The sequence below is a fragment of the Hirundo rustica genome, chromosome 5 (assembly GCF_015227805.2).
Source record: "Hirundo rustica isolate bHirRus1 chromosome 5, bHirRus1.pri.v3, whole genome shotgun sequence".
NCBI classification, from domain to species: Eukaryota; Metazoa; Chordata; class Aves; order Passeriformes; family Hirundinidae; genus Hirundo; species Hirundo rustica.
In genome coordinates, this window is record NC_053454.1 from 54,701,984 (window position 1) to 55,855,416 (window position 1,153,433).

A 1,153,433-nucleotide genomic window follows, 5' to 3' on the forward strand; every position below is an offset into this window, starting at 1 on the left:
ATGGCACAGGTCCAAAGATTTGGGGTCTTCCTTGACTTCTGAACAACCCTTGGGACAGAGTCCTAATTTCAACTTCTAGGCCCAAGATTCTGCACCTTCCCCCACAAAATAGACTAGATGTAATTATACAAACATCCTGGCATCTGACACTACCTGTGCCTTCACAAAGGACATGCAGAGAGTTGCCCCAGAAAAGTGACAGCAAAGCCCTGCCCAGCCTACTGGTCATTGTCACTGTTGGAATGCCAATGGCATGAGACCAAATCCATCTCATTTATCTCTGATTTAGACTGCTCACTGAGGTGTGAGGGAGGCGTGCAGCCTCCGAAAAATAAATAACTCTAATTCTTGGGGATGGCATACAGCTCTCCTATCTGGACAATGAAGTAAGCCAGTCTTGTACACAAAGTTTTTTACTTTGAGCCCTAAAGGCTAAATTCATGGTCCTTTTTTTGTTTGTTTGTTCTTGTTTGGTTTTTTTTGTTTGTTTGTTTGTTTTTGTTTTGTTTTGTTTTTGTCCCTTAGCCCTCAAAAAGTGACTTATGATTGCAATAAGCAGTGACAGTACAGTGTGTTTTTTACAGTACCTTGTTGCTCCTCCCTCCATTTCTAAAGTTATTTTAATGCAAATAGCAAACATATTTCCTTTAGTAACACAATGCATCCCATTTTGATGAAATATGTACTAAAATTATTCCAATTTATTCAAGATATTTGTTGCCGCTTATTTTCTAGTAATTTTTCCATAAGGCATACAAGCCCGCTTTATTGTATATAGCTCACTCTTCGTATTACTTCTCATTTAAATTTAGCTTAGTCCTACCTTATACCCATTTAACTTTTCTGAAAGTTTCAGAGCAGAGATATCACTTATTCCTTTTGTTCCTTACACAGATACATGTCTCTAAGAGCAGCTCAGTGAAGACTCAGACAATGGCTAATTCAATCTTCTGGGTCCTCTGAAGCTTTGATGTGTTGTTAGAGCAATGGAAAAGCCATGGCTAATCTGAATTTGGTAAGGGATTTAATATCAAGCTTAGATGAAATAAATCAGATGGAAAAAATATGGCATCAAACACATATGGTGGGGAGAGCAGGGGGGTTAATTGGCAACCTTTCCCTTTGATCATGATCCAAGCATCATTGAGCCTAAAAAGCAGATGTTTGGTTTGCTACCTTAGGAAGAGGCATGGGGTATATGTAGTCATAAAAAAAAAAAAAAAAAAAAAAAAAGAGTCATTATTTTTAAAATACTAACTACAATGCTAGAACTTTTAAAACTTTCTTTGTACAAGTCTTGTCGAAGACCTTTGAAATCAAGCAGGCCACAGATGAAGTGAATTTAATTGATGGTTTGGGCTGTGTGCAACTTTTCTACATCAAAGTTCTCTTTGGACAATAAAACATTGACTACTTTCATTCCCTTTGGCTCATATTTTTTTAATTTTAAAACTTTGCCATTCTTGTCAGTAAGAAACTTTTTCAGGCACACATGTGGGAGCACACACCTAATTATATTCTGAGGACAGAAATGCAGGAAGAAATTCTGCATCGTGGCCCACCAGCAGCACTCCTATACCACACTCCACACACTGTGGTGGGATTTCCTTTCAACGACTCTCCTGCTGCTCTATTGTTTTTCATGCCTTCCTACAGCTGACAGTTCAGTCATTAACTCGGTGACTTGCATTGATGTATAGGAAGAATAAACATTTACGGTTGTAGGATGGGACCAAAACCACGGCTGCTATCAAAAATTAGCAGAATGGTTTGAGTTGAAAGAGACCTTAAAGATAACCCAGTTTCAACACAGGGGCAATTACCAGCAGTTTCTCGGAGAAGCCACCCCTGTAGCCCCTTTGCTACCAAAACCTTGTGACACAGACTTAATCCACTGGGTTTCTCTGATCCATCCAGCAAGGCAGGCTCAGTAACTACAATTCCAGAAAATAAGTAGATTAATTCTGTCTCCAGAAACAGGGGAATCAAAATGCTGCCATAGATGGCAAATTCTACCTGTAGCCTCACTGCCAATCTCCTCCCCTTTATTTATGTCTGTTCCAGAGACCATGCTTATAAGAATTCATTCATTGTCTTAAAAATGCACAAGTTGAGACTAATAACCTATTGTAAGAAGACCCATGCAGTGTATCTCTAAAACAGAACAAATGTAAGATTTTTTTTTTTTATGAGATATTTAAAAAACAGTTTATGATAGATACAAAAGAAATTCTCAGTCTCCATAAAAATGTCTCCTAGAACATTTTAGAGGTTTGAACACATGACATATAGGATGGAAGCCCCAGCCTTTCTCTGGCATGCAGCAAAACAATGGTTATAAGGTCCCCTCAGACAACTCCTAGACAATCTGATAACAGTCTGAGTTTCTGGTGCTCGTCTGAACTGAAGCACCCCAACCCTTTGATGTTTTCTCATCATTAATTAATTCAGCATCAATGTTAATTGCCTACACAACACACAGAACTGACAGTACATCGAGGACTCAGCCTGACTGTTTTGTAGCTGGCTAACTGGGGATGCAAGTGCTTTGCTGCTCTCATTACTATTCTTGTCAGGCCAGACATGAAATAAAAGCAGTGACACTTTTTCCCCCCCAAACACAGTCTGTTGTGGGTGCAAGTCAGATCTGATAGTTACCAACAAGAGAAAATGGACTCAACTGGCATCACGACAGAAATACACAGACAGTATTTTTTTCCCTTTTAATTATTAGCTTCAAAAGATAAACACTGACATTAAGGCAGGCTTAGAAGATGCAGCACAAAATCTTTGTATGGACTCTCGCTGTGGGGACCAATTTGCACAAATTAATACAAACTGGAAACAAAATAATAATATTTGACAGATGTAAAGCAAAACCATCCTGAAACAAAGAAGGACAAAAGGCTTCTTCCTTCACTGCAAAGAAAGTGCATAATTAACAGCATGAATCACACCAAAGCTAGTCCAGGCTCAAACAGCTCCGGCAGCTCAGCAGCCAGCAGAATGACCCAGCGTGCCATACACCTGTAATTACAGCCTCCACAGCTCCCACACGTTGCAGATGTGCAGCTTTCCGTGCTCTGCTCAGCGAGGTGATGGCATTCTAACCCACGGTGTGCACATCTCACGGGTCACGGCCCTCCTGTGTCTCCCCCACGCTGAATTGCTGGGGCGTGTGACTCCACAGTATCTCCCCATTCGAAACTCCCCTTTGGCAGCTCAGTCTGAGGGGAGGCTCTGCTCCTGTCCAGACCCGGCTGACGTTGGGTGACCCCACAGGCAGCTTGGCCTCCAGCTCCTTTGCTTTTTCCAGCAGTCGCAAATCGTCATTCCCCCAATCATTTCAGAGACTGACCAGGTAAACAGGTTTATCTTGATCTGTATGTGTTACTAAGCCTGACTGGATGCAATTATGCAGTGGTTGGTGGTTGTCTTGGCTGCATGAAAAGAATGAATGCCTGGCAGCAAGAGGTGAAGAGAGGGGAGGGAGCCCAGGACGGGGGAGTGAATGGCTTCATCCATAAAGCTGCAGCTGGAGCAGGATGTGTGAGCACAGCCTGGATCCTGTTTTGCAAGCCCTGTGCTCAGCCATTCCTAACTCAGCATGGCAGATGAATAAAGCAAGCAATACTGAAGCTATTTCCTTCTGCAGAGATTGCAAAAGGTTGGCAGCCCGATACTCTTCAAATAACCAAGTCAATTTTTTGCACTGGGAAGCAAGGTTTCAATCTTTCTGGAATCCAGGAGTCTAAAAACCCACTAATGTTTGTGTGCCCAGTGGCAGGGGAATGTGAGCTTCAGAGGAGATTTTGACATCTTTTATATTCCTTTTAGACTCCAAGGAGAATGGCAGAGATACTTTATGATACAATTGACTTTCCACGGCTGTGAGAAGGGCACGGGGGGGCAGGTCCAAGATGCCCAGAGACCATCAGAAAAGCTGGTTTCAACAGCTAGACAAGCCAGAAAACTACTTCTGGACTCTGCTTGGATATGCTCTAAATGCCACAGCAGCTGGCACAGGAGCTACTCAAAGGCCTCATTTTCCTGCAGAAAGGCAGTGTTTCATACAATCACCTGGTAAGACAGCAGCATTCCTCCCTACTCCAGAGAACCTGAAGACAGGTTTTCTGCCTTCACTCACAGCACAGAGCAGATCTACGCACTGCCTCTGTGCCAGTCCGGTCCCTGTTTGACTTTGGGTTTTTCTGAGGCTTTATTGCAGAATCTCCCTGTTTCTGCCCTCATGTCTCCCTTAATGCATGGCTAAGAGGCAAACACACACTCACTGTTATGCAACCTTCTTCCAACTCCACGTTTTTGTCAGCCAGATGTGAGCCTTTGCAGGACCATGCCAAATGCATGGGGAGGGATCTGAGGGGCCACAAGAATTTAACTAGGCATGGCTCAAACACCTTGACACGATCTTGTTACAGACTAAATCCCTGTAACACTGGACTGCTGGAAGCTTTGGGTTTGTGACACTTTTCTCTACACCTTTCTTGCTGTTACTAAATCAAGTTTCCAGATCATTGTGTCAGCTTCTCTTTAGATGCTCAGAAGTTCTATATATTTTAACCTATCCCATATTTTGGGGGGTTCATCTCATCTGCTGTGGCTTGATAACAACCTTGCAGCCCTGAAGCTGGAGTTACTTTGACATCCCACTTACGGTGTCTGCGGGTGTTCAGCAAGTAGCCAATAACTAATTGCATTCATTTTCCCCAGCCTAGGAGAAATCCCAGCTTCAGCTTGCCAGGGATTATTAGCATAAGGTTTTAGGTAGCCTTTGTCTTGCTTTGGTTTCAGGATTTTATTGTCACAGTGCCACTTTGGTCAACTGGCTTCTATCTTCTGTGCTGCAAACAAAGAAGGTGATAATTTGCAATGTTTGCACTTAATTCATCACCTGTAATTGTCTGTGTCACCTGAAGCCTGTGGCACAGCATGGCATCAGTTTCTCCACTCTTGGCAAATATGAACCACACATACACTGGAAGAAATACCTGTGAGCATTTCATTTGGTGGCAGTGCACTTTCCTAAGTGCACTCTGAGCAACAGATAGGTGGTCCTTAACCTTTTCTTGCAGCGGCTGCAAAGCCAACATGTGCCGAAGCAGATGAGAGAACTCTGCCCCAAACAACGCAACAGCCCAGGCAAATATCGAGTGTCGAGACACAAACTTTGAGTGCCGTCTTCTCCTCTTTTCAACATACGAGCATCCAGTGAGGAGTCACTGCATCCTTCCAACTCCTTTGTCCCCCATTCCTACACATCTAAGCCAGCTGTGGACAGATCAGCACTCAAGTTTCCCGTGCAAGGAAAGAGCAATTAGAGCTACAGTACAAGGCTGCAAGTCCTCGGAGTTTCAGCTCTAGAAATAAAGCTGCATCCATAGGCAGGATGGACAACCTGCACATTTGGACATAGAGAGAGCCCTTGGCTGGAGGGACAGGGGACAGAAAGCCATTCTGGCAGGCAGACTGAAGGCACTCTGGAAACCTGCCTCCGGGCAGAGTAGGTGCAAAAAGGGAGGACTTGAGTAAGGTCAGAGTAAAGTCACATATAAAAATATAAAATGTTTGAGTCTTAAGCAAACAGAGATCCTGTTCACCCACTTACTCTGTTCAGGAGTAGGAAATCTGTATCAGCCTCTATTCTGAGAAATACCTGTGTGCCAGACCTGTAGCTCCACAAGAAGGAAAACCTTTATTTACAACGCAGTCAAAAATGGCACTAAGCCCAAAGTCATTAACTGCCTACTTACTGGTCCATGATCACAGAACCAAAACAACCTTCCTCCCAAAAAACCTACAAATCCACAGAGGTTGTGACTATTTGCTGGATCAAGTGCTGTCCGTCCTCCTAAAATGAACATAAAAATGATATCACGCTCCCCAGCTGATTTAAGGGAGCTCTAACCTCCTGTAGGGCAAGGGGATCCTACAGAACACAGGTTTGGTACAAATGAGCGAAGTCACCACCATACTTACCTGCCAAGGCTTGCAGGAGTCGCAGAAATGGATGATTTGGATTTCCAGGAGGGTGCACCTGCTTCCCTTTTTTAATTCAACATCTCATATAAGACATGCCTAAAGTCTGTGTGCCTTGATTATTCTTTTTTTGGGAGGTATGGCCCTTGAGGAATACGTATCACCATTTGAAAAAAACTTGAAAAACCAAGGTTAAGTGGTACAGAAAGGTAAAATGCTCTCTCCAAAAGCATCCAAGAAACCAGTAACTGTGCCAGGTTATTGCCTGTCTTCTCTTCTGCCTCATGCTGCCTTTCAGCGTGAATTAGCCATCTGGCCTTCCCTTTCCTTGTGCTTTGCTATGCCAGCAGAGCTCGGCTCCACCATGTGTGCAGAGTTATATTTAGACAGAAATTACTTCAGCCCTGTCCAGCCAAACAGGCAGGAAGAGGGGTCTTTGATGCCTTGCTCCTACACGGTGAGACAGGGACAGCAGAGCTGTCCCAAATGCTGGGCAAGCTCCACCTGACCTCCAGCCCTGCCAATGCCTGAGCAGTCATGAGATGGAAAACAGTGCACTGCCTGATGCAAGAGAGGATAGAAAATGGGGTGGAAATGGCAAGGAAGGGCAGTGGTTGTCATGTGCTTTTCCAGAGAGCTCTGGGGAAGAGGCATCTGGTCAGCCTCCTGTTGCAGCCCTCAGTGTCTAGCAAGCAGACCATCCCACCTGCTCTTTGCAGCTCCACACATTCAGTCTCTCTCAATGGTAAATCCCTGCTGGGACTGTCTCATGGTGTCACTACACACCCCCTCTGCCCTGGGAGGGTTTTTCCTTTCCCTTAAATCCTGCCCTTGGGCCCTGTCACTCTCCATCTCCCTCTTAACCTGTGCAGTATGAGCACTTATGCCTGCAGTCTCTCTCAGCTTGTTTTACCTTCCCCTGTCCAAAGCTCTGCACCCCTTGCACTTTTACTCTTAACAGGGTTTGCAGCTTTCCTTTGGAGCAGGAGGGATGGGGAAGGATAACAGAGCAGGTTCCTGCCAAGCCAAGCACAATGTACACAAAAGAAGGCGTAGAGATGGCAGAGTGCATTTGCAAGCCTGAGAGACTTCACAATAAAATGCCTTTTCTTCTTTCTCGTTTTGTCTTGTTACAGGGAAATAGCAACTGGAGAGGATTCTCCTGCAAGTTTTGTGTGCTATGTTTGCTGACAGATGGATGATATCTTGATTTTGAAACCCAAAGACCACAAACAGCATCTGAAAGGCCTTTTTCTCCCATTACATGCAGCAATCTCTTGACTTTGAAAAACACATGCAATCAGAGAGGCAGCTGTCAGCAAGAACCAGTTCAGGTGCTGAATTACAGCCCAGAGCCCCATGTCCTTGCAGGCACCTGCCCTTCCTGCTGGTGGAGGGAACGTGCAGAGCATGACCTTGGCATCCCCTTGGTACCCTGCCAGGGCCCTGCATGTGCCTGCAGAGGGTGAAATGCTAGTTTAAGGGTGCTAGACTTGCAACAAGGGGAATTTCATGCCCAGGGAAGGACCAGTGGGATACTAAAGGCATGGTGACAATTATCCCTGCTTGGGAGTCACAGAGCTCCCGCATTTGGATATGAGGCCAGTAGTGACTTCTGTTGGGACTCTGCTCCCCATATTCTGCCTCCTCTTCCCTTTTCCTCCTGTCTCTGAAGTGGATTGTGAACGCTCTGGGGCCAGGGATTCTCTGCATCCTTTGCCCAGAGATGCTTATAGAGAGCCATTTAAATGCAAGATGTGCACCACAGCGCGAGCAGCACCTGGGCCCTTCCTGGCAGGAAGCGGGAAATGCCATGCTTCAAGATAATTAACAAGAAAATGTGAAAAATCGTCGCTGGTTCTCACTTTTCATGCACTCTGACCATCAGACCATACTAATGTGTAAAGTGTGTTAGCTTTGAAAGTCACAGCAGCCCAGTCTATGCAGGTGGGTCTCACTGCACCCATTCAGGCTCATCTCATATCTGCCAAAGATTTGTCAAGTCCCCTTTCCCTTAATGCTTTAAAAACCTCCAAAATGAAGGAAGTAAAATGCAAAACCACAGCAAAGTAATGAGCACAAAGAAGGATTTATCCTTTTCTTAAGCATATGTACCATCCCTTTCGCTCTCCTTTTAATCTCTCAAGCTCATCTGACTGCAAAACTCAAAAGGCTACATTAGCCTGACTCGTTCTCTTGTTTCCCTTCCTCTCCTCAATCAGCAGACATAACTTTCCTCTGAAGCAGTGAAGCTTTACAAGCTTTTGAATAGTAATTCCTAATAAGGATAAATGAACAAGCTGCCTTCTCTTCCTCCTCAGGCAGCTCCCAGGGGATCTCCAGAGGAGTTTCTGTGGGTCTGAACTCAACACAACACCGTACCCTCTGCAATAGCCCCTCTCAGGAGCCTGACACAGCCCAAGTGTGAGCAGAGACCACATGAGATCCCGAGGCTTCAGACCTCACCACTAACCCATAAGGACCCACAGACATCAGTCCCCTCTAACCTTGCCTCATGAGTTTACCTCCTGGAAACACGGCATTTGGCTCCTGGGGACTTCTCTCCCAAAACTCTTCCTGTGAATACACAATATATATGTATATATATTTAATCTCTTTGTCCAAAGCTGATGTTTTTGTTCTGAAAGCTCAGAGAACCTCCTTAATTAATTAATGTATATGCACCAATATTCAGGACTTAAAAAATACCATCTAACTCATTTGTTTGTTTGTTTGTTTTCCTTTGAGGGTGCCAGGCAATATAAAAACACATTTCTCTTGAAAACCCAGGTGAAGGTGAGTTTAGTGGGAATGCACCCCAGAAAGCACTAAGCCCTTTGCCAGCTCAAGATTGGGCTGGCTCTGAAGCCTATTTTCCACTATCCCTTGGAGTTTCTGCTGGGGGTTGATGCTTACACACCATTCTTCAGATGTGTTACTCGCTCTCAAATGAGGGTATGAGGCCCATCACATAACTAATATTAACCAGATGTTCAAAGCGTGATTCAAGTGCCCTGGCTGACGTCCCCTCTGCTTCCTCAGAGAGCAACACAGATCATCTGAGGAGATGGGCAGCAGATCCTGAAAAACCAACTGCCATAAAACACTGTTCCTGAAGTTGCTTGAGACTGAAGGCTGACAGAGCATTAATTTAACTTTTAAATCAAAATGAAAGCAGCTTATAGGATTTTTTTCCTACTCAATTATGCAAGAAAGGCAATTTTTAAAAAAGGGTGCTAGGTTGCTAATGGGCTACCTGATATCACAGAACATCATTGCAGGAAGCATCTCTGCGGGGTCAAACGGCATTTGAAATTTAAGTAACAAAAGCCCACTTCAACAGTTGTTTTCGCTGAGCTGAAAACTGATTGACAAATTATTCATTGCACACTCAGACATGTCTATCTTTCAGAAAAGAGAAGCAAGTGTAAAGTAGTCTCCGCTGATTTTTATCCCCAAATTATTTTCCTTCCCAAAAGTGTATTACATTCAAAGAACTCCACAAAAAGAAAAGTAATAAAACACCACTTCTGCTGACTTGTATAAAAAAAAAAAATCCGCTTTTAAAAGGTTCAAATTGTGATTATAGAACTGAAATATTGCTAGCCCACAAGCAGTTGGGAAAAATACATATAAATTGCAGTTCAGTGTTTTACAACAATTATATTTTAGCTCTTAAACTGACTTGCAATCCCGACAGATTTACTGCACTTTCAAATTAACATACCATAGCTGAATCTTACTATTCCCATAACTTTTATTCAAACAGTCATATTTCTAATGGCAGCAACTATGCTCTTACTGTTGGATAATTTTTGCTAAGTAAAACAAATACCCTGTTAGACTCAGGCTTTTCCCCATAACTCAGCTGGTAACACTGCCACTCAGCACCAAAAGCTAAATTGCTCTTACATAGAGGTTGTGGCATCATGTATTTTTGCTCTTTGGGGGCTGGAGGTAGTAGCAATTTAAGAGTGGAAGGAGGTCTGGGAGTTAAAACCAATACAAATGTTCTGGCCTGGGGGCCATTGTCTACAAACATAAAAATGAGTGATGCTTTTGGATCACCTCAGTGGGACCCCACAGGTTTTTGATCAGCTCAGCATAGTGCCACCAGTTTTACTTTTTGGTCAGATTTTGGGGGTAGGCACAATCTTGAATGCAACTTTGTTATGGCGACACACCATGTTACCATCAGCCAGATCCAACCCTATAAATGAGCCACAGCTCTACTTAACCCCAATGGTAAAGGCAAAATGCAGGGTATTGTGCCACGGGAGGAGGCAAAGCACAAGAGTGGAGAGTGACTTCTGTCACAGACCATGCACTGCCGTGAGTTTATCACGTTTAAACACGTGCCCATTTAGTTTTCCTCTGAGCTTTTACATAGCTGATGTAAGCTCTGTTCCCTGTTAGCCTTTTGATCCATCCCTGCTCCTGACAAGAAACTTTGGCTAAAGGATTTGGCTGCTCTCAGTCTACAGACCAATACTTGTAGTTTGAGATAATGCCCACTGTAAAGACTCTGAAAGGTATTGAGGTGCAGTTTCATGGTAATGCCAATTTATTTTTACAAGACAAAAAAAGCCCACAAAACTTTGAAAAGTTTGTCATACCCATGGCAAGATGAAACCTTCTAAGGACTCAACTGCAGGGCTAAAAACTAATATTTACAGTTCACCTGGCCAGAGCTACAATACAGTGATACACATCATAGAAAGATTAGTGGTTTGACATTTCACACTGAGGTCATGGCTCACAAGGCAAAGTCTGCTCTCCTCTCCACAAACCAGCTCAGCTACACCTTGTAGCACTTACACTTCAACAAAGTGAAGCTCAAGGCCAGTATCTGAAAGGATATATAAGGATCTCATTTTGCCTTTACATAACACACAGTCTTGAAGTTGGCAAATCTAAAATGCAGGTGACTTTCAAATCTTACTGTTTAGGCAGGCAAGAACTAAAATACTCAGAATCATCAGTTGTATAACATGATTGATATGTTCCAAATGAAAAGAGATAGCTTTGGGGTTTTGGGTCAGGTACAAAAGCATCCAGCTTCTCTATAAAAATAAAATAGTACTACCGTGATTTGACAGACACTATTTCCATACCTGCAGTCAAAATGGGCACTTCCTCAGCTACAAAGTCTTTGTCTTCACTGCTAAGAAGCATCACTTCATTACCTTGGACCAATGATGAGAAAGGAAAATTTATTATTAAATTCAAAAGATGACTTCATTATAACCTTGCTGGTCTGTTGATAGTTCATACACAAGCTACCATACACATACATCAGCCAATCTTTACCATTTGTCAATTTGGATGTCCCATATATCAGTACAGATGGGAGAAAAAAGTTATTATGTCCAATGTCCCTTGCTTACACAAAAGTTCATACTGAATTTGATGTTTCAAATCACACACTTGACAATTTTATTGTTGTCAGTGATAAAGGAAAAAGCTCAAATGAAACCAGTGTCCTTTGCTGTCAAACACAAGGGTATCTCATGTCTTGAATGCCATCACAGGCAGGAAATTGCCTGCCCTGGTTTCAAAGAGAGATTTCTGGAAGAAGAAGGGAATGACTTCTTGACAAACCACACTCTTTTTGAAAATTGTCTGTCAATCAAGGAAACCAAATCTCTGATTAGATGTTAACTCTTTCAGCTTGTCCTAATGTTGTCCACGGGGCATATTTAGGTGCTTTCTCTAGGACAACAATATTTGTCAGACAGTAGCTTAGTCTCCAAAAGCTCCGTTACCAAAGTTTTTCAGCCAATGCCTTCATTTTACCAAAATAATTCCTTGTCTGTTTTAGTCACCATTTATTTATCGTCTCTTGTGCCAAATGTGTTCCTTCCCTCTCTGCTCAAATAACCCTTTGATTTGATTCAGAAGCTCATGAAGGGGCCAGAACAGCATTCACAGCTCACACCAGACTTAGGGAAACATGGGGTGCAGGAGCCAACTGGCAAAGGCAAAAGTCGATAGCACAAGCCTGGATAACAGGAATGCTCATCAGGGAGGCTGTGCAATAGCATTTTATCTTTAAAAAAAAAAAAAAAAAAAAAAAAAAAAAAAAACCAAAAAAAAAAAAAAAAAAAAAAAAAACAAAAAACAAAAAAAACCAAACCATGCAAAGAAAGGGGATCCCAGCACAGGGAAATCAGATGATGCGTGTTTGCTTTGTGATTGCAAGAGTACACATCTCCCATAGGCAGCAGCTGGATCAGTTTTAGCAGAGCCCCTCTCTGAAAACCTGCCCCTTCTGTTTAGGAATCCCACAGCTCCTGTACCCAAAGACAGGATGGGGGGTATGATTTGTGTTTGTACAGTACCTAGAGAAACAACACCAAGACTTATATAGGGAACATCTCTGGGCATGACTTCAAAATTAATTTAGGCACTAAAGATAGAAGCTGTGGAATTACAGAAGAGAAAAGAGGGGAGTTCACAGCAGCCCTTCCCTTGCCACTCTGGGAGATCAATTAGGACTGACCAAACTGTGTGCCAGGGAAGATAGATGGGAGATTTTTTTTGTTTTTCAAAATCACACAAGTTATTACTGAGAAATTGTAAACTTGAAGGCAGTGCTAAAAAGAGCAGCATGCGATACAATGAAGAGTTAGGATGTTGCCTACAGTAAGATGATAAAAAAGTCAAAACAAAATCAGGGATCAGACACTTGTGCTGCACTTCAAAGCTGCAACAACAAATACTAACAGGGTTATATAACATTCTGCTTCAGGATTTAAAGTAATCTCTATGATAAAATTAATATAAAGGTCAGGTTAACCAGTTTCTGCCCACTCCACTCTCTCCCAAGGCAACTGGGTAAAGTCTTCAGAAGACTTTCAAATGGCTGGGAGGTAACTCACTAGATCTTTTCACAGCATGCTCTGGGTATGATTTGAAGTGGGATTTCAGCCCATGCATCATTTAGCTGCTTTTGCAATTTTTATCTGAGTTGCTCTCCACTCTGAGACCACATCTGGCAATATCTACAAACTCTCCCTACTCATGAAAATGTGATGAATTCCAGGGTTTGCCAAGAAGATTCATATTAAATCTAACAGCTTTATAATAGTCAATACCCTACCTGTCAGGTCCAAGTATTTTATTAAAGACCATACTAATGGCTTTTCTCTAATATTACAATATTGAATTCTGTAGGTGGGCTCTACTGTGAAAAAAGAGAATGTCACCTTTTCTATTTTTGTGGCTAAATAAATACACACATGCGCAGGGTAAACCTACATTAGTTCACTGCACACTTTGGAAACGTCTCGTCTCTCCTGACACACACAGTGGCATTTATTCTCCTCCATGCACTTGGATTTCTGGGCTGCCTCTCTACATTTCCCTCTCTGCTGAATGTGGTCTGGGAGAATCCCCTACTGAAATTGCTCTGCTTCACTCACTGTCAAAAGTATTTCCCCCCTCTCCCTTTGCAACAGGGTAGGATTACTCTTGACTAACACCAGCTGCTGACTGCACGCTCCTTTGAAGCATCTTGAAGTGGTGATAGTCACTGAGACAAGCATGGGATGGGCACAGCTGGAATCTGATTCAGCTGGACTATCCGTTATAGGGACAAAAAGCCAAATGCCGTAATTTAGGCAGCAACACCTTGCTCTACCTCCTCAGCTAGTCTCTCATTACAGCACCTAATCTCAACATCACTGCCCAACACAGTGGATTCCTTCCATCTCTGACTCTTCCTGGTAAAAAAATGTCTTGTCCTCCCTTGAGATTGCATTGCAGACTCCACCTTCCCCAAAGGGCTCAGATTTCTCCCCAGGAGGCATCTCAGAGAAGGAGCAGCCACTTGCAAATGATTCTTGGGTCACAAACACCACAATACATCACATCATGCTCATAAACAGAACAACTGCTCCATACAGACCCAGGAGAAAGCAGTTCCTACCTTAATCTCTTCTTGTTTTGCAGGCAGCAGACCAAAAGCTTAGCTACTGGACTGTCAGCATTGACTTGCTCTCTCCCACGCCACCAGAGGAAATGCAGCTGCTCTTGAACTCCCCTCACTGTGATTAAAGGCTCACTCAACCTGCATAATTCCTGGAGGAGACAAGTACGTACTCCCACAGACTCATCTTGCTCCATAAGTTATTCCCCAGCACCTTCAGCCATGGCTAGGACCAGGGCTTAAGGGGGTGGAATGTGTGGACAGCACATGTGGAGACCCAGGTGAAGCTGGAATAGGCAATTAGGGTTTATTACTGCCATGATGCCCTGGTAATTTGCTGCACATGGTGCACAAGCTTGGTACAGCTTGGACATTTTATTTTAAAGCCTAAATATGGCAGGAGATGCTGCAGAAGCCAAAGTTTCAGGCTGGAACAGAAAAAATAGTGGCTGAGGTCCAGGAGACCGCTTTTGCTGTGGTGGTGGATGGGTCCTGCCATTGTCCCAAAGCAAATTCCTTGCTATAGATTGGCACCTTGGCCAATATGCATGTTTCCCCCTGTCAAAAACCATACTTTTTCCATGCAATGCAATCATTACTTCTAGTTTTTTGCTGATGGCCAGAGAGCTTTAGCCCATTTCCACCAGACACAGAGAACACGTAAGGATGAGCAACAGCAGCTAGAGAAATTAGTCATACATGGAATAGGAATACTAAAAAGAAAAAAAAAAAATTCCCAAGGACATTTTTTGATGCTACAAAGGTGTGAGTCCTGCCAGCCCCTTCTTCTTTTCTCCCTGTGGGGTCAAATTCTTCTACATGCTTTGCAGAAAGAGTGTATTTTGAGGGCAATGAGATGGGAGAAAGAGATGTCTTTTATTGCAAGTTGCAGCTGAGTCCCTCTAATTACTGCAGGCAATGGTCCCAAATTGTCTCCCTGCCTGACCCCAATGTGAACATCTTGCCTGACACAGGGCTCATTCGGAGATGCAGGTGTTGAAACCAGGCAGGAACACTAAAGGTTATGGTTCCTGAGCCAACAGCAGAAAGAGAAAGTGCCACCTGACACAGCCCCTCAGAGTGGTACCCAAAAGCTGGCAGAAGGAAGCCTGCATGTTTTTCTGTAGGCACATGTGCATGGATGTAGGTGAGTGTGTGCACACATGGTTCTCTTGTGTTACAGTGAACAGCATGAGAAACACCAAGCCTTTGAGCCGTCAGTCCCAAGGAACAGAGCTGTTCACCCTGCAAGAGCTCGGGGAGGGACACAGGGGACACATCCCCATCCATCTCCTCAGGTGCTCTCTCCAGCAAAATGGAGAGCTCTCCACAGAGAGGCTTCAAACAGAACCAGAGAATACACGGACTAAATACAGGCTAACGCGCCTTTTCCACTCCTCCTCCTAAATGCAACAACATAAAGTTTAACTGAGGGCAAGCCTCCTCCTTATGATGCAGTCCTGGCCCCAGAGGCAGCTGTGTCTGCATGAAAGGCAGATGTTTGCTCCAGCCAGCTGGGGTCAGGGATTCCAAACAGCTGCCCACTGCCAGCAGAGCCCATGGGAGTGAGCAGAGCAGACCTCCACAACAACAACAACAAAAAAAACTAGCAAAAATGTCCAGTGAGTGGACTTCCCAAGGCTCCCAGCAAGCCTTGTTGCTGTGCTGGGTCTGCCCTGCTTTTGGTGGAGCAGCACACTATGTCCTGCTTCCGTCTTTAAGAGGCAGAAGTGGTTCAGAGTTTATTTTCTCATTTGTATTCCCACTCAGAAGCAAAACGCAGAACTGTTCTTCTGCATTCACATCAGGTATCCAGCCAAACAACTGTGTGCCCTTTAGATGGATTAATCTACCTGCTCCCAGCATTGCTCTCCAATTCCCTCTCTGCCTGACCTATGTGGTATTCCTCATCATGGCACAGGAGCTGTGTTCCCACTTCCTCTCTTGTCTGAACACTCTCATTGGACTGCAGGACACAAGAAAACCAAAGCAAAGAGGTGCACTGGTGCTGGAGACCTTTTTCCTGATGTAGCCAGCAAGATTTGCTGGCAGCATGCTCCCAGGCCACCCAGCCCTGATCTAATCAGCATGGCATGCTCCTTCCTTCTCCTCTTCCAAAAGCTGATGCCAAATGAGCCATCAAAACTCACAGTAAACTTTTGAATTCATTATGCAGCAGCTAAATTTTTCCTCGTTACAACACTATATAGAGAGAATAATTATTTCTGAAAGGCCTTTTCATACTCCATGGAGTATTAAATAGGCAACACTGGATTTCCCTTAGTTGAAATTGCTTCCTCTGTCAAGGTAAACCCTCTGCTCAGCCCCCCTCCATCTCATTTTGCTGAATTTAGCAGGCTGTTTCTCTCTAAATGACTGAACTTGACCACTGTAACTAAATCAATCATCCATCTAGAGGTGGGTACCTGCATTTATTTATCTGGATCAGGACTGCTGCAGATAATGGGTCATTAAAAATTACACTTTTCAATCCACAGGTATTTTGAGCCTGACTGGCAAAGAATGAGTTTTTAGATAAGAAAGAAGGCTTAGGAGGATCAATTAGGTTAAGTTGGCTTGGATCATCATCCTCTGATACACAGGCTTTAATAAAACCCTGCAGTTGGAGACAATAGCTTATCTTCACTTCAGCACAATTATTTTTAAAATATGGCCACACAATTTGGGGGTTGCCAACACATGATATCCACTACCAACAAATCTGAGACTATCAAACATCTGAGCCCATCAGATTACAAAGGCAAAGGTCATTTTGTAGAGAAGACAGGGAGGACAAAACCACTGTTCTTCTGTCAAGCTATGCTCAAGCCTCTGCAGAGCACGACCGGCTTGTGAAATAAAACACTGCAGGTCTGAAAGGAGCCAGTCAGCCGTGAGGTACCTGAGCCCTGCAGCTGAGCCCTTCCTCTCGGCACTCAGATGGGGTTTCTCCTGCCTGAAAATGTTTTGGTGGCTCCAGCAATATCACAATGCAATCCCCTGTTATGAGCATTTGCTCTGGGGAAGGAGGGAGAAACCCCTCTTAAGTCTTTCTCAAACAGTTTTTTCCTTCTGTCATTCTAGACATCTGTTTCTAAGTAAAAGGGAAAAATATGCTTGCAATGAAACTGGCCAGTGAGCCCAAAGCCAACGAGCTGCTCATTGGTTCTCTGTTCCCCAGTGCAGTCCCACAGCCCTTTCTTTGACAAGAACTTCAGGGATAGGGTTCCTCCTGGTTTTCCTACTGTCCATCATCCGGTTTTGCTGGCGGGTGCCTCGCTGCCCCTCCTCTTCCCTGCTGAGCCATGCATCCTTGCTCTGTGGGATCTGGCACGTACACTGCTGATGATCTGCTGTACTTCTTGGTTTCCAAACACCTGAGGCCAGCCCTTAGGTATTTCAGACAAGAGGGAAAGCAGGTTGCTTGAAGGGAAGCATCCAGAATACCATCAGAATGAGTACACAGCACCTGGTGATCATCAGCAGCATTTTTCTTGTGCTGATGCTCTCACACTTCATCTTTGTGTGACAGGATTTGTAAGAAAGGCATGGGAACCGGGAGCTCTCATATCCCAGCCTCATTTCTGCTCCCTGCTTGCCATTTGGCTTGGAGCAAGATATTCATAACCATACACATCCGCTTCGGAAGGTATCACGAAGACTCATCAAGACATCTACGTTTATAAATAATGGCTTCCGCACACAGTATTATGTGGTTTGCAGTCAGCACAACAGTGAGCTTGGAAAGGGCAAGACAGCCCTTCTGACACATCCAAGGAATCCTGAGGACCACTGCAAAGATGCCTTCCAAATAAATCCTGTCCTTGGAAAGAGGCTCTAGGATGGATTTAGAGAGCTTCCCATGTTTTTGTTTTATTCATAACATTCCCTCCTCTGCCCCATTTCTTACGTGCTCTTTTAATATTGGGGGGGGGGGGGAAGATTGCAAAAATCTATAATTTCTTTGTCACTAGAAAGAGAAAAAATTTGTTGAGATCCTCTCCCTATTTAATTCATATCCCAAATAAACACGCATGATATAACGATCAGAGAGTGAGAAAAAAATCCCTTCTTTGTAGAGGAAACATTCATTCATAGGACAAATTTTCTATAATAAATATCTGCCTTTTTACCATATATTTTATAATCTGTCAGATACATCTTACATGTACATGCAATTTAAAAAGAGAGAAAATGCATGCATTTTTTACCCACATTTAGCCTGAAGTGGCTTCCTTATTTATTACTTCAGTTTGCCGCCGCTGCTGCGATTGAGAGCTGGAGAAAGACAAGCCTCCAAGCAGGGATCATGGGAATATAAAGGGAATTGGCACTCACAAGTTGCTGAGAAAGTCTTGGGCTTTTGGCCTCATTTTGACTCCTATCAATGCCAAGTGTAAAATAACAGTCTGATTCAGAGCTAAATACCATCTAGATTTCCCACTGAGTCCATTAATTCTCTTCTTTTATTGTGGCAAAAAGCATTAAATACCTCAGATTAGAATCAGGGTTTCATGCAGGATCTGTATTCCAATTACACAGCATCCTTTCCTAATTCAAGACATTGTATTGACTTGTTTGGGGGTAGGGGGGATTCTTTTTTTTTTTCCTGCCAACTTAAAAGAGCAATTTATTCTTTCTTTCTTTTTAGATCAAATTGCAGATGTTTTTGTCAAGCTGCTTCCTATCAGAACTGGTGCATGAGAAAGGAGAGTGGTTGCTCATGAAGGAATATGTGAGTTGTGCACCTGTATTCTCTGGTCAAATCACCTCTCTGCAATCTTTGAGGATCACCACCACCAAAGAGATCCAAGGTGACACCTGCTAGGCACCGTCTAGCTAATTATTTGTTCCTGCTGAAGTTTTGGCAGCCAGCCTGTAAAGTATGACTCTGAGCTGTGTTTCTACAATATATTCTTCTAGGAATGAGAAAACCTGCTTTTTCTAGCCAGTGCAAGAGACATTTGCCTCTCTACCACCATGAAAACAATATTAAGCAGCTGCTCAGCACTGCTTTCTGAAGGCATTTCTGTCACTGATCAGCAGAATTTAATAACATCCAGATTTAATCCCTCAGACTTGAGCTGGGCTCCCAGCAGAGGCACAGGGTGTATCAAGGGGATATTTTGAAATTCAAGTTCTCTCACAGACAAGTGAGCAGCTGGAGCTATTCTGGGTTGAAACATTTAGCCAGGGCCAGATGAACAGATTTGACAGGACAGTGGCAAATACTGCTTTAAAGTTTACTTTCTTTTTCACTTGGTGCTTCATTCTTGTAAGAAGCCGAGAAAAGAGCTCCCTCATAGATCCTTTTTTTTTTTTTTTTTTCTCCTTTCATTTCACAAACTTAGGATTTCATTTGAGAAATGCAAGGAAAAGGGCTAGTTTGGCTGAAAGATGAACAGTCTAGACGACGCTCAGAATGTCAAGAAAAAACATATTTGGGGTGCGCATCACCAGTTCCTGCGAGGGGGCATCACTGTGTAGCACCAATGAATTTCCCAGCAGATGGGGAGTTGCTCTGAGTTGTGTAAAACAGCAGACTCACAGGCTTTGTGGTCCTTGGAAGGAGGTGAACACCTCTGAAGATCCTCAACACATTCAGTGTTGTCCCAGGCTCCTAAGCCGGATGCTTCCAGTGATGGTGAAGACCCTTCACGTCTCCCGTTCCACTTCATCCTTCTCTGCCCAGCTACAAAATAAATAAATAAAAAAAGCCATACTGACACCAAAGTAATTCAGTAAGACAAATGGCCATTAGCTCTCTTCATAAAATTGTTTCTGACTTATGATGGAGGAAGCTTGCTAAGGTGGGTGGCAAGAAATACATGGTTATGCTGAATTATTCATAGAGATTTGCATAAAGCCCAATGTATATGTTACCAAAAGTTGATCCTAAGGGACAGATGGTATATCCCTGCTCCTACTTTATTTTTTGCCCTGTCACTGCGACCCACAGCATCCTCTCTCCAGCCTTCATCTTGCAGTCTGTTCTCTACTCACTGCTTCCAGGGTTATGTTTGCTGTCTTCTCAGTTTGTTCTCATTTCAGCCCTTGCAAACGCTGAGCACCCCTCAGCATTTGCTGTCAGGTCCCAGCTGAACCTCCTCACCCAAATCTCTGTTTCTCCAGCCTTTCAGGTGACCCTGTTGTGGGTCATGGTCTTGTTCTTACAGCCATCTTACTGCTCCATACACCTCGACTCCTCCCACCTAAAGGAGAGTTTGCCAGGTTCGATGGGGACTTCACCTCACCTGCAGCATACCGTGAAGAGAACTCTGGCAAAACATCTCTCTTCACCTCAATGAATATATAAATGAATTCCAGAGTGGTGCTTTTCCAAAGTTTATTTTTACAGTGAAACCGTGAATAGCAAAACTGACACTCTCAGCCAAGCAGTGGTTGTTCCTTTTCACTCCTTACTCTGTAATAAATGCCCTGCTGGAAGGAGCCCTCAGTCTCAGGTACAGTGCAGAGTTTTGTACCCTTTCCCCTGTAGCTGAAGGTCCTTGGCAGAGCAGAGCTGAGCCAGATGTCCTTTTTGGCTTGAAAACAGACTTCCTGAGGGAGGTAGTCCCATCCACAGGCTATTTTTTGTGGGGAAAGAGACATATAACTAGAGATAAATAAGACATGAACACCTCCAAGGTGCCACCTGAGGAAGATGTATTTTAACCTGAAAAGACAATCTGATTTTTTTTTAACCCCACTATTTTGGTATTTTTTCCTTATTTTTGAAAATCTTAAATCCTACCTTAGATACCTGTTCCCTTGCTAGCAGTGGTTTGGTAAAGTCATGACAGAACTTCAACGTCCTTTGAACTTAAACTAGAGATGGCAAGAACCTATCTCAGCTGTCCTTCTCTAGCCATATTACTTAAAAATTACTCATAGAAGAGTGAAGTGACTTCTCATCACTCAGAAATAAGCAAAGCTGTAGGTTTGGTTCAAAGAAATACTTTATCCTTGTTTTCCCAAAACAAATAAGCAAATCTGCATACCTTTTTCTTAGCAGTTCTGAGACAGAAGTTCAGCTGATAGCAGCTGGTATTAACTCCCATGGTTTTCACTGGAGCTGAGACAATTCCCAGTGTCTGAGTAATGAATTGTCATGAATGAATGAGGAGTGGCCAAAGAAACATTTGGTTTCAGTAATTTAAGATTACGGATGACAGATCCTAGCTTGGGATTTTTTTTTTCCTTTCAGTCTCAGCCATGTATGGGTAGGGAGATTTTAGTCATAGGTTGCTGGGCTTTTACAACCATTTATTTTTTCTCTATGAGCTTGTGTTTCACCTGCAGATAACAGTCCTTAAAAATTCTCCCACAAAGAAATAATTCAAACTTATCAAACTTCAACATTCAAACTTATCTCAGCAGTAGATGGCACTGCAGGGACTGAAACCTGAAAGGGAAAAACCAAGACTCAAATTTTGCTCTCAGAAAGGACTGTCAGGATTATAATTGCTATAAAATATCCCATACATGCAGGTTACCCTAATAAGCACGTATTGATTATAAATTGTTTCCATAATTGCAATTTTAATGCGTGGAGTTTCTAAGGGCTTTGCACATGCTCAGTTGTGGAAGAAAAAGGTTGCCCTGACTGTGAGCAAATGGGAAGCCTACTAGCAATTAAATTTTGATTTTTGTATTATTTGTCACAACACATACCTTATAGTTAAGCTTTTTTTGAGCATTTATGTGGCTTAAAAGGTAATGAAGGTGCTTTCTATTGTTGGAAGCATTTGATTTATAGCCTGCAAAATATTCTTGGTCTTACATAACAGGATTATATTGAGTTCTTTTCTAGGCCTAATCTCTATTAGGTATTGTTATAAAATTCTGTTATACTTTCTTGAAGGCATGAACATGTGTAAAACTCAGATGGACAGAAGCTGTTAGCTGAATGTGCTGTATCTCTTAGAGAAAAGCTGAGAGAATGAAGGGGTCCCATGATCTAATCCCACAGAAAACAAGGTGGCTTCCCGTTATAAAGGTGGGCACATCCCCACCCTCTCAAGAGACCTCCATTTGATTTCAGATTCACCTTTACCTGGTCTTTAAAGCAAGCCTTTCCCACAGCTCAGCTCCAAACCTGCAAGGTCCATTTCCATCAGCGTGGGTAATTTTGGGGCGATCCCAACCACAGTGATGTGCTTGCTGGTGCACTAGCAAACCAGCTTCTCTACCCCAAGAGAGCATTTCCTGCTTGGATGCCTCAGCACTGCATCGAGAAAACAGGGGCCAGAATGCAGGTCAGGGAGGGGAGGTGCTCGCTGCCAGAGAGACTCTGAAGGGCAAGAGCCACATTTGGAGCCAGGTGTCACAGACCATCACAGCTGAGGGCTCACTCCATGTGGAGCAAAGCTCCCCTGTCAGGAGCAAACACTAAAAGGTTTGCGGAGGGGCTGCATTGATGTCCCAGATCAGCATCTTTGTCTCCTGCATCTTCCGTCTCAGTACAGAAGAGGATGGCTTTCCGGGGGAGATTTCAAAGCACAATGGCCAAACCTGTGAAGTTCCAGGGCTGAACTGACAGGTCTTTATAGCTGAGGAAGCTAGGAACCTGCAGCTGCCATCAAGACAATTGCTCTAGAACATCTCACTTCAAGGATGCTCTTCCATTCTTCTGATTTCCTTGGGATTTTAGGCTTTGGGGCAGGCAACTTACACCTCTATTTGAACCTAAAACCTCAAGTCCAGGGAGGAGCATATGCCTCCTTTGCAAAACCATACACAAAGGCAGAAGAAAGGGTAAATGTACTTCTCTGTGTCCCAATTGTCTATGTAAGTATCAGGCTGTGCTAGTTCTTGGTAAGCAAGCATTTGTTTAGAAGAAGCAGGGTAAAAGATTAAAAAGCTGGGAGAAACTACTTCCCCATATATAAAAATACAAAAAGATATTGAGCAAGACATTTCTTCTGCGGCACAACCCCGCCTGCATTTGCAGCTGCAACGTGCGAAAACAAAAAGCACCACTCAGGGCAAACTTTTCCAAAATAGGATAATCTTATAAAATATGCACTGCAACAAAAGGAAATTAAACCAGTGTGCTCGCTAATGATGCGTGTGCCAGCAGCTCGCTCTTCTAGGTGCTGCTTGCAGAAGTCAGTGGAAAATAAACAGAAAGCACTGTTGCAGGGATGAATCCTGCAATGAACAGGGGCTTAGCTGGGCATCCCACATGCACTCACTGGCACCTCTTGGTTCAACACCAGTTTTGGGGTTGCTCATCCCATGCCTGTACCAACGTTATCCATCCCTTTGCTGTTCATCCTCGTTTCTGAGGAATGAAGGGCTGCTCAAGGAGGTGGAACATTTTGTACCAGCTAGGACATCCAAAGTGGACATTTTATTCTTCCAGTTTTTCTTTGCTTTTCAGTCTGTGAGCTGCTGAATTTGGGGAAGAGGCATTATTGTGTTACAAACATTGTTGTTATTTAACAACAACAAAAAAAAGCAAAACAAATCACCCAACATCATTCTGAGCACACACTGGTAACTTTTGTCACCATGCCTGCACACGATTAAAAAAAAAAAAATACCCTACAGAAATTACCTTTGAAAATAACTTACCATTTCCTCTTCAATCTTTTCATCTCCTTTCACTTTGTTTTGGTTGAAAAGCAACAATAGAATGTCAGAGGTGGGAGGAAAGACTTTTTCATGACAGAATTATGCAATATGCAATGGCTTGGGGAAAAACACTTCTTGCCAGTCTCATTTCTATTCAATAACTCAGTAGCCTTTCCTATTTTTATGTTCACATATAAATGTACAGATGTGCAGGTGTTGCCAGGATAATTTTATCTGCATTTACAGAGCATTTCCTACTTTGCCTTTTGTCATCCTTGTTGTTTATAAATAATAATCATTATCTCGAATTTTCATTTGAGAAGCAGATCATGCCGGGAATGATGATGGCAACTTGTTTACCTGTGATCTTAAAGTAAAAATTGAAGTGTTCTGCCCTTGAATTGTGTTGTGTTGCAAGGAGAAAAGCAGTGTAGTGTTGTTGCCTTGTTTTGGTTTTGGATTTCTCCCACTTCCCAAGGGATAAAGGGACTGAAGTGTTAAAGGCAGCTGGGTGGCATGCATTACTATTGTTATCAATGAACAAAACCTTTCTTTAAAAAGATTTTAACGTGTTTTACCTGTTTCCATGCATCTCCCACTCTCTTGTTCCTCTGTCTGCCCTAAAATTTCACAGCAATATCTTACACAGAGGGAGCTTCACTAAATGTCATTTCAGAATGGATAAACTCAGCCAAGATCTGGAGCAACACATGGGGTTTCCAGGTGTGGTGATTCAGTCACTTCTTTTGCACCCATTTATCAGATCAAAACCAAACCAAGGCACTCAGCTGGCTGCCAAAACATGAACATGGAAGTCTTCATATATATGTATATGTAAATATATATGATAGGTATCTTTACATATTATATGTAATATACTACAATATTAGTAATATATATTATAGTTTTTGGTGTGTTTTTTTTTTTTTAATACTGAACATAGTTTTAAGGTTAGCAGCAATATAAACCCAAAAAATTTAATTTCATGGTGCCCTGGACAGAAGAAAATGAGTGTGAAACCTTTCCTTTTTTCATTTACAAAATTCTACCCTGGAGAATTCTTTTTGGTTTTAGTGGGGTTATTCCTGATTTACAGGAAGAGAGGGAGGTAGTGGAATGTCCATGGTGGGTGTCCCTGGTGGGGTTTTCCTTACTGTCCATGTCACATCTTCCCTGTGGAGCAGGGGGGAGATGGAATGGAACTCTTGACTGTATGGGGAAACAAACATAGCTAATGACTTTGAATTTGCTGGCAGATATTTTGGTGATCTCATTTACACAATGAGATCATTACTCATTTACACAGGTGAGCTCCTTTACACAATTTTATCCGTGACTGTTCACATGCATCCACTCCCTCTCATTGGTAATTGTGATTCAAGATGACTTCGGCACAAATCAAATCACTTCCAGCAGCACAGTCTGGAGAGTTTAGCAGCGTTGGGCCAGATGTTGGTGTAGGTATGACACTAACAGCTGTGAGACCCCCAAATCTACCAGAACACCTGGAAAAAGTATTGCAATCTCAGCATGAGTGCTGGCAAACACAGACCAAGAGATATTCTCATAACCCACCACTACTCTGTCCCCAGGACTCATCTTGTTACCCCTTTGATGGGAACTGCTCGAGAGGAGCCCAGACAAATGAAGAGGATCTAATTCCTCAAAACAAAACTAGAGTAATGTGCTAAGCAGTGCTTAAACACTTAAACATACTTTTCCAGATCCAGGCGCAGCTAAGGAACAAGCAGAGTTCAGCCAGGCCATAGTTGCAATACTGAAAAAAGCCCAAACATTGGGACTGGCAGACTCAAAAGTAATTATTGTGGCACCTGAGCCCACAGCTTCAAACATGCTGGGCATCCCTGCACTGCCAAGTCCAGTTGGAGTGTTCTCCTCACACTGATAAGGAGCTAGATACCAGCTGAAACAGTCCGCCCCAGACATGGAAAGCTTTCTGAGTGCCTCAGAAAGCTTTGCCTGAAAGGCAACGTCTTCAATATATTTTATCCACATAAATATGATGAATGTATCAATTTAGGAATTAGCAACAATTCAAGGTGAAGACACAAGCAAAGAAGGCAGTCAGATTTTGCAGTGCCCAGCTAATGGTCCTGTCCCGTAGACTTACAAGAGCAGATGGGACTCTCCTTTCCCTTGAATGAATTCAGCTTTTGCTGACAGTGAGTAGGGATTTTATCACTGATAGCAAACAGGAACACAGATACATCAGTTTTTACTAATCTTGCTCCTGCTGGATTCAAGTGCAAGTCCTCCCCATCTTATTTCCACAAACACTGAAAGGTACTCAGTCGAATCTGAAGGTCAGGGCTCTTTTAGCACTGACCAGCTCTTACAGGACCTAACCACCCCGCTCACAGACGTCTGCAGATCCAGTTTTACTTGAGATGAATAGCAAAACGCCGAGCCTTTGTCATATCAGTTTGCCTCGTTTTCTCACGTCCCCGCGTCTGTAACAAAGCAGGGAATAATGCACCTTTTCCGCATCCATCACGTGCTGGCTCTCATGGCTCCTGCCCAGCCTATCTAACAATCCTGGCACTCGGCCTCTCCTTCGCTACAGTGGCCTCTTTTGTCACCTGTCAACTAATTAGACCTCGCAGGCACATTACCAGCGTGGGCAGACAACAAGGCCTAGAACAATTACAGCTTTTATTTTTTTAAAAAAAGCTACCAGATGTTTACTGAGTCTTATCCAAAGGGATTTAATGGCAGCCTCAGCATGCTCCCAACAGAGCAGCATCTGCAAGTCTCCAAACAGTGTGATTTCATTAATTCCTCAACAGGCTCAAGTTTCTACCTGGGGCCCAGATTTTTCTTGTTTTTTCTCCAAACATTGTGACAGATATATACAGAGAGGGATTGCCACTCATGCCACATTGCAGAATTCCTTGGCAGCAAGAACATTTTGCAAAGTTTTAGTGTGTCACTGCTCCCCAGCATCAGAACCCTAGTGAAAAATGCCATTGAATTTTGGGACAGGCAGGATATCGAGTTTATGAGTGTTAAATTGAACCTGCAGGATGAGAGACTAATTGGAATTATCCACTAAAAAAAAGAAGGCTAGAAACTAATATGAAAAATGTTTCAACCACTAAAGGATGTGGTGGTGAAGAGGGGAAAGAACACAAGGCATGTGGCAAAGTTATGGTCTGTACAAATCCTTCAGCCTAGTTCATTAGCAAGGCAGTTCATCTCCACTAATGGTGCATTACTGCCAATTAGTGTGGAGCAAGATTAATCAACGTGATCAAAAGAGAAAGGAAGAGAAAGGCACCTGTCCATAAAGTATTACCGCTGTACACCAGTCATACGCCAAAGCTGTCAGCCCCGGTCTCCTGACCATTCCCAGTCTCCAGGAGTTTAGCATCCTCCGTGCTTGGACTTGGTCAGCTTGGACAGTCCAGTGTTGGCTACTGCAACATAGCACAGATGATTTATGAAGTTAAACTGGCTCAGGAAGCCCCTGTTTGGCCACAACAATGTTCACATCTCTGTTCCAGGCCAGGGGAGACTGAGACCAGACTCCTTCTGGCAATATCTGCTGCAGCAGGACCCGGAAAGCCAGTACTGCTCATAAATCACTGCATCAAGGGAGAGGCCTTTATCAAGGCAGCCCTTTTGTCTCCTCTGTATCTGATAGCCACGATTCTGCAATAAAGACAGAAATACTGTTGACTTCCACAGTAATTTACTACAGGGAAAAATCAGGCAGTAGGTTCGATACAAACTTGACAGTTATAACTAGCACTCAGCCGTGTGCCGAGGAAGCTTGACCTTCTTACCCCACAGGAGAGGAAGACAGGGTTGCTTATGGTGTTTTCCTCCTATTCCTCATCTGTCACTGCCCTCCTCATTGCCTCCCAAGTTCTCTTAGATTTTACATATATAGCTTTTGGCACTTCTCTTTTCTCTAGACTTTTGTCCAAGAGAAGGAAGGAAAAAAAAAAAAAAAAAACACCTCCCAGAGGAAGGATTGCCAGAGAGTTTGCCAGAGACAGAGATCTGTGATTTCTGAGACTGGCACGAGACAGAAGAAGAGTGATGGCATCCTTAACGTGAAATGTGCATGCAGAACAGGAGTTCAGGGGGCCAAGAGGACACAGCTAAGTTCAGGCATTCCTTCCCAGTGGAGGACTGATGAATATTTTACTGAGATTTTGAATTAACTTATTACAATCTCATGGTGATTAAAAAAAAAACCTCCAAAACAATATTCAGCAGCTGAAACTAAATTAAAGCTTACCCACACACATCTTTTATCTGATGCAGTCTGATAACTGGTGGGATACCTAGAGTACAGATCAGTGTTTTCCTCTCCCTTGATAGTCCCCCATGATTTCCTTCATCTCAGCACCTTCTCTCCGCTTGCCTCTGCTCCCTTAAATCTTTTACCATGCAGAGACTCTTGCAGCACAGAAAAACTAAAAAAGTAATATCTATAGCCAGAATGCATTTCACACCCTGCTGGCTACCACAAAGAATATTTCTCCAACACATCTGTAAGTCACAGTTTGCAGTATTAAAGAGAGGGAGGTCCTCTACAGTCAGAACATTTTGATGGAAATCCACAGGTGCTCCACAGACTTGGGTGTCTCCATGCAGATTTTCTTGGACAAGGACAGACAGGCAAAAGCTAATGCATGGGCCACTTCCAGGCAGTCTGTAGGCAGACTAAATGAATCACTTGTTTAACAAGATAATTCAGTGGCAAACAGGGATGGACACACCTCCTTGGATGGGGCAGGGTCAGCAGAGCAGTTGGCTCTTGACGTGGCGTGTTCGATGCTTTGTACGCCAGAGCAGGAGAGAGATGATCCTGTGGGTTCCTGGAGTGCTGTACTACCCAACGTAAAACAAGCCCACACTGTGAAAAAGCCAAAACTGCGCCCGCCCCATGCCAAGGAGCAGCCTTGGCGCACTAGGAAAAGAGATGACCCAGCTGTGCTCGGCTTCCAGCACAGGACCCTGGACAGCCTTTGGCCTGGCAAAAAGGCATTACAGGAGACCCAAGCAGTACCAGGTGTCTTCTCCTCTAAACGCTTTGCTGTTGTTTGGGAACCAGCTTCTGGGATCCCATTTCATTGAGAAGTAAAGACACCCTGAAACACTGCAGGCTCAAGCTCTCTTCTTCTGAGGAGGTTGTGATGGGAACAGCAGCTTTCAGTGTCTGAAACTGTCTAGGAAAGGAAATACAAAGACATACTTTCCCTCAATCTGTGGTTTGACATCTTTCCTTTTCTTCAGAGGCTGAACCCTGGGCTCATTTGCCATACTTGAAAAGAGGGGATCTTCAGAAGACCATCACAACCCCTACAATTCTCTCCTCAGCTCCTAATGTGATTTCTTCAGCTGATAGATTCAGGGCACATGGCAAACAGTATCACAATGGCTGGAAACTCTGCACCTACCTCCTTGAAGATGTTCAGGTGCTTAAGGAGCCCCTCTTCATCTCTTTCACTACTAAAAAGAGCTTGTGTGACAGCTTGCAAGGAGACCAGAGTGCAAGGAACCAGCAGGTTGGCACTAGCAGTTCATATTCATCACACAAGGTTTACAATGAGAAGTTTAAGGGTGGGGAAGCAGAGAACTGCTGCTCTTTGAGAGCTAAATCCCTCTCAGCTCAAAGGTGGGAGATATATGTCTCTGAATTATGACAAAGGACCATCCATCCTCCTCTTCCTCATGTACACCAGATCAACAGAGGGGTGGAGGCGTTAGAAGTCTGGTTTCAGACTTCTAGGAGCACAAGTGCCCAAGGATCCGCAATCAGCAGGGAGAAGGGGCACTTTCAAGGGAAGTTGAGCCCAGCTGGCTTTGGGCCCGTCTCAATACAGCATTGTAACCCTCAGGAGAGAACTAGTCTCACCACCGGGTAGCAGAGTTGGGACATGGTAATCCTCTCACATGCTCCCTACCGCAGTAGGAGCTGTGGGATTCTGCAGCCCTGGTAAGGTCTTGACACTTCATTCACCTGCCAAAGCAAGCAGGCTGAAAGCCTTGCTCTTCAGAGTAAATCAAGAAAAAATGAATAAAAAATTGACACCAATAGCAATTTCAGTGGACTGGTGTATTACTAGCAGTGTTATTGCTTCCACTGCCTTTATTAGAGTGTATACACAGTGTGCAATAACGTAATTAGATTTCACAATGTGTAATAATGATTTTTATGCAATGCAACAACTGTGCATTAGAGAAGGGAATTGGTTCCCATTACAGAGCCAGCACGAATCTTGGGCCAATACTTCATACCTGACAGTGCATCTGTTGGGTCTCAGGTCTGGGCTATAATCCAGTAAAAGCTGGAGAACAGCCTAGTGCAGGGTTTTTTCCACTGTGACTCCAGAAATGCCTCGGTGCTTCCTCCTGCCCCATGCCTTCCTGTATGGGCAGCATCACCAGAATCCAAGAGAACCCAGTGCACAGCTCCTTCATGACTGGAATGCTCACAGGAGAAGACAACCCCTTTTTGTAGAGTAGGGAACATCTTTATCTACCTTGGAGAAAACTATTTAGCAGCTAAGGTGTACACACAACACAGGAACCTAGCCAGGTGGGAAGAAGATCAGCAGCACAGCCCAAGATGAATGAGGGAAGATGAACCACCACGGGACTGGGGAGTACGTAGGGCCCATGACTGGGATAATAGGGAGACAAAAGGTAGAGGGATATTAAAAGTGCTCCTGATCCACAGATATTCACTGCACCCAAGTGTGGCTGCTGATGTGTGAGTGGGCTGACATAGAGCCTGGCACAATTTACCCCTTAGCACAGATGGGGCCAAGTAATTTCCAGCCTCACATCTCCCACTTCAGCCACTGATGACTGGGCTGGAACACTTGTGGCACGTGCCAGAAAGGGCACAGCAGTGGGCACCCAGCATGTCCTGCAATGCAGCGGAGAGCAGCAGCAGAAACGCTCAGCACATCCAGAGCTTGGCTTAACCCTGCCTGGACAACAGCACCCCAAAGCATTGTGACTTGCTCTTGAAATCCAGTTGTGACAACAAACATTTGATGCCTTCAGAATAAGTAATTTTCACTTTCCCTCTGAGTGGACTTGTTTTAAATGCCACTTACTCCACCTCTGCCACCAATGAGCACAAGCTGACCCACTTATTCTCAGCTGCATTTTCCACAGCAAATCATTACTTTACTGCAAAGGTACAGAATATTAGAGACACAAATTCATTGGCAAGATTTTTTCACTTGTGAACCCATTAGTATTTCCCCTGAATATTTTTTCTCCCTCATCCTGCTAGAATCGAGAATTGCTCTTTTGCAGGTCTATTCTCACTGCTATTCCCTTGGCTTGAGTGAAATATATATGAGATGACTCAGAATTTGAACTCTCAGTATATGTTTCTAATACAAAGTCTCTGTGTATCTGGGGACTTAAGACAGATATTTAATTTTAGATAAGAAATACTGGTGACATCATGCCTTTGATTTCTTTGCTGGATATCTGTGCAGGCTGCACACGGTGAAGCTGTTCAGCCATAACAGCCTCAATGCTTTTAGGAAGCTGCTTAATATTCAGCAGAGGTGCAGAGCAGCAGGCAGCCACTGGTCCTCACGGGTGGGAGCACACCATACAAAAGTACATATTTAAGGGTAAATAAAGGATACCGCAAAAACCCAGGGGTTTCTAAGTCTCATTTTTGTGCAGCTGCTGTGGCCCCAGAACAGCAAAGCTCTAAGCAGGGCACATCAGCTTGAGGGTCAGCCACCCTTTCCCCAAAGCCACCTTGCAGATGTTGGTTTATGCCCCCTCAACACACACACTGGAGAGGTTTAATTTAGCTTTGCCATCAGTGACTTCAGATTCCCACAGCAGCAGATGCTGGCAAGTGCATCCAAGCAGAAGGAAGCATGCACATAACAGCTTCATTTTTAGCTTTACAGATGAAAAAAAAAAAAAATTAAAAAAAGGCATATGTTCATTTTATTTTGAAACATGACTAAAAGCTCATATGCATGGAGGGAAGCTTGAGAAAAAAACCAGACTCCTGCAGCAACACCTTTTAGTCAAGACCATTTTGATGACATTACGGTGACAAATATTCAGCCCTTCCTACAATTTTATACCTTCCTACACAGCAGGTGTTATCCAAGAAGATCTAGGAGAGCTATTAGCATGGATAAACAGGGCATAAGACAGGAAATAAAATTTAATTGCTGAGACACGAGTCAAACTGCCGTACTTGCGCATCAACAGAAACACTTAGCACGTAGGGTGTCTTACCAAGGGGTCCAACAGAGTCATCATTCTTCAGAACTCCACTCACTCTTGAAACATCTTCCTAAAGTTTAATCTCCAGTTCAGCCAGGAGTTATAAAATCACTGCAAACAGTAACAGCTTCATCACTTTGGCCTACACGAAGGAAATCTTCCTCAGCTCACGCCCTTGAGCTTATTAAGGGACAGCTAAGCAACATCCACAGGTGTTGCTGTTACTTCTCCAATTAGGAAGCAGTTACATCCAGGTGGGCACAACGCTGATTAAAGCAGCTCCTAGCCTTCATACAACATACTTAGGTTGTGTTTACTTTTTCTTTCCCTAGCCTTTGCCAGGTGCTTCTCCTAATTGCCCTAAAAGAATAGTGAACAAACCTGCAGATTGAGAGAATTTGGTTGGTTTGGCCTGTGAAGGGGAAAGCTTAGGAGTGATGCAATTGCAACCTTCTTGTACCTGAGGGAGCCAAAAAGAAACACGGAGAGGGACTATGTGCTGACACCAGTTCTGCAGTGATGGGTTCAGTGGTTGTGAGGCACAGTTATTCCTCAGCATCACTCTCTTGTGATCTCATGCTCTTGAAATTACAGCCCAGGGTGCTGACATGCAAAGTTTACACTCCTTTTCACACTGCCAGCTAACAAGTTATTTTCCAGGCCTACCTAATACTACTGTAGTTTTTTATATTAAAAAATATGGTTGGGGAAAAAAAAACAAAAACAAAACAACAAAAACCCAAACCCCGCAAGTGTGAAGTATGGCTGAAGACTCAGCAGGGGTGTTTCTGCAGCTCCTCAGGGAGCCAGGAATTCCTTTTGACCCCAAAACAACAGACTAGGTGACAGGCTTTTCTTGGTTTTACTTTTTTCCCCCCCATTCTTTCTTTAAACTGTAAGACAGCATAATATCTTACTAAAGCTCATTGTATATCACTTTACTGGTGTATTGGGTCAGGGAGTCCGTGGGTTAATCCTGTGATAGGTAATGAAACATTACTTATAACTACATTTAAGACTTCACCTCTTCATTGCCCCACATAGTGCCACTTGCTGTATTACCTACGGTGAACTGCAGCACTCAATTCACCTTCTCTGGACACTACTTATTATTTTATAGGTCTCTAACATGTCACTTCTTCTGTGCCTTTGCACTAAAAATATTTCTAAATGGCTCCTAACAGGAAAGTTTCTGCTTTCATTTAATAAATCCTTTATGTCTCCTTATTCCTTGGTCGCCGGGAGAAGCAGCGCAGTTCAAAGAAAACACGTGCCATCGATTAGGAACCCGGGATTAAGCCTCCTTGGAATGTTATACCCTTAGACACTCACTGTAGCCCAGCCACTTTCCCAGCTGCAATGCACACTGAGCAGATGTTTTCCTTGCCCCCTCTGACCAGGCTTTCCTCAAGCTGTTGTAGGGGATATGGCCCATGTGATTGAGACACGATTTACCTGGAACTGGGATTCTCTTGTAAGATAAAGCAACAGAAATCACCACACATGTCCATGAGCTCCTGCCTTTGCACTGGCAGGTGGCTCCTTGTTGCTTCGTTAAACCTCCGGGAAAGTTTGCAAGCATTGGGATATTTATGCTGACTTTGACACACTACCACTCAGATCTCCCGTATTAGGGTTGCATTGTTTTTTATGTGAAATATTGCAGCAGCTAATTGCAATTACCAGAAAGCATATACAAGAGAGCTTGTTGATTGCCAGTAGACAAAGACACTTTGGAAATCTTGGATTTTGCTATAGATGAAAGCCTATAAATTTTAAAATAGAAACCACGTTATCATTTACAATTTCTGTTTGCGAACAAGTTCTGCTAAACAAAATTGTTAGCTGATTAAGTAAACATTTATACATAAATAAAACAGTGAAGATCTCTTCAGTTGTTGAGATGCAGCCAGTTCAGTCTCTCGTAAATAATACAGTGATGAATTCTGGCGTTACAGTGCATGATAAAGCTACCTAGCCTCAAAGTCTTAGGCAAACTAATCCATACGCATGAATCAATCAGTTCATTTTAGTCACACCAGCGTTATATAAATGTCACCAAAATCAATGCCTGAAAGATATAACAGATTAATAAGTCCTCATGCGGTACACCTATCTGGGATGCAAACCTACAGCAGATAACTTCACGCTGAACACTGCTATACAAGGAGTTTGAATAAGTCATTTTAATAGAAAACTCAAGGGCAGGCCTGTAATGAGCAGGCATGGATGAGAAAAATCTGGTGCATTATTAATTTCAGACAATGCCGAGTTCTTTTTCATAATGTACATTTTATTAATGCTTTCTGTGATAGCTTTTCATACCGGTTCACCACCAGGAGTACAGTAATTACAATGTATTAAGATTCATTCCATGCCTGAGGAGTAAGGAAGTCCAGTTACGATACGGAAAGCAAGTGAAATGTCAATCAGTATTGACTCAGGGCTGGATTAAATCAAAACTCTGCTGGGTGCATTTGGTAACAGCACCTCCCACACACAATTTTCAGTGATTATCTGCCTCCCCCTCCTCACTGCTCATCTCCATGTGTGAGCTGTGTGCCATCGATATGGATGCAGTGGATGGGATTCATCATTTTTATTAGGACTTGCGGTTGGTCTGGCTCATCTTTACACCTGTCAGTTGTGGGGTGTCAGCCGCTTTAGGGTTGGAGAGAGAGAGAGAAACATTGAAGGTTGTTGTAAACGCCTCCAAGAATAACTCTTCTAGACATAAAGGCAAGGGTTTAAGGTATGGGATGATGGGATTGTCTGGGGAGAAGAACAAATAGTGAGAGCTCCAATGAAAAAAAATCCACCAGTCAACCCAACCCAGGGGAGTTTTGCTTTTCTGCAATCTAGGAAAACCAGGGAATATCTTCTTTCCTGTAATTGCTGCCCCTGTATTTTCCCCAAAGCTCCCTGGTGTCAGGAAGCCTTGGGTTCAGGATTTAGCATTGCCCTTTGGGACCCTAGAAACCGTAAGAATGGTCCCCTCGTGTCTGTGAAAGATTGTGAACTTTCAAACATTTTGGAGTTATTTATTTTGCTTAATACACTGGTGGACTTTCAGCACATTTCCAGCACAAAGTCAGGGTGCGTTGCTCATACCTTTCACTATTTTTCTACCTGGAAAAAAGGCTGATGTCCTTCACTGGGGAGGAAACCACAGCCTCCCCAGGATGATGGTCACCTTGCCTGGGGACACTATAAAAGGCTGGAGAAGTAGGCAAAGGAAGAGGTGCCCACGTGGGCAGATGAAAGCACAGTGCCTCCCATGCACTCGTTTGATACATAAATAAATGGCCTGATAAATATATAAATCACTTGGCACTGGCAGTTGTTAGGTGTTAATGGTAACACACACAGCTGGATGACAGGAGGTATTCAAATATTCAAGTGAAAAAGACTATCCCTGCAGCTCACCTTGGTCTACTGCAAGCCAATTACCACACATTTTCCAAGAAAATGCCCACACCCCTCAGGAATTTGAGGCAGCTTCCAATTTCTGGTGATTGCCCACTGCCTGTTCCTTGCAAAGGTAAAGGGGCTTTGGCCCCAGTGCTATGTTAAATAGTGCAACAGTTGTTTCAAGCAATCTGGCTTCTTCATGGGGAAGACACTTCACCTTAGCACTGCTTTCCTGCAAAATGCTGAAGAGAGTGTTCTATGTCCAGAGAAAGTTATTGGAGTTAATTTTCAAAAATACCTGTTTTCTTCTTATGTATTGGCATTTTTCTGATTTCAACTTCTAATTTCATTCTCTTTTCCTAATTTCCCTGCGCTGCATGAGTCCGAACAGTTGAACTCAGAGTCAACAAGGCATAATAAGTAAGCTTTGGGTGGTGAATGATGAAAGGGAAACCCCAAAGCTCCTGTCTGACTTCCAGGAGGCACCATCCTGCCAGCGCCTGTGCTCGAGCGCAGCCCCGTTCCGCTGGCGGTGTTTGCAGATGAGCACTGTTGTGCCACGGCAGGAGACAGCGGATGACAGCTCAATGCAGAGCAGAGATTTATCAGCTCTCACTCAGCTAACACCACCCCCCTGCCTGCCAAGCCTCATTCCTCGGAGAGGTGCGGACGCTACTCCACACTCATGCTACTAAAGCTGGACCTAGCAGCGTTCCATATGACTCCTCGGATGTGTTTGGGCATATAAAGGGCAGTACAACACACACATCCATTTTCTCTCCTCTCTCACGGACACAGCTACACGGACACAGGGACCTGCACTGGCTGGCAGCCCCCCGAACCAGACACAGCCTTGCACACGCATTTGCACGAGAGAGAACTGCACAGACAGGCACTGGCTGACATGAACACAGAACATGTCTAGGCATGCCTCCATTTACCCAGCCAAACAGTTGGCCCAACACCATTAATAAGCCTTCAGGGTTTGGGTTTTTTTTTTTTTCTTTTTTTTTTCTTTTTTTTTTTTTTTAAACTAATGCTGAAAGCCTGGGGATCACCACGCTGATGGGGTTTGCATCCCTCTCATGATTTCTGCCCATCCCACCCTTCCCCCTCCCACAACTGCACCAAGCAGTCCAAGTCCTCTGTGGGCTGTAGCTGAGTATTTACACAGTGGAGACCATGGGACCATGACTTCACCCTGTTTACAGGGACCAGGGAGAAACGTCTGCCAAGTCCTCTGCTGGACAGGTCCATCCTCCTTCAGGTGCCTCCTGCACCTGCGGCGATGGCACAGCTTGGCTGCGAAACCCCACGCCAGCCTCCAGCAGGCAGATCCCATGGGTTCCCATATATCCATCCCCAGCTGAGCTGATTGAGAAACGCTATCTTCAAGATACTAAGGCTCATTTTTTTTTTTTTTTTCCTCAAAAAAATATTTCTATTTACACGAGACAATAAAATCTGAGCAGCTTTTCCCCGAGAAGCTTTGGCCAAGTGGAGCTGCTGCTGGACACGTGCGCCGGTCCCTATTTACAAGCAACAGCTTCGCTTGACTGTACTCTGCTGGCACGTTCAGCTTCTTCTGGTGTAAGGAGTCCTTCTCTGTCCCTCTGGTCCTTCCCTTGTTGGCTCTTCGCACTGACAGGTCTGTATTTACAACAGCAACCTGCATCCGGCAGGTTCCCCTTTATACAGCCCAGCTGGAGAGCATGGAGAGGCGCTCGGGATGGTGGATTAAGAAAACACAGCCATCTTTTAAGTGTTATCAAGTTGCAAAGTCAGTGTTCAGAGCAGGTGAAACTGATTTCTTATTACAAAAGACAATTTTCACCCGTTCTGCTCATCTTCAAAAAAAGAGACGAGCGACCAGACAGCGAGGGCGCTTCCCGGGGTGCTGCCATGCTCGGGGCAGCGGGAGTCTCAGCCGGGCTGTTCTCTCCTTGGGGATGCAAGGGTTTGCTGAGGGTTTGGTCGAGGCCAGATTCTCCGGCCCCTCCTGTTGTGCGATCCCAAGTGAGGGACGGGTGAGCTGAGGCACAGAGGAGCTGAGGGGGTGCCCTGGCACGGGCTGGCGGGGGCGGGCTCATGGGGTCCCCAGGCGCTAGATGACACTGTCCTCCATGGTGACTCGCCTGAAGACCGGCTCCTGCTTGGGCGTCCTTCCGCCTTCTGTGAAAAACAAGAGGAGAGAGGGTAAATCCCCAGAGCAGGACCCTGCAACCACCAGCAGCTATTTTCTCAAGACCATTTCCATCCCCAAATAAAGCAGGAGATGCCTGGGCTTGCCTTGAAAAGGAAGGCTTGCTCAGGGAAGGTGAATGTATTTATGGGTGAGCATTCCCATTGGGAATCTCCTCCCACCCTTTTTTGCTGAATTTGGTGCTACAGTTTCGCCTGGCTTTGGCCCCACATGAGCCAGTAGTTTGTTGTACAGCAGCATCGGCCACTGCTGCCCACTGCTCCGCAGAAGAATGAGTGACACTGCCTCTTTGCTCCTCTGTGTTTAGCACAGCACTGAGCTGCAGCCACCAGTTTGTATCAACACAACAGGGCTTGTATGAGCAAACTCTGCTTTCTGTTGTGTCCCCCCTGCCCCTCAATAATAAATACTCAGTATAACTGACTGCAGAGTAAGCAGACTTGTTTTGATATCAGACATTATCTGAAGGGCGCTTTACATCCTGAGTGCTCTGCTTTACAGCTGCCTTTATAATCACTGCAGCCCCAGGGAGGAAAGCACCTCCTTTCACAAGCTCACGTTGGGAGGACGCAGCCACACGCACTTTGGGGTGACCACATGAAGGCTTTTTCATAAATAATATTTCAGGGAGACCTTAAGATAGGCTAATCACATTTAAGAAGAATCAAGAGTTATTCTGGAGCCATTTTCTAAGCATAAATAATTTCACTCTGGTTTCTCACCCTCCCAAATATATGTTGCCCTCTATGGCGTCAAAGGGAAAGAGGTGAGGGAAGAACCAGCAACTTTTCAGACATCTCCCAGCTTGGCCATTTTGGCTGATCTTTTGGGGTTTTTCTGAGGAGGAAGGACTTTCATCCTTTCCTTGTTGTTCATCTCTTTTTTTTCTCTTTTTTTTTCCAAGTAGTGGGATGCATTTTCTTCTTTCATTTCCACTGCTGTTAGCTTAGTGGGCTGCTTTGCATTGCAGTACAAACTGCTAGCAGTGGAAAATGCCTGAGTGCATAGTGTGTAAAGAAAATAAAAAATCCCACCTATTTTATATGTAGTACTCTTCCGGGCTGATATCAACAGCAGCCTAAGCAATGAGGCCTTTTTTCTCTAAGTTTGAATAAGCAAGCAAGGAAGTAGGTGAGGGAAAGGTGACCAAAGGGCAGAGCTGAGGTGCTTGCACTGAAAAAAAACCCCCCTCTTCTATTTATCAGGAAGGGACTCCCTCAAAAACACCCCAAACCCCAGCCAAAAGGCTCTTTGTGGCAAACCATTAAAACTTTTTTTTCTAGGTGAGGAAACCAGGGGCTGGACCCAATAGCTACAGCAAAGCTTTAGCTTGCCTCAAATATGCCTCCTATCACACATGGTTCTAAGTCTCCACGACCTTGCACTTTTTGGCATATTTCAGCCAGAGGATGAAGCCCTTCCAGAAATTAGGGGCTTTATTTTCTAATTCCCCCTGACCCAAAGTCCATTTTCCCACACCCCCCTTTGCAGCTTTTGTGTAACCAAGTCCTCAGAGATGCCTGGGGCACAGTGCTTCTGCTTCCCAAGTGGAATACCCAGACATCCTCCACCCAGTTTGTTGACTGCTGGGTTTTCAGCATTCATCCTCCAAATCCATTTTTCAGTGGATATTACCACAGACTCATGCCCACAGAAAGGTGAAACCTTTGCTGCTGGTGGGACACAAAGCCTGCAGGGCTCATGTCTGGAGTGAGGTTTTTCTGCCACGGGGATCCAAATTTAACTCTGCCTGAGATGCCTCCAAGAGGAGTAGGAGAAGACAGGCTGAAAACAGTTTTATTATTGCTGTAATTTACCCATCTAGCACCCTTATGCTGGAAATAACCTTTCCAAAGCTGTAACACAAGATGCAGCCCATTGTACGTGGCAGTCTGAGGTATTTGGTCATCTGTACAAATACTGCCATCACACCAGGTGAGGAGGTTGTGCAGCAGCTGTGTTTGTGTCTTCAGAGTTGCTGGGCTTTTAAGCAGGACTGCTAAGATACCAAGCATTTGCTTCCAACGTGTAATAATTGCTCTGTATACCAACATTTTTTATTTATTGAGGTCTTAGCTTGGGTTTTTACATGTGTATAGTGTATTTATGGAGTAGAAATATAAGAAAAGAAACTATGTGGAGGGTAAAGGAATGAAAAGACAAAAATACTTAGGATGATTTTTTTGTTGTTGTTCTTGGCACTTTCCTGAAGAAGACTATCACCATGTGTCTGGCATACTGTATACAATAAACAGTAAGCACCTGTAAAAAGCTATTTAGATGAGAAAAGGAAGATTTCCAAGCTATCCTGGCTAGTCTCAATATTTCAGCTTTAAAGAGACTGCCTCTTCTGAATGGGGATCATAAATGATCTGGTGTATGATCCATGCATCCCCAGGGCTTGCCAAAGCCTTTGGAATAGCAAAACTGGCCCTAAGCTAGTTACCTGTGCTGAACAAAATATCCCTCAGTCCAGGAAGGGGAGTGCTGCTGCCTCCCGAGGGTACTGCAGTGCCCTCCCCTGACTGCACTGATAACACCCCCACCGAGGACACTGAACAATCCATGGCTGCCTTTCCTGGGAGCACTAATAATCACAGACTTCATCTGGCTTCAGCTTTACACTCTAGGATGTCCTCCACGCCATTACCAGAGAGTCTGCAACAACGTGACATTTATATAATGTTCATGAACCCAGACTATTGAAAACGTAAGATAATCATTAAATAAAATTTGCATAGAGTTTAGCTGAATGTAGCAGATAGCTAAAAATAAAGTACTTCTCTTTCTGAAGGTACAGAGGAGATCAGGGTGTGACAGATGACCAAGCCTGTGCTCTTAGGCTTTCCTGAGACAGGTTTTTAATCAGATGAGTTGTTTTTCTATCCCTGTTGACTAGGCAGTTCTGCAGGGTATTACATTCTTCATATCCTAGTGAGATCAAGGGCACATGGGGGTGTGACAGAGAGGCCGGCTGGTCAGGGAAAGGGGATGCAGGCAAAAGGGACACACACAGAGACACAAAAGGACCCCCAGGAGCTCAGTGCCTCCCCCCATCACCACTGTTTCCCCTGGCCTTCTGAGGTACCTCACTGCTTATTACCTGGGGAAAGGGAGGAAGGAAGAAGATTGGTAAACAACTATAGATGTCAAGGAATCAAAAGTAATCAACAGGCAGAAATGAACAGGACCATGGTAAGCAATGTTGCCTACACAGTGCCTCCAAAGCTGTGATGTATACACCCCACTCCCAGCGACCCTCCAGCCTACATGGTCTTTCTTGGCTTGTCTTTTCCCTTGTATTTCTCCTTCACATTTCAAGGAGATCTTACAGTCTCTTCTAGCTCTTGCAGAAAATGGGTGGTAATTGCCTGCAATAGTCCAAGTGTCCTTAAGCAGTAAAGTGACGTGTCAGCTCTTTATGGGGTGGTCTGCAATGGGATTACACAGGAAAAATAGCCCAGTCCTGCAAAAATTAGGAGTGAGTGTAAAAAGGGATTCGTAACTTGTAAAGCATCCCAAGATGATTTTCAGGAAAACGCAAAGGATGGAGCCTTGCACTTCTCCATCCCCCTCCTCCCACCTGCAAGAAAGGCTTTCCGAAGGGACAACTCAATCAATGGATCAACATTAACTATCCTCACTGCAAATATGCCTGGCAGCTCATGCTTCCCAAAGGTGGCCCTGTGTTTCAGAAAATGGTCTGTGTATCAGCTGATGTTCTCATCAGATCAAGCACTACCTGTGTCCCTCTGTTTTGTCTGTTTTCAGCTGAAAGTGAGATGCTTGTTGCAGTTGAATGATGAAGCTTTAATCTTCTCCCTGTAAGGCAAGTCTGGTTTGGGTTTCTTTGCTTTGTTTTGTTAAATGGAGCTCTAGAAAATATCCCTCAAGTAAAGGGCAGATTATCCCCTTCAACCCAGCCTATACAGTTATGTGCCCCAAGCATGAGTATGGATTTAACACCATAATTACTACTACATTTTCATCAAGCTTTTTTTCTCTCATTCTTGCCTTGGCTCAGCATTAAGAGATGCCTTAGAAGTTCTGCAGCTCTCCCTCATACCCCAGGAGCATTGTAGACACCAAGGACTTAACAGTGAGTTGATTTTCACAAGCTGCAGTCTGCACAGAAGACACTGTTGCCAGTCACGTAAGAATTGTATATAGTGAGCTACTTATCAACAAGCCCCAAACTTCACCATGCCCATAATCAACTGACACAACAAAATCTGTTCTCAAGGGGAAGAAAATGCCATAAATAATGTGTCCTGCTCCCTTTCCTAAAACACCCCCACTATATTACAGTCTTAAACCATTTTTGGCTTAATAAAATTAATAATATATATTTTCTCTCTATTTTGTGATTCAACTGTTCCCTAAGCTGTAAGAAGCACCAACAGTCAATCCTGTGATGTCAGAACAGCCTGGGGACGGAAATAATCAGCTTGAAAATAAACAGCATTTTTTTATGCAATCAAAGTGCTAATAGGCATGGGTAGGCTGGCAAAGAGAAAGGAGAGAGAAGAGGGGAACAACAGCCTGCACGCTGATACACCTGAAGTACATAAAAGGATTGGGGAAGAATGACCATTTGTAGTAGAAGTGAAAGATTTTTCAGTAGGACAAAACCATCCCATGGCAAATCCACCACCAGTTTGTCCTTGCAGAGTTTCTGAAACACCGGTAAATGCCGTGTTCATCACTTGCCTCCCGCTTCACCATGATGACATTCACTAGGACGTACCTCATCCTCTGCCCGAGCTCAATTCCACCATACCCCTAAAACACTATTTTTTGAGTCTATTATAGTAAAGAGTTTTTATTTTGCCTAATGTAAGAGATACCTCAGTTATTTAAAGCCTCAGCAGCTTCTCTTGGGCTGCTACATGCATTGCTGTGACCACACGGGTGTGAATCACCTGCTGTACCTGCAAGAGTGGATCCACCGCGCAACTATCCACTTCCATTGCTGCTGGTATGGAAAATAGAATGAAACAGGGAGGTAGCATCAAGAGCAAGAGCACAACCTGGCTGGCCAGTGGCTGCTCTGCTATGAAGTCAGGTGATTCCCCAATATTCCAATAGGAAATGCTCCCTTGCCGAAACCTAGACCCGGCAAGAGGCACTGCTGTGATCAGTGCTTGGTCCCACATGGAGTTTCTTCCCCAAGATGTTTTGGCCGGAGTGGACTCAGGTGACTTGAACCAGACTCTTCTGTAGGCCATGAATACCAACAAATACACCACCCCTGGTTCTCTTGCCCAGCTCTGCTGAGAAGCACCGAGCAGCACTGCCCCAAAGTGAGGACAACCCCGGGATGAAGCGGAACTGCTCCACTGATCTGCTGCTGCTGCATTTATCCTCCAGCACTGGGAATATCTTGTTTAACACGTGCCTTACCCACCTGCTCCAAGTCTTCTGGCTTTTACCCAGCATGACAGGACTTGGATAGGCACAGTTTAGATGGAGGCAGCACCAAGCCTCTAAGACCAGGCCATGGGAGGGCTTTGCAAAAAATCACTGAAAATTCATTACCAATCTTATCCAGAGGTGGTTATTTTCCCTGTCAACCTTTCCAGTCTATTTTGTGTTTTTCTATATTCCTGATTGCACACAAGGGATTTGAAAGGGGAGGTTGGAGGAGAGCAGCTAAGTGCCGGTGGGCCATTGGCAGAGGTGGGGCATGAAGGACGATGTGGCCAAGGATGATGAGGGCACTTGGCATATGCCCGGAGCAAGAAAATAAAGAGACAGCAAACAACGACCGAGAAGGCCTAACGGGGACTTGTTTTACTCTTTGACATGCTACCAGCAGTTTTTAATCTCAGAAAACCCAAAGTAAAAAAACAAACAAACAAAAAAAAAAAAAAAACAAAATTAAAAAAAACCAAAACAAATTAAGAAAAGAAAGAAATTACAATGATTAAAAGATACGACACGTGAAACACTACACTCAAATCATCCACGTGTCGTTGGCTACTTTATACAGTAGGCACAAAACAGACCTAGAATCACCTGCAACAAATGTCAACCAGTTTTGTTTCTGCCCCTGAACAAGTACCACCAGCCTGATATTTCTAGTCAGCCACAGCTGCATAACCTTTGTGCTTTAATTTCTCAGCTTAGGCCTCCTTTCTTTGGCATTGCTCACCCATGCCGTAAAGGAGTGGAGACTCGTACTGAAGACATTAATGGAAAGAGGAACAACAACGACAAAAAAAGAGATTAACTGTACAGTACATACATACAGTATCTTCTAAATCGTGATCAGTTGTTTATTGGTTGGCAAACAAGCTTCACTTTTACAACAAATATTAGTAATGAGGTCATTCAACTGTTGAGACCGTACAAAATGGAGCATAAATTAAAAAAAAAAAAAAAAAAAAAGAGAAAAAGAAGAATAATTCATACTCCGTGCTGCTAATTTACCTCCAGAAAGCCTATGTTACTTAAAAATCTGGTCAAATAAATAAATTTCCTGTTAGGAAAAATAACGAACAGAGGACTTTTTTTTTTTTTTTTTTAATTAAAAATCACTGCAAAGTACTTTTTAGCTCACTACGCGTCAATCTATTTTCTTCTTAACCACTGCAGTACAAGTGCCTAAACCAGGGACCAGACTGAGCCAAGAAAGGCCCTTTGCTCCTCCAGGGAAATGGCCGTCTCCTGTAGAACCCCCACTACGACTACAAAACCCCCTCTCAGACCATGGATGTGACCTGGCTGAGGGGCTGTTCGCTAGAGATGCTTCACAGGATTATCGTCACGATCGGTTGTGCACTGACAATGAGGAAGTTTGCCCTGCTCTAGTCTGCCAAAAGGTCTGCTGGCAACATGCCGGCTGAAAAACGTTATACAGCGAGGAAATTAAAAGACTGCCTTGGCTGAAAAGAAATAGTGATGGTGCTATTAAAAAATGGTCCTTAGAAAGTGATGCTTGTGGGGTTTTTTTTGCCCAGTGAATTCTTTTATTGGGATGGGAAGGGGACAGAGAAAGGAGCAGTGGAAGAGGCAAAACAAAATTAAAAAAAAAAAAAAAAAAAAAAAAAAAAGTTATGAAAAACCTTGCTTCTACTGGTAGACAAACTTACAAGACCAGCACAACAGAAAAAAGTTCTTATTTTTTTTTCCACTACATTAACAGGGACGCAAGTTCTGGAGGAACAGAAAGCAGACTATATGTGCAATGCTAGTATCTGTACATTACATAGAAATTGTTCGCTTCTCTTTTTCTGCCATTAGTTTTTATCATCCGTTAATACAGCAAAATGTAAAATATGCCTTTAGCACAGGATTCTAGGATTCCCTTCCGTCTCATTAAATTTGTTTACGTTTTGTTTGCTCCCACAGCAAAGGGCGCTGCAGTGAAACCAACTTGTGAGTGACCATAACCCATGATCTGGATTGGTAAGAAAGAGTTTTGCTAGCTTGTTTTACGCAGCTCTCCCACCTAGATGCGTCATCGCTACTAGTTTCAAATGCACATTTTTGGCCTTTTTTTTTCTTTTTTTCCCCCTCTTAAATCAGGTCCTCGGTATTAAGAGCAACACAGCATCAAGGATTGTTTAAACAAACACGGCATAACTTGAGAAGGCCACGAAGTGTGCCGTTATCTATCTCTTTCATTAACATAATGAAGTCTGTCTGGAGGGAAGAAGGATGGGAAGATAAGGGGGGGCACAGCAGTTACTGTCCTCTCCAGGCCGGCCTAAAAATTCCAGTAAAAAAAGTCTGAGAATTTCCTTTTGAACAGCATGAAGATTTAGGAGTACACACAATATTACCACTGTTTGGATTAACTCAGAATAGTAAACCGAGCATTACGGAGAGGCTTTTAGTTGTCTCTTTGTTTAATTTTGCTGAATCTTCTATAGACTAGTGACCAAGTGAGCGGGTCCTTTTGCATTGCCGTCCGGGGAGGTTCCCTCTTTGTTTGGTGGGACTATAAAACCGTCGCTGCTGCCTCGACCTAGCTGGTAGTAAGTGTGTAGCTGATGGACGTGGTTCCTGGAGCCGAGATTGGGCATGCTTTTGTAGTAAACATCGTCGGCATCGCCACCGCCGCTTTTCGCTGGTGGAGGATCGGTCTGGGTGCTGGCGGTGACGCTTTCCGTCATGGGCATGCCAGCCAGCGCGGGCATACTGGTGTAGAGAGAATCCCTGTTGGGCGACTGCAGGTCGTCCGTGTGCTCATTGGTCAGCAAAGGGAAAAAGCTCTCGCTGTTGTCTTGAGGGATGCGACGCCGACTGTAGAGGTGGGGCTGGTGGTTGTCCGCCGAGTACACCCGGGGAGGCAGCAGTGGGGCGTCTGACTCCTCGTGGATGAGCTCCAGGCCCAGGCTCTCCTCATGGGTGAAGGAGGTGGCATCATCCAGCACGATGGCATCGTCCTCGCTCCCGCCGCCCACGCTGTTGACGAGTTTGTTCATCAAGTTGCGGCTCTGCTCGCTGGAGCGCTCATGGTTGTTCAGGTAGGAAGGGATGTAGTTGGAGGTGAGTTCCTTCAGGATCTTTTTCTCGAGGGCGTTCTCCGTGTGGTTGTACCCGCGGTCAAGGATTTGCACGCAGTTGCTGAGGTACTCGCCGCTGGCGATGCTGTAGCTGTTGCCGTGATTACCATTCAGTGGTAGAGTATCCGTGACACTTGTATCCCTGGCATTGTTCAGAAGCCCCTCTGAAAAACATTACACAAGAGAGGGTGACTTGTACAAACAGGACACTCATGCGGGACGTGCACACTCAAACCCCCTTCCTAGGCTGCCGCGGTTGCTGGGGCTGGGCAGCAAGGAGAGCGTCACGGCCAAAATGGGAGGGCGCAGCTCCATCTAACCAGCTGGTGGTCAAGGGCTTCCCACCAAAAAAATGGAAAGCACTGTCAAGTGTGTGACTTGATGTGGCAACATCCAGCCGGAAGGATAATCTCTCCTGGCCAGTATTCTCCTACAGCTCTTGTGCTCTATGTATTCCTGGGGGAGCTGAAAAATTCATGACCCTGAGCCGGTCCCAACTGCTCTGGCTCTAGGAGCTTTGGAGGAAGGGGACAATTCCTCTCAGCTGAGGGAAAAGGACTTGCAGCCCAGGCTAATAACCCCTGAAACTTTGGAATTGCATCCGTCCTAGAGGGAAAAAAGTCTGCTCTCTCTCTCACTGGGCAGGCTGTCAGGATAAATAAAGACATAAGGACTGAATGGCAGGATTCAGGGAGTAGCAAGGGGGAGGCACAAAGTGCTTCCTGGCCCAGGATTTTCTGAAACAAAGCTAAATGACCTACCTCTTCTGGCTTAAGGGCATAACTAAAATAATTTACTCCACACTGGCCAGGGGGGGATTTTCTAATACAATTGATGTTGGAGGCAGCTGTTCTGGGGTCTTGTGAGGCCTTTAAAAATAGCTCCTATTCCACCTGCAAAGTTAAAGCAGTGGGTTCAGCAGAGGGTACGGCAAGTACCATCACTGCCATGGTATGGTAGGCTCATGGTTACCTGAGAGGGTCTCGGGATGTCCCTGCTCTAACTGCCTATTGCATCTCCATAGGTGTCTCAATGCTGACAATGTAAGGCTGGAGGTCAGCTCTTTCCCAAAGCACTGTGGGGGATGGCAGGGAAGTGCTTTGAGAGCAATGCCAGCGTGAGGGGGCAAGGGAGAAGAAAATTAGGCTCAGCAGTTAAGCCACCACACTTTCTTTTTTGGGATCAGTGGTCTCCTTGGAAGGAGAGCAGGCGTGGGGATGCATGAAGTAACTTATTGACCTTTCAGCTAAGTGCTTCAGGCATTGCCAAAAACTGGCAAGCAACTCCCAGCAAGGCACAGTGGATCAGAGAAGCCATTAAACTGACAATTTCAGATGAACAGTTGCTCATACCATGCTTAGTACATGGCATGTGTACCTTCTGAAAATACAGGATTCAGTCTATATCTGCGATGGAGTAGTTGCTGTATGTCAAGGGCTGGAAAGCGCTACTGAAGGCTTCTTCTTGCTTTTGAGTGAAATGCCCCAAATGTGTTGGTCACCTTTTAGGTTTCTGAAGCTTAGAAGGTGCTGCTGTATCCTGGGTTCCCCAGCAAATGAGGGAGCTATGCCAAAAAATCAACTAGCCATCACAGACATAGAGCAAAGCCGTTGATTTTCACGGTGAAAGCTCTCCAACCGAGTCATGATGCTTGGGGAGAAATGAAAAGTGAGCATTTCTGGGGGAGGGCCATATGCAATGGGTGACAGGAACAACAGCATCTGTTTAATGGTTACGTTGAGTAACGTATGCATTGAGGCGCTGAGCACTGCGCTCCTGCTGCCAATGCATAGATCTGGGGTTTGGTGCAGAAATAAAATGGGAGGCATTGCAGGTGAGAACAGAGTGGGGGCTGCAATGAAACACGCCGTATAAAAATGCCATGACCTCGCAAATAAAAACATGAAGTTGGGGGGGAAAAAAAAAAAGCATACACAACTAAATGAGAAACTATGCTGGGTAAACAATACCACAAAGATGAGAAATAAACAAAGAAAGCATCACCTAATCTCATCTATATATATATGTACACATACATATATATATATACATACATACATACACACGCATACACATATATATATACATGTCTATTCATAGTATTTCGATTTCAAAATTGTGAGATTAATTTCCTTTATTAACTACATCATCTATATGTGATGCAATAAAAGTGAACTAAAAAAAATTACATTTGATATGCAATGTTTAGCTTTACTCCCATACTTGTCTCTCTGTAGGGCTCTAAACGACAGCATGAAGAAAAGGAAAGAAAAAACAACAAGTAAGCTTACAGCGACAGTAGGAGAAACATGAGTAAAAAGCAAATTGATGATATGCAGAAGAGAGTTAACGGAAATAATTTCCACTGCCCAGAATACATGAATTTGTTACAAGGTTTATTTCAGGTTAAAAATATTGACATTTTAGACAGGAAAAAAATATTTTATGCACAATATTCAATAGTCTACATTTTTATTTTTAAAATTATCACATTTAAATTGTTTTCCAATGCCATTATAAAATGCTCAGCGTGCAACACAAATGAAGAAATAATGCCAGGAAATTTAAGAAAAGTCTAAAGCTGGTAACGGTCATGCTTGAAAAGACAGGCACTGTCATTGTCACTTCCAAAGTCTTATAATGAAGGGCTTTACTTCTGTTAGGTATAACAACCCCTGGCAGTTGAAACTGAAATCTGTTTCCTCTACTGAAAATGTTTTGCCATCCATCTTTTGCAACAGTGCTTTGTAAGAGTATGACTTTGCTCATCATGGGGCTGCTGGCATTTTACAAACTTTGGTAAGTCTGATTTTTACTTTAACTAAACATATGGCAAACTACATGGACTTGGCAAAAAAAAGAAACAAAAGAAAGAGGAACAGTAGTTTGAATAATGGCTTTGCTAAATGAAACTATTAAGAAAGGCTTAAAACAAGAAAAGTCAGAGAATAAGATGAAGAGGCAATGATAACGCTCAGCTTCCCACTCTTCAGCGGTCTGTGGCACGTTGGATTTTAAGCAGACTTTGTTAATGAAAATTACTGCTTGTGAGCACCTTCTCTCAAAATTAGTTCTGACAAAAGGTGTTGGGATGTTTTCCTGCTTTGGAGAGACTGAGCCAGTGTATGTCCCTCGGCTTCCAATGACAGTAAGCACTCGGCCCCTCATCTACCACCTCCTCCTTCCTCTACACTCTGTGTCCTATCAAGGACTCACTCACATGCCACTGGAACATGGGATTTTGGCCTTTTAGGGTCTGACTCCCCCCCTCCTTCCAAGGGTAATTTTTAGGACTTCCTGCCCCTGGTGATTGTCTACCACAGATGTGGCAGCTTTGGCTTAAGCAGAGACGATAATTTAAAAGATGTAACTGGGGAAGGGAAAAGAAACAGGTGGACCAGATCAGTCTCTTTTTCCTTAGGGTGTCCTGCCCCATCCAGGGCCAGAACCAGAAATGGTACATGAAGGTAAAAAAAAAAAAAAACAACCAACCCAAACCCCAAAAAACAAACAAAACCAAAAATAAACAAACAAACAAAAAATTACAGCTTTAGTGATGTGGAGTGAGTTAGCTGGATAGTGTTAGCTAACAATGCCTCACTGCACACCAACCACAGCCACCAAGGCACACCCAGAGATGATGACAGCATCTACTTTTACAATGCACTCTCCTGGCTTTAGCATTCCTGCTGGTGCAGCATCTGTAAACCCCAAAGGGCCACCAAGACCAATAGGCCTGGTTGGTTTTGATACCCTTCATTTCTGCCACAGGATCTCCTAATATTCACAGTTTGCAACTGTCCAGGGAGCTAACCAGTTTGAAAACTAATAGCTATACCAGCTCTGTGGTAACTAATTAACTTGCTCACTAATTCCTTAAAAGAATGGGTTGGATTCTGCTCCCTCTGAAGTCAATGGAAAAGCTCCAGGAGCTTAAATGGGACCAGTGTTGGTCCCATTCTCTTTCTTCACCTCCCATGGATGAAGCCAGGATAGGTTTCTCTGTTACTTATCTGTGTTGAACAGAATAGCACTTGCAAAAAAAAAAAAAAAAAAAAAGTTATTTTTGTGGAACAACATTTGTTAGCTCAGGTAACTGTATCAGGTTCTAGTATTAAAAATTTGAAGAACACAAAATTATTAAAATACATGTAACACACATTTCTGCCCAAATCACCTGGATTCAGCTGAAGTACCCAGACCTGAACATCAGGACTCCTCTTAAGGCAAATGCTCACCCAGCATTACCTGTTGCCATTTGATTTAAAAGACTCCCACACCTCAAGGTTATCATGCAAGGAACTAGTCAGAACATCAAAGCTCATTTCAACATTTGCAGTACACTGAAATTCTTAAAATTCAGAGCATTTCATGTTTAACAGTAGTCCCCTTTTAAAAAAGCATTCTTGGAAGCAAATTTATAGCACAAAGTTAGCATAGTTTAGGAAATTGATAAACAGCAAAAAGGTCAGACACGTGTGCTTTCCTTGTGCTTTGAATGCAAATACCCTACTAATACAGTTCAACATCTATTTCTGTCATGAACAACATGCTGCCATAGATACAAAGGGGGCTTTCCTGCTTGCATTATAACCATCACTATTTTCCCTTTCTTGGATATGCTTTACTGGGAAGTGATGCTTTTGTTGAGAGTAGAGAGCTGACAGAGTCCCAGCACACTTGCACTGGAATGCAGTGCTACTCTGCAGTGATTCAGCCACGTTACAAGTAAAACCAAAAAAAAAAAAAAAAAAAATCCCATGGAAGGGGCAGAGCAGGATGGAGCTACCAAGAGACAAGAGCTGTCAGAGCTCCACACTCCCCATCTCCTCCTCAGGCCCTACGTAAACACATGTGCCTCTCCCTCACAGAAGCACCAGGACATCAGCTCACAAACATTCCTTTCCCACAGAAGCCAGAGCAGAGACAAACACGTAGGTGACAAGAGAGTGATTTCCATAGCAGAAACCTCCATTAGGTACAACTGACTCTGCCTGTCTCTCTTCTGTTGCCAAAAGGAGGATATAAAAGATTATCTAGATTCACTACACCTTTTTTCTATTAGTTTTTTCCCTAGTTGCACAGATAAAATGTATAAATGCAAACGGCAAAACATTTCTTATCTCAGCTCTGCTCTTTGGAACTGGCTTACACTCCTTGCTTCAACTGTCATTTTTCTTAGAGATCAAGGGCAGTTTTGTTTTATTTTGCATTTCACTCCCTGTGAAAACCAGTGCACTGCTGACCACATTTCTCTAGGCCTTTTCAAATGAGAACAGCTTTGGTGGCAAAGGCCAGTTTAGCTTCACTTACCTTCAGCGGTGTTCCTGTTTCTGAAATGAATGGTTTAACAAGGAAATGCACTGACAACAAAGAGAGGAATGGATGTGTCCGACAAAACACACACACACGCACAAGTCCAAAACAATACAAAAGCAAGGAGACTGAGTAAAAAAAAAAAATCAAAATCAAAACACTATGAATGCTTTGAGTAAAACCGACGAGAGTCTTTCAAAGTGAATTGGATTGCTCATGGAAAAACAGCATCTGGAAGGTGGAAAGATGCATTGAAATGAAAGGCAGGGGAGGGGATCTTTTTTTGTGCCCAGTTCCAAAAAAAAAAAAAAAAAAAAAAAGGTGTGTGTGTGTGGGGAGAGGAAAAAAAAAAAAGAAGAAAAAAAAGAAAGAAATGGGCCAAAATAAGCCACAGAAAATGGAATTCTCACTAGAAAAATTAGAGAGAAACTCCAGCACACCTTGTGCGTTGTACATGCTGACAGAAGGGTTGTTATAGACCGCCGATTCCCCGAGCAATGTATTATAAGGGTTGTTAGTGCCATGAGGACGAAGCAGAGCATTGGTTATAAGATGATTAGCCATGGCTCCTGGAGCAGCCCGATAGAAAGACAGAGAAAAAAAAACAACAAAAAAGGTCAATCAGGCAAATGTGGTATTAAAAAAAAGGGAAAAAGAACATTCAGAATGACAACAGTTGAAATAGTCCTGATTACAAGCAGCCAGCTAATTAGACTCGGAAAACTGTATGCCGCTAAAGCAGAACAGATGTTACTGACGATGCACAAATCCAAACCAACGCAAAAGAAAATGTATCAGAAAGCGGATTAAGCTACATTTATGGTGGTTCCCCAGTTGCTCGGAGTGTAAGCAAGGCTGCGCCCACATGCTTGCTACAAAGAAAGAAAGGAAGATGGCAGCCTACACAATGTGGGGGGAAAAACTCTCCGGAAAGTGCCAAATGAATAATAATAATAAAAAAAATATATATAATGATTAACAGACAACAGCACATTCAACTCCCACTATGTGCTAGGATCTCTTTTACCACTCCTTCACAACAGATCTAAATCAAAAAAGCAGAATTATAGAGAAAGGATGGAGAATGCAGCCTCTCCAAAGGCTCTCAGAATTTCTCAGACAGCAGCTGTTTCTCATGCCTAAGAGGGGAAGTATCACTTCAGCTGTTTCTCTGATACCACCATCAAGAACATCCACAACCACCTGAATCCACCCTGGAAGGTGACAGCACTGCAGCTCCGTCTGGCATTCCTATCAGGAATAAGAGTGGCCACAAAGTGCATGTCCCAAGGCTCTCTGTGCGTCCCACAAACACCTTGTTTACCCACCCCTGCACCTCTTTGCTGCTGTTTCCAAGCACTCAGCCCAGCAGATGTCCTTTGCTCTTTGGTTTATCCCTTGGAAACGCAGCCTCTAGACCCGTGTTTTTTGGGATCATCATGGCTTAGCAGGTGGCTGCCAAGACCTACCTCAATTCCTATTGCACGCATCAACCCAGGAAGCAAAGTCTCCCCCCACCTTTTAGCTGACCTACAGGACGAAAACCCCTTAAGCCCTTGCTCTGAACATCTAATCTCCAGAGACATGACCAAATAAAAAACTTGCCCTTCAGGGCCATTCCCATTGAGTTCTGGGGCAGTAAGGACGACCATGGTTTTTAACCTCCAGAACTAAACTGTAAAGACAAAACCTTTCCACCAGGAAAATAAGTCATTGGTGGAACAACTAGAGCTAGTTGGGACAGGACTGTCAGAGGGCTCAGGTGACCTGGCTGTCACCAACATCTGATAGCCTCAACCCAAAGAAGTAACTGAAACGCCAATCCTCAAAACCAGTAACCCTTTCAGGAATACTTTTACCAGTGTCTGAGGCATGGAGACTCCATTTGCCTCCTTCAGGTGTGGAGGTGGCCCCGTGCTGAGGTGAAGGCTGCCTTTGCAAGGTATGTAGCACACTGGGTCCAATCTCCTTGGATGCAATTGATGAGGACACATAAGCCCTGAAGGCCTCTGGCTGGTACAAATCCCTTTAGCAGGGATTTCTCTGAAAGCTCACCCCTACTAATTATTTACAGAAAGGCAAAAACCGGCCAAACCTCAGGCTAAGTGGAGGCTGCCTCCTGCCGTGCTTGTATGCAGGCCTGGGTTGGCATTTCCCCGTGTCTTTGCAGGTAAAGGAGAGAGCAGACTGTTTCTTGCCTCTCCATCAGCCCCCAGCACTTCCCAGCCCCAGGCATATGGCATTAGCGGATCACTTAATCGGTCTTTTGAGCACAGGACAAAGTAGAAGGCAGCGTTGTATGGGGGCTGCATGCCAGGGAGGCTCCTCAATACATGCAGCTGGAAAAAAAAGACTTGTTTTCTCTCACCTGATATTTTTGTCTATGCTGATGGAAAGCAAGATGAGCTGCTGTGTTTGAAAATAAGGAAACAAAGCTGTCTCCTGTAAGAAAACATTATATGAACGCTTAACTAAGTAACCTTGAATGTAACTAATAGGTAAATGAGTCAATTCTTTCTTTCTGGTAATGTGTTTTCTCTCAATCTCACATACATCTGGGATGAGAGACTGTAGGAACCATTTCTCCTCTTGTGCTAGTTTTATACCGGTGAGCACTAAGGCCATTAAAATTGTTTCTGCTTTCATCCCACTTTTAATCAAGCCAGGCCATAAAAGATTCAAAAAGGGGCTCACTTTTATACAAGTAATGAGAATATCCAGAGTTAATACCAGCCATAAACTCAGAAGTGATATAATCCTTCCATCTGAGATTTAACTCAATCTCCAACTCAGTCCCTATGAGAATTGATATGAAAAATATATCCACGGTGGGCTTTCGAGCACTTTAGCTTGAGGTGCCTTTAAATGCCAGCTGCCAGAAAGAGCATCTTGCTCAATATATCCATGGCCTGATCATGTCTAGTGAACCCCAGCAGGCAGGAATAAGCTGATCCCACCATGCCAGCACAGGAGAAGCTGTTTTGCACGAGGGATGCTCTCGGATTGTGACAAGAAAGAAGGGATCAGCCTGTGTGAGCACTTAAATATAGGTTTTGCTTGCTGACATTTGCCAGCGTGGTGGGCTCTGTAATGATCTGACTTCACACAAATATGGCCCTTTCAGTCAACTTTTAATACAGATCCATGATTCTGACTACAGACTTGGCCAAAAAAAGTTGAAAATACAGAATAAATAAGTGATTTCTGCTCTTGGGTGTGTAAAAGACAGGGCTTGGTACTACAGCCACCCATTCCTGTATGCAGCAACTGAGCAAAAAAATGCCATCTTCTGCTTTCCTCTCCCTTCATTTCAATAAGATTTTTTAATTTACTGTTCAAAATGCCACTTTCAAAGTCTCCTGGTGAAAATCCAAAACAAACCCTCTGCTAACATGTTCAGATAACTTTTAATACTTTCAGAGACCCAACTGGGCCCTAAGGACTCAGCAGCAGGTTCCCATCATGGTGAGCTGGCAAACTTCATAGTCTGCACAACACAATAAGTGTAACTTTGGCATCTTAAATACAAAATGATATGTACCCTGTATTCACAAATTTGGGCTCTTGCTTCTTACTAACTGCTCTTGAATTGAAAATTCCCAGCCTAAAAGGGTGCCAAGAGAGGATTGCATCCAGGGTCCAAAAAGCCCAAAGTTAAACCTTTAGATAAAACAGTAGTACACCAACCCCCCAGCCCCTCCAAACAAAACAAACCAAATCAAACCCCTCTCCCCCCCAAAAAAGAAACAACAAACCCCTCATAATTTGGTTTCTCTTTCCCAGACAAAAGAAAAATGTAATGCCAGCCGTATATTTAAGTATCATCCTGATTTTTTTATACCACTTTATCATTGCTATAGCAACCATTGGGACTATTAGGAAGAGCGGATTAGATCTGCAGATGAGGCAGGAGCAGAAGGAGCAGGTAGACTACAGAACTATGACCTCATTTGCATGAAAATGGCCTTGGTAATAGAAAGCCAACAAAACCCTAAGAAAGTAAGCATGGGATTATAGCAGCATGCTCTCCCAAAACACCAGGAGGGTTATTCTGCTGTCCTGTGTGCAGGTGTGCATCACTGGGGGCTGCAATTATAAGGGTCAGTGCATGTCCAGGGACCTAAAAACCAGAAAGATCAGGGCTGCAAGTGCCTGTCAACCACCTGGAAACTCCTCCATGTCAGAGCACTCTTGGGATGGGACCCTTGGCAGCTGTCTGGCACGGTTTTGGCAACGTGCCTAATACCCTCCGCAGGCAGCAGTTATCATCACTTACTTTTATTTATTCACTTACTGCTGGATCCTCGGCTCCCAGCGTCTGCTGCAATACAGATCTCTCCCAGCAAACTCCAAAGCTCTGTGTCATCCTTGCTTTCCTACATTCCAGCAACAGCAGCCCCTATATAAACCCCTCCTTTGCCATCTTGCTGAACCACCTAAGCCCAGCACACAGCCTCAATTCTTTATTTAGTTGGGGGAACCGCCTTCTATCCAGCTGTGCTGAACCACCTTTAGTTCTGCTAATCAAAGTCACCCTACTGAAAGAAAATGCATTCTGTTTCCAAACCCCTATCATGCTGTGTACACGTGGGAGCATCAGTTTGGGGCTGGAAAAAAGATGGGTTTAAACCCACGGGTTCAACTTTTACAGCCTGATGATATCATCACAACCAGCAAACATTTAACAGCTGAACTCACACCTCTACAAAAATATTCCCTGGTACCACACTGGTACAACTACAGTCCCACGTCTCCTTGTTTCCACTGGTATTCAACCAAAGTTCAAAGCAAAACACAGCTACCAGGTCAGCTCTAATACCTAAAGTTACTAATTCTAATTTGGGTTTCTGGAAAGGCCAGTGCTCAGTTCAAGGATTCCTGACACTAGATTTCCCCAAGTGAAGGATTTGCAGGCCGTGATCACAAGGAGAAAGAGATGATGGTCTTTCAGAAGGCAAATATTCGCTGGGTTAACACACAGATGCTCCTGCCTCTCTCACAGCATCGGTGATCCTCATGATTCAAGCACCAGAGATCCAGCCATACTTGATTTAAAAGGCCAGGAGAAGCCACGGCCTGTGCTCAGGGTGCAGGGGGAGATCTGGAAGGCTGCACTTTTGACTTGCAAACTGAGAAACGCTGTTAGGAAAACCAACCAAGACAAACAAGATGAAAATCCCACAATTTTAAACATCACTGTAACCAGACACAAAGGATTCAGATAGCTACACTTAGCTGATTTCTGTGGCTATGAAAGTGGGTATTATTTAATGACAGAATGCAACCAAATGAAACCCTTTTTCCTTCCTTTCTAAGGTAGAAACTGATGGCCTTGATGCAGGACAGCATTGAACGTAATGATAATTTTTTAGAAGAGATTTGTGTAATGACGTATGTAATGTATGGGAAAATGGCACCTTGTTAAACACAAATATGGTTTATTCACTCACTGAAAGCAAAGGATGAAAATTATGATGACAACCACATGTTTCCAGACTCTAGACTGCATCACTCAGGAATAAAATTCAAAAACATTTCTTGTGGGCATCTGGCTGACAAAGCCACACAGGTTATCTTGAATCATCTGCATGATCTACGCAGCTGGAAGGAAAATGGATTCAACTGAAAATCCTCCACATTTTCTGAATAATACTGTCACTCACCATGGCTCTGCCTGGCTGAAAGGGTTTAAGCAGCACTGCTTTAACCGGGATCATCTGTCTGCACAGGCAACACCACCACCATGTATATTCTTTGACTTCTAGTCTTTTCAATTGCATACCAAAATGTTTTTGGTATGTGCATTTTAGCAGGGGACTGGGGAGATTCTCCCATTGCCCAGCAAATGTGACAAAAGAGCAGTTTTGCTGAGAAAGGAGAATGGACCAGCTTAAAATTTTAATTGGATGAACTATTCAGTGATTAAAAAAACTGTCCATGCAAATCAGTATTGTCCAAATTAGGTGTTTTCACTTTTTGTTCCAGAAGAGTGGCTGGTATGAAAGCTGACTTTGACTTTTTTGTATTATTTTAACTTTTTATTAGAGTAGAAACAGAAATAGTTTCGAAAAAGCACATCTGAGTCATAACAAAATGTTTCCTTGCCTCTGACCCAGCAATTCCAAAATGTAGATTTTCTTGGGCTTTTTTTGTTTGTTTTGGAAGAAAATACATGTACTGCTGTGTTTCCAATGAATCTCAATGCTGTTTCCTCTCTATTTTGCCATCAATGCAGCTCCCTTTCCACAAGGTAAGGCCACAGCACTGTACTCCTGCCTGCTCTGATTCCTGAAGCACCCAGCTTATCTTGTGGTTTACATCCACCATGAACCAGGTCCCTCAGCTTCCTGCAGGTCATGTCCTTGACTTCAGACTACCCTGCAGGGCCAAGTGACAGCCAGGAAGAACATGGGACCATTCCCTGAGGGTAGAACAGTTCCTGAGGTATCAGGGGACATGGTTTAGCTTGGACACAAATGATGTGGTAAGATCTCAGTCTTCTTCGAAGTGTTCATTAAAACAACCCCACAACACAAACCGCCTTACCCTAAATGTAGTAAATAGCTCAGACTTGAATGTCACTGGAATAGCCTCTCTGCACTGATTTCAGTTTGTAAACTCTGGCTGGTTTTATACTTTACTCAGTATTAACTTATTCTATTTTGCTCCCAGGGAAACAAAAGTAGGTTTGCAGGAGTCAAAGCTCTAGTTTTCTTTGAGACTTTCCTTACCAGCATTCCACAGTGTCCTTTTCTACAGGTAGAGCTTTCAAGTATTTAATAAATTCTGGTCTTCCATGTGTTCACAATTTGTTCTAACAATAAATGCAATTATGACAAGCAAAACCACACATATTTGCTGGAGGACAGCAGGTATTTTCAGCATTTTTCCAAGTTCCTTCCAACAAATGCTCTGACATTTAGATTTATCGAGCTCTGTTCTTATAATAGCCAACAGGATTCAGTTAATAAACTTCAATAAACTTCCCTATTAAATTTCTCTCAAATAGGTTTGTTGTCACTTGCAGCATCTAATCTATTCATTGTGAAGCTATTAATACTGACTGCAGTGAAATGGAGTTTCAGCAAATGAGGTTGTTAAGCTCTGGGCCATCTTCTGCCACATGAAACATCCTGTGCTTTTATGCAGAGACAGGGGAGCAAAAGTATTTCTTTGCCCCTTTTTCTTCCCTTCCTTTCTTCGGCAATGATTTCAGATGACAAACCTCTGCTGGATTATCATCTGCAGGCCATGTTCAAAACACACAGCTAGTCCGCATTGATTTATTAGTATTTGCTCACTCGCTAATTACTTTTTTACTGCCTGGAGCAGAAACGTTGTCCCAGGATGGGACATTTCTACCACTACCCCTTACAAGGGTTTATACTACACTGTATCTTGATTATGATTATTTCTCCCTAAACCTGAGGCCTTACTCAAGATGCGCAGAGAGCCCTGCCTGTGGTGAAAATTGGACCATGCTTACAGGAATCTGTAAAAGCAGCTATGCTTCCTTCCTTCCTCCTTCACAGTCATCATATTAAGACTGCTCTGCAGCAATGCTCTGCCAGATCTAATACTCCCCAAAGCCTGCTCTGATTTCAGAAATTGCCTTGCCCTTACTTTTCCTCTTTAAAGCTGATCCACCTAATGACTGAACTTCCAATTATATGGCTGTCAATCCTAAAATCAAAGCCAGTTCATAATATCTCCCAAAGGAAGAATGTCATGTCACTCAGTGAAATCACTGCAACAAATCTCAGCTAACTCAGTCCCAGGCAGCAGAGAGGCAAAATAAACCAGGAGAATACCAACAATGGGATTAATTTTGCACACAGGCAGAAATAAGAGTTAAACTCCCTAAGTTTTGATCCTTGATGCAGAAAATCATAATTTTTCTAGCATAAAATGTACAGCTGATTGAAAAGAGAGGGAAAAAAAAAAAAAAAAGACAGAAACCACCAGAAGCTGATGACTTTCCCTTATAAAGAGAAAATATTCCTCTGCTGTCACCTACCTGGAACTTCTCTTTACTTCATACGTGATTATCAGGATGGGTCATTTTGAGGCCAGCTGCTGACATTTAGCCAAACCAACAGTCGCTTAACAGGGTTGCAGAGATCTTTGGCTTACAAACAGCAATCCCTTGTGACAGAACTGGTGCAATGGCATGTGGATTACTCCCTCCAAATACACCTTCCATCTGGGCAATGGGCCCCAGGAAGGGGTATCCAGGGGGTCAGGGGAGGGTAAGTGTGTCTGTATGAGTTACAAGAGGGAACAGAAGAAGCAGAAGGGCAGGGGGGATGAAACCAAAGAGCTTCATTAGGAAAATGCCGGTGGTGGTGAGATGGGGAGGTGAAGGAACAGCTTCCTGTAGTGGATAAAATTGAAGTTTTGAAGTTCTGATATAAATTGACTGCGCTATTTCTTTTGCAGGCTGTCCCTGGAGTTGTGAGCACCAACACAAGCGCTCAGGGTGCTGGGACAGTGTGGACCCTTGAACACCAATGTGCCCAGTGAAGAGCAGGAGCTGCAGCATTTGAGCAGCTGGGGTTGGATGAGATGCTAGAGAACAGGCTACAGGCTGCCTCTGGATTAGCAGCCAAGAGCTATCAGGGATTCTACCCTGCTTCTTACCCCTTGATTTCCACCAAACAACCAGGGGACACTTAAGCACCTCCAAAAACCCCGCTTCTCAAGTCGCAGCCTTGACTCAAAAATAATAGAAACTCAACATCTAATCACATTCCAGAGAGGGAAGAGACTGGCACTGTTGCCACTGTTTCTGGCTAAACCAGAGGCCTCCAGGCTCCAGGACTGATGGATCCCTTGAAATACAGAATAAATTTCCTGGGACTAAGGGCTTTGCAATATGAAGAATGATGCTCGAGGGCAAGGACTGCTGCATCCCTCAGGCTGATGCAGCACCTTGCCCCTGCCAGTTCAGCAATGGTCAGCACAGGCAATGTTTAGGCACCGACACCTCTCAGCACTCTGCATAGAGGGACAGGTTTGGGGGAAAGAGTGCCGTGTTTTAGATTTGAAGCAATGACAATAAAGAAGTGAGCTTTGCCCGTTGACAGATGATGGTCTCTGAATGGTCACTGAGGCTGCTGTCCCTGACAAGGGCCATCCCAGGTTCAGCTTTGATAATTCCCCAGCATTTACATCCATCAAACCCTGAGCATGACTGAAAACAGAGCTCAAAGCTTTTAAAGCATCTCTAGGGGGTGTTCAGCATTAAACAGACGCGGCTCTTGCTCTGCACCACATACCCAGCTGTGCAGTGATGGTACTCACAAGACCAAACTGTCTCCAGAAGACAGACGCTTTCCTTTAGTCCAATCGTCTTTGAGCTGTTAAGTGCTCAGAAACCAAGAATAATGTGTATTTTTATATCGATGAATATTTTGGTGAGTTCCCTTTAGGCACCTACAGATGCATTTATGAACAAGGAGAGCAACTGTAGGCACCTTGGACATCCTGTGAGTCCTCTGCACTGAACCACACCAGGAACAAGAAATAATGGGGAAAAAAAGTGACCATTAACACTGCTGCCAACACACATGTTCATGTAGCCACAACTCACTAATTTAAGGTGAGTAAGTCCCCACACCCTAAAATGACCTCTCTAAAAGACATGACATGAAAGCTGACTGACTTAACGGGAGGAACTGCGGCACTGTTTGCTGCCAATTGTAAAAAGACAACAAATGGAAAGAAAACAGAGGAAATATTTATTCTCTAATATCTTCAAGCCACAAGAAAAGCCATAGGTGTTACTCAGAGTAGGCAAGAAGTGTGTAGACAGACTGACAGATCATTTGGTGGTGTCCTCTGAATATCCTATCAAGAGGAGCAGAGGCACTTCCACCTCTCCTAGAACTTGGCTGCTTGCTATTTGTTTCATATGCAACATAAATTTAACAGAAATGTCTCTATCACGCCGGTCACATTAATCCATCAAGGAGCAAACAGGCATCTTGAGAAAGGCTGATGCATGACAACAGTAGCACTTTCACCGTCCAAATTTCCACCTTCTCTCTGCTTTATCAAGGCAGCAAGGAGTCAGCACGGGCAAATCGGTTATAATGAGCAGCAATTGCAATTTGAAGTGTACCAGAGACGGCGTTTGAGATCCCTGGGGAATCCAGTTCTTCTCCTTTTTTTTTTTTTTTTTTTTTTTTCTTTTTCCCTCCTCCCCTACTTGCCTGTGCTTTTTAGCACACTAAATCCCCCATTTTCACTGCTGTACTGGCCAGTGATGTCCACGCCATGGCACCCACCATCCCTGAAGACAACTAAACTGAAACTTCCTGATCTTGCACGCTGAGACACATCCAACAGCCCTCATCTCTCAGCAGAAAGGGCAGATTTAGTGACAAAAACCTGACTCATTGCACTGTCTCAGTGCTAACCTGCACCTCCTGTCTTCCAGAGTGACTGTCTCCTACCAAAGGAAGAATTTAACCTTCTACTGGTGTTTTCTAAATAACTGCTTCCGAAAAATGCGGGAAAATTTATTCACCTGAAAATAATTCTGCAATACACACAGTTGTCCCCACTGAATTCACAGTGCAGATACGACTTCAGCCTGGAAATCACAGCTTAATTATTTTTTTGGGTGGGTGGAAGGAATTTGATGGGAGATTTCATTTAGGAAACAATCAGGTCTCGGTTGGGTTAGAAATCAGGATATTAATGTTCTTCATTTTAATTTTCCTCTCTGACTCAGATTCCCACTGTTTGAATTTGAGCTCAATTTGTTCTCTTCATTATGAAGAAATCCACATGAATTTGACATTAAACTGATTACCTCTGAAAACAGTAGCAATAATTTCCCTTTTTCCTGTGTGTGTTTCAGATTAAGTCTTTGTGGTTGATATAAAAACACAGAGGAGAAATAATAAAGCAAAGGGAAATCAAGTATTTATTCTGGAACGCTACCCAGAAGAGGAAACATGCAACGGCACTTATGCATTTGGGAAGAAAAAGCAAAGGGGAGGGACAAACAATACCCTCATCTCCATTTCCCATTCCAGCCCATTTGCACGGGAGGAAACGGAATGATCACGGCCCTCCTCGTCAGAGATAATATCTGTTGTGCCAGTACTGGGGATCTGAGGGCTTTGTGTGATTCTGATGGGGTTTTGCTGGCAAGGGCCTGCTCCCTCATGAATGGACCTTAGGGACACATGGATGATCGGTATTTAAGACTTACTATCCTTGAGTAAGAGCTGCCAGGGGTGCTGGGCTCCAATCTGCAACAGCTTTTGAGGTCCTTATGATCCCCTAGGCCTCAGTGACCTTGATGAGACCCACCAGGAAGCCACCTTTGCTTGGCTCTGAGCACCCAGTCCTTGCCTTGGGTCTGTCTCCTGGCTGGATCTTGGACCTGGGTTGTAGCTCAGTTTCCAGCCCTTTCTCCGCCAGTATCTCCTGGCGGTCTGGGCTGGACCCTCACCAGGTTCATCCCCTCACCTTGTCCAGGGCTCTGCCTCCTGGCTTAATCCCCTATGGCACAATGAACCATCACCGAGGGTTTGGATTGTGCTTGACTCCCTCTCAGCTCCCAGGTGTCCTCCCTCATGAAACAGCTCTGCTCTTACAGCCCCCTGCTGTTTCTTTTCTTTCAGACAAGTGGAGCAGCAATGCAGACCACCAAAAATCCCTCCAGGAAACCTCCATGGATGAGGGTGGTAGGGATGGTGAGCAGTACTTACATAGATATAAAGCATATATATATATATATATATCTATATATATATATAGATATAGATATCTATCTGTAAAAGACAAGAGGTGTACATACTCCTGTTTCTAGAGCAGGACTGCTACTGGGATAAACTACTAAATTTGCTGTCTAATTTATAAGCTAAGAGTCAAAGCATTACAGCAGGAGAACAGCACTTGACCCGACACAACGTGCTTCTGGAGCAGTTTCTATTCTCCATGAAAACTGGTGGCTTTAACCCTAGCCCAATTGTTTGCCTGAAGAGGGAAAAACTACTATGTGCTAACTTGAATTGATATACACAATTCCATCTGAGCCTCTTCCTTTACCAAAGCACTGCCTTGTACCAGTGGCAAAGTCCTTGGTCTCTGCTGCTCTTGAGCCTTACCAAAACAAGGAACAGTCCTTTCTTTAACTTCCATTTTTCCTCTGGAAAAAAAAAATAAAAATCATACACATCATACCACCACCTGTCTGAAAACCTGAAAGATAACAAAGTACCATATAGTTCATGATGATTTTTTTTTTTTTTCTCTCCCAATTGTCTCATATCCAAAGAGAGACAGTAATTACTGTATTGCCTCTCACCTAAGACATGGATAAAAATAGGCTGGTGTCACATTGCTGTTTCATTCTATGACTGCTTGTTTGCAAGGCTGGCTGAGCTATCTCAGAGCTTTTTGACATTAACACTCCAAAGGTGAAAACAGACCCACCCCTCACGATTCTGAGATGGCCAACTGGATGTACCTAAAACTCAGGCAAGCTATGTTGCTTTTCCTTCATACATTCCACTTTTCAGCTTTGAAAGTACTAAACTCCAGCAAACAGTCCATCCTACACGCATTCCTTTTGTACTACCTTTTCAGCACTGCATTCAAGTGCCTGCATTGAGATCACACACCAAACACCCTGCAGACAAAGGGGAACTTCTTCCTACTTATGAAGTAATCAGCCTGGTTCAGTTTTTGCACCTCTGAAGCTTTCAGCACTAGGAAAAGAAATGTAGAGCACAGGCTGGATGTGAAATACATGGCAGAGGTATGCAGCCAGACCCAGGGTGTGAAAAACTGGACAGAGCTGCAGAGTGGGAGTGCAAGGAGGAGCAATCCCCCTGGATCCTGAAATGGAGGTCACCTTCATGGGGTGGATAGGCATGCTCTTCATTCAACAGTAAAAAAAGAAACCCACAGCCAGCTTCTCTTCCCTTCCTCCTGATTTCAGTGGTATAACAACTCCAAGTCCACATCACTACTAAGCCATAAATGAGCACCAAGGGGAAACAAAGCCAGACATACTTTTTTTTAATCAGTAATTAGACGCTACCTTCAGGAAGTATCTGAAATAGCCTTGTGTGCCTTAGGACAGAGTAAAGTTTTCATTACAGAACACATTACATCAGGCCAGTTTGGGGTTATGCCTGAAATTCCTGGTGTGATAAATGAGAATAAGTAACATTATGGCCAATTACTCTGGCAGGGAGAGGGGGGGAATAGTAGATAAAAGAGAATATGAAGCTGAAAGGAGCCATAAGCAGTGTGTTAGCTGCTGAATCAGAAAAAGACATAGCTGTATGCCTAAAGGAGGGATGCACTAACACAGACACCATATTCCAGACTGATGCCCAGGAAGTTCATGAAGGAAGAAGGGATGAGATGTCATACAGAAATGCCTGTCATCATACAGGAAATATGGGCAGCTAGAGCAGTCTTGCCTAGGATGTTATCATGTGGCAGGAGGCTGTGAATATGAGGAATGGTATCAGGGAGAAGAACAGGCTTCAATGAGACAGTACCCCAGTTAGAGGTTGTCTCACTGCTTTCTGCTCCCCCAGCAGAAACACGACAACTCAGTGCTGGCCCAGGACATGGAGAAGTGGAATTAGGCTCCAGGACCTGGATACTAGGACAATTCTGGGGACAAAGGATCATTTTCTTCCTGTTTTAGAACACAGACTGCTCTCCAAAGGCTCTGGGGAAAATGCCAGCACACTGAATGCTTAACTTGGGATAATACAGATAATTTTGTGCAAAAGGTGTCCAGGCTGGGAGGGCTGGAGTGGGAGTTTTGAACAGGAATGGGACCCTGTTGTACCAGCCTCAGACAGGGAAAGCTACTGACCATACAGTTCAAGGCTCACATTTGAATCCTCCAAGCCTCACTAGCATGCTTGTAAATAAAACATTAATGAAACAGCTCCTTTAAAGATGAATATATATGTAAATATTAACAGTAAGATAAGAACTGTGAAAAACACATTGCTCCTCTCCTCTGTTCAGGCTGTAGTTCTCTGGAGAGCTTTCTCTGTGGAAAGGTCTAAGACCACGAATGTTGCTTTTCAGCTGAAATAAACAGGATAAAGGGAAAAATACCTGGAGTCCCACGCAGCTGGGATTACTGTTGATGTCAGGTGTATTTCCTTTTAGAACTGACCACCTGCTGCTTTGGAGATGCCATCTCCCATAGAAATGTTTTTAACCTCCACTTTGCAAATACTTCTGTTTACCATAAAAACAACCCAAAACACAACAACAACAAATATTACGCCTGCCTGTATGAAAAGGAGGGAGGATGACCGTAGAATTGTAAAATTTACTCAAGTCACTTTAATGTTCTGCCTGAAAGGCTTCCCTTTAAGACACTTATCAGGCTGCTTCTGTGTCAGTAGAGAGATTCAGGCCCTTCGGGTGATTCACCTCATCATCCAGTGTTACACAAGGAGACTGGATGAAACCCGCTTTGAAGATGCTTCCCCTGGCAGTTTATTTCCCATCTGACCTTTAATAAAGGCACATCTAGTAACAGGCTCTCACCACACTGGGATGAAGACTGTCCACTTGAAACCTCTTCAATTCTCCCAACTGACAGTCATGCTTCCCTCTTTGAACAGAAAAAAATACACAACCAAAAGAGATACCTTTCCTTTGCTAGCAAGCCCAGAAGATCCTGTTTGCTAAAACACATCTCTTGGTAACCTCAGCTGCATCAGAGAGCAAGTTCAACTTCTGTGCTAACGAAAGGAGCAAACATTTCATGCATAACACATTTTAGTTTGCCACTGAGATGGAGCAGTGGGATGGCTGAGGGAAACAGTGGCTCTTGCTGGAACCTTTGTGTGACAACCAATTCCCCCTTACATTAGACCCAGAGAAGCCTGGCTTCTGCTCTGCAGTCTTTAATGCAGAGACAGAGAGAGATGTGAGGGCAGTGCATGCGGATAAATCTGAAGGCATTTGCAGTAATGGAATCTTATAGTCAACTTTATTAATGAATCTTCAGTGCAAAGGGAAAATATCCTGGCACAAAACAGACCAGTGAGCTGAAGAACACTACAGCTCTATGTTACACTGCCTTCCCCCTTTGCACTGATTTGGGCAGTGTGTATAACGTTCAGAGAACAGAGTCACGTACCCCTAGTTCCCCCAGCACTCAGCAATCAATATTACTCAGCACAGTCAAAACCCTTCAAGCCTATCCTCTGGCAAAACTCACCCTACAAACAGTGGAATTCAGTGAGAATAAAGACTGAATAGGAACCAAAGTCCCAACTCAATTCTTGGTTGAGCTTCGCAGACCAACCATCAGGACTGGAAATATGTTTGATTTTCATCATTATGAGAGAATATCTAGGCCCAGTAATCTCAATTCAACCCTCTCTTAAATTCAGCACCTACTGGACAGATAACGCAAAACACAGTTTGGCATCTGGCTGCTGAAGGTTAATTCATGAAGCAGTGTATTAGAAGATAAAGGAAACAATTTCTGAGGCTCTTTTTCTGGTATTCTGTTACCACCGCTTTCCTACAACTCCCTGAAAAACACTTGGTTTGAAAAAGCTGTTCGTGCTTCCTCTTGTGCCAGACACCACATTTTGTTTGGCATATACATTTCTGATAGCCTTTCCTCCACAGATGTCTATAAAGTTCACATCAGTCAGTTCTTCAAACTAGGTATATCAACACCAACACAGACAATTTTGTTCCAAGCACGGTTTTTCCTTACATCTATGTTCTGCTGCTCACTTTTGCTTCTGTAAAGGTGACAGTATTGCTACATATGCAGGACAATCAGGACTCCTGTGATGCTTAACACAGGCTGTACAGTTCTGCAATGGCCCATTTCCACCGTCAGCAACGAGGCCTGACACGTCAGCAGCTTCTGGCACTAGCAGCTTTCTGAGGGAAAGGGGAGATTTCAACTTAATTTCATTTCTCTCTCGCACTTTTCCTAACTTCCTTCCAGAAATGACAATTCTTGAAAATGCACGTGTAGAAATAAAGAAAGAAAAGAAAAAGAAGGCAACAACCACCATAAAACCTCCTCCAGTTTATCACTGTAACATTTCTTGGGTGGTAGAACAGGATCCAGTGACATTTGGGGCGTGGAGGAAAAGGCAGGGGGCAAAGAGGCAACACATTCCAGACTCCTTTAAGCCATCATAAGAGTTAGAGATATGAAAAATAGTTTATAATTACCTCTGTTGAGTGAAGCTGAACTGTTTATATCTCCGGTAATAAAGGAAGACTCGGACTGCTTTCGAACTGTGTCATTCCACATCCTACGAATCCGGCTCTGAAGAGGGATTGAAGCACAGCAGGCAATGAATTTTTAGCAGCTGTAGAGAGGTTTCTTTCTGCCTCACTAAAGGTGGCTGCTGGCATGTCTAGCTCAGGATGAGACTTGCTTCTAGTCAGCTGTAAGCATGCAGTTGCTGTTTTGTTGTAACCTGTCTCATGCATGCCAGACCCTGCCAGACTTACATCGTAACACAAATGCCTAGCTCAAAGAAAAAGTGGATAATTCAACTGCTTATATATTAATTTAAAAAAAAAAAAAAAATCATGCATGAGAGAAATCCAGACCCCATCCCAGCTACAGGTTTACCAATACAGCACCAAATAATAGAAAAATAACCTACACACAGAAGCACATGTGCTTCTCATACTCAGACAACTTGTTTCTTATCTTTTGTGAATGTGACAGAAGACTTGATTTGTATCTTGGTGTCCCTGAATGAGCAGAAGTTTTCTATAGATGTTTTCTATCTCGTGGATTTTATGGGGGCAAAAAAATTCCCCACAAATGAATGACTTCTGTTCTCATACTGAAAAATCTGTGATGGTTTTGCCATCTGCGGTACAGCTTCTGCTACTGGCAAAAGTGTCCTGAATATGTTGTCTGTTTTGTTCCTCAAATATACTGTGAAGTATCTGCCTCTGTGGCATTTACATCTCTGTTTCACTCCTCCCCAACCAGATCTTGCAAAATATGAAAAAAATCAGCCAAATGCATCTTGTGAGCATTTCAATCCCAATCCCTGCATGAAGATGACTGGAGAACCCAGGTGTCCCAGGGAAAACTCTCCCTCACCTCACATCTGTGACTCTGATGGACATTTGCCCTGGCTGTGTGAAACTGATGCTAGGTGGCCTGGGAGACTGGGAAACCTTTTTCCCACTGTGACAGGCCATGCTTTTCTTAAGTGCCAAAAATCCAGTGGTATCTGTAGTGAGATTTTAGCCATGAGAGATCTACCAAGGCTTAATCATATGGTCCCAGGCTGAGAAGTCCTAGTTTACTCATGAACCATGGAATAGCAGCATCTCCTAATCATGCCTTAGCCCTCTCTAAATGGAAGTACCACGTGACATGAGGCCGATGCTCTTTTACAGTAATTATGTTTCTTTCTCCTGGACATTTAATTTATTGTATTTCTCTGACATGATCCACTGTAAATAATTTATTTTGTTTTCTGTGCACTTCTCCGAGAACAAAGGGATCTTGGGAGCTTTCCTCCTCATGGCCATCTTTTATTTAAAGTTAGGAGCCGGATGTTTTCAACAACTCAGACTGATCTCCATCTACTCTCCATCACCTGTATGAGGTTTCTCCCGGCTACAATAGGCCTTAGGAACTTCCATCCTTCCAGGGGCATGCTTCTGCAGGCAAAATAATCTTCCCTGATGCCTCAAACCTCACCTGCCACAAGGGGACTGCTGCCAGAAGACTCAGTTCACCCTCAAAAGGGCTTGTTCTCTTGTGCTGGGATGGGTGAGAGGAGGGGACCATTAAAGTCAATTTTCCTGGAGAGGAGGGCCCCAGCACAGCAGCTAAATTATGTAACACCAGAGGCTTTCAAATCAGCCACCTAAATGCTACTGGATATTGTGAGTTTTGGACATTATTGGGATTTGATGGTCTACTGGAGAGAGGTTATCTATTCTGTTGCTTTTATTTGCTCTGCATAGCTATGAGACCTATGAGAACACCAAAGTGGAGCTTTTGGATGACATCTTGGAAACCACTGCAAATAAATAATGATTTGCTCTGAGACATAAATTGCAAATTAGGTTTTCCTGGAAAGTTATAAGCTGTTACTCACTGCATGTCTTTTATAATTTAATAGTGGAACTGTCATGTATAATTACTTCCATTACTAATACTGAATATATTTATGTTTGGTTTCTATTGATTAAGAAATAAGCTTCTTCATTTTATATGAACTCTTCATCCATAAATCTGCATCTCTACACACAAGTTAGCTTCAAAACTGCTAAGTGCACAAACTACACAAAACCTGAATTTTCAGTGACCAAAGGCAACAAATCGAGTAGCTTAGCGAGACAGTCTGACCCCAATGGCTTGCCTTGAGAGATCTATAAGCAAAGACAAATTGTGTGAGGCACCGAACAGACAAAACCACTGAATGTCAGAAAGCCAGCTCCTTCACTGGGAAGCCTGCTACAAGACACTTGTAGCTTTTAAATTGTTTTTTACAAGAAAAACACCGCATCATTCTTGTACATGTTAATAGTTAATAGTGACAACCTTCATCTCATGATTAAAGGATGTACTGGAATGTAGCACAGCTGAGCAGAAAATGCTCCCACCTCCTGCTTCCCATAGAGATCAGGCAGGACACTGCAGGTGTAACCACCCACCTGCCTCTGGAAGGCAAGCTTGGACTTTTTGTTCACAACAGAGCTATTTAGAAGGTTCTTGGAGAGGCACTTAACTGACATCACATCTCAGGTGAAGCCAGTGCATTGAGTTCAGGTCTGGAAGTGAGGGAAACCTCTGCAGGTGCACTGGGGAGAGGCTTAAGGCAGCTCCTTTGTGCTGAGAGGAGCTCTCCTCCCAGAAGAGCTGAGAAGGGTCTTGGCATGGCATTGGGACACAAACAAAAAGTGTGGGTTACCTGTGAGCCTGTGGAATATCTTCCAGGTGTCCTTGACCCCGAGGTTTTTCCTGAGCCGATAGAACTCTCTGTACTTTTCCCACTACAGCAATGTGTGCGCAGGCATTTTCCGTACTCTTTACGTACCTAGCCAAGGAAAGAGTGGTGGTGGTTAGCAGGCAGCCCCTTCTCCAGCCCACTGCCTTCTGATTTTCAACACAGGCCCTGTTCTTTTCCTCAGTGTTTTGTTAAAACAAGATCTGCTGCGGTGTGTGGGAAAGCAGTCCTGTACCCCAGCTGAGCTCACGGCTTAGGATGTCGCAAGAGACTGCTCCCATGCAGCAACGCTGTTCCTTGGCACCAGCCAGTCACAGCATCCTCTGAGGCACATCAAAGGAGCATGGGAGAAAGTGCAGGTAGACCGCTCATCACTGAAAATTAATGTTGTTGTAGATTTGATAGAAACTAGCATATTGGCTCATCAAGGTACTAAAAGTTATTGCTTCTGGCAGGGGACTAAGAAAAAATTCCAAGAGAAACATATGAAAGGTATTGATTTTTTTATACAAAAAAAATGTTTCTTGCAGTCAAACTGAAACTTGAGCAAACTGTAGAACCAGCAGCATTAGAGATTATATTCCCAGTGCTCAGGGATGGCTGGAGTCTGCTTTTCCACAGCACTGTGCAAGACAGTCATGTTTTAAAGGGGCATTGCAGCCAAAACCCGTGGCACCTCCCTTGCTTCAGAGGAACTACACTGGCTTGTGCCAGGGCAGGATCTAACCTTCCACCAAGCTTCAGGTGTGACTTTTTATGGACAGTAATACCCAGAAACCAGATGGGAAACGGCTGAAGGTGAGCAGACTGTACTGCAGAGCCAAAAGAGGGTCATGTTACCCACTGACACAAAAAAGACCCCAAACCATCATGCATGTCCAAAACACCAGCTGAAATTCCTTGAAGCCCATGGTTAGCTGTAAAATTTTTCCAAACTCTCCATGAGCATTTCACAACTCTGTGCAACAACTGTTTAAATAGCAAATTACAGCTTTTTCATTAGGCTCTTCCTTCAGCGCTTGAGACAAACACATACCACAAGTGCCCAATATGCTTGAGTGCCTAATCAATCCTTTGCTGAGAGAAAATAATTCAATTGCTTTAATTAGCCACCCACTGCTTGCCTCTCTGCAGCGTTTTGCCCATTTTCTAGGCCATGATAGATAGGAAAGACTTTTTTTTCTCTCCTCTTAAAGAATACCTCCCTCAGCTCTTAGGTCAGAGAGATGCGTCCACCCCACAGCAAGGTGCCAGCTGCATTCTCCTTCCCTCTGTGCAGCCATAAATCAGGAACAATTCCACAGTCATCAGTGGTGGTTTGAGGGTGTAAATTGGCTCCAGACAGAAAAGAGAATGGCTCTGTCATGCTGACTGAGAACCCCACGAGCCAAGGAGGCTGTGGAGCAGTACAGGGATGCTGGGTTAGGGACTGACCCTTTGCAGGGTGCATTGGAGGTGAGAGCATGTACCAGTCAGAATGGTGCAGAAATACAAACTCCTCACAGCGAGGCACCTGCAGATTTAATAAACAATGGTGATGCTCCCTACACTCTTACTATCATCTTGCCTGGAAACTCTCTTTCTGAAAAGTTTGGGATCACCAGCAGGCAGCTGCATCTAGATAAAGCTTTTAAGCTTCTTAAGATGATCAAATTTGAGATGCAACAAGAAGGACAAAACTCTTAACCCCAAAATCTTCATTGGTTTCAAGAATGACATTTACACACAGCTCTGCAGATCCTTCCAGAGGCATCACTTGCAGAGCTCACTTTTTTTGATGAATTTTGATTATGTTTTCATGGGTCAGATCTCCCTTGCCTGTATAGGAAAATGTGTGTAACAGAGGAGCAAGCCTGTGGCTATCAGAGGAAGGACAGATGTCAACGCGGACCTGACTTTACTCAATAATCCATTTCACCAAAAGATACTGGTTACCCTGAGAAACTGGAGTAAACATAAACTCTTCCCTGTTTATTAGTTCAGTAAACTGCCCCTTGAAACTAAAATGTACATAGCAAATTATCAGCAGACATGCACAGAACTGGTGAGCTCTGTACAACTGAATTTAAGTAGAAAACTAAAAGGTTCTTAAAAACACTTATTACTGATTGTCAGAGGCGGTAAATTTGATTACATAAACACAGAATTTTTATTCTGTTGGTTTGGTTTTTTTTCCCCTCCAGAGTTTACCTAAGTTACTCCACTGTTAACTTGCAAATGTTAATTGGGGCATACTTCAATTTCCACCCAGAAGCACTTGCTGTGCTTGCTTTGAGGAAGATTTCCAAAACACTGTATCAAACTCAAGCAATACAAAGGCTAATGAACCGCTGCAGAGCACAGGTCCTTCAGTTCTTAAAAAAGCAGGGGAAGCAGCCCCTATTACATCCCATCAACCCACATATGCTGCCACAGAAAGGGGTAATTTCCTGCAGGGACTGCAAATGAGGATGTAAAGCTCCACTCTGCTGTGAGCACTCAGTCTCGAGAGCGCTTTCTGGATGCTCGTGGATTCTCTCCCCTCTCAAACTGGCATACAGTGACAGCAGGCAAAGCCCTGTTACAGAGCCCTGCAAACTGACAGCTGCTTTTCCCCTTGCCTCTGACACATCTGCCAGGCTGCTGAAATGCCACTGCCACACGTCCTTGTTAGAACCCCATTCTCCAACATCTTGCTGGTTTCCAGCCTAAATACCACCCTTATTAAGTGCACAGAGATAAATCTGTGTGATGCGAATTCAGGGCACACTGAGGATGCTACACTGTGGTTGTTAGGCAACAAAACACCTCGTTACCACCTCTCTTGCTGCTGGGAACCGTCCGTCTTACCTTTTTCTGGAGGACACAATGGAAAATGAATATAAACATTCCCTGCAGAGAATTGAATATGGTGAAGAGATACGCCATGATGACTGTGCTTTCATTAATATACATGAGTCCAAACGCCCAGGTCAGTCCTAATAGGCAGAGTAGGGCTATCGCACCTATAACCCAGGACCTGTTAGGAGAAACAAACAAACAAACAAACAAACAAACAAACAAACAAACAAAAAAAAAAGAAAAAAGAAAAAAGAAAAAAAGAACGGGATTGGTTTTTCATCCACACAAAAGAAAGCATGTGCCTACAGGCAAGAAGATTTTGCCCCCGGTTTTAGCAAAAAGAAAACAGCGTATCAAAATAAATCATAGGGAGCTTTTGTCTTCAAGCTGAATACAGTTTACAAATCTTCAAGCTTGAGGAAATACAAGGAAATGGGAAGTGTTACGAGCATAGAAATTTATCATAACCAAAGCACATTTGTAACCGCAACGTCTCTTTTCTTTTTTAAATACGTAAAAGCAGTGTGCATGTAAATGACATGTAGATGTTATTTCTGCAAATGGAGGAAAAGAAAAGAAAATAAACCAAATGGAATGACAACTTTATCACTTTTTTTAGTGTCCACTGGTTTCACAGGACTGCCAGCTGGATTAGCTCCTTTATTTACACTTAACACCAAGACACATGTATTGCTGCATTTTAGCTAGTCTCCCATATGCCTGTAAGCCAGATAAACAGCTACAGGCAGGTGGGCAAGCCTTCCTTGCTTGCCAGATCCACTCCACACAAGGATGTTCTTTGCAATGCTGCTTCACACTTCTTCCTCCCTGCGATGAGGGGAGGTGTGTGTACTCGTACAGGCACTCACACACGGTTGCTAACGCAGTAGCTGCTGCCACACTACTGCCCAGAGAAAAGGAGGGACAATCCCTCTTCACATGGGCTGCAAAACTAAGATTATCACTTGCTTCACCTCAGAAGGGCAGTGGGAGTAGAGGTGTAGCCACCTGCTTGGCCCCAAATGTTGTTCCAGCAAACAGGGGGAGCAGGAGGTTTTTGCCTGCTTTCTCCCACTGACTTTCTGCCTGGACCATAGAGCTGGCCACATGGGATGACTGGTGCATGTCACGTTTTTTGGGTGTTTTCAGGAAAGCTGGAAGCTCAACTAGGATGGCAGAGCTTCCAGCTTCCAGCTTTCCTGAGATGGTATTCCATGTCACCCTGCTAAATAACATTTAGTCATCTCCTAAATTACCTTCTCAAAGACTGATCTTCAAATACCAGGACAGGAGATGAAGTGTGAGAAGCAGTACAGGAACTCTGTCCTGCTCCTAGCCTAATTTTCACATGATGTATTACCTGCAACTTTAAAGGAATTGCTGCTGCACAGGGAAGGGAGCCAACTTCTAGCTGGGAAGCAAGCAGCACCTTGAATACCTGTCTGCCCTTTACCTGAAGGCTTTGGTTTCTTCTGCTGTCCCCTGCTATTAGCTGTAACATCATAAAAATGAACACACTGATATCCAATCTTTGCACCCCTTCCTCACTGCTTAACCCTTCTATATCCCAAATCAGACAAGACTGCAGTGAGCCAACACCTCTGCTTCCTTGTCTGCCTCAAGGCCCCCGGAGGTGCTGCAGAAGGGCTCGCAGGGACAAAGACCTCCCTATGTTTCCAATCTCCTTCAAGCTTTGCAGGAACATGGCCTGGGTTTGGGCATGTTTGGGCTTCCATGCTAAGCAGATCATGGGGCAAGGGGGAGAAAGAGGAAGCAGCAGCAACTTGGCGGGACAACCAGTTCTGCAGAGGTCTGACAGACAATCTCTGCTACAGAGTGCCATGGCAGCTACAGCCTTGAGTTCTCTTTCTTTTAGCAGGGTTTGTCACAAACAAGAGCATATCAATGTTGTATTCAAGTTTTTTGTTGTTGTTGTCGTTGTTTTTTTTTTTTTTTTTAGGTATTAGAATGAAAATGCAGCATTAAGTCTTCCAGTGAAGTTTATAAAATATGTATTATTTAACCACATGACCAGAAGAGCTCCCTAAGGTAACCGCTTATTAAGACAGTTCTTTAAAAATCACTATTATGTACCTAGCAGACTGGAACAGCTCCTCTGAAGCATTTCCAGTCAATCCCACTAATAAATATTTAGTGCAATGCATATTGAAAATACACTCTCACAATCCTCCAGAAAGGTAGCCACTAAATAAAGTTTACAGCTTTAGTCACTTGAGCTATTTTTCTCCCCAAGATTCCACCATCAGTGAGAGCATGCTATTGTTCTAGTTGCGTACCAATTAACAAAATACAAATAATTCTCTTTTTTACCAAAGAAAAGAAGAAACTAAGTGGAAAATCCCCTTTTTATTTTTTATGTCTTTCCTCTTTTCTCATCCCCAGATAAAAGCTTCCTGCACTTCCAGAGTATTTTAAAAATTATTCCCTGGATATCAGAAAAGTATTCTGCTCTGAAGCACAGCCCATTCTTGAATCTGATTAAAGAGCCTTTGGCTGCAGAGGTGTGCAGGAATGAAACAGTTATTTAGTGAAGATATGCTACCTTCAGTGATGGAAAGGAATCCGTGGGTTAGAAGACCCCCAACAGTGCAAACTGCACGCATGAACAGTGGTGTGCCTCAGAAAACAAGACCCGGCAATAAAGAGGACGTGGAGATTACTATGAATAGCTCCATCCCGCATCCGCAGAAAAAAACAGAGCCAAGCGATGAAAGAGAACGTGGCAATGGTGCTGAAAGAACGAACACAAAGGACTCTTCACCAGAAGAACAAACTGAAAGTCTACTGCAAAGTTGATTTGCTTCTGTTTTGTGCTACTGCACATTACTTTTTTGGTTGCAGGAGATAGAGAACGGATGCCCTGAGGTATGTAAGTTCTAGGCATTTTTGGCTTTCTTCACAGGTTTGTGTTTTGTTTTTTAGGTGGTGTGGGGTTTTTTGTTTTTTTTTTTGGTTTTTTTGTTTTTGTTTTTGTTTTTTTTTTTTTTTTTTTTTTTTGTTTTTTTTTTTTTTTTGTGTTTTTTTTGGTGCAGCTTGAGGTTTTTCTCTTGTTCATTGTACAGACTTGCTGCTGCTTTTTCATGGCTTTTCTTTCCTGTAGTGGAATTTTATTCCAATAAAGAAACAAAAATATCTGTTTTTTGGTGCATTTGAAAATCAGTGGTTTACAATTAGGGACAATTAGGAGGTACTCCAAATGAGTAAGGAGTCTCCAATGCACCAATGCACACAGATTTACTTGCGCTACTGCCATTAACTAGAAAGGGAATGAAAGGGAATAGCAGCCATGCACCTTTCTGAAAATTTGCTTCTGTATTTATACTACCATAAAGCAATGCCAGTGACAGAGCACAGTGGACCAGAGGCTGCTGTTGGTAGAACAAGTCTGTACTACACAGGATTAACTTGGGAACTTTCACTTTGAATTCGAGTAACATCCAATTAAAGAATATAAAGCAAATAAGGTGACAATTGGTTGGCAATACACATGCAGCACATTTACTCTGCACCTTAGCTGTATGCCTGACCATTTTCCTGCACAGTTTGCTCTTCTGCCTCAAAAGCGAATGACAGAAGCTTTAATGATTTTTCAGTATTGATCTGACAGCTGGTTCATGAGACCACACTGATAAATGAAATTTATCAGCCATTCAGGTCATTCTTACTTGATGAAGGGTCTGTTATCCTCATAGCTAAAGAATGCATAGACATAAAGACAAGAACACCAACATTAGAAATATAATGACATAGAGAATAGAGTTTACTGCTAGTTCCCCTCCCTTCTCCCACCAGCCATCACTAAAACCAAAGGTGGACCATCATCAGGTGTGCCTGCAACACGCCAGCCAGCCTGGCTTGCTGCCCCAGGGAATCGAAACATGACTGAGAATGCTGGCTTAATGCACAGAAGCAGGCATCGCTAGCTGTGTGCTGCAGCTACCCCTCCTGGCTACCATCCCACACCTGTCAATGGACTGAAATATCTTTCAATGACAAGGCTGTCCCTGGAAAAGACAAGTTTTGAAACCCCAGCATAGCCACCACAGGCGGCTTCCACGTGTTCCGAGTGGCAAAACTTCACCGCGCCTCCAGCACTCTCTGGAGCGGGGCTGGAGCGTGTTACAGGAGTATCTTTTACTGCCATTTACTTTCCCAAAGTGGAACTCCCAAGTTGCCACATTATGAGTCAGACTGTGGAATTCTTGAGGTAATGGCATCAGGATCTTCTAAAGCCCTGGGTGACAAGGCATGGACCTAATTACTGCCATTCCATGGGCAAGGGCAAAGAAAGGCCTCTGCAAGGAAAGGGTGAAAAGCAGCTCACTGCAGTGATGAAGAAACCAAGCTGGATCACTCAGCTCCTGTCACTGTGGGGACACAAGGTTAGTCCAGCCATTTTCCTAGGGGAGTCTCCCTGACCTGGGACAGGCTGTGTGCCTAGCCCTGCCTGTGTGGCAGGCGATGTGCAACAACTCCCAGGCTTCGGAGCTTTTGCACCTGCGATCCCTCGCAGAAACCCCCATGGGTGCCAGAGATGGAGGATGGCTCAATATGTTCATCTCATTACCCCTGTCAACCAGGGCCAGTCCATCCTGCTGAGACCTCCTTTGGTCAATACTGGCAACCTGCAGCCCCCCTACAATGCAATTAAATGAAATGAAGATATGAGACAATCTGGAGCTGTCAGCCCAGCAACATAGGCAGGAGAAGGGCCTGGATTTCTACTACTGCGTTCATAAGCATGCAAGTTTTATGGTAAAGACTTTATACTGAAAAACAACCAGCACTAGATTATAAAAGTACAGAATTAGAATTTCTTTTTTTTTACGTTGCTCTTACTATCCAGACCCTCACAAAGTTTTTCAGCAATCCATAAGAGTGCTTCTTCAAGGCAGCTGAAGGTACTTTTTTATCTTTGTAGAGACAAAATGCAAAACTGGTAAACTCGGATTCCCTTTGAGCTTGAGGCTAACACTTCAAAGCAGCTCAGGAGAAAAGTACCAGAAAGACCTTAGCAGTTTTTACCCTATTTCCAACATGGATGTTTCTAGGACTCACTGCCCAAAGCAAACAGGTACCTAAAGAAGTGAGATTTTTCAAAGATGCCTAACTCCCTGTTTAATTTTCTACACACAGGGGCTGTAGAATTTAGTTTCTTGTATCTCTCATGAAATACAATCCTTTTCATTTTACCAACTCAAGTGTTGTAAGAAGCTTAACTCTTGTGTTTGCAAGAATTTCTGACAAAAATTACTTCAGCATGTGTTGGTTGGTGATTTTTTTTCTTTTTTTTTTTCTTTTTTTTTTTTTTTTACTCTGGGTGAAGTATGTGAAGCCTATCAGTGCTGCAATAATACTGTGTCATTATCTGCAACACCTTAAACCCATCACTCAGACAAGAGAAAAGCCTTGGAAGACCCTCAGTTCCCAGAAAAATGGAGATGCTGACTGGAAAACTGAGATTATATTCACTAATAGTAAAATAGCTTCAGTAATAGCTGAAGCAGAAATTGTTGGAAAATCTCACCTAGCACAGCCTGAGATCTAAAGTGCCATCTCCAGATTTGATTAAATTCATCCAATACCTAGCAGTAAGGGACATAGCTCATTGGATTTAAATTATGTGATGTTGCTCCTCCCACAATTAATGTCAGACCAGTACCCCCAAAGAGGAATTTATCCCTTAGAAGAACAGGTATTTAAGGTAGGCAGGGCTTTCTCATTCCCTGAAGAAATGCATTTCTCTACTGACTGCAAAGGAAACCTGAATGATGCCTTAGGTGGAGGCTTCACTTTCAAATACGTGAAGGTAAAAAGCTGATCTTTAGTGGCTGCATTATTCATTGAACCTGTGAAATCTTACCTCACCTCCCTTGTGTTTCTTTGCAGCCCAGATGATGGATAGTGGATGGTCTACCAATTTGTATAAATACCTAATTCATTTTCTAATCTTAAAAAAGCCCTGACGTTACCCTGGGGCAAAGACTTCTTAAGGTTAATTACACATCATGTAAAACTCTTGCAAAACCTTATTTAAGTTAGATGTCTTTCAATTTCCCAGAGTACCTTCTCCTTCCCTGATGAGAAAGGATTGTTCACATTACCTTCTATATTCCTGTGGTATCTCCAGGCCAACACTTTTTCTAAAAAGTTGCTAAAATTAGCCACTTATAGCCTTGTTTAGATGCTTAAGGAATTTCAAAACCAATTCATCCTAAGCTCAGGAACCGATTTTGCACTGCCTATCCTTTTAAAACCCCAAGAAATACCTTTTTGTCACAAGGAGACCGAATTGCTGGGATACACGTGGACAACCTAAAACAGTTACAGACAATCTGCAACTTATATTACATGAAGCAAATTATTTCCATGTACCTAGATTAGCAATATCCTGAAATCTTGAAGCTTTTACTTTTTTTTGCAGCAGGAAAAGTAAGTCAAGAATTTACCTTCACATGAAGACTGGTTCGAAAATGCTGCTGAACAGAGAAAGTCTGTTAAGAAAGCAGCTATTCAGCTCTCATTTAAAAAGAATAATGGCTGGTCTCCTTATTCTTTGAAAAGAGCTCTTAATTTAAAAAAATAAAAATTACCGAAGTGTAGTTTTGAGCCACATTTAGAGTAAACTTAGGCCTTTAATGAAACCCTACATAACTAACTGACTTTACATATTATAATTTTATACAACTCTTTACGTTTTAACTCTACTTTACTTAAATTTATCACTCTTTTGACAATTCCAAGTATTTCCCCATCTCTGTGATAGCAGGAAAAGGCTCAGTAAGCACATGGACTGATGCCTTGGGCCTCAAAATAACTGTCTGAAAAGCAAGGAAAAACACCAAAGTGAGTATACAGGACCTTTAGTAGCTGTTAGGGGTGATGAAACGCAAATAAAAACAGATGGATGATGTGCCCCCTCAAAAGCATTCAGAAAGACCCATGGATTTAATTTTAACATGGTGCAAATAAAGCAGAGAGGCAGATGTTTCCTGCAGGCAAGCAGGAGGAAAACACAAAATAAAGTGTGCCATTGTGTCTCCTCACTGCCTGCCGATATGAAGTAGTAGGGATGTTTTGCTTTCTTTCTTTTTTTTTTTTTTTTTTTTTTTTTTTTTTTTTTTTTTTTTTTAATTTCAAGGATTAGAAAAAATTGATTTAATGAAGGAGTTGGAAAGTCCAGCACTCCCCTCATAAAGCAAACGGGTTCATCGTTAATTAGTGAAGGAGCATCTTCATGGCAAGAAAAATCAATAGCAAGCAATAAAAGAGTGCTTAAAGGATTTTGCCTTTGCATTTCGTGACAAAGTTACCACCTTGATGGCGTGAAGCCAAATGGCTTCCTAATCTTCCTTAGGCGGCTGGTGTTCATCACACAGCCTTCCAAGTCATCATTTACAGCCTCATCTTCTGGCTCCTGCACTATCTTTGACAGTAGGTGGCCAGTCCCCTCAAGATACCTGTAACCATCTCGGGGATCAGTGAGCCTGCCGCAGCTTCATTTGCAGGAGAAACTCCTGCTTTTACATGCCTTGGAGATCTGTAAAGGTTGGGGCTCTACCAGCGGGCATAAGGGTAATTTTATATACACTGAAAGTCACAGCCACTCTTGATTTCCACCAATAGATCTGCAAATATTATTCAGAAAAATGAGGCCAAACCTTCCTTGGCCCTTTGTGAAGCCTAAGCCTATGATTTGGGGCAACCTGTGGCTAGACTTTTCTGCCAAAGGCAAAGCATCATCCCTTCCCGCTCAACTCACCCAGGGAAGTCATGTCCTGCTTTCTCAGACTTGTCCTTAATTATTGCAATTGGAAAGAGCAATTCTCTTAAGTTCATCTCATTTTCCGTAAGTAATTAATTACCCTCAGAATTGCTTACCCTGTTTGTTTCCTGCCTCCTAACTTTGCAAAGGCATGGCACAATTATTCAAGCCACACTGATGTGTAACCACATATCTAATTGTTTCCACACTATATGGATCCAGCAAAGCCTTTAGACACGTTTGTATTATCCAAACAGCACCAGCAGGGCTTGCTGACAAAGTACTTAAAATGTATGGCCTTTTAAAACAATAATCATGATTTATGGGTTCACAGAAAGACTGTAGGTATTTAATATCTTCCAGGACACTCTCTCAAATCAATAACCACTGATTGATTTTTTTTTTTTTTTTTTTAGATTCAGAAAGGACGACACCTGCCAGTGGGAAGATTAGTGCTTTACAATCACCATTCAGCATTAACACAACCATCACAAAAAAACATGGGTAAACAACCAAAACCCCAAACCAAAACAATCAGACCTCAACCAAGTCCTCCTGTGAAAAACCAGAACAGCAGCAGATTGCAACAAATGAAATCAGATGCTGCCATCAATATCTCTGGGGGAAAAAGGCAAGCGGTCTCAGATGTTTTTCCAGTACTGGCAGGGCTTCTGCCTCTGAGGTGCTCACAAAGTTGGCCTTCGGGCAAAATATAAATGTGCCATACCTTTTCTTGGTAGGAAGCTTGTAAATAATTCATTTTGTGCCAACTCCGAGTGGTTTTTCTGGGCTTATTCTAGGCTGCCTGTTGAAGTTTGTTCATGAAGAGATGCAGATGAAGGCTATATAGGAGTAGCACTGAGTTAACCAGGGGACTAAAAAACATGGCGCTTTCTTACACAGGATCCAGGGAGATCTGAGACAACTCCTGGCTTGTTCAGCCTGATAAAGAGAAGGCTGAGGGGAGACCTCACAACTGCAGTTGCAGCTTCCTCAGGAGGGGAAGAGGAGAGGCAGACACTGATCTCTTCTCAGTGGTGACCCGTGGCAGGACCCAACAGAATGGCCAGAAATTATGTCAGGGGAAGTTCAGATTGGATATCAAAAAAAGGTTCATTATCCAGAGGGTGTTTGGGCACTGGAACAGGCCCCCCAGGGGAAGTGGTCACAGCACCAACCCTGACAGACCTCAAGAAGCCTTTGGAAAATGCCTTTTGGGTGTTCTCCTGTGTAGAACCAGGAGCTGGACTTCAATGTTCTTCAAGATATTCTATAAATCTATGATTCTATGACCATCAGGCTGTGCAGACATGGAAGTCTCTCTAAAGGCCATATGCAACAACATAGATCATGGCCAGAGCTCCGGGAAAATGAAAATGAGGGAAGAAGTTTCTAATGCCCAGCTCAGTGGAGGGGGAGATTTTCCAAAGGAGGCAAAAGCTACTCCACATTTTCCAAAGTCACTGGTCTTTGGAAACCCAGATCATTTGGTTATACTTGCAAAACACTCCTGTTAAGATTTTTGGTGAGTGAGAATGTGCTGTCTGCATGTCCCAAACACTGTTTAAACACACTTACGTCTCACCCAAGTTTATCCAGACCCAAACACTGGCTTGGGAGCCTTTTTGGTCATTAGGATCAGATTATCCTCTCCTGGGAACAGGAATCCGTGGATGATTCCTTTCCAGAAGCCATCCCTGGAGCTGCTGTGCTCTGAGCCTGCAGTCCCCAAAAGTCAGAGGAGTCCAAACATGCTGCATATAGCACAGCTGGGTGGGAAGGAGAGATTTTTCAACACCCTCTTCCTGAACAGCCCACTCAGTTAATCTTTCTATTTTGTTAGTAGGGCTGTATGAAAATCTTAAAGGAGAGCTCACTCTTGTACAGGCACTGTTGTTTTATTTAAGTCATAGGTAATGTCCAGTCAGGGCACGGGTGCATGAAAGCTCCCTCTCCACGCCTGCTGCTCCTAACAGGAAGCGTTCATGTTGCCAGACTCTCAGCTTTTACTCCACAAATCTGAGACCTCTGAAGATAAAAGAAATGGACCTTTTGCACCAAGATGCTGTGCTGGGCAAGCTCCCAAGAGCTGGACCCCTTCGTGGTACCGTGTCCTCCCTCTGCACTCACAAGCAGCCACAAACTCAGAGGTAATGAAGGATTAAAGTGTTGCTGTTCTGCAAGTCCAGTCCCCTGGGTGAAGCCAATGCAATATTCAGCTCCAGACCCTTTGTCATCACAAAGTATTTCCATGTTGTAGCATTTTATGAGTAAAAAAAGAAGATCTGGAAATCAATAGAGGATCTTAAATCTCCATAGAAAAAGCTGGAATAATCATTATTGTCTCCTACTTTGTTTTGTATCCAAAATGGCTAGAACAAAGCACAAATTAATCTTCCATTAGTAAAAGCATACCTGCTACAAATTGTTGTTCTTCAGTGGTAATGTAAGCTCTTCATATCAAAGGCAAAAAAAAAAAAAAAAAAAAAGCGCTTGCATTTTCCGAGGTCTAACTCATTTCCCATTGCACCAAACCTAGGATGTTTACTTTTTTCTGCATTTCAATCAGCTGAGTAAATAAAACTAGACTGGTAAACCTCTGCTCCTGCCAGCATAATACCACTGTGTTGAATCAAGGATTTAATTTAAACATTTCTGCAGATGATTTTTGGAAGTTCTATTTAACCTTTGTTTTCAATTTTCTACCTAACTCAGGACTTTTTTTATGACTTGAGCAAACCCACAGGACTGAAACAACAAGCTAATCTGGGGGCTGGGATTAGTCATGTCTCTTTAAATAAAATACATATGTTGAAGCACGAAAAAGAGCAGATAATCACTTACACCCATACAACATATGGGGAGAGCAGGCTATGGCAACAGTTTTGAAAGATGCATATCTTCAAAAGGGGCTTCTCAGTTTTATGCCTGGTGCTCCCCATCCTTCACTTCCCACAACCTGGGCCAGACGCCCTGAAAGAGCCCAGACTGGGCTTTGCAAGGTTATATATAGTAATAATCAAGGTTAGATCTTTGCATTTGGCTCCTACTTTTGGCTGTTAAGTTGTGCATTCTTAGATTTACTCCTTGCAAGTCTTTGAGCAATAGACTTCTATGGAAAAAAAAAAATACAAAATAGAGGAGTACGGTGTGAGTTTTGTTTCCACTCAGACTTGAGAGAACATATACGTTTTTGTTTAGTGATTACATCAGGGCTGTGTGCCTTTAGCAATGGACCATTTGAAACTTCCATGGCAGCCAGAAAGCTGAGAAGGGCTCCTTTTGGTCATCTGAGGATTGATTTCTGAAGGCTGCAATGCAGGACATTTCTGCTTCATCCTCGTTAATGGGATTTCAGCATGTGTTCTTGTGAATCCAGACACAATGCCTAAAAACATTATCTCTGGTGTGCTCAGAATAAATACATGTTTTTCTAGGGAATTTCATGGTTTTGATGTAGTGCTTATTCTTTCATTGTGGAAGATGGGATGGGAGCAGGTTTCCGCAAGAGGAAGAAAATCGCAGCAGAACTACAGAGATTAATGCCAGGATTAAACTGTCTCAAGGACCCTAATTAATAGCACCTCTTTAGCAACAAAAGATGCTCCCAGCTAAGATCCTGGGCCTCCCTGTCTGAAGGAAAGAAAATTAAATTTCCACGATGACTTTCAGGTGAGTTTCTACTGCACTAAATGAGTTTTTCCAACAAACCCAGGACTACAGCCTCACACACTCCCCTTTAAAGGGTCCCCACATGTTGTGCTTTCTAAAGAGCATCCAGGTGGCCTAAGGCACAATCCAAGCTATATCCTGACTAAAACAATAACATAATAAAATGGAACAAAATGGGAAACAAACTGGCAAAGCCCTTTGCCTCTTGCCTTCTTTCTCGTGGGTCTGTAACTGCTCTTGGCAGCTACAGCTGATGTGTTGCGCTTCCAAATTAAACAAAATAAAATCTCCTTGCCACATACTACGGCACAGAAGAATGTCAGGAAGTCAGGTCCAGCCTGGGGAAAACGCTAACAGACTCAACCACAGCCAGGCAGCACCTGGGAGAGAAGGGAGGGATGCCTGTGGGAACTTCAAAGGAAAGGTTAGATCTGTAAGGAAAATGGTGGTCTCTGCTGAGAGAGATCCTCTCCCCTCCAGCCATTTGGAAAAGTCCACTGTAACTTCAGGTGCAGCAGCTGCTTGCCATTGTTGATGAACCCTCTTAATCCGCTTGTAGGACTTGTCTTTTGTGAGCTAAATGATTGCTCTTCCCTCCCAATTTCCCAACAGTTTTCCATGTTGTTAACTAATGAACCCCACACAGTGCACAATGAGAGCTTGCAGTGAGGACAAGAGCTCAGATTTGACTAGATCTCCTCAAGAGCACATCTGGATTACCATCAGTGTAGCTCCTCTCTTTTTCCCTTCACTATAACCACGACGATTTGAATGAGCAGTATTTAAACGGCTGCAGAACAAGCACCGCACTGCCACAGAGGGCAAAGGCACTTCGAGGAGGGGCTTTGTCTGAAACCCTGTTTTGCACAGAGAATGGTGGTTAAGCATCTGGAAAGGTGGATAGTTTGTTGTGCTGCAGCGTCTGGCATGGGCTGGATGGAAACCTCGTGTGCAAGCTGTCACAGTACACACCTAACCACCTGGAAAGGAGTTGATGGATGGAAAACGGAAGAAATGCGCCGGACTATTCACATACAATGAATTTTCCGTTGTCACATAAAGTTTCCTACAGGAATGGGAATATGAAAAAGATTCAGTGTAGTCTCGTCTACGACAGCCTGAGACATTTTGCATGTCTAACATCTTCCCGGCACAATGGAAAAGCACGGAGAGACTCTGAGCCGCTCGGCTCCAGAAATCTCTCCACACAGCAGCAACCTCCGGTAAAGCAGCCTCACAGCTGCTCTAAAGAATTCCAGCTGGTAACACATCCTCATGAGGAGCCATCTGCATCAATACTGTGCTGATATGCCTACAGTCTCCACCCCACAGGCTACAGGTGCAAGCAGCACAGCAGGCTTTCGCCAACCAAGAAGCTTACGTAGTCCCTGGCTTGAAAGATGTGCCTCCCCTGCAAGCTCGAAAGGGCTGGGGGAATCAATCTTCCAAAACAACGCCTTCCTGGGTACGTTTGTTGACAGTAAATTAGTTTGTGCTCAAGAGCCTTTTTGTACACCCTTTGCATTCCAGTTTCTCCCTCAGATGGGCCAGGAGTGAAATATGTGTGATGTGGGCAGAGCTAAGGACTAAACAACACTCCTCTCTGCCCACCTGTGTTTGCCAACACGCCACACGCAGACGGAAGAGCAATGGCCACAGTGGACTTCAAGCACCCAGAAAAAGCCATTGTAAAAGGCTGGGAAGGAAAATCTCCTCCTAGCCTGTGTTTGGGGAAGCATGGTAAGAATCTGCCATACACCACCCAGGAGGCAGCTGTTTGTGCATTCTTGTCTGTGCCACTTCACACTGAAGAGACCTTTAAAGGGCAGAAGAGATCCCCACTCTGGATGAATCCTTAAAATTTCTGTGTAAATAGGAAGACATCAAACAGAACTTTTTCATAAGGGCCTAGGTAAAAGCATGCTACTTTTGAGGATGGTACCTCTCATGAAATGGAAGCCAATGTCTTCCTGGCATCAGTGGCAGGCACAGAAACTCTTGCAGCTCTGAACAACATATCCCACACACACAGGCTCACATCTTTTCCTGGCTACATGCCTCAAAAGCAGGACTAGAGCACGAATCTTGCTGTCTCAGTGGGCACAACCCACTGAATCAGCTCAGTACCAACCTGTCATAGGAAGGATGCCAATGGCACTGGGGGAAGGACCCAGATATCTGGTTACCCTACCTCCCTCCTGGAAGTGCTGGGCTAAGCCAGAAAAGTTAACAAGGACAATAATAAACCAGCTCTGTACTCATCAAATCTCTTGCTGGGTAAGCCCTGGGTAACCAGTGCCCCACCACAGGAATGTCAGAATCTCCCATGCTGGCACAATAATCCAGGGACTGTTCCTGAAGGTTAGGGAAGTTTATTTTTATAACTTTGCACAGTGCCTACAAATCTATCAGCCACACAACATCTGGTTCAGGCACTGCCCTTTGAATGGCTTTTCTGTTGGTGCAGTAATTAAAGGTATCCCAGGTGACACCTGATCCCTTATCAAGTTCATTAATTTAAGTGGAGTTATTTGGCTCTCTATTTTCTATACTTCATAATGTATTTCTAACCTTTAAAGTGACATAGGCAAGGACCAGATTGCAGGGGCGCTTATTAACAGCCTATTAAAATATTTTATGGCCTTTATTTTTACGTTGCCACAGGGAATCAAGTATTTTGCTGTTGTTAAATAGGCTCAGGATTTATGTTGCGAGAGCTTCACCACAGCCTAACACAGAGCAATGCTAGGAAATGAGCTGGGAGAACAAACTCTCATTCAGCTCTCCATGTGCTGTAAAGCTGTCACATGCAGATGGCAGCAAGGGGCCCTCCAATGCAGGCCCTTGGTTCGGTTTGTTTTATTAAATATAAACTGACACAACAAGATGCAAGGCTCTGGGACCTGGGTGCCTTTTCACTAACCCTGTAGACCCACGGAAGGAAACTCAGAAAGGATCTTTGTGGTCCCCTGCAAAATAACCTGTTCTGTGGCTTTTTATTCCATGGATGCTGTAACACATCCATGTTTTGCATCTAACTTAGAACCAATGACTGCGCAGGAAGACCACGATCTTACCTGGAACAAACTACGATTGTATCTAGAAGACAACTATGATCTTACTGCGTAATTTTCTAGAGATTGCAAGCCCCTCGCTTCCCTAGGAAACCTCCCTCCAAGGTGAATTCCCCTCTCTGCTACAAATCTGCACCTCCTCCTAACTCAAGCACATCCAATAGTGAGACAACACATGTCTTGAATTTAGAGACTTAATGATGTCCTGCTTAGGTATTCAGATTACAATCAAGTCTGTTCTGAAATGCTTGGTTTGATAAACTTCCTAGGGTGAGCCTGGCATCTTCCCGAGTTTATGTTATGTTGCTCTTATTTTCTCAAGCATAAAAAGTAATTTGTAATGAAGCAGCACATTTGGAAGAGTATCAGCAGCATACTTTAAAGTATTTTAATTGCTTGTGTTTTCAAAACGTTTTAATGAAGTCAAATCAGGAATAGACACTTATCTGCCAAAGAACCTATAAAATATTTTACAATGACATTATAATTGATGCAACTGGTTGTATAAATTTCCTGGCATTTTAAACAAAGATACTAGAGATTAGCTCAAGAAGATTATTCAATAGGCATTTATTATTTCTGCTTTAATTATAAGGGTTTTGTTGTTTTTTCTTCCCAGTTTTTAATTTAAATGTCATAATGTAAGATGATTTTTGTGTGGGCAACCTTAGAGAGACTGTTCTCAGCAAGCAATTCCATAGCACTAATGCATGACAAGTAGCCATACTGATAAATGTTATTAAATGTGCCACGCCTTTCATGCCTCATCCAAGACCAAATGACGGACTATCTTTCTGGGATCAAACCTGGACATCCAGGAGGGATTGCTCCTCCAATTTCACTATATAGCAGAGGGATGGCATGAGAAATTGAGTCTCCCTGCAGAGCAGACTCCCCACAACCTGGGCGAATGAGGGCTCTGAGGGTTTCTGAGCTCAGTGAGATCTCCTGCATTTGTGCAGACCCCAGTTCCCTTTCCTCCCAACCCTCGAGGGAGAAGCTGCACCCAAGAAACTAAAACATCACCCAAAGGACCACGCCAGGTCGTGGCGCACCAGTGGCACCGCAAGCTGTGCCTGCGGAGAAAGTTTCTGGGGGGGCCCTGACCTGGTTCAAATGAAAGCTGTTATCTGCAAGAGCGGCTCAGCAGTGAGAACAACAGCCTTGATGAGAGCTGCCTCGCAACTGCACAATTCAGACACCTTCTAACAAGCTCCCCTTACGCCTCTTCTCCCTTTCCTGCCACGAAAGAGAGAGGAGAACCCACTTCAAGCCGTGCTGCACCATGCTCTCCTTTCCTGGGTGAGCAGTAAAGCGCTGACTCCCAACAATTCCCTCCTCCTGAAGCTCATTAGATGGTTTTATTAATTAGCAGGCTCCTAATCTTATCATGCGCTGCACCTGAAATCTCGCTTGTGTTTTTGAAGAGAGTAATTAAAGCCAGAGGTAGTTGAATAAACAGGCACTGACAGAGACTAATACTCTAGCAATATAATGAAGCAGCTTGCTAGACAGTAAGATGCCCAGGCTCAGATGTTAACCCGGTACAAGGGCAAACAAAACATGCTTTGGCTGGCAAGCACATCCACCCGCTGATGTGGGCACCCCCAGGTAAATCCTCAATAACTTTGCTGAAAGCAATCAGGCTCTGGGGGAGAATTTGGGTCATGGAATCTGTCAGGGGCCAAAACAAACAGCAAACAAGTAAGGCAGCCGCCCTCAGAGCACACAGAAGTAGTAATAATCAACAGTTTCAACACCTTCCCTGCAGAGACTGCAATAATTAACTGGTAATTATTGGGCACATTTTCCTTTACATAGACTAGAAGGTTACCTGCTTCAAGGACAGAAAATGTAGCTTTGCCTCCTTCATGCAACATTGAATGGAAAATGCCAACAATGGCAGCCAAATCCCAGTATAGTGCTTCATCATCAGCCACTTGGCATCTTTTTGAAACCACTCTGCAGTGCCATAGCCCAAGATATTATCCCTGGTACTGCTGCTGGCAGAGCTGGTTCCCCTGTTTCGCTCCTCAGAGGAATGAGGGAATAAACAGCAAAAGACAGAAACAGGCAGATAAAAACCACTTACTTGATATTGTCAAGACATCCAGATTCTGGTTTCAGTATGGCAGTATGATGAAACATTTTATAGAGAGCAATCCCAAGGAAGATGACATTAAGCTGCAATGGAGGGGGGAGAAAAAAAAAAAAAATATTATGTGACACAGCACAATGTGATGGGGAGAAAGTCAACTCCTTCTCTGTAACAGATGGCTTACTGTAGGAAATTAGCTCACAGTACAGCTTTATAGTGACTGAATCACAGAAAATTTCTAAGCATTTTATAAGCTGACCTGGCCTGTAGATTACAGGACTGGTGATGCCACAGCCTTACCAGAGCTGTGGCACTGCTGATACAAGGCTGGTTCTAACCTCAACTGTAGTGCTTCAAACTGCATTATGGAAAATTAAAAATACTTGCTGCAAGGGCTTTCCTGTGTCTGAGAGGTGTACAGTTGTGAAAAGTCACTCCAAGCATCTTACTTAGCCAGGCTCATTGTAATGAAGCATAAAAGCATCTTTTTCTGTGAATACACCTTTTAAACCCATTGTAACGGGGCAGATGGATAGGGAAATCACAACTGATGCTTAGCACAATACAAAGTTGAAAAGCAAAAAGAAAAAAGGGTTTGATATGTTCTGTAAAAGATGTTTCCATGCCAAGGCAGCCAATTCCTGGAAAGGAGCTTCCCAAAAGCCCAGTCTAGGATTTGAGACATAATCAAAAAGAGAAGATACCTTTTTATGAATGAATTGCTTAAGGGAAAAAAAATAACAAAACCAAGAGTTGTAGTTTGTGGCATGGGCCCCTTCCTGATGTGGAAGACTGCTGAAATGGCTCCCAAGTTGCAGGAGAGGCAGAAGCAGAGACAATGTCTGCATTGAAGTGAGAGTGCCTGGTTTTCTATGCTAGCCAAACTGTAGTCTAGTCAAAACAAAGGATGGTTTATTTAAGCCATATTGTAGTGATTAAAGTTTAAGAAAAACTCCAGCTGTCTCTAAAGTTGGGTTCTCTACCTTGTTGCTGTGTTAGCTGATATGCTGGCAATGTGCTAAACATGAAGTCACACAAGTTTCAACTTCTGCTGGTTAGGAAAAACCCTCATCAAACTTCTTTTCCAGTTTGGACTTTCTTTCATCCCATCCTGCCCTGCTCCCAGATTTCCATTTATTTATTTATTTAAAAATTTTTCATTATCAATGCAAAACTTCACTCTGGAATTCAAAAAGGGTGTAAGTAGTGAGGCATAAAAACAATTTGGCACTTCTAAATGTCCAGTGGTATAGACCAAACTCTGCAAGTGCCTGTTCTGAAGCTCCCTGGTCCATTTTGATCAAGTATTTTGCAATGCCAAGAGCCTCTCATAATGAGGGCCTAATTGCTGTGCCAGGTGGGGTCAAAGAAGAACATGCCTTCCTCAAATTAATCTGTGTAAATTAAAGATAAAGAGAAAAGGGACAGCAAAAGTTTTATTTCTTGACCTGAGAGATGGAGTAGTTAATTAGGAGTTCTTACCATAATTATCAAGGTCGCCGGTCCTATAAAGCTCCAAATGAAGTAGGTGTCAAGTCGGAGCCAACATCTGTAATGAAACACAGGGGAAAGAAGGCATTCAAGGACTGCACCCAGGACATACATCAAGAGTGAGCCAGTGACAGAGAAGAATGTGAGCTGCAAAACACGCCGGTGGGAGACAGGAAATATTACATTGCTTGTTCATTTAAATGCTGAATTATGTGCCCAATTTCTGACAGCGCTATTGATGGAGTAAGATAATTACCTCTGGAGGAAGCAGGGAGAAAATGGCACAAGGCCTATTTGCTAAGGCTCTCTGCATCTGTCGGAAAAACTCCTTAGACTGTGGCTTTTTTTAAGGAAGGGGTCTGAGGAACATCCACAGAGCTTCTTTGCTCTGTGCTCCTCTCTGCTCCCCAGCTCTGATGCAATGCAAGCTGTCTGTCAGCTGTCAAGCGAGATGACATTTCTCCAGCAAGTACATCAGAAAAACTTTGGTGTAAATAGGAAGCATGAATTGGATAACAGAAGGCTGAGGTTTAATTAGGTTCAGCAACTTCTCCTTTAAAGAGTTTTATTTCTCTGAACCTCCCCAGTGTTTTGTTTCCACTAATGTTTCCAGGGTTGCATATGGTCTGCGCTATCAAGAAGTTGATTCATGGCCTAAAACTAAATTATTAATCGCTTAATTTCAACTGCATTTAATACTCCCCACATTTTTTAAGGCCCCTGGGAAATTACATTTCCATTCCTAGTTCATTCCAGGCGACAGGAAGATAAAATGGAAGTGACTTGGTACAAGACAGACGAATGTAAATTCCAAGAAAGTTTCACACGATGTTTAAAACAATATCTCATCGTCTTTGCAATGCTGCAAATCACAGTTCCGTTTATACACAAAGGACTGAGAAAGCATAAAACCACTCTTATACTAAACATCCGATGCAATTTCATGATTAGGCAAGTGACAGGAACTGTATATATGAATTTATCATGGTGGTGGAGATAGCAGTTTTCATAAATGACAGCTCTAGTGTATGTGCCTAATTTTTTTTCCCTTCCAATGGACTCTGCAAAAGGCAGAAAGGTCTGTGCCAGCAGCCCCATGGGAGATGATCAGCAGGAGATGCCTGACGAGAGAATAAAACATGCCCTGAACCTCTGTGACTCGGAGAAGCCAAAATATGAATAAATTCAAATATGCAGAGAAAACTTCTCACTTCCCTCCCTGACCATAAAAATTTCAGGTCTCATCAGCGCTGGAGAGGTATTGATATATATACATACACTCATAATGTTATTTGTCACAAATTAAAATACTGTCACTTCCGTGACTGCCATTCCTGAACTGCCTCTGCAGCTGCTCCTCCGGAATCTTCATGTGATAGCATCAAAATCTTAATGCAGGAGGCAAACAGAGGCTTTCAGAGCGATTGCTGGGAAATCTCGTTTCCTCCGTGGCTGCTGAAGTTCAAGGTGATTTAGATGCAGCTGGTAATGGAACAACATGAGTGACTCGAAACTACTTGAGACTGATTCCCTATAGGAAAAGGTTTATGTGATCATGACATCTGTGTAAAACCCATAATAACATCTGAAATGTCGCCCAACTGCAACTAGATTTGAAAAAGGAACAGAGGTTTCAAGGATAATGAAGTCCCTGTAAAAAGTGCCCCCCCATTCCTAAACAAGGATGTCCGCATAGCAGCAGCTCACGTATTTACACGGCATTTCAGACTTTATACCTACCCCATCCCCCCAGGAAAAATGAGTAACTAGTGCTTATGCCTCAGCTGCTGCATATAAATCACAGAATGTGCAGCCCCATCACTTTTTTCTACAGATAATGAGTGCTGGTGTGTGGGAGAGGACTCAGAGGGTTGTGGGGGCTTTATTTTTTTTTAATGAAAATATTTTGAACTTTTTTTCTTTTTGACAGTTTAACATGCAAAACAACCCCCAGCCCCTGCTGCCCAGGAGTTGGGAAGATGGTATTTTAGTCGCCATCAACTTGGTTTTCCTTCAGCATAAAGAGTGACCTGGCTCTTGGAAAGTCTGGGGAAGAGGAAACACATAAACCCTCTCTTTACTTCTTGAAGCACGGTGACCGCCCTACATTCACATCTGGTGCAGCTGGTTTTGAATACATATAGATTGGGACATGGGGAAAACCAGGGAAAGCTGAAATACAGAATGAGCAAAAAGCTGTGCCAGGCTCAGCAAAAAAGAGCAAAGCAACTGGTTCCTTTTTCAGACAGCAAAAAGAATGAAATTTTCCACTCCACTCCCCTAAAATATCCGTCTCTTCAGTTGCAAAAAGCAACTGAATGGCAAGAGATGGATGCTGTGGAAGAGAAACAGCAGAGGAACCAGGGCTTGCCATCAGGATAAGTGGGGGCCAGGCATGGAGCAAAAGGAGCCCTAGGAGAGACAGCTTCACCTAAGCTGGAGCATAGCTTGTGAAAAACAGAGAAGGCTTTTTTCAGGCCCCTTTGCACACTTCAAAGAATGCAATGTAATTTTTTATTTGTCTGAATAGAAAATTCGCCTTTCTATGAAACCATGTATGATGCTCAGTCTTGGGGGTCTTAAAAAAAACGCTGAGGTTTTTGGTGGTCATCAGGAAGAGATGAAACTTTGAACTTGTTTAAGTCATACTTCATTAAAAATGCAAATTAAGACCAAAACATCAAAACACAGACATCCTGCCAATTGCGTTGTGAAGCTGTAAATTGCTAATCAGACAAGTACCACACTGAGCTTTTCTTGCCTTAGAAGACAAAAACCCACACACACAATGAGCTGCATAAACGAGCTCCTCAAAACAAGGAAGCAATCAGGCAACTCACTTCCCAGAGTTGCTAATCTTGGGCTGCCGAGTTACTTGTGACCCTCCACACGCAGCTGCGCTGTGAGCACGGACTTACCACATTACGAGTTTAGGCTGCGCTGCCGTTAAGCAAACGAGCTCCTTCAGGGCAAGGCAAAGGATTGTCAGGAAATGTGTGAAAGTAGGGAGAACTGCTCAAAACCCCACTGCTTCTTCTAGGAGTCACCCCAATGCATTCAGTTCTTGTGACAAGGTCCGTGGCACTGCCCTCCTCTACTCCTTAATTTTCTCTTTTTCCACAGTGGCAACTCGCAATATTCACCTAAAGCTTTGCCCAAATAATAAAGACTACAAAGAGTTTACTCTATTTTCTGCATGAAGAGAAATCAAATACTAAACTATCCCTGGTGTGCATTAAATATAACCAATAAACAATCATTAGCTGCCATTGGACCATAAAATCTGAAGAGCCCTAAACATATCATGTTGTCCATGGGAGCTCAGTGGTTTGTTTCATGTGGCTGTACAGCCTCCTTGTCAGGGTGCAGTAATGGGATCTTTTGCACCAGACATGCCTTTCAAGGGTGCAATACAGGTTCTGCTTAATGGAGTTCAGCATCCACATAGCTCACACTTCCTCTTCCAAATACTGGCAGCAGCACTGCAAATAAAACAAGCTCAGTGGAGCCACCCAAGACAGACCACATTGTTAGAAGCTATTTTCTGAGCAGCATTTACATGCATGAAATGTCGGCGCCTGGCTGATGGACTCGGAGGCTGTGTACATACACAGGGCTTTCATTTTGTTTTCTGACAGCTGGATTGCTTACCGTGTATACCCTGCTTTATAGCATTCCAAAAGGGGGGAAGAAGGGGGGGAGAAACAAAAGAGAGATCCCTGCCATGATGGATTTGATCACCAGTGGATGAATATACCTACAAGTGCATTTTCTAAAATATATTGAACCACTCAAAGCGTGGCTGCTTTCCTCTGCAATTTGTAAGAGGCTTTGATATGAAACCCAGGAAAGTATGGAAATATGGAATAGCTTCTTGCTGCTCATTTGGGATGGCCTGCTTCTAGCATGAGTCCTCTCAAAGGCTGCAAAAGCCGTAATTGAGCTTTTACTGAATTTAAGATTCAAGTTATTTTCATACTCTAACTACAAATGCAAATACTATTTTTGATACTATTTTCTTTGCATTTTGTAGTGTTGCCCACCATGACCCCTGACATCATATCCATCAGGTCCATTTAACACACAGGATAAGGCAAACAATGTATCTTTTTAATTTATTTTTTTTTAAGTGCAATCCCATTATCTTCTTTTTTGCAGCAAAACTTGAGCTGTGGCCATTTAAGATCCAGCAGCTGAAGACATGGCCTGTAAGAAATGGTCACTTGGAAGTTCATGACAGCATTGCCAGAATCTCTTTGGAAATGTGGGGGAACCACACTGTCAGCAGTGAGGCTTCCTGCTTTTCATCTCTACTTTAGAGGTTACAATCAGAATAAAGTGAGATGCAACATTTCTGATATATCTGAGGAAAAGGACCAAGCACAGTTGAGCTAGCCTGAACGGGATGATCTTTTAAAGGAATCACTATGCTGCTGCTTAGTCATAAAAGCAAATTAATCTCATAATATAAGGGGTTTGAACTGTTATAAAACAAACAAACAAACAAAAGTAGGAAAAGGATCAATCCCTATCCTTGAAATAATTAAGTGTGTAAGAGTATCTTTACAAAGCAGCTACTCCAAAATGCCCATATGAATACTAGGACACGGGACACGCTGGAAAATGACAAGCAGCAAGTGATGAGTAAAGCAACAGAGGGAGGAATGACTGCCTGCTCCTGGCTATGTAATCTGGGCATGTCTTACAGGAGGGCTGGATTTAGAAAGGAAAATGAAATCAAGAAAACCCTACACTGCATGTTTAGGCAAATCATTCTGAGATGTATGAATGGTGGCACCAAATGCCAGGCAAAAAACAAATAACACTAACAGCTCCATGAGTCCTCCTTAAACAAATGCAGTAAATAATGGAGGGAGGCAAGTAATATATTCCAGAGGATGTTTTACAAAACCTGGCAAAACCAAGTAACTTCTTGCAATCAAATTATGTATGCCTGGCATATAGTTGACTACAAATTCTAATCAGTTCTACCCTTCTAATAACATTACACTGAAAAATACATCATCATCCATCAACCAGATGGAGCATGATAGTTATACAAAACATATTGTATGGTTTTTATTTACTTCTATGAGAACGTGATAAAATTGTGCATTCTGGAATTAAAAATTATAAATAAATATTTTAGATTTGCAAATCTCTGTAAATATTTATTTGCAAAATATTATATATACATGTTTAATCATTAGAAATACCATTTTGTGCTGTGGGGAGAGAGACATATTTTATTGGCACACACACAGGACTGCTGCCTCTTCAATGCCAAGATAGCGAAGTGTTCGCCTTCAGTGAATTTCAGCCAAACTTTCTCCCTCTGTGTTCCATTCCATGGAAACATTTGGGCACCCAAGGTCTGTTTGCAAAAGCCAAAGGGTGAACAGTGTGGAAAGCAGCCACAGAATACTACACTGAGAACTGGACAGGTAGGACAGTGCTCCAGCAATGGCAGGTATGCAGGAACTGACTTTCCAGACAGCTGGAATATGTTTGAGGCTCAACGTGCCTGATGTAGGCCACTGTGAAGGGATATCTCCTCCACAGAAACACCACAGTTAAGAATAAATTTGTCCAAAGGTACAAGACAAACTGTTTCCGTACCTGATTCAATAGGTGCTTATATAATGCTCAAGAGGGGGAGTGAATAGAAGAGCCTGTTGGGGCAGGAAGCAGGTGGCAACTGATGGAAAATCTTCAAAAATGGCAATCAGCTGTTGTGTTACTTATTCTTTGCCCTCTAGGCCTGTAAAAGTCAGTCAAACTACTTTGGATGAATTGGTAGAGATCCTCAAAAACTTACACCCTCCTACCCTTATCTGTGTGGGCCATTTCCTTTCCTTTCCACAACGCGTGACACTCATACAAATTCAGGTCCCTGCTCTCCTACTCATGGGAGGAACACAACACAAATATCCATCTGGGATCCAAGCCTGCCTGCTGGCATGGTAATGGATCATGAGCAGCTCCACTGCTCTACAGATCTGCTTTTTCAAGAAATAAAGGTTCTTATATCCCAATAAGGTTTCAGGCAAAAAATCTGCAAGATTTTTTGGAGTTCAAATGCTGCCATGGCCTGACGATCTATGCTAAAAAAGAACTTCAGAACCACCACTGGCTCACTGCTATATATGCCTTCATATTTAGCCCTTAACTCAGTTAAAGGGAGACTGGAAAGGCAGACTGACAAGGGAAAGGAAAAAAAGGTCAATAAAAACACATGGTTAATTCTATTGTAGCAAAGATGGCAAAGAGAATCAAAGGCTCAATCTTTCCCTGCTTTCCATTAGATGGTGTTGCATGATGATCTAACTTGTGCCTTCATACCCGCTTCAGCAATGTTGAAAACACTTAAGAATGTTCATAAAGATGAATGATATAGCTGTTCTGATTTGCAAAGAGCCTAATGCGCTCCACAGTCACCACTTATTTTGCTTGCAGGCTCTGTTAATTTGATAGAATGGTTTAAAAAAAAAAAGAGGAAGAATGCAATATCTTCATCCAAATAAGAAATACTCTTTGGTTAGAGAAGGAGGATATTGCTGATATAGTACCAAACTGAGACTTGGGACAGTCACCTCTGCTGACGTTATGCAATGATGTGACAAATTTTTTCTTGACTGACTTCCCTGGAAAATACCTTTGCAAATAATTTCAGAGTGGGGAATTTGTCCTGCCAGAAACACAGAGATAAGGCAAGGCGTGCCTCCTGGCCGAGCTCTGCCTGAGCAAACTCTCTGGGCTCCTCACATCCATTTGTTGCCCCCACTCCCGTCCCTGCTGAGCAGGGCCAAGCAATTCCAAGGTCACTCACACTTTGTCCGTGCCGTAGCTCCGGTAGTCCACCGCTGCCGACACGGCCACAATCAGCGCAGGCATGCCGTACCCCACCAAATAGAAATACTTCCTCCGGGAGTGCTCGCTCTCAAAAACCTCCACCAGCATGATGTAGAGCTGCACTCCCTCCAGGAACATCCAGGTGAAAGCTGCCAGGAAGAAGAAGTGCAGGAGGGCAGCAAAGACGGCACAGGCAATCTGCAGGAGGATTGAAAAGGCAAAGGAAGGAGTTTGTACCATGATTAATTAATGCAAGAGTCAGGAGTACTCTTACTTGGAGGCTTAATAAAAATGAGGGTGTTCTTATCTTCCATCTCCAAAGGAACAGCCTTTTTTCACTTGGAAAACATGCATGAATTGTTTTAAAATAGACACACATTTGCATATATAAACGGTATTAAAAGATACAAAGGTAGGCACATACACAATCAGGCAAATAAACGCATGAAGATGTACATAAGCTCGTTTCTACAACCTACTTATTAAACAAACACACACATTATTGACAAGCAACACACATACAGCCCCTGAAATCACAGTAGGCATCAGCACGTGAATCCCAGTTATCAGCCAGGGGCCCAGCCCTGTGAGAATTCCTGCATGGAATGAAGACAGTGCCAGAATGTTTCTCACTGGTCAAACATTGCTGAAGCACTGAGACAGGAGCCTGTGACAGAAGCAGAAAGTGCTTTGCCTCTTACCGGCTGGTCAGACCGGTTGATGCCGATGAGGAAGAGGAGCTCTGCCACGAAGAGGCTGATGCACAAGTTCTTGTGAATCGTGTTGCGGTCGCTCTGCAGCCCACGGAAGAAGCAGAAGGTGAAGATGCAGATCAGGAGGCAGACCAGTGAAAGCAGGATGCCAACCCAAGTGATGAAGTCTAGGAGCAGGTCGTGGACTGCATCACTGTGCTGAAGGTAAAATAAAAAAACTCATCAGTTGCATGATGCATGACCTCCCATGCATCCCAGCCACAGAGTAAGGTTGACTGTGGCACAAGACACCGGTACCAAAAAGATTAAATGGACCTAAATTTGAACCCTGCAGCAAGAAAGCTGCAGCCTGAAACATAGACTCCAAAGTGTCTTGCAAGCTGCAGGTGCCCTGAACAGACTGAGACCCCAAAACCTTGCAGAAACATAATGTCTTTGGATGAAAATACTGAGATCTGTCAGGGCTAGCCTTGCGTGCGGAACAATCTTGCACAAGCATGGCAAAGGAGTGCCTGGATGCACGGTATAAAGAACAATTGAACAGAGTGATTCGAGTGTAAAAAAGCATTTCATGCTAACAACATCATGTCCAACAACTGCAAGTCCATTACAGCCATTTGCCAACAGTGAAAAAAGACTCTCTTTAAATGTTCAGAGATGTATGAGCTTGGAGGCTTTGGAAAGAAAGAGACTGCTTGCATATTTTTTTTCTTTTTCCACAGGGGGAAGGAGAAAGGAAGTTTGATTTTTCTTTTTCAAACCCTGGAGTTATATTTTAGAACTCCTGGGAAGTCAGATTGATCCTAAGAACATTACCCAGAAAAAAACATGAATTTGCTTTTAAACTGTAACAGAACAGAGATTTTAAGACAGCCTGGAAAGTAACTGATTCTCTGTGATGAACTTTTAACATAGATGTACTTCAAAGCCATGCAAACAAAGCCAGTGCCAGGCAACAAAGTTTTGTGAAAGGCAGGACAGGTGAGCCTTGGCTCTGCTGACAAAACACTGCTGCACTGCTCCTGAGCTTACACGGCATGTCCCTCGTGGAAAGAGGAGGCACATGATGATCCCCTCCTGGTGAGAATATCCCGCCAACTTCTTCCTTATTCAGGCTGTAAAACTCACCCAGAACTCCCCAAGCTTCCACCAGATGTGGTGAAATTATAGATATCATTACTTAGCAAAATGTAAATAAAACATGAGAAATACATGGTGAGTCACGAGATGACTGCTTGGGTGCAAGTGGTAGGAGTCAATGAGCTGAGGAAAAGAAAGACTGGCTGGAAATCTCTGGGGGCACTTCACAAAGACCAGAGCAGCTCGAAGCTCAGCTTTGTGGTCCACCAAGTTGTGTCATAAATGGAAATCACATTCTCCACCATTTCCATGGCTTGGGCACTATGTAGGCTGGTAAATACAATAGTGTCACACTTCAAAAAGCCAGGGCAAAGTGGAAATCGTTTTCTCTCCATGGGATAAAAGCTTATGACAGATGGAGAGAAAAGGTGATTAATTTATCTGTTTTCTTTGCCTGCTTGCCAATGATAAAGCCACATCAAATGTCAGGTGTTTCCTGATATATGCTCTGCTATGTCGGCACCTGCAAGAAACATCTCCAACCTTTGAGCTCTTTGGCTTTACCAGCATGACTGATAGGCATCAAATGATAATGAAAGACGTTGAGTGATTCTCTGCTACAGCCCTTCCATGCTGGAAGTTTTGTCTCCAGGAAGACTCGGAGGTGGAGAGATGGAGGGCTCCTTTGCCCAAACCCCCTTGCATCTCTCTCCAACTATTTCCAATACCTAAGGAACTAGAGGTCACAAGTCCAACAGGGAGACAAGAAATCATTGTGTGCTATCCATGGCTCATGACAGAAATGCCTATTCCAGCCAGCTCATCCAGCAGCTCCCAGAAACCTGACAAGATGAAGCACATCATTTCCCTGGCAGCTGCACATTGCTTTATCTCAGTGTCATTCCAGCTCATCCATCCCTCTTAACTCTGCGGAAAAATGTTAATGCAAACCTTGCACCTTGCAAATCATTCATTCTTTTGTCTGAGGCTGCAGAGGAATGGCAGGAGAACATCTCCCTGAACAAGCCCTCACCTGATTAGATTGGCCTGCCAGACTGCATGGACCAAGAGCTCTGGGGCTGGGCAACAGGACAAGGCAGATAATGCAGGTGGATGCAGGGAGAAAGAAACCAGGCAGACTTTGGCCAGATGCACGCACCCCACCCAGATGTGGCCAGATTCATCCATCCCAAGACAAATTTAGCATGGTGCAGGGAAAATTCTCCAAGGGCTTCTTCCCCTAGGTAAAATAAATCTCACAGGTCCCAACTCCTGCACCTCTTATCACAATACCACAACTCCGCTGATTTTAAGACATGATGCAGGAATTACAGGTATTTTTGCTCTTGGAGAGCAAAACCTACCATCTCAGTTCTTTGTCTTCTTCAGGGAAGGGCTGCTTGCTCAAGCTCATCATGCTTAGCGATAAACATGCTCATTGCTGTATTATTATTACTATTATTATTGTTATTATTATCACTCTTATTGCTTTTCTTTTTAATATTAATCGTAAAGATATTACTGATTTTATGTACATAACACTCATCCCTGGAGTGCCTGGAAACAACCACAAAAACAACTTCTCCATAATTACAAACTCCCTCCCCAAACTCAACAAACTCACAGAACAAACAGAAAGGAATAATAACAATAAACTGGGAACAAGAGCAATTTAAAAAACCTCAGGGGAAAAAAAATATGAATTTTTAGCTTTTCTAGTAAAGTCCAAGAGAAGAAGTGAGCTGAATTTTAAAGGCTGGGTACACTCCAGCTTGTTTGGGATGCCGAATTTCAGGCGCTACTGCAGACCCAATGGATCAGGGAAGACTTGATAAGCACTGGCATCATTCCCATGGCAGTGCAAACTGCTCCTTCCGGGCAAGGCACATCCAGAGCTTGTACACCAGCAAGTACAACAGAAGGCAATTTGCCTTTTGCTGGAGACTGAAATTTGCTGCACTGATACACAAATCAGAATAATATGGAAAAAGGAACAATAGTGGTAACCTCTCCCAATGCCATGAGCTTTTCCTTGCCATCACCCGATCACCGTGTGACAAAGAAGAAGCAGCATAACCTGGCTTACACAGTTGGTATATGGAGTTTCAGGGTTAAATACGATACAGGGCACACCAAGATTTTGTGTGTAGGTCTCAGCCTCCAAGCCTGGTCTCTTAACCACAGAAAAATCCAAGAAGAGCAAATCTTCTCTTTACCCTGTCCAGCACCGTTCAAAACTCCTTGCCTGGGGCTGAAACAGCTTTGATGTGCATGCTAACCACTGAATCACAGCACGGTGAAGGTTGGAAGGGACCACCACTGGGGTTATCTGCTCCGACCTCCCTGCTCAGGTCCAGCTGGACTCTGTGCCACTGATCATGACCCTCTGGTATCTGCTGTTCCCTGAAGATCCCTAGGGATGTCTTTCCAGCACAGTGAAAGCCTCAGAGTCTCTAAAGCATGCAACGTACATCTGAGACCACCAGTGTATTGAGAACAGTCACCTCTTGCTTCTCAGTGATCTTCTCCAATACTTGGGCAACCAGAAGAGCCCATGAGAAATACCAGGTGTCAGTCCAAGAGACAACTTCCCAACAACATCGATCAAAGAGTTCCTTGCCCAAATGCACCATGGCTCTCCAGACTGGGGCTACATGACACAGCATGCAAGACACTGAGGTCTGTTACCACTAAGCTACACTCGCTTTGCAGAATAAGCTGACACACAAATTACTTTTAGCACAGGAACAACTTACTGAGTAATTGAAAAAAAACCCAAACCACTTCAGTGACAGAGTTTCTACAGAAAATATGTTTTATATTTATGATTTAGGTATGGGCCCAACCCAAAGCCCAGTGAAAATAGATACCTCTGGCTTTGGAATAAAGACCTGATTTTGTTCCAGTGGGGCCATGAGCAGTAGGAAGAGAGTGCTGATGGGGATTTGCACAGGAGGAGTTACAGGAGCACTGGTAGCAACCACAGCAGGGTGAGCAGGCAGCCCCGATATTATCCAGGCTGGGAAAATCAATGAGCAGCTCTGGCAGTGCCTGTACACTAGAGCTGAGCTAATAAAAACAAATCCCAGGGAATGTCAGCTTATGACAGAATGGCTCTCCCTGAGATGAACAGCCATTTCCTCCCTTATTAAAAACATCAGCAGAAGAAAACAGCAGCCAAACCAAGCTGCCAGCAGCAAAGGACACATTCCTTGGCCTAATCTGTCCCTCCAGGAATGGAAGAAGTAATATCTTTGGGGGTGGAAGAATAAGCAAGCAGTAAATAAAAACACAATGTCATCAAGTAGCTCAAATATGACTGCTCGGCGCCTGGTGGGAGCTGGCAGAGTGCTGGGCTGGGCAGAGACCCAAGTGGGACAGGTTTGAACTTCCGTGCATTGCTGATGCTGCTTCTTGGATTTGCAGCTCTTTGGGGCCGTGCGGGGTCTCTCTTCTTTTTGCTCCCATCTCTGGTGGTGAGGGAGGATTTACTGCTATGACCTGGCTGTAATGCTTTGTGGCTATGTGCAAAAGGCTACTGAAGAGGCAGATGGCTTTGTAGATGTGTCAAAAGCACCAGCTGGGGTACATGGACTGGGAGGAAACCCCAAGGATTCTTGAAGTGCATCTGAGCTGGCTGAAGGCATCACCTGCTGTGTCTAGGAAGGCATGAGAGGCTTTTAGGGAGCTTTTCCCCTTCTGTGGCCAAGAGGAACACAAGCTGGGGGATCCCATTGCTTTAGCATCCATCCTCTCCATCTTCCCTAAGGATGCACCAAGGAAGGTAAGCAGCTGTGTTCCACAGTGAACACAGCACCCATGGACCTGGTATGTATTCCCTCTGGCCTCTGCAAAGGTGACGCCATCATGTCCTAACCCAGGAATGAAGAGAGCAAAATTCCCACCTGAAGCTGCTGTGCAACATTACTGTCTTCTAACTTTGGCCATTCACAATAAGGCTGAGATCCCTGAGCATTTTTAAAACGTGGTTTAGACACCTTTTCTCCCCTTGCCTTAGTCCACGAAGCTGCCTTCATATTCTGCACAGGCAACACAGGCCATCTTCCCCCTCTTCTGCCCTCCTCAGCAAGTTCCTAGCAGAACTCCCTCCCATAAATGTCTCCCCAAAATGCAACAGCCTTCCAGCAACTGCCAGAAGCATCAGCCATTCTAAGTCCCAGAAAGCCCCATGGCCAGAAGAAAGCTGTATGGGGGCAGGTGTGCACAGAGAAATGGGTACAGACCTCACCCCCCATGTGCCACAGACACTACTGCACATACAGCAGGTGGCAAGTGCCCACTATTTCCACTGCACTCACCAACCCCCCTGCAACTGGGAGGCAGCTGAGGTGAGATTCAGTTGTGGAGAGGAGGTGAGGCTTAGAATAATAACTGCATCCATCATCCTACTCTCCCATGATGGCTGGATTTTGGAAGCTCTGATTACTCACATGGCATCTCCAACCCAAGAAATGAGCTACAACAGTTGTGCCAAACTCAATGTAACCATCCACCCATCCAAGCCACCAGAAATGTCAGCTCCTGGTAGAAGTTTCCTGCCAGTGTGAGCTATGTGACTTGCACATGAAGGTTAGAACACAGGATCAGCCTGCTATAACTCCAGCTTGCCCCTCTACTGCTTTAGGCAATGGACCGCTACATTCCACTTAGACTTCATCTATTTTTATTCCCTTCTCTCCTTAGCTTGTCTTATGCATGCTTCCACTCCCCAAATAATCAGCACAGTGTAACCACAGTGTTTGTGGTAAAGAAAAACACCTGAAACCTTCCTATTAATTACAACAGCCAAAACACCTTTCCTTTTTTCACCCTTTCTATTTGTATTTAAAAAAGAAGAGTAAGATCTGGCACTCACTACATACTGATAAGCAACATTTATCTACCCTGGGGGTACCTTTGCTTATTCTGGTTTGGGTGGGTTTTTTAATTGCATTTTCCCACCAGCTCTGAACTTGTTTTCTGGCTGCATAATTTTCCCATGATACATTTAAGATGCATCTGCTATAATTAGTATGATGCAAAGCACAAGCTTATGAAAAACAACTTGTAAATTTTGAATAATTCTACAGCAATTACATAGGTAGGATGGCTTATTTAACGATGGGATTTGCTCCACAGCATGAGATCCACCACATTTTTATAGACAGTGGCTGGAGGGGGATCTGCAGGTGAGGGTCCACTGCTCTTCCCAGCAGTTATGCATCCCGCTTGTGTGCACAACCAGCTCTGTCTTGGACACTTATTTTACCCCAGTGGGCGAATAAGAAACTCTGAGCCCAACATATTTTAACAGGCAGAAAGCAACTTCAAATTTAATCCTCCTCTTAATCAGGTACTGTCCTAGTCAGACCAGAACTGATCCCAGCAACTTCTACTCTCTGAGTACCATGGTCAGCTGGTGGCATTTTCTGTCCCTTTGGACAAAGACATATTGCATTTTCACACTGGATAGCCAGATGGCCATCAATCACCTCTCCTCAGTGGTGCTACCTTCCAGCTCCACCTTGCCCCACACACTCTGCTAATAATTAAACCATAGCCTGGAACTCACAGAGCGGCCACCGAGATTCCCTCTGGAGAACACGCTCTTGTGCCATGTTACTAGAGGCAGGGAGGTCATTCATGAACAGATGTGACACTTGTCAAATTGGTGCTGGTTTTTGATTAAGGAGCAGGACTATGATGTCTGCTCCCCATGATGCCCAGTTTTCAGTCTTATCAGGCAAGGTGCTGTGGATACTCTACACACCAAAGGATGCTTCTTATGGATCCAAAAATTCAAACAACTGAAGTCAGGAAACTACAAATCTCAATCACAGGAGAAAATTGTTTCTGCTGCAAGACTCACTGAGTATTATTAATTATTGTGTGTGCAACAGTCCTTTTCAGAGATCCTGGTCATTGCCAGAACACTGGTCAAAGAGGTCTTGCAGAAACACATAGCATCATTTCCTCAAGGATCATTCCACCTCCAAGAACACTAACAGGTCACAGAATGACTAAGGAATGCCTTTTTGAACCAGCCACAAGATTTAAAAATGGCTCAAAAGCATATCTGTGAGCAGTGAGCATGAGTCAATGAATGACAACAACCCCATTTGTTTTTAAACCTCCACTTTTCCAAACCAACAGGTTTTGTCCTGCCGAGACTTTAAAATCAACAGCATAAGGAAGGTCATATAAGCCACCTTCTATGCCAAGAGCCACATGGTCAGCTCCACCATGGAACGAGACAGTGCCACCAGGAAGAGCCAGGTGACAAGCAGCTGGCAGGGCAAGTTGAAAATGTTTGCACATTTATATCTGAAATATGTGTCTGTGTTATGTGGGAGGAAACCCTACCCTGCCTCTGCCCTCAGGCCAGGCTGATCACTGAAGTGGACATGCCAGGAAGCTGTCCAGTTGTATCAGAGTCAACAAAGTGGAGCCAATTTGGCTCTTACAGCAGCGGTACTTCGGCTGCAGCCAAATGATAAAACGTGACCTGAAAGTCTTGAGGGCACTTGTTAACACCCAGAAACAGCCACTAGCTAATAGCATGCTGGCTTGGCACTCAGGAAGCTTCCAGCTGCAGCTCTTTCAAACCTGCTGGATGAACATGGGCGAGGAAGGGTCTTACATACTTTTCCTGCAAGATGAGATAACAGCAGCACTACTTGTCTCACGAGGTTTGGATGGAAAGTGCAGACAAGGCTGACCTATTTGCAGTCTGAGAAGAGGCTTGTTGAGCACCAGGCTGTATCTGCACCACACAGTAGGGATCACTCCCATTCACACCGGTGGAGTGGATCGCTATCTGCATTTCCCAGCTGCAACCTCTGACTTCAGTGACTCAGGCATATCTGTTAATTCCAGGTGGGTGATGATGAGCCAAACACACATTTCTTATGAAAATTCAAGCAGTTGTAGGAAACTGGCAAAACCAGACCTGGACTGCAGAATGCCATCAACCTGCAAATATGTGCTCTGAATAGGCCTTTTCTTCAGGCACCTCCCAGGACAATGCCACAAATATTTAACGGCATGTTTCCTGGACTAGGACTGACTCATGCAGAATAAAGTGGCTACCACAACTTGCAGGAGCAACAGATAGATCCTGCCCCTTTCAGCTGGACCCAGCTGTTGTGAAAAATGTGCTCCTGGGCCCCCATTTCTTTTTTTGCAGAGCTTTTGTCATGCATGGTGCTTATTTAATATGTATTTTATTGCAGCTCTTTACATGCCTCTTCAGATTATTAAGTGGAACAAAAATACACAAAGCAGTGACATTGGAAGACTACTTGAGAAAAAGTAGTTTTAAAACCATAATGGTGTATGGTTTTCTCAAGACTACTCGAGAGAAAGTAGTTTTAAAACCATAGTGGTTATGCTGGTCATGGAAGTGATTCTGAAAAGTTCTGCCTGCATGGAAGATGCCAGTTCCGTACCTAGCTCAGAGCTGTGGATTTTGCCGCTGTGCCGGGACTATGAAATGGAGACACCACAATGAAGAAAATGACTGGGCAAAAATCTTTTAGGCATCAGGGCCTTCCTTCTTTTCTCCAGCAGTTTAGATGGTCCTCAAACAAAGACAGCCAAGGCAGCTCAGGAAATGGAAGACCATCTCAACCATTCTCCTGTTCTTGAGTAAAATCCCAAATGTGTGCTTTGCTCCCAAAACCACTGCTACCACGAGGAACATCTACCTTCAGGATTGACCTCTTTAGCTCCAGTGAGGTTAGCCATGTGGAAAGCCAGATTTACATCATGGACATAAACGTAGGCAAGGGAACCAGCTGGTCATGTACTGGCCTCAAGAAGATGCCCAGTCTATACAGGATGGTATCAGAAGCTTCCCTCTCATGTGTCACACTCTGCATCTCTCTGTCACACAGTGAGACGCAGACAACATATTTTTTCCCCTAGCTGGAAGGAGGAAAATGAACCAAAGGTTGGCTCCACACATGGAGCTCACACAAACACCTGTGGCAGTGTGTCTGCAGCTGCTGCAGGCAGGACAGATCCAACCTGCACCCCATGAGGGAGACTGCACACTTCTGTCCCCCAGCCTTGCTACTCTCTGGCAACACTGGGAGGACCCTACGAGAAAGAACCCAGGCAGGAGATGTTCTGCACCAGCTGGCAAAGGATAGGATACGGCAACAGCTAAACCTGCTCACTCACCATCCCCAGCTCAGAACTGGCCATGCTAAGAGCCTAGGACAGGCTTTGCATTGCTGTGACTATTTCCCGTTTCACCACAGAGCAGAAAGAAGACTTACACCAGATGGTCTCTATTTTCAGTTACTGTCACACTGCAACTTCCCTGCTCAGCTCCATTAGCGGTAACAAAATGCTGCCACATATTGACCACTATTCCTGCCCAGTGGATTGGCAGCCTGGGAATCTGCAGCGCCTACCTTAACTTCCACATGTGCCATCAGGACCGCAAAGTTGGTGAGGTGGTTGCAGGAGCACGTGGTGTGTGTCTTGTTAGTTGTCAGGAGGCGACAGCCCTGGGTGGACCAGTACCCTGTCATTGTCCGCTTCGTGTAGCTCCAGAATGAACAGTTTGGGTTAAAATTTTCTTCTGACTGCTGCAGGAAAGAAATTAATAAATGCAGTAACAACGATAGGCTCTCAGAGATTTCTAAATGCACTACTGAGGCTCTTTGTAACTCTCACCCTTTAATTTTAGATAAATAATCAACAGTGGTTTATACGTCAAGTATTACTTGCCAATACCAGAGAAAGTTAGATTGTTGCTGCACTCTTTGCTAATGCAAACTCCGTTCTTTGTTCTTGATTAATTTCAGACATTGACATAATCCAGCTCTTCAAAACCAGACTGCTTCATTTGCATTGCAGAGCAGAGAAATTAATTGCTTTAAGCAATCAACTTTTGCAACGACTGAGCTTGGCTAACAGGAGGACTAGCTGTCCTCTTTCGCTGCAATTCCACTTTCCTCTAACAACCCCTGCCACCATGATAAAATAATATTATGGTCTATTCTAATTTATTGGCAATTTTTAATTACAGAATGATGCGTGTCAGCAACCGAGCAATGGGCATCAGCTCAAAGGAGACACTTTCTTTACTTTTATTAATGCAATGTAAAAGAGACCTTCTCCATAAATAACACAAAGTGCAAAGGAACAAAAGTATAATTCAAAATCTAATCAAGGACTGCTGGGGGCCTCACAGCGGCCAACTTTCGCATCATTTCATTTCAGAAATCGAAAAGAAAAGAGAAGTGCTTTTTGAACTCACACACCTTGATGTGCTTGACAGTAAACACCACAGGATCAGCCAGGTAAACCTTATTGCTGAACTCTTTATTTATTGCTGCCGTGATGACAGGGGAGTTGACAATGACAGAGTGATTGGTCGACATCGCTTCTGTTCCCAACTTCATGCTGGCATTCTCCGTGGAGAGATAGGTGCCCAGGTTGTTGTACAGCACAAAAGCCACCCTGATCTCACCTAGAAGAGAAGCAAGATGTTACATGGCCAGGCTGAATCACTGGGGTGGCTTTTTTGTTTTTCAGATTGCAAATCTTCTCTCTTAACAAACTTCAAAACTGCTCTGAGAAAATGTGAAAGGACCAGGATGTGGCACAGGATATGAAAACCCACCTCTTGCCAATTCCAGGGAACACCAAGAGGTGCCATAAGCAGTCCTTGGATAAGAAGGGCAGAGCTGCTTCTTCCAAAAGAAACTTTTATAACCAAACAGATGAGCAGAAAGAGACAGGGAAGGTGGGCTTATTTTTGGCATAAGTAGGTGTAACTGGCTTCAGAAAAAAAGAGGCCAGGTGGTCCATTTCCCACCTGACATCACTTTATTCTCCTGGATATACCTGGAGAATGTTTCAAGCTGACATGCTGCACAGATGCAGTATAAAACTATAATTTAGTCTGATAATAAATTAAGACTATCTCAGAAAAGTGGAGGGACAACTCCGGGAGAAGAAGTCAAAAAAACCTTTTCAACACAATTCCACTTTCACATGACAGGTAAAACAAAATTTCAGACATTTTGTATAAAAATACACTTATTCTCTTAATTTGCCAATCAGATAATCAGAAAAACACCATTGGAGAGCCTGCAGAAAACCGAGTCTACCAGCCAACTGTTTTTAACTGAAACCATCCAGTTTGCCTTCTGTTTTGCACATTATTTCACAGCCTATAAATAAGAAAGGAATGTGATTAGCTTGCCTTTATATGCATTAGTTGTAGAGAGGTATGTTTTTGTTTCTATGTGAATCACCACAGCAGCTGAGGAAGGTGAGGCACTGATGACTCCAAAGGTTCCTCTCAACCTAAATCCTTTTATGATAATTTTATTTGTAGCTCTTTGGTGACCTCTGGGCATGTGTCAAGCTGGTGCAAATTGATGGGGTTCTGCTTTGAACAGAACTCCTGTGATTCTGTGTTTAGGAAAACGAAACTTCCCTTTTATTGCTGCCAACAGATAGCAGAATAAAAGTCCTGCCCTGCTGGAGTTTTGTTACACAGCTTGAGTTTTAAACTGTCTCTAAAAGAAATACTTCTCAAATCCTATGTGCAAGCAAGCCAATGGCAAGACTTCCTTTCTGAACCACCAGACCAAACTTTGTCTAAAATTTTTGGAAATTTTAACACATCTGGTCTGTTGTAATGCTGCCCTATCACTCCATGTTCTTTATTCTTTATGCAGAGGAGGGTGAAGCACTGGCATAGATTGCCCAGAGAAGCTGGGCATGCCCTATCCCTGGAAGTGTTCAAGGCCAGGTTGGATGGGGCTTGAGCAACTTCATCTGCTTCCAGCCCCCTTGCCATGAGCAGGGACACTTTACACTACATTATCTTAAAGGTCTCTTCTCAGCCACTCTGTGACTCTGTGTTTTGCCTGCAGTGACCAACGCCCATATATGAGTGTTGTCCCCTGCACACAGATTAAATTTTAAAGGAACTCAGAAATAGAAGCGTGTTGGGCCCACCAGCAGAAGCCTATGAGTTTAAAGTTGATCTACGTGAGGATGTAGAGATCAAGAAATGTGCCTGCTCAAACTCCTGATCTGGAAATAAACGGCTTGGCAGGACGAAGACCATTCACATATATCATCATCTAAAATTTATGCTGCATCAGGAGGTTCATAAGATACAGAAAAGCACTAAAGATTTAGACTCATAACAGTTAATCAACCTTTTCTGCCATGTTGGCTCATTATTAATATTTGCTACTATTGTTTCCTCCCTGGACTTTTTCAGATATTTGTACGGTGCCCTGCTGTGAAGCAGTTTACTCAAATGAGCCTCTTATCCCTTCTGAAGCCTCCTACTGCAGACATCAGCAATTAAAAGCACTCCTCTGGATTCAGCACTGTGCCCTAGAAGCCCCATAATTTAAGAATCTGATGCATTTTTACCATCACAAAATACTTCTGAAGGCTGTGAATCACTTAGCAATAAAATACATTCCCAGTCAGCCAACGTAGCTTGCAGTCAAGTGCATGAGCAAACAACGCTACCCGTTAATTTAAATATTAACATAGCAATTAATATTTTTCTTATAAAGGTTAAAAACAAAACAATGCCTAAGGCATGACTGCCTCTTGAGGCTGGTGTGGCCTGAGGTGCCAGACCTACCATTTCGACCATTTTGCTTCAAGGTATTCGCTGACAGCTGAATGGCGCTCCCATGGCCCATGTTCTGGGGAAACTTCAGATCTTCCAGATTCCCATCTGTGCTCAGTCTCGCAACTTCCAGCTCTGTGTGCAAGAGAGACAGACACTAAGAAAAAAAATCTCTGCTGAAATGATCTTCAGTACGGTATTTCAAAGCTACAAAATGGTGTTCCAGATCAGCTGAGAGGAGGGGAATCAACTTACAATGTTGCACGCTAGAATGTGTTTGGGCTCCTATTTCTTTTTAACTCTTTGCCCTGAAGAAGTCTGAAATTTAATTTAAAAAAAAAAAAAAAATTGCAAATAAATTCTACTCTCTGTAGAAGACAAAAGACAACCAGTTTTTGTAAACAAGAACCTCAGGATATTAAGGACAATGGTTAAAATGAAAATCTGAGAATACTAGTTCTTTGCCACTGGCGATTGGCACTTTCTGTAAATGTTATCAGTGCTCAGGATCTGTATTCATGGAAATAGAAAGAAGACTTGTTCTCATTTTACATATGCACAGTGGGAGTGCTGGTGCTTTCCATCATGCTTGTTTTTTAATTAAAATCAACAATCAGCTGAATAAAGACACAAATTTGTATGAAATGAAACACAATTGCCTTACGATGAACAATCCCCCTGTGAAGCAATGCTCTCACTGCTCTAGCGCAGATTACACCGTCAAAGCCAAGAGTAATAAAGGCAGGTCAGGTGCTCATTTTCCATGGGATTTCAATGGTAGAGAGCTGCCTTATTCCTTTAGGCTCTTCCAGAAAGGACTTTGAAGTCCTTCAGACAAAGGCCCAAGACGTATCTAACAAATCGCTCTCCAATTAATCTAGGGACCAAGACCAAGACCGGGCTTCACAGCCTTTACTCTTCCACTGGCTGCTCTCGGTACTGATGGGATTTGCCCCTTACGGATGTTGTCGGTGCTCTCCCGGACGATGTCTGTCTTCAGCAGGTTGTCAGCCAGCACGAAGGCACTGTCCTCCACCGTGTCCAGCAACTTGGTGGCTGCGCGCTGCTGCTCGCTCGCGTTCAGGTCCCGCCACGCATTCAGAGCCTGAGGCTGCAGGAGGTTGTTCACCGTCTCCACCATGGCCTGCAAGGCAGAGGGACGGAGTGAGAAAAGGCTCTGGCAAACTGAAAGCACCAGAGACCTCTGACTTATGCTTAGTCCCAACCTCCACATCAGTTTACAGGGGGATGACAGCATCTCCTTCCCTCACCATTCAGGGCAGCCTGCAATAGAGCAGGACAACTTTTATACTATCAGATGGGGAAAGGGAGGAAATACTGATTTTATTATAAATGCAGGTTGGGAATGGTGCTTTTCTGCTTCTGTAATCATCAGCCCTGGGCCTCGAAAAAAAAGGAATTAGGGCAGGTGGGGAAGGAGGGGTAGGAGGAAGATGATGGTTAAGGAAACATGCAGGAAAAACCCATCTGCAGCACCAGAACTCAAGAGCAGGGCTGGGGCACTCACGGAAGGTATCTAGTATGTGCAAAGGCTACGCTCCCTAAAACATTTCCCACCACGTAACTTCTGGCAGGCAGCCATGAAGACGCAGAAACAGCTGAGTTACACCGCTTCATCCAGAGCAGCAGCAGGTGCCCGTAGAGATTTAGATAAGACACTACACTTCAAATCACTGCATTCAGGAAGGAGTCAGTCCTGCGGAAACTGCTTCAGTCCCTCCTACAGTGCACCTTCTGCCCTGGGCTGCCAGGCACAAAGAGCTCTCCCATGGATAACTTCCCACAGGTTAATCTGGATGCACACACAGGATCACACGAAACTGTACTGGTCTCATGACTGCAAAATTACTGCAGTAGAATTTACCTAAACTGAAGGCTTTTCTCAGCCTAAACCCTCCGCTTCATTACTAACCAGAGCTGACTCAACCACTTTTCAGCTAGCATTTTTTTATGAGACCAGCTGTACCAGTTGATAGAACTGATTGTGCAGAGGAAAAGGATAAAAAAATAAGCTACTTTGATCATGCTTTCTTCAGCTGGTTAAGGTCTAGTCACCAGGCAGGCGTACCCCACAGAGAAACACCTCCACTGCCTGCCAATGCTGACTGCAGAAACCAACCTCCCCTTCAAGATGAAACTGCTGTTCATAATAATTTTCTGTATGCTGAGCACACAAGCATCAAACCCACACCTCTGCTCTGCAAGCTGATGACAGTCCCATGGGACTTCAACATTTTCCAAGCCTAAAGTGTGCCCCATGGGCTCACTGTCATGGGAATACTTCAGTATTTGCTCCTGATACTGTTGGTAAACCCATGGGTGGAAAGAAGCTGTGGCACAGCCCATTCTCCAGCAGAGCCCTCAGGAGGAGTGTTACACGTGGCACAGAGAGCACAGAGCATCCTGTCTCACTCACCAGTCATGGTCAGGTGCAAATGAGCAATGGGAAGATACAATCACATAGAACTAGAATTCACTGCTATATCCATGTGATCTTAACAAACATTTCCATTACAGCAAGGTTGGAGGAGAAATAAAGACATCTAGAACTGCCACTGCTGGTTCTTTTAACCCCAGCAAAGATACCTTCCATGAGTTTGGAAGGTTTCTCACACCAACATATTTCCTGTTGGGAGACTACACCATAATTGGGCTCCCCTGACAGCACAAAGCTCCCACTTTCACAGTTACGTTTATTCATGGTCAATTAACTCATTTATTCTTACACCAAACCTCTCCTATACCATAAACAGAATGCCTCACTCATTTGGTTTAAAGTGGAACTTGATAGCCATAAACCAATTTTATAAACTGATTATTAAACTGATTTTCCTGAATAGTCTAAAATTATCTTAACACAATTGTTATGTACCGACAACAAGCTGGTTGCAATTAGTAGTCAAGAAGAAACTGAAAAATCCATTGCATTTAAATCTGGTATTTTTCTGTGTTTTAGAATTTGGAAGCCTGATCTCTGCAGCTCTTAATAAAATTCTGTAGTATACTTTGGTAGCTTGTCTCTTCACAAGCAAAAAAAAAATACATGGTATTCTTTTCTAGTGACCAAAAAGCCTGATTTTTTGGTGGTGTAGCTTCTACACAACATGGTGCTCCCTTGTAAAGACCTTTTATGCCTGGAAAGCAGAAAATGAGGACTTTTCTCCCCTTTCAGTGTTATCACACAATTTTCCTTACCTCCATTTAGCTCAGCTCCTACTGGTGTCTTAAATTCTCTGCTAAAACAACATCCTGCACACTTTTATCAATATCTGGATGGAAGAAAATGTCTTTGCAGCAGATCCAGCTCCTGGCTCTGGACAAAAAGGTAATGTCTATTCATCAGAATATGAAACAGATGCTGAAATATTTGTGTTACGGTGAAACATCTGCTGCAAAGACTTTTGCCCAGAAAAAAAAAAAAAATCGAATGCATCCTTTCTTTTGTTTTAAATGTGCACATATGTGTGCATGCAAGTTTGAGAGAGAGCACCAATTAAGCCTAATGTACTGCTTCCTGCACCATGTGCACTCCCCACTCAATGCTGCACATCCATCCTCTTGAAGGTACTACCTGAAACCAGCCACTTCACATCACTTTGGGTCTGGGGTCAAACACAAAAGCTCCAGGAAGATTTCCAAGGACTTTGGGTCACGTCCTTACCTCGTTTCTGAACAAAGCTGGGAGACTGTCTTTGTTGGCATTACATCCGAGATTAATTCAGTCCCTAGCTTTTCCCAGAGGGTCATTCCCCTCACCTGTCTCAGCGCATTAATCAAGTGTTCCCCACATTATATTTCTAAGTGCAGCACTTCATTATGGCCAAGTGCTGTGGGCTGAAGCCAAGGAGATGAGGTGCTAATGAAATGTTTGCGTTTTGGGCAGGAGCTGAGGTAGGTGTTTAAATGAAACAAAACAGCTGTTATAGCAACAGTGCCTTGTGAGACAGAGATGCCAACTGGGAAAAGTTGGGCAGGGGAGTGGGAGTTGTGGGAAAGCAGGCACACGTGACAAGGATAGGTCTGTGTCGTTACATTTAAGCTGAGCCTTCGTGATTTGTGTGGGTTTGGCACCTGGTCCAATGACTGTGGTCTGATGAAGCTCCAGCATAGAAGAAACAGCTGTGCCAAACTTCCAGGAAAGCCTCTCAGTGACCAGCTGGAGGAGGGTTAGCCCTGAGAGAGAACCTTCAAAATGTAGAAGGTATGGGATAGGTGTGCTTGTGAGCTGATGGCTTGATAGCTTTTACCTGAGATGCCTGGGGATCCTGATAAAGGTGGGGACCTTCAGAGGGAGACAGCAAAGTTCTGACATAGTTTCATCCCACCCTACTTCTAGCATTTAACACGCAGTCAAGTAGGGAGCCCAGATACTCTCTAGGTTCTCTCCCCACTGAAAGTAGAAGAAACTACCCCAAGGATTATCCCCATTTCGCCCAAAATCACGAGATGATACCTATCCATAAAGAACTGAACATCTGTTAAAGAATGTTGCATGACCTCACTTGAAGACTCTGTCCTTGCTTCCCAAGCTAAAGAACTACCTCTCCTGTGGTTTTCTTCCTATGCCTGTTCCTTCTTCCAAATGCAGCTCAGCTGAGCTTCTTGCAAAGTAAAAATGTGGGGCTTGGAGCCCAAACATACCTCAACACCATGCACAGCATGGCACCAAACCAACGCTGTGGTTGCTTGGACTTAATGACTAGACAGCACAAGCACACAGATGCATCAGGAGAAAGACAAAAGGAACTCAAATTAGATCAAGAGAAAGTTTTCATAAAGCACAGCTTGCTTGTTTGTAGGCTAAGATCAAATGAGGGAAGAAGGGCATGGCAGAAGGGAGCCAGGAAGGCAGACTTTCCATTTTTCTGTGCTGAGATACGTAGCACAGCTTTACGCTCTCTGTGATGTCAGGGTATCGATACATGCAAAGTCAAACCCTCTGATTAGCAGCCTGCAAAGAGCAACCTCCCCGGGTCACAGAATATTAGACACAGTGGACCTTTCATGTCCCCAGCAATGACTACAATTGGACGTTGAGAGAAGAGCAAGACCCTGCCGTGCACAAAAGACAAATCCCATGATGGTGATGCCTTTCATTATGTGGTTATATAGAACCACAGATTGTATGTTCAATGCAAATAAATGTTAATAAATTGCAGTGGGAGGTTTTTCCCAAATAAGGGCATATGCTCATGGTTTCCTGGTTCTATCCTGAGGTTACAAAAAAGAAACAAAATGTAAACCTTCCTTCCTAGACACTTACAAATTGGTATTAAAAGATGCATTGTAAAAAGGAAACTAATTAGAAGCCTTACAGTAATTATGCATTACTAAAGAGCCAGTTGTACATATCCCATTGATTTCCTTTGTGACAGCTGCTACATTTCATTAAACTGAATTTTGCTTGTTCATTTATTTTTTTCTTCTCCCCCTCTAGAAACGTCTGGTGAGAGTACCTGGCTATGTGGCACACAGTTTACACCTAGGAGGTTTGAACTCTGTATATATCCAGTGATACCATATCTATTTAATTTTCTCTCACTGTACCAACATCCAAGACACTACTCTTTGATAAAAACAGATTTCTCAATGTAAAATCTCTCTTTAACTGGGACTCAACACTGAAGATCACTAGGAGATGTTAGAGGTACTCAGCTTATTGCCAAATTTGGCACCAGACTGCAGTGTGCTACAGTGTTTAAGCACAGCGACCCTAACCTTAGAAAACGAGCAGCTCTCCTAGAGTTAGGATCTCTTTAAACCTTTATTGTTCATTTTGGCCTCTTGCTGAGCAGCTGATGGAAGACCAAAAACCTCAACAAAATTGGACAAAATACTGCTTGATGCCTAGTGAATACTAGCAGATCCTACAGGGAATACTGGTTGAATGCCATTGAGTAATTCTCAAATATGCAGTTTGTCCTTCCTTACAAAGCAGCATCTTAGGAAGAGATTGAACACACTGCACACTTTACTTAGTATGAAACTTACAGCAAGGACTCACCTCCTATGGCAGCTTTGGGAGAATGAGGACAGTGGCACAGGGCAATAAAGTACCACTTTTGCAATGGCATCTCTAATTAAAACATCTGAATTTTATAACTTCTAAAGCCCTGTCTCATACTGTTAACACTTCCTTGATCTCACAGGAATATCTCACGCAGTGCACTTTCAAAAATTAGAATATGAGGAGCTACAGCCACGAGGCTTTGCATAGGCTAAAATCATGGCTGGTGCATGAAGCAAGCAGTGCTTTGTACCCCTGTGCCAAAGGTGTTTGCCAGCACACTCATCCAAAGAGGTTTGCTTCACCCTTTCTGAGGACAGCCTGGAGAGTGCAATCACACAGGCACAGCCTCAGGCCCTGCTTATGGCCTGAGCTTCTAGTCCTGCCTGAGGTCTCCACGTCCTGCTCCAAAACAAATGCCTTATCTTTATCTGAAAAATATGAACACATAACTAGCCCACTTTTCTTAACAGCTTGAGGTTTTACGGCAGGTCAGCAGAGAAAAAAAAGCACAAAACCCCTTTCAGGCCCACACTTCACAGTGCAAATGAAAAACCCATCAGATAGCAGATGCACTGAAATGTTGATATGGTACAATGATCAGAGCGTTATGCTCTTTTTTTCCTTTTTCCAACTGGAAAGCAGTGGTACTTGAAAAAATCTTACTTGTCTCCTTCCTTAAGAATAGCTGTTTCTGCTCTGTATTCATATTAAACATCCAGCGCTAAAACAAACCCTTTGCTCAAGCTATCAATATTTGCAAGCCTCCAAACTAATTGAGTTAAAGGCACAATCAATGCCATTGACGACAAGTTCTGTTGGAAGTTGTTTGATTCTTGCCTCTGGCCAGAAAAACCACCAGTACAGGAGAAACTCCCATTAACTCTGAATGTACCTGGTACAGTCAGAATTGGCCCTTTGGAGGAGAAGGCCAGCATGAAAGTATGGATGTGGGCACATAAATGCTTCTGGAAAGGTTATTGCATTGAAAGGGACCATCTCAGGAAATGACAAGTCTTTTTAGAATGGCAAATGAGCAGCACCTCAATCCCACTACACAGGGGTCATCAATCAAACGATTACACTCATCCGCTGTGTGGGATTTAAGGACAAAAAGAGATGCACATGTCATTTCTTCAGCTTTCTAAACAAGGAAAATGTCATTTAGCTACATGATGGCATTACATCCTACTTCTTAGCTGAAAAGTGCCTTCAAATCTGTCTGACAAGGCCCTTCACTCTTGGATGATTTTTTTCCTTGCCATTTACTCTTTTAATTCAAAAGCAAAATTTGTCTCTGGTCAAAGCATCAGTAAGCATAATGGAGACAGGGAAGCCCAGCCACCATCTAATGTTTTTTTAAAAAGCGACATGGTCATCACAAAACTGTTGTAACATTCAACAGAATGGACAAACAGACTGAAAGGAGCTCAGCTGCAGTGAGTGCTTGAAAATAAAGAAATCATTAGAATATCTACTGCTAATCTTTGCTTCAGCCTTCAAAACTAAGCCAGAAGCACTAGCCTACATCTGGTACCAGAGTGGTGATTGGCAACAGATGGTATCAGTTTTGGTGAACGGAGACAAAGCCTACTACTCATGGCAAAGGCAAAAGAGAACTTCCCATGACCATGCAGAGGAATTTCTAACATTGCTCCACAGATTGAGAACAAAGGCTCTCAAGAGGGAGCACGCAACCAACCCTCTCTCTTCAACTATACAGCAAATGTTTATGGCTGTGGCTACACGAGCTGTACTGACTCAGAAATGGCCTGAATTCCAGCAGCGCTGAGAACTCACTGTAGTGAGAAGAAAGGCACTGACCTTTATTAAAATTAGGCCATCTACAAAATGTTTAACTATGGAATTAATGGTCTTTTACTAGGTATGCAAGGTTTGCAATCTTGGCCTTGAACTACCAATAATCTCCTAAAGGGAGCATGCAAAAATAATAGGCGATATGAGAAACAGAACAAGGTTACAAATTACAGGTTATGGTTTTGCCTTACTTACTATACCAGGAAGAATATTTTAAGGTCAGAAGGCATCCATAGGACTCAAATAAAAGGAATTGATTGGGAAGAAGGAAATAACATACGATCTATTTAATCTAATGAGATCTTCCCCACAGAATAAGCTGAGAACTGCATTTATGAATCATCAGTATTTGCTGCCCTGCTGTTTGGGATTTGAAACCATACAAGCAACCACCAGAGTAATTACACTAGGGAAGTGAGCAAGGCTGTAGCAAGAAAGGAAAATGGGCCACACATCAGAAATGCCTCTTTGACAGAATATCCACAGCCTTCAAGGAAACTCCCAGGAGTCTGTGAGACTCATCCTTTCCTCCAGCGGTTCAAATCAAAGGGACATCTCCGGCTGCCCCCTATGGCAATTTATATTCAGACTTTTTACCAGTGACACCAGATACCAGGACTGACTCAGACTCAAGCAGAGAGTAAGCACAGAGCAACACAGAAATCACCAGATTTTTTTTTCTAAGTTTTGCCATGTGAGAACCTAACCATAGGTGTAGCTGAGTTGTAGGTGGAGGTCGTCTTCCTTTTTAACATTTAAGTGACAGATTTTGGAGTCTGGTCACAAACCCAAGGCTGCTGCTTTGATCCTCCTCTACCCTAACAACGGGCTCACCACAGCAGAAATATGCAGGGTGAGGATTTCTAGTTTATCTCTTGCTGACACAAATCAAGTGCAGGTTTCTCAAGCTGTGAAGTATATTAAGTTCACAGAGTTTTAACAAAGGACTACCAAACCACAGAACCTCACTGCGAGTCACACTTCTTTCAGATGTCCTTTTAATTATATTAAATGAAAGTTTTAGGCACTTTGATGCTGATGGGCAAACATCTCGATCTCTTGAAAAAGCAGCTAAAAGCACTCCCTGTAGCTATAGTTAATATACAACATTGTATGCTCACTGCTAGCCAATTTATTCCAGCCACTTTAACAACGATACCTCGCCTGACAGGCTCTGCAGAATAGCATCAGGAGTCAAGCAATGCACAAATCATCAGAGATCTCTCTGAATTGTTTGACACACACTGCAGAGCTCTTTGTCATACAGCCAATTAAGTGACCAAACAAGGAACTTGAAAACCTTCATTAATATGCCTCTTTTTTATATAAATGGAGGTTAGAGTCTTTCTTGTCACAGGAGCAAGAAGAACACAAGCAAACACAGCATAATTCAATTTGTGATCCCTCTCAGAGCTGCAAGTTTCTTTCGTTTAGTCTTCATGGAAGTTGGGACCAATCATGCAAAGCAAGAGAGAAGTAGGACAAACAGAATTAATCCACTTTAAATAGTACTGGCTAAGTCCCAGTTGCACCTTTTATCTGATGAGAACTACTAGGTTAGCAAAGTAAAAAATAAAGTCTCTTCTGCTTAGGTCTAAGCTTAATGCCTTGAATCCTCTGAGGAAAGCCTTTAATTTTTTGCTTAGTGCAGCAATTCGAACAGCCTACGTTTCAAACAAGAAGTGTTCAGAAAACTTCTAGGAGAACCAGAAGGACAACTCTGCAACCACCTGCCATTGTCTGCTATCAGAAGCCTGCCATCATCTCAACACTGGCTTCATGCGTGGCTCTGATGACACCCGCAACAGCAGAATTACAAAACAGGGCCAGCTGATTTACAGGGCAGCTCAGAGGATGGCAGGAACCAAGAGCAGAAAACTCCATTAGACAATGAAGATGCTGCAAAAGCAACCCTCTGCTGCCTCTTTCCAGCTTTTCTACAGAGCTGCCATTCACACTATCTGTTGTATTCACCAGCCTCCAGCTTTAAAACCACTCATACTGACTTTACCAAAGAAACTGAAAGAATGGGAACCCTGTTAAGTTTTTGTCTGCCAAGATCCTCACCCCAAATGCAGCATGCAATTCCACAGGGGAAGAGGCCTCTGGTTTGGCACTGCAGGGAAATTCATTGTCCTCCTGATGCCCCAGAGCTGCAGCCCACAAATCCAAATGAAGCAAGCAGGAGAGCTCAGACTTTGCAACCAGATGCATGCACATGATAAAACGACTGCAAGCATGGGTGTGGTATGAACCTCTAATAAAAACTGTGTTCCCAGCTACTAAATCAGCAAAATTCCCTATTTCTTTCCCCGTGTTTAAGTTTTCTGTTTTAATATAGCCTCACTTACTACATTATTTGACTACTTAGCCTTTTTTTCTCCCCTTTACGACCCCACCTCTGTTCCTAGAGGACAGGAGAACTGCATCCATGGCATTTTAAGTCGGAGAGCTGAGAAATATTGAGCACATGACTCTGAGGGGCATGGAAGAAATCTGTGACATCAACCCCAGTTTCACAGTCCCCAAAAGGCAAGTGATTTCTGTTTTCTACAACTCCAGTGCCTCAGTTTAAGGACAACAACTTTTGGAACATGAATAAACATAAGTTCTGAAAAAAATTAAAGAAAATTCATACCAGCTTACATCACAGACCAGCCACCAAACCAAGCTATACAAATCAAATGTGTCACCCATTGTGACTCATTCTCCCACATGATGACTTTTCCATCTCTTTCCCAAAATAGAGTGCAAGAACTTCAGAAAGGTAGGCATGGGAGATGTAGATCTCTGCTCTCTGAAAGGCCACCCCCTTTGCTGACAGAGCACCTTGCTGAGGCCATTCTGCCACATTTATATACACCTTGGTCAGCTCAGTCTCAGCTGACTATTAATTAGTATCACAAATTAAAGCCCACTTAGCAGTTTCTTAAATATCACCACGACTGAAAAATCTTCCAGAAACTGTCCAGTCATTATATTAATATGTATTCATCATGCCACATGCTGGGTTGGTTCTTGCTGGAATTTTTGAGACAAAAAAAGATAATTTACCACATTTGAAACTAAAGAAAGCAGCATTTGTAACCTCTATCTCCAGTAAATAAAATCCCTGAGCTTTTAACTCAAAAAATACTGTGAAAGTGAACAAATTAAATCCATGTTTGTTTTAAAGGTATCCAAAGAGATGAAGGGATAATCTGATAATGCATTCCCAGTTTTATGTTTGAATAACTTGCAAAATTTCTCCATCCACTTTGTATATTTACTTATAGTAATTTATTCTGGGCTTAAGAGGACTTTATACACCAATCACTACACGGGTTCTGTCATGGCTAATTAAATTGGTTAGCCCAAAGAAAACGGTAAGACTAATTTTAGCAATTATTATCTTCTCAGGTCACCGTCCTCCTTCCAAAAAAACCACCTTTCCTCAATAGCACTTTTGATATTCACAGTTCCTGGACATCTCTTGCATAAACTTCACACTGCACTTCCTTTGTCTAGGGAGCATAGAATTGAAGGTACACTTCCAGCCCTCTGAACCTAATTCAGCCAGGGATGCTCTTCACAATAATGAGATCAGCATGAGGAGATCACATCAGCAAAGCTGAACACTATTTCTCTGCCATCAACGCCATATGACTTTACAAAGCCCAGGGTGTCACCACTTAAGATTTGCTGAAAAAATCTCTACTAAATTCCTTCAGCCAGCCCAGACATTTCACTTCTTGGTAAAGGATGAGTGTCCCGTAACAGGACTATCTGCAGTCACATCTAATTGCTATTACAGACATCCTCTCCCCCACTAGATTTTTTGATGACTTTAGCCACACAATTTTCTAAATGGAAGCATACTGTGTGAAAATATGTCGAGATACATTACTTTACCTCCATAGAGTACAAAGCAGAGCTGGAAAGGTTCAATTAGGTCACCTAATTCATTCTTCAAGCCCTCTTTTACAGGACTGTCCTCTTCAATATATGTAACAGATTTGTCCATATCCATACTTAACAGCTCAAGCAATGAGCTTTCATCAGTTTTCATCTACTGAAGAAGTAGGTGCACGATTAATGTTTAAACACGCAAGCAACCTTTCCAAGTGAAAGGAAAGGAGTCCTTGAAATTAAGGGTAAGCTGAAGTTTTTGCGGAGTATTCAGGCTTTATTCCACCAAGGCTATCTTTCTGTAGGGTATATTAAACTCACCAATCGCTACTGTTTGAAAAAAGACCGAAGAACAGGAATGTGCATTGACTCTGTGGAGAATGCCCATGGTAGCACCCAATGTCCTCAATAGGATTGTGCAGCCCAGAGTCAAAGCGGTCTCACCACGTCTCCAGTACACAAGGTAGATAGCTTGGGAACGAGCACCGCACTGCAAGCTTCCCTAAATTCCTTCAAATGCCTGCTGCTAGTTGCCTTCTCTGGGATCTCAGACAAGGGATGTGTAACTCCATAACTCATCCTTATCCATTAATGTGTGTGTAAGGGAAAAGGTGACTTTCTCTTGTGACATTTTCCAAAGGAAAGACAGCCTACCAGCACAGAGGGGTACTGTTTTATTTCTAATGCCCTAGAAATCCAGACCATCTAATCCCATTTGCTAAATGAAATATGTGCTCACAAAATAAAGTCAGTGCTAACTGTAGGAAATGGAATTTTGCAGGAAAATGCAGGTACAGACAGCCCCCTCCAGAAATATAGAGTTCATTTACGAGTGTTACACATATACATATAAATAATGATTAACCACCCATAAGAACAATATCCATTCACAACCACAAGACAGAGATTAGAAGGTAAAAATTTCACATTTCTTAAAGCAGCATTAACTCACCTACAGTATACAAACAGGTTTATATATAAAAAAACTGGAGCAAATGCTATAAGGCAAGGTGACAGGATTAATAAGATAACTCAAGGTCCCACTCCTGAAAAGCCCACAAGTGTGATCTTTCCAGAACGCTGGGGCTTGACTTTGTTCACATCAAACACAATGTAAAGCCTATGAAAATCAGGCCAGACCTGGGTGAATTTCATGGGATGTTATGTTCATTACACCCCATGCATTGTTTGCAGCACTCTCCTCCTTCTAACACCTCTCTGTGAGACACTCTGCATTTCATTACAATCCTACCTCCTCCCTCATGCTGAGTGTTGCCATTTTGAATTGTTTCTAAATTTAAAAGCGTAAAAGTTTTCCTTCTTGGGAAGAAGGAAAACTAAGGAAATGCAGGTGGCAGTAACATGAATGACATGCTGTAAGCAAAATCCAGTTGGTCTGGAGACACCTCTGTGAGCAGAAGTTTTGCATTTTTTACTTGCACATCTCCATACTGTCCTGCTCATTCAGATGGCTGGATGAATCGTGTCAGATCTCTCCTGCGTTTTTTTTTTTCCTACTTTCTGGTTCAGAGATTTTGTCCCAAATTTTTGTCAAGTCTGAGAGAAATGGGGCAGGTCGGTGAGGTAAAAAATGACATTATTATCCTGTAACCTTAACCCTAGAACTTGCTGCCACAAAGATGGTAATAATCAGATTATTCACAGAGACAAGACACACTTCACAGTCATTCAGTCAAACAACTGGACATGTGTATTAAAAACACAAGAAATACCTGGACATAGGCCCTGCAAGAGCGCTCCCTTTTCTGAAGCTGAATCCATAAAGAGAGCAGATTAAAGACGGAATAGAAAAAACAAGTTAGTGACAGAACAAGGGAAAAAAAGGAAGAAGAAAATGCCTGCAAAAAACCCCCTCATTTCTCTCTTGAACAGCTCTTGAAAAACCAACCAAACTAAAGGAGTGAGCATGAGTTAGGCAGCAATGGAAAACTGCAAGGACTGGCTCCAGAAATGTGGGTTAGCCCTTCTTCAGTGAAGTGAAGCACAGACTGGCAACTTTGCAAGAGCAGTTGTTAGATGGTAGAAGACACTGAAGTCTAGTAGAGACACTCAAGAGATGATGTTTTCCTTACAGCTTGGAGATCACACATGACATTTCCACGTCAAACAAGGCTGAAAAAGATGAGGTTGCTGGTTATTTGCATAAGAGAAGCGTGGGCTCTGCAGTCAGACAGTGCTGATGCCACAGTGAAATATAACCAAGCTTCAGATGAGCAGGACCAACCCCAGGGAGCAAGACGTGTGCAGGACTGCATCCTGATACAGCCTGGACCTGTATGGACCCATCCTGACAGACCTGGGGCTTGGCAGGCAGTCTGCAGCAGTTAGCTGGAATTGGTGAGCTCTGCATCACTGCAACAAAAGCTCACAAAACCAGGCTGCTCAGAGCCACTGGCTTGGCTGGGTTTATTTTTGCTGACGTGCCTGGTTGGAAATTGCACATCAACAGAGATTCAGGGCAACCTGAGCTCTCAACACACAGCAGTGAAATCCCCTTAGTACAGCTGAGAGCCAAATTTGTCCTCGAGAGTTTTGAGGCTCTGAAATAAACAAAATACACCCAGGTATCATGCAATGCCTAATTTCAATTTCTAATTCATCAATTTGTAACAGTAGAAATCTTCTTCTGGGTAAATCCGGCCAGTACGAAGACTTTACAGAAACAAATGAAGATCAAAGAAAGCCTTGCTGAAAATTACAGAGCTATCCACTCGGGGGTCTTCCCAGTCTGAAATGGAACAATTATCCCCTTAATTAAGCCTGATCCAGTGGAAAGCATAAAGCTTTCAGTGACAGAAAAGCGGCTCCTGAAAGATGATGGCTTTAAAAAATTCTGACTATGCCAGTTTATTTCAATTCATTGTACATCAGCTTGTAAAAAAACCCCACCAGCACAAAACAGCACAGGTGATTACTTTCAGATCCCCAGCACATTTCCTTTAATCATTAAAAGAATATTTAATGGCTAGTGCTTACTTTATTTCTTCTTTCTGACTAAACAGCACTAAACAAAACTGTTTGCAAATTACTTTTTTTCCTTTTTTTTTTTTTTTTTTTAAATACTCTTGATCAGTGAAGGGGAAAATGGAGCAGTAACTCTGCTGCCTTTTGTTTGCCCAATACTACTTCCAAGTTGAATTCATGCATTCTTAAATGAACACAGAGCAGTTGCTCTTCTAAAGAATTAAGTGGGGAATGAGAGCAAGTAAATTACTGAGCCTGTCATTTGGATCACTGACTCGCATCGCTGTTTTGCAGGACTTCACGTGGTCCAGAATTTTAATGTGGAATGCAATTGATTTGTATGAGTTGCTTGTGCAAAACTGACGGCATGGGAAAGAAACCCATAGTGGGGACCCCAGGAGTGACAGCTGAGCCAAGCAGCTATGCCTTGTCCAGTCTTTCCCCTGCCTCAGTAACTTGTTCCTGCCCCCATGTTACAACCCCATTTCATGTAATTGAAACAAACATCATAAGGTGAGATAAAAACGGAGATGAAAAGTATGTGCTTGCAAAGCTGAATTGACAAAATGTTGGGCGTGGCTGGGACGCATCCAGAAGAGCAAGCAGACTACAACCATGAAACCTGTTAGTAGGTGACGTGAATTGCTGCCTTTACCTAATATTGTCAGACATCTCCACCATTTCCACCAAGAACCATGGTATGATTATAACAAATACTGTTATGCTGATGTAACAGTTAATACAATTATTACCTACATTGTTATAGAATGGCTGGAAGCAGCACTAATTAAAAGCGTCAGGATAACCCAATTCACAGCACATGCAAAGCACATGAGATGCAGGAGTTCAGCTCCCATGCGACTGAAATCTCAAACAATCCCGAAGCCCTTTGCATTTAAAACAGCATCAGTCTGCAATAATAACTTACAAATAAAAAGACTATGTTACTTCTCTGAAAAGCATTTCTCTTCATAAAAGTTTCTCTTCAAAAAGAAAAGTGGGGATCACTTATTCCCCAAGTAATCTTGGGACCAAGTTCTGTTCATGCTTACATGAACTGTCAGAGCCTGATATGCAGCTGAGAACAAGATTCTGTCTCTTATATTTAACTGGGTGGCCAATATAACCGTGTCCTCATAGTCACCAGGGTCCAGCTGCTCTTTGTCCTGACAACCAGGCCCACACAATTCACTGTCAGAATCCATACCTATCCCCTGTGTTTACATGAGATTCAGTGATGAAGAGGGCCTTTCACTAAGGAAACCTTCAGCTTTAAATGCGTTCTTACAGAGTCCACAGCTCATATTTTCTCCCACAACTGGCAACTCCTAGCACCTTTAGTGCTACATAGCAATTCCTCTTACTTCTTGGAAATGACAGAAGGACTAATAACACTCCTTAAACCGTGGGCACAAAACCCACACTGCTGTAATGCAGTTGAGGTGCTTCTGGGCTAAGCGACAGGCTGTCACTAGAAAGGCCCCGCTGCTCTCACCTTATTTAAGCTGCGCGCGGCGCTGTCCTTCCCGCCGGGAGTCAGGTTCCGGAGCTGCACGTCCAGCAGGTTGACGAGCTGGACCATGGCGGACACGGAGTACGCGATGTCACCGGCGTACAGGTGGTTCCTGGTGTGCTCCGCCAGCTCCCGCGCGATGTTGGCAGCCATCTCCCCCGACCTCATCTGCGCGCGAGAAAGCAGAGGGAAAGGTTGGCCCCGGATGACGGTGGGATGTCACTCCACTGCCTTCCAACCCCACAGCGTTAACCACGTCAACTCCACTCAAGAAGAAGAAGAAAAGAGATGAAGAAGAGGAGAAAGAAGGAGGAATATAAGCTTTTCCCAAGAAGTCAACTACAACAAGAGTTTCTGTGGTTTGATCATTAATAGTTTTTTTTCCGTGTGGTTTTTCCAGTCAACCATGGTGGCTTAAACAATTTCTTCTCACTGTGCACTGTTTTCCATGGAATTTCCATGCTAAGGAGTGCTTTCATTAGCTTGTCCTATTGGCTTACTGGACCACTTGAAAAAAACCCAAACCATGTAAGTAGCCTCTCCTGTCAAAAAAAAGCAGTTTCTGATTCCAGAATTTTATGTGATAGCGAAGATGATTTTTGTTACAACTTCTGCACAGAAGACTTCCTTGTAAAAGGAGCAAAAATAGATTACATAAGCCAGAAAAACTAGAGCAAAAAGTTCACAATTTCCATCTTATTGATATGATAATCTGGTACTAATTTATCACTTAGCACACTAGCCACTGACAATAGGCCAGTGACTCTCAGCACATGTAAAAGCATCCTAACTCTAGAGCAAAAGGCTCAAGGAGAGGCCCACTAGAAGTGAAAAGCCAGCAGGTTGTTTCCTATTAAAAGACTTGTATCATCTAGCTGAGTCACAAAACTCACAAATAACCTGCAGGGAAATTCACTGTGTAATTATTTGCGAAACTCTCACTTTTTCCCTATGGCTTTTCTCCCTTTCTTGCTATGTTCTGCTCTACCTATTGAGTACCCCTTTCGTCTTTTGTGCCATGGGGATTGGGACAGGGCAGCTGGCCCCAACTCCTTTTCATGAGCAGCCCACTACAAAAATACCACTGCAGGTTGCTGGTCTTTTATTCATTATCTACCAGTCTGTGATCTGGAACGCAAATCCATGTGGAATATGCCTGGGACAAGGAGAAATTATACAGGATGACACATAGATGAAGTTCCCACTTCTCTGTCAGGCTCAATGGCAAACTCTGCTGGGTTCTTCACATGAATTTTCAATTGTCTTATCTACCAACAGCTAGAAATCAGACATTTCTCTTGTTCCCTCACTTTCTCGTGCTTATTATAAAAGCAAGATTCTAAGGAAAGATTATAGGCTGAGCTTCTACCTCTCTGTAAATCAATTAGCCGAGTTATAAATGAATAACTTACTTCCATCAATTTGACAGCAAAAGCCAATCTAATTTAATGAAATCTAACTCAAGATGTTCATATGCTCGTCTTCAGAGAATTAACGCTTATGATGATACAGAGAAGATAAATAAAGGAGATAATATGTTGCTCTTCCCATTAGAGCAATGATAAGATATATTCAAAAACTGAATTATTTCTTTCTTGTTGCACAGAAGACTAATGCCATAGAAACCAGATCCTATTCTTACAGCTGCCTGCTCTCCTAAGCAGCTGAAGGAAGCCACGCACAAGCACAGAGGCTGAATTTTGACCTTTGCTTGTTGCCTCTCAGAACTGGAAAGAATGATTGCATCAAATCCCTTTACATAAAGAAATCAATTTCAACATTTTCCTGCAGTTCATTGCTGAAGCTTAGCATGTATCATGGCGCACTGTGTTTGTGTAAGCTCTGCAGAAAACTGGGAATTCAAGATATTTCTCACCGATACATCAGAGAAAAACCAAAAACCCCCCTACCCAATATTTGATGCTCACATCTTCCCTTGGACCACACACCTATGCAAACTGGCACAGTCAGAGAAAATTGCTCAGCTGCTACAAAGGCAAACACAAGAGTTTTCTGTCCCTACAGGCTGCTGCTGTTCCCATCTGTCTGCAAAAGTGGTGCAGGCTGGTCACTAATTAACCCTTTTCCTTTTCTCTTGGACTGACCCTAAAACCTGCAAATCTGCGCAATTATACTGCGGCCAAATAAACAACACAAAAAATAGGCAGCAATGGAAGAAATGCCCGAGAAAAAGGCAGACGAAAGCTCAGACTCTGTGAACTCCTGGGACACAGAAGTATTTAACCAAAGTTATCTCACACACCCAGGTTTCCTGAAAACACAGATGCACCATTCTTCTGGGAAAATGTTTTTGGCTGGCAGGTAATGAAACTACATCCTAGCACTGACAATTGCACACCTACACACGGTCACACAGAATGTGCAGCTACAAGTCACTACAGCAGCGCTGAGACGCTCTTTCCACTCTGGCTGTGTGCTTGACAGGGGTGTCCAGAATGATGGCTGTGTGACATGTTAATGCTGATTTCCCCAATTCTTTTGAGCTTTTTCCACTGAAACTGAAGTGTCTCCTATGCGGTGCTGTCAAACCCAACTTCTCTTATGAGTCCCAAATGCTGGCTGAATATTCCAGGGCTAAGATAATTAATAACAGGACTAAACCTTTTTTTTGTTTTGTTCTGTTTTGTTTTGTTAATTCTATGTAATGCTCAGCAAAGCTTACTGCTACCCAAGAGGATGCATTACTAACTTACTTCCTTTCTATAAATTACTTCTCCACAACTTTCTCTTCATTATTGCTGCACGAAAGATGAGCTCTTTATGTTATTTCTTCCAAAACATGTAACACTGTTTAACCCAAACACTGACATAGTTACATAGGAATACAGGAACAGCCCCTGGAGGTTCTCCATGGCTCAAGGTGATATTGAGAGACAAGAAAGAAGCAGGGAAAAAATGTGTGAATAACTGACCTTTCTAGTGGGAGGCTTGAGAACAATAAAGGGAATTAAAAGTAATATATCTCTCCCTGATATGAGACTACTTTTTTAACATTCTCTACCTCAATTATTAAAAAAATTAAATTTAAAAACTAAATAGGATTCTGGGATAAAAGAAAACATTCTGTTTAAACCAACTTTGAAACCAAATTTTTTGTCTCTGTGTTTTTTTTGGCCAATTTTTTTTTTTTTTTACTTTTTACAAACTGAATAAAACCAGTCTTGGAATGCTAATTAGAAGAAATGAAAACATGTTCATTGCCGACAATGCCAAGACACAAAACATAGTTTTATAGGTCTGCCAAAAAAATTCCTCCCCTCTTCCACTTGGGAAGACAGAATTCAGCCCAGATTTACAAATGATCATTGGCTCACCTGAAATCCCTCTGTGTAACACTCTGCTAACATTTTTCAAGTTTGTGCCACTATCTTGCACTTCCTTATGAGTGAAAAGACTGGGAAAGAATGGTTTTTAGAGAGGACATATTCTCCTGCCTTTTTCATATATGCCAACAAACAGAAGCAGGGAGTTTTGTCTGGAAAGACAAGGAAAGACCCTCCTGCTGCTGCTTCAACCCTACCTTTCCCAGAGTAAACCCAACAGCAGAAGATGACAGTAGAATAAAAATAAGAGAAATTGGAAAAAAAAAAAAAAAGTATTTAGGGAGGAAAATTCAGAAGAAATAACAAATATGCTGAGAAGGAAGCAAAAGAACTAGAGCACCGTAGTCATAAAGGCAAAAGTATTTTCCTGCAGACTTCTGAAGAGGCAAATGGACATAAAAAATAAAAAGATGGCACGAAAGACTGAACTAGGATTTTTAAAAACAGTAATGTACAGATGGACTGATCAGCTGGAAATGACCATGAAGTTGATGCTGTTTTCTGGAGGAACAAACATCTGACAGGTTTCACCAGGCACCATTAGCTGCCAGCAGTCAGGTAACAAGGCTGTAAGAGAGTCTGTGGGCAACCTTCTGACACTGAAAAGCCTTCATGGCATTTTTTCTTCCCTGGCAGGAATTTCAATATACATGTGTGCATTCACAGAAAAGAATCAGAGCACATCTACCACCTTTTCTATATTTTTTTTTCTTGAATCACAGAACCATTTAGGTTGGGAAAAACCTCTAAGATTACTTAGTCCAACCTATGACCCAACACCAAAATGTCAGCTAGACATGGCATTGAGTACATCCAGCCTTTCCTTAAACACCTCCAGACAGAGTGACTCCACCAAGTCCCTGGGCAGCCCAGTCCAGTGACCAATAACCCTTTCTATGAAGAAATGCCTCCTGACACAAAAACCTAACCTCCCCGGCACAGCTTGTGTCCTCTTGTCCTTTTGCCAGCTGCCTGGGAGAAGAGACAATGCTGTCCATGGAGTACAGCAGACGTAGAGAACACTGAAAAAGTGGCTTTGAAACAACAGTATTCAACCAACCTAAACTGCATTTAATGACCCTTTAATAAGCCACCCTCTATGACATCTGTTCCTTCCAATTCATGATGGTGCTCTGAAAACAGGCTGCCAAAAGCAACTTGGATGGAGGATTTCATCGTGCTATCATCAGGACAGCAACTGCACCCTCAGACCTGGACAATGAGGGGTTGGGATGTCCTCCACAAAACCTCACTGTCCCTGTAACACACACCCAAGCAGATCTACAAGACCTCAGGAAGGTGCTATGAATGCCAATACCTGCTCTTTATGAGTATATGATCCAGGCCACTCAGGAGGGCAGGGGTGGCACATGCTTTAGATCTACAAACTGAGGTTTCTTGTGCATTCATAAAGGGCACAAATTCTTCTGTTCCACTGAAAAAGAGGCCTCCTCTCTTCCAGAGGCTTGAAGCTGAGCATAGTGTGCCTGCCCTCCCCAGCAGCACCCACAGCTGAAAGCTGCAGCAAGAAAGAGATGTCTTCAGGCAAGTCACACGCTGCACTAAGGGCGGCACTGATGAAAGCAAGAGGCAAAACAAACAGGCTGAAACTGAACGTGTGACCTCATGATCAGGATGATGCAATGTATCCAAAGCTGACCTTTTTGCCTCCTGTTACTGCTTGACTCTAGAAATAACCCAGGTAGCAGTGCATAATTCAATCGCACTGGCAAGTTTATTCCCCTGCTCTGTTACGAGGGCATGGTAGGCACCAACAATAAAGTTAAAGTAAATGTCAGGAGGCCAATGAATTGCTGAGGAGAACATTTGTTCTGATCTTCCATCAAGCACAATAACTCTAATGGAAGCTAGGAAACGACTGTAAAACCTAATACCGTGATGCAAGCAGGCAAACACCCAATCTACAGTCTGAGCACAGCAGGAGAAAGAGAAGAAGTAAGTAATCATTTTTACTTCACTACACAGATATGGAAAGCAAGCACAGCATTTCCCTACCATCCTTTCTGGCTTGGCTGAAATCCCTCCATGGAACCCATCACCTTTCTTCCTGAGCAGTTTGGATCCAACAGATGACAGATTTTTGGGAGACAAAGCAGATTGGGAATGAAGACACGCTGAGCAGGTATGAACCCCGGCTGACAAAGAAGTATTTTCACCCATTTTGTCAGCTGTGCTGCAGCTGCAGAAGGCTGAGTGACCAGGAGAGCTGAGCTGCAGGGTGTAACCAGCCCTGTCCTCGCAGCACAGCTGGCTTACTGCTCCCTCTAGCTGTCCCCACAGCAGCAAGAAGAGAAGCTGGCTTGACTTAGAGGAGAAAAGCTCCCTTTTCATCTGCAGAGAGCTGCTGGAGCAAATCTGCAAGCTTTGGGAAGCATCCCATCCACAGCAGGGATGTTAGAAACCAGTGCTTGATTTATGGATGAATCAGTCTCCATCTTTAAGTGCAGTGATGATTTTCAAGCCTCTTGCTTGGGCCGGGAAACCAAATAGTTATTGGTTATTTCATAAGTAATTTAAAACTGTATTTACTGTAAGGATCCCACGGAATCTTAAGGGCAGGACATACCCATGTGCCAAAAGATCTGCTGGTGGGGAATAAGACTGACCTGGCTAAACAGAAAGCTTTGGAGGGACAAAAAAAAAAGAAAAAAAAAAAAAAAAGAAAAAAAAAAAAAAAAAAAAAGGGAGAGAACTTATAGCCTCTGGGAAAAGGGCAGGTAACTAAGGAAGACTACAAGCATGCTGTGAGGTTATACAGGGAAAAAATTAGCAGGGCTAAAGCTCAACTGTCTGCTGCCATAAAAGACAATAAAAAATGTTTCTCTAAACACGCTTAAGGACAAAAGGAGAGCTATAGAGAATCTCTCTTGGATATGGCGGAAATACAGTGACAAAGAATGAGGAAACAGTTGAGATGGTAGTTAATGCCTTCTTTGGCTCAGACTTTAAGAGCAAGACCAGCTGTCCTCAGGGTAGCCAGCACCCTGAGCTGGAAGACAGGGATGGGGAGCAGAAAAAAAACCCCACAATTCAGGAAAAAAAATAATGGTCAGTGACCATTTATACATCCACAGGTCTATAGGGCTAGATGAGATCCACCCAAGGGTACTGAGGGAACTGGCAGAAGAGCTTAATGAGCCACTCTCCATTATTTATCAGCAGTCTTGGCTAACTGGGGGTGTCCTAGTGGACTGGAAGTTGAAAATGTGGTGTGATATCATGGACCAGATCATGTTGAGTGCCCTCACATGGTATGTGCAGGATCTGGACAGGCTGGATCAATGGGCCAATTTCAATAGTATGAGCTTCAATAAGGCCCAAGTGCAGGTCCTGCCCTTGGGTCACAACAACCCCATGTAGGGGTTGGGAGAAGGGTAACTGGAAAGTTTCTCAGCATAAAACATGAGCCAGCTGTGCCCAGGCAGCCAAGAAGGCCAGTGGCATCCTGGCCTGGATCAGCAATAGTGTGGGCAGCAGGAGCAGGGCAGCGATTTTCCTGGGCAGTGGTGAGGCCACACCTGAGTGCCGTGTCCAGTTCTGGGCCTCTCGCTACAAGAAATACATTGAGGTGCTGGAGTGAGTCCAGAGAAGGGCAACAGAGCTGGAGAAGGGTCTGGAGCACAAGGCTTATGAGGAGCTGCTCAGGCAGCTGAGGGTGTTTAGCCTGGAGAAAAGGAGGACCTCATCCCTCTTTACAACTATTTGAAAGGGGGTTGTAGCAAGGTGGGTGTCCGTCTCTTCTCTTAGTAATAAAAGATATCTCTTCTCTTAGTAATAAAAGATAGGACAAGAAGAAACCCCCTGAGGTTGCACCAGGGAAGGTTTATACTGGATATCAGGAAAAGTTTCTTCACAGAGAGAGGTCAAGCATTGGAACAGACTTCCCAGGGAAATGGTTGAGTCACTATTCCAAGAAAGATTTCAAGGACGTGTAGACACGGCACTTAGGGACATGGATTCGTGGTGGATGTGGCAGTGCTGGGTGAGTAATTGGACCCAATGATCCTAGAGGTCTTTTTCAATATAAATATTTCAGTGATTGCAACCCCCAACACAGATCCCTAGGTGAGCCTTGCAAGGCTTTCCCCGCAAAAGTCACTCTTGAAAAGTCTTGATGTTTTGTCACAGCTGTCATTGAGGTTGGGTCACATAGCTCAAGATCCCAATGAATTCTACTCAGGCAAAAAGCTTAGATTCAGGGTCGTCTCATATATGCCCCAAGTCCTTCTACTGACTGGTAGAAAGTATTCAATGCTGAACATAACTAAAATCCTTCAAAAAAAAAAAAAAATCTAGTCCCAGTTGTAACCCGCTGAGCATTTCTGAAAACTTGCCTGTTCAATTTTAGCCTGCTTTGAAAGCACGTAACAAATTAAATGGGGCTCATTTGTTACGCAAATGATAGCTGGGGTTTCAAATAAAATAAGCCTAACCTTGATGGAGATTTCATCAGCGCAGGCTATTATTTCCCTCTGCTAATGGCTAACGGCCTAGTCATCTTCACCGAGCAGCAAGAGGTCTCCCAGCTGCCTGGGTGAATTATGGCTGGAGTAAGTAATATTAACCCCTCCAGGGTAAGTACGTAGGTCATAAAACAAGAGCTGTACACAGCTGCTAATGCCAGCAAAGGCAGCCTGTATTCATCAGCTCGCTGGGTGCATGGCAGGAGTGGGACAGAAAGACCACGAGCTTTGTAGTGGCTGTACCATAATGCAGCAGCCCTCATTAAGTGACGTTTTCCTTTGTGGAGGGACAGGTATAAGAACAGATGAAGCAAGATAGGGATGATCAGTGCCAGCAATTCATAGATTATTAGGTCTCAAGTTTAGATGGGGGGCAGAGAGGAGAATGTCCAAGACTCTTGTCTGTGGAGTGGCCCCATTCCACTGACCAGTGAGCAGTGGCTCTTTGGGAGTTCTGTGTCACTACTGTGCAGCAGCACAGCTCACTTACAACACCAGGACTTGCTCGCTCTGGCTAAAGGAGTGAATAAATCCCCACAAATTGCTATAATAAAGATTCAGCCCACAGACTCTGTGGCGTAAACACACATCTGGTCTCTGTTTGTAATGAAATCAGCTGAAAGCACCATTGTGCATTAATAACAAAAATGCTCAACATATTGCTACCAAATAAGCTCTGCTTGTCTTGAACTTCCATTGTCACATGTTAATGCACTTTTAACACTGATAAATGATGAAGTGCTAGAAAACATTCATCAAGGGACTTAAGAGTCAAAAGATAAGCATTACTCCAGCATTGTTTTCTATTCCACCAGTTCTTTTATAATTTGGGCAGAAGTTAAAAACAGAAAGTCAGAGGCACAAACCAAACATTTCACATTGAGCCTGCCTTTCTTTGGTAAAGATTTCTTAACTATGGGGTTTATTCTGTGCTTGCGTGACATGAAAAAATCCTTGCGGATGCATGAAAGGGTGTTTCCTTTTTCAACAGCTCAGTACTTTCCATATGTCCACCCACCTCCTCCTCCCTCTTCTTCCTTTTCTTGCCACAAACAAGAAATGTCATTCACTCTAGTTTAATTCCACTCTCCAGTCCCTCTCCTTTGCCTCTCCTTACCCTCTTTGCCTTAATTTCCACTTGCTTTCTCCTTGCAATTCCTGGCTACTATGCATGGCTCATGCCTTTTGTGTGACTGTCGATCCTTTTGGGTTCCTTGTGTGAGAAAACCAGGGTGCTGAGCAAGGTCACTGTGCAGACTCTGAGCAGTCAACACATGGGAAGGGTTTTTACCTTTTGAGTGATGTGGTTGATCCAGGGTGAAGAGCAGTTGCTAAGATCAGGTCCTTGGGGTTCCCAGATACCGTCAGGAGCAAGACACCGGAAAGTTGCAACACCTGTAACGGGAAAGTTGCTGCGTTCAGTGTGACTGGTTGCATTTTACTCCAGCACCCCATGTCAAAGGCTTCTGGGAGCTTATTAGTGCTCAGGTCTTGAGCAGGACACTTCTGACTCATCTCAGTGGCCTAGTCTCCCATCATCTTGGTCCTTTAAGGGCCCTAAGACATAAAGGATGCATGATGTTGTGCAGGAATGTTATTTCAAATTTGGCAAACAGCAATTACAGACAGAAGACTTGCAGGAAAGCTGCCAGATACTAGGAAATCAGAAGTAGATCTCAAACACTGAGCCAGCAGCACCTTGAGTGTTCTGCCTCACCACTGGTGAGTTGGGATCAGACCCTGTGCCTCATCCTCCTTGCTGCTTTATGAAGATTTTATGGCTCTGAATCATCATTACAACATTTGGGTGGAAACACACAAAAGTTTGAATGCTACAAATGCCAAGATATAATGCTGGGGTTTACTGTCAGCCCCCAACTGTCAAGAGGGGCTTTAGAGGAGAGTTTTGTTTGAGAAGAGCTGCCCAATCCCTGCTGGAAAAGACAGCAAAATGCCTCAGACCCTTTCAGACAAAGACAAATGCATCACTGCTAATATATCACAGCTTTTAACAAGCTGCCTGAATCACTGAAATTAGAGATGGGAAAGCCTTATCCTATGGCCTATGGATAGGCCATCCCCTATCCATAAGTTGGGCTATTATTTTTTTCCTTAGTTATTTTCATCCAGTCCTTAGCTCTTGTGCTTAGGAAAGGACTCCCTGCATCCAGCCTTTATTTTCCTTTTTCATCTTCTTTCCTTTTTTACAGTTTTGGTTCAGAATATCCTTTCCCATCTCTGCAAATCACATCAAACTTCCTGCATTAATTTTACCAAGTAGGTATAGGAAAGACAGCAAAAATGGTCTTTACCTATTCTCACCTCTGATGCCTTTCCACGCTCCTCATACTTTAACATATATTTTATCAGTCTGTCCTCACAAAATTCCAGAGTGAGTCAGTACTCATATACTCAGGTGTGAATGGCTCTCCGGGAGTGGAGAATTAAGAGTCTCTCCTCTGCAAGTCAGACCCCTTCAACCCTCATTTTCAGGCAATTTCCTCCACTTTTAAGATTTCTTTTTTGAAAGTGAGCTTTTGGGGCTGGACACCAAGACTAGCATGAAAAATAACTTATTTTTAGAAAACTGCATTTGTTAAAACACAGCAAACTGAACCATATGCCAAAACGCGATTATGTTTCAAATTGAAAAGAAAATTTCCAAAAGCAACATTTTTCAAGAAAACAATTGCGGGAAGAGCAGAGGAGAAGGAGCAAAATCCAATAAGCAATAAACCATTTTGAAAGATTTGGCTTTGCTTCCCCCCCTCCACTTGCCCAGCTGATCACACCGGACGCTGGCGGCAGTTTAAAAAATCACTCACACTGGTTCAGGAGCTTCAAAGTACAAGTTGTGTTGATTTCCTCCCCTGACCCCTCTCAGCAAAATGAGCAAAGAATTAGCCACCAACACACGAGCCCAGCGGCTACAAATACAGGCCAAACCAGGTAAGGTGCGTCGCACACAACTTCTGGAGGCAGAGGTTCTTCCAGCACACCAAGCACAACCCCACAAGGTTTTTAGTACCGGCTGCACGCCGGCAAGGTGGTACGGGAAGCCAAGACGGCCCGCTGTGTCCTCCCAGCCCTTGACTCACCTATGGAGCCCAAGGGGCACGGCTGCTTCGCCACCTGGCCCTGCCGAGTCCGGGACCACATAATGTCGCGGGCTTCCATGGGGTCGCAGCTCTCGGCCCCGGCCGGCGGCAGCTGGGAGGAGGCGGGCGGCAGGTGCGTGGTCATTTCGTCGGGGACATCGGCCATGGGGGACGGCGTGCTGGTGCTCCTGTTCCTCCTGCCCGAGGCCGACGTGGTGGTGGTGCGGCCCGTGGTGCTGGTGGCCGCCCGCGGCGTGGTGCTGGCAGCGGTGCTCCCCGGGCCCAGAGCCCCCGATGTTGATACTGCTGAAACAAAGGCAGAGCTGGTTAGAAAGAGGAAGGGAACAGGGCTCAAGCCTAGGTCCTGAGGATGTCCCCTCTGATGACCCCAGTGGCCTACAGGGTGTAACTGGGGCTACGACTAAGGCAAGGCTTTCTGTACAGCTGCCTTTCGGACAGAAGCTGGAGCAAACAGTGAGACAAAGCACACAGGGGGGTGATGACCACTGGAGCACAACTGATTTTCCAAAAGCACTAGCATCTGATGAAAATAAAGCAGCACTTTATGCCCTCACCATTTTTCTTCCTGGCATTTTCATGTAAAAATCTTATTTTCCATCTTTTAGGGAACACCTAGCACAGAAGTGCTTTTAACTAAGTGTTGCTGAAGACCCAGCTGGTTTGGACAGAAAAACGCTTTCCACGGTGTAATAGAAAAACCCCAAAACAACAAAACCCAAAACCAAACTACAAATCCATTCCCAGAATCCAAAGTGCACAGAGGGATGAACACAAGGCTGCACTCTGGAGGAAGTCATCAATTTTCTCTGAGGCTTGTGCTTTGCTGCTCCATCCCAAGAGCGGCGCCTGGCCCCCCGACCTGCAGGCCACGTGACACAAGCAAAAGCACACATCAGCCCAGCCAGATCCTCTAGGCCATAATGCTCATTGGGCTAATCCACTGAAATCCTGCAATGAGCAGTCAAGCAGCAAGAGGTGGGGAACGTGCTTTAGAAGCGCATTAACCCACTGGACATCCTGCAATAGCTGCATCAAGTATTGAGTTTGTGGGGAATATCGAGGAATGCCTTACAGTTACCTTATTTAACGTATTTAGACCAAGGTGCTTGCACAGACTGGAGCTTCACAGGGATTTGCCTATGGCTTGACCTGAAATACCAGATGGGGAAACAGAAGCAGGCTGCCCCCAGCCCAGCAGCTGCCCCATCAGCCCTGTCATGCCATGTCACACACAGCTCATGGGAAAGCTTGTTTCTCCCATCTCCTTTACCTCACTTAAAGAAAAACATCCTCCAGCTTCTCTCAGCCTACGACTTTTACTCCAATTAAATGTTAGATATTTACAACTGCACCCTCAATCCCTGCCTGAGAAAACGTTGGGGCTGACTGTGAAATGCAGGTAAGGAAGCAATATGAAAAGGTTTGTCTGATCCACTCTCACTTTAATTTCCATTTTGTAACACCTCACTATCATCCCACCTCTTCCAGCATGCAAAAAGCCTACAGCCGCTGTTGCTCCATGTCCAGCAACAGGAGATGGAGTTTCTGCACTAACTCACCTGCGCACCACCACACTAATCTGAAAACAGGTCTCCAACACTCAGTGAAGATTTTCCAGCCTTCTCCTGCCACCTCCCTTTCACAACAAACCCTGAATTTAAATGAACTCTGAAAAATACAATGCAAAAACATGCAGACCATGACAGATGTCTTCAGTTTCTGCTCAAAGCTGCACTACATCACCAACAAATGATTTCCCCCTGATGTTGCAGGAAGGACTAAAATTTGTAAAAAGCCTCAGCAAATCTAACATTTTTACTGCAGCAGGATTTACCACACAAGTATGTTTTATTTCTTCATAATATAGATTAGCCTGGTAGACAGCAATTCTGTAAATTTCGCCATTTACTCTTGCAATAACAAGTTATTTTCTTTCTGCAAAATTACCTATGCCAAACGAAAAGGAACTGAGTAGATATAGTGGATGCCATTTCAAAATCAAAGCTAGCAAACCCTGTTGAAAATAATTCTTACAGTCATGTGTGAGTGTATAGAAACATATACTGAGCACCCTGGAGCTCCCCTTGATCCACACACAGGAGATCTGCATTTTTAAGCCTAGTTTTCACTGAAAATCATTGAATATCCCACGGCATGCTGTTTTTGGAATAGCTCTGGCAAGTTTACTGTAGCAGCTAGGCACAAGGGATTTAATGGCATTTTCCTTTAGCCATAAAAAAATGAGCTGTTTTATCTTTCATAAACCCCCTGGCACCAGTGTCAAAATCTCTTTGAGTGCTTGTTCTTCCAACTTTTTTCTTGTTCCACAGGGCTTTCTTGCTGCTTTTGAAAATAAACACATCCGCCATTTACATAGGACAAGTTGTAAGAGGACATGAAAGAGCTGCCTGGAAGTTGTCTAACGGAGTGAGACGGATGGGATACCACTGAACTGAGTTCAAAGGTTTGATTATTCAAAGAGTCAATTTGGTAATGAGCTCCAGCAATCATGATCACCATGCTAACACCACCCAGTTTTTCACCAGGAAGCACCATTTGCCAGTTTTGCTCACACAACTGTGTGCTTCAAAAAGCAAGTTAATTGGTAAGGAGGAAAAGAACAGGGGATCAGGATCATTTACATATAAATGATTCTCAAATCCAAGCAAAACCACGAAGAGGCTGCAACCTGTGCAAAAGCACCTAAATCCTACAGCACAGAACAGAGATCAAACCTCCAGATTAACTCAGGCTGCCAATAAACTGTGAATTTTTAACTTGGGGGAAAGCAGCTCTGCAGGACTGCTTCAACAGAGGGATTCTTCAGATAATGTTTCACAAGAAAATTTTTGCTCCAAGACAAGCACCTTTAAAAAAACACCAACTCTACTACAGCTAGAAATATATAAACTTAATTATTTTATTTTTACTGCTCGTTTTTACCATGCATTGCAATATCAAGATCTTAAAGTTTGGGTAAGACTCAATTTTTACTCCTTACAAATCCAAGACTTTGCTGACTTGGATTCCACAAAGCACAGCACTGGGATAGGAATTTTCAGTGCTCCCAAGAAAGCAATTTATGGCTGTGGAAACATTTCTTCCCCAGAAACACCCCAAAGTGATACTTCACTTTTTTTCTTTCCTGCTCTATCTAGAGAGCTGGCAGCAATAGCAGGAGACTAAGTTTTGCCATCATTCAGATTAGAGCTGCAGTCATAAAAAAGCAAACCCCAAAACATTTCCAGCATCCACAAGGGAGCAATTTCAACTCCCAGAGGAGCCTCTCTCTATTTCAGGGCACATGTGACTAGCAAGAAAATAGAAATGTTTAGGTTTTTCCCTTCTCTCTTTTATTTCCCAGCCTCCACATAGAGCTCATGATTGTGGAGGCAGATTTTTGCTTGTTGGAAGGAAAATCATGGTAGTGATTCGCTCATAGGGAAAAAAACTCACATAAATAATGGACTGTCTTTTCCCCCATTTCTCTCTGTTCCCTTTTCCTGAAGTAGTGACATGACTAGTAACCAGCACTTTGTATTTGCCATGAGGAAAATCCACCACATGTCATATACCCACGATGTGGCTAGATGCTCTGCTCACCTCTCTTCCTGGTTCTCCCAGACATATAAGACTGCCTTCCCAAATGACTCTGACTAGTGTTTTCCAACCACAAAAGCAGCTTTGATTGCAAAAAAGGCTAATTGCTACCTTCTCTCTCCCTCTCTTTTTTTTTTTTTTTAATTTTGGCACCTAAGCCTCCAGCCAATGACCCAGCGTACTCAATAATACTTTATTGTATTATTGTGCACTTTCTGTCGCACGAATGAAGATAACTAGGTGCCCCTCGAGGGGAAATAGCAGAGAGGATTTCCTGGGTGAGGCTCAGTGGCTTTGGCGAGGTAAGGGATGACAGGAGACATCCATCAAGCTGTCCCCCCAGGGTCACAGTCCAAAGGTTCAGCCTGCTGGCTGCGTGCTACGAGCCAGCACTTGCTCACGTAATTGGAAGGAGAGGCTGCACTCCAAGTTCCACGCTCAGGGTCCAAGCAGACCATGATGACTTCACTCTCTGGCGAGTTCTGCGCTCCTGAGCCCGGCTCTCAAGGAGATGGGATGGGGTGCCGGCAGCCAGGAGGCCCTGCCTGCTCCCTGTGCTGCACCTAAAGCAGGGCTGGACCAAGTGAGGTACAACGAATCCAGCAGCTCAACAGCAGCAACCCCAGTGCTCTCTGGAGCAGACTCTATGCACAGTTATTTACACACGTTGCTGCTGCACGAAGGCAAAGGGAACACTGCAGGAGTCAGGAAGGTTGCAAGAAGCACAAAACCTGGAGGTCCTTCCCTTTCCTCCCTCCCTGTAGCTTTGCCCTTTTCATATTTGGCCACCATATCCTTTGCTTACAGCATCCCTTTTATCATTTCTTCTTCTACTGAAAGATGGTGCAAGTTGTATTTACATGGCAAATAAGAAGGTCTAGGCATGCCTTGAAAGAGGCAGCACAAAACCCCACAAACCTAATACAATTGGAGGATTATATCACAGCTGTTTTTCTCTTCCCTGTCACATAAATGCATCTCATGGGAATTAATTTTCTACAGGCATTTTCAAACGAAATTTCAGAACATCTTCTGACTCCATAGAAAAACAGTAATATCTGAAAGTAAATATATTTCCACTTTCTTTTGCCTTTTTTCTCGTTCTTGTGTGGTATTTTTTTCTGAAGAACTCCATGTGAGGTGACAGAAAGGGATGATGAAAAGAAGCACCTACACAGACTGCACCAACTCATTAACACACTGCTGGACTGCAAAGTTACACTGAGTCTATGTTAAAGACATCACCTTCTCATGGTAAATGTCTGCTGAAAGACCAAAAGCCACACGCTGGTGCTACTCAAGAGCTGCAGGCCAGGGAACAGACAAGGTGAGATTAGCCCCTAAATTATGTACAGCTCCTTCCACGTGTTTGAGAGCAACTATGATTTATTTTTACTGCAGGCGAAGGCCAAGTCGGCCTCACATCAAACATCTGAACAGCTCTCCCCTCTGCTCACACATGCCATTATTTCGGGAAGCTGAGCCAGAATCCTGTGTGTGAACATAAGTTCGCACGCTGCTTTTGGGGCAGTTGGGATTGTGGAGCTTTATTTACTGACACTGACAAAAGGCTTGCAAAACCCATTAATGGAAGATCACATATGCAGTGGCCCCACAGTCCTCAACGTGGTACGCTGTCTTCAGCAACGCAACTGCACACAGCCCTGCACCCTGAAAAAGGCACATGAAGTGTGATACACAGCTCTTCCTTTCCCTCCCTCTTAACTAACACAAGGTAACAAGGGAAAGCAGAGGAGGAGGATGCTGCATCTGAGAGAAGGAAGAGCCATTCCCTTGTGGACAGCTGACAAATGGAAAAACACTTGCTGGATTTTCTTTTTTCCTACCTCTTCCAGCAGGGGGATCAGTTTTTGTGCCCAAGGCTACTCTACCCACATATGACTACTCTGCTGGGCTTGGGCAGATGCTGCAATGGATATGGGCCATATGCTGAGTTCCTGTACTAAGGGGAAACCTACAGCAGCAGTTCAAGACATGGTGCAGACTGTTTAAAGGCACTTCAAGATGGAATCACTTAACACATTGGGACTTTCCTCTGAGTCTCAGTCTCAGCATTTAACATTAAACAACAAAGAATGAGAGCCAAAGTGGAAAAAGTCACCACAACAGGCTCAAGTTCACTCAAACTGCCCCAGCTCGTCCATTTCACTGTGGCACCGCTCTCAGCAAGACAGTTAATTCATTCAAAGAGCCACCGAACGCACCGGTTTTCAACAGGTAAAAAACGAATGCCTACCAGAGCCCCTTTGACTCAAAAATCTGCATTTCTGACAGTGATCAACAGTTCATTCCACGTGTTGGATTGCTACAGAAAGGTTGTTCTGTCAAAAACATTTGCACTTATTATTGCAAATTTCTAGGTTTTGCCTGAAAAAATAAGAACCCAAACAGCAGCCTGACTGCATTGTCGTGAAATATCAACTTTAATGCTTCTGTGGCACTTTTGTGGGGGTGTGTATCTGTCAGCACTTAATACTTTTTCTGTCTCCAAACAGCTCTTAATGTCAAGTCCCCAATTTAGTTGTCATTTGAATAAAAGGAGATACTTTATTTTCCTCATTTTTTTCTCTCTGACCCATTCCTTTCCAAGCAACTACTGGACCCTGCTTCAAATATGTAACTTCAGAGACACCACACCAGATTTTAACTGTTATTTTACAGCACATACGTAGCAACACCAGGAGATGAAAGAGTACAAGCATAGGAGCATCACTTGTCTTCGCCATGGTCCTCTTCTATCAGAAGAGAGTTCCTAAAGTCTTATCTCTGGTTTCCTGCCCAGGACCTGTGCCAAATCCACCTTTGTGAACCTCTTGTACCCTCTGGCCACCATCCACTGAGGGTATTAATGCATTATTGCTTGTTCTAGACTTTGCAACTGATTCTGAATGCAGAAATTTAACTGGACCATCGTGCACAAGACACAAAAAAAAATCAAGCATTTCTTTCAATATCATGCTGTAATGCTTTTAGAAATGCAGATGAACTATACCCATAGGAAAAGATTACAGAAGATGATCTAATAGACAGCAGATCAGGATTTATTATCAGTGGACGAATCTAAGAGTTTTCAGAGCTCAGTTTTAGGGCTGTTTTTAGGCACTCTAGCTTCAATTCACTCTAGTTCTCAAAAATACTGTCAGATGTGGTTGCAGTTACTTTGAGTTTCTGGATTTGAATGTATAAATCTGCTTCCCCCCCCCCCCCCCCCCCCCCCCCCAATCCACATGTAGTTTCACACATGGGAAAAAAGAAGCATACAGTTTTTTGGTTTTTTTTTTTTAAGGACATACCAGCTGCGTATTATTACTGAATGTACGGAGTGAACTTCTAACCTCCCAAACAATCACTGTCCCTTGGCACGATTCACATCCATCAGAGCCAGTGGTGCAGATCTTATGCACTGTCTTCCAACCTGAATCCTTCAAACTCTATTAAAGAGAAGCCTGGAAGGAATTCCCCAGTATCCCATTGTTAGAGAAATCACTTTTGATTTCAGTAACAGGTGCTGTCAGTTTTTCATTCAGACCACATTAGAGTGCATACACGTGAGCACTACACACTTACAGCTTTAAGAGATCTACTGGAGGCTGGGATTGCCAGCTTTTTGGGGGTTGTTTTTTTTTTTTTTATCTTTTACTTAATTAAACCACGTATGATCTATCCACGCAAACTGAAACATACCTTTTAGTTTCTAGGCAGAACAAGCACACATGTAGCTGGTAAGAAGGAAACCCAATTTTTTCCATGTAGCTTCATCTAATGTGCGTTTCCCACTTTTTGCCTGCACTTATGCATCTTAATTCGAACAACTTGCGTGCACTGTGCAGAGGCAGTGCCAGATGGAGCCAGTCTCTCTCCAGCAGTTCTCCACCTCTGCATTTGCAAAGAATGGAATCGAGTGCAGGAATCATAAAGTGACTGTTCACGCCCCAGCATTTTCTCATCTACCCAATCAATGTGACGAGTCCTCTGCAGAGCCACAGGCAGTCAGCTTATATCGCTATCTGAAACATTTCTTCAATTGCAAGCTACAAACACAACTTAATAAGAGAAAACCATCATCTTCAAATAGTCTCTGTTCAACTGTGTGTGTAATATCTCCAATCTACATGTTAGTCAGCAAGATGGCCAATTGCATCCAGATAAATGCCTTGGACTTTCTTAAACATATCATAATCTGCCTGTGAAATGGCTGGTTAGTTGCTTTCCAATTGGTGAAATGGTTCAAATGCTGTAAATAAAAAAGAAGTTGGACAGCTTTCAAAAAGGACAGATTAGACTTTTCAATTCTCAGTATTCTGTGCTTCCAGGCTACACTCCTGTGATCTCCATATTAATATTTAAAACCCGATTGCGTTATGCTGTTATCTCGAGGAAGAGGGCATGGTACAATCGAGCCCAAGGAGACAATTCTCCGGAACGACAAGAAATCAGCTCCCTGGCCCCACAGCACATGCGTGTGCAAGGGGTGTCAGGGAGAGTTGGATGAAAATTGGCCTGCTCCCACTTCCTTCTGTCCATCTTGGCAGATCAAAATCACAAAGGCTGCTTTTTGCATTACAATTCACCTCTCTTTGCACCACTATCCCTTAATCCCAGCTTCTATGAGACTTGGGATTTGAGGTGCCTCCGACATTCATGTACTGGGCTGACATTCATGAACTGTGCTTCCAAATCAGCCCCAATGCCCAGTGTTTTAAGTGTAAACACACTCTGAGGGTGGGCTGGTCAGCTGAAATCTGAGAGGACAAGGACCATAAAACATCAAAGGCAGAGGTACAGTTGCTCATGCCCTTCGTCCTCTAGCCCACATTAGGATTGACTTCATTAGTATGCAGACCATACTGCACTGCCAGACATGAACTGGAGCCCTGACAGCAGGCTCTGCTGTCTGTACAGTACATGTGACATCCATGGTCTAGAGCAACACGAATTATAAACCTGCCAGCAAAACCTCACCTTTTGTCTTTCACCAAACCCGTCTATTTTCCCCTCTTGCCACCCACTAGCTATTTCAAACCTGTTTTAAAATCCAAAGTCCTTCAAAGCCACCAAAGGTGCTTCCTCTCTACAGGGCATTTGCTCCATTCAGTCTCTGACTGCACTGGCTTCTATTTTACTTATTTGTTCCATTTACTCTTGTTCCTATGAGGAAACCAGCCTGAACTGTGGAGAAAAGCAATCACTGAAACCACCAGAAATGGTGAGAAAGGCTGCCTTTTCTCATCCTTTGAGCATGTCCTGCTGCACCTTGGTGTGGATGTGCTATCAAGACCCCTTCTGAAAATCAGAGGGCAGGCACGGCTTCAGCCTTTTGGCCATATCTTGGTTTGGAGCTCAGGTTAGTTCAATCCTCTTCCCAAAGTTACCGGTGGTTTGCTTTCTATCCCCAGAGACACAGATGGAAAGGAGGGAGAGAAGAAACAAGTCTAAGCTAAAAGAAAGTATTTCACATAAACCAATTCTAGGAAGCTGACAAAACTCCCTAGTAAGAATATCAATATTCAGCTACTTTCAGAAATAAAGCAGTTTCCCTGAAAAAACATAAAATGCTGCTCAGCTCGCTTTCTAAAGTCTTTATTACTTATGTAGAAACATCAATATATTGTAAAGCTCAATTCTAATAGCTGTATTCATGTTGGCTCAGGGATCTGCCTAAACAATGCTTAACTACAGCACTGGTGTCTAAATTTGTTTTATAGATATCTGACTTCTGCAGAGGGCTCCAACAATGAGAACACCACTAATATTATGAAAAATGCATCTACTTCAGCAAAGCAGAGTTATAACAAATAAACAAGCTGTGCAATATATAGGGTGTTTTAAGGTGAAATGAACTGGGTAGCACTTTCAGGGATCTCCAGTTTTCCTAACAGAGATGACATCCTAAAGAGCCTGGCATGCAAACACCTTTCACTCATGTCCCAGAGGCTAATTTTTCATTTGAGGGAGGCCACTGGGGTGCTGGTATCAATGGTGAATATTCATTCATATGCTCAGCATTTCAGATCCCCACCCTGAAGGCTCCAGGGCTGGAGGCATTCCCAGGGCCAGTCACCTCAGCTGAAAAGTCACAGCAGACACCCAAGGGGCAGGAAGGAAGAGCCTCCAAAACATCAGAAAAGGAGGTTTTACCTAATAATTTTTTCTGTGAACCACTAAGGGCTACCAGCTCTCATGAAGTCAGCTTTGGCCAAGATGTAGTTTCAGACTTTTACCCGAGGGGTTGATGACAAGATGACAAAACATAATCTACCCAAGGGTAGAAAAACTTTCAATGTTGATTTGTAGCTTTACATCTGTCAGCTTTCAGATTATTCTTGTTAATAGATAGCTCAGACCAGCACATCGCAAGGTGAGCATGTTTCCTTGTGTGAAGACAAAGAATATACCCATTGACCTTTAAAGACTCAGAACTGGGCCCACAAAAGAGAAAAGACATTAAAAAGTTACAAGCAAGTGAACAGGAGCACTGAAAAGTGAGTATTTTAGGTAAAAGCTGTATGCCTGCTTCCCCAGGTTTGGCATGTGGTTTTACACGCAGTCAGGTGCTAAAGTTTACATGCCCAGGGGAATTACTGGTCCAAACCAGGGGCACCAAAAGCACAGAAGAATGTCCAGGTGCTGCTATGTCAGACTAGGGATTTTCCATAATGTACTGTTGGCCTGGAAGCCTAAACTGCCCCTGATCCACTTGGGCTACCAAGAAAAGCATGGCAGATTCTCACAAGCAACAGCAGAATCTCAGGAAGTTGGGAGCTGGTGGGAAAAAACCCAACCAAATAGGATGACACAGAAATTAAAAAAGAAAATTGTACCCTTTAGAGATTTTTAATATGTGTAATCTTCTTGCTTTTTTATAATATATGCATCCATAAAATGAAGTACCTGATTGTCACTGCAAAGCATAAATTGGATACTTTGAAAAAAAGAACCATGCCTCTCATAAGGAGAAAAAAAAGATCCATTTAACATGTAAAAAGATGAGAGAGAGGAGAGTCTGACCTGGTTCAATGCACAAGTCTTAAAAACAAAACTGCTAAATAGCTACATATTGTCTATACATAGACAAACACAAACCAAATGTGAATGCATCTCCATAGAACAGCATTATTCAAAAGCCTAACAGAAAAACACAAGGGAAAAAGAAATAGTCAAGCAGTTTGTATCCAAATCTGAAATACAGCAGAGATGCATATATACTTACAGATGTTTTCTTACTTTCAGTCTGGGATAAAACTACTGCTACAGTGCATGGCTAAAATGCCGCTATATGCTTCTAGCACACAGCCTGTACCTCATTTTACAGCTCTCACAGGTAACATAAAATAAATGCACCGGTCTACAGTGATTATCAGTTTTCCCTCTCTTCAGAATCAAATATTTTCAAATGTTGTTGTTTTGTAAATTTTTTATGGCAGACCAGTCAGTACATGTGTTGAGACCCGTAATGTTATTAGCCCGGAGCCTTTCACATTCCACGCATGCATCAAGAAGTTTCACCAATTTGCAGGGAAGAAGTATATTAGTTTTTCTAGTCATTGCAGTGCCTCACAGGTACTAAAAAACTCAAAAGCCCTAATATTTTACATTATCCAGCCAGAACTCTCATTTTATAATAACACCAACCAAAAATCTAGCTCACTTATTTCATCAAAAGCAACTCTTCTTCCATTATCTTAAATATAAATGAGAAAAAGCATGCAGCTGAAGCAGACAGAATAATTTATAATGAGAGGAGATCTGTTCATGCCTGTAATACTAAAAAAATAGAGCATAACCTTGAACTAATTTGGAATTGAAGGAAAAAACAGACTTTCTAGTGTGGTGGTCAGGCTCAAGATAAAAAGGGACGAAGAAGGTCACCTGTGATAGACCTTCATGGCCAGCACTAAGCAAGTCAAGAAATGCTTAAACCTCCAAACAAATATTAGACACATTTTGTTGCTTTTTCTTCTTTAGAAAGAGGCTAGAGCCCAGCTGACCACAGATCAGAGACATGGCACTCACTGGCATGGCATTCAACCTGGAGACGGCTCAGCAAAATACAAATTCCAAATGTAGGCACTGCAGTGGCAAGCAGCTCACCCACTAAATTTAGCTGCCTCATAGATTGTTCCAAGACAGAGAGAAATTTTGTGGTTTTGCTTGAAGAAAAAGGGAAATATTTGATTTAGGAACCTGAGTCAGCCAGTTTATAGACAATAAAAGGTAGCATCAAAGGCCATTCAATTTGCCCAAGACCCCAGGTGCTCTTTGGAGGTGCAGGCGCTCACAGGTCAGTGCAATGCCATTGCCTCCACTGTCTCAACATCTCCATGCCTGAGCTGCCTTGGCTGAAAACTGTGCCATTCATCAGCAAGCAACTTCTGACTCTGCACCCTGAAAAGCTCAGTCAGTGTCTGTTACAGCAAATCTCCGGGCTACAAAAGAAACTGCCAGCATCTCAACTATTTGCTTGCCTGTCCTTGAGGTGTTTTTAGTTGCTGCTGGGGAAGGCTTAAGCCTTTCCATGGATAACAAGAAAATCTGGAACTACGGCACAGATGCTAAGAACAGAGTAGCGGGGAGAGGCAGGGGAAAACTCCACCCCAAGCAGCCAACCTGATGTCCTTATTTCCTTCTCCTCCTGCAGAGGACATCATTCATCACAGTCCACAACATACTCCTGGGAAGTGCTGAGACGTGCCAAGGATTACAGTAAAACAAGAGGTGGACAGGGAAGGCTTTGATCCTCCCGTGTTATTCTATGAGGAAATCATTCGCTAATGCAAAAGAACGAGCCCTTCTTTCGATCCAGGTTATTCCATGAGGAATCTCTTTCTGCAAAGCCTGAAGCTCAGACAAGGTATTGGGCTTGAGGGACCACCCTTCACATCTTCTGCGCCAAGCTCAGCATGTCCATGGTCATTTCTGAGCACAACACGCAACTCCCTAATCCTCTTGGCAGCAGTCACTCCTACAAGGTCAGTCCCCCTGGCCTACAAGATGCCTTTCCAAATTAAGCAGTTATTTTCCCTTATTAAACATCATATTTGAGCTAAAACAGCATCAGTGATTCAGTTAAACCCTCACTGTCTGCAGCTCTTGTTCGGAGCACAGCGCACAGAAATCTCACAGAGACCGAGATGCCTGGTCAAACAGACTCCAGTGAATTGTATCTAAGGGAGATGCAACTTTATTTTAGCAGCATGAATCATTTCAGGTCCAGGGACAGCAACGTGAATCGTGCTTGCTGGCTGAGCTTTTGTCTTCAGTAATAGCAAACAGCATCTCCAGGAGCAGTCAACAGACACTGCTCCCTACCAGAGCACCCTGACCCGACACTTATTTGCCACAGATGGCTTTCATCCACTGGCAGCTGCTGATTTATGTGAGGATAGGGATGTTTAGCTCCAAGAGGAGGTACTATCCACTGCCACTGACCACCTTTGAGGGAAATGGGTAGAAATAAGAACAGTCAGCTCTAGATCCAGCCAGCTTTTAAACAAGAGCAAGCAGCCGCTGGATTTCAAATTTCACTAAGCAACGCAGGGTATGTTCTAACAGAAAGGAAATGTTAAGTGTGTGCAAAGAAAATCAAATAAAACACATAAGGAAGGGACTGAATCTAAAAGCAGATATTAGATTTCTTTTCTCTCTTGCACGCAAAGCAAACATTGTTCAAGGATGTTTAAAAATCTGTTTGGCAGCTGAGGCGCGCAGGACTCCACTAGCAACAAAACAGAATATTATCTGTCCATTTCTGTCAAGCTGAGGCAAGTTCACGTTGTGGTGTCTGCCTAAATGAAAAACAAAACCATGACAGAGCTGACCCAGGCCAGCCTGAGAGTATGCTGGATGAGATGGGACAGAGATGAAGAAAAAGGGAAAGCAGATACAAAGGGTGGAAAACGAGAAAGAAGCCAAATGCAGGGACCAAGCTGACTTAAAAATTCCTTCCCCCTACAATTAACTACTGGGACTTTTTAGGTTGCTTTTTCCTTTTTGATAGTATCTAAATCATAAAACCAGCCTGACTGGATGAAAGCAGTACGAGTTAAGTCACTGTTACTGAACATTTTTCCTTAGGAGACAATTTCTTTGCAGGAATCCTCCAAGTGGTGAATGCAGTGTTACATTTCCCTCATCAGCCAACAGAAACATTGCACTGGTGAGGCCAAGCCCCTGCAGGTGATAGGATCCCTGCTGAAAATTCAGGCTAACATTCAGAAAACCCCCAATCTCCCTCTCATCCAGATTTCTCTCCCTGCACACAGAATAAAATCTCATTCATGTGGAACCTGCTTTACAGTTCTCTGGGCACAGTGCTGGCTCACCTCCACTAAAAGAGATCTTAAATCTCTATTTTTAGTTCTTTTCCTCACCCCGGGTCAGGTCCAAAACCAACCCCTGCCTGTCTCACTTGTCACTGCCTACAAACCACTTCTACATCTTCTCCTTGGGTAACGAGCTTCTCCTTCCAGTTTTATTTCTCCACTGTCTTCTATTTGCTTTCCTTTCCCAGAAAAGGAAAGGGAACACATCCTCACATGGAGCTTTCCTCAGCCTCACGCCTGCTTCTTGGCTCTCTGTTCCCTTAAGTCCAAAATTAAGGATTCTCTCAAGGTGAACAATTTTGGATATCCCCTTGACATCTGACGCTACCCCACCTACCTTCCTCAAAGTCCAGTGGGCATGACTGGCAGTGTGGGGTGGCGACTTTCTGGCTGATGTGCTACATCCCTGTGGCAATATTTGCTGAATTACCACTTTCTCCACCTTCGGAGAACACTAACCAGCAGGGAAGTATTGAGGTCTGGTTGCCGGGTGGAAACTACATTCATTTCCCCACACCCAGAACTGCCAGATGAACTACTTGTGTTTGTATGGACATGTTTGTAAACACTCTTCTCCCTCCTCCACAGAACAAATCACAATTAGAGTTAGCTGCATCTGATCAAACAGCACATGAAAAAGGATGTGATAGTAGATTTGCACTCAAAACACCTGTCTCATTATACCTGGCATTCTTTTAAAGTTTGGTTGTTTTTTCTTTTTTTTAAATAGACAGATTGACTCAAAATTGATATCCATAAAAGCATTTGTGATTTGATCTTCTAAAGTCATATGTGCTCAATCAGAACTGCAGGCCAAGACCTCTTTTTCCCAATGATAAGCAAGCGTACTGAAAAAAAAAAGTATATTATGAGACACTCAGTTTTCTAATAACCCAACTTGAAGTCAAGGGCATCCTTCCTAGGCCAGAATACATTTTATTGAACAAAACTTTCTAATTAATTGCTGACAATATAAGAGCTGTATCAGCAGAAGTCTCCACACTGTCTGTCTCTCCTTGCCACTCTGCCATGCAGCAGGATGGGAGCACAACAAAGCCCTGATTAAACCCTCCTTGTTGCAGGGCATCCTGAGTTTTCTCAGTGAAATATGTGTTCAGTCCCCACTGTCCTTGGTGGCTGAGGTTAGGCCATCTGCAGCAGGCGTGCAGCTGGCACGTGGAAATGGCATGAATGATGATAGGCAATGAATTAGCCAACATGACCCATCATTTGGGCAGCCAGTCAGAGACACAGATAATGATTAGTCTTACTGCATTCACGCACAGAAGCTTTAGGATGCAGCAGGAGCAGCTGGATATTTATTCCAGGCCTACAGCATTGGAGGTAGCATGAGGTGTTGGGAAGAAAACATCACCCACACCTGGCAATACCACAGCATCCTCAAAGAGCTCTCAGGTAAAGAAAGGCTCATTTTAGCACCAGGCTTGTAGGCCACGGATAGCTCCAAAGCTGTGGAGAGCTGTAAAAGTACTTGACCTTTGAAAAGTGAGACAGCCACCCAAATGCTGTCCTGAGAACATCACTAAGTTGAGACAGAGACCTGCCAAGGGAAAGAAAGTCAAGTGTGTGTTCCCTGTGGAGATCCTGCTCCATGGGTCAATGAAGGAGCTTGTGAAACAGACACAAGTTTAGTTGCTTTTGTTGTTTGCATTTGGTCAATGAAGGAGCTTGTGAAACAGACACAAGTTTAGTTGCTTTTGTTGTTTGCATTTAGCCCCTCTGAAGTGTTACAGTCCTAACCAAATAAAGAAGATTGCTTGGACACTGAATATTTAGGAAACCACTGTCCCACTGAGAGCAAAACAGCAGGGGGGCTGCAAGGGGAATGGGCTGTGCTCAGAACTGATCGAGTCCTGCGCAGCCTGTGCCATTACGAGTGGGTCCGGCAGGACTTTGCAGACTTCCCTTTCTCTTAATTTTTGCACTTCATTATTTTCCCCCTAGGAAAAAAAAAAAAACAAAAAAACGCAAACACAGTGGGTAAGACATTTAGGTCAGGACTTTCATAAACAGGATCTCAATGTTAGTCTCTGAACAAGTGACCTGATTTTTAAAAGCATTAAGAAAGCAGTATCTCCCACTGCCTTAAACAAACACTGGCCTTTGGAGTATCAGGTTATTTAGGGGTCTCAGCCTTACTTTCAAATCAAGTTTCATCTTCTCATATCACAGGCTCAGTACCGACTCCAGAGTCCAATCTAATGAAGTTGCACATGGGAGATCAGACTTAAGATGAACCCAATTCACTCAAGCCAGCTAGGAAATCCCGAGTGCACATCAGCAAGCAGCGACTGATGTATTTACATCACACCTCAAATACCTATAATTTCCAGTAAACCACAAACATCCTCTTCATACACCTACAGGAATGCTCAATTTTGCAAGGTGCTTTTCCTAACCCCTGTCTGAAGGTGTTCCCCTTCCTCGGTGGCAGGGGGAGCGCAGTGGATGGTTTTAGCCCATCAAATTTTAAATAGATCAAGATGGCTTAAATCCCTCCCACGGCTTGCTACCTCTGTATATGTCTCCTTGTATTTGCTGGACAGAATTAGAAGCAGGGATAGCCTTTATTATGGTCAGGTTAGATTAGTGCTCATGCTTAGAACAGTGTCTCAGGGCTAAGGAACATCTGCTCCAGATTTGCTTTGAAACACCCAAAGAGAGCCTGTGCTGCCCTGTTTCTCCCCACTCTCTGGCAGAGAGCCCTGCACCAGCCTACGTGTACCTTCTGCCTCCCACGTCACTGTTGGAGTTCCAAATTGACTGTCTTTGGTGCTCAGGGAAAAAAAAAAATCATCTCCCTTCTTATCAGCTTTTGAACAAGTTTCACTGCTGGAAAAAGAATTTATATCCATGTATTTCTGAATATAGAGGATGTACTCCACAAATCTCTAAAAAAATACTGTGTGAAACAGAGCATTGATGGGTTTTGCAATCAAACTGAGACTGATACTCTGAAGCACTTTGCTTTGCCTTTTTACAAAAAAAACCTGTATTAATTATTAGCAATAATACAACACATAACTTAAGGACATGGACTACCACATACAAAACTTGTTAACCTGGTAGTGCAGAGCATGTACATAGACCCCAGTTCAGTACAGCTTTTATATCTAGACTTACACTTATGAGCCTAGCATGGATTTAAATCACTTCACAACCAGAGACACAAACGTAAATCCTCATTTGCTCAACTGCCTATGAGGAAAAAAAAAAAAAAAAAAAAAAAAAAAAAAAAGGGCAGCAAGCCCCACCAACAAATGAGGCAGGATTAAGAGAGGGATACAACATCCTCTCCCAAGTGGTGCTTACCTGAGAAGAGAGATCAGTCAAACTCAGGCGGTATTAGAGAGGGCAAGAGCATGTGAAATGCATTTTTCTATACACTAGAGAACAAATGAAATAGTATTTTAGGGATCAAATGCTGCAGTAACACAAGACTGATCCCAGTCTATCTCTGTGCCCCATCAGCTCAGCCCCAACCAGAGCTGAATCTGACTTAATCTTTCACACAACCACCACCAAACATTGTTTCAATTGAAAAAGGCTTAAGGTGAGATATACTTTGTTCCATACAAGTTCCTGCCACAACCACTGCGAAGATTCTTGCATGCACTAAAACATGACAGATACTAAATTATGAAGTGTGTTATATTTCTTTTCAAGTGCAACTAACTAGTTTCTTTGAAAGGGATTTGCATCACTCTAAATTTTAGTTCAGCTCCTGCTTGTCTAAAGCAGACATCTTGTTCCTCTGTCGTCTCACTGTGCTGTAGTTGCTGAGGTTTTCCTAATACTACACACAGACAAGTCAATATTTTTATATACTTATGAAAAATAGAACAAGCTTTCTCAAACCTTTTAGTGTTTGTCCCCTCCCCGCATCAGGAGCACATCCTGGTGACAAAAAGCTAAGCAGAGCTGAAGGTACAACGCTACAAAGAGCAATAGGGAAGGAAATAGGTAACAGAAATAAACTGGTCCCTTAATGAACAAGGACCCTGTTCCTGAATAAATGTCCTCCAAGGAAGGAAAATCTGCAATGAAAACACAAGTTTTATAAAATGTAGCTAATTTGTTAAATTGCCTCAGAACAGACTGGTACTTTTTTTCATGAAGATTTCCACAGTTCCTCACATAAAGCACTCCAAAAGCCAATAATAAAGTATCTGCTGCTTTTACACCTCACTGAGACACCTGGCAGACAGCACTTTCATGACCTATGCCTGTCTTCCAGGTGCTGGAGGTGATGATCCAACTTTTTGGCTGTTTGATGAGATGAGATCCGTGTCCAGTTCTTGCTATTTCCAGTTTTGTGATTTTTCTTTCAGCTGCCAACAAATTTTCAAACATATGATATGCCACAGATCTTGTGGCTTGGACTTCCTCCAGCACTTCACTAACATCTGCCAAATTCCTGTTAAATCCAACACTGGTTGATGAGCACTTTCCAATGGTGTGAAACTTAATGCAAGTAACTAGTGGAAGCTTGGGAGCAATTAAATTTTAATCAGAGGTAAGTTCAGTTTTCAGCATTGTGAGTTATCTCTAGTGTCTAAATAGCTAATATCTATAATAACCCTCTTCTCCTCTTGTGATCGGCAGCACAGAGCCACAGAAAGGGAGAAAAAAAAGAGCTTAGGAAGTGCCCTCCCCAAGAAAGCCACTCCCCAGATTAGTAACCTATGCAGTCTTTCTCTCTGACATGCCATCTGTATTCCAAATTACTCAGTTGTGTTTTCCAGGCAGATCCAAGCATCTGCCCCTCTCCTGCCTACCTCTCCTCAGCCTCCTGCCCATGACGGGCTCTCATGCCGAGCTCTGTTAGCAGGGCTTTTGCTTCTCTGCTCTTCAGTGTGTGTCAGACCAAAGGAGCAGGGTTAATACTTCCTTCTGAAGTCCCAGACAGCTTCCTTTCACCCTCCTTCCAGCACACACCAGGTCCTTGATTGTGAGCTGGCTTTTGCCTGGTTTCTTGGTCTCTCCCTCCAGCTGCGCCTGGAGCAGTGGGACACCCCCAATACTGCTCCAAATCCCTTTCCCCCGTGGGCTGTGAATTTACAGATCTCCTGCCAAAGTGTGCCTAATCCACAGCCCTCCCCCATCCTTGTAAACATGCAGGACAGCACAATGGTTTCTCACAAAATACATCAAGCTTTTCTACTGCTTGGTAAGTGACACATGCAAGATACAGTCCTTTTACTATGCTGCCACAGCAGGCTCAAAGCTTTCCCACTGCTCCTCCAAGTTCAAAAATCCCCTGTTGCCAACCTAGAGCTATTTCTTTATGCACTCCAGCAGGACCAACATAGCAAGTAGAGTTCAGCACCTCCCAGGCTGTTCTTAATGAAAAACGTAAGCCCCAAAACAGAGGTTGGTGGCTGAGGCCTGAGAGGCATTCAGAGAAGTAGGATCCCTGCAAAAGCGACTCTTTGGTATGAAATCTTTGTTAGAAGGTGGCCATGCCATCAGAGCCAAGCATCAGGGAAGCACAAAACACAGCAGTACGCTCCCTGGCCTCAGAAGGCTCCATAGAAAGCAGAAAAGAGAACAGAAGCTAGTGATTTTTTTTTTTTTTTTTTTTTTACTTTGTAAGTGAAAATATCCTAAACATCCTCAGCATGTGCAGCCTGGGGAAGTTGGATGAACAGCTGCCTGGAACTGAGCACTAATTCATCCATTTTGCTTTCTGTTAATGAATACAGACAATGGAAAATCAGTAGATGCAAAAACTCCACAATTTTTATGGATTTACAGACTGATTTTCTGTATTTCATCTAGTCATTTTTATGCCTGTGCAAAGTGATGGCACAGTTGGTGTAAAGTACTACCAAATTATCATAGGGATATTTTTACCCTCCATTTCCACTGGTACACCAAATGGCTACAGGTGTCAAAGGCAAAAGAAAATGTGCCTTTAGGAGAGAAAAGGAATACTCAGAAGAAAGAAAATGAAATTAATTTGCTATCCCCACTGCTGTCTCTAGATAACATGTGTGGCTACGTACTGCTTTTTCTACAGAGAAGAATTTATATCCATGTATTTCTGAATATAGAGGATGTATTTACCTCTCCACCTCTGCCACAAATTTTTCACATTTAAGTGGTGTGCGACCACCAAGACCTATTTAGATAGAGAAAGGCAGGAGGAGCACGAGTCCCAGCTGCAATCCTGTGTTGGAACAGCCTCTTTCACGTTTCTCACCTGGTAGGATATGCACCCTGCTGTGCATTTCTCTTCCCACATTACAGCCTGCAGCTCAAATCCAGCTGGATTAGTGATGAACTGCACTGGGCTCAAGGGGGGATTGAGCACAGAGTGAACAAGCCATGTTCTGACTTGCACAGCCTCTCCTGGATTCCGGTTATAAATATTTTAACCAAAGAAACACTGTGTAGGGTGAGAGAAACATCTTCATAAAGCCCGTGTGCAGCTATGAGACAATTTTCCTTTTCCAGTTAACAGCAAATTCTGAGGCCACGGTTATTATGACACGACAAATATTCCCATGTGCAAATGCAAAATCCCTTTGAAGCTGAATATATACACCAAATCCCAAGTACTGCTAGGAAGAGGAAAGGGGAAATGTCATTTCCCACCAAGCCAGCGAGGATAATGCAGCCCAGCACAAAGCCATTACAGTATGCACAGTTGAATAAACTATCCCTCTTCAAAAAATATACACAGGAACTCCTTGCACTGCTTCGCAGACTTTTAAAGCAGGAAGGCATCGGGAATCATCGGCTCTGACCTCTGTGGGAACCAAGTGGTACTGTTTCAGCCCCTGTGCCAAAAACTAAGGCTCTGGGGCTTGCATCACTGTCAGATGGGTCCAACTGCTGAATGTGCCTGCTGAGAAAGCAGTGACTCTCAGCCAAAAATTGGCTTGCCACCCTTTATCTCCGATACGGGCACTCAGTGCACTGAGTTACTACACACCTACGCCAGCTAAACCTCAGCATTATTAAGCAGAGCCCAACAGACTCGCTATCGATCTTATCTGGTGGCATTTCTGCACGCACACACACAAAATCCACAGACAAACAAGCAGCCCCACAGAAACCGTAGGTCAAGAACAAACAGACAAAACCTTCCCTCTAAAAGAAGAGAAAATCCCACCACTCTTCCAGGTGAAATTAGCTATGTCTATATTTGATATCTAGAATGCAGTGAATACTGCTGTCTCCAAAAACCATGGCAACCTGAAAATGTGAGCATTTTTTTATTTTTTTTCCCCCTTTTTCTTTTTTTTTTTTTTTTTTTTTTTAAATAGTTCTTCACACTGTTGAAATTCCTGTGTTGTTTTTAAAGATAACAGTGTGGTGCCTCAGAGGCTCCAACCTGGAACGTGGCTGCTGGATGAGCCATTAATAATTTCAGGGCTTTTGGAGATTTTGCACCATGTTTCTTCGGTTTTTTTCACTCAACTACATTTAATCAAAGACTGCAGCTATTCCTCACTCACAGCCAGTATATCCATCTGTGTGCATTCACCTTTGGAAGTCTTTTCCATCTGAGAAATAGTCACATCCAGCACTGTAAGGTGGTTGGGCAGCCCTTCGTAGTCCTACATAACTTTCTTTTCCCTTTTTTTTTTTTTTTTAACCTTTGTCCACTTCAAGGTGGAATACCATCAAACAAAAGCCAAACAACAACCTGCATTAGGGCAAGAGCCAAGAGAAAATAGCAATTTACAGCTCTCTGCCTGAAGCAAGGGTAGAGATTACTGCCATTTAAACCCACTTCTACCTCGCAATTTCCACCATTTCCTGCTACTTTGCAGCCTGGTGTATTAAAAACCAAGACACCAGAGCCGAGGTCTGACTTGAAGAGAAGCCCATCTCATTCTGCTTGGGAATTACATCATATTTCAAGGCAATGTACATCTTGCTGTGGACAAAATTAAGTCCAATAAAACCAATTTCCGCTCTGACATTATTTAAACATGGCCACAATCAAATAGAGTAGAGAGCCAAATGAAAAACCCAAACACTAAAGTGATTTCATAGATGAAGGCTGAACAGCTCCACTGATTTGAACTCCTCCTGCTAAAGATGGATGTCCTGCAGCATATTATGGTCTGTGCACTGTAAAATTCTGGGACTTTTTAGCTGCACTCTTCATTTTAAGTGGATCATGTACTCTACACTCCCTTCTGCAAGAGCTTAAATCCCACCACGCGATTATCTTTTCCCGAAATACTACACTTTTCAGAATAGCAGCACACCAGCATTGTGAATAAACCTCAACAAAAGAAATTTAAGGACAAAAGAAGCATTGAGGGATGCGGCCTCAATAACTACGCTGTGGTTCATTCTTGCTTGCGGCTGCTGCCGTAACTGCGTGAAGTACCTTTGCCTTTTGAAAAGTGCTGCATGAAAAACTCGCAGTTATCCAGTCAGTAACAGCAGCTCCTTTAAAGATTTCTGACAAACTGCATTGGTCTTTAATTGGACACAGAGAAAAAAAATAAATCTTAGTACCTTTGGAGCCAATAAAAAATGCCTATATATTTGTTTCTTTGTTCTTCAGCCACACAGCTACCCACAGAAGTCGCACCCCACCCCCTGAGGTTGCAATAGAGGGGCAGAAGAAATTTTTGCTAAATCCTTGCTGATCTGTGACTTGGGAGTCCCCAGCTCCAAACTCTCTCATCCAGCATGGTATCAAACCCACCCCCTTTGCTACTCATCCCGGCAGCCCTGACAGAGCTTAAGGAAACAAAGCTCACGAGCAGACACATCCGTGTCATTTAAATACAGGGATGTAGCTACAACAAACCTCTTAACAGCAAATTAAATGTTAGGATGTGCTTCCTCCTCCCTGGCAGCGCATGGGGAAGCAGTAGCTGCACTACCACCCTGAGGACACAAAGAGCAGAGCCAAGGCTGCATCTCAGCCCTGCCTGCAGATTGCACAGAGTGTGTCCAGTCCTATCCCTTTTTTTGCCTTTCCCTTCTATTTCTGCCTCCCTCCCTTTTTTTTTTTTTTTTTGGGGGGGGGGGGGGGTGTGAACAAATGATAGCTCTGTGAAAAATCAGAGAACAAAGGGAAGATCAAAGAAACAGGTAGCTAGATCATTACGTATCCCAGCTGGGACAAGAGTTTAAGCCTCCGGAGCTTACTTGCCAAGTTATTTTAGAGTTATGCCAAGAGAGCTGTGCCCTCTGAAGCTTTCTGGCACAGGAAGTGTTGTGAGGCAAAGCAATGAGGTTTCCAGTGCTGCAGGAGGGATGTCAGGCTGCAGGAGCCATCAACTACACAGGCATCTAGTTAATTCAAGTGCAATTACGGTCAATAAAAGTTGTTCGTTACTTACATTTCTTTGGCTTCCGAGCCCAAGAGATGCAGGTTTATGTACTGAGGCCCTCAGGGGCATGTGGCAGTGTGTGGGTGTGTGTGTGGGAGGATTTTGGGGCAGGAACTGGTTTGCCAAAGATCCAGCTAACAGCACTGAGGTGCACACAGAGCGCTCTCTGCCTATGCTGCAGCACTCCTGGGACAGTCGGTGCCTCTGGGAAGAGGCTCTACATGGACAATATGCTGGAGATTAGGCTGCAAATGTGGGTCAAGAGAACACCCTAGAAATACCACCACATCCCTGATGGGATCTGGCTATGGAAAAACCCCAGGACTGTAAGAGTGTCTTGGGTTCTTCACTAGGAGACCCCTCTGCTCTGCTTTTACTACCTCTGTGCTTGGAAATGCTCAAAGGCACAATTTTGGTGGATGGGAGAACCTGCCTTGCTCAGCATGCACCTCTGTTCCTCCACCCTCACTGCTCATACACTGTATTTTCCCAGCACCTCTTGCACAACTGAATGCAATCTGTACTAATTAAAAGCTGTTCACACAGCCCCTTGTTTCGTCCTGCATTGCTTTTCCACCCACATTATTTTCCTCTTCTATTATTTTTTTTTTTAATTTTTTTAAGGCTTGTAGCTTTGAGCCACCTACAAATGGGGGTAAAGTGCTCTGTGCTAAGATGTTTTCCCTCCTTCCCATGCCAGTGTTCTCTTAAAATCCAAACCCACGCCTCTGGGAATGCTTTCTGGATCTGATTGGTAATTGTCTGCACAGAGGACAGAAGGAAGATGTTAATTTCACCAGATACTGATTGCAAAAGTCAATACTCCTTGAGCCATTTGTGCCATTTCTCATCTTGACAATCCTTCTGGAAAAAAAATAAAACGTCAAAAAGCGCAAAATATTTTACCCATGTGTGCAGATTATCAACAATGGTGCCTAGAGAGCACAACAAACAAAAAGCATTTTAAAGTATAAACCCATTTCTTTTCTGCGTGAAAACGACAGGATGTGTATTTCTGTCATTAGCTGCTGATTTTGGAAATATTTGTACATTAATTACACTGTGCCAGCAATAACTGACCAGCTCTACAACTGCCTTTTCTCTTTTCTTTCAAACCTAGAGGTTCTACAGAACCAAAAAGACCATTTCCCATTACTCACAGTAGTACATGAAATAAACAGCCACAAGGTTAGAGGGTGCCACAGTTAAAAAAATCACTTTCTACAGAAACTAGATATATGTGTGAGTGTATGAAATGACTAATCACACAACCAGCACAAGGAAACGTAAAAATAAAAAAAAATCTGGTCTCCTGACAGCAAGCAATGCCTCCTAGGCCATGCCCAGCTTCCCCCACTGTTTGGAAGGAACAACTCTTCATTAAAACTGTTCCACAGGAAGGTGAAGGACTGTGTGGGCAGAGCAATGCCTGGAGATGGGGCTGGCCACATTGCTCCTAACAGGACGATCCAAGTGCGAGGGATCCTGCTTTAACTATTGGGGCATTCTGTCATTCCTTTTATTCCTCTAAAAGCTGATTTAGCTCTTGCTGTTGTGTTTACTTCTATTTGCCTGGGCAAGCACGATAAGCAAGAGAGACTGACAGCCCTGCGGGGCTGGCCCCTACTCCATCACTGTTGCCTCCTCCCCAGCACTTCAGCTCAGTAGCGAAATTAAGCATCCCACCTCCAGCTTCTTGCAATATAAACACTTTTATATGATTAATGTGTGCTCTGCATGTTCCACAAACACTACAGCAAAACCAGAGACGTCAGGTACTCTGACCACTGTGATGCCGTCAAGCAGGAGAGCCTATCCTGCGCAATGAGAACACGCTGTGACCGTGTGTGCAGAACTCACTGCCCCATGGGGACTCAAGAAGATGGCATCAGGTCTCATTAAATGTTTAGGACCTTAATTTTTCAGTGGTTTCAATGGGCAGGTAAGCATCAAAAGAAACCAGCGGTCACTATGGGTAAGTCAGGTAAGAGTCTGAGGGTCAGCCTCAGCACAAAGGTCTCTAATTAGGTGCATTTAGTGAGCAGACAGGACAGCACAGCCCTGGTGCTGCAGCAGAACCTTCAGCTCCCCCCAGGAACCATTTCACTGGAAGCAGCAAGCTTCCAGCAAGAGGAGAACTGACACAGAAGCCCTGCATGTAAAAGCGGGGTCTCAAGATTTCGCTGTGAGCAAAATAAAATAAATCTCTTCCCCCTAAATGAGGCTCAACACCTGCCACTCTCCCGTCTCCAGCTTTTGTTCGCTGCAGTAATGAACACCTTTGTACAAATAGCTGTAGATTAGAAAAGGAATTAACCTCCAAACAAAGGAGAAGCTTAATTAAGCACTGCGCTAAAAGAAAACAGAGGGGAAGTACAGGTTAAAAAAAAAAAAAAAAGAAGAGAAAGACAAGACAGCTGCACAGACTTAATTCCATTTTTCCTCTTGTAGGTCATTTTACTCAATGTAATTTCCTTTCTGTATTTGCACGATTTTGCTGCTGAGGCACTGCCCATTAACAGAAAGGTTTTTTCTTGCGTTCCATTCACTTGCACCTTTTCTAATGCTTTGCATTACAAGCCCTCCATTAAAAAAAAAAAATAAAAAAAAGCAAAACAGATTTAAATTAGACTTTGGGAGTATGCCATTTCATATACTTTCCCCAGAGAGCTTCAGCTAATTAAACAAATGATTGCAAAATATTCACAATGTCAACCCTGTCAGCTTACATGCAAAACATCTACACCAAGCCGTGGTTATTTAACCAAACACAATGTGAGGAGCAATGTCCTTTGAAGATAAGCACAAACCTTGGGCTGTAAGGGGACACTTTTTAAAACCGTAGGTGGATTATGGGGAGACAACGTATTTTGAATATCCCAGCCCATGGCCTCAGGAGCCAGCAGGCCACACCAATCTGAAAGGGACAGGAGCTGAAGATCTGGGTGACCAGGATAAGGAGAATTCAACACATTCCAAAAATGGATGAGCACACTCAGCTGCTCTTGACATTTAGGCTGAGTATTACTGCTAGGAGGACAGGGTAGGAGTAGTTAATGATGATGAAGGAAATATCTGGATTTTTTGCTGTTAAACTGCAGCAGCTCAGAACAAATGCTGGAAAGAAGCAAGCAGATAGAAATAGGTGCCTAGAGTAGGAAAGCAGGAATATAAATGTTATGTGATTAGTCTGTGCATAGTTGCTGGAGGCAGAGAAAGTCTCAATTGTCTAAAGCGAAAGGATTTTAAATTTCTATATACATTACATAAAAACCTTCTTAAAATTCCACTCCCCTCCCCCCCCCATTTTTTCCATTCCATCTTGCCTTCCTCTCCTCTAAGCCACGCAGCTTGCCCAAGCTTTCTGTGTCCATCCTCTCTGCACAGACCCTGCTGCCTGTTTCTACCCTCTGCTCCTCTTCATCCCTCCCCTTTTCTTCCTTACAACGCACACGTCCAGTATGAAACCACGCACTGACTCTCAGGACTGAGTGCTCCTTTTCCTCTCACCCCTCCATCCCGCTCTTGTCTCAGGCTATATTTAATCTGCCCAAGGAAGAGACACCTCCCAGGCAGACACCTTAGCTTCCAGAAGGATTTTATGATCAGGTGCATGCAACAAGGTCTAACATAAATTATTATGGTCTTAGCTAGGAAAAGGCAATAAGAACTTTCCCAAAGCCTCATTAAGGGTCACAAAAACCCACTGCACAAGGTTTGAGCAAAAAGGACAGCAAGGAGGGAAGGCAGAGAGTAAGGGAGGAAAGGTTGCTGTGCTCATCATGGCAGGGTCAGAGGCTGAAGCAGATGTCAAAAAGCACTAACAGAGTTCAGATGCTGGCAAGCCTCTGATGGATTTCGCAGTCCTACCTGAGGACCACTGCTGGCTGTAGCTCTAGCAAACAGGACTGACCTCAGCTGGGTGGACCTGCCTGCACAGCACCCCTCAGTTCAGGAGATGACATAAGCCTCACCTGCCTGATCCAGGTGCAAACCCAGCTCTGTTGCCCCGAATGTTTGAAAGCGTGAGACAGTGGTATCAGGCAAATATTATTATCTATTTTCAGGTGCCATGACCACAATAACCCTGAGAATACTCCTGAGGACACTGTCCTGGCTGAATCAGCGAGGTGCAAGGCACAGCAGAATTGAGGCAAGCTCCTACCCATCCAGTCCTCCTCTGTGGTTGTTTCACGCCTTGGCAGCAATATTAATGAGAAAACATTTTTGAAAGGGGAAACTCAGTTCAGAACATTCCTTTAGGAGAAATGCCAAGATCGTTCCCTGTTTATTTTACTTGTTATATAAACATTTTCATAATGCTTATCAATACAGTCTGTAGAGCGTATTTGTTCAAATAACCAGCATGGACATCGGTATCTTGCTCGAGACTCTGGCCTTTTTTCTAACTCCATACACTGGAGCTAATGCATCACTTGCCATTTTACTTTGTGTATGGCGCTGGCCACACTGCAGGCTCTTAGTAAATCAAGCTAAATGAATGAGAAAGTACCAAAATCACATAATAGACACCAGCACTGGAAATGGTCAGGAAATAGGAATTAAGGATGAATGCTCTGTTTACATGATTCAAACACATTAAGGCGTGAGGAAGCTGTGAAATTCTTCACTGTACGTGCTTGGTAAAAGCATTCAGCTTGCTTCTGCCAGATTCCCTCTTAGTTGTACTAGTTCCAGATTCCAACTGCTGAGCAATTTTAAAGTTCAGTGAACAAATTGTTTCAATTGTTTGGTTTTCTCCCATTTTCTGTGTGAATTATGCTCAAATTCAAGCTTAGCTTTTGCTTCTAAATGTGAGTAACAATCTGAGGAGGCTCTAATCAAAATGGCGCATTAACTTCTCCCCCCACCCCAACTTCTTCAATGCACATAACCCAGCCCTGCATAGTTATGGTCCCAAAATATTAACATAATGTACCTCTTCCTTAGCAACAGCTATAGTGTCAGGGGAATGCAGCCCATAATAATATAGCTTGATCTAGGAGCACAATAAAATATAAATAAGCTTGTTACACTTCAGTGGCAAACAGGATTCCACTGTGAAGGGCCTTCATGAATTTAGAAACCTCATCTTCTTTTTACTCTCCAACACAGATTATTTAGAAGAAGATTTATGGGCACACATTCCCTTTTATTCCTGAAAATGAAATGTAATTGTTTACTCAGTAACAGTGTTATTTTGCTGCATGTCTACTACTAAATTTGTGGGCATAATACAGTCACACACACACTCATCTGTGGAAAGCAGTGCTCATAACAAGATAAACACAAAGCCAGGACTTTGAGAAAATCTAAATGGGATACTGCCATGAGAGCATCCATAGTCGAGGTAATTTTCTAATAAAGAAAACCCAAGCAATTTTCTGAAAAAAAAAAACCAACAAAAAACCCAAAAAAAACCCCACAAAACAAAAACAAACCAGCTGCAGTGAATTACTACTAATTAGTATGATTGATCTATAAGCAAAAAAACCCCAGCATCCCTGGCTGGGTAAGGGCAATGTCTTCTTCTTGTCCCAAGTCCAGCTGTTTCTCTCCATTCCTGAAAGCTCCTTGGCCAACAGCCCCATGGCTGCTGCACCCTCATGCATGCTGGCCCTCTAACCCTTGTAATTACAGCTAATCAACTTTAGTATCTGTTCTTACGGGCAGTAAGATCTTTCAAATACTGCTTCTTGTGAGTTCTCAAGGAGAAGAAACTACATCAAGCCATTTTGAAGGCAGCAACAAACCGTTTGGATAGAGGACAGCAGTCTTTCTCTTCTGAGCAAACACTGAGGTTTCCAAGCCAAATTTACTTGGCCGAAAGTCATAAAATGTGAGGACTCTTATGAGGAAGCCAAGTTACAATCTTAGCATGGTGCTCCATAATCAGTAAATCAGTATTTAGTATGCATTTATTAAGGCTGGGATTTCCAAAAGCACCTTTTTAAGAGCGAGGTACACAATTCACAGGAATAACTTTCCCTCCACTTTGAGGAAATCCAGGGGTCAGAACAGGCTTGAAATCCAGACATTTTGTAAAGCATCAGATCGCTGTCTCTGGTGGAAATCTCTCATTTCCAACAATATCTTATTTAGCCAAAGATGATTCTAAGAGCCAAGTGCTTTTAAAAAACCTGCTTACCTACAGAAAATTCTACTGCACAGCTGAAGAGCCATCAAATAAACACAAAACTCTTTCACTCAGTGCTGTCAAGAGTAGTATGTCTGAACCTAACATGATTTGCTTGTATGGGAAATCATCTGCCTGCCTTTCTACAGCACTGCTGATAAACTTCTACAAGAACACAGTAAACTGTATTTCTACATTTTACTGAAAGATGGACAGACTACACCACTGGATATCTCAGGTCTTCAGAAGCTGCTGTTCCTAACTTGTCGTTAACTAGAACATTTTTCACATTTTTAACATTTCTTTTGTAAGGGTGATTTGCTTTCTGTGAATACATCATACACATAATGAAAAATAACAGCAACAGAAAATCACAGACTCATAGAATAGTTTGGGTTGGAAGGACCTTAAGAACCATCTGGTTCCAGCCCTCCTGCCATGGACAGGAACACCTTCCACTAGACCAGGCTGCTCACAACCCCATCCAACCTGGCCTTGAACAGTTCCAGACATGGGACATCCACAGCTGCTCTGGGCCACCTGTGCCAGTGCCTCACCACACTCGCAAGTAAAGAACCTGTTTCTAATATCTCTTTCAGTTTAAAGCCATTATCCCTTGTCCTATTGCAACAAGCCCTGCTAAAATGTTTGTCCCCATCTTTCTTGTAGGCCCCTGGAAGGTTCTGGAAGGTCTCCTGGGGGCCTTCTCTTCTCCATGCTGAACAACGCCAACTCTCGGCCTGCTTTCACAGGAGAGGTGCTTCAGACCCTTGACCATTATACACTATAACACATCGTAACAGTATTACATATCATAACACTAACAATAAAAATGTATAAAAGGCAATCTTCCCAACCCGATCCTTTGAAGCTGTACCTATTTGTGAATATACACAAGCCCTCCTCTGAACAATTAGGATATCATGTCCCACTCCAACACACCCATACGTTTCCAGAGGTATCCTCTGGATAACAGGGTGTGCATATCCCCCATCCTTCCAGGTGATGATGACACACTTTAGCTACATCATGGAGCCCTTCTCTAGGCAGGCCCCACACGACGCAGCGCGAGAGACGACACAACGCATGGCAAAGGATGCCAGCAGCACGGCTGCAGTGGCAAATCCCGGCTTTCCAGGGGCTGAGCTCCTTGTGGCAGAGGGCTGCCACAGGAAGTGCTACCTCACATCACGCACCTTTTTAACATCTCTGGGTGTGTAAAATGAAGGCCAGTTATGCCTCTCAATCAAAGCACTGCAGACCAATCCTAGCCTCTTTCACGGCTTAGGAAATCAGTGAACCTGAAATTTGATCTCTCGTATGATTTATTTGCCATCTTCTCCCATTACACAAATATAAATGTAACAGGCATTTTTCTGAAGCCCTGAAAAGATTCAGAATTAATACCAGATGACAAAATAGACCATGTACCAGGAGGGGAAAAGTTACAGTAAAAGCTCCTTCCCATTAATGGGGCCATTCATTCATATGCCCACTATTCCACAGGGGAGCTGGACATAAATTATGTATTTGACATCTAGTTATAGACGATTATATCTGACATAATGAAGTTATAATGGAAGGAGTTTGCACATTGTTTGGTTATTAAGTGCCCATTTCTTGTCCCTGCACCAGGTGCAATGGTGATAGGCCATACAAATCATCCAGAAGAAATGCCAAAATGGGCTCCCTTACTGATAAAGCACCACACATGTTTATTAATTTAACAGCTTGTCTTATGTCTCCCCCATCTGCTCATTTAAAACAGCTATTTGCCCTATAAATATTTCAGGAAGAGAAGTGTAGCCAAAAATTAGTCTGGCAGAAAAGGAAAGAAAAAGTTTGAGAAAGGGTCTGATGCTGTACGCAGCACTACATGCTTTTTTTTCACATTGCACTGGTTCAACAGCTTTTTTCAAGCTGGTAATAGGACATTCACTTTAGATTAGTGATGCTTGAGGGTGCACCACCATAGCTGACTCTACGTTCCAGCTGTTGCCACTGTCAGGTAGGGGAAAACCAACACCACTGATGGCGAGTGGCAAAACTCAGCGCAGCGGAAAACAAAAGCCACTGTCAAAAGAATCTCCTGGGTGCATGTCCATGTCCGTTCTGAGCTTATCAGGTCATACAGTGGCTTCAAACAGCCTACAAAGAGTAACATTTCAAGGCATCTTTAAATCACAGTTCAGGCTGATCTCCACAGCAAAACTCCTTTACAAGGCAGTAGCCAGCTGGTAAAGAAAAGCTTCTTAAAAAGTGCCCTTTTAAAATCTTTTTTTCAGATGACTAAGAATAATGAAAAAGGTGTTAAATATCACTCAGACTGTTATTCCCCCCTTCCCCAAAATCCTTAAATATTTTCAAGTGTAAATACTTTGAACAGTTTCCACCAGCACACAGGAGTTATAGCACTCCTCCTTGAGAGACTTTGTTAGCTCCAGCTTTCTGCTAGAGCAAATGCTGTTATCTTATAAATAAACAGCAATGCCCCAAGGTGCTCCTCTGCAGCGAAAACACACATTCTGGAGAAATCAGAGCAACAGCTCAGCACCACAGTAAAAACCAAAACTGTGAGCAGTCTGCAATTAACCCTTTCTGACTCTGGAGAGCTACAGGATGCAAGGCAGGACCTCACTGATGGCAACAAGCAAACAGGGGAACTGCAGGGTGCCTGCAAGATTTCCAGGAGCTCTGGCTGCTCTGGTCATGATACATAATGAGAAATTAATAAATATGGAGCATGGCCCATGTTCAAAGCAGCTGCCTGCCCCAGGAACATCAGTGTAATCCAGAAAGGCGGACATTGCAGTACAGACCTGAGCCACCATGGGAGATTTTCTGAGAGCTCTGCATAAAACTGAGAAAAGCACTGTATCAGAGCTCAATCCATCCCTTCACCATTTTAAGGACCCAAACAAGCTCCATGTCTGGCAATAGATTCCTGCATCCACTTCTACCAGCCTGCCCAAAACCCACCCCACTGCAACACTGACCTGTTTGAAGATGGATATCCAGCCTCAAATGAGGCTGACAACCACAAAAAACCCCCAACAAACCAGAAATCAAATGAAAAGCAAAGAAACAGCAAAGGAAGAACACAACAAACAAATCCCTGTAGAGAGATTCAAGATCAGGCTTCAAAACAAGCTGCAAATTCACAGTACACATGAGGCTTGTAGTCATTGCAAAACCCTTCTGCTGATGGCACAGGTGTGGTGACAGTCACCTCCCTTCCACCTAACTGGTGCAACACCAGTTACCTGCATGCCTCTCAAACACCGCTTTCCTAAAAGCCACATGAGGTAACAGAATGGTGTTGCCTTGCTGCAATGAGCACTCACACCCCATGCTGGAGTGAGGGGGATGCTCTAGTGGGCTCAGGACAGCCACAAAAGGGAAGCCCTGAGAGATGTCATCCTTGGATAAAAGGCTGAGCAAAACCTAAGTACATGACCGAGAAAGAACAGGACACAATACAGCATCCCAGAATTGTATAGTGAAAAAGGGAATGAGAGTCCTGAGCATAGGAGACCCCAAACAGCATTCACTGCATGATCCTTTCTTGCCTTAAAGGCATCAAATTAGCCTCTCCCCTGGACTCTTCCACCTAAATGATGTGAGGAAAATAATATTGCCTTAAGAAGCTGGAAACATATAGCTAGCTCAGAAAGAGCAGGATGAATAAAAGCAGGACCTCTGACAGCAGCTGAGGGACTCTGTAAAGGACCCCTGAGCTGAGAGAATGCCTTCTTCCCCAGAGGCACTCCAGCAGAAAATGAAAAAGCCTGGAAACCGAACGTGCCTGGCCAGTGCTGGCTTGCAGGAGGGAGTCCTGAACAGCACCTCTCTCATGGTGCTGGACCTGGGGAGGGAGAGGCAGGCAAGCTGGTGTCCCAGGGCCTGCTGAGCACGGGATGCATGACCCCACGTGTCAGCTTGAATTACGGCAAGGAGTGCCACTGGGCCTCGCTGCCCAGCCCTCCCCTTCCTCTGGACCTGGGAAGGAGGACTGGGGCTGTGCAGTAAGCCCAGCTGTCAGATCCTCCTACATCATCTGCAAAGCCATCGACCCTCTCGGGACCTTCGGGAGGGAAAAAATAAGTAAGACCCAGAATGCATACTTACAAAAAGCCTACTCTATTTCTGGTTATAAGACTTCACTGTGCTTCTGCTGTTCAGGAAAGGTTCTCCCTGAGAGACTGCAAATGCAAAGCAGGGGAAAGTGGCAGAATGGATCCAGGTTTTGAAGACAGAAAGAACAAAGGGACATCTTCCCTTTGTGAAGACAGAAAATAAAGGTGAAAACCCAGCAAAACCGCTGGCTCCCTGACGTGCCGTCTAAGGACTCGGGCCAGATTCTGCGTTTATTTAATATAAACTTGATAACTGAGGTTTGCAGGAAGACCTCCCACAGTGCCTTAACACAGTGCCACAACAACCTCCCTGGCTAGAGAAATCTGCACAGAAGGGTAAGAACTTCCTGTGCCTCCTTTATTTGCTATTTATTCCTGGAACTGGGGACCAATACAGGGTTTTGCTTATTAGTTAATGTTTAGGAAATGTACTGACTACAAGCAAATCAATCTCCAAGATAACTACTCTTCGGACTTCAGCTTAGAAGGAAACTTTGGCAAAACATCAGCTCAACAGGGCAGGAGAGTTTCTCAGGCTGCCGAGCTTTAAATGCCAGGCATACATTTCAATTTTAATATGATTCCACATATACATTAAAATCTGCTTCTACAAATCTTTATAAATAGTTTTAGTGCATATATTTGATGTGTTTAGTTCACTTCTTTACTGTGTTTTAGTACCTGACAGAATTTGAGTATAAACGTTTAATTTACTTTAATACTATATATGATAATTCTATAAAATCCCTTTCTAAGCCAGAGTTATCAGTGACACTCTCATCTATGAAACTCCTTGCTATTGCAGTAACCAGTGATCCCTTTTTAAACACAGGTTTACTCTTCAGTCTATGATATCACAACCTAAGGTCTCAGCTATGCCTGGAATTATTCTGTGCAAAGGTGTAAACACTTGCATAAAAATCACGTATAGTCCCATCCAAATTGTTGGATTGAAAGGAGGTGTAAAAATAGCAGTTAACAGTGCTTCACATATGGAGCTAATTTTACAATAGCTTCAAATTAAAAAGCAGGTGGAGACTAAGAAGTGTCTTGATGAAAAATGCTGATTCAAGGCTTCATTTCTATTCAGTGATGTACAGTGTCATTACTGGGTGGCTGCACAGAGCAGTGGCTCAGAGTAATTACCCTGTAATGCACAGTGACACTAATGTACTAGTAAACTACTGCAGTTTATACTCTATTCACAACCAGCGTCAGGACTCTGAAAGGCAGGTAAAAATCCCCTGCATGCATAAACAATGTGTGTAAATGTCACCAGTGATAAAATCTTTAAAAAGGAGAAGGAAGAGGCAGTTACAAATAAATCTGTCAGCTGAGAATTGCAACTGCATAGACCCACAGGAGCACTAAAGCTGTGTCTTTTTTTGATAATACAGGAAGGAAAGATGCTTCTCTTAAAGCATCCTACCCAGGTTCTATTTCCATTTATTACAATTAAAACTGTATGGTGGCTGCTTCTTTTTGCCACTCTAAGCACAAGGTTGGCCTGCACCTGGTGTTCAGCTTAGTGCAAGGAGAAGGATGGAAGGGAAATGAAGAGAATCAAAGGAGTAGCCAGAAGCATTAGTGGTTTATGCTGACTGTCATAATGGTGCTCTGGTAGATGCAGCTACAGGAAATGTGGAGGAACACAAGTTTAAGGACAGGTGGTTTTGACTCCTTTGTTTAAAACAACTCTAGTGGTTATGGGATGAAGCTTGGAACATGACCCAAGTATCTCCTAAGGTGTCAGAAAAAACAGACAAACAAAAAGGAATCACAAGCCTAATATACTTAGGGGAAAAAAAAAAATATTATTACAATACTTACAATACAATGGAGTTTGGATGCTGAGGCTAGAAATGAGGCAGCAGAGTTACACATCCCAGATCCTAGAGCCAGAGGAAAGCTTTGCTCTTCCCCAAGAGACATTACCAATTACCACATTTTTAACAGCCCCTAGTCACCAGCTAATAGATTGATGCCTCCAGAGCTAACTTTCTCTCTGGGCCTCTCCTATAAAGTTACACAAGAGTGAGTATTCAAGTCCTTTTACCAGCACACAGCAGCAGTAATACCAGTCCTTCCACCATGAGTAGCTCCTTCTTTAAGATCTCTCAACTAGGGGGTGGAAGCCCTGGTGAAAGCTATCAGTGTAGCAGTTCATGCTGGATAAACCCTATTTTACCTTCTCTGCAAGCACTGCAACTGTTCTGCCGCACCCACTTTGCCCTGCTCCTGGTGGCACTGCCATTTATCTTACTGAGGTAGCTCTGCCCTCATGAATAGCAGATCACTGAAGAGTTCTGTTCGTCCTTAGATCCCTCAGCTTGGAGAAAGCAAGACACAGGTTCTCTGTCTGCTACTGTTCCAGAATCCTTCTGTTTGGATGCCAAGGCAAGGATTTACATTGACCTATTCTAAGTAAGCTCTGATTCATCACCTCATTGACAGACTTGAGCAAGAAGGTCCTGCAAGTCATAACTGTCTCTGCCTCACTAGAGTGTTCTGCTATAAAAGTAAGGTAGTACATTTTACCACAGAACTGGAGGTTTTCAAATGACTTAGAAGAAGCTGACGATCTCAAATTCACATGTGAAATCCCAGATAAAGCTGATTGGAGGTCGTGGACTGCCAGGAGACTGTGCACAACCAACCTGACCCATTACAAGACCAGATTTGGAGAGAGGACTGTAAATCTGGCACGCTCACACCACCCAGCATATGGCTCCACATTGCATTTTTCAATTGAGAGCAGTTAGAGAAACATGTGCAGACACAAACACATCAACAGCCTTACAGTGCTGTGGCAGAATGCGGACAACCACCACACTTCAATTTGGGACTCTTTCTGCCACTGTAGCACCCTTTGAAGAGTGGGAAAAGGGACAAAACCCAAACCTAAGGTATAGAAAATATCCCCATGCTATTACACTCTTCCTCCCCTTCTCTTCTTCCACAAAATTCCCTGGGTCTGATGTTTATACATACTTGCAGAGTTGACTAAGAAATCCCTCCATATTCCTGAAAGAATTTTCGCTTTGCTATTATCTATTCCAAGAAGAACAAGCTATTCACTTCAATACCATGCTTGAATATCGACCAGCCTAACCAAAAGGAGCAAAGGGAGGTGTAAGAAGTCTGCACCACCACATATGCTTGCTTTGGGGACAAGCTCATTTCTCCAGGCCTCAGGAGCAAACAACTGGGGGCTCAGCACTAGGGAATGATCCTACAAACGGGGCAGAGAAATCAAGGGCTTGCATTCATATTGCTTTATTGGCACCATTCAAGACAGGCACCTGTCTTAGCAGGGCTGTCCCGGATTTGCTCTGTACATATTGACTACTAGCATTGGTCCCCGGGGCAATCATCCCACCTAAAATTTGAGTGATCCTCCATAATGAACATCTCCTCAAGTTACAAAAAAAACCCTTCAAGCAACAGCAAGGCAGACTGAATCCAGGCTTGAACCACTGTACAACCCGTTCTGTATCCTTCACTCACCCAAGGGGCACTGAAATCTGCCCTTTTGCATTTTGCCATCAGCTCCCCATGCCTTTGCACTGCCATTAGGAATGAAAGGTGCAAGGCAGAGGGCAGGACCCAAGGTGTACCTGTCCCTGCAGGAGTAGACTAGCAGGGAGAGCAAACCACTCTGTGAAGTGATGGGATGTTCAAAGCCATGTAATGGGACGCGTGGAACACGGTCATCTCACGTACATCTCTCCTGCAAGAATTAATTTGCTCCCTAGAGTGTCCTTGGATGGAGGGTGACAGCTTGCCCTGGAGGCTCAGTGAAGAAGTGAGTGATATCCACCCACGCCTGTGGCTGGTTTGGAACGTGAGTGAATGGAGGCTGGCCCACTGACTCACCCTTGGATGGCGGTCTCTCCAGATCCGAATCCAGGTGGATCGGTGGGGCAATGTAGGAAACCTGCCCGTGGTGAGCCTGCCCTGTGGACAAATAAGTGGTTTAGTTCCGCTGTTTCCTACAGAGATCTATCAGGGCTATAGTCAAATACACAGCATTTGGATTAAAAACAGGTTTGCAAGTACTTTGTTCTGTGTGCTTTTCACGATGAACTTCCATCTTGTGGAGCACCTGGTGACAAGCTGAAACCACTTCCATCTTTCACTTCTTCCTTGCAGACAAGGGTACTCTGGTGAACTTTAGTTGCACTTACTCTACCACTACTACATCTACTTTACACCATGTTCTCTTGGAACCTGTTCTCTCTCTCTATATATATATACGCCATGGAAGAGAACTCAATTTCACACAAGCCCATTCAATCTGTTAATGTCACTTTAAGAGGGAAACAAGCATTTGTCACAGCCATTTTTGTGGGAAGCATGGTATGAAGCACAATCCCACCTGCAGGAAACAGACACCATTTTTCAGAGCTCAGCATTGTTTTCACATGAGTGGAAGATTTTTTGGTTCCCAACACCATCATGCAGTTTCTCAGTTGCTAAAGACTCGATCCTTCCTCAGTAATTTGGAGGTAACTATATCGAGAAACTTCTATTTATAATAAAAACATTTTTTTATAATTCATCTATTTACTGTACCAATTTACAGGGTTGTTAATCTCTTCTTCTAAACATGGAAAGTTAATGACACATAGATTATGATAACAGTCAGAGTAACCTTCCCATTTCAAGTAATATTCGTTCTGCAATAAAAGCAGTTGATTCCTCTTAAGAGACACATTCCAAATAATTAATACAGCTCCCTGTTGACACTTGCTGTTGTTGCTCCAAGCAATTTCCAACCTAGCGTCACAGAGAGAGAAGCAGCGGTACAGTCTTCAGGCTTCTTTGTAATGACATCCAGCAATACCACAAGCACAGTATGCTGGTGCACATGATATGTTGAAAACATCTCTTCGGGGAGATAAAATATTAATGGGAAAGGGGAGAGGAAAAAAACCTAAAAAATAAAAGAAGTGTGTCTGAATGTGCAGGTTGTATTTACTGCTTTACACTGAGGATAACTCAGATAATTTGCATTATTAGCCATTACAACAACTGGGCACAATTCAGGCTTAAAATCTATCAACACATCATAAATTCTGTATTTGCTTTTAAGTGCTTTAACATGGGAAATCTGCTTCAGGCGAACCCATAGCAAATAACAAGTGCCTTTGCTTTCCTCTTCTCGTTCATGTGTTAGAAACCCATTTGATGTCATTAGTGAGCAAAAGTCATCATTTAATGGCTGCCCGGTCCTGCAGCAGAAACAAGCAGTCTGCTCTCACTCCAAGCTGCTCACTGTGTACGATGATCAGTGCCCTTATAGCCACAGAACAGTCTCCCCACTTGCTGCAACAAAGATACCACTGAAATGTAAAATAGCTGAGCTTGGCAGGAAACTCTGGAAAGCACCTAGCCAAGCTCCAGGGCAGCAAGAGCCCATAGCAAGGGTCCAATCCGACTTCCAATATCTCTAAGGACGGAGATTCCACAATCTCTCTAGGCATTCTGTACCAGTGCTTTGCCACCCTCATAGGAGAAAGAAAAAAATAAAATAAAATAGCTAAGTTTTTCTACGATCTGCCTGTAAGAAGAGCCTGGCTCCATCTTCTTTATTCCCTGTCATCCTGTACTTATACTCATCAGTAAGATCCCTTGGATGATCTGGTCCAGGCTGGATACTTCCAGTTTCTCGGCCCATCCCCTTATCATCATTATGGTCCTTTGTTGGACTTGCTTTGGGCACATGCTGACACATGGTTTTTGGTTTATTTTGTTGGTTTGCTTTTTTTTAATCACCTGGTCCTCCTGGGAGCAAACCAAAAAAAGAGAATCATTCTGGAGGCTTAAAGGGCTAGGCTGGAGTAAAGAATATACACCCACATTATAGGAAAGACTAAAAAACATCTGTGAATTTGTTTGTTGAGACATTCATTACAATTTGGTAATAACTATGGAAGCTTATTATTGCTTTATTAAGGCTTTTACTTTATATGGAGGAAGCAGTAGCATCAAATGCTCTCTAGTGATAAATGAAACAAGCTGCAGAAAGCTTTTATCTATTTGCTGCTGATGCAAAATACAGTACTTCCAAAAAAAAAAAAAAAAAAAAAAAAATCAAACTTCTGTTACTACTACATACTACTGCTATAAAAACAGAAACAGACTTCTGTTAGACTGCACACACTTTCCACAACGCTAATAAATCAAACTTTGGTTTCAATATTCCTTCTCCAAAAAAAGCAATGCAAACAATTGTTGTGATTCATTTTCTGGGTATGAATGCCAGCTCACTTGTTCTTCAGACTCATCAGAGTGTTCACACCAGAAAAACAAAGGGTCTCCACTGCTACCATTTTAATCAATAGAATCACATTTTTGCTTTGGTTTCACTGTTACTGCCAGAGGTGACCTTTGAGACAGTTGAGGCAAGGGGAGGTATCTGATCCAAGGCCTGGCAATGGGACTGGTACACAAGCACATGGTCTTCTTGGCTCTAACGGCATTAAAAATGCTGCCACTCACCCAGCTAAAACCCAAAATTTTACCCAATGGACCTATGAAAGGTTTTGAGACTGGTATCACTGGAAAGCTCAAGTTGATCTCAAAGACTGACAGAATGAGCTTTCCCAGGTGAGGCCAACTCCCAGTCCCTGCGGAGTGTTTTTGCTGTTTCGGATGTTTACTGCAAGCCCCAGCCACAGGAATGAGGGACTTCTACCTCCCTCTCTTCAGTTCCAGCTGCTGTAGAAAAGAACTTTAAAAGATGGATGTGAGAGCCTTAAAATAAAAAATAAAAGGCAGAAACACTCCAACACTCCACACCTGTCTCTCCAACCCTTCAGCTGTTTTCTCTGCACTTTGAGTCTGAGCTGACAGTAGTGCAGGAAAAAGAAAGAAGATTTCTGACAAAATACCAAAGGTCAAGATGTCTCTGTTGCTGATGGGAAGCTGAGCGTGCCTTGTATTGGAACAGCTTGCACGTCCTTCTCCCAATCCCACCCGGCCTGTAACCATCTGCTCCTTCTGCAGCCAACTCCCAGGTAAAAAAGTAAACAGCAACCAAATGTAATCATCAAAGTAATGTTTGATGAAGTTGCCAATTTTGTACCTGCCGGCTCAGGTTGTGTTCCATTTCCTTTATCCCTCTTGCCTGGAGAGCCTTGTGCCCATGGCTCCCTGTGAGGGCTGGAAGATCATCCAGTGTGGATCATCCCTGACCTGCTTTTCTTGCATCACAACACAGGGATGCAGGCTGGGCAACAACATCTAAATATCAACACCATCTCAGGTGAGACAGGGCAAACAGCAGATAGCCACAAACCATCAGTCTTCATAGCAGCCAGCCCACCTGCATGTGCTGTGACAATGTGAAAAACTTCCCCCCATGTTCGGTAGAAACAGTTTTTGGAGCAACAGTATGCATATGACCTTGAAAGTCTATCTGCTGACATGCCTTCCTCAGGTAGAGGAAATGAGAAAGATGTTTGTGGATTAGAAAAAGTGCATGACTGGCCATTATTTTCATGTCTGCCACATGAGAGATGCAATGCATTTTAAAAAGCCAATAACTTAGAAGAACAAAGACAATGTTTTGTGAAGACTGAAGGAAACATAATAGCTTGGCCTAAGGGATTTTTTTTTTTTTTTTTACTGTTTTTTTAAAAAAGGGATTTGGATGCTCATAGACAGAAAATAAACATTCACACATCTTCAAAAATCTGCCCCTAAGTGATTAAGAGATCTACAGATGCAGTGATATAAAACTATAGAAAAAAATCTGCAATTGCATCAAATAACCAAGAAAACTAGCAACAAATAAGTCTCATCTGTGTATCTATTAAAACCACTTCCTCCTGATCCTTTTTGGAAGCATACCCACTGTTTGCAGCACCTGAGAGGGCAGGCCTTCCTCCTGATCCTGGGCCAAATTTTCAGTGCTGGTGACATTTGATTTTTCTAGAGTACAATGCCCGTTGTCATGTGTGCACATGGGAAACTTTTCTGCCTGGCCCCTGCTCATTTTCTATTTGAGATTTTCCAGTGCACTGTCAAAGAGAAAACCTGAATAGAAAACATAAGACTAAAAGATTCAAACCCCCAAAAGCAAAGGGGAAAAACCACCAACACTTACCAGGCTAGAATTAAAGCTTTTTAAAACATTTGATGACTTGTCTCCTAAAGCCCTGGTGACACCATGAAGACAACCAGTAACCTGAATGGATGGCTCTCCCTCTCAGTGCCCATGGTGGGTATGGACAGTCGTGCACCTGAATTGCAGTGCTGCCCCATACCTGACTCACATCCAGCAGCAGCAATGAGAAGCCACCAGGAGATACATTTTTTTAAACAAACATGCCTCAAACTCTTTGTTCTCAAGGGATGAGGTTCCCCCTTCTTTGCTGTCCTTATCCAGAGGTGATCACTGCAGCACATTTTTTTGCTGTCATGTCAGATTACTCAGATTTCCACCCATTTTCCAGCCTCTTTTAGCATTCTTTTGTCTTCCACAGGTTCACCAGTTCCCAAGATCCTTTTCAGACAACCTAGTCAGCATTTCATGCAGAGGATTTAATTTAATTTTGTGCTGGTATCTCTGATGACCCGTGTTCCTAGGTACTGCCTCTCCTACACCCCTTCTTGTCTGCACCTCTGAATGCAGGCATCTCCATGGATTTAACCCCTCATCTGTTAGTCCATTTGCTTGGATCATTAACTAGTTAATACCCACGAAACCATACATCCATTCCTGAGCCTTTGATTTCAAATTTTTACATATTTTTACCTTTTTTTTTTAATAACAATAGGATGGGCACATACATGCAAAACACACATTCTGAAGAAAAGCCCTTGAAAACATGATGACAATGTTACTAATATCTCTACAGATAAAATATTCTTTACATGCTGTGGCTTTTTTTTTCCCCCATGTAACTGAAAAAAGTAAATTTTAAAAGCAGTCTAGTTTGTCTTTGATGATCTGATCTATAAAATACAACATTACTTTTTGGGCACATTTATGTAATTCTGTAAATGCTAACAGGATTTTAAAAAATTCCAATTTATTATCTAGCAAAAGACTACATTCACATTGTTGGAGGGCAGCTTCTAGGATCATCACTCTCATCCTCTTTAATTTTCAAAACTAGTTAATTTTTATCTTGTCCTTTTTTCTCTCCTCATGAGTCTTTTTCAATCCCATAATATGCAGGCACATATAAAAACATATGAAAGGGCAATTAAAAAGCTGGTGGGCTTGTTAACAAACTCTTTTGACACACCATGAAATAAATTTAATTCAGACCTAATACTCTGCATATATTCAGACTTCTCCTGGCAGCCTTTATTTCTGCCTTTCATCAATGACTATCTTTAAAAAACACCATTCCCTCACTGCCCACCCTTTTCCATTTTGCATTAAAAGCTTTCTTTTTAAATACAGCTTTTATAAAGCCATTCTCTTCCTCAGGCACGTCAGAGGTAGCACGGATTCTGTCCACTGCCTCATTTATTCATGGCCTTTTATGGAGTCTCTCTCTTTCATCTGTACATCTCTCTTTCATCTCTCAATGCCCTTTTAACTCCTTAGGGTGGCAACAACTCACGTGCTCCCTCTTCTTCCCTGGCTCCCACGGTCATTTCCCTGTCCTTCCCTTGAAGCTGTGGCTGCTCCTGAATACAAGAAAACCCTCTTTTCCGAGAGGAACTCTCTGACTACATTATCTCTGCTCTCTTGCATTTCATACCGGGAACTATCACAAGCTTAAAGCCACTGCAGCAGGAGAAAGCAGGGTACCTGCAGTGCAGCTTCCATGAGGGTCAGCTGGCTCCTGGTCACGTCTGCCTGCTGAAAACAGAGAGTACCAGCACCAGCAGCCTCAATGGGCTACGGCCGAGTTTCCCAGCACTAAAGGAAATTTCAGGCTCAGTCGAGACAGCTGCCAAAGGCAGACCTTGGATGCGAGGAAGAAAGTTCAGTGAAGAATGCGGGGAAAGGAATAAACTGGGAAGATGTTTGGCTAAGTCCTTGTCACACATGCATCTCATGTTTTAGAGTAAATTCAAATCCAAAGCAGCGTCTGGCAGCACGCCTGCGTGAGCAGAGGTTGGCCTAGACTTTTCTGAGGCAGTACTATTCCTGTTTTTAATTTGTCAACAAACCGCCCTAACCATGAGAGGAAGGAAATCAAAATGACCCATTTTTGATGACCAAGCTGCCTCTCATGTGACAGCCATTACCTGAGAGGACCAAGGCTAGGTTTGAGCTACAGGAGAAAATAAGGACAAAAATAATGCCAAGGGAATGGAATAAAAACTGAGCAGGTAAAACAACTGGAAGCTTTTCACCAGTGGCAGACGTGTATTTTCCAAGGAGCATTTTTGACTCAGAAACTCACGTTCCAGCGGAAGTCAGAGGTGAATGAGTTTCTTCCAGTCACACCAAGATTCCTCATTTTGCTGTGTGATCATCATAATTTGTGTCTTTAGATGAACCTCATCCTTCTGTTAAGGACTTAAAACATTTGATTTAGCAGCACCTTGGCTCCAGTCTTGCTCTGCATCCTGCAGTGCACATCCCAAAATCTACACTGTGGTACAAGAGCCTGGTATAAGGGCTGTGAAAGAAGAAGAACTAAAAAACCTGGGAAATATTTCACACGTGCCATGATAATTAAACTGTGTTAAAGACCTCCTGTCTTCCCTGCCCCCAGCCATATGGCAGCACATGCAGGAAGGCTGCATCCAGGCAGCTTTCCCCAGTGCCCAAAGCAGGGACCTGACCTCCAGGGCTGCACATTTTTTGAGTTTGTCTCCCCAAAGGCTTGCCCAGCAGGTGAAAGAAACACGACACGTTGAATTTTTCCTCCCCTCCCAGATGTGCTCGCTGTGCTATGAAATACGATTTATCAGTCACCTGTACTGAAAAATATGGCAGAGGAGGAGAAGGATTTTGGTGCAGAAGAAACAGAGGGATTTGGAGCAATGCAGTCCTCAGAGCCCTGGAGCAGATGACAAGTGTTGGTCACAAACCACCCAGAGCTGGTTTAGCAATGGCAAATACAGCAAAACCCAGCAAGATTTTTTTGGCCACCTCTCAGAGACTAGATCTGATACGAAGAGCTCTGTGCCAGGCCCTGCTGTCCTTACTTTGCTCTTGTCCCAAAAGTCCAACAGAATGTTTCCAACCTTCTCAGTGGGTCAAGTCCAGCCTGTTCTGCTTCAGGGATGCCTAAAAACACTTGGGACTGAGAAGTTTAGGGAAAACCCAGAAAAAGCCATTCAGCCTATGTCCTGCAGAGGCAAAATCATTCCTTATACTGCTTTGAAAGGTATCTCCTTGGAGCTCACGCTGTCAGATACTGAGCAGCAGATATAATCATCAGAAGATTTCGGGTTAGTTTTCCCTTTCTTTGGGGGGAAGAAATATCACTGACTATTTCTTTTCTCCCCCATCTCTTTTTGCTGGGTGCAGCTCTTAACCAAGGCTGTTAGAGCAGAACAGTCTCAGCAGTCTCCTCTCCCCTGAGACATGGCCATGCATTTCCATCCCCTCTCCTGGAGCAGATCTGGCAATTAATACAAGCACAGAGTGAGGTAGAGCTGGTCTGATGGAAAATGCCCCACTGAAAAGAATAATTACTAGTTTTCCACTGGCTCAATGAGCAGAACCGACTCAGGCTGCTGCGGCAGCAGTGCCAGGTCTGAAGCAAAGGGCAAGAATAGAAGAGCCAGGGGTGGGATGGGGGCAGCTATCAGTTTAACCTAAGTAACATAAAGCCACACCTGGGAACAGTAGTGGCATTGTAACTGGACAACCCCTCCACCCCCACACCAGACTCTCTCCTTGCCCCAGGGAGACTCGCACCAATTGCAACCTTCCTTCAGTGGCTTTCAGACAGCTTTAAATTCACCTGCCAGCATAATTTAGAGAGCAACTCCAGGTCAAGGGGTTTAATGAAAGCCAAATGCGTTACAGCACACACCTCACAGGCAGAGCTCGGGACACAGCCCTGTCATTCTCTTACTTATGCCACTCTTGTTCATGCAGAAAGGGGAGCAGTGGGGGAGAACAAGAAATCAGGCAGTAGCTCTTGCCATGCTGAGCTTAAATTTCAGTGGCAAAGCATCCAGGGGGGTTGTCAGGGAAATCAGCTGAGATGCTGGGTTATGAGGTAGGAGACACGTCCAGACAGACAGGTAGATCTGTGAGTCACCAGCCTGGAGACGGTAATTGAAGTGTCTCGTGGTTTCAGATACTGCGTGATGCGGTCCAAGAATTTGTCACTCTCACCTGCCTCCATTTGTGATAGCCTACAGCAGATGTCCCCTCCAATTTTGTCTTCATTTTCCAACCTTTCTATCTCTGCATGTGTAGCACGATCTCCATTCCCACATCGTACCTCCCCGGTACTGCCTGTACCTCTGCTGTGAGCCCCCATTTCATCACAGCCTAATTCCCTGCCTCCCAACCTGCATCCTCCTGTCCAGCTTCATCAACTCCATCTTCCATTGCTATCTGGGCAACACACCACGTAAATCTTGAATCTTATCTCCCATGGATTTCTGTGACTATTCCTAGTTGCGACTGCAGCCCAGAAAGAGCTGTCAGACAATAAAGCATTAAAGCATCTTCTTCATTACAGGTATTTTCGTCAACTGCTTTCATTAAGGAAGGGCAAAGAGATGAGTAATCTGTTTTCTGAGTGGGTCAGCGCACCCTAACTGCTTTAACCACTTCTTCTGATCTGCATCAGGAGCCCTGAGACAGGCAGTGCTGCCTGCCTGGCTCTGCATCCCTGCCCACTGCCAAGCCTGAGCGGGACACTGCAAGAGGGGACCAACTCCATCTCAGAGTGAGTGATCAAGCAGCAAACAAGATTAACATGACATGATTTGATGAAGAAATAAAACAAGAGTGGGTATTTTTTCTGTGACCTAAAAGAACAGGAATCTAAGCCAGCTTGTCTTTTCTTTTTTTTTTTTTTTTCCCCCCCTTTCTTTTCGTCTTCCTTCTCTTTTGAGATAATATAAGGTATTTCTCAGCATGAAGGACACGACTGCCTGCAGAGAGATTTTGACAACTCCCCTCTGAGTGCTAAAATGCTGTCAGCTGAAAAACTGAGCTGTTTGGGCAAATTGATCCAACTCTGACAGACTTCCTCTCTGTTTTCATGTTTTCTCTCTCAATCAAAAGCCTCCTAAAGAATCCATGTTTTCAGTTCAATGTCAGGGAAAGGGGGAGAAGAGGGGAGATCGTCTACTTTTGCTGCACTGTTCATCATTAACCTAGCTGGATGGAGAAACCTGTGAGAGGAAGAGGAAGGTCTCAGAAGTCCCTTGCATCTGCCCATGGCACAGAGATATAGGATCTGAACACAACAGTTTCCCTAATTCACATATAGTAACTGCATACGGACCTTCTGACTGCCACTGAGGACAGAGTCAATACTGTTTGGGTGCAGACAAGAACACCACAGGAAGCTGAACTTACGGGCCTGAGTTTATCTCCAATGCCAATAACAGGCAAACGGCTGGATAACCATCCAAAGAAAGCCCTACCGGATTTTTTTTTTCCCCTTAAATAATCATTAGAAGTCATCTTCCCCTTCCTCAGCCCAAAGAAAATAAAAGCAAAGCATTTTTAAACCTTGTCCCTAGGTGTGAATATATCTGTAACCTTTCTGCATCAGTGACAACTCTGAATACAATTTTTGATGGCTAAATCTTGGGAGCATTCTTGCCACTTTACAGCAAAGATTAAGCATGCTCCTATTACAGTCAGTAAAAGAGCATCTCTTTCCATCGTCCCAGTTGGGAACTCCAGAAATCTCCAGTCCTCTAAAGTGAAGCAATGCCAAACAGCCCAAAAGTGCTTTGCAAAGACAATTTGGTGCTTTGTTGTTTTGGCACTCTTTTCACCTTTGCATGTAACACAGTTTTATAACTTGGTGACTGCTACTGTGCTTATAGGGTCTTTCTCCAGTTTTTTGAGCTAAGTATCAAAACATTGTGATGGTTTTTTTTCCTCTTTACCCACCTGACGAAACCCATGCTCAATGTTGCCAATTTTTTTTTTTTTTTTTTTTTTAGACTGTGAAGCAGCATTGTTGGTTTATAGATTCAAAGAGATTTGAAGTCTGTAGCTAATGAGTTTTACTTCTGGTGAAGTCAACTATGGACTTTATAAACTTCATTGTATCCCTTTTCATTGCTTCACAAAATCAGGAATGACAGATTTTACTGTCTGTTCCCTTCATGCTGTTATTCTACACTTATTTATTTGCTCATGGCCAGGGAATGAGAAGTTTGCAATGGGTCAGAAACTGCACCAACTCACAGACTTCTGAGTAACTGCACAGAACACAGGTTCATACAGCAGACATCTACAGACCAGATGTTTCCTACAAGGTCCGATATAATTTTTTGGCATCAGATATTCTGTATTTGGGACCTATATTCCTCAAGGCCCTTCAGGCATGCCTCAGGATTATTCTTATCTTAGTTCCCATGACGTTACCGTAGGCCTTTGGACGACAGTTTTGATTATAAGTTTGCACACTGCCTAGAACAATAAGATCCTGATTGGTACTCCTTGAATAATACAAATTAATTCTCGCCTGAGCCTCCTTCTGTGTATGAATCATGCTGGATGTCTGCCCTCTGCAAGGGCAGCAGATAGGTCTGCTGGGGCACTGCTCTATCTGCCAGCACTGGGGCAAGGGTCCTGAGGCACTGCCAAATTTCCTGATCCCAAGGATATAGGTGCAAACGTGCAGGGGAAGAGGCTGTTACACTACATCGCTTCTGATGTGCCTGTCAGAACCCCCAAAAGACTAAAGGAAACATACAGCATGACTGAAAATGAGACCACGGAGTCTGAAAAATACACCCAAAAGGTTGTGTGTTTGAGCCCAGTTGAAAACTCTTTCAGCTTGTTCTGCTTCAGGCTCCTGTTCTTTGTAGTAAAATACACTGCTATAAACTTAACAGACAGCTTTAGTTTAGAGTATTTTCCTTTACAACAGACAATATTCAAATTGTCCTTAGCCGTATATTGCATCACCCACTATCTCAATGCAAGAGAAATATTTTCTTCCCTTTATGCAACCCTTTAGTTGCTTTAATGAACATATAGGTTTACATATTCATATATACTAGCCCTTAACACCACTTCAAGCTAAACTTCCTCTAACAGGATAACCCTTAACTTCGCATTTAGGCTTCTTAAATAATCTCCTGACTGAAGAGCTGACAAATTCAAGCTTCAGTTATCTGGACAACCTGGCCTCTATCAGGGACATGAAGCTTTTTCTTCACCCTCTTGTGACCTAAGCAAGAAAGGAAGAACACCTGCATTTCTGATTAGGTATCTGACCTATGTGGGATCCTAACTTCTACAGAATTAGCATCACACTGATCCCCAGTAATGACCACCTCATTGTTTAGGAGCCCAGGAGGTATACATGCCTTTTTTTTTTTTTTTTTAACCTGTGTCAGAGAAAGAACAGAGCAATCCTGTTGAATCCTTCTTTTGTAGGGTTGTATCTAACAGCATTCAGCGGCTTTAGGGACACAGAGGGAGGCATGATTCCTGGGTTGGCACCCTGAGAATGAATACAGTCTCAGTAATATCAGCCATTCCAGTTGTGACTGACATGATAGTTTCAAGTAACATTGGTCCAACAGCTCGGAGACCACTGCAGCAAGAATTGTGTGTACACCAGCATCTGATGAAAGAATATTTTGCTTTTAGTAACTTGCATTACAAATAAGCCCACTTGCTGCATAATCTGTTTAAAGAAAAGAAATAGAAAAAATAAAGACAGAAAATTTCCACTGTGGAAGTACCTGTTACCCCACCACGGTAGTGACACCTCCAATATAAATTCAGCTTTCTATATCTAGCTTTAAGTCCTCAAGCAAGCCAGCTGAATCCTGGGCAAACCTCAGCCGAAAGTTCACCTCCTTTCCACAGCTCCTGTGGATGGAAGGGAACGACACTGAGGAAGGTGGCTGTGCTGGTCCCTATGCCAGTCTGCCATTTCAAAGTGTGTTAAAATTCCTTGGCACAGGTGACTTCTTCGGGCAGTTCAAGCTTTCATTGTGCTTTCTCTCCAGGGATGTCCTGATTAGAGATTAGGGGTTTCCTTCTCGAGTTACTGGATTTGAGGAATCACGCTGCTGTTATTTCCAGGCAAATCAAACAGGAGCAAAGATTGACAGAGGGGTGGAATAGAGGCAGGAAAAAGGTCCCTGACGTTGGGGGAGAAAAGGAGCCATATCCTGATGCATCCACAAAAAGGACAAGAACACCTTCACAGCAGGTTGGAGACCTTGGCATCCAATCCTGCATCCCTATGGCCAGGGAGCAAGTCCTCTGAAAGCTTTTCCCTTGCAAGACGCCAGACAAAAATCTCCAATTAGTTTCGTAAAGATGAGAAGCCAGATTGGAAGCTGCCTGTTACTTGACACAAAGGTGGCTTTCTGCTCAGGATAAGCAGAGTTTTAGAAAACAGTGAAAGATTTTCATTAAGGCATGGGAACAAAAGAAGAAAGAAAAAGTGAAGGGCAATAAAGTATCTGTTCTGTGGATTGAGGGCAAATACCTATACTTTCTGCTTTATAAGATGAATGAGCAGGGCTGCAGGTTGTCTCCAGGTACCCTAGTCAAGCTGATCACAAAGGTTACAAATGACTGGAACAAGCTTAGAGCACCCAGGACAGCTAAGGAAAAAATTACCCGTGAAAAAGCCTCATTTTTCAGGTGTTTGGAATGACATTCCTCAAAAAATCAGTGCTGGGAAGACATTTCACGTTCAGTCTCAAGCATGTTCAATTCAGGAGCAGCACCCCCAAATTCTGAGATTACATCCTAGGACTTTTAAACCAAAGGAAAATAAAACCCACAAGAAATGATAAATACTACAGATTTAGGCTTTTCTTTACTGTGCCTCAAAGTCTTCAGGACCTATACTTTAATACTTCTCTTTCCACTTAAAAATGCAAGATGACTTTTATACTTTTCAATGGAACTGAAAATCCTGCGAACACAGAGACTCTGGATAATCCATCCCTGAGCTCAACAATGCAGTCTCTAGCCCTGAAGCTACACAGTAGAGCTGTCTTCGGGAAAATTTGTATATTCAGGAAAGCACTTAGGATATGAAAGCAGAGCACAGTCCCAGATGCCCAAACTCCTGGTGATCTGGTAACCAAGTCAGGCTGCTGGACTTGGCACTGGAGCAGATGAGCGCTCGTGTGCTCTGTCCTACCAGCTATGCTGGAACAACCCCTCAAGGAGGTTAGTGATGAGTTGGGCATGGAAACATCACTGCACAGCCACAGCACCTGGGCAGCCGCCGTGTGCTCAGATTCATGGCACCCTGAGCCTGAGGCATACATTTTAGCTGCTCGTGGTGTGCGCAGGAAACACACGCAGAGCTGCTGAGACAGCTTGAGGTGTTCAGCGGGAGAAATCATATTTGAAACAGAGAGTCAGGTTTTGATTAAACTGGCAATTAAGCAAGCAAGGAGCAGCACGCCCTGCGGCTGCAGAGATGACAAAAGACCAATTCCTTTGGTGGTGCAAGCGCCTGCAACTTTGCTGCCTTCAGCAGGGCTGCACTTTTCTGTGTGAGCTGTGGAGCCAGCCCTCTCCAGCCTCAGACAGGACTGAGATATAAATAGTAGTGAACTGCATTCAGCTGGGAAGAAGCCATGGCGCAGGGAGGCGAACACTGACGCTTGACAGCGATTTGCAGCACAGCAATGGGCCACCAGCAGCACCCAGCCTCTATGCTGGCTTCCTCTCCCAAGCTGTTGGTGGACTCTTTTACTAGGGGCAGCTGGGCAAAAAGGTAGCCAAGCAAATACCTGGTGCTACCCTCTACCCACCAGAGGCTGGCAAGGGTCTTCAAGCCTATTTATAAAATTTAGCTCATTTGTGATCAATGTTTTTCAGTGAACTGATGCATCTTACATTTTCAATGATCAAAGGATAAAGGAGAACTTAGCAATTCTGTTATAATCTCCCCAAGGTGATGATCATCTACCAAAATTTCATTGAATATCAGGTCTCCAAGATGAAGAACTTTGTGTCATTTTAGGTCAGCAGTCCTGCTGTTCAAATTTTAGCTAAGAAAATTGTGGGAGAGAAATTAATGTATTGGAAACATCAGAACTGATCAGCATGTTTAACCAAAGGGTGGGCTGCTGACAGTGATTGTGTAGACAAACTTTGATATCAGCAAAACCTTTGTGCTCTGGTCTGCATTTAGTTTCAGACCAAAGGTCCAGAATTCAATTTAAAAACTATGAATGCAGCACTAACAAGCACAGAGAAAAGCAGGTGATAACCTTCCTGTGGGGTGCAATGAAACGAGAAAATACCATGACTGACTGAAGATGACTTAGATGACTGAGCAACAGCGAGCATCCAAGCAATCAGGTGAGAGTGCGGTCGGAGGAGGACCCCACAATATGAAGTCGGAAAGAAAAGCAAGCTCTTAGAATGGCAGAAGATTCAGAAAGAAATTCAGCTCAGCTCAGTAAGATGCAGGGCCTGGATCCATCCCTGTCTCTTTTTCAGAGAGTCACCCTGGAATGGCACCAAGGGTGATTTTCAACCGAAGTCCTCTGTGCTTAGCTGTCACAAAAAAGGTCATACTGAGAATTAACTCCACTGGTCACCTCTTTGTCATCCCTCCACCCCTGGCACGTGACATTTTCCTCTGTGTTTCAGCTCCCTTCGCTGGTTTGCTCTTAGCGCGATGCACCCGACCATCAGAAAACCTGGCACACGATGCACTCCCTGCTAAATGCCAACCCCTCCATTCCAGCCAGGAGCTGAATCCCAGCCCATGCAGCCAGCAACGCAGATGAAACACAGAGCTTCATCTCAGCATATAAATAAACACCGGGCAATCCTAGTTAACTCTGGATATCAAACGCAGCCAGGGTGAAGCACAGAGGTCTGCTCTCCACGCGCAGCTAAGGCGCTGATTTTTATATAGACAAATGTATCGCCGCTGGGCACGGTTACAAAACGAATCCTAACGTGAGATTTATGAAGATAAAGACTCCCTCCCAGAATTGCAAATAAGTAAATCACCCCGTAATTTGCTTGGCACGCTTGCTCCTTTTTCTCCCAAGGCAAAATGCAGGATGTGTGATTCATCTTATTACCCAGTGGTCAGCAAACCTAAGACTTCTTACGGCAGTTCAGCAAGCACTGCCCGGTCTTTCCAAATTTCCCACTTGCAGATGAAAGTTACGAGCTATGGGAAAGGGCAGAGTATGAAACAGGCATGATATAGCTATAGGAATAGCTAGAAAAGCAGGGAATAGTCCCTGTTACATCCCCTCTAGGTAGATAATCCACAATTTCCCTGCTCTGTCTAAAAATGCAGTGAGTCGAAGATACAAGGCTGAAATCAACAACACATTCTTCTGGAAAGGCTGAGGGGCCATAATGTCAGTCCATACCAGAAAAAGAACAGGTCAGAAAAACCTGCTCACCAAAGGAAATGATGATGTGCAAGGATCTATTTTTATTATGACCTGGAAGAAAAGACTGAAATTTATAAAGGATTGTGACATTCAAACAATATTGACTCAAACCTTTAATTTCCATAGAACTGCCTTTTTCTTTCTTTCTTTCTTTTTTTTTTTTTTTTTTTTTTTTTTTTTTTACGTTGGGTAATACTAAAATGTTCTATGTTTAAATGTCCAGTTTTCTACATCTAATCCCCAGGCTGCTCTAAAATACCTTCAACCTTAATAGAGATGGAGGAGGCTGAGAGCAGCAATGGCCCAACTATTGCCACCTGGCCAACACCTCTCCAGCCTGCGAAAACCCGTCTCTGAATTTCCATCAGGCTGATGCTCTTTTCTCTTCAAAGCCATGTCTGTACTTGGAAACATCAGAGGCTGCAAACTACTGCCTAACAAATCCAGACAGTCTAACTGTGCCAGAGTTAGAGCTGAGTCTTTGCTTCACTATGAGCCACAGGAATTTTGCACAATTTTGGAGCCTTTCCATCCCCTCACAATCTTGCTGCCCCACTTTGGTCAGGTCTAGGCCTTTTTTCTCTTCTGCTAAGCTCGATATTGGCCAGCTGATGATGTCTGACAGAGCCAAGGACCTTCACTGCTCTGCCAAAGCCCAAGCAGTCTTGCCTAGAAAAGAGGATCCTATCAGACAGAAAATAGATAAAGGGATAGAAATATATCAATTCCCTATATTGCATTTGGAGTGATGTGCAAAATCAAATTAATTAGGCCTGCATAGTATCTTGATGTCTTGAGTCAGGGAAGCCTATCAAATGTCTATATCTATTGAAACATGTGAATTGCTTGAGACAGCTTCATCCAAGGAGAAAACACCCTCCTCTATCCCTGTCTTTGTGAGAACAAACGTGTATTTAGCGTGAAAATCCTACTCTTTCAAATATATCTCATCAACACACAAGTATCCATCTATCTATACATCTGAAGTGTGCACAGCACTACTGTCAATAGTGCTCTCTGCAGCAGTAGCCTCAGACAAGTTTGCACTCAATGTTTGATTTCAGATACAAGAAGATGAAGAGCAAATAGGCCTAAATAAACATCTCAGAGATGCAGGCATGGCTTTTACCAAGTCAGCAGCCACCTCACAGGCCTTCCAGATGCCTGAGAACCTCCCCGTAAAAGTGAGGCAAGGTTTTTCTGGGGACATGGCCACTGACTTCAAGTGGGGCTTTTAATCTGCTAAAATTCAGAAACAGGGCTAACCTTGACCTGGTAGCCCATGCAAAAAGGACCAGTGCTTTTCAACTGCTAAGGAAACAAGGTATATAAAAATCCTGGGAGACAAGACAAATTTTTTTGCTTTAATGCTCTGGAATTGCCTAAAATATTTTCTTTTTTAATAATGGGATCCAGTTTTCAGGCATTCAGTACAGTAATTTTTATGTTGTTAATAAACACGTTTGTCTAATGAGTATCTCTTGGTAAGCTTGCCTGTAATTCAGGAAACCCAAGTGTAGCCAAGATAAAAATATGCACATATTAAAAGCTAAAATTGAAGAGAGAGAAAAAAAAAAATCAATTCAAAGTTAAATTACCCATCTTAAATTTCAGTATAAAGGCTACTAGAAATACTGAGCTCTTGAACTTCAATTAATCTCTAGCAATTAAGCCAGAAGGGAAAAAGATTTTTCAGAGTATCAGGAAAAGGGAAAAAAAAAAAAAAAAAATTGCTGCAAAGAGCTCATATCAGCTTTGGTAGGGACGTCACCATTGCCTAAACTCCCATTCATGGCTCTGTTGGGCCGATTAACTCATGCTTGTCTTAGACTCCTCTGGGTTTCTTTTTTCCAGGCATCCATGTGTGACTGCCTGCTTGCGTGTGGCACACATTTTCCAGCTTCACTTCTCAGGGATTAATTGGCAGAAGTGCTTGTCATGGTTAAATAATTTTATTTAATTTGCACTGTGTGAAGATATTAGGGCAAAAGGGAAAAATAATCAAAATTTAATTACTTCCCCCCCCGCCTTTATAATGAGAAACAGTTGCATTCCTTGGGGACTCAGCTGGGAATGGAACATTACTCAGGTTTATTGTTAAATATGCAATAATAAGAAAAAATAATAATTTTAAAAATCAATAATCAATCTCTTGGAGTAAGAGAGTGACTAGCCCAGCATAGGTGAAACAGATTTTGTATAATCAACAACTGAAGTTTACAAAGATACAGAGGTTTCCATGTCAGGAAAACATCCCAAGGACTTTGTTACAGGTTTCTAAACAAGCAAAAATTTCTACTAAATGTCTCAAAGATGTCACTTGCATCAGTCATGCCAGCTATGGCAAGTATCACCCTAAGTGACTGGCCAGAGCCTCTGCCTCACAAGTTAAAGGATTTCCTAAAACCTGACTACCTCTCCTCTCTTCTAATTTCAGGCAAAAGCACCAGTTTGTTTTCCATGGATTCCAAGTAGAAAGAAAGACTGCCTTAGCCCTCCTCTTCCCTCCATGTCATCTTTCCTTACATATTACCTATCAGAAAAGGGTCCAAAGATTTCCAGGGAAGATGAATTAGAGAAATGCACTGATGCAAGTCATACTTTTTTATGATTATTCCTTTGGCATATTAAAATCAGATTTCGAATTGGAGTAGGAAGAGGACAGCCAGGTCACTGCAATAAGAGCTTCACCTGGAGAGGACCTGCTTTTACAGCTCTGGCTTTACTCACTAAAGACAAGACACTGCTCACTGCTAGGTGTTAACCAACTGTAGAAGCAAACTTTTCACAGCACTTCCCCTACCCTAGAAGACATCACAAGGAGGAGATTTAATGAAACACATAGGGGCCATGGTTCAGCAAGGTGATGCTTCCCACGTTCAGTGTACAAATCAGGTTGCCTGGAAACCCACAGCCCAAAGCTCCCTCTGGCACTGCCTTATACCAGCTAGCCCCAAAGAGATTCTGGAGTAATTCTGGCTAATTCCAATCATTTTTCTTTGGTTACAACTGATGTTTATTCTGCCAAGAACACTGTGGCAATGATTTCCAAACGTGCACAGGACAATTTTGGTCACACATTCTGCTGTAAAGGGGAAGGGAGGACTTGCCTAGCCTTCCCTGATACATGCCCATTTTAAGGGCTCCTCTCTCCAATGAAAAGAGGGGGATACATGCCTACCCTCACACCGTTCAATCTAATGAAGCCACAGCCTTGATAAAGCCTCTCTCAGGTGGTTACTAACCATAAACGAATGCCTGGAGGTGAAGTTTATCCCAAGTATTGCAAAACACGGCATTTGGAGGAAAACACGTATTTCAATTTGAATTAAGGCACTTATGAGTGCAGGAAATCCATATTTGCCTATTAAGAAAATCGCAAGCTCTTTCCACCAGGATTTGCCAGTATATTTTGCCATGAACAAACTACTATTAACAAGAGTCTCACCACAATTAATTAATTACCCAATTACTTCTTGTATCCTCTACAGTTCATTTCTTTGCATCCTCAACATCATCTTTTTTTACCCAGTATACTCCTTTAAAAAGAGTATGGGAAACAGAAGGGAAAAAAAAAAAAAAAAAGACAAGCCAACAATCAGAACAACCATTTGGAATTAAATCATTCAATACCTTATGCAAAAACTGCTGGAACAAGTTTTTGCCCTTTCCCACGGACAGATGTTCCCATCAATAAGAAAATTAGAACTTGATGACAAACTCCAAGGTTTAAATGTCACTCCCTAGCATTCTGGTTCAAATGAAAATGGAAGTGGCATCAAGAGAACAGTACGCAAGCTCTGCAGACTGTTAATTTCTTTTACTTAGAAAACTGAGTTTACGCACACATATAGTGGCACTTATCATAAAGTATACATCTGAAAGTAAAGGCTTTCTTGATTTTAGTGCCTAGAAAGCTATTTTCTCATTGCTAGAAAATTATCTCCTTTCTTGGTGTATTCAGGATTTTCTTACTGCAATAACAAGTTTCTGAGATGTTAAAAAAAATAAAAAAATCAGAGCTACCATTAACTCCCACAGAAGGCACCCTCCCGAGCACCGTCTGAGCAAGGTCCAAAGAATATGACTCAAGAAACATTTTTACCTTTTTATGTATGATGCAAATAGGCACAATCAAAACATTTATAATGCGAATGTTATTTTACCTCTTAACTGAAGGAGAGACTATCCAACCAAGAAAAGTACTCAGTGAAGTGAGGCACGGATTGTCTGGGTGCCTTTCTGGAAGGTGCACTTCAGTTTAAGTCAAGTCATTAGGCTCAGCAGAAGAGGAAGCGGACGAAATCCAATCGAATGCATTACAGAGGTCAGACTAAATGAGCTAATGGTCCCTTCTGGTCTTAAAAAAATCTATTAATCTAATTTAATTCTCTGTTCTACTCCTCATACCAGAGTCAATTTGAACTCATTTATATGAAAAAAAAAACATGTTACAGCAGCCTTACACAACCATGTGTCTTGACCATGCAGTTTTAGGCTACCCAAAAGCTTCATTTACTCCCCACCGAGCTCAGGAGGAGGCTTGATTTGCCCATAAAGAGAGCTTACATTTACAAGCAAGGCACCAGCCACAGGCACCTCTCCCAACAGAATGCTGGATGAATGCTCACCTTAAACTGTACAAATCAACAAGAAACTTGCCAGAGCACTCTCCACATTGGCTTAGCTTTTCGGGTGATGGCATCCTTCACTCAGCCCAGTACTTGCCATGGAGAGGAGCACAACGTTTTCATCAATAAAATCTGGTCCAGTCATTCCAAGGATATTTCTCGTGAATAACTCGTAACACACTCAATATTGCACCAAGAAAATACTTGGCAGTTACTGACCAGTGAGAAAAGCAAGCACTTAGGAAGAGAAGGCCAAAAATATTCACTGCTGTTAATGCCACCAAGGTACTCAATATGCTCCTATCAAGAAAATATATTTTATTATCCCTCCTTCTAAAAAAAATTTAAAAAAAAAAAAAAAAAAAAAGAACATTTCCTTTTTTTTTTCCTTTCTTCGTGCAGTTTTCACTCAGTATTTCCCTCCTCCTGGAGCCTCAGTGTTCACATTAACATCACCAGTCATTTGCCTAATTTGGCAGTACAAGAGTGCAAAGCATCACATGAATCCAGGCTGATCAACCTTAGTGAAGCACAGCATCCTCCAAGCACGCCTTGGATAGAGGGAATAATTTAACACAGAGAACAACTGAAGGCCAGTACACGGGGGCTCACAAAAGCTTTTCTTCACATGATAGGTTGGAAAGATCTTAGGAGTGGGGTAGGAACTTCCTCTCTGCTGGCATGTCTATACTTGATGTTGCCTTTACTTTTTCTCTCTGCCTGCAGCTTAGACAGCCCTTCCCCTGTCTCTGTCCCAAACATCAACAGATGAAAAAGAACTGCAGAGCTGCCTAATGCCTCATCTCTCCAGTGGTTGTGTTAATTTATTCCAGCTATTTGAGGAAAACATGAATGGCACCCCAGTAAGCCACCTCAAACTGGTATAAAGGCAGCTGATTTTCCCATCTTCTGTCATGACCAGTGTACAACTTCTATACTTCTCAGCTCTGATGTTTCTTTGCTTTTTTTTTCCCCTCCCTTTTGAGTCTCAAGCAGGTGGTACTCTGTGAAAACAGAACCGAGGAGCTATGTAACATGAAACAGCCGGTTTGCCTCTTCAGTGCCAGTCTTTTCAAACTGAATCCCGTATTTCAGTGAAACTTGCCTTAAGTCCTGTTTCCTCTCAGCACATTTTAATCAAGCAAAAATCCTATTTACAGTGAAGAAATCCCATTACAGTGAACAATCATGACATTGTTTTCTTGGACACATCTCGTTCACCTAAGCCTTTATTGTCTGCTTTGCCCTCAAGTCATGAGCACACCCTTAAAAAACAACCTTTTCAACATAAATATGTAATGCAGATATCGCAACTCAAATTCATATGGATATTCACCATTTGTTCCAGCTTATAATTTATATATTCTCTTTGGATGCTTCAGAGACAAATCAGGAGGTCAAAAAGACTCTCACTGGCAAAATGCAATTCCTTCCAGGGCAAACAGCCATCCACTGCAGACTCACTCCTGAAGCCTCTAGCCCAAACTCCAACCAGTTTCAGAGGATTTATCTGAATAAAAGCTAAGCTGAAACTCTTCTGGGATTCTGCCACAGAAAGTTTTTCATTTTATCAATCTTTACTTTTGCACACCTGGTGGACTCACCTGAAATAAATCAACACTTCTATTCTTGATTTTTTTTGCAACTCAGCTCTCTTGATTTAGTGTAGTTACTAATAACAAAATGCACTCTGAGAAGGAGTGCTTTGAAGTGCTTACCACTTCTTTCTTTCTGGAATCTCTGTTCCTGTTTCAGGGGCATTTCACAGCCCTTCATTGCTGGTCCCATTTCTTCCTGAATGTGGAGATCTTCAAACTAGCTACCAAGATTTTTTTGCCCCTTCAACTTAAATTCCCTTCCTAGCAGTAATCGATCCAATCCAACCCTACCATGAGAGTTCAGCTGATTTATGAGGATAATGCTGACCCTTCCATTCCTAATACATGTCCTGGGGTACTTTTTATCAGCACTGATATACCTCTGGAAAGCTGACTTGCTGCCACATCTGAAGGATGGGGACCTGCTAAAGACATGACCACAACTGCCTGAAGTCAAGGTTCAGTAATTTTGCAGGTGACTCCAAAAGAGCTCCTTACTCTTCTTCAACCTCAGTATGAAGGCAGAAAGAAAGGCATCAAACGCTTCCCCTCCTTGCTTTGACTCTGAAGCAGAATATGGCAGGGCATCCATATCTGCTTTTGCAGTTAAAAAAAAGGAAAAAAGAAAAAAAAGAGAAAGAGAAAAAGAGAAAGAAAAAGAAAACCGGGCATAGAAGCACTGCAGAGTGCTGGCGGCATCGAAGAAGTTAATTAGCAACATCAAACTCGACTTTAGAAGAGTCTTGATAAGTGTTGCTAAAAATATTACTCTAGTCATTTCCAGAACAAACACAATCAGTGGCAGACGAGAGAGGAGAGCAATCCAGACCTGTGAGCTACCGCGGTGGAGGTGTTTTCAGTGGGGAGCAGGCATAAGGGCTGCTCAATTCAAAAACGCAGCAGCAAAAAAACAAATCCAGGATAACCCCGTACCAACCAGGCTAGTGGCTCTGCAGCCAGGCCACAGCAGAACCTCAAGGAGCAGAAGGTGTTTGCATCACACAGGGCCTCGAGGTGCACAAATACAACCTCCGTTGAGAGGGTAATGTCTTGAGAAAAAGCCTTTCAGATTATAGCCTTGGTTTGGGCTGGAAGGAAAGGAGCTGGCAGAGGGAACAGCTCAAAAATGGAACATCCAGGAGTCTCTTCTTGGGCCAAACCCCCAATCCCATGCAGATGCCCATCACTGCACACAAGCCAGCTAAATCTGCTGGCCAAGAGATAAATGATGGACTAATCACCAGAATCAGGTTTAAAAACCCAACACTCAAAGGCTGTCTCTAGTACACAATGCAGTCCCTTTCTCCTGCAAGAAGCAGCCTTGGACATTTGCTATATGTCACCTCTTGCTCCCTGCTGCTAGCAAACAGCTTTAACCCAAAGTGCTGGCACATCCACAGCTGGGGCTGGTGCAAAGTACCAGCACTGCACTGATAAGCCATGGTTGATGTCAGCGAACTCAATGAAATAACAATTCATCACTACTCAGGCTGATTCCTCATGTGGAGGAGCTCGGTGCAGAAGAGGAAAAGCCACCATCCTTCACTGGCACTTAATGCTTTTTTCCCTATGCAATCACCCCCCTATCTGCCTCCCAAGCTTGCTGCCAGAAACAGCTGTCTCAGCTTTTCAGACACATTCTTGGCAAGGTCCTTTCCCCCTCACGGTGTCTGACAGGATTATGAAGTGCTGAAGCCTCAGGCTCCTTTTGTTTTGAAGCTTGAAAGTGAAGTTATAGCTTAATCATTTTGTCCCTTCCTGCCCTTCCCCTACTTCAACCATCCTGGCTGCCCACCAGCCCAGTCCCCACGGGAACAGGACCCCAGCCCATGGATATAGGCAACGGCAACAATTGATCTCCTACAAGGATACAGCAGTATCCCAGCTCAGCTCATGGATGGATTAGGTCTGCTGTGCCATTTTCTCAGGGTAGTTTAAATAGGGGCCTCAGAGCAGGAGCAGAGAACTGAGGAATAGGAAGGCTGCTCCAACTCTGGTAAAGTTATCTGCTTTTCCATGGTAGTTTTATTTAGGAAAAAGGAGCAACCACATATTTATTCGTACTGGAGAGACATTGAAGTTCCTCCCACTGTGCTAACCCAAGCAGTATTAATATTTATGGCCTGCTCTGCAAAGGGATAATTTTGAAGCTGAAGGGTTTTTTGTGAGAAGGTAGACAAAAGAGCTCCAACTCCAGCTTTCCAGACAGAAAGCAGAAACCCTTAATTTCAGAAGTCTAGTGTGGTATGATGCTTTTTGATAATTTTTTACTCAAACGTTGCTTTACATAGAGGGCAAATTTAAAACAGGACAAAAATTAAGAGACAGACCAGGCCTAAAAATGGAGTATGAATGCCATACTGTCCTCCTGTCCCTCAGAGCTTAAGGTACTGTCTGCCCATCAAACGTAGGCTAAAAGGCTTGGTTGTAAAAGACCTTCTTCTTTTTTTTCCTCCAAACTTAGACATCCCCTTTTGTTTCAGACAGCAAAATGGGGCTGAAACATTCATTGACTGAATGGAGCCTGAACATGTGGGCAAATATTGGTGGATAAAAGCCGGGGCTCCAGTCACACTACACATTTAGCAGAAGCTCCTGAAAGCAAGAGCTCCTCTCTCAGAAAGCCTCCAGCAACACTGTGCAACCAGCAGCTGTCACTGTAAGCAACGAGGAGGAGCAGGAGTGAGAGAGTCAAGGATGCACCTAGGTGGGAGGAAAGCAACTGGAAAGTAAAAACACCGGAGAAGCTGCAATTAAATACTCAGCAGCTCCCTAAAAAAATGGCCTTTGTGCACCAGGAGAAGCTGCTCATCAGAAATGCTCAGCTGGCCTTTTAAAATGAAGCCCAGATTCAACTTCAGAGATAGCAAAAGTGGCTTATCACAACGGGTTCTTGAAGCAAGAGCAATTCATATCCTGTGCACAAGTGGGATTTAAGATTCCGTAGCCATTTGGATGCTTTGCTGGGCAAGGAAGTCAGGCGTTGAAGGCAAGCAGAGCAGGAAGCAGCTCCCAGCTACGTATGAGCACGTGAGAGCTTTGGAACATTCAAGTTCCTCTGCCCACTACCCACACTACTCAGCTGTCAAAGGAAAGGCCTCAGATTTATGATATGAAAATTACATTTTAACGAGGTGTCATATGTGTTTAAAGTCCTTATTCATCACCATACTGCCACATCTTTTACCCAAGACACAAACGCACTTAATTAGCATATTATAAGGACGGACGGTTCACCTTATCTGCATTGTGAAACTGCTTCAGGAAGAAAAAAACACAAAACAACCCAAGCTGAATAAAATACTTGCAATCACATGTCAAGAGAGCATCCCACAGTATTTGACAAAACGTGGAAGATAAAAGTTTGACATGTGCCCTCTGAGTTTCTTAAAATACCACAGAAATCCATGTAATTTCTGTATCACTTTTGATTACCAGAATGGCTGACCGCAGCGTTAATATGGAATGTGTAGAAGCCACTTAAGCACATTTAGGCTGTATTAGAAGTCCTACATAATCATATCAGCATCTTCCCTATGTACTGGGCGCACTTATTTGTTAACTTCACACATCCATGGAGCAGCCCATGCGGTAATGCTTGGGTCTCTTGGGACGTAATTTAAAACACCTTCTTGAAAATAGGAGGTCTGTGTTTCCCACATAACTGGGGAGGGCTGCTGGGACATCCAAGGCCAAAATATTCACAAAGGAATCCTTGAATTGGTTCCAGTTCTTCCCTGGCCCTCTTTGCCATGGGACAGGCTCCAGTCCCCACCTAAGCACCCAAATGCTCAGTCAGCACAGCCTGAGCCCTGACAAGAGCTGCCAGCACTGGGGCACCTCATACATTTAAAAGAGAGAACTTGTGGTCTCTGTGATGCCCAGGAACCTCTGGCTGGTGTCCAGGCAGGAGCTGTGCCTGCCCAGAGAGGTGCTGCGGCACAGATCCCGGGAGATGAGCGTTTGTATGCAGCACAGTGCCGGGAAGCAGGATGGGAGCACTTCACCTTTTGGAGAGGAAGGCTTGTTGATATTTTCTTGTGTTTATTTGCACAGAACGTATCGTAAGTGAGTGATGATTAAAACAGGTAACTCTGGTGCATATCAACTGATTAGGTTGCCGAAAATTTTCATCCTGCCACTACATCCTTCTGTTTACCTCTCTGCATATGTCTAGTAGGACACATTAAAAAAAAAAAAAAAAAAAAAGAAAAAAGCTGAATACTGTTCTGGGTTTAACTTCTCGAAGAACGGAAGAGATGTGGAGCTGTCCTTACTAACACTTCAAATTCAAAAAACTCAATAGATGCTACAAAGAAATAACCCAAAAACTCAGGAGCATTTATGAAGAAGCATCCTCCAAAAAGCTCATTTTAAGGCCAAACAGCTCAAAGAAAACACACTTCAAAGGCTTTTGGTACCTTCAAGTTCACTTCTTGAGGGCAGACATTAATGATAGGTTTCTTGGGACTTGCAGGCACTGAGGAGTGTTTGCTTTCAAAACCACTTTTGGGATAAATGAAAAACAACGCCAGACAAAAGGGGAAAAAAAAAAAAAAAAAAAGAGCAGGGTAAAACCTTAAAATGCAGCTTTTCTCATTTCTGAGAAAAATGAACAGTTGGGTTTAATCTCATCAAGAGCCTTGAATTGCTTATAGATCAGCTAAACTCAGCTTTTAGCACTTCAAAATATTTTGTTTTCCCTGGTAACTTCAACTGCTGTAGAAGCTGAGCACAGAAACTCCATGATTTGAGCCCATTTTTTTAAAGAGTAGGTGAGAGATGCTCCACAGCAGCAAAGATCTCAAATATGTTCCAAACCTACGTGCATAGGTCTTTAATTAAAAATCACAGAAAATGCTCAGACATTGTGAGCAGCAAGAGGATGTGAGCACTGCCTTTCCTGTAAATTAGGCAACTCCCAGTACTTCTGGACAGTTTGGGAAAAGACCGAAAATGCTTGATTCTAGGTGAACTGCAGTCCCCAGAAGCTGTATTTTATTTTAGCTGTCTCTGAAATGGGTGATGCAAGTGATTTCAAATATGTTACTGGCTATTTAAGTGGTTAAATATTTCACTTTTCTTGTTATGATCAATTTTTAGTTTTAAGAGCTCTTCTGAAACTCCACCCTTAATTGTTTTTTAACAGCCCATATGTTCAACCCATCAATTTTACAATCCTTCTTCTCTTTTCTAATTAAGCTGATATTGTTTACAAATTTTGCTACTCAAATTGTAACACCATGGAACATGTCTGCATTGAACATGGCTCTAAAACATGGAGAAAAACTGGTGATTTTTGAATAGAAGAGAAACACCTATCCACAATTCACTCTGTGTAAAAAAAAAAAAAAAAAAAAAAAAAAAATCTCTAAAAATTCTTCACTCTTCACTGCTTTCCCAGGGTTTTATCAGCTTCTGTTCCTTCTCTGTGGTGGAGGAGCTGGGTTTAAGCCAACCAGATATTTAGTGTAACATGTAAAGCAATGCAGCATGAAATTTCCGAAAATGGGCTGCACTGAACTTGGAAGAGAAAGCATCATGCAGACTTGGTCTCCTGGTCCTCTATGCAAAAACAACCCGATGTCAAGCAACTATTTGCCCACCTGTTCAATTCAAAATGAGTGCTTCTGTTTCACTGATTCATCAAAAATTGTTCCCATTAATCAGGCTATGTGGGTAATGGGGCAGTAAACTCCCTTAATGGAGTTTTTTTCCTTATTTTTGAAATGTTTTGGCACATTCAAGTTTTCTCATCAAAAAATTCAGTTGCTGTCAGAGCAGACCTCTCAAAGGTCCTCTCAACTTGTAAAATAGTGAGGTAACAGGATCCTTATGCAGTTTTGCCAGAAGAGAAATCTCAACAATTTTCAGAGAAAAAATCTGCAGGTAAAGTTCTGCCTTTTGTCCATATTACAAAGCTTTGTACAAATTTTGCACACAGGGAATGTCAGACAAGGCTCACCAGGTTCCCTGACAACAGATTAACTCTCTCATGCCCACCATTCAAAGCTAAGAACTGCTTTAGCTTCCTATCTGATGCACTGAGGGATTCTAAATTCTCATCTGAACCAGAGTGAAACTAAAGGGGCTTCAAACCAGAGCGACACAAAGATAAATCAAATCCTCACACCTCACGGAATTTCAGCCGCTTAAAGTTTTTCACCTGTTCTCCCATTTCACCATCTTATACTGCAAAAAAAGGGAGAACAATTTCCTTTTTTAATAGGATTTTACCCAATTTTTAGGTTTTACATGGATTAAAGCTTTTTTTTTTGTTTTTTTTTTTAAGGTTATATTATATTAAGGATGCTATTACTGACAATGGTCACCACAAGAAAAGCGCCAGCATAGAGTCCATTATAATATCAGAAAATAATTCACTAAAAAGGAGAGAAACTCTGTGAAATGGAATGGATGCAACTGATTTCCACTCCTTGGGGATAGCCAATAGCTCACAAATTGCTCTGTTTCACTCCACCACCCAGAAAGTACATGCTCATCATTAAGTTAGGAGAATGAGAATATTACTTCATTTTTTACTCATCTGAGATCTTGCAGAGGTCAACATCATTGAAAATATCTCTGCTCCTTAGCAGCCACTCAGTTCTTGTTCATCTGCTTCTTCAAGATTTTCTTCTCCCCTTCCTTACATTTTTGTAAAAAAAAATCACAATTTCACTGCCAGTTTACTACTTCTATTCCAGCACTCCCCAGATTTTCATTCCCACAATTTCTTTCAGCATCTCTTGATCCATTTTCATTATATATGGGTAATAGGCTGCACACAGGAAAAGAAAACCTCAGCAACGGAAACTTTTTCACTTTTCTTTTGAAACCTAAAGCCCTGAATCCACTCACCCACTCTGAAGTTTCTTACTTACCAAAAGAAATTTTTCAGAAAAAGCCAAGTTATGAGTTGAATACTTTACTGTCCAAATTATATTAATTCTGCCTTTTTTCTTACTTTTTCAGCCTTTCAAAATACACAGTCCACCACAAGAACTACCCGATACTATGACCACAGGGTAGGCCAAGTCTTCTTACTAGTAAAGTGGCAACTGAATAATTGCAAAATTATGATGGAGTTGATAAAGGTAAGGGGATATACCTAAATAACTAACAGGAAAAAAAGTGGAATAGCTGGGAAACTTCTGGGGGCCAGATGATTCTCTAAGATAAAGTGTAGTAAATCACAGTAAGTCATGAAATGCTTTAAAAAATAAAGAGAAACTTTACAGAAAATAAAGCAAGAATTTAGAGGGCTTTGTTGACTCTCCTCCTGACTCGAGACACACACTTGTGGGTGCATGATCACACATTCAACTAGTCTCAGCTTCCCTAAAAAGACAAAACTCCCCAAGCTTAATGAAACCAAGTAATTTAAACTGGCAGGCAGTTTTCCTCCAGCTGCTTGCAACAACAACATCTTCCATGCTTTGTTTTGTCAAAATTCCTGCAGAAGGGAAAATGATCTGATGATGTACAAAGGAAATTTGATTCAGGAGAAAAGACTGTGAATAAAAGCAGGGGAAACTGTTTCAGGTTACTTATGTGTAGATTCTCCTTTGTCCACTTCATTTTAACTACGAAAAAAAAAAAAAAAAAAAAAAAAAAAAAAAAGATATTCTGCACATATTATTGTCTTAATAACCATTATAGGTCTGTGGTGGGGCTTTATTTACAGAAACTCCACCAGATCAGTAAGACAGGAGTGTAGTTCAACTTTACATGAAAAAATAAATACTAAAGACAAAAATTGAAATACTAAACGCCTTACCTGCTCTGCTGTCCAGCGGGCCAAAATCCAAGGAGTATTTTACAACATGATAGTTGTTCCATACGTACAGGAGGTTGTCCCGGGGATTATAATCCACAGCAGCAATGTACTGGTAGGAGTTTGGAAAGGGCACATCCACCATGCTATCCTTGCTTTGGTCAGTGTTATATATGTAGTCTATTTTATTCCCTGTGGCTTCATTGTCGTCATCTTCGTACACAGACTTCACCACATACAAAATCCCACAGATCATGAAGGCATTAGAAGCTGACCTCTTGTCATAGGCAGTATCCCACGTCCCTTCAATCCTTAACGTGTAAGGGTTCAACTGGCTAATGACTATTTTGCCATTGTTTTGTTCTGTTGCATAGATTACCCAGAGCCCGTTCTCATCCACGGCCAGGTCTATGTCGGACTTGCCTCCCCAGCGGTAGGGAGAGGTGTCGTGGTAGTTGGCGTTAGCGATGATCGCCTCCCCGCTCTTTATCCTTGTCCGCAAGTCGAACTTGACGATGTTCCTGGTCCGCTCCTTGTTGAAGAACAAAGCCCCGTCGTACACCACGAACCCTGTGCCGTCCACCCGGTGCGGCAGTTTGTAGGTCGTGGTCGGCCTCCCGGCGATGAAGTCGTCCTTGGAGGAGTATTCCGTCAGTGTGTCTGTCCGGTACGGCGTCCAGGGCATGTAGTAGATCTTGTCAGAGGCCTGCAGAGGGTCCTTGCACCAGGCGCCCGACTGGTGGTCAGACTCGAATAAGTGTTCGCTCTGGTAAACTCCTTTCAGCAGTCCAGGACAAAGAAAAACTGTCATAGGGGAAAAGAATTTAAAAGAAAAACAAAAGTTAATAGCGGTTCTGGCCCAAGTGTCTCAACAGCTTCTAGTCCCGGAGCAGAGGACACTTGAGATGAGAGGAAACCCAAGAGCAATGCCTTGTAGCTGGAGACTATCCTTCCAGCTGACCGCATCTCTGGAACAAGATCTGCTCCACCAAACTGGGCTTTTCCCCCCACCCTCTGCTTTTTCTATCAGCTGTGGCTTGTTTTCTTATTGCTTTTCAGATCTACTTTTACAGATATACTTACTTGGACCACTCGGTTTTGTAAACTCTGAAATGAGTATGTGCCCCCAAAGGATTTCTGGGTTTGTATTTCCAAATTATATTCTGCAGTGAATCTGTACCTACTAGGTGAAGGGCTAAACTCCGAGGGAATTGATCCACATATTTATTTGAACAGCCCACAGAAGAGTGGCCTAGAAATGGAAATAAGAGAAAGAAATTCCCATCCTTACAGCCCAAGTGATATTAAATATTTAAAGGATACCAACAGCAAAGCAGAGGCGAATCCCTTAGCAACTCAGAGTAGCGTTTAAAGCAAAGGGAGTTGGGGGGGAACACCCATCTGGAATATAACTAGAAATGAGATTTTCCAAGCTGCTACAGGACACATGAAACATGCAGTCCACACAATTAAAAACGAATGACATATGGATGCTGAAAGGAAAAGACAAGGAAGAAAGGAAGAAAGGAAAGAAGGAAGGAAAAGAATAAAGTTTGCTGGAGAGGAACCCAGTGTCTAGATTTTAATCAGTTAAAAAATGTCCTGTTAAATATAGTAGTAATTCAAACTTAAAAACATATACCTTCTATTGTTACATGAGAGGAGCACAGAGGAGCAGTTTGACTAACTGGGATGCTTTGCTGCTCAGACTTCGGGGAGGGCTGACAGGGGCCAGGGCACACCCAAAACCTGGGAAGGGGCTCAGCCGCTGCCTGGCTGACCTTGGCCCCACGGGAGCACCACCACCGAGGGGCCGGCTGCATGGATGGATGGATGGATAGATGGATGGGGAGGCAAGAGGAGGGATGCTGCAGAGCAAATCTGGCCCTCGCCATCCCCATCAGCACCATCCTGGCCTGGAGGCGCTGCACACGCTTCGGGGGGGAGAATATTGGCTGGTTATTTGGAACGCTGATCTCCGCGATCCGCGAGAGGCACAGTAACCGTGACGATGGGACAGGCGGCAGGGAGGCATGAAGAAGTATCCCACCGCGCGCTTCTGCCAGCACGGGGCTGGCAAGATGGGATCCCACATTCACACTTCCTGCTCGGAGCATAACTGGTTATTTTTTGTAAATGCAGAAATTGGTAATGTTGTCTGCAGAGCAAGAATGGGAGGAAAATCAGATTTAATAACCAGTATAAAATTATATAGATCCATTGGAGTCTAAGTAACCACACAGAGTTGCCGAAAAAGGGGTGCCTTTTCCAAGAGGCTTTTATGCCACGATAAGACATACTTATGCACGTACATAAGTATGCACACCTTCCAAATTCTTTGGGGGCAGGAAAATGAGTTATCTAAGCCTTTGAATAGAAATTTTATGGGGGGGAAAGAAAAAAAAAAAAATGGCACCGGTAAAAACTTTTCGGCAAATATGAGTTATCTGATGAAGTTGAGCAGCAGAGATACTAAATAAACTTTAACAAAAAGGTAGTGAGAATTAATGACAAAGTATTTCAACTAAAACGTTAAACTGTTAAATAACTTAGCCTATACATAAGTAATATATATATATATAATTTGAAAGGTATTTAATTACCTTTTTGTTCCACTTCTATTGTAGAGAGAGAGGTAAAGAGAGAAAGGAGAAAAGAGAATAGATTAATGGTACTGTATTGGCCAGGTACTTTTCTTTACCTCTTTCATAAGAAAAGGAAGATTTATTAATTTACTTTGGCATGTGAACATTTATATATATATAAAAACCTTTCCTCTGATATATACACTGGATAATATACAGACAAGCTGAACAAAATACAGATAAACTTTAACTTTAGAAAAATCTGGCAGAAGAAAAAAAAAGCCCAACACTTGGGATGTAACGAGCCCCCTGGACTCTACCTTGTCAGCAGCAACCTTGGACTAGTTTCATAGAGCAAACTGAAATACCCATAAAGTGAAACATGACTGATACGGCTTTAGGTATAGAATAAAAATTCCAGGGAGAAACTTTATATAATATACATCTTCATATATTTTGCCAAAATCCTGTAAAACAGAGATCCCTACCTAAAACAGGAGAATATTAACTTATGATGTGAAAAGAAAACTTAGGCGAGTCAAATGAAGCGTGTCCGTGGATGTTCGTAGACTTCTGTCCTTTGTCTTGGAGAAAGACACTTTAGTAAGAGTTGGAAGAAAGCACTGGAAACATTGCAGCACTTCTAAATACGATTCCAAAGATTCAGTGTTAATGAGACAAAAATATGTAAGCATTATTTTAAAAACCCAACCCCAGAACTTGCTGGATATTTTAATGTGGATTATTCACTGTGCATCATAACATTGCTGAAGAGACTGTGTCCCTTTGGACAAAGCCTCTTTCAGGTGGAATATATAAATTAAGTGCACTTATTTAGTCCTAAATAGTCAGTACTAATTTCTATACCTAACACCCTTCCTGCAAGAAAGTTTGGGGGTCCGCATCCAGAAGCCTCCTGCAGCTGTGGCACAGGCCCTGACTTCTTCCAGCATGGTGGGGACCCAACAGCTCCTGCACCCCCAGCCCTGCGGTTTGCTGCTTCCCCAGGGTTTCTTCCCCGCAGGAGTAAGAGAAGACAGGCCCCATGAAATACCAGAGGGAGAAGTGAGAACATGCCAGCAAACCAGGATGGCTTTGACAGCTGAGAGATCTCTGCTTGGAGAGGCGAGGCAGGAATGCAAAGGTGCGCATGCGTGCTTTGGTTTTGTTGCCCGGAGTTCACTCCAGCCCCTTCCAGACCGAGACACTTGCCAAGTGTCCTCTGGTGCTGGTGTTGCAAAGCTCCTTGCGTTTGAAAGTCTCGTTCCTTTGTATGGGAAATTGCAGGCTTGGAGGATGAACAATTTCAGGGTAGGGCTGCAAATGTTCTGGCTAGACATGTGGATCTACACATCCCTGTCCAGAGAGGCATACAGCTGGAGCCAACTGCAGCTCCCAGAACGAGTGTTTCCAAACTCCAACAGCCTTTTTTACCTGGGCTTTGATTCAGGCACCTTTCTACCTCATAACAAGTTAAGGTTGAAGGCAAATGTTTTCAACATGTGGCTGTCAGGGCTCTGGGGACCAGAGACAATGCATTTGAGTGCAATCTGGTTTTGCAAGGGAAGGAGCCAGCAAAATTAAAAAGCTCCAGACTCAGCAATCAGAGAAACCCACACACCACTTGTTCTCCCCATCCTGGGCTCTGGCTGGTCACAGTTAAGTAAGGTATTCAGAAAAGCACTAAATGTCCCTGGCAAAAGCAGGAAGGCAACATGACAGATCCCCAAATGTATGGCTTCACACTGATTCCCCTGGCTGATGGTATACAGTACCTCTGGCAGCATAGAAGGTAATAATTTACATTTCCAAATGCTCAAAAGCTTTTGTTATGCATTCAAACAACGTGATATTGTAATGTGGAGAGAGAGAAGCTTCCAGAGGAGATAATATATTTGTGACCAGCTGATCTGAGTGACCTGAAGCATTGATTACCCTTATTCTGAACAGCTCATATGTGTTATTAACACTCAGTGCCATATCCAGCTCTCTTAGAATTCCAAACACTGATGTGTTTTGGTGACCTTCTGAACGGTGATTCCATTGTATGTATTGCAAATACGTATTTTCCCTCTGCTAATTTAAGACTTAATGCTTTTGAATTTCAGTAATTACTCAGCTTATATCAGGGCACCATATTCTTCAGACAAGTTCCATGAGAAGCTTGGAGGATTTAGCTCATTGAACAATGTTAAAAGAAAGGGTCTAATTAGAGTCTGATTACCCCTTCAGCTACACAACATACCACTGCAAAACTGTCTCCCATAAAGTACTGGTAGAATTTTTTTAAAATTTTGCTCAGTTACAGACAATTTTACATCTTTGTAATGCCTGCGCCAGTCTACAGATTTTAAGTACTGATGACAGCACAGAGTGGACCTTACTTTCCTACACAGATCTACAGAAAAAAACCCCCAGGCACACACAGCTTTTACTCTTATAGTGAAATCTCCCATTCCTGTTGTCACTGCATGGGAGGAGAACAAGGATATTTCACCTTGATTCCCTACTGTGGTTGCCAGTGCCATTGACTTCAACAGCACCAGAGGCCATAAAGAAACCAAGGACCACTTGCTATGTCTGAGGGGAGTTACTAACAAGACTTTCCACATACACTGACTTTCTCATGATTCTTTAGATGGAAGGAAAACTGAGGACAGCGTGCAATCATGAGGCATTACAGCCTGTCCCCAAGCAGACTCCTGCCACCCGTTCAGAGAAACTGCACAAAAGCATTAATTAAATGCTCTTAGTATTGCTGTGTCGAGGCTCTGAAAACACACTCTGGCACAATTAACACTTGAACAACATTAACTGCTCATTTTCTTACTGCCACATTGAATTGCACTCAACTATTTAAGGCACAAGCACACAGTGGCAGAAACACATAGAGAGCTGTCTCCCTGGCACTGCTTCAAACCCACACAACAGCAGCACAAAACTCCTGGGGGAGAAAAAAAAAAAAGTGAGTAAGGGAGTGTTAAAAGGCAATTTCAAAAACAGTGCAAAAATTTGTGCCCTGTACTTTGCTAGTTGTTTGTTTCCTTTTTTTTTTTTTTTTCTGGGGCAGATGTTTAGTAGTGGAATAAGTGACATCCACTTCCTGCTCCTGTCCTTCACAGATCTGATTGATTTAACATACTCAGACTAATAATTAATACACTCAGCACTAAACACATAGTTAATGACAAAACAGAAGGACTAAAAATCCCAGGGTTTTGAGGCTGACCTTAGTAGCACAAGCTGCAGCTTCTCAGCCATGCTGAGAGTGTTTTTCCTGCCAGATGTGGCCACTGCATCTTTTACCCATAACCAACTTGCCCACATGTGTAGGCAGGTGAAGCTGGAAAGCAATTCATGTGTTTCTCCCTAACACACAGCCCCATCTATGGGTCCTAGGTTGGACAGGGACATGTTTGAGAAGTTGTAAATCTACCAAGGCACCCCAAAGCATGCCCGTGTAGAGCCTGCTCACAGGTGAAGGTGGTCTCCTTTTTCAAAGGCATGGTTGAGTCCTGGAGTGACAGTAAAAAAAAACAAAACAAGAGAGATGTTCAAAGTTCAGGACAGCAGCAGATCTGAAATAAAAAAAAACCTTAAACCCAGGGAATGGAAATCACAGAATCACCAAATGGTTTTGGTTGGAAGGGACCTTAAAGATTATCCAGTTCAAACCACCCAGCAATGGGCAGGGACACATTCTATTATGCCAGGTTGCTCAAAGCCTCATTAAAATATAAAAAAAACTTTTTTAAAAAAATAATTTACATTTCAAACCCACTCAACCCCCATACATGGTTCACCGGAAGAAAAGCTAAGAGCTAGCTCGGCATTCATATGACATGTTCTGGCAACCTGAAGTTCAACATGCTGCAGACGTACCCATCTCTGCTTCTTTTTCTTCTCCCCACACATAATTAAAGTGACAAAAGAGACCACACAGCCAAGCTCAGCACTCACTCTGCGCAGCACAGACACAAAACAAAGTACATGGCACCATTTCTCTCATCCTCCCACTCCTTTTAGGAAAGCCTGGGGTCCCATTGCAGTGCAGGTGGGCAGTCACCAGACCCCAGATAATGGGAACACAGACACATCCACTGCAGCAAGCTGTAGCCAGCGGAAGGCCAGATGATATTTTGCCTCTAGGCAAAGGAAACCAAACAGCAATACAATGGTCTTTGGATTCGCTCTCTCCACTGCAACTGTCCTCTCTACAGAAGACACAGTGAGCAGCCTTTGTCCCCAGCCTCCACATCAAGCTGTCCCCAGGCCACAATTAAACTCCAGGCCTGTCAGTCCCAGTGAAACACCCATTTTCTGAGCTTTTAATGTGAAAAGTTTGAATTTGCAACAGGAGAAAACCTCATGAGTCTTGGCTCAGGAGCAAACACAGAATGGAAGAATTAGGTTTTCTAAGACTACTTTACAGATACATACTACTATTGCTATTTTTCCATTTTTTGCCGCCAAGTCTTCCTTTACTTTGATTTTTCTTTTTTTCCTCAACATGACGGGTTTTCTAGAACATATTTAAATGGAGAACAGACCCCATTAACATTACCAGAATTTGCTGTCCAAGAGAAACCTGACACTTGAATGTAAAGTGCTCAGACTTTCATTCTCCAGCCAGAGGAATGAAGAAATTATTCTTATCAAGTATATCACCATGAATTATCTTTCCTGTGGCTGACAATTTCTCTTATGAAAGAACATTCAACCTCAAGCCTCTCTGATGGAGTTCTCCACCAGACAAAAATTATTCTGCAAGCTAAGCTTTAAAGTTTATTTAGGTTTAAACTATTACAGTGGTGGGAGTTATTTTATAACATTATTTTAAGGTTTCAGTAAACAGAGTGCTTCCTTCTTCTTGGCTATACGTAACGTATACGTATGTGTGCACATTAGACTCTCTCCTATTATGATGGGAAAAAATTGCCTGGATTTATTACACAAGACCCATGCCTGCCTATTACAGCAAATGAAGAGTTAATCCTTTATTTAATAAAAGGGAGCAATAATCTCCCTTGCTCAATTTTCATATACTATCCAAGCACCGATAAACAAAGGTGCTCTAAAAGTACTTTGTGCTACAATGGCTTCATGTAACACATTCCCCAAATTATCACCTTCTAATTAATTCTGCTGTGAACTACAGAGACTGGAAATGTCAATAATCTATGCTTTCATGAACCACAAGCTAAATTAGATCCTTAAATATGGTATCTATAGATCTGCAGAAATCAAAGCTGTCGCTTCTCATAAGTGGATTTTTTTTCCTCCTTAGATTTCCATTCATCTGATAAATTTGTGAAACCTTTCAAACCATTAATTTGGGCTTCCTTAAAATGTCAGTGCTTTCAGTCTGCTTTTTAATACATAATAACTAAATTTAATAGATGTTCACTAAAATAAAACTAAGGATTATTAATGTTAAAACACCTGTCAGTGTAACTTAAAAGTCATCAGGACCCAGGAAACCACTAATATACATTAAGTCTTGTCCACTAGAGGTTTCTGTGAGATGAAAAAAGTGATGGCTTCCTACAAAATTGCCTTGTGTATTATAGATCAAACTTCAGGCTATTTTGGGAGAAAGCCATCATTTTGTTAAGACATTCATATAATGGATGACAGGCATCAGAGGCCCAAGCTCTCGTATGGACTCTCCCACAAAACCAAAGTAATAACAAATGCTTTTCCATGGCACTGTCCCCTTGGGGCAAATTTTCTTTGAGCTTAAATGCAGTTACCTCATTTCTTAATTTTAGGTACCAAAGCACACACACACAAAAAATTACGCCTTTAAATATTTTTTAAAGAGAAAACCAAAAATCTCTCCTGCATAAAGCAAATGAAACTTGGGGATTCTGAGTTTTGGGATTAAACATATGGATGCTGTGCGCTTGGTCCTGCAAGAGGAGCAAACAACGAGCTGGTTCTCAACTATTTTGCAAACATTTGGATTTCCTGATATTCTGTGAATAATTTCTATTCTTTCTTTGCCTCTCTCCTCTCATTATTATTCCAGGTGGCAGTCACAGTGACTGGCTTCTCTGAAGAAGCAGACACTTAATCAGCTTCAGCAGATACTGAATGTGATTGTGCTGCACTTCTAAATGTATTATTCCAAGAGATAAATATTTTTTTCTCAAGTAAAGATAATTCACTTAAGATATAATAAGTCCTGAAATATACTGCACTGGAAAGAAAAGAAGCAGCAGGAATTGTTATATTCAAAGTTCATCTTCAGAAGGAATATCTGATTTTTTAATGTGTATAAATCTCTTTTGTAAATGAGATTTTATGTTTAGAGCCCCATTTCAAAGATAAAGTGACCTAAAAAATGAATTAATCCCTGAATATGGGAAACAAAAAATTTGTTTATGCTAGTCAAACTGTTTGTCAGAGAACTGGCTACCACTCACCACCCTCACAAAACAGACAAGTTGCCCTCAACTTCTTGTGCACCAGAATTTTCCTTTTACATTTGCCAATTAAAAAAGAAGCCGCAAGATGAGTGAGCACGAGAGGGGAAGAAAAAAAAAAAAAAGGCATGTACAAGAACTGTGCAAAATTCAATTAGGGCTACAGGTCATTCAGCCAAACTTTCCTGGCAGTTGGCCTCATATTGTTTCCAGCACAACAGCAGATGAGTGAGCTGCCATTAAATTACAGCAGAATCAGCCACCTGGACATCACTCTCTCACTAAAAAAAAAAAAAAAAAAAAAAAAAAAAAAAAAAGCAAAAGAAGTGAAAGCACAGCTCCAGAGAGGGAGGTAAGCACTGCAGGGCTGACTCTGCAGCACTTGTTCTGTGGCTGGCTCCTGCTGCCAGTGAAGAGCCTGATGCTGAGCACCCATCAGCCTTTTGCAACACAGATCCGCAGTAAAGGACGAACGAGATGTGGAGATCCAGTCCCCCCAACAGAGACATGAATTAAACTTCATCCAGGCTGTAAGCTTCTTTATAAAATGGGAGAGAGGCATTACTGTGCATTACTTACAGCTTTAAGCCTAAACAAGTTTAAAAAAAAAAAAAAAAAAAAGGAAAAAGACAGCTGAGCTTTTCCCCAGCACATTTATTTAACAGCGCCCTTCTGAAAAGGGTCTGGGGGCAAACTGAGTTTTCCAAGACGCTGCTCCCCTCCATCAAGAAAGGGTTCTGTGCACATAGAGGTGGACCAAGAGGTGCGAGCAGCAGGGTTTGATGCTCCAGGGCTGCTAACTGTGGTTTTTGAGGGCAGGAACATCCATTTAACTCCCAGTACTGCCAGCTCAGCCCAGGAGTGCTCAGAGACAGGGTAAGGAGAGACAAACTGACAGAATGGTTGAAGACCCACAACAAAACAGCTGTTTGGGAAACAAATAATCTGGTAAAATCTAACCCTAGAAAGCTCTTGTAATCAAGTTTGACTCTAGGTCTTACTCCCTTTGCCCATTCAGCCATTGTAACTGAGTCAGGCAAATAGACTTGGATAACCACACCACTTGTTTCTCCTTTTGAGATTTCAAATGCACAGGAATATGGCATATCTAGGCAAATGTATTTCAAATGCACATGGCATATCTAGGCAAATGTAGCTAACTAGGAATAATTATTATTTTCATGTGTTTTTTTTTAATATATATATATATATATATATATATATATATATACACACACACATATTTCTTGCCTCCTTACCTGACTTTAAAATGAAAGAAATCCTGAAGTCTCTTGAAGATTTGTCCTCATCCAGGAAAGAGCTAAACCTGAGATGTCAAAAGCCTGACAGAGCCATCGAGGCAAACATTAGATGTCTTGCCTTAAGCAATAGGTGGGAAAGGGAAAATATCTTAGGTGGGGGAGCACTGAATTAAAGCTCCATGTTTTTCAGTTCGATCTCTCTCCAAAGAGGAATAAACTGTTTGTCATCCTGCCAGCTATGAGACTAGCTATAAAATAATAGATTCCACAGGCCCAAATGAGGCTAATCATGATTGCCAAGGCATGTCTGAGCTGTGAGAAGTAAGTGAAATCTGATGCTCTTCAGAGAAAACATTTATTGAAAAGCTCTTTGCTCTGCAATAAGCCTTGGCAGTTCTCTCATGTCTTGGAGTATCTACCATATTTCTCATTTGATTGCAAGGCATATTGCTGACAGCAGCTGCTATGGCTGAGTTTCCTTTAATAACGCTTTGGTAGGTAAAACACCGCTTCTTTTTAGCTATTGAGAGAACGGTCAGGAAGGATTTCGTATCAATTGCCTCTGTCAATAGTACTTATTCTTAAGTGTCTCCAACTGGATGCTGTAGTAAAATGCCCATCAAAATCAGAAAAGGATTTCCACAAAGACAAACAAAGTGACACGTTTGTTTTCCCCTCTACAAATTGGCAAAACACCTACAAAGTAACTGGAGAGGTGGGATTTTACTGCAACCACTTTGGAGAGCCAGTGAAGAGCAGGGGAAGGAGATGTTGAGACTTCAGACTGGTCCTTTGGAACAGATTTTACAATCTGGTGTAAATTTTAACAACATCTGCTATTTAAAAAGAGAAGATGAGAAAAGGAACCAAGGCGTGCCTTCTAGCATTTTCAGGCTAAAGTAATTAACACAAGTGTTCTGTATGTGTGTGTGTGCGCGCACATATGTGCACATATGTAGAGGAGTGGCTTCCAACATTTTAGGATTTAAATAATTAACCCAAGCGTGTGTCACACGCACATACGCTCACATGTGCACCGCAAAGATACTGGCACAGCTCACACTTCGAGGCACATTCCTAAAACACGCTAAAGGAAATGATTCCGACACATCCCATCTACAGATCGCTAAGGCAAGTATTGCAGAAAACTGCTTGGGAGCCTTCACTTCATCTTCTCCTTCGCTTCAGCCCTCAGTACCCAGAGTCAACCAAACCGCAGCTGAGAGGCAGATGTTTCAGAGGAGATCATGCACTGATGAATTGAGAAAGGCTCCCACGCCTTTTCCCCAGCTCACGCTCCAGATGTACGGGGGGATGGGAGGGATTTCGCACACGCCTTCGCGGTGTAAGGCAGACGGGCACGGCCACCTCCTCGAGAGGTGGGGAGCAGAAGGACACGCTGAATGTCACAGGGTGTCCCCCCTCAACACCCCTCTGTGCTGTGCACAGGCATCCTCCTCTCCCCACCCTCTTCCCTCGTCTCCCCGCCGCACCGAGCACTCATTCATCCCTGCCCACCCTCACGCATCTGGGGAGCTGAGCGAGGAGCGGTAACGATGCCGGGGGTCCCTGCAGGGCTCTGCGACAAGCCAGCCTGCCACCAGCCGGGGATGCCGCGCAGGCGGAGGGGACAGGCTGGCGCTGGGGGCATCCACCGAACCAAGCACGCGGGTAAAGCCATTGAGGGAGCACCTCCGCCAATGTGCGCTCTGAGCCCAAGCGAGAACAGAGAACCCCTTATGGGTTTCAGGATTCGGCTCCCCATCGCTTGAATGCAGAGCTAAGAGGGATGACATTGTATTTTATACTTATTTCTAATGGATAAAGTACTGATATAAAGCAGGAATGAACTGTCACTTTAAAGGAATACATCTGAGACCTTTAACTTGCACAGGTATATTCAGTGAAGTAAAAATATTATTCTGCTTGGGAGAACCACAAATTACAGCAATAAAATACGTGCAGTGAATATGTAGAAATTTCATACTATTTGAAATGAACGGAATATTAGGCACCGCTAAGACCTACCATTTCACAAAAAAAAGAGACTACTTTATTTCTAATTTAAAGCATAAGAATTTATGAAGGTTGAGGGAAGTATTCTGTGTGCTTTTGTAACAGCTTAACTTCTAATGTATTATATATTCAAAAATTAGGATCCTTGAGGCTCTTGAACATTATTTACTGTGCAGATTATTGGAGCGGTCAGTGTGTGGTGCCCTCTCTATTTCATAGCCAATGCAGCTATTTCACCATGGCATCAATAGATATTAAAAAAAAGAAAAAGTAAAAAAAAAAATCTTGCTTAAAAAAAAAAAAAGTGACAATGAAACACACTCATGCTGCTATGAGATAATTCAATAAATCTGTCTACTTTGCTATGGCTTAGTTTTTATGTAAAACAACACTTACTTATCTTGCTAAATTCAAAATGGAAAAAGAATTAAGGGTGAGGTTCAGTTTTCAGTCCAGCTTTTAGTAATCTGGAAATAGGAAACAGTGTTAAAATGGACCCTTAAAAGATCTAGGGGACAGAGCCAGATGCCAATGCCTATGTCTGCTTCACATAAAAATGCCCTTTCTCTCTTGAAATCCCTTTTGGACAATTTTGATGACGTAAAACCTCAAAAATCAAATTATCACACTGCCAGAAATTCCCAGAGGGGCATCAATGGGGCCATGCTGATATGGTGAACAGAGGACTCAGCCTTTTCCTTTCACTGCATCCTGTTCTCCTCTGCATCCAAGAGGACTCATCCAACAGATCTGATGGGATTGTGCCATGGCCTGAACCCACACACAGCACAAGCACAGCTTACAGCATCTCTCGGGAGAGGAGATTCAGCTTCCCACCAAATTCCTAAATAACTTTGGGGGCGAGGGAGAAGAGCTTTTGAGAGGAGTTGGGCCATGCAGACATACAGTAAGAAAGGCTGGTGAAAAGGGCATAAACTTGGAAGCAAAACAGCTTAAGGAGCATCACCATTAATACCAGTATGGAAACACAACCTCAAGAGCATCTGCTGACACCTATCTCAACCATTAGCCATCACAGGTCATTGCTAACCTGGTCTGCTTTTTCCGTGTTCTCCTTCCAGACAGAGGACACCAGCTTGATAACAACCCATTCTCCTGGCAGTGACAGCAAATCACAAATTCAGATCATACCCAGGCACAACCCCACAAAGGTTTAATCAACTGTTTGGCCTCAGTATGCTTCTGAAAGGCTGGGATGTTGTGCCTCTCCCTCACAACCTGAGGGCAAGAGGAGAGAGAAGCTCCTCCTTTGGTGAGGAGCTCTGGGTAGCCAATCCCCTTGCCAGAAACTCATGTGGAATCTTTCACAAATGCATACTTCTATAAAAATTTAAACAACTTTCAGTGCATTACTATGTTCTCTTTGAGCTAATGCACAAAATAGAAGAAATAAGAAGAAAGTCCTCATGACAGCTCTACCTGGGTTGACTGAGGTAGAAGACCTCATCTTTAGCTCCACAGACATTAGTCTAAATTAGAAGACCAACCCATTTTTAGAAGGGGCTCTGATTTAAAGAAGCAGGTACTCCAACAGCTGTTTCACAAGAATTATGGCCCGTATCTTGGTTCAACACTGATGTTTGTGCTAACAGCACACCATGTGCGTGACACAAGACACAGAGACAGGACAGAAGTGTACATGTTACTTTATCTGAGACACTGCCCTTCTCTGGAAGCTGTTAAGATGGAGTTTCTGGGGGCTCTTGGCAGCTGGTGCTGTCTCTTCTGGGGCCACACAAACAGAGAAAGAAAAAGATGGACGGGACAGCTCTGGTGCTGTGGGGAACCTTCTGGCCAAGGCTACAGCATTGGTCATGTCACGGCCAGCAGGCAAGAAATGCAAGCAGGAAGTAGCCAGCTTTGTTGGCCCCTGGATCTTTTAGTGGACCTGCCAGTTTGAAAAATACACCTTTGACTGATGGCTTCTGGACTCTTTGTTCAATGCAAAGAGTGGGTGCTACAAAGCTCCCTTCAAACCACACTCAAGCAAGAAGTACTTCCATTTCACAGATAAGGAAGCCAACACAAATGCCAACACCTTGAAACTCTGGCAGAGCAAGGAGCAGTGGCCTGGGACAGCTGGCCAGGAGTTTAATTCACTGTCCATTAACTTACAGCAATTCTTAGTTCACAAACTCTCTAGGAATATTATCACTCCAATTTTCAAGGTGACAAAAGGGGGAAAACCAGGGATTTTTGCCATTTTCTCCAAGTCATGCCACAAAACCAGAGGAAACCGGGACCAGGTGCTTGTGGCACAATTTGTAGTGAATTAAGCGAAATGAAACTGCGTTTGACATATGCACAGCTGTGAGTGAACACAAGGACAGGAGAAATATGTTCAGTGCAAAACTAAGATGACAAGTCTGATACATCAGCGCTCCTCACAGATCTGCATGTCCCACAATAAACCTCCATTTGCTAAACATGTCTTTTTCTTCCTGAAGCAAAAGTGGAGCCAGAAGAAAACAGCCACAGCATGAACAGCAAGAGCACATTAAAATCTCTTTCTATTCCCTTTATGTTTTGGGGGGAGGGCAGGGATGGTGGTAAGAAAACTAAGTTAAAAAAAAAAACAAAAAAACACCACCACTAAACAAAACAGCATAAAAACACTACCTAAATAGGTGGTTTAAAATCATCTATTATTTCCATCCAAAGCCACATCCCCCTTTGGATCAGAACTGTAATTCTGTCTCAGGAAACTTATCTCACTGCTTACAATTCTGGTCATCTCTGACTGCATCACAACCAAATATAGAGGGAAAATAACAGCCAAAAGGAACAGGCCTCATCTTTAGAAAGCAAGGCGTGAAACAATCACTTCATTACTTACATTCAAAGGAAAAAAACGGCTAATTTAAAAACTCCATACATATTCTCAGCTTGTCATGCTGATTCCCTTAGGCGAAGGCCTTGAAAAGTAGAAAGTATTTTGTTCATACTTGCCTAAGTTTAAAAACTAATGAAAAGACTAATGTAATGTAAAAAATTCCTAAAATACTGGGGGAGAAAGCTGGCGTTTTCATGGATATACCTTGTGTTATGTTCCTCTTAATCCTGTTTTAAACATAAGTAACACAGATGTTGCCAAACTGCTTATCTGAACACGTCTGTTTTGCACGCTGGGATTCATAATTTACTCAGAATTGTGGATCCACAAGCCAGTGATAGTATTTCCACTGTGGGGGACACTGCCACGATGGCAAAGATACCAGATGAGGCAATGTCCTGTTATTTTTGATGGTACTTAGCCTGCAGCAATATGCCAGGGCCAAAGCAGAAATGGGCAGAAGTCCACTACTAAGTGAGAAAAGACTGTTCTCCCAACAGCTTGCAAGCTAAACAAAAAACATAGCTAAGGTGAATTAAGGATTGATTAACATTTCCATTTGGGAACAGTGGCAGGAAAATATTACCTACTTTGTCCAAGGAAGCTTTGGCAGAGCTGGAAAATGGCACCAAAACTGGCTTCCTTTGCTTTAACCATAGTCCCAAATCAAGTGTGAAAACCTGCAAGCATAAGGAATAAGCACGGATGCTTTCCTCAAGGCATGATCACTGCAAATGCAGCTGTCAGCATCCTTCCAGTGTGCTGTGTGCAGCCTGGCAAGGTCACCTTGCCCAGGTCTTTTTAAGGATGGCTGGCAGAATACAGGATGCTGGCCTCCCTTTAGACAGACAGTAAACACATATAAAGAGAGACTTTTTCTTTTCCTCTAGTCCCACAGGTTCAATGTTGCAAACTCCTGTGGATGAGATCTGCTCAGGAGAGAGGATGCAAGCTCTGGACACTGATGTCTTGTCAATGAACTCTGAGCCACCTTCTCAGCTGTGCCCCCTGTCCGGGTGCCTGTCTGCCATCAGCAGAGTCTGCTGGAGAATGTCTGGTCACAGGGAGATCTGCTCTAAGGAACTGAGAAGGTTTGTCTCTTTACAGCTTTGTTTTCAGGTGCTGGCTTACAAACTGGCCAAGCCCTTCCCAGTGACAGCCTCCCCATGGATCTGACTCTACGCCTGAATTCATCAAGCAGCAGGAGGGAGAAAAGTGTGTAAGAAATGCTCCTCTGTGCCCCTCAGAGGAAGCAACATCAAAAGCTGTTTCTCTTCCTTTGAGAGCTGTGCCTGGCCTCAGTCCTTCCAAGGTTAAACTCCCAGAAACCAGCTGCACTTTGGAAAGCCATCTTTTTAAAGCTGGTGCACAACACAGCTGCTCCTCTTTTACACACGCCAGGTCCCAAAAGGAATGTCTACAACACAGACCATGGCCTAAGGGCCCACTGCCTTCTGGTCACACTTCAACCCCCCATGATGCTGGCAAAAGCTCAGAAGCTGCTCACCCCAGCACCCTGCGGTCAGGGCAGCTGTCTTTGCATGAACCTGCTGGTGGTGCCCATCCCACGAGCAGGGACAGCCAAGGGGCTGACAGCTTCATCTCCACCAGCACTGTTACCACTAGTGAGCCATTGTCAATGAGGTCTGAGGCAGCTGGGCATGGGAACAGGGATGCTGCTCGATGGGCACCAAATACAGGGAAACAGCAGGGGGTTGGAGCCACACCCTCCTACAAATGGTCCACAGCTGTCACCATCCTTCCTGTCTCTAACAACAGAGCACCAGGGCATTTGGTGTCCTTACTGATGATCTTTCTGATCAGTAAGCTGATGTCTGCACAGGCAGAAGGCTCTTAGGTTGCAAGGTAAAACAAAACTGGAAGCAGATTTGCATGTACACACTTGCTGTAGAGCTGCACCAGAGTGGCAGAAGCCATAGTGGGAGAGGAAACGTGCCTCACATCCACCACCAGAGCTGCACCAGCTTGAAGTGACTCTGAATAAAGGCCTTACTGTTTCCTTTCCTAGCAATGCCAGCAGAGGCCAAGGATCTCAAAGATGCCACCTTTAAAAACACACAGGCCACAACCACAAGAAAGTGGAAAATACAACAGCAAGAGCTGGAGTTCAGGATCACCGAGAGACAACACTGGGGAGGCATTCACTGCGGGGAAGAGCAAAATGAGATGTTTAGCTGCTTAAGGAAAATAAATGCCAAGATAGACAGGCACCAGTGGGGCACAGCCAGTTAGGCCCTTTGTTATGTTCTCAGCTTCCCCTGACCAGGACTGCAAGGGTAGCCTAATGCGATGAGGCATGTGACACGCACACAATGGCTTCAGAGTCACAAGACTCTCTACTCCGAATTTTCCTACTTGTAACAGCAGGAATCTACCCATTAGATTATACAAAATGTCATGTAGTGTAAGCATGCTGTGGAGACTGAGATAAAAAAAAATAAACAAACCCAAAAACCCCTGCCTCCTCATCCTCCTCGCTCCCCCTCTCCCTTCTCTCAGGAGGCAGTGAGATGCAGTTCCTCCCAGGAAAGGGTTAAACAGCTCTGCAAAGCACATCTTGCCTCCCCTGGTTGTACTTGGTGTGCAGAGAGGACTCCAGCTCTCAGCAGTGCTGTCCTTGGGGAGGAGCCCCAGGAGTGGCTCAGCACGCCAGTTTTTGTTGCTTGCTTTGTTAATAAATCTAAAGGGGACTTTGGGCTTTACAAAGCAGGTCAGGGAAAGCTGCTGCTCACAAAGTCAACAGTGGAAAATGGCACTGCCGCACACAATATCATCACGCCTGGGACCTGAGCGTGCAGAATGCTGAGCTTGTTGACTGTAATCACAATTTCTGCTTTGTTTTCCAACCTTTTGCCACAAAACAGCTATGCTCCACAAAAGGAAAGCTGAGACGGAAAGGAGAGGCCACCAGGTTAGGGCATAACTGGGCTTCCTCCTGGACCATCAGGATTCATCCAGGTCACACCCAGGCAACACAGAGTTTGCAATCATGACCTTCTCTGGAAATTACAGCTTTGCTTCCCTGTTAAAATGTTTTATCCCACAATGATTTTGCAGCTCCGTGAAGCATTCCTGATTAGATTTTCAACACTGTTACACATGAGGTCTCTTGTACAGAATGATATCCATACAGAAAATGTGAGGATCACCATTCAGCAGTTTTCATTGCATATTTCAAAGGAAAATAGAAAGAGAAAAACCGTATTTATATATAAAAGATAATTTTGACATGCTCTTTGAAAACAAGGCTTTTTTTTTTTTTTTTTTTTTTCCCCACAAGTGCATTTAAGCAAACAAATGTACAAATGAAGCTTTTTTAAGAGTGAAAAGTATCTCCTAGCACCACGCACACTCAGAATCTGTAAGCCAAAATTAAAATCATCTACAGCACCATCACAGGGTATTGCACTGCAGTTTTAAGTAAAACAAAGAAGGAACAGAAATTTTTCAACTGGTCCAAGATTAGAACTGGAGATAGGAAAGATGCAAAACAAAAATTAATTCATGTGAGGCAAAGTCTTCTACTAGACATTTTAAAGACAGCGAGGGAAGATAGGAGGAAAGAGATACATTATGACCAAACTAATCTAAACAGGAACAATGTGGAGTCTATTAGCTTTTCTAAAAGCAATATCCAGCAGCTAGAGGAATGTAGAGTGAGATTTCATACCCAGGGAATAGAAATGCAGCCGGAAGCACCAACATCACACTGTAAAGCCAAGACCACGTTTCCTTCCAAAATGCAACGCAAGAGAAGTCAGGCCATCAGCAAGAGGAAAACAGGACTGATGAAAAGCCCTGCAGGTCTTGCCCTCCCTTCCCTACACCTTATATTGCAACACACCCAAACTAAGAATGAAACACCTACACATAGCTGGTCCCTATGACCCACAGAATCATGGAGAGCTTGCCTTTCCTTAGAATGATATATGGCAAGTAACAACATCCCTTCAAGTGTTCCTCATCCGTATCAGCAAGTTCCATTTTTTGCACTGAGGATTAGGATCAAGGATTAGCTCTTATGGATAAAAAGTGTGTTCAAAAATTCTAAATAATTACAACTGAGCCCTAAACTGAAGATTGACTTTTTTTGTTGTTGTTGTTTGGTTTTTTTGGGTTTTTTTTTTGTTTTTTGTTTTTGTCTAGTAGTTCTCTTGCAAGGCTTACAACATGTCAAGCTTGCTATTTTTCTCACTCATTCTTTTTGCAATTACGCAGTTACCTGAGCAGCCAGGAACAGTGCAGGCAGCAGGCAGTGTCCACTGCAAAGCATCTCTAGCAGGATAAGCATCAAACACGGCTGCATTAATCAACTCCTGCAGAGTAAGCCTTACAGAGACATGACCAGGTTTCTAAAAACACTTAACTCCTTCTGTGTGCCTAGCCCCAAACATTCCCAGCTTTTAGATCAATTGCATGTTGCAGGGGCAAACAGCAGAGTATGTGTATTTCCAGCAATTCCTTGGTATCAGTTTTTAAGTCCAGGTCAGTTTGGTTTGGGGTCTGGCAGACCATGATGTTGGAAAAGGTCTGCCATTAAGTACTGGGCTGCTAAGAAAACTCCATCTCTGAACAATCTGACTGGGAAACTCCCTGAGAAACTAAACCAAATTTTGTTTGGATTTAAGTTAAAAGCATGGCTACAAGCAGCACTGAAATTCTGTTTTCTGTTCAATCCCCACTTCAAAAACCTGCCCAAATGGCCCAGTGGGAACATCCACTGGTCCAAAATTCAGTCCCAAATAATAGATCCTTTCTCAACTAGGAAGACAAGTGAGCAAAGCCAGGGTTTTTTCTGCATGATGTCCAGAGCATCACCCAGTTTGCCATGCTTTTTTAGAGAACCACAGAACCGTCTCCGCTACAGCACTGGCTAAAGAGAGACATCAGGCTGCTGCTACATTTTAAATAATTCATGAAAGAATTTATGTTTTTTTTCAAATAAAGTATGTTTTAGAGCAAGGGATGTTTGCATTTTTCTTTTCTTTAAATAGAACTAACAAGGCACACACATAATAAAACCTAAAATCAAAGGAAAAAAAAAAAAAACAAGCCTGCAACATTCATTTTCTCTTAGGCACCTTCGATTCAACATTACTGTAGCACATTGTCTTTGGAGCTTTAATGCCTACACTTTTATAGACCAAACCCAATCACTGCTATTTTGCTTGAAAGAAAACCTGCAGGCTGTGAAAAGAAGGCTCTAATTCACTTATTTTGTTTTATGAAAAACTATGTCACCAAATTCTTTACGCAGTAAATTGAATTTTCAGACTGATGTTTATCATATGTGCAATTGCTTCCACAAATGAATTTTTAAACAATGATACTGGACAGACCATTCAGGCAGAGAGCTTGCCTGATGGTTTTAAAACTAATGGTTGCAGTAAAAATGTCAGTCTGAAGAGGAAGTAACAATTTTGTCTTCTCCTGCTAATTACATAGGTTTCAAAATTGTGTTAGGACGTTCATTTATGGCCAGCACTAATAAGGAGTCATACAGCTGTAGGTCAGAGCAATTATGTGCATTTAGAAGCAAGTCCATCATTTCTGCGTGTAATTTTTCTTTGTTAGTTAAGAACAGTTTTGAAGTGAATATATACTGTTAGTCTCCAGTAAAAGCGTATTTCTCCATATTTTTAGATCCATTACACACACACACACAACTCATTCTGGGAATGTCTGAAATTCAGCACGGCAGGCTGTATTTAGAAACAGAAGTTGTTCTCAGTTTGATGCTTTCTTACTGATCATTAACTACCACACAGCTGGCAATGAAATCAAGCCCCCAGTTGTCTTTTAAATGCAATAAACTGGGTCAAATTATTGCTGTGAATCATCTTAAGCCACTTTTGCATCATGTAATTTAATATGCATTTGTAGAAGAGCTGACACTACTATTCTCATTCAATATTGGAAAATTTAATTGGCTACCTGTTTGACTTCAGGCAAACACTGACATAAACCAGACAAACTCTCGCCTCTTGACCCTATTGATTGACCAAAGACAAACACACCATGGGTACCACAAAAGCCATGTGAGCACTAAGGCTAACTCTGCATTCTTGAAAGGGGTCACATTTTGGGACTCTCTACTGGCGTGATGAGAAAAAGGTATAAAGTAAAAAAGAATAAGAAGTTCAAGTTGACTGATTAATAGTAAATCCAGTGCTCTACAAGCCAATATCCTCCTGCATGTTCCAGGAGAGCCTCTGCTCCTGAAAGAACTGCATTTGGGTTTAAGAGGCTGAAGCTTGTAAAGCTACAGTCACAGCTGTGCAGGTATATTTATGATAGAGTAAGCGGGAATGTGAGAAATGAAGTGGAAAGAATAAAAGGAGAGATGAGAGGTGAATTTTCAATAAAACCTCCCTGAATCCAGGCAGAGGGAAAGGAAAGTGATAAATAATCTCTCTGGAGATAGCACTCATCTTGACACTACTTAATGGTATCCATACACCTAATTTCCATGGACTGTGATATCATGAGAAAGACTGCAAACCTTGAGTACCTGGGGCTCCTTCCCACACATCCTGAGTTTCAATGAGACTGTCATCCTGCTCAGATTTATGCAGCCCACAAACTGCATGGCAAAGAGAGCCAATGCCACATTAAATGCAGTAACTCAGCACCGGGCCAAAAGCATCACAGGAAGGATGATCACTGGTTGGAAGGAAGAAAGAGAGTGCATCTCTTGTGCATCTTCAAGCAGCACGATTTGGGTAGCAGGAGGTGCACTGATTGCCAAGGTGGCCATCAGTACCTGAGTCTGTGTCTGCCTTTTTTTAGCCTGAGCTCCAGAGTAAAAAAAAAAAACAAAACAAAAAAAACCCCATAGGCCTTGCATAACTGTCACCACACTCCCACACAGGACCCATAAAGCATCAAATTCACATTGGAAACTTTTTACATATTGATCTAGACACAATACAAGGAGTTTGTCCCACTGTCAGCAAAGAGCACTGAAGAATTCCTCTAGTTTAGCCTGATAAAAGTGACATAAAGTTGATTTCTTCCCATTAAAATAAATTTCAAGAGTACTGCTTAAAAAAAAACTTCTTGGTTAACTTCAGAGCTTTGTTTTGATTTATTTATTTTCTTTGCCTGAAGAGAGGGTTGTGCAAATGCTGCACTGTTAAGGGAAAGAAGTTCAAACTTTACATAAGGGCTCTTTGCCCAGTGTCTCTTGGCATGCTTCCTTGAGTTTGAGATTGCTTTGTATAGTGAAGTATTACAGAATAAGATAACACTGTGTTATCAAGGCACTAAGGAAGGGCTTTGCACTAAAGAAATTGAGCCAAAATTCCTTTTCAAGGAGAGCAGAGAGCGCATTTGAATAAGCACTAAATTCAGCAGGGGAATAACTAATATGATTGGTTTTAAAGACACAGAAATGAGTGTTTTGCTGTCTTAGGAATGTTAAGTGAGAATTTTAAAACAGCAGAGGAAGAAAACACGCGCTTTCTACCCGCAGTTTCAGCCAAGATGCTGTAGCAATTTTATAAATCAGAAAATAAACAAATTATTGTGATTCTATTTTTGAATGGCTACTATCACAAAATACCTTTGCCTCATTTGTTCTGGCAGTGCATCTAGATGTATTCTGCATCATAAACAGCAAACATTTTTGTAGCAAATTTTGTAAGACCAATGAAGGTTTTTAAATGGACTTTTCTCCACCAAATTAAGCACCAATCCTGCAGATGCTTACATAGTTTGTTTCCAGATAAGGCACGTACACAGAATTTTACATCTATAGCAAAAATAAGCACAAGTTTAAAGGGAATACAGTCTCCAAGACTTTCTGAGGTCTTCTACAGTTCATCTGGATTGGTCTTCAAGAGCTAGGCTTTTAACCCCAAAACCATTTCACCTGCTGTATTTATGGCAATTATTTCAGTTTTTAAAAGAATGCAATGCAAGAAATGAAAGAAGAACTGAAGGAATACACAGTATTTTCTGCGAAGCCAGGTATCTGACAAAGCACTCATCAGCATCATCATCATATACCTTGATCTCAGGTTACAGCCAGTTCCTTGCAGTAACACTGCACAAGCTTCTTGAAACTTCAAGTAAGAAGTTTTGCATAAATTCCCTGTCCCAAGGACTCTTGGGAAAGGCTGATCGATAGCTGCAAACACAAATTTCACCCTTGCCCAGACAGGTGCAGCTCCCAGCAAGCTGACAAAGAGCAGGATCCTCTTACACTGGAATTGGTGTTTGCACACAGTTTTCCGTCGTGCAATATTTCATGGTCTTCATTTTTTGGTTATTAAAATAGGATGTTATCCAACAAGTGGAGGGGAAGACAAGGTCAGGGATTTGGTTCCCATCTCAGAAGTGGCAGCTAAAGCTGCTGAGCAGCATGTGTTTCTTGTTTGAAACATATCACTTAATTCTTAAAAACAATAATATATCCCATCTGTTGCAGCCATTCATAATTGATAAGATTTGGGCTATGTTTGACTGCAAAAACCCATTTCAACATGAGTGTAGATGTACAGATGAAGAAGTGTTGCAAAGCAATTTGTTTGAGGTTTCTTACCACACATTACACCAACAATGTCCAACTGTCTCTGGGCACTCACACAGGGCTCTGGAAACATAATTTATCATTTCACTGGGAAGCATCAGCATCCTCCCATGACAAAAATGGTTTATTTCCAGTTGGAATGACCATCTAGAGTCCAACTGTTCAACCACTTCAGGGCTGACCAAAAACCAAAATATAGTATTAAGGGCATTGTCCAAATGCCTCTTAAAGATTGACAGGCTTGGGATATATCAAACAGCTCTACAGGAAGCCTCCTCCAGTGCTAGACCTTCTCAGGAAAGAAATGCTTCCTAATGTCAAGACTAAGTCCCCTCAGAGTTTGAACCATTCCAATGTGTCCTATCACTGGATCCCAGGGAACAGAGCTCAGCACCTCCCTCTAATATATCCTTTCCTCAGAAATCTGTGGAGAGCAACAAGGCTGCCCCTTGAACTTGTTTACTCCAAACCTGACAAATTCAAAGCTCTCAGCTGCTCCTCAGAGGACATACCTTCTATCTCTTTCACTGGCTTTGTTGACCCCCTTTGGATGCATCAGAGAACCTTAACATCCTTTTTTTTTGTACTGTGGGGTCCAGAACTGCACACAGGATTCAAGGTGGAGGCTGTATCATCCTAGTAGGGCAGGATAATCACCCTTTTTGTTTGGGTGGTTATGCCGTGTTTGATGCACCAGGATGGGAATTGTCCTCTGGGGCTGCCAGGGCACTCTCTGCTGGCTCATATTGGCTGTTGTCAACCATCATCCCTAGATCCCCTTCTGCAGGGCTGTCACTCCTCCACACCAGGCAAAGAATCCAGCAACTGTTCTGGTTAAATTTTCTCACATTAATCATTGCCTCATGCTCCAATCTATCTGTACTCCTTCTGCAAAGCCTCTCATCCCTCAAGAGAGTTAAAAGCAACTCCTAGTCTGGGATCATCAGCAAACTTGCTAATAGTGCATTCACATCCTGTATCCAGATCTTTGATCCACTAGGCAAGTGACCTTGTCATAGGAGAATACCAAATTATTTAAACAGGGATATGCCTACGTGAATCCAGGCTGACTGTGCCTGACAACTGGACTATTCTTTAAATGCCAGTCCATAGTACCCCACTATGATCCTCATAATTTTCCAGGAACTGAGGTCAGACTAACAGTCCTTCGTATAAATTGGAATAACACTGGCTACCTTCAAGTCAGCAGGGACCTCCCCAGACTCCCAAGATATTTGGTAGATGATCAAGAGGGGTCTTGCCATCACATCTGCTAGCTCCATTAGTACTCTGGGATGAATTCTACTAGGGATGGTGGACTTGTCAACATTCAGCTGATGCAGCTGGTCCCTTACAATTTCACAAAAGGAAAGTCACTTCTCCCACACATGGTCTTCCAAAAGGACCAAGCAGCCCAGGGCCTACCAGGATTAATAAAGACTTAGGAAACAAAAAAAACAAATAACAATAAATGCCTCCATTTTTTCTTTATCTCCATTAGAGGGGTGATCACCTTCAACAAGTATCACTCCCAGTGTTTTCTTTTGACCTCCTCTTGCTATTAAAGTACTTTTCAAAAAGCTTTGTGTTATCTGCCACAACATCGGTCAGTTTCAGCTCTGAGATCTGGCCTTTCCTATCTTCTCTCTGCATATCCAAACCACAGCCCCGTGACCTTCTTTTGGTCAAGGCAAAATGTGAATGATTGTTTTTGCATACTCTAGAATTGGCTTGAGACTTTGTTAGTCACTTAATTTTGTTTCTGAGACAAGATGGCAGAATGGACCAGTCCTCTTTGAGAGAGAAATGCTTTTCCTTTTCACTGGAAATCTCTCCATATTACCATCACTGCGCCACAAATTTCTCCCAAAAAAAGGGAGAGTCTGTGAGGGCTCAGACTCATGTTGTCTAATAAGCAAGGCTGCACTGATTTAAATACTGTCCAGTTTCACTCTCTGCATCCAAATTCCCTCCAACTCAACAAGAAAACTCTCAAGTGTTTCAGGGGGCTCTCATCAAAAGCATGTGCTGAAAGACAACTCCTATGCCTCTATTAAGACTGTTTAAAAAAAAAAAATCAGAAAAAAATCCAACTTAAGACATTATTTTAACGTAAACATGACAATTGAATCAGGTCATATTTTTAATGGATTATATTAGAAACACAGACTTTTTGTTTTCAAAGTACCAGGCACAGAATGTAGATTTGTCACTTTATGGTAATTACTAATATCCTCCCCCACCAGAGTCATCTGGAACATATTTAATTATTGACTTCATTGGAAATGTACATGGCACATGCTCACTCTTCTGAGTAAGTCTTTAAATGGACAAAGGCCTATTTGTTTCTTCTCTGAAACCCCAGCCTGAGCACATAAAGGACCCCCCAAATTAGGCTTCTGTTAGATGCATACGCCATATATAAGATGCAAGCTGACATCCATCAAACCTTAAAGCACATGCCTGGCTGGGAGTGTCCCAGTGGTGCCAATGGGAAAGGCCCGAGTGAAACCAGGGCTACAACTGTGCCTTGTACCAACATCCACATGGTAAATCTATCCCTGCTTTACAGCTTGTGCCTCTGCATCTCATGCCCTGGTCTGCATCAGAGCTGGCTCGGGTGTGGGACCATATTTTCCCTACTACGTTTTAGTAGCTGGTGTCTCCAAACCTGCAGCTCTATACTGATTACTGAGTGGAGCAGTCTTTCCTGTTTCAGACACTGCCAAACCTGAGTGCAAATACCCAAAGCAGCAGCAGGATACATATGCGATTACATCGAAGCAGGACTAATTTCAGCCTGTGATAAGGAAAAGACCACCAGTAGAGATACGGTGTAATTTCATACCGAAGAGAGTCACTAGCCACTCCATCCTGCTCTCCCACACGAGGCGAGACTATGAAACTCATTTATCTTACAATTTCAATGTTTTGAGGCATGTCTTACTAATAAAAAAAAAATATCTCCAACACCATCTATATATTGTTTCCTGATTCTTCTTCTCCTCCTTAAAGTCAAATATTCAAACTCAAGTCTGCATTTTACTCCACGGACTTTACATTCCTGCCAGCCCTTCAGTTTTGCTGCAGAAACGTGGAACCATCTTTTTTAAGGCTGCATTCAGAATAGCACTTAAATACACAATTTGCTGCTTTAAATAGTAACATAGGCGGAACAGTGCCAGAGTGTTTCCTATACAGACATTAAAGGTAGATTTCCAGGGAAGCTCAGCTTTCATTAGGGTACCTAAATATAATAGACTCATTTTCAAAATCCCAAGAGCACAATAGTTCCTGTTCTGTTTAGGAGAACCATTATTTTGCAGATCTGAACATCTGAAGTTTTGGAAGCTTTCAGGTGCGTGAGTGTGCATCTGTGTGGTCCTGTAAGCCATTGCACGGGATGAAATAGAAAAATGTGAGATTATTAATTTTTAAAGCAAAAAAAAAGGACAAGCCCCCGACGCTGCCTCCCCTGGGATAAAAAGAAAGGACTCAGCTGGATTACATGATGACATGCCAGCCCCAGCCCTTGCTGCCCCAGCATGTGCACTCCAGCAAAGGAAAAGACAATAGTTTCACTCACAGACACCATTCAACACACACAGGAGAGTAGGGAAAAAAACCAAACAAGCACACCAAAAAAAACAAACCAGAGTTAATGAGGTGCAGCTGAATAATACCTTCATAAAAGCAGAGAGAGAAACCAGGTAGACGTCATCTGCAAGGTGAATTAAAATTATACATCTCTGAGGATTATCAGTGAAAATTGAGATCTGGAAGGGAATTTGCTTTTGATATTGGAAGGGATAAATACCCACTGTAAATCTTTTTATGTGGGCCTGTAGAGTGGAACAGAAAAATTAAAGATAAATGAGATTAAGGCATTTTTTAAAACTACATTAGACATTTTTAAGTTACCCATGGAGGGAAAAAGGACTTTGGAGGAGGAGATTAGTTTAGACCCTCAGCAATACATTCATCTGTGAAATCAATTGGAATAAATCTTTTCTAATCTGAATTGGTCGTCATTCAACTCCCCACCTCCTCCCTCCCAAAAAAGGCAGACATATCTCAAAAAAACCCTTAACAATATTTCTGTGCAGTCTGGCAATCAGCCCAGGTTGATGACATGCCATGACTATTTTTAGATAAGAAACCTCTAGAAACAAGTTGCAGGATTTAGTTTGGTGTTTTGTTTGTTTTTCAAAAGGATACCCTGGGGAAGCCCTCTTTGCCTTAGTCCTCCACAATTCCTCCCATTTTACTCCTCTTGGAAACAGAAGTTAACAAAAATCAAATACTATGCAGTCTGTTTGTCTCCTTCGCCAGGGCTTGAGGTGCATACAACTGCTGTGGTTTCATGCAGGTCTATATTGTTACAAGTTGACTGGAAATGTTGTTAGGAAGGGAAGTGGAGGAAATGAGGGAAAGAATACATTTGGATGTATTTGGCTCTCTTCCTGGGAGCCCTTTTAATATAAAGAAATTCAACAAAGTCGTATTTTTAGATCTGGAAATATGCATTTTCATATTTCACACACTAAAGGGATTTGCCTTAATATACTCAAATTTCCCCCTTCCTTCTTCTCCCTCATGAGCTAGAAGAAATGAACTTCAATCCTCCACTTAGCCACTGGATATACATATTCTGTTCTCCCTATTGGCCAGAATAAAGCCCAATAAATGTATTTCATTTCTTCTGTGGATTTATAATAGCACCTGGCAAGGATGGTCTTAATCTCCTTACACTGCTTGCACCAATGAAAGATACCTTTGCAATATTTCTTGTAAGAGAAATTAAAGGAAAATGGGAATAAAACCTGGAAACATAAATATTATTTTCATGAAGATCTGTTATGAAACATATGAAATCCATATCAGTGTCTCCAGAGGGTGTTTGGCATAACAGCACAATTTAGGCAATAGGTTATTAAAGATGGGAAGAAATATATATTTCCCTTAATGATGGCAGAATCGTTCAGAGACAATCGGGAAGTTTGGGGTCTTGTTTGGACAGCAAACTGGTGGCAAATATCTAGAAGTGTCAGAAAGAGCTGAAAAACACAGCTTGGTACAGATGACCTAAAGCCAGTGGGCCGCTTCCCGCTGGTTCTCCAGAAAAGCGTTTACAGGGGTCAGGCTGGTATGTTTTGTCAGCATCTTTACTAAGGCAGCACAAATCTATTTCAGATACTACAAAGATGTCTCACTATTTAGATGTAGAACCATCAGCTGCCAAGGTGGGAGGACTGCAGCCTATTACTTTATTGAAGAATATCTCATATTTTCATTTTTCTTCTGTGCAGTATTGGCTACAGTTCCCTTTTTGGCTGAGACAATATCAGTTATTTACTATGCTAGAAATGGGCGTGACAAAGATGAGTTTCTCGAAAAAAGCTAATGAATTCAGACAGCCTCAGGTTACCAGGAACCTGACCCAAAGTTTGCTGACACCGAAAGAAAGTTTCCCTGCAATTTAATGACCTTTGATTCAGACCCAAAGGCAGTCAGGCAACAGATTGAAAGGTTTTAAGCACCTTTTAGTTTAAATGAGTAGACTCAAACCAAACCCGTATACTTTCTCCCTAAAAATTCAGCTGCTAGAGATCAGGAACGGAAAGGAATAAATACTGCATAGAAGTCAGACAAGGAATTAAGTTACCCCCTTATATTAACAATCTTCACAAAATAACTTAAACTACGCATCACACTTTTCCACCTTCAACTTCCATAATAAACCAATTATAGAGGCCCTCAGGAGAACTGACAGGGCCCTATATCAAGAAAAACAGCCTATGTGAGGAACACATAACAGACCTACACTAAATTCTTTGATTTATTTAAAGTCTGGGTCTCCACAGTGCAAATTTTCTGAGAGTGAGGTGATGGTCCATGGTAGGGAGAGGTGAAATTTGCCTCTTGTGCCACCACAGAAACCTTTTTATATTCTTTAAAAAAAACCACCTAAACAACTTCTCCCTGCTGTAAAAGCTTAAAAACATAATACAAGTATCAACATATGTACAATCAAGCATCTCATAATCATCTGAGAAGTTCACAGGTTGCCCAGGCTGTAACACACTCCAACTCTCACCCACTGCAGAATCTCAGACCTAATGGGAGTTGAGCACAACACTGTGGTGTCTTCGCTGATAAAGAGAGCTTATGCAACTCCAAGACATAAGGGAGCAAAACATGCTGTTCAAGGAGATTTCCAGAACCAATGCATGTTTTAAAGACAGAATGCATCAGTGCATGGAGGGATTTCAATACTTCAAGTCTGGGACTAGGGAGTGGTGAGCTGCTTCGGGAGGTAATCCGTTAAACACTGAGAACAAGAGAAAAAAAATTACTTTTCGTGCAAAGGCTCATACTGGCATGGGTGGAAGACATGAAGAAGTGTCCCACAACCTAGAGGAAAGGACAGAGATGACAGGAGCCACCAGGAGCTGGTTTTTCTTAGAAGCATGCTGGAAATTAGAGATGCAGCAGGTAGGGATGGCCTTCCTGCAATGGAGATTGCCTAACATGTATCTAACTTCTCCCCACAAAAAAATCCATGCTGTTCCTGATGACAGCAGACCTTCAAACCAGTATGCATTACAGATAGTCACCACCTAACTTCCTTATTTTAAGCCAAAGTCATCTCATATTCAAAAGTTAACCATGCTGCCACTGTGCCTTACAAAAATTTTCTTTTCCCTTTGTATCAGGCTACTTCGAGTTTTCAAATACCTTTATTTCCCTAGCTCTTAGCTTTCCTCCCCTTCTTGAACATTATGCACACAACTACGCAGACAGGTCAGCCTGCAGGTTTGTAGAGGCCCATAACATCAGGTTATTTTAACAAAGAGTGCTTTCCAGTGGGCTGTTCCGTAGGTGCACAAACACACAGTAAAAGAAGACTGATAAGGGAAGCAATACACTCTTTATTTCTGCCTCCATGGATTAAAAAAAAAAACAAAAAACCAAACAAAAACAAAGCCAAAAAACAAACCAGCAAAAACTAACTAGCAAGCAAAGCTGGGAATTTCAGAGAATACAAAAAGGAGGCTTTTTTGACTGCAATGCCAGGAAATTGTATGCATCAGAAGAAAGGCAATTTGTCAGCAGGAGACAAAGATTCTTTGCGCAGAAATAATCATAATGGATAGTTAGGTCTGCTGTTGGGTTTTGGGTTCAGGAGTTTTTTGTTTGTTTTTTTTTCTTTGGTTTTACTTATTCTTCCCAGCCCATGCACAAAAATAATATATTTAACAAATGAAACAAAGGAGGCCTGGCTTCAGGAGGGAATTCACTCATTCCTGGCCAAAATGCCAAGTCAGGTTTAATCCCTAGGGAAAGTTTTCCATTTTCCCTGCTGCGCCTTGAGGGACCAAATTCTCTTGGGAGAAAACAAAGACAAAGCAAACATAAAAACCCAGGGAAAAGAAAAGCAGAGAAGCCGCAAGTCCATTTGTTTAACAAAACACAACACTGCTCTCAGTGGGCAAACACTGCTTCTCAACCGATGGAGAAGGCAGCGAGAAAACACAGAGGGAAAGCCTAGAGGCCGCATAATGGCCTTACAGCACTCCAGAAATAATTAAGAACCGTATTCGTGGGAAAAGTGGTCTCATTAAACTGTTTTCAGACTGCAATTTTGTCCCATCTTCTCCCCTCTCTTTCCCTTTCTACCAGCAATCTTAGAGCAATGAAAATACCGGTTTGCTTTCTAGTGCTTGTATTCTCTTAAAAATGTCATTATTCAATTATCTGTCTATTCACTGGCCCTAAGGTCCAGCAGAGCAGATATTGTGCGCCTTCATTTAATGTTTTTAAATGCACTTCAGTCCACTTGTGATACAATAAAACTTTATTGAATTCTGTTCCCACATCACACTTACCATCCCTCACTTTTATTGATATGTGAGCCCATCTACTCTTCTATCAGCAATAAAAGGAATATTTCTAGCAAGGCTGTGACCTTTTCTTCCATCACTATAGCAATTGGGAAGTGTGATTTCAGGTTCCACGTTTAAAAAGAAAAAAAAGTCCTAAGAAAAGAAAGGATGAAATATGCTCACGAGTTGGGTTCCCCGCCCCCGCCTTCTTCTTGTTAGTACTAAAGAAGAAGGAAATTCTCTGTAAGCACCAGAGATGTGTGGTGCCTTCACATTAGCCCGTTTACCCAGAACGGAAAGAAAGAGCAATTCATCCTTCCCTGGAAGCCATGAACATTTTTCCCTTGCAAGAAACATCCCCTTGAACAGAACTCCCCAATATTAAAAGCTGATGGAAGACTTGTGGCCTGGGTGAGAGGCAGATTATCATCACAGTGGGATATGCCATGCCCGAGGCACCCTCCTGCTGCTGCCATCCTTCCCATCAATGCAGCAATGGGCTTGTCCTCACTGAGTCACCACCCTGCCCTCTCCCACAGTTTAAAACTTTCCAATTCCCTGTTTAAAAAACATACTGCTTCTGAGGGACAACAGTGTACGAGTTATTCTGTGACTTTCAAAACCTAGAACCTAAGGGAACTGGGAGGTCAGGAAAAATTGAAGGTAAATCTGACTCAGATAGAGAAATCCTTTTTTCAACTCTGTTCTGAATCCTTGGGAACCTGTAAGGTTGTCTCTACAGGGAAATGAACAGAAGAAAGCATTCCAAAATACCTCTGGTACTTTCAACTCATACCATTTTCAAAACCCAAATAAAAACTAAATGCAGACAATCCCCAAATTTCAGTCTAAGGCAGCGGGTGATAGCTGCTTGCATGTTGGAATTTCCCCATCTTCTGATCTGGAGTGCCACTCATGAAGAGTAGTGCTACTGCCATGTCCCACGGAGAACATGTGCTTGAGAGAGAAAAGGGAGCCTCAACTGGGTTGTTCACTCTATTCCCTCCTCTCAAAAATACCTGCAGAACCACTAAAACACGGACAGTTTTAGCTGTGAAGTGTCACGTACATACAGAGCCAGTATTAGCAAAACCAAAGGGTGGGTTTGGGTTTATCGTGTCATTGATAGAAAATCTGTCTGATTACAACGACAACTAGCTCAGCAGCTCTCCCCACACCACTGCTCCTGCAAAACTGGGCTCTCTTGCTGGCTACTGCTCTCATGTACAGCTTTGCCTGTATCACTCATCTGCTTTCTGCGCTGGCTCATGAGTAAAATTGGAAGGCCTTTAGCACATTGCAAAGATGAAATACGAAAAATTACACTCCTAGATGTACTGGTACCATGACAACAGGATTGTACAAGCACCAGAAGATGATAGTGAAGTGTTTCTGCAATGAGAGCATTGACCTGGCTTTACAAAACCACCTCCACCACTGCTGTTCCCATTACCCATTTAACTCTGCTCTGTAAAGGGAGAAGGGAGAAGGAGGGAATGCAGGAGGAAACAACAGATTACTGGATCAAGAGGACCCTCACCCTGTCAGGTTTCTCATACTAATACACAGCACAAAACCGCTTAAATGCAGTTTCAGTCACCTGGCCACAATGAAACACATCCACAGCTCTCGCAATGGCAGACTGCAAGGTTGCAGTGGTACATCTTCATTTGAAAACCATGGAAAAACTCTCTTGGTCAGTAATTACTAAAAGAAGATTAAATTTAAGAAAACTCAAGTGGTAATTTAAGTATTTCAGAAGGACAGGGGCAGTACGAAAAGCAGACATTAGAGAAATACATGCCACATGCTAAGGCCAGCTTTGAGAAAGGCAAAATTACTTTGACAATTTTTTTCTGATACCAGAAAAATAGGACAACTGATGCCACTGAAGTCTGACAAATTAGGCCTGCTATCTTTTTACCTGCTGATATCATCTGCTTTTTACTTGCTTTTCATTGTCAGAGGGCAACCTAAAAAGTCTGTATGTCCTGGAACGGCTTCCATTGCAGTAGAAGGCTGCTGCCACCAGATAAAGCAACTACAGGATCAGGAGTGGGCTATCTGCATAATCGTCTCTCATCTTCGCCACGTGTTGAGAGAAACTGCAGCCTCATAAAACTCTTCTTGTCAGGGGTATCTCTAGTGAACACAGAGGAATGCGGTGCGTGGGGTAATGTAAAGGACATTTGACAATATATGAGCTACTGAAGTTGGAGGACATTTGGATTTCCCTCATCTGAGAGGAAAGGGGGATGCTTGCCTCTAGGAAACAATATGAGCTAGTGGTGGAAGAGTCAATAATTACACAAAATCTCAAGAGAAGCAGACTAACAAACGGGGTTTTAAATCTTTCATATTTTTTCTTTGAGGGAGCAGATATACTAGAACTATATTGAACACAAGTGCTTAAGGTCAGTCCCAACATCATCTGTTAAGATGACTCCCAAACCCTCTCCTCTTGAGATGCCAACACTTGTGTAAACCCACTCTCTGTCCTTAAAGAATGATTTGAAACTCTGAGGAGTAACCCATCCAACCAGACAAAGGCAAGCTGGAATTTCAAGCAAGTACAACTGCCTGCTGAAATATTAATTTCTTTATTATGCAACTGAAGCATTCCTTTAGGAGATGGCCATATGGCAGACCCCACCGCTCACCAAAGGCTGGCTGCACAGGGGCTGAGGCATGTGGGTTCAGTGACAAGAACTAACCTCTGACAATAACAGAGCAAAAAAGGAGGAAGATTTCCTCCACCAGGCGTGGCTTTGGTCCAGCCATGACTTTGCTGACCTACTTGCCAAAGCTGATACCTTCCCCATCCACTTTTGGGACACTCGTGGCAACCAGGCAGGGAGCACCTACAAAGTTAATCTGACCATTCTGAGGGAAGAAATAGAGGCAGTAACAAAGCCAGGCAGAGACTGAGGCAGGAGAAGAATAAAATGGAGCTCTAGGTTTCCGACCCCATGTTGGCATATGAAAGGACACAGTTTTTCTAAAAACGACCTATTTCTCTGGTGCTACACTGAGAAACAACATATGATTTGACCCAAAATTTCCTAGGTAACAAACTACAACCCAAGAAGACCAGATCCTCTTTCATCATATGTTCACCCTTTGTCTTCCCCCTAACTCTACTTGAAGAGGCACTATATTTGATTCATAAAAAAGTGGAGGAAACAGCCATCAAAGCTCCTACCTTAATTGCAAAGGCAGCGTGTCAGTTGTCATCCTTTTCCTCCCTACATTCAGATCATTAAAAAACACTCAATCCCTACTGCACATTTGCTACCGAGCAACCTCTCACAAGAGTTATTCTACATCTTGTACACAGGGCCAATTAACACCTCGGGGTGTAATACTGACATACTGCCTTTCTCACAAGGCACCACTATTCCTCTTTGTTTTATGTGCAACAAAGGCTGTGGAGGGGCACCAGGTAATGACTATTGCTTTACCAGCCCAGTCTCTGGAGGGAACAGCATACCCTCATGCAAATCATAAATCACAAGGAAATACAACCTGCTGTGATAAGTTGAAACCAATCTTTCCTAACCCTTTCCATGCACAGTGTTGCTTCTAAAATGAAAAGCCTCATTTAGAGTGGAATAACTCCAAACTATAATTTGGAGTATATTCTGCCTGACAGGGCAGACCCTAAAGCTTGATGTCAGTCTTTCCATGGGTTTAATAGCTCACCCCATAAAAAGCATTGCATCGCTGCATTTAGAAGCTTCACAGTTTTGTTTAGAAAAATCAAATATGGACTGAGCCCCCTGCCAGCAGACTATCCACATCCCTCAACAGAGAGGTCCCCTTTACTCGGAGAGGTGGTTTTGGAATTTCACAGAAGCCAAACAACCACACAGTCTCTCCAGGCTGTGGCAGCAGGCAGGTGGCCACCTCCTGCCTGAGGGATGGGGACCACCCCAGGGGCTGGACAGGGTGCCTGTCACTGCTCAGCCACATCTGCTCTCCTGCAGCCCATGCCTGAGGCAACAAAAATGGTCTTAGTCCTTGAGCCAAACTCCGGGTTTCAGCAAATTGATGCCTCCTGCTGCTCTCTCAATACAACACCGTGGGTTGAAAGCATACATTCCCGTACCTGCTTTATTATTTTGAGAGGCGTGTTATAATAAGCTTTGGCCTGCTGAAGCAGAAAACCTGGAAGTGATGCTGTTATTCACCTCTCAGCTCTCTGCAACTGCTAATAAAAAGTGCACTTCTCGTATTATCATTGCTATTTCCTTTCTCAGGTACGCCCTTTTTGGCAGTAGGGCCTTAACTGCACGTAACAAATCTGGATTCTACGGAAAGCAAATTCTGAGGTACACAACCTCTTGTAGCTCTGAATTTCCCGCTTGGCACATATTGCTGTCATCTCAGGTGACTGGTTTTCTACCCTCAAAAATTCAGTCTAAATGGCTTGATTGCAATGTGCCTTTGTAACTTTGAAAACTTACAAAGTAGTATTTTTCTACCATCAAACATCAAATTACCCAAAACAACAGCTTCCTACCTCCTTGTGATACAATACTGTATTTAAGGCACTTATCAAATGCCACCAATTACATGAACATAGGCCAGTGGAAGCACACTGCTGTATGATTACAAGCATAAACCTCTGTAAAGAGAAGCTGTAAGCTAGCAAGAGCGCTTCACTCCTCTGGTCTGCTTTCTCTAGTGAGGTTTCCCAAGCGTTTTCCAAAAGATGATATGTCATTGTTATGCTGTACAACACGGGACATTATTAGGATACTTTTAACCTAAGCACAAACCTGACAGAGAAAACCATTTTTCATATCTTATCAGCTCAGTCTCATATGATGCTTGTGGTCTGCCTTACTTGCCCTTGAGCAACAAGAGACAAGCTCCAGGCTGGCCCAATCTCCACAATAAATCTCTACTGAACAAACAAGTGCAAGCATATCGAGATACATACTGTAAGGGACACACTCGTACTGCACTTCCAGGTACTTGTACGTTCCGGGGCACGGGTCTGGAAACACGTCAGGGCCGGCCACAACCGCGCACTGGGTCCGATTACTGCATCTGGAAAGCAACAAAGAGGAGAGTCAGAAAACAGACCGGACAGAAGGACAGCTCAGGAAGCTGAGTGGCCCCTCCAGCGCCAAAAAGATGCAGGAGCCAGGACTTCAGCACCAGCTGGGGAAGCTCAGCAGTGAGCACGCAGAGGCTGATGGCAAACACCAACACATTAATCAGCTTACGACCAAAAGAGAAGAGGCATGGTGGCACAAACCTTCTCCTTCAGGAGATATTTCTTTAATACCAGCATCCTGACCAAACAAAATGCAAGGACTAAACCAACAAACGTGGCAAAAAATAATCACTGCATGTTTTATAGCAACCAAAACAATATGCTTTGCAACATTTTTAGGCAGTGTTCCCACAAAACCAGTTATCTTGTATTTATCTTTGGCTTAAGCCAAAGCAAAGACTAGAAACAGCAACACTCGAGTGGGAGGAAAAAACATCCCCAAATAAGCTGTCTAAGAACCAAATAATGTTTTTCAGACAAGGCCTGCTAGGGAAACTTCCCAGCCTGATCACTGACAAGACAACACCCTTGTGTTAGGCACAAATGGCTAAGTTTTACTTCATCCTTCTGCCCAGCATAGATGCATTTCCTGAAATTAGGTACTTTCTCCAAAAAGCTTGTTCTCCATGAAGAAGACAGGCAGAAGGAAGTGACCCTGCCTGCTTCAGCGAACATCTTTCAGCCTAAGAGCACGCACACAGAGGTTGGGTTCTGCAAGATGCTCTTCCTGAGGCATATACAGGTCCATGGGTGACTGACTTGAGCATGTGTAGGAACCCACATTTGCCTCTGATTTCACGGGAGAAGCACCTCCAATGTAGGATTGGTGATGCAAAATATTTTAGCAAAGAGTGATTCTATAGAGAAAAATCTTCTGCTTCTTTGTTTAAAGAAAAGGTAAAAAAAAAAAAAGAAAATGAGAAATATTATTAGTCTTTGATTCTTCTGCTTTTGCATGCCAGAAAGAGACCTCCTAAGGGTAAGACCACTGCATTTATTTTCTTTAGGATTCTAAAGATGCCTCCTCTGATGTGAAATGGGACCCCTGACCCTCCCGCTCTTCTGGCAGAAGCTGTGACATGCAGCACGGAATTCATTTAGGCCTGCAGTGGAAATGCTTCATGTTTACCTGAGGCTACAGTTTGTCAGCCTTAATGCGGATTTTATTTGAGCCTATAAATTAAAACTGATTCATTAGCGACTGCCTTAAGCTCCACAATTTCTTTAATTTTATGGAAAGAATAATAAGAGCTGATACACTTGCTCATCAGGCTGTTTTGCTGGATACCAGATAATCCAGAGGGCTGGGACATGCTAATGTTTTCTAGCTGAAAGACAACAGTTATCACAGCAACTGACTCGTTTTATTATATAGACAGAAAAAACAATTCTCTTAACAAAAAAGATAACTGTCCTCACCCATGCTGGGGTATCAGAGGTAGCCTGGACTATGCAGGCAGGCAGTTTTCCAGGAGAGGCTTTGAACGTCATCCAAAATTTTACTTTCAACAAAAATCCTTTACTGGGCTCAATGTGCCTTTCAAAAAGCAATTTCACTGGTCTAATCAATAGTCTTCCTGGCTGTAGGGACAGCACTGGCCACATTACACAGAATAACAGCAATGGATCAAAGATACCTTTCAAAATCATGAGTAAAGATCCAGAATTATGAGGAATTGGAGGTGGGGGGGAGGAACAAACACATTTAGGGTTCATCTGTGCTGTGCTTTCTTTCTGTTTACAAGAAAGCATTTGCTTTGAATGCTCAAGCATTTCCTTGTGGCCCCTTGCTTTTTTAATGCAAGAACTTGGACACATGAAAACAGAAGCAAAACCACAGCACCTAGAAAGTTCCCTGTGAACACCAGGGTTTTAGCCTCCTCAAATGCATGCTACCTTCTGCAATATCACCAAAGAGACTAAAAGCTTTATGATATAAGGGGTTGAATGGGGAAAGCAGGATGCACAGAAATGCAAAAGCTTTTCCCCCCAACTCCAGGACATCCTGAAGCCCCCCCTTAGACTGGGATGGGGAATGGCAAAGCCTACCACGCACAGGAATTCTCAAAGAAAGTGAGATCAAATTATCACTGCCACCTTGGGGAGGAAACACAGAAAACCAAACAAAAATCTCTCAGATAAAATCTCAAATACTACATGGTGGCTCACGAAATTAACTGAAAAAGGGTTCATATTACCCCCTCCCCCAAAAAAAACCAAACACCAAACCCCCCCAAAACAAAACACACACACACACAAAAACTAAAAAAAAACCAACCCCACACCCAAACAAAAAAAAAAAAAAAAAAACCACCAAAAAACCCCACAACACCACAGATAAAAAACAAACAAAAAAACCCCCACAACCCCCCCCAAAACCCAACAACAACACAAACAAACAAACAAAAAAACCCAAACAAACAAACAAACAAAAAACCCGGCCCAATATGAAAACCAGAAGAACTCAACCTCCCTGTCTTTTTCACACTCCTTTCCTATGGGCAGCAAAACTGCATCTGGCACTTGGCATTTTGAGCTTCCTTTTATCATCCCAGGGTGAAACAGGCAGGTTTCCCATTCCAGCACACTTAAGGGATGATGGCAATTTACACTAAAAACCACAGGGAAAAAACCCTAATGCCTGTTCAATGAACTATCACTGTCAGACATCAGGCTATGGAAATTTTAAGGGGAGAAAGAGGTAAAAAACACTCATCATTAAAGCTCTGGTTGCTCTGCTTTTGCTCTTGCATTTTATCCCTTTTACAACAACTTCTTGGTCCCTTCAGCTTTGTCATATTTCTTCCCAGACAGATTAAAGGCCCAGGTGACACTAACTGACATGCAAAAAGTGACATGCAAAAAGTGACACAGGGGAGGATATGTGTAAAAGATGATGAATCTGGAGCCTTGAAAATGGCAGGGAGAAAAACCATAATATATTCATGCCATACTCCATTTCCAGCAAACCAGGCCACGAGTTCTTCCTTGTAAATCACAGGGTTTTACATGGAATCTTGGGATTTCTTGGCACCTGGGTCTTGGCAATACTTGTTCCAAACTCATGTAAGTTGTGAGGCTCGGTACTGGGTATTGACCTTCCCAGTAAACGCGGCAAGGATCTTTTTCGTTCTTGGGGGTTTTTTTCTGTCATGTCCTGTCTGCCACTGCCCACCCCATGCCACTCCCCCCTTCCTTCTTCTTTTAATTTTCCTCTCTTTTCCTGGAGGAAGATCTTTGCCAGCTACTGGAGGTACAGTTTGCAGTGAGAACCAGCACTGCACCAGGTGGTATGAAGCTGGTGAGTTCATGAATCTGTCTCTTCTACTGGGCAATCACAGAAACACCACCCAGCTGCCTTAGCTCTACAGGAGGAACAGCAGCTCTGCATCATGCTGGATTCCCCTCCAATAGTTGCAGGAACTGCTTGCATTGCTGGCTTTAGCATAACTGTACCCCAAAAAACTACAATCACCTTTTTCACACCCATCTATATCTCTTATTACTGCCTCTACACAAGCACCTCTTATTTCCAGCACTGATTCATCAGCTCCTTCAAAGAAAACCACTTTTACTTTCCCCATCATTGCCCTCATGCTACAACTTTTCCAAGCAATCCCTGGACTCTTGGGGTATTTCCTCATTCTCCATATGTTCTGATGCCAAGCAAACAAGAAAAACTGTGAGAGGACACTGGGAATTTAGGAGACCAGACAGACAGTTTTATGCTGTTAAAAAAACAGCTTCAATTTTATTAGTCTGTCCAGCATTTTAAAGGCAAATGTTCTGGAGACGCAGGAGAATTAAAGTAGCCCCTCCAGTGGTTTTAGTTCACTTTGTTTTTGTTTATTACAAAACCTGACAAGACATTTATAGCCATCTTTTTGTGTCTGTGTTGGTTTGTTTTATTTTGCAGTCCTTCCCTGCCATCACTCACCTTTCCCTGTTATGCCCTGAAGTGCAAGGTGGGCACATGAGTAAAGACACTGCTTCTCAAACATCCTCTCCATGTCTTGAGCCACCTCCATAATTGCTGCTGGGATTTGAGGACACTATCCCTGAACCAAAAGTATCCATACCCCTCAAAAAGACCAACCAAGAGACCAGAAACCAAAGCAAAACCCAAGATCAGCATTTTGAGCCCAACTCAAGATCCCGATTCCTGTATGTTCAGGAAAAGAGACTATTCCAAACCCTCCTAAAAGTCAGTCCAAGGTACCTGGCAGCCTTTAAGCATCCATCATCTCATAAACACAAGTTCACGTTTTTCACATCTAAGTTTTGGAAAGGAAAAATCACCCTACTGGGAAAAGTGTAAATTGCTGCAGTTGCAAGATATAGGGGAAAAAAAGAAAAAAGAAAATAAGGGGGGGTGTGGTGTGGTGGTATCCCTATGCATTCTTTCCAGATGCATTTATTCCTACTTGTTAAGGCCCCCACTTTGTCCTTCTACCTGGATATGTGGAAAAGTATTTAACCTAGAAGCAAGGTGTCAATCCAGTGTAGCAAATACACTGTAACAGAAAACACGGATTATTTTTGCAGAACTTCTCCCAGTTCCAGTGGAAAACGACTTGCAGGATTTTTAATGTGAAACAGGAATAGTATTTCATATGTCATTTGTTTTGCATTTATAGCATTTGGACTGAAGGAAGCATTAGAGTTCAGGACCAGCTGCAGGGCTCAACTCTGCTTACAACTCTTCTGTTCAGACTTTAACTAAAAACAACAGCAAAACTTCATTCCCCTTCAGCAAACTTTCATTTCTTCTCCCTGGAAATGTTTTTATGATTTTTAAGTGACAAGGTCATCTTATGATAGCGAAGCAGAAACACTTTAGACATAAACAGCTGCTTATTCCTGTTGTGATATCTTCCCCACCCCCCCATGCTGACATTGCTAATATATTTAGCAATAGACGAAGAAAGGAAAAAAAAAATAATAATAGGTTGGCAGTTTATTTTTGGGCTTTCCAGAAACTTTTAAAGCATAGACACGTCAACAACATCAGGCTAGACGTGTCTGGGACAATATGTTTGCCAGAACAAAAATGCGAAGGCAGCATAAAATAAAAGATCAATCCCAAACAAAAGCCTTTCAGCATTAATCATTGTAGGTGCAATACCAGCAAGTTCTCCAGCTCCTCATCTAGGAGGGGACCAGACAATAAAAACAGGTGCCTAAACCAGCGAGGCAGGAGCCTGTCATGCTAGGGACATCAGGAGAAGAGCCACCAGAATCCATGCACAGCTTCACAACAAGCCTAGAGACTCAAACATTGATTTCATCCCAACACACCCTCCTTCAACTTATCCTGCAGGGACAAGCCCTTCAGAGATGAAGCAACAATTTCTGCAACACCAGAAGCTCCTGTGAACATGGCACAGTGGAAACTACTACAAATGGGGAAGCCACCTGCCCCCTCTGAATCCACAGATCATCAGAGTCCAAACTAGGGCGTTAAATACCCCGAAGATGGGAAAACTTCACATCCACGAACTTAGATTTGTACAGCACGTACTGAGCTGCCACATCCAGCCCCAGCTCTGCTAACACATCCTGCACATAGCTGGTGCTACCCTCCACCTACAGCAGCTTCCAACAAGGGATCCTTAATGCCCACGTGTGCCAACCAAACCACCCACCTGTGTTCCATGAGTGCTGGCTGACAAAAAAACAAGGCACTCTTCCTCTCTGCCCTCAGCTCAAACACCTACTTTACACAGACTTCATTTTTTTCTGCAAAGACAAGGCAGCCATCATGTGCCCAGGCACACTAATATAGCCAAGACATCAATATCTAAGCCTCTTTCTCAAGGTTTGTTATGCTTTTCTAATGGTTTTACAGTAACAGACAGACTTAATTCATTATCCATCATGGCAATGCTGCAAGACATCCTTCTCCTTCCCTGGAACACAAAAATCTTCTCTCTGGATGAGTGCTTTAAGAAAGAGGCTGTCACAGCAAATATGTCAGCCAGGAGTGTGTTCTCCCCTGTCAATATATGATATTTTCAAATCAGCCCTTTAGGAAAAGCCAAGAGAAAAAAAAAAATGCCCTGAAGAAAGTAAACATGAAGCAAAGAGAAATATCACTAAAAAGCGGACCTCACATGATGGGTTGGAAATAAAGGGGAAAGTTTAAAAAAAAACACTTGGGTTCAGCACATTTACTTTCAGTAATGTGCGGCACAAAAGCAAAGCTAAATCCTCCACCTGTTTAGCTTCCAGAAACAAAGAATTCCTCAACAGAATCTTTTTCTGCCTCTGCAAAACCTTAAAAGCAAAGCATCTAATGACAGGGAGATGAAAATCCAGTTTCTCTAGCATTTTTTTCATTATGAATGGGCCTTTTTATTGATCTTTCAGAGCACCGAGTGGCTGCCTTTCCAACCTCTGCTGCAATATAATTATCTGCGGTGTTTAATGCTAGCACAGACGAGTCCCACTACACAGTGCATTTTGTTGTTTTATTGACGGGTTTTAATTATCCAGGTGCTAGAGCTGTCAGATAGGCTGCTTCTTATGTGATCAAACTAATACAGGATGAGGCAGAGCACTCTAATTGCAGCCTCACCGAGTGCCTCTGTGCAGATATGCCAACGAAATACATTTAAACCGCTATCATTATTGTAAAACCTTACAAAGTTTGATGGGAAAAGGAGTCCTCTTTCTACAGCTCCAACCTATTTAATTCCCCTTGTTATTGTTTTATATTCGACAAAGGAAAATTGAAGGAAAACAAACCTCCAAAAACACCCCCAAACCCCAGCCAGCAAAACACCAGAAAAATCTTGCAGAGCCAAACCAAATATGAGCTGCAAAGGTCACCAAAGGGACTACCTTGATATGTTATGGAGAGCCTGGGAGCAAGAAGGAAAACCAGTCCTGGAAATAAATTACATACCAGTTTTACACAATAAAAAACCAAAGTTAATTGTACTGTTTCAACTCAATGATAAGGCCTTTAAAATTTTACAAGAGGCATTTAATAGCAAATTCACAAGATTTAAGAGTTTTTAATAAAAATTTGGTGTACCTCTGAACATGGTGTTATCTTCTCAGCTGCCAGGGACTCCCCAGGTCAGTAATCTGAGGTCTAGGGAAGGACCTGCCAGCAGGGATGATGTGATTCACCATCAACTTCCAAAAGAGAGTTCCCCCAAGCAACAAAAGCTTTCTCTGTGCTTCATCGTGTCTCTTGCATTTTATAGTTTCCCTGGATCTCTTTTGCCCCATCTCCTTGCAATTAGCACAGTGAGGAGAGGAGGTGGAATGCCCAAAGGCAATGAACGTGTAGGGCAGCAGGCGAGCCTGCCGTGCACCCTGTGCCGATGTGCCAGGGTGCAGCACACCTGCAGCCACAGGAAACCTGAACGCAGGTGAAGCCTGGTGAAAGAGGCTCTCATCCTTAAAGCAAGAACGACAAAACCATCTGCCCAAGCCATTGGGTGTATTTGGACAAAAAGTTTGGGCCAGCGTGGAAAACAGATCTGCACTAAGCACATCTCGAGCAGTCCCAGTGTTGCTCCAGCCTCAGGGAAATGAGGACACAAGCAAAGCCAGGTTTGCAATGCAGGCTAATATTACTGGATGGTCCTCAAGGCTAAACACCACACCAGCCAGGCCTTAAGACTGTAAAGCTCATCTTTTAAAAAACTACATCTGCCCTTTTAAAGGTACTCTAGTTTTTCCAACTCCATAAACTTCTGTAGCAGCCTAATAAAAAACCACTTTACAAAACACTGTCGGGGTATCTGGAGAGGAGAGCAAACACCTAAAATAAACCAACCAATAAAAGGCTCATCAGTTTAGCCAGACTTAACACTAGTTAAAATAACTGTGAACAGAAAACAATCTGGTTTTTAATTTGGGCTAGGAGGTCAAGTTAAAGGCTAAGGGAGATGTGGGCTGAATTTCAGCTGGCACTCCACATTACTTTGTCTTCATTGCCATTTTAACACACGTCAATGTGAGTTAAAGCCCCTTTTTTCTACTTTAGTGCAGCTACCCAGAGCTGGGATAGCCAGAGCAAGTTGAAATGGGCTATTTTCTGTACAACAGCTCTGAAGTGTGTTCAGACCTTCAGTCTACCATTACCTGCACGTCTACTGAGCCTGCAGCACAGGGAGCAATGCTCTGCCTGACACCAAGGTGCTGCAGCCCTGTAGCACTGTGAGTTACAAACCTGCTGCTTGGCTGAGCGGAAAGCAATTTCGAACATGAACACTTGGAAAAGTTTTAAATATAGTAACAAAAAATTGCAAATAAATATTCCAGTCTGTTTTCAAGGAAAATAGGGTATTACTTTCACCGCATCCCTCTTTGCTAATTGTCATGTCACTGCTGCCATTTCCTGCCACCACCCAGTGTCCCCATCCCAGCCACTGAACACTTCCTGCAAAAGGTAAAAGTGAAATCAGAGAATATTGTCTCTAAAGGGGCTGAAGTAATCTGTATGCATGGGCTGATAGGTTTAATGTATTAGCCTTTCACCTCTGCAAATAGGGTTAAAGAAAGGTTTGGGGCCAAAATAATCTGCACTGCACTCCATCTCCAATTTGACATAATAACTGAATGAAACAAAAATGAACACGTCCAAACAGCACAGAAGGTCAAGGCCGGGCAACTCCCTGATGAACTAAAGAGTGAACCAAAGGCACACAAAGCAGTTCTGCTTCTATAACCTAGAGCAACATCTCTCTTCATAGCTCTTGCCAACAGCAGGATACTGAGGTGATTTTTAAGGAAAGATCCATAGATATTAGTTAAGGTGGCAATTGGCCCTCAGCCTCTTGGTGGGGCCGGGAGAGGAAGGCAGCAGGGTACATACAGTAAGCTTCCTGACCAAATGAAACACAGGATCAACATGTGACAGGTTGTGACTTTAGTACCATGGCCAAAGCAGTTCATACAATAAGATAATATTAGTGAGTAAAGAAACAGCCTCCAAACGCCTGCCACATTGTGTGCTACTAATACAGAACCTGTTCACGGTCCCTGATTTTCCAGAGCGCCTTGTGCTAAGGAGACTCGGACCCCTCTGTGCCTCAGGCATTAAAGCAAGACAAATAATAATCAGAAACAAAATAAATTTTCTCAAAAAATAATCCTGAAATGAACTAAGTATGTTATTCAATATTCAAAAGTGATTTCCTTTTTTTATTTTCTTCCAACACAACCAATGCTGCCTCTTTGATCTTCAGCCCAAATCTTGAATAAAGACAGCCTGCACTTTGATTCTAAGCTCCAGAGAAATCAGAGTGTCACAAAACCTTCATACGCTTCCCAGCTCCGCATTGCCCAACCAAAGCATATTCAGAAGCAGGCGGCAAGGGGAAAGAAAAAAAGCCAAACATCAAATGTACTGAAACCGCCGTTGTGAAGTCGCTCAAAATGTCTAAACATAGCACTGAACATTTTGTGGCTGCATGAGGCAAAGTAGGAAGGGATGGAAAGAGGCATTTTTAAAAACACATGTCCAGCAGCTCCAGAGAGGGTTTCTTACACCGTGCTCAGAACTAGGCTGGGCAAAGTCTGATCACACACCTCTACTCTCTCAGTCCCCTATTCCTTCCACACTTGTCCTTCCCCAGGAGAGTTTTCGCACATCTATCTATCTATCTATCTATCTATCTATCTATCTATCTATCTATCTATCTATCTATCTATCTATCTATCTCTTATCAGCTACATACACCCACTAGCTCTTCTTCCTCACCCTTTGGTCACCTTCCTGAAAGCGACACTACTTGTTCATTATACACCTTACCCAACTTTAAAACACACATGTTTAAGAATGATTTGGCTAAAAAAACTCTTTTGAGAAAAAGTCTGATAGGAAAAGGGCCTCTAAACATCTGCAGGACAACAGCTGGTAGGAACAGAGGAGCAGGGCTTCTGCAAAACCTCAAGTCTTCTTTGTGACGATGTGGAAAATACTTTGTTAGTAGAGGATTCACTATTCCATAATTCAGAGCCCGCCTGAGAATTAAAGAATTAAACTTGCTATACGTAAGACAGCTTCCTTTGGGGAAGCTAAACTCAAAGGCCAACTTTTCCAGAAAGCCTCTGCCTCCCACCAGGGCTGGATTCTTCCAAAGAGGTCGATTTCTTCTGAGAGCAGCCACAAAAGGGCACAGCTGTTCAAGTATGGCCTGGGAGTCCTCAATTCTCTTGGAGAGCAGATGAAGCTGACAGCTATTAAGCATTTTTCAGGCAGCAGGCTGTGCCACAGAGCGCCTACTCTGGTAATCCAATCCAGAGTGTTCCATAGGAGGGAAAAAAAAGAAAAAAAAAGAAAAAAAAAAAAAATTAAGCCTGCACAGGATTGTATGGGAGCCTTAGGTGGGGCAAAAACTGGGAAATCCACATTCCAGAGTACGGAGCATGTCTCAGGCAAGTCAGCTTTAAAATATGTGACTGATGCTGCTCAGACACACTAGCTGAAGTCCAGGGAGATGGATGAAAGGGTAAAGATGCAGGATAAATTCATCAGATGTCTCCATAAATCACTTCTATAGTTAACATTTGTTCTCTGCTTTTCATTACTTACATTTCTAAAGCCACTGGGTGCCTTGCTGCAGTGGATCTAATAAAAAGGAAGATAAATTTTAACATCCCTTTTTGAAACATGTTAAAATGATCTAGCTTTCTTTTGAATGTTAATGGCAAGCACTACAAGAAACACATTATCTCAAAACAATTCACTCGGGCTGGAAGAGAAAGTAGAGTCGCACTGTAGCCTGGAAATTCACAGTCCTGGTCACCATCCCAACTGGTTTAAAAGATTTTATTTCTGGCCCTAATGTTTTGGGCAGCTTGGTCACTGAAACCTGCTATTGCTTTGCACAGACTCTCTGACTCAAGGGCGAAATTCCATACTTGAGAGGAGAAGGAAATATTTTTGGAGACTGGCAGTTTGGAAAAGAATCTGAGCTGCCTGACAGCTGTTCAGAGACACGGGATGCCAGAGGGATCCCAGCAGAGCATACAGGATTACACACACACACGCACAGAAAATCATTAAAGTTTCTGTCTCTAAAGTTTCACATTTAATGAAAGAAAGTGAGGGAGATATCTGGAGAATTACTGGGTTATATTAACAGCTAATGATCCTCCCTTTGCCTAGAGCACACCTCGGGAAACTCACTGCAAGTGATGGGGGGACCCACAAAAATGCCAGTGTGTCCAGACAGTGTGGAGAGGGGGAGCAGGGAGTGATGTCCCTCCAAGTCTCCCTGCTCCATCCCCAGGGAGATCGGGAATCAAGCACAGAGCCTGCTGTGGCATGGCTGGAGTTGTTCTACAACAGAAGCAAGGACCTTTATAACAGAGTTTAATCCGCCGCAGGTTAAACAAAACAAATGAGTGCACAAGTGAGCAATTAAAGAGCATTCCACAGCCAGCCCTGGAAGAGCCTCGCCACTGATTAATTAGGTTCAAAGGGCCAAGGCTAACTTCACAATCCCCTGAGAAAGAGACCACTTAGCCCCTTCTAAAACAGAGAGGGGAAAAAAAAAAAAAAAAAAAGAAAAAAAAAAAGAAAAAAAAAGAAGGAAATAAAATATCAGCATTCTTAACACTGGAGCATTAGTTAGACAGCTGCTAAAACAGTGAAACAATTACTTGGGACTGATCTACATTCAGCTGTATTGTTTTACTACATTCTGGAGAAACTTAATTAAGCTTCTGTTACTTAATAAAAGCAAATAAAATTCTCAATTTTATGACAGGGAGCTGCACTGTTTCTGCCATGCAAACCCCTCAGATTTGTCAGTGGGGTTTCCCAAGAGAGCACAGCTCCCACTATCATATTCCTCCTGCCTGCGTTTGAAGGATGAGAAGATGGAAGATATTTTCATGAATTAATGCTCCTTGGGGTGCTCTAGCTCTCTCTGCCAGCTGTCACCAGGGTGGAGAGGACCACAGCCTCTGACACCTGACCTTTTATTCCAGGAGACTTACTGGACACCTGAGCAACACGGTCTGTTCCCCACCACATCATGGTCTAGGTCATGAGCACTTCAGCACTGCCAGGAGGAAGGCATCAACTATTCACTTTACTGCAACAAGTGAAAAAGCAACCTGTTCCTGGAAAAACAAACTAACTAACTAACCCAAACATGCTGCTGGCCTTAGAGTTGCCCACAGGCATGATCCACGTGAATCCTAGGAAATTCAGAGGGTGAACAGTCCTTTACAGGCACCACGTACCATTAACAGGGTCTGAGCTGAGTAGCGGAGTGCACAACCAAGGGTACTCCCATACTAAAGAAAATACATGAAAAATTTCACTAGCTCATGCCACCAGCAAGACTCCCCCAAACTATCCACCCAAAGTCTGCCTGGAATATTAAGGTTTTAAAAGATTGCAAAAGATTTGTTAAAAAGACCATGCCATACACATGATCTGCGCTCATTGGGTGTAACTCTGCCCAACTTCTCCACGGGATTACCAGCCACACGCTACATCCTGACCACCCTCTCCTTAAAATGCTTGTCTCGCCCTCCTCCTGCCCTCACACAAACAGCTCCTCTGCTCTGACTTACCAAAAGATCCAGTTTTGAGGAGAAAAATCCGTCTCCAGCTTTGTACAAGTAATGAAAGCAAGCACTTGAACTGCAAAGAGCCAGACAAAAACACTTACCAGCTGCCCAGACTCTCTGGACTTTCATTGAACTGACTGTGGATGCTCAGACAAACTTTGGTGAGGTAATGGGAAAATTTCTCCCCCGTGAGGGAGAAAACCCAAAAAGTATCCCTTGCTGAGCAGAGGCCATGGCTCAAGCAGCTTTTCAGCACTGGCACCATGACCAGAAAATGACTTCTGAACACACCGACTCACGCTGTGTTTCCCAGCCAAGGGTAACTTGCCAACTGGCTTTTGGCCCTACTGAACTCTGTGCTGGGTGCTTCTGACTCTCAAGTCGCTACTGGATGTTCTGACACATCCAATTCCACACGTGCCCTACTGACATTCATATTTATAATGCACCCTTTTCTTTCCAGGAGACAAAGGCATGGGTACAGAGGTGACAGCCATGCGCCAAGAAGCAATTCCCCCAGCCATGTGACACTGGGGCCCCTGCATCAGCTCAGCAACTCACAGCAAGCAGCTGCTAATAATGCAATGCCATGACACCTCCCTGACTTTAAAATCACAAGAAGCTCTGAAGTCTGCACACTGTCAGGACTGCTAGTGCCAACGACACTGGTCCAACGATGCTTGCAGCTACTCTGTCTCTGCTCTCTGAAGTAATTCACTGCCACAGGTTCTGTTCTGTGGATATGAAAGAACTGGATTTAATTCCAGGGATGGCTGTAAAGACTTAGTTCCCAGCCTGTAGCAGAGCACCCTTATGTTGGTGAAGCCCAAACCTTTCCTCCTTGCAAGGGGCTCTGCTTTTTCTGACTGGTGACTCTAAATCCTGCAGTACTTAGATAGTCCAAATTTCAGTCCGGCTGTAACAAGGGGCAGTAGGGAACAGATCTCAGGCGCTGGAAAGTATGCAGTCAGGGGTGAGGACATCTCAACTCACCTTTGGGATCAAGAGAACTCTCCCTATGTTCACTACTGCTAACCCTGATTGCAGGAAAATAATAGGTGAGTCACTGCGTTTTATTCTGTTAGTGTAAACACGAATTGCTTGTTAAGACATGGGCGACATCCAAATTCTGCCTTCTTTTTCTCGGTGCATCTATCAAAAGTTAATTCTCTTCCAAACGTTGAGAAGATGAGACTTTTCCTCATCTCTGCTTTTGGCAGACTTTATGTTACTTCAGGGTTTTTGACGTGTCATGTATAAATAGCCAATGGCCCTCGTTGTACTTAATTAGCCAGTACAGACATACAGACAGGGCTGAGAAAGTGCGGTGTGGACAGACTGACAGACAGACCCTAAAATAGTGACCAGCTAGGGAATGTCCTCTGCCCCAGTGAGTCTCCTCCTGTGTGTCACTCCCTGCAACCATGCTGCTGGGAAAAAAGACACTTTGGTTTTCCACCTAATGGCTACCCACCTGCTACTGCCAGGGGCTGGGGCTTGATCCTGCAGCCTCCGCCTTTACAAATGCTCTGACTACTCCCTCAAAACACCTCATCTCACTCACTCTGACACGACTGAGCAAATAAATAATGCTATTTATGCACTGCACACCATTTGTCAACCCATTTGTCATTTCTGATCTTTCACTGCTCGTGCAGTAAAACTATGTGGGGTTTTATTCAAACCTCCCTTGCAGGTGTGATGAATGCATTATGTATAGAGCAGCATTTAATCTCGTGGAACTGTTACTATGCATATACAAGCCTTTAAGTCCCTGTGTGGGGTAAGTAGAAGGTGTAAAGACAGATGACAACTAGAGGCAGTGCTGTAATTAAAGCCACAGGGGGAATCATGGATGGCTCAGCTAAAACTGGGACATGCATGCCAGGGAAAATATACCACTTCAGATGAAGCATTCACTCTCCATCATCAGGCAATGGGAAAAAACATGCATCAGTTCCCAAAGACCTTCTTAAAGGTCAGCGTGACAAGGTCTATCCGTGCCCAGCTTATCTGAGCACCCACGACATCAGCAACTGCTCTGCCTGGGGAGCACATTATCTCCAAGCAAATCATCTCCCTTTGACTCCCCCTGCCAGAATTCCAGTCCAGGACCAAAAAAACTGGAAGGAGACACTCCTACAAATAACCAGTTATCAGCAATGAATAAATTCCCTCGGGTGGTGGCTTCTAGTGGCCAAAAGCCCAGACAGGAGGTGGCAAAGGAGCCCCTGCTGAGATTTCTGTTGTGAGGCACAGCGACCTTATGGGGGACATCTCTGCCCTTCCCCATCACTGGAAGCATGATACTGACCTCCCTGCAAAGTCTTTTAAGAGCCACAGAAGAAAAACTTTCTATACATACATACTTTATAACTATTTACTGGCCTAGGAAATCTGCTGCACAAACCTGCTGAGGTCTACAGGGTCTCTTGTGGAACTAGAGCTGTGTTACAATCAAGGGCACCAGAACCTCTGCCCGGCTTTCATTTTGCATCACAGTCACCACAGAAGGGTTGACTTGCGCTCACTCGTGCCATGGAGCACACCAAATGCTCCCCTGGCTTACAGGAGGTCCTTCATGACCATTTGACACAAGTAGGGCTGCAGTAAAAAGAGTAAAGGACCAGCCCTGAACCGATCCCTTTGTTTTCTGGCAGGAACTTCCTTGGCAGTTCTTATTGTGCGAGCAGAATCTAATCAGCTCCAGAATGATCTTCCTGGCAGCTCCTGGTTGCTTCAGATAAATCTGCAACATCTACCAACAATTCTCATCTTTTTGTGGGTGTGGGGTAAAGAAAAGGTAAAAGAAACAGTACAGACCAATTTCAGGTACCTTGATATCAAACTCCTTCGTCCACTTTCTTTTTAAATTTCATGGGGCGGGTGGGATTCATACAAAACTGTGCAAATAGGCATCAGACTCATGTTTATTGCCTAAGCAATAGAAGATTAGAATTGACAAATGGAGAGGTTTTTGGAGACACAGATGCTACAATCATTTTAATATAATTTGGATTTCCAAATCAGTAATTACTCTATCACATATTTATAATTTTGTAGATGCAACTAGAAATGCTGATGTCTTTTTCTATGCATAGTAATGAGCAACAACAAGGGCTGTTAATATAAAGCCTGTAATGTTTGTATTCATATGTAAATAGGTTATGTAAACGTTTTAGACATTTCTCACTAAAACACTGAGTTCTAATCTAAGTGGCTCCATTCCTAAACTAGAAAATCACACTCTGCATAGAAATTGTTTACTAGTCTGTCAGCAAAGCCGCCAAAGCAGTGAGCTGAATTTATAGGGGGATTTTCATCTCCCCATTAGACACAACATCAGAGTAATTGACAAGCTATAAATTCCCAGACAGATATGCAGGTTGTTATTCAGAATTTTGCTTGCACGTGATGTCATACATATTCAACACACGTGCACCTTCCGCGTTACACATGCACAAGCACAGACACTGTTTTTGAACACTGAGGAATGCAGTAGTGTTTGATGTAATTAAACTAATTTAGTTAAGCTGATACAAACCCTGGTTAAGAGCAACAGAATCAGTTTAGTTTCTACCTCCTTCTAATTGACTTATGATCAAAGTGAGTAAGGTACACTAAAATCCCGAGTGTCACCAAGAAAGAGTAAATTACACCGATTTAAACCTACAACTTTAGTTAATTCCAAGTGATGCTAGGGATGGGGGGAAAAAAAAAAAAAAAAAAAACAAGGAGGAAGTGGACTAGAACACTCCAGGGCAACCATAGGATGGTTTTCACCATAGGATGTTACCATTTTTCTCCCCTCTCCTTCCCCTCAAGCTGCAGTCTGCATTTGTCCCAGCTGGTGCATGGGAGCTTGGAGGAGCAGCCCTTGGGGCTTACACAGACCATTTGTATCTCAGCTGGAGCATGGGTACACCACCACAGCACTGCCCTTTAGAGGACCTGCTGTGCCTACCTAAGCAAACCCCTGGGCCTCTCTCCTCTTTGAACACCATACTACTAACTTGCGTTAATTTCAGTGATACCTGCTCCCAACTCCGTAATGCAGAGATCGGGATCACATCTCGAGCCTTTTTCCTTGCTGAATCTAACAAACCACATCCAGCCTCATCCTTTTCTCTTTTTGATTGTGTATATATTTGCAAAGATGATTTAGCACCAGTAAAGGCTTTGGCAAGACAGTTCAGAGACTCCCAAGGCTCCAGTATAGCATGTGAGTAACTCCTATTTATAGAGGAGACAATATATGTCTTCTCTTCATCAGCAAAAATAATATGGAAATTACAACAAGGATGCAAACATCCTGCCGTTGCTGCAGCAATTCTCAGCATCTTCCACCATCTAGGGAGAGTATTTTCAAGATCAGTTTAGTTCTTTGCTTTTGATGAAGCTGTCAAACACCACCAGGAGCAGCTACTGGTGCTTTGACCTTGCTCTCTTCTGCCTTCCCTGCTCCTCGTTCATCCCCACTTTCCCTTTGTTCCACTTTGAAGCACTCTTACACCACTCCTGGAATGGTATTAACAATGAACTAGCCAAAGTATTTTTACATCTTGTACAATCACAGCTTTGCTCATCCTGCCCTCTTAACCACCGCCTTCAAGCAAGGCAAAATAACATCAGTCACGCCACGAAACAACAGGGAGAGAAAAGCTCGACATCCATACCCAAGCACTTGAATTATTGTCATTTCCCTGGTGAGCCATAGTGATGTGGGATGACCTGTGACAAACAAGGCAGTTTCCAGTGGAAATTGGGGGTGAAGGAAGGCGGACAGCTCTAAAGGAAAAGGATAATAATTTCTCCAAGCCACAAGCATAGACTGTATTACTCCCCTGCCAAGAACAGTTACTCACGTGAGTAAAATTAAGAGGACTACAGACTAGGTGAGTAAATCCATGCCCACTTTGTTTCCAAGGACAGAATTTCATCCTGGTAAGGCTCTGTTTGTACAGCGGAATAGCAATATCGATTTCAGCAGTTATTTCAGTCCCCCCATGCAGGAACACTGAAGTGAATCAAACCCCCTGTGGTTTTGCCCTTGTGATCACCTTTGTGCTAAGGGGTATTGGGATGCCCAGTGCTAACAAACTGGGTCATAGGCTGCTTTAGATTTTTATTCCCATTTCTCTTGGATGTGATAAGTGGTCAGCACTTTCTAGTAATGATGTAAGTGCTAAAACATGATCGCACCTAAGAAAAACACTGGAGTGGAAGTCATTTTGCCTGCTCACCTGGAACTTGTTACATCAAGTGAATTAGCAAACAAGCAGAGCGAAATGAAAGCTCTTTGTTCCTGTTGGGGAACCTTTGTCTATAAATTTTAGGAGTAATAAGTAAGAAACAGGCCACGTGGCACATTTGCTCAGCAGCACTGGTGGTCTGACATCACCGTGTCACTTAAATATAGCTGTACACTGATCAAATCTGATCAGATTTCTCATTACATAACCTGTTCCAACAAGGACAATTATTTTTACTAAATCAGTCCAGTGATGCCACTGGGAGAAGAAACCTCTCCCTTGCTTTTAAAATGCCATCTCTGACCTGATGAGTTCGCTGTCTAGCTTGCAGACTCTGCAATAGCCTTGGTGCTCAAAATGATGCTCTGAAATCAGGGGAGCATCCAGGACCTTTGTGCCATCTGAGAGTGAGGACCTTGTCGGAATGAGTCAGCCTCTGTCCAAGGTCTGCACAGGGAGCAAAGCCAGCAAATCACTTTAACTGTCTCTGTCAGAAGTATCACAAATGATGATGAATCCGGTTCAGTACTTGTGCTAACAAAAACAATTCTTGCTTCATCAAAACCTCTTTTTGGCATAGCCATATTCAAACTAAGCCTATGCAACAACCTCACAAAGTAAACAAGGCTGATAAGAGAGGGCTTGCTGCTGGCAGAGCTTTCTTCAACCCCTCTGTAAAGCCAGTTACCCGGGCAAAATGAATTCTTTACCGACAGGTCTGTGCTTAAATTAGGAGTCCTAGTGGTGTGGCACAGCTTCTTCCTGGGGTGTATACCAACTGCATTGGCAAAACATCTAGTGCAGACCAGCCTGCAGATCTGTGCCCACTGGTGTTTTCAAAGGATTCTGCCTCATGTCAGGAAAATCCTATTCAGACAGATTCCTGTGGTGCCAATATATCCTTAAACATCTGGTCCTAAGACAATCCCCCTGCATTACTTCACGGCATAATTACAAAGGCACAAAGCTGGAGTATCCCTCACCACCCACTCCAAATCCTCTCTCACACCGCCTGCCTCTTCCCATGTTTCCCTCCATTTCAGGCAAATCCTGATTACAGCAACACAAAGGGAATTGGACAACTTTGTTCAGATGCAGCCTGAACAGACTGAGCATTTGTATTCATCAATGCCTCTGCCTGATTTTATGTTTTTGGGGTTTTTTTTATGTTAAACAAGGAACTAGGAAGTTTTTAACTATTTCACTAATTAAGGAAAAAAAGAATTTACAATGCACAAGATACTAAGAAACTCCATTTTCTCCCTTCTACAGATATTGCAACTACACCTTTTTTAAGTGGCTCTGCTCCAATATATGTTTGGGGCCCCTGCTGAGTGATCTTAAATCCACCTGGCTCTGGGTGGAAAACATGAACAAAAACCGAACAAGGCAAAGGTTCCTGCTGAGTGATCTTAAATCCACCTGGCTCTGGGTGGAAAACATGAACAAAAACTGAACAAGGCAAAGGTTCCTAATTTCATACCATGATCCTGAGGACTGCAAGGAACATTTGTCTTGTCAACTCATCTGTTTAATGAAAGAATTTTAATCAAACTGCAGTTCCAGAAACCACAGGTTAATGTAGACAAACAATAATAATAATTAAAGCACTCAAATAGTCTGTAGCTCGTCTGTCATCAGCTTCTATGTACGCTGGAGGTTTGAGATCCTTTTATCTTGCATATTTAGTGAGCTGGATCCTTAGCAGGACTCAGTAAATAAAGATCCCATGGAACTATTGCTGATTCCTGATGAATGCAGAGCTATTACCTCCAAAGGCTGAGCTGTTCCAGTCTCCATGTTTCTTCAGACACACATGCATCCACAGGAACAACCACTGTATTGTTTCTTATCAGTGCAGTTAAACTAAATACAAGGAATTGTCACAGACAACTATTTTTCCCTTGGAAAATGATGAACTGTCGAATCAAAACGCTGTGTGGGAATATGTTGATTCACATTGCCATTTAGGAAAAAACTTTCCCATTTAAAATATGTTTTACGTGCTCTTATTAAGATTAATTACACAGCTTTGAAGAGCAAAAAATTCTGATTCAACAAGCATTTCTTTCAGCAGAAAGTCAGTCTTCTGGACAATTTACAAATGTTTGATCTTGTGTTGATTCAGAATTGTTTTACACTGTCAGTGCAATGGCAGAAATTCCTGTAGCAGTTGAGAGTGTTCTCAGCAAAAGCCAAGTAATGCAGCCTGCTTTCAGCATCTTCCAGGCCATCTCAAATTGATGTGAGATCACTATATGGTTTTTCAGAATATGTGTCTGCATGTTTTTGAGAGTTAATACACAGCCCCTGATCTTCACCAACTCACTGGCCAGCCAGAGCCCTTCCTTGTTCCTCAATTCTGGACACTTACATAATTTTAGAAGACTGAGTAGATTTGTGGGCATTAAAATGCAAAAAACAAATGTGCATGAGACACTGAATGAACTGCAGCCTAGGGGGAAAAAAGCCAGAGACAACCCAAGCCTTTTGCAGGCAGCAGGCTCCTGAGAAAAGAAGATTTCAGGCTGGTCCAACTGCACTGCAAAGCCTTCTAAGATTAGCAGCTTGCACACTGCTTCTGAGGCGTACCCTGCTCCTCCTGCTGCTGCCTGTCGTGTTGCTGACCTCCACTTGGCTGCTTTTTGAGGGAAGCCCCATGATTAGGACACAGCACTCAAATTCCACAGGGCTGAGGGGAATTAAACATTTGCCTGACAGAAGAGGGGGAAAAGAAAAAAAAGTGAGCCAAAGGAGCTCCTTCCTACTCTGCAAAGAACTTGAACTAGGTACATGCTTACCAGGATGAGGGAGGATAGAGAGGTTCAAGTTTCAGGGCATTGTTTATAGTTTAATAGAGGCCCCTTGTGAAGGAACCTGCAGGAAAAATTATGAGGAAGGGTAAAACAGAGTTGCTGAGCATGGAATACGAGAATATATCACTACAAAAAAAAATGAAAGTCTAAGTGCTCTTACCCAAGAGGTATTTACCAAAACTGTCAAGGAAGGTTTGGAAAATGGAGAAGTGGCCAATGGAAAGGTGAGAAAATTATCAAGGCGATTTTTCCTACAGTGTTAAAAGTAAGACTGGCAGAAGATTAAAGACTACATCTCCCAGTAACTCAGGAGCTCCAGAGGGACCAAAAAACCAGATCAATGAGGTGCCCCCTTAGGGATGTTGGGAAGGCTGCAGCAGGCACAAGAAGACAAGGAAATCTTTATTAATTTGCTCAAAACTGCACTCATAATCAATAAGACAGACATTTTAGCTTATGCCTCCAAACATCAAGACTATGAATTGGTGGTGAAACCAAAACATAGACAGACTGCAAACACTTTAAGAATAAGGGTTAGAACTGTTTGGTTACAAAGGTAGTAATTTTACATTTTTTTTGTTTGAAGTTTATCCTTCAGTCATTCTTGTGAAATGGAAATGTGCTGCCAGGACCAATTTATTATCTAACACATCGCAACAGCTACTGCTGTTCATTAGGAGATGCTACAGCAGTGTTTATTCAAACATTCAATAAGAGCAATTTCACTTCCCACCTTAGATTGTTTGTTCAGGTACACACTGATATTGATGCTAGCAGACATCAAGTTAAAAATCACACATTAGAAACATAAGCTTCCACCTGTTTTACCCTTGTGTTTTATCACTGCAGATCAGATAAATCAAAGCAGTGATTTTTTTTTTTTCCCCCTTTCTCCTGCTTTTAAGCATATTCTGCTGTAGGTTGTTTTTACTTGGGTCAGGAGATGGCTATATAATACATTAGACATTTGCTTTCGCAGATTTGGGAAGGAATTTAATCAGTACATGAATGAGGCTTAAAGAAACAGAAAGCTTCCTAATGCAAATGCAGCTGTGACTGATAAGAAGGACAATGGACAGAAATCCTTGACTTGATTAACTTAGTGACCTAGAAAGAGGGATGTGTCTCATTCCAGCAGCGTAGAACAGAGAAACACTCATTAACTGTTCCTTTCGGCTGAAAGGATCCGCAGCACTCACTTCCGCACCCAAAGGAGCCATTCACCAGAAACTTGGACACACTAGGGAAGCCTTTCTTTCAGTTTCTGGCTGTACAAAGTCGAACAGAGGTACAGACCTCACATAAATAAGTGTCTTTCTCTCTCCCCCTCTCCCTCTCTCGCTCCCTGCTTTGGCTGTTCAGATGGTTCAGCTGGTCCTAAACCACATACAGTAAGAAAGATCATTTCAAAAGGACTCGATTCACTTTGATGTGTTGTTTTGTTTTAATGGGATGACTTCTCTAAAGACATGCAAAAACTCTTGAATATTTCATATCTGCACACACACTGTGTACATCTCTCTGGTAATTGTAGGGGAAGTAGCAGAACTCAGCGAGGCTAATCTTAGTAAGACCTTTAATAATATTCCAGATATATCTTACACCTTTCAAAACCCTGTGGACAGCGGCTAATTAAATCAACACTGTTCTGGTACAGATGGGTTAAGAGTAGTTATCTCTGTTTTGCAGGTGGAAGGAGAGAAACAACATGACACGCTGCAGAATTTAGAAGCTACAGTCATTACCTCCTCCAGCTCACGGCTCTAAGTGCACACCCCAAAACCCCATAGAGCAGCCCAGTTGCATGAGAAAAAGGGGTCACAGACTGCCCTGGGGGAGATTAGGCACAGAGAGAGAGAGGGGACATGATCCCAGAACCTGCCTCCTGACCCCAAGGACTCCTGCCACAGAACAACAATGCTGAACAGCACTGACATTTTTACACAGAGAAGAAATGGAGCACAGAGGTCTCATAAAGAATCAATTAGATATTGCAAGGGAATGCAAAATAAAGGTGGGGGACACATACAGAATACCAAATGGAGAGGAGAAAGGCAGGAGCACGTTCTCCTAGGGCTAGCTCACGTCCTCACTCCAGCTACCACTGACCTGATTGGCATGCAGGAGGATGGGAATCCAGAAGTGTAACAGAGCTGGAAAGGAAGGTGGGTCTTCCTTATCTTGCCACAGTGGTCCCATTCCTCCAAATAACAGAGGTTTGGAAAATTAATTAACATGCTGAAAGAAAGTCTGACCACAAGAGCAGATTTCTAATTAGCTACTGATAGTGCTGGCAAGCTGCTTCGGAGTCAAGGCTGGCTCTACTGGCTGCACACAGGGTGTGGGCCATGACAGAGTAAAAAAGCAAACAAACCTGGACACTACTAACTCCAGTGATTCAGGGGTAAGAGGGCAAAAAGAGCACATTAACACTGGTTTATGATATGGTGGACTTGCAGCATATCACTAAGGATCCAAACAACATTTCCTAATTGAAATATTTATGTCTTTTTTCCTGTATCAGCCTAGGCATCTTTCCTTCGCTCATCTCCAAACAACAATGTTCAAAAACAGCACACAGAGCCAGGAGAGCTCACCTAAGCCTCAGCCCTGCTTGGATAATATCACTAAGCAGAGCTCAGGCTTGGCTAAGGATTGAAGGCAGACATACTGGGGAAGGCAGTGGCAATGCCAGGACTCTTCAATGGAAGGAGCTCTTCCACAAGCCTGGACTGGCAGTATGAGAGTTAAATACTTCTGATGATCAAAAGGGCAACAGGGATCTATCTTCAGGAGTGTCACTGCTGTGTCTGATCCCAGAGAGCTAGCTTACATTTCCACAACAATTTTAACCTCGCCGCTCCCACCAGCACTGCTACCCTCTCCCCTCCAAATGTTTCTCCTCATAATGGAAGTCTTCTCCTTTGGGGAGTCCAAATACAGGGGTCTCTCCTGAAGCTTACACGTCTTTTTCCAACCATATCTGAATCAGAACAAGATTCATAAGAAGTGAGGGCACTGCAGCGATTCAATGGAGAACTCGAGCAGGAAACAACAGGAGTCAGGCAACAAAAAGCGGCAGGCGCAGAGCAGCAGAGAAGCTGAGGACCACCTAAGCAGAGCTCAACGCAGTTTGCACGGCAGGAACGTCTCAGCTGCCGGGCACGGCCACGCAGCGAGGGCAGGACGAGGTGTGCGAGGGAGCGGGGGGCCAGGGCCAGCTCCGCGGAGCACAAAGCACACAGAAACAAGGCACGGGTCCTTCCGGCAGGGATAATGGGCCAGGAGAGGGATCCCCGGCTGCAGGGGGGAAGCGCGAGGTGCCAGCTGCTCCTGCCAGACTCTGACGCTGGCACACGGTGATCAATGGGGGACATGCGAGATGCATAAAGGAAAGGAACTGCGGGGAGAAGGAAGAACCAGCCCATTTGGCCACAAGCAGCTAACACAGCCAAAATCGTGCTAGGGTCAGGAGCCAGGCAGAAATTAGGAGCTTTGACTTGACAGGAAGATGCTCGGCAAAGAGAAAAGACAACCCAGTTTCTTCACAAAAAGTCTGTGGAAATGGAGGCTGCTAGGAAGAACAAAAGAAGTTTTTTGGTTTTTTTTTAGGGGAAAAAAATCCAATCCACCACAAAGTGCAAAAGGAAAGGAGGCAATGAAGGAAACCTGATCTAGAAAGGGAGCAGGGAGTAGAGTGCCTGACATGAGCTGGAAGGATGAGTTAGTTAGTGGCAAAAGAAAGAGCCAGGAGAGATTTATGAGTTTGGAGCAAATCACTTAATTACAGATGGAACAAATAAAGCTTTCACCTAAAATCTGCTTCTTAATGCATCTCCCAGATAGTTCGGCGTGTGCCCTGCTGATAAGGAGCTAGTTTAAACTAAAAGAAAAGCACAAATGTCTGAGTACCTAAAACCAGCAGTCTGTGGGTCTTATCCTGCTGGGCAGACTCGAGCCAGCCACGTCCAAGCCATTGGTGTTTAGGAGGCAGGATCAGAGCCTGGGAGCAGCAAAGCTCTGATTCCAGGGAAGCAGCTGGCAAGGGCACTGGAGACAAACACCCAAACACACCATCAGAAACAGAACCTGACTAGAGAAAGATGGGAAGAGAAAGGAAAGAAAAAAAGAAAAAAAGAAAAAAAAAAAAAGGAAAAAAAAAAAGCCTACAAATATAGCTTGAAACTAAGGGGGAAGGGGGGAAGCATTAGTGCCCCAAGGAACACTCAAATTATGTAATTCAAAGCAAATTACTGCAAAATTGCAGGAACCTCTCTAATCCCATCACTGACACCTTATTTTCCAGCTACTTTATCTTTTTTTTTTTTTTTTAATTTCTTTTTTAGCAGGAAGAGAAAAAAAGATTTTATTAATTGAATTAATAAAATCCCTTGTTGACTCCCGTCCACCCTGGGTGATAACAAATCCTTTCCGGATGGATTGTAATTCCCATTTAATCTTTTATTCCTCTGCCGACCAGCAACCCACAGGGCATGAGAACTCATTTCTAGACATCCCAGCCTTGGTGCTCTATCACCAGGGGTAGCTGTAACAGCCCTTTAAGTGGCCGTACTCCATTTCGAGACCAATTCAAAGTCAGCCTCCTTTAGTATCCACACATAGACAGTGAATTGTGCCCCAGGCTTCAGACACATTTGTTAAAACCTCCCTTCCCAAAACTTATCCAAAGAGGTGAAGAATCTGGTTACATTAAGTCAGATTCAAAAGTTGAAAGCTTAGATTTGAAGGAGCACTGTGTGTTGTACTGTGGTGTATTTACCAACACAAATCATGCTTTTGGTGATGCTCAGTATAGTCATGAATGTGTGTCTGCATGGCTAAATCAGTGACTGTGGCTGCTTTCTCACATATTTTAGAAAACTGTATTAATATCACAATCAAAACTTGCAGGAAGTGAGTGCAAAGTGCCATCCTTCTAATAATAAAAAGACTGGAGAACCAAGAGCAGAAAATTCCATTTTAGTGCTTCAGCTCTGTGTGTGCAGATCATTAACTAATCTCTTTGTACATCACAGGATTCCCAACCTTCAACTGAGCCATTAATCAGGATGCAAAATGATTTTTTTCAGAATGCAGAAAGCTTTCTTCCCTCTTTTCTCTCTCTCTTCCCTTGCCCTGCACAAGGCAGCCACAATGAAGACGTCCGTGGTCAAGGAGTGAGTGAGGCTCCTCCTAAACCCATCATGGATAAGGAAGGTGGAAAGGGCAATAAAGACAGAAGTTTTTCTCAGCTGTTTTGAACAATATCTCCTTTTATCACCACTAATGCCTTCCTGCATCAACTCGAAAGAACAAACTCCTCCCCTGTTCTGTGATGGTTAAGGGATTAAAACAGAATTCCCTCACTGTAAGTGACAGCCACACACAATACAAATTCCTCGATCTGAAGTAAACCCAAAGAAAACATCTCTTTAAAAAGAAAGGATGGATGGTAGGTGGAGACACTGAAAATCTCTGTCAAAAAGGAATGTTAAAGCCATTCAGCTGTTGAAAACAAAGTAGTAACAGTTTATTAATTTACAGGAGAGAACATGCATTTAAACTTTAGCCTATTTTTCTACGAGCTGCAAAGGGTCTTGGGAATCTAATGGCATAGCCTGGAGAGATGACCCCACATCAGTGCAGGGGCTTGCCCGGGCTGCCCATTTTGGGCTCCTCAACATCCCCAAAGGGGAATATTCAGCAAAATGACAGTGAGGGGGGCCTCAAAGGCTGGTGCAAACAGCTAGCAGAGAGGCATGAAGGCTGTCTTAACCTTTCATTTTGCACAAGCTGGCACTTTATCAGTACCTTATGCAGCTGGGTTAGTACGTCTCAGGGTCTTGCAAAATGGAAATGAACGTCCTGAACCACAAGCCCACATTAAGGTGTCTAGGTTTCCACAAAAAAAGAGGAAAAAACTTCTGTTCAGACAAGTCCAGAAAACAAGGCATCTATTTCCACTTGGCATAACCATTCCAAACCAGCTCCAGTTCCATTTATTTTCCTATGTTTAACTGTTGTGTGCATGTAAAAGCAAGTAACAGCAGCACTGAAAGCCACAATGAGGTGCTATATTAAATGACTTTCGACTCCTTTCTTTAGTAGTCACCCAACCTTGCAGTGAGCCAATTAAAATACGTTTATTTTAAAGACTAATAAAGAATAGCCTTGATAAAATAAATCAGGTTTATACTCCCTAATTATTTTTTGCCTTTCCTTAGTTGGCTTACCTGTGCTCATTAAAACACCATTCCTGAGTACCTATAGGTAGACAGCTAAGGATTTTAATGGGAAAAAGATTTCAGCCACTATTGTTCAAATGTTGATCACATCTGTATAAAATCACATTCCTAATAATAGAATTTAATTTTACTAAGCAATACGTACAGGGATATGCTAACACAAAGTTCCTAGTTTCAAGAATAACTTTACTTATCATATGGGCATATGTCTATAAATGCAGACATCTTTTTCAAAAAACACTTAAAAAACCACACACATAAACACATAGATAATACAGAAACATGTAGAAGAAACTACATAGTACAAGCACAAAGGATCCAGTAATCTACACAAATGTTGGGTTTAACGTGCAGGCAATGAGGCAACTCTCTTTGACAGGGCATCCAGCTGATTTTCTGAGCAGGAAAGGAATGAGCCATGGACATAAAGCTGGAATACCCCTACCATTTCATTGAAATGTTGCTTCAAAGATGTCTTGGACAGAGATACCTTAGTATTCAAGGCAAGGAAATTGTCAGTGCTACATGGACAGACATTGGTCTTCTTTTCATTCAAGCACAAAAATTGCTCTTTGGTTAAGAAATTAAAGCAAGATTCAATACACCATCCACTTCAAAAAAAAATTAAAAAGAAACAACAGCTATACTAAGTTAAATTAGAATCAAACACAATACTAAGATATTTCTGATGCTAGGCATCTGAAGTGAGTGCACCCAACCAAACCTACCATAGATTTCTTAACTGTGGAAAACGTCAGATAAAAAAACTTCAACACACTCCTCATAGTGCATATTCTTTGCAAAGTAGCTCTCAATTCCCTCTCCTCTTTTGGCTGTCAAAATGAAGAAATGGGAAGCATTTACCCAAAGATTGGCAGAATCTGTCAAAGATTCAGTGGTGTAATTGATAGGAAATCTAGTGTGTTTAGACAGCAGTGACTGACATCAGCCTCTACAACATGACATGCCAAAATTCTTATGCCATTGCAAAACATGTCCAACAAAAAACGAGTCCAAGTTCTGGCAGCTTATAATGGCAGCTTACTTGGATACGACCAAAAGTGGCTTCATCCAAAAGATAGAGAACATGGATCTACTCTGTGGAATATTAAAAATGAGTGTATGGCCAGTAATACGTAAAAGACACTGAAACAGACACTGGTAAACAGAGGAGCTATAATGGGACAGTGGCATCACTGTCACGAAAGGAAGCGGAGAATATCATGTTCTTCAGATGGAAAAAACCCTGAGGAGCTGGATTTAATAACAGTATAACTACCTACAAAGCTTTCCAACTCCAATGAGCGCCAGATCATTAGTATTCTTGACTCAGACTGATAGTGAAGAGAAAACTAGAAGCCGTGAGCAGAGCAACAAGAAATAGAATGAGATTAGGCTCAGACCACAAGGTGAATTTCAATATGCAGATCTCACCCAATGGGAGCTTAGTCAAGAAACACAATATACAGCTGAAATATTTAACAAAGTATAGCTCTCCACAAAGGCATCTCCACACTGCTGTCTAGCACAATGTGTTGACAACTGGAATCTCAAAGTCTGGTTACTAGTTCTATTGACAAGCCCTCAGCGTTCATCAGATCAAACTAACTAGATAAAGCAGTTTTCTAACAAATATGAATTAATATAATCACCAAATGGTTGGAAGGCTTCAAAATAAAGACTGTATTCACTAGCACTGGTAAGGGCAATCCATCATATGTATCAAAAACGTCTTGCAATTTAACTGTCTAAAAATTTTTAGATTTAACTTCCTTCAAGACTCACTTCCTGTGATATATATACACAAGTCTAGCATGGAATGTTCAGGTTTTGCATGCAAAGCTACGTTGCATTTTTGCTGTTTATTTGCTTTATGATTTTTTTAAGATGCTTCTAGGCAGACAAAAAGTTTACAACTCCAAGCTCCCTAGAAGGCATCTGAGAATATCTATGGGGAGACAGCTTTTCAAAGATCAAAGAAAAGAAACTTCCTATCCCACAACCCAAAAAATAATAATGTTCAACTGAGTTATCTCTCTTGTTTTTTTGGCTGGCAAGCTTAAAAAGTGCAGTTGTAACCAAATTCCTCTCTCCCTCTGTCAACTTGTCATCCAGAAATTCGGTAATGCCAATGCAAGTTTGCAGTATCAATGATATAACAAACTTTAATGGTGTAAAGGATGTATACGAATTCAGGCAAAGTCTTTTACTACATTTCTTGAGCAACTGCTGGACATAACTTTGCAACAGGCTGAGAGAGCTGGTGCTGTTCATCCTGGAGAAGGCTCCAGGGAGATCATCTAGCAACCTTCCAGTACCTAAAGGGGGCTGCAAGAGACCAGAAAAGGGACTTTTTACAGTGGCATGTAGGGATAGGAAAAGGGGGAATGGCTTTAGGATGAAGATTATTAGATTTAGATTAGATATTAGGAAAAACTTCTTTAGTGTAACAATGCTGAGGCACTGGGACAGGTTGCTCAGAAAAGCTGTGGATAACCCATCCCTGGATGTGTCTTACACATAAGAGGATACACCTACTAAGACTAGTACTATGATGATAAAGAAACTCAGACTAATTATCAGTGAAAATTAAGAATATTTTTTCCCAAGATCTGTCATATCTTAAAGGAGGGTTTTACAAAAAACAGAAACTAACTCTGCATTAAAATCCAAGGTTTTTAAATAGGCAATGTAAAAATACTATTGTAAAAACTGAAATGGTCAAATACTACATGCCTTCATCAGCTAGAGATTATGGAGAAGAAAATGGCCAGTTTGACAAAGGTGGAAACAAAATCACCAACTGCAAGTTTCAGAAGGCTGCTCCAGGGTTCCTCTTGACTCTGCAAAACTAGGATATCATTAAAACTGGTACAGACCAGGTGCCCTCACAGAAGCAAATGATGGCCCTGATCCTGCAAATAGCCTGTGAGTGCTTCCAGGACTAGAGTGGATGAATTGAATAACTTTTTTTCTGGCTTGTGACCACAGGATCATCTATATTCTGCACAGAAGACAATCCATTGCAGGCAGGCAAACAAATTAGATACTTGGGTTTTGGAAGCTGAGGCTGTTATTTATCAGTAACAACTGCAGTAATTACGCTGCAAATGGCCACCTGTTTAAATTACTCAGGTATTTGTGTTCCAGGCAGACTACTGGGAAATCTGGACACATGGAGTTTTAAGGAAGGAAGTCCACAGTTCAATAATTGGGTTTGATCTTGCTAAATAGAGAAGAATCCTTGGGAAGAAAACAAACACATGCAGATTTGAGGGGGAACCAAGTACATGAACTGCTTACAAAGAGTGGACACTCTGTGTACTCCTCTGTGGAACAACAACTTGACTAAGTGGTTTAGCTGCTCATCTTCCTTCTGCCTCCTATCCCTGTTTGCTCCTCTCTGTGCCCGGCACATCTGCCGTAACACAGAGCTGCTCCTTGATGTGTTCCGGCTTCCTGGCCTAAATTTAAGTTATACCATTTTGTTCCACATTTCCTTGTCGCAATGCATTCAGGATTTACCGTCCTGCTACTGCTCCCAAAAAGACACTGTCAGATTTTGTACAGAAGAAATCTGCACACAAGTTACTTAGACCATGTCTCAGAACTGCCCTGAGAGCAGCCTTTTGGGAAGGGATTCTAGGAAGAACTTCTAGGAAGTGATTCAGAAGGATTTCAATGCATGCTTGTTGAATAGCTACTTCAGAAACTTCAACAAAAGCCACTGGATAGAGAAATTAGGTTAGTAACGTATGCTACAGGATGCATTTACCATCTTAGGAGTGCACACATTCCTGCAAAAGGTGAAGCAGGGAGATTACCAGCACACTGACGGGTGATAATGGAAACAGGTTGCATTTTCACTTGGGTTTGAGAGCTGGTGGATTCTTTAGGATCAGTGCAGCTTGATGATGATACTTGGTATGTTACCATCAAAATACCGGGGAGATTTCAAAGGCTTCCTGCACTAGTCCATTTGACAGTGTTGGCAGTCTGCAATGTTGTGGTCATTAAATCAACTACATTACATTTACTACAGAGCTCAGGGAAATAGGAAAACAAACTGACTTACAAAAAGCGGGTCACAGAGAGTTTTTTGCTCAAAAACCTGATAGGATATCAGTTGAGGATGGAGCCTTAAAAAAATAGTTAAGAATTCCAAAGAAGATGTGACAACTTCCTTACTCTATCAACAACTTCCATTTTCTTAAGACAAGACAAGCCGTGATGTCCCCCAAGAAGTTCTTGCATATGGAAGTGCTAACCCTCTGCTCTTACTATTACTAGTCAGTTTTCTTAGACAGAAGCTTCAGGGCAAGCTACTTTCCACTGCTGGAACATACCCACACTTTACTCAAAGGGTTAGTGATCGTGTATTTGTTGCCAACTCTCTGTCAATTTACTTTCCAACTAATTTAATACATCTTGACTCTGAGGTGTTTTTTATTTTCTCCCCTGCTGATATCACAGTGTCAGAGATCAAAAGCTCATTCCCATCTTCCAGCTTGTGCAACATTCAAGTAAATTACCAGATATATTACAGAAAATTCGCACCACTCATCCAAACACCGTCACAAGCAACCCAACAAAGCTCTGAACACTTTGCAGAGTCAGGGGCACTGACAAGCCAGGGCTGGAAAGCCAAGCTAATGAACCATGAAAATGTGTCTCCTGTACCTAGCAGGCACTTACAGATGTGTGGGCTGGAAAGAAAAACCAAAATCCTATGGGGCAAGGGGGAGGAGGGCTGGGGCATGGAGGGCGGTGTTAAGGGAATAAAAGGGAAAAAAAGATACAGAGGTTTTCTTTTAGCTTGGTTTAATAAAGCTAGTGAAGAGATTTGTAAAGCTTTGGCAGGTCTGCATGGTTTTTAACCTGTTCTTGCCCACACGTGTGAAGAAGGCCTTTCAGAATGCTCAAAAGAAAATAATGAGCAAATGTCTAGTAAAGACTAGGTCAAGCATTTCTGGCTCACCTCTCTAACCCTTTCAGCACAAGCTAATCCTCCTTTGGCACTGAAATAAAGAAATACAAACAGAAATCCCTTCTGCGTTGGCTGCCTGCCTAAACTATAGTGTCTGTAAACTTTCATTGAAAACCCTGTTGGAGTGAAAATTAATTCAGTGAAGACAATTCATTGCTCCAATAAGTGACTCTCTCATAACACGACATACCTGACAGCTCAGCTTGATGACCCACGCCAGAGGAAAAGACACATGTATATACAACACGTGGAAACACACACAGAAAATGGGGCATACTGGGGTCCTGACTTGAAGTTTGCAAGAATACTTCAAAGTAAGAGACCTATGAGAGAATTTATTCCAATTTCATCTCAAGTGCTCTCTAGTGCACACCAAAAGCACCCTCTCTCCAGCATTCTAGCACAATTATGTCCATGCCTCTGGGTAATTAGCTCTGATATCTTGAAAACAGTGAGAGAGGAATTTGCTGTGTGAAGGGATTAAAAGCCAGCACCGTGGGCTGGATCAATCTGGATGCCAGGATATTCTGAAGAGAGCACTGCTGCAACTTAAACAACAATTAGCAAGAAATACCTAAAAACTGTGACACAAAGAAACTTTAATGCAGAATGTACATGCTGCCTGTTATGACCATCAGAAAACAAAACAGGGTAAAAGCACTAACTGAAAGAGCATCAGTATCTGTTTATTTTAATTTTAAAAATTACAGAAATAAAAAGGCTGCTAGTTTAAAATTGCTGTCATACTAAGTCACCTGGAAAACTATTCAAGATATTTAGGCTTCCCTGCTACCAGCTTGAATGCAATTACTATCTCAAAACAAATTTAAAAATACTTTTGAATAAACCAAAACTCACTAACAAGAAGGAAATCAAATGCTCCAAAATCACTATAACAAATCCAAATAGACTGAAGCAAAAAAATCCCAGCTGGCAAACCACCAAATGCAATTTCTGACCATTTCCCAATAATTTCCATGCCATACATCTTCAAGCTATTGAAGTCTACCACATATCAGATTAAGTGTCTGGATGGATGGGAAGTGATTAGTGTCAGAGGAGTTCCTCTTTAGGGGCTGAACTACCCAGTGCATTTAAGAGGGGAAAAAAAAAAAAAAAAAAAAAAGAGAGTAGGACAAAAATAGAGTCAATCATATAGGGTGATGGGTAATTTATTACCAGGAGTTTCTCCTGCTTTTCTGGGAGGGCTGCAGTGTCAAGCACACAGGACGAGAGAAATAACTTGAGAGACAGTTCTTGATTGTTACGGGATTACAAAGATGACAGCTTCCACAGAGTAAAAGCAGTCAGGTTACAGCAGGCAAGCAAGGGGTAACCAAAGGTATTTAAATTAGACAGCGAAAAACTTATTTTTTCTTTCATCTTTCTTACTTTTCCCCTCTTTTACTACCATAACTGGTGACATCAGTTACCATCCCACCCTTTCCTGCTGTGCACTACATACAGTGGCCATACAGCAGGCAGACCTGCCAGTTGCACTGAAACAGAAAGGGTAACAGCAGACAGACGCTTTCAATTAAGTTTTTATGCTTTTTTCCCCCCAGTCCTCTTCCCAATAAACAGCAATTGCATGCATATTGCTTGTGTAAATCTGAAATATCCAGCATCAGGTTATAAATATTAACTGTAGCATTTTTTGGGCCAAGTTTTCCAAAGGGTTCAGCTCCTGTTCAGAGCTGTTAGGGAAACCAGCCCATCTTTAAAGGGTCTGGCAAAATAATCAAGTCTCACTGCTATTCCCCAACAAAGCTACTTTTGAAAATGACATGCCACCCTCTCTTCAGTTGTCAAAACAGAACCCAAACCAATGCTACCATTCTTCATCTAAAGTGGAGGTCGTACAAACTGTAATTGCCAAATCCCCCAAAACATTAGAGAGTCACATGTTTTGTGACTATAAGCACACAGCAAAAAAGGGTTGGGTTTAGTTGGGTTATTCATCTTTCAGCCTCATTTAAGAAAGAACATCAAAAAAGCCTTAGAGACACTTCTTGAACACACAGTAAAATTATGTGTGGGTCCATTCCACAGCTAACTGCATCCTTAACTACTTCTGTGTTTTCCTAAATCTGCTTAACCCATTTTTGAGTCTCCAAGAACAGGGGACTAATATAAGGTGTATTATGCAACAGAAAAGAGTCAGAATTAATCTTAAAAGCATGAACAAAATATAGTAAGTGGTAATGGTGAGAGCAGCCTCACCAGAAAGAGCCAGACAACTCAGGCTACAAAAATCCACCTGAGATTCTGCCCTCTGTAAAGCAGGAGGTTATTTGAACTCGTGTTGATGCTGCCTGACCAGTTTTAATTGCCTGTTTTCTTTCATCTATCAACTCCCTTGATATTCCTTATTCTTTTAAATCCATACACAATCCTTCTACGTCTCCCAGGTCAGGTATTTCAAAGCCTCCTCCCCCAGCAGTTTACCACGTGCCAGAGCTGAGGCTGTGCGTTTCGGAAGTCAACACTGATGCAATGAGAAAGGTTATTTTACCCACGGCTCCTTGAGCATGTGAGGGAGTTTTCTTTTACTGGGAATGCTCTGTTGTCACCTTGGCTGCAATCCTCCATTAACATGACATGAGAGACAGTGATAAGCTACAGCTCCCACTTCTTTAGCTTTTCTTCAGAGAATTAGGAGCTCCGCATCTTGATAAAATGACACAGAATATGTTGCTCGAGAATGAAAGCAATTTTCTAGCCTTTGATTGCTGAAAGCATGCTTGATAAATTGAATGGGATGGCATAAAAAAAAAAAAAAAAAGGGGAGGTGGCTGAGAACAAGAGACGTTAACAATGAAGCTCTTATGTGAGGAGGATTCAGGTCATCAATTTTCCTTCAGTATGAATCAAATACTGTTAGCAACATGGAATCGGCTCCACGATAAGACGCACAGACACGCTTGAGAAATTTAAAGCTTCGCCCCTCGTTGCAGAATTTACAGCATTTAATCGACCAAATGGAAAGGCAGAGGCTCTTATCAACTGGAAAGCGGGAGGCGTGACAGGAGAGCAGGCTGGGATAATGAATGCACAGTGAAGTCATAGGGATGCTTGCGAAGCCACTCCAGTGTCTTGGCGACGCTGAGGTTCTCGGAGTTAATTAAATTACATCTCCCTCATGGGCACAATCTAATTTGGGATGTGATGGACGTAAGGGACGGCCTCCATTTTCTTCCATGCCCCAGAGGACACAGAGTATCACTGAGTTAGATGACTGATGATCCACATCAAGGTTTGCATCCTTGGCAGTGAGCACTTCTGCCTTCAACCACAAGGTTTCCTCCTCTTCTTCGTCATATCACCTCTCCAAGCTCCTTTCTAAAATACTTCCCTAGAAATCTCGATCAGCCATGCTGTAGCCTTCCATCCTTGGTATCCCCCACTTTTATAGTGACCAAACCTGTCTGCTTCCAAGATATGCCTGCTACATGCCTTGGCTTTCTCATCATTCTCTAAGTTCAGTTTGCTACTACACAACACCTATCAGGTAGCACCTGCAGCAATTCCCTCAAAAAAAATCCTGCAAAACAACAAAACCAAACTACGCGTCACAAGATGTTCATCAGGCTTTCACGCACATTTCTTCTCTCTCAAAGGCGCTTACAGTATCTTCTTTGAATCAAAATTTCTCTAAGAGGCAAAAGCACTTGTCAGACCAAAGAGCTATGCAACACAGATGCAAACCTTTATGTGCAGAAAAATCACAACAATTAATTAAAATTAAGACTCTGCTAATATAGACACTGTCATTCTTTCCCATTACCTTCTAAATGGTGGTAAGAAGGATACCATGTGAACTCTGCGGATTATCCAATATGTTTCTTTGGCATCTATTGATGTAACCATGCATTTTAATACACGAGAATGCCACAAACATCCAATTTTCTAGTATTTCTTCGGAAATAGAATTTTATTTACTGTTCACAAGTAACCTCTCCCATATAAATTAATGCTAAAATAAATCTATAGCACCCATTTCCACATCACGCAACATCTAAGCAGAAAATAGAGCAGAAAAAGAAGTTATTGGCAGTAATAGCTTCAAACAGCTATCCAGGGGACTCCCCCCTGCTCAACAGCACTTATCTAAACACTGATTCAGCACACAAAAGGCATCTTCAGTAATCTGAATGGAACCTGCTATTACTTTTTTTTTATTATTATGTTCGTTGAATCGCAGTGTTTTTTGGCTTCTGGAGAGCCAAGAGACAAATTTATTCCTCTAGTATCTATGGTGTCAATCCTCCCAACACAGCCTTCCCAGAATTTCTGCACTGACAAGCATTTCATTCTTTCTATTGATCCAAAGCACACATTAAAATGGCTTGCAGAGGAGGGATTGCTCTGTCCTTACTTTACTCAATACCTGCCATCCCATAAGGGCAAAGAGACCTGCCATCCCATAAGGGCAAAGACATTGTGCTTTGCAATGACAGAGAAAAGGGACAAGCTACCAACTTCACACACAATGCAGCAGATTCCCGTCACACCCAGCATTCCTCTCCAGCTCGGTGTCAGCAACCCTCCTTCCATGAGAATGCCCTAACTCTCCTGCTGCCTTGATGAAGCCACTGGGCTCAGCCAAGGGTCTCCAATGCAAGGGAGAGGTTCTCCTTGAACTGTGCTGCCCATGAGCAGCTGTCAATGCCACTGATGCCCCACTTTGTACTAAGTCATCACCCCTGGCATGGGAAGGATCCATGTTGACTTGTGGAAAAAGGGCACTGGGGGACAAAATATCTGCCAACAGTCTCTGCATTTCATTACTAGAAACCCAGTCTTCCCTTGAGCCCTGTGGGAATTGCCCACAGGGCTGTGATCTCAAGGTGGCATTTATCTCCTGACAAGCTGAAAGAATAGTTTTCATCAAAGAATAACATAATCAGGAAAACAATGATTAAAGAATTCTCAGGGAGTACTCGTACATCAATCAATCCTCTAAAGCAAGGTATAGATCCACACACACAAAGAGGTAATCAACTTTTTAATCACAGGAATGACTTTTTGAATGGCATTGATTCTTGTTTCAGAAAACAAAATCCACTGCACACCTCAACTGAGAGAAAATCTGTTTTCTTCAGGTTGTTTCTGAGAAAGCACACAAGAAAAAAATTGTAGGAACATAAGAAATGCCAGAGGCTTTGACCATACAACTCTGCACCTGCTGCCCTGCTGAAATTCTCATTTGCTCTGTCACCCAGTGCAGGCAACTGAGGTATACAAGTACAAAACAAAGAATTACCCTTACTGCAACTTAATTCTTGACCTGAATAGGACTCTAGTGTTCATTTCAGGGCAACAAAGAATGAGAATTATTCAATGACCCACACACTGCATGTTTCTGGGTGGAACTCGGATGAGGAGCAGAGGGTGTGGAAAGCTGCCCTTCCTCCTCTGTTGAATCTGCAAATGGCATGTTTGCATGAGAGAAGGAATCAGAGCTTTTGGCCATGCCACCATCCCTCAGAACCGCTGCCTGTGTGCTTCCCAAACTTCAAACTAGCTCCACTTCACCATGCAAGAGCAACTTCAGAGGCAATTTTGTGAGTCTACAGAAAAAATAGAAAAGAAAGAGGCTCAGTTTTGAGTTCTCTGTAAGCACCACAAAACACCTGTGAGCAAACCGTACATAGTATGATTTTCAAGACCAAAGTGACAAATTCCTGACCATATTACTGGGGGTGTCACAGAGGCAATTAGGCAATCATCCAGAGTGACAAATTATCAGAGAATCCTGCTGTCAGCAGCAATCAAAGGCATCAAATACATCTGCAACAAACAGAAGCAGCCGAAGCAGAAAGATCAGTGACATCAATTGATTCCAAACAACCTACAGGAAAAGCAAATGCCATGGACAGGCAGAAAGATCTCTTTCTACGCTTAGCAGATATATAAACCTTAAAAACCCCAGGTGGTGTTCATACTGAGAAAGGCAAATGCACAGAGCTTTCAAGGCTGCCGGTTAGGAGAAAAGAAACCCCTGCTACTTTTCCCAAGGGTGCCCAAAAGCTCTAAGACAATATCAGGATACCAAAGAAAAGAGAGAGAGAGAGAGAAACAGATAAACATGTATAATTTTATATATGGTGAAACAAGACAGCAACAACCAGAGGAGAGGAGGCAAGAATTTCCTCTGAAGGCAAGTTTTACTATAATTGCCTGCTTCAGGACTACTGAGTCCTAAGCACTCCTTCAGTTTAATCTCCATAAAATAAATATAGCCTGCTGAACACTGAGTTTTCAAAAAAAAGAATCTTGATAAAAATTTAAATTTATAGTAAGAGCATATATTTGCATATAGCATAAGTAGAAAAGTCACAATCAAACAGCAAATGAGTTCCTGTGACCTGGTCTAAGAAATCCAGAAGAAATAATTCCTCCCAGCCCTCTATAAATCCTTGGTCAGCAGTGTTGCTGGACACATTAATAAAGCATTATACAGCCCTAACCAGAGGATCAGTTCTACCCCAGCCAACCATCTGAAAGCTTTTCTGGGCGGGGAACAGCCCTTCTCCCCTACTTTTATATCCAGACACACACACCCCTCCTCAATTATAACACAATTAAGTACTTCTTTGTAGATGTTCCAACTTCACAGATAAAGCTCCTGCAGCTTAGAGGCGAGTCTGCCGGTGCAAGAGAATTAGATAGAAAGCCTTCCCACACACACCTACAGCTTCAGCCTTCTTAGAGGTATGAGTAATAAAACACAGTCTGAGAAACAACCTTTCAGGATAAATTCTCTTTTGGAAAGGATGAAAAATTCATTCTCTCCCTAGAGCCAAGCTGAAGCAGTCAGGAGCATTCATGTCTTTTTGCTATCAACTCAATTAAGCACGCAGTAAGGATTGCTGGGTAAAATGTAGCACGTATTTGCATGCACGTAAAATGCAGACTCAAGGAGGCTTAAAATCCCCTTATAAATACAGCAAAAAATAGACCAATAAAATATTTTGTAATGACTATTTATGTTTGTATAACAACTCATTATTTCAATTCTCCGCATCAGGGATTTCTTGTTTCTTTACTCTACCCCTTAAATAAATCTAAATAAATTATACATTTAAAACCAGGCTATGCATCTACAACAACAGAAACAAATTTCATTTAACATCCAGCTGTCAAAGCCAGCCCTTCTGTCACTCTTTATTCAAGTCTGTTCTACATAATTCATGTCATCTTAATTATTTCCTTCTCGTTCTGGGTAGGATAGTACTTAAGGACGAGCCACTTACAGCACAGTCATTTCCTTTGGAGATGGATAAGACTGCATGCCATGATCACTCACAAAAAATAAAAGAGCACACTGATATTTTAAGGTCTCCAGGTGGGGGATGATGTCTATGCAGATGCTATCATGATGGACCTCACCTGATCTGCATACTATAGCAATAAAAATAGCAGCATATATGCATAAGACTGCGTTTAACACAGACATACTGTGCTATTAATAGCCTCCCTTTTTGCTCCTTTAACTCCTGTAGGAACAGATGCTGACAAAGTTCATGGAAAGCAGAAGAAAACAAAAGAAGAGAGCATTAGCTCAAACCAGACTGTTATTTTTTTCCTCTTTTTTTTCGCCCCCATTAAATGCCTCAAATTAAAAATTATTAAGTCTCAGTCAAGGTCCTTCCTTTCCTTCACCACTCTGTGCCAATAGTCAATTAGCAGGATTTACAAACAGACCTTTAATCACAAGTACACTAAAGTATGTCTAAAGCAGTGCAGCCATCACTCTAGAAATATCCTATCCCATTTGCACAGGATAAATAATTAAATTGTTTTAAGCAGTCTAATCTGTTAATGCCTGAGAGGCCTTAATTTTGGCTACTAAATTTCAAGAAGCTACTTTTGTCAATTCAATATAGTTAATAGCAGTAAATCAACTTCCTCCCTCTACATGACTAATGAATTTACTACATGACAGAGAAAGCCAATTCCTCGAATTAAGGTTTCACTATAAAATGCTCCTCACCCTGCCTACGAGCCCAGCATATTCCTCTTCCTTCTCTGCCCTTTCTGAGGCCTTCCTGAAAGCTGCAGCAGGGGACTTGTAAAAGCGATAGCCCGGATCCTGCGAACATTTGCTTGCAAAGATGATTCAGGAAATGTTCTCAGCTGAACTGAGCTACTAAATCTCAACAGTGCTTTGCATTACCAGAATAGAACTTCCAGAATCAGGTTCTTCGTGCTCCAAAACACTGTTAGAAACATCATTGATCACACTCAGGATTCAAACAAATCCGGGGTTGCTTCCTGTGCCTGCAGTCCTGTACTTTTCACCCTGCTCTGCTGCTCACGTTGCCTTGCACACCATCTCAGGTTACTCAGAGCCTCAGCAAAGCATGATCACTTACCCAAAGCTGAGCTGAAACGGCAGCAGAAGTCCCCACACTCAGGGTTGTTGCCATCTCAGAGCACAGCTCTGTATTCCTCTGGCCAGGAATACAAACACGGATTGATCTGGTAGTGCTGGCAGAGCCACACGCACAGACCAGCAAAAGTCAGGGCACTCAACTAATCAAGAGCTGGGAAGACTGAAGGGGCTGGACACAGCCACAGAACAAAAGCACTGTAAAATATAAACTTAATTCCATACTGGCCGACAGTGCGACGTCAAAGAAATCCCAGCTACATGATGCTCCCCAGCAAAATACAGATTGCCCCTTCAGGGCCGAAAGAGGACAAGCAAAGAGCTTGTTACCTACCCACCTGCTTCCCCACATAATGCTGGCAGTAGGAAGACACTGCAAATAGGAACTGCCCTCCCTGGGGGTGCTACCCCTATGGGAGACACTTGCTGGTGGAGCCACACACAGGCTATTTGGAACACAGCACTTCCAAGTCTGGGCATTCCAACTTCACTCTAGGGCAGTACAGGACCTACACCTCCACACAGCCTAGTAAGATTCCCTGCAACCACTTTAAAAAAGAAAAAAAAAAAAAAAAAAGGACGTAAGGATTACTTAGAAATAAGCAACAACAGCACAGTTTTCACAGAGAAAACCCAGTGATCCCCTGGGAGCAAAAGGATGCTGAGGAGTGCCTAGGAAGAAAGAAAAAGTCCAGCAGAATGTAAAGCCAGGAGAAAATGCAAGTATTAAAGCAAGAGCTGCAGCTATCTCTGATGCCTAATAATGAGATGATAAGAAGATGATAATCAAATAACAAGCTTGGGTAAAAAGGAAAATTTTAAGCAGTTGGAAGTCAAAAGCTAAATTCTTGGGCACATTGCAAAGCCAGCACCCTCGGACTCCATTTGCCTACTGTGGTCTTACAGACAAGTGGGCAAAAGTGGGATATACAGTCACAGTGTGAGTTCATTGATTAGCCGTCATAAAAGTTTGGAGGTGCCAAGTTGAAAGCCTTGAAACCTGTGTGGGATATTAAGACCGCAATCTTTCAGCATTATATGTGGTATAGAAGTATGGGCTTTACAGATACCCAGGGCAGCACAGCTTTCTTGCTTTCTCGGCAGTTTTGAGGAAACCCAAATGACCAACATCTGCATCATAATACAATTTAGATTTGCTAATCTTCTGCAATACCTTTGGGGTCTTGTGGATGCTGCTACTGTATCAGTTCTGAAGACACTGTCTGTCGCTTCTGCTTCCTTCTTGATGTTAAATCAGTTCTGTTCTTTGTGCAAGTGCAAGGCAAGAACTGTGCTGTTTTCTCCTTAAAAAAGGCTGTCATTTGCTATTTTTCTGTGCACATGTTGCTGTACTTTCTCATATGTACATCCCCCTCTACATATATGCAGTCACTCTAGATCTATATACAAACATGCCAAGTGTTGCACATTAAAGAAATGCATATACTTAAAACATCATACTGTATCCTGTCTATTTTGCCAATAGCCATCTGGGAGAGGGAAGGAAGCAATGCTTCATGTAACCAAACTAGATTTTGTACACTTTTCCAGAAAGAAAATGTTCCGGCAACTTCTCCCTTTTGCAAGTTACCCATTACTGCAATAGCTTTACCCGGACAGAGACAACCAAGCTATGCCGTATGGCAACCAACTCCAGCAGGCCACCACCTTTATTTTCAGTGTATTTTTAAATGCCACAGAAGACAGGACAGGCACATTTTCATCACCCTTACAAAAGACAGACCCCTGCAAATCTCAGTGTCCCATTTTTTTTTTTTTTTTATTCTCCTGTGTGGTCAGTACATTTTTGTAGAATTTTGTTCTAGCTAAGCCGTCCCATGGACCACCAACAATTGATGATGGCTCCTCTCGCAGCACAGGAATTTCAGAATTACCCAGTGTTTACTTCAGAGCCTCATGGTCACAGCTAAGCTCTTCAGCCATTCCTGTAGCCAATGCTAAACACAACTTTAAATTAGCACCACAGGCACTGCAGCTTTGTTTCTCTTCCTGCTGAGGAACACTGGACTGTGACCAATCTGTCCTATAGATTTCCTCCTTCCTGTAAGGCCCCTAATAAAATTTGTGATATTCAAAAAGCGATATGCTCTTGATTTCACATTTTGCTTTCACAGCTGCATTATTCCTGCTGAAACAGTGGAATGAAATCATGCATGGAAACTCTGCTGAGAGTTTTCCTCCTCATGGAAGAAGAAAAAATGCTAAACATGCTTAGAATTCAAATCAGAACCAGAAGGGCCCCAATTCCATGTACATGTTATCAATATGGCGCATATTTGGAAATCGCACAGTATTTGCCAAACTTGAGAGCGTCCCTCTGGGAGGAAGGGGATTAATATGTAACCCTGGGTTAAAAGAGGTTACACAATCAGGATTTCCCATATCAACGATGAGGAAATTAAATTCATGGTGTATATACTCTGCTGCTGAAATGCAAGGAAACACTGGAAGAAACTAACATGCTTAAAATACACGAATTAATTATTTCATGCAGAAGAGCCCCAAAACACAGATTTGGCAGGTATGCTCTTCAAACTCAGTTATTTATGCATTCATTCTAGTGGCCCTGCTGTACTTTGTGAGTTATTCTCCATAATTCAAACAGATGTGCACGTAGTTCCCACATATTTTAATACACATTCTGGAGTACCAAAAATAATTAAAAAACTGAACTATGCATCCATGTCTATGGGTGCATATTTGTGTACACCTCCAAGGATGACAGCTGACTGTTGGCTTTTAATATCTTAATTATTTTTTTTCCCCCTCTCCTCTTGGTGCATTAATTTGGCAGTAAAAGTTTCTGCTCTCAGCAAAGGCTGAGACAACAAAGCCTCTCGGAGCCCTGATTTTTGGCACCACCTCACTCCTACTTCATGCTCGAGGCTACTTCCCCTCTGACTGATTCCTAATTTGAATAAGCTTTCACTGAAGACTGTATCAGAACTGCAGCAAGTTAATCTTATTAAACCATACGAGTTTAAAAACTCATAGTTTGATGTCAGGCGGGCTGTTTCCAAATTGGTATACTTAAGATCCAAATTAGATCACAAGCAAAATATTAAAAGGCACTAGAGCCATTTAAGAATGAACTTCCATTTTGAAGAGAAATTTCTGGACATTGAGACCTCAAGACTCATGCCAGTTCAGTGGGGATCAGGCTGTAATGGGTGCTTTTAAGTGTTTTCAAACCTTTTAAATTTAAGCTATGGTGAAAGGAATAAAGGAATTTATTTCATCTATTGTCAGTACTAGCACAAATACATGGGTCATTCTGAAGGATACTTTAGGAGGTTTCTACTCCAAACCAAAGTTTCCTGATAAAAAACATCTTTGGAGCACACTGTGTCAGCTGGCATTGAATCGGTTAGCTGATGCAACAAAGTGCCTTTTAAGCACTGTACAACAAAACCCCCATCCTCTTTCTCTCCCTTTATTTTATAGAGTACTTTTGGGTTTTAAATAATTGTCATGTGTTTACAACTTCAGTTTCCCTTCAGCCACCTCTGAGCATAGAAGACTTCCCCCTCCCCAAAACGACAGACAGGGGGGAAGTAGTGATTACGAGGCTTGGCTCACCAACCCATGTGGTTTGCAGCAAAATTGGTGGGGGTGAGTTGTCCTTAGGTCCCTTTGACTTCCAGTCATTTGGTGAGGTGAACCACTGGGTGTTTTTACCACCAGGCCCCAAAAATTATGAGAGACCTCTCCCTCTCTCTCTGCAGAGATTTCCTGGAAGGCTTCTACCTCCAAGATGACTTCAGACAGCTCTCATCACATGCATGGCTACACAGGCACCAAAGTGTTCTCTGGATTGCAGCCCACCATGACAGGCATTGCCCTGCATTGTTTGGTGCCTGGCTTTAACTCTTTCCATCTAGCTACAAGTGCAGCTAATCAAACAAAATTGATTTTCCAGAGCTCCAACTAATCCACTGCATTGAAGGTGACCTACATTCTTTGTGCGTACGTATCATTAAGGGGTCTGGGGTTTTTTTAAGGTGTCTTGATTATTAGATGCCTGTCATCAGCTGTCAGCAACCTCAAAAAGCATGTCGAGATACACCTCTGACACTGGCAGGCTTGGGCTTTTTTGAGGATGTCTTCTTTGCTCCCTGAAATATCAATGATGACAGTGACTCGTCCGCATTTGTATGTGAAATTTTCCATGGGAAAATGACTTGAGATACCAACTTGAGCACACATCCAGTCCACCAACATCTCGTGACAAGGTTATAGCACTCCACTACGTGTAAGATCCTGGACACCTGTAACAAGTAGTATACTTTTTCCAGAACTAACCTTCCTCCTTCCAGCCTAATGGACATTGATATTTTACTCCACACATGTGCTAGTATCAAGGACCAGACTTTCCTTCCCATCGGTACTAGCTGGCACCACTGTAATCATTTAAGTGGAACAATCTGTTCCAAGCAACCAAGAGAACTAATAACTTATCACAAGCAGAGCAGGCCTTTTGAGGAAGGACACAATTGTATTTGTGTGGGTGTAATACTCTTGAGTCAAAAGGGACATTCTGTGTAATTCAAAGCCACTTGGGAAAAGGAAGAGAGGAAGCGGGCTTTACAGAGAGAAATGACCTCAAACTCTCAAATTTATCACATTTTTTTTTCTCCCTCTTCTGTCCTTTTGGGTTTTCTTAAAAATGAAGGGTATTCAGGGAGAACAACAAGAACCTTCACACACTCGTAAGAAAAATCCATACCAACTCCCATAAAAAGAAATATTTGAAAGATCATCACGTTCTCCCTTGGAGAGCAGAAAGGTTATAAGCCATATAATAAATGAATACAAGCTAAGGAACAGAAATGGCAAAGGTAGCTTGGATGCCTCTGTCTCCACAGTGAGGAAGGATAGCAATGAAATTAAGACCTAACATTAATTTTTGCCACAGTAAGCTATTATCCTGCTGGACTTAGAGCTCCTAGAAGTCACCATGACCAGGGACTCAATGAGGTTCAGAAAGGATTTGACCATTTATACAGACAGCAGAAATATACAGTTACAATTATGGCTGAAAATCTAGAAAGGATATTAAAAATCTTGAGCACTGGGGTGCAAGGCCATCTCTAAATATGAGGGATCAAGAACAAGAAAAGGCGTGGGAGTGGCAGAGATAGTCCCTGCCCACTGTGGGATGTCACATCCTGCCCTGAGACAGGGCACGGGGGCAAACCAGTGACTATGTGGGGAAACTCTATTCCCATTCTGGCATCTTTCCTTCTGGCCAGCTCGAAATCCTCCCTTCTTCTCCTGCATTAGTTTTATAGTTCTCTGTTGTTGTCTTGCCCATAACTCAGTCTTCCATTTCTCACAGTGTCTCTGTGATAAAGTTTTTCCCTTCCTTGTCACCAGCCCTACTCTGGGTAAAAGCATGTAATATACTGCCTGCTACCAACTGCAGCTCTCGGTAACAGACTGAATTCTGAGGCCATAATTCAGTCTGGAGACTCCACTACTGCCCATAAACCACTCCGTGTCTCCCAGTTTACGATGTCAGCAGGACTCAAGCTGAATTAAGGCTTCTACTCAATATAACTGACAACAATGTATTATCTTATACATAATGCATAGAAGATGGCTCTAATCAAATTCCATATCCTGCCCTTTCTTTACATCACAAATGTGGCCTGGCATTTCTTATGCACTCCACTTACTGATACATAAAATCCTTCTCCTGAATTACAATGGGCAGCAAAACCTGTTCTTGAGTCACTACTTCCAGTAACTGTCATTCCTTCCCTCTTTTTCCCAAAGAGGTTGAAATAATCTTCGGTTTATCCCTCTAAAAAAATGCACTCTTAAATTTAGGACCACATTGAACCGATCATCCAGGAACATTGCCTGCATCAGTCCATTTATTTTCGATGCTGGCAAGCAAATGTTTTGTGTCCAATAGATATCTTTTGCCTGTTTGCATTTGGTATCAGCAGAGTGATCACACAAAATGCAAAGCCACGATGCCAAATTGCAAGCGTGCAAAGGTGCGGGAGGTCTGCAGGGAGCACTTCCAGCCCTGCAGAGAGGCACAGAAATCCCAGGCACACACACAGAGGGTGTGGTATGAGCCAGTGCTGGTTTTACACGTCTTGGAATGGAATATGGAGTTCAAGCTCCAAAGATCCCACAAACGATGCAGTCAAAAACACGCTGAATGAAAGCTTTGAAATGTCCTAGAGAACAGACAATTCCCTGTGTATAAACCAAATTTCGACCTCAGGCACAGACTAACTGAGCTCTTTTGTACATGAAGAAAGAAGCAAAAGAAAGTGATATGGATGCATTACTTCAAAGCCATCTCACCTCACAGCCCTTCAGACCTTATTCCTAACCAGAATACCAAGCAGAAAAGGAGTGTGCGCACATCTTTCTAATCAAAAGAAATTTTTGCTTTTTGTTGTTGTTGTTTGTTCGTTGCACAGATTTAAGCCTTGTGACAAGAAAACCAAGCAACTGAAGGCCAACTCCTGAGACAGCTTCATATGACTGCCACATTCAAGCGGACAGAAGATGCAGGAAGACTGAGCAAAAGCATCTTTGCTGTTTATCACTTCAGCTATTTAGGTAATGGACAGCAGGTGCCACGGGAAGCATGCAGATGCCTGGCTTTAAATTTTGCTCTTTGGGCACTTCAGATGATGCTTGCATGGTACAAAACCTGTTTCAGCAAAAGCAGGGAACAACACCCAAGAGCCTAAAGCTGCATCTTTCCTAAGCACCCTTCTTGTGGTTCCAGGACTCCGCTGCCAGCAACACATCCATCGTTGCCCAACCTTTCCTCCCACCTTAACAACTGAGCTGCTGCTCTCAACAAGTCTCAAACACTCAGAAGAAAGAGATGACAGGAGTATCTTTCACACAGGTCTTCTCCCACAGGCAAAAGCTACAGGTGAAAGGCTGCCAAGGGCTGGCCAGTTCCTTCCCTCTGACAGGCTGGATGTGGCCTTTCACACTAGTAAAGTAATGGATGCAGTAATAAACCTGGACTTTTCCTGCATGGTTTTCAGCTCATCATGCGTTCAGAGATTCTGAGGCCACTTCAAGAGATGGTTTACCCAAGAGATTATCCTGTGTTTTCTCTTTGTCATTCAAGGCCAGGGCTGGGGGGAAACTGGAAAGAAACAAAACAAAAAACTAAAACGTAGAGAACAGTGAGGAGTAATTCCTCCAGCCTGCCCACATCAAGGAGGCCTTTCCCTCTGGCCACAGGGGCTGCTGGTCGCATGTTGTTTTCTTGGCTCAAGTCTGGATTTTCCCAAATGGCAATGCATTGGAGTCACATGCTACCAGCAACCAAAACCCAACAGCCACAGCACAACACAACCCTCTATTTATTTATTTCTTTTAAGTGGGGTGTTTTACAGCTGAACACAGCTACCAATCGGTACCCAGGGAGGCGTAAAGCACTATTTTTGATCTACAGAGCCTTCCACAGTTTGGAACCTAATTACCTTCAGAAGCTACTGCCTCCTCCTCATCTGTTACCATGGCAGCTGCAATCATCTGAGATGTCTGAGCCTGCAAATCCTGATTTCCTAGGGTACCAGGGCAATTCCAAGGGGTTGTCACTTTAAGAATTTACTCCAACATCATTTTCAGGAAAGGAAGAGGTAGGATAAATTAAGACTGTGTAGACTGGGAAGTAGCAACCTATTTTAGAGTGATTCAACAGCCCAGTGCACAAAACCCCACTAGAACTTACTCTCACTGTTTGGTTATTTTTGATTTTTTCCCCTGTCTTAGCAATATAGCGTATGTGCCCTTGTCCCAGGGTCAAGGTTCAGGCGAGATTAAAAGAATTCCCTACGTTTTAAAATCTTTCCACATGGTGAAAAAATAGATGGTTTAACCAAGTGGCAAGGCTTGTTTTCTAACCTTTAAAATCAGAATTTAGGGAGCGTGAGTTTCAGTGTTCCCCATTGATTTCTACTAGTTACAAAAACTGTTTAACTGAAACATTAGTATTTTTCCATATTGATGCTTTTCACGTGGAGATCTCAAAGCGCCAGACTTAGGCTTCCCAGAAAGCCTAGCTTCCCACTGCAGCATCTCAGTCCTTCAGAAATGTACTTCTCATGCCATCTGTGTGGTAACAAATTTAGAAAAATGAGTAGTATCTTGGCAGTCTGAGCAAAATGTGCTCAGGATGCAGAGGAGGGTGGTGGGGGGTTCCTACCAAATAGGGCATTCAGTATCTGAGTCAGAGATGATGACAGCATCTAAGCAGGGGGCTGTTTTCTAAGAAATATGCCATTAATTTTGTGGAGCCTGACAACTGTGCTGCAGTTCAGCTGAAGCCATCCCCTTCGGTCCTGCTGATGGCCTTGTCAGTACAGAGCCTCCAGGTCTGCAGCTCTCCTTGTCCTCTGCACCTTCCCACGTGCACTGCAACAAGCTACTCAATATAAAAGACTCTACAAGAACATCCCAAAACTAGTTTGTTCAAATCCAGTGGCCATTTTATGAATGCCCAACGTGAACGATCCTATTTGTAAAATACAGGTAATCCTGCCTCTTTATTTCCCAATGCAAGTGCAGATCACTGACATTTGAGAAGTGTCTTGAAAATTGCAGGAGATGATAACATCAATAACAGCACGCCATGAGATGCAATATTATTACAATAATAATGGCACTCATTTCAGACTCCTGCATTTTTCAGGTCATCAACCAAAAACATTAGCAAAACATGGCCCTTCAGGAGATGAAAAATCTTTGCAGTGTAATGCAAGCTGCTTCATTCAATTTATTTATTCTCCCCTATGCTGTGCTAAGTGCCTGCTACCATCCCTCCAACTACCAAGACAATTGTGAGTGCCCCTTTTCACATAAAAAGATTAGGCCCTCCGATAAAACTAAAGGGAAATATGAGAGCAACTGACCAGAGTCTTACATTCCTGCAGTCTTACACTTTTTTTTTTTCCCCTTTAATTCTTGACCTGCAGTCTCCATCAATGATGTCAACACCGAAACCACAGGGACAAGCCATGCAAATCAGACTCAAACCTAAAGGAAATCAGCTCAGCTAAGCTACTGCAGACCCAGCAGGACATCTAGTACCTCCCAGCTGTGCCTCCCTTCAGGGGAGAAGAGAGGAGAAAGCTGAGCAGCTTTTAGCAGCCCTCATCCCCAAGCCAGAAACGATAAGAGCAGCATACAAGAGCTCTGCATGGTTCTGCTGTGGCAAAAGGCAAACACTGCCTTGCCTTCTCTGCAAACTGAGCCCTCTGCATTGCTGAGAGAGATGAGACTTCCCCAGCGAGAGCCTTCCACTTCTTCTAGGGCAGAAAGAATTTTGCTTTGATCTTGAGAACAACTGCTGAGACCTGTGAACATTTCTCCCGTCTCTTCTGCTCTGCCTGCTGATTTTGTCATTTTGCCTCATTATTCCATTCCTCCTTTCCTTCCTCCAGATTAAGAGAAGCAGATGATGGTTGGGGTAGAAAAGGATCCAAAAAGCAAAAAGAAAACTTTGCTCTTGCCTTTAGGGGGTAAAAAGAAAAGCGCTCTGTGTATGTGTACCTACATGTCAGGTACATCCTACTCTTCCTACCTGGACTACCCTCTTCCCCCCATGCTTTTTAATATTTGAGGTTAAAGTCTATGGAAAAGAATGTTCCAAACTTCAAAGCTAAATGCAAAGGTGGTATTGACAGCATAAAGCTCTGTGAACATACATGCAAAAACCTGATCCCCTCTTCTTCCTCCCCTTGCTTTCAAACCAGGATGAGAACTGGTGAGAAGCACCAACAGGAAATTCAAGAGAGCACACCAAAAGCTATTTTTTTCCCTTTTTTCTTTAGGGTGCTTTCAATATACTCAACTGTGTTAACACTATAAAAACAAAGGCAACTCCTACGGGAATAGGAGGCTGCTTTTCCCTATTGTTCACAGAGAACCCTGGCTGTTGGAGTGGATGATATGTTAATTTTGTGGCACAGTCGCTCAAGGGAGGACATAGCAAAGTCTCCCGTGGTACAGTGCACACAATTTACAAGGGGCACCGTTAGAAATTAATTATTTGTTACAGCCCTTGCAAAGATGCTTCTCCAAAGCAAATACACTATGAAGTACATTTTTTTCTAATCACGTCAGAAAAACTTCAGTTCTTCAGTTCTCACACTTTCTGAGCTGTTACGGACAACAGCTGCTCAGACGTTTGAAGAAGGAGCTGGCAAATTTTTAAAAAAAAAAACCAAAAAACAACAAACCAAAAAACCCTAAAATAGGCCTCAGAGATTTAATGTCCTATAAAATAGCTCCCTACAAGCTGTTTAAATGTCCTTTACTTCAAGCAATACTCCCAAGGTTGTAGAGTTTCAGGGCAGTACTTGCAGCAAGAACTCCTTGTGTTCCTCTGCTTAGGGGGCTCCAAAAACACACAGTAAGATTTATGCCTTTCCCTTTCAAAATAACCTCATGTAGTAGTCTGCAAAAATTAATTTATATAAGCTTACAGAAGAAAGGAACATGTTAGCTCAGGCTGTTGGGTTTGGGGTTTTTTTTTTCATGTTTTTTTTCGGTGGGGGTGGGCTGGGGGAGCAGTCACTAATACCTGCCATAAATCTGCTCAGTCACAGCCTCAGCTCACCCACTACCACCACCTCTGTCTCACAGACACTTTCCTTCCCATCTTTCCCTCTCTCCCTCCCCACAGCCATGCCAGAGCGCGTCCGAGTTGGCTGTGCAGTGTTGCTGATTAAAATCTGACAGCAGTGAGACAACTTACTGTAGAGCCTACAAGGGGACTGTGTATTTATGAATGCAATAATTAATCAATGCATAATAAGCACACACTACGCATACCACTTTTCTATCCATACACAGACAGCTTCAACTACCATGCAGGTTTCACTGTCATGACAATCTTCAGTTCCCAGTAGCTGCTCCCCCACCCTGCAGCACTAGCAAAGACAAGCTCACTGCGTTAGAGCCTGCATTAATCTGCAAACCCACCCAAACACTGCTAAGTTATTAATTTTGCAGGTAGAGGATTTCAGGAGAAACTGCCATAACTACTAGGCTGTCACAATTTTCCTTTTAAACTACTTTTTTCAGAGGCTCAGCTGTAACGTGTACTTGGAGCTGTGAGCTGACAGACTGGTTTGCATCTTAAGAACATATTTCATTTTAATGGCTTTATTTTTAAATTGTTTCAACTCTTTGAATTAATGGAGACTTAAAAAAAGAAACGAGACTGACAAAAAATGCCAAGTAGAATCTTTTCCCCTTTTTTACCTGTCTTTTAACATCAGGCTATATTTATTTTCGAGAAACTCAATAGTACCCAGTAACAGGACTGCACACCTTTTCCCCCCCTTCAGTGCCCATCCTCTTCAGCACTACTCTCTGCCCAGATGGAAGAACAGAGATACTCTGCCCCAGAGATGAGCTTCCCTAATTCTCTGCTAAGCCATTTGGGCCTGCACTGATGATACCTGGAGGTGAGTAATCTCCACAAGTTTTCATGTGGCACAGAAGACAATTATGCGCCCTCCCTGACCCAAGGGCCAATGTTTATTGCAGGCTTGCTACATGTAGGGACTGACCAGAAGGCTGCAGAGCTCTGCAAGGTCGGGGAGCTGCTCCCTGGAAGAGACTAATACATACATACTTACATATATATATAAATACTTTGTAACAGGCCACAAAGGGGATGACATGGCTTTATTCTGCCAATATGCATAGGATTAAGGGTTTCTGCTTGAAGCCACTAACAACCTGAGCAGGAGCATTACAGTAATTCCACTAAAACCACACCAAATCCAAGGGACTGGCTGATGGCACGTCGTTACCCTTCCCACTTCTCTCAAAAATGCAGCTGGCACAACCCCATAAAGACGACTTCAACCAGCAACACGAGGAGGTCCAACTTAAAGAATGGTCTTAGAGGAGCCACACGCAGCAGTGGGGACATTTCTCACAAGACTTCTCAACATTTTGAGACCTAAATACTCAACATGGAGCAGCTTCTAAAGGGAAGTTAAAAACAGCAGTTAGCACATCAAACACAGCTGAAACTCACATTGCTCACACCAGTCCATTTTAGTGCAAAGCATCTCACAGCAAACACAACAGCAAGATACTCCATTAAAACCCTGCACTGCTTTAAGCCATGAGGTCACTGTTAGGACCCAAACACTGTTGTCATGACATCAATTAGCAACGCTTTGCCTATGCCAATGCTATTATTAATACCTTGAAATACTAATCTCTATTACTAATTAACAGTCAAATGCACTAAATAATTATTCATGTATTAGGAATGTATTACTGAATTCAATTACACGTAAAGAGCTGTGACTTAGGAATCTTTCCCACAACACCACTGGTGCCAAAAAATATCCTTAAAAATTCAGCAACGTTTAAAAGGTTTTTCATAACCAAGAACACACCTCTAGGTGGAATAAACTGTTAGGCCATGGCTCCACAAGCCAGACAGGAGTCTGTCTACATGTCTGACTGTATCTCAGTTACCATTTCCAAATGCAGCAGCATTCTTTATTCTAAAGAAATTTAGCAATTCATCAATGAGAATACCAGTGCTTGCCTGGAAACTCAGATCCTCCCTAAAACTGAGCCTGGCAACACAAGGAAGGATGCAGACGCCTTTTTGTGTTTTGAAAACTGTAAATGTTATTCTAAACACAAAATATTGATTGTTTCAAGGAGATTACTGACCTTCTGTTTGAACACAGCACAAAAACTAGTGAACATGCATTCTGAGAAAGACTTCACTTTCTACATTCACTAAGAGCCTTGATATTTAGGTATTTCAGAGGGAAAATTGGGACGCAGTGAGAATCAAGATGACTGATGAGCAGCACTTAGAGGAAATGTTATTTATATTGCACGATGCTAAACCAACTCGGTTAAACCCACAGTTTAGCAATGATAGCTGTAATTCTGCGCACATATATCCAGACTAAGAACCTGCATTTTCTCATGCAAACACACACATAAACTGGTGTGTACACTCCGGATTAAAAAACCGACAGCCAGCAAACAAAGAATATTAAATACTATACCTTTGAGTCATAATCTTATAGGCATCTGGCAGATAACAGCGGATATTCTCCATCTGAGCAGGATCAGAGTCACAGATTTTATCATCAGTCCTGCCGTAGTTGGCACTTTCGATCATGATAACATCTGTTCCCGGGCAGCGCAGCTCGATGGGGTAACTCTCGCAGGACAGCTCCCTTCGGACCACAGCCATGGGCACTGGGGCACGGCTGAAAGCTGCAAGGATTAACACAGAAACACAGTCAACACTGGCTTTCCACACCGAGGCTAAAATTAAAAACGGAATCACGTTCAGCAGCAGGTTTTACCCATATGCTGTGCTGAGATAGTTTTGGTGCCATTCAGATAAGATCTGCAGAAGCAGGGTCCAGTCGCTGGCTTGCTGGCTGCCTAGAGAAATCACTTCTCCACTCAGTGACTTGATTTTCTCATTTTAAAAACAAGCTATAGATCCCTTTTATATAGGGTTTTAGAAATCCCTTATTGAAACAGGTAAATAGCAGCTATGGCATTGCTATTACTTCTACTTACCAGGTGAAAAACTAGTCAGCTTTGATATATAAAATTACAGTCCGGCGTTGTACTGTGTTGAACAAGCAAAGAAAATTTTGTGGCAACAAGCAATCCAAGCACTGGGATCCCACCTGCTCAGCAAGACTGCACCTGTCTCCTACAGCAGATGTAATAACATCTGTATTGCTCCCGGTCCTTTTCTTAGCCCTTAGAAAAAGTGATCCTAATGGCTTTTGCTGTAGCCTGCAGCATGCCAGGGGATGGCTGCAGGATCTGGCAACCATCCCAACGTTTGGGCCCTGCAGTGATACTTTCCATGGAAGGGCCAATTTATGGGACACCAGATGATTTAATCTCAGTCTTAGCTTTGCGTTGGATCTGCCTAGATGGTCAGATAGCTGGCAAATAATTGTGAAATTAAAGAGCTCTCAGAAATCTTACCTGTTTTAAAAGAAATCCAGGCTACAGTTTGCAAAAGAAAAAAAAGAAACACACTTTGAGATGCCTTGAAAACAAAGCCCTAAAGTATTAGTACACAATGTCACTTGACAACAAGCAATTGTATTTCCCATCTTTACAGCCTCTTTGATCCAAAGATCTTGAACAGCTTGACGAACGTGAATATATTAATCCCTAAATATCCACATGAAGTAGCTACACATTGTCTATCCCAACTCAGTCGCAGAAGGGTTTTGCAGTTTCCAGAAGACCTCATGGGAAATCCACGGTGATTGCTAGGAACCAAATACTTGTTTCCCAGCCTAGCACACCAGTCACAAGGTGAAATAAAAGCCAACTCCTTTCCTCCTTTATTCCTGAAGAATGAAAATTCACCCACAGCAAAAACATTTCCAGAAATAGGGATGATGTGCCCTCCCAGCTACATTTGTACACTTCCAACCACAAAACTCAACATACAACCCAAGCCTATCTCTATGTGAAGGCGACAGAGGTTTAAGCCTCCATGGCCCATCTGATACCAGGCCTCTTTCAACAACTCCCCTTCCTCCTTGTCCCATTATAAAAACACCAAAATACCCTCCCCCTAAACCCAAAATCCCATCCAATGTTCTGCGGGTTTGTTCCGTAAAATTCCCCCGTGGTACAAGCACATCAAGTTTGCTTATGGGAAGTAAGAGTATATTGATGCTTCTCAGAATACCATTTTGACCATATCAAGGCTGCCCTGCCTGTCAGGCAGCAATCCAACACACTGACTTGCACGAATCCTTCTATTACTGTCACTTGTCTCATTCATGTAGCACCAGATTCTCAGATTGCAATTTCTGTAAATCTGCAGGGATTACTTGGATATCAGACCCTCCCTGATGCACCAGAGTTGTGGACTAATTGCCAAACTCCCAGGACAGACATGTGCTTATTCTTGAATAATAGCTTGCACAATTAGCACAGCTTTAGGGTTTGGATCACTTGAGATGTCCTCCTTCCTTGAGATCGGAGAAACGGTTTTGCCCTGGGCTCATATTGCACCATATATTTTGAAATAAACTCTCACTGCCACCAACTTCTCCTGTTTCAAGACGAGGAAAATGAGGAGGGACAAGCACAAACCTCTAAGGTACACTGCCTCATTCTTACCCTTGGCTTGATATCAGTTGTCAACAAGGTGAGTGGAGGAAGAATGGGATAATGTTAAAGACAACATTTATTGAAGAGATAACCCAGCCAGAAAGGCAGAGTCAGCAAAGCCCAGCAATTTTAGCCTGCCCTACACACAGCTTCAAGAGGTATTAAGTTTGCTTACAGGGATCTGTCCACAGAAGCTTGCAGCAGGCCCTGCTCTGTCAAACACTGGACCCTATGCCAAAAGGCCAGTGCTGACCAAAAAACTTCTCATGCCAGGATGCTGATTTTGGAGAAGAGCTGTGGCAAGCTCTCCTCTCAAGCCTGTTCTGTGCTAAACCTGAGCAGATTGGTGACATGGGAGGCAGAAGGTTTCTAGCAGCTTTTGGCAGAATACTCAGGCCAAGGGCCCTCCCTCCTCCTGCCGTGTGCTTAGATGACTCCTGTTAACTGCCAAAAAAATGACAAAATGAGGTTTACAGGCAATATTAGCTGCCTGGAGCTATGGTTTGGCCCAGTCCTTGGGCAATTTGGATCTCTTTCTCTGGACAGTTAACGTAGGCTATACAAAGGGCAAAGAGTGTTGTTAATACTACTTTACTTTTTACAGTTTCCATTACAGAATACAAAACTCCTGAGCCACATGCTTCAGAAAGTGTATTTTTTTCCTCTTAATTCCTATATTATGGGGTATTTTTCAGTAAATATTCTATATCAAAGAAAGACATTAAACACATGAGGGGTGAGGAAAGCCCTGCTTAAAATCACAAAAATTAAATGCCTTAGAATTCACTCATACAAACCTGGTGCATTTGTCAAACAGCAATACTGTACAAACATAGCTAACCTTAACTATTGTGCTATGCTGGAAATAAGACATCAAGAATTACTAACAACAAATTACAAAAGCATTAAAGGTATTTCTCTACCTCAAATGGGAACACATTTCTAGTATCATGGGTGTGTCTCCTCCTGTACGTGAGACTTTACAGCATCGATCTACTAAAACTGCATGCGTATCGGTTCCAAGGATGCCCCCAAAACACCCCAAACCCAAGCTGAACACCCCTTCCCCAAAATGACAGCTCATGTTCTACTCCCCAGTAAAGAATCTCTGGACAGATACAAACATTTCCAGATTTGGCTTTAAGCTTCCTGGAATTCACCTTTTTGCCTTTCAGATAATCACTTGACTGCTTGCTCTAAGAAGGACAGCTTTCACTTACAGACACATCCCAGCGGTATCACAGAGTCAACATTTACATTTATTTTCTGGATAAAAAGCATAAAAAATTTAACACCCTAGAAAAACTAGAAGCAGCTGAACACTGTAATACAGCATGATCTATCGTGCTTTCTCCTAAAGCAATAGGCACATGTTTTCCATCCTGCCATTGTCCACCAAATCGCTTGCTCTGCATGGCTTTTTTTTTCTACTCCAGTATCTGCAATAAATACTCTGAAGGGAGATTAGAGCCTGGCTGTTTATCTCCTTGTAAACACGTTTTTTGTTGTTGTGGCCCTATATGATAATCTTACTTAATCATTTTTACTGGTTTTCCTGTAAGGAGTAAAGATGTTTTGCTTTTTGCTGTGAAACAAGATACATCAAAGCCCATCTGTGAAATACACAGCACGATTGTATTAATTCATTAATACACTTCTCTCTTCTTTGAGCAGCTCCCTATCTTCGCAGTCTCTCCTTATTTAATCTCCTAAATAAGTGACCTAATTGTTGGCTTGAAGTCAAGAGGAGCTGATGGCTGCTCACTACTTTGAAAAACAGGTGTCTTTTTCCAGGATCCTATGTGCAGACAGCCACCTAAATACAGAGCTTAAAAAGAGTGTTTTTCAAATTCTTTAACGTTTAAATGTGTGCCAACTTGAGGTTTTTTAAGTGCAGCCATTTGGTGGAAAATAATCCTCCTGAGCTTCTGCAGGGCAAAGTGAGAGCAGAGGGTGAAAAGGCAACAGATAATGACAGGATTTTATCTGGGCGATTTAGAACTCCTTTGTCTCTGCTAATTTCAGGAGCTGGAAAATTAAGTAAGTCATCAAAATCTTGTGCTTTTTCTCCCCCTCGCTTTTGACCTCAGAACATAATTGCCTCTTGTCATGCCTGCAGGGCATGGGCTTGTAGTTATCACTGTATGCTTAATCAAATGCTGAAATAGCCTTTAAATTATGTGTCTCCTTGGCTGCTAGAGACTTGTTGAGCTCTGTTACATTTAGAGGCATGATGGTAGTAGATGTACTTTTAAAAGAAAAGTGTGGGTTGATGCTTTTAATTAGGTTTTATATGCAATTTTCCCAGCAAAATCATGTTCTGGCTCAGAATTTTCAGAGCGAAATTTCAGTGCATATTTAAGGGCCATGAAACAAAAGCTGGAATTGTAGAGATAATTATTTTCACAAGCTCTGTATATGATTTGGTCTGCCCTGCTAAGTATCTGACTTACTGTTCCCAAGTGCAAACAGAGCATGCCGGGGGAAGAGGTTTCCTAGTAATTTGGAAGAATGCTTCTGTGTTTGCAATTTTGCAGTATTTAATACTCCCACAGTTCACCTTGACTCTGTGGGGGATAAAAAGATCATGAAGTGATTATAAAAAAAGGCCCCCTCCCCTTATTCTCAAGCCTACTCAGGTGTGGGTAGGAGTGGAAATCCCTTTCAGTCAATGGACTCACTCCACATTCTGAAGTGCTTTTCTAAACCAGGGCCCTACTTTTCCCTGTTAGGGTATAAAGTCTCCTTAGTGCATTTGTTTGCAGCATGCAGACATTGCTCAGTACTTCTACTCAGTCTTTTCCTTAACCCAAATTATGCCTGGTCTCTGATCTCTAGAACAACATCAGTAGCAAGCAGAAGTTTGCGTTAAAGATGGTGACAACAAACATTTCTCAAGCATCCAGTACTCCCATTTCCCAGTATTTTCACAAATATCAACAAAATTCTGACAAGCTTAAAATAGCTTGGTTGGTCGAAAGTTCTCTGAAATCTTATGATTTGTATACAAATATGGAAATACCATTCTTTCTCTCCCACTTTTTCTACAGATGCTGACAAAAAAAAAAAAAAAATAAAACAAAACAAACAACTTTGTCTTTTCTGGAGAGACAGGGTGGAAAAGCCTTTCTTCTACTCTTTAGCCTGCAGTAGGGTTAAAGAAAGGTGCATCCTGCAGACAAAGGCTGGTGCCAAGACATTGCAGCAAATGCTTGCAACATCCATATCCAGCTCCCCCGGGGAAGAAATGCAGACTGAAGGCAGCCAGTGCGGCCAAAGAGCTGAAGCCATCAGCAGTACAAGGCTGGAGAGTCCTGGTCCCCACTCCCAGCTCCACCCTATGTGCCTCAGCTGATTGCTGTCTCATCTATCCAAATGGGAACATTATCTTATCTCCCCCATTAAGCACTCTAAAATCTGCCACAGAAAGGAAGAAGAGAATTAGACATATCCTCACAAAGTGAAGCATGTGGCTTCAGCTTTGGTTTCCCCACACGAATCAAATACCGACATCCTCCTCGAACATCTTGGGCTTTCTTATTTTACAGATGATATCAAAAGCCATTTGCAACTTTCCTTTAATCACCTTCACCTTGATCCCCCTTACCCAGCAAATAGCCAGCTATGAACAGACTTCACAAACTGAAAGAGCATCTTTTTACATGATGGGATAGAGTATACAAAAAAAGAAGAGAAACAGAAGGCTGAGCAGCATCCCAGCCAAAGCAACCAAAGAAAAGCTAAAAACCAGAAAATTCCCATACACTTCCCTGTGCTGTTTATGGGGAGGTTGAGGTCAACTATCTTACGATTCCATAAATTGCTTACTCTAGCTCACAATGTAACACACAAGGGGCACCTGCTAGGGATTTGCTCCCAGCTTCTAGGAGTGAAATTAGAATAGATGTTCATCTGTAAGTTTATATCTCATGCTCTCCCCCACAATTAAAAGGATACACAGAAGGTTGCAGCAAACATGGAGAGATTTTCTGTAGAGACTGCCAAAATTCACACACAATCAGTGAATTCTCCAAGGTGATATAAAACTAAGGATACAAACAGGAGCACAACAAACTCCAAAACCTAGCCAAGTCCTAAACTGACCATCTCTGAAGCAAGCCTCTGCCTCCATGCATAAGCCTCACGGAAAGCACCTTTTATTTCTGTGGCAGATCTCCTTCCACATTTCTGGGCACCCAAGATCTCAAAACAGAGATAGACAAACAACTGTTCCTTTCCACCACCCTCTGGATGTCCAAAAAGCCCAGGAACAGCAGCCAGAGGATTAAGCACCAGAGAGCTACATCCTGGGGTAATTCTACTGCTCACTCTACCTACCACCAATACTCCTCATCTCTTTGCCACACTCAGCTGATAAATACCCTTATTCTCTTGCCTTACATTCCCAAACCCTTACTCAAAGCATGGAGAAGTTTTCCTTATGAGTAAGAAGCATTAGATTCTCTTAAAATCTCTCAGTATCTTCCTAGAGAAGAGAAAAGAAACTCACAGACAGTGAGCAAAGCATACTGTGGAAGATCACCAGAAAAAGACAGCAACAGTGAAATGGATGCATTTGCACCCAGGGATGAGTGTTCACACGGGAAATCGGTGATTGCAAGGCCCTGGGAGAGAAGAAAATAAAGTGATAAAAGAACAAAACCACAGAATTAAGATGGTAGCTCTGAACGAAGGAGCTTGACAGCAGGATGTGACTGAGGGAGGCACTGTGTGAAGACAGACTGAGCCAGGGAGACCCAACTCAGGCCTGCGGGTGGAAGCAGCCAACTGCAATACTGCGCTTCCTTTCTGAGTCTCCATTCCCACTTTCTGGGACTCATGGGCTGCAGCTTCATTCCTGAGTGACGGGAAACTCTGAGAACTGCAACAAACTCGCCTTCCAACAAGGTCTCATCCTCATCTATTTCCCCCTGTGGAGAGGTGAATACCTCCGAAGCTGACCTCTACACTGGAGCAAGGCTTCACCAAGGGTCGCCACCCTCCAAGCTGCTTAAGAGGCAGTGGTCTGGGGCAAGTCCACCTGCCAGCAGAGGGTTGTTGAAAGGTGAAGGGATCCAGCTTCCTCCCCAAGACAAACCCTCCTATCTCCAGCCACGGCTCCGCTGCCGGACGTGCATCCAGTTTTGTGCTTGCTGCACCCCTTCACGAGCAGGTCAACTCAATAATTCAATGAGAAACTAAACCAGCGGGGAGAGAAGGGAAGGGGGGTGGATTTCCGCTGGGCTGATGGAGTTGAATCGGCTCAGAAAAGGTTAGCTTAGGTCACAGGAAGAAAGCAAAAGATTTTTAGAAGGAAGGGAGGCTGAATTTAGAGTGCTTTTCAAAAATACATGACAACCTACCTTCAAATCAGAGGTCAGAAGCACAGTCCCAGCCTGAGCTAAATGTCACTTCAATGAATTTAATTAAAGCAGAAGAAACAAGTTGAGAACAACAGACAAATAAAACGTGTCCTCCAAGGGGATGTTGAATGCAAGTGCATTAATATTTAGGCCCCATCACAGCAAAAGAGCTATTTCCAAGTATCTTTGGAATCCCAGTATCTGCAGTGGATCATCTAATTTGTATTGAAAGGCGCACATTAGATACTTAGATATAAATGTTCTTTAAATTTATAGGTTTCCTTCATGTGAATTACCTGTCAAGTGTAGGAGAGCTGTGCACAGACAGGGAAGGTGTCTGAGTTGAAAGCCCTGCACTGTGGTGCTTAAGTTCTGTAACCAACCCTTATGACAAATTTGCTCTCCAGACTAACAGTGACATTAATTAAAATATCTGGCTTTTATATCCTGGTCCATAATATTGAGACTTTTTTTCCTCAATAAAGGAAGCATTAGGTTCCGAGTCACAGGGATCAGTCCTTTTTACAAATCCATACACCACAAATTTCACTGGGGTCCTTAGTAAGGAAAACCACGCCACTTATTTCTTACATTACTCAAAGTTATTGCTGTTACAACAGACACTCAACTGTCTCCAAAAAACACCCTCAAAAACTGCAAAATCAGAGAAGCTTTGACTTGGACAATGCTGAACAACCTAGATATCTCAAATTTAATACAGCACAAATTAATGTGGTGAAGCGAGTAGGACTTGAGTAATAACAGAATTTGCCCCATTTCAAATTACTCCAGTGTAGGTTTTAATTATAGCCATTAGTAAGGTTAATTTTTTAATCTCATACAAAAACTTTTATAAACCACCATAATGGTATAATCATAGAGGCAGTTAGATTAATGGGCATCAAGGGTTTAGCCTAAGAACATTAAGTAAAAAGAATCTGTTCGTAATTTTCAGATTTCATTCTATATCATAAGTTCATTTAAAATTATAGTTTGTTTTTGTTCCCATTTAAAACACTATCTTAAATTCCTAACCTTTGTAAAATAACACCAAGCTAGAAGAGCTTTCCTGTTACCAGCAGAGCTATTTTAGGTTCGCCATTAGAATGGGCTTCAGTAGGATTTAGTGGGGGCCTAGACAGATTATTTCCCAAATGTTCTTCTGCATCTTGTACCACTGTGAACTGGGAGGTGGCAGCCCTGGGCTACAGGAAGCAGGATAAGGCTAACTGGAGAAGGCCATAACACAAATGCATTCTCAGCAGTTGGAGATTCTTCAGTCCGCCATTGAAGATGAAACAGAGCCCAAATTTGACTTTTATCTCACCATATTAGGGGGGGAAAAAAAAAAAAAAAAAAAAAAAAGTATGGGGGGAGAGAAAGGGGGAAGCCCCAAACATAAAACCATAACAAAGTAACTAATCGACTCCAAAACCCAAAAAAGTCTGGAAGAGACCCAGTGAACTCAGAAGGTTCGGAAATTCTTTTAAGGCTGTCAAAGATAAGACAGGTTGCATGTATTTGGACCTTTGCTGAAGAGCTGCAAATAATAGATTCCTACCAGGTAATATCTTCTCAAAGTTAAAGTTTAATTTTGATTTACAGTTCCCTGAAAAGCCTCTGAAGGGGAACATTAAAGCTCTTGTAGAAATATCTGCATTATTACAGAAATGATGAACAGCACAGTGAAGATTACTTTGTGCTGTTTACAGACTTGTTTATCAGAGCAGTAAATCTATTTTGAAGTTTGTACTGGCTGGAAAGGAGAACTATGTGAAATCTGGAGAACTGTCCAAAGAAAAAGACAGGCAAAAAAAGAATTTCTATCAAAGTATTAGAGCCTGTCACTCAAGTATCTGTAGAAAAGTCTAGGGCCCGAAATATTTTCCATTTAAACCAACTGCTTTACATCAAAGGCCAAAAATGACACCTTTAGCGCTCATTTTACAAGAAGCTACCCAGATCTCAAACACTAGCCATCTCAAGGAATTAATATGTCTAAATCATAGATCATTAATAACTAATTTTTCTTTGTGTTTTGGCCATCACAGCTCTTTTGAGTCTCTGCCATAAATAGCAACAGGGAATTTGCTCTTTCCACTAGCCGTAACTGTAAAAGTTTTATCAATAAGTCTGATCTACCTTAAGATATTGACTTCCCAGAATTTCATTCCATTATATTTTTTATATATATGCACTTTCTTAAACTTCTAGAAAGGCATGATGCATATGAAACAGGCAAAATGGCAAGCGTAGTTTTCTACATGGCAAAATGGCATTTGGGGTCCCCTACTGAACACTCCTTAAAGGTCAACGATTTTTAGAAACCACTGGGTGCTTCTTACTGTAGGTTACCTGAGAGTAATCTACAAAGATAACCCAGTTCCCCAGCTGCTGGATGAGGTTTTCCACAGCATGCCATATACGAGCTCCAGCCCAGGAACACCGCCCTGAGATCCAAGATCCTTTTTTGCTGATACACTGACGAGAATTACAAGTAGGCTGTGCCAAGCCAATTCTTTCCAGTCCTCTGAATCATGACTCCCCAAACCCTATGACGTTTACTCCCCCTCCTCCTTTGACCTCAAAATATCAAGGATTTCACCTTGAAGTTACTAGCAGCATCAAAGAGCTTTTCAGAAGCATTTATATTCATCTGAACAGTGGCCAACTTTATTTACCTCCCCTCAATCTTAAAAACAAAGAACAGTAGGAGAATTAACTTTGGGGAAAGAACTGAAATGTGTGTACTTGCTCCAGGTGGAAATACACCTGAAGTAAAAGCAGTTTTTCAAGGAATTCACATTTTTTTGCCTGTAGTACCCCTTTTTCCTCAGCAGAAAACAGCAAAACAGTAAAACTAATTAATTACCTCCAGAAAATGGTTCACCTTCTAGGAAACACAAGTGTAATCTTGAGTGATGAAGTTTCCTATTGTGCCCACCTGCTCACAGCAAGCGCTGTGCTTAATTATTTTCCCACCTAATATAACCTGTGCAAATATTGCTCCAGAAACACTATATAGCAAGATATGGGTGCGTCAATATAAAATTTATATGCACACAATACTCAAGGTGAGTAAAAAAAAAAAAAAAAATCTGAAATAATGCTCATCTGTAGTCTCCCTGAAATGCCCTGAACATATCAACTGCTCCCAGAAAAGTCAGGTGAACAGCTGAAAGCCTGTGTGCTTTGTATTAGGGAGGGGATGCTACCCTGGCACCACCAGGACTGCCACTGCAGATCTGGCACAGCCAGGGCACAACAGCGTGGCCAAACTCGCCTTACTACATTTTTATCTGCTTAAAACACTGAATCGTGCCCTCCCACACCCCAGCAGCTGTGGAGGTGTCCCAGGATACAAATTCCTATTCATTCATTCACTCCAGCCCTCAGAGTGGTTAACAATAGCCTAAAAAAGCATTTAAAAAAGCAGCAATAACAAGTGCGAGTAGCCACAGAGACATTGTGCCCAGTAGAAAAACAAAACAAAACAACACAACCTCTTACTGGTTAAAAGGCAGCCCTACTTTATCAAAGTCCCTGCAGCACTAGACATCATAATCCATTACTTGTTCTGTGGGAAACTGTAGGGCTCCTTTGCAGACACCCATGTGCACGACTGAACAAAATGAGGGTCTGTGCCCCAAAGGACACTTTAAAGAGAAGAGGGAACGTGTGCAGGTTAGGAACAGGAGACACAGTGGCACACAAAAGGACAGTCATGCAGCATCAGTAACTAACAGGCGCAGATGCTACAACTTGAGGGCGCAATGCTCACCACTTCCATGAAAATATGGCTGAAAAAAAATTATCTAAGTTGCTTCAGGAGAAAACCACTGCAAACAACTGTGATGGATGGAAGACTCTTTTTTAATCCCTTTTTTTTTTTTTTTTTAACACAATCACTAGACTTGTTTCAAATTGTCCTCCTTCGAGAGGTAGATGAAAGAAGTAAATCTTTTGCTGATCCGTCTGGCAGCAAAAACCAGGATGTATTTGCCCAGCCTAATCAGAGAGATAGTGGGCCCAAAGGGCAAAGAAATATTTTTGACAAAATAACCTGATGAAAGAGTCCATTCCTCCTTCCCCTATAAATAAGGTGTCAGAGAGAGCAGGACTTTTTTCAAGCCCCGGCACTGCTGTGACACCAGAGGATGTTCAGGCAGAAGGACAGAGAAAGGGCTCTTGGAAAACCAAGCACTTGGTAAATCTCCTGTGCTGTTTGCCCCGATAGGTTTTGAAGGATTTTTTCAAGTTTAAAAAAAAAAAAAAAAAAAAAAAAAAAAAGGCACCAGGGAAAGGTTTCCAGAAAACTTTCCAGAAGATTATTAATTAAATTTCTAATGCAATTATGTTGCAGCACATTTAAGTGCACTTTCTAAATAGGAACTGACTTTTATCTAACAAAGGATCCACTTCAAGCACTTTTCCTTCTATCTATAATATCCATTTCCTTTTGTACCTGTTTCAAGCATTGTTCTCCTAGAGTTATTTATGTTTCACATTTAGAATTTTCTGCTTTTTCCAAGAATAAAATAGTTACATATTTCCATCATCTTGTGCTCCCTTTTCATATTTGAGGAGAGAATTCTGCTGCCACTGTCCCTCCAAGGGAGTTTTGGAGCACAAGGAAAAACCTTCATAAAATAAATCATATTTTTCTACTCATAGTTCTTCTAATGCCCCCCATTATTCTGAATTAAAGCTCCTCAAACTGTGTAGGGCAAAAAAAAAAAAAAAATCAGTTTTTCAAGGGGTAACAACCTGGGCAAAATACAAAAGGTCACTGAGCAAGTTTATTGTTGAGCCAGTCTTTTTGATGCAATGTAATATTTGCCCTTACTGCTGTGCTAATCACAGAAAAAAAACAAAACAAACAAAAAAAAACCCCAACCAACCAACCAAACAAACCCACAAAAACAAACAAAAAAAAACCACACCACCAAAAAACCAACCAACCAAAAGCACCACCACACAAACAAAAATCGACTCCCCCCAAGAAACAACAACAAACCACCACCATTAACAAACACGCAGATGTCTATGAGCAAATAACCACAAATCAATTTTACTTGGTAAGAAAAAAAAAAAAAAGATCACAGTCTTGGCTGGTAACACAAATATTTGAGGGTTTTAGCCAGGGTAGCTCCTCACAGGTTAAAATAGTGAATGCAAAATTAAACAGAAATGAAGATTTAAGATTAAAAATGCAGACAGTAAACTGAGAAGTCTATTTCCAGATGACAAAATCCTCTGCAATCATGAGAAATGGCTTCTTTTGTTAAATAGTCTACCCTCACTTAAAAAAATAAATTAAAAAAAAAAAAAAAAAAGCAGCAGTGTAGTTAACAAGTACAAATTACAGTTTGGAAACACAAACATGCAGCGCTGAAAGCTCAAAATACAAATGAAATAACTGTAGACCAAACTAAGAAAAAAATATGCTTGCAGAATTTTTAAAGAAGCGTCAGTATTTTTAAACTAGTAAGGTTTGTGGATCAAAGACAACCAGCTATCAAGCACAAACTGAACTCCCTACAAATATACAGTAACTCTCTCCAATCTGTATTTAGAAGGAGGCAAATAATCATTCATCCTTCACAGTGATAAAGACATGCTTTCTGTTCTATCAGATATTTGGAAAGATATTCATAGTAAAACAACCAGATAAAAGACCCAGTAAAACAGATATTGAAATATTTTTCAATCTAAAGAATGGGAGTTTGTAAGAAACCCACAACCCTCTTAGGAACCCCCTTGCTGGTTTTCAGCTTGATTTCAGGTAATGACACGTTGCTACTAACAAGCTTAAAAAAAAAAGAGAAGGCACGAGAGGAGAACATAAGTCCACTTGAACACAGGAAAAATGCATTCGCTGTTACTTCTCAAAAACTAATGTAAATGTGGAACTGTCATCTCAACCGAAGCATTTCTGGAAGTTCAGCAAGAACCTCATCAGTCCAAAATCATTCAACACACTTCTCAATGATCTGAGAGGAAATAAACTCAGAGCTTGCCAAATTTGCAGTCAGCGCAAAAACTGATGAAATGTTAAGTAATGACACGGACCTTGTCGGTGTTGCAGATTGATCTGCACACTGCCTGAGCAGACCACGCTTGAACACAGACAAATACAAGTGCGTGTAGGAATACAAGAAGTGCTCATTATGTCAGACCACAGCCTTGCAAGCAGTCACTCTGAAACAAGACTGTTTCCATAACTGATAATAATTTGAACCACACGCAGGAGCTCAAAAGGGCAAACACCATCTCTGCCAGGATGAGGAGGTGAATAATAAGTAGAAGTGGGAAGATGAGATCGCCCTGCACGTGGTGCTAATGAGACCACTCCTGGAATATGTGCACATTGTGGTACCTACACTTCAGAGAGTTTGCCAGAAACTTTGAAAGGGTATGCAAAAGAACTTAAAATATAAAGGAAAAAAAAAAAAAAATCAAGTAGAGCCTGGAAAGTCAGTTTAACAAGTTAGCCACCGAAATCACTTAAGTCTGTTTAACTAGTCTATTGCAGTCTGCAGGTAACTACCAAGGGAAGATATTGCTCCTTAATCTAGTAGAAAAAGGCTAGCAAGATTCAATACCTGGAAGCTGAAGTCTGATACATGGAGATTGAAATAAGGTAAGTATTTTTAACCATCTGAGCAACTTACCACAGAACAGTTTACTTTAAAAAAAAAAAAAAAAAAATCTATCTATCTATCTATCAGCTGAAATCACTAAACAGTGACTGAGTATTTTTCTGGAACACACTGATGCCCAAATCACAAATTACTAGGTAAGATCTCTACTGCAAATAGTCCGGCTTGTTCATCATAGGAGTTTCTTTGTATTTTAAGGATCTATGTAGATTTGGGAGAAAGAGAACAGGAAGAGGAAGGGGGCATTTAGCTGCATGGAACCCACTGAATTTATCAACTTAGAGAAAAAAAAAAAAAAAGCAGAACCCAGGCTAAAAAATTCAACAACAAACCCCAAAACAAAAAACCCAAACAAACAACACAAAACCTCCAATAAGCTTTTATGCAGAGCTGCTGAGCTTATCCACAAAGAGAAGGTTTGTATACTGCCTTTAGTGGTTGTAAATAGTAAAGAAAAAAATGTTTCATCAGGACAGCTTCTTTGAATGCCCAGGAATAAAAAATGGCAAGGAGGAGGAAGGAAACTGCTTAACGCAAACCAACAGATGGGATTTTCAGTCGGACGCTTGCTTTGTTTTCATAATGAACCATAATCTGTGTAATCTAAAACAGTTTTTATTTGATGCAGTGAGACAAAGACTGCAGCTATGGCATGTGAATTGTTTTCTCCACCCTTCGTCCTTACAGAAGGTAACGATGCAGATGCACTGGACCTGGACTAATCAGCCAGAGTAAGTTTGGAAGGGTGGATGAAAGCGTAGTTATGGCACTATGTGTTTAGTAGCTTTGTCTGTCTTTTTTTGGCTTTGTTTCCATTAATTCAGCCTTCCACTCTGGCTATCTAATAAATCGGTGCAGTTCTGTAAAGGCCATTAACTGGCCTGTCGGTGTTATTAGCTAGCGTACACCCTACAATACTAAATCGACACCAGAGCCATGTAGGGGCCTGGTGTGATGTTACTGGGATGGGTCAGGGGCATTATTCCCCAGATCCAACTTCCCAGTCACGGAGCTGCAGGTGCTGCCAACCCAGGCACTGTCCCGTGAGCCGTCTCTGGCTGCGCAGCCCCTCGTGCCAGCTGTGGGAGCTGCAGGGAGCCAGCAGCACGGCAGAGAGGAAAGGTCTGTGTTCTGCTGGCAGCTCTGTACCCCAGAGCTGTCCCTGCCAGCCAGGCAAAGCACGGCCTACATACAGTATCCCTATATTACATCAGGTTATATTATACGCTCTACCACAAAATGGACAGGTAAGCAATTCAATGCTAAGGCACAAAGCCAAGAAAAACTCAAGCTACCTGGAAGGCTGGAGCTGCCAACAGTGGCTGCCACATATATTGCTTATTATTTTGCTGAAGTCCAGGATTTAGGTTTCAGAAACATCAGACATCTGCTTGTGGCTTCTCAGCACACTTATATTCCCATAACATTTTGAATATAAAATACTGACTTCTATTCATACACATTTCCCCACGTTATCAAGTCCATCTTCGTATTAAAAATAAATGGATTTAAAATGTAGGCAGCTACATATATAAGCACTCTGCTTCAAAGACATACTTCATCTTTAAATAGCAGCAATCAATACATACACTATATAACCTAAACAAATTTCTATTATGAATTCCTAATGGATGCATGCTTTGGTCATTTTTATTACTAATATATTATTGATTTACAGAATACATTACCACCTTAGGCATTGGGATTTGCTGAAGTCCTTACATTGTGTTTGTAGTTTTAGTCAAAATACGAGCCAAAAGTCAATACCCCATTTACCACCAGCATAGTCCCACTACTGAGTTAGATATTTAATTATGGCCTGACTCTCAGAGCGGACTCATAGGTCTTACACTGGCGCGTATAAGTCATAATTATTAATGTAAAATTATCCATGAGGCCTGCCTGCTTGTCTTTCGCTCTATTGCCAAAACACTTTGATAGTGACAATTTGGACAAAATTCGCAAAAACACTGGCAGTCTAACCCTGCAGATCCCTTGCAGGGCAGAGTTTCTCTGAAATCAAAGCACCCACTTGGGCTCTTTTGCTCGGAATCAATGAACAGTTTCTCTTTGTTGCCATTCACATCAGGGAGCAGTGATTGACTCCTGCAGTTGCCCAGGAGAAAGGGAACCAAACAGCTTTCTTTGATATGAATACTAATACCAGCAGACAGGGAGAAGACAGCATGCCAATCAGCCCCCCCACTACCTCCATACACAGGCTGCAGACAACACGTCAACTGCTACTCTGGGAGGCTTCAGAAGAAGCCTGTAATAAGATGGGCACATCATAATATTGTTACACAAATCAAATCCCAAGTGGTTGTTTACTGCTGCAGGCAGAAATGAGGAGGAAAAAAGGAGTTTGGGTTACTTGGGTGGAACAATGCCACATTGTTGGCTTGCATCTCTACGTCACACAGGTGCAAGGACACACGTGTGCCTTGCCAAAATATTATCATGCCTTGGGCAAGTCAGGCTTTCTGTCAAAAGCCAGGCACAGAAATGGCAGAGATGCAGTATCACAGGCATCACTGGTTTTTCAGGTGCTCAGTGACACAACTCGCCTGTAATCCCTAAGTAAGTTACTTCCAGGGAAAATCCAAAGTAACATATTGCTTTTCTGGTTTTAATATCTTTTAAGAGATGGATGGGAATCCATCCCTTGAGGAGAGCAGTCTACAAGGAGGGAACACTGCTTCTCTCCCTTTCATCTTTGTCTCTTTTTTTGTTTTGTTTTCAAACTGACGGATGTGAGGACAAAGGAATAAAATACACGCAGAGTATGAGTGCTTTGCACCCTTTTTGCAGAAGAACAAACAACTGCAACAGAGACAACAGTAATCAAAAACACGCCCGAAAAAATAACAGCCGCAAAAAGCAAAAGTCATATCAATTGCTTAGGCCTCTCTGCACACAGAAGTTAAGTGAGGTGAACCGAAAAAGTTTAATTCACTGAGCTGACTAGAATTAAACAAATAAGCCATCTAAAAAGTGGAAGATCAGCTCCTAAAAACCTGTCTGTAATGCACCCTGTCACACCAACTTTAAACTGTTTTTTCACCCTCTCCCATTCTTTACCTAAAGGCAAGAGGCTCACCTCCTCCTCTTTCATTTCTTTCTCACACAGGGATTCTAGCACATGCCTTGCAGGAGACACCCAACATGAGCCAAATTTAGAAACCAGCTAAGTCTTGGTCTTTGCTCCAACGTCAAAGGGGACAGGAAAGCTTCAGCAGCGTGTTGAGAGGTCCCTGAACACAACACATCCATGAGGGGAAAACACCACATCAGCCTTCCCTGCCTTGTCACCACCCAACCGTATCTCACTCGGGAGGGATAACTTTGAACAGTTATCACCAAGCCACAGAACTATGCAAGAGGCTGTCCTAGCAGACACAATGCCTGCCAGACTCAGAACACACCTAGCAGAGGCTCTTCCAGACTAGGGTAGAACTCTCGAGAGACAGGACGTTCTGCAAAAAAAGCCCCACCTCTAGAGCAGTACAGGAAAAGGCTTCCAAAGGCTCAGCTGACAGACATGAGCCATTTTATGAGCAGCCCTTTCTGCTTCCATCCTTATTCACCAGTGGCAACAAGAAAACACAACCAAATAGAAAATTACTCTGACTGATGCCTGCCGATGAATCTGTCACACATGGAGACAGCCCTGGAAATTATCCTTGCTTCACCTCCCTCAAGCACGCCTTGTGTCCAGCATCCCTAGGTTATAGAGCAATTCCCAGTTTTTGTGAATGTTTACTGCATCACTATCCCTGTTCAACACATGCACGCAAAGCACGGTAAAGCTGGTAAATACTGAGAGTTTATTCTATTTCTCTGTATCTTGTGCCAGGCAAGGATATGACAAAACGTCGTGCTTCTAAAATTAAACCGAATTTATTAGCAGAATTAAACAAAGAGGTGTCGCAATTTTACTGAACTTCAAAGCTGCAGGCAAGAGTTTGCGGCAGTTGTTTCAATCAAATGTGTTATTTATCCAGATTCACACTGAACAAAGCAGTATGTAAGGCACACCAGAACTGGAAAGCAACATTTAAACAATATTCTCCCCTTCTCATTTTTAAACACACAGCCAACACTATCCCCATTGAAATATCTTCCAAACAAAACAAATTCCTTACAAAGATCTTTTTTCCCTTTATATTTCTTTAAATGCAATTTAAAACAGATATGCAAAATAAATAAACAAAGAGAACTTACAGGAAACCTTTCATTCCAACCCAACGAAAAAGCTTAGCTGAATCCCACACAGTGGTTTGGGGGGCTTTTGGGTTTTGTTTCCTTCCCCCATCCCCTTTAATTGTTTCAGGAAGGGTACCAGAGCAGAGAGACATCAAGCAGGAAATGAGCAGGCTGGAGGCTGTCAGTGGTGGAGAGCTTGGCTCTGTTGGCTAAGTCTGCCCACACCCTGCATCATCCCACCTCTAGGAACACACAGACCTTGGCATTGTCCTTCCCAGGGCTCATCTTTGGCAGCACCTTTGTGCTCCTGCTGCGTGAATGCCATCATCTGAAAGCCCTTCCACCATACGAGAGGACATCCAGACACACTGCAATACTTCCTGAAGTCAGGAAGCTGAGGGACTCATCCAGCTCAGCTTGACATAACACAGAGCCACAGCTGTTTTTGTCACAAGTTAAGCAGCTGTATTTTCTCCTTGGCAACGACAACAGCTCCTTTCCTTCATCGGCCTTAATGGCCTTGGACTGGATCAACTCCTCAGTTTACTAAGAGGCTCTGCTGACACTGTCAGCCACACACCAAGGATGGGGCAGTCCAAGGGATGTGATGATTTCTCCACCAACACCAGCAGTACTTTATCCTTCAGAAGCCAAACAGGCACTGCATGCGTGGAGGGAGCAGGAGACAAGGCTGAGACAAGATGTTTCTTTTTATTTTTATCTTTGCGTTGCCCTGTAGACACTCATACCCTTCAGTTGCATTCTCACATTACATTCAAATACTGGACAGGGCCCAGATATCTGCTCTGCCCCCCTGCTCCATGGTTGTCCTAGGATTACACCCATGCCCTGCCACAAGTGGTATTGCTGTGTGTCAGCTGCATGAGCCTCCAGGCAAAAACCTCTCCACTTGCATGGGCCTGGTATCATCACAACACGCTTGCACGTGCCTGCAAGGCACAGAATGATTGCACTGTACCTCACCAAGGCTTGGTCATATTTCTCTAGGCTTGTATTTTCCACTCATCAGCGTGGCTGGGATTATACAGCAGCTGGCCTGACAACCCAGAGCAAACTGAACAGGCTGTTGACTCACAGCATAGCTGTAAAATATGGCAGTGAAATGTTTGGCAACTCCTCTAGCACCGCACACACAGGGAAAGTAGGTCCCTATCTCCTGCGTTCTGGGTTCCTGCAGCCCAAGTCTACTTCTCCATGAGGTTTTCAGCCCTTTACTGGGTGTTTCAGTCAGCTTTCTCTCCACCCTCCCTCCTGCTAACCTGCATGCATCATGTGGATTCAGTGCTAGGGAGTCTTTAATGTCCCCAGAAATTATGTGCTGGAGTCAAAACTGCCACTTCTCTAAAGGATTCAATGCAGCTTTCTCACAAACTTTGGATCTGGGCAGCAGGAGCAGTACTGCCCTGCCCTGGACACTCCCAAACCCCAGGCAGCCTTGGACTCTGTTTCCAGCAGCAGCTTCCCACTCCTACCTTCAGTGTCACCGTTCTCCCAAAAGCTGGGAAGTAAATTTTATGGTTGTTTTCTTTTCTTTATCCCCCAGGTTGGTCTGTACACAAACTCACATCCTCCTTTCTCTATCACTCTGCTCCTGCAAGAGGATTTTGCTCAAAATTAAAGGGGTTTTGTGCTTTTGAGATCTTGCATACGGCTCTTTAATTTAGTTTGATGGTGAGAGCGTTGCTCTTTTTCTTCTCCTTTTTATCACACTCTCACTTGATGTCCAACAGTCCTGCTCTGAGCAGGAAGCTGGACTAGAGATTCCAGAGGTCTCTTCAAACCAGCACAGATGTAATTCTTGCCCCTTGTGGACCTCCCTGGCACCACCACACCTTATGCTTATTTTTCTCAAAAACAGCCCAAACTGGTTTTGTTTCCAGGAACAGAAATAGCAAAGGTAAAGCTACAACTCCATCACACACCAGGCCATTTTCACAGGCTGCCTCTCTCTTCCTCCTCCTAGCCTGGCTTCTTTCCTCCTCCTAGCAGGGAGGTTGCTATGGAGACTTCTCGAAAAACAAAGAGAAAAAGGGATACAAGAAACACAAAGCATGGAGAAGGGCGAGGAAGAGAAAACAAATAAATCTTTTGTGTTAATAAATCCACTGCCCCCAAATCTTTACCTGGAAAGCCAGTGATGGAGAGACCAGACTCTCAAACACTCCCGCTCTACAGCACATCCCCCCTCACACAACACAGGGACTTTGCAGCGGTGGCAGCCCCTGTGAATGGCACCCCAGCAACACAGGATGCTGAAGCAGAGTTATACTCATGTGTGTCACAAAGCAAAGCAGTTGCAACAACCAGTCAGAAAGGGCCAAAAGACCTTCTTCCTCCCTCTCTTAGAGTTGTTGTTCCTTAAGTGATCAGTACAAGCTTTCAGCACTTTCTCCAAGATGCCCATGGAGCTCTCAAACCAAAAGAGATGGGTAGGCATGACAGAGGGAAGCAGACAAGTCAAGGAAAGAGAAGAATTAATAAGGAAAAAAAAAAATCAGAAAATACACTGGCAAATTACATCAGCTCCATTCATAGCAGTACTCAGGGTTGTTCAGCCATCCTGCCATCATTTATCACCAACACACTAACAGGATGAAGAGAAGCAAGGTGTAAAAGAGATTAGAAAATAGATATTTGTAACTACACTGATTGTTTCAGTTTTTCCAGATTATGCCTTGTTTTAGTTTCCTCAAAAGAAATGCCGGAGCCTAGTGGTTGTTTGGTGTTTTCAATTTCTCTGGATATTGACCTTGTTATCTTGATTTATTTCCATCACCTATGCTGATAGGGCTCTGTAAGGATCTTAAGTAGAGCCTGAAGATAAATGCAGTCCCCGGTCAAGGCTATTTTATACACTCATGCAGGCTCAGTTCCCACTGTGTTAAGGTACATCTCAGGTTGTTCTGCCTGCCTTACAATACAAGACAGATCAGTGCTCCTCTCCTCACTCTACAAAACCACAGTCTGAAGGGATTACGGGCCAGATCCACAAGGAGTAGTCAGAAGAACCAGCATGACCTTTGCTTCAAGGACTGACATGGGACTTCAGCCAAAACCCAATGCTCGCTCTGGTGCTCAATCTTCCCTACAAGCCTCAGTTTGGCAATGCTGTCAGCACCTCTGGTTGCTTCACTGCTGCTACAGCAGCACGCAAGCACCTTGTTCCCACTCGTCTGCCATCTCAGGCGGCTTCTTGAAACATGGAAATGAGCCCAAGCATCTCATCAATGGCGTTAAGGCGAGCCAGTGCAAGAGCACGATTCCCAGCTTAGCTCTTCTCACCAGCTGAGAGAGCTGGAAAAGTTGGGGGAAACAAAAGTGACTGTTCTGCCTCTCCCCTTGCCTCCATGAGAGCCCTCGGGACTGGTGAGAGTGCACCTTGTACATCCTGCTGCAAGGCGTGCAGGTAAAGGAGCCCACAGGCACAAAGCCCCATTATTAAGCAGCAACTTCAACTTGAAAAAGACACAACGAAAAGAGAGAAGTTTGCCAGGCCTAGCATTGGTAATGATATGAGGAAGGAAATAAGAAATAATTGTTCAGTACTCCTCCTAATACCACAAATGAGGGAAATCCATAGAATACTTTCAGAGACAAGGTTCAAAAATGAGCATAGTGATGTATTTTTGCACACAGCTTATAGTGTCTTTGGGAACTCGCTATACCAGAATGGCATAGAAGCCAGAGTCATTCAAAAAGCACTAGACAAATTCCCAGAGCACGGAGTCCATCAGTAGCTTAAACCTGACAGTCCAGATGTTATCTCCAGATTAGAAACTCTTTACATCAGAAGATTGCAGATGTGCTATTGTTCTCATACAATGTTTTCCCTTCACCCCATCTGTTGCTAATTACTGCTGGAGACAAGACACCAGGTCAGCAAGTCTTCAGCCTGACCCAGGAGCAATTTCCCCAGGGATGTTCTCACTGCTTGGAACAGTACAAAGAGTAAGGTGTCTCCTATCATCTTCTGAATAAAAGTGACTGATTGCGAGAAAGAAGGGGAAATTAGAGCTAATTAACCTAAGCTGACTTTTACCCATCTATTGTGCAGGAAAAAAAATGGAGAAGTACATGTGCTGTTGTTTTCTCCCCTGCACCCTATTGCTCTATTGAGTAAGATATCATTACATCACTGTAAAAAGATATTTCCTAAGAAATAGATCTGCAAGGATTCTACTGGCCTACCACACTTTCCCTGAACTCTGTGTTAGAACTCCTGTTGCGTTCAATGATAGCCCTGAAGGGAGGTAGTAATGACAACAGAGGAGAACACATCTCACATGCCAATCCTCTAACTAAAGCTAAAAATCACTACGGGAAGTATTCAACAGGAACCCCACACACAGTACCTGCCTCTATTATTAACACCTAATGATTCATCCAGAACAAAGCCCTTCAACACCAACATGCCAAAGCCAAGTACAATCACAGGGGAAGAACCCGGCTTGTCATCCACCCAAAATCAGTGGGAGCAGGGACAGGCTAAAGACCTCATCTCCAGGATATCCTTAGACTCTGTTCTGGCATAGCTAGTCCTGCTACATATAGGAACATGATTGTATAGTATTGTTATGTACACAGATTTGTATTTCTGCATCCCACCACGTCACTGCCCCTCAAGTCAGAGAAAAGAGACTTTTATAACGATTACCTTTCTAGCTGTTTGGTGAGAATAATAACGGGGCAAAAGAGAGAAACCCTATCAGCACAGAAGATGCAGTAGTTTCAGCTCAGCCCAGACTAGACACCACAGGAATGCAGTATACTCAGTATATTAGACTTTACTAAGCTCCCATCTTCGGGCTCCCACAGGTGGATACATACGACATCGAGCAATGCCCAGTTAATCCAAAGCCTGCATTCAGATCTCAAGAAATCCCACCACAACAGAAGAGCCAATCTCCATGAAAGTGGGCTCTTGCTCTGCTTCTCAGTCACTAAAATATCTTTTCCATAAGTCCATACCCTGCTTCCAACCCTACAGCAACCAACTGCAAACCCCCTTCTCCTGTATGTGGGCCAGCACTGTAGGGGTTAATTATAAAATAAATATTGATAAAATCCCGTCTATCCCACACCCAACCAGATGGTGCAGCTGTCAAGCAGCTCTGTCACTGCATAAGAAGAATTAATTGTGCTACGGGCCCTAACGTAAGCGCTCAGCAAAGTCACACTGTAACAGTCAAATTAATTTCCAGACTTCATTTTCTTCTTGCCATTTCAAATTACCATTAAAAAAAGATACAATATTTCTGGAATATAATAAAACACTTTCCCATGATCTTTAGCACGGTTCTATTAATACACATCACTTAGCTTTTACAGCTTCTCCCAGCAATCCTCATGTGAGATTCACACAATGATTCAGGAAAGGTTTGCCCTCACGTCCTCATACGTACCACAGGCACTTTTCCACCACATTTTAATCAAATCTGTAGGTCACATAAAACTGACAAGATATTACTTTACATTGCCGTTCAAGATTCGTCTACTAGAAGAGGGGAAAGAAGTTTACAAAGTGGGACAGATGTGTAATGTCATTTTATAAGTGTTTCAAATATTTATAAAAATATATATACACACTGAAAGTAAAGACCTGTAGTGAAACACAAGGGCAGCCTAGACAGTCACAATAATAATCAATTTCAGAAAGTAGCGAAAAAAGTCTTCAAATAACAAAGTCAATTCAGAACCATCAGAGGAAGAAAATCACTGAAACAATTATTTTCAATCACAAAAAACAAGTAAGCCAAAGAAACCTCAGAAGAGTCACTCTGCTTAGCAGAAGTCGCTGAAATCAAGATGTACATCAGTATCCAGCTGAAAATAATATTTAGGCCTAAATAACTGATTACACTTCATTACTCTTTCTTCCTAGATCCTATCATAAAGAAAATGGAAATTGCAGATTTCAGGCTGCTTGAAGTTTCTGTATAATTGTATTTTAGGGCACTGAAAAATACGTGCTTTCTAAAAAATAACAAATATTATCCCTGAATTTTAGTGCAGGAAGTAGAAATACAGATATTAAAAAAAAAAAAAAAAAAAAATCACAAGAGAGAAAACAAAAAGCAAGAGAAGTGCTAACTTCCAGCCTGGTCCAGGACAGCATTTCCAGGCATCCCAAATTGTGAGACCACTTCTGCCCATATCTCCATTCAGGCCACGAAGTTTAGATGAACAACACCTCACTGCATGTCTGCAGGGCAAGCACACAGAAGCTGTGTGAGGGTGAGGAAAGTGACTCAGGGGCTAAAATTTTATCCAAGGAGAAGCCAACCGAAGCTTTAGCAGCCATCCCATGGATTTTTCAGGCCAGTGAACTGCTGATCCGCTGCTGAGACCAACAAAATGTGGAGGGTGCACAGGACCTTGTGGAACTAAACTGTGTAAATTTGGAGAATGGGGTTATTGTGTGGTGTGCTGAGGCAAAGAAAAGTAACAAGTGTTGGGAAAAAAAAACAGAGGTTTTTTCCTCCTGTTACTGTATGCTCACCATTTTACGGTGAGACTTAAAAGATGTAGAAATGGTGATAAAAGCCTGTCGCATTTCTGCTCAAGTGAGAGGTGAACACGTGTGTGTTTCTGCTCCCCAGGCCCAGTGGCACACAGGGGCAGCCCCAAGGCTGACAAAAAGTCGCAGGCAGCTGTCAGAGACCACCTTGAACAGCTAGAGAGCCCAGCACGAGCTGAAAGCACCATTAGCTCCAGGGAACACCAGTTTTTTAGGATAGCCACTGCTGCCTGGATTTGAAGTCCCCATACAGAATAGGACCCAGTGACCAAGGGCTGGAGGAAATCAGCCTTCCATTAGATTTTTACCTGCAAAACTGAGCAAGCCCTGGCTCCAGGAGCCAACCAGAGACCTATGGGTTACTGCAACTGGGTATATTTCTGCTGTCCTCACCTGTAACAGCTCTGGACCCACCTAACAAGGGGTATCTCCTTTGTAATGTGTTATACACCTCTTTCTGAATGTGGGGGGGAAAAAAATCAGAAAAAAATAGCAGCTTTTCTGAAAGAAGAACAAGTGTGCATCCTCCAAGGCATGCCATGTGCACAGAACGCTTCCTCCACAAAATCATTTGTTAATTACGCTTATAACGTGTGCCTTCTATGCCCGGCAACACAATACACTAACAAAAAAAAGTGCTGCTGTTTAACCAGATTTCACAATTTGTCCCACTCCAAAAAAAGTGCAAAAAAACTACCTGCTTTTAACATTTAGTTTAAACCCAAAGCTCTGCGGTTTAAATCACACTGTTACTTAGTAATACCAAAAAACTATCAACCCCCCATAGATTCTACAATTTTATTCCAGCATAACATGCACCTGTTTTGATGCTTTACTTGACGCACACGTGGATTAAGAAATTATGCTTGTCAGTTTGGCGTTATTCACTATGTACAGCCCCCAGGAAGCACTGGCTGAGAATGTTCTGAAAAAAACTTGTTCTTTCATCAGAAAATGGTGATCTGTCAAAACTAAATCTGTTCATGAGAAGAAGGGAAATTCTGAGAAGTCTTCTTGGAAAAAGAAAAATGCATGCAAAATAAAAACTTCAAATTGTCAGAGTGCCCAATTTAAACATCTTTTAAATGAAGAGATTAAACTAATCCTGAATGCTTTTTCATTTTCAAGTGCTTATTTTTTCATTGACTTTGAAAAAAAACTTGAAATTAAAATACAGTGCTTCTAATACTAGCAATCCAGTATTTTCACTGAGGAGTTCTCATGCCCTTTTCCCCACTCCCAAATTATACACTGATTATATTGGAGACACTAACATTCCAGTCAGGATGGGAAATTTTTCCTCTGTTTTCCCCTCAAAATTATTTTGGCATGATCAAAAAAGCCTCTGGCTTTTCTTAGCAGATAGGGAATCTGCACTGTCACAGTGATGCACACAGCCACACTACTGAGTTCCTTCAGGATTAGGATTTTATGGAACAAACCATCTCTAATGAATGTTAAAGATGAGAAATAGGAGATGGTGTAAGAAAAACAGCCACGTTCCTCATAAATTTCAATTTCTTAGAGAACATCAGGAAAAAAAATCCACCAAAAAAACTCGCACTGCCTACAGCAAAATCTTGCCACAAATCGTACATTTTAGAACTCAGCTGAGGCGTAGGAAGACAGAATCCAATTTCTGTTTCTGGAGAGTGTAACCTCTGACAACAGCTGCAACAAAACAAAAATCTGGTCTCAGGTGAAGCCATTACAGCTACAAAACCTTTTTCCTCTGAGCTAAAATTACCACTGCCATTTTTACCCCATGCTCCTAACGTTCAAGACATCTGAAAAAAAAAGAAAACTTCCTTTCCAGCTCCTGTCAAACACTGACTCAACAGGGAAAATCTGAAATGCAAGCATCTACCTGGTCCTTCTCCATCAGAACCATATGGAAAAAAAGACAGCATTACCAGGAGGTCTTGCAGAACTTTATTCTCTTACCTGAGGAATTTTTTATTTTTTTTTTCTTTCCCATGTCAAATGGTTTGACATTATTTTGGGGCCTCGCCTAGTTGGAGAGTTGTGAGATGGGGTACACCACAAAAATCACCAAGGCTGCCAATCTGAGGAGTGCGAGTTCTCAGAACCATGGAGATCATCACACCCTTCAAAGCCTGGCAAGGGCTGGATTTATGACAGCCACAGTAACAACTTGCTGTTGTTTTTAAAATAAGAAGGTGAGACGTGGCAGAAGCAGAGCTGACAGCGAGTACCTGAAGACCAGTTTCCACAGGTGACCTTTGGGGTCACAGTGGGCTGTGACATGGGATTGGCCCCTGGGAGCGACGGCAGTGGGCAACTCCAGCAAGCCACAGCTGCTGAGCACCCAAGTGTGCCTTGAAAACCTCAATCCTGCTATTATTGTTACCGCTGATAAACTTCCCCCACGGGCATTATTGCTTTCATGATCATTCTGAAGATACAGTCAGCGCTATTCATGTGATGAGCATCATGTTAAAGATGTTTTTAATGATTGCATGGCTTGATATTCCTGCTGGTTACCTCCTTTTTGGCTCAGCCACATGCCCTCCAGCTCTGAGACTACCGTCAATCTCCAACAGCAGCTGTGCTAACGCGCTCAGTTCGAGCTGACTCCCCTGCAGAGTCTCCCACCTTCTGCAGGGACAAAGTTTCAATCTCATCTGGGAAATGAGATCACCCACTACTGCAAGCTTTGCCTCATACTTCTGCAATGCCCTCATTGCTTTGCACTTGGCCTGGGGGCTAAGTCCAGACTATCAGCTGAGCATAGGGCAGAACAACTGAAAACTCCTGTTTTTATTAACAGCAGCCAGTTAACTAATCAACACCATGAAATAAAAGAGCAAAGGGATTCCAAACTTTATTCAAGACCTGCTCAGCATGTAAAATTATCTGAAGCACAAATGTTGGTTAAAATGAGTATATCCTTGCTGCCACTTGTGGAAAGGTAGATAAGCCATAAAGGTCCCCTTAATGTCATTATCTCCAAAACCTGCATGTCTCCAGAGCCAGCTGCAATTTCAATCCTTTAACTGATTTCATGCAATGGCTGCAGCAAGAAGCCTGCAAGCGTGGTCCAACTCTGACAAACAGCTTGGGTTTGTTTGTTTAAAAAAAATGAAGGAAAGAAAAAGAAAAGACACGTCAAGGCTCCAATTTTATTGTCTCTGTAATTTCCTTATTAAATGTGCATGGCATATACACACAAAGACCGCAGGTTTCCAGGGTTCTTTCACAAAATGAAAACAGAAAACAATGCCTCACTGCCAGTCCCCCCCAAAAATGAGCCTGTAATGTGAAAATCAGCCCAGAATATTTTTTTTTTCTTTTGCACGTTATTGTAAGTAATAGTTCTTTAGGCAAATAAAGCACAGTTGTTGCTGCGCAATTTGATGGCATTTACTTGAGCTGCACAAGTGTAACTAATTATCCACGTACAAAAAAATTTACTACTCCATGTTTTCTCCAATACAGAAGATAAATGACCACCTTTCTTAGTTCTCATTTACTAACAGGAATTTTTGAGGTATAAATATAGCAATATTTTTGTCACCAGGCAGATAATGTTATACAGCAGGTAAACCATCAAAAAGAGCATTTCTGTTCCACAAATTCCTGAGCGACCAAATTCTGCAGTATGTTTAAAGCTGGGCAATGGATGCAAAGGATGCATTTTCTTCCTTGCTACTCTGGAGGCAGAGCCCACCACCTCTGTCACTGATTGACTACTGAGTTTACATGTAGAAAACATCTGCATGTACCTCTGCTACAACGCTGGAAAACAAAACCCAAACCCATGCACAGTTTAGAGATGACATTTTTTAAAGTTTCTGCTCTGTTGAAAAATAAACATAGATCCACAAAACTACCGAAGTTCTAACATCTTCCTTCCCATCTTCCCACAGATTCCAATGTCAGCTGAAGTGCCTAAATTACTTTTCTGGATCCAGCTGTAGCTCCCTAAAAACGCCTGCCTGGGCAGGAGCTGTGTGCCTGATCAGCAGGCAGCGCGTATTGCCTGTGTACAGCTCCCCTTGTGCTAAGGGACTGCAGCTGAAAAATCCTGATATATGCAGAGAGTCTACCTCCTTCCAGGCGATGTGCCCAGCATCCCTAAACGCCCTCTCCAGCAGTGCAAGCTCCACAGACAGAGCAATGCTGGCACTCACATTAACATACACAGAAGTAAATATCCGAGCCCAGTAACTTTTCAATGCTCTACCCCTTCTGTCGCTCCAGGCACACCTAAAAAACGCTACATTCCCAAGTTGACCCCAAATGCCTACCCAATTTACAGAGCTGTCATTTATCTCAGTGCTTTTGACACTCGTAGGGCACTCCAGCATCCTGCCAATGATACAATGCCAATAGGATCAGATCTTGTTAGGCAGGGATGCAAGCAACACCGTTTCATGAATTTTTTTAATGACCTTCAGTATTCCACCCCAATTCCAGCTGTTTCATCAAAACTATAAAAAAGACAAACTTTCAGCAAAGGCAGAGCTGTTCTTTTCACATTACTATCACTACAGCTGCATTGCCATAAACATCCACAGCACCTTCCCAAGCAAATAAAGGTGACATAGATTAACGTCCCAGAGAACTTAATTCCTGACATATCTTTGAGACAAAGAGCCACAGTTCAAGCATTCAAGGGCAAAGGGTCATCCTGGAGACAAGGAAAGAAACTGACAGAAAAGGTAAAGAGAAAAAAAGAAGCTATCCAAGGTTTTTTCACACAAAAGACAGCTGGAAAGAGGAGGGGAGTAGGTAAGGAAGAAGAAAGAAATGTTTCAGTGACATAAAAAGCAGAAGGAAATGAGAATCTCTGGCAAAATGCAGGAAGAAAAGAGAAAGCCAGCGAAGAGACTGATGAGAAGAAGCAACTGTTGTGAACGTGGAGAGCATCCTCATGCGTCTTGCTCAAAATGTCAAGACAATCTCAGCGCATCCACGGCGCATTTAACTCCTGGCACAGAGGGTTTGCAGTGACCTTGAGTGGGGAGATCTGCTTAAAGGACCGTGAGCTTCCAACATTTAGAAAAGTTAGAAACAATACAGCCCAAGCCCACTGCATTCCCCCTTCTGGTTGTTAACTCCAAGCCTCATTCCTGCAGCTCTTTCTTTACCAAATTATTTACTAAGTGCATTAACATAAATGGAACCGGAAGATTTATTTTTAATTAAAAAAAGAGGGAAAGAGACCTGAGCACGCTGTTAATATCACCAATGCTTTTCATGACTCCATTAAAAAATAAATTTTAAGATTCACCTTTAGTAGCTATTGTAATAGAGCTATTTTTCATCGACTCAGTGAAATTCCTTCCACATTCCTTTTACTAGGAAAATTAAATGTAAAAGCACATCTAATTTTTTTCCAAAGCAGATACTTCCTCCAAAAAGGAAGCAAAACAACTAAATTATTTATCTGCTGTGTATAGGAAGATTGAAAAGAAAATTAAATCATCAGCTTTCTTGAAAACAGGAAAAGAAAGAAATCTCTCATGCAATAGTTGCTTCTTCACTTATGAATGTTGCACTAATTGTAGCCCAAAGTACAGAGCAAGTTTTTAGGAGAATAGCAGGCACTTTCTCTACTTTCAGAATTGAACTTCTCTGTCTCCCAGGTCTTCTTGCACTGCTCAAGACCTCCCAACAACGAACATCTCTCCAACTCTTGGAGAGCAACAAATCTCCAGGATCACCAGTTCCAGGGATGAGGTCAGAGCCAACCTACAGGTGAGTTGCCTCCAGGGGTCTGACTCAGGTATTAAAGTCAGAAGATCCACACAGCATGTTAAGGAAGCTAAGCCAGGGAGTACCAAAGAGAGGCATTTTAACTCTCCTTCCATTATCTCCCTTCATTCCTGGTGACAGTCAGGAGAGGAGCAGCCAAGGGGGATGCACAGCAAAGCCAAAATAAACTGCAAGTTTCTGAAGCTGCTTCCCAGTAATCCAGGCTTCCCAACATTCCCCATGCATATAAACTGCTACTTACACCTATTCAGAGTGCTTCCATGTCCCAAAGTGCCAAACAATGAAGCCTAGCGCTCTGAGCTAATCCAACACTTGCTGCTGTACAAAGGAGTACTGAACTGTAAGCAACTGCACAAACCTAGGCAGAACAAACACCTATTTTCCCCCTGAAGGAGGACTTGAGTAGCAGAAACAAAAGGCTATTACACTTTCAGATAAATGTACAAGGGATTATGTTTTTCTTATAAATACAAAACAGAGTGAAAACATAATTTGTTTCAAGGACAATAATTCAAATAAGCAAATATAGAAATTCTTTTTCATTTGATACCCATGTCTACATTTCACTGCAACCTATTAAACACAGAAGGCTTCTATTTTTCAAGGAAGCAAAGTGTGAAAACGTTCAGGTTACATCTCTTAAAAAAAACCACTCTCACATTAGTGCCTTCATTCGTTTTGTGGTACCACCTACTCTGTCCTCCTCACAGAACAGCACCAGCAATTCAAACAATGACCCAAGACCTTTTAAGAGCCCATTAGCAGGTGTGCCAACACAGAAGACAGCGGGAGCTGTGCCCCAGGGGGAGAGAGAGAGAGGATTTTGCTGGCAAACCCAAAGGGTGACAGGTCCCCACCTTGGCCCTTGGTTGGAGGGCTGCCAGCCAAGCCCAAAAGACATGACCCAGGCAACCAGTTGCTCTCCAGATCATCTTTCCCGATCTCCTCTAGGGATTTTGGTTCAGTGGCCCTCGATGCAGTGTCAATTGTCACACAGAGGTCCCAGAACAGCTGTCAATCAACAGCTGCAGGGCACAGCTCACCCAGGCAGATCACAGCGAAGCAGGGCTGCTCCGGATACCACTGGTCATGCACGGGTTGGAGTAAAACCCAAGCACCTCCAGCCTGAAATTACAGTTCTGCTAGCTCATTGAACAAGGCCAGGACACTGCCACGAAGACTAGCACGTGATCGTCCACATACAAACTGCTATCTTCACATGGGCTTCAGAAACAACTTCCTGCCAACATCTAGAGAGGGCTTAGGACAAACCAAGGACTGTATCCTGTAAATTAACTGGGGAAGGCAGCCTGTTTTGGAGGGTTACCTTCCTAAGAACACACTATCCATCTGAGTGCTAGAGAAAGTACGAGTACAATCAAACAGGAGTAAGGGCTCCTGTCGTCACACTGAGAAATCTGTACATCTGACTCCCATTGCAGATCCTGAAACGCTGCCAAGCATTTGGACACTACCATGGTAAAGGCAATGTAAGACCCTTAAGTACACAAAATTTTGCTGTTCTCAAAATAGGGGTGATCTGATCACTCCTACCCAAGAATGAAAAAGCAGGCAACTTCTACAAGTAAAGGATATTACTTGTTCTCAGAGCAGGCAGACAAGCTAAAGCAGCCTTAAAGACTAGACCAGCCACGCACTCAGAGCATTTATATTCTGTTTATACAAGAGAACTATTTTCAGCAGGACTCATTATTTAAAATCCTTCCCACACCCCCATGCAATGCAGCAAGAAAGGTTAAGGTTTCATTCCCCTGGTGAATTCTCAACGTAATTTGACAAGGGTAAAGCACTGTTCTTGTTCATCAGGTTAAATGCAGACCCTGTCATATCACGGGAGGTGCTGTGGACATCAGGCTCTCCTACAGTCCACCACACATTCTGACATTATGTCTCTGCGTGCTCACGTATTTTGCAAGTGATGGTTTGCAACAGCTTGTATAAAATGGCAACAGAGCTAATATTTGTCTCTGCTTCCCCAAGCACAAACTATACCCACGTCCCTCATCACATGTAGACAATGCAACCCAGAGCAATACCTCGAAAATTTGGAATAATGGCTGCAATCCTCAGAGTTTGAGGAGGACTGTGAGACTCAAGCTGCCCAGAGCTCCCATAAAAGTAATCCTGCAATGACACTACTCTGCTTCTGGCAAAGGATGCTTTATAGCACCTCAAAGGACTGAGGTGTACAAGGTTTCTTGTATCCACAAGTCACGTCATCTGTCTTGCCTAAATCAGTAAACAAAATCATATCGGACCAAATCATGCACTGTAAGTGTAACAGCCGAACAGAGCCCTTCATCTCACATAACACAACAGCAGTGCATAAAAAGCAGCATTTTAAAATACATTTTCACCCCATACAGAAGCCACAGGTTGGGAACACATCACCAAGGGCTCATTTCTGCAGATTTCTGCAGCATGCCATGACACCAATGAGGAGGAAAGTGTGTGATGGCCCGCTTGCTTCCTGCCACCCTATGCACCTATCTCCACAGGTGCCACGCATGTGGTAAGCCTCTGCAGCCCCAAGAAGTGCTGGAAAAAATGCCATCAAGGAGATCAAAGACCAGCACACAATCAGATCCCTTCATCCCAAGATTTCAGCTTCTCCTGATTGTCCTTTCAGCAAAGCCCTCCTGAGTGTGCAGAAGTGGGGTTGAGCCCAGCTCACGCAGGGTAAATCCCTCTGTAAAGTGGGAGCAGCAAAATCAATAAATGCAGATAGACATAAGCAAGGCTGCAACTTCGAGATTTCCAAAATGAGAGGTGGAAAATAATTCTCATCAAAAATACATCAAAACCCAAATCAGCATGTAAGGGCAGCTTCAGTCTGGCAATTACCCTGGAAAAGCACAATGTCCAGTCACCAAAACCACAAGATGTCACATCAGATGTCTGCTGTCACAGCTCCTTTGTTCCCATCACCAGCTGACCCAACAGAGCTAAAGCTCAGTTTGGCCTTTCTTCACGCACAGTGACTGCACCTCCCCAAAACTGCAGGCACACAATCACATCTGATCGGGTCCTGGGAAAACACAGAGGCAGTGAGACAAGGGCTGCCACCCTGTTACTTGGTATTGGGAGATGCAAGCCATGTGTGCTTCTGGACAGTCATTCATATGTGATTTTAGCAACTGGGTATGACCTTCCACAATAATAACCACAGTCAGTGGTGGTGTTGACGTCAGTTACTTAAGTATAAATACAAAACATAATGAGATGCAGTAATTCTGTTTTCAGACAGCATTACCCTGAACATTAAACATTATCTGGTTTATTTATAAAAAAATCAGTTTAGCACAGTCATCTTAAGGGAATTCCATGTTTTAATCATCAGTTTTAATTAGGCTAAAAAGTAAAGTATAAATCAAGGTCCTTTTTGTGGCACTCTTCAAACGCACCAAAAAGGTTCCATTCTTTATTTGGCTCAAGTGCACATTATGTTGAAGTGTTAATGAGAATAAAACAAGAGTAACTGAAATCAGTCTCCTGCTAATTCTCATAATTTGTAGTAGAACACTTTCCTAATTAATAATAGACTTCTAGAGACACCTATGTGGACAAATACACACAGGCTGCACTCCTTTAACTTTCTGACACCCTTCCTTTGATGCTGATGTACAAGGTGCCTCCATACCTTTTTACAAGCTGGTTAGCATTAAAAACCTGCATTTTTCCGTAAGTCTTCTGATAGCAACCCCCTGTCCCAGTGTTTGTGAGCTACAATAAATACTTACAGTTTAAGGCAGAGGAAGTTAGTAACACCAACACAATTCTACATTCTGATGCATGCTGAAACAAATGTCTTTTGTAGCCAGCTGTACAACAGAATTTGGGGGAAATAATACATTAAAAGAAAAAAGGATATTATTATTCAGATTTGGATTTTTTTCTGTCTCTTGTGTCTACATCTTCAATGTGCTGCTTACATGCCAGGGGCTGTCACTTGACACAACAGTCCGAGCCACCCAAAGCTACATCTACTGTTTCATGTGGCAGAATGCATTTGGTGCCCAGGGACAGTGGAGAATATTGTTCATACACTGCAGACCATGAAAGCCTTCAGGGCCTTCTCCTGCACTCCCCATCCACCCTTCTGGCTAAGTCACTCTGGCCAAGTTTGTCTTACAATAGGCGCAGAAGAACATTTAGAAGTGAAGGGCGAATCACCTCATAAAATTTGAAATCCACAAAGATTAGGGGTCTTCGTGCTTGTTTGCTGCCTCTTTGCAAGATACCAGCTGTTCTTGTGCTTGTAAAACCCGTCCTCCTGCACACACCAGCCTAAGCAGTCAAGACCGAAAAATAATCTGCCTAGTAAGCAAAAAAAAAAAAAATCTCAGGTGTATTTGATTCTAGCTACTGCCCAGTTATAATCTATATATTGTCTTCTAGTGTGTAATTAGAGCTGATGAGAGAGTTGCCCGACAATCACTACATTCATATGTTCTGCTTGCCTTTGCTCTAGCTCCCCAAAACCTGCTGTACCCTGACAACAACAAATGGCATCAAACACTAGTAGGTGGAGGTGTTCATCTACTAAACCACCCCATGATGTCAAATCAACTGAATGTAGTCCTCAAGTGCTGCCCAAAACAGCACAAGCCTAAATTTGAAAGCATTTGCCTCACCCTCCTAAAACAGGCAATTTCATGTCATTTTAATTTCTTTCAAAATCTTGTCATCTCCTTCAAAGCTCATCACTTTTCCTGGTTTTTTCAGCCCCTTGACCCCGCTCACATTTCTGCCAGCAGCCTTTCAAGGAGCAGCAAGAGTGACAAGCCAGCAAGAGGGAAAAGGGGCTCACTGAAAAAGAATAAGAAGACAGCAATGCAGGAAAATGCAAGGAGCATGAAGAGTGAAGGCTTAAGAATTTTCTACACAACAGCCCAGTCAAACCAGCTCTGTAAGGAAGATTTTCCTACTAAACTGCATTCACTGTCAACCTCACTTGTCCTTATAGCCTAATTCATTACCCAATATAACTCAGGTTAAGAAAGATGCAGGCAGTGCCTCCAAGAAAGTCTCTCTCCAGGGAACACAACCATTCCCATGGAACCCTCATTGTTATTCAGTTAATGAGTAGCGTGAATCTCACAAGAAGCAAAGAGGAAACCAAAACAACTGTGAGAGAACTTCACAGAACACGCATGTTTGTAGGCATCAAAGTCAAATTCTCATTTCTCTTAGAGAGGTAGTAACTTTAAATCACATCATCAAAAGACTCCCTGCACTAAATTTGAGGGCAATACAGATTTTTTTTTTATTTTTAAACACAAGCTGACAGTCTAAGGCAATCACTTATTTCTATTTCTTAAAAGTGGGCCTTTTAAGAGAAACACTACATATCACAAGGCACGCCATAAAATATCTCAAGATATAACTTGATGCAAATTCAGTGATGCAGGAGATGCTTTTTTCTGCCTAACACAGTAATTTATTGGGGTTTTTTTCCATTTAAATACTCTAGTCACCCAAAAGCAGTCCTGAAGTAATTGAGTACCTTCTGGAAGCTTATTTTGAAATAATCCAGAAGAAAATTAGGCTAAAACGTTATTTAAAACGAACAAACAAACCGAAACAAAACTAAAAGGCAAAATTAAAACATTTCATTCATTTAATTTAGACTCACAATGAAATATAAATTAATCCAAGCTGGTTTTAGTCAAGAGCTTTCCTCTTGTTAGAAGTGTCCCATTAGTTAGAAAATTGATCTCCCATCCCAAAATGACTGAAAAGAAATCACATTTTCTTCTTACATTGCTCAAAATCTAGCCTGGCCATCAAACGCTGAAACTCCATTTTTCATGTGCATTTCATTTTTTTCATCCACTGAGGGTAAATGAAAAGTCAAAGGTTTCCAGGAGCCCTCACAATGACCAAGAGTTTTCTTAACAAGCATATATTGGATGCCTCCACCAAAACTCAGACAACAGCTGGATCCGATGGGAAAAATCACGCTGCAGTAGGAAAAATGTCAAACCCCCTTAAAACAGAGGGGGCTTTTCATTACTTTTCATTAAAATCATGAGAAAAGTGAATTGTTCCTTGTGTGGAAGGTTCCAGGGTTTTCAGAGTGTCTCTAACATCAAGAGTTGCAGTTAACTATTTGCATCTTAACAAGGATCTGTGAGCATACACTGCTGCTGACAGCAACCCTGCCTACTATTAAATTAGCTAATCCAAAACTAGGGAAACACTTTTATAAAAAGCCTTTAAGAGAAAAACCTACTTAAACATTTTTCCTGGATTATTTTCTTAAATAAACCAAAGAACACTCTCCACAGAGGTGGAAAAAGAGCAAGGATGCTTAGCACACACTAGGATGCTGCAAACAAGGTCAGGTTTAGCAGATTTTATCTCAGTTTCTTGGGAAAGGGTGTCTCCTGCACCATATGCCTCTCCCATCTCTAGTGATGCACACAGAGACCAGCTGTTGCTCCTATTTAGACACCACTCTATTCACCAGGCAAAAACCGTATCACCTAGAGCAAGGAATGTTGCCAGTAGAATGTTATTCTGAAAATGACTGCCTCTTCAATTTATCATCATCCAAGACCAGCCAGAATAAGTAGGCAGTCCATTTTGAAAATAAATGGATTAATCAAGGAAAAAATAAATCCTCTGAGGCCAGGTGAAAAGGGAAAGAAATTGCCAGGGCACGAGAGTTGTACAGTCGCTGTTGTTTGCCTTCTCCAATACCTGGAGATTGACCCAGGAGAAAGCACCTGGTGCCAAGAAGGGTCCCACATGAAGCACACCCTGATGTTCAGAAATGAATCGTCATCCGTGGACAGGGATGTGCATCGTCACCAGAGGTAGATTTATAGCAGTACCATGACAATTATTTGTTTCCCTCCTGCACCTAAATAACCTTTGGGAGACGCTGTACCTGTAACCATAATTCTGGAAGTTGATCATGCCACCACCACAGAGCAAAGGGAATAGCAACACCTGACTGATAGGAATAGATATTGGCACAAGGAAAATTAAATGAAAAATGAAACATACTAGAAGCTACCCAGCCTGCCAAGATGTGCTAGATATTCCACAACTATCCAGCAAGCTGTCTCTGGCTCTTAAGATTTTAAAGTACAACTGTGATAAAGTTAGAGCACCTCAGCACTGTAGGATATCTAGTCAGATTCACCATGCAAAGAACATTTGGATTTTAGTATTTCCTGGTTGTTTTTTTTTTTTATTATAGCCTTTGCAGATTTAACCTTGTACTAGCAGCAGAATTAAAGGTGGAAGAAAATAAAAATAGCACAGGATACAAACACTAATAGTACCCATCATATCCCTAAGGTGCACAGCTGACCACATGTCTGTATTGCAAATCAGCATTGATATATTCTACATATGTGAAATTTAAGGCACTCAAGTTATGATCCAAAAGAATACAAAGGCAGTCTCAAAGAAAACACAAGAACTAAAGTATCGGCTTACTGCTAATTCACTGTGCTGCAAACTCCTGCCTAAATGCAAATAAACGCTGTGTCCTTTAGGTCAGGTAGATGAAAAGTCTTCTACCAATAAAAGGCATCTGTCAAATTTGCAGTAGAGAGATTAAAAGCATTTGAAAGGTAAATCTGAAACTCCAGACTGAAACAACACTGCGCTTTCATTTAAACACATTACTCGGCGTGGTTACTATAAAGCTCTTCACTCGCAGTGTAATTTAAGGACCATTTGGATATTCTGTTTGGAAAAGAGGTGTCAAATTAAAGAAAGCAGTGTCAAATCCAGAAACTTTGTGAAAATGAAGCCCCGTCTGTAATAGCACCTTGTAGGGTTTTATTTCAACAGCACTATTATATGATTGTAATGGTGCCAGAGTATTTGCCTCAGAGACCCCCACCTCTATGAAAAGACCCCCACAGCATCCCTGTTCCTCTCAGCCACAAATGCTGGTGACAGATTCCATGCAACCAGCAGCTAATACTGTACCACAGCTCATGTAATGGTCACGTGAAGCACCCAGCTGCATGAGGTGTCCAGACAGAACCTCCCTGGTTGCATGGAGAGCCCACATCTCCCTCACTGCTGACTTCTGACATTCAAGGCCAGAGAGGGCTGTGGCCCCTACAGTTCTCCTCCGACAACCTTGCCAATGCAGAAAAAGTTGGGCCAGCAGATGCTATCCACACAAGGAAGCAGCAGGCAGTGACAAACCAGCTGAGTAGCAGAAGGGATGATTTTTGTTTGTTTTGTTCTCCAAGGGTACTGGAGCTAATACGAGATCATGTAGATCAGTCTCGTAGATCTTGTCTGCTGCACAGTATCCTGCTAACCACTTTTAGCCTGTTGTTCCATTTGGAATCCCATCTGGCAAAAAAGGACAGAGAGCATCAATAATTCAATTTTCTTCAAGTTTCATCGAAGTGAGGAGCCTGTCAGTGGAGGAGACACCCCACACTACCTTCTACAATGAAGGAAAGAATCCAAAATACAAATCTGCCTCCCTTGCTTCTTTTGCCCATGAAACAAGCAGTCTTTTGGAATGATAAAGTTTATTTAACTAGTAACTTACTCAAAGGTCACAACAGAAATCTCTACTATTTTCTGCAAGTACAGGGATTGATAAATTTTTTGACTTCTCAGGTCTTTCTGCACTGGACACAGGTGTGCCAGGCATCCTGATGGCGATGTGCAATGTACACTGAAGTCGCAGGAAAAGAGTTAAGATTCTTTCCTATGTCCCCTTCTTCCTGCTAAACGGGTAGATTGAAAGTGCCACGACAACAATCCCAACCATCACATAACCTCCAAGCCAAGCAATAAATTATTTACCACAGTCCCCTATTTGAAAGGGAGTTAATTAGTTAACGGGCCGTCAATTAATACTCAGCAAGGAACAATACGAAGAGAGGAACTGGTCTGAACAGCACAGCTCTCGAAACAAAGAGTGCTTTTAAACCGGATACCTCTGTGTTCAAGCCAGTGTCTTGCTTCACTGAACATCTATTTCACTACATAAGCGGCTACACTTGCTAGCAAGACATCCTGTTGACACCTATTCAGTCCTGCCCTACTTTGGCATGACAGTCCTGTGCGTTCTGCAGGGTTCAAGTGAGTGCTCAGATACATTCAAAGGATTATAATGCAATGTATTTGAGGACATGAGGCGAAAGCTTTGTTTCCCAGAACAACATCTGAAGGGCAGCATCCCCTCGAGGATGCTGCAAACAAAGTTACCCTGGAGATAGTCTCTGAGGAACAGCAACAATTCTCCCCAGACAAGATGATCTGTAGGGTTGCTGTTTTAAGTGGGGGGGATGGGGCGGTGAGTTCCTCGCTCATTTGGGAAGCAGGAAGAGAAATGAAGGCGACGGAAGGAAAAATAATGTTAGGCACTTATTCCAGGATCTTTATAATAAGAAATGCCCATCACACCCTCTACTATACAATAGCATGGTTTTACTGTCAGGAAGTAAATAGCTTTCTCAGTTTCTTGGCATGATTTTTCTCTTTAGACTTTGCTTTCAGCCCCGCAATCCAATAAAAGCAGAGCTCAATCAACCTCTCTGCTCCAGAACTCAGGACCTTGTGTTTATGGTCTTCATTTTGCCGAGCCTGGCACCTCGGCTCTTCAGACAAGGAGTCCAATCAGGAGAAAGAACCACAAACACAAAGTCAGAGAACTCACTGCCATCACAGCAAGCTGTCAAAATAGTGGAGGGTTTTTTTTGTTTTAATATTGTCAAAGCCAGGTATTCTCTTTTATGGACAAACATTCACTCAGGCTTCCCTAGGAAAAATACTTTTCATTACTATTATTTTTCAGCTCTATTCAGCTCTTTCCCACAGCTTTAGCTACTATTTCTGTTGCTTTCTAGGTAGTATATCTGGTTATTAACCATTTCATATGTTTATTTGGCTTCACACATAATGCTCTAGAGGTGTAAGCAATATTACTACATAACCACCAATGAAGGAATCTATAAAAACTAAGGAACATTTGACAGCTCTGCAGCTACCATGTCCACGAGATACTCAGACTGCCACATCCCAGTACAAACTACCACAAGGAAAAACTGTAATTAAATAAAACTAAAATAAAAATCACGCACTGCAATGAAACGTATTAAAATGGACTTGGCCCCTAAACTGGTTGTGAGTCTTACTCTCAGAGAGGTTCATACCACACAGGCCCCTTTGAATTCTGAGTTTATCCTTTTTAACTCACTGCATTTTCATGAGTGCTAGAGAGACTGATCTCATCTCCTTGTATCAACTTTTCTGTGCCCTAAGCTTCTCACCATAATAGCGTTCCAGAGTGATATTGGATACACCAGCCCTCCTCAAAAGTTATTCTTGATTGCATTTTGCCAACTGGCCAACAAGGGATAATGAAATTCAACATGTAAGCACTCCCCCAAGAGCTGGAGAATTTCACATCTGTCATATATTTACTATCCAAAAAAGAAAGGCACTGTATCTGTGCAAGGGCTAGGGCTCTTAGAAACAGGGCTGTCACCAGATGTTCCACAGCTGAGAGTCTGCAGAGCCTCAAGATGTGAGGCTAATCAGTGCAGGCCCTAAATAATTAAGTTACTATGCTTTGCAAGAACTGCTGGCTGTTTAGAGGAGAAAGACCACAATTCAACATCTAATAAGAGAAAGGCAGAAAGAGCTCATGTATTACGTAGGTGAACGGGGGACAGCCAGCATTACCAGGGCAGAATGCACAGGACAAAGGGGCAATCTACATCAAGCCAGACATCAGAATAGTGCAGTACCACCTTCAGGGGCCCGCGAGGAAGATTTTGGCACCAGTGCCACAAATCACAGCAGAAAGCAAATAGTCTAAGCCATTTGGGTTTCCACTGAACAGCGCTCCCAATCCTGTTTTTAATTAAGATCCCCAAGGACACTGCACAGAGACTAAAGGTTCATCCATTTTGTGCCTCATCTCCTCCATCTTATTGTCTCCCAGCTCTTTAATCAGGCTCCTGTGAATTCAGGTATGCAATCTGAAACAAGGACTGTAGCTGCCAGGATGCAAGGACGTGCTTGCAGCGCCTCACGACAACTGCTCTATGTCCGGAGAGGTGGCTCTGCTAAAGACACAACAAAACAGCTTCTTACAAATAAGAGCTCTCAAAATTTAGGCCCAGACTCATTCTGTTATAAAGATAGGCAAGCTGGAGCTTTTTTGAAATTATTTTTTATGGCTATCTGGTACTGTAACACATAACTTCCAAGCACTTTCATGCCCAGGGCTCACAAACTCTAAGGTGTCTGCTGGTGATAGGAATTCATTACGTATTTGGCATTTGGCCAACAGGCCATTTTTTCCCCCCAAATCAAATTAAGGAAAACAACTAAACACTATTAGATTTTTTAGTCCTCAGAATTCCCCCAGAGCAATATCTAATAGTAAGATTTTTAATAGGCACATGCCTATAAGATTACAAATTGTGATGACAGGTTGGATTTCAAGTCATGACAAAGACATGAAGGCATGTCAAATGTTCCTTGCGTTATTCCAAGTTTAGACCAGCTCTCAATGGGTTCATTTATATATACAGTACAAAAATTACATTTAAAGCACACATTATCCTCATATGTATATAAACACACACAGAAAAATAAAATTAAGCGCTCTGGATTTTCTCACAACTCTTACAAGTAGGCACTCCTCCCTGAAAACATACTACCAGTTACATGCACACAGAACTGAGCAGCCAGGCTGGCAAAATACAGTTTGAGCTGATAAACAGGACGTGGCCACGAGTCTGTCTTCCAGAGTGGAGGAATAAAGGGGATACCTGTTCCCAGGAACACCCTCTAGCCCCGGTGCCGACTGCCCTCCTCCAGCACAGGAGCAGACACGTTAGAGGGAGGAAGAGGATGCCCCTGGAGAAACACACAGCAACCAGCGGTTGGCAGGGTTTAGGACCAGCCCCCGGCTTTGTGGAGCACCACCACGGTTTTTCCCTGCCTGCAGAGACACAGCCAGATGGGTTTGCTCATGCACACCCCTGGCTGGAAGGGCGCTCAGCTCCCAGCTGCGCTCCAGCCTGACCCAAGCAGCACGGCCGGCCACACTGCCTTGCTCGTAAGGCATCAGGCACATCTCCCCCTCCACCCCACTGCAGAGGGAAGTGCTGCACGAGACTGACGTACCAAAGCCAGCCTCCTTTTTGTCATCTGCTCCCCTGATACTAAATCAGCCCTCGCTGCAGCCTCTGGCATTTCAGTAATAGAAATGAGACACTGTGAATTAAAAGTTGGAGACAGATCTTCAGCAACAAGAGCTGAAGAGGGAGGAAAAAAAACTAAAACAAATTCTCATTTAAATCAGCAGCAGTGATGGATTTCTAATTCTAATTTCTAATTGAAGAGCTTTGAAAGGGATCAGTCTACCAAGAGAATAAGGACCAAGCACAATGCTGCAACTCACAGGGCAGGGGAGCAGCCCACAATCTAGTGCACTCACTGCAAGCACTAAGAATCGAGAGATTAGCCCAGGGTACCTTCTGCAACATGTTACACTCCAGCTTTCCCCAGAGTAACCCCTCTGGGCTGAGCAAACTGGATTCAGAGTGCATTTACATGGAATCACCGACTTGCTATGTGATTAGGATCAGATCCCATAAACATTTAGGACATAGAATGGACTTTAAGACATAGGTTGGACTCAATGATCTTGAAGGTCTCTTCCAAACAAATAATTCTGTGATTAAATGAACTCAGTATTAAAATGTCATATTTATTTATGGCTCCGGATTCTGGAGACTTTAGACCAGGTGACAGTTTGACTGAGCTTCTAATATCCATCAGGCATCTCAGTTTCCACAGATTATGGTAAAGGAAGAAGTGACAGTAACAAAATTACATGTTTCTAGTCCTCACCTCTTCCTCTGCTCATTCTAATGCACAGACTCTCTTGAGAAGGATTTTTAGCACCTGTGAGTCTTACAGGAAACAAATCTTACACCTCAGGATGTGCAACAAGGCACCCACCACTATCAAGCACTGCAGAAAGCAGGCCAACACAGCAAAGCACAAGGGCATATACAGAAGTATATGCTGCTGTGATTATAACTCCTTGAGTTTACAGGATGCATTCAGTACTGCACTATAACTGAAAACCCACCAGCCCAGGCCCACGCTTGCTACAATGGACAGACTGCAGCATCTGTGTGGTGTTGGATAAAAAGCCATTGCACATCCCACAGCTTGGAGCAGAACCATGACAGAACAGGGATCATCCTGCCAGACACGGGAGGAATATTCCAGGAAGGCTGCCCAGCACAAAACTGTTTGATGAAACCAGGGAAATTCCAAGTGAGGAAAATCTACTGAAGTCTCCAACATGCTTTTAATTTTTTCCCACACCACCGCATCTTTCCCAGATGATTTGCTCATTGAGCAGCAGGAAATGTCTTCCAAATTCAAATAAAAACCACATCACCAAACATATCCAATTCAAAAAATCATGATCAATAAAGGAAACAATTGAACAACAGTGAATATGCCATGGGATAATAAACATCAGATGGCTCTAAGATTCATTTAACATGAGTGGAGTTGATAAAATGGATGTTAGAGATATCTTCTAGGGAATCAGCAGTTTCACTTGCAAGAAAGAGCTGCTTCTTGCCGGTTTTTGCTGGGAAAGGGGTGGTCTCCCTGACAGGAAAACAGCAGGTCTGCTCAGATCTCATGGAGCAGGTTAGCAGCAACTGAGGAGGAAATTCAAGAATGCAGGTGGCCATAATTCATTTCCCCACTGTCACTCTTTTCTCATTTTAGCTTAGAGTATTTCAACATGTCCAAATTAAATGTATGAGAGAACTAGGGCCAGAAAACTCTCAGAAGTAATTTTTTTTTCTATCCAACTCTAATGGTTTAAGCTTAGCTGAAGTTATTAGAAAAAGAAAAGACAGCCTATTTGTGGGCAATCCTACAAATTTTCACATCCAGAAAAGAGGTGCTCCAGCTGCATGGAAAGGATGGACACAGAAAGCTTTAGCACTTACAAAACCTGGCCATGGCTTCCACCTGCACTGCTGGAAAGGATGTCTCTGCCCTAGCATTATGCAGCTCCCTTGCCTGTAAAAATGTCCTTTGGTCCTGCACTTCTCCATTCACTGGGAGAATGGATGCACGGTCTCACCCACCAAACCCCTTTAATCAGCCCAGAACATCAGGATCTCTCCAACCCCTGCCAGCTTCTTGTTTTCATGAGAAAGAGCTTCATCTGGAAGCTTAGCATTAACAAAGTAGACAGGAATCAGCAATTAGCCAAATTAAGGTAACGATGCAATAGGCAAAAACAAATAGGAAATGGGTGGGCAGTTATCTCCCCCATTCATGAGGATAAGGAAAGGGAAGCTGCTCACTTCTGCTGCTCCTTCTTTACTGCACCAGCCTCAACCATTTGACCTCAACTTGACCCAAAAACCAGTTCTTTTGGAGTATCTTGCACACCCAGGAAGATCAAGGACAATAACACTGTGAAAATGGTGCACCACGGTACCTCTGGGTATTGGCTAAGGGATGCCTGTACCCATACTAGCCAGCTTTGACACACTACATTTTTCAGCCCTGCTTGCTTAGGACTATTAACTCCAAAAGGATGTACAGACAGATCATTCTCATATTTAACTGGAAAAGTCAGGCAAGCATTTTTGCTTGTGGGTTTTTTTTTAGTTTTGTTTTTTGGGTTTTTTTGGTTTGTTTTTTTTTTTCCCTCAAGCACCAGCATCTAATACCAAACCACAGTAATTGCATCACTTACATGGAAAACTACTGTGGTTTTTCATTGGGATGCTTTTCTTAAGACCCATATATCCATCAGAAGTGAAACAGCTTTGGCTCCATCAATATCCTGATAAGCTGTAAGTTGCTGAGAACATGAGTAAAAGTAATTTAGAGAATAACTGCCTTGAAAATACCCACTTTTAATAGCAACCCCATATTTATTCTGTGCTTAGCTAGGACAAGGACTCATGAGGAATAGGGCTATCTAACAGTACCTGCTAGCCAGGAGCTACTACAGAAGAGACAGACCTAGATCAGTATGGTTGAAGAATTTCAACATCCTTCTGAATCCCAAGAGAAAGCCAGGCCATACCTCAGAGATCCTGTCATTTCAAGCACATGGCTGCTCTTAATTCTTTAAAAACAATTCATTGGGAAGAAGGTTTTAGCCTGGTAACCTTTAAGCCCCCTTAACTGCATGAGCTTTGACTTTTCCCTTCAATTAAAAAAAAAAGACTGCTAAAGGTTTATAGAAAGACAAAGGAAAAGGAAAATTAAGAAAGACTTTTAAGGCATTAATGGCCCTTTTATTTTTCCTCTCCAGTACAACCCAACCTGTTTTCAGGTTGGCTTATTTTTTCCCCAACACATCAGCCTGGTCCCTTTCTGATGCTCCTCCAAAGTGCTGCCACCAAACCACCCTGTCTATTTGCTCAGCACTTGCTCGGATCAAACCCAAATGCAGCAGACGTTACATTCTTATAGCCTGAACGGGGAGAAGATTGGAAGGCTCAAGAGACTGCCTGCAAGCTAAGGTTTCCAGATCAAATCAAGATTGGGTCAGAAACAAAGAAACCTAATCATTCTACTTAGCCTGGCAGCTGATACAAAATGAATACTTGGAGCTAGGTCAGCTTTTTCGACAGATGCCTGCACCATGACACCTATTCATTACCTAGGGTTATTAATTACACAAATACAATTTTTCAGGATTTAACAAAACTCCTTATAGCATAAAGCTATTTACACCTCTTCGTGAGAAGCTCAGCGTTGCACTTTTCAATTCTGTTTTGAAAAAAGTGACTTTTCTTAAAGAAGTTCTCTAATAAAAACATTTTTACAATCACAGTAAAATATAATAGGAATTAAATTATGGCACAATAATTCACACTTGACTGCACAGAGGCCATTTGGCCTTCATCTTTGTGTCTGAATGTGCTGGGTGGGAATTACTACACTGTAATTCACATTCTGTCACATCTTACGGCTTGGCTAACACTTGAAAAAATCAGAGCTCAAAGTTGGTCACTAGAGAACAGAAATCAGTCATATCGGGAAATTGTTACAAATGACAGAATCATCAGATATCACAGGTCTGAAAGGTAACACAGCTTACCCTCTTCTGCTGCTGTGAGAGCAAGCCCATTTTCTGTGGCTGCAGTTCAGAAAGAAACCCACACGCCCTGCTGCCTTACGTGTTAAAAACCATCAAATGCTTAGGATGGGAAGGAACTAAAGATCATCCAGAGCCAAGCCCCCTGCCACAGGCAGGGACACCTCCCACTAGAACAGGTTGCTCTGAGTCCCACCCAACCCGGTCTTGAACACTTCCCAAGGATGGGATACACAGCTTCTCTGGGCAACCTGTTCCAGTGCCTCACCACCCTCAAGGTGAAGACTTTCTTTGGCTGTGTGGAACACTCACAACCTTCCCGTGGCCCCTTCTCTCAGGTTTGTTCAGACCCCTTTGGATAGCATTCCACCCTTCAGGCACGCCAACACATCACACAGCTTGGTGTCCACAAAAAACTTGCTGAGGATGCACTCGATTCCTTCGTCTGTGCCACTGATGAAGACACTGAACAGCCCTAGTCCTGATATGAACCCCTGAGGGTAAAAGGTCTTGTTTCCTCCCTAAAGTAGGAAGATTCTATGAGCAGACACACTTGCCAAAAACTGAAGAAAAAAACCCCACGTTATGAGAAAGATCGCTCATTATACCCCTCCTTATTTGGTGTGAAATTTAGACGTGAAGGAAATGGGTCTGCACAGGGACCTCTGCACTGTGGATTGGCTTAAATGAGAATTACAAAGTGGATAGACTTAAAAAGGTTGAATTTTGCCCTCTATCAGTTTATAGATTGATCTGTCATCAGACGGGAAACTTTACACTCTCAATTTTAGTGTAATGCTGCTAATGAAAGCGCTCTAGTTTATACAGAGAACAGCCACCCTCTTTTATCAGGAAAAGCCTTCCTCGATCACTTGTTCTGCTATGGAAAAGGTGGCACGGCTGCAGGTAATACAAATTGCCAAGAATAGCAAACATTATAAATATTTCAAGGATGATTAATCTTTAAAACACTGAAGTTAGGCAGAAGCCTGGAAGTCAAGTTGGCTATTTCACAACTAATAAAACATGTATCTTGTATTTCACTGTGACTGTATAAAGAGTATTGTAGTAAAAGGCAATTATCCGCCATTCACTAGCTAACATAACACTTGTACAAGAATAAAAGAAACACAGTATGTATTTTAAGCAGTGACAGTATTTTCACCGTATTAAAATAGTAGTGAGGCAAATGTTCAGCTCACATTAAACGGCACTCTGTCACCGAAGACCAGCCTGCTAGCATCATATATTCCCCCAAGATAGATAATGCTGCCTGCTTTAACAGAATCATTGTCACCAGGCAACTACCAGTGCTGTTCAGTAATAAATATTTCCACTGTTCCCACAGAAACTGGCTCGGCATCTGGACCTGCTAATGCCTAGAGAGATCAGCCTGACCTTGGAGTGCCATCTTTTCACAAGGATGCAGCCCTCGCCACGGCTGTCTCCCAGAAGCATTGCAAAGATGGAGCAGAAGCTCCGAGGGCAGGAACAGGACAGCAGACAAGGCTCTCTTCCTTGCAGCTGCAATGACTTGAAAGGACTTCAAATTTCACTTCCTACTCTGCGAATGATAAATTAGTTCAGCCCCATCTCGAACTGATTCTCATAGGAGAGAAAATGGCATCTGTCCCTAAATGCAGGAAGGTCACTTTACAGCTATGCCACAAGACTGCATAAATGAATTCTTGGAGGCAACCAGGTTTTTTTTAAGTTTAGAACTGAGCCAGCAGCATCTCTAGTCCTGCCAGTTTGGTCCTGTCAAGTACCAGCATCACGCTTTAAAGCCATATAACAATACCAGGCTCCAGGACTTGACAGGCTTTGTCTGAACTACAACCTGTTTTAGCTTAAACTTAACTATAATCTGCAAAGCTATTTGAGAAACTCTGCTGCACTTGCAACTTCCCCTGGGATCAGATAACTCTTGCCTAGTCTGTCCTAGCTGTCATGTCAGATTGTACTGGTTTTGGCTGGGATAAAGTTTATTTTTTTTCTTAGTAGTTGGCTGTGTTTTGGATTCAGTATGAAAATACAGAATCACATTCTGTACCTGCAAGCATATGTGTGGTGCTTAGTTGCTAGCTGGGCTTAAATGGTGACACAGATACCTCTTGTTTGTCCTGTAATTTCAGTCAGGTTTTGGTTACATTATTGTTTAACTTGCTCTGACTCCAGTTTTGCTTAGTTTTGGCCAAGTGTGTGGTTCTAAACCCAAAAGTCACATTGTATTTCAAAGAAAATATTAAGGAATTTAAGTAATCATAGCAATGACTTACCAACCCCATGGATCATCAGGGGAGAACAGCGTGCAACCCATTAATAAATACAGGCTTTAAATATATACAAAATAACCCCAAGCAGCTGCAAGACTAGGAGGAACCAAACCCCAGAACTTTGCCTGAGCAGGATCCAGGATCGCTGACAGCTCACTCTCATGTCACAAGTGCAAGGCAAGAGCTTAGCAGCAGAAGAAACACACTTGAGCAGAGATAGCCACACTTGTTGATTTCATTGCATTTATAACAACCTCCAACAAAACCTGGGCAATTTGGATTATTACTTAATTGGAAACGTAAGTGGTTGTCCCTTTTTGAATTATTAAAAGAAGCAGAGTAACAACAATTAACTCATTCTTTGTTGCCCATCATATAATTAGACATGCAGCACAATCCTTAAAAAATAATTTGCAAATAAATAATAATAAACCAATCTGATGGGATGATAAAGATCTTTGCATGCATCAGGCCTTCAGTGCTCCTCCACAGCCTAAAATAAGTTACTTGTTTAAAGACAAAATTGAAAGACTTTGTTTAAATGCAAAATTTCACCCCACAGCAATCTCTGCGGTATCCTTCCTATCCTGCTCCTAACTGCATGCAGCTCTGAATCCCTTTATTTCTATTATTATTTTTGTCCAGCAGTCTGGAAGTCTTAAATCTCAGCTCTGAGCCACACACGAGCATGACAGCAATGTCACAGAGCAGGTGTACATCTCTCCAGGCTTGCAAACTGAGCTGCTGCCTGTCATGTCTCTCTCATTTCAAGTGAACTTTTGACAGCGTTCATTTGTGGGTGAAGAGAAATCTGCTTTGTTTGGGGTCAAGGGGAGGAAGGCTGAGGAAGAGAACAGCTGCTCATTCCAGAAAGTGCCTCTTGGAAATCCATGTGCTACAGGGAAAGAGGATCAGTTTGCTCAGGTGTACGTGGGAGGAAACACAAACCAAGGAGCACTTTCCCAGAGTTTAGACCTTCAGATGCTTTGGGAACAGCTTCCAAAGAAGGGCAAAAAGAAGGCAGGGGTGCAAAAGTCCTGTCCCCTCAGCAGAGCCCTTGCAAAGGATGAAAAAGGCTTTGCTTCTATTGTTATTGCTGATCGTTTTATTTTATTCCTTGGTATTATTTCAGTCTATCTTGTGTAATTCTCTGATTTTGTATAACAGGTTTAGTTTTAGGCAACAAATGGATTTACAGGCTTTGCTGTAGCTTAGGAGAGGGGGTAGCTTTTGGGGGGCTTCTACACTGCTCCAGGTTGTGCCATAAGTTGCCAGCGATATTCCATTCAAGTTAAGGGTAACAGTAAAGAAAGCAGCCACTTCACAAATCTATTATTATCTTAAGTATTTCACGTGGCTTAGTTTTTTGGTGAGCTATGATTCAAATCGGTCTGAGCAAAACTAGACAGTCCTGTGCCTGTGTGTTTTGGATACAGCAGATTAACATCATCACTGAGAAAACGCAAGGACTCATGACCTTTTCCCCTTTTATGATTTCTACAGCTTATTAACAAGATGACATTGTACCATGGCAGTATTCTGGAAGATTACTTCTCATCTTGCAGATCACTGAAGTATACACCCTTTGACTCCATACCTGTCCTCACAGCCCAAGACACACAATTTACTCCAAGAAATGAAATAGCTAAAACCAAAAAAAAAACCCAAGCCCCCTCAAAAAAAATCCCAAACCATCAAAACACTACCACCACCTCTCCAATTTATGAGATCACTGGTCTAAGAAATCTGTCTGTAATGCAGCTCCCACTTTGGATGAAGAGTCTGTGTCAGGGAACTCAAAAGGGGAATAAGATGGAGCAAGTTCAGTCTGAATCATCTCCAGCAATCACTACAGGACAGGAGTCATTCCAGATCATGAAAGAGGAACTCAAATGCTTGATTCTACTGTTCAGCATAAATTCTGAATGCTTTCTACATGCATTGAAAAGGGATTACTAGAAGGGAAAACTAAAACTAAAAGTACAAAAAAAAAAAAAAAAAAAAAAAAGCAGGGCTTAAACTAAGCTATTTTTATAAGGAAGGTGAGGTTGTGGCATGTATTTGAACAGCATGCCACAGTTCTGAGATGGAAGCTGCATCCAGGCTACTCAGAGATGAGAACAGGGAAAACCAAACAAAGTTATTTGGCTCAGACCAAGGGTGTTCTCTCTCCCTTGTTCAAAGACGGGTATCACACGTTCACTAGCAACTGATCAGATAATGAGGGTTTTGGGTAGATGTGTGATGGTCAAATTCACCACCACTGACTGCCATAACCACCACAGCAAACACCCTGTTCATTTAGTCTGAAGAGCACTATAAAGGGTAGAAATATTCCCAGACATAGCTCCTGCACCTCTGGCATTTGCTCATCTGTAGTATAATATGACTCCTAAGATACTTGTGACATTTTCATTTACTGGGACCATCAGGCAGGACTTTCCAGCTACAGTGGCACTGAGAATCTCAAACAAAACTGCCAGAGGCATATTTAAACTAGTAATTGCTTTCATTGTTAATACTACTTAATTTGAAAGATTTACAAAACATTTAGCATTTAACTTTTCTGGAGAGAATTGGAGAGCACCTTTCTGAAGAGCTTTCATTCCACCCTAATTGGTCAACTCAGCTTAAGCACTCGCTGTAATTTTCAAATCAGTGAGGAGGAGTCTTGCTTGAAGAACAATAGTACAGATAGCCTTTGTCTCCAGAGGTGTTATATAAGACAGGCTGTGCTCTACAGGTGTGTCCAGCCAATTCATTTTAATTTTTTATTTGTATTTATCACCTTCTTTTCTGTTAAATTTTGCCTCAGTGTCTTAGCACATACACAAAGGATCAGCTGGTAAAGCTCAAAAAGCCTGACAAATATTTTAAAAGCAGGGGCCCGCAGCTTACATACAGGGAGTCATGTCCTTTAAAGACGTGCTTCCACCAGCCTTTAATTAAAATGAGATCCTTGGTAGAGTTCACCTTCCATTTAAGCATCACAAAAATCAGGCAACCAGATTTTCCAAAGCCCTGCCCTGAGCATTTAGTAACCATCCCTGCTAATAGGAGCTCCTTAAACCCTTCAGCACTTGTGAAACCCGGCAGCTTACTTCAAGAGCATACACTTGGTTTTCTCACATCAAAAGAACCCAACAGGCCTCAAAATCTCATTTCAAAGAATTACATGCGTCACATTTCACTTAAGAGTTCCTTAGCCAGTAAAAGAGATCAAATTTTTCTGCTACAGCTCTGTACTGGATTTGCATGGCCAGGTTTTGGGGCGGAGGGGCTGGTTACAGGGGTGGCTTCTGTGAGAAGGTTCTTGAAGCTTTCCCTGTGTCTGACAGAGCCGATGCCAGCTGGCTCCAGGACAGACCCATCACTGGCCAAGGCTGAGCCCGTCAGGGACTGTGGGATAACAGCCTCTGGGATAACATATCCAAGAACGGGGACAAAGCTGCTGCTTTGTGAGAGAAACAGCTCTGGGGACAAGGGCAGTGAAGGATGAGGGGCAGGAGGTGCTCCACATGCCAGAGCTGAGATTTCACTGCAGCCCTTGGAGGTGAAGCAGCTGTGCCCCTGCAGCCTTGCTGCGGCTCTGTGGAGAGAGAAGCCCCCACTGGAGCAGGTTTGCTGGCATGACGTGCGACCCCATGGGAGGAACCCACGCTGGAGCAGGGGAAGAATGTGAGGGCTATTCCCTCTAAGGAGAAAGGGGCAGCAGAAAGAAGATATGATGAACTGAACACAACTCCCATTCACTATGCCCCTGTACTGCTGCAGGAGAGGAGGTAGAGACAATTGGGAGTAAGTCCACTTCAGGAAGAAAGGAGGTGGGGGGAAGGTGTTTTTACAATTTGCTGTTATTTCTCATTACCCTACTCTGATTTGATTTGGTAATAAATCCATTTTTCCCCAAGAAAAAGGAAGGAAAAAGTCTGTCTAATGTAGCGGCTAAACTCAGAAAAAGAAACCTTTATGTGTCACCAGAGTTCTTTGTTTCAGCAGTTAAGTCATAACGTAACCTGGGAATTTCAAAGACCTGAGGTGCAAGCAGGGAGAGAAATCAACATCCTGTAAAAAAAACCCCACACCATTAGTAAAAGACACAGACAAAATCCTTGCTGTTTTCTCTTCCCTTCCCACAGGCACATTTACACCACCTCTCACTCACCATGGACAAACGGTGTTAAGAGCATTGTGAAGAACAGCAGCTGTGATGACCACATGACTGTGAAGGAGAGCTTGAAAGTATCCCAGCAAACAAGAGTTCAAATAAAAAGGTGAGCGTCCTCCTGCACTTGCTTCCAACACTTCAACTGTTGTTGGCCTTCAATTCACATCCAAAAAGGAGGGGAAAAAACCCAATAAAAAACAATAATAATAATTTTAAAAAAATCCCACAGCCAGTATCCAGAGTCTGAGACCTACAAATGAGAAAGGAAAAAAAAAACTGCAGTTAGTAAAACAGTAAAATAGGTGTTTTCAACCAAGTCTTGTTGCGTTTCTTTGCTGCCAGCAGCTGTAAAGGCAAATGTGTCTTCCCCGCTCCCTGGCCCTTCAGATGCATGCACGTTCCTACATAAAATAGGAATTCAAACCGATGCCTGTGCAGAGAACCAGTTACCAATTGGTGGATAACCAGTGCTCTGCTTCCCCTCTCAAAAGAGGGCCCCAGACAGCAGTTTTGAACAAAAAAGCTAAGACCTTTCCCTCCCTTTTGCATTTCTGTCATGCCTCTGCTGTGGACGCTAACGGCAAGATACCAGGCCAGGCGGTGGGATTAGTAACACAGCTTGGGAGTATTTCCACTGATGATACGCCAAACAGCCTCTCTTTGTCTGAGGCGACCTGTATTGGCTTTTAATCACTGAATCTGGACCAGGCTTTGGACCCAAGTAGAGCCCAAAGTCGCCCTTATCCTATAACCAGCTACTTTCTAATCGCTGCCAGCTACTCAGTGCTAGTTGAGCTCTGCAGTTATTTATTGCGGAATTAAAAATAATGGCCCTGTCCATCCCACGCGCTTGCAGGAAAGCGCGGGGAAATCCGAATCCATGCTTGAATAGAAACATTCGCTCATTTAACCGGAGAACGCATTCCAGCCTTCCATCATTTTAATCTCTCCAGAAGGGGCTAGATGGCCACGGTGACTCAAACTTGGCAGGAAAAAAACAACTATACAGAGTTAAACTGCGGCAGCAGTTTGAAACTTAGCTCCCCACTGACTTTAAAATGATGAGGAAATATGAGGAATTGAAAAGCACTTTACATATCTGTTTTGAACTCCTTAGACTCCGCAGTCTTCACAGTACTGGTCTAATTAAAAATCTCTCCAAAAATCTCTGATCAACAGAAGTTATTCTTCTCTGAGCACAGAAGCTGTTTTTGCCAACTTTTATTCTTACCCAAAACCAAGTCTGAGCCAAAAAGCTGTATGAAAAAACTGTGCTGCATGCCATTGTGATGTGGGTATATTTCTGAAAGTCTGGCATGACAAAGTGGCCTTTGTTTTGCTTCCTATCTTTACTGATCAACTAAATAAAACCCCATATTGTTCTGAACCTAAGTCTATAAAGAAGCTGCATTTTTTTTAATAAATGTATCTTTCACTGCCAAGATTTTATACTCTCACTTGACTCTCCTCCCCAGTCTGTCCCTGAAAATTGTTCACTCAAATGTAGCATTTGGTTTCCATAGTTTTTTTTCATCTCTATATGTGAGGTTACTAAAAAATCCAAGGTCAATCTGCAGTCAAGTGGCTTCTTTATTGACATCCTTGAAATTAAAACTTTGCTCGAGCTGGGACTAATCAAAATGGCCACTGATAATATTAAAAGTCTGTTTTTCAAATAGGGAAGAGCCTCAAATATTTTAAATTGTACATTCTAAACAGTGATCAAGTTTTCCATTTATATTTTAGTAGGCTACCCATACACATCAAACTACAGCATGCCATTATTTATGCATGCCTTTTCTACAGGATCCTCTGTAAAGTTTCAAAAGCGAGAAGCTTTTTGCGCTAGAAAATTTGAAAAGGCATACGGAGATGGGTGAAAGCTATCCAAGCTAAGGTACACTTCCCTGAAGCAAAAGCTCAGTCAGGCAGTGAAAGAGCGAAGGTTTGGTTTTGATTTTTATTTGTTTAAACTGAATCAGTTCTGAATAATCTAAGCCTGTAAGAAAGAGATAACATTACGGTGCAGTAAAAGGGTTTGGGGTATAACTGAAGAATCCACAAATTAATTACCTCTCTGTCCCATAGAAGGGATAATTGTCAGCAAAATACTCACATAGAGCCCTTTACATTTTTTTTTATCTGTCTGTACATTCCTGCAGGATAGGATTCTAGACCTTTTTTTTCTTTCCTCCCCTATCATCTCATGGGCTGAGGCTGAATGAGCAAAGCATTCACACACCCTCTGCAAAGTCCAAAAACTGATTTTTGAGAACTAATGTCTTGGAACCACCAGAGCCACAAATAAACATTTTATCCTCCTGGAAAGTACATTATTGAGTCACAAAGCTCCCGTGCAAGGGAGACAACAGGACTGGCTCATCATTATGCACCATTTACTCCAGTTGTAAATCCGACCAAATATCCTCTGCCCTACCACCCTTCCTGCCAGAGGAGAACACACCAGAGCCATGGCCTGTCAGGTGCTGTTCGCACACCCTGGCTGGCACAACCTTGCCCTTAAAACTTGCTTCTGCAAAGCCTTCAACCCCTTCAGCTTAAGCTCACACACAAATATTACCGAACACACAATGTCTGGAGACATGCCAGCTGTGTTTAACAACACAGGGCACCACTAGATCAACCAAATACGCTGGGAATGCTGCAAAATTCTGGGTGGGTTTGCATTTCACAAAATCAAATAATCACAGCGTGTTTGTGAACTGGATATCTGCAGGGAAACAGCTACACATAGGAAATGAGCGGAACAACCCTTTTTCTTAATGGCCACACAACCCCCGCAAGCAGCATTGTAAAACACAGAAAAAGGCCTGCAAAACAAAATTCATTTCATCGTTGGATTACCTCCAGGTAAAGTACAGCCAAAGAGAGAAACTAGAGAAAACAGCTCACTATCTGCGAACTGCTCGGTGCAGAGCATTACATTTACTGCTGCAAGAAAGGGATACACTATCACAGTGAAAAATTTAAGGGCTCGACTTAAGGGGTTTTGGACTTCAACCACAAAGATGATGCAGCCTGCATTGATTTAAGAGAAAGTTCTTCTGCTCACTGACCTTTATGCCCAAAGGCCTGCCCCTGACATCTTCACAGCCTGATCTGCTGCATCACCCAAACCAGAACTGCATGCTGGCAGTTCCCAAAAATCCAGTTCAAAGTGCTACTGACAGAATACAAGAAAGCTAAATAAAGGAAACTAAGGCCTCATAGTGAAGGGATGAGCAGTGAAGTATTCATCAAGGTGTTGTTCATAAAAGAGCATTATAGATATACTGACAAGCTCAACATCTACCCAAGTCTGTTCTTCAGCAGTTGATGTCAAACAGCACATGGAGCATTTTGAGCTCATCTGTCGACAGTCTACAGGGAGGGCAGAAAAGAAAAGGAAACCAGTTCGTGTGGTGAGCGAACAGAGAGGCTGAATTCAAAGCAGAATTCAGAGCAGCACAAGCCAAACCTGTCAGAACTCCATTTAATTACTGCCTTCTTCCAAACACAAGCATTTGCCCCTGCACAAAGCTGTACACTACCCTTCCCACATGGCAAAAGCTGCTTCAGGTATCCAGCATCTTCTAGGCAGCCAGGGGAGGGGAGAGAGTGCCTTACAAAGGGGCCCATTAGCAAGAGCCAGATAGAAATGCTGGGGTTTTCTTATCTGGTTTTACTTGCAGCAATTTCCTCCCCACCCCTGTAAATGTGCATAGCAAAATCAGCTTAAACAAATCAAGGATACAAGGATTGTTTTATATTTCTTAACAGAAAAGATTCCAGCACTTACTCTCCTCCTTTGGCAAAAGTCACCTACTAAGTAAGAAATAATTGTGGTGTTTCAAGCAAATACTGATTAAATTTACTATTTACGAGGGGGAAAGTTTGGAAGGAATTAAACTCCTTCAAGCCGATGGTCTAAGCTGGAACCATGGGTGTAATTCCCCATTCTCAGCATCTGCTACTTGAGATAATTTATTTCAGGCAACATATTCAGAATTTTGCTAAGAGAGGGAAGAGAAACAACCTAGGAAAAAACAAAAACAAAACAAAACAAGCAAACAAAAAAAAATGCAATTTCTCCAAAATTAAGTTAACTGCAATTTAATGTTAGAAAATTTCTTTAAGTAAGAGAATGAGCTGTATTTCCACTCATTATGAATGGCTAAACAAAAGAATTTCTGCAATACATTTGGCCATAGGCTGTTTGCAAAACACTCTTTTTGTTTGTTTTTTTGCAGCATTACTGAAAAGGAAATGTTTTGCTCCTCCAGTCTCTTTCCACCTTCATCCCATTTCAAATCATTCTCCCTGTCAGGTACTGAGGATGTGGCTCCCTGGTCACTTTGTGGTGGCAGCAACACAAGCTGCCGTGTAAAAGGTCACACAGGCATTACCAACTGTGTAACACATAGGGAGCAGGGCAGGAGCAAGCAAGCTGCACTCCTGGCATTTCCACATGCACTTTCACTCATAGCCACTCACTGAAGTTACTGCTACACGGTCACTGATGGACAGATTCTCTACCTGCATTTTTAAAAAGTTAGGAACATGTTTCTGAGACAAACAGAATTGTCTGTAAACTTTTAACTCTGACTGCGTTCAGCCCAGGAGAATCCTATACCACAAAAATACTTATGAAGTCAGAGTTCGCACTAAGTTCAGAAAAAAAAAAAAAACACCTTTTGTTTCTCAAAGTAATGACAGTTGTCCACAGCTTTCAGCTCTTAATTTTAAGTTCACCAGATGTGAAGAAGCACTGTGAGAGAGCTGGTGAGCCTTCTCAGGGTGACAGGACTCACCAGCTTATGGTTCAAACTGCTCACAAATTATTACATCCTCTTTCTGTACTGCAGGACCCTGCTCCTGGCTCTCACACCTCTGCTGAGGCTGTCAACTCTGAAGGAAATGCCTCAACCCTCTCAGTATGTGCAAACTGACAGGGTATCTCTAAGTGACTTCTTCCGAGAAAGATTCAAATGAGCACTTGCGCCTCTATTGCACTTAATTGCCGTTCCTGTACATTAACATTCATTTCATCCACATTGTTTGAAAACCCAAGACCATTCTGCTTGTTATTTCCTCCCTTATACCTAACGTAGCACTCTGGAAAGTAATTTAAAAAACCTTAAAAACACGCAACAATGACAACAAGGTCTAGCGAGTTTGTGTTTATCCTGGATTCCTGGGTATCAGAGCAGTGCTACTTAGGCTTCCCGGAGGGGAGCGGCCAGGGCAGCAAGGAGCCGCTCTCAGCTCAAACCAGGCTCATCAACCACCTGTTTAGGCTATAATTCAAAGTGACAAAGAGCTCTTTAGATGTTCCGCGGGATTTGCTGCAAAATAACTCTCAAGTGTTAACTGAGTTAATTCATTTCAGATTAATCAAGCCTTTGATGAAAGCACACCCGAATACAGAGCAGCTGAATATAGTAGTTGTTGGTTCGGGGTTTGGTTGTTTTTTTTTTCCCCTGTGTAGGTGAAATAGAGGCTTTTGTGCTGCTCCAGAGGTCAAAAGGGGAACTTGAGCTATCAGCCGCTTTTTGGTTTTCCCATTCAATCCCGAATCAAAGCAATTTCAGCAGAAAATTATAATTATACTAATAGTGAAGCCATTCACATATCCTGTGACTACACATGGAAGGATGGGGGGAAGCAACAGAGAGCGAAAAGTTAAGAGTCTTGAAAATACGGTCTAGAAGCTTAGAAAGAATGTACTGAATTGTACATCTGAATATCACAGCTACTGAATGTTCCAGACTTTCTTTAAGAGCCTGCTGGTTATCCTTGGCAGTATATTTCATCACAGATTTAAGAGGAAAGTACACCACTCACAAGGTCCCCGCGTGTGTGCAAATATATGATAACACATGCAAAATTTCAAAAGGTGCAGAGTATCATGTGAGGATGTGGTAAAATATGCAAATGTTTGTGTTGCATTACCGCCCCAGATCAACGGGCTTTCTGAAAACTGATTACAAAAAACTTGGTACTCTCACTGGTTAAGCACCACCTGCTAAAGCAGATCACAGCTGGCAAGAAGCGTGTCAGTACCTCCACTCCAAACCCATCAGGGCAAAAAAACCCTCTAAGTATTGGGAAAAGCTATGTAGCTCTTCACACAAGGTGCACAGCACCATAAACTTATGATCACCTGGAACAGTCCTATGTCATCACCGTATACAGCAATCATTGCAACAACGTCCTGAAAAATTTCGGGGAGGCGTTAAGATCTTTCTCAAAAATTTATTATACTTACATAATACACCCATCTTCTTCAAATGCTTTAGTTGATAGCACATCTTTATAGAGGGGAAAATAATGCATAGGCAAGCTCTCTTCACAGTATTGCCAACAGTTATGATTTCATTGCAAAACTCAATATGTGGCAGCTCCTTGCAATAATAAAAATTTCAGCTTTCTTTTCAAGTAAATTTTTCCTTGCAGACAGAAGCTTAAAAATAGGACCCAAATACCGCTCAGAGGCTCAGTAAACCGGTGGTAAATAAACATAATTCAACATATTTGATTTGAAATTCACATGACTTTTAATCAAATCCCTTTTTTTTTTTTTTTTCCTTTCCTGTGAATGATTCAGGATGTTGAAAGTCTGGGTTTGACAATACTCTCAAAGTGCTTATTTGCATTCCACAGAGCCTTCCGCAATTCTTCTGCGACAAATAAAACATGTGTGGTGCGTGCACTGAAAATGCAGACAAGCCTATCACAAGGGTCAGCATAATTTTAATTTCCCTTTGCTACCATAAACTCAGCTTATATTTTGAGGCATCAACTCTCCCACACATCCGGGCCCCATACCTTCACGAGCCTTACCATGGCTGTAATTGCGACGGCACGGATTCTGCACCGGGTCTTGCTTTAACGTGAGGAAGTGACAGCCTCCAAGGAGAAAATTAGCCAAAGGAAGTGACAGAAATATCCAAAACAGTTCAAACAGGGGAAGAAAAGTCTGATATTGGGACCAGAAGAGGACTACTCCTAAATGCCTCTGGATGCAGCGTTTAAAACACTTCTCAATATTCATTCACCCTCCCTATCGCTCCCTTCCTGCCCTGTCTCCTTCATACCACCTTTAATTTTCTTCCTTTCCTCTTCCTGGCAAGAAGGAACCTCTTTAACTTGCACTGCTCCAGACTGACCAGCAGCTGCAGAAATATATATAGGAGAGTTTAGTGATATTTGCCTTCACTACAAGGATGAGATTTCTTGCTGAGGTGTGCAGGGGAATGCAGGGAAGAGCCATTCCTTTTTTGCCTGAGTCCATCAGGAGGCAGCCCAGAGCTCCTATCAGTGTCCTCCTTCCCTCTATGCATCAGCCAGGAACAGCTGTTTGCTCCCCCCCAAAAGCAGCATTATGTCAGAGAAGTTTCTTGCTTACAAAGATGACACTAGACCACTTTTTGTGAGCCTTGTAATTCAGAAAAGGAGGAACGGGCTGACTTGTGTTCACCCTGGGGCAGGCACTCTCCTTCACAGCCCAGCTGGCCCCACAGTTCTTTGGCTCTGAAGGTTAAAGAGCACAGTTAAAGACATCCACAGCTACGGAGAATTGAGCACTGCTGAGCTGAAGAACAAAGCCTGCCCCTGCTTTGATGGCTTGTTTCATGGGACCTGGCAGATAGCAACACATGAACCAAAAATACCAGGATCATGACTGCATTTCTGGTAGGAAGCCGCACTTTGACAGTGCTGGGTTTCCTCAGCCTTTGACTCACTCCAGCTCCAGTCACTGCCGGCAAATAGGACTATATGCAGTAATAAAACAGGGAAAAGGTACCACTTAACTGAGGAATTGCAATGAAAAGAGCAAGAAAGCTGTAATTTATTTCCCACGTGTAAAATGCTCATCCAGTGCATTTTTTATTCTGCTCTTGCTTAGTATTCGCTTCTCAAATGGATGGTAGCAGATATTACTTGCTTTGCTCTAAGAAAATGTAGATTTCCTTCACTTTCTGCGCTGATGAGGAAGTTAACAGACAGTATAAGGAGGGATAACAGCTTTTCCTACTGAAAATGTACTGCTCTTGAAAGACTTCGAGTAACAAGCAACTACCTTACACACGACCCTATGCATACATGCACAATATCAAGTGGAACAAAAATTGCTAGTAAATGAGATTAATTGCAAAAGCCAGGTGAATAACACATTTTAAAAGGAGAGTTATCTAGGAAAAAGATACGTTTAATTGTCTTTCAGATCTGTTATGATGTAATAAATGTCTATTAATGTTTAGCAGCAAATTGGCTTTTAATGATCATTGCTATTTTTAGCTGGTGGATGACACGTAGTTTAAATATAAACCAGATTTATGTTTTGCACACCAGGATGACTTTCTCAGATGACTCTCCTTGATTTAACCTCTTCACACCCCACAGGACATTTAATATAATTTTATTTCTAATAGACTGTGAGCCAATAGGATTGTATTTGCTAGTACTGATGTTTTCAATGAGAAATAAAAATCAATGAGGTTTATGCTGAAGATAAGTATAAGTGATTAGTTAAGTGTAAGTGGCTTGGAAAATATTAGGAGGGCTACATTATTTAAGCAAATTATGCAAATTAAAAAAGACTCTAGATTGAAGTAAAATCTATGAAAAACTCCTGACCTTGCAGTGCTGGAAAAAATCTTAGCTAGAATTTGTTCTTTTGGGACTACCTCAAAAATGACCATTAGCAAGAGTAAAATTTTGTCACATTTTTCAACACAAGCAGTCAACCTTAAAAATTCATACCTACAATGAAAAAAAAAGAAAGAAAAATCTTCTTTTTAGACCTAGAGACAAAGAGCAGCCCAGTAGGTTGCTAGGAGAAAAATAAACAGCACTTGATGTGGTATAAAAAGAGTGGGCAAGCAAAGCAAAGCCCTGCATATACTGCCTGGGAAAGCAAGACAGGAAGAGAGAGGCAGCATTCTGCATCATTAAAAAAAAAAAAAAAAAAGGAAAAAAATAAAGAGAGAGATGCATACAGAAGAGTAAAGGTTGCATCTAAACTTCTAGGTAGGGTATTCTCGAGTGAGTTGCATGCACAGAAACAACAGCAAAAGCAATAGGCCAAATTACTGAACAAAAAGTATTTACAGTTCCCTAAAGCAAGTATCTGTGTAGTAATAACCAATAGCCTGTTTTTCCATGTTTTACCACGTTAATGAATTCTGTTACACATTAATCAAGAGTTGAACCTCTTTGATCTTTGGAGGGCAAAATAAAAAGAAAGATTTAATTATTGCACTCATTTTCTGCACAGATACTTTTGTTATTGCTTATATTCTACTAACAGAGGTCACCATCTCACCCAAAGCCTAGTTATGAAAGGTCTTGGGCATTCTCACAGTAAAACAGAGTTTTCTTCCTCCTTACCCCTTCCTTCCTCATATTATCCAATCAACAAAAAATGGCATGAAAACACTCCTTTGCAGAGAACAGAGCGCAGAGAGAGGAGCTGGGGATTTCTATGCACCCTTCAACTCTGAAATCAAGTTTCAGCCAGTAAGTGGACTATTTCCAGCCAACTTTGATAACCAGCCATAAATACCCAACATCTCCTTAACCCCTGCAGAAGCAGCCCTTCAGAACAGCACCCAGTCCAATCCCTAAGGAAAAAAAACCCCTCAAACATTAGCTGAAAGACTGCAACTTTTTTTTTATCTCTTTCCTAATGAGGAGCATTGCATCACTACACACTACATCGACTTCAAATCTGAAAGGGCCACTGCGTTACAGCTGAGAGTCAACATCTCTCTTGGTACTACAAAGAAAACATTTTATACGAGAAGCTCCTCATGGATAAAATATTTATATAATACAGATCACACACCCTCTCTTCCCTTCTGAAGTGAAACAAAGGGCAGATTACTTCCAGCTGAAACTACGAGAGGGAACTTACCTAAACAGATCATTTAAACCAGGATGGAACTTCACCAGGAGCTTCCAGATGAAGCCTCTGCTCTCACATCCAACTTGGCATCATCACAATATATATGGTAACCAGCTCTTCTCCAAAGCGACTAGCACCGTAACTCTTACAAAAAAGTATTTTTAAAAGCCAAATACTTGCTTCTTGAAAAAGAAAAGCAAGTTTTGCAGAAGACAATCTTAGTCCAGTAAGCATGTGTGCTTTTTTAATGGGTACTATCAAGTTCTCAAACAGTAAAATACTTGGGTGAGTGAAAGGCTAAAATTAATTAATTCCTTGAGTGCTTTCTATCAGAAATTAATTGTAAGGACAATCAGGACAAACGTGCTTTTTAAGAGAATCATCTTGGGCGCTGAGTAAGGACTACAAGAGACTTGTACTCTTTTCATGCCTCATAGAGGAGGATCAGTAGCAACCTGCTAGAGAGAAAATGCACCTGTTGTGAAATTTGCCAATATAACACGTACACGCCTCTGTAATCCTCAAACACATTTCTTAATGACCTATTACATAGTAACAACCACTGAGAGGTCCACCAGAAAACTGAATGCAGGCTTTACCACAGAAGGTTATCTTAAGTCCCAGAAAAATGATTCAGTGTCATGTAATGAATGAGAAGGGAGAAACCCCAAATTAAACCCAGAAAATTCTTCAATGCCTTTTTCTCCCCAGTTAAACTGGGGGGAAACTTGGGAGTCCTACTTGACTCCCTCTGAAATCGTGGGATTGCAACTTATCTTTTAGCTAAGCTACTGCAGGACAAGAGTGACTGCATTCAGTAACAATGCTGTCATTTGTACTTTGTCCAACTGAAGCAACAAACTTCTACAACACTTTACATTTTAAAGTATGCATTGAATTTAGAATAGTCAAGAAAGGATTGTAAACATTTAACTCAGTTGCAGCTCTCTGGCAAAATCAAATACCATCTAATATAGTCAGACTGGCTATACCACTAGAAACTCTGATATGAACTTAATTATTCAGCTTCCATTTTTTATAAGGAAACAGCAAATAACCTCATTTCCATATACCTGAGTGTAACAGCTGTAAAATTTGCAGTAACACCTTTATTTGTGGCATGCAAGTCCACTTTTGATTTTGCTCTTAATGCCTTGCTTCCATGTAGAGGAAAAAGCAGGATGTCCCAGTAACATCTAGTAACATTTAATTGCAAGAGTCACATTCAATTCCAAAGAAGAAATTAAGCACCTCTGGCAACTAGAAGGCAAGGTAATTAATCTGATGTATGGGCCTGTCTCTTGTGGTATTTTGCAGAAGACTCAGTAAATACCAAAATGTAGCTATGTTTGATAGGCAACATGAATTTGGGGGGAAGAAGGAGAATTTTGGTAACTCCTAAAATGTTCCCTTGTGAAAGAAAGACCCCATTTCTCACTCCCCTGAAGGAGATGGTTTCAAAAGCACTGCTGCTCTAATGCTAGCACATCTGAGGTCACTGGCAAAAATCCTGCTGATTGTTGAAGGAAGATGTACAATCAAGAGAGAGCTTTTGTGAACATCACCCTGAGCCTAGTAAGTAGCAAGTAAAACCTTTGCTATTAAGGGCCATAGCTGGAAGTGAAACTGCAATAAAGTACTTCATTTGATTATCTGAAAGGCAATTCACTGTAAACAACAAACAGCAACTCTTTACTACATCTTTATTTTGACTTATTTTACTGCAAGTGGACTAAGCACTGTAGTTTATAAAACAAGGGGATAAATGACAGAGAGACATCAACCCTAAATATTTTGCTAAAGAAATCACTCTTCTGTTCATTTTGTTCTCCCTATAAGGGAGATTCACAAGGCTAAAGCAGAAACACTGGGCTTCAAAAGTAACCAAAATTGGCAAATTGTGCAGAAAGATAGATAGTGTCATTGTTTAGCACTTGGCATCAGCGTGGATCTGGGCAAGCAAGAACACAGATTGCCTGTGATGGGAAAATCTATCAAATGTGAGAGTCAACTGATGGCTAAAATTCTAACATTAAGATCCTTTCATTCATTGCTTACCTTACACTTACATCCGTTTCGTTTCCAAAGCAAAGGGACCCCAAAGAGGCAGTGTCTGAATTGAAGGAGAACTGTATTTCATATAAGAGCAAGATCAAGACCTTCTTACCAAGATCCAAACTCACCATCAAGGAAAAAGCTCAATATATGAAATTCATTTTCCCCAAAGTAACGTTTTTCCATTTGAGCGTTGCCTATCCTATTTACAGAAATACGGAGTGAAGACGTAATTTTGCTTTCTGAGAGCAAGAAGGAGTCGGCTGCTCCCTGGCATCGCTGTTCCATCTGGCCACACAATCCAGCACTGCCTTTGCCCAAAGCTCACTTGCAGTGCAAACACAGCCAGTACAGTTCAGCAGTGCATCATACACAAGCCCACAGACTGAGGTCCCAGCCAGCACTGTCTCATTATGGAAGAAAACAGAAATAGCATCCCTAAATTGGATGTGATCACCAGGAACAATTTAGCATCAAATGCTTCGGAATCTGCATGTAAAAAGCCAAAGCCCTGCATGCTTTGAGATTTCAGGCTGTAGATAGCCTCAGGGTGAGAGAGCAGGCGAGTCCAAACGGGACAGTTTGCTATCAGACATTTAGCACAGTTCATGCATTATTTCTTCCTCCAACACCAGGAATTAAACCCACTGATGTGGGGCTCAGATTGGCAGAGTGAAGGGGGGGAGAGATGACCCAAACGAGCACCATGTCACAGCTTCAGTCAAAGCTAGAGGGAGAAAGCAATGTTTGACAGAGCTCCACTAGTGTCAGAGGTTGAGTCTTCACCCATGAGGGTCTTGCGTGCCACACTCACGTATTGACAGCAGGAAACGAAAATGCCTTTTCATGTTAATCAGGCTGGGAAACTTCTAGAGAGATTCCCCCTTCCACAACTGCCCTTGGTTTTAAAAAACTCCAATACTGAGACTAACACAGTCCATTCCAAACACAAGAAAACCAGGTGGTTTTACAAGCCTGAGGTCTTTACAAGTCCCATCACAGGAAGAGCAAGGAGTTAATCAACTCGGAGACAAGGAAATCATGCCGGGTTACCCAGCAGCAGAACTGAATTTCACTGAGGCATCAGAGGTCCCAAGCTCACGTGACTGGCTATATCAGGACTTTTCAACCAACCTACACGCATCAGGGAAATCCTGGCAAAGTTACCTTTATCTCCTCCTTGAGAATTAAAATCATGTAAGCTCTCCCTTTAGAATGCAAAAGATAGAGATTTGCTCTTACCCAAGCATTTCTGATCCAAATTGCTTTTTCTGAATTTTACATTTTCCTGAAAATAATTATCAATTTCAATGGTTTTTTTTAAAATTACGTTTTCCTATTACGCAGTTAGAAATTACTTTTTCTGATAGTATTTCAACCCATGGCACTTCATTTTAAGAAACTAAGGTGCTCTTAACAGAAGATTTCAGTTCTGTTGAAACATTCTGGCTGATACATTATTTTGATTAAGAAAGTCAATTTGCTGGAGAAAATAGTATCCCTGGATTTTTTTCCCCTCCTCAAAATTGCCAATAACTTAAAGCAATTTTCCCTCTGCTCAGAGGAGAAGATATGTGCATTGTGATGACTCAGATAGCTGTTGCATAAAATGGTCAGACCACTGGGCAGCCTTCTATGAGCTGAGAGAAGAACCACGAGGAACCACCATGCTGCTGAAAATGAAGGCTGTGGCTGGAAAGCTTTACATGTCCCCGATTCCCCCACCATTTCTGCTGTGCTTCTCTCAGCAAATGGCCAAGTCCTTTCTCCCCCATCTTCCTCCAGAGCAAAATCCACACACATTTTCAGGTCAGCTTTTTCCAGCTTCCAAATGTGCTTCAGCCTGCGTATGCTCTACCTTTTAAAGATCTAGAACCTCCACCCCACAGGGCTCAGCCCCAAACCCATTGACTTTTCCCTCAGAAGCACTGCCATGAGTCCAAGACTTTCATTACTGTAAGGCAAGACTGAGAAAAACTAATAGGTGAAGAGTAGCTGAGGACACAGACCTCCCTAGAATTATCTTTATAATTAATTTTAAGTTAGCCACGATTAAACCAGAACAGCTAGCCAGACAGTGGGGCTGTTCCCTGGTAGCAAATTCACAAGTACCAACAGTAAGGATGAACGCAACATCCTCTTTGGTCTTCCCCACCAACATCAGCATTCCTCACGCCAAATGGCACCAGAGAAGAGACTCAAGGGAGGGGAGCACGTTCCAGCATTGCCATCCTCCAGTGCCACAAAATTAGCTCAAGCACTTTCCTCTGCAGGACTCTCTTGCGTTTCAGCTCCCTCCACTTTAGTTTCCTACCTGCCTTGAAACACATCCAGCAGCATTTAGCTTCCAGACAAGTGAGACGCCAGACTGGAGTGTTCTTTCACTGATCTTTCTCTGACCTAATCTGGGCCTTGCTGTTCTCATCCACAAGTGACTGGAGGCAGCATCAGAGTCTTCCCTACCACGCATGGCACCACTGGCCAAGCAAACACTATAGCTACAAAGCTCGTGTCAGGAATAATTGGGAGTAAAGCTCAGGGTTGTCTTTAAAAAAAAGGAAAGAAAAAAAACCACCAGGAAAAAAAAGAGTGAATCCTGAAATGGTTAGCATATTACTTTTGATCCACAGAACTTCCTTGTGCCTCCCTCTCCCACAGCTACCTTTCCTTGCAAAAACAGCCAGCACCTTTGATTAATTTTTGAATACTAATCTTCCAATCAGCAGCAGGGTTTTATCCAGTTTAAGTGAAAATGTCAGCCAGGCTGGTTTGCTCCACCTAATGAAATCATTGTCACGTACATAGTTCCAGAGAACACCTGCAGACCACACTTAAGACTAAACCAGGACTTAGCAGTCCTCATAGGCCTTCAATGTCTCTACATTTTCTCACTATAACTTAAATCAGCAAAGTTCTTGTGAAATGCAGCAAGCCCCAACTCTTAAAACGCATCCCTTTATCTTCTTAACCGCAATGTGTCTGAAAGGTTTTCCCATATTAAGAAAAGGGACAAAGAGGAATGCTCAGGAACACCACCACATGGTTATCAGAGGCAGGACAGAAACAATTGCAGGGATAAGCAGCAAAGCCAGAGCTCATCTTCACAAAGCCAATAATTGTGTCCTTAAGGCCAGCAATTTCAAAGGCAGGCTGCATGAAAATCACTATGAAATGAAAACATGAAACTCGTGTCTCTGTGGTGTAAAGCAAAGCTATGCTGTATCCACAGTGAGAAAATTAAATCAATACTGTTCAGGGGCAATATTGGGAAGCCACTAACCAAATGAACAAGCAATGTGAACTTATTGATTCTCTACAGCTATACTTCCATGCTTTTTCCTTCACTTTCTGAAACATTTCCATCACCTTGCATAAAGTAAAACAGGAGACTGTAACTTCTAATTAATACTTCCCAAAAACCTGAAGTCAAAATCAGACAATTACAAGGACCTTTGGCAGCATTAAACGTTTGTCAAAACACATTAACAACAAAACTTTTTAAAAAACGTAGAATAATTTTTAAAAAAATCAGGCTGAACACTTAATAAAGACAATCTCAGGCAACTCAGGCTATTGGGATGGATTTGTGACATGCACTGCCTGACTGAAAGCTGCTCCTGCTGAGCACACAGGAGCGCAGACAAAGCAAATTGCTATGTGGGGACAAAACCAGGCAAAACTAATGCCTGAGCTTATTTTATTGCGCATCTAGACATGGATAAGCTCGTCAGCCACTGGAGACTCACATGTCCCTGTCTTCCTTCCCAGCCAGGTGAAAGGCTTCTGGGGACACACCTTTCTCTCCCTCCCCTCACTGCTCCCCTGGTCTCAGGGTGAAAACCAGGGCAGGATTAGAAAAGAACTGGGGGATAAACACATCGGTAAAACAATAAATACCAGCTAGACAGCTTGGAGGGTCAGGAGATGTTTAGGAAGATTACAAGTTCAAAGACCACAGCAGCAGCAAGTACTGACAGATAAAATGCACTGCTCCTTCCGAAAAGTATATGCAAGTTGCACACATACACGTTTGTGCACAGATACGCGGTTTCATATAAAACTTAAAATTTTAACCTTTTTTATTTTTTTTCCAAAAGTCCTGGAACATGAAAGCACCTTACTACTGCTTTCCTATGGCAGAGCGCATCCCTACAGAGTGCTGATGAGGAGACCCAGTATCAGAGGCCTCCAAAGGGATTTGCTTAGCAAGTCAGAGATTCAGGGGATTTGGCAGAAGCTGCAGGATAGCAAGGGGCTGCACAGGAACCCCCCCCAGCTTCCCAGCAGCATCTCAGGGGAAGCCCTACGTGGTCACTGTGGCCACTGCCTGGCCTTGCTCCCTCCCCTCCTGGTGGAGAGCAGCACTCCTGGACACTGGGACCTTCTCTTTGGGGCTACACACCATCCCCACCCCGACTGTGTGGGTCCTACCCCACAGCTTCCACCACCAGGGTCCCTTGCCCCTGCACTCCTGACCCCAAGGCTTTCCCCCGATGACCCTCAAGGAGCCGCTCTGCTCAGCTCCCATGGTGACCCCAGTGCTGAGGCTCTCACAGATGCAGCACAGGACACACAGGTCCCTAACGTTGCTTTCAGACCCCAGTCCAGGGCCTATTACCTTGACCAAGAGGCCATTAAATTGCTAACACAGCTTTTAGGCCAGGCAGACAGGAATAATGGTTTGCAGAAGATTCTTTATCTGAGACTGAATGCCTTGAAGACATCACAGAACCCCAGAGTGCCCCAGCAGGCCAAAAAGTGTGGGGAGAACAAGGCTGCTGTCCTTCAGCAAGTCAAGAGGACAGACTGCATTTAAATACTCAAATGGCACCTACAGAAGTACTCTAAAAACAACATAGCCTTAGCAAAAGCTGGCCCAAGGTCTACAATGCTTCCCCCTCTCCTCCAGAATAATCAGATTTTAAACATACCCTTCAGAGAAATGGTCCAGTCATTAACAGTAACTGTTTCTTATGTGCATCAGTAAAAGATGTAGCGCTACAGAGACTAAATGGGACTTACAGAAAAGAAGCCATAAATCTTTGTCAGCCTCTCAGAAATGAACACTTAATACAACTAGCTTGGAGTACTTCACTTCTCACTCAGCCGAGGTACCAATTATGGCACCACTATGATATATTTTAATCACTGTTGTGTTAATGGCTCCCACGATTTATTTTATCCCCTCTCTGCACTAATGACCTGTGCTCCAAGTCTCATGATTCAAATACTTCCCCCTTACAGCTGAATAGAGCAATCTTTTGGATTTCAACCTATGATACTCCTGACCTATTCAAAGATGTATGAAAGGACTTCAGACACTTGGACCTTCAGAAACTTTGGGTCAAAATACAGTTACAGCGCAGCCAGCAGTCATTTGGTTCCCTTTTCTTGCCCCTAATTCAAATGCTGTGTTTCCTTGCTTTTCCTCCACCCCAACCCTCCCCCCGCCCGGAGCTTTAATTTCCTTATCAGCATTTCAATCCTTTCTTTTCAAGTTGTAAAAGTCAGTGTAAGACCAGCCCACTGCTTAGGGCCACAAAAAGAGAGCTGCCCACTAAGTCACCCTCCTCAGCACCCCCTGAGTTACTAGCTGGGATGGATTTAACACGCAGTTTTACAATCTCAAAAGGAGACACACGTTCCATGGTAGCAAGAAGCCTCCTCGCTTCTACAAAACTTGGCTCACCAAAACCAGACCAAGTAGAGATATCCTGCATCCCTACGCCCTGCGTGTGACAGAAAGAAAACACTTGGCTAACTCTCCTAAAGCAAGGGGATCAGTGACAGTGTTGGAAGCGATTTGGGTAGCCTGGGTTCCTCCAGATGGGGTCAAGGGTCGCCCAGCAGAGTTAAAACACAGTAAATCAAAACATCTTGAAGAAATTTCCCCTGTCCTACCTAAGCCAGGGAACTTGCTGCCACAAGAGGGTGATGAAGGCAATTCACAAAAGCAGCAGATGTTTCTATCCCAGTCCCTAATCCTCAGGAGCTCACAAAATCCCTCTGACCAGGTTCTCCTGGAACTATTTATCAGACAATCTGGCAATCTCTGCTGCTCAGGATCTAAGGAAATGAGAGAAGAAAGTCACACACACAAGAACTCCCACATTTGTTGCAACAGCAAGTCAGCAACATGGAAGTAAATGGAGTCTAACTACTTTTTGCCTTCATCCCGAGAAACTTATGGCAGAAGTCATCCAAGCAAGAGCACATCAGAGATGACTTCTATGTTAAAAACTAAAAATAAAGAAACAAGCTCTTATTTATCTCTTCTCCCTCAATTTCCATCCCATCACCTTCCTACATTCTTTCTTAATTAGTTCTAGATTTTTTTAATTTTTTTTAAAACCTTCTTCCTGCTATCTAAAGCAAAAGCAGCTTTCAAAACCTTTTTTCTTCATGAAGACTCAGTGGGTTCAAGGCACAGCACATCCCGTATCAGTCCCTGGAACACCTGGCTAAACTCAAAAGCTTCAAGGAAAATTCCTTAATAAACATCCCCAGCACCCCCTCTGCATGAGAGCAAGTGTCTTCTAGTGCCATGGTTTAATCCCAGACAACAACCAAGCCCCACACAACTGCTCATTCACTTTCTCCCAAGTGGGAAGGGGGAGAGAATTAGAAAGGTAAAAGTGAGAAAACTTGTGGGTTGAGATAAAGACACTTTAATAGGCAAAACAAAAGCTGTGCACATAAGCAAAGCAAAACAAGGAATTTATTCCCTTGGCAGACAACTGTTCAGCCATACCCAGGTAAGCAGGACACCATCATGCACAATGGTTACCTGGGAAGACAAAACACTCTCACCTTTAAAAAGTGTCTCCCCCCAGCTCTATATGCTGGGCATGATGCCATACGGGATGAAATATCCCCTGGGTCACTTGTGGCCAGCTGTGCTGGCTGTGTCCCCCTCTCAGCTCTTCACTCACCCTCAGCCTCCTCAGTGGCAGGGTGGGGCGAGAGGCAAAAGAGGACTTGGTGCTGTGCAAGTGCTGCTCATCAGGGACCAAAATATCCCTGAATTATCCACACTGTCTCCAGCACAAATCCTACCAGCTTACTGTGAAGAAAACTAACTCCACCCCAGCCAAAAGCAGCACCAATACCCAAAAGACCCTAACTGTCCTCCATGAGTGGCAAAATCTCCCTCAGAACCAGTTTTATCTTTCACAGAGCATTCAACACTGCTACGACAACAGGTACCTCCTGGACTCTGAAGCCTTGCAGAGCTTCTGTTCATGAAGCACCACCGTATTCTGCATGAACAGGGGCCAGTTTCAGGGCTGGATCATGGCAGTGGCTGAGTAGGAAACGGTCCCATGAAACACAGCAACACATTTCATGGGGAATTGCCTTTTTACTCCCTGCCTACAAACTCTGTGCCATATGGAGAGCTGGCAAAAGGGAGAGGACAGATGTCTGGAGACATTATAGTTATTATGTTAACTGCCTGCGAGTTTATTCATCAGAAGGTGATCACCCTTTGTTCTGGTAAGAGTTTAACTTTCTTTGCAGCTTTGAGAGGTTGACAGCAAATCACTATTACACAGTTCTCAAAAAGCACCAGGTGATTTGCAGCCTTGATTAAAAGGCATGGTTCTTGACCTAAAATACCCAACATCAGGCAAAACCTACAAAAGCAGAACTAAGAGGTAACAGCAGCAGCAAAGGAGATGTATTGAAGACCCTCTCAGCAGCCACACAGGCTCTGGGCATGTCTGCACACTCAGGTGGAACACTGGACCAAGCTGGATGTTACAGTGGTGCACAGCTATATGAGCAAAAAAGTGCTGCTACACCAAGAGAAGCTTCCTTTTTCTGCATTCAAACAAAGGGAAAGTTCAGAGCACTTGAACAGATGCCACAAAAACACTCCCTCTTTTTAAAACAGGGATTTGGATGTGCATTGTCTAATAAGAAAACAAAAAACCCACCAGAGAAACTATTTACTTTTCATAAATGTTTCACAGAGACTGAACTCCCTTGAGATGTCCTTTTAGTCAACCTGGAGTTCATTTCCAGTGGACTAGGAAGAGCATTAAGTACCCACATGGTTCTTGGAAGCAAGGGAACAAAATCATTTAGAAAATCCTTTCCAACATTAAATCTGCTTCTGGAGTTTGCATCCTGTAAGCAACACTCCTTGTGAAGGAGTCCAAATTGGCAGTCCAAATCTGCAGTCTCACAAGCTGAAGATGAAGGACAATGAGAATTCAAGTGAGAATTCAGCTCACAGATGGGCACAAAGACCAAAACTTATCACACTCTTTGGAGGCACATAAGAGAGAAAAAATGAAGTCACCCTCACTCAACATGAAGCTGAGGGGAAGCTACCCCGGTATCATCTTCACCTGAGCATTGGATGGACTGCAATCATAGACATTTGGTCTATGGGAGGAGGGAGAAATCAACTATTCCTTTTCCCTGGAAGGCAGGCTCCAGACAGTATTGTGCAATTGCACTTAACAACAGAGAAATCTCAGAAAATAGATGATAGAGCAGGTTGGCAAAAGGGGAGGGAGCTGGTAGCATTTCCCTCAGATTTGATGTTCAACAAGAGCAAGTGCCAGGTACTGCACTTGAGTCTCAACAGCCTATTGCAGCACTACAGTCTGGGCAAGAGAGACTGGAAAGCTGGCCAGTGGAAAAGGACCCATGGGTGCTGGTCCACAGCAGCTGAACATGAGCCAGCTGTGCCCAGGTGGCCAAGAAGGCCAATGGAATCCTGGCCTGGATCAGCAATGGTGTGGCCAGCAGGAGCAGAGCAGTGATTGCCCCTCTGTACTGGGCACTGGCGAGGCCCCACCTCAAATCCTGGGTCCAATTCTGGACCCCTCACAACAGGAAATATACTGAGGTGTTGGGAGCACATCCAGAGAACGGCAACAGAGCTGAAGAAGGGTCTAGAGGTCCTTTGAGGAGCAGCTGAGGGAGCTGGGGTTGTTTAGCCTGGGGAAAAGGAGGCTGAGGAGAGACCCTACTGCCCTCTACAACTCCCTGAAAGGAGGTTGTAGCCAGGTGGGTGTTGGTCTCTCCTCCCAGGTAAGAAATGGCAGGATGATAGGAAATAGCCTCAAGTTTCATCAGGGGAGTTTTAGACTGTATAGCTGGAAAAATTTCTTCACTGAAATGTTAGTCAAGCATTAGAACAGACTGCCCAGGGAAGTGAAGGAGCCACCATTCCTTGAGGTGTTTAAAAAGATGTGGGACATGGTTTAGTGCTGGACTTGGAAGTCCTAGGCTTACGGCTGAACCCCACCTTACATGTATTTTCCAACCTGTTTCCATGACTCTGTGCAAACAGGCTTTTTTTTTGGCACAGGAAACCCACTACCTTTCCCCAGCTGCTGTTAAAGGGTTACTAACTGTTACCCAGTCCATGGCTGTGGAAGACAGTGAAACAAAAAGGCTGCCTCTGTAGAAACAGCCTTCATTAAGTCAGACAGGTAGGAGGATGCCAAAAAAAGATATGTCAGACAGGTAGGAAGACATATACGCACACAAAAAAAAGATGAAACAGTCATTCTTTATGTAAGTACCAATGTGTCCTGGCACTTAGTACAATGTAGAAATGATTGCTCCCCTCCTTGGAAGAATTTATCATTTACAGTGGAAGGGGAAAACAACTTTAAACCACGTTCAGGGAAATGAGAGCTGTACAGTTTAAAAAATAAAAAAACCCCATCATTTGCCAGTCTATCATCTATTTCTTCTGGCACTTGAAATCTCACCCGCCTGCCTGTTTTGTTTGGGCTTTTTTACCAAAATTCAGGTCAGTCACTGTCCCTTATTCACATATATACACATCAAAGCATCAGCTGAAAAAGTGAGCTGCCAGACACCCCTGCAACCCAGGTTAGGCACACCAACGTTTTTCTTCTTGTTTTTTTGCCTACATAAAAGGCCAATGCTTATTCCCCGCAGGATGCAAATCCCAGCCGCCTGTGAGGTGGCAGAGAGAGGAGGCATCCAAAGGGTGCCATCCCATATGTCCTGCCTGCTCTCCCCTCCTGACTGCCAGCCCACAGAGCCCAAAACACGCCTGATCTTCCCAAGGCCCTTCACACAAGGGGTTCGTTAAATAGGTGACTCTCGGAAGGAAAAAACTTGGGAGCAAAACAGAGGCTATGATAATGAACTAACTGTTCACAAGGGCTTCATCTCCGCAGGGGAGGGATTTGTTGGTTTTAAATTCTCAGCCAGTAGATGATGAAACACCCCTCCCAGGGGTTTGCTGACCGACGGTAAACAGCGTACATGTAGGCCTATGTATTTTTAAGTTCCTCTCACTTTAAGACAGGTTTAAAAGAAGCCAACATAAACTGCCTTTAATGCAGAAACACCAGAGAAACCAAATGCAAGGCCAAACTTCATGACTTTTCTTGCTTGCTGCAATGCCGGCACTCACGGGCTTATAATATATACACAGAGAAGCATGAACAGAGGACAGAACACAAAAAAAACCTGCAGAATCAGAAGGCAGGTTCCAAGAGCTGGAACTTCCATGCCTGACAGTGAGCCAAAATAAAAAATTAAAAAATAAAAGTAGGGCAAACACTGCCGATGTTACCTTGATTATCCGTGCTTTCTCCACAGTGCTGTCATCCCCTAATGCACTTGAATTGCTTGTTTTGCAGACCATTGCTCTCTAATATTACTGTTCTTTGCCTGAAAAATTGGGATTTACGTTTTTTTAAGGGAGAAAAAACACACACCCCCCCCTCCTTAAGGACTGACTGGATTATTTTTTTATCCTTTAGGTTTTTCAAGTGTGGAGAAGGGGAGATTCCTCTTCTTACCAGAATGCTGATCTTTCTTTTTTTTTCCTCATTAAACTGTGCTTAAGGCCAAAACAGTCAGTACACCCAAGTACCACAAAACTGCCTCAGACAGACAAGGATTTAGCCTTAGCAGACATTCTTTCATCATTTTCAAGTGCTGTGTTATGGTCTCATCCGAACTGCACTCAGCCACAACAGAGAAGTACTCACGGATATTAATAAATGAGGAACTGAGCTGCAAACACAAAACATTATCTTGGACATCACAGGTTTCTTAAATTAGAATAATAAATTTTAACATAAAAAGCCCTATTTGCAGAGACCAAATTGCTTCCACTGTGATTGAAGGAAAACTGTGGAAATCAGACCAAAGAAGAAACAGCCTGAGAGCAGAAGAGCAATGCTGCCTATGGCAGCAACTTGCTCATAAACCCAGCATTAGAACTTCACCTTTCCCGAAACAAGACATCATATTCATTGGTGAATCTGCACACACACCTAATTCCATGGTAGGCAGGACCTCATTTGTTCCCTTGTGAGACCTATGTGTGCCACAAACCACAGCGTGCCAGCACAGGTTCTCACAGTGATCTCCCCATGAATGAGGCATCTGTCTAGAAGCAGGTACAGCCTTTGTGAGAAAGCACACTTTCAATTTCGGAATCAAGAGCTGCTATCAGCAGGGGTGGTGCAAAATCCTAAACCAGCCCCCTTCCCTGCAACTCTGTTTCCTGCCCTAGCTTATTTTAGTCACCTAAAAGAGAAGCAGACAGCTCTTGTTTATCTGGCCATCAGTCAGTTTCAATCTCTGTATATTGCTACTAACAAAAGTGCTTTGTAAAAATATTATCATTTCACAGGCACAAAAAGCCCCACAGATCTAAATAACAAGCATACAACTCTATTCTCTGTGAAAAAAAAAAAAAGAAAAACCAAAACAAAACAAACCCTCCAAACAGTATAATATCACATTTCAAAGGCATCTGGGAGAGAAGATGAGCATTCAAAGCAGGCACACACTGCACGCTGCTGCCCTACGTCCTGTGCATCCAAAAGGTTTGCATTTTTCTTAAAGGAACCACAGGACCAAAAGCAGCCCTGGGCAACCAGTGGACAAAGCACCTTCATTACAGCAGTTTCAACACCAAAGATGAGGGGAGGGAAAAAACCAAACCCAAAGAAACAAGGAGCCAGCCAACAAACCTCCAGAAAATACATTATCTGTAGGAAGTACAGGGATAAGAGCCAGAGAAACAAGACCCCAGCACTGCCCATCCTCAGACATGCTCCTGGCAAAGGGACTGTTGTAAGCCTAAGGATAATGGGAGAAGAAAGAAAGGATTCCTTGGCAGGGTTCTGTCCAAACATATGTAAGAGTTATAACAATATATTCTTGAGAACAAGGAAGGGTAGGAATAACAGCAATGCTTATGGACTGCCTAAAACCCAGGCTACAGGAATCCAGAGAGAAGCAGCTTGGAAAAATAAAAGAATTGTGACATACTAGAGGCTAAAATAACTAGACTCTCCCAGCTGTAAAAAACAGTAATAGCCAAATCCAAAGTGCCAGGCAAATAATTCCTCAGTAATTACATAATATAAAACAAGGGACCAAGGCACACAATGGTTCTGAAGGTGGAAACATGGAAGAAGTTAAGGGACTGGTGGCAGACAACAGAGGAAATCATTGGCTATCAACTAATCCACTAGATTACAGCTCCTCTTACTCCACACACATCTTGCTTTGAGTTTATTCCTTGTTCAGATTACTTTCCAATATTTCTGCTCCATTTTTAAGCTCCCCACAACACACACACTGCCAAGAGCCTATCGATTTCAACAAAATGCTATGTAGAGCAAGAGGGGAAGGTCAATGCTGCCAGAGCCTCAGCTTTGGGAGCCTTCCAGGTGGAAGCACAACTATACCAAATTTCTTCCTGGTTATGCTGGTCAGGTTGTTAAAAGTACTGTGTGTGTACCATGTTATAAGGCCCTTCTGAGAGGGGGAAACACAGGTCAAGAGGATTATTTAATGTGGACTCAATAGCTAGAGAAGAGAGCAACCCTGCTGGAAATGGGCCACTGTTGGGAGTGGAGTTACAGTTGCCATTATTTCAGTCCCCAGAGAGCTCGGCAGGCCAGAATACAAATTAAAAGATTAAAAATAGCACCATACAAGGGCTTTTGTTACCACGTCTGAGGCAGCACTGTGCTAACCTGCATTCAGGTTTCACCACAAATCTGAAATTTGGCTCAAGTCCTCAAGGAAAGTTCAGGAAAGTGTCAGCACCATCCCAATAATGGTCACGACTTGGGATAATCTGCTTGTTTTACTCTCATGGTGCCAGCAGAATATTTATAACTTCAACTAGAAGCCAGATGTAAATGGATGTAAAGTCTTAACTCAAGTCTTGATGTTCACAGAAAGCATTCAGAGCAGCAAATCAGAGTTCTCCAAGGGAAGAGAGAGGGCACAAAATCCCAAATCCATACGCAGGTTCAAGCTCTCTTTCCCCAATTTAAGTTCCACATCCAATCAAAGTGCTTGACATATCCCATCTAAAGTAGAGCTTTCTTCTTACCCTGCTTGATGATGAGAAATTCCATGGAACAGGAAGGGCAAGGCAAGGAGCTGGGATTTGGGAGCCCCTGGTTCCTTATGCCTCTACAACTCATCTGTGTTATGTCCTTGCGCAGCCTCCCTGACACACCTGCGCTAAAGCTTGTGTTTTGTTTAATGCCACTTTTCCAAAGAAGAGTATGTTCTAGTTTACTTATAAGCCTCAAATTGACTTCTTGATCTTTCAGAAAAGTACTTGGGACCATCAAGAGAGACGTTGTTTACCATGACTGAACTTAGTTTTATCTTTGGGTTTTCCAGTTGCAAACCAAAATGTTTTCCCTGGAATAATTTTAGCTGAATGAAGATTTCAATCCTGGCTCTGTGCCCCACTGCCCTAGGTGATATAACATCAAGTAGCCAGAATCTTCAACCTCAAAGAGCTCTGAATTTCCATATAAAACAGCTGATGGCAGGACACCAAATAAACTCCAGTGACCAATCCTGCCTTCACATGAGCACGGGTTATCAGAATAATGGATCATTTTCATGACTGGGCTCTTCACAATCCTGACTCATTTCAAGTATGACAAGCATCAGCTTTGAATTCATGATCATGAACCCACCAGTTTCCAGCAAGAGCAAGATATCTAAAGCCTTATCAGTTTTAAGGTAAGACAAATGCTAAAAACAGACCTCTTAATGCTGTGCTTTCCAGATGAGAGTGGAAAGTTTCTGCTTTTGATATTCGCCTCCAGAGTTTTTTCAGAGGATCTGTGAAAAGTGACTGGTCTGAACAAAAGAATCCTTCACAATTATCTAGAAGCCTTTAGAAAAGGCTGATGTTAAATGTCACATTTTATGCTGCTATCTCACAGGCCTCAAGGAAGAACAGAGCTTATGTCAGAGTCGGTATTTGTTTTTCCTTCTGCAGAGATGCACATTTCAGTGGGAAAGCTTCTCCCAGAAAGATATATTTCTTAGGCGAGATAGCGACATGAAAAGCAGGATGCTTTCAAGATCCCTCTCCCCCTTTTAATTACAGAGTTTCATTATATCACTTGGGGTAATAAAACCAGATTTTTCCACCAGTATTCAAGCTGATCTGGGTTTAGCACTCAATCGCTCTCCCCAAAACCCACAGGATTCAGAAAATCAAGCTGCTGAATGCAAGCAGTGGTGCAGAATCTGGCTCAAAGTGAATCTGCAGAAATAGCAGCCTCTCATCTCTTCAGAAATAATTTGATGATAATGCATAACACCATCGCTGCCCTGCTCAAAATGGCCAATCTGCTTAATGACACCGATGCTCTGGGAAACACCCCTACTGAGCAAGGATTCAAAACTGCCCACTTCTCTGGTGCTGCCACCTCTCATTCCCCATCACCTCCAAGGAATCCGAATTACTGCACACATCTGGCTCTGTAGCTGCCCTCTCCTACTGCTGCCTTTCCACCTAGGCTGCTGACATCTGTCTAACCTTGCTGACAGGACGTGTGACTAATCTACTGGTTTGCAAACACAACCAGACTTGCAGCTCTTCCCACAGGCATTTACCAGCGTATTTTAGGAAACGCTTTGCACAGATGGCAGCAGGTTGCTGGAAAACCATTTAATCCTCCTCCATGTGCTTTGGAGACAGCATTATTCTTAGAGCTGGCAGCACTGCCTTGGTCTGTTGCACCAAACTACAGATGTATCAGCCTTGGTTTTATTAGACAGCGGCAGCTTGCTCCAAGGGGGGAAAAGAAAAAAAAAACAACCCAGAAAACAAAAAGCCCTACAACAAACCAGTGCCAAGGCACTTTTACTAAGCATTGGTCAGTATGAGCATGCACCTCCCAGCAGGAATACCAGAAAACCCTTGGGATGAGCTGGGATTACACCACAGGGGCAAGGGTTGGTCTGCAGTCATTCCTTCCAGGCACACTTCCAGACAGCAAGGAACAGAAATGATGCTCAAGGAAAAGTGGTCATACGGCTACAGCCCATGACTGCTTCTACAGCAAGCTGTTACTGCTCATCTAGGGCTAACTCCCCTTCTGCCATCACCCCAGATGGCTTGAGGACAAGGTAAAGCTCCTCTGCTCCCCAAACCACCCAAAATCCACATGAAGACCACAAGCAGGACATCTGTGAGGCACTGGACCCCACCCTGCAGCACGAGCATGCAGAGTTTTCCAAAGCCCAATTATTTTCTTTGGCTCACACAACATGCCACAACATGGCTTGTGATATTTTTCCTCCCTAGGGATGTGTCTCAGCACTCCAAACCAGCAGGATCTAATAGAAAAGTATTGATGCCCATTCAAAACTATACTGTAGTTCCTTTTTCCCCTGAGGATTCACTACCATTGTCCATATCTACAAAATGCCCCATAACCAAACAAAAAAAAAAAAAAAAAAACCTCCTTCCAAGGAAGATGTTCACATGCAAAGCCTCCTTCAACATTCTGAATTCAGAGACATAGAGTAAGTGTTGGTGATATTTCAAATTCACTCAACCCACTTTTAAGAAGTACAGCCTGTTCAACACTGCAAAAAACCATTTCTTTCAAGAGGATCCTCAAGTCATCTGTCTGAGATGCTACACCTGGGCCAAGACACCTGCAGCAGAAAAGATGAGATAATCAGAAAGCAACAGCATAAGGAAGCAGTTATGACAGAACAAAATGTTGTGGCACAAATCCTGGACATGTCTTAATTGCCACGTGGAAACAGCCTTTTTATTATTATTATTATTAATTTATTTATTTTACCAAACAGTCCTTCTGCCCTAAAAGCCAGAGGGCCCAGCCTGGACAAGGACATGCACTGGGCACTCAGATGGCTCACACCCTCTAGCTAGAGAAGTACCTGTATGTAAGAGCACATCTGCCTGAGCTTCTTTCTTACAGATTTCAGCCAAAAAAATTTTTGCAAATTTCAATGAAATTACAGAAAAAAACCCCACAAACCAACTCTAACAAAGAGAAGGGCAGTGGGGAATGGAGCAAAGGCTACATTAAAAGCATCATATTAGAAAACAGGCTTTTTGTCTCCAGTCAGACCTGTCCTATTCACTACTCATATTTGGTGGAGCACCCACTGATGGCAGAAAATTTAGAATAGGGCCTATATATTGGAGTGATTTTGTCAGTTTTAAAAGTGAGGGGAAAAAAAATGCACATAACTTGTTTCAATTTCTAGGCTTTAAATAAGATAAACCCCATACTTCCAAAAATGCAGGAGCCTCAAGGCACAGACATATTTCTGTCAGAGGTGCAACTAACACACGTCTGCATACCTGCATGATGCTTAAATCAACCTGACTCAAGTGCCAGAAATTGTGACAAGGGAGTCTTGTCCCGCCACAGCTTCACTGCTACTGCTGCCAGGATAGGCTTGATGAAAAGCAGGTCTCACACTACAATTATAATCACAATTCACAGTACTAGTATGTTTGTACTTCACAGACTTTCAATATGCTTTAAGCAGATACAGAATCAATCTTCCTAACTAATCCCGCCTTTAAAGCTGTTTAAGTGATGGAGAAACTCATTTTCAAATACTTTTAGCAGAGCTACTAGTCCTGACAGGCATGCAGACACAAACTGAAGGTGTGAGGGGCTTTGTCTGCTCTGAAGGCAAAGACAACAGATTCTCTCCCGCAGTGCCTGCAGCCACTGTCATTTTCTGCTCAAAGCTCACCTTCATGTGTTGGTCCAAGAGCTACAATGCCCCTGGGACTGGCTTGCTGGCAGAGCCACCAGCCAGTGCCACCAAAGAGATAAAGAGAGAGGAGACCCTCTTTATAACCCATACAACCCACAAAAATTCGTGTTACAGAAAGAGAAGAAGTAAAACCCCTCAGGCTGGTTCCTAGATTACCTAGGCAGCATCCAGCAAGCTACTTCAGGTACCTTAGTAATATGTCACTGGGAGCTAATTATCTTCTGCAATTTCCTGCCTTCTTAGCATCAAAAAGCATTCCACTTTGGGCAAAAAATGTGACATTGTACTGTAGATGTCAATCTCCTTGCTGTACAGTTAGTGGTGACAAATCTTAGAGTACCCCTGTTCTCACACAGTACCTCAGGCTCATTTCTTCTGCTGCACCACGTATTTTTTAATGGAAGATTCTTGCATTTTTCTGTTGTCAGTATTTGATACACAGCCAGGTCACAAAGATTAATCTGATCATTTGATTTTCATGATTAATTACCTCCTGATAAGCAGCTTTTTCCTCCACCTTTCATGAGAGCAATTATTACCCAGCCCTGCCCTTAATTCATCACATCAAATCAGATCTTTTTTGTCAAACTCCGACAAGTTGAGAGTAAAATCAGAAATGAGCGCTGCCTTGCTGCACAACAGCTAAGCTTAGGGACAGCAGAGATGGAGAACTGTTAGTCTGTCTTGAAATTAGCTCCAGAGTCAGCCCATGGCCACAGAAAGACACCTCGTGCTACAAGGAGAGAAGCTCACATTAGCTGGTTGTCCTGAGTCCCTTCCTGTGGCACTGGTGAAAGAGTGATGAGAAGAAACAAATGCAACCACCTGCTCTCTAAAAACAGAAAGTCCTCTTCTTTCTCTTTCCACCTCTCTGCTCCAGAGCCTAAAGGGATGCAGCTTCCAATACCACCTCACTGTGCTGTGCCTTCAAAGTGCCACTGAACCCTCACTCTGGTGACAAAAGAAGAAATTGCCAGCAGGGATTATAGCGCAGACAGCAGTGGCCACAAACAACCTAATTTTCCCCAGAGGCAGGCTGTGTATGCTTTTTGTTGTTCAGAGCCATCTGCAAGAAACTGGATATTTGCAAATAAAAGGAGATTAGGACAAGACATTAATCCAGCATCTGCTGCTCATTCACGCTGTCCCCTGAAAGAGAGCCCAGATACAACATTTAAGCCATAACACTCAGTTCTGAGCTGCTGGCAAATTAAAAAAAAAAAAAAAAAAAAATTAATAGGCACCCAAAGTTGTAGTATTACTTTTTACACCAACTAAGCCCTAGCAGGGCAGAAACATGTGAAGCTGTTAAGAAAACAAAGTGAGATTATTCCCTTAGGGGAAGGATAGCTTTCCCTTGGCTGTGCCCACCCATGCACCAAGCTCGAGCAGAGAAGACACAATTGTCCAAGAACAGGGTGGAAGCAGAAATGGCAACAGCTTGTCCAGAAACCCCTGTTCTTAGAAAGGCCTCATTTCTTGAAGCCTACAAAGCAGCACAACAGGGCTATTGTTTCCAAAGCTGGATGGCAAAGACTCCTGCTACCCTTGGGAATTGTTTCCACAGTTGGATGGAAGGGTGCAGCAGAAAATCATCTACTGCCTTTACAAAAAGCTCTGTTCTGTGCACCACTACACAAGAGAGCAAGGGCAGCAACCCAGCAAGCTCGCTTCTACTTTTTACTTGTTTTCTTCATATTCACAGTAACTATGTGGCTGTCAGTGCTGCTTTTCTGAGAGAGAAAAAGAAAAAGACAAAAAATAATTTAAGCTTCGGGGAAAGCATTCAGTTCAGAAACACAGATGAAAAGCATTTCATCTCTGCATATTGTCTGTTTTTCTACCAGCAGCCACTTTTCACAGAGGATTTTGCCTGACAGAGCTGATAACCACTCACCACTGCTCAGATTTTGGGTTTGATACCTTTCAGATGTAGCTGGCACATTTGGCGTTCAAAGGCATCGCACACGTGGCACCACCTGCATCCTATGCCTTGGGAATCGAGAGCACATTTCACATTACAAACACTGACTGTCTACCACTGCCATCTGATGCTTTCTATTCAGCTTTTTTTTCAGCTTAATTTCATTTACTTTAAGATGGAAAAGAGATGGTTCATTAGAGGCACTTCCCACAGCCTACTTAAAAGCACTGATGAGCTGACACACATTTTCCTAGGTTCAGATTTCATCGCTTTACGTCAAGTTGCAGCTTTTTAGCAACAAGCCAGCCCGGTAAGAGCTGCCTTACAATGCCTATCCCCAGCATCTCTGCAAGCTGGAGTATTTCTACCTTACTCGTTCAGGAGCATCCTGTGCTCAGCAAGCCAAACCTTCCTGACACCTGCATTCATTTCAGTTATATCTGGGAAAAAAAATTGTTTTCAAGAGCAAAATTTGGGTCCATTTTCAGACAAGAGACCTGGACAGTTAGGAAAGTCACTTAGGCAGTACCCTAAGAAGAAACACTCCTTAGTAATTTCTGGAAGAGACTTAAAGGAGTTTTACGAACATGAGTTTCAAATACATGGAAGAGCTGATAGCTGGTGTTAGTCAGTCCCACCGCTGCACACCAACTAGGGGAAGGGAACAGAGACACAGCCTAATGAGGTGGCCAGCTGGTGACACACAGTGGGGAGACGTGCAGGATAGTCATACAGGGAGCAGCTTGGGACCAGGAGGTAGCTTACTCCAGCCTCACATGGCCGCCTCCTCTGAGATGACCACTAAGTGAATCGGCTGCAGTTCCTGGAAGAACTGCCATCCATGACAAACAATCACTTCCCACCTCTCTCTTCCAGCTCTGTGAAACCAGCCCAATCACTCCCCACCCAAGCAACATTTTGGCACCCAAGTGGCATTAAAGCCACCCTTGCTTTGTCATGACATTAGTTTAAATCAGTGTTACAGCCAGTTCCCCGATCAATGAAATGCAGAAACATGACTGCAGGAAGGAATTAGCAGCTGTAATCCCATGATTACACAAATCCCTTTGGTCAATCAGCTATTAATGGCTGTTATATTTATTGGGGTTTATAGCAGACCTACAAACCTGAGCCATTAGAAGCAGACACCAAAAAGGACATTGTAAAAAAGCTGTTTGATTACTGACTCCTCACAGCAAGTGCTGACAGAATACAAATTTGGCTCGCTCTCCCTCCTGTTAGCGAGCCTGCTAATGAGCTTGCCAATTAAGTGCCAATCTGAAGACCTTGGAGGGGAAGCTGTCGAGAACATGAACTCCCATGCCTCTGAGGAGCAGCTGTGGGACTCGTGTCAAGGGCCCCCTTCAGTGCTTCTTGTTGATGCCACCCACTGATGCCTTTATCTCCCACAACCCATCGCCCTCACCCAGGAAATACAAACACTTGTCACACATGCACATTATGGCTTCTAAGGCATGGACACCGAAAACAAACACAGGCTAAAGAGTAAAAAAATCCTCCCTTGCTCTGATCATTGCAGAGGTTTTACTAGGTCAAATGCTAGAAATACAATGAAAGTACAAAAGCCTTAAAATAATAATAGTAATGAGAAGAGTCACTAATTACACATCATAATGTCTAATTACATTGGGATGCATTTTGTATTTTTGCACATGTGTACTTCTATTTAAGGAATCAAGGACAGATTGAGCAAGAGAATTTGGGCTCTTAGCTCCCTTTGGATATTTCTGTGCAGGTTCCTCCCCGCATAAGCAATTAACTTCATACAGTTAATGAAAGGAAAGGGCGTAAATCCTACACCAATCCAAAATCTCTGGAAACAAAACTTTATGACTTTCAGTGCCAGGGACACATGAGCCAGTTCAGCCACAGCAACACAATGGGACAGGGTGCAAGCATCTCCAAAATCAGACATGTCTTTATTTCCAGTACACTCATTTGGCCTGCCATACCTTGGCCTGCCACTTAAGCAGACAGTCTCATTTCAGAACCACTCAATGCTGCCTTTCTTTGTACTTTTATTCCTGCCCAGTCCTTGAGTGGGTAAACTAGAGTGGCATCTCCAACAGAGAGCTGCAACCAACACACTTCCCCCCCGAAGTAACTCCACTGGTGACTGCTCACAGAGGGTAAATTTTATTGCAATGTTCATGTTCAAGGGACTGTCAGAAAGCAAGCAGGAGCAGGACTACTGGCCCAGGTTTTCTTCTGGATTTTTCCATACCCTATTCAATTCATCACACCACACAATGAGGAATCCTCTGGAAATAACCTTTAGCAGAAAGCTCTGTTACCTAAATAAAAAAAATGCCATAGTTTCTCTGAAACTGTATCATTCCACTGAAACTAATTATGAGAAAGCTGGTACTTAATGGAAGTTTGCTTTAATATGACTTATACTATTCATAAGTTTGCTTTGGACCACAACCAGGATTTTTAAATTAAATATTAGCAGTCTGTTAGCCTATCAAACAAACCTAAGCATGTCAAGTTAGCATTTTAATAGTGTTTTTTCTTCTCCTCCCAGCCTAGGTTTGGCTTCCTAATTGACTTGCTGCTTTAAAGTCAGTAAACTCAAAAGTCTGAGAAGAAGATGTCACACTTTAATGGTTTAGGAGTGCAAGCTTTGTCTGGGTGATTGATGGATCAAATGTGTGCTGAGGAATGCGGCAATGTTTCTTTCATCATTTCTGTTTCTCATAGGCTGAGAACTGGACGATCACTAAACTTCCTTGCTGCTAGAAACAACAATAAAACTCTCATTCATTATTAATGTAAACTCCACCTTGGCATCCTGGCGGGCTGTTATTGAGCTGACATTACTGTGTGAGCACCGACCAAGGTGTACGAGAGAATTCATCACCGAGGATGCAGCGGAATCTACGCACCAGGCATGCTGGGCTCGCTCTGGCTCATTACACTCCTTTCCTGGTTATTGCCAGCCCCAACCTGTTTGGTGAATGAGATGTGGAAGAGCTGCAAAGACACGTGAAAGGTCCTCCAGAAACACAGGTGATAAATGGGGTAACATTCACAGGTGACTGGTAAAGAAAGACCGAGGCGTTAATCGAGGGTTGCGCATCTGACAAAAGGCACAAATGTAGATGGAGGGCCCTTATTAAAGCAATATTAAGTAATTTTCAGAGCGCTTTTCAACTGCAATCATTTACTTTCAGTCCTGCCCAATCAAGTAAAGGACTGCACCGTTTCTGATCTCAAGATGAGGGCTGAAAGGTAGAAAAAAAGGCTTCCAAATAATGTGTGTGCTCTCCAAAGTGACTAATACAGACTACACACATACTCACACACCTCTATCGAATTTTCTAGTGCAAGAACAAGTATTTCTGACTGCAGGCCCTGCCAGTGGGATGTGAAAGTCAGGCAGGTTCTCTAAAGCGCTGACATCACACTTATTAAACGTTTTACATATAAAGCTTATTTAACAAATCCGCTGACAACGCACAAGCTGGAATAAAAGCCTGTTCCCTCTCCAGAGCAGGGCGGCTCTCCCAGATGAAAGGAGAGCAGAAAGCTATTGAAACTCACTGAGGTCAGGTAAGGGGGCTGGCACAAATGTGGGTACCATTAGAGCAAATCTGCCTAGAGTGTCCCAGAAAGACGACTGCAAGAAATCTCTCACGATGCAGAGTCCAATGCGCTCAAGCACAAGCAGTCAGAGGAAGAATGGGGCAGGAAGGATCAAGAGCACTGCCAACACCCTCAAACCCTGAAATAGTAGAGGATTTGTTAAATCCCAGAGAGCAGCCCTGTCTGTATTTTGCAAAGGAGGATAAAGCAAAGCCCTGGAAGTGCTGGCAAGTCTGGAGAGGGTCATAGCCCCCTTCCTCTCCCCACATCTGGGGAACACAACTCAAGGTGACAAGCAGGGCTGAGCAGTCAGGTACCCCAACATTTTTGTGACTCCTCTCTCAAGGAGCAACAAGCCTACCCACAGCTGAGGCACTAGGGATTTCAGCAGGACCCAACCTGCACTTCAGTCCCTGCACAGCCTCTATTCCTCATGTTGGTCAGGCATTTGTCTTCACTCCTCATCCCCACAGCTCCTTCAAAATCCCTTGCAAACTTAAAGGGGGTTGCTGGGTACTTCATCCAATAAAATCTTTCCCACCATGCCTCAAATGAAGATGTTTCATTGCAGTAGCTCTACCTTTTACCCTTTTTTTTTTTCTCCCCGTACTATTAATGAAAAAACAAAAAGGTGTCATGCTTTATCCAGTCTTGTGCTGACTGCATGACATACCAGCAGCGAGGTGGACTCACAGGCACCAGCTGTGATTTCTCTTCTGCTGCCCACACTTCCAACTTGCACCAACACTCCTGTGTATCTTTGCATTTTAGGCATACCTCTGAGACTGCTCATTTATCTAGAAATCATCCTCACCATCATGACAAGACAGGAATGCCATTTTTCCTCCCTTGCTCTACAGAGAGGCAGAGAAAATGAGGCAGCGGTAACACTGAATAGGCAGGGACATGCCTCAACTTGGCCTTAGGAAGAGTCAAGCCTGGGGCCACCCAAAAGCACAGTCCCCCCCCTCTCATTTGGGCACCGTGGAGATTAATCCCACCTGTGTCCACACTGCAGCACTGATGACATTTCACTCGCCCACCTACAAGTACAGGGGGGTTTCAGACACATCCAGGGAGAGTTTTGCTGCCTGGCCACGCTCAGGGCCATTTGCGGGACTGTTGTGCTTCCCTTTGTTCCCCATCCCTTTTCTTCAAACCTTCCTGGCGTTGCCTTCCTTCCCCCTCCCGTGCTCTGGCAGGGGTGCTGAATGCTGATGAGACAATACTTGATACATCTTCAAGCACTTATTTTCGGGCAATTAACTTGGCATCATAGAAGCACTTAAGAAACCTAGCTTTCCGGAGTGGGAGACAACTGACTAAAAAGCTAAGCAAAGTAGTAAATTATTGTCAAATGACTAAAAAAGAACATGGGGGGGGGGCAAGAAACCAGCACTTTGATTGAAAGCGCTTGCTGCTGTCAAGCCAGATCTGAGATCTGACAAAAAAAGCCAATCTAACAGTTTCAGCAACCATTAGTGTGAGTCCAATACTGGCCACTATCAATTGTGTCTAAAACAATTGAGTTTTGCTATTCAAGGCTGGATGCTTTCTTTTCTGACATCTCCTGATTGTATATCATCAATTCATCCTTGGAAAAATTAGCCCAGGCAAAGCATTTGTCTATTTAGATAGAGCACATTACTCTAATGTTCCAAAGGCCTACCAATCACCGTGCGGTCTTTCATCACTAACTGTGCCTGCTATAATAATTCTTTTCTACATTCAGAAGCAATAACTTACCCATTATCAATGTTTTACTTATTTACCTGGTCTTGAATTCAATTCTCGGGGGGCAGAACCACAAACCATTAATTTAATTTTTCATAAACCAGAAATTTCCAAGTTTTCCCTTTGTGGTGTTATTTTCCTCTCCCCAAAATGACACTTCAAAGATGCATTTGCCTTTCATCCTTTAGATGCCAACATCAGGAACGGGGCATGAAAAAAGCCAGTCTAGCACTGCCTGAGCAGTCCCTCTGCTGGGCACCTGAATGTTCCCTCACATTCCCTACCTGGCTTCAGAAACACTGGGAAATTTTTTTTTGTAGATCAGAAACATGTTGATTTTGCAGACACAGCTTCAGGTTTAAAGTGAATAAATAAATATCAGTCTTCCCATGCATAGTTTACAGCTACCTTTTACATTTTTCAATGGAACTCACTGCAGACCCCTAGAGCTGAAAGTAACCTACAGACACCTGCATAATAAGCTGTCTTTTAACAGGAAAAAAAAAAAAAATCCACTTCTAGTTTATCCTACTGGCTATTCCAGCTAGCTCCACACCCTGTTTGTGTACTGCTGCTGGCAGTAAGCAGCATCTGCAGCGGGAACTCCAGAGGAACCCACTGCTCTGCAGGCACAGGGGCTGGGGCTGCTTTCAGGAACTAATGGGAAGAATGTAGGGACAGGCAAATAGCTCAGTAAATTCCCTTATTTCCCATGCATTCAAAATCCAAATTAAAAATGGAGTTTTTTGCCTCACTAAGTCAACATGATGTAAAACACCAGCATATGAAAATCTGCAAGGTGCATACAGAAAAACTGACCTGCCACCCTTCTATCTGCCAACTCACACAAAGAAGCAGAGATCTCAAACATCCAGACTTATTCCCATTAAATATTCAGTGTTTCTATCAAGCCCTCCCACCTTTTATAAACACATCACAGCTCTTGCACAATAACATGCTGCTTGCATACATTTATATAATATTATTCCCTCAAATGAAAAAAAAAAAATATTCCATGAAACATTATCCATGCAATCCTCTTGAAAGAGTTTAAAGGAAAGAAACAGAACCTAAAATAAAGGCAGACAATATCATTAAGAGGAAATACCTTTAAGGCAGATAGTATAGCACATACAGCACTTCCAGGGCAAACTTGAAGTCACAACCCTCTGTGTAACAACAAACAAACCAACCAACCCAAAGTCAGGATATGCAAGAGATGGAGACAAAGCCAAAGAGCTCTTCTTTCCCAACCTGTTTATTTCTTTCTACAAATAAACACTCTACTACCACCTGGTATGAGCTGGTGTCACTGCAGACACAAGGAAAAAAAAAACCCAAAACCTAAAAACAGGAAAGTACTTGGCTCACTTGTTTTCACCAAGAAATTAATTTTATGGGTAAACATGAACAGTTGAATTTTCAGCTGCACACTAAGCAGATGAATAGTGTTCAGGAGGTACCAGTACACCCTTCACCTTCCTCTTGCAGCTCCAGCCCTATCATATACACCTGGGTGCACTGGGCTTCAAGAGCATCAAACCATGACACGGACCATTACAGTCCTGCTTCCCAGGGCATCCAGCACACCAATTCTGCTGCTGTGAAACACTCTGTAACTACAACAGGTTGATTAGGTTTTATCCATCAGTTTTAAATGCCGCAAAATAAAAATTACTTGCTCTCCTGGACTTCCCTCACACTAGTGGGCGTGTTCTCATCTTTTTGTTTAACTGGGAACACCACACATTTCAGCCCCAAGAGCACCAAGGGGAAACCACAAGCTACTTTTAGGCATCTATTATCTCTTGACATCCTAGGAGGCTTGATATGCCATTGTCTTCAAACACCACCTTCAGTGCATGCCTAGCCCAGAGCACCAGGATGGTAAAACCATTTATCCATAGCCCTCCACATGCTTTCCCACACTCAAGCTACCCAGGGACTTGAAATTAAGCAACACAAAGTTCTGCATGGAGGTCTTTCCAAAGCTAGCTGTCTTCATTAGCACCAATCCAGCTGCAAAAATATTAGTCAAGGCTGCATTAATGCCAAATGGGCCCTGCAAGCACACAGGCTTTGTTAAGAGAACCTTAGATGCTTGAAATGTGGGGTGGGCTTTTCTCTCTGCTGTTCTGGTTTTCTTGGCCTTTCCATCCTCCCCTCTAAGTTCAAAAGCTGGCAGCAATTTACAGCAAATTACTGTGTAGAAGGTATGCACACGCATATGTGTGTGTGCACGCACACAAGCCAGACAACTCAGTAAGTTTCTCTTGGGGAAAGAATCCCACTGCAAGGGGCTGGACTTAGTCCTTGATGGCCAAAATGGGGCATTTGCTAATTACAGTCTTAGGCAAAAGATTACAATCAGGCAGATGTTTCTACAAAAAGAACACAGGAACCATTACATTCCAAAAAAGAATCATCTTTGGAGATGCTTTAATCTCCCTGTCCTGGTGGCCCAGGTAGCACCAGGCTGTAGACCGAAACCCTCCTTTGTCAAAATGCTACCCTGTCACTGCCCCAGGCAGGGGAAGAGGGATTTTAGGCCTGGTCTCTAGAACTTCAGGACTTTAAAACAAGCACCTTTCAAGACAGGTGAGCAAGAGAGCTTCCCTTTTGATATTTACACCACTCAGGTATGTCACCACTCTACAAACTGCCCTGCCTACATGTACCAGACAGGACAGCGCTCTCGACATTTCATCATGGGTTTGTCAAAAGCTTTGACTAAGCAAACACGTATTTCTTTACTGCCTTTCTTCAAGTCCAACAGACAACACTAAGCCACACATTTCTCTCTTCTCTGCTCACATGTATGTCATGAAGCTGGATGAACCACGAGCATGTGCTGACACATGTGATGCTGAAACTTGTTAGAAAGATAAGAGACACACTCCATCCCATTAATTCAGGGTTTCTACCTGCTCAGAGAGATGCATTTTGTCAAAGCCCAAGCTTAAGTCACTCAATCTGCAGCACAAAAGACTACTGAGAGTAAAAAAACTCTTTGCTGGCAAAACCAAACGAAATGGAGCAAAGAAGGACAAATCCACAGAGCCTCAGAGCAGGATTAAAAACACCACTTGCCATCCCCACAGGCTTTGTAACCCTCATGAGCCTGAGAGGGATGGATTTCAGCACATTAAGATCCTAAGAGAATACTGCAAGAAATGGTGTGCTGTGGGTGGTTATACGATCTTCTGGTTTACCAGCGAATTCTGCCAATTCCCCCAAGCCTTTCATGGCAGATCAGGGAAGACTATTATGGAAAGCCACACTTTGCTGGGGATTCTCAAGTCTCTCAACCAGCAAAGACAAACTCATGGGCTTTACAAGTACTGCTGACTGGCCTGTCTACTGGTTATATTTCATGAACCCTGAAATGAACAAATAACTCATGAAGAACATAAAATATAATTTTGTTAGAGCAGTTTGTCAGCTCAGAAACTCAGAACAGAAACGGCTCAATGTGTATTTTAATTTCTGCTGGAGGTATCACCCTTCCCAATAATTTCCACTGGAGGTTTACAAGGTTCATCAACCAAGCCAGATCCACACACATCCTGTAGTACCAAATTTGCTCAGATTAGGAAGACACCACCATAATCAGAACAGAGGCTCCAATCTGCAAAAACTTACATCAGCAACAGGAAAAAAAAAAAAAAGGAAAACTATCACATACATTCCCTCTGTAATGCCAGGGAACCTCAAACTCACTGAAGTGCATACTGAGAGAATCCAGAGCCAAAAGATAAGGCCTTTGACTTCTCCTTAGACGCTGATGCAAAAAGGGAAAAAACTGAAACCCAGCACTTTGAAAACTGGCATCCAACCCTGAAAGAAGTCTCCATGTACTCCTGGAGTTTTTTCTCATTGGGAAGAGCATGTTTCTCTGCTCAATGAGAAAAACAGCAGCACTTAAACAGGACCTTTGTGAATATTAAGAGACCAAGAGCCTTTTTTGAAAATGCTTCAAGCCCTTCATCAGCACAACATTCTTCTTTTCCCAAGCTGTTTTTTGGTCTCCTACCAAAGGAAAAAAAGCTCTCTAATCCCCAATCTCCTTCTTCTAGGAATTGGTCTGGAGAGGAAAAAACATTGGGGAAAAAAAAAAATTATATTCCAATTGCTTCATCGTTTTCCTGCAAAGTTTTAATAACTTCCTCCAGCTTGTCTACTCAGTATATCTTATTCAGAGTATCCAAATGAAATTTCCAAAAGTTCAGCGGGACTTCTAATTGCATCGCTTAAAACGGTTCCCTGTCAAGGGCCCATGCCAAAAGCATGAGAGTTAAGAGATTTTTAGATCAAGATTATTTCATGGGTAGACAGAAATTTAGACACAAAAGCCAAAGCAAGAGAGCACACAGAACTTTTACAAACTGTGGCTACTCGGTGTCTATTAAATAAACACTTGGGTGCAATACAGGGCGTGGTTTTTAATATCCCCGCTGCCTTGCTTCTCAAGAGCGTTCAAGACATTGCTCATTATACATCTTTGTGGAACAGGCAGACTGGGGTTCTTCACATCTTTGTGAACACGTACATTTCAACAGACCAGGAGTCTGCACAGCACAGAGGTGTCAAATGAAGAAAGAAACAGACTGCCTCCCAGTGAAGTTCAAATAAGGAAAGCATTTAATTATGCATACTTCTCCAATGCTTTGGAAACTGCTTTTAAAGGAGAAAAAGTGTCATAACTCAAAGGTATTTACTCTAATGAAAAACTACAATTGTTCAGGCTGTTTCCAATATATTCAAATAAAAGAAGATGGGTTGAGATTTTTTTTTTTCCCCCTTCAAGAAGAACACTCAGGAAATTACATCCCATCCAACCCCTCCCCCTCATCTTTTTGTCAGCAAATCCTATAAACCCACAAAATGCCCGGAATTAAACGCTAAGGTTGGCAATCTGTCATTGACATATGTTCCTGCAGCTTTTTTCCCCACCAAGTCATGAGATAAAGCTGCAGCTTCAGCCTCAGCATGGAATTTCTCAGCACCAGTTAGTATTTGGTGGCTTCAGTTGTCCCCATTCCTTGTTCCCCTCTCCCTCTTCTCATCAGTATCATTTACTCTGCTATCCCACCAGCCAGTTTTTCAAGAGTCACAACCCAGCTTCCAGATACCTGGAGGCATTCTGCACAACAGCCTGCTCCAAAGCAACACCATCAGCTTCCAAGCACGACACCGAACAGCCCCACGATACGCTGCCACGACAAAATAATTCCTTCCCTTTGGGAAGCCCTCAGCACAAGCTGTCCAAACATTATTTATGATTTCAAGTGTTGCCTTATTTATGGCTGAAATTCTCCCTGTTCAGAAGAGAGACTGAGTAACTTATTAGGAATGTTCCTAGGGAATAGGGGAAAGGGGGAAATGAGATCAGTCATAACTCCAGAAACATTTACAGCTTTTATGCAAAATTTAAAGTTGGAGCATTATCAAAAAAAGAAAAAAAAAAAACCTAACTCAACCCAAACAACCTTCATCTGGTAGTTTGCCAAGCTACAGGTGGTATCTGTAAGGAGGGAGAGGATTCCAGCTTTCTTGTTTAGAGAAGAAAGGCAAGCATAACTTCTGGGAAGATTAAATACTTGAAGTGGATATATTTACACAATATGTGGGAAGTGTGAACAGATGCTACATAGGAGGCCTTTCTCATGACAGCATCTTCAGAACACAAGACAGTTTTTCATTTGGATTCTGTTTGTGTGGTATGATGATTTCTTTGTAAGACACAAAAATGATTTTTTATAGAGTGTTTTGCAATTTGAAATACTGGCTCCTAAGGCCTTTCAAATCAATCTATTAATAGCTTTTTTGGTAGGTAATAGAAATAATTACTGTTGTCTTCCTACTTGTAGATTCTATTACTGACTGCGTGGCTATTGAACTTAAAACCATCACGTGTCCTTTTCAGCAGTGGTAAATACAACTGTTCCTACTGACATCCCTCATGGCTACAGATGCTCCACAGAGCTGCAAATTCAGCCCAGACCCTCACCTTCCCAAAACTCTGGCCCGGAATTTTGCTTGCAGCAGAGGCTTTCAAATCAATGGCAGGGAAATTGTTTCTGGCAAAGATGCTTTGGAATAGGAAAGGCGTAACAAAGCTCACCTGAGTCCAGCCGGGGAAAGAAATCAATGGGCAAATTAGGAAGAGCAAACAGGACACACACCACCAGAACTTTTTGTATTTAGTTAGTGTTTATAAAGCAGGACTCGCATCAGTAATGACAAAAGAATGATATCATGATTTGTTTGGGTACAGCTACAGACAGCATCACTTTGTGAAGATCTGGCAGCTCCCAAATAGCTGACTTCCAGAGAGTTCAGCTAAATATAACCCTACTGCCCGAGCCACAAATAAAATCTATTCCATTTAATGTGATTTCAGCTAAATCTGAAGAGTTAACAGCCAAAGAGCTACATATTGATTATGCCACTTCCATTCTGATGAAAACGACTTTGAAACAGCACCCAGAATCCAATATTTTCCTGAGTTCCTTTAAGTTCTGTTACCAAAGGCTTTGCATTTATTTTCATTATAAAATACCCTATTCACAGGTATTCCTCCAAGTTCCAGGTCAACCCAGGCATTTACTAGCCCACACAACAGATACACACATACAAACATATCCCCGTGCACACAAACACTTATTCTTCCACATATGCTGCCCTTTCAGTATCTTTAGGGTGGAAAAAATATAAAGGAGCCTGAATTTGTTTCAGTGGCTCAAAGCCTCAAGGAAATTGTGCCTGCTATATTGTTCCCAGGCTGTCAGCTAGACAAGAGTTAATCAAGGCTGCTGATAGGAGCATAGTCATTCGCGCTGCTTTATAAGAAAACAGAGAAATTAAAAAGAAAAAAGTGATGTGCATATGAGTGAATACCACTTGCACCAGAGAAAATGCCTAGTTAGATAACCTCTTCTAATGCTTCACAGTGATTTAGCTCTCTACCCTGAGGGCTCGTAGGTAGATAGGCAGGCAGTCTTAACACTCTCCACTACCTCATTAAAAATATCAATTGGGGGGTCCCTCTTCTGAAGCTGGCTGGAACATGATCCACATTTAAGAAATCAAAACTACTTCCTACTGAGGTCCACATGGAGCCCGTCCTTGTGCACAGTTGTAACTAACTCTTAAAATTGGAAAGATATTTTCTTCCATCTGTCACTGCAGAGAAGCTGAGAAGGGGAGGAGATATCCCAAGATGGTCACAAATCAGACTGTGCTATTTGCTGTACTTATATCTTTAACCAATCTTATTTAAAAAAACCAAAAAAACAAAACAAAAAACACACAAACAAAAAAAAAAAACAACAACCAAACTCCTAAGTAACATGCTGCTCTTCTGGACACCATAAACTTACTATGGGTATCACAGTCATACGCATATAAGGTTGAGCTATGGAAAGGGTAAAAAAGAGAAATGCTGAAGCAAACCACACAGCAAATTGACAGCTGAGGTCTGTGGTTTAATTTCTGAGCTGTAGTAGCAGGTTTTAGTAAGTGATTTCTTTTCTTGGACTTGATAGGGCTCCTCAGCCTAACAAGCAGCAAAGGCAAACACAAAACACAAGAACAATGACCAAAAAAAACACCCCCCCCCCAAAAAAAAAAACCAACAAAAAACACAAACAAACAAACAAAAAAAATCAAAGAAACCTTTTATGATGCTCATGAAAACAGCTAAGGGGTAATGGCTCATAAATACAGCCCTGCACACTTCTGTCATCAAACTGTCGGCCAGGAGATGCCCTGAACGTTTGCACACTGTTTGTCCTGTCCAGTGGATTTCAGCTCCTCCAAATTCAGACCGAGAACCACACTCAAGACAAAATAATACAACTACAAGGAAAAAAACAATCCAGCAAATCCCCTTAGGTATGAGACAGTACCTAGACAGCTGCAGATGAGAAAGCCAATGATCCCACCTCCATACAAAGATGAACAATCTTCTCCCTGAAGAAGGCTTGAGCCCCAGAGACAGCTAAAACCTCCTTTAGTTCTGATGCTGTCTTCTGCACTGCCAGATCATCTTCCAAAAACAAAAGGAGAAAGCTAGTGTGGTAACATTTATTACCTTTCTAATCCAGTTTCAGTATCAAGAGAAATCCAACTGCAACCATAACTCTTCACAAACACCTTTGCCAGGAGAGCACTACTTCACTTCTTGTAAGGAGATGCAGAAGTTCTCATGCAAACTTTAGCAGCATATTCTAAATTTTTCAGATTTTCTCCTATAGAAAGCTACTTGCTCCAGTAACAATATGAAGCCAATTTGCGTTTTCTGCTCACTTGGCTGTATTTTCCAGTCCTCCTACCACATTTGGAGAATGGGCATATGTGGAAGGGAGAAGCTGTGCAGTGCCATCATTTTTGACTGGTTCATCAGCCTGACAGCAAGTTGCACAAGTAGAGTTGCCTAAAATGGTGGCAACTAGTTAAAAAAAGAAGTCATGATTTAGTGCCAAATTAGTATGCAAGCAGCTAAGCATGACTAATGGCAGGCTCAAGCATAATACTCCTGTCTTCATGAGCCCACGAGCTGCTTTAACCTTTCTCTACAAAGAACTGTCAGGAAAGGCACCATCAACACAAACCAAGTGTGTAAACCCTGCAAATCACACGAGAAAGGAAAAATGAGCTGCAAGAAAAACAATGTATAGATGTATCATGTTAACCATTCAAAGTAGGAACAAAACCCCAGTAATTATGTGTTAGCTAGAAAGGCTGATCTCAAGATGGACCTAATCACCAGCAAGAGCTTCACTGGGGCCAGATGTCCCAGAATGATGCCTGCCCCCACCATCCACTCTTTTTCTTTGCATAGAAGGTAAGCTGGGGTCTTTGAAATATAAAAATAAAAGCACAGCCCTCCTCCACACCCGGCATCTTCCTCCTCTGCTCCACATGGAAAGCCTTTACCTTCCGTGCTCTACCACCTATCAGGTTAAAAAAAAAAATTCAAAACAATTTTTCCTTCCTGTCCTAATTTTTCTCTGTACAAGCTAGAGACACGGAACAGCACCTACCTGCAGCTGAGAACTAAAATGTTTAATGCAACATTCAAAGCTACCACAGACGAGAGTCCCAAGCAAAACTTTGAAAAAGCCAGGGGGAAGAACTGCTATGAGAAAAATCCCTCCTCCCTTTTAGCCTGATCCAACAAAGCAGAGCAGCACTACTTCCCCCAGAAATATCCCTCAGTTCAACACTTCAAGACATCAATGTTTTGGCCAAATTTCCAGCTCTCTGCTGCGCATACTGCGCTCCCTGTAATGCAAGGCCTCAGGTGTATAGCGTAAGTCGAAGCTGAGAGTACAAATAGCTGGGCAAGAGCAACAAGCAATCAATCACTGAATGCAGCTTATTCTTTAACAAGTGTTTCCTTTAAAAAAGAAAGTTCTGAAATCCACATGGCTTTCAACTTTGGTTTGGCACACAGACAGCAGCTTAGTTTCTGGTCACTTAAGCAATGTGTTCCTAAGATCCAGGCTCGCTCCCAACATCACGTTGTCTCCGTTTCTCAGTTCACACGACTTCAACTCAATAAGCAGCTCCAACCCTCAGCAAACAGATGCCGCAGGCTGGGGATTGATCTCAGCTTGCGTCCAACCCCAGGATCCTCTTTGGGGACATGCCACAAGGAAAGCTGAGTGGGTGTGAGGGAATGGCATACCTGAGTTACCAGGATCAACATCTGGCTCATAATTCTGCACCACACTTTTGCTTCTTAATGCTTTGATTTTAAAAGTGCATATTTAGGGATCCTTAAAGATTTTAAAGCATGGGAGGAGGGGAGGGCTGGGATGAAACACTGCTTGTGGTATTTTAAGAACCAGCATGTTTCCTCCATAACCATTCTCTCAGCTTCAGGGGGACCAGGATTTAAGACAAACACAGGTTCCTTATAATTCACTGGGAAAGTCCCAAAGAGAAACAATATTAAAGACACACATTAACTCAGAAATAAAACATTAACCTGTTCCGCGTGGGCAGACCAGACACAAACTGCAGGAGAGGGTCCAGCAAGAAGATGGCTACAGTTCAGTGAGGATAAATGAAGATAAGGAAAGGAACAGCATAAACTATACAGCACACAGCACCACTGAAAGGGTAACTATGTCCGTCCTGTGCTGCATTAAGCCCTGGTCCCCTGGCCTTTAAAACAACTGACTGTTCATTTTACTAATTAACATTACCACTGTTAGAGCTTCTGGCCTCAGAAACTGAGCCGACCTAGGTTTGGCTCCTGCTTGGGTGGAAAAATAAATTGGGATCCTGAGCATCAAAGGCAGAAACTGCTGTTGGTCAACTGATGTGTGTTCAGCTGTGAAAAGGGTGAGCAGAATCAAACAGGGAGCTTTTAGCAGCAGACAAAGACTGGATGAGAAATGGCATTGCAAACACCATCAGTCTCCAGGTCTTTATTACAGCAGTGTCACTCCTTAAGTGCCTGATGTCATTAGAGTTATGCCAGCACCAAACCACCATGAAAAGAAAAGAGACAGGCTCATAAACTTTGAGTTTCATCTGTGAATTTCTGAGTCTCAGAACTTGTGAGTTTGCCTCACCGTGAAGCTGCCATTTGAGAGACATAATGCCACAGTGCATGAATGCTGGGCATCAGCTCAACTCCAAGCATGACTTCAGAGTCCCTAAGCTGGTCTCTTGTTAAATAAATCACACACAGATTCATGCTGAGCTGCCCCCCTGCTTCGGAGCCTAAGACAAGATACCAATTTGCTTAATGTGCAAAAATTAAGCCTCTCTGAAATTAATTATAAACATTTGCCTCACTTAGCTGAAATTTATTTGACGCAGCAGTCAGGAGTCAGATTAAAACTCCAGCCTGTCCAGCAGGACAAGTTTCCCTGACTTAAGAAGTTAATACCTTGTCATATTACAGGTGACATGCTTGCTGCATTCCACTTTGCATAGCATTAACTACTGATTTTCTTCAGTGCTTTGGTTGGAGACAAAATGACCTACATACACGTTTGGCATGAACAGTACCATGCAGAGACCAAACCCAAACATCCTCATATAGAAGAGATGTGGTAAGACTTTTCTTATATATATATATATATATATATATATATATGTGTGTGTGTGTGTGTGTGTGTGTATGAATATATATACACATACAGAGTAGTAGTTTGCCAGCAGAATGTTTCATTTTATTTTTGGAAATACTTGGCCTGGCCTCTTATGTACCAGCAACATAAGTTAAAGAATGTCTTGGAGCTTTCCCTTGGAGAAATAAGGTAAATTTCATTCCTGTATTCCACTGTGTTCCTCCAAATGGGATTACACTGTAGACTCTTTTAAGTCTACAAAACTAGGGATCTTTGCTTTCCCTGTCTCAGTAGACCTGCCAAATAAGGGTAGTTCTTTTCTCTCATCTTGCCTACCTACAGATGTATATTTTTCAAGATGGAAACTGTTTACAACCAAGAGGTTCTTGCATTCAGCCTCATACATAAATAAGCACTACATGCTCTGCTTACATTTTAAACTACAAAAAAAACACCCTTTTTATGAAAATTTACAAAGAATAAAAATATTCCACTAAAGGCAGTATATTGCATGATGGGTTTGGGAAAGGGAAAGTTCATTGAGGGCTCATCTACACTGGAAAATAACAGTGTTAGAACACGATGCTTAATGAGTGCCATTAACAGCTGGTGTCATCTGGCACTGTTCCTATATATTTTTTTTTTTTTTTTCCAATAATACTGACATAGATTTGTACCAGGCTCAGGCCTCCTTCTCAGTCCGTAAGGGAACAGCTGACTTAATCACAAATGCCCTCTGAGGGTAAAATATTTTAGGACAGTTCAAGCAGAACATGTTCCCTTGAAAACAAAACAAAACACATAAAATAGTTTCAAAATTATTTTCCAACCTGAAGTTTAGCCAAGATAAAGCAACACCAAGTTAGGAAGAATCTACGCCATGCCTGCAGAAGCACTGGATTTTCAGAAGAAAAGCACTACAGAAGAAACCATCATGCCAACACAAGGTTTCGGCTCAGTGGCTTATACATACAGAGTACACAGCGTGGCAGCACCCGAAGAGTGACCCGTTCTGGCACGTGCCGGCTTTGGGTACAGGATTTCTGTCTGTTTGCAACCCCTAACCATGTACATCTCGTCCCACCTCCTCGCCACCACATCTCCAGTTCAAACTCCAGAGTTAGTGTGCGGAGAGAGACAAAGCCGCCTCTGCAACTCTTGTAACAACAAACAAAATGTTGTTCTCGTGCTATTCTGTGAGAAGTCACTGAAGACAAATGAAAATAGCACCATGTTTCTTGGTTTGGTTCCCCCCGCCTCCCCCAATTTTGTCTCTAAAAAAATTAGATCAGGAGCTTGAATGAAAGCAGTTTTGTTGGAGGAAAAAAAAAAAAAAAAAAAAAAAATCAGTATTCCTATTTTCAAAAACATGTTTATCCACTCCTAGCAAGCGGTGCAGACAGGCCATGACATAAAACTTCAGCTTAGGGCCCAAAAAAAAAAAGATCAGGGAAGGTCTGATATGTGCTGTTCACAAGCACAAGAGCTACGGGATTTCCCTCCTCCTCCACTGAAACCCTGCCTACATTTTCCCATACCTTGTGAGTCAAAATCACTTTCTCCACATAACAGAAAAAAATTCTCCCTGAGCAAGGAAAGCCCTGCTACGTGCAGAAGAACAACCACCATGGATGTTTAGGTTACTTAAGACAGGCATGTTTTTCTTTTCCCTGTGGCAAAATTGTTTAAATGCATATGAAACAGTAGATTGATTGTCGTAGGAAAAAAATGACTGCTCCTTTTTCTTTCCTTGCACTAACTTACAAGTCATAAAAAATAATAAATTCAGACTTATGTCCTGATAAACAAAACCGCAGCAGAGCATGGCATAATTTCTCCTCTTTTGCTGCTGCCTAACTCAGCTTTCTTAATTCAGGCCATATTTAATCTACGTGTAGGAAATCCACATTTGTTTCTAATAAGAGAAGGAAAGTAATGAGATGTCAAGGAACAGTTTCCTTAGGCCAGAGAGACTTCAAAGGTGAGTCTGGCAGCTTGTCCTGCATTTATTGTTTGCGTCAAGCTTAAGGTTTTCTAAAGAGCAACTGCCCATTTAAAATAATTATAAGCTGCAACTTAAACCCGAACAGCACATGAACGTATGATAAAACACTTACACCATCGTCCAAATTTCGACATCAGCCCTATATCAGAGAACACATAGCTCCAGATGCTGGATTAAAACAATAAGTGCAAGCTGAAAACGAGCATATAATTCTTTCAGCTAATGCAGAAGGGTCATGCTGCTTAATGCAAAAGCATTAAATGAAACTATGGACTGACTACATTGCCTCAACATACGAGCTGCAACCACAGACACTTCTGGTGTGCCTATCAGCTCTATCTGTCCTGGAGCAAGAGGCAGAGACCTTCCCCCAAAAAAAAAGTATTTCCACTGAGGGACATTTTTTTTTGTCTCCTAACTATTATTTTTGCCAAACTTCTGAGTTATGGAAAAGCTGAGAAAAACCAGGAACATACAACAAAAAAGAAAAAAAAGACACTCTGCTTATTGCTTATCCCACAGAACTGTACTGCTCATTCATGCTGAGTCTTGCTGCTCCCAAAGCCAGGGCAGAGGTTTGTGCAGGAAGGGGAAAACCTTAAAATGAGGGTTGCAGCAACACAGAATAAACATTAGGATACAAGTTTAATACTAAAAATCGAAATTAAAAGGGCTTACCTCTGCACCAATAAATGCAAAACAAAAAACCCTACAAGGTCCACAAGCATTGAGGCAGGGAAAATTATAAAATAGGCAGCCAATCTGTGTATCACAGGCAGCACTGCTAAACACAGAGCATACCTTCTAATTGATTCCATTTTCTAATGTGTCTGTGTGCATGTATTTATGAACACATACACACTTTATTGTTTATCATCTCTCAGCACACACTCTGAGTCAGCAGATAGAAGGAAATATGTTTGAGCGGTGTTTAAAATGACACCCTTTACAAATGAAACCATCTAAATCCGGTGTTAGAGAATTAATGAGCTTCTCATGTAAATCACACATAATTTACAGTGGAATTTGTTCTTGTGCCAACAGCCACTTGCACTGCATAATAATGAAGGCAGGGCTTCAGAGACACATGGAGCTCTCCACAGCCTATTTGTGTCCTGCCTCTGCTTTTCCCTGAGCAACCAGAACACCATAAACCCTTTCAAAGTGCTATAATATGAGGCTTCAAATAACACAGCAGCCTTCATCTTTCACTTCTGGCTGAGAAATGTTGCCACCACCAGGAACATTCATTTTAAGAGGTATTAATTCACATTTTAAGTTTCAGCATAGCCTTACGTTGGGTTGAATACCTGAGACAAACATTAAGCCTTTGTAGCATTGTGTAAAGCATTACCTGTGTTTTAGGCAAAAGGAGGAGGAATAACAGCATCAAGGAGTGCAAAGGATCAGGGAACCACTGCACACCACTCAAGAGATGCAGCCAGGGGACTTATCGCAAACACATCAATTTAATTGGACCTAAAACCCATTTCTTTTGATCGAGAAAGCCTCAAAGATGTCACAAAACCACCCCTGAAAAAGCCCATTCCTCTTTCTGCTGAAAAGAATTATCAGTCACCAAACCCCTGACTTACTCACCATCACCTCCAGCAGCCTCCTCTCGCTGTGACCGAGCAAGAATACTCCAACAAGCTGTTGCAAAACAGGATCCCCTCCAGCACCCAAAACGGGAGGCACCTGAGAGGAGAAGAGCTAAATACCTTCTCTGCAGGCACAGCTGAGAGCCATAATGCCTCGTTCCCGACCAACGAGGGAGCCCAAATTCAGCTTTGATGAGCAGTGAAACCTCCCCCCAGTGTTTCCCTGAAAGTGTGGCACCAAAGCAAAACAACTTCTTGGTCACTGTCATTTTCTTTCCTTTTTTGAGGACTTACATGCTGTGTGGGTTGGAGGGGTGCCTGGAGACCCAGCAAGGCTCCCAGGATGCAGGACTGAAAGCAGCAGTGTGAGGCGTGCATGGAAACACCTAATTGTCCCTCCCTCCCAAACCCACAGATACAAACCTGCATCTTTATCACCTCCACAGACTCTTCTAAATGTATTTACAAGGGCTCCCCTGTCTGTTCCTTTCTGTTATTACAAAGCACTTGCATTTGATGCCTGGGCAATACAAAAGGACATTCCCCTATACTTTCCTACCCCTCTGCCCAGCAGCCACACAGAAGAGCTCATTACTAACACCACTCTCTGCCTAAGCCCTGGCAAAGGGAGCCCATATTATAAAGCCTGGAGGGATCACACTGTCACATTGTGTGAGGCTGTGCAGGATGAAGCAATAAAAGCAGGATTTTCTCTTTTTTTTTTTTTCTCCCCAAAACAAAGGACACATTCTGCTTGAGGATGCTGAAGGCTCCCCACTGGCAGCAGGCATTGCTATCAACAGAAATGTAACAGCAGCAGGTCGGGAAATACGCCTGGTAGTACAGCTTCTGTATCTGGGGTGTCAGCAGTCCAGTCCCAGCAGCCAGGAGAGCGTTCTCAGGTGCTGCATATTCCTCCTCACTAGGTTTTTTCCTGCTGAAGGTCCCACCCACAAGTGCTGGTTGGGGCATTTCCCACTATTGCACAAGGCAACTGGTTTTAGTGGTGTCGTATGTGGAGTTCTCCACCCTTCTGCCCTCGCTGCCAACGGCATTGCCTGTCCAATCCCATCCACTTGTCTTCACTCTTTTGATATCTGTCTGCCTGTTTTGCTCATTCCAAGCCTTCTCTGCCATCCTGATTGGTCAATAACTTTTATCAGTACCAGTCATTAAACATACAGCTTTGAGACAAGACCAGGTGCCCAGTGAAACCAACAAAACCCCATGTAGGGAGTACAATGTATATCTTAGAGACACATAAATGATGAAGCACCACCTTCAAGTGGAGCCAAGATTTTACCTTAAGTCCCTGCTTCTCAGCTTAATTATTGAAATAAATGACCATTTCTTATTTCACTATAGGTTTGAAAATCTGATGTCCAACAGACATGAGAGTACACCTCTTTTGTCACCAGACTTCTTCCAGCCACCACACCGATCTGGGATTTTCTTCCAGTTATGTGGTTTCATAAAAGCATCACACAGGCTGGAAACAAAATGTCCAGGCAGCCCCCTTGCCAGACCATGAAGTGAGTCCCAGACTCATCTGAAATACTCATTAAATAAAACTATACTAATATTGGCCTCTTTGTCCTGGGTAGTCAGGAAATAATAAGTTAAAGCTGTAACCAGCCCTGCCTTCTCATTTGCTTATCTCAGTGGTCATTAATTGGTCATTACTGCTGGAGACAGCTGCATGCCTGTAATGCAACATTGGCTGCACATTTCCACATTGTGTCCTACCCTTAGGAGGGATTTGTGGCAGACAGTACAAGTGTAATCTCATGCCGTATACTCACAGATATCCCCCCACCCCGTAAAATAAAAACAAATAGGAAGCTAATCCCTGTGAAATGGCACTTCGTGAACAGAGCTGTGAAAGGGGGAACAAGCAACCCTTTCTCTCCTTCTCTTTGCAGCCTTTCCTGGGGACCCATCCGCTCTTCATTCATTACACATAAGTAAAATTAATTCCTGCTCTTGTATTCCTTCTAATGAAGCTTCTCAGAGCAGCCCAGAATTACAAACATTTACATAATGGCTTAATTTTTAGAACCAATTAGGAATTTTTAAGGCGTCTTTCCACCGCCAAAGCTCTGCACCAAGGCAGGTGCTTCGCACGGCTCCCCTGCAACTGCAAGTGAGTTTCCTTTGACTTGAAGAAGGCAGGCAGCATTCCTTTGGCTTTAAAATCCATCAAATTACAAATATAATAACTGCATAAGCAAATTCACTGCCTTGAAAGTTCAGCAGAAGTTTCACCAGATTTAAAATCAAATTAGGGGGAAAAAAAGAAAACAACCGTCCCAAAAGAAAACCCACAAAAAACGGCCCACCCTACAGCAACGGTGGAGTTTTTTAAAACAAAAAGCACTTTTTCCCTAACTCCCCCAGATTTTGGAGTGCAATATTTTTGTGTGTTTACTAAGGAAGCGAGAGTAATGCAACCACACTTTTCTGGGTCTCTTTTAATTGCCTTCACTCCCGCTCCTGTGCCTCTGAATCCAGGGCTCTTTTCAATCATATCTGAAAGAAGGGCAGAAGCATAAATTGGGTTGTTTGGGTTTTTTTTTTTTATGATTTGTGGACACTGGCAGCTGGACAGAAGAAGAGGTGCCAATCAAACTGCTACCTAGAGAAAGCCATGTAAAATTCAGCTGTTGGACATAACTCGAAAGTGGATAGGTGACTAATTAGTAGAAGCAAGTAAAAAAACCTAAAAGCTAATGTTTACCAGAAACAAAAACAACAGGATTAAACAGGACAGGAACTATGACACACTGCACATGAAGTTTCATGTTAAAATCAGCTTGAGTGCCATAAGCCAACTCCTAAAACCAGGCTCCCTGCAGCTCCAAGTGATGCCATTCTGTGCTGGGAAGCCTGGCCATGCAGCTCTTCCTCCTTCCAGGAAGGTTTTATTACAAAAACATTTATCAGTATGCAAGAAGCAGCCAAGATGACATTTTCTTCTCCTCCCAGCTTCTTCCTGCTCCCATTTTATCTTCCCCCTTCTACTCCCCAGAGAAACTGCTGGCCTCCCCACTGTGGTCCTGCTTACACCCTGCTGTGATTCTGCTTTAACCATGGTCCCAGGAGGTTATTTAAGCTCACCAAAAGCCAGAGTGCACCAGGATTCCTAAGGCTGTGCTTTGCATACACACGTTTTCCTTGCTGTACCCAAGAAGGGGTTTGTTGGGGAGCTCCCAGCTCCACAAAATGCTTTATCCCTTCCTTTCCAAGGAATCGCATTTTGGTTACTGCACATCCTCTCTTGAGGGCTTGCACAAAATCCTCTGGACACATTTGTCTTCTTTCAAAACGCTGCCATGAAGATCCTTTCTGCACCTTGTTGCTTTGACCACATCCCACTTGCATGTTTTTCTTATGTGGTTTCCTCTGTTTCACACATCCTGAATAAACACTGTGCTTTTAGCTCCAGGTTTTCTCCACGGCTTAGCTCCAACTTGAACATCACCTCTACTGCTACCAAGATGTACTTCTACTCTGCCATGGCACCTTTTCCCCTGAATTTGTATGTTCGAAAACCAAACAAACACGTTTTCTCTCACGCCGGAATGCACAAAAGGGACACATTCACTGCTGGAAAACTCTCTCTTGTCCTTCCCCAAACCCCTCCCATTGCTGCAATGCCAAAGATAGACCCCACATCTGTTTTCAGAGGGTCAAAAAACCACTCCCGGCCTTGTGAGTGTCACTAAAATCAACACATGCGTCTCCACTTGCATTTATTTGGCGGATTTTTAAATAGACTCCGCTTTCTGGCAGTGATGTAGATCACTGATGTAGATCCCTGGCCCACAGCCTCCCTACACCCCGTCTAAGATGCCTTACAATGAGGGGGCTCTGGGGCAGGTGTCCCTCTCTGCTCTGCAGTCATAAAGCACAGAGCACATCTGGTTGCGATCCATGTCTGGGCTTCCCAGATGTTACAGGAACCGGATAATATTTGAATAATAACAATAACATGCCCTGCTGTTTGTTTTACGGCACCTTTGTGGTCATCAGCATGCCTTATGTGTTACTTCAATTTGCTCCTTGCTATCTCTACATAGCAGTCTTGCAAGAGTCCTAGAAAGCCTGATTTCACTTAAAATCATTGAGAATCCAGGGGAAAAACCTGAGGAAAGCTGGTTGGCATTCCTAGCAGCTCTCCTCCAACACAGTTTTATATCCTTGCTCTCTCCCAGCTGGCTCACCTCCTGCCCTGTTTATTTTCAGCAGAAGGCAGGAGGAGCCCAAATTAATAGAAAACAGGGCGATTTCTGGCTTTCATCAAAATTCACAGAGTTCTGACCAGCATGGACAGAAGAAACAGCTTTACAAGGGGTTTGCAGGACAGCAAAGCAAAGTCACAGGGATGTTTGCAGGAGTGAACCCAGGAGACCGAAGTGCTGCTTCAGCAAGGGCAGCACCCCTGCAACCTCAGGGAGAGGAAAACTGGTTTTATGTACTTCTGAGTTCCTCAGGCAATATAAGGAAGTAATTTCGGGAAAGAAAAAAAAAAAAGACAAAAAAACCCCACCGACAGCTAGACGTTAAGATTGTTTTCTCTCTGCACACAGTATATCTTGATGAGCTATTTGGCATTGCAAGCCTTGTGTCTGCAAAGAGAATAAAGGAAGACAAAATGTTCTGCAAATGCAAATATACAACTCTACATTAAGCTGAGTATCTCCTGATATCTCTATATAAAATGAAAGCAGTGCTTAAATTTTAGTTCTGGAGTACCTGAGCTACACAGAGGAAAAGCGGTTTTTAAAAAGATCTATTATTGAGCAGTCTGCAGGATGACACATCTCCTTATTAATATACGGAAGGCTGTGGCTGTGAGTGATGAATTCTGAAGTACTGCCTATGTACATCAAATCAGATCGCTTTTTGTCAAAGGAAAAACACAGGTCTGGGAAACTGAGAATGGGAAAGAGAAGTTTTCACAACAAAAATGTAAGAGTAATAATTATTAGCTTCCACTGTTTCTGCAGACAAAAGGGCAATCACTTTAATTCTTTTTGCATCTTGGCAAGCCTCTTATTTTTTAACTCTAATAATTAGCGTGCCGAATTAATGCGAACCAGGATGCAATTACTGAAGAGCCAGGGAGAGGAGGAGGAGACGGGGGCACAATGACTGCATACTCAAATTACTTCACTTTAAGGAACATCTCAGTGAAACCAACTCAGGCACACTATTAATGGAAGTAAAAGACCATGGAAGAAGAGATGTGAATCTAGGCCCTCCACTCCCTCTCCTATATGTGCTGTGTGTGTGAGAGAGAACTATTCCTACATCCCTACCATGGATTTTATGTTGGCCACTGCACTGTTGATAGGAACCAATAAAGAGCAAATGTTTCTTCTTTGTTTCCAGCTGATGTCCATTTAAGACATATATACATCTCATGTCACCAGCATCCTCAATCCTTAAAAATGGGTTTCCACAGCTTTTCTTTTTTAAATAAAAAATTACACACATGTGAGTTCTACATTATCTTGCAGTTGCCTATGCTTCCAGCCATGAGAACATTACCATTTTCACTTAAGTAAGTAAATTCTGCTAGCAGGGTAATATTCCTATAATTTTAAAAATGTTTCACAGGAGGGAAAATAAAATCAATTTTCAGAAATTAAGATGAAAGCCATATACTTGGTGGGGTTTTTTTATGTTTCCCATAGACACTCTTACAGATGGACCCCGTCAGCCTCTGAAGGGGAGGGATGGTGGCAGGACATTCACAGCAGCAAAAGGCAGTCAGAAACAGAGGACAACCTGGAAGGAGGGAGGACCTCAGGATGAATACATTTGGGACTCTATATACACACAGGTCACATGATGAATTTTAACCTTTTTCAGCCTGCAAAAAATTTTAAAAAATGTACCAGTCAAGCTCTATATGTACACTTTGCTGTTACTGGAGGGGCCCTCAATGGCCATAGAGATCACCCAGGTCACAGTGGTGGGGGTGTGTAAATTTGCAGTTGGGTAAGGTTTGTTCACAGAGGGCTTTGTTGGCAAACCACCTGCTCAAGGGTGGACAAACCTTTGTCCTGGGGTGCAAAGGTAATTCTGCACTGCTTCCCTTTTCCAGCATAGCGCATACATATACATTACCCACATAAGCGTGTGCACGGTTACATAAACCGACGCAACCAAAACATTCGGCTCCACGTCCGTCTTTCCCTGGGGAACAGATGAAAGAGCATGTACAGATGTGCACCGCTGGAAGCTATTTGGAAACCGCAGCAATAAGGGTGATACCAAGAAACAACTGAGGAGAGAAAAACAAAACCACACGAAACCAAGGCCAAGCGGTGCATCCACCTGAACCAGTCAGACTGATCAGACAGATTCGCTTTTAGTTAAAAATGACCTTAACTGGGGTGCTATCAGTCCATATATGGGGGCACATAATACACATTTTTTTTATAGTGAAAACATGTTAAGGAAGAAAAACCATGAGAGCTCCTCCAGAAACCCTAACTGTGAACTTCCCGGCACAGCTGCAGCTAAGCCCCTGCCTTAATCATGCATGTGTTTTGCATTATTTTTTATTGACTTTTCAAACTCATAAAATGAGAAAATAAAAGAAAATCTCGGTGACTTGCCACACAACCAATCTTTCTGGTCCTATAATCCCACAGACCTCTACAACACAGTTTTATTTTAAACACCTGGGTAATCCTGCTGAAGTCAGGGAGATTACTCATGGATGGGGAGTCAAAGACGTGATTCTCCGGGTGTCCCTACTGACGGACAATGCACGATTCCCACAGAGACCCTCTTGAAACACACAGCCATAATGACAAATTTTTTTTCCACACTTTTTTCAAGGGAAAAGCTAAAATAAGAAGCAATGCAAGCATGAGACACATCAGCTGCTCATCTCAAGTCTGTGGAAAATCAGAAATATCTCAAAGGCGACTGGGGAGCCGGGGATGGCATGAAATGTTAATGCAACCCTTGTCTGACCCACGGTCACAGCATAGCAGCGAAAGCCATAGTGGATTCTAGCAAAAATTAATATAACCTGCAGCATCTTTACAGAGACTCTGCAAAATCCAGGAAGGTCATTGACTAAGTAAACATCAAACGAAGGATTATCTTAATTTATAAAGAAGCGGGACCAGGAGGAAACCAGGCCAGGCAATTTCCATCTCCACTGAGGTAGGATCATATCTACCCATTTGAGCCGAAGGGAATCAACTCCTTCAATAATAATTCCACTTAAGGTCAGTAAATATCAGCCTGATGCCCTGGAAGAGACATGTATTTCACGGATACCTTTTTTCTTTTTCCTATTGCTCATCTACAGTTCAAGTGTAGACTTCTTCCAGCCATGATTATGTTTAAAGTCACTCAAACCCAGGTCGAATATTTCAAGCATCCAGGTTTGGGTTCTTTAATTGCAACTTTCTGTGACTTCATGGTTTATTCATCTCAGGATGCACTCAAAAGTCTAGCATATCGCTGACATCCCCACGCAGCATACTGTTAGCTTTAAAATTTCATAAACCACCATGTACTTGACAAGTTGAAAAGTTAACAAGGGTTATAAGGCAAGGGGAAAAAAAAAAGCATGCTGAGCTCTGATCAGCTCAGCCCCCAGAACTCCAGGATTTTCGGACGTGCAGCACACAGTTTGGTATTAAAAAGGGAGACTCTATTACAATATTGTCTTTATGGCCCACGTTTCCCCACTCCTCAGCTGAGCTAAAATACATGTCACCTCTTTAGTGAAAGCCATACTTACTTCATACACACTAGCTGTAAACTATCAAACAGTGTCTCTGTCTAATGCATAAATTAAATCTTGCTCACAGATTTTTTCAAAGACCTTTGAGGAGAAAATGGCTTGTGAGGCCACTCACCCCTACGTGGCCACGTGAGCGGCCAGGAGACACCAAAACCTTCACCCTTCACACAAATCAGTGGCCACCTACACACTGGGGTGCGCTCTGGGGAAAGAGAGGAGAAACCCTGCACAATTGGAAATTAGGGGTCTCTCAGTCCAAATGACTATGCAAGATGTCTTGTTTAAAAGAAGCCCCTCTGCAGAAAGAAGCTCCAGCAAGTTCTTCCTGAGAAGGTTTCTGTGAGGCTTAATTAAAGTTCTCAGTCCACAATCAGCAGAAAAACATTACAGGCAGATGTAGACAACATCAGGTAGAACAACAATAAATGCATAAATATGACTTATACATTAATATATAATACCTTACCAACATCACAGGCATCAAGTTGTACCCTATATGGACCCAGCGACTTTTTCTTCAAGTCTGCTGAATTATCCCACCAGTTTTTTTATGTTCCCCCTGATGCCTGGAACGATTCACAAAGCAGCTCTGCTCTGATGAGCAGGCAGTAAAATGACAAATATGAAATAAATGTCTTTTCATCTCACCAGTGATGGTGCAGCTCTCTCACACTTGCCTGGGCTCAGCTACCACAGGTCTCCCTCGGAGATGAAGGGGCTTTGGCCATACACATGAACCACCTTGTGAAGGTTTAGAGGATGACAAAACTGCCTTTCAACCGGTTTTCAAATCTATAACAGCACTGTCAGGGTCGCTTACATTTCTGTTGTCCTGTGAATGAATTTCTTCAATGTGAAAGCAACAACAGTCATCCACTTTCATCCCAAACAAAACAAAAGGACCACAGCTAAACCAGAAACCGTGTGTGTACGGCACCAGAATATTTGATTACCACTTCTGAAAATATACCTGCATAGCATGAAAAATCTCCCAACGGACCACGCTGTGCTGTGTTTTTATTTTACAAATGCAAATTGAATTTAAGCAGCTTTTGCAAAGCCTGTTTTGTTAAGAAAATCAGCCAGCAATGTGATGTAGCCCTGCCTCTGTTTTGCCTACATTAGCAAGGACAGGCTGCAATCTGCAGGATGGGGCAAGGGGCAACAAAAAGGCAGGCAGTGATTTGGTTTCTGCACCAAACTCAGAAATTAGGCAGACCAGGGAGAAATTTCAAGCTCACTTAGTGAACACTAAGCTCATAAGAAAACACATATTATTACAAAATGGGCTGCAGTGGGCTCTCCTTGAAAAGAGATGCTGCAAACTCAAACAGAAGTGTAATTTAATAAAATGCAGTGAGATTCAAGCGAATAATAAAACCTGCTGTGATGAGAAGACTAAATGAAATTGCTTCTTCTTGTCCATTATACCTTTATTTTTGACTAGGGAAACAAAAGCTGGGAATCAAAATGTCAGGCTTTTTCATCCCCAATGAGTTCCTATGGATACTGAAAAGGGAGAAAGTGCCTTGATTCTGGCAAAGATAATTAGCGTAACTTCAGAGTGAAAAACAGGTAGCAGCAGTCACACAGCTCACACGTGGATGCAGACTTCTGCAAAAACCCTTTAACAAAAAGGCAAATATTATCCCTAACTTGATTTCTAAAATGAGTACATAAAAGCACGTTCATTTCATGCACTTTCCATGACACTTCATTACTTCCCAGGAAATTATATGCACTGGCTGTCTTTTCTTCCATGCTAAAATATACACTGCACCCCACACTGGCACTTGTTTCTTACAGACTGCATTTTGAAATATGGAGTAGAAACCTCCTCGGGCAGAGAGGGTAAAGGAAATGTATGACTCAATAAAGCTAACTAGCATTACATGCAAAACTCTCCTCGTGCTACGCTCCCCAAACCCTTACCCCTCTTCCTGCTGAGTCCATTAAAGCTCTTAAGTTGGATTTCTTGAAATTTCTGTCCCCATGCTTCTCAACCAATAAAGAAAAGACTGATAGAAAATCTCTGATCCTTCCTGAAACAACACTCACTTGCATCTGCCCAAGTTTTTCAGCAGCAAACCTGCTGTCATGAGCACTCTCTCCATAAATTTGTCATTCCCTGCTCCACTCCCTCCAAGCGCCATAAATACATAATAAATAAAGCCACGTCACTGGATTACTCCTTTAATTACTCTTATTTGGATGTCAGTGACACCCAGAAGGCCAAAACCCCAGCTTTGTCAAGCATTTCTTCAGTGATGCCCATGTGAAGTTCACTGAAGTAGGACAGCCTGTCTTCTCCTCTTTCACGCCAAAAGGTGACCGCGTTGGTGGTGGCATTGTTTAAGGCCATTAGATCACTCTCTAAACTGTCAATACAACTGCCTTTCACTAGGACTACCACAGCCTATATGGATAAGATGATTAATCACTTCAATTCTACCAGCCATTATTTCTAATTAAAAACCAACCCATAAATACCTATTTTATCGCTAGGTCTGTGTGGTAAATAAATTCAAGTGGTCAGTAAAACACTCACAAAGGAAATTACATTTAAAAAATTACTTTTCATTTCCAAGTGTATCTTCCTAATTAAAATGGCTGTTTCTCATACATATCCCAGCAGCACAGTCTACAATAATTTAAAGAGTCTTTGAAAGCACAACTCTCAACAAATGCATTAAAATAACTTCTTACCATCATCTGTTCAATGGAAACCAGAGCATTTTAATATTATACCACACTTCTCAATGTTGACACTTTATTGCTTCTCTGTCTCCCAGCCAGGCAGTGAAGAATTAAAGCACGAGCAAAAGGAGAAACATGCAAAATGTGCAACTTCCTAAACAGGCAACTTCATACATTCAGATTAATTACCCTCCAGTGCTGATGACAGACACAAATCTGTATGGGCAATTATATCAAACCTTCTTTCCAGGAACATCTCAAACCTAAGGGGCTCTTGGGGCACCTTCGAGTTTTCCTGGTAAGGCAGAAAACCCCTTTTTGTTTAACAGTGCGAAGAAGCTGCTTAGAAGGAACCCCCCAGGGTGGGACTGCCAAGCCAAGACAGTGTGTGTGGTCGTCACGAAATTGCAGATGTTAATATCCTTCTAATCATCACTTCACTTCTAGCACAGTCCTAACTTACTCTATATCCACGGAGCTGCTGCACAAACTCCTCTGCCTTAGGAGCCCCAAAAGGACCCACTCCACAGAAGGCAGAGATCCTTATGGTCCTCCATTCCTTATGGAGCATGCGGCAAAGAAATGCAGCCCTGCTCCTTGGTACAGCTCCAGTGACCAGGGCAGAAAATGGGACCCACAATCCAAGGGGTGTTTTTCATGTTTGAGTTTCCAGAGGAAGAAGCAGAAGGACTGTGCTGGGCACTGGCAATGTTTACACTGCAAAGGAAGGAAGGAAGAACGGTTCAACTGAGACATGAAAAAAGGCAAATGCTGCAAGCAAAGCACAAGCTGAACTACCATCTATAAATATTTGAATTATTCTCTGCAATATTTCAGAACATAACAAACAGCACTGGGATTTATATGAAAATGATCCCTCTGTGTTGTTCCTGTATGTGTATATGAATCACACATATTCTTCTTTAGATACACTGCGTATAAAATTATAGGTCGTATAAAAAGCTAAGGACCAGGGTTTCAAAAGTGCTCAGCACACATTTAGATACTCACTGTCAGCAGAGACTGTTGGAGAAATCAGCTTTTTTGAGGACAGCGAGGATGGCAGAAGCCACCACCACACTCTTGAATTTTGCTGATACACAGCCTGGATGTGAAGACTTTTCCAAAACAAGGCCACCGTACTTATGCTCCTAAGTGTGTGCTGAATGCACTTGAGAAAACCTGACCCTAAATGGCCAATTTTACCTATGCTGAGTCTGCTAAAAACCAAAACAAAGCCATAACCTAACACCTAGCCCAACTACAGCACACTTGAATCACTTATAATGTGCCATATGTATTACTAGTTATTTCTTCTTTAATATAAACACTTAAAAAATTAATTACACGCTCTGTCAGAGCTGTCTAATACATAGGCAATCTCAACTATAAAACACTGCTGTGTTCTTTTCTGTAATCACCCCCACCTTTTGAAATTACCTTCAGATGTTTGTTAAGGGACATTAATGTCTCTGAAATCCAGCAAGAGGTAAAATGTTGCACTCAGCTCAGTGCCATGTATATAATTCCTGCATCATTAACTGGCAGCCACTAATTTTATCCTTAAACGACAGCACAATTTTATGGGACTTTTCCAGAGACCAATTATTGTAACTCTTACTACTTTGGGAGGACACAAAAAACCCTCAACCGCACCAAACCAGTCTATCCGGAACTGCAATTCTTCAGCTCACATGGTTTTATAAGGCTTTAAGTGCGCTGCTGTGGGGGTTTACAGCATGATTCTCCAACTGCCTGGACGGACACACAGCGAGAACAACTCTGGCAAAGCTGCCTTCAGCACTACTTCCACTGAGAGGCAAAGATCTCCTTGGGACTAACAAGCAGCCAAATGCTGGAGAGTACTGCACAGAGCTGCACTGGTCAACAGGGCATGGAAAAGCTGGCTTGGATGTATAGTTATGTGCACTGAAAAAGGAGGATACAAATGTGATTTTAAGTAAAACTTAACAGATGACCTTTCTAGCTTGGGATCCGTCGAAAATTATCTCTACACCTTGGAAATTATGCAAGAGGAAATGAAGACAATGAATTTAGCGAGAGGTGTTTTCCCTATTTCATTAACTGCAGGGTGATTACCAATCAGTTGTGAAAGTTATTAAAGTAATTTGTAACTTTAGGCAATCAACACTACCTAATTCAGCTTGAGGTGTTTCTGGTTTTTAATATATCATAAGTGAATTATGGCTGTGCCTCTAACAATATGCCACATTTGAATCTGGCTCTTAGTTTGCACTGGTAATTTCCACATTTTAATTTGAACTGACAACCAAGGATGGCATAAGACTGTTTCTCACCCTCCTTACCCCCCCTTTTTAACATATAGTCGAGAAACTGCTCGACACCCTGTTTTTCTCTAGAATAAATAAAATTCCTCCTGAATATGCAAAACTCCTAAAGAAATAGAGACTTGTTAACTAAAATATTTTGCCGCTGCTCAAGTGGGACTCCTTAATTCCCTCACTTGGAACAAGATGCAATAGAAACAAACCTGGTTCAAAGCCGGGTGAGGGGCTGCTGCAGGAACTGCATGTGCTTTATTCCACAACCAAGTCAATGAGACCTCATCACCCACATGTTCCTCTACCTACTTTTCACCCTGTCCAGACAGACTTTTCCTCATCATCAACCTGATGAGTTCATTGAAAATTAAAGCACAACCAGCCAACAGTCACCTTTTATGAAATCCCAACAAATTAATGGATCAAATGCTTATGGCAGTTACCCATTAATGGGTTTTCTTGTTGTTGTTTTTGAAATGTGGAATAATTCTGAAACACACCCCCCCCCCCCCCAAAAATAGCCACCACATAGCTCTGCCTATCTGATTCATTACTGTCCATTACAGGCTATTTCCACCTACAAGACTATGGGCTGGCACGTTCTCAGTCAGGAGCCCTTTTGCTAAGAAATAACTGAAATCTCAATTGTCTGACATTTAAATATAATATTGACTTTTGAATTGCTATTTTAATGGTGTGTCTAAGCAGCACGAATACAAATCTGCTGTGCAGAAATAGATATATTTCCACCACTGAAAAAAACCCAAAGAACTCAACAAAAAAAACCGCACTCCATAGGACTATTTTAACTCCAGTAATCCTATAATTGTCTTCTCCACTTTCTAAGCATTTTTTTTTCTTTCCCCTTCAGGTGTGACAGTAAATCTGTCTTTCTCGCTTCATTTTTACAGACTCCAGCCTGTGGGCATTTGCTGAAGTATGTGTCTTAATTTCTGATACCAAGTACTGCTGCATTTTTCAAGAAGTTTTTGGGAAAGAGTCAAGAAGTTCTACATGTTTCTGCATCCTCACAGATGTGACACAGGTACTCAAATAAAAATGAAAACATCATAATTTTTTGTTTGTTTGTTTCACTGACTTGCCACCAAGTAGCTCTTGGTACAAAGGGGCAGATCTGCTGGCTCCTGATACCTCTGCAGAGAGGTATCCCCTTTGGAGAGCGGTTTCTATGATTTAAAACCTGAGACCTTCAACTCGTCCCTCTTTATGACCAGCAGGTTTAGGGGTCCTATCTGAAAGCGAGGTGTAATTGGTGCCTGCAAGCCGCTGGTTAGGGGTGGAGCTCACAGGAACATTTCTCCACATAGGAGAGACTGAAGAATCTTCCTTGTGTTCTGGCATTTTCCAGGCTCTGCCACTTCTCCTTGCTGAGGAAGGATGAGCACGATTTTTCTCTTAAAGGGTTTTCATTCTACATTCACCTAAAAAACCTGCAGTCTTACTGCAGGAGAGGAAGGTACGGTGGGGCAGTTAGTAAGTTGATTTGAAAATGACTGAGAAAGGCTTTTTCTCTCTACTTATAATTCAAGACTTACTGAAGTTTAAAATTTGAAATGTTCAGGTTGGCTAATCCCCTCTGGGGCTTTGCATTACTAGTAAAAGTTATGACAGCAGAAAGACCTGGATTAGAAGTAGTTACAAACTTCAGCTTTCTGGGAGATAAAATGGATGGGACAGCACACAGGAGAAAGAAGTTTCAGAAAAATTCCAGTTTTAATACTGTGACACAGGTAATACTGCAAATCCACCCTGCTGTTTTGACTTCTTTGGGGGCAGGGGGAGGGCCTTATATCTGCACTTTAATGTACACCTTACACAGTGAATCAGTACGTGCACAGGTAAAAAATACCCACAGGGTATCTCAGTCCTGTGGGTGGGAATAGAAAGGAATTATATTGGGATTTTGAAGAAAATCAGTGGCTATCCCTGTTGCAGGCATGAGGGAACACTGCGCTGCAGGAGAGAGAATAAGAGAAGCATCCTTCCAGCTGTAACTCCAGTGAATCAGGACATGACTGAAGGGGAAAAAATTGTTTAGGGTTTTTCAGCTGTTGTGACATGCAGCAATCCTATCTGTAACGCAGGAATCCACACAGACTCTCTCCTCCCTGCAACTGCATTGCATCATGGAAACTACTGAACTAAGTTTACAACCTAACATGGACAGTTCTAGTTATCTAGCAATCCTGTCCTCAGGGGGGGGAAAAAAGAAAAAGAGAAGGAAGGGAAAAAAAAAAAAAAAAAAAAAAAAAAAGGAGAGAGAGAGAGAAAGAGAGAGGGAAGGCAAACAAAACCAGGAAAGACAGGTGAAAAAATACTGTGGAAAAAACCCAAGAAATAATTAGTCTGTTTTCAAATAGCTATGCATATATTTATAAATGCATATGCATATATTTATAAATGCATATATATATGCATTTATTTATGTATTCTGGGGTGGGGGGGAAGAAGCACAAGTTGTATGACATTCATTCTGGGCATTTTCTAAAGTGCCTCTTACTGCTTTATACAGTAGTTTTATTTGTTCGTTGTGTTGATTTACAGCCCTCCCTTCTAAAAATGAAAAAACCAACCCTACCTATTCTCTGCAAGAAGGGGTAAGTGTTTAAACCTGTCACTTCTTCAGAAAAATTATAAATTGGTCTATGAAGCCAGCAAGAAATAAAAAGAGAGGAAAAAAAAAAGAAGTCTTAAACGGATAAGTCGTTCCAGCAAACTCTCTACTATCTCTTTTTTACATTACATGAGAAATCTAATTAAATGCTTCAAGAGGGAAAGGCAAAGTAGTTCTCAGGCTGACTATATTTGACCTTTCTTCCTTCAAGGTGACAAACAAACAAACAGGATGCTAATTTATTGTCTCAGCTTGAATTTGCACTTGGAAAAAAAAAAAAAATCAAGTTTTGCTTAGCTAAGACTATAGGGAAAGCTGTAAACTCTCAGGAACTTTATAGCTCATCTTGAATTTGTTATGGCTTTTGATGTCCAAAAAAGCATTCACTTGGGACACCTTCCCCAAGTTTATAGTTGGAGCAGAGCTGAGAGCACAAGCATCCAGCTCCTGCCAGCTCTACTCTGACCTGCACAACTGGAATTCACTTGCTAAAAAACTCAGTATGATCAACACCGGGTGCATATTGAAGAACAGCGCTGCCAAACGTGCCTCTGACCAGAGGGGAAAACACTGGGCTCCTCTCATCACCAAGGAAATGGAATAATTCAGTCTGGGTTTTGGATGAGCCCATCAGAAGACACTGCCTTTTGGCTTGGCAGTGTTCCCACTACACAGCCCCTGATGCAAACCACAGACTGTGGTCACCTAAATGACTGCTTACACCACGCTCTCTGGTTAGAAACCCGCCCTGCGGCTGCCCCAGCCATGTCTCCTGCACCTTTCTATACAGCCTTGTGGGCAACAAGGCTGCTTTTGTGTAAGAAAAAGGGCATTTTCTTTCTCGCTCTGACCTTAAAATCTATCAGGGCACACACCCCCTTTAATCCTCTTCAGGGCAATCCTCAACCTGTTGAAAATGATGGTGAACCTCCCGTCATCAGCTTGAGAGTGGGCCAAGACAGTACCCTTAAAACTTTCAGAAAATTAAAGCCCCCACAGGGACCTCTGAAAACCTGCATGAACGAGAAGCCCAGGTCCCAGGCTCTTCCCTTGTATACGTGTGCTTCACGTAGTCAATCCAACAGATTCATTTATCAATTAAATGGCATTAAGCCTTGGGAGCTGCTAAGATGTTCTATTTGCAAAGCTCTTGGATTGTGACCATCCTGATTTCCACACAAAAGCCAGCTCCCCACCACAGAGACAGGTGAGCTTTTTGGTGCAAAGTAGCACAAATACTCGCTGTGACAGGAAACTCAAGGCAAAGAAAGGAAAATGTTCCCTTAATAGCTCTTGATGTCTAGATGGTATTTGGTCACTGTCATGAAAATTTCCTAACTCGAGCTGCAGCACCAGTAGGAGATTAGTTTAATACAAACACTATGGATGTATCCACCTGTTCATTCTTCAGCTGAGATGGATATGCAGCTTCTAGGAGCCGTGTCATGGGTTTTGAAGAAGAATATCTCACTGGAAAGAATGAAGAAGTTCTGCTCAGGAAAACACCTGCACAACATAACCCAAGCCTGAAACTACTTAAGTATTGAGTGAAAAATGGATCAAAAGCAACAGGTCAAGGCACAATGGAAGGAAATACAAACAAAAAGCCTTTAAAAGAAATCAATGCCACAAACAGAGGTGAAATTACCAATGCTTCTCCCAGAGACACTGGTTGTTTGCTCACCTCACAATAGCTCCTGAGCTGTATTTTGCCCAGGAAGGCAGGGTTCAGCAGTGAGTTTAAAAAAAGTCAAGTCAGGGGTCAGGAAATAGCTCCTCAAAACACAATCTGTTAGATGCAGCACAGAGAGTGGCTTTTAGAGACATAAAAAAAGAGTTATGAAGCAGGTTCTTTACAACATGTTGGGAAAGAACTTTTATTTGGTGAGACTGCACCAAGTACTTCTTTTTCTTTTTGTTCTGTGCACTGGCACTTAAGCTACAATGAAAAACAATCCCATGAACCTTTAAATATTTCATTGTTTGAATCAAAATGGCTCTACTGTGCCTAAAATGGACAGAGGTTTGTTTTTATCAGGAGATACTGCAGCAAATCTTTTGGAAATTTTTTATCAGTGTTCTACTTTGCAACATCCCTGCTGTAAATTTTACCGTGAGGAATTCATTACATAATTGGATGTGGCTCTACCCAATTTATTTTTGCTTCAAGAGAATCCAAACATAATTCATGATTCATGTATAAATTGTATCAGGAGCAAGTGATCTGAGTGCAAACTGCATATTGCATTAAAGAAGACCGAGATGTTCAACTTCGGGGTGCAGTATTTTCATTTCAAAATGGGAAAGACTTTTGAGCTTCCCTCAGTATGTCAGAGAGTGAAACACAGCAAGCCCAGAGGGTGAAGCCTCTGTCAAGCCAAGACAATGGAAAATAAAAATGTACATTAGTAAGCACGCAATTTAAATGCAAACTTTGGTTATACCAATCCAGAAAATGTTAATCAAGACAACCAGCCAGCAGGAGCTGGCACTGCAGAGAGTTATATATTGGGGTGTTGATGAAGATATTTTCTAATTTTTTTCCCTCCCAGCAGGTTAGTGTATTACCCAAGACAGCAAGAATAACAGGAGTTTCTGAATGCTCAACTCTTATGAAAATGTTTTACACCTTTAAATCTCATTAGAAATCATGCTCCCACCTTCAACAAATCAAGATGAAGCTTCTGACTTTGCTTTTCTCTCTACCTTGTTGTTTGGCTTTTTGTTTTTTTATTTCCTAGAAGGGCAAAACTGAGCTAGCTGGAAAAGATCCACACACTGACAGTTCATCAAAACTCCAAGAAGATAAACCATTATGCAAGAACTAATTTCCCCCCAGAAACCTACATTATTTCAAAGACAGTGAAAACAAGTCGAATCTATCTTGGAAACAGTTTTCCATCAGTTGGTCCACTACAGTCCTTCTGAAAGGATTGAAATGTTCCATTTTCTCCTCTAAACCATTTTCTCTTGATAAAAAAAAACCTCTTTGCTCACCTACCAGTGGAAGTCACACAGCTGGAAAGCACCCGGAGGAAGCAGTCAGGCAGGGAGCTCAGCCGGCTGCGGAAGTCATGCAGCACTTGGGAAGGACCACCCAGCTCAGGATGAGTGAGCCAAACTTGCAGGTTTTAACAGTGTTAGATTCTTCTGCATGATCTGCACTAGAAGTGGCCCTCCTTTTTTGATTTCTCCCATCCTCCCCTGAAAAAAAGTTGACATCTTCTGCAGCAGCCAAATCCTCTCTCCTTTCCACTACTGGAAAACAGATTCAGCTCACATGCCCTACAGCGGCCCCAACAGGACAGGGCTGGAGCTGTGGCAGAATTGGGCATTTCCCACCAGATGTATCTCACCCCACCACCAGTGAGCACCTCCCTTACTGGGGCCAGGGGACCCTCCCATTGGAACATGAGGTCTACAGGTTCCTGGGGTGCCACAGTGCCTTCAAGCACGGCTGAAATGGACTCAGACTAAAAAGACAGAGAAAGGGAATGCCAGAAGATTATAATGACCACTTATTTGTTGAAGCCCTGAAAAACACCTAGGATGGCTTTGAAAGAGAGAAGCAATAATCAGCAACACTTTTACTCAAACCGAACCTTAATTTTTTCATAGAGCTGCTATCACTTTCACCTAGGACCAAGGAGAAGACAGATTTGAAGAGAAGGAAGCTACAGATTGGGAAATGAGAAGAGAGGAGAGAGTGACCCAAATATCCATGCTGATGGAAAACAAAGAGACTGGGAGTACAGGCAAGTCTCACTACTGGGAAGCCCACGGGGGACACAAAGAATTAATGGCTCTGTCCATCTGTAGCTGATGAAAAATAGGTTTAAGCATTTCAGGAATTCACTCCTAAGCATTTTTTGAGGGCCTGATTCAGCATCCACTGCACTCAATTTAGCCATGTAAATGCAAAACCACACACTAGAAAAGAAGTTACTTATGGCTTCGTAAGGCTGAAAGAAAGCATCAGGCTTCTTTTACCTATAGGAAGTTCAATCAAGCCTTCCTAGAGAAACCCTCCAACAAAAATACTGACCAGTTTTTCCAGAAGAAGAAAAGACATTTTATCCACTTACAATCCTGGCCTATTCAGCTCTCAGCATTCAGTGCTAAAATACACAAAGGTTTTGACAGTCAGAAAACCACCGAATGCTACTAGGCACCTCCTCATAGCAAATTATTTCCAACATGGATGTGAAAAGATCTTCATCATGTTGTTCTCTAGACTCATCTGGAGCACTTGCAGAGTCATTAAAATGCCAATGACTTGCCATTAAAATGCTAAAATGCCACCATAGCTATCAGGGGCATAACTTACTGTTATTTTTAAGTGAATACAGAAGTGCTTTGAGAAAGCAGTTGGAGGCTACTTAAATACCAAAGGCCAGTAATGAGAAGAAAATATCCACAGCATTATGGCCATGGGCAGACCGTGAGGTCCTCCGCTTGCTGCAAACCAAATCAGAAATGTGCTGCAATAAAGGAGAGGAATGGAGCTCACATCTCATGTTCCAGAGTGGCTTTTGGAAAGCAATGGCAGTTGCTATGAGCCATGCCTTCCTACCTCATGAGTGGACAATTATCCACTTAAACACACACACACACACATACACACCTAAGAAATATTACATTTTTTTTTTTTTTACAAACAGTGGGAATAATTTCTATTCTAAATTAGACCTTTGTAAATAAATGTAGAATTACGGAGTCCTGCTAGAAACACCAGCGAACAGCTTGACTTACAGTGTTTCAACTAAACCAAATCATGGCACTCAGATCATATGAAAGCAATTTTTCTGTGGAAAATTGGTTTTGCAATTCTCAAGCTCTGCTGTAATAAAACTCCCTGTAGTGTATTTGTGCGTCCACTGATTCCAGGGACTGATTTGTGCTATATGTTTGCAATTATTTGGTAAGGATATACCAGTGACATAACTCTCATGACTACACAGGCTAAGTTCACCTCTTAAAGAACAATGCTTGGAAGTGGGGTTTTCTTTCCACATTAATCCTCCACGCACTTTAAGCGATTTATGGTTACTTAAAAGTTTTACAATTCTAAAAATTCTTTGTAGACTAAACCAGATGTTAATCTTCATTTCTAAAAAGCGTTCTTGAACTCAACAGAGAGATAGCACCATTGATTAATAACCAAATTTTCTGTCATGTCATCTTTGAAGGATAGTTAAGGAAAACTCCCTTGTGAAATGTACTTTTGAAACATTACTGATGTCTGGTTTACTTTGATTTTCCTCACTCTCCTTTCACTGCTTCCACTTCATGAAAGCTTCTTTGCATCCTTCAAAAATTGTCTTATTAAAAAAAAAATTAAATTAAGTTCCTAAATAAGTCTGGCCCTTTGACTAAAATTACAATTAACAAGCTATGAGACTGAAATCCGTCCCCAAGGCAGATGCACAAACTCAGCAAAGTAAACTAGCTACTGTTGACCTCAAAAGCATGAGAGTTCGGCCCAGTGCAAAGTTTACAAGAATTATTTAAGATGTAAGTCACTAGACACCCATGCAAAAATCCAGAAACCTATTCAAGGTTTACTCTTGCTATATCTTTTAGGTAATACGAGAACCAACCTTAGCTATCATTAGATTGGGAATTTTTATGGCTTCAATAGTATCACTAATATAAAGCAAAACATGCGATGGCCAGCTATTAACGGAAGAGCTCCAAATATTTAAATAGCTTTTCTGGCTCGCAAAATAAGCCAAAATTAGTGCCTCATGGCATTCCACTCCAGCAGGATATTACTTTAAAGGTGGCTATAAGCAGCAGCAAGCAACCCCTACAGCTGGGACACAGGCAAGTCTTGTATTCCGTTTGGTGGAAGATCTAGGAGTGTTGGCCACTGACATACAGATCTACATTCTGGAATCTGACACCCTCTCTCCAATCACTCAGCTGTTTACCCTCCTCTTTGTCATCCTCCCTAAATCCTGGCAGACGCAAAGCATCTGCCAGGAGGTCATGCTGAAATCAGCAGGCAGGTACCACGGAGGAGCTGCTCTGATCTGTGATGGCTCCAACCACACAATGGAACTGGCACCTTCCTCGGCTTGCTTGGCGCTTGTCAGCCAAACGGGAAAATGCAGTCTGATTAGAGGCTGCTTTTTCAGCGAGTGCCAAAATAAAACTTTCGCCTTCCAGAGGGACACAGATTATTTATTAGCAATTACTTCTCTCGAAAACCCTCTTTTCCAGGAAATCGTCTTTTCTCTCTTCACTTCAGAAAGTTTACACACAGCTTTCCAGGATGTCACTAAAGTGCGAGCAAACTATTTACATTCCTGCCATATGTCTATTGATACCCTGCAGCTGTCTATCTAATTTACAATTAGATACCAAACTCCTGTTTGCGTAACCATTTGCATGCTTCCCCGTTACATGTTTTTAACACAGTTAAGTACACGTCATTTTTTTATTTTTTAAATCTAACTTATTTTTTCCTACCTTAAATTTGTTCATGTCTACACATTTCTCCCAATAAAAGAGAAGAAGGATTAAAAAATAAGCATTCAATGCCCTGGGTATTGGCAGGTCGTAAGAGAGACAGCACTACCTCCAGCCTTGGAGGTCTTTAAGATGACAGCTGTACAAAGTCACCGCCAAGCTGGTCTCATGCAGACAACTGTCCTGCCCTGAATGGGAGACTGGACCAGTAACTCCACAGATACCATACCATGAGCCGTCCTGTAACTTCCAGATCCTGCCCTCCTGGTGCAGGGAAGGAAACAGCATGTTCTTTCTGAACAAAGAGGTAAGACCTGAGCCACAACCACGAAACACAGCCCTCCTCCCTAGGAGACTAAGCCTAGTTGTGCTTCCAGCACTCTGCAGGCACTATAGGCATTAAAACTCGAATTCTGTGTGCATCCATAGGCCTGTTTTTAAATTCAAGCATGTGCTGTGACTGACTTCATGAGCTGAGCAACTCAATGCAACAGCAACACTCCTGTTGGAGCCACGCATGCAGTACCATGCGTGAAGTAACCCACCCCACACGAACAGGTCATGCACTTCCACTGCCTCCTCAGTATTTTCTGAGTGCAGATTCAATATTCAACCTCCAAATGCCCCTCCAAAACACCTTTTGCAGCTCAAAGGGGAGACACAACTGAGACAATACATAAACTCCATGCGCAGGCTGAAAGCCAAAGCATAGAAAAACTTCTTGGGAAACTGTGGATGAGCACTGGTCTTGTGTGTCTGTGTGTGCCCACGGCTCCTATAAAGGATGAGCAAGTTTAGCATCCTCACTCATTTGGTATCCCCCAGCATTCCTTCATAATTGTCATGCAAAGGAGGACGCAACCTCAGCAAGGCCTGGGGAAAACCTCAGCATATTTGTCTCTGCAATGAAAGGCTGACAGGTATTTTTCCAGGGCTCCAGGGGGAAGCAGGGAAAAAATTAATTTCCTAATCCAAATAAAAGACTGGGAGATTTTAATTCTTTGTTCCATACCTGAATTAGTATTAAAATTATATACACATATCAGAAAAAAGCTAATCAAGCTTTCCTTTCTGGTGAAACAGCATTCTAGATGGAAAGTTATTTTATGTTAATTAAAATAAGTTACATTTGATGAAAAGAAGGAGTCTCACTTTCCTCTTTTCCTACCAAAACAGAGTAAGAGTTACAACTCTAAATGCAAGATATTGAACACAAAAAACATTATCAATTCTGCAACTATCAAGAAGACACTCTGACATATTCCAAATTATTTTTGTCTTACTTCCGCTCAAAAGAAAACCCCATTAATTTTAAAGAGCTTTAACAAGCAATTTTGTTTTGAAGAAGCAGCTTTTTCTAAGAGGAAATAGTTTCAATGGATTTTTTTTTTTCTGTTTTGATCGCTAACTAATTATTCGAAGACACTGGAGTTCTCTGATCCTGGACATATGACATGGATTATAGTGAAACCAGCTGGAGATTAAATTTCTAACTCACATATGGAGCTCATGACCCTCTTTATGAATCATCACACCGTTTGTTTAATATTTAATGCAACTCTTAGTTACTCTGAAGAAAACATTGAACAACAGGGGCCCATAAAATTAAAATTACACAGCAAAATCACAGCTACTTGCAAGCCCTCTCTCTTCTTTGGGACTTCATCACAAATCTGTCTGATCTAGGTTCATTAAGTTTATTTTTTCACTCCCAAGACAGTTAGATATGATGGAACACTAAAATTTCATATAAACATCTTTGATTATAGCTTTCAAGCCTCAAGACACCGAGCCTTGCCTTTCATGCAAACGAAGGCATGGTAATATCTTGAGATTAAAAAGAAGTATTTCCAAGTATGCTAATCTATTGAAATCTTAGGAAGAGCGGGAAATTAAAACTGTGCGGTTCTAGATATAATTTTACTATCTGAAATTCATAGACCATGCACACTGGAAAAGAAACTGTCCCAGTCGTGGTGATCTCTCTTTCTTTGGCTCTTTAACTCACCAACATGAACAATAAATTCAGAAAAATATCAGCAGGATCTCAGAGAATGCAAACCTGCCATTAGGAACATTTTATCTAGGCAAAGCTTAAAGAAATACACTTTTTCTAAATATATTTGCACAGCTTCCAAAAATTACCATGGCAATAAGTGCTATTAAGCGGGTCATGTGAGAAGTTTCAAGCTTCACCACCACCTGGTCATCTGAGGAAGGTCAGCAAGGCCAAGCCAAAACCCACCTCCTCACCCCATCAACCTGAATCTGTCTTTCGTTCAAAGACCTGTTTCCACTCAATACGAAGATACTTCTTGCCTTCAGCTTCCAGACCAAAGCCCAGATTCACATCCAATCTCTGACAGATATCCAACGAGCAAAATGTCTTTCCTGCCATGTTATTTTCTGGCATCAAGCATCCCTCTGCCTTCCCCATTCCATCAGTGCTCCCGCTCTGATTTACCCCCATCATACCAAAAATTACACACCTTCTCACACCTGGATGCCTATTAAATTGATACAGCATGAATCAAGTCATATAAGGCTCATGTCATTCTCTGCTATTAAATCCGCATCAGTAGGCACGACCTTTTTAAAGCTCCTTTAATATAATGCCTGCTTGAGTGGATTCGGTGTCTGGAGTTGTGTTTTCACGCAGAAGCCGTGCTCCAGGCAAGTCTCAAAGCACAGGCAGTGTTGATTGCCTCATGCCAGAGCGTGTTAGGTGTGCAGCTGGGAGATGCTGGTGATTGTGCCAGCTTTAAATGCTGCTGCTGCTCTGTAGCTGATGGTGCCCTGCCTGTATAGAGCCAGCAGCAGGGCATGGGTGAGCCCTCATCCTCTCCAGGGCAGGTTACTGCAGCCCACGCCAAAGGCTGCTGATGCTGCCCTTAAGATAAGATGGAAGGTTTTCCCACAGTCGTTTCTGCAGCTCTGCTGAGCTTCTTCACTCCTGCCCAAGACAACATCCACACGGGCAAAATGGCTTTTTGCATGGAAAGAGCCTCCAGTGTAGAGCAGAGCACGGTGCACCTCCAAACCTGCACATGCTGCAAGTGCTTTATTCATTTTCCAGGTGAAAAGCATGCAGCTGCAGCCCTGACTTCTGCACAGCCTCCACGCCTCAGCACTGAGCATCCACAGAGCATCTGCCAGGCTGCTCAGTTACCATCTCTGCAAGCCTGAACCCATCTGCAGGGGTAGGTGTGGAAACAGAAATCCCAGGCTGCCCGTCTACCCAGGTGGGGCAGCAGCAACGTTCTTCCACTGAAAACACCGAGCACCCACTCAACAGAAAAAACAGGTACCTAAGAGCGAGTCTTCTGCCACGAAAGCACCTGTTGTGCTGTGCTCTGCTGAATTATGTATGTAAGCATAGACCTCCCAAGCCCAGCAACACTGTCCTTGCCATCTCTAGTGGCTCTGCAGTTTGCATAACTATTCCAGCAGCACCTTCTTGTACGCTCCCCAGCAGAATTAATTAATGTTTGCACAGTACTTTGAAGATGAAAGTACTAAGTGACTGCTAAATATCAGGCCAGATTCTCAGCTGGCTTAAAAAACAGCATTTGCAGTGAAGCATCTGGGCCAACAACCACGCTGGCTCATTAGAGAAGAGTCTGTAGCAAATGTGGAGGAAAAAAAAGAATTAAAAAAAAAAAAAAGTAAAACAATGTAGAAAAAGAATAATATATACAGGAAAGCAGCACTGAATTAATACGATTCATGCCTTTCACAGAGTCCCTCTTTCTGCAGGAGAAGAGTACAAATCTGCAGAGCCACGACACTGTTCTCCTTCAAACCTCCTTAAAACTCACCTCTGCTGAGATGCCTACAAATCATTCAGCACTGATTAGCCAGCTGATGTACTGTGACTTCTGCACATTACACTTACCATAACCAGTCTGTTCTTAATGTTGGCCCACCCCATCTGTTTACTCAACCTGCTGCATCTTTCCTATCCTCTGCCTTGAGCATTTGCAGGTTTTTCTTTCTTTTATTTGGTGTCAAGCCTAGCCCAGGGATTTCACTGACACTGACAAAATGCCTTTCCAGTCTTTTGCAGGCTCCGTGTAATAAGGACACTCAAACAGCCAGTCTCAAAGGGTTACCCTCAATAGGTTTAGACCCATTTACTCAGCGTGTTCCGGTATAAATTGGTAATCATGGAAAGCAACCCATGACGTTTAAGTCTCACACGTGTTACATATACAACAGCTGTCTGCTTTTACAAAAGCCACTGTGCTGCTGCAGTTCAAAGGCTAAACTTCCTGCTCATGCTATATTAATTGTATTTTTTTCAAATAGCAGAAATTGCTCTTAAAATCTCAGCTAATGTGGTCCAAGAAAAAAAGAGAAAGAGAGGAAGGGTGGTACCTGCAGACTGCACTCATCTGATGTCGGGACACCACGGCTGATGTGAGAAGCACCTCCATCAGCTGGACATGTGCAGGATGAAGCCGTAGCAATGAGTAATATCTGAGGATGAGGTATCAGAGTGAGTCATCTCATCGATCACAAAGGGACTGATACTGCGTGACTTGGATCTGGTCGAATCTCTCATCATACCCATGTGACTTAAGGGCCCAACTCAGGCTCACTTCAAGAAACACAACTCCACTTAATTCAGGGGGAAGTCATGCATGCAAGGGGTGAAGATACTCCTTCCATGGCCTCAGTAGACCTTATATTTTTGACTTGTTCACTAAATCAGTCACATGCCCCATTCACAGAGACACACAAGGAGAGCCCTCAAGCTTCTTCTCACAGGCAACAGTGAGACTATACTTATTCATATGCCTAAAAGAGCACTTAACTTTTAGATATTTAAATTAAAATATTACACCAAAAATAAGCCTCCATGCTGTAAGATTCCAGTGAGTGCTACAAATCCCAAGGACACTACCTTTGTAAGAATGTAATTTTTAAAAAAAAAAAAAGGTAAAACCAAAGAGAAAACTGGGGCCACCAGCCTCAAGTTTTTCATCTGTACTCCCTTTGTGCAGCAGTACTGACCAAACATGAGAGGAGAGGATGCCCCTACCCACCTGAAAACAGGGAGACTGCCCAGATATACACTTTGCAAAGACTCACAGATGCATCCACGTGGGTTAACTTCCAAGCCTTGTGCCTTGGGCAAAGCTGGATATTATTCCATCCGGTTGGAGATCTGTCTTACCCAAATCTGTTTCATGCCCCTGCTGTCCAAATGAAGCCTCTCTCCACTGAGAAACATTTCTTCTGCCTCTTCAGCATGACTTAGGCTGAGGCTCTGCACTCACAACCTTAATCTCTAGAGAGCTGGGATGAGATTTTCAAAAGCACTTAGTGTTGACCTACCTCTGCTCCGAATCAGTCTGATCATATTAGGTTAACTATATTTAAGTCTGGCCATGTAAATTTTGTCATAATAAACTTACCCCAAAGAAATGCTGCTGCTACAAGATTACAAGACCTGCAACTATATGCATCTCAATAAGGAATCTGATTTTTCAGTTTGAGGTCTGTGGAATTATTTTGGAGCACGTTGAATATTTAGTACTAGCAGAACAGAGGTCAATGCAATTATGTCCCCTATAAACTGAGTGCTAAAGAAGCACTGCACTGGAGACCACGAGGCTCAAAACTCCAAAAGTAACACTTAAAATTAATAAAGACCTCATGCCAGCCAGAATGCACTTTTTTTCCCAGCATACATAAGTGGCTCTGCACAATGAAGACCTAAATATCCAATACAGGACTTTATCTTTCACATTCTCCTTTTCTCCCTCCCAAAGAATTGCCAGGCAGTGAGTGTTTCGAAATGGTACAAGAAGTGAGTGTCAGCTGCCATCAGCTTTTTTCCAGCACACAAACACTGGAGCAACACTTGTCAACTTGGTCCATATGGGACCTTCAGAAAGTCCAGAGTAATAGCTGAGGAGTTTTGGCCATGAAAGCTCCTGGAGTATAGGAAAAATGTATTTTTAGAGATGAGTTGGTTTTGTTGTTTTTGGGGGTTTTTTTTAATATATTGAGCCTTCTTCTGGTGCATTTTCTCTTTTGATATATAGGTATTTTTAACCAAATCCATAATTGGTCTATCTAAATGATTGACAGCAAAGGTGAAGGAACAAGTCTGTTGGTCTTGACTGCTGGAGTAATGAATAGAGAAACTGACATGTTAAATTTCTTCACCTCCAATTGGAATTATAAATTATAGACTTCTTTTACATTATCATAATACCAAGTTCATCTTAAAAATGGAATGATTCCTTGGGGGTGTATTTATAGTGAAAAAATACATATCTAATGCTGTACTTAGCATATCTTCATATTTTAATAAAACTGGATTGATCGTTCCAATTTTGTTCATATTTTTGGAAATTAAAAAGCAGAATCAGATCATCTTACTTTTTTTTACAAGGTCCATCGTTTTGCTTCTGCAGGACATTCTAAAATTTTCAAAAGCTCTCTGTAATTTAACATATCCTCCTGCTCTCCCTACAGCTACTTGGCACATTGCATCTTCCCAGATTGGCCAAGGGCCACTTTATCTGAGTCTGTACAAACTTTGCAGGGAGTGGAACTGAGATCTGAAAAAGTCTGTGGAAATAAAGTTTCTAACCCATAAAACCCCCTTAATTCAGCCTTCATCCCTAAGCAAACAACTTCTGCGAAACAAGTCATTGTATCCAAATGAATCAGTTTGTGTGAAAGCAAACACAGCCCCTCAATAAAAGCAAAGCAATAAACCACAGGGAAATGTCTCCAAGCCAGCTACAGTGCATTTAGACTCCAGTGTGCTTTGCATGAGAGAGAGGGGAGAGATCTCTTTAAACTTTTGTCTAAATTAGACTTAATTTCAAATCATGCTGGTACAAAATCTCAATGCCCAGCTCCTAATGCTTTAACTGTTTGTGGAAGTGCAGAGAGGACAAGGATGATCTGCACTGTGGGATGCCAGGAGGAGTGGATTTCTGGGGAGGGGACAGATGCAGTCACCCAGGTCCCAAGTCCCGTCCTCCACCTCAAAGCAGATCAGGGCAATAAAGCTCTCAATCTGCCCCAGATTCCTGACAGGCAAAGGGAGACACCTTGGCCACAGTTCTCTCTGTTCACCTGAGTTTTCTATACCTTTAATGTATATAACCCCATCGGCAATGCTGCTTTTTACTGACTTTTTTCCTTCCACAGGAAAAAAAATCAGCCTCAAGTCATCTGCACAACGAATTCCCCTTCAGCTCCCATAAGTGCTGCCTCCCTTCAATTACAGTGGTGTGCCTTGAACTTCTAAAATATTTTCAATTTGCAGAACAGTTTTGACATGGGGAGAGAGGAAGGGACAGTGAAGAACATTATGCTTCAAATGAAATTTGGCACCATTCAGGATTTCTTCCACCTCAGAAAAAAAAAAAAAAAAAATCCTCTAAGACACAAATAAATGTACCTTATTAAGTTAGCAGGATATCTTTCCCTAATAGTGTAATTAGCTTTCACAGGAGATAGGCCCATGTACTGTCTTGAGAATAGACTCTCAGGCATATATAAGCATGTAATATCAGGCACACTTCTCTCAAATTAAGGGAAGCATTTGTCATTTCCAGTGCTGACACTGAAAAAGCAGTGTTTTAAATTCTGTATCAGCACAGACTCCCAAGAGATCTCCTGAGCAGTGCTTTTCAAGGAGCAAACCCCAGCACTGACTCCTGCAATTCCCTTTTCGCTGCCTGAAGGAGAAGTGCTGCCAGGGAGCATCCTTTGCACAGGAGAAGGAACCAAGACCCACAACGCTGCCATGAGCTGGCTAACAAGTCACAGCTAAGACATCTGAAAGGCTTTGACACTTGACCTCTTTGCAATCACATAAGGAGCCTCTGCAGCAGTCCTATCCCATCCTGAACTCCCACAGACATCCAGAGCTCAGCCCCTCACTCTGTACAACGTACACAGACGTAACCTGTGCGTCACTCTGCACATTAGGCAAAAGCAACTTTGCTTTACTTCAATTACTGCCGGCTTGGTAGATTGTCACCCTTATCCATCAATAGGATGGCCTCCATTAGTCTGTTCCCCATCATTTAACGTGACCGTAAGCCATTGCCAAAGAGATCACACTGACAATTTTATTAATAACCTGTATTCAGCAAATGGAGAAGAGAAAGTCTTATTCTGGTAACTGTTTCATGTTTCCCACCAGATTCATGATGGAAATGTGTTCAGGAAATGTTTATTTGCCCAGTATCACCCATGGTTAAGTGCAGACACTCTTCAGTTGCAAGGAAGCCACTAGAAAAAAACTGCAAGGAAAGCAAAGCCACCGCATGGACTTAAAAAAAAGAAAGAAGCTAACAAACACTGCCACACCATATCCAAGCAGGCAGTGCAATGTTCTACTGCACACTTACAGTTAGTATGAAGCTGTTTTCTGGGTATCAGCACAGGATCAAAATGCCTGATCCCTCCCACTCCACAAACCCTACACAGTGACAAAATCTGCTCTAATATCTGGATGGTAGCAGTTATGTTTCCCATTGGCCATTTCTGTCAACCAAAGAGAAGCGACGTTTCCAGAGCACAATTTGCATTGGGGATGGGCAAAATCACCTTCTGAGGGTTGTTCATGTTTGTCAACCAACCAGGACAGGGCTCTTCACACAGTTATCCTGGCAGAGATGCATCCTCACCCAGCTGGAACCCATCGGTGATTCCCCTGGGCTAGGCTCCAGGTGGGGGACAGGCAGATAGCAGTAACAGCACTTCAGCACTGCACAGTTTCCAGCTTCTCTTCAGCCTACACTGTTTAATATCTGGAACATCTAATAATTATTATTAATTGCACTTAACTGCAAACTGTAAAATAAATGTAAGGAATGCACAAATAAGCTCTGGCACACCTGCAGCTTAGGCCCCGCTCTTCCCCTGGGTTCAGCTTTACCATGCAAAGTTTGAAACATCTGTTATAGACATACTACGACCAAGCTTTGCAAAATCCGTCAACCTGCAAGCCTTGGCAACAAAACCAGTCCAAGAGATGCAAGAGGCAATCTGAGAAGATACTCCCCAGGAATTAGATTTTGTAAACAAACATTTCAGCTAATTGCATTCTTGTTCTCAGTGCAATGAAGGCCCCATTTAGCCAAAGCATTTGTCTACAGAGCTTAGTTTCTTCCATGTAATGAACGTTGATCCTGTCTTAGCCTCTGCTGGTATATCATCAGGATCAACATGAAATGCTAATGGAGAGAGATGCTTAATATCATTTCAAGTGTTTAAGTTACAGCCGAAGCTATTAGGGCAAATCCATTTTACCTGTTCCTCCTCAGGCTCCCCAGTGAGACAGATTTAAAAGTTTCCATGGGGAGAAGTGATTCATAATGGATACACAGATGAGAGGAAAACCCTTTCACCATTAATTACAGCCAGCGTTTTTCAAACCCAAGCTGGTCATTTCTCCAGCACAACACATAATTAGCAAGGCTCACTTTATTTCATTGCCTTCACAGATTAGTTCACTTTTTAAAAAGCAAGGTGGCTGCCTCCAGCGGCAGGGATCACCATGCCGACCAGACAGAAAAATAAGTCTTTGTCATCCACTTGTAGCCCATGCCAGAAAAATCCAACAGGTTCCCCAGTTTTCACTCCCCTTACTGGTTGCGTTGCTCCCTGTGGCATCCCGAACATGAGACTTTGAGGTGGCACCCCTTTAACACAACCATGGACAGTCCTGTGAATATAGCTCTTGGCAGTGAGAGAAGATTCCCCTATTTCAAACTTTCCAGATGCTCGGTCAAAGTGCGGGACCTGCAATAGCCAGAGCAGTGAGAAGGATGCTTCCTGCTCCTCACCTGCAGAGGAACTGCGCTGGGTCCAGCCCCAGTGACGTCCAAGGGAGGAGCGTTCTTTGGAGACATCCCAGTCATAGAAGCAGAAGATGCATTGTAAGAGATGCTGGACTCACTCGTCCTGAGAGAACACCCTCAGACACCACTCGCATTTTAAAGGAGGACTATTTCTTTCTTTGCATGGCTTGGGCTGCCCCTCAATCTCTTTGAGGAGCAACTCCTCCACAGCAAAGGCTTCTGGGGGATGCACCTGCCAAGATCCCAGTTTTGAACAAGGCACCCAAATATAGTGGTTGGAGCCCCTGGGGCCCGCTAGACAGAGCATGCTGCCGGAAGCTATTATTGAAAATACTAAAGTTATCCTCATGCAGATTTTAAAAGGCCACTATTTATGCATGTAAATTCTGAAGGGCATTAGCAGCATCACTGACAGACGCTGACAGCCAGCCCAGCTTTGGGAAGGGAATAAGCAGCAGCGACTGCCTGAATAATTGATGTGCTTTTTACTCTGCCCCATGGCCCAGTTATTACATTGCTCACTCTCTTCAACTGCCTGTGGTTTCTAAATTAATTAGAAATCTTAATGTCATGGCCAGCCAGTTAAAAAAAAAAAAAAAAAAAAAAAAAAGACACCGAGAACAAAAGAAGAGAATGCTTCTCATGCCCTTGAGCCGTAGTATTTCTTCCTTCGGTCTGGCCACGCAGGAAGTAAAAGCAGAGTCCCAGTTTCTGCAGCTTTGGACCCCGCTCACAGATGCTAACAGCAGCACAGCATGAAAACCACTCCATCTGTAAAAAGCCCCCATTGCAAGGGGGTGAACATCCCCATCAAGGTCACTGCCTCCGTAAGATGGGGCAAAGCCTTTCCTAGGGGCTGGCTGATGCTCAGAGCATCTACTGTGTCTTCTGCAATGAAATGCACCTGATACGTCCCCAGCCCAGCCATTGCAGCCAAGTGCCATGCAGCACCGAATCAAAAGACACCGCTGCAGTCTGGAGGAATAACAGAGCTCATGGTTGTCCTGCTCACACAGCTGACAGAGCTAAATGACTCTGTGGGATACCGTTCATGGGGTGAAAAAAAAATTGCGTGCGACTACCTGACCTCAAAGAAGAGGAAATCAAATGGCCACCTGAGTGGCCATTTTTTTGCTGCATATATACCCTTACCTACTTACAATATTGCTTATGTGAAACTTTAGAACAACACCTGTAGCTTTCAAGAAACCCAGTGGGAACAATTCCCGTGTTTGAGCCACATTGCAATAGCAGAGGTAGTTGTGTTTCAAGGCCTCGGAAAGCACATAGCCATGATGAATGTGGGCATGTTTTTAATCTCTTACTGGCAAAAAGAAATACTGCATTTTTCAAAAATCTCTTTAAAACTGTCCCAAAAGTATAAATAAACATAAATGACTGAACCTGTACAGATAATTTTAAACTGCACAGATAACTTAGACTAGTATTTCACCTTCTTATAAAAGAGCAGGGGACTCAACAAACAGTATGGTACAGTCTTCCTCTTAGCCAGCACATCGTGTCATACTGTAATCTGCACCACCTTTCCATTATTCCCCTTGGAAAACTCATTATTTTAAAGAAATCTGATTTTTCAACCTTTCTTTTTGACATGGGTAAACAGACTTAGAGCACTGAACTGTCTGACTCCCAGTAAAACCATCCTACAACTCCCATACATGTCAAGTGCCAAAACAGCACAGTGCCACAGCAGAGAAATGAGCTGGTGATGGTGACAGAAAGTATTAGAGAGTTTTCAATGACACCATAAATCCAAATGGAAGTATCGAACAAAATGAATCGCATTTGTTAGCATGTGGAAGGTATTAAAAACACTGTGACCCCAAATATACAAAATGTGATTGTCCAAAAATTTAATGCACTTTGATCAAGTCCTTATTTGCTCCAACAGCTGCTTCTTCTGTCTCCTCTTTTTCCTCTCCTGTCGTAATTTTGCACTAAACTGATGCATGCAGAGACCACCACAAGAAAAACACATAGGTTCCACACAGGCTGCAAATTTAGGCCCTTGAAGTGTTTTTCAACATGCTTCTTGAAATTACACTTCCATATCTGTAGGGTGGAAAGATGGACTTCCAGAAAATGATAATGCTGATACATGGAGAAAGCAGAATTGTTCCACCCTATGATTTGTCTGTGCTTGTCATCTTGGCTTCATACTGCCTCCAAAATGCATGTGCTAATTATCAGCAGTATGGCACTGCAGATGTAGTGAACACAAGATGTCACTCACATGCATTTTTCAAACCCAAGCAATGAAATGAAGTGTCTTGTAAAAACATGTCACATGCTCATACAGAATGTTTCCTGACCCCAGCAACATCTGCTGGGTCTCTCTCCGTCTCTTAAAAACATATCCATGTTTTTAAGTCTCTCTAGGTTTGCCTTGCTGTACTCAGATTTACAGACCTTCACATTATATATTCATTTTGTTCTTTATACTGGTTTCTACCGACACATTTTCTTACTTTGAAGTCATAATATTAATTACTACAAAAACTTACTGAAAGGCTCAGCTCATGTAGATTCCTTAGCTTAACCCCAGTAATAATCATGCTCGACACAGACCCTAGGGCAGAGGTGAATTCCTAGCCCCTATTCTGGATCACCAGTTGAAGAGATGTACCAGCTGAAGCAGGACCACCAACCCTCAACATGGCCATGCCTGCCTGGTCCAACTTTTCCTCCAAGGAGGGAAGAGTGCAAAACCACTCGAGGCCCTGTAGGGGGGCTCACTTCTCAGCCTTGGGAAGAAGGTAGAAGGAAAATACAGGAGATGGCAGCAGTACAGAGCAGCACAGCTCTGCTCACTGCTTTTTGGAGCCTACTCTTTCAAGATGCAGCCCCTGGCAAAGTGTCTCATGAAAGTTTGATGAACAGCATTTTGTTTAACACCAGCAACTGAGCCACAGCCCTGCCGAGCTGCGTTGCCCCAACAAAATGTCACGACCCAGGAGGATCGAGAAACTCGATTGTAAGAGGCAGGCTTGCAGGCAGCAGAGGAGCTCGCAACCTCTGGAGCAGGGTGCGTCACCCCACGAGCTACTCGGTCACAGAAACATGAGGAGGCTGCTGTAACGCCGATCATCACTGAGCCTTCTCTGACACTTGCCCAGCAGGCTGCAAGGTTCCACCAGGCAGTCGTGCAAACACAGCAAAGTCTGCAGCCCTTTCCCCATTGGCACATATAAGCCTTGGTATTTTTTTTCCCCCCCTCTTTTACCCTTTTCACTTCTACATGTACTGAAAACATCATGGTATGCTCTCCCCTACCATTTGCTCCAGCATTTTCATGCTCCGCTGCTTTTGTTCCCCTGTTTCCTTTATATAAAGGAATATTCTCAAGAAACAACTGCGCCTGCATAACTGAAAATACACAAAACCCGTATGCAGACACAGTGTTGGAGGCTCATGCAAGGTGATCAGGTCTAAATATTTTAGCACACCAAACAAATGAGGCTCGACTGTATGGTCCGGTAATTACCTTTTCTTGTTTGTCAGGTGCGAGAAATCCACACGCTATTTTTTGCAGAGTACTGTATTCAACATTTCTGGAAACAAAGAGAGAAAAAAAACAATTAAAAAATGTTTATACTTGCCTCTGAGGACGTAACAGGCACTCATGAACTTCCTGCGATGCATTTACCAGAGGACAGAGCAATGAACAACAGATTTTGATCAACAGAACTGATTTTTGGAGAGTAAGAATTTTTAATGTCCATGAAGTAGATGTCTGCATGAGAAGACAGCAGTAACCCATACAAAACAGCTGTCAGAGAAAAAAATCAGTGGACAATATCTGCCAATAATTTAAAAAAACCTTAGAGATTCAAGTAGACATCAAACACACACGCAGGTACAGGCATATGTCTTCCCACAACAGGCTCCAATGTGATCTGGAGAAACTATTGTTAAACCAGACAACTCACCAGAGCTTTTTAGACGCTGCTGCACCAGAATGAGAAAAAAATAGTTTGAAAAGAAGTTAAAATAAATTATGATCGCAAGCACAGCGATCCTTTTCCTCAGCAGCTACAAATTAAAATTTCTCTATCCCTTTACATCTTCAGTATTTTCTTCTAATTACAGTGTTAGCTGCTAAATATAACATTAATTGACAAAACAATGAAATGGATGGATCCAGGTCAGCCTCCTGGAAGTGTTTGCTGTATTAGGCTTAATTACACATGAAAAATTGCTCCTCACACTTAGGATTGCTACAGATGAAACTTCAGCGAGAATCAGTCTTGTCAGAGTCAAGCTGGACAGCACAGGACACCAGGACCTCATGCCATCCCAGTGAAACAATTAGAAAATGTAATTAAAAACCCATGCAAGGGAAACAGCAATGAGTCCTCCTGCTTGAATTTTGCTTCCAACATCAACCACAAACCCAGCTCATTTTCTGCAACCTTAGGGGAGAGCACAGGTCATGCTATCTGAAAGAAGTGTATTGAAATGAAATGAAAAAAAACTTTAAAGGCTGATTAAAAAAGTATCCAGTGTTAAGCTGGGGCCAATTGTTCCAGTTACAGCAGTGAGTCCCCAAGCCTTTCCCAACCAGCACAGCTTTTACTCTGCTGCCATGGATCCACAGCCTGGACCACCCTACTCCTTCAAAATTTTCAGAAAAAAACAAACAAACAAAAAAAGGTCTTGGGGCTCCAGTTCCATATCTGAGCTAGCCCAGAACAGTCTTACTTTAATTTTCAATGGCAAAAAAAAGGAAGCTGCATCCCAGCTCTAAGCACTTCTCAGCAGATCCTCCCTGAGAGCATGAGAAGAACAAGGCTGAGGCATTGGTCCCTAACACATAATTCATCTTATTTATGTACTGAAGAAGAAATTGCTTGCATTCAGTAACCTTGGAAATCAGACAAGTAAATTAAAACTTAAAACAAGGTTTGAGAGTCCAGCATGCATGCTGCTTTTTGAGTGATTTCTCTATAATAGGCAAGCATGGATGCTCTGGAAGAAAACAAGACCTATTCCAGCTTGCCTGTCAGCAAAATTGCCTCTGTAAGCAATACACAGGCTTTGGATCATCTAAGAAATTTACAGGCAAACTCGGGGTGAGGCCAGTTATTATTCCTCACTGTACAAATGAAAAAGTCTCTAGATGTACAGATTATACCCACTTTCAGCCTTGGATTTTGACCAAATATATACAGTTTCAGTAGGAAAAACCACTTTTACAAGTGTGGAGTAGACCAAGCAACACCTCATAAGGGCATCCATATATTTTATTTCTAGGAAAAATGCCATTTGTTTAGACTACTCTATTTGTGCTTTATAGCAAAACCTTTACCTGGTTCCAAGAAGCTTTTTGAGAATAATTCTCCTTTGATGGGGAGCAGTACAGAGCAGAGAAATTGTAGTTTGTCTGGCTTGAAGAAGTTAATGTTTGTTACCCCACTGCCTTGCAATGGCTTTTAAAATAAAATTAAAACAAGATCTTTGTTGCATTTATGATAACCCACATTTTACTTCTGCTTGAAGCATAAAGGGCTACAGATAGCACAACATCCTGTGGTTTATGGCTCTTCTGCGCCGTTTTAAGATTCAGCACATGCTCGTCTCCCAGCTCACCTTTATTTTATCATAATGTGAGTGTACTGACTGGTAAATTTTTCTTGCCTTCCCTTCCCAAATGCCAAATGTATAACCTTGACTTGGCCTCTACCATATGCTATTTCTATGCAGATTTCAAATGCAGATTGGGGAATTCTTGTTCTTATTCTAATAGGAAGGGAACCATACAGGGATTCCTGCACGAACAAGGATCTTGCAAAATACTTGTTAAGAGAGTCGACGCACACTGACAGTGGCGCACTGCAGGAACTACAGAGATTTGGCATTAGCCCTAAAACAGAGAATAAACACACTAAAGAAAGAGGCATTGCTTTACCCCTGACTCTCACTAATGCTCGGAGCAGTAGAGCTCCTGCCCTTTATGCAAGGGAATCTTGTTTTGATCCACTTTCACTGTTCTCCACATCACTTGACTCACCTGCTTGCCCTCAAACCTAGTGTTTCTCAGAAAGCATTTGCTGCTTCTTCCCCAGTTCTCCCTCAGTCGTACTCTGCCTGGACAATTTGGAAAGTAGTCCCACTAAGGATGCAAAGGAGAGGGGAAATCACCTTTCTCCCTTGCTTCACCCCATACTACCCTGGAGCTCGACCTGACAAGTTTACTGCTAAACAAATAATGGAGCTACTTCAACATAGCCCACTTTTACTAACACGGCTGACGGTGTCCACGTGGCTAAATATTTCTAAATCCTCTCCTGTGGTGAGTAATGCATCCACCCAAAGAGGACAAGAGCACATTGCCCTGCATCACAAGACGCCACAAGAAGGGTAATTAATCTGCAAACTGGCATGCCGCTGCACCATCCCAAACCAGAAGCTGCTAATGAGGAGAGCAACGATAAACACTTTATTTTGGCAACAGCAAAGGCTAGGAGGAGAATCTATCAAGATGGGATGGCTCACCCTCAAGGATCTGTCTTCACTGCAAAAAGTCAAGCAGCCCAATTTCTGTCGCAAATGCTCACCACAGAGGGACCCACAAAAAGGAACATGAAGTTTTAGGCTACTAGAAGGAGGCTTCTGAAAAAGCCTTGCTTGTTAAAACGTACCAAGCGTCTTGCTTCTGGCTCTGCAGAAGCAGAGGAGTGAGCACCCAGCATCAGTGTTGTGCTTTTGGGGATGAAAACCCACATGGAGCAGCACTACCTTGGCTCCCGGGCATCAGCATCTCTGCACCAGCCCAAGGAAACCCAATCAGTAACTTTCGCCCACGGTGACTTAATTAACAGGCACCCTACAGATTTCTCCAAATCCTCCACACTGACACCCTCCATTACCAAGCTCTTTTGATGAAAGTGATTAAAGCTAACAATTATAATTTCTTTCAGAGATGCCCCTAGAGGCCTTGGCGAGGCTCAGACTTCATTGTTCACAGAACACAATGCAAAGAAATCTCTCTCCTTAAGAGCTCATCCTCCACAAAGACAAGGCAATCAAGGAATAGCAGAAAGAAAGGCAAGGAGACAATTTTTTTTTTTACTCAAGATCAAAAACCAAGCCCCTGACAGAGCTACAGCAAAACCTACCTCCTCTGGAGTACTCATGAGGCCAAGCTGACTCTCCAATACTAGGCTGATCAGCTAATACTCTTTATTTATCAGGTGTCAAGAGCAGGTGAAGTAGTTCAGTGTTACCTGCTGTTCTGGTTTTGATCGTGTCTTTTTGTGGGGGCTCTCCAAGCAAAGCTAACCGTGACAGTGAAAGGGTTACCTCCCCTTCATGTTCCAGAGAAATGCTTCCCATACTTTTTCATGCAGATTACTGACAAATCAATCCCCCTCAAATATTTTATTCTTCCATCAATGCTCTCAACAAAGAGTGATTGCTCAAGCACCCTTCTCAACCTTGCACTTCCAATTTTTTAAAGAATGGTCAATCTCAATATGCATAATTATAATTGCAAATGGATCGTTTCATCTTGCACTCTTCTGTTTTAATGGGATTATGTACCGTCAAATCTCTACAGTAACATTTAAAGTAAAAAAGTCCTACGTCATTCATGTGTGGTTTAGATACTTAAAACATTAATATGCAACCTGTGATATTATGAAAGGTTAGATTTCTAACTACCTGGCTCAGTTATGACACCATAAATCTGATGTAGTATTCACTGATTACTAGACAAATCTTTCCAATGCAGTATAACTGTAATTTGATAGAACTTCTTGACATACAATTCATCAGCAAGAGAGTGGTTCTGCTGTGCTTTGTACAGGGACAGAACAAAGCACAAGTGTGCAAAGTGAGTGAAGCTTTTAGTCTTTGCAAACAACTTCAGTGCATAAAATATTAAAAGCAATGCTAAACTAATCTCTGGCAAGAAGTGCGGGCAATTCACTACAACTTGTATTACAAATGCCTTTGGTTTACCATTTAAAAAACATTAGAGCCCACCATTATGGTTGTGTATCATTGTGCTGTACATTAACCTCTGTAATTTTCCAACATGGTATATTGCAGTAACACAAATTAGGCTATCTGGCAAAAAAAGCTTAAAAAGATGCAATATTTAAAGAGAGCAGACAGGAAAGCTCCTTGCTCCTTCCTGCCAAAGACAGCAAGAGAAAGTCCAGTTCTCTTTTCCTCAAAGCAAATGGTAAAATCCCATTAATTTCCCCTGGAACCGACAGATCCGCAGCATCTGGGAAAGGATTCAGTCTAAATACATTGCAGACATAACAGATGAATGATTTGGGGGAATGGGGTCGCCTGCTCTCATTTTAACACTTCTGTGTAACAGGAACGGAGCAGGTCATTTCTGTAAGCTTGAAAATGCTTTGTGAGCTTTCAGTAGGTTTTTCCCTTCAGCATTTTTTGCCTTCTGTCTCCATTTTCTTCCTGTTCATACACTTAATGGCTTTCAAATCTATTGAGTGCACAAGATGCTTAAAGCCTACACTTGATATTTACTGTCATAGGACCCACATGGATGAAATATTGTACTCCTACAATTAATAGGAAAACATTTATATTTCATGCATTTTGGAACAATTATGCATTCTCCACTAAAGAAACAAACTGGAAGTTAAATTTTCACTTGCACATAACATGGAAGTTGTCGTAGCAAGATCTCTATTTCAGGTACTGTAAAACAATCATAAAATGCTCCCTGTATTTGCAAATTATTCTGATTTGCATGATGAAATTTATCCACTCAGAAACACATCTAATAACTGAACCAGAAAGATTTATTTTGGTTTTGTAACTGCCTTCAAAGATTCAATCTTCTTTCTTGATGGGATAAGAGACTTCTAAAAATATGAAAAAAAAAAAAAAGAAAGAAGAAGAAGAAAGAGAACACAGCCCAACACCAAGACAGCAACACTCACCGAAGACGTGTTGGAGTCCTGCTTCTTCTGTGCAGGATGCAAAACACTCACTCAAACCTTGCTGCTTCCCCTACGAGGCCACTGACTTGCGGCTCCCCTTCCTCTATAACTACCTGGCTTCTTTCCCTCACTCTCCACTTCTAACGAATCTGAAGCTCCATCCAAACCTAAATGCTTCTGTTAAATATATTGAGTTTGAGGAGAAAAAGGTCAGCTTCATTTTGTCTCAGCTGGCTCTAGCTCCCAGCTGTCAGGACCAATGGGTGTTGGGGTTAAACGAGACTTTTTGAGCCTGTCTTTGAAGCAGAGAGCAGACATTATTTCAAGCTGGCATCCCAGAGATTATTTTTTTCCAAGCAATATTCTGGTTCCAAGTGGTTTTTGAAGCAAGCAACCAGGCAGCGATGTGAGACCAAGGATCTGGTATTGGAAGATCCAGAGAGCTCCCTGCAACAGCAAGGCACTTAATGAGAGAGGAGAGGGGAGCCTGGAGCCCTGCCAAATCTAATCCTGGTTATACGTGTCACAGCTGGATTTCTTCAAGTAGGGGCTATTACACTGGCACACTGCTGACCAAAATCTTCTGTTTCATGTAAATTCTCTGCAAAGACCTTAGGAGATAAAACTGATTAATCCTAATTAAAATGAAAATCAAGGAAATGACACAGTCTGTTGAATCTACTTGATGAATCAAAAGCTTCCCTCATTTCTATGTTAATTGTCTTTTTACAAATGTGCAGCACTCTCATACGCACAGAATAATGTTTTCATATTTTTCTTCACTTGGAACATTGCAGGACAGATGTTACAAAGCAACCAGAGAGCCCTTCTGCATTATCAGGCCCCTGCAGAAGCCTAGCTGGGCGCTGACTCCTTTCTCAGACTTCTCAAGGCTTTAATTAAGAAAGAAAAAAATCTCAGCCTGCAGCAGTGCAACAGCCCAGACACTGAAGGTGGGAAAGGACTGGCACCAGGGAGGACACAGCACCTTCCAGAAAGCTGAAGGGTGTGCAAGATGCCCCATTAGCACTGAGCAGGGAATGTACCACAAGTTAAATTCAACCAACACAAAGTCCCTGCTCTCCATTTGCAGGAGTCCGATAACACTTCCGTGAAATGTTGTTACTTGAGTTTCTATCAAAAGCCAACCTGCACACGACACCGTATCACAGAGAGGACATCTGGGAAAGCAGTCAACCTGCAAAAACATTCTTGAAGCGCAGAAATGCAGAACAGACCCTTTCAAGGACAGTTCAACTTAGGATGGGAGTGATTTAAAGAGGAACAAACCTGCACACTGTTAACACCAGCCAATTAAGAGGTGGAATGCATAGAAAGGTCTCTATAGATACGTAACACATTAAAGAGATCCACATTCCATTTGTATCCAGTCAAAACCGCATCTTACCTAAACTGGTAGAGGGGCAAAACTAACCTAAGTGGTAAAGGGACACTGGACAAAATCCAGAATATGCTGCATTACTTGCTTAGACACCATTTATTGTGGTTACATTTTATTATACAGTAGTAAAAAATTACAAGGCAACATCCTGTGTTATTTCCCGCTGGGATAAATGATACAGATGTACTATTAAACCTCAAAACCAGCACCAGTCTGCCAGGCTACATTCCATTTGTGTCTTTATAATGTGTCAATAGGCTGACATTTATGCCTTCTGATGGTAAAGCGAATTATGTTATAGACATTTAAATATGCCATAAAATGCCTAGCACTTCACAAACTTACAGCTCTTCCAATCTTTACTAAAACAACACACACAAATTAAAAATCTCACCAGACGCCAGCGTCCAAACCTAGGACATATTGGTTTCCCTTTTTTCCATGCTAAATTGATTTTTGTATTGCTGTCAGCCCCAGCTGACACTGGGCAGGCACTCATGAAGGTCTGCCATGATCTGCAGCCCAAGGGCGCCCTAAACCACAGAAATTCAGCAGAAAAGGATGGTCCTATAGGGATCTCACTGCAGGTCACACACTGTATGTGAACTAAGACATGGTCTAAGCACGGTCAGTGGTGCTGAGAGCTTGCGGGACATCAAGTTCAATAATTCCGATTTTACATGAGCTCTCTCTGCTTAGTCACCACCACCTCCTTTGAAAAAGCCAGCCTGGCAAGAAATCAAGACAAAACACTCATAGATTGGCTATTAAATGTCCTGCTTGTGAGAAATGTCAAGATAAAAACATGGACACTAGCATAAAATGGGTATTTTAGGCCCACCATAGTCTTGCATTAATGCCATTCACTGAAGTTTGTTAACTTGAAATGAGGCTCTAAGATATGCAGGTGACAAAACCAGACTGGGGATCAAAGAAACTCATCCTTGAGGCAAGATGGTCAAAATTAAAGTCCCTCCATGGCCAAATTACGGGGGTTGTCTGGGCTAGGAGTAGATTGGAAGTGATGAATGGGGATGCGTAAACAGCAGAACATGATGGATTTGGTCTAAAACCAAAGAAACCCCAAGGCTGTGGTTCAAGCCTTTTTTTTTTTTTTGCACGCATCAAATTTCTTAATAATATAAAAGATAAGCAGACAGAAGCAAAAGAGGAGTTCAGAAATATGCAGCCAGGAAAGGCATGCTGGAAGGAGGGCTGCATGCTCCAGTTACTATCCCTCTAGCAACTGGCATGTGAGGATAAGGAAAACCTGCAAACATACCAGCTCCAGAGTATTCTGCAGGGATCACATCTTGAAATGATTGTAATTGGAATAAGGGGTACTGATGCTTCAGGGACTTGTTTAAAAAAACATCCTTAAAAGAAAATTATCATAGAAAACAAGTCTGGGGTATTTTGCCTCTGAGAACATTTAGAGCTTAACGCATTAGAAATGCAACTGCATCACGTACTGCACTAGGATTGTCCATGATCAAGCTGCAGGCAGGAAAATGCCAGGCTGTGCCACTTCATTACAGTGCTTACCATCAAAATGAGACAGAAAGTGGCTGCTTCTCCACTCTGACAAGTTTTTAATTGCATCTAGAAATTACCTTCTACTTTAAAACTCATTCCCAAATTGTGTCTAATAGAGGCTGCTCAAGATAAGTTTGTCACACTTCTAAATAATTATTATTAATGTGACAGTAACATCTTTCCCTGGAGTTTACACCACCTAAAGTGTCTTTGAAAAAATGTCCTTATCATTAAACTTAGCACCAAATGTGACTGAAATGCAGAATTATTCTGACCTTTTTTAATTCCAAGTGGCTTAGCAGTCACAGTCCTCCTCTAAAAGGAGGTCCATCACCTTTTCTGCTTTGCTGACATTAGTGAAACTCTTTTGAAGGACAGAAGAATACCTTCCCTTGTCAGAGCACGATGAATGCAAGGCACAAGCTTAGATGATACCCATAACCAAGACTTAAGGTTATTAACAGGCTGCATTGTCTCAAGGCAACATAGTACAATCTAAAAGTTCCAGGATGACCAGGTTTTCAACAGCACCTTCTACAAGCTCATTCAGTGAGCTTTGCATCCTGTCAGGGAAAATATCACATGTGAACTAAACAGTAAAGATCACCAACTTTGCAGCATTGGCAAAGCATGAGCCTTGAAAATTCTGCACCACCAGGACCTGAAGCCACCAGAAAAGCAGAGGGTCTCTATGCAGACACCCTCATGAAATCAACTATCCAACAATCTGCTACACAAATTCAATGAGAAACCTTCCAGCTCATGGGGAAGATTTTAAAAAAGGAAGGAAAGAAAGGCTCCTGCTCCTTCTAAAGCAGAAAACTATTTTTTTCCCAAAAAGAGAGGCTCCAAGAAAACTACACAGTCACACCCTGAGAAAGTTTTCTTTTGATTTTCTACAGGGCAGATCATCCCACAAGTTTTAAAGACCTGTAAATGCAGCTAATCTGGACATTAAAGAATCTCTGTAAATGTAAAATAAATAAATGAAATGTAGCATGAAGAAATCCATGAGAGGAAAAAATCTTAACCAGTGTCTCCTCACACAGTTATTATGCAATATTAAGATTCAGTCACCTTTTTCCTGAGACATGAAAGCTATATAATGACTGGCATATAAAGACATCTCTGGCTACAGTTACTTCAACCATCTTTGTTTTATTACCTCAGATAGCATGATGTCATCAGAAGCCTTTTAATGTCTTTTAAGACCTTTTCCAGTCTTCTTAAATTATTAGGTGTGAATATGTGCATGTGTGTGGCATTTCTTTATTCCTGCAACCATGTGATAAACTGCAGTGCCACAAGATAAATTGCATTCAGTTTACAAATTTGACCTCCTCACTTGAACTCTGCCTGCTAATCCATTTCAGCTGGGACTATTTCTAATATGCCATACTTCCAAACAGCTTTCAAACAGCTGGAGGAGCTTTTTTTTTTTTTTTTTTTAATGTGTGTTTTAAAATGGATTGCACATTAGAAGTATTTTCTTCTTTGCACTAGAAAGTGGAACAGATTACAAGCAGACAGATGCACGCTCCTGGCAGCACCAGGATCGAGTGTCAGATACATCCCAAGCCAAAGGGGAATAAGAGCTGCTCTAGGTGTACAGGAAACTTCTGGTGTGGGGTGCTCATACCTTTAATGGTGTGCCTCCAACAAAATCTGCTACATACCTGCAATCCCATTAAAATCACCAGGAGTTATCCTCCTGCATCAGCCTACAACAGTTTTAATGAAGGTTTAGACATGTAAGCCTGGCTTTCACATATGTCACCCCATGTCATGCAGGAGAATCATCACCCTACCGTACGGGGCTCTCAATTAAACCAGGTGCTGTGCTGCTACCTGCCCAACTCCAGGCAAGCAATTTGGGTAATACTCCATTTCGACAAAAACTTCTGGAATTCAGAACAAGTGCCTTAAGTTATGTGCTGTGAAACAGAATGGGTAACTAATAATCAAACTAAATTTGGGTTTCCCTTTGGAACAGATGTAAGTATTTTAAATGTTGTTAGTTTTCCAGAGGTAGCACAGAACCAGCTCTCACTAACACCCATTTTCTCTATATGTTTGAGAAGTTCACTGCTTTTCAACAGCTTTTTTTTTTTTTTTACTTTCAAAATTTACTTGCTTGGTTACATCCTATTTTTTAAAAAAAAGGTAAACAACAAAGTCTTGTTTGCAGTTCGCCAGCACAAACAAATCATCTCTCAACTGCTCACTACAATTTTTCACAGAAAGGACAAAAATAAGTTTTTAATAACTTGTTTAAACATCCCTGACAGAAGAGTCCTACTGCTGCCAAGCTGCCCCTTGCGTTTGCCACGCCTGACCAAACAGCAGAACCTTCACTTTCTTGGCCTCTCCTTGAATTTCACACATGATGGATGCTCAGAGTAGCACTTCTCATTCAGCTGATAGGTTCATTTTACTAAGCAAAGCAGCCAACTGCACAGTTTAAGTATGAGCTTAACTCTACGTATGCTCTGAGATACCAGGACCACCAGATCACGCTGCCACACCATTCCTAATACGGTTTTAGCATTACTCCTGCACGAGGAAAACGAGCCAGCCCCCTTCTCAGCTTCAAATAACTGAGAAGTCCTAGCAGCCTCCACAAAACTAGTGTGGATGGAAAATTAAGGATGTAGTTAAGGACCCTTGCCAGACTGGGGTCTTGCTGTATTTTTCCAAAAGAAGTTCAATGGCATCAGATATATAAGCATGACTGGATTAAGCAATTAGACCTGCATTCACTGTAAACTCTGCAATCAAATATTCATTTCATTTTGCAATGTCATCAGTAGTCTGACACGAGTAAAAGCAAATTAAAAATGCAGGAAAGTATTCCAGGTAATCATATGCTTTTTTAAGGAGCTAAATTACTTATTTAAATTACAGAGACATACTGAATGGGATGGCTGTGAAAAAAACCTATTGCAGGAACTGGCAGAGACACTGACTTCGAGTAAATCAAAACTTCTGCATGATGATACTTTATAACAAAAGCACCAATTAAAGGGTGGGGGTTTTTTTACCCATTCCAAGCCCATATTATAGATACTTTCTATTTCTAGAAAACTGAACCCGGTTGAAGCCAATAGTCTAACTCTGTCTACCTTCTAGGCACATCAGTTTTCCATGAGCTACATAAATTATTAATCCTTTCTGAAATATAAAAAAAAAAGGCATTAAGAAAAAGTGCACTTTTCTTGGGTGATCCTTTAGGGGAGATCTGCAAATGGAGGTCTCAAAGCATACCAGTTTTATTCAGAGTTGGCTTAGATATACAAAAATGTTTAGATATATGAAAGAAATAATCAACTCTTAATATGATGATCACTGCTCAGGATTTCCTTAACATGGAAGAGAAGATCTTACAAATTATTTGAGCTGAAATGAAGAAGGCAGACCTCTAGTAATTAGAACAAAGAAGTGCTTTACATTTCCCCTCTTTTTGCGTAAACCATTACAGAGGTCATTTGGTGAAAAAGCCTCAGCAGCTGAATGCCACAGAGAAATGTGTCTTCTGAATCCGCTCTGCTGAACCTCATGGAGAAGCCCCATTCCTGCTGGTGCTTCTTCACTGATATGGACGAGTATAAACAGAGACACAGTATCCAAAATGTGTTACCAGAGCAAGAATACTGGTTGAAAAAAACATCAAGTGAATGACAACAGGAGACTAGAATTGTTTAAACAGTATGAAGAACAAAAAAAAAAAGTGCTAGTCAGTTAGCAGAATATTGAGAGGCAGTGTGCTTTAATCCAGTATTTGATGTATCAATAAAAACACTGGACAGAAAAACTAAAAAACATCTGGTAGAGTTAGGAATGAATACCACCCTCTTAATTGACTGGAAGTGCTGGTGAGACACTAATGACCTAAAAGGAAAGAAGGATGGACAAACCCATGGCAGCCCCCAGATGTCAATGGCTGCTTCACACCAGATGGCGGGGGGGGGGACCGTGACAGCTGAGGTGAGAACCACCCTGAAAGGCAGCCTGTACACACACCAGACCAGCATCACAACTCATGTCCAGCATCCTCAAACTGCAATTTATTAGCTGGCTGGGATCTCCTTGAACACTTATCAGAGACATTCACACCTATTCCTACATCTGGAACAAGAGACTCCACTGATGCACATCACATTAGGCCAGTAAAAATTATAGCAACTATATGAACTGGGATGCCAGCAACCCCTGATGGCTGATGTACATTTTTCACAAACATTCTGAACTGCTCTAAGACGTCCCAGTGCCCACAGTGCTAAGTAAACCCTAAGCAGTAGATGGTCCCTCGGGATAAATGAAGGAAGCTGCTTGCAAAAGCCCACCTCAAGCCCTTGTCCAGCACCTGCAGCACCAAGGACTTCCTTGTAAGACCTATCTTCACAGCTTCTGGACTGTACTTCAATCATGGCACCAGCAGAGAGAGCATAGCAAAAAATTTGTGCTTGCAGCATTGAACAAAATGTAGTATATAAAGGAAGCTGACAGGAAGGTGCATTTTTGCTGAGCAGTATCCGATAAATAAATTATAAAGAACTGTAACTGCTAACTATTAAGAGACAGATTTATATGATAGCTAAAGCTTTCATAGTTGAGGAAGGAATGTCTAATAAAACAGCATAGCTGTGATTTAGTATGGTGTTTAAATTCATCGTTACATATATTTTGTATTTCCGACTGGTCTTCGCTTCCAAGTCATATATCGGCTTTGCCTGATATACGTATCCTTTTTTGCATATGTAATGAGCTTATCAGCTTCCAGTAGAAAAGGCAATTCTAGAGCTATCTTCTCCCAAGGTTTGCACTTAAATATGTCGGATGACTCATCCGCTGCACTAATAGACACAGAGAATCCAACAAGGTGAAAAATGTTAAAGGCTGAGATTCTGCACAGCACAGTAGGAGGATAAAGAGCACAAAGACATTAAACTGAGAGGGACTGTCTTACCCAGCAAGGCTTACTGGGAGTGGGGGGAAAAAAAAAAACAAACATCGAACTTCCTTATATATTTTTACCATCTGCTAAGACCTTATAGATCCTTGCATGTCAGGCCCTGATTGTCCCAGAAGCGCAGGCTTAGGTTCCTCAAATTGGTCCTAAAGCCTTCACCTGGATAAAGCTTTCACCATCCACAGGAGCCGCTGGGGTTTTAGCACATCTGAGACTTGCAAGGCTGTGTTTTAAAGCCCAGCTTTGGGCAGCGTTCCCCAGAACCCTGGCCCAGCTTCTCCTGTTTCCAGGCTGGAAGGGGCTTACGGCTCAGCTGCTCTGGATTTCCGTGTAACACCAGCCAAAGGATTTCAGCTCACTGCTCCAGCCACAGTGAGCGCACCCATTGCTGGTCAGCCGCACTCCACAAAGATGGAAATTAGTGGTAACTCCTGTTGTAAAATCTGACGGGTCAGGGGAGAGCTACATCTAACTCTGATTGCCCTTCTCAATGTCATCATACACATTTTACTGTAGCCACAAAAGCAAAGGAATCTGAAGGATTTGGTGCCACAGTTACACGACAGAACTACATACACAGATACCTCAGTTGAATACTGCAAGATTTCTTTCTTAACAAAATCTTTTCCCTATACTTTTCATAAATATTTAAATAAACAAAACCAGAAAACCACGATGAAAACTCTTTGTCCAGCTGCAATGTTTTGAAAATAATACCCAAACCATGTTTCTATTGGATTTAATTCATGCTGAAGCCCAAGTGAACATTTAGGCAGCATTTATCATCTTCAGAGCACTGTGCAAATGCAAGTTAATGCATGATTTGTGGTCCTGCTCAGCAGGTCTGCAGCCCTCTAATTCCTGAGTATCTACATCCTTCAGCCTGACTTGAGCCCTGCATGCTGGCGAGCCAACAGCCACCCACCACCCGAGCATGGGCAAGCTGCAGGTGTTTCAGATCAGCAGCAGCTCTGGACACCATGCAATAAAATCCTGGTGTGGTTCATCTCTGTTTCATAGTAGTTCCTGCTTTGGAGTCACATCTCAGCTAAGATTTAGTTAACATAGCTCATAAAGTACTATTCTATCCATCTAAATAGCAAACAAAAGAGGGGATAAAGGCAAATAAATAAAACATTTTATAGAGAACACCTTTTGGAGCATTTGAGCAGCTCCTTTTTTCCCCAAATAACAGAAGACTTAAGAAGATGCTTACAAGTCAGCTTTCTCTTTTAATCACAGCACTTCGGTGAGTAAATAACCATAATTGTCTTGTACATTGCTGACTACACCAAGAGGAATACAGCAAGGGATGTGGCCCAGAAAGGTACATCTCACATCATCAGGAATGAGTAAAACAGAGGCTACATTAAAAGAAAAGGTGGAAAATTTGCAACATGCAAAACACAGTCTGTGACATGTGCCAAATACTTGTCTTTCCTATACATGTAGCATATAAACCTGTGTCCAAGTGGGTTCCCAATCCAGGGGGTTAAGATAGGAGGTTGGATCACAAAATCAGCCTTGTTATTGTAGAAAAGACAACTGCATTCCCTTGAACTCTGACAAGCCAAAGGACATTCCTGCTTTTCTGAAAGCACTAATGCTGCTGGTTATTTCCCATGGGACTTGAACTAGTGACTGGAGGAGGGCAGGTGAGGTACAGGCCAACATCTCCAGAAGAAGGGCAAAATTAATCAAAGGGTTAGAGAAACCATTTGATAGCCTTGTACTGCAATCAGAGCTATACCGCTCTGAAGTTGTCTTTGGGATATCTGTTACACAGAATACTTCAATAGCAGAAAAAATCTGAAAGTGCTTCAAGGCTTCCAGGTCTTCGAGGGCAACCAAGAGGTTTGGCATTTTTTGACAGCAGGCAAAAAACCTCCTGAGTAATGCCTTGTGTTCATTCAAGTTGTCACGGTAGGATTTCGCATGGCTCCTGCAAGTGTCAGCCCTCAGCAAGGAGTAGCAACACACACAGCTTTCCAGGAACTCCAGATACCAACAGGCAATTGTGAGGCACAAGGGACAATGCTACTGGGTGCACCCAGTGCTCCTTCCACAGCTATGTTCCTTCTGGCTAGCATAGTGGTTTCATCTCTAGATTTTGTTGGGAACAGAAGCTGAAGGCAGGCAATTTGGCTGAACCCTCAAAAGGGAAATGAGAATTGATTTGCAGATACCATATAGCAATGCTCCTTTTTCTCATACTTACTCTCCAGCATTCTCACCTAGCTGTGCTGCTCAGGACCCTCTGAAATCAAGAGCAGAGGTCTTCCACATGAAAGCCAAGTCTAGGATGAAGTCTAAAGAAAACCCAGAAACTATGTACCCACAAGCAGTGAGGAGAAAAATGCCATCTCTTCCCACTGCAAAAAATGGACTTGACACTTTGCTTCACAAGGACATGAGGAGGCAGGACTCTACATTGATCATTTTCTCTGCAGGGTAACTTCCTAAGATGCTGCAGTGCCTTGAAAAGAAGCAGCCAGCACAGGGCATGGAATAATGGCAGGTGAGGTGTCCACAGCAGGTTCATACCCATGGCAGCAGGGATTGCTGGCCCCACTCTGGCACTTTCAACACAAGGATAACTAGCTTCAGCTGATCATCTGTTTCCCTTGCTTAAGGCCAAAAATATGCTACACTGCATGGTGAGCCCAAGGGGGAGGCTTTGATAGCTACATTATGGCTTAGCCTGGAAATGAGACAGCACTGGGAACACACATTTAAGAGGGAGGACTGAGCAGACTTTCCAATCCCCTCACAGTGAAAAAAATCTCCATAAATACCAGTAAGGCATAAAAAAGAGAAAGCAATGGGACCCCAAAACACAGGCTTGCTTCCAGAGTCCACAGGAACTTTTTATACCTATTAGCCATTTCATTTCCCAGGGAGGAAGAACTGGCAGAAGGAGGCAGCAGGGAAATTGGACTCACATAATTTCTCAACTCGACTGGGAGGCAGCAACAGAGCCCCAGCAAGCTGTGTGGAGCCAGTTTGCATCTGGAACCGAAGACGCTTTCCTTCCCCAAGAGAGTCAGCATGGCAAGGTCAGCAGGCACTGCTCAGCCTGGCTTCCCTTCCTTTCTGTCCTGTGGATGGAAGTCAGCCAAAGGCAGCTTAAGGCTTTGGAGAAATCAAGAACCCCAAGTGCCAGTTACTTTTTTTTCACAGGTAAATAAGAGCAAATTGCCCAGAGGAGATGCTTGGCCACTGAAGTGTGTGGAGTCATAGCATGGGGCTGCTCTGTTTACTCCAGCCAGGGAGTCCCTGCAGAAGGTTGGATGCTATTTTTGAATCCTGAAGGCTGATGAACGAATTCCTGAGGCAGGGAGCCTCACAAGGGACTCCAGTGCAGGAAAATGAACGCAGCTGTGCAAGGAAAAAGCACATTCAGCAGAATATGGCAGGGCTGGGAGGCACTCAGAGCCCAGCAGGCAGAGCTGGCAGCACCCAGCGAGATGAGAGCAGGCAAGCGCTGGGAGGCACCAGGCACTCAGCAGCACTTCAAAGAATCACAGCATCATGGAACATCCTGAGTAGGAAGGGACCCACAAGGATCATCAAAGTCCAACTCCTGGCCCTGGACAGGACTACTTAAGTGGAAGCCTACCAATTTCTCTGCTGCAGCCCCTGGCAAAGGGAACTGATCCATGACTCTGGCTTTCCTAAGCTGGATGCTCCCATATGAATGATGCTGGTTATTTCTCCTGCTGCCAGACTGCCTTTTCTCCTTCCTCCTGAATGGCCCTCTGCATTGCTCCTTTCTACTCAAGGCACACATTTCCAAGAGCTTTCTGTGAAGACCTGAGTTTTCTTGAGGCAGAAATGTCCAAAGCATTCACGCCTTCCCAGTCACCAGCATCATCCTTTTCTCTTTTGGGCACCCTCCATCCAACAGGAGTAAATCTGAGAAGCTGAAATAAGAGTTGAGCTTCCAGAAAGATAAAGGAAAGCTGAAGTGAGAACCGAGGATTTCCACTGCAAAAGTTTAGTGCACGTAAACCCATGACTGAAGTCAGGGGAGCTCATACTTCAGATAAACAGAGCACATCACACACTCTCTGTGAGGGCAAGTCTGACCCCAAACCTGAAGCCATCAGGTAGAGCTCTCCAACCTTGACTTCCCCATCTGCAGTTACCCAAGTGACTATACAGATAGACAGATATTTTGCAACAGTCAGGAGAAAAACTCATCACTGTTTCTGGAGCACAGCAACAGATCTGAAACAAACAGCACAAGGAAGTCAAAATTATGTTAACAACTGCATCTTCAGCCTTTCAATGCTTTGCAGGTATTAAATACGAGGCCAGCAACCAAGGGAATACAAAATACTCTCAAGGGGCTCACTACATATCCATTGCCCCTTCTTACACCAGTGGGACGTGGTTCAGGATGTGAAGTTACACAGCAATGTGGAATTACTAGGGGACACGGTTGAGGTGCTCACAGCCAACTGATTTCAATCTGCAGGATTTCAGGCTTTCTTCAAATACTTGAGCACTTGGCTCTCAGGAAGTGTTTCAGAAAGGATTTACCTTCTGCTACAGAGCAAGTTAACCTTGCTGAGAGGGAATGGTTTCAGGGAAAAGGATATGATTACTTCCCCAATTTATTCTAAATTTCCTAGTGAATATATATACGTGTGTGTGTGTCTATGCACGTATATAGAGAACAACTGACATGCCATGATCTCAGGACGAGGAAACATAATGCTTTCTTAAAAGGATGCATTGTTGACTTGACAGGTTACATTGTACAAAATTAAACCAGAAAAGATTTTAAATATTCTGCCAAGTCTGCAATTTGACGCTGAGATTTTCAAACTCCTGAGAAAATTATTTGGTTTGGGGGTTTTTCTTTGCTTGCAGAAAGAAAACACAAAGCCACAAAAAGCAAATCTTTGAAGCACAGAGGGGAAACACAATGTAAAAACAGATACCGACCCTTCCAGTCTGTATTTAGATGGTATTTACAACTACAGCTAGTTGGGGAAAAAATAATAATTAGGCAATCAGGTCATTTTTAGGATAAAGCATGGCCCTTTGCCTACACACAAATCCTCCTTCTGCCAGACACTTAACCTATCTTTGAAGGCTGCAGAGAGCTGACTAAAGAGAAACACAGCATTTCACCATTCACTCCAAATTATGCTTGTTTGCTTGTTTACTGGATTATTTTCAAGGGCTGCAATAAAGGCACAGACTGCCTAAAGGTTTACACTGGATTTCTTTGCCATCTTGCTGCATTTAAGGCCAGAACAAAATGAAGAGGGTTTTTTCCTTTCTTCTTCATGTTTTGTACCGCTCCACTCCAACAATCCGACAGCATGTTATACTGCCTTGGGCAAGGATACACTCTAGTAGGAGAAATAAACTGCACAGTAACATCTTATAAGCATCTAAGTTGCTTTTTGTATTCACATCTTACTAAAAAGAAGTTACAGTAAAAATTGAGATCAGGACAACAATCCCAGAGAATTTTCCACCAAGGGTGAAAATTCCACCTCTCTTCTTACAGGATTTCTAACCGATCTGGAAGGGGTCTGGCTACCTCATGTCTTTGCCCAAGAAGGGACACCATGGAATGATGAGCACCTTGCTAGAAGCCTCCTCGATGCAGTGGTGGGATGCGCTGCCACAAGGAAGTGGGAACGCGAGGGAACAGTGGAGCTGCTGAGGGTGGCACAGCTTGGAACACAACGCGTGGCCACACGCGGGTTCTTCATGCTCCAGGAGTAACAGCACAGCCGAAGTGAGGAGTATCAGCAAGGATGCACCAGCAATGCTGGGTTTTGGTGTGGAGCTACATCCAGTGCCTTTGCCTGCCACAGCACACGCTCTGCACCCTGAACACACACACAGCATCCTGGCTGATGTGTCCTGTGCTTTCAGAATCCTCTCTGCTCCTGTCCTTTGAAGGCTACGGTTGCTTGCTGTAGTCAGAAAATGAAGTGACATTAGGAGCAGTAAATCTGAGCCTCCAAAATTCTGACACGTGGGTATTAGAGTAAGATTCAAAACATTAAAATCATTGTTGAAGGATGATTTGACCTGCATAGCCATACATTTTCTCATACATTTATAATCGTTTCCACGGGGCAGGGAGAAAAGAAGAAGAAAGAAAGCATGAACTGAACCCTTTTAAAAACTCATGTGATTTTTTTCTTACTGGAATTACCTTGATCTTTAATGACAAAGCCAAGGTTAATTCCAGGAGAAGGCAGAATAGGAAATATCTACTTTAAAAATAAAATAAAGGAAGGTGTGTGCTAAAGTACCATTCATAGTACGAAAGGTGAAGATTTTAAGCTTAAGCTCACAGGATCTTACAGTCACACTTATCCTTCACAGGCATACAACATCGATTTTCAAATTATTTACAAGGGGTTAAAGAAAAATTTGTGATTCAAAATAGGGAGTGGGGGGAGACACCAAATTTGCTTGATGTTTGGAGAGGATCATGTTTACTACTCTGCTTTCCACCCACAACAAATGCACGTTTTAGCAACCAACAGTTGGAGAAGCAGAAGCTGCCAGTGCAAGTCAAACATGACATGCAGAAGGCATATATTCCTTTTTTTTTTCTTTCATGCTAATTCAGAAAAGAAAAGCTTCATCCTTTAGACCCTGGGATTAAATAGGTATCTCTCAGTCCCTCATTATCAGATAAGCCGCCACCCAGGGAAACCACAAAAGATAAGGATACAATTTTTAGCTTTCTCTTGAAAGGGACCATGACCCCTCCTCCTGTCCTGAGCAGAAGGTCCCTGATGTCCCAGGCAATACCCAGCTATGCCCTGCTCTTGCCTCACCACCAAAGTCACGAAGACAAGAGCTTAGGAAATTGCCAAAGTGGCAAGAAAGGGCAACGTGCTGCCTCCACAATACACAGCAGCACCTCTGGCCACGAGAAACATGTACAACCCTTTTATTGCCAACTTCCCACAAAGCAAGCATGTATTTTAGCTATTCCACCACATGATGAAAGTCTGTTTAATTAATCTCCAATCACTTTTACAAATGATACATTCCTGAGAGTCACTGGAGCCCTGTTGGTCATGGCAACTGGCAATTTTAGAGAAAGCAATTCTGAGAACCAGATGAATTTGCTTTTAAGAAGATTATTTAAGAGCCACTCTGTCTAATATGTTCTATAACCGTTCCCCAGCAAGTCTAATTGCAGACTTTGAAGCAAACATTTTGACATTTTGTTCCAGTGTATATATATGTTCAAGCCAGGATGCAACAAAGTTTGTGGAAGCTTCAACAATGGCTCTTGGTGGTGGAATAACACCTCCAACTTCTCAAGGGCACGCCAGGTTAGGTTCTTTGCTACTCCATTAAACTTTTAACACAGCTTCAGCAAATAATGAGTTTACAGACTGGGACTGTTCCCAAATCAAGGCACCTGCAGCCAGCAATGAAGTAAAAACGCAAAACGCCCATTGGCGGAGTGAGTTGCACATCACCCATCAATCCTTGCGGAGACTGACAGTCACGGGAGACCATCTCAAAGCCAATACGGGGACTTTATAGGCAGGAAAGGGTCAGGATGGCAATAGTGATGAAGTGAGAGGAAAGCAGCACGCGAGCTATCATTCACCATTTTACTACTACCCCCAAAATTCCCAGTGGAGTCCTAAGCTCCAGCCCGCTAAGTACTGCACGCGTAAAGTAAAACCCCTTCTGCCATGAACAATATATATTCAATAAGTCTGAGGACAAAGACCATGAAAGAGGCAGCAGCGCTGTCCCTGCGGTGCCGATGGCCAACCAGGGCAGGAGGAGGTTATGCCCCTTGTGCAAGGTCAGATGAAAAATCAATGGCATGCAAGCACAGGTCACCTGAATTGAAGTCCAGAGTCCACTGCAAGGCCAGCCCTCCCCACTCTGATGTCTGGGCCAGCACTGCTAAATGCTGCGCTTAGGTACTTTGTGCATCCTTCTGGAATGCCAATCTTTGCTTCCGTGGGTTGGGAATTCAGCAGGGAAATCCCTCAGACCACCCTGTGAAAAACCGACTGTTTCAAAGCTGTGCTCTGAGCCTCTCTCAGCATCATCAGACCCAACTGATACGAGATGTAGTGAAATAGATACCAAGTGTGGAGGAATACACATCCCTTGAGGGATGCAAAATCTTCTGGCAACCTCACTAATCAAGATCTCTCCAGTTACAAAACTCTGTGCCGCACCTGGCACTCACTCATTTGTAGCAAAATTACCTAAAAGCAGGAAGGGCCCCGTTTGCAGAGAAAACTGTGGCGCAGGCCACTAAAACCACAGCAATCCACAACAGAAGGAGAAGCAAACTCAACATTGCAGTGCTCCCTGGAAAAGCTCATCCTGGCTCTGCAGGATGGCCCACTAGGGGAGGAGCAGAATTAAGCCCAGAAGCATTGCTACACCTGGTCCCTAAATGCAAGAGCATGCTATGCTCTCTATTCCCATTAACTTGCACACCTATTAAAATCCCTTTCCTCTCTGAAACTGGGGAGGATGGTGAGTGCTCATATTTCAGGAATTAGAAAATCGACCCCAAATCAGTTAAGTTAAAGTCTTGCCTGCTGCAAACATGCTTTATTGTAAATGGTAGGATTTGAGTGGCACCTCTGCAGCAGTTCCCTGCACTAACTGTAGATCAGCTGGGTGTTTTATACACTTTGGTGAAAGGACTTTTCCTTGTTTCTTAGGATCATCTTAGCAAAGAGAATATACCTCACCATTTTCCTTCTCTGTCAATCCCAGCTATTTATCACAGAGGCTAAGAGTTGACCCATTAATGGGATAAGGATTCCTAATCTATCAAGAATATATGCTAACAACTAATCATTAGATCCTCTGTAAGCCTATACATTATTTACTTCTGACATGACGCATCGCAGAGCTTTTTCTTTTACTCAAAAGCATTTCTAGACTCACATTGCTCTTGAATGGAAGAAGATGGCTACAGAGGGAAAGCTGTTTAACACCAAAAGGACCAGAGAGCCTGTATCAGCTCCTCAGACAACTTACATCAGCATAGGCAGTGACCTGATTTCGGTGGCACTAAGCTAATTTGCATCAGCTGAACACTGGGCCCATTATCAATAGATTTGGAAATGAGCAAGCAGATGCAAAGAAACTCATTTGGGATTGAAAGAGTGGCTGTAAGAGGCTCTTAGGAAGGTTTCTTACTGAAGGTTTACTTTTTATGGCCCCTCTAGCAAGCATGTAGCTTAGCCACAGATTCCGTGTATCAGGTGTTAGTGCATACTATGGCACAAGGCTCTTCTCCATGGTTACCAGTATGGAAAGGGTTTGTCAAGTAGAAGATTTTCATCCACAGCCCAAGGAACCAAGCTGGATGGGAGAAGGACAGAAATGGGTTAAGGCACTGATGCACTCTTCCCCCTTCACTCATGTTACCCTTCTCTACCCCAACACCCATTCCGCAGAGTTTCAGCTCAAAAAGGAGCTTGGTCATTCAGACTTGCTTGTTTTTATAGTTCTGGAAGAGATGATAATTCAGACTCAAATAAGAAAGTAACTTCCATATTTAAACAGCTACACATATTCTCAGCTTATGTCAGGAGCACAGGGAAGATAACACAGAGCTCCACTTTCCAGGCTTACTGTGCTAAGAGGATAAAAAGAGAACTCTTGTTAATACTTGTGCCTAGACAGTAGAGCATTATGACTTGGATTCACAAAGGGATTTAGAACTCTAAGTCCCACTGAAATCAGGAAATGAATGGGACTTAGGGTCCTAAGGGCCTTTGAGAGTCCCAGTCTAAATGCCTCCTCCTTTTGAAGCCAATGGGAACAATGCCATGGCATTAAACAAGGGCAGAGCCTGCCCACGAAGCTTTAACTCTATTAAAAGACACAAGGTTATCTGGCGACAAACAGGCACAACGCCCCTGGTGAAGAGACTTTGGCCCGAATGCTTTTAAAGCTTCCACTGTGCTCCATCAAATGGAGCTGAAGCAAAGTCCATACACATCAATGAGAGCTTTGCAGTGAGATTAAGATTTCAGTCCAGGTCCTCGAGTCAGAGGCAGAGGAGTTGTCACTGGGAAGACAAACTGTGCTATTAGCAAGCCTGGACCATGCACTGTTACTGCATAGAGCTCTTTGAGTAGGCAGGCAACAGCGCGCAGTGGTGTCGTTTCACCCTTCGGTTTTCCATGATTAAATCTTGGCATGCCCTAATCCACACTAGTTTAAAAAAAAAATCAATGAAGTAAATGCAGTCATGGTATTTGCACTTCATTCATTATTGCCATTTTGAAAATATTTTTAAGAAAGGTCAGTAGCATGTGCCCCTGTAGAATGAAACGGAGTCTCCCAATACAGGTCACACCAGCACTACTGAAATTTTCTATACTACAAAGGGGAGAAAAAATCCAACCCACCTTCTGTACTCCTGAACACAGCATAGGAGAAATACATGGCATTATCTAAGCAAGTAACAAGTGTTTAAATATTATTAGCTGCTACTAAGCTCTTCATTGTGCTGGCACAGTATGTCCCTTCTGCGTATACAGAGCCAAAAAGCTTCGTAATGTAAGACAAGGGTACACCAAGAAACGACCTAATGGAAATCACTTTGCATGGTGAATCCCTTTAACCGGGCACTTGAAGGCTGCAGTTCTGCTTTCCTGTTCCAGTAGATCAAGAACTTCTGTACTGAGGCTGACACACAAACTGCTAAGTGCTCACCCTCATCTGTGGCACTTTTTTGTTCTACTTTGTCTTATAGCCAAGAGGACCATGAGGCTGTTTTACACAACATGGCATTTTTCACAAAAGGTCCTTCCTTAAAAAGCATCCCTGAAATCTTCCAGTGTGCGCTGTAGACAATCTGACATGGGGTCAAAAAAGATGCATCATCACTGCAGCAACACTATCTCAACACCTAGAACCTGTAGCTAAAGCCACCTCTGTTCTACCTACTCAGGAGGAGTGAAAGAAAAAAGAAAAAAGTTGTGGTGTTTTTTTGTTTGTTTTTTTTTTTTAAAAAAGGAAATCAATAAACACCAGCACTTCATCTCTGCTCAATTTAGCCCTTTCTGGAAGCACAGATAACTCCTGATGGCAGTTGTCCAAAGCGTCCAAATTCAGACAGTCTGATAGCCCTTTCAGTAGGGTTAGTCTTGGTGGAGACAATAATCAGGCCTCCCACGACGAACTTCATTCAGCGAGCGGTGCTGATTACAGGAGTGGTTCGAATCATCACACAGTATTGACCAGAGATCAATTTTCAGCTTGAGGTATTGTGGAGAACATATAGCACACAGCTAAGCTAAAGGCAGGGAGTAAGAATTCAATAGCCTACCCAACCATGTCAAATAAAAGCCTGAACAGATAGATGCTACAATCTCTGCCCCCTGAAGCCCACGGTTTTAAAGGTACAGGCTATGATGAAATGGAGCCCGAGGAACTATATTTCATCGTTAACATTTTGCTGCATCATTAAAACTACAATTTGATTTCTCCACCCCAAATTTCTTTCTGTCAATGTGATTTCACATTAAAGAAAAACAAAAGACAACTTGCTCAAACAGCTCTTCCTTTGATCCCTTCTTTCCCTAATCAAAATTCTCTGAGCCAGGTAATGACAGCCCGTCCTGCTGCAAGTGCCTCAGCCCCCAGCAGAACAATTTTTTCCACCTCTAGCTATGCCAGGTACCACAACTTTCAGCTCTGACCCCACACCACCACCATCTTCGCAAACAGGAAACAGCTAGTGATGCTACGTTCCCTGAAAACCAAATGCTGCCAAGCAGTGCTGGATGCTTCTGGCCCTTCACACCTTTAAGAGGGAGGGAAAAAAAGAAAAAAAAAAAATGGATGAGGAAAGGAAATACAACATATCCTAAAAATAGTCAAAGAAAGAAAAAGGTGCTGGAGAAGGGATTGCTTTGCCAGTCATGCTCACTGTCATGTATATTACAGGATCACAAGTTCTGTAGAGCATTCAAAGAGGAACCAGGGCTTGATTCAGCTCTGCAGCAAAGAAAAGGTCAGGGCCCATTTTAGGACACACAGTTGCATAGGCCTCTCTGCCAAATACTAGCCCTCAGAAAAACAGCTTTCCCTCAGGGAAAACCTGCACCAAAAGTAGTTTTCTCCCTTGCTTCTCCAGCCCCGAGTGCCTAGCTGCATTCCTCAGCACACAACAGGATGCTGGGATTCAGCATCACTGACACTAGGAAGGGAGAGAGGGCTTGCAGAAAAAACAGACATGGAGCCTTGCACAGGTGCCCCCAAATCTCCACAGGCACCTTCTGGATGGGAGAATTTGCAATGTCTCTGCAAATGCAGAACTTGACAAGCCAGTCAGGGAGCTCTGAGCTGGAAAAAACATATTTTACCTGTAGGGGGAGAAACTGAGAACCAGGAACAAGTGTAGGACTTGGTCTGTTTGCACTGAAAAGTTACAGTATCTTAGGGTGGTTCTTTTTTCCAGGGTGCAAGGGTAGAGAGCTTAATCTTGCAGAGATCAGGAGTTCCTGACTTCTTTTAACAAAGATTTATTTTTTTTTTACTCGTCTGTTATTTATGGAACCTATTTTACAATTTCCACAGGGCTCAAAGAACAGTAATACAGTGTGTCTTTTAAAAAGGAAGAGAAACTTGAAAATGAGTAATCTGAAAGTCACATCGAATCACAGGGAAAGTGAATTTAGCGACCACAAAACTGGTTACAAAGCCATTGAATACCACTGTGTTGGAACAAGCTGTGGTGTGGCAAGGAAGGACGAATTTCCAAACTTCTCCATCAGTCTATACTCAAGCCTAACACAGAAAATAAAAAACCAGGAGCAACTCAGAGCTAGAGCAGGTTAAATTCCAATCCTTCACATGTCAGCAGCTCTGCTGAGTTGACGTCCCACCTCCGCACACAAGAAGCAGGAGCTCATTTCAATATCCTGCATAAGATAGTACTTATTTTCTCTTTACTCTCTCATTTAATGTTTTCTTCTTATGCTCTTTAAGCCAATTAAGCCCTCCTATTTGCAAAACTTTTTTTTTTTTTACCTTTAACAGTTCTGGAGCCCTTTTTTTTGTTTTCTACAGCCTTATTCTGCTTAGTCCTAATAAGTTAAACATAAAATCAAACCAAATTTGGTCATGACTGGGTAAAGAAATATAATAGTGGTCTAGGGAAAACTATATTAAATGATTCCATGCAAACCTAGCTATAAGACAAGAACAACCAACAGGAACTAAAAATAGGAAGATGTCAAAGGATGGTTTTGGGTGGCTTTTTCCTTTTGCCTATTCTTCAATCTGTCAAAAAGCAAATATAAGACAAGGACCAAAACGAAGCAACTACGGTAAAAAATAGTGCTGAATGTTTGAAACAAGACAGTTTTAAGAGACTCAGCTTACAGATCCCTCATCTACATAAGCCCTTAAACAATGATGTGCTCTAACAGGGTGAAGCGCTAAAATGCATCTAAGCTGCAAACAGAGGATTGGTATCCTGCAGTGACAGAAAATTACGACTGGATGACAGAGCCTGCAAAGTTAAATCTTATTGCTTTGAAGGAGAAGAAGGTAAGAGCACTGCTAGGAAATGCAGGCTGCTATACGGTCGAGTATAATGTGCACACACCAGGATCCGAGGTCTCTCTTATTATTCTGCTGTTGTAGTGGCCTAGGCATGCCACATGAATTAAGGAATTTCACAGTGACTTAGAAGAAAAAAATCATTTCAATTTAATAAATATATACACGTATATCAATATATATAAGCATGGCCTAGGGCTTTACAAATCACAGAATTCACTAAAATATTAAATGAGAAATTTACCTGCTATTTTTACAAGTTGCCCTCTGCCCTCACAAGTAACAGAGGATGTGTTTGTACTTTTCTAACCTCAGCCAACTACACCAGCTTTTTCTGACGGTACTCCTGTGCCTTTATTTTCAGCTCCTCCATTCTGCAGTGCTTTATGTTATGGTGTAGCACTTTTCCCAGGGCTTCCCCCCTGTACTGTAATAGACCAAAATATTTAGATTTTTCTACTTCTCTTTACTATAAAAACCATCTTTAGTCATTTACTTGCTTGTTTCAAAAACGACTACTTTCAGTGCACAGAACCATTTGTCATGAGTACATTTTTTTTAAATGCTGCACACTTGCCTTTTAAAAATAAAATCTTATATTAAAAAAAAAAAAAAAAAGTTGGTCATCTAACAAGTGTGACCCACAAGATTTCCAGTCTGCTGGAAAATCACAGGCATGACATTCAACTTTAATTGCTTCCTATCTTCTTTCATCCATAGTTGGCCATTTTAGCTATCTGGTGATAAATTTCAAAAACTAGTATTTTCCTTTCTGTAACATGAAAGTCTCTGTTAATTGAACAAATTCAATTAACAATCCTACAGACTGCCCAAAGCTTGCTTGAAAACAAAAAGGACTGAGATCAGACAAACAATCCAACACAGCTCCTGTTCCGACATGAAAAATTTACTGCCAGTCAAAATGTCAGCACTCAGGGGCACATGGAGATTACGAAAAAGCTGTGATTGCTCCACACACACAATTTAAGCAGATTCTTCTTCTTGCTGTTACCTCTGCACCTTCCCCATGACATGATTTACAGCTAGCCTGATGAAGCTCAGCTAGCTATGGCTGAGATACAGAAACAATCTGGTCCATCGCTGAGAAGCACCGAGCACCTCCAAAACCTGTTCTGCGTTAACCTCTGTGCCTACTGATGGATTTCAGTGCCCCGGGCTTCAACTGATCAAGGGTCTGTCAGTACTTCCCTGCAAACAGCCTCCCGTCCTGCAGCACAAGGGTTCATTTGAAAGACCTTGTGTTGATTGCTAACATGTGTCCTCACCATATTTTATTTCATGGTGAAATTCAGATGCAGTTATGATTTTAAAACACTGTAGTGGTGGATTTGAATAGATAAGCAGACTAAGCATAGTTAAAAGTCCCACTGGGAAGTCTTAAAAAAGACTAATTTTTGAATATGCAAACGCTTTTCATGTCACTCAATCCTGATAAACTCCAGTTGCAGGAGCCCACAAGACGAAGGCAATCTGATACTAAACAAAGCCACAAACTGCAAGAATAGTAACTTAGAAAGGATTTATACTGAGGAATTTATCCTGTGCAGGTTTCCTTTCAAACACACTGCTGCTTGGGGTCTCCTTCTTTTCCAAAGACCTCGTATATTGCTCTTTTGTGACCACTTTACTCCTCTACAGTAGTTTTTGACATCTGCATTAAACTACCCTATATATTCCCATCTTTTCTGCACTAAGCGGCATTAAGTAGAAGAAAAGGAAACTATTTCTCCTGACATACACAAAGTCACACAAATAAAAACACTGTCATAGCTGAAAGGAAGAATATGATGCATGCTTTTTTTGCATTCAGAAAGCCTACCACAACTAAAAATACACCTTGCCTGGTAATACTAAAGACACATTAGTAGAGATGCACAGGATTTGCAAAATCATTTCATTCTAGCTTAAAGCTGCCATCAGAAGTAAAAGGACAATCAGCAGCTTGAAAGGGTAGGGGATGATTCCAGACATAGTCTTCACTAGGAATGCAGGCCAACAGGGAGCATTTGGAGCAACCACCCCTCAGAGAGATGTGTTATTAAAGTCAGGACACAAAACCAGTTTGGTTATTGACAGCCAGGGTGTGTGTCCTACATACTGCTGTGCACAGTGGGGGTCACACCCTGACCCAGCTGCACACTTGGATTGAGCAGCTCCTCCAGCGCTCTCATCCTTGCCCTTGCTGTATATTATTCTAAATACTATGGATGATAAACTAGGAGCTGCTAGGCTCTGACTGAGCCTTCCACTGGCATTAAACTGACTTCACTGAGATCGGGGGAGAAAAAAAATCAGACCTACACCATCAGGCAGTGTGGCAAAAGGCAGGAGATGGCACAGATATGGCAAAACACGGCAGCTCCTTCACGGCGTGAGAGACACCAGAAAGCTCCACAACTCAAGCAGCCACCAGGAGAGGGGACGTGCCTCCAGCATCTCTTCAGGGCAGGAGAGAGGACTGATTGCAAAGCTTAAGATCATAGGGTCCCTGTCAGCATATCTGTCCCTGGATGTCAGCAGATTAAATAAATGTGGCCACACAAGTCTGCAGGTTAAATGGAAAGTTGTTAAGTGCCCTGGACTGCAAGAGTGGGGTGAGTTTGCTCCTTTGAAATGTATATGTTTAAATTTTACTTCCTCTCTCATTAGCCTGATTTGAGACCACCACTGCAGGGCTATTTTCTCATTTGGCCAAATACACATAGACCATTTTCAGAAATGGTTTTTGTCCTTGAGAACAGACACATAGCATCTTTTCATGGTACCTGCAGCTCACAGAGATCACACACAGCTTTGGAAGCAACTCAAACAAACAGGTTATGAGCAGTCTAAGGAGCCAGGTCTCAGCAAAGCATCATTCAGCACTGACTCTGAAGACATTCTGAGCTCACTGGTGACCATCAACAAATCAGCAGTAATGTGGTCAAACCAAGAGTACTGACAAAACTAAAATCTCCATTACTCTGTTCCGTTGAGGAAAACTGAGACAGAAAGTTGAACTAAAATGCCTTTCTGGTGATTTATGGCCAAAGCTGATACACTCTGGTCCAAGAAAAAAAGTCTGCTCAAGGTTTTAGCTCAGTTTTGTCCCTTGCTTAAAAAAATAAACAAGTGCTTGAATGCCAATAGTTGACAGTGAAAGAAGAAGGTCGATCTCTTCAGGCTCTCAAACTTGCACAGGAGTCTAACCAAGCTACAGGATGCAAAAAGGCAAACTTGTTTTTTTAGTGTTTAAAACACATTAACCCAAATAGTGACTCATTTTCTCCTTGATTACTGAGAGATGATTATGCACATTAAAGTATTTTGTGAATCTGCAACAATAAAAGACTATGATGACATTTTAGAGAATGTGAAACACTTATCCTTCTCCCAAACTTCTTATTTAAAAAATAAGGACTTTTTCTCCAAAAAAATTACTACTTCTCTGAAAAAAAAAAAAAATCTTCCACCTGGAAAAATAACCTTATGGTCAGCAGAAGGATGTGTGAAAGATACTGGAGCGAGGACCAGTACCTGTAAAAACACTGATAAAAAGAGTGAGCTCAGGTACTTGAAGGTGAACAAAGCAAAGGTGCAGGCCCACAAAAGTAGGGAGTTGCCACCTGAAAGCACAACTCCTGCCAGGAAGTTTCCAGATCATGGTACAGGAGGTGGTATCTCAAAACAGTGTTCAGTCAAAAGAAAAGTATATCCAAGATGCCTGATTAGCAAAGACACTAATACAGGCGTGCCTTTTCTTCCTGAATGAAACAAGTCAGCAAAGATCACCATTTTTCTTGTGCTAAGAAAAATGATTTCCTAAGAGCAAAGAAGCAGAAATATGGGAAAGCTCATTCCACACCTACACTATGGTGAAGTTTCTCAGCCGTGGCTGAGGCACGGAAGGCACATATAAATCCAGCGTAAAAGCAGATGTAGGAAAGCAAAAAGAGGATCAAAGTTCATATGAACAAATTGCAAAAGTCAAAAAGTCAAACCGGAACTTTTAAACTCTGCTGGTATCTAGATGCAAGGTAGGTAACAGGGAAAACGAGTACTGATTTGGGCAAGTAAAGTGCAAAACACAAGACTGAAAGGAATTTTCCCTGAATAATATGAAAACTCACAGCCTGAAATAATCAAAATGCATCAGACACAGGAGATCTGGAGACCTCAGGCGTTTCGTTTGGAGGGGCTGTTCAGGGGAAGAAGAGAAGAGAATACCTGGTATCATGGGTCACCCAGCACACTGCAAATTAATCTGGATACACTGCAGAGAGGCTTCCCAAAGTAAGAGCAAGAGCTCATTCCTCTTCAAAAAAAGAAAGTAGAAATGCCTCCCTGACATGCAAGAAGTACTCCAAGAGCTGGAATAGACAGGCACCATATGAGGAGATATCGGTGAGACTCGGAGCTGAGGGAAATCGGAGAGGAAAATAACCATTTAAGAGCAGCTGCTCCTAAGACAGAATGGCAGCACTTCCCTTCCTGGAGGACTTTGCCACATCTGTGTACGGCAGGAACAGCTGCTGCCTTTGTCAGGGAAAAGGGATGCTGGAGGTGCAGGAAACCCAGAGAATGTGCTACCAACAGCTCCTTGCCACCTTGCCCCATGTCCAACCATTTCTCCAGCAGCTCTCAGCCTGCTGGAATTGAAAGTATAGCTGTTGTATCACACTGTAACAGAACAGATTTTTACACAGTCTTCTTTAAATATCTTTAAAGAGTGTATTTCTGGAATGCTTATGGCAAACCCATTCTAGTAATGAGACTGGAAGATAAGCTATTTGCTCCCACACTCATAGTAAGTTTAATTCATGGGAAAGTTGTTGCAACTTGATACATTGCCACTCTTACACAATACATCCTTGTAGCCCCAGACCCCCTCAAGGACCAACAGCTGCTCAGAACACCACAACAAGGACCCTTACAGGGTGAATGGAGGATTCCTGTGAGTTGCAGGCCTGATGGAGAGGTAGGTTTGCCCAAGGGAAACCAAATTTTGGGGTACAGGCTTCAGGAGGAGCTTCCCACTGGGCACAGTTAAATGCTGGAGGGATGGGAGAGGCTGGAGCCCCCATGCCTACCTGCGTCCCCCCCTCCTGGGGTGACACAGCTGCAGGGGTTCCCGGCATTCAGACCATCATTTCCCAGCAGTTTCCAGGCTAATGAGTCTTAAACAAAAGACTCAGCTGCCCAAAGGCTGGTGGCTAAAATGGAGCCATCAGCAGCCTGAATACTCACCAGGTTCCTATTATAGTCTGCAGAGATTGAGTAAATATAGTCGGGGAATTCAGGGAGTGATTCATCTTGACCCAGACAGAAGTGTCCAAAAGCAAGCACAAAAAGCAAAGTGCCTGCCAAGAGGGCAGGCCAGCAGAAATGATGCCTGTCCTCACAGCCTCTGCGTAACTCATGTAGCTATTGCATAAAGATGTAATGATGTTTCTTCTCAGACTTCTGTTTAATTTTGCAAAGAGGGCCCCAGCAGCTAAACTGAGTAAAACAGATGAAGGGGATCAGAACTGACCCTTCACGTCCAGGCTGCATTCCCGACATTGAAAAGGGAGATGGAACACACCGCAGCATGCAGACTCTGCAGACAGCACACACACAAGGCTCTGCCCTGCTGACAGAGCTCTGAAACCACACCAGGGCACTGGGTAAGGTCTAAGAAGCTATGGCACTGACAGGCATCATTTTAACTTTTTAGGAAGCTCATAGTAACCTAGGGGGAAAAAAAAAAAAAAAAAAAAGGTTGGGAAATCATAGAATCATTAAGGATGGCAAAGCCCTCTAAAATGCCTAGAGTCCAACCATTAACCCAGAACAACCACAGTTACCCTAAACCACATCCCTAAGTGCCACATAGACATAGTTTCTAAACTTTTTATGTTGATGTGGATTCCACTGCTTCTCTGGGAAGCCCATTCCAGTGACTGACCACCCTCACAGCAAACAATTTTTTCCTAATGTGCAACCTAAACCTCCTCTGGCCATTTCCTCTTGTCCTGTCACATGTTACCTGAGAGAAAAAACAGACCCCTACCTTTATACAACCTCCTTTCAGGTAATTTTAGAGAGCAGTAAGATCCCCCTTGGTCTCCTCCAGACTAAGCACTCCCAGCTCCCTCAGCTGCTCCTTATTAGACCCATGCTCCAGACCATTTCCCAGCTCTGCTGCCTTTCCCTGGACAGGCTCCAGCACCTCAGTGTCTTTCCTGTAGGGAAGGGCCAGAACGGGACACAGCACTCAGATGCAGCCTCACCAGTGCCCAGGACAGAGGACAATCCCTGCCCTGCTCCTGCTGGCCACACTATTGCTGATCCAGGCCAGGATGCCTGTGAACTTCTTGGCCACCTGGGCACTGCTGGCTCATGGTTGCCTGCCGTGTCCCAGCATCCCAGGTTCTTTTCTCCCAGGCAGCTTGCCAGCCACTCAAATTCTGCAAAGGAGCCTTCTCATTGGAATCTATTACCTTGTTTCCTTTTTAATGTCCTTCTCTATTGAGCATATCTAGCTCTAGTGCAAGACACATTTAGATCTGGCCATGAAGACTGCAGTCCATCTCACTTTACAATGTGTCTTCGGTATTCTGGGGAAGATAAGAGGGGATTTTTTACGTAGGTTCACAAATGCTGCCTGAAAGACCTGCTCAAAGAGCCCTTTGCCTCTCTCCACTGGCAAAACCCAGCATTGACTTCACCCAAAAAGAGCCATCACTCCCACACCTCTACAAATCTCCTCCAGGCAGGCATCACAGAAAAAAAAAAGGGGGCTTTTCCAACCTCACTGTATGTACACAAAGAGAGTAGAAAAACACTCTAAAAGTTAAGAACGGGCAGAGAAATGAGTAAGAGGTGGAGCAGCCAGGAAATGACTAAGAACTGCTTTACAAATAGTCAGGCTGAAGCTGCTGGACGTGGAGGCTGGGGCCCAGGCCACCTGAAAGTCACCAAAACCGTGCCCTTTTGAGATGCTTCAGCTATGCAAAGGCGTAGGCTGAGCATCCTCTGCAGAGACTGACACAGGGAGGTGTCGAAACAAAAGGAATAAGACTGGGAGCCAAACTGGGGCTTGGGTGTGGAAGCAGGGAGGATAAGGCACTTTACCACGTCTCAAGTTAGGAATGTGGCTCACAAGGCCTGTTGTTTGGGTTGAGAGTTGCACAAGAGGTTAGGAAGCTCAGATCAACACCACCTCCAAAAAAATGGCCAACAAAACATGCAAAACATAAATAACTGCCAGTTGTGTTGCCACAGAATGCCCAGCTAAGAGGGGGCTCACTTGAGCTAGCAGCTCTCCAAGGAGAAAAGAAAATAGTCTCTACATCAGAGGCGCAACAGTTGAGGACATTTTCCATTACTCAAAAAAAAAAAAAAAAAAACCCACCAAAACAACCACCCAAACAAAAACCACCCAAGAAACAGGAAAAATAAAAGAGAAAAAAATAGACAAAAAAGTGCTTGACCATAAATATGGATTGGCCACAGCACAGCTGAGGTGAGCAACAGTGGAGACTGTGACTGTGCAGATCAAAGCTCAGTAAAGTTGGAAAAGCAATGCCCCCATCTCCAAGGCACAGAGGAGATGGCAGGGTACAGGGAGCTCCTGTTGTGGCACTAATATTTGAAAACAAATTATGTCATTTGAAAATACAAGCTCTGTATGCTTCACCAGGAACTACAGCTACAAATACAATTTAAATGCTTTTCTTCTCCCTTCCTATTTTTTGTTGCCCAGCATATGTAGAAAAAAGGAATGAGGCCAGCTGGACTGGAAAAGAAACCTGTGTCCAGACAGCGTATTCATTCTCACTGAGAAAATCTTCACCAAACCTTTGTTACAATTGTCTAACAACAGTCTTTGGGAACATTTGTTCACTTCCATATAGTTCTCATTCTCACTTAAAAAAAGGGAAAAAAAAACCAAACAAACAAACCCAAAAAGTACTAAAAATGAACTAGTTAATTTTTTTCTAGTCATCTCCCATAAACATTTACTTCCTCTAACAGACAGAACTGCTTCCACGCAACCAATAGTGGGTTTCAGTTGCATGTGGTACTATCTGTGTAGGAGGGAAGAGTTCAGCAAAAGGTGGCAACGTCATGCACAGCCTGTCTAATGTATGGAAAGCTATACATCCCTGAAAAGCCATAAGGCAGCTTCCCTTTGCTCAGCTGAATCAGCATGCAAATTCCACTTAGATGAATGAGGCAACGGCACAGGCAGGGTGTATCACCGCAGATTTTGGGACAGAATGACATCTGGATAAAGCCATCCTGGATTAGGCAGATTGCAGCAGGATACCTTGCTCGATGGGACGCTGATATTTGCATACTGCACAGGAAGCCAGCTAGCACCCTGTTTGCACAGGAGATGGAATGAATAATCCTGCCTCACTCTGAAAATTACATTCCTTATCCTAACTAAAGAGAAAGAATGAAGCCTCACACTAATATTATTATTAGGTTCTTGGATGTACTCACTGGAAAAAACAAAACAGTTGCACTAAAAGATAACACATTCACTGTGCTGGTCACTCATTTGCAGTCCTGCTTCCATACCACAAATAACCACTTTCTGCTTGCTGGGCTGTGTGATCTCCACAGCGACGCACATATATGCTAATATACCTGCAAAGGCACAGCAGGTGAGCATCCCAAATCCTCCTGTCAAATGAATGGAATACAGAACAGGTATCTGAGAAACAAAACACATTTTAAAAGCACCAAAAATCGGGCAGAACTGAAGTGTTTGGTCATATCAAAAACATAATTTCCCGAATGGCCAGGCTCAGTCCAAAACAAACACTGAGCAAAACCAATCACTGACTTCAACACAGGGATGTGTCAAAAACCAGAAGACAGCCACATTGTTCTACACATAGGAGAACCTCAATTTATTATTTTATTATTATTTTAATGCAGAAGCAGTTGTCCCAGTGCTTATTATTGGGCTGAATGAGCTGAAGTGAGACTCCCCGGGCAGCTGCTGACATAATGAATGATTGTGCAGTGAAGCCCAGAATGTGAATGATGAAGAATTTTGAAAGGCTCTGGAATTTGTGAATAACAAAAGTAGCTACAGTCCCCAAAATCTCACCATTTGTTCTCAGCAACAAAGGAGGACTCAAAGGCCTTTGTTTAACAAAATGATTCAAAAACAGGATACGAAAGGAATTAGGGGTTATCTCTACTGGCATAATACAGCAAGCAAATTGTGTCCCCAAGTAGGAAGAGTTATGAATGCGTTCTGTCGAACATATTGTTAACTGAATTACTACGGTACTGTTTCTTTTATCCCTTTCCCAGTGCTGTTACCATGTTTCCTGTGTCAGTAATTCTCAAGGTCTTGGGGCCTTCCAACTCAAACTCTGCAAAAGGGGAGCTGCTTATTCCAGAGGCGACTTCAGTCCTCCAATGTGCAAATGAGAAGCATCTGACCATACAACCCATTCCTCCACCATGATGCCTTGGCCTATCTCTCCACCAGTACTAAAAATACCGTACTTCTTCACCAGTATTAAAAATAAGCACAGTTACAATTATCTTAAACAAATATTAAATTTCACCAAGCATCACAACTTTATTAACGGTCTCCAGTATGAGACAAGAGCTTGATGGTGTAAGGCACTGGAATGGCATTGGAAAAAGACAGCCATGCTCCAGCTTTCCTTCCCCTCAAGGGGGAACAAGCATTCCAGTTTTGGAGCACTTACTGTGGGCATTATGCACGAGCTCGGTGAAAGACAATTGAACCTGATGAAGATTCATGCCACACTGACAAGTGCTATCCAAACAAATATAAATTCAATTAAAAGACTCTGTTGTGTGAGCAATAAACTGAGGAGTGTTCTGGATCAAGGAGTGGAAAGCCAGCTCACCCGTGAAGGTTGTCAGGCATGAGAAATTAAGACAGCAGACAGGAGCAATGCTGATGCTGAAACCAAAGGTGGGCACCGTAAATCAGAAGGATGGCACTCCTGGGCAAGGGGAGGAGGGACCAACACCCACTGAGGGACACATCCAGCTCTGCTCCCTCCCCTTCATATTTGGGACCTCCAGCTGAGAGGCTGGCAAGGGTTTAACCTCCTGCAGGCTCCACTGCCCACTGGATGAGCTCTGCCAAAACCCTGGCCATGACATACACTTACAGGGATAACATCAAGGACTCCTGTCCAGGATGACTACACTTCTTATCCTTCCTTGCATTTAGGCATTCATTTTATTAAACCATGCACTTCCTACTGCAGCAGCCAAAGTCAATAGTACCTGTGGTGTCTCTTTTGCCAATTGCTATAATGCTGTAGCTGCAAGCAGCGCAATAAAACCTGCTTGTGCTACCCTGACTGCCTCCAGTCGATGCAAATTTGGCAATCCTTTCAAAAGAACCAGGCTTTCACCTTGGGATGCTACTCAGACCTGGAAGAAAAGTCGCCCTGACATTAATTTTTACAGGTGCCTCATCAGCTCATCCTGTCTCTCCAAGGAAACACTGATTAGACAACAATAAAAATGCAGCAGAAACCTATGGCTAAAGAGCATTTTCACTTCCTGGCCTCCTTCAGTCCCCTGGGAAGTACTCGGAGAACAAGAGGGATTGATTCAACAGCATATCTTTCTAAAGACTTCAGAGCACCTTTGCTGACACTTGGTGCTAAGTATTATCGCTGAAAATTATTTTTCTAATGAATGGTGAAATCAGTACTAAATATTCCAATTCCAGGAGCTTCACCAGAATTTTTTTAAAAAAATTAAACCATGTGATTCACAGTAAAAAAGATAACAAGATATGACAGCCACATTGAGAAGTTGCCCAGAGAACATAAGGTGAAGAAAATCCGCTATCAAATTGTCACGCCCAACATGAAATAAAGCCCCTACAAAACAATGCAGGGCTGAGGAGGCTGGAGATGTATGTTTTCTGAGCACTGACGTCTCCTGAAATACAGTTTAACAGCCGTTGTTAATCCTGCTGCCTTGGCACATTTACACCATTACTTCTTCCATCTCAGCTACAAATTCAAAGGATCACACCTGAACCTGCATTAACCATGGAAGCACCACAGTCAGAGCTAACCCATGCTGCATGCTCAGAGGGAAGCCTGCTATCTAATTCCATTCTGTTTAAGAAAACTCCTGATTCCAGTCCCAGACCTATTATCCCTCCCTGCCAACCCCACTTCAGCCTTTTGCCTTCACCAATGGTAATTTATGGACAAAGATATATGGAGTGGCAGTAACTGTATTTTAGCTGTTCATTTCCATTCTCTTAATGTATTAAGCCTCCAGAAAAGCAGTGGAGAAACACAGTTTTCAGTATTTGCTTTCTAAAATTGCCAGAATGGTAAATAAGCACACCAAAAATACTGAAATACAAGAACCTAACAGAAAGTAAACCACTAAAATATGGGAGAAGATGCCCCCAAACAGAGCTGGTCCTCCTAGCTCAAAATTCTCCATTTATTACTGATTTTTTGCACTGGGCATCACTTGCTCCAAACCACTCTCTTAAGCACTTGCAATCTACCAAAATTCGGCAGAGATTTCAACATGCTGAAGCAAAAACATCTCTCCACCTGGTTCAGTCACATCAAAAACAGAGACCCTAACAGGAGCATCACACCCTTCAAACCATGACTGCCTTGAAAGCCCTGACATCCTCCAAAGAAATGTTGTATAAGAGTGAAGCAGTGGAGCCACACTCTCTTGGGAAGTGGGTCTGCTCTCATCACGTCAGCACCTTCAGCATCCTATCTGCACAGCGACACCAACCAAAAGCTGGAGTGCCTGTCCCAAAGAGCATCCCAGCAACGAGGCACAGAGGAAGGTAACAGAGCCAGCAGCAGCTCGGGGAAAAATCAAGCAGATTTGGGTGGTGGTGGTGACAGCAGTGTGTTCTTGGGCAGATATGCTCATGTGTCTCTTTTCCCAGCATCACCCTGCCAACATACAAAAAAACTGGGTTTAGCCCCCAAATTTTTCAGCTGCTTCTGATCTCAGTGAACATTAATGTGTGGACAATAGGCTTAGCCCCTATGTCCCCACTGCTGTGCCCTGTGAATGACCTTTAATTGGCAAAGGACACAATGGGAGACAAGGGCCAATTCAGAACTGCTCCTGCCGACCATGTCACTTCTTATTTACTCTTGCCAAAGCACAAGCACCACTTGTCTGGGGATAAAAAAAAAAGGGAAAAAAAAAATCTCAAAGAACTTATGAATTTACTTTGTTGGAGCTCCATAGGAAGATGTGAAAGATTTGGGCAAAATGAAGCTCCAGTTGATCTTGGCACTGCAGTGCACAAGCAGTACCCACAGGGCAGAGGGGCAAACAGATACTCAGCATGAAGGAATATCCTGGCATATGATTTTATTTCTCCAAGATATCTAATGATGATATTTTTACCTTATGCTATAGGAGTCTATTAAATTTTGTGCTGTAAATTTGAACTCTCCTGGTAGTCTTCAGGGGTACTAAAAACGAAAAACCCACTGTTTTTCCACTCTCTTCTCAAATTTTACAGCAAAATAAAAAACAAAACGAGCTCTGCTCTCTGATGAAAACAGTAGACTCTACTGCACTTCTTTGTGTTGGAAGTCCTATTCCCCAAGCCCCGTGGTCCTTTCTAGCTCTATTCCCCTAGCATCTCTAGACACGTTTCCCTCTCCTCCCTCCATATTTCATGTAGAAGATATTCCACTCAATTTAATAAAGATGGAGAGTCACCTAAGTGGGGGCTGTGCATAATTCAACAGCAGTACTCTGCGACTGCTTCTTCTGTAGAATAGCCATAGGCTGAATGAGTAAGAAGGAGCAACTTTCCCTCGGGGAGACACAGCACCTACCCCATGGCCCAATCACCATTTTATTACGCCGGTTGCACAATGCATTTTGAGGTCTGGAGCACACTCCGAAAAACTGCAACATTTGCTCACACATAAAACTTTCCCACAAGTAATACAACACTAAACGAGCTATCATTTCTTCAAGTGGGTTGTTTTTCTTTTCTGCTGATGATTTTTATGCTCGTGGTGCACATTAAAGGTAGCCTCACCAGACAGGTATAGTGCATTAGAATGGGAATGTCAATATGGTGAAACAGTATGTGTCACATTAAACAACATTATTATGTGTATTTATACTCCAGGAGGCAATGACCACAAGATGCAATGCAACAGCAACTTTATCTGCCCATTAATAAAAACTTGTACTTCTAGCAAGTCAGGTGTCATGGCAATGCACTGCATAAGACCTATTACTGGCAACAGGAACGGTCATTTATAAAAATGTTATATTTAGAACTATGTGTTATAGTTACACAGCAGGTCAAGAAGATAAATTCTGGAAATAATTTTGCCTTAAAAAGTGAATGTTTAAAGTCTCTCATCTCGTACAAATACATTGCTTAGTGCTTCTTAAATTTTCAAGATTCTTATCATAATGACGCCTCAGCTATGCACACTTAGGACTCTAAAACTTCAAAATGATCAAGTGAACATTCCGTCCCTGCACGTCATCTCAAGCACCCACCAGAGAGGTCATCCTGGAGCCCAGAGGGATGTCAGTCCTTGCACAGCCCCAAGGTAAAAAGCATTTAGATAAACTGCCCAGCACAGAGCAATCATTATTTCACTTGTATCTCACCTAAATACCTGCATTTCTAGACTGTTTTCTCTCCGGATACAAATTATCCCTGCTTAAGATATTAAAAAGCAGACTTCTATAACTAAGTTATCTGAGCTTAAAATTTAGGGAATTGCAATTATGTTCAACGGACAAAAACTCCCTTCAAACCACAGGATGGAATAATCGAGTTTAAATGAGAAATGCCACAACCCTTCTGATCTCCAAAGCAAGAAAGGGTTTACTTAAGCCACTACCAGTACACACTAGATCTGCCACCACTAGGATGGGAAAACAATACAATGCTGTTTCCCAGGTGGCCCTGAAAACAGAAGTCCCCACTCCGTGCCAAGGCTGTTGCTTGGAGCTGGTACAGCAGCAATGACCTTAAAATCTTATTCCTTTGATCCTCCTTTACCAAGATTGCTCACCCACACAGCACCATGAGCCTGCTATAAAGCTGACTGGCACGGGGAACAAGCTTTCTCTGCCCCTCACCTCCTCCCTATGCTCCTGGATCATGGGATAGAGTGTTCTGCATACCCTAAACGCCAGCAAAGATGTTTTCCCATCAAAGGGAGGAGGCTATCAACAAGCTTCTCTGGGAGTCCGGTGTGATTCAGATCATAGCATTTCCCTCCAGTACCTCTGTATCAGGGACTGTGAGTGCTGCTGAAATCCCAATGACCTATTCATCTTGTCCACGTGTAGGAACAAAAATATCAAAAGGAAAACATAAAGTTATTTTACTGCAAGGCTGCATGAAGAGATCCAAACAGGACCTCTATTCTACAAGGAGACTTGAATCCTGCTTAAGTGGCTTTTGACGTACTTTCACGAGCAATGCAAACAACAACAAAAAAACATTATGCTACTACGAAACACCCATCTTACAGTTTCTTTTAGTATTAGTAAATGAATGGAATTTAAAAAAAAAATTTAAAAATCATCAGATCCACCAGGTAGAACCTTTAACTGGGAGATGAAATTCTCCAAGAACTTTTTCACACACAGACAATTATGACAAGGATCTTGAAGGGGAGAGGCTCAGGGATATGAGCATCACTTTCTGGCACCAGCAAAAAGCTTCCTAAAAAGCCAAGGGGACTGAGCCATTGACAAGAAGGTGGCAGCATTTTAAAGTACTAGCCCTTGAGGAGGGGCAGACCAAGAGACTCTTTTACCTTCATGGGGTTTTTTTTTCATGATACCCCCAGCCTTGGGAGGGGAAAAAGCCCTCAATTTGTGCTCACCTAGCTCCAGTAATTATCCTGTAAATTGTGGAGGGCACTTGTATCACTTAGCAAGCACACTTTCCACCACCACTACCACTTACACTAATGTTACAACCAAAGACACAATATCCATGGCTCAGGGGGATCACAGCCAAATGGGAAGGGAGTCAGGTCACCTACATGACTCAACATATCACCTTGCCCCAGCTCCACACCTTCCCACAGAGAACGGGAAGAATTCCATGTCAAAAATTCGTGAGATGATCAGCTGTGACAGCAGAGAGGGTCAAAATATAGAAGCAGACAGTAACAGACTCCTTCTATATCCAGGGATGCTGAAATGTCTATTTCAGAGTAATAGTACTTCCTCATCAGTTGCAAGTTATTCTGTTGACACTTCATGAGCAACGTCAGGCCATTTAGAAACATGAATTAAACTCTGAATAAAAATTAATAAATAATTATTATTATTACAAATTATCAATAATCAGACATTTTGACAACTATAATACAACTGCTATTAAATGAGAACAAACCCATCCCTAAAAATTAACCAAGACATAGACAAGCAATGAGCAGCTGTTCATGTTTCCATTTTGAGCAATGAACAAGTTTTAACAGGGTTTGTCTGACAGAACCATCATCATCTACTATGAGAAAGTGAAGCAGCTTCAAACCTGATACATGCCAAAATTCAGATGTCCAGCTCTCCTCAGAATAAACTAGACAGTAATAAGAACAGGACCAGCTGATCCTCAAATTACTCACAGAAGAGGCCTGGATTTAAAATGAAGACTGTATTACTTCTTAGTAAGGAAAACTACAAGTTGAATTGCATCACTTATGTATCAAGATAGCTGGATAAATGCAAAATATATAAAAATATTGCACTTCATTTGATAGTGGAGACAAATAAGAAATGCTTACCTGCACAGCAAGCATCTTTCTACAGATTGCTTTAGAACCATCCTGATGATGCATCACACACAAGTTTAGAAAACTACAGACCTAAGCAAAGATTTACTGTATCAGCACTTGGGGAATAGAGTGCCATGAAAGTTGAACAGCAGAAATGAAAAGCCACTTTGGTGCAGCCATCTCTGTCTCCAAATGGAGCAGGAAGCGCAGCTGGGGATCTGCCAAGGCTGCCGACTCCTCCGTTCACCCAGACAGACTAATGACAACCAGGAGAACCTTTGGGAAGGTCAAAAGCAACCCCACTCAGTAAAGCTCTTGCTGCTACAGGCAAGGTAGCACTACATCAAAACTAAGAGATTGATTCAAAATTCTCCCTGCTGCAGAAAGCTGGTCAATACTTTCTGAGACAAGATACTAATCTCAGTTAAAACCATGCCTATCCCCTCTCAGGAATGATCTTGGGTCCATGCTCAGATGGAGAGCTTTACAGTAGGAAAATAAGAATTGACACCAGCTCCCGAGGGACACATTATCTATCCTTGGCACCCAAGGCAAAAGAGATGAAGTGAACTCACCAGCCACCTTAGCAATAAACGCAGTAACCACCCTTGGGAATTCACACCAGCACGGGATCAAATCACGCTGGAACCGGCATTTGCTCTGTTTTTGAAATCCAGCATGTAATTTAGCCCCTACCAATATGGCTTTATATTCACATTAAACACAACTCAGCAGCATTTTGCTACTTAAAAACACGTTTATACTATCAATTGATATTTCATAGAAAATCAAGATTGATACCACCAGACAGTCTGGAACACAAACCAGAAGTGCTATAAAAATCGCTCATCGAACAATTACTTGAGACTTAGGAATAGTTAGGAGAGAAATCAGCAATCTCAGTGCAGCAGCAAACAGCCTCTTAGCAGAGATGTTTGCAGCTTCCCACAGCTAAACATCAAGCCAGCAAAACCTTCCTAAACTAATCGTGGTTGTTTCCAACTTCAGAGCCCCCTTCTTTGGGCTGGCAAGACTCCTTCCCCAAACTTCAAAGCTGCACGACCTCAAAGATGCTTTACAGGGTTTACACTGGCCCGCAGAGCTGATGTATGGGGTTGATACTGGCCAGCAGCCCATGGATCCTAACACCTGGCCAACAGACTCCTGCAAAAGCTAGGCTTTGCTCCAGAAGCTGCAATCTTTACAACCGTTTCAAAGTAAGTATATAAGTCTCTGAAAGTTTTCCCCTTTGAAGAAACCTCGTGCAGGGGCTTGGAAAGGTCTGGAGGATCTCTGTAAATAAAGCTGGTGAGAGGGGGGATAAGTGTGTATGTTTGTTTAGGAGGGTTATGTTACATCTTCTACACCACCCTGTATTTTAAGGCAGGAAAATCTGCTCAGAAATGCTTTCAGAAAGAAGTGAAAAAAAAAAAGATTTTTGAGTGGAGAAGAGCTAAATTTAGCAGGTGAATCCCTCAGCTTTTCTACAGCATCCCAAAGCATGCTAACTGGCAGCAATATTCAGAAAACAAACCCTTAATTCCAATATTTAAGGTCTAACGATTGTTTAAATACTCCTAGAACCAAAACAGGCTCCCTAGGTTGATTTTTTTTTTTTTTTCCCACTTTTTATTCCAGCTTGTTCCAGCATTTATTATTATAGATTACTTTTAATTGCAAACCACCAGGAAATTTCAGACCCCCTCTGGATACACCACATGAAGCCAAGGGCAGTATCTCATCTATACACCTCTATCCCAGGAAAGCAATGCTTCAGAAATATTTTTACAGGCACTCAGAAACTTCTAGTAAGTTTAAAATTGTTGCCACACTGAGGCTATGATTCCAGGTAAGAATCCAGGGTAGGAACTATGCCTAGCTTTAATCCTGGCTTAAGCTAGCTCAATGAACTCCAATGGAAGATTAATGGAAATGGAAAATGGTAGTCATGCTCTGTACCACTACTTACTTACAGCAAGTATTCATCCATATTTTTTTGACTGCTCTAACATTAGAGGCAGGTTTTCAAAAGACCCATCACCCATCCAGCCTATCTTTAATGGTTTTTCTGGCTGGACCCCATCAGCAGCAATGGAAACTGGCAGAAAGCAGACAGCAAAGGATAGATGAGGATTGTTTTAGGGAAGAGTTATTTTCATCTAACGTAACTCTTCAGCTGACAACATTCCTGCTATGAGGCACTGTCCAGCATTTCTCCAAGGAAACCCTTCTAAAACCCATTGCTATGAGATCCACTGCTGCTCCTGCCCCAAATGTATAGGTTTGTGCAAACAAAAAATTTTAAAGAGATAAAAAACCACACAACCAACCAAACAAATAACAACCAACCAACCAGAAAAACCAAAACCACACCACAAACCAAAAATATTTTTAAAAGGGCTGGAAAAAATGCATGTCAAGATCACAGCTTCACCTGAAATGGAAATCAAAGGTTTTTCTGCATGCAAGGCTTTGCAGACATGTACCTTGACACAGACAGCCAGCAGCAGCCAAGCTGGAAGAAGGTTTAGCCCTTCCCAGCAAGCAGGATGCAACCAGCCCCACAGAAGAGCCTTGGATCCCTCTGAGTGTGAATTTATTTTGAAAGTCAGATAAGAATTGATCTGCCTGCTTGCCTACAGAGTGATAATACATGCTGTATTAACTGCACAATGCTTCTCTTCTCCTCAGTCTTTGTAATTAAGATTTCAAATACCACTTTAGGGAAGCTCAGTTTCTTGTGTGTTGCCTTACTTTCCAAAACATGAAAGGGCCTCCACGGTTTCTACTACGAAAGAGAAAAGGCAGTGAAAAATTCTCCTGGGCCAAAGAAGTGGACTTTACATTGTATATAGGAAACCTGCAATCATTTCAGATTAATAGCAGCGCCTAGGCAACTTAGAAATAAAAATTCCTGCAGCTTCCACTGGTGGGTCTGCCTCTAAAACTGCTAAATATTATTCTCCTAAGTCCTTCATTGACATAAGCACACAAATCCCACTGACTTCCTAAGTGCCCTAAGTGCTACCAGAAAGAATTTTAAAAGGTGTTTAGGCTCCTATTTCATCCTGAAATCAACAAGAATTAGCCACAGACCTTCAAAAATACTCCCCAAGGGCAATGAACAATTAAACTCTCATGCTATTTAAAGGAGATTTTTTTAAACTTCATGAATTACTGGTCATTTTAGTTCCTACCCTATAATAGGTGAGAAAGGAAAAAAAAGGAGAGATGGAAAAAATAATAATACTAAAAAAGAAAATCAGGAAAACCCCACATTTTCTCTTTTTCTAGCAACACTTTTCTTTGCATTACCAATTTTGAGAAACATAACAGAAGTACAAAACTCAGAAGCAGAACGTAAATCAGTTGAAAGGTTTAAAAAGCTCACTAAGACACTGAGCAAAATAGCTAAATTTATAATTTCTGCTTTTTCACTAGCATATTCCGGGGTTTCCTCACTCGGTCTCATCAGCACAAAAACCAGCAACTCAAGTACTCCAACTGAAACATCTTCTTTCATAGAAGGTGAGGAATCACTGATTTCAGAGGAGGTTGAGGGTTTTCTTGGAGATAAAAGGAAGATACCTATGCAAGAATTCGCCATAGCAAGTAGTATTTAAATGGGGGTTATTGTCTCTGACTAAGAGGATTTAAATACCTGGCTGGGCAGCAGTTCAGCCCGCGATTCTACAGGGAGGGCTGGAAATCAGCACATGGCATCTCCAGACTGTTTCCCAACCTTCGGGACTGTCTGCAAACCCCGCCTAACAACTGGCTGCAGCACCAAAATGAATTTCTCAATAACCGCTAAGATAAAGTCGGCTCCGGAGAACTGGTTGGGCGATTGTGATGCAAACCATCACCGATTGCGGCAGTAAATACCGTGGGGAAGGGGCAGGCGGCCGGAGGGCTTTGTCCCTCTCTAAAACGGGACGCATTCCTGGCTAAATGCTCGCCCCGTGGATATGCAGGGAGATGAATGCAGGGAGATGAATAAAGTCAACAGCCCAGAAAAGCTCCGCTGGCTCAGACCAGCGCCCAGGAGCTCACCCTTGAGTAAACTTGGGAATGGCACAGCCGGATTCGTGCCCGTCCTCCTTCGGCTCAGCGCAGCGGGGAAGATGGAAAACGACCTCCTCCAAGGAATGACCACGGATTTTTTCAAGTCCAGCATTTAAAAATGCAGCGATGTCGGTAACGAAAGCATGAAATAGTTTACTGAACCAGTTATAAACTTCTCGCCACAGAAAACATAAAATAGGAAGGTTTTCCATAAATATTCTGTGGGGGAAAAAAAGAAAAAAAAAAAAGCAACGACCGAAGCTATTTTGGAGAAAATGAAAACTGTGTTTTACTGCCAACATTCTGATTAAACAATTTACTCAAAAAGCCTATTTTATGATAAAACAAAACTTAAAAACACTGACATTATTGCAAAACATAAGTCTTCTGCAAAGATATTAAAAGCTAGGTACTAAACTCGTGCTCCATTTTATTCCTTTTAAGGTTAAACAACCTTTTTCTTTTAAGAGTAAATTGAGACTCGAAGTCCAAAATTACTGCTTTTAGAATGCAAGAGTACAGTAGTTTCCGATTACAGCCCCTGAACCGATTTGTTCAGAATATTCTTTTTGATTCCAAACACACGGTTTTCAAAACTACCAACACGGAATATTTTTCTGTATTTATGCTCCGTACTCTGCAAGGAGGACCAATTTGGGAAGAGAGAAAGGGCTGCGTGCTTTGCTGTGTTAAAAGTGAAAAGGAGGGGGAGAATTTGCCTCAGTCAGGATTTGCTGCAAGAGCCTTTCTCCCAGTTAGCAAGGGATATTGCTTTACTTCTTGTTTCCCTCCCACTACATGAAGCTGATTTTTTAAAGAGGGTACGTACTGATGGGCTAAGGGGGAATAGCTTCAAGCTGAAAGAAGGTAGATTTAGATTAGGTATTAGGGAAAAAATCCTTATTGTGAGGGTAGTGAGGCACTGGCACAGGTTTCCCAGAGAAGTGGTGAATGCCCATCCCTGGAAGAGTTCAAGGCCAAGCTGGGGTTCTGACTAAGGGTGTCCCTGCCCACAGCAGGGGCATTGGAACTAGACGACCTTTATTGTCCCTTCTAAACCAAACCATTCTGCAATATTCAACTTTTCTTGCTCCTTGTGTGCACACATTCTCGGTCTATTTTTTTTCTTTATAAAGACAAGTGACTTTCTCCCTATTTCTTCTCTGCTTTAAGACATTTTCCTGAAGGAAACAGTAAACTTCAAACAGCTGGACCACCACCCAAGAACACACAAACGCAAGTCAAGGCAAGACCCCGTGGATTAATTACAAGATTCCAACCAAGCCATCCATTTGCTCTCATTTATATGCAGACCACCTAACTCTGAGGTGTACAAAATTTTGGGGTGAAGAGCTCCACATCAGCTTCTCTGCTGGCCATGCAAAGCGCTGCTGGTGTACAGAATGCAATGACTTTCCACCACGCAACAGGTGAGCCTTCAGGCAAGTAAATATTGGCTAGCCCAGGTGGCTTGATGGTTTCATGCCTGCCTTTCACCCGGGGGCATTTAAATGCAGGGAAAGCACTGTGCTGTGCTTGTCAGCTGGGAACAGGAAGGATGAGTAAATTTTTGGGAGGGCAAGGAGGGATCAGCCCCACAATTACTCAAGGTCTCCGAGGCGTTGCCCCTACTGCAAGCCAGTGAAAGCACATTTATAGAGCCGAAGTCCTATTTTAAGCCACCTGCAATGCCAGCCTGGGTGGAGGACCCCAGGTATTCCTCCCTCTGGAGGAACTCTCCATCTGTGCATCCCTGCTCCTGTGCACGCTCTCCAGAAAGGCAACCCCAGCTCGTGGCCACAACAGCAAGCATTCAACTCAGCAGCATTCACCTCTCACAAACAAAGAAATCTGATCATCCGCGGTAATTTCCTTAGGATAGATTGCAGCAGAAGCCTAGAGCAAAATTAACTGAATGTTCTGTCAAAGCCATTAGACCAGGACTGAACTCAAAGAAAATTATGTTCACTGATGCCTTCATATTTACTTTAGAATGCAGTCATTTTGACGGGTTCATGAGGTAGAAGATCTCATTTTATGAAGGTCTTAAGGGACAAAAGGAGCAGAAATGTAACATGCTGCTGTCTCAGTCAGCAAAATGATCACAAAATTACTTTACAACTGACTTTCAAAACTACAAATCCAGTTATTCTGAGTAATTTCAGCCTTTTAAAAAAGATACATGGTGCTTCAGGTTGACCAAAAAAGCAACAAACTCAATAAGTATGATTGGGACAATTTTCCTTCCTTGTAAAATGATGTTTCTGCACATAACCACCTCCATCTCTTTCAGTTCAAGAGCAACGTAAGGAGCACAGCCTACCAACCAGACAACAGAGCACAGACTTCATTTGCAGTCGAGTCACCAATTACCCCAAAACCTTGTTAAGATTCACTGGGTACCAACCTAGGGTCTCCTTCACCTCTTTATTAATAGTTTCCATCCAGAATGAGCAGAACAACTAAATTTCCGAAACTTTTAAACCCTCACGTGTAATTACTTGCCTGCTTGGCATCAGAGGTGTGCACCAGCCTCTTTTCCAGGGCAACATCAGCACCAGTGAGCAACGTTAAGTGATTTTCTGTGCTCTTTTGTCAAAGAACATTGCCAGTAATGCCAGGAAGGAGCTTTGGAAAGCCTCCTCCTCCCTGTGGCACCAATGCTACCCCAAAAGGTGGCCAAACACACAAGCAGGGGTCTACAGAAAGCTTGTAGGAGGAACTGCCTTGGATAGAATCTCTCCTCTGCAAGTTCAGTACAGTACAATTAGAAAATAATTTCCAGGCTTCAATTACTTTGTTTCCCAGCCCTGAAATTACCACAGAGCTCCAAGTCTTGTTTGTATGCAGGAGGCGTCCTGGGGAACAACAAAAACAGTGCTGCCCCGTGTTGAGACTTTCCACGCTGACTTTACTCCTGCAGAAAAACTTGCAGTGAGCACAGCTGGGTGCATACAGCAGCAATGGCAAAAAGGAGAGAGCTGGGTTTTTAAATTTTTCTTTGCCTATTTCCACTTGCACTTCCACACTCAAATAATAAATAATAAAATATTAATTAAAATAATAACTATTTTAAAAAAATAGAAGTTCACTTTTTTCCTTCATTTAAATTGGTTATTTTTTTAAATTTCTGCCTCAGTCACATTTTAATTTAATTTTCTACTATTTGCTTTTTGTGCAGCCATTTTAAATAAATCCTTTGCTCTAATTCAAAATACAAATACTAAATAAATAAATAAAAAACAACAACAAAGCCCCAGGAATTTAAGGAAAGGAAAACTGAGGAATTTAAATAATTTTAACCCCACCGTGCTAGAATAAAAAAAACCCAGCTAATACAATAAAAGCAACACTGCCCGACCTCTGACTGCAGTTGATGTTTTACATCTCTAAGAAGAGCCACTTTTTTGGTCTGTCCACAATATTTTGCCTTTCTTAAGCCCTTTCAAGGGAAATCCTCCAGCACTACAAGCTAGAGATTCACCTCAGGAGCGCAGGGAGGGGGCTGGAGCAACATTGCCTGGGCATTTCAGGGAAAGCCAGAGCTACCACCCAACCACGGCCAGAAAGAGCTAAGGTGGTGCAGAAGCCAGGGACCCCTGACCTGGCTGGGGCACAGGTAGCAGAGATGCTGCTGGTCGATGTCTGAGGAAAGATGGAGCTACTTCTGCAAGCCCCAACAAGCCCAGGAATTTAAAACCCTTCCTGGGAATCCATGTCACGTGTGCCTGGTGCTGCCCTGACGTCAAGAACAACCGGAATTAAAAAGGGATGAAATAATTAGGCAAAAGACAACCTGTAAAATTACCAAAGTACATCTGATATCTGAAGCGCACAACGCGACGATAACTGCAACATCTGCATAACCTGTCAGAAGCAATAGAAATAAATGAACGTTGCTGTTATTAATGCTGAAGTTGTCTTTAAACCCATTAAAATCACCATAGCCTCAGACCCAGGGAGGAGAGAGGTGGTGTATGACATCTGTGCTGATTACATGAGGAATCTGGTCAAGCTGGTACATACCGCCTTTCAAACTGGCAGAGGGCTCTGGAAAAGCTATTATTTCTGGACAAAAGAAGGGGGGAAGACTGGACTGCAGCAAGAAGATAAAAACAAATCAGGAAAGAATGAAAGACAAAAAATTATTGATTCTGCATTTCCACTTTGAGCAACATTAAATCCTGCCCCCCTTTAAAAAAAAATAATCAGAAATCTCAGAAATCAGGGGTTTTTTTAAAAAAGAAGTACGAATGTGGCTCAGTAGAATGACGTGAACTGGCAAAAAATAAACAATAAAAAGGAAACTCAGAGCGAATCTTGTGGTCAGATCAGAATACCTAGCTCAGTTGTAATTAAGATTGATTTTAATGGATAAATGTTGGTTTTGGCATCCCGTCTCCTGCCAAATTTCTGACTAATGTTTGCATTTCAAATTGCCCAGAAAGTGATACCATCTTAAGTTAGCGCCCTGGGACCTGCAAAGCAAATAGGTAAACTTGGGGTTCCTACAGGAAGGACCGTGTCCCTGGAAGAGAAAACTGTGTCCTGCTCTTGCTGGTTTTGCAAACGTGTGCAGGCAATGCACATACCCAGGTACACAAAGAGTAATTTTATCACTACAAGCTGAGGAAGTGGAAGGTATATATACTCCAGTGTGTATGTGTATATATGAGTATAGGAGTACACACGGGTACATAATACTTATATATATATATTATTTTTTCATCTGCATTGTGTATAGGGACTAAGGTGTCATGTAAAGGTCCACCCTCACGCCCAGAGAGATCCAGCCCAAGCATCCTCCCATGCTGAGCCAGAGCGGGACACTGCTGCTCTTCCCCGTTGAAGTGATCCCTGCAAGAGGCTCCTGCAGAGCTCAGCAAATCCATTCTCCAAGCACAGTGCTTTGATGAACACCGAACAACAGGGGGAAAACGTGGCCAGCCAGGAGCACAGGGCAGGCAGAAGGACAATTTCAACAGCCCCTCCATCTCCTGCCTTGAAGCCAAACACCAGTCCCAACGCTCCACACCGGGATCTGAGCTGCCACTCCAGTGCAGCAAAGCATTAAAAGCTGCTAATCGTAAAACTTTCCCCTCCATCAGAGGAGTTGAATACAGGTAATTTGTCCCACCAGTAAAAGCACCCAAAAATAAATTAGGACTGGCTGCAGCCCCATGAGACTGCCAGAGCTGCACCTGTCTGTAAAGCAGACACAACCAGAGCTCTACAGAGGACACACCTAAAGCCCTATATAGGACACACCTAAAGCTGAGCTCCTGCATCTTTGTTTATAAAACGGACAGGAGCAAAAAAAGCCCAGCAAGACCAGGTGTGAACCAAGAGGTGTACTTTCATTCCTGTGAATCTTCTCTCCTCCACAGGCAGGAGCCTTGCTTGACAGAAAATAAAACAGGGAGCAAAAGCAGCTCAGTAGCGCCAAAAGCAACCCAAGTAACACAGGTAACCCAGGTAACACAAGTAACCCAGCTTTGACTTGTAAAAATGTAATTTTTTCCAGAGTTCTACTCTTTGCGGTGATTCACAGCACTGCTCCTTTCGCAGCTAGCAGCGGGCAGCTTGCTCACCAGCTATCTCAAGCAAATTGGTTTGCTCCTAGGGGTAAAAGCAAGTTCTCTTCTGAAGAAATCCCCAGGACTCAGCTTTTAAGGATTATTTTCTGTACTGGAACTGTTTACTATCTAAATAAATTTCAGGTGGCTACACATCCATCCTCCCTCTGATGACCTAACTCTACTTCCACCTGCAGCTAGGACGGTTTGGGGAGCTCGTGTGGCAAACAAGCTTGACAAAAACAAGCAATCATCCAGCATTTCACAGGTAGCACTCATGAACGTAGCTTGTGCCATTGCCAAGCTCTTCTTTTTAATAATGTATCTACCGTTTGACGCCGCAAAGATCTTCCAGCATGTAATTAAGTCCGGGGAAGTACTGCCGGCAGAAGTAGGATGAAACTGATACAGTGCTATGTAAAGTCTAGCATGTAGGTTATACAGCTGGTGGGTACATATAAATATATACATGCATATAACATCTTCATTCCTTTACACACCCATGCCTTCTCAACATATTATTAATAGCAGCAGAGCTTGGAGCGCTGCATACATAGGAACACTGTTGATGTAACATTTTGCATGTTTATTCTCAATGGATATTTGTGATTAACTCCACAGGGCATTTCTTTTGTATCTCTGTTGAGAAAATATTATTAGATGGTAATGGCCCCCCTTCTTGCAGGTGGCCTGCAGATTAGTTACAAATCAATCTGGAAAACAGGGTAAGAAGGACAAGGTTCAGTAATTTAATGAGAGCTCTGATACAGCACAGTCCTCCTTTTGAAGTTCTTCTCTTTTCTAAGGAGCTTGGTGACATCAGAGGCCAGAGACTGCAAAATCAACTCATAAAAATTTCACTGAATTCTTTGAGGTCAGTCACTCACCTATAACCTGGGTGGCAAAAGTATTTGATTCCTGTCAATTGCAGCCATGACCCTGGACACATGCGAATGTTTCTCCGGATAACCCCTGATAAAAATTCTAGAGCAATTAGTTTACTGTGTCAAAATTTAATGTTCCAAATTTCACATTACAAAGAGTAAAATCACAATCCTCATTACCACTCAGTGAGACCAGTGAAGTTGATTTACCAGTGTTTATATAAAGTTGAGGGCTAGCTTCTGATTAAAACTAAAATGGTAAGAAATGAGCTGAAATGCCAGCCACCATCCCACAGCTCATCTACGGCACCACAGATTGGAATTTTAAAATGGGATATAAAGAAATATCTGCCTGCACACAGCATGAATATGGAAGGCATTCAGATACCAAATCAGCATTCCCAGCCCTTCCTCCAAAATTATGTTGCTTTTTCATTAGCAAGTAAATAAATATGTGCAAGAGCCACACTGTGCTCCAGCAATGAATAAATGACCCACAGCAACAAACAAAGCTACATGCACATCTTTTCCTCCCTCCCCAAGACAGTTATTACACCGTCTTTCACTGACTCAATGAGAATAAATTCAAACTCCTACAACTTATCGAAGGCAAACCATCACAGGCTAAGAAATGCCAGGTTTTGGCTGTGTGCCATGATCCAGAGTGCCCAGCCCTGCCCACTGGAGCACCTGCACCTAGCACAGCAGCCCCCCTTTTCTTCCCCAAAGCTTAGCCAAGACAAGATAAAGTCATGCTCCTTCCAAAGACAGCAAACCAGTCTCAGAGGTTCTAAAAAGCACTTGTAATGAAGGTTACAATTTTTCAGCCAAAATCTGTTTCTCATGCTTTTTTATTTATTTTTGGTATTCGCCGTTTCCTGGAAGTTTAATGGTCCCAGTACTGGGCTGCATTTGCTTCCCCTCTTAAAGGCAATGGCAGCACATTTAATGATTTACTGTAATTTGAACGAAGCATGGCTCACAAACCATGCTGTAAATTTAATCCCTATTTCACCTAAGAGACAAAATAAAGTTTGAAAGAAACTGCTCAGAACAAGGCAGACCTTTAAGCAGCTCTGCAGCTCACTGAATTTGGTTACTAAAAGAAGATTAAAGTGAGAACGAAGGGGATAAATAACTAAGTTAATCCTTATGAGCTTTCTGTGCAGTCAGTCCTGACTTCCTGCCACCCCGATGGCATTTCAGGTGTTCAGTGCTTGGAAGTCACAAAGCAGCCCCCAGAAGGGTCAGGTGAGTGATTGACAAAGTAATAAATACCTCAAGACAAGAAGTTTGGGAGTCTTTACACTTCTATTTGGGTGCCATCATTTTTAAGATCCATAATTAGAAGTTCCCCAGGCAGCTACAAGGTGAAGCAGCCAAGATGCTGAGATTCCCCTGGGACCACACAAATCCAAGTGATAGAGCTGATGAAAAAGAGTGTACACGGAAAGATACGTGATAAGAATGATGATAAATTGGAAACAAGAGGGTTTTCACCTGGTGCAACAGCATAGTATGAAATTTCCAATCTCCTTCATTCAAACTCTATCCCAGAACAGCACATAATCAAAGTATAAAGAGAGGGTGTAAAACAGGCTTCCTCAGTATTCCAGAGACCGCCTTTCTTATGGTGGGTCTATAAAAAAATCAACATTAATAGGGTCCCAACTGGAGTTCAGATTCTGGGAATTAACACGCTACCAATAAATGATAAAAGCCAGCACGAGAGAAGAAGAAATTTATGGCTTTGTCACTGCATGGAAGGAAGTAAAAAAACAGTAATTAAAATATATTTGGATACTGCCTGCAGTAGTATATTTAAGAATAAAAGCATTCCTTCTGATAGAGCTGAGATCTGCTGGCTGTCAGACAAAGATGAGGACATACCAAGATACTCAGAGCACTGTGCAGGGTTTTTGGTCAGGATCACAACACATTCTAAATAACCACAGAGCACAATAAACCTCCACCCACGGCACTCTGGCACTAGGAGCACTTGGGCTGGATGGCCAGAGCTCGGCTCTGTTGCACCACACGTGGGCAAACCCTGGCTGCTCAGAAAGGCAGTGCCCAATACTCGCTGCTGTCTTCGCCCAGCTCGGCTCTCAGTGAAGCAAGTGTGACTCAGAGCCCAGTGTCGCCAAACTGGGACACCTCCTGTGAAACTGCTGCTTTCTGTACATTATTTTTAGCTTTCTAATTATACAGTTACCAAACATACCAGGAAGGCTGAGTGGGTCCCTCCTTAAGCTGGGGAAAAAAAAAAAAAAAAAAAAAAAAAAAAAAAAAAAAAAAAAAAAAAAGTGGCAGCAATATGAACTAATTGAGATGGTTTCAGTAAGGGGAAAAAAAAAAAAGTGACTACCAGCATATGAGGTGATAACACATCAAAACCCACAAGTCTGACAGAACAAGGAGATCTGCAAGAGCACTGCTCAGGTAACAGGCTCAACAACACTAAAAAACACAAGATTGGATGCAAGACTCCTGGGGCCAACTCCTGCTACTCTCCACCCACAGAAAGCATGGACGACCTGAAAATTAAACCATAACCTCTCCATATATCCTGGGGCAGGGGCTGACATTTCCAAGCACCTGGTGAGCTGTCAGCAGCCAGAAGGAATTGGTATAATAGACTGTCTATCAGCAGTAAAGTTGCATCATAAGCTAGTAATAATATCCTATGATGGTGCCTTTTAATTTATTTTTAGTGCTGTAACACCCAACAGCTCAGGAAGAATACATTTCCAAATGGGTCTGCTGGCTCACAACCTCATCACATTTCTTCTCTAAAAGGGTTATAGCCTCCTGGCTTCAGGGTAAGGAGGACTGAATATTTACAGCATGGCAATTGCTGGGGATAGCCTAAGCCTCTAATCACTCTGACAGTGGATCCACCCTTTGTCATCACAACATGAAGTCCTGATTGCTCTTTTCTTGCAAAGTTTAGCCACAAATTTTAAAAATATGGATACAACGCAGTTCAGATGCCTCGTGTGAAGTCAAATCTAAGAGAAGATTGCTCTCTGATTTTCAGATTTCCACTGCAATGACTTATTTCAACTTCTACCTGGCCAGGCATGCCTCCACGAAGCCTAATAAACGAACTGCTGGGATTAATCACCGCAGTTTGCAACACATTCCCTCTCTACTGCTGCATGAGTTCACAGACCATGACAGCCTCAAGTTCACATGACATAAAGTTATCTTTATATCGTTCAAAATCACAGAAAATCATTAAGTGCCATCCAGTTTTTTTTCCCTCAAAGGTCTATCGTATGAGTGAATTAAAAATTCACACACAATGCTGATATCCTCTCTCCCTCGGGAGGCTCCTTCCAAAACCATGTGATTTTTATTGAAAACAAAAACAAATTCCAAAAAGGCAGCACAGGCTGTCTCTGCTCTGAGCTCCCTCCTCTCCCCACCAAAGCCCCATAGCTTCTCACCCAGCTGTGATGGCCAAGCAACCCCTTTCTATCAGCTTTAAGACAGCTGGGTTCACACATACCTATTTCCTCCCTGATGTCAACAGGATAGAATTTTAAAAAAGCAGTTGTAGAAGGACTTGTCTTTGGAGCACAGGGCTGAAATGCTCAGCAATTCACAGCATCCAGACAACACAGCAGCTCCTCTACATGTGCTCTCATCTTGCTCACCTGAAGCTCTTATTTCTTTTCTTTTTCTTTTCCCCTCTCCACTTGAAGGTTACTATTTCTGCAGGCCATTGATGTGCAGTCAGAGGAAAGGACTTTGCAACGCTGAAAGAGAAAACCAGAGCTGGAAAAAGGTCACACTATTACATGTCGGGAAGCTTGTTTGGTCCAGTTAGATCCCTCTCTGACTGCAGGTGGTAATTTTACCGTTCCAGACAGCAGTTTACCCTAAAATAAAATAAAATGTAGCAGATGTCACCAGAAATTGCAAACTGTCAGAGTTCCTATTCACACAGCCTCTGAAAGTAAAGGCTTATCGCACCACACGGCTGCCCAAATTTCTGGATGCAGTGACATCACTGGCAGTATCCCTAACTAAAAAAATGCCAGCTTGCATCCCACTGTCACACTGAAGTTATGGGCCATCTATTTCCAATGGCCAATTCAACGAAATAAGAACGATCTCTAGAGTAAACATGCATTTTATTTCTGAATCTGACCACATTTAGTACTAGCTGGCTACAAATGGGAAGAAAAAGACACAATTGCCATTCCTAAAATCCAGAAACCAGTAGAACTGGGACCACTGGGAAGCTGGTAGCATTTCATCCTTCTACCTACTTTGCTGAACCAACTTTGAAGGCGCTGGGTACACACTAACAAACAAATGTTTTGTGCCAGCTCTGCTCTTTCAGAAGCAGCACAGGTATTAGAGCTGTAATAGGAATCAAAGAATCACCAGACTGCATCTCCATCCTCATCTTCCACAGACCCACGTCTTCTCCCAAGGAATCAATGCTCAGACAAGCACACCACAGTAAGTGCTTGGCCCCCATCACCACCATCTGGGGAAAGGAGGCCGAAACACTATTAAACAGGTTAGCAGACATGAGCAGGATAGGAAAGCTGGCAGGAACTCTCATGGAAAATACAGAAGTACTGAATGCACTTTAATGGCAATAAGACGCATCTCAAGAGGACTGGCACAGGAAATCTGCTAAGCTTCTCTGTAGAGATTTCATCTTATTTCTTGAGCAGTCTATTTTAAGATAATTTCAGTGACCTTACTTAACAGAGATTATGCTGTGTTTCAATTAATTTTTACAGCATTATAATTAATATTTTGGTGTCTGCTGGAAAGCACGCTGAGCTGTGTGAAATCCACATGTGCGGCGAGATGACAAGTGCTGTTATCGAGGCGGAAGGAAGGAGATAAGAGCCCTCCAGCCTTGCCTGGCAGGGCACAGCAGCAGCACCCCTCCAGCTGACTGCTCCTGCGAGGGCCCAGCACATGGAAACGCGGCAAAGGTCAGCGTTCCTCCTCAAATAACCCAGCCAGTTCTGCCAGGGTGTGGATATTTTCTCAGGCTAATGAATTTCCACACGCACCCACATCACAAGCAAAGCTTCTCCTCGCCACCTGCTCGAATAACTGAGCCCCAGAAGGTGAAAGCAGCCAAATCAGCAGAGCTTATACACATGCAGTTTTATGTAAGTGCACCCTTTTTTGTGCACTCAGAGAGCCAAACCTTAGCTCATCTGGTCAGGTACACTAATTCCTCTGTATGCTAATCGCCTCTCAAGTAAACCATTCTCACACCACCTTTTTGTATGGCTCGTTTCTTCTTCTCTTCCATCCCTGGGTTTGCAGGAGGACTGAAGACATTTCAAGATACCACTCCTCCAGATCTCTGCTCCTGACACATTGCACCTCCACACCAACAGCTTCACCACCCTCATTCACTCAAGGAAAATTGGCTTCTATACACCCACATTAATAAACAAGACTAAATTGATGGGACACTGAAATAACTCAAAGTTCTGGGAGTGCTTTTACTTCAGGAGCAGTGCTTCCCCTCAAGGCAACCTCAAATGCTCCGTTTTGCTTTCTGCTGTTACTGTTTCAACGAGTCCCAGCTGCTGATGCTTTTACCAAGCAGCATCATGGCACAACCCTGCAAAAAAGATCCACAAGCACATCCTCTCCACTTTTTAAAACCTCAAACTCAAAACAAAAAATCTTCCTAAAAACTTGTAACAACGGGACAACTGGACTGTGCTTCATGAAATTCAGCAACTGTGCAACATTTGAACATACCTTCAAATTCATCTAAATCTTTGCAAAGAGATTTTGGTAGGATGCTGCATGGGTGAAGTATCAGCAGCAGCATTACTAGAAGCTGTTCAAATTTGTAACAAATCAGGAGTGAGGGAAAGACACACAGTGAAAAATGCTAATTGTGACAACTCAGTGGTGATTTGTGACCGAGAAATGATCCAGCACAGAGGGCAAGACGTCCAACTACAAGAAGGGTTTAAACTCTCCGGAAGCAGGAATGCCAGGGTCAGAAGGACTTCTCACAAGGGATAGAAGTTCCCCTGGGTGGTAAGAGCCAGTCTCAGCACTGCTTTGTAGCCATCCTGGAACTGAAGCCTCAGGGGCTGAGCTCAGGGAGACCGCTGGGCAGCTGAGGTGGGCTGGTGGTGGCCTATGCAAATACTCCTGGGATTGGTGCTGGAGCCAGTTTTGGCATTTGCTTGTGATTCATCTTCAGAGTCCCTGTGGAACCAGGTACTTGCACATACAGTTAAACACAAACGCGTGCTTAATGCGCCTCAACAGGCACCATGAAAATTTCCTATTTTTTTTTTAACAGTTCTTAAGTGAAAAAAAAAAAAAAAAAAAAGAGTATCAAGTTGGAAATTCTTGCCTTACCAAAAATACTGTTCCACAAGAAACTCAAGCTTATACTCCTAACTGCAGGTGACCTGTATTTGTGGCCAGATGAGTTATGAATATTGACTCTGGGCTTGAACCTCTACAGATCACTAGCCAAGATCCATTTTTCCAGGACAAGCCTTTATCTCACTGTTGGAAGAGTTCTTCTTCAAACCACTTCCAGTACTACCTGACCTATGCAGAACAAAGGAGGTGGGGCAGCAGTTATGTGGGTCCAAGTGGGGAGCCATCAACCCAAACAATGACAAGTGAAAAACTTATGTGTAGCCTACTGAAAAACACGAGCAGGTGTAGACACTGTCCATTTCTTTGTTTACACACACAACTTTCCTTTGAACTGGAATGGGTTAAGAAATTGAAGTATTCAGGACATTGTAAACAGGAATAATGTTCACTGGGAGCTCCAGCTTTACTTTTTTTTCTCACTCTGAAATCAATTAAATGTGCTGCTGATAGAAGAAACTGGTTTCCATCTCTATGAACGTGGCAAACAGGAAAAATAAAGTTTAGTGAAATGCCAGGACTCTAACTAAAATGTAAAGTTTCTGTCAGATGCTCTCAGCTATCAATGACTTCCTCCCCATCACATTTAGAAGCAACATGGAATATGTCTTACATCTCAGGTTCAGAGTGAAAAAGCACTCTCGGACAAAGCAAGGATCTGAGGTCAGCTCAGCAGGTTGCACACAGCTGGCTTGCTCCTACCACACGAGGTTTTGTAAAACACTTGCCACAAAGCAGGGAGAAGTGTGTAAGCACAGAACAAGCATAGTAGTTTGAGCAAGTAGGCACTAAAGGAGCGTATACAAGTCAGTATTTTTTGGCAAAAGTTCCATATAAAATGGAAAGAGTTGAACACAGCTCTTGAAAGACCAGGGGAAGAAAGAATCTTACAGATTTTTTGTAAGACTTTCTTGCTGCCATAAGAAAAGAGGTGATCATACACAGTTAACAGCTATTCTGAAAGCTATTCATAAAGCCAGAGACAGCTAACAAACTAGTACACTTACTGCAAGATCTAAATTCTCAAAGAACTAACTATTGTGAGACCCTCTTAAAAGTGGATTTAAAAGAGGAAGGAAGAGAACAAGAGAACTGGAAGGAAAAAGAAGAGCAATGTTGGCCTTAGGATTGAAGTATTGATCCTGTCAAAAGCAAGAACCAAATGCCAATCCTATATATTCTAATCTCCCCTCCTGTGAAATAATCTATGCTCTTGCATCCTTATGTTTCAGTGACCTCTTAGAACCACATAATTATTTAGATTGGAAAAGATCCCTGAGATAAAATTCAACCCAGCAATGATAAGTCCACTACCAATCCATGTTCCTAAACACAACTACAACATCTTTTAAATACTTCCAGGGATGGTGACTCCGCTGCTTCTCAGGACAGCATATTCCAGTGCTTGATAATCCTTTTATTGAAGATTTTTTTTCCCTAATATCCAATCTGAACCTCCACCGCTGCAACTTGAGGCCATTTCTTCTTTTCCTGTTGTTTGTTACTCATGAGAAAGGACCCGAACTCTACCTGGCTACAGCCCCCTGTCAGGTAGCTGCAGAAAGTGGTTAGGGTCTCCTCTGAAACCCCTTTTGTCCAGACTGAACAACCCCAGCTCCCTCAGACGCTCCTGTTAAGCCTCATGCTCTGCTCCCTTCCCCAGCTCCACTGTTCCTCTTTGGGAACAGCAGCAGGATCCATGAACAGCCTGCCTTGAGAAGCCAGTGTCTGCAAAAGGCTTCCCTGCAATACCGCTTAAAAAAGGGTGACATTGCTTTAGAATTCACTAAACAACATATTTACTCACAGGCTGACTACATATGTTGTACTTAGATGTCACAGCAGATTACTCACTAATTACACTAGGAAAAACCCAAGTAATTACTGCAGACTCTTTCCTCTGGTGCAGAAGAGGTCGGAGCCGTACATTTACATGACAAATGATCACGCCTACAACTAGCGGTGGCTGCTTCCAGCACAGAAGGACCCCTCCTCTGAACAAGTGCCATTTAATAATCCTTTTCATTTTTTTTAAATTATACTAAAAGCTGAGGATGTATCAGAAATGCAGAGACTGAAATAAAATTAGGATCTCTCGCTGTTAAGGAGTCAGTTTGTTTAGCCCAATGGTGCAAAAATCAAATTGTTTCTTAACATTTTATCTGATCTTTCAGGCTGATAAAAACTTCTGCTGCTGAATGAAGGAAATCATATTACCAGGGCTGATATTCATCAGAAATATTTTGAACTGAATATGTGAACTGCTTTTAACTGAGTTTAAATCGATAACACCACTACTGTGGTTAGTTTTATTGAATTGTACATTGGAATAATATAATTTCAATTATGTTATGATGACAGTATTACCCTCCACTATGAGCTATATTTATTCAGCAGGAAGGTGAGATGTGCCACTTCTTCATTTGACAAATCAGACACACCACTGCTCATAATGCTATTTTATGGAATGATCATTGCAGGTTTCGCGCTGCTACGTATGCACCAGGCTCTTCCCTCAAAAGGTCAACACCTCGAAAAACCTTCATTTTTGATGGCATTTCTTTTTCCTTTCAGAAAGAAAGCACTGGAGGGAAGTTCAAACGCAACCATTCAAACCTACAAAAACCAGCATATGTGAAGTGCCTAGGATCGTTCATGGCTGCTTCCAGAGATCCAGGAAGGGACTTGGAAGCAAGAGACCATTTGTTTGCAGGGGGTGGTTATGCTTATAAGCATTATTTATACATGCAAGATGACAGCTAAATACTTCTTGCTTCTCCCTGGTGGAAATGCAAGAGGGGAGCAGCCTGTCATCCGCTTTAAGCATTTGAATTTTTTGTTACCTGTAAGTATTCAGCTGTAAAGTAGGAGAGAAAAAAATACTAATATGGATTCAAGGCTCATATCTATGTTTCCTCTCAAAAGATTCTCATTTTTAAAGTATCGTTTCACAGTTTAACTTGCATAACATTTGTCTTTGCCTTGTTAAACTCTAGAGGAGTTTAAAACCACAAGGAAGTGGCAAGCAGAAATAACTCATCATTCTAAAACAGCACTTGTCAGAGGTGAATTTCAGAGCACCTTGACAAAGGTCATCAGAATCATTAAATTCATTTTACTGGGGTTTATATGCAACAAGGAGACTGAAACCAGAAAGAATGATGCACACACACAAGGCAGGAATAGAATCTTGCCCTCCTACCTGGCCATGGGAGCACTGCAAACTCATTCTATACCATAACATTATGACCATTATCACAGATGTGCTGCTCCTTTTCTCCCCAAAGCACCATTGACCTGTGAACTCATTCCTGTAATACCTACAATTAAGTAGTTTTTACTTTCCTTTGGTGTACCAAAAAGCGTACAACTACTGAGTTGGGTCTACTTGTTTGACTAATGGCCACAAATCGCCATTGTCTTCAATTACTTTAGCAGCATTAAAAAGGATTATTTTTTTCCTTTGCATGGATAAAATGCTACTCAATAGACTTGCCCACAATAATCAACAACCAGCTTTTAAGTCCTGAATTAGCCAGTGATGTTCTCTTTCCACTAACTTGGAGGCATGGTTGCTTTCCATCAGCAGAAAGGGAAAGGTCTCGTTCCTAGGAGACATCCAGATTTCATTACTGCCTGTACCTGCATCCTCCTGACCTGTGATAAACGCACTGCATCCTGTTTCCTCCTACATCCACATACAACCCCTCCACTTCTGCAAACAGGGGCCTAAAGTCGATGCACCTCTGTTCTTAATGAAGCTGAAGTGAGACATTAAGTGCCTCAAATGGCACCTGCTTCAGTTAGGTCTCTTCTACTCCAAATACCATCCACGTTGACACACACTGCTGCTGCTGTAGTCTAGCCGGGAAACTATTAGCACTTTGTAGCCTTCAATTTAAGAGCATCAGTGTGTGACAATTAGATATATTAAATTCTGTTAGGCCAACAAAACTTATGATTTAACTTACAGAACAATACCAATAATTTATATGTATTTTTTTATCAGCGATTAATCCGCTAGACTTCATGCTTTGATCATGATACTTGCGGGTTTCACTTTTCCAAAAAACCCCATTACAGATATGCAGGCAAGTGCCAAGTTACACCACTACCTATAATTTCATTCTCCTTGCTGCCAAATTGAGCCTGGGTCTTTTACTATGCGTACAAATGCTAATTACAGCTCAACACTAATGCTAATCCTGACATCTGCTAATTAAAAGATCACATCTTCTGCAGAGTCAGCAGTGCTATTCAAATGAAAACATTAATCAGTTTAAAATTAAAAAAAAAAAAAATCAATCAACAAAGCAGGAATTTTAGTCCTTGGTTCAATTAATATCAAAGTGCAAACTGGGAGTAGTCAAGAGCAAGTGTCAGTACATTCTTTGGGACTATCTAATGTTTGATGAAAATGAAAACTTTCAGCACTGTGTGATTTCTCTGTTCTCAGTAACTGTCCACTTTCTCTCTTACACCTTCTTCAATCCCCCCTTCTCTGAAACCAGAGCACCTCAGAAACCCAACACCAGCCCATACCAACATCCCACAGTCAAGCTAAGGCAATCACAAGTATCTACATGTGTACATTCAAACACTCAGGAAGTCCCACTTAAGCTTCATGGGACCAGTCTCCTCTACAGCTAACACACGGATCTAGAGGATCAGGGCTGTCACGGACAACTGCAACCCAGCAGTGTCCTGGACAGCACAGCCCAGATTTGCTTCCCATTTCAGCACACACAGTAGGCAGGGAAAATGGATAAAAAGTAGGATGCATCCACTCCACGAAATAAGCACTGAGATCAATAAAGCCCGACCATAAAGTATACACATGCATGGACCTAACACACAGGGCTCCTCAATTCACCCATTCCTACCTCAAATCCTGTTGCTTTACATCTGGTCCCCAGTCCTTGTTTTTCCTTTAAGGGATGTCCATCTATTCCTCCTGGAAGAGCCCTCCTGCAGAGCAGCTTCACTCTCTCCATGAACCGAGCTGCTGCTTTCCAGACCCTGCTTGCTCCTTTGATTAACTCCTTCAGCGCTTAGAAACTGTGCCACAGGTGCTCTATAGACAAAGGAGCTCTGGTCAGAGTTAGGATTATGGGGACATTAGAACCAGACAGACTACTCCAATTTCCAAGGAAATCAGAAGAAAATGCAGGTTTTGAAGACATGAAAAGAAGGTGCATCCCAACAACAGCAATTTCCTAAAGAGCAATCTTTTAAAAACTGTAAGTGCCAGGAAGATGCCTATTGGTAAAGGGGAATGGGAAGTTGCCTAAAACAAACAAACTAACAAACAAACAAATTACCTTGTCTGAGTGGGGCAATACTCCTGCAACCCTCCAAAAGAAAGAAACTACTCCTGTAAAGCAAAAAGCCCACAAGCAACAGCAGCTTCCAAGGCAGCACTGGGCAAGCAGCAAAATAAGATTTTTTCACTCATTTAGCATGCTGCTGCTCAAAATTTATTTAAAATGGGTTGCATTTATTTTGCTGGAGCTCAATAGAAAAATAAAAGCGATCTTTGAATTTTTTATACATTTATTTATGTATTTATAAGGAAACCAAAAATCAAGTTTACTGCTTTTTTAACGAAGTTAATATGAAAATGCTCTTTTGGTGTAAGATGCCAAGGTTTCCTCCCTTCTTTCACCTTCTCAGCTGCATGCCTTGCAATTTCCATTTTATCTACACTTTAAAATTTCCACTCTGGTGAAGTCTTACTCTATAATATATCTTTAGCTAATAATGCACCGCAGCCAGTTATAAATTAATCACGTTGATAAAAGGTCTAACAAAGTTACCAATATCATTCTGTAATGCACAAGCAATATTACCAAGTCTTATTTGAATAGAATAGGCAATTCAATCATGAAAAAATGTGCCAGAGACTTCTGACTGCAAAAGAATCTTAAATCATTAATGAAACCAAGAATTTAATGTATGCAAATTAAATTATATATGCATATTTCAGCGGGCTAAAAGTTTATGTGCATCCTTTACCCAGGAATCTACCTTGTGATACAATTAGAAAGAAACGGTGACAATTCAGATTTTTTTATTACTTTGGACTGTAAAGTGTTTGTATAACTTATGTTCACCTAAAAAAGTACAAAACCCCATCAATTAAAGCCAGTCTGCAGATGGTATAAATAGACTGCAGCCCCACTGAAGGTGCTCTAAGCCCTGTCTCAATACATCATTTGAGGTTCAGGCCTCACTAGTCTCCTCACTTGTAAAAAAGCAAACAAAACCCGAGGACATGAAAAACTGGGCACCAGCCTGCACAGAATTCAAAGAAAATAACTTGAGACCTCTCCTCCTCCGGTAATCAAATTCAGCAGCAGGTTCAAAAGTTACCAGGGCATGGCATAGAGGACACTGACCTGTACAACCATTAAATAAGCTTTCCCTCCTGGCAAATCACTTTTTTAAAGGCAGAAAGGGAATATGTGATAAAATATTAATCTTATTGATTGTGCTCTAAGGAAAAAAAAAAGGTTAGAAAGCGATTGCAGAGGATATGAGAGCTTGTGGCTACTAAACATATCTTCAAAATTACTATGTTGGATTTTTCCCCTTTTTAGCAAAGCAGGCAAAAAAAAACATTTCCCTAATTAAATGTCAAATTTTTTTGACTTCTAAAATCAACCCAGTATTTCCTGCTGTAAGCCATTTACTGGGAAGACATAAAAATCCAGGCAGGCAATGGGCCCTTTAGGAAACATTTTTACCACCAAGCACAGAAAATTATATTGATAAAAATACACACTTTTATGCCACCACAGTGAAAAGCATCCATAGAAGCTCAAGGCAGCAAATGGGAAACAAGATGTCATTTTCCAGTTTGAGGTAAATTTGCTAATTTAATACTGACCTTTTTTTTTTTTTTGTTCCCAACAGATTGACAACACTCTCAAAGAAGAAATCACAGCAGAGGAGAAGTTCTGAGGCAGATGTTCCCAATGTGGGGCACCACATCCAGCTAACACAGAAATGGTACCCACAGAGGCAAAACTGAGCAACTTCACCAGGTGCACAGCACCAGCAACTTCTGCCAAGATGCTGAGCCCTCTTCACCTGAGGTGAAAATCTGGTTCTAGGCTCAAACCCAGCAAAGCCAACGCTCAGCTACAAGGGAGGATTTAAGCCCTATTAGTGCATCTGCATAAACGCTTTGTTGAATTAAGGGCTCTGCCCATTTACACCTCTTCCTGTTATCATTCCTCGCTGGGCTATCACTAAATCACATAGGATCTAATGACCTAATTAAAACACTTCTTAACACTCGCAGCATTTTTGATGCCAGCTTTCAACACAACTAACGGCAAATGAAGGTTGATAACTGGTAATTATCATACCCCTTTTAAGATTTTGTTTTTAAACAAAGGAGTGAAAATATAAAAAATAAATTATTGCAAGAAAAGAGCAAGCATATAGACCATTCCTGAACACTGCTAAACACTATTCACAAGAACAGTAGCTGTGGCTATAACAGCCAAATATTAAAAACATTCAAGGCATTCAAGCAGGATGAATCTTAGACACTGCACATTCGCAGAATTTCAGCTTTTAAAAAGCCACCTGTAGTAAAAGATATCTGAATACTAGTTTACCGATATAGAAATCAAAACTGATATCTTGCCAAGATACAACTACTGAAGTGCAGATACAGCTACTGAAGTGCTTCCTGTAACTTTTCATTGTTCTGTAAACAAGCTGCTTCTTTGCTGCGCTGTCTTTCATATACATTATGCCAACCCATCCCCATGGCCCATTTTTACTATGAGAGCTTCAAATCTACATGCTTTAAAAAACAAACAAACAAAAGGCAATCTTTAAAGACATAATAATAAAAACCTCCCACCTAACATGACACTACAGAAGCCTGAGCAGCTTCATGAACAGTTTATATTAACAGCTGCTGTAAAACCAGGGGGAAAACAACCCTACATTAAAATAAGATTTGAGTTCTTCACAACAAGAGACGAGCGGATCTGCAGAAATATGAAGTAGTATTCAGAAAGGAGCCAGTGCTTGGACTTGTCTATTCAAGCGTGTCCTTCGGTAGGAAAGGCTGCTCATAATGCAACACCTCGATGCCATCAAGGCTCCATCAATGCTTACAGAGGCAGATGTTAAGTTGCACTGAGCACAGCCCCTGGTGTATGACAAGCTCTAACCAGAACTGCTGCTTCCTCCAGCATAAAGATTTGTTCAGAGTTCAAATTCGCAAATATGAGGAAAATCACTGAAAGTAAGATTCAACTAAGATATCATTAAGTATCATGCTTAAGTCCCTTGAACCCTGGCTCTGTCAGCCTGGGAGAGTAACAGAGATTTTGAACTCACACTTAGGAGCTTTACAGATCCATAGCCTTCAAACTGCTCCAAGCTGGTTTTTTTTTAATGCTAATTAATTTAATTCAAGATGGAACACACATGTTTTTGTGACCTCAAGAAAATTTTGGGAGGAGGTCTGTGCAAAAGCACTTTGCTTGGCTACTGGAGTTAGGGTACAATGCTGACTTGAAAGTCTGGATGTCTGATGCACTGGTAAATCTTCAGTAACTGGAGCAAAATAACAGGACTATGGTGTAAACAGACACAAACACATCGTAAAAAACCGTCATGAAACACACACATAGTTTCAGAAGACTATGGAAGGCATGAATATACTTCACAATCAGTGATTTGAGGCGAAAGGACCAAGATCAAGGGCTGCCAAGTAACCCTGAACAGAACATTCTCAATCCCCTGAATCAGAACTGTTCATTTCTAGCTAAAGAGGCAAAAACTTTCAAGCAATATTATCTTTTTTTTTTGATGTAACAAGTTATACAAAATCACTCATTGGATCTCACTCCGTATTGCTTTCCTCCAATTTTTTAATTAGATCTGACAATTATTACCATAAAGCACAAATTATTTTTAAGCTACACTGAAGTAAACACTCAGCAACATCTGCTTTGTTTTCACTGTTCATTAAAACTTACTCAGAACAAGAGAAGTTTTAAATGCTCCATCACTAGTTGTTATTTTGCATTTAAATACTGCGATCAGCTCTCCTCTTTCGAAAAAGCAACATACACCATCTTCCAACAAGACTAAAGAACAAAGAAATCTCCCCTTAGTCCTCTAATGAGGGCAAAATCATCCAATGGCACCAGAGAAATTCACCAGCTGCTAAAAAAATACAAAAAACAGCCACCAGTGTGAGACTGCTACAGTACTCTCCTAAAATCCCATCTCCATCCAGTTCAAGAAGTAAGAGCTGTTCAAGCATTCAGTCACCTGCTTAAAAAATTAAAACCAACAGTGTGGAGAAGAAACCAGCACCAAGTACTCAGGAAGAGGATGAGTGAATTTAGTGTCTGCAATACTGATGGATTCAGGCACGCACCATGCATATATAGCTCTGCTTTGGGAGATGCAAGATGCAGTTTGCTCTCACGCCTCTCTTTCTTCAAAGTTTTGTACAAATTTTAAAATGAATTTGCATGATGCTGAGGTTTGATTCTGGTAGTTTTCACCGGAGTATATTAGAAACAGCAGGAAGAGAATAGAACACGCCTTGCTAAGCAAGTTACCGCACACATCTAGAGAATCACAGAATCATCAAAGTTGGAAGAGACCTTTAAGATCCTCAAGTCCAACCATCCACCAAGTACTACCACTGTAACCACTAAACCATCACCCAGCAGCAGATCCAGACACCTCCTGAACACCTGACAGTGGATCCCAGCAGTGCCCACAGACTTGTGAGTACCTAAATGGCACAGCAGGCCACTACTCATTTTCTCATGGATTATGGGGACCTCACTCATCTCCCCATCACCAACTTCCAGCTCCGGAAGCTGGGTATCCGGAGGACAACTGGCCCTGATATTGAAGACTGGGGTAAAGAAGACATTAAGTAGATGTGCATGTGTACGTATGTATGCATTCCCACTCACACATACTCGTGTGTAATACACAAAAATGCAATGCTCAGTGCTCCCTAGGGCAGGAGACTGAACCAACACACTGGGGACTGACCCTCAGATCACCTAAGACTGGAAACAGGAAGGTTGAGAGACTCCAGCCCCGCAGAGGAAACAGCATACACATTTTGAGCAGCTCAGCACTGTCCCACAGCTTGTGCTACTACTACACAGCCAGACAAAAATTAGCTGTAAACCAGCCAGGAAGCTGATCCCAGGTGAAAATAACCTAGCAAGATGACAAATTCAACAGATTTTAAAATTAGAGCTTCATTTCCCAGCTTGGTTGCCCATACAGGCGCAGAAACAGATGGGAAATGAAGAGGGTTGATTTGGGGGTGGAGGGGAAGCAGTCAAAACTTCCACTGGAACATCTGTCCAAACTGCAGCTCTCAGGGAATCAAGAAAGGAGGGTAGAATTATTTATTTTTTTTTCTGAGTCTTGAAGAGACTATCAGGATTTATGTATACCTTATTCACAGAACATAGCTTTGTTAGATAAATCATTAATTTGCCTATAGCCAGGAGCTTAGGGCTGCATTCTGGGAAGCTCCTCTTGCATCAACTGGCGCAGCATCCCAGGGTATCTACCCAAGGCATGCCTTCCCACACGAGTCAAGGCAGACACATTTCCCAGCATCTGCCTTTTCACCATCTTCACAGACTTTTATGCTTGCAGCCCTTGAAAGAAAAAGGAAGAGCAGCGGTATAATTGGTCAGGTTTGCAGGTCACTCCATGTTCCTGAGGGAAAAAAGTCAGAGAGGTACAAAAGCCATGCTGGGAGTGCCACTCATAACATACAGGACTACATAGGAACTGACAGGAGGAATCACTCGTACGCCACCACACTTGCTTTTATTTTTGTGATATTTAAGGTATATGTCTTACACCAGCTGAAGTGAGAGCTCCTCCCGGGCACAAGCTCTGTGAAGATCAGGGGCCATTTCAATTATTCTCCATGCACTTCCTGATGGATCAGCTTTGCTGTGCCAGGTACCAGCTTATCACCCAGATTCACATTTGAATTGGAAATGCACTGCAAGCCAAGGAGAGTCATTTCCTGGGGTGGGATTCACCTCCTCCATCTTAAGGTATCTGCAATGTAAATGTCTCTATCTGAGTTTGGCACCTTAGGCTCCCTTTACAGTCCGTGTAAGAAATAATCTTTTTAGGATGAGATTCATCTGACATATTTTAAAGGTCTACATGAGAAGGAAAGGAATCATGTCTCAAAAATGTCTTCCTCTTTCCATCAGACAGAGGGTCAATTTAAATCATTAGCTAGCATACAGACATCTCAATTGGACCAGATAAACAAAACCTACTTCATCTTTCTGCTTTTAAAAAACAAAACAAAAACAAACAAACAAAAAAAAAGTCACCAAAAAAAAAAAGAAAAATCCCAAACAAACCCACACAAAAGCCCACCCCCCCAAAAAACCCCAAAATCAAAGCAAAAGACCACAAAAGCCAGACACGCTAATCCCACAGCAAAAGTGGGATGCAGAATAAAAGAATAAAATTATAAAAATACCAATTAGCTATTCAAACAAGCCGGAACAATGCCCACTTCCTGTCCACCACACTTCAGCACTGCAATAAAAGCTCGCTAATGAGCCAGTTAACCACACCAAAATTATTCACTGCCTACAGCAGCGACCAGCTGACTGACCACCAAACGTGTCCCAGTGGATGCTCCCCAGCTGCACCTCAGCCCAACTCAGTGTCTGGGCAGATACGACGACAGGAAGGCACGCTGCTCACTGGGATGTTTTTTCTAGATACCTGACCAGCTCAAATCATTTTGTTCAGAAAGAGAAAAAAGCAAAGTTGCAAGAGTGCCATACACATCAAAAAGCAGCCAGCAGAAGCTCAAGAAATTTGGAGCCAAGGTTAGTTGCAAGGAAAAGCTAAGCATGTGTCATTATAAAAATATACACAGGCAGGATCCAAGCACCAACCATTATTTCTGCATAAAGCAATAATTAAAAAAAAAAAGTTGTGTATCTTTATTCCTCTCATAGCCTAAGTATAACAGGTATTATTTCTGGAACAGCAACAACTTCTAAGGTATCTCCAAAATGCCCAGGCTTTGGCACATCATGATCTTCATGAAGTAGCTGTATACATGCAACTTCCTACTGGAGTGCTCAAATATCATTTTTAATCAGTGACACACTTAGAGCTCCCCAAAGAGAAAAGACATGAAACCATAAAGGTCAGCACAGAGACTGAAGAAGTTCAGCAGACAAATCATGGGGCATGAGGGGATTACGCCCTGCCACACTTGTACAACTGAACTCAATACTTCTGCTGCCTGGTCCTGCAGGCAACAGATCTGTTAATCATAACATTATAATATATATACAATACATAAGAGGTGCATAACAACCTCTAAGTTATCAGGTATCAGTAAAATAAAGTGACAGGACATTGTACTTTTAGAAGAAACTTTTATTTCCCCCATATTTCAGCAATATTATAAGCCACCACTAGATTACTTTTCCAATATGTCTCCACATTGAATGAAGGAGATATTTGCAAGCCTTTTCAAGCTGATTCACCCTTTACTTTTCCAGGCAACCTCTTACATGACTAATGTGCAGGAAAATTCAAGTCCACAACATTCAGCTCTCAATTAGAGGCTATTTTTAATTAGCTACAAACACTATATCCAAAGACCGTATCAGCAGCAACTGGCCTGAATCAACACAGAGTTCTTGAGGAAAACAAACAAAGCAAGCCCACACAAGAAAACCTCATCTGGCCTTCATCCAAGCATGCAAGCTAAGGGACATTTCCATACCACCCTGAAGATTTCAGTGCATTGGCCAAAGCCAGACTAATAAGGGAAAGACAGCTTCTTCTCAGTTTAAAAACAGAAGTTGTTTCTTTACCATACCCTTACCTGACAGGAACAGTATAGAGACAAGCACAACAAAAACACACCAATATGAAAAAACAGGAAATACAGTTTTCATTGGTCTGATAACCTAAAATGTAAAAAAGATGAGAACTGATCAGCAAGGTGGAGGAAAAACTCAAAAGGAGAGAAAAAAAAAAAAAAAAAGGGTCCCCATCCATCCCTTCATGCACCCAGAAAAATGGGGGCAGCCACAACACTGCCTGCTCATCCTCCTCCATCGGCACATGCCGATACCATTTTTGTCATGATGTGACACCAGCACCTAGAGCTGAACACCAAAGGGCAAACATGGCAAGGCTACAACAAGATTTCACAACATGATTTATTTGTGGCTCCCAGCAGGTCTTCCAAGGTGATGAAATGTCTTGCCAGCAGCTGAAATCCTGATACTGAGACCACAGACCAGCATTAAACAAAGTGTTGCTCCTGCTATTATTTTATCCCATCCTGTTCATGAACTATGTCCTCTTGATTAATTTAAATAATTGCTCTGTGTTACAACAGCATCAGTAGACACACATTGATCATCTTTACATATCCTGGATGCCTGACATAATGAGTCTGGAAATAAAAGTGGAGAAACTCAAGAAAATGGAGTCGGCATCCAGCTAGGAAAAAGCTGGAGTAGCCAGGAATCAGCCTCTGCTTTGCTGGAAGGGAAGACACCTGTCAGGATACAAAAGGATCCTCCTTTCTCCCTCAATCAACAGAAAATTAGCAAGGAGGCTGGGAACTTAACATAATTACACGGCGACCTTTGAACCTTATTGCTGCACGCACACACAGGTTTAACTGTATGGCTGTCATTAGTCCCTTACTCCCTAACACAAATTAGCCGTGTTAGGCAAAATAAGGCAAAAACTCAACAGGAGCAGAAAGCAAGAAATATCGCCAAGAGCAGTAATTAGTATGCACTGCAGCTGGACACCCTGTGCTGCCTCCAACATGGGCACCTTCCCCTTCTCACAGGTTTTGTAACATCTGGCAAAGAGGGCTCCCTTGAGCTCTAAGGAGCAACTTGCCCTTCCTTGTGGCATTTGCCTAGCATTGGTTTTTGCCACAGACTGCTGTCACATCCGCCAGCACTGAGACCTTCAGCCTCAAAGTCCACACAACTGTAGAGAAGCCCTCAAGTTCAGCACAGGTGACTTCCAGACAGGGAAAAGGGACTGAAAAATACCTCCCGCTCCTACGTACCTTTGCCAAGGGCCACCACAACTCTCAGGATGGAAGCATCACTGGTGCTTCCACAACGTGCACCAACCCAACCAGCACACCCAGAACAAGTGGCAAGCAACTTTCATTTTAAAAAATAGTTTAGCTTTAGGAACGATGAAATGCTAGTACAGAATGCCACCTCCCTTTTTAAACAGTCACCTGAGAAATTCATCAGTGGTAGATTTTTTTGGCTGATTTTCGAGTCCCAGTGAAAGTACAGAATTAGGGGAAATGCTATAGCTCTGCAGCATTTACATAAAAAAAGAACAAAAATTTTAAATATTACAGGAAGACCTAATTTCCAATTCAGAAACAAATTATCAGACTCAGCTCAGTAACAGATACATATAGAGTTACGTGCACCAAGCTAGTTCTACAGAAGAGCAGATGTCAAGTAGTCAAAATTCAGTCCAGTGAATTTTCCATCTTCCTTTTCCTGTCTGACTTTCTAGCTTAAAGAGAACATAATGGGACCATTACTCTTCCAGCAGGCTGTGCTTTCATATGTAAATTTCATCTCCATAAAGGAACATTTTTGAATGTTTGGGGTTTTTTTAAGGCTGGATTATAACCTAGCTTCCATGCAGGGACCAGAGGAAACAAGGCCTGTCTGAGCACTGAGTTTTGACCAGAGCCAAGAACATCTGCCATCCTTCTGCAACCAGTAAAATGGTTACAAACCCAGCTCTCTTTGCCCCTACCCTTCCTCTTTGTCTGCCACCACCCCAGGATGACGATTTCATGGCAGGCAGTTTCACCACCCTCACCACCCTGGGGACACCATCTCGGATGCTCAAAAAGGATCGTGTTTGCTGGTCTTTGACCCATGGCTCTGGGTTTGCAGCCTCTGCTAAAAAAAAACAACTCATATCCAGCTGCAGATGTATGGAAGAGCCCCCTTACAATATGATGGTCAGCTACATGCTTACAGGCCATATTCCTCCCCAGTGTACCATATACACAAATCATCTCGCAAGGAGAAACGTTCCCTGAAGCTCAGGCAAACATCGTGGCAAAATATGCAGAGCTCACAGACACATCAATTCCTGTGCTTCACACCCAGCCTCACAAATCTGCATTTGGCATCTGGTGGGATTAGCTGCGCACTAGGAGAGAAAAAAATATATGCATAATTTCAAGTTATTGGAAAGTCCTGAGAGCTGTCCAGCTCCAAGGAAAAGCAATCCCCTTAACCAAAGGCCAGGGAAGGTGAGCAGCTAGAGCATCAAACACTGGAGGCCTCCTAAACTGGTACCTCAAGATATCATTAAGGCATGGAGCTCACATCTTCTTTGAACTCCTGTAAGGAAAGGTTTACCTCTAGAAGGAGGAATCACCTAATCATCATCTAACCTGATGTAAAGACAGCCGCTGTACAATGCAGGGAAGCAGTGGGGCATTTTGGGATTCATCAAAACACAGTTTCGCAGCAGAGGCACTCTGGGGTCCTTTCCTTTAAAAGTGGAATTTCCCCTTCACTAAAAGTGAGAACACTTGTGGGTTGAGATAAGGGTGGTTTAATAGGTAGAGCAAAAGCTGTACAGGCAAGCAGAGCAAAACAAGGAATTTATTCACCACTTCCATGGGCAGCCAGGTGTTCAGCCATATCCCAGATAAGAAGGGCTCCATTGCACACAGTGGTTACTTGGGAAGACAAAAAGCCCCCAATCAAAATGTCTTCCCCTTCCTTCATCACCCCCTAACTCAAAATGCTGAGCATGATGCCATATGGGAAGAAATATCCCCTGGGTCAGCTGGGATCAGCTGTCCTGGCTGTGTTTCCCTCCCAGCTCCCTGTGCTCCCTCAGTCTCCTCACTGGTGAGATGGGGTGAGAGGCAGAAGAGCTCTTGACACTGTGCAAGAGCTGCTCAGCAGTGACCAAAATACCTGTAAATTATTGACACGGTTTCCAGCACAGATCCCAAACACAGCCCCATAACAACTACTGTGAAGAAATTAACTCTAGCCCAGCCAAAACCAGCACACTGATGATAAAAACAAGAAAGATGAGAGTATTTCCCCACATTTCACATCTTCTCCTTGTTGGACACAATATAAGAGGTTAAACACCCTGTAGTGAAGTCTCCCTTTGTCTCACTGATTTGGAACTATCATAAAACACAGGACTGTTTAGGGGCATCAGCACTGATGACAAGCGACAACTACCATCAACTACATTAGCACTGACCACAGGAGTAAAATCCCTGTTTGAAGATTTGTGTTTGTGGGTGTTTGTTTTCTTTTTTACTTCTATAAAATTTAAGCACCTAAAAGCTCTAGCTAAAGGGTAAGATTATTGATACAGAGCTAGATATATATGTGCATCACTTGATATGCCAAACCATATGCCAACAGGGAAGTCCTGAAGCGTGTAAATCTTGATCTGAAAATAATTCTCAGCAGAACTAGGGTCTGAATCTGTAACATATGATAATTTCCCTGCATCCTATTCTCACACCTGTGCTCATGTTATCTTCTCCCCACAATCACACTGCAAAACCCTACACCAAAAAAATAACAAGCCCAACCCCCAGAACACGTCGCATAGCTGTCTCACTGTCACATCTATTATTCAAGAAAGGTCTCATTGAATAAATGTCTGTTCAGAGGCTCTAAACAAATTTCATTTCTGAACACCACTGTCTGCAGCCCAGCAGGCCATTTCACCAAGATAAGATCACACATTTAATCAAACGCTTCAAAAAAGAAATACACACCGAGTTTGCTTAATAACGTCAAATAATAAAAGTGCACCACCGGCAGCATACTAATTTTTAGTGCTCTTTCTTCTTTGAGGGTTGTCTCAATAGTCAAGGTCAACCGTACATGGGATTTCTTCTAATTAGGGTTTCTGGTAATGGCTAGACCTGCTTACTCTCACCACTTAACCATGGTTTTCCCTAAAATGAAGATATCTCTCTTTCATTTTAAATTAAATCACTGCAGCATCCCACCCAAGTGTGACAGACAAAACTGCATAACTCTGCTAATTCAATAGAGGACATAAATGAAAGAAACAAAACCCACATCTTTGTGGTCAACAAGCAGTCATCCACACAAATGTCTACGGTAGAAAAGGAAAAGTGATTTACAGGGAAGAAAACAACATGATTATCTGCTTGATGCTTAACTATAGCTCCTACTGCAGTACAGCACAGACCTATTTTGAGTTAGAAACTGGGAGCTGACTTGGCATCCCTAGGCCAAAACAGACTTTGCCCTTTATTTTATTGTAGTAGTAAGAGGAACCAGCTCAAAAATCCAGCATTATGTTCGTACTATTGCAAAATATACCTCTATTACTACAGACCAGACTTAAATGGTATTCTTCACTAACTTGTCTATTACTCTGTTTATTAATAACTGCTTATTTATGCATTTAAGTAATCAGCTTTACCACAATGACGACTGCTGAAAGAGGCTTTGCCCCCAAATTACGTGAACTTGGGATAACCGTGGACTCTTGCTGTGCTCAAGCCTGCAGCTTGAAAAGGGTCAAACAAAAGCTGGCATCCTCACTCTTGCAGCCTGGCTCATAGGTTATGCTGGGCTGCCCTTTGCTTGCTCAGGATGAGGGAGCAACCAAGCATAAAGGCATTGGAGAAGACAACCCCCCATCTGCTGCTGCCAAATCTTAAGACAAACAGCGAGGCAGCTCTGAGATATACTCCACGTCTTCTCTGTCAAAAACAGCCCTGCAGACATTGTGGAGGTCCAGATTCTCCCCCTGAACAGGAAAATTGCAGCTTAGTTGAGGTTGGCATGAACAACTGCTAGAGTCTATTGGCAGACATCTTTCTACATGTTTCAAGCACCTTGAGTTTCACCCAAGGTCTCAGCTCCCCTGCAAACACAGGGCTGCTCAGTTGGGAATATCCTCATGTGCTCAGTGGTGTGTGCCTGTAGATCTCAGCAAAACAAGGATACTTACATAGGTATCATTCCCTTATTGCAGTGGGTATTGTCTACCTCTACTTTCAGCAAGGCTCTAGACACTATCTCTCACAACATCCTCACAGGCAAGCTCAGGAAGTGTGGAACGGATGAGGGAACAGTGAGGTGGATAGAGAAATGACTGCACTGCAGGTCCCAGAGGGTTGTAATCACTGCACAGGGTTCATTTGGAGGCCTGTCACCGGTGCTGTCCCCCGGGGTTCAATACTGGGCCTGGTTAATCAGTGACAAAGGGGCAGATGCCTCCTCAGCAAGTTCACTGATGACACAAGGCTGGGAGGAGTACCCAATTCCCCAGAGAGACGGGCAGCCCTTCAGCAGAAATCATCTGAAATTCAGCAAAGGCAAATGCCAGGTCCTGCACCTGTGGAAGAATAATCCAAGCACCAGCACAGACTGGGAGCTGACCTGTTGGGAAGCAGCTCAGTGGAAGAAGGACCTGGAGGTCCTGGCAGACAATAAGCCATCCATGAGCCAGCAGTGCCCTGGTGTCCAAGAAGGCTGATGGTGTCCTAGGACGCACTAGGAAGAGCATTGACAGCGGGCTGAGGGCGGTGATCCTGCCCCTCTACTCAGCCTATGTAAGGCATCACCTGGAATGCCGTGTCCAGTTCTGGGCTCCCTCAGGGCAAGAGGCACAGAGCTCCTGGAGCAAGTCTAGTGGAGGCCAAGAAAGATGCTGAGAGCCCTAGAGCACTAAGGGACTTGAGCATTTATGGAAGAAGTTCTTTACTGAGAGGGTGGTGAGGCACAGGTTGCCCAGAGAGGCTATGGATGACCAGGCAATGAGTGTTCAAGTCCAGGCTGGATGAGGCATTGACCAACCTGATCCAGCTGGGAAGTATTCCTGCCCATGGCAGGGGTTTGGAACGACATGATCTTTAAGGTCCCTTCCAACTCAAACCATTCTCTGATTCTATGATTCTGTTTCTCTTACTGAGATAGAAGTAACAGGCTAAGAGAGCTGGGCCTGTTCACCCTCAAGAAGAGATGGCTGAGAAGGGATCTCATCAATGTCTGTCAGTATGTGAAGGGAGGTACAAGAGGATGAAGCCAGGCTCTTTTCACCAGTGACAAGCAAAAGGACAAGAAGCAATGGGCAGAAACTGAGGCACAGGAAGTTCCACCTGAACATGAGGAAGAACTTTTTTTACTGTATGGCTGACCAAGCACTGCAACAGATTGCCCAAAATTGTGAGTCTCCCTGACTGGAGATATTCAAGGACTGGATGCAAAGCTGGACAATGTGCTCCAGGATGATCCCACACCAGTAGGACAGTTGGATCAGATGACCCACTGTGGTCACTTCCAACCTTATCTATCCTGTGATTCTGTGATTTCAAGCCTCCCTTCTGAACATCAGTGATGTACAGAACAAGGCTCCCCACTCCTGCAACTGAAAGGCCTCTCACAGACTTTAGAAAGACTCATTGCAAATTGGTGACCTACTTAAGGAGATCTATAAAGTGCATTACAATTGTAATTGTGGATCCCCTGTCAGAAGGTCACAAGTTATCCCTCTGTGCAGCATAATTGCTATATTTCAAATACCTATCAGGAAGAATTTTACTCAAGGAGGTATATGTCATTTTGGAGCTGTACCAAATAAAGCAGTGATTGTAACACTACTGTCCTCTTAAAAAAAAAAAAAAAAAGACATAGACATTCCACACACCTGCATCCATTAAAGATAATCCAAAATGACATTTTCTTGAAGAAGTCTGTGCTGTGGGAATCGCAAGTGCAGTAGTCACATCATAATTTCCCTCGGAAGGAAGTGGGATATATACATCAAATTTTCAAACTATTACAGCTTGTGATTACAATATCCAAAATCCAAAGGAATGACATTTTAGATTACACACACAATTCCAACGGGTTTTAGCTGAGACACAATGTCCAATATAGAAATCTGTGTTGTGCCGCAAACAAGAACAGCTGTTCTCTGAATACTCCGGGTAAGCTATCTACTACAGGATTACATACCAGTCCTGTGCACCTCCAGATACACTCCACATTAAAAAAATCATTCAGGAAAGCATCCCAAAGCCTTTTGTAAATGCAGGGAAAAAAAGGAGAGAGACAAAACAAACAAACAAACCCAAACCAAAAATGCAAAAGAATGCAGCAACAAAAGTGGTAAGTAAGGATTCATATTACACAGCACATATGGGTAAAAAAACCACAACATACATCTTGCTGAAACAAAAACACCCAAACAACAAAAACCTGTGGCCTTTGAAGTGAGTGGTGGGAATTTGTACCATTTCAAAATCACGTTTCAGTCCATAACAGACACATGCAAAGGCAAACCAAAAGAAAAGGAGTTAACATGATCCTTGAAATTCTCAACTGTCTCCATCAGTGAAATGTATTCAAAAACACAGCTACAAAGGGTGGGTTTTTTTCCTTTCCTCCAGCAGCCTTTGGAACAGGGTAAAAAAAAAAAAAAAAAAAAAGGGGGTGGGAGAAGGAAGGTAAAAAAAGAGAAAAAATCCAGAAAGCTATTGAAAATCTCCTTACAGGGTCAGCTGGCACTGGAATGCATTTGAGTATTCAAGGTACCCACCCATGCAGAACATCAAAAACTGGGCTTGTGTCCCTCCCCTATTCTCACGGGCTTAAACCAAGGCTTGGTTTGCAACACTGAAGAGCAAGGCAGGGCAGTGCCTCTGCTGGGCTCGTAAACAGAGACCCACCGATCAAACACAGCAGGGACGGGACACTGCTTCTGCTTAGGGCTGCCCTTGTCTCCTGGTGTCCTGCAACACAACACACCAGCTTTATCACTAAAAAAAACTAAACAGCTCAGCAGCTCCCAGTGCTGGGCTCTTCTGAGCTAAAATCCCCATCCAACCTAGGCCTGCCCAAAGTTAGGCAGCATACTTGTAACTAGCATGCCCCTTACTCCTTGCTTGAAGGAAAATGCTGCCATCCCCAAGTACGCTGCAAGCAGCACTTCTGCAACACAGTGAAGCTTCTCTTCCTCACTGTGCAGGCAAAAAAAATCTCATTAAGGGAGGCTTGGGATCAGCAACTTTGGAATGGAAAAAATAAGCAAGGACCAGCACTGACTCTGATAAAACATGTGGTTGCTCAACACGTCTGAAAATGTGGTTGATCTGTTTTGGAGCTGGACTACTAACGAAGTAACTCAGTCAAAAGTTTAAAACTGCAGGCCCATGCACAAGTTATTGTCCGTTACTGCACCTACCAAAAAACAACCAGAAAATAAACAGAGAAAGTCTTTCCAGCAAGACAATTAAAAAAACCAAACAACTATATGCATCAGCACCATCATTTCACAAACAAAATCTATGTATGCACACACAGACATACACATGGGAGTACATATGTTTTGGGTATAGGTGCAATTCTCAGATTTCACCTAAAGCCAAAATTATTTTTCACTTCACTGAGTTTGCCAAAAAAATTAGAACTGTGTCTGTTCCCCAAATCACGGCATTTATATGTCTATATATGTGCCTGCACATAATAAACAGATGCTCTAAGACTTCATTAGTCGGAATGTTCCTATTCCCCGAACTTTAAACAGTGGTCATTGATGCCCTCACCTCTGTAAATAGATTCTTGGTTCTTGGGGAGTGGGAAAGGGACTTACTGGAAAAACTCATACATATTGTATGCAGTGACTCTTACAAACTAATTAGCTGCCATTGGTATAAAACCACTAAGAGTCTTATCCAAAGGGGCCAGGTTTAGACTAGACCTCCTTTCAGAGCAGTGCTGTGCAATGCTGGCACCTTTGAGCAGGACTTTGCAGTAGGGCAATTCATGGCTACATTCTAAGCAGCACTTCTACAAAAGCACAGAGAGTCCTATTTCACTTGATTTTAACTTTGCATTGCTGTAAGAAAACACTCATGTTGGTCCTTTGTATTTATGACGCTTCACTCTAAGTTTTAGAAACACATAGCTCCGTTCCAAAGTTCAAAATCAATGACTTTACCTGATATAAATCAATGCAACTGCAATCAAATCAGTAAAGCTCTTACAATTAATAGTAGCAAAGCTACAATCCAAACTACTCAAAACACTGTGCGTAATATTTCAAAGCTGTTCCCTGACAGGTACCCACCGTAACGAACTGGAGTTGTGCTTCAGGCCTCTGAAGCATTAGGTTTGTAGCCACTGAAATAATTCCTGTGTAATTACTCACATGCTGACTAGCGTGCTTTAAAAAATAATTTTCAAAAACCCTGGCAAGAGTGAGCACCAATGGATACTCTGTAAAGGTTTATTACTCTTAGGCATTTAAATGAAATCTACAACTTCGTGTTGCCTAACTGGGACAGCTGCCAAACTTGTCTTTACTTTCTTCAGAATGCGGTCTATTTCATGACCCTTGAAACTGAAAGCTGTCAAGCCTCAAAAAAAAGTGCCTTGATTTTAACTTTGGACTGTTTTCACAAACACATTTTAGAAACATACACAGATTTCTGCTCTTCCTCTCTGTTAGTTGCTTTGTTCGGCCTGAAATGCCACCTCTGGCAAAGACGTTACAAAACAATTAGCAGAAACTTGATGCTGAAGCAGGGGAATGTTTTTGAACAGATACCACATCTGAGATTCTGGAGCTTCTTTTCAGAAGATACCACATATGAGATCCTTGAGCATCTTCCCCTCACAGGAAAGCCCACAGAAGTACTCCACTGACTGCAGTGGGAGCAACCATCACAGATGCAGCAGTACCTCCCTCAGACAGGAGTGGGCCTGAAGAGATGAAAAGTTCAAAAAGGGAGGGGGAAAAAAAAAAAAAACCTCAGCCAGAGGAAAACAGAAGTTTCAGGCAGGCTGAAAAAAAATCCCGCACTGAGCACCACTTAGTAAGTAAAACCGTGGTCCTGAACATTACTAAAATGATGTTTTCATTGCCTGAAAAGACTAGCTACCTTGCTATAGTTACAGATGCTTGAGCAACAACTGGCAAAAACATCTGCCTTACAGGCAAAATCAGAAGACTCTCTGAAAAGGCTGCTGAAGTAAAAGCTATAGTGTCAAGGTGTCCTTAGAGAAGTTGTCTTAAAAATGAACACTTAGCTTGCAGCCAGGAATTTCAGACTACACTGCAGAGATTATCTAGTGAGGAATGCAAAGCATTACACTGCAAACCTGGAGGCCAAAAGCAGGCAATGAGATAACGTCCTAGATAGAATCACATCACAGATTTGAGTAGGAGGTAGGTTCCTTGCCATTAAAGTAGGCAAGAATTAAAAGTAGATACTTAAAAGCAAAGTTCTCCTTCTTGTTCATCAGCCTGCTCTGGGAGCTTCCACTGCCAATAGGCACTAGGATGAGATCAGGGAGTGCTAGAGCATCTCAACACCTCCAAAAACAGGACACAGTCACATGCATCCCAAGTAGGGATTAAAGAGCCTGACATTAAGGGTTGATGAGGATCGTGACAAACATTTGACATAATTCAAGGCAGGCATGACCCCAGGAGATGAGGCAGTCAGAGACCAGCATGTCACACCGCCTTACTGGGACAGGTACATTCCTACAAATACACCAATGCATACTGAACTCCTTCAAGAGATAATTTCTAGCTCTCCATCCTGCAACTGAAAGCACTGCCTAAAGACATAGCAGAGACTGAAGTGCGGATGTACACTCAGAATTTGGCATCATGGTGCATTTTTCATATTCCCATCCCAGCAGGAGGGCATCTATTGAATGAGAAAAGGACCAGCAGGGAAGAAATGGGTGTCCATAAACATCTCTCCAGGATGCTGATGCTCACCAGTACATCCTACCCCAATATGCAGCCCATCAGAAGGGACAGACAAAACCTTCTTAATTTTGCAGGGCTGTCCCGATGTTTCAGTATTGTTCTCAGCAACCCATCAATATTGTGATGTCTATCACTCAGACGATCACCACTCAAAAAAAAAAAAATATTTTTTGAGTTGTTCTTACAAGCCTTTTGTGGTGTGCAAGAAGCCTCTAGGGAATAAAAATTTTTATCAAAATCATTCCAATCGCAGTATTCAGCTGTTTCCACAACCACCAAGTAACATAATTACAACAGGAAAAAAAATTAAAAAATAAAAAAGGGACTTATTTAAAGCATAGAAATCCTTGTGCCTGTCCTCCATGCCTTAGCTTTTCCCTGATCCATTCTTGCTCCCTGAACTCCATCTCTTTCATCAATCTTTAACCCATCTTTTAAACTGTGTCACGCATTAAATTGCTTCCTAGTCAATCTACACCAGTCCCAGCACTATTAGTATTAAAATTGTTAATAAATCACCCATTCCTAGGACTTCTCCATTTACAAAGACTTTCCTCCCCCGTGTGCATGAATAAATGTGTTGATGATGCGTCCACTCATGCTCTGAATGTGAAAACCCTGACGGCAGCATCAAGCCCTCCAGCTGAGTGCTGCCCAAAGATAAAGGTCATGCACATTCCTGTTCAGTCCTGGCTGATAATTCGCTCCACCTGCCTCTAAATGTTTATTTATTTATTTTTCTAACAGCCCTGCAACGCTGGGCTGAGATGGCTGGTTCATCAGTCAGCCGGATGTGAAAGCCTGCATTTTCACCAACAAACCTGCTTACACTTCCCTCCCAGCCAGCAAAGAGGACCAGCTTCATGTTTGCACCAGCAGACATAGGGCAATTTGCTTTTTGTTTCAGGAGGAAAAAAGCCTTTTTCTGCAATTAATGCTTGGATGGGCAAGTTGAGCACCTCTGCCAGATCACCCCCGACTGGGAGGAAAGACGTGGTCCCCATGGCATCCCAACCTGAGGGATGCACAGCCAAGCAAGCAAAGGAGGGGGGTGGAGGGATGGAGCCGGCAGGGCTCGGGGGGACAAATTCAAATATCCTAGGCTGAGATGTAAACCACTTCATCCCCAGAGGGCACCGAGAAACTGAAACACCAGCTCCAGCTTTTGTCACAAAAAACCATCTCCATGAGGACTCAGTAGCCTCAACTTAATAAATACCATTAAAATCTCACTGCCCCACAAAGCAGCACTCAATGTTTTCACTATCATCAATCTACACTGTCATTTATCTTGTTCTGGAATTCAATGCTAAACTAAACATACCTTCTTCTAACCACCCCAAAAAGAAAAGGGAGAATATGTATTTATTCAATAACAGAAATTATGTGGAACTCACAGGTCAAGACTAGCTTTATAAAAACAGTCCTTTTGTAACTAAACACACCAGAGATTTGCATCCACTTTATTTTTTGCTAGCAGGTAACAAGACGACAGTCACTTTATAGTAAATCAAGCCTAAATAAGGAAAAAGTACTCTTAAAGTACCCTTAAAGAGCAGGAACAGGAGCAGCCTCGACCACAAGAAGAGGGACTGACTCCTATTCTCTCAGAGCAGTTTAATCTTCAGGAAAAAAATAAAGCTTTACCATGGAGCCCTAATCTGAACTTCGTCACCCAACATTGGCATAGATCTAAAGTGACGACTGCAGAGTTTTTGACAGCAGCCCATTTTAACTTGTAACACCTGGTTTACTCCCATGAAAAACTCCATAGAAGAATTCTTCCTAATGAATGCACAGTAGAAGCCTGTTCGTATTGCAAACCCCTGGAAATGATGATAAATGAGCTCTACAAAGCACATGCTACTACTCAATACCAAGCAGGCAGCACTGGCTGCGCTCTTAAGAGGCAACATTCCACAATGAAAATGGAACTTTATTTCTTTTCAACTCCAGGGAAGATTTCTTTTTGGTCAGCTTTGAAAATTTTGATCCTACACTCTGGAATAACCAGTGCTATAATACAGAAAGAAATGCAGCCGGCAGACTACCTCTCTGCCTTATATCAAGAAACAGATGGCATTTTCGCCCTTTCCCTTGCATCACAGCCTCCCTCTAAGCAGCTGGCCGCCTGGAACCAGAACTGTAAGAGTAGAAATGGCAGTAACTCCTAAGGAGTGATCTAAACAGGAAAGTAAATACAATAGACATGGGTTGTTTTGGCTAAAACGATAATGAACTCTACAAGTTGACAAGCAGAAACAATACATTGCTTGTTGGCCAAAATACGAGTTGTTTTAACTACCGCAGAGAAGAACCTCATGTCTATCAGGAAAGGAAGAGAAAGAGAGGCTCCTTTCCTACCTCGCTACCCCCCCAAGGAAAACTAAACATCTGCTTGCCTGTAGGGGTAAGGGTGAGAGGAAAAAACCCCAACTAAACGTACGGGAGGATCAGCGTTACTTCCCTGGACGACTCCGGATGCAAGGCTGCTGATCAAACTCAGTCCTTGAAGGCAATCCCCCAAATACCCAGGGCACATCTCTGGGGTAGTGTAGCTACATCCTCATTAGCACTAACGGGCACCAGCTGGGGGTAGGCTCCTTAAACGGGGAAACAGGGTTGCCCTCCAGCTGATGGCAATGAGGAACCATCAGCCTTATAACCGTACTTCCAAGTTAGGCGGTCAAAAGATGATTGCAAGGGGAACAAAAATAAATAATTAACGGAGCAAATGAACAAAGGGTTAAAAAGGCATTAAAAATGCCATTTTCGTCGCTCAGCTATACATATCGGCCCTTGCTCAAAACAAACGCCAGTTCTACACTGACAGGAGCCAGCAAACGCAGCCTCCTAGGCAGGAGGTGGGGAGTTCTGCACATCCCTACCTACACCGCACGTTTCGCTCTCTGGATGCACGGGAAGGCGAAGCTCCTCGCGTCTACCTGTAACGCGGGGCTGCTGGATTCAGACCCCTACCCTACCCCCTCACACCCACGCACAGGCATCCCCCAACACGCACCCCCAGTTCGGCAACATCCCCCCAACTCATGCCCCCCCTGATACCCAAGAAAGGAACTGCTTCTCGAGGCACCCTTCAACGATTAAACAGCAACGCAGATCCACGAAGGACTGGGCATGAAGTCGGGGGAAGGGGGGGAGAAGGGGTGAGATCCAGGAAACATAATGAAACTCACGAATTCCTCCGTGTAACATCAGCAAACCCCCTGGATCAACGCGGTGCCTTTCACAGAAAAAACCCAAGAGCGAGCAAGAACAAAACCTACCAGGTCCCCTTCATCTCCTCACTGCCTTTGCCACCCCAGCTGCCCACTGCCAAACCAAGCTGGAGCCTACAAGGCATTTCCAAAAAGGATGCGCACCCCTTGCCTCCACCGTCGCCCAGCATGCAGACCCAGCGAGAGGCTCCCCCGTTACCGGGAGGATCCGGCCCCACTGAAGACAAACTACCCTTATTACAAAATAATTCAATCCAAGCGTGCGCCCAGGGCGGCCGGCACCCTTCAGCCCAACGCAAGCGGGCAAGGGAGCAACTGAGGGCCAGGCAAGGGCTGGTGAGCATCCATCCGCTGCTTACTTACCTTTAGTCACCTCCGGCTCCTGAGATGCGAGTCCCCATCAGATCCTCAACAACCTGCAGCAGGGAGCTGCTGCCACAATCCAGCCATTAAAACCAGTGGTGGGAGTAGGAAGCAGACCTGGCCACAGTACCAAAGCCCCCAGCCAGGAGGAAAAAGGGGGCGGACGAGAAGCACGAAACGTCCCTCAAGCACGGAAAAATTAAAAAAAAAAAAAAAAAAAAAAAAAAAAAAAAAAAAAAAAAAAAGGGGGAAAATAGAAAAAAGTAAAAGTCTTTCCTTTTCTGCCGTGTTCTTCTGCTACACAAGCTTCCTCCCGGAGGACGAGGGTGTGTGGGGATGGGGGAGGCGATCGCTCCCTCCTCTTCCCCGCCGTCGCCGACCCCTCTGGACGAAAGCCCCGATTTACCTCCTCCTCCAGGTGGGCAACTTTAGAGCAAGGTGATGTCTCCGGAGCCGGTACCACCGGCCAGGCGATTCGGATGCGGCAGAGTCATTGCCTGTGCTGCTGCTGCCGCCGCCGCCGCTGCTGCTGCTGGGGAAGAACAGCCGCTGCCGAAGAGACCACCAAAAAAAAAAAAAAAAAAAAAAAAAAAAAAAAAAAGGAGAGAAATCTTCCACCATCCCCCTTTCTCTCTCCCCTCCAGCACCAGCCGCTCTTCGCATCCGCTCCCCTGCCCGCGGCCCCTCGCTCCGCCGGGGCTGGGGGACACAAAGGCGCCCGCGCAGAGGGAGGCGGGTGGTCCTCAGCCCCCCGCGCTCCGCAGACACCCTGGATCCTTCCTCCCCTTCCTCCTCCTCCCGCTGCGGAGACCGCCAGCCCCGGCGCGGCGCGGCTCGGCGCGGGCGGGCGGGCGGAGGGGGCGGCTCCGCGGGCGCGGAGGGGGCGGCTGGGCGGGCGCGCCCCGCGCGGTGCTCAGCGGGGCGCGGGGGGGGGCCGCATGGCCGCCCCGCCGGCTCGGCACGGCTCGGCGCAGCGCACACGCTCCGCACACGGGCGGCTGCGCTCCGGGGCGGCGGGACCCGCGTCCCCCGCAGGGCCGGGCCGGGAGCGGGGGAACGGGGGCCCGGGGAGGAGGCGGCGGCGGGCGGCGCGGCGCTGCTGCCCTGCCCGGCGGCGGCCGCACGGAGCCGGGCGGGCGGCGAGCCGAGGGGCGGGGGAGCGCCGAGGGCCCGGATCTGGGTTGCGCGGACGCGGGCTCCACCTAGCAGCCGGCCGGCACCGCACCGCACCGCACCGCACCGCCGCCCCCGAGCCCGCACTGCCCCGCAGCCGCCCCTTTCCCGCAGCCTCTGCGAGCCCCGCCCGCCACCACCTGTCCCGCAGCCCCCTCCCGAAAAGATCCCGCACCGCCCGGTTGGACACTGTGCCCGTGGCTCCCCTGCCAGGTAGCCAATCGCAGCCTCCACAGGGCACGGACCCACTCCACACTGGATCTCCCACGTCCCGATTGGCCGCTTGGAATTTTGTCCCCATCCAAGCAGCCAATTGCAGCCTGCCTTTGCGGCGCCGATCCATCACCTCTGTGGTTCCGTCACACCTGATTGGGTGCTCTGCCCGCTGCTCCCCTCCCAGAAAGCCAATTGCAGCCTGTATTTCCAACACAGACCCATTCCCCACTAGATTCCCCAGCTCACGATTGGCTTCTCAGCCTGTTGTGCACAGCCAAGCAGCCCAACAGACCCCACCTCCTGGTCAAGGACGGTCTCTGCTGTCCACCGCAGGGATGGGGCTCAGAGCAGCCTGGCATCATCTGGGGCCAGCAAGGCACACTCTGTCCTTACCCTGGCACCCCCAGCAGGTAGGAAACATGAATCCCCTCATCTCCTGAGACTCAGGAACCTCCAGGAAAGAGGACAAGAAGCCTGCCTTTGTGTTAACGTTTGTAATCTTAAATGCTTACATGGGACCTTCCAGAAATAATGGTGCTTGGCTGGAACATGCTGAACACTTTCCTCACAAACCAAATTGTTTGTTTGCTTTTGGTTTTTGAGGGAAGGAACTAAACAAATGAAGCTCTTTTAACAACAAAACAAACAAAAAAGTAGATTTCAGAAAATCGTAGTCTTCTAATTGCATGAGTGCTGGCACATGCAACACACCACACTTTGTCCCAGTGACCAGACCTACTCGGGGATTTGCTGCTGCACTCCCAGCTTCAGCTGTAGCCAAGAGGGCTGAAAGGGCCCGAATGAGGCTTCCTGATCCAACACAGTGGAAGAGACACTCAATTTATTATCCTGTTCAGCTTTTTCCTTAACAAGCTTGTAACTATCCGTGATGATGGAGACCTTGTAAAGCCATCCTTTTAAATGGGATAAGGGAATTAAGTAACCTTGTTTGTTGGCTCCGACCATGACTCAGGAAGATGCTCACACATGTTTCTAGCTGAATTGCTAGTTAGACAAGCGCAGAAATGTGTATTTAAGGTTAAGAACTGCTATTCTGGATGCATTGATGTGCGGTGGAAAATTAGTACCAATAAATGTAAGCGCTGTTTTCCCAATAAGAAAATCAGGGCCCATTCACTGACACTGCAAAAATAAAGGAAGAATATCAACTGTGGTCAGGGAAGGGAAATCTACAATTTTTAACAGATCTGTCTCAACCATTTCCATTTCCAGTCATGGAAAGTCCATTTCCAGTCTCTGCAAAGTCACGTTAGAGAACACCTGTCCTTTTCCTACATGGCTGTGGAATAGCCCCATATGTCCAAGTGAATGATGCACAGTCTTCTACAATCATTTGACTTAAGAAAAAGTAGATTTCAAAGCAATTTAAAAGCTGTTCTTCTTTGAACCTTGCATTTGGTTCACCAAAATTATTATCCCCAGTGGAAAAAGTCCTTGAGAATCTACTACTCCATCTTTGGAAAAGTCCTTTTTGTAACAGCCTTTCTTAAAGGGTCTGCATGGAGGGAAAAAAACAAAACAAAACAACAACAACAACAACAACAAAAACAAGAAACCAAACACACCAAGCAAAACAATAACCAAAAAATCCTCCACAAAACCAACAAAACAAACAACCCCACCCTCCAAAAAAAACCCAAACCAAACTAGCAAAACCACCAAATCTTTAATATTGCTTCTGCTGGGATGCTCAGAGACATGGGACATGATATCCTTCAGGATGCAATTACCCCTCTGATGATATTCACAATTCACCACATATGCTCTGGGAATGAAACAAAGCCCTACAAGTTGAAATTAGATTTCCTCTATGTCTTTAAGCTCTGTTTTAATGCAGAGGTGGGAATGAAATCAATGTTTAGTCAGTCAGTAAAGAAAAAACAAAAAACACTAAGCTGAAAGTGTGGTGGTGTGGTTTTTTTCCCCCCTCTCACAGCATTGCGTATAATGAAGATGGAAAAAGCCCGATAAATTGGGGGGGGGGGGGGGGGGGGGGGGGGAGGCAAGGAAGAGCTTCAAAATGCCACCAGCCTGTTGCGCATGTTGGTGCTTTTTAAAATCGTGTCTCAGGCTTAATGCTGTGAGTCAGCCCAGAAAAACTTAGACACAGAATAGTTGCAGTAGGTTGTGTAGTTGTCTCCAGAGGCAACTGCAAGATTATTCCCCAAAGGATATTTTCCCAGTACTTTGTCCAGCAAAACTTGAAATGTGTCCAAGGGTAAGGTTTCCACCAATTCCCTTGAGTGATTACTCCCCAGTCTCATATATCTCACCGTTTGGAAGATTTTCCTGGTGTTCAGCCTACATTTTTGCATTTCTTAATTTCATACTATTACTTGTGGTTATGGCCCAAATTAATCAAAGTACTTCAATGCATGCTTAAATTTAGGTATGTGCTCAGGCTCCACTGAAATCATGTACGTTGGTGTTTTGCAGGGCTGATGGATCTGCACGTGTTTTAGCACTGTGCTGAATTGGGACCATGCTTCATGCAAAATAATTATCCTTCTCTTACATATTTTTAAGCCATTATGCTTCCCTTGCTTAATTATTGATCAGATAAGCTATATATTTAAGCTACTTAATCTCTCCTTGTGTATCACTCTTTCCAAGAGTCGATCATTTTTCTTTTTCGGATTTGAATTCCCTGAAAATCTTCCGTGTTTTGTGAGGACGGGTAATGAGGTATTGCAATTTAATGACATATCCCAGGTGTGATTACATAAAGAGCAGTTATTCTGTGCAGTTGGAGGATATAACTTACCTTCGCCAGCAACCCCAAAGCACATTGATTTGTTGTGCTGCTCTATCATTTTGTAAGACTCTATAATCTACTCCTATTCTTTTCCATATCCATCACTCCAGCATTCAGATATTTTTTACTTGCAGAGGCAGACAGCCTTTAGGCCTTGAAATTCAGTGTGGTGTTTTACACTGGGAAACCTGTAACAGAACCAAATTGCAACCTTAGAGTGGTTTCCAGAACAATTTCTTCTTCCCACCCCACTAAAATAAAAACCAAAAACTCTCTTTCAAATTGTATAATTTGGATCTGTTCACCCAGGACTTTGAGTTCCCAATCAATTTACTTCAGGAGGATTTGTCACACATACCACCCTGGCACCATGGTGTCTGCATTGTTAGTTGCTCATTATTTCATTATCCCTCAGGTACATGTGGAGCTTTAATGATAATTTCGTTATTTTATAATGGTTTAAAAGTGGGTTTAATGATTTGTAATTGACTGTGATTCTGATTATTTTCTCCTTTTTTTCCCTTCTTCCTTTTCTGAAGATATACCCTGTTTGCTTTCTCTCTTTCTCTTGTATTTCCATAAACTTCCATGAACTGTCACTGAGCCATTACATTCTGTAATGAATTACCTTATTCTCAAAGATGCATGTCATCTGGACCAATTCATGGATACACATTTCTGTTTTCAGAACTGTTGCCAGTTGTTCTACACAAAACATACAATGTTTTCTTTACTTCACAATCAAGTATTATGGTTGGTTTTCATCTTTTTTTTTCCCAGTCTGAAGTATTGTCATGACAAAACTACATGAATTTTTAAATACAAATGCTGTGGAATGATACAAATAAGCATCACTGCTAAACATTCTGCTACAGATCCAGCAAAACTCAGCTTTTCTATGATAAACCCACATTTCCATCATAAAATCCCAACAATTCAAGTAGATAGATAGATAGATAGATAGATAGATAGATAGATAGATAGATAGATAGATAGATGGTAACACTGAATTAGACCTCGACAGACTCCCCATTCTTTTCCCCATTTTCTTTTCCCCCACCATCATCTCCTCTGTGGTCCTGCAAAAGGAAAGCACCATAAGATCCTTCCCTGCCAGGAAAGCACCTCATGATTTTGCATGCTGAATTTTCCCGCACTCATTTTTAGGCATGAAACTCAGTGGGATTGCTTGCACTGGGCTCAAAAAAAATTCCAAAATAAGGAGTAATTCAAAAGCAGAAATCAGTGACAAGGCTCACAATCTGACTTTTTTAGTCTCTTCATTTTGATACCATTTTTCTAGGTGCAAGGATAACCACAAAAAAATATCAGAAGAGCCCCCTCCCATATTACATAGAAAATGCAACTAATAATTATTTAAGTTTGAAAACATGGGCTGTCAAAAAAATTCTTTCCACTTAAGGGATAATTTAAGCCATAGCACATTGGCCAACCATAGTAGGTTTGCATTACCATGGCACCAACAAAAAAGCCTAAAGGAGGGAAAGTGCCATAGGACATCCCTAACTTTTAGCTAACATATTTCCTTGCAGCCTGTTCATGTCCAATGCCTTGTGCAGCAGAAGATGGATTCTTGGTCTCTCAATAACAGTGCTGGTTTCAGCTGGAGTAGAGTTAATTTTGTGCACAGAGGCTATTATTGGGATGTGTTTTGGATTTGTGCTGAACACAGCGATGGTAATCTGAAGATGTTTTTGTTACTGCTGATCAGGGCTTGCACAGAGCCAAGGCCTCTTCTGTTGTTTGTACTGCCACACTGGCAGGGGAGGGTACAGGAGGCAAGGGAGGCAAGGAGGCTGGGGATACACAGGAGGTTGGGAGGAGACACAGCCAGGACAGGTGACCCAAACTGACCAAAGGGATATTCCAGACCATGTGGCAACATGCTCAACACATAAAGTGGGGAGAAGAAAGGTGAAGGGTGGACATTTGGTGTTTTTCTTCCCAAGTTAGGTGTGCTGGGGGGCCCCTGCTCATTGGAGATGGCTGAACACATTCCTCCCCATGGGAAGCACTGAATGAATTCCTTGTTTTGCTTTGCCTGAGTGCGTTGCTTTTGCTTTTCCTATTAAACTGTCTTTACCGCAACCCACGGTTTTTCTAGCTTTTGCTGTTCCAATTCTCTCACCAATCTTACTGGTGGGGGAGTGAGTGAGCTTTTGCATGGGGTTTTGTTGATGGCTGAGGTAAACCATGACAAACAGAAATATGCCTGATTTTCTTTCGGTATTCCTATTCTTTCGGTGGGCGTCAGTGCCGTTTCAGTGCTTCCTGAAGCGGAGGCAGTAGAGACGTGGGAAGACTTCCTGGTGTAGATGCTCAAGATAGGGTGTTGCCCTGAGAAGGGTAGTATTTAGTCCAAGTAGGAAGGCCGTGCAAACCCACTGTGGAAGACTGGTGGTGACTTGTTGACTGGTGGCTTAGACATGAATTGCAAAATGGCCATGCATAAAAGCTGTCTGAGCTGTTGACTCGAATCTGTCTGTAGTCGAGGTAATAAGGCAATTAGACACAAAAATCATTAATAATTTAGCTTAATTGAAACCTAACAATACAGACCTCCTCTATGATTCCAAGTTATTTCAGCTGTTTGGAAAGCATGGCCTGTCTCTGTTGTTCTAGTACATATGTAATGTGGGAGAAAATAAAAATTGTCACTAGAATTTCACTTTAAAGAACTTGTATTGCTTTTTTTTTTCTCGTTAATTTGAACCCGTGAATTCTCAGAGCTAGCTCTGATTCTATTTTCAAATAAAGGCTCTTTTTGTGTGTGTATAAATTAGACTGTAAGATGTAACTGGATGTTGTAGAGCACGGGTGGGGCTTTGATGTAGAAGTCATATTAAAGCAGATGGGTGTGCTGAGCATGTTTCAGCCAGGCTAAATGGGAAGAGCAATTAAATGCTCTTCCACACAGTTATTGCTGAAACAACAGGAAGCAGAAATAGCACAGTAAATAAGCTGTGCCATTAGGGAGGTTTCCCTGCAACTGACAGCGAATTTGGAAGCAAAGGCGTTTGTTGGTTGCAGCTGCTGATGAAAGTCGGAAAAGTTCAGGGAAACCAGGAAAAACCCCAATAAACAGCAAAAGCAATGGCTTGGTTGAGAAGGAGAAGAAGCAGAATGATTTTTAGGACCAAAAAGGTGAACGGTAATTTCTGGGCTTCTTGTTGATTTATTCTTGTAGTATTCAGGAAAACAGATGTTGTTTGAAACAAACAACTCAACAACACACAGATATTTGGTGCCCATACTCCTTAGGAAACCAACAGACTGACCTTAATCTATCTATGGGGCACTTGAAGACGTACATTGCATGCTGCAACTTAGCATAAGTCCACCGGCCAGGATCATGGAACCTTTAGGCAACTGCAAGAAACCAACGTGTCCCACCCGCGACGAAGAGTGGCAAATTCACCACTAGCATCCCTCACAGTGTTACCACAAAGGACGAATTATACTGATGTCCAGAAAGTAAGATTCCAGTTCACATTGCTTACTGGGCTGGAGAGAAATCTGAGCTACTGGGAGAAATGTATTGGCCCTGGGGACTGCTGGGCACAGTGCTTTTGCAGTACTATTAACCATCTATCCTGTAATGCTGATATCATCTGTAAACGCTTATCACACTTATCTTCTGGCAAGCAGGACTAGAGAGAGAGAGAAAAAAGAAAAAAAAACACAAGGGAAAATACCACTCTTGTTGCAACACTGGGAGGATTTAAAGCCATTTGGGAAACAAAAGTAGGAAATTATCACAGCTGCAAAATTGGTGTTTTAAAGGTACTCTCAGAGGACTTTGACTGCCATAGTATAAATTTAGTATTCATGGTATTAATGGAAAAAATTCTAAACTGAATAGGAAATTAACTTTCTTACTTGAGGTTATGCTGCAGTTGTAAAGTGATCCTAATTATTTTTAAGACTAAATGCTATTGCTAGGGGTAAATCAGGTTTCAAAAAGAAAGAAATCAATAATATCAAGACAGATTTTGAAGATTTCAAATAATAAAACTAGGTAGTTTGCATCAAATACAACAGAAAATCCCTTCAGTGAAACATGCATAAGGTTAAGTCTTGAGTGGATACCTCCTGCATACAATTTAATGAATAAAAAAACATAAATCAAATAAGACCGGGTCAAAACATAGACAAAGGGATTATACTGAAAATCAGAGCTTTAAGAAATGGGTGGTTGTGCAGAGACATGCAATTGATCTTTTTGGTCTTCTACATGACCTTTTTGCATTCTGGACTCCATTTCAGAAATCAGGAGAATGATTTTTTATTAAGTTCAGTTTTCTTTTAACACATAGCAGCAGTCACTGAAATAATGGCTTTTCTTACCCCCTACTGTACAGTTGATTGGCACATCCTTGTTTCACACATTCATTTTATAAATCTTTTAATGCTTCCTCTGATTGAGTCACAGGAAAATGATCCAAGACAAATGGGCAATCTAATCTTCAGATAGTTAGCATAGTGCCTGGCAGCTGAATAGAAAGCAAACAAAACATCAAAATGTACCAGCAGAGGCACCCAACAGGAAGAGATGATTGGAATGCAGAAAGGGACAGTGGACTCCCACCTGAGGGCTGTGTGAAATGCTGAGTAGTCCATTACCGAAGTACTGGTACCACAACAGTGCAAAAAGGGTGACAGTGCCAGGTAGTCTTGAATGTCCCTAGGTATGGCTACAGTTGTACCCAATTAGTTTTGAGCTCATTAGGGCTGTAGAAGAAAGGTCTTGCTGAGATTGAAAGAGAAAGTGAAAGAGGAGCAAGCAAGATGTACCTAATGCCTTTCATGAAGGATAACAAGATGGACTACAAAATATTATCAAGCAGCACACAAGAAAAGGGGGTCAGGGACCTTACCTATTCAGCCAAATGGAAATCGGACAGCAATCAATATCTGGAGCAGATTTCAAAAGAGGTTTTCAGGTGCATAATCTCAGCAGAGACCAGTGGGAATTGTGTTCTAAAATCCCTTACACACTAATCCCTTCTTTTGCATGGCTATAAAGAAAAACAACAAATATATGGCGAGGACTGGAGGTATCCTGATATTAGCACGTGTAAAATGTGTGGTGGTGGCACCTCTTTAAGCTTGAGCTCATCACTTGGTATCTTTGGCTGAGCAGGAGTTTATTATTCATAACACTAAAATCCACGCCATCTCATTTTATCGTCTAAGCCGTACAATCAATAATTCAAGTATGAATTTTAAGAAGATTTCCAAATTAAGCTAGACACCCTAACGTATAGGACATGCCACACCAATTAGTATACACAACAGCTTCTCAGTGAGCCAAGATGAGAGCAGCATAGTAGTTTGGAAAATATGAATATCATTATGCTGAAGAGATGTTTAGAGCAGTAGGTAGGGAATAAGGTTCAGGCATTGGAATTGCTTTTCAGATGTGACTCTCAATATATTTTGGATATTTGTATCCAATGCCAGGCCCCTGTAAATTGACTGGCAAATTGATGTGTCCTGGATCGCCAGGCTCTTTCGCAGAACACAGCTAAACCCCTAAATACCATTAACATTATTAGAATATGAGATCTCCAAGTTATCTATGTTATCCAGTACACCCTTTTCCTGAGGTACATCTTACTCAGTTTCAGCTTGTTCAAATGATCTGTGCAAGGAGAGAACTGCAGTACAGCTGTTTTTTGCAGTGTTGCTTACCTGGTGCCACACACTTGTTTGTGACGTTTTCTGGGCACTAGATAGCCTGGATGTGGCAGTGGGGACATCAACAAATATAATGCAAACAGCAAAATTCCTGCTCTGTGGTGATCAATCCAGGATGACAATCATAAATTTAAATCTAGGTTATAAGTTACCTGCCTTTTACTTTTTTTGAGCACTGGCATAGAATGGCCTTTTTTTAACAGGGCCCATAAAACTCCTTGTACTTTACGTGTACTTATATGTTGAAGACTGGAATCTTTTGTGTGCAATGAAAGGTGGAATCATCTCTCCCTGTTAAATTTGTGATACATCTAAGGCCAGTGTAACTTCACTAGCCCCACATTGTTCTCTTTCAAGTCAAAATGCAACAGCACTATGCATTTTTTGTTGCTTTGATTTTTGTTGACAGTGGATTTTTTGGGGTTTTTTTTCATTATTTTGTATTGTAGGGTTCATTGTTTGGTTTTGTTTTGGTTCATCTTGTTTTTTCCTTTATTTATATATATTTTATTTACTTTTAATTAGTTCTACTCATTGCATTGTTGGCTCTGGTAAATACTAGCTGTCCACGCTCATGTTTTTTCTGTATTGAAGGTTTTGGACTAAGGATTCCTCCTAGGACTGCTGACCTTATTGATGGGCTAGTTGAGGTGTTATTTCTTTTCTTTGATGTGGCTGTCCTCTAGCTTGGAGGATTCAAGACAGTGGGTTGCATGCTCCTTGGTGTCCTTTCAAGGACTGACATACAGGCAGAGATTCTGTTGCTTGTCTCTGTGACCAAACACCTGCACACTGCTGGATTTTCTTTTGCTGGCCTTGAGCATCCCCCTCTTACAAATCCCTGGGTGTCACTTACACCTTTGAAGTCAAGCATATTTACTGCAAGACATGTATTGACAGGGAAGGGTCATCTCAAAAGAAATAAAACTGTGGTTTTATTCGGGAAGGGCAGTAAGATACAGCCCTTCCAGTGGGGATCTACATTTGCCTCTTTGGCTGTGTATCCCAGTCCCTGGCCTAAACAGAGGCAGAAGCAGAGTAGTCCATTCAGGCTGCAAAGCTGACCCTGTACATAAAAGCTGAAGCCTGTATTTCACCTCTTCAGGCCATGTCTGTACCTAGCTGACCTTCAAGCATAGCTTTCCTGTACAAAGAATATTGGGCAGGGAGAGATCACCCGCTTCATCAAGCTGGATCTCATTGTGTGGCAGACACCTACACCCCAATGTTCACCAAAACCAGCCAGGTTTTCACATGTAGTATATAAATGCTCATCAGGAGTATATATTTCTATAGATATGTTAGCAATATCTATAGGGCACTGTTACTTGCTGCTATTGTCTTTATTTTTCTGTCGTACCATCCAGGTTTGCAGGGGATCCAATTCAAATCTAGCTATCAATGAGTTTAGGCTGCTATTATCATGTTTTATATTTGGTTTTGGGAAGGTGCATCATTTATGTTTGTGTTGTGCAAAATATTGGTTTGTATTTGGGTTATTTTTATTTATTTATTTCTACTATATTTATATTGGTTTTTCCAGTGATTTTTTAAGTAGTTGTAATTATGCTTTCTGTGTCATTGCTAGTCATGTGTATGTATTATGCTGCGTTCTCAGTCTAATGTTTTCAAGGAGTGGACAAGCAGTGTCCACAATGATACAGTCTCCTTCCTTCCTTTCTAAGGCCGCCATGCTGGATCTCCTAGCATATGCCCTATGGCCATTAGCAGCCAAAAAATGAGTCTCAAGCAGATTTTATTCATCAGTATTTCTTACTTGGACTAACAAATCCCCTATTACTCTCCTGTTGTGATGAAGCCACTTGTATTTTGTGGCCCTTACAGAATGCCTGGTGCCCAATGTGACAGCGTTTTAGGTTGCACCTTTTAAAAAAACTCTAGCTGTATTGTTATGATCATAAACTGCTAAGAGTCTCCAAAAGCTGACAGCAATTCTTATGCTCTGTACTTTCTTCCCTCTATCTTTGTTTTATCATCACCTGTACAAAGAGCCCGTTCCTTTGCAGCCGTAATTAAGCTCTCAGTTTCTCTTTCCAGTCCTTCTCTACAGTGATTATCATGTCTTATTTTTCGCAGTTGCTGAAGCTGTCAATCCACAGTGCTTCCCAAGAGCCACAGTCAGGTTCACAGAAGCAGGAAGCAAGCACAGAAGAAAGTCCCAGAAGCTGGTCATCATTTTAAAGATAGGGTCTGATCAGGGAGACATGGCTGCTTAGTTGGGGAAGGTTTAAAAGCAGCATATGGTTCATGTTCAGGATATAAACAGCTTACACACACACCCTGCAACCACACACGCGCTCCAGCTGTCCCCCTAAGCACACACTGCAACAACAGCACAAGCACTTGTGGTATTTTTCCCCAAGTACTCTTTCACCCATTTTAATTCCAAGAACATTTCCAGTTACATGTGGAGGGGTTTTTTTTCACAGTTAGTAATGCTTTCTTGATTTTCTGCTGCACAATCTGATGCTCTTTCTCCCTTGAGGCCATCTAAATGCTCATTTATCAAGGGGAAGCTGCCCCATAGCTCTCATCACCTTTGTCATTTGCCTCTGAATTTTTCATCATGTTTTGTTTGCAGGTGAAGGAGCCAGAGTAGCACACAGTTTTCAAAATGGGGATGAATTTTGGGGTTGTACTGAGGTTTAACAGTGTTTTCTGTTCTCTATCTGCTCTGTAAAACCTCCTATGATTTTACCCAGCATTTTCCAGGATTAAGCTGGTGTTTTCATAGTCTTGCTCCTGAAAGTTACAGCTAGATTGGAGCTCATGTTGTTCATTTGAGTCTTGGACTGCTTTTTCCAAAGTGCATCACCTTAAATCTGTTTCCAATGGGTTTCACCTACCAATTAATTACCTAGCCTCTCCACCTTCAAAAATAACTTGATAAATCTTTGGCCAGCCCTTGTTTTCACTAGTTTGACCAACTATTTTGTTTGATTGGGATATTTTCATTTTAACAATTGGTCCTTTTTTTAGACCATTTATAAACATGGGGAACAGCTCAGCTCCCCACACACGGTTTTTAGGGACTCTGTCAGTGAGCTCAATCCACATCAGGAACAGCCACTAACTTGCATTCTGTCTTCAACTACTAACATATCCAGGCACCTCCCCTCACTGGAGAAAGTTTTTCCAGCTAAATGGATCCATCATTCCCATTTGTACCCAATCTACTTTTAAAGATTCAGAGCAGGTGTTTTTCCCTCTGTGTTAGCCCTAATAGGAGATCTAAAGTACCAAAAGGTAGAAATATCAAAACCAATAGTGTGATATGAATTTTGTGTTCAAAATAAACACAACATATTGCCACGTAAATGATTGCCCTGCTATCAAGAAATATTCCCCTATTCTCTAAGAACAATTAACTACACGAGGTTTACAGTACTGGAAGGCATTCACTTACAGACAATGTAGGACAATTTGCAGACGAGGTTGATTGCACTGCCAGGGTTTAACTGAAAAATAAAACAGAGATACACATTGATTGAAGCTATCTAAATAAAACATGAATGGCTTCTAATGAAAACAGCAGGCAAAAGAGCACTTTGAGGCCTCAGCAACAACATTTTTCTCAGTACGGGTTGTGAGGTAGCCAGAGCAAATAAGGTTCCTTGAATCATTTACTAATTTACCACCTTAAGATACATTTTTCAAGTTTATGGATTTATGAAACTACCTTTGGTATTATTCACCCCCCCCTCACCTCTAAATAGTTCAAGTAACAATTTTAAAATACTGATACAGATTTTAAAAAATACGGATAGTATAATCAATGGGGTGCTGTAGGTTATGTCAGAAGAGCTTCTACCTCTCTGTAACACAAACACTGCACCTCACCATGCAGCACCAAAAAAACCAGCTTTTGCTCTCTCCACTCCTCTTCCTAAGATGCAGCTCATCAGCTGGGGAAAACAGGTCCATGCTTTCTTCAATCTTCACTGATGTTTTCACTGAATTTTGTGGAACTATTCTGATTGTCTGGCTACCGGTGCCTGGTGATGGATGGAAAATTAATCTGAGACATGCCTGTGGTTCTTCTCAAGTATGAATGCAATATATTTACTCATTTGATGCAGTGGGTTTTTTTTTGACACCCAGGCATTTCACTTCTTCTGTAGTATTCCACTCTCTTTGACACTGGCATGAAGTTCCTTCCAGCTACCAACAGATTTCATTATGTTTCTGTTTACTTATGCTTTAGTATCATTAATGAGGATGTTGACTAAGTCAAGACCTGCCAGTAATCTCTGTGTTACGCTACCTGACAGTACCTCTCTGTTTTATGTGCAGCTATTTAGCACTACCCTGAGCCATGGACATCTTGCCAGCTCTCAATACACTTGAGAGCAAACCTGGTGAATAATTTATTAACAAATTTGTGTCTTATGTTCCTGCATGAAATACGTATCAACAGGCTGATTGTTACTGATTTGTTTCTTAAACAATTTCAAGAAAAACTTAATGCAATCATGTTTACTGTGTGGGTTGCTGGCAAGGTTCATTAATACAATTTAGATTAACACTTTCTCTGATGTTATTCTGTTTGTGTGTGTGCATATCTATATCTATATCTATATCTATATCTATATCTATATCTAATCATCTATCGATATAATGTCCATGTCCATGGAGATTTATTCTTTATGAGATGTGCAGGAGATGCCACATTTCTTTTACCTTTATGTGTTCTGCTTGTACTGACTCTTTCATTTTTTTGTAAAGGATTTATTTCTTTGTGAAGCAGTCCCATCTCTCAATTTTTTTTCCTTCTGAAGATGAATCCCATATTCACCTTTCACTAATGTATTGATCAGTCCCTGGTTGTTTTTCAGTTTTTAGTTGCAATTGCTATAGTAGAAAATCAGGCTGAATTGTTTTCTTGAAAGGCGCTTCTCATTGGAAAATTGATTTTTTATTATATGTTTTTTAAGAAGCTATCTATTCAGTCATTAAATGTTTTGTCCTTGTTAGAAAGCTGATTTTTGTTTATCAAACAAAATGTATTTTTCAAGGATTCTTCAGAAAAAAATTACAGCATTAGCTGCTTTTCCCCCTTCTTGTATTACTGGGATGGGAAGGTGGGAGGCAAATCACCATAATACCTTGAGATCATCCAGAACCAGTGATTTGCATATGTATGTACATTACTCTAATACTAATACATGCATTGCTTAGTTCCCAGGACTCTTCCTTAAAATGTTTTTTCTCCTTCCTGTTCCTTTCAGTAAATTCACGTCCCACCGTAAAAAGCAAAAATTTGCTGAAACCTCTGTAATATAAACTGATACAGTACACACAGGGAAAAATACATCTCAGTTTGAACTGTATTGCACTCAGCACATTTGGACTTGCCCTGTACTTTCAGGTTGATATAATATTTTTATTTTATCACCTTAGAGCCACAAGCTCCTAGGCAGAGGGCCTGTCATGGCACAGAAAGAGATGCTTCTCACAGGTGGATGGAACAATTCCTATATACCAGCCAGTGACCACCACCCGGCCTTCTGCTGAGAAAAGAACGTTTTTTTTCAAGTGCCTAAGAGCAGAAATGTCGGTAAAAAAGGTTGCTATAAACTGACAGATGCTTCACCACCAGGTCGTTCAAACAGGATGAAAAATAGCAGGAAAAAAAAGCCCCAACAAAACAACAGGAAAAAAATTCCCAACAACAACAAACCTAAAAACCAAACAAAAGCCAGATTTGAAGCACAATGTTGCACCACTCCAGTGTATGTTCTATTTTCAGAAGGTGCTAAAGAAGCTGAAGCACAATAGGCAATGATTTTTACATTATTCACAACAAAAAGTATTTGTAGAATAATGCAAATACACAGTGGCAGCCTGCGGGCTGCTGTTGAAGGGTAAATGTTTACAGGAATGCTGGGTGTGAGGCTGTATTGGCACAGTTCCCGTAGCAGAGAGGGTACAGGGGTGGCTTCTCTGAGAAGATGCCAGAAAATTCCTCTTTGTCTCGCAGGAGGGAGTGGTAGGGGGGAAGGTGTTTTAAAAATTTCACTGAATCATAGAGTAACAGAATAACCTAAGTTGGAGAGGACCTATGAGGATCACCAGAGTTCAGCTCCTGGCCCTGCACAGCACACTCCAAGGGTCACACCCTGTGCCTGAGACTGTTGTCCAAGTATTTCTTGAACTCTGTCAGGCTTGGTGTTGTGACCAGTTCCCTAGGGTGCCAGTTTCAGTGTCCAATCATGCTCTGGCTGAAGAACCTTTTCCTAAACCTAAACCTCCCCAGCCATGTCATTCCCTCAGGTCTTGTCACTAGAGAATAGATCAGTGCCTGTCCTTCCACTTCCCTTGTGTGGAATTTGTTTTACTTCTCATTACCCTCTTCTGATTTTGGTTGGTGAATACCAAGTTCTTGGTATTCGATCATGCACTTGAAGAAACTGGAAGGCAACTGTGCTTTGAGAAACATGGGATGTAGGAACAGAAAATACAGGAGAACCCACTTTTTCATGACTAGGGAAAAAAATTCCAGGACAATCCTATTTTCCATTGATAATGTGATATATGTCCTAAAGTTAATTCGTGTCAAAAGATATAAAGTGTAATGCAATCTCTATAAGTATAAGTTTTGTTTTAATCCCGTATGCTAAGAGTTAACTCAGAGGAAAGTAGCTCGGAAAAAGTACAGGAATTTCTCTTGCCTGAAAAGACATGGGAGGGACACGAGATAAAAATGATTGGAATTACCAGAAAGGAAGACCCAAAAATGCCTCTGCCGGGAAACGTTAGAAAAGGAACAATGACAACGGAAAAAGGAGATGAGAGCCCGGAGAACCAGATGATTACATCAGATCGATATCTAGACCGTCTCCTCCTGAAATTAACACCTCCACACCACACCTGGCCACAGCCATTAACGGCACTGTCCTTTCCCGCTGACCTATTCAAACTCTTAGAACTGGAACATGAATATTTAATGAAGATGCCTCGGAGGAAGGACCGTCGAAATCCCGAGTTTCTCACAGCGATCCAGTGTATAAAAAGAGGCTGCTGCAAGCCAGAAATGTGAACTTGGGGGATAACAGACTGGCAGAGTGTGTTATCGTTGTTCACCCAGCGCCGACCCCGGGCTCGACGCTGTCCTTTTAATTGTGACTATCCGAGACTGTCATTCTGTCTCTCAATAAAATTCTAAATTTTGATTTCTACAATTTGGTCTATTGTATTTATAACAATAACTTACTTGCTTAAACATGGAGTTCAAACCTGACACTTTGAAAAAACAGCTAAAGCAGATGTAGTAGTGGAAATAAGAGAAAAAATAAACAACTACCTCTGTAGGGGTGCCAACCAGTCACCCTCACAGGAGCCTTAGGAAAGGCTCGTGGAAAGGGACATGTGCAAGCTTGTTTTTAACCTCACTGCCATATCCACTGATAACAAATTGTCAGAGCACTAATCTTGCTATTGCTCCAATATATTAAATTATTTATCAAAATTTAAACTATGTTTAAAATGCCTGTATCATGAGCTATATATTTAAACTATAATGAAGTGGGAAAAAAAGAAAAAGAAAATGAGATTATTTTGTTTCTTTGTTAGTCTTTTAACTGCCAAACTCTTCCCATCCCCCCCACAACAGCATAGGATAGTCAACCTTCCCACTTACTGGAAGCAGTGATTTTTTTTCCTTGAGCTACAGCAAAGCTGCTTTCCCTGGAATGGGGTAGAAGTCCAGGAAAAGAGAGGCTCCCTCACATTTTCTTTCAGGCTTTTGGAGAACTTATAAATACTTTGTGGCTGCTCCTAGAAAAATATGAATTTAGCAACCACCTTCTTTGGGAATGGATCCTTGGTTTGTGCAAACTATCAGAGCTGAGTTGAAATCAGTTATGCAGTGTGGCATTTTGCTTCAGCTCCTTGCTATAAGTCATTAAATCCCAAACTGAGAATGGCTGTGTCAAAACCCTTGAACCACCTGCTCTGCTAGAAAAGCAGCAAAGTCTAAGGATTTAGCTATATTAGATACACACTTGAAGATAATTCTGGGAAATTAAAATCCTGCTTGGGTGAATTTTTGCATTTTGATTCTGGGAGGAAAAGAGGTCATATAAATTATTTGTGTGCAAGACCCACTGCCTTTCAGTTCAGCTGGGATCACCACATTTCATCCTTAGCTATGAAAATCCTTCCCAGCTGCACTAAACTGCTCTGTAAGTGCAGACCTTACAGTGTAGCTGCAAGTAACAAAAAGCATCCTAGCAAGGAGCATATTTTTACTTTTCTGGTGTGCCTTTGGACCATAAAGTCACCAGAAGGCATGGACAGCAGGAACAGGGATTGATGTTCCCTCTCTCTTCCAATCTGAGAGCTAGAAGGCATCAAATGAAACTAGGCCAGGCTAGTTTTGAAACAGAGAAGGGAAATCCTTTTTCATGGCGCTTGGCCTTAGAATGTGGGATTCAGGGCCATGGAACAGTGGAGTTGCTGGTGACTCATGCACATGTGAAAAAGCGATGGGGCACATTCAAAGACAAGAACTGCTTTCAGAGTTGTCAAATGCCAAGCCTCCCACACCAGGTGTAGCAATGCACCCTGCAGCATCTGTGAGAGCCCTCCGGCAAAACACCACTCTGTGCTTGCCCTACCGATATTTCATTAGGGAAGATACTGGAGTGATCAGCAGATCCACTACTCATTTTCTTATATTCTGCTTGCTCTATGCTGCAGTTCTGCAATATGACTCTTCAATTGTTGCCTTTTGGCAAATTGTTTGTATGGTGCATGGACAAAACGACTGGATTCTCTTGAGAACTTAACTCCTACTTAACCATCTTCTGCTTGTTCTTTAGCTTGTACTTGAGTTTTTCCTCTGTGTTCAGTTGTCTCTATTTATGGAATTTACCCAGACTCATGGGTAGCCTTGTGTTAATAGAAGCTTCAGTTTTCTTTGGATAAATTATTTAGGGGAAGGAGGAATGGAAGCCCCTTCAGACTGTTCTAAATTGAGGAGTATGACTTTTTAAAAATAAATAAAAAGAAAAATAAGTCAAGAGTTAGCTTGGTGACAAAAGATTGCTTCATCAAAAAAACCATGCATCTAAAGGAAGAAAACACTGTAAAAGCAGCCATAAACATACCTATATCAGCAAACCCGAGACAATGCTTTTCTGTGGGAGGCTAATGTAAAGAAGTATGTTTCCCTTGTGAAAAAATCTGGATATTATCTGCTTGTTTTACCATTTTTCAATCAACCACTTTTTAAAATGTGACATTCCCTACCTATATGGTTGATTCAGGTTGAGGTGTATACGTAGTCCTAATTCTTTCTCCATTCCCATGGCAGACAAAAAAAATCACTATCTGATTATACCCTACATTGGGAATTCAGGTTTCAACTTGTTTTGTTGTTTGAGGGATTCCTTTTCTTTTTCTTTTTTTTTTTTTTTTTTTCCCCCTTTGGAGCGAACTTGCTGCCACAGGCGTGCAACAGAGATGATTCATTCTGGATGGGAGAAATCAGCTTTGTCATGATGGCAAGGGGAAGAGTTTAGGTTGGTATGGGAATTATATCTTGCAGTATTTATAATTTTGTTATATATTTGTATATTATATTTGTATATACTTTTATTCTATCCTATGTAAATTTATTATGTACTTATGTAATCCAGCAGGAATTAGAAGATTCTACTTTTGCTGATGGCTACTGGATCTCCCCAGATATTACAGAGCAGAACTTCCCCTGGTGTGGGAAGACATTGCATAGGTGGTAGAAGAGACTGATAAATTCTGGTTCAGCCTCAATGATTTGAAGACTCTCTGGCTTGTTTTATGCAGCACAGCTTCTGCTTATAGGCATTACAACATTTTTCCTTGGTGCAAATAATTCTTATCCTCAGGTAATCCTGTAAATTTTCCCACTCCTCTGAACTTGCCCAAAAGTGGCACAGCATTTAGAAGGAACCACAATTTCTCAGTAAGGGAAATTAATTATCCATGCCACCCATTCCTGAGCTTTCGAAAAAGAAAGAGGTTAAAGTAGGGTTGTTTTCCTTAATGTCAATACCTGCACTCTAAGAATTAAAAGGATCGCAAGTTATTTGACTTGGCCCACCAATGGTAATGACATTTGGTCACCACAGAGAAAATTCATACTGCATTTAGTAATTCATAGTCCTGATTTTACAGGCCTATTCCTTTGCATTGTGATGAACTAGCCTGGGAAACCAGACATGGGAGTCATAAAATGGACCTGGCAAGAAAAAAAACGTGGCCAAGTTGGGGTCAAGTCATATTTAGTTTGTTGTCTTCAAAATGAAGCAAGTATTCCTGGTAGGAGTGATCTACTGATATGTACTAGACAATAAGAATGCTAAATAGAAAAATTAATGAGAGGTTATCACTATGATCTCGGATTTGTAAGAATTATAGGGGAGCACCTGTGTTACACCAACTTTTGGCCTGTTTCTCTTCCTGAAGGCAGGCTGAACCAGATTAAATGGGAATTGAGAAAACCCATCTTTGAGTCTTTTTCAGAAATCTGAAGAGTAATACGCCCAAGCACAATTTCATAGTACCAGCTCTACAGCTAAAACGATGCATTTCATCATGCCAAGCTTGCCTCTTGAGGTATCCTTTGGGAAATGATTGCACCCAGCAGATTAAAATCTCAAGGATACAGGGGAACCAGATTGGAACTAGATGTTCTTTATGGTCCATTCCAACACAAATCATTCTATGATTCTATATGTTTTACAACATATCTGAAGCCTGTGGTCTTCCTTGCTCTTCAGGCTGTTCCTTGAAATGAACATCAAAGGATTTTTGAGGTCTTGACACTGGGATTCAGAGCCCCATGTAACCCACAGCCTGCCTTAAACCTTTCTTTCAAATTCTATTGTAACATGGCTTTTAACATCTACACCATCTACTACACAAGAATAGGGGGTTTTGCCTAAATTCCTGGGTTTTATAATACCTCTCTGCTCAACTGGCCAAAAGACACATATTTTATTTAGAGTGAAAATTTTCCTGTTTCTGTTCCTGTCCTCGCCTTCAACTGATACATAGGCTAACACCACTTCGCAGTGACCATGGTGAGCCTGTATTATGGTCCATGTATTTTTTAAGAGGCTGACAAGGAACATCTGTCCAGGCAGGAAAAAAGCTGTGGAAAAAGTTATGGGGATTAAGTTTTCTGCATTTTACATTATAATGACATTTCCAATTACTTGAGAACCGCATGATTGCCTTTCATAGCTCCTGGGAATCTTGACTCAGTGAGTGAGAAATATACTTTTAAATAATGGCACTTGTTCTAGATTTTCTCCTTAAGAATGCATCAGACCTTAATGAATCAGCTTCTTCATGCAATCCCAATCACTGTGTAAGTCTGCCCTCTGACACTGCCTGCATGCAAATCCTTCATGCATTATTCTCAGCAATCTGAATCCTTCTGGTGAAAAGTCTACAGGCTGCTGTCGTTGTCAGTAGATCTTCTGGTCACCCAGTTCACTGCCATTTTGGTTGGGCTTTTAATTTGGTTTATTTTTCCTGCTGATCTTGGGTTTTTGGCTTTCTGATACTATATCATTCTTAACCAACAGCAACCATGTTCCTCCCAGCACTGAGAAAAACAGCTCTTGGAACTGGAGCGAGGAGAGGAAATATGGCACTGGTAATTCAATCAGTCTTTTGTCTTGTACTTTAAAAACAGAGCTGCAATTCCACAGGCAGCTCTGAACCTTATCAACCTTATGAATCTTATGATTGACCATGGCCCTTACTAGAGTTTGGACAGTGCAGCTGAAACACAAGGGTAAGCCTGACTTTGTAGGATATCTGGAACAAAAAGGCTCCTTCTTCCTTTCCTTCCTGTCGGGGGGAACTGTCAGGAATAAGCTGCTCTGGAAATTTGATTGTCTAGAGGCTGAAACAGGGAGATAGTGTATTTTGGATAATCTAACTCTAGTTATTACATCATGCTGGTACAAGAGGGGAGCTAAAAGCTAGCAATTAAATAGCGCTTAAACCAGCTATAAAATCACAGAAATGCAAGGTATAGTCTTTGAAGTTTAACAGTGAAAAATATCCAATTCCTACTTTTATTTCCTGTTTTTATACAGAAGACTTAAATTTTATATGAGATTGTTTTCCCATTACACATTACTGTTCTTGCACATTTCCCATTTCCCCAAGCAGCACTGGTGCCTCTGCACTGCTAAACCCATCAGACTACTGAGAACATGGCTCTGGAGCAAAGAATTATCTACTCTAATTACTTTTAGAAGCAATTGTACTTAAGAAGCACATGTATTTATTATGAATTGTTATGTTTTCCTTTATCCATACATAATGAATTTATTACAGTTGGGCAATTTAGTACACCCTTGTTTTCAATTTAATTGGATGCTTTTTAATGCCCGTATTTAACCTTCAAGCTGAAAGGGTTTATATTCCTTTGAGAGTTGTATTTTTCTTTTTCCATATTACACGTTTATATCTCTGTCTCTGCTGTGAAAGGCTTGTATGTTCCAGGTGGTTATGAGGCTAAAAACCAACTAATTTATGCATGCAATAAAATAACTTATTATAAAAGCTTGTCAAAAACACGGAACAAGAGTCAATGTATTTTTGAACTTTGAAAGCTACTTTCATGTGGAAAAGAGTTTTCAAATTTTAGGTGAACACAAATTAATTTTTAAAAAAAGTCCGTTTTAAAGATGGGGCGTTCTACTAGTTCTTTTTTCTAAAAAGAAATTGTTGATATTGACTTTCAAAAGACAAGACTACAACAATTTGAGATAAAGCCAGAAATGTTTAGACCAAAAAATTAAGGGGAAGCAGAATTCCTAACAATGTGCCGAACTAATTTTTTTCAAGAAGAGTTAGAATCAGGTAACAAATCATGATTATATATTATTAAATTACTATTTTTTCTTTCAGCTAAATATTTTTAAATCTCTTGAAATTTAGAATTGCCAGATTTAAAACACAGTGAATGGAACAATGAATTATTCCATTGTTTTCAATGCCTCCGTAGAGGTCAGAATGTATGTCCATACTGACAGTTCCAGGAACTTATTCCCACGTCCTCAACCAAATTTGTTATTGCTGCTGAAGTAACTGGGAGCCGGTTACCAAAGTACCTTGGCAAATGTGCTTCTTGGTGCTCTTGTTAGTGCAAGACTACTTTGGATATTTCTGGCATCTTCCTTCCGATTTGTCTACATAATTTGGTCAATGCATTAAAAAAAAATCACAAGCACTTAAAGAATCTGGGATAAAAATTATGTTGTCTCATCTCTTTGGTGATTCTGTCATATATCTTTCTATAGTTATGTTTCAATATGACTATTAAATCATTTGGCTTCATTTAAGTTTTAGTATCCTCTAGATACAAGGGACACGATAAATTAAGACAATGGTCATAAAACTGTGTCAAAAGATTAATGAGATCTTGTTGATGCTGTGTTTCTTCTCTTTTCATGATCAAGACTAGAGCATTTCAGTCAGGCAATCTACCAGTTGCTGTTCATATTTTCAGCAAGAGGTTTTCACAGAGCTGAAACTTTTAAGGGTTTAGGAGGTGGCAGGCCTATTCAGCTTCGCTGATATGTCATTAAATGCAAATGTCTACATTAGTACAGCATTAAAGTTCAAAATTCAAACACATAATTCATGAAAACTGAAAGCTAAAGTCCCCACACTGATGCTAAATCAATCGTACTGCTCAGATTATGCACATTCAATTGTATATTGAATTGCAGAAACCAGGCAGTTGAATTAATATCTGCACACTCTGGCCAACTTCAGCACAGAGCCGTAGCAGCTGAATGAACCAGCACTAACTCTTTGAAAAGTGAGCCTGGACCAAGGGGAAGAGACATGGGGAAGAAGAATGCACAGATGTGTGAGACTACAGTTCTCATCTGACTTTGGGGTTCTATCTGTTCTGAAAACTCAAAGAAATGTTCCTAATTGATTTCTCCACATCTTTGCTGAAAGGTTTGTCCTCCCTTCTGCTTAGACACAAAGCAGTTCAGACAAACAAACAAGTTTGTAGCAGCAAAATGCCTAAGAGATGTGTTTTGAGACAGGAATTTTATTTCCTTGGTCTTGAGCCGACAACCTGAGCCAGTGTAAGCATTTCCATACATGACCTGTGCTACGGCCTGAGGGCACTGGCCGTGCTCCTTCGATCTAAAGGACAAATTGACTTCTGCTGCTAATTTAAATCCCAACAGAAAGCAGCTAAAGAGTTAGGGTCCTGTCATCATAGGGAGTAATGCTATTTCGAGTGGCCCAATTTTGTCCCACCCTTTCATGTCTATTTATTATTGCTGCTTTCTTTGTCCTGCAGTTCTGGAGCCCACTTCAAAATTTACAAACAGTGAGTTCTAGACATAAACAAGAAGAAATACAATAGTTTATTTCATTACTAGAAATCGGCACTTTTGGTGGGAAGATTAATAAAGCTTCAGTCAACTGTCACCCTGAAGACTCAGTCTTTTGATTAAATACTGTGCAAAAGTCTTCTAGGCTTTTGATTTGTACAGAGGATTTATTAGTGGACCTATTACACAACCACATGCACTCACCCTTCCCCACCCACTTACAGCCTCAAAGAATTGAGTGCCACATCAACAAGGGTATTCAGAAACCATTCAGTACTTGCAGGATTTGAGCCGTATAGGATAAAGAGAAAAAAAAGAATACAAAACCAAACACCAACCCAACAAAAAACAACAACAACAAAAAAACCCAAACCAGACAAACCTGTAGTGTAGTATTACCCAAGAGATGGTGATGTCAGCCTGTTTAGCTTCTTGCACAATTTTATAAGTGAACATTTTTGTTCTTGTAAAACTGAGTGAATTGTTTTCTGGATTGCATATGGCCCATTCATTTTTTATAAAGCCAGTATTTCATTTTTGGGTCTGATTTCTGATTATTCAGGCTTTGCTTTAAGCTGCATAAATTCACGTACTGTTCTGGTTTGACAAATTCCTATTTCGCTTCATCTTCCCTGGAATTGTGCCTTTCTGGAAAAGTATTTTACTTTATGGAACATTAAACAAATATAAAAGTGATAATTGATACACATATCACATATTACCAAAATAAAATATCATTTTTTATACACCCAAGTAGCTCTAAATTTTGTTTTGCGAAGTATTTCTTATTTTTAGGTGAAATCTCTCCCTCCAAATTCAAAATGCTATAAATTCCTGCAGAAAAGATATGTAGTAACTCCATGTTTTTCAACTGACTGAGTTAAAATAGATTAAAACAGTGAATTGTGTGAATAAGGCTGCTACTTGACAATTTAAATTTAAACGTAATATATTTAACTTGCAATTTTCTACTGAAGTTTAGAAATTTTCTGTTTGGTTACCCAAGCAAATTTAAGTATGCTACACTACTGCTGTGAAAATTGTGGCCAATCTTCATATTTCCAGTGTCAAATGAGGCCCAGTGTAGGCTTCAGTTTTCTTCTCATGATTTTTTTTTTTTTTTTTTAACTGAGAAGTGAGTTTGTTTTTCACTATTTCAAAGGCCCTTGGAAAAGCACATATATTTGCATGGGTGTAAGTATAATTTTACACTTCCGTGTGCATTTTCTAAAGCCAATATCTCTGTGTTTGCCCCAGGACTGGGATAATACTCTCTATAATTTGGCTGCTAAGCTATGATGAGGACAGTCCTTCCAGTCCTGGGTGTCCAAGGGGGAGCTGCGAAAGATGTGACACCCTCAATGTTCCTGGAGCCTGGTGAGGGTGGCAACCCCAAAAATGGCCACAATCCCAGCACAGGATACAGGAGTGTTCACTAATGCCATAAAACCTAATCACAAGGAGAAGAAAATTATAAAGCAATTATAATGCCCTGGGCAGCTTGGATTGAGTTGTGCAGGATGTCTTGTTACTTTATTCTTGTCCCTTTCTTCTTCAAGTCATAGGGAAGGACAAAACGGGAAGTCAAAGTACTTAATTTTATAGAGGAGTGCACTCCTTCCTATCTCCAGCTCAAGCTCCAAAGAGTTTCAAGGAGACAGAAAAACAGGTAAATCAAGCCTCTTAAAAGAAATCACATGTTTGCTGAGTGGCCATCCTATACAATCTGTTTAAATGTAAGCTGAGATTGCTCCAGAGGATGACAAACAACAAAAAAATAAAACTGAAAAACCCTAACCAACCAACCAACTAAACAAAAAGGAAAAAAACCACCAAGACAAACCCAGAGCTTAGGATTTGAAAAATAGTTGAAAGCTTTCTGCCCGAGGGCATGAATCTGTGCCTAATTAATGAGGAAAATTTTCCTAGGTACAAATTATCCTCCTAACACTTGTGCTCTGCATTTTCTTCTATTGTCATCATTTGCATCCTATTCTGGATGCCCCATAGGCCTACAGGACAATCAAAAAAGGTAGATTATAGCATTATTTCCGCTAAAATCCTTTCCTTTGTTAGTTTCCTAAATAATCCATATGTTTATCTGCATCTTGGTGCATCCAAGATGGCAATTTTCACGCACTCGTTTCTGTATATTCCTGTCTCATGGAGCCCCATACAACCTCAGTGTTCTCAGGGTTATATAAAAATAGCAGCCTCACACAGACGTGGGGTATACATTTCAGGAGGTCACTTTTTGAAGACAGACAATGAATGTTGAATGAGGAATAAACAAATACTTGAGCAAAGCAGCACAGTGAGGACTTCAAAAATTACGGACAGTAAAACCCCCTAAGCTCCTCCAGGAGGTATTTATAGACAATTTAGGCAGGAGTGCTCTTCTGGTTTGCATTGAAGTTCAACAGCAGCATTCCATAAATAGGCTATACAGACAAAAGAAAAGCAGAGCTGAAGCCTAAAGATAGAAAGCTGTTCTTTCAGAGTTGCATATTTATCATTAGCTCAGTTACAGTATACCTTATTTGGGTGACTTGCAGTGGCAGAGAGGTGACAAAGGCAAACTCCTTGATGTTCAGTGTCTTCAGAGCACCCATATAGGAAACACATTTTAATTCTCTACTTTCTGCCTTGTTTATTGGATTTTTAAAAACTAGATGTTGTTAAAGATAAAATTACTTATTTTGCTAGGAAATATCATAAAAACAAGTGCTCTGCATTAAGACACAAACCAGCTCCACATTAAGACACAAATCACACAAGCTCAACAGGGCATATCCTCCTTTCAGTTCCAGCAGCATTAATGTGGCATACAAGAGTTAATTCAATTAACTTCATCTTTGCAAAGAAAAGAACATGTGTTGGTCCAGATACCCACAGAACCTCTGTGGATTAATGTCAGTGGTCTCATCAAGGCAGGTTGAAATGATAATTATATTGTGGTGGGTTGACCTTGGGTGGCTGCCAGATGTCCACCAAGCTGCTTTATCACTCAGCTTCCTCAGTTAGACAGAGGGGACAAAATATGAAAAAAATCTTGCGGGTTGAATTAAGGACAGGGAGACCCACTGTCACGGACACAACGGATTCTAGCAAAATTAATTTCTCCAGGCTCACTGATGAGCTCTGCTTTGGCCAGCACTGGGGCCTTCTTGGAGATACCTGGAGTTTTCCAGCATGGGGACAGCTTCAGATATCTTTTCATAGAAACACCCTACAGCTACCCTGCTACCACAGTCTTGCCATGTAAATAAATACATGAAAATCCAGCAGGTCCCAGTTGACAAAAACTCTCCAACTTGCATCAGAAATAATAATCTGAATTTCTTATGCTACCTGGCTAAATGACTGGTAGGTTTAGTGGGGAGAGTAGGGGGACCCCAGGCATTGAGTTATGCATTTTCCAGAAGATGTCCTGGAAACAGGATGCTGTGTAAGTGTCAGGCAGGGCCTTGACAGCAGCAAATTGAAGTGTCAGATGGGTCTGGTGCTGGAGGTAGTTCTCTGGTGTGTGAAGGGCTTGGAGTTAAGTCCTTAATCTTCCACAAGCGGTCTAGTGTGACCTTAGCAAACCTTAGTTGTCCATCTGGAATATAAGATGCATAACCGTTCTCTGCTTGATGATGGTGCACTGAGAATTGTTGCATTAAAGGTCAGGCACGTGACACTAAGGTAAAAGGAAACCTAAATATAGAAGATTGAAAATACTAAAGGCAAGAAAGAGTTTGCCTGTACTATATCTCCTCACTAATGCAAGGGAGCAAGATTTGATCTAAGATCTATCCTAGAAAATAGTATATAGCAATGAGAATGATTTGCATTGCAGAGGTGACACAGCAAATGGTGACATGAGACAAAAAGGTGTTATTATCTCAGTGATTTTTTTTCAGATTGAAACTCTTTAAAGAAAGCTTTATCAATGCATATATCAGAGCGCTAGAAAAGAAATACAAAAGAATGGAGAATACTGCAAAACAAATGCATTTAACTAAATGATACCAAACAGTGAATAGAACATAGGATAACCATATGCATGTTTTATTAAAGTAGATTACCAGCTGAAAAGTAGCCTTTGTTTATAAGATGTTGTCAAAAGGTCAATAAAATGTCTTCCACCTGGGAATCCTGAGTGAGCACACTGAAACCAGTGTACCTTTGTACAAAAAACAGTGTTAAAAACACATTAAAAATCTGAGATGTGTGGAAAAGTGCGACTCCAAGTGCCTGAAATTTCCTCCCTGATATTCCTTATAGCATGTAGGTCCATTTCTCTCCATCATATTCTGCAGAGCTGTAAAACGGCTACAGTGCATGTCTCTTACAGGAAAGGTTGAGACCCCAAGTCAAAGAGCCATGGACTTTGTGGGGAAAAGAACTTTGTTCATGCCAGAATAAATTTTCTTCTAGAGCCCTCCTTTTTTTTTCTGAAGGTGAAAGCTTGCCTTTCTTTGAGTCAATGGGAGTTTTGCCATGAATTTTAGCAACACCAGGATTGTGGCTTTAATGTACCTGCATTATTATTCTTCGCTGCTCGTTCAGATAACACTGAGCACAAACCTTGGTATCATAAGCTTCAGAAAGGGAAATCAAATTAAAAAAACCAACAGATACTGTAACCCAATCTTAATAGATCAGCCACTGGCCCTCGGATGGGACACAGTAACTGAGGGAAAACCAGATGCAAATATCAGCAGCTGCCCCTGAGCTGCCCTTACTTAGGTGGGCTGGAAGAAGGCTGAGCTGCAAACATCCTGACTCTTACCCACAGCTGCCTTCAATCCTGATACTCCCCCTTCTGCTGCAGTCTTGATCTAATTAAACTGTCACCACACTGTTAAAGTAATGCTTCCTGGGCATTTTATGGAGCTTGGATGAAGTGGAAAAGGGGAAAATGAAGGATTCATTGAGTCCATGACACAAGGAATCAACACAAGGCGTGTTGGTATCTAATCCCCCCACAAAGTTAAAATAGATTCAGAATGAGATAAGGGAGGGAGGGAAAAAAAAGGAATGTTTTTCATGATGAGTTAATTGCTTGACCTGTTTTCATAGCGGGTCACAGTCAAGCTTGAAATCATGGCTTTGAACGTTTTTGTGCTTAACAAGGAAGAATTGTATCAGCTCACAGAAAGAGGAGCTCCGAGCTTTGGTCCCAGCAGTGCCACAGGGGTTCTTTACCTTGTGGGGCACCGGGACTGAGAGGGTTTTCTTGGGACAGATGAGAGCACAGAGGAACCATGGCAGTGCTTGCTTCCTAGGGTCTCCTGTACCTCTGCCACTACAAAGGATGTACATTACAGTTTTCTTCCATGATTCCAGAAGGAATCCATAAGAAAACTGAGATTTTACATTTTTTCCCTTTGACTATGTTGCTTTCCCCCCTGCTACCTGCAATTTCCTTATTTTTATTTTTTTCTGTCCTTCTGCAAAGAATTTGTGTGCAAACACCTTGGAGTCAGCCAAAACCTAAACTACATGATTTGCTTTTTTCCTACTCCAGTGGTTTCTTTTACATTTTCAGGGTTTGTGTTTGCTTGTTTGTTTGGTTTTTTTTGGTTTGTTCTGTGTGTGTGTGGGTGGTGATTTTTTGGATGTTGTTTTTTGGTTTGGAATTTTTTTAAGATTTCAAGGATTCAAGCTGTTTTCAGTGCTTAGTATGTAGGTTCCAAAACCCAGTTCTCAGCACTCGGTAACTCCACATCTTTTATTTTGAGTTGTGGCCTCCAGTTCGTTTCAGCACACCACACATATTTGCACTATGTGTTAGTACGGTAGAAAGGACCCAGCAGTCTCATGGCAAAAAACCAAGGCTTGAAACTGCATTTTCACAAAGCTGTTTTCAGGATCCCAAGGGTTTTCTAATTGTGCAGGTAGCAAATATCTGCCATTACGCTCCATGCAACAGTGCTTTTTTCTGCTAAAGGCCCAACATCTCCTGAAGGAAGTGGGGAGCCTGATTGTGCTTAATTAGGCCTCTAGCTTGTGTTTTGTGTGTAGCAAAACCCCCTGTTGCAAAACCAGCTTTCCTCTGCTGTGTCTATAGTCCCAGACACAACTGGAACCCTGGGGCAGCAAAACACATGCAGCATAGGGGATATGGCCAACTCCTGTGATTGATAAGGATAGGGCTCCACTGTGCATGTAACGTGATGTGCCCTGAATAACACCTTGTGCATATGCCATGGATGAAGAGAAGTTCCTGAAGGATCATCACACAGCTTCAGAGCCTGGGTTGAGCTAATGGCTGCTGCTCCGATTACTGTCATGATATTGGGGTTTTTTTACATCTCAGAGTGTTATAAATAACTGTTTATTTTCTAGGTGGTAGCTCCATGGAGGTTTTAAACATGCAAAATACCATAGCTGAAGGAGTCAAGGGTGCTCACACAAGCGTCTCACCCGATATCACACTTGCAACGACTCAGCCTTGAAACGGCTGCAAATAAAAGCACCGGGAGAGAAGGAAAGCGGAAAAGCAGACCCACTCCCATTCATGGGAACAAAGGCATTTTCTGCCAGATATTTTGTAAGAGCCGAAGCGATCCCTTGCGGATCAAACAGAATACATCTTTAGGGAATTCTGAACGCACTCGTGTATTCGCTTTCAGCCTCGGTGCGATGGTGGCGGCCGAGCCGTCACAATAAGCTACCCGTTGTTAGCCACCACTCAATCATCAGAGCCACCTGAGGTGCCTGTGTGTAGCCTTTTAGTTCCCACTGCTGTGATGTCGTGTTACTTAAAAGAAAGCCACTGAAGGGAATATGACTGCCAGAAGAATAGCACGCTCTTGCCTCCATTCCAATTACCACAGCACACACAAAAAAATAACATTGTATTAAGAAAAGCAAGAATTAAAAACCTAATAACATGAAGAACAAGCTGGAACATATCCAACAAAACATTTCTCTGTCAGAAGATAAGGCTTAGCTAAAATCAGAATATACTTTGGAAACATGTCAATCCTGATAATATTTTTCTCAGAGGCTGGTTCACTCTCTGGTAATTGCTGGAATTGAAATAGCATGGATTTTTTTTTCTATGCTCTGTTCCTATTGATTTAGAAAGTTGATTCAGCCTGTGTAACTTGTTTTATAAGCATGCCTCTCATAAGAAATGCTCCTGGATTACTGTTGTTGGACACAAATACAAACAGAGCCTAGCTTCCCTATATGGTCTTTCATTAATTAGTCTGGTCCACTGCTTTGCATCCTGTATATGTATTTGGGCTGAAATAAAACAAATTAGTAACAAACAGATCATTCTGAAAGCAGAGAGGAGCAAATCAGAGAAGAGCCTGCTCCCTGGAAACTGACCCAAAGATACCTTAACCTAATGGTAAGTTTTAAAGTTTTGTTCTCTATTTGTTATGGGTGTGATTTCTAATTGCAGCTTTTCTCTTTTTCTGTCACTCAGAGAAAAAGGGGCTATTAGAAAAATGTAAAAAAATATTCCTTCTTTGCTACTTCAAAGAAATAAAAGTATAAACTTTTGGCATGAATGTTCTTTATGGTAATTTTTTTTAAAAATTAAAGCCATGAAAATCATGCAAAGACAAAATATATTTGACTCATTAAATGTCTTTGAATAAGACGTGGTGTTGTTTTTCAGTTCACTGTGACATGCACATTTTATGGAGAAGTATGGTCCTTATTTAGCCAAAAGTCTCAAAAAAAAAGCAAAAAAAAAAGTCATGTTGAAGTCATACATTTACCTAAATACAAGACCACCAATGGTTTTGGTATTACTGTAACAGGAGGGGATTTGTATTGATACAGTCAGGTTTCTCTACAGGAAAATCTGATCCTATCTTTAATGTTCCTATTTAGTAAAGACATGAAGTAATATTCTGAATATGCATCTAATGGCTTTTATAACCTTTTACAAATTAATTATAAAATAAGCACTACTTGGAATTAGGCAGTGTCCTGGGTTACAATGTAAGATGTGCCCAAAGTATGTATTCTATCACCATCTACATGAAATGTTGAAACTAAGTTGTGCACTGTTTCCCTTGCCCCCTCCCTCCAGACTATCTTCTGTTAATGGCCCATCAATGCCCTGCTGCATGACTCATAGATAACTCCCTCCAGGAGCTATCTCTGTTTAATAGGCAATCAAGGACCCATTACAAGACTGATACAATGATATCAGCCCATTGTGAGATGCTCCGCCCAGGGGGAGGAGCCAAGCATTCCCACCTGGATATAATCTGGGACAGCACAGGCAGCCTTACCCACTGGGTTCCCAGAGGACAAGAGCTACCAGACCTTTCTGCAGGAACACTTCTTCAACAAGACCACTTCATCTGGATTGCTACCACCACGGTGTCAGGTTGTATTCTGACTCTGTCAGTGATCTTTTGTACCATTGCATGTGTTTTATTTTATTTTATTTTACTTTTTTTCTCTCCTATTAAATTGTTTTTTCTGACTTGGAGTCTCTCGCTGGTTTTGCCTTCAAGCCAGCACAGGCAGCTATAATTAAGCTGGTAAAAGGCAGATATGCACTAATTGTAACAGAAAATTGATGTGTTGTCTTCCAACAAATCTTCTGTCTGAGATTTTTCCTTTTGTTTCACTTTGGGCTTGTCTAGCCTGAGCAGTGCCAGCTATCACCACCAGTCCCACCTCGAGTGAGGAAACCCAACCTCCAAGGAGAAAAGTTTCCAGTTTCCAAGCCACACCAGGGCCTTTAGAAAGCACATCCCCGGGCCAATTCACAGGACTAAATACAACAGAGTGGAAATGGCCCTTAGGAGCAGAATTAAGCATGTTCTAGCTGTTCAAGAAGCCTTGCACACTGCTTGCTATTGAGGGGAAATGGGATGCTGTCCAGGGAATCACCTCCAAATTTGTCAAAGGGTAATTATTACTAAATCCTATTTATATTAATGATTTTATTAATAATTACATATTATTAATTGCCACACACTAATTGTCTGCTAATTAATCGAAATAATAGATGTGAATTATTCTATATTGTTTAAATAAATTATTACATAGGATTTAACAAAGCAAGTATCGAGAAAATATTTTAAAACCCTGGAAACCAGCAGCCAGCTTCCGTCTGGCTGGCTTCATTGGCAGGACCTGGCTGTCCAAAGGCCGTTTTCTTCCCGGGGATTGCTTGTGCGTGGCTCAGTGTCACACGAACCCGCGCTGACCCACCGGTGGGAATGGGGAGAAGCCCTTGAGGATCGCCGGCGCTGGGGAAGCCTTTCTGCGAGCCTCTGCAAGCGTGGCGTCCACAGTGCTCCCTTTGCTCCCTCTACTGGACGAAGCCTTTGAGCGCCTGGAAACCATCCGGGAGTCCGAACCTGGCCTCGCTGCCACGGCGAGCGGCGCACGCTAAAACACCTTCCTTTAAATTCAATGGGAAGCTGGCCGAAGCGTTTCTGGTGAGGAGAGAGAAAATTGCCCGCTAGCAGCAGGCACACTGGTAAAGGGAGCTGTTCTCGAGTTCTCAGCTAGGAGGAAAAGGAGAGCCTCCAGGAGCAGCTGCTGCTCAGATTCTGTTTCCACCGCTCAGGGGGTAGCTTTAAGTATTTCTGCTATCGTCATTAGCAGGAGTATGCAAAATACAGCCTACTCTTTCTTTGCAGGGGATGTAATAGAATTTAAGCAGAAAAACTACCTGGAACACTCGGGGAAAAAAAAAAAATATATATAGGATGGATGGGGAAGTGGAGAAGGGTCCCTCTCTTCCCTGTCAAATTCCTTTCAAGCTGTAGCTGACAACAGGACTCGGAAATTTGCTTTTGAAAAGCACGGCTGTAACATTAGGAACATGCCTGGTAACATCAGGGACAAGGGTAAGGTGATAAAGGTGATCTACCTTAAAAGTGAACGCAATCGTAAGTTGGAGGGAGGGAGCCACTTAAAATCTTGCCAGGTGGTTATGATATAAACAGGGCTCCTTTAGCATAAGAATAATGCTTTAAATTGTCTCATAATCTGGTGTATAATTAATCTTTGCAGCATCCGTGCTAGAATTGAAGCTGTTACCAGTGCAGGTCTACATGAGAGAAAACTAAGGCAGGAATATTGAGAAGTTGGTGCTGTGATTTGTGATTTCAGACATCCTCATCTGCTACCACCTTTCAATAAAACCAGGTGATGGCTCATTGTGTCTCTGTTTATGAGGGCTACAGTGTTTTCCAAAGTGCTAAGACCACGTGGTAATGAGTGCCCTTTGTCCAGCAGTTTAGGACATGGCATTATTACAAAGACTCACTGCCCTTTAAAACAAGACTGCTAAGAGGTAGCACTAAAACAATGCCAACAGTTTTAAGTGGAAGTCAAAGTCCCACAGCCTCCCTGTAACCCATGTCCCTGGTCAAGCACTGCAGCCCATCTGTTCCCTCAACCACATGTTAATGGGAGACGTACTGTGCCTGGGAAAACCAGGACACATTAAGGATAAGTTAACATCTCCAATTCAGAATTTCCTCTCTGATCTTTATGATGCTTTCGGTGCCTTGGTAATCTTGAAATTAGAGGGGGACTATCACAAATACTTTCCTCATTTTCTGATCCAATTTAACCACAAATATTGCAGTGTTTGATTTTGGGTCTGTAAGCTGTGGTGTGTGCAAATCTTAAACTGAGTGATTTCGGGGTCAAAAGCTTATCCCCACAAATAGCTTCTGTGGGACAGCAGAGCATAAGACTCACAGTAATCTGTGTACTCAAGCCTCACTTTCAGAGGAAGGGATGCAGAAGAACCATGGACTCACTGGGGGACACTGGGACTTCCATAAGGCCCGGTTCTGGCCCTGCAGCTGCGCCCCTTCACATCCACTGTGCCCTCTTTATATAGTCAGAGTCAGTCCCAGATCCTATTTTAATAATTACGGACAGAAGATACACGGATATTATTGTTTCTACTGCAACCACAATGGAGACTCAAATGATGCAATCAAAACCACTGCCTGAAGTGAAATGGACACACTGAGGAGGAGAACTGGTGTAGGGGCAGGAGGGTGGGGAAAAATAGGAGCAGGGAAAAAAAAAAAAAAAAAAAAAAAAAATGTCTGTGAGTCTTGACAGCAAAAGGAGAGTATCACTGAGGTGGGAGGGGCCGAGATGAAAGGGGACGGAGAGAGGTGCGTTCTCCCGGAGCCTCCCAGCCGGGCACATTCCCCATCCCGCTGAGGGCCGTAGCCGCTGCCCGTCCCGGAGCCGCCGTCAGATTTGTCCCTCATCACCTCGTGGCTGTGCCTAGTCTGTCGAGCGGGTTTTGCAGGCTTGCTGCAGGCTTTTCTGCAGCACAAAATCTGCTTCGAAAGCAAGACCCAGTCCTAAGCTCTCCCAGAAGGGGGGTGGGAGGCAGATGCCCACTCTCCCTCACGACTTGAAAATGCTGCTCCTTGAGTCCTCAGGGGCTCAGGGAGCCTTCCTCTAAAGGCCTCTCCCTGGAACTGATCGTGATATAGAACTGCTCTCCTTCATTGCTCTTCTCCCATTTAACTGAACTTCTCTAATCTCGCCACACAAGGGAAAAAAGAAGTAATCTCTTTAATCATTGTGATGGTTGTGGCACAGTGTGATTATAAGGCAGGATATGGATGTCACAGATATTGTAGGAGACCTACATATATCTTGTGAACAAGATGACACCAATAAAATTTATAAGCATGAAAATCCTGTCTCTGAAAGCCTCACTCTCACCTTCCAATAACTCAGTGGAACTCCAGGCTGTGTGTGTAGTAGCGATTATAGAGTAAAGGCTTTGTACCACAGGAGTGGATGAAGACAGAAGCTGTACAGTTAAACGTACCTGGACAATCTCCCTGAGAGATCCAGTTTGCGATTTAGTTGATTTACAAGAAACTGGAGACAGCCCATGGTAGTGATTTACAAGATTTTTAGAAGACTGATAAAGCTCCTGGGCTATTGAACACAATAGCAGCAGCAGCAGTTTTTGTCCCAGACAGAGGATTACAAGTAGGTTTTAATGAGTTGTTTAAACATTTCAGTATTTTATTCTTTTATGCACATAATTAAATGAGGAAATAAAAGACAAATACAAAGTGATCTTAAAAATAAAGAAACAATATGAAAGGGAAAGTAAATTATAGAGAAAGAAATTATGCAGCAAAAATAATGGCTAGAACAAAGCGATTCCCATACAACAGATAAATTATCTGGTGTATTTCAGCTCTTTGTACTTGCAGACTATCTGTGAGTAGATCACGACTTCTTCAGAGCTAATAACACTTAGAGTTCCACTAATGAATTACTGATCACTTTCTAATCTTCATAACTTGACCTTTTTCTTTTTCTTTTTTTCTCTCTTTTATTTTATTTTATTTTTTTTCGTCTGTGCATGGAAAGTATTTGCTCTTTCAGCTGTAATCCAGGAGAGCCCCAAAACTCACTGCAACAGTTTCCTGCATCTTACAAACATCTGCTGTAATGTCTGTGAGCATGAAGTTGCCAAAGCCTTGTCTAATGCTTCTGCATCTGAAAGCACTCTGGCTTTGGTACCCAAGAAAACACAAGTTGTAAATGGGGCTTTTCACACACTCAGGCTGTTTTTGGTGGCTCTCTCCTGTGCTGTGGCTGTGGTGACTAACAAAGTGTCAGCTCATCCTCAAATCACCCTTATTAAGACAATTCCAGTGAAACCAGTTACCTCCTTCCACAGGCCCTGTAGAAAATAAAAATTCTGTCGCCTGTCAGATTTGCTTAAGAGCGGTCAAAAAGGCCCAGAAAATTTGGAGAGAAAGAGAACACAGATGAACTGCATGATTGCCTAGCTTTTCTTTCTACAGGAAAGTATAATCATAAAGAAATTATCAAATTATCATTATCATTAACCACTTGCAAAGGAATACTTAAAAGGAAGTGGCTGAAACACCGGCATTGCATGAGAATGTTCTCCTTTATCTGGCATGATAATGAAATAAAATTTCCCATAACTTCAGTGGCAGCAAGTTGGCAAGGCAGGCTGAATGTGTCCCTTGGTACTGCACAAGATGCAATTACAGTATGCAGTGAAACTGGTAGAGATGAAAACCAAATATTTTCCTCGCCCCAATATTAACCCGACTACAAAAAACTGTGGTGTATTTCTGTTCTCTAGATACAATAATTTAAGAAACTACTGCAAAACATTGTCAAAAAGACATTTTTTCCCCCCATCTGATCAGCTACAATATTGTAGAACTCTTATTTGGTGCCTTTCTACAAAGCCATGTGGATTTGTTTTCAGTGATTTATCTCTGTTACCTAAGAAGACAATGCTTTAGTTCCCACTATCATAACAGTCTTGAGCTGTCTTTTTGCCTAATTGGCCACTGATCTTATAACAATTCTTGCTGCCAGTTGTGCTCTGCTCCATTGATTTCAATACAGCTTTGCTAGGCTACAGAAGCATGGGTTAATAGCCCTAGCTGCAGGATTAGAGTTTATAGGGCTCTCATATGGAGGCAGTTGAAAAACACCAATTATTTTTCATAGGAATGTTTTTCATCTTAAAAAATGCCAGTGAAAACAGCCTTCTTTGTTACCAATGAAAAATGAAACTGGAAACAGAAAAGACTGACCAAAGCAATAAAAAAGTGCATTTTCCCCTATCTTGTTTTTCTGTAAGGCCTGTTTCCAAAAAACAAGGAAACAAGAATGATGCCTTTCCAGTGAAAGTCCATTTCACACAGAAAGTCTTGTTTTGAGTGAAAAGTTGCCAGTTAGCTTCTCGAAATAAGGCCACAGGACAGCTGTAGGGCACAAAGGATCTGGACTATAGTTACATTCAGCAGTGCAACCAGCTCTGCACTTACTAAACCACACTGCAGTGCTACAACTATGGAAAGCCCTTGAGGAAAGCAATAGCTCCTAAAATACCTCTCTCATGTCATGTGAGCCTTTTTTTGGCAGCCTCTCATTAAGACCTGCCCAGGCCCTTTCTTGCTTGGGTTGCAGGTTTGGGAGAGATCACAGTCAATACTTGCTGCAATTTGATTGGAAGTCTATCAGGCTCAAAATAATTCTTTCAGTGACACTCTCAAACCTTTGAGATCAAAGGTGCTGACTGAAGTTGGTTTTCACATCGAGATTACAACATTATTTGATTTCATAGCAGTGTAGTCCCCAGAGAAGACATGAGTTGATTATGCAGTAGTTCCAGGAGTGCCTCAAATCTCCCAGGGAGAGATGAATTCCATAAAACCAATTTTAAAGAAAGGACAATTGACCCTAGTGGCATTTTTTTTTTTCTTGGTGGTGTGTTGGGTTTTTTTTTTCAGGAAAACTGCAAGTCCTATTAAGATGCTGTGCAAATAATTGAGCCTGACAGCCCGTGGCTTCAATAAGCTCTCTGCTGGGGGCGAGGGGAAGTCTAGAAGCCAGCTGAGGGCAAGGCTGTGGATCACGGACCCCATACTCTCATTTGAAAGGTACACTGCTAAAACAGAGGCAACTTATGAGACTCCAGGGAGCACCCCACAGAATTTTGCTGCAAGTCTACAGACAAATTCATGCCTCTTCATAGAGTGTGGGACAGAGGTGCAAGTTTATGAATGGTGACAGCAAGGAGTGGGACTTGGAGTTGTTTAATAACTACATCACAGCTTAGAAAGCCATGCACAGACAGTGTTAGATCAAGTTAGAGACCAGCAAAGGGTACAGTCTAGCAATGAAGGCTTCCAGCTGCTGTATGGCAAAAATTACTGACACATGCTTCGTACTGTAGGATTTTCCTTACCGGAGGAATGAAGATAACATTTCCCCAACCTATTGTTTTGCCATCCTGTGGGCACAACGTTCTCTGCAGAAAAGGGTTGGTAAGACAGAAAGAACATTTAGCCACACTAGGACTTGTTTATGAGTCTGTAATCTCCTCTTGGGGCAAGAAGTCATGGAACAATTCTTCACATTAGCAGAGGCATTGCTGTTTAGAAGTCTTTATTCTAGGTTCTCTTTCTAAACTGCATCTAGAGATCCTTTTTTAAAAGCAAGTATGTAATAAAATTCTGCATTGTTTCTGAAATTGCATATATTTTCAGAATATGAAGACAGATAGACATCTGCCCTGGGGCAGTAAAATGGCACAAACAACTTCTTGAAGTTAAAAAAGGCACGGTAAAATATCTAAGGAGGAAAAAAGTACCCAATGCATTGGTCATTGTTATTCAAGGGTTAAGTGTTTTGTAACTATTCACAGTAATTTATATTTTTTTTTTTTAAAAAAGGAACAAACTTTAAATCTTTCTTTGATGCTGAGTCTAAAATTAAGCCATCAGCAGAGACTGCATGGTGGAATCCCAGGTCACTTGGACTGTGTGTACAAAGAAATGACCAACTTTCCCTTTCCAGCTCATAAACAGGAAAGAGATCTGTTTTCTCAAAGGATGGTCAACAAAATGCTTCTTATCCCAAGCAACACACGAGCGACCTAACATCTGAATATTAGAAAAGAAGCTAACTGAATGCTGCTCAGCACATCCACATGCCCAACATCTCAGGCTTTTGTAGAAATAATTACAAAATGTGAATTTGTGAATCACACAAATTACACATTATACGATCTTTAAATACCTTTTGAAAAACAAATACTTTGAAAGAAAGGAAGTGAAGCCTCTGAAGGAGTATAAAAAGCATCAGGTGCTTTTGCACTTTAATGTGCTAAGAGCTTATCAAGCCTCTTTTTCAAAGAACAAGATCACTTTGAGAATCAGGTCAGTGAGCTATTAAAACCAAAAGGAGTTTGATGAGCCCAGTGACTGAGGTGGCATCGCTCTCAGGTACAGGCAGCCAATATTCAGCTGGGCTTGGACACCTTCATTGTACCATCAAATTCTGCAGAATTTACTGCGGACATAGAAGCTGGAAAATCTCTCTCTCTCTCTTTTTTTTTTTTTTTTTTTTCCTCCCAAAGACAAAACACAAACCAGATTTGAACTATTTCTTTGGTAGCAGTTGCCAAAATATGTTGCCAGCAGGACAATCCTGTATGTGACACCCAAGGCAGGAGAAGATAGTAGACAGTTCCTTTAGAAAACAAGACAGTAATGAAGCAACAGAAGAAATATAAAGTATTTTCTTACTCTATATTGCTGAGAAGTCTGTCTTTTGCACATAGCTTTGGAAAATTGAATTTGAAAATTCTCCCTAATGAAAATGTACTTAAACTGGGTAAGCCTATAGACATGTGAGATCACCACTAAAGACAGTGTCCCCACCATGTCATTAAAGGGGTGATGTGGATTCCAACAAGCATCTTGGCTGAAGTAGCGCTGACTGCACAACAGTTTGGAGAAAGCACTAAGTGATGAGACTGGGAACACAGAGTTAAAACATAGCTGCATTTATAGCAGTCTCACAAACTGCCTTTTTCATGGCCAAAAGGGATTTTTTTTTGTCCATTTATTTGTTTTTAAAAACAATTGAACCCTCTCCTGTTATTACCCAGCATGTGACGTGTGAAACAATCATTAAATAGAGTATTTAAAAATAAGCATTTTGAAGAGTACATGTACTTTATTAAGCCAAAAGTGGCACTTCTTCAATGTGTTGATTTCAAGCCAGCAATGGGCAGCACCAAAGCACTCAAGATGTGTCTTGAGAAGCAACTTGACCAAAAAGAATAAAGGTTTCTAGTGGTTATTTTACCTCTGCCCCACAGCCTACCACTGCTTATATTTACTGTCTTCAGTCTTTAGATGAGTTCCCTGTTAACTCTCTGGGCACCAAGGCCTGCCTTTCTCCTCAAAATAATTCAAAACTGTGGACACATGATTTTCTTGCTATTTTTTTTTTGTGGTGCTGCAGAAATCTATTGCGGTGAATGTTAAGAAATTCTGATTTCCTTTCAGGAAAAAAGGATAAAATTTGACCTTGTCTGTCTTATTAAATTGTACCCTGGTAGCTCACAATTTCCTAACCTTGTTTCTCCCTGGCTGCTCACCTTCATGTGGCTTTGTACTGGAGATGGTATTGTGTAACCAAAGCTCTGGATAGTTCGCTACCTCAGAAATTTCTGCAGCCAAGTTTTGAGAAAGGCTGGTTTGGTCACATATACAGTGGGACGAAAATCACATATTACTTTTTTTTTACCTGGTGGCAGCAGGAGATGTTTGCAGAGACTGACAGTGTCTGAATACTTATCTTTTACTGCAGGTATGTCTTGAAAAGTCTTGATTTTATGTCAGCTTTGATTAAGCATAGCTTGTCTCTCTTACGTGAGACTTTGTGACAGGTTTTCTGTCTTCCCAGCATGCTTGTTGTAGGTGTTCTCAAAAGTTGGTGGCTCTGATCATCTCTTGCTTTATTCTTACTGGTAACATGGATGAAAACATCCTTCTTTAATTTTGTAAGGCACTAAGGAAAATGCTCATATTCTGGTGGATGATTACAGGTGGAAACATCACATCCTACATGGAAGAAATCTCAGTCCCTTGCTTCCAACATGTATTCTTGCTGTGTTCCCGTATCACTCTTTTCTCCTCTCCAGGAAAGAGAAATGCTCAGGACAAGATGTCCAATCAGCTTGCTTATAACAGTTGCCACAAAATTAAACTCATCAAAGAAATTTCCCAGAAAAGTGCTAACAAAACAGAATGATGACCTACACGTGGGATCATGATAGCAACAGTCACAATTCAATAGTTTAGTGTACATTAATGTTTTCATATTTGCCCGTCCCTTCAATAAAACTTTAGGAAAGAGCATGGAGTAGAAGAAGCAATAAAAGTTCAGCCAGACTTTAGTTTAGCTGTATAATTCTGCAACAACCTCAGCAAGGAGATGCAACCCTAAGAGGCATTTTGCCTGACAGCTTGGGGGAAAGCAATGTCACATTATCTCTTCAGTAATGCTTTCCTGAACAGCAGCTTTTCCCAGCTCCACACCACCAGAGCATGGTGGATTGAACAAATGTGCTCCTCTTGGACCCCATCCCTTCACTCTGGCTTTCCCAGGCATCATGAAGAATGCTTGCATGGGTGACCGCTTGGGTGACTACAAAGTGGCCAAGGTGTGCAGGAACTGCAGATGTCCTGTGCTCAAACACCCAGGAGGGCAGTACTTGCTGGAGTGGCACACACAGTGAGCAAGGGCATTACTGCAGCAAGCTGGTCAGCTTCAGATGGCACCCTTGTTTCTCCCCATTTTTGGTAGACACTTTCCCTGCTTTCCACACTGGGAAGTACTGGCAGGATGGTAAGCAGCCTGCCCTCCAAGAATTCAAATAGCTGCCAGAACTGCTCCCCTGTGATGCCTTACAGATGTGAGTTGAGCAAGGATACAAGACCAAGAAACCCAGCCCTTCCCTCCTACATTTAAGCTTTGCACAGTTTAAGGAGTAGGCATCTGTTGCTATATTATGTGAACTTTTGTGAGATGTTTATAGCTCTGACTGAATTTTCACACAGCTTTCTGATGTAAATATCTTGTTTTTCCACATTCCTTTCTAATTATAGTCAACTAATGGACTTCTAGCCTGGCCAGTGGGATGGAGACGTGGTAGCCTTGTTCTCCAATCCCTGGTCATTCTTCAAAACCTATAAAAGCGAGGTCTTTGTAAACAATAAAGTCATTTTCTTCAGCCTTCATCTTGTCTAGTCAAATCTGTGAATATTTACTCATGTCCGCTAGCAACAGGCATCAGCCCCAACTCGACAGCAATCTGCATTCCTTTACTGACTGCATTGGAGCTCAGGTACAAACTCAGGACTTAGCCCTGGCTTTTCAATCACTGTGTCAGTTGATTCAGAATATTGACTTTAGTAGCTGAAGAACAGATTGATACACGTCTGTCTCCCCACTACAAATCAAAAGAGCAACTGGTTTTGCACCTTGCAAAAACACAGCCTTCCCCTGCTGAAGCCAATGCACAGAAAACACTGCATCAAATACATTAAGGAGGCTGACAAAAAAACCACATTTTGTACAGATGAAAGGTGGGTCTAGCAGTCTGTCTTTGATCTTAACTCAAAGCATGCATTTAAACTGAAATATCACATTTTCCTTTGAGCTTACACCTTAATATTTCCTGCCTTAAAAAAAAAATAAAAATGAATGGAATTAATAAACATGGCAATATAGGGAATTCAGATTTCGATGCTTTTCTTTGCAAGGAACATAGACATGTGACAGAGCACAAATAGAGGCACAAGTTCAACCTTGGAGAGGTGATACCAGCCTGCTTCCTACTTCTGATAACTGGGATGAAAGAAGGAACTTCTTCCTTACACAGGTTGCACTTTTCAGGGACTTTCAGCCTGTACTCTGGTTGCTTGCTGGGAATAGACTTGCCAGCATTTTGCATCCCTTTGTAGTGGATATGGACTGATGACTTTCACGACATGATGAAAAATGCAGTTGCTATTTCCTCAGGCTACTAGAGATCAGGAAAGATAGAGTGATGACTGTTGTTGGATGTGATTAGACATCTCCTGTTTATCTTTCTGGCTATTTTATTTTCTGATTATGAAGATAGCAGAAAACTTGTTAATTTAAATGTGCATCTGGAGCAGCTAGAGGCAAGGGCTTTCCCCAGTGGTGCATCAATACAGGTAAAGAAATGAAAAATATCAGGGCTATGATGCATTATACAAATGCATCCAAAAAATAAAAAACATTTCATATGCTGCAGGTCTGATAATTCAATCCAGACTTTCAGCTCTACATACAGACACCTTTATTTGTCTGTTTAAGTCACCATTCCGGGAATTAAATGGGTGAGAGGGTTGATAACTGGCTTTAACTCTCTTCCTCCATGAGCTGCCTAGAGTGGCCTGGTAGTCAAATTGCTTATAAGCTTGTGTAGTTGTGAGAGCTGTCCCAGTAGGTTGCAAGACTTTAATTTAATCTCAGTCCTGGCCAGATAACTAATGGGAAGTGATCAACCAGTTAAAGATGTTTAATCATATGGAATGCCGTGACGTTATTTACAGCTATGTGGCACTGATCTTCCTACCCTGGCATTTAGCTCTCCAAACATGTTCACTGTCCAAATCACCCGACTGCAGCAGATGGGTGAAACTGTCCTGTGCCCACCAATGGCTCTGAAAAGCAACCTAGTCAAAGCCATCTGCTTTTGATCATTTTGCTTAGGGCTGGGTTACTTAAATCCTCTTGCTGCATTGCCTGGTCTCGGAATTATGTGAGGCAGAATATATGTGTGGTGGCACTTACTCCATAACAAAAAATATTCTGTTCTAACCCTCAAAACCGCTTCGGGGATGCAAGCAAGTGTACACACATATACAAGCACATTATATGGAACTGCTCTGCAAGTGATCCATGGCAGCCTGCCTCTCCCTCTTTCCACTGCCCCCATTTTGGTAGATATTTAGCTGCTGCTTTACCTCGAGACTTTGCTTCTGAAACACCTTCCCTCTAATATTGCTGTTCCAGTCCCCATCCAGCATGAAACAATGCAGATTCAGCAGTTCCTTAAAATAATATCCTTTGCCTCCCTAAAAGATGGATAGAAAGTTTGTTTTGTTCAGAGAGGCACTACTAATATTTCCTTGTATCACACAGCACAAGCCCTACACCAAATCTGAACAATGGTGGACACGATTTTAAATCGTCTCTGGTTTTTTACAGTAAGCTGTTCAGCAGCACAGAGATTTGCACCAGGCTCAGAGGTGTTAGCTCTCCCCAGTACAATTGTGGTGAATTAGCACCCTTTCCTGCTTTCTCCAAATCAATTATTCAGAAAACACACGGATGACTCAAGGAGAGCACCAAACCACATCCTGAGACTACTTGACCTGATAATTAGCAAGCATGTCTGTGAGGAATGATGGAAATACTTGTTTTTAAGGGCAACGGATAAACCTCCATGCTGGTTAGTGAATAAAAAGGAAGTTGACAAATAAGATGCTATTAAGAAAAGGTTAAAGTAAGCTCTTCCTTTGGAGAATTGAGCTAGGATCAAGCTTGAGATTTGAACAGAAAGTGATGTGGGAAAACAGAAAGTAATCTACAGAGAAGATTTGTTTTAGTTTTAGTATTTTAAATTCCTTCCATGCGTAGAAAAAGTTGGAGACTTCTTCCCAGGGCGAAAAAGGCTACACCCAGGAACAATCAATGAAGAACAACAGTAAAATGCCTAAGGAATCAGTGTAAATTTATAAAAGGCCAAAAGGAAAAAACAAACTTGTCCACGTGAGGTCCTTTTGGGTTTTAAAATACAAGATTGCAGAGACATTTCATTGCCATTTAGGGAATCTTATCTTCATCTTCAAATACCCTTCTTCCCCATCCACAAATTTCACAAAGTACCTGCCTGCATTTTTTGCTAAACCCTTTTAAAATGTACAGCACAGCCTCTTCCAAGTCCCACAGAAAAATTCCAAATGTTGTACAGCAGCTGAATGCAGAGCTTCCATTTAACTCTGTGTTGTGGACTCCTCATCCCCCATGGGGACTTTAATATATGGTTTCAATTCCAAACCAGCATCACTTTAGGGACATCTTCTGCCTTTATTAATGCAGCCCAAGAGATGATACCCCTATCTATTGAAACCAGCTTTAACAAAAAAAAGAGTATTTTCAATATAAAACTAAGCAATTAATTGGACACATTTGAGAACAGGTGTATTGTACCCTCATCATAGGTTGGTAGCCCGTTATTTTGAAATGGATAAATAGGGTGTGCTTGTATTCTTTAACCATCCTCCAGGGAAAGCAGTTTGTAAAGTGTAAAATTGCTCAGGCACAAATATTTATCACAGATCCAATAAGATTTTATGTGCCTTGTAACTACAATATTACATGTTTTATGCTCCTTCAATCTTTGCTTTAGACTACATCCAGTTTCTTCAGTAGAGATAATTTCACAACCAGTGGAGATCTGTAAACAATATTTTGTTACAACCCCATGAATACAAGCTGCCATTATTTTCCCAGTAGCTTCAGTGAATCTTTATTCTTCCTGAACACACATTGTTCATGTTCAAAAAAATACCTGATACAGAAGGCATGATTATCTTCATTTTATGGGATTTGTCAGGTTTACACAGTTTTCAGTCTGTTAGAGGTTAGCCACCATTATAATTTTAAATACCTGGCTAGTTCACATCATTCAGTAGGCGCTGCTTTGTGGAACAGAACATCTTGTCCTTCTTTAAAAATAAAGCACAGTGTCACAGAACCAAGGCACACATAAAGATAGGCACCATCCTGCCCCTTTGATATAAAGGCAGTTAATGGAGGTATTAAATATTGCAGCTTTAGGTATACAGCTGCTTTACTCCATGCAAATCAGTGCAAATCACTTGCTGTCTGGGAAGCATGGCTTGAGTACTTCTGTAGCTGTTGGAGTTAGGATTCACAGATCCAGGCTCCAGCCCTGGCTGGGGCAGAGGAGTTCCACATTCACCATACTGAGGCCGTGGGTATCTGGAAAGAGCAGTGTGGCACTAAGCAGCCCCTGCTGGACCACTCCTTTCTCTCTGCTGTGTCAAGAAGGAGCTGGAAATGGGAATTAATTTGATTGCAAAATGAAACCAGTGCAGCCAGGGCACTGGGGTAGGGAAATGGAGCAAGTCCTGAAGTAGCCACGCTTCTGGCTGTTCAGCATGGGTAACCGTGGACACAATCTCCACCCCAAGAGGGAAACTGCTACATCCCATCCAGCAAGGTGGGTAGGGAAAGGGTAGTTTGTGGTGCTGCATGAGAGAAGGCTGATGCTTAACATTGTCCAATTGCCATTTTCTTCCATGCTTTTTCCTTAGAGTTTTATGCCTTTGTCAAGGCTGTATTTCTCATTTTGAGCCTTGAACCTGCTATCTCTTTCTCTCATCTTACATATAATTTAGCTCACGGACTTTATAATATTTTAATGGCAATTAGGGAAATCAGGCAAGGTCACACAGCTGCGCTGCTCCACATGGAGCCTTGGGTAAGCCAGCTGAAACCTAGACTGAGGGTTGGAGAGGCTGCTTGTTTCATCCATGCAGACTCAGTCAACATCATCTGTGCTCTGGCAATAGCTGTGTTAGCTTCCAGCTTCTGCTCCCTTCCCCACTCCTGTGCTGCTTCAGCAGCCAGCTAGACAGAACTCCCCCCCAACCTCATTAGGAACAGAGGTATTTTCAGTTCAAACGACCTTTGTTTTATAACAGGGCAACAGCCAGTAGCATTTGCTTAGGTGAAGGTATCTTAACTGCCTCTGACAGGCTGTGCTGAGCAGATCATAAATAGCCTGTAGGCAAAGGCACCATCTCTGTCTGACCAAGAGGCAGGGCACAAACCAAGCCAAGGCTGAGGCAGGCGAGGTATTACCCTGCTGTTGATGGAAGCAAAGCATGAGCTTGGTGGGTGTAGAGAGATTGCTACAGAACTGCAGAGCATCCCTGCTCTGGCAGTGCACACAGCAGCTTCGGGGTCCTGCTCCCAGCCCCATAGAAAGAGATTTTTCCTTAATGTTTGTTTGACATTCTGAGGAGCAAGTGTTACTTTGGAACAGCGGTCAGCAAGTCTGTGTAGCAGGGTGCCCTGACACAGCAATCTGCAACTTATTTAAACATCCTGCAGAGACGTTCTGCATTATTATTTAAAAAGATGGCATATTCGGGGTATTTCTAAAATAATTTGGAGACATTAATTCCCTTGCAGAGCATCCATTAACTGCAGGCTATTATAATAAATAAGTGGTGTAATTATCAGACTAATTGTCTGAAAATCTAAAACAGTCATTTTAATGAATATTTCTGCTGCTGTCTTAGCCATCATGCTCTGTCTGGAAGCCCAGCAGCACCACGGCTCCCTGTCAGAGGACACCCCCACAGTTCCTTTTGCTTTGGGCTTTTCCCCCAGGCCTACCTTCTCAGCACACTTTTCACCTGTCCACCTTTCTCCATGTCTGTCCTACATGTTTCAACAGCGCTTGTCCACCGTCAATAACTCAGCAGCAGCAGCTGCAGCAAATGCATTTTTTCCCGTGGCCTTCTGCTTCCCACATGCTGCAGTCTGTTCTCCCTGGCTCTGTCTTCCTCAGCAGAGGGAAGAGACAGGCATTTCAAGCCAAAGAAAACTCATGGTGCGGCTGTCCTGTAATCTGAGATGGGTAGAAAGAACAAGTAATATTTCTCACCCTCTTTTTAAGGCCACAGTCACCAGGCACTTCAGTTGCTATCTTGGTGTATGTTATTCAAAGAAGAAGCATTGAATGATGCAGGGGATAATGATTTTTTATTGTAGAGTGATCCAGCACTATGACAAACAAAGCACTTCCATCTTCTGTGGTATTTGGTTATCAGCTTCTTCCAAGTGTGCCCAACAGGGCCATATTAACTTGGCAAGGAGAGAAGAGATGGTAAGACTTTCAAATTTACAGTGAGTTGGACAACTCAGTGGGAGGGGAAAGGCACAGAGGGAAAAACAAAATGTAGAAGTGTCCTGCTGAAAGGCTTGGCAACCTGCCATAGCCACAGAAAAGTAGAGGAGATGAGGAAGAGGAACAGGCTTTAAATTGGAAGGGTCATAAAGCTGCAGATATCCTGGATTTTTCATAAGATGCTGTCACTTGGTAAAGATGATTGATGCTCCTAAGACGAATGTTGTTTGAGGAGAAAGTGAGCGAGAGGTTGGACTGGATAACCTGGAGAGGTCCGCTCCATTCAGCACTTCTGTGGTTTAAAGAGCTGGACCAGAGGACCAGGGACCTTTAGTCATACACAGATATGTGAGTGAAGGATGAAGACAGAAGTGGCACAGGATGGAGAACAAACAAGAAAGCAGTGGGTAGTTTTTCCAAGTAAAAAACCTAAAAAGTGAAAACAGAGCAGTTGTGGAAGCTTTTTGCAACTTTCTTCTTTCCTCCTGTTTTCAGAGGCAAGTCTGGAGGTGACCTTTTATGTTATTTATTTAAAGACAGCAATATACTCTTGAATTGTCAGCAGAGGAGCAATTGTGGAGGTATTCAGCTTCCTGTCTGTTGTCAGGTGGCAAGGATTGCTCACCTTCCCCCTCCCTATTAAACTTAGTGATGAAGTTCCTGGTGACTTCATAGAAAAGTAGTCTCAGCTTTCAGGAACTTGAAAGTGTCCATCCTTTAATACACTGGTAAACTTAAGGTATAAGGAGGCCAAAAAATTACAGTAAGGAATTTTTTGAGTTTAAAAAGTGTGAGGTGTTTTTCAAAGAAAATATAACCAAAATAAAGATTATTTCTTTCCCAATGGGAAAAAAATCTTAAAACTCCATCTGCCCATCCACTGCTTTTTCTTCTTGTCTTAAAAGCAGCATTCCCTACCATCCACACACACGTAGAATGAGCCTTTATGTGAATATTGGCTCAGGATCCAAAGGATAAATCCACATGAAAATAGCAGTTTTCTGCTGGATAAGCTCTGTGTGAAATTTCGGTATTTTCCAAACACTTTAGTGAGCCAGGAAGAAAACACCAAAAGACTGCCCCAGCAGTCTTCATCTATGCCATCTGGTCCATCTACGCCAGCTACAGAGGTGACTCCACAGTTGACAGGTCAGGGACATTTTAGCTCATTGATGCTTCTAGTGGGGCAAAAGCAAATGGGATTGGAAAAGCAGATGAGATTACCGATCCATCAAATTCAATTCCCTGCAAATCTGAGAAGCTGAGCCTTGATAGCTCCTGTGTATGACGCCTTCTTCAGACCTGAAGTAGTCTAGACACATCCTACACACGCTGACTGGCATGACAGCAAATAGAGATCATATTATGGCAGTGGTTTTGAAAGGAAGGAAAAATGCAGCGCTGATTTCCATTTCTCTTCATCTCTGATGTTCCAGAACATACACATTCATATAGCCAAGTCCTCCAGTGTATCCCTGGGCAAAAAGCCAAGACTGAGAGGTTTTGCAAAGCCTGTTTTGACAATTATGTTCCTCCTTCAACACAGACATGAAGATGGCCAAATTGAAACTGAAGACTTCAGAGGTATTCCCAGGTCTAAAGAGTCAAATATATGTATTAAAACAAAAGCCCATCTTAAAAATTATTCAAATAGGCCTCCTGAAAGAAAAAAACCTGAAATCGTATTAACCCTTAAAATAATTTGTTTCTGTTACTCAGAGAGAAGGAACATATTTTTACATTTTCTACTAAAAAGAAAAGCTCGCTGTAATACAGCATAAAACTTTAGGTAACACATTGTCTGTTGTCACTGGTGCTTATCTGCAGCTTGGTACAGAAATCTTCACTCTGTGATATCTCAACTAAGGTTTCTTAACATTTCCCAATATAATAACTGGATGTCTTTTACAACTTGTTCTCCTCTACAGGATTGGGTTCTGTTTATATTTTTGAAAACACCCCACATTTTCAATGAGGGTTTCAGCAGCAAGAGAGGCATTGAACCCATTGAACCAGCAGGCAAGATCACTGCCTGCCCTGCTTGTATTTTTAGCAGGTTAGATTTGGTCTGACAGCACATAATGTTGTTGTTCCCGGCTCCTTGGCTGATTGCTTGACCTGGTTTCTAACCCAAGTAACCTTCCTGTGTCTCTCTCAAGCTGAACAGCAAGGACAATATGCTCTGTGCCGTCTATGCACACTGCGTAATCCATTTTGTCAAGTTAATAAATAAATATTTAGTGCAGAGATTTAACAAGGGGCTGCTCATTTTTTTTTCCATATTGACCAGTCTCAGGACTACTTACTCAGAGACGTTATGAATACCACATCCATAATTTTTTGTGCCATTGGGGATATACTATCTGCTGTCACTTTTGCTAGAGGCTTGTGATACTGGTGGATTCACTGGTGATTCATCAAGTGGTATTTCGCTGCATTTGCCAGCCATTTTACATTGAATTTTTCATCATCTTTGTTCTTCAGAGGCAGAGACTTAAATCAATGTTCTTCCTCCACGGGACACGTGAGCATCTTTGAATGAGCACAGCTTGTACATAAGACCCTAAGCAACCTCCCGTCTCTGCATGTTGGGAGCACAGGGAGCTCTAATATTTCCCCCAAACTCTGGGGAACTTTTACGCTGGTTTTGGTGGGTTTTTTCCCTCCTTTTTCCCTTCCCCCATTTTACTGGAAGTCAGGATATTGTGGGAAAGCCTGGGGATGGAGGCTGAAGCCAAGAGGTCAAATAGCAGTGTGTTGGGATAGATGAGAGGAGCGACTGGCAAGGCAGCGGATTGCTGTATCTTTCATAGAAAAGGCAAAGAGAAGCACCATCAAAACTGTTAAGCTGTGCATTATTAATTTTTAGATGCTGCTAGTAGTTACATTAAGCCCTTCTCATTGCCTTCCATATTTTTAATACCTTCTGGTAATGTGATAACTCCTGATCATTCCCTTAACCTCTGCAGACCAGAAAAAACAATATTCAGAATATGAAACCGTTGCACAGTTTTGATAAACCGTTGCACAGGCATTGATAAAAATAAGGTGCTTAAAAAAAAAAGTTCTCGTCATTTTCATTTTTTCCAAAAAAATCAGAATTCCTTTAGCAGGAGGAGGAATTTCAATTTTATAAACTCTCTGAGCCTGCAAGAACTTCACTGAAACATCAGATATTGTAAGCTCAGATCTCTCAGCCTAAACAAATAAATGGCAATATTGAATAGACCTGTCAAAGAATCATAGCTCTCAGGGAAACATCCAGTGTCTCAGATAATGAATCACAGGGAAAATATTAAAAATAAATAAGGACAATATTGAATCTTTACTTTTATGTTTCCTTGCTATCCCAAGAAAACCAGGAGGAAGTTATTCGTCATGCAGTTCTGAAAAGTAATTTGAGGCAGCACTGGCACCCATAGTTTTATCAGCCATGTACTCCCTGGAGCATTGAAGAAGTGAATGCTACAAGCCCCAAGTTTTTGCTGAGATGATTCACTGTTGCATTACTGCATTTTTATCCTGTGTGTCCAACTGATTTCGGCATAAAACTGGAATACGTCAAGGATGACTCAGACTCACTACTTTAGTTTCAGGGAAGATGGCATGGAGACATCTAGGAACAGCATAAATTCACAATTTAAACCCTTCCTGTCCTTGGAGCAAACCATTGATTTAAAAAATAAGGCTCTTTCTGAAGAGTTCTGATCAGAGAGTAGAGGCTAATGGCTAAAAACCATACCTTTAGAAAGCAGATTAAATGCAGCCTTTAGAAAGAAGTGTGCCATTTCCTCCAGACACGATGTCAGGTCGCAAACACAGCAAGTTGATGGCAGGAACCTGACATTTTAAGTGTCAAAATAGGGGTGGTTTTGAAGCTGAAGTTGGCATTAAGAGGCTCTGGAGCTTCAGCATTTTATGATCTCCAAGAAGTTGCTGAAAGGGGATTTGAGAACATGCATTTCACTTCACTCTTGCCCTTCATTACATTGCACGAATTCATTCCACTAGTCATTTTCAGAAGTACCAAGAGAGAGATATTTTCTATTTTGCATGTAGAAAATAATTCTTCCCTGAGGACAGCTCAGAAAAGCCCGTTTCTTTCCCCTGCCCCTCTCTAGTGCTCTGTGTACACTAGTTCACAGGGCAGCAGAGCAACTTCTTTTAATTCCTGCCATCTCACGAACCCAAAGAACTAATGATCTCTCTTATCATGTCTCTCTAGAATTGTTTTGAACAGAATTAAGCCAGAGTAACTAAAGGTTTTATATTTCTTAGAGGATTTTGCCTTGTGTGGAATGAGCTGTTGCAGACTTTCTGAAACAAACATTAATGTATAAACCCTAAAAACACAGACATCAAACTGCATGAAAGCACAGGCAGCGAGAAACTGCTTTGAAACTCCAGCATCTTGACAGCAGGAAAAAAAAGGTTTTGAAGTGACATTCCTGTTCCCTGGTGTGGCTTGCAGAGGAGAGGCATTGAAGAATTCTTGGCATTAGCACCACCTGTGTGGTCTTACTGATATGAGGTGTTTTATCCTGATGCAAGGAAGGAAGAATTACAATAGAGCTGCACCCAGCAGAAGTAGGTGCCTTCCAATCTTCGTTGGAAAGTCAGCATAGGTGTTTCACCAGAAGCATGACCTGCCTGTTTCACTGAACACCATTTTGCCACGTTTGGCAAAAATATATCACCTTGTCAACAGGAGATGATAAAGGGAAAAGCAGGAAGGAGCTACAGCAGGAGTCATACCATGGCTCATGGTGTCTTCATAAGCTGCATTGTCTGGATCATGTGGCTGAGCCCTGACACAGCAAACACACAATGGGCTCTGCTGGGAAGTCACACACCTCTGCAAGAGCACGGTGAGATTAAGCAGGATGGTTACGCCCAGTGAAACATTTTGCTTATTGCAAAACTAGTTTATTCTCCTGACTATTCCCAGCCAGTTTCTCCCTGAGGAAAAAGCACTTAAGGAATATATTTTATGCATCAGAGCCATTATAGAGTTGCAAGGGGTGCAGGATAACCTCCAAAAGCCTGAAATGGGGAGCCAGCCTCTATTTCTTGAAAAAGGACAAAACAACCTTTTGCTCCCACAGTTACCAAAGTAACACAATCAAAACCCTAGAACTGAAATTAACCCTCATTTATGAGTGATCTAAGAGACCAGATATAAACAACTCCAATCCCTCAGATCATTGTTTCTCTAACAGCAAGCAACCAGTGATGAGAAACTGGTAATAAATGCACGCATTTTCACTTCTACTTGGAAAATAACTCAGCAGAGAAAGACCAGCACCAACTGTCTATGTGAAACCTGTGCTCTGAGCATGGCAGGAACCCATGAGGGTGGATGATGGCTGGAAGAGGAATAAATGACACAGAAATCCTCTCCATCACTGCATGTCCTTATCAGACCTGCTGGGATAAGTCAGGGGTCTGTCTTACTTGCTGTAGGGGCTTCATGGCAGACTTCTCTGAGCTGACAGCTTAGTCTATGCATAGACTGTGCTGAAGGAAATCAATTACAGGGCTAATGATTATTGGCAAGAACAAACATGAGCTAACGTCTTATCTGTGTGGGCTGCTGATTCATTAATAGCTCATACACCAAATATTTTAGGCCCAGGAAAAAGGTTGATAGAAACATCTTAATAGAGCTGAGTTTGATTTTGCTGTATGCAGTGCCCTCCATGCTGGACATGGTCATTTGGAAAGGTCAAGGCATCCTATAGTTAAGGCTTAACATAGAATATGTACTCAGCTCTAGGACACCCTGATCAGACTGAGCAAACACAGGATGCTGCACACCTGCTCTTTAAAGTAATTGATGCCTTTATACTGTAACTCAATATGTGTGGCTCTGTCCTCTTGTGACTGACCAGCTTGAGACTTTCTCTTCAGAGGTAAACAGCCTGAAGGCTTGGTAAAGGTCTTGTGGTCCCAAGATGTGGTCCGAAACAAGTCAGATAATGTTTCAGCCAGCTACCAACATAACCAACATAAAATACTGGTTGCTCTAGGGTGCCAAAAATCAAAATTTAGTCCTTAATCATCCATCAGCAACATTCCTTGCCCTCTTTTCCTGTATCTCTGAGACAAACGCTATTTAACTTCATTAATACTGGAATGATGGACATTTACTGCTTTTACACCCACCTCCAGTGCAAACAAAGACAGATTTAAAAGCACTCCTGTCAGATAAGTTGTGGAGTCTATTGTCCCTGTTGCAACTCATAGATTTTAAAAGGGACAGTTCTCATCTCAGAAAGCCCCACAGTTTAAAAAAAAGAAAGAAAAAAAAAAAAAAAAAAGTGAGAGAGAAAAAACTCTAGAAACTCTAGTCCAATACTCTGAAGACGTAATTAAGAATGCAGCAACACAATTGTGTTATGTAGTTAATGCTCTAAAGTGTACACTGCTTGGATTTTGACCTTTTAAAACTCCATTAAGCTATGCAAATACAGTATCAAGGAATGTGCAATGCTCACAAGCAGTTTGTAGCAAGCGTTGGATGCCATACTGCCAGTGGACTGACATTGATGAAGCCTCTTTATTGATCTGCACAGAACAGACCCACCGTGGAAATTGTGTTATGGCCCCCTTTATTGTAATATCTCTTTGACTTCATCCTGTGGGTCAGCCACACAACAGTGCAAAACCTCTTCCCAAACAGCTAACTTAGAAACTGAATTAACACATTTGCTATTAAGGCTTGGCTTGTTCCCACAGCCAGGACAAGGACAAAGGAACAAAGGGATGCTTATGTACATCTCCCATGACATCGCAGCATTTCCATGTTTAAATTATCTGCCTTCTGCTCTACTGTAGCAGCTCTTTATTTTGTTTCTTCACATAAGCATTTATCTGATGCATTAAGAAGAATGAATAGTTTGGCAATCAAAGGACCAGATGTAGAAGTGGTTTTACGAAGCAGCTGAATTATTTCCTGCAGATAAATCACCTGGGCCATGACCTTTTCTACCATCATTCACCCACCTAACTTCTATTGAAAATACTCACTGTTCCCAAATATTTACCAGATAATTGATGGCAAGGAGATAAACCAACCCTTCTCCCAGATTACCATCCTGATGCAACACAACAGCCTTACAGGGATCAATTTATGTGTGCGGATTTTTAAAAGGGGAACAAAAAATTCTCTTCAGACTTAGCTATACAAAAACACTATCAGGAAGCCAAAGGGCCCAGGCTACACAATTTTCTTCACTCATCATATGCTAAAATTGGTTCCTTCTCTGGTACAATAAACAAGTGAGTAATATAAGCATCAAATATAAAAAATTGGATTCCCAGACCAATAGTTCTATGGCGAAACTGGACCCACAGGACTAAAAAGCGAATCTTTAATTAAAAACAAACAAACAAACAAACACACAAAAAAAAACCCCAACTCTCTCTGAAGGTGTCCTCACAAACTCAACAAGTTCTTTTAACTAAAAACTTTGAGCAACTTTTTTTTCACTTTAGGCAACATGCTTTGATGAAGCCAGAGGGGATATGAATCATACTTAGGCAGACCCATGTAGAAATACACTTAGTGTGCAATGGATGCACAATTGAACAAACTAAAACTCCAACAAGAATATGCTTGCACATAGATTGAACTCAGCCTATTTTCAACCCTTCCCTGAGAATCCAGAACCAAGCAGTGTGAGAGCTGAACTGCTTTCTGTGGCCTTATATTCAGCTCTGAGCTGGCAGCATTAGGTGAAGCATAAATGATGCTGAATAGATGCTATCAGACCCTATTCGGCTAGGAGGAAATTGATGAGAACACAATCTACATTTGTCCAGGTCTATATATTAAGGGTGATTGTGGCTGGTCTCTTCAGGATAGCAAATGTGGTGTGCAGCCTTTGCATCTGTAACAGACCCAAGAGTCCCCCAGCACAACACCCCCACACACCCTCTTTCTCTCTCTGACACATAGGAAAACATTGGCAGTATCATCCTAGAGGGGACCTCTGTTGGAGCAGTAAGGGAGTGGGAGAAATAAAAGCCAAATGCACACAGAAAGCAATGGCCAAAACAAGGTGGCATCAGAAACTTGTGCATGTCAGGAATAGCACAACCTGCCTGCGGTGAACACAACTGGGAGGACACATGAGTGGAAGGAGAGGGAAGCATTTCCAGTTTGGATGTGCTCCCAGGATTTTGAGTCATGACACATGCAGCTTGCCAAAAGTGCTCCTGCAAAGGCTAAAGAAGGGGAAGGTGAATAATTTGAGACATTTTCTCACATTATTTAAGCTCACAGCTGAATTTGGTTCAAACTCTTGTGCCTGAAAGGCAGAAGCCACACCGCTGCTGCTGTAGCCATAAAAATCACAGAGCCCACTCGAGGTCCATCCAAACCCAACTCAGTCATGTGGGGGCATTTACTCAAGGCTTTGCTCTCAACACTGCCATAATATGACCCAAGCTATACCAGAGAGGCAAGGGCTGAGAAAGGCTTTAAACAACTTTTTCTCACCTACACCACTCAACTCTGTTAAAGCATTTCCAGCAGTATTTGATCCCCATGCTAGGGGCTTTGCAGAGCTCTTTGCTGACTACAAAAGCCAATGTAGCCTAAAGGCACACCTTTAACAGATTTCACAGTCACCCTAAACCAACAGACGCACTTCATCCACTACCATACAAAGCTCCCATAGCAAACAGCTAGCAGCTCTTCCTCACCCTCCCACTCAGATGCAGCACACTCCTTTACTAGCACAGAGCAGATACCACCTAACTTTTCTAGGCATCCTTTTTCCAGCTGTGTAATCCTGTAGAGCCCACACCAGCAGCTGTCCTCGATTTAAGGACTACGTTTCTTCACCCTGCTAAAAGCACTGCTTCATCTATGGTAATGCCCTGCTGCACCTCCCTGGTAATCTTTTTGGGCAAGATTCTTCACTGATACAAACCAGTGGAGCCACATTGATTTCAACAGGGCTCTGCTGGTTTTGTTAACTGAAGACGTATTTCCTCTGGCTACACATTGCTCAGTGGCTTTCCTCTTTTATACTGCCGTTACAAAACACTCTTTGCAATTATGCATTTCTATCACAATGTACAGATAGGAAATTAGTCTTCTGAGGCTTTCCCTCAGTCCCCCTGCACTCCCTGCTCAGTCCTTGAAAAGGCCATTTGAGCATGCAATATTAATCATCTGCTGTGCAATAATCTTGGAAAAATGTAATATATTCTGGCAAATCGCGGGGCCTCCAGAGGAACTGCCTGTCTCTGAACAAGCAGCTCTCATCCATTATCAGGCAGTGATGAACGCAGCTCCCCACTTATTTGCCCCATCAGCATGCAAACAGCGACTCAATTCAATTGTGAGAAATGGGAGGAAATGATCTGTATTAATAAATGGTGAGAGCAGGGGATCATCCGATTTCACAAAATAAGATCAAAATCACTGAACTCCCTTTGTTGTCTCATTTGATACCTTCCCCTTGCTGTTAATGCAGCACTGGGAGTAATTAAGCTCCTGAAAGAAGTTTCATAATGAAGTCACATCACTCAAAACAATTAAGACAAGCATTTTGTACACATTGTCATCTGCCTTCACTAGTGTTTAAAGGTCACAGAAACATTTCATTAGAAAACAAAGAGGAGAAGGCAAAAATATAGGTAAACTGCAGTGCACTCCGTGGGCACGTCTGAGAGCAATGAGTGCAAAGCATAAGGGTGCAGGCGAATGAACACACAGAATCCCACCCACCTGGATAGCAAATGCTGTGGAAATAACTTACCACACTCCGTGTCTGGAAACCTTAGTCAGCGAGTAGAGCTTTCATATCCTACATGCTATAAGGCAGCGAGGAGGTGTACTGCCCTGGTCCCAAACCAGGTCTGATCACACCTGTAGACAATAAAATGAGAGGACAAAGAAGACCTCAGGTGTAGTAACCAGATGAGGATTAGCAAGAAACGAACCCAGATAGCCCTGAATGTAAACCACTGGTACTGAAATGAAAAAGCTCTTCGAGTAGGAAAAAAGTCACCAAAATATAAACTTCAGTTGTGCAAAAAATGCACTTAAAATCTTGCCAACTTCTCTGAGTCCTCCCTCTCATTATGTTTCTTGCTGGGAAGTGGTAAAAATGCTATCGTGTGAAACTTATTCTCACCAGGTTTTGTTCATTTGGTGACTGGTTTCAGCATGGATAAAAGAACCAGTGGTAGAATCAAGCTTTAAAACAATTCCTCATCTGCTTTTATCAGCACACTTTAAAGAATGTAATTAGACTTCAGCAATAATACTCTCTTAATTATAGCTACAAGCCCCCTCAGATGGGGAGGAAAGCACATTCATCTTTACTGTTCCTGTAGTGCATTAAGTGATGGGAAATAAGTGAATTTATGGAGCTCTTACAAAGAGCTGTCAGATGCACTCCTACTTATTTTTATTCAGTTGAATTTGTTTCTCTGGCTGAATTTGGGAGAAATTTACTCTCAAAGAGAAGCAAAGTAACTTTTTCTCTCAGACAGTCAGCCTGGATGTTCGATTAGATATAGTTATCATCTGGTATTAATGAACCAAGGGAGGGGAAAATTAGGCTGGTAAAAACTATTTTCAGGAATGTAGCAGGCTGAACAAGCATCACATAAAAACATACATGTCTTTATCACTTTTTCTTAGGGTGCAAGGTACTTTCAAGTCAGGAAACAGAAAATGACCTTTCCATAACTTGGAAGCAACGTGTTTTGGAGTAGATGTGATTCTGCTCACTAGTGCCAGGTAGTTTCAGAGCAGTTAAAATGCTATCACCTGCAGTAATTTTAATTTTCCATTGCATTATGCTCAGATCCCTTCTTGTGCTATTTGCAGAGGGCCTGCTGGGTGCACAGCCTGACCAGTCCAGATGTACCATTTTAAGAGTCACCTCTCACAAGGACATCGCTACCATCTCAGCGTGCATCTCCGAACTGGAGAGGAGAGGCTGGGAACAAGTCATCGCCACCAGGACTGATCTCCATTTTCAAAGACAGTGTAATCAATGCTCCATTGCTTGTATCTGGCAATGAGAGCAAGCAGACTTTTTTTTTTTTTTTTTTTTTGCAGAACACTTTTTCCTCAGCAGAGAATAAGTTTTTAAAATCAAAACATTTCATGGGAAGATGTCAGTTTTAGGAGTTGTATTTTTTTTTTTTTTTGGTTTTTTGACAAGAAAACGTTTAAATGAACCATTTCTGTTTTCTTCTTTGGTTTTGAAAAGGCATGAATGTTTCATTTCAATAATGTGAATTCATTTTGTTTCTACTTTTCCAGTTCTGTTTGTTTCAGCTTTCATGGCATAATAAAATATGCATGATAATATTGAATTTACACACCTACTTCATTACATTTATCCAGCATATAATTTTGCTAATGAATTATATAGTTCAGCTATCATCAAAATGGAATATTGTTTTTATTAGTGAATGAGATGCTTCCATACTACTTGGGGGAACAGAATAGAACCCATCTAGATGAATAATTTCTGAAAGCTCAGAATTCACTTTTACCGGCATTTTTGGTTTGTGACCTTTCTTTCACTAGCAACCTGTGAAAGCCACTACTACTGCCAGTGGAAAGTCGACTGTCTCTCTCAGGCAAGTTTGAACCCAACAGAATGCACCACTGCCTGGATTTTTCCCATCATGGATTGATTCCTAGGGCTCCCTCAGCAGAAGATATGCCTTCTCCTCCTCAGTGTGTAAAATGATCCATGAGATGCCAGCTGAAATTTAGGGTACATGAACACAAACACAGAAAAGGGGTTCAACAAGGATCCATCCTATATGTTGCTGCTCTTTCTGCTGTGTCCCTGCAAATCAGAGCTTTTCTGACTGAGGTACCTATTAAGTGGATTTGGAAGATGGGAAAACAGTTTGCAGGCATTAATTATTCAAAAATAATAAAGTGAAGAGGAATACATTCATCAGGTGACTGTTCAGTACAAAATGTGATGAAACACAATTTCTCTCCTCCTCAATAAAATGAAATCAGAAAAATATTTAAGATAGTAGCATTAAATTCCACAGCTTTATCAGCAGAAATGTACACAGAATGGGAAGAGGTACACAGCTCCTGGTGGTTTGAATAAATTCTCCTTACTGACTTCAAATTGAAGGAACATAGTAGCCCATGATTTGGAAAAGATGCTTAGTTTCACTGTTTTCAGTCTTCTTCACTAACTGCTGCTGCTGCAAGAAAAGATCATTTCTCAGTAATATCCTGACCTTTTTCTTTATGACTGCACTTCGATTATGCACAATATTGTCCTGTAAAATGACATTTCCTAATCAATAAGAACCACTAAAATAATTTCAAAGTATCATTTCAATCCAACCCTAATTTGATTTCATCCAGCATCTGCTTAAGCATGCCACTTAGCATGCGAATTCATTCCAAAAATTTGATCTGTCAAAATAGCATTCTGGAGTGTTGTGTTTACTGTATTTTAGTAATCCCGCATCACAAGTGCTCCCTTTACAAGTGAAAGGATTCCTTTCCCTCAGCTGCTTCCCTTGATAGCAGTCTGGTCCCCGTGAATAATTTTTTGTTCCTTTTCACACATCAACATGAGTAATGAATTTCCAACAAGCCTCACAGACTGCTTCTAATTGCCTCGAGAATGCAATCACTGGCATGTTCTAGGATGCTGGTTTCCTTGACATAAGATCAGGAATACCCTGTGCTTTCCTCCACAATCCTGCTTTTAACTTCCTCGATCTGATTTCCAGAGTTGGAGAGGGAGTCTATTGCCATTCACATCTCACTAGGGACGGGAGCAGCCGGTCCCATGGTAAAGTCTGGCCTTCAGGAAATTGATTCCATTGTCAGCAAATCTCCAATGAGGTACCAGACAAGAATTTAACAAATGTCCTGGTGTCTTGGCTGACAGGATAGGATCAGAAGTCTCCATGGTCAAAATCAGAAGTGCTCCAGCTGCTTTGCAGCATGCTCAATCTGTAACATATACACCAGAAGCATCCACTGCACTCTCCCACTGTTTTGTTCATGCTCTGGAGCTAATGGGAGTAGTAAAACTTATATCAAGGTCTGAAATAAGCCTCTGGCTTTAAATGATTTTGCACCAAGGACAGATAACCTGAGCCAGCTTCTCTTTCCTTGGTGTTTCAGGGGAAGATAATGATTCTGAACACCTCAATTTTCGGACATCAGACTTGATTCTCAAAGTGGGTGGGAAAGAGAAAGAGCAGAGCACACATCTCCAAACATTAGACCTCTTTGAGGCATTTTGTTTCGTGTTTCAACAACCACTTCTCACTTTCAAAAGACTCAGCTATGTTTTTTGACAAAGTCATTTTTCAGTGTAGCACTGCATTAAAAAAGCAAAAGAAAAATGTGAACATCTAGGATGTTCAGAAATCTTTTATCATGTCTAATAATAAACCAAGGATTAGTTTTCTTGTCATTCAGTTAAATATTTTGAATTGCAAAAATTTCTAGCTGAGTTTGTTTTCATGTAGATTTAAAAGCACAAGCCAGACACTTCTTTAGAATGCACAGGTGAGGAACTGACTTTTTAAAATCTGATTGCAATTATTTAGGAACACATTTTATACTGTAATTAATTATAGCATATTATAGCATGGGTCAAAACCAGACACTAGAGAACCATCACTCTCCTAAATTCTCCACTATGCAAATGTAATTCTCTTGCATTTCACCTTTTTTTTTTTTTTTTTTTTTTTTTTTTTTTTTTTTTTTTTTTTGATTGGTTGGTTGGTTGGTCAGTTGGTTTGGTTTGGTTACTCTCTTATTGCACTCAGCAGCTTGGAAGAATGGTTGAATGCAAAAAAAATCTTTTAAAAGGGACATATTCTTTCCAAATCTACAGAAAAGCCCGTGCAGGTGAGGTGCGCAGTTGGGTAGCAGTAATCTCATTAAAGAGGATTAAATGAGAGGTTAAAAAGCCATCTCTTAGTCTCCCATGTAGGTGCAGTATCAGTGTGGGCACTCCTCATTTGTTTATGTGCAAAGTAAAACAGGTTAGCTTTTTTTAGCTTTGCTGCTACAGTACCTCTTCCTGAGGTGTTCCATTTACAAAATGGTTCCTTACGTGACCTGACTTTTGGTGTCACATTTCTTGACCCTGCTTCTCATCACCTGCTGCATCAGCTTGCTCTGGGCATTCAACAGCAGTCATATCCAAAAGTCACCTCCACAACTTTGTGTATGAGTTGTTGCTGCCAGTCTTTGACAGAGAGGGTAAAAATCAATGAAGCACAAACTCACACTCACCAGGAATTCTGCATCGTCCTAGGGCTGTATTCCTTGACTCATCATGGCATAACCTTTCTTCTCTAGGCAACCTGGTGCAGTGCTTCACTGTCCTTTGATTAGTACCTTTCTTCTTGAAAAGCCTGCAGAAGTTGGGTATGCAATTTTTCCCTGTTTTGGTCAGTGGTTTTTTGATCCATTTGGTCTCCTAGACTGCTTTTTAAGCATTTGGTTCATAATCTTCCAGTGTCATGGTGAAAATATGATGAATTCTTTATCCCTCAATGCTCTTCTGCCCTGACGAGGTATCTTTTTTAAAGTCTACCTTTGCACAGCTGGAAAATGTGAGCTTTGGGGAGAATTGCTTAGTCTGACCTACATGGGATAAAGGTGAACCTAGAAGAATATGAGTAACACCTTTCTTCATGGGAAGATTTACTATCAAAAAACCCCCAAATGCTGTACAAATAAGCTCACTTCATACATATTCTCTGAGAGGGGAAAAAAACCTCCTCATAATTGTAAATTTTATAATTTTAATTCTGTCAAGCCAAATGTCAGTTTTCTTTTGAAAAGCATTTCATGATACATTCTATAATACTGTCTTTATTTTTTAATAATATTAGTGAAGCAGACGAAATTTCCTCTATTTTGTTATCTTCTTTCTCTTTTTTTTTTGGTCCATTTTCCTCAGGCTCAGACAAGACTTTTCAGCATTTTCTCTCATGGAGAATTTTCAAATAGTAAGCTTTAGGTCTTTACTAAAAAAAGGTGGATGTCAAAAATCTCAGAATCCTGTCCTCCTCAGGGCACTAGAGCAGTACAACGCATTAGATGATCATTTGGTCTCTCTTGCCTTTAAAAGGTATTAGTCTATTAATTATAGGTCAGCTCATAATTTCTCCTTTAGACTTTAGCTTCAGTTTAATTTACCTTCCCTTTTTCTTGTTATTTCGGTTGTCCCTCTAAAATGGACTAAAGCTACGTGTATTTACTTTTCTCTTCCTTCTTTGCAAATATTTTCCCCTCTTAATTTCTTTCTGAGACAGCATTCCATCCACTTGGAGCATTAGTTGTTTTTCAGAAGTCAGGGGCAACCCCCTATTTTTCTTGTTGGACATTTTTTTCAGGTTGACTTCATCTCTTCTTTGCGTTGTTGCCTCTGTCTTGTAACATTATCATGATCATCCTGGCAGAGAGCTCTTTGCTACCTTTGTTGCATGTCTAGGAGATTAGGGAAGGTAGGATGGAGAAGTCTCACAAGGCAGCCATTGTAGGTGTGTCTCCTATAGCAGCCCTCTGAAATTATCAAAATATCAGAAGGTTATTCATATTTTCTTTGTCCTCTTTGCCCAGTGTTTTATGTACGCTTTAAGTCATGATCAGTCTCTATTTGCACTCACAAGAACCAGGTCTCAGCCCTGTACCAAAGCCAGCTGCAAGAGAGCTCATATCACAGCTGTAAGTATAGTGTTACTGTTGATAGCTCCTCACAAACTTACAGTGCTCTCAATAAATCAGGCAAAAAGAAAAAATCCATTCAAGATCTAAAAATATTTCATTGCACTGGTTGGTTGCATTGCAAGTCTACAGCTCTCATCTGTCAGATACTGTAAGCTTGTCGTACCACAAGTATGTGGTATGAAAGTATTGGTCATGAGCACTTTAAAACATTTGTGCAAACCAGCTGGTTTGCATATGGGAAGTTATGTTACTATTCGGTAACACTGAGATTTTACAGTGCCTGGGAGGAAAGCACCATGTTTAAACATTTCTGGTTGCACTGGTGGAGTTTCAGATCACTTAACGGTTGGTGTAATCTTTACATAGCTTCACATAATCTGTTAGAAGTAAATTATGCCATGTCTTCCTGCTCATATTATTTTACTTCTAGTAATATGTCATTCCCATTCATTTAGAACCTCTAGAGTCTGCAGCTGAGAGCTCTAATTAGGTGTGTCTACAACTCTAGAAATCAGGTCTTCCTTCTTATTTTCATGTTTGGATTCCATTTACCATATTGAAACAATTGCTTTGCTCTGGGATCTATCAATGTTTTCTCTTTCAGGGTAAGAGTGGAACTTGGATCAGTCACAAAAAGTAAATGACTGTGAGCATCTTGCATGAAACCTACAGTTTGCTTGGTGATTCTCGTGTTTGTTCAGTGCACATGAATTCACACAGAGCAATGCCATCAGATATCTTTTACGGGCCTATTTTTAGACATGGTTTTGTTGAGGATGTGAAGTATTTTGCACAGAAATTTAAAAGCTCTTGCAGCACACACTGTAATTTCAAGGCCATATAGGATATCTTTTTTGTCTCTTTTTGGCACAATGCACATATATGTTTAGATATCCTGCCTGGCTAATGTGATCTAGTAACATTAAGATTTTTTTTTTTTTTTTCCCTGTAAAAACGATACAGTGCTTTTTGCAGACACTAGGTTAATTTCCTTTTCCTTTCCCTGTCCTATCCTCATCATGGCTGGACAGGTGAAAGCAGAGGTGAGCCTGAGGCAGCTCAAGGTTTAGAGCTTGAAATACTATCCCCAGCAGTGCTGAGCATGGCAGGCTGATGCCCCCCTGCACCCCAGAGTAACTTTAAATGTGGCAGCCAGTTTTGGTGGTGGTTTGGGGTTGTGGGTTTGTGGTGGTTTTTTTTTTTTTTTTTTTTTTTTTTTTGGTTTTTTTTGTTTGTTTGGTTTTTGTTTTGTTTTTGGTTGTTTTTTTTTTTGGGTGTTTTTTGGTTGTTTTTTGGGTTTTTTTTCTTTTTTTCTTTTTTTTTTTTTTTTCTTTTTCTTTTTCTGATGTACTGTCTGTGGTCAGTGTCAGGGAGAGCTGTTTGTTATGGATGTGTCCAAATGAAGGATGACTCCTGCCAGGCCTTTGTCAGAGGCAAAAAAGCCTCATTTCCTGGCTAAGCAGGAAAGACAGGAGTTCTGAATACATTTATTGTTAGAACATGCTGTTACTTGGGTTCTGAGCTCATTTGTGTATGAACTGTCATTTAGTTTTGTAACTGTGCAGTGACTACAGAACTGACCTAAGAATGAGTTTTCATTGAAGGTGATACAATATGGAAACAAATAGTAATAACAGCCACTAGTGCTTTGGACTGCACATTTAGTCTCCGAGTGCCCCAGAATTACACTCTTAGCCAAATGGAGATAATGTTTGCACATCTATGGAGAATTCTTGGAAATGTATGAAAGTCTGTTTCCACAAGCAGCTTGCTTGGTCAGGAAGTGTGTGAAAGCCTGGGATAAGTTATGAAAATAACCCCAAAATATACCGATTCTCCATCCCTTTCTGAGCCCTAGCACTGCCAGGTGTTGTCACATGCTGGAAAGCAGATGGCATCAGTTCCTATGCCTTTCTGGCCTTTGCTGTTACAAGAAAAGGATGCAACACTGAAAATGTAAATATGAATCAGGCTTGTTGGTGCCTAAAGCATCAGGAGAAACAACAAAATCCCAACAGCCTAAAGTGGTCACACAGAGCGCTCAGCACCTGCAACAACCTCCTTCCCAGAGCACCTCCCATGGGGAGCATCCCTCCTTTCCTATTTCCCCACGCAGATGTCATCTGCAGCTTGGACACTGAAAATCAATCAGCTGCAAAAAACTGCCTTGGGCACTTCAAACGGGGCCCAAAAATGGAAGTATCGCTTTTTGTTGTTGTTGTTGTTGCCTTTGCTGATACAAAGTAGATGGATGCATTGGAAATCTGGCTGCTGAACTCTGATGTGAGACTCTGTGCTGAGCACTTGCTTTTCCTTGAGTAGTGTATCTTGACAAATTACATAACCAAGAGCATAGTGATCCAGAATGAATCTCACAAAGATTAAGTCATGCTCTAGCACATCCAGCACAGACATGGGGAAAAAAAAGAAAGTCTTTTAAACACAAAGGCTATGGCAAGCTGAAATCCTGTACACTTAAACAATGACAGAATACATGCTTGAATCCTGCAGTTTGTGGTCTTGAGGACACGTGTTGGTCATTCCTGGTATTTTCTGCTTTTAAAGAGGGTGAAGATTCTCACCTCCTGATGCCTTACTGTAATAAATACGATAGACCAAATTCTATAAATCAAAATTTTAGAATTTTATTGAGAGACAAAATGCCAGTCTCGGACAGCCACAATTAAAAGGACAGCGTCGAGCCTGTGAACAACGATAACACACTCAGTCAGTATGTCACCCCCCAAGTTCACATTTCTGGCTTGGAGCTGTCTCTTTCTATACACTGGATCGCTAAGAGAAACTCGGGACTCCAGGGTTCCCTCTTCCGAGGCAGCCTCATTAGATATTCATGTTCGGGTTCTGGTGTCTTTGAATAGAGTTGCTCTGGAAGACAATGTCTTTGGTGGTTGTGTCCAGGTGCCGTGTAGAGGCGCTAATGTCGGGAGGAGACAGATGAGATATCGATCTGATGTAATCATTTGGATCTCCGGGTTCTCCATCTCCCTTTTCCGTTGTCTTTGTTCTCTTTTTAACGATTCCCGGCAGAGGTGTCCTCGTGCCCCTTTTCATGTAATTCTTAACATAGTTTCTCGTGTCCCTCCTGTGTAATCTCTGGCGAAGGAAATTCCTTGTACCCCTCTCCGTGCAGCTTTGGTCTCAGTTAACCCATAGTATACTTGATTAGAAATAAAACTTATATTTATAGGGGGTGAATTACATCTTATATCTTTTAACACGAATTAACTTTAGGACATATATCACACTTACTATGAGGTGACTGCAGGCCTGCAGATCCAGAGAGAAAACTGCAGGGCCTTCTGAGATTTCTGGGCCAGTAACAACCTCTAAACCATTGCAGTGCTCCCCCAAACTTGCTGAATCAGATTTCTCAACCATTGCAGGAGTCCAAGGGGACTCCTTTTATTAAGCAGTGAATAAAGGAAGAATATGGCTCACTCAGAAGGTGTGAATGCTTGGCCTGCCTGCCGGGTAGCTGCTTGTGCATACAGAGAGCATTCACTCTGAATGCTTTTGTTAGATTAAAAAAACAACAACAACAACAACAACAAAACATTGCCACATGTATGCAAAATGCTGTTCTCAAAGACTCCTCACTTGGCCAAATCTGAGCTCATTTTCACCAGGATCCCCACAGGGCTTTCTCAGGGAAGCCAGCCTCCCTTGCCAAGCTGGTTCTGCTGGCAACCAGCCCTTGCGAACTTCCTATAAAACCTCTTACAAACTGAAGATGAGTCTAAACACCAGGAGAAGTGCATTCTTTCCCCTCTAACACAGCATGTATTCACGTTTGCAATATGAATTATATTTGCTCCATGTGTGCTCTAGCTCTGCGGAAAAGTTCCAATTCAGGCGGAAATAATAAAAGTGCGAATACGAAATGTATCATTCAAACATGCTGGAGATCTTCACCCCGGGTGACAGTAGCATTTAAACTGTGATAAATACAGTTGCTTCTTTCTCTATCCACTGGATAAAATTGTTGAGGCAAGTGATCCAGCTGATTTGCAGTGATTAATACATCTTTCAAGCATGTTTCCCTGGCCGGAATCACAAGGATAGTACAAAACCATGCTGCTAGTGCTGCATGTTTTTTACAATAACTGCTTAATTCCCCAGCTTCCATGGGCCTGGGATGCTGTGATGCAGATATCCCTCCACTCTCCCAAACTTGGGCCATGTGCCGTGGCTTGCCCTTGGCTGGGGACCACAATTCACGTGCTCCAGGGAGCCAGCCAGATTCCAGGAGAGGATACTTCACCTCACTGACTTCATGTTAAAGATGACACATAGTCAGGTAAGCATTCACATACTTTCTTTGTCCAGGTTTTACATGAGCTGTTTCCATGGAAATAGGTTGTTTCTGTTTATCGATGACTGTATTCTGCTGGAAACCCTTGTTTCAACATCATTTTTTTTTTGCTGGGAATGGCTGCAGTACACATCTTGAGGGGTCCTTGTCCTTAATTTTTACTTTTCCTTCTAATTTTATATATATATAAAAAGTTTAGAAGGTCAACCACTGATGAACAGAAATGATTCACGATGCATGTATGGATTTAATAAAAAATAACACACAGCATTAAAAACAGATGCTGCTGATTTTAATAGTTGCACATCAGCAATGCAGGTTAAACATTTTTGTCTGCTTCTTCAATTTATGTGTTTATTTTAAGAGCCCCCTTCAGAAAAAGTCATTTTTAAGAAAAAAATGTAGCAAGTTAATAGGAAAAAAAGCACATTGTCAGAAATAATTCAGAAATGTCTTAACATAATTTCAAAAAGCCAACTATTTCTCTTGGGGAAAAAAAAAAAAAGAAAAAGAAAAAGGGAAGAATTTGCTTTTTCTTTCTTATTTCCTCCAAGGGGAATACTAGCAATATTTAGCAAGTTGTTATAAGAGAGAGAGAAGAAATACCATTGAAAAATATGGCAAGAAACACGGCCTTTTCAACCACATCTCTTCACTAGTAATGTAGCACGTCACAGGACTGTAGCAGCAGGAGTGTTGCTACACAGAGACGGGACCAGTTATAGAACATATCAAAGAAAAGATACCAAAGAAAAGCTTCTTTCTTACTTTTTTTGCTATCTGTCTTATAACTGCATGCAATGTCTTGATAGTGGTGAAGAAATAATAATAATAATAATAGATTTTTTCTACTGTAATCTGAGGAATCTCTGAGACGAAACTAGTGAGCTGAGTCTAATAATGCCTTTGGGAAGAAGACTGGTATTGTTTTCATTTTACACACAATGAAAATGATAGATGAAGTGTTTAAATGATGCAAATGGAAAAATCAGTTTCCCTCCCACTGAGGAGGTTTGGCATCAAATACTTCAAACAAGGTAGTTTTGTAATACATGAGGGGGCATGTAATACATTTGGGGAAGAAGTATTATGTCCATGCAGGACAGCCCTGATAGTTCTCTCTGGACCAGTTAAGTCAACAAACTAACTAAATTCATGAGTTTGGCTGAGCAGAGGCACAGATATGAAATGGATCCCAAGATAAACACTGTGCCACAACCACAGGTATCCAAAACTGCAGCTCCTTGACAGGGGAGATGGCATGCAGGTTTTGTCATGAAACAAAGGGATTTGGGGATCTAAGTGCTACTATCCAAATAAATGCATTTGTTCCAGAGGAACAGAGGTGGTGTGATGATACATTGTGGCAAAAAAGTACATTGCAATTACATTGTGATGCTCCCATCGTAGTCATTAAGTGCTCAGATTAGCTTCACTGTCTCTCTCAATTGCATCAATTAGAGCTCTACATTCAATTTTCTGGGGTAATTTTGTCAGTGTGGCATGATGAAATGGTGCTTTTACCTTCCATATGCTAATTTGCTTACTTGTATTTGTACTGCTCCCTTTTATTAGCTATAGTCATCCTCATTACTGTTGTCCAGACCTTGTCCATGTTATAGCCATATTCATTTGCCTCCTTCCACTGTGCAATGAGCAAGCCTTTGATATCTGATGCAGCTGAAAAATCAAGTACAATTCAGCTATGATTTCTCTTTAATCTGTACTTCCTGGCTCTGTCTCCTCTTTCACTTTGTGGAGATTTCTTCAGCCACATCTGAGCATTGCCAGAATAAAAGTGGAAATGTTTTGCTGAAAGCAGCTTTTGAATACATGCTGTGAATTTATCAGCTCTTCTGTGCCAAACCCCTTGAGGTAAAACTGATCCTGCATGTGCAGGATAAACGTTCCCTGTTGACATGGTAAGCTAGCAAGCCTGCTGAGTTAGCCTGTGTTAGTATCTTCCCTACCACTGGAGGTGGATATCTGAGGTAGACACATAGCGCCACATCATTAGCCTTCACAAATTTGCCATTGGCCTATGAAATATTTTGTTATTAAAACATGAAAAGCAAAAGGAAAAATACCCCAGAAATTCTACATGGTGAACTGTGTTTGGATAACAGAAGATGGGAAGTTTTGCATTTTTCTGTGGCAAGAAGACAAACAGTTTTCTACATTTATAAATCAAAACAGCAATATTTGTAGCATCTGCTTGACTGTTTTAGCCATCATTATAACAAATGACCATTCAATCAATACTAGAGAGCAAGAACTCTCAGCTTGGCAGCAGAACCTTTTTCTATACCACAGATTAAAATTATTTGCTTTTCAATGACTCCTTTGTACTAAGGATTTGAGCTCTGTTAGGGAAGCTGTTTTGGGGTGTGGGGTTGCTGCAGAGCAGATGCTGGGAAGTTGAGCCCCAGCTCTGCTTTTAATTACATGGGGACAGACTTTAGAGGTTACACAGCTCCTCCTGTCTTGGGTTGCTGCAGCTTGGTAGCATCCAGCACCTGCATACAGGACCCATCCTTGCCACTGCTGAAATGAAGCCACCCATCTGATGTCATGTGACATCTCTTTATGGACACTTGAGTCCAGTGCAGGCATGAAAATGCAGCATAGACACTCTCTGTGCTTAACCCACTTGGCTACTGGATCCAAAAGGAAAGTGGACACGTTCTGAGACATGCAGCCTTTCAAAATGCTGCCATTTGCAGAATTTTGTCTGTCCTTGCTACATTTTCTCTTTGTGCTCTGATGAACTTCAAGCATGTTGAGGACAGAAAAGTATGTCGCAAACTGGCTTTGTTATAGGTGGCACCGATTTCCCTGTGGGAAGCTGTCTGCAGATCATTACTTGAAGTTCATGTTATGTGTCTGAACTGCAACTTGTACTTCCAAACAAGTTGAAAACATGCTGCCTTCTTTCTAAAATATGTTTCTATTTTATTCATTTATTAATATTCCCAACAACTTTAAAAGTTAGAATATAAGAGGAAAAAATGAAAAGATTCTTCAACATTTCTTTGGTTTGTTTTTCTCATTGTGATATTCAGATTTAGTCAACAATAAAAGATTAAAGGTGTGGATGCTGTGAAAGAACAACTTTGTGAAGATGCCTGACAGGATTTGGAAGGCAAGAGCCCTTTTTTACCTTTCTCTGCTCTCTGATTTATCTTCAGCATTGATGTGTCAAAGTTGCCCAAGTCACCTTTTCTTTTATTATTATTTGTAAGGCAGACTGAGAGAAGGCTGTGTGCATTTTATTCTCTTCTTTAGGTTAAAACCAAAGACCTGCTAAGTCTTTATGGTAGTTAAGGACCATCTTGCCCTTGGTTTCAGTGAATTAATGCTATCAGTGTTAGATAATCCTCCTCCTAGATATCAGTGAAGAGATGCAGGGGAGATCAGCCACTGGTCTGGTTCTTTCCCTCCGTGGGCCTGTCCAACTTGTGAAGAGATAAAGAGGGATATTCCGAACCAGGAGAACTGCTTAACCTTTGTAGATGCTGGGTCAGGTTCTTTCCAGCCCCTGCCATCCCATTTGCAAATATTCTTTTAGCTTTCCTACATGGCGGCCCAGGACAAAGCAGAGTTTGTGTCTGATGCTAGAGATGACTTACTATGGGCTTCTCAGCAATCTGAGCAAGCTGAAAATGGACCATGTAAAATGTTGCTCTTAGCAGATATTATTTACAGCTGGTCTGACAAGATGAATCCAAAGTATAAATCAAACTTTGGAGCACAAATCTCGTTAGTTGCCATGTTAGTAAATCAGCTCACCTAAATAATCTTGAGCTTTTGACAATGATGCAGCCTTCTGGATTGAAAATTCAGCTCCTGCTTGTGCAGTGAACTTGATCTGCTGACATTTCAAAGGATTGAGATCCTATTTCTGATGGTTCAGTTTATTCTCAACTATAAACTATTTTGAGCAGCAGTGAGCTGAATACAAACAGTTGATGTTCAGGTCTGTCTCCTCTAAGTAGAGCAGGTTAGGGAAACTGCGTAATTTGTACATGTTTTCCAGAAGAAAACAAGAAGCAAACATGGTAATGTGGGGAGACAAATAACACAGTGCATATAAAGAATGTTCCAGGGAACTGCTTTTTGTTTAACTTTTCCATTTGGAAGGAAAATCTGATGTTTTCAATCTATACCTCCAAGCTTATTCCCAGAATGAAAAGCCTGTATTAGAGAGATGTGATTTCTTCTTTTCACTGAAGGTCTGGTATTGTTTGACAATAAATTGTGTTCTATACAGTTTCAATTACTAACCCACTCAGATCTGACAGCTGTTAATTATCTGAGACATGATCTACTAAAATCTACATCTGGAAACCATGTCAATTTTTGCTTTTGGCATTGGAAAGCCTGACTTAATGTTAAACACATACTCTTAAATGCAAAGCTTTGGGAGAAATTAGTACAGCTGAATACACTTCTGCAGATTAAATGTTTAAATAGATTGCACAGGCATTTTATGTCATAGTTACAATGTTTCACCACATTTCCATGTACTGTATTCTCTCCATATATCTATTGGTTGATTTTGCATTTCCAGTAGATCTGACACTCGCTCTTATGGGATCCTGTCAGCATAGCTGTAATGGAGAAATACTCTCCAGGACTCAGAGCCTGGCTGTTTTGTCACTTCTGACTAAGCAGACTCGAGTTTCTGATATATTTACCTCTTTTCCAGGGCTTGTCAAGTGCTTACTCTTCAAGTAGTCGTGAGGGGATGAAAAACATATGTACTTTGTGCACATAGCCAGGGATGTTGCAAAACTACTCCCCATTTGGTTTAGTGAATTAAGACTTGACCTCAGCAAATCTAAGGTACTAGCTAATCCACCAATTAATAGATTTTCTCATCAATACACTGAAATATCTCAATAGTGGGTGCCAAGAGGATGATGCTACACTCTTTCCAGTGAGAACAAGGAGTAATGGCCATAAATTAAAACACAACAAGTTCCACCTCAACATGAGGAAGAATTGCTTTACATTGAGGGCGGCAGAGCACTGGAATGGCTGCCCAGGGAAGTCATGGAGACTTCCTCTCTGGAGACATTTAAAACCCAGCTGGATGTATTCCTGTGTCACCTGCTTTAGGTTACTCCCCTCTTGGCGAGAGGGTTGGAGTAGATGATCTCCAGAGATTCCTTCCAAACCTAATGATTCTGTGATTTGAGGGCTACTGGTAAAAAAAACAAAACCAAAACCAACCAACAAACAAACAACAACAACAACAAAAACCCACAAAAAAACCCCCCAAACTCTCAGAAAAGCAAGATGATCAGTGGGCATAACACATGGAATAAAGTTTTCCAGTCTGTGTTCATTCTGAGTGGGTTTGTTTGTTTGTTTGTTTGTTTGTTTTTTTCCCTGTAATAAGATACTAAAATCATTTCTGGACTATTCACCAGTAGCCTCATTGGCCAAATTGACAACTGCAGAATGTGCCTTCAGATTGAGTGGGTTTTACCCCATACTTAACTGCTAAAGAATTCCAACATTTTCAGAAAATAAAATTTTCCTCAACTTAATTAGACTAACATTTTTTAACACCTTCTCAGTTTATGTTGATAATTATAATAGTGATAAGCATGATGATGATAATCATAATAATAATTGTAATAATAATAATAACAACAACAGCAACAATAATATAATAACTTGTTGCTTTGTTATAGACACACATCTACTTGCCATGCTGATTAGACCATTTACTGATAAGGATAAGTTCAAATCCAAGTGACCAATAGTATCTGACTGTGCAGATACTACTGCAGTGTGGAGAACAGCCTCATAATAATGAAAACCATCAAAGCCTGGTACTGTAAGCTCTATCCAGCCTGTTGAAGCCTAGTGAGATTTACTGCTGAAATCCTTGCAACGCTGGTTAGAAAACAATGCCGAAGAGGGAAAGGACGAGGCTCTGAATGTGATGTAGTTACAGCAGACAACTTTTTTCTTGCTCACTACAATCTTACTGAAGCTGCTAAAAGCCTTTAAATATTTAAACAGGAGCAGAAGAGTTGAGAAACTATTTTTCCCAGGGACCTACTTATGGCAACAAGGTGTTTCTGAAGTTAAATCCATACAGCCTCTTCCATCGTTATGAAGAGGTTGAAGGATATCCTGGGAGTGGTAGGAACATCAGTATTGAAAAACTGAACATTCACAATGTCTTTCTAGCTCCATAAGAAATCTGCTATGAAACAATGATTTGTTTCACTCCAATATTCCTTAAAGTTTGCAGGGAAAGTTCCTCAGCCTGCCCTAATTCCTGAGTAAAAGCGCTGTTTTGGTGGAATGTGGCACTACACCATCCTGTTTCTGACCATTCTGTGGTCCATCGGAGCAGGCATTGTACTGCTCACTGCTCCACATGTCTGCCCAAATGCTTTTTCCCTTCTTTTGGATTTATACACCTGGCTTTACACATCACATAAACCTGCCAAGGTTAGAGAAATCACACGGGACGACAGAACCAAGCCACAAGATTTCGCACAGCAATTAAAGCAACTTTATTGAAAAGTGTCAGGTGCTATCGTTGGTGATGAAAGAACACAGAGCCATGCTATTTGTAATGTTCAAATTCTATTTTGCATTAATACACACAGGCAGTTTTACTAGTAGCAAAAAAAAGAGACAGAAGTTGGTCTTAGTGAAAATGTGATGTAACTAAAAGGCAAGTGATATATTTTGAAAAAAAAAAAAGTTAAAGACTGTGCCTATCCTTATTTTCCATCAGGGCGTGCTTGGTTCATATTTTCAAAACGGTCCTCATGCATGCATTTTAAGTGAAATATGTGATGTTAATATAAAGCCATATGTTGGCAGGAACAAAATTTTAAGGTAAAATCTCACATATTGCAATGTAACTGCAAAAAAATATTATCAGTGTATCAGAAAAAATATCTACCTAAGATCCAATATGCAAAACATATTTCTTTTGTAGCACTCAAGCACAAGTTTGATGGTATCCATGTACCCCCACAAAAAGAAAAAACAAGGCTGTGCCATGTTTCATGGCAGTTAATGCACTTTATTGGGGCCTCAAGATTAAAACATCCAAGTGTCTTCAATTAATAGTGACAGTGTTATCTTCTATTGTTTCATATACTTGTTTATGAAGGACATGATTTCAAGTAAGATTTGGCAGTTCCACAGACTTTCTTGCCCTCTCCTGAATCTTGGAAAACTGCTGATGTTGAATCTGTGCCATGGCTTTTCTTTTTGTAGCAAGAATTTGATGTCCTCATTGTGGATTTGTGACTTCATTGCAGTCTCCAGCTGAAAGGAGAGTTGGTTGTTAAAACCCAGGTTTCTGAAACAACAGCAGCCAAACAGTTGAGGGAAAAAGACCTGAACTTCATTTGGACACAAAAATCTCTATTCTTCTGAAGCTTATTTTGCTGAGATATAATTATTTACTTATTAAAGAAACAAAATAGTTAATTTGCATCTCATCAATAAAGAGCAAAATCAGCTAATGATTTCACTTGGAAATATCAGTGAACCTTTTTGTAAAGAGCTATATTTTCATGGTTCCTCCTTTGTTACATCTTGAAACAGGGGAAGTCAGATTATTTTCTCTCTATTCCCTAGCTAGCATCAATGAAAATATTAAAAATATCCTATTTTGTCAAGTCCTGAAACTATCTGGAGTTTTTTTGACCTATCTAATTCCTTTCTGATTCTTCCAGTACCTTCCTCACTTGCTATTCTCCTCCCCTGTTTACATTCAGCAAAATTATTCCTGCTTCTTCCCATCTCCCTGGTGAGCACAGATGTGAGGAAGTCATTGAGATTTCTGGTTCTGTGTGCTTGCCCTGTCTTTCAAGGCCTACAGTGTTCGTTCAGCAAGATGACTGCTTCACATGACTGCAGAAGCTTTTATTTTTCTTCACAGCTTGTGCAGGCCTGGTTCCATTTTCACCAGTGTTAAGGCTGTACCTTGTATTGCCTGACTGACTCGAGGTTAGTGTCTCATCTACAAGCTTATTGTCTTCATACCTACTTCTCTATCGACCCCTGCATTTCCCTGATCAGCTGTGTTTGTTGTTTACTGTTGATAGTAAAACTTTTCCTTAACGTTTCTTTGCTGTGCTGGACACTTGAAAAGCTGCTTTTCAGGGCTCACCTCTCTTTTCCACTGCCTCATTCCTCTTTTCTCTAGCAGCTGGTTTTTACCAATACAAACTTTTCTGCTTCTCTGCCAGATTTTAATGGTTGAACTGGACACTGGCTTTCCATTTTGGAGATTATCCTGTTCTTTGTTTCTGACAAGTACAGACTGACATGTGGAAAGCTCATGGAGTAAGTGTTCAGTTCTACTGGTGCCAGATCTGTAAAATATGATTCTGTTTCCCTATTGCTCTTAGCTGTGTATCCATATTGAATTAAGTGGTTTCTGCAGACAAAAGTGAACAAAATATGGTGACGATTAAATAGAGAAGTCGGAGTGCTGTTTCCTGTCCTCCTGCCAGCTCTTTCCTCCCAGCTAATGGTACTTCATGCTGAAAAGTGCCAGAGGCATTGCAAAGTCCAGCAAACATCCTGGGGTTAATCACCACAGTGAGTGGACAGGATTTTCTCTGTGTGTTTTGATATGGTTCAGCTCGAACCATGTGAGATGATCTACAGGGTGCCCTGGCTGTTGCACACATGCACTAAGGAAAGCCGTGGTTTGGCTGGGACTATGCAGCATAGGTAAGGAATGCTCATACCATCTAATACCAAACACCGCAGAGAGGGGATTGATAGGAAAACACTTTTTTATCAGGTGCATCTGCAAAGGTAGAAAGAAGGAAAACTATCCCACTCTTAGGATAAGACACTGGTCTCAGCCTTTTTCCTTCAAAAATGGGCATTTAGTTCATCATTTCTGTAACAGTGTAGAGGTTAGAGCTGTCAACAAAGATATGGAGCAGAGAGAGGAGAAGGAGAGCTGTCCCTTTGGAAACGTCCCTACTCATTTGGCAAGAGGATGTTTGAGATGAAGTAGCTGAGCTGCTGAAAATTTCCTTCTAGTAGAAGTGAATTCAAGTCCCAGGGACTAGCTGCAATATGTGAGATTTTACCTTAAAATTTACCTTAAAAAAGAAAGGGTAGCATAGCAGGCAGAGCACTCAGGTAGAAAGGTTGTAAGTACTGTCTGTCCTCATGGAAATAATTATAAGTTTTATATGAAAGAGTTTCTGAAACAAACCCAGGACACTGTTTCCAAAAACTAATTCTTAACAGCAAAGATGTAAAGGTTTTCTCTTCTTTCAGTTTTACACCTTTCTTCCTGCACTATTTAGGCAGCGTAAGTGTAGCTGCCTGGGAGCCCAGATTCTTCCTGGGGTAAATAGGAAAAGCCACTGGAGAACAAGATCCACCTTTTCATCTCCTGGGTTTCATTCTTCATGTCCACACATAAAGAAAGCCATTGCACAGGTAGAGTGAAAGATGATTGAGTACTTGTGATCAGCTTAGCGGTTAAAGGACTCTCTAATGCAGATTGTCCCTTTTTCCTCCCAGAAAGTAAGGCAACATTTCCAGTGTTTTCATCTGTAAAAACAACAAGAAAAAAATCAGCCATAGTAACTTGTAACTTGTGAGTACAGCAAATGTCCACATCCAGCTCACTCCTTATGTGATGGCTCATTTCCAAAGCTTTGCCAAGTACCCACTTTTGGCTGGAAAGAGTGTTTAAATGGTGACTCCAATCTGCAACTGTAGCCATACACTAACTCTGAGTGAATAATTTGACCTAGGAACTAGAATATTTTTTAAATTAGATGGACTCAGTGTTTAGCTTCTGGGCAGTTCATTTTTGATTTACTCTGAATCCACAAATTGATCTGTGAACAGCCATTGCTTTCACAGAGGGATTTGATTTGTGGAATTATGGGCTAGATTCATCATACTGATGACAGATAGATTTTCATACTTTGGATTTTATTAATGGCATGTTCTTTGCTTGTTAACATTCAAAGGAGATCAATCACAAGGTATTCTGTTGCTATTGAGTTTCTGTGGAAAAAGGACACCATATGTTGAGGCAGGAGTAGAGGTCAGTGTGTATCATTGCCAGAGAAATACAATACCTTACTAACAGGAAATGGGTCCAAATTTCAGCCAATTCAAGAACATCACTGTTCTCTTGGAAAAATCTGCGTGGACTGAAATGCATTACTCTCAATGCTTTTTTGCTCACAATGTCTTTATTATCTCTCACCCCAATCTAAGAGAAAAAATGCAAAATTTGTGCAAATATACCTTTACCAAGCACTCCTGTTGACCAGTCCTGTGCTCAGGTTACTAACCCCCAGTGGTTTTCTTGAGTTATAGACTTACACAAGTGAATTCTCCAGTCTTAAAAGCCTTGTATCCTCCTTTTTCTCTGGAAAAATCAGCTGCCACTTCTTCGAGCATGCATCATTTAACTCACTGAACCTTTGCCATAGCAATCAGTACTCTATGGGGAAATCGTATTACCTTTCAGTCAACTTTTTGTACAGCCTATGATATGCATTTTCAGTATTTCTAGAATTCAATACTGTGGTTTAAAAAGTTACATTCTCTGTAAAAATAGGTGAATGAACTGCATGGAGCTCTGCCCAGCTACAGATGAGCAAAGAACACTGAAGTTCGTCAGGACTGTTTAGTGTAAGATCCCTGAAATTACTACTGAGTATTTTTCAATACTGTTCACTTTGGGTGAACCCCCTATTACAAGAAGGCAAAGCTTCTCTTCACTGACCCCATCAGCCCTGTTTTGGGGAGCTTGTGATGTGGTGAAATGTTTACTTTGCTCTTTGTAAACTCTTCAGAGCATGGAATCAGTTTATTAACTTCAGCCTCCAGCCAATTCACAAGAACACAGGAGGCACAGGACACTGGGAGGTTGCCTTAACAAATGCAGGATGCTGATTAATACATCGTCCTGGCTTTAATGTTAGCAAGTTTCTTAGCAACAGAACTGCTTCAGATGATCACATCCCTCATTTGGGAAGACTGGAGTATTTAGTTGTCCAAAGGACACTTAAAATAGATTATGGGTTTTTCTTCTGGAGGGGGGGAACAAGATGGCAAAAAATAAGTTGTCAAATACTGGTCTAGCTCCTGTGCACAGAGTTCTTTTAACTCTGCCATTGATTTCCCTTTTGGCTTTTTTGAGAAACAGAGCCATCATTTTTCCCATCAGACCTTTTGCTCCTATTGAGACTGATCTCTTTTCCTTGCTCATTGATTCCCATTGAGCCAGCAGCTTTCTGTCACATTACTTGGGAATTGCATGCATAATTTTGAAGGGAAAGCTGGAAGCAAAGAATAGCCTGGCACACAGAGAAATTGGAAATACATTATAGGTATTTTGTGCTTAATCAGAAGCAAAGGAACAGATTTTATTCCTCGCAAGTTTTTCTGTACCTCAAAATTTATACTGTAAAAAATGTTATTGGACATTATATGCTTATACAGAGATTAGAGCTACCTTAGCAAGTGCTGTGAAAAAACAGTGGAATCTTTGTTTTCAAAGGGGTTAGGCTGTCAACTTGAAGACATTAGTTATGGAAAGCAGAAGTCCATTGGGCCCTGTTTGAAAGTCACCTTTCCTGGAGTCAGGAAAAAACCTTGAGCTCCTTGAGCAAGGACCCTGAAAAGCTGTCTTGATGGGATTTAGCTGTGCAGACACATACAAATGAGTTTTTTTTACTTTGTAGGCCTGACCATCTATCAATTGAATACCCAGACAAATAGAAATTTGAATTATTATTTAATTTAGACATATTGTATTTTAGAAGGTTTCTTTCCCATTTTGGAAAATGCAAGTCAAGCTTTTCTAATGGTAAATTCCTGATCATTTTTACAAAGGCTCTGAAGCAACAAGTAGAACATAAAATATAGGTAATTATTTTGTAAAAGCATGATTGCAAACAGCAGGACAGAATTTTTTTAAGCCCTCCAGTGCAGAGGCAGCTCTGATCCTTTCCAGAAATCTGATGTAAGAATTCTATTTTCCTCGGCAGGATCAGACCTGACCCTTGCTGGTTGTTTTCAAAATCTTAGCCTGGGAGTCTCTATTTCCTTTTCTCTATGGGAAAGAAAACATAAATATACAACAAGAAGCCAGTCACGCTTTCCACAGAAAACACAATTTTTCATGGATATATAGTAACTGTAAAGAATGCACCTTCAAGGTGTCAAGGGTTAAACTTAAAGTGCTGCAACATCTCAGGCTCAGTGAACTTCCCTGAACTACCATTTATATGGTGGCATCCATATATTCTCTAACCCTTTTTGTGCTAAACGATACCTATACTGTTCATATTTCTCCTTAGAGATGTACATTTTTGTTAAAATATGAACCTGATTTAACATATGGTTTCAATAGAAGGTGCTACGTGTATTATTCTTATCTACTACTATTGACACAAAATAAATTTACACTAGCAAAGACTTACTTTGATTAGAGCCATGTGACTGCAGCCTCAGGAGTGCATCAGGTGGCAATGAAAATGCAGATCATCACAATTCAGTTTGAGGCCATCTCCCAAGTTCCTATCAGCTCCTGCAGTCTGTAGTTCTGTGGGTGTATTGCAGGATTCGGGATGTGCCGAACATGACACATGCCTCACCTTGTAAATTTTCATTTGGCTTTCGGCCAAATGATACTGTAAGTGGAAAACACTCAATTAGATGAAGATACATCTTAATGAACTGCCTGCTGCACATCACCACTCGGAAAAATCGTATGCTAGACACTTGTTAAAAAATATATCTTCACATATGGCGACTTAAAAAACGGTCTTTTTGCTCTGTAGTGAGGAAGGGCTGGTTTCCTACAGGCACTTGCTTTCTCGAGGATTAACCACATTGCAGAGGACACATGTAAACAATCTGAGGATGAGATGAGCCCTCTGCAGTTTCCCAGGTTAGCCCTTGCTCTCCCTGTTTGTGCAGACGAGGAAAAGTACGCACCAGGCTGTGGCAGGCATATTCTTTGCTCCCAGCTCCAAGAGGCGCAAAGGAGGAGAGAGTCTCATGATGCTCCCAACCCTTTCAAAGTTCCTGAGCACTTCCTGGAATCTGCAGAGGTGGATTGCATCACCCATTTCTCTGTAAATAGCAGTGCCTCTGTCAGTGTAGTCTGCAAGCACGGTGGGGTAAACAAATGTTTTATCTTTTTATCCAGTGTCCTCTAAGTTCAAATTACGTCAGCATGTGATTCATACAAAAGCAGACAGAAGAGAGAAATCCAGTAATAGAAATCCATCCCTCCTCCTCTGCTAAGGCACAGTGACCTTTATGAATATCATGTTTTACTACCTTTATTATGTGGGAGAAAGCTGCAGTCTTCTTTCACATCTTACTTTGGAAATTCTTAAGGAAAGGGAAGATTAAGGATAAGCAGCAACCTCTAGAATTTACAGATCACAGGTTAGCTGTTCTCTTCCTCCTCAACAGAGATTGAGATGACTATTGTTTTAATTTCTTGAATAGATTTGCATTCTTATTTGTTCCCTTCATTCCAAGCTATCCATTTTCCCACTGCTATCTTGGACCTTCTGCACGGAGCTTCTCCTTTACAGTTCAGGGGCTGCCTTGCCTGTTCCTGCTCTCAATGATCCCTCCCCAGAGGGAAGGGCAGGTCTGATTCTCCTACAAGTAAAAGGAGGAAGAAGAGTGAGGAAGAGGAAGGACACTGAAGTTTTCAAGTGAGACCAGCAATAGTTCTTTCAGTGTTTTTCACATTGCTCAACTGTAGCAGCAGTTGAGTCACAGCAGAGCCAGTGCCAGGTCTGCCAGGGCAGCATATTCCTGATCCAAAAGTCTCTGTGCCCTTCATGCCCTTCATCTTTAAGTGCTTTACATATCTTCATCCACGTTTTCTCAGGAAAAAAAATAGACTTCGTGGGAATTTGGGTTGTTTCTTCCTTTAGCAGACTAAGTGGTGCATGTGTTTGTTAGGTTAACTGGTATAGGCTATCAATTCTCCTCTCTAATAGGAGGTATTAGAGTGGAGACCATTAAATAAGAGAGTTGCAGTGATGGTGTCACTGAGCTCCTTTAAAAGGTGGTTGCTCTCATATGCTTCTGAGCACATTTTAATTCCAGTTTCTACCACTAGACTGAAAACTTCTTGCTTGAAACCTGAAGGGATCTTGGATTTGTTCTTAGGGCTTGCAGCTAAGACACAGGCTGCTTTTATTTTCACTGTTTATTGGGTTTGTTTGATAAGTTTTTTGCAGTGGTGGCGCAGGGCTATAAGGATATGTTCTCTGGGAAGCTGCCAGCTGCTTTCTCCCAAGTCCAACAGATCTCCTTTAACTGACCCATGAGCTTTTTTTAAATTTCTCTTCCCCCATCTGTTTGAAGAGTGAGAATGAAAGAACAGCTTTGGTGGGCACCTGGCATCCAACCAGGATCAAACCACCGCACGGCTCTAAACGTGACAAGTTGAGATTAAACTTGTTTGTTCAACTTTACATAGCTTAAGTGTCTCAACTCTTGCTTTTGTGCCTTGGTCTGACTGCCCAGATCCACATGAGTCTTCATGCCAACCCACTTCATCCGGGGACAGAAGAATCCACAGCAGCAATGGATTAACAACGTCTTTATCTTGTACTGTTACAACCTGCAGCAAAACTTCCCTTTAACGCTGCCAAACTTCTGCAGACGCGAGCAGAAAATGCAGGCACATGTGGGAATAGGTAGGGATAATATTAGTTGTCTGAATTGTAGATTATTCAAATAATTAACTCAACCAGCTACTTGGTGATCTACCTTGAATTATTAAATCTCTGGAGATGCATGCAGAATCAGATTTAAAATGACAGGTATGCCTAATTACAATAATTGCCAGCAGAGCATTTTATTACAGACGTTTGTGGACTATTAAATGACTGGTTTAAGTGATAAACTAGTTAATCAGCAGAAGCCACCTTTGGTGAAGTTGTGTAAATGACACTAGATTGGAAATGTTTTATGGTTTGCAGCCTGTAGCTTTGCCATTGGGACTTTCTGAGAGTATTGAAGAAATTTACTCAGTATAAGGAAATTGAAAACCAGAAAGCAGAAAGGGCTTCTCTATGTATTCATGGGTCACTGGTTGCAGTGATATTTAGAATTTCTGATACCTGATATCTCTGAAAAACAGCACAAGTAAGTTTTTGCTTATAAAGTTGTTTTCCAAACAAGATGCATAAAAGTATAAGCCTGCTATGCCCATGTGGCTGTTGAGACTCAAGGGACTTCTTGTGTGGTGAAGTAGAGAAGGTGAGGTCAATTTGGGGCTTAGGAATTTCCAGAATCGCTTACACTTGAGGTAGAACCTCTGAGGATCTTCTCCAAAGTGCCTCACTGAAATCCCTTTCTATGATCTGGTTGTCCAATAGATGCTTCTGGAAATCTGAGTCATGTCAGACAATGAAAGCATTGAAATTAATGTGTGCCACTAGATAAGTAACACCATGTAAGTGTCAATTCATTACAGAAAAAAAAAAAAAAAATGGCAATGATAGGAGAAGGAAATGCATTTGCATCAGGAACATAAGTACTTTCCACAGCATTGCTTCTTATGCAGGGCATTGATTGTGTGCAGATTTTCTCATTAAACCACAAATTAGGAGAGTTGTATGAAAGGCCTGAAAGACCTGGGAAGAGATACTAGGGTTTCTTATTGTCTAGCACATCTCCTCTTTATCCAGATGCAGTCTATTTAGCAGGATTTAATAAGCTCAGTATATTCTAGTTCTCAGTTTTAAATAATAGAATTAAATATACCCGGGAACACAACAGAGATTGTAAGGGATTTCACACCCTTAACCTTGTAATCCTTGATTATTATAATGTGCATAATAAATTGGCTAATTTTGTCTACAATATGGTTTGTCAACATCTGCAAGAGTAATACATTTCAAATTAGAATATTCCAATTAATGTATTCTTCATTTCTTTTTAGTCTCTTTTTCTTTTTGCAGAGTCATAAAATGTATTTAATTAAAGATTATTTAAATTATTTCATTAAGCTCTCAAACATCTCCATCTGATTTTTTTCCTTTTTGGAAGGGAGATAAAAAGTATTTTCTACATCAGAGCCACAAGGATAGGTCAAAGAGAATTCTCCTACATAACAAAATCAATGGCATGCAGAATGAGTCTGAAATGAGATAAATAATCTAGATTTTGAAGGTCAACAGCATGCCTGTGGGAGAGAAAAATGTATGCAAGGAGTACCTTTCAAGCACCATGCATGTTCTGGAAGGTCTGGTTACGGATGTTATTCTCCAGTGAATTCCCAGAACAGGGAGCAGTGATGAGTTGTGCCTCCCCAGATGACTCTAATTAATAACTCAGTTGTGGCTACAGAAACAAGTCCAGTGGGTAGGCAGAGAGTGACAAATGTAGCCTTACGAGAACGCGGCCGCTGCAGCCAGACATGAGCTGTGATATGATCTGGGAGGAAGCTGGGGGAGGAAAGGGACAGAGAGGAAATCAGTGCAAGGAATGTCTCCAGCCTGCCTGTGCAAGAGAATATTGCTGAGTAAAATCCCCCCAAAAAAGCTCATGGTCTAAGATTGGCTGTTTGGATTGATCAGTTTTTCCTCTGTCGAAGAAATTGCTGCATTTTAATCCTGCCTGCAAACTTCTTAAAATTATTGATCTTAGCGTTAGCATATTTGACTTTCATATGTGACCTGATAGGCTTTGAAACTCTACTATGTCCTGGCTGCAGCATGAAGACAGTGGAAATGAATGAAAGAAGAGAACAGAGAGTGAAATAATGTGTTTGTGGTGGTGATGAAATAAAAAAGAAAGTGTTGGTTTGGGCAGATAGAAAACAAAATTTTATTAAACAAAAATCTAAAAGGAAAGAATGGAATGTATTCATAACATGTTGGCAAGCTTTAAAGTACATGAGTTCTCCTAGGGCTTCAGATTGTTGATTTTTTTCCCCCATTTTGAATTATGAACAGCACTCCCAAGTAAAAAGTGGAAAACTCTACTTTAGAAAACATTGAAGTACTTTGATGTTACAGCCTACAATTTTTTCCTCAAAACATTTTGTCAACTTCAGCCCAAAAATTCATGAAATCACATTTTTGAGCTTTTTATCTTCTGAAAAGAATTTGCCCAGCTGTATTTTCAGACTTTGGAGATGAAGAATACATCTACATCCTTCAAGTCTCAATGCATGTTTGCTGAATTGATATCCTAAACATTATTAATGCACTGCAGTTGCAGCAAGTTTCAGGCACCCACCACACTGTTGTATTCCAGAAAACACTTCTGGTTATAACAGTTTCTAGGGATGGATATTCTCAAAGAGGCCCATCCAGAACTGGTTTTCCTCTGTCTCTGGGTTTCATTGCATCTAGATTTTCCAGTGGAGATGTGGGTCGCTGTTATAGGAATTCAGTTTACTGAAAACCAGCTTATTTTAAACTGCCTTCTGCAAGGATGACAAAGAGATCACGGCTTCCCTGATGCCTGCAGTACAGAGGACAACTGAGCTAAGCAGAACAAGTCTGTGCTCCACTTTGACCAGCTGGGCTAAGTTGCAATTATATTAAAGGAACATGTAGGAACAATTGGAATGGAGACATCACCTCTAGGGTAAGGAGAGAAGATCAATGTTTGCATTCCCAGCTTTACCATGCCCGGTGAGTGTGACCGTGCCGTTGCAAGCTGTACACGCTGTTGAGGTAGCAGCAAACACACAGCCACTTTGAGGAACAAGGCTGTTGAAGCCTGACCCCTCTCCTGAAGCTGGCAGGAGCAGATTTAGATAGAACCAGAAAAACACTTCAGAGAATCCCACCTACTGTATTCCATCATTGAAACAAGAGCAGAGTATCTCCATTTCACACATCTTTGTGGGATTTTGAGAAATGAAGTGGGTGCCAACACATTGTACTTCTGAACAGTTGCCTTGCTGTGATTTAAAAAAAAAAAACCAAAAACAAAACAAAACAAACAGAAAACAAAACAAACAACAAACAAACAAACAAACAAAAACAAACAAAAAAAGACTAACAAAACAAAACCCCACCAAAATGCTCTTTGCTTTGCCTCCAACTTTGTGCTCTAAGATAACATCAGAGCCTGCTAATTTCTTCTAAACCTGTTTGTACCCTTTCATTACCCTCCAAAACATCTTTATTTGCAGATTTTTAGAATGCATGGAATTACAAACACTTGATTTCTGCTAATACTCTATACCTGTATTTTATCTGCCAATTACAGCAAATAGAAAACCTAGACAAGCATGAATGCAATAAGATAATGTCTTTTAGCAGTACCTAATTAAACCATAAAACAAAACATGTTCTATTTAAGGGATAATGTTCATGGCACTTGAACACATCAAGCAATAAGCTGTGTTTGTAGTTGATTAAATGTCAGAGTGAATCTGAAACATCTGATAATTGCAAAAATAATTTCCTGCAATATACTAGTAAGATGAAAAGATACAGTTTCACATTTTGTGTGGTACAGATGAGAACACCCCGGAGTTACAAAAAGAAGGACGTATTTGCTCCATAGGTCTATTGGTGGCCTGTGTGGACGAGGACAAGCATCAGCTGAGCAAGAGGTGTTACATACACCTGTGACAGCATTCCTCTGTTCCTGTACACTGCCAGGGCTTTCACAGGGCAAAAAGCCATACTAATTTCAGCATGGAGGGCTTTGGTTTTGAGAAATAAGAGATTATATTAAACACTCCTGTCAGTTACTGAAGCAAGGGCATGAAGCACATTATGACTGTGTATGGACAGGTCAAGCTAATAGCTCTCTGCATCTTAAATTTCTTCTCATGATTACAGTCTGATAAATTAGGCTTTGAGTCTTTCCTGTCTCAGTCTCAAGTGCTGCTGAGAAGGTTCGCCACAGAAAGCTGAATTTTAATCCCAAGGTAAAACAGAAAAGTCCTTATTGCATGGCATTAGTTTACAAAGGCTTGTAGGATGTTAATTCTTAAGTATAATTATTGTCAAAGATCTTGCGTGGAAAGGAGACAGGTAATTTACTTTTCTTTTGCAGAACTGTAAACAGCGTAGTGATTTATTATAAACTTTCTGTCCTAGCTTGAGTCACAGATCTCAAGTTTCCGTGTATAAATATTAATGGCAGCAATCTGTTTGGTGTAAAGTGTAAGCTGTTTGATCACACAGGCCCATATTTTCTGGACCCAACCTCATTTGCTCACACTTGAGATCCCGCACCCTGTTGCATTGCCGATGCGCGTCAGACTCCTTTTAGAGGGAATGTTGTGCACTCTGGGGCTCACGATTGGCTCTCATCCTTCTCCTGTCATCACACAACTCTGTAAAGCGTCTTGAAATGGGAGAAATCTGGCTAACAATATCTCAATGCCAGATAATTATCAGATGGTAACTACCCACGCTGATTACCACTCAAATTAGAGAGGGAGTTTAAAGATGAATTTGTGTGTTTATGTGGGGGTTGAGCTTGTGGCTCATCTCTGCCCAGACTCTTCAGCAGTAGGAAGTGCAGGTATTATATTTCCTCTAGAAGGAATGCTAACTGAGAATTCCTAGCTAGAGCACGGAAAAAGAAAATGGGCCTCAGTCCAAACTGTTTCAAGAGGAAGGAAAAAACCCCCGAAGTGTTTCCTAACTTGGTTTTGGTTCATGTTTAACATCAAGGGAAGCTATTGATGCTGGAGGCTCTGTACTGAAAGTTGCTGCATTCATGCAAGTTGCATTGTCTCCCTTCTGTTGCCTCTTGGCCAAGTGGTGTTTCATTTGTGGGCTTGTAGCAGTTCAGTATACATTCCTGGAGGGAAGGTCAGGTCACAGAACCCAGCCTGGTAATTTTTGCTCACTTAATGAGTAAATGTTCTGACTATAGACTGGAGGAAAGAGATGGGAGATACAGTCAGAGAGTCAGGTAGGAAAAAACCCAGCCAAGTCACCATTTAGCCCTTTAAGTATTTCCAGCTGCTCAGTGTTTTACTTTATAGAAGAAACATCAAAGAGCGTTGACCATCTTTGTAGTTGAACTCCTCAAAAGTATGGATGACTATATTTTTAAGTTATCCTTCTGATATAGGGCACAATTTTTTTAACTGAGGCTTCTACTGATGTTTTACCAAGCTGCTGCATCTATCAAGGGAAATCAGAATATTACCAACAAAGGTGTTAATTCCACACCTCAGATTTTTAACTAGATGAACCTGTACTCAAGCTGCTTTCCTCCAATCAAAGCAACAAGTGGATTTGTGGGCTGATGCAGAAGATAAATGCCGTGACTGTACATTGGCACTATTACAAGGGAGTTATTTTACAGTTTCTACTATTACAAGAGCATCCAAACCTCATTCCAAAACATACCTGCGGAAGACGTATCCATTTCCAGACCTCAGAGGTGTTGTGCGTCCCAAGGTCATTGGAAAAATTACAATTTTTGTATTAGCGAACAGGGGAATTAATCTTCATTGGCTACAGAATTCTCAGTTTCCACTATTTAAATGATTCCCTTGCTTCTAATGTTAGTTAATCCTGTGCTCAGTCTTTCTCTCCTTTTGTGTCAGTGGGTTTCTCGTGTTGAGTAAATGAGTTGTGTTCTCCTCCTGCTGGAATTAGATGATTTCAGTGCACTTGCTGAATTGTCTTCCCTTGAGGGTTCTTTGTATCCATAATTAGTGTTCCCCCAGGTTTGTTTACCTCCTCCTAAGTCTGAGATAACACTCAGGCAATACCACCACCTTATTATCTCTTATCTCAAGCTCCCATCGGATGGCCTAACTTACAGCAAGGGTTCCAGGAATCCATGGAGGCATATTTGGGTCAGGGGAAATGAGGGGGAACGGAGGAGGCAGCTTTGGTGGTCTCAGATATCTGCCACATCTGTCCCATGACTTGGGGTGATCTTTGCTTGACACACTTTGCCACAGTGGGACTTTATGTTCTTACAAGTGTTGGAGACAGGTAATTGTGATCTCCTTACACTGGGGAGAGTGAAAAAAAGTACAAAAAATAGTTTTGTGGTGGATCAAGATGACTGTCTAATCACAATATTAATGATCATTTTAGTTGGAAATATGAGGCTGGGGACTCATAGGCCAAATTTGCCTTAGTGTAGTTGAAACAGTTATGTTACTGTTGTAGTGATTTCTATATCAATATTAAAGAAATCCATCTGACACTGCAATTAAATACCATGTTGGCAAAACTGGATCAGGACATATGAAGGTCTAGTGGACTTTAGATGACATTCCCATCTCTGTTAATTATAAGCTTACAACATTTCCCCTTACATAGCTGTCAAAATTTGGAGTATTTATTCAGTTTATGAATTTAAGATTTTAAAATTGATTCAGTTTATGAATTTAAGATTTAAAAATTTATTTTATTAGGAACTTCTGTGGGCATAACTTAGTTTCTAGCCCTATTAGTTTGGGTTACTAAAGTGTTACACAAAATAACAGTAGCATTCAGATGGATTTCTGAGGTGCAGAGCCATAAATTTTGACAGCATTTTATTTGATGAAAGTAAATAGTGTCATTTTCCACTTTATGAACTCTATTTGACATACACTCTGATCTTAAAAAATTTATCACATTTGAGGATGGAGAAGATGGGCTGCTCAAATTCTCCATGACCAATAATTTATCAAATCTGTCTCCTGTTTTTTCTACACATACAAAAGCCTGCTCTGCCAATGTCCTCCGGTGTTTAAAGCTAATGGGTTGTATTTGGGGTATTCTATCATCTAAGATACGTGATAAATATTAAGAATTAAAGATGTCTCCTGAAAGGGCAACAGGATTTATTATTAATCAAAAGAATAAATCAGTTTTTCCTCTGTTATGTCAGTCCTTGTCTATTTAAAAAGGTTGCCAAAGTTGCAGTTCCCTCATCTCGTTGAAAGTGGAGTTCCAGATGTTTCTGTTCCTGAGGGGTTTTAGAGAGAGTTCAGCACTTCTACTTCTAGCTCCCTGGAAAAGGGGCAGATGCTTTCTCTGGTTCAGGGCTCAATGCTCCATGTTGATAACATAATAATGTTAACCTAGAATCATCTGCAGTTCCCACTGCTCCATCTGCTAATTTTCTCCTCTTTACCTGATGATGGCATGCAGATTCCTTTGGACCCATCATAAGCAGATGCAACCCTAATTCCACAAATTCACTATCTCCTGATGCGCAGAAGGCGGGGCTCATTAGTTACAAGTGGGTCTTTCTTGCAAATCACACCAAAAAACTTTCAGGAGTAAGGATGATGTGGTCCGTATAAATGTGACTGCTGGGAAACGCTACCGGAGGCAGTGAAAGATTTCCAGCTGGAAAGACTTAGTGCCTGTTGGTTCTGGAAAGCAAGTTGAAAATACAGCTCTTCCACACAATGTGCTTCTCCATAAGCATCCATGTAGAGGATACAAGACCTGGTGAAACTTTTGCAGAGGCAACACCTTTGTGAAGAAACACTGCTTTGTGTTGATGATACTTTTGAAAATAAACAGCAGTTTTAGATGAGGGGGAGAGCTCAAAAGACAGATTTCTAGTTGGTACTTTTTTTTTTTTTTTTTCCTGAAATATAACTGTGCTCAGTGCTCCCAGCTGGCTTTTCTCCCTCAGGGAGTCACATTACAACATGCTCCCCCAGCCAGGGTTAAGCTAAAATTCTCGAATAGGAGGAAAATAAATTTCTCTCTTTAACACTGGTCTGTTCACAGAGCAGCATTCGAAGAGATATTGTTCCATCACCCACCTTCAACACCCAGCTGAAGGAGATGTCTACTTCTTTGACACCTAAAATTCTCACTTGAGTAGATTTAGATATTCTGCTCCAGCTGAAGCTGCTCACGTCATACAGGGATTTTAATCCTCATTGCTACCCATGGCTTGAAGTCTATTTACATCTGTATTGATAAACTAAAATAGCATGAGGAAGGGTAGAAAATTAGAGGAAGAAAACAATGAGAGGATCTTAAATATAGCCTCAAGTCTGATGCAAAGACCCCATTGTGGAGATAAAACACTTTTGTTGTTTTGCTGTATATTTTAGGAGAGAAAAATGTCTTAATTCTGGGCCTGTAAACATTTGCCTTTGAGATGTTTAGAAGCCTTGGTCTCTGCCACAACATAATTATACAGCACAGAATAATTATTTTACAGTCAATTAAGTGCACTAAATGTGCATATTTAGGAAACCTGATTTAAACGTCATCTATACCATTCTGCATCTCTGCCATACCACAGTTCTTCCATCTGAACCAGAGACCAATTACTTCGCTAATTAAGTTCAGGGGTTCAGCCAACTTCTGAGGGAGGGCTTGAAACTTTTGTTTTGTTGTGGAAATTATGCCAGACACCATAACAGGGCTTGGCTCTTGGTTTCTGCTGATTCCATAAAGCCAAAGAGGAAATTCTTCTGTAAAGTTCTCTTTTATTAGTACTTCAGCTCAAGCTCCAAATAGGAACACTGAACCCTAAAGTTTCTTCTACAAAGAATTACATTTTTCAATCATATAGTCTATCAGTTAATAAAACCCAACATTTTTGCAGCAGACCAAATTCATGGCATGCACAGGTATTCAATTTTGATAATGGCTGAACGATGGTTTAAGAAAGCTCTTATTAAGAAAAATAACATATTCATTTAGAAGTCATTCAGTGTTATGGGAATTTCTCCAAACGTTATTAGAATATTAGAAAGATGATTAATATTATGGCACACATAAAATTCTTTCATCTTTTCTGGGACACAATTTCTTTTCTGTCTATGACTGACTATGAAGAGGAGAAAGATATCACTGCAGGAAGGAAAGTGGGTTTTGCTGGTTTCCCTCCAAGCATTTTGACTGCGCTACTTAGGTAGAGAATGTCTGATTTGGTATTAGACTAAGAAAGAGGTACAACTGACTTCAAACCAAAACAGAACAACAACAAACCAAAGGACTGAAATACTATTAGTACTATGATTACTACTAGTACTAGTAAAAAAAAAAAAAAATAAATTTAGGCTGAATCTTTTTAAAAAAATGTCAGACATTACATGAACCAAGTCCCAAACTGTCTTGTCACATGGAGATCTAGTTCTTCAGCACTTCCTCTAAAATATTTAATTTAAAAGAAATCTTTTAATGAAATACCTTTCCCCCTCTCACCCCTCTTTGTCTTATATGCTTAATATTTACCAGGTTTTTACCCTTGTCACTAAGAGCAGGCAAACACAGACATGAACAATACAATACAAAAGGCCATCAATTATTTGGGGCTGTTATATTTAGCAAGGCAGATGCTCCCTTAGCAGCACCTGGCTGCACTTAACATTGAAAATACAGCTGTATATAGGAAAGAAGTAGGAAAATTTGTAATATTACAAGTCTCCCACCCTGTTCTGCAATCAGTCCCAGTAAATCTCTCCCTGAAAATCTCTGTCACGTTAGATGTTTGTGAAAATATAGGTATCACTTTGTCAGGCATGTAAACAACAGATAACAAGGATGATCTTTTTTGGTTTCATTGGGATGCTCTTAGCTTGCATAACCAAAGACTGGAAGCTTCTTTCAGAGTGTCTGGAATGTTCCCTCACTTGTTAGCTCCTCAAACAAAACATCCTTTTCTTCATTCAAGAAACAAATGGATTTAAGACATTTTTCTGAAGCAACGTGGGCTGTCCCTGTTTTTCATCAGGAGCTTAGCAGCGCGGTAGAATGAGTATTCAGTGTGATGAATTGGGTGTGGGGTGAAGGAAAAAGATGAATGAGCACAGACACTGTCAAGGCTTCTCTGGTAGAAAATGTTAACGGTGTGCTTGGAGTTTCCTGATAAGTCTGTCATATGGCCCATTACTGGAAAAAATCTTCCCTTCTGACACCATGCTGATGTGATTGTGGAGGCAGAAATGGGAAGTAGTGGCACTTAGGAAATACAAATTGCAGGTGTTTTTTCTGTCTGGGGTTCAGATAAAGCACTGAAACAAAAGTTTCTCTGCTTTGACTCAGAAATGCAGCCCCTGTACCTAGGCACGAACAAGGTGGACAGGACTGTGCAGCGGTTCAGCCTGATTTGCAGGAGTACAAAATCAGAGTTGTGCTCCTGCCTGTACAAATAGAGCTTTATTAAGCTACTGCACGAGGGAAATAAGATCAGGAGCCAACACATTGGACTTGCTGAAAGCACATTATAATTACTCACAAAATTTTTAATATAAGTTAAATATTAAGAGAAGTTTTGAATCCAGTTTCTCAGAGCAAACATCTCCCAAACATGAGGGAAAAAAAAAAAAAAAAAAGGAGAAAGGGGCCAACCCCATTTGGTGATTTAGGTGTGAAATTATTTCTACATTATTTTAATTTTAGGCAAAAGATTAGCAATATCTGTCACAGATTGCTGAGGACTCTCCATTAACTCCAGAGGCCAAAGCACTTTTATTTTGAGTGGATATGCTATTTCTGCTCTGTAACATTAATTCTCTACTCAGAAGCAATAAAATTCCTCTAGTTAACCTTGAAATAAAACCAGATTGATTATTTCTGACATGTGGTATTGAAATCAACACCCTGCTGTGGAAGAGGTGTTGAAGAAGGGCCTCTGTTTTAAATGAAATATTGTTTCCCTTGTGTAAGGAAGAGATTAAAATCCCAGAAATGCAAACTCTGGCAATTTGATAATCAAGAAAAAGAGATAGCAGGGGCTTGACCTTTCAGCCAAGCACAACATCTTTTCTAGCAGTTCTATTTGTTGAAATGCTGCCAATTACTAAAGACTAGCCATTGCTTTCATCCATCTGCCTGCCTGCCATCATTCAGCAGAGGCAGTGTAAATACTGGCTGGAGAGGGAGGAGCTGAAGTGAAGATGGATGAGTGCTCCAACCCCCAGTCCACGCTAGAGGAGAATTGTTCCTGGTGTGGAGGAGCCCTTTTGCCTTTGCGTGAACGCAGCTCAGCTCCAGCTCTTGGGTGGAGCCAGTTTCCAGGCAGGAGTCTCACAGCACTGACGTTACAGGGTGAAAACAGGTGCTGTCCATTCAGACAACAGAGAACAGCATTCCTATTCCAGCTCAAGAGCAAGCAGCAGCGGTAGGAAACCTCAGACACCTGCCTGTGTAAGTGTAGGACCAGCCCTGGAGGGCTTAGTAACTCCAGAGCATGCTGTGATTTTCTCTCTCAAAGTTGTTTTGGTAGCATAGAAAAATCTTTGCAACTCTGACTACGTACTATTCCCTATAAAAGACTTTGTCCTGGGGGAGGAGTCAGAATACTCCACATGTGAGGTGTTCAAAGGGCCTTTTTAAAGTGTAAGGCCTTAATGTCAACGTACATTTTGTAGACTCGCTTCATCTTTTCAAACTGCAAGTCCAAGCTGCATCAAAATGAGGCATTTTTACTCACAGGCATGTGAAACAAACTCTGTCAAAGAAGGAGTTTGCATGTAAACATCCCAATTCCAAATCTGAACAGTTGATATTCACCCAAAAACTCACTGGATAAAACTTTACAAAGCAAGTGCACTACTGAAAATCAAGACTGAAATAAAACTTGGAGAGTATTTGGCAACTGCAGTTTCACACAGACATAAAACAGGCAAAAGATTGAGAATTCTTCAGAATCAAGAAAAGGGAGCTGATAAATGCTAGAAACACAAGGATCTACTGAATTTATTCTGCTCCCCAGTATGATTTTTGACAAAGCAATTATACACTGTGGTGTTTTTTTCTCCACAGGACACCGAGTCTTCCAAAGCACAGGCGGTGTAATGTCTGTGGATGGATCAGGCTTGTGGAGTGGAGGAGTCTGTTGTTTGTGGGTTTGCCTTCTTCAATTTGATTAAAACCTTGCCAAAGAAATTCTGGCGTCTCTGTACTTTTTAAAAATTGCTCCACCAGATGGTTATTATTCAGCTTGTGGGGGAGGCACTGGGGGAGTTGTTTAGGAATCCAGAACTTTTATGTGCACATGTCCCCAAATTAATAAGGACTGCTTCTCTCAAAGCAGAGCTTGATTGGTACAATGTAGAGGCTGGAAATAGCAGTGCAGCACCGGTGTCTGCTGTAGTTACCTTGTTTTGGCTGTGTTCCATCAGGAGCGTGGGATGTGGCACACAGACATCTGGGAAGAGGCGAGGATGTGGGACACAGAAACTGCACCGAGGATGTAGCACATGAAAACTGCACCAGTGATTCAGCTAGACCAGGACACCTGTAGGTGTTGACTGGGGACTCTTGCAGGGATCCCTGAGATTCCCTCACTTGTTGACAATCCCCTGCTAGTGGATGAAAGTGAAAATGGATATATTTCCAAACTTGCTTTGGCAAAAGGAGAGCTTGAGCGTATTTCTGGTGTTGAGCTAAGGGTCCAACTGTTCCACTGGAGCACAATGAGAAACATGAAGGCACAAGTGTGCTATCCTGCAGATGGGGGGTATAGCCAGGAACTGGCTTCTCTAAGCTTAGATTTACATAGCCAACCTTTCTGCTGAGAAATTCCCCAGTATCAGATTTTGTCTTTCTTTCTTTTTCTTTTCTAACACACTCAGGCTTCCATTTTAGCATTTTTCTTACTCAGAATTTTTCTTTTTTGTATTGGATCAGGACAGGGAGAAGAAGTTAAAGATTAAAATTTTCATACTAATGTTTGAAAAGACTGGACATCTCTGCGTACCAGGGAGAATTTGCAGGTATTCTTTTGCTCCAAGACTGTTATTTAGGTGGAGTTTCTAGTGAATGAGTTTCTAATGAGGCAGAGTAGTTTCTTTTAGAAGTTCAAATATTGCAGGTTCTGTATGCAGTCCCTAATGAAGAAATTTTTTCTTAGCTAAAATAAAAATTAATCAAGAAATAAAAGCATCCTAAAACAAGTGGTCAATGATATCTTGGGAATATGCAGACCATTATTTTTAATGGTTTGTGATGAGTGCAGAGTTGTTTCCTCATAGTCCTGTGACAATGATATACAATAATTCTGTACCTCTGCACAGAAAAACAGTGACCAAAGATTCATATAGATACATTGTCATGTGCTTACATCTTTATTCATTTCCTCAGGTAGTTGCACCGGAGCCCTGTTTTAGTTTGGCTCAGTGAACAGGAGCCAGCAGGTGTTGAGTTTGACAGATTTGTTTCCAGCCAGGCTTTGTCTGTTTTGGAGTCACTCACTGTCTTTTTTCTGGGTCCAATTTTGAGCCACTGAAGCCAGGAGTTATATCTTAGCTTTAATCATGGCTCAGGCAGAATCTGTAGGATGTTGTGTCAGAAGGGGATCTAGGTACTCCAGTAACACTAACAATTATTGTTAAAGATAATTGAAAAAATAGACTATATTCTGTAAAGAGGCTGGTCCCGATTGTGGGTGCTGAGTGATTCTGCTATGTGCACCTTCAGTTTAACCTTGCACAATAAATTTGAATAAATATGCATGTGGGGGTATCTTTCAAAGTGCCCATCACTGTTGTGAGTCTGCTGGCACTGTTGTCAGGAGCAGACTCCCTCTGGAATTCAGGTAGCTGATCCAGGCCAATGCTAAGTGCTTCTGAAAATCCCAGCCATACAACCCACTCATTTGCATGAATTCATTTCCTTGGAAAATTGAAAACTAAACAGGAATTTTAAAGGCATAACGCTACTGTCATCACAAATCTTGCACACTCACCCAACATCTTTCAAGCTAAAGAGTATAAATATGCTCAGGCTATACATGGATATCCTGATTAACAAGTGAATGCATCAGGGCATTCTGCTTGGCAGAAATGTGTTGGCATCTCTGACACGCATCAGTTGCTGAGTTACTGGACAAAGTCTGCAGCTGAGCCTTTGAGCAAGAACGTTAAGATGAATCCTCATTCTTTGCTATTATCTCAAGAGAAGTTTAATATTCGCACAAAGAAGCTAGGGTCAGTTTTGAACTCTTATCTGGCAGATCTCAAATCACTGCTTACCTACTTTTTCAGAATAAAGTGGCCCTGCCAGGAAAGGTAGGACAGGTAGTTACGGATTTTCAGGACTGTAACCATTCATCCCCAAACCTCACAGGGTGCACATTTTCCTTTCTGAACAGTGGAAGAAAATTGAGATTGTATATGCATGGAAGGATAGTTATCATTATGCCCTCATAAACTTTTATTCTATAGCAGAAGGCAAATGACCAACATAGACAGGAATGAAACCACTCACTAAAGCAGCAAGGACTACAGTAGCACTGTCTCTGTAAAAACGTGTCATTCCTCCATAATATGTGTTACAGACATTGCCCTATATCTGTTTATCAGTGCATTGCATAGGCTCCTCAGCTCAAGCAGTACCTGGGGAAAAAAGGCTGTCAAAGCAAGAGTTATCCACCAGAGAAGGGAAGGTTGCCAGTGGATAGCTGTAGGTTTTTGTCTAAAACTGGAGGAAAAAATTGGGAAAGGAGAGAGATTCATATGCTGTGACTTACCAGGGTACAGAGGCAAGCAAAAAGTTACCTAAAATGTGGAAAAGGGAAATGCATTTGGTGAGTGGAAAATAGCTTCCAGCTGCAGACTTTCAGAGTGAGTTTTAAATATTGCTGAGAGTACATTGCTCAGAAGTTAACTGAATCTTCTGGGCATAAAATTTCATTTAGCACGTTGCATTAAAGTGCTGCAGCTTTCTGCAAGAGTGGCAAAGTTCCTTAGACAGGCTTGTGTGTTACACCCCTTGTGATATCTGGCAAATTTGGGCATAAAGGAATCTGACATGCATCTCCCAGGTTACTCCTCCTTCCAGTGAGGCAACCACATGTGCATAATCAATGGCTAAACTTTATATTCTCTTGGCTTTTATTTCTTTTGTACTTTCCTTATTAGATCAGGAGCAAATTAGAAATAGCTAGGAAGTAATGTTTTTCCTCTACAAATGTCTCAACCAAAAGCAATTTATTTTGTTTTCATAGCCAATTGCAACTGATACATGTGTCTTTTGCCATAAACCTGATGTGCTTTGATTAAAGATATAATTAGTGCAAGTTTCCATTTAATTTAAATCGATTTTAAAGAGGAAAAAGTTTTTTACACAGTTTCTCTACCAAATAAAAGGAAAAATTAGGTTCTTACTGCAATACAGATTTGCCACAGCACTTGTCACTGTGATGGACTTCAGACCTTACTGGGAAGTAGCTTAGGAAATATTTAACAACACACCAAAGGAACTGATGGGTTCAGGTCATAAATATAATAAATATATAAATATAATATAATATCACTTTCCAGTGATACAAAAGAAGATATTAAATATTAGGATATTACTTTAGTTGGAACCTCAACCTTGGCACAGGCTAATATCTCACCTGAAGGTGGTTTCTAATTGTTTAACATACAACAGTTCTTTTTCCGAGTAGTCAGCAAAAAGGTGCAAAGACAAGCATTATATGAGGGCTGTTTCCCTGTCATTCAGTAAGTTTCCAAGTCTTGTTAACTTTCCCTTTAAATGTATACCAAACAGTTAAATATCAATGAAATGCCTTTCAGAAAATAAGAATGGATAAAAAACCAAGACCTGTTTGGATCTGAATCTTAAATGTGTGGTAAAGCACTGATGGATGTTTTATTAGGGTTTTGGGGATTTTTTTTTACCTTTTTTTTTTTTTTTTTTTTTTTTTTTTTTTCCCTTTGTTTTTGTAACTGAGAAAATCTGACAAGAATTTTAGCTGGGAAGTTTTCAGAGGCGTGTTAATTTACTGCTCTGTTTATCTGTGCCTTCTGTGTGCAGCTGCAGAGCGTTATTGTGTCAAATGTATTAAAATGAGGCACTGATTTAGTTAGAGAAACTCTGCAGGAACTGATGAAAGCGATCACTTGAAAAACCAGGGAAATATGCTTCTCTAGAGCTCTTAAAAGGGACATTTTGACAATACATCAATTTGGGAACGCAAATGAAAACCCACAAAGCTGCTGGTTGGTACTGCCTAGGTTGTTACCCCTCTGTAATGTCATAACATCATAACTCAATAGTCTCATCTCATTCAGAATCCATTCACATGTGTTTAACCTGAGGTCTGAGTTTAGGCCTTGGTGATTTCACCAGGAGTCAAATCCACACCTAAGCTCACAGCAATATGAGAAATACAAACACCGTTTTGAGGGGCAGCAGATATGGAAGGGAGTGTGTGCTGTGAGGATGCCTAGTGGGCTTGACAATATTATCCTTGCACAAGAGGAAACCTGGCACCTTTGATCCTAACAGTGTCCCTGGGAATTAGACTTTTAAATAACTCTTGACAACCAAAACAACATAGTGCTAAGGTATTTAGGCAGCTAATGGTGCAACCCACACTGCCTGGTAGGATTTCTAGACTTGGTAATGTACTTAGTTTCAGCACTCAAACATTGCAATTCAATAAGTCACATACCTTCTAGCAGCAATAATGTTGTTTCCTTATGAGTGCTTCCTTATTAGAAATGTCCCATTCAAATAGGTGTTATATGATTTGTGTAATAACATGTTGCACATCTGTTCATTGTAGCTTCATTTGGATTAAGGGAATGTGAGACACTGTGCAATACTTTCATTATCTTTTCTCATGGTTTTGTGATCTGAAAAAGCTGCAAAACATTTGAAAAGAAGATTATCTAGGTGTCTAGTCTTCTTAGTGTGTAGCAGAGCACTGTTGTAGTGCTTTAGCTGAGCACAGATGGGCATTCCTTGAGGAAAGAGCAGGGAGGAACAGCACTGCAGAGAGCAGCTGTACAGAATTGCGAGCGATCACCTCATGTCCAATGTGTTTTGGTGCATGTCTATTAAATATCGCTGGAGGTTTGGTGTTTTAGGAAGAACTCACATGGGTGTTACATGTTATTCTGACCACAATCAAAATCTGAACAAATGCCAGGGTGCCCTCTTCTCTCCACTTCTCTCCTCTTCTTTCCTCACCAAATACTACAAATGCAAAGGTTGCCCTGACAGGCACTCTGACGTCTTCAAAGTTCCAAGGAAGGAGAATTCCCCTTGGCTTCGTGCATCCTGATGCCTCTCTGCAAGCCCCTACCCACAGCTTCCAACTGTCTGAAGGGTTAAAGTCCCTTACGCTCTTGGCTTAATTTCATGTAGGCACAAAAGTTATACTTGTCAATATAAATAACTCAACCCTCTTAAAATCCTGTTAAATGCTTTTCCTCAACAATTTCCTGTGACATTGAATTCCATGGACTGATAATGTGCTACTTTAAAATACTTTCCCTTCTGTTCATTTCACATTTTCTGCCTGTCAATTTAATCAAGTTGTCTCTTGTAATTGCTTTACGTGGCTGGGACTGGCTGTGGAGCAGTACCAGATCTCTTTCTCCCCAACGATTCATTATTTTGGGTGGTCATTCTTATACTCTTCTTTCTAAACTAAATAGCCTTACTTGTTTTAATTGTTCTCAATACTTAATCTCTCTTCCACTCTTATCATTTGTCCACACAAAACTTTACCATCTGTGGCACACAGGAGTTTGGATTTGAGACAGACTACCCTGTGCACCCTATTAAGGGGGGGAGAAGTATCACCAAATCATAAAATCCTAGTTTGTTCTGATATTTCTTTTAGCAGTCCTTGCAATTTTTTTAATTTTGCCCAATCACTTCCTTGTTCTGAAATCTCAGCAGCACGCCGCCTGCTAACGATAAGTGCTAGATCTGTTCCTGAAATACTCTAGGTAATTTAGATCTCTAGGTAATTTAGATCCCAGCAGTGTGTGAAAAATAATTAGGCTTTTCCTCGCACTCCATATCACTTCACATTTATCTAATTTAAATTGTAGCTGCTACCCAGCCGCAGTGGTGATAGGTTTATTCAGTCCTGTTTGAGGGTAGGTACCAGCTGTCCTAGTTGCTCTTGTTTTGTTAACACTAAATTAACAGAGCTTTTCTTTAGTCCCCAGTAGGAGAGCTAAAGGATTGTGGGGTTAGTTTCAGATACTAGAAGGTGAGGTGTTAGATAATTATTTGACCTGTAGTTTGCCTCATAAAAAACACCTGAGATATGTGCAGTCCTTACTTGTCACACAAGTGTTACGATCAGTGTACCTGGGGAGCAGTGTGTGAAGTTTTACTGTTTGGGTTTTTTTAAACTTTTCCAATTTAATTATTATTTTTTGCTAGTGGAACAGTGACAGGACAGTTCTTAGGTCTCCATGAAGTGTTCAACCTAATCTTGGAATCATGTCTTCTTTCTCACTCATCGGAACTTCTAGAGAGGTTTCTTTGAAGGTTTGAAAAGGTTGTGTTTGGGTTAGAGGAAAAGCAGATGAGAGTATAAGAGATAATGCAGAGACCAGCAGTGTATGCTTCATTTCTGTATTAACTGAGTGAAATATGGATGTTTTAACTGACCTTTTTTTTCAGATTTTGAATTCATTGAAGCTTTAATCTAAAACATCCACTGGTAGGGGCATATGAATTTAAAGTAAATGTAATGGTCAAATAAATGAAGTAAAGTGTTGCAAAACTACCTCAGTGTTTTTCATATTGTCTGTTACCATGGCATCTAAACAGTTATGGCATAGCAGCACTGGCAGCTGGTGCTAGCTTTGAAAATACTTCTAAATTCTTTAATAAGAAACTTCTGGATTTGATATTAACAGGTTTTCAAGTCATTCTTATTAGCACCCACCTACTTTTTTTGCTTGTGTTCAGCAGATTTTTGTACAGACCTGACAGAATTTTGTAGTCAAAAAAAAGAGAGGAACCGAAGATATAGCCACTTTTCAATCTGGGGTCATTGGCACTGCTGCATGAACTGCACGAAATACATATTCACCAGGCCCAGAGTGCAGCAAGTACCCTAATACAATGCAGGGCTTGGTTTAATTGCCTGAGGTATTTATTAGTATTGTATTCACTGTTAATGAACCAAAGTGCCTTGCTATGTTAGCATTTTGGTCACTGATAGAGAGATAAGCCGGCAAAATTTGTTTGTGGTTAGCAGTATTTAGTAAGCATTTGATGCAGATTAGGTTGAATGAGGTTACTTTGACATTGTTACCTTCAGAGCATCTCAGGTTTTTAAAGAAATGGTCATTGGAAAGAAATTATGATCTGCTGAGATGGACTGATATAAACTGTAGGTAATTCAGAAGCCTTGCCGTCCTAAAGTTAGATGTCTATCTTCAGCTCACTTTCCCCTGAAAGCAAAACGGTCAAGTTTTTGTCTTCTTTTATCCAGGAAATCTAAACCATGTAATTTAGGCATATTAGATACTGTCTGAACTTGCAGAAAACCTGAAATGCCCAAAAGGGGCTGCTGGGCAATGCTTCAGTCAGTCAGATTGTAGAGACAGGGCCGAGCTAGACAGCGTGTGGTGCCTGTGTTTTATAGGAATAACACTGACATAATCTGTCATGGATTACTGTGTGGTGATTGAGCTGCTTGTGTTTAGCTGCCCATTCCTTTTGCTCTGTCCCAAGAGACCATCAGAAGCGGAAGCTCTTGGCTGGGAAGCTGCTGAAACAGGAATAGTTGAGCCAAGGCTGCAAGGAACAGGAATAGAGAGCCTGGATGTAAAAATGAGCAGGAAACTTTTATTGTCCTATTTTGACTCTGGCTCCTGTAAACTAAGAGAAACTCAACAGTCCTGGTCCAGTGTTTAAAGCAAGACCATCTGGATAGAGACTGTCTCCCAAACACCAGTGCCAGCTCATACATCTTTAGTAAATATTTGTGGATGGATTGCCCAATTCATCCAAGATCTCTCTTGGAAACATTCACTCTTTCGGAACTATAGGAACTGCTGAGCTCAAGGAATTTACTCCTGCTTTTTATTTTGTGTCAGTTTTTTCCCTCAGTCCTCCTTCTGGTGGACTTTTGAGAGTTGAGAGCTTGTTTTTTTAATCAAATTGGTTGAAGAATTGCTTTTTCTCTTGAAATTCCTTGGAGCTTGTAGGAATACCACTATTAAACATTTTCATGCCAATAGGTTGGAAAAAGAAACCTGTAAATCTCACCCTGTGAAGGAACAACAGTTCATTTATTTCACGATGAAACTGACTGGAGAGGGAATGTTTAATAAGACAACTGAGTCCTTGTATTAACTACAGGCAGCTAGGGTAGTACCATGGATATCTTCAAATGGTACTTCCCACCTGCCTTACACAAAATGGCACGGTCTGCCTCTGCATGGAAATGTCTCCATAGTCTAAAGAAGGAGCCTAGTTGACAAGCTTAGCCAAAATTCCACGTGGGGCTGCTAGAATAACTACTTTAGATAAGAATGACTGTGGAAATATTCAGCATAAAAATGTGGTATCACAGCCTCTTTCTGAAAACCACCCTTAGCTGTGCCTAAAACACAGTCCTTACATTGTTATTAAGCCAACAGACAAAGATCTGTAACGTCTTGATCCACAAAGACTACATTGAACAGGGTGATGGAACTTGAAGGAGATGCTGCATCTCCTGCCTGCAGGGCAGAGAAGACTTCCTTCATAAACCACACAACCTAGGCCAACTTCACCAGGACCAGCCTAGTTTTGACATATGTTACTTGTTCACATACCAACATCTCACATTATGGAAACCTCCAAGACTAACGTGAAGTATGTACAACACAGAGAATAGTCCTCAGAAATCCAAACCAGTCAACTTCTTTTCATTTTCACACATAACTTCACTTCCCATATCTGACAGTGAGGGCACGGCTGCCTCATGCAGAGGATTTTGCAGCATCTTAGCCTTGCAATAAGCCACCTTGAAAAAGGTATTTTAAATGTCTATTCCATCATGCTCCTGTTTATACTTACTCTGTACCTCGGATTATATGAATGACACCTTTATCATCTGGAGTCTTTTCCTGAAGTCCACCACAAATGTAATATGAGTCCCTACCTCCTTCAACAGCCCTCCAGGCCTCGGTTTGGGTCTTTAGTAAACACTACAGCAGCATTCTGATGGACAAACACATGTAAACTGATTCATAACACATGGACATCATGTCTAAGCACTGCCCACATGTCTCCACTATTACAGTGCTTTGTCCCCCACAATGATCCCTTGTCCAGGTCATTACAAGACCTGGAGCTTACATTTCCCATGTGTAATATATTTTAGCAAGTACATTGAATATCCATGAGGAAAATGTGTGTGTGAAACCAGCCAATCAATAAACGCCAGAATGAGTGAATAATTGATGGAAAACAGACATGCTCAAAGAGCTGAGAAAGAATATTTCTTACAAACTGATAATTTAGTTTTTTCCTATTCAGTTCTTATCTTCAAAGAAAGCCTGAGAAATGCCTCAAAATAAGTACCTGGGAACTAAAACTCATAATGCTACTGGAAATAAAGAATTGATTAGAGAAATACTACTTTCATAGCATATTTCATAGCACTTCTTGTTTCCATGACTGATAATTCTCTGAGTTCAATTGATGATCAATCACCCCTCTCCTTTTCTCACAGGAGATACGTATCTTATCGTCTGTTTTGTTGCAGCTGTTTCTGAGGTACCTGCTGCATTTTCTGTCAAATGATCTAGCTGATTAACAAATTCAAAGTGATTGTTTTCAGCCTCCATGGAACTCCAAAGACCTCTGCTTTTCTTTCAAGCATGAAGAAGATCCTGTATACTTGAAAGCTTGTCTGTTTTGACTATACCAGTATTTAAAAAAAAAAAACACCAAAAACCAAATCTCCTCCTTGTTCAAATCTTGCCTGGCTTAGGAATACTCTTTTAGAGTCAATTATATAAGATGCAATTTAAGACACGCAAGTCTTAAACTGCACACAGGATCACAGGATAGTTAAGGTTGGAAGGGATCTCTGAAGATCATCTAATCCAAACTCCAATCTTTCAAATGCTCAAATATATGTAAAAAGTATTGTGCAAAAGTTACACGGTGTTTATTCGTCATACCATACAAGCAGATTTTAATAATCAGAAATCAGACTTCTTTCCTTTGCAAATATTTCTGGACATGAAAACAATTTGTTAAATTGGATAAGGCTGCCTGTAGCCTATGCTTTTAAATAGAGTAAAAATATAAATTGTTTTTCCAGTGGTTGCACTTATTTGCTTGGTTCTGATCCATCTTACCTTTTCTTCTCTGAGGTTTGTTTAGAGTCCGAGAGAAAGCCCAATATGGTCAACTTGATGTTGTTGCAAATGGGTTGGGTAAACTTTATTTTGATTTTTTGTGTATTTTGTGGCTGGCAGATGTGCTCAACATTTATCTGAAGCAGCTCTGGTACAAAGGTGGGTCTATCTGTTAGCTACTGTTTACTCGAGGATATTGGTGATGGCCTTGGTCGTAGCACTGGTTCCGGGCTTCAAGATTCGAGGCTTGGCAGACAAGTGTCTTCCTGTTTCTGGGGAATAGAGAAAGTGTGGGAATAGGCTCTGCAGTGGGAAAGCCCTGTCTTGTGCCTTCATAAAAATGCTTTTCCTGCCCGCGTTTCCCTCTGTAGAGCTATTTGTTCGAATGATTTGTTGGTACTTAAAGAGTAGGCCAGTGTATAATGCTGTCTAATGTCATCAATTTTCTACATTTCAAACACACTTGGATAAACCTTTCAGGGAATAAATATAACACCAAAGCCCAGAAGTTGCAGCTTAAATCACTTGTACACAATGTGGTCTATTTTTTTTTTTTCTTAATCTATCCGCACTTGCTGTGGGGGAATTGGGCTAAATTTACAACAGAGAAAGTACACTGCATTACATTTACAGGTTTCACAGCCTTGGGCATAGGGGAATTGGAATTGAGGTACTTTCCCCCCCTTCCCATCTTCTGAATTGACTGGTAGTCTGAAGAAAAAAAAAAAAAAAAAAAAAAAAAAAAAAAAAAAAAAAAGAATATCATTAATTCAGACAGTGATGAGTGTTGTTAGTTGGCACATGCAAGTCCAGAATATCAAAAAGATGAGCAACGTATAAATCCTCCTGCCCTTAAATATGGTAAAACTTAAAACATCCCTGAACTGTGCACTGTACCAGCTGATGGCTGGGATGAATCAGAGCAACCATATGGCAAGGGAGAGAGTTGAATGATGAAGCAGGAGGCTTAATTTTCTAAGCTTAAGAAGGAATGTCAAATAGTCACACAAATAAATAAATAAATAAATAAATAGATAGATAGATAGATAGATAGATAGATACTGGAAACTGTCTGAGTTCAAGAGAACAGTGTTCAGAGTTGGCTACATACACAGGCTTATCACACAAACACACCCAGTGTTTTTTGGATGCTGCGCTCATCTGCTCTTTTGAGCAGCCTGTCGAACACATTGGGTATATAAATATCCTGCTCTGTGAAGCAGTCTGTCTGCTGCTTATGATTCCAGCAACGATAACATGTGCTGGTTTGTTGTGGTAGGGTCACCTCAAGTGCAGTGGTAAAGCAAGGGGATTTTGTGGCACATTTGGGATTTTTGTGCATAGGGAGGAATTGCTGATGTTATTTCATTGAGACACTAGAGTAGAATGTTACTGTGCCCCTTAATTTAGACACGGGCTTTGTTGGTTTGAGATTACAGTGTCTTTTTCAGAGTACTTTACTGATGCAGCAATTTCTGGGCTGCTCTGTGGTCAGCCATCTATTAAAAATGTTAGGTAAAGCCTGTGACATTTTGTTGGCAAATAAGAGACAGATATTTGCAGCACGTGAGAGTAAGCAGGAAGAAGAGATTAGTCTTTTGATGGTTTAGACCTACCTGAACTTATAAAGAAGTACCTGAACTTTAAAAGAAACCTGTCCATTCAATATCTGTTTAAAGAAATAGCATTGGATGTATCTATAATTTCATGAGGACCTATAGTCCTTCCTATGAGATATTTCACTTTATAGAAAAAGCCTAGATGTACCTCTGCAGTTTCTCTGAGTCCTTTTAATGTACCTTGTGCAACACTGAATCGATCACACTGATGATGCTGAAAGGGAGTGGGGTGACTTATTTTGCTTATTTCCACAGTCCAGGAACATACTCCCTGAGTCTGAAAAGCATCTCCAAAAGCACTCCTCTTCCTGCTAACCTCACAAGTCATGATGAGGAAGAGCACACTTCGCACTTTCTCCCTGAAACTAAGAAGAGCATGTTGTGCGATGTAAAAATACTTCCAGACATCCATAACATTGTAATTGCAGATTATTACTTCTTTTCTCAAAGCAAAATCCTGGTGTTTGGGTTTTTTACCCCAAAGCTGTTGTATGAGCCAAAAATCCTGTATTAGAAGAAGTATACTCAAAGAAAACTAGTTTTCTGCTATGTTTTAATTGTCAAAATGTCCCCTGATAATGTAGGTTTATGTATACTATGGACCTCCTAAGCTGCAAGAAACAATTTATTGGAATTAATTTGGGGGTTTTGTGGCGTTTTGAGGAACTCTTGTGGTCCAAAGACTCTTTTTTTTTTTTTTTTTTTTAATTTCTGCACAGCATGTGCATGGCGTTTGCTACCATAAAGAGGTGAAATAAAGTCAGTAACTGTGTGGGGGAGACTTGCTGACAGCAGCAGCCACAAAACCACTTCCCCTCTTCTTGGTCCATTGCCCTCGCAGAGCTAACCCGTACAAAGAGGAGGCAGACTGGTTTGTTCCTCTCTCAGAGAGCCATTGAACATGAGACGCGCTCCTAGTGCCACGCCAAAGTCACAGACAGCACAACTGTTATCAGGGGATAATGGTCTTTTTGTAGTCAGCGGTGGGCTCAGCGCGGTTTGTGCTGACTGGGGGCCGCGCCGTGTAAGGCGCGGTAAGCCGAGAGCGCTATCCATCGCCCGCAGACAGAGGAATGAACCTATGACCCTCCCTCCCTCCACTGCCGCAGAAAAGCCACCTTTCTCATGTAAATGCGCCTCTTTTGTTCCCCGGTGTTAGCAGCAATGATGTCATACATTCAACCATCTCTCGCTGTCCAAAGCGTATAAAGCGCCCGTGAATGAAAGACGCGCAGCGGGTTGAAAAGAAAAGTCATGACGGCCGGTCAGAGTTAGAGTCCAGCGCTATTAAATACCGCGTGCCTTGCTCACGCTGCCTTCCACTGCATCCTTTATGGGTAATTGTTAGAATGTGTAGAGGTAGAAAAATTGTCACCTCCAGAGCGCTGGGATCTCTAAAAGTTTGGTGTTGTTTTTCATTTTTTGGGCGTGTCATTCAATATTTGCTAAATTTTCTCAACCAAGATAAAACGTACTGCTTGTCAGTATCAGTTAAAATCATGTGGTTTCAACCAGAGACTCGTTGCAAGTGTTTTCTTTTGGCACCCAGCTGTACTTTTTGATTTATTGAGACAGGATTGCTTGCCAGTTACCACTGTAAGTAAGACCACTTTAAAAAAAAAAAAAAAAAAAAAAAAAATTTTACAAGAGCCTGGAAAGCAAAACCTGTGGTGTTCAATTAAATAACCTTCCTTTCTGTTAAAGGAAAAACCATGCAGGAAATTCAGTAAAAATACAAAAGTGTTTTGTAAAGTAATTTAGTTTTAAATTGAAGCTGAATGGCTAATTAACCATTGGTTAAAATTCTGCTGTGGTAGGTTGACTTTGTTGTCTTGCTCTTCAAGAGAGAATAAGAATCTGAAAGTTGAGCAAGAAGAAAAAAAGTGGTAACATTTCTGTAATACAACAGGGAGTTTTACAAAGCATTGCCTTGTTCTATATGCCAGGATCCAGCCAGAATTAACATGTTCTAAAAATAATAAGAAAATCTGTTAATTATTTATGTCTTCTTACTTGACTATTCATTAGGATGTGTTTGTTGTTGCTGCAAAGCAAAACTCAAAAAATCGCTGCTACCAAACCTGTTCCAGTATTTTAGTTCGTTACAGCAAAAAATGGACCAGAGTAGGCACAAGCCGTAGGGGAACATCTTTTTCAGCATGCAGAGGAGAGTATGGAAAACAAATAGAGGGCAGCCAAAGATGTAATAAACAGAATTTATGAACCAATACATGTACATCAGTTGTATTTGTTAGGGCTCTGAGCCTTCAAAGATTTATGCCAGGGGACTACTTGGAGTACATAAAGTCTTTCAGTATCACTGCCTGTGTTATCTCTGGGTGTTGAATTCGGATATTTAGGTGTCAGTCGCAGAAACGAAAGAACTTATCAGTGCACAGGTAGGTAAGAAACAATTTTATTTTTTTTTGTTAAAAGAGTGCCTCCTGTCAGCTTGCTCTTCTTAAAGGTAGGTCAGATCGTCAGCTGGCGTAAAGCAGTACAGCTCAGCTGAGGTAAATGAGTCTTTCAGTGTATATAGAGGGAGCTTTTACTTTTCAACAGAGGCCTTCAAGGCAATGGAGAATACAGCATTTGAAATTCCTGAGCCGGGAAATACCAATCACCGTGGGAAAAAAGCATAAGAAACCCAGCACTCTGGAGAGGACTAAATCAGAAGGGGATAATAATACATGGAATACATGCATTATAATACCTGGAAAATTAAGATAGATTTGTTTGAATAGGGCACCTCTCTTGTCACAACTGAACCTGGTCACGAAATCAGTACTCATCTATGTGAATTCCCCAAAGATTCACATGGGCAGGTATATCAGGTAGCCCCCCAAAACATGAGAGAATCAGATGCCTGTGAAGTCTGTATGGGATCCCACAGAGTGCAGAAGATGCAGATGAATATAAAAATTTTATTGCCCAACACAGCTACATGCGCATCAGGCTGTCTGCTTTTCAGAAAGGTGCTGGTCTACATTAAAGGGCATTTTCCATTCCTCTTTTTTCTTTTTTTTTTCTTTTTTCTTTTTTCTTTCTTTCTTTCTTTCTTTCTTTCTTTCTTTCTTTCTTTCTTTCTTTCTTTCTTTCTTTCTTTCTTTCTTTCTTTCTTTCTTTCTTTCTTTCTTTCTTTCTTTCTTTCTTTCTTTCTTTCTTTCTTTCTTTCTTTCTTTCTTTCTTTCATTTTTTCTTCTTCTTTTGTTGTTTTTTTGTTTTGGGTTTGTTTTGGGGTTTTTTCTCACTTCATGCAGCCTGTAAGACACTTCTGACCAGATTAAAGAAACTGAAAACAGATGTGACCTTCTCTTGTAATGATTCGGGCAGTTGTCCTGGATAGCTAATGCTGAGTGATGTACAGCAGTTGGAGAATGGGCGCAGGCTTTCTAAGTAAGGATGTCCTCTTTTCTACATTAAACAATCAGTGCAGAATACCATGAAAGTGAAAGTTTAAGAGCTTATGAAGAGCACTAGCTTGCATGATTTCATGTAAATGATTCATTCAGGAAGCAGAGCAGTTTGTTAAGTGTAATGTTTAATCTGTTGATTACTAGAAAGTATTTAGATTATAGAAAATATTAATGAATTAATGCTCTTTTAAAAACCTTGTTTAATGTTTACTCTTCAAGCAGTAAGACTTTGAATGTTTTACAGGATGCTGAGCTTTGGACTTTGGGTTGTGTTGTTCAGTATTATTTTTTTATCCACTCCAGTGCACCCACTTGAAGAATAGGGTCTTAATAGGGAGCAAGTGACAGTTTGAGCTCTAGGTCCAATTTAAGTCCAACTTGTTGTTGGAAATAACAACTCAAAAAACAAAAACAAAGCAAATCCCACCCTATGTAACATGCCTTTTCCTTCCAGTCTGACTATCTGTCACCAGTTCTGATGATGATAGCAAAAAAATCATGGTAGAAAACAATCAAAAGACATCCTTGCAAATGCTGAATACTCACCCGAAATATTCTATTCCATTTATCCAGTCATGATCACTGATAACAAAAGAAATGGTGTCCTCTTAGAAATTAACTTTCTGATAGTATGTTCTGGGGATGACCATGCATTACGATAAGGCATTTGCCGCTGGAAGAAATAGATCCCAAAACTTCTGATGTCTTCTGACCAAATGGACAATGCCTGTTATTTATTGTAACTGTGTTTTGTTGTCAGAAATCCTTTAATTATCATATTCAATGTAAAATGAAAGGCTGAGAGATAACTACAGTTCAGAGACCAGAGTGTGGAATACAGAGTAGATGGCTGTCAGCAGGACCACTAAAATGTTAAGTTCTAAGGGCTGAATGCTGCAACTCCTCCTTTCAATAAAGCTAGACCTACAAAGTTAGAACATAGTAAGGTCCAGTACCAAAACAAGCTAACAGCATCTGCCCTTTGTCTTGTAGTTCACTAGAATCTATTTTTCCGAATTTTTGAGTTGTAATTTAATTCAGTTGTATGTAGCTGTTTCAAAACCATGTATATTTTGTTACATATCCTCTGTTATCTAAAGCTATAGTGTAGGGGAAACAAAGGGAAGATAACTGACACCTAACAGCTTCCCGAGAAAACACTCAGTGTTTTTACAAGAAGGAAAGGGAAGACAGAGACATAAAACAGAAAACAAAGATTTTTATGATGGGCTTTAAAATAAGAATCATAAAAGTGATGATGGTAGCAAAGAAGTCAAAAAAGTTGAACCTGAAAGAGAAAACAATATTTAGGAATGAAAACAGAGAAGAAAATATGTCAAGGTCGTATGAAAAGGATAAACAGATAAAGACAAGGAGACAGGAAGAATTTGTTTGAGCACAGCAATTTCTATCACCATTCAGGAAAATATGCAAAGAATAAGGAAGAAATGCAAGAACAAAACAAATAAATACAGTAACTGGAAAAGCACAGATGTGCACAGTTGTTTTATCTCTGCTGAAACTACAAAGCAAAAGAGGGCTTTTGAAGAACAGCTTTTTTAAAAAAGAACAACAGAAACCTGCCTGGCAATTCATCTGACTTGCAGAAAGTTTAGAAAGGATAGTAAAATAAACTGTGAATGTATTTCTGACCAATCTTGCTCTCTGGCGAGAATGTATGCCTGCTTTTGCTTGAAAATGTTGTCTGGTTAAATCCTTATGCAGTAATAATTTCCTGTACATGAGCATAGAAGACTGAAAATCCTGATATACAAATGGAAGCTTGGTATTGCTTATCAGTTGCTCAGCAAAACAGAAATATTTCATGTATATGCAGTACAAGCAAGGATGCTACATAAATCTTTATGTACTTCCAGAGTAAAGGAATTAGGTTCCAAAACTTCAAGGATACACTGCCATGTATTGGGAGCTTGTGATCACATTATAAGGATGCGATTTCCAGGCTACTTTTTACATTATGTCACAAAGAACAAGCTTTTCCCTTTTCTTTAAGAGTGCAATTTATGCCAATCCCCCAAACAACTTTGGACAATTGCCTTTGAATAATTTCTAATGTAGTGCCTAGCACAATGCTGATTTTACATCTGTTGGAATAACACAAGGAATACATAATAGGCTTTCTAAGTGAAACGATAGCTTCAGTCATCTGGAAATTGTTGTAAGGTTTATATTTGTACTTCTGATTTTCCTAAAATATTCCTATCAAGCATTCAGTGCAAAACTTCAGAGTACAAGAATAACCTGTGTACACTTGCTTGTCTGTGTGCCAGGTCCAGAAGCTTATACTTTTTTGTTTGTTTGTTCTGGGTTTTTTTGGTTTTGTTTTTTTTACCCAAAGGGAAAATACTTCGAGTCCTGTGGCAGTGACAGGCATACTAAATAGTCTATCTCTGCTTCTGCACAGCCCAACTCTTTAGCACTTCATATGAAAAGCTTCATCCAAGTCTCTGGGTGCTGTCTCATATCCTGAAACATCACTCAGCAGCCACTACTTCTACCTGAACAATTCCCCAGACTTGTTGCAGCAAAGACTTTTTCTTCAGATATTGAGTTCCCATTTAAACAATGCATAATGCTTATTTCTGTTTCAGCAGGATCATTTCACTTTGAGCAAAAACCTGGCCATATGCATGGGCCCTAAATTATTAATTATCTTCTGTCTAAGCAGTACTGATCTTCCCTCTTCCAAAACTGTTGGTGAGATTATTGTTTGTTTGCTCTGAACAGCCTAAATTCCAGTGTAGACAGGCTACTCCTGTAGGAAGTAGAAGACAGATATGAAAGGGCCCCATCCTGGGCAGGAGTAGAAAACAACATTTGTTTCCTGGGTAGAGCCATGATGCTTGTGTTCATTGAACAAAGCAATTTATGGTTGAGAAATATTTAAATTGCAAAATTTTGTTTACAATGTCTCATTGTTTCTCAGCTTAGGGGCAAAGTTCACACTGATGTTTCTTCTGTTGGACAGTTGTCCAACAGAAAGCTTGAGAGTGCTTCTGGAGCGCTGAATTTAGGACTGTCTGTCTTCAGCTGACCTGGTTAATTCACCTACACCTATTTTGAACAAAGGTTATTTTGTAAAGGACTGGTAGGCAATGGTAACCTAGCCTCAGACATGCAACCCATGTGCTTCTGTTGTCAACATAGTTTATTCTCCTTTGAACACACCTCCATGGAAGTCAGATGTGGATGACATTTGCTGGGCTACACTCTACAGTATCGAATCTGAATTTCCTGTACCCTTCCCCTTTGAATCAGCAATCCTAACAACGAAGTTACCCAGAGCACCCGAGGGGACTGGCAGGGATAAAAAGCCTCATTGAGAAGGAGCCATCAATTAGCAGACACACATTTACTATTCAAGCTGCATTATAAAGTAATTACATGTAAACCGTCCTTCATTCAAAGCTTCAGGGGCAAGTAAATAAACTTAGTGGAAGCCACAGCTATTAAATGAAGACATGGCATGGGCAGTCAACAGCAGTAAAAGACTTACAGAAAATAAACTCTTTCATTTTAGGCTAGGGGAGGGGGCATCGCAGTGGACTCTGAGCGCAGAAACCTTGCCCTAAACTTTGGAGGCTTTTGCTTGTGGCATCGTGCAGTTGAGTTTTGTTCTTAACAAAAGGCTGGGGTTATAAAACCACAGTGAAACCTCTGCAAGCTGACAAGACTTATTATCTGGGCACAGGGTGAATTTTTCAAGGCATTACAAGTAAATGATTAGTTTACATGTTCCAATGAATTAAACTAGACTACTTAAAAGACAAGGAAGTTTCATGGTGTGGGCATGCATAATTAGAGCAGCCATGCAAGATAATTTCTCTTTGCTGATGCCAGTGGAAGACAGGGAAATAAACCATGGTGTTTTTACCAAAGTGATCTGGTTTCATCTGGGCCAAAGGTATTCAAGAGCTCTTGTTGAAATGACAGTGGTATTGCATGATATTCCAAAGGAACAAGTTAAAATTTCATTTGTGCCAAGAGTATGCACTGCCAAGTCTTGGTGTGTTTGAGCTTTCTCATGTTTAACGCTGAATTTGCTGGGCTTATTCATTGTGCATGATAACTAAGAAGCCTCATGTGTTGCTTCACTTGTTCTGGAGCACATAAAACAATTTGGAGCTCTAACAGCTACTGGCTTGCAGTGCAAGCTGGTACAGAAATATTTTTCATGCAATAATCACTCTTGGGTACATCTGAAGAAACCTGGGTTCAGTCCCATACTGCTCTGGTCAGCAACCTCTGCCAATGCTGTTTGATAATTTGGCTTCCTACATGAGGTTTGAACCTTCAAAATTCTTAATGGGATTGATCCCACCTTATTTTACTTATCTTCATGTTATATACACAACCTGAGATGTCCTCTAGGCTCCCTTTGTTGTCAAGGAATTTTGGTAAGTGTCCCTCTTCAGAGATTAATTTGTGTATTTCCCTAGGACTGTCTGTGGATTAATCCATTTTATTTCAGCCTGGACAACTTCTTTCTGAGCAAGCAAAGACTGGGCTGGAGGAAACACACCCTTGCTCTCCATCTCCCTTGTGCACTCTGCTGGAAGAAGCTGAAGGCATTTCTCATTCTTGCTGAGGTCTATCCCTTTTTCAGAGTGCTGCTTCTAAAGAGAAGGCAAATCTTCAGGAGAAGCACCTATATTCACACTTAGGTTTCACTCCAGCTGCCAGGAGAACATTGCAGGATCCTTATGCAACACACATAGCTGACAATATTGGGTCATAGATCCTGTATTCTTTTCAGCAGTTATATGTACATGGTCTTACTGTGCTCTTTATTCTCCCTTTTCTCCCAATTTCAAAATTTTATTCATGCTGAACGTATTTATTTTAGGACTTTTCCCTATGGCATTTGCATACGTACTAGGAAATTCACATATCTTTATTATTTTCAGATTTACAATTAATTTAGCTTTTGTCTGACTTTTTTTTTAAAGTGAATCCCTGTCCTTCTACAGTACATTTTATCTCTATGAAGCCTGATTTCAGGCATATTTTCACCCTCTTCCATATGCTACAGAAGCAAAAAATTTTGCTTTTTTCAACATATGTTTTCAGCTCTGTCTCAAGATTGGATGCTACTTTTCTTTGTGATCAATGCAGGAAGAAAAAAAAAAAAAACCAAAAAAACACAACCAAAACAAAACAACTAAAATCTCTCACACTCTTTACTCTAGTCCAATATTGGTTGAATTTTTAAGGTTTCTCATGCCCTATCAGTTTCGCTTTCACTGTGTGATTTGTGGTCTGGTAATCTAGTCCACTGACCACCGAGCTTTGTTTCCAACATGTTGAGACTGACCTATCTCTTCTGCAGACTGATACCACTTTACTTTTTTATTTTTTTAAACTTCAGTCAAGGACATCAAGTAATATTTTCTGTATGACTCCTCAGAAGTCCTTGGGAAACTAATGTTAAATTATGAGTGCTGCAAACTCTCCCTCTTTATAATAACATAATAACATTATTTGTGTAAATATAAAGTCTCTGGACTTTTGTAAAGGCTTTGATTTAATGTACAAAATGTAGAACCTCAAAGCTGGGGTTCTTTCTGGTCATGCAAGAAATTTTGGGATCCACGTCTGATAAACAGAATTGTTCTTTCTTACCTCAGCTAGGCTGTTAAACAAATCCAGTGGAACTGCCTTAATATTGTTAAATTTAACAAATCCTCTTTTCTCTCAAACATCAATTAATTTTCATATCCAAACAACCACTCGTTTTCTACAGCTGCACTGGAGCTTCTCCTCACCTCCTTCTCCCTGGTGTTTCTCTTTCTCGTGATTAGGCAGTGTTTTTGTGGCAAGTTTTAGGGTTTCATCACACAATAAAAATGAGTCCTTGTCAGAGCAGAAGATTCACTAATATAAAAGCCAACCAAAAAGAAATGGAAAGGATAAGAATGTGGCTCTGTCTCCCACTTACTCTAATTAAAGCTGGTGCTGTTGTTAGTGGATTCTGGGGATAAATCTCTTGGCAAAGAGAAAGAGGAAGATACTGTGGGAGGTTTCTGACTTATCCATGTAACTTACTAGCACACCACAAGACCTTTGACCTTCATACTTCTACATGAGTTTGGGTTAAAAACCCCTAGGTTGTTCAGCTTTCCCGAGCCCCATTGTACAGCAGCCCCCAGCACTGAGTGGGTTCAGCAGCCACACAGCATCACAACAAAATCAGGGAGCCCACAAAGTTAAAGCAAAGAAAATCCTACTTCACTGTGACTTGGTAGAGGTGACTGCCAGGAGTTACTGATAGCTTTTGGCTCAACCCTGCTGCCGTCATCAATGTTCATAGGAAAAAAAAAAGTGGTGAAAAAAACCCCTAAAGCACAAAGTGTTAAGTCTGGCATTTCAAAACAGTGCTATTAAAAAGCTGATGGCAATTACAGTCTTAACATTACAGCCATAACTGTGCACATACTTCCACCTTAAACAGAAATCACAGGCACTATTAAAGCTCAGGTATAAATATGAAATTCCCTGTGGTTTTTTATAACATTTTTTTAGGATTCAAACAATTGTTTCTTTTTATCTGAAATTCTCCAGGTTTATGATGCCTTAAAATACTTAACATATTTGACATGACATATTATTCTATGTCACTCTCTGTTGCACAGGCTGCTTCTTCAACTAGTACGACAAATTGTCACAGGGAGAGAGACATCAAGAGGAAAGGAAATATGCATTTTAATTTCACCAGGGTCGTCAGAATGTGAAGCTAAGGCAGGTGTATTGTATGTGTGACACTTTGCAAAAGTTAAGTCCTTTTACTTGATAGGGAAATGGACAATTTGGGGGTGGTTTTCCCACAGTCTGGGACATGTAGGTTTAAACTATACCCGGGACCAGAATATCTAAAACTAATATTCTCTCCAATAAGGTCCCAAATTTTTAGGTGTGCTTAGTGAAGATAAGTGGAAAATTTTAAGAGGCAAACTGCCCGAAAAAGCAGACATGCAGAGTGCCTTTGAAAGTGGAGCATCTTTTCCTTTTTTTTTTTTTTTTCAAACGAAATCATGCATGTGCAGTAGGGCAAGGCAGATAGATGGGGTGACAGGGTTGCCTTGTAATGAAATATAAATCAGGAGTCCAGTGCATCAGGATGGGCTGTGGTACCTGTTTCATGAAATCATTGGCAGCAGGGTGGCATGGAGGGAGTATGAAACAGGAAATCATCAGTAGTTTTTGTTCTGTGATTTGCCTCAACGATACCATGACAATATTGGCTGCATTCCCACAGGGCACAAATAGAGCAGCAGTTCAGGAAGCCTGACGTTAGTTCACAGAAATCTGATGATATCCATCGAATTTCCCACTGCTGTGATAATGCAGCTCCAGCCAGCTGCTAAATTTCCGTCTTGTAAATCCTTTCCAAAGTATCAGGGAAAAAAGTCCACAGTGAGCAGAGCCCAAACCAGACCAGTTTCTTCCATTCTTCAACCTGTAACATATCCAGCTGGGCTGTGGAGGTGAGGCTGAAGAAATTATGATTTGTCCTAAATTTAGTATTCCCTTGTCAAACACTTTTAAACACCTTTTGTGCTTTTATGCTTCCAAGAGCTTTCAGAGGCAGGTGTAGACTGGAGCAAGGGTGGTACTGCCTCTGTTAGAGGGAGCATTTGGATAAACTCTTCTATATCACCCAGCAGTAGTATCTCATGTCCCTTGCCAGGAGTTTGGGGGAAACTTAGGAAGAAATCAGACATTTATTTGCTGCCTAAGTACTTCTATCCCCACATTTTGACTATGTGTACTCATAGGCACTATGAACACACCACAACTGAGTGGGCTAAGCTTGAGATCTGTATTTGATAAAGATGAAAAGGAGCACTCTTACATAGCCTGAGTAGAGTTGGATTTCTCTTTCTGATCTCTGGACAAATTGGTACACTTTTTCTTCCTTTTTTTTTCATCCAGTTGTTTTTTCTCACTTTACCATATGTATTTTCATGACTTGACTCAAAGATTTTAAGAATGACGGTGACTTAGAAGAAGAGTTGTTAAATAATACAAATTCATTAATTTTGCATATGGAACATTCAGATATTTATAAATGACATAGCTAGGTTTTAATTCCAGCTGAAATTTTTGGCCATTTGGAAGGAGAAATGTAGGCACATGGGCTGGTGTTGCTGGCATTCCATCAGCTTGCCAGATTGGCAGAGCTCTGGCTTGACTCTTGTCGTGCAGAAATGCCAGTCAAATGGTAACTGTATTATAATCCATAAATCTGACTTTTGGGATTTCCTGTGAAAGTAGTGCTCTCACACAGCAAATCAGGTATTTCTCAAAGCACTGAACTCAAAAAGATAAAACACGAGTACATATTTCTAGTAAGAAAACACTGGAAAAATATGTGTGTCTGGTCTACAACTTCACTAAACTCTAGGATCACTATCAGCGTGCATTTGTAAATGGAGCAATTCTGTTATCTTTGGAAATGCACAGGAATATCCCAGGCAAGTTTCTGAAGGAGAAGGATTATGAAATTTTCATGCTGTTTAGCAGGTCTGAGTGTAGGTCTGTGTTTGCAGATGGCAGGATCAGTGTTCAGAGTGGGATATTACCAACCATATGTCTTAAAAGAGCCCTAAATCCCATAAAAGGCCTTAGATATTTCACTAATTTGGCCCTGAAATTTATATTTTCTCTTTGTGAAGAGCACAAACTCAATACATCCACGTCTGCTAACTTTTCTCACTGGTATAGCAAACTAATATCAAGCTTTGTAAAAATAATGATTTATTAAAGTAATGAATGCTACTTCAGCTTTAAAGTAAAATTATTGCAGCAAGAATGTTATTTTTTTCAAGCTGGCTCTCAAATCTGGGATAAAACCCCCTATTCTCACTTGAAATGGGCATACAAAGTTCCCAGGCAAAATGAAAACAATCAATAGTCAAAAGAAATGGGCTATTTTTGAATGATGGAACTAAAACCGGAACAAGTGTGCCAGTGTCAGGCTTCATTGTGAAAACCAGAAAATATAATCTGACAAGGGGGTGGCCCATCATATTGCTTTATTAGTTGTTTTGGGGGTTTGTTTGTTTGGTTGGTTTTTGTTTGTTTGTTTGTTTAGTTTAGAAAGTTAGCTTTCCATTTTTAACATTCAGAAAGCTATTTCTGAGAGAGTACAGTAATGTCATAAAAGATCGTTTTGTAGGTCAACTCTCACCAAAATATATGGCCAGAAAGAGCTGCTTCATACTGCTAGTTCTACCACTATTTGCAAAATTCTCTCCATCTGTCAAATGAAAACAACTCAGAATGAAATAGATTAGAATGCAAATAGTTTTAAATATGCACATGCATACCTTCTTCAATCCTTCCGTAACTGTGCTGATTATCCAGAGGAAATCTCCTTGTGTTGTAAAGTGTTGGTTTTGGGTTTTTTTTATTAACTTAATAGCTCATATTTTCCAGGTGGGACATTTTGAGATGGACTTTGAATTAATTATAGTATGACAGATGTGCAGAAGAAAGGCTCTAGATTAGATGTGGAGACCAAGAGTTGATCGTTTTTCAAATCAACTGCAATTGTCACATGAGAGCAGTGTACTCTGTGTCATGACACTTAAAAACAAGGTGGGTATCATACATACAGCTGGACATTTTACCCCTGAAATCATTACCAACTCCCTCAAAAGACCCTAAACTAATCCAGTTCAGCCCCTTAATTAATTTAAATATAAACTCTGCCTTCTGAATACAGCCACTCCATCCCAAGGTGATGGTTCTGAAAATGTGAAGTAACTGAAGTTAAAATGTGAAGTAACGGTTAAAATCCCAGCAAAATGTATTACCATAAATAAAGAATAATCCTAAATATCCTTTCTCAGACTTTGTAGAAGTGTCCTTACCCATTTTCAGCATGATTGTTACAATTTTCAGACTAAGATTTTCCAGTACAAATGGAAGTAAATAATTGGATAAAGTTAAAATAGGCTTTAATAACCATGAAAGGAGCCTACAACTACACTGTGGAAGAACAATTTGCTATTTCTTCAAAATACATACAAGTCTGTCTATCTGTCAACCCCCTTAACATAGAGTATATATAAATTTGTGTATTAAAAAGAAGTACCTAAGAGTTTGCTTCTGACAGGTGCTGAATGCCTGACAGAAGAAGCTCAGAAACTGTCAGGATCGTACTCAAAATAGATGATTTTCACAGACAGCAGAATAACTGTGAAAGAACATTCCTAACCTCAAATAAATACCAGTTTACCAACTTCACTTTCTGATCTGAATTGAAACAACACAGAATTGTTTATACATGAGATGCCCTATAGTTTTTCTAACGTTTTTGTACTCAATCTTTGAATTTACAGAAAAAAAAAAGTTAAAGTAAAATTGTTGTTTATTTGTTTGCTTTTATGTACAGTTTCCCATAACTGAAACTAAGGGATCTGAAAAATCCTCATGAAATTAAATTTCTCATTCTTATTAATTTGCATCTCGACCCAGAGTTAGGATTTGACTGGGATGCAATGAGAATGTTTCTTTTGACGTCAAAGTGGTTCAGAGAAACTGGCTAATCAGGTAGGGAAGTGTCTCCAAATTTCTGCTGACCCTTTGTAGTCTGAACTAGAATCAGATATTAAGTTATTAAAGAGATATTAAGATATTAAACAATATAGATATCAATACTGATCCCTGAAGGACAGCCTTTGTTACTGATCTCCCTCTGGACACTGAGGTTTTGACTGCTCTCCAGATGCAAACATCTATCCAACATCATAGGATGGAAATGGATATCCATCATAGGATGGATATTCCATATCCATCAAAACCATATATCTACAGTTTAGAGAGGAGGATGTCATGCAGGACAGTATCAAAGGCCTTATGGAAGCCCAGAGGGATGGCATCCATAATTCTTCCCTTATTCACTGGTGGGGTCACTCCATCACAGAAGGCCACGGGGTTGGTCAGGCAGGACTTGCCCTTGGTGAAGCTGTGCTGGGTGTCTCAAATCACCTCCCCATCCTCCATGTGCCTTAGCACAGCTTCCAGTAGGATCTGTTCCATTTAATTGCTGTAAAGTTTCATTTGCAATCATTTTACATGTTTACCAAGTCAATTCTGAAATTCAAAATAGTTTTGTGTGTGCATGTATACTTGTTTTTTGTTTGACTATTTTTTGCAAACTGTTGGAAATAAACTTCAGAGTGCACTGACATATCATACAATTTATGCAGAGGAAAGTATTCAGACATACCTTCTTTTCTTCAGATGAAATATGTGTTTCTTACCAAATCTTGAACAGTGTGTGTGTGAGACAAGGTAAAAAATTCACGTAGCTTAACACATTCTCCACTAGATCTTAGTGCTTAATTTTGTGGAGATTAGCATATAAAAACAGATAAATGTAAAAAACACTTTATTGCTGAAGTCTACTAACATTTCTGCATACATGAGAAAATTAACTCGAGCCACAATAACTTTGTTGGGGAGCTAAGCCCAAGTAACTCCCTGCATATTTGACTCTGAAATAAAAGTGTCTTTATTCTAGAATGGCTATTCCCTTCTGGAAGCAGAGTCATTATTCTGGAATAAAATTTCTTTTATTCTGGAGCTGAATGTCTGCACTGGGGAGTTAATCCAGAATAGTTAAATTATATATACCAAAATAGCAATAATGGAAGTTATTACAGAACAGCTCTGCTGGTTAATTTCCCCCGAGTAGAGGAGACCAAAGGTTGAGTTTTACCAGAATGTATCGTACATAATTACGTGAGTGATTTCTGCAGAGTAAGGCAGATTTTAAAGGGAATTACTCCCTTTTAAGACAACTCCTAATACTCTTCCTCCATCTCCCTCTTCCCCCCTTGCCCCAAATAAAATCCCAGTTAATTAAGCCCTGCAGCTAAGAAAGTTTCAAATAAATAAAAAAATGAGTAAGTTCCAGGGCAGGACAGTAAATTATTGTAGCCAATCCCATCCAAACTAGAAGGAACATCTACGGTTGGCACTGCGCTGTTTACTGTCTCATACATGTGTCATTCATACTGGGCTGTCCTCCTTTCCATTCACAGTGACCACTGTCATCATCCGGAAACAAAACCCTCTTGTGTCTGTTCTTAGTAAGCTGTGGTTGTTTCAAAGGATTTCACTTTGTGTCCTGGAAAGTGCCAAGCCCCAGAGTACACAGTGTGAATCTGCCTTTCTGAAGCAAGCCTTGCACTTGTTGCCTCATCCTTAGCTAATGAGAAATGGAGGAGGGAGGAAAGAGGGAATTTCTAGAAGTTAAATACAGGTACTTCTAGGTAATATAGTGGAATAAACTAAAGATATGTAGATATGATAAACCTCAGCTGTGTAGGGAGGCAACATGGTAATGGTAAACTTGTGGGTTTTGTCAAGCCTCTGTCTACCTCCTGTTAAGCTTTTCTCTGCCTTTCACTCCTGAGACTGGATAGTTAGGTGAAGTCCAGGATCTGGGCTTCATTGAAACTAAGACTGCTCCACACAATTAGGGTTGTGCACTAGTTCTTAAAGTAAGAAACATCCCCTTGCACTCTGTTCTGCTGCGGTGTACAGTGGATGTGGATCAGGCCCTCTTGTGTGTGTGTGTTAAATGAGCAGCGCTGTCAGGGACACTGTTCTGCTCTGTGGGGGTCTTGCATGGCTCTGGAACCCTCTGAAAGATTTTTTTTTTTAAGCAACAGATAGGAAAGCAAAGCAAGAGTCTTCCAGCTAGGCATTCTTCCACTCTTATGCTTCTATCCACAAGCCACAGGTCTGAGGACTTTTGGGTTGTGCCCCCTAATAGCTTCTCAGTTAGCAAAAGCAGGTTTAAGTAGGACAGCTCTCTTCCCAGGACAGGTTTTGACGGATACTTGCACATTAAATGTCAAACAGAAGAGAAATTTTCTTGCTGGGGTCATTTGATATTGTACTGTATTGTGCAATGCAACTGCTTATCTCGGGTTGCAGAGGTTATTTGCCGCAGGGAAGGCTGAGAATGTCATTAGAGCACCGTGCCCTGAGATAACCTGCAGCATATCATTAAACCATCTAATGACTCTATGGCCCATTGACCTCCATCACTCATTTGCTAACAATGTTTGTTATTTACAGGCACTAGGGAAATTACTGTTGAGATATTACTCAACCTTCCCTTGCTGCTGCCATCACAATACCTGGTGATACGCAACAGGAAAACATAGAAACCCAGTAAATTTGCTTTAAAGAGGTGACCTGGTGTGCATATGAATTGAGTCTGTAGATGCATTTTTTTGGGTCCCCCCTGCTGTCATCACCACTCTACCAAATCTGGTATGTCACTCTTGTCACTGAAATAATATTTTCACTAAGCCATGCCTTGCTATCCAGCTTTGGGTTCCACTGGCTGAAATTTTCTCTTAAAAGCATGTTATGCAACAATATGGAATGGAGATGAATCCAGTGATGGAAGAAGCTGAATACATAGATAATTGGTACTTGTACGGAAAATGTCACTTAGCCCCCAGATTCTTAAAGTAAAGCAATTGGGACTCTTAAATTACTATCTTTTTCTGCAGATGTGAAGTATTCGCAATCCCTCATATTAAAACATTTCTTCCATTAAGCAGGGAATTTTCAAAGGCACATAAGGCTATTAAACAGCTAAACCTTACTGGAACTGAAAGGTACTGGCTTGGATTTTTGTTTGGTTGTGAGGTTCTGGAAGATAAGTGAAGATAAGGTAGTTGTTTATTTAAGCTATTTTGCAGTTTAAATGCAATAAACAAAACTGTTGGTGTTTTCAGAAAATATTAAGCTTTCTAATGGTTAAAAGTCTATTCAGCGAGTTAAATTAACCTGCTGTTTTTCCCAAGTACGAACAATTGAACTTTCTTTTGTGGCAAATGAGGGCTAATGAAGAACGTGAAATGCAGATGGAATAATATTCCAATCACGTGCCTGCTTGCAAACTCACAGAGAGGGGTATAGCTTTCACTGCCTTCAGTGAATTATGACAGTACAGAACAAGGCATTGTGTACTGCTAGAATTAATTAGCATTACTGGCTCCATTTGAGGATGACCAGATGTCCTCAGCCAAAGCAGGACACCTATCTCTGGTTGCCAGGATTTCAAAAGGACAACAACATGCAAATCAAGCCAAATTATGTTTGTATTGCAAAAATTACTCCAGCTTTTGGGATTTTCCTTTACAAAAGGGAGTAATAAGATAAACAAGTGGCATTTGTGCTTGAGAGAGTCTGATTGTGTTACCATACCTACTCAGTTTTCCTTTTTAAAGCAGGAGTTAGTTTGCAGGGTCCTTCAAAGTCTCACTCATTCTTGTTTCTTCAATATCACTTCTTCACCATCTGTAAAACAGGGTAAATGAATAATAATATTTTAAGTGTAACAATGTGAAATACAAAGGAATATGTCTAAGGTACAGATCCAGCAAAGATCAGACCAACTAAGGACATTCAGGGCATGAGTTCAAATCAGTGTACAGGATAGTATTAACAAGGCATTGTATTAAGTGACCAAATAGCATTTTACAAAGCTGAATAAAGGTCTAACCAAACAGAAGGTCAGTTTTTGCCATCTAATAACACAAAACTGATCATAATCCAGGGTACACCAGCAGCCAGGAAAAGCTTAGCATGATGATAGACAAATGAATTACCGTAGCTTAATGACATCAGCAGAGCTACAGGAACTGACTGGAGCAGCGGCCTTTGCCACCAGCAAATGCTATCTAAAATGCATTAAACTGATGCGTTAATCTAAACGACAATGAACTTGCTACACTGCAGTAATTCCATTCAATTTTGTGTCACAACCCCTCCAACTTTTTGCTAGGTTTTATTTAAGCCAATGCAGGTTTAGTCACTGACTTCAAAACTCCTGATCCCCAACACTGGGATTCAGTGGAGACACTTAGTTCAATGCTGTATATTTCAGATGAAGATCCTCACACTCAAAACCATCTTGAAGAAATACAGATCCAACAACAGTCTCTTCACTCTTTCATTCTGGTCAGTCTTTTACAAAAAAGCTCTATATGGGTGTCTATTTTACTGTTGATCTTCAAGATGTACCATGATGTGCAAGTACCAAGTTCCTCTGAAATATTTTTTGGCAGTGAAACTGCCACCATATCCCTCCATAAAGTTAAGGTACTGTTCTTAAGATAGGAAATATTCTGATATCTGTCCCTCCTACTTTTGAGTACAAGCCTGAGAAGAGGACCCAAAAGAGACATTTTAGGGCTTGCAAGTTTATCATGAAGATTTCAAAAGGCACATGATCATGGTCCCTGCTAAGTCACTTAAAGGGTTAAGTTTTCTCCCTGTATAAAGTGCTCCTTTTAATCTGGGATAGTCTTGCTTCATCTCTCAGCCATAGGAGTTCATTAAGACTCCTCCTGATCTGTTAATAAGCCACCTATTCAGATCTCTTTACGCTTCCAAGTGTGAAACTGCAAACTCATTTTGAATGGAACACTGGCTACTTTCTCTGTTATCTTTTACATCTTCGGTCGGTGAAATCTTATCAAGAGTGGACACGTAATTAACATGAAGAATAATGCAGTAAATGACTTTCATCCAAGCAGAAGCCCTGTGAAGAAGTGAGATGGTAACAGCACAGACCTTCCCTGCAAGGGATCAGCAAAAGAATTTCTTTGTAAACAGGTACTTGGGGTAGCACCTTAAAAATAAAATGGCAAAATGTGATAAGGGATCATCTTCTCGGAGGGAAGGGGAGGTGTGCTTCTGTTGCAAGTGGATCTAACACAGCTAATGAGCAAGGCAGGAGGTGGGCTTCTTGGGAAAGAGAGCTCACATGGTACAAAGAAGGGGCTATGCTAAAGCAAATGATCCTAGGCTCCTTCTATCTTCAGAAAATGGACAGACAATGAAGAAACAACACTAGGGAAATAAGCCAACACAATAAAGGCGTTATAGATGGATTTCAGATCAACCACGTATAGAATCACTTCTGTAGGCCCTGTGCCTGTCTGTTTTTAACTGTCAGATGCCCTTTGAGGGTCAATTTATAAATCTGGAGAGCCTGCAAGATATGGGAGGTGAAAAAGGGGTGCTTAAATTACCGGACCATCAGGGTGCGATAGCCCTAGACTTTACCTGTGGGTCAATATTGCAATATAATCTTGTTGTCTACCAGGAAATAATTGGGCGGGGTAGTCATAAGGACATGGAAGGGAAAGATGGCACTCTGGTGTTCTCAAATCAAAGCAAGGCATGGGACTGGCTTCCTGGAATTTGAACACATCAGCCTGGTAAGCTTGTAAGTAGGAAAGGCTTACCAAAAATTATATGTCAGAAATCTCCTATTTAATTATTACCTGCGGATTGTGACAAAACTATTTCTTGTCTTCGTCTCAGCTTAACCAAAGGGGTTAACAACTGTGAGTCTGACCAGTCAGGAGCCCAGGGAGGCGTCCAATTCCAAACCACAGCAACGTGACAAAAAATGATCATCTTTTAGCTGGGATTTTATCTGTTTTGGATGCTAGCTCCTCTGTATCCCATCATTAAATGCACAACAATCTGCTTTTCAACAGTACACTTAATAATAGGAGAGTGCTGGTACTAACTATGCTGGATACCAGACTTCTCTTTGGTATCCTTTAGTACTTTACTGCTTCCTTGGTAGTCCACAGAGGTGATAATTGTGTGCAGAGTGGGTTTGCTGAGGGTTTTATTTTTAAAAAAACTTAGTAGTTATTGTCTATTTCTGTCAAAGCTTTTAGGGTGTTTCAGTGATGGCTTGACAATTTTTATTTTCAAATTGACAGTTCCGATAATGATGTACTACTCAGGAAATCTGTAAATCTTCTGCTGAATAAATCCTCTGTATATTTTTGTTTAATGTATTTGGCAGCATTTTAATGGATGTAAAATTACATTTATTGTTCGTGATATTGTGTGACAAGGGATGGATTTCAACCCCACCTTTCCCAGGAAACATAGCCTTATTACTTGATGCAGAAATACTGCTTTTACATATAGGCTACTTATCACAATTTAAACTTGCCCTCTGACAGTGATTCACATAAACCTTGTGTGCTCTGTGGCCAAACTGGGAAGCTCAGCAAGCACTGAGTATTATCAGATTCTCATGTTTCAGAGTAAAATATATGGATTATGATTAAATTAAAGCTGCTGTTCCTGTTTCCTGCTGTATCACCTTAATATTGCCCAGTCCAAGAGCATCTCCCACTGTGTGTGAGACACATGGAGCCTCTCTGTCTGACCATATTTACTCTTCACACACATCTGACTGCAGCAGGGGAGGAGGGAAATGGGAGAAGAAAGACAGGACACCCAACATCTCTCTGCTCTTAGGCATGCCAAGGTGACATTTTTTTGATGAGTCCTAATCATTCTGATTTGTTATTCAGATCTGGGTTTGTGTCTGAGAGCGTATCCTAACCTGCTCCAGCAGGCTCCCCAAGCGAGCCAGCATCACAGATATATGTTGTGGGAAGGGCGACGATATTGCCAACCACAGGACTACATAGAAGCCCATTCCGTCAAATTCTCATTCAGGTCCCTTAAAAACCATTCTCCATCTTTATGTAATACCCTTCTTCATACTGAGAGACTGCTGTGAGAGGCTTTGAAGACAGTAGGGGTCCAGGGATTGCCCACAGGATTTTTGATTAGCTCCCATAAGTTAATCATGAATCATGATTGCTTCAGCCCACACTTACCTATTCCTGTCAGAGCTACTCTTAGCAGCAGTTTTGTGCTTTTCTAGCTTCCCACAGAACTGAACTGTAATCTGGGAGACATACAGTCCTTAACAGCCCCTCTTATCAAATGAGTGACCCTAATTTCGGTACCACAGCAAAGGCATTCGTTACACGGCTTCTTCGCAAGTCGTGTTCCATCGGAATGCTGGCTGGTTGGGTAATTAGCCAGCATGGACCAGTCAACATATATTAAATGGGCTTCCATGCATTTCTCTCTCTTCTCCCTCCTCATTGACTGCACATCCAAGGGGTGCTGCCTGTGTATAACCATGGATGCTACTAATGTCTGGTGGCATATCAAACTTGGGACACAACTTCCTCTCTCCTCTCTACCTGTGGTTACCCCGTCACCCCCACTGGCCTGGGGCCGCCAAGGGGAGAATGTTCCATACAGATTCCTGTCATTTTTGTTTACTACAAAAAAACCCCTCCAAATCAAAACAAAACAACCCAGCAAAACCCCAGAACAAGTAAAAGAAACATTTTCATTTCAAAGTGTTCCAGAAAGGGCACGGGAAGTGGCAGCATTGCAATTCAGTCAGAAGATTTTATTTTACCTTTGATGCTTTTCTCTTGTGATTTAGAAGTGTCTGTCCTCAGTATTCCTTTATTTAGTGTATGGGTGCAAGGGTAAGAACCCAGACAAAATCCATTTTTCTCCCCTTCTTTTATTCCTCCTGGTGAGACTTGCAGAACCGTTTTTGTTTTGTTTCTTTTTCTAAAAAGAGAAAAATAACAAAACTGGCAAGAAAAGTCCTTCACCCTCTAATTTGAGAAAAACAGGTGTTGGCCTGTTTTTACTCCAGTGAGGCAAAGTGTTGTTACTGCTGAACAGAGTGACTTTTTCTCTAAAATAGAGCCCTCTGATGTGGACATTATACCAGCATAACTAAAATAGAATCAGATTTGTTTTCTCCTCACTCGCTGTAGCTACAGCTGCCAACTTTTCTGTGCAAACAAGCCATCCTAGTGTCATACCTGGATTGTGGTTTTGCAGAACCCTTTGAGACAGCTGTCCCGGCCCATTAGTTTCAAAGAATTTCTGTGGCTGCCTAGATAAACACACAGTGGGGTGGCAAATGTAATCTAATCTGGCTATAGTGCCCCACTGCCACTAAAGTCTGGAAGTTACACAGTGTTGAAAACCTCTTGCTTTCAAATACTCTACCAGGGACCCTAGTGAACGTGAAGTCATGGGGTTAATTTCAATTGACTAGAGAAATTTCTGTTTATAATGCCAGAAAGGCTTATGGTGGTATTGGCCTGGATGTTCCCATTTTTATCTGATCTTTCTCTTTCAGGGTATAATTTGCTCTTTTCTAGGTCAGATGATAATAATTTACCTTGGAGCTGTTAATGTGAAAGAAGATATTATACCATAAAAGCATAGAGTCATAGAATAGTCATAGATTCATCATAGAACCATCACAGGATCCTCATAGCATCACCATAGATTCAAAGATTCATAGAGTGGCTTAGGTTGGAAGGGGTCTTAAAGATCATTTAGTTCTAAAACCACTGCTGAGGCAGGGACACCTTTCACTAGAACATTTCCCTATATCATATTTTCACTACATATACACCCTCATTCTGCTTTTTCCAAGGACTGGGGGTCACCATGAAATGCCTAGTTTCAGTCTGCTTTTGGTCTCTATTTTTTTCCAAAGCTGATTTACTCTTTTTTTTTTTTTTTTTTTTTTTTTTTTTAACAACCTGTTAGTATTTCAGGATTCACACTATCAATCCCAGTTTCCCAGACAGAAATTAGCAGAGGATATGGTATAAACCCTATCAAAACTCAAAAAAAAAGCATCATGCATGGTAAAATTTCCTAGAATACAATAATCATTAAATCATCCATGAAGACATATTGAAATGTTTTAAGAAATTATAACTTTGATGTTATTAATTTTGACTTGAGAGAATAATTAGAATTCATTCTCTTTGTCACTATGACTGATACTCAGTCGTCTTGGCTGAAAGTCATCTGTAGGAAACACTACAAAATATTTTGAAGAAATAATAATAAGTGAAATAGGGGGTAATATCAACTATGCTAAGTTTAGTGATATAATTTCTCTCTCCCATCAACAGCTACTCATACAAGTCATGTCTAAGGAGGTCACAATCATGTGATCTGTTCCACTGAACACAAATCTTTTACTTTCTGCTGCTACCCATTAATTCCTGTATTTAGATTAGTGCTGTAGGCACTTGTTCTCTTCTAGAACAGATTGCAAGGGTTGAAGAGATTCATATTTCTTGCAAACAGACACCCATTGTTGGAGGTTAGTTTCCTTCCTCATATCCTAGTATGGATGGAAAGGGAAGTTTATTCTTGGCAGGACTCTCCACATGTTCAAATTTTTCCACTTCCCCAAGAAAGGCTTTTGTCTCTGTGTCTAGAAATGAGAATAGTCTCAAAATTGAGACAGGCCATTATGTAATGAGATCAGAAGGAAACTCTTTCCCCTATGCTTGTAAGCTTCAATTCTGTCTCTCACTGGTTATTTTTAAGGTGTGTATCCTCATGACCCGAGGCAATCCATAAATTGTACATTACTAAAAGCCCTGAAATGGCTTGAGATAACAGATTTTCCTGTAACAAGAACAGACTGAAAAATGATTTCCAAGAACTTTTATAAGTTCCTGTATTATTATTTAATTATTCCATTTCATCTATAATGGCAGAACCGTAAGACAGGAGTTCAATTGTAACTGTTTGGCACCTTCAAGCAGGCCTTTCCATCTGTATGGAGAACAGGGTTCTTTTTGATTAACATGATTTTTCTGAAAAACATCTTATGCAAACTATTCCTTTCTCCTGTTCGTTTTACCATCTGTGGACAAAGCAACCCACCATGCCTCAGCAGGCTGGATGACCTCTGTAATTTTCAGAATTCCTTGAACAAGTGTCCAAAGAGTGTCTAGCTGAGGCAAAACACCAGTTTTCAGATGATAAAACTTAGACAACATGAGTCCTGTCCTAAAGGAACACAAATTGCATCAAGAATTTTCCAAAGTATTTTTAAACCCTTATTATTAAATGATGTTATTTATTTTTGCGAAGTAAACTTACTTGTCAGTGTTTTATAAAATTCTGGATTTATATGAAGAGCGTCTTCAAACACAGGAGGCATTTTTCTAAAACTGGTGGGATCTTTAAAAAAGCTCTTGTTGGCCTTCCTAATTCTCCCTTTGCTGCTATTTAAGAATGGTGAAAAATGTGCTCACTCTAATTTGGACAGAGATAGTCCAAACCTAATTCTATGCTTTCTTTCCAAGTAGTCTGATCCAAAAATCCATTGAGGTCATTGATGTTTAAATTGGTTTTGGCCTCCAATGGAAACATATAAGAGCTCATTTTGTAGCTTCAGGCCTTGTGCTAGTACCAAGCATAAGTGCTATTTATCCTTTCCATGCACAGAAATCCAGCTAAAAGAGGCAGCCAATTATTTTGGTCCAATTTTTCATGGTCTTCATGGAAATGAAAGAAGGGAACAAAATCCACTTATTAAAACTGGCCCATCTCCATTTTATTCAAATGGGTCACAGTTCATTTCATACATTCCTAAAAAAAAGATACACTTCTGTTGGGAGAATAAGTAAGAATAAGATTTATCATTATCTGTGATGATGAATTTGTGGATGGACAGCAGTTTTCAATGTAGTTTAGAATATTTTTTCTTCAAAAATATTAATAAGTATATTAAAATTTAACTTTTTCTGTTTTATCTTCTTCCTGGACTACCACAGCATATTTAAGATGACTAAACCACTCCTAATTCATTTCTGCATGATTCAATCAAATACATCCAATCAGAATATTAGGTGACAAAACACAAAATAAGATAAAAGGTTAAAAAAAATCACACTTCCTCCTCTAATATTAGCCATTTGAGAAAAGGCTTATTAAATAAAATCCAATTAGTGACACAGTAAAACATTCCAAATAAAATCCCTAACTGTTACCAAGCTGAGTGTTCAGATCTTGCTACAGATGAGTAGACATACTGCTCTGGCACGGGTTTCAAAATGTAATTATAGATGTCAATCAGGGAGTCTTTATGTTTTAATACTTAAATTTTTCACTGTCTCCCTTTCTCCCTCCCTCTCTCTCCCTCTCCCTCTCTCTCTCTCTCTCTTTTTTTTTTTTTTTTTCTTTTTTTTTTTATTCTGCTGTTATGTTATTAAGTAATGAGTTTAAGTTTTTGAACCCATCACTGATCATAATGACCTCTGCTTGTCATCCAAGCAGACCTCTGGCAACCTCTACCTAGATGCTGAAGAAGAAACTGCTCCTTCCCTACACTGCTTTTGCTATAGCTCTTGTATAGCTGAGTGTCTTGACTAACTTTATTTTTTCCCTTAGCCCTCCATTTCTCCATTATAGTGAGAGCTGTGTGTTGTTTCTTCCATAGAACAAATATTCCAAAACTTTATAAAACATTATTTGAAAACCATGGCCTTGTAAGTGCATTTGTAAATGTCTTTAGCCAGTGTGTGTGCTGTCACACCCTTGAGACAAATTCTTTTCTTTCTTGGACCTAATTTTAAGCTGAATTTGTTTTACAAGAAAAGCTGGCCAGACAATCAGAACTGTGCTTTTGTGGCAGTGTTGGGGGTTTCCAGCGCAAGGTGCTGCACCTGGGTCAGGGAAAGACCCAGTTTCAACACAGGCTGGGGGATGAACAGATGGAGAGGGGCCCTGCCCAGAAGGACTTGGGGGTGCTGGTGGATGGGAGGCTGGATATGACCTGGCAATGGGCACTCACAGCCCAGAAAGAAACGTATCCAAAATGCCGTGGGCAGCAGGGCAAGGGAGGAAATTCTGCCCCCCTGCTCTGCTCTGCTCTGCTCTGTTCTGTTGAGACCTCACCTGCAGAGCTGCATCAGCTCTGGAGTGCCAGCACAGGAAGGTCATGGACCTGTTGGAGCAAGCCCAGAGGAGACCACCAGGATCACCAGAGGGATGGAACACCTCTCCTGTGAGGAAAGGCTAAGAAGAACTGGTATTGTTCAGGATGGAAAAGAGGTGGTGTCTGAATGATCTAATTATGGCCTTCCAGCACCTGAAGGGAGCCTACAAGAAAGATGCAGAGTGACTCCGAGGGCATGCAGTGACAGGACAAGGGGAAATGGCTTTAAACTGAAAAAGAGTAGGTTTAGACAAGATGTTGGGAAGAAATTCTCTTCCAGGCACAGAAACAGATTGTCCAGATAAACTGTGGATGTCCCATCCCTGGTAGTGTTCAAGGCCAAGTTGGATGAGACTCTGAGCAACCTGGACTGCTGAAAGGTGTCCCTGCCCATGGCGGGGCTGATGGAACTAGATGATCTTAAGGACCCTTCCAACACAAATCATTCTATGACTCTATGAAATTTGTCCTTGTTCTTCATTGGAACAAACAGTTAAAGAGAGAGTCCAAAGGGGTGTGGGAATGAGGAAATTCATCAGCCTATGCTCCAAGAGCACATACTCTGAATATAAGATGTAAAACTTTCCATCAAGAAGAGAAACTAAATAAGAGGGTTATATCTGAAGGTACCACAATAGTGGGAGCAAAACTTTCCCTGAAGTATTATCTTCTTAGTATTTTTCTTCAAATCATTGAGATTTATGTGTGAGAGCTGGAACTGTGACTTTTATAAAGCTTTTGAAAAGTGTTTCAAGTATTCTTTTATGAATCTTTTTGTTTATTTTTAATTTCACTGCATAAATACACAACATTTTCTAGCATTGTCAAAAAGCCATTTAGGCAGGATATTATTTTAGAGCTCTGTTTCTAAACTCAGCTATATGTCAGAGACTGTTCAGACCTTAATGCTGACTGTAAGTGCCATGATGGAGTTTGTGGCTGTTTTTTGAAATAGGATGGCTTCCAAAAGAGGAGCAATGATTCCTTCCTGACATAGGAAACCACAAGCAAATATCGCCATGATATACATCCACTATTGCCCACTATTTGTGTCAGTGCTCTCTCCCTCCATGACACTGCTTTCTGTACAATAAATTTCCCTCCTTTAGATCACAAAAATAAGCTCTGGTGAAATGTTACAGATGGATATTTGTCTAGAATTGTCAGAGATTAAATCTGGTTAGATTTAACTTAACATGGTTAAAGCCACAACAGCAACCCCAAAATAGATATCACATATGGACTGCATTTTTGTTACTCTTGGACACAGCTGCAGGGATCTTGGTGAAGGGCTACAGCTAGGTTGGGGTGTCCAGGTGCCTTTCAGCCCCCTGCCCATCTGTCAGTGGTGAGATAGAAAATTGATAAACCGGTAAACATGTCCACAGCATCAAGGATCCGAAGATTATTTCATACAGGCTCTCATCCTACCTTTGAATTGAAGTGAAACCTTTCAATGCTTTCCATCTAGGCCCCAGTAAAAGAGGCATGTCCACTTCTCTCTCGGGGACAAGAATATTCGATCTGCTCTTTCTTTTTTGCTTCTGTTGGAAAGTATCTGGTTTTGCCTCTCAGTTCTGCCCTCCATGTAAGATATCTATTGGGGATCTTTTTGATCATTTTAATGAAACAAATTTTCCAAAAGTTGTTGGGTTTGTTTTGTTTTTACTTTTGGTTTTTTTATACATATTTGTGATTAATCCTTGTTCTGATGTGCCACGGAGGCAGGCAGCCTTCTGTTGCCTTAGGTGATAATGCACAGCCTACTTTTCTTCTTTTCTTGTGTTCTCTTCACACACAAATACCAACAGAGCTAAGCCATTGTAAACAAGAGTGTAGGAGCAAGAGCCTTGAATAACCGCTGAAGAGGAAAGATTTACTGCTGAATAGATGTGCTGGCTGCCGGCACTGAGACTCATTTTTCAGCTGTTCTTCAGGCTGTTAAATTATCAACAGGTGTTCCTAATAGAGGAAGTGGTGCATTGTTGATGCCGCAGCGCTGATTCATTCTCACCCTGGGCGCACCAACACACGTTCAGAGGGAGGTGCTGTGGCAACAAGGCTGTGGCAGGCAACCTGCAATGTCTCTTCTTCCAGACACCATAGTTATGCTCTCTGAATTTGCTTCTCCCAGAGGTCCCACTTTTACAGTTCTGTGCATGTATTGGCAACAAAGGTACTGGTAGAAGCCCATATCTGAGAGGCTGGTTATTTGTCTTGGAGTTGGTCTAAAAATTCCAGGGAATCCATGCTTGGAGGCCAACTTCTTGAGGGTTAGATGTACAGATTGGCATAGCTCGCAGCTTAAGTTAAGAAATCTTATATCACTTAAAGCAGGGAACTGAACCTAAGTTTCCAATTTTACAGACAAATGTCTATTTTTATGATAATTTAAATTTCTTTCACATATATAACATTGAAGGCTCTATTAAATTTCTCATCACAAGCAATCTCCAAATGTGGATGTCGTAGAATTATAGAACAGTTTTGGTTGAAAGGGACCTTAAAAATCATTGAGTTCCAGTCCCCCTGATGTGGGGGGCAGACACTTCCCACTAAACTAGGTTGTTTAATGCCCCATCACCTTGAACATTGCCAGAGATGCGGCATCCACAGCTTCTCTGGGCAACCTGTCCCACTGTCTCACCACTCTCACAGTAACGAATTTCTCCCAAATATCTAACCTGTATTTCCCCTCTTTCAATTTGAAATATATTTTGTTAAGCAAGATTAATACTTTCAGGATAGCCTTGGGCCATACACATATCAAAGAAAAAGAAACTGTCCAAACATGCTTGTAACTAACACAAGCCAGTATCCAAATATACTAAGCTCTTCTGTGAACATGTGAAACAGTTGTCTGAATCAGAAAAGGCAACTGGACTGCAAAACAGGCTCCTACTGATGCTATCTACCTCTGTAATAAATCAAATAACACTGCATTATCTAATGGTCTCTTCTTGCTCTAAGAAACAGATCTGTGATGGCAATGGACTTTAGGAAAACCATGGCATCACCCCATTACACTCCTGCTTTAGATGACAGATGATTGCAGATCAGCTGCCTGCATGTCCAAAATCCAAGATATCAATATGAGAAATTCATCTCATATGTAAGGTATATGTAAATGGTGAGAAGGTTACTGTGCATTAAAAAAAATGTTTTTTAAGAAAGGCCACTGGTGGCAGGGAAGCAGTAGCAGTGTGGTCACTGTCATGTAGAGCTGAATCTGATGATTTGCCTATTCAGGCCTGCATTTGCCTTTAACAGCAGCTTTTACTTTATATTTCACAGGGGAATAAAGCTAATGAATGGATAGTCAGGCCTACATCCCTTCTAAAACACTTTGGTTTTGATATGGTATAAAAGCCTGAGCATTTTCCATATCTGTATCTTACTTTGAATGCTTCTGAATTACTGATTCTAACAACACTTTGTAGCAAGGAGTTTCATAAGGGAGTGTGTAGGATGGGAAAGCTTTTCTCATGATCAGCTTTCAATTTTCCGTATTTAGATTTCAAGCCTTGTTTGTGAAGATTTTCTTCCCTTTACAGCACATTTGGACACTGTGGGTACCTTTTTCATAGCAGATTCTGCATTTTTATTTTCTAAAATTAATAACATGAATGTTTGACTCTCCTTAAAGAGAGATTTCTTTACACTTAGTTAATTCCCAGAGGCAATTTCTATCTTTGGCTTATAGTTCTTTGTGAAGAACCACCTCTGAAGTAGCATTTTTAGTGTAGGTTTTCTTATTTATCTTTAAATCTTTGTAGCTGTGCTTATCTTGATTTGGGGTAACAGTCTAGCTTTTTATTTTTTAGGATTAAATAGCAGATTTAAAGCCTAGTAAAAATGAAAAATTATTCCTACATCATATGTTACTTTGTCAACATTGAATTTCCCTTCCCATTGCAGTTCCCAGTTTTTTAGTTTGCTTATGTGTCCTGGAAACTTTGATAAGGTCTGATAGAGACAAGGGAAAGTGAACCTTTTTAAAAATGTGATGATTTATTCCTTTTTTCAAATTTTACAAATATTTTGGCTCTTCTTCACCGTGAGATGAGTTTGTATTGTTAACAGTAATTTGGTCTCTTCAGTAATGAGGAAGACTATATCTTGCTTCTCTGGAATTACAGAAAAGACTGAGCAAAGAATGAATTTGACATGAAATTCTAAACAAATACATGAACATGTTTATCCAATGAAACTAATTTAAAATTGGATGTAGCATTCTGGATGTAGCATTGAGCTACATTTTTAGCTTACATTTTTTCATTACATTTTTAGTCAGAAAAAAATAAATATTGTTATGCATCTTCTTCGAATGTTCTTTGTATTCAACTCCACTGAAAGCTCTAGTGTCAAAATGGGGCAGAATGATAATTTTAATCTAATGTATCATTGACAGTAACTGTATTCAGATCTCAGAAGTCACAGTATCCATTATACATTAATCATCACTGCATTTCTATGGCATAGTTTCAGTAAAAGCAGTCAGATTCTCTGCTGTTGGTGAGGGCATTTCCACAAGTCAGCTTCTTTATTTTAATTAAAACTTACTTATTAATTTCCCAGATTTATAATGCCTAAGTTGAAATAATCACAGTGAATCTCTGGTGTTTGGTTGGTCTCTTCCTTAATTTGTTTCAACACACTTTTAACCCTCCTGTCACTCTCAGGAATTTTAGCTGTTAAAAATGCATTTTCAGGGGTCAGATCTCTACTTCAGTGGGAATCCACATGTTTTCAAGGTGGCTGCATGGCTGATATAAGGAGGATTGTCACTTTCTGGAAATTTTTAGACAGCCTTCCACTTTCAATAAGGTATTTGCTCCATGGGAACGGTTGTTAAGAGATTTCAGGGCTGGAAAGGCTTCAGGTGCCTACATGGCCATTGCACAGCACTTACAGAAGAAGTGCTGCTCTGAGGCCTCCAAAAACTGAGATTGTGGTGGGCAAGTAGTTCTTTAAAATGCCTGTAATGTACAAAACTCTGTATGGCAGTGGTGCCATAAACAGGCACAGCAAGTACAGCTGGCAAGACTCAGCTGTGTGAAACTTTGCCACATTTTAATGCCTCCAGCCAGCACTTTCAACAGCAGTTTGTCTCACCCTGATGTTTTTATTACATTTGCCTTGAATATAAGTCACGGGTAAAATAATTAATTAAATTAGGGGGGGAATTAATTCTGTGGTGCCTTTTTTTGTTTGTTTTCTGGAAACTCTTATCTGTTCCCAGAAAAACTGCAATTCTTGCTTCTGAAAAGAACTTGCAGCATGGCTGGCTGGTCTCAGAGAGATGTGTTTCAGGCAAATTTTGTGTCCAAGTTTAAAGTGTCTGACAAATCTGCCTTGGAGGGAACTTAATAGAGGTTTCCTTGTGTGCTGCCCTGCAATCCCCTGAGGACTCTCCCGGTTCTGGGCTCTCACAGGGGCAGAGCTCCAGGGACAGCCAAAGGAGGGGTGGGCATATGAATTCTGCATCTGCCCTCCAAGTGGCCCACAAGAGGCACTTTGACATGCAGGGTTGAACAAAGCTCCCACAGCTACTCCTCCACAGGGCTGCCAGAGAATGCTGTGGCAACTGCCGTGGAAAACAGAGGGACTTTAGTCCGTACTTTCCTGATTTGATTGTGGGCAGGGACAACTGGGAGATGCAGAAATAGAGGATTAGGCTGTATCCCTATTTTAATGGCTGAAGTGATGAGCTGCAAGGCTAGACAAAGAATTGCATCATTGCATTTAGCATTTCTAATCAAAATCTACCCAGACTATTTCCCTCCCAGCAACCTCAACTGCAGTTTCTTTCTGATCCTTTTTCTCTCCCTCCGAAGCTTACTGAGGCTCAGGACAGGCAAAATCTGCTCCTTGCCTAGTAACATAACAAAAATCCAAAATCCTAAAGGCAGGGGTTTGTGACAGGTGGTGGAAGTGCCCACCACACACTGCTACACTGAATATGATTTTGACTCTGTCAGCGTCAAAGACAATGCATTTGGTATGTTCACACCATTATCTATTAACAAGATGTCAAAAAACCAGAGATTGTCTAAAACATGTTGAATATATATTTTTGCCTGTCTGCATTATCTGAACTGATAGTATCAAAGACACTTGATGATTAGGCAGAGGGATAGATAATAGCTATAGCTGCCTGAAATTCTTTAAAATAGATGAACTGTAAAGAGATGGCATATGCATAACTCATAATGTGGAATATGTAGAATAAGGAATCTGTGTACACGTGTTTGGAAAGCTATGACCACTTTGCTGGTGTCTGCCACGTGGGAGTAGCATATGATTTCAAGATTTTCTATCATACCACTTCATCACATATTTTCTCTGTGAGTTTCTATGTGTAAGTACATTTATGCATCTGAACCTCTCCCCATGTACCTCTATCTGCAATGAACATCTCAAGAAAAGAAGCATTCCTATTTTTCTAGGGTTTGAAGGAATTGTCCCAGCTATCCTGCTTATCAGGAAAGAATGAAATGATAATATTCAAAGCAGTGTCTGGATCAACTTTGTCCTATTTAGATTCTGTGCATAAAATCCATCCACATCCCCCCTCTCCCCTGTCTACCCGGATATCAGTTAGCTGATGACTAGTTAAACATTTGTCACCTTGGTTAGTTTAATTTAGAAATCATTTCCTCTTAAACTTAATCACGCAACATCTATGATTCCAACCCCAAAGATTCCTGTATTCTGTCGCTACGAATCAAGCTCACTGAAAAAAATCATAATTTTATTGCTTCCAAAGCTGACAGTAAGATCTATGTTCGCCAAAGAGAAAGGTCAAACACTTTTCCATCTTATAATTCTTTTCAGACACAATGAAACATCATGAAAATCCTAGCAGTCCTCAATGCTGCCATGCTAAATTAACATGTATTTTTAAAGAAAAGCAGAAGGTATTTGAATAATACCTAACACAGTATATTCATTTTGTCCTTAACTTTATCAGATAGTTGCTACTTCCTGTTTCACATTTCAAGTATGTTGTGTTTGGTTTAGGGATGCACTGGAAGTATAATGTTACTAGGTCTGGAAAAGAAAAGAAGTGAAAAACCTTTCACTCTGGGAATTCACCTGTCCAGTTGGAAACACTACTTTCAAATCTCTTGCATGAAATAAGTAGAGGATGTCAAAAGAAATGAAACTTTCTTCCAGCTATGAGAAGGTAGGTATGAACAGTATGACAGTGCACAGAAATACTTTATTTAAAGTTAATAATTACTCATAGATGTTTAATACCTTGTTTTAAGTTCTAAGAAGTCGATAGGTTGCTTATAATTGTGTGTAACCTTTCCCACTGACATTTTCACAAACATATATTACGCATGCTGCTCTTGTTGGTAGCAATACCTTAAAATATCTGCTAACCAACCATTAACCCTTCAAAAGCATTTATGATTCTCTTTGCAACATGCAGTGAAAGCAAAGAGAGCACAGTTGCCATGTGAATATATATATATAAACTAAAAATTCCAGTGACCCGTGGGGTTAGGTATTCAGTGTCAGTTCTTTCATCCATTTTGAACATGTCCTTTTGTCTCTGTTTTGAGTACTGAGGAGTCTAAAGGTAACCTGCGTCAGGTAACATCCTGCTTACTTATAAAGGAGGGTATTTTCTGAGAACATTACAGTTTTTTTTCTGTAAAATGGAACTGATTCATTATTGTAAAAGAGAATCACAGAATGTTTGGGGCTGAAAGGAGCTGCTGGAGGTCATCTTGGTTCATCCCCCTTGCTTAAGCAGTTACTCAGGATATTTTCTAGACAGGAATACCTCTAAAAGGGGGCACTGCAGAGGGCTTTTCTGGGATATCCGTGCCATTGCTGTCACAGCCACAGTGAAAAGAGTTTTCTCGTGTTCAGAGGGTAAAGAACCTCCCTGTTTCAGTTTGTGTCTACTGCCTCTGGTCCTGTCAATGTGTAACACTGAAAAGAGCCTGGCTCCATCTTACTCGCACCATTCCTTCAGATATTTGTGCATATTGCATAGGTCCCCATGAAAATAAAATACAGTATTTTGGCTTTTTAATGGTGATTTCGACTTGAAACAGATAAATTTAAAAAGATGCCTATCAGTGGCCTTTGTCAGTGGCATGGCCTTCAGCAATGACATCTGAATGCCAAGCCTGACTTAATTTTTACAGAGAGTTTGTTTACCTCTTTATGCCTTTTATTTTCTTTTATTCTAGCTACTGCCATTTGTTACTTCTGTGGAAGCTGACCTACAGCTTTTGTCTTTCTTTCTGCCCTCAGCAGTACAGATGCCTGGTGGCACACTGGATGCTCTTTTTCTTGGAACCTCCCCCTGTAGTACAGCTCCCCTATTATTCGCATTTTGGTCTAACCCATCCTACAGTTGGCTGTGTTTCTCACAACATCCTGATTTTCTTGCCCACTGAAGTTTGCAGGATGAAATCTGGGGCTCCTGTCTGAGCTTCTCAGGAAGCAGCAGTCAGCACTCAGCTAAAACAAGACCCAAGTTTGTTCTAGATTTTGTTTCAGCCTTTTAGAGAATCAGTCCATGCTATACTAAACATTTCTGCTACTGTCTCTTCACAGACTGAGCCTGTGTCCTCGTTATGGTTGGCTGAGCCTGTGAAGGGTGAAAGAATTTCACCCTGGCAGCACCAGTGATGAATTTTCAAGGAAAAAAATCACCTGTTCTGCTGTTTCTACTTCCTCTCCTTTCCATTAAAAGGTTGAATCTCTTTTACCCTTGTTTCTGAAGCTTCTGCTTCAGTCTGTCCTGTCCTCTGAATTGTCTCTCTCATTTAACTATAATTTGTGGGGCAGATTCACAGACGACACAAATCCTCAAATCCTCCATACCTTTGTTTCTGTCTTCGTGCTACTTTAGTAAGGACAGAGTACTGAAAAATAATAAGAACAGGGTTTAAAACTCCCAAATATTGCAATTATTCTTCCATAAGTGATTTTTTTGTTGTTGTCGTATTGTTTTGGTTTGGGTTTTTTTTAATTTTTTTTTCCTATTCCATCCATCAGTTGCTTGTTATTCTAGGGTGTTCCCTTTGTGTTTTGGCTGCATTATATGGAGCCCCAAGCGAAGGATCTCTAATACTTGTTTGTAACCTGTGAGTTCTATTACAATATGTAAATGTTTAAACATTAAGATATTTTGCATAGCTCTGAGAAAGTATTTTAGTATTCAACATGTCCTAATTTCTCCAAAGTAAGAAAAGTACATCTTGTTGCTTTTTCAGATGTACATTCCTTAGTGGGTGTAAAGGACCTCAGAAAAAGGCAGATGTATAGCCAGTGCATTATTTCTTTTATGCCCTGAGTAGACAGAGCAGCGCAGACTGTGTGGAAAGTGATGGATGATGGAAAAGGAGTGCTGATTCATAGGAAGGGTGGGAAACCATAGCAATTCAACTAAAGCCAAATGATGTTGGGAAAAACAGTTTTCTAATCAGGTCTGGACATGCTTCTTGTAAAGAGGCATTACTGAATGGAAAAACAGCCTTCTGCTGTTAATACAGGAAGTGGAGAAAAGAAAAAAAATTAAAAGGAAGATTTTGATTTTATTTTACCCTGCAACATATTTGTCTTCAGTCCATTCATTTCTTGTTTGTTTGTTTTTGGGGTTTTTTAAAGTTTATAACATCATTTTCATTCTTTCTTCTCATATTTATTCCCCTCAGCCCAACAGAGATAATGGAGATTCTTAGTATTTCCAGTTTCATTTCAATGGGTAAGCTCGGTGGAACAAAGGATTATTCAAAATAATCAGGATGGACGGATTCTGCCCTGGCACTTTTCAAAGGATTCTTTCTCAGGGTTAAAGAAAGAGAAATATTTTGGCTGACTGTCTTCTTTAACTTCTGCCTACTTTGTATTCTCTGATATTTGGGAATTATCCCAAATGCTGTCCAGTTCTCTAAGGGGCTGCCTGAATAGGAAATGTCTCCTACATAAAGCAGTGTGACTTTATGGGAAGAATTGCTGCTTGGTGTGTTGATGTGCTTTCTGCTGATGTAGTGGGGTTCAGTACTTTAAAACTGCCACTTTGAATTTTTTCTGTGGACTACTAATAAAAATGGGGATTAGGGAATACTGCTGATCCCACTCCAAAACAAATATTCCTACAGAGAGAACTAACATGCAGTTTGTTTGTATCTGCTTGGAATTTAAAGAAGGTGGACTGCAAATAAAATGGCAGTGGATTTACTGCTAGAGGGGTTTTTTTCTCTTCTGTTTTGCCTCAGCCCTACAGGTAGTGGTACAAGATTTGCAGTTGTTCCAAATCTTTCACATACTGATGCTAACTAGACTGACCTCCTTGACATGCAGTGAGAACGTTTTTCATCACACAAGCCAGAGTAATTTCCATTTCTGCATTTTAATTCTTCCCATTTCCCTTTGAAATTCTCTCTCTTTCTTCTATCAGAAGTAAATATTAGTTCTATAGGGTTAAGATAGTCAAACACATGCATATAAATGGGTTGGTTTCTTTGAGATTTTATGAATCTCTTCCAGTTCTGTACATTTTGTTCAAAAATATTGATAAAATTAGTCTCAGAGTTTACTGACAGTCATTGCTTCTGTAGCCAAAGATGTGGAACAGTTAAATTGCAAGCATAATTTCTTTATCCAAGATAAAGTGGGTAAGGCTTGTAAGTGCACACTAACCTCAAAAATTAGGTCTTGCCATTGACTTTCCAAATGAATTTACTGTCCAACATCTCAGACACAAGCATTTAGACCTTGGTTTTCAAAGGGTTTCAATGGTATTTCAGATTAACCCAGTAAATTAATATTGGAGTTTCTGGGACTGCTGAGAGTTTTTTAAAATCTGTCTTATCTATCTTCCAGATAACTTTTGCAGAAGCATTAAGTTTATTCTCCTTTTTCCTCCCATACATAGTACCATACTTGCTGTTATATATTAACATATTTGCTGTTGCTCCTGAGCCAGGGAAGGTTTGTTGTGTGCAGTTTTTAAAAAATATTGTTGCTTCGAGATTCATAATATGACTTTCAATCTGGTTTACTTGTTGTACTTCCAAGTAAGAAAGAGTTCCCTTTATTCCCTTGGGAAACTGCTTAATTGGGATGTATTAGAAAACCTATTGTGTAATAATAAGAGCTGTTTACATAATATGAAATACTCACAAGGATTAACCAAACCTACCACAGTCCCAATAGAAATAATATCAAATATCTTCAGCTCAAGGACATATGTCAGGCAAGGGGTTTTTGGTTTGGGTTTTCTTTAATAGTCAGGATGTTCTTCTTCTGTTGTGGGTTTTCTGTGTTGTTTTAGTTTTTAGTTTGGTTTGGTGGTTTTTTTTTGTTTATTTTTTTTTTTTTTTTGTGTGTGTGTGTGTGTGTGTGTGTGTGTGTGTTTTTCTTTTTTTTCCCCTTCTTTTGAAGGAATCATCTTCTTCCTTTCTAGTGTATAAAACGTCCTTCAGAGAGGCAAAACTGTACATAAATTATTATTTCAGGTAACTGTTACAACACCAAGGCTGTCTAGGAAATTGCGCTGTCATCTGAAATGCTCACCGAGTAATGGGCAGCCATTTTCTCTGAGAAAAAGGTCATGAAGAGATGAATGAATGATAATTAATAACAATTACTATGTCAGGCCTCTCTTGGGATTTTTAACATTATGATCGAGGGCTAAAAGGAGCTGCTTGGGAGGAAAGATTTGTGGCTGGAGTCCATAAACCCCACAAGTATTGCTTCCAAGAAGGTAGATTTCATCCCCTTCTGAGGCACAAAGCATTTGACATTGTTTTACGTTGTCAGTAATGAAATATTTGCCAGCTGTTTAGACACCCTGTGTGCAAAGCTGTTTTCTGATTTAGACAACTCCCTTCGGTCTTCCTTGGTCAAATGCACCAACCACGGAAAACAGTGGCTTCCCAACTCAGAGCTTTTGAAACACAGGCATTTAAATATCACCTCTGCTGGCCTTGTCAGTGAGCTTTCATTTTAAGGATGGAAATTTCCATGTGCATCCTTCTGAGCTCCATTTGCTCTTCCTAGAAAGCAGGAAACAAGCCTGCGGAGTTCTGCTGGTCAACATGGATAGAAGGGGAGCTGGGCAGTGCAGAGATGTTGGGGAGAGAAGGGAAGGGAAGGAAAGGTGCCCCAGAAGAGGGAGAAGCATGGATGCATGTGCTTAGTGCTTCCTGGTACCCACACAAACTGATGCCATGGCTGCAGAGGAAGAGTGGAAGCGTGGGCAGCTGGGACAGAGCAGGCAGCAGGGTCAGAGGACAACTGTGGTGGAAATCTTGCTGCATTCTGTTCCCACCCTGTCTGATAATGAATGCCAAGCATGTGTGTTAACATTGCTGAGCTAATTATCTCTTGGCACTATGATAGCAACAGTTTCCAGCCTCATGCTGAACTGTGTGGGTTTGCCACAGCCATGAAATTGTATCAGACAAAGAGAAATTCAAATTTCCAGGGAAATCAAGTGTGCGTACAAAAGTAAATCCCAGCAGGGCTGAGCAAAGCCCTGGGCTTCTCTAAAGCTAGCCAGAGGGAGAAAACTGTGCACACCACTTTGATTCATTCAGATCAAAAATGAACCAACAGAAAGCAGAACAATATTGGAAGCTATACTTGAAGAATATCCATGCCTGGAGAAGCCGAATAAATTGAATACTCTGTCTGGTGCTCCTCTCCAAAGTACTCCAGTGACATGAGACAAGAATTCACATTCATGGAAAATTGAGATGGAAGAAAGCCCTTGATGGTGAATTGCAGCCACTGCACAGTAATATCTGTCAAGTTCTTGGTGAAGAAGGCTTCCTTATCTTTTCAGAAAACAGCATTCTTGTGTATCATCCCTTGAGAATGCACTAGCTGGACTCAAACTTTGAAAATTACCTGACCTTAACACAGGCATTTCCTGAAAGAAGAAAGAACTCAAGAAGCAAAATTCTGTCTTTCTAGTTAGTTCAGCAAGTCTTTGGAAGCGTGCAGTAAACATGGAGAACCTTTCACTTATAAGAGCTTCCCACTGGGTATGATGGATTTCAGTCTAGAGCTAACAGCTTTTGAAGATCCTCCTCCTACACTCTGTTCTTGTTTGGCAGCCTCTACTCTAGTCATATGGAACAAGGGATGGTATTTCAAAATGTTGTGGTTAGCTTGTACAATTCTATTGTCCATCTTCTGCACAAATGTTGCAGCAACGTTACATATGGCTGCTGTCTAGGGGGCTTTTAGGAAATCAGAGTCAAAAAGATTTTGCCTGAGGCTGTGAGGTAAAGCTAGAAAAATGAGATCTTGAAACAATTTAACCAAAGAATTTTTGGCAGATCCATACAGTCTTTTGCTTGATCTGCAGCAAAGAGACAACAAAAATATGCGAGGATGCAGGAGGATAAATAATAATATAGAAACAATTATAAGTGTCATTATTTATATTAGTATCTCTACTTTAAAAACTATGTTCAGTTCTAGGTACTTAATAATAAAAAGGATAACGCAGAATTAATTGAGGTTCAACAAGTATGAATAGGGGTTTGGGAAAATGCTAGTAAAAAGGGTGGTTGAATAAATTTGAGCTTACAGAGAAGGTGTGTGACTGCTGCAATTTGAAATAATGCTAAAACTGCCAATGTTCTTGATTGAACAAAATTAATGACTAAACCAATCAAATATGGCACATTAAAATAATTGTAAATAAGGGAAGGATATCATAAAGGGGAAACCTACAACTGCTGTGCAGAGGAGCACCTAGGAACTCTAGACAGGAGAAAATAAGCTTGAACCCTCTGAATGTTTCTGCATAATATGCACATTAAATTATGCTTCTCACAGCCTTCAGAAGCTTGAAGGCCTTCAGCCTTTCCAGGGACTAGGAGAACAATGGCTTCCTTATTAAAAAGCAAAAAGCCTGAGCTGCAGTGGCACTTCTAAAGCAGCATCAGATTGTAAAGACTTCAGGCCTCTTCCAAACAGTCAGACCTTGAGGCATTTGACATCTTCTTCTGGGCAGATGAGGACGAACATTATTAAGGTTCAAATTTTATCTCTTTCTTTGTGGCTTCTTAGATGTAAGGCGATGGTCCTCTCAGAGGAACAGGGGTTTGTGCTGGACGTGTTGGATCTGCCAGGAAGCTCTTGAGTTCCTGCAGCCTGGCGGAGGAAAACTCCCCAGTCCCATTCTGTGACTTTCTTTGCAGGGCTGATTTGTGTTTTTCGCTCTTTGTGCAGTCACATGACGACATTCTGAAAAGCTCCCTGTTAAAGCCCAACAACACAAGCTCCCATTTGTGTTTCCAGTTACACACGTGCTTTAAATCACCACTGGCAGTCACAGAGCTGACCCCTGTCTGCACCTTTCAGACACGGGTGAGGCATTGTTTGATGTCAGCTTTGCAGGCTCCTGCTCGGTGATGCACGGGGGCTCTCACTGCCCACGGCCATGATTGGAGACAAATGCCTATTTCCTACCCAGTGATCCTAAGACAACCTACAGTAGCAGGTATGTTTTAACCAGATTGTTTTCCAGCGGCTTTGGTGCTTTTTGACTCTTGTCTTGACGCCGTTTCTGTCTTCGGTAACCGTTTTGTCCGCTTCACAGATGTGATTTTTAATTGTGAATTTTTTGCCTTTAGCAAGTGGGATATGGAAAAGGAGGCAGAAACAGTCAAAATTAGGATGGAGTTTAAAATAGGGTAAAGATGATTGTTTTGAAAGCATTATCTGGAAGAAAAGGAATTGCGGGGAATAAAGAATATGACTCAATCTGTATAACATTGTGTCCCGTGTCAGGCTGGGAAACATCCAGAAATGCCTTCCAAACTAACTTGTTAGTTGATGCTGTGTTTCATCATGTCATATAGATGTTGCATGGGCTTTATGGCAGCATGGATAGTACCCAGACAAGAGGACAAGTATTTCTTTTGTTCAGTGTCTTTACATTCTACCCAATTCGATTTTTTTTTTTTTTCAAATTAGCCTTAATCATAAATTCTGTGAGTCTTCCCAGAATTACATGAGCACTGACCATATCACTGATGTGAAGGGGCTCCAGTTTTGTGTTGAATGTCTGTTTTCAGCAGACATTCAACCCAAAACTCTGCAAAACTCAGCAACACAAACTCATTCATCATTTCTGAAAATAAATTACATCAATAAGTTTTGAGGAGCTAAGGCTTGGTATCAGATGTAGTAAGTTAAAATCACTCAGCATATTTTGATCATAATGAGAAAATTCAGTGCTCCTCCTGTCACTGCTGCAAGGGATCGATTGTTCTGACAGATGTACATGCTTATAAAGTAGGAGGAATGAAAATGTTACTAACATTAATTAGTGATGACTGCATTCCACCATAGGTGGACCTAAAACAAGCAGATTACTGATCTGTTTATGCTGGACTGCCTTTTGCCTTAAAAAAGAAAAAAAAAAAAAAAAAAAGTTCTTTTTTAGCCCCATGAAACACAGGATGATGTATTTGATTTATTATAGCAGGGCCTTAAGTTTGTGACTGCTACTTGTAATCAGAAACGTTGATTTGCTTTGATTTTCTTTTTTTACACAATATTCTGTGTTAGGATCAGGTGATTGATGTGATTCCAGTTTAGTTTAACTGGTCAGATTGTGTAATGTAACCGTAGAATAAGTGTAGGAGATGCATGATTGGCTCTGACTGACTCAGAAGCTGATTGTGCCAAGGGAATTTTATAATTGTCTAGTAGATAAAAGTGAATTTCAAAAACATTACCCAAATTTTAGTTTGGCTCTTAAGCAAACACCTTTTACTGCTAAGTCAGTAACATGAACTCACTCATTTCATTCCACATCTACTATAATTGTTTAGGAGACATCCACAAAGGTACCAAGTCTGTTTTGCTGTTATCTCACACTAAAAATACCAAGTCTTCTTACAGTGAATTCCAAGGGTTAGGAAGGAATTTTATAGCATTTCTTCCCCTGTTTTCTACCCCCAGCCTGGGATATATGAGCAATAAGGCCTCTTGATTTTACCATTTATAGATTTGGCTCAGTCTTTTATGTAACTTCCGAGTTCACATCTAAATTAAACAGTTGCAGTCTTTTCCCTCACAATGATCTATTGAGCATCTCTCACTTTGTCGATGGTTTTTTTTTTTTTTTTGTTTTTTTTTGTTTTTTTTTTTCCCTTCTCCACAGTGGCAGGATGTGTCCCGTTTCTTTCCCCCGCTGCAGTCTGCTTTATGTGCAGTCAATGCAGTGAAGTGTAGGGTTTTTCTGCCACCATTAGGGTGGGAGGCGTACCTGCAGCCGCTCGGAAGCAAGGCTGGAGGGGGACTTAAAAAGGCGGCAGGATGGGGACTGAAGGAGCATTGTCTTTTGTCTGAATAGCTTTCAAAATTTCGGAGCCAAAACAAAAGGGGCTACAGCCCTTTGCTCTTGTCCTGCAGTGCAGGACCAGGGCAAAAATGCATTATTGCAGGTAAAATAGCAGTGAAAACGAAGATACCCATGTAAAATGAGTGAAAAAAATTACTAAGACGGCTGTGTTTACTCCTATCTAAGCCAGAAAGTAGCATGAGGGTAGATTATCTGCTGAGATTCCTGATAAAGAAAGCACTCTGCTGGTACTATTTAGGAAGCAGTGTATAGCTAATATAAATGTGATATCATATCTAATCCCTGAACACAAGCTGAGTTTCCCATCCTTGTAAATTCCCTGCCAGGAATGGCCTGCATTGCTCTCATACATCTGAGTTCATGGTTTGTTCTAACATATCAGTAAGGCTTGCAGCAAACCGAGTGACTCCTTTTTGTCACCCACAAACTGTGACATAATGGAACCATGAGATTTATTTCCAGGGTCCTGTCTTCACCACAGACCAAATCAACAATCTTCAGACTCAACTAATGCCTTCACAATTAGATTTTAAAAATTATTTTGAGATTATTAAAAATAAAATTACCTTTTCTTTTATACAGATTATAGCTAAACCCAGGGAGAAATGTCATTTTGTTGGAGTTGATTTTTTTAAGCCTGTTTTATATTCATTTTCAGTGCAATGAGGAACTTATTTTTATTTTATTTCCCCTCAGGCTTTAAATGCTACTAACATTTTCCCAGAAATTGGTATAGACGGGCCTCAAGATTCTAAGATTTGTGGTTATTAAGATATGAAGTAGTCAAACATTGTCAAATTTAAACTTTAAAGAAGGTATGTCTAAGACTGCAGCCCAAGAGAAGCTGGATGAGATAAAGTGTCCACTCAGCCCTGTGTCCTGTTGTGGTGGTGTTGTTTTTTGTTGGGTTTTTTTTTTTTCCCCAGGAGCAAGAAGAAATATTCTGTGAAAGAACATTGAGGTACAGTATTAGAATTAGGGTTGAGTCATATGTCAGGCATATTTCTCCCACAGCTGCTCTTGAAGAGGACATGTAACTCTCCTATGATCTCCCTCCCTGGAAGTAGAAGGATCAGACAGAGAAACCTATGTCTTACTCAGCTGCTTATTGATTCTTGACAAGTCACCTGGCAGAGCTCTGCCTTAGTTTACCCACCTGGAAAATGGCAGTGATGATGTTTTGCCTTTGAAAAAACATTCTGGGGTCTGCAGTTAAAGGAAAAAACTAGGGATACTTATGGCTGGAGCACTCTCCTTTGTTTCACTGGCCACCTCTAAGAGTCTCCTGTCTCCATATTGCTACATATATGTCCCACATATGTCCTTGTCCAGAAGTGCTAAGAATTTATGACAGGAAAAAATTTTGCAAAATGTTACTGTCCCTTTGTAAGAGTTGTGTCCTTGAAAAAATTAAGCAATAATTGGCCATTTCTTGCAACCACTGTGATGACTACCCTTCTTAGACAATATATTGTGAAACTAGGCTTACATGAAAGCATAAAGATTATAGAAAATGTCTTGAAGGGCTTATCTTTCTTAGATAATGGCAGGAAGCTGGTTCCAGTGAGGAATTTCTATAGTGCTGCTTTATTCACTGAGATGAATCAAAATTCTCAGAATTATGCCTCTCTCAGCAAAAAAGCAAAATAACCAACATGATCAATTTCCTGTTGTGTTTTGGTTTGGTTTTGATTGATTTTGTGCATTTGGTTGGTTGGTGGGTTTTTGTTGGGTTTTTGTTTGTTTGTTTGTTTGTTTGTTTTATTTGGTTTGGTTTGGTTTTTGTGGTTTTTTTTTTCTTTTTTTTCTTTTTTTTTTTTTATAATTTTTAGTACTGAATTTTAAAGACAATATGTGAATACAGGCAAATCCTTATCATAACCAGTAGTGTTGCACCTGCCAGCTAAACAGTCCTTTCCAACCCAAAAACCATTCTTTGGTTGCCAAATTTGGCACCTGAAACAGTGGATGTAAAGAGGACATGGATCCTCAGGAAGCCTAGCTGTTTGGGAGATTTCTCTGAGTGCAGAAAGGAAGCTGTGTAAGTTGACATGTAAAGATTTGTCATTGATTCAGAAGGCAACTCTTCCTTTATTTCAATGGGATGATAAGGCAAGACTGCCTTGAGGTATGTAGAATTATTGGACTAGAAGTGGCTTAAAACTGCACAGTGAAAACATTTTATTGAAACAGTTATGAATTTGGGTTTTTCTTGTTCTGATGCTGAAGTTCTCTGAGATTTTTGTAAGGTGTTAGTGAAATTACAAGTAGTATTAATATGGAAGCGAGATGAGCAGCAAGAGCTAATATTTTACCTGTGCAATAAACACTTCTATATATGTGTATATAGTGGTTCATGTATGACAATATAGAGTTTTATTTTAGTATGAAGCTAAAAATGTACCAAAGAGTGTGTCTGGGGAGATATAACTATTTTCAAAACTGATGCCCTTAAAATGTGTGTATATTCTCTGCCAAGGACAAGATGCTGTGAATAAAGAAGGGACAACAAGCTGTTAGACTTGCTCTGTAAAACTGGGTCTTTGATCCAATTAATATAGGACACCCATTTTACCTGTTCATCCTCTTCATGTCGCCCTTTGATTTCATTAACAGTTTTAATAGGGCTCGTCAGAAACATTTAATAAAATAATCCTTGTGAATGGGGCCCTTCCAAAGAAGATGGTTGAGAGCTTGTGTTTCGGGCTGCTTGCCTCCCACACTGGTCAGGAGAGATGCTTTGTTTTTGCAGCTCTCTCTTGTGCCTATTTCTGCTGTGTCCACAGAAGGTACGGCTGTGCCAACACGGAAAACCTTATACGGTGATCAGAACCCTGAAGCAGAACATTTAATGAATTGAAGATTTTTAAGTAACCGTTTTCCTCTAGAAAGACAATTTTCATTAAACACCTTATTCTAGCTCTATCCACAAGGTAAGTAGCATAACAGAGAGAAGCTGTTCTTGGCAAAGAAAAATAAAAAGAAAGATGAAAGCCCCTAGCTGTCTCATCATAATTACTTCCCCAGAAAATAGTAATAGGCTTCACTATATAAAGTCTGCTTTCAGTTTTCTTTCTTAGAGATACATATATTCTGCTGTAGTAGCTATCCAGTTTTTAGGAATTGTTTCCCTAAGAGGGAAACATTGGGTTTGGGACAGACTTTACCTTGTAAAAAAATTATTTTAGGACTTCTTGTGTTGCAGTTGTATTAAAAAATTGCTTAGAGTATGCATGAGTATCAGAATTAGAAAAATGCCAACAAAATATTGCTTCTCATGACTAAATTTTAATATTGGTTTATAACTGAAGGAGAAACTCCACCATGAATGAGGAGTGGAGCCTCAATTCAAGAAAAGAAATTTGAGATATTTCAAAATAAAATCTGATTTCTCTGATTCAGAGGAAACAATCCAATCAAAAAGTCATTTACTTTACCTCATGGGAACTAGATGACTCCAGATAGATTCTTGTCCTTTTGGGCTAGCAATGTCTGTAGCATGCCTCAATCAACTTTAGGGTCACACTGTCACAGCTTCAAATTTTGCATGAAACAGTATGGAGTGAAAAAGCAAATGAAAAAATAAGAAAATGAGATTTTTTTTTTTTTTTTTAACATCCTCATGGATTTATACAGTTTTGAACAACTATAATAAAATCATCAGGCAATATCGTTAGCATTGCTTTGCCTCTCAAGCAACTACAAACTTTATCACCAAGCATATATACAGAGTTTAGGCTGAATATAGTGAATACCATAACTTCATGTGATATCTTTCTGTAAACACTCACTGCATGGAGGGACTTGTCTAGTTTTTGGGTTTAAAGGGAGATACCCTACCAAACTACATAAATCATACTCTCCAGACCACATTAAAAGTGTCATTCATAAACTGCAGCCATCTATCCGAAAGAGTAATGAATTCCTAGGGGCCAAATGCAATGCTGCAGAAGCTCTGGGGTAGTATATGGCATTACATCAAGGTGAATTTTCCCCCATTTAGCTAAATATAGCTAATGGAAAAAGCTATGTATGGAGGCAGGTAAAACTTTGGTTGACAGAGAGAAGAGCATTAGGTTTGCTTTCCTCTTTGAATATCTGAGGTGTTCAGAAAGTGAAAATTACTTCCAGAGGAAAATTGCATCACAAAATGAATCCCAAATTTGCATGAAAAACACATACATATTTAAATTGAAGGAAGTATTCAAACAATTTCTGTTTACAACTTACTGCCTTTTCACTCTTCAACAGAAAATAAAAATCCATGGGCATTCCAGGAGACTGAATGCTGACTCTCATGGTTTTGTGTGCCTTTTTCCCCTTTCTCCTAGAAACTACAATAAAGAAAGAGTGTGATGCACAGACTTTCCAGGAGTATGTCTATAGATAAGAAAATAGAAACAGTCAGGCTTGCAGATAGCAACATGTCAGTTTCCAGTATCCTTGGGAAAAAAAAACTTTTTCCAGCACAATTGCAGTTTTCCAGTGAGAACATTTTAGGCTTGTTAGATGGAAACTTTTAATTTTGAATTGTGTTTCTGCACATGAGCAGAAACATCAGAGAGACTGTAATATCTATCCTCAGCAACCAGGGAAATTTAAGAAAAAAATCCCAACCCAAGAAAAAACAAAAAACGCCACCAACAAAAAAAATGTTACACCAAAAAAACCCCAAACCCTGGGAAAAAAACCTCCAAACAAGAGCCCCAAGTACTAAAGAGAATTTTGCTTCCCTAAATGTTCTTCCCACAGTCTTGCAGCCACATTCCACATATGTGAAGCATCATATCTCATTGCAAGTTAAAAATTGCTCAAGGAGAAGAATCCAAGGAGGTAAGGACAGAGAGAAAGAGAAGCAACTGCCTGTATTCTCCCTCCCCTGTATACAAACTCTTACAGTATTGCTTAACAGTAGCTGTCCCTATATATGGCCTAACTCCACCCTCTTAAAGCCCATGTAAATTTTGGAAGATGCAGCTTTTGCAGTGTTACTTTAGCTTTGGAACTGGTGGCAAGGCTTTTTTTCCTAAGCAGTTCCCTGTCAAGAAGTCTCACAGAATAAAAAATATATAAGAGATTTTAATGGAGGGCTTTTCTATATAAAAAAAAGGAATGCCTATTTTACAGAACCAGTTTCAGAGATGATGAATCTATTCTGTACAAAGCACTAAATAATGGAGGAGAAGACCTACCTTTTGTAAAGAAATTAGAGAGGGAACCTAAAGGTGAAGTGCCAGGAAGCTCAATATATTGTGTTTCATTTTCTTACTGTGCTGTTTCAAATTTCCATTGCAGTAGATGCAGCTGAAGTGGAAAACTAAGTTAGAAGAAAAGAAGAGAAAATAAATGTCATCCATTTTGAGAAGATACATCCTAAACTCCAGGAGAAAAATGGAAATAACTAAAAGCAAGTACTTGAGTATGTTCACAATAGAGAGATGATTTTTTTATATAGAGTGTATGATAAAAATCAGCAATACTTTAAACCATGAGAAAACAATCATGCTCTTCTCAGCATAACTAGTTTACCGACCATAAATCTGGATAAAATAACACTTGATTGAATAAATATGGAAAATATTGAGATAAGAACTATTCAGAGCAGAAGAATAGACAAAAATTGGAAAAGGACTTTCCAATGGTTGCTGCTTAGGTAAAGAAGTTCGCTTTTTTCAAAGCCAGTCATTTCCTTCTAATTGCATTGACAATGCAGGTGACTTGCTGGGATCATGCTTGCCAGCCTTCTACAAGAGATATTCCAACTGAACTCCTATTTGAACTCTTAATTTGAAAGAGGTAGAAAAGAGAAAGACAAGTGACCATGGCTACTAATGAAGCATCTTTCAAGATACCCAAATTCTCTGTGGGGATGAAACACTATTGAATTTATGTACTTACGCAGTAAGTGATCCCAGGCAAGAAATTTTAACTATTTCTGCCACCCCAGTCACCATGATACCTTCAAAGGCTTTTTGTAACCTGACTTCGGTTGGCCAGAGTAAACTCTGTAGAACAATGGATGAGCAGAGACAGTGTCTGGTTCCCTTTTTTTATAGTCTCATTATTTGCTGCTTAAGATGTACATTTATTGTCCTAAAGGGTTCTGTACAGCACTGGGAAGAAAACATTAGGAGTATTTTTCCATAATGAAAAGATTTTGGATGAACAGTATGGCAGAATGAGTGGATTAACCTTCAAAAGAGTGACAAGTATAAGATAATCATATCAGCCCTTATAATCAACAGAGAAAGCACTAAAGACAGAGGTTGAATCATTCCCTTTCAACAGAGATGGGATCACCATCTGGAGGGTTAATGTCTTATTCAGTCTGTAAAGAAAGTTTCAAGTTAAGGTTCAGGGAGGCAAATCCCAGCCTATGCAGATTATTTTAAATTACATAATCCATCTCTTTTATTTGTCCCCCGAAACATAGATTGAAATGACCTTGCACACTGTGGTAAAAAGTTAACCTCAACTTTTTGGTGAACAATCTTTTGTCACTTTCACAATCCGTGCACATTCCCAACACATGTACATTCATTGCCTTCACAAGAGTTTCATCTGTTAAGCTTTGGAATGACTGTAGGTGCCAGCGGTGCCAGTCTGCTGATGATTCAGAGTCTTTTTGGCAGCAATCACCCAGCCACAGCTTGTTAGATGGAGCATCCTTGCTCAATGACTTGCATGCCACATGTGTGGTATGTGCTAGAATCTGCAGCAGCGTTTGTAAGGTGGGAGCTGTTTGGAGCCAAGCTCCTAATCCTTGCTTGCAGAATTGATAATGTCATTCAGTGACACCAGCTGGCGTTCTGGAATGGGATTACAGATTGCAAGTGAATTCCTGCAAGGTGGGAATGCATTTCTGTAAGAACTCCCATTCTAATCCCTGTTTGGTCTAGATCTGGTAAGTGTGATTTCTTTTCATGAGTTCTAGAGGTGCCACCTTTCTCTTGTCTCCAAAGTGGGTATTTTGTATACCAAAAAGTTATGGCGGCCATACAGCATGCATGTTGTATACATTTATCCCAAAGAAAGGAGCTACTCAGGGATTTTAGTGAACCTTATCCAGGTACTATGATCATGTTGGGCAAATACAATCCAGCTGAAGCCGAAGCAGAAACAAGGGTAGTTGTGCCTTCTGCAGTGATGATGACTTTTATGTGGCCATTATAGAAGCATGAAAGGCAAACCCAGTAAAATGTCCTTTTCATGAGGTAATTTAGGAAGATAACTTTCCTCACAGTGGTCTTGATGAAACATGAGTCAAGGAATTTGAATGTGACCAAATGTCTTCTTAATACCATTTATTCTTTGGACTAGACTCATTGATCAACAATAGAGAACATATGTCTTGATATGGTGAGGTTCCATCTTACACTTTATCGAAAGTTTCAATATTTGAGTTTTCTTATAACATTTTATCTGATGTTGCCATACACTATGAATGTGGATGTGAGGTTTGGTTGTTCTTCTCCAGTCTCCAACTTTCTGCTTCAAGCAACGGTTAGTAAATTTCCAAGTAACTTCTTGTCTTCTATGAAAGCTAATTCTTTGATATTATATTTACAGTATTTTCCTTCCTGTGTGTATCTGAGAAAAAAAAATATAGAAAAATATTTCCATTTAGTCATCTGAACATGAAATTTCCAGTGAAGCGTCTAACCATCAGAACTGTATTATGTAAACACTGTACATATACTTGCCTCCCTATTTTCTGTGCTCTGAAATATAAATAGTAATAACTGATCAATCCAGCTGTCCACCTATTCTACAGAACTTCCAATAAAGCTGGAGCATCTCCTCAGTCTTTAGCATTAAGAATCTTCATGACTTTAAGTTGTATAGTTGCATTGTATTGCTCTTGTCTCAGAGGACTGCTCTGTTACTCAAGTTAGATGGTTCCTCACAGTTCCTTGTTTGGAATGCTTCCAAAGGAGCTTGAAGATCAAGGTGGAAATTATTTCCAAGCTGGTCTAAGAAAACTCTTCATATATGACATTATGATTATGTTGTAATGACAGTGTGCTTCAGAACTGCACTTTGCAAATCTGAGAAGCATTCAGAGGCATATTCTATACATTAATATCCCAAGCTTACAGTAGATTGGCCTGAGATTATTTCAAAGTTGCATGAATTGTATTTTTTGGGGTCACTTATTTGGCAGAGTGCTTCTTGCTTTTTCTCCTGCTGCCTAATGCCAGGGTTGGTATGCTTATGCTTCAAACTTTAAACAGAATTGCAGATAGCATGAAAATCACAGAACTGTCATGTTGTGCATGCAGGAACAGAAATTCACTCCATTATCTAGTTTTTACTTTGGTATACCTCTTGGAGAAACTCCTGCAGCAGACAGGTTGTTGACTATAAAAGAAGACCAACAACCTAAAGACTAAGTGGACCTGATTTAAATCTTGACTCAGATGACAGCTTACTGTCTTTTCTCACAAACGAGTAAGTGAGAGTTCACCAAGTTAAATGGAGTTACAACAATTGCAAATGTTAAAAGAATGAAATAATCTGGGACCCGTTGTTTCACTTATTTATATATCATTCTTTCTTCTCTGGATATGTGAGTCTTCCTGGGTTAGTCACCTTTTGGATTACTGTTTTTTCTTTAGAATCATGGCTGAGGTCATTCACCCCAAGATTTTCATGATCCCATGTGTTTTAATTGATCCTGACTTGTTTCTGTCAAGATCCAATAATGAGACACAAATATCATCTTATGCTTGTAGACAGGAAAAAAAACAACAAAACATTTAGATGAAACACAGTGGTTTGGTTGTGAAAATGCCTTGCAGTGAAAGTGGGCATGGCATTACAAGTCATCAGCTACCTTCAGTAAAGTAAGAATTTACTTGAACAAATTTACTAAGTTGATCAGTAATTCTACGATTTCCTGTGACTTCATGAACTCTTAAAACTGTATTTCTTTCCAGTAATTTTGTAAATGAATATTTTTATTTCTTTTATACTAATATGACTTGAAGTAAGCATTATGTCAAGGTGATTGTTTACCCTTTAAAGCACCCCATGATTATAAATATAAGTTTAACAGTGGAGCACCAGGGCACTGAATTTATTGTTTCAAAATAATTTTAACTGGAGTGCTCCAAAATAACAAAATCAGCTTCCTCTCCATGGAATTTTTACCATCTTTGTCTTCTTGGCACTACTAATATCCTTTTAGTTGATCAGGTGTTCACCTCTGCTCTGTTTGAGTGAGTAATTAGCGAATTGTGCATTCCTCAAGGCAAATATGTTTTCTCATTTCCAGCACAGGCTGGCTTGAAGATAAATGCAGAGAACAGCTTTACTGTCGATAGGGATAAACCAGGCAAGTTCCCAGTATGTAGGATTTTAGTGGGCTAAGTGCCTCAAAACCCAGGATCCCCCAGCATTTTCTATGCTTTACTGCTCTAATATTTTGGCAGCAGACGCTGTGGAGCAGCACACCTTTAGTAGATCTGGATTCTGCATCTTAGACTGCCTGTCCTGTTATTTTCACATGAGCTTCTGTTGCTCAAGGGGAAATGATTCAATGTTCTATTCACTTCTGCTGATACCCTGAGGATTTTAGCAAAGCAGGAGTGGAAGGACATTTGAGTTGCAAAAAGATGTGAAAAATAGCAGAGAAACCAATGTTCCTAAGCAATCCATTTCAGGAACATATAAAGCAGTTTGTCTAGTGTCCTAGATAGATGTTGTGTCTTTAAATAATGAATAAAGCAGTCCTTAATTTCCAGTTTCCAGAGTGAATAGAGAACTTTCCTTGATAATTCCTTGAGTTCCTTGATAAAGTTTCTTTTGAGGAAATGGCATCTGAAAAGACAATTCATTAAAGCAATGACCATTTTCCCTACAGAAAAGCACATGTGGAGGGTCTTCTTAATTTTTTCCTTATTTGTTTCTTTTTTTTTTACTGTTTTTAAGAATGACAAAGAGTAGATCTTAAAATGCCCAGAAAATGGGATCAGTGCTTTACAACCTGCCACATGCACTTAGCAAGGGTTGAGTGTTTTAGAAATCCACTTGCTCAGGACACAGGGTAAAAGAGGTTTCTGCACTATTCTCATTTTTGTTCTGGGAAGAATTAGCAGTTGAGTTACTATAGACATCTTGTCACTCTTCGATGCACTCACAATATACCCATTAACACTAATGGGAATCTCCCACATGCATAAGAGATGGAAGGTCTATCTTCTCTACATGTTCAAACAAGCAATTCCTTGGTCTACATTATTCTGTTCCACTGCAACAGGAAGTTTATATTCAGTAAATGCTTACCTCAGTGATAGTTTGGAAAGGATTTATTTGATAATTGGAAGGGGTGAGGTGGAGGAAAAAATGAAAGAGAAGGGAGAAAGAAATATTGGCAAAGAAGGAAAGGGGCAAATAAAACCATGATGCAGTTTGGGGCTTTTTAGCAAACTATTTCCTATGACCCACTATTCTTATCATTGTCCACTAAACTCAGAAAGTTTACAATAACCTTCTCACAGCAGTTTTATCAAAAAGAGAAAGCATGCTTCCAGAAGTAATGTCTGATGGGCAGTAACATCCCTCAAACAGCTCAGCTTTACTCTTTGTGGGGGAAGAATGAAAGCAAGACAGGGAGTAAAATAGGAATTTCATTTCACAGCAGTATTTGCTTGCCCAAACCCATACAGCTATAGCTTATGCACTCAGTAAAACACCTCTTAAAATAGAAATGCATCTACAATAGTGGTATGAAATTTACTCCCGCTGCAAATGTTTAGTTTATGGTCAATATTTTTCCTTAAACCTGGAAAATGGTAGCATAATTTAAAGGAATCTGGGGGAAACCTCTGCAGCAGAAGGTTCCACTTATTCAGCAGACTTTTGGGATTTTGCCTCTACCTACTTAAGGCCCACATTTTCTTTTCACCAGGACTTGATGTGCTTTACAGCCCAGTGACTAGGCTAGGTAAAGACAGCCTTTTCAAGAGCAGACCTGTCCATCTCTTTAGGGCCTGATGTGACCAGTCTGTCTTTGCATCTCATGCCGTGGCACTGAAGATATCCTGTCTGGGGCAGATCATTTCATCGAACTGCCACTCTGTGCTGTCTCTGGTGACACTCACCAGTCTGGCCATGTAAGGTTGGGACTCTGTGAGGTTGTTTCTGGTTCCCTGTGACTAGTATTTTTTTATGTTTAAGTCTATGCCATTGTTCCATAGTGGTCCTTTGCACAAGCACATCTCACAAGTGCAAGTTGTGAGACTAAGGAAATCTGTATGTCCTGCCTGTTTAACAGATCCCTTAGTTTCACATGGGAAGACTCAGGGGGCCATTTGAAAATGTGATCTTTGGGTAATATTTCTGAAATGCCAGAGGTCATAGAATCACATTAAATGATTGTGGAAGGTGTTACCTGTTGGATATCATGGTAGAAATGCCGCAAACCAAGTAATGGTGCCTGACCTGCCCCTCCTCTCCCCAAAAACCTGTGTATTGCTCAGGAAAGGGGCTTTCTGCTTCTCCATGTTGTCAGATACAGCCTTGTCCTCCTTGTCACGACAGTGGGGAGGCAAGAGTGACCATCTTCATCCTCCACTGTGCTGACAAACAGTAGTGGAAACAAGGCTCAGTGCCTAGAAATTAATAATGCCTTGTAAGAAAAAGTGGATAGCATCTTGGGCAGGCAGAATAGGATGTTTCTGCATCTCGTACATCTGTCTCTCCAAATGCTGAGTATTTGGATAATGGGAAGAGAGACCTGAGAGACCCCATTAGACAACACCAAACCAAAAATTCCCATGGGGAATTTTTTCATACTATGTTCCTCAGGAGGAAGTGATGGGCTGTGAATTAAAGCCAGGGAGGAAATGGCAGACCCACCTGAAAACTCAGAGGGCACAAACCTCCCTGGAGATGTTGAACTGCTGGACTGCTGACTGCTGTAGGATGATTTTTTTCTGTCTCCCTGTTGCAGCTGTGCCCTATTTCATAAGTAATTAATAATAATTTTGACAGGAAGAGGCACAGTGATTAGAATGGCTGGTATATTCATCTGGGGTGAAGGACAGTGTCAGCTTTTACCTCTGCCTAATTCATTAGAGGGATCTCAGTGTAGATTTCCTACATTCCTTGGTAGTTGTTTCACTACATGTTTTTCTTGGTAGTTTTGGGCAAATGTAACCAGTTTTTTCCTTGGTGTAAAATCTGGGTCTTGCCTCCCAGGCAGACATTCATGCTCACGAAAAAAAGATGGAGAATATGACATTACATAGTATTACTTGAAATCCAGCATATAATATGTATAAAAATATAAGCTTTCTCATACACTGTCTGAGCTTATGAGTTTAAAGGGTATTTTTAGCTTAATTTTTATCTGCTTGCACATAACTTGAAAGACAAACATCTCAAATGAAATGTTGTATCAAATTAAATTGGATGGCCAAATTAAACAGAAGAAAGTTTTCTCAAAAAATGAGTTCTGGTCTAGGAGAAAGTAGTAGAGAAAGTAGATAAACACTAAGAACAGTGATCCAAACCCTCCGAAGCAAAAATGAAAGCTGGTGTGTATAAATGTTTTATGGAAGGGTTTGAGTGTGTGTGTTCTCAAAGATGATCTGTTCCTTGGAATAATAGTAGTGTTTGGTAAAATGTTTATGGAGTTGGAATCTGAGCAGTTCCCCAATAATCCTGCTGCAGAGGACATCTTTATCTATACTTATATGTGACTCAAGGGACACTGGTAATGCTCTACCCTTTTGTGATGTTTATGAGCATTTTATTAATATTTTAGTTGCAGTTAATGGATGTTCCACCAATTTTCCTCACATGTTAATAAGCATTTGCTAAATTTTTAATTTCCATGGCTGAAAACTGATAAATTGTTTCTAATAAAACCCTTCAAAACCATCCCTTTTTATCTTTCACAAGCTTCAAATATATTTTTAGACACAGTAAGGGAAAAGAACTTTACAAAATGTCTGTATTTTTCCAGTGGAACATTTTCAAGTTGTTCATCTTTTACAGGTCTCCTTTTAGGGGTGAAGCAATGACTTTTGCTTATAGAACTCCCACAGGAATTTTTTCACTGGCTTAGATTGATGGTCCGTATAGCCCAGAGATGCTCTTTAAAGTGGACACTTGAGTCTGGCTGCTACTGATGTGAGCACAGATAAGTTCACTCTCACAGATGAGGTTTTCCGGAGACATTTCATCTTTCAGACTCAGCACCCTGTGTTCTCTTGGTCTGCTTCTCATTTCCATACCAGATGCTGCACTTGTGGCACACCCCATGTATTTGCTGATTTTACACTGTAAACTCTGTAAGTTAAAAGAAAAATAGAAAAGATCACACTGTCATCCAATTTAGAAAGCTCAAAAATGTTTTCTGAAAGTCTTGTCAGATCATCTTAAGGAATATTTACCAAGAAATTCATTCTTGGGAAGTTGCCCATGATAGATGCCTTTGTAGTCTAAAGCACATGGTAAACTTTCTGCTGATCTAAGAGAATTCACTTTGGGAGTGAAAACTTCTACTTCTTTTGCAAGAACAAATCTAGGAGAAAAAGTCCACAGTGTTCTGTGAAGGGCTGACAAAGAAGGAAAGACAATGGATCATTTGTTAAACTAAATAATTTTTTATCATATTGCGCTGAGATGAGGTGAATAAAGGTCAGTGTACAGTTGGCTTTAATTTTGCTCTTGTCTTGACTCAATCTAGAAAAGACTCTGTGAAGCGTTAGAAGAAAAACTCTAAGGCTAACACACTGCTGAAAGATACTGCTGTTCTTACTGGCCGATTCGGTTTCAAAATATTTTTTTTTCAATGTACTGATACTTATATATTTAATACTGCTTAAAAATATCTATGCTTTGTCCATGCCGGACAATCTAGACTTTTTCTCTTCATACTGAATTTGAACATCATCGTGTAAAATTGGTAGTGATTACTCACATATGGGACCACAGCAGAAAATCTATGGTAGAAATGGTTTTTAATCTTCACTTAGCTATGAGTGAGGCAAAAATCTGTCTGAGAATGAAATTATATCCAATAATTTCACTGTGGTTATTTGTACCTGTTCAGCTTTCTACTCATTCTCTCCCCATTTTCAATGCTGATGTTCCATTCACAAGCAGGCTGAAGATAACCTAAAAGAAGGATTCTGCAGCTGAACCACAATTGCATTTTTACTGTGGGCTTACTCTCTCCATGGCAAAGACACCTTCCACACAATTGTATAGAACCCAGCAATCCTGAAGAGATTTGTAAAATACTTGCTGTGATTTTAAAAAGTTTTAATGCCTGAAGGGGCTTTGTTCTGCTTTGGCTATATACTACTACTTAAGGAAGGAAAAGAGCCCAAAACCACATAGGTTAATCTTTTCCTCCAAGAATTCTAACTCTCTGCTAACAGTAGCTCCTCAGGAGTAATTCAGCCTTGAGTATTAACTAGTCAGAGCTTGGAGAAAAATCCACAACTGATAGTGTTGTCTCGCTCTTCTAAAAGTTTTGTCTGAGCTCAAAAATGCAATGTAGCAAGTCTGCTGAAAAATCAAAACTTGACTGCATGCTATGAATTTGAATCAAGAAATGTTTTTGTAATACTTTCCACTGATAGCTCCTATAACAACCACAATTGAAAATCTCCCATATAAATAAAGGCATTTAAATATATGCAGTGATTGCTAACTGGCCAGATAACCTGTGTTTGAAGTGTGTGGGACAAACATTCCTCAAATGTGTGTGCATACATACAAACCTGTGTGCTCACACTGTTAATGGGTTTTCTTTTCTTTCCTGGAACAAAGCTCTTTCATCACATTGAATTCCTTATGTCAAAGTGAATTTTCAAGTACTAGTGGTTTAGATAGCACTGACCATATCAAATAGTGTTGTTTGATCTTGTCCATTCTGAAATTTTTAACATCTAACACCAAAGTCAGCTTTCTTTCTTCCCGTGTGCATCCTCCATATGTGTCCACCCTTGTAATGAACTTCTTTGGCTGAGCTTCAACACTTCAAATCAAATTTAAGAAAAAGAAAGGAAAAGAAAGCATCCAAAGGCAAGCAACAAATCTGGTGAAGGATCTAGAGGACAATCTTTTGAGGAGCAGGAAAGGGAGCTGAGATTGTTCAGCCTGGAAGGAAGGAGGTTCAGAGGGGACCTTATCACTCTCTGTGACTTCTTGAAAGGAGGTTGTAGCAAGATCAGGATTGGTCTCTTCTCCCAGGTAACAAGCAATAGAACAAGAGGAAAAGGCCTCAAAAGACCAGGGGAGGGTTAAACTGGGTATTAAGAACAATATCTTCACCAAAAAGTTGGGAAGCATTAGAATGGGCTGTCCAGAAAAGTTGTTGAGTCACTGCCCCTGAAGACGTGTAGGTGTGGCACTTAGAGACATAATCTAATGGTGAACTCAACAGTGTTAGGTTGGACTGTGTGATCTTGAGGGTCTTTTCCAACCTAAATGATTCTATGATGCTGTGATTATTTTCAAATCAGTCACATTTCCTGAGTCGTTTAAGAGACAAAGATACAACAGATTACATCAAGCTGCCTTTCTCTTCATCTCGTGTTCCCTTGTCTTGCAGGTGTGGCAGAAGACATCTTAATTTTGTTCCTGTAGCAACCAGTAATTATAAACCCTTACTTCTACTGAGACTCTTGGGTTTGGCTCAGTTGAATTGAGGGGATTCAAACTTTTTGTAGTTTGCAGACAAGATTGTTCGGAATCATGTTAATATAAATCATAAGGTTCAGCTTTTATGGGAATAATAGAGCATTTTGGTGGAATATTTTCTCGATCTCCATGGCATTTTTCATCAGGAGATGCAGTGGGTGGTTTCTAATATTGCTGTTGATGAAGGCATACACTACACATAACTGAAGGTAACAAGACATCATTTTGCATGCTGAGTCTCCCTTACACCCCTCACAGACCTTCAAGTTGTTCTTTGGAAGAACTGAGCTACATATCATATCTCTTTCTTCTGTTGCTCATGATACCTGCTATGGCTTAAGTAACACTACAGAGACCTAAATATTCAGGTACTCCAAGTGCATAAGCTCAGCTTCCCACAAGGATAGCTGCTGATCACTGCTAGGGAAAAAAATCAGGTGACTAAAAATCGTGTGCCAAATGAAAATCGTGCTGTTCATGGAGCACAAAGACACCCAGAGCATGCACTGCCAGTTCCTGTGGCCCTTTAGTCATGACAAGCATACATGAATAATTTACTCAAATTTTAATGGGACCAACACTTTCTTAGAGCAGCGTCTGGTAGATTCCTATTTTCTCTATTTTTCTATCTGCTTAACCTGCTGATGTTTCAATTAGATGGTCAAATATTGGAGAAAAATAGATTCACTTCCCCATGAAGACATACTTCTTTAAATAACCTCGTAGACTATAGTAGCTTTTTTTCTGTGTGCTAGAGATGTTTATTAATTTGTTTAATCTGGGCTCCTTCCTCTGTTCCTGCTTCCTTCTTACCCATGGGAAAAGTGATTACCTTCCTGTCTCTTCTGTAATATTGATGTTTACATTACTGGAAGAAAAAAAGAAAAAAAAAAAAAATTACTGTTTTCCTGGTCTTTCTTCTCTGCTGGGGAAAAAAAAAAAAAAAAAAAAAAAAAATCTTATTTCTTTTTATTTTGTCCCTTATATTTCTTTTCATGGCAAATTTCAAGAACATATTTTTCATTCTAGAAATGGATGTGTTTGAAATCCAGCTTGTAACTCTGTCATAGCCTAACCAGCTGATTCTGGTATCACTTTTAAATCTATGAACACAAATGTGTAAAAGTCAAGCTCCTTTCATAGGAATCCCAATTTGTATCTTAACACATTCTGTGACACATTAATATCTTAGATTGTACTTGCCAGGTAACAGAATTTCTTTTAGTGAAGTCTTAATTTCATCACATATATGAAAAAATATATTCTTCTATATTTGTATTAAATTTCTTATGCAGTTAAAATTCTTTTCCAAAAGATTTATTGGATCTATAGGCTATATTCTGCCTTTCAACCATGGACCCTGCAGAATGATAAATAGTATTTAAGATTCAGGAAGAATCTTATGAGTGGAAGAATAAATGTTCATATTGAAATATATGGGCAAACAGGATCTCCTTGAGTGTGTAGCAGCAACAGTTTGGATTTTTCCATACCCATGCTGGGAGAAAACTTCTATTGTCTGAACTATCTCTGTTACAGATCTATTTTCCTTGATTTTGGCCAAAGGAAGGACATTCTGGAATCTGATTTAAAGACAAAAAAACAAACAAAAAAAAACCCCCTGAAAGTAAGAGGAAGTTCTAACTTGCAGAAAAAAGGTGTGCAAGTTTGTGTGATGGGATTTGATTGTATTCTGGATTTGCTCTACCAAAAGGACTGAAAACATGAAGGGATTTTCTCCCTGCGAGCAAATACAAAATTCTCACAAAAGGTTTCAACTTGTGTCCACATAAGGATCTGTTCCAATATAAAGTCTGAATTTTCAGCTAGTAAAAACTGAGAGCAGCCAACTTCTGTACCACTCTACAATGACTTGTAACTTAAGGAGAGTGTGGGGTAAATATGAGCAAATTGTGATGATGCTTTGCTTTCTCCTGTGCACTGTATGTTCTGCTCAGGGTGTGCTGCTCATCCACCTTGTGAAGATTAGTCTGTGACTTTCTGCTGAGCTCTGAAAGTACACAACAGGCCTTAAATCTAGGGCGAACTACGCAGGTCTTCTCTCTCCCCTCTGACACACACAGGCTATGAGAGAGCATTTGACAATCTAGCTTCACCAGAGCTAATCACTCCTCTCTGCAGGGAAAGTCAGGCAAGTTTCTGTAGCTGTAAGTCAGCGTCGACAGCAGCCATCTGGCTCCTCAATCTTTTCTCGTCTAATGGCACTTGCCTTCCATTAATTGTTCCAAGGCCATTTCTATTTTCCATTAGCCCCTGCTCTTAAGCAGATGGTTTGAAACAAATATGTTCAACAATATAAGTAAATTTACAGGCAAGCAAGGGCTGTAGGGATGACTGAAACTACCAAAGAAAATGGTTGACTTCATTCTGATGTTGACATTAATATTCTTGTTCCTTTGGACAGGTCAGTTTTTCTTGATCTCTTTAGGCTCCTTGTGGCTGTGCTACACCTCCCTATCATGAGGTCTCTACTTGTGTGCTAGTCTGAATTCTGCCCTCGTTTTTGAATATTATCAGAAGTAAATGAATTCCTTACTCAGTGCCAGACTTGTTTAATTTTTACAGAAATCTCAAGTATCCCTTTCCAAGTAATGATGTCTATATAAGTAGAGATAATAGGAACTATTCACCTTTAAATGTATTGTCATTTTCAGAGAACAGACAACAGGGAAATATTTTCATTTGCATTTTTTGTTTCCTGCTACAATTATAACTGTTTTTACCAGCTTTATAAACTGCTAGTGCTTTTGCTGCAATGTTCCTTCATAAAGCAAAATGCAAATCAGCTGAAAACATGACATGGTTAAACTGGAGGTAACAAAATTCTTGATGCAGTAGCAGATGGCTAATCAGGCAATATCGCTGCAGGAGCAAATTATATGCCACTGGCATCAGCACCTGTAGCTTTGTACCCAGGCTTTGAATAAGAAATGACAAGCAGTGTGGCTTTAAGTTTATGTTCTGTCTGTAATCACAAGATAGACATCTGTGAGTACAGGTTCTGTTTTGAAAATGCAATCCAATACTCAGGTAAAAATGTTTGGGTGCAAATTTTGCCAGTATAGGTGTGATTTCTTTTTTCTTTTACTTTTGGAAACAAGCTGCACTGTAGGACTGGCGCAGGGAAGGGAGCAGGAAGATTTTTGTGAATATGCCTATTATGGTAGTTCATGATTCAAAGAGAACTTACCTTGTTTGCAATGGCTCTGAGAGTATTCATATGGCCGTGACTCTGCATCTGAGGATAAACATGGTCTTGCTAAATATGAGGGTGGCTCACGGTAGAAGGCGCATCTAGGCCAGTATTCTTCTCTTCATCCTGGCTGCTGCTGATCAGCAGCAGATATTTACATAGGAATATGAAAAGTGAGAGGAAAGGAGATATTCTTGCAGGGGTCAGAAGAAAAGCTACACTGCTTCTGTTGTTTACTTCACTGCATTGTCTTATGTTGCATGAATAAAATTATTTTTGTTCGTTATTATTTCTGTTTCTTTGTCTTCCAAGTTTTGCTTGTATTGTGTTTAACACAACAGGGAAATACACATCAGGATCTGATGAAAATATAATTGTCTTTTGGAAGAGCTCTGTATCCTATTTCTTCAACAAGGTGTGCTGTTGCTCCTTTCTCCTCTGTTGCTAGTCCAGCTGGGATATAGGAATATGCATTGAGTTATTTTCAACAGAGAAGAGACAAATTAATTTTCTGCTACAGAAATCCAAATTATTGATGCAGAAAAGTCGTTTAAATACTGTCCCCATCTCAACTGTGGAGGAGGATTGGTTACTGCAAACACAAATATGTCAATTTTACTCTCCTCATTAAAAATCTTGTTCTTTAGAATACATGTGGGTAAACAGAAGGTAGGAGTTTTCCCAAAGGAAATAAATTAATACATGGGCCAGATCAAACTTGTGCATATAGAACCATAAAATGGGTTGGAATGGAAGTGACAGTGAAATATCATTTATTTCTGAAGCCCCTGCAATGGCCAGGAACACTTTCTGCTACACCAGCTTGCTCCTAGCCCCATCTAACCTGGCCTTGCACTTGGACTTGTTGAACTTCATGAGGTTCACATGGGCCCAACTGAAGTCTTTTAAAGTGCCTCTGAAGGCCCCTTCTCTGCATTGAATCAACTCCACGACACTGTTTGTCGTCACCTGCGAACTTGCCAAGGACGTCCTCAGTCTCATTATCTGTGTTGGAGGTGGACATATCAAACCACACTGGTCCCAGTATGGACCCTCAGGGAACACTGCCTATGTCTGGTTTCCACCAGTACATTGAGCAGTTGACTTTAACCCTTTGGATGCAGCTTTCCGGCTAAGTCCTTATGCATTTAACAGTCCATCCAGTCTCCAGTTATCCATCTCTCCAATTTAGAGATAAGATTGCTGTGGATTGCCATGTCAAAGGCCCCACAGAAGCACAGGTAGATGGCATTCGTAGCTCCTCCCCTGCCCACTGATGCTGTCATTCCGTTGTAAGACACCATTCGCTCTTTGTGAAACCCTATTGGCTTTTTCTAATCACCTTCCTGTCTTCCATGTTTCAACTCATATTCCAGGGGGATCTGTTCCATGGTCTTACTAAGCACAGAGGGGAGGCTGACAGACTGATAGGTTTTTTTACATTTTTTTTAAAAATGAGTGTGAGGTTTTTTGCTTCTCCATTCACCAGGGACTTAGCCTGGCCGCTGTAACTTTTCAAATATGAGGGAGACTATTTTGGCAACTATATAATCCTATTCTCTCAAAGCCCTGGCACCCAGGATCCCATGAAATTCAGATTCCTCATGTGGTCTCAAACTGATATTCCCCTATGATGGGAGACAATGGGATCAACCTTTCCTCTTCACAGCCAGGGTGAAAGAGAAAAACTATATTACTTGAACAAGCAGTTCATTTTGACACACTCTGCAAGGTCCTTTTCTGCTCATTACATGCAAATCAGAGCATCCCTTCTCTATCCTGTTCCTGGGAGACTGACTTTTTGTGTGTCTTGCAAGGTTGTACTGTAAAAACTACAATGCATGATGATACAAAGACACAATCATGATGGCATTAAAGAGGAGGTGAAGAGGCAAATTTGCGGGTCAAGGTGAGGAAGGTGAAGTTATTTTCAATGGGTCACAGAAAACTCTTTTTGGAGTCACTTTCATGCCTACTGAGAGGATCACTTGTGTTATAGCTATTGTTCCTCCATTTATCCAAAACTGGGCTAGAAAACACCCTTGAGTTAAATGGGTCTAAGAATAATAATAATTAAAACAAACAAACAAAAAAAGGTATTTATATATTCTCCATATAAGTATGTAGTCACAGACAAAGTGATTCTTATGGACGTGGTCTCATCTTCATGTGTCATTGCAAAAGGGCTTGAAGTTTCATCATTGGAATGTTAGAAAACCACCCATCAAACAAGGCAGTGCCCACTTTAGCTCTGATATGTTTTAACCACTGATAACCCACAATGATTTTTTCCATGTAGTTGTAGTCTTGCAGTATGTGTGACATAGTTTGTGTTGCTGGGCACTCTCCTGCTGCTCTGCCTAGCCTACCCAGGAATTGGTGAACTGGGCTTATAATGAGCATATTCCTTCCTTCAGGAAGGATGAAGACATCTGTCATGGCTAACCTTTATTTCTGCACTGACTGAGATGCATCTCATTATAACATTCTGAGGGATGAGAGATTGCTCATCTTAAAAAGAAGTGATTCATGGTGCTTCAGAAGTAACGTCTACTCAAATTCCATGCATTTTCAGAAAAGTGACACCCTCCTCATCATGTAGAGGTGTGAAAGTACGGGTGCATGCTGATATCATAGCTCCTTCATGAGCCAGAGCAACAGGCGATTGCTCATACTCTTTGAAGGCTCCGTGTCTTTGTTCTCTTAGCAGGACACATCTGGTGCTTCCACTAAGAGTTTTCATATGGGAAGTGTTCTCAGTAAATCTTCCATTCCTCTTGGTAGCAGCAAGGTCCCAGTTTAAATGCTATTCTAGTTTTGGTCTTTGCTGTTCAAAAGAGGGACAGAATGTGATAGAGGATGACAGGTGCATAAAAAGCTGATGGAGAAGGCTAAGGAAGATGGAGCAGGAGACTTCTTAGAGGTATCCAGTGGCAGGACAAGAGGCAAGGGGCACAAACTGAAATATAGAAAATTCTGTGTAAAGAAAAACATCTGTTATCCCAAGTTTGATTGAACATGGGGGCGAGATGTGTAGAGAGATAGTGTGGTCTCCATGCTCAGAGATCTTGAAAAAGGTAATGGATGGAGCCTTAGGCAACCTTCTTTAGCTGACCCTGCTTTGTGTATGGGAAGCTGACTACATGACCTCAGAGGTCCCTTCCCAGCTCTGTTATCCTTTGATTCTGCAAATGGTTTCAAGCACTCTTTCTTGCAAATGCAGGCATTAGAGCCATCTTAATTTTCTGTCAATCCTATATATATTTCTGTTTTTATTAGATTTGTGTGGCCATGCAGGTATGGTAGATGGATATGTCTATTCTGGTGAATTTTCCAACGCTTTATACCTACAAGTTACTTCTGATGGTCTTTTGTTGTAACTAAAATAGAGTCGTTTGAGGTGATGAAATACGTAACATGAAATGAGTGCTTTTAGTTGCCTATTTCATTACAAGTCCATTGTAAAGTAGGAACAAATATCTTGTATTTCGTAAATTATAAAGTGTTAAAAGGGTGAACATGGTGGCCATGCCTGAGCTTGCTCTTTCTTTGTGAGTAATACTGATTGAAAGTGATAAATAGCATATGCAGCTGGAGGAAACTCTTTGTGAATAATGACATATCTCTCTTCCTTGAATCAGTGTGCGTTGTCCTGGGGCGCAGCAGGAGCAAATATCAGCCTCCATGGTCTCAAATGCAGTTCCAGGATGGCTGCTTGAAATAATTCCCCTCCAGATGACAGCCTTTAGGACAGAGAATAACATCAATGCATGAAAGAACTGAAACTTCTGTCATCTTCAAATCTGAAGGCGCTGAATCAGTTGGTGTCAGTCCAGCCAGATGACCAGAATGGTGTTTCTGCTCCTCAGAGGTGGTTTCCAGCTTCTGCCGGTGCTGCAGGATCAGTTTGGATACAGTGTTTACTTGTCGTTTGCATTTCAGGTTAAGGAGGCACCATGCTGGCTTCCAGCCAGCACTCTTGTGAGGTTCTTAAGGGTGCGAAAACGGCGGGCGCTAGTTAATTCCAGGATGGAACCGCAGCATGTAGGGTTCCTGAGTCCTTGAATAACCGTATTTCCACTCCTCTGCTTTGCTCTATTTAAGGAGTTTGCTGGGCTCAGCATTATTTTGCAAGTATTGTGAAGGGTGCCTTTTATTTGACATCGCCTTTGTCATGGGAGTGGAGGCAAACTGAGGTCATTGCGCCACTTGATCTGCATGACACTGCTCACTACCAGAGACATCTACCTTACAAAGACGGTCTATGAAGTACTTACATCTCCTTTTTCACTTGCGTCTTCTGTTAAAAATGCCTTGTACTCATGGTTCCATTATAAATGATACATAAATCTTTTAACAAATGCAAATTGTTAGCTCACAGTTTCCCCATTAGAGAAGTTAATCATATATCATATGTTAATATGATATTGACATATCATATTGACAGTAAGTGAAATTAATTTGTTGGATGTGTAAATTCAGACCAAAAATCCGTTTTGATCAATTGAAAGGTTTCTAGAGATTTCAGTACTCTTTGGTTCACTGTAACACAGTGATCTAAACACCAGGGCGTTCAGGTATTTATCTAGTGGAAGTAAAAGAAAACAAACCATATAGTGTCATAACACATCACATAGTTATCTGATGCTGATCTCAAAAGAACTGATCTGCATTTGCTCGAGATTTTGTATGTCAGAGAGAAATACATCCCCCAGAAGCTGCTGGCCAGAAAAACGTTAATGAAAAATTATATCTTCTAATGAATGAAAAATAGTGAAAATGTAATGAAGATTACATGTATATTGCGTGGTAAACAACCTCCTCCAAATTATTTTGGAGAGCCTAACTGCATAAAAAGAGGAAGTAAGATGTTCTTGCTAACACCTACATCTTACCACGCAAAAGACAAAAGAGAGATAAAATGGAAGCCTGTGAATCCTGTACTTTAATTTAGAAGAAGAAGAAAAAGAAAAAGACGGGGGCTATGCATCCCAAAGGTCTTAAACAAAGGTGGACACACTGTGAAATACAAAATTCATAAAACTCAGTCACAATACACAGGAGTTTGAACAGGTCCAAAGAAACCTATTTCAAAATCTTTATCATAGGCAATAAGATTAATAATGGCAATGATTCATATGAATTACAAAAGTTTGTTTTCCTCTGAAATTATCAGCAGTTGGATTTTTATGGCTAAGCATTATATTTGACACCCATTGACTACTCATTAATAGGAATATGGATTGAGGAAGATAAACCTATTCACAAATCCAAGTGATACCTGCGGGGAAAAGAGCCTAAAACGCTGAGTAAATATTTTAGTGAACATTTAAAATATTTCAGTCTTCACAAAATGAATTTTTTATTTCCAAAATATTTGCATTTAATAGTCTTGAAGTTCAACTTTTCAATCTTTTACTTTTAAAATATTTTTTTCATTAAGAATTATCTTTGTATAAAACAAACAAACAAAAAGTCCAGATAATAAGTAACCCAAAAACATAGAAAATAACACCCAGGGTGAAGGTGAAGGGGAGCGAGGCAGCACAAATTTTACCATATCAGATATTATCAAGTACAAAAGCCCTGCAAAGAAAATTCTCTGGGCCTAATAGAAAGTCCTTTGAAGTCAGTGGGAGTCTTTTCATTTACTTCAAAGGGCTTTAGATCAGGCCTTATTACAACAGTATAAATAATGCAGTACGAGCGCAGAGAATTGGGACTTGGCACATGGGTGTTATGAAATCTAGAATATTGACTCGTTCTACATAAAATTGGTCATAATAACAGTGGTTTGGAAAAAGAAATCTCAGATACAATTAATCTAAGTAACAAAATTATTAAAGTTGTTAACTTTGGAGGTAATAATCTTGATTGGGCTGTTAACTTCGGTGGTAGCACTTTAGCAGGCAAAAAAAAGATTTCATTTTTGACTACCTATAGTTTCCATTCTGGTCAATGTGCTATTGGAGAAAAAAATAAAATTATTAAAAAAAAAATCTGGCAGTTTAAGCCAGGTTTTTAAGTGCTTATTTTTCTTATGCATTCTACTTGTAGGTTAGTTTAGCCCTGACTCTCAAATTATTTAATGAGGCATTTGTGGAAAAAATTGATCCTTTACATAAGAATGAATTGTCGTGTCATACCATAGAACTGAACACTTTGTCTATTCTTTTACAGTGGTCTTTTTGATGAAATCTTTCAGATATCTGTTTTTTTAATCATTACTTCATATTTCTCTTCTCTGCTTCTCCTACTTTTAATAGTAACTTAGTTTGCTTCTAGCTTTGTTTTCACTATTACATTTCAGTGCTGTTCTATTTTGCCATCGTATCAACACAAATTCCATCAGCTCATAAAGAATCTGTGATTAAATAATAACTGAGAGTCTCATGAAGTATTCATTAGTTTTTTGTATGTCAGAGTCACACTGTGGTACTCCCACAGACGATAATTTGAGAGGCATGGAAGGGGTATAACCTGCACATCACTATCAAATTTAGCAAGTGCAGAGAGAGCAGAATTACAGTTCCTGGATACCTAAGCTGTGCCCTGATTCAGCAAAGCATTTGAACCCATGTTTAATCTTGTATGTGCACCTTGATTCTATTGAATCACTGCATAATGCAGATTTAAATTCTCTGATGGATATGGAATAAATACATGCTTTAAAACAAAGCATGTGTGTTAAGTCCATTTATTAAATCAGTTTTCTATGGCGATCTATCTGCCGGAAAAGCTTTTCTCCAATTTTCTTTTTGTAAGCCCCCTTCTTTTGTGTTGCATTTTTTGGGTTTTTTTTGTCTATTTGCTTGTTTGTGTGTTTAGCCTTCTTACTTTTAATATCAGAATATAAACTGTAATAGACATAAATGCTGTCAAGTTGATTAGTATGTGTCTCAAGGGTTTGGTAAAGAAAGCCTGACCTTTATTTTAATTTATGCAGGGAGACTGTCTCAGCTTAGACTGCAATAAAATTTTCATTCCCCTATGATTCTTTTTATTACCTTTCAAGATCCTGCCTCACTGGAAATCAGTTTGGCTCTCTGCTGAGAATGTTTTTGACCACTGTCCCTCAGCGTCTCCACTTTGTCTGGATAGACTTGGGTTCCCCTGAATCTACACATTTCCCAGGGGAAGTGTATTCTCCCTTGCAGTGAACTTCAGCATGTTTCTGTGGCCACTGGCCCGAGGCAGATGGTGAGAACCAGCAGCCACACTTGCCAGTGGTATTTCATGAGCCAAAGCTGACTTGCTAGAGAGAGGACACAAAGTCAACACATATTTTATATCCCAGTTGACAACTCTGACGCTGCTCCGTCAAACAAGTAACTGGATCCACATTCATCAATGGGTAATTTAATTTCACTGGGCACATTACTGCTTGAAATGCCAGAGCTGGGTTGTGCTGCCTGAAGGTTGGAAGCGCCTGGATGGATCCAGCCCTAATTTAGAGCCCCACTGAACACAGACATGTGAATTTGTCTTAGATTTGTCTTGCTTGTTTGTAATTAAGTATAATTTATGTATCTTCACCTTTTTGCTCTGAGAAAGACCAAGCTTATTTGAAGCTTATTTTTACTATGAAATAGATGTGATTAAATAACTTGTATACTCCTACTTTAAAAAATATTTGCATGGCTTTTACTCCCTTAGAGAAAAAAAGTCCCCTACTCTCCTCCAAACAAATCCAGAAAAAATTCCCACTGTAAATATCTGATAACTTCAGTCAACTCTGATCAATTGTAAATTTAAAAAATAATGCTCATGTAAACTCCTCTTCTGTTTTTTTACTTTCCCATTCTCTAGTTTTTCTTCACCTGTTTGTTTTTATTATTTCCCTCTGGTCTTTCCTTGTATCTTTTTGAACAAACACCCTCTGTCCTGCCCTTCCTTCTCTTTTCCTGCTCATCCCCTCCTTTTTTTAACTTCCCTGATTTTATTGCTCTTCACTTCCACCTCATCTCCTCTAACTCCACAATCTCATTTCAGTAATGGCTGGTATTGCTGCTTTCACTCTCTGCCCACGTATCACTATGGAATCAATTCATCAGGTTTCCTGATTGAACACTCTTCCATCTCTACAAAAACTTTGTCTTGAAAGTGATACTATGCTGTATCAGCTGTAGTTGTAAAATCCTGACACCATGACAACTGGTGGCACACTGGTTTTATTCTAAATTTCTATTCACAGAAAGGAATCTTCATTGCAAATACTGTTTGTACATTTCAGGAAAAAAAAAAATCTCTGTAATTGCTCCTGCAAAACCTTTAAGTGCAGCTTAATTCACACGATATGGAAATAATAGATTAAGTACTTCAATATGTAAGAATATGTAAGTGTGGGGGACATTTTACAGAAGATGACTACCATGCTTCCTGTTTTTGGATAGCAGTGCCCAGGAATTCAATTGTCTCTCTGTAACAATTTTCAGTGTGTAGTGGGGGGTTTTGGTGGCAGCATTTTTTTTTTTTTTTTTTTTTTTTTTTTTTTTTTTTTTTTTTAAATCCTGTCACCAGAGTACAAAACAAACTCTATCGATATTAAAAAAAAAAAAAAAAAATCTTCTGCTAATCACATGAATCCAGGAGCTCAAAGTAAATAGTCAAAGATGAATACCTTGATAAAATGAGGACTTATCCTGATTGTTAATTTTTTTCAGAATGAATTCTGAAGCTGAGTGGCAAATTAAGATATAATAAAGAAAACTACAAAGCAACACATTAAAAGATTCCACACATTTGTCAGTAGAGCTTAACAGCTTTAACATTTATGTCAGCAAAGGCCCGTGTCCCACAGCAGTTTAATCACATCTGTCACAATGAAAACCTCATCATGTTTCACATGTGATTTCCATGTTCCATGAGATGATTTCATAGATCACTTGCACTTCCCATGAAACCCAAGATCTTGCTTCTCCTTTCAGCTGCTCCACTGTCCCTTTTCTGTTCATCAGAGGATGAACAGGAGAACACGTATTTATTAGGTACCATTAACATTAACCTCTGTGGCCCCTTTACACCTGGTAGCAGCTACATTTTGGAAGGGGAGTTTTCTGTCCAACACAGTTTAGAGCTCTTTCCGTCCATATTTTTTTGTTTGTTTGGTTGGTTGGTTTTTGTTGTTGTTGTTGTTGTTGTTGTTTTCCTACTATCTCCTGCTTCAACAGGAGTAAATCAGTTTCGAACAAGGAACCTGTGTAGTACCGGAACAGGTGCTATTTTAAACTCCCTTTATTCTTCAAAACATGTAGAGGTTAATTAGCCTTTACCGCTGATTAAAACTGGATATGTTAGGAGTAGGCCATGATCAAAAAGCATGTGAAGAAATTTATGACTGACAGGTCAATCTTCCATGACAACATTTATTCTTACACATTTAGTTGCCCTCCTGACACCGTGTTTAGCACCCAGGTTAACATTGCATAATTCCTTAGGAACTGGATGCTGGCCGTGTTCTGCAAAAACATTGAAATTTAAGAGCTAATGGCATCCATCAACTCCATTTTCTCTCACTTTTACATCAACAAAAGATTCTCCCATTGTGTTCTTGCACCAACTCAAGCTTCTAGATCTGGAAAAACAGTACTACTGTAGAGTTCTACTAATCGTGCTTTGTTAGCCTGGCAAAATGTGACAGAAATGAGGTTCTGAAAAGTGCCTGAGGTAAAATCTGAGCACACTTGATAATAATAATAGCAATAACTGATTAATTTTGTATAACTTTTATTCATTCCATCCTCTAGTGAGAAAACAAAACCAAAAAACTTCATTGCCTTATTTTTCCTCAGACAGGGTTATTTCCCCACTCTACTTAAATGGAAGGAAACAATCTCCAAAGAACAAAGTGCTTAGGGGGTCAACATCCTAAATAAAAAATAATGTATTTATTCTATAAAGGGTTATTAAAGAGTTACCGTGTGTTCAGAAGGTCTTAGGACGCAGGAATCTCCTTGCTGTGACACTCTTTCTGAGAGGGGTAAGCAAGAACACTGTGGCAAAACAGCTTAAATTGAAACCTGGGAAAGATTGTTGCCTGCAGCTTTTTTGAGGGAGATGCTCTTTGAGCTCTCCAAAACACTGGAGTGTAACTATATGGACAGAAATTTATACAGAGATACGGAACATGGAAAACATTGATAAACACAGCTGTACTTGTTCTGCTCAGAGGTCCAGTCTAGTGCCGTTTTCTTTGCCAATAAAATATATATGACACTTCCTTCGTCTTGGACCACATGAAGAGCAGGGCTTTTCCTGCTGTAATTTGTCTGTTTAGAAAAGTCATCATGGTTCTTTCTTCCAAGCCTTTTTTCCATCTATCCTTGGACTCCTGGCAACCTCTTTCAGAAACAAGGTCCTTTGGAAGGTTGTTGAGCAGGTAATTCTACCACCCGTTGCCTGAAGAATCACTTCCTTTAATTTGTGGCTTTGCTATCCTCATTTGATACTCTTGATGCTTATACTGGAAGAGAGTGAGTAATCAATCCCCCTCTATCCTCAGTATTATTCACAGTTTTGTATCTGACATATCTTCAGTTGTCTCTTGTCCAGGATGGAGAAAATTAGTCTACTCAGTTGGTCATTCCTTGTTTGGGAGCTGCTCCAGAGTTTCAATATCCCTCGCTACCTTTCTTAGGCTTTGTCCAATTTGCAGATTTTATTAAAAGGGTGTGAAAACTGTGCATATATGGTGACATAATTATCTTTCCTGGTTCAGTAAACAATTGTCAAGAGGATTATCATAATTTAAGTATTTCTGAAAATTACTAGAATTTTCACTTCAGAGCAAACGGCCAGTTCCTGCACGAAGAGCATCAGATGCCTGGCATTGTATTTATTGTGACCCAGTTACAATCAGAGCTCCATCCTTGGAAGAAGTCTGGGAGATGTGTACTGATGGCAACGAAAAATGGAATGATAAATGTCCTCAGAGAAGAGAGTCCATTTTAGATGCTGCTGCATAATAAAGCACAGTCTTCATGTGAAGGTGATCTTTTGGTCCTCAAAGCTGCGTAACGCTTCATTAGACAAATACAAATATCAAGTTCTCATTGGAAAGTGGTTGTTGTGGATGTCTGGTGGTAGATTTGAAGTACTTATAACTCCCTCCCAAAGTATTTCTTTAATATCTGTATGATTTGGACCGGTTTGGAGTAGACAGGTAGTCCCTAACTGACTTCCAGTTCCATTTTTTGTCTTTTTTTTCTTCAGATCTCCAAAGCAGACGTATTAATTAATGATTTCTAGGAAGTAATGTGGAGACTGCAATGTCCATGAACATTACTAACCTGACAATATCTTTCAGTGGCTGAAAGGCCAGGGATCATGGACCAAATTTGTATCCATATCTTGACAGAAGAGGATTTTGTAGGCTGTTAATATTTCTCTCTCTCCAATTATCTTTCCAATCCACCTTTCCCTGCAGCATAAATTTTTGCCAGGTCATTGATACTGTTCTGTAGAAAGTAGTACAGAAAAAAAATTGTGCTTTGTATGTTGGTAATTGGTTGGCACAAGAATTCACAGTGATTTGTGTCATAATCTTTCTAATTTACACCTCCTACCAGCCTCTGATTGCTTGTAAAAACTCCAGTCATATTTTTCAACCACTTTAAATAACTTTAATTTCAGCCTGCAGACACAAAGGTGGCATATCTATACCAGAAGTTCCAGACTTTAAATGAAAATGCTTTTTGACATAAAGACAATATGTTATTTTGGGTAAGTAGCAGGCGTATGAAGATCAAATATTTTAGGTAGAGTCAGAAATGCACAAAGCATATACGTGTAATGTAATTTTTCCTAACTTAGACTTCAATCAGATTATTTGCATGTCAAGTACCTTGAAGATGAAACACCTTTGGACTTTGATGTGCCCTTGGGTTGAAGATGCAATCGCTTTGTTACCATGTAGAAACTCATTATATGGTGGAAGATACTTTAAAAAACTATAGCTCCCAAATGAAAAAGTGGATATGGAAGTCAAGCTTATTTTTTCTTATTTTTCATAAGTAGAAATTCTACTTTTAGATTAAAGAGTTAAATTTCTTCATAGTAGCTTGTGTGAGGCTATGTTTGGGATTTGTGCTGAAAATTGAGCCGTGGTCTCCTAGGGATGGCTAAGCACCTGGGAAATACTGAAGAAATGTGTTATATATTGCTTGCATGCACAGCTTTTGCTTTACCTATTAAAGTATCTTTATCTCAATCCACAAGTTTTCCCAGTTTTGCCCTTCTGATCCTTTCCCCCACCACATGTGGTGGGGAATGAAGTAGCAGCTGTGTGGTGATTAGTTGCCAGATGACACCTTTTTATTACTTACCTTTTTGAAGAGGGAAAGTAGTTAGAGCTTTCTTTACATTTTGATTCTTATTAGGAGTATATTATTAATCCATCTATTTTTAGCCACAGTTCAACAAAGTATGATGCAGTCATTAGCCAGTGATAGGAATTTTCTGCATTTTTTCTGCACTTCAACAGTGAAGTGAACTTGACACAAATGTTCCTTCCCTTAATGCTTGATTTTTCTCATAAGAGAACTGGAAGATGATCCTTGTGACCTTTTTGAACAGAAGAAACATTAAATAACATCAAGTAGCTATTTGCAGTCTGACAATTGTATTAACTTTATCCTCTCTGTCTCCTGCAATCTTCAAATCAAATTGGCCTCTATGGGGCACTGCTAGAATTTCTATTTGAAATCAGAGTTTGGAAGAGGTCAGGCAGGCATCTACCAAGAGGTAAAGCAGAGAGAAAGATAGAAACAAGCCACCTAAAGCAATTCATATTATTGAGATTGTTTGACTTTTGGTCACATCTGAATAGTTCTGTTAGCTAGGGAAAAGAATTGTTCCCATGAAACATTTTTGAACTGAGGGGAAATAACTACTTATTTTATTTTGATGAAACTTTTTTTTTTTTTTTTTTTTTTTTTTTTTTTTTTTTTTTTTAAGACAATCATGAGACTATGACTTGTGACTGAAGGTTTCGGCTTGGCCCTACCCTCAGCCTTTAACTAGCCCTAAATAAGTTCAGCCTCTGAAGCTCAGTTTTTCCCCCCTGTAGAAATTCTTACCTTCAAATGCATGTTAAATATTGGTGTCCTCATATGTGAAATGTTGTTGGGTCCTCTGTAATGGTGATTGTATATTCAAGTGTCCCTCCTGCCAGCCTTGACACTTTTGAAGCACAAAAGGGTTCCAATATCCTCTGCTGTTCTGGTGTGATGGAACTCAGTGACTTGGAGAAAAATTTCCCTATTCCACAGGAGTACAAGGATGTCTTTACAGTGCCCTCCTTAGAAACTTATTGTGAGATAAATCCAGTTGTTTACTCATGAGGAAAAACACTGTGCTCTCTTCCTCATTTTAGGGGTCCTATAAAAATTTTCATCTGAGAGGCCAGACAGTAACACTTAAATGACTGAGAAGCAGTAGAATGTGGTTTTGCAGAGAAGGTAAGTTTGCTAAACCTCCTCTCCATGCAGCACATCTCAGCACATCTGGCACAGCTGTCCAAGGACACAGTTTGGGCTGACTCCAGAGCTGGTAATAGGGTGACTCAGAACCTCTCTGACAGCCTCTCTGACAAAATTTGCCCTGCAGTGATGTAGTCTAACCTGGACCAGCTTGAAGCCACTGGACCTGGTGTGGGTGCTAGTGGAGGTGTTTTCCCTGCCCCAGGCTGTCATTGGGATGAAGAGACATGAAACTCCAGGAAGATGCTCTAAGCTACTGAAACACATGAGATGGGGATGAAGGAAGGAAGTTTCTTCTGTCTGAGTTGCTTGGGCTTGTCTTTAACAGCCTGAATTACTTTTACTCTCATTGTATGGAGTGGCAATACATGAGCAGAAACCAAGAAGCGGTTATCAGCTTTTTCTAGTCTCATAGCTCATTACAGTATCACAAAAAACCCAAGGAGTGTGCTTCTATGTGTTATTACTTTTCTGTCTTGCTGGCATGTTATAATTACCTGAAATGTGATAGTTTCCCAAATATAGAGCAATGACACTCAATAAAACAATTAGGTTGCAACTTACGAATGCAGGTGTGCTGATAATTACAGACTTAACTACTCAAATTTGCCTAATTATACAATGATTTGCAAGAAATTCCCTAATAATGTAATTAAATTGTGCCAAACCAATGGTGAGCTTTATAACCTGGGGATATTTGCTTGTAGAAAACTATTTTTCTGTTGTATCTCTTATCTCTGACCATTTCTTCCCAACGTGAACGATATCAGGGTGAAATCTGACATACACCGTGTATCTGATTTTGATTTTTTTTGCAATCAATTCATCTGCAATTCACACAGCAGAAGTCACAGGTCCTTTCCTGGGTATTAAGAGTCTCTTATTGAGGAATAAGCTTAGCCTATCCATGTTCCATGTTGTGTTAAGGAGATAAATGAGGAGGGACAACTGGTGACAACTGATTTGTAGAAGATTGAGGTTCTTTGCCCCAGTCCTCACTGGCAGTCAGGCTTCCCACATCTCTGGGTCCCTGAGCTCTGAGGAGCAGGCTGGGGGGCAGAAGTCCCTCCCACTGTAGGCAAAGAGCAGCCTTGAGACCATCTGATGAACCTGAATAGCCACAAGTCTATGATGTCTGAAGGACACACTTGACAACTGGGCCAGCGAGAACCTAATGAAATTCAATAAGTCCAAAAGTACAACACCTGGGCTTTTGTCTTCTAACTGGTATCTTGTTGGAGCGTTTTTAAAATCTTTTTTTTTCCTAGGCAGGCTCCTACTGCTCTGAAGAATTTGGTCTGTAAAATGCCAAGCAGTATGTACTTAACTTATGTTCTTGGCTTAAGCCACGGGAACTCCAAACCTGTGATAACCCAGCAGACAAAAATCTGGTGCTTTATTTCAGACTGTGGAGTTCTGCTGGAAATACATGCCTCAAAATCTTTGCAATTATGAAGTACATGGTCAGAAAAGGCTACCACACTTTGCTGAATGAAGATGATTTCCTGAAAATGTGTCACAGTGGTTTGAAAGCATGAGACTCTAAAGCAGTTCCTCTGACAGCTCAATCATCAAGAGTCACATTTTGTGCCTAGGGAAGCTGAGAAGCAGCAACCATGACTCCAAATTTTATGAGGAGTAATTCTGAGACACATTACTCAGGGAATCCTGGAAGTGAAATGGAGCCAATATCGGCATCAGTATTTACTTTTCTAGAAAGAGCTCACAGCCATTCTTTAGTGGTATTGACACTGTAGCTGGATTTTAGGAGAGGTAATACCCTTTTCTAGGCACAGGTTCAGGTACAGTTAGCTTTTTTGCAGATTCCTGTGTCTGGAGATGGTTTGGAAAGTAAAACAATAGGAAACTTACATCTGACACAAGGTGTGCTGATACAAAATCCTCTTGGAGGCTCAGTAGCTTCTTTTATTAGGCAAATGTCCTCCAAAACATAGTGTGATCTTAATAAACTGCTAAGTCCATATAACACATTTTTGAAGGAGTTTAAACTATTTTTAATCTCGAACAGAGGTGCCTTTTCCTAATGCTACTTCTGACAGACAAACAGCACTATTGTGTTGGACAAGAAAGACTGCTACAGGATATTCTATTTGTTTTTCTATTCCTACCTCTTTTCCATTTCCAGCGAAGTCTCCTTGTGTGTAAATTACTTTTAAAACAGCTTACAGACACCTGCTCCATGGAGTTATTCCCATCTCTTGCTGAGAAAGGCATTGTGTTGCCTGAAGCCAAAGCACAGTCCATGCGCTCAGCAAAGACAGGAAAATAGGAAAAAAGGACAAATTGTAACCAGTGACTAATGCTTCTCTCCCTCTCCCCCTGCATTTTACCCATTACCTACTAGCTCCGGTTCCTCCTGATTTGTTTTCTACATGTAGTTCTCTCAGTTGTGCATCTGCCTGGTTCACTCTTGCTGAGGTAGCATTCGCAAAACCTCACACTGCAGTTTGCTCCTCCCGTGCACTCATTCTGTTTTACTAAATGTCTTTGGCAGACTTCTGTCACCATTAAAAAACATCTATTTGTTTTTCCTTTAATGTTTATGGGCCTATCTGCTGTGTCAGGTGAATGGCTTGCATCTGCTTTGCGGGGACCAACTCTTGCCTTTTGCCATCTGAGTTTGGCGGTAAGCAGCTGTTAACACACAACTGAACACAGCAGTGGGACAAAAGACGAGGTACTCTGGACAACCGGGGGTCAAAGCTGCATTTCAGCTCTGACAGACAGCAATAGCTCATGCAGGCTGGGCGTGGGAGATTGAAAATGAAGTTTCTGAATGGGCAGCCCAAGGCCATTTGTTGCATTTTCAGCATTCTCACCCCCCTGAACAGGCTCTAAGCCCCCACTGCATGGCACACACTGAGAAGGGCTTACAGGGGAAATCACAATCACCCAGATCAGCTGCCAGGCTGTAATCAAGAGCTCAAGGAGCCTTGAATTAATGCATTGAGATCTGTACTGTTTAACTTAAATAAAGAAGAGACCAAGAGCTTTGGACCTTTAGAGGAAAAGGACAAAGATTTCCTTTGGTTTATATTAAAAAGAGACAGGGGATCTATTTTTTTTATCTCTTCACCCCCCCTTTCAAAAGGGATATAACATTTCAGGAAATTCAGTCATAAAAGACTAAAATGAACTCACAGTAGAGCTATGTCTGGAATTTGTAAAGTACAAAGGAAAAGGCAATTAGCTACCCAAATCCTATTGAAAGTCAATAGCCTCAAGCCACTTTGAAAATCCCAGCACATAAAACTCACTAAAAGCAAACTCTGCAGTAAATGTGAGTGAAGTAGGGGTGGGGGAAAAAAAAAAAAAAAAAAAAAGAGAGAGAACAAAGAACAGAAGATATCGAAGGTATTTATTAGGAAAAATAGGTGTGAAAGTATATGCTGTTGATACAGCTATGGTGGACACTGCACATGCCCTCAGGTTTTTCTTCACTATTTCGTAATGCGTTTTCTGCTCCTATTGCAAATTAATTTATCACACTTTCCTCTGGCTCCTGTGAGCTGACTGTAAGTCTTCTCCAATCACTAGGGGTGTGTGTCTATGGGCAGCTTGCACACAACTCCAATGATCCTTAGTGGAAACATTGGCAAAAAGCTTTTTTGTAGGGAAACAACAGTCCTGAAAGGGAGTGGCTGTGCGGCTGGACTGCAGCAAAGCACAGAAATTTGTCCACCTGATGGTTCTTCCCAGAAATATGGATGTTCTAGCACCCAGATGGCTGTTTTGGGTTTTGTAGTCTTTTTTAATGGGGTCCATCCCCTCCTGTGCTTTAAAACGTAGCAGTGTCTGCCACTACTTTCATCCACCTGTGATGCCAGAAGAGTTCCCTTGTTCCCTCAGTTGAAAATTGCTGATTTTGCTGTGGTAGATGGCAGCTGATATGATTTTGACGAATGCAGGTTTTGACAGTAGAGCCTAAAGCCTCCATAATCCCTACTCAAAGCACATACGACTTTCGGTGGAGCTGAGCACACAGGCTTTATTGCTGAATGATGTGCAACCCACTATTAATTAAATAAGCAAAAGTCCAAAATCACTTGCCAACACATCATATTATCACGAGGGGTGTAGGATGTCACTTTTGTGAAGACCATCTGGAAATGTGAGCCGCTGCTTCAGCAGTTATCAAAATCTTTTCTCATGAATTTTAATTTCACTAATAAGTGTTACCCAGTAATCGCTAAGAAAGGTTTTGGTGTGATTTGTCAGCTGATTCCTTCAGGGTAGGGATTTCCTATTAGGATACCTTTCCACTAAATAAATAGCAGTTCAGTCATAAATCAGCAGAATAGCAGTGCAGAAAATGCTTGAATTAAGATACAGTCATAAAACCAAATCCCAGTACAAAAACGAGTGGTTGTTTCAGACTTTTCACCTGATATTTGAGGGGAGGGGAGTTTATTATGGGTCAGAGCAAAAAGGGCACACCTAAATCTTTTTTCACTGACTTAGGTGATTTGCCTCATGCCTTTCCTCTTTAGTCCATTCCTTCCTTGGCTATTCAGTGAAGACACACTGCACTTCAACTAATCTGCTTTCTACAAGACTAGGTAGATACTATTTTGTGATTAACTGGAATGCAATAAAATCTGGATTATTATTCGTCATGATTAGTTTAATATTCTAATAAATGAACTTTAAAATGCTGCCAGAAAGCAGAATGCACATCCAATAAATTGTAGAGATGCCTGCGAAACCCAGTCAGTAATATCTGGAATAATAACTTTGCCTTGTGCTGATGGACCGTTTTGGATGCTATTATACTCCACATGTGGCATGCAGGAACCACTTCACTGACCTTAGCACTTGTTCTTTATTCATGCACCCTGTCTCAGCAGGACAGCAATGGCTGTTTCCCTCCTTAATCTTAATGGAAGGCCTGATCCAAGACTTGCTGAGGCCAATGAAAAGCCTCTCATTTATATTCCTGCGTTTTGGACCAGGTCCACAACTTACAGCCGGCAAGATAACAAGCATTCCTAGATTACAGAACCATCATTTTGACAATTATGATAACGTTTTTGTTATTTTCAAAGCAAGTGACTTTCATGAATTATGACAGTGATTACAGTATTCAGCTCCTAGCTGGGAAATTCTTCTTGCAAAGGAAAAATGTTAGAGCATATCTGATAAGCAACAAAAGAGCGTCCTGGTACACAGCCAGTTTGGTTTTCATAGAGCTGTTGAGGAGCTCTGTCACCTGTAGGAGTGTTTAAAGATGTGGTGCTAATTCTCAGCAGTGGTAAACACCTGCAGGACAGTGCTTTCCCCACCACTGAAGAATCCACTGAGCTCTGCCATCTTATTGAATCACAGGATGGTTAGGGTTGGAAGGGGCTTTAAAGATCATCTAGTTCCAATCCATTATCAAGGGCAGAGACATGAATAGTGATAATGGATCATGAAAAGAGGATCCTTGGTTTGGAACTAAAGGATGACTGCCTACTGCTTGATATCAGTGCTACCATGTTTGGCAATTTTGCAAACAATAATACCATGTTTATTCATCATTTGTTGCAGGAAGAACAAAGAAATATGAGGCCGTGTCCTGACACAATACGAACCTTACAGTTCACCACACAATATTTCTCTCAATTCATACTCAATTATTCTCAATAGTCCCATGGCATTCTGAAGGAATGTCGTCCTCTCCTCAACTTTGGGCTCCCAGATTAGTCTAAAAGACCAAGGTATTATCACACCGTAGAAGAAAGTTTCATAATAAAAAGGATTTGGAGACTCTGGGCATTTATCCCATAGACAGTGATGAAGCTTTGTTTTTTGAATATGATCTGAAATATTAGGAAGTAACATTTTGTAGCTTTCACTAATTCTCACAGTGGAATTATGAAGCATTTCCATTTTATTATTTTTGACACTTGAGATAGCTTTGTACTACACATACAATAACAATATAAATGATGATAAAAATTATACCAATAATGAATTAATTCATGCATTTGTACTGTAGTAATACATGGCATACTGTTGTAGTAAATACTGGGCTGATATCATTACAAAGATTGGTTTCCTCCTGGGGCCTCCACTCTTCAGAAAAGCTAGTTGGTGTCAGAACCTCAGCAATTCTGTGTAGTCCTCATTAGAAAGGACACTAAACTTTGCTTATTTCTCTAAATCTTGTATTTTCTGAATTTATAAAAATTAATTCCCAATTAGCTATATTGGTATTTCATTCAAAATGTTGACCTGGCAAGAATCATTTTTCCTGGAATATTTGGCAATATATTATGGTCTTGTTCTTGCCTAACAGATCCTGAGATATGAACAATATAATTTGTTGGAAACATGAAAATTGATATTTAAAAAATTATGTGTGGGCTTGATTTTATGGCTGTGGGGCAAAGATTTGTTTCCTTATTTTCCCATAGCTCGGTTTCATGACATCAAAGGTCATGTTAGAGAAATAATGTCTAGAAATAGATGGGCAGTAATAGTTCAAATGTTTAGGGAGAGAAATGAGTGCTGACAATGTATGCTGGATGTAAGATATGAAGGACCTTGTGTTCACAAGAGTCAAAGTGAGAAGGAGTGCAAGAATTCAAATTTTATTTAGCTTAACTTGCTCAAATTCCAGCTTATGAAGAAAATTTTTTCCCTCAGTGGCTTTGTGTTTTCAAAATGGCTTATTTTTAGCTGAAGCAATCAACACTTGTGGCTCTGCTGACACATTTTGTGATGAGGAGCAGAGGTTTGTTGACAGGGAGATCTCGCAACACGGTTGTCTCCGCAAACTCTGAGAACACAGAGATTTCTGGAATGAGAAGGCCAGACAAGGCCATCTTGTAGCTGCAGGTTGTGGAGCATGTGGAGCTTCCTAGGAAGGAAGCCATCCAGTCTCCTGCTTGGCTGTTCACTGGCAAGGAACGTCACCCAACATTCCCAGCTGCAAGCTCTGTCTCACAGATGGTGCCACCCCCGTACTACAGAGAGGCGCAGGGGTGTGACAATAACTCTGCTACATTGGCTGCTGCAGATTAGCTGGTGCTGCCACTTTGCTCAGTATCGTGGCTACCTTTCATGTGGTGCCACGGGGTAATCCTTTCCATAACAAATCCCACCAAGTCCAGCCTGAATTGACCAGAATAAGATCTCCCTGGGCCACTTTCACACAAACCTCTGTTACACAATTTTCCATGCACCACTTATTCTCTGAATTTCCTCATGGAGCAGGCAGAGCAGCATGATGGAGGTCAGGGTAGAGCTGAAGCAGTAGTTGTTTAACATCTCTCAAAACTTCCGGCCTGGACAGACCCTTGTTTTGGCTAGTTCTACAGTAGCCAGGGTTATCCAACATTCCCACTGTCTGGTCAGTTGAAGCTCCGCACTTAACAGAGAAATAAACTGTGCAGTCATTGCTCAGAATTACAAGAACAACTGTATTTTCGACAAACCAAATAATAGTGGCAGTTGCGCTGGGAGATTTTGCTATTAGCATCCTGTCAGTCAGAGTAAAACACCTTTTTATCAGGCTTCACAGACTGAAAGAGAAGTGTGGCCTCACCTCTCCCAACTGGCAAACATAAAACTGAAGCATCCTTGGCATGTTACATATGTGGGAGATTGAACCATGATAAAGGAGGAGGACAGTTTCCAGCTTGGCAGGCCCTGGAGGCATGCATCTGTTCTCAGCCTGAGCCATCCAGTACCATCTCAAGCTCTGAATACTCCTTCTCCCCTGGCACCACAGGAGAAGCTCGTTATGCAGTACTATCCCTTTCCTCAACATGTCCCCCAAGGTATGAAATGAAATGGCCAAGTTACTTTCATTGCAGAGGTAATTATCCCCATTTCATCCAGCAATGAGGCTTTAGCAGAAATACAAATGGAGCAGATTTGGTCTATTGAGCAGAAAAGGGAAAATGATGAAATGTAACAGCTCAATTTTGTTTGACGCCCTGCTGCTGTTCCTCCATCTCAGTTGAATTCCAGCCTCAGTATTCCAATATAAACAGCTCTGTGGCTTTTGCTACACACCGAGCCCTTACTGGGGTACTCAGCAGCCTGGAGATAAAGGGTATGAGGTTTTCTAAGGCCTTACAGCTGATGTAGGGCACAGCATAAGAGTTGTTATGTAACTTCACAAGTGCTGACCCTCATTAACACAATTGTCATTGCGCTCAAGACTGCAGCAAAGGCATAATTAGAATCTAGATTTTAGGCACGGGTTCATAACTGTCATTGCTGATTGCTCTGTGTGCATATTCTGCCTCTTGTGCTCTGCCTTCTCCATGCATCACTCTTCAGTGGGAAATGTTTCCAGTTGCATGAGCAACTGACATTCAGGCACAGCTACATCACATCCCGGGGATAGTTTTAAGTCTGTTGTAAAGACCCAGCTTAATCTCTGTGCAAACTGTCGCTCTCCAGGTGTAGATGGCAGGTGGAACTGGACATATGTTTTGCATTTTGCACCTTGGTTTAGCACCGGTCAGGCCCAGAGAGGCCTCCATGTGCAGACTGGGAGAACAGGGCTTTTGGAGCCTGTCAACCAGAGTAGACGTACTACAGACAGAGTTTCCTTCGCAACAGCCAAGACGATGCTGAAAACCCTCTTCCGTTTTCCATCTGCAGAGTCATTCCTTTAAGTAGAAAAGCTAGAAGACTGTATAATTTTTATGCCTTGTATTTATTTTAAACTACCTTCTTTTGTAGAGCAGGTAAAAAAATGAAAGCTGTCTTTGTAGTCATAAATCATTCCTTTGAGCACTTAAGGAAAGATGTGCTTAACAAATTTGAAATAAAAGTTTAGTGGCAAGTAACATTTAACTTTAAAATTATATTTTATAATTAAATTTTATTTTGGCTCTGCTGCATGCCAGAAAGCGTGAAGGAGTGTTTGTTATGCTCTCAGCAGAACTTCCCTGAGGATGATTGTTCTGTGCTGGTGGGAGTGAGGGTGAGAGAGAGACCAACATTGTAATCCCAAACAGGCTGTGCAGTGGGTGATTGACAGCAGCCCTGTGAAGAAAGACTTAGGGATATTGGTGGCTAAAAAAAATAATTAAGATGAGCTGGCACTGTGCACTCACAACCTCGAAAGCCAAGTGTTTTCTGTGGCCATCAGGTCGACAGAGGTGATTCCCTCCCTTGACTCTGTTCTCCTGAGACTCTTGCTGGAGTACTGTGGGCAGCTCTGGGGTTCCAGCACGGCAAAGTCATGGACCTGTTAGAGCAGGTCCCAAGGAGGACCATGATCATGCCTGCAGCACCTCACCCATGAGGACACTGAGGGTGGGGATTGTTCAGCCTGGAGAAGAGAAGGCTCAGCATTTCTGTACCTAGTAGGGGGCTACAAGAAAGGTGGAGAAGATTTCCTAGGGATTATAGCAGTAGGATGAGGGGTAACACTTTGAGCCAAAATGGCGTAGGTTTAGATTAGACATGAGGAAGAAATTCTTCACTATGAAACTAGTGAGACTGGAACACACCTTCTCCACAGCAGAGAAGTTGTGGAAGACCCATTCCTGGCGATGTTCATGGTCTTGTTGGATGGGGCTTTGAGAAACCTTCTCTGATGTCCCAGTCCATAATCACGGGTATATGAACTAGGTGGTCTTTGGAGGTGCCTTCTAACCCGAACCGCTCGCTGTATGGTTCAATGATGATAATGATTCTTCCTGGACCTCAGTAAGAAAGGTCCAACAGCAGCTGACCTAATAAAACAGCTGTTTTAATAAAATAGATAGAAAGAGGAATGATAGATAGATAAATTATAGATAGATAGATAGATAGATAGATAGATAGATAGATAGGTGAGTGTATATAGCAAGAAAACTTTACTTCCTTTCAGATGCGGGGAACTCCGTTTTTGTGCAACATTGGGCAGACCCTGAGTGTATTTTCCCACAGTGCAATTGCAGGACAGATATTTTTGGTTCATGGGGAGAGAGGGTTTTTCTTTTTCTGTCCATCAAGCAATTGTAAAAAAATTCTTACAAGAAAACAACTTTATTTCTAAAGGATATTCAAATGAAAGCTTCTTGCTACACTGTGAAATAAAGTCCCAGTTTCAACCACTCATATTAGAAGGATTAATTAGAAGTGTATAACTCCCTCAAAGAAACAGGTAATCAGAAATATAGCACTGAAGAAGTTCTCCTCGTGGAGGTGTCTTAACACTTTGAGTTACAGCACTGAAGTTTTGCTCAGCTCCAGTACTTCTTGATTCCCTGTTTTCCTGACTGCTTTCCAGCATAGATTCCTGTTTCATTGAATAAAGAATGTCATTGAAATACACTCTTTAAATCATTATCCAACCAGGCTACCCAGTGTCAGATATGCACATAACTATGTGCTAAAAGATGTCACCTTAAAACTGATCTGTGCCGATATCTGTGCATATATATATTGTCCTGAAGAAGGACACAAAGGACAAATCCAGCTCTAAGTGGTGATGCTGGACAATTGCCAGTGACCACCGTGGGCAACAAGAGACATTGGTCAAACTCAAAGGAGCAAGTAATATGTAAATCCAAGGGAATAAGCCAAAAGATTATAAGAAAGTTTAAAATAACTTGTTGAGGAGAAAAAAGGTGAACAACTAGTCCCCCATCACAAATAATTATTTACTGAAATTTTAACATTTTAATAGAGTCACTGGAGGTAAAATATTTAGTGAATTTTAAAAGACACTGAGCAAAGTTTTAATTTCATCTGTTGTTCTTATTTATACTCCCTTTTCTTACATATCATTTCACGAGCAAAATTCACAGTTTGTTTTTCAAACTGAGTATATTTCTCCTTTTGGGGAAAAAGGAAGAGAAAAAGTCAGGTCAGATGGCTTGGTACCCCAGTTACTAGAGTGCAACCTTTTTTTTTTTTTTTCAGAGGGATGTGTGAAACCACACACACGAACAACAGGAGGAGAGAAAGAGTGAAGAGTGCTCTTCACATGCAAGCCTTATTTGCAAAATCATACTGAGCTATCTCACAGACACAACTACAAAATCTAGGGGCCAGTGGTGTTAATAAGGCACTAAATATACAAAAGATTTAATCTGCACACCTTTTCTAATACATCTTTGTGAAAATCTGCTTTCAGAATTTATAATCACAGCTGGGAAGACATAAAGTGCTAAGGAAAATGTAACTCTCACTGACACATGTCACAGGGCAGGGTGTGATAATTTTAAATCACAATAGTGTAGGATGTAGTCATGGAATAAAAATACAAATTTGATTAGATGCATGCAACAGCTTTGTCTACTTAATATCCAGTCTGAGAAATTAGTGTTCATTCAGGAAACTGGTTTTGTTCCAGGAGTGGGAGTTTTCAATTATTAGAGCTAGATCAGATCCAGAGATAATTTAGTATCAGCACATTTCTGATTGAAGGCTTTGTGCCACAAAGCATCTGACGAGGCTAAGACATTCTTTTCTTGTGCTGTTTCCTCACAATTGATTTCTTTCCCTGCTTTGCATTTTCACATAATTAATATTTTATCTTTGCTAATTTAATGCCATTCTTTCTTCTGCTTATGTGTAATTTCTTTCCTCTTGGCAAAAATAATAAAAAAAAATCCTCACTGGTACAATTCACATACAAGAGGACTGATATTGAAAAGGAAGATGGCAGAAAGAGCGAATCTTTTCTTACAATTTGTGATTCTTCTCAAACTGCTCGCATTTCAATAACATCTATTTTGAGTGTCACCCATCTTCCTAATCTTCTGACTGTACTTAAAATCTTCACGAGTTCAAAGACACAAACAAAGCATCTAAACCAGCAAAAGAAAGGCATTCATATCTAAGACCAGTTAATATTTCTTATGTTTCCACTGCTCTGTCAGAGTGTGGAGTTGTGATTACAGAGCCTTATTGTCAGCACAGATTGAGTGAAAGTGACGTGCTCCACAACAGGAGCTGCACCGGAACTGAGCCTCCAAACCCATAGTTGGTCCCTGATAGTTGCTCAGAGAACTGTGATCCTTTTGAAAGACTTGTGCTGTTGCACCCAGTCCTACTGACTGACGAGAAGACATCCCGCCCAAACTTGCCAAACACATTTACTGAAGAAGCAAAAATAATGACAAGAGAAGCAAGGAACATCCCAATCAATGGAACATCCCAATCAATCATCAACCCAATTTTGGTAGTTGCCTGTTTTCGTGCTGTCAGATTAGGGAAGCATTTAGCAAGGGGCTTGTGCATACGAGGTGTGCAAATGCAGACCTGCCCTGCACTCTGAGCTGCTCCTCATTACCCTACATAGCCAGTGCAAGGACAAGTTGGACCGTGGTGGGAGCCTGTGCCTGCCCAGCTTTGACCAGGATTGATTTTCCAGCTGCTCTCCGGGCAGCACAGCCCAATCTGCTGTGAGCTCTGCAGCAAGAATAACTATCAAGTAGTCTTTAAAAACAGAAGCATTTTACTATGCTGCCAGCTTCTACCAGGGCTGTAGCTCTGCCACAGAGAGATAGTGGAGGTTAACGGTTAATTGCAGATAATTTTTAATATAAATGTATGCATGTATATGCATACACACATGTTTTCTATCAATTTTCTAGCTGCTGTTTTCTTTTTCTTTTCCCCTTAATCCTTTTCATACAGAAACTACCACGAAGAAGAGGGGTTGAGGGCTGGGTGTTTAACCTTGGGAACACCTGAGAGGAAGGAGGTGAATGCTGAAGGGAAGAATGTAATGGAGAATGCACAGAGGGAAGTAAAATACTTAGGCAAGCAAATGATTGAATCAGTGACTGGAACAACCAGATCTCTGCTGGAGATTAATATGAATGAGATGCTATGCTTCATTGACTGTTTACCTAATTTCTTTAAACATCAGTATTGCTTTTATGTTGCACTTGCCTAACTTAGCTGCAGCTTGGTATTTAATCTATAAAGTCATTATTAGCTGAATGGTGATTGAAAAGCAGCAGGAAGATACTCTGATTATGCCTTAATTATTGCCTTGCACCTGATCTTCACAGAGAACATGTATAGTCCCACCCTCCCCTGTTGCTCTCAGCATCTCGTATCTGAGTCATAACTAATGTTATTGCATGTGTCTAAGAAAAGAACTAAATGTGTTTCCACTGATTTCTAGAATAAGCTGTAAGCCTACAAAGCTTTGTTTGTCTTCCCCTCCTTTCTGGTCCTAGGCATCAAAAGGAGATATTTGGTTAATGGCTAATTAAATGCTTCCATTGAGTAAGCCAGAGCTTTGTAAATCCGCTTCTTCCTCCCTTCATACTGTTTGGAATCAGCTGAAAGTTTTGAATTTGCATTTTGCCAAGTTGCCAAGTTTGCATTGACACAACTGGAAACTTTGAAGTAAACTGAGATAAAGTAAGCCAGCAGATTCTTAAACCAAGGGATATGAAGCAGAAAAAATCCTCAACTGTCCCTTCAGGTAGAGACTTGAAGATATATCCTTGATAATGAGGTGCCATGCTGGTTTATTAGATCATGTATAATTTAAGATGTAAACCCTAATGAAGGCACAAAGAGCTACAGAAAGTGGAAGGAGTCAGTGGTTTTTTATTAAAAGAATATGCCATCTGTCTTTCTCATCTCCCAATGAATTTAACATTACCATCTTTGTAATTAGCACTGACAAACAGCACAATCCCAGGGAACCAGACAGCAAGACATAGTGGATTATTTTTTCATCCCTTGCTGAGCTAGCATGGGGCCACAACTTGGGCCATGTGGCTTTCTGGCAGTGTTATTTTTAACCAGTTTCAGTTCCTACTCATGAAAACACACAAACATGGAGACCACAGTCATAGAACCATAGAATCATAAAGGCTGAAAAAGACCTCTAAGGTCACTGAGTCCAACTGTTAAACCAGCACTGCCATGCTGTCCTGGTTTCATCCAGAGTAGAGTTAATTTCTTCTCAGGAGCTGTAGCAGTGCTGTCTTCTGGATTTGGAATGAGAATGGTGTTGATAACACACTGAAGTTTTGGGCTTTTCCTAAGTCCTAACTCAAGGACTTTTATTCCTCCTTGTCTCATGTTCTGCCAATGATAAGGTTTGCAAAAGAAACTGGGATGGAACACAACTGGGACAGGTGACCCAAACTGACCAAAGGGATATTCCACACCATGGAATGTCATGCCCAGTACATAAACTAGAGGAGTTACCCAGAAGAGTGGCTGATCTAAGTTGGGGAAGGGCAGTCTGGCATCAGTCAGTGGGTGGTGAGCAAATGCATTGTGCAACTCTTATTTTTTTTCCTTTTATTATCATTATTATTTACCATTATTACTGTCTTTTACTTTCTTTTCAACTATTAAATTGTTCTTATCTCAACCTACAAGTTTTGTTTTGATTCTCCTCCCAATTCCACTAGAGTTGGGGCAGAAAGAGTGAGTTGCCATGTGCGGTGCTTAATTTCCAGCTGAGCATAAACATGGCACGTGTCCACGGCTCATGTCTCCAAGTGCCCCATTTATATGTCTTTTAAATATTTCCAGGAGGTGACAGTCATTTCCCCAAGCAACATATTTCAGTGCTTGATAACCTTTTTTTTTGTGAAGAAATTATGCATAGTATCCAGTCTAAACCTCCCTTGCTGTGACCTGGGGACATTTCTTCCCTTCCTATCACTTGTTTGCAGGGAAAAGAGAATGACATCCACCTCTTCACAACCTCCTTTTGGGTAGCTGTAGAGAGTGATAAGGTCTCCCCTGAGACCCCTTCGCTTTAGACTAATCCACCCCAGCTCTTTCATCTGCTTTTCATAACACTTGTGCTCCATTCCCTTCACCAGCTTTGTTGCTCTTCTTTGAACATGCTCCACTCAATGTCTTTTTTGTAATTAGTGTCACCCAGGTGTATGCACATTACCACGAAAACCTGGGAACATCTTCCTGAACCTGTAGTTACACCACTCATGCCAACATTTAAATCCCTGGCAGGGGAAATCCACATCTGTATTGGGAGGGGGACCCTTTCCAGCTCCTCTACTTCTTTCCTACACTCTCAGCAAGGAGCACAACAGATGAAGAGTAAATGCCCCTTTCATGAGACCCTCATAAATGTAATGATACCTCTTAAATAGTCATGATAACCTTGTAAAAATTCATCAGTGGGAGATATTTGGCCTGAAAATTGGAAGGGGAGATAGTTGTCTTTTAAAAGACAATCTTGTCTACTTTGTTGAGAGTCTTCATCAACTCTCTTTGCAAAGGAAATTGTTGGAAGATGAATTGTAAGTTTCAAATCCTGCTACAATGAGCTACTAGAGAGGCACTGCTATGTTAAAAGTGGACAAATTTTAGTGTCTGCAGGCTAGAACAAATGGAATTAGCACTGTACCTCTGCTTCTTAAAGAAGAGAGGAAATGTCAAGTTATTTCTCTGCTTTACAGAGAAATTCACCTCGCTGCATTTTCTCTGATCTGCACAGGAGGGAGACACAATTTACCTCTCGAGGCAGTCAACAAAGCTTCCCTTGTTTACATCCCTAGGAGATGCCACTTGGGCTACTTGCAAATATTTAGAGGTTCTGTGGTGGAAAAATAAAACAACCCCCAAGACTGCCCAGAAAATTGCAGAATCCATGTGTATATATATATATATATATATATATATATATATGAATTTAAAAAGAAATCATTTTTATTTGATAACTTCTGTCCTGCAGCTTCATACAGATTTCAAACCATTTCATCTCGTGACAGGTATACATTAAAAACTGTAGAGTGGTCAGACATTCTGAAAAATCTCTTTCTAAATCAGGTAAATACTGAAAACATGATTTTTCCTTGTTTGATTTATAAGAAAGGAGAAAGATATTGATATGTGCTCAATGACAAAAACAAAACAAAACAAAACAAAACAAAACAAAAAAAAAGGACAGTTAAAAAGGGCAATTAAACTTGGTATAGATAGTGAATAGTTCAAAGATGATTTGCAATTTTAGAAGTTTTTAATTTATAAAGGGTTCTTTAAACACAGATCATTTTGTTTTAATGGGAAAAACCTACTCCTTTTTTTTAAATACCTTTCCCTTGTTAGGCTGTCTTTCTCCAAGAAAAGAAATGAAAAGCTGAGATAAAATGAGATATTCCAATTTATTTTTTAAGCAAAAACATTCAAAAAGTGGAAAAGATGATTTTTGAATGGATTTCATTTTGCATGCTGCGGCGAAGCAATGGTATTCAAAGGAGCATTAGTTCTTTTGAAAAAAAGTAATTGGAAGAAACATCATTGCCACAGGCCTCTTTTTGATCAAAATTCCCCAAAAAACCCAAACCACACTAATTTCCACTTGCTCTACTAAGATATTTTTCAACTTCATTCGAGGGTCAGGGGCTTATAAAAGTGGCAGAATAAGATGGACATGGTTTTATCCATCAGTTTAGTTTCTTTTGTGACCCAGTTATCAGTTTACATGATTACCTGGCAACCACGTCACCTCGCTGGAACAGAATGAGTTTCTCTACTAAGAACCTCAGCCAAAAGCAGACTTTTCGCTGGCTGTGCCAAGGTTTGACACAATTCCCTGTGCAAAAAAAAAGAGCATCCTTCCCTACAGCTAATTTAGTGAAACTTCCAGTCAAGCACTTGAAAACTTGCAAAGAACATAGATTAGAAAAGAAAAGCAAAGCAAACAAACACTTCCAGATGGGCAATGAAAGGAACTTCTACTAAGTCAGTGTAAGCTTGGAAACAGTGATGAAGAAAGAATGTTGTAAAGCAGAGGCAGACATGACTAGGAGAGTTGTAAGATTAAAGGATGCTACAGAGCTGGTCTGGCCTTTCCAAAGGATCTTCTGAATCTTTTCCTGAGGGGTCAACCTTTTTTTTTTTTTTTTTTTTTTTTTTTCTGCACAGATAAACAGATAATTAGGTCAGTCGGGGAATCCTATCTGCAGAGCTCTGTGTTGGCATAAAAGGGACAGGCAAGGTTTTACTTGGAATCATTTTCTGTTCCCTGCTATGGAAAGGAGCCAAAATCCTTCTGCCTTCCAAAGCCTGGACCCTCAGAGTCCGAGGAGAAAACATAATTTTCTCCTCTACCCCACTAGGTGTTACTATATAGGCATGGGTCTCTTCTCTCCCAAAAATACAGCCATGCTGACGTCCAGGTGTTTTTTCCTCAAACTTAACTTCTTTCTTTGTCTCTCACTAATGAAATGAAGGAACTCAAATCTTTAATAGCTCACCAGATCATTTCGTTCTGGGGCAAATCAATGAAGTAGCAGCTCCTAGAGGTACTAAGGTTTCTTAGAAGTCTAAGGAAGCTCTGACTTACCCAAAAGTGGAGGAGGAATCAGTGGATTCTCCTGACCCTTTCCTCACTGTCTGCCACAATAGGAGATCTGGCTTGCTCCACAATCATCAGCTGGAAGTTAGGAACCATCTCAGAAATGACACCCAAAAAAAGTGGGACTTCCAGTGGTTCCATTGGACAGTATTTTGACTTGCAAATATGTTTCTCTGCAACAAAATTTTCTGTTTCAGAATAGCAAGTGCTCTAAAATATTCATCACAGATGGAGACAGGATATTTCCTGGTTTACTCCAAAAATCCTCAGTATTCCACAAATTCCATCCATACAAAGGAACATGCCATATGATAGGGGCATCCAGTCAAAGCTGCTCTATTTCCTGAAATCTATGATTTTCACGCAAGTGTTTATGAACATGTTAAAGACTAAGGATTATTTGCAGATATTATTCAGTGAATAATTTTGAGTACCTTTGAGAATATTGTCTTCATGTTGTGAACACTTCACGAATGGAAAACAGCCAACATTTATAAATTAATTATAAATTATTTACTCAGCTTACTTTAGTCACAGTCTAGTTGTGGAGGAAAATACTCTTTGAAGTACTGTTTGATTTCTCATCTTTTATAGTATTAGTGTTTTATTGCAGAGGTGGTTGTGCAGTGAGCATGGGACTGCTTAGATCAATTTCTTTACAGGATTCTTTTAGAAAGCCTTTGGGCAAATCAGTTAAGGTCAGTCCCAAGCAAGCCCTCCTACTAAATTATTTGCTACCTGTACAACCCCCTTTCTTCTTCTGAATGGAGGGCCCAAGATCCTTGCCCCATGCATCCTATTAAGCTGCCTTGTCTGGTTAGACAGGATACTCTTTTGAGATTTTTGGCCACCACAAAGACAAATGACAAAGTACTTCCTGAAATGAATCTCTCCCCTGCTCTAAATCTACCTCTGCCCACCTGAAAACAGTATTGAAGTTGTGCTATTTACATTTTATTATTTACTGTTGTCCCACTGAAGGAAAAAGTGCTGTCCTTGGGCTGTGTTCAAACACCTGTACCCCATGAAAATGGACAAAAATTGTTCCAGTGGGCCTTGGAATTGCACTTTGCAGCACTGCTTCCACCTGCTTGGACCACAAGCTTCATGTCTTTCCCACTGGTCCCTTGCTAAGGCAGCACATGCTGCACGGTCATGATCCATGGCACTGCCATGGCAGGCACTATCAGAATATAGAATAAAAAAAATGCATCAATGGCAGGATAAAGGTTTGAGTTTTACATCCAAGCAATACCAGAGATGCATTCAATAGATAGAATTATGAAGAAAATGAGGGATTTCCTGAAGGGTGTTTCATTATTAAAACAGACATATATGCTGAGAAAAAAAAAAAAAAAAAACCAATAGCAAAGCTAATTGGCCTGTTTTGTGGCAGGATAGGAATTCTCATATTTATGCAGGGATCATAACTGTGTACACGCTTACCTACTCATTAGAGGGTATGAAACTTTCATTGACAGAGAGATTGTAATTACAGTATAACCCCCTTTGGTCTGGAAACAATAATCTGCTATGGGCAGGGAAGCAGCTTTCTGGTTTTTTTGCATTCTTCTGGGAAAGCAATTTGGAACATTAAAAAAGAAAAAAAAAGGAAATCAGAAAAAAGTTTCGCAAATATGTACCTTAGTTCTTGCATATGCTAAGCAGGAGGAAGATACCCCGTTTTTTCCTCTATCTACATGTCATGTCACAGCTATGCAAAAGTGAAGATAAAGTGCCTGATGCTCCAGCCACTGTGACAAACCATCACACAGAGGAGTGAAGCTACAGTCTCAGGGGCTCTGGATTAGTGTCACAATTTACCTGGTAAAAAGTGAGTGTCCTGAAGAGTACAGAAGAGGATGAGTTTCTAGGAGGTTTTCTTTCAAGCTGACGGGAGAATTTTTCTGCCTTGACTCTCTGCTCTGTAGAGCGTCCTGCCTAACACCTTTGAAGCTGTGTGCCAACTCTCTGGCCTTTCGATTCAATGTCAGTCCCAAGGGGTGCAAGTGCTTTTGTAAAGCACCTTTTAACTCACAGGAAGCTGAGTGCATGATGTGAGCTTTCGAAAAAGTCTAGAGGCCTGGCCATGCATACTTATGTCTGTCTAATTTAGGGAACTCATTGCACCAGATTTTGTAGGTAAGCTGATTTGTTTCTTGTTTAGAAACAGGTGCTTGGTTAGAACAAAACCACTGACATAAAATGACCCATTTTTTAGTACTGTGAGCAAGGTGACAACACCACTTGCTTGTGTGTTACTAATAGAGATTGAAAAATCAATAGGAATAAAAGCCTAAATTCAACTAAATCTATATGTGGTGCCTTGGAACATTAGGGGAGATTGTGAGCTTCTCAGCTCTTATTCTTAAACCTTAAACACAAATGAGAATGCTTCAAGCTTATTTTTTCCTAGTGTATATTTACATATTTATGAGTATTTCCACACTCTTTTATAGTACAACATTTCTGCAGCAGTATTTTCTTCGGTGACATTACTAAACACAGACAGGCTGAGCAATCACGTATATTGAATACAAAGACACACACACACACACACACACATACACACATATAAACATGTAAAGACACACAAGTATAAGAGAACACAAAGATTTAGAGTGCCATCCACAGATATTTACTTAAGTCACTGAAATTACCACAGAAAACCAGGCAGCAGGAACTTGGTCTGCCCCAGAGGAGCTCAAAACTGCTTCTCTGTCCTTGAGAGCTCGGAACATTCCATTTTCGGTAGTGCTGTTGGGTATATTTTGTGGCATGTCACGCAAGGCCAATCTGCCAGCCAGGACAAGGCAGGGACAATTCCCTGTGACCCTACCCATTTCCTAGTCTCCCTAGCCCAAGCACCACTTGCTAATTCCTGGGCAACTGCGTGGAAAGCTGACAGCCCTGCTGCACCCTGTATCTAACAAGAAATTCAGAAAGGTGAGGTTCAGGTGAAGTGGTTCTAGGTCATGTCCTCAGCTCACTCACATGATGTTGGAATGTGTTGTTATGAACATAGAGAAGAAAAAATAACAAGGAAAAAATACCATTTAGGGCAATGTAAATCACTGATGTTTGTGCCTTATTCAAGTGAAGCATCATAGAGCAATGTTCCACTAGCAAATACACAGGATTTAAATGTCTCCTATGTTTAATTTAGCATCTTCTGGGGTGAAGGGCACACTGATCTGCACGAAGCATTCTTCACCTGATTAATTTCCTAGATTGCATCAGGTAAATGTAGATTTATTTTCCGATTTATATGTAAATTTTAAAGATAGCTGTGTTGTTTATGAGCTTGGAGACATGGGGTACCATTTTGTCAGTATCTGTAAGTCACTGCCTTGTTTTTCATACTTCAGTAAAGCATTCTGGCATAGCTTCCACATTGCGTTCCCTTGTAACTGAACAGAGAAATGCTTAAAGAAGTATAGAATGTTAGTAATCTCAATGCAGAAAAAGCAAAGGTTTGAGATTTGCTGATTTCTGAGAGAAAACATATCTCATTTTTACATTTTGGTTTCGACGTGTAGGAAAATATAAAAGGTTTCGGAAACTCAGAGTTCAAAGGGAAAGTAAAAAACAAAACAAAAGCAAAAAATGTTTTTAACAGTTATGTAAACACTTTTTTAGCACTATTAAATCCCACAGGTTAAGGAAAGATAAAATAACTGAAAAACAGCTTTATAGTAATGACCTGCAATGTTACCTAGGGGCAACTGAGTGGAAGGAACTTGTCTTTTTCTCTTGTGTTATAGCTATTAGACAGTACAAAGCACTGAAAATGATAGGAAGCTCTATAGATACCAAAAGGAGGATGCAAAAGCCCCGCATTAGTTTTTCTTCAGAACTATAAATGAATTATTCTTTTCACTAGACCTACCAAGTCCAAAAGCACAGCTATGAACGCTTTGCTACTTTCTATCAACTGCCGTTCACATACAAAATGTAGAGTAAGAGATCCCATAGTTTCTAAAACCAGTGATTTGTCCTGCTCTACGCTATCCTTTGGCAATTTTGCGCATCAAAAATGCTTAGTGGAAGGTCCACAATGCTTTATGACAAATGTTTATATGTTTAACTCTTTTTGTCTAAGCTGCCCATCCCTAAAATCGCCTTCTTGCTTTCCCTCATCTCCCTTTGTTTTTATAACATTTTTAAAAATATTTTTTCATCCTCTCCCTCAGTTAGGGTTGAATGGCATGACATATTTCATTATTATTGCATTTAAGCTCAAAAAGTTTATAAATGTACGCAGGAACCAAACTGACTACGAAAAATGTGGTTACTATGGGAACATACATTACAATTTAACCTGCTGTATCATCTAAAGAACCTCTAGGAAATGCAAGGAGACATCCTTTAATGTCAGAATTGCTTGAGCTGCTCTTTACTTCTCTTTTTGGGGTCAGATCCTGAATCAGTAAATCCTACTCCCAATTTCATCAAGAATATTCAATGAGGACATTGTAAAATCTGTCACAAAGGGTTTGGTTTGGGTGGGGCTGTGTTGTTTTCCTGATCCACACTATTTCACGTTCTTTGCAAATCAGAAGTTAAGTAAAGGACTTTTTAGGTTTGGATTGAACTGGATTAATTCCTACATTCTTTATCTGGTTAAAAAATCAGAAGTAACTAAAAAAACTTTCAGAAGCTCATTGAAAAATTATTGTCATGAGAATCAGTGCAATTCAAGGAAAATACTTCACTAGAACACTAATGTATGATAAATATTCTCCACACAGGAAGACAGGGGTCTGCAAAATACATTAAAGCAACCAGTAAGAAGGGCTCCCCAGTTCACCAAGAGTGGAAGGGGAATCCAGTATCTGGGTGTGGGTTTTCCTGTTTCTTTTGTTGGTTTTTTTCCTGAACTGCTTAACTGCTTCTGATCAATCTCTCTTAGGTACAACCTGAAAGTTCAGTGTCACGTAAACTTAGGAGACTAAGTTTGTCTCTTCACCCCTTATGCATGAAAGAGGCCATGAAAGAATAAAGAAGGATCATTATTTAGGAGAAGGGGATTATTTTACATGGAGCCAGGCTGTGAACCAATGCTCACTAAGCTGTAACTTTAACAAAGGGTGGGTATATTCAAAAGCCACCAAGATTTTGAAATATGAATACTCGTTCTGTGTTACAGAGACATAAGTGTAACTTCTTTTAAAGTGACTTTTATTTGTTAAAAAAAGCAAAGGGAAAACAACCTACACTCCTCACCTAACTTGTATTGCTGAGATTTTTCAATCTTTCAAAGAGGAAAAAAAAAGACATTTGGTAGTTTTTCATATTCCTTAACCAACATTTCTTCAGATTGCTTTCTTCACATAAAGAAGAAGAAAAAAAAAAAAAAAAAAAAAAAAAAAAAAAAAAAAAAGACATTTTCTTTCCAATCTGAGATAAAAAAAAATTAGACATTAATTATGAGAAGACTTAATTGCAAAGGATTTGCAAATTTACTTGTCAGAATATTTGAAATATCTAAATTTCTATTGCATTTTAAGTATAAGGATGATTCTGCTTTATAGAAGAAAAATTGATTTGTTGTGGCTTTTAATATTTTTGTTTTGTACCCTGAAACACAATGACCATTTAAGAATAAAAAAAAATAACATAAAATCTTTACTCTGTAATTACAATCCTTGGATGAAGTATTTGACCTTCCGAGATTATTAGGAGAGCCGTATTCTCAAGGTTTTGAAAATTGATTTAATTACTGAATGATACAGGTCTACTTTTTCTTACAGACTTGATTTCCTCAAGTAAATATAGTCAGAGTTTTGCTGCTGGAACTTGTGTTAAGTACAATTTCAAAATAAATTAACGAAGGTTTTCCTTTATTTCACAGAGCCCTTTTCCAGTAAGGTGTTCTGTATGTACATGGTCTTTGTCTTTATGTAGGTAAATCTTGAAATGCAGACTGTCAGCAAAAGATAAATGTGTGCAGTCTGGAGGGACGCACTCAAAGTCCCACCACTAGGGTGTATCCCAGATGGTCTTTTTCTCTCTTCGGAGCTCCTCCCAGCTAAACACAACGCTATTTTTTCCCTTGAGCAGCGTGTTCCAGGGCTCAGTCTGTCTTCTACAGCGCTTGGAGCTGCCTTCAGTCTGCTGAGACCTCATCTCAGCCACTGAATTTTGTCAACCCAAAAGTTCGTGCTGAACTGAGCTTTTCCTCTGCTTCTAGTTCCTAAAGGCTCCACGAGGCGCTTGTTCTTAGAGAGTGAGGAAATGTAGCTTTGAGGGAAAATCAACAAGGAAAAGTCTGTTTCCAGCACTGACTGCCCATCAGAGGAGATCCACCTTTCCCAGGAGCTGGGTTCTGCCACGAGGAGAGAAGCTTCCAACGTGCTTGGACTTACATAATGGGGAAAACTTTTCTGAGTTGTTCCCCCTTTGGCCCTCCCAGCTCCTGCTGTATAACTGATCCATTTTCTCATCCATCTCCCTCAGCACTGGCCCAGGCTCCAGCTTTCAGGTGCAGGCTGCATCTATTCTCTGTTACTGGTAGGTTCAGAAACACACATTTCCTTACAGACTCCAGACAGGATGAATGCCGAGGTGCACGCAAGCGGCGATTTTCGTCTGCAGGATACTTAGAACCTTCCCAATCTGCCCAAGCAGGAAGATGGCCTGACTTTCCTCTCTGATTACCCGATTAACAAATATAATAATAATAGTAGTAGTGATAATAATAATAATAATAATAATAATTTAGCCCCAAAAACATGTTCTTACCTATTTTCCTATGGATGCCACTAGCGACTGATGGAAGCTTTTATATAGCTGTACTTTTATACAGTACCTGATCACAGTAACATAAAACCCAGTCTTTCAGGCAAAATGCAGCACAAGAAAGAAAATGTTCACCTTTTCTTTTTTTTTTTTTGTTATTACCTCTCTCCATTTCAGTTGTAATGTAATAGTCTAAAAAAGCTGTCATCTATTGACCTAAGGGAAATATATGCATGTCTTACATCATCTTTTGGATCAAATAATACTTTTCTTCTCCTGCATCTCCAGGCCTGCATTTTTAGGAGGACTGAAGGACAAAGAGATTAAGATAACATCTCTACACCCGTGATGTTACTCACCCCTAACCTTGACTGTGCAGAAGTGAAAGCAAGATAAAAACTTCATGGCATGAAAGGAGTAATTAGAAATCTGCTATCCCTTTGCACAGACTGAAACACAAAATTTCAGCTGTGGCGTAGACACACTGAGTGTGCTATATCCAGGGCAAATAACAGTACACCACCACATATTTCCTGAATCTTCACTGGAAAGCTGTGTGACAGCAAAGTTTTGGGAAGCAAGGTTTCTTACTCCCTCCAGCAGGAGCTGATGGAACATGGGTGCAGCCTGACTTGTGTCTGTCACAGCCCAGTCTGTACTCAAACCCTACCTGCAAAGTCTGCACAGCATTTTTGGCTTTCACACACACCAGACAGCAGACATGTAGCCATGGGCTTTAATATGGATAACCTTAGTTGCTTCTGTGTTATTCCCAAGGTTCCCCTAGATTTATCAGGCTGATTATCTATAGTTTTCCCATAGAAAAATAATAATTCATCTCTTCCTGTAATATTCTCCTTGCACTGATTTAATCAAATCAGGCATGGAATATCCTTGAAAGATAAACCAAAATGAGACAATGTGCAAAAGACCAAAGAAGATATGAACTGAAAACTGTTATGTTACAAACTGTTGGGGACCTGTAAGGCTAGACAGATGATTAAATCAATGACAAGAGGTCAGCTTTCTCTCTAACATATTTAAAGTTTGCTAGTAAGCTTTAATAGTAACCAGTCACAAACAGAAAGTTAGGAGATACTTCTGTCTTTAGGCTGAATAATCCAGTCATCATAGACCTCAATTCAATTAATTCTAAATCTCTCATACATCTGCTCTCTTCTGCTTGTGCCCTTTGGTGTAATGCAACTCTTCTATGCCTTGCTTGAGCAATTAGTTGAAAGACCCAAGCCCCAACCTCTGCTCATGTCTCCCATCACCCCATTTAGGACATGGACTTTCCTGGGCTTGTGCCCTCAGGATGTGCATGCTTTCCTTTAATGTTTGGGCTTAATAAAAATTGTCACAGTCCTTCAAAGTTTTTTAGAAGAAGGGGTTTTTTAGAAGAAAGCTTATTGTCCCAACAGTGGCCTGGGACCTGAAATTATCAACTGAACAACCGTGGACAGGTCATCTCATTTTCATTTTGCCTGTTTCCTCATTTTGAAAAGGCTTTGAAACAAGACACCTGTGTCACAAAATATTTAAATGTGCGAAGTGACATGCTATCGTTCATTATTATAAAAGCAGGTTGTATATATTTGTCTCCATTTAATTTAACACTCTTTGTTATTTTCTGCACACAATATTATTCACTCTCTCGTGGAAATTCTGTGTAGCTCAAAAGAAGTAGGATTCTGTCCCTTGCTAAGGTGGTATTGATGACTCTTGACAATCCTTTGACATTATTTCAGCCTAACTATATATCGTATGAATTATTTCAGTCTTCTCATTCTCTATCAGCATCAAGAGAATTTTCATTCACTATCCGAGCTTCTTCCCCTCACATACCTATGAAAGCAATCCTTGCTCAATACATCATTAAGATGTGCTGCATATGTAAAATGTAACCAAACCCCTCTGCCCCCTCCAAACCTACAGCCATTTCTAATGTTTTCTCAATAATCTTTCACTGTTACATTTTTGTGAAGGGTTGTAGAATGTTTATTCTTATCAAAAATGTAAGAGCTGGTATCTGTATGTGTCTGGAGAAGCATTTTTTCTGGGCCCTTGCCAAGCTATCTTCAACAGCAGTGAAAAACATTACCATCACAATTGCATGATTGTGGTCCCTTGTAATGGAATTAACATAAACCACGTAGAGAAGCATTTCAAAGCACTACATTTGCGTACAATAATCTGATTTGGAGCTATCACTAGCTGAGGAAAGACTACATGAGGATTAACATGACACCCTCTGTTAATACACACGCTCATGGTCTGACCGGGGAAAGTCAGATAAATGCATTAGTCTCAACCAATTCCTACAGATCTGAGGGAATCCAAGAAAGCAAGACTGAGCTCAGAGGAGCACAGTGTTTTGTGACTGAAGTCAGCAAAAGCAATCTGCTATCATATATCTGATGACAATTTCTTCTGAAATGGTATAGAATATTTTTTGAAGATGAATTCATGAGATGTTTCTATGAACCATGTTTTCTGCAAGCTTTCGGTCTTCATGGTTTCTCTCATGCTATATTTGGATTTCACAGCCTGTTAGAATGTAAAAAAAATATTTTTCCTGCCTTCATTACCACATCTAGAGTGTACAAAGGCAATCTGATACAGAGTCTACAAACCTCAAGCTCAGCATGACAACTAACAACTTTAGAGCATGCAGGAAGCCAGGGCACAACATGGTCTAACTATCTGAAACAACACAGAGACACTTTCTACAGTATGATATATATGCCCAAGAGTCACAGCCTGGGAAAAATCAAAATAATTGGAAGATAGTAAGAAGGTCAAGATTTTAAAAAACAGGAACAACAATTCTATAACTACTGGTTTGCCTCTAATGCTCACTTACTCCCTACATACGTCACCTAGTGACCAGAAACAAGTTCCAGCCTTCTCTGTAGCTGTGGTTGTCCCCTCATCCATCTCGTGCTCAATCCTCTTGGGTTCTGTCTTTGTGCAGAATTTAGGCCTCCCACAGGGTGATGCTGCTCTAGAGAATATTATCTGGACCAGACCTGGAGCCATACCGAAAGAGACCCTGAAATTAAAGCGAGAAGGATTCTTCCTGTTCTGCAGTTGATTCAAAAACTTTTCACAGAATCACAGAATCACAGAATGTGTAGGTTGGAAGAGACCTTCAGGATCATCGAGTCCAACCCATGCTCTAACACCTCAACTGGATCATGGCATTGAGTGCCACATCCAATCCTTTTTTAAACACGTCCAGGGATGGTGACTCCACCAGATCCCCAGGCAGACCAATCCAGTGCCTTATCACTCTTTCCATGAAAAACTTTTTCCTAATATCCAACCTGTATTTCCCTTGGTGCACACTGAGACTGTCTCCTCTCGTTCTGTCAGTTGCTGCCTGGAGAAAGAGACCAACCCCCAGCTGTCTACAACCACCCTTCAGGAAGTTGTAGAGAGTGATAAGGTCACTTCTGAGCCTCTTTTTCTCCAGGCTAAACAACACCATCTTTTATTTACATTGCAAAAAAAAATTTCCCGTAACAGGGACTGAATCTAGGCTTCATCCCTCCTAGGTTAACATCCTCACCTGGTGTTCCTGCTTGCTTGATCTTTCCTCATCTGTTCATCAAAATTATAGCCATGCAGAACAAATTTTTCTCAGAAATAAAAATGGTGTGCGAGCCACCGTGGTTAACAGCTACTTTGAAGGCAAAGAACTTCCCTCCAAAAACTTTTTGTGGCCCCAGAAAACTGTCATATGGTAAAACCGCCAGAACTGGAACCCCTTCACTGATGTATTGTGGTGTAGTTATGTTGCCATATCAATGGGTGGCAAGATAAATCATTTTTCAAGCAGGCACTCAGTGAAGAAGAGAGCACAGAAAGTCAGAGTCACTTGAAGTGACAGACTTCAACTCCTGATTTAATGCAAAGAGGTTCCCTGTTCCTGGCTGTCATCGATGCTTGTGGGAACAGGCTGGTATTATAGACACAGCACATAAAAATCACATGACTTGCCACAGTGACTAGGAAGATAACACATCATCAGCATATCAGAGAAATTCATCAACACACGGGATGGAAGGCGCTTTGTTTACATTCAGGGTAGCTCAGTACTGAGTCACCGTGAACATGGTGAATGAGGGTGAAGATGAGCAGCACCAGGAGATGATGGATTTGCCTCAATGGGAAAAATATCTGTTGCACAGTGACAATGAGGAGAAATGAGATAATGAGCAGAGATGCAATTTAAATTGAAAATAAATGTTTTATCAAGCCTAAGAAGTGTTGGTAAGGCTGTTACTCATGATTTCAAAATAGCAAATGGTTAATTTACTGTTCTTTTGCTGTGTACAAGTAGCTCTGTTGTGGGCTGAGTGGTTAGTTCTTTCTTTTATGGCTGAAGGAGAGATTTTCAAAATAATACTTTTACATGTGCCTTAGAAAACAGCCAGATGTAAAAAAGTTTTTGTCAGATACACTTGGAAGAAACTGCTTTGAAAAAAATTGACCTGTGATATTTTTCAGGACTTTTCAATATCCTGCCAGATGACTGGGTGACATGCTCTTGTATGTTTATATCATCATGGGAAAAAAAAAGCTGCAAAAATGTAATTTTGGGGCAGTCTTAGAGTTAGCTAAGCTTGCCTTCCTCCCTGTTTGGGGACAGCTACCTCCTGATGCTTCATGCAGGACATTCCACTATATTTTTTCCTCTTATTTTATCAGATAAAATTCTTCTAAACAGAAAAATAAGCACATTACACTTAAAAATAACAAAATAGACATTGGTTAGAAGATTTTTTCTACTTTATTTTTACAGGAACAATTCAGAAAACCTGAGAAAATTTTTGGAAAATTTTCTGTGTTACCAAATAGATTTTTGGGATTTCTCAAAAAAAGATGGGAGATAGGGTTAGAGGAGATGTAGTTTATTGGAGTCTCCCAGAGTTGCCACGGCAGTGCAGAGGGTACCTATCCTTCCTGGTGCTGCCTTACCATGGTGGCAGTGGCTCCCACTTCTCCAGGAGCTGTCACCACTAGAGTTGGAGCTAAAGTTTAGGAGTTAGCACACAAAATGTGGAGCCAGTCTACTTGAGAATGTGACAGAGCCCTGGGGAGAAACCAGAGTAAGACAACCTTGTAGAACTCATGTGCAACTGAGGAGAGTTACTAATTTTTTCTGATGTACAGTGGCTACAGCTATGCTGAAAAGAAGGTGATGGCTTGCCAGGCAAACGTACCTAGTGTCCATATTATCTTTCTATGTAGTCTTGAGTCAGTTCAAGCTGAGAGTGTTCCTTTGGCAAGTAATACTTGGGTCCTTCCGGGGCTTCCCAAATGTTGGGATTTGTCATCATTGCTGGACTAAGCACAGAGCCCAGTATTAAGCAAAAAGGAGATAAATGTGGTTTTGAACACACACATGGCTCCACCTAAGTAACACCAGCTCCATTTTTGGACAGGGTGTTTGAATCCTGACCTGTCTCCCAAGACTGTGCAGTACGGGGATTAGATCTCCAGAGAAGTTAGTTCTGATCCAGGTTCTCATCCTGACTTCAAAGCAGCTCTGCTGCTCTCTGCTACCTGGCATGTCCACTTGAATGAGAAGATTTTCAGATTCAATAACCTGTCTTCATGGTTCAGGCCCTGACTATTTCATCCAGGCACAAACTTTTGGTAGGAATCTGACCATTCAGCTGGTCAAGTGAGCAAGAGGATTGACTGCTGTAAGAGAGAGAAAAATAAAAGGAGGAAAGTTTGCTCACAGATAAACGCAGGTGGGTATATGTCTGGGAATTGGATGTTTTGTCTCCTCTTGGGGTAAGGCTACCATTCTCTCCTGGAGCACACACTGATTTCTGTTCTCAAACAGCCTTCAGCAAATTATATCCTGGAGCTGGTAAATTCTATCAAGAATTCTCACATTTTTATTTCCAAAAACTACTGACAGTTTCATCCAGGTGCCAGAGTACATCAAATCCCATCCCTAGGATCATTAGCTTACTTTGGCAGGACTGAGAGACCGGCATAAGGCGTGATTGGAAATTACCTTAAAGATTTTTGGCTTGCCATTCCTTCACATTCCACTTGAAATTAATTATGTCCGAGCCTACTCGATATGATGTTGAGGACACTTTAGAAGGGTAGCATCAGCTTTTCTCTTATTTGCATTAAATATCAGGACTTTCCTTTTTAAAAGAGGAAAACAGGATTGTTTGGGCCAAAAATGATGCAAATAGTCTTTCTCAAGGTGTGGTACTCCCAAGCATGTAGTCAAACAGAAAACTGTTACCGTGGTAGCACATTTCAGCTTCTGTTTCCCCAACCGGATGATGCAATGCTGATTAATTATGCTCATGTTGGGATGGTTTATTTGATGGATTTATTTAAAAACTAGCTTTTCATGGACACTTGTATAGATGTGGTCTATGACTAAGTAGATCAAAAGGCATGTAAATAAGGTCAGAGAAAAGTTTTTTCTCAGTTTCTGAAAATACTCCCAATATTTTTCTACATTAATTCACCAGTAGGAATTGATCCCAAAATAGAAGCTTCAAGTGAGATTCTTAAAATTATTTCCTACCATTACACAACATCTTACAGTTAACTGGTTTTTTTGATCATATTTGGGCCATTCCTAAAAGCATTTCAGAATGATCCTGCGAAACACCTCTGTAAGTGGTGAAAGTTTGCTCTGGACTCATCCTTAAGACTGCTTTTCTTTGTGTGTGACCTCATGCTGGAGAGCCAAAGTCAGCAATCTTGAGTTTAGTTCTACACTTCAAGTTATGCTTTACCAGGACCTGAGTCTAAGAGCAAGGTAGATTCCAGCAGTCCCCACATGAATAGTGAGTTCCAAATACATTCAAGACATTTGAAAGACCCAGAAGCAGAGGGGCCTCTTGGCATGAATCCCAACAAAAGACATCTAAGCTCCTCAGAAAATCCCACCTAGACATACTGCACATTTTCAGGAGCCCAAGGTCTTCACAAGGGGATAATTTCAGGTATCTCATACTCTTCTCAGTAATGAAGTCTGTGGCCATGAATCTACCACCTTCACAGCAATTCATTGCTGATTTTACTCAGTCCTACTGCATTGCCTTCACTTGGTTCTCTCTTACTTCCTTGATATTAGCATCTAAAGCACTGAATAACTCAGGTGGGAAAGGGCTCTCTGGAGGCCTTGGGTTCAAAATTTTCAAAGCACAGCTCCATCAAATGAGATTTTGCGGAGCCTTGTCTTCTCTGGCAGAGATTAGTTTCAAAATTATCCAAGGATGGAAATTCCACAGCTTGCTCCAGTTCACAGCTGCTTGTTGCTGCTGGACACGAAAGAAAGATGAAACACTCCAAGTGTTTTTTCAGAAGGCAAAGAGTATAGAAAAGCTTTATTGTCTAATTCTTGCCACCTTTTATAAGGTGTTCCAATACAGACTTAACATGATTGGTGACTAGGAACTCTCTAATCCCATTGGTGAAACTAGAGAAACAGCAAAACACCACCTGGAGAAAGATTGCTTTGAGAAAGGGCAGTTGTTTTTCCAACCTTGTTTTGAGAAGAGGCTTTCTAGAGAACTTTTCCCTTGGGAAACTGTTAGCACTGCTAGCAGGCTAAAATCTCTTCAGACTTAGAAATGTCAGGCCCACAGCTGCTCCCACAGCAAGGATCCTTTTTTGTTACATCTATTAACTGTTAGCCCGTGCTGCATTCTGCAAAGCATTGTTTCTTATCGTTGTGCTGCATACCTCCAAAAAGTGTTTGGCTTCAAATTCTGTGTAAAGTGAAAACTGAGTGTTCATCTGACCAGGTCTTTCCTCCCAATAGACATTTTGAAAATTAAGGTGATTACCTGGTATTTTTAACGTTCAATGTAGTGGTGACACTGCAGAAAGACAGTTTTCTGCCTCAGAAGCAAATCTAAACACATGGGGCTTTTACCACTTGTATCACATGGAGAACTTTTCTTTCTTCATGGGACCAAAAGTTACTTAAAAGAACTTCTTGAAGTTTTCTGTTCCACAGTAAATATATTCTTAAATGTAAATATATGCATAATATAAGCATTCATGCTGACACAAGTGGGTTTTTCAAGGTATCCCATTAAATCTAAGCATGTGCTTAACTTTTATCTGACTAGAAGCAGCCGCCTGAAATTTGACTTTTTTTCCTGACTAATTACTACTTGCAATTCAGTTCATAACTACCAAATTGAAGTCTTTCAGAAGTGTCCTGATTTTGCTTAGGTGGAATTTCCTGCACCACATACTGCCTCTCTGCCTTTCTGAAAAACTTGTGTCGTGAATGTGTATGAACAAGAAAGCACAGCTAAGGCTTATGGCCTTATACTTCGTGTTTTCATGCTTTTTCCTAATGCTTAAAGCAATTTGAAAACAGTCTTCAGTATCAGCTCAGTGTTGGAAAGGGAAGAATAGTTGCATGAGTTAAGAGTGAATTTTTCATCAAATCCCCTCAGCAAAACTGTTCATTGGAAATGTGCTTATGATGAGAAAATTTGGGTGGGTTGTTTTTTTTTCACTCCTTGTGTTTTATAGGAAGCTGATTCCATACTGAAGGTACAGTGAGGCCAGGCATGGTAGCTGTGGGGGACAAGCTTTAGACTTGCAGCACAAAATGTGTCAAGGCAAAGGTGAGTGATTTTGGGATCAGCCTGTGCTTTGAAAATCCACCTGGCAAACAGCTGAACTTCACATCCTGAGGGGGCTCCTACTTTATTCCCTTTTGCTAACTGAGTGGCCATCTGGAGAGGTTACATGTAAAGCCTGCTGGAAAAAGAGCCTTTCACACTGCAATCATCTGGCATTTTTTCATCTGCTGTAGGAGAATGAATGAAAAGATACTGTAGAACTGGCTCTTTCAATTTACATATAGGGAAAATTTTCTACCTCACATTAAAGTGGCTATCAATATGAATTTATGGGCCATATTTACATTGAATGCATTTCCACTCACATGATCTCATATATGAGTCTCTCTATAGGGATTGCATAGGGTTTTAGTAGACTTGAACTTCCTCTGGAATGAACGAGGATAACCAGACTGAAGGACATGTGATGTGCAGACAATTGAAAATCTGGCCTGTTCTGCATAGATGTGAGGATATATCCTCTTTCCAAATGGGAATCCCAGCAAAGTAAATTGTAACCACCAGGCTGACTTAAATATTACGTCTGCAAAAAACCCAAGAAATTTGGAGCCCCAAATCCAGTAAAAAGTTTCTCCCTGTTTTAAAACAAAATTTCTCTTTTAAAAAAAGTTTCCCTTGGTGTACAAAAAAAAGCTTGTCTTTGTTTCCTAGTGGGGTAGTATTCAAGGCTTTAAGTTTAAACATTTTCCATCCTGACCCCTAATGCTACCCAGGCTCGTGGGAAGTGCTTGTCTCTTCTTTTAGAGTCTATATACTGCTCTTAAACTAAAACCTTGTGGATACAGTCACAGTGTTGTCTGCTCCAATTTGGTTCTCAGTTTTTCTGGGTGGAAGCTCCAATAAAACAAGGCAAGGTCCCTGTCCTGCATAGGCGCTCTCATTTTCCACCAATGGGTTTTGGGTTGGATCAGAAAAATTTTTATTGACATCACATCTGAGCAGGATCTTTGCACTGAGAATGGTCCCAGAAACTGCACCAGTTGCTCCTCTTTCTCCTAAGTGCCAGTGGCAGCACTGATTTGTCAGTGCCTTATCTGAAGTGCTGTGATCAAGGCATCAGTTCATATAATCTCTTGGAGCTACATCACCACTACCTTATCTTTGGAAGATGCATGTTCCCATGAGAATCCCTTGTTTTGTACTGTTAATTGTTGTTAACAGTGATGTGCAGATGACTCTCTTCTTACACAATTTCTTTCTCTGTATTCCTTTTACTGGGAGCTGCCAGAAGCATTTGGTTTAGGATTGATACATACTCCAATACTGATCAAACACAGCTTTGATTTTCGTTTGTTTCTTTCTTCTCTCTATCACTGGTTCAGTTACATTTCAGGAATGATGAAAAAGGCCAGATGAGAACTAATTATAGAAAAACAAGCTGGAAAAAATACAATTTGTACCATTGTCCTTTTTCTTTCAAGCAGCTAAAATGATCACTAATATTTCATAAGTGAGAGGGAAAAAGTAAGATGCAACTGTTAGAATTGGGCTGTATTATAAATAATGGTTACTAGGGAGATTTCAAGAGAGCTTAATTTGGGAGCATAAGAGTCTTTGAGAAGAACTGAGCTGTGTACTCCTAAATCCCCCCCATGATAACTCTTGAAAAATATTCCCTTAAGTCATTAGATCACTTTTAAAAAGTACAGTAGAAACATAGAGGTCAGTATCTTGCTGAAACACAGGGCTGACCTGGTTCCTAAGTGACCAGGGCTTGCAAACCCTGGCCTTTTCAATTTAGCACAGAGCAACAGGCTACAGATTCATCTGCCTCTTCTCTTTTACAGCTACTTTTCCCAGAAATATCCTTTTTCTGAACAGCTTCTGGAAACCTTTGTGTTTCTCTGTAAATTTCTAGGCAGTTGCTCCTTTTGCTTCCTGATCCACAGCTTCTTAACTTTCCCTCATCCATCCACGGCTGTCCTAGTGCCCTCTTCACAGTCTGCTTTGGTTCTGCCTCTTGTTCCAACTGTACCAGCAGGTAGCCCTACGTAAGAGGTACAGCAAAATTAATTCATTTGAGTCCTCCTTTGAGGTCTTTTCCCCCAGTGTTGGAGTGGTTCAAATGTTGAGCCCCTATTTCAGCTAAAAACCAGCACCATTACAAAACAGAGTTCCTACAGGTTTTGGCTCTTATGATGCATCATTATTGATTTCTCTGTTGCTTCACGTTGACTCATCTCAACTGAAATGTGTGTTTTTGTTATAAAGTAATTCACTGGTGCCTCCATTTTAGATCCGTAATTTGAGAAAATGGCCTGAAATAATGAAAGGCACTTTTGAAAACCAGGGCTGCTTTCAGCCTAAGCAGGCTTGGAAAGTATTTCTTTGTCATATAGCAGTCACTGTCAGTTCATCAGAAGAAAAACTTTCTCCCCCCTGATGATAGCAAAGGTGTACCACAGTCCACATCTCCATCATCCCACCCCGTGTCTCTGGTCTGTGTCAGTGCTGACCAAAGACCTCTGGGTCCTGAGAGTGGCCAGAAGAGATATTCTCGGGAGGAAAATCAGAAGTCAAACATACAGCAACATTCCTGTCATGTGCTACCCAGCCTCCAGCTGCCTGAGGTGGATGTTGTTTTTACGTCTAAGAAAGCCTCACAGTGTAGTTCTCTTCATTAACTTTTCCTGTCTCCACTTGAATCCCCTAAACCATTCGCAGCCAGGCTTTGGCCAGGAGTGTCACACACAAGAACTACCTCTTGTTTTTAATCCATCTCCTGCTATTTTCACCTGACAGTCCTCATTTCTCTCATAAGAGACATAATGAGCAGTCATTTCCCTCTCCACTCACACCAGGGGCACAAAGCACAAACATTCTAAAGAGTCATAAATTAAGAAAAGTTAGAATACTTTCAAGCAGGAAAACAAAGTTTTCTCACAGTTTCACACATATTTTAAATGAGCAGTGATGATGATGGAAGAACAGTCTCTTGAGCTGAAGAGGAGTCATAATCCTGCACATCTAGGAGATGGCTGCACTTAGCCTTGATTGAGGCTCTCTGGTAGGATCTGTGGATGGTGAACATTACCAAAGCCCCTGAATACTGTTTGTGAGTTTTCATGTACATTAAAAAGTGATAAGCTGGCCACCTACTGTTCATATTTTCGTATCAGATGGTTTTGTCTCACATCAAGAGAAACTAAATGGTTTTAGTTTAAAACAGATGGCAAACTGTTGGCAGGAGCTTTCAGAGGCATCAACAATTGTAAAGTAAAGTAGGACTCATAGGACAGATGAGAAATTAAATACCCAGTGCTAGAAAGTGACCTGAAATTAAATCCAAGGTATAGGCCACCACGCAGCAGGATGTTGAAAACTTTCCTACGGATCTGCATTCTGCAACTAGCTCCTGTCCCTTTCAAGGACAGAGCAAAAGCCCCAGTTTGAAAGATTCCTTTTTTGAGAAAGGAAAATTCACATCCAAGTCTGGACAAGGTTATTTGCATGTTTGTCACAGACTGTTTCAAACAGAGTTTCTGTCTCTCCTGAGCCAGGTGAGAAAAACTTCCTGGTATGACAGAACAGCTGAAACAAAACACCATAAACCAGTTTGTAGAAATAAAAGACGGTCTACCAGCCTACCAAGCAGGAGCATAGGAAAGATATTTCTGAAAAACACTTGCATCTGGGTTATGACCTGCAGGTCAGCCATCTGAAACCCTGAGTTAACATCTGGCTTAGGAAACTGCTGCTGGAATGCACTAGCAGGTCAATAGGCACAAACATGCTGAGGGGTTACCACAACTGGCAAGACTGAAAGTCTTGCATTTTACCTTGCCTCAGCAGAGTGTTCTGAGCATGGGGGCTGCTCTCCTTCTGGTGCAGGAGCTGCTGCTGGGATGAGGAGCACTCCCCTGTGACAGTGAGCCTGCCTACAGGCTACCCCTGCTGCAGGAGATGAGTCTGAAAGCTGCCACATAAATATTTGTGCAGCTTAGAAATGGAAGCACAGGCCAAGGGCTGCTTAGTTCAGTCTTGAGAAAGCCAGTCAGCCAGACATGCAGAGTGACAGCTGTTAGGTGGCTCTCAGTTGAGGTTGGCCCCACAAGCTTTTGTCACAGCACAGAACACTCTTTCTATGTGCCAGCTAAGGCATCCCCTACTATTATTTTCACTGCCAAGAAACCACCATCCCTAAACAGGCTTGTAGCATCCCTATTCATTGCTTCAGGACAGTCTGAACTTTTGATTATCCTGACCTTTGGTTCTCATCCTTTTGAGAGCTCTGAATAACTGCAAGAATATACAAACTTTGAGAAAGTCCAAAAAAAGTGCTCGAGCTTTATTCCTTCCATAGGCACTGACAGGTTAAAAGTTGCTTTGTGTCATATTAAGGTTGTTTAACACTTTCAAGTATTCCTGGGACTTCAAGGCTTCTCTTGCTCAGAAAGATAGAAGTTTTCTTCTGCATAGATGTATTTTAATTATCACCAAGCTAGTAAGAGAGAGAAGTAGAAAGACAGTCCTTCCTGAAAAGGATAGATGTGCATCCAGTTTCTCTCAGGATCAGTCAGCCCCTCTTCCTCATACTTTCTCACAACTCTCTAGTGAGCCAAAAGTCTTCTGCAGATGGGCTTAAGCTGAACCAAAGGCTTCTCAGCCAGGCATGTTCTTCTTATGCTGTTTGTCTCTCCACACATATCTCTATCCACAGACTTCCTGGACTCCTTTTATGGTATGCAGATCTCCCAATTTCTCCAAAGAAGAGTCATGGCTAAGTGGAACCAGCAGCTGGGTCCCCATTTTCATGTGAATGGTTATGTGCCACTGCTTTAACTGATTTGGCTGTTTTTTTCTGCATCATTGGGGTGAAATGCTATTACAACTCAAAAAGTTGTACTCAAAAAAATGTTGACGTAATATTTTGATTTTTCACATTCTTTTGTGCATCCTCTCAGGGTTTGTTGAAAATACCAGAGAGGTAAAGATCACACATTTGAAGGGATGCCATTGTCATTTTCTTGGGCTTTGTATCTGAGTTGATGTCATATGGTATGAAATATTCCTTCTTTTCGATTTGTGTCAACTGTCCTAATCCTAAAACTTTGTGCCTTTATGTTCTTTCTCTCCCTTTTCTTCATGCAGTCATGTCCAAAATACAACACCTGTATCTCCAGTGTCCTATTGCTGGAAGAAATTTCACGTAATAGAAATCATCTTTTTTTTTCCTTGTCAACAACAAGGAAACAAAAATGTTGATATTCGCTCTCACAGTGCACACACGATAAAGTATTGTAATCTGGCCTGGGCTGTGAATGTACTCCAAACAGTTCCCAAACTCTCTTGGAACAGCAAAACACAAAGCAAACCCTCTAACCAAACATCAGACTGACGCTCCACAAGGGTGTGGATCCTGCACTGTTTTCAAACCAACATAACTTAAACCCAGAATTCCTTCAAAGCACTTTGGAACTTCAGTGATTTTGACCTGAGCCTCCAGGATACAAAAGAAACTGAGAGCAAATCCAGTTTTCAGGATGAGTTTTGATGTGATGATGACTTTGCCAAAATCTGCTCATCAGATTCAGGGTGAAACCTGGGCTGCAAACCCTTTCCTTGTGTGCCTGACACAGGGACAAAGGCAGCTTAGGATAAATCGCAGTGAAATAGAAGAGAGGATTTTGGAGCAGAGGAATACCAGTAGGATTAGTACACTGTCCCTTCAATGAAAAGCAGCCATCCACCTCCAGAATACATGACCAGCTTGTCTGGGCATTAGCTCATCCTTCAGAAGAGGTGTCACCCCTCCCCCTTTCCAGAAGGAGCCCTGGCACCAGCGTGTACCAGGTCCATATAACGGGGACCTGATTCAGAGGGGTGTAAACAGTGCTAAAACCTTGCAAAAAGTCAGAAAAAGATAAATTTTCTTTCTAAAGTTATATGGCCCTCCCATCACGACACCCTCAAACACACTGCAAGTACACAGCTAAAAAAGCCCTCTTTAACTACCATCAAGTCTTTCCTTTTACTTTTGATTTATCTGCAGAATTCTGGTATATGGATTGCCTCTACACAAGTGAGTTTGGATTTAACTGCATTTTGTGTTTTTCCCTAAATACCTGGAGGCAACCTGGCATACACACCCTGTGGTATGAATTAATATCTATTACCTCTATCACTCTATTTAATTCAGCTAGCAGAGCATCTAAGTAAAAAGGTTTCTTTGGAGCTTTGAGCCTGTCTAAATGCCCCAGGTGTTTTCAAATTTTTTTTTATTCTCCATGAAAAATTCATCCCCAAATGATAAATCATTGTGAAAGGTGAACAGCCAGCAGATCCAGCTTTGTTAATTAACAAACAATGTATTCTGTGAACACAGGATATGTCAGGCTGCATTTATCTAGCTCATCCCTTTTTAGGAGCAGCCAGCATCAGATCATTCAGACTGAGGTGGGAAGAACCAGTGCAGAGAAAATTTTCTCACCCATTGATCCTGCCCTGATCCCACAGTTCTACTATGGTGCCTCATGCTGTGGGGGCTGAGCATACCCTGGCCTATGAAGTGGGAACAATAGGAAGGGAAGCACGGCACAAAGGCAAGTATTACAGATTCAGAGAACCATTAAGGTTGGAAAAGATCTCCAAGATCATTGAGTCCAGACTTCGACCACCATACCAACTAAACCACAGCACCAAGTGCCTCGTCAAATAATTTCTTGAATAATTCCAGGGACTATGACTTCACCTGAGAAGCCCTTCCAATGCTTGATACTTCTTTTGGTGAAGAAATTCCTCCTGGTGTCTAACCTGACCCTCCACTCTGCGGCTTGAGGCTATGTCCTCTTGTCCAGGGAGAAGAGGCCAATCCCCACCTGGCTACAATTTCCTTTCAAGAGGATACAGGGAGTAGTCCCAGGCAGGAGGACAGGACAAGCCTTGAGGGAAGAGGGAACACAGCATATTAAGCCTGCAACACAATCTGCCAAAGACCTGCCAAAGATCTGCCAAAGAGTGTGGTGATTGGACTTCAGACACACAACTGGAACTTCAAGAACTTTGTCTTCTGCTGCAGGAGGATTTAGAGAGTCCCTTGATCAAAACTGTATTGTTCTACCCCTGAGCCAGGGTGAACTGAGCACCATCCAGTAAAGTGCACTATTTCTGCTTCAGCGAGAGAGACAAAAGGACTGTGTGGCTTCATTGCTGGCAAAGAGAGCAGGAATGATTTGTAGTGAGACATTTCAGGTCTTGGTGATCAGTACTGAAGCTTATGTGTTCATCACATATTAAAGTAGTAGTTCCACACATGGATAATTGTGGCATGAAGAAAATTACTGGATGGAGGAGAGAGACATCAAAAGCCAGGCTGTCATGAATCCCAATGTTGCTTAGAAATGGGGTCATCTTGAATTAGAAAAAAAAAAAATTAAAGGACAAAAGAGTCTCTCCAGGATCTTGCTTTATTTCATGGTTTCAGAGGTTCAGGTTGTCAAGTTGTTCAGAATCATACCTAAACATTACAGCTTTCCAAATTGCCCTGAAATTCAAACATAAGACAGAAAGTCTGTGAGCATCACATTTCTGGGAAAAAAAAAAAAAAATGCAAAGCAAAAAAATTCCTCTTTGATGAGAGAAAATATTCTGAAAAATTGTTCATTGTAATATCGATTTTTCAGTCTGAAGAAGCCTCCCATTTGACTTCCTTGCCATCTTTGAGATGCTTGCTTCACTGTATGTATTACTACAGTAACACAGCAAAGAAAGATTCAATGGAGAGCAACATCAGGAGACACTCTTTCCTCTGGGTGGTTCAGTTTGCTGGAGAAGGGAACACATCTCATGTCAGGAGACAGTATGCTTTCAGCTCCAACAGCACTTAAGAAGCCAGGGCACAAAAATAGCTGGGGGTCTAACAGCTTGTAGGCCCTGCCAGCATGTATCATCCGTAAAGGGGATGCAATAATATAAGAGGCTGTGCTGTGCAAACCACCTATATTTTCTTGATTATAGTATTTGTTGAAATATTTGGTTAGAAAGAAGAGCAATGGAAGCTGAGCTAGGACTCTGAAAAGATTATTCAACCCTCTTATTTTTTTGTGGAAGCAAAATTTAAAGAAAAACTATAATACACAGAAAGCTGTAATTTATCTTGAGCTCATCAACTGAACAGCAATTGCTTTTTTTAAGAGGCACATTACAAATGCTTTCATAAGGGAGAGTATAATGCTAGAACATGAACTTTGCTGCAAAAAAATTTACTTTAAAATTTTACTTATCCATATGATATGCCAGAGAGACAGTATTAACCAAGCGCTCAAGACTGCAGGTTTTACTTGATTGCACAGTTAGAGAAAATTCACATGAAACCCCTGCGGTGAAAAAGCGTATTAATGGGAAATTGTCAGCAACTGTTACTTACCTGGGAATTTGTCTTGAGCTTTCTATGGTGTATATGAGCTCACCTCATATACACCCTGTTTAGCTGTTCTCACAGGACAATACCCTCAAGACCAGATGATTTTGTAAAGCCAAGGATGTGAAAAAAGCAGCTGATCTAAAGCAAAACCTTTTCATGGCTAGGAAAAATCACTTTTGAATGGTTTCAGAAAAATCAGAATGTAATAAACATGACCAGAAGCGTTCCATGGCTGACCTGAATTTCTTTTTCTCCTTTTTTTAAAGTGATTCCTGTACTTATTTTACATTTACAATAATGTCTTACCCATGCAGCCAGAAACAGATTTGGAATCGCAGCCTTATTCCTGACACAAAGTCCTCGGAATAAGGGCAGGATCTTGTTGGGTGATGCAGCAGCACCACACTGCTCCCCCTTAGCTGATGGGACCTGATCTGACATTGCAGCCACGCTTGCAGGGCCGAACTATTTGAACTGGATTAGTGCATTTTTGTCAAGTGGCTGCTGTATTTCTGGGTCTGTATTTTCTCGCCTGTACTTTAGTCCTTAGCTAAACCTTTCACAAGCTTTCCTTCAGGCATGAGTAGCTCAAGGAAGTACGCTGTTCACAAGGCACAGCTGAAGCTGAAACATCATGTTTGCCCACAGCAATAAGCCTTGGCAAAACATGAACATAAGGGATAAGATCATCAGCTACTCTGGACAAGCTGTTGAGGATCTCCTCCTGTCTTCACAGAGAGCTGGGAGCCAGGCAGTCCCTTGTGGACACTTCAGCTGCTTAACACATCACTGCTGCACCAATTAAACTCCCTGTCACAGATGCTAAAACCACCAGAGTTGCTTAAAAACTCTAATCAGCGCCGTAGCGGTGATATCAAAATGGTAATGGTGGTGTGTGTGTTTGACAGAATGAGTCCCTCGAGAGAAAGAGTCACTTCTGCTCTCTGAGACTTGAAAAGTTCTGCATGTAACGGGGGATGGGTTCTTTCCCTTTGTGAGTGGCTTGAAAGGTACAAACTGAATCTGCAAAAGCCTTGGCAGAGCAAATATTGTAGGATATAATATTCTCAGGGCACTTCAGCAACTGCTCAGTAGTTATGCCAGTGGCTAATGGTGCATTAGCCGAGTGCATCCAAGGAGGTGTGTACTAAACCTCTAACTCATCTGAAAGTAGGAAAATGTTTTGCAAGCCTGGATGCACCAAGCACAGAGTAAACCAAAAATGATGGGACAGCCCCCTACCCCCTGAAACTGCAGGCCTTCTTTTAGTGAGACCAAGTGAAAAAGGCAGTCATTCAACACTGGAAAATCTTGGATTTTGAGGGATTGGTTTTTCTGTTTAGAGTTTGGCAAAAAAATTCTCAAGGGAGCACATCTGGTCTCTGCCATGGTTTGGGACCAAAATAAGTCTGCTTTACCATAAAATGGTTCAAAAATTTTTGAATCCAATAACAATTCTTGAAAAAATTAAACAACCTTTTAATATGAGTTGTTTCAAAGCAGCGAAAAAAACTGTCTAAAAGCAGGCTGAGTGAAGCATTGCAAGTCTGGAAGTTTGCTATTGAATAATTTAGACAGCAACTGGCATCACCAGCTATGTTATTTTTCTGATACTTTGTTCATACAGTAAACATTACTCTTTAGGACCCTGCTTCCAGGACAGAGGTGTCAATTTTACTCTCTCTGTTTGGGTATTTCTGGGTCTCTCATAAGCCTATTTTCAGGTGAAAACTCCTGGATCAGATCCTGATGCTCTCCACATGCCTAAATTGGTCAGTTTTCCTGAGAAGAAAGGGAGGTCTGTGGCATCCAACTCGAGCTCACCAGATAAAGAGCAACAAAAACAGTATTTGCATCCACCTGGCTAAAATAAAGCTGCAAAGGTTAAGAGACTTGACTTGTGGCAAAAGCACTGCCCAGTCTGTCTTGGGACTTGCTGGGAACCACAGCTGGGAACCAACATTTCAGATGAACATGGTGTTCTTCACTTCCTGTCCTGGTGACGTGCCATTATTTGCAAATAAACGAATCCCATTTCATGTTACAGAACCGTTGTGAAGCTGAACATACCTTCCCATATATTTGTTCATGAACCATTTCAAAATCAAAACATGTTTTACGTACTTTATACACCCATTACTTTTTATTATGAACTGCTGCTCATACGGATAGCACTGAGTTTTATGACAACATATCATTTGATGGAAACACTCTTGTTGTTACATCGTCGCCTCGGATAAGAACCACTCCGCTGCACTACACAACACCACTCCACTGCAAACACAGTTTTGTGCCCACAGTTAAATTGTTGGCAAGAAGATCAGGCCTTCTATTATGGTCTTCTCAATCATTTAAAAAAACCCATTATGTTCACTTAAAAATCATTCTCCTCTTTTTCTTTTATTTTCTTCAATTAACAGACTTTTTTTCATTGTTACACAGAAGACAAGAAATGCAAATCGACAAAGAGTATCAAGAAGGTGTAGCAGACAAACATGAAAGCAGGAAATACTGAGCAAAATTGACATTTTGACACCAATTCTGTTTACTTGGTCTTCATGAGGCAAGGCTGGACAGAGAGTATTCTTATGAGGGAGAGTAGTCAGAAAGCCTGGTTCAGAGAAGAGGAGAGTGTGGCAGAAGTAGCAGTGCAGCTCATTTGAAACGCTGAAGCAGAGCTGTCCTTTCTAGGTTGGTAGCAACCAGCAGGAAACCTAACTCTGTCATTGCCAAGACACCATTTTCAGTATTCTAACATCTGCCATCCCTGTCTCTTAACAAGCACGGAGGCACTTGTTCACAGAACAGAAATCCTGTTATTCCAGTCAGCCCTTGCCTCTGCAATCTCTAATGGTTTCACTGTAAGGACACATATTTTCTGATTCAACATTTATAGGCAAGAAACCTTTACAAGCTCCTTATGTTTCCCTGGTATGCAAACACACAGGCAGCAATGTTGTGACTTTTCTCAAGTTTAATTATCTTTTTTCCATCATGTTGGGCTAAGACAAGAAGGCTTAATTTTACTGAATATTTCTATTAGTGTAGAGACTTTGAAAACTATTTCTTCTAACAATTTTGATTAATTACTTCTGTTTTACAAGGATGAGGAAAATTTTATTGCCCTATGTTTACTTTCCTTTTTTTTTTCCCCCACCAAAAAAAAAAAAAAAAAAGCACCAAATAAAAGGGGCTTTCATCTTGTACATTTTTTTCAAGTATAAAGCACACATTCCTCACAGACATATACATATACATATACATATACATATACATATACATATACATATACATATACATATACATATCTAACAAAGAATTAGCATCTTTTCGAGCCAGCATTACTGAACACAAAAAATTTAGCATTGTACTGCACCGTTATACAAAGAGAAAACAGAAACAGAACAAAACTTCCAGCGTCCCTTTGAAATCTTTCCATACTTAGTCATCCCAGTAGAGTAGTTGGATTTTTCAGACAAACACAGCACACAGCAGTCAAGGTCCAAAACCCAAAGAGCACTTAAGGAAACAGAGTAGGTGTCAGTCACATTTCATGTGTGCACTTCTCCACTGGAGTGTTGAATTTCTTCTGTGGGGGTTTGTTACAACTAACATTTTTTTCTCTGTTCAGCTCCTTATTCAGTAGAAGAAATAAGGTTCCATGATCGACGTGATCTAATTCTTTCTGGGATGTTTCTGTGATGTATTCACAACTTCAAGCTGAGAAAATAATAATTGCAAACACATTACCTGTAAAAAATTCACTCTCATTTATTCATATTAATGAATGGACCACACAAATATGAGCTTCTCCCCTGCCGGTAATAACTGAACGAAGAACAAAATACTTACTGGATTAAGCGATTATAGAAAGCTTAGTAACTTTTAAAAGTGCAAAAATTCCAAACAGGTAGAAAGAAAATTGGCTAGGAAGGGTTCAACAAGATGCCTTCAAGAAAAAGTAGATAAAGAAGAAGCAGCATGGTATAAGACCTATGGGAAAGCAATTAAGATATTTGTGTTGATAGCCACAATGCCCAGATGCCTGCAAATTATCTAAATCGGCAGTCTACTTTAAAGAAATTGTACTTGTACCTCCTTGTGTTTATCTTACTTTCTTGCTCTGTCATTGCCTTATTGCCAATCTTTTTTTTTTTTTTTTTTTTTTTAGAGCTGGGAAGTGTAACTTAAGACTCCAATCACAAACATTAATATAGATACAGTTATTAACTTTATTTCTCCCCAGTGTTCCCCCCCTTTACACTCCTCCCCCTCCAGTTTTAATCCCTGTGCAAGTATGTTCCCCCCTAATTTAAATTTCCTCAACATTATATTCCTGGCTAATAGGAGTCTAAAAAGATCCCCCTTCCCCCAAACAATATAGCAATACTCTTTTTGAAATAAAAATCTCTTATCACATCAAGTTTCCAATAAGTTGGCCTGAAATCATAGTTTGATAACAGCAGCAGAAATATTAAATCTGTAGACATTTAGACTTTAATTTCTCATAAAGCTGTTCAGTGTATTTAACAGCCGCCAAAAAGGTAAACACCCATAAAAGCCTTTCTGGCCAAAGACAGCGACAAGCTTAGAAAGACAAGCGTTGTTTTTGTTTTGGCCATAAAACATGTTTTCATTCAACTTTCTCTCCCTCTCCCCCAAGAAAGGGTTCATTCTTTGCAGAAGTATAGAGAAGAACCGTGAGCTTTCTGCAAAAGCTGTTTTTCCTTGGGGAGAATACCTGAATATCTCAGGGGAATGCTTTCAGGTTTATTTCAAATTAATTTAAACCCTCCTGGCTGCTGATGCTGGTAACCCTCAGCTCCGAGATGTCCCAGGGAGATGAAGAGCACACAGTACCACTGTGCTGTGGTTCTTAACCCTCCACCATATTCAGAACTTCTTGTGTACTGGGACTAGGATTGGATGGGCTGACTGGGCTGCAGATCTTGACCTCAGCCTCTAAGCTTTTAAACTTGGTAGATATTTCCTCACTGAAGGGCTTGCAACAGTCTTTCAGGACACACAACCATACTCAATTTTTCTCTTGCTGCAGCTTGTTTACGCATGCACTTCCAGCATGTTTTTATTCGAAGTATCATTGTAAATAAAATGGTATCAAAATGGGAAATTTCCACTGCACTTCTTCAGAAAACACTGTCAGATAGCCAGCCTCCATCTTGATATTCTCTTTTCATTCTTCTTCTTACCTTTATTCTTCCCTCTGTTTCTTTTCTCTTTCTCCCATCACTTGCTTCCTTCCCTTACTGTGTGGTATGTTCAACAGATGACCTGGGTGATCAGAGTCCTTTTAAAACCTCACAGGTTTGCTAAATTTTAAGAAATCAAAGCTATTCTTTCCACACAGTTTTCTCTGAAATGGCAACACAGTCATTCAAGTCAAGAGAACAGGAAAAACAGCATCGCTTTCTGCTAAAAATTCACTGGGGATAGTGGCAAAATCTGACAACCCTGCCCAGGTAAGAGAGGTCTCTCATACCTCCACCCACTCAATAGGGGAATTATTACTTTGCAGATAGCCTATCTCATTCATCAGCCTCCAGAAAACATTTCTTGCTTTCCCCCCTCCTTTGGGGGAATTAATATTTTGCAGAGAGCTTATTTCTTGCTCCCCTTATCATTTATTGAAAGCATAGTCATATGTAACTTGCCATTTGAGGTCTTAATTCTCCTCTTGGTTTTGATACCACAGGTGGGAGGTCTGAGCATTCCATTTACTCCCTGTCCTGATAGCTGCAATGACTCCTTTCCCTTTCTTCCTGTCAAGACTAGAACTACAGGACAATGCTATTTCTTACAATAATGCCAATGTTTTCTCTACTTTTTCATCCTTAAGGATGCTTCTGCTTTAAAATTAATATTACTGCTTCGAATCAGCATCAGAGAGGCAAATGAATGAAAGAAAATGTCAGATGTTCAGAGATACTAGTATCCTACAGCCTCTAACTGCTATTAGATATTAAAAAATATGTTTAGTAAATTCTCCCATGTCAATTAGGTACCTTCTTTTTTGAGATATGCTCAATTTTTGTAAACTTAGTTTAAGCACTCTCTGCATATTTTGTTGGGTTATTGGGCTAATTGGGAACAGAAGTTGTTCGGGAGTCTGTGCCTATGCTCAGTGCTGCTGCTCTCTTTTTGATAACTGCATTTCAAAGTCTCCACTTGCAAAACAAGGATGACAGCAACTCCCTGAACTGCTATGTAGAATGTGACCAAGAAAGGAAAAAAATGGTGAAAGTAAGGTCAAGTGTTAGAAAAAAACCCCTGAACATGCAAGGCATTAAAGCCATCATGAATCAGAGGATAAGCCCTTTCCCAGCTTTTAGAGACTACAATGAAATATTAATGACTGGCCATGCAAAAAAAATCTAGACTTGTTGGACTCGGGAGATGACCCGTAAAAACCACACTGACGCTCTTGAGTCAAGCAGTGTTTGGCTGGGCTGGATGGATTTTTGTTTATCAAATCCCCTATAAGCTTTATGTGACCTGAAAAAGCTGTTTTAAAATTATTAAAAGTTTTAAATACAATTTTTCTTCTGATTTAATTACAGTTCAGCAGAGACAGGTAAAATATCAAAAGGATTGATAATAATAAGTAGTGCCAGAGTTGGGAGGGGACCTGAACTGGTCTTGAAGATATTTCTGTCTATATAATTTCAAGTGAAAAATAAAATCTGCATTTCTGTTCTGTGTATAATGGAACTTCCCTTTGGCAATGGATAGATGGCCATATGCTGTGCTAGACTGTGCTAGATTAGGTATATCTGGATTAAATTGGGCTGGGCACCCACTCTGTCTCCAGAGACTGAGAATTGATGGCCCCAGCAAGGTCAGTGTCAGAACTTCCTACGGTGTCAGTGGGACCAAGAAAAAGTTCCCAGCAATGCATTTTTAGGAAACTCTAGTCCACGTTTCAGTACTTTTTTATCTTCTTCTTCCCTGATATGTCAGATAAGGTTACTTTGAGGTCCACTAAATCCTGTAGACGACATCAATGACTTTCAATACAGAAGGAGTTTAACATGTGGAAGTTGTGTTGCTTTGTGTGATATGGGTAAAAGTTAGATATCTACGGTTTTGATCTAGATATATTAGTTGTCGGTGAGGAAGAACATTCACTTTCAGCCTTTCATTCATCTGGCCTATTTCAAACTCGTTTCTGTCGAGTTTATATAATGGGCTTGCTGGCTTAGTCAGCAGCAAAGCCCCACAGCCACTCTCTCATTTCCCTGACCCCAGCAGGATAGGGGATAGAATTGGAAAAGTGAGAAAACTCGTGGATTGAGATAAAGACAGTTTAATGGGATGGAAAGGAACAAAATTATAATACTGCTGATAATAGTGATGAAAGAAGTAGAATATGCAAAATAAATGATGAGCCATGTAATTGCTCACTACTTACTGAGCAATGCCCAAGCAGTTCCCAAGCATTGTTTTGGGAACCAGTTTCCCCCATGTTTGTGTACTGTCTGTGTATTCCATCATATGGCATGGAATATCCCTTTGACCAGTCTGGGTCAGATGTACTAGCTGTGCCCCTTCCCAGCTTCTTGTGCCCTCCAGCCTCCTCACTGGCAGGGCATGAGAAGCTGAGAAGTCCTTGACTCTAGTACAGACACAGCTTAGCAACAATGAAAAGCATCAGTGTGTTATCAACATTATTCTCATACTAAATCCAAACCACACTATTTTATCAGCTACTAGGAAGAAAATTGCAGCCAGAACCAGTATAGCACGAGTAGTGCCTTTCTCCAGTACAAAGTCTGGGTAATCAGCTTATACACACAAATATCTGTCTGGTCAAATGAGACAAATTTTCTGTCCTACCAGAGAGTGCTACTCCTTCAAATTAATATCCACAGTACCTTCTGACCATATGCCCTTCTCTAGTTTCCTTACAACATGGCTGGAAAGATGGGAGGGATACTGAGAAGTTTGGGAAGAATGTTGTCTTTCCTTCTCTCGAAGCTAGTAAAATTCTCAAACAGCACAGAGGCCACTACTAAGACTTAATTATTGATTGTTGGGGATCCTTGAGACCTTCCTAGGGATGCCTCATGGTGAGTACAAACTACAGTTCATCATTACTGTCACTGAAAGATTTACAAGATGAATGTTTTCTACATGCATCAATTACTAACCCAGCTCTTGCACTTAGAGCTTTGAAGCAAGTTTAACATCTCCAAAAAATAGTAACACTCCTACTGGCATTGTTTATCAGTCAAATCTAAATTTGCATCTCTCAGCCCAGAAAGGAAAAATATTTACTTCAGGTATCAAATTTTATTCTTTTCACCACCAGAGCCAATGACTTAGAATCATATTTTTGCATGAACTTATTGCAGTTTGCATTACTGTGAAGCCACTTGGTGTAGAAGAACCACACCCGCCCAGAACCAACTTTATTCTTAAAGCTGACACTGAGTTAAATATCTATCTGTATGTAGAAATTTTTCCCTCACTGTATATTGATGTTTCTTTTGCCAGCTGCAGATTGTGATATGGCAACTGCTCTGCCAGAAAAACACAGATCCAGCCAAGAAAAAGAGTTATTGTTTCATTGGTAAGGCTCAGGTCTGCAATAATGGGAAAAGGGAGTTGCCATCCACTTTTCTGCAGGAGTTATTCTTTTCTGTTGAGTTTTCTGAGAAATTTTAAAGCAATCTTCTGCCCCTCCTATCCAAAGCAGTGAACTGAGGTGTTTTTCTGCCAGGAGCACACTTAAGACCAGACACATACATCTCTAGATTACTTGAGGACATCAATTTGAACATCAGCTGTTGCTGACACTGGCTGTGATTCTTTGTTGGCATAGGGTACTTGTAGTATTGCAGCACAAATTCCCTCATTTCCATATAATAAAATGTTTACACTCCAGCATAAACAGAAGGATTTATGTCCTGTTATGAAGAATCACAGGAACCTTTTCTGCCTCTGCGTGTAATAATGAAGTTTGAGCCACCAGACTGGTTTGTTCCAGATGAGAAAACAGCCTGATACGTGTGAAAACCCCTACACACAACTAAGATATTTCCCAAGTTTTTGTTAGGAATATCCTATTAGAAAGGTTAGAAAGGACAGAAAAGATGAACTGTCTGTTTCTAATACTAGAATTTATTTTGCCTTCATGTTGTTCTTGTATTATTGATAATGGAGGATGCCTAAGGCCTGCTGGCTTTTGTAAGCTGTCATCAGATTTAGCTGTGTAAAACCAGGAATGAGTCTATTTAGCTTTGTACCAAACTGTGAGGGCAAGTGAAACGTGAGTTCAGCTGTACTGACAGCCTTGTGAGCAACCCCCTTCGCTTTTCACTGTTCTTCTAAACCAATGTTGTTTTTACCATCTCCCTGAGCTAGATTTAAGTCATAATATCTAGCTCTTAACTCTGAACTGATTCACATCCAAGGGTTAGATGATGGGCATTCATAACATGGCCTTTTTGTGGCAAAAAATGGCATGTGTCAAGTGGAATAGGTGCTAAGGACATTGGCTATCATACCACCAGAAGGGAAAAAGCTCAAGCAGTGTTAACTGTAGCAGTTCAGTTGCAGGCCTAGCAATATTTATAGTTTTTCTGAACACTCTAAAAGCCTCTCAGACAGCCTTTCAGATTTCTCTCTTTGTCAGGTTTATTTATCTCAAATGTATACTTTCAGCCTTCTTGCAAATAGGAATTCTTAGTGCTAACACAGAAGACATGTAAAAATACAACACAATGCCCAAAGATCTTTCACTGGTGATAAGTGATGCTTTTTATCCAATGTCATAAGTTCAAATGTGTCACTTTTGGATCAAGGATATAGCATGAAATTATATGGTTCTAAGGAAATAGCCTCTCAGAATTTTTTCATTGGATTCATTAGAAATTATTTTTGCTCACTGAAAAGTAATTCAGATTTTGGGGAGATAGGACTGCATCAACCAAGATAAATTTCAGAGCATTTTGACAACTTTTTACTAAAGCTGAAATCTTAATTTTGGAATTCATTTTATATATCACTTTCAGCTGGCCTCTTTCTTCAGCATTTTGGTGTGGGCACTGGGGCACATATATATGTATATACACACACACACACACACTCTTATATATATGTGTGTGTGTGCGTGTGTGCGTGTGTGTGTGTGTGTGTGTGTGTGTGTGTGTGTGTGTATATATATATATAAAACCTGACTATTTTACTGGTTTGAAATAAATTGAAACTCTAGAAAATTCCTACCTTAGCACCGGATATGCATAAGGAAGCTGCAAGCTGACAGCATACTTGTAGTTTTTAAGCTATCAATTACAGCCTTCTTCAAGTACTGTGCTCACAGGTGTGACAGGAATCTAGATAAGATGCTGTATTATGTACTTGATGCAATCATCCATCCTACATTTAGTCTCAAGTGAGTTTCTCCACTAATCTGTTATTTCTCTGTATATCTGATGTCAGTACACTGCAGATTAACTCCCTAAATCCAGAATCTGTCACCTTTTGTCTGGAGATAGATTGTTTTATGTTGTCCCATTGAAAGCCACAACTCACAGCACACCTCTGTTTAAGGATGAATTAGAGTCCTTCCCCTGTGCACCGCCCCTGCAGCATTAGCCACCAGCAGGTGTTCAGAACTATGTATTAAAAAAAAGGGAATGCATGATTCCTCTACCTGTGTTCACACTGTGGGGCAGCCAGCTCCAAAGGGTGGTGAAGAAATAGCAGAATTAGAGTCAGAACTGGGTTGTATTTCACTGGTGTCACAATCTGCCTGAGGGTCCTCCACGGACCTTCATCTCTTGAGAGCTGCAGGTATGAGCAGTGGAAGAGAAGTGTCTGATGTGAGATGGTGAACACCTGAGCACCCCATACAATCATTGAAACTTTAGTGCTTCCTATACATTCTGAATATAGCAATTTCTATTTCCCTGGTCTTTGTGTTCTCCTTTTCCTCTCATAAGGAGCTTTCATCACTATCTTTAGAGAGAACTGAGGCAATATTTCTTGGTCTGCATGTCATAATTAAACTACCCTTAATCTTTATCCCACCCTCACAAAATAGCCACTCCACTTGTTACCATTGTTTTATTTTAATAGAAAGTGCACTTTCTGACTTGGGACAAGCCTTGGCTTACCCCAAAATCTTCTGATGCAAAGTTGTGCTCTTGCAGAGAAAGGTTCAGCTCTACTATAAATCTTCCAAAGGTTTTATTTTCACTGGCACGCCATTTTGGGGTAAAGATAGAAATTATCTCCATTTTCAGCTCTCTATCATTCAGTGCTCCATCCTCATGGGCACAATGATCCATGAAAACTTGGGAGATGCTTTGTACAGTGGCTTCTTAAATACTCCACTGCAATAAGGATAACACACATAACAGTCAGAGGGGCTGTATTTGACATTTTGTGCCACACAGCACGGCTGCAAGGTGATGTGTGTCTTGTAAAACAAGTCTGTGCTGAGAGCAGCTTGGGCCTTGGCTTTTACTCACCTTTAAAAGGGAGGTGAACCATGTCACTGGAGCATTTCAAGTAGGTGAAATGTAAAAAAAAAACCCCTCAAATTTCAAATTTCTGTTAGAGGTTGCCTTCTCTTGACACAGTTGAAGACGGAGTTGTGGGTAGAAAGGGAACGGTAATGATGCAACATTGGAAATAGTTGTCATTACTCAGAATTGCTAGCAGAAACTTCTGTGCATCAGTCATGACAACCAAGTGAACCTCCTAATATTAAAAAAAAAAAAAAATAAAATTGTTCACTTAATACCCCCTATGTTCTGAAGAAATATTTCTGTGGTACTGGGGGAAGCAGGAGAGCAGCATCTCCTGCTTTCTCTCAGCCTGTACCTCCTTTACCTAGATGGTAAAAGGCTCCTTACTCATTCCAGCTTTTCAATGGGAGCAGCCAGACTCACCCTAATCCTAATCCTCTGTTTCTCATGTTATCCAGTGGAGGCTTTGTGAAGCACACAGCAGCAAACATACTCTGTTTTGTCTGGGGCAGGTCCTCTATGGTTACCTGTGAAAGATCACCCTTATTTCAGCACGACAGGCTGAAAAGTTCTGGCTGGCACTGTTTGCCAAGAGGCCAAATGGACTCAGCCCCCTGAAGGGTTTGGCTGTGTGACAATCACATGCTTTAAGGCACAGAACATTGAGTGCCAGCTCAGTGTCGGGTTTTGAACCCTTTATGCAGCAAATCCAAGGTTGTAGGGCAGGATGAGGGAAAACTGTCAGCACACTGAGCATGGATCTTGTCATAGAAGCAATGCACCCAAACTTATGCTTACAAAGGAGCAGAAAATTTTGTTGTTAAGGTACTTGAAATAAATCCAGCCCATGTTTCCTTCTAGCAGAACCTGGGGTTTCACATCCCAGAGCTGCTTAGGGGAAAAAAGGACAGGAGGGACTATTATGCAGATGAGTCCACTTTTACTCCAAACCCCAAAATAAGTGCTGTGATTATTTCTGGGAGAGAGAGAAGGACCTGGAGAAAATCCAACTGGATGATGCACTCCAAATTCCCCTGGAGTGTCAATTACCACACAAATAAACCTAAGATAGTTTTAAGGCCGAGACTAACTTAAGGGTAAAAAATAAAACATTACTGAGACATTATGTATTTCTTAAAACCCATCATTACACAGTCAAGAAATCATCATCAATAATTTCACTTAATTGCAAGCTAATTTCCTCCTTAAATATAACTTCTACACACACTTTCAATTATTTTTAATGGTGTGAATAGCTTGAAGAAATTTGGTTACTCTCTAAGGGAACTAAGAATCTTCAGGACAAAAAAAAAAAAAGCCAGTAGCACAGATGCTAAATTTCTTAAAAGACATAACTTAAAATTAATTTTCAGTCCTAAACTAATTTATGGCTTACTTGTAAGTTCTAAAAGAAGTTCATTGCACCTTGAGAAGATAAGTACTGCAAATTGAGGAGAATGCATATTTTTCCAGTGTGATGTGGAAGGTCAAGCCTAATTTTAAATGTAACATAAAACTCAGACTGTCTTAAATGGAGGCGGGGGAAGTGATATCTCTTAATTAGGAAAAAGAAAAATCTGTGTGATTTAAGCTGTGGCTTAATGTTTGAGATGTGGGTTTGAATCTTTGCCCTTTCTCCTTGCCATTGCCCTACTTTGATCTTAGCTAAATTGCTCAGCCTGTTTCTTCCAAACTATACATCAATTAATTATCACAGTCCAGCTTCATAAATATTAAGAAAATTTAGAGATGCCTGGACTCAAAACCCAAGCAGACACAGAAGTACTCAGAACAAAGTGCCCTATTAGGTGCAGCAATCACTGACATTTAACAGCGCCTATAGCTACTTCTAGCAAAGTTTCTTTTGTTTGTTTGTTTATGAACTACACTGTGTGGCAGAGTTTAGTGGTTCCAGGCAGGGCAGGCACCTCCGTTCAGACTCAGAGCTTCTTACAGTGAACCAGATTCTTCTGGGCCAAAAAGTTGTTTTCTTGGTTTGTGCCATTTATGTCTGGCCTGCCAGAGCCTACAGCTCTCAGTGGGCACATTTCTAGCTCTTAAAATTCACTTTTAACTTGTCGGTTGGAATACTTTCACATACACCACAGAGGAGCACCTGAACAGATGTTAGCCCAAAAATCAGGAGAGAAAGAACCTGCCCACAAAACCTGGGTCTTCATGATAACATAGCAAAAGGATTTTATTTAATCATACAACACAGAATCATGAAGCATGAGTGGAAGCATGGCCGAGTCAAGGCGCATATGATGATCATGCCCATGTAACATGAGAAATAAAAATAATTATTGACTTTTAAATATGACATCATGAACAGCAGCAAAGGTCCCACCTCATCTATTCAGCCTCCATGGTTAAGTTTCAAGAACAGTTTAGACTTCTTCTGATGGGAAATACACTTGAATACCAGAATGCCACTCCTTTATTACCTTCACCAATAAAAGGTTGTCTACAAAAGAAAGTGTAATATAAGGTTTTAATTTTCTGTTGAATGCATGTATTGAATAGAGGGCACCCCTAGTGTTCCTTCCCACATTTTGCACCTGAAAAATCCCTGCCTCCTCTCTACCTCATTTCTCTGGTATGTTATAATTGTACAGATTTATAGCTTTAGCAAAGAATAGGTTGCATTAATTTAGGCACACAGACTGTAATAGTTATTTGTATGATAGTTGTTGTTATCCTATTCCATCCCTATGGTTACAATAAACTATGAGTTTACATTAAATAACGTAACTAGATTCACTGTCACTCTAAGAATTAAATTATAGGTCTACCTAGATTAATTTCCAGCAGTTACAATGATTTCCCCAATGAAATGATTCATTCAGCATCCATCTAAATTGATTTCTTTGGGGAAAGAAGATGGGAAGAGATATGCATGTGCTAAAACTTCCCTCAGCATAAAGTGATACAGTCAGTTGGATGTTGTCTATAGGCTAGCAGAATGTATGAAAGCACTTCTTACATGAAAACTCTATACAGCCTGTCTCCTTCAGTGGGTGTTCATACCTGAATGCACAATCGGTATAGAAATGCTAAAAGGTTCTGTGTCACGTAAAGATTTCTTCTGTTGTATTTATGTTAAGCAAAGCTCCTCCCTAGTCAGAACCGTGTTTGCAGATCTGAGGACAGGTGGCACATCCTAAGCAATCTGTAAAGCTACAGATTTGGTGGCATTTTTATGACTCAGAGGATTCTCTAAAACATTATGTGTAAGGAAGAAAATAAGCTGTCAACTTACACATCTAATTCTTGTGGCTCTTTTATTATTTTTTCGTGGTTTTGGTTTTGTTTTTGTTTTATACAGCAGTGGATAGCTGTCTACACTGTCTTTGTGTTCACGTCTCGACTGCAAGATTTTAAGGGAATTTTTGTAACGTCATTCCTCCATTTAAAAGACAGTGGCCAAAGTGCAGAAAAATAATAGAAATGCCCATGTTCAGTATAAGAAAATCCAAGAGTAGCTCTAATTGTTGAAATCAAAAATTAGTCCAAGCCGGTGCTGTGTCTTTGAGATAAGCGCATGTGATCCTTCCTCACCTGTGTAATCTCATGTCCTAAAACCAGTTTGTATTGTCATCCTGAGACAAAGATTCAGGTCATCATGCTCATGGACACTGGATATAGCCTACATCTCTCTGATACGATTTATTCTTAAGCTGTTCTTTAAGGAGTTTTACAACTTAACTTCATATCATGCAAGGAAAGCTGGTTTTTTTTCCTTCATCTTAACCTTATTGTATGTAGCAATCCCTTAGAAGACTTTTAGCCTTTCCCTTCGTTTTTTTGAAAGAATGAACAGCTTTTCCCAATCTTCTGTCTCCCCATCACAGAATCATGGCATGGCTTGGGTTGCAAGGGACCTTTAGTACCATCTAAGTCTAACTTCTTTTTTCATAAATTTCCCTTGTAGTACTGGAAAACCACAAAGAGGTCCCACATAGCCTTCCTTTCTCTGTGCTGAACGACCTCAACTCTCTCAGCCTGTCTTTGTAGAGGGGTGCTCCAGCCTTCTGATCACCTCCATGGCCTCTTCTGGACCTGCTCTAACAGAACCACATCCTTCTCATGCTGGAGGCTCCAGAGATGGACACAGTACTCCCCATGGAGTGCCCTCACAAGGGCAGAGTGAGAGGGGGAGAATCATCTCCCTCAACCTGCTGGCCACAGCCCTTGTGGCCTCACATCAGCTGTCCTGTCATACAGTAGCATTAGATCACCTCTTCTGAGAGGAAAATTAACACCAAAAGACTGTATAGAAATGTTATTGCTTATCATAGTCATGCCATATCACAGAAACAGATGGGAGCAGTATATTCAGATTAGTCACGAGAAAAAGCTGTTGAATTTTAGAAGCAGCTGGCAAAATTAGGTGGAGGTGGGATGAACTGGCAGAACATTTCAATAAAGGACTGTTGAAGGGAGATGAGATCAGGTACAGAAAATTATAGTGGAAGTATTTAATGCCTTGAGTTAATACGAAGATTGTATTCTCAGAGGGAGTCCCATTCAATTCCAGATATCTACAGGGAGGGAAAAAAAAAAAAAAAAAAAAGAAAAAAAGGAAAGAAGAGACAGAGATAGAAGAGGTTCTGAAAAGAGGGATTAAATCAGCTGGAGAACCACCAAAGAAGGTCATATGGGGTCTCTTTCACGTGAAAGAACTAAAGTAACAAGAGAAGAGAGGTAGAAGCATAAAAAGTGGTTGTTGTCCATGAATGTTTTAGAGAAAGTGAATTGTACTTCTCTTAGCTCTTTATTTAGAGGATATATCCAGTGAACTAGAAATGTAACAAACAGTGTAATGAAGGAGCAGGTCTTTTTTTTTTAAAAAAAAAAGGAATTTCTTGTCTTTCTTCAACCTACATGAACGCACAAAATTACCATGAATACATTATTTTATGATTGCTGCTATATGTCTCTCTGTGTGCCAACAGAAGGCCATTCTCACCAAACACTAACTCCTCTTGGAAGAAATAATCCTGATTGAAAACTGCACTTTTGTAAGGCTGGTAGTGGCAAGTTGTTCAAACATTTATGTGACACTGATTCCAAATTACTTCCTTCAATAAATGACAGTCTCAATTAACCCAGTCAACTACAACTGAGGATCAGTTTTCAGTCCTGTCCTGGATGACTCTCTGATGCTAACTAAAATCTCAAGTGCAGCTTATTTCTTCTTCAGTTAAGCAGATATAAAAATAAAAAAATAAAGGAGCTCACTTTTGCAAATTTGCTTACAGACTAAAAGAGCAGACTAAAAATTCTGGTCTGTCTGTAGAAAGAACAGTTTCTCTAGTATTTCATCCAGCTTGAGTTCAGACTATGAATTTATTAAGCTTTTCAGTAGGGAGGCTTTCTCAAGTCATAATGTTGCACTTCTCTGCAGAAACACAAACTGCTTGTGACTACTTGAATTGAATTCAAAATATTTCTCTGGATCAAATTATACAGTAACAGAGTGTTTTGACTACACTTTATCTGCATGGCAATTTGCTTGTTATTGATGTTTGTGTGTATATATATATATATATATATATACAGGCAAGAAATACACATGGGGGATCTAGAGACTTGTCGCAGTGTCCGGTTCGCGCTGACCAGCGCGGCCACAGGCTAGCTCAGTGTGTCTCACTGGCAAGGTCGGGGCGGCAGGCAGGGCAAGCCGCCTCCTCCCTGTGGGAACTTGGATCCCACCACCAGCGACGGGCACGTGGATGAAACAAGCAACTGCGGCAGCTGAATGAAAGGCGGACTCTTCTGAGCAGGGTGTAATGTAGGTTTATTGAAACAGAGGGAGCGCGGGGCTCTGCACGCTGCAACCTGCTGCCCAGGAGAGACCCTGAGGGCAGGCATGCGGCAGTTTTTAAGGGGGGGTGGAAACGGGGGTGACGACAACTGGTCAGCCAGTCACAGGAATCGGGGGGTTAACCGGGGGTGTGAACCATGGAACTGGGGACCAACCACAAAATGATGGGAGGGGGTCTCCAGGGCCCCAGCCTATCACTTGACGCCCCTCCCGGAGTTTTCCAGAAGCCAGGGAAGGGTCCCCAAGTGACAGACAGGGCGACCACGAGGAGAGAGAGGGGGATTGACCGCGACAGGTGCAGGGAAGGAATGAATGACAGAAAACGTCTGGTTAAACAACCTAACTCATAAGGGGAAAACCAATACAGAACACAGGGGTATACAGTGGACTAAGCCATTACAAAAGTAACTCAAAATCTTACAAAAATAACTTAATAACTTAATAAAACAACTCTCACACCACCACAGAGACTAACCTGGAAAATGGGCTTTTTTTTTATTTCTAACCCTCAGTCCTAATAACAATAACTTTTAGGATTTCTTTCCAGCTGCAGTTTAAGAATTTAATTCAAACTGCCGTGTGCTGTGCCCCATTGTATTACAGTCATGCACACTTCAGAAGAAGCGCACTTTAAGTTCTTCTCTGTTTGTATTGGTGCACAATGAGACAAACTTCTTGAATACAAACCTGAAGCTTTTTTTTGCAAATGGACAAAACTTTCCCATACAGGTAGTATTTCAATAAAGTGAAATTCTTAAACTGAAATTTTTGATTGTAAGGAAACAAAAGCTGGCAAATAAACCCTGTCTCAGAGGTGATACTGTCCCACATATTCAAGAGGCACATGCAAAGCAGTGGAAAAAAGTAGCTATACCTTTCCCATGAGCTGAAAATATGACATCTAGAATACAGAAAATGAAGTGGACCAGGTAGGAAAATGGTAGAAACATGGGTAATAAGGTGCAGGTGTAAACAATTCCAATGTTTTGGACTACTGTGGAAAAATGTTCTCAGCATCACGATTTTGCAACTGAACCAGCTGATATCTGGGAGTAGGTGGACACAAAATTATACCAAGATTGCCTCATGGCCCATCACTAATTAGGATTCCTGAGCATGGTATTGCCTTATGACAGTGGGAGGAAAACACTTTCCCCTAAAGAACATCTAGTATTTATAAAGAACTCAAGTATCAGCTTTAGTTGTTCAGTGACTGTTTTTTCTAAGCATCATGCACATCAGAAAATTAAAATTAAATGCCCCTGTTTCTTTGTAGCAGTCTAAATTTTGTTTGTGGTTTTGCGTCCCTGTACTGGATGCTTGCATTGAAATGTGAGATTTACACTGGGTTTTGTGAGTGTTGTTTTAATTAGCTCTGTTTCTGTGAGACCCTAAGTATCATGAGATGCAGTCAATGGGCAAGGAAAATATTCATAAAACAAGTGAGGTCGCTTCTGTAGATGTTTGCACAGCTTTTCCAATATAGGAACTGACACTGTCAGATGGCCTATGCTGAAGATGTGTTAGCTCAAACCCTTTCAAGAAAAAAGGTAAAACCCTCTTCCATTCACTTCTTCCAGATGGTAATTCACTGGGGCTGGAATGAGAAAATTACATGGAGAGCAATAAAGGTATTTTTATCTTTGTTCTATATGCCAGAAGGAAAGGCAGGTCTGTGGTGTTGCACCAAAACAAACACCAAAACAGACAGTATATTCATGATAATGGTAGAGAATCCTGGAGGCCTGGTGAGATATGAGGGCTGGAGGAATTCACAGACAGCTCCTTCCTCATCAGGTCAAAAGAACTTATAAAATGCTAAGTGGCAGAGGGAAATAAAAGGCAAATTAAATGTATCCCATCACCATGGCACTCCCTGCCATCAGGCAGGAGAACTGCAGATTGCAGGTGGCCAAAAGGCAGGGGGAGTGATGAGTTTTTACAAACCCACTTTAGCACAGCAGTCCTTGAGGGGAGTAGGAGGATATGTAGGCAAGAAATATAAGGGCTACACATGCACAAACCAACCAAATGTCACATGAAGGGACAAAAATACAAGTTAAACTCATTATCACCTGATCTTAGATAAACTAAACTGCCTTAATGGAGGTGGCTCAAAAATGATAATGTTTCAGTGGAGTTTTTTTTTTTATTGACACCATCTGATATCCTATGATATTGCTATGGTAACTAGAAAAAATACCCTGCTACTGGCATTTCATGTTAAATGACTGCAGTTAATGAGGAGCCTGTGTTAAAGGTCACATTCTCAGGAAAAAAAAAAAAAAAAAAAAAAAAAAAAAAAAAGCCTTTGAAAAATGCTTGCAAGCACTCTCACTTAGAGATAAGTCTGGTTCAGCCAGACTGCCACAAACTGTTATGGACATCTTCTGAACAAAAGAAAAAAAAAAAAAAAAAAAAAAAAAAAAAAACCAAAAAAAAAAAAAAAAAAAAAAAAAAAAAAAAAAAAAAAAAAAAAAAAAAAAAAAAGGGGTGTTTCACAATAAGAGTTAATGGGCTCCCTAAGAATTATAGCTGTCACAATCCAGATGACTTGTACAGCTTTCATGCCACTAAAACCATTTGGAAAACATAATGATTGCTTCTCCATGTACAGAACAGAAACCTCTGCTTTCCACTGACAGTTTGAACCCCCAATTAGTTTGAAAATTGAAGCAGTCATTTCAGAAAGTTGGCGCATGGCATCTGATGAACCAAGATGGCTTGAGTGTCATTTGCTGTTGACTTTTGCAGGCAGAATTCCAGTCATAGCAACAGGACATTTGCATCAAAGACAGGCACAGAAAAATTGTTCTCATGAAGAAGCCTGAATCATGAAAAAAAGATGTGAAACACGGAACTATAGCTCCAAGGAAACATATTACATTTGGGTGAAGTACTTATTTTCTTGGCGAGCCAATGTAAGCGTACTGTAAAACATACACAAAACCTCCCAAAATTACAATTAATCTCAGAAATAATTTCAAAAAGTGCAAACAGTTTTGCAATAGCTTACATTCCCCTCCACCCACCCTCACCTTTAGTATTTAAAGCGAAAACTGGTTTGGAAAATGTGGAAAGTTTTCAGACAAACATCAACCAGTGCCTTGACCAACTAAAGGACATGTATTTGGTATCAGCTCTTTGTCCCCTTCTTTCATATGTCTTCTGTCCATGTAAAATATTTCCCACCAAGCTGTATTACCCTTCTTGTATATTGGATCTTCCAAGGATGCTGAGATGAAAGGGCAGCTGGACGTCATAGGAATGTTCACCAGACAAAAGTCTAAATGAATACCAGAAAATAAAAGCAAAATTATTTAACTGCAGCTTGAGCTGTGGAGGATGACATAAATAATCCATGAGAAAACTGTTATAACTTGAGCCATTTGTAGTGCTTTCAGTGTATTTTTGATGAAATTTCTTGTTGTCGTCCAAGGAACTTTTCACCACAGAAGGTCAGTGAGCGAGTTGACAATGAAGTAAATCTTGTGGAGATTGGTGTGGAGCAGCGCAGTGTGGGAATATTAATCCCAGCAATGCTCTGAACAGGAAGACACCATGAGGTGGCAAGGACCACAGAGCCAGGTGTTCAAAGGGTGGGTGCTACATCCATCCTGTGTACCTCCCAGGTAGGAGGCCTGAAGTGGAGACACAAAGTCAGTCACATGTCACACCCCGGCAGAGACTCATCCTAAGCTGACTTGTGCCTACTGCAGCTGTGATCTTCAACATTTTGCAAGTCACAGGATTTCTCCAGTGGAGATGTAAATCACTGCAGGGCATGTTCGCCAATAGTGGGCTAGCTTTACTGAATTACCTTTCAAATAAGCCTGTGCAGCACTGCTTAGGCCCCCAGCACTTTCCAGATCAAAACTGACATGGTTTGTTATGGTACAGGAATGTCCAACCATCTTCACCACTTATATCTTCTTCATTATTTTATGATTTGAAGCACTGACAGACACACTCATCTTCTAACAGAGCTCCTTTCTGACAGAGAAGATGTACATGTCTCACTCTTTTTGACTTTTTTATAAATTCCCATCTCAGATGAGTTTAAATGCCATAGTTGCTTTGTTGTCCATCCCTAGTGCAACCAGCAGACTCAGTAAAACTTGAGTTGAGTGTACAGAACATGCGAAGTCATCATTCAGCACACCTCAAACGTGTTTAAATCTGCCCCTGCAGGACATCACCACTCTGGAGGAAACACCCACAACAGATGAAAAAAGCAGCCTTTCATCCCTCGTCAGTCTGTGCACAGCACCACCACACCAGGAAATCAAGACCACTGTCCCCTCCCCAGCATCACCAGGAGGATGAATGGACATTTCCCTCTCCCTGCCCTGGCTCTGCAGGTGGGAAGCACATTAACAAGCAATGCAGGTACTTACCCAAAGCCTAAGACAGAAAGAAAAACCTGATCTTCCCAGCCTCTCAGGGCACTCTGTATATCTTCCTGGGCCAGATGGTAAATGCCTTTTACTATCCCCAATGGAGCCACATTTCCAGCAGCACTCAATACCTGTTAAGATCCATGAAAAAGAAATCTATTTTTCATCTGCTTTGTACCTAGGCACCCCGTTATTTTATCACTATGCACTTAAACATCTGGCTTTAGAATATTAATATTCAGATTTAATCAAATGTTAGATTAATTGTCAAATTTTTCAGACACATAAACTACAATTTATCACTTTCTCTGAAACTGGGGCCTGTATAATTATATTATTGGATTAGTAGTAGTAAGATGACATCACTTTGAGGAAGGTTTTCCTTCAAATTATGTGACAGATATCTACCATAGTACACTAGGGAAAAAAAAAAAAAAAAAAATTAGTTTTAGGCTTTTATTTAGTTGTGCCAGGTTACAGCCCTTTGGGAGAGGCATGGGTCTTTGCAGAGGAGATCTTTAATTCCTGATTCAAACGCGTAAGAATTTTCTTTCTTAACCAAAAGGAAAACAGAGGAAAATCAGATAAAAATGCCAGTTTTCTTTAGCAATGCCAACTAAAACCTTCCTGCAATATCAAGACAATAAATGAAGTTGCTGCTATGCTCAGAAAAATCATCACCAAATGCATTTGCAGGCCCTTTATGAGGGTGTTTGGACATTTCCATAGAAAGCCCTGGATCTGGGCCCTTGACAAAGCAGTGACTGTATTAGCAGTCAGCTGTAAAATACATTCTGAAGAGACCCAGAGCTCAGCCTGAAAGGTTTGGCAGTAGCAATATCCAGTAGACTAGTAGTCATTAGTTCCAGATGATCTACTCTTCTGGACACAGCAGAGGTTCATTTCAAACTATTTTAATTCAAGAGGTCTCCTCATAATGAAAATGAAAAGCCTGAGGTGAGAGCCATAGATTTTATGACTTAATTTTTCAGTTTTTATGGTGTCACAGCCATGTCAACATCACAAGTCTGTTAATGTTTTATATTTCATTGAGGAATTATTGTGGAGGACCCTTCTAGGCTGCAAGTGGCTGCCACCTATAGACTCTTTGCCACATCTTGCGTTCACAGACCTGGAAATGCCACTTCAGTCACTTCAACATGCTCAGAGGATACCAAGAACTCTACTGCACAAGACTTTGGATTTGTCTAAACAAACAGAAAGCAAGAAGCATGCTTCAAAGCACTGATGAAGCCCAAACACTGCCTGCGTGGAAATTAAATAACTTGTAAAAATTACCAAATTATTTGTATTCTAGAATACAACACTTCGAACTAACACAGCACTTGTCCCGAATGTCAGAAGGACAATTGTTAATTTGCCACTGGCTTTGAATAATATAAACAGAATGCCTTTGTGTCCCTCTAAATTCTCATAATTTGCATTACATTTTCTTTAATTTAGAAGTGTTTTTCAGACTCCAAGGAACTAAATTCAAGCCCAGCAAATTGACTCAGTTTTGCCAGTTAACATTACAACCTCGTGTGGTTACCTCAATTTTCATCCCCATTTGTTTCACATAAAGTGAAAATGTACACTGCTAACTCTGCAAATCCTGCCATACTGGAACCCAAGTTCTGTAAATAAGCAACAGAACTTTTTAATAAGAACACAGGAAAGTTAATTAATAAGAGGTCTTTTGGAAAACATCTTATGTTGCCCTTTTTAAAACCAACATAGCGTATTTATGAACAATATTTTATTTGAAGGTGTTTATTAGAGAGACTACATATTTTACTGAAACCCTTTAAAGAATTAGAAGATAAATACAAGTTCCCAAGCAGCCCTTTGATTAATTTGAAAGAATACTTTATACAGTAAAATATAAGCATCACCTGAAATAACCAACTATACTGATGGATAGTGTAAATTTAGACTAATTGTGTAATTGTCTAAAAAGTTGGTATACAGAGAAACTATTTATTACAAAATCATTGCAAAATGCCAAGCTATATTTGCACCATCTGACAGCTAGGAGAGAAAATGAACTGTGTTATTATTTATTCTCCAGAAGTCACAATGTTATTAACCTTCCTGAAACTATGAATATAAGTCTGTTTCAAACAAAAGCATGTGTGACAAGTTTTCTTAGTGAAAACATTGGTTCAACTGAGCAAATTGGTTCAAAGAAGCAACATCTTTAGTGTAGACTCTGTTTTTCTGCTACAAAGTGAATTGAGTTGAAATAGAAGCACCTGCTACACATCTGTAAGTCCAGGTATCTATAAAATCCTAGTTTCCCTTAACACACAAGAACATGTACCTGTTTCCTAACCTACATGTTATTCTGACTGTCAGTAAAGACTTTATTTAAGAGTACTCTGAAAATCATGGAGGCCAAAAGTAGTTTCAGATAGTCTGACTGGAAAAGAATGTTGCTCTTTTCCAAAACCTTATTTTCTTTCCACATGCTGCAGGAAAGGAGGAGGATTTTGGTGATATTGGACCCTTTTGTTTTATTCAAGATGTCTTGGTACCCTCCTCTCACAATTCCACTGTAAATATTTTAGCATGTGGACCACAAAAAAATAAACATCCCCTCAGTGAGTACATGAAAATGGAGTGTGACTCCTTTTCCCCATTTAACCAATACAGAAATATCCCCCATCTCCTTTGTAGTCTAAGTGATGACAGGAACAGAACAATAAGGTTTGCCATTTTCCTTTCCTGCAGAAGACCCTTCCAGCCACAAAGTGAGGACTAAATGAAGGATAAAAACTCCTACTTAAATGAATTCAAGAGACCCACTAAAGTCTTGAGATGCCTTTAGGAATTAAGCTCAAAATATTTAAGAAGACAATGTAACATCTTTATAAATTAGTGGGAGTAAGTTAATGCTGAAATATTTTAAAATGTTTTTAGCTTCCCTTGTTTCATCAACAAATGTTATTACATTTTTATGAGCAAAAATGGTGCAATAAAAATAATGAAGTCAGTTTTACCAGGAAAATGCAATGAAGAGGGTACCTTTTATTTTAAAAAATATTTGTTCAGTACAGTTTGTTTTACTATTTAATAAAAGGAAAATGTTTGGTTTTCTTAGTTTTGACATAAGCTTCCAGAACTACATTTAAAGAAAAGGATGTTGCTGGGCACCCTGACAAAAGCTTTATAGAAGTCCAAATAAAAGACATCTGTATCCCCTCCCTTGTCCACTGCTGGAATCACCTCATCCTAGAAGGCCACTGGGTTGGCCAGACAGGACTTGCATCATCTCCTTCTCCTCCATGTGCCTTAGGAGGATCTGTTCCATGATTTCCCAGGCACAGAGGTGAGGCTGACAGCTCAGTAGTTCCCAGGGTCCTGCTTTCAAACCTTTGCAAAAATGGGTACAAAATTTCCAGTCACCTGGCGCTGCACCTGAGTTCCATGGATTTTCGAATACAATGGAGAGTGGCTTGGCAGCTACATCAGCCAATTCCCTCAGCACTCTGGCCTGACTCATGTACATTCAGGTTCCTCAGGTGGTCACGAACCAGATCTTTGCTTATTGTAGGAATCACCTTGTTACCCCAGTCCCCATCCTGTCATCCATCATCTCTCAGAAAGAAAACAAGCCACAAATCAATGACAAAAGAGCTGGCAGGATATTAAGCCATCTGTGGTATAGAAATGGACTATCCCACCCTAAATTATGGCAGCCTTGGAATCAGAGTGAGTGATAATATGCAGCAAAAACTCATAACTATGGGACCTGACATCAAATGGCACCATAGCCTTATATCCTGGTATCCCCTTAGTCACTGTTGCATAAAAGAAGTAGAAATGTTATGTTAATTTTCTGGCAACTCACCTAGACTGGTTTATTTTAGAAAGATCTTGTAGAATTATGTCATTAAACATCCAGAAACATTCCTTTGCAGGGATATTTATGCCTCCTTCGGGTCATACCAAGTTCTTCCAAAGCTGTTCTCATTAGCTACTCCAGGCTGTCAGCATAGAGCTGCCAGCTACCTGCACTGCCCTGGGCTGGCCTTCTTGTCCACTCCTTGGCTTACTTTGGCCAGATTCAGGGACTCTTGTTCAGACTCCACTTACCCTTTGCAAAGGATGTCACTGAACGTTTTCTCACCTGCTATAGAACAGCTGACAAGAGCTGCTAATGCACAGGGGCTGTACAAATCTTGGCCGTGCTCTCATCAGTGTTAGGAAGCAGCTGCCTTTTAAGTTATGAATGTGACATGAAGTGTAAGACATGACCAAACTATTTTCTCTTAGGACAGTGGTGTTTAAGTTATGTGCTTAAAATATTAGAACTTAAATCGTTTGTGCAGAAAGCCAGCGGTGCTTCTGTATAATTTATCTTCCTTTCCCCTGTCAGAGGGTTATACTCTGCACCTAAAGGTCAAGCTGCTCAAAGCAAGCACTGCTACAGAAAAAGCTGAACCAGCCCTTGGGTGTTGTGGCAATTATCTTGGTCAGTGAGTGATATTGTTCTAAAGCTAGATTTATAAAACCAAGCAGAATGTGTGGATCTAGGAATATATGTATTCACAGACATATATGTGAAGATGTACTACGTATGAATGCAAAGGTATGCTACAAACCTCTGTTTTTTAGGTTAGTTACTCTTCAGAGACTTAAACCAAATTCTGTTGTGCAGTTACAACTGACACTCCATTAAAACCAGCAGGATAAGAGAAGTACCGTACAGACCATAATTTGATTCTTGGCACCAATATGTAATGGAAATCTCTTGTTTTCTGTCATTTTCCTTTCTTTAAATCTTGAAAATAAGCACTGTATAGGAAACTTGAAGAGGGATAGTGGATTTTCCTTCCCTTAGAAATTCTTTCTCAAACATTTCAGGTTTTGTAGGCAATTGTCAAAAGCTGAAGGCGTCAAAAGTTTTTTTTAAAGGGAGAATATGCATCAATATTGAAGTACTGCTGTTATTATGCCTAGGTCCGCTTGTCGGATCAGGGGAAGGTTGTTTGATTTACCATGGGCAGTGTGCAGAAGAAACAACAAAATTCTCAGGAGCTTTGATAAACTTGTGCTGGCACACTTTAGAATCTTAAGGTCAAATAAGGCACTTGGCAAATTTGAAAATATAGACATTTTGATTAGGAATGTGACAGCATAAAAGCATGAAAATAAGACCTAAGAAAAGGCATAATGGAAAAGAAAAAAAGAAAGAAAGAGAAACAAAAGATGAGTAGAAAGGTAAGAAGTGACCACCTGTGTATCCCCTGACAAGGCTTGTTTGTTGTATTTTTGATGTCTATTGGTCAAAATGATGGTCACAGTCTTGATCCCTCAGGGATAGGGGAAGCCCACAAAACACTGAGTTCAATGGGTTAGTACTCTCAGGTTCAGGTGGGAATGCCCAGGTACCTCCCCTGGGGCAGGGAGTTTTACACTGTATGGAAACTCCCTTCAGCTCTCTACAAACTCCCTCTAGTACCCTACAGATTTTACTCCAGTCCCTGACTGGAGTTTGGAAGTTTGGTCATGTAAATGCAAAGAGATTGCCAACACAGACACAGATAATATACATACACATATACATAAACACCGTGACTCATCTAGACAGCAAAATTTCATAGGAATGTATTAATTAAACTCATCTCTATCACATCTACAGAAAGATAAAATACCAGTTCCATATGTGCAATACGTTCCTAATTACAGGATTCTAATTATCTTCTTTTTAACACACAATAGCCAGTAATTCTATGGTAATTCTATAGATTAGTTATAAGACAGCTTCTTATCCATCTGTGCATTTCCCCAATAAACTCTTTATATTTTCCTTCTCTACTCCCACTACCCCCCTGAACCTTTTCAGTCTTAGACCACAAGCATCCTCCTGAGACTGTGACAATAAATGGCCTTGTCAAGACTCCCACAGTTTACCAGGTTTTTCCTGCTTTTCCAGAATTACTGACTCTCTCTCTCTCAACTTGAGATTTGCACGAACACAGTAATCAAGTGTGCACACGACTGTGAAAATGCTGAAAATGTACCCAAAGGATTTGGAGCAACTCAGGCTGCAACAGTATTGGAGCAGCTCTACAGACACAGAGCTGTGCACATCACTGCTTTTCTCCTCCCTCTGCAAAAACCATCAGTGTTTAAATTGCATGTGTAAGTGATGTGTTCCCTTGCACTGTATCAGCAATTAATTTTGCTATGATTCAGTTTTGTTGTTAGCTAGAGAGTGCTGCACAATTGGATAAAAGTACGAGAAGCACCCAAGAGCATCTCTCATTGTAAAGGTCAGTTTACGGCGTTTCCGTTTTCCCCCAGATGCAGGCTGTCTGCTTTTGTGACAGAAACTATTCAAAGACATAAAGCAAATGGAGACAGCAGGTGGAGCAAAAACAGGACTGCAACAGTGACCTGAATACTACAGCTACACTGCTCCCAGCATACAGAAACCTGTTCATACATTTGGCCATCATGTGTGCATCTCTCCTGTATCCTATCATCAATTTCTGTACTTTACACCTCCAGCAACACCATCTTCACATCTTAATAGTCCTCATTTCTCTGCTGATACATAATCCAGTCATGCCCTTTCTCATCTTGTGAGTGTATACTTAAATACTCTCTCTGTATTATAACCATGTTATAACCGCTTCCTCAAGAGAAGGGAAAACATCTTTGGTGGAGCCAACAGTGAATGACTGGAAAAGCTTAAAAACAAGTAAAGTCTGTAGGAATACTTTCTCAAGGTACACCACCCACTTTGAGAAATTTGCAGACAAGAGATTTCTGTGTCTTTCCCTCTTTCCCTCACCCCATATCTGTTCAGCTTTCATTTCTCTTACACCGTGACCTCTCTACACCCGTTGCTGAAAGAGTCATTTGCTATGCAGACATTTCATGGCCCCCTCATGCATAACTCCCTCCTTGCAATTGGGTCTTCATGACCCATCACCTTTCCATGGCAGGGCCCTGATCTGATTTTCTCTCCTTTTTACTTTACTGGGCTTTCTCTGTGCCCTCTCAGCTCTTTTTTCCTTATCATTCCTTGCCCATTCTGGATAAGCTGATGCAATTTTGGGATTAAGTCTTTCGTTTTCCCCTTCAAGATACATGACAACAGATGCTGTCCAAATTCAGCATGGGGACTGTCAGCAGGGATATGGATATGTGCACCCAAACAATACCCTCATCCACCTGAGGGTATCTTCATGTGGCACTTCAGAGAACATCTCAAACGTCCTGTGGCAGAGCAAGTAAAGTCTCATGGGATGGTTTTCCTTGAGAGAGCTCCAAAAAACTTGTTGAGTTAGGAAGTTTGGGACCAAACAAAATGTAACCTGAACTAAATCCCATGGGATATGTGGAATGGGGATGTGAAAACCTTCAGGGTTTGTTGCTCCAGTTCCTGAGGATCTGGCCCTGAGATCACACCTGTGATGGGTTAGTACGGAAAGAAACCCTTGTCCTACTCCTTGTTCCCTACCCCAAAGCAATCATTCACTGTGGCACAAATGGAACAGAGGCAAGTACAACAGAGAACCAAACTCAACTGCAGCAGGAGAAGCAAAAAGCTTGCACATAGAGGGCCAAGAATAGGCTGCTGAAAGTCAAAAGGTGTGAGTGAAGCTATGTGGGATTCCCTTCTGGTTATCTTCAAGGTATTGTCTGAAAAGTCACCCATGTAGCAAAGAAAAATGTCAGGGATACACGGCAGATCTGTCTCCTCATCCCGCAGCATGTCACAGGCCTGATATGCCCTGCGGCAGGAGCAGGATTTCTTTCCTCCTGTCCTCTTCATAGAAAGAGAATTTTGACTTTTTTCAGCAAAATAAGCTCTGTTATCGGGGCTATGTCTGGAAGTGATGAGAGCCTGACCAGTTTTATAGGAATGAGAGCCAGAAGTTAAGTGTGGGATATAGAGCAAGGCCAGTGTGGGGGGCTGAGCTGCACAAGGCAGGGTAATGAGCTAAGGCACTGACAGTCCTCACAGAAACCTTATAGGAGGATCCATATGGGACCATGAGAATAAAAAACACAGAGCACTCTGAACTTTGTTTTCCCAAATATCCTTCTAACTCCTTCTGTGAATGACACACAAAAAACCCCAATATCTTGGTTCAAAGCAATTTTATATATTTTAACCCCCCTCAAGGCCAAGAATATTGGTTCAGGAGCATGTTTTTTCCTGCTCTACTTTTCCATTGGTTTGTATATAGCAAGTTGTCATGAAAATAAGGTTATTTATTTAGGGAACTTAACTTGAAGCCAGTGTGTGTGAGATGCACCCTGGTCTTTTCTCCACCTCTGTGAACAGAATCATCTATGAATAGATAATCTCACAGCCTACACTGTTGGTGGCACTCTCATCACACCCCACTTCCAGCAGACTGTATCTCAGCTGGAGGCATCTGGAAAAGAGATAGGTGGAAGTGGAAAGCAGAACACAAGAAATACTCATGCTGTGTTTATATCCTCCCAGCTCTGCCTCTATAAATGGCAGTATGAGATACTTAAATCTTTGTGCAGCAAACAAATCACCTTAATTGAACGAGGTTTTCATTTCAAAACAAGCTGTAGAGCTTAAGGCTGAAGTCCCCTAGAGAAAATGGCCCTCTGATTTATATCAGTGCTGTAAGAACTAGAAGCTATTTACAAGGTTGCACATGGATAATGCATGCTGAGAGCAACACAGTTGGAAGTCATTGAAAAAGTAAATGAAGTCCTCTTAACAACGGTACATATACAGGAAAGTGTTTTAATTTGGTACCGGTATTGCTAATACTGCAGAACCACCTCAAATCAGCAAGTACTTCAAGTCCTGGGACAGCTTTGATGTCATCAATTCCATAAAAAACCTGCCTCTCCCAAAAGGTGTTAAAACCTATGAATATGCAAGGCAACATGGTAGCACACGGAATGGCACTTAAACTGTACCGTGCAGTGTGAAGCTTACTGAGCTGTATCTCAGACACAAGTCTAATCCTGTTCAGAGGACTCCAGCAGATATTGCCTTATGGGAGCCTACTTAAAAACCCAGTCAAATGGCAACACAGCCAGAGAGAATTTCCTGTAGCACTACAAAAGAACTCCCGATTCAAGCACAGTTTTGGCATTACTATGCTGGACTACATTTTTCAATACACAATAAATTTACCTGAAAAAACCTCAAGTGTCAGACATTTTGGCTGTAAGTATGAACACTAAAGCAAAAATAATTGCGCAGACTGGATAGCCCTGTGTGTGAACTGTAATAAACTATGAAAGCTTTCATCTTTGGATGTTGAAATTCAGATAGGGTTGTTAGTGATGGGAAGATTTAAAAAGCGAACCAAGCCCTGCCAACCAAGCTGGGTTGTATAAACAGGTAACACAGCTGAAGGATCCTGTCGCCAATCTCTTCATTCACCGCCAGGCAGACAGTTCATTCCACACAAGACAAGGGGGATGGTGCATCCATTCCTGAAAAAAAACACCCCAAATGTTGAAAAGGTGTCTCACCTCTCAGGTAGATCTGGTGTAGGTCTGTGGCTGCTCCAACTTACATCAGTATCGGAGTCAGTACAAGGAGTAACTCCTGACAGTGGGAGAAACAAAAAACAAGTGAGACCTTGCTGAAGGTCCTAAAAGATGCTTGTCATGGTTCAGCCACTCCAGGAGGCAGCTAAGCCCCACAGAGCTGCTTGCCCCCTTCCCACATGTGCCAGGATACAGATTTGACTCTAGGCCATCCTTCCCATGGGACACACAAGAGCAGCTGGTTTTCAAAGTGGATTCATTGATCTAACAGCCACTGACGGCCTGCTGCAATGCTACAGAAATTATGGATAGCTCTCTTTGAGGGGTCTGACTGCTGATACACTGGAATTCAGCTTGGAAACATTCGTTTTTTCGAAACAAAAACTCACAAGGTAACATTCAAAACTGATTTCAGACCACTTACACATCAGAGTTACTTCACTTCAATGACATCTTTTTCTAACCTAATAAAACTAATACAAATCTGTATTTACTGAGTACAAATCTGTGACCATTTACTCTTTCCAAAGCAGCTATACAAGAAAGTAAAGTGCAACTATTTTGTTTGTTCCTTGACTAACTGGAGGAGCTCATTTCTTGTGTTCCTTTGGAAAAAACCTCCAAAACAGCAAAAATTCCAAAAGCTCACTATACAGGCCAACTTTTATTAGCTACAATAAGAGCTCTGAATCACCATTTTGTTCACATTTTACAGTTATGTGTCTTACATTAAATTAGTGTTGCTGTGTCACTCTTCAGCCAAGGTGAATGAAATGTCAACCCAGATCTAGTAAATCTAATAAAAACATATTACCAGGCCTCCCAGTAATCCACTGGGAGGATTTTGCCTGTCCTGTCACTTGCAGAGCAATGTGAACACAAGCTAACAATCGAGCTGATTATCTACAACTTCCTCCTCAAGCCATTTAGAAGGAGTTATTAGGAAAAAAAGTGTTGGATGTTTTGGTTTGGTTTATTGTGTGTGTGTGTGTTGTGTTTTTTCAATCCACAAAGCTGAGGGGTACTTTTTGAAAATACAGTCACAATTAAGTTATTTTAAAGCAAAACACTTTTGTATAGTTATGCTGGTGCCTATAATACAAGATCCAAAGCTATCTTTCCTTTAGGGCAAGGATTAGGTTTGAATAAAATTACATTTGTATTCTTTATACATTTTATACATTTTTTCCAACCACTCTACATGAGCACCAAGCCAGTCATAACACTTATACACATCTACCTTATGCAGGGTTTCCAAATTGCAAATATTCTTGCTTATCAAAAGGTGCCCAGAAGTGAGCACGAACCACCAAGTCTGCCAGTTGCTCCAGCTGTGCTGGGAACTATCTAGTGGGGCTGTTGACATGGTAAGCAAAACATTCCCTGTCTCTGAGTAGTAGGGAAGGTATTTCTTGCTGTGCTATAGGTTTTGTCATGAATTGGAGGCAGTGACCACAGAAATCAAACATCTTTTTTCAGGCAAATAAGTGAAGTCACTTAAGTAGTCTTATGGACCAATATAATTTGATACTACAAGATTACAAGGCCAGATACAGCCTGGTCTGATGATTACAGAGAAAGAGAGCAGTAAAAGAGACATCAGTGCACAGATATCTCATTAGCACAAAAATGTGCACTTGGGAGAAGCACAAACCCCTTTTGCTCTCCTTTGTTCCCAACAGGAACATGGCTGATGAGTAGATTGTGGAGAACAAGTTTATTCTCACCATCACAAACACAGTTACAGGCATTTTAAGAAATGTTTGCTGCTTTTGCCAGAACTGGGAATTCCATGCAGTCATTCCAGCAAAAGAAGAAAGGCCATTCTACTCAGCCTGGAATGAATATACAAGCAGGGTAGCTGGGAGGAAATAGTGCTCATATTCCATTCCAGATTACCAGACATAGCAAACTGGGGCATTTTTCTTCCAATTTCCATTAGCTGAGAATGTATTGAAAAGGTCTGGGTTTTTTTAATTCTTCAAGTCAACACACAGAAAGGAATGTCACGCACCTCCCACACTGCCTTTTCATGCAGTTGTCTACTGAAATCTGCTTAGAGAAACAGAAGGTCATAGTTTGTGCAGTCAGCTCAGGACAGAGTAGTGGAGTGTGGGGAAGAGGAGGTCACAGCAAGAACAGCAGCAGAGAATCACAAAACAACTATATTTTTTTTTTCTCTTTCTGCAGGTATTGTTTTATTTTCTAATTGTGGCCCAGTGAGACATCCCAGTAAATTCCATACCTCTCTGATCATTTACAGATTATATATCTTAACAGGAGGCAGTCCCTGCATCTGGAACTACTCAAGCAGTCTGAACATTTGCTTGAACCTGTCATATAGCAAGTCAGAGTTAAATCCAAATTTGTGTGTTGTCCTCCTTGGGGAGACTGCAGGAGTGCAGATATCAAAGGGAACAGGGAAAATCACAGTCTCCAGAAGCATGGGTTACTATCTGTCGGCAAGCAGAAGAGAATAGCAAATGTTGTGAGTCCTCCTCAGTGAAAAGTTTCCAGTTTGCACTGGAAATAGCAAACATTAAAATACCTGTGCCAAGAAAAGTAAAGGGAAACTGTTACCCTGGGTTTTCTGAGTTTCTTTATTAGCCTTTTGATTTTCATAAATGGAGTCAGATCTTTTAGTTACTGTAGAATATTAGAGCAGTTTTTCTACCTTTCCCACAGAAGTAATATAAACAAATCCTTTGTTTTTCATTCTCTGTCTTTTGTTTGCATATTTCTAACCTGAAAACAATTGTAACTGACAATTCGTCTGGCCACTGAGGCTGAGGGGTGGAAACCCCAAAAAGCCAATCTTCTGCTAGACCCACAAATGTATAAAAAGTAAAAGAATAAACAAAGAGCTCTCTTCTCTCCGCTCTCTCAGCTGGGAGCTGGATCCGAGGAACCTCTGCGAAAATCTCTTATCTGCGTGTGATTTCTTTGTGTGTCTCGGTAACAGGAAACAATAGGTAATTTTGATCCTGTGCCATTTGGATGAAGAGTGAATGAAGACTGAGCTCAGATTATCCCAAGCCCGTTAAGTCCTCAAACACTTTGGAATACCTGGATCTCAAAGACAGCACTGAGGCCACAGAGGAAGTTTGGGTCAAACCCAGAAAGTTAGACTGCTTTCCCAGACTCCTTCCTCAGTGCTGGAGCCACTGGATGCAGTTTGCAGGGGTTACTTGAAACAATCAAAGAAACACGCCTGGTCATTAGTACTGCAGAGCTGCTCTGCATCTGAGGCACAGCCACAAGTATCAGCGTGTTTGGAATCCTCCCCTCGTGGGTCCATTAGCTGTTCCTGCAGTAAGAGGTGCAGGAAACTCCCACATCCAGGTGGTGACATGGTTGTCTTAATGCCCTGCCTCTTCTACACCAAGTGTAGGAGGATGCAGCCCGTTCCCCATATCTCAGACCGGGAGGTGGACCCTTGGAGCAGATGCTGTGAAGTGAAACCCAGTTCAGCTGACATGATGGGGACTCTTAAACATGAAAATGTCGTACGGTGACAAACAGGAAGGAGGGATCTGGAAACACATTTTTGTGCCCATGTTTTGTTGCACATGCAGAGAACTTTTTTTCCCTGTAGCATTGTTCAGAAGCTGTTTTCGTGCATATTTTGTTTTGCTCTCCTCTGTAGGCTGACAGCTCACAAGGCAGCACATATCTTACTGAAGATAAACACCATCTCCACTCCCATTTAATGGTCCATGTGCTAGGTGCAGCTGGTTTACAGGTCACTTAGCACCAGAGAATCCTGCAAATACTATTACTTCATCAGCAGAAAACTGCTTTGAATAACACTGGTGGTGATGGACAGCTGTTCCATTAAAAAATTGTGCATCAAAGCTAATTAATCACTTACACATTGTGTAGTTTTCTGGAAAAAATATGCAAAAAAGTTCCCATTTGATGACACATTTACGGTCATTTCCTGTGTGCCAGTTGAGCAATAAAGACTCCAAATCTCTTTCACATCAATTGGTATTCTATGCTGCCTTAAAACAACAGACTTTGAAGTAGGCAGTCAGTGTAAAGAGAGAATCAAAGTCAGTGTATTATGGCATTGCAGCCAGGTAACAGTAACTGGTAGTTGAACATGAAATAGCTGCATTTTCAAGGACTACATATCCAGAAATGTGATTTCCCAAACAGAATTTCTCTTACACCGAGTGGGATCTCTTTTGGCAAGATATGGTTGACTACAGGCCGACTTCTAAAACCATTATCCACAAGCACAGTTCAGTTAATAGGTTAGGAAGTGGAGGAGAGGGAAATTAAACCCTGATTAGCTGAAATGACACAGCTTCTCTAATGGTTATGCCTTCTGAGGTTTTTTTCTAGGTTTCCTTAAAGACCTATCTGAGTTTGCCTGCGGCTATGCTAATTAGCAAAGACGACAAATTTGGAAATGCAAATTCATTTTACTTCATACTCTGATCTCTATATGCTAGGTTAGGTACAGCCTGTATGTGCCTGAGAATACCCAAGTGCATGCGATCATAAGGGCTGGAGTCAGCTGTAGATTAAACTAAAACCTTCCTTAATTGATCCCTTAGAGCAGCAATGAATGGAGCAAGCATGGGATTTAACCCCAAACACAAGAGTGTTCCGAGACTGTCTATATGCCTCATTTAGCAGTGCAGGTAGGCAGGGCTGAGAATCCAGCCGTTAAAAATTTGGAGAATTCAGTGACAAAGTTGCAAGTATCAAGAAGTGTTTTCTAAAGAGATAACAGTAAAGAGTAAAGCAATTTTTAATACCTGTTAGAAAATTGTTTTATATAGGAAGGTATCTAAAATCCTTCCCTAATTCCTCCCAGGAAGAGTGTGAGATGACTCTGTCTAGCCTGCTGAGAAGACCTTTCCCCAGTGGCCAGGGTTCATTTTGACTCAGAGAAGCCTGGGTGGATTTTATACAAGTTGTTCCAGAAGCAATCTGCCAAACACTACAGCCTGAGCTTCAGGACCCATTCAAACACAATATAGGGAGAAAGCAGAAACCAGACCAAATCTACAACTTATTGGATGTTTTCACTCTCGTAGTTAACTTTAACCCCAAGTTATTCAGCAGAAGAGTATTTGATTGCAGACAGCCATGGTATCAACCTAACATTATACAGTTCCATCAGCAATGTTCCTAGAAACAACTCAATGACAAAAGAAATCCTTCAGGGCTATACTTGGATATAGTAATGAAAAATATTTATCATGTTGTCTCCAGGCAGTTCAGAAACAACATAAGTCAAGACTGTAAAACACAGCAGTGAAGTTAAGCTTTAAAATCTGTACACAGTAGAGTAACTTCAAAAGTTTTCTGTCAAAAATAAGGCACATCCAACCTGGCCTTGAACATTTCCAGGAATGGGCATCTGGGCAAGCTGGTGAAGTGTCTCATCACCCACACAGTAAAGAATTTCTTCCTAATATCTAAATTAAATCTCTATGCTCTGTTTAAAGCCATCACCCTTTGTCCTATCATTGCATACCTTTGTAAAAAGTCTCTGTCCTGCTTTCTTGTAGGGCCCCTTTAGGTACCAGAACATTGCTATAGGGTGTCCCCAGGGCCTTCTCATCTCCAACCTCAACAGCCCCAAATCTCCCAGCCAATCATAGGAGAAGTGCTCCAACCCTCTGGCCATCTTCATGGGCCTACTCTGGAACTCATTCTAAGAGGTTCACTCTCTTCTCATGTTGGGGAATAACAGAATTTTGCACAAAAATCAGTCCAGGCTCCTTTAGGACTTGCAGACACTTAAACCACTTATCCTTATTTGCTCAATGAATGAATAATAACAGTAGAGGTGATCTCTTACCATGACCCAAAAATCAACAAGTACAGGCATTTCCAAGGGGAAATAAAACCTTATATTCCAGAAGTAAGGGTTTTTTTGCAAGCACTACTTTCCAAGTAAATCTACGTAAATCTACTTATGCTGAGAGAGTCATGGTTAAACACACTAAACTTTTTCCTTTCCTAGTTAATACCAGAATCATAGCCAAAAAAACACCAAAACCAAATCACTGAAAATCTCCATCCTCTTAACACTTGCAAAGCAGGTAAATCCTAGTGTTGATTTGGCATCTAGCTATTTCACACACCGCAATCAGCACTACTATTTATCTTACAGCAGTGCTCTGGAGACTGACTCTCCTCCTGCTGTACTGCAGCAATTAGCAGCTGCTGATGCATTTAAAGCTAACAGCCCTCAGGCTCACAAGAGCAAGACCTGGCTGAGAGATACTTCGAGACAGGGATCTTGCTGCTCTCCTAAAGAAATATCCTTCAGACCTGACCTCAGAACAGGTGTAAAAGTTACTGTCTTATTTATTATGGAGTTTGTCTGAAAAGGGTGAGGGGGTAAGAACCAGTGCTGGAATGCATGACTGTATAAATTCTAGTATGAGTATCCCCACTTGTGAGGCTCTTTCAAGATGATAATTTTGCTGCTACTACAATGTGATGGAAGTATATTTCCTACTCCAGTTGTCAGCTGGCTTATATTTTAACCTCTAAATGGTAATATGTGCTAAAGCATCTTTGCCAACCATTGTGCACGACAGACTGTGGTTAAATCACTGACTGCAAGAAGTTCTCATCTCATTGGTAGGAGTATGACTCTTTAATGACTGGGACAACCTACAGCATTTACATAAGTGTTATGTTGCTGTACATGTTCCAGAGACATTTTATACCCATCTCAGCTTCTTGAATGGTTAATGCAAATGCCTAGTTTTGCCATAATAAAATCTAAACATGCACATTGTTAAAATCCCCATGGAAATGACATTATCACTGGAAAAATAATCACCCAAATCAGAATGTAAAGCTTAATGAAATCTTCACCTGCACATCAACCCCAGTGTAGTAGAGATGATCATTCACAAGTGGCCCTTGCTTATAAGTCTGGAGCACAGGGTATCCTTCCTTCTTTACTCTGTGCAGCCATTGCACATCAGTATCCCAAGTTTCTCTCCTCACTGTTTTCCTCCAGACTATCATTTCCCAGCCTACCACCCTTCCATAAGACTCCTTCCCCTCTCAAACACCATGCAGAAGCAACGACTGTCACATGAGGTAAAAGAATATTACTTTACCATCTTCCTCACACAGTCCCTCAATTTATTGTTCTACCTTCCCATGAACTTCTGAAAAAAATTTTGCAGCTACTCCCAATAAAACTTATTCATCCAGTTTGCCTAGGCAAAAACTCCACAAGCAGGGGTTAAGTTTCTGACAGTATTTTTTTTTTTTTGCTCCCTTTTCTTTTCTTTTTTTTTTTTAACAGTGAAAACTATAGCAATATTTGCTTTCAGCATGCCCAAGGGAGCAGTCTTGTGCCTTAGATGAAGTTAAAATTACACTGCTGGGAAAAATTATACCTTAGTAATATAGATCCTACTAAATTGCCTTTAACATAGTTATCGAAGTTATTTGGGAGAAACTTCAGCGTTGGTTTGTGATGATAAAAAGAGCTACAAGAAAAAGAAGATCCAAAACCCCTGTATGCAAGATCTTGACAAAGACATTTAAAGAAATCGATTCTAATTTCTTTCTGAAGCCCATACTTTAACAAATGAGCACAAAGGCACAGATTCTGTTTTGTTTGTATTACAGTATCATATATACTGTCCCTGATGCACTTGTTTATTTTGGTTTGAAGAGAGGACAGAGGATAGGATAGATTCTGATAGCCCAAGAAACAAGTGTTTCCCAAGGATATACACATGCACGGTATTATCAGGCCTTTCATAGGCAATTCATGGATGCAACACTCATCTGAATATTCTTATTGAACACCCTGAAATATTCATGCAAAATCTTTTTGTACAGATATTATCATATCATATCATATCGTATCATATCATATCATAATATAATCTTATCATATCATAATCTTATCATATAACATAACATAACACAGCATAACATAAATTATATTTATTATATAATATCTTTAAAGTGTTAACACACTGCAGGACTGATAAATGCCTGTAGCATGGATTCTTCCATTCATTTTCTGTGTGTACCTATCCATGGAGATGTTTCCACAAACATGCCTCCACATGCACGCAGATATGCAACATTTCCTATCATCCAGGTTATATGTTGCAAAACAAGAATTAGCTCATGCATCTGAGCTTCATAGGGTAATCTACAAAAAAATTGCCCCTGCCAATGCCCATGCCATGTCATCCTCACTCACGAGAGCTGCTGATTCCAGGCAGGTCTCTCATCCAGTCCACAATCCATGCACTTGTGTTGTCTTCACATAGATTTCAGAGTTAATTAAAATAGTTAGTCAGATGACTTATAATGGACAGACATGCAGGGGAGTATGAAGTTTTTAAAAATTCTGACACATGAGTATGGAGCTCGTATCATAAAGGAGAATATCCTGGGTTTTGTCCATGCTGAGGCATCAGGCATGGCCACAGATGTGACATCTTGCTATTTAAACCCCATAGAACCCTCAGGTTCTAGAAAAAAATACTGAACAAGACTGAAAATTGCAATAAACTTGCCTGAAAGCCAGCCAGGTAGATGCATAGGTCTTACAAAATTCACAATATACACTCCTCTGCCTTCTGAAAAAACCCAAGGCCTTTTCTGTGTGCACATCCCCACCCTTTTACTGTGCTTTTACAGGATGGACAAGAAGTGAATTTGCTGTGAGTTAATTAAAGCCATAAATTCTACATTATTGCATGGGAGAGAGCACCAAGTGGAAAGGAGATAGGTGACTGTCTTGCACGCTGGTGCCTCTAATCCATTCTGCAGCGGCTGTATAAACCTGAAGAGCAGCACATGCACAGTAAATCAGCCTTCAAGCAAAGTCCAGACTGACCTGTGCCCAAGGTGCACTCCAGGACCTAAAGCTGTACCTTCCATGGAAAAAGACATGCCACTGTCCAAAAATCCTCCACTATGAAGGGAAGAATTATTCATTTCAGTAGCAAAGCTGTAGGAAAGTTGGCTGAATTCTGGCCCATTCAGCGACAGAAGTGTGCTGGGAACATGCATGGTACAGTACTCTTAAGAGTTTACATTTGAATTGAGAGCAATGTTTAATGTGCTCCAGATTACTGAGGGACAAAATAGTTTATGGTACTCTGGTGTTTTTGAGGGGTTTTGTACAGAAGGAAGAGTAAACCAATTTATGCACTTTTTATTAAAGCCCCAGCACTTTGAGGGGAAAATCATTTATCAACTTTCTATTCTTCCTCGAGAGGTACTATTGAAGAATTTACATGTGAAGTTCAATTACATAAATTTTCCAAGTTGTGTGTTAATGAAAAATTGCAGGAAAACATAAGATGAGTGCTTTAGAATTACAGAGTTATTTATATTTTTATAATGTATACAGTGATATTCAGGTACAAGATTATTCAATAATTCCTTTGCAATATTATTTTTTGTAAGGAAAAAAAAAAACCCACAAAAACACAGTTATATAAGGGACTTGCTTAATGCTGCAAGTTCTAAAGTGTTTAACTGGTGTGCAGTTTTGGATCAAAGGTAGCATCACCCTCCTCCACAGCTCAGGAGTTGCACATTTTTACTTTAGTTGAACTTGGAAAAAGTGTTTACAAGAAGGTGTCTGTTATTAGAATTTGGCAATCAGCAATCACCATTGATGTTGATCTGTTTGCCCAAAGAACTTTCCTCCTTCAGATGACTACCAACAGCACAATACAGGTGAAGTTAAATACCAGCCCAAACCTGTGTAAGAAATGACTGAAACAACCAAATGAATAGGGACAGAAGCATTCACCATTCCTCAACGTAATGACAAGGATTTTGTCCCAGACAGGTTAATTCACCAGGCTGGAGTCACTGAACTTAAGCACATGCCTGGCCTAGGCGTTTCTTTTGGTGGTTGTGTGGGGTTGGTTTGTTTGTTTGTTTGGGTGTTTTTGTTTTTGTGCACGTGTGTGTGTGTGTACAGTTTCCACCTGGAGACAGATTTGGATTACTCTGTGAAAGGATTTAGGTGTCACATATATCTGTCTCTGCTGATAGCTGATAAACAGAGACTCAAACTCCAGGCTTGGCATCTCATCCAAACTGCTCTGTTTTCAGCTGCAACAATTTGTGACATGTACAGAAAGATCCAGTGCCTTTCTTCACTTCCAGATCTTATGCTAATGAACAAATGTAATCCAATTTACTTGCTTCCAAGAAGGGCAAGTTAGTGGCCAAATTCCAGATTCAGATTACTAAACCTGTCCTCACATGGATAATCCCATCTGCCAGGGATCAGCATACTTGTTTCTCCTTCAAGCACACCTAGGTTGAAAGGACAAGCAGGAAGAAAGTCCTCTAATCATCCTCAGCCTCATGAGGGAATTATTAGTTCCCCACCCCTCACCAAAATGGTGAAAGATACAGAGATGTTGTGGTTTCATCTGCATTTTCATTGTAACAGCACCATGCAGGTTATTGCCTGTCACCCTTTGGTTTTGAATCCCATGCACAACACTTTCCCTAGAGCTTTTTGCAGCTGGCTGTCATCAGCTGCAAGGAAAGGAGCTGGCTACAGTGCACAACGTGCTGCTGCACACCCAGTGTTCCTTTCATCCCTGCTATATCCAGCTCTTTCTGGGGAAGGATCTCAGGCAGTTGCTGAGAGTGGTACAGGATGAGTTAAGCGTGGAGCAAAGCACATCATTCAAAACTCGTACAGATGGCTCTTGTGGCTATTCCCTTTAGTGGGATGCATATAACAACACAGGACACTGCATAAAACATGTAGCCAGACCTTGGATACGGAATAGCCATTACTTGCATTAAAAATAGAAATATGTGAAAGTCCTTCAGCCTTTGCCTGTGTCTCCACAGCTGGCTCCTACCTCAGTGACTTATTTTTCAGCAGTAAAGACAAAGTATGAAAGCACAGGCAAGCCTCAGAAGTAAAAAATTAATCTGTAATTCTCATATCTTTTCTCCCTTCATTTCTCTCCTCCACAATTTCCTTCCCATTCTTTAGATTCACAGCAAAAATTACATTGCTTTCTTTAATGCCATCTATATATGATTTCTTGAAAATTTCCAGCCTAAATACAGGCTTTCCAAAATATGAATTAATTTCTTTGATTGTCAAAAAACCTCAGTCTCTTAGCTGTCCATTATCCTGTTCCTAACATTAGCTTATTTTGTCTAAATCTTTATTGTGTTTTCAAAATAAAATTTCCCTCTTCCACTGTGCAGAAGTTTGTTACAGGGTACATCTTCTGTCCACTTTGCTGGTTTAAACCCAACTGCTAATCCAGCCTGGACTAGAAAAATTAGCTAGTTCTTATTCATTCTCTTTTGCTAAGCACAGTTTTTGGAGCCTTCTGGATGCTGTTTTGGTCTTGGATTTTTGAAGTGACTAAAAGGAAATTAAACATCCAGATACATTAATTACATCATTTTGCCTCTATTCTTGGGACTGTTGGGAAAGCAGATATTTCAAAGTGATACATTTTCTGCCATGGGATTTTATGATAGTCCTTAGTACTAACACCAGACCCTTGGCACATCTGAACCATGTTGGCTGAGAATGTTTAAAGCAAATAATGGGAGTTAGAAACACAGATGTTTGTGTCTCTTTATATGAAGCAGTTCCTGTTGACTGGCAGTATAAATTCAGTTCTATTAATAACAAATATGTGTATAGTGCCATGACTGATGTTTGACCACAGTGGAGCATCTCCAAGGTAAGCAAAACATCCTGCTCAATTCTTCTCTGATGTTACCCCACCAGGATAACTAGCTCAGGTGTTTTGCCAAGAAGTTCTCCCATTTTTCTGAGACAGCCCAGCTCGCCTTCACTAAGGGCAAATCCTGACTGACCAATCTGGTGGACTTCTGTGATGGAGTGAAGGCAATGACTCACAAGGGAAGAGCAACACGTCACCCATCTAGGCTTCTGTAAGGCCTTCAGCGTGGTTTCACTCTACAGCCTTATCTGATTGGAGAGGCATGGAACTGAGGGGTGAGCTGTTCAGAGGACAAGGACAGAGGGATGTGCTCCATGGCTCAATGTCCAGCTGGAGGCCAGTGATGAGTGGCGTCCCTCTGGGATCTGTTGAGTCACCAGTGCTCCTTAATCTTCATCAATGACGTAGAGAGATAGAGACATACTGAGAGTGCACCCTCAGCAAGTTTGCTAATGACATGAGACTGAGCAGTGCTGTTGACACAACAGAAGGATGGGATGCCACCCGAAGGCACCGGGACAAACTTGAGTAGTGAGCCCTTGAAGGAAGTTCAAAAAGGAAAGGTACAAGATGCTGTATGCATGCGCAAAAAAAAGAAAACACTAAATAGTTCCCAAGCATCTTAATCCTTCTTTTATGCTGCAGAAACTTACAACTAGAGACATGGATACTGTATATTTTCTTATACAGAGAAGATTCTAGGGTAGGCAAGGAAATAAATAGGATAAAATAGAGAGCGCATGAAGGAGGCAGTGAAGTGACAACTTGAACTAAATAGAGATGTAAAATATCACCGTCCAGGAAAAATAAATTGATAAAATAGAGGTTCATGAAAAATAGGCATAACAGACCTCGATACTTACTGTCTGTGGTTTGTCGGAGATCTCTATCATGAGCTCTCATGTATAAATAATTCAGAGCAGATTAAAGTCAGATTCAGCAGTGAAATTAAATACTTACTGACCAGATGAGCTCATAACGGCATAAGCTTCTTTGCCTGCCTGTTAGTACTGCAGATTTCTATATTAGTAGGGTAAAAGGCAGTCCTGAGGAAGTTCATATCTGATTGAGAGACGTCCCATAGATGGATTCTGTGGGTCAAAGAACAAGGTTAACGTCAGATTAAAAATGGCAAGCAAAAAAATCTCATGCTGAGCCTCACCAATATATTGCAAGGCAAGAAAGAATTTATGAAGAGGGCATCAGTGGTATCCTTGAAATCACAGGCCCCACGGAATTTGATGGAGTGGAGCTTCTCCATAGCTCGGTGGATGCTGCAGATCTGCTTATCCTCTACACAGGCAGAGACAGATCTTCATATTTAAAAACCCATTTGAAAGAAATGGAGTCCAACTTGTAACAGGAAGCACCTTGGTTTTCAAAACTCCATAACTCACCCCTTGAGGAAAAGTTGTCAGTGGTGCAAAATTACATATTGTGGTGATTATATAAATATGTTTTAGAACAACCAATTACTTTGCACTGAAAGGGCTGAGTACTGGGGCCAGTTTTGTTTTATATTTTTATCAATAATCTGGATGAGGGGATTGAATGCATCCTCGGTGATTTTGCAAATGACACCAAGCTGGGTTGCTGTGTCGTTCTGCTGGAGGGTAGGAAGGCTCTGCAGAGGGAGGTGGAGAGGCCAGATTGATGGGCCAAGATCAACTGTATGAGGTATGACCAACCTCAGTAAGGTTGTAAAGCAGTAATTGGTTTAGTTGTTGTTTTCACGGACAGCAGATTAGTTTCCATATTTACTAATCTCTGTAAAAAGTTCACAGGGAGTCTCTGCCCCACCATTTCCTGTGGTCACACAACAGCTAATTTGCAATTCAGTGCAACTGTGGGAGCATAAAACTCAGCGGAAGATTAGAGAGATTAATACTTTGGCTTTTGGCAAGTCAGTTACAATGTGCACTCATGAAGCACAATTAGCAGGCCCAGATGGTAATATAGCATGTTAAAGGGAGGCAGACTGCAGATGAAGCACGTGGAAATGGATAATTCAGCTCTCATGGCCCCCTGTCTTTGAAGCTGCAACTACTGTAGCCTTAAGTATCTTTAATGGGAAGTTTTGCATCTGGTAAAGATTTATACACTAGTCAGTTTTCCTAGAGCTCCTTAAATGGGTCTGTATTTCTTCCACAGAATGCTTACTGGAGATTTCAGTTATGCCTTTCAATCTGATCTGGATGCTTGGAAGCTGGGATATTTGATGTAAAAACACAGAATTACTGTTTTTCATGAGGATGAATGAAACTGCAGTGAAATAAAACAGATGAAAATTGGCAGAAAAGTAATGTCTGCAGATGATCCTGTTGTCCCTAAAAGTGGGATTCATCAACTGTGTACAGTCAACCAATCACGCAGAGAGAACTGATGTAAGTCTGTAGATGTTCTTGTATTAAAATTCAAGGCAAAAATGAACTGGCACCAAATTTGAGAAAAAAAAGCTAGCAACCTGTTTTTACAGGACAGCCTCTTGTACAACAGAAAGTGCAAGGGGGCTACTAACAATTCAATTTGCTCTCTAAATATTTATCTGAAAGCTGCAAAATTTGCACATCCTTACCACTGCTCTTTAGTGTTACAAGACTGACACCTTCACACTGCAGATCACCTGTTGGCCAGGTCTTGGCTGCTTGGGAGTACCTGGGTACCTGCATGGAGGAGGAAATATTTCACAGAAGTACAGCAAAACTCACCTCTTCATCCTTACTGCTTTGCTCAGCCCATAATCCAGGTGCAGTATGAATCTGGTTAGCAGGGTGAAGGTGAATGTCCCTAAATTTAAGGTCATTAGAATGCCTGACTTCAAGCAGAATACAAGTTAATCCTACCCTAACTGTTACTGAGAAACAACATCCATCAAAAAAATAAGATTTCTCCCCAATGTCTTCACTAGTACACTTGTGCCTCAAATTAAAAATTTAGAGAGATTTAATAAAGGATTGATACTATCACACTCAATAATACCTACTTTTTATCTGTCTCAACATGATAACATCTAGAGATCTTAGGATTTGTTTAATGCTAGTTTATATGAAAATATATCTTACATAATCCACTGTCCCTTTCAAATTTATAGGATTTATTCAATTTAAAGCCAAAATATTTTTCTGAAAAACACATAAAGATATATTTGTATCCCTTTATGAATGAAAGCCTCATTTAAACCACAAGCATGCAGGTCTGTCAAAGTGTCTGCACCTTAGGCCAAATTTCCTCTGTTCCAGGAGCTCAGCTTTTTGTTGTGCTGAATTTTCTCCAGTCACAAAAACCATATCAGAGCTTCCCCTGCCACTTCACTTCCTTCAAGTTCAAGCTGGGAAGCACAAAAAATTTGAGATTTCTAACCTCATTTGTGTACCAGCTCCCCGGCCACTTAATCTTTATTCATAGTTCCTTATAATAAAGTGAAGGAAGAAACGTCAGCCTAAATTGTGATTTAAGCCTACAAATGTTATTTCAGTAAAGGAGTAAAACAAATAAGCAAACACACACTAACATAAACACTCCTAAAACCCTGCCTTGAAACCATGGGGTAAATTGATACAAAGGTCAAGATATCTCTGCTTTACGAATTGTCCAAACAGTTCTTAGATTTTTTTCTTCACCATCCTTTTTTTTTTCTCCTCAAAATAGATTCACTGTATTAACTATGCCATTGGGCTACAACAGCAGAAATTCAATGCTTTCCTACTTCCTTAGTAGGGAAGTGAGTGAGTGGGGAGGATTGCTGAGCTGAGAGGAACTTGGTGCACCCTCTTGGGAGGCAGAAGAGGTTGAAGCACATTCACAAGGCTCTGCATGCACTCTGGGATCCACAGCAAGCCAAAGGACCAGCCAGAATCCAAAAGGAAAAAAGCCCCACTGCAGCAGCTGGGACACAGGACTCACTGCCTGCAAATACTCCTGACTGCTGCTGATGCTGTGGCAATTCCTTGGCAAAGGCTAAAGCAAGGCAAGAGGCACCGAGCAGAGGCTTCAAAGCTTCCATCAAGATGGAGCTCCAATTAGGGGAAGGGAAGAAAAGAAGAGTTCAGTCTTCCCCCTGCAGTGGGGAAACATTATTATGTGAGCCTTAGGAGAAAAGTAGTTTCTATTCTTATAATTGCCTAAGGAAACCTGGCCTTACCAGATTTTCCCCCCCCAGAGGACCCTGCCTGTATCTTTGCTAGGATTAGACGTTGTTTGGCTCTGGTTTTCAACAGATCATTGCAAGGAAGATGATTTCCAGAGCTCAATTTTTATTTTTTTTTTTCAGCTTTTTCCAAAGTACCTTCTGCTTCCCATTGTATTGGCAACCAAACAGCATACAGCAAAATGGAGAAACAATAAAGCTGGGTTTTAACTCTGGCATTCAGGAAAAAGGACAAGGAGCAGCATGGTGGAGAAAACTCAGTTCAAAATCTCCATAAGGGCACACCTTTCCAGGGGGAAAAATGTCCTCAATTGCAGATATGAGCAGTGCTCTACCATTTGCTCTTTCCCCCTGTTGTGCACTCAACCTTCAAAATTCAGCTGCCAGTTGGTGCTTTTAATTTAAAGCGTGTTCATAAGTAAAGAAGCCTCCCTCCAGGTTCATTAGAGTCACAGGGTATTTGGCAAGCCTTGCAGCAAGAATTAAATGACAAATATGCTTTTGCATCTGAACTCTCAAACCACAAATAAATCAAACTAAACAGGCTTCCAGAATTCAAAAATCACCTCAGTAAATACTGAGCTTTTAAAAGTGATGAGAAAGTAAAAAGTGCTTTCTTTTCATGTACATGGTAGCTGTAGGTTACTTAGCTTACTTTTAAATGGTCCTTTCATTTCCTAGCAGCTGTGTCAGCTGTCATTACCTCTGTGAGGGACAGAAGGAAGCTAAAATAACCCCCTATACACTTTGTGTAAATGGCTGCATTTTTGTACATCACCTTCACTGACATTAAAATATATCTGGTCACTTTTCTGGTTTTAAGCTAATAATAATAATAATCCTCAATGCTTTAGAAGGAAAATGCATTTAACAAACTGTTTATAGCTGAGAGAATATGACATCTCCAACTTTCAGCTGATCAACATTTAAGACTTCTAGGTTTTTGTTCTCTCATCTGGCAAAACTGCTGTCAGTCACTTGTGCATTTTGTAGACTCTGCTGAATTTAGTCAAAGCAGGGCCATTAAAAATAAACAAACAAACCAACCCCACAAACAGCACACCCCACACCCACTCAAGATGCTTTCCTCACACCACTTCACTGAGACCAATTTCCTGAGTCTAGTTTTTCATGCAGGTGCACGAACAGCTGTGCTGGTATAATCAAGAAAGCACAGGATAAAGTGTTAAACAGTGAAGGGGCTGGGAAGGAGCAGAAGGAGATCTCCTGGCTTCAGTGCAGCACACAGTAATTCAGGAGTATGTAGGCAATTGTGTGTGTTTATTCTAATTTTCTTCACCAACTTGCAGATCAGCAAGTTCTGGAGCTCAGTACTTGAAATGTTATGAAACAAAACTACTTCACCCAGCCCGAGGCAGTCCCTTGACAGAATGGGACTAATTCAAGGACTTCTAAGTTGTGCATTTAGTAACTCCCCTAGGGCCTGGCATAAACCCATCGTCAGACATCTCTGAGTCATTTCATCACCTGCTTATTTGATTTCAAAAAGGATTGATATTGCCAACAAACAATTTTATCCTTTCCATTCCCAGGCTGTCCCTTTGTAATTGTGACCCTCTGAGAGGTGTATTTCCAATATGCATTTGATTTAGATCTGATATATACAACAGAAGGGTGACATTAGCTAGCCAAACTAGTAATTCAAAGTTTATGTAAAGTTTACTCTAGCTGAAAGATAAGACAGAATCCAATTCAGGATAAGTAAGGTTGTGTGGAAAAGCAATATTTTGTTTGACTTAATACAGTAACAACAAATTAACCTTTTACCATTTTCAGAGCAGTAGGTTTATCAAAGGTCAGTGATGGGCATTTTTGTCAAAGTTCTGGGAGTCTTAACTCAGGTTCAGCATGACCCCAGTTTTACCCAGAATGGTGATTTTGTTAAGGGTTATTCCCTTGCCTCCACCTCAATCTTTAGTACTGATAAAGAAATAAATAGAGAGAAAAACAATCATTGTATCAGCATAGCTCCTGCGCCAAGCACAGTGTGCCCAATACAGGAGAAGAACTTTTCCAAAAGTTTCCGATTTTGATAATCCCATTTAGGATATTATTGAAAGAAAACGCATTCATGCATTTTAAGATTTTATTCTGTATTGCGAGGAAGACCAGATGTCTCAAAATGTGTGTTACCCTCCAGGAGAGGACCAAAATTTTTTTTTCCTCTCATTTTTATAGATTTTCACACATATAATACTTGAATATTTTCATGGAGGGTGTATTGGGTGGAAGTCTGCTCTACAACTGTCTATCTCATAGGGCAATTAGCTTCAGCAACTGGAGCTGGAATAAATAACACTGCTTGCAGGGGTACCTAATCATATTCTGAACCATGTAAACATTCATATGGGCACTATCATTTTTTTATGCATAGCCCCCTTGAAATCAAATTACTTACGTAAGTAGAAGTGTGTTGAAAACCTGGGGCTGCAAACGGCCATCTTGGTGTCTGTTATTTTAAGGAAGTGGTCTCTTTCCTATGATATTTTCTGATAGAAAGACGAAACCATGACAGACGTTAAACACACCATACTGAGGGAGTAGCAGTAAAGTGCCAGCAAGAGTTCATTTATAAAATAAATTGCTTATTTGTAAGAAAACAAGGCAAATTCACAGTTTAAGCAACTGCTTTGGAATACAAACTAGAGCAAACTCATAAAGTTGTCGGCACCCTGTAAAATAGAGCTCCATAACACTGTGGGGCTGTGAGTATAAACCATGTAGGAGCTTCAGCCTTGGAATGCATTACACATGCATATTAGGATCTGCCTCAAGGTAAAGCAGGAGTTTAGCACAAGGTTGAGTAGACAGCTGTACATATAATTTTTTTTTTCTTTTCTTTTTTTTTTTTGAGAAGAAGCACGTAAGGTCAAAATGTAACATAACTGAAGTTAGGGTGGGAGGAGAATGAGGAAGTCACAGAAGCAGAAGACAGTCTAAGAATGTGCGGAATTTGGCAGCTGAATGTAGATGACTTGATGGTTTATGAACCCCAAATTGTATATTTTTAAAGTATAAACAAGTGTAAATCTGCATCTGTTGGAAAGATACCCACTGGACAGCAAGGCCTGGAGTAGTCCAGGTGCACAAAGGATTTGAAACGTGACAAGCCAGTTTCTGTTATGATCTCCTACCTTCCTAGTCCTGGGAGAGAAATAAGGAAACTGGTTTGCTTTGCATCATTGCCATCCTGTCATTTATTTTCTTAAGGGAAGAAGGGAAAACACAAATTCAAGGCTTTATATCAAACACTATTTTCTAACTTGATCTAGAAATCTGAAAGACTGACATTTAGTGCTCTTGAACAGTTTAATCTCCTTTCAGAAAAAAAAAAAAAAAACCAAACAGGGAGGTCTAAGGGAGGACTCCTTTCTTTTGGGTAATATGAAGCATCTGGCCTGCCACAACAAGGGGTACAATCAAGCTTAAACACAAGAGTTAAAGACCTTTTAAAACCATAATTTTTTTATGCATGCAACAAACACTTGTGTTCATAGTAAGAATAGCATCCCTTGCCTGGTTTTCTGTGTCACTTTGTGGAGAGCACTTCAGTTCAGAAACAAATTTTATTTAGAGAACAATGTGATGTAATGCAAAACTGTTTAATCTTGGACCCCAAAAAAGACATTATCTGAAGCCACGTTGCATCTGAGGGCAGTATTAGAGACAAGCCTGAACAGTGCATTAATCACCATCAAAACTGGCTCCTGAGAGGGGAATTTCAGCTTTTCTACCTGCAGAATTAGTGAGGCAGGAGCAGAGACCTACAAGGTTTCCTGAAACTTTAAATCTTGGGTCCTAACAGCCAACGTTTGTGGAGACCATATCTCACTTGTGCTATTACTCCCATTTATCTCATCCCTGGGTGGTGTTCCTCCCATCCCAAAATACAAATAAATGGAGACACCTCTACATGATCATACAGTTTGTGTTCACATTGCTTGAAACAGACTTCAGGAGGTCACCCAGTGAGTCTCCTGAAGAAAACTATTCCAACCAGAGCAGATAGATCAAAAAATGCCCAGATTTGACATCTTGAAGGATCCCCCCAGAAATTCTTTCCCAGATGAAATGGAAAGCCTGACTTTGAAACTAAACTTTCCAAAATGCCACCATTCTGAAACTCAGCATGGTGCCAACAGAAGGACTATGATACATTTTCCAGTGCCCAGAGCTTAAGCACACATTTTCTTAAACAGGTCATTAGTGTTTGTAATTAGACTCCTAATCCGTACTACTGAAATTAAAGCAGTTAAATTAAAGTTCTTCCGAAAGGAGAATTGAAACCAATACAGCAAAACTTGAAACGTTCCTGTCTTCAAGGCAAGACACTGGATCTTCAGTTCAATGGGTGCTGAGAGCAAACATCCCCTCCTCCTCTGTAACTGCTCATCCAGATGACTCTGAAGTGATGTAAAAATCTCCTGACTCTGTTCTTGTTCCTAACACATTTAAGAAAGTTTAATACAATTTGGTGACTCGTTCTTCATATTTTTCTTTGCCCTTTCTGCTTCCATTCTGAAGTATTATTATATCAGACATACTGAGAGGTCTTCACCACAGAACAGGAGGATAAAACACTGGGCATTAAAGCAAATATCAGCTGTTTCTGAAAAGAACCTGGGTGGTTTATTTTTTACTTTTCAATCAACTTTTAAAAATTTTTTACAAAAGCTCTACTGAGACTGTAGGGGTATTTTCCTACTCTCTTTAAGTGTCTACTTTTTACACCAGACAGCACCAAAGCTAAGGAAACGCTAATCCAGCTTCTGGAGAGTGAGAGGATTGGTGAGATGAGGTTTATCATCTGTCTTCTGATCAAGAAGTAGGAAAAGAAATTGCTACAAGTTTTTCTCGTTCACCACCTCTTTTGACTATCACAGACCAGGGGCATGGTGTGTTTCACTGCCAACTTACTGATTACAATGACCTCAAAAATTGCTCTCTTGTGCAAGATACCTGAACAAGTTCATTTCTTGCAGATGGAAGACTTTCTCATTTGGGGCCTTGCTGTCTACACTAATGGACTGCCTAACAAAAAACTGAATTCTATTGTCTAAAAAGTATCTTCATCCAGGACAAATAGGAGATCTACTGATGCTTTTGGATACAATAACAACCCTGAAATACACTCTCCCATTTCTCACCATCTTTTGAATAAAGAAAAATTTATTTCCATCTCTTGCTGACATTCAGATTCTTACCCAAGACCTCACAAGTAGAAGACTCCATTAAATGTCTTTCACTCTCCTAATTACATGGAAATCCTACAATGTAGATGACTCCAAATAGTGCACTGGAGCCACAGCTGTGCATTATCCCATCAGGATCTACTAGGTGCTGTCATATTTGTTGGCAACAGCTCCAAGTTTTCTACCAAAGGTCTTCCTCTAGAAGCTGCCAACCCCACGAGCAAATAACCTGAATTAGATGTTTTGTTGCAAGAACAAGTTCAGATGAGTTAAGATGTTTTGCCTTTTCTGATATTTGCTTTGGAGGCCTAGGTGCTGGTGGTATTCTTTTAGCTATTCAGTTATTCTCCTGGTCCTTAATTGCACACAACTTCAAGATTTATTCCAAGATCATGTATGTTCCATGAAGCATGGGACAAACTCATACTGGTAGATCAGAGGAGACAAAACAAAAAGAAAACAATCAGCCCTACACTGACCAAACACTCTTACCGCTCCTGACAGGACTTGGCTAGCACACCTGGAGAAGATCACCAGATCACACCACAGAGATCACCAATAACTGAATGGTAGTTTGGGGCATTTGATTAGGGAGGACACGCACAGGAAGAAAACTAATTCAGGGTGGCACATATCTCACTGCTTGAGCATGTGGGAAAAGCAGGTGTCAAGGAAAAGCAGGTGGGGTGAAGAATGCTTTAAGTTTTGTGTAATCAAAAAGTGGATGTTCATGCAGGATGTGATTGAACATCCCATAAGAATCCTCAGTGGTGTTCTTACAGTTCTCTGCAGTTCAACAGACCTTTCTTTCCATCCTGGGCTGCACAATTACTGTCACACAAAACACATCCTCAGGATACGTGTAGCTATCCATACTCACAAAAGGGAGGATATAATAGTGTACACTCAGTCTGCATTTATCTCGAAAAACAGTGATGTCATTAGGGCTAACACAATTTTTCCCTAGAACTGGAGCTAAGTCAGAACAATCACACAGCTGGTTACCAAGGTTTAGTCGCAGACAGCACTTTTAAAGTCACCATAACTCGATTACGTTCAGTTGAGAACTCAGTCATACTTTCAGGAAAGAAGTTGTAAAGGAGATTAAAAAGAATATTTGTAAGGAATAAGCCAACCTTACCAGCCAGAGATCAAAGCTAAGAGTGAATCAGCATTCATTTCATCACGTCCCTGAGGCAGATTTCTCGCTACTCTGCTTGCAGCATGTCAAAATCCCTACAGCTTTCCATGAAAGTTGGAGCCATTTTGTCTTTCACCAGCTTGATTAATAATCCAGAGAGGAATCAAAGTGAACTGGATTTTCTTTAGTGTGGAAGGAAATTCAAATATTATTAGGATATAGGAAAAAATTTAATTCAACCTCCTAACAATGGTTACTTGAGGTATTATAAAAACCATTGAAACAAGGAACTTTCAACAGTGTACATGTTACCAAGACACACAAAGCAATCACACGCAGACAAGAGATTTTCGCAGAGGTTCCTCTGATCCAGCTCCCAGCTGAAGGAGCGGAGAGAAGAGCACCCCTTTGTTTATTCTTTTACTTTTATACATTTGTGGGTCTAGCAGAAGATTGGCTTTTTGGGGTTTCCACCCCTCAGCCTCAGTGGCCAGACGAATTGTCAGTTACAATTGTTTTCAGGTTAGAAATATGCAAACAAAGGACAAAGAATGAAAAACAAAGGGTTTGTTTATATTACTTCTGTGGGAAAGTAGAAAAACTGCTCTAATATTCTACAGTAACTAAAAGATCTGACTCCATTTATGAAAATCAAAAGGCTAATAAAAAACTCAGAAAAACCAGGGTAACATGTACAAGTAACAATGACAACTAAACGATGTAATACACCTTCAGGTAAAAATTTTCACAGCTGAAGTAGAAGACCAGCAGCATTCTCATATGAATGTTGTAGCTATGGACACTCCCTTCTCTTTTCCAAGATGTGAACAATAAATTCATCTGTTAAAACAAAAAGGCTACTGGCTCCTATCAAAACCTGTCACTAAAACACGCAGCTGGTCTTTGACAGGTTGGCTTCCAAAAGTTAATGCAGTATATTGAGTTCAGAATTAAATCTGAGCATAATTCACTCATATGCTCTAAAACAGACATTTCAGTTTAGAAATTAAGGTCATTAACTGAGCTTTCTCTTCAACAGTCTATCGCTTCTCAGACTGTAATCACTGAAATGCAAATTCCTTTGAGGAGAAAGGTACTCCTGGCACAGAAGCCAACTTCAGAGATTTATACATAATACACATACAGACCCCTTAGCTTTAATTGCCTTTCAAATGGCTTCTCATCACAGATGTGCAGTGGTTTGACCGGTAACATGAAGCCCATTGCAAAGCATGGCAAGATATTTTCTTGCCATCTCCAAATGGGATTAAGAACTCCCTTTTTCTTTTTTTAAAGGATAAAGCCTAGATGGTCACATGCAATTAGGTGAAAAGGCACTCAATAATTACTCTTCAGCAAAGTGTAAGTGTTGTAATATTGATCTCCACTGCTTCTGCTTCTACACAAATGAAGCACTACCAAGTATAATATGATAAGCAAAAAATGATTGAATCAATGAGCTTTGGAAGAAAGAAAGAAAGAAAGAAAGAAAGAAAGAAAGAAAGAAAGAAAGAAAGAAAGAAAGAAAGAAAGAAAGAAAGAAAGAAAGAAAGAAAGAAAGAAAGAAAGAAAGAAAGAAAGAAAGAAAGAAAGAAAGAAAGAAAGATATCTACAATATACAGTGACACGTTTTTTACAAGATCTGAACCTTTAAGGTATCAGTTTGTTTCTATGCATATGGAAACTATAGTGCAGAGGCCTTACGTCTCCAGTCTTTGCTCACTCTTCTTCCTTGGGAATAATTCTGCAGAGGAAGCCCAGCTTTGGGAGAGATATATGCACCCTGAGGCATGAGGCTGATCTCAGACCTCAGACTCCAGAGGAAGAAAGGTCACCTTAAACTTTGGTTTGTGGAATTACAAACACAGAAAAGTACAAGGAAAGCCAAAGCTGGCACAAATATGTCATTCTGCCTTTGGCAGAGGCACGGGCGGTATCAAACCATGGTGGGAATACTGATTGAGTAAAGTGAAGGGAAAGGCAGGACAAAGGGAGGAGACAAAGGAAAAGGAGGACAAAAGAGCAACATGGAATAGGAGAGAGATGACACACTATGAAGCAGATACATGTGCATTAACCTTGGCAGATGCAGGGCAGAACTCAGTGAGTCCAATTCTTGCATTTACTTTCCTTCATCCCAACACAGCAGCACAGGAATCAAGCACAGGACATCCTTTAACCGAAATACTTAAAAACAAACCAAATAAAAATGTTGTCAAATATCAGAGATCTGTAACCCCGTTGGCTGTTGCTTCACTGTTGTTTTCTTCTCCTCAATATTTTAATTATTTGCTAATTCCTCCTGGGAAGCTTGTGTCCTAGTTTTCTCAGGAAACACAGGGCTTCATAATTACATAAACCCCTGAATACTTCACAGTTAAAGGAGCAAAACTCACAAAAAACCCTGTGAAGTTTAAAATGTTAAACAGGTATAAGCTAACGGCATAAAGATTTAAAGGAGGCATTTACTATGCAGAACATTAATAAAAAAGAACACAAAATAGAATGTAAAATCCTTTACATCAATTTAAGTCCACTGTAAGTTCTGTTGATTTAGAAGGATGATTTACCATTCAAATTGAGAGACAGAGCACTTCACATATACTATTGCTGATTTTCATGTAAGTTACATGATGCTTTATATACTCTTCCCTATGAGCAGGGTTTTTGTAAGGAAAAACAAAGTAATACAAAAGTGTGCAAACTGCTTTAAAATACAGACACCTGATATTCACTACACAGTGTTTCTTTTCAATTGGCCAGAGCAAGGTCAAAGTAACACCATAACACATGGCAGCCTGTTCCCTTGAAATGTTCTAATCCGTCCTCTTTTTCCCTCTTAGCTTCAACAAGGGCAGGTAGAGGAAGGACCACATGAGTTATGTCCCTCTTTCACTCCCACATTTATTTTATTTGGTGGGCATTCTTCAGTGGCCATTCACTTCAGGTTTACTTCACATGTCTTTCTGTTACCTAACACTTGTACTTTTAGTATGGGGAAGAAGGACCTTCAATTTTGATAACACTTTGAAGCAGTAGACTGTTGGTAAGACTTTAGGTTTTTAATAAACATTTATAAAATTTAGAAATCCAGATAGTCACAAAAGTGGTTAAGATTTAGTCTGTTTCCTGAGCAACACAGAAGTGCTTCTTCAGAGATGAGGCACAGATCTTCTGAAATATAGGAGATCGTTTCCTGAGGTGTCATTCACTTTGGAAGAACTACTCTTACTTAATTTTGTTTTTTAATTTGTTTGTTTGTTTGTTTGGGTGTTTTGGTTGGGGGTTTGGCTTGGGTTTGGGTTTTTTTGGCATTGCAAAATAGACATTCACTTCCTGCCACTGTAAAGTGGACACCTCAGAAGAGACAGGACAGAGACTGTCCCAGCTGTACTTGCAGGGAAAAATCAGAGGAAGCTCTGCTAAATGTTGATCCAACTTAGTTTAATTAAACCATAAATCAGAACCATTATCTAATAAAAATCTTTCAGAGTGGCTGCAGCTGAGCTCTCAGTGAAACCATTCTCAATATTAGATAAGAGACACTCACTTAGATAGCTATAATGGGAGTTTCCTACTGAGCCAGGGTGATAACTCTGCCGCCTCTTACAGCCACTTGGACACCACAGGGACTCTCAGGTGCATCCATGACTCACTTCTGGTGTGGCCAGAAGCTCAGGGAGGGACAGAGATCTCTTGCTCACCTTCCTCTGGTGACCAGGTGCCACTTCACTCATTCTGACTCTGGCTTCTCCAGGAGCTCCTTATCTCTCCCTACCCCTAAATAAGAAACACCAGCCTGTGGGGGGAGGAAACATTTAAGGATGGACAAGGCTGAAGTCCAGCAGCCTTGAAGGTAGACCTCTCTGACTGTTGGATAGATTAAACCTGTCACATCCCTGCAAAAGGCTTGTTCCTATGCCAGTTCATGACAGTAAAATCTGTCTTTTCTCCATTTATGGGTGAAAGCCTCTCCCCTGTCAAGCCTTGACCTTTGGGTTTCTATGACAGGCTGGCATGTAATATGTCTATGTTCTGCCTACAAGAGTGTGTGTGTGTGTCTGGGCATGTGGAGAGATGAGAATGCAGGTTTGAGGGGGATTTTGCTTTATTTTTTTATTTGTGTACTAATTGGAATTTACTGTTCAAGATATTGGCCATTAAGAAAAAAAAAATATCCTTTTTGTCTGAAATGACATTATTCCATTCAATCTCCCCCCTTGATCCAGGAGAGTCCACAAGGGGCTGGTACAAGAACAAGAAATTGTGACTAATGAAGAAAATTTTCAGTCTCGTGTAATGAAGCACCACACTTCAAGGTCCATTTTAGAGAAAGTAATCTTTAAATCCACAAAGTTATTATAAATCAAAGGACTTTTAGAGCAAAGAATGTTAATTTGGAGCTTGTAACTTGTGCATTTATGTTCTGGTACAGCTGTGTGTTAATAAAGGCTCAAGGAGCTTGAATTTTCAATCTTACAAGACAAGAATACAAAATTCAGAGTATGTTACTGACCATTGACCCCAAGGCCAGGATTGCCAGTCTGTATGAGCAAAATCCCTTTCTTCTTCTTAACCCCTGAATTCCTTAGCCCTTCCGTGGCATCTCTGAAGAGCAGGCATTTTTTAAGCCTGCATGTGCACAACAACCTCTAGTGATCAAAGAGGTAACTACAGACAATACAGGCTGCAGGAACTTTTCTTTGTTTCTAGAGCCCAAGACCTCTTTCTCAGAGTGAAAAATACCAGGATCACAACGCTTGTGACAAAAAACTGGAGCATTTTTAACATCTAGGAAGGATGAAAACTGCTGACAGATGTTACCCTGGTTTTTCTGAGTTTTTTATTAGCCTTTTGATTTTCATAAATGGAGTCAGATCTTTTAGTTACTGTAGAATATTAGAGCAGTTCTTCTACCTTTCCCACAGAAGTAATATAAACAAATCCTTTGTTTTTCATTCTTTGTCCTTTGTTTGCATATTTCTAACCTGAAAACAATTGTAACTGACAATTCGTCTGGCCACTGAGGCTGAGGGGTGGAAACCCCAAAAAGCCAATCTTCTGCTAGACCCACAAATGTATAAAAGTAAAAGAATAAACAAAGGGGTCTCTTCTTTCCGCTCTTTCACCTGGGAGCTGGATCAGAGGAACCTCTGCAAAAATCTCTTGTCTGTGTGTGATTGCTTTGCGTGTCTCGGTGACAGACAGCGCCCACGATAAAAATCTTGTAATCATGCTGATTTAAAAAAAAGAAAAAAAAAGAGTAGATATAAAAAAGGAATTATTCCCTAAAAGACCCCTGTGGATCTAGCTATCCATGAAGAAGTGAGAGCCTGAAAACTCTCTGTCCCCATTGAGGAGATTTTTTTTTTCCCAGCAGGGCAAGACAGAAGACACAGAAAAGCTGTAGGTCAGCAAGCAGTTTATTACTTCTTAGGAAGCAGAATAAGATGAAAATATTTCTAAAGAAATCCTTGCTGGGTGCAGAGAATGAGCAGCAATCATTTCATTCAAGTGCTTTGGTGGGAAGTGTACTTTCCAGAGAGTGTGGCCCCAAACACCCCATCAAAAATGATGCCAAAAATTTGTGACAGGACTGGTAATAAGAGCTTCATTGTCAATTTAATAGAAAGATTTTATTCACTATAACACAGCTTTTGTACAAATTGCTTCTAGGCTCTCTGCATATGTAGACTGGTAAAAAAACAAACTACAGAGCACATATTTTTAAAAGTGCTTTTATCTTTCTAGATAAGAAAGAACCATTTAAGTGAAAAGCATGCTCTTAAGCAGGTTTTGCAGCCACTCCTCCTTCATGAAAGTGCTCTCCAAGTCAGTGTCATAAGCTTCCTGTCCCTGAACTTTTGCTTTTAGACTTTCTTCATTTACTAAAAAGCAAGCTTCTTGGCATGGTTAGAAGGAATTGCACTCTGGACAGAACTTGTTCTAATTCGTCAGCTGCAGAGGGAGTCTAAGGCAGTCAAATTTCAGGTAGGGTTAATCTCAGCCAAGGGGGTAAGAGAGTCCCATCTCTGTCTCTGATTTAGCTCACACTCTGGACAGCCACTTTATACCCTTTTTAACAGTACTCCATGGGCTTACAAAGACCTGACCCTGCTGTTATCAGTTTAACCAAAGCCTTTTACAGTCATCTCAACCGTAGGACCATTCACAGCATTTCATTAAAACTACAAAAGGACTGATTAAGGGGAAAAAAAAAAAAAAAAAAAAAAAAAAAAAAAAAAAAAAAAAAAAAAAAAAAAGGCAGATATCTTGGCAAAGATATAAATATCTACAAGTCACCAAATAAAAGCAGTGTCTCAATCCTGCTGCTTAATTTGCAACCCTTACATACTTAAAAAAGAGAAACTCATAAATTTCCCCGGGGCATGCACATCATTCTAGAGCAAAGCACTCTCTTCACAGAAGCATTAACAGAGACTCAAACCTTTCAAGTAATTTTAAAATACAAAGGTGCTGGGGAATAGTTTGGATATGTATTCAAAAAAGCTTTTGGAAATCCCTACAGATGCCTCTGGGCCCAGCAGACACCTTTACCTTATGCCTTAATGCAAAAGGCAGCATTTTTGCCAAACTTTGTCTCCTTGGGAGGAAGGAACAAACCACAACACCCTGCTCACCAGGCCACCTGGTGAAAGGAATGTGTAATCCTTCCTACCAAGGAGCAAGCAAAACCAGAGCAACCTCCTGCACCCCCTGACAAAAGAGAGGGACAGATGATCCTCCAGAAGACAATGGGAGAACATTTCCAGCCTCATTCCTTGAGGGAGGCTTCCCCAGTCGGCCCAAAATCCACTGCATCTGTGCCATCTGCAGATGTGCAGTAAGTGCAACCTACAGGGAAATAAATCTTCCGTCTGTTATTTTAGACACAGCTCATATCTAATGCAAACATCGGGGAATAAGATCTTTCCCTACTCCCTCCCCATGGCTGCACAAGAAACACTGCGCTCTTTAAGCAGCTTCCTTCCCGCCTTGCTGATGTCTTGAGGAAATTTTTCCAAGTTTTGATAACTGCCTTTTGGCTGGACGTTGAAGAACCGATCATTTGGCTTCTTCCATTTCAGAAAACGAGTATTTATTGGCCAAGGTTCACTCCACTTGTGACAGCCTATGCGAAAGTATATTTTTACAACTATAATAATTTCCCATTTTAGGGTATAAATCAGATGCATTCTCATTGTAGAGATTGCTTTTCTCAACCTCTTTTCATTCATGCTTGAATATCATTAGAAAGCAAGGAAAACCTGTGCGTGGCTTTTAGGCAGCAAGTAAATATTAATGTATTGTGCTTTAACATGTAAGCTTGTCAAGGTGCTGCAATGGTAAAGTGATCTATAAAATGAAAAATCAATGTGAATAAACTCCAGTGAATACACACCATGGATTTATCTGTAGCAAGGGGCAATGAGGGACCACCTTTTTGCTGTCTCCTGCAGCTACAGAATATAGTTCTTCTAATAGGAAAACATGTTTTCCATTACAGCCCATTTAATGCCACTGAAATCTGGCATCCCATCAACTCAGAGAATTAAACAAAGCCCTTATTTGCAAATTCGCTTCTGGTGTGATTTCACTACAATTGGTTCTACGGCAGAATAAACACCCTGCCTCCAAATTGTTTCGGGTCATTTAACACTCAAATGTGGGTGTTAATTCTCTGAAGGACAGACTTCAATTAGGTGGCATATTTATATGTTTTTGCATTCAAAATCACCTTCAAAGTTGATGTATACACTGAAAAATGGAAGGCTAAACTACTGGAAGAATATTCAGATACTAAATATCCACAGTACAGAGGAAGTGGCTGGATCTGTGATTTAGCTTTGGGTCTGCTTCTGGTTAGAAAGCCATTGCTCTGAAATAGTAGGAAAATAACTGGCCTCCAATAAAAGAAAGCAGTCTTGGATAATACATTTCAAAGAGCACAAGGACAGAAATTAATGATGCAGAAAAGATAATCCTCCCTAAATCAACTGAACTGACAAACAAGCCGATCAAAGTCAAACTGGAAAGAAAAAATAAAAAAAAAATAAAAAAAAAAGAAAAAAAACCCCAAAACAACAACAACAAAAAACCACAAAAAAACCCCAAACAAACTAAAAAACCACTGCTTTTTAAATGGATACAGAACAGTCTTAGAAACACTCAATTTAAAGAATTCAATTTCATCTCTCTTTTGCGTCTCTGCACATTACCTTATTTTATACGGAAAGAAAGCCCTGAAAATTCCTAGAATGGAAGATACACTAATGTGCCTGCTCCTAATTTCAGCTTTTGTCAACATAAACCACAATCTGCATTATAACTGAATTTATAACAAGGTAGAAAAGTAGCCTCAGGATTGTTAGTATAAAAGCTCAGCTGAAGCATTTATCTCTTTAACAGGAACACACCTAATGAAACTCTGTCAGAGTGTGAACTATGCATCCCTGAACTGTGCATCACTTTACTTCATAGTGGCTTAATCCTGTTTAGTGACAAAATCCATTCCTTTCATCACCCTAACCTGTTGCAGGCTCCTATTCTTTGTTTCAAGCCATGCAGCTTTTTGTTTTTCAAATATGTCTGGAACAAGATTAGTACTGTCAGCAGAGAGAAACAATGTGGGAGAAGAAGAGGAAAATAATCTTCGCTATAATCTTTGATTAATTCATAGAAAAATCTTAGCACATTATTTCCTCGCCTGATTTGCAGAGTGCCTTTCACAATTCTCCAGGCAAATCAAGCAAATTGGAAATACAAACATGTTACAATAACAAGAACAATAAACCTTTCTAACCCACAACCCTTAAGCAAAGTAAGATAACCTCTCCTCATCTACCAGAAAAATGACCCCAGAAAGTTAGAAGGGCTGACAGACACTCAGGAAACTCTTTTCAGAGCTCTCCAAGGAAAATACTGCATTTTCTTGGGTGTTCCAAGTAGAATAGAAGTTATTGGTATGTTTCACAGTGGGTCCAAGTAGCTGCAGAGGAATGTGGCTGTGGGGATAATGATGTGGATTTGGTATAGCAGGGCCAGCTGACCACCAGCTTCAACAATACATGTCCTGTACTCCATGTATCACCAACAAGCTCTAACCCAAACTGAGATGTTGCTCTTCTAAGATAAATAAACAGCCTATATAAGCAATATCAGAGGCAGCTGCAAATCCAAAATTGAATGCATAGCCTAGGAAATTACTAATTTCTGTGCCCTGTCCTTCCTTCACTCTGACATCTGGGACTGTCCTTTTACTCACCTCCATTCAGGTCTGATTTCCTTGACAGGACACACCAGGCAATTCAGTCACACAGGATGAAGAGTAAGGGATCCCTAAAACTGGATGTTTAGTAAGCAGGAGGATCCAAGGGAACTAAATATTTCCAGCACTACCATGTCATGAGCTCTGGTTTCCACAACTGACTGCACTGCACAGGGATAGCTACTGGAGCTGGAAACCTCATGAAACAGAGCTTTTTAGCAGAGTACAACCAGCTGCCCCAGTGAGTGATGCACCCTCTGCCCCACCAAAGGCAAAGAAGTGACATTATTCACAAAAATGTTTCTTCGTTCTCTGTATTTATAAATATAAGCTCCAACCTTACCCATTCTGTGATTCTGTGAATACTCTGGGAGGTTTGCTTTAAACTAATCTACCCTAATGAATTGGGATAATTCTAAGAATACTTGTCACTGATGTTTTTTGGTTTGCTTCTAAGAATACTTGCACTCAGCCCAATACAATTTAAAGCATAAGCCTTTTTTGAGCCCAGGTATGCTTCCACCCATCCTGAGAAGGAGGTATCCTTGTAGTTCCAGGGAGCAGATAGTCTGAGATGATTAGTTTCATAGTAGCTGCAGTTCCCTGAAAAATACTGTTCTGAATGAATTAATGGCATAATGAACAAATGAGTCATTTCCTGACACATTAAATTAAAACAAGGACTGGATTTATGAGCTGTGCAGTGGCACTCAGGGTGACATGCTCCTTTAAAAACAATTTCTGTCTGTTTTTAATGGGAAATCACAAAACTGAGAAAGCTACCAAAACCTGAGAAGTTAATATCTATTTATTTGATATGCTATGACTTGAAAGGACCTAATGGAATTGCAACTAACTTCCTTATGTTGCTTTGAAAGTATTAAGAGGGAAACATTTTACTGAAAAGAATAAGGGAGTTTAATGAAGGTAAATAAACATGTATTTATTACCTTTCTACTCTGATTTCAGGGCAGACAATAAATTCCATTTACATACTGTGAGCTGAGGAGACCATAAATTACAGAAAAATATGGTTTTGGACTAATTTTGTTTTCCATTATTTTACCCATTAATTATCACCATAATATTCAAAGATGTTTGAATGTCTTTGGAGTTTGGATTTTAAACCAGTTTTTGAAATTATTCCGGTGTTTAATCACTTCCAAATAATCAGTTGATAAATCACTTCTGCTGGGGTTTCATATGAAATTCATATTATGGGGTTTCATATGAAATTCCTTAATTATGTGGCTTATGTGAGCAATGAGCATGATATAAATGAAAATTTCACAAGCCCTTCAACAACACTTTTTTTGGTGAACATTTAAGCAGAGCAACTGATATTGTACTTAAGTCAGTAAAATTTCACACCTGCATATTTACAGAACATGATCAATAAGAAACCTTTCATTATTGATATAATTAAGAATTTGAGAACAAATTCACCCCTATTAAATTACATCCTTGCCTGCTTCTCATTTGTAAAGTCTGCAGAAATGACAGAAAATTGAATGTTGTCATATGTTTTCTCTTGAAGAGAAAATAATGGAAAAGCAGGCAGTGTGCATCTGTAAGAAAAGAGAATCTGGTGAGTCATTTTTTTTTCTGCTTTATTTACAAAGTTGCTTTGTTTCATAACATTTTTTATACAGACATCTATGCAATTATGTCCCAGGTCAGCTTCCCAAGTTTGTTGTCTTCAAAGCACTCAATTTAGTTCAGAATAGGGCCCACATATAAATACACTTGCACAAGATGCCTTGGAGCATTTACGGGATGATCAGAGACATTCTATGGAAAGGAGATTAAAATATGGAATCTTTTTATCTTAAGGTTAGAAGGAGTGGTCTGGGTATTTTTACCTAAAACTGAAAGAGAAGGGGAGAATGGAGCAATCTATTTATCTATCACCAAAACGGTTGCAAAGTTGAAAAGCTAATAAATGCTAGAATTTAAGGCACTGTATGGTGCTGGAATTCTGCTATGCTGTAGCTTAGTTTTTCTGAATATGCTTACTTTTAGACACACTTTTGTCTCATCCTTGTTATACAGGTTTTGGCTATTCTATAATAACTATCATTTCCCTTTACAAAGTCAAAATGAATGTCTGCAGAAAAGGACCTTTCAAGCACTCCCTCTGAAGGAAAGAGTGTTTGTTAGAGGTGAAACATCCGTGTTTCTCAGGACAGCACGAGCAAGTACAAAAATATCTCTGCGGCGCCCAGTGAGCCCATTTCCATTCCCTTTCCTTTGGTTCTGTAACTTAAGCCCCCTATAATGTCAACTCTGAAGAATGTGCTCTTATTAATGAGTTATGTTACAATGTTTTGCTTTAATGAGTTACCAATGCTTTTCTTCTCACATAATCTGGTATCTTCGGATGATGTGTAACCTAGGAAGTCAAAGAATCCCCACAGTTTAAGGAGAGGATGGAGCACAGCTTTTTTCCTGCTGGAAAATGAGAACAAAGCAAATATAAAACTGCTGGAACTTCATAAACCAGTCCGTGCAGGTGTGTCCTCAATGAACAGTGGATAAATGATGCAATTTGGTTTTTTACTTTTATTGCTATTGATGAGAATGAAGGCACATGTCCAACTGTCCTAGAGAATGCATTTTCCTCACTCATCCCCACCCATCCCTCCTAAGTATTACAATAATGTTTGGAAGAATGGTTTGATTCTTGGTCCTCATATGGAATTATAAAAACAAAACTTCCTTTGTAGTCTCAATACTGGAAAATAGAGGTACTTGGAAAAATACAGTTTTGCTTTGGTTCAAAAACAAAAGAGAAGGAAATAAAAAATCTGGAAACATTGAAATAGCGTGAAATATAATTTTGTTGAAAAAAATGTATAAGAAAAATCCTCATCAAGAAATGGGCTTGTGTTTCTCAAATGGACTAAAAACGCCTTTTAAAAATGGTGCTAAAATTTCAATTGCAACTGAATCTCCCTCTCAGAAAACTGAGTGGTCTTCTCTAGAGCTCAGGGCAGGTCACTACCTAAATGAGAAACAAAGAATGAGTTCTCTGAGACCAGACTTACATGCTAGACTATGCAACCCTCATTCATTCTGGTGTTCCTGTGACTGAAATCTAGCCAGATGATGTCAATGGTACAATTTATTAATAAAAATGTCACTTCAGCTTCTTGCAGATCCCTAACAAAAATGCTGTGAAAGCTGGGATTCCATCTTACTTGCTGCCTGGATCAATCCATGCATTCACCCTGCAACTTCGATGTTACAGGTGACAAAATGATGGACAGATTTAAAATTGTCTAATTGCTTCATGTTGATTTTGTGGCACTGAGAAGGTAAACGATAGAGATGAGCTTCCCATAACAAGAGTAGCTGAGCTGGACAAAAAAGTGACTCCTAACCACATGTACCACCCGGTGAAATAGTGTTTTTCCCCGACTGGGCACAGGCACATATAACTCTAAATATATCTGGTATGGCTCTGACATTTCATCTCATCACACTGCTGTGTCGTGCCATGTAACACACTGCAGCAGAAGGATGTACTGGCATGACAAGCTGCCAGCTCTAATAGAAGCGTATAGAAATAGATGTGCTTTCAGCTGAGGAGGCAAACTCCTGGTTCATCCGGAGGTGTGCAAGCAGAAGACAGTGCTGCAAATAAATGGCAGACAAGCCTGCTCCCTTCTCCCTCTTCTGGGCTGGTTTTCTTCCACTTCACCCCAAACCAGACACTTTGCTCATGGTCGCCACAACAGCATGGGGTCAGACTGCTGTTGTTTGGAATGTGGCCCCAGGAAAGGATAGCTTCTCTCTGTTGGTTCTGACAAGCTAAAAACTTGCCCTCATTGAAAATGGGACCTCTTAGGCTGTTTTAGTTCAGCAAAGACACTCAGGAAAGACTAGCAGAAAAAGGGATGCAGCAGGGAGACAGATACACTACATGAGGTAAAAAAAAGGAGGAATACAAGGCATAGGAAATAGTAAAGCAGTACAGATATTGAAGTTTCAGAGGATAATAAGTTCAAATGGCAGAGGAAATGATAACTGGACTGGGGTGGTCAAAACTGGAGTGTGTAAAGAAAATTTGCTGGTTCTTTACCTTTTCATGCAGCCCCAAAAGATATATGTACTAAGGAAGATAAGGAAAGTTGAGGGTTCTTTTTAAACAAGCAACAAGCCTATAGCATCTGTAGCTTCTCTGAGAGCTGACAATAAATTTTGGAGGATTTAATAAGAAATAACCTCACATCCCTCACTGCCAAAGACATTGGTAGTAAACTGAGTCATATTAAGTTAAAAGTTTTAAGCTATGACTGCTCTTTTCAGAATCCCTTTTCAATGGATATCCTTTTTTAAATGAAACTCGGCTGGAAGAACAATGCATAATATGGCATTTTTAATATTCTCCCCTTTGGTAAATGGCCTGTGGTTGTGCTGAATGTTGTTCTTGCTCAAAATTAAAAAATATCAGTGGACTTTTCCTGAGTGATGGCTCAGGGACTCAAATACTCAGGTCTCAACCTTCTTTGCCTGCATAGTCATCACCTGGATTGTTTTCAAATGCAGCAGTCAGATTTAGAACTGAACACTTGGCATTCTGCAAATAGCTCCAGACATCTTCTTTGATTTCAGAATGGTGACAGCAAATGAAAAGTTCACAAAAGATTACTGAATATACCACCGAAGGAGCTGTCCAACAGATATCCTTTTCCTTTGTTGAATGTCTGGTCACAGGAATTTCTCCATGCGGGTCTGGAAAATGTTGCCGACCGGACAACCAGGCAAATAAATTTGTGAAGGTGTCTTTTCAAAAATTAATCATCTCTTCCTAAACTAATTTCTCAGTCACAGCAATTTTGAAAAAAATCAAGCTTTTAAATTTATTTTTCAGGCATCTACTGAAATAACACTAACAACAACATTGTCTTCCAAGCGAAACATCTGTACTCTGTTACCATGATATATATGGAAGCTGAACTGCTTGGGACTTCCTAGCTTGAAGGAGCTGCTGAAAAATCCAGAAATTCTGGAACACAAACAGTAGAAATTCCACTGGATCAGCTGCATTTTGCTGACTGCGCTTCACTGTAAACTGGAGACAGAGAACTATCCTCTTTAGGCCTTTCCAGCAGATAAAATCTATATTCTATTAGTATTTTTTTTTTCCTATAAATGGTTTAGTTATGATGTCCCACACACAATATTTTGCAGGACCCAGCAGCAGGAAAACCAAATAAAAACCATTTCTTTTTAAGCTTAAGGGACAAGGTTTACAAAAATACCAAAGAAATACAAAATAAAAAAGACACCAACCAACCAACCAACCAACCAAAAACCCAAACAAACAAACAAACAAACAAACAAACAAACAAACCTTCCCTTTTTTTTTTTTTTTTTTAATGGTATTTAGTTGTCTAATTCCCTCAGGTATTTTTCATTGTCCCATCCAAATATGTCTGGTATTTATGATAAATGAAATTGCAAAATCAACTGTCTATTATGAAATCCATTATGAAATCTTACAGTTACAAAAGGTGGTGTTTTCAGCACCAGAGATTATATTTAAAGATTTCCCAGTATTGCTATTCTTGTCTCCTTTTTTCCTCCTTTAATCTTTCTGACCCTTATTATACTTTACCTGGAGCTCCCCTTTCCTCCAAAGCATAAAAGAAAAATCAAGTGATTATCAAAGTACCTAATAGCCACAACAACAAATAACAAGTTAAAGCCAAGTTGTTAAACTCATAGGAAAGTGAACAAGATTATTTGAGCTAAGAAAAATATATAAAGCCATGATAGAATTTTCTCTGACATGCTGAAATGCAGTATTAATTTCAATTTTCAAACCTCTTTGTTTTAATGATTATATGGTCCTTTGAGGATAGCTCACTTGAAAATCCTGTACAGAATTAGCATGCTGTCCCTTGTTTAGCTTGGTAAAATGCTGATGTGTGCATTTTAAAGTATTCCTGATTTGTATATGGAGTGCAGACTGCTTGTTGCTATAGAATTATTGATGCTAAAAATAAACAAGAAATTACAGAGGAGAAAAGACATTTTCAGAGACAGAAATTATTAAATAACCAGTGTTGCCTTTCCAACCCAGTTTGGAATGTTCGAAATAAAACTTTAGTCCACTGACCCTCCTTTCTCCTACAGCTTAGAAATGGTGAGGTGTGATTAACCAGAGCCTCCAACAGAAAGTTTTGGTTTATTGCACAAACTCAGTGACAAAGCAAAGACAGCAAACAGAACTTCTGAAAATTTTTGTCTGAGAAGTGTACTTTGCAGCTGTATTCCACTCCTTCAGATATGGAGAGTATTCATGTGGCCTGATGTGAAGGAATTACCTCAGCCAGCTAAGGCAGCTGGGCAGTTGTCTTAGGCTGCCTCTCTGGTGAGTGAACAGAGAAATGTTACCTGAAATGCAATTACAGTCAACCCAAAACAAAAAATTTCCTCAGTCCTGCCACTTTCTGACATGATTCTGTCTCTGCAGGAACTAGAGAGGATTTCTGAGGGAAAGCAGTCAGGTGAACCTGGGCATTGTCCTTATCCTCTAGTACATAATGGGGGTAAAGTAAATTCTGATGTTTTCACCTTGTAACAGCCTGGTATTGCAAGGCGAATGTTGTTTAAGAACAATTTTTTTGTGTTATTTGTTCAATTGTTTGATGCAATGCTAAATAAAAAGGGGACTAAATATGTAAGGGTGGGGGGTTTTTTGCTTTCTAAATATATATAAAAACCAGAGAGAGCACATATTAAATTAAGATTATAGTAATCTTTAGCTTTCAGGAGGAAGTGAAATCCTGCCCAGGGAATCCTTAATGGATGCCATTACAAAAGGCATAATGTGAGCATCAGTTTAACTTCAAATTTCCTGCTGAATGTTCGCTAGAACTCTGTCAACATATCTTTCATATTCCTTGCCTATTTGTTCTGCTCCTTCTTTTAATAATATCTCAGGAACTTAAAAATTAAATATGTTTTATTATTGAAATTGATTTTGCCTCAGCTTTTTTTAAGCACACATTTTCTTGCTGTTACAGTATTTCTTCAAGAGTGCCAAGCATCTGGCTCCAATTTGGGTAAGGATTTTCAGAGGGCAAGGGAAGTTATGAAAAACATGTTGGAAAAACTATAAGGAAATACAGCATAAGTATTTCAATGCCTATGTCAGCCTTAAGACATAAAATAAGAGGGTGCTACTCTGACAAGGTTATGGAGTGGAACCCTAATCCTATGACAGGTTTTATCAAAGTTGCATTTAATTCTGCAGCAAAGACCGTTTTGAGAAAAACTAACAAAGTAAATACCTGCACAAAAAATGCATCTTGTCAGCTCCCTTCAGGTACTGTAAGGCTGCAATCAGATCAGGTCTCTTCTCCAGGCTGAACAACCCCAATTCTCTCAGCCTTTCCTCACAGGAGAGGTGTTCCACCCCTCGGGTCATCTTGGTGACCTCCTCTGGACTCGCTCCAACAGGTCCCTGTCCTTCCTGTGCTGGGCCCCCAGAGCTGATGCAGCAGTGCAGGTGGGCTCTCACCACAGCAGAGGGGAGGGGTAGAATCCCCTCCCTTCCCTGCTGGCCACACTGCTTTGGATGCAGCCCAGGACACCTTTGGTTTCTGAGCTGTGGGCATAGGTTGATGACTCCTGTCCAGCCTCTGATTTCAGATGCTGAGTCTGGAATGCTGAATGTGTGCCTTGGTGTTAAGAGAAAATGAGGGGATGGATCACTCAAGAGAGTTCACACAACATCATCATTTATAAGGACTTCACAGTTCACCGGAGGTGGAAGGACATTAAGGTAGTGATAGATGCCCTGGAACTTGATATTTAGCAATTACCAATCATTTGAATGTGCCTGTCTCTGGGCATTATACCAGATTTTTGGCTTTATGTTCCAGACAGACAGAATATATCTCTGACAGAGAACTCCCAAGATATTTCCTTCATTTGTTTGGAAAAAGATACCAGGTCACCGGAGCAGCTGCTGTGAGACAAGACATTCCATTTAACTCATATCAGTAAGCTGTGAGATGGGGTACTCTGAGAGTTTATCCTGGTATTCCAGTTGAAGATACCTGGATGTTTTTTTGGGGAAAAACCCTCCTAAAATACTAGACCTGTACAAAAATCCTTTCCCATGAGAAAACATATTTTGCAAGGTCTTTCTCTGTGGTAGTGGCCAGAGAAAGGGTGAGTTGAAGGAGCTGTTCTGGTTGTCAGGTGGATTTTTGTGTTACACCTGGAATGAGTTGTTTTCACTGAGACACCCAAGCAACATCCAGATGATGAGTAGAAAACCTGTCATTATCTTCAATGAGCTAGAGAGGGAAAGGGAATTGCTCCAACAATCACCAAGGGACTGCAGAATTGCAAGATATATAGGAGATCCATCCAACAGCTCATACAACATAATAGAGCACAAGCTAAGATCTCCCCACTCCCAGCCAATAGGTCTGGGCCTGTTCCATGGTGCTGTGCATCTTCCCACCATTAAAATGTTCCTCCTCGGTTTGTTTCTCTCCGTCATGGTGCATCGTATAATCTCTTTACTGCAAAAGATTTTCAGAGAAATGAGAATTTGCCAGTCTTGCTCAGGCAAAAAGATGGTTTTGAGATACAAGCTTCTAAGCACTTCATAAGTACGCATTCCTCAATGCCATTTCCTTCCATATTCCTCTTTCCCAGGACAGCAAAGCAGGGGGTTGTGTGCTAACAGGGTTGGGAATATAGAAAACCTATCCTGTGAGTTGCAACCATTGTGTGTGCTGCTGTGATGTAATTAAATATCCCAGATCCCCTGGGCTTTGGTACTCAAGTGTGTGAATAAAACATAACTCTTAGCGAAGTAATGCCTTTGTGAAATAGAGAGAGTATAAAGATAAATCGTGGTCCCAGGCCAATTACTTCATTCATATTATTTCACTCAATTGTGAAGCCCATTGTGTTTTCCAAATTAATTGAATATTTGCATCCTTAATTAATGTCACTATTAGGGAGATTAAATGGCTCTGTTTTTCACAAAGGACAATAGCATCGTAAACCTGCTTTTGAAACTCCTCTTATTCTTGACCTTGGGGAAAACGACAAAGACATATACCATTCACACACTGCAGCTGACCCACAGCCCATGCAGGAGACAGGATGCTGTGGGAAATGTATTGGGGCCGTGAAGGGAAGCTGGAAGTTCAGAAATGCAGAGACAAGCTCAGTGAACAGTGGATTTTTTTTCTTCCTCATTTTCTTTCTTGTGTGGTGGCCAAATAAAAAATCGAAGCAGCAAACTGTGCTTTGCAGGTTAAATTTCTGTTTGTGGGTAATCTCTTGTAAATGAGAAAATTTCTTCCTTTCCTGACCTAGTGATGCATCTTAAGGCTTTTTGGCAATTTGGATGTATTTCAAGCAAAAAGGTTGTTTCTCCTTGCCACACCATCTTAAAGTCCAGGACCTGGGTATCAGGTGATTTCTTGCAAACGGTATTTATTTTTATTTGGTTCTTAAATTAAGCATATTTTTAATTTTGTTGTAGAAAAAAAGTTTTTAAAGCTTAGTCTAAATGCAGCCTGAACTCAAAAAACTCTGAAATAAATTATAAAGAAAAGATTTTTGTTGTTGTTGTTAATGTGAACAGAAATAGGTACAGACATCTTATTTTGTAGACTGTGTAGATGCTGGAAAGTCAAGAAGTGGAGAATGTAAGAGCTTTTTATTGTTCTGGATGTTCATTAGAGGAGGCACAAATTGACGGGAATGATATGGAATTACGCTTTGGAATGTTTCTCCATATCATGGCATGTTTGTTTATCTGTAGCATCATTCACCTGTTCTTTTAAGCTGCCCGTTCAGTTACAAAACTGAAGCACTGCATCACTTCACTGCTGTGAAGTGATGATTAATAAAATCAGGCTAGTTCTGCCATAACTTCACTGTGAACACTGAGACCAGATAAAAACGCCCACAGAAACTTACCCTGAAATAAAGTTTCTCTGCTGGAAAATATTTTCATCTTATTTTTCATGGAGCATGCTATCTCTTATATCCATCTTCAACAAATGACATTAACTCAGGAGGAATAGACAAGGGAAAATAGACAAACACACTGGTACTCACGAGTACGTGGTATCTTATAGAAATGCTTTACTTTCTCTGTGGCTTAGCTGCAAACCAAAGTAACCTTCTCAGAAGTGCTTGCTTCTGCAGTTTGTTGCCATGGGTTAGGTTAAGCTGGAAAAGAGGAACTTCAATTTATTCCCTACTTGGCTGTATTCTTTGAGGAATAAAGCATACTTTCAGGTGTTACATGATCCACTAATAAGTACAGATTTAGGGTCAGAATCAAATGTCTGGAAGTTTACTGAATGACCTGACCGAGAGAATGAGGAAAGATGATGACAAGGAACATCCATATGCAAAAGAGTATATTTTGAAAAATTGCTACTGGTAAAGAGATGACCTGCCCCAAATCTCATCACCGTGCAGAAATCCAGTGGTTAAATCACTTGGTTTTGAAAAATTATCAATACCAAAAGTATTGTTTCCTTCAACTGTGCCTGTCAGGCCAGAAAAGGTAGCTCTGAAGTGCCAAGGAGTTTGAGACAATCATTGGAAGCACATTCCCCCGGGTCAGCACAATTTACACTCTTCTGGCGCCTGAGGCTGTCGGCACGGACACATGAAGGCAACAGAGCTGAATACCCTTACTCTCTGCTGTACTCTTTGTCTCTTTTGTTTTTTCAAGTGAATTTGGACATCAGTCATGCAGGTGCCAGCAATAAAATATTTGGCATGGGCCGGTGTTGTTTTCCTGACATCAAAAGCACAGGGCAGATTTGCAGCATAGAGGTTGGCTTGCAGAAGTTGTTGGCACCTTAGGTTAATGTCTCGGAAAAAGGATGTACTTCAGCTTCTCAAAGAAGTTCTTTTCAGGGAACAAGACTTTTCTTCTTTCCGCATGGATCTTAGGAAGGAGTGTGATGAAAAAGGGTTTTTTCACTGAGGAAAAAAGCAACAGCTCTCTTGCAATTGTTAAAAGGCAAATAAATTTTAAAAAAAATAGTTCCTTGGTTTTAAATAGAAATTTGAAAAGTGAAGAGAGTACCTCCTTTTAATTCAAATTAGGCATTAAAATGCTCAGGAATTATGTTTTTCTTCCACTGTACAATATGGTTTTTACTTTCCCCATTCTTAAGGCCACAGCAGAAGTTACTCTGGCTGGTCCTGGGATGCCCAGTACGACAGAGACAGGGATATTGTGGAGACAGTCTAGTGAAGCTGGGCAAAGATGGTGAAGGGACAGAAGCACCTCTCATATGAGGAAGCACTGAGGGACCTGGGACAGCTCAGCTTGGAGAAGGGAATGCTTTGGAGGAGATTTTAACAATGTGTCAAAAATACAAGACAGGAGGATGTAAAGGCAGTGAAGTGGGGCTTTTTTCAGGGATGATGGCCAGAAGCAATGTCACAAAATGAAACACAGGAGATGTCTGCTGAGTGCCAGGAAACACCTTTGTACTGTGGGGGTGACCAAGAACTGGCACAGGTTGACCAGGGAGGCTGTGAAATCTTCATCTTCTATGATATTCAAAAGCTGTCTGGACACAATCATGGCCAACTGGCCCTACCTGAGCAGAGACATTGGATCAGATGTTCTTTCCATCCTGGAACATTCTGTGATAATATGGTTACAATTTTTGCCACCCTTTGTATTTCACCATTTGTCAGTTCCATCTCTTAAAGCAGTAACAATCCAACACTATTAGATGAGGACTGAGACAGCAAAATAAGTGAGTTTCTGGCTACTAATTATCACAGATGCCACAAGGGCAGTGACACATGTTATATCTTAGGGATGTCAGCCTATTTAAATTTAACCTCTTTATACTGTGATTCACACATGGAAGAAGATCCTATGTAATTATAGCCACTTCTGGATTTTGGAAGGCTAGGTTCAGTCAGGGCTGGGATGCAGGTTATATCCACTTGCCACAAAAACATATTCTTCAAATATTGCAGAAGAAACAAAGTGCTTAAAGTTGCTTTCTTTCCCTTTAAAATTGTAACAGAGTGTGAAAAAAAATAATTCTCTACCTGCATGAAATCCGAAGAGGGAATCAGATCATCAGAGTGACACATTTCAACAAATATATTTAAATTTAGCTTAAAAATAACTTTAAGCACTTTCAAAGGCAATTAGGCTTCCTTGTTTTTCAAAGTACTAAGTGTAGAAAAAGAAGCATAGCCATTTATTGCAATGGAAACACCTCCTGCCTCCCCCCACACACCCCTTCTCCACCTGCTTTAGCTGCAATTAAATGTCAGGGATGGGACATGTAGTGACTTGCTAGGATAAAGAGAAAAAGGAGATGTACCCTTCTGGATAAAGAGCTCTTCTCTTAAAGTGCCCCTCTTAGACACTAGGTGATGATTTGTTTCAAAAGCTTCAAAGGTCAGAGTCTAAAATTATCCATATCTAAAGCAGAAGTCTTTTGGAGGGAGTTTTGATGTACAGATTCATAATCATCTGGCTTCTAGGGCAAAACCTGGATAGCAGTCATATAAAGATAACAACCTCTTGAGAATTAGGGAAGAGCTAAGGAGCTTTTTCTCCTCTCTGGTTCCTAAAGATAAGAAGTCATCCTTCTCCAGATCACACACTTAAAACACATGGAGTGGATGTGTTTAGCTAACAAAAATGATGATACAATTTTGTTTTTCAAGTCTTGCATTTTGGGGTTTTTTTTCTTACCATAAAGGGGGTATCTTACTTCCACTAACAAAAGCTGAAGTACTGAAAAGGAAAACAAAAGAGAGTTTTATTTTACAGGTTTGCTTTTCCAAAGTTTAGTGTAAAGAAAGATAATATTTAAGCCATAATAAATCTTAAATTTATTGTGTTCTATAAATGGTACTTTTTAATGGATCCTTAAAGAGTTGAATAATTAAAAAAAAAAAAAAAAAAAGCTTTGGTTTTGTACAAGTCGTAAGCTGAAGTCAGGTACTATATTACATTTCAGTGTTAAATATTGAATAACTGTATGTGTACAAGGATTATTAATAGAAAGGATGATTAAGAAACATATTGCAGGCTTAAAGGGAAACTGCCACAATGTTTGCAATGTGCTGAGGCCCATTGATTTTCTATAAAAGAAATGTAGACAAGGAAAATTAATATAGGTTGCAGATAAGAAGCAAAAATATTTTTAAAATCTATAACTAGACCCAGAGATTTCTTTGGAAAATATTTGGTGTCCAGCTGTTCCCACCATAGTGGGTAGTTATGTAGATGTGGAAATCACTTTAATATTTTTTTTTTTAATAACTGTGGATAAAGTTACACACCCAGGAAAGCAGGTGAAGACAACTGCCTTTCTCTGGTTCACTTATGGACAATACCATTGTGCATGGTATTCCCGATTCTTTTGCCTCTGGTCCAGGATTTGCCATAGCCCAGAGCACTCCAAGTCTTTGTGTTATCCACCGTGCCTCTGTCACAGGAGTCATCCCAGGGGATGGCTGTGGCTCTGAACTTGTAACTTCTCTTGAATAAGGTGTGGTTTCCACACTCTGCACATGTCCCATGGTCACCTGACTCAGTTCCATCTTTAAGACAGGAAATTCATCCCTTTGCAATTTCACCTCATTTTAATGAGTTGGTGGAAAGAAAGTGGCCATATTTTTCCATAACTCCTTTGTTGACAGATCATGCACTAGCTAAATCCAATGCTCACTTACTTCCCTTTCTCCTTTTCTTTCACCCAGAAAAGCTCAGCACTCTTATCTGTGAGGAAGAAAATGTTTGAGTTTTCTTATATCCATGCAATGCACCCACAAAATGTGCACATAAATACTTGATGTGCCTCTGCTTGGCAGGATCCTATCTCACACCTTTGTCAATCCTACACAAATTGCTAACTGGAAATTAGAATTCATCTAGCAGGAGGAAATAAAATGTTCTCACTACAGGAAGAGGAAGGTGGAAAAGCTGATTTGATAGGGGAGTAATATCATGACAGTAAACAGCAGGATGGGAACAGCTAGATATCCCTGACTTGGTCAGAACTGCCTTTCTATGTTACAGACAGAAATTGAGGTTACAGCACTAATCCCAATCTTAATCCTATTTAACAAAACAGTCACTGGATTTGTTTGGACCAGAATTTTATACTGATTCTTTTCACAGTGGAAAATAGGACCAAGAGAGCTCTTTATGCAAGCTGTCTGACTTTTTCATGGCTAAATGCATTTGTTGTTATCTTTGCTTTAGAGAGGAACATTTCATCCTGAATAATAGACTGTGGTTATGAATTATGTACTCTATTGTCTAAGCTTCTGCTACTGACTTCCATGATAACACAGACTCTCATTATTTTCCCTTTCCTTGAATTCCAGAAGGTAAAACACTTCAAAAAAATCTCAGATAAATTCCTACTTGTCTGCCCCAAAAAGCAAACTGTCCAGACTGATGAGAATTATTAAAAGTAAAGTCCTTGGTGAATATAAATGAGAACTGAATTATTCATTATATTTGAATGGCATTATTTAATAATTATACGAAAAATTAGAAATTTCTTCAATGTAAATTTGCCCAGAGCAATGTTTCACGAATTTCTAGCATATAAGGCTACTGTTAAATTTCTGTTACTATGACAATGTAAAACGGCTTTCTGCTCCTATGACTTTTTGCTTGTTTTTTGGTGTTTTGAGCTTGATTAAAAAATAAAACGCGTATTCCATTGTTGTGAAAATATTGTGAAGGACCAGTGATGTGGCTACAGAAAGCATGACACAGACCAGTATCCTGGATATAAGCAGGGGTTGCTTGCATTTTGTAGACCAGCAGACCATGAGCCTTTTTTCTCCTTTCATCATTTTTCTAAAGAATTCTTCTTTCTCCTTTTTTAAGCTTCATATTGTGATTTGAAACATGAGTAAATTTTCATGCCAGTTCTGAATAGAATAACAATTTTGAAGACAGTGATTTCTGAATTCTCAGCTTCAGATGCTGTAAAGGAGGTTGCTTTTTCTCAATACTTGTTTACTACAGCTCTAAATAAAAGACAGTTTTGAATATACTAAGTTACTAGTATTTGTTGTAGTTTTTGTTGTTGTTCTTACATAGCTCTTTGGTCTTTAGGTTTGTCACCCTCCACAGAACACTGTTCTCAAATGGAAATTGCACACAAATATGTATTTCCATTCAAGATGAAGACAGAGAATATTACATGATGTTTATGTTATAGGATTATGCATATGCTGAGATTTTTGTGATTTTTGTCAGTGATGTCTTTTAAAAACCAGGATGCTTCATTTTCTAAGTATTGTTTCTAGCTAGAGAAGTAAGCTGATCTTCTCCCTGCTGTGTAAGTTTTTCAAGTCTGTCAACTTGTGTGTCAGATTTTGGCAGAGGTGGCGTCTTATTCACGGATCCAAGAGAAGCTTTCCTGTGTGTATTTCTCTTCACAGTCTTCATGAGACAGGAGGAACAACTGTTTCACAAAAGTTTGAGGAAGATGAACATTTTAAAAAATAATAATAATATACCTGAGTATGTAAAAAGTGGTTGGATTTTTTCCCTGTTTCATTAAGAGCTGAAGGAACTTTGATTTCATTGCTCCGTGGCAGCCACTCTGAGACCACGCGTTGGGCACAGACCGTCAGTTCAGAGAAGCAATCAAAGTGCTTACAACTTTCTAGTTCCTAAAACTGACATGCTTATAGAAGATGAACAGCTAATTGTGAGACACAAAATGAACTGTTTTGCCCTGGCAAATTCATTATTAAATAGCCATCAGCTTTTAGCTTTAGAATGACGAAGCGCTTGGTGAAGTCCCCTGATGCTACAACATGTTTTTTGTCCATCCATTAAAACCATGGGGTGTCCATGTCTTCAGCTAAGTTTCCCAATTTTGAAATGAGGTTTCCTCAGTAGCAGAACAAAAGTTTTTCATGTAAACATTCTGTTAACTGAAAAGTCTACCAAGTAATGTATTTAGTGTTAAAAAGTCAATAGGTTTAATTTTTTAGGCTTTTCTTAATGCTATTTCATAAATATGAAGTCAAGAAACTACTGAAACAAGTGATTTCAAAATAGAAGATTAGAAAGTTTTGTTCCACAGAGATCAAAATAAAATGCTATCTATCTAAACAGTTTTTTCAATTTTCATTTCAGGAAATGGTTTAAGAGAACACTTTACTTTTGATGAACTTTTGTTTTGTTTTTTAGTAAGTATATTGCGGGGAAAAAAATCTTAATAAATATATGTATCAGTAGGAAGAAATACAATTTCCACTGTTGTCAGCATAAGGAATGACACAAATGCCTAAAGGTTAGAAGAATTAATACTAAAATCAAAGAAGGGAAGTGCATGGAAGGGCCATTATATATCCCAGAAATCACACATATGGAGAGAGGTGCAGGCATGAGTGAGGAGAGAGAGGCCTTTTTACAATGACCATCTGTGGGAGCACTATAAACTTTAACTTTCATTTGAGGAAAAAAAAACTCAACTCTCACAAAGCAGTGATAACAAACTCTTCCACATGCTTTTCTCCTTATAGTAACAATTTTGATAACACAGTCCAAATACAAGCTGACTAATGGCTGCAGAAATGTAAATTTAAGAGCTCAGAACTGAGTCAGAGTTTGCAGCCTGGTGCCCTTTCAGACTGCCCAGAGCTAAGCACTCCTCACGGCATGACCAGCTGAAGGCTCAAAGCATCCAATGCAACAGGACAAGAGCTCCTCAACCCATTCTAGTTGAAAACAACTGAGCTAAGTCAAGACTACTACTTTAGAGTGCAAACACTGCTTTATGCCAAAACACTTTGAGGAGCAACAGCAACACTAGACCTTAATGAATTTCATAGACTCTGTTCCTGCAAATAGAGCACTGATCTTTTTCAGTTCACTGTCACTAAGTGAGGGTGTGTGAATAAGGTCTTGTGTGGGGAGAACCGTGGTTCTCTCACTATTCCTCTCACACACAAGGCATCTAAAGTGTTGATTCAGTAGCTGAGCAGCTCCATAACCAAAGCCTAGGGATCTGTGGGGATATTAGCATAGAGAGCTGACAGCCAGCCTCCTGGGTTTCTGGTATCTGTGGATGTAAAGGGTTGTAAAGTAATTGTGAATCATTCTCAAACTTCGTTAACTTCACTAGATTCTGCCAGAATTTTCTTCTAGATCATTAATAAGACTTCAGTAAGTTTGGTGTATAACACTTTTCCTCTGTTTGCTAATCCAACAATTCATTTTTATTTTCTTTATATAGACTGTTAAGGAATCTATATTTCTTTTTGTAATGTGCTCATGATAGAGGAAGCCTTTGCTTATATAAATAGTTATTGTGTTCATATGTTTATTGATGCATACTTTGTCTGGTTTTCCAGGGAATGTTTTTGGATTAGAAAATCCCATTCTACCCTTTCCTGGAATGTCACAGAAGAACTGCTACTGATGCTCTGCATGTCTTAGACTTCCAGACTATACACCAGGCCTGGACTTAGGTAGAACACCAGTGAGATATTCAGGATATCAGTATCTGCAGTGGTACAGGAGTCACCACATCACAGCACCAGCCTGGCAGCCTGCCTTTGTCATCTCCACAGGGAAATGGGATGAGCTCCTGGCTGCTCTTGTTCTCTGTGGCTTGGCAGATATTTGCCCTTGGCTGGAGACAGGCAGTAAGAACATGCTAAAAGCAGCCTTGCTCAGGTCCCAGTGTGGCCAGTGCTGCGGTCCAGTTGTCAAAATATGTCTGGCTGCTTTCTGCTCCTCTCTCCTGCCAGATCTAGTGTGGCTGGCTTGGAATGAGCAATTTCAAGCTGTTTGCAGTGGCTGGTATAAAACTGGTGAGTACTGTGTGCTGCCTGTATGCTAGCTGCCAGCTTTTTGCCTGAGGCGTCTGTGGAAATATTCTAAACATGCTGGTTAGAAAAAAAATTTAGAAATCCCCAAATCCCCCACAATACCAAAACCCCAAACCTAAAGACTCATTAGATCTACTGACCACCTAAAGTAAAGTAAAACTGGGCTTTCTTGTTCTGGCATGATTAATGGGATGAAATTGTGCAAGTCCAGGTGCCAGGTTCTGCATCCAGGGCAAAGCAAGACCAGGCAGAAGTGCAAATGGGAAGAGGAGTCACGGGAGAACAGCACTGCAGAAATGGATTTGGGAATATTGGTTGGCAGCAACTCAGAGTGAGCCAGCAGTGTGTGCACCAGCAGCCAAAAAGGCAAACCTCATCCAGGAGTGCAAACACAGCACAAGCAGCCCATGAAAAGAGTGATTACCCCTCTACACTTGGTGTTGAGACAGCTTCACCCTGGGTGCAATTCTGGGCCCCACAGTTTAAGAAGGGTGTGAATGTCCCTGAATGCATCCAGGGACAGCAAAGCTGGTGAGAGGGCTAGAAAGCAGAGCAATAAAGAGAAAAATAACACCTGTTTCACCAGACCATCTCTTTGCCTTCTGCCTTTGTACTTATGTATGTACTGACACAGATTTTTAATGAATTGTAGCTGAATAATATTAAAAAAAAATGTGCAGAAAACTTATAATAGTAAAACCAAGACACAAAACGCTGGTTAGAGGCAATTCTCTGAAGAAGAATGTCTTCTTGGGTTCCATTTCCTGTCTGCAAGCCAACACACCTTGGATTAAGTATCTTGCTCAAGTGGAGCAACTGCCTTCTGCCTTTGGCCCAGTATAAAACAGCAAGCATATTTCTGACAATGTAAGTATTCCAAGATGCTACCTTAAACTTGTCACACACAGGTGAGAAGCCACAAGTCTTCCAATTAGAGTGATACTTAGATAGGCAGCATCATTAGTACTTTTAGATTCATTCCCTAAATTAGTATTCACTAAGTCTTTTTCCTAAAGTATGAATTTTTAATTTAGTTGTGTATGTCTTCATGTTGCTAGAGGTCTTGGTTACCTAAACAAATTTTCTCTGTAAAGATGCAGGACTGAGAAAGGAATACACTGACAACAAAACAAAGATGGATGTCAACAATTTTTTTCGCTGACGGGAATTATTTTATTGACAGCTTTAAATAAATGTGTTAAATCCACATCTTCTGAGGATGCCTGTAATCCCAGAGGAAATTATCATAATTATATCCAAACACCATTGCTTAAATCAGCAGAGGGAATATTATTCCTTGTGGAAATTTAGCAAATTATGAAAATTCATGCAGAAGTTTCCATCAATTTTCAGACAACAAAAGGCAGACAACGACAATAGCTTGTTGTCCCCCAGGACCCCCAGGTCCTTCTCCACAGAGTTGCTTCGCAGCAGCTCAGCCCCAGCCTGTGCTGGTGCCTGGGGTTATTCTTTACCAGGAGCAGGACTCTGCACTTTGCTGAATTTCAGACAGTTCCTCTCTTCCCATCTCTCCATCCTGTCGAGATCCTGCTGAAGGGCTGCACGTCTCTCTGGGGAATTGGCCACTCCTCCCGGCTCTGTGTCATCAGTGAACTTGCTGAGGAGGCTCTGCCCCTTCATCCTTTCATATTAAGTTAAACAGCATTGTGCCCAGTGTTGAGCTGTGGGGGATGCCACTATTGACAGGCCTCCAACTAGATATTTTTTAAGTAAAAATGTAATTTGAAGGTTGATCTTAAAAAATAATTTGGAAAGTTATCAGTGTGACAAGAAGTGCACTGCAGACATACCCACCATGGAAGTTTCAGCCCACCTACTGCAATTTGCAATTTGAGATAACAAGCAAAGAAGCATGAGAACACAAAATAAGCTGGGAATGGACAACTTTGTGGCAGACACCTAAGGGCAGCCCTAATTCAGTGCTCTAATCCTCTTTAAATTGTATCCAAATCTGAGGTCCAGAGTAATGTGCTGGAACATCTACCCTGCCTTTTCCAAACTTAATCCATATTCTCTCCACAAATTCAATGCTCATGAAAGGTCACAAAAAAGGAGTAGAAGAAATGAAAGGCAAAAATAGAACTGCTCAGTGTCCAGATGCTCCTAGGGAGCATCTATGAGATGAGAAAAATCTGTGAGAAGCAAAAGTATGAGAGGCAAAACAACTCAGCTGCACTTTGCAAGCCTGACAAAGATGAAAGCTCCCGACTCCATCTAGAGGTACGCAGCTTGTATTTAAGGAATGCACGCTGCAATCAACATCCATTTCTGATAAGTACAGCCAGTAACCTGCAAATCTAATTATATATTGAGGAATGAATGAGCGGGGGAATGACATTGAGTGTCAGGGCACTGAAATTGCTGATAGCACTCAGTGTAAAGTGAAACAAGAAAGAACAATCCTGACATAAGTGTACAAAGGCAACTTCTGAGCTGGCTGTCACCACTTAGGAAGGAGTCATAAGGTAAACCTGTTAACTGCATGAAAATATAAGTTCGGTGTTCAGCAGTAGTCAGTAGGCAAAAAAGAAGTTCAGAATTGTTAAGAAAGAAACAAAGAGCAGATTTATGGCAATAAATGCATGCAGCATCTGAATCTGCAGCACTGCACAGAGTTCTAATCTCTTCTGAAAAGACAAGCAATGCAAAGAGGGGACAAGATGGGGACAAGATGAGCAAAGGCTTTAGCAGCAGGAGCAGTTTAAGAATAAGATTCATCAGGCTGGGAAAGGAGTGCAGCAACCCACATGTGCAATTTCTTTAGAGGCCTTTCAGTTCTTCTGTGCTATCAATGAGAATACATATCAGAAAGAAGAAAGGATACAGTTGTTTCAGACTTAGTAATTTTGAGAATAACAATAGCTTGGATCTTAGAGGTAGGATGTGGAAATTTTGGGTTCTAAGGCTCTTTGAAGATATAGCAGTCTTTGAGGCTTAAGTGCTATATTCTGGATCAGATTACAAGTAGTGTGAATGCAATCATATATTTAAATTCAAAAAATGAAGACTTATAGTGTGCAAAATAATTTTCAAAGTTTTCTTCTTAAAAACCTAACTTTTCATGTGCTTAAGCATCATGCCTGCTTACTCTGCTATATCAATATCTAAAAAGTAATGCTTACAGTTAGCCAGTTGCATTTCTTTTTACTATGCATGCAATGCTTTCAGACCCTCAAGTTTCAAACTCTTGTAAATTCTTTGATAGGATACTTGGGGCTTTTTAAAATATGCTTCTCCCATTTTTATTTTTTTTACTTTTAAAGAGCATCTGTAGCAAAATCCAAACAGCTGTCTGAGAAGCACAGCTATTCTCTCAAAATAGGCACAAAGATTGGACATTTATATGACAGCCAAGCCCATGAAATCCTTTCCTTCCCAGAGAGACTGGGGGTGTGGCATGCTCAAGTGTATGGCTTTGATTTGGCTTGGAGTTTCTCAGAGCCTATTTTGCTGTGCTTGCATGAAAAACCATCAGGCTTGGGGGAAGAGAAGGGGGAGAGGAAGTTCTGCTCCTACACTCAGCAGCACTGAAAGCTTTGTTAAGAAGAAGACCAAAATTTTCATGTTACAGACAAAGTCTTTGTACAGATTGCATACTGGTATCAAATACCAGGCTTGCCCCAGATGTTTTCTCTTTTTTCCATAGGAATTATTTTAAAAATACTGATTACTGTCCCTTAAAAAAGGGGGAAAAAAAAAATCAAAATTCAAATATATATAAATCGCAAAATTACAACTATATCATAAAAAGTAAAGCAAAAAATCTGTCAGCAGGTCTTGCATGTCTTACCAGGCACAATGTGTATGGAAGATGTTTACCAATTAAGTTGCTGTGAATTGAATCTATGCACTACATAATCATTCTCATTTCTTGAAACAATGGTTGCATTTTAAGATTGAGTCTTAAGAAAAAGATCCTTAGCGATCATTTAGCACAAGCTTTTTGAAACTTTGATTTCCATTTCTTCATGCTTTATGAAAAACTTCAGAATGCAGGCATTAGTGTAAATACACAAAAAAAATTTAGTTGTGTGAGGCCTTTCTCTCTTCCCAGACCACAGGACACATTTTATTCAAAGCTCTCAGTGTCTGGAATACAATGCCTGTACAGGAAACTTGTCTGGTTTTCTTCTTTTATCCCAACTTCAATTCCTGACAGTGACATCACAGAAGGTGCCACCACCAATAAATATTTAGAATCATAAGCATCAATACTTAGCTAGAGAAGACACTGGATCTTAAAACCTTCAGAAGTTTCCAAATGAACTACATAAAGTGTGGTGTTTCCTGGCTGAAAGAACAGACAGGAAAATGCCATCAGACACTGTCTGTAATTTATTTGCCAGCATCAGATTCTTTTAAGAGTCTGTTTACCACAATGGCAATACGTGGTTGGAAGTTCATAAACAGGGAGCTGTAAAGCTGATTTGTAGGAGAGACCTTTCATGCCTCCTGTTTAAATCACCGTGAATCTTCATACTGACTTGCTCAGGGTTAGGTTCTAGAAGCTGTTTTAAAGAAGGGTCCCACCTAAAAGGACTGCTCAGCCTCCATGCCAGCAGCCCCGAGACAGCTGCACAGCCTTTGCTCCATAATTCTAAAATGTATTGACCGAGATTTTGGGGGATGACTGGATTTAATTGCAGTCTTGGTGGTAATGCCTCAGTGACATTAACTTTGAGACAAGTGAATTTCAAGAAATACATTGTAACTGAGAAACAGCACGCACGTAACTTCAGAGTGTCACTGCAGCTCCAGCCTGTCCTTCACATACCTTTTTGGGGGTTTTAATGAAGAATAATCATAATAAGGACATATCCTAATCTCAGAGCAGATATTCAAAGACTAGAAGCCATTGGAAAGTGTATTTAAAGACAATAAAAATTTGAAAATAAAAAAGGAAGGAATAAAAGAAACAAAATTAATAAAAAAATTCAGCTTTTAACCTACAACCTTAAACCAAGCTCATTATTGGACCCTGATTGTCACCAAATACCTCCTGCTGTACACAGAAAAGATCTAAAATTTCCTTTTGTACTTGCAGGGTAAATGATCATGCAATCTACTTCCTTGCTGCCTTGGAGGAGCTTATATACAATGCAGGGTATACACTGAATAAATGCCAAAGCCCATGGGCAAATTTTAAAGTAACCTCTAACAGCAGTCAGGCAAATTACGACCTTGGTATCACATTTGCATCTATGCTTCTTTTTGAAATCCTACTGAGATCAAGACACACATCTGAAGGGTGTTTGCAAGCCACATTCACAGCCTCTCATGTGAATGAAGCAAAATTAGGCAGAGGATACTGCTGGGAGTTGAGGTATGAAAAATTTCAAAGAGTCTGTGTAAAACAGAAGCTAATCTGTACATTAATGTATAAAAAGAAAGATCACATTCATAGAGCAAAGGAAGGAGAGGAAGGAAGCACAGCATCTATACTGCATCAGTACTGAAATATTTGAGTTAAATAATGAAATCTTGATGGTTTTCATGGATAAGGAGTTTTAAGTATTAGTCAAGGAGCTGTCTTTTTCTGATAACAAGACAAGACACAATTAATCTAGCTCCTCATGATTCACATACTTAATGATATTCTTTAGCTATTTATAAATTTGCAGCAGTTACAATTAGTAATGCTATTAGTGATACCTCATCATAGCATTAGCCATAGTGCTTTTACTCCACAGAAATTTTGACATTAACTTTGGTAATAAATCTGTTTTTCTTGTCATCTTGTAAACTTAATAGGGAATGCCTCTCACTGAGAAAAACAGATTGATTAAAAAGGTGTCCCACACTGACACAGAGCTGGTAGCCAGGTTCAGTAGAAGGGTTGAGTTAAATATTCAGCTCCCTCGAAGGGCAGAAGCAGCAGATCACCTTGACAGGTTTGAGCATTACAACACCCAACAGGCACAAGGCAGAGAGGGGGTGGGCATGCTGGGACTGTGAGGATGGAACAGATGCTGTGCCCCTACACCCATCACTAGCAGTACCTAAGTAATTCCCAGTAGCTCCAGATCTCTTTAAAAAACTCAACCAACGAAACCACTTTAGTGGAGCTTTCTTTTCCTTGGCTTATTTTTATAACATTTCCCCTAACTTGTTAACAGAGCTGTCTCAACTAAGTACAGAATAATCCATTGACAAGACATCTTCTTTAATTTCAGAGCTTATCTAAGGAATTCATGCTAAGATGTGAAAAGAAGGAAAGAGAAGCTTGGTCACCTTTACATATGCATCACTCTACAGCCTTTAGCACACCGTAGACTGTAGCACTGATAGACCAGAGAACAATGCAGACCAGGAAACATTAAACTACTTTAAAATTCACATGTATGTACTCATACATTCATACACATGTATATGAGCTATATCACCATACATCCACTGTCCTATCAGATGTTTTCATCTAAAATCCATTGCTTTGCTGAAGGAGACAATATTTCCAAAGAATAAAAGATGGAGAGGTATAGATACAGATAGTTCTCTTCCTAAGGCTCTTATAAGGCTTGTAACAGAAAAAGGCAGGCATCTCACTTTGTGTTGTGGCAACATGCCATGCCATGTTATCATGCAAGCTAAGAGAGTAGTGGGGGGGACCTGGTCTGACCTTCTGCAACTAAAAACTTCACATTCTCTGTCTCACTGAAGTGAACTGAGAAGGCTGGAGGCTATGGCAGAGCCATGTTTTTATTTTTAGTCTCAGGTATCTTCACTTCCGTCAGAGCAAATCAAACAAATGCAATGAGACTCTATGACATTGCCAGTCAGCATATTGTGTCAGTCAAGGCTAGGCTTAGCATTTGACCCTGTGACTGCTCCCAAAGGAGACTCAAAGATATCAAAGTAATACTGAAATCTGTGATTTACTGTGATTACGTTGTCTTAGTCGCACACAAATGTAAAAAACTGCAATGAGGACCAACTAGGTATGTTTCTTTCCCCACAGCAGTGAATATTTTTAAATGTGTGCTGCTAGACAGAAAACTAAAAGCTGACACAAATGATGCCCAACTTTTATTCCTCAAAAATTCAGATGGCAGCTCAAACTACTTTTGTAACTACGTGTCCTTTTCCTTTCTGGAGGAATAAAACCAAATGAAAAAAAACTTCAAACCACCAAACATTTTGCAGTGACATCATCTATTTTGACTCCCGCAGTGTTCCTTTTCCAGCCAGTGGTGTATACAGTGTTGCCAACAACAAAACTGATTCTGGAATGAGAACATGGTCCTTTATTGTCATAACAGTCCACAAAGAACAGAAAAGAATATTGGGATTTTTTTTTTCCTGTAATGCTTTCAGCTGTCTTTGTAGTAATTGCTAGGTTAAAAACTTGTTGTCAGTTGAAGGAAGACCATGTATTTGAAAAAGCAATGTTTCAAAAATTCTAGAACCTACACCTTCAACATTAAATCCAAAACTCTTCAAGTGTCAGACTTCCAAAGTTGCACTTGGTCATCTAAAATCAGTGAAATCACTGAGAAAATAACCATTCAGATATTTAAACCCAGGAGCATGCTAAGATATCCTGATAAACTATTTTACTCATTTATCTCAATGTGGGATATTGCTGATTCTATGATGTTATGAATTTAAAAAAAAAAAAAAAAAAAAAAAAAAAAAATTAGAAAAGAAATGCATATATATGTTTTTATAAATATGACCAACATTTTCTTCCTGTCTCTCCTAAGCGTAGTTCTAACAGTGATCCACAAACCCGCTCCACTCTGACTCAAAGGTAGGTTATCACAAAATCTCAGTGATTAAGGTTGGAACAGAGCTCTGCAGGTCCTCTCCTCCAACCCCCCTGCTCAAGCAGGGCCATGTAGAGCCACTTGCTCAGCACTGTGTCCACTGTGTCCAAGGATGCAGACTCCACAGCCGTTTGCTGTGGCAATTCTATTTCTTCTTGCACTCCGAGGCACAAGAAGGTTTGTTTCCTCACAGCTCCTAATAGAAAGAGTTAAGTTCTGATATCAAGTGATGGCATTCAGATGATTTCACAAACCAAAGTACTATGGAGTTTTACTTGATGAAAGGAGCAGCTGCCTCTCTGTAGGATATGCTAAAATCATTGCACAAGCATTGATATAAAGGTTGGGCTAAGGGGGTGGACTGGAGAAAAGCTAAAAAAGGAAAAAAACCCAAAAACATCCTTACATTAGAGATGTTACATTCCTGTAACATCTCTAATGCCCCAGGATTCTTCACAGCATTGCCTGAGCAAAACAGAGAACTGCAATGAAAAACTGAAGCAAATATAAAAAGTCCCAGCTGTGGAAATTATTACACAAATACTCCTCCGTATTTTGTCCTGACCAAATCTGTACACCAAGTTTATCTCCATCTTGGAAAATTACTTCATTCCTCAAGACAACAGACACAATCAACATCTAGAGCCATTCCACAGAGAAGTATAATGAGGTGTTTTCAGCAAAGAGTCTTAAAATGTGAAACTCCTTGTGCAAATGGAGTGTACAGTGGATGTTCTCACTGATGAAAGAAATGAGTCAACAAACCCTTTCAGAGAAAGCTGTTTTGCTCACAGCTATATGGATACTCCCGCAGCAATAAGCACTGACTTGTAAAATGTGCTTTAAACCCTGATTTCTTTCCCTTTTTAATGAATAGACACAGTGGGCAGCACACAGCACACACAGCTACCTGAGCAGAACAGAATCGAGTATCGAGTTTACTTAGCTTTATTTGTTAACTGACTTTTTACTAATGAAGAAGCCTGTAAACCTTTTTGTTGCAACCCATCAACAAGGACTATTATCAGGGTCTCATAATGTCAGCTAGATTTATGGTTGTCTACAAGACATTCAACCAAATTAATAGCTCTGTGCACAATTTCACTGTGGCTATAATTTTGTATATAAGTCATATGCTGCATAAACATTTCTCAAGGAAAAAGGTCAGTTTATGCTCTGAAGGACAGTCTCCGTAACAACTTGCAAAACTTATGAGAAGGCCGTAACCTTTTTCCCCATACCAAGGACCAGATGCTGATTTCAGCTGTTTCAATATCACATTCTTTGGTTTACACCAACATAAATGCGACAGATACAGTTTGTTTTTCAAGGTTATTTTGGGAACGTGGAGTTGACACAGTCCTAAAACAAATGTCCTTATTTCTTGTGCAAATTATCACGTCATCTGAAAGAAAAAAGAAAAAGTGCCTTGGTCTGCAAGAGACTGGGGGGACATGGCAACCCAGGCTCCGGAGAAGCTCCAGTGCCCATATTGCTTTCTGTGCTTAATATGACACTTTTGCTATGTGATCATCAAACAGAAACTCAGACCTGGAAAATTAATTGAAATCTCATTGCAACTCCACTCAAAGCATGAACTCCAACCTGAACCCCTGACACCTGACATAATTGGTAACTAATGCCACAATTTCGAATAAAAACAAATTTTAATCCTCTAAGAAGCTGCCACAAGAGAAACAACATAGACAGTAATTATATGAGGCTCAGACAAGCAAATACTTCATCTTTTATTAATTCTATGCATTTAACAATTGAGCAAAGGACTTCAGTTTCCATTCCTTCTGTGTATTGTGTGAAGATTTTCACCTTTGAAAAAGAGGGATGCTTTAGATCTTCCTCTTGGAGAAAAGAAAAACAAGAAACAACAAAGCAAGGGACCTAAATATTGAACAATGAATTGCTGAACAATTGAGACACAGACTGAATGTTGAAGGGTTCAATCTTGAAGCAGTATTTGCTAATTTTGGAGCAAATGTTTAACTACCAGAGTAAGATTTGCAAGTTTCTGATAAGGTTAATGACTCTGTGATATATTGTATTATTTTGCTGCGATCTTTTTCAATGTCCTTTCTTCTTCTTCAGAAGTGTATTGTACTTGAGAATTCAAAAAGCTGCTTCAAAGGATTGTTCATTCTTTGTGGAGACACATCTCTTTGAAGAAGGAAGGGACAGAGAGCAAAAGCCATCTCTAAATTTTAGTTGAATCTCACATGCAAAGTCCAGTAAAAATTCAGGTGTGAGGTCATTATGGCTACTATGTGCATCCAGAAATACATGGTACTATTTATCTGCAATGCAACTGTGTCAGTACACACAGCCTGAGTCGCCAGCATGCCTCCAAAGCCTGCAGTGAAGAAACTCCTGAATCAGGGAAGTGGAAGTAAGTGAATGCCACCACACTCATGCTATGATATGTGACTGTAAAAAAAGAAGAGCCAGCAAATAGCTTTAAACAGGCCCAAACAATAAAAGTGAAATAAAATTTGCATTTCTCTTCACTCACAGTGTAGACACAAAAAAATTATGGTCTAAACCCATTAATACACAATGCTTGTCTTTTAGCTCTTTAGTTGAAAAACCTTTTTTCCTTGATATCCAGCCTAAAACCGCCCTGACTCAGCTTCATGCCATTTACGCAGTGCTTCTCTTTTGTGGTAGTTGACATTCTCACGTTTGGGATGTGCAAGACTCTGCAGGGCAGTTGGTTGCAAGAAAGACGTGGATTTAATCATTCCTCACTGAGCTTTATTTTACACGTTGGATTTGATTAGGCATGAATATGGGAAATGCCTCTCATAGATGGTATCTACAGGGAGTTAATAAAATCGTACATGGCTGTTGTTTCCCAGGTTTAAGAAGCAGCCAACTGAAAGTGAAATGGCCTGAGATCCTTTTTGCTCTTGAACATTTGCTGAGTCCATTTCACAGTAAAGGGAGGGTGTGAGAGGGAATCTGTATTGCATTACATTTTACTAACAGAGTGCTATTTTACTGTGCATAAGTATCTGCAAATAAAATTTCATGCTCTCTAACAAGACATGACAAAGATCATAATTTCCAGATTCAGAGAAAAGAATGGCATTAGATCAGAGGACTTTTAGCTGACATGAAACCATAATGGCATGCATAGTTTTATCCCTGTAATACAAACCACTGTGAAAGAATAAACCTTTCCAATACAGCTGGGACAGTCCTTTTACCTGTCCTGCTCTGAAAGTCATCCCAGATGAAAGTAGACAAACCTGAGGGCAAAGAAAGGGATGAAATCCATCTCCAGAAGGTCAGTGTGCTTACATTTCCATGGTCAGTATGAATAGTCAGAACCTTGTTTCTTCTTTTGTGCTGTTTGCAGTTATTTTTGCATGTCAGCAACAGTATCTCTTATAAGACAACCTTGAACCACCTGAAACCACATGGATTTCTAATTTTGTATGTCTGCACACTTCCTAGAGCAGTTAAACAGGCAGATCTATGTTAAGTCCTTTGATAGCAGAAGCTCTACCATTCTTTTCTCAATTACTTAATCCTCTTAGATCAACTTTGTTATTAAAATCCCTCAGATTTTAAGGCCAGACATTAATTATCCTCTCTGCACAGTGGCCATGGTTGCATTATATCACCAGGAAGATCAGCATGGCCATATCCTCACTCATTGACCCTGTCAGTGGGTCCTTGATTCAATCAACATCATGTTTTAGCAAGCAGGTTCATAGCCCAGTTGCTGATGTGAGTTCTTTAGTAAATGTAGTTTAAAATAACTCCCCTCCCTAGAGCTATTAGTTCCCTAAAACAGGACAGAACTGTGAGTGGATTCAAAAGGAGGAAAAGAGGAGATAAGGTTGCTTGGCGTTTCACCCCTCAAAAAAATAAAACAAACAAACAAACGAAAAAGGAAAAGAAAGGAAAAACAGAGGTTTGAAAGCTAGCTTCTGCTGCCTCTGGTCTTTTTCCACCCGACAAACCTGTCAAAGCCTGGCTTGAAATCAAGTCTTCTACAGGGCAAGTGAGTAACCATGCTAGTCCCTGAGCTTCTGGCACTCCAGGGAGAGATCTTTCACAGTGTTTTGGCATTTGCTGGTTCCTTCCTGCAGACACTCACTCCAGGTAGGAAAGCCATTTCCTGTCTCACTTCACGCCAGGTTTAATCAAACCTTCCTCCTCACATTCTTTATAATAAACTCCTTAAGTTTCAATGTAACATTTACTTTAGAACCTGAAAGAATATGCTGTGAAATCACTGCTCACAGTAAATCTACATAGAAACTTCTAATAAGAACTTTGCATTATAGTGTAGGCTATTTTTTCCAATAACACAGCATAAATTTCTTGATTGCCTCAATATACCTTTCCACCATTTGTAGTAATGTGACATTTAATTGAAAATTTTGATAGTGTTTTTTTCAGGAAATTGTGATGCTTCTGTAGAGGGGTAACAAGTTTCCTCTCCATTTTATCAGCATGGGAAAACAAGTCTTATATCACCACTGTCTGTAGAGAGTCGCCTCTTAAAAGAATTGGAAGACAATTTGGCAGGGTATCTAACATTTACTGCAGTTAAACCATACATTGTTTAAATGCTTCAAAGGAGTCAGTTTAACACTCTCTGCCACACAGCACCTGGCCATTCCCAGAAAAACAATGGAGTATCTTTAAATACATGTAACATTTACTGCTAGCCTCAAGGAACACCACAATATCTGTGAGTTAATCAGTCCCCAATCACCTTCTAGGAAAATAAATCAGCTGTCTCTGGTTCCAGTCCCACAAGGGCGCCTCCCACCAGATTTTCTTGTTACCTGGCACCCAAATTGGCTACTGACCCAAGATGAATCCCCAAATCTCCCCAAGCCTGCCAGGAGGCAATCATCAATACATGTTGCTCCTTTACTGCATCAAGAATTCAGACTCGCAGTCCATAAACTGTGGTCAGAGACAGTGGGAAAACTTTCCCTTGGAAACCAGCTTCAAATCTTGTCTATGGTTTGAAGCTCAGTGGTGCTCTGAGGAGGCAAGAAATTTGGAAAGCAGTATTTATGGGACTTTCAGTATCTCAAGCACCCATCTCAAGCATTGATTGCTTTAACCATGTATGAGAATCACTGCAAGCTACTTCCTAAGGGAAAATCTTCCATCCAAGGGTTCCGAGTTTCTTAGTCTCAACAAAGCAGACCATGGACACAGACCAGCTCTCTGCCATGACAGCCTGTTTGTAGGATGTAACACTCTTAAGTTATATATCAGGACAATAATTAACCATTCCCAGGGAAAAAAACCTCACAGCTGAGGTTTTATATTGAGATCATGTCAAAAAGTTTACTTACATGACTTGGTCAAGTTGCCTTTGAATGTGGCAGTACCAGAGAACACAAACAAACCTCAGAAAAATGAGGATTTGCTCTCATTTGCTTTATGCCTAGAACTTGCAAATAACATTCTGGTGTTTCTCAGGGTGTTTTTGCTGCTAGCTTTCAACTATACAGCATCATTTTAACAGGGGTTATTAGCATCCTTGGTGTGTCTCTCACTCAAACGAGGACTTCATGCAACAGCTCAAAGGCCAGCTCGTAAGTACAGCCAAAGCTGTCCTCTGAAGACAGTGATTGGAAGTATGTTATGACACTTCAGAAAGACTTTAATTAAGTTTCAGGATATGACTGCCACCAGCCAATAAGACAAATAATTTATCTAGTCTAAATTGCAGAGGCTAACGATGAACCTGGAAAATTATTCAAATGCCATCCAAATCACCAGTGTGTTTTAGCTTTCTTAAGTAAAAAACTCCCAGAAACTGTTTCTGCTTTCATTATGAAGATGACCTCCGAGGCTTTGGGCAGCAGAGCATTGGGAAAGAATTCTCTACAATTTAAGTATTTTTTACCCTCAAGCTTAAAAGTAGCTGTTTAGTTACCATTTTTTGCCGCTCACCCCAATCACCCTTTCTTGTCACTTACATTATTAATGACTAACAGCTTTCAAAGCCCTTCTCTGTTGTGTGCTTCAGAAGTGGATGGACCCCCCAGAAGTCCATTTTCCCTGAGCAGTCAAGACATTTTGTAATCCTGTTTCTCCTGAAAGTGAGCTGTTTCCTTGCATGCCGAGTAGCTTCAGGCAGCAATTCTGTTTTTGTTAGACCACTGTATCTGGTTTCACCTCCAGTAGTTTTGTTAAACACAATAAAAGAATGACACTAGCACCGATGAATTCCAAATAACATGGCTAATTAAATACAGCTGGACATGCCATTCCTACCAATGCCTCTCAACATTTCACAGGACACGTTAACTGGCACTACCTGGTTTAAAATATTTAAAATAATACTACCTTATTCCTGCACATTTCCATCTACTGTTGAGAGATATTAATCGTTCAGCTTAAATAAGTATGTTTTAATTAGAATGAGTTGAACAGAGTTATAATACTGTGTGATTTAATATGCCATTTGCTTTACTTTAATTGATCACCACAACTAGCTGGATTTGCTGAAGCCTCAGGCTGCAAGCTGGGAACTTTTGCCCAGATACCTTTTCAGCCAGAATGGAGTTGATTTTCTTAGTATTTTCCCTAGTAGTTGGTGCAGTGCAGTGTTCTGTCTTTGCTGTGAGAAGAATACTGATAAAACACCAATGCTTGAATTATTGTTAAATAATATTTATTCTGAGTCTAGGGCTGTTTTAAATTGCTGTGCTCTGCTATCAAGCAGGTGCACCAGGAGGAGAGAACAACTCTCAGCAGAAGCTGCAGCTTGACAAGCTTAGGACAGTGAATGGCATGCCAGTGTGGACACAGAGGAAGTTTCCACACAGCATAGGAAGAATGGGAGATGAGGTGATGCACAAAAATGAAGCCACTAAATGCAGTACGAGTGACAGGACTTGGCTGAAAGATAAGCTCAACTTAAATCATGGCATATCAAATATGTATTTGCCAGATCAGAGGATCAGTGCCTCAAAAATCAACATATGAGAGTACTGAGACAGCTGCAAAAGCTGCAGATGTACTTATTCTCATAGTCCAATAGCCTGAAAATTCATTATGATAGAAGCACAGGTTACAGTTCTGTAAACTCTCAAGCATATATTTTATTTCATTAACTTCTTGCACTCCCAGTGATATCTGAGATCAATTGCACCTACAGGTGATCCTCTCCATGAACAAGAACTTCTATTATCACAATTTGAGAGACACTGAAAATATAGAGAGTTTATCTTATCATTCAGTTTGATCTATATTGTTTATACAGTAACAAAAATCTTCAACAGATAACCAAATCACTTACACATAAGCAATGAAAATGCTCACATTTTTATTTCATCTCATATTTAACGTTTGGTCCCCTATGTGCAATAAATGGATTTTATTGCATGCAGCAATTAATTTCTATTAACAGCTATTTATGTATGAAGTTAAATATTTCATATATTCATTATTTTTATAATTTTAGAAGCTAGCCACTCTAAGGTGCACTAATCAGATTTTCCATTTTGTGTGAAACACAATTTTTTAATGGGCAGTAATAATTTTCTCTGCCTAATAAGTCACAAAAGGTGTTCTGAATCCTGATTTCTTTGAATATAAAGCCATCTTCATCAACTTCAGCAATACTGACTTGCATTTTCACTGAAATGGATTAGTCCCCTTCAACATCCTCCCCTTACTTCAATCTTTACCTAGATTAATTGGACCCTAAAATGTTTCTGTCTTAATAAGTTTCTTGCTTTTATTCCACACAAAATGCACTTGTCCATTCCCATGGCAGAGTCAAGTTTCTGAGCAGCAGCTGCAGGTACCCTTCTGTCAGGACAAGAACAGTGCTGTAGCCTGAAGCATGAGAAATCCAGTCAGGAGGTTATGAGGATGAAGGTGATTAGACCCTTATTTCTATCCACCGACAAATTTGTGTGGTAGCACAGGAGTTCTGTCTGTTTTACTCTTCCAGCTGTAAAACACTGAATAGAATAACGCATCTTTTCTTTCAAATTTTATCGGTCAAACTTTCTGATTAAAAATGAATGATTAAAAATTAGGTTGGTTTTTTTTCCCTGTCCTGTGACACGAAGTAGGCTGTTGTACTGCAGAAATATATAGAAAAAAATATTTTTGTGACTTTTGAGTATTCAGCAATCCTGAACTTTGTTAAAAACAAAACAAAACAAAACAAACAAACAAACAAAACAAACAAACAAAAAAAAAGGGCAAAGCACTAGATTTAGAACTTGATTAGAGAGATGCATAGGTCCAAAAATGGAAGAGTTGCATTTGTGTAAAGCTAAAAACAAAAAAATCTGGTGATCCTGGCTGTACCACGGCTAATTACATTGCCTCCTCAATCACACTGCATCATATTTTTCAAACAGCAAATGTGTCAGAAAGGAAAGATCGCTCACTCAAATAAATTAAAAGTGGCTGTCATAGGGGGAAATGTGTTCCAGATATCCACAGCCTGCTAGCCAGAATGATAAATAAATAAATAAACAAATGAATAACAAAATGACACTGCTATGTCCTTCACCCTCAACAGTAAATTAAGGGCAAGATGAGGCAACAGAATAAAGCCAGAAGATTTTTCATGAAACTGTGAAGGTATTTTATAGCTGCTTGCTCTCTCACTACAAGAAAGCATCACTCTTAGAGATTTTTCAGTACATGAGCCGTTGGAAGGCCACAGTCACAGGTATATAGACAGCTTGGGACATCTCTCCTCCCAGAAAGCAGTAGCAGGAGAGGAAAGTGGCTTAATCCAGTCCCAGCACTCTGGCCTTCTGGCCTTCTGAATTTCAGGTTTTAGAGTGCTGATGTGATGCACTTTGAAATCAGCCCTCAGCTCCTGGGAAGCTCAAGGAGTATAGCAATATTGCTGCAGTGTCAGAGGTGGTGAGTGAGATAGTACCTCTGTTGTGAGATAGTTCCCTCTGCTTCATCAAAGTCAGGAAACTTCAGTAATCATGTACTTTTCCATTTTCACATTGTAGTTCTTGGCTGGAGTTTCTTTTGCTGACTCATCAATAAAAAATACGCCAAATCCCACTTTGATGGAATTTCCTCTTCTACAATAAACCAATGTGAAGACCTTTAAAATCTCCAGCATTCAATGTGTCTGAGGTTGGCTCCCCAGTTTAAATGTGGTTGTTTCTCAAGACCTGGAAAACATATAAAAACCTGATTTAATTTTCAATGATAAAGAATTCTGAAAGGTTTAATTTACTTATTGGTGTTTCTTGTGTGAAAATGGATGATTAAAACTATCTCTCAATAATTAATAAAACATTACAGATTGAGAGAGAAAAGAGTATTTGTTACGAACAGATGCATCTGTACTTTTAGTTTTAAATACTGCTTGGAAGTTCTGCCTGGGAGGAAGGTCTCCAAAAGAACTGTCGCATCTTTTGGTGGCCTAGATGATAGAAATGTCATCTTCTGGGGAAAAGAGCTAGTATTACCTCCAAGATATTGAGTCCAAAGGTGTCTGTTGCCATTCTGCAGTCTGTCATCTCATTAGCGATCTAGGAAAAATAACCCAAATGACAGATGCCAATTACAATTCTTCATTTCTCAATTCCTTTAAAAGCCCCGTTCAGATCTGGGTCCAAGGTCCACTCTTCTGATCACATCTTTGTACTTAATGTAGCAAACAGCCCAGCAGTGTGTGTTTAGTAATACACTGGCAACTGCGTAAAACGCAGCAATCTCAGAGAACTTTTACAGCTCTGGAAAACTAATGGTGAAGAGTTCATTGTGCTTCTTGGACTGTTCTCACTACCCATTCAAGACCAGAATCCAGCACGAGCAGGTTGCTCCAGCAGGAACCAGTTGTTTTGTATGTGAGTTTCCATTTCAGCAAGCCTTTCTAACCACAGGTTTACTCAACGAGGTTACTAGATATATAAAAGAAAAAATTTAAAATTATGTGCATATATATGTATACACACACATATGTATGAGACACACCACAGATCTTACTCTGGGCTCTTGGAAACTGCACACCTTGAAGTGTCTTGGTTAGAACAAGTTCTGACTGATTATGAGTCCTTAGGCAAGATCCATTAGCAGGTGGCAACTCCCATGGAAAACAGAAGATGGTACAAATATAACTCACTGTTGAAACCTGAACAATCTAACATAGACATGAAATAGGAAGACACAAGCAACCATAAAAATTACAAACTCTGTCTTCACCCAGGGAAGCAGTGTGGGCTGAAAAATCTGTTGCCTTGCACTACTTATAAAGCTGTAAGGAACAGATGAAATCTTTCTGACAAAACAAACAAACAAACCAACCAATCTGGACATAAATATGATTCCCAGATGAGGCCTCTCTGTCTAGAGGAGATTGATCAGCAGGATAATTGCTCATGAGAGCAAGTTTTCTTCCATTATCTATGTCCAAAGCAAAGACATTTTTATCCATGTATTCTCCACATGGATTGCTCAGGCTGGTTGCAATTTTCTTGCAGTCACAATGTGCAATCAGCTGAGGTGCTTGAAGGTTCTTCCAAAAATGCAGGTAACCAACAGCAGACTTAGACAGGAAAAACATTCCCATTGCAAAGTTTGACTTGTTCTCTTCTGAATCGAGCTGATTTTTTTTTTTTTTTTTTCATACCATACATATCATGAGGAAGATATGGCTCAGATCTTCTATTTTAAAAGTGAAATATGTGTCAGAATGAAGAAAAAAATACAGAAGAAAGGAAGTATCTTTCTTTCTCATCTTGTCCTTCCTACCTCCATTCAGCTTCTTTCATCATCCTTTGCATCCTTTTCTCCTTTTTTTGGCTCTCCTAATGTTCAGGTTTTTCACCTTTTGTGTTCAAAGGCAAAGGCAAGGAGGGACTTTATCCTTCTTTTTTTTTTTTCTTTCAAATAAAAATTTAGTCAAAATGTATGTCATACCAACAAGAAATTGCTTTCCATAAAGCACCTCAGTTTTCCATGGAAAATTCTAGTTTTCATAGAGAAGTGTTTTTGAGCTTTTTTGGCTATGAATAATGACTTGTTTATCAAATAAAGTGAATGTTTCTAACCCAAACTTAAGAGACAGCTTACTTATCTCCGAAAATAAACATATTGCTATGAAAACTGAATCATCTCAATCTGGTTCTTTTGGCCCTGCATCTCTTGGCTGAATTTCCTGGTAAGCTTTTCCTGTATTTAAAATATTCATTACATCTCTGCCTGACTTAAATCCGATGGCATCTATAAAAAATGAGTGCACTCTGCAGTATATCCCTCACAGCACTAACAGGCTATTTCCCCCTTTTCCAGTCAATGGGACCTCCATCAGACTGACATGTCTTCTCAAATACGACAGGTAGTGGCTTGGCCACTTCCTTGATCAGTTCTCTTGGGACTCACAGATGTCCTCTCAGGAGGTCCTGTGGACTTGTGCACCTTCAGGATCCCTCAGTGGTCTTCAGCCATGAAGGACCTCACTCTGAAGCAGAGGAACAGCATGGAGAAAAATGAACAACAGAGACAAAGAGTTGTGAGAAGACCACAACACCCATTCCTCATCCTGCTGTGCTGCCTGCTGGGTCAGGAGTGAAGGTGAACCTGGCAAAAAGAAGGAGTGGTGGAAAAGCATGTTTAGTTTTGGTTTTATTGCTTGTTATTCTACTGCTTTGTTATCGGTTGACAGTAAATTAAATTTATTTCCCCAAATAATTCTTTGTGCCACTTATTTTCCTCCAGTGCACTAAGAAACCCAGTATAAGGTCTTCCATCTTCCCTGCAGTTTCCTTTCATTACCACATGTCAGGAAGTTCACCCTGAACATCCCACAGGATCAATATATCTGGGAATGCAGAGTTCAAACATGCCTTATGATCTTAATTTCCTAAGTGAGAGACTTTGAGCTAACATGTCTCTTTAGTTATTTGGAAAGGCAAATCCACAAGAGCTTGAGGGAGAGGTCAGACCACTCCCTTGTGCTCAAGTCCCAGGAGATGAGGTGACAATACATGAAGCATGTGAGGTGACAGAAAGCAGCTCTGTGGACAGCTACTTTTATGCCTGCTGGTTCCCATTACTACCCTGAAAAAAAAAAAAAAAAAAAAAAAAAAAAAAAAAAAATCCATGCTCTCAAAAGAAAATGAGAAACATCTTCACAACACACAAACTCGGCACACCTGTGCTTTGCCTCACTTGCTCTCTCAGAATCTGGGAAGCAGCAAGCAACTCATTAGAAACCCCAATGAGCTATGAAGAAGGGAAGCACCTTCAGACACAACAGAAGAAGAGGAAAATTTGGGGTTTTTTTTCAGCTCATCCAGGATTTTTTTTCAATTGTAGCCACAAAATATGAAGTTTAACTTTTTTTCTCCAACAGCTAAGTGACTAAGTAAAAGCTGAAGCTGTGAACAGCTATGTGATTCATGGCACCACTTCCCAATGCTTGTACTGTGTACATACATGCCTCAGTAGCAAAATCATAGCAAATTTGGGTCAAGAGTCAAAAAGTTTATGTACAAAACTCAATAACCCAAGTCTGTTTCAGCATTGCTAGTTTAAATGATACTTCACACTGGAAAGTATATGAGCCAAAAGAAGATATAATAATTGCTTAGACACGCCTAAAGCACTACAACTGCCAAAATTATCTAAATTAGCTATGTCAGAGCATTTACAGCCATTGGCATGTCCCAATTAATTGAGCTGCATCCTGCCTGAACTGCATCACCCATATAAACCAAGAGTTTAAATTGCTATTGTTGGAGTTAAGCATTAAATTAATTAGTTGCTGAGTTTACTGGAGTCTGACTGCTAATAAACAGGTTGTCTGGACAGTATTTGTAAATTAAATGTGCTTAATGGTGCTGGTCATAAGTTTGAGAACTGTTTTACTCAAAACTTGAGAAGAAACAGAGTGACAAGTCAGAAATCATGTAAGAGAGAGCCTAGTGCACTTTCTCCTTGGGATTATGGATGAAGCAATAAAGGTAAAGCTACACTTGGCCCACACACTTCTAATAGCGGTTTGCTGCTGGAAGTGCCTCAACTGCTGACATAAATATCTTCCCTTGGGATATCCCACATCAGTTTTTCAAGGATGTCAAGCTATGGCTTTTACCCGCTATCGCCTGATGATGATCTGTGTTGTTACGAGGTGTCGCAGACAAAAGCATCAGTAACAGATGTGTGACAGGATGGAAAGGACATAGGTCTGATATGCTGTCAGCGTGCTACCTGGGGTATGCCAGCCAAAGAACAGGTTTAAATTTGTATTTCTACAGCTCTGAAGAATTTTTGCTCTTAAGAACAACACTGCTTCTGTTTCTTGATGGTTAAAAAATAACATTTTTAACTATTGCAGAGACCTAGCAACAGGACGCTGGGAAAACTGCTGCACTGGCCTGTCCTCTCAGGCACTTGCCCACTGAGAACTGGAAACTGGTATCATTTGCATGTTCATGTTTCAGTGGGGCCAAACCTCATTCCACTTGGAGATAAACCAGCATGAGGTCTCGGAATGAGCCATTCAGGGATTTGCTCCCCAGTGGGCAAGCATGTACATCACACATACACTGCAGCTTGTGTACCATCCTCAGAATCCCATGCTCTTCAGGAAAGGGGTGACTATTCTGAGCATAAAGGGATGTTCTTGGTTCACTAGAAGGGGCCCAAGACATGAGTGGGCTGTGTTACTCCGCTCCTTTTGTTTGAAATTACTTCTGAGTAGGAAACTTCTGCCAAAACAGCTTTGCCAATTAGTTGTTCTTGGCTAACAGGAGGAAATACGAGCATGCTGCGCGGTCATGTATAACATCTTAACACCTCTCTCCTGTCATCTACATGAAAGTGCATCCCATTACAACAAAAACAGACTCCAGGAAAGGAAAACAGCGTTAGCCTGTGCATCAGCAGGCAGATGAACAGCTTAGTCTGACAGCAAAAACAATTTTGGCTGTTCTGCTAAACGCCAATAAATTAAAGCTCATTCTTCCTCCTTTTCTGTATACTTATGTTTTGAGTATAGAGCTCTGAAACCCAATCAGGATGGTATTTAGATTATTTACCCTTAGAATTATCCAGTGCTTAAGATGGAAGTATCTCTTACATCCAAATACATAATAGCAAAAGAATTCAACATGATTAATGTTTTTTCAATCAATACCAAATGAAGTGCAGGTAATTTGCCACCTGTTTTAAAGCGTTTAGATTATTCCTCTGTGATATTTTGATCACATATATATATACCACTACTTTCTGCAACATCAGCATAAATGAGGTGATAAAATCCAAGGGGCAAGAATGAATTAAAAAGGCAGACATGTTAAACAGAACCACTGGGCCTCCCTTATTTTTTTCAAGAAGTAAATTCACAAAAGCCAATTTTTTTTCCAGTAACTTTCTTAATATCTTGTATTAATAAGTCTAAATGAGCACTGGCTAGCAAACCATGATCTCCATACTGTCTACACATGCTTGGCTGTCACCTTTTAGTCAATTTCTATGCCAAACATTTCTTGATCTGAGAAGGACAAAGATCTATAAGCAAACTAGCTTATGGCACTGTTGACATGCTCACAGGATATACTAGTACACAGTAATTCCACAGCCCTTCCTACCCAGCAGAAAAACACTTTTACTGCCTAAAGCCTGGAGCTGACCACAAAAAAATAAAAAATTAAGAAGGCATAAAGACCATTATTTAGCAACCTGAATTAAAAGCAAATGAAAATTTTCCCTGCTAAATGAAAGGAAACCAAAATCCTAACTCAACAGTAACCCTGACCAGAACCATAACTCAAACCCAGAGCCAGACCCTAACCCAGATTCTGACCCTAACACTGATCCTGACCTTTAACCTAAAATCCTAACCTTAAACCTAACCCAAACCTCTAACTCCCACCCCTGACACTAACTCAACCCTAACTCTAAACCTGATTCCTAATCCTAATATTTACCCTAACACTAACTAACTCTGGCCCCAACCCTTACCACTAACCCCTAACCCTAATCCTAGGAAGGGAAATTCAGGATACAAACATATCCAGATTCCACAGGATATCAGTGTCAGGCATTTATGGCTGTTCCATTCAAGACAGGTTCTGCCTCAGTGGTGGTACAAATGTCTTGAAAAGTGGCTGAATTTCCTTTTTTTTCCTTTTCAGTCCATGTGGAGGGTACACAGGGACAAAAATGTCAGAATCAGAACTGTGAGAAATACGACTTCTGAGTGAAAGCAATAAACTGAGGTTCAATGGACAAAATATCTCTCACTTAATTTAGTAGTCTTTTGGGGGAAGAGAACACATACAGACAAAGTCTTCAAAGCTAAACCCAAGACAGACAAGCAGCTGAAGCAGAAAGAAGAAAGCCAAAAGAGATAGAAGATCACTAGCTTATCAGATTTGGCTCTCATTTTTAGAAATGAGAGATGGCAATGAGACTGTGACATTTAAAGCAGCATTATCAAGAATCATCAAGAATCCAGCAGGACCCCTTCATCCATCACCCTCAATTTTGAGACCTCTAGGAGTCTAAAGATTATGGAAAGGTTTTGCTCTTTACATTCTTGTGGGATGAACCACTATTCTGATTGTTGCAAGGAGGACAAGTTCAAATATTACAGCATCCAACAACAGCATTAAGAACTACAGCAGAGGAAAGCATCCTCTCTGGAACAAACCAGATAAAAATCTTTGTTACATTATTCAAGGAATTTGTTAAGATGACTAGTCAAGGAAAAGAAGAAAAGGAAATGAGTGAAATAATATGGGAATATTTAGAGGAACAAAAATCAGCCTAATCAACCGTCAAAATCAGTAAGAGATGTTGCAGCTGTACAAGCCACCAAACTCCTCAGAAACTCATCAGTGTTTTTGTATCTTCACTACAAGATTAAAAAATGTTTTCAGGGGAGCTGATTGCTGCCAGCACAAACACTGTTATCTTGTCCAGCTGTATGGCCTGGCTCACATTAAAACACAGAGTTGCAATTTTTTATACCTGCCTTTGTGCACAGCTGGGACCAGATTCCTGAAAGGGCACAACTCCCATGTGGGAAGCCAAAAGGAAGCAGCCAGACAGCATCACCAGATGCTTCCATTAGTCTTAAGAAGATGGATTCTGACTGCTTCCAATGCTTTACCATGAAGAGTTTAAGACTGAGTAAGTTTCTTTCATCCTTTACCACAAAAAGCATCTTGCCAGTGGCGCTCCAAGCCATGGTTACGGGCTGCAAGGAGCAATTCAATCACACAGCCAAACCCTGAAGAGACCAAACAGACCGAGCAACCAAATTGAAATGAACACATATTTTAGACTTTCAAGCAGAGAAAGTGACAGTCTTGAGATATTTCCGTGGTATTAATAAGAGATTTTAATCATCTGAATGTACTTCTATGCCGCAGATTCCATTAAATACACCAAAGGCAACATCATTGCTCATCATTTGGCTCACCATTGCTGTCAAAAAGACAATTTAAATGAGGAACTAGGCATGAAGAATGCTATTGAGAGACAAGTAATATATTAAAAATATGTTTATTATCTTTTCTGTGATTCCTGTAAAACCGAGCAGGCACATGCATGTGGATAATCATCTTGTGGCTTTACAGTATGATTTTTCCAAGTCCTGAACAGCATAAGTCTCAGAGGCCATCAATTAACTACCTGATATGACACAATTCCCTGCTGTGAGGTTTTGGGAACTGTGCTCTGAATCCACTGCTACCAAGCACTGCCAGGCAGAGGGGTAGAGTATGTTTGGCACTTTCTGTGCTCCCAGCAGCCACATAGGTACACAAAATGGATCCTTCAAGGATGGTGGAGCAATCCCTTGCATCCCTGCAATCACAATGAGCAGCTATTTCAGTCATTTTATCCATAATGTTTGGTCAACCCTTCAGCACAGGTGTGTTCTGCATGTTACACAATTGCCAATAAAACTGTAACGATTTCAGAACCTATGAGCAATAAATTTCAAGCAGTTATTTTCAATGTTAAGTCTTTCTATAAACAAAAATATTTTTAAAAATCCTTGCCGCTGGCCAAGCATTAAAAAAGGAAACCAAGTGGTCTTTTAATCTGCTTATTAAAATGAACTCTCATAATAATAAATAGTTGACATAATATATTATTCAGGCCTTTATATACAGAATTAAGTAGGATGTAAAGTAAAGGTTATTTATTTAAAGGAAAGTAATAGATATGAAAAACTACTGCCATTCAAGAATAGCAACCAGGTTGCAAATATATTGAACTTTATATAGCCCTGCTCTTGGAGGAAAGCCAGCTTTCCTGCTGTTTCATGTTCCCGTTGTTAAAGACTTGACTAGGAAAAGAAAATCCTAGCTCCCACACATTGAAAAACACTGATTTATCTACAGGAAGTTATTTGCTTGTCTAAATCCTTTCAAGAGTCACATGCCACATAGCTACTACTCTTTTTTCATACATCAGAGAAGACTCACAAACTGCATCAAGGAGGGAGGATGTACGCAGTCCATGAGGCACAGAGTGGACCAGTTTCTCAAGTCATTCATAATCCATATGAATGGAATCATCAAATCACAACCCTCTTGAAAAAACAGCCGCATTCAACCTCAGTGTTTCCTGAGTGTCTTACTTCCCATCTCTCATACTTGGAGCATGCCCCAGAACTTCTTATCTGACAATCTGTACTCCTGATGCTTGTGCTAGGCCTTGGGATCAAGTTCCTGATCTCTGTTTCTGTGTTGATGGTGAAATACAATCCTTCTGGCTCGGTGTCCAGGTTTCCTGGAGAACCATCCCCATGAAATGAGCCAGGTCATAAGCCAAACAAGTCACACCAAAAATGTGGGAGTCTGGATCAATCATTCAAGATCAATCACTAAATCACACATTTTAACCGATACAGGTTTAGTCTCCCGCAAGTCAAGGCACGTTCTCCATTCAGAAAATGACCTGCAGGATTATCCTCCGTACTTGTACAATTATTTATTCCAGTGATGACTGATTGAATGACAAGAACTAGTTGCTTAGAGATAGGCTTATGAAAACATTTCATTGTCCCAAAGAAAATTATGTGATTGAACTAATATGTTTGTCTATTTGCCTCAGATTTGCCTGATTGGACTTGGTGGAGTTTGCTCTGCTCAGGAAGCTGCTGTGCTGGCCTTGAACTGTGTTTCTGTAAGGAACTTTGGACTGGTTTGTTTATCTCACACTGCACGTCTAAATTTTCCTTATTTCTTATCCAGTAAAACAATTTTAGGAATATCAAGTCCTTTCCATGCACTCTCTTTATGGAATAGGTGCACGTAATCCAGCCAGTTCTGGGTCCCAGGACAGATAACATCTGTTTTCCATATCCTGGGTCATGGCCCCCTTTGTTTCAACTTCTTAAATCCCCAGTTTCCTAAATCTCACTGAGCCATTCTCCTCCTTGGCAAGGAAGATTGGATACCTGTTTTATTCCACATCTAAGCAGCCCTCCGTGGTATCTCATTTGTTAGTAGGAGTGGAATCAATATGATGGACATTTGTCTGTCCTCTCTCAACTCAGGGTCTCGTTATCAAGCTGTAGATCTTCCTTTGTGCAGGTGCATCAAAAAAGGACAGGAATTTTATGCTACCAAAAACCTGACAGTCAGGTGCAGCAAGACACAGTGTGTGGATTCTGGTTGAACGGAGGGCATGCACCACCTCTTTGTCAAGAGAAAGAGGGGGAGCAGGATTTGCTGGACAGCATGGTGGGTGCCCAGAAAGGGGTCATGAGAGGATGATACAAGATTTGGGAGGAAGGCACAAGAATTGTCATAATCCCACTACCTGGGCAAATGTAGGACTCATTGGCCCAAGGCTGTCACTGCACAAGAGGCAATTTTCCAGCCTTGCCTAGCCAGGCTGCAGAGCAGGTGTCATCAGTAAGTGACAGCAAAGAGAAGTGTTGAACAGCAAGCAGCACACAGTGACAGTGGCACAGAAAGGACAGAATATAGCTTTCACCTGGATCTCTGTGGCTCCTGGCTATGTTATTTATCCTCCTTTCCTTCGCCAAAATAAGGAACTGTCTATGCTTCCCTACTTTCCTTTCACTGCCCCTTCATCTCATGTCTTTGTTCTCCTCAGGCTAGAGACGTGGCTCAGAATCCTAATGAAGAACTGGAAGACTCTTCCCTGGGTAGAGAGATTTAAGTAATTAGATTGGCTGCTCCACAACTCCCTTTTGTTTGCTGGGCACTGAGTATATCATGTTTTCTGCAGGTATTTGCTAGTTGCTGAGGTCTAATAAGTATTAAATTAATGGTCTAGTGTAAAGTATTTCTTGTCTTATTTGGAAACTAAATGATCAGCCTAAATAGGTGAGGAGAAGGAAGTTAGAATAAGTAGTGTCTATTTTTTAAATAAATTCTTTGTGTTTCTCAGGACTGAAAAAGTCTAAGGCATAGCATAATTTTATTTTCTGGTTACCATAATTTTAATTATACTGATCTATTATAAGTCCTTTAAAGGTTAATCCTGAAATGCCGCTTGCATTTCTTCTTGCTCTCTTTTGAAAGATTAATTTTCCCTCTAAGCAGATCCAAACTCTCTTGCTGTCAATAGACCACCAAACCAGTCACCATGATCACAGAGCTGGCTTGAATTGTGAGAAAACATGTACTTTGCTTCCACCATAACCATTTCTCACACCTTTTGCTTATCCAAGCATATTACTACTAGGAAAAAGAAAAAGGACAATTTGCAACTACAGCTAATATGGCAGAGTAAACTGAAACTTGAACTGACTTTTCAAGCCATGAGGTGAACATGTTCCTCCCAGGTGACAAAAACCAGTACAGCAATGATCTCTAGGGGAGGTTTAGATCAGATTTTAGGAAAAATATCTTCACTGAAAGTGTGGTCAGGCCTCAGACCAGACTGCCCATGGAATCAGTGGAATCACCAACCCTGGAACTGCGAAAAAACCTAGTGTCACTTGGGATAGGATTCAGTGGTGGACAAGGTGTGCTAGCTTAAGTCAATGACCTTAGAGGTCTTTTCCAACCTTAATGGCCCTATAATTGTATGAAAACGAAGGAGAACTGTACCGCCAGGTCCTCTAGGCACCTCCAGACAGACAACAAATTGAGTATTTCAGGCAAGAGGCAGAAAAGGAGGAAAGTTAAACAGGGCTGCTTTGTGTCAGCTTTCACAGCAATCAGGGGCAAAAGGCCTGTCAGCAATTTATAGGAAAAAAAAAAAATCATAAATAGGGAAAAAAATCAGGATCTGCCTTTTCTTAACCCATGGTGGGTGCCCCTGTTTCCCTGGTTGTACCTTCCACATGACGACACTCAGAATGATCTGCTCTGTAGCCTTCTCTGGCACCAAGGTCAGGCTGACAGGCCTCAATTCCCAGGATCCTCCTCCCAATCCTTCTTGTAGGTGGACATTACATTTGCTAACTTCCAGCCAAGTGGGACATCTTCAGATAACCAGGACTGCAGGTGGACAGGAAGTTAGGATGTAAACCTAGTGGATCAAAACCTAGTTTTGATGTCTAGCCTATTATTCACACAACATTGCCTCATTTTCTAATTTTTGCCTAGTTGTCCCGATTTATAGAACAAACTGACCCCAAATAAAATCAGGATATAAATTCTTGGGTAAAAAAACCAAAAAACAAAAACACAAAAAAACAAACAAAAAAAAAACAAAAAAAAAAAACAAAAACTAGTAACAACAAAAGAACATTAATTTCATACTTATTTTAAAGCAGACCTGAAGGTTTTCAATGTTCTGTATGGGTGCACTGATTAGGTTATGTCCAGAAATTTCAAGGTGAGTTGATAAAGCTGCCCAACCATCTCACAGCTCTGCTTGGTTAGGCTTGCTTTTCTAGCCATAGGAAACCAAAGGAAATACCAAGAGACATATTCCAACAGTCTGTGCTTAGACACTGAAATAACTGGTCCAATTGGGGAAAAAAAAAAAAATATATATATATATATCTAAATACATATATCTATATCTCCTTCAGCAGCTCTTGCGGCAAGCCTTGCCCTTTTTTTTTGGTTTTTTTTTTTTTTTTTGTTTTTTGTTTTTTTTTTTTTTTTTTTTTTTTTTTTTGTTTGTTTGTTTTTTGTTTGTTTGGTTTGTTTGTTTGTTTGGGTTTTTTTTGCAGGGGGAAGTGGGTCTTCTATGGAACTTTTTCATTTAGCTTCTTTCATTCTTCTTCATTTATGAAACGTTTCATCTTTGCTTCTTTTAGAGGAAAAATATTTTGTCTCCACTGGAGAACAAGAGGTACAAGATTCTCCCAGGAACTCTCTGAAATGGTTTTCACCCCATTTGCTGTGACTTAGTCGAAGAAAAGCTGAATGGGAGTTCTGCTTTGTTTTAGTTGAAAGTTCCTCATTCTTTTCTCTATTACACAATTCAAGGGGCATCAGAAACTAGTGGAGCTATTCAAGGCCAGAAATAGTGGGGAACAATAAGAAAGAATATTGCTATTCATTAAGTCCTGCCTTCTTTGTGATCTTAGCATTACAGCTCAGTCAAGCTGGGAGTTTTCCTTTCAGTCTCAACAACAACCTTCCTTTGCTTTCCTTTCCTTCCAACTTTGCCATAACTAACTCCTTCTCATCTCCACACTGCTCCCCCCAACATCCTCACCAAATGAAATTAAAAATGTAGATACTATTCAGTTCTGAAACTAGTTTGAGCACACCCATCAAGAGATCTATTTAACATTTAGTCCAATGGTGCAACACATCCACACATATTAATCCTCATCATCTACAGCTAGCAAATATTTGTACAAGAAGAAAATACTACATAGCTAAGGAAAGCATGAGCTAACCACCTCTGAATATATTTTACATGCAAATATTTTTGCCCTATGTCCAGTCCTGCTGATAGGTCATTTGCAAATCAGGTTTTAGTGATAGGGTTCCTTTGCTAGATTATAGAAAGCCGCTGACCCTGGGTAATGAATATTCTCTATATAATCATGAATACATCTTTATATAAATACATATTCTGCTGTGTAACTGTACCTGAGCTGATTCTGAAACGCTATTGTGGTACCTCCTGCCTGCCATAGTTCAACCACCTAATGACGCCTGAATTGTATTTCCCATAAGGTGCTACTTCCCAGGTCTTTGCTGGGATATATGATGGGTGTCTAACATAGGGCTAAAGAGACTAAAGACTATCTTAACTGCAGGAGGAAGCAATAGCATATTTTGTATCACAGGTCCAGCTACATTAATACTGGAGACTTTACAGGAAAATGGTTTCAAGGTATTGCACACTTTCCTCCAAAGAGTAAGCTACTCCTGGCTTAGTTAAAAGGTCTAAATTAATAAGAATAGACTTTAGAAGGCTAAAGGCATTCTAGCACAGCACTGAATCTTGGTCTTCCTCCAGATTCCTCTAGGAATCAGGGGAACATTTCTGGTTTAAGCAAACGTAGAACCATTGAATTATGGAATGGTTTGTGTTAGAAGGGACCTTAAAGACCATCTAGACCAACCCCCCTGGACATGGACAGGGACAACTACTAGACCAGGTTGCTCAGCCCTGTCCAACATGACCTAAAGTACATCCAGGGACAGGACACCATAACTCCTCTGGGCAACCTGTTCTAGTGCCACACCACCCTGATGTGAAAAATATCTAAATTAAACTTATACCCTTTAAGTTTAAAGCCATTATCCTCTCTTGTATCCCTAGTGCAAGCCTTCTTGTAGGTGCCCTTCAGGTACTAAGTCTGCTAGAAAATCTACCCAGAGGTTTCTGCTCTCCAGGAAAAACAAGCCCAACTCTCTCAGCCTTTCCTCACAGCAGATGCTCCATCCCTCTGATCATATTTATAGCCTTCCTTTGAACCCATTCCACCAAGTCCATCACCTCCTTCGATTGGGGGTCCCAGAGCTGAACTCCAGCTGGGTTCTTATGAGAGCAGAACAAAGGGATTTAATCACCTCCCTCAACCTGTTGGTCATATATCTTTTGATGCGTCCCAGGTATCCTGGTTTAAGCCAGGGCAGAGTTAATTTCTTCCCAGGAGCTGTAGCAGTGCTGTGTTTTGGATTCAGAATGAGTGGCGCTGATAACGCACTGAAGTTTTGGGGTTTTGCTACATTGTGTTTATCCTAAGTCAAGGACTTTTATTCTCCCATGCTCTGCCAGTGAGAAGGTCTGCAAAAGAAACTGGGATGAAACACAGCTGGGACAGGTGACCCAAACTGACCAAAGAGATATTCCACCCCATGGAATGTCATGCCCAGTACATAAACTGGACTTACCCAGAAGGAGGAGCTGATCTGGGTTTAGGAAGGGGGGTCTGGCATTGATCTGTGGGTGGCGAGCAATTGCATCTTGCAACTCTTGTTTTACCCTTTATATCATCATCATCATTATTATGATGATGATTATTTACCATTATTACTCTATTTTACCTTATTTTCAACTATTACATTGTTCTTACCTAAACCTACAAGTTTTACTTTGATTCTCCTCCCCTTTCCACTGGTGTGGAGGGGGCAAGGGTCTGCGTGCTGCTTAAGTTACTTCTGGGCTTAAACCGCAACACCAGGACACAGTTGGATTTCTGGTAAGAACACAGTCTTGGCTCATGTTGAGCTTCTCAACTCAGTAAGGAGTATTGCTGCAAAAAGAGAGTGACTTCACAAAGCATAAGTCTAGAGAACACTTGCAGTTCACCTGAAGAAGGGAGAAAGTTAAAAGTAGAAGTATATTACTCCAGTCAACTTTTGGGATTACAGGTATACATGAACAATCCTGACTTTTTCATGTTTGGTTTTTGGTTTTTTCCCAGTTTGTTTGTAAGTATTTTACAATCTTTCTAAATAACATGGGGGGGAAACTCTTTGCTGTGGACAGGGAACAGAACCTATTTGTTTTGATTTTCTTACCAGCTGTATTTTCCAGCTGTGTAGATTTCAGACCGGTTTTAATTCAAGATTGAGGAAAAGAACTGCATTTGAATTCCACCCATCTCTAATCAGTGCTGAAAAACATGATTGGGAAGCCTTTCATCTTTCTTTTCACTTTGAGCACTGCTTTATTGAAAGAAAATCAGAAATGTCTCCTAGTCAACACTGTGGGGAAAAACATAGTAAGGAATCAATACAGGTACTAAATACAGTCATCAGCTTGCTGCAATACAAATCCAGATATGGCACACATGTTGAAGAGGTTTCATTTACCTTCATCCTTGATGAACAAACTAGTTTCTGATTTTTAATAGTGTTTTTAACATATTTCCAATTTGAGACAGTAAGAATTATTTAATGAAAACCTCAGCCTCAGTGGGGGATATTTTTGTAACAAATTCTTGGTGTTCTGATAGCCTTAGAATCCTAAAATATTTACGGAAACAATTTATTCTTTTCTCTGTATATAGTGATGTGAGGCCTTGTTATTTCTAGTCACAATTTGTTCTAATAATTGTTATTACTGTAGCAAGAAAAATATCTCAGAAAGGACCAAAAGTGTATGACAGCTAAGTGATCATCAGAGGTCCTTCTGTGTTATCTAATTTTTAAGATATTTGTTAATCTGAACATCACAGTTGCAAAAAAATCCCTGTCTTACATTTTTAAAAGCACATATTTCAAATAATTTTGACAGTTTTCCTGCACTCTCTGTGTGCAAGAATGCCCAAATGCCCAACACACTGATGTACTTCTGTTTGAAGTTGGCCTTAGTTTCTGAAGTTTCATTCCTGAGAAAGAACTTGTAGCAAAGACTCTGAGCAGCCAGGCTGTGTTCAAACCAAAATGCCTGCTGACTGAGGCACACAGTTAAGAACTGGAAACTGTAAAAGTGGGAACACATGGGAAATTAAAAAAGTTGAGCAGAAGAGATATTTCCTCACAGAAGAGAAAAACAAGTCAGTATACCTTAAGAATTCATGCTCACAAGAAATCATGCACATTCACCCCCCCCTTTTTTTTTTTTTTTTTTTTTTTTTTAAGGAAAAAAAAAAAAAGGTATAGTTTCTAGAAAACTTTGGAGAGCCTGAAGAACCATTCTACTTGCAATTATTTATGCATCCCATATTCTGCAAATCTTGGACTGTGAGATTTGTGATATGACAATGCCAGTATTTACATGCGAGCAGTATATTTTTGAGCTGCAATTTTGTCTGCCCCTGCTGTTCATTCCTCACCTGGAGCCATAATGTACTCTCCTCAACATCATAATCACACAGCAACCCATGTTGGTGTCAGGAAAAAAGGGCTACGTCTTCAGCTGAGTGATTGGTAGGAACAGAAGGGTTTACATAAAGAGAAATGCTGTCTGCATGCAAATGTGCCCATTTAAGAGGGAAAAAAAGAGCAACTGAGAGCCATTAATTACAAAGCAGTATGTTAGCTGAATTGCATTCTCATGGAATATTTTTCAGACTCTATGAAGCATTCAGCACATCTTAAAAGAAATAAAAAAGTACAAGCTGGCTCCAAATCTCTGTTGCTATCATTTGGCACAGACCACTGGATTCTGGCCCACCTGCAATCTGCAGCGAGTTGTGGTGTGCCTTTTGCTCACTCTGTGAGGATGCTGTTGATTCACTGTCTCTGTTTTCATCAGCCAGTCCCAGTTTCAGTTCTTTTCTATATAGCAAACTCTCTGTGCTCAAAGGTTGATTATACCAGAGAGGTGCCCCAGAGTTTGGCGTCAGCTGTTATCAAATAAAATAGCTGAACAGCAGATGGACATTAGAGACCTTGGTTGCTCACACAGCAGGTGCCAGCTGAACCTTAATACCACTAAACAAGAAAAAAAATGTGCAGTGAAGTTGGTAGTCAGGCTGTTATCCTTACTGTTTTCTCCCAAAGTCAGGGGCGTTAAAGCACATCTACACACCAGGGGATGTAACCCTGCTTCCTCCGCCAGGAGAGCTTCTTGCCTTCTCTCCGTGCTCTCAGGTTATGCTTTAAGGACAGTCTTAAAACAAATATTTGGAAGCCAAGTTTAATGACAACACTGAGATAACGAGTGGCCTGTTTTAAACTTTTCTCAGCACTCTCCAGCCTAGCAAATGGATTGGGCTCTGCCTGGAAGCTGTTGGTAGGAATATCTTCACCTAATCTGAAAAAAAAGAGGGCATTAATTCACCCACCAGCTTGTTTACTGAAACCCTGCCCCAGCAAAAAAAAACAGAAGCTGATTACAGAAGCAAGTAAAAGTAAAATGGAATTGGGTATTGATGTGAAGGTTCTCTTGAAAAGCCTAGTCCAAGACTGAGGAGGTGTACTAGTGCTGGACGTATCTGATATAGGCTTAGGCAGCTCACAAAAAATACCTTTCCTCAGCTCCCTACAAACTGAGTTGAGAGAGTCTGACATGTACAGAGGGAAGATTAAAATGAATATGAATATGTGAATGGTCTGCATATGTCCATCTCTTTGCACTGATAGAACTGCCTCAAATGACTGGTCCTCTGCTTTAAATATCTTGACTTGGTGCATAAACCAGTGGATGAATTCAAGCTTAATAATAGCTGCAATCTTGGGCAATCTTGGGCTTTTTACATGAATAATTATGTAGAAATACAACAACTCATTGTCCTTTAAAGAGAACTGAAACATAAAACCCTGTTTTGTGTAGACATTAAAAAATAATCGTTTTAGAGTGTGATATCAGTTTCTTTAATATAAAATTATCTGTTCTCATCTTTAAAATTTCATTTCATATAGATAGTTTTTACCTTGATTTTCTCTTCTGAAACAAAACTGAAACATATAGTTCTACAAAACTGAAAAATTGCATCATTAAAGAACACTTTAAGTCCCAGTTAAGGAATGAGAACTATTAACTATAAAATTACTTGATTTTTTCCATGAACATTTTACTGAAAATGACAATGTGGAGAAAACTTCAATGGAAATGTACTAAGAGCTGAGTTTGAATAAATATATTTTTTTTAGTATTAGATATGGGCTGATTAATTGCCAAATTATCTTCCTTGCTGCATAATTTTTGACAGCCTAATTAGAGTCTACATTGCAGTTTCAGATCTTTTGAGCTTGATCTCAGAGATTATTTGCAAAAGTTTGCCAGCTGAGGAGCTGCTGAGGATCTGGTAAACCCAAAATTAAGACTGCTTAGACTGACAAGATTTTTATGTCTTTCCATTTAGAAGAAACTCAACCTCATTAATAATGGTACTAAAAACTTTAGAGCTGATAGACAATGGAGCTGGTCATAAAACTTTCCAATGGAAAGCTTTCCAATGAAAAGATAGGAATACTCCAAAACCTCAGTCTTACTGAGAAACTAAAGGAAGTAATGAAAGGTGTTGAAATTGCTCCTTGTTCCATCACAGAAGGTGATTAAAAAAATGACTTTAGATGGATTCCACTGCTGCCACTACAGCCTCTAGAAAAGCTTTGGAAGCTGCCATGGAACCAGAAATTTTCTTCTTCTGCTAACAATATATAACAGGACATATCTTCCAGCTTTATACCAAAACTTATACACAACACATCAGACCAACACACAGCCCTTTAGTGAGAGTAATATTTGACACAAGATGGTTTTTCTCCTGAAGTCACCTAAGTTCCTGCACCTTCTAATTTACATGGAACAACAGAGCTGTACTCGACATCATCTTCTCAGGATTCTCCTATACTACAAAGTTAACCCTGCACTTTCTAGTCCTCCAGACAAAGTGAGGGTTGAAATACTTCCTCAAAATTCTTTCTTTTTTTTAAATTTTTTTGACAAATAGCAATTTTTGCAGTTCTTAACCCATTCCATTGTTGGCTACTAGGAAATACGTGTAGTACAAATTTCAGTGATGAATTCACTCTGCCAGACACATTACTCTAGACTGTTTTTAGGTATTCAAGTCCTCACATAACTGTTCTGCCTACAGTTAGGTAGGGTTGTGGGGTTTTTTGTTTCGTATTTTTTTTGGTTGGTTGGTTGGTTGGTTGGCTGTTTTTTTAATCTGTTTTTTGGCATCTACACCAGCAACCAGGAGAAAAGTTATTTCTCTGTAGAAAATACTTTGGCTTTGAATTTTCACAGTTGCAACCAAAATATAGCAATATCCTGAGATACCTTGTGTGAAAGAACAGATTTTGTTGTGAGCCATTCAGGAGGGATTTAGCAGCAGAACAAGATGTTCTACCACAGGATAAGAGAACATGATGGAATAGAAAAACAGCACAGCTGTGTGGAAAGAGAAAGTTCCCATTTCTGGAAAAGTCTACCTGTTCTAGGCATATTGCTTCAAACGAGAGAGAAGCATTCATATCTCAAAGTTTCCACAGAGACAGCTATTTCATGGAATTCCATGCCCATACTGGCTGGGTAACCTGCTGCATCTATACTACTGTCTCTGGCTTGTGTCATTCTTTGCTTAAAATGATGCAAATATGAACAAACCTGGGTAAATATGAACTTTACTTAGGTAAATATTAATGCTTATATCCCTCTCAGCCAACCAGCTTAGTGAATTAAGAATACAAAAATCTCAGCACATGGTGAGAGGGAACATCAGCCCAAACATAGGTTTTTCTGCTGCAATTCACTTTTTCATCTTCTTTACATTAGGATTGTAAGTTCTCTTGTTCTCAAGTCCCAACAATTATTTCTAACACAGTACAACAGGCCTGATATTTCACCACTTCATCATAGGTTGCATTTAGTTTCACCTATCCTTTCAGTAAATTCTTAAGAAAACTGACTTACAGAGTTGGGAAAAAGTGCATTGAAAACAAGCAGGAGATTACAACTGGAAGAAAGTTTTTTTCTAAAAAAAATTTAAAAATGCATACATGAGCAAAGGCCAAGCAACAGTATTTAAAAGTAAGACAGTGGAGAGAAAAAAAGAGATGCACTATAAAGCTGTAGTCGAAATGAAACACATTAAGAGGGATAGTAAACACTGATCTATGTAATGGACACCACAGATTCACTGCCCATAAAAGTAAGTAATAAAGAAATGCTGTGTGAATGGAAGAAAGTTTAAACACAAGGGATACTGTTAAAATTTTTATGTATCTCGGGGCTGATATACAGCATGCAAGGGATATGCCTTCAAGGGCATAAAGGGTTTCCCCTGTGGTACATTATCTGGAAACCATTTGTAAAGTAGAAGCACATTATTCAAACCACCACAGGAGAACAGTTTTTTAAGGGTATGTATTTTCATACTTTCTAGAAGCAATAAAGGAGCTGTGGCTGTGGGTGATTTTCAGTCCGTTTAAAAGACGTTGCTTAGAGAGGAAGGAGGTCTTGTCATGGCATGAACTAAGGGAAGAATCCTGGAGAACTGAGACACTGGTCTCATTCCTCAGAAGAGAGAGGCAATGGAAAACTTGTGAAGGACTTCAGTGCTAGCTGTCTCCACTCCGAGTAGCTACAAAGAGCATTTTAGTTTGTACTCAGCTCTCTGAAAATGTTGCACTTCAACTAAACAAAAGGAAACAGAATTTCCCAACTACAAAACACTTCCAAAATGTGAATTGGTTTAAAATGTCTAGTGGCTGCCTTGCTAATTTTTATTAATAAGCAAATCAGTGTGATAACATTCCAAGTTTTGTCCTATTTTTGATTTCATGTTCATCATTCTATAAAATTCCTGACAAAATTTGTGAACTGAAGGCTAAAATGCACTGTTTAAGAAGGCAGTTCATAACCACAGTACTTTCGTTAACTAAGAGGAGTGTAAGATGACAGCTTTGGAGACAAATTTTATCCCCTCTCAACAACTGAAAAAAAAAATTTGCAGAAGGCAAAATTCTTTTCTGGAAAAATTAAATTAAAGGGGTGTTGAAAGAGGAAAGAAACATAGTTTGCTATTATAAGAAGATGAAACTAAAGTAAAATAGAAACTGAATAACTCTGAAAACAATAAAACTATATGCGTGGTAAATATGCATAATTTGAAGCACAGATGCAACACAGAGTTAAGCCAAGGGGTCTCAGTCAAGGAGCACACAAAAATTGGTCAGTGAGCACCTCTGGTTCCTCAATGAACTGTGATGCCTCTGGAGGCCACAACAACCAGTAATCATAGATTGGATTCCATGGATTATGGAATGAGTTTTGGAATGAATTGGGTTGGAAGGGACCTTAAAGATCACCTAGTTCCAAACCTCCCTTCCCAAGGCAAGGACACCTTCCACTGGACCAGATTGTCCCAAGCCACATCCAACCTGGCCTTGAATGCTCCCATGGACGGGAGCACAACTTCTTGGGGCAACACCTTCCACCACCTCATCATGCTCATATTAAAAAAATTGCTCCCTAATATCTAGTCCGAGCTTATTCCCTTGAAGTTTGAAGCCATTTCCCCTTGTCCTGACACTACATCCTCTGGTAAATAGTATTAATCTTGGAAACAGTAGTGATCTTCAGCATAAGGTAGGGAAAGACATTACCTTTAGCTGACATGACATTTCTTCATGTTGTGCTTGTGTCACCAAATTAACTGTCCTGATGGATGCATTACAGTAAAGTACACCAAATAGGAAACATCCCAGAAAATTAATGAATCACTTTTCAGTGGGTAAATATTTAAGTGCTTGCAGAAGCACTTTTCTTTTTCCAGAAAGATCTAGCAAGTCTTTCCCCAAGGTATTCAGCAGAGCTCAGGAGCAATGCAAATGAAATGTTTCAAGAGGCCTGTGCGTGAATTTTTAAATGACTAATTTTACCACAGGATTTCTGGCTGCAGGAAAAATAAAGTCCAGGTTCTAGAGAAGTGTCATGTCTCCCCTCCTCTCTAAAGTATTCTCTAAGTATCTTAAAACAGAAAAGAAAAGGTACTGCTGTGTTTCCATCCTGCAGGTTTTAGGAGGCTCTTTCTTGAGTGCCTAAGCCCATAATTTCATGGAACCTGTAAAATAAAACCTTTTTACATCATCACCAATTCTGTCAATTTTGATTGAGCCATTATGGTTTGAAAGTGGGTTTGGGACACAGAGATGTAAATACACAGAGCTACACTCCATGATCGTATTTACCATGATTTTTAAGTCAGACAAAAAACTGTTCCCTGGGTACTTAGGCATAGATTTTCAGAGGCACACAGACAATACTCAGAGCTTGCAAGTTATTTAATTGGCTGCATCCAAATTTTAGGACTCTGACTAAAATAAACACTTTGTTGAATAATTTCTGTTGTTTTTAAGAGTATTTTCTACTTCAGTAATAGAAAGGACCTGTGTAGAGAAGAAGCCCAGACAATACTGAAACAAAGAAGAACTCAGGCTTAATTCTGGCTTACTTAATACTCACAAACTCCAGTGTTGAGAGCTGCAGTCCCACAGACTTTCAGCAAGGCTTGATTTCCAGATTTTGGAGTTTCTGGCTCAAGATTAAATGAAAATCTACCTTTAAGTTTCTTTCTAAATCAGATCACATATGGAAGCAGTATTTATCTTGCACCATTTTAGGAGTGGGAATTAGAAATTCCTTTTTTGTGTCACCTGTCTATGCTAAGCAGCAATTTCAAGAGTAACAATGTGAGGTGCTTCTTCGTGACTTGCACATATGAGATTTTCCTGAGGCTTTTAGGAGGGAGGTGGGAAGAAAAACTCTCGACTGGTTCTTCATCTGACATAAGCTGGTGGAAATGTGGTGAAAGCAGAGAATCTTGTGGATTTACGTGAGCCTCCAGGCCTTGCATTAATGGAGAAGTTCCATTAAGCAGCTGTGTACGCTCTCACCTGTATGAGCATTATTGCAGATGAAGGCAGGAAAGCTCATCTATAAAAGCCAGAGAGGATGGCAAATCAAGTTAAGTGAAGACTAGGATCATTAGACATGCAGAAGAATGACAGCACAAACATGACTGATTTAATGGGAGGGGATACAGTTAATTCAAAGTGACAGTGAGACAGGAAACCAAGCCAGGGGCTGAATACAGAGACATATGGACAAAAAGACCAAGGGAACAAAATTACGCTAGCCAGATCGGATTACCTGAAAGATGAATAAGTTTAGACACTTACAGCTTTCCAAAGACAAGTTGTCAGTGTCTTGAGAACTCAAATGTTATCAACTCACTGCTTTAGGTAGAGACACACTGGAGCATTATGGAGCAGCTCAGGATGCAGAGGTGACCAGGTAGTGCTAGGAATTATTTCAGCAGTGAACCAGCTGATATATACAGGCAACAGTACCTTCTGTGTGATTTTCGAATGCCTTTTTTAATCCATGAATAGTTTAATGGTTTCCTGCTCCTGCAATTCATCAGAAAGAAAAGGATTCCTGCAGGTTAGCTGTAACAGGAAAGTCAAGTCTAGCCCTGGCCTGAAATGCGTCCCATTTGTCTAAAAAAGTCTGACAGCATGAGGTGCCTCAGAGGCACAGAGAGGTGAAATGACTTGCCTAAGTTTCTTGCAGCGTTTCAGAAAAGAGTCTAGTGCATTAAATATGTCTAAACAGTCTAATTTCAGATTCATCCCCACAGGCAACTAAGAATATTCTTCAAGCATATGTGGCATAGTAAGATGCGTGTCTTTACTACCACCACTCCTCCCATGTGGCTATGCTTATCCCAGGAAGAGGAAGAAGGCAGGATGGAATTACTTCAATACAGATTCAGAATTCAGGCTCTTTGAAGGCTACAGTGCCTTCGGATTCATTTGGTCTCAGGGGAGGAAAGAAATCCTGTTTACTGGGAATTGTAGGTCTCACACTGATGTACTGTTTTATCTTTCTAACAGCAAGCTAACTGAAAGCAAAGAGAGCAATAATACTCTGAAACAAACTTCAAAAGACAAATGTGACACCAATCAAATTCACTTGCTCCTAGGTTTAGTTGTTCAGCAAGATTAGTCTGCTAAGGGGTAAGACCACACTTCTAAATGAACAAGGACCATGCTTGAGTCTTACGCCCTTGAACACCCTTAGGCACAAAATGACTATTCCTTGAGGTTCCTCGTGGTTCCTCGTGACCCTTGAGACATCTGGGTGGAAGGCAGACAGAAACAGAGCAAACGGGTGGCAAAATTCCACATTGCACCCAAGGGCATTCAGCAAGGGAGCTCAAGGCACTTCAGGCGTCCAGAACCATCTTTCTCCTTCCCTGATTTCTGTGCATGCTGGGAAACTGGTTCTAGTCTTTCCCCAGTAGACGGAGGACTCTTGACCTCCAAAATCTTTGAGGCAAAACGGGTGTCACATATAGAAAACCATCACAGCGGGAAAAAAATGAATGTTTTCCTATCACACGTTAACACTTGCCTAAAAATCCTCAAAGCTAATATAGAAATATAAAAGGTAGAGGAACATAAATCTGTTAGGTAGAAGCATGCTATGGAAACAAACTGCAGTAGTATGGAAGTATACTAAGTGTCACTACTTAGCTCAGTGGAAGTGTGCAATTGACACTCCAGATCCTCATCAAGAAATGGTAATTGAGTCAAAATCAGAGTGTGGGACCAGTGACTTTCTATGAAGGGAAGATTTCCATTTCTTTCTTACAGCTGACATTTCATCTATGACTTGATTGTGTTCAGTAATCTGAGCATTCTTATTAGCAAGCAGAAAGCCACATGTAACAGAATGCTTTATATTTTATTAGAATACACTTAGTAGGAGAGTATCATGAGAATGCCTTATTTTCCTGAAGTTTTTCCTATAATTATCTCAGTGTAGCTTTTTTTTCTTTTTTTTTTTTTCACACACACATGCACTTTCCATTCATTATCTCCATTTTTCTGGCAAAGAGGGCTGACCTCATGTGCTTTTGATACTCTCAGAAAAGCAGAAAAAACTGCACCGCTGTCATCCCCCTCCCCACATATCTTCCAAAATCCTTGAACAGAATTAAACTGTAATAGGTAGGCTGCAGAGCTCTCTGGCTTACAGCATCAAAGTTCCAGGACAAACCAAGTATCTTTACGCCAGACAATGTTGAACTCTCTTTTAAATTAATATTTCAGCTTTAACTGCAGGGAGGAACTTGCCCCATGAGTTCGTTATAAACCTAAAAAAGAGTTACTTTTTGTTTAGAGATGTGGGAAAAAGGAGATTCTCCTAATGGGCTGAACAACTTCATCTCAGGAACAATAGGGAAAAATCTTTTTAAGATATCCGCAGAATCAGAGTCACCACAAAACATCTGGAGTCGGAAGAGATCTCTGGACATCATCTGAGACAACCTCCTTGCTAAAGCCACTTTACCTAGAGAAGGTTGCACAGGATCACATCCAGGCAGGGCTGGGATATCTTGGGAGAAGGAGACTCCAAACCTCTGTGGATGATCAGTTCCAATGCTACGTTATCCTTGACAATTGTTCTTTATTCTTTGTGTGCAAGGGTTGAGGCAGAGCTTGTGGCCTGGGAAGTCTAAGACCTCTTTTCCACTAAGGAATAACGGAAAGCTGCTCTATTCAGGATCTCCCAGCTATGTAACCAGTTGAAAAAACAGGAAAGGCTCTACTTGAAACCCAGATGCTGAGGATGGAATTGCATGGCTTTGAGAAATACATCTGAGAGAATGAGCAACAACGAGACAAAGCATGAACACATTTCAAGAGGATGCCCAATAAGAAGTTTAAGGTTGTGGACAAAGGAATTATCTTCCAGGACTTGACTTCTTCCGTCCACAAGGAAAGAGAAGTACAATACTACATTTGAAACACAACTTGCTTTCTGCTGCTAACAAATAAAGATGTAAAGAGCCAAACTTTGTCTCATGATCTGCATGAAATAAGGATCTGTGTATTTAGCACCTGCAGTTCCTTAGTTGATAAGTTGTCTGATGTCTATGTTCTTGCAGACCTGGCTTCAGGTGTTTTAAGTTCTGGGCTCACATTGGCCACAAAATAGGAACCTTAGAGATCTCTTATGCTGAATACCCACATCACTTTAACAAGGGGTTTCAGTTAAGATTTTCAGTGCTGCAGGCTTGAGAAAACCAAATCCAAGGAGCTTTGATATCTTGACCACTATCCCATAGATGTATTGCTTCCCAGAAAAAAAAAAAATTAACTGTAGGAAGAGCATGTACATGTGTAATCTCTCAGAGGAGACAATACAGTGTGGGTGGAGAGCAGACAAGCGCTTTGCAGCCAGAAAATTCAGCTTATTTACACCGGAGTTCATGTTAATTCCTAGGCCAGATTTCAAATGTACCTTAAGGGAAGTAATTTTTTAATACTATGAAGTAATAAATAAAAAATCTTTGCACAAGCACCAGTAACTACCATTGCCATGTATTCTCTTGCAAATCAGATGACACTACTGTAGGTAGTTCAAACTTTCAGCTGTATAAAGGTCACAGTGAATCTCTGTTTCATACACCTGGCAGTATATTTTAGAGGATAATCTTCACATTTCTTACATATTGCTGATGTTGTGGATGACTGTCTCAGAATTATTTTTTTCCCAGTAGGTGGTAGATTGCTTCCTACGTGTTCCATATTCAAACATGGGAAATAAAATCACTGAGGTAAAATAAACTGCTGTTTATCCATTCCAGATCTGTAGGACGGCAAACATTTGACCAGAGCAATGGACACAAATATAACAGCAATTAAAGGGTGGGATTCTTATCCACCTGAATTCCCTATACCTACCCACCAACATAAATACTTTAAAAAGTCTCTCTAACAGAAGAACTGACCTTAATTTTTTGGCAGGTTTGACACATTTTGTTTAGAGTTCAGAACAAGATAAGACTGATGTTGGTTTTTAGATAAGATAAGGTGCTGATATTTTGACAGAACCACTTCTGCATAGCAATTATGGTATGACTATGACAATGCTGCTTAAAGGAGGGAAGACACTTGTTAAATCATGGTCTGAAGATCTGGGATAAGAAATTTTTTTTTTTTTTCCTTTAACAGGAGGCTAAAAAATTGGTCTGGGTGAGATGATAAGCAGATAGGGGACCTATAATTCTGGCTACTTAGGATTGCCTTGGGCAAGCAGGCATTTACACATGCACTTTAAATGATCTCACAAAGGGCTCATTGAGTTTGGCTGGAGTTAAGGTACAGTAGCTCAAAGCCTGCTCGTATTTCTGATCTAGTTCTGGTTTCAATCAGAATATTTTTGAACACTTCCTACTCTTTAAGCTCTTAATGTGCTCACATTTTGGTCTAATGCAGAGCAGAAAAATACCGTACATCATGCTGGAAAAAGCACACATATTGCATGCGTATTTCTATTCATTTTTCAAACTATTTATATTTCCTTTCATCCTGTGAAGGCCTAATGGTTTCATGATGAATACTTGTCCATTCATATGTAGATGTACGATGCAGATAAAATATGACAGAAATTTCCACAAAGAAGAGATTGTATTTTATGCTGTGACATTTCTATTCTTTTCTTCCCTGAATGTTAGATGCTTTTTAAGCATAGAATAGATACATTTAATATGGGAGCTTTTGTTTCAGAGGGGAAAGGTGGCTGGTTTTCTAAAGTGATGGGAAAATATTACAATAACAAAGAAAACAAATAAACTGGTGTTTATAACCTGGCTTTCCTCCAAGTGTCTCAAAAGCCTATTACAGAGTAGCTAGGATTGAATCTTTATCCTAAAACAAAAAAAGGGTACCTTTTTTTTGTCTAAAAAACAAGTTCTGAAAGTAAACATGAAAGAGGTGGAAGGGCACAGTAATGACCCAAGTTGTTTACTCATAAAATGCCTTTCTGTTTCTTAAAAATGTCTAATAGATAAAACTTGTCTGGAAATTAAAGTTGGTATATTTCCCAGCTTGCTTGTAGTTATATGCCTTTATTATGAATAGATATGGAATTGTAATGTGCCTAATTACAGCTTCATTACTGAGACAAAATATGTTTTATCTTATTGTCTTTCTGAACATTTAGTATTTTATGGGTTAGCTACCAGATTATTCCCACTTGGCAAAGGGTTCAATTAGCAGGTCAATGACAATAGAGTTAATGAATGACACTGCAAACCTACCTATTATAACACTGAGGAGGGAGTTCCGTGCTAGAGAGCAGACCTTCAATGGATCTGGTTTTCTAGGGCAATAGTTCTCTGCAGGTTTGATGAGATTAAGTTCCATTAGAAGAAACTTTACTTAATTTACAGAGCCATGTAATGAGTTTCCAGTCCATCACACAGATGGTTTTCCTACCGGCAATATGGTGGGGTAATTATTGACATTCAATTCTGTTGCTGACCTATGCAATGGTGCAAGAGGGACTGTTGATGCCTAAAAATCCTGGAGAACTTTAAATTATGCTTAAATGCATCATTCTAGATGGCCAGCAAGTAAGAATGCTGGTAGAACAAGTCTAGTAAATGGCTGACATCAATAAATATTGATGTCATGTTGCTTGGAAAATGATATGACATTTAAGTCTTGTGCATCCACAAGAAAATAAAGTGAAATGGAGTAGTCACACTGAAAATCGACCTCAAGAACTGAACTCATCTGCTCAGAAAGACATATTTTTTGAGTACCCACTGCAAAACATCTTTGCTTCTGGCTATTGAATATTCACTAGGAAGTGATTGGGAATCACCTATAATAAAGCCAGAATTATCCATAAAAACTGTTTACTGTATGCTCAATACCAAATACAGCTAAGAGAACTGCAGCTTGGCTGTTGGAAATACGCTTAGCAGAAAAAGTTGGATTTTTAGTGATGATGAATTGCTTGATTTATTCCAATAATTAAGTTGTAGTTCTCAGTCCAGCTCAAGTCAGGATGGACTGCTGATGAAGAATTCACAGCTTCCAACAACACCCAAATCCAAAGAGAGCTGGATCACCCCAAAGATCATGCAAATCAGAGGGAACATTTTGAGGAGAGAGTCATTGTTCGAAATTCACCTCACCTCATTTTCCATTAACCTCTTCTGAGGTAAGAAGAGAGATTATTTTAACCTCACCATATCCAGCTGTTGGAAAAAGTATCTAATCCCCTGTATCCACCAGCCAGTGACAACCCTACAATGTGTGAGAGACTGAGACGTTTGACTGATTACTCCCTAATTTGGGATATGAAAGCCTGAGGGTTGATACCCTGTCTCCTGAACTAACAACCCAGGGGCATCTGAAGGACACAAACTCTCTTTGTCCTTTGGGTGTGAAAGCTGAGCTCAGTCCCTTTGCAAATGGGCTGCTAATACCCAAAGTCTGTCAATGGGGGTGAGGTGTGACAGAGTCAAAGATTTAATAAACGTCCTCTGGTATTACACCTAAGCTTACAAAGCCCAAGATTTCTGAGACACTCTTTCACATCATGGAAGAGGAATAGAGAGCCAAGATAGTAGTAAGACTCTTACAGCTTCTTTTGTTTCCTTTTAATCCCAAGAAGAGATCATGATGTAAATGCTAAAATCTTCTGTGTCCATTTTAAGTTCATTTGCCTAACAACTCATGTTTACACAAAATGCGTGTTGGATGCCCCGGAGACTTTTCTGACCTACTTACTAAAAGCAGTGCTGAGTATTTGTTTTCCACAAATGAAACTAGACAAGTTCTCAGGTTAAATATTGTTTGTTTTGTCTTACAGATAAATAGACAAGGCAGAAAGTAGCTTATAATGACAACCTTTGGTTTTCTTTTATTTTCTTTCAAGGCATGACCATTCACGAATGGTCAGCAACATGAAGTCCTGCTTTCACAAATGTTTGGGCAGCCTAACTCCCTTGGGCTACCATATTGGGAAGAGATGTGTGCATTGTTCTCCCTTATCACAGTCTCTCTGTGTCAGAATATATTTGTAAAAATTGACAGTGGTGACAGGAACAGCCAATGGACACTGTCCAAATGTCTGGGATGTGGTCTCAAAATCTAGAATTTTGAGGAGTTGGACTCACTTCTCTTCACCTCTTTCATGTTCTTTTCTAGAAATCAATTCTAGTCACACCATGAAATTAATTTGAGCCTCCACTAAGTCAAAGGTCTCGGCAGAATGAGGCCATGTTCAACTCTCAAAACAACATAAAAGTACTCTAGTTCTGTTCTATTTAATTTTTATAAGTAATCAAATGAGCAAAAAGCCCTCAGCAGTGTATGATGCTAGTTACGGTGGTGGGAATTTACCCACCACGTGAAAACCTAGTCACAGATAGCAAATCCACTTTGATGATCTTCTGCATTGACTTCAGCGGAATAATGTTGAGGACCTTGTTCAATCATCTAAAATACCCTGAAGTTTCTTTTAAACTATTTTAAAAGAATATTTTAAGAAGACCTACATTAGATATTAAATTAATTATCAGGCTTGTGATAAATAAATAAAGTGCAAAGTTCACAAACCCTCCCCTCCCCATACAACAAGCTAGAACTTACTTTAATTATGCCCCATTACTTGGCAAGAAATCAAATGAATAAACAATAACTCTAGGCCATGCAGAGACATTTTTCCCATAAATTACCTTTTTTGAAATGTGGAATTTGCCTAAGGACTTGCTTCAGACCCTGCAAACAAACATTTCTGCCTAGATCTGTCCAGATTAGTCTAGTTATCCAAAGAATAAAATAAACTGCTTAAATTAGCTAAGTAATATATTTATGCCTAAATTTACATTTTCATCTGTTAGCTAAGCAATAATACTCTGATAATATAAAAATATAATTTATTAATATATAATAGAATTTTATCTTAATAACAGAATATAGAGAATAATTATTAATAATACAATATACAAAATTTAGGAGGCATAAAGGGGGTAATTACTGCCTCTGAAAATATATTATAATTTAGAAGCAATTTTAAAAGTTATATGTACTGTTGCCCTGTTTGCTTCTGATGGTGCTGAGGAGAAATTACACGTCCAGAAGTCAGCCTCCCCCAGGCACAAGGTTATTTCCCCAGGACTATCATTCACACCTCAAAAAATTATGTTATTATTTTCATAATAATTGTGTTAATTATCAACCTAATTACCATAAAATCTTAAACAAAGGATTTGAACATTTGTTTCTTCTAGCCTTTAAATACTTTGAAATGTTTTTAAACCTTTTAGGGTTTTTCTCAGCTGTTTATTCAGATTCAGAATTCAATACCTACTGACCAGTTTCTTTTAGTCATTTCAATGTGGAGGGTGTAATGTTCAATACCAAATTACCTTATTTAAAGAGAGAACATATTGCATAAAACAATATTATTGTAAGTTACACACAGAAAAATACATAGCAATCTCAATACAGAGTTTAATCACAATATCATTGTGGTTCCCACTGCCAATCTTTATGATGCTATGTACGTGTGGGTTGAAGCCATTGCTCTCTTCCAAGATTTTTCCGTCTGATTTTGTACTCTGTGTTGTATGGAGCCATACATATGACTCCATGCCTGTGGCCTGGCTAAGCCAGGGCAGTCACATTCTTTCAGTGAACTGAGTTTCACAGGCACACCTCCCTTGGCCATCTCTTCTGAACCTTCTTCCACCAGTCACAGCCGTGCACAACAGAGCATTGCTTTCAGATTTTGGATGAAACTGAAAGTGCCACTAAATACAGGGGTGCCGGGACAAGACTTGAAAAGATTCAAACATCCAACAAATGTTTAAACAGTCCAACTAACATTCATCCAAACGCTGGAAAAAGTACAAAATCTACAGAAGGCAAGAGCTGATAAAATTGTGAAAGACCTCGCAGAAAGGAAAATCAGACACAGTAACGAAGAAATAAATAACTGCAATAATTTAAAATGCACTCTTACGTTCCAGGGGAGTATTATCTTTAATTATGGCTTGCAAAATAGCCCTTATGCTCAGGGTTTGAGCTGTAAACTGAGTGAAATTGATGAAAATCAATAAGAAATACAGTTTCTTTCAGCAGCTGAATATTTCAAAGAAGGGAAAACATTCTGTCTTGTCCTCTTTGAAGTCTCTGCTTAGAAAGGGTGTGCTCAATTCTAAAATGCCAGTGATCTCCCTTGCTCTCTATAAGACTTGGTAGATGTCAAGGATGCTCCCGCCACACATCACAGAACTGTTCAACTCTACATGGAGCCGAGCTTTGAAGGAATGAAACAGGATTTAAATCACCTCTTTCTGAAGCAAGAGATGTGTTTATTTCTTTGTTGTGCTCTTTCAGAGTTGTTTTAAACTGTGCATTCAGGAGAAAGGTTGTTCTTTTGGTAGGTAATTTAATTTTTAGCTGCATCTGCCCAATCAAGCACAGCTTCAAAGAGGTCATAATTCCATTTCAAGAGGGATTTGTGTTTTTAAATATACTTCAAATCAAATGTTTCATTAGAGATAGTGTACTTTTCACACCTCTTTTAACACTGCAAGACCACTTTTCCTTAGGGACAGGAAGTTTGTGTGGAAGGACACCATGGGCTAAGGAATCATATATGTGCTAAACTAAAACAATATCTCAAGTGGGTCATTTAATCTGCGCAGTTATGAAAAAGTAATTATTATACTGGAGTTTTTGATGGAAAACAAACAAAAATCAACAACAAAAAAACCCAAAACAAAACAAAAAAACCCCACCAAATATTTAAATAAATTTTCAGAGTTCTGTTTCCCTGGATGCAATGATGAGCTCCCTGTCATACAGACTCAAAGACAAATATGGCTTGATACTAAATGTTTCTGAAATAATGGGTATTAATTCAATACGGTTTTTTGAAAGGATAAGGAGTCTTTTGTGAAAGGGTCTTATGGTCTAGTCTTTCCTCACTCGCAGCTTGATTGATTTTTATTAGGCAGATCCTGTTTCATTAGTGAAAAAAATTCCAAATATTTTCAAATAATTTTGTTTCAGAGAGTATATACTGGCACCTGGTGCTGAATCCTGAAGAGGGACCATTTAATATCAGTTGATTGGCAAGTCTTCATGGGGTTGGGTGGTTACAGAATTCCTGAAGCAATTACCCTAGGCTATATGGAAGTCCCTCAACATGCTACAAACAGGGATCCCTGTTTCCTGCTTGTACCCATCTCCTCTGGAAAGCTCCAGTTGTAACTATCCCTGTTCTGCCACAGAGCTGCTTTATCTTTGGAAAGTCACTTAAACCTACCTGCAGTGCCAGGAGCTGTGGCCACGCTGGAGATTGTTCTTTCCTGCATCACAGAGCTGAATATGAGAGTCTGGGAGGAGTGCAGATGTCACAAGAATGTCAATGTAAAACCAGTTGAATAGCTGACAGCCTCTGGATAGCAATATTTAAAAGTATGGCAGTAGGGGGCCAGACACAAACCTGCTCAGACTAAGAGCTGGTTTATGCCTCCAGAAACTGAGCCCTCCTGCCTGTTCTTCTTATGCCATATGAAGGGGTACCCAGCTTTGAGGCAATAGCAATTTTATGAAGCAGTGAATCTTCTCCTTTCCACATTCAGATTTCAGAGAATCATAGGCCCCCCATGGAACAACTGTCATGCAGACATTTTGGATCCAAGCTAGCTGTCTGAACTAAACACGTGTTTATAAATTACTGATGTGTACATCTTCCCTCTTGTCTAGTTTCCAATGCTCTGTTCTTTCCTCCCTATATCCCTTAGGTCAGTGTTCCCAAGATGGCATACTTTCAAAGAACTAAGTATAAATGTTTCAAGCAGGCTTAGCAGAATTTTGTTTTCCAGCTGGTGCTTTCTTCCTCTTTGAACACAAGCATGAAGAAAATGCACTTTCACTTTATACAGTAGGGTTTTTTATCCTGTCCACGTTCCTCTAGGCATGAAGGTTCATGCTTGGTGTGGTACAAGTAGGGTAGACAAGATGTTCTAAAGATATAACTAAGACGACATCTGAAAGGATATCCTACTTGAGATAAATTGTGCAAAATAAAGTTTAAGATAAAATTTGAAGACTTGCCCTGAATGATGATCTGTGTTTTGTGGATGTGTCAATTGGTCTAACAAATAATACCACAACTCCTTACGAACCTTGCCTCCTTTATACGAGGAATCGTGAGCAGGTTGGGTGAACTGTGTGAGGGTGAAAAGATGGCCAGAACAACAAGGACTGGACTGGGAATTTCAAGACAGAAAGAATTAAGGATTCAATATCACGGCTCTAACACGCTCACATGCTGTGCATCTCAGGGAAAGGAAAATTTTAATGCTTATTCACCAGTGAAATATAATAGAATACCACTCTCCCTAGTAAAAGGGGTACATACTGACAACACAGTACAATGTGCAACAGAATGTATCTTAAAAGCATCTTCTGAGGATTGTAAAACATAAAATAATTTTGGATGATAAAACCACTGTGTTGGAGCCTTTCTTCCTTTCTGTGGAGACAGCAGTCAAAAATTGACACTAGCAAGCAGTTTCTTTTTACCCTTCTGCCCCTTTTTAAAATGCCTTTATTACCCTCAAAGTGATCCATCTCTATGCATATTAATTTATTCGCAAAACACGGATCCTAGGACGGAATATGTGTTTTCTGAGCATCAGAAATGTGTCAAAAAATGCAGAACATCAATGGACAAGGGAAGTAAAGAAAAAAAGAGAAAAGAAGTGGCAGAGGGGAGCCAAAGGCCGAGAAGAGAAATGCAATGGAAAGGATAATTGTGGTGCCTTTGCACAGCAAAAATTAAAGAGAGCTGTCTGAACAGGGGAGCCACACTAATGATGAGCAGGGGAGCCTAAGCTGTAGGGAGGCATCCAGGTGCTTCAGAACCTTGTACCTAGGAAAGAAAAGAAGAAGAAAGAAGAGAGCTAGCAGAAACCTGGTTGGACTCTGGCCATTGATGACTGAGCTGCTAACAAGAAAGCTGTTCTTCCTATCACCAGGCTTTAGAGGAAAACACTGGGGAAAGGTACTGTGGGGATACTGAAGCTCTTGCTGTAGGTTGAAGACTGGCAGGAATAAACAGGTAATGTTTAAGACATGACTCCCTTGTTAGTTTTGAGGGGCAAAACTTTGTTCTGAAAGAACATAACCTCTAAATAGGGAAACTTCAATATCTAAGACTGTGTTGAGGTATGCAAATAAAAAGAAACTAAATTGTTTCTGTAAAAGGCAGATGTCCGGATAATCCCTTAAAATTGTGCAATTACACTTTCTCTTTTTTTTTTTTTTTCTATACAAAGCTCATTTATTTCAGTCCTGAACTGTTTCTTCAAGCTATTTCCTGAGAAGCTACAAGTGAGTTTCAAAACTAGATAAACAGTTTTAGGTTTTTCTTTTTTCTAGTTACATAAATACATGCATTTTTTCTAGTTACATAAATACATACTGTGATGGACTGCTGTTACAGAAGGTGGAAAACACACTCTGGCATCAGTTCTTGTGTTGTAAACAGGCGAGAAAATCTTCAGCAATAGAGAAGCCTGCTGATCTCAGTGTTATTCCATCAGTATGTTCACAATACTGCCTGCTTACAGAGAGAGCTGTATGCATTTATCATCTTTACTCTCCCACTTCCTGTGGTATTCAGCAGGCTGTTGATAACAGCTGATAGCAAATTCAGGATGGAAAGGGATATGTGCAGATTTAATGGAGATGTTTGGAATTATATCATTGAAGGGCTGTTATTGATTTTCCTCCTGCTTTGAATGTTTCAGTGTTTTGTACACTGCTGCAGATAGATAATGGATTTTAAGGGGTGAATGTCAAAATTGCACTCATGTGCTTGGCCAAATTATAGATCTGAGACAATGAAATAGACAACAGTTATTAGACAAACTCTTGGAAGATTAAAAATCCTGCAGACTCCAGTGATGACAGCTCTGTCATGGTTCTTATTCTTTACCCTGAGATCTGGGGATCACAGCTTACATGCTTTACAGGGATTGAACTGCTGCCTTCCTCAGAGATTTAAATTGTAGAGGCTGAACAACAAAGGAAGGGCTAACATGGGAGATGAGACATGCAAATGCCTTCACCCTCACCTGTGATTTTAAAGAATCTGTATAATAAAAAGTGTCAATATTGGTTCCGTTTTATTGAGAAGTTGATATCTAAGTAAAAATCCTGACACAATTTAGTCTAGAACAATTGACAGACACCAAGTTTTGATGAAGATCCGAAAGACTTCTGGTTTTTGGGGTGTTTTTTGCAAGAACCACTGATTATGTTTTTGCCAGCACTGAACTGCCTCGGTTGCCTTGAACAGAAGAGCAGGCCTCTCCTTCTTGTTCCAGCCTTCTAGAACTGTCAGAAACTAGCCAAAGCATTGTAATACAAAACAGGCTTCTTTAAAGCCAGGCTGGGGGAAGCTGCAAAAGAGAAGTGTTGAAATGTTTCCCCTACCTGACCACAGTTCTCTGGGCACACATTGTTCCACCAGCAAGGATCTTTGTTTAAGAACCCTTTTTGTAACCATATATGAGATGTTTGGAGGGATAATTCCCATCCAGTGGTGCCATAAAGGAAAAAAAACCCTGTGATGGAGGTGCATTTTTTATATTTCCCTTGCAGAATCAGTTTACATTAAGTGGGTATTCATGCATGGACCTACAGGAAATGTGAACCCAGGTGAGAATTGTATACTGCAGAAGTCTTCTGCTTCTCCTGCTGTATAGATGACTTGTCTGTATAGTGCTTCTCACCAGGTTGCTGAGAAAGCCACTAGGAGATCCACAAGCTGTAAAAAAAACAGGTTTAGTTATGAGTTAGAACATATCCAAATCCTTCTTTTCTCAACAGTATGGCTACACAGTCAGACCCCTGAAAAAAGAGCTCAGCTAAATTTGGGCTGTGCACTGGAAAAGGAAATAGGGAGACAAAAAACTCTGGAAGTTTCTTAGAAGATGCGGTATCTGTGACTGCTGGCAGACACTGAGATGGTGTTTGGAAGTGCACCTGGTGTAGTGTGAGTTCAGAGCCCACTGAGCCTGGCTTGCTGTCAGATCCGATCAGGTTCTGGCAGGATGGCATTGCCCCCCCAGAGCAGCCACGGTGTATGAATGGGTTAAGTGTACAGCGCTTGTGCTTCATTTTCAGGAAATTATAAATTCATTTTCCCCAGAAACCTTAAAACAGTCTTGCACTGTAGGCTTAGGGTGGAGTAACTTTTGTGCTGCTTTTATTGAACAAGTGTCCCAGAAAAGCAAAAAGAGCTTGTGTTGGTAATTACTTTAAAATGCAGAAATTTCTAGAACATGGAAACAATTAGTTATTATGTTCATTGCATTTAGTTGTTAACTTCTAGTACCTGAGAACATTCTCCTGCTTAATTGTGTGTGCAAATGAAATTTTAATTTAATTTGTTTAATTTCATTCTGTACATAGACGATGTTTAGCAAATTTATTAGGATTCTTTTTACACTTTGTACTCTTTGCTAAAAAAAGTGATAGATTAGTTAGTCATTCTGAATAAGCAATTTGTCAAGCCTGTAAGCCATATAAAATTAAGTGCATATATAATTTATTGCCTGCTCTAGTAGTAGAAATAATGTACATTTGGCAAATTCCAATTAAAATAATCAAGAGATTATTCATTTGATAGAAATTTATTAATCAGAATTGATTCTCTTTAAAATGTGTTTTAAACGTGGAAACTACTAACCTGCAACTTAGTAAATTAGATTTTTTTCTTATTTAATCAGCAATTTAATAAAAAATGTGGCAAATCAATAACATATATATAAATTGTATTTTATAATGCTTCCTGATATTACGTATGTAGAATCATTAAGAAGATATTTCTTACCTGAAGTTATCAGAGCAATTTCTTATATTATATTTTGGATTTAATCTGAGGTAAATTTAATGAAAATTTTTCATATGGAAAACATCTACAGCATAACTTTCAGTCCAGACTATTTTTTATGAGATAGAATTCAGCTTGTTTGTCATATCCCTAATTTTCATGCATGTTCAAGTGCAGACAGAAAATAAGTTTATTTGGAGGCTAATAGACACCAAATATTGTGAATTTTACAACACACAGATTGAAGTGTTTTCTATCCAGTTATAGTACTTATCATTAAAAAGGCATAGTTAAAAGGATGAGCATTTTTAAACTTTAAATTTTAATTACCCAAATTACCAGGCCCACAGGAAAACAGAATCTGAAAGTTAGGTTTTAGCAGCAGTTACTGAAGTATTTTGATTGTGCATTGCCGGAAGGAATCACTGTTTCAAGGCCCTCATAAACCCTACCTTTTTGGAATCTGTTAAATTCCATGGATCTGAACATGCCATAGAGTTTTGCGTTTGAGTTTTGTTCTAAGCCAGGAGAAGCCAGTATTTTGAGCAAAACTAGAAAGGTTTTGATCTCATGAAAACTGTATCATCCATAAACTGAATGCCTGTTAGACTGACTTAACTGATTGCTGATTGCAAGGTCCTTCTGATTTTGGATTAAATATACCAGAGAATCTCAAACACTGTAAATTAAGGCATGTTTTGTGATAATACACGTCTCTGCGACAAAAGCAATGTGCAGCATGTTGCTACATCATAAAAAGAACAACCTTTTTACAATTGTTCTCTCCTCACTTTCTTTATCAGTAAATACACAATGAAACTGTTTAGGAAAACTTTGTGACATTGGGTCTCTTGTTTATCCAGAGCTGAGAGAGGCAAAGAATTTTTTTTTTCCTTTAAAGGAGCTACTAAAGAAGTTACAAGCATATCAACTATGGTGCCTGAAGAAATACTGCTGCAATAAATTACAGAATAGAATTTCAACAGACATTACACAGATATTTGCAGATGCTGCTGTGGAAATAAACAATTTTCAAGTGCACAGGTTTTCCATTTAAGGACAGGCAAAAAAAAAAAAATTGCAAGTAAACTAAACTATACCTAGAGTATTTTTAATAAATCAAATACTGAAATGGAAATCTCTGAGAGGCCTACAACTGCTTGCCAAGTTTGAAACACGGGGGAAAACACCCTTGAACACTAAGAGCTTTCTTAAAAAATGAAGATGCATACACAGTTTTCCAAAATTCTTACAAGGGATCTGAGTCCCCTATCAAATGTAAATGAAAGCATCAACTGCAAGAAATCAATGTGACATTAATTTTGAATGTGCTCAGCCAAGGCAATGTTTAAAAAAATATTTCTACAGTATTAATTATGATTCTTGCAAATGAGTGCTAAACTCTGCATTCTGATTACTGCAGGGATATGTACCAGCCATTCTTAGGGTAAGGCTGGCTAAGCACCTGCCTATTTGAATAGACAGCTATCTAAACCTCCTTGGAATGTAAAACCAGACAAAAAAATCTTCTCTTGTTTTCTCTTTGCTGTACAGCCAAAAGTACCCTGAGAGAAATCATCACCTCTGCTTCTAATTGTACACAATGCATAGAGAAATAATCCTGTAAAAGTTGTGATTCAGAAGTAAAAGTAAAAGTAAGAGTGTTTGCGATTTATCCAAAGCAGAAAGGAAGCCTTTGTGGAAGCTGGAAACTTGCCCACTGTGACCAACACGGATCTGTACATAGACACAACTCCTTGAAATGAAATGTATAATCTCTCTCATATGAAGTTATCTAATGTTTTATTTGATTTTAAGAAAATATCAGAGTATATCAGGATGATTCCCTATTTAGCTAAACCTTTTTTTTTCTTTGTGAAAAATAGATTTTATCTAGAGTTAGATTTTTTTTTTTGTTGATTTTTCCTATACTTTCAGCTCTACCAGCAAGAAAACTCCCTCTGTAAAGGATAAATAAGAGACTATTATATATCTCATGCATTGTGATCTTCCTCAAAATATTTGGACTATTTTAGTACTTAACAGCATATATATGCTAAATGCTAACATATTAACATTTGATATTTAATTAATTCACTGTGATTTTCCACCTAGAGGGCTGACTTGACTTTCATATTTTTCTCTGAAGCAATTTCCATAACTACTACAAAATACCTTCATGCATGGGGCTTTTAATATTTTAAAATTTATTATATTATATTATATTATATTAATTATATACTGCATCATATGTTTGGACATGAGTGAGGACAATCGCACTTTCCTTTTTTCAGGAGGATGTTTTTATTAAGGTTTTATAGTGAAAATAAGTGCGCAAATAAAAATGTTGAGATTTATAGAGGTGGTGAATCTTCTATTGGTCTCACATCCAAGACTTTATTTAGCAGCTGTGAGTGAATAAATAAGGACACTTGGACTTAGGTGCCAAAGTACAGATTTCTCTTGGCGACAACCTAAGGCACAAAAGCGGGAACATTTTGGCCTAAGTTTCAAACTCTTTTTTTCCCTTTTCTTCTGAGATGTGATGTCATGCAATCAGAGCCTGTCATTCGCATCACCTCATGGCAGTTCTGCAGTCAGGCTGTGACAGTTCAGATTTAGTCTGTCTATGAATTATATTAAGCAGCTTAAGCAAACTGAGGCAAGTGGACTTGTTACTTCACCAGTAATGAATACCTGATCCTTTGGGGACTTGAATGCTTATTCTTCTTGTATATTTCTGTCAAAACAGTCTACCATTCACATTCTGTTTCTTAGCATTTTTTGCTGTCAGTACAAAATATACAATTCAACTCCACTGGCCCTTTTTTTCACAAACTCTACAGGGCTAATAGCTGCTGGTATGCTCCAGTGAATTGTTTCTTAAACTTTAGGGCTATTATTTGAGAAATTATAGATATATGATCTAGATCTATATATTACTTTTTTCTCCACAAACTTTCCGAGGTTCTATTGCCTTCTGTGTTCATTGCCTTTACGCTTTTAAGTGGCCACACTTGGTGATGAATTCATAATTTTCCTCTCTTTAAATGTAGTCCCTGAACTCTTTCAAGTTCTTTTTGCAAAGAGTGAAATATTTCTGTGCTTTTGGCAAATTTAGTCCAAGTACTAAGGTGATTGTGACTCAAAGGAGGCTGCTCTGTTGTGACCACCTTCATCTTATTCAGGTAAGTAATTGCCAGCAAGTTGCTCCACTGAGAACCTGACTCTTTAATCAGTTTTGTGTCTGCACACCAGGAGCATTTTCCTATGTTTTGGATTATGAATGAAAAGATATTATCCGTTGCATGCAGAAAAGCCTGGAGTATCCAGTGTGCCATGTCTCTCCATCCACCTTTTGGTGCATGCTGTGTGTGCTCCAGCGAGGCCTTGTTTGTGTGTAACAAGGAATATGAACAGTCCATAAACTGGGGCTGTATTTTCAGGTTTTTTATGACTATGTAAGTTGGGCACAGGTTGAAATCTGATACAACTCATCATTGTCAGATATTATGTAAATACTGGATGCATATGAATAGTCCTTTATCATCTGTGCTGTGTTTTGTCCTCCATCAGAATAAAGGTAACAATTTGTCTTTAAAATAAATAAATAAATTTATTCTTTTTTCAGCTTCTTGGATGGAAATCAGTGCTGTTTGTAATTTTACACAGTCTAAATAATAAAAGGTTGGTTATTGGGAGACTTGCCCTTTTATTTAGAATAACACCATTGTGTTGAACTTATTGTTTATGCTTCTTTTTTTTCCCTGTCCCTAAATTAATTTTACTTAAAAAAAACCCCAAAAAACAATGAAAACCAAAGAAGCCACAGAATAACTTTCTGTTCTACTTTGGCTGTTCATTTTTTATATTAGTCTTTAATGTAAAACTACCTATGTCAGTTTTTTATATTGTTTTTACACATAAACACCTTCATAAACTTTCCCAGATCTTCTTTCTCAGGGAGTTTCTGATATGTCTGTGTTAGCCAAACTCAGGTTCAACATTTATTTGTCACGACCAATTACTGTAAAAAACCATTGGTCTGAACATCTGCTCCAGCTGAAAGGTCCCCATGAGAGCTTAAGCAAAAGAAACCAAGTTAGATGTCAAAACTAAGCGCGCTTATCCATAGCTCTTTGGTGAAAGTTCTATTCAATGTCTCTCTTTTTTGTGTTTTTTGGGGTTTTTTTTTTACATCTATTCCTGTTTCACACATTCACATGATCACATTTTCATTGCAGATGCTTGAAAGAAATATTTTTTTAAGATATCCATCTGGCTGGCCAAGAGAGTTCTAGCAAATTAATTGCTCAGGAGGTAATCTGTTGAAAATAGGCATTGTAATTGAAATCTTACACCCAGATGTCATGGATGAAGCTGTGCCTTCTCTTATAACAGAGAAGTAGAAATATATTTATTGATATAAAACAGTGATTTAACAAAGATTGGTAGCTAATGTGGCAGGGGTTTAACCAGATCCAGTGACAACATACACTTGATGATTTACTGCATAGACGACAGGGTGAGATGAAACTGCAAGGGACACCCTCCCACTGAGTCATGAGTTTCAGAAAGGACTCACTTGCTTTTTAAACTCCTTTCTGAGGGGAATCTGGGTGCAGCTGGATCCAGAGTTAGTCTGAGACTTGGTCAAGAGTTTATGTCTAAAGGATTATATGTCTGCAATTCATCCTTTGTATCACTTATCTAAGATTTCAAAGTTTAACCTGCTGTTATTCACACTGCAAATGTTTTGTAAGGAATTGCTCTGCCTCAAGGCATAATTTTGAGAGGCTTGCCCAGTTAAGGGGAGATCCCGGTGTGCAGCACACTGCCACGCTGGAGAGGTCACCAGGCTCTCCCCTATTTATGGAGTAAGATGATTGACTTATAGTCATATTTGGATACCAGCTGTACATTGGGTTGTCACATGTTCAACCTCGAGAGACTTGGAGAGGTCTCTGGAGAGACCTTCTCATGAGCTTTCCATGCTCATAGGGAGCCTATAAGAAGGGTGAGGACAAACCTTTTGAAATAAATAAATTTGCCCATAATAGCTGCCAGTAAAGCAGAGAAAATACAAGGGAAAGCCAGCTTTGACCACTCATGAAAATGCATTCCTGAAATGAACGACAGGGACATTATATATTTCAAAGCACTTCTTCCTATGCAAGTTCAGCAATAAACAGTGCACTGGATCTGTAGCTGATGTGCATTGAGTTATTTCTGTTGAAGTAAAATCAATGATTTACAGAGCTGAGGATATAACCCAGTATTCTTATGTACAGCTATTTGAGACTTGGCAGGTTAACAAAATGCCATCTTAAATGAGGTGTGTCTATAGAAGAGCTAATATTTAAAATGTGGAAATAGTTGCTTGTTGTCTCACATACGGAGATTTGGCTACAGGGGAAATTGTTCTCCTATTTGTAAAATGGTGATTACTTAAGTAATGTTTCAATGTTTTAATTTGGCAGATCCCAGGCTCCAGTCCTGAGGAGTGAAGCTTCAGAGGGCACCTCGGGATAGTTTGGTTTAGTAAGGATGGTTGGCTGCCTTGCATTTCCCCCATAATAAAATAGGGGATTGCTTGCTGAATTACTTCATCTGAAGAAGAATGAAATTGCCTGTGTTTTGGCTAGAGCAGGTCAGCAGATGCTTTCCCTCCTTCTTTCTCATATGCTGATTAAACCTTATGTGCCACTGGCAGATAGGAATTCTGGGCTGCCTTGAGGGGGCATCTGTGGTGTGCTCCTTTTACCAAATACTTTCTGGTTAGAGATCAAAATCCTGCCTGCTCCAGCAGACGAGTATGCAAAACTATCTTTGACTTCAGCCTGTGTCTCCAGCCTCTAAACTGCTGCAAAACAGGCAGCAGTAAGGCAAGGACAGTGCTAGGAGAGGCAGGGTGCTGCCGCGTGCTGCAGCTTCTCCCCTCAAAGGGACATCTCAGGGTGTGTGGGAGAACAGCACTGCAGGTGTTCTTTCCAGTGCTCAGGAGTTCTGCTGCTCCAGGCTGGACACACACATGCTGGTGCTGAGTACTATTCTTCAAGGAATGATTGGTTCATATGAATCAGTTGTCCTGCTTAATCAAAGAACTTAAAGAATCAATTAAAAGAAGAAATTTAATTTAATTTTTTTTTTTCCCCTTCAAGTCTGCTCAGGGTAGTTTTGATTTAAGAACTTCCTCTGGAAACAAAATGTAGGATTTTCTTCCTTTGCCTGGCTATGGGCTTGCCATAGTCAAAAGGAAAGTAAAATGTTGAGAGAGAGTTGTCATAAATCTCCAGGGTAGCCTGCTGAAGCTGATACTGAAAATGCAATAATTTTATAAATCAAAGCATATCTCAAGTCGGAAGTGACCAGTAAGCCTCTTTGAGTCTGAGTCCCAGACAAAACTTGTATTTCCTGGGCAGCCTTCTACTGAAAGACCTCCTGTGAAAGAAGTAGCTGAGAAAACAGTGCCAGACAGTCATTGAAGCTGCTTTATCTTCTCAGTCTGGTCTCAGGAAATCATTAGTTGACCTGTGTCCCACAGATACATTACTTTCCTATTTTTTATAGATTCATTGTTTTGTCTTTGTTTAACACAAAATATATGTTATTGCCTGGTTCCTATTTGTATATAAGATGTGGCATTTTATCTCATGCCTCAATTCTCCCTCCTCTGTTGTATATCCATTCTAAAGGGTGTAAACAAATCTCTATTTCTTAATTTGCTGACTCCTGCTACTTAAAAAAGAAAAAAACAAACAAAAAAGTAAAACATTCAACCTTCTTTATTATGCACCAACATATTTTGAATAGTGAATATTCTGGTTCATAAGAGATTAATTACTGTTTTCTGGGTTTAAAAAAATGGTAATAATTTTCTGGGTAGATACTTCTACTTTTATATAGGAATTTTACACTGGTTTCACAAGGAAACATTAATAAATTTGGTATTTTGTAAGTGACAGTGCATAGAAGTGTAAATGAAAGGGTGTAGAGGGGGAGGGACAGACTCAAAGATCTTAAAACAATTAGTTCCAGCCATTCTCCTGATCCAAAAATCCTGACTATATAAATTCAGGATGGTATAGGAATTTATTCAGGGAAGTTTTTAATTCCTTTTATCACATAGGTCCCAACAATTCTTGAAGCTGTCAAGTGTCCCTTTAGCTGGACAGCCCAAATTTTAAAGCACTGGATTGAAGGTTTTGTAAAGCTTTCTTTGCCTGTTGTGATGTTTTACTTGTTCTCTACCAAAGATGATGGATCAGCTAGAAATAATATGTAAAAGTGCTGATAGAGGAGCTTCATATGAAGAACTGAGGGAAATGTACAGGAATTAGCATGCCTGTAGATTGAAATAGAATGGATTGAAGATTTTCAATGGCACTGGAGGTTCATTCATTTTCTAGTTGGTGGAAATGTAGGTTTAAAAACAATAATAGTAGTAGATTTTTTTTTCATAATGTGAAGCACCAATAATGCTTCAAATAAAGAGAAATCACTATCTTAAACTCACATTTTTGAAATCAACTTTTTTCCACTAAAATGACAATCGCAAACATTACTGATAATTTTTTGGAGGGGGGTCAAAATTTTTTTATATTAATTAGATTTCATTACATAAATGTTCTATTTATTTTAAGTCTATTCTCTCTCATACTTTGAGCTTTTACAATTCTTTTAGTTGCAAATGTTTGTTTTGGGGAGGGTGGGGGTTTGTTGTGTGTGTGTTTTAAAAATTTTTTGCTTTGTTTGTTCTTGATTACTGCTGCCATTTCATAATATCTGGTGAATTTTTGCAAGGTCTGAGAATGCATGCTGGTAGAAGTAACTAGTAGTTTTTAAATTAATCCCAAAGTCTTCTCACTCAGTATGCAGGCACTGCAGTTCCATCTCTCCAGACATTTTTCTTATTTAACGTGTTTTTGACATGATATTTTCTTAGGAAACAAAGTTTCTTCCACCATTATGTATTATTCTGCAAATTAACAACCAGCAAAGAAGGTATCGCCTTCATTATTCTGTGCTTTTGGATACTTCAACTTTTAAGCTTATTATAAAATAAACTGCAAAGAGGCAGCTCTGTAAAGTACTGATTTAGGCTGGGAAAATTCTAAGTAGGGGGTTTTTTCTGTCTTAGGATGTAGAAGATTTTTTTTTTTATGTCTTTTGCTATTACGCTTGTATATTTTTACAGACCTCAAAAAGCATGAAAAAAACCTCAAAAGCAAAAAACATTCAGAAACTTAGAATCAATGTTTTATTCTGCCCTGTGTACCTGGGGCTATTGCTGTACTTTACAGTAAATGATTGATCAGTCGAAAGAGTCCCTGAGCAAAGACTCTGAATGTGACTCTCTCCATTCTGCCCAGCTCACTGGGTGTCTAGCTACTGAATTAAAGATTTGGGATACTGTTGCAGTTTGGTCTCCAATAAACTAATTTCTTAAATCCTTTTTTTATTTCTTTCCATGGTTAAGTTGCTTTGATGCCCTTGCCATAATAGCAAAAAAAAACCTCACCCAAACCCACTCCTTTTGATTAACTTGAACTCTGATAAAAACATTTCTCTTGCTTACTGCGACAAAGGGAATTTATTACTCTTTGTTTGACAGCCTGGAAGACTCTTGACTAGAGAGAGTATTGGCCAGAGAAACAAAATGATACAGAAGTTATTTGCATAGTCATGCCTTGGGAGCATGGCTCGTGAGGTAACACTTTGACTTAAGCCCCACTAGGCGTGAAACCTCTGTTGCTAAACTGCTTGTTATTCCTATGCAGCAAACATCACCACTCAGAATCTCAGTCTCCTCATCTGTAAAATAGACTACTGGTATTTATAAAGTAATTTGAGTACTCTCAGTGAAAAAATGCAGATGCACTTAAGCAGCAAATAGTATAAGAATACCTTCCTGTAATTTCATGCTTCATTGGGTTCAGCTTTATACCAACATCCAACTAGAATATTCACTTCAGAATGAAAGATTAAATCTAATGGTTCTGATTATGGAAATATCTTACTACCATAAAGCAGCATTTTTCTGTATACATGTTTGCTTCCAGAAATGCTTCCATCAGCGTGTGGTGAGATTTTACTTCTCTGTTGTTCTGTCACCCCAGTCAAAGATCAGCATGCCTTAGTACTTCACCAAGTTATTTTGAATATTTTTTTTCTTTTTAACAAGAGGCCTGTGTCATGAGAAAGAGAGGATTTCCTCAAACTCTCTATGTTTGATGGTTGATCAGTGCCTCAGGAAAGCTGAGACCCCTCTACCCAACCAGTTTGTCAGTGTCCCATCATGGGGACTCTGCACAGAGCAGCCCAGAGGTGCAAAATTCTCTTCCTCAGCTCTCAGCTGTAGAGTCAATAAAATAAAGGTCACATGCCCAGTGAGGGTAACTTTGGGATGCAGGTGTGAGTTAGTTATGGCAGTGACAATGTAATGAACAAAGTTCATCCTGAGGAGAGTGATTTTGCCACAGTTGCTGGTTCAGCAGCAGGACATCTCCTGTCTCCCCTGGTCAGCAGCTGCTATGTGGTTTATCACCTACCTGAGAAAGTCGAGTTCCCATTCCTGCTGGGATTGAAATAGACCCTGGCCATGGTGTCTTCATTCTGTTCCACCCTTTGTTTCATCTCCCTTAGCATGTTTTGTGTAGGGAGTGTCACAGACTTTTAAGCCATTGAATTTAGCCACTGCATTTCACTCTAAAAATCCCTTACTATTATATCTTCTGTTGGAATGCAAATATAACTTCCTAGTTTTCTCTAATTTTGCCACCTGTCATTTTCCTACACCCTCCTTGTGCCCGTTTGCTTACAGATCTAAACAACACAAACCTTACTCAGTGTAATAAAAACAGATTTTATTTGTTGTGCTATCATTTACTGCAAGGCAGGAGCAGGAGTGTTCATAATTTTTCGGCTTTTTTTTTTTTTTTCTTTTTCCTGGAGAGTAATGAAAGAAGCAACTATTTTATAAAGCCAATCACTGAAGGTAGATGGTAACAGCTCCCTGCTGAGCAGTTCTGTTTTTACATTTGCCAGGTGAGTTCCTACAAATTTCAGCTGAAGTACTGGAATGCATCACTTTTCTGAAGCAATTTTATAGCAGGAAGTCTCAGAGCTACTCACTGTGATTTTTGATGCCTATCTGAACATGTACTGAACACATCTCCCACACATGACATAGCTGTGTCTTCTGCTAAAGTTAATAAAGAAGCAACCTTCAAGAGCAGCTGCATGGTGGGGTTAAAGGGCCAGCTTCTGTGGACTAATTGTTCTTCTTGCAGTGTTCCTCACAGGAATGAAAAAGATCCCATTATTCTCTGCAGAGAGGATAACTCCCCCTTTGGATGTTAAGTAGCTTTATGTAGCCCAGGGAAATTTTTACTGCCGAATATTCAGTAAGTTATTTACAACCAACGGGACACTTTAAACATAGGATTTTTTCCAGAATAAATTCCTTTATATGTCACCTGGTGGCTATATCCATTAATGTTTTTTCCTAGACAGAGATTGGTTTTATGCTCGACAAACTGCATATTACAGTCCTGCTGGGAGTGACAGGTCCCATGTATGATTTAGTTTTGCCTAAGCAGAATTTTTTAGAAGAAAAGAAAACCAAAAGTCATAAAATATGTGTCAGCTGTGCTGATGCAAAAGGTTGGCAGATAGGGCATCAGGAGTGTAATAATATTCATATCCTTATAGTTCTATTTTATTCTGGTTTATTGCATAGGCTTTGTTGTAATGGTGTGCTGTTGGCACTGGTTTTCTTTTTATTTCTTCCACGTGACCTGAATAAAGAAGTGACAACTGGTATGCTTATTCCCAGACAAGTACTTTGTATATAATGTGGGAGGGAGTAGACAAGTCCAAAACTGAGATTTAATTCTTTTATATTGAAACTTTCAGAAAATTATGCTTATTTCTTCCCTTACAAATCTTGGCATCCAAATCCCTTCGACTAAGTAGATAGGAAATCACCCTACCATTTCAGTATGTTTAGTCTAAGCCAAAGTCATTGCTACTGGTCCTTGTTTTACGGGCAAAATCGAAGGGAAAGCAAGACAAAAGAAGACTGTGTTAAATTTTAACACGGTGACTTGGAATCATTTTCCATCGTGCCCAAGATGTGCTGTCTGTAATTGGCCCAGATGGCACCGTCTCTATTAAGCAGCTTTTCATAAACTGATAACACAGTGAGCTACAAATTCCAGCTGTGCTGCTTTGATTGTGTTTACTGAAGTGCTAGGTCCTGGTGCTACCAATATAGTACACACAGGAACTTCTCGCTCACTCTGTATCTTAGTTTTCCAGTTTTGTTTCTCCCAATACGTAAACAAGGTATTTGCCACTGTAAGGGGAATGTTTCATGTGTTCTTTCTCTCTGTAAGGTTCCTGCACAGTTTTTATCATTTTCTTCTATATTTTTTGGCAGCTAACAAGCTGAAAAGGGTCTCTGTGATACCCTGTAGCTTTAATGCAGTAATATGGGGACTTTGTTATCACGGCCGCACTCGGTGCCTCCCCTTTTTCATCTTCTGCGAGCTGCTGCTCCTATTTCAGAATCCCCCTGCTCCTTGTTTCTCTGAACCTTTGCATTGTGTTGGCTGAGCAAATCTGTTCTCTGAAAGGCAGGTTGCTTATGTGAAAATATGCTGCTCCTCGCTGTGATCTTCCTGTCACGGCAGCACAGTTTTGCTAGCCTGGATGCATTTACAGCGCAGTAATGATCCCTTATCCTTGTGTGACTTTGTGTCAGCTTGTGTGAGCATCTTCGTGCTCCTGTAGCCACACGTTCACGTGGACTGGGCTGCAGAATTCTGACAGTTCCACTGTAGTCAAGCCAGCACAATTTGTGCTGGCAGGAAAGCTCTGAGGGGGTTTAATACATGCTTAAATGCAAATCTTTTCAGAGCTTATGGTGTTGCTCCGTGGTAGCTGCGTTCATCTGCTCTGTCAGTGCTGAAGTGTAAACATTCTTTGCTGCCTTGTGCCTTTGTGTGGTGAAGTAATTGCTGCTCTGCCTTGGTGTTTTTACCCTTTTCACATCCCTCTACCAGCAGAATATGCGGGAGCTGCTGATCTGACTTGCTGCACGCACCTTTCCTCACTCTTAGGCAGTTAATTATTTGTGGGTGGCAGATGCTACTCGAGTACTTTAGGGAATGACACGCACGGTAAGTAGAGCCACTGTGGAATTTTTTAATGAGGAAGTCTTATGAGCTCTAATTCAGTATGAATCACTGCTGCTTTGGATCCTGCACTGTGCTTTTATGTGCCTGACACCTACCATGGAGCCCCAGCAGCATCCAGGAACCCCAGCTGAATTCAAAGCTCTCTGCAGGGAGACCTGGAAATGCACATAAGTCACTGCACTCAGGAAATTAAAATCTTAGTTGACAAGACAGAGGAATGAAGGATGTTTGTTTCAATTTATGTACTGAGGACGGATGCGTGAGGAGAAAAATATATCCAAAAATGACACTTAGGAACACACGTTTTCTTCAGCTCAGGCATGGGTTGACTTCCAAAGTGGAGCTGGTCAGAAAAAGTCTGTTGGAATCAATTGACCTAACATGATACAAAAGTTGTGAGTTCACTTTTATCTGGGTTAAACTGAAAATTTTTATGACTGAATGTGGCTAGCACAGAAGAGGAGGGCAAAGTAAAGGAGGAAATATTCCCTGCTGCTAGATAGGGAATTACACTACCCCCGGAGACCTAGACAGCCCTGAGTATGACACCATGAGATGTTAATTCCTATATTACCTTTATTTTCATGCTCAGGTCGATGCTTAGGCACAAAGGTTGCTTTTTGGTGGGTGATTTTCTTTTTTTTTAAATGTAACCTCTTTCTGTTCTATTTCATCTGCTTTTACATGTTTTTCAATTTTGAGAAATACCTTATAAAAAGATTAAAAATGAAACTGAAAAATTAATCTGCTTTCCAAAACAAGCTAAATTTGATGAGTTAAGACTCTGTTTTACATGTAGAATTGACACTCTATTCAGTGAAAAGTATTTAATTTTTATTTTGAAATGGAATAATGTTTTTCTATGGAGAATTCATATCAAGTGCAAGAATTTAATATCTCTGATGCCGTTCCTTAGAGCATAATTTCTGAATTTCTGCTATATTTTCATTTTGACTTAGCTGCTTAGTCTTGAAGATATGTCAATCAGTGAACTTTGATAGTCGGATGTGCTCTTGTGGATATTGGGCACTCTGGATAAATTGCTTGCAAAGTATTTATTATTAACATTAGCATGTTCCATCAAGTCTTCATAAATGATGCTTCAAGTGAAAACTTGTTCTCGTAGACAAGTTTATAACTCCTCTTATAATCAATGCCTTAGTTTAAGACTATTTTAATTAAGAAGTAAATTTCCTAGTGCTTATTTATTAAAACTTTTTTTTTTTTTTTTTTTATTTACAATGAGGTAGTGAATTAATAAGTGGTGAGAAGGTGCTGACAGTGTCATCTTGGAATAAAGTTTCTCTTGATCCCTAATTTATATAATGCTCATATATGTGCACTGTGTCTACTCATTTTGTACTTCTTTGATGGGTGTACTCCATTCCTCTGGGCAGTGTTTATGTCACCGTTCTTACTAAGAATAAACTTCCTTAAGGATACCTTGAAATATGGTATCAGACCCCAGTAGTGTCACATAAGCATATCTAATACTTCAATATTTATTGCTCAGTTTGTATATGCCTAAAACCAGGTTATAAACGGTTGTTCTTACTCAGGGGAGTCTAAGGAGGTCTTAGCTAACGTAAGGAAAGTTCTGTGTACTTTTTACTGGTGTTCAAAGTCTAGTCCTCTTTATTGCAGCTGTGAAAACCAACAGAATGTTTAGTGATGATTAGCAAAGATACAATACACTGCTCTGTGAAGTATTAATCCTGGACACTTCATAGCCATTTGGATTTTTTTATGCTTTTGGTGCCATCCTTTCACAGTCTTTTCACAAGAAGCTGTTTTTAGGAGCTGGTCTTAACTTCACAGTCAGGTTCCTTAGAAAACTTCCTTGAGTATCAAATGTGTCATAAGTTCTGAGCCTGGAGCACGTGTAACTTTCTGGGGTTTTAGTGCCAGCAGCTGGCCTGCAAGAAGACAGAGGAAAAAAAAAATAGAAGTTGATTGGTACTGTTCCCACACACTGCCATTTACAGTGATGTTACTTCATATTTGTAAAATATTTTTTGATAGAATCTGCACTAATTTATTTTATAATCTAGATGGTTCAGGAAAAAATCAAGTTCAGGATAGTAAGGTTGTTGCAGTTGTTGTGATGTGGGAATACAAGCAAGATGAAACTCTGTTGGAAGAGCAGCTTTTGATATGATTGCAGGGAAAGCAGACAAGCTTTTGAGCACACAAATCCTTGAGACAAGGAAGAGAAAAGCAGAAGTTCGAGCAAATTATGATGGGAATCATTGCTCTGACTTTACAGTTCAGTTTTTCCTGGCCTTTGCTCAGTAAGGAGTGTTTAGGCTTGCTTCCCTTTTTGGATAACTAAATGATTTGGCATTTTTTCTCTTGTTTTAATCATAGCATTCGGTAGCATCCATTCTTTTGTCTGTAAGGGTTTTGGTCTTTCAATAATCTGTCTGGACTAAAGCTAACTGTTGGGTGGCGTATTCCAGATCTGTGAGCTTAAAACAGCAGTGCTGTCATTTCACTAACTCCCCAATAGTCTAGAGATATAAATCAGGAGAACTGGGGAGAGTTTATAACTGGGGAGAGTTTTTAATCATATAAAATACTTAGAAAAGCCAATTTAGGAATATGAATTCGTAACAAAGACACTAAAAGTGTGAACAAGACAGAGATATTGGATTTACTACTCACAGAAATTTTTATGCTGTCTCCCTTCTTTTACACAGATGCTAACAACTTCCCCTTCTCTCTATTGACAGAGGTTAACTACCTCTCCCTCTCTTGCGGTCCAATTGATTTGTGTAATTAGATCACATTAGGAGCTATAATCATTAACCTACAGTGAAGCTAGATTGTTCTATCCTTTCTATGAATTTATGACAGAACACTAATTGCAAAATTTTGTCTGGTTTTGGTAGCTGTATCAGCTGGCCTAACACAAGATAATTACATTTGAGTTTTGCCTGTGCTATTTAAGGTCTATAGCCTAATATGAAGTATTTTCAATTTTTTATGATCAGTTTTCCAGGCAACAAAATTTTGTCAAATTGAAGTAGTATGGTATAGAAGATGATTATATATTAATATATACAGCTTTAATTTATCCATATTAGACTATTTTTTAAAGCTATCTTCTGATATTTTAAGTTTGTTGTTTATAGCATCATAGAGTCATTAGGGTTGGAAGGGACCTCTGGAGATCATCTCATCTAAACCCTTGCCAAGGCAGGGTCACCTGCATCAGGTAACACATAATAAGGAAGTTATGGTTATGTGTTTGCTTTTTCTATGTGCCTGAAAAGGATTTAAAAGTTTATGTCTGTTGAAATCAATATTATCCAGATCTTCCTCATCCATGACTTGTGTAGTGCATAATAAGCAGTGCATGCTCAAAAATAAGTGTGAATATTCAGATGAAAACTCCCAGTGTGAACAAAACAAGAAATCCATTCCTGTAAATGTATGATTACATTTCGTTTCAGTTCTACTTAATCATTCAGGAAAATCTCCATAACATTTCTTATCCCTACAAATAATGCAGCATCACGATCAAAGAAGGCGAGCAGATTCTATAAGGCAATCTCACGTATACAATTATGTGGTGCTCTACAGGTAAACCTGTGGGGCTGTGATTCTACGGTATAGCTAAAGGTTTTGATTGGCTGCAGAGTACCTAAGCTTAGGATTTAGGTGTAAGGTATTGTGTTGATCTTGCTTTCCTGTTGTTATGGCACACCTTATTTATCATGCTTCAGTGGTATTGTCTTGGACTGAAGATTTTACGTACCTGCCATCCACAGCTATTCCTTCTCATACCAAAAGGGCAAGGTGGAGGGAGGGAATAGCTCACCGTGGGTCAGGACAGGGGCAGGGACTTATGGTAGAAGGAGCAGCATATGATAGGAAGCATAAAATAATGTTTTAGCAGTCATTTTGCCTACACCAGTTTCCTTTGTATTTGAAACTGCTCTGAGCTGGCAGTAACAAACTTAAAGATAATGACAGTTTTGAAGTACATAAAACCCATTGTCATTCTAAAAATCTTCATTACTTCTTCTGGTTTTTGTTTTGACCCACGTCACTGTGAAAATGTCACTAAAATGTAGAGAATAATTCCTCTTCTCCTCTCAAACCTGGTAACTTCTTTTTTCTGGACTACATGAGTGCATATACAATGCATGCTCATGTGAAAGAGAGATTTGTCTGAACAGCTCCTGGAACCTGTGCTGTTAATCACGAACCATGTCACAGATGGTGGGAAACCTCTGTTATGGCTAGGTGCCACTCTGTGTTTGTTGCTGTAAAGGAGTAAAAACCCAATTGACCAGGTCAAAAACCTGCAAGCACCACTTGGAATTTGTTTTAACTGATAAATCTGCAATTTAATCCATGGTGATAACTTCCCAAGGCTCTGTTATAATCTGTACATATTTTCCTCTTACATGGTCTTGTTATGACAATGAGTCAGGGGATATGCAAAGGTTGCAGATGAGAACACTTCTACTGATGGGATTCAGCTCTAGAATTCCAATCCAGAACCACCACTTATAGCTCTAGAATCCCTCTGAAGGATTTCCAGCTGGTTTATGTCTTATTTTTCTCTTTTATCACATAGAAACTGGATAGAACAGAAACCATGCATTCCCCAGCTTTTAAATCAGAGTTTTTGAAATGCTTGCTGTTGGGAAATTTATATATCATCTCTTAAGACCTCACAGAACCCTTCAGACAGAGGAAGTTTTTAAACTGGGAATGTGATAGATAAATAATTTAAGGTGAATCTTTATAGGTTTAACTACTTTGAGGCAAGTCAAATGTTTTCTTTGAGATGTATAGAAAAATCCTGGGGAAAAGAAAAAGATTTACATGCAGAATAAAATATTACCTTCAGAACAGTCGGTGATTCTGAAGTGTTTTCATTCGATTTGAGACAGTAATGCCCAAATGGCATTTAAATATAAAACATGTTGCAGCAAACATGAAAAGAGCAAGCCTACTATAGCTGGAGCTTTTAGTGTTTGTGGCATCAGCACTGCCTTCAAACCAACAGAAGTGTACTACAGTAAAACAAAATCCTAGCTCTAGAGGGATCAAAAAGGAGACAGAAAGGGCTAGACTAAATTACAAATTTAATGAAATAATTAATTTATTCACTTACAGAAGCTGACAATCACAGTGTATGAGAGATGTGATGAATTTTTCAGTCTTTATCATCACTGAAACATCGGGAGGCCCTGGACATGCATTTTTCATCTTGCACTGGGATAAAAAGTTGTGTCAAAACAAAGGCCACTGCCAGGCATACATGATGTATTCTTTCAGAAAAAAAAAACCCAAACAAACCCAAACCAGAAAAAGCACAAAGTTAATAATTTCCATCTGACTTATGTGATGACACTCCCTCTCTCTCTGTGCAGTGAAGCCTTAAAGTTTTTTAAGTCTTCTTTTAAATTAAGTCCATTTCAATACTACTTGACTATAAAGGAGCCACTGTTCAAAACAAATTGGTTTTTATTTCAGCTGAGGCTATGACTCTTGTGCTCTTCCAGAAATGTCTTCAGATAACCCATCTAATGGGAATTGCTTTTTCTCTTCTGCCTGGAGTTTTGTATCCTGCCCTGAAAGTAGTGGTACTGATCTTCTCATTTTTAAATACATTTCAGGTTCTTCTGAACTCCTTCAGGAGGCCACTTAGGCATCTTCTCACTCTGGACTTGTTATTAGAGTTAATGGAATGGTTTTTTGCTGATCAGCCCTTAAAATCTCGTCAGGCTGAGATGATTTGTAAACTTGATGAGTGCATTTCATCTACATTTTTATTATCTGCCAAGATGTAAACTACAATCCTGTGTCCTGGAATGCCATTTGCTGACCTCCTAGATAAATCATCTCCATTTCACCCATCATGGTAATATTGCCAATAAGTCTGTGGCAAAGAGGTTTGACTTTTGCCAGATCAGGGGATTTGGACTTTGGGAATTTGTAATTGAGTAGCCAAGGCTTTCAGTCCCACTTATTGAAGTATGAAAAGAGGAAATGAAATATTTTTGATTTCCATGTCTTGTAAAGACTTGCTAATATTGGTGTGAAACTGAGCAAATGGCTCTTACACAGATGTGAATTCTGAGGATTGGGATGTTGAAAGAGAAGGCTGACTGAAAATGAATGAGGGAAAAAACGGTATTTGATGTTCATTGAGGAAAGAATAACCGACTTGAAAACTTGAAATGAGACATGTATTTTGCAGCTAAGGAAGAGACTGAGAAGGATGATAGAAATTGCTATCCCAGAGCCATTTCTTTATTTTATTTGTTATTTTAGTTTCTATTGTTTAATTTTTAAAATATTAAATTATAATAATTTCTTCTTTTTCTTTTTCATTTTCTTTTTCATTTTCTTTTTCTTTTTCTTTTCTTTTCTTCAAGTTTATTTTCAATAATTTAAAATTATTTTTGTTTTATGAGATTTTATTAAAAATGAAAATGAAATGAAATGAAATGAAATTAAATTAAATTAAATTAAATAAAACAAGAATAATTTCAGGTAAATAAATTAACTTAAAATGAAAAACAAATAAAACTAAACTAAATGAAATAAAAGTAAAAAATAGAATAAAATTAAAATTGAAATAAAATTTAATAAATTTTAATAAATAAAAATTACACATAATTAAAAATAAAATAAAAATTAAATTAAAATTAAAAGAAAGTTTTTTGTTTGGTCAGTTTGGCTTTGTTTGCCTTCTTTATTTGCATCTTCTTTAACAGAATCAAAAAATTCAAGCAAAAGCTCTAGAATTCAACCTAAGCTCAGAAGTGACCAGACTCACTGTACTTTCAGATGTATGAGAAGGCTTTTTAAGTGACTTTTCATTTGGTATACATACTAGGATTAAAATGTATATTCCATTCCAAAGTGTCTGTCTTGAATATTTCTTTCAAAATATCAAACTGATTCTCTTTCTCATCCTTTTTCTAAAATGAACTACTGCTAATGAATGTGTTTTTCTAAAACTGTTAAATACATTTTTTTATTCAATTTTGTGTTTATAAATCACTGAAGCACAGCTGAAGGCCTACTGGAAAAACCTGCTATGTTTTATAAGTCTGAAATGTGCAGGAATTACAGTGCATATCTGAAAGTATGAAAAATGTCACCTTTAGTACACTGTGGTTTGCAGTGCTACTTCCTTGCTCAGCTTATGGCTTAACCCTTGATAGTGTGTACATTCATTTTCAGTGTTGTGTTTTATTTTAGATTTTCTGGTTTTGCATATTTGCTCATTAATCTGTTCCTTCTGCAGCTCCTTGGACTGTTAGAGAAACTGAGATTTAAATTAGCATCGAGTCTAATGATTACAAATGCAGATCTAATTTTGCAGTGCATATGCAGTTAAGAGAAAATGAGCAGCTGTTGGCACAAAATAGCCTTAGGTGTTCATGTGTTTAAGTAGAGATGCACCAAAGGTCAGAAATTTGTTTCATATTAAATGGTCCTGTGGTACTGGAGGTTAAAAAAGAGGGGGACAGCTCTCCACTTAGATATATGTATGAACTCACACAGGTATTTCCCCTGTCTCTCAGTGATGCAAAACACAAAACCCTTGGGCAAGGTCCTAAATAATCACAGAAATGCCTCTTATTAAGCAAATCAGGATTCTGGTCATGCTGGCAGAGTTCAGTCATTATTCTCATTTCTCATGGTGAGTAGAACAGAAAGACCAAGAGCTGCCACTGTTACACATGAAGAGGTGAAGGAGAACCTATGCAGAAAAACAGGTTTTTATTTGAATGGGAGAATGAGGGAAAGGTCATTCCTATGGTTATTAAAGTAGCAATTGTAACTCTATTAATGACCACAAAAAAAAAAAAAAAAAATTGCTGTACATAAGTTCAAAACAGGGCAAGGCAACAGATGCCAATCTTGAGTTAGAGAATAAGACTTGGATGTGCTGCCTTTCAACTCATTTTACCACGTTTGATCACTGACCTGAAAGAAAGAATAGCATTAGAGTGTATCTGAAATCTAATTTTGCTTAGGTACAGTTAACTAAAACACTTGCTGCCAACTTGATGCCAAGAAACTCATACGGCAAATATCGACCCATGCAATTCCCAAAGGAAAAGGAATCAGCTCTCTGTCAGGTGTGGAATTTGATGCTAACCAAAAGAATGAGGTGAATTTCACAGGAAAATGCTTTTCTGAGTATTTTTTAGAGTGGATAGGTGTTGCTGTCATTTAATACCTTGAACCAGGGAAGAAATTGGGTGTTTCATAAATCTACCTTATTGAGGAAAGCGCTTAAGCACAAACTTAGTCTTTAAACTTGACTACAAATTTTCCTTTCTGGAAAGGGTGGGAAATATTTTATGGCTTCTAAGGTAATCTTACCCCAGCAAGACCATGCACACCTCATGTCTGTAACAGGCTTTGTAACACAGTTTACGATTTCTAGATGTGGAGTTGTTGTCAAGAAAGAGGGGAAGTGATAAAAGTGAACAGAGGGAGGAAGGGGAATGAGAATAAGGTCATGAGTCACAGATGCTTTCTTCCATTAAAATAATTCCTGTCTTTTATGCAAGATTGTGACACATGGTTTGGAAGGGTAAAAACCTGTGATTTTTTCCCCCCCCCCCTTTTTTTTTTTTTTTTTTTTCTGTAGAAGGAGAGCTAACAACAAACCCTGTTAGCAGTGTTTGTCACACAGCGATACCATGGTCTAACCCAAAATAGCAGATCTTGAGTGACTGGGACCAGGACATGAAGCAAGCTGTGGAGAGATTTACAGTGCGCAGAGATTTACAACGTGAAATGTCTGGGATATGAAAGCAAAATTTAATCTCTGTGATATAAACAGTGTCACAACTCCTATTATAATTATGCACTGAAGCAGACTGAGATGAAGATTTTACTAACACATCTAAGCTGTCCTTTCTTTGCTGATTTAGATCGGCAACAAAAATCATTCACAGGTTCATGCCTTTGTGCTAAGCAGCACTAAGTTAAAAGAGAAGATAAGAGAAAATATAAAAAGACCAAAACCCAATGAAGAATAGGATTGTCTCTGCTTTACATGAATGGTTTTTACATGAATGTTCTTCTGTCCATGGTACTGATAAATAAAATTAATAAATATGTCCTGCTTCTGGACAATTTACTGTTTAGTCACTCCTCAGAAGAAAATCTGGTTTTTTGTTTTTTTTTTTCCTGGTTCCTGATCCATGAGATTCTTCTTGGTGATCTTACAAGGAGTTCAAATCAAAATGTTCATAGCAAACAGAACAAATTCCAAAACTGTTAAAATTGCTTTCTAGAAAGGCAAACTTTTCCAAACGCTCATAACAGATGCTTTAGAGGGAAATGCTAGAGCAGAATGCACACGCATATCACGACGACTCCTGGTTGTTCATGTGTGATGGACTTTATCCTTCCAGCATAAGATTTAATTTATATCCCAAATATATGAAATTGATAGCTCTGCCAGACAGACCCGGGAGCAGCTCTGTGGTGCTTCCTGCTTTATCCAGGTCTGTGTGTGATGACCAGGTCGCTGCTGTTTGCTCTCAGTAATGAGTGTTGTCTGCTTGGGGCAGGTCAATCCCATAACCAGCAGCAGAACTGTGCCCTCTTGGAGCCAGGGGCCAACAGCGTGAACAGCGAAAGGAGGGGACGACAGCAGCTAGGACGCATCACAGTGTCTTTACTGTGGTTGAGACGGAGTTGCAACTCAGTACTGCCTTCTGTGGTATTCATGGGCTCAAAGTATTCCCAAGAGGAATTACTTTTACTTATACCTTCATTGTTTTATTAAGGTTTGAGGTTTCATGGTGATTTCTTGGAGCAGAATTTTGTCGGCTGGTGCTCAACTGCTGACTGGGATTCGGGCCAAATGGAAAACGAGCAGCAAGATGACCTGCCCACAATAAGTAGAGCAAAGAGCTCTTGATCCTTGTGTGAATGGCTTAATCTGTTTTATACTGCAGTTTTCCACCAGTAAAATGGGGATAATTGCACTCTACTGCCCTCAGGGGTGCTGTGAGGGTAAACACATTACAGGTTACAGAGTGCTCAGAGGCATTGGCTGAGCGAACTCTAAAAATATTGGGAAAGAGAACAATTTGCACAACAAATAGGAAAATCTGAAGCAGTGACAAGAACGTGCTGGGCAGAGGCTTTGAAATTCACTTCTCACCCCACACTCAAATTGAGACTACAATCAGCAGAAAGGCAGACTTTGTGCAAAGTCTGAGTGTTCTGGTTCTGAACTGACTTTGTTTAGGCTGCTCATGATGTTACTGACACTTTCCTGCCATCAAAGCCATTACAATTCTGCAACAGCAGGGAAGGCACCCACAGCTGGGCCCCCCTGGACCCTGCTAACACACACTATCCCTATCAGCACTGCAAAAAGGCTACGAGGCATAAATGAATTTTATTATTTTGGGGGTTGTAGGGCATCCTTGGCTCTGTTGGCTTAGCTGGGGGACACAATGTGGGTTCCTTAAAGTATTTTTTCCCAGGAGAAAATGCCAGATGATGAATGGATATTGAGATACTGCAATGATATGGAAGAATTTGTGGGTTTGGTTTCCTTATGATGCAGCATACAATTATAAAATTCTAGGGCAAAGAGGTTTCTACAGTTGCAGGGACTTTTAGGGAAGCTCACAAAATGTAATATATCTTCTATTAATAGATTTCAGCCAAACTGGAAGGATACACTTCAGGATGCAGGAAGAAGCCTTTCCATTGATTTCAGGGAATTTTATTGCAGGATGCAAGTAAAGGAAGAACATAGCCAGATTTGTGCAGAAAGTGCTAAGTGCCTTTTGGATAAAATTTGCAACTGCTAATGTTTTCTCACCTCTAAACCTTGCTGTAATGGTAGGCTTGCTGGGGAATGCTGCTCACACTGGGTCAAGGTGAAATAAAAATAAGAAATCTTTGCTGTCCCTACTGTGAGAGGTACAACTTGCTACTATTTTTCCTTCTGGCAGGACTTTGGAACTGACTGTATCCAACAAATGCAAATTATGTTGCTAATTTAATTAAGCAAGCCATATGAAATCAGAAAAAATACAGTCCATGGTCAAGAGCAGTTTTTTTATTTATTGGCAGTACATCAATACCTAATTGAAAAAGACTACATAATTGCTTTTGATTGTGATTTAACCCCAGCAGGCAGTTTGGCCTCACACAGACACTAGTCTCTCCTCCACAGGGAGACAGAGGAGAGGATCAGGATGGTAAAAGTGTAAAAAATGGTTTGAGGTGCAGTTCAGTAGGTAAACCCAAAATTGTATGCACAAGCAAAGAAAAAAATCCAACACATGGCCCCTTAAAAGCTACTATGAAGAAAATTAACTCTACCCCTACTAAAAACAAATATACGACAGAAAACAGAATATGATGCCTGCAAATCTATTTTTATCTTTATTATGGTAGAATGTGAGTATTTAATGACCTTTCATGTGCTTATCCTTAGAGCATGCCAGTGATACAGGACATTTTAAATCTGAAGGACAGTAAGGACAAGGGTCAGAACTTTGCCATTTTAATCGTAGGTAAACAGGTTGCCACAAGCTGACTGCAGTTCAAGTTAGGACCACAATACAAGGCTTTTGCACTGCTATCACTTTTGTTACACAAGCCACTGTAAGGGTTCATTGAAAAAGTTAAACCTGTGAAGTGCTATGATAGCGTGGAAAGTGTCTTCGACTCTGAACTTGAGATGCTGAAAGTGAGGCTTGTGATTTCTGCACTTCAGTTTTATCTCTTCTCTCTTCATTTCCTGACTTCCAATGGCCTGTGTTTGTGCTTCCCTTCTTCCTCTTTTCTTGGCCAACAATAAAACCTGTGAATGGTGAAGAGAGAATCAGAAAACCAGGGATGTAATTTCTTTCTCTTCAGGACTAACTTTTGCCAGTTTATGCTACATTTGTGTCAATTTTCCATGCTTGGTAACTAATTGCCTTCATTTCTTCCATCTTTAATACAACTGTCAGGATTCACATCAATCTGTTCAAATATCACAAGCCAGGGTTTAATGCTTATTTACTTGGGAACCAAGTTTTGGGAATGGGGTTTTGGGTGGTGAGGATTTCTGAGCAACTTCTGGCTTGATTTATGATTCAGATATCTCAGGACTTTAGAGTGCTGCTCTTTCTACAGAAAGAGCACTGAAAAGAGGTTGTGATACACTGTAAGCTGCTGTTTGCTTGGTCATCACCTTCAGAGTAAAAAAGCGTTTCTTGATGTTTGGGAGTAACCTCCTGTGTTTCTGTTTGTGTCCATCACTTCTGATCCTATTCCTGAAAACCACTGAAAAGAGCCTGGCTGTGTCATCGTTACACCTCGCCTTCAGGTATTATCTAGATTTAGTCAGATGATTTAGTTAATGAGGTTAGTAAGATTTAATGAGATTTAATAAGATTAATTAGATCAATCATTAATATTAATCCCCCCAAAAATTCCCTTCTCCACAAAGAACAGTCTTATTTCAGCCTTTCCTCATAGCAGAGCTAATCTAATCATTTTTGTGTATTCTGTTCTATGTCCTTCTTGGAGTTGCTCCTGTCCTAAACTTCCATACCACAACCCACTGCACCTTCTCTTGCAGGACTTTAGGAGCTGGAGATTTGAAGAAAAACTAACAGAAACTGCTGCCAGAATTGCTGCTCCATCAATTGTGAGACATCAGAGTTGGCACTATAATAGTGTGGAATGGAGTAACCACAGCACTCCTTTCCAGCAGGACTGGGAAAAGTAGAGTGGGAATAAAGAATCTACCTGACATGGACACTATTCTTGTCCGTCTGGGCTGACTTCAGTGGCATAAGCCAATGCTGGTGTGTCTGGAATAACACATGAGATAAATAAAGGAATGGGGCAAAAAGAAATTCCATTCTATATTAAAAAGCTGATTTAAATGCTGTTTTCAATCATCCATGAATGTGTGAGCTGACTTAGAACTGGAACAGCTTACATTTAGAGGTTTTTTGGTTGCTTGCTTGTTTCCTTGTTTGGGGATTTTTGTTTGTTTTACTTCTATAGTAATAATACTACAGTATTTTTTTAAGACTGAGATCATAATTACTGTAGTGCTATGCTGACAGACAAGAGAACCTGTCAACTTGATGCCACTTATTTTGATGTTTTATAGTATTAGAAGATTTTGCAGGTAGATTTTTCATGTGTTTGTTTTCGAGCATGACTTCCATACAGAAGAACATTTTATTTACTCTATGGTAAAAATCCAGAGATGAGTTAGTAGACTAAGACTTTACCATGGCATATTCCAATTTACTCATAGTGCATTTAAGTATTCAAATCCTTAAATAAGTATTCAAATACTTAAACAAGCAAGTATCACATACACAGAAAACATTAAACTTCCTGAGATACGAAGATAGAGGGGATTTCCTGCAATAATGGAGGAGAAATTAAATTTAGCACTTTAAATGAAATACACAAAGAGTACACATGATTCAGAATTTCATCTGTGCTTTCAAAACTGCTTAAGGGAAATGAAAAAAATTAATAAAAAGAAAATGATAAGGGAATGAAAGAAATAAATAAAATGAGAGACAAAACCCCCAACAAACAAACCTGCACTTACAGCTAGAACTTTTTAAAGAAGAAAAATGTTTACCAGACCTAGTATACACTGCCATTTTATCTAAATAAAACTCAGTGATGTCTATTTGTTGGGAAATAGTGTGCTTCACATGACAGTATTACAGAGATATAGTTCAGTAACCTGTGTGTGTGCACATTTAGAAGATTAAAGGTAGGCACTTAAAGCCTTGTAATGGTTGAAACATTAAGTTTAACGTCAGTCCTGCTTTTTCATGAGTCAGTGCACTGTGCTTGCCAGTGCAGCATCCTGACTTCCTCAGGGATCACATTGTCTGCTACTTAAAATATTCACACAATTCAGGGTTAACACCCCTGTGCAAACACAGGGGAGCTTTCAGCTGTAGACTGCTTTCTCCTCACTCTTCCTGCTGTTCAACATTTCTGCCTTGGGTTTCTGTGCTTTCCTGTGAAGCCCTGTGGCATCCTTTCAGAAAAGACCTGTTGAAGTCATCTTTTCAAGTTTATGAAAAGTTCTCCGGAAAGTTGTCACCACAGACTGAAGAAAGCCTGTCCTTTCATAGATCAACAAGGGCTGCCCTTTCAGAGGTTTTATTTATCTATATCACTCTTTTTTTTTTTTTTTACCTTCATCATTACTTCTTCTATTCCTTGACAACACACCATCTCATCCCATCACACCATCTTATTTTAAATTAAAGCAATGCACCTTTGTCCCCTGTCCTTACATAGGTCTGCACAGCATTTCCGTCCTTTATTTTGTATTCATGTGCTTTCTCTGCTCCTGTTTCTGAAACCATGCTTTATTACCTTCATCTCCACGCTACAGAGGTGCTCTTGTTACCAATGCTAGCACATATTATTATTGCTTTCTTAATCCCCTGAGGATTCATATAGGATTAAAGTGAGAGCAGCATCCCCAGGAACTCAAAGATATTTCCCCCTGTATTATTTATGGTTAGATATAAATAATATTAGCTATACTGATGATTCTGTGGAAAGGACATTCCTCCTTCTTTGAATTAATTAGCTAATGCAGAGCTGAAGGTTGTCCAGCAGACACAAAAATGAGGTGCACCATCCTTCTTGAAATTAAAGAGCTGGGGGGGAGGAGGTAAACTGAAATTTGTTTACAATAAGTGATCATTCTTATTTTAATACATCAAGCTGTCAGCTTCTTTTGAAAATAGATGAGGTAATTTCAAAGTTAGCAATTAATTTTGTTTTTATTAATTGATGAATTGGCGACTATGGATTGCCAACCAAATAGCTTTTTTATTATTCATGTCCAACCTTTCTTTTCAAACTTATTTAAACTCTATTGCAAGCTCTGGAATGGCTGTGTTACCTGTTTGCATGCTTCCCTCAAAAAGGCCAGCTGTCAGCTGGTCACGTGAGCGTACCTGAGCAGTGACAGAGCTCTACACACACCATCACACTGGACACTGCTGCTGATCTAAGGCACTTTCGTGCACTTGATCCAGCCACTCCTGATGGATTATGCAGCTGAAGTGCTTACACAGTTTGCAGCAGAAGTCTTTGAAGATCCAGTTTTGGGTCCAGGTGTCCAAGAGTGTGTTTATAAGGACAGTGAGGTAGAGCTTTTTGGTTTAAATGTACTGAGATTAATTTTCAGCCAATCCATGGCTGGTGGTTCTGTTGGAGCCTCTTGTTACCAGTAGAAGCTTCCCCACTCATGAATGTCATGAGAAATATCTAAACTTCCCCAAAGGATGCTAAAAGACTGTGCAATAACGTGAGCTTTGGTTCAGAGCCTGAGAGTCTCCAGAACTGAGCCATGTCTTTGACCTTTCTTGACAGGACTCTTGGTAGTCCCTGCCAGGAGCACAATGGTGGTTTTGAAGTCTTGGGAAACTGCAGGATGTTCCCATCTTTCTGCAGCAGAGAAATCAGTGAGGGAGTGAGGAACATGAGGAGGTTTGTTAGCATCACTTAGGAGGAGGGAATGACAAAGCAGGAGTAATTTAGAAGTTTCTCCATCAATAGCTGCTTTATGGTGAAAAGCAAGTGGGAGGACTGGAAAGCCTACAGTTCTTTAGGTCAACAGACAGTGTTCATGATATTTTTTCACAAAAAGTCAGGCTTTTTAGTGCAGTCTGGGTCTGAAACGGGAGAGGAACCTGAATATATGCCTGAAAAACAGTGGAGATTACTCCTGCTCTAGCAACAAACACACAGCTCCCTCCTTCCTTTAAAAGAAGCACTCTTAAAGGCACAAACCTACTCTTCTATAATACTAACAGAATCCATTTGCAGGCCATACCCTTGTGTCCATATTCACATTGTGTGTGACTTCAATCCCCAATTGAAGTATATTCACTGAAGTATATGAAATTAATAAGCATCCAACTCTCCTGTACATCATTGTCCTACCAACAGACACAAACCTGTGGGAAGCAATGTGCAAAATATCTCTAATGCATTTTTCATCCTTAAAAAATAGATAGGCTTGGCAGTGCTCTGCAGACCTTGCTGAGTTTACTGACAGGCTGTGGCATTTAGATGGTGCTGCTGTTCTGGGCAATATATAAAAGCTCTAAGTCTAAGGATACCTAAGGATAATTAGTGTGGCAGAAGTGGTCCCTTAAGAGTATGCTGTTAAATGATCAGCTTACTATCATCATCACCATCATCTCATCTAATGGCTCACCAGCAGTCTTGCCTAAAGGTTTTTATGCAGGGTTTTGTGATAATGTGCACGTCAGAACGCCAGCAGTGAATTCTTGTAGCTAATTTAGAAGCCTGGGTACCTTGCAGAACTTCTAGATACTCAGTTTCAGCATGTTCTTCATAGGGAAAGCTCACTAGTTGTTCACTGCTTAAAGAAAAACAAAAATCAGTAAATCCTATGAGGCCTTTGCAAAATGAAACCTCAGAGAAAATAAAAAGAAAATAAAGCAATCAGGCACTGAACCCTGATTTATCTATAAACAGGATTGTCAGGAAATAAGCAATTGTTTGGAGTCTTGGCACTAATGGTTTATTGAAGAACAGGGCACTGTGGATTTTAATATTTTTTTTATTTTCTTCTTGCCTACAGTTTAGATTTAGTTTTTATTGTGAAATGTATATGCCCTATGTTTTTATTTCAAATATCTTACAAGCCAGTTTGAAAAATCAATAACACATTAAAAAAATTGATCAAGAAAAAATGTTTAAATAAACCACCTGTCAACAAAGACAAATGCTAACTCACAGTTAATATAATAAAGGTAGAACTCTTCTATTTTGATAGTACTTTCCCTATCAGTAGCTGTCATGCTGTTGATCAGAATCTGGATTTAGTGCAAGCCTTTTGTGAATTCAAAAATAATATTAAAAATAGGGATAAATATATATTTTTCTTGCTATATCTCACAAATTTTAATAAATTGCCAGGATTTTCATCTTCCTATGCACTGTCATCTCTGAAGAGCAGGGGATGTAAGTATTTGAGAATGTGATGGTGAGAATGACTACATTTAATGAGCTCTTGATATTACTTCTGAAGGAAAACATTTTGTCTCTGTAAGTCACCACAATTAATTCACTATCCCAAGGATTCTTCAGACTGATAACAAAACAAACATTAATTTAGACATTAAAATAAACAGCTATGTTTTCAGAAGTTCTGAGTATTTCCTATGGAACTCGTCCATGTGCCTAAATGGATGGGGTTTTGAGAGCCCAGTGCCTGCAGCTATGAAGAATGAAAGAAAATTGCCACTTTTTTCATCAGAACATTTTGAAAACTTTTATCCTTTGTTTTGTTGACTAAAAGTCAACTTTGGTATGTTGGAGTTGAGCTCCTTTGGAAATGTGTTCAATGTGACTACCGAGCACTCTGGAAAAACCATCTCTGTTCAAAGTTCTATTTAATTTAGGTGAGTCTAGATCAATGTTTCTTTGTTCTGTTTGTCAAATTTAAGAAATACTTCTCAAAGATAGGTGGATGCTTTCTGTGCTGGTGTTTAGAGGGTGAGTTGTAGCAGAAAAAAATCGTGAGGGTCCTTGTTATACACATTATTATTTAAACCAGTGTCTTCAAAGTGACATTATTCTCAAATTTGCATGCAAATCCCTGTTATCAATCATTGCAGAGTTTGTGTGGAACAGTGAGCAGTTGCATTTCCAGATAGAAGAGGTTGGCTGCACACATGCTGGATGCTTTGTTTTGATGGTGAGGTATGAAGGTCTGGTAATGGTGCCTGCCATCTCAAGGAAAAATTGCCCTCCAGGAGGATTTGAAGTTTCATTTGCAAGGGTAAATATTCTCCTCTGTAGTGTTACCTCCGCTGAGGCGTAGCGACCTGGTTCAGGAACGACACGGCAGCCACACCCAGGCTGCTCGGTCCATCAGCTCACAGACACCAGTGTGGTGGATGGCAAATGGCGTTTATTAACTGGTTACATGGGGTTATAAAACCTCTGTTTGCTACACCACTTCCGTCTGCTTACGTTACAAGTTAGGTGTTGCTTACCTTACCAAGGACACTAACCAACTAAGTGTTGAGGGAGGGGTTCTGTCTGCCCGTACAACGCGATATCTTCCGACCGCCTGTCCCTAATCTCCCACACTGCAGAACGAGCATTTTGCCATGGCAAGACACCTACAAGTTCCAGTAAGCAGATTTTCCAAATTATGTCTTTACTTCATGCCTGTTGCGTTAGCACAGTCACCTTGTCATTCAAATCCCTGTAATGATCACTTCTGAAACGTTTACACCCCGTGTTTGGCTGGCTGGTTGCTGCTTACTCAGTAGGAAGATTATTGATTGCGGGCGCTTATTAAGAAAGTACGGAGCAATAAGCTCTGAGAGTGGTTGATAATTCAAAAGGTGAAGCTGGCAATTATATAGGGATCAGGGGGATTATTATATACAGGGCCTAGGAAAATATGACTGATGGATGTGGCACTGCTGTTATGACTGCTTGAAATAAAATGTATCATTATTGATTTCTTTTGTGGGTCTTTTTTATTGCATTTTAAATCTACATATTTTTCATGCAAGCAGTCTATTCCTGACTACAGCTAGAAAATGCTACTGTAACTTACTGCTTTATGCATATATCCCTCTTTTACAGTATTTTCACCTCATGCTAGAGATTTTTTTTCCAATTTTCCTCCATGGTCACTATTTGAATAAGACAGAAATTTTCTGATTTTGAATTTTGCCACTTCCTCTGTTGTTGCTGTTATATCACTCAATGATTTTTCTTCTAATGATAAGAAAATGAAGAGAAAGAAAAAAAAAAAAAAAAAAAGCCCCATATTTTGGGCATCAAATATATAGTAAATATATTTTTAAAAATTATTAACTCTTACTTTCACCTGTCATGCCAAGTGGCATGTTCAGCCTTATAACACTCTTCCTTGTTTTAATTACTTTTAGCTCGTTTCCTTAGTTTTGCATTAATGTTCCTTCTGCACATTTCTTACGTCATTTCCAGGTCTTAAATGACTATATTAAGTAACATCAGAGATTATTAACATTATTAACACGGTAACATTCCTAGTGCAAAACATAAGAAAGCCTTGCTCTTTTGAGGGAAGTCCACAGCCACAGCTTCGTTTGCTCCTTCATGAATTCTACTGAAAATAATCTCAGTTCCTAGAGTTTGTAAACTAACGTAGAGTCTACTTCTAGAAAGTGCATTTCCTTTCTGCTCTGCAAAACCACAAACAATCTGAAGCCTTTTCTTGGAGCAGAATATCAGATACTCAGGTGTTTTCTCAGTCTGGGAAAATGTCATGTACTTTTCACTCAGAATTTTTTTCTTTTTTCTGGTAGTTTCCACTCCTAATATTTGTCTGATAAACAATGTTTTTACCTCCAGTGTGGTTTGTATTAACGGTGGAAAGAGGTGGGGAAAATAGCATGAAAATTTTATGCAGTTGTATGACTTATTATTCTGCATAAAACTAATATTCTGGGAGACTGTCAGCTACATAAAACATTACAGCCATCCCGCTCGCTTGTCTACTACTTTAGCATGCAGGATTTGGTCCTCTTATCACAGCAAAAAGTCTGTCCAGTCAATATTTGGGTAAAGTTGACTTTTAGCCAAATCCAGAATGAGCCCCACAAGCCAGAGGCCTGATCAATACCACACTAACTGCTCCATTAATCCTCTTTTGCTGCTATTTCCCTCTCATCCTTCCAGGACACTGTTGTTACCTCAGAGCAGATAATTGATTTTTTTTCTTTTTTTCCCTAGGTAATAAATGCAGCAGCTTTTCAGCGATAATTCCCACACATCCCAGTACTGCAGGTCCCTATCATGCTGTGACTGAGAAGAGCTTCTTCTTGATTATCCCAAAGCTGGATGTGCACAAAATGCAGAAATCCTCTGCTGATGTGATATCAAATAAGCCCAACTGGCTCATACCTGGACATTTCCACCTCAGATACCACAGTCAGACAAGCAAATTTGCATGTTCTCATATGCAAAGAATTTTGCATGATTCATCTCTTATATAAAGGGCTTAATAATAGCAAAGGACGAGATAAATAAATTTGGTACTGGAAGAGTTCTTGAGCTTAAGGTTTTTAATTCAAGAAATGATTAGTGTGCTGCACACAGACGCCTGAATTATTTGGCTTGAAAGTCCTTGTACAATTACAAAAGGTGAGCAGAGAAGTTCAGGGCCAAAAAGATAGCTTTTTATTCTCAAAAAGGAGATTATGTTCCTGAAACAACAATGTAACACTAAGCACTTCCATTACTATTAGGAACAGTGCTGATTTGTTTCAGTTTTGGACCTCATTTGAGCCTCTTCTAAATTTTTACTGCCTTGCTATAAGAAAAATTTGATTAGGGGAAAAAAAAAAAAAAAAAATCAGTTTATCTCTCTTTCCTGTAATTCTTAGGTACTTTCAGCTAGGATGTGGAAGACAACTCCAGGAGGAGTAACAGGATTTTTGTATTGGTGATGTTGCACACCCTCACAAGCCGGGGAAAAAATTAACTTGTGCTTATTTATTATGTTTAGTATTTTTCTCCAAAAGATATTTTGATGTTACTGGCCTTTAATATTAGGACGAATTTCTTCAAAGAAGAGGTGACTCGATATTAGAATGGGCTGCCCAGGGAGGTGATAGAGTCAGAGCTAACTGGAAGTAGGACTTTTTGATGTAGCTGGGTGTATTATTGACTTCTAAACAAACTTGTGGCCAATGGGAAGTATGAAATCCTGACCTGATATGACTTAAATAAGCAAAAGTAGCTGGAAACAACACAGACATTGTAAATTCGCTTAAAATATTCCCACACTGCCCCTTGGAGAATCTGTAAAGTAACACAACTTCTGAGAACATGACCATTATACTTTCAAAACAATCTCTTAAAAATAATAATTCTTGTTTTAGCATCCTGCTTACATTAGAAAAATTAAAAAGCAAAAGTAATTAATTTAATTCATAGAATACTGGGCACTGGATCAAATGACAGAGTTATGCCTGTATTTATGTTTTGGTCCAGTATCACCAAGCCACAGTTCTGCACAATGCCCAAAATAAATAAAAGTATAAATAGACTAGACTAAACTTGAGATCAAGTGCTAATATACATTCAGAAGATAGAAAAAAGGGGTAAATGAGCACTATGATTGAAACAAACCTTTGATACGTGCTTTTTCTATGCAGGTATTGCTTATGCTGTGCATTTCTCCCCAGCAAATAAAATTAATTACCAAAATGTAACTCTTTTTGCTTAAATCGGAAATCAGAGGGTGGTTACATCATGATAGAGCAGATCCTAGCTATAAAGACTCACCAAGATCTGAACATCGTGCAGGCAACTTCATTCTTCTCATCAGGGCTCACCATGGCTTGTTAGACTTTTTGTGTTTACAGAGGGATTTGGGGAAGTTTGCAAGTGTCAAGCATGCATGGTGCAGCACAGTTCAACACCAACAATGTGACTCCATGTCTTCTTTTTCTATCTGATGCTAATATCACTCAAGAGAAAAAAATTGTTTAGTTCCTCAAAAGAACCTCAAAACTGTATCACTAAAGTATTCCATGTGTTGTAAGTACATTTCCTTATGTAGAATAAGATATAATGCTTGCTACAAACACCGTTTATTCGAGTCAGAATGTCCATAATCAGTATTAAAAGCTCTTCTAGCTTTCAACAACACGTTTTTTTCCCTGTCCAGGTTTCTATATCCTGAGAAGGCTTATGGTGCCACAATAACATTAAAAGAAGAAAATGTGAGTAACTTCTTTAGGCAAGGATTTCTTTATTAATTTATATTAAAGTAGGGTCACAAGAGGTCATCTATTAACTGATAACAGCAGGTTGGGATTGATCAACACTGGCTATCTGCGGAGCCATCTATGAGTCCATGTGAAATGGAGATTTCGAAAGCACCACACCGTTAACACACTGCTCTTGCTGTTTATTTTTTAAAATAGTCCAGCTTTCGTACAATAGAGGGAGTTGGATACAAAATACTCAAGGAAGGAAAGACACATATTTTGCTGTCAGTTTTAGCATTTGTCCTGCTGCCTTTTCCTTAGTAGTGGAAGTAGTGGAGCATCTTCCATGTTGTAATCAATGGCAATGATGAGGTTTGTTTATAGCCAACAACTCTTGTCAGACGACCGTCAGAATGATGACTGCTTTTGCCGTGAACCTCAACAAGCATAGCAGGCGTTGGGAAACAGATCTTCCTCCGTGTCTTATGGCCTTAGAAATAATCCTCATTATAACAAACAAGTGGATTAAAATTTCAGGTTTTTCCTTCTGCTGTTTTTAATAATTACTGGAGCAAGTGGGTATAAGTATATATGGTGCAAGGAAATGTTAAATTCGTGTCATTTTTATCTGAGAAGAATATATTGACGGTAAAAGCAAAGTAAAGATTGCAAATTAATTTGAAAGTATTCTAAGAGGAAAAGTAAAGCTACTCATCACATAGGAGAAATTAAATTAAAATAAAATAAAAATGTAATAAAATTAAAAAGAAAGTGACATTTAATAAAATTTTAAAAATAAATTAAATTAAAATGAAAAACTAATGAAAACAATATTTTATTTATACTTTTTAATTTATTTTATGTTACTTTTATTTATTATTTATTTATATTTTATTTTGTTTAAATTAATTTTATTTTATTCTCATTTATTTAATTTTTATTTTATTTTAATGTAATTTATTTTTATTTTGATTTAATCTTCATTATTTTTATTGTAATTTCATTGTGTTTTCATTTATTTTATTTAGATTTAAATTTTTTTTTATTTTTTTTTTAATTTTCATTTTAGTTTTGTTAACCTGGCATTGGCTAATTCTACTTCTCTTCTGAGTGGAAAGTAAAAATCATGGAGCTCTTAAATGCAAGAATGAGACCAGCACTGAGTGTTCTGAACAGCTGATCCTCTCTCTCATTGCTCACCTTCATTTCATCTCCTTGGTATTTTTACCATGTTTCCATGCAGTAGCACTGAGAACAGACTTTTTTAAGACATAACAGGAGAAAACTGGACAATACTAGAATGAAATACCACAGAGATATCTTTATGCACACCACCACCCAAATGGTTTGATTCATATTTGGAGCTTGTAAGCAGCAAGACCAAAGTTATCAATCTGTCAAGAGGAAAATTTATTGCTTGATCATAAAATATGGGGGAGAGCTCAAGGCAACCAAGGCTGTAATAAGGCTCATGATACTCTGTTTTGGAAGTTCTTTAATTTCTTATAGAATAAAGAAGTATTGAGAACTTTTAACCTTTTAAGTAGAATTTCTGCTAAGCATAAATTTACTCTTGTTTGACAAAACAACTCCTACCAATAAAATACATTTAAATTTTGACATGCTAAATGCATTGAATGTTCTTTATTCTGCTTTTCCTTCAGTAAATGCATTTTATATCCTTACATTAGTCTGAGAAAATTTTTTGAGTGTTTTCACTATGGACAAACAGCAAAAAACCCCAAAAGCACTGTCATGAAAAGTGAAATCTGGGCTTAATGGGTTTAACAAAAGAAACTAACTTTTGGATTAGTTGGCATTGTGCTAGCCAGAAAGCTTTTCTGCAGGAGAGAAGTCTGAGGTTTAACTGTAAAATATGAGAAAAAAACCCTTTATTAATTTTGCCTCAGGAAATCAATTATTTGAGTTTCAATATTTTTTAGGTGCATCTTTATTCTTTCTCTCCCTGTCTGGCTTCAGAAATTAACTACCCATACACTTTGTCATATGATTTACAGGTTGTTGGTTTGACACACAAGGACAGTAAGTCAATAGTGTCTCTCTGAAAATCCTACTGAGAGTTAGGCTGTCTAATATTAGATGTGCAATCAGAGCCAATCTGCTGTTGAGGAATCGTATCCCCTGCTTCGTGTAGAAGAACCAAATGGAATAATTTCCCCAGAGTGTGCTGAAGGCTTGTCACTGAGAGATGCAAGAAAATTTGGATGGAGTTCTAGAAAGTTCTGGATTATTTCATCAAGAGCACAAGAGTATGACCTCGGTAAATCTTCATTTTTAGTTTCATTACAGAGGCTGGTCGAGTTCCTCTTAAAAAGAGCATTTTAAAAAATTATGTTCTTGTATGCTCAATATTTGTATGACAATATCTACTGTAAATTGAGTCTTAAAAAAAAAAACCAAAACATTAAAAAAAAAAAAAGAAAAAAAAAAACCAAACAAAAAAAAAACACTGTTCCAGTTGAGAACAGTATTTTAATACTGACTTCATGATTAAGGTTTTGGTCTGCTTCTGGCAAGAGAATCTCTTGCCCTACTTCCACTTACTTAACTATGTGGTTAACCTACCGAAAATTCTTTTCTAAGTAAAACCCTACTGAGTGCTAGCTGCGCTGTATCTGTTATTTCTTGCCAAAGAGAGTCAATATTTTTAAGATATTTCTTATTCCAGTGGAAAATTATCAACAACAAAGACTAACCAGGCAAGTTGCTGATGTGAGAGAAGTCTTGTGTACGTCAGATGAAAAATGCACCTTGGTGCGGAGATATATTGCAAGGCTTTTCAGCTAAGAGCTACTTCAGTGATTGATTACCTCTCAGAGCAACTGAATCAGGATAAACAAAGATTGAAAAGAACTTTATATTCCCCAAATAATTTAAAATTTTTATGGAATTAGTAAGATTCTTGGAGGGGTTTTAGTGAAGCTGCAGTGGACATAGCTGTGTCCAAGCTGCTCTGTGAGCCGCATCACTGGGATCTGCCAAAGGTAAACCTAACCTTCATTGATCAAAAGCAGTGATGGGTCTTGTAACAGTTTTCTCGGAATTGCAGTCCATGATTAATCTCTCTGCTTTGATATTAGTGAGCTAGCAAAGAATTTGATCCCTCATAATCAATGATTTTTTGGCAGCTATTGAAATGAGTTGCGCTGGCTTCATTTCCTGAGCCAAATGGGAATTCATGCTGTCATTTATTTACTGTTTGCTGAAGGAAACCTTTTAATCAATGACCTCATTATATTTTTGATATTTCATTGTTTCAAGACAGTTGCTCCACTTCTGGATTTAAAATTGTTTATCTGCTTTAACTGCTGTGCAATTTAAACAAATAAATAAGGTTTGGGTAATTTAAATGGTATGAAAGTGAGGGCAACAAAAGAACAGACAAGTTTTACCTATTGATTTTCAAAAAAAGGGCACTTTTTTCAGAGTCAAGGTTCAGGTTTATTTAGATGTAAGGAAAGGGACAATTCTGAGCTTTGCATGCAGAATTGGGACTGAGATTGATACAACCAAACCAGCTCTGGAAAAGCAATGTAGCTGAGGAGTTTATCCATGTCCAACCGTGTCAACTTATCCAGAAATGATAGCTACTGGTAAAGATGAGCCTCAGTGAAAATCTTACCAAAACTCACAGTTCAGGTGGGCTACAGAGAATTAATCCTTCTGTTCCATATCCAGTGTCTTGTGGAGACAAACCTCCTCTTGTTCCTACTCCTGACCTTTGAGATGTGAGTGACACGCAAAGCAAAGATCTGTCTGGAAAAGTTGATTTGTCCATATCTCCAGAAATTTCTCACTTGACAGAGTCAATCGCATTGTCATATTGCATTGTCATATTGCACTGGCCACACAGAGTGCGCTTCCAGGTGAGAAGTCTCCTCTCTGGTTTATGATACCCTCCGATGTTATATTTTAACAGAATAAATCTTTAATTTATGTCTCCTTTGCAGCTTTGCCTTTTAAATTAATTGCCCTGTGGAATTATCTACATGTTAATGCTGAGTAGAGCTTCTTGTCTTATGAATTATCAAAATACTGAATTGAAGGAAATGAATGATATGAAGCATGGAACAGTACTTAACAAATTGTCTTCACTGCACATTGAAATCTTGCTCTGTGTGATTCATTTCAATCTGTTCATCTATTTGTGACCTTTAGCCACCCCTGGAGAGAAGCACATGTAACCTTTCTGAGCTGTTCACTCTGTGTTTGGAGCTCCAGTTTTGTTGAAAGATGTGTAAAAACCTTTCATTCCCTTCTCTTGCATTTCTCAGCTGCTGGATATAACTGAATATACAGATTTCCATCTGTAGATTACTTGAGAATAGCCAGTGGCACTAAGAATAGTTTGCTCTTACCTCATATCCTCCTTTCTTCTCTCTTACCATGTCTCACCACCCTTTTCCAAAGCAGAGAAACTTCGGTTTTCTATTCTTGTAATCTGTTTTCAGATTTCTGGGTTTTCTTCCCTAACCCCCAGGAAAAAAAACTAAAGAAAAAGCACCCTATCGTCATGAATCAACTCAAAATATGAATGGAAGAAAATTAAGGGACCAAGGAATATAGTTTTTATATGACATTAGGAAAGAAATTACCAAGGAAAGACATCAGTAATGCTTTGTCTTCATTGTGAATGGGAAAAAGGACTGTTACCTGTTGCATACAGAGCTCCTCGAGGAACTTCAAACTTCGGAGAACTTTATAAGCAACATATGTGCTACGTATGTATGTTGATGCTTTAACTAAGCTTATGCTTGAAGTTCGGAGCAGTTTTATATCTGTGATTCAATTGTTTTCTTGTCCTTCAGTACCTGGGGTAGCAGAAGACATCACACAGAGTTAACAGCTTGGTTTAATTAGACCATACTTAGTGAAAATAGCTGTTTCTCCCAGGCTCTTCCTTCCTGACAGATCACAGAGCAGATTTCCTTTTGCTCTCTAATGAAAGCTTTTTAGCAGCTCTACTTAGAGAAGCATAACTTTTCTTACCATTTGTGAATATTTCAGCATACTGAATCTTCTCATCTGGCGCACCTAAACCCCTCCATTATAGCATCCATTATGCATTGTGGAAAGAGATTTCCTTGTAAATAGAATGGAAACTGGTCTGTTTACATGTCTCTTGCATTTGGAATCACATTGCATTTTGAGGCACTAAAAGCATGCCTGTGTGAAGATGTGTGATTACCTGGTTGGTTCCATGTTTGAAGGAAAATAGAGAGGGTTATTTACCGGCTGTAATGGAAGTCTCTGTCTCATCATTGTCTCTGTCTTATTCTGTCTTTTTTTGGTGAGGGGATTTTCTGGGTATGATTTAACTGCATGGAGTTGCTGAAGCATTGCCATGGGACTGCTGCAGTAACTGCTGAATGGGATTTTAAAGTGTGAATATGCTTTGGAGCCTTCCACTACAGTTTGTTCTTTGTTCTTTGATTTATAAAGGTGAAATAGTGATTGCACAGATCAAAAGTTGACTTATTTTCAATAAGGATCTAGCTTAGTCAATCAATAGGCTACCACCTTTTAGACTGCAAAAGCCTTTTGAAAAGACTTTTTCCATAGCCATCTCAAATCCCTATTTGAAAACAGCTAAAAAACATGTCATAGTACTTCATTCTCTGTAACAAAATATTTAGAAATATTTCTGTTCTGGAATAGGTAAGATTAAATCTCCAAAGATGAAGGCAATTTTTACTAACTGGCTTTGTCAGAGTTGTCTAGCAAATCCTACAACTTAATGCATGACAATACATGCTGAAGTAAAAGCTGTGACCGTAAAACAGTCACAGAATAATCCCCTCCCTTCAAGTCTTATTCTAAACAATTTTTTCGGCTTGGTAACCTCAGAGTGTTCTTGTCCCCTGTTCCTGGTTTTGCAACTAAACAAAATAATAATCTGGTCATACAATGTCATCTTTCATTAATGTATTTGGAATAAAGTCACATGAGTTCAGAAAAAAGAGTAATTCCCATTTTTTAAATTAAAGTTTTAGGGAAGGGTAAGAGTCTGAATTGAAATAAGGTAAAAATTCAGGGTATGAAAATATAGGAACCTTTATATTTCCCTTTTTATTCCCTCAGTTATTCTGCTAAATAAGCTTGTGATTTTAGGGCAATCTATATTGAAAATGAAACAACAAAATCTGAATTAATTTCTACCCATTTTTATGTCATTAATACATCTTCCCAACCTTCTTCTTACTTTTCCCTTAGCTGTTTAAGATGTCTTATTGGTACAATTTTCTGGCTTTGGTCAAAAGCTGTATCAAACCCAGAAAAGAGTGCTTCATAGTATAAAAAATCCTAGTCAAGATTATGATCTCATTGTGTTGTTTAGCATGACTTAAATAAAGAGCAAACAGAAACCCCTTATATATATATATATATATTTAAGCCAAGTAATTTGCTTTTAAGAACTGACTTTGGGTACTGTTCATGGTCGGCACTTGCATCCTTAATTCCACCAAACTGTGGCCATAATGGGGACATGGGAAAAAAGAAAGCCCACTTTACTGGCAAATTCAGTGGACTATAAAGGACTGCACAGGGAATGAAGTACTTTAAAGGAGAACTGAGACCTTCAGTGTGCCTTCAACCTGTGTTTTTGCTGCACAGCTTTTGAAATTCCATACTCTGGAGTGCAGTTTACAAGTGATAAAATTTAGTTCTCTAAATCTCAGAGGTGCTCTTTGAAAATTATCTACAGGGTTAGGGCTCCCTTCAAATCTGCTGTTTTGTAAAGTCTTCTTTCTGAAGGGTGTACTTTAACAAACACTGCTCAGCAGGGTTGTACATAATGCTGGTCTGACAGGCATGGTGCTGGGAACACCAGGATTCATGGTGCAGGAATGCCGGGTGCTAGATGGAAAAATAGGAGACCTGACTTTTCTTCACAGCTTAGGAATGTTTCCTCCCTCTTTTTCGCTCAGAAATCCCTGGATAATTATGATTTCATTCACTTCCATCTCCATCTGAAATGTTCAGTCTATTAGTTGATTTTGCATAGACACGCCTTTAAAATTAGTTGCTTGAATATTGGCTGCCAAGTAGCCTATGTGATAGTGATGTTAGAATTAATTTCTGTCTATTGCTAGTGCATATCTTTTAAAAAAAGTTTTTTAAACTCAGTGAGACTAACAGTAATGAATGCAGTAGTTACCTCGGCATTTCGTATATGTCTTTCTTTTTCTACAGAATCTCATTTCAATCAGTTACTTCAAAGGTCATGTTTAATGTCACATCAAAACTCCTACAGAGAGATTTATTTTTGTTCTGATGCTGGTAATGTTAAGCAAATACCCAAGGTTCTGGTCACTTCTTCAGTTCATTCTCTGTTTAAAGATTGCACTCAAACTTACTATGATATCTCAATAGCATTTGACAGTTTTATGTTTGAAGCCATGGCTCCAGTTATCTTATCACTGAAAAAGCCAGCACAATGATATGATGGTGCTTCTGACATGTGGATGAAGCGTGCATGGCTCAGTAGTAGGGCAGTAGTAAAAAACTGAGGAGAGATGGCAAGATTTCTGCAGGAGTGTTGTTAACTCCATTGTTTGGTTATTTATGGTCTTCAGTGAGAATTATTAATTATATCTTTGAGATCCCTATCAAAATCCTAGATATGAGTGATTTTGCCTAAGTATTCCTCCCCTAGAAACCAGAATTAACTTTGTTTTCAAATCTTTTGGCTTTTTCATGTAACACTGCTGCTCTTCTTACTGTTCCATTAATGCAGCAGATAAATAAAAGGCAGTAATTGATATGCTAAAATCTCTAACCACTGAAATCCTGAAGAATAACATTTGTTCTTTTCCTGCATAAAGGTAGGAAATCTTGTATAAATGAATAACCAAAGGAAATGAAAGCAGAGAAGAAAAAGCGGTGCATTGTAACACTGTTCTCCTAACTGGTGAAACTGCACTGACAAAGCAAGAGTTTAGACATAGAAAATGTGAGTAAAAAGAAAACTAGGGCAAAGGAGATGCAAGCAAGATAACTTCTGCACAGAAGTTAATTTTAAATAAATTGGAGAAGAGCATGAATTGTGCCAAGGTAAATGTAAGAAGGTCCTGACAAGTGGCATAAAATAGATTGGGTGAACAGTGGAGGACAGCAAAACAATGTCGCTTAACTTTTGAAACAAGCCATATAGAGTTTTTCTAATTTTCCCAGCACAGACTGAGGGACAAGCAGGTGAATGAAAGCACCAGATATTTAAATGGGCTCTGCTCATTTACCAACGATCCCTGTTCCACCATCCTTTTCAGAGGGAACAGCAGCACCAGCACACGTCTTTATTGTTTCTGATGTGTAGAATAAATGAGGCCTTTTGAGATTCAAGACCCATTTTGCAGTGTAACATAAAACCTGGGCTTTTAATTAATCCTTTCCTGTTGGTTTTGGGTTGTTTTGTTCGTTTTCTTCTGCTTCTATTTAACACTAAATGATGATGAGGAATCCTCAGAATGGTAAGAATGTCATTCTTTCCTTGAGATTTTTCAGTCTACCAGGAAATTCTGTATTGTAATCTTTGCCGCCGCACTTTGGTATGACACAACTGAAATATTTAGCAAGGTATCAATTCAAATTCCTTCTAACTAGTTTGCAAATAAATAGAGCTAGAAAGCTTCCTGTTAGCTATTGCTTACAACAACATCCATTGCTAAACTTGCCTGAAATTTTTCTTTTTGTGGTGCAGTTTTCACTCACTTAATCCTGGAAAATGATGCTTTGATTACTGGGAATATTGTTGAGACAAGATTCATTATATTGCTCGTGTTAAAAAGCATATAAGCAAGTTTGCAGACTTATCAGTGTAAAAATATAGTTATAAAAAGCCAGTCTGCAATATTATATTTTCATGGAATTATTCCCATGATGTTTCTTCATGTAGTTATCATGCTATAAGGGAACACAAAATAAAAATTATGTAATTAGAGAAGCATAAGGGACTTGAAGCAAAATTACCTGGACTTCTTTATTTTGGCCTTTTCTACCTGTAAAGTTACTCAGCCATGGTAATTTCAAGAAAATGAGGGCTTTCAAAAAATGAGGACGTCTTTCAAAAAAAAAGAGGACTTAAAAAAACCACTTCTGTGCAAAGGTGAAAAAAGCAGTCTGTCCTGGATTTTTGTTTAAAGTACAGAGCAGAAGCCCTGCAAGTGAAATACTAACTCTGTAGGCAGCTAATTTGCTGTGATCTGACCCCAGAGTCATTGCATTATTAAATTCAGTTGAATTTTCATAGTCTAAAATTGTTCTTTCTTTTTATGTAAAGTTAATAGGAAGGGAGCAGCTGTCTTTTTTTTTTTTTTTTTTTTTTTTTTTCTTTCTTTCTTTCTTTCTTTTTTTCTTTCTTTCTTTCTTTCTTTTTCTTTATTATTTTTCCTTGTCACCTAGAGGAATTGTATATTTAGGACCAGATTGTTCTGTTTTCAGGCACCATAACATTTTCTTAGTTTGAGGATCAAACCATAGGTGTGCTGCACCCAAAAAGCATCAAGAGCAAGAACAAATCAGGCCCCCAGATAAGAAGCGTTCAATAAATCCGTCTCCATTAAGTACTCCATCAGCAATGCCCCCACAGACGCGTTAGAATATACTTTTTTCATTTGGAGAGTAAAGTGTCTGGAGAAAACATATGGCAGCCCAGGAAAGCACTTTTTCAATTGAAAAGCAGAAAATATTTGTGATTGTCTCCAGCATTTCTGAGGCCAAAATACCAGGGTTATTTAAACAGCAAGATGATACTATCCTGGGAAAATAAGATATGTCAGGTTACCTGGTACGTATGAAACAGACCTCACTATACCTGAATTTCTTGTCTTTTATCACTCTCAACAAAAGCACCATTCAGCTGTATCTTGCCTGACAGTTCAGTCAGGTACAGTGCCCATTTTATTCAAATGAATGGCAGTAACCTTTATTCTGAATAGTTACCCTGCCAGGGGAAGTGCTGCTTTGTCTCCACAGTGCCTCTGTGTTAACTCCTCATCGGTTATGGCTGAGCAACAACCATATTTCCCCCTTTCTCCATTCTGCCAACTGCAATTCCAGCCTCTGTAGGTGATCACTGCGTGGTTCATTAAGTTTTTGTACATATAAACTGGTATTTTGAGAGCTGTTATTAAGATCTACGAGTAATGGGATCTGGCCAAATTTTTGCACTGTTTAACTCAGAGTATGTTTTCCCATGACAGCATTATGTGAAATAACACTGTATTGGATGGTGATTCCACATGTAGAAATTGAACTTCTTTTTCTGAATTCTCAAAATTATGCTGAGTTTTTGCAGGAAGCATTGGAAATTGAGAAGGGCAGGATTTTACAGAGGGTTTGATGTTGACTTATGACTACCATTTCCAAACTGCATTTATGTGTGTTCCAAAGCATGTAGAAATAGAGTGGAATGAAAATGGTTTTATTTTTTCCTGCACATTTTATCATTTTCAGTTGAACTACAGCTAAAATTAAGTAATTTTATGGATAGAAATATGTATGGCAATAAGGAACTTGGTAATCTAGGAATCATAACAAATATGTGCATTTTAAACGTGCTTAAGTTGAAACATGAAAATAGGCTTTATTAATGGGTGAATTTCTAAGTAAATACTTATAGGACAAAACCATAAAACTACTCTGTTGAAAAATATTATTTCCCATCCTAATCAGGAAGCAAGGCTGGGGAGGGTTTTATTTCTGCCTCTGACAGACCCACTCACCAACCCAGCTTGGAAGTAGGGTGCTTGAATTCACCCCTTCCTCAGTTTTCCCCGATGTGTCAGGCCAGGTTCCTTCCTAGGGCATACAGACACACATTAATCTTTCTCATTTCTCTCTGATGACCATTGACGGGACCCAAGGGAACAGCATATAGCTTCATTGGGGGAGTTCAGGTAGGGTATTGGAAAAAGCTCCTTTACTCAGAGTGTGGGTGGGCGCTGGAGCAGGCTCCCCAGGGAAGTGGTCACAGTACCAAGCCTTCTGGAGGTGAAGGATCCTTTGCCCAATGGAGCTTCTTTAAGAGCAAGAGCCAGAATCTTGTGTAAGTTCTTCCATTTCGGTTTGTCAAAGTCCATATCAGTTCAGATAGGAAAAAAACAGCAGGCAACTTAAACTATGACAGTAATGCACTTAAAAATTGTAACCAGTCTGATGAAAACTTTAACGGATGGGAATCAAGACCTCGTATTCAGTAAATCATAAGCTAACACTTTTCTTGCTTTTTAAGTTATTGTGTATGAAATGCTAATTCATTCTGTCACGGATTAGCATGTCAGGGTTTTATGCTACTAAAAATGCATCATCTTAATAGTTACTTGAAGTCTTTTGTTCAGAGCTTTGGAAATGCACAGAGAGAGCTCGCTCTCAATTTGGCAGATGGGGTTCATGATGCTAATTAACAGAAGATATTTTATTGAAATAAAGACCCATTTAGGATGAAGCTTTGTACAAAAGTAATAGCCTGGATTTCTGTGGTCTAAGACCATGGACCTTATAATTATGTTTAATTTTTGCTTTAAACCCGATTAACTTGTAAGTAGCCAAAGCACTGCTTTTATAACAAGACCATGACGATAAGTGTTCCCAAAGCGACAAAAAAATTAGAGAAAAAGATGTTAATGTTGTACGGAACTGTGAGTTGTTCCTTGTGCTTGAAGCCCTGTCAATGCATTTTCCTTAGCACATTTGATTCTCTTCCAAACTGGGGAATGTTTTTGAGTCTGTAGCCACCTAAGAGAGCTCTAATAATACACTTAAGAGATGTTCATATCTAGTTAATGCATCAAATGCATTTTGTGTGATGCCCTGTTAGTCGGCATAAACTGAATAGATTCTGTATATGTTAATATCTCCCAAATCTGAATCAGGATACTGATCTGTTTCTGTGGTTCCTGAGCAGGACTGTCCAGGGAGTAAGGCAGTTTGGAATGTACCTCTCACGTTTGTCCTGAGACCTGTGCCACGGTGCAGCTGGCAATGCTGTCTGTAAGTGGGTGTCTGTTGCTGCGTCAATGGGGAAAACCTGCGGTCAGGTGTTACAGAGGATGGCAAAGCCTGTAGGGATTTTGGCACCTGTCAGAAAAACCTCATGGCTATGACAGTTTCTCCCAGACAAGCACGTAAGCACATGCGGCACCCTCTGCCAAAGAGTATCCTCTGGCTCTGGGAGAGGAAGCTTTTTGGAATTTTGAGTAACAAGGATATATATTTGGCATATATACATTTTGTATTCTGGAGCCTATTTCCCATCAGAATCCTCAGCAAGTTTCTTGTTAATTGTGCACCTCTTTTAAACCACAAAGCCCTTGTACAGCACAGATACAAAGCAGTGATTAATTGATTTTGTAGATTGAAGGCCAAATAGACTATCCGACTATAGTCTCCTTTCTTTGTCACATTCAGTTAGGTAGTTTGATTGAAAAAAATAATCTAAGCATTTTGCTGTTTGTTTTGGTAATTTTGTCCTCTTTATTACTCCAAGACTTGAAAAAACAAGGTAACTTCATCCAAAGAGGTGGCAGAAGACAGTTGTCTGCAAAGGGAGATGATGAAATTTACTCTTCTGAGTATTCAGGTCTAAGGAATAGCCTAACTTCCTCATAAACTGTTTCACTTTTACATGCCACATCAGCATCATAAATAAGGATTGCTTCTCTGCGTGTTAACTTGTATTTGGGACTGAATTACTATAACAATCCACCATAAGGTGCAAGTAATGAGTAAATGTAAGTCAGCTCTGTTCTTAAGATGTACTGCTTTGCAGGTTTCTGCCATAAATTTTTAAAGAAATTTTCCTCTCTTCTGAATTAGACATCTGCCAAATCATCATGAACCCATTTGGATGGGTTCATCCAGATGAACAGACCTCTTTTCTGGACAGTGTAGTGAAATTTATAATAATTGAAAGCCCTTCTGTCTGCAGAAATTTTTTGTGTGTTTGTCTACTTTAATAACATGGGTGGGAGGAGCCAAAAACACAGGCTGTCATTAGAACCCTGCAGATGCCAAAATGACCTCGAGCTGTTAGAAGACCAACATGGAAAAGCACTTCCATAACCATCACAACAAAAATACGTTGCTCTTACCAAGGCACTTCTCAAACGCAAAAGACTACATGGCACCAAACACTTGTGTGTACGTTTCCAAATCCCCGACATGAGTACAGACTGGGAGAAGAGCTCTTTGAGAGCAGCTCTGCAGATAAGGACAGAGCAGACAGGGGAATTCTCATGGATGGAAATTTGGGTATGAGCTGGCAATGCGCACTTGTGCAGCCCAGAGAGCCAATTATATCCTGGAGAGTGTAGTCGCCAGTTGTGCCCTGGGCTGCATCAAAAGAAGGGGCCAGCAGGTAGAGGGAGATGATTCTTCCCTGCTACTTCGCCTGGAGTTCTACATCCAGGTTTGGAGCCCAGATCACAAGAAGAATGTTGACCTGTTGGAACAGGCCGGAGATCAACCCATCATCACTGCACGCATCAGAGTGGTTTGGGCCCCTTGAAATTAATCGCTCTGTTCCATACAGCGAGAGAGAACAGCCTGTCCCGCTGTCCTGGAAAAGTAAATCTCATGTTCCCACACAGAGAAATGGTATTAAAATAATCACACAGAGAAATGATATGAAAATAATATTCCTTGAATATCAGAGGACTAGACTTTGTAACTACATGTCATCAGAATATTTTTAAGAGTATATCCCAAAGTTACTTTATTATAGCAAAGAAATATTGAAATGCATTGTATTTCAAGGTAGTTTATGGAATTTATTTGTTCCTAAGAGCCTAACTTTGTTCTTATTTTCTTAACTGACCACAGTAATGCCCACAAACAAGCCTCTATAAACCTCTATTTGACATCACTTTCAGTAAGATTTGTCAAATAATCTCAAATTGCTACAGAGCAGATGTCTGTCTATGAGAGAGTTTTCAAGTCATACTTAATATTCCCTGAGACAAACCCTTTAAAAAAAGCAGTCCAGCTGGTCTGTTTTGGATGTCTTCCTGGGAATGGAGGGATTGAGAAATATTTCTCTCTATTGACTAAGACAGTGTAGTGCCAGGTGTGTGTATTGTACAAGTCTGCCCTAGGTCAACTAAATACTGCATTAGAAGGGCCTCATAAACCTTTTGAGTTTGCTCTTTAGCCTTCAGCAAAGCCAAGGTTTCTCAAGTTTTTCCTATAGATATCTTTAATTGTTAATGGAAAGTTTAATTATTCAGTGTATTCCCAACATTAATGATGTTGTTCGGGAGCAGTGTCTCTGAGTCGATGAAGCACTAGATGAGGTTTTTCCTCCCAGATCTCTTCCTGGCTCATTGGGGACCTCTGTCTTCCAATGTTTGCATTTTGTAAAGAAAGAACTAAAAAACCACACTCGCCTCTTTGAGACTAACAGGACTGTATAAATTATTAGACTTTTTTTTAATTTTTTTGAAGCAGACTTCTCCGGTATTCTTATGCTTAATTCTTGAATTTTATTAGATTTAATTAAGGCCTTTCTGCTTGTCAGCATAGCAGAGAAGTAAATATATTAATTGTCTTTTTTCCACTCTGTTGTAGTGTTTGCGTTTAGCATTATCTTCATCAACCCTCTTTGGGATTCCCCAGACATCAGAATGAGCAGAGACCAGCAGGAGGCTGGCATGAGGTGTGAGTAGGAAATGTGGATTTGGCTGATTCCTGCCAGCACAGACCTCTCACAGAGAGCTCCATCATGTAAACCTACGGCCATTTATTGAGGGAAAAAGGAAAGTCCTGCCTCTTCCCCATCATTGTAAAGGTTCACAAGGAGCAGGGGAGTAGAGAGAAAATCTTTCTTCATGGATGTTTTACATCACTTTTGAGAAGTAAAGGCTTTCAAATGGTGCCCTTGTGCAATTCCATTGGACGCTGTATAGTTGTTTTGCAGATACATATGGAAATTTTCATGGACTTTGGTAGTACCAAAGTATCATCAAGCCCATTTAAAACTATCTCACTCAGCAGAAAAAATAGGGAAGGTTGCAGATTTTTTTTTTTTTTTTCTCTTGCCTACATTAGAGAAGAAGGATGAGGTGCAATGTCTGGATTCTTTAGATGACAATGGAATGATTCTCCATCAAAAATTGCGCTTTCATCAAAATCAAGATACTTCACAGAAATGAAGTTTGGAAGACAAAAATTTCCAACAAATTGATCAGATATTCCTTTTACTTAAATCAAGCAGTTGGTGTTCCAAGAGAAGCATAAGTTTTGATAAGGTGAGCCACTTAATTATCGTCATTCCAAATAATTTAATTTGCAGAGTAATGCTAACATTTATTTTCGTAGCACATTATATTTCATGGATTGTATTTAATATTTGAATATGAATTCAAATCTAAGCAAACCAAGGCTGGAAACCAAATCCTGAACATCCCTGGGTTACATTTACTGTTGTAGAGGGCAGTAGGTTCTTAGAGTGATTTATGGGTAGGAAAAGAAGGACAGATCAAGGAAGGAAAGGAAAGATGGAACAAGGAAGTACTTTTTAACCTGAGGCTGAAGAATTGATGCCCAGAAGGAGTAACAGACACACCAAGACCATAATCAGACTGTGGCAAATTCAAAAACTGAATTTAGAGCCCCAAACTACCTCTGTTGTTGAGACTATCTAGGGAAAAAAGATTTGGTACTTTTCTATTTTTCACTTAAAAATTGCGTTGGTGAATGGAAATATCTAAGAAATTTAAATAAAATTAATATTTTCATATTTTTGTGTTTGGGTTTCTTTACATGGGCTACAACCAGAATTGTCACTTATATTTCTGCTTCTTGTTGAAGTCAGTTCCTAACCTCATTCAATCCTATGCTCTGCAACGTCCAACCTGTCCTCTATTGCCCTCAAATAGGCATTTTTTACAGTAACTGGTGAAAATCAGATTCAGAACCAACCAAACAGGTTTGGTTTTCCTCACAAACCCCTTTAGGGTTGAATCAGACAACCTAATATATTGCCAATGTTTTTTAACCATCTCTACCTCAGACAGACATGTTGCTGGAACAGACAAGAAAATAGAATCACAAGTGGACTGTTACATTTATAAGGTTTCAAACAAATTTTCTAATAAAAAATAGAACTTGAGAGCAGCAAAAACAGGTTAAGGATGTTAATTTCACTTGAATCACAAGACTCTTCCTCTTTTGTTTCTTTATTCACAATCCCACTCTTTTGCAATTACATTGTCATACTTGCAAAGAACCAAGTCTCTTATGTTCAGAATGAAAACTTTTGATTCCAATTTATTCAGTAATTTACTCACATCTTCAACCATATTTGTCACTTACCTCCCTGCCTTCCAGTGTAATATGTGACAAACACAGTACGTAGTAGCTGACACACATGCATGATAATGAATGCTTCTTTGGCACTTCAGAAATGCAGTGTGTTTACCATATCTTACAGAGGGAAGTGTCATTTGTAGTTATTTAGTGAAAAAGAATCAGAGATTTAAAAGTACTTCAGATTTTAGAGCATCCACAAAAAGAATGGCTATAGTGACTCAAACCCCCTCCATCCCTGTCTCTGGCAGCGGCCAAACATTTAGGAATACACAGAATAGGGTTAAGCTTTTCCCTTTACTTCCTCCATCTTCCCACAATCTGTGGCTCAGGAAACTCGTATAGTTTTTTCTTTTTGCCTTTTTTGTTTCTTTTCCAGCTTGTTATTTTTATTAGCCCTCAGTAATACTTTATTTTTCATTAATTTTTCTTGAATTCTATTGAGTCTCAGCAACTTCCTGTCATAGAGAGTCTCCTGCTGTAACTATATGCTGTGTGAAACAGTATTTCCTAAAATTTCATTTGCTTCCCATAGCTCTTGTGCTGCAAAAAGCGATGAGTATTGATTCCCAATTCACATAACTCATATGCTTATGGTTTTATGTACCACTGTCATACACCTGTTCAACTGCTTTCCAAACTGCACTGTTGTGTCTATTTAAATTTTCCTCAGAGGGGAGGTGTTCCATGCATTAGATAATAATGTATTTTCTTCTATGGAAGAGTTAGGGAAACAAATATTAATTACACTAGGTATAAGAAGACAAGGTGACAAGCAGAAACAAAATGTTGCTGCATGTATAGTGTGGGATTTGGAAGTAACTGAAAATAACAGGTCAGTGAAGTAAAGCACGGATGCAATTTCAAGGAGGATTAATGAAATGTTCATGAATTACTCTATTGAAAACAACATGTTAGCAGTATTTAAAAAGTGATTTGGTCTTGATTTAGTTCTGAAGTCAATAGGAACAGTGGTTACCCAATGTTACTGGTGCATATGAAAATACCATTCTAAATGACACTGCTACACTGAGCTCCCCTGGATGGCTTTTTCTGGGTGTGGAATACAACAAATAAAATGGAAAATATTCACTGGGCATAGACAAACTTTGGTTTTGCTGTATTGTGCAGACAAAGGAGAATAATATGTCCTTTCAGACAGGTCCAATACAACTAACACGGTGACAACAAAACGATGTGTAGAACATAGAAAAAGAAACCTGCAATAAAGATTTAATTTAATTTAGAATAATAGAATATCTTGAATTGGAAGGATTATTGAGTCCAACTCCTAACTCTGCACAGGATTATCCCAAAAAATAACACCATACATTTGAAGGCATTTTCCAAAGGTTTCTTGAACTCTGGCAGGCTGGTGCTGTGACCACTTCCCTGGGGATGGTGTTTCAGTGCTCAGCCACCCTCTGGATGAACTTTGTCCTAATATCTGACCTAAACCTCCCCTGACACAACTGCAGGCTGTTCCCTCCAGTCCTGTCTCTGGTCACCAGAGAGAAGATCAGTGCCTGCCCCTCCTCCTTTCCTCACAAGGAATAAGTGCATTGTCTTTGCCTGGAAGAAGAAAGATTAAATCCCTCGGACAGTTCCTCTTTTTTTTTTTTTTTTTTTTTGGGGGGGGGGTCAATTTTGAACACCTGGTTTAATGCCTTGCTTTTTTCCAAACAAGGAAAACCTGAGGCCATAGTCTGCTATATGCCTTTAGAAAAAAATTGTGTGAGGAGTCCTAGGAATGCAACAAAAAAAGAATCTAAAAGCCCAAAAATGGTCAGTCAAAGGTGTATAATATGCTTACAAATAGAAGGCCTTCAGCTTTATTTATCCAGCTCTGAATTTATTCATCTTACAGCTTAATTCCCACCCAGGAGCTCTGGAGTTGCTTAGGAACACACAGTTTTTCAGTGACCAAATAATTCCTGTGCTGTGTTTTGAGAAAGGTTCTAAAACTACAGTTGACAAAAATCTTGAATAGTTTTGCCCACACATTATTCTCTTTCATTAGACATTGTTTCTCCCTTTTGTCTTTTCCCTTTTCTCTTCTACCATTAAAGAAGGGTGAGTGACAAAGGAGAGAAAGAGGGTATTCCTACATGTAGTAAAATTGAAATCAAGGCTATTACAATACTTTTGTAGATTTTGCTCAAACAAAAGCCCTCCTGCAAACACAAATTATATTAAAGTGATGTTTTCCTCCAACAGTAGAGATTTAAAAGAAACACTGTTGACAAGTCCTTACTTTGAGTATCCCACTTCGAGTCCACCAAAATTACCAAGACACAAGGAGAGGCAGGCAAAGATAAGAAAAATAAGAATGTGCTGAGCAGTAAATGACAGCTGCAGATGAAAAAGGACATAAAACTCTCTTTATGGTGGTATGGCAAGGCAAGGCAAGGCAAGGCAAGGCAAGGCAAAAAAAAAAAAAAAAAAAAAGAAAAACCATGGAAAATGGCTTCTGGAGGGAAAATGGCTTCTGTAATAGCTGCGTAATGGGGTAGGTCTGAAATGATTTTATGGGAATAACTGCTAAAATAGCTTATGCAAAGAAACATTTGCCAAACAGAAGCTCTAACCTTACTAGGAGATATATGGCTGGGTTTCCGATGGCAAAACTTGCTATATAATACCAACTGGCATTTCAGGGTGCGATTTGCAAGAGGTGCAACTTGCACCTTTATTATGGATTTGCTCTCAATCTGCCACAGGACTGTTGCAGGGCCTGTGCTCTGACCCTTATCCTTGGAGTAGGGAAGCAAGCAGTGGTTCCCAGGATCAGCTCCCCTCACAGACACCTTGGGCTGGTCCTTAAGGCTAATTGTCACTCAGTGGAAGAGTCACTACAGGGCGTGTAATAACAGGAACATCTCAATGGCATCGGTTAACTCTAAACCTGGGACAATGATACAGAAAAAAGCTATTTGATTTCAGTGTGATGTACATTTGGATCACTGCAAATCTTAAAAAATTTACTTCAGGAAAGGGATCTTTTTCTTCCAGAGAGGTTGGAAGTCAGTTGCTTGGCTTGGGATTCCAATTTGGCTTTTGTAATATGAAGAGAGATACTTGTAATGCAAATCACCCACAAAGGAAAGGGAATGATCCACTTTCCTCAAGCAGCAAATCCTGCCATAATCTTGCTAACACCATAAAACCCAGTTTATTCAAGCATTTGATGCATTTTTGTCCCCATGTGTTAAGATGACAAGGCAGGATTTACAAAATGCTCCTGGTAGGATGGGATAAAAAGCAAAGAACAACTGTGAAAGCCTGCGGGACTTTAATTGGGCTTTTGTGGAGCACTTTGTAATGAGGTCATAGCCTCATTTCCTTCTGCCCAGTACTACTTTCAATGTTTTCCATTTTCCCTTTAGCTGTGGCTGGAAGTACTGGTGCTCTCACATGAAAAATTAGCAGCTCCTTCCCACCATGCAGTCTGTGGAAAAATTTACTTAGCAGTTCGGGGACCATTTATTCCTCAGGAGCCATCCCAAAGATGAGAGTTTGGTTGTCTCCCTTGATCTTTCCCTCTTCCTGTTATTCCCTGTAGGCAGCACATCACCTCTTTCTATCTTCTTGACTTAGGTGGGCTCCCTATAACCTTCAAGGGGAGTTTTTTCAAACTTCTTGCAAAGATTCGGGTTTTAAAATAAAATCGCATTGCAAATCAAGATACAAGGCTGAAATCTTGTAAGCTTCTGTGACTCAAACAGTTGAAGGGGAGAAAACAGAACAGCTGAAATAAAAAATTAGTCCTAGCAATTATCATAACTTTTTATCATCTTACTATGCATTCATTCAAAATTTTAAACAAAATGCTTACAGATGAAAAGTTTTACTTATTTTAGGAATGAAAATGTGGTATTTCTGAGCATATTGTTTCAAAATTAAACATTCAGAGAAAATTTCATGGAAATTTCAAAGAATTGGCAGCATCTAATATAAATCTAAGTAAAGCTAAAGAGAGGGATGTTTTGAGGAGTTATTTTTTGTAAAGATTCCCCATTAAATGTGTTTGCAGATGTTACAGAAAAATAGTGATCTCTTATGGTCCTTGGGTGATGGATCTTCTGCACTCAAGTTCAAATGAAATGCTGATACATCAATGTTCTTTCAAAAACAACAACCCCTATAACTCATACTCAAAAAAAATGTATTCCATATATCTTTATCATTAAAAAAAAACCCCTAATAATAGGCAAAAAAAATCTAATGAAGTGGCAAGATTTTTTTCCATCTTACAGTGTATCAATTATTTTACCAGCTCTGTAAGGCAAAATAACTTCTCTGGAAACTAATAGCATGCTAAGTATAAAAGGTTTTGTTTCTAGTATGGATGTGCAAGGAACAGAAGGAACACGTAGCATCTTCCTGAGCATGTGGATAATAATTACCTAAGAATAGAGGACATGCCTAAAGGCAACATGAGGATGATTAATTATTACTGAAGAAAGCCCAACATGTATCTAGGAATAAAATTTGTGGTTTGTCACATGCTGGGACTAGAAAACAAAATAAGTGGAACAAAGAAGAATGCTCTGTGCAATATAGTGAATATAAGACAATCTTTTTTATTACATCTTTATCTAGGCATGTAAAGGCCAGCATAGATAGGAAGACAATTAAGGTTTTATCATCTTGAGATCCTGGTATAAGATTGATAGTTTCTCCTATAGCATTAAAGAATTATTTACAGAAACAAAAACTGGTATTCCATTATTTTTAATATTTTACTCTGAGGATTTTTAGCAGCAAGTATATTCAGAAAAAAATAAGCATTTGTTTTCAGGGATGTCCTGATATGATAGTGTTCTAATTTTGTTGCTCTCCTGTATATGTTATGAAAGGCAAGATCTTCCAAATATCTCCCACTCCAGTCATATTCTGTCTAGAGAATAAATTAACTAGAGGTTCACTTTTGCACTATTTGAAATCTTACTCAGAAAGGTCAGCTCCCTGGAAAATTAATAACAACAGTTTATTCAGAAGCATAAGTAGCTGTTTGCATCACCTCTTTTACTAGTTGTGCAAGTTCTTGGACTAAACTAGCCTGCAATATAAGTGTTTGAGTTGATGTGTCTATTTAAAACATTTTCTTTTAGTAAGATCTGGGGGACATTTGGTCCCTCTTTGCTCTCTACACCAATCTAGAAATTTTTGTTTGTGTGTGAAAGGAAGTGTTTCCTGCTTTTGCATGAACTATTAATTTTGGTTTTGTAGTTCAAGTTAAAATTAGCATATTATAAATAGCTTGTTAGTTAGTCCCCTCTGGCAGCTGCCATCTTCTGAGTATAGCTGCAGTTACTTTCAGTTCTAACAGTGACAGTATGTGTTGGCTGTGTGATGACTTAATACTAATTAATTAATTAATTAATTAAATGGGGCTCATAATGTTTTATAAGACATTGCAAAAAACATGTGCATAGTCGTTACACCTAATGCGATGTGAAATCTACACAACAGGAGACAGGTGAGCAATAAAAAATAAATAGATTAAAAAAGACTTTTGCATAGGCAGGACTATGCTTAAGGAGGTTCGGATGTTAAATTTGATACGATTCTGACTGTTGCTATAGTTTAGTCTGATATTATGGGCTAGATGCAATGTGTTTCAGGATCAGCTGCTCCAGCCTTTGCTAAGCAGACAATTTAAAATCTGTCAGCCTTTGTGAGGGACAGATATCATTAATTCATCACTATCATCTCCATTCCCTATTTTGCCCCATCTTCTGTTCTTCAACAGCAGTGGATGCCAGGCCTTCCTACCCTGCTAGCTCGTGCTGAGGAGTGCAGCTTGTTCTGCATTTCATCCAGAATATCCTGGAGGTGAGACAAAACAGGCCAGGCCGGATGGGGCTCTGAGCAACATGTTCCAGGGGAAGGTTCTGCCCATGGAACCTGTTGATCTTTAAAGTACATTCCAACCTAAACCATTCTATGATTCTACAAAAACCGTGGAGCTGGACTAGCGCGTGATGAGCAGTTGGTATCCTTCTGATAGGAATTTTCAAATATATGTATAATTAGTGTCCGTGTTACTTATATCCTTATCATTTTATATATTCAGATGTTAATCCACTTGTATTGATCGATTCTGCTTTAATCAGGATGCAAGAAACAGGCTATAAAAATGACTGCATTAATAGTACATTTTTAAAAGGGTCATTCACAGCAACAAGAGATTTTATTCCTCAAACACAATTTTTCTTGCTGAAAAACTTTATTGTTATGGAGGAGGGCTATTTATAGCTGTGCTGTTTTGGTAACAAAAGAAGTCAATCTGGTTGAATAATTTATTGCAAGGAGTATTAGCTGTAAATTTAGTTCTATTTTCTCTCCAAAAATCATTCATGAAATAACCTGATAATTTTTGTGAATGAAAAATGTCAGTGTATGGGTTATTCTATTGAACAATTTGCAATACCCTTCCAGATATGAAAATTTTCCATTTGTATGTAGTTTCCTCTAGCATTCCTTCTTTTCCATGGTGTTCATTCAGCTACCAAAAGCAAACTTGTTTCTTTTCCTTCAGTGGAAAACAGAAGTTTGAAAATCAAATACATATTTCTGCAACAACAGTAGTACTCACCTGCAGATAAAGGTTTCCAGGTCAACCTGAAAAATAACACTTCCCCTACTGTTTGTCTACAATGCAAACAAAATTCCTCCTCTGGAAACTGTCAAAAATAGGTGGCAGTATCCAGCAGCAAATTTTTAAATACAGTATAGGGCAATTTTCATGTACATGTTTAATTCTGAAGAAATGCACTGCATCCATTTTTCAGCTATGTCTAAAAAAGATGTCATTAGTGGTATGCAAAGGACATTAAATGAGGAATTCTGAATATCAATACAAAGTGTCCAGTTATGTCACCGGCACTCATCTAAGTTTTTATTAAAAACTCGTTTGTACAGGAGTGAAAGTTCAAAGCAAAGGGAAGGAAAATTGAAAGTGACAATTTCATCTGGGCACCCACATCTCATTACTAGATGTAACATAGATGCTTATGACTTAAATCCTCAAAGATATTTTGGTTCTGATTTCAGAAGTAAGGACGTAATGCCTTTAAGGAGCTGAGCCTTACTTAACCAAAGTCTCTATAAAAGAAAAAGATAATCAGATTCCTAAGTATTAGGCTTCAGTTGGAGGTTTCCATAGTATTATGAATTATCTGGCAGCAAAAAGTAACACAGAAGCGCACAGAGGAAGGAAGGTTTCTCCTCTTTAAAAGTTTTCATATAGGAAAAGTAATCAAGCAAAAAATCTGGCCTGAAATGCTGCCCTTTACTGAGGATTGAGTGGTGATAATACAGAACAGGGTTTATTTGTTAACTTAAACTCCATGAGTAATTATTTGGTTTAATTATTTTGCTTTGTTAATGTTATTTTTTAGAATCTGGTTATTTGCAACAATGTTAACAGCAGGTTTAGCCTCCTCCAAATACAGAGATGATTGCATTTGAAATGTAATATAAATACTTCTGAAGATAATAGAACTGCTGCATTGGGGTTTATTTGGTGCTCTATGTTCCCAGGCTCTTACTAAGATATCATCAGATATTCTGCCCTAAACTAACTATAAAGCAAATATTTCCCAGCTAGTAATTAAGTCCTTTTCCATGGACTTAACATGGTTCCCAGAAGCTGCATTTGCCTCTCTGAAATTACTCATCAGAAAACTGGTAATAAACCCACAATGCATGGTGAATCTCAGTGCTGTGCAATTAACATTGCAGTTTAAACCTTAATTAGATTTTGCTCTTGAAGACAGCATATTTCAATGCAATTTAATGGTTTGTTCCGTGATTCTCTGCTTCCATTTAATTACAGCAGTTCTAAAAATAATTTTCTTCCTAAAACAACTAGAAGAGGCTTAAAGAGGTACTATTAATGCTCAATATTGGAAAAGGTAGGTGGGAAGATTCTTTAAAAGGGTGCCAGAATGCTTTGGTGGAACTGTGTAGATGCACAGGATCCCACAGTGTAGCAGTGCTGTTAAATCATGAGGCATCCTTTTGACTGCTGGGTGAAAAGACTGGAAGTCATCAGCTTTTGTAGTCCCTTAAACTCTTGTCAATTAAACAAGCTCTGGTTCCTCTCTACGCAGATTTTAGTTGATGCCGCTATAATTATACATTAATCTTGCATGTGTTAGATAAGAAATGCATTAACAGCCTCATCTGCTGGGGCCTTCCTTTTGTAAGTGGTGGTAATCATGCTGTCCCTTGCAAGAGGCTGTCCAAATGGCCTTCTAATTATGAACTCTTAAAAAGAGGTGGCATTCTGAATTAATATTTTCTTATTCAGCTTGTTGCTGGCTCAGACACACAAGGGAATTTTCGGGGCATAGCAAATTGCTCTTCGAGCAGGAGGAATTGTCGAAGAAACTGGCTATGTGCATGCCCACAGCCAATACAAATGAATTCAACCGAATGTTGAATTCATTCTGCAGTGAAAAAAGGAGAAGCACAGTGTTACCCTGGTTTTTCTGAGCCTTTTGATTTTCTTAAATGGAGTCAGATCTTTTTAGTTATTGTACAATATTAAGAGCAGTTTTCTACCTTTCCCACAGATGTAACATAAACAAATCCTTTGTTTTTCATTCTCTGTCCTTTGTTTGCATATTTCTAACCTGAAAACAATTGTAACTGACAATTAGTCTGGCCACTGAGGCTGAGGGGTGGAAACCCCAAAAAGCCAATCTTCTGCTAGACCCACAAATGTATAAAAAGTAAGAAATAAACAAAGGGGCTCGCTTCTCTCCGCTCTCTCAGCTGGGAGCTGGATTGGAAGAACCTCTGCGAAAATCTCTTGTCTGTGTGTGACCGCTCTGTGTGTCTCAGTGACGGCACAGCTGCACTACTGCACATCAGTCTGAAGTAGAGGGTATGAACATGGCTGGTTGCTAATGTTCATCCAGTGACTTGTAACTTGAGAGATAAGAATTGGCCACACGTCTCATCTTCAGGTAGCACTTTTCAGCTGCATTTGTAAACAGAGAGGAAGGTATTGTTCTTTGCTTCTTTTTGCACGTCTGTGTGCCAGAATTTACGAGTACTGTTTTAGATACTAATAAGATGTTTTTCAGATTGAAGCAACCACATCTTTCTAGGTAATTAGCACAGTCATGTAAAAGAGAGGACATTACGGATAAGTCATGTATCTTTATGCCTTGCAGTCATAGGAAAAACACTTATACGTTGCAAATATTGCAAAAATTCTGTTAGTCTACCTTGTTACTTCATTTTAAATCTGGTCAATTTAACTAACCCATCACAAAGACTACCTTTCTTTGAATGAAACCTTCTGCATTTTCCAAACTTTGGATCTCCCCCTTTATTTCTACCAACCAAAAAGAAACCAACCAGTGAACCAATGGAAAAGGATCACCTGTATTTAAAAGTGCACCTGAACTGCATTTCAGATGGGCCACAAAAGCCTGCATCAGCCTTGTCTTTGACAGTAACGGGTAACAAGTGTTTGGTAGCAAAGTCTGTGAAAAGGTAAAAAAAAAAAAAAATAGCATGACGTGCTTTCTCTCTATCAAAGAAAGAGAAAAAGTACATCTAAATTTATAAACATATATGTTCAAAGCCCAGTCTTTTTCTTCTGATGTTTCTTTCTTCGCACCTTTTGCAGCTTCAATGCACACAGCGATGAGAATTATTTAAAGGAGCTCTGTTCACACTGAGGTATCAGACAGAGTGGTCAGATTTTTCAATGTAGATTACCGTAAGCAGCTTCTCTTTAAAGGCAGAGTGATGGGAGTGTGTATTCTGCAGTGGGATATATATGTGAACATACTGTTACTGGCAATAAGCAAGATCTAAACTAACATTATATTGCATATGTTGTAGAAATCATAGAATACTTTTGGTTGAAAGGGACCTGAAGTTCATCTAGTGACAACCTAACAACAGCTTAAAAAAAGAAGTGAATTATTTTTTCTAGATATATTACAGGAAAATATAACTTATTCTGTTTTTTTAAAAAAAAAAGAAAGAAAAAAAAAGAGTTCTAGCCACATTTATAAACATATGATTGCTGTGCGTGTTCTACTAGTGAAGGCATTTCTGGGTTTGAAGTCCATTAGCATTTATAACCAATACCAAGGAAATTTCAAAATAATAAAAAGAAGGTTTCACTTTGTGCTTTTGTCTTGTGCTTTGCTATGTGCTCAATACAGACCTCAACTTCATTGAACTGACAATGACCTAAAACTTTCTCAGTGAATCACCAACTTTTGCTGCCAATTTGCTGAGACTGCTGCACCACATTTGGTAGGAAGACAGATCTATTATTAAATTTAAAACTGCCATCCAAACAGGCTTAAATCATGACATACTGCAAATATCAGGGGAAACAGTAGAATGACAAATAAAAGAGGTGTGAAAGAAAAAGGATTGGAATATCAAATGGTGAAAATACGCCTCAGTGAAGAGAAATCTTTTCAAAACAGGCATTGATTATTGTAAAATGACTACAAACAACAAATTTAATTAAGATGAAGTGATGCTCTCACAACAAGAAGATATGACACAAAGATGTGGTAGAAAACATAATGAAAGCAAAGACAGCAGCACAATGCAGGAGAAAATTAAAAAGCATCAGATATAGCTGGTAATTAAGGCTTTTTTCTCCTACTAAAAAGCATATATGTATTTAGCTTTATCAGTGATTTCAGTGAGCCTTTCCATATCCTTCAGTGAACACATACAAAAATCACAGAAAATAAAAGGGGTTTTAAATTCTTGCCCTTAAAGAAATCTAGAGGTGTTGATGAGAATTTGCACCCCAAGTTATTTTTTTCTTAGTCAGGTCTCTGGGAATAATGAATTAATCAAAATGGTACAGTGAAGATTTGAAATCTGGTGTTGAGCTCATTGATTGTCTTTAAACTTCAAATAAAGTTTTAGGCACGGATATTAATGTATCAGTAAAATTCTTGGACTTGTGTTTAATCTCTTGAACAAAAATAATTCTTCTAGCATTTCAAACTGAGGAGGATGCCAATAACCATTCAGGGCTTAAAACTAAGCAGTAATTTCTCTCTATGTCACACGAAGCTCATTGCACTGGATGTTCTCTGAGACCCTCACACACCGGAGGAAACACAAGCAAATGTTATGGGAAAGGAAGTTTTCAAAAATTTGGTCAGAAGTTTTTTAGTTAGCACAGCAAAATCCTGAAACTGACTGCTATTTCTTAATTTTAATATAGGTTCTACCCTTGTGAAAATCCTGGTGTAGTCAGTCTTGTGCTCAGCTTTAAGTCAGTGAGTTTAGTCTTTTGTTAATAATGTCTGCTTTGTGTATACTTAGTGTAATGTGTCTACTTTTTCTTATCTTCTCTTTTTCTGTATGTTACACAATCTGGGTTTTCTAAAGCTGTATTGAAAATTAGAGATTTAAAATGAAAAGAGGAAAAAGCAACAGTTTCACTTCAGGATCTATGTCATAACCAACCTGTCATCAAGATTAATATCTCAGAGCTCCTGCTTTCTGGAAGGATAAAAAAGCTATCTGTAATTTTCTTTAAAGCAGTTTTAGTTTATATATCCAAGTCCTTTCTGGCTTTCCCTTTTTTATCAAAAATAAGCACAAAATCCCATGGACAAAACCATCCTCTTCTGTGGCCTCAGATGGAAGAACCCACAAACTTACACCTGTTTTTTGAGGGAAGACTTTATATACCCCTACTTACTTGCATAAAGACTCAGAATTTGGCCATCCTGAAAATCATCTTGGCAGATTGATGGACCCTATCATACATCCTTTCCCTGAGTGTCAAAGTTATTTTCCCTTACTCAAAGGCAATGGGTGATTTAGAGCTTCTCCACCAGGCTTCTCTTACCCACTGTGGTGGATCCATAACTTCAGGCTTGTTGGAGGACTGATGGGATTGTTATGAGTGCTTCTTTCCAGTTTAAGAAATCAAACTCTTGTGAAGCTCTGGGATGAACAGTGAGCAATGTGATTATTAAAATCCTGCCATTTTCTACCAAACTAAACAATTCAAATAGTCCAAAACAATTGCAAAATACAAATAAATGACAGTAAAGAGATCTACTGGGTAGAGATACAACAAATCACAGGAGACACATATTGGCACAACCTGTGTTGCTGCTGCAAGTCCCACAGGAAGAGAGACACATAGCAAGTGTCAACCATCAGCAGATGTTTTCCCTTAATGACAGGAAAAGCAGTGCAAGCAGTCATGGCAACCTGGAAGAAAATATGTATTTTACGGCTGTCTCCCAGAAAAGGTAGATAAACTGCAAGGAAGCATTGAAGTTAACAAGAAATGCTAACAATAAGAAATGTACAGAGGATGACATCTCTCCTGCACTTGGTCTAGCAGTCAGAATAGGCACTAGAATAAAATATAGCAGGCCCTTTTAAAATCAGAACCTGAGAGTTGAAGGGAGAAAGTTGTTTGTTGCAGGAATAATGAGATATTAAAAGATTTGATGTCACTACTAAGAGCTTATTTCTTTCTGCAGCAAGGATTATTCAGTTCCCCCATGACATGGTTAATACTTGATGAATATTTCACTTTTAAATGTAAGCAAAGAAAAGCAGAAGAGTTTTACTTCTTAATTAGCTTCTTGCTTTCTGTTTGCAAAGTCTGTATGTCATCTAATCTGCTGGGGTTTGTCTCACTCGAGAAATTGAACACTTATAAGTAGAATATACGTTTGAGATGTTTGTAGCTGGAATAATTGATTCTAAGGGAACTTTCACTGTAACAGAGGAAAAGATCATTTAAAAAACAACCACAAAACTAGTTTAAAACCACAAGGAAGAGTTATATTCACCACAAAGAAATTATGTAAAATATGTGACCTCATATATAAGCTTCAATATAGGAAGGACATCAATGGTAGAAAGGGTTGGAATACTTGGAGAAAAGAGAGTTCCCAAAGGAAATGGAGGAGTGCCACAAGAGTTGGCACAAGGTTTTTCACCAAGAATAAAAATTAAGATAAATGAAGATAGAAAGTACAGAGTTTACTATATGGAAATAAAATAGTAATAACATAATCTAATTTAAACTTGTCCCTCATCCCATATTAAACTGTAACGGAAACTCACAACCTTTTATTGTCTAACTGTACACACATATCTGCCTCTGAATTTGACTTAACTGGCCTGCACGGAAAGGAATCTAAGCTGGTATCATTTGCAGGCTTAGAAGAGGAATAAATAATGGTTAGAGAGCGTGCAAGGGAATAAAGAGTACATAAAAGTATGATACCTTATACAGCTGTTTGGATGTTGTCTAGACCAGATTGTGTGGCTATGAGAGTCATTCAAGATGTGGAATTCTTCCATATGAAGTGTCTCCACCACTATTTTCTAATTCTTGAGCCTGGAAGTCATGTTGTACGTATGAAAATGGACATCCAAGTTGTTTCAAATTATGTTCAGATAAATTCCTGAAATAGCATATTTCTAAGTTTTCTCTGTTTTACTCCCATTTAAATTGTTTGGGGGAAAAAAATTCCAAACATTTGTCATCTTGGAGAAGTTCATATTAGGCATTTTGCAATACTGCGAGGAGTGGTGGCTGTTTCTCTTCAATTGCCATTTCAGAGGATTTTAATTTTTTATCTGGGAACTTCATAGACATAAAGGAAAAAAAAATTTCAATAATGTCCTCCCAGATAAAGAGTTCAAAAAATGGTATTGTACACATACTCAATGCTGCAAAATTTTCCGAGAAATCATTCTGCAAAGAGTAATTCTGCGTTTTGAAACCAGAACCCGATACTTGGATCGGGGAATGTAGAAATGTTTAAAAGATTAAAAATGTTTTGAGATGTTTGAGAAAATATCAAAAGATTTTTTTTGTCTCTGACCTGCAAACTTTTGAATGAAAAAAAATCCTTATTTAGGAGTATCCTTTCAAGATAAACTTAGAGCAAACAAACAAAACCAACCAAAAACAATAGGGGAAAAAAAACAAAAAAAAAAAAAAAAAAAACCAAGCTCCTGGAAGAGAAGCAGATTTCTCTAGAAGGAAATCAGCATTTTAGGGTGGTGTTTTCACATTCTTTTGTTTGACTACCTAGCTCCATGGCTGCAGTATATCATTCTGCTATCAGTCACATTTGCGTAATGTTTAGGATGTGGGCCTCACATTTCCAGTAATGAAGAGATTTTAGCCTGCTAGCAGTGCTAACGCTTTCCCAAGGAAAAAGCTCTTGAGAAAGCCTCTTCTCAAAACAATCTTGGCAAAACAACTATCCTATCGCAAAACAATCTTTCTCCAGGTGGTGTTTTGCTGTTTCTCTAGTTTCACCAATGGGATAAGAGAGGCGTCGTTCCTAGTCACCAATCATGTTAAATCTGTATCAGAACACCTTATAAAAGGTGGTAAGAATTAGACAATAAAGCTTTTCTATACTATTTGGCTTCTGAAAAAACACTTGGAGTCTTTAGTATTTCTTTCGTGTCCAACAGTGATATTAAGATAATGTGCACATTATTTGCCACCAAGCCACAATGAGATAGCAATGTATTTTTTTTTCTTTTTACTTTTTTCTTTTTTCTTTTTTCTTTTTACTTTTTTCTTTTTCTTTTTCCTTTTCCTTTCTTTTCTTTTCTTTTCTTTTCTTTTCTTTTTCTTTTTCTTTTTCTTTTTCTTTTTTTCTTATCAAAATTCATACTAACATAGGTGGCTACAATAGTCAGAAAAAATAGACTTCCCCCTTCTTCCAGAAGTAATCGCCCTTCTAGTGCTTGGGAGTACAGCACTTGAAAGAGTCACTAAAGCCAAAGGATTTTCTGTCAAACAGGGAGTGACCATTCAATGTCTGACCATTAAATGGCAAATCTGTCCACATTACAGATAATGTAGGTGAATGGGTTTTGTCTTTCAAAGGTTTAGTATCTCCCTGTAAAAAGCAGCCCGGGGGTCACTGGTGACTATGAGCACAGGGGTCAGAGTGGGCAAACAGAGCTGTCCACAGTGACCACAAGATTGTAGAGCTCAGTATTGTGAGAAGAGAAGGCAGATCAAAAAGATAGCGACCAGGGACTTCAGGAGGGCTAACTTTGGCCTCCTCAGGGATTTTCTTAGAAGAATCACATGGGAACAGGCTGTGCAGGGAAGAGGGATCTTAGAGAGTTGGTTAATACTTGGGGATTACTTCTTCCAGGACTAAAAATGGTGTATCCCAATAAGTGAGAAACTGGGCAAAAGGAGCAAGAGACCTGCATGAATGAACAAGGAACCCCTGTCAAAACTCAGTCATAAGCAGGATACACAGGTCAAGTGGAAGCAGGGATGAACATAAGAATGTGGTCAGACAGAGTGTGCAGTTAGGCCATGAGGAAGCCAAGGCCAGTTTGGAATTAAACCTGGCCAAGGATGTCAAGGAATACAAGAAGGGTTTCTTCAAGTCCGTCAGTAACAGAAGGGAAAATGTATGCCTGCTACTGAATGGGATGGACACCCTGCAAGGGGTGTTGCAGATAAGGCTGCCATACTTAAGGCCTTCTTTGCTTCAGTCTTAACCACCAAGGCCAGCCCTCAGGAATCCCTGAGCCAGGAGACCGGGAAGATGGTCTGGAGGAAGGAAGATTTTTCCTCGGTCAAGGAGGGTTGGGTTAGAGAATACCTAGGCAAACTTGATATCCATAAGTCCAGGAGCCTTGATGGGATGCATTTCCTTTTGATAAAGTATGTTGATGGGAATGAGACATTAAATTTGAAGAATTAGGGATTTTTAGGAAAGTTAACAAGTTGCTGAAATAGCTGAAGTAGAGAGGCAAGCTTTGTTCACAGTTAACAGAAGCCAGATCTTAGATAAGATACCCTGGATTTAGTAACACATTGCTTGTCAGGTTTATGTTTATGTAGCTGTGCTTGTAATGAAAAACAAAATGTGGTAAATAGGACATAAGATAGCTGCAGATTTCCTGCTTAAAGGACCCATTTAACACAGGAAACTGTAAATTCTACCAAGGATTCATTTGCCATGAATGCATTGAAAAGGTAGAAAGGTCAGGACGAGGAAGACTCATCTTACTTCCTCATTTTGGCTGACCCCTCCTCAGAAGAGACCCCCCGACTCATTTAGGAAACATTAAGTACACATGCTTAACAGCCTTTTTGCCAATTAGCATACGAAGCAAGGAATGGGAGGTGACAGGGGTATGAATATGCATTTGTATTTTGGGTATTCAACACTTTTGTAAATAAAAGGCTTTGTAATTACGTGTGAATTTCGCAGTGCGAATTAGGGGAAAATCCCACCGTGCTGCCCGGCCGTAATAAACAAACATTTTCTAACTTTAAACCGTTAGAGAGTTTTTGTCCGTCACAGTTGGGTATCGATACTAGATCAATACCCATATTTCTTTAATAAGTCAGGAAGACCATCAGAAGAATGTGCTTTTAATAATTTCTGCTCTGTTTTAGTGATGAATAGGGGGAAAGAAATAGTAGGTTCCTGAAGAGCATTCTCCCAGAACTGCAATATAACATTTTATATGGGCTTCAGGAAATTGAATTAAGGAAAGTCAGCAACTCATTGTTCAAAACTGGGTCTGGATTACTCTCTTAGTCATATGGTTTCATTTTAGGCAATCCTGTGAGCAGGAGGGAGTTGGGATTGATGATCCTTATGAACGCTTTCTAATTTGAGATATTCTACAAAATTCTAACAAAATCTCAAATATCACATCAATAAATTGCTATCAAACTCCAGCCTTCCAATTTGATCTCATTTGTCAGGAGTTTTTTACATTTGCAAAGCTGCCAGGAGGTAAATTGAGCTAATTGAGAGAGCTGAGAAAGATCTGGAGAGTGAATAGACAGAAGCTGTTCTTCCATCAACTGCAATTTAAAGTCTGACTTAAACATGAAGTCAAAGGACTGTAGACAGTAGGAATGGTAGCCAAATGTTCCTTGACCTCTGCACCTTTCACATCAGTACTTGAAAATTATATTGGGGATTTAATTAGCACTGAAACCTAGCATTAATGAACGGTAATACTCCTAGCTTAAAGAAGTTTTATATTCTTGACAAAAAAGCATTGCGTGTGATTGTCCTGAAAATAGAAGATCCACAAAGACAAAGTATCAAATAAGTATGCTCTAAAAGGCATTAATTGCTTCCATGGTTTAACTCTGTCTGATACAGCCAGTGTCATAGGTCACTTTTCACCTTGACATGGAAGCTGCTGCTTTGAGCTCAAAGCTGGAGCTTTGAGACATTGTTCCATTTTGTTTAAAAAACATTGAGTGTGTTTTTCTCATGTTTCATTGAACACAGGGAAGTGCAATTTTTATCTCATCTACTTCATTATTTCAGCACCATTGCTTGCCATGAAATAAAGACAAAAACTAACAGATGTAATAAATAGACTTGTGAACTCAATTGGAAAGGCAACAGACAATAATAAAAATAATCAACGGTTTTATTTATTTGCTGTCTATTGTTTATAGTGAATTTTCAAGAAGTAAAAGCATTTGTTCTGTCTGTCCCTGATATTGGTGTAAATGCCATTAAAGAACACTAATTAAGTACTTCAGGCTTGGCAGTTTGCATGACATGTGAAGCATAAAGAATGGATTTCCTAAAAGAAATTAGCAATGGAATCCTGTACATATTTGCATATAATTTCTAGTCCCATATTTTTAAGAGTATGCCTTCAAACCATGATCAGAAATATTTCTCTTAAGGTACTGAAGGGAATTAAAGGCCAAATGCAATTAATAATGTTCCGAGTTCCTTCTGCAGCATGCAACACCCCTTGCCAAAGAGGAACATTGTAATCTCAAAACAGCAATTCCTTGTTAGGAAAGACACTAGTGTATACCGTGGGTAGGGGGAATGAAGAAACAAGGGATAACAAGACTTCCATTAAATATACCAGTTAAAAGAAAAAAAAAATCACCTCAAGATGAATGAAACGGTTTACCCTCAGTTAGAGCCCTCCACCAATAAACTCTCTATGAAATGAGCAAGGCTGAAAAAATTCTGCTTCATTCTTAACTCTTTTTTGGTTTTGAGGAATATAATCCATCTGTTCAAGCTAGCAATACAAGGATACCCTCCTGCTCTGATTAAATAGAATTCCAGATGTCTAATACATAAAGCACGTTTTATCAGCTCACCATTTATAAAAATGTAAGGTTTGTCAATTAAATAGGCAAGAATGAGCTCCAGTGGGGGGAAAAAAAAAAAAAAAAAAAAAAAAAAAAAAAAAAAAAAAAAAAAAAAAAAAAAAAGTAGCTGTAAAAAATTTACATCTTAAGGAAATACATGAGTATTTCAACTCTATAAGCCAATTAAACTGGTACCAAATAATCTGTTCTTTTGCACAAATTGTATATTTTTTTTCTGTCTCTCTTTTTCAAAAAATCCTCTTTAAAGTTAGGATTTGGTACAGTGAGCACATTATGTAGCTCTTAATGATAGTTATATAGACCTATAATTTTCAAAAGTATAAATCCTGTATCAGCAACAATGAAGTATTCAGTCAAAGAAATTAGTAGGAGCATATAACTTTGATGAGCCTTAACAGTGAATAAGTGAACAATAAGTTCCCTAGTTACAACAGTTTAAATGTCAGAATAAAAAAATGTAAATTTAATAGCACATGTTCATGCAGTAAGAGCAAGACAATGCCTAGCTTTCCTTAGAAGACATTGATTTTATTTTTGAGTTGATATAAGAAGTAGGAACAACCTCTCTGGTCTAGCTCCTGAACTGAGGTGAAAGAAGGAATGTAGGAAGCTGCCCTGTCCTGTGTGCTGTGGGCAATTTCTGCCACCCTCTGTGGCGATTTCTAAGCAAAGATCTTTTAAATATCTCCCTAAATCCCCAAAGTCATCAGAAATAAAGTTATTTAATTTTTTTAATCTTTTTGTGTCTGAAGGATACTTCTGAGGTAGTTGCTGTGAGAAGTCAGTAGGAGTAAGAAGTAACCAGTGCATCATTATACGTTAATCAAAACACAGATGTGCCTTCACTGTGTCACTTGCCACTTACCTTGGCTCATTGTGGAGAGAGATATTGGAGCTATGTAAACACAGGTCTCAGCCTACTTACAAAGTAAGGCAAAAAGGTTTTTCCTCCATGGATACAAATAGCATTGTGAAAAAAAAAAAAAATTATTTCACTATTATCATTTAAGAGCTGTCAGTACAACATTTTATTGTCAGTCCTGTTGTATTGTCAAAACCATTTTGACAAGATGAAATACATCTAATCCCACACTGTTTCTTGACCCTGTTCTGTGCTGTCTGCATGGCAACTTTTGCCAGCCCAGATGGCCCACAATCCAGGGACTGTTAGATTTGTTAATTACTGTAAATGATTGGTACAGGTTTTCTTTCTCCATGCTTGAAATACCTACTGATTGGCAGCACAAAGAAAGTATACTCAAGGACTGAAATACAGCCAGAATAAATAAAGATATAATGTAGTTTCTTGTTAAGGTATACCAAAAAAATATCCTGTTTCCTACTCCGCAGTGTAATATAGCTACCTCCCCTTCACTTTGATTTTAAAGCATTTGGGTTTGGATGTATTTGTATGAGGAATGAGAGCATTGTTCTTTCCTTGTCTTATGATCTTGTCTCTGTTTGACTCTTGCAGAGTTTGTTGCATTCTTTATATACCTTTCATGATAAGAGTTCCTTTTTGTGTTTCTAGGTTGAGGGGATTTAATTTAAAACACCACCACCCACCACCCCACCCTGGGGGAAAAAAAAAAAAAAAAAAAAAACAAAAATAAAAAAACAAAAAAAATAAAAAAAAAAAAAATAAAAAAAAAAAAAAAAGAAAGAAAGAAAGAAAAAAAAACACCTATGGAAACCTGACGTATTTTTTCCAAAGAATTCTTTAAGATTAAGATGTTAAAATAAATGCAGGTGTTTATCTTAAAATAACAGCACTGGGAATATTGAAACAGCAACGTATCTGGCATGATGATCTTTCAGTGGCTCTTATCCCCCTATAAATCCCTGTTGTTTCTGAGGTTTTTCCTGTTGTTTATGCAGATTTTGTATTTATCTAAAAAATACTTTGAGACAACTGTCCACAGCTTGGTTTCAGAAACTATGAGAAATGCATGCATCAGTTTCTGCAGAACCTTTATCCTGAGATTGGTTCCTCCAGCTCAGAGGTTAGCTTGCTCTGCTCTGCTTGTTTGTCTAGGAAGATATTTTTTCCCTCTGGTGCAGTTGCTGAGGTTGAGGAGGAGTAGCACTGGAGCCCTCACACACTCCACCCCCTCCTTAATCCTTCATGGTAACCTCTTTGTGCCATATGGAATGAATATATTTGTATTTAGTGCTTAGCTTAAAACACTCAAGCAACGTCTTCTAAAGCAGGATGTGGATGCATGTGCGTTTGTTCTCACCTAATTATGTGCTATAATGGCAAATTATTTTGATAAGCAGAACAGAGTCAGCTTGCACTTCCCAGAAGCACTCGAGTGTTGAAAGCTTTTTGATTTGTTTTTCTCTCCTGTCCCTGTACAAGTCAGTAGAGTTGCTCCATGAGAGCAAGCTGGGATGATGGCATTCCTTAAATCTGAACATTTTCACAGTTGCTGGAAAAGACTTTTCTGCTCTGTTTTTGGCTGCACTACTTCCTTTCTCACCCAAACAATTCCATTGGGTTAAATATTTCCCTGTACTGATACTAAGCTAAGAGCTCAGCTTGTGCTTTTTCTCCACAGAAAATTTCCCAAATGGAAATGGATTTCTAACTTATAAAGGAAATTATGTAATTTTCTCTGGTTCAAATATACCATCCATCTGTCACACTGTTTATACTAAATTATCTTGTGTCAGAACACAGCCTGTCTTTTTCATGGTGAGACATATTCTGACACTACATAGACACTGGGGTTTTGATTCCTGTGCAATCTGTGATGTGCTCTGGGATAGGAAATTTGATTGTACTTTCTATGAAATAGTAAAATATGGCACAATATAATAATAGCTTTAATGTGAAGATAATTTCTAGCGGAATTAACATATGTTGCTGGAGGGTGGAAAGAGCTTTTTGAAGGCAATTATTCAATAAACAAAGCTGTAGAGTAAACCAGGCATTCTATCTTGAGACATGTAAAAATAAAACACATTAGTTACACTTAGCCTTAAGCATTCAGCATGACTTTCCTTCAAATTATTTGTAAGACTTAGGGAGGTGTAACTTATCAGCAGTCCCGGCTAACTGGGGAGGTTCCAGGTGACTGAGGTTAGTAAATGTGACACCTAGCTACAAGAAGGGCCAGAAGGAGGGTCAGGGAGCTACAGGCCTGTCATCCTGATCTTAGAGCTGGGATCTTGAGCGCTGTCACAGGATGTACAGGACAGCCACTGGATCAGGCCCAGACAGTGTGGGCAGATCCTGCTTGACAAACCTGATGTCCTTCTATGACAAGGTGACACACGAAAGGGATGCGGCTGTGGATATTGTCTACCTGGACTTCAGACTCAACCCCTGACACTGCCTCCCACTGCATTCTCCTGGAGAAACTGGCTCCTCGTGGTTTGTGTGTGCCCTTTGCTGAGTTAAAAAAATGGCTGGGTGTTGGGTCCAGAGAGTGGTGTAAAATCCAGCAGACAGCTGGTCACCAGTGGGGGTCCCCAGGGCTCAGTTTGGAGCCAAGTCTGTTTAATATCCTTATCAATAATAAATAATCATAAATAATAATCAGTAAAGTTCTTATCAGTGATCTGGATGAGGGGATCAAGTGCACCCTCAATAAGTGTGCAGATAACACCAAGTCCTTATGGCCATAGAATACCAAGACAATATATTCCATACCAAGGAGAGACTATTGCTGGCAAACTTGCCTGTAGGAGGAGCGGTGTAGAGCGTTCTTTTTTGTTGGAGAAAATTATTTGTTTCCCATGCAATGTTACATTGTAAATATTACATTCATGTTGTTTATAAGCTGTTCAACCTGAATCCCTTCTGTAGAGACAGAATGGTTTTCAGAAAGATGTGGGGTGGTGTTTCCAATACTGCTTTTGACACACTTCTGAATTCCATTTAATAATGCTAGGATACATTCCCTGTTTTACTTACATTTATTATGTATTTAATACTAACACATACTGGAAAAGTCAAAGGCAAAGGGGATAAATGACAATAAACAGAGTACTTGTACACCATTCTAAATTGATTGGGAAGATGAAGGAATTTAACACATTACAGGTAAACTCTATAAAGAGAAATAGCAGCTATAAGAAAAGTTTAAACCAGCAACAGACAGAGTCAGAAAACACAGACAGGAGGATAAGGTGGTTTCTGTGATGCAGTGACAATAGAACACATATTGTGTAGTGCTCAGGGCTGTTTGATACAAACCATCCTTCACCTTTATATATCTGCCCCACTTTAGAAGAGCACAGTTAGAGACTGACAGATAAGTGTGAGCATATAGACATACATAGAAAAGCGTAATTTTATTTCTTTCATATATATGAAATATATATGAAATGTATCACCCAGTGTATGTTGAGGTCCAACATCAGGAAAAATTTACTTTCTTGTCAGTGTTGATCTGCCTGAGGGTAGGCACTACTGAGAGACCTGGACAGGCTGGATTGGTGCCCTGAGGCCAATTGCATGTGATTCAGCTGGGTGACATTCTGGGTCCTGCAGTTGTGTTGCAACAACCTCATGCAATGCCACAGGCTTGGGGAAGAGTGGCTGGAAAGCTGCCTGCTGGAAAGGGACCTCGGGGTGTGAGTCATCAGCACTGATAAGGCTTCACTGCAAAAACTCTGTTCAGCTCTGACCCTCCTCACTGCAAGGACACTGAGCTCCCGGACCATGTCCAGAGGAGGACAATAGAGTTAGTGAAGAGTCACAAGCACAAGTCTTATGAGGAGCTGGAGTTGTCTAGCCTGGACACTGAGGGGTGACCTAATTGTTCTCTACAACTATCTGACAGGAGGCTGCAGTGAGCTGGGGGTTGCTGTCCTTTCCAATATAATAAATGATAAGACAAGAGGAAATGGACTCAAATTGCACCAGTAGAGGTTTAGACTGCATTATTGGAAAATTTTCTTCATGGAAAAGGTGATCAGGCGCCAGAACCAACTGCCCAGGGAAGTGTTTGGATCACCATCCCCAGAAATGTTAAAAAAAAGTGTAGATATATCACTTGGTTTAGTGGTAGATGTGTAGATATGGTTTAGTGGTGAACGTGGTGATGGTGATATATTAATGATAGAACTTGATGATCTTAGACATCTTTCCCAATTTTAGCAATTCTGTGATTCTATGATTAAGCAAAACCCAATGGTCTGTGTGTTTTAATTTGCTCCTGATAAGATTTTGCTATTTAAGAACAAAATAGCCCAATTTACATGGAAGTCTCTGTATCTGTGGTCTACATTCATGCCATCTACACTTAGTTGAGGATCTGGCTCTGTCTTGATGAATCTGGGAAGGAAAACAGCTTTTACAAATATCTTTTGAATTCAGGGATTTATTTGCTTTTCATCCACATATTTTGGTGGATACCTTGGCTTGGACAAAATCTCATGGAGCAACATCAGATGTAGCAGTGTTACAGGATTATACACTTGTGTAATCCCATGGGGCTCCCAGCTGGTTCATCTCGAGGCTGGGAGGGGATATCTTCCATACCAACTTGCAGGATTAAGGAGCATGCAGGTCCATAAAGATCACCATGGTCGATACAGTGTGTGCACCACTGCAGGTCATAACTGAGTGCCAACCCCACCTGTCTTGGAGGAAGAGTGTGTGAAAGTCCCTGATGCCAACAGACATTGTCAAATACTGAAGGTAGATGTGTAATTTTACAGTGGAAAAACCAGGTCAAGAAAGTGGAAAGCAATTACAGCCTGTAAAGTGAAAAGGGGTTATATTTAAATTATAAAATTATTAAATTTTTTATCTGTGTATAAGAAAGAGAAAGACATATTACTTTGGGTCATTTTAAGTATATAGCTGTAGTTCGAGTGCGGAAATAGAGACTTTGATGAGATGAACAATGTCATAATTTGTCTCTATTTTGAATATTGGAGTACACTTGCAATTATAGGGTTGGAATGTTTGAAGGAAATTTGAAGGAAAAGTTGACTGAACCATTTTCATGTGGTCTCAGTGCTGTATCTGCAAAAACACAATGATTTCTCTAAACACATTGTAGTGCTGACTGTCAGAGCACTATTTATCTTACAGTCCTGCCTCAGCAAATTCTACTACAAAAGTCCTGACAGTTTGAGAAGGTTAGTTATTTGTAGGTCCTTCACTCAAGGATTACAGCCTGTGTCGACAATGAGATTGAACCTCAAAAGATCCCACGGGTCTCAAAGATTTAGGTAAGTGCAGAGAATATCTAAACCACAAAAACTTTTTTATCTGTTTGCAAACTGCAATTTCTGTTTATGAGCTGAACTTATTTTAACCTACTGCTCTCTGAATGTTCCCTCTCCCACTATCTCCCAACCCTTCTTAATCATAGCCTTAACCACTTAGCTCTCTTATGCAGCTTCTCACCTGTATTTTTACAAAAGAACTGGTGTGTACTGTGTACTGTGTCCTTCCACAGGGCTGAGCCTTCTTTGTGCAACGTCCTCATTTGGGCTTGGGTTTTGTTCTAAGGCAGAGGAAAAGTGGTGAGGCAGTTCAGGAATTGCACTTTGCAAACTCTTGTAAGCGAACTATGAGAGCTGCTGATGGTAGGGCATGTGGTTGGTAATATTGCAGGAAATTTCAGGTGAGGGTCATTTTGTGAGTGTATATTCTCACTTCAAAGTGCTAGACAGAGAAGCTGAGAGAAAAGAGACCAAAATGGCGGGAAAATGGGCGTTTCTTGCAGCCACTCCTATGTATCAGGAAAGGGTGATGAACTTCTGGAAAGAGTTGTTTCTATCAAGGGAACAAAGAAATGAGCTCTCTCCTCCTTGTCCCATTTAATGAATGAAAACCTGGGGAGAGGAAATCACCCTGCATTTTGTACCTTTCTAGAGCTTTTAGGAAGGAAGCCAATGAGAAATATCATGTGATTTCACTAGACAGGATCATCTTAAGATGTAAACTGATAGCGGTCATTGAAGTTAAACTGATGTTTCCTGCTAAGGAATCTGGTGTGGAGGGATAATGCACTAGAAACATGTCAGACTACTATGTAAACTCTAGCAGGGGGAAAGCATGCATTGGCTCAGTAGAAGAGATTTTCAGACTCAAAAATTTATGCTCCCTTCTGTTTTTTCAAAATCCCTGAATCTTAAATACTGCTACAGAATAATTTGAAGAGTTGAAAATTTTAATTATACTTTATCTGAATATTAAATACATAGTTAGCCTTGTTGCTTGATAGCATTGAAGAAGTTTCAGAGATGGAAGAGAAGGTAACAGTAGCTGGAGAAGGGTTGGGATCTGGGATAATTTTTCTATTAGTAAGAAACATTAAAAAAAAGAAGGCTGAAATATACAATACATCACGAACTACATAGTGAGCAGAAGGCTGTAAAGGCAAAAAGCAAACACAGATCACATTTAGAGATCTTATTTAAGATCTTATTTCCATTTTATTCAGAATCTATTGGAATAAAAGACTTATATTTGTTGTAAAATAGAGCAGGAAGCATTTCCAAGATTTTCAGCTGTCAAGCATCTTCACAGGGGGTATGTAAGATTGACACAGGTGTGCCCTTGGGCATGACAAATAAAAAAAAATATGATAATTGAATTTCTTATATTCTTGGAAAAAAAAAAACTTTACTGTACTAAAGGATTAATTTCCCGCTCATAAGTAAGAATATCAGTTCCTGTTTTGATAAAGTAGCAAATCTAAAAGATAACAAACTCCCAGATATCTCCAAAGCATCCACAAACTGGTGAGCCCAAAGAGCTTTCTGACATTCACTGTGTTCTTATGAAAAACAAGGAATTTCTTCTGCAGCAATACCATGAATGTGAAGATAGATGTAAAGAAGTCCTAAACTGCTTCCGTTTTCACATTAAATCAACCAAGATTTTAAATGTTCTAAATCAAGCCAATTTGAATGGAGAACTTAAAAATTGATTAAGGAACTTTTAGACAAACTGACTTAAGATTTGTCCTATTTTTTATAAATTTCTGGTAGCTGAAAATTCCTATATGATTTTCAAGGACCTTTGCTCTACTTAAAATCTCTATCCCTGCACCTTTTCCTTGTGGTTAAGGGAAAATATAGAAGATCCTCACAGATTATTTACCCAGAGAAGACATTGAATTACAGCACTTTAATGTAGAAACATCTTCGAACAGTCTCTCTCAGTCACTGAAGCATAGTGAAATATTTGTTTTCTGGTTGGATCCTCACAAGATAAAATATTTCAGAGTGTGGTCAGCACCAGGCCATGCCAGGTGGTGCAGATCTGAATTACTTCAGGGCAGCATGGACATGTGGTGAGGTACTTCTGTCTCTCAACTTCTAACGTGTCTTTTTGGTTATTGTCTGATATGTTCAACACTTGACAAAGTAAGGATCCAACTCCATAATCACGTGGGAGTGTCAGGAATGAGGTCTCTTTCCTTGTGGAAGAAGAGGCAGCAGAGGCAGATTTTCCACTCATGCCTTTCATTACATAGGTAGCAAGCACAAGTGAATAGCTTTTCAGTCCTTCCACTTTTCCTGCTGTATTTATTTTTTCCTGTGTGTCTCCTGGGAAGGTGGAATCTGTGAAAGTGAATGAACTGAGAACACTCTGAGCTATTCCTTTTCCCATAGCAATGCTTGCTACCACAGTACTCTATGTGATGGGGGACTCTTTAATAGAAACAAAAGGATATTTTCTCACTCCATTAATATTCAGTATGTTTTCCAATTTTTTTTAGCCATACATGTTTGTAAAAAATAAACTGTTGCTTTTCTAACATTGCCCCATCTTACTGATGTTTAAAGAACATGGGAAAAATTCTTTGCCTCTGATTTTGAAAAAGCTGGAATCAGTCTCTTCTCAAAAATCACATCCCCTAAATTAACTGTCTAAAAATTTGAAGGAAATGTGGGTTCTAATAATACCCTGAAAGCTTAATGTGTAATCACTGAAACAGTGGGGAAGGTGAAGGATTCATTAATGACGCCTTCTATTTTGCATTGATTTAATCAAATCAAACCATTTAAACTGACAACTGTTGTTTCTCAAAGTGGACTGGGGGCTGCACTGTTACAGCACAAAACATGAGCTACCTGTGCTTGGAGATCAGTGAGAAATCTCCGCTGGTATGGGCATGGAGCAGCTCAGCACAGGATGTGGGAGAGCTTGAGTTCATCAGTGTGCTTGCAGCAAGTGGCCTGGATTTGGCTTTAGGAGGCCTTCACATCCATTTTGGAAAATAACTTTGGGTGGTGCCACTTACAGGGATGCAAAGACACTTTTTGAGAAAGTGACAGCGTGATGTGCTAAAACTGAGAGACACTCCTGTTGTGCTGGTTCTGAAAGAAAGTGGGATTTGTTGCGGCATAAGGGCAAAGGGTAAGCTCCTTTGCTCCTTCTGCTTCTCTTCTTGTTTATCAAGTAGCAGATGTGATAAAAAAGGGATTCCACATCCAGTCAATATCATAGCTGTATCCAGGCAGGCACTGACCTATGGGATTTTGAGAAGTGCCTTGTTCTGCATGTATAAATGTTCTTTATTCTTCTATTATAATACTCTTTACTATATATATATATACACATACATATATATATATATATATACACACACACACATTATATATATATAGAGAGAGAGTACATTTTCTCTTGAAACAGATTGCAGGTTTTCATCCTACCAGCTGCTGAGAACTTACAGCAATGCTCTGGCTGCTTTCAATTTGGTTGTACGAGCAACCAAGGCCTCTGAGGACTAAGTATCTTGGAGAAATGAGTCCTGTTTGTTTCAACATTGCCTTTTTCACTTCTTGCTTGGAAATGCTGTCCTTATCTACCTGCTCGTGCTGATTAAGGAATACAGAAACAGCACCAAAATGCAGTAAAAAACCAGGCTAAATCCTGCAAAAGTGGGACTGGACCATTTCTCAACGCAACTCTGTGGCAGCACAGTTTAATGTTAGTTGTGAGCTTGTCCTAGATATAAAGTCACTGTGCAGTGCAGCAGGCAAATGCCAGGCCACTAGTTTGTACCTAATTAATTTATGAGATTGCGATATTTCTGTCGAGTGCCAAAGTTTTCTGCTTGCACTGACTGTTGCCAGAGTTGCAGGACTGAGCAGGGTTAGGCAGCTGTTAAATAATTCATGGGGTGTAGTGTGTTTAAAAAATGCCTTCTGATAAATTCCCATTTTTATAGACAATCCCAGGAGTCAATATACCTGTCTGACTTTGTATCAATAGCTGTAAGTTCCTGGCTGATGCCATGCCTTCCTGAGCAGCCTGGACTTCAGGGAACACAAACACACTGGGCTGTCTCTCAATATTCTTCTATATCTATATCATGCAGGCAGACAAATTGCTAGGAGGCTGACTGTTGCTTAATTTTTTTTTTTTCTGTATTGAAAATATTTATTTTAGCTTTTTGTTTTTTTTTTTGGGGGGGGGGTGCTGCACATTTATCAATATTTTCCATTTGCTTCCTTTCCCACTGTGAGCCAAAAAAACCCCAAAAACAAAAACAAACCCCACCCTTCTATATTTGTGCATTTATGCTTTGGCTAGACAGTATTTCTGCACAGCCTTTTTGGTTTTGTGTCTGCAAAGGCGAATACCACTGCTATGCAGTGCAGTCTGGCGACAGCAGTGAGAGCTGAATTCTGTCACGGAGTTTGCAGGTATTAAAGGATCCACCAGCTGCTGGATGACACTGGAAGGGATTCACGCAGCACTAGCAGATGTCTGGGCTAATAGGAGCCTTTGCTGTGTATTCCTGGGTGTTCTGAACCCATCTCTGCTTGTTCTTCTGCCAGCCTGAGGCTGGCCAGCAGATAAAATGCAATTGGTTGGGTCTTTCCTTTGCCTAATGGATGCTGAAGTGAATTCTGCAAACTCAGACTGTTTTAATTTATATCAGAGAATCATTATGTGGTTTTTAATGGGAGTTCCTGCCCACAGACTTTGTCCAGGAGCCCAGTATGAAAAAAAGTACATTTCTCTGTATTGTGCACTCTTCTGGTTACATGTGAGTGCTTCCATTGGCTGTGGATTTCTAAAAAAATTATCTCCAAACTCTGAATGACAAGTGCAAAAAATTAGGGGTCATTTTTCCAAAGGAGTTGCAATGTGGATTGCATTCTCCACAATCTCAGATAAAGTACATTAAATAGGGATATGCATGCATATTAGTAGCGGTTGCCTCCTGCATATTCAGAGTGAGTGCTTACTATTCTGGAGTCACAAAAAAAACAAAGCTATTTTTCAGATATAAATCGTGCAAACTCTCTTGTCTCCACAGTCTTCTAAACACCTCTATAAAATGCACTCTGGATTAAATTTGCCAAGACACAAAGTGTGCACTGAAAAGTATTAAGAATTTGACACACTGAAATTTCCAAAAATTTTAAAAGTCCATCCTTTTTTCTTGCCACACTTCAGTTCCAAGTAAACACTGGTTTAGATGAATGGTCATTCTGAAAAAAATACAGAATGTGGGATTAAGTACCCAGCAACAGGAGTTTAAAAGAAGAAATAAATTAAACAGGTGAGTTACTAGTTTAATAAATTCACTATATATATATATATATATAAAAGGTGTTTATTTTGAAGAGGAGATGCTTTCTAACTGACACTAGAAAGCAGAAAAAAGACTGTTGTTTTCTCTGCTGTTCTCAGTGGGCTTCTGCGCCATTTTTTCCCCAAATTTCAGGTAATCATGTAGAAGCAGACACAACTAGTAATAGGTTTGAATCAAAAGAAGTTTTACAGTACATTTTTGTGACTCAATCACTCAAACATGTAATACTAATGTTGAGGTAGATAAAAAGACATTTTGGTCAGACCCTACAGCTGGGTTTTATTTTCTTTACATTAGGCTGTATTTTGTGTGTGATGTATTACTTTCCTCCTAGCACATAATATTTATACACCCTTAATTCCTGCAAAATGCAAGCCTTTATGACCTCTGGGGCCGTATCTGTTCCTGGATGCTTTTACACATTATAAGGTTTAGAGGGTAGAACTCTGTATAATATATTTCTTAGATGATAGTGCTTGTTAAACAATAGTGAATGCAGCAGTTTCTGGCCAAAGACTTCACACAGTCAGTCTGGATGGCTCAGGGTTCACTGTTAATGAACTGCCTCAGTTCAGCTGGAAAAAAAAATGAAAATAAATGAATGATAATTTGGGTTAAGTTCAACAGATAGTGTTATACAGGACTACAGGTTAAATAATCTGCTGAAATTTAACATATTTCTGTCTTCTAAGTCCAGACTGATGAAAAAAATGCAAAAGAAGTCTTTCTTCTCAGTGTTTTTGTGATAGACTGAATAATTTTATAGACAGACTCCTGAAAGACATCAGTGTCCTAGCTGAGATGTTCATGCAGAGTAGAGCAGGTGGTCGTAGTTCTGAAACTTATAATGAGCACAGAACTAAATGAGCTGGAATCAAATGCTGTTTGCAAGTGGGTGACTAAGGCATGAAAAAAATAGTACACTATAGCAGGATATATAATAGGGATACAGTACTATTCTGCACTACAAAGCTAAAATTATGCACTGTAGCACGCAGTTTAAAATTTAATTATTTCAATTTCTGTTTCACCAAACACAGGAATTCTGTCAAATAATGAAGAAAAGTTCATCTTGCAGTATTTGCTCTTATTAAAAACAGATTGTGCAGTTGTCAGTGCTGATATACTCTAGGTCTGCTGTGGTCCAATTCCTTCAGTACATTAACATAATAAGGACAGAAGAAAAGATATAGATGGCAATTGTTGTGCTTTTTCTTCTCTGTTCTCCTTTATTGTTGTCTCTAAGTCTTGGAATATTTAGAAGACACAGAAAATGCAATCCAAATGCAAGCCATACAGTAATTGCAACTGTAATTTAAAATGCAATTTGATTGTGAATTCATGGATATATTACCAGATATAAGAGAATGACAGACCTGTTTCTACCTGAGTTGTAGGGATGAATAGCTTATGATCCTCCTTTGATAGTCCTTTATCTCTGTCTTTTTTTTAATTTTTCTTTTTTTATTAAAGAATCCCTCATTTTCTACTGGGCTTTAAAAACTTGCTCAATGCCTCATAAACTCTGTACAGGCTTGTATTTGAAGGGAAAGTTAACGACTTGAAACAAAATGACAAATGTATCGGTCACATTTTCCCATTCTGTATACTAGCAGGGAGAAAAAGAGATTATTTCCTAGGTTTACAATTAAAATTAATGAGGTGCTATAAACCAAAATATGTGCTTCAGGATGAGAAGTGGTAGATTATAATCAATTTTTATGCGTGTATGTAGATTATAATGAATCCATTAGATTGCTTTTATACTCATGTTATTAATGGTTTCTCTGCTTTGCTTGGCATTTTAAACTCACGTATGAGATTCAGTACCTTGAATAGCACAAATATTAATTCCTGAGGATGGAGGAATCAATATCTTACCTTCTATTTAATTGAAATTAAAGCAAAAGCTTCCCGGTCATAATTTTGAGGATACCCTTGAGAAATCCTGAAACAGATCTGTCTTAATTTAGGGGTTTTATGTCCAAGAAGCTGCCATGCAAAGAATTCAGTGAATTTGCAGCATCTATGTTTCATCCTACTAACTTCCTCAGGAAACAGCCTCGGACTACAGCAAGTCTTAAACTGCTCACTGTTTTCTGTGATGAAAACTGACTCTACCTCAGCCAAATGCAGAACACTTTAATACACGTAACATCATTCACTTACCTGTGACTTACCAGCTGTCAACACCTCAACATTGCCAAGCTAAAAGTAGCTTGGTCTCTGTTGCTGTTTATCCCCAGCATCATCTGCCAAAGGAGGGCAGAATCACACAACCTGGTCTGGTGCCCAGCAAAATAATGGAATTTGACAGAATGCACCATTGAGGGGGTTGATTGACTGATCTCTGTTGATGTAGCTGTTGGGCAGGCAGCCTGAATTCTGATGGATTATTTGATGAGATAAAGGACTGACTAAAAGAGGGCAAGTTTAGCTGTGTGAGTCACACCCCTAGATTATTCAGTGATCTCCCAGCCCTATACAAGGATTGGAGGGTTCATATGGTTTCGTGTGCCTTTCTGGGGGTTTTTTTGGCTCTGTTTTTTAACACATTTTGTGCCTGTTTTTTCTCTTCAGCGTAGAGCTGGGTACACCCTAAAGGATTTTCCATATTCTTTATCTGGTATTTAGGGCTTAAAAAATTAATGCTAATTCAGTTTTTTCTCAGAAGTTTAACCTTACACAGTTTCTTGTTTCTCTTGCTTCTTCCCACTGCTGTAACTATACACCAGAGAGACAGGATGCTGGGCTAATGATGATGAAAACTATTTGCATGGTACAAGAAGGAGTGATATTGATGACACATAAACACATGCATGCATTCCTGTCTAAAAGGAATACAACTTTCTCCTCCACGATACTCTTCTCAACCCCTGGGCAAGATATTTTAATTACATTGATTTCACAGCATTTTAGTTCCTGTTCCTAATTCGCACTAGCATGCATTATTAAAAAATGAAGCCCTTGTCCCCGTGGGAGGCTTTTCTTCCAGCTTTTTCCTGATAGAATATGTCAAATGCCTTTCTTAGGTTTTCAATCTCTGTGTTCCTGGTGCTGTTCCTTCATATATTCTATTTCCAGCCTAATCCAAACAGTAAGTTCTGGGATTCCTTGCAGGCTAGAATTGCGTGCTATACTTAAAACTAAACTGCATTATTTATTATTGCTTTCTTTTTTCTTTCATTTTGATTTGGGTTTTTGAGGAATTTAACAATTCTTTGAATATCCACATGTTTACCCACCAGCTGCTACTTATTAAATGCCTGTCTTTATAACTGTGAATATACATGTGTTTTTCTTCATTCTTTGCTGCTGGTAGAAGACCCATTTATTTATCCATTTTAACTCAAACTACAACTTCCTGTCAATTCCATAATCCCGAGTCTTTATTAGCAGTGAAGTATGTGGGTCCCACTAACGGGATCTTTGCTGCCAAAGTTAGTAGTCAAATATTTTGCATACCAATTGCAAAAAGCTAAAACAGTCTTTATAGCATAAAGTTTAGGAGGGTTTTCAGTCTTAAAATGAGCCTAAATTTTTGAAGGCATTTGCAAATGCCTGTGGGTCAAGGAAATATAATGAAGCATTAAGAAATTGCCATCATAAAGTGTAACAAATATTGCATCCGTAAGGTTCTTACATGTTTTTACTTTAAAACTCCATTTAAATGCAAATTCTGTCAATTAAATTGTATTTTCATTGCTTTATTATGCCACAGTTATTGCTTTTCATCTTTCCAGACCTGGCACATGGTAAGAACAGGGGTCATCTTAGTCTCCTGAAAGTGCCATTGAAATCAAGTACCCATCTTCTGCTGAGTTTCTGGATGATGTGTTTTAGGGAAAATCTGCAGAGTGAACAAAGCAAATGCTCAAAAAAATATTATGTCATAGCTTTGACAGAATTTTTGCCATTGAAAAATCAAGACCCTTCCAGAAGTCATCTTATCTAAATGTAACCCTCTCATAGTTAGTGCTCTAGCCTGGGCTAGCTATTGAGACTTTCTACATTGTCCATGAAGGAAACTTTGTACTGGTTTGGGTCATCTTTCCACGACTAAGAGAAGAGTCCAAGACCAGGGAAAAAGTGTTTTTCTAGCATAAATTACAATCTTTAACACTCAGATATTAGGTAATAAGGCTTCCATCTTTATTTTCTGTTCCTTCCTGCTGTTTCTCAGGGTCAGGCCTATTTTTTTCCTGGCCAAGATGCACAAATGCAAAGACACATTTAGTGTGTCTCAAGGATGGCAAAGGACTCTCAGATGCATCACTCTGTGTTAAGTTAGAAGTCATGGGAGGATACTTTTGCAAAGGAATATTTATGTGAAAATCCTTGCATAGGTTTTCTTCTGTTGTCTGGGAGGTGACTCTCTGCCCAGTCCCTTGTCTCTGTCTGTCCTTTGCTCAGGCAGCTGTCAGTGTGAAGCATGGCTGTCATCATCCCTTCTCTGACTCTGTGCCCTTCCAAAGAAAACAACAGCCACGAGAGCCAGCTCTCCAGGCTCCTGTCACCCACAGGGTTCGTGGCCCACACAGGAGAGCGAGGAGCATCTTTATTCCTTTGCAGGACCTTGCAGGTACACAAGGCTTTCTACAAACTTATCCATGTGTGATATAGCCTCTTCCTTCTAGAAGGTAGCTGCTCACAGTGTTCTTTATTTTGTCTATGGCTCACCATCAGCAGGGATATAAAATTTCCTGGGCTAATCAGAAATATCTCTGATTATTTGCTGTTTTCTGTGGTTAACCTAGTTGCCATTGGATTCAGGTAAACTTTATCACTGTGACTAGAAAAAATTGTTTTAAGGCCATTTGTCTGATTTGAATAATATTTGAATATCTATATGCATAAAATTCATTATATTATTAATATTGTTGTTGTTATTGTTATTATTATTAATAATATTATTATTGCCACAATAAAAATAATAATATATAATTTTTAAAAAAAAATGTTGGGAATTAATAAAAAAGAAATAGAGAAGAAAAAAGGAAAACATCTTTATGCTGTTATAGATTACCAACTTATATTGTCAATATGGTGTGTGGTTCCTTCCCCTGCTTTTTTTTCCCCCCCCCATATTTGATACAGTACAAGGTGATCAGAAATCTGGAAGCATCACTGTAGTTTTCCGGATGAATAAGCTTTGACTCCTCAGTTTTGAAAAGGCATGACTCTGGGTGACATGACTGGAATCTCTAAAATCAGGCATGCCAGGTGAATACAAAGTGAGTTGTGCACTGTCACTTCTGTCATAGGAACAGAGTTGCAACAAATCAAATTTGGAGAGGAAGGGATGATGAGAACAAACAGTAAGAGATGTTTCTTCACTGAACAACTATTTAAGTTTTGTACTGTTGCCACTGTATTGAGGATGCCAAAATTTTACATGGTTGCTAAAAGCAGCTCATGATTTTTGCAGAGGAAAAATACATCAGTGGTTCTTAGGTGCAAAGTCAGCACGTTTATGTCCAGAAGTCATTTAATTATAAATCGTTGAAGACTGGGAGGGTTTCCTGGGAAAATATTGCTGTGCACTTGCTTAGTTCTTGTATTCTTCCCTTCTAGCTGTTATCAGAAATTGATTACAGAGCAAGAAATATGTTCAACTTGACCCATTCTGGTTAATTTTTTTCATTACTTCTCACTGCCCAAAGAAATATAATTTAGCTGTGATCACTGACTGCAGTCACAGTAGCGACTGCGTTCTGGCTGTCATTAAGTTAGAATAACTACCAGCCCTGACAACCTTTCCTAGTTGTTCTTTGCCATCCTTTCTCCAGTGTTTCTGGTGCCCCTTACCCTGGGATAACTGAGCACAAATGCAGCCGTAGCCATTGCCCATCCTCTTTCTGTCAAAAATCCCGATTTCAAAGAAGCAGTTTTTTTAATGCGCCTCTTGTGCTGAACTGAGTTAGGAGAGGGATTAAAAGAGCAGCCTGATTCTGAGTGAGCCATGCAGTTGTTTAGCATGCTAATTATGCAGGCTAATGCAAATTAAGCTCTCTGAGTTGAACATCCTTTCGCTCCCTGCTGCCTGCTCTGCCTTTGCCATCAAGATCAGGTCCCCTGTGGCAGGGCTGACTAATGCTCATGCAGAACACCTCCTGCAGCACCACATTCCACACATTAGAATTGTCTGGGATCCATTACTGGTTACCTCTGAATTGAACTTGAGTTGACTTGGGATATGCTGCAGAAATAGACCCACATATAGGTTCAAACCACTGCTGAGCTGAGAAATTTTGCATGAATTTCAGAGTAATAGCATGGAACAGCCTTTGTTCTCATAACCTTGGACAGAAAACCACACCATGTAAGAGACAGAGTCAAGCTTGGAAATACGTGACTTACCTTGTGGGACGTGGTATCCCAAATTAATGCATTGTAGGACTGTAAAAAAGGTGTTTTGTTAATAGTAAGTCTCTTTGCTAACTGCTAGTGCTTGCAAGGGAGAAATGAAAATAAGTATTCATGGTCTTGAAAGAGATTATCTTCTGTTCTAAGCAACTTCCTTTAAAGAGTCAAAGGTTTAAAACCAAAGGTCAGATTATTTTATAAAATGAAGAATAAAAAAATCTGTACTAGAAAATAATTTATTTTAAAATTTTGTTTCTAAACTAAAACCTTAATTATATTATTTTCTTTAATCATAAGCTCAAGACTTAAGAATTCTGATTAGGAAGTATGTAATATCCAGTTTTAAATAAATTGGTTTGTTTCTTTTTTTTTTTTCCCAAAGGCATTCCACCCCATAATTTCCACTAGAAATAATTTAGAAGTTTACCTCTCAAAATCAATTTTATTCTGATTTTATCCTTTGGTACTCTGTTCTAATTAAATTTTCATACCAGTTTTACTGCTCCATGTCAGAATCTGGATGCCTTGGAAAAAAGTGTTTTTAACCCCGAAGTCATAATTTGTGATCAGATTTGCTTTTCTGCTGCTATTCTGTTGCTTTTCTAAAGATGTAACCGTAATTTGTATAGTAAAAGATATTGATTTTTTTAGAATTTTCTGTGGTTTATGTCTTGATAATAAAATGTGACTTCTATTCTAATAAATGTCTTCTAAAGAGTTTCCCATATCTTTAACAAACATGGTAATAAAACTCCAGAATTCCTGATTAAGAAAATAAAAAGCACTTACTAATGAAATACCACAAATGAGACACTTGATCAGAGTGAAATTCCTACCTGCTCAGGGAACTCACAGCTGACATAAGTATCCCACAGGTCACATGTAAGTGCTTCTTTGTCTGTGATAGTGCCACATATGGGAGTGGATATCATCTGTTTGCCTTTCCTAAACCTGCCCTCAGTGTCCTTTAGTCTTTTAAAAGTCAGCTTGAGATTGTGGTTGGACCACCTAGTGGTTGATTTATACACTGTCACCTCTCAATTCATGCATCTTTGCATTTTTTCCCACATCTTTGTTTCATTGTTCACATTCTTTTTCAAAAGAAGCATTGAATTTCAAAAGAAATTAGAATATTTATTTACCCCTAAAAATACTCAGCATCTGCAAATTGCAGTTGACATTTATATTTGCAGCATCCTTAGTGCTCCATCTGAATGATACATAAAATGATGCTCGGTGCTTACTTCCGTGAGAGACAATATTCCTGAGGAAAAAATATCTTGAAGAAAATGTATTTATATTTTTTCCATATATCTATTAAGAATCTCAACACATTACAGAATAAACTTTATTAATGGTGGAATCAAGGGCAGTCTTTGTTTTTGTATTCAAAATGCTAAAGACTCTGCAGAAGTGCCTTAATCCCATCCTGAATTTCTGACAGTAAAATCCTCGTTCCTTTTAAATCTCTTTTATGTTAGCTAGGTTTCACAGAACTGGAAAACAATCCAGCCAAAAGTGGAACTTGAAAGATCATCTGGTCCAACATTTTGTGGGAAACAGAGTCTCCTTGAGATTATCTAGCACACTGTACCATTGCACCCTCAGAAACTCCAAATTCGCCTTTAAAAAACAGCAAAACTAATTAAAAAAAAAATAAAAAATCTCCAGTTCATGCATTACTGCAAGACCCAGCTGCAGAGGTTTTGGGTCGGTCTAATAGGCAGACTATCAGAGATGTGAGCTAAGCATTTTAAAAGATAGAAAAGACAGAGTGTCTTTTTATTGCTTGGATTGTACTGATGAGGTGAGAGGCTATTCTGGAGGGCTGAACCCTGTAAACACCCTTTTTAAATGCACAACAAGGCAACTTAGTTACCAGATCTGCAAAACATATAACTGTAAACGATATTAGTAGTTTTACTGACTGTAAGGTGGCTGATGTCAGTAGCACTTAAGTAATTATTGTGTAAGCAAAAAAGCCATGCAAAGTTAACATCATCAAAGAACTGGTTTTGTTTGGTGACAAAATGATAAAAGTGAAGAGCAGTAAACATAAACCTTAAATCAAGCAACAGATTCTCAGTGCACAGCATGAAGTGAAGTCTCTTAGACCGGCTTGTGGAGGAATTAATTAGGTAATGTATTTAATGAACCTAGAGTGCTTTGAGGAATATGAAGTGCTTTATAACTGCTAGGAATTTTATTTCTTAATTTCTTAATTGTGTATTTATTTACTTTTAAATTATGTAAATTCCAAAGCAGATATAAAAAACATCAATACTATACTTCTTTGGGAATTCAGGAGCTCAGTCTCAGAACTTCTTGTGAAATATCTGGGGGTAGCTTCATTTCAATACTTTTAATTTTAATAGTTCTGTGCAAATTGAAGTGCCTTAGTTCTATCCTTAAATGATTTCTGCTTGTGTTGTAATGAATCACTGAGAAAGTTTGCTGCAAAAAATACATAACACACTTAGTGTCAGAATGCCACAGACACATACTAAAAGGCCCAATTCTCTTGCTTTTTGCTTTTGGTTATCACTCAGTAAAAATCCATACAGGCTGCACAGAGATTATCTGAAGGATCACAAGAACCCAGGATCTCCTTCTTTTTGGAAAGTAATTGCCCTGCTTGCCAGTCTATACACTTGCCAGTCTAATACACTTGCATTAATTAGGTAATTTTCTCTCATCCTCTCATTTTCTTGCTTCTTTTAGTATTCACCATGGGCACATGATGCATAGAGAAAGGAAAACCTTTGACTTGTAGCTTGATACAACTCTGCAGGATATATGTGTGTTCTAGGAGTGGTTACTCTCTATGACTGGTGCCATCTCTGCAATCATAGTGCTGAGGTTGTGAAAAATGGAATTCACATGGAATTCTGTTGCCTCTTGAGTGATTTCAATTAGCAGAATAATTTAATTATCAAGGGACTAAATGTAATTTGAATACTCAAACTCTTGTTCTGAACCCTTTTTTCTATTTCACTAATTGTAGTATCAGCTGTTTCTAGTAAACTCTGAAAATTATCCCAGACTAATACGAATTGTAACAAAAAAACTTCTCCTAAATATTGTCTGGAGTTAGCAATGATCTCAAAATTCACAGTTTCTGAAAGCTCCAATTTCTAAATAGAGAGTGACTTTTCCAGTGCATTTGGCTTCCATAATAATGCTTTCCCTTTTGTTCTTCTTTCTCCCAGTTGTGTATTGATTTCCTTCTTCCCCCATTACTCTTCTGGCTTTTCCATTCCTCCCTATGTGTCTCAATGACTTTTATAAAACCCAGCTGTCTGGCAAGCTCCTTCAAGCCCATTTTCTTGTGCACCACTGAACTGATTTTGACAATAAATTGCTCATGGCTGGGCATGTATTCTGTGCGAACTAACGCATGAACTGCTCAGCTACTGCATGAACTGTTCAGTTATGTTAAATTTTCTCACAATAATGAAGCACAGAACCTGCAAACTTTTTGATCGTGTAACCCTGTGTTCCCCTTGAGGCATTTGCTTTCACCATCTGTTCTGCTGGCTGAGTCTTCCATCATGTTTGTGCGCATCTAGGCTATAGGAATTTTGCTTGGTCAGGGAAGACTGGGTTAGAGAATACGTAGGGAAACTCAGCATCCACAAGTCCCTGGGCCCTGATGGGATGCATCCACAGGTGCTGAGAGTTGATGGACACCGTGGCAAGGCAGCTCATGATCATCTTGAAAGGCTGTGGCAATCAGGAGAGGTGTCTGAGGGCTGGAAGAAAGAAAATGTCACTTGTGTCTTCAAAAAAGGGAAAGAAGGAGGACCTACCAGCCAGTCAGCCTCACCTCAATCCCTCCAAAGGTGAGGAAGCACCTTATTCTGGCAGCCATCTCTATCCACATGGATGACAAGAACGTGCTCAGGGCAGTCAGCATGAATTCATGAAAGGTAAATCATGCCTGACCAACATGGTTGCCTTCCATGATGAAAAAACTGCCTGCAGGGATGAGGGCAGAGCAGTGGATGTTGCCTACCTCGACTTCAGCAAGGCTTTCAACACTGTCTCTCACAGCATTCTCACAGACAAGGTCAGGAAGTGTGGAACGGATGAGGGACAGTGAGGTGGACTGAGAGCTGGCTGGCCAGCAGATCCCAGAGGATGGCAATCAGTGGTACCGGGTCCAGTTGGAGGTAATTGCACAAGCTTTGAGTTCTGTTATCAACCAGTGTCACCTTGCTCAAGAATTCTTTTCTAGGGAGCCAGAAGCTCACATTTGGTTCCTTCAGTTATTGTATGTATAATATTTGTAGAACACGGACACCAAAAATGAAATTAATTCACTTGTAAACTAAACACTTGCAGGCAAACAGCTGCCCTCAACTGATGCACTGTTTTACTTTATACTAGTAGTTAGATTACATTCTCATAGTGTCTGATTTATTGGTTTTGTAGACCGCTTCATTTTCAACTGCTGACTGGGAGTTTCTTTTTATAATAAGGTTTTTTTTTCCTTATTGAGAAATTAAGATGTGTTGCATGGGAATGGGTCAGGTTTTTTGAAAAAGTTTTCATTTTTTCAAAGATTGGTAAGCATTTAGAAGTTGATTAAAGATCTTTTCAACATTTTCAGAATGAAAACAGAATTTTTTTTTTTTTTTAAATATTTGCACTTACTTTCCTCCTGTCATTTTTTATTTCAAAGAATAAAACAGTTGAACCAAAATGCTGTGGTTTAACATGAAATATTTAAAAATATTAAGTTGTAACCTAACAAAGAGTTTATGAAAAAAAATATAGTTCCTACATTTCATCCCAAGGATGAAAAAAAATCACAGCCTGACTAATGTTTCTTATCTGGGAAAATCCATTTTTTCACCATATTTACTTAAATGTTCATATTCACTTTTATCCAAATCTATTATATTTGCCCTTTTTCAAGTAAGAAAAGAAAATGTCTTGAAAGTGTCTGATAGCAAAAGTTACTTCATAACAAAATATAAATTTTCCTTTTTCCCCTTAACCATATAACTGCTAAACACCTTGCTTTGAAAAACTAAAATACATGTTTCCATTTTGAGATACTTTTTCATGCAGATGGGAAAATGGCTATGGATCACGGACTTTACTCAGCCTCCTTTTTATTCTGGTCATTTTTGATTAGGAAAGTCTTCACTTCTAATAACTAAGTAAAGCTAATATGCTCTGATGGTTTAGTTAAGTAAATTTTATTGCATCCTAGTGGGAATTCTGTACTCCGGGTTATTGGTTTGCCTCTCGCAGGAATCAGGTCATACAAGTGTGCTGACTATCACACAATACACAGGCCCAGTTCTGCTTCTGGATATTGCTGCAGGTTTGCAAGGCTGAGTACCAAATGAAGCAAGAGAGTACCAAGGGGAAATCAAATCAAGTGGTTTTACACTCCCAGTGACATGAAGAAAGGATTACTCTTGTTCTGTTAGTACTGAAAAGCAATTATTTTGTAACTATGATCGCAAATTATTCTCATAATAATAAATCTTTGCTATGGTTTTAAATACTTCTCATTTATTACATCCATTTGGCATATCATTGACAATCATTACATTGGATGGTACTGCTCATCATCCCTGGAGTTCTGTCAAATTGGAAACTGGTTCATAACCACAACTGTTACACGATCACGTAGATGCCTTTATTGAACAAACACATAAAAAGAAAAAAAAAGAAAAAAAAAAAAATCCTTAAAGGTGTTAGAAGGGAAAGAGTGTCGTTGAGGACAGGTAAGCCTGAGCTACTGCTGGGAAAAAGGGAAGACAGGTCAATCTTGCAGTACTAAGGTGCATCCCAGAGCAGAGCAGAGCAGAGAATTGTGGTGTACAGCGATGTTTCCTGAGCCAAGGAAACCCCTGAGTAAAGACAGATTCTTTAAGAGGGCCTGTAGGGATAGGACAAGGAAGAGTTTTAAACTATAAGAGACTAGGTTCAGACCATATACAAGAAGAATATTTTACAATGAGTGCATTGCAAAAGTGGAACAGGTTGCCCAGAGATGTTACAGATGACTCATCCCCGGAAACATTCAGTGTTGTGTTGGACAGGGCTCTGAGCAACCCGATCTAGTTAACCATGTCCTTGCTCATTGCAGGATTAGAAGGCCTTGTAAAGGTCCCTTCCAACCCAAAACATGCTATGATTCTGTGACTCTATGTGTTCTGCAACCACAGGTGGTTGTCCCCTGTCCCAGAAGTGTCTCCCTGCTTCTTTGGCTTAGCAGAAGGTCAGCGAGGTCAAAGAGGGCTCACTACTGAATGGGTGACCCAGCACAGGCAGTGAGGGCAGCCCTGCAATGGACAGCGTGCTATTTGCAGGAGTGGCCTGCAGATCAGCTGCGATCTGCCACTGAAGCACAGGAGATGTTGCCAGTTCCCTCTCTCAGCTTCTCAGGAGACTAACTTAAAAGCAAACTAAAACCACCTTTTTAAAGAGAATTCTCATTTCACGGCTGCAAGCATCTTGCTGTGTAGCAAGAGTCAGTCATCTGGGGGGATCATGACAGGCAGAGTTAGGAGCAGGACAACAACTGAGGTGACAAACTATGTACTGTGACACTGAAACGGCTTCGGAGTGGCTCTCTTGAGGGAACAGACAGGCTTTGTGCTATTGTCAGCTCCCTTTGCCCCCTGTTCACAGATGGCAGGCTGACGAGAAGTGAAATAGCTGCACTTATCAATGCAGTAAAAGATTTATATCGTCACCGTGGAGGCTTCCACGGTGTGGGAAGTCATGGTGTAGAAGCACTAAGTAGTTTTAAGCAGCTGCAGTTACATGATCTCAGCTAATTATTGCCATTATAAATAAAACAGCTGAGGAGTAATAAAATACAAAGAGCTAGGCTCATGTCAAATGCTGCATGAGTGAACACTCTGAAGAAAAAACATTTTCACTGTCCTTCACAGAGTCTGGAAAGAATAATGTCCCCATATTGAGTGGAAATAATGAGTAGAAGTCAGCTCACCCTGGAGCAGAGACCCTGATCCTGCCTCCTCGTGGCTGGTGGAAGCATCATGGGGACGAATGTCCTGACCCTTCAGAGAATGCAGGCCTGACAGGCAGCTTAATTCTTGCTGGAGACAGACCTCGCTGCATGTCTTGGCTGTTTTTGGGTTTTGGAATCTAAGACAATCAATAAGGGCCTTATGTTTTCTGAGTTCTTGTTTGTGATGAAAATCTACTTCATTGAGATATCTGTTAATTCCAAGAAGAGAGTATCATCCTGACCTCGAAATAGTTCTCCTCCTGCTCTGAACATCACTGTCCTGATTTCAGCTCCATCACTGAATTTGGTCAGAGAAAGGATTCAAATCCAGATCCTTTTCATGCCTACAAGCATGCTCTTAGAAATCAAAGCTATTCTGCAGAGACACAATACAATAAAAGTTTAGAAAAATAAATGAATAAAAGTGCTTGTTCTTCAGACAAGTGTCAAATTTCCTATCTTTGCCAAAGATATCTCCAAACCACTTTTTTTACCCACACTTCAATGTCATATGGAGTTTTGTAATGTACCCAGAATAGATAATGGGGGTATGTTCTAATAAGTCATGTAAAATGTACCTGGAACAAAATATAGATAACTTAAGGATATTTTACCCACTCCCTACACAACAGTACATTTCAGAATCATCCAGCCTGGCCCATTTGCCTATTAACATATGCTACTGTTTGCTGATGTGAAGAGTTTCTCTTTTCTCAGCATCTTTCTTAATGAAAATACAGCAAGGCCTTAGATGCATCCTGGGATCGTACCCATCCTGCTCTCTTTCTTCACCTTTTTCACTGGCAGTCGGTATGCCACAGGCAGCAATGAGTCCTCTCTTACACTAATTCAGAGGCAACACTGCTCTGCAGAGACTTCACAGCAGTATGAAGAGAGCAACTTACAGATTTTACAAGCTGGTTGCATAGAAAGTACAGACAACTTATTTAATAAAATAAATGCATAATGGCTGTAAAACAGTTTCTGAAGATACCTAGAAGTGTGCCCTCTGAAAACGTTAGTGTGATCCTAAGGTTGCTTGAAATAATACTTTAATAAAACTAGCAGAAGTACTGTTTATAAATTGATTTGTAGAGTATTAGCTGTACTTTGTCATGCTATTGAAAGATGATCAGCTTTAAGGCACAGATAAAAACCTCACTGATCTTTCAACACTACATCAAGTTTACGGCTCAATTATTTAGATGAAGAAACTTTAAGTATTCCTCATATGAACCCACATGTTAGAAATATGGGATAGTGACATAATTCCCTTACCATAATCAATATTACCATGTCCCCATTATTAAGATCTGGGTTTACTGCTCTGGAGCCAGTGTAGAAACTGTGCCCTGATTGTTCATAGGATTTCTAATTTCAAGGATTTTGCTGTCATGATGATATGTGGAGCCATGTCATGATGCATGAAAGACACAATGAGTTTTTAAAGTCTTGCAAAATTAAACAACAGCAGTGTCGGGAAGCAATAGCTTCTTGTGTATCTCCATAGCTGGCTTTCATCCTCCTGTTGCTGTGCTTCTGCTTTCCTCTTCTCCCTGCCCCTTTCAGCAGGGAACTATCTCTTATCAGGAAATCATAGGATATTTTGGATTTGAAGGGGCATTTAAAGGTCATCTAGTCCAACCTCCTGCAATGAGCAGGGACATCATCAACAGGATCTGTTTGATCAGAGCCCTGTCCAACATAACACCGAATATTTCCAGGGATGAGTCACCTATAATCTTTCTGAGCAACCTGTTCCAGTCTTGCAACACCCTTATTGTAAGAAAATTCTTCCTTATATAGAGCCTGAATCTATTTTGTTCTAGTTTAAAACCATTCTTCCTTGTCCTACCCCTAAAGGGACTGTTAAAAAATCTGTCCCTCTCTAAGTTCCTTTAAGCTGCTATAAGGTATTTCTGGGGCCTTCTCTCCTCCAGGCTGAACTCCAACTCTCTCTCTGCCTTTCCTTAAAGGAGAGGTGTTCCATTCCTCTTGCATGACCTCTCATCCTTGTCATGATGGGAGAGTATTGGGATAGAGCTGGATGTTTATGAGGCAGTGAGACAGACCCTTGTTTTCAGCCATAACCCTACAAAGCCTTAAATATGCACCAAAGTATAAGAATATCACAATACATAGTTGTCGGAGTCCAGGACATTCCTTTAGTTGCCCTGGAAGGTCAGAGACCTGGACAGGGGGGTCAGGGACCCTGGCACAGAGCCCAGGAAGACACTGGCTTTGATCCCAGTCCATAGGAAAGGTTTCCTACACTGCAAGATGAATTACAGTCCACAAGAGTGTGAAAGATAGTAGTTCAGCTTATCACAGGGTGAAAAATCATAGTTTTGAGTTCTTTAGTACAGAAGTAGATAGGAGCAAAATAGAGGATTTAAGGCATTGTCTCTTGCTTCTTCTTTCTTCTTCATTCACTCCATTTTCTGCAGTGACGGCGGCACAAAGTAGTTTAAGGAGATTGAGTCGGCGTAGAGGTGACCTGTTTAGTATAGGTAGTAGGTATTGGCAAATAACTATAAATAAAGAACATGTAACAATAGTATAAGAGGCAGCGACCTCCCAGGGCGGGGGGGTGTCGTCAGATGCCCAAGCAGCTGCACAGATCTTAGCTAGGCACAAAAAGAATTGTAAAATAAGAAATAATAAAAAAAGTGCACAACCTTAAAAAATCAGAACCTAAAAACTCCATCTCTTTCTTGCTTCTAGCTCAAGGCTTTTCAGAAGGCAAAGGACTCTAAAACCACCTGAATCTCAAGAGAAAAGCCCAATAGTGATACTATGAAGGTGTTTCCAGAGTTGGTTTCCTTGGAAACTTCATAAAAATCTGGGGGGAAGGGCAGGAAATGGCTTTTATCTGCCATTAAAGGGAAATTAATACTTCCTCTTAGTAGAGATTTCCCTACTAATGCCTGGCCACACTTTCATGCTTTGTTTTTTTAACTCCTGGATTGTTGCTTAGACCCACGCAAGAGGAAGCACAATCAGCATCAAATTCCCATAGAGTTGACAGAAGTTACTGTTCACTGTGCTGGTTGTTTTGCACAGGCCTTTAACCCTGAATAAAAACAAACCAACCAAAACACAAACCCCAAAACAAGTTTAGTGTGTTCACCACACCACTCAGCTGTGCGTCGGACTTTGTACATTGACTTATAAAAACCGTGACTTCCATTAAATTATTGGGAAAGTTCCATGAACCCCTTAAAAGGTAAGATTTGCCCCTGGAATTTTCCAAATTAAGTGCTGGTTTCAAAGTCTGTTAAAAAAAAGTGCTGGTTTGCTTCAGATTATTCAATGCCCAGAGAGACCATTCTTCAACTTCCATCTGATCTCCAAAGACAAAATCCTGTAATTTCTTTCAGGAATCCTTCCAAATTTTTGGAACTGGAAACTTATTTTTAGGCTGGTTTTACAAGCGTCGGTGAACTCCCCAATTTGTGGCTTATTTGTGGGCAGAATTAACCAGCCATCTTTACAAACAGTTGTCCAGATGGAATGGAAACCTCTAGAGACTCACATTTATCTTAGTGAACTGATGCTAGATGAAAAGGCGGATAGGTACATGGAGTTTTCCTGGATCCAAGCTGTTACCAGTGTGTTTGGCTGAGGAATTTAACTACAGCTTTCTCAGGTGTGATGAGAACCTCTCAGCTTTGCCACTGCTAGTTAATGATTTTATTAGCAGAGGACTTCTCAAAGGCTTTGCCAAATGTCTTGCTTTGGATTGCCTAAACCAAAGCAGTTTAGAAGCAGTTTAATTTAAATAAATGTTGGCATAATAAGTTAAACGTCAAAAGAATCAAATAAAATGAGTTGCTCAAGTGATGTATGAAAATAGTATGGCAGAAAATCAAACTGTACTTCCCTCTCTTTGCCTTTATATTGATTTCAAGAAAAAGCAGCAGTGTTTTTTCCTGGCTTTCTTGCTCATAACTTCTCAATTTTACTCAATGATTATAACCTTGTTCCATTGCAAACGGAACACATACAGATTTGTCCCAACACTTAACTTTTATTTGAGAACATATATTTTCTGTGCTAATACATCCAAAGTATCTTTGCCAATCACTAGCTCTGATGCACAAAAGAGCACATACTCTTTACCTGTAGTGCCTACATCAAAGAAAATATCTACATGGCATCACATAAAATCTAAACAACTCACTCACTCCTAGCCTTGTGTCAGTTTGTGATCAGTAGTTGCACTGATCCTGAAACAGGAGGGACAAGACACTGCTTACGTCCTTGCTGGTAGGAAGAAGGAGAGCACTCGAAGGACTCACATAGAAAGGAACATATTCAATCAGACTAAGTTCTCTAAAGAACTGCAACTGAACCCAGAAATATATACAAAATTATGCCCCCTTCTGTCTAGTTGCTTCATCTCTGAATGCTTTGTTGGACCATCTATAGCAGCGGCAGGCAGCTTTAATTAAGATATCTGATCTTCAGACTTACTGTGTTCAAGAGTTCCTCTCCTAGCAATCCACATATTTACTCACGGAACAAGTACTTTGTCACTAGTGTTTTATCCCATGCATTCACTAACAGACTGCTGAAGTGTTCTCCAAATTGTACAGATTTACTCCAACCATGATTGCTTGAAATCTGGAGCTATGTGAATTTATGTCACACTCTTTATTTGAAACATGTTTACCTTATCACCCGGGAAATGCATTTGGGCATTTTTGATAAAAGCCTGTGTTGCAGCTGAGGCCTTTTCCATAGTTAATCTCTGGTGAATCCTAATGAGATTCAGCATTCAGCCTGGTGTTTGTTATGATCTTGTGATAGGTCTGTATAACAGATGTATAGCTAATCTAGAACTACTTGTCCCAGTCTTGAATGTGTATGTTACCCCTTGCTAGAAAGGAAGAATTCTTTGTGATGAATTCTACTGTCTACACAAGAAAAGTTTTAAGCTGCTTTCTACTGAAGTTCAGTCATTTTATTAATTATTTAATACTCCTATCAATATCTATGTCAAAAAGATACAGAGAGCATGGTATTCCCTTGTCCTGGCATGGTTTGATTGTGAAGACACAGACTTGTATGTATAATGCATGTATTTGGAAGATCAGTCTACAAAAAAATCACCCAAAAATCCAGGCCTGAGGAGAGAGATGAATTAATATGCATGATGTGGCAACATAGAAATATCTGTGAGAAGGACAACACTCTTTCTGGGGAAACAGGGCTGAGGGACCAGAACACAAACTTCTAAATTGCAATGAGACCTGCACTGCTAAATCACAAAAGAGCAATATGTTTGCAGTTACAGATAGCTGCTTTTCAATATCTTTTTCTAGCTTTTTCCTGGCAATTATAAAACTTCTTGTATGCAGAGATTAAGTGTGATGATCATCTTATAGTAATCAATTTTCTTTTAATATCTGGACAGGATTTACAGACTGAATGTAATCTGAGCATTTTAAAGCTTTTCCCTTGGAACATGCTGTCATTACATTCATTAAAATATCTCCTGTGGAGTCAGCTTTTATCAAGTAAATTATAGGGCTTATCATCCATTTGGCATTTTACAACTTTTGATCATACATTTCTCCATCTCAGAAAAAATTTATAGGTATTATATAATATTGTGCTTCACCAATCTGCTGTTTGATAAAATAGATGGAGTGCAGCACCAAAGAAAAATAAATTGTGCTCAAGTTAAAGAAAGGATAGGCGTAGATTTTAAAAATTCCATAGTGATCCTAGGAAACAGTACACACTCTCTTCTTTCTAGCTGCCCGACATCCACAGAATAAAGATTTTTGAAGAGCTTGTGTTGGTGTGTGACAAGAAAAACTACTAGAGATTTTACTTATCTTTGAAAGTCTTCATTGCTTATGATAAATTCATCTGTGTAGAAGACAAAGTGATCTCCACCACCCTTTTCTGAAAACTGGTGATATCATCGTAGCTGAGTTCATAAACCTGTCTCAATAATCTTTCACTCAATAATCTTTTCCCCTCATATTGTTTTATCCAGCCATTGACTGACAGCTTTGTGATATTTCACCTTATATGAACACCTGCAGGACTGTCTTCCCTTTGATATCCTGAAAGCCAGACGGAATCCTAAATATTTCCTTATAAATTTTTCCATGGTCAAATTTAGATTGCTTGATACTACTTCCTACTAAAGCCTGAGAATATGCAATATAATATACCACACACACCTGAGTAGCAGTTTGTGTTTGTGGATGAATAAAATGTAAGGTCTGGCCTCTGCACTATAAGGACAAAGTTTTATATTTGTGTATTTTGCTACATGAATGTATATGTCCACTATTTACAAGAGTCAGGATTACAACTGAGACTGATTTCTTGTCATGTGACCAAAAAACATTGTGTACAGGCGAAGCATAAGCTTACTGAATGACATGGCCTCTGGCAATTCTATTTCACAAATAAACATTTAATAGGGAATGAGAGAAAATGAGGTGTTACACTATGATGTGATGCCTGACCTTGCAACCCTAACTTCTGGATAAAGTGAAACATGAATTGTAATGTCATTCCATTTCTCCCTATCAGATTGCCAATAGATGGAGTATCGTCATTAGAACCTAATTGAAGTTAGCTGCAGGTTTAGGTGAAACTGAAAACCAATGTTCCGGGAGAATGCAAACCAGTGTTCTGGGAGAATGCAGCACAGAGATGTTATTTCCTACCTCTCTTCTCTGTCTTTTCTCAGACAACATTAGGACAATTGTAGCACTCCTCTCTCTCCCATAGCAGATCTACTCCCACCACGAATAGTAAATCTTTTAATATTAACCTCCAATTTAAATATACAGCACCAAGTGAGAGGTACAAGGCAGGTGAAGAGAAGGCAGCTGCTGAAGCAGCAAATTAACTCCAAAGAATATGGATCCTGTTTTCATGCAAAAGTTTCCAGTAATAATTAATGAAGAAGAAAATCATAATTTATATAAAGCATTTCTAAATAAAATATTTTTCTTCTTTGAGATGCCAGCAACCCTTCAGTGCTTAATACCTCCGAGTTTGGGTATCTGAGTATTACATATATCCACATGTATTTATAGTGCCCATGACACAGGAATTGATCCTTCTGACTGCAGTGTGCTTTTGTATAATTTGCTGAGACAGGCACAAAACCATGCCTGATTGCAAACAATGCTTTGAAGACTCAATAATTAACCAAAGATTAACCAAAAAATCATAAAATGGCATAATAGCATACTCTGAGGGATTGCAAAGATATTTGAAGAGGTAATTTTTAAACAACTTTAGCAAACTTCTGGACCAGCTCTGCCATCCTTGGTCATGACAGGTGGTATTTGATTCTACTAATAGTCCTGATCTGACAAGTGAGGCTCTTTGCAAATTAAGGTACAACTCAGTAAGGGTTGATGTGGGAAAACTGTGTTTGTGCTTTGCTGTGTTTATATGTTTGTATGCTCATCTGTAGTTACACGGGGAAATGGTTTGCTGCTACTGATTCCATGATAAAAAAATAAAATGCGAGTGTGTTTTTCTGAATGTATTTTTCAAGAACCTGCTTTTTCCACTGGAATTTCTCTGTATCAGGAGCAAAAGGATTGTGGTCTGACTAGGTATTCATGTGATCTTCACCAGTTTAGCATTTAAGGACTGAATAAGTATAAATTCTTTGGAAAGAAAGGAGTAACATGCACACATGATAGCCAAGGAGCCGAGGCACATACTGGATGAAAGATCTGAAGAATAAAAGTAGTTGAGGTAAAGGATGAGGCTACTTCCCTAAAATCCAAGTGGAAGCAATTTTCTTTTCAGCTAGAGCCAGCTTTTATTGTCTTTCCCCCTTCACTGTTTTTCTGGAAGTTACAGCTTTGCTGTGCAATCCATGAATTTGTAAATTACCTTGATTTCCCTTCTGTAGTTTATTCTGTGAACTGATTATGACAATCTAATGCTCTCTCCATTGAGCATTCACTCCAGGACATCTTATCTGGCAGATTTTCTTAATAAATAGGTTTATTCATAGATGTTTGATCAAATAGTGTTTTTGAAGAGACAGGAAACCTTTTTAGGTGTGAAAGGAGATAAAGTGAGTAAAGAACTGTCACACTTGAGAAAGGTGCACAAGTGTGTTACCTTGGCTACTTTTATTAGTGTGTTTGGCTTTTCACTTAGAAGACCACTTCAAATTAATGTAATGCAATATGTCACAAAAAAAAAAAAAAGGTGCCTTGAGAAATATATGTACATAGCTGCATGAAAATATAGGAAAAAAAATTTAAAAGATAGGATTACTTAGACAACCTGACATTGTTCAAGTCAATTTTAATAAATATTAGTGTGAAATCCATGTCACATAGTTCTCCTAAACACAAACAGGTGATTATTAATTCTGCCATTCACATCCTGGAGGACTGCAAACAGCCCCTTCAGAGTCTGCAGGTCTTTTTAAATCCATCTGCAGGCTTCTGAAGACATCTGGACACTTAAAAATTACCAAAATTATATTACACACTTGTTTAGTCACTCCCAAAATATTCTGGCTGTGCTGTGCATGCCTCAGATCCTTTTCCTTCATCAAATACCTCTCTCTCCTCCAAAAGTCATCCAAGTTCAAATGGCTGCTTGGACTTCTCATGAAAAACACTCGAGCCATCCTGTCAGGAGACAGGACCAGCACAGCATGACTTCACATCTTACGAGTGGCTCTGCAGCTGGTGAGCACACACCTTGTCAAAGAGGACAGTCTGCAGGTTGTTTACAAGCCAGTGTTTATCAGGCAGATCAGACCACTACGCAACTCCAGGCAAGTCCTGACTTGTTTCTAAATAATTTACTCTGAAAATAGATGCTAAGCTTAATGAATTAGAAAGAGAATGGAGTCCATGCTAAGGGCGATAGCGTGGCTAATTCACTCTCAATGTTTTGACAGACGTTGTTGTGAAGTATCACTGAGGTTTCCTCTGGGCTAATACATACCCACTGGAGGGATGTCATGTAGATAATTCAAATTACTTCATTTTATTGCAGAGTGTCCTAAATGGGGTTTACTAACTGTGCCCTGCCAGACATTTAATCAACCTGTGCTGACCAGAGTTTGGTGTTTAAAATGGTCAGTCCTGAAAAGGTATAATTATCCTGCTGAGCTATAAGCATGTCATGGTGGCACCCTCTCTCTTCTGGGTGGAGAAATGAGACCTCCAAAGGATCTTTTAAGCATCATTAAGTCCACATACATTCTTAATAGCCCAGGCTGTTAAAAGAGTCTCTTATTAAGATTTCCCCCCTTTACTCATCCACACAAGGATGCGTTATGTCCCACTTCTCCACTTCCAAAACTAGATATTTTTATACATGGGTGGAGAAGTAAAGGGGTTTTTTGCATAATACATGGTTATATCAGTTTATTAATTATTAAAGTGTATTAATACTTAAAATGGTATTTACATTAGTAAGCAAGCTGAATAATTTTTAAAAAATTAAACTTAGACTCTTAAGAAGCAGTCACTTGTCTATAAGTTATATGATAAACATTTTTATTTTTTATTTATGAAGTGGTGGCAATTAAATGAGCAAATTTTAGCGGCAGGTGTAAGAGATGGCCTACAGTAACTTTTTTCCTAAGTAAATTTGAATGAGATGACAGCTTTTGTAAAGTAGTAAAATTACATTTAGGTCTCTTTGTCATTAATAACCCAGGGAGATGGGTTGAATTTTTATCAGTGGCAGACTGAAATTTGAATTACTTCTCTAACCAGAGAGTATAGAAGATAATAGTACTGTAAGAAGGCCCTTACATTTATAAGATGTCTTCTGCATGGCACAGAGTGATACAGAAGTGGCCTTGATGTGAATTCAATACCAGGCTGAGCTGCTTTTGTCAACTTCAGCTGGCTGCATTCTTGGGCTTTAGAGAAAGTCCAAGATGGGATGAAGAGCAAGAAATGATCCAAAGGCCTGAGGAGAAGAGAGTATATTGAACATTTCTTCTTCAGCAATAGAACAGAAACTTGTATAGGACACTTCTGACTGGAACATTTGTTGTGCTCAATGGAATTGTCCTCCCTCTCTCTTAGAGAGTGCTCACTTTAATTCCCTTGTGCTTGGGAGTCAGCAGGATGTTTGCCAGTACTACTGCAGTGACCTGACAGGTGAAGAGATCCTGTGCTCTGTGCCATTAAGGAGAGAGTTGATGTTAGTCTGAACATGATGGCTTCAAGCTGCGGATGTTTGCTAAGAACCTGCCAGACTTCTCTGTTGGCTTTTTGTCTGTCACACTGGCTGACAGAGAGGTTCCAGGCCAACAACCTAATGCTTATTTCAGCTTTCATGTCGGATGCCATATGTCACCTTCAGTGGAATCCACTCTAATATGGATAACGTTGATAATGTTCTTTCTGCCGCTCTGCTCCACTCTGGTGAGACCCCACCTGCAGGGCTGTATCCATCTCTGAGGTTCCCAGCACAGAAAGGACATGGACCTGTCAGAGCAAGTCTGTAGGAGAGCCACGAACATGATTTGATGAATGGAACAGCTCTTCCACAAGGAAAGGCAGAGAGAATTGAGTTTGTTGAGTCTGGAGAAGAGAAGGCTTTGGGGTGACCTAAATGTGACCTTCCAGTACATCAAGGTGCCTACAAGGAAGAAGGAGAAGGAATTGTTACAAGGGTATGCAGTGATAAGACAAGGTGGAATGGCTTCAGACTGAAAGGGAATAAGTTTAGGTTAGATATTACGAAAAAATTCTTTGCTGTGGGGGTGGTGAAGTACTGGAACAGGTTGCCCAGAAAATCTGTTGATGCCCCATCCCTGGAAGTGTTTAAGGCCAGGTTGGGTAGAACCCTGAGCAATCTGGTCTACTGGGACGTAGGGAATGGAACCGGGTGATCTCTAAGGTCCTTTCCAACCCAGGCCATTCTATGATTCTGTGGTTCTGTACTTGGATCCCAACGGGAACTCAGCCTGATGAGGACCTGAGAAAGGTTCTACTCACCTAATTTCTTCCAAACCAGACAGGTAAATACAAATAATAGTTTCCACTTGGAGTTGGGCTCCTCTGGGACATGGAGCCCCTCCCTGGTAGCGCAGCTCTGACAAAAGTGGGCTCTGCTCCTGCTTTCAGCTTTCGGTTCACATTTTTTCCTCTTGGAGTTCAGGAGTTTAACTCAATGTGAGATAGACTGAAATTTACAGTAATTAAAGTCATTCCTGGACAGACAAGGCTATCACCATAAGGGGTGACAACCTCTTGAGGCAGATTTAATTATCGTCACCATTCCTAGGAGGCAAGATGCTTTAATGAGAGAGAGGGGAATGTACTGTACAATATTCTCCCAGAAGGAAAAAAGTAATACTCTGCACAGTTTTATGGCTTTTCCAAAGATGACATATTACCTGGATGATCCTTCAAGAATACTAAAAGATTATGTGCAGAATTATGAGTTTTCAGGTTCTTTTGGCTTCACATTATTAAAGACACATCAATTGCATGACAGCCAGGGTGAAAATCACTATTTTATTGCTGCTTTTAAATCTCTCATCTTTCTCATGGAGAGACTTGATCATTTGAGGCCACCAGTATGGAGCATGCTTAAAAAATGTGTTCCTTTGTATGTGGTAATGAAGACCACAAAATCACACTGACTGGGTTTAACTGTCCTTGTGTACATATTAAAATCTGATAAATATTTCTATTTATCAAAAGAGACAGAATTCTTAAAGCATGTATGCACAGTAAGATGTAATCAGATACAAGCTACAAAAAAAAGAGAGAGAGAGAGACAGAGGATTATTAAAATTGTTTGGGAGACATATTTCTGGAAATCTGTCATGTAAATGAAAAATGAAAGGAAAAAAACTTGCATAAAGGGTAGGGCAAAAATCTCTTTTTATTGGATGAAGCAGAGTAGAAACAAATGAAGGTGAAAGAAGAATAAATATTTTTTTTGTTTGTTTTAAGAAAGGGTATAATTTTGAGTGTGGATTTTTACATGGTGTTTCTGAGCTCTTTGGCACAGTCATACTGATGCAGTCAAAGTAAGTTCCAGAAGGTGCTCCCTCAGGAGGAGAATAAGGTGATAACTTTGAGGAAAACTTCAGACAAGTAAAGGATTATTTTGCAGCTGGATATCTCAGGTTGTTATGTAACCCAAATGTGAGCAGCATTTCAGAAGGGACAGTAATGAACAGCAGGGCAATCACCACTGGGATTGTGTGAGTAACAGCTTTAGCAGTGGTCACTTAATTTGAGGGGTTTTGCTTTGACATGTGCCACATTTTGGTCTCAGGCAGATTTGCAATTGGGAAAGAAATACCTGTTAGAGAGCTCAAAGAAAGTTATTTTATATTTCTCAGAGGTGATATCAAATAGTTTCTGACTATGGCCTTGAGCTGTTCTTTGTGTGATTTCCCCTAAAAGGACCCTTAAACATTTTGAACTTAGCATTGGTTACTATTGTCAAGACCTGCCTGAGGAGTTCTACCCAAAACAAAATGTTGTTACCTCATAGCAGATATGTGCAAATTAGTGTCCAGAAAATGCATGCAGTGCTCTGTATGAGGGGACTGGTATGAGCCTGGAGTATTATTGATATTCTCTCTGCAGAGAGGGCTTTGCACTCTTGACAATTATTGATTATTGATGTCTGGTCTGGCTCTTCCAGTTTTGCATTTTGGACTCTCACTCTTCTTTTCACAGCATCCCATTTAGAATGACATCACCCAGACTCTAAATGACTGATCATTTACATGCATTTCAAAGCACAAGTTTTGTTCCTCACAGTGCATATCATTGGATATATTCTGTAACACATCAGCTCTGTATTACACCATCTTTTGTTTGAATAAATCAGCCCTCAGATCATTCATGAACAAAGATGGCATCTGGAATTTATCTTCTGTGAGCCCTCTTAAGAGTGGGGAGAAAATGGCAGGAACATATAGAAGGCTAGGTGGGAGAGGAAACACTATGAACAAGTGAATTCAACTACTCAGTTTTTTTTTCTCCCTCTAAACAGTCCTAAATACATGTTTTCAAAAGCAATTTGACCTATAAAAAGAATCCTTTGCCCATTAGTCTTCCCACTAATATATAATGCCTGAGCACATAATACTTGCAGCTCCTTGTTACCTGCTTGCTGTTACTTATATAATGATCACATTTGCTGAAGTTTTAAGATATATCTCAGCTGACATCCCTAACAGTGGACATTGGACTCCATTAAAATCCTGCCAAAATCAGCAGGTATGGGTGGAGTTGAGACACCTTAAGCACATTCATAGTTTTTAGCATGTAAATTAATTAAACCATTGCTCTAAAGGGATCAAAAATGGCAGAGAAAGTTTTCTAGCTGATAAGTAGGTTACAAAGGAAAGGCTAATTTTAGAGTTAGTTCAGAAAACAAGCAATTCTGGGGTATGGGTATGACAAACTCTAATTAGCATCTGTGAGGAATTAGAGGAGATTAGTAGAATAACAGTTCGTGCACTGTTCATACTTTAAATAGCAATTTGGTCTGAGTGTAATTATAAATAAGCTTTTGCTTCTCATTAATTTTCTACTTGATTACTTAAGCTATTGTTCCAAGTGCAGAGCAGAAAGGAAACATTAGAAGCTGTTTACACCCTGCAAATGATAGCAGAAATTATAAAGAAAATGTACAGTAATGAATAAAAGGACATCGATCCATGTGTAAAAATGTTGTGCCCGAGTGAGATTAAATTGTGCTGATTATTCTAATGCATCACCAGGAATAAATAAGAAAACCACTGAGCTGGGTGGCACAACTTGTTATTGATGTTTTTGCATTTTGTTTTTTGTTTTTTTTCTGTCTGCCTTGTCTTTTTCATCTATAATACTTGCTAAATTGCCTCTTTTGCAAATCTGTCCTTTAGCCTTGGTAATAACAAATTATGTAAAACTGCTAAATATATAATTATTAAACTTCTTATGTGAAAGTATTTAAACATACTTTAAATCCAAAGAAGATTTTTTTTATTTCAAACTTTGAAGATAAACCCTTGAAACAGCTCACGAATTAAGAGATTTCTCATCAGCCATTACTGTTGCCTCAGTTTGTGGAGGAGGACCAAAGTGTTTATTCTACATCTTTTGTCGGCCATGAATTCTGACCCAAAGTAGCAGAGACTCTCCTTAATCCCCATTAACATATTAATTTGCACACCCCTTGGGATGCAAATAAAGAAAAATTGGCGTGGTATATTGCATGCATGAGCAAAGTTGCCAAACCCCGTATTTTCAATGATAGAACATAGACAGCTTCCCTGGGCAAACTCTTCCAGTGTCTCACCAGTGTCTTGTAAAGAATTTCCATGTTATAACCAATGTAAACCTGCCTTCTTTCAGTTTAAACCCATTGCTCCTTGTTCTGTCACTACAGGCCCTGGTATATGTTTTTATTTTTTATATACTCCCTTTAAGAATTGAATGGACACAATGAGGAGGCCCCAGAGCCTTCTCTTTTGCAGACTGAACAACCCCAGCTCTCTCAGCCTTTCTTCATAGGACTTATAGGTTTTCATTTCAGGTCTGATGTTTTCTAGATGTTTCAGGGTTGTGTGATTTTTTTTCTTTCTTTCTTTCTTTCTTTCTTTTTTTTTTTTTTTTTTTTTTTTTTTTTTTTTTTTTTTTTTTTTTTTTTTTTTTTTTTTTAATGGCCAGCTGGAAATTTTGAAAATCAGAGGGTTTTTGGGGAAATACAAGAATTTTGTTGCCAAAATTATAAGAACACTCCATTATTCTGAAATATTGTGGCCGTTAACTGCTATCCAGGATGTACAGATAGCATGCATTTCCATCTCATGTTTATCAAAAGCCATTGATAATGCCTTTGAAATATGCCTAAATGGACTAAGAAAATGAAGCCAGTCATGACTCATGGTAGCATGGATGGCACAATGGTTCTCTTGTCACACCTAGAATTTTAAAACGGCTAAAAAAATTATTGAGTACAAAGCCATATCCTTAAGAGGGATAAAATGTATGTGTGTATTTTAACATGTAAGATTTTTTAAGTAGTTATTTACTTTTAACTCAGAAAAAAATCCTGACAGCCCATTTCTTTCATGTAGCATATCTCCTGTTATATCTCAGAAATAACTGCACTTGAGGTGCAGCAACTGTCTGTAATGCCTGATAAGGAGGTCGATGTCAGTGCTGGAGGAGTCATCTTTCATGGTACTTTGGGACAGAAAGAGGATGTGTTAGCTGTTCCACTGATGTAGACTTGCATTGAATGGAAATTATTTCTTTCTCTTGGATCAAGGGGCAAGTGAGCAGTGACTTAACCCAGTCTTGCAATAATTTACAGCTCAAAGGAAAATGAGAGAAGATGAGAAGGGCTTGATTTATATACTCTGAGAAAGGCAACACAGTCAAGTACCAGAAAGGAAAAAGAGCTGCGCAGTCAGACCCACACCCTGTTTGCAGGAGTACTGATTTGACTGGCCTGTCAGGAAAAACGAAGGTTCTGACAAACTGCTTTTGGCTATATACTGCATATTGAAACACCATTCATTACACTACAGACTAAAATACTATGCTCAATGTATCTTATACGGTATATTCTTTGAGAAGGCTAGAACAATGGGTCTTGCCTATCTTAAAAAAAATTATATTCCTGAAGTGGGGTTTAACAAAGGTTTCAAACTCACCCCTAACTACAGCACTTCTGATTCAGCTTTCAAAGTTAAGATGATGCAATTTTTTGGAGATCCTGAAGTTCCAGAATCTGAAATCAAACTAATCTCATGAGACACATTAATACCTAAATGCCAATCTGTTTTGGAAAAATAACTTCTGCTCATATTGTCAGTTTGGTCCTTGGACACAACAGGTGATGGGGATGTGAAGTGAACAATTTTTACCTCCACGAATAGTATGTTCTGCACATCAGTTTGAAATATTTCTCTTATGTTCTTTTTTTGTCTAGTCATTTGTTCCCCTGGATTTTAAGCAGGTGTAATGTATAATTACAAACAGAAGAAAAAATTGCTTAAAATGTGCTAAGTAACTTTGAATTCTTCCTGCTCATAAGAGAAGCTGCTGAAATATCAAATTAGTTGTACCAGAAAAATGCAGTTGTCTATATGCACAAATTATCTAGGGGGAAAAAATTGAAGGGGTTTAATTACAGCAAAATTATAGCAAGCTGAAATGTCACTGCAAACAGAATGTCTAAGGACTACATTGGGAAACATCAATATTTAAAGATATTCTTCAGGACATTTCCAGCAGCTCAATATGAAACATCTTTGTCTACTTAACACATAAATATTACAAGATGTTGATATTTTGCACACATAGGAAAATACCTTAATTGACCATAGGAAAATCAGGTGCAAATGTCTTTCCCTGCTCACCACACTGCCAAACTATCGGAATTTTAGGAGATATTTCAGGCATAGAAAAACTCACAGTTGTGTTTAATAGCATTTCAGGTTCTAATGTAGCCTTGACTTCTAAGAAAATCACTTTAGAAAGTCAACAGCTGTATTTTTATAGCAAATTTAACAAACCTAATACCAAGAAACTAAATAAAATTAAAGAGGAAAAAAATCTTTCAATGAGGTCCAGCCGTTTTGTTTCTTTGACCATTCATTCATTTATTTTCAGGAGTAATGTTTGACGTTGCCAGGGCAGAGAGTTTGCAGCAGCTTGGGACACAAAACATCAGTCCCAAAGCTGCTTTGTGTCCTAAGCTGCCCTTCATGTCTCTCTGCTACCCAGGAGCAAAAGGATGGTTGTGCCAGCTATTTGACAAACTGGTTCTGTGTGCTTACTCCATGGATTTCTTCCTATCAGTTTATTTGTGACATTAATACAAAGGATTGAGATAGCCTTGGCCTTGGCCAAAGGATGGTTTAGGTAACCTCTGGACAGCTCATCTGTTCTTAGGGGTTTTTTTCATGTGGTTTTCATGACCTGGAAAATCAGAATTAAACCCAAGGTCTGTTCTTTTCACTTGTCTGCACTATTAGTGCTCTGTGGGGGCTGCCTTCCACACCTGGAAGTGTCCTGAGCTTGGTCAGAGTAACCCTTATTGGGTTGCTCTGTTTCTATTTGATTGGTATCAACAAAGAAACTTCTGCACGTAGAGGGTCAAGTTATCAATATTTAGTTCAATGGAATGCCTGGAGGATTTCCTCAGGGCAGAAACAACATTCAGCAGATTTAGCAGAATTTCTCTGGGATTCAGGTGGATATTTGACATCTCCCCATAGGTAATGGAACTAATCTTGACAAGACGTTTACCAGCAGTTCTCCAGATAATTGCTCCAGTTCGGGATAGAAGTTCAGAAGAAATAAATTTTACCCCTCTTTAAAAAAACCCCAACCCTTCCTTCAAATTTATCTATCCTGTTTTGAGCCTACCTTCTCCATTTTATCACCTGAAAGACAAGCATCTACATCACTTTTATTGAATCGAAATGGGTTATTATGGGATGTGCTACTGAAAGGTTCTATAAAGAATTAACCACGTTAGGGTGGAGGGTCCTTCTTGACAACTCAAGAGAAATGGTAAAGCTATGAAAATGGATGCACATGCCTGCTTGAAAATACAGCAGAAAGTAAGAGTAAGCTTGTATCTCAGTAGGGAAATTCAGTCCAGTTTAAAATCTTTTTTGATATCAGTTCAGCTATGTCAGTGTCACTCTAAGTAATTAAAAAATCATTGTGGTCACTGTCATGTGTGACAGTCATTAATTCCATTTTAGGACAGCAGAAATAAAAAGAATTGCCAAGCTATCCACTGAGAGCTTCTCTGGACAGTCTAGCCAGAGAGTCTTACACCATTTGAAGTACTGCTGGTTAGCAGCAGTGAAAATGGGCCCTGAAAAGAAGAGAAATATCAAGACTTTACTGTTTTACAGATGTCATTGCACATCTTTCTCAGGTATTTAATATATTTTGAAAGTTTTACCCTGAGGAGTGAAAAAGGACAAACTTTGCTGTGGTCATGGATGGATGTTATGAGACATCTTTCAGCATCAAGAATTGTGCATATTGGTTCTTTCACCTTTACCCAGATCTTCAATATTTGTGTTGACTGGCTCATGTTATGTATGGGAGATAGTGGTATTCCTAAGGGATATTCTTGTAAAACCTCATTCTTCCTTAATGGCCATAATTTAACTGACCAAAGATCACTAAAGGATGCAACTTTGAACACTTGTATTTAGTTTCTATTTAGCTGCTGCAACAGAGTCAGTATTGTTTGTATTACACTGTAGATACTAAATTGATTTAATACCACCAATCTCCATTAGAAGCAATTAATTGTCACTCTTATTTGTGTAATGGAACCATATGAGTGTAATGAGAATGTACTGAGAATCTCTGGAAACCTGGGTAGCCATTATCAGTAAAGCGCATGTTAGTGTGGCAGTAACCATCTGGATTTCCCCAGTTACCCCTGTATGGTTTGCCTAAGTGTTCTAGAAAGACTAATATCCTTGATTAGTTTGGAAGCACACATAATTAATTACCCTCCAGCAGCCAAAAAATATTTTAAAGCCTTTAATAGCTCTCAGAAAAAGAATAATAAATTTAGAGACCACCAAGAAAGCATTGAATATGTGACCAGCATACTCCTAAAAGTGCTGTTTCCAGAATTATATATTGTTGGAGAATATTAACAACAACTGGACAAAGTTTCCTTTTGACGGAATGCACAGTGTACTGCATGAAAAATGCCACTGGTCATGCTTGAATGTTACAAGGTGAAGCTGCTTTCCATAAAACTTTCCAAGAGAACTCACAAATATTAAAAAGGGTTATCTAAAAGGTTATTTACCTTTTGTTTACACACATAATGAGTGTCTCCAATGTCTAATTTAGATAGGATATTTGATTTTGTTTATTTCTACTTAACCTAGGATCTAGGATTGTGTTATACTCAATCTTTCATCGTGGCCATGCTGTTTCTCCCTAAGCTAGCCTAAAGCACCTTGAAGATAACAAATCTCAAAAAATAACCTTTTCTTCAGATCTCATGTATTTTCCTAGCAATGAGATGCACACCTGGAGAACTTGCTCCAGGTTTTGAGAGCTGTGTGCATGACAGATATGTGGTAATGTCAGGCAGCCTTATGTCACCTTCCTGGTTCTTTATTTCCTATAAGAAGCATGAAGGGAAGAATCAAAGAGTGTGAGATATTGCTGTGTAAGGAAAAAGCAGGTAGGATTGGTTGCCCAAATTAATCTGTATGAGAATGAGGAAGGACTCTCCCGGTTGGTCAGTCCATGAGGATCTGAAATAGCTTTTAACAAAGGTGCTGGATTGGTAGGACCTCTGTTTGAAGATGAGCATATAGAACTACAAAATTAAGTCCTTTTTAACAATCAGCAGAAGGGAATTTTTAGAAACTGGACCAGTGAAGATGCCATACATTTCTGTCGGCCTCCCTCTATATGGCTGCTCTGCCATCTCACTCCTTTTCCTTGTAGTTAACATGGATATGTCCCTTTTTTTTGATCCCTTTTCATGCAATGTATTGGAGAAGATGGGGACCTAGGGAACAGGGAAAAGATGTTCTCAGGATGCTAAAGTTACTTAAAGGTGCACAATGGATGAGATGGATGAGGAGAAAGAAATGTCCTCACAATTTCAGGTTTTTCTTTTCAGGTTTTGCATGCCCATTGAATCAGTGCATGATGCCAGAAGTCAATGTGTTGATAAAAATCTTAACTGCTTCCAAAATATGCATCTCCACTGCTGGTTCATGCTGCTGTACAAAATAGCCAAAAACTGCCAGGAAATTGGAATGAAATGGCTCTGGGTAAACCCAAAAGGATACAGGATATTTCCGAAGATAAGTGAAAGCAGATCTCTCTTCATTGAATTCAGAGTGCCCTGTGGTACCACTGTGGAATTCCTCATTTTTGAGTCAAGGAAAACTTTATTTCTTTTAAATGTGATGCCATATTTGATCCCATCTTCCTGACTGTAATCACGTGTCCTTGTCCTTAATGCTGAAAAAGGAGAGACTGCGTGAACCCACTGCACGCTCTTAAATATTGTGCAGCGTGCTGAATATGCAGAACAGAATGGTTTAAATAAATTACATCTCCAGGCTTATAAATGGATGAGTAAATACCCTCAGGGCTTCTTAGAAGTTGCTTTTGGGTATTTTATCATCAGCACACTATGGTTGCACCATTTTTTGAAACAAAAATATGGATGCATGGTGGAGTTGCACTGCAGTTAAAAGAAAGAACAAAAGATGTATTTGTTGCTCTTAGGTTTTTAGTCACAGGATTGTTCAGCTTTTAGACTCCACTGATGTTCAGGCTGCTATAGGGTGCTGCCTACATAATGAAGTCTTCTTACTTAAAGATCTGTGTTTATGATGCCCAATTCATTGCTAAATGAGAAATTGGGATTCCTCCTGTTGACTTCAGTGGCATTATGAACATGGGCAAAAATGCAGAGTCCAGGAGCAGTGATAGTTATCATGGAGAAACAGGGGAGCAGGTGAAATTCCTGAGGTGTTTTCCTGTGAAGTTAACTACAGCCAAAGGGGAAGGAACAGAGGAGTTCTGTCATGAATTCTGTGGATTATGACTTCTGTGTTACAAATAGTAACGTAATTTATATAAAAAGCCCAAAAGAGGACATTTCCACTGCATCATTAACCAATGCGCATAAAACCTTAACTCGGCAGAGATATCCACTCCAGTAATGGGTAGCCACAAATCATTTTTCAAAGAAAACAATGTAATATCGGAGATCTTTTTTCCTGCTTTTTGCTAGTGAGTGCTACTCTGGGAATGGGTAGGCAAGCAGACTTCCAAAGTCATTTTTATGTCAGCTATGAATTGAATGAGGCAAAACTGCAAAATTAATTAAAACTTGTTTTACGGCTGATCAGTCTTTCATTTATCATGTCCCCCTTTGGGATAAAAGGCATGGAGTGAAATAGCAAAGGAGGGAGACTATTCAAGAAGTCTAAGCAGAGTCTGCCCTGGCTTGTGACATATATCAGCCCTCATCTACCGGCCCCATCACTGGGACCACTCATAACCCAGCAATGCTGTAGGAACACAATTCTGGAAATGGGGTGCTTGAAATTCTCTTATAGATAAAGAAGAAAACTTGTCCCTGTGGCTTAAAGTAAATGAAAATTAGTGTAGGGATGATGTTCTAAGAGTGAATGAGAATCTTCTTCTGTGTTGTACTTTAGATGTGAAACTACAGTGTGCAAGACCTTAGGCCTGAGATTACCTGATGTCGTAAAACATGATGACACAAATATTGCTCATTTATGTCACTATAAAGATAAGTTTATAGTGGTACGATCAGTACTACCATTTATGCTATCTAAATTCAGCATTACTAATTGTATCACTATAAAGCTATTTTACAGTCATATAAACAGTACAGATAATGCTGTCAGGCATCAGCATTAATGTTTCAAATAAACCTACAAACACTTTATCCAGATATCTTTTATGGTGCTAATATGCAAGCATCAGGGGCAGGCTCAGCATCGTAGTCTGTGATACTGTGGCCACTTATAAGCCAAGAATGAGACAAGGGAATGCCCTTGCACTTTTCTCTACCTGAAATATTTATTGCCACATTTGCTTTTCATAAATGCCTGACTATTACATCTCCAGCTGGGGATGTGCAGCAAATACAACTTTCAGTGCAGGTCACACTCTGGGGACCTGCAAGCAGAAGTTCCATTTCTGGGTGAGGGTTTGGTATAGTTCTTTAACTCCTTTTTTTGCTGGAAGAAATAGTAGAAGTTTAGATGGAAAAGTAGTGTTTTTACTAGAGAATACATTGTTATTTTTATTGCCTCTTGAGCACAGCAGAAAGAAAAAAAATGAAAGACCCTCTCTGTGAGAATTAGTATTGGGTCCAGATTCATGTCTCATCTATTTCTTCCACTGAGTTTCCTGAGTGGGAGAATACCTCAGATATGGAAGAGAAAAATAAAAGGAAAAAAATCTCATGTCTCATATCTTTTACTGTTAATTTGCAACTCTAGGTCATAAAGCTGAAAGCATCCAAAAAACCGTGATAGGTTTTATGTATCCAGCAGCAAGGGCAGTGACAGAATGCAGGGATGTGCATGATTATTTTATGGTTTAAGCACTATTAAGCTCAAAAATGGATGACACAGTTCCACATGCAATGTGATCTCGTAAACTTTTTTTTTTTTTTTTTTTTCCTGTAGAATGTCAGGTTTAATGAGGTTACAGGAAAACAATCTAACAACAAAATAACAAAGACTAATACATGGAAGTCTGCTGCAGTTGTCAATCAACCTTTCAGGTTGCAGAGGGACATTGGCTCAGTGCACTGAGGATGAGCTGACACCCATGTTATGATACTTCATTGCTGTTGATTCTGGCTAGCGGCAGGAAGAGCAGGTTGAAGCCAGAAGAAAAGTGTTCCAAGATGCCAAAACAGGAGAGGGAGCTCAGCAGAGTGACTGTCTCTCATCACGGACTGGAGAAGTTAGAGCAGCTGCTTAGATAGGATGCTTCATGTTTCACATGGCTAAAAAAGGAGAGAATAAGTTTTCCCTTGTATCGGAATGGTTTGAAAAATTGCACAAGCAGAACCTAGAAGGGACTTGTAGCACTGGTCCTCATTCAGCCCATCATAGTGGTGCATACCAGCCTGGGGAAGAGGAGTTTCCCAGTGCTCCCAAGACACATGGATAGCAAGGAAAAAGCCATTCCAACTCCAAATTTTTTGAGTGAAAAAGTGGCCTCCACCCACTTCTGTAACGTACTTGAACTCTCCAACTTTGCTTTAGATGACTCTTAGAAATTCAAGCATTTCTGCAGTTTTTCCTGTCTGCAGTTCTTTCCTGGTCTGCCAGGTCCTTTTTGAAACTCTCTCCTATTAAAGGGCTTTTCAAATGGACACCTAAGAGCTGCTGCAAAGGAAAAAGAGATCTCTGCATTCAGTACCACTTCTGTTTGATATATTTCATAAAAAGTGAGATGATAAAATGACTTTTTTTAATACTCTCTAGTGCACTGATTTTGTGTTCTGCTTTATATCAGAGATGCTGGGTGGTGTTCAAATTAGGGAATTTAAAATTTTATAAAACAGGCCCTGCATAAAAGCAGAATTTGTAGAGTCAAACCTCCAAATGGTGAGGGCAGAAAGCTTAAGATCTCCAGACCCCAAATTCTGGGGTAGTGAAATGCGATGTATTAACCTCTTACTCAAATTTTAACCAACAGGGGAAATGTCCCACTTAGGTTGCCTTGGAATAAATGGTCAAAATGCAATTCAGTTAAAACATTACACAGACTGCAAGATACAAGCAGGAAAACTTGCTCAAGTCCCTGAGATGTGTTTTTAGCCCTGCTGAAAATTCAAGGCGTTTCTTTCAACATTCCAAATAGGATGCTTCAGAGATACAGCAGCATTCTTCCTGCAGTGCTCTTTCCAGGGCTGTGACCCGCTGGATAAGTCAAGAAGAAGTGAGGATCTGTAATGTCATTTGGGATTCTCTATGAAGCCTGTTCTAAGTGGAATGCATTTTGTGATTATAAGCATGAAAAAGGAGCCTTTCATTGGAAGAAAAGACCTTTAGTCTAGACCTATTTACCATATTTTATATGGTATGATTTCTAAATTTGATGAATGTAAAAAAGGAAAAAGCAGTATCTTTTAATACTTCACATCAAGTAAATTTGTTTTTTATAATAGACTTTCTTTAAAGTAAGACCTCACACAGAGAAGGAATTCATGTAATCTCTTGATTTAAAAACAAGCTGACAAACACAACAAAAAACTTGCCTTAGGGCTTTGTATTTTTACCTTAGCCACGTTGATTATTTCTTCTAACCAAGTTAAGTTAATTAAAAGACGTTCTCTGTGTAGAATTTAGTCATTTACAAGATCATGAAGTAGTTTCAGATTAAAGAGTTCACTTTCCTCTTCTGAAATGAGTAGTGATGCTTTAATATGACTTCTCATTCTTGTGCCTTAACTCTGTCTCAAAGAGTTTTCATATGGTTTGAATAAAAGGGGTTCTCCAGACTGAGATCTTCCTCAAAAAGATGAAGAGAAAATGCTATTGAACTATCTCATACAATTAAAAGTTTTGTATCTCATTTAGGAAAAGAAAAAAAATTATACATCATGAAAATAATTGTAGATGGTTAGTTGGTTCTTATACTTGAATTTTGGTGGAAAGCCTTTTATATGGCTTGTAAAGGGAACACGTATGTTAAAAGAGTCAGTTCCTTGGTTTTCCAAATATTTAGTTGTGTTATACTTTTTTTGTTTGACATGACGTGTCTCTGTAACTGTAAACAAATCCTTGAAAATATTACCTGAAGGTACTTAATGCAGTTATATATGCTCGAGTATGCCAAGAGCTTGAAGCATTGAAAACAGGAACAGCTTCTTTCAGCTTTTAGCTTTCATCAGACACCACTGATGACTTCCAAATTTCACCATTAACTGCTTACCTGTTCATTGAAGCATGGAAAGGAGACAAGGGAAAATCTGTGTGTTCCACTCCAAGTGAAAAAGCTCACTGGGGTGCAGCAGGAGAGCAGTTCTTAAAGCACAATTAATACCTGCCCTGTCAGGAGAAGGCAGGATTTCAATGCTCAGCAAGATGTAAAATCTATTGAAGGACAGGCAAAAACAAAAGAGCACCCAGAGATATTTTCTTGCGTCTTGAATATTCAAGCAGTCTATGCAGAAAAATCTTAGTTTGATTGCTTTGCAGACATCCCATTTACTTACTTTGAATAAGGAGGCAAAGATAAAGCTGCACAGTATTTTGTAATTCATCCCCTTATCAACTGTCACTGATATCCCAATTTATGACTTCCACAAATTGAGACATAAGAGGGCACTGAGCAAGAACATTGTTACAGAGGCCAATCAAGTGGTTACTCAGAACTTGATGTTTTCCCTCATTCTTTGTCAGATCCTTCAGTGCGTCAGAGATGTGAATAAGGGTCCCTGGGGGAGGTTAATTAAGGAGTAGGCAGGACTTGAAGAAATGACAGTCTGCTAAGGGCATACATCCATTTTTAGTGGAGTATTCTGAGGGAGGCAGATCAGGAGCTGAAGTAAGACAGGGTTGGGCAGTTGTGTAAAATTTTAGCTGACCCACCATGCCGTTTGGTCTGTATTTGCATTGCATTAAAATATTCAAGGCTTTTTTCTTTCCTGAAGAGAGCACATTTCCGTTTTCAGATGAAAGAGGCTGAACTTCATTGAAGGCCTTGTTATTAATGTTGGATGAGCTTCTGAGAGGTATATTAAAAAAAAAAAAAAAGGGGGGGAGGGGGCAGGGGGGAGAGCTTGATTAGAAATCCCACAAACTGTAGCAACCTCTGCAAAGAAAACCTTTGGTTATCCCTCAGCTCTATGGTATATTTTCCTCAAAGCAGTGGACAAACCCGCTCACAGCAGCAAGGAAAGGGGAGCAGAAAATACTTTATCAGCTTGGCATTCCTTTCTCTGTCTCAGTTAAATTATTTTTCCAAACTGCCTGGAAGCGCAAGGCAGGTGGCCCTGACCCCACGCTGTCACCCTGAGAAGTCAGGTCCTTTCTTCTGCGTGGTCAGCTCTAGGCTGACTGTTACCTTTCTGCCTCGGGGATCAGCCGTGGCACAGGCACCGGAGATGTTCAGCACAGCACATTTAATCCTTCGTGCTGACTCAACTGCCTTGGTTTCCTCCTGCTGTGCCATTAGTCTCCTGCTCTGTGTAGCTATTGATTAGTGGGATACTTGACCCTCTTCCCAGCACTCTCTTAAAGTCTACATCTTCACTTTTCTCTTGTTCACTCACTGTCTCGTTTGTTTTACTCTGTCCTTTAAGCAGTGGTGCCGGAGGATATTTTGCCAGTGCAGCTGCTCCCCAGAGCCAAGTATTGGGTTGTGTCTAATTACTCCTCTAATGCACTGTGGTGAATCAGTCCTTTTTCCCAGGCACTCCAGGCAGTAAGAAATAATTCACAACAGCAGCAGAGCTGCTTCACAGGAAGGTGGAAAGGGGAAGCCGGGAGCTGAGTTTACTCAACACGACCAAAGAAATAAGAGGGGCAGATTTGGGCACAGGGGTTTGGAGCCCTGCAGCACATGGTCTAAAGTCACATATTTTGTATGTGATGTTGAAAAGTCTGATTCCAAGGGGAAGATCCGCCAAGGTTTTTCATTACAGCTCTTTCATATTAGGGTTGGTATTTGCCATTCACATTGACCGTGCACCTCCTACACTTAGGAAGTGAAGGAATTAGGCAATAAAAAGTCGAAAGAAATCAAAAAGCAAAAGTAACAGATTAAGGTAGGGAATTATTGTAATAAATGAGCCTGTAGTCTATTCTTAAGAATAAGAGGTGTAGGGATACTGAGCAACTTATATATGAGACATGCATCCCTAAAGACCTCCAATGACATGTAAAATATGTTCCTCATTGCAACTTACTTGTGTTTTCTTCTGAAACTTAACGTAAACCCGTGAGTAAGATTTAAAGCTTATAAATTAGGTACAAAATACACAGATTCAACTCTTCTCTTAATTATTCCCTCAGACTTAGTGGTGAAATTGCTGATGTGGGAGGGAGAAAAGTACCTGTTCAAGTTGTGATGTGGAGATTTCTGTGGTCTTCCCCATTGTAACATGGACAGTACGGGGGGAACTGGGTTAAAAAGCAAAAGACTGATGAGGAGGATTATACATTGCTCAGGGGACCTTGCAGCTGGGAATAATTCTTGATAAGCCTATGTGAATGGCAGGCCAATAATCCTCTAGCATGGACTGAATTTAATGGTGCCTGCATCTCTAATTTTGTACCTCTGCCCAGGCATTCTTTGGGGATCCCCCAATTAGCAAGGTAATGGAAATAAATTTCCTTTTTGCATTCGAGCCATGAGTCTATGGTGGTTCCACCTGCTTGACGGTGTCAACTCACACAGCCAGAGACACTATTCAGGATTGGGGACTTTCTGCAAAATGGGCAAAATACCAATTTTACTTTGTTGTGCATACCTGGCTTTCCACATACTAACCACCCAATACGACACACACAGCATGAGAGCCGAAGGAATCAATGGGAATTCTTTGCAGAGCTGGAAATACAGATTTCATTGTTGCAATACAGGGCAATTGCCAGTCTGTTCAATACAGCATGTTTGATTCTGTAACTTTATCTGAATTTTCCCTTTTATACATTTAGAACAATGCAACTGCAATATGAGACCATAAACTTTAGAAAGGTGATATCGCCTTTCACGTCCTGGAATTGGAATCTTCCTTTTCCATGTAAAAGCTCCAAGGTCAGAAGAAGCAGAGTTTTCTAAAACTCTAGTAGCGTCAGTCATTTTGATTCTCAACTTTTTTGTTTCTGTGATTCCATCGATTTCCATAGAACTGAGTTACAGCCACACAAAACTGCAGTAAAGCAGGAGATAGACAACTGAGCTGCTTTCAAGGCTATTTCCTTCATTACAGAAAACAATATTTGTCTGATCTTAAGGTAAATTTTCTATGTTTTTTTTTTTTTTTTTTTCAATTCTTCTATCCAAGACACGTTGCCTCCTCCTTTTGGAGCATTTAAATATTTTTCATCATTTTTTCCTGCAAACTTATCAGAGAGACCTTATTGCTCTCTACATCTACCTGAAAGGAGGCTGTAGTGAGATGGTTGTCAGTCTTCCTTCCCAGTTCATCCTGGAAAAACAGTGGGAAATGGGGAGTACTGGCATTTCCTTGGTAACCAGCATATTTCTCTCTGACTTCTTTGCAAGCACTCCTAGTTCAGTACTTATGTCAATGACATCTGAGATAGAAAGTCCTTTCCTGGCAAGGTCATTTAAATTTCAGTGTATTGTTTAAGAATCAATAGAAGAGTATTTAGAGCAGCTTTCTGTGGCTGAATGCTCAGCAGGCTTAAGAAAGAATACTTAAATATTTTTGAGATCAAGGCCCTCTCCTTCTCCTTGAATAAATCTATTCAATTTGTTTATGAGATTTTGATTTCTTTCTTCTGCAGTCTTCTTTTAATATCAGTTTACTATGGGACTATTCAAACAGTAACTAGGATCCTGTCTGCTCCCATCAAATAAATCTGTAGTGATTTATCCCATGAATACTAAGGAATAAACAGTAAGATTGTGCATGTGATTTTTTTTAAGAGTATTAACATAACTGTGTTTTTCTCTTGGATTTTGCTTCTTCTGGCTTTACTGTCATGCTAACAAAGCTGAGCCGCATATGACAAAATAGTTTTATCTTCGTCAAATACCAATCTCTTACAAGTGTTCCTGCAAAAGAATGGCTTTTGGAACATCTCCCAAACCAACAGATTTCAGCTCTGTCAGCTTTCAACAGAAAGTAATTTTAGATTTAAATTCCTTTCACTGCAAACATCCTTTCTGTGTGTCCCAAGACTGTCTCAAGCACTACTGGAACAGAATCCCTGAAGATCATTACAAAGGATAAAACCTGAAAAAAAAGGATTATGGACATGAATTTGTCCTTGAGCCCCCCTAGCTAAGGAGTCAGGCTGCTAGGATCTGCTGAGTTACAGGACTTTGGAAAATGTAGAGAAGCCAACGCACGGCCTTAAATCATGACCGTGTGGTAATTTTTGCAGTCATGCATTGGATCTCTGTTCATTGGAGACCCATTCCTGCCTCTGTCCAGAGGGAGCATGAGATAGAGATGAACGGTTATTCTGAAGAACAGAACATGAAAGATTCCAGCATACGCATAATGGAAATTTTGCACTCCAGTTTTTCAGCAATTTAATCCGCCCTTCTCCTAGCATGTTGTGCTGAATGAGACCCTTCTGCTTTCCCCATGCTATGGCAAATTAGAGGATGCCACTAATCTCACTCAGTAGTGAGTTTGTGAAGCAGGGGCCTACAGTCTGTTACAGAATATCTTTTTCATTAATTTAAGTGTGCTGTCTCTCCCTTGGGCTTGCTGTTTTTCTCATTCCTTTGTCCTCTTCTTCCACTAAGGGAAACATCTCCTGTATTTGATATTCTCAGAAGTTAGGAAAAAAGAACTCAGCTGAAGAATGCTACTTCCTGACTACAAACATACCATGTTGGAATATTGCAGGTAAATTTGACATGGCCACAGAGTTCATGGAGAAGTAAACAACATTAAGCAGGTCAAATTTAGTGTTTTGTTGAAATCAGAGGGGAAGATCCAGTTTTCCACACCCTGAAAGCCTCAGCTTTCTTTAAGAAGTAGAGAGGTTAGTATTTACTGAGAAAAAAATGAAAACAGAGCCTATATGAAAGCCTTGTTGAAGAGAATCAAGAAAGAGCTGAGCTCAGTGGACCAGCTCCTGCTTTCATTGGACACCAATTTCAGCAAAGTGGAGATTTCACCCCTCAGAGATGGAAGGTCATGTAGTCCATGCCACATTGTGTGGCAGAATCAGCTCAATTTTAATGTCTTTGTGAGAAGGTTCATATCAAAAGAATGCAGAGTGGCTGTCAACTTTACAAAAGAATTTTCATCTGCCTAAGAATATATAACTCAATAACTGTCCACAGCTAAAATTAATTTAAATCTTAGCTTCATGGAAATGAGCACATAAACCAGATTGGGGAGTGATGACATATTCCTAAACCACCACAGCAGAATGACAGGAACAAATACCACTGTAATTCAGTTTTGTATTTTATGGAGACAAAGAAAGAAAAAAAACCAACCCTTTTATTCAATAACTTTGCAGGTCATATATCTACAAAGGTAACATAGTGAGAAGTTTAATCCTGAACCTTCTCCCACCATTTACTTCTGGTGACTCAAATTTCCCTCTTCATCTGCCATTTGCCTTTCCTGACTCTGTGTGGAACATCTGTGGTGGGGGTTATACTTGAGAAAGCATGAGAATGTTGGTGATTCCATACGCAGAGTGCAGCTGTGTCCTTTCCTGATCATCTGCTGTAACAGGTAACTTTTGAAGGATACAAAAAGCAAAATTCAGATGTTACTTCCTTTTGCAACTGATGAACCAAGATGACTAGGTATCTGGAAAATGTACAGGTGAAAAAGTACTGGGAATCCAAATGGAAACCAAGATATTTCAGTTGGAGATATATCAGAAAAAAACATATATAAGAAATTTATAAAATGTTGTCTTAGAGAAAGGGACTAGACACTTAAATTTGTCATTTTTAAACAAAGAGATAAAATAAATTGCAAACCCTCCTATTTAGAGCTACTTGAATGATTTGAACTTTAGAAAGGCAGCTAGAGGAACAAGAAATTATTGAACCAGTAACGTTAGGATTTGATGTTTTGTGAGAGATTAATATATTCATAATGATTGCTGACTGCACAAAAATAACCAGTAGACTTAAACATGCTTAAAAGAGTTTAAATCATCTATAAGTAACCTCGAGACAGACAGAAACATCACTTTATAGGCAAGGTACTTAATGAATTTTTATAGGTGTTGTCTCTCCTGTCTTTGTAGCAGCCAGCGCTAGCCTTTTTAAGAGGCAATGTAGTTCATTAAATATCTCTGAGCAAAAATTGTATTTTCTCTGTTCTTTACTTCTCCTCAAACATTCATACAGGGCCATGTTGGCCAACTGCTGGAGAACTTCAGGGAAAATTTGCAGCAGAGAGCTCCACATACTCATGAAATCTGCCAGCAAAATGCTCTGTATGCCTCTGAAAATAAATTGTTTCTGAAAAGATACAGGAAAAGCCAGTTGGACGAATCCTTGGTATGTACGCTAAGCAAAATATAAAAATTAACATGTAATCCAGCTGGAGTCGCTATATAGTCATATTTTTAGAGATTCTTTTTACAAATTTTATTAATTTAATTTAATTTCATTAATAGGGGTATTAACATTACAGCTTGGATGGCTTCAGCACCACTTGTGCTCAGCATTGTGCACAATCATTTTGAAGAGTAACAACTTTTCCAACCAACCTGCAAGATGAGACTCACTAGACTCATTCACATTTTACCAGTTTCTCTTTCTCTGTCCACATTTATGCCTTCATTTATCTATTGTGCCTGTCTTTTCTCATTTTTTTTCTCTTTTTTTGAAGATGCATGTTCTTTGGGGTGAAAAAGTCTCAGACTGCTTTGCCTACAGCTCCTAGCAAAAAGGGCTAAAAAATCTGCAACAGGGTTAAATATCAGGAGGGTTTATGGTGAAAACAGGACTGGGAGATAACTTAAAGGTGGTCTGCTGCTCAATTATCCCAGTGTCGTTCCTCGTAGGACCTTTTTATACCAGGAGATGGAGAGAATTGCAGTTCCAGAGGCACGCTTTCCATGACAAAGGGAGGCCATTACTTGTATCTGATACCCACCGTCTTGCATCCCCCATTAGACTAATCACCCCTCTCTGCTGAGAAGGATCAATTTCTCTGTTTTCCCTCTTGTCTGAGTTTAGCAGCAGAGCATTGCAACTGCCTTCTGCTGGATTTAGCTCTGTGCTTCCTCCTGAAGACATAAAAGTCCTCTTTAAGGCCTGTTTACCACTGTAACAGAAATGACAGAAATTGGCAGGGAATTTGTAGCAGTGATTACCTTTTGCCTAACTGGAATCACCATCATTACTACTAATAACTTGGCAAGTTGTTCAGCTTGCTTGTCCGTGATGAACAGTGGTCAACAGCTTCTATATCCTCAGAGGCTTTGCTGTCAAATGGGAGTTCTCCAGTAAGCCTGGGGTGCTGTGGAGATCAAGGAACAATGAAACCTTAATGGAAGGCTCTCTCTGTAAAGAATATAGTTTGTTTCCATTGTTGCAAAGTGAAGGGACAAGTCTACACAGTCAGTCAGCAGAAGATTTTCAACAGGAGTTACATCTCTAGGCTGGCAGGTGCCCAGGCTGGATTTGCATCGGGTGGGAGCCAGCCAGGCTTTGCTGAGGAAGGTGTGATTTTAGTGATGGAGAGCAGAGAGGCCACTGGCCCAAAGAAAGTAGGTTTAGATTAGATATTAGGAAGAAATTATTTACTGTGGCAGTGGTGAGACCCTGGAACAGGCTGCCCAGAGACATTGTGGATGCTTCTTTCCTGGAAGCGCTCAAGGCCGGGTTGGATGGCACTTTGAGCAACCTGATCCAATAAGGAAGTGTCCCTGTCCATGGTGGTGGGGGGTTGAAACCAGCTGGTTTTTTAGATCCCTTCCAACCCAAACCATTATATGATTCTGTGATTTGCAGCCTGAATTTTTCACGCTTCATTTAAGGCAGGTCTCCTACCATGGGCTTTCCTCTGATCAGCACTGCCCTTGCTTGGGTACTAATTCTGTGCTAAGCTAAACTTAAATATCGGGTCAGATCTCCTTGATTTTGAATCGTCATAGAGATCTCTGTTAAATCAGGGCAGTGAGCATGGCTGCTCCTGTCAGGACAAGAGCCATCAGGTTAAAAGTCTCCACACGTGTGCAGAGCGTATCATCAAAGCCAATCCCAGCTAGTGTCTGCTTTGTTTCTACTGGAGAGAAGATGCAGCTCAACAAATAGACTGATTTGGGGATTTGGGAAGCAGCCAAGGTTGAGCATAATTGGAGATTCAGGAAGCCTGCCAGTCTTTTGTGCCCACCTCTGTACAGGCTGACAGGAAACCTTAGGGAATTGTTTTCCTCTTCCTGTGACTCGGTATCCCCATTTGAAAATAATATCAGTCTTTCTTATAGTATTTGAAACGCATGAGGAGCTGCATATCATTGCACTTACTGGCTTATACACTAGAACTTCACATGGCAGCAAACAGGTGTGGAAACCCATCAATAATCTTGCAATTTTGCCATCACACACTTGACCTGGGTTTTAAAATTCCAGCTTTCCTGAGTTCGCATAGTGAAGAGCATTTGAAATTTTTCAGAGGAAACCTTCTAAAAGCAAAGCGCCCAGAAAAAACAGAAACAAAGACAGAGAGTATTACTGTTTTTTCAACAACCACATTTATATCCAAATATTTTATGCATGCAAAAATATGCATCCATGCCTATTTTTTTAGATTTGTTTAAAATGCAGATAGCTAGAAAAGCAGTTGCTTATTAAATTTCTCATACACACTTTCAAGGATGAGTTACAGTGACTCCCTTTCTCCCAGATAGTAACTAATATCCTTTTGTTGTTTTTGTTTATTGTGTAACTTGTGACCAGAGGTTTACAAATATCTGACTATTTATTATGCTGAAAGAACTTCTTCCTTATTAAATGTCTGCCTTTAATATTTATTTCTTACATCAGTTAGGTGTCAATATTAGAGTCTGTGATTAAATTAATGGCTTTCGGCATTTGCCTTTAACTCTGGGAAAATAATACTTTATGTTTTTTGGTGATCTGTTTTTCATTTTTTTGATTAATCTGTTTTTCTAGCCTACCCTTTTTTTCTCTCTTCTGGTTTCTTACGATGTTATATTTAGAGATTACTCGAAATTTTTATCTGTTGCAAATGGTAAATATGACCACATTTATTTCCTAGTTGTTCTATAACTAGGATAAAATTTACAGACAAAAGTAAACCCCTCAGGAAGTGCTGTGCTTTGATCTTTCTAAATTATAAAATCTGTGTTACCGTTAAGTAAAAAAGGCTGGGTAGTAGTGTGAGTTGGTGTTTAATGGGTAGATAAACTTCTGCCATTCCTAATATATTATTTTTATCTGAGACCTCCTCATATTCATTTTGATACTGAGTTTTCATCCAGAGATAGCTTGTGTTGGATTAGTATGCCAAAGAATGGCTGTTCTATCCCACCAACCCACCTAATCACCTGTGCTGGAGATACTGATGAGAGTTTGGTCACTTAGTTTCAGTGTCGTGCCCAGTGAGGTCTCTCGAGTTAATTCTAAGGGGAGTGCTCTTCATTTTTGCTACGGTTAATGAGAACTAGGAGAGAAGGCTCTGCATTTACTTAATGAGAATGTCATGGTTTGAGCAGAGCTGGGGAAGTGAATTTGAAAGGCTGATCTTCATAATGAACCAGAACCCTGTCAAATCACATCAGCCATGATATGGAATTGGGCTTAACAGCTCTGTGTCTTACATGAGGTTGAATAACTGTGAGCATGTGAATTTTGCATGCTTAAGCATATAACCTTTTGTCTCTTAGGGAAAAAAAGTTATTCATGATATACCTTTACACATTATATTGATGAACAAAAGTGTGTAGTGGGTTGGCAAATGCTGGCCAGGGAGAACGAGAAAAAGAAAAAAAATAACACTGCTGTATACTTTATGCTTCCACTGGGAGTTAACTCCTAAGAGATGAAAGAGAGTAGGAACTGACATGGCTTAGTCAGAAGTGTACTAAGTAATTTTGTGAGACCTTCCTGATGAAGGTTATATTACTTCTAGGAAATCCACAGGGGTGACATTGTAAGTGAGGCAGGATCCCTCTGAAACAGAGAACAGCACTTGGTTTGCACCTCAGGTTCAGCTGACAGTGGAGAGGATGCACAATGCATAGCTGGATCAGAAGTCCAAACACTGCTTCCTCAGTCTTGTCTCTCAATTTTTCACCAATCCTAGATCTGCTGTTGAGTGATGAGAATATCTGCAATTTTTCTTTGATAGCAATGCCATGGGAAGATAATGGAAAATGTGTTCTTTGTTGTTATTCATAAGTATAATGGGAGTGAGAACCTGAAGTGCCTGAAAACTACAGAATCCTCAAATAATTACCTTGTGATTAAACACTCCCTCTCTCTGATCTCTCCAGAAAGTTTACTCCTACGTGTGGCCTAATCCATGTGGAAGAATGAATTATCATATCCAACTAGCATTGTCTTTGTTGTTTACATGTTGGAGGATCTTCTCAGGAATTAAGTGGGATTGTTTCAGCTCAAGTGAGATATGAAGACTACTTAAGTCTACTCAGAACACGACCACAGCGGTATTAACTAGGCCTCCTGAAATTGGTGGATGATTCTAAAGACAACAGTAATATGCCCCTTACTTTCTACTGCATAAAAACTCTGTGGTAGATAACCATATCATTTCTCAGTCAAAGTAATTTTTCAGGCCTGCACCAGACAGATGCAGAAAGCCTACAATACCCTTGCTGCTTCAGTCCCTGTTTTTGATTTTACAGTTCACACAGAGCCCAAGGAAATTACTAAATTCATCCCCACTGATTCAGCTAATACTGAAACTGCTGGAACGCTGGTATAGACAATGCTCAGGCAGTGTGGACTGGGTTTAGCTGAGCCACATGGCTCTCCTGAGCATTCCAGCTTCCTTTCTGGTTCATTTAACCAAGTGAAAGCAGCTGAACTGATCAGCCCAGGCCTCCCAGGGAAGCTGGAACTTGCAAAAGAAAGTTGTATAGTTCTCCAGCACGGAAACAACCATTGGCTGCTAACAAAGCAGGGGGATGTTGCCAGCAATTCAGCATGCCTGTTAGCCTGTGAGCAGTCTGCTTGTGCGTGTTTGGCATTCAGGTGAAACCCCAGGTCACTTTCATATGCCCAGCGATGCCCTGACTTTTGCACATTCAGGTAAAGTCAGATACAATGGCAGGCAACTCCTAGTACTGAAGCTAAACTTCTGGGATTGTTCAGAAAAACTGATTGCACAATGGAGTTAAATAAGTGAGGTGATGATGGCTTATCCAAGCTATAAAAATAGTAGCAGCTATTTCTTACAAAGCCATCTGATCTCAAAGTCTACCCATATACTTTACATAAAGCATAGATTATCACTCCAAACTCTGCTGAAAATGCAGCTGTTGTTGGGGATCTGATATTTTACCATATTTTACCAAATAATCAGTTACAATGGATAGAGCAGCTCCTACTAATTTTCCTCGTCCTTTCTGATTATACAGATGATCCAGAGCCAAAGTTTTGGGTTGCTATTTTCACTCTGTTTTTTTATTGTCCACATCTTACCTTTATTTCAGATGGGAATTTGAAATCCAGGTGCCTAACATTAACATATTGTTGTATTTGGACATATTGTCTAGCTAGGACAATGCCTTACCTGGGTCTTGAATTTGATCCAGGTCAAGCAGTAGAATAGAATAGAATAGAATAGAATAGAATAGAATAGAATAGAATAGAATAGAATAGAATAGAATAGAATAGAATAGAATAGAATAGGTTGGAAGTGACCTACAATAATGTTTCAGTCCAACTAACTGACAACTAAATTCATCCACTTCAGAGGTTATTTATAGAAATTCTGCCTATATTCTCAGAGAACGCACTTCATTGCTGTACTGAGGAAATTGTTTATTCCTTAAACCAGATTTTCCTACTCCTTCCCAAACTCTGAGTAGTATCAAAGGCTCTAACTCAGGTTCCTTTGAAAGTTTTATCTTCTCTTTCTCTGGAACTCAGTGTGGCCCTGTCCCAGAGACTTGCCTGTCACATTGTACAGTGAGATGCTTCTGCTCCACAACTGGATTTAGATAAATTTCTGTGAGTTCCAGGGATATGAGTGGAGTTGGACTGGGAATTCAAAGCTGGCTTAGTGGGACCCACAGATAGACTTGAGGATAAAGCAGAAGCAATCACAATTTGAGAACAGATTTCAGGAACAAGTTTGTGGTCTCACTCCAAGTCCTCTTTGGAATGGCAACCCATCGCCTTACCCACATCTTTCTGCACTCCCTGTTCCTGTCTGGACATCGCCCAAGGGCTGAATTCGTGAAACGGTGACCAAAACCCCTTGTGCTCCCTATCACATCTTCTCTTCCTTTGGAAGAGCTGAAGCAATTGCCACCCGATTTCGAACTCACAATATAAACTCTTATGGGAATATAGGAGAGATGTCACCTCTGGCAGAGATGTCACCATCTCAGACTCAGGGTCCTCTGCCTTTCTCAGCTTTTCCTTGCTTCCTTGTGCAAAGCTTCAAGGGCCCTGGGTTCTCTCAGGCTCAGCCCTGAATCTTGATCCACACTGCTTTGCTGGCCCTGAGAATCCACCCTCACTTCCCTTTGTAAAGGTCAGAATTCCCTGTCCTTGGTCTCAGTGTGCCAAGAGACAGCGTGGGCAAGTCCCCCTGCTTCTCTGCATCTGAACATGACTCGTGCTGCCTTTCAGAGGAGCAGATCTCTGTGAGTTTGTTCCTGCTTCGGGCAGAGAGGGGAGCACCTGCTTCAGCTGGAGGTGACAGGCAATAGCAAAGCCTTTGGGGAGATAGGTTCTGAGCAGGGAAGCCTAAAACAAACGAGACATAGGAGGGGATTTTTCCCTGCACCTCAAAAGCTACTGCTGCATGTGTTCCCTCTCTGTGTGTATGGGTACAGAGCTGGGTGCTGGTACAGAGCAGCAGGGTGCTTAAAACCTCGTCTCTCCAAGGCTTTTAAATCCTGCCAGGCTGCCTGCGTGATTTGGGGCCGTATGCATATCAGCAGCCTGGGTTACACAGCCCTGGCACTGAGCTCTCAGCTGAGCCCTCGCAGAAGCATTTGACATGCTTGTTGCTGCAAAATGCCCAGCCTGTTTCCAGCAGAAACACGCTGCTGCCGCGGTTAAATACGGTGGCAGGGATAATGGCGAGATACGGTTGAAGGTTCTGCAGGAAAAGCCAGGTGGTTTTTGTCCAGCTGAAAAATACGTACGTGGCAGAGACACCTTCGTCGCTGGGAAGAAGCGCTGATTTTGCTGCGCAGAAAGCAGATCCGGCTCCACCTGCTGGTTTCGCTCTGGTTGCGGGCCGAGCCGATGTTTTCCGGGGAAAAATCTGAAACACGCGATTTAAATTGATATCAAAACGAGAACAGATAAAAATTCTGTCCTTTGGGGAGAGATAGCAGGCTTTCTGGGCACAAAATTTAAATAAAAGCGGATAAATAAAAAGAAAGGGGAGAAAGATAAGTGCTTTTTTCCCCCATAATGTTGAGTGAAATTCTTGCAGAGGTATTACTAACTTCAGGGACTTTTGGAAGGAATGCAAGGGGAATTTTCTCTGAATCAGTGTCTGTTTTGAATGGTCTGTTTATCTGTAGTCAAACTCACTTTTAAAGCTTCAGTGACATTCTGGCTTTTGGGTGAATAAGCTAAAGATACACATTCCCAATGATGTTGTAAAGTCAACTGCTCTCTAAAAGCTTATTACAATTTCTAGGGCTTGTGAAAATGATGATTATGGTGATTGCTACCCAAATGCCTTTCAATTTACTAATAAAAAAGTGTGATGATTTTCTTGTGCCATAGCCATCTGCTCAACACTGAGATGCTCAACACTGACAGATGAGAGTTCTGCTTCTGTTTGGTTTGGGGTTTTTTCATAATGTCTTCCAAGATCTGTGTAAATTTTAATGATGTATTTTCCATCTTTTTTCTTTCTTTCTTTTTTCCTTGAGTCTATGGGATAAAGGAAGATATGCAAAGAAGACACATCTTACAGATAAAAATGTAAATTCAGATCCTTGGTGTGTCACAGATTTCTTGTGGTATTTTATTGAGGAATTGAGGACTGTCATATTTGCTGCTGGTAGGGAGCCATGTTTGCTTTAGAAGAAAGTTTCTGGGAAGTGTTTCATATTATTTTGTATGTCTGCACTTGTTTTTAGGAGAGATTTTTCGTAATAGTGAATGCTGCAAGAAGCAGGGTAGGGTTGACAGCAGCAACAGCTCACTCCTATTCTCTGCATAATTATGAACTTCAGGCAGTAATTTCAGAAAAAGAGCAACAGCTTTGCAGGAATGGACATTTTTTTATTGGTTAAGCCTGGATATGACCTTACTGCTACAGCCTGGAGGACAGGCTCTGTCTCTCTAAGGAACCCCTTCCTTTCATTTCTGCTTTTAGACCTTCTTTTAAGCTAGAACTGCCAAATCATTCTTGTATATGTCCTCAACATGACACCTGAATATACAATCAGTACCATTTTATTTTGTTTGGACAAATTTGAATTCAATCCTTGTGAATGTATGGCATAGCAGAGTCTTTAGCTTATTTATTTTAAAGGCCTGTGGTAGAAACTGTCAGTGGCACTTGGATCATTTTAATCTTAAGTTTGATATACTGTTTTGGAAAGAAAAATACAAATTAACCAGGTAGCTATAAGGCCTCTGACTCTATTATCCAAGTGCTTTGGCTGTCTGCTCTAAAGGTTTGTATTTGTGTTGTCCTTATTACTATATGGCCCTATATGTGTCAGCTGTGTCTGCATCTGACTGGAGGGAATTTGGAGGAAACCATGTCCATATGATGGTACTGGTGATTTTGAAGGACACTTTTTGTTAGGTCCTTGACTTGCCATAATTAAAGCTTAGTGTCTTATAATAATCTGTGGACAGACCTCACCCTAGCCCTGCAGACCCTGGGTGTCAGAGATACATGACCTCCTTCCCAAAAATCTATTCTGTGGAGCAGGTGTGGTGCATCTGCAGATGCACCTCTAAGAGCAGGCTTGCCCCTGCTTCCAAATCCCAGCTGCACCAGACCTGCATGGTTTGGTGTCCTTCCTTCTCAAAACGATTTCAAGATGATTTCTTTCCCTGGCAGGGAAAGAAACACTGCAGCCCCAAATAATTCCAGGGACATCTAAGTCGCTACCATAAATACAGGTTACAGGCTGGAAGAAAAATGACATTATACTATCCATGAAATAGAGTAGTCTTTAGGACAGAGTCTCCAGCAAGAAAAGATTCCCGTGCTGCCTTAGCACAGCAGAAGTGCTCTGTGTCCCTGTGATGTTCTGCAGCCCCAGCCATCTCTGCTGCAGCTGGATCCAGCCTCAAGTCAGCACCAGGCAAAGACATGACCATCACCAGCACAAAACCACTGGCAATTTAAGGGAGAAGCAGGGAATCAATAATTTGTTCATATGTCTGGACTCAAGTAACAGGTTTTAGAGGCAAAATAATAGATGGTCATATGCTAACTGGTGACAGATACCTGGGAAAAGAGAGAACAAAGGTGTGAAATGTCATGTGTTCCCAAAATTTTCTCCTGCATCCTGGCAATGTCTGAGGTGCATCCTGGAGGAAATTATGTCTTTGCATTTAATGGTTTTTATGGGCTTTGCTTCCCTGGATATATCTGATTGCTTCTTGAATCCACATACATTTTTAGCTTCTGCAGCATTCTTTGGCAAGCTGTATTTCACAGCTTTACTCATGCCATAGAGCCACAGAACTATAGACCAGTTTGGGTTGGAAGGGACTTTAAAGATCATCAAGTCCCAAATCCCCTGCCATGGGCAGGGACACCTTCCACTAGACCAGGTTTCTCAAAGTCCTATCCAGCCTGGCCTTGAGCACTTCCAGGCATGGAGCATCCACAATTTCTGTGGACAGCCTGTTCCATTATGTTCACTGTAAAAAATTTCTTCCCAATCTACACATACCCTTTTTTTCAGTTTCTCTCTGTTACTCCTCATCGCTATACTCCCTAATAGAACCTCCCCCCACATCTTTCCTGTAAGGCCCCCTTTAAGGCTGAAAGTTTGCTATGATGGCCCCCACAGCCTTATTTTCTCTAGGCTTAAGGTATCTTTTTTCCTTTGCTCAAATGATGTCAGCATAATTGTCTTTACTCATAAAAGCATCACGTAATATAAATATGCAGTGTGTTTGGTACTAATACAATAGTTTTAGAGCACAGGTTTGGGTATTCTCTTGGCCTCTTACTTCATTTCCTATATATAAACAATGGAGAAAAGAGTAAGTGATGGTGACAGGTGGAAGACAGGTTTTGGAAGGCTTACTTGCCATGACTTGGAGCTGCAGAACTGTGTGAATTCTGCAAATTTCCCAGGGCTATGTCAGTGAAATAATTTGTATTGACTTCCCCTGTAACACAAAACAGCACTTTTTAAGCAGTACCCACAAATTCTCTGTAGCACTCTCTGTGTTTTGTTTTAATCACATGATATATGCCAGACATTGAGTCATCATTTGCTAAAGCACATAAAATGGTGTTCAATCTTTATGCTTCCCTAGCTGTACAGCTTTGCAGATTATTGTTTTACTGGTTCTTAGGTGATTTTCTTACCCATACAATATTACACTGCATGAAACTGTTTCTCTTCATAGGAAATTGAGTTTACATTGTGATTCATACCTGCAATTATTGTTGAAATCCTTTCAATTACTCAAAATGACACAGTTAGTAAAAAAAGCCAAACCAATCTCCATAGCTAACATATCTGCCCCTTGCCCTGAATTCTTGATAACCTGGTCGTCTTGTGAGTATAATCTCTCCGGAACTTGTTCACGCTCCTCTCTTCTCCATGTTCATATAAATAGTGACCATAAATTCAGACAGAAAAGACTTCCACAAAGTACCAACTATCACAGCTGTGGCATTCAACATAGCTGGAACTTGGTGGGCTAACATTTCACCTCAAGGACTTCCATCACATTCCTTTAGTGTCTCAGTCTATTGTCTCAGTAGGCAGCTTTCTGAAGACTGGAGATACTCCTCTGTCACACAGTTTGAGTCACAGTCTGGTATTTCTGTAACATGAAGGCCTTGTTCTATAGCTTAGCTCATCAGTCTGGCACTTTTCCAGCTTTTGTGTTAGTACAAACATTTCAGAGAGTTTGAATACTGCTCTATCAGAGAACCTGTCCCAACTGGAGCCTTAAAAGAGGGGTTACCCTCCAGGAAAAGAATAATAGTGTCACCCCTGCTGGCCTTGCTGACCTCACAAGACAAGAACACCTTTGATCAGTAAGTGTCTCCCCATGGGAAACAATCTCATTTCATCACAGAGAGAAAAATAAAAGCCTGGGCACTGATTTGTTTTGGTCTGCTGTTATTCTCTCTTTGCATGGATCAGCATAGCACAGCTGCAGTGTGGCTCTAATAAGCTTCAGTGTATGTGAGCTTGGTTTAGTGTTTAAAGGCATTTGGAGCTCTGTACTTCAAGTGAGTGAAGTGTAAATGGAGAATGGCATATTCCTTTGGCAGGAGAGATGACATAGGAGGACTGTGCTAGATCCTGAGAACTTGATCAAACTGCTCCTGAATACAGGCCCGTGACTTAATGGAACATTTTCACAAAAGGGAACCTGGTCCTGAACTGAAGGTTTCAGTGGTTTAAATTATCATCTTTCCTCTTCATAATCTGTTCCAGTGCAGTGAAATTGCTCTTTGGGAGAAAAAAGTGTCATAAATCTCACCAGGACAGAATGACCTTTGGCTTGCAGTGGTGATCTTTTTCAGTGGGAGGATTTGGAAGCAATTTTTCTAGATAGTGTGAATATACTTTAAAAATATTATGTCTTACTGGATATAAGATTTCTAATAACTACAGCTTGGGTGAAAATCTATCTCAGTTTGAAATGAAACTGTGGAATTAAAATTGCACATCCATTTGATTCTTATTTATTTCCATACATGCCATTTGCTTTCACTCCCACAGTATGAGGATGTAAAATTTTTGCTGGTTACAGATCAATCTCACTAAGCCTTTCCCCAGTGCTGTGGCTGTTCCTATGTGGAGATAGACTCTGATCACTGACAAATATTCACATCTAAGCTTGGAGGAACACATCACAGTTCTAGCAATAATATGACTATTAAAATATTTGATAGTTTTATGGTACAGATGACATTGAATATACAAAGTCAATATTTTGAAGGAGGCACAACAATCAATACTTGAGCTCCAAAATGGTTTCTAAAATAAGTCAATATCACAGGTCTTGCCCAAGAGGTTTTAATTTGGTTGCATGGAATGCTATTCTTTAAGAAAAAAAGAAACACAAAAACAAGGTTTAAAGTGTATAACGACTAACTGAGAAAATAACAAACATAATCATTTTATTACTAAAGTTCACTGACCTCAATACATATTTAGCATGATCCAGTTATAGGTTTTATGCTTTGATAGCAGTTCTTTGTAATGTGAAACAATGGCTGTACTGGGTCATGCAGTAGTGGGGGTCCCAAGATTTCCAGTCCTTTCTTCCACTCGCTCTGCCATGCTTAGCATGTGCATGACTCGGTGTATGGACTGTCTAAAGTATGCTGTCTTTTATACCTGTGATCTAGCAGGATGAGTGGCAGCTTTCCTGAATTCAACCTGCGTGAGTGACAGCTTTGCTTCACAAGGTGACATGTTCTTAATCTGATTTCTTTTGTAGCTGGATGTTTGTTGCTATTTTCATCTTTTTTTTTTTTTTTTTTTTTTTTTTTTTTTTTTTTAATCAGTTTCCCATAAAATAACTTTTACACGTGCTGTCCAGCTGTAGTGGAGATGTGTGAATGCATAAAAGTGTTGGGAGAGGCCTCCATCATTCACTCCATGCTCCGAGCAGATGCAGGATAACCAGCTGTGTGAATCCACTCTAAGGCTATGGATTACCCTGTCACTGTTACAAACTGATTACACATTACCTCAAGTGGCCCTGTCCTCAGTCTCAGGTTGTTCCTGCTACCGAACCAAACACAAAGAAAGACTCTTCTGCCAATTGCTCTTTCATTCCATGATGGATTTCAGAAATCCATAAACAGCTATAGCTCCTGGTGCTTCGTGGGCTTGGCCCACTGCTCTGGGCTGTCCTACAAGTTTCATAAGTGGAAATGTTTATATCTGTAAAAAATGTGCATGGTTTGTGCATGGCTTATAATAAATAAGACAGAGCAAGCAATGCATTATAGTGCAATAGCAGCTGGTTTCACTGCTGTGCATTGTCAAGATGACAAACTGCAAGTTATCTATCACACAATCTCATCTGTCAATCTGTGAGTCCTTGTTATCATTACTGGATGCAACTCAAACACAAAATGAAATACAGTCAGGAGTGAGGGAGTTCTCAGTGCTTGATCTGATGTCAGTTGTTGGGCTTATACGTATTTTAGGTTTCTGTATCTTCTCTGTAACACAGAAGAAATTGTCCACAGGAAAGACTGTCAGAATTCAGAAATTCATGTATGGTATATCTGGAGAATGGATGGTGCAGTGGAGCTCTTTTTTCAATTTTCAGATAAAATGAATTTATTTTAAATGGATAAATCAAAACATGTCATGTAAATACATAACTTATATTTTCCCTTGCTTATCTCAAAGCACATCATGAGGAATAGGTAAGTGTTTTCCTATGACAGACACTATCACTGGTGACCTTTATCCATTTGGATGTATACACAAAAGACTCAGACCCTCACTCAAGGATATAGGTACGTAGGTTGAGTGCCTGAAAGTTTATATACCAGCTAGGCAAAAAAAAATCCCCGTTCCTTTAGTTTACCAGTGATATGTGAAAAAATTTTAATGCACTGTTCTGCATACAATTTTCCATGCCCCCATTTGAAGAACAGACAAAACAGGACACGCAACAAAGTTTTTGCGTTACCTCAACATTATCCTGTTGCCTTAAAATAGAAAAGCATAGATTGTCTGATGCTGAGAGCTGAGTTAACTCTGGGAGTTGAAAATTTTCAGCATCTGTAAAAATTCAGAAATGTTACTATCAGACACACCTGATGATTTAGGCATTTGTGACCCATTGCTATGTAGACTTCTGTAATTGCTAATGTTATAAAGACTTTCTTCTGATGAGTAATGAGGTCTTTCTCTCCTCCAAGAGGAAAAAAAAAAGGAAAAAACAAATGTACTATTTGTCAATTAAATAGTGCCATATTGGTCATAAAATGAATCATTACTATTTAATTAGAAGAAAAGGGAATGACACTGCAAATTTTGGAGCTAAAACAGGATTTCTTCTGCCTGGCATTGTTCATAAATCAGTATACTATAATTAATTGCAAAATCAACTTGTCATCAAAGGGCAGAAAAGCTTTATCCACCACCTTCCCTTCATCCACCAGGTGGATGCCTCCCTCAGCACCATCATTAGTACTCATGTGAAAGAGTAGAAATTAATAATTGGCTGAGGTTTGTGATAGGCTCTTCAGTCTTGTGATAAAACACATAATTTGTGCCCCAGGGAGGCAAGAAATCTCCCTGAAAAGGGGAGGTTTGCACCTTGTCTGCGAATAGGTGCTTCTGTTCCACAGAAGAGAAAACCACCAATGACCATAACTCACTGCTGCTTCTTCTGGGAGCTGGTTTGTTGCAGGTTTTGTTGCAAAGGGTTGGTCTCTCTGACCTTGGCAAGATTTCTTGCATAGGTTCCTCCTCTACCTCATGTGCTTTGTCTAAGTTACCCAGAGCCCCAAATCTGCTCTGTAACTTATAGCATCTTAGAGGGTAAAGGAGAGCTTTCCCTTTCTGCCCTGTGCTGTAGCCTTCTTCCACCTGTCTTGACACCTTGTAAAGCTGCATTTCTCCTGGCACAAAGCAGATCCTGGACCTTTTTCCACTGTGGCCACCCTGAGTCATCTTCCATGCATCAGAGATGGCAGAGTGCAGCTCCACTGACCAATCTCTCTCTGGCAGATTCTGGAATTCTCCTCAGTTTGCCACCTCCTCCTACAGCTTGGCCACCAAACAGGTCATCAGTCTGGTCACACTTTCCCACAGGCTTGCTTGGAATCACTTTCCGCCTCTCAGAATATCCCTTCATACATCCCACAAACAGAAACCTGAGTGGCCACATGTTGGGCAGCAGCTCTGTCTGTGTAGCTGCATTGCTTCTACTGGGTGCTAAAAGCTCAGGAAAAGCAGAGGACACTGCCTTTTCCTGGGTGGTTCTGATGCTGCCAACAACTACTTTCCACTGCTGGGCACCTCCCCGCTGCAAAATGTAAATGCTTGCATGCTTCAGTCTCCTGGGCTGATGGTTTGGCTGGCTTAAATAAACTGTGCTGCCAGTGCAGGCTCTGCCTCTTGCTGTGTCTTCCCATCCATGGATCTCTTTTGCTCAGAGAATAATTCCCCTGTTCACGCAAGTCTCTTCTTGTCCATGAGTTTCCTTATGTGTCCTCCTGCTGCTGCTTTTTGCTTCTGCTGATCTGATTGCTGTGATGTCTCTGGCAATCTGCTGGGCTGACAGTTTTAGGAAACTGTATTCTTTCCTTGCATAGGTATACTCAACTCCTCAGTTCCACAGATTTTCTTGATATTTGAGTCCAGAAGTTCAAAGTAAACATGGAACCAAGTCCACTGTTCCTTCCCAAATGACTCAAAAGATTCTGTACCCATCTGTAGCACAATCTGAATTTCCCTTAGTGACAGCCCTTTCTGAAAACTGCACCTAGACTGCCTTCAGGAACATCCAGAGTTTTGCTTCAGCCTGCAGTTTGCTCAGAGCTGGATCTCTTCCCCAGGTAGAAAAAGCCTAATGCCAAACACAATCTATTTCATTCAGGTTAACGAGTCCTAAATAATCAAAGTAATGCCGATAATGGTGTGATTGTAATCACCAAATGAATATGCTGGGTGAGGATTGTGTAAGGCTCAAATGAATTTAATGCACTTTTAAAACTAACAAAGACTACAAAGCCATCTTGTTAGGATTCTTGTACCTTTGCAATACGTATTTGTTCTGATGAGACATCTAAGTCTATGTACATGCAAAAAAGGGATAATTCAGCAATAATTGCATCTTATGCAGAGTATATAGTGAGTGGTGGGGGATAAACAGCTTGTGAATCAATAAACCATGAGGCTGCAGGCTGAGTTATTTATTGATTTATGACCCACAGCTCCAAGTTTACTTCACATCTAATGCAATTATACCTTCTGGATTATGCTTCATTTAAGAGGCAAGGAAAATATATCATTCCATACCAGGAAACATGCTGTCTGCATGTTAATAATTCTTCTAAGAGTTAGATACGATTTTGCAGCTGGATACATTTTGGTGGAGTGTGACTTTCAAAATCTAATGTTCTGTCTGCTTGACCTCTTCTTAAAACGCCCCAACAAGACACACTGCAAAAGACTTGCAGAACAAACCTATTAGGCTCCATCAAATCATGTTACCACCGTTGACCTGTGCTGTTTTAAAAGACTGTGGAACAACATACCTCTTCAAACATCCACCACGAATTCTGCATGAGTTAGCAGCGTGTTCTGCGAGAGACATGAAGGACAAAAGGCGGGACTTCCATACAGGACACTAGACAATTATGTAGCCAGCACCCTGTTTTCTGGGATGTATCTGAACCAGATGTGCTCTAGAGCACTTCTCAGATTATTTATCCAAGAGTTTCCTGATTCTTCAAGTCTGGCAAGACCACCCTGGATGAGGAAATGGTTGTGTGCGAAGGGGGAATCTTCCAACCGGCTCCACGGAGCAGTAAATGTTGGGAATGTTGGTTCATTGGGGTTTTTCCCTTTTTAATTTTTTTTTTCCCATTTTAGTTTTTGGGGTTTTTTTCCCATAATAGCACAGTGATATTTTCCCAGTGTGCACACTGATAGTTTGCTTTGGAATTTACTGTTCTTCAGGAAGAACGTCTCTGCTGCAAGAGGGTGTAAAGAGTGGTGGTATAAAAGCTCGTGTCCACCCAGGGACAGAGCCTCATAGTGGCACCTGCTCACGTTCTTTCTCTACATTGCCCTGCGGAGCTCCTGTGTCACAGTCACCTCATCTGGAGCCAGAGGCCATGGAACATTTATTCTTAACACTGTAAGAAAAGATCATTAGTGGAGTACTCAGATTCTTAGCTAAATCCCTCTGATTCTCATGACAGTAATTCATTTCAGTGAAAATGTTTCCTTGAAGCAATAAAGAAATTATTCTCCTTCCTTCACAAGTACAACCCTTCAGCCATGTCTCTATAAATCTTTCAATTGTTTTGTGACCTGTCAGAAGTATAATTTCCCTCACCAATAGCTTGAATCTACCAGGTGCTAAAAGTCTCTTTATAAAGTTCTAAAAGCCGCAGACATCTTTATCGTGAATGCCTTGTCCTGACCATGTAGAGTCCTCAGGTTGTCCAGAAGAACTCTTTAGAGTACATCAAGATGCAAACATTGTCCAGTGGAAATCATGCCAGCATGTGCCAGTGTTTTGGCCACATGCTATGAGGAAGAGCAAGTCTGTTTATTTATGCATAGAAGAGAGAAGGATAGAGTTACCAATGGCTCTGGGACCTGAGTACGGTCTGTGTGAATTGGAATAGCCTGCCACAAATGTTTCCCCTTGTTTTGGGCCTGTGACACCAGTCACTGCAGCCTGGCTTCACCAAGAGACCTTACAGAGCTGTACACCTTGTCAATGTCTTTTAATCTTGTGTTGTATTGGAGAGAAAGTTTTTGTTCCCTTTGCCTTTAGATTCCAAACTATGTTATAAACACAATAGGAAGTAGTCACACTTTCAGCAAATATGCAGGAGGATGAACCAGGATTTTGCTCCTTTATTTTTCTTACATTACTTATAGTCTACCATTACATTACATTTGCAAAATAATGGTAAGATGCTGTCATGCTATACTGAGAAATGGCAAATACTTGGTTAATGTAGAAGGCAGCCCTTGTGCCTCTCTCCAAGTAGTGTCACTAACATTACCCTACAAGCAGCAGTAAGGTGCCTTTTTTCTTGAACATTTGGACTGCATCTACTGGGGAGGAAGAGGAAGGTGTTTAAAATTGGTAACTTCACTCTCTCACCTGAGTCATCTGTTCTGTATCTTGCTGGACTCCCAAGCAGCAAAGACATTTGGTGAAATTGGATCCATCTAGATCAATTTTTATGAATTTATCCTTGGGGCTGCAAAGGAAAATACAGAGCGTTTTTTCCCCTGACATACAGCATACAAGACAACCTGTGTTGCCACGGAGGCCATGCACTTCTCCATCGCTGCCTTGTTAGTGTAGCAGTGCCCCTAGTCCTGCTGCAGGTTCTCATTTTAAACTCTCATTTTGAAAAGATATAAAGTCAGAGTTGTTAGTGATATGCCCTTGTTGCTATGAAGATTTTTTAGTTTTGTTTTGTTGTTTTTTGGTGGTTTTTTTCCCTTTGCTTTAACTCTGTGCAGGGCAGAGGAGTCTTTAATTACAATACAATGAGAGCAGACTATAATCCTGCATTTTTAACATGGCATAATTATATTAAGTTTAGTGCTGCTATTATGGTTAAATTATTTAGTTCAATGCCTGAAGTCAACAGGGTCTACTCATTGCCATTAAAAATGGAGAATAACTCAAGAACAGCTTCATGGTGCCACAGGTAAATAAAGTCATCTGCTACAAGTTATTTTTCATCTCAGCAGAGACAGTAGTCTGAAAGTAGAAGAATTTTAAGGGCAGAGGGCAATATGAAAAGCATAGGGATGAAGATAAATTCTATCAGGCTTAAAGAATTATTTGCTGCAAATGAAATACAATTCTCTTTCCCTAATACATCCAACCTCTCTTACTCCAGCTCGCTGGGTTCAAAGCAAATGAAAATGCAAGTATTTACTTCAAATGCAAGGATTTCCTTCACATAGCATAATTCAGGGTGCCAGCTGTAGCATATATTTGTTTCTCCTTTTGATCAGCATTTTGAAGTTATGAAAATGACTGTGCTACAGCCACATCTGAAGAAGCACACAGTTCTCTGATTCATATCACCTGATGTAAAGTTGCAGGCAACAGTTGAGTGATTATCATTAGTATTTCAAAAGCACCAAAACAGCTCAGAAACAAACGTTAGTTTGTGGACAGGATGCAAGTTCATATGTTGTGTTGGCAGTTTAAACCATTTTATCCATTGGTTAATGGTTACTTGCAACAGCCTTCCAAGCTGACTCAGGGCTCTAAATGATAGCTAAAATATGTAGACTGTCTATTAACTAATTTCAATAACTTGGAATTAAAGACATCAGATCTGAGATGATCCGGCGTAATCTGGGAGTTCTGGCATTAAACACAGGCTGTTAAATATTTAGTGGAAATCAGGAAAAGGAGAGGAAAAAGAAGGTAATCTTCAAAAGTTGTGCAAACACAAAACTGAACACGGTTGCTTTTCTGAGCAGGTACCAGAATAAATGACTGCAGGCAGAGCATCCAATCTATGTGGATTTTAATAAAGTCATGGGAGCTATTTCTTTATAATTCACATCTCAAAAATCAATTCCTGTAGTAAACTCTGAGGGGGATGGGAAAAAAAACCCAGCTGATTAATTGTAACATGGTGGTAAAATAAATTGTAATATAACCTCTGGTCAGGTATTTTTGGGAGAGAGATTTGCAGTTTTCCAATGAGAAGCACAGTCTTTTTTAAGTTCTGGTTTTTGCTGAGTTTTTTTCTCCTATAATAAAGTTAGAATTCATAGGACTGGTCCTGTTAGAAGTGGAGTTCTTTAAAAAAAAATGCAAAATTAATTAAACAATCAAAGCAAATGTCAGCAAAAACTTAAGGAAAGCTGGGAACAATATATCTTTCTATTTGTGCAAATAAACAAACTGGCATGTACATTCATGGTGGCACAATTTCTGAGTGAAATGGACAATTTTTGGGAGGAAATGAGGCTGTGGAACACTTCCCATATTATGCATGGGCCCTTCAGAGTTTACAGAGATGAGGTTTGGTCTCAGTTTACCAAATTAAAAAGTGAGATAAGAAATGTGTGGTAAATATCTAACATTTTCATCTCTCTCTCCAACACCTACATGAAGGTCTCTGACTGAGCTCCCCTTCAAGGCTCTTTGGGATGTGTCTAAAAATCACTGGGTTGAAGTATGTGCCTTCAGATTTTGCTCTGTTATGACTGATTTAATAAATTATAGCATCAAATATGGTTGTGGAGACCACACTAAAGCTCTTTGCTAAATATATACACTATATTGCAAAGATACAGCAAACAGAGGAGATTTTTACTAGTGTGATACCTTATATTGATGTTTAATATATTCACATCCCAAATAAACTCCTTAGTCAGGAGCTGTGTTTTCTGCAACATTATCTATGTTGTGCTGGCTTGATGGTCAAGTCTCTCTTTTCTTGCAGATTTTTTATAGACTAGGCTAGACTGGACTAGAATATCTTGAGTTGGAAGGGACCCACAAGGATCATCAACTCCTGGCCCTAAGATATAGTCCAGGGATCTTGACACACGTGACTCGTTTCCTTCAAAGATCCTGGAGGGCTTACTCTCCATACCAAACAGTCATATATTTGCTGTTTTTATGGAGACATGAGCATTAATTTCTGTATCGGCATTTTTTTCACTGTACCTGACCAGAACCTGTAGTATTTACCATAAAGTTGTTTTTCAGAGTATTGGCCAAGATGACAGTGTTCTAAAATGGAACAAATTCAAAGCTATTTAACTCTTAACCTGCCTCCTCCCAAGCACCTGGACTCCCAGAATTATACAAAGTTTCAGTTTGTGTGTTGGGGTTTTTTTCTGTACAATCCAGGCATAGTAATTTTGGGGCCTGGTTGTGCTTACATCCACAGTCCCAAACTGTGGCATCACACATCTGGTGTCCAAAAGCAATGAATCCGGAGCATCGAAGTACAGGAGTTAAAATATACAAAGAAAGTCACAGTCTTGCCTCAAAGTTCTTCCAGTTGCAAAGGCAACACACAACAGCAACACACAACAGAATAACCACACTTTGGAATGGTTCAATAGGTAAGTGGCAAAATATCTCTAGGGTTTAAGGAACTCATCAGTGACAGGAAGAAAGAGTCATGCCTTTCTGTCATGTATCCGTCGTCCCTACCAATATAAGGTACCGAGTGGGGAGAGAAGTGACTGCTTTGTAACGTGCCCTTGGTTTGGACAAGTTTCCGAAATGCCGGTAGCCTGATTTGTGAATCTGTTGTCAACTGGAGACAATTAGATCATCAGATGTGCAGCTGGCAACTTGCACAGTGAGTTCATTTTTCTAACCCATCTCCTAGTTGACATAATTATGATATACTTTAAAAAATGGTTGCAAAACCAGACCTAGAATTTTAAAATACCAACCAACTAAACAAAAACCCAGTAAACCCGAAGCCATCCTAGATATAATGTATACTTCATAGACTCTATTATCAATAATGAAACATACAGCCTAGCTAACACAGAGCATAAGAAAACATTGCTCATATCATTTTGCCTCCAGGAAAAGGGGAGAGAAAGGGAACACACAGAATAAATATGTAGAGCAGAAGGATACTCTGAAGGCTTTAACACCTCTGCTCTGTGCCCTGGTCAGCATACTTCACTCTCATTCTTTTCTGCTGTGTTTGTGATCCACTACCCTGTTTCTTTTCTATATCCCAAGACACTACAGATGTGAGTAGCAGGTTTAATCTGCTTGTAGGTTTGCATTTTTTGTTGCTTAAGTGTGTCTCATCTATTCTGATTGTATTTTTGCTTTGGTAGGAAAGGTAGGTCATACCGTGCCCCGCTGAAATTCCATCTGCAAATGGACCCAAGTTCGTAACCTGCATGGATTAGACCAGGGTGTAAAACATAAGATCATAGAATCATAGAGTCATAGAATTGCAGAATCATTGAATCATAGAATGGCTTGGCTTGGAAGGGACCTTAAAAAAATCTATTTCCAAGCCCCCTGCAACCTTTCACAAGACCAGGCTGCTCAGATCTCCATAAAATAAAAAAAAAAAAAAAAAAAAAAAAAAAAAAAAAAAAAAAAAAAAAAAAAAAAAAATTAATTACTCTGAAAAATCAAAGTTCCTATTGTGTGCTGGCTGACAGTACCTCCAATGAACAAATCCCCAACGATGCCATCCATGCAGTTTGAGTGAAATTTCAAGCACAAAAAGCATATCCCTTCACAAAGCATTCTGTAAGGGAGGATTAATGAATATTCATTGTGTGCACATGTCCAATTTGGTAGAGATACGTTGCAAAACTGCTACTTCTGTCCTGAGGGGAGGATTTGGAAGCATTGCAGTAAATAACAGTTGCTATGCATTAAATCAGGCCTCACCAGAAATGAAAAGGAAAGAAAAATTAAGAACTAGCCCTTCAATGAGTGAAACAGAGATCCAGGAGGAGTCAAATTGTTTATTATTAATAGGTAATGTCCTAAAGCCTGAGCAATGGGGAGGCAAACTAAGGTATCACAGATGAAGGTTAATTCTGGAACTTTCGAACTTTCATGTGCTGAGCTGTACAATGAAACATCCTTTCAAGGGAAAATTACGATACATTCTGGCAAATGCCCCTTCTATAACCTTTTGTATAAAAATGAAGCAGGTTCAGTCTTGGAGGTAACATCTTTGGGCAAAATTATGGGATTAAAAAAAAAAAAAAGAAAGTGCTCTAGCTGCTAATCACAAGCAGTCAGGAATGAACTTTCCCCCAGGAAACTTGCTCAACTATCATTGCTAAGACCTAGAGGAAAAGAAGATGGTCACAATTTCTGACACTTGTAAAAGCCATCAGGAGACTGAAGTCACTAAAAGGCTCAGCTGAAGGATATGCTATGCATCTCTAAGGAGCTTTTGTGCTAGAGGGCTTGTCATCTGGAGGCCACTTTCTGAGTCTTTTTCATCTCCTTTCTGATATAAAAGACCAGAGAGAGCTGCTTTTCTCATTGATGCCTCAGACATTTGCAGAATAATTCTGCCTGAGTGTTTCACTAAGTGTGGATCTGTGAACGGATTAATTTGTCCAGTCCTGTACTCCCAGGCATGTCCTCCTTGCACACAAATATGCCAAATTGCTTTCTTATTCTGCATAATTCTTTGTTATTCTGCAGATTCGGGAGGGACACAATTGGGGATTTTCGAGTTTTCAGGATCATGTCCTTCCATTTGGCACATGTAAAAGAAAGTTTCCCAAAGTTAAGGGGTTTTGTAACAGGAGTAAGATTCAGTTGAACAGCTCTGGTTGGTGGTGCCTTGTGCCTCGCACTGTTTCTCGGTAGATTTACATTTGAACAAAAATGTTTCAGCTGGCAAGCCTTTCACATATAAGTCTTTGAGGCTCTGCTTCAAAACAACTTCTGTCCCCATCTTAGCAGTTCATGACCCTGGCTGGTTGAAATGCTGTGACAACACACTCACTACTTGGGTTTCTAAGATAAAGTCACTCTACCTTTGAAAATTCACCATTTGAGCACTTGATGTGGAGGTCACTTTTTATCAAAATGAATGACAGTGTTAATGGTTGAAAAAGGAGCACAGTACTTCTCTGTATTTCCTACTGGTGGGAATGAAAGTAAACATTGCTTCAGACCCTAAATGCCAGGGCATTTTCCTCCTGTGAAGCATGAAATCGTCTCTACCTCTATGGTGCAGTGAGATTATCTGAAGAGAAGAATGGAGAATGGTACAGTGTGACTGAAAAATTCAAAAGCTCTTGTATGCCTAAGATGAAAAACATCATAGTGGAGGAATCTTCCTTTGTCAAAAACTTTGGCTTCTGGTGAATATTTTTACTTTGTCCTATCCTCTCACTTTTTTTAAAGCAAATATCCAGTTAATGCCAAAGAGACATTTTATGTTTTCTAGCTTGTTGAAGAAGGTATATTTATTTAGGGCCAGCATGAGCAGCCGTCTTTCTTAGCCATCTCGGATATCAAGGAAAGTTCTCTCTGTGGGCTGATGTCACATTTGTTTCTATGGAGCCTGACTAGATTTGGCATTTCCAAATTAAATATTTATTTTCCCCTTCATCTCACCTTATAACCAGTCAATTATCTTAAAATGTGGGACTTTAAAAAGCTTCATTGCTACCTAATACGGATAAGGATATCTTAGATCAAAAGCTGGAAAACTTATTTGTCACTTATGTGTTCTCTAGTTTTCTTTCTCAGAATGTCTGCATAATTAAGATCCTTCAATAATAAACGGAAAACAGCAATATATATATTTGGAGAGAGTTGGGGGGGCAGGGCAAGAGATTTTTCTTTTGCAGGAAAATCAGAAAAAAGCATCTCAATGGAGAGAGGGTTGAAAGTTTGGAAGCAAAACAAAAATTTATATTGGCAATTAGTGGTGCCTCTTCTTGATTTGCTGCTGTTTGAAACTAAACACAATGTTCAAAAGTTCCATTTTCATTCTCTTTAGGGTAGGGGAGGAGAAAGAGGGGAGGAAAAGGAAACTGAGTTTGGCAAAATGGCAAGGCAGTATTGATAGAGGAAAACTTGGCCTCAGAACTTTCTAGGCTGCTTTCATTATCATTGGATTTGAGAGCAGACACATTGTTCTCTTTCCTAGTTAAACTCCACACATTGTCTACACCTCTACTTTCAGGGAATGGTAATGCACATTCGTAAATTATGTTGCTGGGAACACAAAATTGCCAGGAATTCAGATGTCATTCCTAACACAATGATCCTGTTCATCAGTGGATGAAAAAGAGACAGTGGCAACACTCCTTATCTGAAAATCTTGGACATCTTCTGAGGTCTGTCATCAAGGAAGGAGATAGAATGGAGCAGAAAAAGAGTGAGAAAGTGGTTCTTAAGCACTCTGTCAAAATGTGCCTTTAACTTTGAGTAGCAAGCACTGTAATTCAGTGCCTCTGGAAGCTTCCTCTAAGGGGCCATAGTGCTTTGTAGATGTTCCAGGACAAGGGGTGGGCATAAAGGTGATGTGGAAAGTGAAGCACTTTCCACAGGCTGGAATGTGTCCTTGTAATTACTTTCTTGCTTAGTTGTTTTGTGAGGTTGCAGGGTTTTGTCAGCAACTCCTACTTTCTTGCTGTGGGTCCTCAACTCTAGACATAGATATCTTTGCTAAAAAGTGCACTTTTTTCCTTCAGAAAGAATTCTTTTAATTAATGCTGAGAAAATTTTTAAGAAAGTTGCTATTTTATTTAATTTCTTTTTGCTCTTCTGGATTAAAAAAGAAAAAATGTACATTCAAAATCCTATCCACATTCAACTATTTTTAAAATGGCCTTATTATTTACCAAGAAAAAAAAAAAAAAAAATCTCATCTCCTGCTGCTTTGGAGGAAGTAGAGTGACAAAGTCGGTCAGCTGTTATCTCCAGGCATATCTGGGTCTTACCTCATTAATAGCATTTTTGCCTCAGCTTGTATCTCATAATATAGACTCTCCCTGATGTCAATGATAATATTTCTCACATAATAACACTGATGGCTTCTATCCAAGTCCAAATCCTGCAGTACACTCTATGGACCCCTAACAGGATCTGTTCCACTGCCCTTCTCTAGAAGTGATCTTGACCCAAATCACTTGTGTTATTTCTTCCCACCCTCCCTTTGATATTTCTTTATTTGTTGCTTTCCTTCAGCTACTTACATTTTCTCTAGCTGTATTTTAAGACCAGATAAAAAGAGTTTTTATATACAATCCACTGCACATCTGCTAAAGATTTTCTTACTCCTGTGAGCTTTGTTATCAAGAAATTGGAATCTGAGGCCAAGATAGACTGCTGAGAAGAGTACATGCAAGATGACCTCTATATGCAAACAAATTAATATTGTTTATACATTTGTCCTTCTCATTAACTGGCAAGCTGTACTTTAGGAAGGTCAAAAATACCCTGCTTACATATCCACTAACCCCATGAACATCCGCAAATAAAACATTTAAGTGGAGGTGTTTAGTTGTATCTTAGAAATTTTCTCATTCTTTAATTCCTCTTTATTGCATTAATTGTCATCGGCTGTTTGGGAATCTAGACCCCACAGTGAAACTGGGAAGATGCTTCATCTGTTGGAGAAGTTATATTCTGTCAGAAACGCCATCCAGGCTGACAGAATTTTTAGAGATAGAAATTATCACAATCTGTAGATATTTTTGTTTCCCAAGGAACAGCATTTGTCACTTGACTGGGTGGCAGAAATGAAGTGGTAAATCCACTTGTAGTGAACTTTTTCCTTCCTAAAACGGACAGAGAAAATCTTGACCTGTGTGGCATGTAAGGAGTACAAAGGCTGGGCAATGCTGTGGCACTCAGCATTGTCCCTGCACTGCCAGTCAGTGGGAGAACAGGATATGTACAAGGGAAGGCAAAGCAAGGATACTGCCTCTGCTGAAGCTGCCCTGCCTGTCAAAATCAGCAGCTGATATTTCTACCTAAGCTGTATGAACCCAACAGAATCCATCTGCTGAACCATCTGTGTGATGAATCACTAAAACTACAGTCCATCTGCTGTTTCACTGCCACAGAGTTTGCCAGCCTCACCCTTTACTCCATTATTTGAATACTTTTCTTTCCCTCCGGGCCTCCTCTCTGCTCTTCTCTCTCTCCTTTTCTGTATCTTTTTTGCTTTGTTTTGTTTTGTTTATACATTGCCTTTCCAATCTCTGAAATGTAAAGAAGGAGGAAGTTATATTCCTACTACTCTCTGGTTAGCCAGGAACAGCTTTGCTCAGGGCAAAATACAGATGTTATGTGTATATTACCACTGCCTGTCTTCAGCTGCTCTGTACCAGGCAAAAGATCAAGGCTCTTTCACACTCATTAAGACCCTCCCCCAAATTTAGGCTGTCACATAGCACTGTTAGAAGTTTAGACTGTGTGTTGACTTTTTTCTCACTCTTGAGGGAAGTATTTTTAATATATTTTTTATCTCTAAGCTTGAAAATTCATCCTTGCATTTAGTGCCTAAAAAGGGGAGAAATGCCCAGTTACATCTTTGTCCATGTGTATCTTATATTTGGGGAAGGCTCAGCTGAAAGTCCTTCACAAAAGGACAAGCTTTGGCTGTCATTAGCCACAGCATAGTGCTGAGAGAGTGGATATGGGCAGGAAAAGTGGCTGTATGCAAAACAGAAGGCTGATTTCTGTGCAGCAGGGGAAAAAAAATGAAAGATATAATCTCTTTTACACTCCTCAGAATCCAACCAAGCAGATTTTCCCTATTTGCTCTAAGCTTTGATGTTTAACAAGAACAAAAGTAGAATGTGGCCCTGTGTGGAGACATAGAGAAAAGAGGAGAAGGAGACCTTCTCATTATTTGTCATAGATTTGGAAAGGATGCTGGTGTGCAAGCAGACATAAGAACCATGGTATTTAAGAACTTGGCCGTGGTGAGCAGGTTTCTGTGGTGTCAGCATTGACATTGACTCAGCCTGGGCTGGGAAGGCAATGTTGGACAGCCTGGGTACCACTCAAGGAAAACATGGTTTGCAGCAGGCCCACATCTGTCCCCTCTTTCTGTGGCACCTTCTCCATCTGTGTCCCTGCAGCCTCGACTATGCAGAGTAATATTACAGAGCCCTCCAGATGAGGGCAGGGGCATGCAGGCATATCCCCAGCCCTCCCACAGCCCTTGTGGGATGGCTGAGGGATGGGGGAGCACATTTTTGTCAAGGCCCAATCACACTGGAATGCCTCACTGTCATCATATCTGTCCCATCCAGATACAGAAAAGCTGCCTACTGCTAATCCATAACACAGTAAGGCTGCATTGAGAGGTGCTCAACCCTATCCATGTTTAAGAGGCATATGGACAATGCCCTTAGCAGGATGATTTAGCTCTTGGTCAGCCCAGCAGTGGTCAAGCAGTTGGACTAGATGGTCATTTTAGGTCCCTTTCAACTGTTCTATTCTGTTCTTTATAACCTGCAGTCACCGGGCAGAGATGTTTAGATCAGCTGTTAGGCTTCTTCTCTGCATCCCCTTTGTCTTGAATTCCCCTTTCTCTCTGGACTTTAGAAAGACTAGAGAGACTGATCTCTTAATTTAGGCATTGAGTTACATGGCTAAAAAAAGCTGTCTGAATCACTCTCCCCTTGCTTTGCCTTGCTAAGGGTTTGAAGTGATGACAAATTCTCTATCTGCCACCACCAGGAGATGTTCAAATGGTTAACTATATTGCTAAAATAAAGAAAAAGGCAACAACCTGGGCCTTTAATTTCAGATTAGCTACTATTTAGCTTCAACCTCCAGCCAGGGGATCTTGTTAGACTTTTATCTACTAGATTAAAGGACTTTCTCCTGACAGCTATCTTTTGTACAGGAATTTATATTCCTGCACTTGGGGAGATCAGAGATTAAAATCAGAACATAAGGAGCACTGAAAGCTGTTGTACTTTGCTTAGGAGAGGGTGGATTTATAAAATACCCAGGCTGATGTGACCACTTTCCACAAAGAAAGAGTAAATAGAAGTGATGTTCTCTCTTGGCAAACAAATGAGAGAAACAGCAGCAGCAATGTGAGGCTGGAGAATAGCTATTCCTTGGCATTTTTGAAAGGACTGTATCCCTGCCCTTTCATGACCCGTTCACTTTCAGACAACGATTATTCCGTGGTTTATTTCAGGCAAGAAGCATTGTCTTCACAAGAGTAGTCAATGGAATTATTTAGTACAAAAGGTGTGTTAAATGTAAACAGTGACGGGAGAAGCCCAGAAATTGGATTAACTCACTGCATGGATAAAGAAAGTGAATGAAAAGCAGAAGTACTGTCTTATATTTGGGCCCATAGATCTAGCCAATTTTCAGAGGTACTGCTCTGGAAGGGTTCAAGGTAATATTTCTGGGCAAATACAGAACAGCACTGCTCAAGGGACACCTACTTTCGCTAGAATGCATGTATCTGCTCAAAATATCATCCAGTTTAAGCAAATTTGCCGTGTTTTATGGTTTTCTTCAGTGTCCAACTTGCTTGCATCCAACTGCTCAATTGGACTGAAAATTTTTGAGCTCAAATGGGTTGAACATCTCACTGTAGCAAGACTAGATTATATCATTATCATTTGGAAGGAACCTAAAGAGATCATTCAGTCCAACTGCCTGATCATCTCAGGGCTGACCAGAAGTTAGAGCAGGTTATTTGGGGCATCATCCAAATGCCTCTGAAACATAAATATGCTAGAGGAATTGACCGCATGTCCAAGTGAAAGGGAGAGTGAGATGTCCCCTAGCCAGAGAACGGCTGCCTTGGCAGACAGACGAGTACGGCTGCCTGGAAGAGCAAACACAGGGTGTTCTGCTGTCCATGTAACAAGAACAATTCAGGGAAGATGAAGGTGGAGAATACATGGACCTGTTGAAAGACAGGACACCAATGAAGACACGTGAGAAGGAGCAGCTATGGCCCTTGCTCTCTCAGACACCAAGAGCCATGGTAGGTAGGCAATGCTGTCATGCGAAGAGATGTGATCGTGGGATGAGTGCCGAAATCCCCAGCTCTGCAAGTAGAAGCAGTCTCAGTGTGACAGACCTTGCTGAGATCTGGCTTGCTGGTCACACATGCCTGTTATGCTACCCTCTGGCACCGGAGCTGGCACTGCTGCTTGTCACAGCGCCGCACAGAAATGCTGCTGTGCTTACAGCTAGCTCAGGTGTCTTTGACACACCGCTGTGCAGACAGGCTGGATATTTAACACACCCATTTGTTTTTTCAGTTAGACAATTTACAGCTCAGGATGGGAACTTTCTCAGCAAATGAATCCGTGTGCTAACTGCAACCATCCAGGAAGACCCTCTGGTAGCTATTTCTTCTTGGCTTCTAGGTTTGCTCTAGGCTGTTCGTCTGACACGTCTGCAGCGTGTCAGACCTGCCTGCGCCTGTGCAGTTTTTGGTGTTTCTGACTCAGGGAACATAGGTTGGAGGGCAAATGCAGCCTGCAATTATATAATCTTTCTCCCCTAACAATAAAACCAACCAATCAAGCCAAAGCAAAACAAACAAAACCCAAAAAACCCCCCTCTGAAGTAAAATCTGTGGCTTTACAGCCCAGGGGCTCAACCTGGGATGGTGGATACCCATGCGGCAGGCTATTTTTTTCAATTTATCTCTGTGACAGGTATCAGATGAAAATTTCATCAACACACGTGAATTCCTGAGGGAATATTTTTGATTTGGAAAGCAAAAGCATTTCAGGGAATTTCTGATAAGCTTTGCTTTGAACTGATGATTTTCTGAAAGTTACTTAAACAACAGAAGTAAATAGCCTCATACAATATGCCAGCTAATTTTTTATGACAACTGATGTAGGACAAATACTGAGGGAGAATGTGGAAAAACAAAATGATTCACCAGAAAATATTTGAGCTCTGTACAAGCAGTCAAATAATGATAGATCTCATTCAGAAATAATGTAGTCATAAAAAAAGATGGATTGGATCATTTTCTTGAAAAAAACAACATAACAAACTCTACTCCACAACCAAAAAAATAAATTTATCTCATAGCAGAAGACAGCACTTTCCCAGGAAAAGGTATTGTTATACAGTCAGCATATACATTTTCAAAGGAATTGGCATTGGGAAAGAGCACTCTTCAAGCACTTAATAAAAGTGATTTTTCTTTATGACTTTCATTTAAAATACATTATGAAAATCACTTGATTCTACTTGGCTGCTGCCGAGATTTTGAATAAATGACTTTCAAGGCCCACCACAACGCTGGAACTGATTTACTGTATTAAAAGGAAGCATTGTCAGAGCAGCATTTGGCATCAGTCACACTGGTTTGGAAGTTTACCACCACTTAAAACCTCTGTCGTAGGGTTGTGGCATGAGACATGGAGACTGACAGGGGCTCATTACCACGGAAGGGAAGATCTTTGTCATCCTCATCAAACATGCCGTAAACAGGTTCAGATAAAGACTCTAGCTTTATGATTGCCTGTTGTGAGAAACACTTACCACAGAGTTCCCCAAAATTTAGGTCACCATTTGGCTCCAACTGAGTGTTGACCTGTGTTAGAGACTGCCCTTCCAAATGGCCCATCACATTTGTCAGTGGAAATCTGCCCTTCTCTTTACTGGAAAAATTGGTGTCTGTGTCATTTTCTTATAAATGCTGGTTGGTTGTCTGCAGCGTGTCTGGAGGGGATCCTCACAGCAAAATATTGAGTTTGTCATGCATCTTGTCTGAAGTGTCTCCAACAGAGCAAAAAAAAAAAAAAAAAAAAAAAAAAAAAAAAAAAAAAAATACTGTCTATGAACTGTGTCTGAGGATTCTATAATATTTAGACACTACTTGCTACCACCCAAATGTTTCTGGAAAGAACTGGAGCTGGTCAAAAAAATCCCATGTAAATTCTCACAAACAAGGCCAGATTAAACTTGTCCTAACTTTTCATTTAGACATTTCAAAACATTATATTGCTCCATCAGTGATGGTGCCAATAAGAGAGCAGACTGCCAGCAGAAAGTTTATAAGGAGACATGGATTTTTAATCATTGTAAATGAACTAGAAGAGGAATTTTGTAAATTTTTAGGGTTTTGCAAACAGCGTAGGAAAGAGCTGGGGGATCTGCTGTCTTCCTTCCTGCTGTCTTTGTGTATGGTCTCAGGACAGTCAAAGGTGACAGCTTGCACAAAGTACTACCTGAGAGTGTGAGCCAGTGTGGGAGGACTGGACCCTGTACAGACATTTCTATTATTTATATATTTGTGGCTTCAGGTGTTGATTCACACGTCTATGTAAAGGACACTGGAAAATGTTGTCAGTTTGCCATCTGTTGTGTTTGCTGTAAAGCACCCCAGGTTGCATGAAGACAATTCCCTCATATAGTATTGCTCTCCTACCTGCTTCTCCGATCTCACATTAATCTAGCCTTAAAAAAAGAGAGCATCTTTTTATCAGGTTGCACTAGGCAGCAGGAAGTTTTGCTGTCTTTGTAATCTGTTTATCTGCAGATGGGTTGACCTAACCCAAGCCAATTTATACTGGTGATATAATATCCTACTAGCCACTGAAGAGGGGACAGGTACTTCAGAAAATGATATCTGATCTTCAGATTTCTTTCAAAATGTAGGATGAGGTTATGCTTGCAATGTAATGCTTTTTTTTTTTTTTTTTTTTTTTTTTTTTTTCCCCTGTAAACAAAGTGAGATTTATACAAGATACTGACTACCAGGCAGCTGTAGCTGAGTAAAACACATCTCTCTCAAGGTCTTTTCCCGGTTCTCTTTCCAAACAACTCAAACAAGCTCCTTCAGCTGTTGACCCTATAAATGAGTTTCAGTGGATAGAATCCCCAATTTATCTGCATAGCCCACTCTCTAGGCAAAACAAAATGAAGTACAGTCCCTGCTTCCCACCATCCCACAGAATTAGAGATATTTTTCTCTTCTAACAGATTTTGCCAACAATTTTTTAGAAAGTTATCCTTGACAATATGAGGCCTTCTTTTATTCTTTGCAGATTTCTTTATTTATGAAAGCATTCACTTCCTGAACTCTTCGACTTTTCTACAAAATGGATGTGTATGTTTCAAATAGGTTTTATTGCTAGTAATCCTAGTCTTGAAACCCCTATCAACTAGCCCAAACAGGCTTATTTCTGTGTTGAGCAGGTTCAGCCCAGTTGCTGTGAGGCACTGCTAATTTATTGTTAAAAGCCTGAGACATTTTTCCCTTGTGGAAATACAAACATTCTCTAGGCTTTATACCTTCAAGGCTGTTTTTTAAAGGTAAAATCTACTCTCTATCAGAGCATTGCACCACTTTAATATCTAAAAAGTGGACTGCAGCTCAGTAGGACAATAATCGTGGTGAAGTTTTCAGTAGCATGGGTAAACATTTGGGCCATTGCCCTTTATAGGAAGAGAGATCTCATCTGGACATACGCACATATTTGTCCCACTCACTCTTTTGGAAATGGCTCCACAGGTAGACCAGAATAAGAAGTCATCTAAATATGGTGCTGCAGAGCTGAACTCTCTTCCACAGCGACCAGCTGGGCTTGTTTACCCACTTTTAGTGACCTGAGCCATGTCTCACACTTAAACTGGCCTAAAAGAGACCCTACAGTCCATTTCCCCACTCCTTCAAGAATGCAAAACTGTGCTGGTACCTGTGCTGTGGAAACTGCATAGTGAATACCTTTTCTACACAGTAAACAGTGACAGCCTGCTTTGCAGGCTAGTTACAGCAATAGGTTTCAGATTTGTAAGCTTATCTGTGACATTTACTTCTGTCTTAAATTGGTAGTCACAAGTGAGGTGAAAAACGTTTACTCCTATAATAGATTCGTATCTTTGCTTAGGTAGTTTTTCTGTTGCATAAATACCAGCTCTACACTACTTCTCAGGGGAGGGGCAAAACATCCTCACCACATGCATAATACAAAAAAAAAAAAAAAAAAAAAAAAAAAAAAAAAAAAAAAAAAAAAAAAAGGGGGGGGTACAAAAAGAAGAAAAAATAGTATCTTCCATCAGGGCTTTTTACTATTTGGAAAACGGGAGATGAGGACCATAATATAAATAAATTATGCCCTCTAACAATACCATAGAAACAAGTAAAATAATAACCTGTCTACATTCCTCAAGGAAAAATGTTACTGACTTTTAGCCCAGGGAATTGTTATTTCATGTGAGTGAAACAACACAATTCACATTCATTTCCTAGGCCAAAGATTACTTAGAAATTGGAATAGCTTACTGTGTTTGTGACGCACGAGCTTCTAGAGCTGTTGAATTTGTCATTATTTCAGTTTCTTTCTGAAACACAATCAATATCCCCAATCAGAAAATGGGGTAAACATTTTTTCTGTGAGTGAAGTTCTTTTTACGTGCTTGAAAAATTCTTACTGAGGTTTAGTAATAAAAAAATAACATTTAGCTTTTCATTTGACTGGGCTTTTTTTTCAGAGCACTTTAAAATCCAAGTTATGCAACTTCACAACTAGAATTAACCTATCCTCCAAAACCTGAATTTCTAGGAAAAAATAGGTGGAAGGCTTTCCTGAAAATATTTGGGGGAAACATTCTTCTTACTGGCTACAGAGCAAGGCAGCTAACTGCTTCATTTAATACATTTAATAAAAATACATAAGACTGAATTTGGGAGATGGTACTAGGTTTTATGTTCAAAACCTGAAGGGAGCTGACAAGAAAGATTGAGAGAGACTTTTACAAGAGCATGTAGTGACAGGACAAGGGGGAATGGCTTCAAATTGAAAGAGAGTAGTTTGGATTAGATATTAGGAAGAAATTCTTTATTGTGATGGTCGTGAGGCACTGAAAGGGGTTGCCCAGAGAACTTGTGGGTGCCCAGTCCATAGTAATGTTCAGGGCCAGGTTTGATGGGGCTTTGAGCAATCGGGTCTAATGGAAAGTGACCTTGTTATTGGCAGGAGGGTTGAAACTAAATGGTCTTTAAGGTCCCCTCCAGCCCAAGCCATTCTTTGATTCTATGATTCTGAGATATTCAAGGATTTTACTGTCACAGAGGGCAGAATCCAGTTTTCAATCTCCTGACCGAACAAAGTATTCTCTATCTTTGATTGCCTCCTATCTCCCTTTTCCTTTCTTTTTGTTCTGACTGGTAAGTTACCTGTTGTTAAAAGCTTAAACTATCAAAAGTATGTCCTTGCTAAAGTCAGCCAACAATCTCTTTATGACTCAGAAAAGAAGCCTTATGGTCATTTGGCTCAAGTGGAGCCATATGGACGACCTACCTCCCAAGTGGCAGTGAATCAAAGAGGTTCCCTCCCCCAACACTAAGCAGGAAGTGTTGACCTAATTGACACTGCTGGCAGGTTAAATGGAAAAGAAACTGTTGCTGTCATTATTTGTAATGCTTTTTACCCCTCTAGGTTTAAGAAAACAATCAGAAGTTCCAATAAAAAATGGAATTATTTGAATCTGTTTTATGAAAATGACAGAAAAGTTACAATTACCTACATTGTGCCAGCAGTTGTACATAGGTATATGCCAGTATCGTTTCCTGTTGAATAGTACAAACAATTGCAATGAAAAAAACCCAACCCAAACCAAAAGCAAAACAACAAACCCCCTACAAGCAAGACCCAGGAGTTACAGCAGATCGAGCTTTAACTCACAGACCTACAGCCACTGCAGAAGAGCAGTGCTGATGTACACAAAATGAAGCCATTTATGTAGAGACTTGTCCTGTAGATACTGCATATCACAGTTACCATGGTCAGCTATGTGTGAATTGCACAAGAATCTATCCATTACAGATGTAGATGTTATAGGAATTCTTTTCATAGTAATCCAACTATTCAGCTGTGCTTTAAGTCTATACTCCTTCCTCACACTGCCTTGCAGATTTGAGGGATTCATAGTTCAGATACTTGCATTAAATTTTATTTCTCAGGCCAAAAACTTTTCTTTCCCTCCCACGAGCCACTGACAAGGTCGTATAGACATTTGAACACTCATGCCTTAGCTACTGCAGATATTGCTGAAACAAACTGATTTTTACAGCTCCAAAATTAATTTCTTCTGTTTCCCTACACCCTGTGTTTGACTCAGATAACATTGTTGTGGCAGTTGCCTGGAGAAGAGGAGAGGGGAGACCTCATCGCAGGCTACAACTTCCTCATGAGGGAGGTGGAGCGGCAGGCACTGATCTCTTCTCTGTGGTGACCAGAGACAGGACTCGAGGGAATGGCCTGAAGCTGTGTCAGAAGAGGTTTAGGCTGGATATTCCAAGAACACTCTTCAGCAGAGGATGGTTGGGCACTGGAAGAGGGCCTTCAAGGAAGTGGTCACAGTCCCAAACTTGATAGGGCTGAAGAAGTGTTTGGACAACACTCCCAGGCACATGGTGGGAATCTCAGGATGGTTCTGTGCAGGGACAGGAATTGAACATTGGTGATCCTCGTGGGTACCTTCCACTTCAGGATATTCTATGACTCTGTAATTCTCTGCTAAGTTCCTATTGCAGCCTGTTTCCTTTCTGATTCAGCATTAAAGTTTCTTTTTGCTGCACTTTGAGAAAGTCCTCTCACAAATTATGACATGCATATTTTATAAAGCAAATTGATATGCTAAAAAATGCACAAATCGGTCTGGTTTTGCCTAAAGGCATCTGTCCAAGTGGAAAAAAAAGCCTTTAGAAATTAATTATTTGCATTGTTTCAAGTGCTGTTCCTTACAGAGATATAGATGAAGAAATCATGGCACAAAGAGGCAAAAAAAGGCCTAAAGTTTTTGTGGTTCGGTTTGGATTTTTAACCAAAAACTGATTTGGGAAACTATCGAATCAAAACTTGTTTGGAATAAAATAATATCATACACAAATTTGTACTTTGAAACATTTTAGGCAGGAACTTATCCCCAGAGAATTTCCATGTTCAAGAAATTATCCCCAGGAAAAGGACTGGGATGCTATTAGGTACAGAGTCCATATTTGAACCCATAATCCTCATGTATTCATTTTGGTGTTGAGCTGGGTGTTCTGCTCTTGATAAGACAACCATGGAGAGAAGTATGGAACTGGAGTGGACGTTTGAACTACGAAAGGGAACATAAATGTGTAAAAGCGCGCTCAGTGAAAGAAAAAAGCAATTACCATGGACTGCTTCCCTTTCTGTTGTGCTGAGAATCAAGAAGAGACTCTTCTGTTCAGTTCATGCTTCCTGACTCCCAGCAGGCCTGGAGTCCCCTGGCAGAGCGTTGTCATAAGGATGTTTACCCACAGCAGCACTCCTTACAGTAGAGTCTGACACTATAAAACATAAGAAAGTTGTTCAGCTTACTTTATTTACAATCTGATCAGCGAAGGAACAGCCTGGAGCCATAAGTTCCACAAGTCACTGAGCATTTTGCTGTTAACCAGGCTTTCATTTCTCCTCACTGTCATCTAGACAACCAGCTTACTAAAAAAAATGCCCAGGGGTGATACAAAAAGCAAGGAGGCACAGGTTTGCTCCATCTGTGTCAGGACAGCAAAGCACAGCCAGTGAAAGCAGCGCCACATCCAGAGAGGCCAATACAGTGCTTAAGGCCATGAAGTGAACATTCCTGTGTGTAAAGATTTGGCTGCATTACATTATTTATGCATATGAAAAACTGGGGTTTGGGGGTTTTTTGTTTGCTTTGGGTATTTTGTTTGTTTGGGTGTTGTTGCTGTTTTGTGTTTGGTTTTTTGGTGGGTTTTTTTGTTTTTTTGTTGTGTGTTTTTGGTGGTTTTTTGTTTGTTTGGTTTTTTGGTGGTTGTTGTTGTGGTGGTTTTTTTGTGGTTTTTTTGTTTTTGTTTTTGTTTTTGTTTTTGTTTTTTTGTTTGTTTTTTTTTTTTTTTTTTTTTTTTTTTTTTTTTTTTGTCTTCTCTCCTTTGAAAAGGGAGGAAAACTGTTCAGCAAAAGCAAAGACATGAAAACTAGAAACCAAACCAGGAAATGATTGAAATATAGAAAGGGGATGGGTGTAGCATTACACTTGAAAAATTGTGCAGGGCCAGAAGTTGGACTCAATGATCCTTTTGGATCTCTTCCAAATCAGCTTATTCTATGATTCTGTGATTATTTTAAAAAGAGCAGTAGCTTCTTGTATCTCATAATTTATTTGGTTAGTGCCCAAGAAGAGTTTTTCACCAAAATATATTCTATGGTCTTTGCACTGATGATTTCTTGTCAAAATAAGCAGGAGATAAAATCATGCATTGGAAGGGAAGAATATTAGAGGATAAGAACAAAATCTCTGCAATGGCAAGCTATCCCCATAAATTTGCCATCTGAACTATTCAAAGTGGTTTTCTTTTCCCTGAGAAGCTGCTGATCTTCAACATTTTCATTCTTAACAGTACATGAGGCAACATGGCTCATGTAGCAGGCTCAGCCTGGGACAGTAACCATGTCCTTTTATTTCTGAGCTACAACCTGCATGTGGCAAGCAAAGCTGATACTTCCCAAACATTCATTTGCTCCTCACAACATGTCACTATACAGCTTCATTTTATGGAAGATGTCCCTGTGCATTGCAAGAGGGTTGGACTGGAAGGCTTCTATAGGAGTCTTCCAACCCACATTCTTTTATGTTTATGGATACTAGGGCTGTGTGTGCATCTGGAAAGGGCAGTGTAGGGTGACTGCAGTGTGCCTTGCTGGATTTCTGCTGTTATGTCACAATAATCTGTGAATAAGAGGAGATGTAGAATTGCCGCGTCAGCTCGCAGAACCCTGTCAGCACTGACAGCAACACCGTGTGTGCCTCCATTTACAGTACAGGAGATTCATGCCTCTGGCATTCTTTTGTGGCTCATTTCACAGGCCAAGCCACTGAATCTCTCTGTCCAGGCCTCTGTAGCTGCCTGGAGTTGTAGAATGGTGCTGCTGGGTGGCTTAACTCTGTGCAGGGTGTTAAGTGCAGCAAGAGAGTGAAAATAAGGCATGTGTGTCACCCACCCATTAATTCTTCAGTAGTTTTGCTCCCTGGAGAGTCCTGTGCCGGTCCCTAGCCCTAATCATCTGTACAGTTTGGTCTGAATCTATTTTTAATGCTTGAAATACAGAGTTCTGCCTCTGTTTTGGCAGATGAACGTTACAGCAGATGTCAAAACAGATGTGTATACAAGTTAATGATGGCACTCGCCACAGTCAATTTTAGCCTTCTATAACTTACGCACGTATAGACCAATGGTTGTTATGCTGAGCAGAGACATCCAGAGAGGGGTAAATTCTGTGTTCCTGTCTGCTTTTAATGATGAGTGAGATTCTGATCTGTATGATCTATATCTTTGAGAAACCTCAAAGTTGGGGACTTAAATCCTACCCTAAACATGCAAAGCTATAAATGGTCCTTAACTTTCAGATTTTTGTACTTTAGAGCAGGTTGGACTTAATGCTGTAAGCTTCTTAAAACTTTGAAGAAGTTTAGGGTGAATGTAGGAAGCGTGATATTTACTTTTATTATCTACCTCCTCCACTAACCACCCCAGCTGCATTTTTGACATGTCACTACCCATGATTCTCAGGTTTAGATCTTTGCCAAAAAAAAAGGAAGAGTGATAGAAAAGGATCTTGCTGTGGCATTTCAGAGTGTTTTATTGCTGGACTAATTCTTCCCTGTTTGTGACATGTCCTTTGTCAGATGCACAATGACGACAGCATATTTTCTGCTTACATCAAATTCTTAACCGTGAGAGAAGAGCTAGTGATGCAGCCCCATTACTCAATGTAGCTGTAGATTTGGAATACTCCAGGCTTCAGCATGCCTTACATCCAGGGGCCAGGGCTGATCTGCTTTCAAGACAAAGATTTTTTTTTTCATATAGATGTTTTTGGAGACATAGATCTTTCTTTGCCATGATACTCTTGGTAATTCAAATTTGTTTCCAGTTGCTTATAAAGGCTCCAGATAGGTAATGACTGTTATATACAAAACTGCACCTGCTTTGTAAACAGAGCTCCATGTAATAGCCATTGAAATATTTTGTGGCAATCCACCATTTCATCTTTCTACAAGAATTTACCATCCTTCATGCATGAAAATCTCTTTTTTTCAGGGCCTCCCTTTATAATGATTTTGTAAGAAAATAATCTGTGCTCTCAACGGGTCTGTTCATGTAAAAGATTGGATGGTTGTTAGAGATACCCAGAAGAGTTCTTCCCAGCCTTATTAAAAAATACAAAAACAGTTCTTCAACTGCTTGGAAAAACAGATCAAATTGTGAATGCAGACAGAAGATCAAACAGATCCCAGGCAGCTCCTTCCCTTAAAGCAGTTAATCTACCTTCTTTTATTAAAAAACTTAAAAGCAAAAAGGTCTAATTCTTATCTACAGAGACTCACAAGGTGCTGGTGGGAATACAGCATCAAGAAGTGGCACAGGAAGACATTTCCCCCCTCTGTGCTGGCAGACCAGGGGATGGGAATATCTCAGGTATGGCCTAGGAGAAAATGTAACCTGACTTGTTAAACCTGAGCACTTCTACCCTGGATTCAAAGTGTCCACAGTACGTGGAGGGATGCATCAATCTGGGCTGTGCCTGCTTCATCCAGGGCACTGCTGGATGGGTAGTGGGCAAAAGTTGTCTTTGATTTCCAAACCCAGCATCAACATTTGCACATCTTAATGGCCAGGGTTGAACATGGCTTCAGGCCCTTGCTGGGCCAGTTTTGACACCTACTGTGAAAGGAGCACTCCGTGTTGTTCTTAAACAGGGAAGCTGTAGCTGCCGCTCATCTTTGTATCACCTTCAGTGCCTCTGTGACCAGAGTCAGGAATTTTGGGAGTTTATCCGATTTCCAAGCAGACGCACAGCAGTCTAGCATTATCTTCCCCTGAGATCTCTTGCCTCTAGATGTGTCAAATTTAAGTATGTGACACAGTAAGAGAATACCAGCTGCAGACCCCCTTATTAAAGATCCACAACTACCAGATTTTATTATTTTGGCTTGGAAGTAGGTGCTTACTGGAAATGTAGACAGTAACTCAAGGGAGAAAATTAAAACAATGCTATTCTCTCCCCATCTCCCTCCTTCTGCCTCTCCCCACCCCCACCCTCCCACCCCCCTGCCAAAAAAAAAAAAAACAAACCACAAGTCTTTTGAAATATTGCCAAGGTTCTGCTTAAAAGGGCTCCATGGTGCTATGAATTTGAATGTCAGCAGATAATTAGTAGATTTAATTACATGCAGAGAGCAAATATATTGGAGTGGCACACAAGTAGAGTGAGAGTCTGTGTCCCTGATATGGAAAACTCTCTGTGGATGTTATATTAGGAGGTGGATACTGAGTCAGGAGGGCTTGCAATAGGAAAATAAGGACGGTGGAGAAAACAGCATGTTGAAATGCTACCCAAAAAAGAAGAGGAAAGGAGTTCAGCTTTCGCTGACAAAAAAAAAAAAAAAAAAACACAAAAACAAAAACACCCACAACTGGAAAAGTCAGATTGTAAGAGGAGGAAGAGGAATCTATGCCCCTTGAAGAGCCCTAAATGCTGAAGTTTTTAGGAGTGTAAGGAGGGATGGAGCCTGTCAGAGCAGAAAAACAGATAGGGTTGGGGAGATATGCTTAGAACTCTCTTGTATATGCTGGGCCTTTAAAAGCAGAGAAGACTTCTTTGTTCTCCTCTTTTTTCTGCCTGATCTGTCTTTTAGATGAAATAATATATCCCATATTCATTAAACCCTATTAAATAGCTTGAAGATTAAGGATGTGAATAAGGTGTAGCTGTAATTAATTTTATGGCTCTATAAAAGATGTAAGAAAAGAATACATCAAATTACAGAAGCTGGAGGGAGAATAAAAAAGTACAGGTTGCAGAACACTTTTCTGCTTCATTATTGGCAGCATTTCAATAAAGAATTTTTAAAAAAATCTTCTTAAGATTAAAAGCTTGTTCTTCCCTGGATCTTCACAGGCTGAATTTTCTGGAAAATTACTTATAAAGAGAAGATAAATGAACAGCACCTAAATCCTACAGTAAATAAACATTTTCCAGTGATGTTACAGCATGTTAAATTTGCTTTTTTCAAAGTAAAGCTATGGAAAACACTTCAGCTGTTAAGCCAGAGGATAAGAAAAGTTAAGCAGTTTAAAGTCTTGAGAAAGCAGCTGTGTAACTCTACAAAGCAGAATTTTTATGTTGGATATAATTTAAAAAAAAAAAAAAAAGTGCACAAGGGAAATACCTTAAACAATTACCCTGCTCTAATCAATGGATATTTATATCTCACATAAATCATTTTGCTTTCAGTTTAGCTCTTGGAATGGTGTTTCTACAGGTTGGGCAGCTGTACTCTTGGAAAATGTATGTGAATTGTCCAGGCACTGACGCTTTTCGAGAGTTGTCATTCCCAAATAGCAATGACATTTCAGCTGTCAGATGTCATTATACATTATGGAAATCCATTCCCTACTTTCAAGGTGTTTTCAAGTAGTGAAGTCCGAGAATAATTCATTATGGTCCATTTGCTTTCTAGGTTTCGCTAAATTTTTTTCTTCTCTCTTGTAAATTATGGGTCCTCCAGATTTCAGTTTGGAAGCAAACACATTCTGTTACCTTAGAAACTTGCAAAGATGTTTTTATGCTTGTGATTATGCCTGTTACAAACATCTAAAAAATCCCAAGATTGACTTAATTCATAAATATGTATATGGGGGGGAGGATAATATGCAACTTTATATGCACAGATATATATGTGCAAATATATTTACAATTGAGTTTGAGGATATTTCTGTTTTGGGGGAGGAAGCAGCCAATCTTTTATGACAAATACCCATTCCCCAGTTAAAATGTAGCCTCTGAGATAATAGGTTAGGAATTGATTTCTCTTAAGAGAAGTATCACATAGTGATGGGACTTAAAGATTTTACTCTTTGAAAAAACATCAGATATCCATTCTGATAAAAGGCGTGAGTTGACATAATCCAGGCAGAGGCAATGAAAAATAATGTCCCATGTTTGTGTAAAAAAAAAAAAAACCAAACCAAACCAAAACAAAACAAAACAAACAAACAAAAAAAGAGCTATTTAGCTATTTTATCAATTTTCTGCCCTGTTGTCATAGATTTAATGTGAAGAACATATCAATGAGCAAAATACTTTTTTACAAGCAAATTAAATTCCCAATAATTTAAATTAACAGGGAGAATTTTAACTAGAAGATGAAATAGTCTAGCTTCAGAGGATATTTTATGTGTGTTCAGTATTTATTACAACGAATATACTGAAGGAAAGGAACACAAGGCCAGGAGAAAATCATTTTCTTTGTATGCACAAGAGCTTAGTATTTCTTTTCACACAAAATATAGTATTTCCCTGAAAGGAGAAATGAGCCCCTCTACATGTGTGAAAAATGGGTGTACAGATGCACTTAGTGTATCTTAAATGATCATATATGATTTGAATGACAATACAGAAAAGGAAACCTGCCCAAGAAAAAAAAAAAAAAAAAAAAAAAAAAAAAAAAAAAAAAAAAGATTTTTAAGGAGCTGTATTCTGGCTATTCTTAATAAAATGATCATTCAGCCTAAGAAAGCAAAAATCATATATTAGAGCCAGTCAAATGAAACCATTTTAAAGACACTTTAGGAATCTGATCCTTTCTGCCATTAGAAATCAGTGCAGTGAGACACTTGGTCCTTTCTCTGCTGTTCTAAAGGCTCCCCGGAATATGAATTTTGGCTGCTAGTAAGTTGGGCTCTTTGCTTTTTCTACTAATGTTGAATGGCAAGTCCCAACACAGAGGTGTCAGTGCTAACAGAGGTGAGGTACAAGCTCTCATGGCTAAATGCCAGCAGGGTTCACAGCCCTGGCTGGTGCTTCTTTCACCTTGTGACTCAGACCCCCTGAGATCTGGAGGACAGACTTCTTTTGATAGCTGGGGAGAGCACTGACGCCTCCTACGCATTAATTCACTTATCTACTGTGCTTTACACATGGTGTGTTCATTTCCACTAGCACTGGCCCTCCTAACTGGGAAACGGATGTTGCAAGGGAAGTTTTGGGAACAGTAGCAAATGACACATATTTTGCTGGCATTAAACATCAATGTCTCCAAAAGCAGTTAGAAGAAGGTGTAAGAAGATGCAATGCAGGACAGATCACAGAGAGTGTGATGTAGTCAAAATATCTCCCCAGCCTTGAGGAGAAGAGATAATGGTGGGTTTTGTTGTCAAAATATAAAGCAGTGGTATGGTGTCTCACTTCGACCAACAGCGATGTGTTGTGGTATAATGCAGCATTTCCACTGGAAGATTTCACTATAAGTCTGCGGAAATTTGGGTGAGATGTAGAGAAGGTTGGATTTAACAGAGACAGTGAGAACCAATGTGTGTTTTGAGCTGTGAATCTGTCAGTCTGGCATTTGTATTTTGTCTTGGGGCTTCGTGCAAAATCTGTAATTTGAATAGAAGAAGCTGTTCAGTCTCCTCAGATGTTTGGGATCCTGGTCTGGGATAAACCTCTGTTGCTCCATTCTTCTGCTGTTATGCTGATGTTATTTCAGTGACAAATAAGCTGTTGTCAGCTCTGGTGGCAATAGATCAGCTTTAGATCAGACAGAGTGGGAATGCAGGTTCAGCAAAGAGCAGCAGAGCAACGGGGCATTGTTTCTGTTTGCTTCTACATCAGGTCTCCTGTTCAGTAAAAGAAAAGCAGCAATCCTGACCTAGCAATGTGGGTTGGTTGGGAATGCAGGAGTCCACTCCAAGGTCGAAATTTCCAGGATCGGGGCCTGTTAAATCATGCTAAATCAACATAACTCCTAACTTTATCAGTAACAACTCAGCCTGAAGGTGGGGTTATTGTTTATTGTTTCACTCACTACAAGCTGCTTTTGTCAGTTTTCTGCACTGAACTAGAGAGAGTTTTGGCTTTCCCACAAGTTTAATTTTCCAGGGGTTTCTCCTGATCTCTGCACACGTTCCTGGGGCTATGCCTATCTCCCACTAGTAATGATGCACTATTTGCAATGATAGGCACACTCGTGAAGTGCAAGGAGCTCAGAATTCAAAGGGAAGAAAGCAGTTCTGCTGCTCCCCCCTGCTCCCCCTCCACTCCCTGCCAGTGCTTAATTCCAGCAGCTCAGTGAAGAATTCAACATCAATGACTCCAGTGGTGTTACAGGTCTCTGGTGCACATCCCTTCTCTCAGCTCTGGCAGTTTCATGCCCAGAAGCCATGACTTATTCTGAAACTAAGGTTTTGGATATTGGTGATACTAGTAAAATCATTTCAGTAAAATTTGAAAAAATATTAATCTGTGTTGGTTTTCATGTAATATTTTAACACAGATTTTGATTGTAAATAACAGGAGAGCTTCTCTTTTAAAAATGTCTATAATCCACAGCCACTGTCCTTGGGTGAAAAAAAAATATTATTAAGCTATTCACTACAACCTAGCAAAAAGTTAGAATGATCTTCCAGCAAAGAATTTAATTTATTTGAAAATAAAATAAACAAGTTACAGGCACATAAAAGATTCAGTAGCAATTTCAGCAGGAAAGACAAAGAACATAATTTCAGCTTTCATGTACTATTCTGATAATGCTAAAATCTTTTCTTTGAATGATTTCATGCAAATGAATGTATGAAAGGATAATTAGACAAATGGTTTGACAGACTTGAAAACATTTTGGTCATCCTAATCCAAGATATGACATTTTAACTTTGAGGGAAAAAAAATCATTTTGGCTTCTTTCTCTCATTTGGGATAACAATAGCATTCGGAGCCTGGAATACTTTGCAGAATGAAAATGTGACTCCCTAATCAGCACTGATTTTCAAAGACAAAGTAAATAGTAATTATCTTAATTTAGAGCACAAAAATAATGCTAAATACATGGAAAATCTTACTTCTGACAGTGTTGACTGATAGGCAAAGATGTGGTGGAGTATCTGGTGACAAGGATTTCTAAAATGTTCTTTAAGAAACATATTAGTGAATCCAGATATAGTTAATTTTCTCCTGGATTTAATAGGACAGTCTATGTGACCTCGAACTCCTTGCTTTTTTCCATTTCTGTGATTAACCATTGTCACTGCCACAACTGTTGTATGACAAAATCAGATTAGAAGGGAAGTCTATGTATGTGAAAACAAAAACAATTTTAAATATTCAGAGAAGTGCTCTTTAATGACTTCTTTGGGCATATTTTTACACTATGCTAATCAAATTTATTGAATTTTTTTTCTTTGGGTTGGGGGTTTTTGCTTTTTCTTTTTTTTTGTTTGGTTTGATTTTGCATTTTTTTTCTTGCAATCAGTTAAGAGCAAGAGAGCAAGGAAAGCGATCAGATTTACAGCATTGCTTTGCTGGTTAGACATCTGTGTTCCAGCCTCTTTCACATTCAGGATATTGATATTGGTAAAATTGATAATGAATTATGCTCCTTGAGGCTGTGGTTAATTAAATTGGCCACTCTTTTGTCTTCAGCACAGGTGGCTGGGGATTTCAACTACACAAATTGTTGAGTCCTACTTTGAGAAAATTCTGCTGTGAGAAAATCATGCAATTCATATCAGAAAGATCCTACATTATTTCAAGCTGTTAACCATTCTTCAGATGGGTGGAAAAAAAATTCAAAATAATTAAAAGCATTTTTTAAATACAATCTCTTTGTGGAATATACAGCGTCACAAAAGCAAATCAGGTCTTTTTCAACCTGTGTTTCTGGTGAAATAGTGCTGAAAAGGGCACATTGTCTCCTCTTGTCCAGCAGTCAGGAAGTTCTTGGATCCTTTAGGTGCTATTGTAAAGCAGTCAGGAGAGCATTAGGTGTATTTACGTTCTCACCTCTCCTTGGGAGCAATAGGATGGAAATTCCAGAGGAGAGTGGTGAGAGATTGCTGTGACTGAAGAACATTCAGGATTAAGTCTGTCTGACAAGCATTCTTGGTGAAAAGCTTTTCCTTCTCCTCTCCTGTAAGAGTCACAGCACTCCTCTAAAAGAAAAAGTTCTCCTAAAGCCATGGGATTATGGGTGGCAATCGGTGCGCCTCTGTGTCTGCTGGCCGCTCAAAAAGTAACTCCACTATACAAAACCAAGGCAAGCAAAAAGAGAAGTCACTTTCTCAGCTCACCCTATTTAATCCTCATCCGTTGCAATAATACCAAGCAACACACAAGGGCTCTTCTCAAGAACTACAACTGTACAACTAAAGCACAACTAAACTGGACAAAAAAAGGACAAAAATGTGACGCCTCCCTCTGGAGTTTGCAGTCAAGGTAATAAAATGCAGAAAGGCTGGAAGCACAGGAGAGCAGCGAGGCGGCATTGCTGGCTATACTCAAACCAGGCTATCAGAGTGATGCTTTTTTAACTTGACAGTGTTGGTTACACAGCACCAAGGCCTTTGCTGCTCCTCACGTTGCCCCAGCTCCACGCCCCGTGGGGGTGAGCAAGGAGCTGGGAGGTGATGCAGCTGGGAGAGTGGACCCTGACTGGCCAGAGGGGCATTCCAGACCGTACAGCCTCATCCTGAGCAGTAAGAGCTGAGAAGATGAAGTGATGAAGAAGATGAAGGGATGGTATTTGCCTTCCCAAGTAGCCATCATGCGGTAGGGAACCCTGCTTTCCTGGAGACAATGGACACCTGCCTGTCTATGGGAAGAGTGGGCAGTGAATTCCTTGTTTTGTTTTAGTCGTGTCCAAAGCTTTTGCTTTACTTTCTATACTGGTTATCTCAACACAGGTGGGGTTTTTGTACTTTTGCACCACTGATTCCCTTCTGCATTCCCCTGGGGCGAGTGAGCAAAGAGCTGTGTGGATTTAAATCAGCAGCATCCTAGATGTATTTGAGGATTTTAGGCTTTTTTAAGAAATGGCAGTTAACCTCTTCAAAACTCATTAAATAATTCACGCTTTTCAATGACATTCTAGTCAGAACAAAATATTATACATGTAGAAAATTATCCTTAAAAAAACAGAATAAAGTATGAAAACCAAGGCTTATACCATTTATTTTAAAATTGCAGCTTATAGGAATAGGAATTTCCTTTCTGACCCTCATTTGGGCATTGATCACACAAAGAATAAGAGAGTTTTCTTTCATCACTTCAGTAACGTTCAATAAAAATAACATTTTTCTAAACACAGTCCAATTTATACTAAGTAGACTTATCATTGTTCAAAATGAATTTACTACAAAACAAAGCAGTATGTTTTTTCCACTAGAACATAAGTACCACTCTACAAAAAACAAAATTACAGCATTGTTGACTTTTAAAGTAAGCTTATATAATAATTAGGTATGCAACATTCTGTGATGGTATTTCAGTTCTCACGGGGATTTTTATTTGACTTAGAAAGACTTACTTATATCTGTTCTGCTGTTACTGACTGTTCTCTCAACATAATTCAATTGTTAGTCCCTGTGCCTTGCAAAATTGGAAATTTTGCAGTTCCACCTGTGGGTAAAGTACGTTTTGCAGGAGTTTTGTCCCAGTTGATCTCCCACTGTCAATGTTTCTAGGGCAGTAGTCTAAGGGTGGGAATAGGGTGAGGTTTTGCCATTTCTGTGGTCAACACCTCTAAGAATAAACCGAGCCCAAGTGATTGGTTTATTTTCTTCACATGGGAAGACCTCTTGTTCTGTTTCTAAACTTCAAGTTTAGCTTAGATGGAGGCAGCATTACATACGTGAGATCTGCATCTCCTGTGGAAAAAAATGTCACACAGAGTGACATTTGTACTGCACCTGTATATCAAATCTCGCTGTCTAATTCTACAGTGGTGGGATTACAGAGGAAGAAGGTGTAGCTGATACATGTTCCCTTTTCTGTACTTTGCATACACAGTGATGGACACAGCCTGTCTCTGTCTTCACCCTGCTCATTCACACACTGCTTGTCAGATCTCTGCACAGACTTTCCCCAGCTCCCTTCTCTTTTAGCCATATGTGATGCTGGAATCCTTCATCTCTTACATTTACTGCTGTGTATATATACACGTATTTATTTACACACACATCATCTTTTAAACTGGAAACCTCTCCACAAGCTTCTCAAAATAACTTGACTGGTTACCCAAATGAGCTGCGTTATCTACTTACCAAAGAACACATATAACAAATTGATGGATAAACATCTTTAGCATTTAGCAACTGAACCTTGTGGTTTTGTTTTTGCTTTACAGGTTTTGCTGGTAATAGTTTTATGTTAATAAACTTCAATCAGAAAATAAAATGACAACTGGTTCACTGTTTTCAGTAAGGGTAGAAAATTGGACAGAATTTCTATATTGAATCAGGGCTGCTGAACAAAACTCCATGTGTGTATGCACCAAATTAGTCTTAAAATGTGTGTTGACTATGTTGTCTGTAGAGATAGGGACTGTCAAATGTCCTTGCCATAAGCTTGTACCAAAACATTGTCCTGAGTGCAAAGAATATGAAAAGTTAAACACTTCTCAAAATACTACAGACAGATCACAACACTGCGAAGATTATTGATGGTCAAATGGGGACTTTAAATTTTCTGGTGCCAAAAAATAAAAAATCCAACACCTTTGATGCATAGTTTGACTAATTTCAAAAAGAAGAAAATGCAGGAAAGTTTTATTTTTGAGTTATAGAAAACCTCCCTTTATTTGTACATTGTAGAGCCTCACTGAATTCTTTCTTTATCACTGGTCCCTCTCAGAACATTTAAACTTATTTCTGCATGGCTCTGCACATACAACAGATGCAAATGCAAAAAGGAGGCCTTTAAAAACTGTCTCCCAAAATGCACTCTGAGTTCCTTAGCCCATTCCTTGAATCTCAGTGCTAACTTCATTTGAGCAGTTTTCAAGTATATTTTTACAAATTTCAAGTAAGAGAAACTGAAAGGCTTCCTCTCAAGCGCACTACTGATCCTCAATCCTCCCCTAGGGATTATTTTCATGTGTCTAAAACACTTATTGACTGGGAAGAAACAAACTGTTCTTTGCCTCATGGCATAAATTTTTCATTGAGAAGGAAACACATTTAGGCACTTCAAAACTCATTAAATAATTAATGTGTTTCAACTGCACTAAAAAAAAAAAAAAAAAAAAAAAAAAAAAAAAAAAAAAAAAAAAAAAACCACCACAGAACTAATTACCAATATGTACCTAGTGAACCTCATATACTTGGGCTTATTCTACAAGGACTAATTATTATTTTACAGAAGCCTAGCACCTACCTTCAAATAAGCCAAGATGCAACTGTGAATAGTTTTAAGGCTTAACTCTTATGTTCAGGCAGTGACAACTCCTACAATCTCAGGACTCTCCTACATCCAGCAATAGAATTTTGGGATTTATAATCACCTAACACTGTTACCAGTTTGTCCTCAGGAAAAAAATGTCCTCAGGAAAAAAATGTCCTATCCAATGTACCCAAAACATTTTCACTAAACTCGCTCGGATGTAGTAGCAACTGAAAGTGACCAGCACAACCCAGCATAGATCCACCCATGCAGAACAGGAGTGTTTGCAAGTCTTGGAGGAAATAGAAAGTGTGGAGAAAATTCTGCAGGAAGGGCAGAGAAATCTTCTCAGGTGATTATCCACAGAAAATGTTTTTTTATTGCCGGCAAAGAGCAGGGATGTATTGAGCTTCTGGTATCAGGCTCATATTTCTTGCCAATATTAGAGTTTTTAATCTGTGAATCCAGGGGGAATGAGTAGGAAATTTGCCTTCCAAAAAGACAAAGCAGATTGGGTTTGAGTTTTCAAACTTGGGAGTGAATGTTGGAATGTATGCAATGGGTAACTGCTTATAGGTTTTTCTATAAAGAAATCCTGCATGATGGCAGATGCTTCAGGCACCTGATGTAACTGTGGAGGTGTTTTTTTTTCTCCAATGAGAATAAAGGTGTGGAAAAACTGAAGAAATACATTATTTAATGTGTATAAAAAGATTATTTTAGAGATGCTGCTTAATGCAGCCCAGTAAGGAAACTTGTTTTGCACCAGTCCACCTTGCCACCGTCAAAAAAAGCTACATCATAACTAACCTGCCTCACCAGAGCTCCTTGGGCTTGGATTTCCAGTTTGGGAGAAAGGGGTGGGGAACAATTTCTTAGTGATCTATAAGAGCACAAATGTTTGAAGTCATGGGCACCTGATTTTCCACTATCTCCTCACCTCATATAGTCATTTACAGTAGCATAATTTTCAAGGAGATTAACATTTTAGGAATCATTTCTGGTGGGGTGTTTACTATAAGCCAACTGACCATCCAGTGCTTAACGTAAATAAAAAATATGTTATGAGACAAGGCAGACACATGAGCACTGCTTGGACGGGATGCTACAGACCTGTTGACTATCTCAAGGTAATTAAGAGTCAAGGACCATCAGAAAAATACCCTCTAAAATGCTTTCAGGGAAAAGTTGTCACATTTCTGCTTCTTCCCCAAAGTAAAGTTCCTTCTTCTTTTTCTGCTCCACCTAAACAGGATCTGCAGCAACAAGACCTGCAGTGACAAGCACTGCAATTTTCATTGCAGTGGCAATCATGGCACTGGGCTGTAAACTCCTCCAAAGCATCCACACCGCCACAGATGGAATAAATGGCCTTGGTTTGTCTCTCAGAAGAGCAAGGAGGAGACAGAAGGGACTTTTCTCAGGAACTGCACCCATCATCACTGTTCCTTTTCAAATAAATCTGGACTGCAACAGGATTGATAGTGTTCCTGAGAGCTCAGGGAATCAATACAGGCAGCAGGAAAAGGCAAAGGCAAACTGCTGTAGCTTCTTAAATGACAATTGATTTTTATCCATTGTCCATTCCCATGGCAAAGGGACAAGCTTATCACTTCAAACCAAGAATAGAAGGAAGACTAATTCTCTGTCTCAGGAAAGGACAGGAGCTCAGTAGGGGTCACTAAGATCAACACTCTATTAAAGAAATCTTTTTTAACTTGACTTCCTGACAAAGCAAGTGGACTTGGTCTACTCAGCTGTGTGTCTTTCCTCCAACATTGCTGCCAGAGGCTGCAAAGAAACCAGGGTGTACCATCAAGGGGAAAAAAACCCAAACACATTCATGCATTCCTCAGGAATAAAGGAAGCTTGCAACGTCTTGTGGGCAGAGAACTCTGCCTCTCCTGGGAGAAGCCCTGGGAGCACCAGCAGCTCCGTGGCTGGCACCAGTCAATGCCATCAGAGCATGGTGGGTATCAGAGCTCTGTGGGTTCCCAGATACCCCACCTTGGTACTGCCTCAGCAGCTCCTCTGAAAGATGATTACTCCACCAGCTCCCTCTGATTCTCCCATATGATAAGCAGCCTAGATGGGGTGGAAAAAAAGTTTTACGTCTTTAGGGCAGAAAGATGAAGCACAAGCAAGAAGCACACCCTTTCATTTGTGCCTTTAGGTAAGCTCCACACAGCCCTAAAACTCATTGTATTTTCCCATAATTGCACACCAACTGCTGTGATTAAAACAAAAGCCATCAGTCCAGCTTTGCTGGTGTACAACTAATGATGCTTAGTTTCTCTAATGCCTTCTGTACTAGGAAAAATACATTCAAATACCTATATATCTACCGATAAATACATGCACAAGCATGGAACGGAGCTGATTTCACTACAACAGGACCAAGGTAACAGGACCAAGGTAATAGGACCAAAACATCTTGTTTATCTCCACTGCACTTGATTTGTGGTGTATGCAGAGAGGCAGGTGGTCCAAGCCATGCTGATATGGAACTGAGGCTAGGCAGAAACTTGATGACATTCATGAGCCTGCTAAATTTGCGTCAGTTCAAAACCCACCAGAGAAGCTGTCTGAAGCCCAGAAAACAAGTGGTGTTTGTCCACAGTCCATGTGCTGGTGTGCTTCTCTCCTGCCACAGTGGCATCAATCTCCAGGTGTGGTGAAATTGGAGGTCTCATTCCTGAAGAGACAGTGAAGGAGAAGTGAAGGAGAAGGGCACTCTCTCTGTACAACAACATACCATGAATATGTGGGGCTGTATGTGTTGTGTGTGGCTTTCAGACTGGCTGCAGAAAACACTTGTTGAGGAGGACAGAAGACACTGTTCTAGTGAAGAGGATTTCCAAAAATTTTCAGTGACGGTGGTGTGAATTGTAACACACCTTCAGCCCCACTTTCCATCTTCATGGTCCTCAATTCTGTCAGCTGGGAGCAACCAGCACGTTCAGTCTAACTCTGAGTACTTTGAAGTCTTCCTTTGAAGCTCCCAAATGCCTTTTGTTCAGCTTTCTGGGTTTGTTAAATTTTAAAGAAAAGGAAATATACTGGTGTAAACTGTTCCTTCTCTTAAATATCTTCTAGTAAAAAGGTATGGCTAGGCATAATCTCAGATCTTTTATGACTCATTCCTCTGGCAAAAAGGCATGTAGACACTACTCTGGATTTTGGTAAGAGGGTTGTTTTTTGGGGGAGAGATCCTCCAGAAGGCATGTTTCATCAGTACCCATGACAGGGAGAAAAATATTTTGGATGGGAGATAAATCTGTCATGAAGTTGTCACAGCTGACAGACCTTTTTGTTGATATTATTCTGTCTAGCTTGGTATCATCTTGTCACAAGAGTGTGTCTCTCATAGTTGTTTACAAAAAGATTTTCTGTCCTATAAATTAGAAGAAATCACAGCCTAGCCTTGTGACTGGAGGTAAGGAGGAGGAACCGAGGCACAGCTTTCATAACAGAAGAAGAAGATAATTAAAATTAACTATAAAATTTCTGGGTTAATTCTACACGACTGTTCTTCCCATAGCATGGAAATAGCATAGACCAGCAGTTTTGGTCACAGCCTTTTATTTACATTTGCTCAATGAACTAACACAATGTCACATAATTGGCAGATTTGATTACATGGTGATGATAATTGATATATTCAGTACCAGCAGCTCAGAAACTGCCAGAAAATCAACCAATTCATTAAAAATCAACGTCTGCCCCCAGAGGTCAAGTCACTGGGTTACATTGACTAAATTAAACACAGCTAGTAATTTGATTAGACAACATATTACATGGAATTAAGGGGGAAAAAAAAAGTGGCTTCAAATGAGGCATACATATTTAAAATCTTGAGGAAGACTTCTCACCAGTTAAGCTTAACTGAAATAAAAGTGATACTCCTTTGAAGTATGGGATCACAACAAGACATTTCAACTCAGGGGAGAGATTTGAAAGCTTCATGGTGCCATGGGCGTGGCACCATGGGCATGGAACCACACAGTCCCTGACAGGAGTTACTTTGTTAGCAATAGAAAGCACGTCAAATAATTCCAAGCATTTTTAGACGATGATGAAGTGCCACTGTATTTGTGGGTTTTTTTCTTTTTGCAACCTTTGTGGAATATGAGTGCTCAAGGGTCACCTCTGGTAAACACAGCTGGGGCTGAGGGATGAATCAAACTTAAGGTTAAGGTGCCCTACACTGCTCATGGGATTGGGGCTGGTGCCAGTGTTTGTAAGAAATCAGCTTTGCAGACTCTTGGCAGCGCTGCCCATGGCAGTAGAATCTTGCCTATTGCATTGCTCATTAAATCTTATGTTTAAGCCCAAATATGTGTTTATATGTGCTCATTAAATCTTATGTTTTAAGCCCAAATCATACCATCAAGGGGTACAATTAAAATCTACTAAAATATAAAATAAGAAGCTGACACTGTGGGGTCAATGAAAATGTGTTTGTCATGGTCCTTAGAAGACACACGAAGTTGCAAAGTAATCATCTGCATCACTTCACACGTCTCACTACTGAAAGCTACTGCACAAAGGACACATTACAGGTATGGATGGATGCCACGCTTTCTTTTCATACCTTAGACAAATTGTTGACCTGAATGTATGCCAGCACTCCATGAGCAGCATTTTTCTTCTGGAGTTGTTCTAACTCTAGTCTGTAAATAGGGAAACACATCAGTTATCCCACGGGAAGAGAAGAGGTTGTGATCTATACCAAAGGGTGTGACGGATGAATGGTTTTATTTACTCACCTGCAACTTCCCTAGAATGTAAAACAAGTTTTGAATACACTTTTGATTTGGGATACAGGTCTACTTATCAGGGGCAAAAGTTTGACACCTGACTGTGCAGAGGTTTAACTTGTTCACTCTTTTGCTTTTAGTGCATTCTGAATTTAAGTGTTGCATCACTGGTTTCATGCATGAGCTGAGAATTTTGATCTAATATGTACTGAAAGCTTTTGACTGATCTATCAAGTTAATTGCTCCTGAAATACTGACGTCAGAGGAGGCAGTCTTTGGGACTGCGAGGATAATGGTCACTGCCTTAAAAAGCCAGGAGCAGTGTTTGAGTGGGGATTGTTGTCTTTTTGTTTTTTACAACCTTCTGGTTAGCTCTGGTGGCTGTGAGAATGCAAAGAAGCACAGGTTTGTTTAGAAATTATTTATTTGAAGACAAGCTAATGTACATTGCAACTGAGAGAAATTAAAGCTTGGACAAAGCTATAAAAAAGATGATGATAGAGATATAGAAGACATCAGAATCACATGCAAGATACCAAATTTTTTCCAAAAACCAGAGAATTTCTCCCTTCAGAGCAAGCATTGGTACTCATTTCTCACTCACCCCTAGCTCTTTTTACATTAAAATGTTTTTCAAAAAGCTAAATTAATAAAGAAAAAAATCTGTTTTAAGACAATTGTCAGAAATCAGAACTGACACATCACATTTATATTTTCCAGGTTTAAACCTGTACGTGCTTCCAGCTTCCTTGATCCAGTTATTTATTGTGCTCACAAATCAGCTCTATATCTAACTTATATTTGGCTGGACAGCTAACAGCTGGTTAGAAAAGAAAGATTTACAGTTTTGTACTTTTTCAGCATTCCCAACAATAAATTCTTCTCTTTATGACTATTCAGAAACCACTGAGAAGACAGGTTATCACAAATTTCAGGCTCCCTGTAGATATTTAAGTCTCTTTGTATGTTCAGCTGTTTTTAAATTGTAGTCTGACTGAAAGGGCTCAGCAATTGAGGAGGGAATGATTGTAATGCAAATAAATCAGGAAAAGTAAAAGAATTCCAGAGTTCCAAATTTCCAGAATTCCAACAAGTTACAAATACAATTTTGGAAACAGAATTTCTTTAGTTTCTGAAAGTAACTCGCTACCTGGTTCTAGTAGCATTTATGCATGATGGGGAGCATCTTTTCCAGACATGATTAATGATCTTTTGAATTTGCATCTGTGTGACTTTCTGTGAATAGCTTGGACACAGCTGGAAAAAATACCAGTTGTCAATGTCCTCCCTGACCCTAAATACAAATGTGCAACAACTATTAATTAAAAGATATAAAAACATGAATCATCCCTAGAATTTCCTTGTGTGTGACATATTCTTAATCTTATCAGAAACTGCATAGATTCCTGCAGCACAGAAAAACGGATGAAAGCTAACTTCCCGCTGCAGTCCTACTTTTACCAATTTGGCTTCTGTGAAGTGAAGAGGAAGCAAGGGTCTTGTAGACTGCTTTTCTCTTCTCTGCCCTCCTTCTAGATGTATTTGAGGCTTACCTGCTTGTCAGTCTCTTGTCATCCCTTGACATCTTTGTTCTTGAAAGCTACAGCTAAAGTTAATCAACTAGCAATGCTGATAACATTATTATTATTGTTCCTACTGCTTAACACCTGCACTGTCACATAAAGCAGAGCTATATTGTTCAGGACAGTGCACAGATATTCCAAAAGACGGTATTTACTCCAAAGCATGACTGTATGAGGACGAAAAGGGAAAAAAACGAGGGAGAGGTATGCACAGCATTTATAATCTAGCTGGCACATAGCGCAATTGAACCTATTAAAATGGAAATCACATGAGAACTCTCACATTATGACACAGAAAGGGTCAGAGGTCAGATTTTGAAAATCCTAATTCTGAAAGAGTACGAGTCTTGCAGACCAGGGGCTTCCCCAGCAACTGAGAGAAGCTTTCATGGAGTGTAATCTTTGTCAGTGCTCAGGAGGGCAGCTGTGTTCAGCAGCCTGATGGCAGCTTGGGGCCTCTATCTGTGAGCTTTGGTCTCTCACCCAGGTACGTACTGGTGGGAGGGAAACACATCTTGTGCCTCAACAAGTACTTCAAGGCAGTTCACAGTACAGGTGAGAAAATGCTTCCATTTTAAACACCAGCACTTCTGACCAAGCAGTGAGAATGCATTCTCCCATCCTATCCTTAACTGGTGAGCTGATGCACTCCTAGTGCTCCATCATCTCTGTGTGGATCTCCGTGGAATTGTGATCAGGAGTGTGGTGATCAAGTGATGCCTCTCTTTAGGAGGGGCTGAGTAAAGAGCAACATAGGAAGTGTTCCTGTAAAATGATCAGGAGTTTATTCTGATCCTGAATTTGGTAAATACAGCATCTTACAACCATCATCAAAAAACCCCAAAAATAAGTTTGTGCTCCTTCAGTTTGTTGGTACCTTTCTAACAAGGTTTTATTTGCACTACCTGGTGTATTTTGATTTGAGTACCATAACAACATAAAAACACGAGTGCAAATAAAACTAATAAAGTCCTACAGCATTCGTTTCCTGATACTCATTTAATGTGTAAAGATCTTACAGTTATTTTTAAGCATTCCTTGTACTTAGATCTATGCATCCCTCTCTCTGCAGTTCTTCACCTTCCAGGAAGAAAAAACCAAGTTAACATTTTCCATTCAGTCTGTGTTGCTATAATGAATAACAACAAACTTGAGACCCAGGGACTTGTAGCAGAGGAAATGGAAAGGAACTTACCCCATAAGTTTGGACCATTCCTCACAGTTAGCAGAGATAACTTTGGATTCTGGGTTCAAGGGCTTTTCTGCTTCTTCAGGATTCCCATGTAGGAGGACACTGAAAGAGTTTGAGATCTCTAAAGGCAACGTTGACAACATGATTTGAATCATAATAAGGATATAAATAAATACCTGAAAGATCCTGGTACCACCACTCATATTAGTGCAAAGAAAAGTTTTTATGGTAGGAGGGGGGGAAAGATGTCACTGGGATTTCATGAAATTTGTGGACAGAGAGATCTCATTTGTCCCCCATGTAGCTGCTGTGACCCTTCTTGGCAAGAGAGAGGAAGAATCATTCAGGTGGGAAGAGCAAAGAGGGTGCATTCCACATCTATCCCCAGTGCTGGAGCAGAGGAGCTGTGCAGCTGACAGACATCCTGCTATTGGGATGATGGCAGAAGGGAAGGGAATGGGAGAGAAAGAGGGAACTGGGCAGATTTCCACAGATGGTGACAGAAGCACTGTAAATTTTTGAAACTGTTGAGACTTAGTAATTTTGTTAATGCACATAGTTAAAAACAAAACACAGATGTCAGTTCTGTGTACTGACCATTAACACTGTAAAGGTTTTTAAATGCCTTTTCTCCCACTGGTTTTTCATTTGTGGGGCAGGACCAGAAAAAATCTCAGCCTCATGTCTGTCAAATCGGCTTTTCTTCCCCTTCCCTGTGCAGCTTATCAATATCAATTCTAAGGCTCGTTATCTGTGTACATTGCTTGGGATAAGGTTTCAAATGTGGCCTCAGGTGCTGTAGTCACACAAATAGTGGTTTGATCTCCACAGGGAAGTCACCAGGAGCTGTCTGAGGACAATAATATGAAATCAAATAGCTTCTGTGCATGTGACAAGAAGATCTGAGAAGAGACTCCCCACCCCCAGACAAATGACCAGCGTTGAGCAGCTGGTTGTATGGGTGAGAAAGCACAGTTACCATGTATCTGTGTACATAACAAAGGTCTCGAAAAATTAAAAACACTGTAGACACGCCTGCTCACAAATCTGTGGATCACACACCAAATGGATCAACACCAAGCTTCAGGACAAAAAAGCTCATGGATTTCTCCGTTATCTACCAGGGGCTTGTGGGTGAGTCAGGAATATTAACGTCTTTTGAAAGATGTTGCAACACAGAGATTGTTCTCACACAAGCAGTTCCACAACAATCTGCTTCTGATGACTTGTACTTAAATAAGCATGGGAATTTTCTTTTCCTCCCTCATCCTCTTCTGCTTTCCTTCTTCCTACCATGAGGCACAGTCCAGTCCTCTAAACTCAAAGTTCTGCAGGTACTGCTGCCTGCAGACAAAGGGTAGAGCCCTACATAATAATAACAGCACAACAATGAGGCATTAAGCGAGATGAAAAATTTCTAAAGTGACCTGTTGGAAAATGCTGATGATTCAGAATGAAAATATCCTGTAGATAAATGCTACTTTCATTTAAATTCTCGTTGGATAGATGTTAATAAGTCTTACTATCAGAATGTTATTTCATTGCAAGAAGCCCAAACATCTTTTGTCCTTCCTCTTTTTTTGATTAAATAACAGAATAAGACTATCAGTTTAGCAGGTCTGAACTTATTAAAATGAGATTCTCTGTATGGCAGGAAGAAAAGTTTTCTGCATGTCTTGATTGCAAGTTATTCTGAGATTTTTGTCCCTATTTAAGACAATGGAGAATTTTGAAATTTCAGTCTCTCAGATAGCAATTTCTTTTTACAGCCCCATGTAGATATTGGAGAAAGAAAAGGCATCAGAGCCTCCAAAGGGGGGAAAAAAAAAAAAAAAAAAAAAAAAAAAAGAGAGAGAGAGAGAGAGAAATACAATTGTTTGTAACTATAAAAAAAAAAAAAAAAACTGACTGAGAAACAACTAGTAGCTTTTCTGAAGCACTGTGCAAATAAGAAACTTTGTGACAGTAATTTTATTAAATGCAAATTTTGATGTATAACCTGATTTGGCAGGCATTACTGTGAGATTCTCAATGTAGCTACTGAATTTCTGTGTTAATTTACTTTTTATTCCCTTAATGCATTGAATATTTCAATTTTAGACCTCACATAATTTTATCAAGGACCATGTTTTCATGGTAAGCTTTGCATTCTCATAAATACAGAATTACGGAGCTGTTGCAGATGCACCAAAGACTGTTGCAGATGTAAATGTCACTATCAAACCTCTGCTCACAAGCTTTTCCAAACAAGACAGCAGGGGGTAGTTTATTCCCATATCTGACAGCAAGAGGTCTGAGGAAGACCCTTAGGCTTGGTGCCTACAAGAAGCAAAATGTTGGGTTTGTTTTTTTTTCCTGGAGTTGAGTCTGTAGTTGTTTATTCACACAGCCAGCCAATGAACCACAGAGATCTGACAGTCTCTTGTTCAGTGAAGAATCCCCCGCTGAACAGAGAATTACTCCTCCATTTCATACTTCCAATTCTGACAAAACATCTTTCATACTGAACTAAGTGTGAGGAACCAGAGAAATTCCTGGCAATGAAGGGCTTGAAGCTGTTAAAAAGAAATAAAGTTTATACCCAGTGATAGTGGGTATAGATTAATGGCAGAAAGTTTCCTGCAAGTGCCTTCTTTTCATTGCCCACAAAATTGTATATAGAATTCTAAGAATACATTGCAATTGCCCTACGAACTAGAATATTAAGTGATTAAAGCCTGGAGCTAATTGGGTTATTTAATCATCAATGTAGACTATTTCTAGTTTCAACTCATAAGGCTGAGTAACTATTTTTGGAGAAAATAAGTGGAAGGGAAGGCAGATAAGTTGCCTTGCTAGACTTTTGAGCTGGGCATGAACTTTCTTGTGCAGAACTAGGGCAAAACTTTTTCCCCTGCTTTTAGCTTCCAAACAATATTAGAAATGTTATGTTTAGAATATTAGCTAGAGAAAGCAAAGGCACAAAGGAGAGGGAGCACAGGCACTCTGCTGAGAAGCAATAATCACAAATATCAGTATCATCTCATCTCCTGCAAGATGCCTGGCGTGGGCCACCTCTCTCTTCCCAGTCCTTGCCAACACAAAGCTCTCCCCGTGCTGAACGGAAAGCACACCGCTACAGCTCCTTCCTTTTATAAATAAACACTTCCATGCAAAGTCACAACGAATTAGGAACTTCTTATTTCTGTTCACTGAGCTTGATGGAAGCAATAGTCAGCAGGGAGCTGGATTTATTAAGGCAGCTCTCAAGGCCTCAGTCATAGGAGTGAGAAGTCCCCCACTAGCCTCATTTCCCTGTAAACAGGAAACTGGGCTAAAAAAAATGTCAGTTCAAGTGAAAATAATGGATAATACCCACCTCACATTGCACTCTTTTGCCATCTAAAGCAGCAAAGCTTTTCCCTAAATAATTCATGAAAGCCCATACAATGACCAATAACTGATAACTGTATTGTCTCATCTTGTGAAAAGAAACTGAAATAAAGCCAGAGAAACAGCCCTCAGCATTTCATGCTTATTTTTTGCCTGTCTGAAGAACATCAATCCACTTAAGCAGATTTGCTGTTGATTGAAACCAGTGTGTTCCAGCTGACATGTCAGAAATTCAGACGTTTGCAAAGCAGGTGTTTGTCCTTTTCTCTTGATGTGCAAGTGTATGACACTAGAGCTTAATATTTATTAGAAGCGTTCAATCAATCTTCTGAGTCTGCAGTTCTGTGGATATGTCACATATTAACAGGACTGGGAATAAAAGCCAAACACAGTACCAGATGTGAAATATGACGGTGCTGTAAAATGATAAAGGATACAACTTCTCACTTTATTACTATTGTAACAAACTTTTTTACTGAGGAAGACACAAACAAATAGAAGAATCTGTTGTGCTGGGCACCATTCAGGTTCTTAACTGGGGAATAAATCTTGCCCCAAATATTTTTCAATCCATGGCCTTGTAGGAATGCTCTTGCTGACCTTATTCTTGGAGCAGCTCCACTGACAGCAGTGCTGTCACAATGATAAAGTTGTGCTTGTATGTGCTGCAGAATTGGAGCTTTAAAAGATGAAACAAGAAAAAGGGTCACAGTCTGCAGGGATCTGTATTCTCCATCATATTTAATGGCTGGGAAACCAAGGAAGAGATTACTTTGGGCCACCACAGTCAGAGGTCATCATTAGCCCTGGCAATAACTGGCAGAATTTTTTTGGCATTTTTAGCAGGAAGACCAAAGGTAGACAAAATGGGCTTGGTAGACAGAATGCTGCTTTGGTAATCTTATAAAATTTAAAATTATTATAAAAATAATTCTATTTTGTATTAATACCTCATTAAGTTTTAGTCATAAAAGCAAATTAAAGCAATTTCTCAGCAGAAACGTGAGTACTTTTCCGGAAAGGTAATAATCCAAAAGTTCTCAATAACTAACAATCACTTGAGGTTGCTATTCCTGCACTAACAGACTTTGGGATAATAAAAAAATAATCTAAATATAATAATTTTAACTATTAAATGTCACCCATTCTCCAAATTGTCCAAAGGCTTTTTTTTACAGTTTAATAATAAAAGTACAAACTAAACTACATTAGAGAAACAGAGTAAATTACAAGTTTTGTTCTGAGTATGTAAATTAAAGATTTGAAACATTAAAAATTAACCAGGGAACGCAATGCAAACAACTGATTGGAACATTTGAAGGTGCTAAGGAAGTTGAGCTCTGGTCCCAGCTCACTGATGTATTTAATCTTCCTGTGACACCTGAGTGAACAGCTCTAGACTTTAGAAAGTATCTTCTGAAGCTTCCAGATCACAGTGGTTTGAACCAGGAAGAAACAAACATCAGCATCTTAGAAAACCCAGAGCCAAGATAAAACATCTGTGTCATCTTTTTTTTTTTTTCCCTGTAGTGACATCTGATAACAAAGGGCTGCTAGGTCCACTAGAGTTGGTCTCCAAAACAGGAAGGTTCTAGTGGGAAATGCAACGGGGTGTCACTGAAAGGTCATGGTGAAGTTCATGCCCGTGAGAAGAGCAGGAAGGATTGTTTGACTGAGGTACTTAGTCAAAAAGCCTTATTTAGACATAAGTCTGGGCATATGATTCATGTTGCTTGAGAGCATCTACCAGACCCAGTAGAAAAGGTTTTTGACGGGGCCCACACTAAAAGAACGGTCGAGACGCTTGTTACATCAAAATGTCTCACAGCAGCGTGCGGGTCGGAGGAGGATGTCTCCTCTCGTACCTGTCTCCTTTTAGGGATCCCCATGTCTTGCAGAGGGAAGGTGCTGCCCCCTCACATGACTCTTTCTCCAAAGAGACACAATGGAGAGGAAAACAAATCAGAAAGCATGAATAGTGATCCTTTGTAACAGCTTTCACAGCCACACCTCCCAATAAAACTAAATTCCCTTGTCAGCTTGTGTTTGCATCTCGCAATCAGACTGGCTGAAATTATCTCCATTAAAAGAGCATGCAAATGGCACCAGACACAGAGACAGAATGGCAGTGGAACAGAGGATTGCTCATTCTATCTGGAGATGAGTCGGAATGTCAGTGACAGATAATTCCAGAAGTGGGAGGATTCAAATTAAATGAAAAGTGAAAATGAGCAACCCAGTCAGAGCAGTGTCTATAGCGTTCCACAATTTCATGTGCAGATTCGGTTTACCCTAGTCTGCCCCTAGTTTGCATGGACACAGTTTAGGCTAAATCTAAAGGGCTGTCCCTGCACTGTGGAACTACTGGAGACACGAGAATGTTCTCTGTTGCTGCCATTTTTCACCGCTCTCTGCATAGTGCAATGTGGTTCAAGAATTATAGATTAGGTGTCAGAAAATGGGGTAAAAAATGGTTTTGAATTGAACTTTTCTTTTATAAATGTGATTTCAGATGAAAGTATATTGCAAGCTGCCACACAACACATTCAGGAAGTACTGCCTTGTTATCATAAGACATGATTCTGCCTCCAAATTTGATTTGTGTATCCTCTAAAAGGTTATGCAACTATTGTCTCATTGCACAGAGCCTATTTCTTCCACCAGAGTTTATATTTATTCAAATTTTTTAGTATCAATGTTTTGTCTTTGAAGAAAAATGTCCACATTACAATCTCAAACTCCTGATTTCACATTTAGTTGTGCTGTTTTAAGAATAGTTGTGTTTAATTATTTTCATTTCCCTGACTTCCTATCAAATACTTAGTCCATCATTCCAGTATGCCTTTGAAAACTAATACCTTGGTTTCCTAAATTGGTTCACTCAGACCCTTTATAATTTGCACTGCACAATACTGGAATCAAAAGTGTTAAAAATGGAAAGGAGGGGTTCTTTACTCACCTTTTCTTGTATGTGTGTGTTATATTACTTATTGTAAGGTCAAGCAGTGCACAGTATAGAAACACAGGATGATAACATGGACCCAATGAATGGCATGGGTTGCAATAGATCTTAAATATCATCCAGTTCCAACTCCTAGCCATGGGCAAGGACACCTCCCACTAGATCAGGTTGCTCAAAGCCCCATTCAACCCAGTCTCGAACCCTCCAGGGATGGGGCATGCACATCTCTTCTGGGCAACCTGTGCCAGTGCCTCAGCACCCTCACAATAAAGACTTTTTTTTCTAATATCTAATCTAAATCTACCCACTTTCAGATTGAATCCATTCCACCCTCCTCCTGTCACTCCTAAAAAGTCCCTCTTCCTTTTTCTTGTAGGCTCCCTTCAGGTGCTGGAAGGCTGCAGTTATGTCACCCCAAAGCCTTCTCTTCTCCAGAATGAGCAATTCCAATTCTTTCAGCCTTTCTTTTCCATCACTCTGACCGTGTCCATGTCCATTCTCTGGACTTACTCCAACAGGTCCGTATCCTTCCTGTGCTGGGACCCCAGAGCTGATGGGTGGGGTGTCAGCAGAGCAGAGCAGAGGTGCAGAATCCCCTCTCTCACCCTGCTGGGCACACCCAGCTTTGGATGTAACTCAGGATACAATTTGCTTTCTGGGCTATATATATATAGCTTTGTAGGCAATTTTTCTGTAGTTCTGGAACTATTTTCTTATGTAAATAGGTTTGTGATGAGATATACACAATACCTCTCTTTCATGGAACAGCAATGCTTGGTATTTCATTCCCAGAGGGAAGGGGAAGAAGATGCATTCAAAATTGTAAAGGCCTTTGGGATCTGAGATTATTTAAAATATAATCTTTGGGCAACACAAGCTTTTCTGAGCACAGAAATTCATAACGCTGGGCTCAGAAGCACTAGACTGAAACGTCCATTGTTGACTCTCTGGATCCCCTTAATATTTCTTATTTCTTGCATATTGACCCTGTTTTGAATATAACTTATTTGTGTTTATTTTATTGAATGGCTTTGAAAAGTTAAACAGACAATGACACCTTTACAGCTTAACAATGATTTCTGCACAGAATATAAAACACTAAATTTCACTTGTCACTTGTTTTACAGTGTTTATCCCAGATCTACTACCCTTGACCTTCCTGCCACATATGTCCTTGTGCTTGCTTTAAGCAAAAGGCATTCAAAAGCTCATGAAGATGAAAGTATGAGTGCTTGATGGGGTGATTATAAGGATTTTCCAGTATGTCCCATTAAGCTCTTGCATTCAGCCTGTGTCAGGGCTATGGGCAGGATTGAATAGAGGGAAGAAATTAAAAAAAAAAAATAAAACAAAACCCAGAAAATCTCAAGTCTACTTCAGCTTAAGCACGTACCCTGCAGATTACTTAAAGACCAATGTTTGCAAGTTATTAATTTCAAAAGTAGGGGGTTAGAGATTTACAAATATAATTGTATTCATTATGTTCCGATTCAGGGGAAAAAAACAAAACCAAAAAAAAAAACCAAAAAAAAAAAAAAAAAAGGATTATTAAGGTTTAGAAAATATTTATTCATCTCTGTGGATCATCAGACTGCTTGATTTTGCAGTTCTTATCCTTGCCTAGTAGGAGAATCAACATACAAAGTCTAGAAGGTGGATTGAATAAAATGGAACTGATTGTTCCCAATTGCTTTGAAAATGGATGTTTACTGAAGTTTTTTGGTCTGTCTCACAGCTTCAGACAAAAAAGGAATTCTTAGCTATGAATAGCAAACCTACCCTATGAAGGAGGCATTCAGAACATTAAATTGCTTTTTGGGGGGAACTTCGGAAGCAGTGAAAAAATTTAAGTTGGTATTTCCTGCAATAGATTATTAAGTGATTGACTTGAGAATCCAAAGCAAATGCAATAAATACTCATTTGTAGCTGGGATTAAAAAATGATCTTTTTAAAATAACTGTATTGTATTTAAAGCACTAAGAAGCAGGAGAGTATTCCCTGACTAGAGACTATCCTTGTGATCATGTTTTGCTAAGCCAGGAGATACCAAAAATTAAAAGGTGAGAGGTTTAGGACCCATGGAGCAGCCTGCAGGCTGGTATGGAAAAGACTTGTACTCCCTGTCACTGGACCTACAGAGGGAGTAATATCAGCATAAAAAATTCATAGCATTTAGGAAGAGCCTCACAGCTAAAGTTGAAATCAGTGAAATGAGCTGTAAATTGCCATTTTGTTTTGTTTCTTGATGCATGCAGAATCTGAGACACTCACAGATATTCTCTTTTCTGCTACATGAGACCTGTGACAATGAAGTATTACTCTTTCATGTGCATTTTATGGTGTGTAATTTTCAGGGGCAGTGTGTGTGGTAGCTTGGACTGGAGTTAGTTAATGTACAGCTGAAAAATACAGATTAGCTGAGATTCCTTTAGTCTAAAAAGCATAGGGCAATGTTAGCCACCCTGCAAAGCATTTCAAACAAATTTCAAATAATTCCTGTGGTTCTTTATCCTGTTGTGATTCCTTAATACTTTGGAGGTATTGGCTCTATATACTATCAAAACGTCATCTTTGCTGCCTCTCTAAAATTTTGTTTTATTGTGACAGCTATGAAAAAATCTGAAATTACCACAAACAGTGTGAACATGACCAAAACTTCAAGCAATCAAGTAGCTAGAATGCTGAGTGCACCTCTTACACTGTTATTGTCTCACTGTTCCCTTGCACTCACACATCAGTCTGTGTTGGCCTTCTACTGTAAACCAACTGGTGGAAGTAACATTTTCTGAAATGTTGTCCAGCTGGGGTCCACCAGGCACCCTATTCATGATCAGGCATCCAAAGTGTTTCAGGACTATGAATAAATGTAATAGCAATGTTTCTGCAAGTTTTTTTCCAGATATCCCCCAGAATATATACATTTGTGAGGGACAGTCAAAAAACAATGTGGAAAACTGTCTCTTCAGTGCTTTCATCTCATCTCATTTCATTTCATTTCCTTTTTTTTATTTTGATAAAACTGAAATCTGCTGGGCTACACAGATCTTTCCTTAGCTTTATAGCTGAATGCCCAAGCAAGCTGTGAAAGAGTCTCATAGAGGAGAGGGCGTTCACCTGGGCATTTGCTTGTCTTTTCACTGCATGCATTTCTCCTTTCTGTCCAAAATGTTGCTAATGGTTTAGTCCAGCCCTGATTTGGCAGGAAGTGAGAGATGGCTTTATAATTTGAAGGAAAACTTAGGACTTCCATTGATGAAAGAATTTTTCATATACTATAAATATATTTAGCAGTTCTTTCTAGTCCCAAGCCCAAAAGGCACAACTGTAACCCCCTCCTACAGGTTTTTCTCTGGATGTCATCCTGGTTTTCCTCCTGGAAGCTGACCAATGTGACCTGGTCAAACTGGACACAACCTAGACACTGTTCTTGAAGTCTGGATTGTCAAAACATGGATTTCACTACATACCCCATGCAGTCAAACCACACAAGCCCCATGCCCATTTGTCCTAGATTTCTATCATTCCTAATCTGTCAGGGCCACCAGGTAGCTGTAAATCCTCCTGACCAGTGCACTGCATGGATTGGATGAGGATTAATATTAAAGCCCTGTAGTCCTCCCAAACTCATGCACTGCGTGCCTCTTTGTTACACAAATAAATCTTAAGTCTGACACCTTGTTTATTTTCTCGGGGCAAAATTGACAAGCAGATCAAACAAGGGGCTGTATGAACTTGTTCTGCTAATGCAGACACAAGGCACTCAGTTAACATTTGTGTAATCCTTCTCTTGTTTAAAGGTATTTGTGAAAGAAGGGAAAGCCAAGCTTGCATAGCCTGCAAAAGATCAGAGTTTAAGCTAGATACAAGGTCTGATTAAATTCAAATGGTAAAATTCATATTGACAAAAACAGAGAATGTAGTCCAAGGAAAGAAATGTTGATTTCCCCCCACCACACGCACCTTTGTAAGACACAATTTTGTTCAAAGTAAGAATGCTGTGACTTTGTGGAAAAAGTAATGAACTTGGTGTGGGGTTCTTTTAAAATTACTTTCTTAAAAGTTTTTTAACTTCTTTCTAAATTCTCTAATTTATTTGCAGTCACATTTGAATTTGTACATATTAAGAAATGCATTTTATTAGGAGTTGTATATTATCAAATGTATTGGGTCTGACTGGGATGGAGTCAATTTTCCTCACAATGCCTTTGCAGCACTATGCTTTGTATTTGCAGCTAGAAAAGCGTGGTAACACACCAATGTTTTGGCTACTGCTGGGCAGTTCTCCCACATCTTCATGGTTGTTCCTCCAAAGTGCTACCACCCGACCCCCAGCCCCAAAACCTGCAGCTGGGCAAGAGGCTGGGAAGGGGCATAGCCAAGACAGCTGTCCTGAACTGACCAAAGGAATATTTAACTAGTTTGAGACATTTTGAGAAAGGGAACATCAAGAACATCACTGAAGGAAGATGAGAGAGGGGTTTTTAAAAGAGCTGACAGAGAGAGGAGGAAAGTAGCCACTGAGGGCAGCAGAGAAAAAGCTGTGTGCAAAGAGTCACAGACAGAGGTGCTGGGCGTGATTTGAGTGCAGCTCCATTCTTTGTGGTTTTGTATGTTCAACACAGTAAGACCATACATTCCTTTCCTCATGGTGCTGCCAGAGTTGAAATTTTGCTGCTGAAGGTGTTTGAGCATGCTGAGCTTTTGTGTACCCAAAATAACTCTAATCTCTGGGACAAAACCTGTGAAAAAGGAGCCTATCAATTAAAAAAGAAATGAAATTTTTAGTTTCTTACTTTTGAAAATTCAGCTTGAGTCATCTTCAAGTTTCACCTTTGTCAATAGAACTTTTCATGCAATTCCTCTGTACTCCAGACACAGTATTCATCTCTGGCTTGGAGGTTGATTTTTAGCATTTTTTAGTATTGTCTGAAGAGCTGTCATATTCTGTGAAAGCAGCAGCTTTTAAAGCTGCCTCTTTATCCAAGAGGATCTTTTCTGCAAGAAAAAGACTCTTTTTTTTTGCCATGAATTGCATTGGTGCTATGCCCTGTTTTCTCACAGCTGCTTCGGATATAAATACTTATTACTAGCTCAATTTTAATGAAACACAAGTAGGAACTCTCTTTCGTGCCAGAATTTAAAAAGCTCATTTATCATGGTTAATCCCAGCAGGTGGAAAGCATTGCTTGTGCTCTGTAACTCTTGCCACGACTCAAGTTACGGTGCTGGGCAGGTGAGCAACCTGTCTTTGAAGGGCACCATTTTCATGGTGTCAAAACCATTTAGATGGGTGTCAAACCCATGGATGGACAAAGCCAGCCCAGCCTTAAAGGATCAGGCAGTTGTTGGGAAAACAGCGCTTTTGCGAAGTACTTCTATCAATAAACACCAAACCAGTTTTTTTCTCAGTTCTTGGCTTTCAGCATGTTTCTCTGTCTCCCTGGATTGTGGCTCCACTTCAAGGCTGTTTGAACCCGGCAGCTGGGCTTTTTTGCGTTTGGGGGTTTTTCTGCATTTTTTGCCCCTCTGTGAAATTCCAACAGACTGGTTTCAAAGAAAGGCATCTGTTACCTTCAGTACAGAGCTGTTGAAAAGCAAAGTAACTGCCATGTGCCTTTGGAATAGTTTTTCTTTGGATTACCTGTGACTTTTATGAGTCAGGATATGGGACTTGCCATATCCCAGCTGTTCATGAGGCTTCCATTTCTTCTGCTGCGAGATTAGTTGAAATGAAATAAACTTAAAACAAGCTCATCCTGACTGCAGAGGAATATACACAGCCAAATGAGGAGCTGTGGTATCATGCAATGCCTGATGGTTCCCGATATAATTTTTCACTGTGGAAGTACTTAACTAGGAAGATCTGGAATTCTGGCAGGGCTGGACAGAGAGAGGTCATTAAAACATTCCTACTTTACCAAAGGAAGCTAACATACCATCACTGGTATACATGTCTAATTTTTTTCATTCAGGTTGAAGTAAAATATCCATTTTCTTTGCAGTTTTCAATGCAGGAACTGAAATTTATTTCCCATTCGATTTTTTTCTTTTTTACTTAGATATAGATATTTGCTAGCTGTGGTCCATGGTTCACCTAGTCAGTCTCGGGAGAATGTCTCATCCATCTGTTTGGGCTTAAGGCTCTAAGTGTAATTTTTCTGAGGCCAAGAAATATTATTTGTACAGTATCTTGCACAATAGAGGCTTTTCTCTATGCCTGGAGTCATCAAATGTGAGAGCAAAATAAATGTGTAAATGTTCAAGCTGTTCTTAAAAAATGTGTGTGTGAAGAAACCTGTGAGGAACATCTTCTACCTTGAGCCTGCTCTTTCAGTCTTTCTTCCACCCTCTGCAAATTTTAACACTTCTCTTTAAGCTCCTTCATTCACCTTCCAGTCACTGAATAAACACATGCAACCTCACCTGTCACTCAGGGAAAGCCTTTCATGGGACAGGTGAGAAAAATAATTTCTGCTTCTGAGCACTGTTGCTCTTCACATTACAACGATAGAGAAATGATTGCTGCAGGTGTTGCCTTACTTGTCATAGCTGCTGCTTCTTTGCCCACTTTATTGGGTAAGTTGAAAATTGAATTGGAAATGTTGAAATCTAAAAGAAGGAGCTGGGTGAAAATTTCTTCAGGTCTGGCTTGAGTGCTGAAGGAGCTGTGTTTGTGGGGTTAGTCTTTGTGCATCAGATATATGGAGAAATAACACAAGATTTGTGCAGAGGGTCTTTTAAACATTTTCATCTCCAAAGTATCAGCCTGTATACGGTACACTGCGATGTCTTTATCTGTTAATATAATCTCATGCAGTTTGATCAGAGCAGATTCTCAATACAGCTGAGCCATGTGACCCAACACCAGAACAGAGAGGAGCAATCTATATTATTGAACTCTGTCTTTTGTAGCAACAGAGGAGGAGGGGCAACCCAGTGTTACCCCTCTATCCCAATTCATCTGTGCCTCCCTCCATTTTTCAATTCCCAGCCAGGAAAACATTTTGGCTTCTTTAGCTTTTTCTCAGCCCTATTCACTCTGTTATTTCTTCCCTTCAACGTGGATATATAAGGGAAAATTTACATGTTGAGTTTCATTTTGTCCTTTTATATTTCATATTTCAGTTTCTTCTCCTGGGAAGATCCTAATGTCTGATGCTAGAGGGAGCTCAAAACCAGTATGAAATCTCACCTGGGCTAGTGGATAAAAATCTAGATTGACAGACTATTGCATAGAAATGTTGCATAGAAAAATTGTTCCTTTCTGCTGTTGTGGGGTTTTTTGTTTGTTTTTTGGTTTTTTGGGGTTTTTTGTTTGTTTGTTTCGGGGGGGGTGTTTTTTGGGGGGGGTTTGTTTGTTTTGTTTTCATTTTTGTTTTTTGTTTGGGGGGATTTTTTTGTTGTTGTTTGTTTGGTGGTGGTTTTTGGGGGGGGGGGTTGGTGTATCGCTTTTTTTGTTTTGTTTTGGTTTTTATTTTTATTTTTATTTTTTGGGGGTTTTTTGTGGGTTTTTCTGTATCTGTTACAAAGAGGAAAAAAAGAAGTCTAACCTTGATGGGATTTTTTTTTTTCCCCAGTTATTAATTTTCCCTGATACTGGTGTGACCTACAACTAGCTTTTGTTATTTTCAGGTGAAATGTTTGGATTTAAGTTTCTGGAACATTTCACAGTGAATAATTTCCAGCTCAGTTTCTGATTTTTTTGCACTTGTACAGGCAGACTTAAACTTGCTATAAAGGTATAAATGAGCAAACATTTCATTAAAAATGAAGATGCTTATGACAATACCTATTCTCCCAGAATGGAACCACCTGAGCTTTTCTAATAGCTGGTGACATCCATTAGCACTTCTCTCAGAAATTGAAAACATTTTCCATCTGTTCATACACACTCATTACAAAGTAGTTAAGAGCCTATGGGATCACACAGACACATTTTTGCAAATTAAAAAATATCAAAATGAGTTATTGAAGAAGCAGGGATGACTTTGTAATAAGCATCTGAGCCTTAAACTTTCCCTTTCCTCAGACACTGCAGACACCCCATTAGCTGAAACCTGTTTAGTCTGTAACCTTCCAGAATATGACATTTTGAAACTCTATGCTATACATCCTGTGAGAAGTCCAGCCAGCCCTGCTCATTTACATTACTCTAACAAAGAGCAGAAATCAGTCATTTTTTGGCAGACACCTCTGAGGTCAAGTCGCTAAGAGAACTCAAAAATGGAGCATTTACATAAACAATGAGATGAGACAGTATTATATTAATATGCAATAAACTTAATGAATCATGTGTTTGCATGTTTTCATGCCTGAAATTATTTCTAAGCAGTAAGTTTGGATTTGTCTTTCCCAATGGAAAATGTATTGGGAATGGACATTTCTAATAAATTCCTTCAGTTTGAAAGATGATGGAAGATCAGTGAAAGGCTTCTACAGGCAGAGCTTCTAGAATGACAGAGAAGGCTCGGTTGGAGACACTTGTCAAAACAAAGAAACACAATATGCATTCAACTTGAATATGTTTAGAGGTCTTCCTCAAAAATCAGTCTTCTTGGGAGTGATTCCAGTGCCATCTCACTCCATGCATGTTTCTTCACATCACCAACCTCTTGGTCAGACCTTCAGTTTGTACATGTGTCTAACTGATTACTGAGTATGAATTACTTTACATTGTAGGGTCCTAAGCCTTATTCACAGCTCCAAAAGCTTCTGATTTTTTTCAGTAAAGTGACTGCCCCATCTTGATCCTGGGGACACCTCGACAAATTAATTTGCTGAGCAATCACCAGCTCTATGAAGTTTAACAAGAGCAAGTGACAGATTCTGCACCTGGGACAGGGCAACCCTGGATGTATGTACAGAGTGGGGAGCAAGTGGCTGGACAGCTTGCTCAACAAGGAAATATTGTCTGGGGAGGTGTAAAAGTAGCTGTGAAGGAAATAGAGCAAGGAAGAAGAAACATTTAGAGTGGGAACCTTGGGCTGTCCATTAGTGGTGCACATGCTATGCTCATGTTTCAGTCCAAATCTGGTGTCACCGAAATCCAGACTGCAGAAAAAAAGGTCTGTATGAGCTCACTCAAAAAGACAAATGTAATCAAATGTCATACAAATATACATGAGCATCAACAAAGAAGGCAGCATAGAACAGAGTGGTGGGTCATCTGCAAAACAAGATGAAATAGGCTCCAGATGTTCTTAGGATTCATAAAGCAAGAGGCTGACTATGATATTTCTCTGTACCCTTCCAATAGTTTCTATTAAGCTGTGTGATGATGACACCCCTTCCAGCTCCAGAATTTTCTGTCCCACCATACCAGGTGCTGTTTGGAATGTGGTTGGCTTGTTGTATTATGTGAACACTGAAATTAAAATCTTAACCTGAGCCAGCATTAGAGCAGTCAACTTCCTACTTCCATTTTACATATCATATTTTCTCAGTCTCTGTTACAAATGAGGAGTTAGTTACCAGGAAGCTCAATTTTTTTAACATCACATACCATATTTTTTCTTAGTGGCCCACAGAGAAGGCAAGGAATCCTTTTTTCCATAAAACTCTTAGAAGGTGGCTATGACAAAAGACTAAATGCTGACACATTGCCAGCAGCATACAGTAACAATGGAGACAGTCAGGATTAAGGGCACAATTTGAAATTGTATGCAGAGTAACAGCAATTGCAGTTGTTAGAAGATATTATCTTTCAGATGGTTGGCTTCATAAGGACAGAATGAAGACTGAATCATGAGGGAAATGAGAACCCTCCTGTCAGCTGTGATGTACGAGGAAACCTTGTATATCTTAACAATTAAATCCTTTTCAAGCATTACAGATGCATAAAGTGAGTCAAAGAGAGGTGATGTCATCCATTATAGAAACGATAATGTAATAGACTGCTATGGGGGATTATGGCCAACATTCCCCAAAAATAATGATCTTAACCAAGGTTTTTAAACATAAACACATAAAGTGAGCCTTTAACGGTAGAATGTCTCTGTTTCATTGAAAAAGGAATTGTACTTTCATTGCCTTTTGATGAAAGTCTTGTGTACATAATGGGGTGAACAGATTTGAAAATGTCTCTCCTACATTTGAGATCATGCTTCCAAATATGTATTATATTGGTGAAAACATGAAGGGTAAAACCAGCATGCATAATCAAGGCATGATGTTTTTTAAAGGCCTGTTGGATCCTGGTGTTTTTTCTAACATCAATGCTGTAGCCAGCAGAGCAGACCGGCCATGGCTTGTGGGTCCTGGAAACAGGCAGAGTCAGAAGATACTTTGAGAGAATCCTGCATGGGTATTTCTACCAGAGCCTCTCTGTGCTGGGGCTGCAGACTCAGCCTTCCCAGCTTTTTGTCACTGCTGACATGTGTTCATTAAAAGCTTCCATGTTTCATACAAAACCTGAACAGCCCTGTTTTTCAATGCCAACTAACTGCCAGTTTTCTGGATCAATAATTGTGACTAGCCAAAGAAACCTGCGGGTACAGGTCTTCATTTTTTAAGACTTGATGTATTGACACTGACTTTATCTGATCTGTAATAATCTTTATCATGTGATGATAAATCTTCTGTTTAAGCAGAACCACATTTCCCCAGCCTGTGAAATCCAGAGCCTGCATTACCTTCCATTTATGCAGTGGCATTGGACTTTCAGGGAAATTGCATTTCTTTTTACATGATTTTGTATTTAAAGGGAAAATAAATAATTAAAAAAAACCCAAAAAAACAAAAAAACACCACCAAGTCAGCTACTTTGGAGCAAATAGTGCTGTGAACTTAACGTGACCACACTGTCAAATTTACTTCAGGATGATACATTTGTTCATTAATTACGATATTTTAGTTGAATATCATACTTTTCTTTATCTGCATGCTCAACTACACTTCAACCTTTTCAGCAGGTTTTCCATTGAATCGTTTTCTCACATAAAAGTGTTGGAGCCCTGCCTCTCTTTTCTTTAGAAATACCTCTGCAGTCTTCCTGACCCCAGTACTAGCTGGGAGAACAGATTAAAACTTCTGAGTTGTGAGTTACATTAGAGATATCTACGGTTATCAGTGATAAAGCAAAGTGTTGGCGTGTCACATGAGGAACAGACATCTTTCTATATTAAATAACCTTTTCTTATGGATGATGAAAAAAGCCCTGATAGAATCATAGAAAGATTTGTGTGGAAAGAGTCCTCTGGAGGCTTGTTGTTAGATCAGATTTCTGAGGGGCTTGTCCAGGCAAGTGCTGAAGATATCAAAGGCTCTGGATTTAATTGCAAAATTGTATCCATTGTAGGATTGTCATTCTACAGCTGAGCCACGTAACAACCAAATGCACAGCAGGGCCACCATTAATTGAAAGCGAAAGCAGCATCCAAATGAACCCTGCTCAACTTCAAAAGAAGCCAAAGATTTGCAATCCTACTCACAGTGGACCGAAGCTTTCATCAACTATTCTGCACCCAGTATTCAAGTTATTCCTTTGTTGGCTTCAAAGGAAAAGCACAGGGATAACAGGCAGGCAAAGAGGGAGGATCCGAAGTCCATAATCCAAGTGAGAACCTGACTGTGTTGATATGCTGGTCCTGCTGGACCATACAAGAATCCTTTGTTTGATAGCCATGATACGGATTTCAGGTTTGGAAAACTGTTTTACAGGGAGTCGTAGAATAGCTGGGGTTGGAAAGGACCACTACACATCACCCAGTACAATCCCCAAGCTGAAGGATGTGAGGAATACACCTTAATTAATGTACAACAAAGCTAATGTTTTTAAGAAGGAACAAATAGGTTATTTATTATTATTTATTATTTTTAATTATTATTTATTGGTAGTACTAGGCTGGAGCTGCAGGCAAGAGCCACATTTCCCCAAAACCTTTGCACCCAGCAGCACCCCATGAAGAGAGGGAACCAGCTGCCATGAATTGGTTTTATCCATGCTGGATAAACATGCTTTGACTCAAGCATGGAGACAGAACACTCTGTCTGAGCAATATAATTAGAAAAAAAAAAGGAAGCCAGAAGGTTGGCTGAGCTTATGTAGATATTTATTCATGGCTTTGCTAAGAAAAAAAAACTGTTAAAGATTTGTTCTTTTTCTTTCTAAATGTCAGTTTTTACTGAGCAATCTATTCTGCTGTCCAATGACTTATTAAAAGGAGAGGGACTTTGAAATGCTAAGCAAGCCCAATATCCCAGAAAGCTGCTCATATCTGTTTGTTTATTTGCCCACAATTTTTTCTTATGTGGCCAGTTTAGCTCCTGCTTAAGAGAGCAAACAAACTGCAGATGCAGAGCTGATGACATTAGGCCTAACAGAGCCCTCAAAATAAAGGCATGAATAGTTTCTTCGAATTGCCAAGGAAATGGGACTTTCCAAGTCTTAGTTCAGAATAGATGCAAAAATCAGTCTTAGTCCAGTGTGTGCTGAAGCTGTGAAGCTTCAGTGCATTGAGTAATTTTTTTTTTTATTTCTTTTCCTGTTAAGGACATCAAAATTCACTCCCCATCTACTACTTTCTGTTGGTGATTACAAAGTAAGGTATTGCTAGAGCAGATACTGCCATCACATCTTTTTGTGTGTCTGTATCATGCTACTTATAAGAAAGACTTACAATTCATATTTTAAAATAAAAAAAAAAAACAAAAAGAAAAGCACTCATGTTATCTTGTAAATTTGGGCACCATTTCTAAACTGATGTTTCAATTATGCAAAGTTCTTTTACCAAAACTACAAATCCACACTGTAAGAGTGTTTCCCAGCTCCTTTGTTCCGTAACACAACCAGTATATTTTTAAGTTGTTTGAATTCGAACTGTAAGTTTTACCTAATTAAATCAGAAATTGTTACCAGTATCAAGTCGTTGGTTACTTTCTCTGTACAATGAAACAATTTGCCAAAGGTGGTGTTACACATCTATAGATGTACCAATAACAGGCGCTTGTTCATTTTTTGTTTTATGGATTAGGAGCACTGGAATAAAAAATGTCTTTCATAGCAGTCTTTAATTCAGTTGTTAACCTAACAATGAAAGCAAAGAGTAAAATTACTGTAACTGTAATCAGTTGGCCAGAGGCAGAAGGAAACTCATTCATAACATGCTACATGCAAAAATTCATCATGTAAGGTCTTTATACACACAATTCTATATTTAATTGCTCTGTCTTAGGTATAGAGGCTCAAATCCATGGGGGTGGTTGGTGATGACAAGAGAAGGATCTAGGATGGAGAGGTTCGGTTTGGATTTTGCCTTTTCTATTCCAACCCTCTTTTTCTCAAGCAGCACTTAATCCCTAGATTTACTTCCCTTCTCCTATCTAGCCATTCCCAGTACCATCCATCCTTCCTCCATGCACTCCCCTAAGGATTTGTCTCACAATCCTCTGGTTCCAGGGTCCTTCAGAGCAAAGGAAGGCTGGGCTTGCAGCTCCAACACCAGGATTCCACTCCATGTCCACTGAGGCCTGATGTCATAGGTGGTTGGAGACTCAGAAAGAACTTTTGGGATTCACCTCTCTGCTTTTATTACTCTTACATTCCTCCTTGGAATTACTTTTTGCCATTGGTAGGAAGGAGGATGGGAGGGAAGGCTTTTGGGACATGTCAGTGCTTCTAAAAAACTCATGCCAGTCTACCTCTTGCCCAGAGTGAGGAGCAGCACCCCAGAAACTGCCTTGCTTTGTCCCTAGGACTCTGGTGCATATACCAAGTTTTTCAGGAGTATGTTCTCCTTCCATCTTCTAAAAGAAGAACAGAGAAATCTCTGTTCTGTGTCTTCGTTCTGGACTGGTTGTTTTCCATACTCCAAAATAACTGTGCAGCAGAGTGATTCAGAGTCCTAGGCTGAACCTCACTCACCTCCTAACATCTAGACACATGCAGGATCTTAATTAAAAGCAGGAAGCACCTGTTTTCTGAGGGTGTTTCTTCCTTTTAAAAATCCAGAGTCAAATTAAATAAAAATGTTTTGTGTAATGATTTTCATGAACAATTAGAAAACTTGTTTAACATTATAAAAAAATACAACATTTTGATGTTGGGAGGAAATTCTTTACTCTGAGTGTTGTGAGGCACTGGAACAGATTTCCCAGACAACTTGTGCTTCTCCCATGCCTGGAAGTCTTCAAGGCCAGGTTGGATGGGGTTTTTAGAAATCTGATCTAGTGAAAGCTGTCCCTGCTTATGGTCAGAGGTCTGGAACTAGATGATATTTAAGATCCTTCCCAACCCAAGCCATTCTGTGATTCTATGATTTATGCTTTGCTACAGAAAGTGAATTTCAGTCACTTTAAATTGGTTGCTGTAACAGGACTTTTGTACGCATCAAAAATACGCCAAGTTTCCCTCAACTAACAAGCACTTCCCAAGGGCAGGAGTAGGAAGTCAGGAACCACTGTGGTAAATTCAGTCAGTGTGTGTGAGAAGATATTGATGACTGTAAGCTTTTGACTACAGCATGAAAGAACCAACAGCAGCAGTCTTACAGGTCTCTAGAATATTAGAGCATAGAATGCCAAGAGCACAACCTTATGGGATTATTGAGACATTATTAAAAGAAATTAAGCATATGCATAGCATTCCCAGGAGCATCATTTTTTGACATCACTAAGAGCAGAGTAGCTGAATGTTCTTAAAGAACACTCAGTCAGCATCTGTGATTGTGAAGAAAATTGTGTACTACAAGGGATGGGCAGGCAGACATTCTAAATCTTTTGGAGCATGCTATGGCCAATTTTATCTGAAAATTATTAGAATTAATCACAAATCATATCTTAGAGAAAGGTGAGTGCTACCATTATGAAATAATAGGTGCATATTATGCTTCATACAAAGTCGTGACTTCAGCACATCTCTGAATCACTGACAAAGGGCCCTTGCTAGCGCTCACTAGAACAAGATCATAGAAGAAACTCATAGAAGAAAATCCACCAGGGTTATTTAACATTATAATACTATGGCTTGCTCAGCTGCGCATTGCTGGTAGCTGGGAAGGTGTAGCTAGGAAAGTACTGCTACATAACCTGCCATAATATTTTTCCCCCAGGCACCCGCACATTACATTATTGGATGCATAATGCAGACTTAATGGAATCCATTCGGCTATGGTTGAGATACAAGGATCATGAGTACACAAAATAGGTTTATGGGTTATTTATTTTATTCTGTCGCTAACATGCCAAAGTTAGGCAGAATTTCTTTAAAGGAAATGGAATGGAAATTCATTCAGGATAGACTCCAAATCAAAAAAGTCTGAAAAAGGTGGAAGTAAAGTCAGGGCAGTAATTCAGCCTTGACTGTAATCTTTGCTCTGTCTACCGATATAATCATTCACTCCCAAGTTCTGGATGTCAGCCCTACACTGACCAGAGTAAAAAAACTCCCACAGAGGCCATGAAGGTCACTAAGGTGAACGGTGACAAATCGACATGTTTTGCTTCCACCAGCTGTGATGGACTAATTGTACTGAACGTTGTAGTTATTAAAATCACATTTGTCGTGGGGAAAAAAGAGGAAAAATACGAGATTGAGGACTCAAAGAGTCTTATATATATGTTTTTCTACAGGGTATCTTACTTCCTTCTTTGAAAAAGATAACTCCATTGCGTTGGACTGAGAGAGGAGGAAGAAATACATGGGAGAACAACCAAAATCAATTCCAGTTTGTGGTATTAGTCGCTCTCTCCCAGTGCCAGTAGCTAATTGTCGTACTGGGGCATGCTGTGAGGACACCGCAAATAGCTCACAGCAGCAAATGCCTATTACATTGTTTAGATATTCAGGCTCCCTCCACCCTGCTTGGATTGTTTATCTGTTTGCAAATAGTTTCCTTGGGGATCAGGTTTTGCCAGTGTTTAATCATTTTTTTGTGTGTATTAAATTCTTTGGCAGGCTACACAGAAATGAGGAAGAAACGGGAAGCCAATGAAGAATAAGGAAACCAATATTTCTAAAATTTTTTCCCCAGGTGACTTGCTTATGAGCAAAAGCCAAACTGTGTCCAGGGGCTGTCTTTTAATTCTCTCTGAGGATGAAGAAACCTGAGATGAACAAAGTGTGTACACTCACCTGTAGGCTGGTTGCATACACCCATATCAGTAATATTTTCAAACACGACTGTGGTACAGAAAAGGTAGGAGATATTGCCTGTATTCATAACACAGAACAGCCTCCAGACTGCTCTGAGTTAAGGATTGAAAGGATGGAGAGGTAAAGCTGATGTCAGAAGATGTTAAAAAAAAACCACAAAAGTTTCACAGCAACTATGGGGTGTTCTTGGAGCTGTGACAACAAGGTGCTGGAACAATGGAACAGTGAAGAGTCCTCAGGAGCAGAATGCCATGTGAAGAGGCCCTAGGAATAGGATAATGTAAAACCTTATCTCTTTGACAATTTGTTCAAATAGGTTTAATCAGAAAGTGTAATAGAGATAAAGTTAAATAATTAAAATGTGATATCTGCTGGATTTGGCAAAGCTGATTAAGGCACTGGAGCACCTCTCTTGCAAGAAAAGGCTAAGACTGAGAAGGGATCTCATCAATGTCTGTCAGTATCTGAAGGGAGGTGTCAAGAGGATGGAGCCAGGCTCTTCTCGGTGGTGACAAGCAAAAGGACAAGAGGCAGTGGGCAGAAACTGAGGCACAGGAAGTTCCACCTGAACATGAGGAAGAATTTCTTTCTCTACTGTGCTGATGACCGAGTACTGGAAGAGATTGACCAGAAAGGTTGTGGAGTTTCCCTCACTGGAGATATTCAAGAACTACCTGGACACAATCCTGTGCCATGTGCTCTAGGATGACCCTGATTGAGCAGAGAAGTTGGACCAGGTGACCTGCTGTTGTCCATGCCAACCTGACCCATTCTGTGATTCTGTGATTAGCAGATTTGTCCAGAGTGAATAACACAAAAATGCCAGCATGATTGCTTTTCAACAGCTAGAATAGACTGAAAGAAAAAATAAATGCTTTCTGCCCATTGAGTGTCACATCATATTTCCTGCACTTCTGAAATATTAAATTCTTCTTCTCGGATCATAGTTATTCGCCTCTGCATGAATCCTTATTTCCCACAAGGCTTTTTCAGTTGAAAATTAAGTTGACATTTCCTAGGAACTGGAAAATGAGAAATATAGGAAATTATTATATAAGCAAGGAGATCTTTAGGTGGGGTCTTTTTCCCCTCTGGGTCTAAAAAGGTTATTAGGGGCATCTGGTCAATCCCATCATCAAGTCTGGGGGAAATAAAATTTTTAAAGTTCTTATTTACGGACCTCTAAACATTATTTTTTAAAGGATGAGTCTGGTAGTATGCTAAATTAAAGTATGAAGTCTGAACCTGTTGAAAAATGCAATAATTTCACAAGTTTTTTAATCCTTTTTCAATGCGGGATAGATACCAAATAAACAATAGGAAATGAGATTCCTCTCCTACCAGACCGTTGTTATAAAAGGTGGAAGAGCAAAACTCACTTATTTCTGTATGGAAAGGAACAGGGCTACTATCTATGCAAAATTATATAGCCAATATATGTCAGCCTTTCATTCCTAAAGGGCAGCAGAATAGGAATGCTCCATTTCTCTAAAACCTCAACATCTATTTCAAATGAAGTTTGGTGTGAAAAGGCAATTGAAGAAAACTCAGAAAAATATTAGAAATTGAAGAGCTGCTTATCTACATGGGAAAGGCATTGCAAGGAACTCAGATCAGAAAGCAGAGGCAGACAACATTCAGCTGACAAATAAAAATGGATTTTATGACATAAGGATGATTGAGGAACAAATTCCTGAGGGATGTTTTATCTTGATTATCTGCAGAGATGCCTTTCTGGAGGGCAGGATTAACACCAGCACAGAAGATATTGCTCAATGCAAGAGTGATGTAGATGAGATTCTCTGACTTGAAGTAAGATTGGATAATCATAAGGAGCCTTTTTGCCTTTAAATGGCATGACTGATTTCCCAGGCATATACAGCTCTGAAGCAGAGTCTGTTTAGACTGGTCTACCCAGATTTTCAGGCTGGAGTTGTGGAAAATGAGTGAAGTAAATATATTTTAACTATGCTCTACAAGCAGCATATGGAATAGAGCATGAAAAATATTGTACCATCCTAGATAAGACATTCTCCTGTGTATTAAGACCTGATTATTGAGTGATACCTCTTCCCAAAAAAAATGTGATAATGAGACCATATGCCGAAGTCAATACTGTGGATTTTATTTAACAGTAGAATGTGAGGTAGAGAGATGGAAAGAAACAGAAAAGGGGGAGGGGGTGAGAGAAAGAGAATGAGAGAGAAATAGATTAAATAGAAAGATAGCCACCATGCCTGTGGATACCCATTGGTCCCTCTTCACCATGGTCTTCTCTGTGGTGGCATTCCTCCAGCCCTTCAAAACTTCTCATACTTTACACATTTCAGCAATCAGAGGAATCAATGTCCATAGGTTACATGATTTTCTCAATTCCAATGCTAATTAGTTTCATGTTCAGCCTTTCTATTCCTTTGAGTTGGCAGGTTTCTCGCATGATTTCCCCCTTCCAGACCGGTCAGACCTGATTTCAGCAAAGTTGCTGAGTTTGCTTTCTTCATGTGTTCTTCATGTCCATTATCAGTGCTCCCTCAGCTTATTTACCTCTTCCTAGTTTGAGATAATCAGGCAATAGTAACAACTTTACTTTATCTCAGGTTCCAGTCAGGTGCTTATCCAACTGTCCAAACCTCCAGAAATTTACGAAGGCGTATCTGGGTGGAAGGGGGGATGTGTTCAGAGGTTAGAGATCATTGAGCAGGTCCTTCTTTCTACAGGTTGCCAAAGTGGGCAAAAGTCCTTCAGTCATCTTAACAGTGTGTTAGGAAATTACAGCCTATAAGTCTCTTACACTGACAGTAGCCATCCAAGTCTCATCCTTTATATCCTGACTTTGGAAAACTGATTGCAGAGAAAGATGTAATACTGTCTGTTTCCCTTCAACAGGTAAGGGATAATCTGACAGTCCCTGATGCTGCTCCACTGAAAAGTTCACCTTCTGTGTCAACATAAAGGGTAGTGAACTTGTTTACAACATGCAGTAAGACATTATGAAACTAAGAATTAAAAAAAAAAATTACTCAGGAAGGCATTCTTACTGAGGACCCTCTGCCCTTCTGCCCTCAAATGAATGAGAAAGAATATATGCAGGCAGCACTCAGAGAAGTTTGCAACTAATTGTGCTTTGAACTTATATGCCAGAGAGAGGAACAACTGCCAGAAGTACATCCTTGTGCTTCATTTTTGCAAACAAGGACAACCTAGAAGAGTGGTTCAGCTTTAAGAGAATGTGTCCTCAAATATTTGAATTAGCAACTCGCTTACTTAATCCTGAGTTAATTGGAAGAAAAGAACTATTCAGTGACTGACAGTCTTATATGGCCTTACTAATCATGCCTCTCCCATTATTTGGATAAAGATTTGATGGATGGGCCTTTATAATCTTGCACTAAATTCCTATTTTAGAGGGATGAGAAAGTGTACTTTGTACTCATATTGCAATATTCAGATAATCATCTATATAATTACATCTACCTGTAGCACTTATAAAGAACAGCCTAGAATCAGGCTGCTAAATCCATACTCAACCACTGTAACTGATGCAATAACTGAGCAGTTTCGTATAAAGTCAGAGTTCCCTACTACTCATTAGTTACCTGCATGGCAATTCTGGGAATGTTGATTGCATGGAGGGAGCAGCTGCATAAATGGGAAAACCAAACAATTAGGGTTCCAAAATACACTTTTAATCAGTTAGTTTTATCACGGTGATGCAAGAGCCTTGTTTAATTTACAGCTGCATCTTAGTTTCTATTATAAGTCCAACATTGTTTTCTGATTTTATTACATAAATTGCTGATAACACTGAGAATTAGATTTTAATCAAGAAAAGATTACTCCTGGGCACTAAATCTCTGACTAATGCACCAGTCCAGGAGAGCACTGTAGCATGTAATTTTATCCCTGCTTAGCAGAGTACATAAAGTCATGCTTAATTTGAAGCGTGTGAAAAGTCCCATTGTCTATCAAAAAAGCAGGTTTATGAGAATCCAGAAGAATCCAAAGCACAATTTCAGTAGTAAATAAAATGAAAACTAGAACAGAAGATAGTAAAAGGTGCTGATTTATTCTCTCCCATTCTCTTCCCAAGCAGCAGTTATTCTGCTGTCACATTATCATTCATAATTTGTCGAGAAGGTTTTGTACGATGACCCTTCTTGTCTACAAGATTCTGTACAAACCCCCAAAGATAATAATGCCACCCCAAGCTGTTTGCAGTCCATTTTTAGCTGATACTGCAGTATCTGTCACCAACCCTACCTAGAGGAGACTGAAACTGAAATTTTCCTTGAGGTCTGTTTTTCTTGCACTTCTGCATTTTTATTAATGACACATGGTTTTACAGAATATCTGAATTTGTATGCCAGACTGTGTTCTTAACATTGCCAAAAACCCAAACATGAAGCTGAATTCATATACAGTGTCTTACAAAACTGATTAAAAAAAAATTAACATGAATTGCTAAGTACTGCCCAAATTAACACAAATCAGAGTTCATTACGTAGCATTAGGAGGCAATTTATTGCAATCATTATGCCTGCTGTTACAGAGAACCATATGCCAACTCCAGAAATAACAAGCATTCTGAATCAGGGTCATTGCTGACATATTTGCATGTGAAACACATTAATTGATCTCCTGTGCACATTAAAATTTAAATCCACACTTTTTTTGCTGCTGAATGCTCCATCATAAATGTGTTGTGAGAAGGGACAAGCAAGACTGGGTGGAGAGAGAGAGATGAAGTTTTAGAGGAATACTTGTCCCGAACTGTGGTAGATTATTAAGAAATTAAATCCATTCTGCTTAACTAAATGAGGTCCTAAATATCTTTTGGTCTCCACAGTAGGAAGGTATACAGTTATACATGTCAGACATGTGAAATACCATGTTCTTACCCATGTCATCTTGTTCTGGTGGTCTTCCACAGGAGGCTGTAAGAGCTAAAGCGTGAGCAACACAGCGTTTTAAAAAGTTGTCTCTTCCATAAAGGTTGCTGTGCCATGGAAAAAGGATAATAAATCTCATTGTTCACTCACAACGAGTGAGAACGTTAGCATGCTTTTCAACTGCAACTCCCAGGAGACACTGCTGCAGTGCAAATTAAAACAGCTCGGAAATCAATGTATTTTGCTATTTCAGGTTGTATCCAGAATTTCCATGTCTACAGATAAATAAAAGGTGAAAAGAAAACCCTTATTTAACAAAAATAAATATGACAGTACTATGCTTTCCCCCTAGAACTTTTGATAAATCCTGGACAAAGACAGTGGGAAACTTCCCGTTAAAAAAATAGAAGCATCTCTTTCCAAGGCAAGGGGAGATTATGGGAGAGAAGTTGGATGCGAAGTCACATGGCAGAAAAGTCTTTATTTTAAGATAGGTCATGGAGCTGATGTTAAAAGTTAACTTTTGGAAGTGGAACCAGTGAAGGAGGAGGAGATTAACTTTTTTGTTTAACTGTTTTTTGTTTAAACTTTAACTGTTCTGAGAAGAGCGAAGAGATGATTAAATTAGACAAGCCAGACATTGGAGGTGGACAGGGAATTCTGACATGGGCATGAAGGGTGAAAAAACACCTGAGAGAACTGGGGACTGGAAAAAGGCTGTTTATCAACAGCCCTTTAAGGCAAGATGAGAGCATTAGGTAGGACATAAGAGGAGCAGAAATAGTGGCTGTGGCAGATTGTTTGTCCTGCAGTTGATGTCAATTCATTGAGCATGAGGGAAATCTTTCCCTCTTGCCCCTTGAAAAAGAAGATGTACCTCTCAAGCTATCTGCTCATATTTTAGTCCATAAGGACTTCCCATTCAGTTGAGATTTTCCCTGTCCAATCACATGGGTTTCTCTAATCTGTATTTTCCTTGATTCCTATAGGCCAGAGAGAAGACGGTCTGAAAATGCAGTGTGTTTGTAGATTGTTTTGCTTCACTTTGCTGTATGTGAGAGCAGATTTTCTGGAGTACATTCTCCAGGGTTTACTGCACCGGTACAAAATTGTCCTGTCTTGTGAATATAAATCACATTCCTAACTATATATCCTTTACCAAGTGAAAACAGCATTTCTTTTTTAGCGTGTGTCTGTCACCCTTAACAATAAAAATGGAAGTAAACTAGAAAATAGTAACTTAAACAAAATCATTTTATCAGCATAAACAAAATAACCCAGAAAACCTTAAAACTTTTCTCAGTTAATGTACAAATGATGGCAGTTCAATGATAGCAGTGCAAAGAGCTGCTGTGCTTACCTAGACGGAGGGCAACTTCTCTGTAATGATGTGGGTTATTAAAATCTTCAGAGATAACATTATCAGGAGCAGCACACAATGCTACAGCATTTATCATTCACCTACTCTATTCTTGTCAGTGCAGAGAACATAAACATGTTGCTTTCTAAGCAGGAAGTCAGATAGGCCAAAGCATGAATTTGAGAGCTGAGTGCTATTAACCTTCAGCAAATGTGAAGATAGCAGATATGCTTCAGCAGTTGCATAAGGAAAATAAGTCTGTGCAACCACGTTGTTTTGCACTTTGTACCAGTAAATTTGGGTACTGAGCTCAGCACTGCACGAACACCTGCAAGCAAGATGATGGCAGAGAATGATGCATTATGATTCCTGTAGGGAAATCCAAGAGATAGTGGATTACTTTCAATAAAGCATTCTGCCATCACCATGATGCCCAGAGTGTTCTCCGCTCAGATTCCCTGTTAATTTTTCAGGCAGACTAAAGGAAGGGCTGCAGGGAAGAAAAGGGCTGAAGCCCTAAATCCAGAGTGCTGAACTGACCTTTGCTACATCCCTAACATATGCAGCATAAGATGCCTCTTACAAGGTGTTAGACAAAGGGAAACATTGCTTTTGGATCTGCTTTGGACTGAGCTGGGAAAGAGCAGAGTGTGAGCAAGAGCTGCTTTTCCAATAGGTTTAAAGGCCAGGAGAGATGCCTAATGCCTCGTAAACCAGCCACATGAGTTCCCAGAGAGTAGTGGTAGAAACAGAGATCTGATTAAGTCTGCGTCTATGTCAGAAATTTCTCTTTTTCCATCCTTTCCAAAGTGTTTATGGGTAGGGCTACATGTACAGCAGTGATGGTGTTTCCTGTATATGTCCATCTTTGTCCCAGAATTGTGGCATGCAGTTTCCTGTGAAGTGTTTTCTCTTCCAGACAAAGGGAAGTCTAATAAGGTCAACATGCTGATAAGGGAGCTAACAAATTGCCTTTGGTTCTGCTTAGCCCATATTGCAATCTATTCTTGACAAATGCTCTTTGTATGGATACCAAGACAAAACCAAAACTTGTTTCGGACAAGTCAGTGTTCATTTCCTTCTGATTTCTGCTGATACTCTAAGACTACCTGTTGCATTACAGAATAATTCAAGGAAGCAGAATGATTTTACAGCTGCTTTCAGTTTAATGTCTTCTCAAAACCTGGTTAATACTCTCTCTGTCCCATAACAATGAAAATAATTATTTAATAAAGCCCAAGATAGTCTTCTGTTGTCCGTCCAGTCTGAGAATGAAAGACTGGTGTGTTGGCAGCTTTGTGGTGACCGGAAAAGAGTAATGCCTATCTATCAATATTGTACAGATTTCTGAAAGATCCCATAGATCCAAAAACCATTGGATTAGAGGAGCATCATGGTTTAACCCCAGCCAGCCCAGTACGTAAAGGAGATTCCTCACTCCAGAGTTGGTCATCCTGTACAAAACGAAAGAAGGAATTCTTGGCAAAAATTCTCTAGCCCTTGCATCACTGACTGGAGTCCATGTTAGTCTGTGCTCAGGACATAGCCGAAACTTTTTGTGTTTTTAACATTTACCTCCTCCCAGACATTCTTCCATACAGTTCCACAAGGAGCCACACTGGCAGTCCTGACAGAGGTGTGAACACCAATAGCAGGAGTGGGGCAAGCTGCTGACAGAGAAAGTGAGACCTTCCAGCCTGTTTTGCTTTTGGATAAGTACCTCACTTTTTCCTCCTTAATGGGAAACATTTGTTTACCTGCAAGGAAAAGGGAATGTGGATGTAAAAGCTCAGCATCCTCACACTCCAGTTTTTCAGCCAGTTATTCTAAGCAGAGAAAAAGATTTCTCAGGGATAAGTAGAAACATTTGAATTCCAATATGTCTATTATTATTTTAATTTTTTTCTTTCTTTTTTTTTTTTAATCTTAACAGCGACCCAGTCTTTTTTTTAAAAGAAGTCTATAAACATGCAGAGAAATTAAGAGCTGTTTTGTGTAATAGAAAAGCAGCAAAGTGCTCCAAAGAGCAGATGTATTTTGTTTGGACTTTTGTTTATAGAAAATGTAAAAGGCGATCTTTTTAAAACACAGTGAAACCTTTGCTTTACTTCTCTGACTTTGATGCTAAATTGGAGCCTGCACTGCCCTTTTGAAGGAGCTTATAATGGAAATGGTGAGACATCCTTAACTGCAGCAGATCAAGTGATTTCCCTCACAATGCAGCCCAGCGTGGGAAAGCAAGCGGTTAAGGAGACTAAAGGAAAGTGTGAACTGTCCCCAGAAGCCATTACATTAGTGAAGTTTATCTCAGCCGGATAATTCACCTCAGTCAGCAGTGGAATTAAATTTACTGTCGGAGCAGCAGCGGCATAGCAGTGCTATTTGTGTGCTCTTTATCCGAGCTGCTATATATTGTGCTCAGAGATAAAAAGTCATCCTTTTTTTTTTTTTTTTTTTTCTTTTTTTTTTTTTTTTTTCTTTTTTTTCCTGGAGGAGACAAATTAGATATTAGCAATCATAAGAAAGTGTTTCTCACTGTGCAGATAACTTCTAGTGTGTGTCTTTGCATTTATTTTCATGATCCTTAGCCTAACAGCTCCTTGGAAAGGTTGTAAGCAGGAATCTTCTTCCCCAGCTTAGCAGGGAAGAAGCACACAGGCCATGGTCATAAGGACAGCCTCTCAAAAGACACCATGGTCATCTCACTAGAAAGAAAAGTGCTGTCTGCAGAAGTGCAAGAGGAGAAGATCAAAGATACCATTCCAGGCAGATGGGTTTTTTAAAGTCTGTCCCTTTTGGTAAGACTCTAATTTCTGGAAGAACCAAGTATTTCTTCACTTTCAACATCAATGGCCCAGCTTTGTAGCGTCCTAGGAATAAGGCACTCCTCTAAGAGAAGAGAAATTGCAAGATTACAGAGCAGCATTTCTTAAACCCCTCCTCTTAATCACAGCAAGCTGACAGCAACTTTCATGTCACCTCCTTGGTTTCAGCCCTCAAGCCAGACCATGGTTTATCATGTCCTGGACACTAGAGATTTTAGAGTGAAACCAACCATACTGCAGCAACAAGCAATCCATTTTCATCTCAGGGGCACTCTCCCTGAGGGGGCTGGAGCCTATTTGTACCTAGTGTGGAGCCACTGGAAGGGCACAGGGTGTTTGTGAGATTACTGGTCCAAAGGCTCATCCGGCTAATGAAACATTTCCTGCTGCAATGGAAGCACTCACCTCTTTTTCTCAGTGGGATTTCAGGTGTACACAGAGCTACCAAAATACTGTGAGACACTTCCAAGAGACAAGAAAGGGCACAGGCTTTTAGGCCAGGTACTCACTTGGATTCTGTGAGCCAACACTCCCTCATGTGTCCTCCAAAATCTGAGAGGAAAGAAAGGTGCACTTTTATAATCTTCAGTCAAAGTGAAAATACTGCCAGTGGAGTTCATCAATGGAATAATTCAGAGCAGTACTGCCAGGAAGGCAATGGATCTTTAGCAATGTGATTGACCTGGGCTAGACTCACTTCTGTTGTCCACCACAAATTGATATAATCATGATGAATCTCTTTAAAGCACTTTGCCTCTATTTCCTGTTTCAAAATATGATCTTGAAAATATTCTGCTCCTTCTAGCCTACGGTACATATTTCACCTCCTGCAATTCATGCACTTTCTGGAGATTCCCATTTTGTCATGGTCATTTTAAACATCATCATTTTATTAAAAGTTTTCAATCATCTTGGGTGATGAAAAGATGTTCATGTGCTTTTTAAAGGTTGTGAGCAGTTCTTCCCTTTTCTGGGTGGAGTCGAGCTGTTTGTGCACGTGTCCATACAATTGTCATTCACCTAAATGAATGAGAGGAGAGTATAGGAGGAAGGATTTGTGTGATTGATGGGAAGAATTAATTACTTCTAGCTGCCCAGCAGTACAGTAATTGGTGTCTGGGAGGCAGCTGCAAGTGCCACATGACGGCTGTCAATGTCACAGAGGGTCTGAGTGCTTTGGGGTGGAGATAACACTGTGACAGAGGGATTGGCATGGTGTGAACACAACACCACTGCTCTTGGCTGGCAACCTCCTGCAGCACTGGCAGCGCTGCTGTGCTGTCCTACCTGGCGCATGGCTCTGACTGTTTCCTGCATCTGAGAAGATGATGATGTCTCTAGGAAAGAAAACTGAGATGAAAACAGCAGCAGAGACCTGTGAAATATATGTGCCTTTCTCCTATATCCTTTCAGATTCCTAGAAGCTAATGGGTTTTGATTTGGTGTGGGTGGTTTTTTCCCTTTTTTTTTTTTTTTTTTTTTTTTTTTTTTTTTTTTGAAGCTGTGGAACCATCTTGGAGAGAAAAATTTCTTTCTGAAGACTGGGGACTGAGGGAATTTTCTAAGGTTCTCACAAGGTATTGAAAGTTAAAAATACCTCATGAGTTTCTTAGTTAGCTCCCATGTCATCCTCAGAAAGCACTTTCAGGTAGGAAAACATCTTACCCAGCAGTATGACAGGGATTGCTGCATCATACACTTTAGTTTCTGCACTCTGCTGGCACTGGAAAAGGCTCCCCAGGGAAGTGGTCATAGCACCGAGTCTGACAGAGTTCACTCAAGAAGCATTTGGACACTGCTCCCAGGCACATGGAGTGATTTTTGGGATGTTCTGTGCAGGGTCAGGAGTTGCACTTGGTCCATGTGGTTCTGTGATTCTATGTTTCCATGATCCTGTGATTCCATTATGAGTACTGTGATTCCAGAGATCAAAGCTATGACTGTGTCCTCGATTGACTGACTCAGGAAAATAATAAAGTTCAGAGTACCAGGAATCAGGCTATTTGTTTAGATATGGCTCTCAATCACTCCTTATGCCCCCCCTGTATGATTGTTTATTTATTTGCTATTTGTCTTGTCCTGACTACGGATTGTAGGCTCACCACGTGGAACAGTCCATCCTTTTTTCTTCAAGCCTATGGATGGAAATCCTAAATGCTTAGATTCTGGTTTTCCCTTGAAACCTGACTTGCACTCATGTATATTTTAGAGACGTGTTTTCTTGTAATTTTTGACAGCATATCAAACAGATCAGTAATCCTTCATTAGGGATGACACTTCTTGGGGCAGAGTTTGGATTAAAACAGAATTGTATGTTAATTCTGGTTTAATTCTTTCCTGAACTTTAGTTTAGCCACGGAGGGGTCACTCTAGTTTGATAAAATCTGGGAAAACATCATTTACAAAATAAAGCAGCATATGCAGATGCCTTTATCTTCAGACAAAATTAGTTTGCTCATAAAACCAAATGTTTATTTAACACTTATTTGAGGTTAATGGAAGATTATTTTTAGAGATAATAATTTATGACATAAACCAAATAAAAGTAAAGAAGAATTAAATTATAAAATAGATGCATGAAACTGATCTTTTAACATTCATTTAACGTGAATAAACAAAACTGGTATTAATAATTTGCAGTCAAAATGGGCCTGAACTTGTAGAATCCTAATTATGAGCTGAACAACATGAAAAATACTGCCTCCCTCTTTTCATATATCTAACTCTTTTAGGAAACAAATCTCTCAAGATGCTTATATGTTAATTGCCAAAACCATTTTGGAAAACATCTCTGAATACTGAATCTACTCAGTGGGAACTGCTAGGTCCTACCTTTGCAGAACATGGTACTCCCTCCCAAGTGACAGAGTTGCCTCAGTACAGAAAAATTTCCTGGACCGGGGAAGAAGATCCAATACAGCCAGTAGAGATAATTTGGTAGAGACTCCCTGCATGATGTTGGAATTCACAGGAGTAGGATGATGTTTTGCACAAACTGAAAGCTTGGCCCTAAGGCTTGCTATTTCTGAAAAGAAATGGAAGAGTGGGCTACCAAAATAAGTAGAAAATTTCTCTCCTTCACAATGCAAAGAAGCCAGCTTGTGTTACCACTGCACAAAGGCAGAATGTGACTAATTATTCCAAATGGCATTAAAAAGGAAGTTAAAAGCTTGGTTTTCAAGGCTCCCAGACAAGAAAAATATTCATTCCAAGGTCTTGCTTAGTTGATCTTAATATGAAGTAAATGTTAATGAGAGACAAAAGCTAAGCAAAGTATATTTCAGTAAATAATTACTATCTCATTCACAAGTTTTTAGTATCTCTCTCATTAAAGTGATAGAGACTTAGCACATCTATGATCTCACATTCTAAAACAAAGAAACCATTCAGTGTTTTGATTAAAAGGTGATATTAGAGGACTGTTGTAAAACACATCAATTAAACTAAAATACATTTCACAAAATCTGTTTCAGTACCTCCACTTTGAGTCTAAGTTTAAAAAAGAGCTTTTCATCCATTAGAGAGAGATGAAAAGAATTGGCGCATAGATTATTCACAAGGTACATTTGGAGGAAAATTTAATTAAAGACGACAGCAAGCAAATAATAATAGCTCATGGTTCAGCATATTGATGATCACAGGGAAGCAATTTATGTTCTGCTTTCATTACGTTTGTCTTCCAGACAAAGCTGCTCTTCTTCTCCAAGCAAGAATGCTGTGGCTGTGAGCTGATAAGCCGTGATCTCCCACCTTCACTTGAAAAGAGAGAGGAGGAGCACACAGCAGTGTGGCCAGTGAGGCCAGCGGCTCTGGAACTTGCTGCACCACAGAGTAGCAGTAAGCACTACTAGCAATTAGTTGTCTTGGCAGTAGGCACTACCAAGAGAACAGCAGGAAAATCGTAACGAGGCACAAAATCCCTGCCTCTGTTCACTGTTGGATTTTTGGCATTAAACAGCCATGGATTTCAGTTTCCAGCTGGAGAATGAAGTAATTATGTATGTGTCCCTTGAGGGTGAGGACTGGGGGGTTAGAGAAAAAGTTCCTTTATAGGTGGCTCAGGGGAACTCCTTGCTGGTTAGTCTTGCTCATATAGATACCAGAAGGGCATTTAGTCTCTGAAAGAATGCTTCAGGACATGCATGCGTGGTTCCATGGATTTTAATGGCTCCACTGGGATAGGGTATTGATTTCAGTTGTGGTGGATCTGCTCAGCCATGTTTGCTTTTGCTCTTTGATTTTTTTCAGTTTTAGCCCTTCTTGTTCTGTGAAAATATTTCCTCTAATGATAGATTTTGTGAGTTTAGGGATATTTGCAAGTCAGCAGGAAGAGTTCTGAAGATCCTTCTTTCAAGCCATGATCTTCTTTTAACACATTGTAATGATTTTTTAATGACTTTGAAAATTTCAATACATGCTAGCTAAGGCCTGTGCAATGTTAGCAGATTTCTCTTTGTCTTGTACTGCCTGGTATTTAAGGTAATTCTTTAAAAATTCAGTCTGTTTCTCAGAAGCAGCATTTTTTACTCTTTTGTGGCTGACTTTACATTAGTGAGGTGAGCTGAGATTTCCATAGAGCATTTACAACAATGTTGAAGGGTTTTGCTGTACATTACGGCTTTCAGAAAGGAGATTTAAAAATATTGGAATTCCACTTAAACCCTCTCAAATGTCAGTGTGTGAAGGCAGAAACCACCTTTGCATAAGCGAGGATATTGCCAGTGCTCTAGGGCATAGTAGCAATGAGACTTCATGCACTTGCACATTGGTGTTTCCCTCTGCCCCTTCCCTAAGAGAATGTGACCACACTTGCCTCTCTTGCTAAAAAATTCTCCAAAATCAGACAGATTGCTCTCTGTGTCTCCTTCTCTCACTCTTCCTTGTACCCACGCCAGTCCTCACAGACCTTAAGTTAGAAATGCCCTAATTTTTCCACTTTAACTTTTCTACATTAAATGACTGATTGGCAAATATTGCGTCTCAGCCCCGTTAAACTGCTCAAGAAGGACACAGAACACTGTCATGATCTGTCATCCAGAGGTTAAGCAGGACTGGCCTTTTCATTCCTACCTCTCTGCTTTCATGCTGGTTGCTGACACTCAGGGAGTGGGATGGTGGTGAAGAGCATCCCGAGACGCATTTTTCTGAGGCAATCAACATTGGTGAAAGTAGGATACAACAGTGCAAGGAACTGGTAAAGGCACAAACAGCAGCAAGAATAATTTGCTTAATCCCTTTGATATGGACAACGTTCTTCTCCTGTACCTATATCATCAGGGTTTTTTCCTCAATCCCAAGTCCACCAATGGAAAACTTTCCACAGCTTTCAGAGCTTCAGACTGGGGCCACAGAGACAATGCCTCTGAGCAAGGAGCCAACTTGGCCTCCTTTCTGCTGTCAATTATTTACATTCAGAGTAAGAAGTGTCCTGATGTTCTGGGCCAGGTGCTGAGTAACGTGTCTTCTTTGACACGTATATAAAATTTACAAGTTAAGCACCCAACCTTCAATAGCTTTGATTGCGTTTGTGTCCTCTATTGCACAAAATTATGGGAAATGTAAATGCTTTTCTTTTACAGTGATTTTTTAAATCAGACTTAGGTTTTAAGCATGTAAGCTCTCATTTCACACAAGATAATCATAGATCCATGTTTCTAAAATGTCATAGAACTCCTCTTATGTATCTTGTTCACCTGCTTTCAAGGTGCATGTCTTTAATCTGATTTTTATTTATAATAAAGTTTCTACTCTGGTGGCTAACTGCAGCCTACACTCAGAAAAAGGGCTTTAATTGTTGCCAGCAATATCCTAAAAGACCAAACAAAACCCAAGAATATGCTATTTCCAGTTAATCCTTGAGCAAATTGCTATACACTTTTGCAATGTATGGCCTTCATCAAAAGTGGTGGAAAAGAAGGATGCACTTTGACAAAATTATATTTCTGCTTTCTGCTATCTTTACTCTGCAACTCATCATACTGATTTCAGATTAGACATGAATGAATGAAATCATTTGTCTCAAGGCAAAAATCACAATTTTCATCTTGAGTTAGTGATGCTGCTAACTTAAGGATAATTAGATTAAAGAGGAAGAAGGACATTGTTAACAAAAGCACCTTCAAGTGAGTCTTCCCTGTTTTTTACATGAAGTACTATGCAAAAGGGAAGTGTGGTGGAAGTAAAGATCACGACATTTAAAGGAAGTTTTAGCCAGCTGCTGATTTTTATGTTATATGGGTGTATGATGGATTGCACATAAATGTGCTCCAGAAGCAAAGGCCTCTTGAAAAATGACTGCATTATAAACTTACACAGCTATTACAAGACCTCACAATTTGGACAGTAAAAGTTTCAGTTCTTAAACCTTCTTGCCTTTAGCATCAGGAGGGCACAACCAGCTCCAAAAAAATTGTCAGCAACTTTTATAGATCTGTCTACGGCTTAAAAATTTTGTCTTTCACCCTGGCTCCTTCCACGACAATCTGACTACAGCATCTCTTTGTACCTCATGAATGTCAAAAAGCAAAATTCTAAGGACTCTGGTTCCTCAGACTCTTTTTTTTTTTTCCCTTTCCTTTCTACAAAACATTTTTGAGGGTATCATGCGCCAGGCCTTTCTTCATCCTCTAATTTTTCCGGGGTTTTTCTTTCACTTTTTTTTTTGTACTTAATCCCTTGGTATTAATCAGATATTTTCCACTCAGGGATACATCTCAGGCTGTATCTCACTTCTGAGGAGATATTTCAAATTTTTTTCGGCATTCATTTTTTGCTGGTGTCTGGTGTATGGCTGATAACTACCTAGAAATCTCAAATTCAGCAGTGTCTTTACAATATAGCAACATTTCCCGCAGACAAAATACTGCACATGACTTTGCTGTTTAATTCAGAGAGTGCTGATACTTTTCTCCATTACCTGGATGCAGACTTCATATGGCATAGATCTGTTTTTAACTTGAGACAGCAGGAAATAAGATACGAACAGCCCCCAATTCTCAGTAGATTTTACTATAAAAAACGTGTGGGGGAAAACTGTGCTACTCTTTTTCCCCAACACATGAAACTTGCAAAGCGCTGGGTATTCCTCTATTTTAAGACTGTGAGACAAAATGCAATCAGCCAGAAGGTATAACATCTTCCAGGGTTTGTAATCAATGCATCACACCCGGTTTACTGCTGCAGCCCGTTTTCAGTCGGATTTTTTTTAGTTTCGTCCTATGGTCTCCAATCCATGAAAAAAGCACAGAGATGCAAGCTGATATGTCAAATATCTGTGTTGGAATGGAAACTCTCTGAATTTCCAGTATCACCTTTGGCAATATTTTGGCTAATTTTCATTAATAAAAAATGAGTATTTTACTGCCAGAAGGACACAGCCGCTCACTCGTTTGGCATCTTGGTGTTGAGGTGACAGACTGAAATACGTTGTCTTGGAGATACAGTTCAGCAAGAATTAAATAAAAAGCATTCAGGGGAGCATCTTCTCCATAAAATTGATACACTTCTTTCACCTTCAAGAAACAGAAACAACTGATGAAGGCTGATTTCATGCAAGGCATACAATGCAATTTTCATGCTTGCCCAATCCCAATAAGAAACATGAATGTCCACTTTCTGAGGGACAAACTGTAAATGTGTCAGCCAATGCCTTGAGAACATCAGTGAATCACAGTAGCATGAAATACCTGTTTCAAAATATTTCTTTCTATTCATCCATCTCTTCTTGGATTTTTAGGTGAGTGGCTTCAAATTGTCCTGCATATTAAGTACAGATTTCTGGAAGTAAGACCTCTTCCTTTAATAACTACAGAGAGGAACATAAACACAAAATGCAGACCTGATGTAAAAGAATAGAGTATCATATACTATGTAATTCCCTGAAAGACAAATATGGCCCTTATTTTGTTTTTTCTGTGTGTTCTAGTCTGATCTCCAGAAGCAGATTTGTTTCTGAGTAAAGGTGTAACTGGCAGATTTGCTTGCTTATTGACACTGAACATCACACAAGGGCTATCATTTTACTTGGAGGTTACCCAATGTGTATTCCTTTCTGTCTCCAGTGTCTGTCATTTTTTGGAAGCCTTCCTTTGACTAATAATTTGTGAACTATTCTCCTTTGAATTCAAAAATACATTTCAAGTCAGGAGAGAAAATGTTGATGTAGACCATTCAGGGTCAGACTCAAATGACAGACGTCAACTATTTCACCAAAGATTTTTGAAGTGCTTTGCCAATTACTGGCCACATTCTCCCAGGATGAGGAGCTCCAGAGTACATCAGTCTTATTAAGAAACTAGAAACCATAAGAATCCCATTAAGGAACTAAATAATTCTGAAAGCCTGTCCCAGTTGGTCCTTTCATGCCTTTTTTCTGAATTCCTGAAGCACACAACACATGAGGGGAGCAAGAATGATGCTACTGATAAAATCCAAATGTCTTTAATTCTGAATATCACTGACAGTGGCTTTTTTTTAATTGTGTACTCTCTAAATTTTAAGCTTTGCTTCCAAAAAAATGTGATGATGCTTGCATGTGCCACCTGAAAGTGCTGGAAAATCTCCTTCCCGATCCTCCTAGGTCCACAGAGATATATTGCCTGGCTTCTAAACAACCCTAGCCTAATTTAGGAAGACAATTTGACTGTTTCTTCTACTGTTCCCCCTTTTTTTTTTTCCTCCTACCCCACCTTCAAAAATGGCAATAAAATTTCTTTTTGTATACCTGAAGAAACTGTTAAAGGTTTGTTCACATTCTCTTTTTTATAAGGAAGTGAAAAGTATGTACATCCTTGAACAATACAGTAAAGAGCACACTTGCTTGCAAGAGAAAGTTAAAGAAGTTGTACATAAAAAACTTCTGTATTATTTGAAATCACACAAGCAGGTCATGGGCCTCAATGTTATTGCATACAAAAGAAAATTGAAGTAAAGAGTCAAAGCTGCCACTAAAATAAAATTTCTCACAAGTTTTTCCACAATACTTCACTGTCTTGAGAGCACGAAGTCTTTCGTGGCTTTATGATAAAAGCTACACAAAAACAAAGATTGGGTTCCCAGAGATGTTGCGAATGCCCCACCCCTGGAAGTGTTCAAGGCCAGTTTGGACTGGGATTTGAACAACCTGGTCTAGTGGAAGGTGTCCCTGCCCACAGAAATGGGGTTGGAATGAGATGGTCTTTTATGTCCCTTCCATCCCAGACCATTTTCTACTCCATGACTTTGTTCTGACAAACATCGATAGCGAAGAAAGTAGAGAAGGTGGGAAAAGGATCATTGATGTTTTTTGTCTAAGTTTATGTCTGTCAAAAGCTAGTGCAGTCCTCAGTCTGGCTGCTCAGGTACAAGTCATTCTGAAACTGTTCTGGCATAACCGCTGTCACAGAAAAACACAGAGTTCACGTTAACCCCAGCTTTCAACATGTTAGTAAAGACCCCTACGCAGACCTTTCCTGCACTGTTTATTTTGACATTAAATTTCCTATGCATATTTTTGCTGTAAAGAAGCACCACATTTTTTGTTATTGTCTTCTTTCCCATATTGCTGATAAATTTAATGGTTGTCAGAGAGGTGAGTGACAGCCAAGAGAAAAGAGCAAGAAGCTAGAATATTTGCCTCTTTATGTCAAAATTGCTTCTTTTTGTAACATCAGTGTTACTGCTGTCATACTTTTAGAGGCCACCCTTAAATGTCAGACTGAGTGGTGAGGAGTATGTGGAAGGAGCAGTGAAAATTTCTGTTTTCCTGAGGGACGACTGCGGGGACTCGAAAGGTGACATACACACAGTTACTATTATTTATTAATAATATTATATTTCTCTTCATTTTTTAATTAAAACCCTTCACACTCTCAAAATTTCTGGTCCAGTATATGTGGATGAAATAAGTAATTATTGCAAAGGAATGTGATTAATCCTTCAGGTAGAAACTATGATGCTTAAACGTTCTGTGTTTAGAAAACTGTCAGGAAGTCAAAGTTTGTGTATGGGTCTGTAACAAGGAGCAGAGCAGGTTATGGTGCCCAGGCAAGATTCTTGGCAAACATCAGGGGTGCTGACTTTAGTAATCTGTTGGTAGTAGATTCTTTCTGAAGGAGAATTAACCTTGAAATACTTGATTTTTTGCATTTCTTCTGGGTAAGACACTGATAACTCTCAGCAACACTGTGGAGGAAGGTCTTTCAGGTGCCAGCTCTAGACCCTGGTTTAGACCTTCTGCCAGGAACTATTTCTCCTGTCATAGCACAGCCTGCCCTTGATCAATTTTCATCTAATACCAATGTAATAATTTGGCTTCTCCTGCTACCCCCATGAAAAGAGAGATATCATCTCTTAATGAAAGATAGCTGCATATCCTGGCCTATGGTTTATATTCTAATTTTGGATATTAGTTTCAAGACTGGCCATGTTGTTTTCGTAAAAAAAATTACCTATATTTTACCAAGTTCATAATTTCACACAGTGGTGTTGATTTGAAACTAAGACATGCAGTGAAAACGTAGGTCCTGTAATTAAAATACAGTCTCATCAGCAGAATGGGAATCATGGCATTTTTGTGCAACTTTCAAACATGCAAAGTGACCAGAACAATATTTTTTCCTTAGACTGGTTCTCTTTTACCCAGTGAGCACTGCCTATGCCGAGAATAAGAGTTTGTTCCTGTTTGTTTTAAAATTGGGGGTTTTGATTCAGTTAGGTTTGATACAAGAAGTCTCTGAGAAGCAGTAAGAAATATATCTTTGTTTTCCAGGTGTTAAATATATAGTCACAGTGACTATAGAGAGAGATTAAAGGAATTTTAAAGCATTTTTGTCCCCTGAAATATCTGACCTAAATCTTTTCTTATTCTAAATATATTAGATTATCTTGTTTCCATTGGAAAATGAAGGATCTGTTACATGCCCTTGCTATATTGTCTAAGTAAATGAGCTCTCTAAATCATCCAGGAAAATCCACTTCATGCTGTGCTGACATGAGTTAAACTGAGATATTAGGTCTGTACTGCCCTGACTTTTATATCTGTGCAGAAGATTGATGTAAGGGGGAGCTTCAGAGGGTCTCTCAGCACAAGATCCCAAACACCCCTTGGGATCTGGACCAAGTACCATTCCAGCACAAATTCCACATTGATATGAAGGAAAACACAGCATCCCAGGTAGCTGAGTTCTCTGGCTGGAGCTTACATATATATAAGTGAGAAAATCAGACTAAACCTTTTCTTGTTTCTGGATTGAGCTCTAACACTAATGCTGACTAATTTTCAATTTAGAAAAGAAATTTCACAAAAGATTCTAGCTTTCTGTGGAAAATGCAGAGGATTTTGTTTCTGTTCAAGAAATCAAATGACCATAAATATTACCTTAATTTTTGTAGTAAAAAGTGGTAGAAGAAAACCTTGAAGAATGTCACAAGGAGTTACTATACATATGTACATAAGTGCAGTTTTCCTTGTAAGCCAGAAGTACCTCATCATGGGATACAGAGTTAATGGGGAATGAAAGACTAGATTATGAGATGCCACGGGAGTCAAAATGTAGCCCTTGGGACAAAAACTCATGGGAAACTTCTTATAGTACTTCAGAAATTATCTATATAGAAATTAGCTGAAACAATCAATGCTTTCTCAGCCTTATGATTATTGAGGGATGTTTAGAAATGAGCAGGGCTGGGAACAAAATGTGCTGTGCATTTCAACCACCTGCTATCACAGAGGACCTCTGAAATATCCAAGTCATGGAAGACAGCCAGGAATGATTTACCAGTGAAGGGACCACATCACTTGAAAAAAATCAAAGCCTTCTGTCACTATCATAACTGTCATTGAAACTGGCATGGCTGTATTTAATCCTTATGAGTTTCCCCACTCCTCAATTCAAAATTGCCATTTTTGCCTTTCCTGCTGAAGCTAAAGGTACTCTGAACCTTGTGCTTTGAGCAGTGAGTTATGAGACATTTTAAATTATGGTGTATTGAGGAATAGTTTACCTCTGGCTCTCACAGATTTGATCTGAGATTTGCTCCGTAAGCTGCAGTGGAGTGAGAAATTTGCAGCTTAAAAGGATTAAGTTGTATTTATGTTCTGACTTATCCTCAACTGTAATAGACTGAGGAATGTTTTATCTCTAACACTTGCACTTTGCTCTGAGATTTGCACCTTTTAAAGGGGACTGAAATTGTGCTTGTACCTTCTCTCTCTCTGATAAATGGCTTGAGTTTCTGAGACCTTAAATGAGTGCCACAGTGAAGAAATGTTAAAAAAATTAAAATTTAAAAAAAAAAAAATTAATTGCATGTAATTCTCAGAGGCACAAATAAGATACTGACCTCTTTCCATTCAATATGCAATGATAGAAAGAGTAATCTGGAAAGGAAATGCAGAGCAACCTTAATTTGAGGGATGGTGTGCTGGCGAGGTCCCTCTGTCTGCCCTCTCATTGGAGGTAGGGGATGGATTAATGGATGCTGCAACAAAGATACAAGAGTTATTGATGGGTTAGAAATTACAGAAGCACTTGAGAACAGCCACATAGGAATTCAGGCTTCTCCTCCCTAAGGGGTGGCGGGATCTGGAGCGCTTCTACACCAATGCACGCAGCATGAGCAACAGATGGGGGGAGTTCAAAGCCACTGTGGAGCGGGAAAACTTGGATATATAGGCAACCACAGAAACGTGGTGGGATAACTCACACAACTGGAGTGCTCAGGGGGTGGCCGTAAACCCTTCAGGAGAGATATGCAAGGAAGAAGAGGAGGTGGGGTAACCCTGTACATTTTGACTGTCCAGAACTCGATGGTGATGAAAACTTTGATTGTTTATGGGTAAGAGTCAGGAGGAAGGCCAACAAGGCAGCGTGGTGGGAGTCTGCTGCAGATCACCCAGCCAGGACAGAGGCAGACAAAGCATTCAGCTACAGAAGATGATAAATGACCCTCAGAAAATGTTGATGTCATTCTGTCACAGTATGGAACACAAGAAAATTGTGAGAATTTTCCTCTTGCTGGGTGTCTTGGGCTACATAACCTAAAAATGTGTATTCTATTTCATCTGCTGAAAACTGTTGGGGAGAGGTTTTTACCTTATCTCCTGTAACTCCAAGGCGGAGGGGGGCAGATGCCTTCTGATAATGGCCCAGCCATTAAATCCATGTGGGGCAGTGTTTCTTATCTCTTTCACCACCATTCCCTCCTCCAGGGGGACATCTTCTGGTAGTGGGCCATTAGGGCCCACCAATGACATGACACATTCCATCATCCCATTGTGAGATGCTCCACACAGTGGAGGAGGAGCCAGCTGTTCCCAGCTAGATAAAAACTGGGACTGAAGAACATAAGGTATCCGGTTTTTCCACTGGATTCCCAGAGGAAGACTGGACCAATCTCACCACCACTGGGCTTTCTACGGGACCATCTCTACTCCACAGAACCCCATATATTACTCCAGGAGGATTAATTTGGACTGCTTCCAACACCCTGACCACCAGGGTGCCGGGTCGTATCCCTGACTCTGTCAAGGTTTTTCCAGGTTTTTTCTTTGCTTGCTTGCTTGTTTGTTTGGTTTTTTGTTTTGCTTTGGCTTGGTTTGGTGGTTTTTTGGGTTTTGGTTTTTTTGGGGTTTTTTTGGTTGGTTTTTTTTTTGGTACTACTATATTTGTGGGTTTTTGGGGGTTTTTTTGGGGTTTTTTTTGGGGGGGGAGGTTCGGGGTTTTTTGTTTTGTTTTTTGTTTTTTGGTTGGGGGTTTTGGGGGGGGGTTGTTTGTTTGTTTGTTTGTTGGGTTTGGGGGGGTTTTTTTGGGTTTTTTTTTTAATTTTCCTAGTAAAGAACTATTGGTCCCATTCCCATATCTTTGCCTGAAAGCCCCTAATTGCAAAATTATAATAATTTGGAGGGAAGGAGGTTTACGTTCTCCATTCCAGTGGAAGCTCTAGCTTTCCCTGGCAGATAACTATCTTTCAAAACCAAGACACTGAGTCTACATGTAGTAACTGATGTGACTTTTTTAAACACATACAGCATTTATGAGGTCCACGTAGTGCTTAATGGAGGATGTAACTGAAAATAAATCAAGTAATTCAGCAGTCTTAGCTGCTTGTGTGCAGCTGGAAGCGCTGAAAAAATTGCACAGGTAAGTCACTTGTTTTTCCTTGTGCTTTCAGGAGCTTAAAATAGGTCTGACCACCATTTTATGACTAGAAGGATGATGCAGGAATACATATAATTGTCTTACAATCCACACTTTTGATCATCCATTTTGTTTAACCTACAACTGCATTAGCAAAAGAATTTGTACCTGTTAAAAGCAAACAGTGGACTTTTTGTCTAGATTAAAACTGATAGCATAATACAGAGCCCCTGCCTTAGCAAATATGTGTAGGAACGATCCTAAGCTCTACTTCAAGATTTGCCATTTGCTCTGATTCGCTTTCTATGTTCAAATAAATACAAAAAGCTGTGATAATTAAGTGGCTTATCCCCACTCTTGCTGCAAGTCTGGGTTAGCTGGGTCTGTGGCCTAACAGACCACACGATCAGAAATGCTGACAACGTCTTCACTGTCACTTTGCTAATGAGTGCCATAATTGTCTCCAGAAGATAAGTAACCTCATTAAAGAGGAGGCAGAAGAGAAAAGGCCAAAGCAGAAGCCCCATGAGAATCTCCATCAAATCTTGCCTACTTTAAACCTTTACATAGCAACAATACCGCAAAGGGAAGGTGTGAAAATTAAAGAATTTATAGGCCTCTGTGATTGTGAGAGGTTATGTGAGAAGTGTTATCATCTAATCAGGCATTCCCATGCTGTCCTAAAAAATACCATTAACTTTTAAAAGGCAAATCCTTTTGCTTCTTTGTTGTTTCAGGTTGTATACATGTAAAATCATGGAGTCCATCATGTGTCATGCTACGACGTGCATGGATCATTAGAGTTCTACAAAGACAGCCCCAGGCTTTGAAAGGAATTCTAGTTGCCTGGAGGTGGTCAGGGCACCAATGTATGGCTGGCTTTTGGTCTAAGGTAGAAAATAACCTCCAAAATGTTTACTGGCAGGGATGTCAGTGGTCTGGATCGACCAAGAACAAGCTGCTCCATAGAACAAGTGGTCAGAAGGCAAGGAGGTCAGTGACCATCCTATCTCTATTGCACACAGCAAATAATATTGAGCCTTGCCTTGTGTTTCCAGGTTGCTGAAGGCTTGTGAGAGCCGGCTCCAATTGTGAATCAAAGAGATGTGGTGATTCCATCTGAGTGAGCCAGCCTAGTTAATGGGGGATTTGCTTGATTTTAGGAAAACAGAACAAACCGCCAAAAAGTTGCACAAGACCCTGCTCTCCCTTTCTAGGGAAAGCAGGGAAGAAAGAGGGACAGCTGCAGGAAATTGGGAGACATTTATACACAGATGCCAGGAGAAAAAAAGAGAGGGAGAACCTTACTGCAGGGAGGCTTTTTTGTAGATGGAAATGCTAAGAAATGGCACTTAGAGAAGACAGGGTGTTCTTTGCTTGAGAGGAAAATTAAATTAATCTTGGTATTTTAAATATTTGCTTGTTATTTGTAGACTTTCTAGGGAACTTGTGCCATCACAGACCTCTGTGAGTCCTTGGAGAGTGCTGTTTTGGAAGGTAGAAATTTCCAAGTGAAATGGTTACTTTGAGGTTTGATACTAATTTACAGGGAGCAATTTACTGTGAATCCAAAAAGAACAGATAGGTGGGATGAAAGCAAGCATGGGGATTTATTTTATTTCATTTATGCAGGATAATTAAGGTTAAGACTAAGCATTTGGGAGAGTGTTACGAAAAGCTATTCAAATATGAAGGGATCACAGCAGGAAAGTGTAGCACAGAATAAAGTTTCTCTTAGCAAGGGTCAGTAAAGGTAAGGGGAAAGGTTATACCAACATAGTGGGAATGAGATAAGTGAAAGCTCAAACATGGGGCAGGAAGATTTCTAAGGTTTTAGGTTTTTTATCATCAAGAATAGACTGAGAGTCCTTCACATTGCCTCAAAAGAGGATGGGACTTGGAAGGTCGTTGCAATTTCCATTGCAGTTTGCCTTTCTCTAATCTATGTAAAAAATCAGGATTTTTACCATCAAATAATAAAGCAATAATTAATCATTGTCCCTCTAATGGACAAAGTATTTATTGACTTTTAATAACATGTATTTGATTCTGAAGATAGCAATCCTTGCCTGAAGAGTGAATTTCTGAAAGTATAAATCAGTATGCTCAGTAAAAGGTACATATTTTTGAGGGAGGACAGGACTCATAGTTTTGAACAGAAAATACTTATCAAGTCAGATAGGAGTGAAAATTGATGCCAGTTGCTCCTTGACAGCAGTTGTGTGTCAACTAGCTGCCATTCGCCCATTTCCAAATGGAAATACTTTTTAAAGTGGGAATGCAAAGTGATGATGGTGCCCAGCTTGAATTCACAGTAGGAGAAATTGTGCTCCAAATCTTGAGTTCTTCCTGCTGAGATCACTGAGCTATTTAATTATGCTGCTGTACACATTGCTTCAGCATTTGATCTTTTCCATGACATCCTTTAACAAATAACTTCTCTCAGTCAATGAGGAAAGCAAATAGACACTGCCTTGCCTTTCATGTGTTTTGCCAGTTTCAGTCATCTATATCATACTCAATTATGTCTCCATTAGCCTTCCTCTCTGTGCCTGTTTTCCTGCTTTGAAGAAGCATTTTTCCTGTCTTCTTGGATGCCTTGAAGTCTAAATGTCTAAATATGTTTAATCTCATAATCAAATGAACAAGATTTTAATTCATAACTAATAACATTAACTTGTCTTAACAAAATGTGAGCATGATTTTGGATCTTTCTCTCCATGTAGACGCCAGCTTAGGATTTCATTTGCAGGCTCGTGTTTAAATAAGCCCTCTTCAGTGCTAATTCTGGTGTATACAATATCCCTTTTACAAACACAAGACAATCACTAATATTTCAAAAGTTGTGCCTCTGTAAGGCAGTTTCAGTCCTGCTGCAGTTCTCTCTTGTAAACCTCTTGTTTGATGTTAATCCTTCCCTTCTTGCTACAACATGACATGAACGAGCAAGATCTCACTCTCAAGCTTAGTTATCATGTGATTTTCTTAATCAGCTTGGGGGTCTTGAGTTTGCTTTTTTTTTTTTTTTTTTTTTTTTTTTTTTTCTTTTTTTTTTTTTTTTTTTTTTCTTTTTCAATAAAACTGCATGTCAGGTGTTGGCCTTAACATTTCACCAGAAAAACATCATTTAAATATTTTTCTTCTAAAATCTCCAAGCCCGGGAAGCTTAAATAATTGAACTTGTACTTCAAACAACAAGATCAAATGAAATTCTTTTTTGGGGGATCACCTAATGGAATATGGAATTTGGAATAAGGTCTGGCAGTGCAGAATCTTCTAAGTATTTCTGTTCCAGGACTGAAGAGCAGCCTAAAATAGCTGCAATCATCATATCAGCTTAATTATTTGAGATCTGTGATTATCTCAATGCTCCTGTACACGTCCAGACACGCAGACATATGCACACACAGAGAATATTTTACTCAACTTTTTAGACGATAGCAACGTGGAACATCCTGAGAACAGACATAGTTCTTCAGCTAATTCTTCCCTTCAATGCATGAAAATTGTTGTTTTCATTTCACTGTAACCTGTTCCTCTGCCCAGTGGAGTCTATGTATTTTGTTTCATTGTGGTTTTGGTGTGAGAAGATTGAAGTGTTCTATACTGCTAAGATAATTTGAATCAAAGAAAAGGTAAAGAACATCTTTAAAAATGTTTCATGTGTTTTAATTCAGAGTCCAAGTAGCAAGCTGACTTGGAAATTCTTCCTAGTGAAATTCCCATGGGAGTAGGCTTTTCTGAGTGTCCAGCACAATTTTTTCATTACTGGATACAGTATCCTCACAGTCGGTGCCGGGGTGGTTTGTGCTTTGAACCACATGAGTTTAAAGACTCTTATCTTGTATCTCATTACATCAGATTCTTTGGACATTCTAAGTACTGTGGAATTTACTTTATAAATTAAATTCCAACTACAGATTCTGCAAAGGCTGCATCAGCATTACAAGTTTCTTATTGTAGCTCTTCTTCTACAGCTTGCCACATTCTTCTCCCACCAGTATCTCCTGCTCAGACTCCCATCACCAATTAATTAATTTGTTACTTTTTAGTAAGCCCCCCAAATAACTTTAATTCCAAATGCTATTTAATCTAGAATTACTGCTACTATAACTACACTAACATAGTATTCTTTAACTCAAAATCATATCCGGGAGCTCTCAGGCTAAGATCTGTCAAAACCTGGCATTGAACACCATCCTTTTTGCTATCAACAGCTGCCCAACAAAGGGCACAATCTGCATTTATTTTTGAAGTGAGCTGTGTATTAGATTTACTGAAACCATCCTACTTTTTTTCTACCAAAACTACGTGAAAACTTTTGGCCGGGCAACTTTAAGAGACAAGGCTTTTTACACGCTGGCTTTTCAGTTGCTCACTGCTGGGAGAGGCAGCTGAAATCTCTGTTTAGAAGTTCAGCAATTATCTGTCATGCTCTTTACTCTTTGAATTGAAGCTGGAGGCTTCATTTTACTCATAGCAACACAACTGTTTTATCTCAGCCTCCGCTGAGCTTTTAAAACTGTGTTTGTTGGTTTCTGGTGGGCTAAGGGTGTCTCTACTTGTGCTCTGAAAAATAGCATTTACTCCTAACAGGCTTGTCCGAAGGAACATGGTGTTGGTTCTTTATTGTTAATTGGACAGAGTTCATGTTGCTGTAATTGGGGTTTTTCTCGAAGGTTGCTAATGCTAAAAGGCACTACGGATAGTAAATTTCAGCGAGGTTTTGACCAGGTGATCTATCATTTTCTTACAGATTTACAACCTGTATTATAATCAAACACTTAAATTAGAACAACATTTACTCAACAGCTTCTAAAAGCGCAAACATAGTAAATGGGGTCAGAGGAAATAAGGTGAAAATGACAATGGGACTTTTATGATCAGATGAGTTGCAAACAGCAGTTGCCATTCATAATGACAGGCAATGATACCACATTTCATGCTAGCTACACAGGTCAATCTCTTCCAGCTCATTGTGGATTTTGATGCTTAATTAGACCAGCATTTAATTATTCATTAGAGAAGAGTGAAATTCCAAATTTTTTATCTTTTGAGAAATCCCCATGTTTCAATGTGGATTTTTATGCCAAATTGATGTGGAATTATCATATTACTCAGAGACAGGGCGCCAGGTTTGTGACATGAGTCCTTGGGAGCCAGCCAGAGTGGTGTGTCCAAACCCACAACTAATGTTTTGCTACACAGTGGAGTCTCGATATTGTACTAGTATCAGCCTGAAATTTATTTCCTGTGAAAGTTGAGAAGGAATATTTTGCTCCCTATGAACAGGGGATTTTACTTCTGAGATTGTTAATTACTTTAGCCCATCTGAAGCCCTCTAGTCTGATTGTGGCTGTGACAGAAAGCAGATGATATTCCTAGGGAACACCAGTTGTCCAGTGACTGTCCAGTGGCAATATCTCAGTTCTCTGTGGCCCTTTCCTCTGGTGTATTATGACTGAGGCTTTTCAGGATGATATCTGATGGTTTTCTGAGTTATCTGGTGTGCTGTGTCTGAAGGGACTGGATAAACCAATGCGCTTGAAAAATGTGCAAACTGAGGCTTAAAAATTGCCTCTAACAGATGCAGATGGACAACCCAGGAAATGGGGAAAAAAGAATCCTTCATGCTATTGACTCTTGCTATGGATGCTCATAAGGAATAGCACAATGCAGCCATTGCCAGTCCTTTTCCTGTTCTCTTGGAGTTCATTTGAATGAACTGTGAAAAATCCAGAAAAACTGAAGTTACCTTTGACAGTCTGCCAAGGCCTACTGTCTTAAAAACTCCTAAAGGTTCCAAAAGTATGTAAGTTTTAAGACCCTGAAGCAAAATCAGAGTGCAATTTTGGCCTGGATTACTGCAGCATTTCCAACTATTGTTTCACATTGCCAGCAGATTCCTACCAAGGTCAGTAGGCCTTGTGCATCTAGTTCAGGAATTCAGCTGCAAGTACACTGGAGTATCACAGCAAACAATCAGAAATCAAGCAATCATTGTATATAATTTTCCACTGAAAATTAGTTTCTTCCCCTTCACAGGCTTTCTGCTGGCCCTGAGAAGATTTTGTATTCTTTGAGAGAGAGGACAAAATCAAACTACTTCAAGAAACAAGATTAAAATGATTAAAAACTCGGCTCTTCTCTAAGGCAATTCAATTCTAATTGGAGAAAAGTGCCTCACGTAGCCTGGAGGTTGCACTAGGATGGGCCTCTAAGCTCAAAAGGGACACACTGAGCAATCGCATAACCATTTCTTCTTTTAGGAGCTCTGCAACCAGTGGGCACTATTGAATAATGGGGAGGACTGATACTGTAATGATTCCTGCTCTCTCACTCTACCTAAACAGTAGCCCAGTATACCCCTGAGGTGTGTATAACGCTCCGGAGGTGTCTCCTGACTTTCCGATTCATTACAGCTCCTGGGCAGGCAGTTGGTTCCCTTTCATCCAGCACTGCTCCTTTCGGTCATATAAACTGCATCCTTAGTTATCCCCTTTTCCTAGGGGAGAGGGAGGCATTTTTGGAAGTCTCTTGTCTCAAGGCTACAACTTCATGGAACCAGACCCAGTACAATCTAACCTGGAGTGATGTCTGCACTGCTTAATCTAGACCCTAATTTCAGCAATGGGACAGGAGTGGGGATGGATTTAGCAGGGCAACCCAGTGATTTGCTGACTGAACTAGAAACACTGCAGATCTCACTTGCCTGTTCAATTCCTTCCCACCTCTACCATGCACCAGTCCCTTCACTGTGCCACCATGTTATGAGAAAGCAAAGACCTGAAATTTGGGAAAGTTTTCTGTCTTTAACAGTATAGTCACTTAAGGATAACTGCATGGAAAAGTGCTTCCAATGAAACCTTCCACTGCAAGTACTCAGAGCAGAAGATGGTTAGGATGGGGATTGATGTCAGCCTCCCAGGATAGCTGTGACTACAACATGCCAGACATGTAGAACCAAACCATCAAATCCTCTTGCAGTCTCTTATATAAGAAGACTTGAATATCAATGCATGATCACTTAAGCTCCAGAGCTGCTAATGTTTTAAAAGGCCAAAAAGTGCTGCTCCCCTTCTCCTGCTAGAAAATGGGTATGTATAGACAACTGCTCACTTTGCAAGATGTTCCAGTAAACAACTTGATGGATTGAGGTGACAAGATTTAATTTAATGGCAGACATAGAAAGGTGTGCAATTATTAGTCAATTACTCATCCATTAATAGGCTACTGCACTGAACTATTAATCATGCTTGAACTTAATTCTTTCCCCTCTTGTTCCTTAAAGGGCAGCTAACCCTTTTAAAGAGGGAGAAATGCAGTGCTTCAGGGCAGTGGTAGTCCTGTCATCAATGGGGATATATTTTGAACCCCCACATACAGAGGCATTTATGGATTACTGTTTCTCAAGGGAGAACTGTAGTGCACTGCCTTATTATTTGTCATGTTCATGCCCTCAGCTTTTAGGCACTGTGGAGGAACTGTGGAGTGGCTGTCTGGAGTACTGGTTTTTATTAGAGTTTTATATGCTTTTGATAATTACAGTCAGATGGCTCACAGAGCGCACAGAATTGCCTGTTCTTTAGGATATGTCTGTGTCCTGGAGGAAAGTGCCATGAAGTTCCTGGCAGATGTATTTCCATACTTTAGCCCTTTGACATATATTTCTATTCTGAGAATCTTTGCATTTCAGCCCTTAAGAAATCCTATCCTCTTTATTTTAAGCATGAATGAACTAGTCCAGGGGAGAAAGGACTGAAGGAAATGTCCATTCGGTCTCTAGCTGCTCTGGAGAAGCCTAGTGATTTTGAAGCCTGGAAAAGGATTATCCCTATACCTAAATGAAAAGATTTTTCTATTCGTCCTCATATTGTGGGACCAAGGGGTAGAAGGGTCCCAGCAAGTGTTTTAAGTTTTGGTAGCTTATACAATCTGGACAGCTGCACTGTATGAATGTATCCAGGGTTAAAACCAGCTGAGGACTTTTAGATTTGCAGAACTTCATTCCTGCTGCATTGTTTCCCTGTCACTGTAAGTCTGGAATTTCCTGGACTCTCACCTGCAGCCTGTTTCAGCTCATCTACAGAAGGAAATAGCACTTACTCAAAAAAGGCAGCTGTAGACCTTTGTGGGAGCTGCCTGTAAATAGAAGCATGAGTTAGGGCTGTGTATGTGAACATTTTCACTTTGGAATAAGGTTATTAACTCTCCCTTCATCCCTTGCTTGTAGCAGTATTACTTTCTGGCTGTCATTCTTCTATTTCAAGTTGTGTCTTCCTCTTTCTTGCCCCTTCCTCCCAAATATTAAAACAATTCCAAAGGAAAAAGAGAGACTACAAGAAGCAAAGTATAAATGATGATGGTGTTTTCTGTAGGCAGAAAACATTTGTATGCAGACCTGGAGACAAGTGATTTCCTTGGGAACAGGAGGGCAGAGGAGCTTGCTGCTCTACCTGCAGACATTGAAACACAGAATAACATGTCCTAATTGATCAAATGGATTGAAATCAAATAGAAATGGGTCAGGACCCTTTGACCTGAATTTGGACATAGGAAGGATGTTTAATTCAAACTCCTGGGGTCCAAACTAAAATAGTAGTCTCTGTGCTGCCTCTAAAGTGAGACACTTGAACACATTTTGGGAAATTCATCCCGTCATGAGACTGAGATCTGGGTGAGATGGGTTTAATCCAAATTTTAGGAAAACAAAATGTCAGTTTTCAAGGAGTTAGTCAATGAGCTCCTCTGGGTAACTACCCTTCTGGACAAGGGAGCAGGACTGATCTGGAAGACTTTTAAGGACACATTCCATACCGTACAAGAGCTGTCTATCTGTGTAAGAAACCAGCAAAGGAAGGGAACAGACTGGCATGGATGAGTCAAGACCTGCCTGTGAGACGAAAGGGCAGGAAGCAAATGCACAGGCAGTGGAAACAAAGGCAGGTAATCAGGGAAGAGTAGAATGATGAATTTCAGTTGTGTGTGGATGAGGCTGGGAAGGCAAGGTGAAGCTGGAGTTGAATTTGCCAAGGGACACAAAGAATAATAAGGGCTCCCAGAGGTATGTGAGACAGAAAAGGAAGTTTGAAGAAGGCATATTTCTCCTGATGAACACAACTGGCAAGCTGATAACAACAGACAAGGATTCTGAGGTGCTCAACAACCTCTTTGTCTCAGTCTTCACTGGTAACCTCTCTCCCCACACCTCTGGAGTGGATGGAACACTAAATGAGGACTGGGGGAGCAAAATCCCTCTCTCTGTAAAAGATCAGGTTTTCAACAATTTTAGGAAATGACTCATACTGAAATCTATGGGAGCTGATGGATTGATCTCAGAGTCCTGAGGGAAGTGGACTAGATGACCTTTAAAGGTCCCTTCCAGCCAAAATTATTCTATGATTGTATTAGCAATGGGTTGGATAGAGAAACAGCAGAGAAATAAGGTGGAAAAAATACTACCGATGTGATGTGAATTAAGAATAAAATGAAATGCTAAGTAATTTTGTTCAAAATTTAACTGGCAGGTTAGAGAAGTTTACAACTAGATTAGAATTTTTTTTTTTGTCATAAAATGCAATGAGACTTTTGAACAAATCTGATATAACTGGCTGATGAAGATCTCTTTTGTATCAATTAGCATATTGAACCCCCTTTTAAAAGCAAGTAAATGCAGAAGCAAGCATTTCATTGTAAAATGATCTTCTAAAAGAACAGACATAACGCTAAAGAATCTTATTCCTTAGTTGTGTAGAATGATTTAAGGTTTTACCACAATCCAGTTGTGCAAAATGATTATTGTAAAGAATCCAAAAGATTTTTACTGAGTGTGCCTAATGAGTATTTCTCTTAATCTACATATCAAGATGAGCACCTATCCCAGCAGAAATATTATATCAACTCTTTATGGCAGGTCTTCTGCCTTGCTTCAAAATTCTTCCATGGTGGCTTTAAAATATCTGATTTGTCTGACCTGTTCCTAGGGAAGGGAGATTTATAAGCATCATAGAGGTGAAAATTATTTTAAAAATTAGTATTCTTTTCCTTCTCATTTTATTTCCCTGAACAATGACAACAAAAATATTTAAAGCAGAGTGAAATTTTGAGAAAATGTAATATTTTCTCAAGTCATGGGGAAAATTTGTCAAAGATAATTCAGCTGCAATCAAATTTTGTTGCAAAACTTTTCAGGATGAATATGTCATCTTGATCTGTCAAAGGACATCAGTTTTGTCCTGTTCAATATATCCTTCAGTGTCATGGAGAGCTGTCTAGCTGTCCTTGGTCTGATTTGAGAAAGTACAGGGCACATCACTCTCTCCTGGTGAGATTTCAGAGGAATCTTCTTTGAAGAAGACATTTGTCAGCAATATATAATGATGGTTCAATTCCTTCTCCTATTTTCTTGCCAGCAATGACTCCTAATGGGGCAGAAATTACAGACTGCTTTTCCCAGTGCTAGGTGGAAGAGGTGGGAACATACAGGCAAGTGTCAGCAACTCATCAAGTTCTTGCTGCAGAGAAAACTTTTTTCAAGAGGCTATCAGTCTTCCACTATGCCTTTATGTGTCATGGACTGTATCTGGTCTCAGCAGGGAGTGTAATTATTAACAGTGTCAGTAAACAGGACTTCTGTGGTCTGAATTCCAAGATGCTTTCTGAATTGTAAGCAGATTTTCTGCAGCCTAAATTACAAAATTCTTTGGTTTGATGTCTGAAAGTTTCCTCCAATTACTCGATATGAAATTTACTCATCTCCCAAGCGGGAAAGAAGCTTAGCAAAATTGTATAAACTGTATTGGCAACTAATGTTGAAAGAAGTAGAGGGCATTTTTTAGCTGTCCTCATCACGGCAGTCTGGATCTTCACAGGAACACAGGTCTGGAAGAAGTCACCTGCTTTCTGAATCCAGTCGCCTGTTCACTTTTTCCAGGGAGGATTTCAGACTTGAATTTTCATCTCTGTGGTGACCCACACTTAGCGTTGTATTCCCTGCATTACACTCACTCACTTAACAAACTCTTGGTGGTCAATATATAGATCTCAATACTTTAAAAACACAATGCAAATATTGCTGGAAATTTTGTTTGTTGGTAGCAATTTTTAAAGCACAGGTTGAAGCAGTGGCTCACAGAAAAATGTAAAGGTTCCTCTTCTTAAATAACAAATTATCTGAAGTCCTCAAAAGGCCAAGGCTTTTGTTTTAACCAACATTTTCTAAGTCTGAACTGAGGACCTAGATACTGCTGCAACTTGGGCATAGCAAAAGATTGATGTTTGCAATTGCTAAAAGGAATTTATAGTCAAAGCTGTGAAACACATTAGTAGAAAATCAGTGACCCTAATTCACATTGAGTATGGTATCTAAACCAGTTCCAATTAAAGAGTTTAAAATAAACACTTTAATAAAAATAAGAGTGTAAAAAAACCAGCCCTCACAGGCTAAAGATACTTCTATCAACATTTGAAGTTTCTAGGTTACTACGAAGAGTAAAAACCTTCTTTTCTGGCCTTTACTCTTCCCTCACTGCATCTTTCCAGGCTTTGATCTGCACCTGCAAGGAATGGATACCACATTCCTTGCAGAAAATGGATGCAGGGAATGCAGTGAGTGAATGCTTTCTTTGTACATGTCTCCACTGACTAGATGAGCCCTCCAGAACCTCTGACACGGGAGACCAGGATGAAGGCACGTTGGAAGGAAGACTTTTGCAAGGTCGAGAGAGTCAATCCTCCTCCTCTGCTGAGATGTAGTGAGGCTTCACCCAGAGAGCTGTGTCCAAATCTTGGCTCCTCAGGAAAAGAGAGACAATGAGCTCCTGGAGCAGGTCCAGTGGAGGGTGAGAAAGGTGATGAGGGGACTGGAACATCTCTCTCATGAGGAAAGGCTGAGAGAGCTGGGCCTGTTCAGCCTTGAGCAGAGATGACTGAGGGGGGACCTCATCAACCTCTATGAGTATCTGAAGAGAGATGTCAGGAGGATGGAGCCAGGCTCTTCTCAGTGGCCAAGCAACAGGATGAGAGGCAACAAGCATAAAATGGAACGCAAGAAGTTCCACCTGGAGATGAGGACACAGTCCTGTGCCATGTGCTGTAGTGTGACCCTCCCTGAGCAGGGAGGCTGGACCAGATGACCCACTGTGGTCCCTTCCACCCCCATGCATTCTGCGTTTTTGTCTTTCTGTCATTCTCTGATTTTGTAAGCAGCCTGAGAGTTGGGACTCATGTAATTAGCGATGTGCTTAGAAACATGAGGCTCTTCAAGGAAAATATCCCACATGTTGAAGACCTGACAATCTTACCACTGCCCAGGGTGGGTTCACAGCCTGACACTTGCCTGATAAATCTGTTCCCTTGGCCTAAAGGTAAGAAAATGGGCACTCAGCACCTTTGCAAAACCTTGTCACCATCTGTTAGATACCTCTACTGATGACGTGAGTCTTCGCTTCTCAATATCTCCGGTTAATCCTTGTAATGGGGCAATAATTATCACCTCATGTGGGAAGGTGAGTGGGCAGGAGATGCAATTAATTAGGATGTAATCAGTACTTGAAGAGTCTGATGAGTGTAATATTTAAAGAAGGACACAACATTGTTATTAATTATAATTGCTACACCCTTTTTCTCACTGACTAATTATTTCCAGAACTTCCTATTCTTGTCAAATTATCAGCCGAGGCTGATAATCCAGAAATTGCAATTTTAGAGTCATAAATCACAGGAAATCTGACAGCCTGCACACATGGCCCTCCAAAGAATCAAGCCACGGGCCATCACACAGAAAAAGTAGAAGCACTTCCTTCCATGGAACAAATTACTATTGTCAGTTGCCCATTAGAAGAAGGGAGTTGGACTGGATAACTCCTGACACCAGCACTCAATCCTTCCTTCCTTCCTTCCTTCCTTCCTTCCTTCCTTCCTTCCTTCCTTCCTTCCTTCCTTCCTTCCTTCCTTCCTTCCTTCCTTCCTTCCTTCCTTCCTTCCTTCCTTCCTTCCTTCCTTCCTTCCTTCCTTCCTTCCTTCCTTCCTTCCTTCCTTCTCAGTTCCCCCTGTCTTCGAACCCACAAGTTTTGCCCCTTATTTCCCCACACCTTACCATTCTGCTTCTGAACTACTGGGCTGGGTGAAGCACACCATAGGCTCCACAGCTCAACTACACACTGCATGGCTCAGCATCCCTGCAAAGACCTGGAACTGCATTCCCTGAGACTACTGATGTCTGCTGTGTTGGAAAGCAAAACTTCAGATATTTCCCAGGCTCATCTGGAAAGGTGACTGTGCTGGCAGGAAAGCAAAAAGATGGGATCCTGCCTTGATTTGAGCAACAGACCTAAGCCCTGCAACAAGGCACCACTGATCTGCAGCTGTCACAAGGGTGATGTTGCCAGAGAGCAGGGAAAAATCATTTTGCTACAGTGAGAAATGCTCATCACTTGCTGTCTGAAGAAAATGTTGAAACTACCTTGCTGTTTACATAAGCAGTTCAAGCAGGTGCTGATAGGGTTGAGGTCATGGGCATGCTCAATAAGTCCCTTTAACCAATTTGCATCTTCTTGGAGGACTTCACTGTTCAGATTTCATCACAGGAAGGATGTCCAACAACCTCTTTCTTGTTTGTACTGAGACTTCTCTATGCATCTTAATCAGGTAAACATCTGTTTCCACAGGCAGTCATTTCACAGAAAAAAAAGCAGCTGGTGAGTTTAAATCAGCCTCACATTGTGTCAGAACAGAGATGGCCTCTGCTCTAGCTTTTGAGATATGCTGATGGGCAATAATTTTCCAGGTGTGGACATTAGAAACATTCAAAAAGCTGAAATTTAATTTCCTGCCCAAAGAAATGCAAGGAAGAGGTGGAGAAAAAGCTCATTTCCTTTGACAAGGACAGTGCTAGTTTAGACTGTCATTTCAGATTAGCTACGTAACAACACGCACCCCAGAATGGAGCCAGTCACAGAATCACAGAATCACAGAATCAATCAGGTTGGAAAGGACCTTTGAGATCACTGAGTCCAGCCTATCACCTAACAATACCTTGTCAGCTGGACCATGGCACGGAGAGCTACACGCAGTCTTTCTTTAAACACCTCCAGAGATGGTGACTCTGCCACCTCCCTGGGCAGACCATTCCAATGTCCAATCACCCTTTCCGTGAGGAATTTCTTCCTAATATCAGACCTAAATGTCTTTTGATTCCAAGCTTATTCAAGCAAGAAATCTCTTGACCCACAGGGTGTTGAAATAATTATTTGTCACCTGAGTTTCCTTACTTTAAATTGGAGAAAGATTGATCTTACACCAAACAAAATCTCCTGCTCTGCCCCTATTTTATTTTTTTCTGTTGCTCATTTCTCTAAGGAATTACATGATTTAGTGGGAATAGAAAACCAAAGACTGAACATATCTGTGCTTTGAGAAGGGAGAGGATACTTCATGTCAGGAAAGAAGGTTGGCTCTAAGCTTGCTCTGCAACTAAGCACAAAATTGAAAAGGTTCTACTTCAGCATCACAACAATCTTCTTGAAGAAACAAGACAAGCAACTTGGACTTCAGAAAGAACCATTTCTTGTAAAGCAAATGCAAAACACCTTCCTAATCTTCTGATGTTTCCAGGATGACTGTCTTCTTGCAGAATTGTACAACCAACATTGCTGTCCCTTTCCTCTCTCTCTCTGCAGAAAACACCTCTGCAGTCTCAAGGCTGTTTCATAAAGCTCACACAGGGTTTTGGAGTACAAAGTGAAAGCTGCTGGTGTTCATTGCTTCCCCAGACATGCAGTCATGTCCACCTGCTTCTTTGCTTACATCTTGCTTCTGTACACTGTAAGCAACCTTCTGAGGGGGCATCAGGACAGGAAGATTTATTACTAGCTGCCTTTCAGGAACTGAAATCAGTCTGAAAAGCATGGAGATGGTCTGGATCACAAGGAGCAGTGCTTTACAAGGGGTGATAGAAAATAAAAAGACTGACACAACAGAAAGTAATTGAGCGTGTTGCCCTCTTTGAAGCTACTTTTCTTGTGATAAAATAATGCAGCAAGGTTTGATATTCATTTTGATGCATGACCCTGTCACTGTAGGACACGAAAGAAAGACAAAAGACTCCAAATATTTCAGAAGACAAAGAGTATAGAAAAGCTTTACTGTATAATTCTTACCACCTTTTATAAGGTGTTCTGATACTGATTTAACGTAATTGGTGACTAGGAACGACACCTCTCTAATCCCATTGGTGAAACCAGAGAAACAGCAAAACACCACCTGGAGAAAGATTGTTTTGGGAAAGGATAGTTGTTTTGCCAAGATTGTTTTGAGAAGAAACTTTCTCGAAAACTTTTCGCTTGGGAAACAGTTAGCACTGCTAGCAGGCTAAAGTCTCTTAGACCAGAAATATCAGGCCCACATGACCCAACTTCCACTCTCATCTCTTCAGCTTTTTGCTTCATTTTTCAGGTTCAGGACCAAGATTTTTATCTGCTTTTGGGGTTTTGGGTTAACATTTCTTATAGGAAGAGTGAGCTTCTCCTAGACATGAGGTAGCACATGCCCAAAATACTTGTGGTACCAGTGGAACATCAGTGATGACTCTCTGAAACCGCTGGCTTTAGTTTAAAACACACTGGCCTGGGCAAACCTTCAGCCTGAACATGGTCAGTTAAAGAAACTTAAAAGTCTTCCTGAGAATTAACATAACTTCAATTTCCCCCAGGCTAAGTTAGGAGTCATCCAGGTAATCAAGAATCTTCTGCTCACTGTTCCTTAGGACCTAACAACCAAAGAATCATATAGCTTCTTCTCACCCTGCTCCGGGTTGCCTGGATACAAACTACCTCTCTCCAGGGATGATTAAATATTTATATGAAATACTGGGCAGTTGTAGTCCACATGAGTTCCACTGGGAAATTTGCAGCTTCTCTAGGAACTTATCAAAAGGCCATGTATGTCTGCTTTATTTCCATGTCTCAGGCAATTGAATAAAAGATATTACCGCTCCCTATAAAGCTTGCCTCATATAATTTGATTTTTATCTCCTTTCTTTCTCCTATCACTTATGGATTTTTGGGGGTTGGATCAGTGAAGACTCAGTGCCACAGAACAAACCATTCTTTCTGCTCCTGTGACTCTTGCTTACACTTTTGTACTCTATAATTAACCTCAATCACATTTTTGTTTTCCTGTAGCTATACCACATCTGGTGCATCTGCAGCACTCCTTGTGATTTGCTTTAAGTGAACTGAAAATCAGGCAAAAGTTTTAAAATTAAAATATCATTTATTAACAGACCAATAATGTTCACAGAAAGCATTTGCTCGGCTTGAAGTTTATTTTTTTTTAACCAGAAGTGGAAAAACAAAACAAGACATTATCACCACCCCAAAACCCAAACAAACAAAAAACCCCAACACCCCACAAGACATCTAACTTGTTTCATTAATGAACTGGAATTTTTTCAAATGTAACTCAAGAGAAAGCAAGAGATACTAATGTTTCCTACAGTGGAAGGATTTCTGGCATGGTCTTTCTTCAGACAGAAACCACCCACAACGATAAATCTTTTGTTTCATTTTGTCACAACATTCAATCAATGCTGCTACAGAGCAGACCAGTATGATCTTTTGAGATGGTGTTTGAGGCTTTTATGTTTCATCAGTGCTTGCTTTCCTTGTATTATGACCTGTCAATTCTCCTCAAATGATTAAATTATCAGCTCTTCTATTTATAGATTTTCCTAAACTTCTGACTTTAAAAAAAGAGTTAAATGAACAGTAAAACAAATATCTTCCCTGTATTTACAGGGCAGGAGGTGAGCATTTTGTTAAAAAAAGAAGTAAAGAAATATATTAATTTTCTTCAGCCAGAAAGAAATTTTTCCATCTCTTCCAGAAGAAGGTCCTCCCAGGGAATTGAAAAATGTTGTGCCTTCTTCGTGTGACAGCAGTAGCCCTGCATTTGGCAGCAAAAAGAGAAGCATATGGCAGGAGAAGTGATGTTGTAGCTGAGTGCACCATTCTCCAGTGTCTGCTCATAGGCATCTTGAGGAGAAAAGCAGAGCTTAGAGGAGGAATTCAGCATTAGATATCTACTCAGCTGTGCTTTTAAAATTTGTGGAAGTTACCATTTTTCATAGTAGAGAAAGGAGCCAGAGCTGCTCCACAATCCAGCCAGAAGACAGGATCTCATGTCAATGGAGAAAGCTAGAAGGAGAGAAAAAGTAAGGGAGGGAAGGGAATTACATGAAAGAAAAAGAAAGAAGATGCTTTTAATGTTTCTAACTCAGGGAATGGGCAGCTTGCTAGGGAAGCAGTCCAGATGTTGAGCAGGGAATTAGAAGTTTTCCCACTCCCTTTCCAGTGCAGATGCACTGCCAGTGCATGCTTCAAACTCAGCATCCAAACCAGATCCTTGCACTGCGGATTTTCATCTGGGGTAGTGTTCATTTTCTTCTTAGCAGCTGGTACAGGGCCCTGTTTTGGCTTTAGTGTGAGAATATCATTGACAACACACTGATGTTTTGGTTGTTGCTAAGTAGTGCTTCTGTTAAATCAGGGCCTTTTTAGTTTCCCACACTCTCCCAGTGAGGAGGTGCACAAGAAACTGGGAGGGAGGGATATGGGTCAGGCAAGGAGTAAAGTTACACCCCTGAAGTTTAGGAAAGCAGACTGCCAGATTTTCAGGGAGATAATTAGTGGGATCCCTGGAGAGACTACTTCTCAGGGACAAGGCATTGGAACAGAGCTGGCAGATTTTTAAGGAAGTAATCCATAGAATGCAAGAGCTGATGATCACCAGGAACAAGAAATCAAGCAAGGAGAGCAGGAGACTGGCGTGGCTGAGTAGGGAAATGCTGGCCAAACTAAAGGGCAAGAAGCAACAGGTATTGAAGGCAAGGACAGGTAACCTGGGAAGAGCAGAGATGAAGTTCAGCTGTGTAGGGATGGGGTGAGTAAGACCAGGGTGAACCTGAGACTGAGTCTGGAAAGAGGTAGAAAGAATGAAAGGAAAGGCTTCTACAGGTATGTTACCCAGGAAAGGAAGGCCAAAGAAGGTCTGGTCTAGTGAAAGGTGTCCCTGACCATGGCAGAAGGGTTGGAACTGGATAATCTTTAAGGTCCCTTCCAAAAATCTGCTTTACTAGACCAGCTTCCAGTCAGCTCATGATCTATGCTGAAAAAGTAATTCTGAACTGAAAATGACATTGTTCTTCTAGATAAACTGCAGCAAACAGGGAGGCCCCAAGTATCATTTCATAAATACGTGCAGATCATAAGTGAATCTAGCTGAGTTCTTTTAGGGAGCCCTAGTTAAATTTCTTCACTCTTGGTGTCTGTTCCATTTGAAACATCTCTGCCTGGCCCAGGAGTCTCCATCTACCCCAGCCATCAGCTCAGTGCATAAGAGGCATGGCAGGCAGTGCTGCGCAGCAGATTCACATTCCTCAGGGCACCTCAAGTGACACGAAGGCTGATTTGAGTCCTCTGGGCGCTTTACTGTAAATGTGACCAGAGTTGTCAGACAGAGAAACTGCTGCCACCTGACCCCTTCATAGGTTCTACATTTACAGACAGCTGGTGCCTTTTATTTAGATTCTTTATTTGCAACTCAGCTGAACTGAGACCTGACTGTAAAGCCACTGCTGAGACAAGAAAGATTTGATTTTAATCTAAGTCAAATAGGTTTTTCTGATTTTTTTTCCTCTGGTGAAGTTCCAATACTTTAGCTTTCGTTTTCTCACTGCGAATTGTGGCCAACATTGCAGGGATCATCACACAGATGAGAGCCTAACCTGCATTTTCTCTTTTATATATCAAAACGTTTCACCTCAGTTCAGTTCCACACCAAGTTTTTTCTCCTCACTGCTGCCATGACATCTGTGATTTGTGGCTTCTTTACTTTATGCCCCAATTCTTCCCCTCTTCCCACTGTGACACTGCAGATCCCATATGGAAGCCACATGGTCACAAAACTCCAACAAACTTGGTGAGCCAGCTAAGGGGTGACAGTGGTGCATCACAGGATCTATTTTTTAGCACGGGAGTCCTTCCAAAAGAAAATGTAAGATACCACACTATGACACAAATGAAACTAGAACTCATTAGTGTTGCAAGTTTACAGAAATCAAGATTTTACATTCTCCCTTGCTAAAATCCAAGCATTTTACCCTCTTTCTCTTAATGCAGCCTGACAGAATCAAGAAACTTCCCTGTAAAACATATGATTTTTATTTTATCTTCTTATTCTTAATATATTTTTATTGTTTTAGTTATTAAATATATTAAAGGATGATTCTTAATGGAGCTTAATGAGTCTATATCAATGCTATTTAGCATCTTACATTACTGTGATAGCTTTGTCCTCCACTCACTGCCAGCACCTCAGAGCAGAAAACAACTGCATCAGCATTTTAATAAAGTAAAAAATGAGTACTTTTATTTTCTTTTATTAATTGTTAAGAAGAACATAGAATTTGAGAGCTTTTCCTAATAGGGTATCTTCTGCATCTGCTATGTAAGTAATGTATTCAGCAATCTCTCCAGCCTTTATTGTAATTCTGCAGTGCTAAAATATTTCTATAGGGTCAGCATATGGTAAGAAATGTGAATGGTAGCAGGGAACCTGAGAAGAACTCACACATATCATCTTAAAACAAAATGCATTTCCTAATAAAACCTGTGAAGGCAGATCTCCGAGTTATGGAAGACAGATGTCAAAAATAAAACAGATATTTTGGGTTGGCTTAAGTGCTGTGCAGCACTCTGAGTAAAGTACTACTCAACAGGAAAAAAAAAAGATACACCTAGAAAAATGTTATTTTTCTACCACTGATGTGAAAGCACAATTTTGCAGTGTGTGTTTTTTAGAAAAAAAAACCCAATAATTTGGAGCCTATCTAGCAGCTTCAAGTTCAGAACAAATCCTTAATTTTAGAGCACCTTCGGCATAGAGCAGACTCTTGTCAGTTCTGCAAACAGGGAATTGCTTTCATCTGCCAGAAACCAAAAATACCTGAAGAAAAATGGCCAAAGGTCTCATCCAGGTGGTGGTATCATTTAAAAAGCCCAGAAGAGCTGTCTCCAGAACAGTGAAAGGTAGTTTTACAACATGCTCCTGCAGAAGAGGACAGGTAGAATACATAATGCCATCCAGCCCTGGTCTATGTCTTGTCTGTGTTTCGTGTATGAAACCCAACAGCAAGGAATGTGAACTAAAATTAATAATCCCTCAGGCTGGCATCCTTTTTCAGGGAATAAACTATCATGTCTTTCCCAAAGACACAAAGACCTTCTTTGGTGTACAGGGAAAAAGGAATAAACCCTGAAAAGAAATGCGGGACTCAGCCATAGGTTAGGGACAGGAAGGGTTTTCTACCACCCTCCATCTTTACCAAAGTGCTCACAGGTATTACTCTGATGGTACAGATGCCCCAAAGCCAGTTATTTCCTGTAACAGTGATCATTTTAGAAAGCCTCCTGGAGAGCTTGTCAAAGACTACTGCATTTATTCACACAGTGTCTCCACATGAGGGATATGCATTTTATTGCCTTGGAGACTGATTCTAAGCACTTCTATGCACTCATTCCCTTCACCAAAATCCTGCTCATGAGCAAACACATTTGGAGCCAGAAACTTTGTACAATGAGCCCACCAACATTGTACTCCTCGATGTCTGCTTCCAGCAGTTTCAAAACCAGTATAAAAGGAGATGTGGCTGATCTGCCTTGCCTCTGTTTGGGCATAATATCTTACCGTTTAGGATCCGATCCAGCATACAGGTTCTGAATGAGACTTCCTTCAAGCATTGTGGCTGGCATTTAGTTAGATGAGTTAGATGAAGAGGTTTGGAGGAAATACTCCTGTAGAAAGGTAATGTGCCATTTCCCAAAAAAAAAAAAAAAAAAAAAAAGTGGAAAATCTAGGCTAGTGATCAAATCCATCATTTACATGCACCATTAAGAGTGTTTGGGGTTTTTCTTCTTCCTCCTAACCTTCTCTTCTCTGTTTTGGTACATTCTCATCTGTTTTTCTCAGGGAAGGTTATTTTATTTTTGTTTTAACTTAGCTGATAATAAATCTAATGGATTATTATTCATGTAGTATTCATTCAGATTGCACTGTGAGTTATTTTTTTTATTTTCCTATTCCAAGCACTAAGAGAAAAAAAATCTATTCACAGTTTTATTTAGTGTAAGTGTTCCCTATTCTCTTGCTTGTTGAGAGTTAAAACTTGGCATCCATCATGTAAACTGAACTGCTTCCTACAGCTTGGTCACACAGGAAGATTTGACTGGTTTGGTTTCTAGTTCTATTTTTAATTATGATATCCATATCTGTGTAACTGAAACGGACTCTTTTTCTTCAGTCAAGTGGGGACACCCAACCACTGCTTTCTTCTGAGTGTTTGTGGGAGAAGTTTATGTCATCAGAAGCAAATGCAAGATGAATAAACACCATGGAAAATCTACCAAGTATTTCTAGAAAATCTTCAGATCTGTCCAACGAGCTCAATAATCATGTACATTTTAACAGAAGCTTTAATCTGGAAGAACCTCAAAGGCTAAATCTAACTGGACTTTGTCTCTATGTCAAGAGAGTACTTAAGTCAGTTTTCTGTATTTATTCTATAGAAAAGTAGAAATTGTCTTCCTCTGTACGTTAGATGGCAAACATAGCTTCTTATCTCAGACCCAAAGAAGCAGGACTCGGCCTTTTACATAAGCATTATCTACATATACAACTTTTTCCATTCAGAGATGCCTCTCTAGACAGGACACATCTACATGACCAGCTTTTATCTCTTCCCTATGCTAAAATTGAAAGGCTTCCCTTCTTTAATGAATTGTATCAAATAGTGTCAGAAGATCATGGTAGTGGGCTGATTCCATCCACCTTTCTTACTTCAAGAATGGCAAAAAGACCAGTCTAAACACTGCCAGTCCTTTGCCTTAAGCAAACATGCCTAAGTACCCTGCTGACTTGAAATTAATTCCTATTAATATTGAAATGCCAGAGCTTAATGTTTACTTATTTTGATGTGCTTAATTAATATTCTGATCAAAATACAAGCTTCTATCTGCATTTAAAATGCAGACAGGATGTTGTGACTCTAGCTCAAGTTATGAAACCTTTCCTATACAGAAGACATTTATGGAAGCTTTAATCCTCAGTATTCAAGGCATAGGTTCTGTATCTCATGCAAAAATCTCTTTCACCACCAATACAGCAGCATATTGCAGAAAAGAAACTCTGGTAAAAATAATAAAGGTAAGATATGTCCAATCAGATTAACTTCTCAATGAAGCAAGGGAAGTTATGCTGATAGACTGTAATGTTAAATGAAAGCTTAAGGAAATCTTGACTCTCTTATCTTGAGTATCTGCATTAAGCACCTGAACTTCAGCAAGAAGAGAGAAAAAAAAAGCAGGTGTGAAAAATATTAAATTAAGGGTGATCAGGAACAAGTTGAGACATGATCCAGCCTGTCCTGGAAACTGGAGGGTGTCATAATTCAGCAAATGCTTTTTAGTGAATATGAAATTCAAAGAAGACCATTATATATTGGGATTCTGCTCATAGTAAAGGCAGTGTGAATCACACCAGTGTTGGGTTTCGGAGAGAGGTGCCTTCTCTTTAGGTGATTTATTTTTGGGTCAGATCTATTAAGATACAACTAGATTTATGGGCATTTCCCTGAGGGCTATGTGTTTAGTTCTCAGTGTCAATAATGCAAATAGCAAAGGACAATTTATTTTTAGCTCTTGTTGATTCATCTGCATCATAAGCTTAATTTCTCAACTCCACCAATTACATTTGCTTTTGTCAGGGACGAAGAGAAGTAGTCCCTATTCTCATTTCTATGCCATTCAAGCTTCTCTGCTTATCTTTTTCTGTTCTGGAAGGTCAATAAATGACCCAAAACCTGAAGTTGTTGATAACTTCAGTGAGTGAGAAGGGAAAGAAAAGGACATCTCACAGATAACAAGAGCATCATAAAATAAATAAATATGCTGGGGAGATGATAATTTTGTGTACCTGTTCACTGCTCAGTTAGGGTTGTCATCCACTACATTTGTTCTGTCCAGGCAGCCAAGCCTGGGACAGCATTTAATCAGATACTGTGAAAACATGGACTAAAAGGCAATTTCCACCCAGAGATTTGCTAGACTGGAGAGCTTACAGGTTCTTTTCCCCCAGTGAGCTTGATTTCCAGCAGATGACTTGCAGAACTAAACCCTCTTGCACAGAAACCTCGGAACAGGCAGTGAGCATGGGTTTTTTGCCAGAGATGCTTGTGTAGCTATCATTGGAGGTGTCAGAAGGGAAAAACTGCTTTCCATAGGAGGATATGACCACAGCATCTGGAAATGTCATATGTTTTTGTCTGCCTGAGAATTCTCCAACCCCACCAGAGGAAGGATGGCTGGATGGACTCTGTAGCTGGACGTACTCTGTGGCAAGGAAGCAGCTTTCTCCTGGTCAACATTATGGGATGTTATAAGGTCACTACCTCTGGTAGGCACCAGGACTCAAGGATTTGTACTAGCCGCTGGACACCAGCCTTGTGTGGCAGGAGAGCCAGTGCTCCTTCTGTCCCAGGTTGATGGATATGGCTGTTGCTTTCCTGTTTGCAAGTCTGAGCATGTATTCCAGAGATCCACGCAGAGACAGAGGGAACACTTATGTGGCCTCCCTCAAACATAAAAAATCCTCAAGTCCCTCTCATTATCCCCTTCTTAGCAGTTGCCAAGTGATCAATCTGTGACCTGAGAGTTTGGGTCTTTGCCATTGTCTCTCTTATAACTTACCCAACATGTGTGTGCCTCTGGGAGGGAATTTTTTTAACTTCCCTGTTACTTATTACTCCCTTTGAACAGAAATGGTTTTTGTGTGATAACCTCAGTGAATTGGAAGCTCTTATATTTTAAACACCCTTACACACATGGTGTATGACTGTGGTCTGAATCCAGTGGGAAGAGCGAAGAGAGAAAAGGCAAGATGCTTGTCTGCATCCAGGCACTGGCTGGCATTTATCACTGCAAGGTCTGCTGTCCTACCACGTCCCATCACTGAGACATATACTCCAGTAAAATGCTGAAATGCCTCTCTTAGGCATCTTGCAGAATCTCTAATGTTTGGTTGTCAGAACTCTTCTGTGACTTGAATACAGATGCAGCCAAGGCAACTCTCAGATTGTCATGTGTGACAGAGAAAAGGGCTTTCTCCATACATTTACAGCTATTTGAGGTTTGCAGTGGAATGTCAGCACCTGCCTTGACAGGATGTGGGGGCTACATCCTCATCAATCCTATTAGGCAAGAGCCAAAATTCCCTATGGCTATAGGGAGACAGGCTGGACATACACCAGCATAGCAAAGAAATGGGGGGTAGGGAGGTTGACATGACACAGCAATTTTTTTCAATAATCCTGCTTCTAAATCATCATTCAGTTCTGAAGTTCATTCTCATTCCCTGTCTTCAAGGGCAGAATCCTTGCTCCTTAAAGGATCATCTGCTTTTGCTGCTTATTTCTCTAAGTTAAATCAATTTGCAAAACTGCAGTTTGTTGCAGTAGAAATCACAGAAGGGGTCAGGTTGGAATGGACCACAGTGGGTCATCTGCCCCAACCTCCCTGCTCAAGCAGAGTTATCCTGGAGCACACGGATTGTATCCAGATAATTCTTGGATACCTCCAGCTGATAACTGCAAAAACTAAATCTGAGAATTTTACAGTACCTGGTATAGGTAAGTAGCTCTTACATGTTATTAAGGCCAACTCTGATAGTCTTACAAGCATTAGGGGTGCCGTATTTTAACAATTAACTATGCCTTTATTTATATAAGAAGCTATTGATGCAGTGTTACAGCTTGGTAATGGCATTGAAATATACATCTGTATGCTGTACTGGCTATTCACATTTCATATGGATTGTGGGCTAAAAGATACATTTCTGTTTCAAATTTTTCTAGAGTGCCCGTAATGACTTCATAGCACTGTCTGTTACTTACAACTGACTCTCACTTCTCTAAACATTAAAACAACAATCGATTTTCAACTCATAACTACCAAATATATCACAGAATGGGTAAGCTTGGAAGGGACCACTGGAGGGCATCCAGTTCAGCCTTCCTGTTCAAGCAGGGTCCCCTAGAGCACCTTACTCAGGATTGTGTTCAGGCAACTTTTGAATATTTCCAGTGAGGGGAAACTCTGCAACCTTTCCAGTGCTCGGTCATTGCATGTTAAAGAAGTTCTTACCCATGTTCCAGTGGAACTTCCTCTGTTCCGTTTTCTGCCCATTGCCCCTCATCCTATTGCTTGGCACCATTGAGCAGAGCCTGGCTCCATCCTCATGACACTTCCCTCCAGACACTCACAGACATTGATGAGGTCGCCTCACAGCTGCCTCTTCTCGAGGCTGAACAGGCTCAGTTCCTGCAGTTGTTCTTCATAAGAGAGATGCTCCAGGCCCCTCACCATCTTTGTTACCCTCTGCTGGACCTGCCGCAGGAGATCCATGGAGGAAGTGCAAAAAATGAGGCTTCTCTTGTAATCAGCTGCTGCACCTCCCAGTGGGATTCACCTACAGCAGGTTGCAAGGAGAAGCCTCAACTCTGCTGTCCAAGATCCTGGCGGCAGCAATAACTGATAACTGTAACTGATAAACCAAGGGACACAGAGAAAAACTAAATAATTAAATGAATAAAAGAGATAGGATCTTCTTTGATTTTCGGAATGGCCTTCAATGAGTGATATAAAATTTCCAGGTGAAACCTTGGTTCTTTTGAGTTAATATCTTTGGCACCCTGAATAGCTCTCCCTTCCTCTGTAATATAGGGAATGATAGCACTTCTCTGCCTGAGTTATCTGTTTAGTTTGCAGGGCTTTTCAGAAGGGAATTATCAACCAAAGTAATTCAACACAGCACTTGCCTGGGGCCATCAATGCTTTTGCAGTACATTTAACAGTAATAGATGCAATAAATAAAGAGATCCTAGAGGAAAATGATAGTCCAGCTAAACATCCTTGGTACCCAAGGCATCTCCAAGGGCTTCTTGAGACCATTTGACTGCAGATGCAGGATTGGTTTCTAATCACAGTGTTCCTCTATATGCTGCAGAAGGATACTAGGTGAATTCAGTGTAGCCCTAGCAACACATTCCCTTGTTTTTTCCAAAACCTCACTTTTTAAACACTCGATATTAACCTCCTTTTGTCGTCTATTGTGCTGTCCCTTGCCAATGTCATCCAAAAATATTTTCAACACCTCCTGTTGCTCTCCTGACTGATCTACAGTGTTTGCCCACTCTAAAGGTAAATGTAGATTAAAGGAACAGCTGGAAATCAATCTTTCCCTTCTTTAATATTTCAGGTAGATTCATTATCTTCCAAGCTAGTAATTTGTCACTTTAATAAGTGCCTGAAAAGTTAATTCATTTAATAGGAGCAACTTCTTCATTTATTAGCCAAGCAGCAATTGCAATTCAGGTGGCAAAAAGAGATTGATGAAGACTGAGTAATGCCTGAATGGTACAGTAAATGTTATTGAACTCATTTCATCTATTGGTTTGAAGATAATTAATCTGATATTGTCAGTATCTGGAGATGGACTGATCAAGCCTTGAGCTCTTTGGCCATTTCAACCTGACGCTGCTTATATTTTGTCAATGTGGAAGGGCAATGTAAAGTTAGAATAAGAAAAGTTTGTGCAAAAATTAAAACTCATTTAGGAAACTCAATATGTCAGGAAAAAAAATCTGTTACTTTGTTCCTTTCTGACACTTTTCCTTTTGAAGCTAACAAATTTAGTTTTGATGGAAAGAAGAATCTCCCTGCATTCTCTGTTCTTTATTTAGAAAACGGTCATAGAAGAAGCCAAAATTTGAACTGGGTTTTGTACTCGAAGAAAGCTCAAATGTATGCTGAATTGCTCTGTGGAGCAATTGCTTGGAGGTGGAGAAAAAGAATATGCAAAACTGCTGGGAGTTCAAACAGACCCTTGCAGGGACACATTTTCCTATCTTCTTCCCCTCCCCTGTACTGAAGTTTTGGGCTGAGATCTCCCTTTCCCTAAGTCTTTAGTGCTTGCAACCCAGAGATGGCATTTCAGAGCTCCTCCAAAGACCCTTTCCCAGGACACACTGGCTGCACAAACACTCCTGGCTCCATTTGGTGCCCAAAGTGTTCTCTGTTCCCACTGCTCCCATCCTACTCCCAGCTGTGATTTCAGCCCCTGGAGCTCTCCTCCTCATGAACTGATCACTCAAGGCTTCGTAGTCCAGGGGGAGCTTTGACTTCCACAAAGGCCTTCTTGGGCTCTGTTTTGATGTATGTATGTCCTGTGCTTGGCAATTTTATGCCTCTGTCTGAAGTGGCAGCACGTTTTGTGTCTGGAGGTAACTAACCTCTGTCTTCTTCATCTTCCTCACACACCAAATATGCAAGAGCCATCAAACCAGCTTAAACAACATGATGACATTCCTCAGCTTTCAGACTGCAGCCTGCATGCTTGTAGGACAAATACTGCAGTTGTTCAAGCACCTGAACACTTTTCCTCATGCAAATTTGAGTGCATCTGTGCACACACGCATTCACAAACACAGTGTTTCTAAGGAGAGAATATATTAAGGTCAAGGGAATGGAATTTTCCTTGTTCTCAAGCTTTACAGTACCTGGTATCGTCAACTCTGTCTTTTTCAGTAGGTTGTGCTTGTTTGTTTGTTTCTACTGAGATCAGATGTTTACATGAGAGTCTCAGGTCTGATTAAAAAAAGGGGAAAACGTATCTTGTGTTACTTTGCAGATGTATAAAAATGCTGAAACTGTCTTAACAAAGAGAAGCTTATCAAAAGAGCTCATATTTACTTGTGTGTGTTTTTTCAACTTGCTTGTTTTGAAATACGCTGCAAGCCTTGTATTTGCAGTGTATTATGTTTGGGAAAACAAACATAAGAAATTCATAATGATATCTCTCCAGCCTGTCTTGTCATGCTAACATTTGTGCAAAAAACTTGTCCTACAGAACTCACTCAGTGTAGGACAAGACAGGTTACCTAACTGCAAGAAATAATCGCAGAAATAATTTTTTTAAAATAACTTTTTAGCCAATAAACACAAAAGCGTCTGTTTGGATATAAGTGGATCTTCAACCAGCCCTCTCCTATAAAATAAAAGGCTCTCTCTTGCCATACCACAAAGAGGAGACACAGTCACTTTCATGCCACTAAGAAAACTATCTTGCCACACAGTTTTGTCACAAGCCTCATCAAGGACAAACCTGGAGCTCTCCAGATGTTTTTGAAGTTGTCACCAAATTCAGGGAGGAATAATGAAGGAAGTAATTTTGGGAAACTGCTGTCAGACTAAAAGAGAAAGGAGATTGTTAATTGTTAGCTCATTAAACGGAGGGCTATGAAGGAGTTAAAATGGGGTCTTTCAGCTTTCTCACACATCCCATAACAAAATTTCCTAAAAATTAAATAGAAAAGAAAAAAAAAACATATCTGGAAATGGGAGTTGATGTTTAATCCACTGTCACCAAATCATCTTTTAAAATAAAATAAAATTACATTCCTGGTGGAAATAGTCCAAAAAGAGAAAGGACAGAAAGTACATTATCAGCCATTCTGTCCCTGATCATTAGCTATAATTACAGGCAAAGGAGGGAGATATACTTGTAATGAATTACTTTGTGGTAAGTAGAGTTTTAATAATTACTTCCTTAAATTGAGTTTTTATAATTGATTTCTCCTATAAGATCAGATATTGTAAGATCTTTAAAGCTGCCAGATTTTAAACAATGTCTATTACATTTTTTACTGAGCAAAAGCTGATGCATGGAAAATTAACTTGTTTTCTCCTCCAGAGCCCTTGGCTTTCTCTTTTTTGTGTATTAGTGCCTTGGACAGTTGGATCCAGTTGTGTTATATTCTGAAAGAACATTTCTGCATAGATCTATCAAATGGACAGCAGCAATAACTCATTCCCAAAGATTATAGGTTTAACAGATGATTCTTCTCATCTGGAAAGGAAGATGTAAGAAAAAGTTCCCTAATCTTTGGCCCTGGATTTTAGGAAACAGATTTGCCTTGCATTATTTGCCTTGTCTGTAGAAAAAGACATTAAAGATAATTCTGTTTTTCAGATTTTTAATTGTTTCTGCCTGGAACTATAGGCTCTCTGCTGTACTCAGGAGTCTTTTTTTCCATGCAAGAGGATGTACACTTTTGGTAAATTGCTGATTTTCTGCTTGGGGCTCTTGTTAAATTAGTGCTTCCATTCAAGAAATAGCAACAAAGGTGTCAACCCACAGGCACTTATAGTTATTTGATTTATATTTGTATTTCTTGCTTCAGATGTGTCATAGGGTGAGCTGGTGGGATCTGTTATGTGTATAAACCTTGCTCACGTGTGCTGGGGAATTCTAGGTTTTCTGTTGTGCTACCAAGTGTCCAAGAAGGAACACAGAATATTTGATCTGTCTACATTTAGACTAGACAACACCTTGCTTCCTCTGTCTGAGGTAGATTCTTGCAGAAAAAGCCTTTGTCTATGTGCATTAGTTTAGGCTATTAACATAATTAGACAAAATGTAAACAGGTCTCCCTGAAAATAGGGACTGTGACACATCATCCTCACTGTTAACAACCCCATAAAGCTTTTGCTGGGGTCCTCTTTGCTCCATTGATCAGGAGTCTCCTAGAGCTGTTTGGCCATTCCTTCCTACAGCCCCCTCTGTATGCAGTAATAACGTCAAACCAAGAAAAAAGCTCCTTGCTTTAATGGCCTAATATGGGAAAAGATGGTGAAAGTGATTTGCTTCTCACTGCTGACTGTGACTTCAGCTCTTGCCTCCCATAGTGCAAGCATCTGGCAGAGTTAACCTGTCACAGTATCCCTCAAAAGAAATGAAAGGGTTTTGAATTTACAGTCTTGAGGCAGGCCATGGCCTGAACTCATCTGAGCTTTTCTGTTCTCTCTGAAGATGGATGGATTTAATCAGCAGACAGTGATTGTAGAGTGAAATCAATCCTTCTGGACTAAGCAGCGAGATTTTGAGAGTGGCATTTGGGCACAGACACAGTGGAGAAAAAACCACTTCTGAAATACAAAAGTGAATACTGAAATGCCCAGACAAAGCATTAGACCTTCCTAAGCCCTCCTCAGACCCAGTGAAAGGCAGAGTTTAACTGAGTGCCATAGGGCACCCATGTAGGTGACAGAAAATATCCTTGTATTTCATTACAGAAGGGGGCCCCCCAGGTCTAAGCAGTTATTTATGGTCTGCCAGAGGTAAGCAAGTGAAAGACAGCAGGGTTGGACAGGAGGAGACTGGGCTGGACACACAATGAAAGAGGAGTTCCCTGCAACCCTTCAGGTGTGTGTTTTGATATGTTTTGCCTGCTGGCTATGCCATCACAGTTGGTCCTTTGTACCTCTTTAAGTTACATTCTTCAGATCCACAGCAGTACCTCTGGATATAACCCTGGAATAACCCCACCTGGCTCTATGCATTTGTGGGAAATCCCATGAATTTATTGGCTAAAATCCGGTCATCCCATGCTCTGTATATGGCTTTACATCATGTGCTACTGGAAAAAGAGCTGCAGGTTACAGTGCAAAATAAGGTTTCTGCTGTTTTCCATGTGAAGGAACTTTCAATACATGAAGTACATTTAATACTATCAAAATTTCTTAATGCTAACAAGCTTTTAATTCAGAAAAATTAATGCTAACAAGCTCCCCAAGGTGAAATGTATCATATCTTATCTTCAGCTGAAGAAAATTCCTAAATTTCCTCACACTTCTAGAGAGCTTTAATTCCCTATTGATTTCACCTTTAATTCTGCAAGGCAGTGCTCAAAGCTGGATAGTTTATTTTATTAAATCTTTATGAGCATTGAAATAAATTCATTACAGTTTTCACATATTTGTAGAAATCAGGGATGGAAAAGGTTGAAAGATACCATCCAGATAGCCTGAAATCAGCATTCATAACAAGTGTTTGAAAAACAGGGATGTTGCCTTTACATCTTCTGAATTTCCATTGTCAAACAAAGCTTCCACTTTCAACCCAGGACATTTTTTCAACAAGTCTGAAGAATGCAAGATCTAACCTGTTCTGTAAAATGTTCTTTGCAATTATTCCAAGAGAAATGAAGCCCAAAACTCCCTTGAGCAACTTCAGAAGATGCATTTTCCATCCATTTTTTTGTAAGGACCTAATTTCTGAAGAGGCCTTTTCTATGTGAAAATTTTCATATAGCTCAAGCCTAAAACCACAGAGTATTTAATTCCTGTGACTGGATTCTTATTTAATGAATGGATCTGATCCTTTACTCCACTGCTACAAGCTGAAAGTTTGCTTTGCTCTCTGCCATGGCTTAAGCCCAGCCAGCAACTGAGGACCACACAGCTGTTTTCTCTTTCCTCCAGCCCTAGAGCTGGGTTGGGGAGAAAATTAGAAGAGTAAAAGTGAGAAAACTTTTGTATTGAGATAAAGACAGTTTAATGGGCACAGCAAAAGCCATGCACGCAAGAAAAGCAAGACAAGGAATTCATTTATTGTTTTCTATGGACAGGGAAGGCACATGTTTCCAGCACAAACCAACACACAGACCCATACTAGCTACTGTGAGGAACGCTGACGCTATCCCAGCCAAAACTATCACACCCTTACAGATTCTTTCCTGAATAAAGTTACGTTGTCTCCTAGTGTCTCCTAACCACCATGAGCCAAGGGAAACACTTGAGGCCTGACTCTGGTTCAGTTTATTTTTACACTGAAATAAATTCCTGGTTTCCAATAAGCTACATGACAGCCGGAACCAAACTTTGATTCTGCATCTTTCCCTGGGGAAGTGGAAGTTTCTCTGAAAGAGTCCCAAAAATCAAGATGTTAAGTTTACCAGAGATGCCATGAAAGATGAGGGCATGCTTCAAATCATGTCAGACACATTATTTGATTTAAACAATTTAGGAGTTCTCTTAGCAAAGATCAACACATTCTCCAGCCTTGAGCCACATACCAAGGTGGGAAAATGAGAATGGAAAAACAAAGTTCCTTTGACAATAATTTGCTTACTAACTACCAAGGAACATTGCCTAGCACTATGTCATCAAACCCCTACTTGTTTATGTACATAAATGAGTATTTACATAGGTAGTTTCCATCCTGTTTTACATTTATGGCTTGTTCATGGCAAGAATAATTACTTACAAAAACATGGCCATTTTCCTGATAAAATTAAAATATATTCATTTTTAACTAACAAGGTTATTGAGGCACTTATATACCTGAATATTAGCTTTATGTGATCTATTTTGATTCCTAGACTGTGTTATTAACAATGTAGGATGATTCTAAGTGTCAGTGGTGTTTATACCAAGATAAGATTTGAAAAAAAATTTTAAAAAAAGGACATTGAATTTGCTGTGCTTGCAAATCTGATGAGTTTGGGAAAGTTCTTCAGATGAAGTTTTAGAGTGACAGAGTGATCCTATGTCTATGCTTGATTTCCATGGAAAATGTAATGTGTCCTCCTGCTCTTCGAGGAATAATCAAAGACATCTTAATATAGACATCTTAATACTTTATCAACTTCTGCCTCTTTATTTCAGTCTTTACCAGAACTCTCTGGCTACTATTCCACTGTATGATGAGCCCAGCAATCATTTCATCTTGTGTGACATTGTGCGGCGTATCTCAAGACAGGTACTTCTATAAATGCATGGGTACCATAAAAAATAACAACAGGTTTACAGAAAAATCCGATATAGTTTGAACCTTATGCATATTTTTCTGAAGAGACACATCTTCAGTATCATACAGACAATGCACAGTTATATGCACTTTGTCCCCTTTTTTCCCTCAGGAAAGTACAGTCCTGTACTGTAATCCATAAAATATGTCAGTTGTCTATAGAATTCATGTATAATTTCCATGCTACATTTGTACATCAGCAGAGAGGTTTTAGTGCCACTGAATTTGGGAGTTGATAGCAATGCCTACTTTTGATTTAGGGGCACTCTTAAATCCCATCCCTGCTGCATCCTGCTTGTTATTTTTCTGTAATTATAAACACAGATTATAAGGAGCATCTGATCTTCAGCTCACCCTTAAGAAAATCCTGCTCTCGATGATGTTGAGTGGGTTGAAAATTTCACTTGAATTCATGTGCATCACAATGAATTTATTCATTAAACCTCAGTCTCGGAGGCTGGGCCAGTCACAGGGGGATGGAATTCTGGTTTTGTTCACTCCTTTTCTTGGAGGAGTTGTAACACCCATGTGCTTTCAAGTAGGTGCCTGTCATTAGGCAGGGACAGAGGGGAAAGCTGTGAGGGATGAAGCACCCCTTTCCCTACCAGCCTGGAAATATACCTGGATTATCCATTTCTTAGTTTAGAAATGAGAATGTTTTTCCATTCCACAGAAGCCTACTGGGTGCTAAACCTGCTGTGTCATCCAGCCTATTGTGCTGCAACGTGCCTGTGTCCTGCAGGACATGTCTTTTTTAACAAAAACTTTATTCGTCTTGGAGCCCAGAATTCATAATCAGTTACCTTTTCCCCAAGACATGTGAGCACATGGCAGCAGCTGTTTTGCTTCTGATGGAAGTACCATACCATCTTCCTTATTTTTTCCTAGGTATTCAAACTTCGCACTTCCACCCCTCATTGAATTTGCGTTTTGCCTACCTTCAGCAAACTTCATCCACTTGTTCTTCCTGTCAGGTGGCCTAGAGGCAACACTCACTATAAAGTCACCTTACACATCTTCTCTTGAATCCTATCCCATAAGTTCTCTGTTGGCTCCTCATCCATCCCCAGGCAGAACTCCATGTTCTCCAGCTGATACCTCACCTCACCACCGAGCTCGCATGACGCATCTCACATCTCACACCTCCTCTCTCATGCCACAACTCACACCCAGCTCCTCTTTTGCTCTCCATGCCCCCGTCAAGCTCCCGCCCTGTGGGACAGTGGGTGTCCAGGTGGGTGTCCAGGTTCTTCCACGTGACAGCACGGTCACCAGTGTGCCCACAGTGCTGAGCATCTTTAAGGCATGTGATGTCATGACCCCACTCACAATCAGGATAAATGTTAAATTTACTTATTTGAGCAGCTAGGAGATGTTAATGACTCGAGATGTTTGAGTCGTTTTGGTTATCTAAGGAGAAAAATATATTGGTATAATTTCACCCTCTGTGAGAGAAAATTGCCCAGAACATAAAATCATCATTTTCTGAGAGTGTCCTTCAAACCCTTCAAATCACTGTCCCACCAGGCAGTGCTAAAGTTTTCTATTAAATACTACTGCAGAAGTTGTCTTTAATCACTGCTCTGTATCAACAAAATAAACTCCAAATTCAGCTTTCCCTGAAATTCAAGTAGGCCCAAAGAAAGCATAATAAGAACTGAAAATCTACTGCAAATTAAAGAGCTTTAATTGCCACTATTTTTTTCACCCACAATGAAAAAATATCATGCCATATTTCTTTCAGGAAGTATCATGAACAGGACTGATGGAGATAGAATGAAGAAAGGACTGTCATGCATGGCATTTGAGAATTTACCTTCCCTCTTTGTAAATACAGATTTATTTGATAGCTGCACTTACAGAGAATGGGACTAATATATAGCAACAATTACATCCTGATATACCCTTTTAGAAGATCTTTGATCAGGTGCTAGGTGCTGTTTGATGGATTTTGCTTATGAGTCTGAGCTTCACTGAAATATATTCTTGTCCTTGATTGTGAGATGGTTCTTCTTTGGTGTGCTCTTTGGAGAGAGCACTCAGCAGCGTGCACACTGACAGTCCTTAAAGTCCACGGGCAGCCTCACCTGTCCATCTGCACCATGAGCTCTGCACTGACATGCTGGCTTCACGTTGGACCTGCCTCATCACCACAAACTTATTTCATAGTTTGGATTCTGTTCCCTTTCCATAGGCTTAAGGAAAAAAAAAAAAAAAAACACTTCCACAATTAAGGAAGAAGAAACAGAGAAGGCTTAGGTTTTCAACACCGTGATTAAAAGTTGCTACATAAAATTCAGAGAAACAGCTACAACTCATACATTCCCCTATGTATTTTTATAGAGAAGAGAGCACTATGTGAATTTTTCGGGTAAGTTGTATCTAAATCCTCACTTTTGGGCAGTTTCCCTTTGGTAAACTGACTGTAATATGACGTACCCATCTACTGGTTTTTAGAACACCTATAAATGCCTGTCAGATTTAAGACAGCAAAGCTCAAACATTTCATATAACATCTAAACAACATTAAGAGACCAGAATCAGAAAGCTATCTCCAACATTGCTTCATTGTTCTTTTGACAAACACAATGCATGAGAAAGCAATCCTTTGAAGTCACTGTAAAAAGTAAATCCCTGTTAATAAAGTTGGTTTGTTGTTCAGCACACCACAATGAAAACCACCATCACTATGTGATGTCTGCTGGGACAATTGCCTCAAGGTACTTGTTTTTACTCTCTACAATGACAGAGTAGCCTGCTGTGGGAAGAACAGAGCCAAAAGCACTGTTTCCACGTAGGACTTGCCAGTGAGGAGGCACTGTGAGCGGGAAGCTCAGAAGAGTCTGATTGCTCTCTGTGAGAGTATCTGCCTTTGGGATCTAATCCTCAGCAGTCTCTGCTGGATTCTGGGCTGGTTTAGCCTTTATCTTCAACTGGGGAGTGTGAGTGTTCAGCTGTGTGTCAGAATAGGACCCTCCAGCTTGGTTCAATCCTTAAAATGTAATTCAATGCATGTAATTCAATGCATGTAATTCCAGTCTCCCTACATAATGACTGAGGCAACTGTAATAATGGCAGATAAAGATCCCCATTTCATGTTTTCTTCCTTAAATACCTTTCAGCATGGAAAGATCTGTTGGTAGGGTCCCTACCATTTAATATCTATTTAAGAGCACTGATGTACTCCATAAAGACAGATTAAATTAATCCCAGAGCTCAGAATGCAAATCCATTTGAGCAAGCTTGCCCTTGGAATTTATCCCCCTATATACAAGAGAACATTGGTTAAGTTAGACAGAAGGTACAGGCAGGTAATACAGAAGGAATATTGCTATACATTCTTCATAATCTTCAGACTTTTCATCTCCTTGCATGTCTGTGACCATGTGCCTTTTGCTGCTTTGGCAAGAGTTATTGTTTCTGTTATATGCATTAATGGGGTTCACTTGATATATGTGACTTCACCTCTTTGGAAACCCAGCTCTGGAAAGTGTAAGGCTGAGCAAATTATGGTCTAAGATAGCCTGTAATGATGATTAATGATATTTACTGGCCATTCACAATTCTTTGTTAAGCTTTAATAAATTACTGCATCCTCTCTCCCACCCTGCCCCCAGTCGCTAGCTAAGTCTTTTTTGATTTTAATTATCAGAACATTGGTGCTGGGTTGTCTCCACTGAGTAAAATTTTATTAGGGATATCAGCTTTGCGGACTGAAAGGAGGAATTTCTTCTCTAAATTCATACCTGGTTGTGCTTGGGTCTGAGGACGATTTATTGGGCGATGCACTGTTAAGGGAAAGGAACAGAACATGCTTTTTTCTGTGCACATCTCCACTGATCTGGGAAGAAATTTAACTAAAACAACCTACCTACCATCACCCTGGTTATTGCATGGCCAACCCCTTCCATCAAAATTACACAGGTGGATGAAACATAAGAGCCCAAAGCTTTCACCTCTTCCCTGATGCCATGCAGGTTCTCTGCCTCCATGCCAGGTAAAAGATTCCAGGTAAGATATAAACCAAAGTTTTGTTCTCTCTTCTGTCATTAGACAGTGCACTGTGACCAAGCGGTGTTTCAAGATACTGCAACATCTCAAGAAATATTTTTAGCTCTTAATTACAGTAGCAGAAAAGAAGATGGAAAAGAAAAAAAAGTAAAAAGCTGAAAAGATCCATAATGCAAAAAGTAGTCAAAAGGATTTTGACCTTTCCTCATTTTCTTTTTCCTTTTTCTTTAGATGTGGAGAGATTTTGTACAGTTCACTCCCATCTCACTCTGATTAAATCTCTTCACTGGCATCCTTTAAGGCAGGATCAAATGTCACTCCAGTTCTCTTTTAAATGGAAAGCAAACAAGGGGTGATCTGGAACATTGTACAAGGGGCAATTGTCTACAGCTAGTGGCACCATGAATTTTCATAGAACCATAGGATATCCCGAGTCAGAGCAGACCTGCAAGGATTGTCAAGGCCATCTCCTGACTCTGCATATGACAACGCCAAAAAATCACATCTTGTGTCTGAGAGTACTTGGAAATTCTGGAAATATAATGTTTCTGGGAGTTCAATGATAATACACAATTAAAAGAGGAGGCATCTATTATTTGCTTCATTATTTTCAAGATGTAATGAAAAGGTTTGGAAAGCATTCACATAATTTAAAAGCATGCAGCAATCTAAATGGCTTGGTCTCTGATTGCATGCAATTTTCACTGAAAATTTTAATATTAGCATTGCTTTGCGGCAGCCTCCAAATTAATAGAAAACAAGCAAGAATATTTGTTTCTACTTTAATTTCTGGTCCACGGTTTTAATTTTGCAGCTTTGTTGATCAATTGCTAGACAGAAACTGACAATTAACCTTGAAGAGTATGCATATGTATAAAAACAAGTTTGAAAGTCTTGTATCTGCTCTCAAAAGCAGTTCAGAATTAAAGGAGGTATTTTATTTTGTCATTCTTGCATACTCACAAATGCTCATCTTCTTTACCACAGGAATATCTCTTAAAATATCTTCCAGATATGAGAAAATATTTTGCAGCCTTAGCAAAATATCCATTTTCAGCTTTAAATTTAATTAGACATGAGCTTCAGAGGAAGTTACACATCATTACTTGCAGAGATTTAGTCAGGGTTTGGACTATAAACTTGTGTTTCCCACCCCCAAGCTCTGTCCAGAAACTCCCACAGCTCCGGCTCTTCCTGGTCCCTATGCACAAACTCTGAACCCTTTCTAAATTTGCTTCCACCACTGACACTACCCACTGCTGTAGCTCTTGCACAGATATTTGATTACATCAGTTGACTCCATACAGGCACAATTTGTGAGAGAAAGCTAAATATAAGTCCCCTGGAGAATTTGATGTTAGCCAGTATTCAGAAAAGGAGTTTTGGGTGACATCACAAAATATATTTGGCTTGGATCAAACCAAACGGTTTTCTGGAATTGTGTTAGGGGAAAAAGTATATTTGTATTACAAAAAAAACCCAACCAACCAACAACAACAAAACCACAAAAAAAAAACCCCAACACATGGAGCAAAACCAATATTCAGAGAAAACAGCCAGCTCTTTGCCTCTGGTGTTCCTTATCCATTTAATGTGTCCAACTAATGTTTATGACTTTGGACTAAAGAGCAGTTAAAAGCAATTTATTTGTTGCTCCAAGGACATTTAGAGCATGATGAGGCTCAATTTGTCTGGTCTCTGGCTACAATTCTTCACTCACACTGACACCACTAGCTTATTATGGCCCAAGAAGATATTCACTGCTTGCTCCATATTTCCAGTTAGGATGCATTTATGACCATTGTATTAATTTTCTGGGACTGATATTCATAACTGAGATAATTGCCAGAATGTGCTCTAAACACGTTACAACACTGACTTGAAGAGTTTGCATGGTGCATGCGCTGTGCCTAATTTTTTCTGCCGCTTGTAAATAACAGTCACAGTCCTGAAATCAATTTGAATCCAAACACGCACAATGCCTTTTACTTTCTGTCCAATTTCTCCCTCCCCTTTATTCTCCATTGTAGGCCCGGCGGCGGAAAATATGAATAACACCTTTGTTTATTGGCTAATACAGAATGGAGGCACATTTCCCTGCAGAAGATTTATGATCCATGGGCCCATTACATTTGGATTGCAGCTAGCAGATTAGTTGGAGATTTGTCTCATTCAGAAAGCATCGACAATGGTGATTCATCACAATAATTTCACTGAAGGATCTCACAATGTTTCGAGCCACAAGCAGGTGCTCAATTGCCATTCATTAAGAAAGTCATATGAATGGAGACATTGCAATAAAAGTGTAAGCATTCTTATTTATTTTGGATGAGAGAAAAACGTACATGTGAGAGACATTTCTTTGTTTACTTGTGGAATTAGAACTTTGCTGGGAAAGAAACTTTTAAAGGTCTTAAAATCAATGAATTTGGCAGATATCAGACCTTCAAGTTTCTGTGTTGCTCCTTATGATGGAAAATGAAATAATCTTCTGCATTCTGACTCATTAAAAACCCTAAGAGAACTTGAATATGAGCTGTAATATAAGGGAATGCCTAAATGTAATAGGCTTTGTCTCAAACTGTCAAAAGGGGAGCCTACACTTGAGTTAGTAACTGTAATCTCCTCAATATGTGACCTGAGACACAGAACTTGTAGAACTCAGCACAAAATGATGGAGTTACTTCTTCTTCCCCCAGCTTTATATAGAATATATTAATATGGAATGTGGAATATGGCAGTGGTCAGTTGAAGTCATGTGTCCTGCCTGTGGCCCCTCCCAAATTCTTGTCCACCTCAGCCTGGTGGGGTGGTGTGAGAGGCAGAAAAGACTTTGATGCTGTGTAAACACTGCTCAGAAATAATTAAAACATCGCTGCACTATCAAGACTGTTTCCTGCACAAATCCAAAACAGCCCCACAGCACCTACTGTGAAGAACACCAGCAGCCAAAGCCAGCACAACCAGCAGGCACAGGAGTGATGACATTGGATCTGCTCTTATGTTTGTGCACAGAGCTGGACACCACAATGATGATTCGGGGCCATAACATATTACTTGAATTCTCTGGAATGTGCATTCTGAGGAAAAGATTATTCAATTTATTCTATGGGTCTTCATACCTAACCTACTGTCATGGGTTAGTAGAGTTTAGTTTTTTAGTTATAAAAGAATGTAAAAGCAACAAGCCTTTGCCAAGACCAAAATTTAGTGAACGTGAAACCACTACACCTACCTTTTAATTTGTTATGCATTTTCTTCGTGAGAGTAAGCATAGGTATTCCCTGCTAAAGCATAACACTGGGTATTTCACAGAAGGCTCCTTCTTCAGAAATTTAGTGAACTTTCTCTGGGAATTAAGTATCTGACAATAGCATCACTCATTTATCAGCACAGCAATTGCTTTAAAAACCACTTTATGTAGTTTACTCCCAAAGTTTGTTCCACAGCTTTCTTCCTCACTGTTTCTCCTCAATTTGCTCACCTGTGCAGTTAATTACCCTCTCCTGAGAACAGACCTTGCATTACCTTTCATGCCTAGCATCTTGTTTTTGATTCTCTGAGCAGCTCTTGGACACAGCTCTCGTGAGCATCCTCAGGACCCAGGATCGTGTGCCTGCTCCTTGTGACCAGAGTGATCCACCACAGACCCTTCCACGCTGACAGGTCTGCAGAGGTCTGTGAGTACACAGGCTCTTCTGCCTTGGGCTCCCCACACAGGTGTATTTGAATGTAGGATGCTTTTGTACCTGAGTTTTAAGGGGTTTTCACAACAAAAGACAATATATGCCTTCGTTTAAGTGAATCACTTTAATTTTTTTTTTTTTTCCTCACCACAGGTGAGCTCAAACTCAGCAAAGTTACAAAGCCAGAAGAAGTCAGGAGGGAAGAGAAAACATGCAGCCATTTAGTGGTTCCTCCTTCTATACTCAAGGCTTTGTCTCTTACAGCTTGGCGCAGTGGACCAACCAATCAATATTTATGGACTTTGGGCTAACAAGACGTCTGCTGAACATCTCAAGTCATAGGATGAGCAGAACCACCTGAGGAAGGAACAGCATGACCACTCAAATCCAAAATGTAAATGAAAATATTAAGGGGACCTAAGAGAGATCCCAGAGCTATCACATATGTTGTAAGGCGTCAGATATATTGTACCATTTCTTCTCTGGCTTAAGCGGTGGAACAGATGGCTTGTTGGCAGCCTAATGACAACTCTCCACACTTCCAGCAGCTCTGCCCAGAAAGAGCTGAATAATATCCTCTCTGCCTCTGAAGAGAGCATTTAAAAACGTGTGCATGTGTCTAAGTCTGACTCGTATTCCTACGATTGTTGGTTGCCCTGCTTGTTTGCCGTGCATTGTGCTGTAATTAGTAGCACTGGAGAATAGAGCTCTAAAGAGTTTTATAAATCTTGCTGAAGTGAGTAATTTCCCTTGTGTAAATGTCACCTTTTGGAAAGAAAACTGCAAAGTTTTCTGGCAGTACATCTTTTACAGTATTAAGACAATACATTATTTGTCATAAAACAAGCAGTCTTCCATGTAATGAAAGTCAATAGTGATTTTATTGACCGTAGGGAATAGCAAAGTCAACTGGAACTGAGAACCTTCTAAATGTCATGGCTGGTTGTTTATCTTCAGGCAGAAGATTATTTTAATCTTCATGAGAACTGATGGGAGGATACATAACTTCATAGTAGCAGGAGAGCACACAGAGGTTTCACCACACTCTCAATTTGCTGCTTTCAACAACATGCCAGATATGAGTGGATCTGCAAAGGCTAAGAGCTCAAGTTGGTTTCCAAAAACAGCTCAAAAGCTTTGATATTTTACATAAAAAATGCTTTTTGTCATTCATGTCTCTTGTGTATATTTAACAGCACAGTTTTGGGTGCAAAGACCAAGGATAGCATCTTTAGCTATTAGCAATCCCTGTGACACAGTGAAAATCTGTATGTGGCCACAGAAAGAAGGTTGCTCCGGACAACCATTCCTTACAGCACAAAGTTTCATGGGCACATACTGCTATGGGCAGGAAAAGATGCATTTCACAAATGTGCCAATCCAATTTTTTTCTCAGAGGTCTGCTCTCTACTATAAGCTCGTGCATCCACTGGAGTTAAGCCAGGAATCCCTGAGCAAAGCTACACCCTGACACTGGGAGCACAAACACAAAGCACAGTTTTGATGGAACACTTGTAACAGCACTCTGGGTCCAGTGACCTCCCAGAAGCCACTGCCTTCAGCTGGGTTAGGGATGCTTAACCACTGGCAGGGCAGGTCCCTTGTCATTAGAGTGTCACACTCACCGCTGCCAAGGCCAGCAAAATTAACAACTCCTGGTCAGTACCCAGGGCGATTTGCAGGACCTCGCAGTTCATGGCACAATACAGCTTTTTGCAGATACTTCTCCCTGTCCAGAGGAAAGAGATGTGTCTAAATGGAAGTCAGAAATATGACAGAGGGAAATGCAAATTTATCTCAATCAAAGGAGAAGTTTAGATTAACAAAGTTGAGAGGGATAGCTCACCTTGGCCAATTTAATCCCTCAAAGGGATTGAAGCTGGATTAAGGACAGTTAAAAAGGGACACAAGGAGGGTAAACTCTGCAGCAGGAGACAATGGGCAAGGGAAGAAAATGGGTCAGGACTCTGCAGGAATGGAGAGAAAAAAAATGGAAAGAGAAAATCACTATTTTATACCTATGCAGATGTGTGAATTAGGATGAAAATAAGAGAATTTTTTTTTTTTTTTTTAATTCTTAATCCTACACATGCACGTTTTAAGACACCAGGCACAAAATGTAGAGTGTATTATCCTCTGAAATGCTTTGCATATAAGCATAAGATAAAGACCCTATTGACAGAGATGTTGCCACCTCCCTGAGCCACATCCCACATCTGTGCCACTCCCTTGCAGAAGAGTGATTTCTTCCTAGCCCATCAGAGCTTCCTATGTTGCAGAAGTACCCATTGGCTTCCCTGTGAGGGGCTTTGCTCTGGCTTTGTCATGTCCTTTTGGAAGTAGCAGATCCAGTTAACTTTCCTTCCTATCAGCATTCTCTTTGCCAGACTGAATAAAGCCTACTCCCTCGTGGTTCCTTGTCCAAGACGTGACCCAGACTGGAGTATACAGCTGGCTTTTACCAGTGTGAGTGTACACTGCTGGCTCATACTGCGCTTGATTTTCACTGGAACCCCGAGTGTCTGCAGAGCTGCTTCCCAGCTAGTTCCCAGCCTGTCCTGGTTCTGTTCCAGATGGAGACTTTGCATTTTTCTCTGCTGAATTTCATGAAGTTCAAGCTGCCAGCTCATATGCCTGGAATCTAAACAGCTGTGAAATGAGGGTGTGCAGCCTTGGTAGCACCACTGTCTGGTCTAAATTCCCCATCACATTTACACTGATTCCAGTCAAAACTCCTACCAAGCTGAATCCTATCCATCAGAAGAGGAGGTTTCAGCTGTTAATATTCTCCTAATATATAATCATGTAAGTTTGTGCCATTGTGCTTTCAAAAGGCTGCAGGACAACAGGCTGGTGCCAGAAATTGCTGATAGAGGTATGAGCCATAAAAATTGCAGTTATAAGTGTAAGCCAGAAGAGCTAATGGCATAATATAAAGAAGAAGTGAAGCAACAGCTCTGTCCAACCTTTAAGAATAACAATGCAAAAGCCTCACAGAGTAGTTTGAACATGACAGAGAGCTGAGAATTGTCTTCCAGGAGCCAGGGTTGGCCAGGAAATAACTCTCTCAAATGCAGCAAGAAAGCAGGAAATCCACTTCAGTGCTGAGGGTTCCCAGCAGACCTGACAAAAGGCAAGAGGTGATTGTACATATGCCCCGTTCAGCCCCTTGTCCGTGCACTCTTTTGTGTCTAGGTCCTTTCCCATTCCATTGTTCCCAACCCGGTTTATACATCAGATGTCCTTGTCTGGATAAATCCCTAAGCCTCGCCTTTGTACATTGTAATTGAGACTCTGAAATGTAGTCCTTCAAACACTTGGAATTTTTTTCGTTTTCTTTTTCTTTTTTTCTTTTTTTTTTCCTTTTTTTTCTTTTTTTTTTTTTTCTTTTTTTGAGCTAGGAAAAATGTACACTTTTAATTAGGCCATTGAATTTCTTTACAACCCAACTCGTTTGACAGAGTCTTATAATTTTCCTCTGCACATTTCAACAGGAAAAGATATGATTTCAGAATCAGCTGGCATATTTTATTTTCAAATATAAAAATGTGCCTTGTGGAGTTGAATATTATTATAAACTGAGCTTCTAAATCTTTTACTGTGGTGACACCTCTCCCTCAACACCCCTTCCTGCCCCCTCCATGCCACTTCCTTTTTCTCCTGTTCCAGCACACTGAAATTAATTTTTCAATTGGAAATTCCAGTATTTCACAACAAGACTTTTTATCTTTCTCTTTATTGTCACTTCCTTTGAAACATCCTCCTCCTGTGATTTTACCAGTCTCCTGCTTCGTCACCTTCTCTCTGCTTTTCTCAGATTTCCCTGTTTTCTTTATTCACATTCAAACATTCACAATTTCTGATTGTCTTAATTAAATACCCTGCTCAAGCAGAGTATTTAAGCAGAGTCCAGATGCTTCTTGCTTTTTAAAGAAAATTTGCAACAGAGCTGGTGGAACTCGTTTGCAAATTAACTCCTATTCTTGCTTTTACAACTATTATGTCTTGTTTACTTGCTTTAAAACATCCATATTGCACTGCTCTGAAAAGAACAATATGATCAAATGAGAACAGCTTGGGTTTACAGAGCTTTTTCCTACACAATATCATGCCATGAGCTATCAAATAGCAAAAAATCAAGAAAGAGTTTCAAGAAGTCAAATTTTGAAACTTTTAGTTGCATTCCTCACATAAATCTAGACAGTTTCTCTGATGGTTTATTGCTGAAAGACATTTATATTATTTCAGTCAGTTTCTGGCTTTAAACAAAGATGTCCAGGAACTCAGTAGACCTACTGCTTTTGTCTCCATCTGTTGAGCAATCTGCCCTCTGCCCATATAAAATAAAACAAGAAAATGTATGAAAAGTCAGTAAAACTTGCACTAAAAAAAAAAGAAGAAAAAAAAAAAAGAGGAAGTATTTTTGTTTTCCCTCTGAAAGGTTTCATTTAGAAATTTGGCTGAACTGGTATTTATTATTAGAGAATTAATAGGCACTTAGAAACTAGTTTTTGATCAAGCAGAACATTCCGCATCAGCATGTATATTATGACATCCAGTTGAAAAGAAATGTGTTTGCAAAGACATGCCTGACTTTTCAATCTGATTACTGATCCAACTATTTTCTGCAGAATGGTGAACACCTACGATATTTGCTATTTTTCAGCAGGAAGAGAAGATTGTACCAGTCTTATCTGAAATGGTTGTCTTGATCTCACAATTTGTAAAGTTATGAGAAATTTCACATCGAATTGTCTCCTTCTGAAAATCACACATATACATCTTTGCATCTGTTTCAGTTCATTTAACTGACATCAGTTTTCTAATCTAAGATAGCAAATTCATGCCAGGGAAGCTAATGATTCAACCTGCGAACAAATTCCATAGATTTTGGCCATAAATCCCTGTCCTGGTTTGGGACAAATTTGGGGGAAAACCCCTGTGTAGGATCCCTCTAAGGAAGCAAACCCAAATGGCTTCTCCCTCCAACTGGTCCGGTAAAAAAAAACCTCTTTGGAGAAAAGTGGAAAAAGCTATTTTACTAAACAAATGAAGTGCATACAAGTATAAAGAATGAATAATATGAAACAATAAAACCTCTCCTTCTGGAGTGAGATGGCAAATTGAGAAAGTCCTTGCCGTGGGTGTAGCTCGGCTCTCTCTCTCAGTGCCTCTCCTCAGTCCCAGTCCCTCCGGCGCTGCTGGAAAATGCCGAGGTCCAGGCCCCGGTGGGCCGCAGGTGCAGCCCCCAGTGCTCCCCTGGGTTTTCAGTCCAGAGCAGGTTTAAACAGTTCCAAGAAAAAGGAAAAAAACAGTCCAGGGAACTTCTCTGCCCTAGCTAGCTGAAACTAACCAAAAGCAAAAAAAAAAAAAAAAAAAGATCTCTGTCCTGCAGTCTCTCCAAGCCTCCGCCGAACACTCCGTCCGCAGAAGAATGTGGAGGAGTCGGGCATTTTTCTCAAAACAAACTCCGCGCTTCTCCTTGCTCTTAGAACCAGTCTTAAAGGCACAGGACTCAATATACAGCACAAACAGAACAGACGATTGGGGATACAAGCGTCATAAAGTTACCCTAGGACAATCCCTTTGCTCAGAGAGAGCTAAACCCATCCACAGCTATACAGAAAGAGATAAGAGGGTGTGTGAAAGAGCTCACTGTTATATTACAACTTTTATTTAAACTTTTACTAAAATCAGTTCCCAATGCTATACACACTTCTGGATTTGCTCCTACCTACTGATATTCATATTTTGGTATTTTAAATAGTGAATTTATACTTATTTACCTGGAAGTACAATAGTTTTCCTTTTAAATTTAAAATAAATCAGTATTTTTAGCTTTCATCTGAAAGTGTTCTTGAAATTCTTTAATTGTGGCCACATTCTTGATTTGCCACAACTCTGCAAGAGCATTTACTTACTGTTCACATATTATCTATTAATTAAGCTCAAAATTCCCCCTTGATTTGCTGCTTTGGGCTCATATTAGGCAGCTCAGACAGAGAACATCCTCATTGCAGTTGACAATGTGCTCAGACTTGACAGACAATGCCTCCTTTTTTACCACTGAGATGGACTTTACGCCTTTAAATTTTCAATACTGGCAAACGCTGGACGACAAATGATGTAGCTAGCTCTTTCAGTGGCTGGAGATCAGCTTACAATGGACTTCTGAGGGAAGTGACACTGGTCTGATGTATCTGAAAAAAAAAAAAAAATAAAGCAAACCAGAAGGTAAAAAGTATTGCTGACACAGGGTGCCCTGTGCAGCAACATGTCCCTTCACAGGATCCTCTGTCCTCTCAATGCAGGACTAGTAAAAACAAACAAGATAATTCCTAAACAGAATTATTTCCCCTACCAGAACAGCCCAAGCATGGACATGAGTGACTCTAGCCATGCATACCTTTGTTACTGATTGGTGTAAAATTCACTCTCTTGGCTCTGAGGTGCAGTCAATAAAATAAAAGATCACATTCCCAGTGAGGGATGGTTGTACCTTGCAGGTGGGATGCAGGTGTGAGTTAGTTGTGACAATGAGATTATAATAAGTAAAGT

The 1,153,433-nt window shown here is 40.8% G+C and overlaps 1 protein-coding gene and 2 long non-coding RNA genes across 6 annotated transcripts; 1 reads left to right on the top strand and 2 right to left on the bottom strand.

The window, feature by feature from the left end:
- Window positions 1-8,086: 8,086 nt before the first annotated feature.
- On the bottom strand, window positions 8,087-14,195 carry LOC120753568 (uncharacterized). The gene is made up of 3 exons (XR_005701157.1): window positions 13,928-14,195; window positions 11,112-11,183; window positions 8,087-8,574 (listed from the first exon to the last, which is right to left on the bottom strand). It is a non-coding gene; the product is annotated as an uncharacterized LOC120753568 (long non-coding RNA).
- A 29,431-nt stretch (window positions 14,196-43,626) lies between these two features.
- Window positions 43,627-522,800, bottom strand: ADGRL3 (adhesion G protein-coupled receptor L3). 3 transcript variants are annotated; one of them, XM_058420608.1, is made up of 29 exons: window positions 522,701-522,800; window positions 522,460-522,582; window positions 522,054-522,236; window positions 434,980-435,046; window positions 348,755-349,007; window positions 296,522-296,542; window positions 295,570-295,783; window positions 242,133-242,242; window positions 205,606-206,406; window positions 175,985-176,065; window positions 138,541-138,846; window positions 136,734-136,837; window positions 127,597-127,782; window positions 124,850-124,888; window positions 112,343-112,526; window positions 111,395-111,517; window positions 109,035-109,243; window positions 108,180-108,356; window positions 98,668-98,877; window positions 97,944-98,164; window positions 91,106-91,172; window positions 89,618-89,709; window positions 76,680-76,706; window positions 73,003-73,171; window positions 70,138-70,263; window positions 67,415-67,511; window positions 51,643-51,771; window positions 48,110-48,127; window positions 43,627-46,050 (listed from the first exon to the last, which is right to left on the bottom strand). In XM_058420608.1, exons 5-29 carry the CDS (start codon window positions 348,807-348,809, stop codon window positions 45,245-45,247), a joined length of 4,572 nt encoding a protein of 1,523 aa, XP_058276591.1. In that variant the 5' UTR covers window positions 348,810-349,007; window positions 434,980-435,046; window positions 522,054-522,236; window positions 522,460-522,582; window positions 522,701-522,800; the 3' UTR covers window positions 43,627-45,244. The 3 variants fall into 3 exon arrangements, with proteins under 3 accessions (XP_058276591.1, XP_058276592.1, XP_058276593.1); XM_058420609.1 differs by lacking the exon at window positions 522,701-522,800 and having other exon boundaries at window positions 522,054-522,170; window positions 522,460-522,532; XM_058420610.1 differs by lacking the exons at window positions 348,755-349,007; window positions 522,054-522,236; window positions 522,460-522,582; window positions 522,701-522,800 and adding an exon at window positions 521,739-521,781.
- A 146,902-nt stretch (window positions 522,801-669,702) lies between these two features.
- Window positions 669,703-769,840, top strand: LOC120752936 (uncharacterized). Of its 2 annotated transcripts, XR_009207856.1 has the most exons (4): window positions 669,709-669,900; window positions 677,068-677,191; window positions 765,924-766,083; window positions 766,676-769,840. It is a non-coding gene; the product is annotated as an uncharacterized LOC120752936 (long non-coding RNA). The 2 variants fall into 2 exon arrangements; XR_009207857.1 differs by lacking the exon at window positions 677,068-677,191 and having other exon boundaries at window positions 669,703-669,900.
- The last annotated feature ends 383,593 nt before the right edge of the window (window positions 769,841-1,153,433 follow it).

Bases quoted from the DNA above. Each gene is read 5' to 3' on its own strand.
- ADGRL3 (XM_058420608.1), bottom strand. From the start codon at position 348,809: ATGTGGTCATCACAGCTGCTGTTCTTCACAATGCTCTTAACACCGTTT. The intron at 295,784-296,521 runs GTAAGATTTCTG...TAATCCTTGCAG, and splicing joins CTGGATTTCTTTTAAAACAG to CTTTCAGCCGTGCCCCAGTG. The intron at 98,165-98,667 runs GTAAGAGGCAAA...ATCCTCCTGCAG, and splicing joins TCAACCGGTCTGACCAGCCG to ATTGCCTGTGCCGTCTTTGC.